General features: G+C 36.7%; 4 protein-coding genes across 7 annotated transcripts; 2 read left to right on the top strand and 2 right to left on the bottom strand.

Moving 5' to 3' along the window:
• Positions 1-195,182: 195,182 nt before the first annotated feature.
• IL1RAPL1 (interleukin 1 receptor accessory protein like 1) lies at positions 195,183-858,678 on the top strand. The gene is made up of 11 exons (XM_058829526.1): positions 195,183-195,395; positions 277,576-277,681; positions 558,186-558,465; positions 600,136-600,322; positions 601,391-601,544; positions 701,014-701,088; positions 832,919-833,051; positions 835,054-835,199; positions 846,278-846,421; positions 856,341-856,511; positions 857,891-858,678. Exons 2-11 carry the CDS (start codon positions 277,600-277,602, stop codon positions 858,607-858,609), a joined length of 2,091 nt encoding a protein of 696 aa, XP_058685509.1. The 5' UTR covers positions 195,183-195,395; positions 277,576-277,599; the 3' UTR covers positions 858,610-858,678.
• A 127,911-nt stretch (positions 858,679-986,589) lies between these two features.
• NR0B1 (nuclear receptor subfamily 0 group B member 1) lies at positions 986,590-989,043 on the bottom strand. The gene is made up of 2 exons (XM_058829124.1): positions 988,485-989,043; positions 986,590-986,939 (listed from the first exon to the last, which is right to left on the bottom strand). Exons 1-2 carry the CDS (start codon positions 989,041-989,043, stop codon positions 986,695-986,697), a joined length of 804 nt encoding a protein of 267 aa, XP_058685107.1. The 3' UTR covers positions 986,590-986,694.
• A 92,300-nt stretch (positions 989,044-1,081,343) lies between these two features.
• TASL (TLR adaptor interacting with endolysosomal SLC15A4) lies at positions 1,081,344-1,089,613 on the bottom strand. The gene is made up of 2 exons (XM_058853049.1): positions 1,089,408-1,089,613; positions 1,081,344-1,082,489 (listed from the first exon to the last, which is right to left on the bottom strand). Exon 2 carries the CDS (start codon positions 1,082,480-1,082,482, stop codon positions 1,081,607-1,081,609), a length of 876 nt encoding a protein of 291 aa, XP_058709032.1. The 5' UTR covers positions 1,082,483-1,082,489; positions 1,089,408-1,089,613; the 3' UTR covers positions 1,081,344-1,081,606.
• Positions 1,089,614-1,113,088: 23,475 nt separating this feature from the next.
• On the top strand, positions 1,113,089-1,147,825 carry GK (glycerol kinase). Of its 4 annotated transcripts, XM_058829609.1 has the most exons (21): positions 1,113,089-1,113,255; positions 1,120,822-1,120,895; positions 1,121,475-1,121,581; positions 1,122,124-1,122,201; positions 1,123,163-1,123,242; positions 1,124,226-1,124,363; positions 1,124,804-1,124,913; positions 1,125,611-1,125,677; positions 1,126,291-1,126,308; positions 1,128,172-1,128,207; positions 1,128,795-1,128,862; positions 1,130,228-1,130,270; positions 1,130,948-1,131,028; positions 1,132,624-1,132,702; positions 1,134,578-1,134,674; positions 1,136,263-1,136,347; positions 1,139,608-1,139,728; positions 1,139,920-1,140,063; positions 1,140,655-1,140,735; positions 1,142,165-1,142,251; positions 1,145,386-1,147,825. In XM_058829609.1, the coding sequence occupies exons 1-21, from the start codon at positions 1,113,190-1,113,192 to the stop codon at positions 1,145,391-1,145,393; spliced, it is 1,668 nt and encodes a 555-aa protein (XP_058685592.1). In that variant the 5' UTR covers positions 1,113,089-1,113,189; the 3' UTR covers positions 1,145,394-1,147,825. The 4 variants fall into 4 exon arrangements, with proteins under 4 accessions (XP_058685592.1, XP_058685601.1, XP_058685622.1 ...); XM_058829618.1 differs by lacking the exon at positions 1,126,291-1,126,308; XM_058829639.1 differs by lacking the exon at positions 1,142,165-1,142,251.
• Positions 1,147,826-1,153,433: the final 5,608 nt, after the last annotated feature.

Raw genomic sequence — 1,153,433 nt, 5'->3', positions numbered from 1 at the left:
TCTATATATTCTCAGCAGTTGAGGTTAACCTCTATTCCCCCATCTTTTTTTCTATTAAATATTTGTTTTGGATTTCTGAGGCCACACAGCTGTGGTAGCTGGAATTTATTCAGATTAGGTCATATAAAATTTCTTAGTCACCAGGATCACAGAATAATGTGGATTACAAATGGTATATGATTCAACAGTGTTGTAATGGGTGGATGCCAACCAGCAGTTGAGTTTCTACCCAGCCATTTGGTCTCTCCCTCACTCTTATGGGTTATCCCTCACCCTCCCCTAGTGGGATCAGGGGATCAGAGAAGAAGACAGGAAGAACAGGAAGAACAAAAGTGAGAAAAGTCATGGTTTGAGATAAAAATAGATTAATATGTGAAAGGAAAGGGGGAGAGGTAAGGGTTCAGACACCAAGCAGATGGAACAAAAGTAATCAGACCAAAATCTAGCTAGTCTCCAAGCAATGGCCTCCTTGAAAGTCAAAACGATCTTAATCCAACTCTTCGTTTGTGAGGATGACACCATGTGATAATAAATGGCCCTTTGGCCAGTTTGGGTTATGTATTCCAGCTATGTTTCCTGCCAACCTTTTACCCACTCATGCTTGATAGACAGGGAGTAAAGTAAGAAAAAGAGAAAGCCTTGACACGAAGTAAGTACTGTTTGCAAGTATCAAAACATTGATGTGTCACCAACACTGTTTTAGCCATGAATCCCGAACATCATACAGGCTGCTATGAAAGACAACTAGCCCAGTCAGACGTAGACCAAGTGTTTCAGATCCAATAGATTTTATTCAAAACAAAGTATCTTTTCAATGAATTTATTCAGCTTTTGTGCTCATTTGGCTTGGAGTTTTATATATTGACTCATATCTTTCCATGGCTATATCAAGCCTCTTTCTAAATAGGACCTATACAAAGTCATCAGGGTATGCTTTGAAGACTGCTTTCAGTTTAAACTAGTCTCATGTTAACAAAGATGTATTGCAAGAGATTGGGTTTATCACCAGTTCTTTAGAAGGTTCCAAGTACAGCAAGTTAATACGAAGCTTGTCTCTTGGTTATCTAATGGCTGTACAAGCAGAATGTTTAATAAGTACAATTACATTACATAATTGCATAAGAATCGCTGTGTGGGATTAGACAAAATCTTATATCAGAAACAATACTGAAAGGAATAGAATAGAAATAGTATTCTATTCTTGCCATATATCCATGAGGGACAAAAAAAGAGTTATTAAAAGTGTGGCAATAATTATATGGCACTTTTATCTTTCTAGTTGTGTGAGCAAAATCTTACCAATGTACCCTGCTTAACCAGCATAAGGCAAAAGAATAACAAAGTTTTGTAGATTAATATGTAGCATAATCATGGCAAAGAACATGAGGTTCTGTTTGCAAGTCATTGCTACTCTCACCATAGTTTCTACTTTTCTGCTTCAGAAGGAAAGATATTAATATTTTTCCATTTTGACTGACACAGCAATATGTAAATCACACAATTGACACAGAATCTGTTCCAAGAATATTTTTTTAATTATCTTTTCTGTAATCAAATGCACCTGAGCGTGGTGCCAAGGATGATTTTTGTTCATACGTCACATAAATGGAAATCCCACAGAAACATGATCAAATTGCAACTATGTCTTTCATAGCTGTGGGATAGTGCAGGACAAGATATTTCTCACTTTAGTAAATTTTGTTTCCTCCTATTTAGTGGAAAGCACTGCAGGTGCATTGTATGCAATTAAGTGGATTTACACTGATACTTTTTCTTCTAAATGCAAGTGTTTCATTTAAGTGGTTCTGCTCAAGCCTTTTGCCTTTCTCCAGATTTCCAAACCCAGATTTTAATCTCCTCTGATTTAATGTTTAAAGGCAAATGTAGAGTCTCCAAACAAACAAACAATCAAACAAACAACTATTGTCATATACAAATTGCTCTTTTTTTTTTTTTTTTTTTTCTAGGGGATTTAACATCTGCTTTAAAGATCCTGCAAAAATACCTGCATAAGATGTTTCTTGCTATTTATAAAACAAATCTCTGTCATTCACTGAACTAGGAGAAAGAGACAGAAGTGTTCTTTAGTGTTATTTTAGTAGTTATTTCAATAGTATTATTGTTTTTATAAACTTGGAAAGCATCATGATGTTGCAGTGAGTATACCATTAGCAAATGGTGCCTAAAAGTAGACAGGCAAAGATGATTAGGCAATTCAGCATTGACAGCTCTGATGTATATGTTGCTGTAGAAGCTAGAGGAGGCTAGACATCTCTTTTGAAATCAGAAAAAGGAAATACTAAAAGTAGATGACATTTCAAGATATTATCTAAAGAGATATCATATTTCCTCTTAATTTCCTATAGGGATTATCTTTCCAAATCAGATTTTGCTGCACAGCCTTCCTCTTATCCCATCCTTAAAGCAGTCAGTATAAGATGCTTCAAATAGAGGGAGAGCATAAATGGAAAAACTTACAGACAAAGCTTGATCTAAACTGGATAAAATGTATTCTTCTGATCATAATTTAATGGCTTTTAGTTATTTTCTCCACCTAAATATTTATCAACCATTTTCATGTCCTGTCTGAACTACTTGTAAGCGATTGGCTTCCATGCCAGATTGAGTTAAAAATAATGTAAAGTTGTCTTTATTTTCACATCTTTTATTTTTCTGTTTCTTTTTCCTTGGGTTTCAGAACTGCAGAATGAAAAAAGAGGCATTTTATAATCCTTTTTAAAAATATGTACCTGTATTTTGAACTGTGTAAATTGGTCTTAAAGTACTCTGATGCTTTCTATATTTCTAACATTTATCACCAAACTTTTGATCTCTTCCACTACAATATAAAGGCGTTATTATAAGTGCATCCATTATTAGAAAGGTGTGGTTGTTAACTTCATATTTTTCTTATACAGTCTAACATAGATTCTTTTCTAACCACTGATGGTCACTGCTTTACACTAATGACACTATGGACTTGATAATTTCCCCTACTTGATTCAGCTAATTTAACATGATCAATGTGTATAATTTTTTATGTCATCTCTTGTTATGTATACTCCTGAGGATTTGCTCCTAGAGAATTTTGACTACCATCCCATTGATATCTGATGGACTATTAGGTCCCCTAGGAGTCTTCATAGCTTTCTATGCCTAATGTATATTTTTGTGGTATGCCATTTTGTCAACTTCTTTTCTAGATTGTTAATTGCACATTCAACACAATCCTAGCAATCCTATATAAGTCTTCTTCTAAGGTAAGATTTACTGACTGATGTTTGGGGCTTAAGGCAGTGCTGTGTTTAGTAAAGCCAGAAGTATTCTCACTGTCACTCATACCAAGTTTCAAGACTAAGTAAAAACCTCTGGAGGCCCTTCCAAAAGCCTCTAACTCACTTGTTTTCTACTTGTCTGCAGCTCTGTGTGAAGTATTACACATTCAGGTCTGAGACATATTCCTTGGTGTCATTCCAGTGACAATTTCATTCCTCAGCTTTCTATTCACAAGAGCAGAGCTATCCAGGGAGTCCTTCACACACTCTATATACAGACATGCACCCAGTGCCTGGGGTGCATAACAACATAAACTGTAAGATTGGCCACGGCACCAGACCTTAGAAAACAATTTCATTGCTTCATTTGACCAAAGGACTGAACAAGAACTTGTTCAGAAAGGGATTTTAATTTTGTCCAAACTTTTTTGCTCAAAAAAGTTTTTCAGTGTTAGCAAACAGCAATCATAAACATAATTGAAGACCGAAATGAAATCAAATGTGAGGGTGCAAAGTGTTGCTAAAATCAGTCTGTTTCTTGCATTTAATGAACGATATAGGAAGAACTACTATAAGAATCCAAATCACTAAATGCAAATGACGGTATTTGACTGAATATGCTGTAATTTAACTGTAGTCTGCTGATTTCAGTGTTACCTAAAAAGAATCAGGACTATGTTGGTATGTACATTTTTAACATTCTCATCAGTATAAATATGAATCAAGGAAAGCTATGTAATGCCGGTGAAAATCTTTTACTTATTTTACATTCTCCAAAATCCATATTTTCCTCCTATTTCTTATTTGCACATTTCTTGCTTCTGACAGAATCCACTGATTTCTTTATTATTTGAGTGTTTCTAGACAGTTATGCCTGTTCTGAATCTCCCTCCACTGTTTCAAGAGACATTCACTTTTTTTTGCTGTTCTGCAGGAGTTTTTTCCTCCTTTTTTATTTTTTTTTCTCTGACATCAGTGTATTTGGGGATCTCTTAGTTTCATTTAGAAAACATTTCTTCTTATTTAAAGGATATCAGATTGGATCAGAACCCTTTAATTATTCTTCTTTGCTCTTGCTTTATTCCTATTTTATTTTTGTTTAAGGGTATACAATTCTGTTCCAACTTAATTTTTTCAATACACATCTTTAATTAGCTGGTGTTCCGAGTCCAAGAAGTTAAATTACCTTATGTTTCATTAAGAAATTTTAATTTGCATTGTAACTTGCCATTAATTATCTTCTGTTGTTTTAAATTCCCCTTTGGAATTGTTATCTCACAAAGTTAAATTTTGCCATGTCTTGTCTCCATACAACACTGAACTCAATACTCAAACCCAGGATTTAACTATATACTCCAAAAACCTACATGACTTATATTTAAGGACACTGTCTTTTGTGCTCTAAATTATAATAATTCAAGAGACCCAAGAAACCTGGTCCATGAGCCCCACTACTCTGTGTGTGCTTAAAAATGCAAAGAATAGTAGGCAAAGTAATTTGGTTTTGTACATAAATGGAATGAAAAGGATGCAAACAAAAATATATCGTGGAATTCTGGAGAGGAATATGAAGAATCAGAATTTGTCTTCTACACAACTGAGCAAAACCTTTTCTAACCTCACATTATATTTATTCTTGTAATTTTACTTCTAAAAAAAATATATGTCACATACTCTTCTATGGGAAAAAGGTTTTTTTTTTTCCTGTTTTCAATTTTTTAGTAAAATGGAAATAATTGTTAAGCACCAGCATTTTTTGTCAAAGTTTCCAAGAAAAAGAATATAGCTTATACATTTTCATCCTATCTTATCTAACATGAAAACATCTCAGATTTTTTGTAAACACTTTTACCTTAATGGTATCTTGAGAGCAACTAAGTTGATTGTTAACTAAGTAAATCTTTCACTTTATTGAAATCAAGCAGCATTTGATTACACTGAGTTTCTTTATATAATATTGAATTTCAATTACTTGACTTTATGTTTTTCTGCTTTTAAAAACACTTTCTCATTACTTACTTTTAAGCAAATATACACGAATAATAATTTAATGGCTACTGTAGCATTATTGCAGCATTAGAGTTGCTGGCATTCACATCAATGCATGGAAATTGAGATTAAATCTTTTGTTCCCAAAAAATCACAGAGACTTCCTGAGATTTCAGACAGAACCTAATTTGAAATATGCCAAGCTGGGGTTGAAAAAACTGAGTTACACAGTTTTAAGTTTCCACCATAAAAATTCTAAATCACTTCAAAATATTAAAATGCACCTGTTGTTTCCCTGTGTTTTAACCTGGACTAAGAGTGGCCACCATCTTCAAAAACCGAGCCATAATGGATAGCCTGATAAATACCTCTGATAATATTGGTTATATCCATCTGAAATTCTATCACCACTACTGGTTCGCATCAGGACTTCTGCTTTTGCTTTAGTATATCTTGAGACAGAAATATGATCGTTTCAGGTAATATGAAATTAAACTTTACCTGGCTATTAAGTATTTTTTATAAATGTTATGCACCTATATTTCTCCTTTCAGTTCCTATGCAGAAGTTCCCCCTAGATCAACAAAACCTGAGGAAAATCGCTATAAAATAAATGCTCCATATACTTATATTCTCAGTTTTTTGGCCCTTTTATAAGTATCTCAGCATTACCTGAGCAAATGATTCTCTAAATTTTTGTTTCTTTGAAATTTTTATTTGTCAAATATTTTTATTTAATATTTTTAACAAATTCAAGCAAAAATCCAAACTGAAGAAGGCTGCAAATCCTTTTTGTCCTATTTCTCCTCACCAAGGTTATCAATAATACATACCATCAGAAGCTAAAACTGAAAGCACTAATACTGATACCCACTTCACTCTGCAAAATGTCAATATTGCAAAGAGAGAATCAAAAGACAAATTTGAATAGCTGTGTAAGTGAACTCCCTCTTCAGTAAATGTAGAGTCTATAATGTGTTTCGGTGTTAGAAAATAAATACCAAAGAATTTCACATTTCATAATTAATTTTCCTGCCTTCATTAGTATAAATACATGCAGGGTTGAATTCTCTAACATAGATATTGCAATTTTTCATTGATTTCATCAACCATTGCTCATGTATTTAATCTTAGCAACATGAGTTAATAAATTGCCTGTGTGAACACCAATATGCACAGCTCTAAACAGTGCTGAATGCTCAAAAGAAATGCTTCTATATGAAATGATTCAATATTTGATTGAAAAAAATGCAAAGGATTTTTCACAAAAATGAAAAACTACTATTAAACAGATGAATTTTGCTGCTGTTATTTTATATCAAGTTTATTAACTGTGAGTAAATTACCTCACAATACCTTTATATATCTTTTATTGATATTCTAGAATCTGAACAGGGTTTAATGAATAGACCAGAATATATCCAGAATATAAAAGAAATTAACTTTATTTTATTAAATGATAATAATGTTAGCACTTATTATGCCTCTTGTAAAATCTTATGTATTTTTTTCATTCAAATGGAAAATAAAATCAATATGGATAGAAAATATCTGCAAGTTATTTATTAATATATTTGTTTCTGTTTCACATAACATAATATTCTCCTTGTAGATATGTGAATCCATTATGAAACACTTCTAATATTAAGGAAAGTTAAACACCTCTTAATTCAGCAGAATGCCAAGGGATGCTCTGGAGTCTCTATCACTGCAGGTTTTTAAGAGTATCTTTGACAAACCACTTAGGAACATTTTAGTCAGAATTTACCTTGCCTTAGGGGAGAAGGCAGGATGAGGTGATCCCTTGAATTTCCCTCCAGTCCTATTTTCAGTGATTCCTACCACATTCAGCAACATTATTTCTTTTGACAGTAAGTATATTCCAGGAAGTGGAATCCCCTATATCAACGATTTCCAGGATCCTTTCCAAAGCCTTTACTGTTTACTAAGATTTCATTTGCTTAGAACTGCAGCAAACTAATTTGAAGAATATTTTTTTTATATGTACATATGGTTGTGTAGTTGTCAGCACTTGTTGGCACTGAATTTACTGTTCTTTATACATTTAGTCTTGCCCTTTGTCTTTCAGGTATGGGGAGGACCCACTAGAAAAGAGTGTCCACTTCTCCTGTGACTTTTCTATGCTCTGGTGCTTAGACTGAAGGTCTGCTTACACTGGGGGTGAGCTGTGGTGGGACAGACTCAGCCTCAAAGGCAGGAGGCAACTGGCACATGGCTCAATGGCCACTGTTCTTCCCAGGATAAGCCTCAGCCGTAATCCTCTGTGGCCCTGTCCCCCATTTCTTTGAGCTGCAGCATCTTCTCCCCAACACCCCAAATGCCACGTCACCAATCTTTTTTTCGTGCAGAGAAGTAGGAGGGAAGAAGCAGCTTCCATTATCTTACTGTTCACATAAAGTCCTAGCACAGTTTGCTGCTCAGTGACAGATTTCTAATCAACCAGAAACTTTAACAGCTCCATTTCTTTTCTATTTTATCCTGCAATAGCTTGTTCTTCTCTTGATCTGCCTTACAGAAATATTTTAATGACACTTTTTCAGTCTAAACATTTCAGACTTACAGAAATCTACTTCTTTCAACTCAAATGTGGTCTTCCTCTCCCCCCACTTTTTTTAATTCATTCCTGTATCAATTAAATTATACTTTGAAACTCATGAGTGGTACTTAGTCACTAAGCTCCACTGACTTTTAATTAAAGGTGGGTGTCTAATTGCCCAGAGTGCAACTGAAAATTGCCCAGAAGCCTTTCTTATACATGCTCATTCCTTTATCAATCTCAAATGCCTTCTTCTTGTACAGTAGGTTCAGAACATAATTTTCTCTAAAAAATCCTTAATAATTTTCATAAAAATGAAACAAAAGGCATTAGAGCACAGAGGCCAAAAAGACCTTCACAGCTCTCCCAATTTCTCTGTCAGTGTAGTATGACATTTGTAGAGGAAGTGTGCTCTGCTCCTGTAGATATCATTGAAAAATATTCATTTGATTTGAATAACATATAGTCAGTCCCATAATGGGTATAAATCCTCTCAGAAATTATAATAATAGTAACTTCAGTAGTTTGTTCCTACTAATTATCTCAGATCTTCCATTAACTTTATTAGAAGTACTGTATTTTTAATAAAAGGAAGACGTATACCTAAATTCATCATGGACTTTTGAGAAATTATGTTCAGTTCTGCCTTACAGGTGACCTTGGGGATATACACTTATTAGTGTGAAATGACACAAAAAAAGTTTGGGTGAAAAGAGAATGGTTTATATTCCTACATTACACTCAAACCATGTTAAATAAAAAAAGAGAAGGAACTCATTTTCTGTGCTTGAAGGTTTCTAGGAGATTATGGAATCCTAGAATCATTTAGGTTGGAAAACAACTTTTAGATCCAACCATTAAGAAAAGATTACCAAGTCCACCACTAAACCATGTCCCTAAAGTGCCACATCAACAGTTTTTTAAAATACCTCCAGTGTGGTGACAGCATCACTTCCCTGGGCAGCCTCTTTCAGTGTTTACTAATAATTTTGGTGAATAACCTTTTTCCTGATTTTCAGTCTAATCCTCCCCTGGTGCAACATGGGGGCATTTTTACTCATCCTGTCTCTTGCCATTTGGGAGAAGAGGTGATGATTCAACTCACAATAACCTAATTTCACATGGTTGTAGAGAACAATTACAGCCCCCCTGAGCCTTCTTTCCTTAGCTCTCTCAGTGACCCCTCACAGGATTTCTCTAGATCCTTCATTTCTCTTCTTTGGATAAAATGACAGACCACAGAAAATGAAATTGCTTTATTCAGCAAGGATCCACTCAATGTTTGGAAAAGATCACTGCCCAGCTTCTGCAGAGAGTTCAGTCTTTGAAGAAACATGCCATTTACTAACTGTGCCCAAAATAAAGCTGGATGAGCAATGAAATTCTCAGTGCTCTCTGAGTGACACCAACCAATTCTTCCATCAGTTATCAAGCTTTGCTTCATAGAACTATGATGAAGCAATAGTTCCTGCAGGAAAGAATTAGGAAACAAACACCATGAAGGAAAGAAAGGAGAAACATCAAAAAGTGTTCCATGAGTTCAAGATTTATAAAGAAGTCTTGCAAGGAAACAAAACTGCAACTACTCAAAGAATATATTTATATATATATATATATTTCTTTTAAAATAACTACAAACCAAGCTACCAAACAAAAAAACAACCCCCCAAAAAACCCATAAAAAACAACTCAAAACACCACAGATGCAGTGCCAGAAGGTTATTTATTAAGCAATTATGTTTTGCCTGGAGTGATTGTAAGAAGCTAATACCACACAAAGCAGTATTAATATTTATTTAATAGCTGTTAGGAAGCTTATTTTAACTATTATATATTGGCTTTTCCACTACAAATTGTTGCTTTTTCAATGAGAAAAAAAAAAAAAGATTTTTATTAAATTGAGACAGTGGTGGAAAAAATTGAATGCCAAATAGAAGCAGTAATTGGGAAGACTAAATGATCAAAACAGCGTAAATGTATTAGTGCTTTAATTATTCTGACTGTAGTTTGTTAGTGAAATATTTGCCAAATTTCAAATTGTCACATGTAAACTTGTAAATATTGCAGAAGTTGTGGGGGTTTCATAAGGGAAAACCAATTTTTGAAAATTTCAAATTCTGTGCTTATCATAGTCAAAATAGTGAAAAACAGTTGCAAAATCTGATTAATATTAAAAGAACCCAACAAACTTCCTGATTTGTTTTTTGCGTATGAACGATTTTACTAGGCATATATAAATTCTGTTCTTCCTTTAATTTCCGTCTCATCTTACATAAAAATTATGACTTCTTAGTTAAGTATTCATTTTTATTTGGATTTCAAAAAAAATGTAACTTGATAGACGAAAACAATTGTGATGACCAACTTGAGAATTTCCTTAACCACATCACTTCCATTGCTAAGTTCTCCAGTGCCTACAGAATTCCTGCTTTAAAACTGCTCCCTGAAGCACAAAATCCTTACTTTGTTTTACTGTACAAGTGACAGATTTTTTTGGTTTATTGTACCAGTAACGTCTTTTGCAATTAAAAGGATGAAAAAAATCAACAGACAGAGCTGCTTTCTTCTGGTGAACAATTTTGTTTGGAACATCACTTTTCCTATGATGTAACTTCGAAAACTTCAGTCTAGGTAAATATGTATAAAGTAATCAATCCTTACACTCTACAGAATGTAAAATTAATGGAAAACCCTAAGTATTTAAGGGTTTCTCAGAACTTTTACACTAATATTAAAATGGGATGAATAAGTTTAAATTTTTGCAGTACTTAATTAATTCCTCCCAGCTGCCTGGGATTTAACCTTGGTAGGCAGGTCAGCCCCACACCCCTACTTGCTCGCTCCTTTATGTTGAGGCTGAGGAGAGTATTAGAAGGGCAAATTTGAGAAAATTTGTGGTTTGAGGTGAAGATAGTTTAATGTGTAAAGCAAACTCTGCATGCACAAGCAAAGAAAAAACAGGGATTCATTTATCCTTCCCATGGACAGCCAGGTGTTCAGCCATCTCCAGTGAAGCCAGGATTCATCACACATAACTTGGCAAGACAAAACACTAACTCTGAACCTCCCACTTTTATATTATCCCCAGCTTTTATTGTGGAGGATGAGGCCATCGGGTGTGAGATGTGCCTTTGGTCTGCAGCTGTCTCAGCTGTGTCCCCTCCCAGCTCCCTGTGTGCCCCCAGCCTGCTCTGGTGAGTGGGCTGAGGATCAGAAAAGGCTTTACCTGTACAAGTACTGTTCAGCAATAACTGAAACATCCCTGTGTGGTCAACACATCACAAACCCAAAACAAAGCACATCCTCAGCTACTATTGAGGAAAAAGAGCTCCTTCTTAGCTTATAACATGTACAGCAGCAAATGCAAATATGATTTTTAGCAATTTGTTATCTATTCAGACCTTGCAAAATTATTTATTTCTTACTGAAATTGATGTATTTCCCTAGAGATCTCACAATTTAAAAGAACTACTCTGTGCTTTTCATTATCCTGTTTTTAGTGTGGTGTTAAGCAATGCAAAATTATCTCCTTCTATTTTGTGTATATAATTAAACCCCAGACCAGGTTGTTATGCAGGGTGTTTATGTACCATAAACCTTTCTGCTTATCAGTATATTGAGACAAAATTGTATTGTGGGAAGGTGCACATCTTATTTTGCCTTGAAATCTTGTGTTTTTTGAATTTCTACTGACATCCATAATGTGATCATCCAGCATATGATGTTGGTGTACACTCTTAAGAACATAAATGATGATATTTCTTAAAGTTTGCCTTCATCTTAAATAATTAAATTAAAATAATTAAATTAAAATAATTAAAAAGCTGTAAATTTTTTTTTAGAGCTCCCCTTTGCCATCCTACTGTATTGTCTCTATTTCCTAAAGCAATTCCCACTTCCTTTTTATTCATTTGAAAGAGGAGAAAAGGCCCACTAAAGGTGGAAGTCAATGGAGTTATGCCAACTTGCAAAACTTTCTATTTCTGATTACAAAACATCTAATTAAGAAACAGTTAATCTGCAAAGAAACAATTATTGCTGTTGTTATAATCTATAATGCTTCACATCATTCCGGTTTCAAATGAGAGCTATTGACATCCCTGCTTCCACTCCTAATTAGTGTTCCAGATATAATTGAAATGTTTCATTTCTTTATCAGTATGATATGGAGTGGTTATTATAGGTAAGAATACTGTTTAATACATTATTGTGTATAATGTACATTTTTACTTCCCTTAAGGCTTACTGGCAGATTATTTTTTATTCCATTCTGCAATTCTAATATGTGGGGTGGGTTTAAAAAAGTTATTCTAACCTAACACACTGGAGTAGGTCCAGAACAAAATGCAAAAATACCTCTGCTTGATTGGTTCTGCTTTCCTCTGCTGGACTCACATCCTGATTCAACTTCTCAGAACCGAGGAAGAGTATAATACGAGCTGGGATGTTTGACATGCATACTTTTAAGAAAGCCAAAGTTGCTGCTGACAACTTCATCATGCTTTGTATATTGATGAAACCTGCTTGTACTAGGAGTGTGAAATTATTTTTCATTTCATATAGCAAAGTGCCAAAGCAACACAGATGTTCTGTTCAGGAGTCTGGGCTTAAATTTTCTGTTCAGAGAAGTACAGTGTTAATTTCATTTTATACAATCAAGAGGAAACATCTGTCACATAAAACATTTGTTTTAAAGTATATGCTGCATTTTTTAATGTATTTCCTATATAACTTGAAATCCAAGGTTTAAGAGAATATACACAAATAAATTTATTGGGTAAGAGTAGCATAATTATTTCCTAAAGATGAATTCCTGAATACAACTCCTTCCAAGAATTTAGATGGTTATGGGAAGTACAAGTTTTCTTAGTGGCATCTTAATACATTCTTGTGAACATTTTTTTCTTTGTTTAAATATCACTAATTTAACATATTGCTACTGTTTTCCTACTATCATATTTGAAATTTCATTCCCCAATTTCAATACTGTAATGTACTTTATTAACAGTTCCTGATCTATTTATTAACCTATTTCTAAGTGCTGAATTGCCTGTGCCTGTTGCAGGTATTAGAATGACCTATGAATGCTGTTTTCAGGGCACCTCATTGACCAGTATTTCCCAAATGGCCTTCTAACTCTGGGTCTTAATCTCTTGGTTTTTTTTTAGTAAGGGGCACTGTGTAAGTAAGAGAACCATTAATGTAAAGGCACCATTAGGTGGAGGTGCTGCCCATAGCGTGCTGAGGAAGTCTGTTAGTTGGAGTGCATCTTAGAATGGAAACAAATAACTTGACCTGAATATTCTGACCAGTTTCCTGCCTGACAGTGTTGACATCTGGGGAAGGTTTCTGTATCTGAGCAGCACTGCTAACAAAACACTACAAAACACAATCTGTCTGTTGGAAATATTCCAGTCTCCTTGACTTTTGTCTGTCTAGACTGACACAGTAACTCTTCACTCGCTCTGATTTTCCTCAAAATAAACATCAAGCATAAGTCAGGATGTAATTTGTTCTACCGAGAAACTTTGATGTCAATGACTCTCAGGCACTGCTGATAGTCTTTAGTGCCTTAGTATGAGTAACAGCTGTGTTACCAAGACTTTGTCTTTTCTTGGTCTCTTCAAGAGGCTGGGAAATAATCAAAACAGATTATCTTCCACCAGGCAGAGCAGCTTCTTTAAAAATAAAAATTACCAGCCTTTCTGTACAATGTTTTTAGGTAGAGTAGCTGGCAGGAATTGTGTTAAACATGAGTTTATTCTACAATGCTACTCTTTCATCTGTTGTTTCCTCTGACTTCAGTGGCTTGGGACAACATAACTGCCAAAAAATGGCTATGAAAGAAAAGCTATTACTAGGCAGCTCAATAGGAAAAGAAATGGTGATCATTTTAACTAAATGGCAATTGTTGACCATTAGTTACCAAAGTCTACAGTGCAAGGGTAATATTGATTTAAAATGTATTAAATTACAGGAGTTGAAAATGTTTCTTTTCATGTCTGCACTTTTCTCTCCTTGATGTTCTTTGCTCTCTATAACTACTTTTCCCCTTAAGAAAATCTGAGCTACCTTTCCACAGAAAGAATGGTAGGCATGGACACAGCAGACCCATTTAATGAGGTAGGTGTTATAGTACATGACATAGTGAGTGTATGAACACTGGAATGCTGTGAATTGTATTTGCTTTTTCTCACTTTACACAGATATCAAACTGAGAAACCTTGATCTCTCAAAGTTTATTTTTTTCCAGTCTGATATAATTAGAGATCCAATTGGAGGTGCAGGTGGAGAGAATCTCCAGGAAAGTCACCCTCTGCAATTTGCTTTCATATATTTAGTGTGATTTTGCTGATATTTGGGAAGAGGAGTACTCAAGTGTAGGCATGTGAATTTTCCTGCAGTAGAGTATTTATCAGGCAGATAATTGTGGCATGCCATGACTCTGATTCCTTTTTCTGGGATATTGCAATTTCAAAACCCTCAAAATGTAGCTGGCCACTTTTTAAGGTGTGCTGGTTCTTTGAATGTGATGCTGCCTGAAATAGATGGAATCTCCTTTCACTGCAGTTCCCATATAGACAGGTCCCATCAAGTAGCTCTGGCACCCTTTTGCCACCAGTTTGTTCTCTCTTGTGCTGACAAAAGCAGATGCTAGTAGAAAAATGAATGTAGTTTTGAGGAAAACCTGTTTATCAGGAGGACTTTTTTTTCCTCAGCCTTTCCTTTGGCCAAAAGTTTTATTATATACAAACATATCTCTCTACTGCTCAAAATCTGAGAAGCAACAGGACAATAAACTGAAAAAAAATATGGGTCAGCAACTTACAAAAAAAAAAGTAGGAAGAAAAAAGCAAAGACATTTTTTTTCCATCAATAAAATACATTAAGAAGAATTTAATTAGTTAATCTGGCATCTTTCAGCTTTCACATATTTCTCTATACTTATTATGACTTTTAAATGCTTATTTTCTGCCAAATGATTCATAGCAGGTTTAGAGAACAAGTTCTGTCATTTTTAATGTAAAATGTTTAGAGAGAAAGCACTGAAGAAATACTAAGGGAATATAAAAGAACCTGCTTGTTTAGAGATTTATTTAACGAAATAATCATGTTATAAATTGGTAGCTGAAAGAGGCACAAACCACATTGCAGATCTTCACTGTTCCTAGATATTTATATTTCCAAGGTAAAACCTTTACATTTGCTTTACTTCTTGCCCTTCATTTGAAACCCACACAGACACATTAATAGTGACCTCAAGAGACTCCAGTCATGCTGCAGGCCAGAAGATCCTTGCTAATGCCACATAAGAGTTTGGCACTGTCTGACAACTCAGCCAAGCAATATCTCCCTCCCAAATGGGCAGCTGCTATAAAGGGTGACATCCTTACCTGGTTAGCTGAAATCTGGGAGTTCACTTCTAATTAAAGCTGACAAAAGCTTGACACAATCAGCAGCACTGGGAACCGAAATGCAGTTTCTTGAGCATAACAAAGCCTCCAGTTCTTTCCTTTTAACATCATTAAGAGCCCTGAGGATAAAAACAGAATGTGAGGGAAGGATAATATGATCAAAAAGATGGAATCCTCTGCCATCTTTTTTGCTGGCATGAATCCAATTTTAACAAAAATAAATTTCAGGGACTGATACAGTAACAGTAGAAATTAGTACACTTTCATAAAACTCGGGAAATACTAAACAGAATGTTCTAAATACAAACTTATATTTAAAAAGATCTAATTTCTAAAATATTTTAGAAACATAATTGAGAGAAATCAATATATAGTTTAAATTTTGAATGAATCAAATATACTATTTCTTCAGAATTGTTCATAAAAACATGCAAAATATACAGTCATGTATTTATGGTAGATGTAAACTTTCAGTCAGATTTTCCAAGACTTTGGCTTAGTGCTTCAAAGTGAAATACTTTTTTAATCTGTATTTTTTAAATGAAAAGTACTGTTCCAAGTCTGTCCTTGCTAGTAAGCACTGGCTGACCCTGCTTCAGCAGAAGATTGGAGTAGATGATCTCAAAAGATGCCTTCCAGCCTCAACAATTCTGCAAATAAATAAAAAACATAGTGAAAGTAGATCTAGGAGTTAAAGAATTAATGCTTAAACTCAGCATTATGCCTCTGGATTTGACCTAAAATGAAGATGCATCTGATATTCATGAACTCATACTGTTGCCCATGATGTAAAACCAACATGCAGAGCTGAATGCATGATGAACATGTGGTATTTTGCTTCTCCTGACAGGAGTAGAGGCTGTCAATAGTTGAAGCTTTCTGGAGAGCTCTATGTGGATTGATAGGAAAGCTCAAAGAAAGGTCAGGACTTGTCATGGACAAGTATGCAAATGGACATGTTTGTTACTAGTAGTGGTTTAGTACTGGTGCCCAAAGATTTCAAGATGTCAGTAGTAATCTGAAAAAAGATTCAAGTCAAATTTATTGCCAGTAAGGATATGATGGAGTAGGGAAGCAATGGCTGGAAGACTTTGCCAAGCTAATACTCCTTAGTACTTGTGTCAAGGTACAGGTGGTTGAACTCAGTTCTACATCTAAATGCTTAGATAGAACCTTGAGATAAACCTGTTAGATAAGTGCTTCAGGGTACTCTTGCTGGACTAGACTAAAATTACTAAAATGAATGTGCATTGGTTTTGAAAAATTATGCAATTTAAAAGTGAAATGTCATTATAATCTTAAAAACAAGCAGTTTTTATTTATATGTGGGTGACATGATCAAAGGTCATGAGGCACCTGCTTCCAACCACGTCATATATGTAGTTCAGTATAGGATTAGAAAAGAAAACACAGTCCAGAAGAACCTCTTGAGCATTAAAGTCTCTGTAATAGCAAGCAGCAATAAAATATACATCAATTCAGAATGGTCCATGGTACTATATTACTTGTCAGGTTTTTTTTCAGACATGTCTTCTGTATTATTCACAGACCAAAACAATTAGTTCAGTGTTTGGATTGATGCAGTGAGGAGTAAAGTTTTTGACATCTTCAATGAAAGACTTTTACCTCTGGAATTCTTTGCTGAACTAAAACAGAAGCTATTCTCTGAGTACAACTCAAAACATTCTTTTTTCAGCAGGCAAAATACAACCATTTAACAGATGGATATAGTAACCATAATAGAATTTACTCCATGGAGAAAGCAGAATGTCCTAGTCTGCGAGCCAATTAGTCTATCTTCACTTATTCTGTGTCTCAGAGGCAGACTGTTGATTCAGGAATCCAGTTCCCACTTGAGTTTATTTAACTTCAGGCCATTTTCTAAGGTTTGACCATTCCATCAAGCTCCTTTAAGACTAACTGATATTATAGAATTATATACCATTGTGGGAAATTTATTTTTTCTACCTGTGCATGACTGTTCTATTCCAATTGTAAATGTGCTTCATATCAGTAAAAAAAAACAAAACAAAACAAAAGCCTAAACACAAAGAATTTTGCAATGGGTTTGGAATGGAAATTGAATATATTGTTTCTCTAACCAACTGGAGGGGAAATACCCCCCACAGAAAAAGCCCCTCACACTGTTATGGTTTTGATTTTGTGAAAACAGATTAAATACCTTAAGAGAGGGGGTGGGAATATGAGAGAGTTTATGATTATAGAATAAAGACACCTCACCAAAATTCTCACCCCATGACTTATAGGTCTATGTCAGGTGAACCTGTGTCAGTGTCTCTTCCCAGTGGAGAGTGAGAATCCAGTCTGAATCAATATTTTAAAGTATACAGTACTGAAATGAAGCAACGTAAGTGCTCACATGTACTTAAGGATAAACACACATAAGCTGTTAAAAAGTATTCCCTAATAATTTGCTCCTCTTTATTCCCTGTCCCCACCCCATGGTGCTTCACTTTCCAGCTTGACATCTTAGCACTGGCTCTTGCCAAGCTGCTCCTTTCCTTCTCCATCTTAATTCTTTATGTGGCAGCTCTAGGCTTGCCTAGGATTTGACCTTGTTAATATCCTTGGTACATGCATTTAGGGTTGACAAATCTTTGCAGAACCACCATATTGACAACTTAGATTTTCAGATGGCAGCTCTTTTTTCAGGAGTAAATGGAAGATTATATTAGAAATAAATTTTCAAGGTCAAAATATGAAGGCAGAACCATGTATGTTCTAAAAAACCCAAAATAAACAATCCACAAATGAAAAATATGTGGTATCTCTGAGTGTAGTGTTTTCATTAATATGAATTGGTGTGATGCCATTCAAATGAGGACATGCTATTTTTTGAACATCCTTTAATTGGAAAATGTTTGTGACTTCTTCAGTGCATTAAATATTTTGTCATTTCATAAAATTTAATTCTTCATCATAATAAGTTATTAATTTGTTTCCAACATACAAGCTGCTAAGAAATGTAAGCACTTACAGGATAAAAGGAGAGATTAACTATTAATACAATGTGTCATCAATATTTGACACCCTACTTAGCATGACTATTATCTACTACAATCTACAGAAAATATTCTCCATGCTCCTACTGCATTGCTCAAGTGCCATATGGCCATGCTTGTTTTTCTTCAAATAATTTTTACATAAACAGCTGGTGAGCTGTTTTCTTTGTAACATGGCACATATTTTTCAAGACAGTTAGGAAGGACTGATGTAACACCAGTGTCTGCAGTGCTTTTCATGTCAGGGTTGTAAGGAACCTCCTATTTATTATTCAAAAATTCTGAGCTCATTCTGTGTTTTGGTTGCTTTGGGGAGCCATTTTTTTTTTTTTTTTAAGTGACTGCTGAGCAAAAAGACTACATTTTTCCACTTTCTGTTGATAGAATCTTTGAAATAAGACTGAGTGTAAATGAGTGCTTAATCACACAATAGAGAGTCAAATTATAAAATCTTGTGGAAGCTCTTTAATATCCATTTAATTAAAAGTGGTGTTCAGCTAGCCATATAATTTGACCTCTGTCACCTTAGATAAAGGTAAATCTGAGCTGACTGGCAGCACAGGATTATTTCACTTACATGGTACTCAATTTATTCAATCAATTTACCATTTTATCCTTTGCAATTATTTGTATAAACAATAACAAAAACTGAGAAAAAGATGGATTTTAAATCTTTTCCTTAGATATCCATGATGCTTTTCCAAGACGAAAAATTTTGGAGCAAAATCTGTTTCACCCAGTGACATTAGTTTGCAACAAGCTTTATGTGAAATTTAATTTTCCCAACATATTCACTTGAAAAGGTTTTCAGCAGTTCTTCCCCACACTTGTAAAGTATATGAGTTTTTATTTTATAAAAACAAATATATATATATATATATATATAAAGAAAATTAAAACTTTCAGAGACAGGATTAAAGGATAAGAAAATGCCTTACAGATTTTCTTCTAAAGGCTTTCTGTTGTTTTCACAAATATAAGGAGTGATAAATATTTTATGTGTTTTAAGCAATGATTTGTGAAGAAAACACCACGTGGTAGTTGGCAACTGTTGAAAACACTGTAATGAGATTTGTGGAGAATATAAAACTTCAGGTGAGTCAACTGCTGTCAGAAACACAGGGTTAGTTTCCCTGTGTAAAGTTAGTTTCCCTGCCTCATGTCATAATGTCACAGTGGTTTACATGACACCAGAAAGATTTCTGGAGGAACACAGAGGGATAGGACTTCACTGAAATGGTTACTCGATAGCAGGTGAGCAAATTACTTCCTGACAGCAAGAATCTATAATAAATTCTTCAGTTTGTGGTTCTGGTACTTGATTTGGTGCCTGATGTAGGTTTTCCTGCGTGTTTCAAAAGATATTATCTGCAGATTAAATGGATAAATTGCATGTTCTCAAATTTTACAGGGAGTTGCAAACTCCTGAAAATAAATTAAAATGCCTACCAATAACAAAAAGTTTTTTTTAAAAAAAGGCAATTTTTGTGGAATGCTTAGAAATTCTTGTTGGGCTTATCCTTGGGGTTTTTTCCTGGTGGATTTTTTTTTGTTTTTTAGGGGTTGGAGGTTGGTGGGTTTGGTTTGGTTTGGTTTGGTTTTGGTTTGGGTTTTTATTTCCTATGGACTAGCTGCAGCCCTTACTCAAAGTAATTTCCCATTATAAATTAATTTCAAGAATTAAAAGTTAATTAGTTAATTTTACCTAAATTTAATAATTTTTAGGTATCATCAGTGACAGATTAAGAACGTGTCAGACCTGTTTAGCTATGAACAGAAGTTTTTAAACAGCTAGCTAAAATGAATGGAAGAATGAACATTTATCAATTCCAGAGAGGAAAAAGAAATGTCCCCACTGCTATTCTTATTCATCTTAGTCCAAATCCAGCATTCCCTGGTAAATGCTGCTGCAAGGAGATCTATATCACTTTTTGTTTGTCAAAGAAACTGATTTTTCTCTAGAGAGGGGCCAGAAGCAGTCTACTATCTCTGTTACCAGATGCTGAACAATTGGTAGACAAAAAGAAGAAATTCTCCTGGATTTCTGTCCAAAAAATGTAGCAAATAAAGGCAAACACTGAGTCTGTAAGTGGCCCATCTCTCCAACTGTGTTATTCCCAAGCAAGCAGAGGAATACCAAAGAGAAGCATGAACACCAGGAATGACACAGAATGACACCATCAGGATGTGACACAGACCCAAATGGCCCTTCTGCTCCATGGGTAAGTGTTTGCAAGTTCAGAGCATAAGGGGCTCAAAGATGCCAACTGTATACTCAACACACATGTTCCAATTTTCTGTATTGGTGGAGAACATTGTCATAACCACTCAGTGTAATTATTTTGTCCCATAAAACCTAATATATTTGATAATCTGTTGGTCTATTTTCTTTTTTTTTTTTTCCCAAACTACTTGTTACGTATTTTCTATATTTTCTTATTGAAATTGTGCAGTAATACTGCTACTAATGTAATGCAGAGTAATAATAGAGTAATAATGCTTATATGGGAGATCACTTTGCATTGTTCAAATTGCCTTTTATGAGACTGTAACTGTTTTAATCTGGTACTCATATTCTGCTGTTTAACTTGTGCTTGTGAAACATAGGTATGGCTTCTTCTTTATACCATGCCAGTTATGAAAGTCTTAGCACTCAAGGGATCAAAAGTCTTTCAAACACTTTATTATAGCATTAATATTAATATTAATAATCATAAGAAATAAACTTACAATATTTCTTAAGTAATGGAAAAATATTATGAGAAATGTTTGTCGAGGGAATTAGTCAATACAGGAGCACTGAAGAAGTCTCTAAATACTGAGTTTTAGACTGGATGTGATTTATATTCCCATAATGAAATTTATTTTGGAAAATAAAGGATATTTAAACTTTGAACATCTGCTGTATCTATACAAGGTGTTATATTTTAAGTTAAGAAGTATTTTATTTCCTTGAGTCTTTCAGTGAAAACCTAATTACTCCTGTAAAAAGTAGAAAAAAAAAATGAGGAGGTTATCCTTTAGCTTCAGTTTTAATAAGAGAATATGTATTTTAAATGAACCTTTAAATGTACTACTCTTTCAAGCCTGTAAACATTCACCTTTTAAACAAGATGTATTCACTTGAATAAATATTTTGACACATCAGTCAGACATTGATTAAATTAGTTCTCTAAATCATCATCTAAATACTTCACTGAAACAGGGTAAAGTGATTACATCTTCCACACAGTAAATTCTCATTTAGTTCCAATACTAAAGGGGAGGAAAAAAAAAAAGTCTTTGAGCTGCAAAATTTGAAGTTAAGGTGAAGATTAAAGGACTGATCACTGAGCTAATCTTCTCTAACCTTGCACTGGCAGGCATTGGAATTGCTGCTATTTAAAATTGTTTGAAAAGAGCTCTGACTTTGATAAGGAACAGCCCATGGTTGTTAGAAAAACAAATATATTTTCAGAGACAAATAAAAATGTTCCCTCAGTATATCATTGAGACATTCATTTACATTTTTTATTGTGTGACAAAACTTCAGGACAAGTAGAAGTGCATGTGGACACAAACGGAGACACAGAGGTATATATAAGTTCCTCTTTCATTATATGATAAATATTAAATCATAATATTAAATCAAATGACTCAAGAGATCTCACTGTTTTGCCTCTAACGATCTTTTGTGAAGATAATTTATAGTTTCCTTGATATTCATGGAACAGCTTTTTGTCACAGGCCTTTACACTTGGTCAAAGGTCAGAATAAGTCACTGAAGGAACATGTCCCTTTTGAGAACATCTAAGACACATGATTACATTTAGGATGGCTTTTTGGATCTGATCTTGATAGGAGAATTCCCCTGCAAAATAGCTTTAAAAAGAAATTAAATAAATACATAAAATAATTGAATTTATATTGTAAAGAAAACTGAAGTTGAAAAAAAGGTGTCATGATCTTATTAAAAAGAAGGTAAAATAATTTTTATTCTGAAAAATTATATCAGATTTAATAATTTAAATCCAAATTTAAATGTTGCTGATGCTCAAAAAACTGAGTTAACCAATTTTGCCTCAGAAATGTTTCAATCTGTGCATGTTTTACTTACACCATATGTTTTTGAAGCTGAAAGATATTCAAAATTTAATCAATGTTATAACAGAAAATGAAGTTCTACCAGCTTATTAGCAGTAGGAAGCTGGGTTTCTAAAATCTACTCAAAGTAAAGTTTCACATTAAAAAGGTCATATCATGCTACTTGGCTGCATTAAATGCAAATTCACTTGTGTGATATAGTGAAAATCACTGGGTATTTTAAACTTTGCAGAAGTGGGGATGTGACAGAGTAATTGAAGCAATAGCACAGGAAGATTCTCTGATTCATTGTGCAGAATGTGATGCTCCTTTTTTCATACCTCTAGACCAAAACATTTTTTATCCACAATTTCCCCTGCAGCAGAGTGATTTTTGCCGTGTCTTTTGCGCAGACCAAGCCCCAGGTGACACCTTCAGCACAGGTTCCTGTGGCTGCAACTTTGGCTTTCTCTGCTCTTCACATGACCTGCCTGGTGAGAGGGAGGAGCAGCTCTCAGGGCAAGGGCTCTGGGTAGCCTGGACCAGGAGAGAGCATCCCCAGGCTTCTTGAAGAAAAGAAAATTGACAGAACCCACGTGGAACTGTTCAACTGTTCTTTTCTACAGACATTTGACTCTTGCAAGGAGACTTAGGAGCATAAACATAAACATTTTCGACATTTATTGCTGGCAGAAGGAGGCAGCTCTCTTTATCTCCAGGTAAAGAGATGATCTTTGAAAAATAGATGAAATAGGAAAGTAACACCTTGTGATAGGCTTGTGAAAACCAAGAGAAGAGCAGCACTCACTATTTCTTCTTAGTGAGTTGCACTTCTCAGTCACTTTGTGAGCAAGATGTATGGAAAGAAAGGCTCAATGGATCAGCTTAGGGTGCCATTATGTGGAGACAAGGCAGGACTGGCCCATCTACTACAGCTTTCACAGATTTCTGGAAAATCTAATTTTTAATTTGCTCTTTTACTATATGTGTCTAAAACAATTTAGGGAAACAGTCTCTGAATTTAGGGATTTTATGTTTGCAAGGTCACCTCATCAGTGTATTCAAGAGTCAAAACAGCTGGATAAGCTTTTCTTTATGAGTATTGATCCAACTGAATTAAACAGTCAAAGAAGATGGATACAACTCCAGCAGAAACCAACAGAAATTATATGATTAGTGCTATTTTGGACACAAATTGTACCCTTTTCACAGACCTGCAATACTGCCAGAGGGTGTTTTGGGGACAATTCCATAGGGCTTACTGTAGAAAAAGCAACATCAAACTATATTTGATTTAATTACAGTTTTAAGTCTAGATCAATAGGTCAGTTGATTTAAATGTGTTTGAGAATCTAGAAAAATTCTGTGGTTTTATATTGGACAAAGGAGCTATTTAATAAAAAAATCACCTCAAAATTGGCACATTAAAACAACAACAAAACAAAACCAAACAAAAAAGGAAAAGACCAGGAATTAAATGAAAAAAAAAAAAAAATTAAGCCAACCATGTAGTTCTTGAAAGTACAGTATTAAATTTAAAAAATCAGTGACCCCAGCAGCAATGATCTCTTTCTATTTAATGTAGTATAAAACCCCAAACACTCATCCACTTGAGAGATTTTCTTATATACATTCATGAAATATAGCCGTAGATTCTTCATTGATAGTTTACAACATAGACAGAATGAATGGAAAGAATGAGTTCAGAGTTCATTCCTAGATAACTGAGAAAAAATAAAACTTAAGCACAATAATGCCAGGCTTTTACAAAAAAAATATATCAAATAGAAATATATTTTTAGGGGAATCCTTCATATGCAGAATAAAACAGACATCAATTGATTGTCAGCTATTCTTTCACAAGTAATCAGCAGTTTGATTGCTTTTCCTCTGGTCAAAGCTTTGTCAGTAGCTGCACTTTTTGTGCAGAAAGATTAGAAGGATGGAGCTCCTTTCTTATGAGGAAAGGCCAAGAGAGTTGGGAGGATAGTTCACCCTGGAGAATAAAAGTCTTCAAGGAGATTTTATAGCTTCTTCCTGTACCTAAAGGGGGTCCACAAGTGAGCTGGAGAGGGACTTCTTACAAGGGCATTTGTGACAAGACAAAGGACAGTGGTGGTAAACGGAAAGAGGGCAGGCTTAGATTAGATGTAATGAGGAAGTTTTTACGGTGAGGGTGGAAAACCACTGGAACAGGTTGTCAGAGAGTTGTGGATGCCCTGCATTATGAAACATGCAAGGTCAGGCTGGACAGGGCTCTAAGCAATCTGATCAAGTTGGAGATGCAGCAATGCTCATCACAGGGGTGATGTACTAAGTGACCTTTAAAGATCCCTTCCAACCCCAACTATTCCATGATTCTATGATTGATGGAAGCATTCTCAAGGGTAGTGAGTTATATATAAAAACTGTTTTTGTTGTGGCTGAAAGAGAAACTCTATCTTCATCCTCTTTTTTTTCTTTTTTTTTAAATATTACAGATGGAAAGTAATTAATCTAATTGTGAATGTCTACAGAGAGATGCTCAGTTTTGAACCAGACACCTCAGTTTCTGTTATTGATCCTTTTAAAGTCAATGGAGAGACACGGTGCTTCTACAGCACAAAACACATGGAGTAATTTAAATACTTATTTTAGATTAAAATAGTCTTGCATTATGTCTTTCCACTGCTTACAAAGGGAACCTGAGGAAATTCTTGCAGGTCCCTGCCCCACTTATTCAACACAGATCAATTTAATTATATGCTAAGGGTGTGGACATGTAATAACATCTTCATGAATAAACTTTATGAGTAAAAGAACACCAAATCTTTATTTCCTTTTAAAAGATTCAAACTACTCCATTGTGTGTGTTAGTTATGACACCAAGAAAGAACTTTTATTAACCTGAATTGTCTTCACTTATCGATGAATATAATTGTTCCTAGACACTGAAGTTGAGATTTCACTGTTACTTGCTGGTGCAGTAAAATGAGATGGTGTAACATGAGATGGGATATCTTATTGAGGCAGTAGGAAGAGGATGTGATCCCTGCTGATATCACAGACAAGGGACACAAGAGGGAACAGGAGAGACCCCAGCTAAGTGCTTCTTGTTTCCCTTTTAAGGCAATATTTTATTTTTTCCAATTTCCCTATATGCTTTTCCTTTTTCTTTTCGTAAGAACACAAATAAATTTAATTCCAGGTTAAAAGTAGTGGCCACAAAGCCATTGGAGGGCTCTATAAATAGACAAAAGTGAATTTTAGGGATATGGCAAGAGTTCCTGCTGAAATAGGGGGATCATCATTTTGGAGTATGTGCTGGAATCGTCACAGAAACAAGCAGAACAATATCTTCATTCTGACTTTAGCTCATGGGTCAGGAGCATCAACTGCCTAACAACTGCACTAGGGAAAAAAATCCTCTAACTGCAGCAGAATGCCATGCAATACATATGCAAATACATTTGTGCTTCCAAAAACCATCATCACCTGTGCTGGCTTCTGTCACTATTGTATATTACATGTGTTTATATTGCCACCACTGCCCCAGGCATCAATGTCAAAACCTTTATTTTGTATAGATATATTAGGGCAAGCTTGCCTATATATAGCTAACTTATCATTGCAGAGATTGCACACTGCAGTAAATATACATTTTTGTACTCTGTCTAAGATTTAGATAGTTTTTAGTTTCTATTGAAAATCTGAGTAATTTTATTCCGAATAAATTGTGTATAGCTTTAACATAAATATACGTACACAGACTGACAGATCCCTTTTAATTGAAAAATTGGCACAATTTGCATTTTCTGCCAAGAAGAAAGTTTAAAGTTCTGGGTGGGCTTTGACCCACTACCCACTCAGTGTGGCAAAAAATATGTAGACTTGTAGGAAACATGTAAAATATTATGATCTACATAGAACAAATATTTTACCATGAACCAGGGAGGTGGGACTGTTTGATGAATAATTAACTTATTCACAGTTTTTTATCAAATACAAACACTTTATTATAATTAGAAGAGTAGAAGTCAAGATAAACAGTTTTCAGCACATTTTTCATGTAGGATGGGAAGTGAATGAGTAGAATTTAACCACAAAGGGAACAACAGCAAAAAAGAAATATCAGTGTCAACTAAAACTGTGAATTGTTTTCTTCTCAAGACAATAAACAACTTTTCCTACAGGTGGGGGAAAGGGGGATATTTCATACTGAGGCTTAGCAATGAGAGACTCTCCACAAAGCTCAAGGAAATCTTGACTGGGAGAAATGTGTTTGAAATAAAGATTTTGGTGCTTAAGGAGGACAAAATTGCTCTATAGGGAAATTTTAGGCAGGATTTCATGTACACTTGCTTCTTTGCCAAAAGTGGGATAATAGTTTTATTGCCCAAATTGCATAGTGACTTTTGTTGTTTTTTCTTAATAACATACTCTAAAAAGCCATCTTCTACTTTCAAGTGTTGAATCTGTGAGAATCTGCAGAAATAAGTCACAAGATATGTTTGATACTCCAGGATTTGGCTGAAGATAGCATGGAGATGTCAGTGGTGATCTTTGCAGGTCTACTGCAGTTGGCAACAGGGGCCCTTTACTACTAAGGGGAATTAAGACACAAATCAATGCCTATAAATAGTGCCAGTGAAATTACGAAAGAAGGAGAAAAGCTTAGATCCAGGAAACCTTACAGAGAGGTGGGGTGTTATGTGCCACAGAGGAATCTGGTAATGCTCCAGGAGAAAAGACTAAGCCACCACTTAAAACTGGCATTTGTGCTTAGTTTATATAGTCTGAAGGAAAGGGGGGTGGCCAGCACTTTGCATAATTAGATGTATTTCAAATAGCCCATCTGTAGTCTTTTAAAACTGTGAGAAATATTTGTGCACACAGTGAGCTTCTGATGAATTTCAAATTGAAATATTTGTTCTTGGGAAAACCACTGTTCTCCAATCTTGGCAATTTATCTGATACAGGCTCTTTGCAATTCATCCATGTAATCACAGTATAACAGGTGAGAATTAGTAGATCAAATTGAAATGTTCAGGAACATACAACCTATCTTTTGAGAGAAATAAAAACAATTGCCTCTCAGTTTACCACTCACTAGCAGACATAGCTGTTCTTTATTTACTGGCCAGTTAAACACATGCAGTATTTAGCAAAGAAAATAAGTTTTTAAAAAAATTTCATTCTTTGAATTATTGTTTGACTATTGTTTGCTTTTCATTTCCTGAAATAAATAGCAATTACTACTTAAAAATTAATTACCAGTATCTGATAATGTGTTTGTAGTGCTGCCTTAAAAAAAACCAAAAAAAATAAAAAAACAAACCACCAAAACACCAAAAAAACAACTTTCCTGGAGTAAATTTTGCATGAAATTTGCTATATAGAAGTGCACTTCTAGAAAATTGTCTCATAGATTTTCTATTAAGAGAAGGCTTTTCTTTTTCAAAAAAGCCCCAAACCCCAAAACCCAAAGAAAGAGCAAAACAAACCTACACACAAAAACCCAATCCAAATCAGAATAACCAACTCTCATATTAATTAAAGACAGGAAAGAAAAGCAATCCTAAGGCATATGTCTGTTGATGTTGAAAAATGAAAAGTAAATAATTCAAATATTATTTAGAGTTTCCAGTATATGTCAAGTATATATTCAGTATCTGATTTCTGGTTTAAATGTTTAATGTGGTGTAATACGTGTCTAGAGAAAGGTAAAACAGCTAACACCTTACACATATTTTCAGAGTGTCTGCAGGTATATAAAATAGTGTGCACATTCATATAAAAATATATTTTCTATTAATTACTTTGATATCTAAGTGTGATATGTATTCCTGGGAACACAAGTTTTAAATTTCTGTCCTTTTAGCTTCAAACCAGCTCTTTATGTTAAAATATGTTAGTGGCTTTTAAAAATGTAAGCAGTAACACAGGAAAGAAAATACGTATTTGAAAATTTTCTGGTAGAAAATATTCTGCTTGCAAACCAAAATATTTCAGAGGAAAGAAGTTATGAAACAACCCCTGTAAACCCTTTTTTTCCTATGGGTTCACTAAATGTGCCAACTCCTGTATAGATTCCCTATTCCTTCTGCTTATCATCCCCCACCTTCCCCACTGTGCAGCCTCACAGATACAACTTCATCAGCTGCTGTTTACACACAGGATGCTTTCAGGATGCTTCTTTCTATACATCTAAATCAGAAAGATGAAGAAAAATATTTAATGCATGCAGAGGGCTTCATGGCATAAAAGTGTAATGCTGGAGCCATGTATAATACCCAGCATAAGAAGGGCTCAGGAATTCTCTTCTTCCTTCATAGCTGTCCCTGAAGGTGAGGTTATCTCCTAGAAAGACATTTCTTCTCTGATTTAAACACTTGAGAAACTGAGGGCCCATTCAACTAGCCAGCAATCCAATCTCAGATTCCCAGATTTAAGGTCAAACTCAAGTTTTTCCTCACATCTCATCCTGTACTCAATATACAGAATCCTGTTATTTTTCTACTTGCATTGGATCATGTCAAACCATCAGCCATAAGTGCAAAATACTACTGAGGAGAATATAATTTAAAGAGGAGATTAATCTTTAGAGCCTTTTGGGGTTTTTATTCTTCTATCAAAATATCAGAAAGTGCATCAGAAAGCCAGATGTCTTAGCCCTGGGAAGAAATAATCTCATACTAGTATCATCGCTAGAAGACCATCTCCTCCAAATCCTATAAACATAAAATGTATTCAGGCTTCACTAACCCCATCCTGCATCTCACCAGTACTTACTTACTAAATTTCTTCTGAAATTACCTATTTTTGCATCTCTACAGTACTAAAGTGGGGGAGGAAGGAATGCTAGCTATTTCAATGGACTGCAGCTTTTATCATGTGCTATTACAATGTGTACCATAAAATCCTATTTTGGAAGAGCCCTTCGATATTGTTATGATAAAATGGAAGGTTGCCAAATGTGTACCTTTAATCCTAATTGCTTCTATTCTTGGTAAAGAACTAAACAACTGTAAAGAGATGTTAGAATTTTATGTGAAAAATTGGTATGACTTTGCCTTAGCACTCAATGAAGCAGTAGGTTACAAAAACTCAGAACAAATTAAGATTATTTAGTTACTTCCAAAATTTAAGAAACCTTCAGATATTGAGAAAAATTTTGCAGTATCTATGGCAGGACATTTAAAATCAATGAACTGTTTAAATTTTCTGTGCATTCATGTGGAAACGATTACAGTGCTATTTTTGTAATGTAAGACAGTGGCAATTAAGGAAAAGAATTTAAATAGAGAAGGAAAATTCAACCAATGCAATTAAACATAAAAGAGTGTTCAAGAGAACATCCCACATTAGCGCAAAATCAAAGTATGTTTGCTAATTATTAGAAATATAAAGAAGGTGGGGTACGTTTATATCTTGTTTTATATCTAGGTTTTATTTGTGCTTCTTACACTCTACACTGAGCTAGCAATTAGTACCAGAAGTCAATACAAGTGCTTGAAAACCTACTCATGTTAACTAAAAATAGAAACTGCAACTTTGCTTCTTTAGTGATATTTAGAAGTTTCTGGTAATAATGCTAGCAGCTGGGATAGAAAATGAAAATTCATAGGGGAAAAAATAACATGAGAAGAAAATAGGAAGGACACAATTCATCTTCAGAGAACGCTGTAACGATGGTGGTGTGACAGTGAGAGTTGGTTTTCCCTTACTGCTTTCTCCACATGTAATTCTTGACCTACCCCTTCTGAACAACTGATAAAAATCATCAGTCTCTGAGGTTAATTCCAGTTAACTCTGAAGTCAAAGCTTTGTTATTGCCTGTTATTATATATCTTGGCAGGTTTTTGCAGAATTAGGATTTTTCTTGTCCTGGCTACATAAACAAGAAGCGAAGTACAGGAAATCTGCAATACGTCACTTGCTCGTTCTGCAGTAACATCCTTTTTTGCTCAGAATAGATAAATAGATAGATCGATAGATAGATAGATAGATAGATAGATAGATAGATAGATAGATAGATAGATAGATAGATAGATAGATGATAGATGATAGATAGATAGATAGATAGATAGATAGATAGATAGATAAATAGATAGATAGATAGATAGATAGATAGATAGATAGATAGATAGATAGATGTATATCTTAAGTTTAAAAATCCCATGGGTTTCAGTTGCTTTCTCTGTCTTCTGAGGTAGCCTAACATCAGGAATTTCGGTGCCTGTATTTGACAAAACAGTTCAATGGCTATTTTAGACTTTAAAATAGGCTTTATAGTTCATTAATCTTGGGAAAATGAGTTTCTGCCTTCCTCATTCCTAAAATCTGACCAAATCTCCATGCTTCTCTTCTGAGGAAACACTCATCCTCCCCAAAGGAAGCTGAACAGATCTGGAAAAAAAGGAAATTTCAGACAGAATATAAAGCAGTCTGACTCTATCCCAGCTTTCAACATAATTACTTATGCTGAGTTCTGTATCTATGTTAATAGCTGGATAGCTACATGTATTTTAAATGCCTCTTTTCTTAAAGAAAAAAATCCCTTATCCTGGTTTGAATTTAAATATGAGAATTAGGTAAGTCAGGTAAGTGGGGAGAAATATTTCTCAGGATAGAATGAGTTTTTTTATTGTATTTTCCAATTTATGGCAATGTAGGATGCAAGAGTTTCCACCATATAGATTTTAGTAAGCGATATGAGTCTTACTATCTTTTTTTTTAGCTTTATTACCTAAAAATTAATAAACTCTTTTCTAAAAAACATTAATTATTTACAAATGTAAGGAATTAAAGAACTTATCTTATGTTTCACTGTTTCAGGTTATGTATGTTTAATGTTGAAAAAAGGTGAATTAAAAATGTTATTAAAAATATTTTTGCTGTGATTTGTAGCTTTTTCTGAAACTGTATTTTAATTAACAGTGTGGAAAAATAATCTAATATTTGATTGCTAGTTTGTTGGATTTTTTTTAATATAATTTAAAAATGGTGTGTACAAACCAAATGCAAAATACATGTCTTCAAAAAACCTGGAGTACTTAAAATAAAATATTAATGAATTAATTTCTTTTTGAGGTAGTTGGGTTATTTCCAGTTTTATCAAGACATAATTCTACAAACATCATGTCTCAGCATTTCTAACCTACTTTATATTCATGGATCAGGAAAGGAAAGCAAGCTTTCATATTTTGTCTGTTAACAAGATGGTTTAAAGCTAAAAGGAAGCAAAGATCATGTCTTTATCTGAAGAAGAGTCTATGGCTTTCAAAAATTGGGTTGTATAGTCAATGATATTCTTAATTTATTTCTTCAAAATTATGGTGTCTTAAATGCATTTCTTGATTAATATTTTTGTTAAATTTAAAATTTTGCCAAGAACATAAGAATAATTTTACACCAAAATACACTTGGCTGGTAATTTTCTTTAAATCTTGACATTTTTGGAGTGTTTTTTAAACAAGAAAGTGTGTGTTTAATCAAATTTAAAAAAAAATCAGAGGGCTTTCTTTGTATTCCTCTCCACCATGCATATTTCAAACTTTTAATTAGGAATGTTCACATCGATGAACATGTTACTTTTTATATTCTGCTATCACTTTTCCATTCTAAAACCGTTCTGTGAATCTTTTTCTATTGAATGGAAATTATAGAAAACCAGAGAATAAAACATGATTTTATCTACTTGTGAAATAAAGAAAACACCCTGAATTTGCAGAAATACATTTGCTATTTTGTTACAGCAGTGAATAACCCTATTTTCTCCAGAAATATGGCATCTGGATCAAAATAAATGAATGTAGGTTAAAAAAAAAATAAGTATCAAATTATAGACACCTTGTAAATCCATATTGCATCTGAGTGCCAGTCTGACTATAAATATGGAGATGGGTAACACTGGAGAACTTCAGGTTTGAGCCCTGCTGTTCACTACCAAGTCCTGCCATCTGCACTGCAAATATTGGAAGGAAGGGTGTAAGACTCCTCTGGGGCGTGCGGAGATGCAGCTGACTGTGCGGGAGCAGCACAGCGAGATGTGGCCCAACTCTGTGACATGGTGTGTGCCAAAGCAATCCCCACACCACAGAAAAGCAAGCCACACATTGGAGGGTTGGAACAGCTTCAGAGCTGCATATAGGTTTTGTCTACTAGCTTCTACATGTTGGAGTTTTCTAAGATTTTGAAATGCTTTGGACTACTTATGCGTCTTCAGTTTTTAGACAGAATATGTATTGTCACCAGTAGCTTCAGTAATTAATTTACTTCCATGTGCTGTGATAAAGAGGAATCAGAAATGTACGTTTCTGTTTCTCTTTGCATACCTTTGTGACAGTAAGGATGAATAATCAGCTAAGCCTGAGTCCTGTGCCTTACTCATATAAAAATGTCAGGGCTTCATGGAAGTGCCACTGTTCTTTGCTCTATTCTTCCATGACACAGTGGTTTAAACATCCTTACTTTCACACTAAGGATCATGTCTCTTGAGAACAACACAATGTAGAAAGGTGGTAAGGTCCTGGAGTAGGCATTCCAGAGGCTATCCAGGTCAGGCTACAGGACTGACAACCGTACTCATGAAAATACCAGTCATATTCAAAGACAAAGACAGGACAGTGCAGACCATCATGTTATTTTTCTTCAAAGTTCTGACAGAATGTTAAAAATGACTGCAAGTTTTGCATCCTGTGAAGGTTTTGCTTTTTAATTTGCAGAATGGTCATTTAAATGAAGGTTGGCTGGTTCTGGCAGTTCAATTGCAGCAATGTCTTTGGCCAGAAAAAAAAAAAAAATAGGCAAATACTTGTTTGGCTTTGTTTTTTATGTCCTGTGACTCTTGTAATGTCTTCCATGGGTAAAAATATAAAACACATGTATGTAGCGAATAGTTCTAATAAATCTCATCAGTAGCAGGGTTTAATATCTCTATAGCTGAATACTTTTTTTTCTGCTATTATAATCAATCAATTGGAATTGTAATTATAGTTGGTCATTGGTATATGGTCATTATCATGACCATAGTTTAGATCTGTCAGTTTTTCCATTTGATAAATAAGGATATATTCATATATATACCCCTATTTTTACCAGGGCTACAATTAAAGCCCATGAAAATAACTTCACACAGATATTTCAACTGAGTGTTTTCCCCCTGTCTTTTATTTTTGTTCTTGAAATTTCATCATTTTGAGCTTGCTTTCAGACATTTTGTCCACTTCTAGTATGAAGAACATGGGCTTTAAAATGAAATTAAATTCTCCACATGTTCATTTTGTTCAAGTGATTGTGTCTTTCCAGAACAGTTTTTTTTAAGCTAATTAATAGCAGGTAATTTTTATCAAAAAGGTATTTTCTCATTCTATTAAAAACTTAGTAACAAAAAGTAAATTCACTTCAAGAAATCAGCATATCATTTACTTTTCAAAATTTTATCATGATTATTGGTGAATCAAATGAATGCTTGTGGGTAACACTGACCTTGAAAAAACAGAAGTGTCTTTACAGGACCATAAAGAGTAGAAAAAAATCCCTTATCTGGAAAAACTTTCAAAGAGACTTTGTGGTTATTGCATCAGAAAGAAAAAGCCAAAATAATGAATCAAAATTAAAAAAAAAAAAAAAAAAAACAACCTCCCCAAATAAAAATATTATTTAGAGAATGCTTGAAATCATTGCTGCTCACTACTAGTGTCAGTCAGCACTGTCAGTGAATGTACAGTTTTCTCACATGATATCACACAGCCTGGGCAAAATCATTTGTTGAATTAGAAATGAAAATAATGGAGTCTGCAGTACAGAAAGGGGGTTCCTTCTTAAATTTAAGGTAAAAATAAATCTGATAATAAAAATGTCTTTTTTTTTTTTTTTAAATTTGGAAGCTGGGACTAGTCTTGAGAAAATGTTATATTCAGTACTTCTATGACATATATTATGAAAGGTGACAACCTCAACAGCTGTAGGTGGAATGTAATTAGGCTTTTATTATCCCCATTTTACAGATGGCAATCTGAGACATATAGCAATCAAAAAATCAAAAGCTACACAATGCAGAGATTAGAACACAGAACCTTTTTTTTTTTTCCTGGCACAAAACAACTTCTAGTGATTTTATTAAGTGTTATTTGTATCTCACTGGAAAAAAAAAAAAAATTAAAAAAACCCAAACAAACAAAAATGAGAACCCTCAATTTTGCCAGTCCTCAGTCCTACAATAAATCCTCCAGCAGTTTTTACTGCCTTCAGGCAACTTGCCTTGTCGCAGGCAAACCAGAGTATTAAAGACACTTTACAGGGTTTTACGTGTTATTCTGTAATTGAGGTGATCAACGGGGGTTCCCTCTGGGGTCTGGGTATCCCACAGAGCTGAATTCCTCACGAGTGAGTAATTGCGAGCTCTTTTCTGCATGGAGGATCGAGGTGTGAGAAAAGGCAACTGGAGTAGTTTGTGATGCAGTCAGGACCAGTGGATGTGTTCTGCAACCTTAATGAGCCGGTTAAGGAGGTCTGAAAAGGAGGAGGGCGTGTGTCCAGCCATGTTTTTAAGGAGAGAGGGTGCTAGAGAACACATCGTACACGAAGTTGTACTAGACAGCTACGTATAGCAGGATTTTAGTTTGAACAGGGTCTGCTTCTTTATAAAATCCCAACAAATTAAACACATTTTAAATTCTGGAGGATGCATCTGTGATTATTAACACCTGACTCTGGAATTCTGAATAGGGGAGAAAGAATTTTAAAATCATTGAGAACTTTCTTAGAATTTCACTGCTTAAGACTTGTGCGCTTCTACCCATAGTTTTCTTTTCCTGGTTGCCCAAAATACATGTGTTTTAGGGTCCTCACAGGAAGAAGGAGAAAAAAAGAACAAACAATGCTAAATCTGGTATATGGAAATTACCTACTTCTGTGAAGCTGCAGAAGACACAAGGTACTGCTGCTCATAAGTTTATTTCTGTGTTCTTCTGACATTCAAGCTCTCTAGGTTTTGGATGTTTTTTGGTTTTACAAGGAAATGTTTCCCAGTTTATACAATATTTTGTGGGCAGGCATTTACTGTTCTTTGCTTTACCCAGAAATATAAATTTGTACCTGAGCTGTCATCAGAAAGTATTGCACCCCTTCAAAAGCACACTACACACTCTGTAGTAAATATGTTTTCCCATAGGTCTTTAGAGTTACAGTCCCCATAAACAGTATGTTCTATGTAAATGAAGTATAATAACAGGATCTCTTCATTCACTGCTGAAATGCAGCCACCCTTCGAGGGGAGATGTGGTTAAGCAGTGCACAGCAGGACAGTTCCTGTCAGCTGGAATTCAAGGTAGACTGTGTGTAATTAATTGCATTGAAATTTGGTAGACACTGCAGACCTCCTACACCTTTTGTTTTGTAGGACCCACATTATAAAGAGCACCTGAAGGTGACATTAACACTTCTCCTTACTGCTAAAAAAACCCAAAAGAAACAAAAAAACCCAAACAAAAAGAGACCCCAAAACCCAAACGATACTAAATGCTTCTTACTCATAGTGTAAGCTGCCCAATGCAAGACAAAGCATATTTCTGCCTGCAGCAGGTCCTCTCTGTTCTGCTGAACTGCCACAGAAATTTTTGTATTAACACTGCTCCATCATAACACTTAAGGGAAAAAATACTTTGTTACCGTTGGTTTATTCTTGAGTAGGTTTTGAGAAGCTGAGCAGCGTTTAATGTCAGTTGCTGAAACATATCTGGTCAGTTTGAGTCACACTCAAATCAGCCTGGGTCAATTAAAGGAATTTTTAAAGAAGTTTTAAAATCATACTTAAAAGTTTCCTTTCCTTCTAGATTTACATGAACCTTCACTATGTATTTAACTGAAATGACATTAATTGCTTAAATATGAAAGAGCTATGCTAGAAACTCACTGTATTGATATATAAGCATTAAGGGCTATTTACTCAAACTAATGGCAGATAAGCTTGGTGTCACTAAAGACATAAAGGAATTTTTAGCTATTGCAAAATTAAAAAGACAAAGTGTGGAAACATTTCCATGAGAGTTCTGGGAATCCTGTGTAAGAATTTCCAAATAATGATTTTTCATATTAATAGGAAAATTAATAGTGAGTATTGAGAGAAACTTTGTCCTTGCATTGGAGCAGTTAATTAGGCAATTAGAGCTGTTAAAAAATGACATAAGACTAACCTCAGAGGAACAGAATCCCAAATCTCAGAAGTAAAGAATGGAAAACATGAGATATTCTTAAGAACGATTTTTAGTCACCTCTGAATATCAGATTAGGCCTTCTGTTATCATAGTTCCTGCATTAACAGCTACTTAGTGAGCACACCAATATTCAAACCAATGAACTGTTTAAAGTTCTGAAGTACCACTTATACGTTGTCAATGTGATTTCGAAATATATATATTTTTGTAGAGAAACACTTAATTTCCTTATCTTATATTTCAAAACCACCATGAATATATGAATTTTCTCTTGGTTTCTTTTTCATTTTGTTGATTATTTTTGTACTGCAGAGATATTTTTCTTTACTAGAGCTCAATGCTTTTATAATCATACCTGAAATAGAGACTTCAGACAAGAATGATGGACTACATAGTATATAGTATGTCTTACTCAGTACATTTGCATGATTTTTGGCTCTGAGACTGGGATTACTGGTCCTGATATTTAGGATGACATTTAGCAGCTTGTCTGGAACTGGAAATCACTGGGTTTTTTAAATCCAAGACCAGCTAAAGATCTATCTACCCTGTCTCAACCCACATAGTCTTTTCGTATTTGGATATTTCATTTTCTGGCCAGATGAGCACTATGGGGTATTTTCAGTGAAATCCTGGTAAAATGCATCATGTCAGGAAGCAGTGGAGGTGACAAGGGGAGATGGTGCCAGGCAAGACATCAAGCAGAAACCTCAGAGGCTGAAGGTACCTCTGTGTGGGCAGGAGAACACGTTCATGATGACAAACTCACGCAAGTTTGAGTCACAACTTTCAGACAACTCCAGTATGGTGACACCAGAGCAAGGACCATGGGAGGAGTCAGCCTGTGGTCTGGGTCCAATCATGCTGTGTTTCAGGCACCATATTTACAACTCTGTGTGAGCCTTCACAGCTGTTGATTTTCCTTTTGGAAGAGTTACACAGTGAGCATTTACCAAGAAAAATGTTTACTTAGCAATGAGTCGTGGAAAGAGGATACATAAGAACAGAAATAGATATTTTCTCTAAAAACAGTCAATACCTTGATTTCATGTTTAATTTCTACTCTTCCTTTCGTTATTAGAAAAAGAATCTCTTTGTTTTAAGGACTCCTCCATCCCATTCAAATTATTTCAGAGCTCTAAATGCAAGACTGATGACTTCCTTTTCCCTATGGATGAAGAGAATGCTCTCAAAGAGGATATTTCTAATGATTGTTGTTCCTATTAGTATTTAAAGAATTATATCCCATATTCTGATGACTCTGATCTGTCAAGGATCCTCAAAGCATCTGAATATATGTGATTAACTGCCTTTATTACTATTTTAAATTCAAGTTCATACATGTGCTAACACCCTAAAGCACCCAATTAAAAGTGACCTTCATAAGATATTTTATCTAGAGCTACCTATATTCTTATCTATTTTAACACAGATCCACTTTAAAGTAAGCACCAAGTACTCACCTAAAACCCACTTAATAAAAGTGGGTTCTTGCAATTAGCATGCTGTGTACTGTATACAATTTTAGTGTACTAAATCCTAGTTTGTGTTGTTGTAGAAATTCAGTCATTTTCTCAGTGTGAGTGTAGTAGATATTTAATGCATATATCAAGTGTATAATGGTGACAAGTGAAGATAATAATCACTTTGGCTGGTCTTTAAAACTGAATGGAATACTTAGTATGTACATTTATTTTTCCTCTCAAACATAGGCTATTACTATAAACAGTAATGACCATCTTTTTAGCATTCTGTTATCAATGTAAGTTACTTAATAAGTACAGATCTACTAATCATGATACATTAAATGGAGCCTGTGATTTCATGGCTTCTAAGAATATCCAAGTGATTCCATTGAAAATCAAAATGTACACATGATTTTTAAATTCCTGGAAATTTGAGGTTTTTGATAAAACCCCCAATAAAGACAGCACGTGAAAGGCAGAGAAAAGTGTTGGATAGATGCCACTAAGCATCCAGGGCTATTACACTAACTAATTAAAGAACAAGAGCTTACAACCAGAAGTTTAAACAAGGTCTAGTCTGCATAAATTTGAGGAGAAGTTGTTCCCAGATACTGCTTGGAGTACAGGGCACACTACTGACAGAGTGTGTTCCAGCTACAGAACTTAGAAGCATGCTTATCAGTTTGAAACAGACACTTTTGTAGACAACTGAATGCACAAATGTTTCTGGTTCCTAGCTTATTAGAATTATAATAAAACTAGTCTGTCAGTATTTAATAAGAAAGTGTTTATTTAAAATTCGTATCTTCAAATGCTACAAGTACAAACCAGTGAATCTTCATGAATCTTATGATACAGCTAGTTAAGCATGACTACTGTCTTTTATGCCTAAAGTAATGCTGCTGGTGAAATTCAGTGCCTTGACATGGGCCACCCCAAAAGAATCAGTATTGGAGCTGATGAGATTAAAAATGGTCCCTTGGCTTTGTTCATGCTTCAGAACAATTTTGTGCTTCCCTTGTCATTGTTTTTTAACAATCTTTTACCCATGTCTAGCTGAAAACATGACTTTCTGTATAGCTGCTGCTTGATTTGCAGTGTTCTGTATCCAAATATCACCCTGGATGGAGAGAATGGCAAAATCGCTGCAGGAGAGCACTATCACTAGATTTTCCTTTTGTTGTGGTCTAGGACTAAGTTCTATAAACGTGGCTTTCTGTCATGAGAAATTGTAAGTCTCTGAAAGATTTTTTTTTTTTTTTTAATGGCTGAGGGGTGTTGCATGTATCCTGTCCAAAGGGAAAGAGCTTTCACAACCCTTTATTAAACCAGGAATGCTAAATTTTCAGAAGAAAAAATATAATTTTCATGGGTAAATATTTATTTTATTTGGAAGAGATACCTTTCAGCATCCAGTAAAGAAGCACTTTCTGGAAAATAAAATCCTTTGCTTGTATTGATTTATTTCATGAAGTCTGAGCACAGACTTAAAAATGACTTGATGCTGTTGACTGAAATAAGTAAGTTGCAACTGGTATTACAAATACTGGTGGAACTCAGAAAAATGAAATAACATTAAGGAATCATAAATATGCCATTCAGCCAATGATGGATATTTCTGGAATTGTGTTGAGTGGGGATTGATTCATCGTAAAGCAAAATGGTTCCTTTTGGAGCACTGCCCAGACTTACCTAACTCTATTAACTCCAAGCAGATATTGCTGTATAAGTGTCGGGGCAAAATGAGCAATGGCAGACTAGACAGGCCTGAGAGACAAGGGCTTTAAATAAGAAGTGTTTCCACAACACCAATAAATCTGACTTAAGGGAGAAAATTAGATACTATAATATCAAAAGAAAGAATTTTCATAAATAAAAGTTTCATCAGAAGCATGATCTTGTATAATTTATAAAAAGAAGCAAGATTATTTTCCCAAAAATGGATTTTTCAATGGGTTTTCCAAAACCTGCAAATGCAATTTAAAATACTAGAAATGTTTTGGAATTCCAATGACTTATTTTAAAGTAACTTATGATATATAATTGAAAGAATACAAAGAGAATATACAGTAAATATGGTTTTCATTTGGGATTTTTTTGTGATAAATCTGATGTAATATGTCATTCATTTGCAAGGTACTGAGTATAGAACTCCCTGCAAAAATCATTATTCTAATACTTATCTTCTAATTATAGAAATCTTTGACACCAATTCTTTCCACAGGGTTTTCCTCAGGTGATGTTTAATGTAGTTTTAGTTATCATAAAGAAAGTGGTGTCCTAGCTGTACTTCATCTAAGTTCCACTCTATATGCAGGACTGATACAAATATAGAATGTAAGTTACTCCTGCTTCAGATACTTCCATTGATGCAAAACTACACTTTTTGGCTCAGATGCAGGAATACAAATCTAAACTTTTCAACATGTTTGGTTTAGTAAGGATTTTAACAAATTCTCCTATTTCTCACTTGTCATGGTTTAACCCCATCCAGCCACAAAATACCATGCAGCCACTTTCTCCTCCCCCAGCAGCAGGATCAGGGAAAGAACTGAAAGAGTAAAAGCTGGAAAACTTGTGGGTTGAGATAACAACATCTCAGTAGGCAAAGAAATAGCTACACATACAAGCAAAGCAAAACAAGAAATTTGGTCACTGCTTCCCATGGGCAGGCAGCTGTTCAGCAGTGGAAATCCAGGATCCAACTGTGAGACAGAGATTTGGGAAGACAGAACACCACCCACTCCCCTTTCCTCCTTCTTGCCCCCCTTTTTACTGAGTCACATCCCTTTGGTCATAGGGTCATTGGTCATTTGGTCATTGGTTATTGGGGGCCACCACCTGTCCTGGCCGTGTCTCCTCCCCAGTTCCCACCAGTGGGGCAGCACAAAAAGCAGGAAAAGCCTTGGCTCTGTGCAAGCCCTGCTCAGCAGTTACAAAACCATCTCGAATTATCAACCCTGTGTGCTGTGTGTGTTAGCATAAATCCAAAACACACTTCCACACCAGCCACTGGGAAGAAAATTAACTCTACCTCAGCCAAAAGCAGCACCCCTGTCATACAGAAAAAGCAGTTCATATAAAGACTGAATAGTAAGAGTAAACAAACAAAAATTTTGTTCAATTCATCTTAGCATTGTTTGGTTTTAACATTTTTTTCCTAATTTCAAATGAAGGCTAGAACACAAAAAGTACAACAAACAAAGCCAAATATTTCTATTTTTGTGTGCATGCATATGTAATTTTTATCTTTTTTTGATATGTGATATATACTCTATTACTATAAAGCTTCCTTCAACTTTTATAAACTTTAGTAAAGTAGCAGATCTATATTTTTATATCCCATTCCACACTTATTACAAATATGGAAAATTATTCACTTAGATTGATTTATTTAATATAATATTCTGAAGTTTAGAAAGTACTGAGATGGCTATTTTTAAGATTGATTTATTAAACGTGTCACATATTTCCATGATACATAGACTGAATCTTTAGCACCTTAATCTAAAATACAAAGGAAACATCAAAAGGAGAGAACATACTGTATAACTATTCATGTGTGTGAAGAAAAATTATTTGTGAAAGTATTTCTTCATGAGACAGGAGACTGTTCTAAGAATAGAGGCAAAAGGTTCATCAGAGCAGAAGCAAAGGTCTGAATCTGAGAGTTGAAAACTACCATAAAATTTCTGAGAATTAGAAAAAGATGCATGGAAGGCATTGTATGCAGGGGAAATAAATGCAAAAAGAATGGAGTTTGATTCATGTCTTTGATGATCAACAACCTTGCAAGGTAAGAAACAAATTTAAAGAATGGTGTAGGACTGACAAAGAGAAAATTCACATATAGCAGTAACTAATGATAAAACCTTCTGAAAGAGGAAATGTTGGTATTCAAGTGGTAACTGAGGGCAACTTTGTATTCTTTTCAATTGAGTCTCAAGCTGAAGACTCTCTCCATCAGTGATCCCTAATTTATGCTTCAGTTTAGCTATAAACTACAACATTTCTGGCCAATTTGTTTGGTAATCAATAAGTACAAACCACAAGTAAATACACTGAACTGCCAGACATTGTTGGTACTAACCACTACTTGAACACTGAATTTTGCCATATATCCACAGGTCATTAACTCAAACATGAACTTTTATCAAAACCTGGACATTCCAGTCACGTTGAAGAATTTTTAAGTATTTTACCATTGCTGAAACATTTCCCATAACCTCACTTTTTATTTTAAATAGTCTTGTCTAAAACTACATATAACACATTCTCCAAGATATGGAAAGGAGTTTTGTTGATCTCTGGGAATAGAACTCTTCTGCAAGCACAGAAAACCAGGCTGACTAGTAGCTCTGTCTGTTTTCACCAAAATTGTCTCATCACCAGTCACACCAGTGGCCAGGAGTACAAACCAATGATGGGAACTCTTATTTCCTCTATCAAACAGTGCATGCCATAATGAGATACAGTGAGAAGTTACACTACTGAGATAACAATTAAACCATAGTTCTGCAACTTAGGAAAAAGATAAAATACATTAAAATAAAATAAATTAAATAAACAACAAAAGAAAGCAGAACAGGTCTACTGACACCAAAGGTGAGGAGGAGCCAGACATGGGTTCCAGTGAGACATCTGGGTCAAGTGACCCTGACACATGGTACTCCACCAGCAGTAAAAGCTGAGGGATAATAGTGGGTGACCCCTTGCTGCAAGGCACAGAGGAACCTGTCTGCCAGCCTGACCTGTTGTCTAAAGAAGTTGGCTGCTTATGGATGCCAGGATCCAAGACGTTGCAGAGAGACTGCTGAAGTGTGCCCTACCCTCTGAATATTATCCCCAGTTTTTTCTTGTGGGCAACAATGGGAAAATCTGGAGAGTATCCATAGCGACTGCAGAGCTCTAGAGGTCTAGATGGTGTTCTCAGTCCTGAGGCTAAAGGGGAAAGCTGACAATGTATGCCAAAAACTGTTTGCAGAGCTGATGCCAGAAGCAGGGTTTCATTTTTACTACTCCAGAAACTACTTGAGAATGAGCATCTGCTAAGGATAAAAAACATTTTGTGGCACATGAGGCACAAGGAGTAGTAATTTTAGCTTCACTAGGGGAAGCCATGACTGACCAACCTGAGAAATTTCAACAGTGAAATGCCTTGGTAAATATCAGGAGGGCAGTGGATTTCTTTGCCTAGATTTCAGTAAGGAATTGGACACTGTCTCCAAGAAGATCCTCATAGACAGCCTATTGAGGTATGGACTGGCCAAGAAGACTGGGGTGGATTGGAAATTAATGGTAGGGCCTAGTGAATGGTGTTCAGTGGCACTAAGTCTAGTTGGAGGGCAGAAATTATCAATATAGCCCACAGTTCAATCTGGTTCAACATCTTCATAAATGATCTGGGTTAGGGGCCAGAGGGCACTTTGCAGTAGATTTGCAGCAGACACTAAACTGGGAGGAGTAGCTGATATGTGAGAGGGTTGTGCTGCAATCCAGAAGGACCTTGACAGGCTGGAGAAATGAGCTGGGCTGTTGGGAGCCTCATGCCATTCAACATGGGGAAGTGCAGAGTCCCAAACCTGGGAAGAAAAGAACCCATGTACCAGTACATGCTGAAGGCCAACCAACTGGAAAGCAATTTTGCACTCCTTTTAACTCTTCTGAGTTATTTTTGGTCTATCAGAAAATTCTAGTAAATTTTAGATGTACCAAATCTGATACACGTATTGAGTTCTAAATATTGTGTGTGGGTCTCAATGACAGTTATAGAGTCCCAGGAGATCTGCAATTATTTGTAATGCAAATTATTATTATTTAGCATTTGAGAAACTAGCCTGTAGGCTTGAGAAGTGACTTGCAGAAATTCTACAGCACTACACACACTACTTTCTTCTATCTTTGCCCTGTCAGCACTCAGTTTTCATGCTTGGATAACCCAAATCTAAATGAGAAGCTCCTTCAATGATCTTGAAATTGTGTCCTGACAGGCTCTTTCCTGCCTGTTCTCTCTGTTAGTAACAGACAAGCATGAAGACAGTACACAGACAGGAAACATTACTATATCTCTGTTTCTTTGACCTGAGAAAGAGATCTGAGATCTTTTGGACCTTGTTCCTACGTCTGACTAAGCAAATCTTCATCACTGTGGGCTGTGTCCTCAGTACAGCACTTGCACATGTAGTAACTGATTGCCGTATTTCTCTGCAGAAGTCTCATTCAGATCCATCTTTATGATTCATTTCTGCATACTCACAGCTATAGAATTGCTGTAATTATTCATGGTGGGCTCTAGGATTTCTAGGGACAGGTGTCACTGTTCATCTACCCTCATCCACTCTAGTGGTTACATTGTGAAGAGCCGTGGGAAAATGTGCCAGTTATTCCAGAACTCGGCACAGGCACACAGACAAATCTTCACTGAAATGCTCTCACTGCCTCTCTGTGCAACCTCCCCCAAGTTTCCAGTTTTCAAAAGCCGAGTTTTTGATAACTGCTACTTCCAAGAAATTTTTTCACAATCTCCCTCTTCAGTTAAGCTTTGCACTTAACAACTTTCATGTAACTGCAATCTCAAAATTGTAACACATCTACTCTAATGCAATTTATGAATATGTTTTTCAATGTTTGGCATAACTTATATCTTCCTAGAGGCAGCAATTCTCTTCTTTTTTTTTTCTTTTTTTTTTTTTTCAATCTAAACTAGGATTTTTACCCCAGAGCTAGGATATTTACTGTAAGAGAGAAAAAAGCACTGTCTTTTTTCCCTCCCTTTCCCCTCAGTCTAGCTATTGTGTCACTTGTGTCTGCCTAGAGTGACAACAAATTCACTTCATCATACAGCAAGGGTAGCTGCCTTTCTCTGTTTTGTGCCATCAGTTTCTGTTAGAGACAAGGAATTAGATTCAGTTTCCTAACTGAAAGGATCTGGTGCCATCTTAGGTGTCCAGTGACCTTCATCTACTGGTCTAGAAATATGCAAATATTTTATAGGTGTTCTGTGTCACAAACAGCAGCTACATCTAAATGTCCCAGGAATTCTGTAGCTTTCAAAATGTCATTTGATGTGTGTATTTGGGGAACAAGATACCACCCAATGAGTCATACTCGTGACATTGCAGGGGATCTCACTCATGGAATTTACTTTTATGGGACACTTTCATTTCTTTTCAGGTAGTTACACACCACTTCATCTTCAGTATGACAAAATTTGAAACTACAAGCCTTTCTTTGCTGGCACTAGTGTATAACTCTAATAAATGTATACCTGACTCCACTGAGTTTTAATTTATTTTTTTAAAAAATATTTTTCATACCATTTCCTGCTAACTCATTGAATTGAATATGACAGTGACAAGTTGGTGCTGTACTTCTTTGCAAAATGCTTGAACCTAAAATTCTAAACAGAAACTTTGTTCTTTTCAGATATTATTTTCTTCAGAATAGCCCTTCTAGAAAAAATAGAAACACCCACAAAGAAGCAAAAATAGAAAAACCCAAATAAACACACAATCTCCCCTGTTTCATATGTACAGTAATATGTTTAGTTCCAGTATCCTTCAGTAAAGATCTTTTTGGAAGGTGAAAATGAAATTGGGAAGTAGGCATGCTTCCCTTGCAGTTAATAAAACAGAGCTACTCTGTTCTGCTACAGATTGACATCTTTGACTTATTGCTCATTGATTGCATGTGTACAATATTTCAGTAACACTCAAAATATCTCTGCCATTCAACTGATCTTTTTAATTGCTAAAGTGACCTTCATTTTGCTGATTTTATATACATTATCCACTTAAGCTGGTCTCATTTGAGATGGTTTTGAAGGTAGGGAACATGTTCTCTCTCTCATGGATCTGGCACCCTCAATGCTTAAGCAGGAGAAGCTAATTCTTGAAAATAGTATAAATATGCAGAATAATTTGTTAAAGATTTTTCTTCACTGCGTATTTTTTCACTGTTTTGTGAGGTTGTTCAAAGTCAGTCTGTTTCCTCTTAATTTTTATGACATTTGTCATATGAAATAAATTTCTTCATATTCAGTAGACTAATTAAATCTAGTTTTCTATGAACTTGTCTTTGATTCTCTGCCTGCTCTCTTCCTATGCACAGCCATGACACTCAGCACGAGAAAATATGAGCCAAGGCTAATCCAGGCTGCTAGGCTGACAAACATTGAAAATGAACTGATCTTGCACCTGTTGGTTGTCATCTTGTTTCATGGCTGAAGAGTTTTGCACTAATTCTGACTCACAGATCCCTGTCAGTCTAACATATATTATATTAGCATGCTTTTAATCAGATTAACAGAAATTCTAGACTGAGGAAGACCTTTATTAGTCATGTCTTTCACTTGCAGATCTTCTTTTGAGGGCTATATCAAGAATGTCAACTTTCTCCAAACAGATATTGATGCAAAGGCATTCACAGTGTTTCTGGATCACCTCCTCCAACTTCATGTCATCTAAATATTGCAAGGTTCTTTTGTGACATAGGTGGTGAAAAAATCCAATTTTCTTATTTCCATGATAAATCACAGTTATTTTAACAATTACATGTAGATTTAAAAACCACAAAAGTTAGCTTTTGGCATTTTTAAACAAGGCTTTGTCAGTCAAGAACTGGTTTAGGTGAGAGCTCTTCCATGTAAAACAAATCTATTAATGATAATAATAATAATAATAATAATAATAATAATAATAATAATAATAGAAATAGAAATATATTAATTAATTAATTAATAGAAGTGTTTAAATCTTTCCTAGATATCAGGTTTTTTTTGCCATACCTATGCTTATCACAGCTATCTGTCTATCTGCTATAAGTGTTTAGTGCCTCAAGAGCAGAGCATCCATACTTTTTCTTTGGTATGGGAGCTCTCCCACAGCTGTCCCCAGCAGGCAGTTCCCACCAAAGCTCTCCCGTGCAGGCTGGCTGGGGGACCTTCTGTAGGATACCTGCAGTGTCTGACTCCATCAGCACAGTATTCTGTTCTTCCTCACCTGTATGGCCTGAGATGCTGACACCCCACTGAGTCCTGTGAACTCACAAAAAGTCATTTCCAGACTGTCTCAATGAGAGTTTGGTCAATAGCTGCAAGTTCTGACTGAAAGGGATCACATAAAATGTCTGGAAACCTTTATCTTTATAATTGAATTGAACAAACTCAAGTAACATCCGATCAGGAAAGAGCACTCACTGGTCATGGAGTTCCATAGGACACCTGAGGACAATGCATGTGGGGTTTTTTTACTGCCCCCATTGCAGAATTACCTTATATCCTCTCCTTACTCACTCATGGAGGATGGCAATGATGGAATCATATCACTGGGATGCTGGGCCTGGTCAGCCAGTGAGACTTATAGCTAAAATCCAGGAAATAATAGGAGCAGGAAGCACAAAGGGGAAATGTTTTTAGAATACAAGGACCAGATAATGATTTTATTGCCACTTGACCCCCACAGTTCTTACCTAGGCCAAAATCTGAACCCGCTGTATGTGGAAGAGGTGTAGGCACTTTGTCTGAGCCTACAGATGACTGGAGAAATTTGCAGCGCCGAGTACATTTTTTCTATTAAAATCTCTGTAAAGAGCTCTACCCAAGATACAAGAAAATTTTTATCAGAACTGAATGTCCCAGACACTTTGGTGGGAAGGTTTCCATCAATATGATGGAGAGAAATCCCTCTATCTGCAAGAAAGAAGTGAGAGATGAAGAAATGTGTTTTGAAGGGGAAAGGGGCCTTGTGGGCAGAGGTTCATGGAGAGCTGTGCTGTGGAATGAAATGAAGACAAAAGTGTGAAAAATACACGTGGGATGGACTTCGCAGTGTGTATGTGGATGGTGTCAGATAGAGCTGTCACTTCATAGAAGTCACAGTAACACTGCCAGCAAATTTATTTTGGGACTGTTCAGAGGTCCTTTCTTGCACAGCTTCATGAGGTGATTCTGCTCATTATGTACATTTATGTTGACAAGAAAACAGGTGTTAGGTTATGTGATAAAAGCCTGATCCCACCAAGGCATAAGGGGTGTCCCCAGTCACATGGGGGATTATGGATCCTCAGCAGCCTCACCTCAGCCTGGCTGCCAGATCTGGCAGCTCCTAACACAGAGAATCTGCAGCTGACTCTTAAATGCCCAATTATTAATTCAATTTCAGCAACTGAGGATGCACAAGATCTATGTTTGAGGATAGAAAAGATGATAGCATTATCACCAGTACTGTAATTAGACACCTCCTAATCTCAGATTTTGATAAAATTTTGTGGAATATTGACTTCAAACATTAACATTGTATCTTTGAAACCACTGTCAATCCAAAAGGCATTTTAGCCAGTACTGGAAAGAACAAATGGCCACTACTGACTGACAAAATACTGAAGCCCAGTAGAGTGCAGCCTATAAAGCCATTTAAAATAAAAAAAATTGCTGGCCTGCTCCTGTATATAATGTATTGATGGTTTTAGAGTGGATTTACTGAGGCTGAACCATTGTTTCACAAACCTGTAAATGTCTAATGAATCTGGCTTTTAGAAGGCGCTGATTGCTTTTTCCAAGGCTATAATAAGGTAACAGAAAGATGTATACTGCCCTGCTTGAGCTAGTTCTACCTCTGACACCTGATTTCACCTGTCCTTCAATACCCTGAAATTAGTTGTAGGCTGTTGCTCATCCCACCTCGGTCAAAAACAGATAGAAGTTTTGACGTATGACCTGAACTGTGAAGGTGTGTCAGTCTGAGTGTCAGCAGCATCCAGCAATTTGGTACAGAACCTACTAAAAAGTTGAAGAATAGAGAAGTACTGCTTTTTATTATACAATACTAATCATAATTGATAGAAGCTCATCATTGCATGATGAGCAAGGCAAAAAATGAGTTCGAAGGTGCTATTTGCCAGATTTACTTTCTTCTCCAGAGTTCCCTTTTTCCATCTTCCTATTTTCTCAACCTTGTAAAAGCTAAAGGCATAGATGAAGCAGGAATTCTGTCAAGTAAGTTTTCCAGCTCAGCTAAGGCAGTGGGAAAGCCTCTTGTGGATATCACTGAATGCTTCAGCATGAGGAAGCAGTTTTGTGGAGCACACAGACAAGATCATGAGATTTCTTAATGTTATAGTCTGTGATATTAGGCAGTGAAATTTGCTAAAAGCTGTCAGTTTCACAAGCTATGAATAAGAAGTTCCACTTACCCACACTGCCACAATATCTGAACAGCCTGTTCTATATATTTCTTCAGTCCTTTGTACTAACAGATGCCATACATATATTATTTTTTTAAAAAACGCATTCTTTTTATAGAGGTGTTTCCCACTTTCTGAGTTAATTGCAACACAGAATTCATCATTTATTTAAAACTTGGTTTTATATGTTTTCATACTTTTTATGCATATTGGTCACTGATTTGTTTTAAGGTGTCATAAAGTCTGGGAATATTTTCTTTCTTCAGCATGTTAGTTTTAATACTTTTATTTCCGTATATATGTAGTTAACATGAGATTTAACATATTTTCTTATGCAATGTTTATAACAGATAATGCATGCATCAGCAGAAATAAATTTAGTTTTTGTGAAAAGATCTCATAAAATAATAGCACGATATGGTAAAAATATTCCAATGTACTGGAGATAGGATGCACTTACCAACTTTTAATTTAAATGTTCCACAATGAAAGACCCTGTGGCTTAAGAGATGATGTATTTTTTAATATCTTCCCTTGACTCATTCAATCAGATTTATTACTCTTATAAAAAGGTTTAATTGTACTCTTCCTGTGTTGATGTAAATATTCATTTTCCACCATGCTGCCTAAATTGAGTCAATAGAAATTTTATAAATCTGTTTTAAGTATCACACTTTGGCCTTTTGGCAGCTTTTTCTGCAAAAGTATTTATTTTCCCATATAGCACAGTTTCATTATTTCATATATGTTAATTGTAGCTTCTCCAATTAATATCTTGGCAGGAATGTCATTTAGGTTAGCAGCATCCATTTTCACTTTATATCTATGCCATTAGTATAGAATTAATTCAACAAAAACTGTACAGACAATGCACAAGTATTTGTATAAAAATAGTTACGTATTTCTAACATTTGAACTCATAGAGCTATTTCAATGTAATTTTCCTAGAATACTCAAAACAGTATTAATAAACTAAATAGTATCATCTATTTCAGTTTTATAAGGAAGGGAGTTTAATATAAAATATTAGTATACTATTTAGTATACTATTTATTCATTTGCAGTTAATGATTTGATAAATAATGGAAAAGTAGACTTTTTTTCTTTTTTATGCAAATATATATTTTTCCATTTAAGAAACTAAAATGATAGTCTTTATATAATACTATAACTTATTTTTAGAGTTAAGGCCTTGAAAGCTTTTAATTAGACTCAGTCTAATGTCTTTTGCTTATTTTTTCCCATGACTTTGACACACAATCTGAATTCCTAATAAGGCAACATAACCTAACTAGTAGAACAGAAATACTAAATACAAATGTTACTGAGATCTCATGACTGAATCAACCACTATTTTTAGGGGACTAGAACCAGGTCCAGTGGTGCCCAGTGACAGATTGAGAAGAAGACTGAAACTTAAAAAAATAAACTGGCTATAAATAAAAATGTAAAAATAAATGAACTGAAATAAACTGAAACATGGGAGGTTCTGCCTGAACATCCAGAAACACTTTTTGACCATGACAGTGATCGAGCCCTGGCACGGATTGCACAAGAACTGTGACAGTTGTAAATACCCAAAGATTGTGTTGCATCAAAAGGCATCTGGACATGACTGTGACCTGCTGTTAGGTGGTCTTGCTTGGGCTGGGTGGTTGGACAGGATCGCCAGGGATGTCTTTCAAACTTAGCTCCTCTGTGATTCTGTGAGTATGTTCATAGGACATTTCTTTCAAGTGAGGTGCAGCATTAGCTTGGATTTGGAGATCAGTGCCTTCAGCCCCAATTTTTTATTGTTTGTCATCTGTTTTGAGGACAGAAAGGGGTAATGTACAAGCCTGTACCTTAATGTACAGGATTCTTCAGCCTGCAGACAGCAACATCTTTACTAAAATCTGTAATTGAAAAGACTAACTAGTACTGATGAAAAAATACTTAATACCTTAATATTAAGGCAAAACTATCTGAGTGTCTGGTTTTACAGTTTTGTTGGTTTTTTTTTTTTTTTCTTCAATGGTAAAACTCAAGGTTTTAATATTTTGTTACATAGCCAAGGGAATTGAAGTTTTTTTTAAGGTATAAGATGCTTCATAAATTCTTAGCCTAAAAATCTGTTCCATGTTTCTGCAACTGACTCAGTAAGGAGGAGGCTAAGATGAATTAGTCACAGCCACTTATGTGACTTTGTGTCCTTCAGCACTTTGCAAACTGAGGTAGGGCTTAAAATCATCCATCAGCTGACATATCCCAGATGTCTCAGTGCTCCCAGGTACTTATCCACTTACCTGTGCTTTATTATTCATCATCCTAGCTGTACTGCTTCCTCTTGCTCTATTTCATTCTCAGAAATTTTCTGCTAACAATGCAAACATCTTGCTGTAGTATCTTGCCTTTCTTCAAAATATTTGATTATTTTGATATTCCAAAATTTTAAAGAATCATTTATAAGATATTCTGTTTAGCTGAAATCAATTTCACATGATCTACTTTGTTTATGTCAAGCTCAGAGCATTTACATTTTCTGGGCAAAAGTTACACTTTGTTCTTTTTTTTTTTTTTTTTACATATTCAAAAACCTTTGAAAGGAATGAAGTTTTCCTCAATCAAAAGTTTTCAGGAAAAATAATGTGATCTGGGTTCCACCATGTCTACCAGACAATGGAACTGGAGTCAGTCTGTAGAGGTTCAATTCTACACATTTGTGCACATCTGTTATTTGACTTTTGGTTATACTAAGAACTGGGTGCCACAGTAAACTGTTAAGTTGGTCTTTTCATACTTATATGAGATGTCAACAAAACTCTCTGTAGATAACAGCAAGAAAAGTTGAGAACTAAATATAAGCTCCAGTGCATGAAAAAGAACAGCAGGGTTTTTTTTGGAGCAATGTGAGGAGAGGATGTTATTAACAGAGGTCTGTTTTAATAAAAGATATTGACAGAGATGGAGTCTCCATCAGTGGGAAGAACGGGAAATCTCCACAAGAGGGGAAATTAATCAGAATTCCCTGCTAATGACCAAGTCCATGAAAAAAAAAAGTGGCACAGACAAGTATTTCAGATGATGTGCTAATATGAAATAATATTTAATCCATAGGTTTAAGGAAAAAAAGAGGTGTTGAATTAGCACGTCCTGTAGAGTTGCGTGAAATGACAGTGACTGTAGCCTCTGAATCCAGTTTTATCCAACAACTTGAAACTTAGACTACCCATACAACATTCTTTTATTCCCTTGGAGCCTTTATATCTTATGAGTCAGGCACATCACTTGACATAAGAGCCATAGCATATTTAGCTCCCTTTTTCCAGGGTTATAATGATACTAATATGTGTTAATTTGTATTAGAGTTTTATTTAAGCTTCATATAGTTTAAAATGTCAGTAAAGCCAGTAGTGTTCAAACAAACACATTATTTTAGAATAATTACCTTCCATGGTCTCCTATTTGAGATAAAACAGATGAGACCACAGCAGGTTATTTTGGTTTTGTAGTGCTTATGTTAAACAATTAGTTGTTATTGTTGATTGCCCCCTTAGAAATAGTCAGGTACTGTTATGACACATTTCTACAGCTGTTTTCATGTAGAACATACTCCCATGGCTTTACATCTTGGATAGAGAAAACCTGCTTTTCTGCCTGCTCCAATATCATTCCTATTTCAGACTGTGATGGAACTGCAACATGTGCCAGTACTTGATGTTATGATGAGCTTTGGAGCACAGTTTGTGCATGCCTTCAGGAACTGGAAGATGTAGATGTGTAGAGTCAAGAGCCAAAAAGTCTCTCCACGAAAGCTCTTGTATGACTGAGGCTTCTGGTGCCATAAGGTACCTTGTACATGAAATTACGGAAATGTTTTCCAAAACTCTCTTTTGTTACCACCGAGGAATAGTAAATCTTCACTAAATCATCACAAAATCCTATGGCTCTGTCTAGAAGCCCTTAAATGGCAAAAGAAGGAAAAGCCATGTATTCACTAAAATTGTGTTTATATATTCCAATAACAAGACACATCAGAATGCCTTGCACATAAAATCAAGTAATTGTCTTTATTTGAGGTGGAAAAGGGAAATATGAAGATTCCTTTAAAAATTTCTGTATGCTAAAGATTTTCTTCATTCTGTGATAAACTTGGGCCTCCTGTGAGGACCTGTCCCCCAAAAAATAATGGACTATATTGTCCTTATATATATATATATATATGGAGACAATAATAGTTATAGTTACAGAATTACCAAATAGTGAAATAATAGACTCTTACCTTCGTCAGTTCCTACTTGTGATGTGGTCACCAGAATTGTTTTTAATGAAGAAAGCTTTATATTTATGTATATAAATATATAAATATATATACATATCTATAAATATATATAAATATATATATTTTTATATATTATGTATATATATATAAATATATAAACCTTTTTCCCTTATTGTTTCCTCTATCTACAGAAATCTCTGTGGCAGTAACTACCACAGGATCTGACTACCATATTTAATAACAGATATATCAATTATGGCTTTCATAGACAATCTTGAAAATCAAGAAAAAATTCCAATATAAATATTTTATTTTTGTAAAATATATTTTGAAAAAAATGTGTATTTTAAACAATTTGTAACTATTTTTTCCTAAAATAAATGCTGAAAAAACAAACACTTTCAGACTTCAGATTCTTCACCTATATCCTAAAAAAAAAATCAAATTAAAAAGTTTTAAAATTAGTCAAATTAAAAAAAAAACAAAAACTTATCTAAGCCTAGGAGGAAGGTTTAGGCTAATTCTCCTTTCCCTTTTGCTCAGAGTCACAGAAAAAGTTTTGGTAATAGTTAAATTGATTTCCAGGTTAATCTGAATGCAGACTTTATTTTGCCACTGTTTCTCATTCTGAATGCTGACCTCAGAAAAATAACAGTTACTCTAAGCAGCAGTTTCAAGTGGTACTTTCCAGAAGTGAAAGCTTTACACACTTAACCAATGACATATGACACACCTTATTGAAATATGTTTGTTTGCTTGCTTGCTTGCAACATTTTAATACTCAGCATCTCTGACAGTTTATATTGGCTTTAGTCCTGCCATGTGTTGTCAGAGGAAGACAAACTGTAAGTAGAAGATAGATTTCTTCCTCAGATAAGAAAAAAAAGAGAAAGCTAAGAAAAAGAGAAAGCTAAGAAAAAGAGAAGATGAAATGCAGAATTTGCATTTGAATGTTTAATATTTGACAAATCAAAATCACCTTTCTCTTGGCTTCTGCCATTTCCCTTCAGATAAGGTTCAAATATATCCTTTTATTCCCAGCCTCAGGTCACTTGTATACATTTTCTTTGAAATGGTTGGTAGAATCCTTTAATACTACTTAATTTATTTGCTTTGGAAAAAAAACAAACAAAAAAAAAAAAAAAAAAAAAAAAAAAAGAAGAAAAATAAACCCAAAAAGGAATAAAACACATTCTATTAATTAAAAAAAACCCAAAAAAACCCAAAAAAACCCCAAAAAAACCCCAAAAAAAACCCCAAAAACTAAACTATTCCAATCTTATAGCCATTTATTATGCTTTTTACTTTCCCCACATTTCAATCTCTGGTATGCTTTATGAAAAATAGCACATCTCTACATTTCGTTCTGGGTGATTGAGTCAATTACAGTCTCTCCACTGACCTCACCTGTGGAAGCTGAAGCATTCTTTCCTTGTGATCACTCTTATGGGATAAAGAACATCAATTAAAAATCAAGAGCAGAGGGACGAAACAGCAAAATAGCAAACACAAACTTTGATTACTAAAGAATTCAAGCTGAAAGGTTTAGAATTTCATGGTCATTAAGAACAGTTTTAGTTCTGTCACAGAACAATTGCTCAGTAAATTTGGAACTGTTCTTCTCTTAATGTGGATCACATAATAAGTTAGTTATGGTTTATTAACTCTTTCTATTTCAAAATGACATTTTAAATTTTTTTTTCATATTTTGAAAACTCTGTCACTTTAGAAAATATTTCTTGTGACAGAAAAATAATCACACAAGATATTATTGTATTGCCTGGTGGGTTACTGTCACTGCTGGAGTTATGCTCATTTGTCCTTATAAACTCTGCTTGCAAAGTCAAATCAACTGAGAAAAACTCTTATTAATAATGTATCATCTTTACCAATTGTATCATGAAACTAATTTAAAAATTTATTAATAATCAACTTATTCATGGTATGGTTGTTCACTTTGAGTGGTAACTTTTGGGCCGATTGTGAGTGCTCCATCTTCTAGCCTAGCACTACCATGTATATCTGGCTGAAGCCAGAAAGCAGGGCACTTATGCCTTTAGTTATTCCAAGATTGATAACTCATCCATCTGTGTGAAAAACTGGAAAGAAGAAAAATCTGTTTTCATTTTGGGTTGGTCCTACCAAGTAGTGACCTCTGAGAGATCAAAATGGCAGCAAGTAATATAATGGTGTTACAGCTGACTAGCATGAATGATAGCATTTTTAAAATGTTATTTCTAGAAGGCTAATATTTTACAAGTAATTTCCACAGGAGTTCATGTTGTCACATAGTGAACTCTAAAATCCATTATACAAGTGGAAACGTACCAGTGATTTCCACATAGGTCAGCTACCACCTTCCATGATGATCCCTTGACAAAGTAATGACCTGTGTACGTATTCTTATGGCACATAAATACTAACAGTTTACATTTCTAAATAATAGGAGGACTTCTTTTTTCTGGCTTTGTTCCGTGTCTCCATGTCAAGAAAATGTCTCCTTTGTTCCATACTGAGGTTTATTTGTGATACTATGAAGCATTAAAATCCTCTCTGTACCATGAGATTGTTATGCTTTTAATTATTTTTTAATAGGCAAAAAAATCCCAAAATGGTGGCATTATTGTCATTGTAGACAACTTACACCTCATCTGCTTCCCTCAAATTTCTCTGGTTTATTAAGAAGTTCAAAGACTACTTTTAATTTAGTTTACTTGATGCCTTGGAATGGCTACCTAGAACAGAGGCTAGACAGAGTTAGAGAATAAATTAGATATTTATTAAAGGTCTTCAATAGATACACCTTGGGCAGTGCAGGAGCCTCTTAGAGGCTGCACCCAAAATGGACAATGGTCACAAGGTTTTCAGATGGACATAACTTTGATCAGTTTGCATATCAGGGGTTAGTTGTCCAATTATGGCTTCAGGTAATAATGTCATATTCCCCCAGTTTGCTTTTCCCACTGATTCACTTTTGTTTGTACTTTTCAGGGCCTGAAGCTGAGGATGTCCTTGGTTCTCAGGCGTAGAAGGATTGTTTAGTCTGACCAAACTGTGAAGAAAGCTCATTAACACTCCATATGGAGTTCAGAGTTATAAAGTAATGCAGTACAGGATCTGAAAAATATACAAGCTAAAAACTTATGGCATCATTCTAAAATTTTAGGTTTGTAGTAAAACCTCAGAACACCTGGATTCCATGTTTGTGATCTCTTGTCCCTCCAATTCTTTTAATACCAACCATAGGAAAATTATAAAATAGTATATATGTGTCTGTCCTGCACTTTACAAGTGGGCTACCAAAAATCACCACTAACAAGTGCTTCTGTGATTATATTGATCTATATCAAATTATTAAAAATTGATATGGACAATCAATTATATAGTCTCAGTCAATATTATACACCAACAAATAAGCAAAGTCAAGGAGGTGTAGACTTTTGTACAACAGCAAAACCCAGAAGGAATATTACAGGTTGTGGCAAACTTATTATTCCTGAATCAACCTTATCACCAAATATAACAGCACGTGTGCACAGCACGGGAAGTTCCCAGAGACAGAGGCTCAGCTTTGGAAAAAAATTTAGTCCTTTTCAAATCGTTGATATAAAACATAACATAGGACATCACCACATTGAACAGTAAATATATTCCTTTAATTTTTATTTTACACCTGTCATGATGTTTTCCATTCTTTCAGATCCATTTTATATTCCCCGTATATTTCCACCTTTTCAGAAAACAAGTTGTCATTACAATTCCTTGATTTTGCACTTTTTAGTGGTATCTGAGGGTATCTCTGGTTTTTGGCTAACCCAGCTGTACTTCAGAGAGGCCACCTGTACTTTTCATGTTTCTGGCTCCCAGGCCTAGTCCTGGGCTCACAGCTTCCAGGTTGAAAGACAGCTTCTCTGTCACTATTTTTCAGTTTACAGTTCCTTCTGTTCTGTACATTTGTCTGTCTAACAGGCCAAATTTAAGGCTGTTTACATCAATCTTATGTATTCAGTGACACCTCCCTATAAGTATATCATTGACCTTCAATTCAACATTTTAATTAGTATTTTTTCCCTTCCATTAGGAAGGGAAACCTTATTTGCAGCCTTAGGAAGTCTTAGCAAATACTGCAAAAACCCACTATTTGAAAATGTAGACCCAGATTTGGTTTCTAAACACTAGAAATTATGACTTGACTTTTTCATACTGAAATCTAATTTTTAAAATAAAACATTTCAAAACATATTCTATGAGTTTTTAATACCTCATTGTTGTCAAAAGAGTAGTGTGATTCATTCAGTGTATTCCTTCCTGGTATTTGAAGGGTAGGAGGTTGATTACTTGTTTAATGGATCTTCAATCATTCTGCATAGAAAACTTGAAGGCATGTTCAGTTTGTTGCTATATTAATGTCTTTCAAGTGTATCTACTGCTTGTTCTGCATACACCTCCTCCTTGCTCCTTTCAACAAAATTCTGGGTAAACAGGAATTGTTGAGTATAAAGCATGCATCATATTAAAAGTAAAATGTCTTGCACTGAATGTGAGTGAGAAGGTTCCTCAGAGTACCTGAATGATGCTTGCTATATTCTATATTCTCTTATATGTGCATGACAGCTGATAACTTCAAATTTTGGTGGAACACTGACTCATGCCAATGATTGTTCTATATTCTCCTCTAGCATGTGTTCCCATGATAAGAAATGTGGTAAGTACCAACACAAAATGCTACTCTTCTATTTCTAATTTGATCCCAGGAAAACTAGGTTGGGATTATAGCCAAAGCCAGAAAAAAATTGCATTTGGGGTGGGGAGAAAAAGCTGTCTGGATCAGCAGCAGGGTTAAGATGAGGGAAAGTCTCTACTTTTAAATGTCTACACCTTTCAGCAGCTGGGGTTTTACGAGGACTGTTTGTACCAGTAAGTGGTAGCTTGTTTCCAAAACAGCATGAATGGTTGAAATGGTTGAAATGTTTTTGTTATGAAATGAAGATTCTCAGAGAAGCAGGTTGCCAAAGTATCTATCAGTGCTAGAGGGTTTTGAATTATCAAATCAAGAAAGATGCTTGAATGTCAGCTGATGTCTACTGATACATCTGCACCAGGGTCACCTCAAAGACCATGAAGTTTGGGCAGAGTAAAGTCAGACAAGGGTAGTAGGAAGAAGACACCACAGTTAGTGAAGATGAATCAATCCCGTGAATTAGAAAGAACAAGAACTTGAATTTAGCCCTCATAAAGGAGTGATCTTACCATTTTAAGTGCTTTCTCTCTGGAATTCCTGTCCAGGTTTGACCAGAAATCCTACTCCAGTAAAGGAGACCTATTAGCAGTGTCAACCAGACATGCTTGTCAGTGGCTTCTCTTTTGAAAAGATGACACAATCTGAATGAGAGACATTTCTGTTTTCAAATATCAAAAAGCTCCCTCCACCTTTTCCCTAAAAAAAAAGGAGCATGCAAAATTACAGGGAATGAATGCTCAAGATGGCAGTGTGGTTTTCTTTTCTGAAGAACTTTTCCCTTAGTAGTTGCAGAGAATGATGTGGAACATATTTCTCACAAAGTCTACCTGATAATTATACTGCATCCATACAGACAAACGATATTGCATTATTCATGTGAAAAGCACATTTCTAGTCTTGCAGAGTACTAGCATTTATTTAAAAATACTATTCTTTCAATTATTTATCTCCTGTTGTTATGCTTCATCCTTATTAGTCCACAGAAATAAATCCAAGGACTGTCAGTGACAGTTGCAACACAGCAGCTGAAGAACCAGGAGGTTCATTTTTGATTCAACAGTATCATGTCAAATCACTGAATCAACAAAAAAAAAAAAAGGCCATGTTTTCATTAATGTCCCTGTTGAACAGAAGGTACCTTGGAACTGAAATTATCTGGCTAGAATTTGACATAAACCTGTGAGTAGACATTTCATTCAGGATTTAAGATCACTAACTAATCTTTTTCCTGCTGAGTCTGGCCCTAATCTTGTATTCTAGGCATGACAAGGAAGACTGTTACTCTGCATGTCCTCTCTGGGCAAGTTTTCTTACACTCTGTAGTTGCCTAAGAAGTTAATAACATGTTGTGCTCTGTCCCAGAGCTGATGCAGAAATTTAACCCTTAGTCACTTGGATCAGAATTCTATCTGCAGCAATTCAGCACATTTTAATTGCAATGAAGCAACATTTCATGAGCTCTTGTTCCAGCATGAAAAAACATGGTGTCAATAAAGAGCATCCACACAGAACTAGCCTCTTTATGCTACACAGTGCTGGTCTGAGCTAAACAGATTTATTGGTTCTTTTTTTCTATAGTACATTTTGCTTTCTGGCATTTTCACATGTGGACTTTACATTGAGATACTTCAGCTAGCACACTGATGGAGAATTTTGTGAGCTTCAATTTCTACCTTATATGAACTAAATAATAAGGTCATACCTGATACTTACCAATCACTTTATTTTCTTAAGAGATAAAAATGTCACACATTTTCTATCTCATTCATAAAAATATATCTTGGATATATTCCCATAAAAATTATCAAAAACATTATTGCATTTGCAAGAAGGAAAAGGTAAAGAAAACAAAATCTAGCAATGGAAGTAGCATGAAAGAACAACCAGCAGTTTCTTTGATCTTTTGCCTTTTAGAGTTACCTGAGTAAAGTCTAAACAAAACTTTAAAATTGTATTTCTGTAGTTGATCCTTATTTAATTAGAGCATGAATTCCAAAATGGCTCAAGATGACAGTGAGACCATAGATGTGTTATTTAATGATATAGTTAGGGATAATTACAAATTTTGTTCCCTTAAAGTTGATTCTACCCTGGAAGAAGACTGAGAATGGCACATTTGTTTCATCTGCCATGTAACTATGGCTACAACAAATTGCTTTGTTTTATGACTGATACTTTTAAAAGCTATTTCTACCAATTTAGACAACATTGCTGAAAACTGTGTGCATTTAATAAGAGCAGGAAATGCTCTAAATGACAAAGGTTCATCTACATTAGTATTTTGTCTTGCATCAAATGAACTATTTGAAGCAAATCACTTGGTTTTCACACTCATTTTAGTACACATCACAGAGTAGTCTCACTAATGCACTATCTGGATTTCCTTGGGGTGTAAGTAAAACAGATGTTTTCCAGCAGCACACAAAGAGCAATTCCACTACTCGTATTTATCAAAAGAAGGCTTGAAACAGCAGTAGTAAAACTCTCTGTAATTCTGATAACATGAATGTCATGCCATTAGTGTTAACATTTTGTTCTCCAGACAATTTTATTGGTTGGCACTAATTTTGCTCATTGCCAGGTCAGGAGTAAAGCAGGCCTGCAATTTCTTAATGGACCAGTCTAACTTCAAGGGAAGAATAATTGGGTCTTTTATATGAATGCATGTAAGTTTTATTTGTGGCCATCCTCAGTAACACAATGGGAAATACTGATCACAAGTTGGTTTTTTCACCTTTCATCAAAAATCTCTATATTTGAATAATACAGTACTCCCCAGGCTCACTCTAGTGGATTAACCACCTCTCATGTAATGGAGTAGCACTATTTCCCAAAAAAACAAAAACAAAAACAAGCCAATAAGAATAGTGGTGTTGTTTTTGCTGGAAGAAATTTTTCTTGCTTCTGTATTCATTATTCAAATATGTTCATGTACTGGCCAAATTCCTGAAATGTTCCATGATGATTATGTGCATGAGCATTTCTTTTTTTGGAAGAGAGAAAGGGTTGTGTTGGGTTGAGTTTCTCTGGGTTTTCTGTTTGTTTTTCTCCTTTTGGTAATTTTTATTTTCCTGATTTTTATTCTGATTGCTCCATGAATATTCTGTTGTCTCTGTTGTTATGAAAATATAACTGAACTCACTAGTCATTGCCCAAAACTGGCATGTCTTTATTTTTAAAAAATACTATTGCTAAATCTTTTGTACTACTGGGCACAAATGCATCCATCCTTTTGTGCAAACCTTTTATCACTCACACAGTTTCAGACAAAGCCTGGCTAATCCTAAAATGTATCTTTTAGTGCTAAACCTGACCTTCTCAAGTTGTAAAAATAATAGTGTTTACTCCTTTTGTAAAATGACACTTGAAACAGTTTGTTATCCTTAAGAAATTAGGTTTTCCAAAATACCTATTCTGTTATTACTTACAAGTACTAGAGGTCTATTTTTCAGTAATCAAATGCTATTCACACAGAACTCACTGACTTTGAAGTATTTGACAGAAAGATCATTGTAAAGGTAGTTTGGCCCACTTGACACCTTGCAGTAATCTGGTCATTTTTTTTGAGGCTGTACTTAATCCAGTCACAATCCTCTTTGTGTTTTTCAAAATCAAGAAAGAAACATGGAGAAATCTTTCTCGGGTTTTTTCATCACTCAGAGAATGAGGTTTTCTTCTCAGTAGAGGAGAAGCAATAGCAGATTACTAGCACAAATGGAAGAATGTTTGAAGAAATGCCTTTTCATCAAAGTACGCTGAGGATAAGTTATTGAGCTTTAAAAGCTCAAGATTCCCAACAAGGTTTAAGAAAGTGTCTGAGACCCAAATCAAAATCCCTATGTCACTTCTTATGAAAGAACTGAGTGAAAACACTGCCTTTTGGTTGTTTGTTTTAATTAATCTTAAAGTGTACACTTCAAATATATTCCATTTTATGAAAATATAGCAATGTTTGTTTGTGTTGGTTTGTTTTGTTTTTTTTTAAGTAGGGGCAGGGATCAAAACAAAACAAAATGAAACAAAAATAGAAAGCACCAAAACAACACTTTCTAGAAACAATGAAACACAGTTTTCATTCTCTGACATTTCCAATATATGTAATTTATTTAGTGAAGTTCTTGATCAATTAATGAAATTTCCATATAAGGATTGGATCAGTTTAGATTGCTATCATTTGGTATTTTGCTCCTTAAAATAAGCCATCCTTCACATAAAAAAAAAAGTTTTAGGAGAAGACCAGAGCCTACAGCTGTCCAAAACAAGTACAGCAGAGCAAAGGTAAATAAAGAACTCTGAACACAAAGGATGGTTAAATTTCCCCTTTCTTTCAGACCTACAGAAATAAATAGGAATAGAATTAGATACAAGTGAACTGTGATGATTTCACCTGTGTAGCAGACATTTAAGGTTGATATTGCAACAGTAACTCAAAAGATTTAACTCTAATATGATATTGCTAATATGTTATTGCTTTTTTTAAGAAAGGGAAAAATGGCATTGCTTGCTAATAAATATACTTAACAATTATCACAATAGAAATGGTCAGAATAAATAAAAATGTGATTATCTTTCAACAGGTGTAACAGACAAACACATAAAACACAGTTCATTGGAGAAAATTACATTTCTTCATTCCCAAATCATCTGCAAAACCACTAAACATATTATAAACCAGTTTGTTGCTGGTGTTTTTTTCCTGGGAAAATTATGATAGCTACTTCTACACCAGCTGTTTGATTCCTTCCCTTCTTTCAAAGAGATTTAACTGCTCATATGGCTAAAGCCTTCCTTTCCCAAATTTACATATGTAAATTATGAACTTCCCGCCCTCAAGTGGCATCTCTATTTACTTATTATTGTCTTTATAGGATCCAGAGATTGACACAAAAGTGGAGACTCTTCTGGATTTGATTTTGTAGCAATAAAAAAGAAAACATTTTTTCTGCTTCAAAGGGCACAGCAACACATGTTGGAAGAAGGGAAATTAATAGAATAACGCCAGCTATGAACCAGGAATTGCACTGGCTGTGTAATCATGTGCATTTGGCAACTTAAGCATACAGACAGACATATATATATATGACATATATATATGTGTATATATGTATATATAGGTATATGTACATATTTCATTCTTTTTTTTGGTGACTATAATTCCATATCATTCATAAAGGTCAAGCATAAGTAGAATAATGAGCAGAGATCTCTGCAAGCAGGGCTTCATGCAAAATTCTCTGGATTGAGGAGGTAAGATCAAGTGATTCAGTCTGACAGCATTCACCAGAACATCAATTGTAATTAACATATTTAGTAAATATGTAAACTAGCATTAGAAATAGAGTTATGATAGATAATACTAGACAACAAAATAATAGAAGCCAAGTTTGGGTAAACCTGTATCTAAGATCAGCAGAAAAACAAAGATATAAATTAAGAGTACTGTGTCCAGTTTTGGGCCTCTCACTACAAGAAAGGCTCTGAGGGTCTGGAGCGAGTCCAGAGAAGGGCAGCGGAGCTGGGGAAGGGTCTGGAGCACAGGTCTGGTGAGGAGCAGCTGAGGGAGCTGGGGGTGTTCAGCCTGGAGAAAAGGAGGATCAGGGGGACATTATTGCTCTCTACAACTGCCTGAAAGGAGGCTGTGCAGAGATAGGCCTCTCCTTCCAGACAAAGAGGGATAGAACAAGGGGAAATGGCCTCATGGTAAGCCAGTGGAGGTTTAGGTCAGATGTATGGAAAAAAATTCTACTCTGAAAGAGTGGTTAAGTTTTGGAACAGGCTGCCCATGGTGGTGGTGGAGACACCATCACTCAAAGAATTAAAAAAATGAGTAGATGTAACACTTCATAGTATGGTTTAGTGACTGTGGTGGTATTCAATCAAAACTTTGACTTGATGATCTTGGAAGTCTTTTCCAGCCTCAGTGATTCCATGTGGACAGTTGTGAATTGTTCACATGGCTGTCATTGTTTGCTCCAAATAAAAAGAATTCAGTCTGCAGAATTACTGTCATCATAGCATTCAGGACTTCTGGAGACTGTGTGAGCCAATGGAGCAGGAGTCAAAGAGATGGATTATCAGGGAAAATTGTGGTGTCAATAGAGACAAAAAGAACTCCGCAAAAATGTAAACGGAACTTTTTAATACCGTAATTTCTTTTTCACAGTGTTAAATTTAACTTCCTCAAGAAGTCTCCAGTAGATATAAAAAGTGAGGAGATGCTTGGGAGGCTAAGGTTAGGAAATCAGAGAGTTGGGAGGGTTCAAACAGCTGTGGAAATGATATTGAAAAAATTATCAATATCAGAATTCTCCAGCATTGGAAAGACTGGAGGGGGATCTTACGTCAGAGATGTAAATGAGATACATATATTAATGAGAACTTTCCTTTTATTTATGAAAATAAAATTATGATGTACAGTTGCATTAAGGCAGAAACTACTTCTGATGTGGATTATGTGAGAATCTCTGTTGTGAGACCAAAGGTTAAGGCTTCCCTGTATGTATCCAAGAATGCACGCAGGCATTTGTGCTTCCTTAGTGATCCCATAAATACTTTTTGACTAAATTTAAGAGTTAGAATGCATGCATTAGCATTTACAGCTGACTGGGTGAAATTTACTGAGATAACTCTAATTTTATTTTGTTTAATAACATTTCAGACATGACCTGGGGGTAAAAAAATGAGTTCAATTACATTTACGTCTGGTCATCCTATTCCAAAACTTAACAAATGAAACAATTGTAATTGATAGTTTCCTGTATTACTTGTCATAAAAAGTTGACAGTTGTATCAGTCAAAAATGCTTTATGAAAGATGTCATTTATTGCCAGTTAAATATTCTAGGCCTTATAAAATATTTAGGAGAGCATCAGCAGATGCACTGCAGCACTCACTCACCCACCAGATCCCTCTGTTCAGGCATGCAGAGAGAAACTTCCCAGGCAGAATATACCTGAGGTAAGAGCACACATAAATACTTAGAGCTAATGAGACACTAAGCTAAGGATTAATATTTGACCCACTGCCAGTGAGATTGCCATGGAGCCTTTGATAGCCAGGAATTCAGCTGGGAAAGAATTCCCCTTGAGATGTGCTGAGACTTGGTGATGCTAAACTGCCAGCTTTGAGTTCTACCTCTTTTTCCACAATATATTCACATCTGTATTTTCCCCCTTGAATCTGTAAGGACCTAAATACCTTCTCAGTAACCCTATGTGTTTGTGGTTTTGTGTTTTTCTATTATGCCAGGCTTCAGCCTGCACACTGCACGCTTCAACCTCACACTGCAACTACTTAAATCACCTAAACTGAGCAATGGTCAAAGGGCTATGTGGCATCAAGCCAAACCTTTGATCACCAGGACCATAGTTATGGGGATAAAGATTGCATCAAGGTTTCTTAGACTTCCAGAAAACAGATTTCTGCTGAAAACAATATTTTCTTAAAAGAGAAATATCCTTTTCTGATACCCTTTGTTGGTTTTCACTCTAATTCCAACAAAAACTCAGTGATTTCCCACTCCTCTTCCTAAACATTAGCTTCTCCATCTCTCAAAAGCTTAACACATAAATTTGTAGCACTTTAGCAAGAAACAAGTAAAAAAAATGTCAGTGTCCTTTTGTAACTGGAAGTTCATTCTGCCTATTACAAAACTTTTCCAATTTCTAAAATGTTTTCTTCCATTTTTAAATTTTGCTGCTAATGCATTTTCCTTAAATCCATCACATTCTGTGTTAGGAATAGATTTATGATCTCTTCTACTTTTAATTCTGATTGGTTCAATTCTAAGCATCACATGATGAAAAACATTTAGACAAGTCTGTCCACAATCATAGTTTCCTAAACAGGTTAAATGAACTTATGGAGTGCTTCCTGGTATTTCATCATGTATCTAGGCACTTCTGGTCTCTTCTAGAAAAGTTTTTCTGCTTCATTCCAATTTACTTTGCTTTATTTCAAATGCTCTTCCCTGGATTTTTTGTATTCTTCTCTTCAAAAATACCTCACCCCCCAAAAATAACCCAAACAAACCAAAACCAAGAAAATAACCAAACAAAGACAAGAAAAAAAAATCATTTCTATGTTCCAGGTTCCCTAAATGAAAATATAAGATTATGTGCAGTACTGGGAAAATAAACAAAAAAGCCCACTTTGATAAAGTATCTTTGGGATATATAGGTGAAATAATGCCAAAGTAGAAAGTGTGCTTCACTAAAGAAATGAGAAAAAAAATTATAATCAGAGGAAATATTTACTGCTTCTTTATCAGTAGGAAGTGGTGAGATAAAGAGAAACAGGGAAATAGTTCCCATGTGGGCCCGTGCCTCCCAGGTGATGTGAGTAAATGATCTGAAGGAGGAGTTTGTTCTCTTTCTGCTTCCCTCCTGCATAGAATTGCACTTCATCAACAAGTGGACAGTCACAAAGACAACTCATTGGAATATCCCAGGGAAATTTTAAGGCTATGACTTCCACAATGACAGGAATGAGAAGCAGTGGAGAAGGAAATGGGGCTCCTGAAAATTACAATAGAGCAACCAAATCTGGGTTGTTAAAGTAAGGAAGAATAATGAACTGGTCTCCATCACTTTTCTGGAAAGGTTCTTTCAAATATACAATGAGTTTCATAGTCAAAGCATTTATTCTTTGCTTTAGCTGTTTCTTTAAATACTAGTTTGAGGGTTTTTTACCAGTCATGAGATACCATCCTGTATCCCAAAAGGTAATTGAAAACAAACAGATCATTATATAATGCAAAGAAGAGCTTTATTACCTATGTTAGCTGGAATTATACCACTTTTCTTCTCATAAGAATATAAATTTCTGTTTCAAAACTAATCTCCAGGATGCCTTGAGCTATGCTATTAAAATAGTATAAATTATATCTTGTATGAAGAATACATACACTTTAGGAATAAAAATGAAATTATACAAATGGGGCCCACGCCCATCAGAATATTCAAAACATGTCCAGACTGAGACTTTGAGGGGTAATTAGGAATGCCTTCATACTGCTTTGTGACCACAAACTGGGATGGAGTGAATTACTTTGTGCCAGTAAATCTCACAGTGCCAAATGCCCCAGTAACTTCTGGCTATCTTACAGACAGGCATGAGCATGCATGAAAAGTGTTTTGCATATACCCTGCATGTCTGATGCCTTATTTAAATTGAATTCAGTTCCATTAAATTGAATTAAACACAAATTGCTTACTCTATATCTGCTAATTTATAAGTTGGCTTAAGGATGAGATGAGATAGAAGAGGATCAGTAGGAGAATAGAAACAGGAGAAAAATCAGAACATTCTAGAGGTTTGTGTCTTTTCAAAAATTGTCTGTTGGGAACATTGTTTTTATATTTCTTGTATCCTACCTGAAAGAAGAAGATATGTTTTATTCAAAGAAATTTCCACACTGTTTTCTAAAAAAAATAATTTATCACAAGTATATTTTACAAGTTGGTGTGACTTAGAATGTATTTCATTCATCAAAAATAAATCTCAAGGGAATACACCTGCCCACTTTATTCTTGTTTTAAAGTTGCTTTGTTTTTTGGTGGTTTTATTTGTCGGTGGGGTTTGAGGTTTTTATAGTTCTTTTCATATTATTTTCTTGGTTTGTATTGTAAAGACACCTTTAGAAGAAATTTTATATTTGCTCAATACTTTTTCTTGCACAAAATGCATAACTAGCACTGTGTAAACCGAGTGCTTCCAGCTCTGTCATTTGTGTGAAGAATGCAGGTGCATTTAAACAACTCTAACCTCGCTGAAGAGCTAGTGCCTCACTTCACCTGGGTGCTGGACTGCAGAATGAATAATGAATGTGCTGCATCTTATTGCTGTTCCAAAAACTTGGTTTGTTACAGAACTACAAAGGAATTTCACAGAAACCACATATCATCATTACAAGGCTTACAAAGACCAGTGATTGCTTAAGTTTGATTGTGTGTATGCTGCTTAAATTTTGAAATATATTGTTGAGCGGAACAGCAATTCAGAGACATTACATATTTTTTGTGTTCAGTTTGAAAATGATTTAGTGCTTGCAGAGCTTGTAAGAGGTAGCCAGTGCACTTGAACTCTGCTTGGCAGAGGAGAAAACCAAAAACCTTAATTCAATTATGTTATATTTAGACATTAACTCAAGAAGAGTATCTCCCAAAAGACTCTTTTAATGTCTGTGTCCAGGTAGCCCTAGCAGAGAAGATTGCATTAAGAGAGATGTGGTCATTAGAACATTGGCTTTAAGGTTATTCCTGCTGTTTGCAGTCTCCTGGTACCTCTCTGTCTTCAAAAATGTTCTATTCCCTTCTTAATGCAATTAAGCAGCAAAAGGTACATACTATCATTTAAACACCAAGTTTGGAGACAAGGCAAAATTGCTCGCCTGTATTGAAATGTGAGTAGGAGGAGCAGAGGCTGTCATGGGTGCCAGCCATTTGCAGCTGTCCAACATCTGCTCGCACCATCCAGCCTGCAATCCTTGTTGCATACTCACATGCTCTCTTCCAAATGAAAATCTGTGTGTAGTTGCAGGCCATTTAAAGAAGCAAGGTTCATTATAACAGATTTCTTGTACAGGTTTGTCACTGGATATCAAGAAACTAGGTATTGACATGTGTCAGAATTAATTTTTAGTAGAGATAATTTGAGTATTGCAATTTTCTAATGCTTAATGAAGATATTTGGAAAAAAATTGTTTCATTTTCAGCTGAATTTAGCTTTAGAAAAACAAACTTCTATTACTTATTTCAAAGCAAGCCTCCAATACCCAAGATAAGAACAATAGAATTTCCTTGTCTCTTCTTCTGCCTCATAATTGATATCATCAAATATTTCATAGCATAAATAGCTTAACTTAGTCATTCTTGATACAGACAAAATTTGAGGAGAATTCTTATCACATAGCACAAAATAAATCACTATTCAACCATTGGCATGTGTCTTATTAATGATGGCAAAGAGATTTTACAGTTTATTACTTAGAATGATTGAGTTGTTTATAATAAATTATTTTCTGATGTAAATATGCATACTGACACAGTTCTACCTGTGTATTTTCACATACTAAATTAAACATATTATTTCTACAAGCTTGCAAGTTTTTTTTACAAGGAAGTATAGATCATGAACGCTATCTTTGTAAACCTGGTTGAAAAGCTGAGCAACATTCGTAAGTTGTTTCCAGTATTTCACATTTATAGAAACAGGAGAATTTGACAAACTTACTTATTTCTAGCACCTACCTTCCAAACTACTCCTGTGGTTGAATCAGTCACATTTTGTCTTCTATGGGAAAGCATTATGGGAGGAAAAAATTCATCAAGAATACAAGAACAAGAGTACTATAAGATAAAAGACCCTTTTTCCAAATGCTGTGAGGCTTCCAGTAGCCTGCTTCATTAAATTAAATTATTTTTTAGAAGACAATGATTACTCCTGGAAACATGGTTACCTGCATAATGAGCATATATATATAAAGCATAATGAGCTTTACAGTCCTCTGCCCACTGTCCAGTCATTAAAACCTGGGGACACTTGCAGTGACTTGCTACTCCTGGCAGTATAAGGGACAATATAAAGCTAGAAAGGACCACATGAAACAAAACATGTTTTAACATCAAGCCACTAAATAAAAAAATTCCCTTTTTTTGTGTATTCTTCAGTCACTTGTGAGACAAAAAATCAGCTGTTAGAGACTATGACTTTGTCGAAGCTAGCTCTGAATTGTTTGCATTATTTAATTTAAGAATGGTTAAAATAACAGCATTTAAAAATTAGGCCCCAGTATACACAGATTTATAGCTGTCTTCTAATAAATGCAGAATTTGCATACAAGATTGTGTTCTCTAAGCAACTGAGACAAGAACTAAAACACCAGCCTGTTTGAATCTGCCACATTAAAAGAAAATGCTGTTGACAGCAATTCCTCCTGCAACTCAATATGTGAAATTCTGAAGAGTGACAAGAAAATGATCTCGATGGTGAAAAAAAAAATGAAATAAAAGATGAAATTACATTAAAAAAGAAATCCAAGGGAATATTTTTATGAAAACCCTAGGAAAACACCAGATCTCTATTCTTTCAATTATATGAAATGTTTATCTGTTTATGTCTGAGCAATTTTGCAATCACTGAAACTAAATTGTTTAGCTAATAAAACAATCACCTTTTCCAGATGAGACTTACTTAGTAGCTGTCACTTAATCTGCAAATAACGCTCCTAGATATTTATGACATTGTATTCAGTGATATCAAATTACTTCAGTAGTGATTTTTATCTCCAGATCCTTACAGATATTAAAGCTCTTCTCTTTAAACCTTCTCTCGGTTACTAGGGGAAGAACACTGTGACTGTGATATTGCATTTTTCAAACTGAGAGGCAGCCATTCAACTATTATTTCATTGAAATTGTTCAGCATTCTTGTTTAGATAACAACAGATTTGTTTAAAGTGGCTCTTGCCAAAGTGTAATTTGGTGATGAGAACTGAACAAACTCATAGTCACAGTATGACTTGGCCTGAACAAGGTAGTGAAGGACAGTTACTTTATTTCCAGATTGTCTACTCTGATACAGGTGCATTTTATTGACATAAAGAGTCATTACATATTTGGTGAGTTTTGTTTTGTGTTGTTTTTGTTTTGGTTTTTTTTTTTGCTTGTGTTTTTTTCAGGAGGAAGGTTAATAAACATTGCACAGCTGGGGTTGAGGGGACTACAATGATTTTCTTAATCAGTTTTACTAAGATTCTGCACCCTGAGGTTTGGTTTCTGGATGGAAGTGTCAGTTATGCTCCTGCATATCTATCCTCTCCTTACTCCTGGTGGAGTTCAAATCATGGTTGTCAATAGATCCTAGGGGAAAATATTCATCTATAGACAGGTGGACACTGAATAGCCACTTAACCAAATCCTTTTGGATAGGTTGGGTACCTCTTTGACTGACAGTATCATAAGGCATAGAGGCTGTACCCACTTGTACCCATGCCTACATTGATGATGCCTAAATCCAAACTTCCACATGTGGAGGTGAAAGTCAAAGATGAAAGAACTCTGTAATCAGATAAACCCTCATCAGAGTAGCTGAACATCCACAGTTTCCTCATCACTACTCTAGTGATGGTGCCAGTTAGGATGATACTTCATTTTTAAGTGGCATTTACACCCTTAAACCCTGTAGAAGTAATTTAAAACAAAATTTCATTTACCACATGTATCTAGAATGTATTATTATGCAATAAATTATTACCCTAAACACAAAGCAAATTATTTAAAACTTTTACCAGTGCGTCATTCACTGTTAAACAAACTAAAAGTATTTGAACATGTAAATACTGATTAAATAATCCATGTTTTACATCTGTCATAGTCAATGATCTTTCATTTCCAGTAAGAAATATATATTTATGTTTTAATATATGGGAGTAACTATCTTTATAGTTTAGGTAGTTAATTTCCATAGGTATGTCTCATTCAAATGAATTATGTTGATTTACATTTAGATAATTTCTTTACTTTGACAGCAATAAACCTTCAATCTAAATTTCAGCAATCTAAATTCTGTTTTGGCAAGTGGTAATGATCTAACATACAGTTTGGTCTGCTATTTTTTAATAAAGTAATTTAGGAATAAAAATTTACATATTTATGGGTAAACTGCTAGTTAATGTCTGTTCTTCACAGATGTAACTTCAACACAGGAGATATTTAATACCAATTTTTTTCCAGCATTTCAGAGCAAGTACTAGAGAATGTTTTTATTATACAAATGCATCTATTGCTTTGATACAAGTGTAGGTATTTTAATGAAAATGGATATATCTTTACCTAGTATATCTTAATAAGAAATGGAAAAGATATTGTAAAGGCTGCAGTTAAAGTCACCGATTTCTTTGATGCTGATATGGAATAAATAAATCTTTATTTTAATCTCTTTAAAGAAAATCTTCAATATGAAGTCAAAATCAAGCTGTTAAAAATTTCCTGAGAAACAGTTTTAAGGCTTTAAAACTTCTGTCTAGAAAAAAAAAAAGAATTCTGTTAATGTAAATTTTGTACATCTGTATGTACAATCCTGGAACAGTAGAAAAGATCATACAAGTAATTTATGTTAACTTGACTCTACATTTATGTGTATATGAGGAAAGGGAAAAAGATAATTTTAATCATTTCATGAAGTTATTATAGAGAGTTTTCTTGCCTGTATTTATAAACAGTTATGAATAACTATGTTTTTCTTAAAATATTGTTTCAGTAGGTTCTGAAAAGTAGATATCAAAATAATCCACTGGCTTTACTTATAAAACTTAGATAAATTTATTCGTTTTGATATCTAATAAATTTAAGTTTCATATATCATGATGTCTACTTCTGTAATTCTCTGAAAATTCTCATTATTTTCAAATTAAGCCCACAAAAAAAAAAGGAGGATTGCTAAATTGGCAAATATCTGTGGGAAATCTTGCTTTGAGACCTTATGTAGTCAACACATGAGTTACATTTTTTAGTAGGAATGCATCTCTAGCTTAAAAAAATAAAGGAAAAAGATTATCATGTACATATGTTGATATTTATTTTTAAACATTCCAAGTATCATCTTTTATCATATTCTGAAAATGTTGTTCCTGATCCTTAGCCTTCCTTAGCCATGAAGATGTAGAAATTTTGGCAATAATTTGTAGCTGGTTTTGTCAGATATCCTATTGTTTTGTGCCTTGAGAGAATCCATTGCTCATATCAAGGAGTTTAAAGTCTGTTTTTCTTCACTTTACATTTGGTTTATGAAAATCATAAGCTTATGATGTGCATGGGCCAGAAGAATATGTAATATGTAGTCCTGCTCATGACCAGTGTTAGAAGAAAATGTAATATTTACCTGAAACTATTACAAATCTTGTGTGTGTCTGTGTGTGTGTTTGTGTTTGAGATTATTTTAATAATCTATTTAAAACTAAAGGTAAGTAGGATAAAATATATTGTGATTTTCAATTAATTTTCAAGCTAGTATATGGTAGAAAGGGTTTCTGTTAATATTTAAAATGAAAAGTCATCACCCTGACATATTTTTTCAGCAAGTACTCAATTGTAGGCATTTCTGTTCTAGACCAGAAAATTATAAGTAATATACAGATATATTAGAAGAAATATAATTTTCTATTTCTACTTTTATTAAACAGAATTCATGCCAGTTTTTGCTCTTGAATGCCTCATATTTATGCATTAAGTCCACTGGATTTTTGAAATTTCAGTATTATATATTCTTATTCTAATATAGCTTTAGATAGAGGAGGATATGATACATTTCCTTTCCCTGATGACATACTTCACCCAGATGACCAGGCTCTTCAGGCAGTATTTTGGTGCCTGACTGAAGTTAACACCTTTTCTTATTCACCACTGGAAGACATTCAGATGCAATAGCGACTACATTCATTGTACTTTGTTGAATATATTGACTTTTCCTTCACCAACCTGTGCAAATGACAGTTTAATTTCTAAATAGGAATGTTAAATTTGCATTGTAAAGTTCTCTGTTTAACAAAAATCACTTGTCCCTTTCATAATCAACAGATTATTAACATAAATCTTCTCTATAAACCACTTCTTAACTATTTATATTTCTGATGGAGTTAACTGCTTTCATAAACCTTTCTGAATATTTTCTTAAATCTAAATTCCAAAGACATGGGTATACAGTCAATATTTTTAATCTTATATACCACTTGTATCTTGTTTAAACTACATGTTTTTCTCCTTTTTTAGCAAGCTGTTGCAGACTAGCAAGCTCTTTGAAAATATCCTATTGCCCTTTGTACTGATCATGGATATGAAAGGAAAAAATAAAACCTGAACTCCCTCAGTTAGTTATGTAAATTTGGATCCCTAGACATGTCAAGCTGATTTAGATAATTATGAAAGTTGATCCCACTTGAGTTACTCAAATATGGTGTAACATTTCAAATTATAAAGCATATGTGAAATATAGTTTATTAAAACAAGAGTTATACTGTATCTTTCTATCTAATTATGTTTTCCCTCAGATAAAAATATGACTGCAAGTTTAAATCAAGTATTTGCTCTTGGCTTTACAAAGCCATAAGCTTCTTTTTCAAACTTACATCACTTGTCTGTACTTCCATCCAATTATACTTCTGAAATAAATGCATAATGCAGTAGGTTACTTTTTTCACACAGCTCTAGCTGATATAGCTCTGAGAACAGGAATAGAGGTTGGTGAGGCACTGGAACAGTTGGAACGGTTTTCCCAGAGAGGCTGTGAACGCCCCATTCCTGGAAGTGTTCAAGGCCAGGTTGGACAGGGCTCTGAGCAATCTGGCCTAGCGGAAAGTTTCTCTGTCCGTGTCAGAGCAGTTGCAATTAGGTGATTTTTAGGGTCCTTTCCAACCCAAACCATTCTATGATTCTATCCCAGGGGAATTTTTATAGTCTTTGTTCAACACCAAACTCATTGGAACAGAAAGTGATGCAAGGATGGAGGGATCTGGGTGCATCCAGCTCTTGCCACATCCAGCAGGTCTGAGTTCATTTGTCCCTGTATTAAGCATCCTTCATTGATGAGAAACACTTCCATCTCTGAAACTCCCTTTCATCAGGATGTTCCTAGTCCCTTTCCTCCCAATGACCTCCCTCTGGGAAGGAGTCAGTATAATCATAGAATCATTAAGGTTTGAAAACACCTCTAGGAACATCAGGTCCAACCATCAATGTAACAGCACTGACACCTTCACCACTAAATCATGTTCCCTATTCCCATATTCAAACATTTTTTGAACACTTTCAGGAATGGTGACCCAACCACTTCCCTGGGCAGTCCGTTCCCATGCTTAACTATTCTTTTAGTGAAGAAATTGTTCCTAACATCCAGCCTGAATCTCCTGTGACACTCCTTGACAACCATTAGGCTTACTTAGAGTTAAGAGATTTGCATATGATTTGGTTATTGAATCTAATTCTCATAAGGTTCACCTTAATGACAAAACCATCCTCCTATGCACAATAATAACCACACTTGCCTAGCTCTAATTTCTTTTCCATCAGCTTATTCAGGGGGCAGGAGGTGGTGGCTTATCACACAATATTCAGCTGGCAATATTCAATTATGTCATAGTCAAAACAAATGTAACTGCTGCAACTGAGACTGAGAAGCACAGAGTGACAGTAAAATTGTTGAGCCCTGTTCTAAAAAGGTACCAACAGAAAAATCCCATTAAGCCTTACTGCAGCAGATAAACTTCACTTTTCTCACTATGGCAGTTATGGGTCCCAGAAATTAACTTTCCACTGGGAACTCACAGGTGACTGGTAACCAGAGTCCCTGTCTTTGTCAGGACAGAGACAGGCTGTGCTCTAGAGTGGAGAACTAGTAAACCTCTGGCTTGAGTCTGGGATCTCTGGATTAAATGTTGCTTCAAGACACTCAGTGAAGAAAATCAGCCATAATTACTAGTGAAAATATTACTGGGACTTTATTATTACTATTACTATTACTATTTACTTTATTATTACTATTACTATTGGAGATTTGACATAATAAGATAAGGCAAGGAGTATAATGTGAATATTCCCAAAATTAGCATTTCAGCATCTCCCTTAAGTCCAGTTTTCCATATAACTCTTCAGAATGTTTTCTTTTATGCTTCCTCAGCATAGCATTAATTGCTCTCCTTCCTAACTTTTAGTGATATACACATATCAAGAAACTGATAGCTAGTAATTTTCAAAATGGCTTTATTTGGTAAATAATAGTCCTATATTGGAAAAGAAAAAAAAAATATTCATTTTGCATTAAAAAAGTTGGTTTAAATGGAGATGAGAATGAATAGTAAAGAATTTGGGGCTTGTTTGGCTATTACAGCTATTGAGTTTTAAGAATGAAAAGTTTTGCGTTTTAATTTTATAAAACCTACCCCCTCCCAATACATAAATGTATGCATTTATGTATGTATTGCATTACTGTAATATTCACTCAATGCATCATTAATTGGCTGTCTTCTTTCAGAAATCTAAACAAAATTGGGTCTAAAGGAAAGATTGTGTTGCAGGGAAGAGAGAGGTCAACTGAAAGAGGGAAGGCAGATTGGTGAACTCAAGATAACCTTGATAGCACTTGTATGTCTGCTTTATCAACTACACCACATTGTAGCAGCCAAATGAAACGCAATTTTTCAAAGTAATGCCAGCTGTAAGAAAGACCTCTCAAGGCAGTTTAAGTTTCCACACACACATCTCTCAAAACAGTGTTGTTGCTAAGCTCTTCACATATATTATAGAATTTTTGTTCTCAGTAAATATGCTTAAGGACTCAATGAAGTGCTTTCATTCCTTGATTATATAAAATACAGAAAAAACCGATAAGAAAGGAGAGGAGAGGTTCGGAGAGGTGAGGTTCGGAGAGGAGAGGAGAGGAGAGGAGAGGGAGAGGAGAGGTTCGGAGAGGAGAGGAGAGGTTCGGAGAGGAGAGGAGAGGAGAGGTTCGGAGAGGAGAGGTTCGGAGAGGTTCAGAGAGGTTCGGAGAGGTTCGGAGAGGAGAGGAGAGGAGAGGAGAGGAGAGGAGAGGAGAGGAGAGGAGAGGTTCGGAGAGGAGAGGAGAGGAGAGGAGAGGAGAGGAGAGGAGAGGAGAGGAGAGGAGAGGAGAGGAGAGGAGAGGAGAGGAGAGGAGAGGAGAGGAGAGGAGAGGAGAGGAGAGGAGAGGAGAGGAGAGGAGAGGAGAGGAGAGGAGAGGAGAGGAGAGGAGAGGAGAGGAGAGGAGAGGAGAGGAGAGGAGAGGAGAGGAGAGGAGAGGAGAGGAGAGGAGAGGAGAGGAGAGGAGAGGAGAGGAGAGGAGAGGAGAGGAGAGGAGAGGAGAGGAGAGGAGAGGAGAGGAGAGGAGAGGAGAGGAGAGGAGAGGAGAGGAGAGGAGAAAGTACTTAAATTTAGATGTTGCTGGAAGTGGACAGAAAGTCCAATCTGAATGTCTTGAAAACACCTTGTACCTTGTATCTTATCCCCCAGATAAATTCCCCCAGATTTTCAGAGATCCTGAAAATCCTGAAAGCCACTCTTTTTCATCTTAATGCTCTCAAAAAAGAAAAAAAAAAAATTACTTTTGAGTTTAGATAAAAGAACTTCAGATTTGATAAATTATAGCTAACACACAGATCCTCAAGGATGTTTTGGGGTGCGTGACTAGAAATCGCTGGATTTCAATATTTTTATACTTTCAGTTAAATTCAAATAATCCTGACAGCCACATTCATCATCCTGCAGTGTTAGTCTGCAAATGAAGTACATGGGGATGCTTTGTGCTAAAGTTCCAGCGGTAGATAGGCATACATTTTTGTAGGTCAGAAATCATATGCCTACATTAGTGTGTACTGCCAAATAATCATGCCCTGTTGTTCCCTGCTACAAAAGTTCCAACTAAATCCACTTTGGATCCAGGCAGAGCAAACTCAGATATTTGCACCACTTCTACATGGAAGCAGCTAGGATAATGCTTCTCTACAAATGTCCCTAGTAGAACACATTCCCAACATAAAAAAGCCCTTATGTTCCACATTAAAGAAATGCAAAACTCTTAGGGGTAAACTGTGACATCTCTGAATATTAAACTTGAAGCTGAAAGATGTGTATGTGAAAGACTTCTTCTTTTCCCCAGGCTTACTGTTAATCGATATTGAAGATCTGAGCTAGTGTTTTAGCCATTACACTGTTTTCCAAGGCTATCTCAGATATATCTTTATTCCAGGAATATCTTAAATAGACTGAAATATCAGGTTGCTGGAAAGAAACTGTGCAGGTGTTTTTCAAAGGATGCACCTTGAGTGACACAAGTAGAAGCTGGCTGAGGAAGAATCACTTAGGTCCAAGTTTGTCCATCCTGTCTGCTGTCAGTTAATCTGTTGCTTTTCAGTCTTGGTGCTCTTTTGGACTGATTTACCATTTGGTACTAAATTTATGTTCCAGTTCTGTTATTCTCACCCAATTTTTAGCTTTGTCCTCTGCTTCCTGATATTTTTCTCTGTGTAATAATTTTTTCAAACTTCTGAGTAATCCTTTCCTTCACGACTCCAATATTTTGACAATATTTGTTTCCTCTGAGGATTTCTTGATGGTTTCAATATATCAAGGAAAAAAAGCAGCCTGTGTTACCACACCAGTAGTCTTGCAATTGCACCATAAAGCTCTTGCAACAATTGTACAGTTAGAGAGCTCCAGTGTGAAGCCCTAAGTTTTTCTTCAAACTAATTCAAGGATACAGACACTTAGTGAAAGAATGATGACCACAGAATTTATTTTTGGGTGTAGCATTCTAATTCTGGTCAGAACTCTTAAGTAGGAAAAAAAGAGGAAAAAAAAGATGCAATAAATAGACGAATCCTTTATTGATTTGAACATCCACTCCCCGTAAGTATTATCTGTAATAATTACTAGTTGATTGTTGTGAGGTTTTCTCTGAGGTCATTAAAACACTGACCAAAATGATTTACATGTGTGACTACAGAGACACTGTGGTGGAGTATCTCATTGCTCCCACCATTACTAGATGAATGCCCTTTATCTTATATTAAACCCAAGAAACAGAGCAATATTTCCTAACTTACTAATTTTTTAATGTAGAGGAACTTATATTTATGATTTTATGGGGAAATATATCAGCTGACCTCCTACATTGTTCTTGTGGAAAGAGGGTATTGCTTACCATCTATATGACTACTACTCTTAATGTCTGAGACTGTTGCAGCCTTAAAAATGCACAGTTCATTCTGCAGATGGTGATAGCTCTACTAACACTTCTATTGTTAGTTTGAAAGTCAAGTGATGATATGTGTAGGCGTGTGTGTGGGAGCAGTGCAAAGAATTACAAGGATTTTCTCCCACACTAACGATCCACATGGAAAAGAGGGCATTATGAAACAATGTTCTGTTCCCCTGGTATTTTTAATCAGTCTGATATTTTGTTAGAATAGCATTTTATTACACAGCTTGTCATTTTCTATCTATGGACCATCTTTTTAAATTAAAAAAAAATCCTTTATGGTTTTTCTTCACACTTTATATGTCATGATTAAAAAAAAAAAGCTGTGTCAAAGCAGAGAAAATAGCTAGAAAATTAATGATTTATTCTGACACACATGTAATTTACTCTTCTAGCTTTTTTCATAATTATGAATTTGTTGGACCTGCTAGTAATTGGAATTTCCTTAAAAGACAGTGCCTGTCAATTTTGCCATCTCTGCAAATTCAGTGGTGGCTGCAAAAGAGGAAATATATCAGAATTTGATTGTAAACACATCCTTCATGGTGCAGTCAGATGAGGATAAGGCAGTTGACCTGGATAACCCAAATACATACTTCAGCCCCCAAAGGTCTTCTGTTTGATTCCTACAACTCATCCAGGATATTTTAGTACCCTTCTTTCTGGTTACCCACCCAAATTACCTGTTCACGCTCAGGAAAAATTATTTTCTTCCAAGGAGGGTATGAGTTGCTTCTGCACCATTCTCTGTTGGTTTTAGGGGTTTTTTGGGTTTCTGTTTTTCGTTTTTTTTATTTGTTTTTGTTTTGGGTTTTTGTTTTGTTTTGGTTTTGTTTGGGTTTTTTGTTGCTTTGGTTTGGATTGGGGTTTTTTGGGGTGTTTTTTTGTTGTTTTGATTTGGTTTGGTTTGGTTTTGGTTTGGGGTTTTTTTGCTTTGGTTTTATACACATGTAGATAAACATATGTGTATGTAGAAATGTGTTTATATATGCATAAACAAACATTTTGTACATAACGAGCATATCTATGCACATTCTTATGTATGTCTAAATTTTGCATAGTTTTTGGCTCTTCTTCAGATATTATATAAACTCAGGTAGCAGAAGAGATGACTTCATCCAAATCTTTCCTTGTCCTCCTCCTCTATTTCATTCTACTTTCATTCCTGGGTCCAGCCATTTTTTTCTCAATGCTCAGAAATAAACACCTTATCTGTGCATTTTGAATAATGAGGGCTCAGAAAATCAGCCTTGGCTTATCTGTAGTACTCTAATTATTTTGCTCATTTGATGGCAACTGTGATTATGCCTGCTGATAAATGTCCAACAAAAACTTATGGTCTATTAGAAGTAAAAGAAATAATCCAGCTATTTACCCCCATGTATATATCCCCATGTAACTATATCTATTTTAGATTTGTTTAGTTGTTCATTGAAAGGTTTAGTCCAAGTCCGTTCAAAATAGTCTTTTCTATGCCCCTTACCCAGACATGAAATATGTGTTTTACTCTTTTATATGAGAATGTCCTTTGGTTTTATTTTTTTCTGAAATTAACATTCTGTTATTAAAAAAAAAAAAAAAAATTAGCTTTCTTTACATTGGTGTTCACATTGGAAAACTTTATGAAATGTAATGTTCATTTAAATACTAACTGAAAAAATGCAGACAGCTTGGAAATTGTGTTTTACTTGAATGGCCAGAACATGAACAGGGTGTTCCTCTCCTGGTGCACACAATGTTAAGTGGGACAAAAATGATGATACACATCTGGTTGATGCACTGAATAGTGCATATCCACCCATTTTGAGGACTTGACTGAATCAGGTCTCTGCTGGTACATAGGGATTCTTGGGAATTTTGAATGTGATCTTTCACAAGGGAATTATTTATCAGAAGGGAATTATTTCACTTATTCTATATATCTTTTTTTAATCCTCCTACTTGTCTCATCCAGTTTGAGTTTTATTTTACATCATTATTTTTTGTACTACTATTGACTTGGTGCATGTATTTATAAGAGCTTAGGAGAAAAGAAAAACTGACAGGAAAGAATTTTGGGTAGCAGGTTGATAATGTATATATAAAAATGATATGTAGATGATATGTGGGGACAAATTAAAATGTGGTCCTACCTGACAACGGGATTAGAATTATATCTACCATAGGGTTTGTGGCTTCAAGGGTTGTTGTGTATGGTTTCTTGGATTTTTATTTATTATTAGGAGGGAGGATTTTTTATTTTTTTTAATATTTCATTGTAAGGAAAAAATGTATTAGAAAAAAAGGTAGAATTAAATCTAAACAAAATAATATTTATCAGTTTAATCTGTATTAAAAAGAGTTTCTAAAGGTGCCCCTCCTTCAACAATATTCTTGTCAGTAATGTGAGACTAACCCAATCTACATGCTTTGTCTTTTACTGCACAGTGCTGTATTTTTACAGAGGGGGGCCAGAGAATAATAACTACTGTGTTTCTAATCACTGAAGAAGTTATGATTGACTTTCTCTGTTTTCCCCTTTTGTCAACCTGAAAGTAAAGGCCTTCAGGGAAAGAGGATCAAAGGAGAATGGTGTATGTTCTGAGACACAGATAAAATAATTTTATAATTGTCCTCAATATCCCAATAAGTTCACAACTAAAGTGGTGTAAATAAAACATTTTAATAAGTCTTGAGTTATATTTCAGTGTAAGTTTTAAGGATAAATAAAAACAAGAAAATGAAAATCAAACAAGAAATAGTTTTAAGAAATGGAAAATAGAAGTCATCTGACAAAAAAGATCAATATTCAGGAATATGATTTCTTAATAGTTCAGAATCCCCTGACAATTAGTATCTTGAATATTCTTATTCATTATACTTGTACTTTAGAGATTCTATTGAGATCCTGTCTCCTGGCACTAAGCACTACGTAAAGGCATAGTAATATTAAATGGATTTCTCAGTCTGCAGGTGACAGTTTAGTTCTCTACATGCACCTGGTTAGAGAGGTAAGAGATGGAAAACATCATCCCTTTTCTGCCACTTGCCAGCTGCATCCCAGCTGAAGTGAGAGAGAAACCACCCACAGATGGTAAAAAAAGAAATGGAAGACCAGGCAATAACCCAGTGAGGGCCCAGACACTCTTTGAAGGGCTAATCTACATCAGGGAATGGCCTGGGACAGATAACGTGTCTCCATGCAGAGTAGCAGACAGGAGTGTGACTGATATTAGTAAAACTTGATTATCCCTCTGTCTGGCCTAGTGCAAAAGCTACAATACGAACACTGAAACATAATCCTGACAAAATTGAGGAAATACAGTTGTTTTCTCCTATTTTCCCCACAGTGAAGCAAGGTTTTCTAAGTGTGGGGACTTGAGAAAAAGAAGCCAGTGACACCTCAGAAAAAGTTCAACAAGACATTAAATTATTTTTATTTATCTTTAATCTCTCTTCTGGTTTCAGATGTTTGTCACTTTGTCAACATTCACAGAACCTTGCAGATAAGCAAAAAATGTATAACATTCATCAGATACTTCCTTATGCTTAGTTTTTCTGAATTATTTCCAGCTAATATCATATCATTTCTGCCAAAATTTTTATTGATATGCATTGCTGCAACTTATAAGTAGTAGGAAATGAGCCCAGAAAGAAATTACAGGGTACAGAAAAGTGGCTCAGAAATTCTTGCCAGCAACATCTGGGCTTTATTTTGTTTTTCCTTGGTTTGATATTCATATCTTCTGCAGATAAAGCAGAATTACTTTCATCTCCATTCTTGTGTTTTATATTTCTTTGTATTGGTTACAGCAGTTATTTGTTGTTCCTTTGTGAAATGAAAGGGAGTTCTAATACAACCACTTATAGAGGATGAAAATTTAAAGGCATCAGTTAATTAAAGGCATCATCTGCAACATCAGTTGCAGAATACTGCCCTTGACCACAGTTCATTGAAATTGTCTGATTTTTGCTTTTTAGAAAAAAAAAATAGAAGAAATGTCACTACTGAATTCTCAGTGACTTTTGTGATCTGAGTAAATCTGACTTCTGTTGGTGATCCTGTTGCCTTCATTTTGCTTTTCAAATGAAAATCTCATTACATCCTTCTACATTGTTTAATATGATAAGAAAGACAATGTTAATGCTTACACTACCCCATGACTTTGTGTGTAACCTTTCCAAATCCTGCCCTTGGCTGAATGCAGAGAAGTAAACTGAGGCCATTGTTTGCATGATTTAATAATTCTGCTACTGGCAAATGAGTTAGACAGAGACTTGGTCATTCTGTGAGCATCATTTTGTTTCTACAGTTCCAACAGGAGTGAGAAGATTAAATAACTTTTATTTTTCTGTCTGTTGTGAAAAAGTTTAGATTTTTGATAATGAAAAAATGGGGTGTTTACATGATTTAGTAAGAGCTGTCTTTTGAGATTTAATGCAGAATACATTTTGGAGATAAAGATGCAGATGTTCCTACACTTTTATCTGGAGTTTGTGTCAGTTTTGGGGATTACCTCAGTGAGATAAGACCTTAAATAACAAAAAAAAAATTACAGCAAATGATTAAAATGTGAACAAGTTGAGAAGTTAAGTAGTGAACAGAGCGAGTGTGTGGATAATGACACTTAGAGACTTCCAGTATTTGAACCCCAGATGAGTTCTGCTTTCTTTTCATGAGACATACAGTGAAGTAACATTTGTTTATAATATTTTAATAAGTTTTGCACTCTATGTCCACATTATAATACTTTCAGAACTTAATAGGTAGCTGCTATGATACACTTTGATTTTATTTAAAATATTTTGACCTGTTCAAGATAACCATCAGTCAAAGCAAAGCTTTGATAAATGGGGCATTTGGGCATAGTGTGAATAGACTGAAAATATTAAGGCTTCAGATCACAGTTGTGTGTGCATTTGAGTGCTTTGTGACAATAGTTACATATAGAAGTAATTATAGCAAGTGGTAAAAAGATAGCAAAGATCACTCCTTGCTCTTTCTCTTGAATAATGTTTACATATTCTAACAAAGTTCTCCAGTTTCTTCCAACTTTCAGAACAAATTAAGTAAAATAGCTTCCCTGGTAAATTGTCCATTTACTTGAATATCTAGAGTAGTACTTGCTGCTGTAGATATTACATATTTTTTCAATTTATATTTTATATTAATTCAATTTATGATTTTAAAAAGCAAATATTTGAAAAGTATACAAATTTCCTTTATTATTAATTTATTACTAATATTCTTGGATATCCAAAAGTCAAGAAGTAAGGTCTGAGATTTTTTCTAAGTTGAAATCTATACAAAATTTTCTCTTGTTAAGATCCAAAACTGTGAAAAATATTCAGGACATTCTAGATAATAGGCAGAGAACCAATCTTATTCCCTGTGGCATATTAAATTTAAAATCTATTAAACTGAAAACTGTCTCCCAAATTCATAGCAAAGTAACTCCAATGACATGTCCAGCTGCCAACATAAAGGGCAAATTTTGCAAGTGAGATGAGACTTCCAAAATTTGTTTTTATTTTTTTTGTGATGTTGCTTCTCTTATAGACAAGATTAGCATAATTTAACAAAAAAATATCGCATAGTCAGCTCAGGAGAGAAAACAGAATACTGAAATATTAAGTGGAAACAGGTCAACAAATCCTGTTAACAAATTAAACCAAAAAAACTTGTAGTTTTTGCTACCACATATCTTGCAACTATGATTTTTTTCCCATTCCCCTGAAGTGTCCATCAAAGCTTTAACAATTAAGAAAAAAAAGCAAAAACCAAAACTAAACAAATAATAATGAAAATAAACTCTGACATGTCTAGTTTTAAATTAGTTTTAATGCTTAATAGAACACTACAAATTTTGATAAGATCAAAGGCCTAATTTCTGTCTTCCTTAGGCAAGTCAAGGATAATTCTACAAATATTAAACAGTATGTACATAGTGTGAGAGAAAAACTCTCTAATCTCCTAAAGGTTCCTGTGAGATTACGAATATAATTTTCTTTAGCCATTACATTTTGTCCCACCCACTAGCTGAGCTCTCTGTGGAACTGAGTATGAGGTGCATTTACTCCCCAGTGTATAATTTTAGATGATTAGTTACTCAGGAAAAACATTCAGAAGTAATCTCAATTGATTTTAGACAATCGGAGAGAAAAAATAAAAGCGAGCAGGACCAGACAGAATATGAGATATTAGCAGATGATATAATCAAGTAATTTTCCCCAAGCTTTGGAAATGACTTTTGAAGGTAATTTTGATTGTAGGCACCTTTTTTCCACAACTCTGCTCTTACTGGAGGGCAACAGGCCTTTTCCTTAGTGTCTGACACAAACATGGGTTTTCTGTCTGATTGGTACAAACACTGTCTGCCTTTTGCTGCATTTAACACACAGGTGTTCTTTCCTTCCTGAGAAGAACACGTGCTGCATGCAACATTTTCATATTGCCTTGCTTCACACATGTCTTATAAAGACTAATAATTTTGTACACTACTACTAATTTAATCTAGCAATGCGCTTTAAAAATCTTGGTTGTTTATTTAAATACAATTTAAATTGCATGGCTACACTTCTGGTGTTGATTAAAGCACACACTCTTAATCACACTTTTCATTGGTGACGCCTCAGTAAAGCCTCACCAAACAATCCTAGAAAGGAGATGCTGTATTTTACCTCCTTTTACCAAAGAGGTGAAGAAGTATTTTAGCACTAGAAAAATGGGATTTTAATCATTCAAATAGTGGAATACTCTTTTAATTACAATGGTAGGAGAAAGGCATTAAATACATTTGAAAGTGAGATATTTCTACTGTGCTGTTACCTTAACTGATCTCCACTGCATTCACAAACTGTTCAACCTGTTCTTCAGAGTTTTTATTGGTTGCCCTCTGGACAAAGAAGGAATCCTCCTATTCTTGATTCATGGTGAGGTTTCCCTTTTTATTGATTTGGTTTTGTGGTTTGTTTTTGTTTTTTTAGCTCTTCTTAGGCCTTCACTATTGCCCATAATAAATTTATATTAAATGTATTGACTATATATTATGTATTATATATTATTTTATATATTCATTATATATTATATTATATTATATTATATTATATTATATTATATTATATTATATTATATTATATTATATTATATTATATTATATTATGTTATATATTGTATTCTATTGCATTCTATTGTATTCTATTGTATTCTATTAATATTATTATATAATATTAATATATATTATATATTATCTATTAATGCATATTATAATATATTAATAATGATATATTATATTTTTTTATATTTTATTTATTGACTATAATAGATTTATATAAGTTGTGAACAGTTGCTTCTAAAGGGGGTAATTCTTACTAGACCACTCCCATCCAGCTCACAAATTTGAATTGGAAGCTAATACTGAATTTGTAGCATTGAGGTGGACTTTTTCCCTCTTTTCATATTATTGTCATAGATCAGGTTTTTTCCTTTCTTTGGGCATTAAAAATTATCCTCTTCCCCGAACATCTATGTGTGGAAATGTTTGGGTTTTCACTTTTTCAATAACACTTGTGCCTTTTATAGGTGTGGGGGTTTTTGTCTTATATTGGCTGTTTTACTTCTGGCTCTAGAATTTAGTTGTACATGCTTTAGCTATTTTTATTGCCAAGAATGTTGTATTGAAAACATACTATGAGCTATACAGTAAAAATAAACAAAGCACTCAATTTTGAACCTACCATCTTCCTTCCTTTTTTCCTTCTAATTCCATATTTAGGAACAAAAGTTTTTTCTTTTCCAAGAAAGTTAGTAATATGGCTGAGAATGTAAAGGTTCACAGAGTGCTGAGAACCTACCATGTTAATGTCAATAGTTATTGTATAAAAGCTTTCAATTTAATTTGAAATGGGACTGCAAAGTGGCTCATATGCTGACATATCCAAATGAATAATTTATTTCTCAGTAGGAGAAAGTATTTCAATGGTAGGATGCCAACATGCTGATATTCACCCAGGAGGCCTTTAGCTTAAACAGCAGATATGTTTAGGTAGGTAAAAAAACTATTAATGCAATTGTAGAAAATAGAATATTTTCTTACATTTACTTCCAGTGGAAGAACAAGAAAGGTTTTTTCAGACCTAAAATAAAGACAGTGAATGAAGAGCATCAGAAATTCCATTGTATTCCTTTAGCAAAATCAACACTACCTTCATAAAATCTTGCACGTTTTCTCCCATTTGCAGAGCCCTGAATGACAGCCACAGTATCATTTCAAAACAGTTCCAAAATTCTGAAAGCCTTTTTCCATTGATGTTAATTAGAAATTATATGGACACACCTACATGTAGAATGGAATGGAATAGAAATAGAAGTAGAAATAGGAATAGACTAGAACAGAACAGAACAGAACAGAACAGAACAGAACAGAACAGAACAGAACAGAACAGAACAGAATAGAATAGAATAGAATAGAATAGAATAGAATAGAATAGAATAGAATAGAATAGAATAGAATAGAATAGAATAGAATAGAATAGAATAGAATAGAATAGAATAGAATAGAATAGAATAGAATAGAATAGAATAGAATAGAATAGAATAGAATAGAATAGAATAGAATAGAATAGAATAGAATAGAATAGAATAGAATAGAATAGAATAGAATAGAATAGAATAGAATAACTCAGCTGGAAGGGGCCTATAAGGAACATTTATTATAACTTTCCAGCCACTTCAGTGCTGACCAAAAGTTAATGCATATTGATAAAGGGATTGCCCAAATGTCTCTTAATCACTGGGAACCATAGGGCATTAACCACCTTCAACAGGAAGTCTGTTCCACTGTTGGACCACTCTCTTGGTAAAGAAATGCTTCCTAATGTCCAGTCTAAACTTCCTCTGATGATGCAGCTTTGAACTGTTCCCATGTTTTCCATCTCTGGAACCCAAGGGTAAGAAATCAGTATCTCACTCTCCACTTCCCCTCCTCAGAAAGCTGTAGAGAGCAATGAGGTCGCCTCTCAGCCTCCTTTTCCCCAAACTAGGCATTCCCAAAGTCCTTAGCCATGTCTCCTAAGACAAGCCTTCTAGGTCTTCACCAGCTTCATTCCTTCCCTCCCTGGCATAGGGAGGATCTTTACATCCTTCTCAAGCAGTGGGGCCCAGAACTGCACACAACACTCAAGGTGAGGCCACACCAGTGCTGAATACAGCAGAATGATCCCTCTTTTAAGCCAGCTGTCAATCAGCACCCACACATCCCTTTTGCAAGCTTGAAAAAAATTAGTTCCTTTTATCTTCTTTAATAGGTTTGTATCTTCTTAACCTGTATGTGTTAATACTAAACAAATAAGCTAATTCCTGTTATCTAATATCACTTACGGTTAATAATTCAATCTGCTTGTTTTCAGTATAGAAAGTTCAGATGCAGTTTGCATTTAAAGTTCTTTTAGCTTTTTTCCCTTCAGGTTGGTTAATAAGCTCAAAATTCAAAAAGAAGCCTTATCTGGAATTAGTGGCCTTGGTGGTTTAAAAAAGATCCCACTGTGCTGAGGGTAGTATATTGATTGCCTTAAGGGAAGATGGAGTGTGTGTGCACACAGTACAGTCAGATCATTGTACCAAAAACATGGTTCTTCAGGTCAGGCATACTAGACTGGGAAAGTTTAAAAAGATATGGAATTAACACCAGGAAATCTTTCAGAAACTACAAAGAGGTCTGAAATCAAACAGTACCTTCATCTTGCCAGATCTTCATATCTCAGCATGAAACCTGCCATACTAAACTGGTCAGAAAGTTCATTTAAAACTACAAAGAGCTGAAGCAACATTGTAGAAATAGAGGATGGAAATGTTACTGTCAATCTTGTGTACTACAACATAATAAAGCCTGACTACATTTCCCTGGTTTTCATTATTTTATATGCAGCTCTATCTTCTGATAGTCCTTTATTTTGTAAACTGGAGAGCTCTTATCTTTTTTGTCTCGTCTCAGACAAAACCCATTTCATACTTGTTTCTCTTTCCCGTACTGTGTCTAGCTGTACTATATCCTTCCTGATAGAGAAGAATAATAAATGCCTGGAGAAGAACTGCACAAGTAATGTGATGAATGGATTTATGCAGTGAGACATATCATGGTGGCTTTTGTTTCTTTCCTATAAATTTTTGAACATATATCTGTTATTTTGCAAATAAAACCTGAAGCAAATAACTAGTGTAGAACCTCTGATTTCATATTACTTTGTTTTAATTACTTCAGGCATTTCATCCCTCACTCAATCACTATTACAATACCTTTCATAAACTTTCATGCTGAATTATTGTTCCTACTTCTTTGAAAAACATCATGTCAATTAACTTGGTAACCATCATGCTTTTTCCCAGATTGCTCAGGGATATGTTGAATAGCACCAACTCCCAAGGATCTCTCCATAATGCTAAAAGTAACCATCATTTCCAACAGCTTATTTTTCTTCTTTAACCACTTATTAATGACTATATTAAGACTTTATCCCTTGTACCACAGCACCCTCTTTTACAGAGGTGCTTTATCAAAATTATTTTTGAAAACCAAGTAGATATATTGATAGTTATCTCTGTCTACTTTATCACCTTCTTTATCTAAATTTGCACTTTATTTGTGCAGCATAACTGCAGAATCTGTGTTGACTTTCTTCTACATCATATTTACTCATTTCTTCTCTAAGTTCAACAGTTTGCTGAGTGCAGATATAAACTTTCCATTTTATAGTTCTCCAAAGCCCTTTTAAAAAATTTGTATCACATTTGCCATTTTCAACTCCTCCGGTACAAAGGACATTTGAAGTGATAAATTACACACTATAGTTAACAACTCAGTACTTTCATATTTCATTTTCCTTAGAACTCTATGTGAATACCATCTGGTTCTGGAAGTTTGCTGGTATTCATTTTATTAATTTATTTGAAAAGTCTTTTTATTAACATTTCATATGAGACAGTTCCTGAGCAGTGACTTCTGCTACAATGAACTTTAAAGTGTGTGCTGTGATGCTCCTAAACTTTTTCACAGGGAAGTGGTTAATTAATTTTGGTTTTGTCCTATGGCTTCTTTTTATTATGATATCCTTTATATCAGTCTTTGGCCATCCAGAATCCTGGAAGACTTCTTGGTTTTGGTATTGGAATTTGTTTGAATACATTACTATATGGGTTAAATATTTTCCTAGGACAGAATATTTCTCAAAGTCTCATTTTCCCTGTTTTAGTAAGACACAATTTAGAGTTAAATTACAGTTACAATATTTGTATCCTGTTTCTTTTGCTTAAATAAGACTTTCTATTTTCAAATGGTTTTTCTCAAATTTGTTTAGGCATGACAGCTTTTTGGTGTCATCTACAAAAGATTTTTTTTTTAAGAAAAACTACACTTTTAGAATAAAATTCTTATACAGGAGTAGTATACAAGAATTTTATTTCACTAGAATTTCATCCTTCTGTCATCTTTTTCTATTTTCTTCAGCTTTACAAGGTTATTGTTTTTAACATGTTCTTGTATTTAATTTTTCAATATGTTCCTGTATTTCATTTTTTTTTCCTACTTTTTACTTCTTTATTCATACACATATACTGAATGCATGATGTGAATTTTTTGGGTTAGCTTTTTGCTAATTATTAATTTCCAAGGCATATAAAAAAAAGTAAAAAAGTAAAAATTGAGTATTGATTCAAGAAAAACAAAACAAATAAGAGAGAAAAAAGCTTACAGAAAGCAAAGAACAGACATGTTAGGAAAGACAAACACCCACAAGGATGGAAACAAAGCAAAAATAGGAAGAGATGAGCTGCTCCCATACCGTAGTGCCAGCCTACACAGGATTCTGTGTCTCATCAGTTCCCTCTACTTAGTGCTTGTCATGCCACATCTGGAGTTCTGTGTTCAGTTTTGGTCCCCACTGTGCAGAAGAGATGTGGACACACTGCAGAGAGTTCAGCAAAGGGCCACAATGATCCTTGTAATAACACTATACATATTCTCTAATATCCATTTGTATACTGCCTTTGTGATAGCTTCATTTACATCTTAATTGTTTTTTTTTTAATATTTACATTTTTCATGTAAATATTGTAATGAATCATTCATCTGGGAAGCATCCTAGTCTTTCTTGTAATTCAATAACCCAGTGCAGTAACTGGAACATAGATCAAGAGCAAACAGCAATCAGTAAAGATTCTCACAAAAGTAATAAGGTAAAAGAAGTAAGCGCCTTCTTTTCCTAGAATTTTCTGTGACTTTGTCACAGATCTGAGAAGATCATAGGCAATAATACGCATTATGCACACAAAATTTGGAGAAAATGTGAAATAATATTTTATTTTCAACAAAATTGACATAAAAGAAAACATAAAATAGCTGCAAGATTAAGCACTCACACACTCAGATCCAAATGACTGCTGAACTGAAAGTTCCATGTTAGCTTTGTGCCCTATTTATTACTTAGATATTAAAGAAAAAATACATAGGAAATACTATGCATTACAGACCTCTGTGAATATGACATGTACAGTGTATTATCTTATCAAGTAATTGACATTTTCAAAATTAGAAATACTGAACATGAGTTTTACAGGATTTTATCATTGTTTGTATTTGTACTTTATTATTTTAAAATATTCAGCAATTTTATTAGACTGTGCTTTCAAGAGTTAGAAAAAAGCATTTAATTAAAAGTCTTTATTTCTGTATTCCTTACTTTTTAAACTAAATTCTTTTCACTATATTTATTTATTTCAATTAAATTATTTTCGCTGGGGTCCATAGTGCAGGACAAAATGTTTGACCATACTGTTTCATGTACTTGCATGCAAAAGTATTTGGATTACTGGTAAAAAAGTGTGCCAAAGTCCAAGTAACTAGTATTTCATACAGCAGCTGATGCTGGCCTGTCTTCATCTTCTCAGTCTTTGCCACACTTGGTTAGCTTCTTCTAGCATTTTCATAGCAAGATATACTTAAATATCACAATTTAAGTATTGCACTATATGAACCTGCTGTCTCAGGCATTCAGTCTTCTGAGATTTCTTGCCATTCATGTTTCCAAGGCTGCGTCTGTGTCAGTTTTCATCATTTAAGAGAGAAAAAAAAGCGTCTCTTTTGCAGTGCTGTGGAGTTCAAGTGCCTTCACAGACTGTTCATGAATATCTACAGTTTGTAGTACCCTACAATACCATACTTTTTCCTTCCTTCTAAACACCTACAAAAAATCTACATCTTCCAAAATATACATTGCCAAATATACATTTTTAAAAGAGAACAAATTCAGACATTTATTTCTGTAAGGTAGACAAATATATTTTTTTGCAAAATGTCATCCCTTTAAAGTATTGCAACTGTACTTGGAGGCAAAACAAATGTAACACTGTCCCTACAAGATTCTTCAATTTGAAAGAGGAAAAATAAGCTATTTTTAGGGCAAAGAAATTACATTGCACCATGAAATGTACTATTCTGCTTGCTACCTAGTAGGGTGCCTTTGTAAATGCTGATAAAATGTATTTATTCCAAACATTGCTGTTAACAGCTCATTGCCTAACTGAAAATAGTTTTCCTCAATAGGTGTCATTCTGCCCAAATCAAATTCAAGCAATTCATCTGATAAATTCAAAGATAGCACTCCAACCACCTAATGCTAAACTGTATATCAAAGCTATAAGTAGTCTGAATCCATAATGTGCAAACTGTGAATACTTCATAAAATTATTAGAAGTGAGGAAAGCAACTACCTTTAAGTCATCATGTGATAACTTATTTGCCATTTTAAAAAGCATATTTACATAATTACAAGTTAATTAGGGCATCCTTCTTAAATCTGAATGGCCATTGACACATCACAATAATATTTTGATGGCCGTCATAGAAATCCAAAATTGTGCACGTTGTTATACTGATTATATTGTTTATTGTATGAAGGACTCTGTCCTGCAATCTAATTCTTTTCAACTAAATTTATCTAATTATGAATGAAATACACAAAACCAACCTTGTAATTTTTGTCATCAGTACCACTAGGTTTTAAAATTTTATTGTTTTTTTTTAATTTTATTTTTTTAAAGAAAAAAGAAATGTTTATAAAACCACAGACTAGTATCTTCTACTAGAAACTTATAGCTCTACCACATGTAATGCAATAGCTAAGTACATATGCCTTACCAGGCTATGTGATTGAAATGTATCTTGTTTTCTTTTCCATAGAATTATCTGCCAAAAAAATGCTGCAAGAAATGTCACATGCTCCAAAGGATGAAGAGTGATAGATTTTCCTGGAAATATATATGGTATATACAAGATATGTACAAGTCTTAAAAAACAAAAGTGAGTTACAGTTTTGACACTCTGTCATGTCTATGAGACTGAATACTTTGGTAGACTTCTGACAAGCAGAGGAGCCCTATCTCAAAAATATGAACCGAGATGCAGTCACCACATCAAGTCCCATGGTGCTAATTTTTGTAAGCAGGAAATGTCTGGGAATGTGCTCTTTGATCTTTGGTCTTGGGGGTTTTTTTGGTTAGGTTTTTTTGGCTTGGTTTTTTGGTTTTTTTGGGAGGGACCGTGACTTTTTGTCATTATTACTTATTAACTTTGTCACCATTTTACATGTACATGATGTTGGTAAAAACTATGAGACCTCATGCTAAATTCATATGTGCCCCTAGAGTTCCGAGCTCTTGATAAAGTTGTGAAGAGCTACTCAGTGAATTTATAGTTTGTAACATATTTCAGCTCACACTAAAGGAGACAGCTGGGTCTGGTCTACAATAAAATAATCTGTTTACTGCATCAACAACATCTCCATTGAACTCTATAGGACCTAGACCACATGAAGACTCTCAGGCTGCAAATTAGCTGCCTAAAGAGAGTAATTTAATGTTGTCTGAAGGAACTTAATGTGGCCCTTACTGGTATGACTCAGAAACTGAATTGTACTCTGCTCTGGGGGTAGCTGAACTAGGAAAGGTGTGAAAAAAGGCACCAGACACATGTAGTCCACACATGAATGGATGCACAAGCAGACACCTTGATCTGAGACCTGCTAAACCTAAGCTGTGCCTCCCAGTACCAGATGCCTTAGATTCTCCCACCTTCCCAGGTGTCACTCTGAAACCACATGAAACACTTCTTGATCTGTTAGTGACTCTACTATCTCCATGAAAATGACTTGGACAGCGATGGACTGGGGGTCTACCTCCAGACAGAATCAGAGCATGGGTGTCTGTGCCTGTATGCACACACAGTGTGGGTTGATTCTCTCCACATTGTAGCACCAAGTTCTCCTCATCTTCTCCTTTCTGATAATGTGGTTGAAGAGTTTCTGAGAGAATAACTTGTTGGAAATCTACTTCACAAAAATTATGTATACAAAAAAAACCAAAAAACAAACCCAAACTTTTCTTTTCAATTCTTCCTGTTATCCAGGGTTGTTTTTTTTCCAAAACTCCCCAAAGTGACATTTAGAAATACTTTCTCAGTTTTTCAGAAGAAGCCAATAACTACAGTGTGTAAACACTCTTCAAGTATGCATTTATAGCATGCTAGCAGAAGTCCCTTCAAGTGCATACCTATGCTTTTTCAGGTTTTTTCTAAACAAAATAGACTGGCTCATTCTCAAGTTGTTGATTTCTCTGTTCTGCACTGGCTGATGCAGGTACCTGGCTGCATAATTGCAGCTGACAGCAGCTGACCTCTCTGCAGAGTCTGAGCTCTAGAGACGGAAACCTGAACACTTTTATGGACCTCATCTTGGTTTCTATGTTGAACTGAAGTGTTCATCTACCATCAATTTGCAGCCAAAATCAGTGCATTATCTAATAACAAACAATTTGAATGGATAAGGCTATCAGACACATTTGAAAGAGTTCCATGAAAGCGTAAAAGACTAAATTTTGTGTTTTGAGTAATAGATTTATAGAATAATATTTAAGTTCTGCTTTTAGAAATCAGTTATGAAAACAAATGTGTGATCCTTTCCTACAAGAAGAAGAGGAGAAATGTTTTAGAGGTAATCTGTGAGCTGGACAGTCTAGTATGCAGAAAATTCTGCTGTGGAGCAGGTCATCTCTGTACTACTCACTAAATGGCAGACAGAATCCACTGGTTTTGAGTTATATTTTTCCATTTAGCTACTTAAGAGAGAAACAAATAAGCACAATTCCAAAAGCCAACCAAAATAAAACACTGACTTGATTTCAGTTCTCTAGTTAGGGGAAAAAAATAATAAATTGGCTTATCCAAATCCAGGAAACTGCAATGCAGATATTTGGACACATCCTGCATGATATGCAGAAGAAGTGGCTCTGAAACAGTGAAAATTCCTGGAGTCTTTCCTATTTATTCTGCCAACACTCCTCTAGGACTAATGAGGTAGGACACAGCAGAGCATGGAATGCTAAGCAGTCTGAGGTATGCATTCATAAGACAAATACATAGACTTTGCAGGCTACATAAACACTAGCTCTGCCTCTAGATAATGTGTAAACTCCATAAATAATTAACACTGCTCTGAAAAACTCTATGAAAGGAAGGACAGGAGCTACACATATATATATATATAATATTTTTGAAATAAAAAGTCTTCCTGTCCCATGTATTTCATAGTTTTGGGAAAGATAATAGAGATGGACAAGGGCAGCATGAACGTGATACATATCTGGCAGGAACTGAAGCATGGAGAATTAGAAAGACTTGGCCAAAATCCATAACACAGACCAAATGTACTACAAAGTAGCTGAATCCCATCCTAAAATATTTTGTTCCCTCAGTGATGAAAAATATTCTCCTTCACCTTTTTCTCATCAGGTTTTTTGATACCATTAGAATTGCTCAAAGGAGCCTTTTGATGTGGTATTTTAGGCATCTTGGTCTTTTGGGGAAGCTTTGGGATTTGGTGGGTTTGATAGTTTTGTTGCTGGTTTGTTGGTTTCTTTTAAACTTCTCTTAAAGCCTGGCATGTAAATGACCATAACTAAGTCAGAGTACCTGGCTTTCAGTGTGAGCTTTGATTTGGAAGGCCAGAGCAACAGGAAACACTGTGCAGCTAAAAAATAGCTTTTAGGCCATATTATTTTCATTCATCTGTAAGTGCTGTGTATCCATTGTTAATGTAGATGATCATGTTAAATGCAAAGAGGCTTTTTCAGAGTATGAGCTGATCTTCTGCACAAAAAATGCCATTCTTCTGATGACAACTGCCACCAAAAATTTCCTTTTACATAATCCTCTAGAAAGAATAAAAACTTCTAGAATCATAACTATGATGTTATTTTGCAGAATAAATTTTGCAACAGTTTTGCTATGTGGTAACTTGTAATGACCTCGGCTGTAATCAAGCTTACAAACTTACAGCACAGTTGGGATAAACACTGAAACATTTTCTAAATGCCCCATGAGTGAGTTGAGTGATTAGAATTATTCAAGGCTCCCGTTTAGAAGCTTTCAATCCCAAATTACTCCCTAATTTAGGCTATCACAGGAAAACAGTATTTTACTATTCATTCCATTGAATAATCATTAATTAACTGCTCTAAACCACTAATATTTCAGCTAATCCACAGCTTACATTGTGTGTGTGCTTTTACTAGAGATGAACTGGGGATGTCAGTTCAGTTTAGAAAAAATTACAGAGCTGAATAACCTGCAACAACTCCTTATTTTTCATATTTAATATCATGTAGGCAACATCCTTTTGCAAGGTGCTCTCTACTCAAGATTGACTACAGCCTAAGTACAGCACTATAAGAAACCTGCAGAGGATTGTGCTTCTGTTTTGAAACCCTGCTAAATCTAACACCATAAAGTAGAATGGCTAGAATCTACATTCTGTTATAAGTATATAGTTCAATATTATAGTACTTTATTTTTAGTATCATTTTATAATAATACCTTTAGCAACATGTGATAGAGAAAGGAAGTAATTTGTAGCTTATGAATGGTTCCAAACCAAATTACTCTGGGAATTAAGTGGCACATAAATATTTAGATCCAAGGGAACACATTTCTCTGGATATTTCACTGCTTTCATCTTCCTATCCCTTGAAAGTATATGTTGTTCTTATCAGCCAATGATCTTACCTTCATCATATTCTTCCTGAGTATGGTTTTTCATCTAAAGACTAGAGGAACTGATCTCTACTTTATGGAAAAAAAAAAAAAAAATAGAAATTATGAGAATCCATCTCTTGAAAGATACATTTAAAGACTCATTGCTTACTAGGGCAAGTTATTTAGTCTTCAACTCTCCTTTGAAATATTTTATTGTTGTAAGCAGAGCTGTTGGATAGCATAAATCAATGGGATTGGAAAGTTCCTTCCTGAAAACAGGAATTAAGTTATAAATTAAGTTAATTTCACACAGAATCGTGGAATCCTTGTAAAATATTTCTGAGAACATTGCGTCCAGCCTGTGGCCAGACACCACCCTGTCAACTAGACCATGGCCCTGAGTGCTACATCCAACCTTTCCTTGAGCACCTCAGGGGTGGTGACTCCATCACCTCCCTGGGCAGTCCATTCCAATGTCTAAGCACCCTTTCTGTGAAGGATTTTTTCCTAGCATCCAACCTAAACCTCTCCTGGTCCAGCTGGAGATTGTGTTGTGTTTCTGCTTGTCCTGGGAGTGTAACCCAACCCCCACCTGGCTAGAGCCTCCTCTTAGGGAGCTGCAGAGAGTGATAAGATCTCCTTTGAGCTGTCTTTTTTTCTAGGCTCAACAACCCCAGCCTCTACAGTCGCTCCTCATAGGACTTGTGCTCAAGAATTCTCTGGACTTGCTCCAGCCCTACAACATCCTTCCAGAATTCAGGGGCCCAGGACTGGACACAGGACTCCAGGTGTGGCCTCACCAGTACTGAGCACAGGGGGGTGAATCACTTTTCTGGTCCTGCTGGCCACACAATTACTGATACAGCCCAGGACACAAAACTTGCTACATTTGGAAGAATAGCATGTCTTAAAGGAGAAAAAAACAACTAGATGACTATAAGCAAAATCATATTTTTCTTCAAACATTACTTAATTTTCTTCTTTAGCCAAATGTGGTAGTTTGGCATTCAAGAAAAAAAGTGAGAAACCACCGCATTAAACAACAATCACTATGTTGCAGACAACGGTGAAAATTTCAAACCCAAATTACTCAATAATTAAGAATTGAATTGTATTCTAAATGTGCATACAGACTAAGAATAAAATTTGGAATAGAACACAATTCAGTTTTGTTTTATTTATTTTGTGATTTTCAGATGATCTGTTAATTTGTTTTTTCTCCTCCAGCAGAGTTTCTCCTAACATAAATTCCCAGATAACAAAAGGTGATTGGAGTGGGCACCATGCCACAGAATATTCTGCAAGATATGTGCTGTAAATCAAGATGGGTGTCACTGGCTCCCCACTGCACCTATTTTCAGCTGGCAAAGCTGGTTCTGTTTCCTCTAATAAATTAGAACCATGCTAAAACTTGATTGAGGACACATTGTCTCAAGCTGCACACCACAGACAATGTCTGCAGTTATGCATCTGCACAGTTGTCTCAATACTTACAGCCCCTGGGAAATGTTAAGTTAAAATGCAGTCCTGAAATGGTGAAAATGTTAAATGTCCAGTGGGAAATGATTACCATTTTGAAAGATATTGCAGTGCATTTTGCAAGGGAGGACATGCCAGGTTAAATAAATGGGAAGGGAATACGGTAGATTATAATCAGAGAAATACGATGAAAGTATAATTGTCAAGATCCATGGGGCTTGTTTTGTTTTGGTATTCTTTTCATTTATCTGAACAAGATGGTTGGATGTCATTTGCTTGCTTGTTTGTTTCCTGACATCTCTTAGCATTTGAGATGTGACAATCTGCAAAGTATAAATTTAAAACTGTGCCTTTATGCACTACTGTATATTTTGGATACATTTCATTAAAGCTACTGTTCTTAGTTTATTGTAGTCAAGTGTCATTTTTTATTATATTTCACTGACTGTAAAATTGTTTTTATACCATAAGTTTATTCCAAGTATGCCACAGATGATGCAATCATTTAAATGTTTGGCCAAATTCTCTACTGCCATAAGTATTTTGATTTTTTTTTTTTCAAGCATACTAGACACAAGAACTTCTTTTTACATAGTATAGGAAAATAGTCTAAGGCACCTTCTGAGGTAAGAGATAAATTAGACTATTCAAATGCTCCAGAATTAAAATAAGTATGGAAATTTAGTAACCCAGGGTCAACTGATCCATTGTTTTATCAGGGAGAAAGAGGGTAAATCATTTGTTAGGAAGAAAAATTAAATGTACATACAGTTGACAAAATTGATAATGAGATGGATTGTTATTAAAGTGATTCCTTTTAGCCCAATGACATCTTCTAAGGTATTAAATAGTTTAGAACTCCTTCTGAGATCAGGCTGATATAAAATATTCAACATCCCTCCACTTCATGCCAAAAATATTTCACTAAAATTAGAGTCAGACATATTTAAAATAATTGTTAATATCAGCTTTGCACAGGAAGGCAAAAGTGCTGGGAGATTTAATAATACTTTCATTGATCTTTGCATATGAGTGTAATCCTCTTTGGAAATGAGTTTGCTAATGCAGGAATGAGCCTTCCTTTTTTCTGGCTGTACACAGATTAATGATCAAATGCTTCTTCACAAAGTATTTCCTGTAAAAAAGAAACTTTTTCACTGTGTATGAGCGAGGTAAAAAGAAGCTGATGTCTGGTTCAAAAAACCACAGGTATAAACAGGTATATACCACAGGTATAAACCAAAAGGTATATCTGAATTCTCAGGGGAATATGCCTATTCTATACCTTTTTCTTTTTTTTTTTATGGCACAGGAAAGTTAGTTCTGACAATGTTGGAATTTAAGAAACATATGAAAACTGTAATTTCTGAATGAAAAAACTATTCTGGAGAAACAATTGAAATTAAACCAAAACTTCATTTAAGATAAGATGCCATTGAAAATTTGATGTGCTATTTATTCATTCATTTGATAAACATCTGGGCACTTCCCACATGAATTCTTGAAGCTGTCAGAGATTGACATTAGCTTTTTTAGACATTTAAAACTCATGAGATTCTAAGTAGTGTTTGAAAGACATCAGGCATTCAGTATTTCTTCAAGCAGTATTTCTAAATCCTGCTAACCTGTTGTCTGACTATTTAAAATGTTATGTTTGTAAGAGAAAGTGTAATTTCTGAACAAACAATGCTCATCTTGAGCTGAGAAATGACAGCACTTCATACACTCACACAAAGACTTGCAGAAAAATAATCTCAGAATCCAAACGGTGCTATTGAATAATCACAGACTCATAGAATGGTTTGTGCTGAAAGACACCTTAAAGATCATTTATTCCAACCTCCCTGCTATGGGCAGGGACACCTTCCACTTGACCAGGTTGCTCAAAGCCCTGTAACCTGGCCTTCAACACTTCTGGGCATGGGGCATCGACCCCTTCTCTGGACAGCCTGTGTCAGTGTCCCAGCACCCTTACAAACTAAGATTTCCTTTCCAACATCTAATGTTAACCTGCCCCCTCTCAGTTCAGAGACATTTCCTCTTATCACTAGATGCCCTTGTAAACAATTCCTCTCCAGCCTTTTTGGAAGATCCCTTGTTACAAGAAGGCTGATAAGGAATCTCCCTGGAGCTTCTCTATTCCAGGCTGAACAACCCCAGCTGTCCCAGACTCACAGGACTTCTCTGGCCTTGCTGCAGTAAATCCACATCCTTCTTATGTTGGCAATTCCAGTCATATTAGCCAAACACAGCAAAGGTTCAATAGGACAGAGTTTGCAGGAGTCCAACTAAATATGTGACTTTCCATATATTTTCAGCACAGTTCGTTTTTCATCTAGTGGCAAACACAATACAACATATCAACATATGTATTTTGGAATTTTGTCTAAACTATATTTTAATCTTAACTCCTTAACTCCTTCTGTCTGTACTTAGACCAACAGTATTTCAGTAGCCTGAATAAAGGAAGAAGTGTAATTTTGGTGTGAAACTTTTCGCAAGCAAAGTGATAGATTGAAATTAAAAGAAAACCAATCAACCAAACAGGGCAAAACCAAAGGAAAACCCCCAACACTGAACAATTAAACAAAACTTATGTATAGAGGTGAAAAGATAAAAATTGTCCTCATTTCAGAAGACACAGACTTCAGACTTGTCGAGATGACCTGAAATCTGATCAAAGAATAAGATTTTATACTGGGAAATTTATGAAAGAAGACACAAGGGAACTTTCCACAGAGGTAAAGTTCTTATACTGGCTATAGTTTAGTCATACTGACTTGGAATCCGAAGTTCATTACACTCACTGAATATATATTTTCTGAATTTTAAACAGTTGTAATTGAGTTTAAAATAACTCTTGGCATAAAAAAAAAAGGTAACGTGAAATTTTAAGCTGTAGCCCATGGGAAGGTTTCATGCTGGAGAAGCTAATTGAGAACTGTCTTCTGTGGGAGGGACCCCACACTGGAGAAGGGGAAGAACCCCTCTCCTTTAGCAGCGTCAGGAAAAAACAGTGATGAACTGACCATCACCAGTTTTCTCATTAAAACTTAATTTCTGACTGTTTTTCTGGGTGAGCACAGAGTGAGCTCTCTACCTGTGTGCACAAGACCATGGGAATTTCTGAGTGAAAGCAGCCAGAGCAGCGCCAGAGCTCACAGAGGCTGTGTGTGATGGGCCACCACTGCCGTGTGTGAGGGTGCAAGATCTGACTACTCTCATTCCTAGAGAGGAACATTTCCCAAAAGGAATTGAGATATTTTGTCATCAGTCATTGAGTTTGATGAAAAATAGTTGATTGTTATGTATAAGTTCTGTGCTGAATTAGGGCCTGCAAGAGAAATGGCTCATGTTTGAAAAAAATGCCCTTGCTGGAAATAAGAGACAAGTATTTGTATTGCCTGCATAAGTTATCAGGCATGGTACAGATGGTGAGGGACTTTGCACTGCAGATGGGAATGATTCAGAAGATGATAAAAGTGCTAAATCCAAACCCTTACTCCATCACTGTCTAGGGATAGACATTGTTACAGGAAAGTTTACATATAAAGTTTACTTTCTGCAAATATGCATACTTGTAGGAGTGAAAGTTAAAGGACAAGAAAAGGAAAGCTTTTCCAATGGTAAAGGGAATCTTTCTGGTACTAAAATAATAAGTAAGTTATACATAGTATACAGTTCTTGAGATACTGTGAAGATGATAATATCAGCAAACAAAACTGCTTTGGGGAACTGTAACCTCAGCAATGAGTAGTCTGAGGACATCAGGATTAAACTCTACTCAGATCACTAACATTGAATCTCCAAAACCTGTACAATGCTGGACAAATCTGCAAGCTAAACACACAGGGATAATAGAGGCATTTCTGTGGCCACAGTTATAGCATGTAAAATAATCCCCAAAATAACTAGCAAATTAATACCATCACTTACATGCAGTATATCAACTGTTTGATTTCAATGACAGTTCACATGAAGGAAAACAATCACTCATATTTCATGCCAGGGATGTCTCCTAAGAAGGCATGCTGTTGAAAAAAGCAATACAGTGTGTCTTTTCTTTTTCTGAAATTACAATAAGATCCTTATATAGAGAAGGAAATTATTGCTCTTCCTTAGGTGTTTTTTTAGCCAACATGTACAACTGCTCCAAGAGATCTAGAAACTTGTAGTAACAAAAATTCCTTCCTGAATTAATTTCCTTTTCTAAACATGTTTCCCAGATGTATTGTAATATTACTAAATTCTGGAAAGTGGAAATGACCATTTGGAATAATGAAGGTGAAAAATAGGCCAAATATCTTGTTCTAGGAAATTTAGTTTTCTTCAGGACCCTCTGAAAAGTCAAGTAAATATGGAAAATTTTTAATAGCACAACACTCTGCATGGGAATAATGCGAGTATATTTTCACTATTTTTCTTGAATTTGGAAGCATGATATGTCTTAGAATTTCAGTTTTACGTACAATTTAAAATCTTTGTGTTTTCATTGATATTTTACTGTGTGCATGAGTCTACATTCAGAAAAGGAAAACCCTAATTTTCTGGAAACAGGCTTGCAGGTTTCTCTACATGGTATTTATGTCTAGACCACGATTTTGCCAAGTTTCTCATGATGTTAAAGATTCAACACTGTGCTGGTTTTGGCTTGGGTAGAGTTAATTTTCTTCCCAGTGGCTGGTAAGGGGCTGTGTATTGGGTTTGTGCTAAGCATGGGGTTGATAACACAGAGATGTTTTTGTTATTGCTGAGCAGGGCTTGCACAGAGCCAAGGCCTTTTCTGATTCTCCTACAGCCACAGTGGTGAGGAGCTGGGAGTGTCTGTGAGGCTGGGAGGGGACACAGCTGGGACAGGAGACCCAAACTGAGCACAGGGATATTCCAGACTGCGTGACATCATGTTCAATATTTAAAGTGAGGTGAAGAAGGAGGAAGGGGGTAATATTTGGAGTGATGGTGTTTGTCTTCCCAGGTAACTGCCAGATGTGATGGGACCCTGCTCTCCTGGGATGGCTGAACCCCTGCCTGACCTTGGGAATCACTGAATTACTTCCTTGTTTCGCTCTGCTAGTGACCACAGGTTTTGCTTTCCCTGTTAAACTTCCTTTGTCTCGACCCACAGGTTTTCCAGCTTTTACCCTTCTGATTCTCTCCCTGATCCTGCTGGAGGGTAGTGAGTGAGCAGCTGCCTGGGACTTGGCTGAGGGCTGGGGTTAAACTACAACAAACACTATGAAGTGCTTCTTATAAAATTTCTGTGCTCTTATGGATAAAAATGTTCTGCCGTCAAAACGATCAGTTCTTACAGTAGAATGTCTCCTAGTATTTTTTGGCAAGTAGTATTTTCCCTGTCAAGTTGTTTAGAACTTCTGGTGCACAAATGTCTATTTCTCTCCTGGAACAAGGAGATATCTCAAAAGTTTATTAGCTCTGGCTCACATAATTCATCAAATTTTGAATTATTGAAAAGTGAAAACTAGATATACAAGCAGACAATTAAGCTAACAAGTAACATTTAACTACAGCATTCTAGAGACTAGAAGCAAATTGTTTTTCTTAGAAGCAAATTGTTTTCTATTTATGGAAATACTTAGAAATCTCTTAAGACAGGAGTTTACATAATCAAAGTGGCTACTTACACAGGCTTAAGTGTACTTACCACTTACTTATATTCAAAGTCCTTTGAAATATCAAGTAAAAAACATAGAAAATAATCCCATTAAATAAAGACACCATTTACAGTACAGAACTGTGAAAAAAAGTGGTATGTAAGGTCAGCTGATGGGCAGAAATCTAACAAAGTTTTTGTTTGGGCAGGATTTTCAAAGGTTTACATAGTTAAGATACAGAGAGAAATTCAAGAATCATATTTTTTCAGAAAGAGTTCAAATACCTTTTAGTTTTATGCTGTTGAAACTTACAGATGGGTATAGGTGAAAGCCAAAGATTGTGTTAGATTCTTACTCTGTTCCTGTAAACCCATGGAAACCATGACTGCATACTGCAAAACTGAGAATGGCTGTTTTGTGTTCCTACCCATAAACACCCTACAAGAAGGCACTGGGTAGCAGAATAAATGAGCTTGCACAGATCTGTGGCAGGCAGGTCTCTGGGATTGCCTCTCTGGAGACATTCAAGAACCATTGATAATTCATTGGTGGTTTAGCAGTTTCTTAGAGCCCACTCTGGGTCCAGGACTTTTCCATGCCTCACGCTCAGCCAGCAAGGGGTTGCATGAGCAGCTGGGGGGAAGGAACTTGGGCAGGGCAGCTGACCCAAACTGGCCAAAGGCATATTCCACACCATAGAACATGATGCCAAATCAATCAACAGAGGGTGATGGCTGGGAGGGGTTGATTGGTATTGGGAATCAGCTGAGCATCAGTCAGTGGGTGGTGAGGAATTACATTGTTTACCACACGTCTTTCATGGGATTTATATGGGGTTTATTCCTTTATTTTTTTTCCCATTACAATTATAATTTAACATAAAATAATAATTATAATTATTGTTATATTTTAGTTCATTTCAAATATTAAACTGCTCTTAATTCAAGCCATGAATATTTACTTTTATTTCCACTCAGGACTGGTAGTGACTGAGTGGCTGAGTGGTATCTAGTTGCTGGCTGGGGTTAAACCAGCAATGAAGTTGGGCCTCTCTGGTGCAGGTTCATACTGCCAGGTCATGATCAGCTTTGATGTTTACCTGGTCTTTTTTGGCAAAACTAATTCTTAGTCAGTCTGCTTTGGCTAGTACTGGTGAATGAGGCTATTTGTCCCATTGAGCTTTGCAGTCTTCTTTGCTTGTATTTTCTTTTATGCCTTTCTGCTTCTTTTATTAAAATTTAGTTATTGTTGAGGTCACTTCAGGTAGCAATGAACCAGTTCCTCCATTTTGATATGAGCTGAGTTGGATGAACACAATTCTATCAGCCAGGCTGTTAACAAGCAGTACTTGCTGCAATACATAGCCATGAAGCGGCTGCCATTTGGACATTGAACCAATGATGAAAACAAGCTTTCAGCGTGAGCGTTTTGCCAGTTTTGCACCTGTTTATCAGCCTATATTTCACTGAGTTGGCAGTGTGAATGCTAGTGAAGACCATGTTGAAAGCCTGGCTCTAGGCCTTTTGGTACCGAGGTCTCAGGCAGGGCCTGTGGATGAAAAGCTTATTGAGATAACAATGACCCTAACAGTCCTTTACTGGAATTGATCTTTATAAAATTATGTATGCATATTGTGGGCTGACCAGCTTCACTGTGAAAATAAATAGGAAATGCATATAAGGACACTTACAGTGATAAAAATAAATATTTCCAGTATCACAAACTGCACAAGAACCTCCTGTTTATAGCTATGCCAAATTACTAAGAAACAATATACTTGACTATACAAAGCAAAAGTAGAAGCCTTATTATGCTACTTTTCTCCCAGTAGCAATACAAAGCTAGAATATATGTTGACAATCTTCTGTTAGAAATGCCATCAGTCAAAAACATTCTCAAAGGGTTAAAGACAACAATTTTGTAGCTGTTCTGCAATGCCACAGTCATGAAAGAGAGAGCAGAGCAGAATATATATTTCCATAAAAACTGTTTAAGACATTATTAAGTACGTAGCCCACATCTTTCCTCTGTAATCACACTGTATTTTATGTCTGCTACATGAAAAACACAGTGGCAAATGTACTAAATGTCTTTATATTGCAAGCAGGTAAATGGTCTGCTTTGCAAGTGAAAATGAGTGTTCATGCTTCACTTACTACAAAATACTATGCCAGTGGAAAATGAAAGAGGAAGTGAAAGAGAAAAGAAATAAATAATACAGAGAAAAATTGTAGAGCTTGTATTGATGAAATAGTCCTGCCAGTCCAGGTTAATACTATTTTCATGATTGGCAGCTTAATAGAAGCAATCAACTTGTTAAATGGTATTTCATTGGGTATAAATCATTATCAATGAAACTTTCAATTTTCATTTCTATACAAATTGAGACCCCTCTTTGGACTACTGCAAACATTACATTTTCATTTAAGTAGCCTGGATACATGGAAATAGGTCAGTTTATATCAGTTAGGAATTTCTCTCACATACCTTTAGATTGTTTTGTTCTCCCCCCAGAAAAAAAGACAAAATAGATGGACCTGTGCCCAGAATGAACAGGAGAAAAAATCTGGTGATTTTTTTTTTTCCAAAAAATTGAATTTTCCATGGTTACATTAATAAGAGAGAGTAGATATAAATTACACCTACAGGTCATCTTTACCTTAATTCTCATTGAAAAGTAAATTAGTACTTTGCCATAAATCACCTAGTAAGAGTTTGGACACAAATCACTCAAATAGACTGACTCAAGACAAGAAAGATTACATTGCATGAAAAGGTTGGGTAAAGCCTGACATTTTCCCTAAAATGGGGTCTGTGGCAGCCAAAGAAAGATAAACCATTAGAGTAAGCAAAACAGGCCTTCTTGACATCACATGAGAGCAAATAAAGTTAGGACATATAAATGGAAGAACTTGTCTGATAAATCTGAGAAAGAAGGAAAATAACAAACCAACAAACTACAACCATCAGGTTATAGCCAGACTGAAATTTGTTTATGGTATATATCAAGTAAGACAGCCCATCATAATCTGTATACAGAACCCAAATTAAAGGCTTGCATGAAATCAAATTTAGAAAAAATATAGTATCTCTGACTGAAAATCTCTTAAGGCTTTTCTTTTTTAATATAGAGAGCAATAAATGAGCTAGGAAACTCAACAGTTGAAACAGTAAAATGCATTTGTTTATGTTCCAGACTGTCACTGAGAAAACAGAATCTACAAAGCTTATCCCAGATCTATGTGTGTAACTCAAGTAGTATCAAAAATTCTTCAGAAGAACTTTTCAGCTCTTAGAAAGGAGACATACAGAATGGAGACCAATTAGAAACCTTGTAAAAGACAGCTGGCACAAGGCATTAGACAAAAACTAATAGGAAACACTTCTTCTGCCTTCCAAGTGAACATTAAATAAGTCGAGTTCTGAAATGTCAGCTTTGCAACGGACTGGAAACCATTTGTATTGATTCTACAATAGACTGAGAGCATCTGAAAGCTTGTATTGTTTTGATGATTGTCAGAGGGTTTAATAGAAAAATGTGTTATCACATATTTGATCAATGGGTAGGTCCCTCAAATTCACCATTGCAAAAAGCCATAATTGACAAATTAAAAATAGAGTTCATAAAAATAAAAACGAGTTCAACTGAAATAAGGAAAATCAGAGCATTTTTGTGTTTGGGTCATTAGTCTAGGAATGGAAAAAATTCTTGATCTGCTAGGTTTCCTTCTGTGCCCCCACCAAATTCACTCAGACCAAATCCATGCAAAGCTATGGGAAGAACTTAAGCACAAAAAGTTTAAATTCTCAAAAATTCCACTTATTTGATAGCCAAAGACAGAAGAATTTAACATAAAACGCATTTGAATATTAAAATGATTCCATTTACCTCTGGATACACTCCAAGGTGTCTTCTGCCTGGAGAAGATTTGAGCTATTTTAGGTGCTTAATTTATTTCCTGCTGGAATCAAAAAATGCTAAGGATGACAATGAAGTGTTAGGAATGAGCAATAATACAATGTGGGAGATACACAGACTTATGTTAAACAAGGATTATATCACATAAAATTCATGTTTGTGCAATATAGGTAACCTTTTACTCGCGTTACCGATCCTGTAGATAGACACGAGAAGTCAGTATGGGCAGTAGCATTAAATAGTTAATATTTGCTTAGAAAAAATAAATGAGGTACACATGCTGCTCTTCACCTCTGAAGACAATTAGGAAATTCACATAAAGCACAGGAAACAGTCTGGTGTTAGTGGTCTTTATGCCAACACATAACCAGAAATAACATCAAAAGTTAAAGGTATTTCCAAAGAGAAATTATAGAGAAACAGGAAGAATGACTAAATTATCCAGTCTGCTTCTGTTTCAGGACCTTGAATTTCCCCCAACCTTATTTTACCTTCAAAAGTCTCTGCTGCTTGTATGACACATTTATAATAGCAAGATCTTAGCATATCTATTAATCAGTGTCAGTTTTTACTGAGAAAACTTATCAATGTGTACCATGAATCATCGTGATCAGAAACTATTCTAACAACTCTCAGCTATTAAGCAAGATTTGAAGTTATATATATAAATGTGTGTGTATATATAACTATCTATATCACATATATATATATATCTATCTCACATATACATGCACATATATAGAGATAGGCATGGAATGTCAAGCAGATCAATGATAATTAATTTGTACAGTCTAGGAAATTATATCTATCTACCTCAGGCAATCAAAGATTTCTTTAATAATTGCACTGGAACCTGTTTTTCAAGCAATTAGAATTTAGTTGCCAGCAAACATCTTAGATTAAAAGAAATGGCATTTTAAAATTACATGAATAAAAATTAAATGGAAATTAAGACTACCGTTATCTAATAGGCAATCAGAAACACAGGAAGATATGAATTCCCAGGACTATTAGAATAAGTTTAGTTCTGTATTTCCCAAGATTTTTTTCAGTAATTTGAAGTGATATCATGGGAGTGATCTTGTAGGTACTGATTAGCAGGAGTTGTCTTCAGTAGGGATTCTACGTGCCCTGTACCTCGGGAGGTGAGTCTATGGGACAAAAAGTTTCTTGACAATTCCTAGACGTGTACAGACCAAAGAACAGGCACAAAACCTTTTTTATTCTGATGTTATTTGCTGCTGGGGACTTACAATCCTAGTAGTCAATGCTGGAAATCTGTAATGTGCTGCAATATGTTATCAATGGGTAATTGAGCTTGAATATTATTTATTGATATTAAACTTGACAGGCAAAAGGATAAGCCTCAGATATTACATTAAATACATTGTCCCATAGGAGGCTTTGAATATTTTTTAAAAATTTCATGTGCTGTTAGTATCAATGCAGCAGACATAAAATTAATAAAAAATCCTAATGAGTATTGGGCGGGTTTAGATAATTCTCCAGTGGATTTATTATCTTAGAAAAGTGGTGTTCTAAGGCATTTTAATGACCCAAGGGATCATAAACAAGACAGATTTTCTCTCATATCTTGGCTTCCAAACCATTTCATGTTAGTGCCTGAATTTGGCATACAATTACTATTTAAGACCCCTAAGAGTTGAACAGTATCCTTGACCCCATTTGAAAAAATACATCCCCTGAAAATCAGAAAAATACTAGAAATTTAAGGGTTAGTCTGGGCCCTAAATGAACTATAGTGTTCTGAGACAAACCTGACTGACAAAAAACAGTCAGGTGATAAGACAACTTGCTTTTCCCAGGCTTTAATTCCTCTACATAGCAACTGTTCTGCTGCAGGATTTTATTATGAATTAAATTAGTTCTGATATTGGATGGACTGATTCTCATTAAACTTTTATAATTCTATAATCCCCAGTCAGGGATTAGAATCTGTATGGGAAAAGGCAAAACACTAGAAATATACATGGTGTAGAAACAAAAAAAAAGTTATTTCCTGCTTTTAGAACTGAAGATTTTACATCATGCTGAACATTTATTCACGTGGCTGAGAACTCAAAAGAATCAGTCACACACCTAGAAGTTAAGCTGTGAGGAAACATTTCCATGGGTGTTGTGAAGAAAATAACTAATATGCAAATATTTAAACGAGAAAAGATTCCTTTATAGATTAGATTTAGATTTTTTTTATATATAAATTTTCATTTTTGTAATAAATATCAATTAAGAATCCATCAATCCCAGCTACTGGTACTGCCCTGAGAGCTGGTTATAAAGGACTTAAAGTAGAGTAATGGTTACACATTGGTTATAGCTGTGTGTGATGATTCAAAGTCTTCAGACTATTTTAGATGTATTTCATTTGTAAACCCAAACTGTCTAACTGCATTTTTGGGGAACAAGACAATTTTCACTTTCACAAGAAAGTGAAAGAAGAAAATGCAGAAGGATTCATTTGCAAGGATGTGAATACTAATAGAAGATGAATAATAATTTTTCAATTAAAGTCATATACAAAATGAAATTGTAAATTAGGTTAAGCCATTAGACCTTAGGTCAGCAATATGAGAGAAACCACAGGGTTTCTTATAATGAGGTTTAATGGAGTTTGGTTTTTTTGTACATTTCTAGGACGTACTACTTCACAAGAAGATGTTACAGCTCAGGAAAAGCAAGAAATTAATTCAAAATATGATAAATAAAACTAATAAATATTTCCTTATACCCATAGTTTCTCTGGTCAGTCATGAATTGCCAGAAAACAAATTTTGTTTCTTCTATTTTATTAGAAGAATGACTAGTGTTGGGCACTCATGTCCCACCTCAGCTAATTCAGAATACCTTTTGCTATGAGTTTAATAAAGAACACTCTGAGTCTCTTAAATATTAATTGTGATTTATGCAAATCATCCCCAAATCCATAATTTTTCTATTAAATAGATTTCTGACTATATCCTTCTTTCTGATAATATGTAGAAAATGTAGATGTATTCTGTAGATGAGCTGTGTCTTGCACCTTAGAGTAAGAAGCTTTTCTTTCTAATGGTTTAGAGATAAATATTGACTTATAAAGAGTTAGTTACACAACACCTTTCTTGATGGGAAAAAAAAAAAATTCTCTTTCAAAATGCCAGTATGACTTTCCCCAAACATGTGCATCATCATAACTCCTCTGAAAGTGACTGACAAACCTGATCCCTGGAAAAGACTTTTAGGCAGTTTTTGAGAACATAAAAGCAGCCCACAAGCAAACCAACCAACCAAAAACAACCCAGAAACTATAACTCACATGTTTATGAATCATCTGAAGCATTCTGTTCACCTGTTTTATATATTTATTTTATTTTATTTAACTCTCAGTAAACAGCTATTCCTCGATGGGTGCTGAAATGATCCAGCAGCATTGACACTACTTGAGCAGTGATGGAAGAGATTTGTGCCACGATAAACTTAAATGCCAAATAAAATTTAAAAGTCTGCCTCAGCATGGAAGGAAATAGACCAAGTGGCTGTTGAGGGCAATAGCTAACTTGAAATCTGCTCAGGGATCTAAAGCAAAATATAACTACTTATGAATTTAGAGTGCAACTTGGAGAGATAGGAGATTGTCAGTAATAGTCTCAAGTAGTAAAGTTGCAATAGCTGGTAGAATGCATTTTTTTTCAAAGGGTTCGTGTTTGAGTACTTTTGTCACATAGTTTAATATTTGGAAAATTGAAGGTTTTAATATTCTACTTAGCTTGATGGAGAATGGCGGCATTAACGAGGAACTGGAAAGACTATTCTAAGATGAGCACTGCACAAATACCACACTATCAAATTTCATGGTGCTCTTGATTTGTTTCACATGTGATAAGCAAAAGAATTGACAAGAAAAAATGAAGACACCCACAAAACTGCTGCTCAGAGATGCATTGTGGAATTGTTAATATAACACCAAAACCAGAGAGAAATCAGAAAGAAACATTTTCTCAGAAATATGTGCAATACAATATTAAATGTACTTACTGTGTCACCACAATACTTTCTCTAGGACTTCATCTCTGAGTGGCCCCCTCAGAACAATTAAATTTTGTCAAAAACTGCAACACAAATAATGAGCTAAATAAGTCTTTTAAAAATCCTCTTTAATTAGGTAAAGCACAACAGCAACTGCTGAATATGTGTATTGATAATATTCACGTTTTGCTTCTTTACAACGACCTTGGGTGTGTGAAAGATATTTACAGCCAAAAAAACAAAAACATTTATTGTAAAGGGTGAGGCCCAAGTGATTGCACTGAGTCCAGGGCAAGGGAGAGTTCCAGGGAGAATTGAGAAAGGGGGCAGTGTCACTTTCCTTGGTGTCACTTCCCTTGATTGACTGATGTCTCAGCCATTCCTGGAATTGTAACAAGAGGAGGCCCCAGAAGTCTGAGACCTCCCTCATGAAGTGCTAATGTCTTCATGTCCTCTATTGCAACTCCCTTGAAAGGTTTTTTGGTTTTCTTTGGTTTTGTTTCCTAGGACAAATACATAAAAGCAGCTGTCTCAGTAATGTCTCTTATATTTTCAAAATATAAGCTAAATGAGAATATCTTTCTTAGACTGTTGGTAGCATTTTGTGATTTACTCTACATCCAACCTGCCAGCGCTCTCTTAGCTTCATTAGAGAATGACAAGTGATTATGCCATTGCATTTCTGAAAACAATATCCCACTTTCTTTCCCCCTGAACAGCATAATGCCTTACCTGATGAGAAGGGAAAGGTTGATTGAAGATACTGGCCCTAATTTAGAGGGTTTAGAGAGTCTGGATTTGTAACTATATATATCCCCACACGGATAGGGCACACTGCCAACATCTCTTCTGATAGCCTTCAGGCTGTGCTCAGTCCAGGGTAGATATTTATTTCATCTTTTTATCTTCAAACACTGTCACAACCACACACGTTCTTGGCTATAGACAGGCAGTCTTATGAATCAGATTGACATAATTCAATTCTGCACCTTCCTTATTAGTCATGAGCTCATTGGCCCAGCTGTTTCCAGGTACTATGTTCAATTCTTAGAGGCAGAATGAGAAATTCAATATAAATTATTCAAGCTCTTTTTTTTAAAAATATAAAATACTGATTGATTACTGACAGATCACAGACCCCCTTCACACCTGTAAACTGACTGGATCTCCAAACCAAGCTGAGGTAAGCTTTGCATTTCTAAGTAGCCATTTCTTTTTATGAATTATTGACATCCTGTCTTATATTTAATCATGCTTCAGGGTATCATTTTCACCTCTTACTGCTTTCTCTATTGTTCTATTTTTTTTCATGTCACTCTCTCTCTTGTTCTTCCATTTTTCTTCCATTTTGTATTTTTGCTACACTTTTTTTTATTAGCTTGAAGAAGTTTAAAATTTTTTTTCTCTCCCCTTCACATATAGTCTCATTTCCTTGTATTGTTTCTTGTTTGCAGTAGTCTAGATGGTGACAGACAAACATTGATATTACATTAATGGCTGAGCAGAAGTATGCTAATATAAAATTTGCAGAATCCAGTGTCTAGACTATTTCATTAGAAAGACAGCATTTAAATAAGGTATTTCTTAGAAGCTTTTTCTTTGCTCTTCCTATTGTCAGTAGCATGATTCAAGACAAATCATCTTACTGATGCCATGAACTACCATGTATTTTTCATTAACCAGAAACAGCTGAATTCAAATCATAGTCCTTAAAAATGAAATGATCCCACTTAGAAGTCCAGATGGACTGTGCCTGCTGCCTTCATGGAAACACTGCTGCTGGCTGATGCAAATATTCATCAAGACTCCTGGACTGGCTATTGGAAATCAGATATTCCACATTAGAACATCTTTGCCCAAAGTGTCCCTACTGCAAACACAGAAAACATAGCCATTCAGGTTATTTGTAGAAGTATCTCATATGTTGTTAAAAATACTGGTTTAGACCATGCAGAGGTCTTCAAAATTGTCCTTATTTTCTCACTTCTATTTATTCTTTTGTTTCTTGTCCTTTTCTGTTTCTCAAGTAAATCTTATTTTTAATTCTTCATTGTCATATTTTTTTTTGTCATATCTCATCGTCTCCATATCTGAACTTAAATTGTAGATTTTTAACAATTATTGCACAGAGAATGAGATTTTTAGGAGAATGAGATTTTACAATGACATATCACTGTAAACACAACATTTGTTTCTCTCATGTCAACATCTGGATATGTCCTTTTTTCCTGAGTCAGCCAGAAAACTCAACCTGATGAAAAGAGAGTGTAGGAAATATATGAGATCTTTAAGCAAAAAGAACTGTCATGTTTAGAAACAATTTTCCTAGCTCCTAGGATAAATAGCAATGTTATTCAAAATATTCATATTGTTCTCATTGGAAATAATTTTAAAGTTACCAAATTAAACTTATTGTCATCCTTTTTTGTGTTACAAAAATTCTCCCCCCAGCCTACTTCCCTTTCCTTTCCCCTTTCTCCTTCCCTTTTTCCCTTTCTCCTTTCCTCTACTTTTTTCCCTATCTCTTTCTCTCTTCCCCCCCTCTTCTTTTCCCATTGTTCCATATCCTGTTGATTCCATATTTATACTTCTACCTTTATGCGAAGTTTACAGTGTTGTTCTGTGAGTAGCAGAGTTGATATACTCACTTTTTATCTGGCATTTCCTTTATCTCTGTGCTAACCTTCCAGTGGGCTGGTTATGCATCTGATCTAATAAGTGCTCCATACTACTGATATCTTTCCTTTGTTGTCCTCATGCCCTGTTTGATATCATGGCTTCATGGGGAGAGCAGCTCTGCTTGATTCTTTGCATTTTTCTGCTGGTGATACTTTCTTAAATGTTGTTCAATGATTTTTGGAATTGCTTTGACTTTGATGATATTCTGAGTATATCCGTCTCCTTGACACAGCTGTTTTTATCAGGAAAGTTCAGTTTCTTTTTCACCTGCTTTTTCACCTAAACTTATCACAAGGTTCTGTTTCACTGTTCATCTTTCTTCTTAATTTTTTCCTTTTTCTACTTAGTACTGTTGTCAAATATTTTGTCTAAATTGTTGAGGTTTCGTTTGATCTGTGGCCCTCATATGCTCGGTGTTAGCTTGGACTCTGGGCCTGCAGCATTTGACAGTGGATATATTTTTGATTCTTTATTCTCTGTCTTTTATTGTGTGAATGTGTTCACTTGGCAAGTTGAGAAGCTTTTGGACAAAGTCTATGGAAAGGTTTTAGTCCTGGAGAATGCATCTCGGAAGAAGAAGAATGGATGAGCAGATTCTGAACTATTCTAAACAGACTGAGTGCAGGGAAATATGATGATGATGATGGTGATGATGATGGTGATGATGCTGATGATGATGGTTATGGTGGTGATAGGTAAAGAGATAGTGGGAAGCCAAGCAACACTCCAGTCTGAGAAACTAACTGTGATAAATATACGTCTAAGCAACAAGAGAAATATTTTATGGGGTTCAGAGAGTGGCGATATGGGGTGGAATAAACATGGAAACAAAGTGTAATTCCTGCTACTATTGGTATCATCTCTGCTGCAACACCTGAGTTCATCTTTTGTGGGCTACTGGGCAACAATTTGGCCTCTCCAGAACTAAGACACCCCAAACCAGCAATGTTGCAATGTATTTTCTGATCAGACCAGATTCACTGCGCAAAAATTTTGGATTGGTCCATTCTATTTGCTGCCCAGGAACAGATTCCACCATGAGTAGTACAAATTTCTGGCTCTCTCACCAGAGCCTCGTACAAAATTGACAGGACTCTGTCAGTTTATTCAATTCCACCAACTGTTCAAAATATTTTCCCTATTGACCCCCTTTAAAAATGTAGAAATACTCTGCAGACACCGGTTGCTGTGGAAATAGATTTTTTCCATAGAATTTATACACACCAAAAAATATTGTCTTAATGGTTTAGCAGGAGCTGCTAGGTGAGTATACAGGAGGTTTTAACTGCTGTTACACTTCACAGAACCACTGCATTTTTTTCTCATGGGTTGTACTTATTAGCCATTAAGTATTATTCAGTCTTTCTGTGATTATCTCTCAAGATATCAGAAAAATCCATTTCATCCAGGTGCCAAACCCCACAACCCCTTCTTTCAAAAATAGAACAATCACAGTACCTGAATTTTGCAGCTTCCTTTTACTGCCTGTCTCATTAAATCAGCTTTCAGTAGTCCCTTCTGTTTCACAATTCTGGTGAAGGTCTTATTCTCCTATCTCAATTTTTCATGTCCTTTGGAGAAAAATAATTATGCTAATAATCCTATTTAAGGTTATGCAGAGTAGAACATAAACCATTACAAACCTCACTGACCACCTATCTCAGAACTCAGAGGACAAAACAGGAATCACAGTTTCATAAAGAGATGCTAAAAATGTCATCAATAGTTCACGAAAGTACATATTTTTCAGTTACTGTGCTTTGATTTGAAAGAGGTGTTTAAAGCATTAAGTTACATACATAACATAACTGCATTGTAGGAACAAATACATAATGCACTTTTTTAAAAACCTGTTTAGCAGAGCAAAAAGAAGACTAAAAAATAGAATTAAAACAGTTATTGATGCACCTCATCATGATGGTGTTGGTAATTAGAGCACTTGCAAGTGCAGTTTAGTGCACTTGCAAGTAGTCTTAGTGCTCACCATGTTCTACAGATAAACACCATGCAATCACTTGCATTGGATCATCAGGTCAGATGACAAAGAGTTTGCTAGGGGAAGAAATACTCTGGGAGCAGTATGGAAGTGAAAAATCTTTAGCCCCAAAGAGCTCAGTTGTCTCAAGAACACACTCCTTTTGTATTCATCCCTCTACAAGACAAAGTGAACACTGCCTGTGCTCAGGAATCTTGACAGTTAACTAAGACTAGGCACTACAACAAGGGTACAAATTGTTCAGAAGCAGACCAAGAATTCAACTAAATATTGGTGGCTTATGATGTATATGAGTCTAAATCATCCGTTCAGTGAAAGTAAATGAAACAATATGCCACATCCCTTAATCTGAGTCTAAACTGTTTTGCAGTTGATGGGTCAAAAAGACAAGAACCAGACAATATTTCTTAAAAATCTAATACTTAGAAAACAGGGATAGTTACATTAATGATGCAAATGTAACTCCAGACATCAGAATATAATGGCACTATTAATAAGAAGTGGAAAGAATATCTTTAAGAATCTAGCTGGAGGGTGATTTCTTTGATTTCACCTTTTTAGGTAATTCTATTTGTTCATCGGTTTGGTTTTTTGTGTACTTATTTATTGGTTCTGTAGAGAATCTTTTGGGACTATTTTCATTGGTTCTGTAAGTATTGGGGTGCTGCTTGCAGATGTTTCAATATAAAGGCTGGGTGGATTTTGCTGTATGGGCAGGGAGGAAATTGATGTTGGTTAGCTAAATCGTGCTGTAGTAGTTGTTATTGTGCAACATCATTCCACAGCCATTCAATTTTAGATTTCTAAGGTTACTGTATCAATGTTTGGTAAAGAGCTGTTATCACAAAGACAGCATTATAATGAAAGTCAGATACTATCCTTCATCTCATCTTTCACTGGCAGTGTTCACTCTTTTCTTTATAAATACTACACTTTTTACTTTTGCTAGAAGTAACAAGACATTTAATCTTTTGCAATATGTAAAACTGACATGAATTCAAATGTTACATCACTGCAACTGATAAAAACTGCAGCTATGCTAACAGGGTGATCTGCCTTTGCTTATTTTGTTCTTTAAATTGGTTTTTGGGGGTTTTTTTGTTTGTTTTAATATTTTTTTAAAGCTGATGCTAACAGGTCTTCCAAAAATGAGTTCATTGGATAAATGCTTACTTTAATCGTAAGCCCAAGTTTGCAAAATATTTCAGCTTCTTAAAAACTATTTATTTAAAACACTACAAAGAATGTTCTCAATTTTAAAAAGAAACCATAACTTTGCATATCACATTGGAAAGATGAAATTGATGTTGTTATGATAGAATGACGCAGTAGGCATGCAGTGTGCTAGCTAGCTAGTAATCCAAAAAGAAACTGAATATTTGTACATGCTTCATTGAGCAATTATCATTTCAATTTATTTTAGTTTTTTAAGGGAGAAAGGAATTTTAGGGAGCAACATTTGCTTAGAATGTATATAATTATGTCATGTAAAATAGATGGTTCTAGCACTGTATAATGTTACTATGTTTTTAACTCAATAGCATTTATTAATTGAGTAATCATATTTGCTCAGCCTTTTAGTCTGCAGTTAATTATTTAAGGCCATGGAAAATGTCAAGCCTCATAAACCGTTTTTCAAGTGATAGGTGTAACAAGTATAATAACCAACCTTCTATTTTTTTTCTTTTAACTTTTTCTTTCCCTTTCTTTTAGTTGAAATGACATTCTACAGTAAAGGTAGAAATAAAGTTATAAGACAAAAGACATTTAGAAACAAGAAAAAAATTACACCTCTCATATTTAATGCTTAATCATTTCTTGATGGCAATTTGACAGACAGTAGTTTGAGTCTCCAAAATTGTTGTTGTCTTATTCATAGCAGAGGATCATTTTGGAGTCTTTCTTTCACTGTTGTTCTGAATTTTGAAAATTTGATCTTTTTAATCAAAACTCATTTTTTACAGTTGGTGGAGAAGAGAATGAATCAAAGTAGTTCCATTTTCTTTAGTTTTTTAATTGCAAACAATTTTTCTATTATCTTTTTAGAATTATCTGAAGAGTGCTGAAAAGTGATACCCATTAGTCACTTCTTTTCTTCCTGACTGTTTTTTTTAACCAGGTTTCCACTTGTTAATAATAGATCTATGTAGTAAATGCAGTAGCCATTTCACTATTAATTTTCTTTTTTATTAGAAAATTAAAATTAATTAGTTTTTTATTAGAAAATATCCCTAAATCTGACAGAAAAGAAAAAAAATTATTATCTGCCTTTGCTGGAGAATAGTAATTTTTAGAGCCATACATAAATTCGGGTTTCTTTTCTAATTATTTTTGTATTTGCTTCTTGACAGCCTGTTTCTAATTTTGCTGGCAACATTATCATTGCTAGTTTTGATTGATGATCATGCTTTGGGAAGACATTTACAATTTATGTAATGTCCCATAAAATAGTACCTCACTGCCAGCACAAAATTGCTGCAATTTAAGACATATCCCTTTCAACAACTCTATAAGGTTTAAGTACATGTAATAAATACTTAGATCCCTCCTTAGTCATACTATTATAAATGCCTTGAACTGTGTTAATTTGACATTTACATTAAACATGAAAAAGCATGAATCCAGATTGGTAGATGACTACAGATTATGCCTAAAAGAAAAATTATTCTTTACACTTACAAAAAGTAGTTGTGACTTCTGAATGCCACTAATGGCATCTGAAAAGATTTGAGAGAGTTCTAAAGAGGTCAGGTTAGCCCAGCTCCTTTGAAAAGGTGGGAATTCAACTGAAGCAATCCACAAAGTATGAAAAGGGAAAAAATATAGTGGGGTAAAAATGTAGTCTTTTATGGAAGTAAAATAAGGTTTTGAACCAGCAGCATTTGATAAATCACTTGAGTGCTCAGAAAAGATGAGAATTCTTTTTTTTTTCACTTTGATGTAGAGCAAAATATCATATGAAGAAAAATAAAATGCAATGAAGTATAATGTGGAGGTATAGGATGAAATTGTAGCAGACAGAAAATAAAGAAAAAGAACCATTCTACCTGTGAAAAATGAAACATACCTCCTGATTCTGTAGCAGGAAAGCTGTTTGTAATTCCTGAGTAATGTGCAAAAGTAACACAGTGACCAGTGACCAGTGACACAGTCAATGAAACAAAATAAAAATCAGACTGGATGGGTATCCACTGTGGTTTAACACCTGTTGCCAAGCACCACAGCCACGGGATGAGGGAGAGAACCAGAGCAGTGAAAGTGAGGAAACCTGTGGGTTAAGGCAGTTTCATAAGGAAAGCAAAAGCTGAGCACACCAGCAAAGCAAAACAAGGAATTCATTCACTTCCCAAGTGCAGGCAGGTGTTCAGCCATTGCAGGGAGAGCAGGGCCCCACCATGCTAATGGTGACTTGGGAAGAAGAACACCACACTCTGAATGTTTCCCCTCCTCTTCTTCCCTTTACATACTGAGCATGAGGTCACGTGGTCTGGGATATATCCTTGGTCACTTGGGGTCACTGGTCTTGTGTCCTCTGCCAGATTTGTGTGCACCTCCAGGCTCCTCACCAGTGGTGTGACACAAGGAGCAGAAGAGCCCTTGCTTCTCTGCAAGCAGTGCCCAGCAAGAACAAAAATATACCTGTTATCAACACTGTTTTCAGCACAAATCCAAACTACCGCCCCATACTGGACCCCGTGAAAAAAAAGCACTACCCCAGTCATAATGAGCACTGTATCTAAGTGGCCCACACAAATTACATTAATATCATCATGGCATGTAAAAGTGGCTTAGACTTGCCAGATGATTCATGTTGGAAAGAATACTGTGAACTGTCAGTTAACATAAACTGGAGAAGTACAAGAGTATTCAGCATAATTCTAGAAGTTGGTCTAAAACTTATTACTCTGCATATCTAGAGGAAAACATGACAGTGCTGTCATAATAGAAAAGACAGATGTGGAAGAAAATATAAACTAATAGTAATAATAGTACAAGCTTTTCAATTATGAGACATCTGCATTGAAATAGATTGCTTGGTTCTCATTCTATTTATGGAAAAGTGGTAGGTGAAATTAGAATATTTTAGAATCGTGCACCATGAATAAAGGCACAGAAGATCTCCAGAAAAGGAGAAGATTGATATTTTTACCACAAAGACAGAGAGGTGCTCATGCAGGTTATGTTTGTATTATCTGTTCACTAAAATCTGTTCCTCCTGATTCAACAGGAGCAGATCAATAGGTAAAATAGACGGTTCTGTTCCTCATATTTCTGTTGTGTGTGATTCATGGAGTTAACATTAGATAAAGCTGGATACTGGGGTCAAATGTGCCTATATACATATGGTTTCAAGTTCTCTGATGAAAACTTATTCAGCAAACCTTTGTTCCCTCCACTATACACACTTCCATATATCTGCTTAGGAATCACAGTGTCATTTCATCTATTTAATCTATTTTGGATGACTAGCATGTTGCATTTTTGTTTTCCTGCCACTTTTACCTTTATAATCCATATAAGAAAAAAACATTATTTATGTTCATGAAGTTGTTGTTGCTAATCTATATTTCAAAACTGAAACTAAGTTTTGAGACATACAGAATAAGATGTTAATCTTGCTCTCAATATTCTGAAACAGTTTTTAAATTATTCCTCTTTCTTCTTCACCAGCTCACTAACATATAAATTACTCCTGTGGATGAATCAAAAAGTGATGAAAATGCTGCAGTTTCTAATCCTGTGGCGATTGCATTAACAGGGCATTAATTTCTACCAAAAAACCTTGCTGCAGATGTAAAATTACTTCTTTTTCTTGTCTGAGATCTGTTGATTTTGGTGTGTATATTTCTCTACCCTGAGAACTCTAGATACTTTTAAGTCAACTCCCTGAAAGCTATAGTGCTGGTAGTTTTATTCCTATAGATTGATTAAATCTATGCAAAAAATTTGGAAGTTGTAATGAAATGGGCTCCAAAACCAGAAAATCAATGTAGTTAAATGGGTCTAAGTTGGTCATAATTTAGGATTTTTTCTTTTGAATGGTTGGTCAGGCATATTCTAATTAATTCATTGTCTTCTACAAATGTGCAGACTAAAACCATTTTTAGCTTTTTATTCCTGAATGAAAGAGCATAACAGTATTAGAATGATGTTTTATCATGACCTGTCAAAGGAGTGAGTTATAAATAAAGGTTAGAAGGAAAGAACTTGATACTCACTAAAAATTAAAGAGCACAGGAAGAGAAACTCAGTCTCTTTTCTCCTTCTTTTGTGGGGATATGAAACAATCAACTAATTTTTTTTTTCCTTGAGTAGAAAAAAGATAAAAATATCCAGTGGTTTATTTAAGGTGGTAGTCTGAAGTGTTTTTTTCTCTCAATTTTCATCATGAATGTTCTAGTTTTACCAATGTCTGCTTCAGGATATTGACTACTGGAGAGTGGGAACTTGTTTTATGAAAATCAAGTTTTGGAGCATGGAGATAATTTCAAGGCTTTATGCACTCTGTAACATAATTGCATTTCTTGGTGAATATTTTTGAGCACTTGGGAATAAAAAAAAATTAAGAGATCTCTTGTGAGTTTGTTGTTATACTTCTATTTGATGAGTCGCTCTTTCTTTACGCTACATCATCACTGCAAAGAATTTTCACTCATTGATGTTGGAGTCTGGAATACAGAGTGTGTGCCCTTGTTTCTGATACTTAGTTATAAGATCTAGAAAAACATTGAATTTCATATAATATGAAATTCATGAGCATGTTTTCATGGTGATACATGAAAACAAATGTTGAAGTTAGATAAAAAAAGCTAAAAGTGTAAGTGTGTAGATTAAAAAGTTTTTTAAATCACTGGGTGAAAAAGTTAGTTTAGAGAACAGGAGACAAGATGGGGGATTTAGGGTGTTGTCCCTTGTCCCCTCTTCTTTCTCCTTCATGTTCTTCTCCTAGAGGTTTTTGGGTAATAGTGAGTGATTGGATAGAAAATGCCTCAGTGCATCACAGAGGTGATGGGTCATTGGGTCATTAAGAAAAATAATATACGTGTCTATTGTTAATTGGGTAAAAATAGGTATAAAGGTAAAAGAACTGCGTAGTTTGGGGCCATTTTGTGTATCAGACATGAAGTGTGCCACAAGGCCTTGTTTGTACCATCAGAAGAAAGAAATGTGCCAAATTGCAAAGATTAACCTTGTAACCAGCCTGAAGAAACCTGTTAAGTTTTGTAAAGATCCTTCAATAAACACAAGAAACAAAATTCTAACGAGCTCGGGAGTTTTCTTCCAATCATAAAGACTGAGATAAGTGAGACTCCCCACGAGGGAGGATCCCAGAAGAATTCAGCCCAAAGGAGGCTGAGAGACTAGGGAAAAGTTGTATCCACAGAGAATACAGCCCAAAGGAGGCAAGGAGAGAGAAATTACAATTGAAACAGTATACTTTAGTGCAAATTAATATACATTATTGGAAAGGACAATGCACAGATGAAAATTCTGCTGTTTAATTTTTCCATTAACCCAGGAATGTGAAAAGTTGGTTGCACAAAAGTTTGAAAAACGAAACCTTATTATATGATGAAAAACTGGAACACTGGAACACACAATGAACCTACTCATACTAAACAATTATCTACAAATATATAATCAACTTATACTTGTTTTTGTGCATGAATTTGCTTAGGGAGTACCTTAATTAAAAAAAAAATTGTGATATCAAATGTAGGCTTAAATATTAAAATTCATAATTTTTGATTAAGAAATAGTGAGAGCAGATAAGTTTTGGGGTTGGGGGTTTAGTTTTTCATGGTTTTTAAATTAAATGTTCAGGTGTTATTATATAAACCTAATGGCCATTCACAGTTATGTCAAAAGTCACATCTGTCTGTAAACCTTGAAATCAGATGAGATGTTTTTGCCTATAACATTAACAGTGTAATATTAAGGATCTCTAAATAAGATCCTTTAATTTTCAGATTAGATTAATAAATTGTGAACATTGAGTCTGGAACTCAACTCTTGATTAATCCTGAATAGGAGCTCATTTAATCCAGTTTTTCATACGTTGTCCATCTGGTTGAAGTTTTTTAATCAGTGAAAGGAATTGTTCCCTCAAAGGCTGATTATTTTTCTCCTAAATCAGTTTAAATGAAATACTGACTGGGTTACCTAGGTGCTCTCTTAACCCTAAAGAACTTGCCTAGCATCAAACAATAAACTAATGGCAAAGTAAGGATTTAATCAGATTCTCTAAGTTTTAGACTGTTCTTATACATTTAATGGGAATTTTTCTTATTTTCTTCTCTTTTTTTTTTTAATGACCCTAGCTGTACAATTACATACTTAGATACAAATGTATCTTTCTGAAATTGGTCTTATATTTAGAAAGGATTTGTCACCTTTTTTCCCTCATGCAGTGCATTTGTTTTGCCATACATACAAAGTAATTTAAAGTTGTTAGGTTTTGCTTGGGGAATATATTTGAGACTATTTTGGAGTTGTTTTGATGTTGCTTGTTTGCTTCTTTGATATTTTTAATTACACAAAAGACACATTTTCAAATTGGTCTAGTGCAGGACTAGCTACTTTATTATCTTGATATATATGGAAGTCCTTCAAGACTTCATCATTAAGAAAAAAATTCTTAATTAAAATCTGTGTTTCTGGTATTTGTCCAACTTGAACTTGTGGGCCACAACTTATCCATCTTTCATGAACAAAAAAAGATCAAGATTTTTGTAATAAAATTTAATTTAATAAGCAAAACTGTGTCTGAATTAGAAAATATGCATATTCATAGGTGTTTCTTCCATAAAGATATCTCAAAAATGAATGAAACATACGCAATGAGGTTTCCTGAAATAGTTCAATATTTTGTTACTAGTTGTTTGGACTTGTGCTTTAATTGCCCTTTGGCTATAGTATATTTAAGATAATACTTTTCCTTGACACAGGGAAACATTGACTCTTTTAGACTATTATTGTTTATTTACATACAAAACCATCAGTATATCTTATGTTTTAGAAAAGATAAATAAAATCTAAATCACTTCCCCTAAAGGTATATAATCTATGGAAGACTGTCTGTACTGTGAATCTACTATTGGTTATTAGGTGCTTTTGAGATTATCATCCAACAGCTGCAGTTTCAAGGTACTGCATATTTAGTTGACTAAAACAAAGTTTTATATCTATTGTGCTTGTGTCATTAATTTTATACTATCTAATTTTTATTTATCTGCTCCTCTTTCTGCAGGAATTATCATAATGATTGAATGTCCTGAGTAAAACATGTCAGCCCTTATTATAGGAGAAGAATTTGTGTTGAGGGAAATAAAATCAGTGTGTATGAAAATAACATACATGATGCCAGTGGACTTAATTAATCAGAAATCTTATTGAATACTTGGTGTTGCATCTTCTTAATCAAGACACTAATCTGTAAACAGTTTCCACCATCATCACTATCAAAAGGTACTAGAGTTTCTTCTTCTTCTTCTTCTTCTTCTTCTTCTTCTTCTTCTTCTTCTTCTTCTTCATCTTCTTCTTCTTCTTCTTCTTCTTCTTCTTCTTCTTCTTCTTCTTCTTCTTCTTCTCCTTCTCCTTCTCCTTCTCCTTCTCCTTCACCTTCTTCTTCTCCTTCTCCTTCTTCTTCTCCTTCTCCTTCTCCTTCTCCTTCTCCTTCTCCTTCTCCTTCTCCTTCTCCTTCTCCTTCTCCTTCTCCTTCTCCTTCTCCTTCTCCTTCTCCTTCTCCTTCTCCTTCTCCTTCTCCTTCTCCTTCTCCTTCTCCTTCTCCTTCTCCTTCTCCTTCTCCTTCTCCTTCTCCTTCTCCTTCTCCTTCTCCTTCTCCTTCTCCTTCTCCTTCTCCTTCTCCTTCACCTTCTTCTTCTTCTTCTCCTTCTTCTTCTTCTTCTTCTTCTTCTTCTTCTTCTTCTTCTTCTTCTTCTTCTCCTTCTTCTTCTTCTTCTTCTTCTTCTTCTTCTTCTTATTATTATTATTATTATTATTATTATTATTATTATTTCTGTGTTATGATCAATGCAAAAAATGGAACAGACGCAATTGTCCCTCTGATGTAATTTCAGCCTACACTTGGTTGAAAAAACTGCTTAAATATGGGTGAAAAAACAGAAACTGCTAAACAGGATAGCAATAAATTAATCCATCAACAAAAATAACCACCTTGCTAACTAGAGTTTAGTTTTGCCAAAAAAGCACAACATGAGCTTAAAAAAAGAGTCTGCTTTACCCATTTATGACTCTTTAATTGATTGTTCCTATTTCATAAAACTTCTCAGGATCTAACTGCAAAACTGGGGACTTTGCTTAAATGTTTTGGGAAGCTGCTTTCTATCATTCAGGTCTCCTTTAGAGTTCTTTTTTGTAGTATAATCTATATTTAATTGCAGCACTAAGTGTGATGGAGGTCTGTTGGAAGAAGTGCATGGCACAAAGAAACAGAGAAAAATAGTGATGCAAAATGTATCTGTAAAGAGGGAAAAGCTCAGAGATGTCAGAATGTGGTCATCATATGGCCTCTAGCTGAGAACTTATTTAGGAGAGAGGCCAATATGTAAATGTAATCAACATTATTAATGATGATGATGATAATAATAGTAGCAATAAAAAGGATTACCCCTGAATGCATTACTGCAATTTTTATTTATATTCTACATAATACATTCAAAGGAAATAGAATACAAAATGAAAAAGACTTTGGAAGCATATTATACCTGAAGGAAGGGTATCCTTCAGGTATAAATAAACCCATAATCCTGAAGAACTGTGTAATCATTAGCAACTCTTTTATGCTGAAACATGAAAATTGGATTATATTTTTTTATTTCTGCAGTTGCACCTGGAAAAAAAGAAGATGTAAAATTTTCAAAATGCATTTGAAAACATGACTTTGATACATTCATGTAGGTCTGCATGCATTGAATATACAGAACTTCTTGTTTTGCTCTTTGGTGTAATGTTGTGACTTACAGTTGCTAGGGAATAGAAAGCTCAAAATCAAAACAAGATTGGCACAGGCTGTTTTGCAAACACATTACTCAGATCTTAGTTTCTGATTTGTCTCTCTTTAATGGTTGACAAAGACTTCTTTCAAATGTGGAATGTACTAGCTGTCATATGTACAAACCATTCATTATAGAAAGCATAAAATAAAGAATGCATCCATGTATTTTAACTGTTTAGTCAATGCTATTTGACATGTTGGTTTGTTTTCCCCTGATTTAGTGGTCAAAGAAGAACATATCAAGTTGCGCTACAGAGCATCACACAAAGGATGGTTGTCTTGTGTCAGCTTGATGAGACTCCATCATAGTGATATCAAGTCAAGATATGGATTAGAGTAAAATCAAAAACCTAGCTTGTTGCAGAATATCCAGCAAGCAAAAAACCACAATGTTTTGGGTTCTATAAAAAAATTAATTATAATTGAAATATACATATCTGAATTCTAATATGGCTGTGCCTTTCTACATGACTCCTATTTAGGATATGCTACTGGAAAAGGGCCATGTAAACTGCAAATAGTTGCAGAGCTGGGAAACCTAATAATTTACTGTGGTCTACTTTGTGCAGAACCTAACAAAACAAAATCTGTAAAGACAGGAACTGTGGTAGTTTAGGCTGGAGAAGTGGAAATACAACATGGGTATAATAAAAACAGGTGTAAAGACAAAACAAAGAAAGAACTGTCCATGAGCCCTTCTGAACAGGGCAAGCAGTTGCAACCATATTTAAGCCAAGAAAGGTTTTGAATATAACATAACAAAATGTTTTTAAGAGTAAGAAGTTAAGCACTTTAATATACTGGCCAAGGCAGTCCACAGAATTTCTTTCTGAAGCTCCAAACAGAAAATCAGTCAATTGCCAGATTTGCCCATATGTCTCACTGATTCCTTGATACAGTTCTATAACACGAATTTTGATTTCTATATAATTATGCTATGTATTATAAGCTTGAGTTATTTCACCATAGATGGATGTTGATATCAAATAAGTAATTTCTAACCATCTGCAATGTTGGTGACTGTTACTTGTGACCAGTTTTGGCAAAAGAAGAGATGATTGGCTGTCATAAATGTAGCACAATGACACATTTTATTCTGCTCTAAATTTGTCTTAGAATTCCGTTTATCTGACATCCTTCTGTTTACTTAGGCTCAGTAGATACTAGCTTTTTGGAATAAAACTGTACATGATTTCTATGTCTAGTAAAGTGTGTGAATAAACAGCAGCACTGAAATTCTGTTCAAACTCAGCAGATTGTCGGAACTGACCTTTTCTCCCTTGCAAAAGTAAATTGTTCGACTAGATTAGAATCAGACCGGCAAATCCTCAAGGTCAAAGTATATATCTGGTATGTATCTTTGACAGATAAAATATCTCAGGCAAGAGAATCATAGAATCACAGAATATGCTGAGTGGGAAGGGACCCAAGGGAGCACTGAGCCCAACTCCTGGCCCTGCACAGGACATCCCAAGAGTCACACCCTGTGTTGTCCAAACACTTCTTGGACTCAGAGCTGGTGCTGTGACCACCGCACTGGGGAGCCTGTTCCAGTGCCTGATCCTCATTTGGGTGAAAAATCTTTCCCTGATATCCAACCTAAACCTGCCTTGACACAACTTTAGGCCATTTCCTTGAGTCCTGTCATGGCCATGAGAGTGATGGCCATGAGAGATCCATACCTGCCCTTCTGCTTCCCCTCATGAGGACATTGAAGACCACAATGAGGTCTCCCCTCAGTCTCCTCCACTCCAGGCTGAACAAGCCAAGTGACCTCAGCCATTCCTCATAAGGAGGACACAGCTGGCCCTCCTGGTTGCCAGGGCACTGATGATTCGTGTTTAGCATACCATCAACCAGAATCCCTTGGTGTCTTTCCACTTTCCAGCCTCTCATTTCTCATCCTCATACACACATTCAGGGTTGCCCCATCCCAAATACAAAATTCAGCACTTGTTAAACTTCACAGAGCTGGTGACTGCCCATCTCTCTAATTTGTCAAGGTCTCTCTGCAGGGCCTCTCTGCCCTAAAGCACATCTCGTCCCACTTTAGTGTTGTTGTCAAACTTAGTGTTCCTTTGAGTCCTGTGTCTGAGTCATTTATGAAGATGTTGAAGAGCACAAGGCCAAGGATGGAGCCCTGCAGAACCCCACAAGTGACCAGACAGCAGCCTGATGTCACCCCACTCACTGTCACTGTGCCTGATCCATGAGCCAGTTGCTCACCCATCGCATCACAGTTATCCAGATGTGTGCTGGACGGTTTGTCCAGAAGGATCCTGTGAGAGACAGGAGCAAAAGCTTTGCTGGAATCCAAAAAGACCACAGCTACTGTCCTTCCTACATCAGCTAGGTGGGTTACCCTGCTGTAGAATGAAATCAGGTTCAACAAGCAGGACTCCCCTCTCATGAAGTTGTGCTGGTTGGAACCAGCAACTGAGTTTTTTTGTGGTTTTGGTTTTCTTTTTTTGGTAACATTGTTTATCAGGGATAAACCAGCATGAGATGAATAAAAGATAACTAATGAAACACATATTTCTTAGAGGAGGGGAAGGACTTTTGTGTTCTTTTTTATATTTAGTGAAAAACTCTTCCAATTTTACTCTTGAATTCTAAATATCTCTATTATAAACATATTTCTGTCTTTAATTTATAACCATTTTTTCAGGGAATGTCCAGCTTTGAAAGGGGAACTAACTGTAGGTGAGTTTGGGATGCCAGCACTCATGTAAACAATCCATCAATATTCTGAGTGAACTTTGCTCAGTTGCCAGAACATTGTCAGAACAACAGAAGACATTTCTGCCAGTGCAGGCTGGTTGCCTTTCGGGCAGCCCCCATAGGAGTTCTCCGTAGGTGGTGTCACAGACTGAGTCTAAGGGCTGGTCTGCACGGGGAAAGACACTCAGAAAAATCATTCTGAATTAGTTATTTAAGTCATATGACTAACTTGTGTTGAACCCCTGATTGGACTGTCTCATAGAAAACTGTAATGACCTTAATTTGATTTGGCTTGATTTACTTTGGAAGCAATTTGAACTCATTGAATTAAACCATGGTTAATTTTCATTATAGCTTTCACATAGGGATTTTATGCAGTTTAACTAAACCACCTGTTATTTATTCAGTATGTTAATTGGAATTAAACATCTTGAAATACCTTGTGTAGGAGATACATAAGTGAAACCAGAAAAAAATATTAAAATTACTTTATTCATTATTTCAGATCCTGATTTCACACATGACCTCGCCACCCTGCCCAAATGATTGCACATATTTACATGCTTAGAGATAAGGAAAAACTTGCATTGCTTTTGGACCGACAGCTTTATTAAAGGAATTCTTCAGAATTTAACAAAACAATTAAATAAAAAAAATCAAAATTTGGTGAAGATATTGTATTTTTTTAACCTAATTCAAAAATTCCTGTTCTTGAGAAAGTTTGCTCTCATGTGATATTGATTCTGATACTCTGAGTTTTAATTACTACGCATGTAAGTAATGCAGGTTAACAATAAATTCAGCATATGCATGTTTTTATTTAATTTTCTTTTTGACTCTCCTCTCCTTATACATTCATACATCAATCTCTCACCCTTCAACAACAAGTCTTCTACAACAAGTTTTTCTGGAAGCTCTCACATTGTTTTTTCCTGTCATGTCCAAATTTTTTGTATTTTTTTCTCCTTCCAGAATAAACTTGTGCCTGGAATCACACTATCCAGTATTGTCTCTGGATGGACAATAGGAAAGGAGCTTCCTGGTTCAAGCACCTCCAGATATTCAAGGATCCAGAGGATTCATGGTCGTGCATGACCAGGTTTCTGAGGCTTTGGCCTTCCTGAAACCTGGAGCTCTGAATCAGTGAAAACTGCTAAAAATGAGCTCTAACACAAAAGTCTGTGCTGGCTTTCTAAAACTAACCCTCAAAGGAAGATCTGGAATCTGGTTTTAGGTCTCAGATAGCACTTGCAAGTGTGTGTATGCTTATGCATTGCTAAATCTAAAATGTATTGGCAGAGCAGAGTTATTACACTTTCTACTGGAATATTATACATCTATATTATGGATAAATATTGTGCTTTCTGCACAAGTCATTATTTGCATCATCAGATCATGCTTACAAAGAAAGAGTTTTGAACCCATGTATTAATTATAAACTGGTATAAATATGTACTTGGTGAATTTTGGGGACTTTTCTCCACTTAAATAAGGCCTTTGTTAAATGGCAAGATTACTGGTCCTGAAATCATGCATGACAATGTCTGAAAAGACTCCATGGAATGAAGGTGTTCTGAGGTGTTAACTAGAACAAAGTGCTATTATTGTACAATTTTGACTATCACTTTTACATGAAGTTCTGAATTGGATTCAGAAGACATTCAAATCTATTATGCAAAGGATGACTTACACACTGATTTGTGGAAAAATGCCAGTAAGTTTGCACAAGGTATCAATACACTCCCCTGGCTGTATTTTTACTCATAGGTGAATTAATAATGACCATGGACTGTTTATAGCAAAGACGTAACACTGAAAGACCCAGCGACATCATAGCCTGCTATAGTTATCCTTGCTGGTTAAAACTGTACAAGACACACACATTTGGGCAGCTAATTTATTTTTGGATTCAAAAATGTTTTTGCCAGGACCTCAGGTTTAGTCTCATGCTTGCAGACCTACACCCTCACTAGTGAAGGGCTGATTAAAGAACTTCTGCCACTCGCACTTCCACTCAGGAAGAAGGAGAGGAACTTTCACATTTGGTCATTGTAGGAAGCCCTCAACTCCCACAGTGGAAAAGTCTATTTATGCAGCAAGAAACATAATTTTTATGGATATCCCTGCCAGATGATGTGTTCCAGGGGTGAGAAATAGACAAAGCAATTCCGATTCCTACAGAAAATATCAGAATGTATCAGTATATAGGAAGTTTCCATGGGATCAGGAGGAAGATCCTAAGTAGAAAATACACTATAATAGAATATTTGAGTTAAAGAACATGTTGTTGTGACAGTTTTGGTCTCTTTTTTTTTTTGTTTTGTTTTGGGTTTTTTTTGTTTTTTTTTTAGTTAGGCAATTAACTTAGAGACAGGAAAACTTAAGCTATGTTTGCATCTGAAGTGTTAATTTGTTGAAACACATTTTCCTCATGATTCTGTGATTTTATTCAGCAGAATACAGAGGAAACAGACCTATCACACAGAAAAACAGTAGGACTAAGTTGAGGTTTATGACTCTTTATGGGTCAGGAATATAGCTTGGTTTTCCTGACCCAGCCAGGTACCCACCAAAGCCACTCTGTCACTCTCTGTCTCAGCTGGGTGGGGAGAAGAAAACAGAGCAATAGGTTTGAGGGTCAACATAAGAACAGGGAGAGATCACCCACCACGTACCATCATGGGCAAAACAGACCCAGCTTGGGGAAATTAATATAATTCATCACATATGAAATCAGAGTAGGATAATGAAAAATAAATCCAAATCTTAAAAATACCTTCTTCCCATCCCTTCCTCCCTCCCTCTTTCCCAGGCTTAACTTTATTTCCTATTTCTTTGGTCAGTTCATCACACATTGTCTCTGCCTTCTTCCTCCTCAGGGGCGAACTCCTCACACTCTTCCCCTGCTCCCACCCACCACCAAACTCCAGAAATTTTCCACATCAACATAATGTATCATTTTTTATAACACACAGTTGTTTGGAAATGGAAGATACTTTGCTTCTGCATCAGCCTCTGAGCACATTATTGTTAGAGGAAGGAGAGTCCTTCTAGCCTGGGGACCTCACAGCTGCTCATCACACAGCTATTTGTGTTCTCAGGCTGGGAAATGGATTTGTAAAAAGACATGGTTGCTTTTTGGGAATAAATCTTACCAGTGTTTTGACTTGAACTCTTTTCATAACTCTCTTTACCTAGAAAGATGATTTCATGTTTGTTTTTTTAACTATCTCATATTGCCTATTTAAAATGAAATGTGGTAGCTTATTATATTATACTGTGTTATATTATGTAGGAAAGATCAACAATATAGGAGTTGAACTCATGGGAAAGCTAAACATTTCAATGAGTTGTGATCTTGAACTGTATTATGATTTTTTTTTAAGAGATGATGAACATCAAAACACCTAATTTATCTGAAACGAAGTATGTGCTAATGTACCAAAACATTCATGAGAACATCTGTAACAGCATATCTCTGTTAGGTATATTGTCCTTGACGACTAACAAATGAAGACTGTAGAGAGTTGAGATCAAAAAGAACTTCTGTGATATAACATCCCCTTTTATTAAACCATTCCAAGTGTAATGCTTCTAATTATATTTGCATATCATGACTAAAGAGGAAGCTTCATAAATATAATGAGTCAGAGAAAGTTCCTGAAGTGAAGTTATTTTTATTTATGTCAGCTAAAGTTGGGCCAGAGGTGCAATATACAAAAATCATTGATTACTTTCATCCTACCATCTTAACTATTGCATATTTTATTGTACTAATAGTTCTTACAGTAACTACAGTATTAAAGTAGAATTTCAACATTACAATCCATGAAATCTCATCTGTATAAATCAGGAAACTAAACTGAATGTTTAACAGAAAGATTTATATACTCACATACTAAATCAGAACTCTGAAATTTTAGATTTTTAAATAAGTTTTATATGCAGCATACATAAATCAGCACAATATACCTGATTCTGAAAGTAAATGTGCATAAATCAAAATTCTGACAGTATATATTAATGAATCATGGCAAATAAGTTATACTTAGGAAGTGTTTTTTCATGCAGCAATTTTCAATTTTATTTCACAGCAGATACATTTGCTTGAAGCAGTCCTTTCTCGTTTATTTTTGATGAAACAAAAATACCAACTGCGCTCATCATTTAAGAAAAGAAACTAGCAGTTGAAAAATTAAAACACCAGATATGGATCAAATGTTTAATACACCTAACAACTAACATAAAATCAAGGATGCATTGCAAGTCCAACTTAATAGAGTTTAAACTGTATCTAGACACTTCTGCTAGTGTTTCCTTTTTCCTTTTAGCTAGATCATTTTAAAGGCTTGGAAGCATCCAGTTAGAAAATGAGATGACTGAGTTTTAGTCAATATTCAGTTCTGTGTTTAGTGCTTTGTTTATTGTTGCCACTCCCAAGCCTTTCCTACAGCATGAGTCAAGGAGTAAAACTGTGATAATTTCTCTGTCCGCTGAGAATCGACTTCAGTGCAATCTCTTTTAGTGAAATAATGAACCTCCACCTAAGTTAGAAGACAGCTTAATATTTATTTCAGAGATAACATCCTTTAGGGCAACATATTACTGCTTTTATAGTAGATTTATACTAACACACCAGACAGAACCTGGCAATGATCAGCTATGCAGCCTTGTCACTGGGTAGGCTGCTGCTGCATCATCATCATCAACTCCAAGGACACTTCCCTTCCATCATTGTTTTAACTTCTTTGCTCTGACTTTCAGCTTCATACATGCATCCTTTCACTCTCAATTTCCCTATCTCAATCCAATCAAACTTTGCAAGTTGGATAACTCTAGAGTCCTTCTTCCTTCTACCTTTTTTTAAATTATTATTCACAATTAAGTATCACTTGTTTAAGTATCACTTTAGGATTTGAAATAGGAATTATATGTTGTTTAAAAAGCCTATGTGGGTAAGATCCTGCTCATTGTGATTTTTGGTAGAATTTTGTCTTCACCTGTGTTGTAGTGAGCATCACAAAAAAGTTTTGCATTCACTGTACCCTGTGAGCATGAGGTTATATAAAGTGTAGCAAAGCTTGTTGTCAAGAAGATTCAGTCCCTATGGAAACTTTGCTCACCTTAACACTACTCAAGACAAATATAGAACCTGAGCCTTGTTTTTAAAATCACAGATTTACTTCAGAACTACTTACACTCTATGACCATTAACACATTGTAGTTGTCATGAGTGTCACTTCTTATCAGATATGTTCTTTCACCCTTTCCGCATCTCTTGCTCTGTGTTTTGTTCTTTAGTATGAAGAAATCCAAATCCTGCAATATTTACACAGTATTTTCAGTAGAAATCTAAGTAGAGATCAAGTATGAACTGAAGAGATCTGGGGCATTTATTTGTAACCCCAAAAATGGTTAATTACAGTGTGAATTAGATACCCCTATAATTTTGTAAATCTGGTCCTTGGCCCATGGTGGAAAGAAGACACCACATGGTACTTTTTACAGATGGATCATATAAACTGTGCATCTGTGAATAAGTGTCACAGAGGTATTTCAGCTTCCTTTTGCCAGCTGACAAATAGAAATCAAACGCAGATGTTTCAGCAGGAAGAGGGAAAGAGAGGGAGATAAGTCAATTCTCAAGGAGTACATGGAGCCAGCCTAACCCTCTGGTGTACAAGTTAGAAAAGCAGGCATATGTGTAACTGGGGAATTTTTCCAGACTCATTTAAAAAGATGTGATGAGCTCAATATTGTCAGCAGGAAGTTGAATCCTTCTGTGTATAACATTGGAGCTTGCAGCATCGGAGGTGAATTCACAGAGCACAGTGAATATGAATAGCTTACACAAGAGATTTTTATCATACATAATTTCTTATTTTCTCTAAACCTTCAAGGTAGCAGTGTATTGCTAAAGAGTAGGGGAAATGCACAGCATTACATTACTTGTTTTCATTTCTGTTACTCTTCTCTCTTTCCACTATATGAAATCAAATTGGAAAACAACAAAGGAAAACCATTAAAGAGGAGGTTGAGTTCATAAAAGGGTGATTCACCTGTGTTAATGACTAGAGACAAACATGTCATTTTGCATGAATATTCATATATATCTAAAATCTAGGAAGAAAACACAGTAAAATGTGTTAAATAAATATATTCAATAGGGAGAGTCAAGAATTTCGTTGTCTTTTTAAAGAAGAAACAATGGAAGATGTCTTCATATATTTTCCCCTCTGGGAAGAAAAATAGGAAGCATATTCTAGGTCATATAGTCCTTTATTTTACATGTGGGGGAATCATTCTTTTTACAACACTGTTTCATATTCAATGCAGCAACACTATTCCTTTTGAGAGTGAACACTAAGAAAATGGGACAGAGAGACAGGGAGGAAGGCCATAATTTCTTTGCTGGGAGTACATGAGACTGCTGCACTGGCTGACATTTCCTAGGACACCTGAAGTGCCTTCCTATGGCACAAAAAATTTCTCTCTTACTAATGGGAAAAGTAGTACACACTCATGAAGGAGTGGTGAAAATATTAAAGCTATATACTTTAATTTTCATTGTATCTGTGTGTTTGGATATACTAAACTCCCAACCCTGTTGCCTTTCATATCTCAGTGACCCAGAGGAAGGTGTGTCATGACTCCACTCTGACAGCACCTTTCCTTTGTTACCAAAAGTTGTGTGACCTCCATGCCAGCTCTTGGGAATCCATGTGCACCCAGATATTCCCTTTCCACACCTAGCCCTATAACATTCACTGTGGAGCACTGTGGATTGTTCAGGAAACCATCTCTACAGACCCATTCCAAGAAAAATTTGTCCTTGATTAAGCTGAAGCCATCTACTGCTGAAAGCAAAGCACACATGGGTAAATAAGATAAATTTCTAGCAACTCCTGGTCAAAAGAACAGATCAACACATTCCCTAGGAGCCAAGTCATCATGATAGAAGTTACAATCTTGCAACAGAGAGATCAGTACATGAGAAGCATGCAATGCACAGAGGAAAAAAAAAAAAGAAAAAATAAGATAGCTACTGTGCTGTGGGAAATATGTCCATGGGCCATACTAAAACTATCTCTTCAGCCACTTTTGCCTGAATTTCCTGTAAATTATTAATTGCACTATGCATATTAAATGTCACATCAGCTATTCATTTATTTTCTGACAAATGTATGTAAACTCTATTTTTTCCCCAGCTATTTCCAAGGTAAGGCCAAGGCAAGTGCATTAACCTGTATTATAACATAATTACTTGCATCATAACTTTCTTTGCCTTATTTGCTTTCTTTGATAATTCCAACAAAGTAGCTCTTACATTTTGATTAAAATAATGTGAATATGAGAGAAGCAATGTAAGAGCAGCATGTGCAACACAGTATTGTTTAACAAGAGGGTATTAAGGACTAGGCTATAGCTCACCAATGTAGATCATTAATATTTCTATGTTAGTGTGATAATAAAGTTTGCTTCTTTGCATAAAAATAAATTGAATGGGACTGACACAGTTGCACTTTCTTTTACATAGAAAAATAGCATTCATTATGATTTTTTATGGATATTAACCACAATGAAAAACAAAATGAATGGATGATAAAATACGTTCAGAAATTACAATAAACATAAGGTGTATAACTTTTATGCATATTAATGTACTTTGCTTGAGCACAGTTAGCTGAGTGATCAAATGTGTGCTGCAGCTTTTAAGGCCTTTTATTAATTTTTAACCTTTCTTTTAATTTTTTTGGCTTGTATTTTACCCAAGGGATTTTGTCATTTTAAACAAACAAACAAGACCCCAATATTACCTCGCTCCAATAGGTCTATCTCTTGTCCAGGAGAGCCAGCCCCATTCCCTGGAGGATTCTGCCTCCACTGAGCCCATTTCTTAGGTTCAGACAAGTGGAGGAATTAAAGCAGCATGTCCAGAGCAGTTTGTGTGTTTGTAGAAGTTGCAGAAATACTGTAATGAATGGCAGTCCACAGCTTGGTGGGGGAGACAGTCTGTTGCAGGATCCAGCCATGCTCAGTGAAAATCTAGGAGCACCCTGGTCCCTGCTGAGAATAAAGCCTGCTGCTGCAGATGAAACAGCACAGATTTAACAGTATGTATGGCAATTAGAAGGTGCAGCAAACATCAGCTGGTATTTCAACCAGTCCCCTGTGGCTTCAGATTTGGAAGGAACCAGACAAATCTTATTTGTACATTAGAGTTTTGCTCTTTGGGGCACTAAGTTTGATTTGATATTCTTGTGGTGTTTGTACTGAGGAATCATTTGTCCTTTACTCTTGTGAAGAATGGTGGCTCTGATATTTTGTCAAATTTTAGCAATACTTTTATAAACATCAAAATATTATGAGATTTTAGGCCTCAGGAAATTAAATATTTTTTGAATCTAGCTACTGTGATGAAAATGAATGAAAAATATGGTTCCAGAAAATAGTCCTTTACTAAAAGAAAAACAAAGTAGCTGCATATCTTTCACTTTAATCAGCACGTTATCCAATTAACATAGTCCTTTGTTCTTTAGTCTCTGTAATTGCAAAAGCAGATTTAGATGTACAATCAAACTCTGTAAAATGTACACCACTGTTCATGCCCTGCTTTCTCGATGTGTTTCCCCCATTTCAACCCCAGCTTCCATACTCCAGTACAATGGCAATTAATATACAGAGCAAGACTCAAACCACCTTCTTTCTGTATCTCAGTCAAACTCCCTTCTCTCCTGGAAAAGATAAAAAAAGTGTCAAAACAGATGAAAGAATGTAACCTTCAGATCAAACCTTGATAACCTTGAGGTCTGGGCCCATGAAGGCCAAACTCAAGGTCCTGCTTCTGGGTCAGGGCAGTGCCTGATAGCAATACAGACTGGGGAAAAAATGGGTTTAGAGCAGTCCTGAAGACCAGGACTTGGGGGATTCTGGTGGGTGAAAAGCTGGTTATGAGCTAGCAGTGTGTGCTGACAGCACATCCTGGACTGCATAAGAAGAAGTGTGGCCAGTGATCAAGAGAAATGATTTACCCCCCTGCTCTCAAAACCCATATCTAGACTACTGAGTCCAGTCCAGGGGCTCCCAGTAAAAGAACAGCATTAATCTGTAAGGGGGAGGCCAGAGGAGGGGCACAAAATTGATTAGGGGCTGGAACATCTCCTTTGGAGACAGATAGGGAGCTGTGGTTGTTCAGCACCAAGAAGGCTTTGGGGAGACCTTATTGTGGCCCTTCCATATATGAGGGCTCATAAGAAAGGTGGAGAGAGGCTTTTACCAAGGCCTGTTGTAACAATACAAGGATTAATGAGATTAGACTAAGGAATTTTTTACTGTGGGGGAGGTGAGGCCCTGGCACAGGTTAGCCAGAGAATTTGTTAGTGTCCCAGCCCTGGAAATGTTCAAGACCAGGTGGGGACTTGAGCAACCTGGTCTAGTGGAATGTGTCCATGAGCATGGCAGGGAGGTTGGAAGTAAGCTACTGCTTTTTAATGTCCTTTCCAACCCAAACCATTCAGTGACACAAGGCTCTAGCTCTTGATTTAGAGGTTGCCCATTACTATGAACTGGGGATTTTCTAGAATGAAACAGAGATGACCTTGAGAAAAATGGCCTCCCTGTCTGATCAGATATAAAATGGCATGATACACCTTAAACTGGAATAAAGCAAGCACTGGTTCACAACTGGTCCTGATTCTAGTTGAATTACAAAAGACTACAGGTAAATTTGTTAGTACTCAGTTATACCTCCTGCATCACTGAAAATCCAAAGAGGGAAAAGGACTATCATATTTGAGAATAAATTAGATGGAGCAAATAGAACTAGGATTTAAAGGTAAAATACAGTGTCAAATTTAAGCTAAACATGAAGAAAATAATCTTCTTAACAATAAGAACTTTAAGACAGTGGAATGTTCTCTTGGGAAAGTGATGGAAAGCTTCTCACTTCAGCAATGCACACGGAAAGGGGTTTTAAATGTTGTTTGATCTGTGATAGAAAGAAATTGGTGAGTCATTACAATGTACTTTGAAGTCCTAGAGAAGAAGGTTTTAAAAAAATCTATGCCTTCCAGTTAAGTGTTGTAGCTGCCTCACTGCTCAGTTCTTGATATGGAGATAACCACAAGAATTTTAAGAACTGATTTTTATGTGATGCCAGTTACCACTAGGATCAGAAACAAAATGTTAAGGACAGATGAACAAATTCATGTGGTTTTCCTACCAGCTACCTAAAGGGCCCACCAGGCAGTATAAATTATTCCATCCCACAACTGCATTTGACCTCCTTTCTGCAATGAAACTGCCTTGGATATGTCTGCTCTGAACGCAGGAAAAGAGCAATAATTACCTGGCCCAGAACTGCTAAGGATGAGCACAAGCCAATACAGGTTCCAATCACAGCTGAGGCATACAGACTCCACAGTCTCTGGAGCCTCTTCAGGGGTCTCAGCTGCCCCTGTCCCCTCCCTGTGGAACTCATACTGACCAGACTGCAACAAGGTATTGCTGCTCTTCCTGCAAGCTCTTGTTCTGGCTTCATGGTAAAATTGATTTGAAGGCCAGTCAAGAAATTTTTTTCCACCACATTTTCTTGAAAATAAAAAAAATATGTATCCCTAGCTCTTTTGCTGATACATGGGGTGAATTGGTGAAAAGAAGAGAAATAGACAGAGGTAAAAAAGATTCTTTTTCTCCTGAGAAGAAAAGCGATGAAAATTCTGGTTTCAAATGAAATATTTTAACTAATTCACAGTTTTAGCTACTTCACTTATTGCCATAAGTGTCCATGCTGGTAACCTCAGCACATTGTGAGAAGTCACCCCCTGTTCCTGCAATGATCAATGCAGGGGTGCCTGCATAACCCACTTTTGGCAAATTATCTGTTCTGGTGAGAATATGAGAGTGTAAGTAGTGGGGAAGTGTGAGTATGAGTGTCTTTGCATATGTATTGAATACAATATCCTGGTTTTTAGAATATTCACCCAAAACCAGTCATGCTCAAGAAAAGAATTGTCAGCTGGATTAAATTGTTCTGGGGGGATTATAAAGAGGATTTGATACAATGAAGCAGTCCCTGGGAATAGTATAAAGGAAGCATGAAAATTCATAACCAGAGGGAAAGACTTTGCAGTGGAAAGGACAGAAATGAAACCTGATTTGGCAGTGACAGAAGTTGCCCTGGAGCATCACAGCCCCTGCCCAGCCCAGAGGGATGTCCCTGTCACTGTCCCTGCCCGATGCTGGGAGGGTCCTGAGTTGGTGAGAGGCTGCTCCCTGCAGGGCAGGGACAGCAGGTGGGACCCATTGCAGGTGTGTGCAAACAACACCTCTGAGCCCTTTCCCATCTGTGTCAGCTTCCTGGGGCTCCCACCTCTCCACAGGAGGAGAATGCAGGCAGGGAAGACCCCATGCCTAGATGGGTGTGGGTTACTGCTTACAGCCCTGTCTTGGGGATGGTGTGGACATAATTTCATGTGTGTATATGTGGCAGGAATATTTTGGGACTAGTTACAGAAGAATGCTTAGGATGCTGTTTTTGTTATTAGTATCATCATCATTATTGGCATTATTGTCAGTATTTGTTATTTCTTTTGAAAGTGTGTAATATTGCAGATTATCCACTGTATTAGATATGACTCCTGGATGTATTGTTTGCCGATTGACAATTATTTACATGTTGTTCAAAAATCAATAAACTGCTTTGATTCTTTGATTTGATTTAGACTTTGTGAAATGAACACTTTTTCCCTTTCTCTATTAGAAAGCATTCAAATAATTTCCATTGGACAAAGGAAAACTTGCAAAAAAATGTTGCAAGGCCTGCCAGAAGGAGGATCTGGAGAACCTACGTGCTAGTCAGCCTGACCTCAGTGCCCAGCAAAGTTATGGATCAGATCATCTTGAGTGTGAGCACATGGCACATACAGGACAACCAAGAGATCAGGACCAGTCAGCATGGATTTAGGAAAGGCAGATCCTGCCTGAACAACCTGATCTCCTTTTATGACCAGACAACCTGCCTGGTAGAGATGAAAGGCTGTGGGTTTTGTCTGCCTGGGCTTCAGCAAAGCATTTGACGCTGTCTCCCACAGCATTCTACTGAAAAAGCTGGAAACTCACAGCTTGGACAGGTGAACTCTTCGCTGGGATGAGAACTGTGTGGATGAGCAGATCCAGAGAGTGGTGGGAATTAGTCAGTGTCCAGTCCCTTAGTGGTGGTTCCCAGGACTCCCTGTTGGGTCCAGTGTTGCTCAATAACTTTATTAATGATCTGTATGAAGGGATTTAGTGTACCCTCAGTAAATTCATATATGACACACAGCTAGGTGGGAGTGTTGATTTGCTGGAGGGTAGGAAGGCTCTGCAGAGGAGCCTGGATAGAAGAAATGAGAGCAATGGCATGGGGTTCAAGAATACCAAGCTCTCAGTCCTACACTTCAGCCACAAAAAACCCCTGCAAATGCTACAGGCTTGGGGAAGAGTGGCTGAAAAGCTGCCAAGAGAAAAAGGACTTGGGATGCTAGGTGACAGCTGAACATGAGCCAGGTGTGCCCAGGGGCCAGGAAGGCCAAAGGCACCTGGGCTGGATCAGCAATGGTGTGGCAGCAGCAGCAGGGCAGGGATTGTCCCCCTGGACTCGGCACTGCTGAGGCCACACCTCAAATGCTGTGTCCAGTTTTGGGCCTCTCACTACAAGAAAGGCTCTGAGGGTCTGGAGCGAGTCCAGAGAAGGGCAGTGGAGCTGGGGAAGGGTCTGGAGCACAGGTCTGGTGAGGAGCAGCTGAGGGAGCTGGGGGTGTTCAGCCTGGAGAAAAGGAGGCTCTGTGGGAACTTATTGCTCTCTACGGCTGCCTCAAGCTACACTAGGGGTGGTTCAGGCCAGACTTTAGGAGGAATTTGTTCTTGGAAAGGGTTGTTAAGGAAGGGCTGTTAAACACTGGAATGGGCTGCCCAGGGTGGTGCTGGAATCACCATCCCTGGAGGTGTTCAAAAAAGGACTGGATGTGGCACTTGGTGCCATGGTCTGGTTGACAAGTCCAAAGGCTGGAGTCAATGATCTTAAATGTTTTCCAATATAAATTCTGTGTTTCTATGGAAAATTGATGATTTAAAAAATACTTTCTTAAAGGCATAAATATTCATTTGTATCACATTATTTCTTTTATCAGTCTCAAAACATGGTTTTGGATACATAAGATAATTTTATATTACTTTATTTATAAAAGTTTTTGAGAATTTTTCATAGGAGATACTGACTTTTGTGAAGGCAAAAACAATCCATCAGATTTTGGCAAAGATACATGTTTACCCTCAGACACAACATGAGGCATGTGGTCTTAAAAAACTTCACTATTCTATTTTATGCATTAAGATCAATTCCCCCCTAACTCAAATGCCAGAGCTGAAAAATTAATTTAAATTCTGACCTCACAAAAATTTAGATATTTTCTTTCAAAAATTTTGTTATAGATTTTTTGCAGAGTGAAAGTGCAAGTCATAAGACTTACAAGAAGATACATGATTTTACAAGTAGTCTCAGGACAGCTTTCAATAAGTCTAAAAGGGCCCTTATTAAATGAAATCTAGTGTCATTTCATATCATCCTGTTAAATTTTATGCTAAGAATTTGTATGACAAATTGCAACAATATAAAATCATACATCTAAGGAATTCCACTGGGAAATTCACTTTTCCATTTTCTCTGGCTTTTCACTGTATGTAGTGATTTTAGAAGAGCCTTGTTTGCAAATTATATAGAATAGGAGATATGTTTGGAGGACATTTTCATATGAAATAAAGAAGAAGCTCAAATGTCTATAGAAGTCCATGTGAGATCCCTGCACGAAATAGAAGCACTATCACATCTTCAGGCAATTGTCCTAGGAGCACCACACTTCTGTTATTAAATTAGATATCTACTTGCAAATGACTCACCAAAGGAGGTTTCCATAGGAGTCATACTCTGTAAAAAAAACCAAAACAACTCCACCCCCCCTAAAAAGAAACCTCAACCAACTTGAAATATCTAAAACACTTGTGAGAAGTAATCATGAAGATATTATTTCAATGCCACCTGTCTAACTTTCCAATACCTGATGCACTCCACAGTGGAATGAGCTCAAGGTTTATCACCCAAAAATGTGAGCATTTTCTACACCCTTTGTTCAGTCCAATATTTTTTTTGTTTTCCAGCTGTGAAAAAAAAATTATGAAATCTATGATATAATTTTATCCATTTCTACTGGGCAGCTGAATGCTATCATTCAAACAAACAAGAAAAAAAAAAAGTTTAAAAGAAAAATCACCTCTTTTCATTCAAAGATTCAGTATGCTTATTTTGGAAAGCTGATGCTTGTTCTACTTCCCTAAAAATATTTTGATCACTGAGATTTACGAATTCACCTGCTTCCAGAACATGCAGAGGCACCAAATTGTGAGGGCCTGATCCTTTCTCAGATTATTCATGATCAGCTCAGTGTGTATTAATCTAACTACAAAACAATAATTCAGTAAGATGTTCAGTGGTTTTAATAAGCACTCAGAAGCTAGAACTGAACAAACCAATTTTTATCTCCAGGAATTATTTTCATTAAAAAGAAAGAAATGCAGAATTTTGTTCCATTTTTTTTTATTAGACTATGAAGCTTTGTTGAAGTTTTTTAAATATTAAAGCAGAAATTAATTTTTATTTCCTTTATGGGGTAGGGACATATGTGCATATAACGTTTTAAATTCACTTCTCTTCTATTTTTTCACTTTTAGTGTGGTCCCTTTTTATTGCATATATTAAAATAATGAAATAAATCAGATGGGAAGAGGCTTCAAGAGCTTTCTAGTCCAGGCCTGTGTTCACAGCATTGTTAGGTATGAGATCAGACCAGGCTTTTTGGGCTTTTTCTTGAAAGTCCTACAAGGATGGTGACTGCCCAAACTCCCTGGACCACGTTTCACTTCTTAACTCCCAGGACCTCCAGTGTTTCCTGCCCACTGCTCCTCATCCTGCTGAGAAATGCTGATGTCCTTGCCTGGATAGAGGCAGGTGGCTGCTGGGACCCTGCAACAAGCCCAGCTTCCCTGGCACCTTCTCACACAGCCACTGCTCCCATCCTCACCATCCCGAGGTACCCCTAGACCTGCCACTGGTGCCAGCTGGAACCCCAGAGCCTTTCCCACAGAGCAGCTCTCCAACTTGTGCCTCTATCATCCCTGGGGCAGGACTTGGCACTCCTCCTTGAATTCCATAAGAATTTTGTGTACTTGTCCCTCTGACTTGGAGTTTTCTCTGAACAGAAATCCTGCCCTTGAGTATATCCACTCTTCCTACTGCTCCCTCCTCTTTGATGTCATCTCCAAATCTGATGTGTGTCCTTCACACCACCGTCAAGATTGTTGGCAGAATTATTGAGCCTGATAGATCCATTCTTGTTCCCTGTTTTGTTGTTGCACATTTTTTAAAGTGTTTCCTTAAATATGAAAGTGAGGGAAAAAAGATTAGTTCCCACCCTTATACTGCTTATGGGTTTTTACCCTTTTTTGTTGATTCTTTTTTCTTCCCTTTTTTTCCTTTGTAGTAAAAGGTGAAAAAAAAACCTTAAAAGAAAATCTTGACTTGAAAAATCAAGTCTCTTTTCCAAAATATTTACGATGTTAAATGCAAGTTGATAGGAGAAGAACATTACAAAATATAAGATACTTTTATTTTTTAAAATAGTTTTCTAACTACTATTCTTATTTCTTCCAAAATAACATATATTCCCCCTCTGAAAACCACATTTGAATTACACAATTTAAAAAATGATAGGTTTATACTTACAGAGTTGATTAAATTGAGACAGGAACCAGCTACATCTAGAAGAACTGGATGCAATTACTCTGAATCAATGATTGTGATAAAGACAGAAAATCATAATCCAACTAATGAAACACCCTTGATATATTGGTGGATGAAAATTGCTTTGCGTACTGTACAGATTGGGGATATGGTTCTGTTGTCATTGGCAAAGAATTAGCACAGAATCAAACAATTAGCCAGGCAAGAATGCTACTAAACCTTTTGCAACCAGGGAATGTGCAAGCAATTATTTTATCTCAGTGTGACAAGAGAAAATTACATTTAAACTGTGCTGCCAATAAACATAGCAACCTTCCCTTTTCCAGGATTGGTGCCTCAAGCAAGACCCGAGTGATTCAGACTGGAAAAGTTTCTAAGCATTTACAAAATTCATTAATCCTGATTATCTGACATCTCCCCTGAGAGATAAAAGCCCTAAAAGGATTCTTTAAACCTCTTCATTGCCAGAGCTTTACTTTGAGCTCTGGAATCACAGAACAGGACAGTAGGGATGAAAAACACCCAGTCTGGTGAATGTAGGGTCTTAGATCAGATGATCTATGACCCTGGAAAGACAAATACAAGTATTTCTGGTGAAGCAGACCACACCAGTTCTCTGTAATTTATTTAAATATTTAATTGTTCTCACCATGAAGATTTATTACATGTACCTAGACAGAATTTGCCCCTGTGTCCATAGCCTCTTGTCCCATGCATCCTTGTGCAGGAAGTAGCTTCTCCTTCTCTGTTGCTACTTTTGAGGTATTGAAAGGCTGTGATTAGATCCCCCCTCCTGAGTTTTCTCTTCCCTAGGCTGGAGGGTCCCAACATTTTCAACTTTTCTCATATGTGTGCTTCACCCATCTTGGTGACCCTGGTTTTTATGTCTTTTGAAGGGAGGGTGAACCAAAACTCAGCACTCTATTTCATGTCTGGCCTAAATAATCACACCTTATCACCTGCTGCATGTATTCTTACCAATCCATGCAGCAAACATGGGGTTTGCTGCAAGGGTTCACAGCTGACCAATGTCTGGCTTGCTCCTCACAGCCCTATAGGTCTTTTCCAAAATATCTACCTCCCAGACATCCATCCCTGAGTTGTTACTGCTGCTTGGGATTATTTCAACCCAGGCTTGCATTTCTCTTTGTTAAACACCATGGCTTGCAGATCTTTCACCTTGTCAATATATCCCTGTATGACAGCTCTTCCTTCTGAAATATCTGCTTCTAATCCTACTTTGTATATGAAGTATATGAAGACTATTTGGAAGGATCAGACATTTTAGAGCTGTGCAATCCATTCTTCTATGTAAACAATAATAGATTAATACAGAATATAAAAAGACACAGTTGACAAATAAAGCCCATATTTATATTCAGTTATAACACTGTTTTGGCGATTAGCCTACCTCAGAAAAATGTACTTACAGAAAGCAGGTAATTAATAGGTCATTAAATAAAGGGAAGGAGAAATGAAGATGCCATGCTTCCTCCAGCTGGTGAAGAAATGGCTGTAAAAACGCCTTGGGTATGACTGAAGTGTAAATGAGAGCAGGTTGCATTAACTATGCAAGGCTACCACCCATAACTTTGCTGATGGAAGATGAAGGATCTCACACCAAAGAAAAGGTCTGAGCTCCTGCCTCTGAGCTGGAGAAATTCATGGTGCCTGGATTAAATGGATGCTGAAGCAGCTGATGCTCAACATATGCTGTAACATGTTGTCTTTGGAATCAAGAGCTTCAGCATTGCCCAAAAACTAGATAACAAGCCCCAAAATATATATTTCTATATATAAAATCTCCAAATGTAAACAAACAAAAAATGTATTGCTTCTCATGAAACATTCAGACATAAAAGCCTTTCAATGTCTTAGACACTCGCATCTCTTCACTAAATTTCTGCAGGTGTGTCTGGATTTTTTTGTTTATTTGAACATTTTCTCAAACACCGCTAGTACTGTTAAAACTATGCTGAGAAATGTATTTGGAATGACAAGTGTAGACACAGCCAAATTGTTTATAAATTTTGCTTCTGAATTCTCTTAATCATATATTTCTATTCACTTACTTAGCATTTAATTTTCAGTCAGAGTAAACTTTAATAAGATTCATTCACTTAATTTCTACTTCTGTCGCTGACTCACTTTGGCCTCTCAGACACATTAAAAATGTTAACAAGAATTTTCTGACTACACAAGTACTGGTCAATTAATTTACCAGTAGTACCCATACCACCCAGAGTTTACTTCTCAAACTGCAATTTTTTATTAGGACAGAGTTACTACTTCCAGGTTCTCTCTACACAGGTAACTGAATGCATAGCGATTTTCTACATTAATGTGAATAAACAGATGTACTTCTAAATATTGTCTTTTTCAGGCAAATGTATTACCCATTGGGAACTGTTTTGGCTGGACATATAGCTGGTCAAGCATAATTTCTAGTTTATTAACTGTACACCAAAATTTATCATGGCAATGTAACACAATCCAGGAAAAAAAAGAATGCTTAGACTTACTCACCTTAATATCTTTTTTCACTTCCCTGCCAGGTATTAAGAAAAAGAGGACTTTAGAACCAAGAATAAAATTTGGTAAATATCTTACACTAATTGATTTCACAATTTCATGTTGCTGCTGCTCTTCTTTTTAATCAGTAAAGAAAAGAATGTTTTATGGATAATTATCTCTAAGGGAAAATTAATTATATGATCCAATAAAGAAAGAAAACAACACTACAGAAAATATTGCTTTCTAGTCATCAATAAACATTCTAAAAAACCTTTTCCGTATCTTTAGAATTTCTTGTATAGCAGGACTATAATTTTTATCTTCAGAGAGATATATCAGAGAGTTATGTTAGCAAAAAATGACAGCCATCCTGGGACTTAAGAAACAAAGATTGCTGTCAACTAAGCCAAAAGTATTATTCACATGAAAAAACTCCCAAAGCAATGAAGAAAAATCTTTGTCTGGAGACGGTGTGTAATACAACAGCAGCACAATTTGTGATGAGAAAAGACAAAGTGTTGTTCCTCTAAAAATTCCTGCTCAGCAGTTGTGAAGTCAGAAACTATGCTTAAGCTGTCTTTGGTGAAATGAAATGATGGAGAAACTTAAAGGTTCAAAATGTTCCACAATTTAGCAAATAAGCCTTTCTGAAAGTATCCACTCACCGTTAAGCACTGATGACAATTCACCCAGAAAGAACAGAGTGATGCCAGAAAAAGGCTGCTCTCACAGACACGTCCCTGAGCACCTGGCAGGAGTCACAGGCCAGGGGTGTCTGAGCTGCCGGTGTCAGAGATGGGGAGGGACACTAAACCATACTCACATGTTTGGAGTAAACAAAACAATTATTTCAGCAAACATGAAAGAAATTGAAACACAGGCACAGGGATGGATTTAAAAGTGCAATGTTCTAGTATTTTAACTTTACATTTTATTAGAGAAAGTCAGAGGAGTGAACTGTCCTGCCAAGATTTATGTAGAACATTGTGGTATTTTTAGTTAGACTAAGCACTCAGCAAAACCTGTGGAGAAATAATTTTAATAATTTTTGAAACTTTAATGCTTTTGATAGCACACCTTTTAGCAACTTACAGAGACTTACTGATGTTATAGATAATGCTGCAACTCAGAAGATCTCTGAGGATTTTCAGGTTTTTTGTGTCACAGGTGTGAATAGAAATAAATGAATAATGCGACATTGTTCAGTAGAAAGACTCTGAAGTAATGAGTCAGCTTAATCTAGGAGATGCTGTTCCTCTGGTTTCTCTACAGGGAAAGGAAATGACACTAGAAAATGCACAAGGGCAAAACAAGGAAAGAAATGTGCATGACAGGACCCAGACCCAAGGGCCTAACAGAGTAAGACAGAAAGCTTTGGGCAATGAAGAAGTCTGCTCAAGTTTACAGTGATTAACTGTGACAGTGCCTTCACTTCTGGGCTTGGATGTGTTTTTCTGTTGTTGGTTCTAGGGGCATACCCCATCTGTGCCTGCTCCCACTGCAGGGACAAAGTCTAGCACCTTGACTCCTCTCTTCACACTCTGTTCTGAGTAAGGGAACTCCTCTCTTCCTGCAGGCATGCAATGGCCACGGTGCTATCAGGGGCCCAGGGAAGCCCAGGAAGCCAGGCTGAGCAGTGACTCACATGTCCAGATGCCTGAGGAGCTCCCTGCCATCAGAAGGTGGTGCAGTGCTGAGACAGGTTACAGGCTCAGTGATTACATTGAAAACAAAACCAAGCTGAATGCTATGGGCAGATCATCCCTACAGCCTAATTTCTAACACATCCACAAGGCATAATTTTGGCTGAAGCAAACTAGATTTCTGCTAGATAATTCTTGGCCATGATCCAAACAAGAGCATTCTCCATTAGGGGCCAGTGAACTCCACAGGCATAGGGGAAAAATGTGCACCGGCTTTGTTTCTCTTTGCTGTATGAGGTCCTCTAACAGTATCTGGTGTCTTAGCACACAGCTGCACGCCCTTCTTTTGTTTCAACACTCTGCTAAGCTGTGACATTATGCTCACATTATTGCAGGTAGTTTGGACTGAACGAACTACTCAGAGAAATTACTTATGTATTTTATTTTATTTACTTTAATACTGATATATTAGAGCACAGAGCAGCATGACTTACAGCACTTACTTACAGTTGAATACTATGAACTGTGGACAGGTATTGCCGTGTTATTCACCTCAGAAAAGAGAAGAATCCCTTTATTTAGGAGTACAACTCCAACCAATGGTTCAGATGTAAAGTCTGACATAGCTCTCAACAGAGTTAAGACTGGGAAAGTGATTATGCTTGAGGATTCTTTTTAGGTTGTGAGCCTGTTCCTACACCATAAATCTAGAACATCCTCATGGATGGAATCTACATAAGCAGCATTAACTACAGTGAGCTGAGGAAAGCTAGGTGGCATGCCCCACAAAAGCCTGAGGAGTCAGCCCTGGGGTCTCATTGTCATAAAGGGATCAGAATAATAAAGCTCACATCTAGGAATGGAGCCAGAGGAACTGCTTCCTGATCTAGGCAAACACACTGAGATCCAGTGTTTAAGGACCTGATTCATTTGTTGAAAATCTAACAGCTTTTACCACATTGCAAACTTTCAGTTCAATTCCTGTTGCTGAATAACTTGGCATAGGCTGTGAGAGTGGGAAATAGAAATAAATAATTAAATAAAACCAACAGAAATCTTATACATGCTGCTTTCGTAGAATTTTGCCCTCAGTCTGCAATCTCAACATTAGCCAGTACTGCCACATACCAAAAATGTCACAGTATTCTCCAAAAGAAGGGCAGTAAGGCAGCTCCTCAGCTTAAAAGAGCTTTCTACTCCGAAAGGCAGATGTCTAAGGGTTGTACAGATTCCCCCCAGCAGGACTAGTGGCAGCAGGGAAAAGTGAAAAAAACTTTTTCCTTTCACCATATGATATTCAAATGTGATCTTCTTTAGTATTTTATATGAAATGAAGGCTGAGGAATAAGGAAAACTCTGAGAGACCATTTCCTTTAACACACACAAAATTCTCAAATTCCTTTTCCTTAGTGGCATATCTCTCCTGAAAATAGAGCAATTATGTTCACTTTCATGATAAGAAAGAATCCTGGGAAAATAAACTGATTATTTGGCTTTTCTCTCCCTCTCTCTCTCTGTCTTTCTCTCTCTCTCTCTATGTATGTATATATACATATATATATATATACATATATATATATATATATACACCCAGTATCCTGGGTACACTTTCAAATATAAAAATCATTGCACAAGCTTGACATTATACCTATGTCAGCACACTCCATCTTTCAAATCCCAATACAGGGAAAAAAATCAGTTATTCATGCACTACACTCAGCATTCAGAAGCTAAGAAATTTCTCTTGAAGTCAGCCATTATATGGATCTTCTTTATTCAGCTCTCAAGAGAAAAAGAAAGGCCTGTGAGGACAGCAACAATATGTGTTATGATGTGTTGGAGCTTGGAATTCCTTTGTCGTGCTGTATTAAGTGCAACCATAAGGAAAGATGAGGTCAAGGGGAAAAAAATCATGCAGGATTCCACAAGGCCACAGCTTCCACTGCAGCGCTGAAGCTCAGATTGTTGTTGTGCAAAAGCTGTTAGACAAATACACAAAGGGCATTTTAAAATCATTTTAATAATAAAGTATATGTCAAAACCATACTGAAAACTAGACTTCAGCTCAGTGAACTGTGTTTTCATGCATTATACAATGCCAATTGCCATGCAAATAGCTATGAAATAGAGTTAAATATAATTTAGGAGTTCTGTATTTCATCAAATAACTGTCAGAAAACACTTGGTGCATTACATTCAAAAATATGACAATTAAGGCGAACAGGTAAAGAAAGACTGGGGAACAGAAGAGACCACTGAAAGTCCATTTTGAATTATGGGGCAGAGATTGTCTTCAACTCAAAGATTACCTTCAATTTCAAAATATTCTCTGGGGCTGAAGACATACCCAAATCTTTAAGAACTCCTTAAGGATCTAAGGACTGAAATACTCTAAAGATTTTGAGACTCTGCAAAAAAACCAAAATATTGAATCTCATGATTTTAGGTACAAATTACTTTCTTATCTGGTTTAATGCAATAGGGATTGGATCTCTCAGGACAAAAAATATCTATAACCTGTTTTCATAGTATGACTTTTCTCTCCAAAGCAGCTGTATCGTGATTGCCCAGTCATGCACACTATCTGCCTGACATTGTGCCTGGCCTCTGCTTTAACTTACATCAGCAACTTCTTGTGGCAGAGGAACCTGCACATGGTGGAGGGATTAATTCACTACTCCTTTGGGTGGCACGAACCTGACTGAAGCAGGCCTGGCACCAGCTTTGCTGTGCCCAAGTTTTTCTAAAGACATTTCAGCAGATCTTTGCCCTTAGATATGCCTCAAAGATCAGTATTTCCACTCTGTACCACTGTCTCTGTCTCACTAAAAAGACAAAAAGAGTAGAGGACCTGTGTCCACTAAGAAGTGTGAGGATGCTGGAAAGGAATCTCTTGTCAGATTGTTCCAGATATGAACCTGCCTAGTGCCTTCTGCTAGCGAGGAAACCAGCCTATTCAGAGACAAAACTTCTTTTCCAGTCGATTCAAAGAAGCAGAAATTTGTTGCAAGAATTTTATAAAGTTGTAAACCAATGTTACCAGTGCAGTGTTCACAGAATCACAGAACATGCTGAATTGGAAGGGAACCATCAGGATCATAGAGTGCAGCTCCTGGCCCTGCACAGGACAGGCAAAGAATCACACCATGTGCCAAAGAGCATTCTCCAAATGCTTCCTGAGCTCTGTCAGGCTGGTGCTGTGATCACTTCTCTGGAGAGCCTGTGAAGAACCTTTTCCTGATATCCAACCTAAACCTGTCCTGACACAACTTCAGGCCATTCCCTGGGCTCTGTCACTGTCACCAAGAGCAGAGATCAGTGCCTGCCCCTCCTCTTCCCCTCAGTCTCCTCCAGGCTGAACAGACCCAGTGCCCTCAGCCCCTCCTCACACAGCTTTACCTCCAACCCTTCACCATCCTCGTTGCCCTCCTTTGGATGTTCTCTAACAGATGAGTGTCTTTTTTATATTGTGATAACCAAAAGTGCACACAGGACTTGAGGTGAGCCACACCAGTGTAGCATAGAGCGGGATGTGATGTGTTAATAAACATTATAACTGGGTACATACACATCTTGCAGTTCTTTTCCTCCAGCCTCAAAAAAGGCTTCTACAGCACTAGCTTTATCTCTAAGGACAAGTGCACAGTGCTTGCTGTTTGGCTTGGGGATTTGTTTGTTGTTTATTTTTTAATATATTATCCACAGAGTTTATCTAAAGGAAGAGAGGCAGAACTAAAGGTCACAACTGAACAGGAAAAAAAAGGAGCAAAGATACAACTCCTCTCCTTCCTTAATCTCACAGGTCCTAGCAGTCATTAGTGGATAAACACACTCTTGTCTTTTCAGACGCCTTTAGATACAAATCTTAGAGTCAGGATTGTAGAGAAGTAAGGTGAGTGACAGGGTGGGCCTCCTGGCACTTGGCAAAGGCTGTCGTGGTACATGTCAGCCCTGAGGAGAATTGCAGCTTTGGGCTGCTATTTGGGGTATAATGGACACAAAGTGTGTTAGGAAAAAGTGTGCAAGAAGTTCCTGCTTGCCTGTAATTCAGGCAAAATTCAGTCTCAACTGAGTAGATTGAATGAGTGAAGCCAGAAACATCTGCTGAAGCTGCCGTGGGAACTCTAGTTTCAGAGTAATGTGTGCTGAGACAGGAGAGAAATGGATATTCAAGAGGTGCCTCATGAAGACAAGTGGCTTTTCCAACATCTTATAAAAGAACTTCATAAAGACAAGTTAAGGACAGGCCAGTGTCTGAGCCCAGAAACTCTTACTTAAAACAGTTCTAGTAGAGAAAAAGGTATTACATAAAGAAGAAATTTTGTATGTTGGAGGTCTTAGGGGAAATGGATCAAAAATACTTAAAGATCACACAGACATGTATTTCAAAGGAAAAATTCAGGTGGAAACAAAGTCAATTACAGGTCTGAATGACAGAAAGGATGGTGTTAGAAACACAACATTTTCAGAATTCAGGTGAAAGAGATGATATTAGAAATATTTTGGCATACAGGAAATGTAAGCACCATCAGTATGATGGTAAAATTTATAGAATAGGGTCAGTTCAAATATCTCAATCAGATAAGTTATGGAAGAGCCATTGCAGCCCCTTGTACAGTAGAAACAAAGAGATCCAACAGAACAAGATCTGCAATGATATTAGAGGACAGATGTATACCATTGAGTATAGCTTTACTTGTAAGAATAGAATATTGTAAAAATTCAGCTTTTTAAGTTTTAAAGAACACAACTAAAATAGCTAACCTGGAAATGTAATTAGATTGTTAAATGTGGAAATTGTCACAAGCAAAAGGAGGAACGGGAACTAAAATCCCCATAGTGTTGAGGAGTGTTCATGTGTAGTTGTATTTTCAGAGACTAGATCAAATTTAACTGAAAATTTTACAGTAAAGAAGTATATATCTTGACCTAAATACAACCTGGAAATATACCTGCTTTTGACTTCCAACATCCTATAAGATCTGATTTTAACTAAGACATTAACTGGTGTGACAATTTCTGTCAGACAAAATTGTTTGTTCATTGCTATAGCATCAGTACTACATAACAATGAATATTAATGTCACAGATTAATAACTATGAAACTATTTAAAGATAGCAGTCTTTAAATGCTAGATATTACTACTGTAAGAAAAGGGCCAGAGGTATCTCACAGAAAAGTCAGTTGGTAAGTAACAAACCCTGTGGTTTCACCCTCTGATAACAACATAGCTGCACAATCTGTATTTAAAGTAAGCAAATTCCTTCCCACCTTCTTTTTCTGTGAAGAAAATTAAGCAAAACAAAGTTTGTGCTACTTCTTTCTCTATTCACAGTTAAGTTGAAAATAAGCATCATTTTAAGAACACCCAGGCAGTGTATGTTTTATTTTTGTTCAGCAGATAAGCCATTCTGTGTGAAAGTTTTCACTCTGAAAATTGTTATTGCATTCTGCATATGTTATTCAACAGTTTCAGAGGAAGAGATAAGCTTATCACCTTAGTTCTTATTTAATATTTTTCTACATTAGGATGTCTATATGTTTCCATCCTATTTCTTTGTAAACAGTTTCACTGCATTGAATGAGAAAGGAAAGGAGAATAAATAATTTTTTCTCATCCCTTGAAATCACACTGCTTTTAGCCTAAAGGAATCTGGGTGTTTCCACTCTGCCCTGAGCAGCTTTAAAAGTGAGAGTGGAAGGTGACAACATAAACTGTTACAATAATTCTCTTAGGAGCTGCCTTGCTGCAGATGGATTTGCTAGGACTGTGTTTGGCAGACTTCTAGCGCTCCTGCAATCCATCAGCTAAGGACAGTCCTGGGTGAGTGTCCTGAGTGCTGCTCACAGCAATTGCACCAGTGAACTGTTTCTAATCTGACCAAATGGCCCTGAATAGGTTTTACTGTTTAATGAAGAGATTATGTTATTAAATACTCCAGCAAGTTTTATTTTTCTATTTTTTTTTCTTTCACACTGTATTAATGTGAATGGCAAGTGTTCATAGTGTCTGAATAAGTGAGGTAATTGCAAAAGGCCAAGGCCATATCATAATTGCAAATTGAACAATTCTGTTACTACAGATTAGATGCCTGGAAATTATTTGATGTTAAGTAAGAAGCAGTATCTTTTCCCTCCTGCCTCCTAGTACAAAATATTGAATAAAAAACATTTAATTAAGGCTATTCTCCAGGCTACTGAATTGTTTCCATTAAATGTCCACCTCTCCTGACTTCTGCTCATTTTGGGAAATTAATTGAAAGCAATTATGTCTTAGAACTGTTTTGTCTTTTTGCTTTAATCAGTCGACTCCTATGCAGGTCTCCTACCTCTTAATGATGATATTTTATCTTGTAATCAGTGTATGAGATGTTCTTTATATTGATATGTACTTCAAGCTGTGTCTATTTGTTAGCTTTTTGCAAAATTGAAGAGCATCCTATTTTAATCTGAACATACTGTACATAAAGTATAGAAATGTAATGTGAGTATTTTGCAGAAGAACTAGCAGAGGTATTATTTGTCTTTATTTAAACATAGTCCTATTTTAGGGTTTTTTTGTGTGTGTATGCCTACATGTATACATATATATATATATACACATATAAGTGTGCAGGTGGAGAGGAATGGAGTGAGAACACCATGATTAACCTCTGTCATCCAGGAAAGGACACAACACACTGGTAGTATATTATTTTTGGAGAGCAGTATATTTTTGTAGAGCAGTATTTTTTCGTGAATAGGATAGTATGTATGTTCTGGAGAGGGGTAATACCTACTCTTTAGATCTGGTCATTGTAAAATGACAGAGATCTTCCTTCCAGTTTCAGATACCAATTTTTTCCCCCAACTGAATCACACATCAGCATTTGATTTTAATATATTTATATATTAATTTATGTATCTCAAAACCAAGACTCCTTTAACAGAAAGGTTCTTGAAGAAAATAAATATTTCCCTTGACAAAGTGTTAAGCGTCATATCTTTAAGCACACATAGTCTCAATGGCTGCACTGAAATCTCTGACTTGCATTTAGATTCAAAATTTAAAAATGTTCTGAAGGTAAAGTAATCTTATCAGGCTAATATTTGAAAGCCCCAGGTGCTTTACCGAGTCTTACCTCTACTTATATTGTAGTATTTTTTAGTTGTAAGAACTGCAAAAAAATCCCTTTTGGGATAAAACCAAAATGGGTGTTAAAAAATATCAGCAAGATTCTAAAGACCAGTGAGACAGGACAATAGACCTGGCAGCTGAGAAGTGCTCAGATGTTTTAACTGTAGTATCTAAAAATTGCTCAGGTGCAATTCACTATTTTTTATAATGAAAAGATATCACTACTCTGTGAAAAATATCCCAGATTTAACACCCTAAAGGACTTAAGGGTAGATAACACACCAGATGAAGGTTTACTGGAGGCAAGCTGAATCTCTATCTCAAGTACAAATATATGCATAAAACATTTTCAGATTAATATTTCCTTTGTGATTCGATGATCACAGTTTAACCTTTGCTTAATTTTTGCAGTATATTTAAGTACATTGCTGAATCAGTGCCTCAAGTGGAATAATTACATTGATGGCATTGCATCAGCTAGAAACCTGATTTTTATTTTTTTTTAGTGTTTTCCCCAACACTACCCTTTGATGTAATTGTACAGGCTGGTTATTGCTAGAGGTACCCAGACCCAGAGGATTTCAGGAGATAGGGGGTATTTCCCATCCCCATCTGATTGCTCATATAAGATTTTCAAAAGAGTAGCTGAGAGAAAATGTCCCTCCTAGAAGTTTTGATGGACATGTAGCCTCTAAGAGTAAACTTGGCTGCTGGATCTGATATCAAATGACTGCATTTAACTGTTACACTGGGAGAAACTGAAGTCTTTGAAGCCTTCTGCTTCATTTTGAATCAAGAATGTCTAATGCACACTCACACAGAGCACTCTGTGGTCTCTCACCTGCACTCCAGCCAGTTGCTGTCCCTAGAACTGCACATCTGCAGCATCTGGCCTGGGCCCCACAGTCCCTTCAGCCTCATGCCTCTCTCACAGACTGGCACTTGGCATAACCCCACACCCCTCAGCGAAGCTGGCTTGCTGTTCATCTCTGGTCATGCACACAGACCACTGACACAGAGTGCACTCCCATTTAAAACAATTGGAAATAGGATTCAGCAAGAGGATAGGATAAACTGAGCTGCCAGCAGCCTGTTTGGGCATCACTAGTTCCTTTTAATCTCTTTTTCCTTTTATTTTCTCATATTTGTGCCTCTTGTACCTATGTCCTAGTTGAGGGCAAAATAGGGAGGAAAACTCCAAACGGGGATTTCCCCAGGGAAATGCCCCTCCCCACCAACTGGTCCAGGAAAAGGAAAAAAAAAATTCCTTGGAGAGAAGTGGAAAAAGCTGTTTATTTAACAGAAATTGAATAATATTAAATAATAAAACCTCTTGTTGTTCGATGGAATGGCAAATCTAGGAAGAAAAGTCCTTTTCATGTGGTGTAGCTCAGCTCGCTCAGGTTCTTATCAGTCCCTCTGGCGCTGGAAAGTGCCGAGGCCCAGGCCCCGGTGGGCCACAGGCGTGAGCTCCCGGGGTTTGGCTGGGTGTTCAGTCCAGAGCAGGCTTGCACAGATCCAGGAAAAAAGGGAAAAACCAAAGGTCCAGGGAACTCCTCTGCCTCAGCTAGCTAAAACTAACTAAAAGCCAGAGAGAAGCTCTGTCCCGCTGTCTGTCTGTGCTGCAGACAACACAGTCCAGGAGCGAGATGTGTGGGAGTTATATTTTCTTTAACACAAACTGCGGCTTCTTCTTCCCCCTCTCTTGCTCTCAAAGCCAGTCTTAAAGGTGCAGAACTTAATATATAACATAAACCAGGATTGGGGATACCAGGATCATAAAGTCACCCCAGGACAACCTACTTAGCCCTTCCTAAAACACACCATAAAAGGTTTTACATGATCCAAAATGCTCATCCATCCTGGATCCCATAGGCAGGAGTCTACTTTAGTTTGGTGGCGCAAAGAGAGTTTCTTTCACTGATTCATATTTGTAGGTTATAAACAAATATATAACCAGGTTCAGCAATCCTGTCCTTCTCCTTTGATAGTTGTAGGGACAGCTAATTCAGTATTCTGTAATTTTCACCAATGAGATTTTCACTGATGAGGCTACAAAAAGTCCTCTGCCTGTCACTGCTCCCCTGGTCCTTGGGGTTCTCTCTGTCTGATCTGCACAGTTTTCCTTAGAAAACCTAGGGGTCATGCTCCTTCCCTTCAGATTCCTTTACCTGACCTTCAGTTTTGGGGCTGGTGGTGGAAGAACTCTTGTACCACAGGCAAACCTTTTGCACTTCCTATTTTCACCCACGTGTTACATTCAGGACTATAATTTCTAAAACATTTTATGGGGTGAGTGGAAGAAGGTGACCTCAGAAGATATCTCCACACTACTTAAAGGTGAAGATACTACTTGGCAGATCTTCCTGCTCTGCCTGTTGTAGCTGGGGGCATGCTTTGCTCTGTCCACTCTATATGTGAGGTGTTTTAGGAGCCTGTGTTAGGCAACAGAGTTAGTAGTGCACATGTACTTCCAGTCTACACCAGTATGCTATCACCACAGAAAAGTTCAGTAAAAGAAATAAAAATTTGAGAAAGACAAATCGTTGTAAAATAATAGCACTTTTTGGTCACTGGCTTTGCCTAATACCAGGTATTTTGCCTTCTGTCTGACATCAGTTATATTACCTAAATACCCTCAATTTTGGCACACATACTGTGAGCACCACTTGTGAACTTTGGGAAGGATTTAGGTCAGAGATTAGTATACTTTTGGAACAAAAGTTATGTTAATCCTTGTGGTATTGTCTATTGATAATATATTAATCCTTGCAGTATTGTCTGCATGACTTAAAGCAGCCAAGAAAAATGAATAAATTTTGCTCTAGGGAGAAAAGCACATAACAAAAGCTTCTTTTGTCAGCCACCAGCCTACTGGGCTGATGCTGCAACTGCAGAAATCAAAAATGATTCTCACTGACCTAGAATGTGAAGACAAGTTTTCTAGTTAGACAAAGAACCATATGGAAAAAAAAAAAAGTCCAGAACAATGTGGCTTAATGACATTAATGACATTTACTCTTGCATGTGCATTCATGTGTTTAATACTCTCCTGCAGAGGAGAGAAAGCATACATCCCATTTCACTTTTGAGACAGCAGCAGGATCACGGTGCTACCAGTAAAAAAAAAATAAATGCTCTAAGAGTATTCAAGGGGAAATTTGAAGTTATCTGTTGTGTAATAGAATATAAAGGTTTTTTTCACTGGATAAGATACAAGAAAGCATTTTTAAAGCTTCCAGTTTTAATTCTATAGATAATTAAATTATATTATTTTAGTTTTTTGGGGTTTTTTAAGCAATAGAGAATATGCTTCATAGACATATAAGGAAAAAGCACTGGGTCTTCACTGTCTCTTTTCCACATTTCCATGGGTAAGAACTTAATAACTGGGAGCTGTTGGACTGCAGGAGGAACCTGATCTACAAAAGAAAACTGTGGCTTTTAAGTACTTCTTAAATACAACCTGAAAGTCACAGACTACAGTGCTTGTGATATTCCAGCACAATTCTAATGATAACTAATGCTGTGGTGGCTCTTACTGAGTACTCTTTTCCCCTCTAGTTACTAGTATGACAGGAAGATATTTGAGACACTAAGGCAACAGAATCACTGCAAGCTTCTGTAATGCAGAGAGCAGCTGAAAGCCACCAAAAAACCATCAGCATCAGATTCTAGAGATGAGGAAGGGTTGACAGTGCAGTATTAAGCTAATTAATTAACTTTTCTGTCATGCAACAGTCTTTTGAAGTTGCTAGCACTAGGGCACCAAGTTTACTTGCATAAACTTTAGTGTCCATCCATACAAAGGGTAGGTTTTCAGCTTCAACCTTCTTCACAGACAGACTGGAACAACCTGACTTGGGCTTACTGAGAACTACTTTCATTTGTGACAATCTATCCTAGAAGGAAATTATTTTATTTTTTTTAGCACTAGTTCGTTAGCAGAAAAATAACACGTTTTGAACACTTACCTGAAGAGATAATCCTTTTTTTTTAGTAGTGTGTGTGTGCACATGTAAAAGTTTTCCCCAATCTGAGGCTATTTTTATTATTAATAAATGGTATTAGCACAGTTTTTCCAGGTTTGTATACCTACATTGCATTTATTTTTAGAACTACATTGACCATAATTTAATGGTCAATGTAAATAATACTGTTTTATAAAAAAAACGAGCTTTAAAAAAGTGAATGATTCTTCCACCTCAGAAATCTCTACTTTGTAACTCAACAAGAAGTAGGGCTTAGATGTTTGCTTTAAGAATGGATGCAGGATATCTACAGATCAATTTTTCATGGTTGTAATCAACTCTGATTCAATGTGAAGTAGAAATCATCAAAGACTTCAGTTGCTCTCGGTGTAATAGTTAAATGCAATTTTTTTACATCAGATGCAAGCTGCCAAGTTCACTCTTAAGAGGCTATGTGTATCCCAAATAAAAGCTGCTAGAAGGTCTCTTTCCTCTCTGCTGCTGCACTGTTGAGATTTCCTAAATGAAGCAGCACATGACAAAAGGTTGTTCAGTCAGTGTGAGCACACGTAGCCCAGTGCACCCAAAGGCAGTAGATTAATTCTTATCTTCTAGTCAGAAGGCAAAAACAGCTGAAGACCACTTCAGCTTTGAATCTCATTATCTTTCAACCAATGTCCATAGTGAGAGGGTTTCCTAGTCTCAGCCACTACCACTGCTGATGAAAACAAAAGGAAGAATAGCTGACTTGAACTGCATTCTTTTACACAGAGCCTGCAGTGGAGTTGCTGCTCTGCCATCACTTGTAAATGTAATTTTGAGCACCATAAAAAGTGATCAATGGCACGAATACAGAGTAATAAAAAGAAAGAAAGAAGCAGCGGTACAAAACCTCATCCATTTTACAACAACCTAACATTTCTGACTTCCAGGATTTGATTCTTTGTTGCCACATTAACACAGGGCAACATGTATCAGCTAACTCATTTCCAGTTTTCTGCTATGAAAACCCGGTATGCTTCCTTGAAATCTATTAGTAAATCTGGCTTCAGTGAGCCAAAAAGGCTCAGCTGAAAAAAATTTACTGGAATTAGATTTTTGGAACTGTGGGGCATAAGGTATTCTCTTCCTCTTGAATTCCCAGTTTAATTACATTATACTAGGCATGCTGACAACAGAAAAAGTATCTTTTCAATAAACACTTTTAATCCCTACAAAAAGGAATAGCTGTGGAGAGCTCTGTGAGGCCATAGCATTTTACACAGTCTTTTAAGGTTAGTCCTGCTCATTAGAAAAAGGCACACATGTATAATTAAGGAAAAATGGAAAGAGAACCTAGTCTTCCTGTATCCTAGCTGAACATACCACTGCTTTTTGTTGGCATGTAGTAACCACTGCCTACTGCAATGGATATTTTAGAAATCTGAGTATGTACTTCTGTCATTTGTTGAGTCAGACAGCCAGAATAGATTTTTGAGTTTAGTTTTGACAAAAACTTAACTAACTCCATCAGTTTGTCAGGCAACTATACTTATTCAGTCTTATTTAGACTGATTTTCATCAGGAGAGCTCTCTGTGCTTTGCAAAAATGAGAAAGCAAATTATCAAGTACAAAAATGAATATGGAAAATGGGATTTTTTTTTTTCCTATTTAAGCAGAGGCATTAGACATTAAGACTGGAGTAGGGAAAATATAGATGATAACATATCCTCCATACTACTTAGAGTTTCTCTTGAGTGCAGGGGACAAGGACCCTTCCTCTCTTTAAGCAGCAAAATGACTTAATCAAAGGTCCACTGAGGCAGACCAGAGCAACTCAACTTAGCAAATTTAACACTCAGAAGGTGGAATCTATTGTCCCACACTGTTTCTTTTGCTTGCAAAAGGACTAAGCTCACGAGACTATGCTATCAGAAATCTGTGGTGTAGAAGTTCTTGCAGAAGAGAGGAAGTTGCTAATGCAGGTTAGGCTGAGTTTACAGATCCTTTACATCTGGAGAACTGGAACATGAATCTGTGACACCAGCAGGCATCAGCATGACGTGCAACACTTTGGTACCACAAGGGAGGAAGTGACTTTCAGCAGTCATCCTGATGCATTCAAGTTTTCTACAAAATTTCCAGACACATCAGTTTCTGCTTCTGCACAAGCTGAAATATGATTCAGCCTTTACAGATGATGACATGTTCCAGTCTAGTTCATTCTCAATTCATTTTGGGTTTGCTAAATTAAGTTTTCACTCTGCAGCCCCTTCAGAGTTCAGTTCAGGAAGATTCTTTCACCTGTTTCACTTACAAAAGCAGAAAAAGCAGAAAGTGTGTCTATTTACCTGGCTGTTAAGATTCACCTGATAACTCCCTGTTACAGAAAGGAAATATTTTGCTTTATATATTAATAGCAGAACAGGTGGGGATGTGAGACAGATAGAACATTCTTCTGTTATTTTTTAATTTTCTTTTTTTGCATTTTGAATAAATATATTAGTCCTCAATCAAAACCTTTTTGTGCTGACAGATGGACCTGATTTTTTCCCCAGTTCACAGCAGGTTAAATCAGGTGATAAAATGAATATACACTGAGTGAGAAGAGTGCCGATTAGATTGAAAGGAGACTTAATCACATAATTTTTGAAGAGGTAGTTCCCTTGATAAGCATCTGTGGATGTGGTCTCCTTTCCTCTTATTTTTCTCTTTTTAGGCTTCTACAGATTTTTTCCTATTGATTTAATATTAAGATTTTAAAATTAAGTAACATGAGATTTTTTCCTCTTCAGCTGAGCTCATATTTCATTAACACCTGCTCAATAACTAAAACTGCATTATTTACCCTCACTGAATGCTAGCTTAGACTTTCTTAAAGCAGCAGGCATTGCTTAAAGGTGTACATTTAGTTTTGCCCTTTTTTGTCAGAAAGGAGTATAGAATACTTCCTTGACTTAGAGAGATGGATTAAAAATAGGTGCATCTTACTGGGATTCTGAAATAAAAGTCTGCTTTGCTGCAGGATACTAGAACACATATGAGAGAGCACTTTCTTGTAATAAAAGCTGGCAGCTGAGCTTTCATTACCTAGTCACAAAAAATGACATCTGGACTGAGAAAAAGTCAGACTCATAGATGAAGAGAAGTTAAAAATCACTAGATCAGAGATAAAAAATGAGGTAAAACTGTGACCAAGAGGTGACAAATGCCAAAGACAAGGGGCGTAAATTTCCCTGCCCAGGGATACAACCCTGAATAACAAAGAATTCAGGTCTCTAAGGCCTACAGATAATCTGTTTTCTGTATGAGACTAATCATAAATTTATCTGTGTCAAAATGGACAAAAATATGTGCATCCAAGTATCAGAGCTCCTGCAGCTACACAATGGAGTTCTGCAGTGTCCAGGGGTTTCTTTCAGGCCAATATTGCTTGAGGCTAAAATGAAATTAGCAGCATGGGCCTGATAGATCTCCTCCTAAAATAAAGTGGAAGCTTTCCATTCACATTTATGAGAGCTAGATTAGGTCTGATATTTATTTCTGAGAACCAGTACATTCTTAATATTGCCCTTTTGGTACAAATCTAATTCATACCTGAGCTTTTAATTTACAGATGACGTGACTTCCAAAGATACCCTGAAGAAAGTGCTTCTACCCTTATTTTCTATCCAGGCTCATGGATCCTGGGTTCAAATCGATTAAAGTAATTCATACATTAATATTCTGTGTCTTCTTTGTCTTTTTCTCTGTGAAACACTGTAGAAATTTATTTTGCAAAGAGGTGCATAACAATCAGTTTAAACATTGCACCTTTTAAACTTAATCATAATGATTAAATGAGTAATGTAGTTTGAGATAAAATACCAGGGAAGTTGGGGATTAGAGGGAATGATTTTGGATTTATAAGTACACATTTTAGCATGTAACTATAAGTACCAGAGCACCCAACAGTTGTATTTATTGCTGGATTTTTTAATCTAATTACACATTAATATTAATACTTTATGGAAGGAAGAGGCTACTGTTCTTGCCAAATGTTGCACAAATTATTAATGTTTGTGAGGGGTGGTATTGCACAAAGACCCTGTGTGTATCACCTCTATTCAGAAGAATTAGCATTTTACATACAATAATAGCCTCTCAGCACCTATCCCGATGAACGAGGGAAAGGGAGCAGATTGCAACTCTTGAGTTTAATGCTTTATTTTAAGGACTAGTGAAACATTTCTAATGTATTTTTAAAACTCCTTGGTATTCTCCTGCTCACAATCAGTGAAACATTTGTTGCTAATGTGGAATGAAGTACTGTTTTACCTGCAAAAAGGATGTTATTGCTTTAAACAGGCTTGGCCAAATCAGCTTCTTAAATCTTAACTGTGCAAGGCAAAAGGCTGATAGATAGTTTATCACTGTCTGCTACAGGTGTGCTACCAGCCAATTTCGTTTGTGTTGAGCTGGCATTCAAGAATTATCTGCAATAATGGAAAGAGATTCTTACTTAATTTGTAGTCCAACTAATTGTTTCATGGTTTATGAGCTCAGCATTTCAACAAACAGGAATAAAGCCAAATTCTGTTCAGAAACTTCCTGCTTGAAAATAGACATTGTATGGGATTCAACATTCAGTTCTCTGCTTAATTAAAAACAGGACCATTATTTCTAATATCCCACTTAAACCTTTTCCTGCCTTAAAATCTTGGGGTAGAAAAAGGTTGCAAAAATAACGTTTTGAAAATATTATCAACAACTGCAAATCTTTGTGTGAAAATGTCTGCTTTCTACAAGGAACTAGAGACAAGGTGATGCCTTTGGAGATCAGAAAAGAGGGGTTCTTAAAATAAAATTGCACCAGTTTCATTGACTTATTCACCCAAAACCTTCAGTGATTGTTTCTAATATCATATTGCAGTGTCTTTCATCTGCCAGAGAATGCTCTGCTGCATTCAATCACCATAATTCAGGTTGACTCAAATGCAGTTGCCAGGTTCAGAACTTGGAACATCCTCTTGAAAGGCAGGGTTTTATTTTTCTTTTATTTTTAAATGCCATCCAAACAATGATCAGGGTAGCTATTTCTCTTAAATCCTTGTCCAGAAATGTAAGGGCAAGCACAGTAATGAGGGGATCAGGAGGTACATACGTGATCAGTACAGAATGATCCATTTTCATCTGCTATAGAAAGAATGAACCTGAAAGAGGTTTACAGATTTCTCTGGACATGCTAGAGTAACATGAGGCCAAAGCACAGAGGCAAGGAAGGGGATGTGCAGTTACGACTGCCATTTGTAAAAGTCTTTAAGCAAAGCTGATGGTACAAGGAAAAGAGAGAACCTACAAGTGTAACTGCACTTTGTGATTCAGGGTTGACCTCTTGTGGAAAGAGAACATTCCTGATTCAGACTTTCCCCAAAACACAAGTAAATAAGACTACAAAATATATTAGTGAGGATTACAACACAGGCTTGTGTTTCATACTTCCACCAAGTGTAAACCCTTCAAAAGACAATAAATAGAGTTTTATTAAAGGAAATCCTCTGGGGGGAAAATGTTAGTGTGGCTGTTTAAAAGCTAAACACAAAAAACATATTTTGATATTGCAAAGGTGCTTAGGTTAATGACATTTAGAAGGAATATAGCTAATATTATTCCTTAGCTTAGGAAATTGAGACACAGATGATTTGCTTATTTGCATATAAATGACATTTAAAATTGTTTAACCAAGACTTTTGGCCCCACAGAATGTGAAATTGAATTAAAGGGGGTTTTTGTGGGTTTGGGGCTTTTTAAATATAAAGGAAGAAATCTCTGGGGGTTTTGTTGCTGTATTTGTTTCTAGGTGACAACTTGGACTTCATTAGAAGACTGTAGATTCAATATTATTTAGACACACAATGATGTGAATTATTAATTCAGGTCCTCTGTCTCAAGTTATTAATTTTGGGTGTCTGTATCTTTCCATAAGCATCCTTTGCTGCTTAAGCCACTCAAAGGTGGGTGAGAGAAACTGTGAATTAAAGGCAGACTTCCTTATGAGATGATAAGAACCCCTGAATGTGGAGGTGGTCCTTATTAAATAAGCTCAAATTAAGCTCTGAAGGACTGAATGCATAAAATAGAATAAATGGGGTTCACAATTTCCCTTTTCTCAGGGAATTAGCCACTGGGAATGGTAAATGCCTTCTTACACCTGTCTAGGGAGGGTGTAACATCTTTGCTTATCATTGCTGTCTGCCTGTGTACCTGTTCAGCAGAGACACAGCAGTCTGGGACTCCATGAACATATCTTGACATAGTTTGAGAAGATATAACATTTCAATTAGATCACTGTTTTATATTTCAAATTATTTGCTTCAATCAAACTATATGCAATTTTGGTGTGTGACCTTCGGAGCATTGATACATGATGGCAATAATGCATTCAAACAGACATATTGATATTAGAAAGAGCATCTTGTTACAGCTATTATGGCATGGATTTAAAAAAGCATTTAGTGTCTTTCCCAACCATTATGAAATTCAGCAATTTTCAAGCATAAGACTGCTTCCCCAAAATTGTGCACTTAGTGCTTTGGAACCTCTTATGTGAATATTTCTCTATACAGCTCTCTTCCACTTGGTTTCACGTCACTTTCTAATCTATTCCCAGTGAATGTGCTTTCTTAGTCAAGTAATAGTCTGCATTATTGTATACCAGTGTGTACTAGAGATGCAGAACTGAGCCACAGAGAACCACATAAAATTTCTTCCCACTGCAGTCTTTATCCACAGTAGAACTCCACACTATTGTGACAAAGACCTCCCTGGGTAGTGGAGCAGTATTGCCCAAATCTGAACTCTTTTAAAAACCAAAAAATAAATTTCTAGTAATTTTAATGATCACAAACCTGAGAAAAAAGTAATTTCTCTAAAGAATTCAATAACTTGCATTTTTAATGTTAACTTCTTACTTCTTTGTATTAGTTTCTACAGTGGAACTGCAGAGAATTTGAAATGCCTCTTTGAAACGCATTTGAAACTATTTTTTATACTGGCTCCTTGCTTGCATATTATGTTTTAATCTAGGAAATATTTAAGTGTCCTCACCCTGATTAACTGTACCTAGTATCATGGAAACATGTTAAACTAAACATTCAAATGTTAGTAATGTTTTTTATAAGTTTAGCTTAGATAATTGTAAAAGAAATCCCAAAACCCTCCTCTTGGACAGAAAGCCCTTTTTTTCAGGTCTACTAAACATGTGTGCAAGGCTTTTTTATCATTAGAATTATTTCTCATTTAGTCAATTCTCACTCTTTTTTAATTTGAGTAGCCTTTTCTGTGTACAATAATCAAGTCCCTTGCTGACTTAGCACTTCAGACTTTTTTGCTTATATCATCAAATCAGGTATTTAAGATTGTTTGGAATATTGAGCACTAACAAGAGAAATTTGCTCTTCATTTGTGTTCCCAAGCCTTTTTCTGCCTTCTTATTTTTGTTTGTTTTAATACCGGTTCCCTGTCCTTGACACTTCAACAATTTTCCAATATGCTACTTTCAAGGGAATTGCAATGGGTATGGTCTTAATACATTGGATTTTTTTATTATCATTTGTCTCAAATATTAACACTGTACCATTTCCATTATGCTAAATAGCCTACACAACAGATCCCTCCTAAACTGTATCGAGCACTAGAGGGATTAATTCTATTTAACATGCTCAAGTAGAACAAGTATTAGTTTTCTCCTCATCTGTGATAAAAAAGAATTGGTTTATGTAGACCTACATACAAACATGATAAGTGAGTTTATGGAGACATTTAGGAGAAAAACACATTACTATTATTTCCAAATGTTTTTAAAAAAATTGACAGCACTTCAGCCTCTTCCTCCCTTTAGAAAAAATTCAATCACCTTCACAGAACATGAAGAAGGATACTTTAAAGAATAAGTTTTTTATTCTCCTTTACTCTCAAGGACTTTTTTTTTCCCCAAAGATAAAAGGTTCTATAAAAAAGTAAGGTTTACTTTTGGACTCACTGGAAACAGATTTCCAGTTCTTAATGAAGTCTTGAGAGTAAGATATTGCCAATATAAAGGTGATATTTTTTTCATTTCTTTCACTTTTGAGATACCCTGAAAACTTTTTGCAAGAACAATGCCTACTGAAAATCAAGTAAAGCAAAATTATGCAAAATACCCATTAATTCAAGTACTGGGGACTTTATTAGAACTAAAGAGAACTAATTTTTTTTCCATTCTCACATCCCTCCACCACATTTACAGAGTTTCCTGAAAATGTGCACATACTACAGGCAAAACATTAACCTTAAGATGGTGTTGAGATAACACGACAGTGAAGAAAGCTAATTCTGCAGCAAGTCTAGTATGACACTGGTGCACCTTTCTTTCTCCCATAGAAGAGGCAAAGAGATTGGGAAGATGCCATGAAAACTCTGAATTCAACAAAAAGCCTCCCTTCTTCTTCTATTTGATCAAAACTCTTTGTATTCGCTGCTCAGCAAGAGACAAGGAAGGTAAAAGGAGAAAACTAAATAGGCACATTCCAGCATCAAAGGGAAGCATCTTCCCAATTCTGAGCATTGCTGGGACTTCAGTTGTGCTGCTTAAGGTGAGGCTGCAGTGAATTTCCATAGCACCTCTTTTTTCTGTCTATAATAATTAATTAAATACAGAAATCTCACTGTGATTTAATAGAGAAGATTTTAATGTTTCAAAGAACAGATTGCTTTATATTTTGGAATCATGGAGAAGGTATATGAAGAACATTTGGAAGATTCTGTGATTCTGGAAAGAAATAGTAAGGTTTTAATTATAATATATTTATTTTATTTCCCTTTTATAATCTCAAAACAATGTTTCGTATGACTTATTCTCACAAGCAGTGAAGGTGTTTAAACCTTCCAGAGGTTTCAAACTGAGGTACAATAAGAATATTTAAGGACTATTGGTTTTCAGCTTGCTGCAGATAGTCCAAAAGATTTTTTAGTGACATCTTCTAGCTTGATATTTGAAAACAAGTTTATTTCAATATGATATGACTTGAATTGCAGCCTGCTAAATCTGACAGTGAGGCAGACTTCCTGGACACATATACAAAGATATTGCACTAATTTTGTTATCATTTTTTCCTTTAATTTTTTTTTTTTCTTAAGTGATGCAATTTATTAGGGCACTTATGGCTACTTTTGCATAGTGCTATCTATGACATAAACACCCAATGAGATCGCAGAGATGACTGATCTTTAAAAAAGTTTAATTTATTTAAGTATGTATTGGAATGGCTGCTCTATTATTATTATTGGTTTTTTTATTCCATTCTATGTGTCTTTATTAATTGATTACATTCTCCATGCATTTTAATATTCAAATCTTCAGCATTCTAGACATGTAGAATTCATCCTGTCACCCTGTGAGGGTGACTGAGCCCTGGAACAGGTTGCTCAAGAGAAGTTGTGGAGTCTCAATCATTGGAAATATTCAAAATTCTTCCTGAACTGTCCTGGGTAACCAGTTCTAAGTGTCCTGCTTGAGCAGGTGGAGGAGAAGGTGACCTCCAGGAGCCCATTCTTTACTTAGATTTGCTCAGGAGTTAACAACTGAAGTTTTTAAACCATCTGTTTTTTCTAAAAGAGTCAAAGAATTTGAAGTTTATATATTTGACCTGAGGGAATTATGAATGGATAATGCACAATGAAAGAAGTTCAAGTTAGTTGATGGATTTCTGTAGCAGTGCACTTCTTGTTCCCTTACATGCAGAAACTCTGTTGTGGTGAAAAATGGAGAAAGATGAGCAGAGTAGATATAACACATATTATAAAAGGGAGAAGAAACATCATGAAGGCAAAGTAATTTACAGAAAGAGCACTATCACAAAGCAGCAGAGACACTGTATACCCACAATAACGTTTTTGTAATAAATCTGGAGTTACTCAGACTAGGCTGACAAATTTTACAGCTATTGTACAATGGTGGAGTCATAGAATGGTTTGGGTTGGAAAGAACTTTAAATATCATCTACCCCCAACCTCCCTGCCATGAGCAGGAGCAGCTGTCACGAGACCAGGCTACTCTGAGCCCCCTCCAACCTGCCCTCCAACACTTTAATGCTACCACTTAATGGCATTACTATACTTGGGTTTTGTATTGTATGGCGACAATTTCCATTGAAACAAAGAAGTGAAACACAACACAAAAAAAGGTAAAAATGAGCCTTGGTTAAAGGTTCTTAGGAACATGGGGGCAACACAGATTTTTTTTAAGGAAAATCACTTAGGAGTGGTTGTTTCCTTTATCAGAGGGGGCAAACTAGTCAATGAAACCAAAAATCAATGTCTAAACTAATGACCTTAGATTGCCTTTAAAGATACAAGGAAAATGCATTGGCCAGTAAATTGGCCAATAAGGTAGCAGCTATGAATTTTTCTATTTAGAAATAAAATTTAAGTGCCCAGCATATGAACAGATGGTCTAAAATTAAACAAACCACAGAACGTGCTGAGTTGGAATTGACCCCACAAGGATCAAAGTCCAACTCCTGGCCCTGCAGAGGACACCCCAAGAGTCACACCCTGTGTCCAAACACTTCTTGAACTCAGGCTGGTGCTGTGGCCACTGCCCTGGGGAGCCTGTTCCAGTGTCCAGACACCCTCTGGGGGAAGAACCTTTTTCTAATATCCAACCCAAACCTCCCTTGACACAACTTCATGCCATAAAAATCAACCAGTAAGACTACAAACATGGTCTTAAAGCAAACCTTCTTTGACCAAGGCAGACATCAAGTTATTTAGGATATTCAGTAAAATACCTGAGAATGAAAGGACCAGAAAAGAGCATTAATAAGCACACATAAAAAACATGTTTATGTACTAAGCAGAAATTATATTTTAAGTACCTGGTCTATTAAACAAATTTTAGTCATGACATTTTTCCCTTTTTTCCACAACCCCCCAGATAAACCACACTGTTCCAATAAAAACACAGAAAAGCAACAGAGCAGTATCCTCGTCAGCATGTCACAATCCACTAACTGGAAGATTTTCTGTATTTTATCTGACAACAATATGCATTCTCTTTCTTTTATTTTCAGCTTTACTAAGTCAAGAGCCTTTTTAGAATAAAGAACATGGAATGAGTATTATAAACAAAAGCTGATATTAGATTCTGAGCATTGTTGGATGTTTATACAATGTGACTTGCAGACCGATACACAACTAATATTTCACAGTGAGGAGGAATGTAGAAGCTGTTTCATTTTTCTGTTTTATCTCCTGTTATGTTTCTGTTATTTCTTTTGTTTTCCAGCAGAAATAGTTTCTAGAAACAAATTGTTGATGCATTAGACCAGAAATTTTTCCAATGGAGTATACCCTCATCAGATAAATATTCATATGACATATGACTCACCTAAAGCAAATTTCTGTTTGCTATGTGTACAGCCCAAAATGAGCTTTCTTAGAAAAAAAAATTCATTCAAAAACTAACAGTAGACACCTTAAAGTGTATATATATAAAGATTTATATGTAGTTTTAATACTCTCCTCCATCTGCCACAATGACACGAAAAAAACAATACCAGATATCCCTCTTTTTGCCTTTCTCATTTTTTCATTCAAGGATAGCTGAATAAGGAAATATGAAAAGTTGCTACAAATTTACAATTCTTTGGGATACCATGTTAAGACTTACAGAATTTTCCATCTGTCCCAACAGCTGTAGACTTAGTCAGATCCCTGGAAGGAAATGTAATCTTTCTTTTCTATTTTTTTTTTCCTTTGGTGGAAGATTGAAGAGGTCCATAATTTACCATGATTGCTTTAAGAAACGATGCTGTGTAATGAACATTCTGGCATATTATACTTTAAACATGGAAGGAATGGGAAGGATGGAGGGCTAACTCGGCTTAATGAGAAATAGCATATAATGACATATCTGAAAATTGCTCCAAGAAATCTTTCAGAAAAACATAATTATCATATTTTTATGCTAAACATAAATGTATATAAGGAAATAACTATATTTCTGTTTTCTCATGTTCATTTTTGCCTTGATACAAACAAAAAGCAGAGGAATTTAATAAACTCTGAGCTGGAAGCTGAATATTCTTTTATGGGGCCAGGGGGTGGAAGATCAGGGCACGATCAATACTGCATTTCTGAAAAATGAAAGTATACCACAATTGCCTTTGATTTTTACATTGTAAATGTATAGTTAAGTAATCAAAACTAACTTTCTATATTTCTATGGAATTATTTTATGTTTTCTCTCTTTCAAGTTAAATAAGGAAGATGAAAAAGGCCACTAGTGAACATTGTGATATTTTGTACTAAAGTTGCGTACCCCTCTTTCACATTTGAGTTTCTACAACCTCTATTCCCTGAAATACTGTTGGCCATTGTATAATTTCACCAAATTTATAAAAATGTTTTATAGAGTAAATATTCAGTCATGTGAAGGCAGCCAAATCTTGGCTTTTGTAGTTTCCTTTCAGCACATATGTTTGAGAGGCTATTTTGAACATTAGCAACATAAATGTTTCATGGGAATTTTGAGAGAATAGGGGTTCCAACCATTCTCAAAGAAACAATCTGATGAATAAAGAACCAGAGAGGAAGTTTTTTTCAGAACTAGACCAGCACTGTTTTTGAGTTGATAAAAGCAGAGGAATGTCTAAATGATCTATTGCTAGTCAGGATATTTTGTGCTACATACTTCTATTAAATATAGTTATACATGCTAATTAAACCCCCAGGTCAGTGAGGGTAAAGTTTAATTACCTTTCTGCTGCAGACTAGTAGTCTTATAGTCACTAAATAATATCTTTTATTTTCCTTCCTAAAATCTTAAGGATGTTATTTATCATATTTTAAAATGCATGGCAAATACAGGAAGGATTCTCCTTTAGCTGGGAGAAAAGATGATATGACAGGAAGGCAGTACTTGTCTTTTTTCCTCCCCTTTTTTCTTTTCGTTTCTCTGCTTACAAAAGGAGGGGATAAGCTTTTGTATATAAACAAACTGAAGGCATATATATACATATACTTATAAACCTAAGACAATTTTTTTATTTTTAGTGCTTATGTAATAATATTTTTAATAAAGAATGTCTTTTTGTGACTATTTCTGAAAATCTTCCATAATATTTAAAAAAATTTTCTTCCTAATGTGAATGAGGAAAAGCCTTTGTATCCATGGATTAAACATCAGGGATTTAGTATCTCCAGTCAGATTGCAGCCTAATTTCATTTAGAATATAACTTCAAGTATCTTTATGAAAAGATGGTGCAGAAATTCAAAAATATATTTTACTATATTCTTAAGAAAAAAAAAAGTGAAATATTTACCACATATGAACAAAACTTAATGGTGTTTCCCCAAACACAAATATTTTTCTCTTAATTCTGTTTGCTTCCCCTATTAACAAAAAAATAAGCTCACATTTTTTTGTAGAGGAAACCACTAAAACCACTGGTGTACACTGAATAACCAGAGCCTCATGGTACTGAATTTAAGAGGACCACAGCCATGATTTTTAATCATGCATCAGTTCCCAGCATTGCAGTGTACAGGTTGTATATATATATATATATGTAATGCCAAACAGACATTTTAATCAGGCTAATTCTAATTAATTTACGCAGTCAGAAAAGAAGATATTTCTTGCTTACTGTTTCATGTTGCAGACAAGAAGCACAACTGACACTCAAAAGTACAATGATATCTCGTTTTGAAAAAACAGATCCATGTCCAACTGCAAAGTAAAAAGAAAAGGCATCTAGTATTTCATTCTATGCATTCTTTTGAGTCTTTTGAGACTTTAGTTCAGCCTTTCAACATTAAGCCCAAATAATTTCATTTCAAGAAGCATTAGAACCAATGGAATGTTTTGCCCTTGGATATTGGGTGTCCTATAACTTCAAGGATCCAACGTTTGATTAAATAAATCCCAACAAAACAACAAATACACGTCCCAACAAAAATAAAATAAAATAAAAAAACCTCAAAAACCAACAAAAACCCAAAATCAGAAAACCAAACCCCAAAGCATAAAAAAACTTTAAAAGAACAGCTAAGTCCATACAGGCTTGCTTTGAAAAGTTTTCTTTATCTTACATACTTTTATAAAACTGGGAGAAGATGTGTCATAGAACAGCCCTGAGATAATGGGTATACAATCCATCACACCAAACTTCCATTGTTATAGAAAGGTTTATTTACAGTAGTTTAAAAATTATTACATTTTCTCCATTAAAAACAAATGAAAATCATTAGGCATTACAACAGAGTAATAAAGTAAAACCAAAGCAAAGGTCTTCTCTGACAATTTCATATAGATTAAACCAATGTATTCACATTTCTTAACACTTAATACCTCGCTCTTGAAGTAAAAATTTCAATTTTTCAGTCAAGATAAGTCATTACTTTCCCTAGTTGTAGTCAGATAAATAATAACAAAGGATAAATAATTTAGCTAACAGATATTTTACTGAAGATATAGAGCTGATTAAAGCTATTACTTCTATTTGTAGACTCCATGGACTTCAGGATGTTGTTCTTCTATACCTTTGGTAGCATAAAAACTTTTGTGAGTAGTTCAGACAAACTCAAGCAAAACAATCAAATTAGCTTTTTGGTATAAAAGCTTAGCTGTATGACTTCATGTAAATGAGGTTGCAAACTGCTCCTGTGATCCTTCTGCCATCACAGCTGAGGATGACAGGCATATGGATGGTGCTAAAGACTTTAACTGAAGCAGCTGTTGGCAAAATGAGCACCTGTTGATGGCAAAAGGGTAGGTTCTCACCTTCATTATTTTGAAATGTAGAGAGACGTGGCTAAACGTATTCAGTGTGTAATGAGAGCCAGAAATTAAGTTCTACATTTGCCTCAAAACTGCAAACAGTTCCACAGCTTTTTGACTTCATGCACAGACTCATGGTGGAATGAAGACGTTTAAAAGGAGACCAAGACATCAATTCTATCACAGGTTTTATGTTTCTTCGTGTATTTGTATCACAAGTAACAATGTAGCATGAGGGAAGTCAAGCGCAAAAAATATCACCAGACTTGGGATGTCTTTCAGCTTTTTCTTCACTCATACTATGGGGCCCAATTAATTTTTGCTGGCCTATCCCATTTTTCCTCTGAAGCTGAACTTGCAGCTGAGAGTCTGTGTTGGAAAGAGATGTTCCAGGTACCTTGTTTCAATCAGGAGACAATTCTCAGTCCATGAACTCTCCAGTGTCATTTACAGCCCCACAAAGTTAAAAAGGCCAAAGTGAACCCAAAGGAACACTCAAGTGTGATGCTGTGTGCCATGCAGTCTTCTAGGTGCAAACAGGATTGTGCTGCAGAGCAGGATAAGAGGTGATTACAGAAAACAAACTTATTGACACAGAAAAACAGCATTAGAATTTACCAGAAGACTCAAGATCTTTTATTTTAGGTCCTTTACCTGTGAATGCCTTTTGCATTCACAGGTAAAGGACCTAGACTTAGTAAAAAAAACCTCAGCAAAACAACACTTCTCAGCTTCCACTGAATTTTAAACTTAAAACAGCTGCACATTTCAGCATTTATAGCAAAAGACAGAGGGCTCTCCTTCTCAGTCTTGGATAAAACTGCTCAGTAGATACCTAGGGCCTCAAACATAGCCTTAAAGTTCAAGTAATATAAAATTCTACTTAAATAACATCTCAGAAGGGGCACTGCAGGCTTTCTTATCATAAGGAATAACAGATAAGGAAAGAAGTGACCTGAAGACCTGGATCTGCTTCCATTCCTGGCCTTCCTACAAACTATCTGATTGACCACTGGTAAAATGCTTAAACATTCCACAAAATGGGGATAATCTGTTTTACCTCCTAAGGACTAGGAGAAGATAAACTCTTGAATGCCTTAGGCTTTAAAATGTGCCATGCTGAAAGAAAATTTTGACTCACAGTAATTGATTTGCTCTGTACACGCATGTGCGTAGAGAAAAATATATGCATGAGTGTGTTAAAATGACCTCTGAAATATATCCAACTGTTTGGTTTTCAAATATCTTTGGGTTTTTAGAAAGAAATTCCTTTTTTCTTTACCTTTTTTCTTTTTATGGGAGGGTATTCTTGCTTGTTTTTAACAAGAAAAATTGAACATGAATGTCATGGTAGGAATACGTAACAATTGGTAGTTAGGCTTTAAGGCACAGCCATGATTTTTACACTCCCTATGTTATGTGTTTTTGTGTTTTTCTGTTGTATGGTGACTAGTAGCATCCACAAGAGCACAGGACAGAATAATATGTTTAAAAACAGAGAACCTTTCTAATTGAATATGGTCAAGTTATTGTGCCCAACAATATTATTTTTTCAAAATTTGTTGCACATTTTTAATGACTACACATCCCAATAATCTCAGTTTTGTATCTTAGCAGTTTTAAAACAATGGCTGCTCCAAAACCAGACTTCATTTTCTACCCTTCTGGTTTCAGTGCTCAGCCAGAGGGAAGACTGCCACCTAATGATGTGTAGGTAAGTGCAGGTCACAGATGGGATCTTTTGGTTCCAAGTTTTTTAACCCTCCAGCGCTTGTAGGCTTAACAGACATTCACGGGTGGCCAGTCACTTTTCTGGTTGGTTGTATTCACAAACACGACCGTGGAGCTGCTTGAATTAAAGAACTGAATGGGGAACAGTGATCAGCTTTCCATTTGCCTTTCTAAAAATAAATAAGCTTAAAAGCATCTCAGCCTGCCTTTGGAATGTTGAGTGCACCAGCCAGGCAAAGTCTTCATGGGGAAAAAGAAATGAAAATCCTGAAGTATCATAGTTTGCTTTGCTAAATTCATGGGAGTTAGGCAAGAAAATTATGACAGAAAGGAAGAGCACATGAATGAGGAAAATATTACAATCTAATAGTAGATTTATAGAGAAAATTTCTTCTTCTTCCATCACAAACCTGAGAATTACTTGATGGAATGAAAAGATAAATACTTTCATGGTACATTTGAAAAATTGCAAAATTGTATTCAGTAGGAGTCTTATTTCAGTGTATTGAGACATTGCAGGGGGTGTCAATCATATTAATACATGCCTCGGGTGGTTGAATGTTCGAGCATCCCTTGTCTCCCATTGCACCAGAGGAATGTGTTAATGATTCCACAGAACATAATCCTGTCATATTTTAATGCTATGTTAATTTAAATGGCTGAGGAACAAATCCTGGGGCTAGGAAGATCCATAGCATGGCACCAAATGAAGTCCTCATCCTCTGGTCACACAGACCTAGTTCTTGTGAGTGAGGAATTTCTAAAGACACCTTGAGGGAGGGGGAGCTTCTGTGTAACTGCCTTACTCTCAGCTCTGTTGTCCTCAGGGATCAGTGATAATAAGACTGCTCTACTGAGGATTATTTGGGGGTGGATTGAGCATGAATTTTTGGCAACCCTGCTGCTTCACAGAAAAGTTGAAGGATTTTTTATATCTCCTCTTTGTTGTGTGTTCTTAGCTAACAATTCCAAGGCAAAAATGTGGAAAAAAGTATTAAAAGGCCTTTGCTGTTCAGCAGTTCAAATACAGTCTTTTAACAAATGTTACAACTCCTCTTTTCAAAATGTAGTTTATTTTAAATATCGCAAGAATGAGAAGAGCCATTCTGGCTTCAGCCTTCCCACAGATCTAGGGCAGGCAAGACTGCTTAACTGGGCCAAGAATATCCTGAGTTACCCTGTGCTTGCTGAAGAGTGATAAGGATTTGGCTGCATATTCTTCTTGTAAGCAGAGATTGCCTACTCAGGGCTTACCCGACATGGGGAATGCTTGGTTCTACATTGGTGACATCAAATCCTTTCATTCTTTTGGGTGTACAAATAGGGATACTGGTGTCATCCCCCAGCCCTCCTGTTTAGAAACTCCCAAGGGAGTTGTAAGCAAATTCAGTAAACCATAAGAGGTCTCTAAACAAATTTCAGCTCCATTTTAAATATAGAGAGCCGAACATGGGAGTTTCTGAACAGCACACAGTAATTATGAAAAAATATCAGAGCAGGATAGGTGAAAATCTTATGATATGTCCTTAAGGATATGTAAGGAAAATTTCAGCATCCTCAGGACTCCCAGAGGCAGCTGAAAATTTAGATATCATAGCAATTTGAAGGCTCAGCAGCCTGAGAAGGAATGGAATAGGCACAAATATATCTATTCTAAGTACAATTAATGGGGAAGACCAAATTGCAAAACTGTTGTCACTTTGTCTCAGTTACCATATCACTTCTACATTCAATAAGTTGGAACAGGACCTTACAAACCGTTTCCTGGAATAGACCTTGTACTTTTTTCAACATGACTGCTGTTAATTTTTTAGTTTGACCAGGTGATCTCAGAAATAATTGCTAGACATTGCAAGCAGATGACCTGTACCCTCACAATACCTCTGTCTCACCTGTTATTACCTGTCTATTACCTGTCCTGTTTCATCTGTTATTTTCTATCAGCTTCTCCCACAAAAAGAAAAGTGCAGTTTCTCCTAAGAGTGTCCTTTTTTCCAATAATTACCACTAATTGGTGAAAAATCAGATCAGATAAATATGGAGAAACAATGTTTGTGTATGTGTGTTTGCTTGTTCAGAGGCCTAACTGCAAGGAGGAAGTCCTAATTTATAAAAATTTCAAATATGAACTGGGAATGTCCTTAATTTCTTTTTCTCTTTCTAGACCGCTTCTCTGATGATAAACCTCTTTTCTAAAAAAGTCACTTTTTCTCTGTTTTCTCATGTTTATCTGAAGAGTCTCTCTCTATCTCAGGCTAAACTTGCTCCATTTACAGTCAAATTATAATTAACCAAGCTTTAAAAAAATCAATTAATGAACAAATAGTTGTAACCACAAGAAAAAAAAGAAGTGTATTTGTAAGAGGAAAGGACATTGATTACATTTCAAAGATATCTTAAGCACTTTCAACCACTGCTTGACAAAACAAATGAGCTACAACCTTAGCTTTGATGTCTTTTTGCTTCAGTGTCCATTAAATTGGAATTTTATTGGCAGACTATAGCTTAGTTAAGAATTTATTCATGCTATGTCATGCTGTCCTTTCAGCAAGGAGAGAAATTTGGGGAAAGATTTTTAATTAAGTCTTTTTTTTTTTTTTTCTTTTGGCTTTAATGGACAAAGGTGACATTCCCCTTAAAAACTTTTCTCTTATATTCACCTGTAAAAACCTGTAAAAATATGGCAGCAGGGAAAAATTACAGATACAAGTGTCAAAATTAATAATCTCAAGTAATAAAACTGGTTCAAAGATTGCTGCTTTCTTCACAGTTAAACAATTGCCATAGATACCATAGATGCCATCTTATGGAAGTATAATCTCTGGTATCATTCCTTGTTTGTATGTGTAGATTCTCATAAGCCAGTCACACCCTTATTGCCTAATAACATCAGGCAGTATTAATCTTTGAAGCTAAATAAATGTTATGGGTGCAAACCAAAGTCCAGTCTTGAAAAGAGGGAAAAGAAAAATTGACTTGATAAAATTCCCTATTGTTGAAACTTTCCAATTTTTTTCTCTTGCCCAATTGAAAACAGCAGCACCTTGCCACTTAGAAGAGGGAAAGAAATTTAAGCTGGTTATGAATGATTAAAAAAAAAAAACTAGCTAAAGTAGCATAACCCTGAGGAAAAGTAATAGCTGTTGATTTTTTGATTATATCCTGGGAAGTAAGCATAAGAGATGCATGAGTTTTTCTCCAGTTCTGGGTCTATTTTCTATCCTGTCTGACATAGATATGTAAGTATTTAAAATCACTCATAAAAGTTAAAACAACTTAAGTTGCAAATTTAGAGTCTCCAAGGAATAATCCCACGCAAAACCAGAAATATTTAATATTTAATACTTGCTTTCTGATGTAAGCCATCCATTATGTGCTTTATCATCCTTGGCCACAGGTAACTGAATGAAACCAGTGGAACTATGTCAAGCAGCTTGTTCTTGAAAAGACAGTGACTTCAGTTGTTTCCCTCCATTTGGAGATGTGGTATTCACTGAAAGAAGAAGTGACATTGTTTACCTGAGTTTTACTGATGATCACTGATAGAGCACAACAGATGCTGGACCACATTTCAACAGTGAGTTTCCTTAGAAACTTTAATATAATCTTCACTTTATGCTCCTTTTTAAAGAAATAAATAGGTTCCTCCTTTGTTATGGCGTGTGCCACAGTGAACCCATGGGAGTGACCCGTACCCCGCTAGAGATTGCTGATGATAAAGGCAAAGGGACAGGTCCTCGTTTGGGTATCCAAAAACTATTTATCCAAAGGATCCAGGGACGAGAACAGGATTAGGCTCAGGGCACAGGCTTAAATAGAGGGGAAAAGGGGTGGATCTGAGGGTCGAGTTCCAATAGGGACAAGGGAAAGTGGTGCAGGGGAGCGGCTAAAGATGGAGAACCAATGGGATAACAGGGGTGGAGCAATGTGGCAAAACAGAGCCAGTGGGGTTAAGAGAAGGGAGAATGTTCTAGGAAGGGTATAGCAAATGGGGGCTGAACAGACGTGATATCAATTTTCACAAACCATTAAAACACCAAAGGTGTTATCATGTGGCTGCAAAGGCCTGTGGGAACAAGGTTTTCCTCACCCTAAAGACAGGGGTGTCTCTCCTCTCTTGTGTTTCTCTTGTCCCCTCCAGGGTTGAGGCATTTTGGTAACAGGCCCCTTGGCCTCCACACTTCTGTAAGGCTTTGATTGTCATGTCAGATGTAAGCAGAACGTATAAGATGGGATCTATTTGTGGGTTGCAAAAAAGTGCCTTTAGGTTTATTTTTAGAGCTGATGGCTATTAGTCACAATTCCGTAATTGCTCTTCAGGTGTTTAGAGATTTCAGGATATTAGTACTGAGCTCCTATTTTGAAAGTCATCGAGTGTCTGTATAAGTATGCTGTTTTAAAGCATCACAAAAACCCAACAAAAAATATGTTTCTCTTTTTCTATATTCCTTGGTATGTAAAAAGTTATTTCTGCAAAAGAGCAGGATTCTTTAGCAACCCCTCGGAATCCTTGTATCGCATTCACGGCCACAACGATAGGGTATATTTTTTTTTAATAATCTGCATAAATGTTACTAAAGTTTTACTTGCAAACACTATTGTAACCATTGGAAAATCACTCTTTTTTTTTTTTTTTTTTTTTTTTTGTGCAATGTTGTACTTTCTAAATTTAGAAATTTGCTTCTGCTTATTATTTTATATCCTCTTTACATATTAATGACAGGAATAACCTCACGCAGACTTAGGCTGGCTGTCATATACCTTCTATTTCCAAGCTTTTAATCCACTTTCCTACCTAGTTGAGAGGGTGAAATAGACCCTTCAAAGGTGAGATTCACTTAAGATGTCTACACTAGAATGAGCTGAATCATTCTGAAACAGCTTCTGTTTCTCCCCCATGCCTGTAAACGTAGTCTGGAGCTCAGGATGATGATGACACTCTTATGATGATGATGGGAGCCTAAAGTTATGGAAGATTAGATCTGCCCTAATTACCAGAGTCAGCATCACAAATCACAGTGGCAGAAAATTTGTTTTAATTTGTTACAATATGTTTCAAAGTTGCCTGGGTATTGATTCAGACAAATCTTTGAAACTCAATATAAGTATTCAATTTGTGATCCTCTGACAAAGATTAATATTTTCACAGTCATTAACAATAGTCAGACCTCTATTTAAAACAAAAGACTAGCCTAAGAATGTTTTACTTTTTCTCTTTTGATTTGTATAGGAGTTGAAGTTTGGTTTGCTTTCATGTTTGGTTTTGAGGAGGTTTTTGGCTTTTTTTTCCAATCTTTTTCTGCGGATTTTAGTAAAAGTATTTCCATTTAAAAAATTCATAAATATGCAGTCAGACATAAGCCACAGATCTAGAATAACCTGACAGTTAAATAATGCTCATTTATTTCAGTTTTTGGGGTTTTTTTAATTTAATGTCAAGTCACACAAAATAAATATGTGAGAGATAGGCCATTGTGGGGAAGAACTGCAGGGAAATTAAACAGGAGAGAGGAAACAAATTACCTGAAAAAAACTCTCTCAATCTATAATCCTTCAATTAATTAACTTTAAATCATTCACTGTTGTATCTGTCTGTATCAGCAAGAAGATGCCCCTACTACACAGTGTGAAAATGTGTATGATATAGTGTAAAAGGTGTGACCAGAGATAGTAAAATTATTGGAAATTTACAGAGTGTTCATTGACCTGGGAATTCCAAACCCTCGTCTTCTGAGAAAATGCATTGCTTATTAAAAGTTTGTAGTACCAAATCCATATAATACATGCAGTTATAAGAGATGTACATTTTTCCGTATATGATTTATGCACTATATTTTTTTTAATGGGGCATTGCTAGTGTTTTCAGCCTGGTAAGAATTTTAATTTTCCATAAAATAACTTGATGAAGAAAACATAACAGCAAATAATTCAAAGACATGCTTTTGAACACTAATATTTGAATTTGTCCTTCTATCTGTCAAGTATTCTCTTCAGAACTGAAAATGTGAATTTTCAAAGAAAATTATTTATGATTTTTCTTGTTTTTTTATCTGTATTTTCCCTGTCTTCATAACATGGCTGGCAACAAAGATTGGAATTTCCTAATAGATTAGTGCTGAATTAACATGATCAGCTTCTTTAGTAATTTTTGCCTTTACCTCAGCCTGTGCATGATCAGATTAAGATGTGATAGCAGCGACAGTACCGTGACACACTGATCATTGTATGGAAGCAGGTGAAGGTGAGGTTGGGCAGTTATCATTTCTTCTAGAGCAAATTTGTGCTTCTCAGTGGAATACTTAATTTTGAATTTTATTCCTCAAAAGATGAAGAGTCCAGATTCGATGCATTTCCACAAATGCATCATGCCACATGGTCGCTACCAGCAGCAAATCTGGATTTCTGAGGCTCTAACAGCAAAGCAGGAAGCAAGATTACAGCCATTTTATAGTACCCACAAGTCTGATGCTCCAGACAACTGCCTACCAGCTAACAGTTTTGTTTGAGATGTCCTAGCAATTTTGCATCCTCTGCAGTCATATTTATTTTCTGTAACTGTGCATGGAGAAATTTAAACAACCTTTTTTTTTAGTGGTGAAATAACAGTATACACACAGATATACATCAAGGTAACAAACCTGCTTTGATTCAAGCATCTCAGTAAATCAAAGTGGATTCAAGACCTACTGAATTTCAGGGAAGCCTTCCAGAAGTGCCTTTAAAAAATTCTAATGAAACCGTTCTGCATACTACTTGCTGTTAAATATTCAACAATAATAAAATGTACTTTACCTTTATGAGGAGCTACGTAAGTATTAACTAACTAAACCTCATGACTCCTATATATAATTCAGATAAATGTATAATTTAATTTTACTCTTCTTAGGCAAATTAGCCACAAAAGTGAACAAGCCTTTTACTAAAGAGTGAAGGATTTGAAAAAGGACCTTGGTCACTGATCCCAGCAAAATCACAATTTCCCAACAGCTGTACTATAGAGAGGAAAAAACTAAAAAGCTTCTTATACACTGGTTTTAAAAAGTCATAATACAGAAGGACAATAAAGCCAGTACTACCTCAGATACAACATAAAATTTACAAATTATTTTTTTTAGTCTCAAGGCACAATTTTGTTGTCTGTATATTGTATCCTTCACAATATGACAACACATTTAGGTGCATATATGATACCTGCCACTATAGGCTGTTCTACACTGTAAAAAAGTATTTTCTGGGAGAATACACACTCTTCTGAGCTCTCAGCAACAGCTGATTCTTTGAAAGCAGATTTGAAGACCTTGATTCTTTGAAAGGAACTGCCACCAAAACCAAAGGCTTGATGGCTGGAGAGTGACACTTTCCCCAAAGCACGTGTTGAAGCAAGAATTTAAGCCGATCTCAATGTATCTACTATTAAAAGTGTTGTTTGTTTTTTTTTTTTAATTTTTATTTTTAAAGTTTGGCAAACTTCTATTTTCAAACATAATGGGTCTACTTTGTGAGTGGGTGTGAATTGTGATTACCTCATGGACCTCCTGTATTTGTAATCAGCCTAAATTACTCAGAGAAGCATCCTCAAACCTTGATAAAGTCCAGTTACATGGATTGGAGGGTCTCAGAAAGTGGGGGAGAATGGGTGGCAGGTGCTGAGCCCTTCCCTTAGCAACTATATTTCACAGGGGCTGTGTCACCACCATTGATTGTGAATCCTGTTTGTTCCAGTTTTGTGATATAAAAAGAGCGCAGGAGTGTGTCAACAGGACAGATTTTACACACTGGAAATGAGAGAGCGAGAGCGCGACAGAGAGAGATCTTTCATCTTGTCAATGCCTCTTCATCAACATTCAGATCACATTGCCTTCATTTCAGACCTCGCCACTATCCTCTGCCTTCATTCTTTTTTCTTATTCATCTCTCTTCATTGCTGGAAATAAAACTTTCTCCTTTGCTTAGACAGTTGTCTCTCCTCTTTCACAAAATGCTACACCGTCACTGTTGATCTCATAAGGAACAGCTTCTTGTTCTGTTAGAAGAATCCTGGCCTTTGAAAAAAAAAAAAAAATGGCATTTTAAGATCAAGCAAGGCAAAACTACACTTTGAAATGGAAGTTACATTTTTTTCCACGTCCCTTGAGCAAAGTTATACAGGAGTGTTCTTTTACATCTTAGTAATTGCGGATCCTTCCTTTTTCACTGTTCTCAGCTTGCTTCCTGTGCTCTCACAGACCTTCTGTAACAATCATGCTAATGCTGTAGCATTTATTTTTGCTGTTTATTTCAAGAGAATATTTAATGTAAAAAATAAAGCCAGAAGATGAAAATGCTGGACGTGGGAAATTTGAATTTCACTTTATGGAGAACAGAAGTTTGACAGAATTGTTTACAGATCCACATCAGGAAAAGCTGGCACACTTACTGAGCTGTGTGAGGCCTCAAGTTTGTTTGTGCTGTAAAGTTTTCCTGTTGCTACATAGCATTTCAGGAGGGTACAATACTCTCTTACCAGGGCTCTCTTGTTTCTGTATAGACTTGAAGAAAGATTCAGAGAGAAACAGAACGCCCCACAGTCATAATAAAGCCTGTTTCCTTTAACCCCTTTGCTACCACTAATAAAAGGATCTGCCATGCTGCCATCATCCACAAACACATTTTTTAGTCACTCCAGATCTGAGGGGATGTAAGGAATCTGTCCTATGAACAGACTTTTTAACCTTCCTCGAATACTAGAAGCTCTACTATTATGGTTACATGGTTGTAGGCCATGAATAAATTGACTAAAAAAACAAACAAAAAACTATGTAGAAGTGAGGGAGTTTGTGCCATTTTGATAGGAGTGGTATAATTAATATGGCTCAATATATTTATTAACAGTGCCTTACAGGAAGAAGTGAAACTGAGCCTGAATTTCCTGCTTTTTCAGGATCTCTAATCTTTCTTCCTATTGCGTTTATAATATATGCTTACTTATACCTGTAACATGAGCATTGGATAAATTCAGGAATTCTTACCTGGTAGCAGTTTCTTACTCCCTTTTTATGTAGAAGGAAACACCAATGGAAAATGAAATTTCTGTATTGTAACTCAGGCAAGTGACATTCCTTGTCATTTGTTTCCAGATTCTTGTTGCATTAACCGTACATAAGATGCATTAACTCTTTCAATAATGCAAAACTTTCAAGTTCAATATACCATAAAAGAAAAAAAAATGAAAAAAAAAAAAATCCATGAAGATTCAGTGCAAAGACCCTACTATTCCAATGTGTCATCTCTACCAATGACTAGTAAAAGAAACCTCGGCAAATGGTGAAAGGGACAAGTGAAGCAGACTGTCTTTCTCTGGTGGCACACAGTTTAGGCATTTTCTGGCTGGGGAGTTATATCAGATTATTGTTTAATACAAAAGAGAGGCCTCCCCAGCAAGAATATACTTAATCTTTCATAACTGATTTATACCTCGGCCTTCAACGTGTCCTGAGGCAATGAATGAATTATACAATTTACTTATTTGTTATGCATCTGTCATAGCATAATTTCACTGGCTGCCTCCTCATTCTTGTGTACTGAAAACATTGGTCCTTATACTGTAACTTTACAGATCACACTTTTTTTTTTAATCATCTCTTGCAAACCAAATATACCTGCTCTGTTCAGTCATCCTCCATTTCTCTGAGCAAACATGTTCTATTTGACTATTCCCTTGCTAGTTACTTTGTTTAATATGAATGACCAGTTAAGACTATTTTTTGAGACAGGGTGACCTAATCACATGTCATATTCCAGAAAAATATTCACTATGGATTTTTGCTGTGGTATGATATTTCTTTTCAGTTTTGTTTTAATTTCTTGTCCCAGTCATTCTTGATGTTTTGACTGATTGTTGGAAATCGTTTAATATTAATCTGACATTTTTTAGAAACTTTGATAGTGATATTGGTAGTTTCCTTTGTGAGTACTACAAGATTTTTGTGAAACCAAAAATACTTTAAACTATGGTAGTGATAATCATTTCAACACCCTTAGATGCTAAAACATCTCATATGTACTAGAACAATATCTATAAATTGACTATTTTTCAACTTTTTACTGCTCTATTGACTGGGTTTTTTTTTCTGCTAATTCTCATCCTACTGAATCATCTGCTGTTACCAATGATGGCAAATTTCATCTTCTAATGAGTTTTAAAATATTTTTTCTCTATGTTATATGCTGTTAGTGGGTTGATTCTCAACATTTTTGTCAGGGCTGAGTTGCTATAGCTTTACATTTAATTTACTATATATAATTTCCAATTATTTGGCTGTGATTTTCATGTTGGAAAGAAGGGTTTTTTTTTTAATCTCTAAAAGACTCTTTACTATTTGTCAGGATCAAGCTAGCCCTTCTTTAAGGATCTGATGGGTTTGTTCACCAAGCCTGTAACATGATGTCTTTGAACAGCATCCTTTGCACAAACTAATATTTTACCATATGGAATGTATTTTTTTAAAGCTCATTTTAACTAACTGCCATTATATTTACATATTGCCCCTCTTTACAGTAAAACAATATTTCAGTAAGAGAAAGTGAGATTGTTTTAATATCTATTTGGAGGGATCTGGCAAGATTTGCTTCAGGAATTTGCATACTTCACACTGATTATTTTACAGTGGTACTTAAATAATTGGCTCTTGAACTGGGACTTGTGCACTATAAAAAAGTAAAGAGCTGCTTCTCTTCTTGTGAGTTCTTCACTTAGTTGTTCCAAAGAGAACTGTTTATTATGTCCTAAACTTTAATCACCATGCTCCACCATAACACCCAAGCTGAGGTTTTCTTTAACTATCATCTTTAATTTTTTTTAATTTGCCTTCATAATCTTTCTAATCTCCCTTACAGTCATTGTCCCCACCTTAGTTAGGAGATCCATAGTACACCTATATTGGTACATTCTTCTCACCCAGGTTTTGCAATGAAGACCTGTCATACATGTAATAAAGATGTTATTTCCCCTTTCCTTTTCCACTGCATGTGTTGTCCCCGCCTGCCCTCAGTAAGTTATTCCCACATATGCAGGTCTGTAGGTAGAGGTCTAGATCTCCCCATGGCAGACAAATAGCAAAATGAAGCTATGAAACATATTGACTGCAGATGACTCTAATCACTTATATAACTGGGACCAACCTTTGCAGCTGCTAAATTGATGCATTGGTAAGCACAAAATCAAGTTCCTTGCTATGCGCACGTGTGTGCGTGTACGATGGGGAGGCAGAAAATCAACAACACTGAATAATAAACATTTCTTAGGTTAATTAATTTTGACATATATACCTTTATATGTAATTGATTCACAAGCTCTGTGAGGTAGATAATTCACACACCTTTGATTTTAGCAATCTCTTATTCTGCTTCATAACTTTCCAAAGGATATTTTTACTCAGGAACATTAAACCAGTTAAATTTTAGTCTGTTCCTGTCAAAGTGGTTTACATCTACACAGGCAATTTCTGGATTTGATTTTGGTTTTGTCAGCCACGCTCTTTCATACATGAAAGTTTAGTATTTAATGTACGTCAGGATGAACGTAGCCGTAGTTCTTTGGGAACTTGCTCATATGGAGCTGCATCTGAGTGAGCGAGCACCTTACTGCTCCTGGCAGTCCCATCGCTCCCCTGGCCTCCATGACTCCACATTTTGGTTGGTCAACCTGCACCAAGGCTGCAGAAGTAATTTCAGTGGTGAGGGAGTGAATGCTCCAACAGACGACTCTGCAGTCAAAGGAACAGAATGCATATTATGCACCCGTTAATGACATGATGACCACATACACCTCATTCATGCAGTCAGGATCGATTCCACACCTCAGAGGGCAGGTGCTGACAGAAGTCTGAGAGGGCAAAGATACTTATTAAATTGTGTATAATATCCCCATGGATGGATCGGGGCTGCTGGGGAGGTCCCTGACACCTGGCCCTGGCACTGCCAGCCATGGGCTGCCCACAGGCAGGCAGGAGGCTGTGGAAATATCTCTTTACTGCTGAGAAAAGCTTTCAGCAACAGAAGGGCTCAGTGGCTGGAGAGGGGAAGGAGGTACTGGGCAGTGTGCTGGGCAGGGAGCAGCAGCCCATGGGAGCTGCTCTTCCGGCACATTTTCCACCTTCAGGCAATTTTTAGAAGGAAAAACAAAAAAGGAAAAAAAATAATAGAAAGACTAAAAGTTTTTCACAAAGCAGCTGGATGACTCAACAAAGTTTTGCATGTGGTCTTGCTTTTTTCTTTAGGGTCTGGGTGTTGTGTTGTTTGGGGGTTTTTTCAGATCAATTTGTCTTTTAATTTCTGACACTTTTCACATTCGTGACTAGCATTTTCTCATGATGAAAAGAGAAAATCCCTGTACTGGTGGCTGTCAGAAGCTGGGAGGGGAATTACATGAGAATTACTTTTGGTTGTCACCAGCCCTGTCTTTTTCACCTGCAGCCATCCAGCCCTGGGTGCTGCTGGGACACATCACCGGCTAAAGGATTACTCTGATAACTTGGGTCACTCATTCTTATGAAACTTTTTTCCAAATAATGCTTGTATTTAAAATCTCTGATTTATGATCTTTAGTTAGACAACAGTAGTGCAAGACTGCTGTAACACCTACTGAAGCAATAGGAGTCTTTCCATGGACTTTATAGGAATTGGATGAGATTTATATTACTGAATACTTTAAATAGACCCACAAAGGAAAATAATCTCTTATTGCTCCGTTCTGCTAGTTCCTTGGGGGAAAAAAAAGTAAAGCAATTCTGAACTGAAATATACAGATTTTTTTTAAATGCATAAATGCACCCTGTTGTTTTATTTTTCTCATCTTGTGATAACGTAGTGCTTAATTAAATAGACGAGGTATATGTTCTAAGCAGCTTATGGATGGGTATTATCTTAATTTGAGATACTCTAATGAGAGACTAGGGGAACAGCAAGTAACCATTTATTCTACAATATTAAAAATGGGCAATAGATGAACATTTAATTTCCTTGACATTATCCTTTGCTATATTAGGTTAAAGCAATAAGGTGAAAGAATTGTTGATAATTAAATATAATATTTATATTTATATACATATGTAAATTCTGTTTTCTTTAATCATTAAAAAACAATGAAATGCATGTGTTAAAGTGTTAACAAGATATTTAGCTGTCGCACAACACCACTTTTCATCCATAGGATCTGTAATGCTTTGCTCAGGCCACCTACAACTGATGAGTACCTGACACAGAGTTTGTCTCAGCAGCGAGGCCCCGGCAGAGCTGGGTACCAGATAGCCTGAGCTGTCTGACACACCCAGAACAAAGCTGCCAAATTAGTCATACAAAGATGGTACCAACAAGAAAAGCATGGTACAACTACAGCTTTTGGGACACCACATCTCAGCAGAGAGCACAGCACACTCGCACTTAGGGAAAGGTGTATGTGGTTGTGGTGGGTTGACGCTGTCTGGATGCCACCCACACACCAAAGGCTCTCTGTTGGTCCCCTCCACTGACCTTGGTGTCTGCAGAGCTGTTCCTCTCACACGTTCTCACGCTGCTCTTCTCTGGCTGTGATTACAACTGTATAGTAATTTTATTTTTTTCTTCTTCTTCTCAAATATGTTATTGCTGAGGTGTTCCCACCATTCCTGATGGGCTCAGCCTTAGCCAGCAGTGGGTCTGTCCTGGAGCTGGCTGGCATTGCCTCTGCTGGACACAGAGAAAGCTTCCAGCAGCTTCTCACAGGAGCCACCACTGTAGCTCTTTCCTGTGCTACCAAAATCTGGCCATGCAAACCCGACGGTGGTTCAGGAAAAGAAAAACATAGTTTCAATTAAAACCATAAACAAGATTTTTTGTGATTAAATCTCTTCGTTATGAGACGAGTATTATTCCCTGACTAGTATATACTCATTAGAGTCAGGCTCCTCTGTAAAGGAAATTGCTTTCAAAATTTTCACATGACACAGAAGTAGGGATAATTCTTTTTAAAATATCTTCTTCCTTGAACACTCTTGCCTAGACTTATGAAAAGGATGTAATATGTAAGGTATAATATATAAAGCACTCAACAAATAAAATGTAATATATATAACGTAAAGTGTACAAAATTTAAAATACACACAAGAACTCAAGAACTAGGAAGTTAATCACATAGCAGATTTCAGGTTTTACTTTGTTCTCTCTGAAGCATTCAAGGCTGCTTAGTCTGCCAGAAGTGGACAAAAAGGGAACCTGTTTCTAATAAGATCAGTGCAATTGTGTTTGGAAAAGGGGAAAAGAAAAGAAAAAAGCTAGACAAAAGTCTGACCTTTTATCTTTACTGAAACTGTTTAGTAATTAGATTGAGAATGTCATTTACAGGATCAAAGGATTCAGCGTAGATTTTTACACGAGCAGGGGTTCTGTTTGGTGTTTTTAGTGGGGGAATGGAGACGTATTTTGGAAATTCTGATTTCATTACTTTTTAAATCTAAAAATCTATGCTTGTTTTCCATGCTGTCAGATTCATATCATGTCATAGTTCTATTGTATATGCACACTCAGCAAGAGAATATGCAAGTGCTGGTGTTTTGTGCTACCCTGTTTCTCCCACTGCATTTGCTAAAAAGTGGGAAATAAATACACAGATGGAAACAATATTTACTAGTGAAAATCCACAGGCAGGTAGCAAGAAATCAGCACCTGTCAGTCTTTGGGCCCTCTGGACAGATTTGCTGGCAGGGTAAGCATGAGGCCATGAAGTTTTGCAGAACCCCTGGCAGCTAGGGGATGGTATCAGCTCTTGGGCATTATCCGTTCAAGCAGATTGGATTTGCTAACCAAGAGCATTCTTCAGTCCCACAAACTCTGTCAGCCTTTTCATTTTAGATATGTATTACTTTTAGAAAAGGAAGCTTATGTTAACTGCATGGTTTCACTTTCCTTAATACACATTAAATGTGATGATCCTTTTAAAGACACACACTGAGGTATATATGAGGATGTGGTTTGTGCCTCTTCCTTTTCTCAAGGGAAACAAGGCATCAAGATCACACACATGGTTCAGGTGCAAGACACACTACTCATTCATATTAAACATTTCAGCACGCACTGAGTGCCATGGAATTAAAACAATGTTTACAAAACAGACAAGATTATGCTTTTCTCTTTGGCGAAATATCTTGAAAACACAAGTCATGATGAGGACAAGGGATATCCCCTTCTATATTGTAAAAACCATACTTGTTAAGGGGAGGATGAAGCCAATTAGAGATTAGGTATGTGGCTGAGAAAAAAAAATAAATTTAAAATCTCTTATGCATGTGTCCATACAACTGCATTGCTATTCATAGCAATTCAGTAACTGAGAAATGAACCAAATCTAGTTTCTTTAATCCTGGGATAAATTTAACTCAAGAACACAGGTGGTTTGTATTCTGCATGTGTGAATGGTCTACAGCTTTTCTGTGTTATTAGTCTGGTTTCAGCCATTTTAGCAATTCCATTGTATTTTGTTCACAGCTTTTGGCTTCCACCCTTTTTCATTTTCTGTTTCTTCTGCCAGACACTTAATCAGCCTCTCTGGGAACTTACATAGCTCCCATGACCACTGTGTAAGAACACCTAACAAACATTAATGCCTTTTTGTCTTCACTGCACCCTTATGAATAAGAACAGTGTTAACTCCCATTATACAGAGAAGGAACAAAAGGATGGAGACATTAAATGATTTGGCTATGAGTGGAAGAGAAATCTGTAAAGCATCAGGAATTGAAGGCAAATGGTTAGGGTTGGCCCCAAGCACCTCTTACCTACTCTCTGCCCTTTGCTGACTATGAGTAGCCTCAAGAATCTGTCACTCTTTGAAGGCACAAGGAAGGCTCTTGGAATTCCCATAATGGAGGTGCCTGTGCTGGGAGTCTGTTGTCACATCTCCATGGTGAGAAAGCAGCTCTCCCAAAGGATAATGGTGAGAATCAAAGTTGGGAACCCCTCTGTTTTTCCCTCTCACTCTGTCAAACAGCTAGGATGCCTGGGCTTCTAAATCAAGCGCCCAAACCTGCTCTCTAAAGTATATGGTATGAGTCATTTCACTAACATAAAATGCCCTATACTGATCCACAAAGAGAATCCCATAAAGTTTTTCACGTCTCTTTTACCTGCCCACGCATATGGATCACTCATCATAGTAGTATCTGAATGCCTGGTTTAACCAGTCACATTAATTATTTTGTTTTAACATTGGATTTTGACTACTGGTTGCTGCACTCATTTCTAATTTCATCTATTTTTTTATCTGACATGAAGAACGCCATTCTGTTATAAGGCGAGGTGGGGTGGGGTGTGAGCAAGTTCCACAAATTCTGCAACAGCTCCCACCCCTCCTGCAACCCACTGACTCTGCATGGCACATTATCTGCCTATCGATAATCTTTTATCATATTCCATAATAAAATCACATTCTCCCACAGGCTGCTTTTTCTTTTCTCCCTTCTCTTGAAAGATATTGGAGGTTTAATAACTGTAGCAGTTTGGATTCCTCTCTGAAGGAACAAGAAGCCAGGATGGACTAAGAGGTAAGTGAATGTTGCCTAGTCTCTTTGTTCTGGTTTTGGAGAGCGTTATTTACAAAGATATAAACAGATACGTAACTGTACACATTTATCTCACATTGCTCAGCTGTTTCCTGCTCCTCCACATTCCCACCCCATACAATGGGTTGTAAGAGTTCAAAATGCCTCTGATCCAGCCCTTTACCTATGCACAGGTAGCTCTTATCTTTTCCCTGTGCGTGTGCACCTGCAGGGTAAATGCAATGGAAGAGGGGGTGCCTACTCCCCTGCACCTTTGTGCAGGAATGGGAACAAATATATTGAGGGGAGTGTCAGAATTTGAGTTTTGTTTTATAGAATATTTGTTTAGTATAATAAACATCTGCAAATGACTATTTATTTCATGAAGTAATTAACATTTCTAATTAGATGCACCTTGCAGCTGCTGTTCATCTTAATTGGCAATAATGCAGTTACATTTTGATACATATCTTCAAAAGAGTTACAGAAGAGAAGGGGAAAAAAATAAAGACAAAAATCTGAAGGGAAGGAAATAAAACTGTTCCCACACAGTTCAGAGAGTTCGCACAAAGAAGATCCCATGGCAACAGCGAGGCCCACAGTTTGCCTTATAAAAATCCGAGAATAGATAATGTATCATCTCTCCTAAAACACTTCGCTTGGGAAACCGGAGGGGAAGCGGGGGGAGAAAAATAAAATGAAGCCCAAGAGGTGAAAGGAAGCAGGCTGACCCCCGCTCGTGTTGCGCGGCCCCGCCGCTGTCCCGGCAGGAGCGGAGCGGCCCCGGCGCTGCGGCCCGAGGCGGCGCGGGGAGGCGGGCGGCGCCGGGGCGGAGGGAGGGAGGGAGGCCCCGCTAGCCAGGAGTTTCTCCAGGATCCCTCGGAAGGGCCCTCCCCGGCGGCTCCCCCCGCCGAGCGGCGCGAGTGCGGCGGTGTCCATCGGGTGGCAGTGCCGGCCCCTTCCTGCCGGCCCGGCGGAGGGCGCGTTCAGCCGAGCGAGCGAGCGAGCGAGCCCGTCTCGTAGGAACACAGGGATCGTTCATGCACTGCAGTTTCTCTCGCCTCTCTCCCTCCCTCTCTTCCTCTGCTCCCGAGGATATTTTGGGTGGATTGTGGTTATCAATCAAGACCTCCTCTTCTTTGCTGATCACTTGTCATTTTCACCGGGGATTAGTATCGTTCGGGGCAAGCGGACAACTGATTTTTTTTTTTTCCTTCTTCCATTTGGAGAATTTTCCCCCAAACCTCCCCCCTCCTTTTTTTTTTTTTTTTTTTAAATTTTTTTTTTTTAATTTTTTTTTTTTTTTTTTTTTTTTTGACGCTGCGGTGCGGGTGCTAGGACCCGTCAGGCACCCTCCCCCGGCCCCCCCCCCGGAGCGTTCTCCCCACATTCGCCCAGCACCAGGAAAGGATCCCCTCCGGACCGTCGCTCGCCGGATACTTGTGCGGCAGCCGGGATCGGCGCGCTGGGCGCGGAGCTGCCCGCGGGCAGAGCGGGGGCCCTCGGGCCGGCCGCCCCCCTCCCGCCGCCCCCCTCGCCGCACCTGGATGGTACCTCCCGCCGGCGACGCGGGCACTTTCTGAACTAGGAAGGAAGGGGCGACTCGGGGGGGGTGGGGGGCGCCGAAGTCTGTATGGAATTACCTGCGCCCGCGGCGGAGCTGGCAGCGCTGGATGGATGGGCGCCGCGTCCGCGGCACTCGCGGCCAGCTGAGCCCCAGGAGTAAACACGGGGCTTCTCCGGCCGAGTGCGCAGTGTGGTGACCGGCACTCGCCTCGCTGACTGATCGCACCGGAGGAATATTTCGGGAGACTCCTGTGGGTAAGGTCATTTTATCCAGGCAAAAGCCCGGCATTGCTAAACTTGGTGGCGGGTGACTGAAATGGGCACTTTCGGGATTGCTGCATTACCCTGATGCGAGGGGCTCCAGCCGCTATTGGCAGTTGAGTGGAATAACTGCAGTAGGTCTTCTGGTGAGTGCTTTTTGCGATAAATTAAAAAAAAAAAAAAAAAAAAATATCTCCTCCCCCTGTATTCATGCATCCTCTGGATTAGGGAGAGTACTGCAAGAAAAAGGAGTCTTTAATTTTCCCTCTTTATATTTTCTATTTCCCTGGTTGTAATATATTTGACTGGAAAGGGTATGTGACAGCAAATAAGCTCTCTGTGATGGAATCTAATTAATATGAGATCGGATCCTATCCTCTGCTTAAACAGATGTTTCCAACTCTGTGCAGCGTTCTGCTGCATTTCATAGCTGCAATGAAGGTAGAGAAAATCTGCTTTTTAAGTTCTTAAACTTTAAGGTGGTGATCCTTATTGATCGTGGTACAGTGCATTGGTGCTAAAGGGGTTAAATGCCATTGGTAATTTGGGATTACAACTGTTCCTGTAAATCCTGCAAGGAAATTATAAACTGAGGGGCGGTAAGGACAAAATCCCCTCAGCTTCATAGTAGAGAAATACCATAAATGTCACTAGCCTGAAAATATCTCATCCAGCTGCTCTTACAAAATATCTTTTTTACCCAATAACTTACCTACTGAAACCTCGGACCACGTGTATGGGAGTTTGGAAGATGTGCAAACAGAGATGCTATCTTCGGTATTTCATACATACATGCATCTGGCTGAGGGACTGTGTGGGAATTCATTCCTGTTACTTGTGGTGTGAAGCGAGACGAGAGAAAAAGGAAAGATCATCTTCTTAAGAACAGAAGCGAGTGAGGGAAGCACTTGAGCCTTTAAAGATTTAAAGGGATCCGAGCAATGCAGATTGGCAATTTCTCTCTGCAAAATCAGTTCTGATAAGAGGGAATGGGGGAAGGTTGAGGGAATCGATAGTGATGACGTTGTGCAGTGCAATGCACTGCAATGCTAAAGTTACATAGTGTGTGCGAAAATATGTACCCTTATGTACTGCTGGTGAGTTCATGCATAATGGATGGAAGAAGATATGCAGATCTGTCTGTAGGAAGATGGATGTATTTGTGCAAAGACGGCGATTATGTAACTTGATTACATCAGTGGCATCAGTCGCCGATAGTGGAATAATATGCTCCTGTAGCGTATCGATCACTTGGCTTAACTTTGTAGCGCTCCCGGCAGCGAGGGATGGAGACCTGGGCAGAGGAGGGGATATCCTTGCTCGGCTCATGACAAGGGGTTTGCCTCTTGCAGGCTGCCTTTTGCATCAGCGTGCTGCTGGCGGAGTTTCCCCGGGACAGGGAGTTCACGGAGGAAGAGGAGGAGGAGGGGGAGGCTGGTTCAGCCACACCCGGGGAGAGGCTCCCGAGGAGCCCCGGCGAGGCTGCACAATGGTCCCATTGAGCAGCGCGCTCCTTTGCAAGGTCACACCGCAACCTGGGGCTTGGGTGCATGGCAACAGCTGAGCGGAGGAGGAACAAAACCGAAAATTAAAAGCGATCCTCCTCTCCCCTCGCCGTCTCCTGCCTCCAGGAGCGGCGTTCTGCTGACCTCTCTCCCAGTGCTCGAGGCAGAGCTGTGCTCCTGCCCGGGTGTGTGCGGCGCCCAGCACAGACAGCGCTGTGTCTCTCTCGCTGGGAGCACCGGCTGCTCACAGCTTTGGCAGGGTGTTACAGTACAGCGTGTGACTGACGGGAGGAAAAAGTATTGTCAGATACAACAGCTTCATACACCTGTTACATTTACAGGAACCGAAAAGGTGGTCCTTTAGCGCATTTCAAGCGTCTGAGAAGTGAGTGGGTGAAAAGCAAAGGTGTAACAGGAGTCCCATTTGTTTAACTCAGACTTTTTTAGCAAATTGTCCTCAAAGACAGCAGCATCAGGATATACCTTAACGCCCCTTTTAGAATCCTGAATCACTTTTCCTATCCGTTCAGGGGGAGGAGTGGAAAGAGCACTCCTTGGAGATAGATAAGCTCACAAAGGCACTGCTGAGGGCCCGTACCTCTAACACATGCATTTTCTGAAAAATGTAAGCCTGATGGAATCTTAACTCAGCTGAAATGAGTGATCTTATCGTCACTGACCTGTGTCCTTCCCCACTTCACTCTGAATTCATTCTAGCAAAATGTCACTAAAATACTTTTCAGTTAAGAGGTGAGGGCAGTGGGTTTTACATCTGATAAACATGATCTTCACATACCTACTAGATTTAATGCACTATCAAACTCGCAGTAATTCTACCCTACAGCAGCCTGAAAAATCATTTTTTCCTGCTTCTCTGAAAACATTAGTATTTTAAACTTGGTTCACCATTAGTTCATGACTATATTCATATTTCTGGAGGATAGGTCTGGGCACGCACTAGAAATTCCTGCTAATGCAGTTTCGAGTTTGACATTCATAGAGTATACTGAATAAATTGGAAAAAAAAGGATATGAAGTTAACTCTGTTTCCATCCTTCAGGGGTCAGAATAACACTATGGCAACTCCTATGCATTGCTACAGCTCTTATAATTTTCAGAAATGTCCATTGCATACTCTCTGCCACAAAAAAATTACAGGCATGCTCTTTCCATTGATTCCTTACGGGACCCCTTGTGACACACAGGTTACATACCTGTACCACCCATCTTAAAGGAAAGCACAATTGTCTCCAGAAGGTGTTATAAAACTGGTGCTGTAAGGAGTAGGCACTGACAGTGTGGGAATATATCACATGATACATGTAAAGTGGCATGCAGCATGCAAGGATTTGCAAATTCAGGACAATAGAGAATAGTAAGCAACCAAGTTTTATTTATAGATTAATTTTATTGTTGTAGTTAGCAATGCCCACTTGGTAAAAAGAGAAGGTTTCAGCTCCAATGCAGTATCTCTTCAGTTTGCACCAAATGTAGCTTTTTTGAGAGGAAACTTTCCTTGCTGAAGTAAAGCTGTAAATCACTCGGACAAATGAAGAGAAAATGTGAAGAGAAATATTTACATAAAACATTCCCAGGCTCCAAATCTCAGACCACTGAAAGCAGTGAGAGTTTGGCCACCCACTCCTCGCTATTGCTGGAGAGCTGGCTTTTAAAGAAAACAGCATTGCATGAAGAATAATCTCAGTACCTTCCTCTGAAAGAGCAGGCTTCTGACTGTCATTGTCATAGAAAACAGTAGACTTGTTTTAGTGCTGACAGAAAAATTTGAAACAGGGCAGATCTTAATGAAACCTTTTTAATATTCAGTGATATTCTTTTAATGTATTCTAAGTACTTTCTGTGGCCATTATGCCATGTATTAAGAAAAAAAAAAAACCAAACAAACCAACAGGAAAGGATAATCAGCTGAGGTTTTCCTTCAGTGTATTTGCCCTTACAGAGAAGTGTTTGGATGTACTTCTGTGTTTCATAACAGCTATGATATTTAGTGGCTGGGGATCTTTTTATTTTTATAGTTCACACTGCATGATAATATATGGCAATTGAAACATGAAGCTCTGATTAATATGATTAAAAACTAGCAACTTATCTAGTGGTGCTGAAGTTGTGAGGTTTAATTATAGAAACACCATTTGTACAGCTAAAGGTAAGGTTGTGTCAGCATTTCTGTTATAAACCTCTATCCTGTTTCCATCCATTGTACCAGGGGTCCATGAAATACGAATTCACAGTAGAGACCATAATGGCTTTTTTAGGTTACTGGCATGGCCTGTCAGGTCAGTAATCCATGTGTTTCTTTAAGTCTTTATATGAATGTCTACAGCAGCACCAGAGCAGCCATTATTCTCTATCAATTCAAGTATATTCTTTTATTTTAAAATGTAATTAAATATGCAGTGATGGACCACAGTGACTTAGTGACTCAGGAGGGATCATTTGGCATATGTTTTTTTATGTACTTTCATATAGTTTTCATACTCCTAAAACAAAAACAGATGAAATGCCGCAATTAATTCTTTTTGTGACAGTTTAAAATTAATTTGCATTTAGGTGAAAACTTTTGGGCGCCAGGGAGGAAGGAGAGAATAATGAAAGTGAAAATCTATGGGTTTTGAATGTTAATAGTCAAGCTTTGCATATTCCTCTGAGGTAGTCACGTATGAAACTCCATCCTGCAGAAGGGGAAAATCCTGTGTCATTTGTCAAAGCTCTGTAAGACCAGGGCAAGGAAATCAGGTAGTGCTGGTTCTCTGTTTTAACAGAGTACTCTGTTTTTCTAGGTCTCACTGTACCTGTGCATTGTAGGCACTCCTAGATCATTTCATGGTGTTATACAGCACACTATTTATGCCTCAATAACTCGGTCTGAACAAACGAACCAAGGGTGTCCGTCTTACTGCTTTCTGTCTTTAAAGTTTCATGTTTATAGGAACAGCACACAGACATAATGATAATCCTTAAATAGTCGTAGCAACAACTGCAGCATTTACTCACAAAGATTTTTTAAATTGAGAATGAAGTAGGAAAAAGGGAGAAGGTGAAAACATTTAGCTTTTTGCCAGTGCAGTAGATATTGTTTCCATTTTATTTTTTACTTCTGGGAATAATTTAGGAAATGCTCAGTGTAGCTTACAAAAACAGAAACCTAATTCATGTGTTGAGAAGGCCAATACCATCTATACAAATCTATACAATCAGCAGGCAGACAAGGGCTAGTGGTGTCAGAAAGTTTTCTGTTCTCTGGTCCTTCACAGCTGTCCACAGTGAATAGAGCATTGTGAAAGAAGAAGAAGATGGAGACTGCAGAATGGGTTAAAAGGGGGGCAGAAAAGCTTGTAAATGTACAGACAATGGTGAAGTATATTCTCTATTTTGTGAGATGGAATATATTTCTGTATTCCTCTTGTCTGTTCTTCACTAGGGATACCCAGATACTTAGAGTTGTTGCAGTTCCTGCAGTTCCCAGCTCTCACTGGTTTTTTGTTTTTGTTTTTTTTTTTGAAAATCCTTAAAATCTTCAGCGTAAGTGCCATCAACTTTTTGTTTTCATGCCTGTTTCCAGTCACACAGTGAGAGAGTGGTCTCTCAGTTGAGGTAACTACTTGAGGTCTCCTCCATAAAATAATAAATTAATGTCAAGAACATGAGAGAAAGAATGTTTTCTGTTAGGTGAAAAGAGAAGGCTGATAATTTTAGAAAGGACTGATAATGTGCAGAAATCAGACTTCGCTCTGACAAAGTACAAAGCTTTGAATTTCCAACAAGGATCTCACAATGCTCTTGCATGACTGACACCAAAGGTAGTGCAACTGCTGTGTAAAGCCTCCATGTCTCAGTTTCCACTCTTAAGTTCACTCAGTAATGTGTACTTGGAGTATCAGTAGCAATTTCTTCTCAATCCAAGCTGAAAATTTAGACTGTTTCAGGGAAAATGAAGTTGTAGTAATGGGCGTCCATTGTCATGTGCAGGCTTCTGCTGCTGGTTAGGGCTGGGCTTAACCAGCTCTGACCTGTCTGAGTTCCCTGACCATTTGCCTCTGACTGAGAACTGCTGAGCCTGGATGGTGTAAGGGACCTGCACGTATATTTGTGCCTGCCTACATCCATTTGACAGTGCGCCTTTATGGATTTTACTCTAAGCTCAGATCATATGCCTCAGGGATAATTCCTACACCAAGAAGAACTGTTGGTATGATGGAAACCTTGGGATAGAGCCACAATGTCTGCACAGGAATGTGTTTGGCCGGGATGCTTTTGTGTGGCACCGATCCCTGGCAGGAATTTTAGCCCTGTGTCTGTCAGGTTGCTGCTCAGTGCACAGAATTGCAGGATGGCAGCAGAGCACAGCTGTTACCATACAGCACCTTGGCATTCTGCACCTTCGACTTTTCTTTAATGCTTTCTGTCTCTTCCCACATTAAAACTTTTCTTTTTTCCCTCCTCCCCACTTCCCCCCACCTCCAAACTCTTTTGCTCATTTTAGAATAACATAACTGGAAATGCATGGCATTTCCTTTTCAGCAATTGTGCATATGATGGAGATATGTATATTTGTGTACATATCTGTCAATAAGATCTGCATGTTCAGTATACACAGAGTTTATTTTATTCAACATCTCTTACAGAACAGACAAGGCCTGTGAACTTTCTCCTAGACATTTCTTTGGGGATCCCATAGCTGAAGGGCTTGTGTTTACACCAATGTTAGATCATGCTGGCTGATTGTCTCTCTGCTGATACACATTTAGTTATCATGGAGTTGTAGAATATGCTGAATTGAAGAGACCCATTGGGATCATTGAGGCCAGCTCCTTGGCCCTGCACAGGACATGCCAAGAGTTACGCCATGTGCCTGAGAACATTGTCCAAACACTTTTTGGTCTCAGTCTTGGTGCTGAGACCACTTCCCTGAGGAGCCTCTTCCAGTGCCTTACCACCCTCTGGATGAAAAACATTTTCCTGATATCCAACCTAAACCTCCCCTAACACAGCTTCAGGCCATTTCCTGTCAGTGGTCACAGAGAGAAGAGATCATTATTGTCACCTCTGCTTTGCCTCGCAGGAAGCTGTAACTGCAGTGAAGATTCCCCTCAGTCTCCTCCTGGCCGAACAGACCCAGTGCCCTCAATGGCTCCTCATAAGGTTTCCCCTCCTAACCCTTCACTATCCTCATAGCCCTACTTTGGATGCTCTCTAATAGCTTAATGTATACTTTCAGGGGTCATTTATGTAGCTGGTCCCTGGAGGAGAACTGTGTACGAGTGCACACACACAGATACCTGTGCCTACATGTGCCTGTGCATGCATGCATCTTTACCTGTGCACTTATTCATGTACCCAAAGGAGGACTGAGAGCAAGCCATAAAGCAGAAATGCTCTAGTTATTCCTTATGCTAAATGGAGGAAAACAAGCACCATTCAAATAAGACATGAGACAGTAGCTATTTTTTAGGGTTGATTTAGTATTTATTTTTTAATGATTTTTTAATGTAAATGCAGCATATTTCAAGACAACAAATGTATTTTGGAATGTCAAAGCTGAAGCACACTTTGAAAGGACTGTCAAAGGGCTATATGGTATCAAATGTAATTTTTGAAATCTACATGGTAAAACTTTGGAAGATACATTCTAAATGTTTCCTATATATCTCTCCTAACAGAACAAGATACTATAAAAAATCTTACCCATTGTTGTGAAAAAGCTCAACCAGGTTATTTTCTCAGTTCACAGAAGAAAGTTTTATAGGTATTATAAAATAAATGTAAAACTTTGTGTAGTATTTCTTGTATAACACTTAGAAACTCTGCTCTCTTCACTCAGTATGAATAATCTGTCTTCCATATGAAAAGATTCCCATGTGAAGAAAGAGGTGAAGGTTTTGTTTTATTAAGAAAAAAGAAGACAAATTATGGAAGAACAGGTGATGCAGGAATAGTGAAGGCTATGGAAAGATTCTTCGGCTTATCATATATATTGTTTTCCTGATGACCAGTAAAATTTAATTGTGGAAAATGTGAAATGAGTAATGGAAAGCACTCCTTAACATAGTTCATTCAAATCCTTTATATCTTATGGACAAAGATACAGTGAAGAGAAAGCTCTAGTAGAATGCAATAATTTGATAAAAACAACGTTTTGAAGTGTAGCACTGTAAGAGATACCTAGGTAAGAAGATTGTCAGGCTGTGTAAGAGATGGTTCGAAGGCTATCACCGTGTATGCCCCAGTTATGGTGTAATCAGGGGATGTGTCTGTGATTCCTGAAGTGTTACAGGATGCTTCTTCCAGAGGATTTGCTGCTGGCTTCCCTTGGAGGTCTGCTGTCTGACTAGATGGATTATGTGTTCTTGAGACTATAGTTCTTCACTCTCTGTTCATTTTATAAACCCAGCAATTGTAGAACTGGTTAATAAAGATTTTATTAATATTGACTGAGCAGCTTAATTTTGCTGTTTAAGTCCTCATTACTAAAGTCCTGGTCCAAAACACAGTGATGGAAATGGAACAAGGCCTACTGCACTCTGTAGGTATTGGATCAATCTCCAGCTTTATCATCTAATTTCCTGATTTTTGTTATTTTCTGTGGAAAAAAACCTCCTACTGCTTATGTTTAATAGATTTACATTGATTACAAAAAGAAAATCTTGTAAACTTTAACAGAATCCAATAAAGCTTACTATATTATTGACAGTATAGACAATCATTAATTTCCATCATTAAGGAATATGCAAGCCCCATATTTTGTTCATTCATGGAAAGAAATGTCTAGTTTCTTAAAAGGTTGTTACACCATCTCTGGTCTCTGGTACTTTCAATTGCTGTGATGGAAAGCTCAGAAAGATCTTTAAAATCAATCACTAAAAATATATGCAGTGTTAGTGTACATCCTGAGCTAGTTCTTTCCAAAAAATTGTCAGGTTAATCAAAATACAGATAGGTTTCAGTCTTCAGTTAGTTTAACTTATCATCCTTCATATTGCTTCTTCAGTACTTTATATGTATAATAATATATATTTGTTATATATAATGTACATTCTGTCAGAGGACATGGCTCAATGGACAGACGCTCTACTTCTCTATATGGCTGTTCACTCATAAAAGACCATCCTTAATTACTGTTTTCTCTTGATTTTGTCCATTTGTAGTGTCACTTAATGCTTAAGACTTCCATATTAGCTAATGCAATGTATGTCTTTTATTTCTTTGGTGTCTGCAATCAGGCCCTTTCACTAGTTCCAAAAATTGCTTCTCTGTAAAACTTTGCTGAATTTGTCCATACTTCAATTTCTTGTCTCTAAACACTAAAAGACATAAACACATTCTGCCTTCCTGTCTTTTAAAGTGCTTCATCTATTTATAATATAAACTCTTTGCTTAATATTTCTATTTTATAATATATAAAGTAAGGTTAGAGTAAAATTTAATGTCAATTTCTTTTTCCTACCTCAGTGAAAATTAAATTTTTTGCGAGCCCTTGGAAATCATAGAAAGTATTTCCATTCTTCCAGCCTCCAGAAAAGAAGTAATTTCCATGTTGGTTGGAGGGTGGATTTTTTAATATTTTTTATTTATTTATCACTTAGATTTTGGGAGGATTGAATCAAAAGATGCCATTTTAGATATAAAATTTTAATGAAAACATTTTCTGCTCAGTAGAAAATTAATCAGAGAAGATATTTTCAGAGTACTTAATGCAAGTTCTTAGCAGAACAGGACTCTCAGCTAAGGTCTTTAGATGCTAAATAATACAAATATGAAAATAGTATTGTGACTCATACTACTGGGGGTGGCTGGGTCAGCTGCCTGTTTCCTAAATACTAATCAGTCTTTTTAATTTGAGATTACTTCAATATTCATCTTCTTATTTTTCTCTGTTGCCTGAATTAATTATATAGAAAATGTGGATGGTCATGAATCAAAGGTAGCTTGTGGTTTTCCTTTCTGCCAGGGTTCAGGTGTAACCCACCTGGTTAGCAGAACAAAAATGATAATAGTGATGGGGCTTTCTGGTTTTGATGGTGAACTTTGTGTTTGCTCTTACTCATCAAGTCTTAACCGAGTGCCCGGGGTGTTGTGGGAAAGGCTGATGTTGGTCTCAGTGTGTAGTGAATTAGATTTGGGAATTTTAAAACGTTAGCAGCGAGGTTCTCTCCTTTCCTGCAGCGCATTTTCCTGTCGGTGCAGAGCCATCACCTGCTGCATGCTCGCAGGTACTGCCTGCCTTCCGAGGAGCAGCTTTCCCAGAGGGAAAATCCTGTTTCTCTGGGAGGTAATCCCAGAGGTGAAGGGATCTCGGGTTTCGTACATGAAACCTTTGCTGTTTTTTTCAGGTCTTGTTACTGGAATTGACAAGCCGTGCTCAGTGCCATCCTTTGGGCTAATTCCAGCTGACGGCTCTCCACCAGGGCTGGACCGCAGAGCTCCGCGGTGACGCCGGCGGCATTTCCCCATCACAGCAGGAATGCCCCAGCCAGCGGGCTCCGTGCCCGCCACAACCTGTCGCCTGGAGACTTGTGGTTTCCATAGCTTTGGTTAATAGAGGACATTTTTGTCTGCTCTGAAGATACTCGTGTTCGCTGATTTGGAATAATATTAAGTGAAGCAAGGGTAAACCGATTTCACACAGAATCTCCTGTCAGAGCTCTGCTTCGTCAAGAATAATATTAGAGTAACTCCAGTGAAGCTGTTTCATTCGGCTTGCCAGATTGAGTCCAATGTGAACCTTCAACATAGATATTATTGCATTAATTTTAATGAATAAAGATCACAGACTTATTTAATTAACATAGCAAAAACCATTGTCAGCAAGCAAAGTTGTACTGCACAGCCACTCTAATGCAATCACAAGAGTATACTTTATGGCTATGAGAATATAATTTTCTTGTTAAAAACCTTTGATGTTTCTTTAAATATATAAAAATACAGGAAATGTGTAAATAAGGCTTGCCAGCCATCTCAAATGCCTCGTGTTAAAATTGATCTTTGAGCTTTGTGTTCATTTTAATGGGGTTCAGGTAATGCCGATGTATATATACCAGCATATATAGGAATATAAGTAGAGATATGCATGTATATACATAACTTTTGTTGTAACATCGTAGGTGTTAATATTGAAAACACAACCAATTATGTCAACTTTCATATGTTACTTTTACCATTATTTTTATCATTTTATTTGCACGGTTAAGGGCTGTTTAACCACTAGAGTTTTACTTATCTCCTACTTTCCTGCCAGGTTCAACTATACAGAAAATCATCCTTTAATTTGTTCTTAGGGAATTCAAGAGCATTGTATTGGAGGTTTGCCTACTCCACCAAGACCCACTGTGCAGTCTCACCTGCATGTCTGGTTTAGACCTACAGATGTTTTCCCATGCCAGCTCCCTCATGCACTGCCACAGGTTCAAAGTTGCTGGAAGTCAAGGAGGCAAGGAGCCACCAGTCACCTGAATGGCAGGATCATGTCATGACAAGAGAGGCTACTGGCTCTGTGCTGGTGCTGAATTTACAGGGAGTCTGTGTTTTGTCAAAGGGGAGCTGTGTGCAGTACATCTTGGAGTTTGGCAGGAGCTGCTTGCTGTGTAGATGGCTTTAGACTGCTCTTGGAGTCAAGATTTTAAGATATACTTTGGTGATTTTAGCATTCTTTGGTGTGTTTAGTCCCACTCTGATACAGAGTGTGAAAACAATTGCTTGAAAGCAATGTATATTTCCATCCATCTATCTATCTATCTATCTATCTATCTATCTATCTATCTATCTATCTAGCATCTATCTATCTATCTATCTATCTATCTATCTATCTATCTAGCATCTATCTATCTATCTATCTATCTATCTATCTATCTATCTATCTAGCATCTATCTATCTATGCCAGATTCTAGTTTATCTAATAATGAAACTTGAACGCAGGAATGCAAATGTATAATGTAGCCCAAAGCTGTATCAGTGCCACCTGAAATACATAAATAAGCAAATTTATTGTTTATTTGGCATGGACTGTGGTTCTAAAGTCCTCACTTTTATTGTTGTTTTTACTGACCTCTCAGATTGCTCTCATATAAGCTTTCAACCTTATGCTTTGTTTTGATGAATGAGGATAACTGAATTTTCAACTATAGACAGTTTACTATAGAATTATCTTGTATTTTTTCTATCGAGACTGGCACAATATTCTTAGCTTAAAAAGTAAGTTCTTTTCTTTATTTATTCTTTTACTGGGAATTTATACTATAAAGGTTATTTCAGGATAGAGGAAGAGTACAGTAAAGTATAATCCAGTAAGACGGTGTTCATATAATAGCAATTTTTTGCACCCATAAACTTTATATTTTGTTTTGAGGATTATCTATTAAGGCTCTAATTAAAAAGAAAAAATGCAACCCACACAACTTCCCCCCCAGAGAAAAGGGAAAGGGCACACCAGAAGAAAAATAAATTTTTTAATTAAATTTAGATACCCATTTATTTAAGTCCATACTTGTATTAAAGTACAAATTGTTTTCTGCTTATCTTAGAGGGCAGATAGACCCTCTTACTGTTTAAAGCTTATTTTTAAAATAGCTTCGCTATGAAGGTGCATAATTTTTGCTCAGTCCTTATTAAAGAATAAAATTAAACAAGATACAATGTCAAGCAACACTCCTTGTTGCTTGTTCTGACTACTTGTCAGAAATAAAGCAGAGAACTGCCACTGATTTCAGTATCAAAATAGTATATGCTTCTAAGGGTTTCCATAAAATTTAGTCTATGGAACTCAAAAGTTTTGTAAGAGTTATGGGAGTTTTACATAAGGAATAACTGATTTTAGCAGGAAGTTGTGTTTTGTTGATGCCAGGAATTCTAGCTCACTTTTTCTTGGTTACATGGTGTGTGTGGTGCATAGCTTTCATGGTGAACACACTCATGAAACAGGAACTAATTTATCAGTTCCAATGAGTAAATGGCTCTGCACATTTAGTGAAAACTACATTTTATTTGAAAACAAAGACACAGAGGAGAAAATATACTTAAATGGTCCTGTATTATATGTGCTGTGATACACAAATAAATCCATGAATTACCTTCAGCAATGTGGAATTTATTTATCTCTATCAGATGAGACGTTCTAGCTGTCACCAGTCACCGACAGTGATTGTGACACCCTGCTGCACACATTGCTTACATTATACAAAAATTCTCTATTTATGTAGCGCGTTGTTCCTGAGATTTCATACCACAGGTGAACAATTAGCTGTATACCTGCCAGTTAAGATAACTGAGCTCTGCAATTAGATTGTGTGACAGGTTTTGATGTAATTCAGCCTCCTTCTGGAGGCAGATTGTGAGCTGGCAGTGCCTGGCTGGCAGGGAGTGTGTTGGGTGCCCCAGATGGGTGTGCACAGGGTGTGCAGGCAGTGTCCCCAGGTAGGGTGCTTGGACAGCCACAGGAGCGGTCAGCAGAGCGCTGCCTTCCCCTCCTGTGCAGTCCTGTAGTTACCACGTGTCCTGTGCAGCAGCTGAAGGCATGGGGAAGGCTGCTTCTAAGATTGATATTAGAGAAAAGCTATGAATAGTGAAGACACAGAGAAATCCTTGGTGTCAGTCAGAGGCCTCTGGCATGACTTTGGTTTGATCACATCTTTTCTGTTGCATGCATCATCCCTAAGGAGAGATTCCTGCCTCCTTGGCCAGTGTCACACCTTGGTTTAGCATCAGCTCCCAAGGAGAGCTTGGCTGGGAGGCTGTCCCTCCCCTGCTGCTCTCTGGGGCCAGCTGGCTAGGTGGCAAGAAGGGGAACCAGCTTGTGCTGGTTTTGGCTGCAATTTTCTCCAAGTGGTGGAGAGCAGTTCATAGCCACAGTCTGATGCCCATACCCTCTCAAAAAGGTTTCCCAGGACTACAGTATTTGTGATTTGGCTTTATGGTCCTTCTCAGCCACCCATGGTGGACTCCCAGTCTCAGTTATTACTATTACAGTTGGTTTTTTTTATGTAGGTTTATGGAAGTTTTTTTAGTTTTGTCCTGTGAAGTACAGCCTCCCCTGCATTGTAGTTTTTTCAGACACAAAACTGGTAGATGTTGTGTGTCCTAGGCTACGTGCAGCGATAAGCTTGGGGATAGGATGGTATCAGAGGACTGTTCAACAGAGACCAAACCAAGCCTGTCACCTTGGTGTTAGAGGCAGTCTGTGGAGTGAACTGCCTTCCCTCACCTGTTGACCCCAGAAACCAGCAGTGAACTCACGCCGTGCTTTGTAGATGATCCCTGTCAGGGAGTTTACTCAAAGCCTCTGCTGCTTGGCAGGACAGACGTGTTGCCTGACTTGGATTCCCAGGAGCAGAATGGGGTGATAGCATTTCTCACCTCCCTGGCACACTAAGGGAACAGACACATTAGAGACTGTGAGATGTGAAGATATGGTAAGATGTGGTGTTTTGTGGTGTGATGAGAGTGCAAAAGACAGAGAAGATGTCTGAGAAGATGGATGAGTTCCCTTCAGTAAAGCATTAATACGTGCTGTATCCTTCCTCTGAAATGCGAGCTGGTTGTCACAGGCTCTGCAGTTGTTTCTGGGGATTTTGTTATGCAGATGGTACTTTCTGATTATCACATTTTAAGACTCACGCACGCATGAAAGGGAATAGTGAAATGGAGAAGGGTAATCTAGCTGAATAAAAGCATATTTATAAACAGATTTTTTTTTTCCCTGAGATAAATTAGCTCACTCTGAGCCTTACACATTGAAGCTCAGTCTGGCTATATCTGAGTTTATGAGATACCTATGCATCTTTTTTTTTTATTGCCCTTTGAAAACAGAAACATGACTGTCATCACTGACATACTGTGCAGAGCAGAGTACCGTTTCCCCTGCCTACTTCTCTCCATCAGGCTGCTCAGGTGTGTGCCTGCTGCTGACTGAGTCAGGACTGGGAAGGCAAATGGATCTCCAATGCAGGTCCCATTTGGGGCATCACCCTGTAACACAGATGCTCTTCAGAAGTAAGCTACCAAGCTTCTTGCTCTTGTACACTCCTTTTCACAAATTGCCCTGCCAAAAAAAAGGCCAGTGAAGCAAAGGTTTGGTGAAATAATTTGACACAGCCATACTTTCCATTTGTAGGAGAATTGCACTGCATTCAGCACTCTAGCAGATCATGTTTGTTCAGCAGATTTCAATTAAAGGTGTTAGTGCTTTTAGAGGCCAAGCTGGAATTCTTCCAGAGCAGATTTTTTATTTTCCATTCCATACATAGCTCCATGAAATGTCTTTGTACAGACAAAATGTGCATCTGCCTATACCCTTAGAAAGCTTTTGTGATTAAATTGTGGAAGAAATTCTTTTACCTTGCCCTGTCTGAATTGGAAATAGTGTCTGCTTGTGGGAGGAAGCAGACATTGTGGTTCTGGTTTGGATGGGAATAGGGATTTTAATGTTGTGGAGGAATTACTATGATTTCTTTCTATTAAAAGATTTCCCATAATCACCCAGTTTCCATTTCAGTCTGTGTTGTGCATGCTCAGAACCCATGCCATAGAGCTTACAAGAGAGAGAAATTGCATTGGGGCAGCTGGGGAGCGTGAGGTAATAACAAAACCGTATTGGCAATGCTCTTGACAGTAGCCATCAGCTACTGCTTCCTTCCTAATTTTTCGTAGGCATCACAGTGGAGAAGGGGTTTGAAGGAACAGAGAATGGAGTTCATTGTCTTTTTAGTCTGCTTGAATGATTGAGGAAGGCTATAAAAAGCCACCTCAGGCTTAATTTTGTAGTAGCCAATTCTCACCAATTGTCTGTCTGTAGGAAGAGCACAAAGCTCCAGCAATGCCAGGCCACCTGCAGATGCCACTTAAGAAGAATGCAGCCCATTTTTCATTGGACTATCAAATCAGTTAACTTGCTCAAAATCACGGTGGTTCTGTAAATTGGATTTAGCTACAGAAGAATAAATTTCTGCAAAAGTCTCTATGAGCCTTTCTGAATTCTGTATCATAACTCACACCCCCATTGGTGAAATCTCAGTTTAGAAAATAGAAACTAAACTATCACTAATGAGGAGTTAAACATAATATTACACTACACAGTATTCAGTGTATTTAAAATATTTGGGCCCTTAGTTTGAATTTAGACTTATGACCTCATATTAATAAGCAAGTTTTAATTTGAAGGGTTTTTAATTTTTAATGTACTTTGTGTCATTTTGCTTCCTTAATAATCAGAAGGTCGCATGGTACCAAACAAAATACCTGATGACAATCTAAATTGAGTATATCATCATTATTACCTTTATCAGTCAGAAATAATTAATTGAATTGTGAATATTGCTCATAGATCATGATGTCTGCTTCTGAAAAATGCATTGACCTATAAATTGTCCTCCAGTTGCCATCACCAGACTAGACAGCAGTTGCCAGAAGAAATTTGTAGAAAGATGTCTTCTGAATGATGGGTGTTTGCACAGTAAAGCTGAGTAAGAAGGCAGCTATTCAAAACCTCTTTTGAAAGGTTTCCTGTTATATCCTTTTTTAAAAAATACAGTTTTCTATTTCTAGCCTGAATTAACATAAATCACATATGAGATATATTTAATTTCTTTATTTCTGTCTAGTTATTTCCATGTAAGAGAGGACACTGTTGGAACATAATACTAACCACCACATGAATTTATAGTTACATGTTCCTGGTGCCACATTACGTTTTACCCAAGTACAGTAAAATTTTTCAGCAGATGATTCCTGGAACAAGTTATCTTTGTATTTATTTTTAAAGGTTTATTTTACAACGATTCATAAGCTTTGATTTTTAACCCCTTATCATTTGTTTCTCAGGATATACTCCAGTTTTTAACATATACACCCATTCTTAAGAATAGAGGACAGGGCCTTATTGTTATGCACTCCCTACTCTCTCTTAAAATAGTTTTCTTTTAGGCTTGTCCTTCTAATCTGATTTCTGCTTTCAAGGCCAAAATAGTTGCTGGACATCTCAGATTCAGTGCCCTTTAATTGACGTGACTTCTCCTCTGACTCATGTCTGTTCCCTGATGGTACACAGAAAGAAATCATAACTTCTCTGATATTTATCACAATAAACAAGCTAAAATATTCTCTTCCAATTAGACTTCTGTTCCCCTGATGTGCATTACCAGCTGCCTTTGCACTTGTGGTCTGAGTTCTTTTGGAGAATACTGACCAGAAGCCTCTATATTATGCTCAAGGAAGTCTTGCTAGTGCCGTTCGCAGTAGCTCTCCCACACACGTGTCTTCAAATACAGATGCTAATTTTGCAGCTTTTCAGTGATATGTCATTCTGATTTGTCACTTAAGACAAATCAGACAGAATTGTTCTTACTGCATGCAGGTTTTCTGACAGCCATGCTTTGCTGTCAGTCTGTGGCTGCCCCAGCTCGTGATGCTTTACCACTCTAACCAAAGTACATTTAGTGCTGAGAATCTACCTAGAATCTGAACAGTAGCAATAAGTATTGCCCTCTCTGCTCTTGTAAGTGTCCTTAACAGTGGGCTTTCTACTGGCAATGTGGGGAATGGAATTAATTGTTCATAAGATGGCTTAAAAATTCATCCTGGTACCAGAAGGATAGAATATTTCAGTGCTATTTCATAGCATATATTATGCAGGATATCACTGTAGCTACTAGCATATAGGTATGTAAGACTGAACAGGTCATTCTTGCTCATGGAATCCGACTACATTGACTGGATCACCAGAAATAGTGGTATGTGTGAAGCTCAGACCTCATTGAATGTATCTTATCTTCCCATAACAAGATACTGTAGTTCTCATTGGTTCCTATAGTTATCAGATACTATTTAAAAATCTCCTCCTCTCAGCTCTAAAACCATGCCAGAAAATCTGGCATTTTAATGCAAGTCACAAATGCAGCTAAGAAAAAATTTATTCTTTTTTTTTATTTCAGACCTGCAGCAACTTCACATGGCATATGTTTTGAGATGCAGTAATCAGGTACTTCATTATTAAACAGTCAAGAAAGGGAAGAACAATCCACTTGGCATAGGAGAAATACTAGCCTCCAAAAAAAAAGGGATTGTAGGAAAGTCAAGTGATGGTGAAGTGTAATACCAGCATAATTTAAAGTAATAAACCCCCAGGATTTGGCTAAGTTTAGCTGGGAGTAATGTAAATGAGCCTTTGTAGAGCAATTGCATTTTTAGAACACTTGTAGAGCAAACCCTGTGTTTAATGTGCTAAATACTTAGTTTGTGGTTCCTCAGCCTTATGGCCTCATCATATACCAAATTTTTGTGAAAAAACCACTTCAACTTGCATGCAGTTTGGCTTTACTGAGGACATGAAATTACAGTATAGCTGGTGCGAAATAGGATCATCAGTGATGGTGACATCTGTCAGACACAAGAATAAAACTACATTATGAACCCCCAGCCATGATTGTATTGTTCATTTGCATAACCAATGTTAAAAACTCCAGTTATGTTAGGCACTTTGCATTTCAGAATGGCCTTTAAGCACAGGAGTGAGGCTAGGAGGGGGCACCAGATAATTTTAAATTGTAGAATTAAGATGCCAGAAACCATCTGGACAAGCAGCCGTGCCTGCAGTGGTGAACACAGCAGACCCATGGACCACTTTGGTCTCCCCTAAACCATAGCTGTGCCAGGGAGAGCACTAGTAGGGGGGCAGTGGGAATGGCTGCAGATCCAGCATTGGAACTTTCTTCCTGGCTTTATTTCCTTTTGTCCTGATGCGTCCAGGGAATCTAGCTGACTGCAAAAATGTAATATATATTTTTGTATATACATAAATATGGTTTAAAAAGGACTTCAGAGCACCAACCCCACACCACTTACATACCAGAAGTTCCTAAGCTAATAACTCCCAACATCCTATAATTAATTAGAATAAAAAATGCCCTAGAAATTATGAAGTGCCACAGAAAGAGAGCAGGAGAAATCAAGGGCATTAAGGGTGTCCTAGTATATATGTGGTGCAATGGTGAGAGTACAGACATAAAATTCTTTATTAAAGTAAATTAAGAAGTTTAAAAGAAGAAATTACTAAAGCTATAATATAGGAACAAGTCCCATGTTGCATAAAAATGGTATAATTTTTCTTCATTAATGTCTAAGATGGGAAAGGACAGATAGGAAAAAGCAGTCCAGAAACAATGTGTTATTATCTACATCAGACAAAGGAGAGCCAAATGTGACACATCTAGGTGGGGAGCACCTACACAGGCCCTTCTGTCTCACCACTGGGCATGTAGTGAAAATTGCTCTTCTTACTAATCTCAGGTATATTTAATCAGCTAGGCAAAGGTGTATTCATCCTGGCACAAGATGTAATAATTGCCCAAGGAAGCAGCAGGAAGAGGAAGGATTGCTTTAAGGCAGTTGCAGAAGTCTGGAGGAGCTAGCCAGGGGTGAAACAGTATTTTCCAGAAGAGCAAGGCTGCTGATTTTTCAGGCTTATTGTCTTCTCATCACCTTAGGTAAAACTGTTTGGTACTTGCTAGTAATCATACACCCACATCATATGGGGCTCCCCAGACAGCCCCCAAAGAAAAACGACAGGAAAGAGGTAGATACTTGTTAAATTTTATTTTGGTTTAATTTTACTATGCACTGCAGAAATTAGTATCATGCATTTAGTGAAGTTAATAAATATGAGGTTACTGTATTAACAACATTTACACATAATTTTGAATATTTTCAAGGTAAACAGAAGACACATTTCTGTATCACTAGAGGAAACAAACTACATGTACAACACAGGAAATTAGTATGTTTCCCCAAGCAGTAATTTTACAATATTTCTTTTCTAGTTTCTAAAAAAGAGAGGATTTATATTGCTCCATGAAGTAAAGTTTAAACCACTCTTGTATACAAAAAAAAGTAAAATGTTATATTTTTGATGAAGTATGATGTTCTTTGTACATGAGATTCCAAAGAGAATTCATGCACTTTTCTCTCAAATAATTTCTCCAAAATTCATAAAAACAAAGAACAGAGCACTCTGAAGAACAACTAAAAAATCTCAACAAAAAATCCCAATCCCATCTGGTTTTGTCCTGGGTTGGCCCTGGCTTGATGCCAAAGCTATTCTGTCACTCTCCTCCTGAGCTGGACAGGGAAGAGAAAATAAAATTAAAGGCACATGGCTTGAGACATAAGGACAGGGAGAGATCAGTCACCGGTTACTGTCATGGGCAAATTGGAAATGTGGAAATTAACTGAATTTATTATTATCAGGTGAATCAGAGTAGGATGTTGAAGAATAAAACCAAATCTTAGAAAATACCTTCCCCTCACTCCTCTCTTCTTCCTGGGCTTAGCTTCGTTCCTGTTTTCTCTGTCTCCTTCCTTCCAGTGGCACAAGGGGACAGGGAATGGGAGCTGCTGGTCTGTTGGTCCTTCCTCCTCAAACTCTTACTCTATTCCAGTGTAGGGTCCTCCCCACAAGAGGCAGTCCTCAATAAGCTTCTCCAATGTCTGTCCTTTCCATGGGCTGCAGTTCTTCACAAACTACCCTGCTGCTGATCTGTCCCAAGGGGTGCATTCCTTCAGGAAGAGACTGTTCCAGTGTGGGCTTTTCTCTCCATGGGTCCCCATGTCCTGCCAGGAGCCTGCTCCAGTGTGGGCTTCCCACAGGGTCACAGTCTCCATGGGGCATCCACGTGGTCTGGTGTGGGGTCCCTCCACGGGCTGCAGGTTGATCTCTGCTCCATCATGGACCTCCAAGGGCTGCAGGAGCACAGCTGCCTCACCATGCTCTTCCCCACAGGCTGCAGGGAAATCACTGCTCCAGCTCCTGGAGCACCTCCTCCCCCTTCTTCTTCACTGACCTTGGAGTCTACAGGGATGTTACTCTCACATATTCTCATTCCTCTCTTCGGCTGTTGTTGCACAGCAATCTTTTTATTTTCTTAAATAAGTTATCCCAGAGGTGCTGCTGCTGTCACTGATTGCCTTGGACAGAAGTGGGTCTGTCTGTCTGTCTTGTAGCCAGCTGGCTTTGGCTCTGTCAGACAAGGGGGAAGCTTCTGGCAGCTTCTCAGAGAAGCCACCCCTGTAGCCCCCCAGTTACCAAAGCCTTGACACTTTTAACCAAACTCATCTGTGTCAGAGTGAATGTTTCTCTGGGCTGAATGGTAATTAAGCTGAATGCTGGAGAATGTTCTCAATTACTTGAGTTGCAGTGGGCTCTGTCTGCCTTAGCACTTTGGTTTGAGGCAGTAGCACAATCCTGAAGAAACTCCCTTGGTTGTTCCCACTTCCCACATGTCAGTTCAGTTTCCAGGGCAGCTTTTGTATGATGTGGAACAGGTGGCCCTGTAGAACAGAGCACTGTTGGCAGCTCCCTTCCCCTCTGCAGCAGCAGAGTTTGGGTCCTCATCAGGCATGTGTGGGTCGAAGTCCTGGTGTGAACATCCAGCCAGTCTGGAGCTGCTTCCAAGGACAAGACAGAACCTGTTCTGAAGTTCAGTCTGCTACACAGTGCAGAAATCAGGACTTCCATGCCACATGATTTGATACAATCACTGTTTCACTCTCTTCACCAGGAAAGAGCTGATAATATGGAAGGGGTTTGGTTTTTGGTTTTTGGGTTATTTTTAGTTGTAAATAGTAGCTGGTAAATGCATGAATGGTATCATACGTGAACCAGTAAAATAAAGTGAATTGAGTTGAATGAAGAAGCATGTTTACCTTTATGGAAGAAATTAGCTTCCTAGTAAAAAATGAAAATGAGTAAATAAGTAAATTTCAGCAAGGTATGGCCATGTGGGCTAATCTTATTTTAAGTGCTCAGCCTGAAGTATTTTTCCTAGATATGCCATTGGTCCTGTTAAAACAGGAGCATCAGCTGTGGGCATGCACGTTCCAGCCTCCCCATGCAGGAACTGCATGCAGCCCTTCTCAGTTAAAGGAGGTTTCTGCTTCTTCAGATGGTCTGTAAATCTGACAACCAAATTTTCTTAAGCAGAATTTGGTTTAGGAATTTGACCCAGTTTTGCAAATAGTTTTAAAAGAGCTGAAATGACACTTTGGCTCAAGAAGAAAAGAAAGATAAAAACCCCCTGAAAATAGGAAGAGAAGATTTACACATTTCATAGCATTATTTTGTCAGGTTTTGTAAGAAATGCATTATATAATACAGCCCTTTAATCCATAACAAGATTAAAAGTAATTGTTTTCCCATGTTCTGCTTTCCTCAGAGGCTGGTTCAGTACATATCCCATTGTTTGTGTAGTACTGCATTATTTAGTAAAATCCCCAGCTATTGAACAGCTGTTTGTTGGATTCGACCTGCAACACTGGAGCAGTGGCACTAGAAAGACAACAGATTTTGGCAGCTGTAATTTCTGTACAGCTGAACTATGATATTTGCAATACTATGTTGCTTACAAAATTGCATCTGCTTGTTTTTGTTTCTTTCTGTTTTTAAAGTAGGACCATTTATTAGACCTAAGAAATTTTGGAGATGTATACACCATTATTATAATGACTTTGCACTTACTGCATTATACATTTCATATCCAAATCTAAATTTGGAGTTCTAAATTGGTCTGTATAATTTAAGAACCAGTTGATAGTCAATGATCTCTTAATAGCAAATGGTGTCTTAATAGTAAAAATACAATGCAGGTGTGTTAAATTTTACATTTTCTTCTGTAGATGTATATTACATTACTTTTTTTTTTTTGTCAAATGGCACTTATCCCTCTTATTTTAATTGCAGTAATTGTGAAGTAGAGCCCAGATGCAGTTACTATAATTTAGTGCTAAGAATTTATTGACATAAATTCCCTTCACTGCTTAACTCTACGCTGTTATTTGTCTTAATAAGGTTAGTTGATGGTCGTTCCTTTACTGAAGGGATGTTGGATTAGGAGCTGGGAGATGGCGACTTGAGGAGACTTCACCAGCTGCATAGACAAACAAGGCTTACTTTATTATTGCCTTAATAACAGCTATTGAGCCCTGAGTACAGAGCAGCTCCTTGGCACCTCGTTCCCAGTGTGCAGGGAACATCCTTGAGTGCTCTGCTCACTTACCCTTCATTTCTCCGGCCTGTTTTTCATTGCTTTCCAGCCATCCTCTAGTCTCACTAAACAAGTTCCTAAGCAACTACTATAAAACTCTTCCAAAATATAGAAAAGATGCAGGGGGTGGGTGCTGCTCCTGCGTGCTACCGAGCAGCCTGGATTCAGCAGTGCAGCAGGAAAGGGGTGCCCCAGCCTGGTGAGGGAGCTGGCAGGAGCTTGTGGCAGTGGGCCTGGGTTTAACACTCTTGATGGAAGTGAAATTTGCACCCCCATGGAATAGCTCCAGGAGCTAAAAAATGTACAAGGTTGATTCTCTGTGTATTTCTTTTTTGTTTAGTTTCTGAAGAAGATTTTGCATTAGCCAAACTGTGTTTGCATTAGCCAAAAATAAGAAAATTTACCTGTATCATAAATTATTTATCTTTTTTATATTGTCTTGATATATTGCTTAGTACTATCAGAGCCTTGACACCCTGGTATGATGTATTTCCAAGGAGTAATTTTAACCATGACAACCATTTTAATGACTTAAAGAATGCTAATTCATGGTAACCAAAAAGAAATATTTTTTTAAAAGGATATTTTGTAAAACGTAAGGAACAAAATTTAACTCCATGTAGAGCTGTAGAATAAAAGTGAAAACATATTTGAGTATTACACAAAATATTCAAAATAGTTCTAATGAATAAGTTTTTTTGGTCTCATTCACAAATGAAAAATATAGAATCTGTGCTTAACTGTTTAATAGCCATTCAGAGAAATCTGTACTTGATCAATATTCTTGACAAAAATTCGTTAATATTCATTGTGCTTCACAATGAGCAATCTAGAAAGAGGTGATGAATCAGTTTTCAGTCCTGGAACAAAAAATGACACTGTAGCAGTCTGAATTTAGCCAGCCTGTCTCAGTTAATAATTCCTAGTTAACTCTTTTTGATTTTTAGCTTTAACTGAGGTTGTTTGTAGCTATTGAGTAGAACAAGGGATTTTGTTGTTGTTCTTACATGTGAAAGAAAGATTCAACAGGTTGCCAAGTGCTCTGGCATTCATGCAACAAAGCACATGCTCAAGTCCTTAAATGCCTTCACTCAAGCCTTCAGTCATTCTTGTTGTTTAGAGTTAAGCAGAAGAAAAACATTTTTGCTGGAGATATAAATAAATCATCCTAGCATGTTTCTCTGTGAATTAGTATACTGGCTTAAGCTTGTTATATTTTGCTGCCTTAGGGTGAGCCATTTGACAGAATCACTGTAGCTTCTTTGATTTTGATTAATCAAGGATGGGGATATGTTTTGTGGTTCCCTGATACTATCACAGAACAGAACAAGTTCCTTGCAATATCTGATCCTGGAGAACATTTATTTTTATTTTTTTTTGGTATTCAGATTGGAAAGGGCTTGTAGAAGACTTTCTCAAGTAGTTCTTACTGAAGTTGCATTATATGTTTAAGGTGGTCTATTTATCCTCTCAGAAGTCATTAAAATATATTAGCTTACAAGTTTTATTTTTATTTGTATAGCTAATGAAAAATTCAATACATCTCTCTTAATGATAGATATGAAAATTTCTGGACACTTAAATTCTGCAAAACTACAAAGTTTATTTTAAATTTTGTTTCCAGACCTTAAAAAGGTACAATTTTCCTGATTTAATCTGCTATGATTTTTTTTTTCTCTGCGTATTGAAATATCCCCCATTATCCTGTTATTAAAAAATCTTTAATGACACCTGCAATTAGTTGTTCTTGCTGGTTTTATCGTCTCTGTGCTGCAATGGTTTGCCATACATTTAAGTCTGACAGATGTAATATGGGTATCTATGTTTGCTATTGCTTTTTCAGTGTAGATCTATCTCTTTCCAGAGATAGTGAGACAGTGGAACAAGGTAATGGAAAGCAAAACAGGAGGTGAAGAAGTGAGGACCGTGCTGTGTGTGCCTCTTCACTCCTCTTGACAGTGTGAGAGAGGAAGGGCTAAGGGCAAACAGTGCTGTGATCTGAGCTGGAAGGAGACCAGGCTCACTCCTCCTCCCAGCCCTGCAGGAGCATCCCCAGGAATCCCCGGAGCTCGCTTGTAGCATGACAGATGATGTTGGAAAAGACAGTTTTAATTAAAACAAAAGACAGTGTCTGTTAGATGCATCTATTTATAGATTAGGCAAATATGTTCATCTCTTCATTGATGTCTTTGAAAAACAGGGAGGATCTATCAACATATGAATATCTTCTTGGCTTTCATAGGTTGGCTTGGAGCCAGTTCTGTGGGTTTTTAATGATGCTGCCAAGTTTTTAAGGTTCTCTCATGTAACTGAGGTTATTCATGTGGATAAGTGGTTATAGGGCCAAGGCCAGGTATCTTTGCAAACACCCAAGGCCTTCAAAAGAGGTTTAATGGCAGAACTCACAGACAGTGCCTCCAGACTGAGTGCTTTAGCAGTCACTGCTGTAGCTGATCGTATTTGATAATTAATGGCACTTAGTAAGTGAGAAATGCCCTTTTTTTTTCATGCAGAAAGAATGCAATATTCAGGTATTTGGTGAGCTTCTGTTAGCCTTTCATCAGTGGTGAAAGAAAAATATAAAGGCAAGAAACAAAAAAGATAGCTGTTCCCTCCTCCCACTAATTTAACTGGGTTGCAAGCATTAGTGCAACAGTATGGCAGAGAGTTTGTTTGTTTGTTTTTATTGTAGGCTGGGTTCACAAAACAGCTTAATTGAAATTCAGTGCAAGTTAGATTTCTTTTGTGTACTAAACTGGTAACATTCAGACTCAAAGGTATCTGAGGATGAGGACAAACTGTAGAGAGCCTGACATGAAGGTGCACCTTATGCACTAGAGATGCAAATAGTAAAATATTTGAAGAAAGCAGATGTTTTTATGTATGCTTTTTGCTAATGTTTTATTTTTGGTACTTTGGAAAATAGGAAAATATATTTTTAAAAAATCAAACATATTTAATTGAGATACTCAAGCATTCAAATGCACTCATTTACAATTTCAAACAAGAAGATGGAAGGGGTCTTCAAAATTTTCTCCATATTATTTTTATTCTATAACATATGTTTACATTTTTTAAATAAAAATTTACAGCAAAAAATAAAAAAGCAGAATAGGTCATGATATCTATGCTGCAACAGAGAAATTCTAGTAATATGCACTAAAATATTAATGAACCATGGTGCTTAATTAGTTCCAAATTTATTGTAAAGCTACTTAGTAGTTTTTGTTGCCCAGGAATATGCATATTTATCCTACCTTATCTACAAGTTCATGTAAAATTTGATCAATATTTATTAACTGATTTAAAATACGTGCAGCGTTTCATGGACAGCAAGGGATTTCAGCTTTACCTTTCTTTGAAAGGCACACCATAATGTAACTTCAACAAGGTTCTGTACGCACAATTCTGAAGTAAGCTATCTCATAATATTTTCTTTAATGTTTATTGATGTTTAGATAAACCTCTTTATTATTCCCATACTTGGATATTTATGCTGAAGTTTTCAAAGCATCCAGTGTGAAATTTACAAAAATTTATGGAAGCCAGGTTCTTCATGACTAACAGGTCTTCTGTGATGTGCTAACACTTGGTGAATGAGGAAAAGTCTATGGATGTTGCCTAACTAGACTCCAGTGGAGCATTTAAAAGTGCCTCCCCCAGTGTTCTCCTGGAGAAACTGGCTGTTCATGGCTTGGTTGTGTTCACTGTTCACTGGGTAAGAAAATGCTGGGCTTGGTTCCCCAGGGCTCAGCACATCCTTATTAATGATTTGGCCGGGGGAATAGGGACCACCCTTGGTCAGTTTGCAGATAACACATTGGGCAGGAGTGTTGATCTGCTGGAGGGCAGGAAGGCCAAGGCCAATTGTGTGATGTTCAACACTTGGACCTGCACTTGGATCACAAACCCATGAAATATTCCAGGCTTGGGGAAGAGTGGCTGAAAAGCTGCCCAGTGGAAAATGGCCTGGGGAGGCTGGTCAAGAGCTGACTGATCAGGAGCTGGGAGGCTGCCTGGGGGGGCCAGGAAGGCCAGTGGCATCCTGGCCTGAAACAAAGTGGCCAGCAACAGCAGGGCAGGGACCATCTCTGTACTCAGCACTTTTGAGGCTGCACATCAAATCCTGTGCTCAGTTTTGGGCCCTTCTCTACAAGGAAGACATTGAGGGGCTGGAGCAAGTCCAGAGGAGGGCAGTGGAGCTGTTGAAGGGTCTGGAGCACAGGTCTGGTGAGGAACAGCTGAAGGACTTAGAGGGGTTTAGCCTGGAGAAAAGGAGGCTCAGGGGGACCTTGTCATTCTCTACAATTTCCTGAAAGGAGGGTGTAGCGAGGTAGGGGTTGTCTCTTCTCCCACATAAAATGGGACAGGACAAGAGGAAATAGTCTCAAACTGCACCAGGTGAACTTTAGATTGGGTAATAGGAAATATTTCTCTTCTGAAAGGCTTGTCAATCATTGGAATAGGCTGTCCAGGGAAGTGGTTGAGACACTTCAAGACTGTGTTCAAGAGGTGTGTGGATGTGACACTCGGAGACATGATTTAGTGACGGATTTGGCAGTGCTGAGTTAACAATTAGGCTCGATGGTCTTAGAGTCTTTTCCAACCTAAATGATTCTGTGAAATATTACAGGCTAGAATTTGTTTTACTGTAAAGGAATCATATATACCATGCCAAAGTATCATGAAATTGGTGATGCAAAGGTTTGGAAAGAGGGAGATGTCTCTCTTGTTAGTGACCTATGCCCTGAAGTGGAACTTCAGCTGGAAGATATGACATGTAGTCTGTCAGAATTTAGATATCTTCTGTGGTTCTTTTACCATGATGTACATTTTTGAATAGGCTCTGGGGTCAAAGAGGGTTTCCCACATCTTCCTAGAAAGTGACAGAAAATGAAGCTGGCACTCCTAGGTGCTGATGGATATTATATTTATAGAAATAGTATAAGTAATAGCAGAGATTTTTTTCCCCACAGTAGCAAGATAAGATTTGCTTCCAGGTTTCAGGAATTTTAGAAAGAAAACTGGATTCTCAAAGTGCTGTAATTACACAGATCACATCAAACTCAAAATAGCACAAAACACTGAGATATTTTTCCCTGTGCTGAGGATCAACAGTTACAGCATGACTTTCAAGAGATGCTTAGGTAAGGTGGGAATTAACCTCTCCCAAACGCAAACATTTGTAGACTGATTTTTGTAGGAGATAATGTAAATTTTATTTGCTTACACCTTGTGCATATAGAGATTGGTTTTTGCTGTTTGTTTCCATCTCTGACCACTTTTTTAATCAGCTGGCTGTTTATTTTGGGCTTTCTAATTATTTCCCTTATGAAAAATATGTACTTTTACATGCCAGAACATGACCATTGCAAATATTGAACTATCTTCTACCAGATAAAACTTCTATTTCAGCATATGTTAACATTTTCCTGTCTGCCATACTATGGCTCATTTTGGTTCCAACATATTAAAGTCAACATATTGCTTGATGTTTTACGCAGGGCAATTATGATTTTTAATGTGGGGACATCAGGCTTTCAGTACAATTTCTGTCATTTGCTTTAAGGACTAAGGCTTCATAAAAGTACCAGACCTGACTGTTTGTGTGTGCAGAAGAGCCAGTGGACCACATGCTCCTGTAGAGAATAACAGCTCTCCAAGGACAGGGTCCCCACAGCTTGGTAAACATCCTAGAGTATTCTCACAGCTGTCATCCTCCCAGCCATTAGGGCTTCAACTTATAAACATAAAAAAGTTGACTCCACTTTGAGAGCTGGCAAGGTACATTTTTTTTCTTTCTATTGATAAAGAGCTTTTATCAGAAAGGCTTATTTTCATGTAGTCTTCTAAAAGAATTATGACTAGGATCCAGAAAAGTTTGTGCTTAGCTTTCTTTGGATTCTGAATCAACATTGGCATATATGTGAGGGTAATTGTGGGTATAGATAGATGGTAAAACTAAAATGATATAGAAATCAATATATACACACAGTGTTTGCAGAGACAACATTTGGCAGACAGGTAAGATCCTTATAAACTCCACTTTAGCACAGAATTGTAGAATGGTTTGTGTTGTAAACACACTTCTGGGATTGTCTAGGCCAACCTCCTAGGCAGGGACATCTTTAACCTGACTAGGTTGCTCAGAGCCCATCCAACTTCACTTCAAATCATAGAGCATCCACAATTTCTGCAGGCAAACTGTCAATGTCTCACCACTCTCATTGTAAAAAAAAAAAAATTAAAAAAAAATCATCCTTACAATCTAAATGCACTCACTTGTAGTTTACATTTTTGCCCTTGGTATCTTTTGTTCCAAGAAACATAGAATGGTTGGGGTTAGAAGGGAGTTTTGGAGGTCATTTAGTCCAAGCTCTTGCTAAAGCACGTTCCGCTTCCTTGTACACTACAGAAAAGTGAATCTTCTGCAACAGGCCTGACCTTCATATTTATGTGTGTCACCTCTGATGACTTTTCTGAGATAATTTTGGCTACTTGTCACTTCTGCTGGCACTTAAGATTTGACACAATTTAGGCAAAGCCACATGGTTCCATTCTAGGCCCCTCAAATTAACTTCAGGATAAGGCACTGTTACTGCAAAAGATAGTAAGTCAGGGAAGGAAAAATATAGATTAAAGAGATGAGGAGCAGGCTGACTTGCATATTCAGGAATGTATCTGCATAGCTGGTAATTCAAAAAGCCTTATTTCTAGTATAAATCTAAGAAGTTTTGACCTGAAAATAATTAGTAAGAAAATTATAATCATATCACAATATTTAAATAACTTCTCAGACTAGAGATACCTTTTAAGTTGCAAATACAAGCAGCTATTACCTAGTTACACAAAATTAGAAAAGAAAGGTAAACTACATCTCAGCTGACAGGGATATTAATCTATTCCCATGGCTACATCTTTCTGTACAGTTCCAGGGTTTGGGCTAAAGGTGACTAATCTGACTTATGTCCTTCATTCTTTCGCTTTTCCATTCATTGATTGACTTATCTTTAAAACATTTAGAGCTCAACTTCTCTGTTTTCTCTCAATTGGAATAGTACTGATGATATCAGTTATTCCCACTTTAAGAAGTTTTTTAAAACCTGAGTTTTAGACAAACTTGTTATCCAGGGTTCCAGTATTCTCTCATAACACTTACCTTTTATTGAATAAAATACACATTTTGAGTGGACAAGTTGTCATTGCATCCCCAGGTACTTCCCACAGTGATTTCCATTGACTGGAGTACATGAGCTTGTGAAAACAGAGATGATCGACTGCACTGAGTCAACAACACACTCATTATACTACCAGATGCTTTTATTTTCACATAGCAAGAGGAGTGCTATGGACCACTGTTTTCTTTTTCTCCCAGAAGGATTTTTCAGTGTACTTATAATTCCAGAAATGAATGCTCTATTGCATATTTAAAGAAATTCCTGTCAAGACCTTAGAAATACAGGCTGTGCTACACAGGCACATTCTTTATGAATGTACTGAAATCTCAGCATTTGTTTTAAGAGGTAATTCTGGGGAAAACCAACAACAGCAACAACAAAGAAACAGCAACACCCCCTCCCCACCTTCTTCTCTCATGACAATAATATATTACCTGATTATCACGTTTTGTAATCCCTCATCCCTCATGTCTCACTCTATGAACACAAATAACGCTACCTGAACATCACCCCTGAGAGGTTATTTCTGTGCTTTCTCTGTGTTTACAAACAGTGTTGTTTTCCCTCACACATATGTTATTATCTTTCTCTAAGTGCTTGCTACAAATCGACTGTAATTTATCAAGTGTCTGTAATGGATGTTTCGTATTTGGATATAGTTGGATTTCTAAAGGTCATGTTTATTACATCTTTGGGAAGCCAATTGTAAAAGTTTATCAAAGCCTTTCAGACTGGCTGATGGGTGTGGGAATATCAGCAGATTACTAATGCATTCTGCTTCTGCTGGTGTAGTCAGCAAATGAGAAATGTAAAAAACCTTTGGTATTTTGTACTTCAGGTTGAAGCTAAAGCAGGAAGCCAGAATGAGCGTGTTCTAAAAAATAGGCTGCTGAATGCTAAGAACCAAACACACGGATTGAAAAGTTATTGTTTGAATAAAGATATAATTTTTTTTTTCCTATTCAATCAAAACTTTTTTGTGGTGTCACACATAAACTTAAATATTTACTCATTATTCTTACTATCCTGGATTAAATTCAGCTTTAGTACAAGAAGTGCCATCACATTAAACTAAGGAAGACAGGGAGAAATATAGATTTCCACATCTGTTAGAGAATTTATAGAAGTCATTAGAGCTGTAATAACGTATAATTATACAGTTCTGACTGCAGTCAGAATCAAGACAAGTAAATGCTGGTATGCTAATAGCATTTCCAAAAAAAAAAAAAGAAAAAAGAATCCTAGTCTTTTATTCCTTCATGCTCCTCAAACAGGTCAGGCAGTCACGGGTGGATGCAACAAGAGATGACACAAGATGAAGGTGTAAAGGGTCCCTTTTTGCAGAGTAGCCAAACAACTTGTCTGTGTCACTGTTCAGTTGGAAGTGAGTGTGAATGATTCTAGTATTTGCTGGAAATGGGACCAAATTCAAAATATGAGCATGTAAAGTGCTTTTTAGAATGTTTAACCAGGAAGAAGGAAGTGTCACTGCCTTCTTTACTGGTAGAAAGGTCTCAGATTTATGTACTTATTTCCACCAAACTGAAGGCATTTTGGTCTTACACACTGCTGCTTTGCTTAGAGCACTTCAGAGCAAGCTCTGAGATTGGCTGCTTGTGAGAGAAGAGACACTATTTACAGTTATGTTCTTTCTGCTTGGATCTGAGCTTAATATTGGAGATACACACATATCATGTGAGAACTAGGGGCACTAAGAGCAGAGCAGTGATTGCATAGCACCACCCAGAAGGCAGGTATATTATAATTTCTTTTTCATACATAATTTAGTGCTCAAGGCGTTCATTTTGCATATCTCTTAAGTAATCAAGGTGTGCAGACAGAAGGGAATTAATAAATAAATAAAATGAAGCAAAGAAAGAAAGAATGAAAAGCAAGCACGAAAGAAAATGTCAGTAAGTGAAGTACCAATTGGAACATTGTCACTCTCTTGCACTCATATCCTTGAGTTTCAGACATAATTTGTGTATCTTGTAATGAGAGGGGAGCAGAAAACAACAGGAGGCAATTACATTAAATCCTTGGGAATACCAGCTCTGCCAGTTAACTGGTATGTGATAGGATTTCTAAGACTGAAAAGCTAACTGGAGGAAGGATCACAGTCAGGTCCTGCACAGTGTATGGTATATTTTAAACAATATGAGAATATTGTATGGAAAAATGGTCAAGATACATCACAGTTTGCTGATTAAACCAATAATCTAGCAGGACGGGGATTTAAATTGTTCTCCAGTTTAAGCAGAGATGGGATCAAAGCCTGGTTCTTCCCAGCCTTCCATGGCCCAGGGGGTGCTGTACCCTTTCATTGCCTAGGGAATGACCACAGCAATAGTGCCTTCATTCACACTAGTCTTGCTAAAAATCTCATTTTAAATCCCCATTGTAATTTTAAGATACTGTTTAATATGGAAATATAATACTGACATCATTAGCACTGGCTGTTGTCATCAAACACAAATACCTTCTGGACTGAGCAGAGTCACACCAGAGAATAGATAAATATAACAGGAACATCATCTCTCTGATCACTGCAGTATGTTTAATAGTCCTTTGGTTTGTGTTATGTCCAAGAAAGGATCTTTGAAGGTAAAACCCATTTTCCATCTCCATCAAGGTGTTTTATATTTTCTCATCTGTACTTAAGTTGTGTAGACTGACTTCTAATAAATATTTCTGATTTCTTTGTCCTTAATTTTGGAATAAATACACTAAAAACTATGTATATAACCACCATATTAAACCTCTTATTGCTACATTACATACTTCTAATATTTTTCAAAACATTAACCGAGTGGTGAGAAATTGAAAATAACACAATACTTTGTAAGAAACAAATGATCTTGAAGCTTATCTTCTTGCCATGGAAACGTGGGTCAAAATTCACAAGATAGCTTCACCTCAGCTGTAGAGAAAGCAAATTTGATAGTAAGTAATCACAGAAGCACAGAAAGCTGAGTTTGGAAGAGACTGGTGGATACCAAGTGCTGGACCTTTGCTCCATCAGGGTGAGTTGGAGCCATGTCCAGATGGCTTTTTAGTATCTTCAAGGCTGAAGGTGCCACAGCCTCCCTGGGCAGACTGTGCCAGAGCTTAGTCACTCTCAGAGTGAAAGAGTTTCCTGATGTTCAGAGAGAACCTCCTATGCCTCAGTTTGCTACTGTTGTGTGTCCCTTAAGGAGAGCATGACTCAACCAGACACCAACATTCAGGAGATGTATATCATGACTTTCTTCATGCTGTGCTTCAGGCATTCATACAGGACTAACATTTCATGTCCTTTCTGCATAAATAAGGGAGCAGGTACTGTGAAGAAAGTGGCTGAACTTGATCACTTATATCCTGAATGGTGACCTGCATTGCAGGGTATTCTGAGTAATAATTCCTTAGTGGTACCTCTTGAATTTAATCTCCACTGGATAAAACACTTAAGTATTGCTTGTAGGAAGAACTGAGATTCTGGGCTTATAGATGTGTACCATGGCTAAAAATATTATCCATCCTGCCCAGTGTGTTGTATATGGTATATTTTAATCAATACGAGAATATTGTATGGAAAAATGGTCAATTTGCACCACAGTTTGCTGATTAATCAGTAATCTAGCAGGATAGTGATTTAAATTCAGTCTGTTCTCTAGTTTAAGCAGAGATGAGATCAAAGCCTGGTTCTTGCCGGTTTTTAACTGTAGCTTCCATATTTCAACTTTAAAATTTTACCTTAGTTGTGGTCCCTAAATCCAAGAGCAGACTAATACCTTCTTTTTACCTTATCCTGCATGCAAGGCTTAAGATTCAGAAAGTACTTTCTTGCATTCATGAGGTACCTGTTCATTTAAATCAGGCATGCAGACACTGCTAGGCCGGAGGTTGCCAAGTGGGAAACTCTATAAAACTTGGTTTGCAGTGACTGAGTATCTTTGTTGACTGGGCTTTTTATTTTATTTGGTTCTGCCTTTTGGTATGGCACCATCTAAAGATGATTACCTTCTCTCCAAATATCCAGCGTTAAAATCCTTTCCAGCTCTTAACACCTTTCCAGCTCTTGCCAACCAGTCTCCAGATATCAGCTCCAACCCCCTGAACAAAGCATTTGCTACCTGCTATACAGTGTGCACCTTGCTTAGTCCCCCTTAGATGTAGAGTTTGATAAGACCAGAACAATGTTCAAGAGCTGATCACATATGTGTGTATAGAGTTTCTTATAGAATCTCTGTTTTATTTTACCTTTTGTCAGAGTTGATAGCTATTGATGACGTGCTGGTGTAGTTATGTGGAAGTATGTATTTGATCTAGCAATTAATGGAAACATATTCCTTTATCTAATTATTATTATTATTATTATTACTTTATTTTTATTTTATTTTATTTTATTTTTTTTACCTAATCATCTACAGTATTGCAATGTCAAATTTTAGAGACAGCTAAATTTAAATTTAAATTTATGAGATATAAGTCTTCTGAGGTTAAGCAACTTATATTGTTATGACAAGAAATATTTACTAATAGGCTAACATTTTGAAAGGATTCAAAAAAGTTTAGTGACCTTCATGGTGATTGATAGATTACCGGTCAGAGCCCTTCCCTTTCCTTCCTTACACCACCCTCACCAATATAAAACCTGTTAGAAGTCAGCTAAAAAAAAAAGATGATAGGTATGGGATTCAACTCCAGACTTAGGTACTACATACAAAGCTCTTCTCCAATCAGTGTCCCAGCAGAAATGCTCCTAGACCATTACTGAATCTAGAAATTGTGTGGAGCATTGTCCTCTCTGATCTCACATACTTATTCATGGTTACAGCTTTCTTTGGGCACACTGTCCACCCCTTCCTTGACACTATTTAACATTTGGAAGAGAACATTTCCTAATGACAAAAATGAAAATTGTCTTACCATCTATTCATGAGATGTAGCTTCCATAGAAAATGATGGTATCTTTTTTCTGTATAGACATTGCTTCATGCAGCCTACACTTAAGTAAAGGATCTATGCAATCATAAAAAAAAAAAAGTACAAGGTGAAACAAAAGTGTAGAGCTAGTCTTAGTTATTCCTCAGCTATGAAGCCTACTCTGTGGTCTTCTCATTAATGTCTAGACTGCAAATTAGAGAAAAGATGAGTAACGAAAAAGCTGTTTAATTTGTTTTGACTGAAAACAGTTCTTTAAATTATTTAATTTTATCCAAGTTGTTTAAGCACTAGTGGAAACAAAACATGCTAAGAAAAGCTTCATCATGTTTCACTTCAGATTAGACAGTAAGGAAGCATTTTCTTCTTCCTTTAAATATGGATATCAGAGGTATAACACAGGGGGTGGAAACAGATCTTGCATTACAAATTCGTTGAGATTAATCATGCCTTTTCAGTGAAAAGATTTTAATATAATTGTGAACCAGTACCAAGTGATTTTGTAGCTATTTGGTTTATGCTAGATAGTAAATAAATGATTGTAATTAATGGAGGACTGAACATTTCAGCACACCCACCTGGGGGCTAGCAGACTGAGATAAAAAACTCTCCCAGTTCTGCAGGTCAAGGTGTATTCAATCAACCCAGTAACAGCTCTGACTATATAATCCTGAGAAATGATCAGTAATCTCTAGGTTGGGAGCATTATCTAACACTTTACAAGCATGTAATGCATTTTTTGCTTTCAATTGCCTTTGATAAGCACTATTTATGTAGTGGCAAATGCCAATCTAGTGGTTTTTGCTTCTGATGATCTTGATGTTGTCTCTACTACTAAGGAGCCGTAAATGTAATAATTTCTATTGGAACAACGTGGGTTTTTTTGAGAACGTAAAGTGAAGAATATGCTGAGGCCTAATTTTGGAAACCTGGAAAAATAATACAGATACCAAATAGGATTTTTTGTAAGGTGGTCTTTGAAGTTTGAAGTGCTATGGTTTTGAAAGGCTTTTTTAGCTTCAAATAACTAAGAGTACATCTATTTAACGCATAATATATCTGCATTATGAAGTAGTGGCTTTTTTTAAAAAGAATCATGAAAAAGAAACTGATTGAAAACTAAGGTCACATGTCCAAATTTTAAATTTGAGTTCTGTAGAAGTTTATTTAGGATAAAAAATATCTTTTCTCTTTTTCTGTTGATATTATCATACTGGATTAATAAGTTTAGCAAAGAAAAGATTGTACTTTCTGGTGGTTAAAGGATGGGTGAGTTTCCTGGGGCTTAGGGGAATAGAGACAGAAAGATTCAGTAGGTGGCACTCTTTCCTTTGAATATTTTCAGCACCAAAATCTCTTAAGTTGCTTTTGAAAGCTGGTGCCTTTTAAAACGGCCTTAGAATAAAGAAGTGCCCTCAAGTAGTTATTCTGGATTGGATGTGAGGCTTCAGAAAAACTGTGGTTGTCCTAACCAATTATTATATCAGAAAATTATATTCTATTGACTTCCATTTCCCCAGTTGTCAGTTGGTTGCCATTCTTTTTCCAAAATCTGGAGAATTGTTGTTTGCTTTGAAACAATGGCATTATCTCTCAATAGTTATTGCAATGAATTTAGAAAACACAGGTCCTTGTAACACTATAGTTGTGATACCACGTGTTGGTTGTTTTTTAGGACCACTGAACAGTGAGGGGATTACAAAAGCTCAATATTTTTTTGTCTGGATAGGACTCGTACAACCTAGATTCAGCCTTTCTTAGTAAAAAAAATCACATTTTCTTAGGAAAACAGTGTGTTTGCCTCAAAGTAATCAAAGTGATCTGACATTTTGAGAGCTCACAGACAGTTCTCAAAACTAACAAAAATTCAGACATTTTTCACAGACCTGAACCCTTGGTAGACACTTGTACTCTTATTTAACTAGACGAGATGTAAAAGGTAGTATGAGTATAAACAGAAGATACTTGGGACTGGTCAAATCAAAGACACAAACCTTTAGTGCTGATACATGCATCCTGAAAAATGAATGCACATTTACACACATACACCATTGAAATATTGCCCATTAAATTTTGTTTTCTCTTGTCTTTTCATCTCAATTATTTTTCACTTTTTGTATACTTACTGGTGCTATAAGAAGCAAGAAACATACAGCTTTCCTGCACCAATGCCTGCTGGGATAAGGTGTGAGCCAATCTCTAGGAGGAGCCCAGGAGGTCCCAAGGAACATGAAATGTCAGTACAAACCATAATCAGGTTTCCAGCATGGCTCTTGTGTATCTCCCAGTCTAGCTCTTCTGGTAGTTGGCAGCATTCAAAGACTAAATGTGACTGTTGGGCTGATTCATCCATGACAAATCTTTTGCAGATTTGCCATTTCATTCCCTTTTGGTGTTCTTGTAGCTTAACTGAATTACAACTCCAATACTAATAATGCTGAAGAGAGAATGAGGTTTATTATACAGACACTTCTCTTTTACTCCTCTAGGCACTGACATAATTTCTCTATTGAAGAGCATTTTTCTTTAAAATTCATATTTGCAAGATGTCTTCTCATTACTATGATTTGCAGTCTTATAGTTTTATTTCAAGGACAAATGCACACTTTTGTTCAGGCTAATTTTCCAGAGACAATGTGCTTCAAAGTGAGATTTATTCCTTCTCTTATACAATTAGTCTTACTTAACTAAGTTTCCATTTTAAGACCTATTTTCTTCCCTTCATATGAACGTTTAAGAGAAGTGAAAGATTATTGAATTGAATAACTGGAGCAGCTGGGCTAATCTGTTTTTAATCCTTAGTAGCTGTTTTACTAGCAGAAAATACCCACTATATGGTCTGTGAGGTACTGAAGGAAAATAGTTGCTTTCATGGTGTAAGAATTCAGTTCAATGTACTTGTAGTGCCTTTCTCTCTTCTCTGTACAAAGTGATTAGATACCATCTTGACACTGTCTGGGAAATAGAAAAAGTCAGGAGTACATCTGGCCAGTTTCTAAGGTCTGCTTCATACAATGCTGTGGAGCTTTCTCTGATGGATAATTACATTTTGGATGGGTGCTGACCTTGGCCCACAGAACCTGGTATGATTTAGGGCCTGGATTGGTGGCGCAATCACAGCTGAAATTATTTCCCCTTCTTAAGAAAGGGTAAGTTGGTGTCAAGTTATCTTTATTGTTAATCATTAAAGGGCAAGTTGATGTGTTGATTATTATGGGGAATTAAACAGAGAGTGCAATGGAACTGATAAAGGAGCCTAATATCTTAGAGAATCAAACAGAAACCATGGGAGAGACTGATACAATAACTACTCCCTGATGCAGAGGTGACCAAGAGATATTTTGTGAAACTTTGTGATGATTACCAATAACTGATGTCGTGAAGAATGTATAACCAATGGGATATTGTTACCAAAAATAGAACCCTATATAAGTGCCTTACAAGTAAAACTTTATATGTATGCCTTGTATACTCAATAAAATTGGCTTCTGATCTCGACTTGGATGTCCCTGTCTCTCAATTGCAGATAGATTATCACTCATCTGTTACGAGTTTTGAAATACAACAAAGATGGGAAAAATATAGTTAGTACATTTATACTGATTTGGAAAAAAATACTGATTTTACTTCTGTGCTGTGTGTGATACTGTCCAGTCACTGAATATTCACACATGAGATGGTCTACTCATGTAGAAATAAGTGTCAAATTCAAAAATGGTCCAGTAAGAAATAAGAATCCATATACATTTTTGCACCACAGGACACCTTGCTTTCTGTTCTCATAAATGCTCCTCAACCTTCAAATACATAAGCAGAACATGAGATATTACATAAGGCTAAGCAGGTTACAAGTAGTAGTAGTCTAGAATTCTAGCAGATAGTATCACACTTCCCAAGTTAAAATACATTCATATAAAGTGTTTAGATTCCAATTTCCAATGCATTAAAAATATGATGGTGTTTCCGCTACCCAGCAATTGTTTAATATATGATAAAAATATTTCTTCTATCCAGGAGTTTCATAAGTAGGACTTAACCAAGATCAGGCATCAGAACGTTGTCTGTGTTTGCTCTTAAAGGAGATCTCAATACATTGCCTTCAAAATATTGGTCTTTGAGTTTGTCAAGAGGAATAACTAATTTATTATTAAATCCTTCTGTTTGTCACAATAAAAAGAAAGCTTACCTCAGTCCTTCTGTAGATCTTTGAAATGTTTAAACTTGTAGATTCCTTGGGAGTGAAGTAGTGTGTGAAACGTTTCACACTTGTTAAAACTGCCCCCAGTGATACAGAGAAGCTGATTATAGTAAAGTCTGCTTTCCTTACATTCACTGTGCATTCATTTAACACTCAGTATTTTACAATCTACCTGCACAGCACCACAAGTGCCAAGAATGTTGAATAGTTATGTTAGATTTGACAGAAACTTAACATTAACTTCAGCTATTATTCCTGATGCCTAAAATGAGCATCTGCTTCAATCTGATCTGAACAGGAATTCAAGGATGTGAATATTTGAACTTAGAGAAAATAGAGACATTATTATGAAATGAAGATGTGCATGTGTCAAACATCTGACATATCATACCACCAGTTGGGGGAAAAAAAAAAGAAATCTTGGTCTGTGTCTGAGGTATTTTGCTTCACATCAGTCAAACAGATACCAAAGAAAGCAACCTTTTATTTGGAGTCAGCAAAGTTCTGTGTGTGTCATCACTGAGATTTCCAGGCTCACTGAGGAGCTGATCAGCAGTCCAGCCAAGTCACTAAGAAGCCCTCTTGAATATCTGGCACCAGACCAGAAGAGACACAGAATTTGGGGAGTTTTGAGTTATTTGTTTTTTGTTTTTTTTTTTAACTAGAAAAACAAAACAACAAAAAGACCAAATCTAAAAATCAGAATCCAGACTACTGCTTAAACTGCATTAATCCAGATTTTGTTCTTGCTTCAAGTCTGGAGATAACAAATCTACACGAGAGCTAGCTAAGATTTCCTTTTCTGCAGCTACATATTTGAGGAACTAAATATTGTTTAAAACTTAAGAAAACTAAATTCAGAATATTCAATATACCTGCATGAAAGAGTGAAGTATTCTGGTTATATTAACTAAGATATTGTGCAAGAAGTGCTAAACTATTCCAGATGTGATACTTGATAGGAAAGGGCGCTTAGTATTCTTTTTAATTAATCCTTATAATATCTGAGTATCCTTGGTCAGTTGGTTTTGAACTTAAATGTGGAAATTAGCACACAGAGGTTTCACTTCAGAAAACACAAATTCAGCTTTTAATTTAGGTCACTTTATCTCTGCTTCCTTCCTGTGTACTCACTCTCAGAAGACTGGAACATAATGTGACTCAGCTTGACTCTCCTGGCAGTATCTCATCAACAGAGGTTCAGTGTTAAGACATTTGCAGGTCAGAGCTGATGAGTGCTGGTGGGGCATGGCAAGCATTAGTGTGTCTATATGCTTAAAGTCAGAGTTATTAGTGCTTTGCTTTTTATTAGGATAAGCTCATTCTTTTTCCTATTTATCTGTTGTTCAAATAATTAATGCTTAGGACACTTCTATTTGCTTAATGGCCCTTTTTTGACCTAATTCTAAGTATTTCTGCAAACATTACCCCTTAGCCTGTGTTCCAGATTAGCATGTGAAAGACTTTCTGCAGCTTTCTGCTTTAACACTTTACCAGTCAAATGATTATTTCTGCTTTTGACCGGATTTTTACCCTCAAAGTGGGTCGGTGTCATCTGCCAACCTAAACTGGTTATATGCAAGCATGCATGCACAAGTGCAGGTGCATTTCCAAGCCTCTGACTTACCTGTGGAGCAGAGAATTTTTATAATAAAATTGATTCTGGTAACTCTGAGAGTATGCTCTTCAGTAGCAGGGATATAAGCAAATATCCAGCATGTCACTTTTCACAGGCCTTCTCTTCTTCACTTTTCTGACATTTGCCTAACGGAGTGATCAAGAGACAAGTGTCTCTTTGAGGGGAATAGTAGTAAAATGACATAAGTGAGAAGAGGAAAAAGAGACATCAGATAATACTTCAAATAGAAGCTGAAAAGCTACACAGACTGGAGCAGCACAAAGCTACATTAGTACATGGTCTCCCTACACTGAAAAAAAGAAAGCTTCAATAGAACAGTGACAGCATGAAGGAACAAAACAGAGTTTGCCCAGTAGAGATTTTATGATTTCTCTTTGGCTTTTCTCAGGGACAGAAGAGAGCACTCTCCAGCTTTTCAAAACTTTTCATCATAAAGAACATACTTTTTTTTTTAAATTAGTTAATTTTCTCATTCTGGAAGATAATGTCAACTACATTTGTATTTTTTTACATTTATTTTTTTTCTATTATCTTTTATTACTTTTTAAAAAACCTGATTGTAAAGTTGAAACTCATCTTGCCTAAGTGCACCAAAACTTCATCAATAAAAGCATGTTCATGCCAGCACATGTAAAATAAGTCAATTTTTCTGAGTAAAGCTTTGAACATTGCTTATCTTTTCTTAATTTTAAAGTAATCAAGTTATAGTCATTTGTCTTTTCCTTGGGATTGACCTACTAACTGATTTTTTATATTTCCTGTGTTTTTACATATTATCTCAAGATCTACCCAGTTATGTATTGCATATTTTATGGCTTATCTGCATGTTCCTTTACATCTGGGCAGCAGGGACACAGTGTAAAGAATACTACATGGCCTAAACACCCTGCTGTAAGAATTCATCGAATTTCTGTAGAGTACCTGTGGGGTTCTAGCAGCAGAGTCAGCACAGTGAACCTACGCACTGAGAGCTGCTGCCCTGGGCTGGTACAGCGCTGCCTCTCTTCGCTGACAATTTACTTTCCTAGATCTCACTAGGTTCACACTATTACTCATCGTTGTCACTAGCATGTCACTGTTACTCTAAAAGCTGTCCTTCCTATATTTATAAAGCAAATTCTATTTTCTATGGGTCTTATTCTTGATTTAGTTATTCACCTTATAATTCTAAATAATTACTATCTCTGTGTTTGTAGAATGCTATGTAAACTGTTCTCATGGTTTTGAAGCCTCTGGTTTTGAAACCAAAACGAGCTATGGTTGCCTCAAAATATATTTGTTAGAGTGTGCTAATTAAAACAGTTGAAATGCAATGTTCTGAACTCAGAATAATAGAGTAGGGACCTTTAAAGATCATCTGGTTCCAGCCCCCTGCCATGGGCAGGGGCACTTTCGCTGTCCCAGGTTGCTCTAAGCCCCGTGCAGTCTGGCCTGGACTGCTGGCTCATGTTGAACTTCTTGTAGAGATCAGAAGAAACACATTACCAGAGAATCCCTGTGTAATATTTTAAGCTAATTTACTATAAGCATTAAATTGTAAGTGTATTTTGACAACCTCCCTTCTGCAGGTTGTGGATATATCCTTGTGACCACAGTGCTGCTAAAGGGTACATTAAAAACTGCAGTACAAAATCAGCATCACAAAAAAACATTTAGTTTCAATGAGAAGAAAATTCTAAAACATACATGCAGCCTTACTTCATCTGCTTAGGTTTATTGTGTACTTTCTTCTACGTTCAATCAATTTTATTCCAGCAGAGAAATTAAGAGGTGAGAAAAGCGCAGGGAGAAGCTTCTTCATAATCACTCCTAAAGCAATTGTAACCTGAAATCAGGCTGGAAAAAAGAATGATATCCCTAATCCTTGAGCTATGAACATAAATTAAAGAGTAACTAGGTAGGAAAAGGTATTTTTTGCATCCTTTCTTTCCTTTGTACTTAGGAGACTCGTTTTTGGAAATAGGTCCCCAGGGACTGTGTTTGCAAGAACATTAACTATAGTTTTTAAGGATATTATAACTTCTTAAATAGGCAAGGTACATCTCACTTCTTTTGAGCTCCAAGTGCTGCTTGCAGAGGTCTTTGGAAAAACTTTGTCTCAATTTCTACAAGAACAGTTTGTAGCTGGTATTTTTTCTGAAAGACGTAATTTGGAGAGGATACTTCCTTGCCACTTTCTGCTTGCAAGGGCTTAAAACTTGTTGGTTTCAGAATGTTTAAAATGCTGGCATAGAGACAGCTGAACTTTTAAGTGTTTCACTGGAACTTATTCCACACCCCTTATTGCCTGGAGGATGTTATTCAAGTTCAAATTAATTATACTTTAATGTTAAAATAGCTCCTACTCTTTCTCTACTTTCCCCCAAGCTGACTTAAAGATAATTTGCATATGAAGATGTTATAGACAATATAGTAAGATTCTCATCCTGGTAAGAGGTTGTATTTATTAATGGTTGTGTTAAATATGTTTAGTATATTCTTTTGTGTTTTTTTATTATATGTGATAGGTATATTGGTGTTTGGTTTTTCAGTGCTTTGTTCTTGTGCAGCTGCAGTGGAAGCCCATGATTTTCACACTGAATTTTAGCTTTTTAAACAAAAGTAAAGATGAAGGGTCTAATTGCTTCAGCACTGTAATTAAATCTTTCTGGTAGGCATGGATACCTCTTAATCATAATTCATTGTAAATACATGGATTTATGTTTGATTATTTGTTTGTTTGTTTTTCCTGGTCAGTTAATATATGTAATTAAGAGGAACAGTTTCAAAATATTTAGTTTAGCCGGTCTGAAAGGACAAGCAAAAATTTCATTAAAAGATCGATTGAGGGAAATGCACATTTCTATATGACCAGCTTTAAATCTTCACAGCCATTGACTCAGACAATCAAACACTGAATGACAGAAACTAAGGTGTGACTCTGTTGCAGTCAGCAGCTTTATGATCATGTGCTTGTAGCCAAGCAGTCGTGTGTCTTATGGGATGACCATAAATGATTAATAGAGCTGAAAAGCTGGGCCCTGTGTCTCCTCAGATTTGTTTCTTCTCCTCTACTCTGAGCAAAAAAGTCCACTGCTCAATTTCTCAACATTTTATTCTACTGTGTCTCAGCTTGTAACTCTGTCACTGGATCTCTTACTTGTGAGGGCTGACCCTTTGCTATCTGAAATGCACTGTGTACAAAGACAAATGTTATGCTCGGGCAACATTAATTTTTTATTTCCTTATGTTTAGTAAGTTCAGTTGTTCAATACACAATTTAAAGATTCGGGGTTTTTTTGTTTGTTTGTTTTTTTCTTAATCTTTATCTGACAGTTGAAGTCTATTTATTAAATTTACTCAGGTACAGTATTTCCCAATGCACACTAATTTGGTACTTCCAGACATATTTACAATCTATTGATTGAGTGTTTGGCACATTCTGATAATGAATCCTTGTCATAAAGCACAGCACCTACCTCTCTCAACTGGATTTCTGACTAAATCAGATTCTATATAACAATATAACCCAATATAACCCATCCAGAGCAATCCAGGAACTTCCTTTTCTCTTCCACCTTATTCCATACCAGTAAGCTCTCTGAAGTTTTCCTCATCCCATTGAATATGTGTCAGTTATAGGCAGCAAATAGTGATGTTGGTTTTGTTGGTCCAGCCACATAGCCACTCATTTTAAAAGAAAAAGAGGGTGTGGGGATTGGTTGGTTTGTGTTCTGTTTTCAATTCAATTCTTCTACCAAGGTAACCCTCCTATTAAATGGAGAGAAACATTTCTGATTCACTTTGCCTTCCATGAGAACTGTTGGAGTCAGAGGCACAGAGTGTGTGCCCTTATCTCTGATACCTGGCTCTGACATCCAAGAAAGCACTGAATTTCATATAACACCACAAAAACAACTAGAGTTGTTTTAGAGTGTGAATGTGTAAATTAGAGATTTTTCTTAAGTCACTGGGTGAAAAAGTTAAAGTCTAAGGTTTAAACTAGTTTAGAAAACAAAAGACCAGATGGAGGATTCAGGGTATTGTCTCTTTTTCCTTCTTTTTTCTTCATCTTCTTCTGGGGGTTTTTGGGTAGTAGTAGGTGATTGGGTAGAAGATGCCTCAGTGCAGCACACAGGTGTTGGGTTGCTGGGTCACTAAGAAAAATAATTTACTTGGCATTTGTTAATTGGGTAAATGGACATATAAAAGACCTTGAAGAAGATCTTTGTTAGCCATTTTGCACCTTTCCATCTTAGTGCATGTAGGTCCTTGTACCCTGTATACATGTAATGTAGATAGAAGAAGAATAAACAACCAAGTCTGAACAAGAGAAAACTGCCCCTCTCTCATCAGTCTCAGTCCAAGGGGGAAAAATAACCCAACTGCATGTGTCCCATCAGGACAGAGAACCTTAGTGATTTTTAGAAATTTAGTTCAGCATGAAATTCCACATTCCTCACTCAAGTCTGACTTCTGTTACACAAAATACTATTATTTTATGTTAACACTACTATATTGGCTCATGCTTTCTTGTTATTTGTGACCCTGACTCTGGTCACTCTGCAGTGACAGTGTATGCCCATGCAAGAGCTGTATTCTGCAGGGACTGCCTCGCTGAGGTGACACCACCAGGCACTACTGTGTCTGCTGAAGAGTTTCCAAACTGCTCCCCCCCTTGAAAATCAGGTGTTTAATGTGCATCATGAGGGAGGTGGCATTTATCCACTGTGCAGTGTGAACCTGTTCCTGTATAAGTGCTGCTGTGCTGGCTCCTCAAAGTTGCCTTCCTCTTTCCTATTTTATTTTCTTTTCCTCCAGAATTACTCTGACTGTAGCAAGCCCAGCCCTTCTCCCAGAATGCTTACTGGTCTGACATACAGAACTGTGTTCGACTTCTGTAGGAAGCAGAACAGAACATCAGTGCTCTGGACACCAAACCCCAGTTCCTTATTTTAACTGCAGCCAAGTCAATGAAAGATGAGTAAAAGTCTAAAGCAGTTTTGAATCATTGCCATAATTTACTGAGAATCTATAGAAGTAAGATATGGATGTGGACTCCTCTGCCAGTATCATTCTGGAAAACAGAGCCTTTCAACTTTAAAACATTGGCCAATTTCCCTTCCTCTAGGTAACTCGCCCCATACTCTGTCAGTGTCCAATTATTTTTAGCCCCTCCATTGACTGCAAATCTCTAACCATAATATGGCATCTGGCCTCTTGATGTTACTCTGTATAGGAATGCCTCAAAGCCTGCCAATAGTGAGAAGATTCATGTGTCTGTTTATTACGGCAAATTTTAAAGAGATTTTTTTCAACGCTTTTTGCAGCGCCTTGTTGTTTCTGTCTTTTATTCTTCTGTTTTCCTTTTCAAACCCTAAGAAACTGCCATTCACCCTGACTCTCCCACATGCTTGGCTAGTCACTTTTATTCTTTTTGGTGATTGTCACCCTGCCAGCCCCCAGGAGAGCTCTGAAACAGATTCCTACCTGCAGTTGCTCAGCACCTTATTCCCCATCTGGTGTTCTGAATTCCTGTTTATTTTCTTGACTGCTAGTTGGGAGAGAAAAGTGTACCTTCACACGCTGAGGAGTCATGGTTTGACTGCTTGACAAACAGCCATCCTAGTAAAGGTTTGGAAACATGGGTGAGGCAAGTACGGTTGGTTATGTGCCATGTGATTTCACTGTGCTAAATTCTAATTATTGTTAACAAACATTGCAATGACAACTTCTAAATTGCCATTGGAAGGACATCCTTCTAGCATCCTGGTCAGCTGAATCTCAGTTACTGTGCTGACCAAGCCAGAGAGATTTGAAAGTCTTGTTCCCAAGGTCTTACAGTGTCAAATGAAACTGGTCATATGGGTGGTCATGATTTCCATATTCCTCAAGGCACAGTTGTGTCAGCTGCTTTGACAGGGCTGACCCTGACATTAACCCCAGTGAAATACTGCCACATACCAGCAGTTTGCTTATCCTCATACAATTATCACTACTGAGACGTACATCTGTAATGTCTCCCAAAGAAATAGAAGTAGCATTAGTAGCCATGCTGCAAACATATGGTGCCTCAGAGCAGCTGGGAAAACATGGTGCTCCAGCTTTCTTGATGGAAAGCACTTTTCCTCTGCCAACTGCATTTTGTAAAACAGTTCAAAGCCTTTTACCAGCTTTCTGGGAGCTGCTTGCCACAGGGAAATGCTTGTGAAAGGAGTGGGCAGGCAGGCACCCAAACAGCAGAAGTCATAAGCTATCTTGCTACCTCTCCCCATCTTCCAGTTTCTACTCAGAGTGCTGGCATTATCTCCTGAGAGGAAAAATTACTAAAGGTGTTTGGATACAAGTAAGCCCCCTACATCTATAGGATGGCCAATTCAGATCATCAGATTAACTGAGCATTGGCCTTTTAAACATGCATTCTCTTTGAATGGTATTTTTAAATCAGTTTCTTCCTGCCATACACGTCTTCTGCTATGCTCCAATGAAATTCTGTGTCTTTTTGGCCCACCTTTCTTCTCAGTGGTCAAATACCTCCTGATCCAGTATTTTGACCAGTCTGTTTCCATACTGCTAAATTCAGATCTAACACTTATGCAAATGGAACCTCATGGTAGGTCCTAAAGGGCAGCTGATTGACTTCTAAGAGCTTCCTTTCACCATCTCCTCCAAGGACGTTTCTCTACTAGGTTCTGTCAAATACTGCATCTGATCTTCAGGTGGGTGGTGGCACTGTCTGTTCAACTTCTCGTTCAGGTTATTGTACTTCTCCTTCAGACTTAGAACATCACACTGTAGATCAGCCCAGGTTAGAAAGGCCTCAAAAGTTCATCCAGTCCAACCTTCTGTGGGAAAGAGAGCCTACAAAGAAAGGAAGACTAAAGAAGGGAACAATATTACAAATATCAAGTCCATCTGTAGTAGACATCCTACAGTAGACAGAGAAAACAGGAATCATTGTAAAAATATTTTGTTAGGTCCAGTCAATATAAAAACCTCTCTCCTGGCACAGCCACAGCGCATTTTGTTTTCCCATTTCAGAACATCAACATCATATGACAGCTGTTCTCTCAAAGAGTAGAATAACCAGAGGAAATACAGGATTACTCATAGGAATGATGTGTTCTTTGTGTGTCCTTAGTTACTATGCTCCCATTCAGGATGGGGATCCATATTACATATTTTGAATTCTTCCTGAACAGTTTTCCCTCAAATTAAATGAATATATCTCATGACAATAAAGCATCATTCTAAAGCATTGCAGTGAGACCAGCACCTTTAACAAAAAAATTCTCTTCTCTCTCAAAATGTAAAGAAAAGGAGATAAAATAAAGGAAAAAGGTACAGATCCACGTTCTGGGAAATTCAGGGAAGGAAAACCTTCCTTATTAAAGCAACAAACATTTGTGACATAACCTAATGTGTAATTTCCAAATAATTACATTAACCATTGGGTGCATCTTCTACATCTCTTCTTTCAAGATTTTAATAAATAGTTGGTATATATTCTACACATCCCATAACTACAGTTTAATTATTACAAAGTGGACTGATGGTATTTGGGATATAGAATCTTTATAATATATATCTTATAAACTTCTGTAAAACAGACATCCTCCCTGCATAGAAACATTAAAAAAGAATTATTTAATGTGTTATTCAACTCAAGAATAAGTAAGATGAACTGAAAGCAAACCTGTCTCAGTGTTTTCAGAGCAGTAACTCTTAACAGCTGAGGTACTTAAATGGCAGTGAGGCTCCTGTTAGTACCTGGGAGCTGTGGGGAAAGCCCATGCTGGAGCAGGTTTGCTGGCAGGGCTTGTTACGTGGCAGGGGACCCACACTGGAGCAGCCTCATCCTGAAGGACTGTGTCCTGTGTTAGAGCAGTGTTTGAAGATCTGCAGCCTGTGGGATGGACCACCTTGGGGCAGAGCCAAAAGATGTGCCTCCCATTCGTGGAACCCCATGCTGGAGCAGGGAAGAGTTTGAGGAGGAAGGAGCAGCAGAAACATTGTAAATGGACTGACCACAGCCCCCATCCCCTTTGTCCCTGTGCTGCTGCTTGGGGAAGGAGATAAAGACATTGGAAGTGAAGTTGAGCTCTAGAAGAAAGAAGGTGGGCTTAGTTTTAGTCTTGATTCTCATCATCCTACTCTCTTATTAATCAGAAATTCATTCTATTAATTTCTCCTGGCTGAATTTTGCCCATCATGGTAATTGATAAGTAATACCCAGTCCCTGTATCAACTCACAAGCTTACTGTTGAATTTTCTCCCTTAGTTTTGTTGGGTGTGGTGAGTTATTGTGGCTTGGTGGACCCTTGTCAGTTAGCCAAGGTTAACCTGCCACACCAGCAAAGAGTGATTTCACGGGAATTTGGCAAATTCCAAAGGTTTAGACCCCTTCTGTTGTAGATTTCAAGTAAGTCACCTTTCAGACTCAGTCACGCTAAAGTGTATATAACTTATTACAAAGTATCAAAATGAGCTGTTGCATGCCCGAAAAAAATAGTCCTTCAATTCCCATGACTGTAATGCAAGAGATAGAAGGGAAAATATTATTTGAAACTGCTGTTCAAAGTAGTCAGTGTTCTACATACACTTAAGCAAGTATGTTAAGAAAAACATGTTCATCTGTAATAATTTAGAACTATTCAAATTCTACAGCTTATTTTACTGCAATAAGTTAGGGGGATTCCCAACAGAAATAATGTTCAGGGTTAATAGAGCATAATGAGGAAAAGGTTACTTGATCCAAACTAGGATACATCTCCAGGCAGTTTTCAAAGTTCCTAGTCACACTGTTAATTACATTCAGTCTTGTTAAATTGTCTCCTGGTTTCAATAATTTAGTGGTTTTTCTCTTTATAATTTGATGAAGTTAATTTCTTTCCTATGTTCCTTAAAACACATTAACTTAAAACACTTAAAACTAAGTACCACTGATTCAGTTAAATTGCGTTATCACAAAAAACAAGCCTGAAAAATGACCCTCAGAATTCTGGTGAACTTCTGATATGATACGTTGTAGAACCAGTAGAAAATTTGAATTCAGGTTTTCAATTTTCAAATTTTCTCTGAAATTTAAAAATGATGATATTTTACCTAGTTGTTATACTTGTGAACTAAATGGTAGTCACGTGGATCTTAATTCAGAGCTTAAAATTAAGCACATGTAGCATGTATAGTATATCTGGATGCAGCATAGAAAGGAGGAGAAAAAGCAAGTGCCTTAGGTAGATTATAATAAAAATATTACTGTATAGGAGTCATGTCATAGAATAAAGGTCATGATTATACAGTGATCTTATGCTAAAATAATTTCTTTTTGCAATAAAACTTGAGTCTTTGAGGAAAATGGGAATGGACAGCAGATTAATAGTTTTCTCTGCATTTTTTGTCTGCTGTGGAAAGAATTCTTGCCGATTTGCAGGCTTATGGTTTGTTTTATAGATTAGTTGCTTTAGGATTCTTCTCATGTGAACATAACAACTACTAATGGGAATAAAAATAGAAATTTATTTGCTGTGGTATTTGGAAATTTTGGTGATGAATTACGTATACTAAAAAGAGGTAATACCTGACTCAAGAAAAATACGGGGAAATAATTACAGCAATCAGGTTTATGGAGAAAAAAATGGTGATCAAGAAATGTCTAATGATTGACAAAGATAGATGAGGCACATTCAGAATGCTAAAAAAGGTTGCAGCAACTGCTTTGGGAGTTACCCATGTGTACAGGACTTCACTGGAATGAAGCAGTTTGCAGGGGTATCCTTAGTGCAGTAGAGGGGAAGGAATCCGGATCCATGGACCAGTGTTCCACCCCTCTCCCAAGGGTAGGATATAATTAAAGTGAAGGGGTGCAAAATTGAGGGAGACACTGGTGTTTAACAAAGCTTGTGTGTGTGTGTGAAAGGTCTGCAGCACAAGTGCTGAGGGAGCTGGGGTTGTTTAAGGTGGACAAAAGGAGGTTCACTGCAGGTCCTTATCACTCTCTTCAGCTGCACAAAGGGAAGTTGTAGAGAGGTGAGGGGAGGTCTCATCTCCCAAGTAACAAGCAACAGGACAAGAAGAAAAGGCCTCAATTGAGGCAGAGGCAATACTGGAGTGAGTATTAGGAAAAACCTCTTGGCAGTGTTATCAAGCATTGAAAAGAGGCTTCCCAAGGAAGTGGTTGCATCACCATCCCTGGAGGTATTTAAAAGATGTGTAGATGGGGCACTTAGGGACGTGTATTAGCAGTGGATTTGGCAGTGCTGTGTTAGAGACTGGACTCCATGATCTTATAGGTCTTCTCTAAACCAAATTATCCCATGTGCATATGAAAAGGTGCCAGAGGCACAGGAGACCATAGGCAGAATGAATGTGGACTTCAAAAAGCACTGAGAGAATACTGCCCAAAAGGCTTGTGTGCCACATATCATATTGAGGATGTTATGTACCTAGGATAATGTATCTCCATTATCCTAGATACATTTCATTCATAGCACTGAATGAAAACTTGGTTGCTTTGCAAGTGAAAAGAAATACAGAGTGGCTGGTGAGATGTCAGAAGAATGACTATTATGGTTATCACTCTTCATAAGAAAGGCAAGGAAGGCTGCATCTTTCAGCAAGAAAACTTTGTACTTGAAAACGGATAAACAAGCATGGTCAGCGACTGAAATACAGATTAGGCTTGGTTATAATCACATCTTAACTCGTACTTGGATATGGAGGGCTCATTTCAGGTTTTCAGGCTTGTCCCCCGTGGGATCACAACTAAGAAAAAGAAAGAAAGAAAGTCAGTCTTCGTGTTATTTCAAAGGATTAGTATGTTCCAGGATTTGAGTGTAATTTAGGCTTCTTAACCATGCATATGTATTCAGTAGATTATGAAAACAAAACTAAATTTCCATTGTCATTATAAACTATTAATTGTAGATTGCAATTCTTCTTACACAGCAATGGGTATGAGTGAAGTCATCTCTGGGGCAGTTTTGTCATAGACTATGCAAAAAAGCAATATATGGAGAAGGAGAGGTGGGAGTGAAAGAGGTATGTTACAGGGCAAGGAGGTGGTAAAAGAGGTGTATGAATTTTATATGACCAAGAATAATTAATATAACAAACAAGTCTACATAGGGTGAGAAAGGGAGTGAACTGTTCAGAGCAGCACACATTTCAACAGGAAGATGGATTGCAGCATTTCTAACCATAGGAGTTAGATTCAAATGAAAGCTGTGGTGATTAGTTTGGTTTATGGGTTTTTTTGTTTGGTTCACTAGGGGTTTGTTTGTTTGTTTTATGTAAACAAAACATTAAAGAAGGAATATTTGAAGGAATAAATGAAGATTTATAGGAACATATAGCTGTAGAGAAGAAAAAAATGTAAGCTTAAAGTTCATAGATTTCCTGCTGGTAGAAAGTTTAGACAAGAAATGGTTGTATAGGAATAAAAAGCCCATTAATAGGTACATGTAGCTCAAAAGTTGTTCTATGATAAAACCAAACATGTCTACTTCTATTACTGGCTGACTGTGAATAATTCCCTCACGCTTTGGTTTCAGCTGATGGCACCCAGGCAATACCATGTTTATGAAATCAGATACATAATCTTTATTAAAAGATTTTGACATTCATATGTAATCAATAAAATATCGGTGACTAATGTGCCGTTTATTGTAGAAACAGAACAATAATGGGTTTGGACTGGCACAATGCTATTTGGAGAACACTTTACTTCTCAGCAAAATAATTTTCCAGTCCTTAAGCTTTTGGGAGGTTCTGAGAATTTAATATGAACAGTAGCTCCAGTCAAGAGACAGAAGAGCTCAGAACCTGTCAGGATTAAGCCTGGTTTGCATTTCAAAATTCAAGGTTGGGCAAGGTTACTTTTTGTTTTTCTTTTCTTTTTGCTATAACAATAGGGAATAACAATGTAGCACTTCTGAAAGTGTCTCCAAGAAATACAAATTAATCTGTTCTGCCTCTGCAAAGACTTTCTCTACATGTGTCGTATACTGATAACATTACTCAAGTAATTATCATTATCTCTGAGCAAGTGTTTTCAAACATTTGATATCTTTTAATAAGGAAAACACAGTGCATTCTGCACAGAAGAGCTGGCAAGATTCAGGTGATACGGTTACCCAGGAAGAGAACTAGGGGAACGGGAGATGTATTGGGGATTAAAAAAAAAACAAAACAAAAAGATAGAAAAGAAAGAGCAGAAATTCAATACATAAAAGAAAACTACTCCTGCACAGCATTATTGGTTAATAAACATCATCATGTCTCACAGGGGTAGTGAAGGGATTTAGGAGTGAACAGTAGTTACCCATTGGATGTCACTGTAAAAGTTCACAGAAGTGTAAACCACAGTTCCCAGAGTGCAACACATCACTGAATTAACAACATACCCAATTCACTGGATATATGCATAGCACCTTTTTAAACTAGTTTACTTCACAAAAGCACTGCAACTGTTTAATTACTTCATTTTCACTTTTGGCATAATTTAAGTTTTAACACTCCAGCTGCAAGAATGATTAATGAACCTGCAATTAATTAATGTAATGGTATAAAATAATAATGTATATAATAGTGTGAAAGCACCACAGTGCTTTTTTACCATATTCCATGGGTGTCACAATTTTCTGGAAAACATTTTGCAACATCGAGAGTTAAATATGAATTAATTTGTCTTCATTTGTCTTTTCCTAAACCAACTAAAAAGTTAGATGTACTGTTACAGAACTTTGATTTGGAATGATATAAAGCAATACATCAATCTCCTGATCTCTCTTTTTCTTCAAAACTTGTAGCTGAAAGAAGAGAATAGTTTAGCTTATTTTATCTGTTTATATTCAGGACACAGTGAAAATTTTACTGTCATTAAAAAACAATTTATTTTTTTTTTTGGCCACTATGAGACATCCTGCCACTTCCATAGTTAAATAACTTCCTATTTTTTTCAGTCTCTGGGAAGAAAAATACATTATTGTTTCTATTTCTTCCATTCTTTGCATGGTCTGAACTTTAGGGTGAATCAGAAAAGGTTTTCTTCTGGCACTGTTGCCAGTGCATGAGGTACCCCAGCAATGCACACCTTCCATTTACTTAAGCTTTAAAATTTAGTTTGAGCATGGAGTTCATTGAAGGATCTCTTTATTCTTTTGTTGTGCATAATAGCAAGTTTGACAACAAGCCTGTCCCGTGCCAGCTTTGTCATGGCAAGGTCAATCCATTCTTCAGTCTGGGTGTCAGCCTGAAAACCTGCTGTGAGTTTCATCAAATGCTGGTGAAATCCGTAAGGATCCTGCGGTCTTTCCATTGCCTCTGACAATTTGCTGTGGGTTTGCTCCCAGCTGCAAGCAGTACTCTCTTTCCCTCGGAAGTGTCCCAGTTCAGCCAGGCAGCAGCAGGGAAAGGGAAGTAGTAGTGCACACATGGTTGTACTTTAGATCCTGAAGCACTTCAGTACTGTCTAAATCTTCAGTACAGACCAGCTGCTCATTGTACCTTCCAAGCAGATTTCTCCAAAGGGAGGAGGCAAAGTTGCTTTCAGTGAAGCAAACTCTCCTCACTTGTGCTGGAGCAGAGTAGAAGGAGCAAACCAGCAGCCAGTCCTTGGCTGTGCTGCTGTTTTCATCTTTTTGTGTGGAATTAAACATGTGGTAGAGGTACAATGAGCCGTAAGCAAGCAGGTTGTTACAGCAGTTGCTGTAACAGATCTAGATTAAATGCCCAGCTCAGTAATGCTGGTTGATAAATCACTTCTGAATTTAACCTTCCAACTGCATCTTACAAGACCTGAAATGTCCGTGACACTGTGCAGGTCTGACTTAGCTTTGGTAAGAGTGGGCAGGTCCAGCAGCTGACACCACTGCAGCATTTACCAGGTTCCATTGTGAGCTGGCCAGGTTTTCCTGCATAATTGCTTGGAGAATGTGTGGAACTTAATTTTTTATATTCCTACTGGGGTGTGTGTCTTAAATTATGAGAAGGTACTTCAAAAAATAGTGTTTCAGTGGGAATTTTGTGCTCTGCTCTCGGTCTTCTGTTTAGAAGCTTTCTGGGCCCCTGCTCTTCTTTAGAAACATCAGAAACAATGAGGTTTTCAAACAGGTGGAAGTCACTGGGAGAGAAGGTAAATGTTTAGGAGGAGCAATGACTCAGGCCTTTCAGAGGCAGAGGACGGAAAGAATGCATTTCCTTACCTTTATGAATATTTGTTGGATGAAAAAAATCTGAGAGATAATAAAAAGCCCTCTCCTTGCTTGTCTAGCATATCTCTGTCAGCTCCCCCTCTCATAACCATTTTGTATTCAATCACAGGAATGACTTCAGTAATGAACAAAGGCTGCACCACTCCTGTCGCTGTCTACTGATCCTTGTCATCCTCCTGCAGTGTGTGCTGAGCTGCCACAGTTTAAGATAAAGCTCCATTATTCTAAATCACTGAAATGAGAGTGACACTGTACAGCAGGAAAATGCGCAAGAAGAAATTGTTTTAAACAAGCCTTATCTGTAAGAAGTGAGGTTGCAAATCTACCCAGTTGTGTGTTAATATCAGTGTAAGTTAGTGAAGAGTGCAAAAGGTCTGGCTTGAAGCCTTATGGTTGGCCTTATCCCCTTTTGTTGTCAGTGAGGAGCGTGGCAGACTGTAATAACCTTCAGGCTTAGTTTAAAAAACAAGCAAACAAAACCCCAGTAAATAGCAGTAAAAATAAGGAGACAATGTGCTCTCTTTCAGGGAATAAAGCTGTCTAGAAAACCATCAGTGAATTATGAACTGATGACTGAGAAAACTCATGATTCCCAACTGACCTGGACAAAAGGTGTTGCTTTTAAATTATCTGCTTTACTCCTTCTTCCTTTTCCTCTCCCATCCAGCTCTCACAGTCCCAATCAAGTATGTGGAACTGGAAAGAAAAAAGGTAAAACAGACTAAATGTAATTTCAGAGTTCACTGATTTAGCTTCAGTCACACCTCTGACTCTTGAAATGTTGTGAGGCACTGAAAGGGGAAAACAGTATGAAGAGAGAGCAGTCATACTCAAAGGGACAGGATTTGTAAAGTCTAAATGGAAGTCAAACGATGTGTATGAAAATGTGATAATAGCTCTTAAGCTGCAAGGAAAGAAAACTCATTTTCTTTTCAATAAACTTATCCCTAAAGTGTTACCAATCTGTATGTGGATGGCTTCTATATAGAAAACAGATTTTATATTCATAAGAAATGTGTTTTGTCTGTATGTGAATTCAATTACTTCCGTTTCCATTAACCACTGCAGGTCAATGCTTTCAGATTCTATGATTCTATATTTTGAGCTGTGGCATGAAATATGCTAAAGAAAATGCTTAGACCTTATACACCTCTACTTCTAGAAAAATTGGTTTTGCTTCCAGAAACTGAGTAAAATCATAATGTTTTGTATTGCTTTGTGTGATGCTGCTCATTCTCATATTAAAGGAGAGGAAACTCTCTGTAGATATATTAAAGGACTATGTAGATATATTAAAAGACTATATTTGGAAATGGTGGACAATGTAAAACATTAAGGAATTGCTGATATTATTTGCATGTTGCTGCTGAATATGATTCCTCAGTCAATGAAACTTTTATCTCCAGTTTGTCCTAGAGTCATATCTGAGAGCTGGGTACAAGTAGTTATAAAATTATTTAGATTATCTTGACAATGATCACCTTTAGTAAGGTTATGCAGCAGCCAGTTAAAAAAGAGCTAAAAATTGGCTATGTTTTAAATTCTATAGTATCTTCATGCTTTGGAAGATGAATCTGTAGTTCAGCAAGTATGCTTTTTTTAGATGTAGCGTATCCTCTGTGAAAGTACATATTAGGTTTAATCAGTCTGCATATGCTGCAAAACTGCTCATGTTTATAGAGCATTTTTATTCTGACCTCACATGGCTTATGACTGCAGGAATTGAACAGGAATTGCTTGCAGTTGTTCCCCCCAGGAGGTCCTGCATTGCTTGAAGATATAGGCAAAGACATTTACAGTCACACAGAAATCCTGTAATTGTGTAGTGCCAGAAGGAAGGGAAGAAATATGAACAGTATGGTGGATGGAGAAAGAAATACAACCAGCAGCAAGTGGTTTTGGGAAGCTGGTCAAAAATAAAGAGCCCTAAGAAGCACAGATGACACAGACAAAGCAGGAGCTATGAATGTCAGAAAAGGTTAGAGGAGAAGGAACTATTATAAATAACAAGGCACTGATACTTGCAAGCAATGGAAATGTGGAGCTGTGAATAGTTTCATTAAAGAGCTGTCATATGTACTAGTAAAACTCATGTTGCCACTCCAGTAAATCTCTATTAGAGAAGTCAGCAACTCTGTACTGCTACCTACTACTGCCTTTTTGACATAAAAATACTGACCTGATTAATCAAGGTTAGGATGTTTCTATGTTAACAAAGTCAACATTTCTTCTTAGTTTCACCTAAAATGGAGAAAAAGGAATGTAAATTTTATGCTTCTGAGTATTTTTAAACAACATTAGGATTTAGTTTTACCATGAATAACTAAAATCTTACACTGCTCTAGAATATAGCCAAATGTTCAATCTTCATTTGTGTCTAGCACCTGTATTCATCATGAAAAACTAATTCTGTTACATGTTTCCCAATATTTTTGGGTAAGAGTTAACATTTTTTTTTCTCCAAATCACACAGATTTGGAGAGCCTTGCTGCTGAGGTAAGAAGGCCAGGTGTCGTGGGTGTCTCTAACCTGCCTTCCTGCTCCAGAGCTTTGCTGGGAACTCTGGTGGGAGCTGGAAGGGAACTGTAGGGAGGCCAGATAGCTGCAAGTGGTGCTGCTGAAGATGTATCCTTAGGGCACACAAAGCATAATTAGGCTTTACTGGATTTCTCAGACAGCCATAGTGTGGACCTGATTTTCTCTGAGGCTGAGGGAATTGCAGGCTGTCAGTGGCAGATCTGTTCCCAAGGGAAAGTTTCTTGGGAGATCTTGCACTCAAGGACAACATTTGTAAACCATCTTGCTTTCTCAAAACAGTTCTGCATAACTATAACTGTACATAGCATGTTTTTTCTCTTGTCTCACCAATGGGACAAGAGGTGATGTTCCCTGTTGTGGTTTTAAACCAGTAATTAATAAAAGGGGAAAAAAAAATTACTTATTTCTTGCTGTAAGATATGGATTAAAACAAGAGCAAACCAGGCATAAAATTTAAAAGGAATAAAGAAAGTTTATTGACAAACTACAATAATAAGAACACCAGAATAAACTTCCAGAAAAAACCTTTTCATTTCTTACTGCCTACCATTCTTTTGTTCACATGACAACAGAGACAAAAACTTTAGAACTTTGATGGTTTAAACAGTCTCAATTCCTTCTACAGTCTTTTCACCAGTTTCTGTAGAGAAACAGAAGTTTATTTCTGTTAATTTATGGAGTTTCTCACAAGAAAACTATTTTTGTTATAGTTTTCTGTTTCTTTGATATCAGCTGCCCAGAGCTGCTGTTATCAAAGCCCACCCCTCCCATTCCACATCACTCTAAAATGTGTTATGGGCCATGAGTTTGAGGATAGCATTTTTAAGGATAAGTTATTCAAAGGCAAAATGTCTTCATCTGTTTCTGTGAGCTTCACTAGAAAACAGTTTTCTCATTGCCTCTCAAGGCTTCAAATCTCCCAGCACTTCACTACACCATAATTACTCTACTTTTTACTCAAATTTACACTTTGAACACACTATTCCTCCCCATACTCCATCATGAATTAAAGGAGTTCTTTTCAGGACTTCATTGTCCATCCCCATACTTTTAACAGAAAGATATTTCAGCTTAATTAAAGCATCTTCTTAATTCTCTACCTTTCTTGAAGCTTCTTTTCTTTCTTGCCACTAGTGGTTTATAAAGTCTCTTTTCATGTTGATCACTCTCCTTTTCTCTCTCTGGATAAAAAGATTAATCCGCAAGTCTCATCTGGATAAGAAAGAGTTAAAATCCTGCCCAAGCTTTTGTAGATGGTTCGGTGATCTCTGCTGAACAGGAGCTGGAGCTGTCTGCGATGGAAAGTTCCTCATAGCTGCTCTGGAGAGCGTTGTCGGTGTCTCTGCATGCTGCAGGCCCAGAGCTCCTCTCCTTCTTTACTCGACAGTTTTCTGGTAAATTCCATCACAGCAAAACCTGCAGCCAAGCCAGGAACCAGCCTGGCCCAGCTTGGCTCGGGGCAAGCCCCCGCAGGCCCCATCTCCCGGCCGGGAGAACGGCAGGCCCAGCCCGGCCCCCGCCCGGCCACATGGCCTGGCAGAGAGCGAGAGGCCTGAGCTCTGCTACCTTTCACAGCCAGAAAACAAAGAGAACAAGAGAGTTCTGGTTGTACACTTTAAGGTGGGGTTCACAAGTTAATCCCACTTTTCAATGGCTAAAACTGCTGTCAATTCTCAGCAATGACCGATAATTGGTCAGGAGAAAAGACTCCAGGCAGTCCCCAGCAACTTTAACTTTCTTAAAGGTAAAGTAACTCCATGACATTCCCTTACCCAGTCATGTTAACCCTGTAGCGTAGGACCCTATAAAAGCTGAGAAGTTCAGAGAATAAAGGCCCCTTTTCCTAGCAATTCGTGCTGTGTTCGCTGTGAAGCCACATCGATACATCATGTCCGACAGCGACACCATAGCTCAGCTCTGACAAATTTAGAGAATTAAGTTTGAACTAAAGTCCACCCATCACACACACTCACCTGCAAGATTAAGGGACATCACAACACTCTGGGTGATTTTGTTTCTCAGCTTCTCCAAGTGTTACAGGAGGTGCCATGGAGGCATGTTTTCCAAGGGGATATGAGAGTGGAGGAGGTCTTGGAAAATGATGGATCATACAGACATGAAGCAGAGAATATGAATTTAAAACTTGTAGTTGTCTGGAGATAGAATTTCTCTAGTATTTATCAGAATTCATGCAGGAGATATTTTTTATTTGCTTTTTGTGCCTGTCAGGGAGAATTGAGGTAAGTACTTTTGTTCTTTGTGATGTTCCTGGTCACAGGAAGAACAGCTGTCATGAATAGAGAAATATTTTTCTTCCTTTGCCTTTGTAGAATTGCTTCATGGAAAATATTTACCTCTGAGGAAAGATGTAAATTGTTCATCATGAATCTTAAAAAGAAGCAAAGGCAAACTTCATTTCTCACCAGACAAGGGAAAATAAGAATTTTGGGAAAACACTGGAAAGTATGAGAGTTCTACAGCACATACTACCTTTTAGTTCTTATTCTTCTGTCTGACTGTATTGATTCTTATTTTTCACCTTTCTGTATACTCACCTTATTATACTCACTGCTGTTTCAAGGTGAGGGATTTACTTTCTGTTGAATGCTATATAGCTTTTCCCAGTGAAGGCATTAATTTATTCCACACTAGAGAGACATTGTCTCTTTAGTTTAATTTTCATTGAAATCTTTTGCTGTGTTATCAGCACTAATCTGAAAGCTGAGTAAAATCAATGTACACAGAAAATGAAATGATTTATTCCATGCTTGTTCAATCTTATCAGTCATGTAAAGATTCTAACATACAAGGAGATGTGTATCTCTTTCCTGTCTCCTTGATACTATAATTTCATGCCTACAGAATGCAGAAGGAACATGTTTTATGCTGGTTTATATCTTCTCCATTCTCACTGAAATAGGTGGAATTCTGGAGATATTAAATTTGTATGGATAACTTTTGTAACAGTGAAATGTTAGAGAGTAGTTATAACATGCTTTAAAGTAATTTTCAGTGATACAGTTTTTGATAATATGATAATTTCATATAATTTCATGATAATTTCATTTTGTCTTTAGCACATCCTCAGTGGTGCAAAATAAAAAAAAAATATAGGCTACTTCTGTATGCAAGAGACATGTTCCCATTTCTATTCTAGAAATGTGTACGCTTCAAAGAATACACATACTGGGACTGACTTACAATGCTTATCCACTTGTATAATCTTTACTTGCACAAACAGTCCTGTTGAAGTTAAAACTCCCAGATACAACACAATTACTCACAGGCTTTAAGGTTGCATGGATCTTGACAATTGTATTCTGCCCTCTAGCTAAAGGTTTGCCTTAGCTTCATCTGATAAAACCTTCTAGCTGAGTGCTCCCTGCTGTGAATACATACATACAAGGGTATGGCTCAAGAACTAGAGAGCCAATTATAAACTGCCACACAATTTTTATGAAAAAACAAATCTATCTAGTTTTTAATATTATAAGTCTCTTTTCAATGCTGTAGAGCTTTGCTGTTTACCTCACTTTACAGCACTTGTTCTCAAGGAAGAAGTGTCTGATTATAGATTTTTTTGCTGATGATAGGAGAAAGAAGAAAAAAGATGTGAACATTTTCAGTACCAGTCTTAACAATGACTTTCATTGTTGGGGCAAGAACTGAGGTCATATTTGGCACTTAGCCCCAGACTGTTCTGCAACAGTGCTCTGTCCCAGAGTAGACCTTACCAAAGAATTCTGCTTTCAAAACTGGAGGCAACTATTTGCAAAACAGCAGTGCCAAAGCTGAATTTTCTAGTTTCTCAAGGACAATAGTAGGCTGGCTGCATTCTAGGTTATATTGTGCCATGATTTCTGTGTACCCACTGTACATATACAAACAGGCTGTACACAGAATTTGTCTTCCCTATGATGCTAATAATGATAAAACTTTCCAAGGGAATGGTGCGCAATCTAGTGCATTATCTGGCTTGGCTTTGCTATGATAGCTGTCATAAATTGATTTTATATGTCAATAGTGGCTATTAGGTAATTGCATAATCTGGCTTTTGGATATGCTTCACATGCAGCCTTACATTTAAACAAAGCTGCCAGTTGAAGAAGGAATGAAGTTTCCTTTTTTGTTCTCCTTTGAATTACTTAACTACATAACCATATCCTTATCTTTCACTGAATGTATTTAAATGATTCTTAGAAAATTAGTAAGTCAAGAAGTCTTTGGAAGATGCTTATGAATGAGTAAGTGTGTGTGTGTGTGTGAAGCAGAAAGGGAGCGATGCTGGGAGTGGGGGTGTCTTCGTTGTTACTTGAACAAACTGAGTTAATGAGTGTTTTCCTGCAAACACCCAGCTCCACAAAGCATTTCCCCTCAGAGTATTATTGCAATAAGCATTGTCCTTCGGGAGCTCCAATTCTCCATGCTGAATTTCTCTCCATGGTACAGTGGGATTTTTGGCAGGAGCTACAAGGAGCATATGGGATCTCAGTATTAGACAGAGATGTACTGCTGATGGAGAAAACCACTGTGCCCTTACCTTGCAAAGATATGTTAGCATGCATGGGGATTATGTTTCGGTATCTGAACATCATTCCTGGTTTAGTCAATTCCAAAAGAACAATACATAAATATACCAGTCAAAATGTTGCGGAAGCAGAATAATTAAATAATTTACTATCCGTATTTTATAAAGTCAGCTTATAAAACATCTGTGGTATTTGCCTGGCCATTTGAATCAAATGTGTATGTCTTCACTGTAAAATGAGAATGTACCTCTGCTCACACTCTGACACAGAAATTTCTGCAGCTCCATGCAAGTGAGCAAAATAGGGCAAATTTATACCAGTAACACTATGACCCAAATACTTGCTAAGCTTGTACATGTCACCTCATTAGATGCAAACTTGCTACTGTGGATTTTTAATATCAGCTGGCTGCAGCATATTTTCAGCTATTTAGGCCATGAGTCTGTTTAGCAGGCTGTATAATTACTGCTGTATATGTCAAGACTGTCCCAAGGTGATAAGATCTTGTAACTCTACTCCATTTCCCATACAAACAAAAAAATGAACTCTGTGTTGCTTCTCTTACACTGGTGCACATTTGCAACAACCTCCCTAAGGTGAAATTGCAAGGTGAAAGGTGAAAAAATTGCACTCCTCGGCTCCATGTCCCATGTAACACTACCAGCCTTCTCTTCTCTTTTGCAGATCTGCTACTGTCAAAACTAACTTATCTTTCTTGGTGTGATAAAGTCCATCTGAATTATTATAGTTGGAATGTACTTTCCTCTGTAATTTAGAAATATTTGATGGCTCCAAACATTTTTTTTTAAATAAATTGACAAATAAATGAAAACCTTCTAGCTGCTTATTTACTTCATAAAGAGTTTATTATAATAGTCAGAAAATTGACTATAACATGGGAAGAAATACTGTATGAGGGTAGCTCAACTACACTGTTTACACACATCAGGTCTCATTCACTTGGATTCTTTATTATTTGTTCAATATGAGTCCTTTATATGTATTAAAAATAATGTGATACAGGTTTTTCTGTCTCATCTGCATTAGACAGCTTGTAAAACAATTTGCTGAACACTGTGGCCAGCAGAATTGCTTAAGCAGTCTTAGCATATTTCTTTTATAATAAAAGCCAGCCATAAACTTCACCTGAATAGTATTCCTCTCTTTGTAATGGTTGTGAGATTAAGCTCTCTTTGCCTTTAAAACTTCAGCAAATGCTATAGACCCGCAAGAATAAATTGAGAAATATTATTTACCTTTACCCCATTATTCTTTATTTTTATTTTTAAAGAAGATAGGTGTGGGCTACTAAACAGTCCTTCTCTAAGTGCTTTGAGAAGGAGTGGATACAAAAAGAAGTAATGTAACTTTTAAAAGAATGTAATTTTCCCTGTTTCTACTAAGAAAAATTAGCATCACATTATTAACTTCAGAATATCAGCCTATTTGATGAGAAGTAAATAAAAGAAAAAGTTACATTTTGCAGACTGGACAGGATGTTAACTAGTGAGTGTCTAACATGTTGGACAGAGACACATGGCACTGGGCAAAGGGCTGAAATGGTTTAAAATGCTTGATTCTGTTCCTGATGAAATACCAGATAGTTAAATACAGTTTATAAGCCTCCTGTCTCTATGACAAGTATATCCCTTCTGAGGGGTTTTACTCTTTTGGTCCGTTTCCATTTCATCAGTATTTCATGGAGCTGTGTGATTATTTTGCACTAACTCATGGGACACATACTACCAGGGAAGGTTTGGGGAGTACAGGAACAATTGTATTTCATAGAAGCAAGTTCTAAGTAAGATAGCCAGAAATCAAGAAGACAACTTGTGTCCCAGGAGCTGGGAAGCAGCTCCTCATTTACAAAAATCCACTGGAAATGTGTGTGGTTTATTCTTCTAGGTTAGAAACCAAAAAAATTACTGGAGAATCTCATATTCTATTGGCCTTCAGAAAAACTCAACCCCCATCAAAAAGTTTCATGTTTTTAAAAGTGGCTAGGGAGGTCTAACTATTTCAACATGATTTTCATTTTCTTGTCTCCTTGGGACAATACACAGGGAGAGTAGAACGCAAATCTTTCTTGTCCAATTCCCATATAAATGAAAGAAGAAGGAAAACACTCAAGAAATGGGCTCTGTGTCATTCTGTAGAGGAATATATTTATATTGGTGCCTTACCTAGAGGAACATATTATCCAGAGGTAGCCAAAGAGGTGTCATTGGTGAAACTTCTCAACTGCTGTACCGTGCCAACCTCGGTATACTAAGGATATGTTTTTTACTACTTTTAATCTGCTGTAGGGTGTAAAGACATAATGGAAAAGATGAAAAAAGAAAAGAAAAAAGAATTAACAAAATCAGATTGCCTAGAAACTATTCTATGAAATGAACAGCTATTGTTAGTGCTGCCATAGAGATTATACTTCAGAAAGACTAGTGTTTCCTCTCTGCATTGCATTTATTTTATTTTATAATCCTGTGAAAATAAGCATTTTGAAAAAGTCATGATTCCAACTGATCTCCTTTGTTTCTGTTATTGGATTAGATTTCTTCTGTCTCATCCTGAAATAGCCCTTGGAAACTGCCAGTATACAAATCAGACATTTTCTTAGTTAGGAGATTATTCTCTGCTTTTGTGAGAAGATGTGTATCTTTTAAACATTTGAAATCTGCTGCCAAGTACATTTTGTCATGTGAAGATAAATAATGTCATTAAACTAAAAAAAAAAAAAACTTTTAATGATTGGTGGCTATTTAGTGGGTTTAGCAATTTAAACTAGCACTTCCTTAGAAAAATCACCAATTTCTCAAACTTCTAAGCCCAACAATCATTTCAAGACAATGTGGCAGCATTCTTTTATAAAGTGGGTCACTGGTGATTTCCTGAAAGCTTAGCCCAGTCATTTTCATATTCTTTTTATTGCTATGTCAAAGAAGAAATAAAAAATGTGATTTAAGTTGTTAAAATGGCATAACATTATTTCAATTTAGCAGGGACTGTCTAGGAATAAGGCCTGCTTTGGAGGTCATTCTTAATTCCCTTGAGGACAGTTGCTGTGAGCTGACAGAATTATGCTTTGCCAGCTCATTGTTTTGCCCTTGGTAATGGTGAAGGGAGAGATCAAGCAAATTCTGACTACAGTTTTTCTGTTCACTCCAGTTTTTACTGTTTACCGTGTCTTTTACTGCTGAGTATGAGCAAATTAAAGAGACTAGCACTGAGCTCAGGTACTTTTTTATTTTAAACATGCATAGTAAATATTTTCTATCTAGAAATACTCAGAATATATGTAATTTGTAATCTTTAATGAAAGAGATGTTTAATAAATCTTAAAGCATAGGAAAACAGGGAAACACTTGATGCTAAAATGAATCAGTAATGAGTGTATATGAAAAATTTTACCAGAAATTAAAATGAAATCTTTCTATCATGAAACATGAAACAATTCAGCATTTACTCATTTTCATTTTAACAAGCAGGAATATGGAATAAAACATTAAGATGTTAGGAAGTTAATAAGTTAGTAAAAAGAAAAACTTGCTTTTTTATTGTTATTATTCTAAATACAAAAATCTTTCCTAGATTCAGGATAAAATTTGTCAATCAAACATGAATCTAAAAATCCTCTTCCATTTGTAACAGAGGAGGTATATTCAGTTATGCCACATATTAAAGATAGGGTCAGAGTGAATTCTTGCTGATGCCATAGCACAGCCTGCAAGGAATGATGCACTGTAATGGGTATTCCCTGCAAGGCTCACCATATCCTTCCCCTTGGGCCCTTTTGTAATTTGATATATCTTCTTCCCACACTTACTTCTAGAATCTTAAAATACATTAGCGTTTAATTACAATTTTGGTGAATTTATTCTCTTGTCCACTCTGCTGTGTCACTCAGAATTTTTTAGGCTGATACTAAACACCAAAATTATGTTTATTCTAGCACTTCCTAAAAATATAGATTCAATTGTAAACAAAGCATTCACACTTTTGTAACTAATTGATTTGTTTGAAAGGTCAAGGATTGTTCGAAACAGCATTTTAGCATACTTATTTAGGATTTTCCAAGTTTGCCTTCCTAGAAGTCATGCCCAAAAATAGAAGCTTGTGAGAGCTTGAAAAGATTTTATTAGTGTGATTTTTCAGGTTCAGTTTCCTAAGTGACTCATTGTTCTTTGCTTAAAAATAAGTGATGCTGTTTGACAAATGTACTTTGAAAATTGAATCTCTAGATGGGCTCTCAGAGACATCTGTATCTTGTTGATTTCTTGCCTAAAGTATAAAAATATAAAGGCATGGTCTCACATCCCTTGTGAAGGTTAATTATTAAATTTCATTAACTCCTTTCAGTCCCTCACAGGGGCCCTATTTCAGAATATATTCAAATAAGCTTTGCTTCTATTTTTCAACCTTTGAGTAGGCATGACGCTGGAAAATATTTTTGTTCAGGGTTTTTTGTTAGTGGTTTTTTTTTAATTTATTTTTCCATTCTTTTTCTTTTAATTTATCATTTTTTGTTTAGCTGTCAAAGAGTATTTCCACTCTCTTTCCAAGTATGCCCTTCATATTCTGGATGGAGTCTGCCCTGATAGAAATAAACAAATTATTTTTTATATATATAAATATAAATAATAAATAATATGATGTTATGTTTATCTGGAGCCATACTAAACAACAGACCTACGAGCTAGTGGCTTGAGAATATATCTTTGAGCTGTAATGAGTGAAGTAAATATTTAGACTTCCAGAAAAACAGTAATGTGTACTGCTGTTTCTTTATCAGATTCATGATTTTAGTGAAGGGTAGCAAATCTGGAAAACAAATGCATTTGAGAACAATTAATTACAAAAGGTCATCATGACAAGAAAATAAATTATGAAGAAGTCCTTGAGTTTTTATGTCTATGCTCTCGTCCAAAGTGAGAGTTTATTCTGATGGTGTTTACAGATTGTCTTCAGAGACTTTGGTCAGCGCTTCAGCTTCTAGGAGCAAAACAGGAATTCTCATCTTCTTGGAAACAATTTGCCTTTAAAAAGTGAGCAAGGGAAAACAAGAGAGATCTATTAATCCTAAAACAGGTCTCTGGGGTTCTAAGAAGTTCTTCTGATTAAAATCCTCAGATTTGGGTTGGGAGTGGTGGTGAGAGGATAACTCTTTTCAGTAATCTGGCTCCTTGTCCTGCACATTTGGGTAATCAAACTGGCTGAGAGTAGGATTACAAACTGAAGCCCTTTTGTTTCAGACAATATCACACAAGCATCATCTGTTGTTAGGGAGATAGTCATCCAGGGAACAGTCATCAAAGATAGCATGATGTCTCTACCAAATTCAAGCCCATAAAGACTATTCTATTGAAAGCATAATGGTCCCTTCCTATTTTATTTTAAGCTACACTAGCAGCTGCTATAATACATAAAACAGCTCAATGATTTCAAAACAACATTAATGAATTTAAATGAGACCTGCAATCTGCTGTTCTTCAGTCCAAACTTTCAACTACTTGGGATGAACAGGGGCTACAGTTTGGAGGATGTCAACCCTGTTATCTAAAAGTCTCCCATTGGGAATTAGGTATGTTCAGAAATGACGGAGAATTGTTGAGAAAATTGTAAACCAAATAATTCTAAACTAGCAACAGTCAGAGGAAGGACTTTCTTGGCTGTAATACAGATATTTTCCACAGTGGGGAGACAAAATTATTATCAAATTTGTGTGGATGATGAACCAGAGGAGATAATATATGGATGTCACTGCAAAGCTTCCATTTAATGTACAGTTAAGAAAAAGTGATTCATGAAGTATTCCAGGTAAGGTAAACCCAACAAACCAAATCTTGTATATTTAATTTTGACTATATATTTTTAATAATTCAGTAGGAAATATGTCAATAAAGGATTACTAAATGGTTCCAGTAAAGCTTTTGTCACTAATTTTCATTGTAAGTATTGACATGTGCCAATACTTATAAGAGCAACAACTTCAGGTACATGTCAGTGTCTCTTCCCTCTCTAAATATGTGTTTATATTGGGAGACATGGATTTGGTGGATGAATCACTTGGTGAATAAGGGCTGGACTGGATGGCCACACTCAAAGGGTTGTGGTTGATGTCCAAGTGGAAACCAGTGACAAAGGCTGTTCCTCAGGGGTCAGTACTGGGAGCAGAGCTGGTGGACACCTTGGTTGGTGACATGGATGGTGGGATTGAGGGCACCCTCAGCAAGTTTGGCAGTACACCAAGCTGTGTTGTGTGGTCAGTGTGCTGAAGGGCAGGGATGCCATCCAGAGGAACCTTGACAGGCTTGAGGGGTGGGTCTGTGCAAACCTACTGAAGTCCAACCAGGCCAAGTGCAAAGTCCTGCACCTGGGTCGGAGCAGCACAGATACATCCCAAGCACAAATACAGGCTGGGCAGAGAATGGATTGAAAGCTTCCCTGAGGAGAAGGCCTTGGGGTTATGGCTTGTTGAGAAGCTCAACATGAGCCTTTACTGTGTGCTTGCAGCCCAGAAAACCAGCTGTCCTGGGCTGTATCAAGAAAAAGTGTGACCAGCAGGTCAGAGAAGGTGTTTCTATCTCTTTATTTTTACTTTTTGAAAGAAAAAAAACCCATGGCTTTGACAGCATTCTGGTTTGGTCTGGTTCATACCACTCCAAAATTTCTTTAGGCCACATTTATTGAAAAACACTTTGCCTCATCTACTTATAAAATGAAAATACTGTAAACGAATCAAACTAAGATTTAGTTTTTTTAGTAAAAGTCTTATTAAGCATGCCCTTAAATTCAACGTCTCTGCTCTGTTGGTTCAAATGCAGTCTTTTAAATTCAGAAACTGCTTCACAAACAATGGATATTTGGGGAGAGCTCTTTTTTTATGTATGAAGTCAGGACCTCTCAGCAAGCTGAAAATGTAATTCTCTTCCATGGTGACTGTTTTATGCGAAGAGAACTACTTGTTTGTGAACTATACAGACAGTTCATTGCTGGCTGATATCCCAGGATATTAATCTAGAATTAACAAATGCATTACCCAGTCCCCTAACCTGCTTTGCTGATGCAAAACTATACTCAGACATTGCAGTAGGTCAGGTTAGTCAGCAAGATAAAAGGATGGAATCATGAACTTTGTAAGCAAGTTAAACCAGAGGTTTACTGAGTCCTAGCAGACCTATGATGTCTATAGCTCTGCTACTTTTGTCTCTTCTTTCTCTCCCACATCATCTGATGCTTCCTTGAAGATTCCTTTTTTACAGCAGAAGTGAATAGCACACTCACACAGTTCAGGGAAACAAATGTGTGCTCAGTGCTGCCCAAAGTCAGAGACAAAAGTGGAAGTAGAACGGCTCAGTAGATATCTTTCTACTGTAGAATCAAAATGGGAAAAAATTAGGAATTAAAATCAAGGGAAGATTTATGTTCCTTCAATGTGTTTGAAAGACAAATATTAAATAAAGTAAACATAAGGATGTACCTACACTATAATCATCATGTTGCAGCTGACTTGTTTTACTTTCACAAATCAATCTTTTAATCTACCTGTGACAATTGAAGTTAAATTTCTTATGGTGGACACCTGTCAAACTGCTGCAGTGTTTCATTATATTAAGTCTCTGTGTTTAAAACTTGAAGAGTCTGAATGGCATCTTGCATAGACTTCTTCCATACCTTCTGTTTCATGCAGTGCTAATTAGCCACTTCATTTAAAGTGAGGTATTAAAACCTGATTTTCCTGCCTTTCACCCTCTCTTTAGAACTCTATGCAAAGCTCCTTAATTACCCCACCACCACATTTATCCCAGTTGTCTTGTCTTGGGAGATGCACCAGCATCTAGGAGCTCTGCAACAGCCCCAGCCCATGGGGACCTGCAGCCCTCATGGTGCTCCCAGTGAGTCTGCTCAGAGCAGAAGACACTCCTTCACACAATTTGTTTAATGTTTTGGTTTTTAAAAAAAAAAAAAATAAATATGCAGTTTGGTAAGAGGTTTAAAGTTTATTTTGATGTTCCTTAGTTCTGTACTATCATATATGTTCCTCTAGGCTTTGTGTCATAAAACTGAGAAGAAGGCAATGAGGATTTCTGTTGGAATGCAAGCCTGGGTACTCTGTTCATTGTTGAAACCATAACTTCCCCCTAGATTAGCTATGTAAATAACAAGTTCTCCTGAAAAAGAAAAAAAAGAAAAAAAAAAAAAAAAGAAGGTAAATGAATCCTGTTTTCAAAAAAAGTGGCGAGGTGTTTTTGTGAGAGGATACAAAAAGGAGTAAAAAGGAGACAGTTTTTTACTAGTTGCCTGACCTGCAGTAAGTAAACAATTGAGAACCCTTGATAATTCATATCTAATTAAATTACTTTAATGAATCTGTGTGGGCATCAGTTAATAGCAGTGTTAAGAATAAGCTGTCGGCTCTCATGGTAAGTAGGAGTCATAAGCTCCTCATCTACCTCTGCACTCTCTGGACAAAGTAGTTAGTATTGACAACCCCTCAAATCAATAATATTGAAAGGGTTATATTTTTCCCTGGTGACGCTGAACATGCATAGAACTAATAATTGCTTAAAAATAACCTTACTATTTGGGTTTTTGTCAGGGTAGACGGCATCTCCATTTCTCTGGGAATTGTCCCCTGCTTATGCTACTATGTGTTTCAGCAACATTTTTTGATACTCTGTTCTTTAAGTTTGCAAGGAAGACTAAAACTTGTACACAGAGTTAAACTAAGGGAATTACCTTGCCTGTCCAAATATACATACTTAAAAAAAAAAAAAAAAAAAAATCCTTGTAGCAAATTAGTTTTTAGATATTAGAAATATCTACTGAAATATATAGACTGAAATATCTTGAACTACTGCATATGCTTATAAGATTTCAGGTAAAATAAAAAGTTTCAATGACAATCTGACATCAGCTATAAAACCCAGAGTATACCAGAGAATGCTAAATGCTTATCATGACTTCTACTTTAAAAGCTGGAAATTAATGTACTGACATGGGACCAAAGCACATTTAAAAAAAATATTTATATTACAAATTGAAGTTAATAGAATCATAGAATGGTTTGGGTTGGAAAGGATCTTAAAGGTCATCCTGTCCCACTCCCCCTGCCTTGGGCAAGGACTCCTTACACTGGACCAGGATCTTCCAAGCCCTGTCCAACCTGGCCCCCAGTAGTTCCAGGGGTGGGCACTGACAGCTTCTCTGGGCAACCTGTTCCAGTGCTTCACCAGTCTTACGATGAAGAAGTTCAAGGTAGTTGATTGAGACAAGATAATAGTCAAAACTGTCAGTATCTAATGGCTTGTGTATAATAGAGCTAAAAGCTTCTTGATGAGCAGCTAATACTTGTTCCATTAGAGCTGTGCTAATATCCTCCATTTCTAAAACCTCAGGACTTTCTTGCACTTGTTTTCATTAACTGTTCATTTGCACATAATTACTGACAGTGCATACACATTAAACATAAAATAGGCTTCTGTCCTGAATGGACAAACATCAGTAAAGAATGTCCTGACTCCTTTAGCTGGGGCCCCATTGTATGCAGTGATTGCAGCTATTAGCCATCACAAAAACAGTCAAGTGTGCACAGCTGTGAGCAGGATTTGTAAGGCAATGAATAACAGTCACTGGCTGGAGCAAGGATGTTATACCTGTATCTTTTGTTTAAACGGGATCTAATGCAGATCTGTGAGGTACCTCATTCTAAATTCTTAAATTCTCCCTACCTTCTCTCTAGTGAGACTAAGGATGGAAATTACTATGGGGGCATTTCAAGCATGATTGTCTCTTCTTGACACAATACTGCAACTAAAAATCTTTAATTTGACAAAGCTTTTATTTCTGATTTTTTTGACTCTCATAAATCAGATTTTATCATAAACCAGTAACACTGATGTAATGAGTTTGTTTTCATCTCCTCTAAACCTTTCCCTTTCCCTTTCCCTTTCCCTTTCCCTTTCCCTTTCCCTTTCCCTTTCCCTTTCCCTTTCCCTTTCCCTTTCCCTTTCCCTTTCCCTTTCCCTTTCCCTTTCCCTTTCCCTTTCCCCTTCCCCTTCCCCTTCCCCTCCCCTTTTCTTTTAACTCTAGACACCACCACAATGCAGTAGCAAATGAAGCACACATGTCCTTTAGATCCACCTCAGAATTTCTTATCCCAAAACGGTGGGCAAATGTCAGCAATGGCAGTATTTATTCTAGGAATGCTTATTGTCTACAAATAATGTTGAACAGGTGAGTAAAAATCAGTGTTTCTACCTGTTATGACTGCACTGGCTGCTGAACGAGTCCTTACAGTACCATCATTTGTTTTGAAATGAGACATTCTGGGCAGTGGCTGCTGCCAGTACTGTTGAACTGACCACTGTCTACACCTCACACTCCTGCTCTTTCTCTTAAACAACTCTTACATTCCTTGTTTGTTTGTTTTGAAGAAGTCTTTTCCAGAATGTGTGGGCTTCATAGACATCCGACTCTTATTTTCAGAGGAGTTTCATATAACCAAAAGTATGGGATGAAACTATTCAACTGCCCAGTGTCAAGGTCAGCTGTACTCAGTCATTATAAATGTTAAATGTACTTTTTAAAAGATCTTTAGAGACTAAAGATAAAGGTTCTATAATTACCCTGCTCTGTGCACATCTCAGGATGACAACTTTATTTTAGGAAGTGTTGTCTGACTGGTATTCATCTTCTAATCTACTATAATTGATAGATCCTTTCCTACAGAGCCAATACCTAGACAGCTGTTATTCATCCTCCCTGCATTTGGTTGATTAGATCTTCTTAATTTGACAATTTACATTTGTATCTCTGGAGTTTTATTTTTTTTTTAATATGATTTCTGTAGTCTGTCAGCATAATATTCAATACTGTCACTGACCTCAAACTGTTATGCAATCCATTCCACGTTGTTTAATCTCTAAATGTAACTATAAACATATTTTTTACATCATGTAAACAATTAAATAATGCTAATCTAACAACAAGAAGTGCAGAAGTCCATTTGGTATCTGGCTTTCCAGAGTATTGGCCTTTGGTTATCCTAATGAAACAATGGGACACTTTCATTACAGAATTTATTTTGGAAACTCTAGTTCATGATTCTTCATAAGAATAATTTCCTTTAAGTAAATGTAAAAAGTAAAAAGAAAAGGGGAAAAACAATACTGGAACCCCATAAACTGTTTTTCTTCTAACTTACTTGATACCTCTATACCTCTTATACCTCTTATTAATCTCCTGGTATTATAATCAATGAAGAGTTAATAAGATTTGTGTGCAGTATGAAATTCACTGCCTGTGAAATAAATTTACCTTGCATCTGCATCCACTTCTAATTCCTCAATCGATGTGTGAGCTCAACAGCCTCGAGCAACTGAGTGACAGGAACAGACAGATGTCTGTCACTTCTTGTGGGTCAGAAGTAACCCAAAAAATACTGTGTTCCCAGTTCATTTACAGAGGTTATGCTGGCTGCTATTGGAGAGGGACTGATCATGTTCTTTCTCAGTGTGCATATGGGAGTATGTACTAGAATCCAAAATCCTGTGTCAATAATATAAGCATCAACTGTTGCTGCATGTATTTTTAGAATGTACCAAAAAGCCTTTATTTTAGATATAATTTCTCAAGGAAGTAAAGCCTCAGCAGTGTTATCTTAATATAGATTTTGTATTTATGATTTATTGGCATAATAGTAGTCAGTCAATAGCATAGATTCATGGGCAAATACACTTATGCTAAGTTTTGAATTCTGCAGAAACTAGATGCATTTCTAGTGAGCTTTTAAAGCTTCCTGGGGGCTTTCACAATAGGAGCTGATAAAATTTTATGGAATACTCCACTTTTATGTTTAGACTATGATGGGAATCATTCTACCCAGTACAACAGGGCAGAAATTAACTGAATAGTTTTGAATGAGCTACCCATAAACATTTGCTGCATTTATTTTACAAGTTAACATTTTGCTAGTCACAAACTGTTCCTTGGAAAGCACACAATGGAAGTACAGAAATGCCCAGGAAATAGAAGCATTATTTTGCAAGTCTTCTTGATTTGAAGGAGTTGAACCCACATATCCCAAATGCCTCATCCAATTATTTTGATGACTGCAATCTCTATAATTTCTGGGGAAAACAAGGTGCTGTGCAGCTGTGCATGCTAAATCCAGGGGCTTGGAAAAAGAAGCAAAAGGAGACAAGTTCTGGCTTAATAGTTTTAACACTTCTATAGGAAAGAAAGAGTCTCAGTACTGATCTCAGGATCTGACAACAGGTTGTCAAAGTCTGGTTTGAACAAGTTAAAGAACTTCTCAGTTATTCTCTGAGAGAGAGGGGATAAATGAAACACTTGCTTTTCCCTTTTCACAACTCTAAAGTGCAAAGGGAGCTCATATAGTATGAAGTGTAATGTAAATTACAGACAACTTCCTTAACATGTCAAATGGCAGCATAGGGTAAGCATTAAATTAAAAACAGGTCATGTGTAAGGGTCTAAGATTACCTTGTGTTAGCAAAACTGTGTTTCAAGTTTCAAGTATCAGTTGTGGAAAACCATTGATGTTGGTGTGATGCAAACTGATAACCTGAGTGATGTAAGGGGTGGTTATTATTTTGGGTATAAGTGTTCTGAGAGAATATCCACAGTGCAGCTTCATCCTGCACATCCTTCTGTCCTTCCTCATCTTGAGGGAAAATATCTTTCTCATTGGTGACTCAGATGAAACAATACTTAGGGAATTTTTGGAAAGAAATAATTCTTGTAATGTCTATTAATAGTCAAAATACTTAAAAACTTCTGTTATTGTCTGACAAAGAACTTGCTTATTTTATAAAGTAACTATTTGGAAAAATTTAGGAACATTCAACTTTTTAAAAAATGCTTTTATCTGAACATAAGCTGGGAATTAGAGTTCATTTACTTTAAGTTACATCTTGCAGATTTATTTTTTTTATAACATACATATTATGTTGTTGTATAACTGTCACCATTCATAAATTAGGAAATGGAAGAGAAGTACTCACGTAGGAAACTAGAGAATCCAGCTGTTCTGCTGTGGTTTTGCTGCAAATGGCTAGTCTTTGAAAACTTGCCATATGCAGAAAAGGAGCTTGAATTCCACAAACCCATAAAGTGAATATACTTAGCACAGATTGGAAAAGGGGACATATAGCCTCAATTTTTTAAAAGGGAAATAGAGAAACTACAGCGTGGTCAGTCTCACCTTGGTGCCTGGCAAGATCGTGGAGCAGATCCACCTGGAATCTGTACTAAGGCACATGGAAAATAAGGAGGTGATTTTTGACAGCCAGCATGGCTTCACTAAGGGCAAATTGTGCCTAACAAATCTGAGGGTCTCCTGTGTCATGTTCACAGTGGTGGTGGATGGGGGGAGAGCAGTTGGTGTCTTCTACCTGGACCTGTGCAAAGCATTAGATGCTGTCCCGCATGACATCCTTGTCTCTAAAGTGGAGAGACATTAATTTTATTGGTTGGCCAGTCAGTAGATAAAGAATTATCTGCATGGTCTCACTGAATGAGTTGTGGTCAGTGGCTCAATGTGCAAGTGGACACCAGTGACAGGTGGCGTTCCCTGAGGTGTTGGTCCTGGGGCCAGCGCTGTTTAACATCTTCGTCAGTGATGTGGACATGTCAGCACCTCTAAGGTCCCTTCCAACTCAAACCATTCTGTGATCTTATGTGTCTGTTCTTCTACTGCTACTGTATTTCAGGACCTCATTTAGTTGCCTGAAAATGCAAACATAATTATCCAACAAAATTATGCTTGCAGTATTAAAACCTTGTCAGAGTTTAGGCAGAGGTGGAATTTCGTCTCAATACAAGAACAAGGCTACTAATGCTCAAAAAGCAAAGATACAGAGTGGTCAGGGAACCAGCACAAGAGCAGATAAGTGGTATCAGATATCTCACATCCCAAAATCGTGCCATAAGTTGAGTGTTGGTCACCAATGCACACAGATTTGGAAGGAAGGCCTTTTTCTTTATTTGGAAGGGCAGCATTTCAAAATCACACTGATATTCTTTGGATTTTTCCTCTTTACGTATTTAAGACTATAAAAAGGGAGAATTGTTTTATTATCTTCTACATCTCCCTTTAGAAGTTAAGCAACACAGCAATCATCTTTCAACTATCTTTGTTTAAACATTGCTGTTGAGCTAAACTTTTTGATTATTTCCCCTAGGTTTGCTGACAGGTTGCTATAATGTTTTTTGTTTGCTGTCCAGGAAAAGAAATTATGGTTTCAAATTTTTCATTAATCCGTTGACCTAATTCGCATCATGAGAACACATTTCTTATGTATCCTACTAGATATGTTGGAAATGTCAGGAAAGTCCACTTTGGTTACATTTTTTGTTGAAAGAAACCTTTCCTTGGTTTCAGGTTCTATTTCTTTATCAACATGAGTTGTGAACTATTAAGAGGGAGGCATCTACTTCTAATAACAATATAAGATTGTTTTAAACTTAGGTTGATGTATTTTTTATCTCAAGTAAAGGCTCCTAGAAATTAACAGAGACGTCTGTCCATCCTTCGATCCCTTACCCTGATAGCAAATAACTCACTACCTCACTGTCCAAGGATTTTCTTTCCCGCTTTATTTGCATTAGCACTTCTAACTGAGCCACCTTGGTGGATTATCTGGGGCTGTCAAGGACGTTCTGCTGACCCGGATCCCACAAGGTCCTGTGAGACCATTGGAAAGAGACTATCATCTCTCTTTTGTATGTCTTTGCTGAATCTGTACTTCCTCTTTTTAGCCCTTGCAGTTCCCCAAAATATGTGTTGGATAGTTTTCAGCTATGGGACTATTTCAGTCTGTGGTTCAGAAGGACACTGTGTTCATCTGTTTGTTCAAAAGAAGTTCCTCAAGCAAATGACATGTTAAATTTCAGGTATCTGCAATCTGCTGCAATTTATTTGTCTCATAATAGAAAAAGCACAATACAGATATCTTATTACATAGTAGAGAAAAAAAACACTAAGTGAAATATTTAAAAAACATGTTAAGCTATCTAAGCAGTGTGCAAAATATGAATGATTTTTAGTCCATGTTCCATTCAAATACTATTGTTGACATTATATTTTTACACGAGACTAAGAAAATAAATATTCAGCCCATATCAGGATTCTTTTTCACTGCAGAATCATTTAAAATTCCTTTATATGTTTAAGTGATGTATGTTTCTTAATGGAAATGGAAAAGTAGATTATATTTTCGTATGCAGAGATACATGGAATTTCTCCAGATAAGTTGCTGTGTTTACTATACCTTGTATGATGGATAGAGTCAATAAAAAGTATCTTTAAAGGATACCTTTAAAGGAAAGCAATAATGACTATCAGGTTTAATAGGAAAAGTTGTAATGCATTTGGTTGGAAGCCTCTCCAAAGGCTCCACTGAATTCCTATTCACAATGTGCCCTGCAGGACACAGGTGGCATATTGGCTTTTGGTTATCTCAGTTTAAAGCAGTCACCATTCCGTCAACCCTTACTGCTTGTTTAATCATCTCCTCTCCTTTCCTTCTTTTTTTTTCCTTTTTGGCATGAGCCACAACTTGCTTGAATTTAGGAATGCTGCTCAGCATGGCGGAACAGGGATGATTTGGAAAGCAAATGCAGTAGCTTATTGGCTTCCTGTTGCTTTAGACTGGTTTCTCATGAGTTCTTCAAAGTTGATTGCTGAATCTTTTTGTTTACTGGGACTCTTGAAAGGACTAATTTTATGGACTTTTGTATTTGAAACAGGTCTATTTTCTTTTAGCTACCATTTTAAAAATTGCTATGGTTGTCTTACTGTTCTAGGTCAGCTTGTGACAATGAATTGACACATTTATGAAATCACATTGGTTCTAATTTTAGTTTTTCCTTGCATTTTAGGAATTTAAGGCTTTTTTTTTTTTTTTTTTTTTTTCCAAGATGTTTGAATTGTGTCCTGGACATACCAAACTGTCCTTTATACCTTGTGGTATCTAATGTCATTCTATTCAGGGATTTGTAAAGAACTGCCACATAAAAAGAGACTGAAAGTGCATTTTTGCTTGTTTTTTTTTCCTTACGTATTCAGGTGGTTGTTTGTAATTTTGTTACTCATTCATAATTTACCATCACTTTTGTGTCATTACTGCAGAACAGTCATGAAATATCTTGCAAATTTCAGAGGACGTTGCAACACTCTTTTGCTTTTTTCTTTTTCTTTGAAGGGCATATGATGGAGAAAGATAATGCAGCAGTTTTTAACATGCATAAAAAAACATTCTTCAAAGCTAGAACAGCAGTATGGGAAGAAAAGTGATTTTCAAATAATTAGTCAACAGACATCGGCTAGAATTTATAGGCTGAGAATCAACCCCTTAAAGTTATTTTAAGGGACTGATCCCATGGAAAATTTCTTTTGAAGTTTGATTCAAGTATTGGGAAAGGCCCATAATAAACGTAAGTACAATAAGGAAATCAAAATTTTCTATTTTCCTGCCTTATCAGGAACTGACTTACTATAGTTAATTTAATGTCTGCTGAGCTGTTTTGGGAAACACGTGTCTACGTGTATGCATTTTCCTCACAGTGAGTATTTATGACAATTGAAGAGAAAAAGCATTCTTGGCATTTCCCCAGAGAATGTTAGTCTTGATATACAGCTGTATTTCTATTTCTGTCTCAGCTGGAAAATTAGATACTTTCTGATGCAAATGCTATGCTATGGCATTTTTGTGTCAAGCAGTGACACCTTGTACAGTAAAGAATTTTTTAAAAAGTTATTAATATGCCCAGTTAAAATTTGCGTGCATATTTATGCAGATATATTTAACATTTTTCAGTGCTTTGGTTCATGCAAACAAACAACCCACTACTGAAAATTTGAAGTTGTGAATACTGCTTAAAGATGAAAAAACATTTAATCTTTGGTATTGTATAAAGAAAAAGCAGAAAAAAATCCCTGGTTCTAAAAGACTTTCTTAGTCTACTATTCACTCTTGGAGCATAGCAGTCTTAAACCCAAAGGGTATATAAATCATGTTAAAATACACTCAACTTAAAAAACAGCAGTTAAGTTTACAACTACCGTATATTGTCTTGGCTTTTTAGTGGAAGTAACTGAAAATCAGAAAAAAAACCCCACTATGAAAGTTACTTTTGTAGATGTATATGTAAGCTGTCTATCTAATGTTGCTTAAAGAAACAGCGGACTTGTCCTGCTTGTTAAAATCAGAATTTCTTAATGTTATTTAAAAAAAAAAGAAATAAATTCCAGTTAAGAAACTAGTAAAATAGTCTCTTCCTTAAAAAATTCATTGCTGAAAGAAGTCTATTTCCAATTCATGAGATATCACACTTGAGTTAGTGTTAAGAATTTGACTTCTCAGAATTATGCCTTTTATTTTGTTTTCTAGTTTAAAAGCCACCTGAATATGTTACAGTGTCTAGGCCTCGGGCATACTCATTGCGGCAGTGAAGGCATTTTCTCTTGGCTTTGTTGACTTGTTGTGAGATTCCCCTCGGGATGTTCCTTTTATATTTTCTTCTGACTTGCTTATTTTGTTTTCACAACCAATTTCACAAGGGTGACATTTTCTAGAATAGTCAATTTCCGAGGCATTCACCCGGAACAAGGGACAAGAGATGTTAAATATCTGTTTTGAATCACTCCTATGAATAACCTGAGGCAGATTTTCCAACCGCCCAGACAACTGCCGTGAGGCACCAGCTCCAATAAACTGATTTTACTTCTTTGCATTTTCTTTGGTTGAATCTTTGGTTTTTAAAGTGTAGAGAAGACCAGAAATACTTTTCCTTCTGCCCAAAAGGGAGTGTAAACAGCAGAGAAAGGTTGGAATTCTCTGGGGAGAGCCAATGTAAGATCTGATTTGTTGCTTATATTGCTGTAAGGAGGCAGTGGCTGCTGTTGGGATCATCCCCCCTTCTTTTCTCCCTTTAGCAGTAAGTTCTTTCTTTCTGCTGGTATTTCCAAAGCCAGCAGCAGGCTTTACTTTCTAGGGATTTATCACAAGTCATGTAGGCAGCAGCCAGTTTAGCTTATGCCTTTAAGTTAGACATGAATCTCTGAGAATAAATGCACATGAGAATGTCTTCCACAGTGATATGTTTAAGATGCAGTTCCTGCTATACTATTATAATAATGGTTCCCCTTGTTGACTTGACAACTTAAATTAGTGATATATGCATAGACCAAAAGAAGATTTGCATTTACTGAACAGTTTCTTATTGATATTATTGTATTTACTGAGGCTCGCTTTGATAGAATCAATCTTTGTAGCTACTCCATGGTTCCCTTACACAAGTATCTACAAATAAAAATAAATACATGCACACAGATACATATGCAAATATATGTATATATTTGCGTTTATTCGCCGTGATCAGCAAAATTATCTTTTGATGTATGGTCAAAAAGGATGTGTTTGGATATGCTTTCACAGTCAGAACCTATTTACTGGATTTGTCATTGCATAATAAGATCCTGTGGTTCTTTGGGCAATATTTATTAGGCTCACACAGAGCAAGGAGCTGACTCTTGCTAGTACCCTGGAGGCTGAAGATATCAGCTTCAGGATTTCCTGTGGCATCAGTTAGTGCAGTGACTGAGAAATGAGATTTTGATTTCAGAAAGCTTGACTGAAATCTGCAGTAAAATGTGGCGTAACACATTGTGGTATCTACTCACTGTGCCCCTGGAAAATTAACCTTTATTGCTAGCTTCTAAATTTCTAAAGATCTATATAATCTATAACTGCCAGTGGTCATGCTACTTTGTTAAATTTTAAACTTAAATAAAAATGTTAGCATTACACATAATTTACCTCCTAGCAATCCCATATTTCATATTTAATTTCTAAGTTGCCTACATTTTCGGAGGTAGCATGTGAATGTAGTCAAGTGGCAGTCTTACACTGTGATGCTAGAATCCTGAAGCTTGTCAAAGAACATGAATGAACAAACACTTGTGTATTTCTCTGTGAGTACAAATATTGTTATAAAAAATAAGATATCACAAACTGTTGTCAAATTATATTACCTCACTTCTTCATCTTTATTAAATACTTTGTAATGAATGTAGTAGATTTGTTGCTTAGTTCTGAAATGTCATGAAATGTAAAGCTTTAATACAGATTACCTATGAAGTCATCATTTTTTTAGCAATTCTTCCCATAATGTCCTTTTTTGTGCCCCTGTTCATTCTTATTTCTAACCTGTTCTCTTCTAAGATGAAGATATTTTAAGATACTGCTTTCAAAAAATGTCTTGGGTACTCAGTAACCTGATTATCAATGAAAGTGCAAAAGATTCAGGGTCTCTTTAGAAATCAAAACTTGTACTATGCGGTACCTTCAGAGAATTTTTTCAGTTGCTGTCCAGTGCTGTGATTAAAAGAGGTGAATATCAAAACCACAGTGGTTTAGTCTGGGTCTTAGTTACAATATTAAAGAACCATTGATCCCAGCCCTTTCTCGTCCCCATTAGACAAGAATATTTTTGTGTAAGCTACTCTGATGAATATAGGATAGCATAGATAGGCTGCTGTCTAGTTTGAATAGGCAGATTTGTCCTCCTTTCCTCTAGCAACACACTGAAATATGAGGTATTAGACCTATCAGTGTATCCTGAAGAAAGTTGATAATCACCATGAGTAGCTGACACTCTTACTTATATGAGGAATTAACAAAATGTTCAGTCCCTGCTTTCACCAGCAGCTCATACCACTTAATACCCAAAGTAAATAAAAATCCTAATCTTTTATTCACATGTTGGAGGTGAAGGCTAAAACACATTGCTCTTAACACTGCTTATCTCCATTCTAATTAACATTCACTTCTGATTTAGTGCAGTGAATAGTTTGAACTTGCATGGGAACTTGCTTACCTAAAAGGAAGTTATTAGTGTCTCTGCTGTTTACTTTGATGTGCTCTTATTTTCCCCCTTTCTCTGTTCCTAAGGGGATGGTCAGATTTTTTTTTTATATCAAATGCTCATTTTATTGTAAATCTTCTGCTCAATTTGTTGTATTAATAAATGAGAGCAAACCTAATGAGGAAGGGTATTATTTTCTTTTTGGTGTTGGTGGGTGGAAAAGGTTATATGATAAAAAGAAATAAATAGATGTTTCAGGAGATCTGTTATAAAGTTTTAGCAGGAATCCTATGAATTTTCCATGTGTAGACAAAGTTGTATCTTAAACTTCAGGGTTAAATGTAGTGTGTGCATGTGTTTGTTTTATGGTTATTTTAGTTTCATACTTTTAAAAAGAAAGAATAAAACATTTTTAGTGCTTTAAATTGCTCACAAAAACTGTGTTTAGCTTTTCCATAATGTCAGTATGATGTTTCTTTACTTCAAGGTTGTTTCAGCACCAATGTACAAGTGTTTCTTTCTATTTCCTTGGTACTCCAGGAAGCAGCCACGGAAAGACAGAAGATGAAAGCTCCTATTCCCAACTTGATTCTCTTGTATGCTACTCTGACTCAGAGCTTGAAGGTTGTAACCAAAAGGGGATCAGGTAAGTAAATCTTTATCTCTGTGGTGACAATGTGGCTTGGAAAGAAATGCTTAATGTTTGCAAGTATATACCAGGATGTTGTTATGGTGGTTTGGAATACAGTTTCAAATTCTGCAGCAAGAAGAGTTGGCACCTTCTATATATTTTTAAACTATTGTTTTATGCAGACTTGATGAAGAAAAATCAGATATGTAATGTGAAATGAATATAACCTTTCACCTGCTGCAGGACAGTTATTCCCAGAACTTTCTGACTTATTTAAAAGACTATGTTCCAGTCAGTATTGTTGGGTTACTGGATTTATCTGTTTTACTATATACTTTGGGAAATTAAGATAATAGAGTTTGGGTTTAAGCAACAATAAATAGATCAAACACATTTAAATTTAATTACCATGAAAAGCGAACAGAAAAATGTGTTTCTGAAAGGGATACCTAATATGTGGCTGAAGAGTTTAATTCAGGAAAGAAAAATAGTCGGTATTCAGACAGTTGGGTAATTTTGGATTAATTTTTCTCTTTCACCCTGAAATTCTAATTTTACTCTTTTTGGCTTTTCACTGGATAATGAAAAAAATAGGAAACTACTTCTGCAACCTATCTTGCTATATTGCAATAAAGAAAACTAAATCCTTAATGAAAACCTTAATTCCATGTTGGTGGATTAATGAAAGTCTTAATCCCATGTTGGTTGGATTAGTTAATTAGGTTTGTTTTTAGCTGTGAGTTTCTTTTTGGCGCTGCAGTGCTTTAGGTAGCTTTTGTTGTGCTGTTCCAGAAGTCTGTCTCTGATTTATTTTTGTCTTTTGGTTGGTAGTAGTTGTAAACTGGTGCTTGGGGAGAACATAGCTCTTTATACATTTTTGGCAACATCTTGAATTATACCTTGCATTTTCAATGGATTATATTTGTAACAACAGAATGAAATGGATTATGTCTCCAATATTATAGTAGCTGGAAATGTTGATGTAGGGAAGGCAAACATGGAGTACTACTACAAAGTAAGGTATTCCTTAATGAAAACTAGAGGTTAAAGTATATTTGGGATTATTTAAACTCAGGAACACTGAAATGCACAGACTGTGTGTGCAGTGCAAAGGATCTGGTGATAGGTTGACGTGTTTATGGGATGCTGCAGCCTAGATAGACAATGTAGATATCCTTTGAATGTGTCTGGCTGAGATTGCCCTGTTTGATTAAGATTTTTATTAAATTACGGTTTGAGTAAGCATTGAATCAAGGCCCCTTAATCCAAATTTAGTAAAAACATTATTGATCATCTTAAAGTAAATTTTAAAATGACATCCATTTTTAAGGAATTAAAAAAAGTCCAGCTATCACCTGTTACATGAAAGTGACAGTGATAACTTGGGTTGTCTTTGCATTTTATTTCATAATTTTTTGCTTGTATCCCCTTCATCTGATTAACCAAAGCAAGGAAAAAATGGTAAATATGCAATTTAATTTATGTTTGGGAAAGTAATATAATTGCTCTCCAGCAAAGGAAAAAAAAACATACAAAACTTCTCAAGATACAGGGAATTTGTTCTCATCCTGATGCTGTAATAAAAAGGAAAAAAAAACTTTCATGGGAATCTTTGGATCATACCTTACTGTAACATGGGGTCTTGATGTTTTTGCATGCTTCTCCTGTGTAAAGCTTCAATTAGATCTGTCAGCAAGGGGACAGTTTGTCATACTGTGTGTGCAAAGGAAAACATCTCTGATTTACTGAAATCTCAGATCCTGCTGCCTTTGGCCATGTTGCTTTGTGATTTTAGGTTTGAAGAACTTCACTGCTAGGTGGAATGCAGCAGCGTGTGATGGTTCTTGGTTTGCTTTTGTTGTTGTTTGGTTTGATTCGGTTTGGCTTGGTTTAGTTTTTTTACCTCCCTTGGGTGCTCAGGAGGGCTTTATTTACAATCCTGAAGTGCTTCTATAAAGAAAACCTTATTTAAGGGAAATTTTAACAAAATAGGATTGACTTCTGTGTAATGTGAAAATAGAAATGGTTTCCTAATGTTAGTGCAACTCATAATTGGAAAAAACATTAAAAAAAAAAAACAGCTTGGAAAGAGGAGCTTGTTTTATGTGAACATGTTAGCCAGAGGCAGAGCATGGTGAGGACATGGTTTAAATCTCTTTGGTCAGTTCCACTTGTGAGTGCATTTTGTCCTTGACATGTCACTGTGAAAGCAATTAAAAAAATTAAAAAGTAATATTTTTATACTTACAAGCCATTATAAATATGGAGTTGCAGTATCCACCTTTTCAAGATGCCTTGCTTTTCTTTACTTCCTTCTCTGTTATAAATTACAGGAATGTAATAAAGTTCAAGAAATTTACATTAATATGCTAAATAGTTGTTTTCCTTCTAATTCCTTCCAATTCACTTTTGTTGAGGCTGTTTCTGATGACCAAATCTAAAAACTCAAATCTTGTGTTCTTTATTTCTTTCTTTATTCATTTATTCAATTAATATATTTTCATACATGTTATATATTTTAATATATTTATTAAAAATGTATCATTAAACAGATTATGTTTATTTCTTATATTCAGTATTTAAAAGAGATCTGTCCTTGAAAATATGCCCTTTAAATACTGTCAGAGTACTTCACCTCTTTTCTATGTTTATTTATCAGCTCTGAGAAAAAGATAGTGATTAATATAGGAATGAGTTTGTCAGTCTGGTAGAGATACATTTCCAGTGGCTTCTCTGATTTTTCAAGAACATGGAAACCTACCTTTAGAAAGTAATTTTCTAAAATTCCATAGCAATTCTGACCATCTATTGGCTTTCAGGACTGAAGTTCTATCAATTAATTAGCTATATGTGTAAACAATTAGAATCAATATAGTATTCTTGGTTTTGTTTGAAAAGAAGGTTAATAGAACTTTACAATAGAAGAAATCTTAGGTTGTGCTGCATTGGATTTGATCTCTGATCATGGGAGCAGTCCTTATACAAAGTGCTTAAATTGCTTTAAGGTAGTCTTTGAATCTTTCTACCACTGTGTGTATGAATCAAATAAATATAATAATAGAGGGAATAAAGGGAACAGTGTTAATCAAATATTTATTATGTTAGCCAGAAAACATACTTTAAATTAGTTTTCTCACAGCTTTTCAACTTACCTGTTTAACACTTTATCTTGTATGATTGTCTCTACCTGACAGAAGATGCCTTTTTTCCCAGTTAATATTTTAAATAAGTTCTGAACAGTTTCAAGTTACTCTTTATGTTGGATTTCTTGTGCATTGAGAGCATGTGATGACTGTGCTTGTTACATGAGAATGGATGGGTGAGCAGTTCTAGTAGAAATTCCATAACTAAATGCTAATTACTAAATACAGATAATTCTTCCTAATCCATGTATGCAAAAGACTTAGAAGTACGCCTTAACTTGTCCTGTCAGTTAGAGTTGGCCATACAACACCTACAGGTGTAATGTCTTCTCCAGAAAGAAAGGATTCTTTGCTGTAAGCTTCTCTGTTCCAACCACTAACTTCACAGCGGATGTCATGTTTAAAAATTGGGTGTTTCAGGTATTCAGTGAGGTCTCCCAGAGCTGTAGAGGCTTCAGAGCCTGCAACAGCAACTGCAGAGAGGAACTTTCTTTCCTCAAGTATTAGATCTCAGATAAGATCTGTTAAATGGGAGCCTGACTCTTGCCCTACTTCTCAGCTCATTTAAATATCTTAAAGCATCTTCATTCCTGAAACAGTTCCTGTTCGATCACAGTGATCTGCTTGATGCAAAGGAAGAATAAACACTTAAAGCCTACGTATTTTGATTCATTCAGCACATAGTTTTGCATGAATTGAATTAAACTTCAAAAATGTAGAAGATAATGCCTGTTCCTTAGTGTGAAACCAAACTACATACATATTTGTGATGTGCCTAAAAAGTGTATAGATTTCCTTTTTGTGCAGTTCATCAGTCCTTGATAGTATTTTGAGACCTTTATGGTGAAACATTTCTAAATGTTTTCCTTTCAGTGATTTTTTCTTAAATTATCCCGTTTCATAGTTTGAACTAAATTGTCAATTTTTTTCTTTTTAGTCATGTGGTTTTTACATTCATAGAAACTTAGATTTCTAGAAGTCTCTTCTTTACAGGTTGAATGGTATTTGCTCACTTACTTGTGCTGAACAGAGTTTTGGCTTATGAATTATTTAATATTCATCAAAGAGGAAGTAGGTTAGGAAAGAGAGCCTCATACTGATGCATATAGACTTTTTTCCCTATAATATATATGTTAAATAAAATACTTGAACACTGCATTGCCATCTGGTGGTTTTTTCCAAGGATGCTGAATAGACAAAAGAAAGAAAGGTTTGGGATTCTTTTACTTTTTTTTTTTTTTTTTTATTTTTTTAAAAACCCAAGTGTGGTAAAAGGGAAAATGTGGAAAAAAGTATGAAAAGAGATTTCATTATATAAAACAATGATTAGTATTTTCAGGCAGTAATATTGTATTTGCTTTTTTCACACACAGATTGCCTAATAACAATCTGACTGCCTTGTATCAGAGGTGAATTGCTATTACTGCCTCTAGTTTCCTGTTTGTCTACAGATTATTTTGCATTATGAGTTAATTAATATTCTGTGTTCAGTTCTGCTATTGTGAATAAAAATTTTCCTTTCTAGATCAAATTTATTATGCAGTGGAATGATTTAACTGGAAGGAAAATCTTTCCAGTGATGAGTTTTTGGCATATGTATGAGATCCTTCACATCATTATGATGAAATCGAAGTCTAGATATGTATTTTGTCATGTAGCAGAAGATTACTTCGCTTTTTAATGTCTAGTATTTTTTTACCTTAGCTACCATTACTCAATATGGGTGGTTCTTGTTGTCATACTTGGATGAAAGATCAATATTATGAAAATAAGGTAGTAAAGTCTTTGACACAGAAATGCTGTTTTTGAATTTTGTTTTCTTTTTAAACGAGAAAAATATTAATTTTAATGAGGTAAAAAATAGTCTAGATTTTTTGTTCTAAAAGTAGTGGAACTCTGAGGAACAGACTTGGAATATATTCTAAAATCTCTCATAGTTATTCTTTAAGAACTGTAAGATTACATTTTTCTAAATTATAGCCATCCATGATTCTTTAGGATTTATTGCTTATTAAGTAATCACTATATTTTAGATAATAATAACAGATGTATTAAAGAATATCTCTGAATAAAAAGAGAGTTTCTGTTTTTCAAAATTTTTTTTAAACTGGAAAAGGAACGTATCTGTGTGATACCAGCCTTAACATGAGGAATGTCATAATGAGAACTCAACAGTGTAGTTAAAAAAAGTAAGGAATATAAGCAAGTCAAAACAGTATGAGAACATTTTACATCTAGGAAGAGTTTTTGAATTGAATTTACTCCTCTGTACTTAGTAATTGAATTGTCACTATTTTATAGAACATATATATATATAATCCATTTTATATGGCCAAAATGCTTTGAGAAATTGCACATAATTAGGTGTTGAGGCTTAGCAGAGATCTGGTACCCAATATTTGAGTATTTGTATATACTTCCAGGTGAGATTTGGTGTCCTAATTGTGCAGTACTACATAAATAGTCCTGCTCTCCTTAGTATCTCCCTTTCAGTAATTCCATTCTGTTTTTAATTCTGCTTGTGTTTTGGTTGCCTAAGTATTTTCCTTTTGGCTTCTTGTCAAAAGGTAATTAGTTGATTGATGTCATATTGGATCTGGTGTGCACTGAAGAGTAATAAGAAGATTCAAAAATAAATTAATATACCTGTTCTTCTTCTTATACAATTTATAAGCAGAACACTCACATATAGCATACCCCAGGTACTGTGAGCTTGGAGGAAAGCAATTACATCAATTAAAGGATATGCTTCTTGTAAACCATAGGAGTTTATGTCAATTGATATTAATGGCTCCTAGCTGTTGTTTTCACTCTGTTACAGAATGTTAGTTTCCTATTATTAATTGATGAGGCTTGTGGCTTGCTGTGTGGTTATGCAGAACCTGAAATAATATTTAGTCTATGTCTATTTGATGTACAAGATTAACTTCCACGAGCAATGACTTTTTAAACTGGAACAATGAAGTCTATTGTTATTACTATGAAAACTTTTTTTCTATCTCTCTGTTTGGTGACAGGAAGAAAAAGTATAGTGAATATCAGTCCTAAGCAAATATGTGTCTGCCTTTCTTATTGCACTGGGGAACAGAATTATTTTTGCATCATGACCTGATTAAGAAGTGAACCTTGCTTCTTATGAGGATTGATTGAAAAAACTAATTTTGAATTGGCACATAAATATGCAACCTAATTTATGGTTGTAGCAGTGGGGCTGAATGAGGAAAACTCTGTGAAAAAATTTTCTTTTTGAGGGAAAAAAGGCAAAAAGATGAGGCTGAATCCTTACAGTTAAAAACACAATAGAGATAAACATAAATCCTTGTTTCATTCTCAGGCAACTTGCTTATATTGTGATCTATTAATTTATACCATATTGATTTTAGTAACACTAATATTCTTCAGGTTTTTATCCTAAGAATAAAAGATGTTTTAGTTTTCTTTTTGTACCTGTTCTATTTAAAGATGGTTATTCCTCCCCATTTAAATGTGTAGTAGAAATCACTGTTTAATTTTTAATGTTACAACTTCCTCTTCATAGCTGAAGAATTAATTAACTGAGTGTATCCACTTTCTTGGATTTTTTTCTAATTACTCTGCAAGATATAGTTGTGTGTCAGTGGAGGAGGGAGTTTCTTGCTTTTGTACTTGCACATCTCTTTTACTGATAGAAAACCTTCAAAAGCAATGCAATAATGGGGTCAGCTGAGATAAACGATTTCTTATGCCTGCTGGGAGGGAGGCCTAGATGATCTAGAGATGCAAAGGCTGTGTAAATGCTCTGCCTTCTTATCCAACACTTGCACTCTTTGTCCTGAACTTCTGCTGTCTGTTGGAGAGAATTGTAAACCCTTCTGTAATTAATAAAACACACAGAAAATTTTTTACATCTTGCTATTAATACATGACACCAGGATGTCAGAAGAGCAATTACTGTCCTTTAGCACCTTATTTAGACATCAAAAGTATCCATATCCCCATCCTGCGGCAATTCTGACAAAGCCATTTACACCAATTTTGGTATGATCTTCAACTTCTTTCGTAGCTTATGAAGGTAAACCTCAATTTGATTATTGTTTGGTGAAAAGGCACGACTTGCTGTTTGCAAATCAAGAGATGCTGGAAAAAAGTAGGACTGAAGAATCAACTTATTTAGTAAATATCTGCATATTCAGGAAGTTAGAGGGCTACTTTAGAATATGGTTTTGAACCTGCGGTTTGGTTATTTTTCTGTTTGCTTGTTTATGCCAAGGCCATGGGAAGCATTAGATTTTTTAAAAAGAATAATCTTTTACAATACTGCATATTAATTTAGCTACAGAATATACTATGAAGTAATTTTCAATGTATAGTTTTCGTTTTAAAAATGCTGACTAATAATGGTACTGGAAAGAGCACCAAGTTTTGCTAGTTACTTGTGCTCGGCCATGGGGATGTTTTGGCTCCAATGGTCTCTACTCTGCTTTTTAAGCTAAGGATGCTATTCAGTATGTCAGAGGAACAGCAGATATGAGAATTGTGTACCAAGGGGCGGCAGGGAGACCATACTGGAAAGAAAGAAAGAAATATAATTCTGTTCCACTGCAGGATTTGGGCAGTAAGGGATGATTGCATCTCAAGCATAAATCCTTTGTGACACATTACTTATTTTGGAGACACTATGAAAGCAGTAACTGTTACTTGTCCTGTGAGCATTTATGAACAGGATGGCTGGCATTTTAAAAATAGTTATATGACCTTTTGTTATTTCTAGGATCCATCCTGATACTTTTCAGAGTCCTGGGAGATTGTGAATAATACCACAGTATGTGAAAGGACTGCCTGTGTTTTGGCAAAGGGTCAATGTTTTAGAGTGTGCAATATATATTAAGAAATGACTAATGGTAGGAAAGGAGACAAAACAAAATCTGAAGCCAAAAGGACAGTAATAGATATTCTTACATAGTTCGGTCATTGAGTTTTAGTAGCTGCTTAGGACGATGCTTTTCTTCCACAGTCCCTATTTTCCCTGGGGAACCATTAGTGATTGTTTTACTGATTGGCATCTGTTGGCAACTGGCCTAAAAATTTAAAAGAGCCAGTGACCTTTGATCAGAAATCATTGTTGCAGAAGATTTATTTATTTGAATATTATCCTGTCAATTTTACATAGAATAATGACTGTGGAAAATAAGAAACACTCAAGGACAAGTAATGGCCATCTGATATATCTGTCTTTTTTTATTTAAGTGTATTCAGTAGTGAAAACTATTAAAATATAAAACCAATAGTCATGAAAATAAGTTCTGCCCATTAGAATACAATTTGTTTTTATACTTAAAGGAAATTAAAATTGATGAAATCTGTCCTATTAAAATACTTCCTGACTTGCTCTTCCTGAAGACTGGAGGGAGAAAGTGCTGTAAGTGCTATGTACACAGATATATGGGAACCAATTTAGCATGAAAAGAAGAGGTTGTCCTTTAGATTGCAATTCTGAATTTTTCAGACATTCTTGCTCAGTCGTTTCAGCTGTTATGGTGTTTACTTCAAAAGCAGGATACACAAGGTCTTGTAAGGTTTGTATTTGTAATTTTTTTTTTTTAAGTATTTTTTTGCAATTATAAGGAGAATTATCAGACTACTGTAACGGTAAATTACAAGACAGTTATGTTAGTTGATAGGTGAGTGCTCCTGTAATTTCATCACTTTGCTCTAAAGGCATAACTCATTTCAGGAAACTGTTGGTTGTACAGATGCAAAGCAGACGATTGTGCTGAAGTGATCTAAAAATTCATTCAGTGGATTAGTCTACTTCCACAAATTACTCATTTTCATCCCTGACCAAAAGGAGCAGTTTTTACTCTCTTTAAAATAACAGCAATATATATGGCTTGGCCAGACCAAAAGAGAGCAGGCAGCAGTAAAGCTGTTTTTAATACTACTTTTTAAAAAAAGTACAAGGTAGTGTTGTCCTAAATTCCAAATTTTCTGCTGAATGCCATTGTTGATATAACCCAGAGTGAGCTCTGAGGCCGAAACAGAGAGACAGGGAAGAATAATGCAAAATCCCTATATACTTATGTAGAGATCTTTGCTATGAGGGAAAGCTCAACTCCTTCCTGGGGATCATGGAGCCTGCAGAGATGCTGTTAAGCTTTCACACAAGTGATTGCTGGGCAGCAACAAAGCAAAAGAGGAGGGAAAATATGGAACAATAGCGTTAACCCTGGGGCTCTTTCTAATCAAACAATCTGAGCCAGGAATGAGGAGTCAAGCTGCCATTTCTAGAAGTGACTGATGCACAGCTCATGGGTTCACAGGGGTCAGGCCAGCATGGAGGCCAGTCAATGCATGGTTTTCCTTCTGATGACTGTGCCAGGCACTTCACACACTCTGCAAAAAAAACAACTCTTTTGTATTGTATGTTTATTTTTGCCATTGGTGTGTTTTAAATGCAATTTATATTTTTTGTTATTTGACAGACAAAACAAAATTTTAAACTTTGTATTTTTCTAGGAAATTAATTAAGTCATTCTAGTTCAGTAATAAACTACTAGTACTAGGCATTCTAGTTCAGTAACAAACATTTTTTGAAACAATTATTCCTACCTATTTTTTTTCTTTCTCTCAAACTTTCAAAATAAACCAATTTAGGATAAACTTATTAATAAATTAATACGTTTTATTTGTTCACTTGAAATAACCTCTGTTACTTTTATCTAAATTATTTTTCTTATAATTTATAGTTAAATTATTGTAAGTCTTTGCACTGAAATAATGAGATGTAAGAAAAAACAGTTTGGACAGGGTGTTATTTAACAACCTAAAAATTTATCACTAAGAGTTTGCTTAACAGTACACCAAAATGCAAGGTCATTGCCCACAAAGCACAAGCCTCTCCAAAAGAAAATAAATAAACGACAGCAACCAAACAAACAAAAACACCTAGTGGACAATTTCCAGGATGTGATTGAATCCTACTGTGGTTACACTTTTACAATGCCTAGAGAAGCTGATAACCCTCTGTCATAATAAGACTCCATGAAAAAGCAGCTGTTCTTATTATCTGACTAGTATTGTGCTATCTGTAATTCAGGGAAACTGAAAATAAATGAAATTTTATGCATATTTTTGTAGGTGGACAGCTTTATTCATTCATGACTGTTTCAGTTTGTCACTGCTAGGTAATGCACATGTAATAAACCTTTGCATTTCAAAGTAGCTAATTCTCATCCATGTACAAGGCCAGCATGTTTTGTCTGTGTCTGGTATTGAAGACAGTTATGTTAAAATGCTGCTGTTCATTTCAACTCTGCAGTAGATGCTGCATGTAGCATTGCTCAACATTGCTGCTGAGGATCTTATGCCCAAATTCTGAATTACTTTTTATGATAGAAACAGTTGACTGTAGTAACTTTGGAAGTGAATTACTTGGACAGGCTGTGCCATGTGGGAGAGGAATCTGGACAGGCTGGATTCATGGACTGAGGGAATTGGTATGAAGTTCAGTAAGTCAAAGTTGCAGGTCCTGCGCTTGGGTCACAACAACCCCAGGCAGAGCTACAGGCTGGGGGAGGAGTGGCTGGAAATGTGCCCAGAGGAAAAGGAGCTGGATTTACTGGTCAACAGCAGCTGAACATGAGCCAGGTGTGCCCAGGGGCCAGGAAGGCCAAAGGCACCTGGGCTGGATCAGCAATGGTGTGGCAGCAGCAGCAGGGCAGGGATTGTCCCCCTGGACTCGGCACTGCTGAGGCCACACCTCAAATGCTGTGTCCAGTTTTGGGCCTCTCACTACAAGAAAGGCTCTGAGGGTCTGGAGCGAGTCCAGAGAAGGGCAGTGGAGCTGGGGAAGGGTCTGGAGCACAGGTCTGGTGAGGATCAGCTGAGGGAGCTGGGGGTGTTCAGCCTGGAGAAAAGGAGGATCAGGGGACATTATTGCTCTTTACAACTGCCCAAAAGGAGATGTTGACACCTGGGGGTCGAGCTGCATCAAGGTTCAGGTTGGACATAAGGAGCGGTTTCTTCACTGAAAGGATGGTGAAGCACTGGGATGGGCTGCCCAGGGAAGTGGTAGAGTCACCATCTCTGGAGGTGTTCAAGAAATGACTGGAGGTGGCACTTAGTGCAAAGATTTAGCTGACATGATGATATTTAGTCCAGGGTTGGACTCAATGTTCTTAGGGGTCTTTTCCAACTTTAATGGTTCTATGATTCTATGTAATTTTAGAAGTATCTGATTCTCTAATTATTTACTTGCATCAAAGATGCTTTGTTATACTCTGAGAAACTCTCAGTTCCTTTCTTTTTCTAGCTGCAGCTATTGAAAATAATTGAATTTAATTTATGTTTTATTAGGTTGATTTAATTAGTATGTTCAGTGAAATAGCTCTTTATTTTCTCTCCCATTTGCCTGATCTTAATTTCTATGCCAAATTTAATATGAAGGCCTTAAATCTTGTCTCTTGCTTAGAGGAAAGGTCAGGCATCAAGTTCCATCACGCTCTAGAGAGAAGAATAATGTGTTATGTTATGCTATGTTCACAGTCCTTCAGTGCTTGGAGCAATTCTGAATGACCAGTCACATATGAGAGTAGCTTTTGCTTACATCTCCTTCTGTCAAAACAAACTTCTTGTCTTTCCCCCCTTCTTGAAGACCTCTCTTGCTGGGTTTTACTGTGTTTGTGTATTTGTTTTGGATTTTTTATTTTTTTTACTGTAGATAGTTTTGGTATAAGAAATACAGTGGTGTATATTTTTTTTTTAATTTGGGGTGAAATTATAATAGCTGCTGAAAGTGTCTCTTTTTCACTTGCAGTAGCACGATGATATAATCTAAATATGAGTAATTAAAGTTGCCTGTACATATGAAATATAAACAAATATGGAGGAAAATTCCATTACTTGGAACCTACCATTCCAGTAACTGGTGTGGGTTTTCTTTGCTACAGTTATTAGTAGAATAATATTGAAGTGCTTTTTGGCCACAACTGAAGATGTTTTCCGTATTTATGTGGTTTTGTTAACACAAATATTTAGTCATGAACTGAAGATGGCTAAGCTAAGTAATAGTTTTGTTTTTTGCAGCTTTCTTTATAGCATAATTCAAGCTGGAAGAGATCTTTGTATGTCTCAGGTTTAAAGTAGGGTCAGCTCTGACATCAGGCCAGATTGCTCAGGACTTTAGCCATGTGAGTCTTTTAAAACCTCCAGGGACAGAACTTGTACAGAACTTGTACAAATTCTCTGGGAAATCTACTCTTGCCTTCTGCTAGGGGTCTCAAAATTCTCTTTTATAGTTCAGAATGACTTAATGCATGAATTAAAAACTATGTTCGGTAGATCCAATATCCTAAGAAAATCTGAAAAGGGAAAAGAAAAACAACCAAAAAACAAAATCAGCTAGTTGATAACAGCCTTGTTTATCTGCAGCAAAATAATGAAAAATAATTAATCCTAATAAATTATTTTTTCCTTAAAAGAACCTTAGAAAAGGCGTTATAATGAAATCAAAAGATATAATTTAATATTCAATTGGTTCAACTTTCTGCATAATTTATTACCAAATGTATGCTTTTCTTTAATCTAAGTTTTTTTTTTTTCCTTAAGGCAATTTACTGCTTCTGTTAAAGGGTAGTGGAGATTAACTTCCTGATGTGAGTAGAGACCTGATAGACCCATCCATTTTTTATTTTGTTTACATACCAAGTTATTTAAATTCATTGCAATGACTCCACATTTTGTTATATGAAATGTTATGTATGAAAATATTTGTGGTTAGAGCAAGACCTTTGAAACAAACTGAGTGATTGGGAAGAATTCTGTGAAGTGTAGCTAACCCTGTCAATAAAAATTCTACTCTCAGAAAACTGTTCAATAGATACATATTGAGTATACTAGAATACACCATTGAAACAATGAATGACAGCAATTATTGAGCAAGAAGCTTAGGTTTTCATTAGCTAGCTGATGACTTCCTGAAAGAGGGCAGTAATACTTGTTATACTTTGCTCCTTAAAAAAAAAAAATGAAAAAAACCCTATCCAAAATAACCACCAAATCAAAACAACTTTTTGTATGTTTTTAATTCATATTACTCCTTTTAGTTGGAATATGGGCACAAAAATTGTAAATCATACAATTTTAAGCATTCAAGAAGTTCCAGCATAGTTAGTGATGTTTGTTTCAGATTGGATCAATGGATAATGTGTTTTCATGGTAAGCACTAAAACATTTGCAGATGAATCTCCTTGACCACAACTGACTTTTCAATACTATTTTAGTCTACAGTTTAAACATTTTCTTTTAAAGGTGAAAAGAGCACTTTTTTAATCTTCTGAATTGGATATTACAGGATCTAATACTTTCCTCAGGACTCTGCTGGGTATCTATCATGCTCAAGGATGAACCCTTCAAGCAGTGCTCAGATTATGTAGGGTTTTCTTTATTTGTTTTCTTTTCCTTCTGATGTTGGCATCCAAATGGATTCATGTGTCATCTCAGAAGCTGATCACAGGTAATTAAATTGATTCGTATGCAGCTGAACTCAGAGCCTTAGGGAAGGGTTGGACTGCTTCCACTGGAAAAAAAGAAGATAAAGGTCTGGCCAGAGGTAGGAGAGGAGGCAATTTAATAAAAAAACCAAATTCTGAATTAATTTTGGTTTATGTGACATTCTATTTTCTTCAGTTCCCAACACAATTATATACCTGTGTCTGAAAGGATAATTAAACTAAAGTACATATATAATTCTAAAGCAGTGTGCTTTATGTTTAACACTGAGACTTCAAACTGGTTTTTCACCAGTGTTCAGTTAGTGATTTTCTCTTAGTCTTGGCTGCCTGTAGCTAACATGGGATTGTAAAGAGGTGAAGCACTCTGAGATGAAGGGAGAGCTAATTTGTTTAAAACAAAATCTAGGTGAGGAATTTAAATTTACCTTGCAATGAATTGCAAGTCCTACACAAATTATCAGTGGCATGAATCTGCTTCATGTATTTATGTATTTATGGAAAAGATCTACACAATAAACTAGCTGCAACTGGACAGAGAGATGAAAGTGCAGCGTTTCTGAAGCCGTCTGAAAAGATCTCAAAACATGATAATTTGAAATCTTCCAGTCAGTTGCATATAACAGTCAAATCCTCCTTATTTAAAGCCAACTGTGTTATTCCAAATGCTGGAAGAACTGGGAAACATATTTACCCTGAACAAGTAAAAGATATAACTTAAATATTGAATTTAATATAGTTAAGCATGGCAAATATATTCCCACATGAAATATTTTATAAGAAAAATGTTAGCTTCTATGACAACTGTGTATTTATAAAAACTAAAATGAAAAAGGCAGAAAGCATAAAATTCTCAGTCTTTAGTCTACCAATATAATTTTATAGCTTTTTACTAAATGCAATCTCATGTGCTTTATCTTTTCAAGTGTATTATTTCTTTCTTTCGGGATACTCTCCCTTGTTTCTACCCAACAATCCATTTTTTTTGGCGGGGTTCCCTCTTCACTTTTGAGCTGTTATTGAGCTTCTCGCCTTGACAATCTCTGTGAATAGAAAGTACTTCCTCTAGATGCATTTCAAGATCACTGCTCTTGTCAATCAAACTCCTCAAAAATCTTTAGAGTATGTTCAGAACAGATGTAAATCTTTTCAGCTTAAAGAAGCTCAGTGGGATTCTGGTGAACTGTACCTTGCTTTGATCTTTAACATCAGAAGAAGAAACAAAATGGAAAATCACTCAGTTATAGTCCCTAGAGATCACATAATCTCAGAATGGATAAAGTTAGACAGGACCACATCTGGCCCAGAGCACATGGCACAGGGTTGCATTCAGTTGGCTCTTGAATAGCTCCAGTGAGGGAGACTCCACAACCTCTGTGCACAGTCACTGCACAGTAAAGTTCTTCCTCATATTCAGGTGGAACTTACTGTGTGTCAGTTTCTTCCTGTTGCCTCTTGTCCTATTGCTTGGCACCACTGAGAAGAGCCAGTGAATAAAATTGCCATGCTGCCCCCTAAATACCAAGCAAGCATTGCCTTAGGGTACCCATTAATGTGACCTTTGTGGGTGTGGGATCAGGCTTTGCATCACTGTGGCAACAGCTACAGAGATTAGGAGACCTTTTTGCCCTTCCACGTCCCATTGGAGGGTGAATGCAAGCTGCCCTTTTCTTCTGGGTGCCTCATCATGTCCCCTGCTGAGGAGAACAAGGAAAGACACTATTCCATGTTCCCTTGCATCTGCAGCCTGCAACATCCATTCAGAGCTAAAGACTTTCTGAAAACCATGCTGGATGACTGTTTTTATCAGGGAGAGGTTTGTGGTCAAGAGTGGAAATTGTATTTGGGTAGTAAATAAAAGTTTCAGAATTCTTTGTATCTGTCCCATTCCTTTTCAGTAAGTTCCACTTTGGTTTTCAGAGTGACACCTTTTCAGCTCTTTGTGTCCTTTTTTCTCTTCCTCCTTCCTTTGCCTGCTCTGTTTCTTTCTTAGTGTCTATCTGTACCCATGGCAGCTCCAGCCAAAGGCCCTCACTGCATCATTTTTCCCAATTCATGTGCTAAAACAACTCTTGATTGAGTTATGAAAGCTGCCTGTGAAATGAGATAGGATCTGTAAGACCTTTCTTTGCTTGGGTTTCAGCCCTTTCAGATCTCTACCTTGAAGGGCAGGAACATCTTTTCCTTGCTGGAAACTGGAATTCCATACCATTGCACTGTGTGCCATGGATCAGGGAGTGGAATTGCTGGGGCTCCTGGGGTGCTGTTTCTGCCGTGCCTCACAAGGGAGCTGTGCAGGTGCAGGTGACAAGGTCCCAAAAGCTGTGTGGGCTCCCTGAGCAGACAGTTAATGTTTGTCTGCTGGACATGTTCAAGCATATTCCGAGCTCGAAGCAGAGGGAAGAAGAAAAGGGAAGCGAGGAGCTGACAGAATCATGGAATGCTTGCAGCTGGAATAGACTGTGCAGGTGTTTTGATCCCATTAGGGAGAGATGCCTTTGCCCAAATGAAAGCACAAATGAGAGCACATGACAACAACATACAGATTTCATTTAACATGGACTTTATTTAACAAAAAAGGAGAGGTAGAGAGATAGAAATAAATAGGAAAGTTGTCTCAGAGGTCCTCAGAGAGAGAGAAGGAGAGAGCAGAAGATAATCAGTTGAAACTAGATGATATTTAAGGTCCTTCCATTCATTCTGTCATTCTAGAAGATGTGTGGATGTGTATTTTAATTTGATATTATTATTTATGGCTACTACTATTTAATCTTCTTCATCTTAGTCTTCTTTACTACTACTACTACTACTACTACTAATCTTTTTCTTAATCTTAGTAATTCTTATTTTTCTTATTCTTCTTATTACTTTTCCTATTCTGTTTATTTCTTATTTATTTCTACTCTTATTTCTTCTTTTTATTCTTCATCTTGTTGTTCTTATAATTCTTATTTGCATTATTATTCTTTTTATTTATTTTTTAATATTACTACTACTACATTTTCTTCTTTATCTTCTTATTCTTCATATTCTTATTCAAGTTACTATTATTATTGTTGTTTTTCCTTATTATGTACTATTCTATTTCTTCATCATCTTCTTAACCTTATTCCTATTTTTTTTTGTTGTTGTTGTTTGTTGGTTTTTTGGAGGGAATTTTTTATTTATTTTTATTTTTATTTTTATTTTTATTTTTATTTTTATTTTTATTTTTATTTTTATTTTTATTTTTATTTTTATTTTTAGTGTGTTTTTCTTTCTTACTACTACTGTTGCCTAAACCCAGCTTTCATTGTAATGGGAGAATGGTTTGTGTGGCAGTCCTGCTCAGCCTGGGGGCCCCATCCAGGCACGGGCAGCCCGTGTGGCTCACTCAGGATGCTGGGCAGGCTCTGGGCCAGCCAGCAGAATTACCTTCAGATACTTACATTGATATGGCCCCCTATAGATATTTTAAAATAACCTGAACTTTTTTATAGTTTCTTCCAATAACTGATTCCAGCATTGTATCTCCTTTATTAAGCATAGAAAATGCAGCAATTGAACTGCATTATTTCATGAGATTCCCTAGAGCCATCAAGACTCAGACACCTTTCTGAGTCACAGTGTCATTCTTGCTCTGGGCAAGAAGGTAGCAATTTGCTGCTGGCCTAATTTTACTAGCTCAAAGTTTCCAATTTCTCCCCTACCTTCTCTTCCTATCTGTGTAGCTTCACTTCCCTGGCCAGGAAAAGCTCACTGATTTTTGATGGACTGAACAAGGAGTGAAGGGAGATGTTGCATTGCATTAGTCTTGAGAAAGTGCCCTGAACTGTTCAGGAGCAGCTGAGCTCTTCAGTTTTCATCTCTTTCCTGTAGGAGCTCTGTTGTATTTTGACATTTATGAGTGCATATTAGAAACCAACAAACAATAGAGCACTGATATTAAATTAGTTTTGCTGGTAGTTCAACACTTTATGTACACTTTCCATGTGTTTACTTAATGTTTAAAGACTGTTTCTAATATTTTGGTGGCAGGCAGCTTTTCTTCAGTGACTGCAAAACAAAACAAATCAGTGAAACTGTGGACTGCTTTAAAAAAAATTAAATATATATCAAATGTCAGAGGTCAGAATTTAATTTCCAAAATTATCTTTTTGACCATCAAAGATTAATTTTCTAATCTTTTGTTTCTTTATGAATGGCTATACACCTTTTCATTTATTTGTGTTGTACTGCACCTCCCTGATCTGCTGGCTGAGAACTTTTTGTAAAGTAATATAACATTTGCTGAAATGTTATGGTTCGAGGAAAGATTCTATTATATGACATCACATTTATTTCTGTCCTGTGTAGTGTATGCTTGTGCAATCTAGTCTGAAATAGGTTAGTAGATCAAAAATAATACAATGGGATAACCTGTGTGATTGATGATGGAGAGGACGGGCAGGACAGCAGTCAGGCAGACTGCATGGTATATTGGGAATTTCTACAAAATCACTGTGTTAAATTAATATCCACATCAATTTCTATCCCATAAAATTTGGCTCCGCTTTTAAATTTATGTTATGATCACAGGGATGACTAATTTTCTTTTCTGATGTTTGACTTTTATAAATATACCACAATTCAAAGCCATGACAGCGTAGTGTTATATTACTAATGAATGAAGTTAAGCAAAGACTTTAGATGATTTCAAGTTTTACGAAATATTTTGAGACAAAATTTAGATATTAAAAGTTACATGTCACCTAGCATTTTGGAATCAGGTACTTCTTGATTTGAATATCTCAGCTAGAACATGTGTCTCAACTATTTTTGAACCTTTTCTGCCATGGGAGCTCATATGGTATAGATGCTGTCAATTACCAGAGAAAGAGTTGACTTATAGTAATTTTTAAAAATAGATGTGGCAGTCAATTTAGATTTTGTATTCAACAGAGCAGAAAAAGAAAGTTTGAAACATGGATTTTAACTGAAATGGTAAAAACTATCCTAAACTAAACAGATGTTGTTATAGTATTGAGTTAATTAATGCATTGAGAAAAAAATCTTGTTCAACTCTATTTTAACATAATTCAGAATTCTCTTGCTTCTCTGTGTGTTATTTCCAGGATCTGGGCCTGTGGACTATTTTTATTCTGGAGATAAATTTCATAATTTCTAATTTTAAAACGTTAAGCAGATAGTGTTGAATCAGATTTTCCTTCATGAGGTTGTATTAAGCCAGTGTAATATAGTTAAGTAAAGAATTCCTCCTATTTACCTAAACACTTTATATTTTGAGAATACAGTTAAAGGTTATTTGGCATAAGGGCAATGATCTTATTTTTAGGTCTGAGTGTGATTAGCTATTTTTTTAATACATGTGGCTATCATTTATGTGAAAATGTTTGCGCACATTTCAAAATTTTGTCTTTATTTTGACAGAGAAAATTGAAAATTGCACAGAAACATGACTGAGGTCTCAGCAATGGTGGTTTTGTGGAAGCTCTATTTTTTAGTGTATAGAGCATAAGGCCAGTTTATAGACTGACAATCAGTTCCACAAAACCAAAGAGAAGCTGTTGAAGAGGAACTCTCTTCACAAGGGAACATGAGGAAACACCCCTATGGATCTTTCGCCTTGGAGGCTTCTCAACATCCCCTAGCAAACCTAAGCCTCACTGATACCAGCACCATACACTTCCATGAATGGTCTGAAGCTTCCCTCCCCTTCTTTCCTCCAATATCTAATCAGCTGGTAAAACTGTCTGATAGTCTGTGAAGTAGAGAAGTTTCTTCCGTGATGTATGTGTGGAGCAGGAGACAATGGTCTTTATTCAAGCTTGTTTTTCATCTTTTCAGCAACAGTAAGCCTACTAGAATTTTCTAAAGCATCTAACATCTTTCTCATTTCACTTAAAAGCCGAGAGTGGTCTAATGAAGGTGACATTCTGCTGAGTTATATGGTATAGTATTTAATCTCAGTGTTCCAAAGAAAAAAATAGTTTTGTTCTTTTTCTCTGAACTCCTGACTGCACTGCACGTTGCTTCACATTTCTGTTCTCCAGGCAAAAACTGACCATTAAATCCATTTATGTACCTTTTTCCAGCTACAGTTCTCAGAGTTTACTTATTGTATTATATTATTTTAAAATATTTTCATTGACTCTAATTATATAATAACTACATCCATTCCTACTTGCTTAAATGAAATATACAGAGTGAAGGGAAGATCAGAATCACTGAAAATATCTCATTTTTACCTATCAGTTTTTCAAATTCTCAGAAGTTGAATTTAAATTTATGAAATTCATATTCTTACCTTCAAATTCAACCTTCTTCAAAAGGATGGGAAATTAAGTCAATATTTTAATTTCTTTGATTACTGAATTAATCTATCTTTGAAGTAAGCAGATTTACAAAATGGTCTTTAAAAGCTGCATCACAGAATCACGGAATCACTGAGTTAGAAGAGACCTTCAAGATCATTGAATCCAGCCCATGCCCTAAAACCACAACTAAACCATGGCACCAAGTGCCACATCCAGTCTTTTTTTTAAACACATCCAGGGATGGTGACTCCACCACCTCCCCAGGCAAACCATTCCAATACTTTATTATTCTTTCAGTGAAAAACTTTTTCCTAATATCCAACCTATATTTCCCTTGGCACAGCTTGAGACTGTGTCCTCTCATTCTGTCAGTTGCTGCCTGGAGAAAGAGACTGACCCCCACCTGACCACAGCCACCTTTCAGGAGTTGTAGAGAGCGATAAGGTCACCTCTGAGTCTCCTTTTCTCCAGGCTGAACACCCCCAGCTCCCTCAGCCGTTCCTCACAGGGTTTGTGTTCCCAGCCCCTCACCAGCCTCGTTGCCTCCTCTGGACGTGCTCAAGCGTCTCAAGGTCCTTCCTGAACTGAGGGGCCAGAACTGGACACAGCACTCGAGGTGTGGCCTCACCAGTGCTGAGCACAGGGGAAGAATGAGCTCCCTGCTCCTGCTGGCCACACCATTCCTGATCCAGGCCAGGTGCTGTTGGCCTTCCTGGCCCCCAGGGCACACTGCTGGCTCATGTTCAGCTGCTGTCACCAGCACCCTCAGGTCCCTTTCTTCCTGGGCACTGTCCAGCCACACTGTCCCCAGCCTAAAACATTGCAGGGGGTTTTCATGGCCAGGACTCAACACTTGGATCTATTAAACTTCATCCCACTGGACTTTGCCCATCCATCCAACCATTCCAGGTCTCTCTGCAGAGCCCTCCTCCCTTCCAATAGATCAACACATGGTCCCAGCTTAGTGTTGTCAGCAAATTTACTAATGAAAGACTCAGTACCCTCATCCATGTCATCAATAAAAATACTGAACATATCTGGCCCCAGCACAGACCCCTGAGGAACACCAGTAGTGATTTGCCATCTCCTGGATGCAGCACCGTTCACCACCACTCTGGGCCCGGCCATCCAGCCAGGTCTTAACCCAGCAAAGAGCGCTCCTGTCCAAGCCGTGGGCTGCCAGCTTCTCCTGGAGTGTGCTGTGGGAGACTCAAAGGCCTTGCTGAAGTGCAAACAGACAACATCCACAGCCTTTCCCACATCCACCAGGTGGGTCACCTGGTCATAAAAGGAGAGCAGGTTGGTCAGCCATGACCTACCCCTCCTAAACCCGTGCTGGCTGGGTCTGACACCCTGGCCATCCTGTACATGCTGTGTGATCACACTCAGTATAAACTGTTCCATTTCCTTACCGGGTACCGAGGTCAGGCTGACTGGCCTGTAATTACCAGGATCCCCCTTCATTCACTTTTTGTGAATGGGAGTCACATTGGCCAGCTTCCAGCCATCTGGAACCTCACCAGTGAGCCAGGAGTGTTGGTAAATGATGGAGAGCAGCTTTGCAAGCTCATCTGCCAGCTCCATCATCACCCTGGGATGGATCCCATCTGCTCCCATAGATTTATGAACATCCAAGCAGCTCAGCAGTTCTCTGGCTGCCTCCTCCTGGATGACAGGGGGACCATTCTGCTCCCTGCCACCATCTACCAACCCAGGAGGACAGTTGTCCTGAGGACAAGCCATCTTCCTACTGAAGACTGAGGCAAAGAAGGCATTAAGTGCTTCTGCCTTCTCATTTGCAGTAACTAAGTTCCCTCCCACATCCAGTAGAGACCAAAGGTCAGTCTTACCTGTCCTTTTACTATTAATATATTATTTTTATTATTAAATTATTATTTATTATTATTATATTATTTTACTATTAATATATGTGTAAAAACATTTATTATCCTGTACAAAAGTTGCCAAATTAAGTTCAAACCAAGCTTTGCCCTCCCTACTTTTTTCCTACATACCCTAGCAACCTCCTTAAATACTTCCTGAGAGACATGACCCTCCTTCCAAAGATGATATTTCTTTTTATTCCTAAATTCCTTCAAGACCTCGTTGCCCATCCAGGCTGGATGTTTGCCTTGTTGACTCCTCTTTTGGCACACAGGGACAGTCTGTTCCTGTGCCCTCAAGATCTCTATTTTCAAGCGCACCCATCTTTCCTGAACTCCTTCGTTTTTAAGCTTCCCAATGAACTCTCTGAATAAGTCTCCTAAATAGGCCAAAGTCTGCCTTCCATAAGTCCAGTGTAAAAGTCTTATTTTTGCTCCTCCTGATTTCACCAAATATCAAGAATTCTATAATTTCATGATCACAGTGCCTCAAGCGCCCTCCAACCACCACATCTCCCACCAGCCCACCTCTATTTGCAAACAACAGGTCTAACATGGTCCCTCCCCTGGTGGGCTCACTCACCAGCTGTGACAAAAAGTTGTCTTCCACATTCTCTAAGAACTTCCTGGACTGTCTCTTTTCTGCTGTATTTAGTTCCCAGCAGATGTCTGGCAGGTTAAAGTCACCTACAAGAACAAGGGCTGGTGATCCTGAAACATTCTCCAGATGTTTATAGAATGAGTAGTCCCCCTCTTCTTCCTGGTTGGGTGGACAAGAACAGACTCCCAGTAGGGTTTCAGCCTTGTTGGCCTTCCCCTTAATTCTTACCCAGAGGCATTCAACTCCATTGGCAGTTTGTTCCAATACCTATGTTTCAATAGTTTCAATACCTATGGCGTCAAAAGCCTCCCTAATACAAAGTGCCACCCCTCCACCTCTTTTCCCTTTCCTGTCTCCTCTTCTGAAGAGCTTGTAGCCATCCAGTGCAGCTCCAGCTATTTGAGTCATCCCACCATGTTTCTGTGATGTTTTCCTGGCTTTGCTGCTGTACCACGGCCTCCAGCTCTTCCTGTTTGTTACCCATGCTGTGTGCATCGGTATAGGTGCACCTCAGCTGGGCTACTGATCTCGCCCCTAACTCAGGCTTCCCACCCTTGGGCCTGCTTCCAGAGAGCCCAGCTGCTCCTCCTTCCCCTTCAAACCTTAAAGTCCTCTCAATGAGTTCTGACAGTTAATGAGCTAAAGTTCTTCTGCCCTTAACAGAAAGATGGAGCCCATCCAGTTCCAACAGGCCAGGTGCCATAAAAGTTGCCAAAGAACCCAAAATTCTGCTGATTACACCAGCCCTTGAGCCACTTATGGATAATGTGGGCTCTCCTACCCCTTTCATCATTTTTCTCTGCCACCAGAGGGACTGAGGTAAAGACTACCCCTGTTCCTGCCCTATCAACCACTTGACCCAGTGTCCTCAAGTCCCTTTTAATTGCCTTGACACTTCTCTTTTCAATCTCATCGCTGCCAACCTAGAGTATCAGCAGTGGGTAATAATCACAGGGCTGAATCAGCCCAGGAAGTCTCTTGGTACATCTTTCTATCAACTTCAGTTTTTAAATTCAGCATATGTAATAAAAAACAAAACACCTACAAAAAGTATATTTTCTTTTTTTGAAAGATTGGTGCTTATAGTTCATTCTCTCTCTACTTCCAAACACTGTAAGTAGCTTCATAAGGTGCTACTGTATATAAAATTCCAATAGTTTTACAGTCCATCCATATTCCTGTCCCTTATGCATATTTAATATTATATTGCCCGATTATGTATATTTTTGTGTATTCTGGGAGTAACTGCCCAGTCCTTTCTCAGTGCTTTGTGAAGAACAAGGATGCCTTTAGTTCAGTCGTGTCCTTTAGAAAGGGAAGTATGTGTTTATTTTCCCAACACAAGTCTTAATGACATCTCAAGGTAATCAAATTCTGGAAAAAAAAGGTTTTATTTTTATTTAACCATACTAATGTAGGCATTTACCTTGAAGTTTCCAGAAGAATATACCTGTCTCTGGTTGTATACTTACCCATATATATGAATGAAAGCAATAAGATTCTTTCCAACAGGATGATGCATGTTTTACCTGCAAGCATGGAGCATACACTTGAACATTCACAGGCATTTTGTGTTCTGTCCAAGGAATTTGGTAGAAGTTAGATCAGAGACAAAAATCATCATCTGAACACTGATGTAAATAAAACACACAAATACTTGAAGCCACATAGGGATTCATCAGAGAGCCACTTGGCACATTATTTTAGTCAGAAGTGAAAAAAAAAAAAAAAAATTTATTCAATTTTGACACACTCTCACATCCTTTACAGAAACCTGTTCAGTTGCTGAGGACTGAATAGTTCAGTGAGTGCAGGACACCTCCATTCTAATTTACATTAATTTATTGTGAATCTTATTTAATTCTTTAAATTTCTCTTTAGCCAATTTAGCTTCATCACAAGAGCAATGTTCATCTGAATCAGTCCTGTGGGCATGATTTTTTACAGCTAATTAGTCATTCATTAGCTACTAGCCCATAGAAAGCAGGATGTTTCTTGGTTTAACTGTTAATCAATAGATTAACTCTGTTCTTCCTGTTTAATTTTGTAGACACTGAAAAATTCATGGAAATATCCTTTCAGTCTTCTTGGGAAAATACTTAAGTTCTAAAATAAATGCTGAAAGGGCTATGATAAACATTTTTTTCTCACTAATGTAAAAATAAGTATAGAAAAAGTCACATAATTATGATTTCTTTCGATTTTTTTTTTTCTTTGACTATGCTGACATTATGGAGATTCAGTTTTACTTTATGTGATGTCTGATTCTTCAAGCTGTGGCGTTTGATTCCATATTCTGGAATGAATCAGTATTAGCATATTCTTTCACATATGTACATTTCCTTAAGATAATGGAACACTTTTTCAGCTACACAAATTACTTGTATTTCTAAATATACTCAAGTAAGTTTCAGTAATTTCAGTTCTTATTTTTGGCAATTTTTGTTTTCCAATGTTTTAATTTAACACACTGAGATTTTTCATGTTTATTGTGCTGTAATGGAAACCAGACTTATTCTTCTTATTTCTGCTCTCCTTGGAGTTTCAGAGAATTGAAAAGAAAAATAATTGAAGCTTGGTTTAAATGACCAGTCTAGTGTAGATTGATTCTCCTCATTTGCACCAATTTAACAGGGTCTTTCTGACTCTCATAGAGTTATTATCTCCTGATTACTTGTGAGTCAGACCTTCAGACAAAGGTCTGACATGGCAAAGCTAATCGGAAACTAAATTGTTATATTATGTATTTTAATAAGTGCTAGAGACAAGTCAATGGAAATTACTGAGATACAGTGATTCAGTGAAAAAAATAGTCTCACCAGAATCCATAGAGCTTTTTAAATGAATTAGAATGGCTTGCAATCCAGTGGTGTTCAAGGAGCTGCAATTTCAGCATTCCATAGGGCATTTCAAGGGTTTGTCTGAGATTCATGGGAGTAAATGATGCAAGACATAGAATAGTGAAATGGAATATGCATGTTTTTCATTTAATTTGACAATTTAGACCAAATTCAGTAAGCTGCTTGTTTTTTCTTTTAAAGGGCTTTTGATATGAGCATTTAGGTGTTCATAAACATTTGCAAAAGCTACATTCCAGTGCCGTTTCTGCTCACACATTAATGATAAAAGTGATCTGTGTATCTGTTAGAGGAGTTAGAAAAAAAAAAGGACATGCTGTAAAGGATACTTTAATATTGCTACTTTTTTAATCTTCAGACAAAGAAGTAGTGCGACATTTTTTGTTTCCAACAGATTTAAGTAATGTAAGCTCCCTGTGTAACTCTAGAAACAAAACAATTCTCAGGTCTTCAGTTGTTCATGTTTTAGTGAAATAAGAGATGCTACAGGAAACACAAATAACTGTCTTTTTTAACAATAGAACTACTCCTTTTTAAAATGTCTTTCTAAACTAGTAGAAATTGGTAAGTGGAATACCATAGCACCTCTACATGTAATTCATTAAAGCAAAGGCTAATTCAAATTTCCAGGAAGAATAAATCATATTTTGTTTCAATCTTTTCTTAATTTAGTTTCTATTTCTGAGGTTGTTATGTGTTAAGATTATTCATCTTATTTCAAAGTTCCTCTTCCAGAAATGCAGTTACTCACACAACTGGTACTATGGAAGCTGTCCACTAATGTGTGCGTCAGAGTAAATTTTGTTCTGTGATAATTAATTCTGATTTTGTCTTCACAATTGAATCTTCATAACAATTGCAGTAAATCCAGGTTGCTTTATACTTGTTAACATGAAAGGTGCTGAAATCACCTAAGAGAAGCAGAGGAGATGGCAGAACTTAAAGAATCTGACGACAAATTAAGACTCTTTTATGTCTGGAAATTTTTTTAATGCTTTTAGAGATCGTTAAAGTTGAGCTTGTCTCTGACTCTTCTATTTGTCTAAATCAAAGATTGTTTCACAGGAATGCTTCCTCTCAAGGATTAAAGTTAAAAAAAAACAAAAACAAAACAAAAGGTTAAGGAGAACAGGACAGTAAACCATTTCCTGGGTTTTTTTCAGCATAATTGCTTTCACAGGGAATGCCTAGAAACAAATAAAACAATGCTTTTTCTGTAAAAAAGCATATTAATACTTTCGTGTCAAAATAGTTTCTCTTTTAGAATTAGTATTTCTTATTTCCTTACTCACAAATATAAAACTTTGCAATAGTAGTAGGGCAATTCAGGACTTGGCTGAATATGTTAGAATGGAAGCATGCCTTTGATTTTGTCAGCAAACAGTGTTCATATTTCAAAGCCAAATTTGTCTTTTTGTCTTTGTGAAAATGAAAGCATTTGAGAAGAGGAAGGAAACTGAACATTAGAGTGAATATAGTTTAATATGAGCCTTGTACCTGACCTGAAGGTGCCATTTATCCAGTACAAAACTAGCAGGACCCAGAGTCTCATGTTTATCTTTTTAATGATAAAGATCATTTGTTACGGGAAGGGAAGGGAAGGGAAAGGAAGGGAAGGGAAGGGAAGGGAAGGGAAGGGAAGGGAAGGGAAGGGAAGGGAAGGGAAGGGAAGGGAAGGGAAGGGAAGGGAAGGGAAGGGAAGGGAAGGGAAGGGAAGGGAAGGGAAGGGAAGGGAAGGGAAGGGAAGGGAAGGGAAGGGAAGGGAAGGGAAGGGAAGGGAAGGGAAGGGAAGGGAAGGGAATGTATGCTAGAAACGGAAGGATTTCTACTAAAGTAGAGAAGATTTAGTGGGCCAGAAAAAAAAATACACACATATATGAATACTGAAGATAAAAACCCTATAACAGATCATATGTTTTGTATCAAAGTCATTAAAAAACAGTCACTAAATGAAAATATATTATCCATCTTCTCTTGTCTTTCAGACTGTGAAACAAAACACTAGAATGTGTTTGCATGAGTAACTATCATTAGTGTAAACCAAAATTAGATTATTGGGTATTATGCGTGCATAATTAATTATTTGTGTAATTGATTTATTGTGATTTTGAGATTAATTTTTGGTAGATAGTGGTGCTCTCAGGTTTAGCTTAAAATTAAATATCAGAAAGAAAAACTGGAATTTGGATTGTTCTGCTTTCCAATATCTATTCTAGCTGTTATAATGAAAAACATGGTAATCTTTACTCATTACAAAATTTGTAGCAGTTTTTCTTATAAAATTTGAAAATAGATGTGCAGAATGCATTTTTTATAGTTCACATAATTCCTCCTCCATTGTTCCATTGCTTTTATCAAGGGCACAATGTGGTCACAATCTCGGTTCTCCTGGTTATATCACAATAGTGTACTTGCACTTTCCAAGAGGCTGGTAAGATAAAAGTGTGGAAAATTAACCGGAGGATAATTTTCTATTTTTGTTTTTCAGCATGCTGTATCAATTTTCATCAGGTCACAGTGAAAATGCAATTATATCAAAGACAGGTATTTCACAAAGTATCCTCAAACTCCTAAGGAACTTGTGGAGATGCTGCAATAAAAATATTTATACTCTGTGTTCATATTGGACCCTAGTTTTCAGAGATTTATGAACACCAGTAATCAGGAAGTCATTTCCTGTAAAGAAGTAAGATTTGGGCTTCTTTTTCAGCTTTAGAACAAGTAGAACAATAGTGTTAAATCTGGTGACCAGGGAGTCTTTATGGATCTCAGCACTTCACATGAAAGAGGAAAAAGTACAATACAAACAACCTGTGGCACTACTGTTTGTTTTGTGGATTTTTGGGGACAGGTAAGGAGTTTCTTTTCATTAGGACCCCAGGCCACTCCAAAATCATAAAGAAAATTTTCAGATGGGTAATATGATATTCTTTAGTTGATTCTCAAGAAAAAAAGATTATTTTAACTTACAGTGTTGACTGTATGGGTATCCATAGTGTTGTTCTGTAAATTACTTGGTATACACTCTGACCGTGGAAATATTTCTGATATTTGTAGTTATCTTCAATGGAAATAAAAATAAAAAGTTGTTTTTTTATAATGTTTAAAAATATTTTATAGTTTTATGCTTAATGAATAGTATAAGAGTAATTTAAAATGTTAGGTGACTTGAAAGTAAAGGGAACTAAGGAAATATTTCTTGAAAAAATTGAACTTCACATCCTCTTTAGCAGCATCTCAAATGATATGTAGCCAATTTGGTGTTGCTACATGATCCTCATAACCTCTCCTGAGGTTTAAAGAATATATCTTAGGAGTATTGCACTGCAAACTCTCACTAATGTAAAAGGCTCTTTGTTCTGCCAGGAAACAGAAAATGCTTTTTAGCTCTGTTGGAAAATTAATAGCTCAGCAAGATTTGCTTTAAGAAGGTCAAGTATTGTCTGGGATTGTACCTCTCATTCTATGAATACATTTTTCCATGGACTGAAAATCATTCCTATATACGGCCTGATACCCTGAGCTAGTTTATAAATAAAGTTACAACCAATACTTGTTGAAATCCGGAGTTTTAAATACAGTCATTTCAATCAGGAGACAAACAAGTTTGTCCAGAAATACTTCAGAACTATATCACAGCATTTTTTTAGCAATGAAAATTATTGTAGTACAAGCTGAATCTTGTACATGATAATATAATGTAATTTTTAACACTTTTGACTCTTTGTCAGGATCAGTACCAGAATCAGTTTTTAAACTGCACATTGTGACTGAATTCAGAATTTGGCAGTCTCTAAGTGGCTTGGATTGCATGATGTCAGTGCAGTAGTAAATTAGCCTTTCCTGTCCTTTCAGACCTTTCCACCACAATATAAAATTGACTACCCACATGCAATTTATAAATAAAGACTATTTACTTATATTTTAAGAGCTCTGATTCAGAATTTAATATGTAGTAAGAAAAGACTCAATACAGCACATAGAAACCTTGTGTGACCTAATTATATTATTCAATCATCTGTTAATGATTTGTTAAATTATAACAAATATATTTATATGTTAAATAAATAACAAATATATTTATTTGTTAAATATGTTAAATAACAGATTTGTTGTTAATCATTTGTTAAAATCAAAGGATATGAAGATGTCTTCATCTTTTTTCATCATTTCCCTGAAATCTGGAAAAAAAAAGAATCCCATCGCTTTACATTTACTGGCAAGGTCTTTGAAAACATTTTCTACTATGCCCTAGTTATACATGCATTTAATTAAATCTACCTGTCAGCAGTATTGAAAAGACTTACTTATCGATAAGTGCAGCTAGGATAAAGTTAGGAAAGTGATTACAGTACAGACTCTATCATCTCTTACTATGGTTATTAAATCAATTTAACATTTTAGTATATTTTCTCTCTTTTTTTTCCTAGTTTAAATAAAAGTATTTTGCTTAATCACTGTTTGTCAGATGCAGTAATTAACATTTCATTAAGTACTAATAATTCCAGTAATGACCATGGGGTGGTTTGTTTTTTTTCAAAAGTGAAAAAAATATTCGAGGTGTCACCTTTTCCCGTCTTTTCATTCCAATTAGAGTGCTGTCATCTTTCATGACAATCAATGCATTTACTGATTCTGTTTTTAATCTAGTAGAGCAGAAGCAACAGATTCAGACAAACTTAGAAGTCCTCAATTGATACTTTTATTTTAATAATAAATTTCTAAATGGAATAATTTAAGAATTAACTCCTCTAGATAACTGTGTGAAATCCCAGTAACCACTATGAGACCAGGCAAAATTTTGTATTATTATTTTTTTTAATAAAATCTATTAAATGAAAGCCTGAAGGGGAATACTGCATTATCAGATCTTTTATGGTGCAAACTATAAAGTTCCATGTAGTCACTTCCTGCACTCAGTTGCATACTTACATAAAGAGAATGTATTTTTCAGAATTATAACTACTGTTTTATCATCTGCTGGTTCTGTGTTTAAGCTTAGACAAATAATATGTTCAGATTGTTTTGTTTACTTGGTTTTGTGGGGTTTTTTGTTTGTTTGTTTTGTTTTTTTGTTTGTGGTTTTTTTTTTTCTTAAGCAAAGAAAAAAGACAAGAGTATTATAGTCTAAAATTGCTGAGCTTTGAGGACAAGAAAAAAGAATGAACTGATGAATCAAGGGACAAAGAAAGTATGGTCTTTATTTTTTAAGGCTCCACTAACAAGTTAGAAAGGAGTAAAATAATTTAGAAAGTCACAGCACATGAAAAGAAAAAGGGGTTTAAATTTGGTTTATTTTCATGAGAGGACAAATCTGCAGATCTTGGTGCAGTCTTGTATACATAGTAGCAGAAAGTTAAAGTACATTATGTTGCTTCATTATGGATACTTTAGTCAGTAAGCTTTTCAACTAATAAGCTGCTGGTTTTTTCACATTTGAGAAACAAAAGCTTAGTATTTTCAATTGGAATATGTCTATACATAGGTCAATATATGAGGATTTGATTTATTGTAGAGCTGTTAATGTGTGTATTTAGGCACTTCTGTCTTTCTGCCCTATTTTTCTTGTAAGAAAAAACCCAAAACTTTCCTGTTAGTTCAGTAGGGTTTCCATACTTGTCACTTAAGAAATCTGGAAAACCTCCCCCACTTCTAGCCCTTTACTATCACATTGTAACCAGTGTCCTGTCCAAGCTGCTACATCCACAACTCCAAATCCTTTAATTATGAAATGTATGTATATATAATACAAGTAACGTTATACACTCAGCAGCTTCTCGAATTTTTTAGCAGTAGCAGTTAGTTTTTTCAAACATAGAAAGGGTCAAAATATGTTCTAAACATACATGTAGGATTGCCTTTTTATCTAATTATTTTAACTTATAAAACTCCAAAGCATGTAGCTGGGACCAAGACATTGGTTTGGTGGTGCAAGTTTAATTACTTAAGGGTAAACTTTGCCTTCCTTGTGTTTTCTCATGGTGTGAACGAAGCTTTAGGGGAACATGTATGATACTAATATACCCTGAATTATTATATCAATAGAGTTTAACCAATTTAATTTAGCTAAGGAGCTGAAATTTACTGGTTTTAAGTCCCCCAAATTCCGTGGTGGTTCACAAACCTTTACCATGTGAGAGACAAAGGGAATTGTTTCATTCCTTTGGAATTACTGGAGGTGGTTCTGGAAACATTATAATCCACCTGATTTGAATGTACTGTCAGAGGGTACCTGTGTGTTTGGATGTGACTTCTGGAGCCAAATCACACACGTGCTTGTACCACCAAGGGAGGAGGAGTTACAGAAAACAAGTTACTTGTAGCATTCCCCCAAAACTTCTGAGCTTTCTGCAGCAGTCTCCTTTGCATCAGTTCTCATTCTCTTCAGCAAGACTACATGGCTAATCTCTCACTCCAATTAGGCAACATTGTTTTAGTATGTTTCATGTTTAATTCCAGAGTGTGCTTTCCTCCAAGACTTGTATTTTGAGAGAGCTGCTGAGAATAGATTGAATATCCTTTACTTGGGTCTTTCATGTGATTATGCTTCTGGCAGTGCTTGGAAACCGTGGGATATCCTCCATGCTCCAGTTCTGAGGCTCTCAAAACTTTTAAAATCTGCCATGTGATGATATTTTGTGTTTAGTTAAATTAGATGATGTAACTGAGCTTGTTTAATTTATGTACTCTTTTTCATGAAACATGCATTGCATCACTCACAAAGGTTGTAATGAATTATTTTTATTATAGCTCCTTGAAGTGACAAGCTGTGAGTGTAGCTGAGGTGCCATAAGAGGACAAAGTAAATAAACAGTAGTTTTTTTGAAAGAATAGACTGAATTTTATTCAGAACTCACTTCTACAAATAATTGTTATGGTTAAGAACTGATATTTTTTCTGTCTTTAGTATGTGCTGCAATAGTGGTGTTGCTTAGGTAATAATTACTCTTTTTTTGTAAAACAGAACAGCTCAGATTATGACAGTGTTTCAATCAACCCAGAAAGCATAAAATATGCTGCTTAATTACACTTTGGGGTTTTTTTTGGTGTTTTTTGTTTGACTGAGTTGTTTTGGGTTTGTTGGTTTTTTTTTTTGTGTTGTTGTTTGGGGTTTTTTTTTGTGGCTTTTTTGTTTTTGTTGTTGTTGGTTTGATTTGGTTTGGTTTGGTTTGATTTGGGTTTTTTTAACAGAAGAAGACAAAATTATAAGCCCTATGTTCAGCAGAAGTGGTCTTACTCCAGAGTTCCACAGGGTGAAAGCTCATCTGTCAAGAAATTATATTAAAGATGGTTTGATTCATTTTACACCTACCTGAGATTTAGCTGCTCAATAAACTGTACATTTATTGTACTCATAAAGGTTTTTGAGGATTGTCTGGGCCAAATGATGGTGTTGTTATTCAAAAACTTTTGGGTTCATGTGGGTGTTTTGCAGCATGTTTTGTGAAAATTTTCATCTAGAAGGTTACCAGTGCCATAAGGAGAAATAAACGCTGAATGTTTCAAGAAGGTTTGGGAATTTAGAGCCTAACTCAGTACCAAATGCATACATATTGACATTATTTGTGAATATATTGTATTTTTTTTTTATTATTTATTTGTTTTTCAATTTTTGCTTAGGCTTCTCAAAACTAAATTTGATTTCTAACTTTTCCTGCCATGAGGATTAGGTGGGTTAGGTCAATGAGAAGTAGCTCTCTGTGAATACAACTCAATGACTGGAAAGATTAACAATATTAACAATAATTTTGAGGATATGTTAAATAGTCTGTGTAAAATTGTAGAGCTGAATTAATCTGTACCTTCAACAGATTTACAATAGCCTAAAAGAGTTGTTTATCATAAGCTATAAAGTTGTTTATTTTTCTAAAGCCTCAATATTATTTTTATCTAAGGAAGGATATTTTATGTATTTCTTAAAATAGAAATCAAATATTTATTGTTTCATTTTTTATTTTTGGTGGGTCTCAGTTAATAGTACTACACATTTATGAAGATAATATAATTTGGTAATCAAATGACCTTGTAAAAATTTCTTACTGTCCCGCAGGTCCTATTAACAAACTTAGTGCTTAGTTCACTTACCAGCTTGCCTCTCTTTCCTTTTCTTGTGTTAAATGAAGCGTCCATGCTTGAAGTGCTGCTGTTTAATTTAAACTGAGGTGCAATTTATTTTTCCTTCATGGTGAAGGAGCCTCTATATGGAAGGATTTTCCTAAGTGAAATTTTGTTGTGTACCACTGTAGTTCTTGTCCCACATGAAAATACCTGTGCTTCCATAAAGCACCATTTAATAAAATGAATTAATCCCCTCCTAGGAAATATAACTGGCAAAGGCAAAGCAATAAAACATTTTAGTGTACAAAGCCATAGCAGAGATGGACACACAACTATATTTCTTTCAACCTTCTTGTGCTGAGCTGATGAAGGAATGTTTTGCCCAAGTCCCGTGCTGCCTGATTTCCATGTTGCCTGATTTCCATGCTGCCTGATTTCCATGCTGCCTGATTTCCATGTTGCCTGATTTCCATGCTGCCTGATTTCCATGCTGCCTGATTTCCATGCTGCCTGATTTCCATGTTGCCTGATTTCCATGCTGCCTGATTTCCATGTTGCCTGATTTCCATGCTGCCTGATTTCCATGCTGCCTGATTTCCATGTTGCCTGATTTCCATGCTGCCTGATTTCCATGTTGCAGGATTTCCATGCTGCCTGATTTCCATGCTGCCTGATTTCCATGCTGCCTGATTTCCATGCTGCCTGACTGAGTCTCTGCTCCCCAGCTCACACTGTTCAAGGCAGAGCCAGAGCAGGCACTGGGATGACAGAGCCCCCAGGCAGGAGCCAGCAATGTTGGTCCTGGAGCTGGAGGCCCAACCAGAGCAAGGACCCTGTCATCTCAGAGAGGGCACAAATAAGAGCTTTTCCTGAAACTCACAAGCAAAACCAAAATAAAAATCACTGACAAATAAAATTAAAGCAAGTAATCAAAACTTCATACACTGAAACAAATCAATTATTCTGGCAATTACCTGTACATACTACCATCTGATTTTAAATATATAACTTTTTTTCTCCCTCATATTTAATTATTTGATTTTGATTCGTGAAGGTGACACTTGCTGTAGGTTGACATATTTAAAATTCTAACATTAAAGTATCTTGTACAAATTTTCTAGAGAAATAAAAAGAGTTGCTATGCATATTAAATGCCTTTCAAGAATTTCAGGCTTAGGTTTTTTTTGTCTAGGTAGGCAGTGTAGAAATTGAGATATTGAGTAACATAGGGAGCAAGAACAATCATAAGTTTTAACAAAAGACATGAATATGCTCCATATAACCTATCTAGAAAAAAATAAACACCCTATAGGCAGATATTTTATCATACATATTGGCTTCACCCAGCAACAATTTTTGCAGAAATTATTTATAACTTAGTGTTTGCATTGCAGTTTTACAGCAAAAACACTCAGGTCTCTGAAGTGGGTGTTTTAGAAATGTTTTCCTCTCTCCTATCAATAGTCATATCAGATATAAGTGTTGGATAATTTAATAGAAAAAATTGTTTATGTAGATACTGTCTTACATAGATTTTTCTGCTTTTCAGTGTATTGTTCCTTAATAGCTCATTGCTGCTATCATCTATTGAGCTCTTTTGTGTCATAGAGGAATCCCGTGGGATTGGAGCCAGTTCAGGAGAACAATGACAAATGGTGCACTGACTGTGAAAAGCTCCTAGGTAAAATATGAGTTTCATGTCATCCAGTGTAATAACTCCACAGTTAAACATGTCAGGTATTCTCTTGACCTTTCACAACCTAATTTTGAACATTATATGATGATGTAACAAGATAAAAATTGGGACAATACTCTTTGCAGCAGAACTTTATGATAAGTAAGTCTTTTAAGAAGACCCTGAAACAAATAGCTTTCTTCTAGAAATGCTACTGTGAAGGTAACAAATACAAGCACACGCATTTTTATTATTATTATTATTATTATTATTTTTTAAAATTTTTTTGTGTTTAAAAAAACACTGGTTGTGGCACTAGGTGCCCAGGTCTAGTTGAGGTGTTAGGGCTGGGTAGGACTTGATGATCTTGAGGGTCTCTTCCAACCTAGTGATTCTGTAATTCTGTGATTTCATATTAAGGAGAATCCAGGAATTTCAGTGTAACCCTCACATGAGTGTGGTCAAGGCAATTCAGAATAAATACAGTTATTGCTAGAGGCTGAGAGAAATTATGCCAAAAGGGTGGGATATTTAAAACTTTCTTCTGGTTCCCCAGTTTTTAGCCCATTCTCTTGTAATGGGGATGCTGTATCATTTGTGAATGTTTCCTATTATTCAGTATTTCTATTAATATGTGTCTACATTTGTAATTATTAGTATTAGTTGGCGTTTAAGTACATAGACTGAATAATTCACTGCTGTAAACACTGTGTATAGAAATGCATATCTGAATTTATTAGCAGGGAATGAATAATTTAAAAGATACAATATGGGAAAAAAATGGCAAACTTCTGAAGCTGTATGTGTGACTGAAGAAATACTAAGTAGGGAGAAGGATAAACTGAAATTTACCTAGTGTGGCATAGAAGTGACTCATAGCTCTGCATATACTATTTTTACACCTCCTGATATTAAAGGTGACAAGAATGTTCTCCTGAGGAAATTCTCTTGTTATAAAACAAACAACTTTATTGCCAGCCACTTACCAAAAGAGAAGTTGTTAGGGATAGGTTTCCATTTTTTGACATTCTGACCTGTTGGTCATTGCTAGAGGAAGGCCAAGTTAATTAGAGATGGAGCACTTCTCCTGTGAGGAAAGGCTGAGAGAACTGGAATTGGAGAAGGCTTCAAGGGAGCCTAATTGTGGCCTTCCAGTACCTGAAAGAAGAAGAAACATGGACAGAGACTTTTTGCAAGAGTGTACAGTGACAGGACGGGGGGGGGATGGCTTCAAACTGAATAAGTTTAGATGAGCTACTGGGAAGATATTCTTTACTGTAGGTATGCTGAGGCACTCAAGCTAGTTTTAATTAGTGGTGGTAAAATATCTTTTAGAAGAATGTGTTGTTAATTTCCATTTTTCCTGTGGGTGTTGTGATGTTAGGGATAATGGTGCTCCATGAAGAAAAGTAAGTTTCAGTGTTCAAACTGTGAACCAAAAGGTGAGACCTTCCTTATTTATATACAGTTAAGAGTTTATTTTCTTCTGGTGTTAGTGGTGGAACAGTTTTTCAGGGCTGTACTCAGGTGCCTAAATATGAGTGTGTAGCAGTGTTTAAGATGCTGTGAGGAATCCAGCTTGGCCTCTAGCTGCCCATGCAGAGTCCTCCTTCACTCCAACATCACATCTGCCAACCCCATGCAAGTGGGAAATTTTGGGTGTCTAAATGTGTGAGCCTCTGCCTGACCAGCTGGCATGATGTACTGGAGAAAAAAAATGTTTGAAACAAGAGGATCAGTCTGATATTTTCTATATTATATTGTATCAACATTTTAACTAGTCTCCAAATATCAAATACAGCTGGTAGGAAAGTTACCATTGTATTTATATAAAGAGCGTGTGTGTGTGTGTGTGTGTGTAACTTTTATCTTTAATTTTATATTTGTGTGTGTATGAAATTTTCAGAGTTTAGGATTATGTAATGATTTGTTTGTAGGAGAGTAGTTTATATTTTTTTTTTCTGAAATATGTCTCTTTTTAATGCAGAAAATATAACTTGTAGATTGATTTATTATTTTGTTGTATAGCAAACATATTACAATGGCTATCAGCCATACTACTCCCCTGAGGGAGATTTTATAAATTCCCTAGAGAACTCAGTGTTTCCTCTGCCTTATTCTTTTGTCCCTGATGCCACAGCTAATGCTGGGGACGGGGTGGTGATGTAAGGCTGCTAGTGACAAAGGAGATTCTGCCCCACCTGACAGCTCTGGTATCAGCACTGGCAATTACATTTCCATGGAGAGTCACAGAGGGTGACAAATCTGACAGAAGGGAAATGTCCAAAATGAGTTACAGGTGGGAATAAATAGACAAGGACTGGGAATAGGGGAAAGAAAGATGGCAGGTAGATAATATCAAGCCATTTGTAAAACTTTGTCTCAAAATACACAGAAACAAATATTATCTTCTTAGTACCAGTCATACTTCAGTAAAACAGCATATTTATGTGTAACTTCACAGGCTAATATTGCTGTACTCTTCTGTTATCTGAAAGTTTTCAACTATGGTTAAAAGATGGGAAACACAAGGCTGGAGCAAGGCACATCTCAAAAATATACTTCTACAAATCAAAATGAGGAGTATGTACTTTGTTCTAATTATTCCTATGTCTTGCAAGTGAAACTAGAAATTAATCTAAGTACAGATAGAATGTTTGAAACTCAGGCTATATTTCCAGTAGGACATTTTTGAAGTTCTATAGCGCAAAATTGAATTCTTGGAAGATGTAACAATTCTGATATTTTCCATTTTATAAAAAATCTTGATGCAACTAATAAAAAAAGGAAAAATATTTGGCTTTTCATCTTTCATGCTACTCAAGAGAAATTCCAGAGGAGGGCTACCAAGATGAGTAGGAAAATGGAGCACCTCTAAGCCTGAGAATAGTTAGGATTGTTCAGCCTGGAAAAGAGAAGGCTTTGGGGTGGCTTTAGAGCACCTCAAGGAGCCTAAAAGAAAGATGAAGACTTTTTACAAGGGCATATGGTCAGAAGACAAGGGATAATGGCTTGAAATGAAGGAGAGTGGGTTTAGATTAAATGTTAGGAAGCAATTCTTTACTCTGAGGGTTGTGAGGCACTGAAAGAGGTTGCTAGAGAAGTTGTGGATGCTTTGTCCCTTGAAGTATTCAAGGCCAGGTTGGATGGGACTTCGAACAACCTTGATCTAGTAGAAGGTGCCCCTGTCCATAGCAGGGGCATTGTATGTATATGATTTTTAAAGTTCCTTCCAACCCAAACTGTTCTCTAATCCTGTGAATCCATGATTCTGTGTAGGTAACTGTGGTGGTTGACCCTGGCTGGATGGCAGACACCCACAAAAGCTGCTCTGTCCCTCCACACCTCAGCTGGACAGGGGAGAGAAAATGTAACAAAAGGCTCCTGGGTCAGCATAAAGACACAGAGATCACTCACCAGTTGCCATCACAGGCAGAACAGACTCAGGGCTTGCAGTCAGTTCATCCATGTCTCTGCCACTTGTCTCTGCCACTCCTGCCTCCGCAGGGGGAGGACTCCTCCTGCTCTTGACCTGCTCAAGTGCAGGGTCTTTCCCACAGGAGATAGTTCTTCAATTCTCCAACAGAGTTCTTCCCCCAGGCTGCAGGTCTTCACAAACTGCTCCAGTGTGGGTCACAAGTCCTCCCCGGAGACCTGGTCCAGAGGGAGCTCCCCACTCCACAGGGACACAGGTCCTGCCTGGAGCCTGCTCCAGTGTGGACTTCCCATGGGTCACAGTCTCCGTCAGGCGCAGCTGCCTGCCCCAGTGTGGGGTCATCCAGGGGCTGCATCTGTGCTCCACTGTGGGCCTCCACGGGCTGCAGGGCACAGCTGTCTCACCCTGGTCTTCACCATGGGCTGCAGGGGAGTCCCTGCTCTGGTGCCTGGAGCACCTCCTGGCCCTGCTTCTTCACTGACCTTGGTGTCTGCAGCACTGCTGCTCCCACTGCTCTCACTCCTCTCCAGCTGCTGTTGCAGCTTGGCTTTTCAGCCCCCTCTTTGACACATTATCACAGAGGCACTGCCACCACTGCTCGTGGGCTTTGTCTTGGCCTGGAGCAGATCCATCTTGGGGCCAGTTTCTCTCTTGGACGGCTCCTGGCAGCTCCTCAGAGAAGCCACCTTTGCAGTCCCCCACTACCAAACCTTACCATGCAAACCCAATGCAGCAGCATCTGCAGAGCCTGTGACTAAACCATTTTGTGGTTCTTGTGATTGTACAGTACTCTTAAATCAGAGCATATTTCCCAATTAATTTATTTAATGATAATTTAGGAGTGTGTCTCTTGAATAATTTTCACTAAAAGCCTACAGTCCAGTTATTTACTCTTATACTCACTTTTAGCCTTTCAAGCACAGATATACTCACATCATCAAGACACTATCCAGCTACATTATTCTAAATTTGTGCATATGTTTAGTTATTAGCTAACTTTTGTTATATATGTTACCTTAGTGAACTTTTGTTATATATGAAACACAGGAATGAAGACAATATTTTTGTCAAAGAGCTATGGTCTTTGAAAGAAATTATTCAGAGAATTATTTCTTTATTACTTTTCTCTATGAATTTAAAGTTCAGATTCAACACCTTGAATTTAAAACAGAAATATTCAACACACTGAAATTCTTAAAAGCAATGTTGTAGGAAGGATTAAAGATGTCAAGGTCTTTGAAAATATGAAGTGCTACAGAAGTGTACTATTGTGAAGGAGAGCAGGTAGACATTAAAGAATAGAGAACAATCTACTCTAGTATATTCTAGCCCTCTACTACTAGGGTTATTTAATCCAATTTATTAATATTTGGATTTAGATCTTCATAAACAGATTAGAAATATATAAGTAAATACCTGCACAAGTCTAGATCCATGTAAGTTAGTGGGAAAATTAATATTAGGTACATGAACTTCTACATCCTCTAGTCTCTACTTGCAAATTCCACTGCAAAAAGCAATAATTGGTTTTATATACACTATGAATTTAAGACACAATTGTTATCAAATCTTGGGTATTCCTGCTTAATAATTGGTAAATAGACAACCAAATTACATGTAATTGAACATGAATTGAAAATAACTTTCTCAGAAAACATAACTATTAAAAAAAAAAGAAAATCACTTAAAATTAACACCATACTGTTCAGTTACAATACAAAAACAGTCTCCACTGGGCATCCTTTATATCAGAAAGAGGCAATCAAAAGAAAAAAATCAGGTATTAAATTACTGTGAAGTCTGCATCACCCTACATATGACGCATATTTGTATACTTTATTATTTCAGATTAAGGTCCGGAACAGAATCATAGAATTTAAAAAAAAGAAAAAAAGAAAAAAGAAGTTAGGAACACTTTTTATCTGGCTGGTGGGATTGTTCTGTTTTGGGGTTTTGTGGTTGTTTTTTTTTTAGTTGAGTCTTGTATGTTTGATGTAAAGGGTTGAGGCAGAAGACCGTCATCATTCTACAGAAGGATAAATTCAAATACAACTTTGTTTTCTCTTACTAACAATTTATAACAAATTCTAAAGTGTTCATATTTATGTGACAGAATATTGATTATGATTTTTTTTTTAATTTGCATGTTCATAATAAAGCTTTTGCGATCTAACTTGTTGCTGAACCGTGTATCTGTACATTTGTATATATAGACATATTTGGGCTCAAATGTTCCTCTCCTAGAATATGACAATCCAAACTTAAAAATATTTCCGTGCTGATGTTTGCCAGTTTATAGGATCTATGCTTCTATACTCACCAAGCTCACAGTCCCTGTATTTTACTCTGAATTCAGTCATCTTTTTTCAAAATGTCAAACTGTGCATCTCCCAAATTCATGAAGGGATAAAATGTAGAATACCTGGGCAGCTTACTGTATAAAACAGAACATAAGAGTGGAACAGCAAACATACAGCTGTCTGAAACTCTACAGCAAAGTATTAACCCAGAAATATTTAGGAAACAAAATATCTTGGATATTTCTACCTTAACTGAATACTTTTTCCATTAAATGAAATAATTAGATAACTAGTGGGGAAGGGATTAACCAATTTTTTTTATTTGTGATCATATCTATGTAGAAACCTCTATTCAGAGATTTTTTTCACTTCTCAGGGTCAAAGAAGCAGGCGGAGGATTCTGGCTGGATAGGATGCACATTATCTAAAGTAACTGCACCATATTCTTTCACTGTGAAAGGAAACTACTCTGTAACAAATTGATAAAATTTCAGTTCCAACAGAAATTGCAACAAAGGCATTTGAAAATAGAAGGCATAAGTAGAATTTGTTTTTCTTCATTCCAATTAAAAAAGATGAAATTAATTTTCCTACGATAAAGAAGCCCTTCATAAATGATTTATTCATAGCCACCACTTACCCAGCAATAATGCTGCCATTATTAAAAGGAATATTGATGAGTTAGATGAAACTCTGCCTACATGTGCAAACAAATGTGATTCATTCCCTTCTTTTTATTGCATGTTATTTATGCAATTTGTGTCAGATGCTTGTGTATTTGAGGCATGTTTTCATGTTGCATATGCTTTCATGTTGTTGTACCAAATTATTTTCTCTTTCCATTGTGTTTATTATGGTGATTGTGATATGTGAGAAAATTATTAGAAATATTTAGGGAAAGCACAAATTTTCAGTGGTTGAAAAATAGTGTTTGGAGTCTTGTCTGAAATATGATGATTTGAATATTTTTGATGCTTCAAGCTTCTGAGTAGAAGAACCTTTATTTTTTCCTTTTATTTACTTTTTTTTACCCCAAGATCTCCTTTTTCCACCGTCTATTGTATCTGTTGTATGTGACACTTAATATTCAGTAGCCTACAAAGCCAACACATTTACAGTTACTCAAGTCCCCCTTGGGCATTTTTTGAAGTTGGTGACTGAGGAAGCATCATAACTACTGTGTTGTACTGTAGCGTTTAAGCACTAAGCATATTTTACATATTTTACCTTGAGAACAAGTGCTCACTTCAGTTCCTGATTTCAGAAGCAAATTCTGACCTTGGCTTCCACCAACCTCAGAGGAAGATCAGAGTTGCCCAAGCCACTGATTAAAGGGTAGAGGAGGCTCCAGATTAGGGGTTTAAGAGGAGAATAAACAAGGATAGAGTAAACGAAGTCAAACAACTGTTTTTCTTCTGGATCAGTTAGGATGGTTATGAGTTGCAGTGAACCATTCATCCATGCTTTGTCTTACTTCTGAAAGGTGTGTATAGTTAAAATCAATTTCTAGCTTCACTTCTGGGTGTGACCCTGCAGTGGTGTAGCATGGTAATGCTTCCCTTAGTCCTGCACTATCCTCTGGGGATCTCTCGGTTATTTCTTTTGCTGAAAATTATTATTTTTTAATGTTGGTTCTTTACAGTAAGATCTAAAGAAGTACAGGTATTCCATAAATATATATTTACAGAGGAGCTTCTGTAAAACCCAGTTAACTTTCGTAGAAGGCAAACTGAAAAAGCCACAGTTGCCTTGTAATAACAATGTTTAATTAAGGAAATAATGAAAAATTTAATGTGAGCATGAGTCACCCTGGAGAATATCAATCTGCAATCAGTAATTCTACTGTCATAACCTAGAGATTTTACCAACAGGTACTGTGAATGCATAAAAATTAGAAAAAATATTATGCTTGTATTATACAAAATTTACTTGCAGCTTTCTTCAAGGTAGTAGAACTGCTGAGTCCAAATGGGGGTAGTGATTTATTCTTACTCAGAAATCCCTAATGTTGCCTAAATATTATTTTAATATATTAATTCCTTTTTAAATCCACACACTAAAATAATGTAGAATGATTGAAATTCTAAGTTTGGGTAAATTATTGCTGCTGTACATATAGATAAGCTGCAGAGCCAGTGAATAATGCATGGAATGAAATTAGGAGGTCTTGAAAGTCTTCATCAGGACCAGTTTGAGTCTCTTTTTCATGGCGATTCACTATTTGTGATGCTGAATACTAATATGTTTTTTGGATTTGCCACCTTTAAAAATAAAAAAAAGATAAAAAATTAAGTATGCTTTCAGCTTCTGTCATTTTTACACTTATTTGTTGCCTTTTGGTGATTTAACTGTACTTAGTTTTGCATATCATATAGATATTTAATGCATGAATTGTATGCATTGAAAATATAATGACATTCATTCATTCTCTCTGGGTATTACATCTGACATATTAATATTGCAATGTCTGTGTGATTTACCTTAACCCAGTTCATGCTTAAAAGCAAACTGTGTTTTTAAAGAAAAGTTCCATCTATCCAAGCCTTTGGACTATTCCCTGCCGTGTATCTGTGTTGGTTTTGGTTTAGGTCAGCAGAAATGAATATATATAAATAAATAGAGAAATACAGAATTGAGATATAGAAATATAGAAATATATATAAATAAATAAATATATATATAAATAAATATAAATGGAACAGTGGAACAGTCGTATGTTGATTACCAAGTGATTAAGATCATGCTAAGTGACAGTTGATATTTCTGTGTATTTCTGATTTTAGAAATTTTGTAGCAATTTTAAAAACAAGCATTACAAGAAAGCTTTCTATATTACAAAATTCTTGTGACAAAGAAAAATTGAAATTTTATTTCAGTCATTTTATTAATATTGAAACAAAGTGAAGATTCATCGATGTTGGTAGGAGACCTGTTTGAAATTCTAGGTGAAAAAACTCTCTGAATTTTATAAGCAGTGTTCTGTGAAAATGTATGCAATTTGAGACAACTGACATTTTCTTACTTTTGGGATATTAGAATTGATTTTTTTACAAGAAAATATTTGAACTTCCCTCCTTAATCTTGATAACTCTTACTAATCTAGATATTTCCAGCAAATATTATGGACTTTGGTTCTCACATTTTTCACTGGTTGCATTCACAAGGAGCTCTAAGGACAGTGAAAAGCTACATATATGCAGAATTATAGCCTCAGTGGTTTCTATTTTCTTTTCTCCTATTACTCATTCTTGAATTTGGGGAACGCAGGAGTTGAAGGGTGCAGTAAAATAAATCAGTTGTGTTCTGAATTGTGTGATAAAAGAGATCTGGGGATTGGCTAATTTGTGAGTGCCTAATTTACATAAAACATTTAAATCATAAGCATGCTATTCAAATAGAGATTTTCAAAACTCTTGTAAATAAGGGCAAGACAGGAATTACTGCACCCTGAGTGTTTCCACGTGGTTTTCCTATTACTTTAGAAACTAAGTGATGATTTATTTGTTTCACTTTGTTTTCAAGAAGACAGGAAATGCTGTGTAGTTTCAGACAAAAAGTGGAATGAGGAGCAAATGATTATCAGAGAAATTCTAATAATTTAGCTATGTGACAGTATATAATCTTTGGTGGTGTCTATGAATTACAAATTCCTTTTATTTTGTCTTTGTGAAAGTTCTTGCTAGATTAAAACTTCAAATAGGAAAAAGAAGGATGCTGAAGATATTCACACTCTGAGTATATGTTGGTTTTATTTCTTTTCAGTGGAATAATATCTGTGCAAATAAAACCTCCATGCTTCTTTCAACAGTGGTAGAGGGCATAATTTAAAACTATTAGTTTTTTTTTCTTGAACATCTTTTTCCAGTCCTTTAGGTCACAGGTCTCTAGAATATTTGCAAAGCCTTTGTTATTAGGTTGTCTTTTCCAGAAAATTGGTTAAAGGGGACACCTGTTTAACTTCTACTGGACTACCTTTTCTTAAAGGAAATCAGCGTTAACTGCTGAATATTTTCCTGCATGCATTGCTAAGTTCCAACTGGGAATCTGAAGTGTGTGCACACATTTTCTTACTGTTCAGCTACACTAGCACTCTACCTAATAGGTATGGCTGGCAAGTTCTGCCAAGAAGTGGTGAAGAGCCCTTCAGTACCAGAATGCAAAACCTACTTTCTGACACTGTATATTCTGAATTAACTCGAGCATATGTTTCCAATCTGTGTAAATGACAAGCAGGAAAATATCCTGCTGAAAATTCTATGCTTTGAAAAGATGATGGTGATGATGATGATGATGATTATGATCTTTATTATCATTGTTATCATCATCATTTTTATCCTTATTATCTAAGGCACTTCAGTAGACATTGACCCAAGAGGTTAAGATCCTAAAAAATAGTGTGCAAAAATAACTTCCACTCACTTAAACTCTCCTACTTGCTACCTGAAGTCATTATAATTTTTTTTTAATATTCCATTGAATAGATGAGTAAAACTATTCTTTTGACTATAGTGTAAGTTACATAAGCTACAATTTGGATGTGAATTTTTTGTAACTTTTCCAGTAGAAGTCTTTTCTTGTGGCAAAAAAGGTAGCAAAACCAACTTCCCATGAGAGTAGAGGATAAATTAATGAGCATATGGTGCCTTTTGTTTCCTCAAAGCAGCTGTAGTTTTATTTTCAGTTTTACAATTATCTTCACATCATTCTTGATTACTCATTTTACCTTTGCTGTGATCATGTTGGGAATAAAGAAAGCAAGGCCATGTTCATGCTGTTGAAAGACAGAAGAAAATATAGGTTATTCTGCATTAAAGTAAAAAAAAAAAATAAGGAGAACATTGTCAGACTTATGACTTGTTGATAGGAAAAAATCCACAAATGCCTTCACACCAAAATCTTAACTAAGCATGCCCTCGGATGCTTATCCCTTTGTTTTAGGAAGATTGCATAAAATGATTGAAATGAAAATTGCTACTGTTGCGGGCAAATATTTTTGTTTCAGTAAAATTATTAATTTTTTTAGTCCTCCTTTCACCTGCACCAGAAGGATAGAATCATTTCCATAGATAAATATTAAGAGTTTTAACTCAGAGAAGTGCTTAAAAAACCCATTTAACTTTTAATTTAGTAAGACCTAAGCTATTATATTGATGTTGTAGAATTTACATATCATTAATTGAAAACAAGTCTGTACATATTTGGGTCAAATAAATAGCATTTTTATATTTTTAAAAAAATTATGTTGGTAATAGGTCACTCAAAAACTTGGCTTTGGTTTTCATGTTAAAAATGGATTGGTTTTCATGTTAAAGATGGGATTGCCAGAACATTCTGTAAGTGCTCCGGGTAATATCCCTGAAGAGCTCTGTAATATGTGAAGTTCTCAAAAAAAGAAGGAAAGGAGCATAATCTAATTACTTGCAACAGAGCTGGTGAGTCAGTATTTCCAGTCCTGAAAAAGTTGATGGAGTTGGAATCACAGACTGTTTACAAAACAAATAATCTGGGTAAGCTTGAAGTTGTTGATGAACTCTTCCAAAAGCAGGGTTTCTGGTAAAATCGAAAGTTTAACCAGTGTACCTGATAAGGTGTTTGACAACTTTGATGAATAAAAGGTGTAAAAATTAAATTTGTTTATTCTGCAAGTGTGGCAGGATGTTAAATCTAGTGTGAGTGTATAATTATATTTAAAAAGACAAGAAACTCAGCTATGCTAACACTAACTTCTAATGAAATACCAAACTAAAGATTAGGAAAATGTACTGAACATAATAGTGTTATTTTAGCACATCTGATAAAGGCAAAACATTGCAAGTGTTGATGGCTCTTTCATGTCCTGTTAAACTGTTAAACTGTTAAACTGAAACTTATACCAAATTAAACTCTCTTTTAATGACTTTCCTTTAAATTCTTTATGAGGCAAGGATCCTTTGAACATCTTACTAGCTTTGTTGATCTGTTGTTATAGGTGTTGCTCTTAACAATGTAATGTCAATTTTGTCTATAAATAGAAAATAGTTTTCTAAATATTTTTGTTTATTTTTTCTTTCTGCTTGATGAAAACTGAGACTCCATAATATTGTTGGAGAGGGACTGGGAATGTGTGATTTTCCTGTCACCACAAGAATAAGCAGAATCCAAACAGCAAAGAATAGGGTCTTTGAGTTAGATAAAAATACAGCATTTGGACTATTGAAGCAACTGAAATATCTGGGAGGAAGAATAGTGTGAAATAGATACATATTCTGTTGGATAATTTTGCAATTCTGCATCATAGCAAAATTCTCAAATTTCTAACAAATTGAAGTAAAAAGCATTCTGGCAAATTTCCATTCCTTCATGTTCTTTTGAGAAAACTGTTTTGACACAACTTCAGTTCTTCTGGCCCACATATCAAATGGTCAAGCTCTGCTGGAAACCTTACTGATATAACCATCTGCTTTTATACACACTTTATACATGCATTTTAAAAACTTAGTTATTGATATCTCTCACTTGTTTCATACTGTTCCTTCAACTTTATTTAAATATCAAGATTTTCTTTCTCCCTTTCTATTTCTTACCATTATTCTCGTTCTCATTGCCTTGATTTTTGCCTCTCAAATTTTTTGCCTTTCTTTTCTTTGGTAGACTGCTTAGTACAAATCCACTAGAAAACATTATAATACTACAAAACATCTGAATGTTCTTGGTTCTTCACACCAAAGCAAGTATTTGTGAGTACCTCTATTATGTGTAACTCCGTTTAACTGTGACCTTTGATGAAAGTGTTAATAGAGAAGATGAATTACTGATGCAGTCAATATTAAAAGCTCCTGCATTGTAATTTCACCACATGTTCTCATCAGAAATTAAATGAACATGTCATATGATCAAGAAGGGGCTGAGAATCAAGGAATAAAATACATTTCTGATATCAATAGTATATTTCCTGTGAGGAAGCAACGCGTTACATGTGGAATGCACACTTGGTAACTCAGCTGTCTGGTGTGGGTTTGTACTGAGCAGCTAGGGAAGAACTGGAATGTGGGACAGGGGCAAACTCAGTGTGATACTGTCCTAAGATCCTAGTTAAAGCAGTTAAAAAATCACTTATGGCCACTAGACTGAATCTGCTGTGTTCTGTTTTTCTAGATAATTGTTTTGCAGGCAGAGTTGAGCTCTTCAGACTTGGTGCACTGAGGATGAATTACTTCAATAAAAATTCTATTAAAACTACAGAAAGTTATCTCTAGGATTCTGACACATTTGAGTGGATGAGTGAATACATGTAATCTAGTAATCCCTGCTTTAATGAACAACAGTAGAAATTTAGGAACCTTCTTTTTGGTCCAGATGACTTAAATTCGAGGAATTACATTTAAAAGAACAATAAAATTGTTCACAGCTGTTAATAGTTGCTAGCCTACATTAATTTAGGTCACTGTATAAGCCTTTTCTTTAGAGCTAGTGGAAAGTATTTCTTTTGCTGGTTTACCTTTATTCCTAAGCAAAAGTAATTTCTGTCTTAAGTAGAATTATGTAATGATTAAAATGTTATCTGATTAATGTAGGTTAATTAATTAATATAGATAGATCACTCTCGTATGATCACTCCCATGTTATTTCTCTCACTATACCACACAAATTCAGAATAGTTTTCCCCCACGAAGCAAGGCTACATTTAATGCTTTACTGACTCCTTACCTCCCTTTTCTTCCTTTCTTGAGAAGGGGGACAGCAGTGCATAGCCCTGTGGTCAGCCCATAAATAACACACTCAAGTTTAGAAGCCTCAAGGTCCTCCTTTGACCTGAAGTTCTGGCACCTAAATCTAAATAAGTCAATATAAGAAGGTAGACATGCCAGAGCGGTAACATTTGGTGACTGTTGACATTTTCTTTTTGAAGAATGTCATTCTTAGCCTTACTGTAGATTATAGTAGCAATATTTATATATAGGAGAATAAAATAAAAACCAACTCAACAATAAAATATCAGCAAGTAAATGCAAGATTTATTTGCTGAAACAAAGAAATACCTGAATGCTGGTGGTGCATTTTGCTGTGGCAGTATCCTTTAAAGATGACTGAATACTTAACCCTTTTAGGATGCTACCTGTTGGAGGCAAGTAAAGCAACACATTTTTAAGTGATAATACTAGCTATTGTTATGCAAGATCTTTGATGCAAAATACATCAAACTAGTCAAATCATGTTTTTTCTGTGATGCCATTTTACCAGCTCTGAGTACATTTTACAAAAGATAAGAGTGATGAAAGCAAGGATTTCATTTATATGAAAGTTGGAGGCAAAAATTCTTAATTATTTAGCAAAAATAAGATCCAGGGAGGAAAGTCTGAGAAGGCTACTGAGAAAAACTAAGATGACTTAATTAGAATTATCATTCATGGTAATTAGTTGATGATTGCTGTTCAGTTTTCAAGTACTTTCAGGTTGTGATTTTATTTTTGTTTTTCAGAAGATTATTTAATGTTTATGATTTTTTTTTTAATTTTAGTTTTTTGTTTATTTTTTTACTTGCCTGTACCCTATGTGCATACATGCTTTATAGATCGGTCATGATAGAGTGATTACAAGAAGTTGTTCATTAGAGAACATTCAGAGTTGCCAAACTATCTGGCACTCCCTAGAATGAGTGTGGTCACAGCAGGGATTCCCATGAAGCCAGAAATTTAGGGATTTCTTTTATATTGATCATTAAGGGGCTGCTATAAATTCTATTCTCCAATGAAATAACTGTGGAAGAAATTATTAGGAAAAAAAAAATCTAAATTAATTATATATAAGGGCATATAATGTATATAATGAAATATCTAATATCACATTCATAGTACTTTTATGTTTTAACACATAATAGAAGATTGTAATAATAGAATATTTTACAAGAAATAGAATTTAATCATTTAATAGACATATTTTCACTGAAATATAGCAGTTTAGTACATTTCTTGTTCAAGCCTAATCATTAAGACTTTTCAGATATCTAATTTAGATTTTTTCAAATTGAGTACCCTGTATGATGGTTAAAGAACTTCCTGATATTTACATGCCTTGAATTATTTAAGACAAATATTAAAATCTATCTACTATGAATATTTCTTTTAATATTCTCCGGGGTCAATTAAAAGATGCTCCTGGACTTTATTGTTCTACCTATGGGGCTGGATTACATAGGTGAACTCCATTGTTTAAAGTAACAACAAAGAGCCTGATTTTGGAAAGAATTAAGTCAAAATGCCTTTATATAATTTTATATCTATGCCCATGTAATGACATCCCTTCTGGTTTCAAGGGCTATTCCTACAATTTGTCTCCTAAATTAGGGTTGAGCTACCTCTCTACTGCATTGTTTTCTTCACAGAGTTGAGGTGTACACCAGGAGTCTGCACATTTGTCACCTGCTGCTCACTCCACCTTGGCCACTGACATCACAGGGCCACTGTCTCCTGATTGAATTTGGGCAGCACAATAATGTTAGTGGGAACCTGGATGTTGAGAAGCGCAGCAGCCTCTAATGTAATTTCAACCACACTCTCTTTTTTCTGAGTATAAGTTGACAACTTTCTAAAGGCTACATTCAAGTCTGTTGTATATTTCAGTGCAGTATATTTCAGTGGGTGCTTGTTCAAAGTCTTCAAAATCAAACGTGGTAAATATAAGTACTAATTTTATTCGTGAAAAGATCTCAATAATTTTTTTTTTTAAATGTTTATAGTTCTTTATAGATATTTGTGAATGAAATAACATATTTCATTGATTTCAGTCATTGAAAGTAACACTATTTAACCCATGCAAGAAATAGTCATTAAAGATCAATAAGGAAGAAAAGGAAAAGATACCAGGCACTGATGGATCTTCCAACAGTTAAACAGCCAGGCTTTGTGTCACTTCTTTTCCTTTGTAAGCTGTTTTCTGCATCTTGCTTTGATGTTTCCATGCACTGAAATAGAAACTAATATTGACATGGACTTGTAAATATCTGTATGTCTAACATGACTACTTAATGGTAATTCAAGGTTCAGGATTACCAGCTAAATGAAGTCCTGTGGAGTGTATTCATTAAACAAGTAGAGATTTATTTTCCTACAGTTTTGCTTGGGCATTTTTTTATTTCATTTGATTGCAGGTTTTTGGTATTTAAAGTACTGAAATTGTTGGGTTTTGTTTGTTGGTTTTTTTTTTTTTTTTAGTTTCCTTAATTTTCACCATCTGGATATTGGTAGCTGGCAGCCATTGTTCCAAAAAGCATTTAGCTAAGGATCCAAAATATAGTAGAGGCCTCTTGGAAGATTTCTAGATTTTAAAGATATACCATCAGGTGGTATCCGCTTCCGTACTTAAAGGAATCCCTGGTGTATGCAGCTTCTTTACTTTGTCGTGTTGATGAGTAAATACAACATTTTTATATCTTTTTATTAAGATATAATGCAACTTTGCAGCCTGAAATTGGCAGGTATGGTTCCTTGTGCCAAAATGATTTTTAAGAGGAAATGTGTCTTGTACTTCAGAACATTTTGCTGTCTTGGGAAGATTGTGTAGATGGGTAATGAGGTGTGTGAAAAGGTTGGAGGAAGAAAAATAATAATGCTTCTATTTACCAAAGGGAACTCTGTTGGCAACAATAGTGAACAAACACCTTGTGTTAGTCTCTTCAGCTTGAATTCCAAAGTGCAATTTAATTCTTTCTATCTCTGACAGACCATTCATTTAATATCAAGAACAGCTTTAAGTGTGATTTGTGCAGCTTTTTATCAAAAGTAAATGCTGAGGGAACACATATAAATTATATCTGTTGTACTTATTTTTTATGTGCTGGACATGATGCAAATGCACAGCATGCTGAGATCAAATATCATGTGGCTGAAGAAAGAAAATATAACAAACTGTTTAGTTTTTCAATAATGCATACTGCTTAGGTTGCTTATTTGTGGCATCTAAGTGTTTAAGAGAATTTTTATTCATTTTGTACTAGAAAAGGTGCCAAGGACATTGTACATCTCTTGAAAAGGTTATGAGATAATAGTTCTGGAACTGTTATCTTAAATCTCAGCATTTTTTATATCTTATATTTTCTCCTTCATTCATCCATTACTCAATTCTCAAACAATCCTACTGTGCAGTAATGCACACATATTTTTTCTCACTGTCTTGGCAAGAAGAATATGTGGGAGCTAGCCATGAATATGTACTTCCTAATAGGTTTACCTGTATCAGTGAAAAGCATGGTATAATGCTCAAATTTTTTTTTCCCCTTTCTGGTTGTCTAAAAAAGTATTTTCAAGTATTTCTGATTAACTTAAATGTTACAATCATGTATTAGATATTTCACAGAAAAGCTGAACTTCCTACATTGCTGGGTAATTGATGACACAGAACTGGCAGTTGTTTCCTGTCATGTACAGATGAGAGCCCACTTCCCAGCAGAGACCCGAAAAATCGCCTTTAAAAGTTGCCAGGAATCTTCTACCCCCCAGTGCACTGATGCACTCATCCCTTTCAGATACAGCTGATATGAATGAACCCTAAGGCTTTTCAGTAAGGCAGAAAACCAATTTTTTTTTTTTTTTTTTTCTGTTTCAGGAATAGTTTAGTGAGCTGAGGGTTTGCTCACAAAGGTTCTTTTGCATACATCTCAGAATAGCCTGAAATGAAAATAAAAATGTAAAGAAGACATTCCAGCTACAGAGGCATCACGTCTGAAGTGTGTATATGAAATTGTGTACATTTATCTGAAGCCATACCTTAATCAGGATGTCTCATGACTTGTTCTGTCTGTATAAACAGGTGTTTCTCAATGGTGATTCTCAGGGTCATGGCCATCCCAGGAAGTGTTCAAAATGTGATTGTGGGCTCAGAGATATGGTTTAGTGGTGAAAGCAAATGGTGCTGAGTTAATGGTTGTACTTGATGATCTTGGAGGTCTTTTCCAACCATAGTGATTCTATGATCCTGAGATTCTGTATTGATCTCTCCTGATTTTGATTTAATCTAGTCCTTCCATCTTCCTGTTTGAAGTCTGGGGAGAGAGAATTCTATCCAGAGGTGGAGACTTTCCTGCTTTCAGGATGAAGTGAGTCTTTTGTTAGAGCCTCTTTCCTTATGCTACTTGCAGGTCCCATTAGATACAGGTGAATACAAGAAGAATACAGATGAGGAAAAAAGGAGTCCCAGCAAAAGTGGAAAGAGTAAAATTCTGTTAACACAGCAGTAGATCACTCCTTGTAATGCTTGCATGTAAACTATTATGCTCATATAATAAACTGCAAGGAATCTTCAGCTTGAGTCTTTTCAGGTTGGATGCCAGGTTGAGGAATACAACCAGTGGTGATGATTCCTGCAAACTGTTTCTCTGCTCATGTTGTTCATTTCATGATCTTCCAGTCCAGGTCACAGTGTTTGCTAATATATTATGTATCAGCTATAACACTGATACCTAAGGCCTTAGGCTTGCAAAGGTTCAAGATCTTGACTGTGCTTGGCTTCATCTGATGCATGTTGCAGCACTGATGCTTCATGGGCATGAATATTTTTATCATGTGAACACTTGCATGACAAACGATGCAGAATATTATTTTGTGAGAAATTTGAAACCTGTTTGAAGAAATCTGTACTGTAGATCAGTCTATTACTTTTATTGCACAGAAGGCCAGTGTGGTGGATTTCCCAGTACAAAGACTTGCTGTTCCTCCCTGTTGGATGAGAGAGTCTCTGGCTATCTCATGACTGCTGTGGACAAACAAATGTAATGAAATAAAAGTGTATCTACCTCAGGACAATCTTTGATTTGTTCTCCAAACAGTTTTGATATGATAGAACTCTTATGGAAAGTATTACTTTTGGCTTTAGATTAGGAAGAAGTCAGCATTCCATATTTACATATGCAGAAGGTCTTTAATTGAGTAGTGTTTCAGTTTTTTTTCATTTGGATATAGAATAGGACTTTGTTTAATAAAGTTACAGAATTTTTTAGTAAAAAGGGCTACGTAAGTACTGTCATCCTAGGATGAAGCAAATCATGCGAGTTTAACAACTCCAGTATTCATAGAGGTTATTGCTTTCCCTATCTTTTCCTTCTCAGTCAATTTTCTACTTTCCTTCTGTGAGTTCCCAGCTTTCAAACTGATTATCCTTTGACTTGGCAACCTCTAATTTTGTTGCATTTTCCTTATTGCACTCAGCTTGACATCAAAGCTCTCTGCAACTCCTTCATTACAAAGTAGTGATCTTTTTGTGTAAAGTGTAAAGGCATAAACTGATGTTATTTTCAATAGAAAAAAAAAACAACATTTAATTTTGTTTACTAATGAAATAAAAATTGAGGATAATACAATGAAAAATTCTGTTTTCAGAAGTATAGATTCTTCCACTTAATTTCTCACAGCCATTTTCTGGGCAGGCTTCTTTTACCAGCATGAGCACCTGTTAACTGTCACCAAATTTTCCAGTTTGTTAAGAAAGTTCTTGTCCTACTAATATTAATGTGTTATTGAATAATGAACCACCAATGAGGGGGAGGAGCCCTATCCTTTCTCTTAATTCTTGAGGCCACTCCAAAATAACTCCACTGTGAAAGGAGCCAATGGCAGACATACATCTGTGGTGGAATTCAACTGCAGAAGGCAATTTTGTCCATCAACAAATCCTGTATATTCTGGATCTGGCAGATTAATACAAGGTGTTTGAAAATAGGTCTTCCCAATCTGCTGCATCCTGTGAGGGAGGATTTGTCCTCATTCTAGCAGTTTTCGGTGACTCCATGGTTTGCAAAAATCTTGTAGTCTTCTCTGTATATCTAGGAAAATTTTGCATTCTTGATATACTTTTGAAACTCCTGGGACTGCTGGAGTTCTCTGTCAGATGTGCTGGATCTATTGATCCCATGATTATGGCCTTATTCTGAGCTTTGCATTTGCACTCAGAGATTATTTCTGAGCATACATCATTATTCTCAAGATAAGAACTATGCCCTTTTACCCCCAAAGCCTCCCCATTTGAGCCACAGGGCAGCAATCAGGATAAACCTTTCTGGGTGTCCTGTCTCACACCTAAAAGTAATGCAAAATCAGCACTTACACAATGCATGTTAAACAAATAAAGATCCATATTTCAGCTCAATGAGATGCCAGTGAGATAAATTTCCACTCTAGGGTGTTTCACTAGTGCAAAATGCGTGGGCAATTCATCCATAATGTGGAAATTTTGCATTTTGTGTTTTAGAGTTTGATCTGTGTAACTTTGTTGACTTTTTTCTAAAAATCGAAATCATCAGTGCCTGCTGTGGGTTTGACTTTATAGAATTTGATGAACTGAAAGAATATTACTGTGGCTTTTCTGCCCACCATTCCTTCACTGCTGATCAGAAAGGCAAGATGTTTTCTATTGATATTTTATTCTCACTATTTTATGCAGAAATGCTGTGAACATTTCTCAGTCATTGCAGTTCCGAAGCCAGGAAGTCATCCTAGAATTTCATCAGAAATATTGCCTAGGAAAGAAAGGGTGATTCTTGTGCTTTTCCTGTCTTACTCAATATGTGTAAATGGCTTATAAAATACATTGAGAGATTGGGGGTGAGAAAAGCATTACTTTCCGTTTCACTTGGTTCTGGAAAAGAAGAGGAATGTAAGCCAAGTGTTTTCTACTGCCAAGAAAATTCAGTTTTACTAATAGTCTTTCTAAGTGTTTAGTGAATTCATCTTGGTGGCACTACTTATTAACTAAGGCCCAGTGCAGCATGAGCTGAAATAGAATAATTGGCAATTCATTGTAAACATGACTGGTTTTATGTCCATTTCTCATTTCTTCTTGACTGGTGTTTAGTGTTTATACTCCAGAGTAATTGGCTCTCTTCCCATGTTCCAGCTGTGGGGCTTGAGGAATTTCTTTTCCTGAGTGAGTTGTGTGTTCTATATTTAAAGTGTCCACTTTGGGGTTTGTGGAAAGCTCCTCTTTGTTTCAAGAAAAACAAAAACCAAAAAAGCCAAACACACACACAAAAAAATAAAACAAACAAAAAAAAACAAACACCACCACAAAGGATCTAATTTCAAAATAAATTTCAAAATACAGCAATCACATTTCAAAGTCAGGCTACCAGACACAGAATGAGACTTTTCAATGCTTTCTCAGAGATGATCAGTGGTGAAAAGTGGAGATAAAGGAATGTGTGTTTAGTGTGAAAAGCATCTAACAACAAATAAAATTAATGAACACTGAATAGAAGCATGCCAAACATTAATCTGATATTGTGGATTAACCTTGACTGGTGCCCACCAAGCTGTTCTATCCCTCCAACTCCTGAACTGGACAGGGTGAGAAAATATGGCAAAAAGCTCATGAATCAAGATAAAGGATTGAAAGAGATCACTTATCAGTAACTTATGGGTAAAACAGACTCAAAGTGAGAAAATTAATGGAATTTATTGGTAATTAGTAAAGACAATAGACTAATGAAAACCAATCTAAAGAAACACCTTCCTCCCTCTTTCCGTTCTTACCATACTCAATCACTCTCGATTCCTCCACCCCCTCCATGCACAGATGCCCAGGGAATGTGGGTTGTAGTAGTCAGTTCATCAACATCAGCATTGTCTCTGTCACTCTTTCCACCTCAAACACTACAGTTCAGTGTCCTTCCCATGGGAAACAGTCCTTCATGAACTGCTCCAACAGGAACACTTTCCAAGGGTGAATTCCTTCAGAAGAGGCTGCTGTAGCATGGATCCCCCATGGGGTCACAAGCCCTGTCAGCAAACCTGTTCCAGTGTGAGCTCCTCTTTACAGGGCCACAGCTACAGGAAAACTGCTCCAGTGTGGGCTCTCCACAGGATCACAGCTTGCTGCAGGGCACATCTGCTTGTTCTGTTGTGGGCTCCTCAGTAGGCTGCATGTGGGTAACTCCTCCACTGTGTGCTCCTGTGGGCTGCAGGAGGACATCCTACCTCACCATGGTGTGCAGGGGAATGGATCTCTGCTACTCTGCCTGTGGCACCTCCTGCCCCTCCTTCGCTGATGTCTACAGGGCTGCTTCTCTCACATGTTTTCACACCTCTTTCCCAGCTACTTTTGTGTATCATTTTTATCCTTTCTTAGATATGTTATCCCATAGGCACTATTGGTGTAGCCCATAAGCTCAGCTGCACTTGGCCTTGGCCAGTGATGGGTCAGCCCTGGAGCTCTGTGGAATGGCTCTGTTGGACATGGGAGAAGCTTCTGGCATCTTCTCACAGAGTCCAGCCCTGTAGCTCTCCCACTGCCAAAAGCTTGCCAAGTACACCCCACATGTGTACAATGAAAGAAAAACCTTCAGAGAAAACCCCTACCCAGGTTAGGTTATTCATTCTCCCCTTTCCACCCTCCTGTGTGTTACCAAAGCTTTCTATATGGTGAAGCAAATTATTTCTAGATGTCAAAATTAATGTTTTCTGCATTTTTATTTTTATTTTTTTCTGTTTGAAAGCTAAGAAAAGGTCAGAGAAGGAGAAAAAACTTGTAAGGTTTAATGGCTGGGTTAAGTATGAACATGATAAGGCTGTTTGGGTTTTAAGGCTTCTCTATGGCAAGGATCAAAGAAAACATGCTTTATTTAAATAATTATGTTTCCAATGTACTGTTGTAATGTCATTACCACCTAGTGTTAAAACCTTCTTCTTAATGCAGCAAAATGCTTCCCATAAGTTAAAAATGTAAATAAGGTTTTTTTTCCCAAAGTCTCATAGTATCCACTTTTCATATACATGATATTTTCACTTTTTTAAAGAAATTCATCAGAACACAAGCTTTACAGAGATTTACTCAGGAAGTACCATTTCCTACATGGTAGTAGAGGATGTCTTTGTGAAATGAATTCATTCAAGTTGATAGTTTCTCTTAATTTTGCAGAATAGAAAAAGAAAGGCTTGCAGGCAATACCTAAGATACTCATCTACAAAGTATTTTTGAAGTAAGGAGAGCATAGGAAGCAAAAGTAACTGGTAAAAAACAATATGTTCCTTTACATCTTTCTGTTTTAAAGGAAACTATTTACGAAAAACTTCTATTCCCAAAATGGTGCCTGGATTTTACTGTATTATGGTTCAACTGATAAAGTGCATCACTAGTTGTATTTGGGTTTTCTGTTAATTTTCACTATTCTTTTCTCACAGAGGAACAGATATATTTTTAAAACATTAAACAAAATTTACAACTAGCTTACTTTCATTCTTTTATGCATTACATAATAAGTCACTCTTTACAAAAGGTAGAATGCATCTTTAGTTGGTATAAATTCACTGTCCTTATTGACTGCAATAAACGTTTACAATTTATATCACTAAATGTCTGGGCAGTGAGCTTTCCTTCAGTTGTAAATATAGGAAATACACCATAATAATACAAGAGAGAGACTGTAAATCCAATCAATACTTCCCTTTACTTGTTCAGAAAGAAATATAATCATGAGTTTGAGTACATAGTATAACTTACACTTGAAGAACTTAGTGTCCAATGTGTTCTCATAGAAGGCTCAATGATTACAGTTTATTCACTGAAGTAATTGTGAACATGTAATTATTTCTTCCATTACTAATAATTACCTACCCATTTTACTTAGACATAAAAACCAAGACAAAAAAAAAAATAATTAATTAAGGCAGCCTGAAAAAGAGAAAAAAAAAAAATGTTCTTTAGCTGTGAATTCTAAAATAAAATATACAGAGCGAATGGGCCAAAAAATTGCTTTTGCTAAACTGTTACATAACCCTCATTTCTTATTTCGACTTTCTGTAGAACTCCAGTCAAATGGAAATCTGCATCTTTAGCCTTTTTTTTCCCCTGGAATTAACTTTCTTGCCTAGTATGTCATTACCTTTATCAACATAATGTGTGCCTATGTAGAGTGATGGTTTTTGTATCAGTGATTTTCTCTTGTGAATATTGATGCCATTACCCATGCACAGAATTGCAGCTGTGAAGATGGGACTTCTAAAGGTATCTATATATATGAAAGAAAAAGTCCTGCTGAAAACTTTAGTCTTTAAACAGAACTATTATCAGCTTGCAATGAATGCCATTACAGGGAAATATAAAAAAATAGTGCTATAAAAACACTGATTACAGGGCAGGTTCTTTGGGACAGGGACTCACTTGGACTGTAAATTTGGCAAAGAAGTAGATTCCATAGTCTGTAGTTTATCTAGATGAGAATATTATTAACTCCTCTTACCTAGAACCCATTTTTCCTTCCTGAATAGTATTTGTTTTCAGACTTGATGCTGTAGATTGGGTGTCTAGGTACTCTCAGAAATAATAGATAATTGAAGACCCCAAAAGAAAACTAAGGCATATTCACACCACATTCCCTTCTCTTTGCTTTAAGATAAAGGATTGAGGTAGAGAGAAGTGTCTTAAGTACATTAAAATGTTTAGCCTCTAGCTCTCTCTGCTTTCTGACAAAGTTGTCTTCTGAGTCCTTGTCATAAGAGTACTGACAAACTCTGGCTGTATTTACTGGGTCATGCCAAAGAGCTGATAACTTTAATACAAGCAGCAGTGGAGCAGAGATCCCTTCTGACCCTCCAACCACCTCACCTTCTCCCATGGCAATGGGGCATTGAACACTGTTATTTGTTTTCCATACAATCATAAAAAAACCCCCAAAAACCCAAATCAGTATATTTTCTAAAGCTTTCTTCCCAAGAACACCTGGATTGAAATCAAAGTGTATTAGTTAGTCTGATTTTTGGATAACCTAGTTCCAAGCAATAACTGCATAGAGTTATGCTGTTTATGCAGAGTTATGCAATGACAGTTTACGGTGAAGTATTTGTCTTGATAAACTGGACAAATCATAGATAAACATCCATAGGAGGAATCAGTTGTGACAAGTAGGAGGACTAGTTATTGAGATGTCATCATATTGCTCATAATCACATATTTTCCCTGTGGATTTGTGCTGCATTTCACACTCTTAAAGTCCATTCACATTTTAATGTAATTAAACCTTTGCTATATCTGTTTGGTAGGTTGTATTTAATTACACCATCTATGTGTACTTTAAAATAAACCTAGTGTGATAAACACAAAACATATCCAGATCTGTTTCTAGCATCCGTTCTTCTCATTCTTCAAAATAAATTTCATTAATTTCACAGCCTTGGTGCCTTTCCCATTCCCCAACTTTCTCTTATTTATTCTTGCTTACCTGTTAAAATCCCACAGCTTCAGTGGTTATTTGAGTAGTGACAACCAACCTGGTGGTTAGGTCATGCCTCCATCGTTTACTGGATTTCTTTTCCAAAGGTAAGGAGGAAATCCTAAATGGAACTACAGCTTTCTCCCTCCAACACACTCTAGGCTTTTTTAGGTTTGGGGTTTTTTTTGTTCCTCTTTTTTTTTTTTTTTTAACACCACTGAGGTGGTGAAAAGGCATTATACAAAAAACATCTGATCAGAGACAGAACATCTTCAGCAGCAGTAAAAATTATAGAAGGAAAAATAGTAAAAAATTGTTGTGAGGCATCTCACCTCACTAGAGACAGCACATCTGTGAGTCATTTAACTAGAAGGTGATAGTTCTCTATCAAATGTTAACTTCCATTGGAGGAAAAGCAAAGAACAAAGAGAGAATGTGCTCAGATTCCAATTTTTTTCAAACTTTTCCATCTTTTTTTTTTTTTTCCAGATCGCTATAAGGTTTCTGTTATGAAGCCAAATCATGCATTCTGACAAACACATCAAGGTTTGACACCTCTTGTGGTCAGGTTTCATTTGTGTGTGATGAAATTTCTGTACTTATTCAGGCAAACTGAAAACATCACTGTTGATTACTGATTTTTAAGTAGAAGGCTTTTGTATGGAAACTGTGTGTATGTGAATTTAAGTGAGGCTTTTGTCACCTGTGAAAGATACCCTGGCTTACAAAAATTGAATGTGTCATGGAAATTAATTTTTATCAGATGAGAAACACAACACAAAGAAAAATAGAATCTAGATAGATTTGTTGAAATTATTCTGTATTCAAACAATTATTTGTCACTTTATCTGTAATAAGTTCTCCCTTTATTAGTCAGTCCTTCATTCCTAAAGCAAACTAGGAACACATCTTTTTATTAAATATCTCCATTTGTCTTTAACACTAGAATTCCTTTCAAAAAAAGAGAGTGATATCTAATTTTGAAGGGTTTTGGCTTAATTTTCCTTGAGGGAGAATTATATATCAAATTTGATAGGTTTCTTTGCAGAAATAACAAGAGACAGTATTCTAAATGAACAGTTTATATAATATATTCTGGCTTCTTTGTTCCTTGTTTGTCATGATACAACAGAAATTATGCTATTTAGAGTTCTACTGAAAATCTGAAATGCCTGTACATATCAAATAGATTGTCTTCCCATCAATCTATATTGCGACCCAACAGCATTTATATTCATCAAAGGTAATATATTTTTATTCTGTATTTATTTTTCATAATGACATGCAGAGTCTTCGTAAATCTAAAACAGGAAGACCATCAATTTATTTATAATTTTTTATTGTTTAATGTCATGCCTATTACTGCTATTAATGTGGTCTTGTTCAATATTTTGTGCTAAGCCAGTAGTATTTCAATTTGCTATTATTTTTTATTTTTTACATTTCACAGAAACTCTGGCATCTGTCCTGTTCAAGTCCTTTTTCCTTACACATCTTAGCATGAAAGAGAAAGTTTCTTTATGTCCAGGTGACTGCTTATGGAAAATAAAAGGCACAAACAAACAAAAAAACCCAAATAAACCCAAAACACAAACCATTTTAATATGATTCACCTGTAAAAATGGGTAATCAACTGAGACTCAAGTCCTGAGCTCTTGCAGTAAGCATACCATGATTTTAAAAAGATGTTCCTGAGGGGTGGCAGGACTGCTCAGTGATCTCTGGGACATGGAGTATGTTAGCATTCAGAACATCTTATTTAATAATTTTTCATGCCTTGTCAGAGAACAGAGTGCCAGGTGTGGGAATTTTGATGCTTTTACCACTAACAGAAACCCTAAATCAGCAGGATGTCTAAGACACCAAAAACTATTTTGTCTGTTCACTCAGTTCTAGGTTTCATCCTTTCAGCAGCTAATGGAGTTCTTACAAAATTTCTGACTGGCAGTGCACAGCAAAGACACTGGAATAGTGGACATTTAATGTTGAAATTATGCAACTCAAAATTTAGATGTTTAAGTTCATTGGTTATTCAACTTCAGGCACACAAGAAGCATTAAATCTAAATCCTGTAATTACACATGGTGCTCCTAAGTATGAATAGATCCTCCTGAGATACCGTCAAGTTGCTTGGTTAGCAAAATCTTTCGTTAACCCTGCATATTTCCATGAATTCCAGTGGGGGGAAAAGAAAATTATTCTTCAAAGATGCAGATGTTCAGTCAATCAAAAATGTTCACAGAAAATTGGAGTTAAAGAAGGTTCCTGGAGGCTGTTGGGTAAGGCTCTGCTTCCATCCAATTGTAGTAGATTTTCTGCTCAGTGAAGGTGTCCTCATCTTTGGAAACCTCCCAGGAAAGCAGACCTGCAGCCTTGCCATTGTAAAAATTCACTTCTCCTCCCCTTTGGAAGGTGAGGATTTTTTGGTTGTTGCTCTATTCCTACCCCCAAGAACCAATCTCAGTGAGTGTCTGGGTCCCTGAGGTACATTATGGTTTGTCTGCTGGGCTGGATGGAAATGCAGAACTGCTCCATCCTTTTGTGAAATTAGCGCCACTTCCTGTCAGTCTTAATCATGCATAATATTTGTATATTTTTGTGTCCTAATGATTACTGTGGTAGGGAGACAACTTATCCTTCTAAATGCTGTCACTCAGGTTATACTATTAGACTCTTCAGAGAGACTAATTAACCTGAGCAATCTGGCATGAAATTCTCGTTTACTCTGTTTTTAAAAACCTTTAATCAGTGAATCACCAAAACAGCTGGTAGAGGGCAATTTTATCCTCATTTATTTTGCAAACTGATTCCTCCTTCACTCACTGTGTGATGGTGAAAGAGTTAGTTCAAATAAGTATGACACTGACATTTAAATAATTCTGAAGAACTGATAATTATGTATTGAAAAGAAAAACAAACCAACAAACAGAACCTTCTATTCTGCTGGCATTTAATATTTCTAGACTTTTTGTTTTAAATGACAAATTTTAAAAGATATGTTGAAATACTGGGAGAAATTTCAAGACTGGAAAGTCTCCAAAAATTCATATCAGAGATCTGTCAACACTATTTTCTGGCATTAAAAAAAATTAGACATATAGTTATCCCTACTCCTTCATTTTCATTAACTTTTCTCTTAAAAAAATTTCATTTCTAGTTTTCCATCTGATTGTTTTGTTGTGCTTTAAACAACAAAAACAACAACAAAAGTTTTTTCTGGTCAAAAGAGTACTTTTTTCCATAGTGTGTATGATTGTTCTGAGAAGGGATCCTGGTTTCATTACGTCCTCAGAGGAAGGGGCAGATGATGTCTTGCATTTTAGTATTTTAAAACTGACCAACTGATAATTCTACATGTATATTTTGCAGAGTTAAAGATTTGTTAGGCAGAAGTCAGGGATGGATTTTTTGAGTGCTGCAGTTTATTTACTTATTACAGGATATTATTCCAGAATTTAACCAGTTAAACCTTCCTGATAGTAAGTTTTGGGATGATCTACACAGCCTCTATGGAGTAATTTTTTAATGACTAATCAGGCAATTATTTGCTAAGCTTGCCTACATGTCTACATCACAAATTTTTAATGAATTAACTGGTGGCACTTAATTTTAATAGTAAACCAATGTAGATTAGAACATAGTTTTTTATTGGAAATAGATATGGCATCCCTATTACTGCAAGACCAATTTATCTCAACTGCTATTATTGCAGCGAATAGCAAATGAAATTAGGAAAATGAATGCTGAAAATTATCTTTCTTTCTAATACACACTGACATTAATGCAAATATCCATGACGTAGGAGGAAAAATCATGAATACTGGAAGTTCCAACATGGCTGGCAGTGGGAGCTAGAAAACTGGATTAGCTGTCAGGCAAACATTTTTATAAAGTGATTGTTTAACCTTTGGAAGAATGACTGTGGTGGGTTCTCTTTTATAACAATGATGGTTGCGTGGGTTTCAGGCAGCCAAGGTCAACCCACCACAAGGAGATTTTTCCCTCCTAAAAATATTCTCCAATTTGAATAAAAATAATTTTAAAAATGTCTTATAGATAGTTTTATATATGTGTTGTGATATTAACAGACCTTTTTTGTTTTGGGATTTTTGAACTCTTGATAAGCACAGCACAAAAGTGCAGTGACAGATTTAGCTTCTTTTTAAAGCTAAAGAAACTACTGAGCAGAATTACCAGACTGCATTTATTCATATCTTCCCATTGTATATTTTTTACAATATGTTAGTTTTTTAAAGATAGAATGAATATGACATTGTTTTGTCTGCTTTGCCTGAGATGCATAGAAGAGTTTCAGCTGATCTGACAAAATAGTTACTCTATTTCTGAATTTTCTGTGTGAATATTTCTAATTGTCAAAGAACATTTTTTATTTCTCAGTTCAGTCTTTTAATCTTTTTAAAAAGCATACTTATATTTAAGATACATAATAAATGCTACCATGATAGTCTCAGTGCTTTTTCAAAGCTCTATGATTATCTTACGGACTTTTGGAAATTAAAGTTTTGATTAGAAATATTAGGTTTTAAATAAATCTGCCCTTTGCTATTTATTCTCTTGGATTTTTTATCTGGATTCATTTGATCCATCTCTCCTGTTTTCATCTTAATCCCTACATTCCTCTATTTCAAAATGCAAGAGACTAAATGCATTGTTAGACTTGGGCTAAGAATTTATCCTCTTCCCTGCCACTCCCTTCTTTATCTCAGACAGATTAGAGTTCTGTCTTCTTTTTTCCCTTTTATTTTCAAATTGTTTGATTTCAGGAATTCAGGGTCTGAGATTCAGATAAAACTCCAATGGTTCAAGTTTTTGGTATTTTCTATTTTAGCTTTGCTATAGTGTTGCGAAGAACACTGGCAAAAAGTTTCAGTGCTGAATATAGGACATGCAATCAATTTCAGTAAAACAAATAGATATTTTGGGGAAAAAACTATGAGTAACTGTGGTTCAAATCTAGCCCTAAATTTGAGGGACAGCTGCAAGCCTGAAAAATAGACTTTCTTCTCTCCCACTCCTATTTATGATTATTTGCTTGGAGAATGTGCCAATGGATGTGGGTAATCCATTGTATGTGTATATCCACCATGGATATGCACAATCACGAATTGTGTACCTTTTCTCTGAGTAGAAAATTTAAGTGTCTGAGGAATAGGAACTTATTCATATCGTATATAAACAGCCATTTGTCTATTAATCCAAAGGAATTTTACCTAGTGCTAATCCCAAAGGTGTCTTTCATACCTGCAGGCAACTGTTCGTAGTTTTTGTTTGACGGTTGCAAATGGAAGTTATCTGTTTAGTGCCCCTGATTATTTCTTTGTCTTTGGGCAAGGACAAAGAAAAATAATTCACTCTCATCATTCCTTTATTATAGGAAATATGAATTAATAAAAAAATTAAAGTATATTCAAATTTTCCGTGGGTTATAATTACATGGGCATACAGTTAAAATATACCTCTAAGATCTTTGTGTGAGTGTCAAAACTTTACTCTGGACATATTTTGCTGATTGAATCCTGCAGTTGTTCTGAACAGTAAAAAAGCCCCTTTAATATAAGCTTATAACAGCATACCAGCAGTGTATGTTAATTAGGAATCTTTCAATCTCAGTCACCTTTTAGCATGTACTTGACAGATTTTGTTTTCCTGTATGGGCACTGTTTACATATACTAAACACTCACAGTTTTCTTTTAGCCCTCTGACATTTTGAGTTTATTGATTAACATTTCTAAAGATGTGGTGGCACTTCCTCAGATAGCTAAGAAAATATATGCCTTTATCACTGTATGTTCCCACGGAAAGCCTAAAATTTAGATGGAGAAAAACAATAAGTAATATCTTTGGTTGCACAGCACTGCATATCACCTCAGTTTATTTTTTATCATGAAGTGGTAATATGGTTTATGAAGCACAGCTTGAGCACGGGAGAGAAATGTCTGATGTGCCAGCAGCCTGCTGCATCTCAGGAAAAACCACCAGGCTGGTGATATCTGTTAGTATTTGTAGGATTAACACCCCATGTTAATTCCAGCTGTTGCTGAAGCCACTGTGCTCCTGGTAGCCAAATGAGCACTCCCTGTGCCCAGCTAGGGCAACTGTGTGTCAACTTGGCGTTTAAAAAGTCGTTCTTGAATTATTCAGTAATATTCTCTCTGTGCATCAGAAGTCCCATTCCTATTACTTATAAAAGTAGAATAGTAGGGATAGCTGATGCACTGTGGTTTGTATGTAGATATGTTGCTTACTGTGATTTAATTCTTCATGTTAAGAGCACTCCTGCTTTTCATTTGCTGGTCCAGGACATCTTCTGGCTTTTCCTGCCTAGGAGCATAGTGTGTGCAGTGAGACATAAGGAGGATTCTAGTGAAAACACTCTTCATTCTTTCCATTTTGCATCAGTCTGGAGGACTGATCTCATCTGGATGGCAAAGAGTCATGGTATCATCAGCACTGCTGAGCCTTTTTGAGTGCCAGAGGCAGTCAGAGTGACTCAGAGCTGAGACAGTAGGGCTTTTGAGAGCTGCCTCTGGGGCAGAGCCACATGGAGTCTCACAATCACTGTGCTATCAAACGCAACAATAAAGCTTCACAATGCCTGTGTGTGAAAATACCAAACTGAGGGGGTTGCTTTCTCATACTGACAAGAGCTGTGCAAAAGTTCAAACTCACATCCTTGGATTTTTTTTCCTCATGACTAAAAATCCTAATAACAGATTTCAGATCTCTGATTTAATTCCCAAACCTGGCCGTTTCAATGATTTCTTCCAAACCTCCCTGTCTTTATCACAGTTGCCTTCAACAATAGAGGCGCACCTGCCAACATGAGTCAGAAAAAGTTAGCAGTCCAATGCTAAAAAGAAGCTCTCTATTAATCACCATCTTGCTGCCTAGCTCGTGTGTGATGTATGTGTGTGGGCTGCTAGCAGATTAGTACCTTGTGTAAGGATATACATAACACACAAGCCTGGGATTTCATTAATATCTATAAAATTTCTGTTACAGTGAGGAGTCTCTTCAGTGGAGCTTATTCTACCAGACACAGATGTCCTAAACACAAAACAAACTAATGAACAAAAAATGCTCTGTTCATCCTTGTATTCTCATGGTGTCAAGAGATTCTGTTTTTTACAAACTCTGTTTTGTTTGCTTTTGAAAGCCTTTTTGCAGAACAATTGTTAGTCCTCTAAAAAGGTAATTCAAAATTTCTTGTGGTGTTTAGGCTTTTTTGTTAATTGAAATGTTTAATTCTATGTATTCTGCATGGTATTTAGGGAATACCTTTTCCTTATTTTCCTCTATAACATTATAATTCAATTAAAAATGAAAACCTAGAAGTTTCTCTTCCACATTTTTTCTGAGTGATCTGATAATGTCCTTAGGTCCTGCACTTCTTTTTATTCAGCCTTTCCTTTCTCCCATGCCAATAGGCCTTTTGGCATTATCTCTTATGACAGACATTTTTTATTTCTCTGGATATTATCCTTTCCTAAAATTAAACTCTTACTCATTTTGTAAAAGTGAAAATACCAAAAAGAAAATTCCAGAGACTTAGGGCAGGGCAGAATAGCTGCTGATATTCACTGAGTGCAAAACTCATACCCTGGTATATCAGCAACAGGCCAAACAAATCACCTTAATCTGGAAAATGAAATATGAATTTTCCAAAACTGGAATACCACAGTGCTGTGTTCTGCTGTGTGGAAAGCACCCCAACACAAAGAAGGTGATCATCATTCTTCATGCAAGCTCCTCTGTGACAAGACTCTGGTTTTCTGGTGGTCCTGAATATGAGTTTAATTATTATCATTTGGTTTAGTTCAGTTTCTTGAAATTCCTGCATTTAACCTGTGATTTTTAATTCATTTTAATGAAATCCCAGGTTTCACCTTATGATGTAGCTGAGGAAAACAGTGAGGCAGATTCAGCTGCTTTTTTAATTTTATCACATTTAATATCAAAAATACAACAGAAAATTAATTTGGCTTTAAGATTTTTTTTTTTTTTTGGTGCATTTTGGATTACAAAGCTACATAATGGGACCATTCTTATACCTGTACCCAAGCATGTACAGTTGCTGATAAGAACCCCATAAGTATATCAGAGGACAATATTATTAGTATTTTCCTTCAGTAATTAAATATAACTAAATATATTTTGAATTAGAGGAACTAACGAGAAAAAAGTGTGATATTCAAGCAGACATGAAAGGCCTTTCTAGAACAAATAGAATGCTTAAATTGTTAATGGATTATACAACTTTTCTTTGATTTTACAGTTTTGTGATGGGATAATATACATATCGGGAAAATGGCATTATTGTAGTGCTCTCAAGTGTACGAACTTCAGTGTGCTAAGCTCTATATATATAAAAAGACAAAAAAAGAAAATAATCCTATGTACAGCTATGCTAGTAGAAATTATCTGCAGGGAAACAAATTCTATTTCAGGTTTATATTGGGGAAAAAAGGTATTGAGAGGACTACATTGTGAAGAGAATCGGATGCTCAGTAGTCCCTTGATATGGGGAGATGATTTCTGTAGTCAGCTGTGCCTGTACAGAACTGATGATTTGGCTGATGATACCAGAGTCAGAGCTCAGGGGATCCATCCCTGCTGCTGGTATTTCACCTGAAGTGATTTCTATTCAGGCAATTATGGGCTGAGATACGCTGGCAAAGGAACATCTGATGTGAGCTCTATTTCAGGGAGCAGGCCTATCAAACACCAATTATCTCCTACCTTAATCATAGCAAGAGAATCTTTCACTGTGGTCACCTTTGCTGTTTTGCACAGGTTAGATGAAATGTCTGACATTGTGATATATTAATTAACAACATTAGAAAGAATCAAATAACTTAAGAACATGTTTAAAATTAATTTTATATTCCTCCAAGATATTGATGTATGTTCCTCTCCTCTTTTGTCTGTTACCAGCCAGGGAAGCACCCAAACAAAATCTCGCTTTTCAGTGATCAGTAACCTTTGGTTGCCACTTGTCATTTTGCTTCTATTAATTTTTTTTTCTTTCACAGTCAACAGAAGTCTTTCCAGGAATGTTAGTGAGGATGTTCAATGGCAGTCTTCTGCAATGGCAGCAAAATTCAACAAAATGTTTGGTGGGCTGCCTCTGCAGAAGGTGCTTCAAAGCAGCTTTATTACTTATTATTAGCATGTTATTTTATTGCAAATAATTTAGGACAACAAAAAATATCTCCTTGAACATTTGTGAAGATAAAATTGGCATTCAGATCTTTGCTAACACTTGATTTTTTAATAGAAGTTAGTCATTCCAATTAGTGTTTGAGATAAAAAGGACAAATTCAGAACTTTGGTGTGCTCATATGTCAAACTCATGTCATCATGTTATTCAAAAACAAGCAAACAAAAAAAGGGCTGTTGGAAGTTGGAGAGTTTTTCTCACTGTATAGATAAATAAAATAAAATAAAATAAAATAAAATAAAATAAAATAAAATAAAATAAAATAAAATAAAATAAAATAAAATAAAATAAAATAAAATAAAATAAAATAAAATAAAATAAATTAAAATAAAATAAAATAAAATAAAATGAAATAAATTTTGTTTTTAAATGAGATACAGGTCCATTTAAAAAGGAATATGATACATTTTCTCTCATTTGTCCATACCTTTTCCATTTCAACCATATGTAGCACAAGCACATATTCTTTCTGAATCTATGAAAATCAGACTATCAATATTTTTGTTTATGTGTTGTTATTCCATATTTTCACTAAATCTAGCATTTCTGCAATCTCATTTCTCTATTATGGTCTCATCCTTCCTCAAATAATCACTTTCTGTGAAAAAATTCTTCTTTATAGAAATTCTGATTACTCTATGGCCTATGTTTTCAGCATATTCAGTGTCCATTGTCCAATACAGAAATTGTTACTGAATTTTTTAACTGTTTTGACGAGAAATAGATACTAATTTATAAAAAAGGGTTTGACTTTTAGATTTACCTTTTAAAGGTTAGGAGTTTATTTGTTATAATAATAAATTTTCTGGACTATTAGTTTGCAATTTAATTATAAATCCTTTTTAAGGTCAGTAGGTTTCCAAAACAATGGTAAAATACAAGAATCTATGTAACTAAAAATCTTGTACTCTAAGGAAGGAATTGTCATTAAATCTGGTAATACAATTAATTATATTCAGGGAATAGCTAGATACCTATTACACTGTATATAGAATCATAGAATATTTTGTATTTGAAGGGACCTTAAAGATCATCCTGGTTCCACCCCCTGCCATGGGCAGGGACAACTTCCACTAGGCCAGGTCTTTCAAAACCCCATCCAACCTGGCCTTCAACACTTCAGAGAGCATCCAGAACTTCCCTGGGAAACATTAAAATTGTAAAATTTTTTCTTATTTTTTTCAAGTAAAGATTTGCACCTTGCCATAAGGAACTTTGGAATTTAGAAGCTATCATGGGAGAGTAAAGGAATACTGAGGAAAAAAAAATCTCTATGTGTTACATGCAATATATGACATACATTTTTGTATAAATGCATATGTATTATCTATGTGTTTGTGGTTTTACATTTATGTAAATATCTCATGTAATGTTGTATGAAAGAGGATCCCATCATGGTAAGTGAAACATCAAAAATTAAAGAAAAGGTCAAGGTTCTTGACAATTCAGTTTTCTTTTCCATTAGATTTTTGTGTAAGCTGCATGAGGTTTATCACTTTCTGCACTGTTCTTGATGCTGTCAGCTCAGTTTCTCCATGGACATCAGCTGTCTTAATCGTGATGTGTAGGCTGGTGTGGTTATCTGCCATCATGAAAGAATTCATTTGCTTCTCTTCATCATTCCCTTGACTGCATTTTCCCTGAAGTGGGGTGTAGCTCTGCTTAATGCTCATGGTGCTGCTTCATAGTCCAGAATTCTTCTTAAAGGTAATGTTTGAATATTTAAATTATGTCAACAAAAGAGTAAAAGTAATCAGGGACTTTACTAATTGCATTATGAAAGAAATGTTATTTAATATAAAGTATTTTAACTCTAAATCACATTAATTAGTCTACTATTTATTTAAAATTATTTATTTATATAAAATATGGGAAGATTGAGCTTTTTTTTTTCCATCCATCTTTTACTGAAGAATCCCCTTTTAAATGGGCTGTGTTAATCTTCACATACATTATGAAAGGACACAGGTGTAGTGGTTTGCTCTGACTTGAAAGGCTATCCAAAGAACTTTACCAGATAAAATAGGTTTTATAGTGTAGTGCAGCTGTGCCTGATATCTCTTATTATTATTTAGACTCATTAATTGATTTAGAATGTTGTTTTACTGACCAACCTCTGTAGGCAAGTTTCACTTTTCCTGATACTTCATATAGGAATGCATGAATTTTAAACAAATACTTAACAGTGGCTGGGAGCTGAAGGCTAGAAAAAGAAAAGCACAGTCTAAAAGAAAAGAAAGACATAGTCCATTAGAAAGATAACTGATTATAAGTTTCACCTGCAATGGCAGGGTTTCAGATGGAAATCCACCTTTATCTTGCTTTATATACTCCTGAGACTCAGCCTCTGACATCCTGCTCTGAGTTTTTCTTTTCCCCACAGCCCAGCAGCGTTTTGCTCCTGACCTGAGTGTTTATGTTAGTATGTAGCAGGATGCACACATATTGATGTTTGGAAGACCTGTAACTCAAGCCCAGCGTTAAAATCCTGTAGGAGGTTGGTGGGGATGGAGGCAGCCCTGGAGCACACACCTGGCACAGCTGGGACCTGGTGTGCAGAGCCAGGCACTCCTCTGGCAGTGCTCTGAGCAGGACATTCCTTCAGAAGATTAAGTTCCTTCCTTTTCCCTGCCTACTTTTTTTATTGAAATTACTTTACCTTTTACCTTGTAGGTTTCCTTTCAAAAAAATGCATCCCACAGTTTCTTCCTGGCTCCTGTGGAAGCAATCCAGTGAAGGAAAATACCTCAAAGAAAGCAGAATTTTCCCAATCTCACGTGCCCAAAGCTGTTAAGTAAATCTATTATATAACTAGAAGTACAAAGTCCTCTAACTCTTTTAGGGGTGCCTTTGAAAACTACCTCTGGCATTCGCTTTCTGTCATTTAATTGCAACTCTCCTGGACCAGAGGAAATCCTTTAATAACCTGCATACACTAAAGGCCTCTCTCTGTGTGAAGAGTGCTAACAAGTGTATCAAAGGTATTACTTACCTTGCTTGAACTGGAATTGTGTGTCAGAGTATAGTTATTAAGAAAAAGAAAATAAAATTATTTTCTTTCTGATTTTAAATATTATATGATCCAATCTGACGTTTCAGATGGTCCCTGAAAAAAGCAGGGGCAGACAGAAAAAACTTATGATTCAGGGCTCTACTTTATGTTCAGTCAAGTAAAAGGTGCATTGTTTAAATGGTTACTCACCCATGCTTTTCCCACTTCCATAATCTCCAAATGCTGTTGATTAAAAATCAGGATATTCTATTTTTTATATATAATTAAAGTTGCTATACATTTTGATTTTTATAAAATTCTTACTTTCCATGCAAAATTATATTTGGTTTCTGTAATTTTATAAAGGGAGCAGCATTTCTCCTTCCTCCAGTTGTCATAAAGGAAAATATGTATGAATATATAGTATGCAGTACATATATGTGTATTTATATATAAAATTTTGTTTGTTTGTTTGTTTTCCATTAGCCTCATTATAATTCTGCATTGTTTCATGTAATAACATTATCAGAGCTTGAGTATATAGACAGTTCTTACTGCTTGGTTCTTAGAAGATCCAAAGGAAAGTTGTGGTTTTATGCATTCATACTTTTATCCTGTTTCCTGATTTTCCTGACTTGGGTGCTCTTCATTGTTACCAAGTACTGTCCTCCAGTCTTTCACTTTCTGTTTACAACATTCATTGTCATCACATTTTCAAACATGCAAAATTTCCATTTAGTTTCTGTTCATAGACCTTGAAAAGAATAATGAAGTAATTAAGGGAGCATACAGAGAGAGATTATTTTTTTCTATACTGTGCTATAATTTCAACACATTTTCTTCCAGTTGAATAGTCTTTTAGTATAGAAGAAATCTCAACAATCTTTTGCATCAAATGAAGAAGAATGCATCTACAGTTCTGCATTCCTACACCAACCTCACAGAAGTATCACAGTGCTTTAAAAAAGTTATTTTCTTTCTACATATGAAAGTAAGATGAGCTGTACTGAGTCCTTACTTGTGCTAGAGTCATCTACTGACACCCAGTAAAATCCTGTTAAATAAGTGTTTATGCATCTTTTAGAGGATACCTGTGAGAGAAGGAAACAACATTAATCCTCTGGCTATTTCAGCACACAAAGACATAAAAAATGAAAAAATGCAATTCAGACTTGGATTTCTGTTAGCGGAGGTATTTTTGTGTTAATCTAATACACAAACCTCTATGTGGTAAGTATATCACATCTTCATATTTATCAAGATCACTTATGAGTCTTTAAGCAATCTTTTTTGGTGGAATAGATTTTGGAGCTGAATCAGAGTTCAGGATAAAAGACATATTTTGAAAATATGTTTGGTAAAGAACCATGAAATAGCAATTTATTTGACTTATTTGTACATGAAATTGCTGTAACTTGAATTCTCTTAAACTACAACCTCTGTTCTATTTAGGTGTCAGGGTGTCTTGGAACTTGTGGTTTCATTGTCTTTCTTGAGAATTTCTGAGTATAAGAGGAAGTACCTGGAATAAACCACTTTTTTCACTATGTAATTTAAAACATCAGATAACTCAGGGTTCTTCTTTTATTAGCCCCTGAGTTTAACCTCCTTTCCTAACTGGAAAACATGAATAAAACTGCAGATCCCTGTTATCCACACTATTTAGAAGGCATAGACAGTAATTAATCTTCCAGATTTCTCTCTGTTACATATTGACATGAAATACAAACCACTATAAATTCCAGATTGGTACAGCTTTTAAAAACAAATTTAGCAGCACATAACACCTTTTAGGCAACTGATAGGTGTTTCTTTTTTAATTTCCCTCTTATGGAAGTTATGTAATAAATTCTGCTTCATAACTCAGGAGGACTGAAAGACTAATTTTAGCTCTGAAGTGTTTTTACATCTAAATTGATCAATAAATTAGATGGATTAATTAATTTCCGCTGCCAGGGCTAAGGAGTATCAGTGTATGTAATCTTGCTGATGTATAATTTATTAATTTTTCTAACAATAACTTTTTTTAACGTTCTGAATATCCCTTCCATTTTAAGTCTTTGGAAAGGCTATTGCAAAGAATAACATTTCATCCTTTTAGGAAAACGTGGAAGTTCTGTCAGTAACACAACCAGCACTAACCTGCAAAAAGATGAAAAAACTCAGAATAAATGCAATTTATTTCTGACAGCTACATAAATTAGAAAGAAGTTTCCTGAAAAATAAGCATTATATATTTTTTCCTAAATAGCCAAAGCTTTACCTGATCAGAGTGAAATGATGTAGGTGAAAACAGTAGAATTACTGACACATGAACAAATAGAATGAATTCCCATTCACTGAATGAGAAATCTTTTATGTTTGGTGAACCCTTTTGAAAATACTTAGCTTAAAAGAAGATGTGATTCTCCTGTTCAGAATTTTCAAAAGTCACAATTACTTCTGAATTAAAAGAAAAAAAAATAAAAAATAAGTCAGTACCTAAAGGAGACCTGTGCTCTTTCCACACACAATAAATCCTGAATATGTTAAACTATCAGAACTCTTATGAATCATGCCAAGAATTGTGCTACAAGTTCCAGCAATTCTGTCTTTCAGGAATAATTCCTTTAAAGAATAAACATTTCTTCTAAAATGTCATGTTCCAATGATTAATATATACAGGGGAAATTAACCATGAATAACTTGGTAAAAATCTGAAACTATTCTAGAAAAATTCTCCGGAAATGAAGTATAGTTCTTCCAATTTCCTCTCTGTACTTTCTCATCTTCAGTTATGTTGCTTTTAAATTTCTCTACAATTGAAATAAATTAGCTAAAGAAAAAAATGAATGAGAAACCATGTAAAAATTAATTACAATATATACATTCCAGACTATAGACTGAGAAATAAAATGAACACTATAGCAGAAAAGCAGAATAAAATGCATTAAACAGACTTTTTATATGAAAACAAAAAATATACTCATGTAATTAAAATGCCCAATGAATGTTTTCTATATAATGTACCGTTTCAGTCTTTTATATAATATTTGTATCGTATTTATTAATTTTTCATTTTGCCCCAGTGGTTCCATCATCTACTCCTGAATAAGCAAATGACAATATTTCTGAATAAATTACTTTGATTTGGGATTCTTAGAAAACAGCTCATCTGAATCCTCAATATTTGTTTCTATTAAGCAAACCCATTTACCTTGGGTTGATAAGCTCTTCTGTTAGATGACCTTATTAGTAGATTTCATGAGTACATCACTAACTTTAGAAAATATTACACTTTGACAAATCTAGTTTTCATATTATGATAAGTTTATGAGTTTTAACTTGCTAAATTAGCACCAACTGTGCAAAAGATTACAATGGCATGATAAAAGCATTAATTTAGTCTTAAGTATTTAAAATATGTTTCTCAGAAGTAAGAATAATTATAAAAATAAATATCATAGCAAGATGAACAGAGCATTTCAGATGACTATTGCATATTTTTATATTTTGGAGTCTGCATTTACTCTATAAATATTGCCCTAAGGTTTACATGCAAAAATCTAAAATTTTGTTCCAATGATAAAAAAAAAGGAATGAGAACAAATCCATTTCTTGGTGACACTTTTTCCCCTTCCCTTTTCTGCCAGTAGTCACCAAGTAGAGAGAATTCAGTCCAGAAAAGAAAAAAATCCTTCTGTAGGTAGATTTTATTTTTCTCCAGGGAGTTATCTCCATGTTTCTGCAATATTTAAAGTAAAGATCATGTAGCTCAGCCCTATCAGGCCCCATGAATTAGGAACACTTCTTTTCCAATTGCATCCTTCCAGTGCCTGCAATTAAAGGTTTTCCCAGCACTGCACAGGGGTGTCTCACTGGATGGAATGTGTAAAACAAGGCACCAATTGTCTCTTTGTTTTTCATGCTAGGTCATAATAAGGAAGGAGGATCTGCCTGTAGCATAGCCCTGTTGATTTTTGAAATTATTGAGGATCTGGCCAAGCTGCCTTTGATTCAAATTATATTGGGAAATAAATAGGTAAAAATTCAAGAAAATATAGGTGCATTTATTTTCTCCTTTTTTTTCCACATTATTAATATGTTTTTTTTGGTTTTTCTTTCCTTCTGTGAACCATCTGCAAGATGCACCATATACCAAACATTCACATTTCTACGTAACAAGTGGGGATTCTTTTTGTGTTTGAAAATGTGTTTTCTTTTACAGCAGAGAGCTCTCAACAGAGTTGCAAAATTAACTAAACTGCAACTGCTTTGCCAATTAAGTTTCAAGAAATTGCATGTGGCTCTGCTTTATAAAAAATTTCAACATAATACTGTTGCAACAGTATAAAGTTTACTCTCCAATTTCAGATGTCATGATCACCAACTTATTTAAATGTAGGAACTCTTCACGCCTGGTTTGTTGATTAGTTTGCAGTACTAATGTACTCTTCATGGCTTTGAGTTGTTCTGTAGAAAATAATGAGATGTTTGAGTTGCATTGTGAAAGAAAAACCAGAGCCCACAGGTCCTGAACTCTGAGAAGAACTTTCCTTACTGGTTCAGGGAGAAAAGTTCCCCCTCTACTGGCTCCCAGCCTGACCCTTCTGGTTTCTTACCTAGACTTGGCTGATGAATTATCTGAAAATCTCCATTGATAATTTAGGGGCATGGGAAAAAAAAAAAATATCACTGTTGCAAGATCAAATATTTTATTTAATTACAAGCACTGAAATGTTTATGTTGTTATGCAGAGCAGATTGGGAAAAAACATTTTCTGAAAAGGGAAACATTTCATCCTTATAGCTTAAAGAGTATTTTCCTGTCAATTAAAGTTTAAATTTAGGAGTTTGGGTTGTTTTACGTAGGTAAAGTTGATAGCCACATTCAGATTAAGAGAGAGTTTTAAATTTGAAATTAGAAAGATAAGTAGAGGAGCAAGGCATTGCTCCTCAAAAGAGTAAGAATCAAATCCTAAACAAATAAATACAAATTTTTGGGGCACATCAACAAGTTTCCTGGAATAATCAATTACTATAATGATGTAGAATGTCTTAAGTGCTATCTACATTTTTTTTTCTGTATTTATTACTATATTTGTTCATTTTAGAGGTGAATATTGCTTGAGAACATCTTTTCCAAGTCACAGACTATAGTACTGATGTATCTGTTCTGTTCCCTATCGTATGGAAATGCTTAAAGCAATACATTATACCAGAATGCTTTATCTCCAGTGCTCTCAGTACCACTTGCTCTGTGATTTCTTGAAGCATTCATTAATTACGAAAGCATAATGCAAATTATTGAATTTCAGACTAAGACCAAAGTAAATGAATGTACCTTTAAAAGGAGAAAAGATGCTATTATTAGAAAACTTTTAACTTAGTTTATATAAATTATTTGCATAGCTGTAATTAAGCTATAGTGCACTTCATTTCTGCATTAAAATTAAGTAGAATAAAATTATCACTTTTTAATAACATCCAATTAAATGTCATTAATGAGAATTTAATCACCATGTTTCATATTAGATATAATTAGCTAATGATCTGTAAATCTGTATGAAACACACCTTAACAATATAACACTTTACATAGTAAAATAACCTAAGCCCAAGAAGTAATAAAGATGTCATATGTGCTATATTTCAGTCTGTGAGAGAAGACAATTGAAGCTCTTATAAAATATACAATATTAAATTTGACTTGCCCTGCTCAAAGCCCTCTCTACCATCATTTATGCTTTTATTTGGTACTTTCTTTTTAAATTATCTTAATAGTCTTATATTTATTTGCATTTGTGTTTTGATAACTTGTGGCAGGTGAGGAAATAGCATTGTGTGTTACTCTATTAAACTTTTGCATAGACTGTGCTGGAGGTGTTGGCTATAGATTTCTTGGTTTGTTCTTTACATTAAGAATTTTCACCAGAGAATTTATTTTATTAAAATAAATTTTTTCTAAGAGATAATTTTGTGATTTCTGGGATGAATTTTCTCAGATTCTCTGGGTACAATTTCTGCTCAGTGAGGAAAAACCCTTCTGTTTGTTCATTGCATCAGTGCTACCATAGGATTTCAGCTTTGATGACACTGTGAGCTAAACTACCTTGCAAGTCTGCTGAAGTCCTGTCATACCTACTCTTGGTTTTTCCAGTCATCAAAGAAAACAAAGTCATGAAAACCCTAAGAAACCAACTGCCCACACTTTAATACTATTACCTTTTGAAATAAAAAAATATTGATGAAAAAGAAATATATTTTTTTTTAATTTTCCCCTTCATGTTCTTATCTTAGTTTGTTGAATTTTGTCATCTCTATAAGTCAGATGTTAAAAAGCTGCCTGGACATGGTCCTGGGCAATCAGCTCTATGTGGCCCTGCTTGAGGCCCTGCTTGATCTCAACATTCAGACATGAATTCAGACATTCTGTGATTCTCTAATTGCTTTGGTACCACCTTGTTGTGAATATCTCCTGCACTATCAGAATTTCAACATCAGATAGGCACGTTCTGTCAGCTGTCTCTGGATGGATGCTCTGAAGTGCCCTGTTAATTCTGGGAATCTTGTTTGCTTTTAATAAGATACACCTGTCCTTGAAGCTGTCCCATCAAAAGACAGCAGGGATCTTGAGTAAACATATAGGTATTCAGGGTAGACTTTGCACTGGTATTTCATTTTTTACCTCATCTTTACCTTTTATTCATTAATTTATCTGTCTTTGGAGGCTGCAACAGAAATTGAACCTTTCCTTTGCACATGTTTTTGTATGTTGTGAAGTTATATACTGCATTACTTACCTGATAAAGATTTAGAGAAGTAAAATTCATTCATTGATCCAGACATGTTAGACAGTTTTTTAAATGTGTACTGTTATATCATATCACTCATGTCAAGCCTTGCTTAGAAAGTCTTAGTAATCAAAATCATCTTTAGTCTTAAGGAAGGAGAGCAGTGATTTTCTGGTACTATAAATGATAGCTAAAAATACCTGTCACATTTTAAATAATTCAAAATTATTTCTCTATTAAAAATTCTTAAGACTGCTTCTAAATACTGACTGATACAGTATGAAATACATTTAGGCAGAAAAGAATAATCAAATTACTTTTTAGATTTTTCTCAGAATAAAGCATGGAGTTTCTCCATTATTGCATTGAAAGATAAATATTGTTAAATTCATCTAATAGTTTCCCTCATTATGAATGTTTTCTCTGTAACTCCCACAACATAGAAAGTGCAGCTGTATAAAACTGAAAATGTACTGCTAAAATTTCACTACTTCATAATAATTTAATTGGATGCCTTAATGTTCTTTGGGTTTCCATTCATTTCATTCTGCATTGCCAACCTAACAAATTTAAATGTTATGCTTTTATAAATGCTGTGTTTGGATTCTCAGTCACAAAATGTTATATTCTTTGATATCTCTAAGATCCTTCATCACCATCCTGGGAAATCCTTTATCACAGACCAAAGGTACAGGTAGAGATTCATTGGGGATTGTTGTTAAAGTGGGTGCAAGGTGATTAGCACATGATGGGATGGTCCATTGAGGGATGTTGAACCCAGAGTTTATAACCCCTGTCCTGGGGAGTCCTGGAGCTGGGAGGGCTGACTGGGATGTGCTGGGGCAGGGCTGTTCTACACTGGGACACTCCACCAGCTCAGCCTTGCTGCCCAGATCCATGGGGGGAGAAGCTCAGCTCTCAGCCCCTTGCTGATGCTGTGCCTGGTTGTTGGGACTCTTGATTTCTAACAGCTGAGGATCTTCCTTCTGTGAGGTCAGGGAACATCATGTCCTCAAAACACGGTTGTAATCAGCAATCACTCAGCCCAGTGTGATGATAACCATTTGCTTTCATCACGGATTTGCAGCACGAGGTCAGACGTTTTTCTCCTCAAGGCATTTCAAGGGTGCAATTGTGTGCATTGATTAGGGTAGATGTACTGTACTGTAAAATGTTTGAGAAAATCTGAAAGGAAGCATTTCTCAAGTCTGGAATACATATTTCACCTTCTAAAAATTAAAATGGGGGAAATAGAAACACCATCATCTATTACAAATTATATAAATGAGGAAGACTGATTTTACATAGCTTTTTGTTCACATTCTCAGAAAATAAAATTAGAAATGTTTAGTTCCTAGTAAAGTTTAGCTGGGGGAAAAGAAGACAGACATTCATAACTACATGTGTGAGGAAAACCAGCATAAGATGGCAAACTGCACACCTTTGGTCTTTTCATTTTGCATTTCATTTGCATGGATGTACTTCTGTGCTTTCATATGCCTTTCTGGGGTCTCAGCTTCTAGTTCCTCATGGGAGATGAAGATAGGATGTGAGGCATGGTGCTGGATTTTTCCAAGCCAGAGGAGCACACGGAGGTTTTGGTGTGAGGTGTTTGGTTTCCTGTGTGAGGAAGCAGATGAGAGAAAGGTGTGAGAATACACCATAGTGTGTGAGGTAGGACATCAGCACTGCTGGCTAAGTCAAAAAGTGGAAGGATATTTGGCAATATCATATTTTCTGCATAGCAATGTGTGTAAATTTGTTTGGCATTCAGTGAAAGTTAAGATATTTCTAGGATATCCAGGATTATCACCCGTATTCTTCACACTTCAGTGTTCTATGTACTCCAGAGATGCCTGTTGTTTGTTGATATTTTAACTGCAGAATTAAACCAACAACATGCCTGACCATCAGGTTTCACTTCTTCACCAAATAATTTTGAGAAAAATCTTAAAAATTAAAAGATGACCAAATGTTTAAAAACCAGATACTTTAGACTAATTCAAATAGATGTTTTGGGTGCAGATGTCATAACAACTCAGCTGCTCATCAGATAAGGCATATCTCTTGACAGTAATGGTAAGGAGGATATAATTTCTGGCTTTAATAACTGGTAGCTGCTAGTAAACACCTTCCTTTTGAACTTGGAATGTTTCAGGTTCTAGCTTGATCCTTGTCATTCCGCAAAATAGTCTTCAATTCTGCCTTAAACAAGACTTTCCAAAAAATATACGTCTCTTCCTTATTCTCATTTCCCTGTTCTGGAAGTTTCAACAGAGATTAGTCAGAACTATAAATCACAGGGAAGAATTAATGGGACTATAATTGCACTGTCTAGCCAAAACAGTCTCTCAAAGAGGCAGTGTACCAGAGTCAGGTAGAGAAGCAGACTTTTTTTTTTTAGTATTCACAGTTAGTGAATATTTAATCTGGGTTATTTCCATCATTCTTCTGAGGATCACAGCCCCTCAAGCTCATTAATAGCCGAGTGTCTTCAACCTGGTCATTAAATATAATACTTGAGTTTATCAGAAATTGTTTAAGACTTTATATAAGTTATGAGTTAACATAGCAGACGTAAAAAAACCCAAAAAACAAACCAAAACAAAAAACCTCATGTTGATTTATGCTTAAACCATAAAGTTTAGGAATTTTGTTGTAAATTTCATTAGGTCCTACAATGCATTTATTGCCTGACAGGTATTAAATCTTCACTCACTTTTAACTGTAGGTTCAGACTTCTGCCTTTTCTCCATGCCATATCTGTTAAATATATTTGTTTATTGCACATTGCCAATTTGGAGTCCTGCAGTGTTCATTAGGAGATAGGAATCTGTCTGGGAAAAAGACTGTCATTTTAGCATTCTTATAGGAGTTACTCTCTAGGAAGCAGTTTCTGATGTTGGAAATTAAGTAATCCTACAGCATGCATTTTAAGTAAACAGATCCATTCAAAACTATCTGGGGGATGTTTCTGAGTCATAAAATGCTGATGGCTGACTTTCATTGAATGTTTCAGCTTAAATACTTTTAGTCTTTTTTGAAACCTCACTTTATATTTAAAAGTATTTAAGAAATAGGAAACACTGATTTGAAGACTAAAACTCAATGTGCAATAATCCGTGGGAATCATAGGTACAATGGAGTTTTCAGATTGTCTATTAACTGGGTGGAAGCTTTATATGATAAGATTAAGTCCAGAAGTAAAGAAGGACACAAATCTTTGGCACTTTCCTTATGTCAGTTAGGAGAGGTTGCTGTGAAGGAACAGTCTTGTAGAATCTCGACCTGCTGCATGCCAAGAACGTGGATTCCTTTGCTTAATGTAGATTGACTTCTGCTTACACAAAACAAGTGCTTCAAAAACAATACCTTTTCTCAGGCTAGTATGAAATGTTATCTCACTATTCTGTTTCTCCTAATTCAAGTGAATTCCAGAAATTCTTAACTTTTTTTTTTCCTACAGCACGTTAAGTCAATAACATAGCGCCTTTAAGTAAAAAATCTATCTTATATTTTGTTGTGTGTCTGTTAAATTGATGAAAGGATTGCAAGCACATTCTTTGCTGCTACCCCTGCTTATTTTCTTCAGTGTTCCATCGTAACTGGTATTACAGGCAATAGCAGTCAAAGAGATTTTATTGTTTCTTTTGTGTTGCAAGTGTCTGAAGCCTAGCTCTCAAATTCTGTAGTTACAAAGAAACATTTCTCTAGCCTGAGAGAAGACTTGCTACTCTGCTTTCTAGTAAGAGTGCTAAGTGGTTCGTAGTCACTTAAACATAACACCTATTTAGCATAATAAAAACAGTGTTAGTATTAGAAGGAAAGAAACACTTCCCTTCAAGTAGGTGGAACTTTCAATTTCTGCACAATAGTGAAATTTCCTGGTTTTCCAAGTGATTTCTGGAAATACCTCCTCCTATTTCATGAATTTTGTAATACATTTCAAAAAGAAACCATCCTTTTAGTGAAACAAAAAATTATGACATAATGTTATATCAGAAATCCGTACTTTCTATGTATTATTGCAAACTCCCAGTGTATTTTTCCTAACTGACACCTCTGTAGTGTTTAGTCCAGTTACCTTTCACTAGGGCTTTTTTGTTTTGTTTTTTTTTTCTTGGTATTAATATCACTGTATTATTAGCTATGTAGACACTCTGTACAGTACCTGTGACCTTTTCCATAATGGGATATGAGTGGTTGGTTTCCAGAAAGTTGATGTCTGTTCCCAAAGCCTCAGCCATTCTCTGGGTGATTGATCTTTTACCCAGAAAAACAGTTGCCATATTCCACCAGCAGTACACAGACTTCACTGAAGCTTGAAAACTTTTGCCAAGCAGTTTAATGCTGGGGGCCTTCAAATGTTTTTTGAGATGGAAGAATATTTGGTCATGCTGCTTGCCACATCACAGGTTGTATCCATGAGCTATGATGTTGTGGAATCCAGCTGAAAATTTTATATATTTTAACTGCAGAAGGCTTTTCGTAAGTTTTGAATCTTAACAAGTTTACAAAGATGTCAAAGCTCAAGACACACATCCTATGAACTTTGTTGTAGAAGTGGTGATTATTTTTCTCAGAAAATTTAAAGGATTATCTTTGTTCATATGTTACATTTTTTCTGACATATTTTTCCAGATTCAGCTATGATGCTAATTCTTCTTCAAAAACTTTGTTGAAAACTGAGAAATTGTCCCTCTAACTTGTGTGTGTTGCAACCTATTCCTGTGCTACTTGATTTTTTGTAAATTATCTGTTTTAGAATCCATTGCTTAATTTGTATGTGTATTAAAGTTAAAGCTGTTAAATTTTTCAGTATAATTTCAGTATCAAGTTATTCAGAGAGTTATTGTCAGAAACCCATATATTTCATTAATATGTTTATTCTTCTGCCTTTTGTGCATTGGTCTTTCTAGGATCTCTTTAAAGTGAACTTTTTATACAGGAATGGGCAGATGGGAAAAAATACTTCTGATCATAAATTTTGTTACTCTGTGTATGCAGATTATTGATTGCACATGAATGTTTTATACTTTCTGAGGCAGAATGGTTTTTCAGACTTCATAACCTTGATGTAGTTTATTTTTCAATTAGTTCAGGATAAGTGAGAAAGAAAAGCAGAGGAAATCCCTTGAAGGAAAGCGAATTAACAAGTTAGGCATGAGGTCAAACAGAAAGTGAATGTTCAGCCCATGGGCACTTCAGAACCATCCTGGAGAAACAAATACAAGCATGCATGGGTGCTCCCATATATTACATAGGCAAAAAACAATAAAAAGAAATCAACCTTGAGCCAACAAGGTTGAAATTAAGTGGAAGAGAGGGAAGTACAAAGAAAAACATATGTTGTATTTTCCTTAGGTTATTAGTGTATTTGTTCATCATTAGGCAAATATAAGTGAATTCTAAAAAGTTTTTTTCATAAAGAAACTTACCTTTAAGGCTTTGTTCTCATTTCAAAGCCTCTAACAAAACCTTATTATTCTCTTCATTTAAAAGTATACTCATTACCTAAAATATATGAAGTGGATGTTAAAATGACATTTAAAAGCACTCAGTTTTCTTTCCTCTAGTCATTGCATAATGTGTTTTAATTTCAAATTATGTTTAATCAATATTGTATAGTTGTGAAGTCCTTAATGAATTATGAACTTCTGGAAATTTAATTTTAAGAAGGGAGCTGAAGTATGATATTCATTAAAAAAGAAAAAAAAAATTCAAACCCCTTAAAAAATCCACAAAGCCAACGAACCAATTAAAAAAACAAAACAAAAACAAAGAAAAAAAAATGCACTGCCCAGTGAACAAGAACAACCTTAAATAAGAAATTGGGGATCAAAGGTAGATATAAACACTTTGATATTGCAAGGACATTAAACTGAAAAACAGATTGAAACTTAGTTAACTAACTTTAGACTCTCAAATTCAGTTTAAATCCCCAATATTTCAACCATCTCACATTTTGGAAAAAAAACAAAACAAAAACACCCAACCCAACAAAAAAACAACAAACAAGTTTGTAAAATACTGAGTTAAGGATGGGAATTCACTGTGGAACTGTGAAGTATGTGTGTTCTTCCTTCCTCTGGGATTTGCCTGTAATTTATCTGCTAGTTTTACACAGATCTTCACTGCCCTGGTGAAACTTAAAAGAATCAGCAATGATTAGAATCTTATATGTCAAGTATACTGTCAGAACTTGTTTCTGGCTACCTCTGCTCATATATTGCTGAGCCATATTTTATGAGTGATTTCTTTATAGTGTGCAGATGTCTTGGTGCTAGTAAGGAATAATCAAATGCATAAATATAATAACAGCCTCCCTGTGAACGTCAGTAGTAGAACATTTACTGACTACAGCTATTTGTAACCCTAGACTGAAAACAGAATATGAACTTACATGGTGAAAAGAGAAAATTAATTTTAAATCACATCAATGCTTTTGAATGCACTGATCTGTTTTTTGTTAGTTTTTTGTTTGCTTGTTTGTTTGTTTTCCAAGGATAAAAGATTTAGAAAGCAAAGCCAAATTCAGAAATTCTAGCATTAGGCACTCCCCCTCACACTGATTCTGCCCTGTGTCTGTTTTCTGTTCAAGTTTTCCTGTCAGGACCATGTAGGTGGTGCAGGTACTTTCAGAGGGGCCAGAGACATCCCTGGATCACTTATGAATGACTGTGGCTCTTTTGTTTCCATATTGGTCTAGCCTGAAAAATGAAAATACCAAATACCAGTAACTTTGTAGTAAATCTTTTGTGGCTGAAAACACATACTGTAGTAAGTTTGTACCATCTCTGTCTTTAATTAAAAAGAAGAACAAAACCCACACAATCTGTTTTTGAAAGGTTTAGAAAGACTACTGAAAATTCAATTAGAGGGTTTTTTTTGTGTTAGTGTATTATGTACAGTGTAAAATAAAAGATATAGAAAATAGAGAAAGAAATTGATCTCTCATGTTTAATATAGCAGAAAAATAATAAAAAACAAACAAAAAAACCACCAAAAACCAAATAAACAAATAAAAAAAAATTGATTGCTTGTAATCTAGTTTACGTGTGGGGAATTACAAAGTAGACAAGTTTTACATGCCCAAAGCCAAAGAATGGATTGGTGACATGCCTAAGAGTAGCTAATAAAGGTTCCCTCAAAAGTTCCTTTTTTAGAATGTGTCTTCTCTGGGACATAGAACGGTGTATTTTTGCAACACTATATAGGTTAAAAGACCTTTTAATGTATATTTGGGAATTGAACCAGCATAAGTCAAAACCTGGTCTTGAAAAAAGTCAGCATGGAAATAGAAAATTATATATTTTCTTCTTCCCAGAGGCTGAGTTTCCATAATAAAATGATGATCAAATATACACTTTTGAAAAGTCTTTTCTTTAGCTTTGCATCATTTTGTGTAAAGTATTGAAATACTGTGGTTATAATTACAGAAAATAATTTCACAGTAGGAAATTCACTGTGAATTCAGAAAGCTCAAATACTTGAAATACTGGAATTATGGTAGACAGAGTACACAAATTCCTGTAATTATGGATTTATTCTGAAGAATAAGATCAAGGACTAGATTTGCAAGGAATTCAAACCTTAGGATAAATCCCTAGCAATATTTTATTACCTAGTGTTTAATTGTAAAATGGATTTCCCTTTCATGTTGCTGATGGCGGGCTACTGGGCAAATTATAAGGAAGGAGCAACATATGAAAAGACATGTTTTACACAGCTAAATGAGCTGCAGGGTTGGTGTTACAGAATTAGTATATCTATCCTTGATGCAATATGTACACTCTGCTACATAAAAAATGCCTCACAGATTAAAATACTGATATTTAGTAAATACATCAAAATGCCAGCAAAGAATATGCAAAAACATATTTTATGTTTAAATTTATGATAAACAAAAGGTCAGTTGGCATAAATTTTGTGCCAGATTTATTGCTAACATGCTGTGCTTCTTACAAAATAAATAAAATTTTCCTATCTTTGAGTCCAATTTTGCTTGCAAGTCCTTTAAAAATTACTTTATTTCAATGGGCCTTGCAAATTTCAATATAGGAATTTTGACATTTCATCTGCTTACTCACATGGAATTTAGAGCTCCTTTATTTTTTACACAAAAAAAAAAAATAAAATCAAAAGAGAGTGATCCATAACACCTGTATAGTTAACAAAGTGCCAGGCTCAGCCTCTCCCTTCAGATGTTTAGACATTAATAATTGGAAAGCTGTTACTCAGTGTTGTGGGGAGCCAGGGACTACCAATGATCTGCATTTCGCTCTCTGAAGTAGAAGGACAGAATCATTTATAAGTTTTTCTTTTTTTAATCAGAGCTCCTAATCTTCATTTCTCACATCCTATTCTCTTTATGGATTAGCTGAAAACTCATGCAACCCTCTACAGCTGTAAAAAAAAAAAACATATACAAATCATAAGTAATATACAAATCATTAAATTGTAAATTTTTAAGAGAAAAACTGTCAATATATTTACACCTCAGTAAGTGGTTCTGACAATGTTATTTGAGATTGGAAGCCAAATTGTGAAGTTAAGAATTAAGCAAGGAATTCAGTAAAGAATTACACACTTCCATTTTACCAAACAACTTCTTTTATGTAAATGTGTTTCTGTGTATGCTAGGATCATTTCTTGGGTCCAAGATGGAATTTTTTAAACTAAGAGTAAAAAAGACTAAAGAGTTGATTGAGATTAAGTCACAATATTCTGTAATCCTTCACTGTGGTGGTTGCAAAATGGGCTGGGGAGACGGTTCACTGCTCCCTTTTTTTGCCCCATTCTGCTGTGGTTGGCATATTTCAAACCCTCATAGCTTTCATATAATTGAATGATATTTCATTAGTACGTAAAATGAAGGGGCTTTTTGAGATGTTACTGACTTCAAGGACATCTTTATTCTTTCAACAGAAAATATGGCAAAAACATCTACACTGAGATGGTTTTATGCCATGTATTGAAATACCCACCTGAAAGTTGTTTGTACATCAGAGGAATTCTTAATCCTAAACAGTTGACACAGGGAAAATATTTCTTATGTTTTGTGTTATTTTCAAAATAAATTGTAAGTATAAAATGATAGAAAGTAATATTAGTTTAATCTCAAGCAAATAGATGTTCTCTTTTCCTCAATATAGTTGGTGAATATAGTAATTGCAACTTGAACAAGTAATAATTAGCAATTCATTCAAAAAACTGGGAAGAAAATCTCTTTTCTGAATAGCAAGATTTTTGAGGCATAAAAGAAAAAGTGCATCCACGCTTGATCTTTTTGTTTTAATTACACTCTTTTCTTTCTATAAATACATTTCTATTGATACTGGTTTAAACTGTGTGTCATGACACTTCTTCAGATCCAGTCCTCCACATTGGCTATGTAATTCATCACCTATGAAGCTAATTATAGGATTCACTATTTTAGCCCTTATTCTCTTGTGAGGAGAAAAAATGTTAGCACACATTTCTTGGTCTTACTAAGACCAAGATTTGGACAAACCAGACGGATCACCTTCACAGGTAAAATCTAATTAAAATTATTTTAAACGCTCTAGATATGAAGTAAACATGCATAACTTTAAGCGTATTTAAATATATGCAGACATCTCATGCAGAATTAAAATTGCTTTAGAAGGGCTCTAAGGTCATTATTCAAGAGTGAACTGCAATGGGGCAGTTACTTTAAATAATAAACATCTCATATTTATGAATAGAGATCATGGTGCTGATGTGGATGTAGAGGGAGCTGAAGGAAGCAGAGCAGAACTCTCAGGATATTTCACACTTTATTCTCCAGTGTCCTGCCTGCACAGCTTAGCTGTGTGGTGAGGCTGCAATGAAGTTATTTCTGCATCTTGACAGGTAACTATCAACCAGCTTTAAGTTAACCTAGGAATATTTCTTAACATTCATAAGATTTTCCCTTAAAACTGATTTTTTGTGGCTTAGTCACTCCTTTCAGATGTTGTGGAAGATTGTCCAGGTGAAATGGACAGAATAAGACTGCATATGTGTTGTGAGAGGCATGATTTAATTTAAAACTTTATTTCTTGTAGAAAGTAGTATTGTGGTTCTTTCCTGCTGACCGTATTATTTAAATGCCTGAAAAGCTCAATATCTTTTCCACAGGTAAAATTCAGTATAAAGTTGAAGAGAAAATATAAGCAGGTAAACTTACACTGTTAGGGATTTTCAGAATCACATGGTTTTTTAGAATTGAGCTGCTTTTGGACTGTCACTTTTGTGAAATTTAATTCCAGAAAAGACAGGAATGAAAAATTTGAGTTGTTTGTGATTTTTCTTTCTTCCCCATAACCCTTGTAATAGAAATACTGATCTCCTGATAAGTGAGCGTGCAGTCCAGAATAGCACATTTTGTGTATGTTTTGTTGAAACATTAGTGTTATTAATATCTAGTGATGAAATAAGAGAGGGGTTCAAGAGTGCATTGAAGTGTTCAGTTTTTAAAGCATCTTTAGAAGACTTATTCTTCTAAACTCTAAGAAATTACTAAACTATGAAATGGAAATCAGTTTTTCTCTAGTCTCCAAAAGGTGCCGCATTTTGTTCAGTCACATCAAAGTGCTTTCAGATGATTTTCTGAGAAAGGTTATGAACTGTCATTATATTCTGAGATTTCATATTTTCTGTTTGAACTGATTCAAGTAACAAGCAAGTATTTGTGTCTCAGCTGTAGACTCCCGTTCCCTAGTGATGCTGTGGTTCCCAGTGGGAGCTGTCATAGGTTGAAGGTTATTGTACCCACAGAGGATTAATCTGGAACATAATAGAGAATGTGATTTCTCTGTGGTCCTGGCCACTGCAGGACCACTGACATTTTCATTTAAGCAGCTACATCCATACTGCTTGCAAATATTTTTGTATGATGCTTCTCATCCACTCTCATTTATGATGTTCTTATTTTTTTAGTTTATCCCGGTCCACACTTTTCCTTCCATGGATGATTGTTCTTCATTTCACTGTTTCAGAAAAAGGGAAATTTCATTTGTATTGTTACCTTGAAAATATGATCCATTCCCTGGAGTTTTCAGGCTTTGTAGAGACTACTCTGTTCCTTTATCTCTCACTTTTCCTCACGTGTTTTGTCCTTTTTATCCTTTTTGGTTGCTATTCTTTGCATTTTTGTCTAAATCTTCTGTAGTTTTTATAAACTATGCAACCAAGCAGCACAAAGCAAAACTTACACTTAATAAAATTCAGGCAAAAAGCTCCAAACTCCAAATATCTACAGTCAAGCTTAAGGATACTCAGCCTCACTGGGAATACCAGTCCTCAACACAAATTATGTGTATCCATGGCATTTTCAACCCATGACTTTTAAGCAAATTTATCAAATATTGCAATGAAAGACCTCTGAAACAAAGTGTAATTTTTTTTTTTTAAGTGCCTATGCTACTCTGAGACAACATTTTAACTAAAAATTGATGTGAGAAACATAGAACAGTGCTGGCATCTGTGCTATGAGGTGAAAGCAGTGAGGCACCTCCCCCAGGAGAAGTTTTGTTCATTATCACTGGATTTACATGTAAACTACTGTGATGAGATAAGCAGAACACAGGCTTCTGACTTTTTACCCTCCTAATTGAAATATAGATGTGTTAAATCATTTGCCAGGAAAAACAGAACAAAAAAATAAATGCCAATATTTTCAGGGTATGTAAATGCTGGCTAAACATTTATCTTGCATCAATATAGGATGTTTCAGTGAAATATACTTACAGCCAAATAGCCTAAACATTCTTTGGTGTGTGTGGGGGGTTGTATCTTCTTGTGCTGCCTTAGGATTATAAGAACTTTATGAAAATATTTTGAGAATCAACCAAATATGTCACTTGCTATAAACAAAGTGCCAGAAATTCCAGAAAACGGCATTTTTCCTGAACTTTAGGAAATTTTATATACTGTTTTCCTTTTAGTAATTTTGAATGCAACTGTAAGACTCATTTATGACATATTTCTCATATTTCTGAGATTTTATGTAAGAAAATAGTTCTTTTCATAGGCAAAGTTCTTACTGATATAAGCTGGGCCTACTTCACTGACCTTACTGGAGATTTTAATGTTTGTGTGAGATTAAAAAATGATGGTAGAGTTTTTAAGCTTGTACTAATTTTTACTTTAGTGACAATGTTTTTTTAGTATTTGTAGCTAAAAACATATATAATTATGTACATTTTGCTTGTAATTATTCTAAAGTATTGGATGAAATAAGGTGAAGCACTTTTCATAATTGAAATTTTGCAGCTTTTCTCTCCAATCCTAAATTGTACCAACTTTCCTAAAATAATGCTCAAATACTGAAAGAGAGCATTTTTGCTTTATTCATCTTAATAGAACAACAAAAGCCTGAGCCAGACAAGCAGTGGAGTAAAAATTAGTGTAATGCAGAAGAAAAATTCACGAAGTCCACAAGACTTCATCCAGTAAACTCAGACACACACACACACACACACACACACACAGAGTTTTACCTGTTTTTTCCTTGGTTTGTACTAATTCCTGAGGAGAGTCATTAAAAAAAAAAAAAGTTTTGGATTCATACTGAAGATTTGATATTTAATGCAAAGAAAACACATACTGAAAATATATGTATTTTTAAAAGTGCTATTTGATTGTCAGTACATCTGTTTTTGTATGTTAATGTGTTTTGAAGTTAATTTTAAATCCACAATTACTTTTTCTTTTTGACTAATCTCAACAGATTCCACTGATAGTGGAAATAACATTAAAGACCTGTAAACTGAGAAAATAGATCAACAATATCCAATTATAAGAAGGCCCTAAAGTGCCTTTGTTATTCTGACAGATGGGGAAGATAAGCAAAAGTATAGAAAGCCTGAAATTAGAAATTTGATCATTTACATTCCAGGAAAGGATTTATAAATTATGGCATCACAATGGTATAAATATGTAGCCACTTTTTCGTTCCTCCTAAGCCCAAAACAAAGTGAGAATAAGGAGTACTTATTTTCCTTCCAACTTCATAATCTGAAATGTATTCCAAGGAGAATATAGTGCTATATAATTGGAATTGTCAGTGGGATTTGCAGAATATTAATTACTGCATTTAAAATTGTTAACCATTAGTGAGTCATAGGACACATCTACTTGAAATTATTCAACCTGAAAATATTAAATTAAAAAATATAGATTATTAAAATAATAGTGGGGATAGAGAGAAACCTAATTCCTTTTCCATGGTAACTTAGAATTTACTGGCAATACTGGAAATATCTAGAAGTTTTTAAGTTTTTCATGAGCATTTAGGCAAAGCAAAATGCCTATGGCAGGATGATTATGGGATTTAGGTCGGTTTTAGTGATTAATGTTAATGCTGTGAGGATGAACAGTCTTCTAGACCTGAGGAGAATATGCTTTATGTTTCATAATGTTTATTTTATCCATTATGTTTCATAATGTTTATTTTACCAAGGAGGTAAAATCCATGGTGTTTCTCTTACTCTGCTGAGTACTCCAGATAGATAAATAAAGAAGAAAACATCCTTTGTTTCAGGTCTGTGTGCCCCCTTGATTCTGAAATGGAGTGATTTAGGTGAAAACAAAGAAATGAAACCTAACATTTTGTCTTTGTGTAAAGCTGATGTGAAGCAAACCTCTTGACGCCCTTTAGATCAGCAGTTATTGATCCAGCATGCAGCCCTGGCTGTTCAGATGGATGCACAGGTTTGACAGGTGTGCAAGGGTAATGCACAGAGTAAATACCTAAGCAAAATTTAATTTGCTCTGTAATTAAGCAGGACGTTCTGTCCTCACCTTCTCACTTCTTGGTCTCTGGCACAGGGACTAGTGCTTAACTGCTGATTCACCTGGAGGCAGTTTTCACTCACTGGGGGCCAAACTGGTGAGCAGATTTCAAGGCAAATAACAGGGAAAAGATGCATACTTACCCCACTTAAAGTAATAGTTATAGCAGCTGTTTGTTGGAAAGGTCTGGCAGATGTTACAGGCACTTGAGCCTTGGCAGGGATTTTGTACACTCTTGCCCTTCCCAGGACTCCACACCCCAGCTGATGAAGGTGTGAGTTCTGGACAAGGCACAGCTGGTGCAGGAAGAGGCTTTCCTTGGGACAGACTAAGTCTAGATTCAAGCACCTGAACCAAAAGCAAGTGAAAGGAGGAAACAGACTCTTCTGTGCTGTAGATAAGAGCCTCCTACCCTAAGTGAAGGGTAGCATCATGCAGCCAATGTGTTCATGTCCTCATCCTCTGTGTACATAATACCAATGACAACCTGGTGCATTAGATAGCAACACTATTAGTAATGAAATATTATTAATTGCAGTCATCTTGCTCTCGTGCTGTACTTTCCCAGGCCTGATTTCAGCAATTCTGTATTTTTGCTGCATTGTCTCCCTGTTTTCCAAAGCAAAACCCAGCCCATCTCTGTAGGGTTACCATGGAGCTCCTTTCCCACAGGAGGGTAAGGCTGTATGAGAATCCTGACTTTTTTCCTGTCTCTTTCATCCCTAATACATCCCTGTGAAGTGACTGGCAGGGGAGGTCTGTGGGTCCTGGGAGAGAGGCCACAGTGAGGGGTGGAGTGGTGTGAGGAAATGCACAATGTTTAAGGGAAGCTCAGGAAGTAACACTGGCCCTTTTCATGGGAAGTGAACTGGAAGAGATGGATATGGGAGACATCCTTCAAATCCCACTGGAAGGACGAGAGAGAAACTTGAGCAAAAGGAGGAAAAATGGTGAAGATGGCATTCAGGGGTGGGTCTGAGGGGGAGACCCAAGGAAACAATGGGACCAAAAGGACTGGGGCTGATGTTAGTGGATGGGCATGGGGTGATGCCTGGAAGGGGAGATGTGAGCAGCAGCACAACTGTTGGAGCTAGTTTTGGGAAATCTGATGAAGAAATGGGGCAACTGGGCAAGTGAACATGGCTCAAGGAATCTGAGACAAAACCAGGGGAATGACTGTATAAGAAAAGGGGAGAAACTATGAAACAGTTTAGAAAGGTGGTGTTTGGATGAAGCCTGGAAAGCAAAATACCTGAGTCTGAGGCAAGAAGTGGAGACTTGAGTGAAAAGTCAAAATAGGTAGGAAAAAACCTACTTCTATTTGGAGGCAAGTCCACATTTAAGCATTTCTCTGATGCTAGAAAATAAACATATTTTTTCAAGGAATGTCTCGCTATGTAGTTTGGAGGCAGTATATCACTACACATTTTGTTTCTCTGTTTCATGTATCTGTCAATGATAATTTGTATTTTTAGTCATAATTAATTTGACATATTTTGTCCAACTATTTGCTATTAAAATCATAGAAATTAAATGTAGAAAATGTAGTAAAAAACAGATTAAATGCTGGTTTAGTTAATATTGTAGAAATACAAGTCATTAGAAAGCTCACAGCTTCAGTTCTATTATGTTTGTATACTTACTATAAATGTTTAATAAGAGCACTAAATCTGTACAGATCTGAGTGGTCAGTATGGTCTAATTTGAGCTTCTGCATGCGGGAGCAAGAAGAAATATATAAGGAGGAGACATTTATAAAGTACCTGTCTTCAATGATTGTTGGAGTAGGACCATGTCAGTAAACAATTCCTAAAATAAGAAGTCCTTCTTTATCTAGGAAAAAAAAAAAAAAAAAAGTTGCATGTTTTGGGTTTGTATTGATGATCTATACTGGAAAAGTAGTACCAAAAAAAAAAATAACAATAGAGATGGTTAAATCAAATATTGCCCTGTAGAGCTAGATTTTGTCTCTCTTCCAGAGCTCCCATATGAATAGCTTCTCAGAACCACCATTTTTTTTGTGTGACAGTGAATGAGTTTTTATTTTCAAGTCTTGAACTTCAGATCTTGAAGTCTGAATAGTAATCAGTGGGAACATATCAGTGAAAATATCAAGTTCTTGTCATAAATTTAGACACCTGAAATTAGATGACATTTCTAATTTTCTTTCTGTGGTTCTACTTGTCTTCTGTAGAATGGGATAGTGATGAACTCTTGTCTCATAATGGTGCAGAAATTAATTTATTGATAGCTACGTAGACTCAAAAAATCTGATGAGATTCCAATTTATTTCCAGAAAATGATTTGAAGGGTCTAACAATGAAGAGGAAAGAGGATATTGAGTGACTTTTCATTAAACAAGTACCACCCATTATAAGATTGAATGCAGCAGGTTTCTAGGGGAAAAAATTATATATTGCCATGTCAATAAAACATGCATGGGCAAAGGGGTAGGAATATTCAGGACTCAGTTAGGTTAGCAATACTCTGGGGTTTTTTTAAAATAGTTGGGTAGTATCTAGTAAGTGAATCTTTACTCATAGTTTGAGTTCAATGGAGATAAAAATTTATTTCTCCTTTATGCAGGCACAACTAAGCAGATACATGTGTAACAGAGGGAACTGCTAATACCACACTTATACATCCTGAGTCCATTGATATCCATGGAAACTTGAAGCAAGTTATTAGTAAAAGGATTTCTCTCCAGGAGATTATTATTTATTTTTCTCTACTGATTTTAGACACTGGAATTAAACGTTTTATGTTTTAAATAAATAAACAAGGCTGCATCTTGGATGCTGCTCAGGTAAAAAATCTTCTTTTTTATGTTTTAAGTTTTTCCATTTCTAATAATTTCTAATTCCAGTAAGAAAAATAGCTATCTTTCTATATATATCTCTATCTTTAAAATACAGATAGATGGGTATTTTTTTCCTTGATAAACTACACTCTAGAAAGTACTGGAAGTTAAAAATCAGTAGAATATACTGTGAATATTTGAACTGAACTATATGTGCATTTAAAAAAAAAATAAATTCAATCCTGATTCTGGAAATTCTAGTATATAATTCTTAAAAAAAAAAAAAATTATCTATTTATTTATTTATTTAAAAATACAGCCTTTTCAATTCTACCTGGAGATAGACCTGCCTTAGCTAAATGCTTCCTGTCTCCCTCCTTTCCACTAGCCTCCCTTGGCATGACTTTTGGCCAGCTTTGGGAGCTAGTTTATCACCTCTAAATTTCACATTTCACCTGACTTTTCCATTTCTCACCAACTATGTTTGAATGTGGTCCTTTAATGATTTTTTTTTTGTTTTGTTTTGTTTTGTTTTGTTTAACAAAGGATAATACAGTAATTGGTTTTCTTAATTATGTAGCACAGAAGTTTGTAAGGGCACATCAAGAAGTTCAACATGGAAAGTAACTGGCTCTGAGATACAATGATGTGATCAAAAGTCATCAAATGGCAAGTGCTTTCATTCAGTGCTACTGACAATGTGTGAAGGAACAAAACCAATCGACTAATCCAGCCCAGAAGCAAAATACAAGATACTTACTCTGTTGTTCAGCAGAGGACATAGATACGTGGTTCAAATCCTTCTGCAAAGGAGTCAAGTGCTAAAGTAACTGGACAAATCTTTTAAATCTGAATCTGGCTACTAATCTGAATCTAACTACTGCCCACAAGATTCCTCATCCCACTCTGACACTTTCAGAGGAGGCTTGTCGCCCTGAAAACTCAGCTTCTGAGCTTGCTAACATAGTTTTCTAAAGACTTTCCCAGGACAGTAACTGTAAACACAGATATGTGTACATTCTTTCTGTTACACGTCTTGTGATGGGCATCTCTCATGGCCAGTGCAGTGAGAAAGTGTTATCCTGACCATCCAATCCCTGGACGTGGTCAAAAGCCTATAAATCCTGGGGGGAAAAATAAACTCTGCTCTTCTCTTCACCACACCTCGACCTGTGTCCGTGTGATCTGTTCATCTTCAGCGGCAACAGAGGCTGTTGGTTGTATAGATCTTCCTGCTACAGGAAAGTCAACATTTTTCTATAGAGTCCTGATAATATTTGGAAAAACTTTACATTTTATTATTAACTGTTCTAACTACTACCTGATTAAGAAAAACTTCTCTAAATATTGAAGGTTTATATTTTTCTTTAACTCTTTTAAAAACATTTAAAAGTGACATTGCACTATTTCTTCTTTTAAAAAAAGTACAGACAGAGCTATTGTTTTTCCAGAAAAATGCTTTGAATTTTTTGAAATAGGACAAAACAGTTACCTATTTAACTTAAAACATAAAATGTTACTTAAAACATAAAATAAACCACATTAATTTATAGGAGGACATTTTTCTGTCACTGTTCATAAGACATGAAATTGAGCAGAGTGTGTCAGAAATGGTACTGATTTTGGGAATTGTATGTGTTCAGCACTTCACTGTTCTGGTTAATTATTTAAGAGAGAATAGAGGAAGAATAAATGGGGCTAAGAGAATGCCAATTTCTTCACTGCCTTGAGTGTAATAGTGATAGTGTAATAGTAATCAGTAATCTAAGAATACAAAATTCTATTGTAAAATATTAAATTGGTCTGAATCTTGTTTTTCTTGTCCTTAACTCATCCATTCATTTTCTTTCACCTAGAAACCAAAGACCTGAAATAAACTCTTCCTTCCATTTAAATAGTCTGACAGCTTTCAGCAATGAAATGACAGGTTTGGTGGATGAGGATAGAAGAGTGAGTAATATCTGTCCTGACTTTAGCAGGACTTTAGAGGCTGCCTCTCAGCACCATTATGGGTGGGCTGATGAGGTATGACCTACACGGGTGGACACTGAGGTGGACTGAAATCCAGCTGAGCATCTGTGCCCAGTTTGCTCACTGTGACCAGTGAGGAGTGGTCTGAGATTCAAAACAAGGAAGTGCCAAGTCCTGCCCGTGGGTGGAACAACCCCAGCCACCAGGGCAAACCAGGGGTGGCTAGAAGGCAGCTCAGCAAATCCTTGATGGGAAGGAATCCAGAGGGAGCCAGACTCCTCTCAGTGGTGCCCTCTGGCAGGAAAGATGCCAGTGGGCGCAAAACAGAACTCCTGAGATTCCCTGTGAGCACAAAAGGTGATTTACACTGTGAGGATAAGCAGTGGGACAGGTTTCACAGAAAGGCTGTGTGAAGTCTCCATCCTGGGAGATATTTAAAACCCAGCTCTGGACACAGCCTGGGTGCTCTGGGGTTGGGCTGAGCTATCCATGGAGTTGTTTCATTATCTCTATGAGTCCTTGACATGGACTTGTAAGTCCATAAGGCTTGTAATATATCTCTGTGAAAGACTGATCTGAAGTGAGGCAGTATTTTGTCCCCGTTAAAAATACCTTTCTCTTCTTGTCCACAATGCTTAATTTTCTGTACTTTGAGAAGATTACACCTGTGTACTTTTTGTTTTCTTGTTTTTCTTGTCATGTTCTTGTTTCTTGACAGAGAAAAAAGTGGTCACAGATTTTCAAATATCAGGAGGCCTAATAAAATGATTGTGTTTGGGGACCAAATGTTGCTTCACTGCCAGTTAATTCATCTCTTTATTGGGCCCTATGTGGTGAAGACAATGGGTTTGGTTTTTATTTGCCTTTGAGTTGATATATGCACCATGTATGTAAGACTTTTTTGAAAAGTAAAGTAAGGCATACTGTGAATTTTCTTTACTTTCATTATCAAATCAAAATTTCAGGCGCAGAAAAAAATACTGGAGGGAGAAAAAGGCAATATCACTGTGCATTCAGAGTCATGTGTTGAGTGTGCATTTATGCAATCATTGGGACAGAAACTGAGTGTGCAGGCTGTGTATCACTTCTTCATTTTTAAGCAGCTTTCCTGAGAGATTCCCTAAGAATGGTTTGTATTTAAAGAAGGAATAATCAAAAGGTTTTCAGGTACTAAACAGTTAATGGAAATATATTCATTATGTCTTATTTCTAGAAAAACAAATTCAAGGAAAATTTTGTCCAATTATCTCTCATGAATAAGTTGAATAGCAATCATTATTCTAACCTGCACTTAAAAACTAACTGCACTCATCTCACTTTGTAATCTTAAAAGGATATGAGACTATTTTAGCTTTAGATTTTTTGAAAGCATTTTTTGATGTGAATTTTGCTTTTTATTTTCTATTTTCCCTTTTTTTCCCCCCTTACTTGTCAAGCACAGTAAAGAGGAAAGCTCTGACATTTACTCATAAATGTTAGAAATACCATTTATATTTGGGCTTCAGGAGTAACAGGTCATCCATTCTGGCCTTGATACCACCTGTTTTTGTAGTTACTATTAAAATGTCAACGTTTGCTATCAATTACCCCAGAATCATAGTTACAGTAGTTCTCAATAGCTAAAATAAGAAATAGCAGTAGTATTTAAATTGTTAGAAAAATCCACCATTATTGATAGTTTCAGGATTCTTGAAAATCATAAAAGGCTAGGGAGCAGTAGTCAGAAAGGATCAGATTAAATACATATATGGCGAAAATTCAAGTTATTAACATCTTGCTAATTTTCTTGTTTAAAAAAATCAGTAGTAAATTTGTGTTAGAAAAATTATATTAGGAGATTTAGTCTTTCCTTTCTGCTAAGTTGCCTAAGATCTTGAACTATAGGACATTGCCACTTTTGCAAGACTGTTTTCAAATTTGCTAAGTGTAAATATTAATATTTACCTGATAATTATTCCTTATGAAGTCATTAAAAAAACATCTTTAGTAATATTTTTCTGAAACTTAACATTTATTCCAGGGAGATAAAGAGGAGACAAGAGAGATAAAAAAGAAGCCATGTCTTTTTAAGTCAATCAGCATTTTTCTTATAATTTACTAATGACCACAATTTCTTTGTGATTGGTTTATTTTATGTTTAATTTAAGCTGTCATAACTAGAGGTGAATCTGGAATAGAAATGAGGAAGTCTATTGCAGTACACAACAATCCTGAGACACCCCAAAACTCTTTTTCTCTGGGGAATTGATGCTGTTCATATTAATGTCAGGTGTAATATTGTAATCTGATTTCAGTGGAAATAAAATGGAGCCCTCATTTTGAAAGATCTCACAGATCTGTTTTTCCACTCTTTGTATAACCAGGCAGCAATTACTGGAGGTCAGAGAGAAAAAAAAACCAAGGTGTTTCTATATTGGCACTTTAATATTACATTAGGGTTTTGTTTACTTGTTTTTCAAGCTAATAACAAGCATTAGTGTTTATGGTAGATTTTCCAACATGATAGAATTGTTTCATGCCCTCCACCTCTATCTCTGCAAAGATACCATGAACAAACCTTTGTATATTGTGTGAGCATTACCCATTGACTAACATCCATTTCTGCCATTCAGTATAGAAACACTTGCTCTTATTGAAATATGTTCTTCAAGGAATGAGTTTGTCTTGTCCATGACACATTACTAAAAAACCTGGATGTGCTATAACTGTTCTGCATGACAAATTGGGGGTGCACATTTTGTAAATAACTGTCTTTCTCATCTGGGAATTACCTTCTTTTTGCATGTTTGTCAGAGTTCAATGCTCACTGACCAGGTATGACCACATGTGGAGGGATATCTAATTTACCTGGATGAAGACAGTTGATGTTCCATGGGATTTCTGATCTAGCAGGACAGTACAAAATATCCCATATAACACAATACAAATGTAAGTTACACTTAGTGAAATACAGCAATATTACAGCCCAGTCACAAGTCTGTAATACTCTCACTGTCACCACGCTGGGCATCCCCCCTTGCCAGGAAGGCATATGGGCTTGTTAAGTTAGCTCAAACCTCTTCAAAATTCCTTTGTTAATTTTTCGGGTTTTATACTCTTTGCTGGGCTAATCCACAGCTTCTCTTCCTCAGATATTCAGTCTCTCCTGTGCTAAATTGGCTAACTCAGGGAGACATTCCCACTCTTCTGATGAGCTCATGGAGAGACTCTTACAATGCCTGTTGATCCACTCAACTGTTGACAGCTGTTTACCTGAAACAAAGGCCACCCTCTGCTCCCCTTGGGGCTGAGTCTGCTTCTGTCTAACAGATTTGGCCAGTCAAACCCTGCATTATTCCCAAACTTCCTGGAATGTCTCCTTGCCCATCTCCTCCTCCTTCTATTGTAGGGGTTTCTTGGTCAGTCATAATGTTTTTAGAAAAGGGTCTTGGTTATGAAGCTGACAAGGAAATCACATAACATTTTGCAGTGGACTTAAATTTCATTTCAGGAACACATTCTCTGGTATATAAAGTCTAAAACCAGCCACCCTCATTAAATAAAGTTGGATTCCTCAGTTTATTTCTATAGCACTCATGTATTTGCCAGATGAACAAGACATTTGAATTTAAGAGCTAAAGTAAAAGGACTTGATATAACAAAAATTCATGTGTATCTTGAAAGAGAAGCTATCAGTTTTATTGCTTTGTCATGTAAACTTTCTAAACATCAGTGTACTTCCTTAGTGTTTTCAAGAAAACCCTAATAATCCAGAGGAAAGTAGACTAGCTTCTATTTATGCCAGACCTGTGGTTATCATCTGTAGATCCAGAGCAGTTCTTACATGGCTGTTGCAATTTAAGTGATGATTTCCCACATGACTCCTCAGAACAAGCTTCTGAGCAATGTAACCTTCCTCTTTTTCTTTCTCTGTCCACAAAGACATGCACACCCATGCAAGTGCATGTATAAAAATAGATGACCCAAAAATCTCTCTACTCTAATTTCTGCTTCAGCTGGACTTGTGTTTGTTGTATGTACTTCAGCTTGATTCATGCACATTATTTCAAAAGTAAAAAATTATTTTCAGAAGGTAAAAACACTTAGAAATATTTGTGAATATTTTTTTATTCTTTCTAAGTGACTTTATAAGAAGAGTTACTTGAAGGGAATGTTCATTTCATAGCTTGAAGGCTTCCCTTTCTAGATAAAGAGTAGATAATGTACTGTCCATGAAGATGTGCATCAATTACTTGTGAAAACAAAGGTTCTGTTAATACAGCTTCTAACTTCTGATGTTCTAACAGAACATCACTGTCTGCATCTGTGTATGTGAGCTTTCCCCTCCTGAAGGTTTCTTGCTATTCTGAAATAATGCAAATTCTCTTTGCTTGTTTGCTAATAAGTTTGGTGATATTGAGCTATATCTAGGATGTCAGAGACTACTTCTCATTAATATAATTGGAAGTAGGTTACAACCGATACTCTCAAGACACAAACTGGATGTGCTAAAAAATGCACATGCTATTTTCAGAACTTGTCTCTAGTGGTGGCAATGTAGAATATTTCTGAGTTATGAGATGAAATGGCAAGTTTATTTCCACTCTGCCGTTTTTTTCCCCTTCCCTTTTTATTCATTTCCCCATCCAATGTGTTTTCCCAAGCTCCAGAGTTGAGCAGAGAAAAGACAAGAATTAAATAATCAATCTTCACTCCTACTATATGCTTTCTCTTCCTAGTATTTTGCTGTGGGTAACTGGAACTTTTAGCATATATATTATATGTTAAAAGTTACATTATATGTTAACTTTTAATTTATAACTTTAGATAACCAGACAACTCAAGACACAGTCTTTGACAAATCATACAATTTGTCTTTACCAACAAATCAGAGATCTAACATAGGGATGTCCCAAGCTGAAGTGTCAGCTATTAAGAGTTTGTTTGTTGGACCTCTGGCATGATGATTCCTCTGAAAATAGGAAAAGTTCTGCAATATTCCTTTATTAATAGATTCTCTATGATAAATGCAAAAGAAATGATGACAGAAAATCTGTCATCCACACAGAAACCTTAGGAATTTAATTATCAGAGTAATACAAACATGTATTCTGTGGTGTCACATCTTAAATCTCTTTTGTGTTTATATCATTTTTTTATTTTGCATGTGTAATATATGTGTTTATATTATCAGTGTTTAATTTTTTTGAATAAAAACTAATTTTGATGCCTTTTTACCCATTGGGAAGTAGAACATCCCATCACACTTGTGAATTATTTATGATTTTGGTAGCAGAATTTTTTATGTTAGTTTCTCTAATTGTGTAACCCTTGAGAAGTCCCAACAATTGCTTGGGGTTTGAAACTACAACATTTGTTCCAGTTGTCAAGGGTGGTTTTCACACCTTTGTCTGCAAAAGAGGGATCTGAGTCTCTCAACCTCAGCATTACCATGTTCACACACTTGAGATCACAGCCCTGGATCATGAAAGCCACAGAGTTTACAACCCTTTAATTAATTTTTTTTTTTTTTTTTTTTTTATGGCTCAGGGAAAATTTCAGCACCTTCTTTTCATGGAGCTTTCCCCTATTCTTGCCACAAGGGAGAGTCTAAAAGTCTTAACTTAAAGTGAAGTCATGAAAGAAATAAGATTAGCAAACTGTGCATTAAAAAAGTGTGGAACCTGAGCTGTTTCCATGCAGCACTTTCTGTCAACCTAATTGACTGAGAAAAATAATTATTAAATTTCTGGACAGCCTGAGAGCTCATAGGTCAAGTGGACCTCAAGGTACCATTTCTGTGGAACAGTAACAGATGGAGGGTATCTCTCTTGGAAAGCTGCCAAAACCATAATGATAGTGATGGGCTGAGACCTGCTGAGAACAAATACCTTGATAGCTGCCTAGGTTTCACAAAAATTACCATTAATAATAGTTTTTTTTGGATTAAAAAAAAAAAATAAAAAATTACTATTTAACGTTGACCTACAAAATTATTTCACATCTCTTCCAAAAAAATGTTTATTTCTACTTGTAGAAAAAATTGATAAATCTTGACTGTTGGTAGAGATAGCTCTAATTTTATCAAATTGAAGCCATCTATAACTTTATTAAAATATTTTTTCATTAGTGCTTCCATGCCAATAATCTTCTAGACATAGACCCAAAATGCTAGTAATTTTCAGAACATTTTAAAAAAACCCTCCACAGGGTTAAACAATTTTATATATTTGAATGTTATTTCTTCTCTTTTTTACTTATTTTGTCACCTTGATCTATCAACTGAACAATATAATGTAATATTGATCCTAATTCTGTAGATTTTTTTAATATCTCTGTGGCAAAGAGATATAGGATGAAAAATTGAAATAATGAGTTATGTTAAGCTCAACAACCCTTATATATCTTGATTTTAAAAACCCCACTAATAGCGGGATTTGCTTTATAAATACAAATTGAAATGGGTGAAGCTAGGCGGTGACTGAGGAAAGAATTTGCATAACAAAGATACAGCACTCAAAGGGAAATTCCTGTAAACAGCATAGTGTAGTCAGATTTTGGAATATGCTCATTATTTTCTACACTTCATCAGTCCTTTGAAAAATAACGCTTCATCCTAAATAAGACACCACCTGGGGGATAGGACTGACCCTTGTAGAAGTGATAATGTGAAAATGCTGTGGATAGCAGCAGTGACCACAGTGATGACAGTACATGTAAGTGCTCTTTTCCCCTTTTATGTGTCAATTAAACTCCAGAAAAGTTTAAATGCTTCTGCTCCAAGCAAAAATTTTTGTTAGCTAATATTTCTGGAAATTTTCTGTATACTGCACATTATTTTTGCCATATAACTTCTCTATATTGTTAGATTAAGTAACCAGTTTATTTGTTTTTTGTTTTTTTTTTTTTAATTTGTTCATTTTCTGATGTTGTTTTTATCCAATTCTGGTGTGCTTATTAAAAGTAAATCCTTTGCTTAGACATACAAATACCCCAATTAATAAGAAAATAGTAAGGATTACATTGGGGGTTGTTTTCTTAACTTGATTAATATCAAAGAAGGGTAATTACAAGGGACTGAGGGAATGGTGTAATCAACAATATTTTTTTTAAAACTCGCTGTTGAATTAGTATGTTTCCTTGTATTTTTGCCTATAGATGGAGACAAAGTCCCCTAAGACACTTTTTATCCCAGGTACTTCTGTATTTTTGCTACCCTTAGCCTAGAATTAGCACACCAAAACTATGAAAATTGATGTTTTGCAGTGAAATCAAATATTAGCACTGCCTTTCCCACCCTTTACTTTTGTGTATTGGCTGTTCTGAAGGACACTAAATCACACATTTGCTGTCCTTCTTTTAACTTTACAAATTCCATTTTTGCACTGTACATCTTCCCCATTTCTTTTTCCCACACCTTTTCAGTCAGAGGGAAGAGAGCTCTTTGGTCTCTGATATTTAGTCTTTAAGTGTTGAAGTTTGTGGTAATTTATTTACTATTCTTGCTTCTGCTGCAAGGCACTCTTGTTTACTATGGGATTTTTTGATCACTGAAGTTCAGTCACTGTATAAGGAATTTTTATCTTTATAGTTAAAAATTTGTTTACTTACTAGCCTGATACTAAAAAACTTGAAGTGAATGCAAATTCTGTTAATTTCTTTGAACAATTCATATCCTTTCGTGACAAAAATTTTAAGTTACATTCAAAGAATATCAATGGTTTTGTTTACCTTGTTTGCCTTTTTTGTCTAGTACTATTCCTTTTGTCTAGGGATAAGAGGTTGGTTGATAGGGCAAGTGTTATATGTTTCTTCATTATACATCTCAATCTTTTTTTTTTTCCCTAAACTTGTGCTAATAGGTAAGAGAAAACAGCAAAACCAGCACACCTAAGCATAAGGAATGCACAGGAGTGTACTGAGGACATTGCTACTAAAGTCAAAATCCACCTGACTATTAAACTTTTGAAAAATGAAACTGCCACTCTCACGGAGAACAGAGATAAAGAATATTTGGTTTTGCAATTCACTGTCACGCTTCACAGGAAAGATGGAAGATGTAGGATATATGTATATGTGTATATATATATAGAGAGAGAGAGGATATTCTAACTTCATAAGCTGGAGAGAGGTCCCAGTATCTCTTCTATAAAAAGTGAAAAGTCATCAGTAAGAAGGCATCCACCTGCATACATATTTACTGTTACCCTGCAGGGACCATGGAAACTCCTCTTCACTGGGCTGTGATTTTGTCACATATATATGGGGGGAATACTTTAGTGGAACAAAATGCATATCTCTGTGATTTAATCTTCATGGATATGAATACTGAATTACTCTTCAGTACTCCATTATTACAATACCAAGAAATCTTTTCTAGCCATGTTGAATACATAAAAAAACAAGTCAATGAAACGAGGTGATGACATTCTGTATTTTTCACATTTAACTATTTTACAAGAATCTATTAATTGTCTCTGTCAGTTGTTAAAATAAGTAAGCAAGATGCCCTCTGCATGTCTATCAGGATGACTGGCCTAATCAGGCTCAGCAAATTCAATGAGTATTTTGCTAAGCTTAATTAAAATTCAGCCCTGCATTTGAGTAAGCCGCAGTGGTTTGGCAGACCTTCAAAGGGCTACACTGCAGCACAACAATAAAAGTGATAAAGGCACACAAGAACAATAAATATAATGCAAATGTTCCCATTATTCACAAATCAGGTATGACGTTGCTTCTTTAACTATTTTCTGTTTTCTGTGGTGATAAAATTCAAATTTTTTTCATTTTTTATTTTCCATCTCTGCAAGTGTTATTCTTATCCACATACCATTTTATGGTTCTAAGTAAATTAAATGAAATAAATCTAATAGTTTAAAAACAATATGTAAGTTATTGGCAATACTGAGAGAATTTTAATTTTGTTTGGTAAAAATTTCAATGGGACTTTTGCATTGCATGGCAGAACTTCAGCCCTTGTGGAGTAACACCTCAGCTTGACCAGTTACTCCTTCAGGTGTATTCTTCATTTATGTTTCTTGACTGCATGACCTCAGGTCTAGGTTTTTCATAGCGTTATGTAAATTGCAGTTCCTCAACTTAGACATGAAATGGAGCCTTCCCTGTGGGTACTTCAGTTTTGATTTATAAATTAGAATTGTATGCCATCACAAATACTTGTTTTCTTTTGTTACAAAATCTCTATCCTTCCCAACATATGTTAAATATCTTTGGAATGCTTATTTGTCACCCCTGATGAAAAAATGTTAGACTATATTATTTCTTCAGAGTTAGAATTTCCTTTTGAAGAAAAAATTTTTTATGGTCCCTTTTAATGGTGAGGGCTCTGCATCACAAGTAATGTGCAGAATGCTCCTATGTCTTTTACAGCAGGATGGTTCCCTTACCCTTGTCCCATTAACTTTTTATCCTGGTCTGGACCACTGATATTTTGATATTTTGCTTGTGCTCATAGCAAACACTACATTGACAGTCAATCTTGGCTGAAGATTTTATTTGCCTTGAAAGAGTCATTATGTGGAAGAGTTAAGTCATTCCCTGTCTTCTGCAATAAAGTAAACTAACAACTATGGTAAAAGATTTTATAATGGCAAACTAACCTATTTTTCAACAACCAGAGAAGCAAAAGAGGAGGAAACAGCAAAACCAGAAGCAAATAGCAATTACTATTGAACACAGTTAATAAAATCACATTTTGGTCATAGAAAATAAACATTAGGATTATTTAGAATGAAAAATGATGATTCAGAGACAAACAGTGCTAGAGATACCACACGCTGAAAAGATATTCCTAGCTAATGACATATTGTGTACTTTGATGTTTAGTATTTGCTAAAATTCATTATCTCTGTAGCGGCTTTTAAAATCAGAATCATAACTGTTTTTCAAGATAAATGAAAAAACAAATATATATAAACCATAAGAAAATTTATCTAACAATATGAAAAGCTCCTTGAGATTAAAAATATTCTTCTTTAAAATAGTTTAACATGCTGTTAATAATACTATTTTCACAGCTGAACAGAGAGTAAAGTGGAACCCTTATTCACATGAGCTCCATAAACCTTTTCAAAGCAGTACAAATAAGCATGAAGCTTCTTCCCATGTCTGTGGGAGCAGATGACCTGTCTGCCATTATTTCATTTCCCTTTTCTGCAAATCTAACCTGGACTTTGTTAAATGAAAGCCTTTGCTTTTCTTTGACCAATTTGCAGAGGGCAGATCCTTTAGTGTGTAGCTGTTCATCTGTCAGTCTCTGGCCGTTTGTCCTGCCTCCATTCAGCCTTTCTGTTCTGCAGTGATGGAAATGCTTGCAGAACATTTAGGAGATTTACAGATAATGGCAAGAGGAATAAAAGGAAATTGCAAAGTTTATGCTTTTTTTTAAACTATTTTTTTGAATTTATATTATTATTTTGTTTTGAAGTATATGAAAGTATTTTGTTAAATGAGGAAAATTACTAAGCATCCAAGGGGCTGAAAGATTGTGTGTACTGCCTACAAACTGTGACTAAACATTTAATTCATATTAAAAGCCGTTCTTTATAATTCAGTATTTTTTCCACACATTGTGACTAAGGATATAAAGTTATATAAACCTTTATAAATGAGGATTCTTTCTCTTTTCCCCAAATTTCCTTCTGATAGCATGTACAATTAATCACTGTCAGTAAAAGGATCACTTACAGGCAAGATTTTATTTCATAAAAGTAAAGACTCAGAAAGAGTCAGATTATTTTATAAATACTTACCTCAGTTCTTTTTGTGCTTTGAAAGTGTGACTAACATAATAAATGGTAAAGACTGGACACCATAAATTAGAATATTATTACAGATCCAATGCACTATTTTTAAACATTTATTTCAGAAAAGTTTGTTATGGAATTAATATAGGTCTAAAATAACTTGTAATTTCCTGTTTCTCTGAGCATAAAATAATATTAGGTTGGATGCTCTGCTTGGTCTGTAACAAAATGATTTTCAATAAACTTACATTAAATATGCTACAATGAATTTTTAGAATAATAGGGTTCAAAGAAATTGGAAGATTTCCCAATAACTTAGTAAAGAGTTGGCTTTCACGTCAGAGTATGGAATGTAAAATTCTGGAGTAAAATCTCCATGTTCATACAAATATTTGTCTTTCTAAGTGTGAAATTCTTGAGGCCACGTCAAAGTAGGACTTTTATTAAGTAATTTTAACGGCAAGATCTTGCCTTTTACAAGCCAAAAAGGAGACATTAGTGGAATTGAGGAACTGAGTTAGATGTAACCTTTAATGCAGTACCTGTATGTACCTGTATATAATATTTAAACTGAGAGACAGTTGCATTTAATGAGACTTCTCTTACTCAAGTCTGTAGCAGCATTTTAAGAGCAATGACACTGAACAACTTTCTGGATGATCTTTCTGTATTGATCCTTTCCTTTCTAGACACAAGAAAGGCTTTTCAGGTGCTGGTAGGATTCATCAAAACTGCTGTACTAACCGCAGAAATTATTCTTTTGTTTTCCATTTCACTGCTCACAATTGCTTTCTCCCCTTTCCTTCAGTCCTTGCAACAGTTGTCACCTTGGAAAAATTTTGGGGCTTTTTACCAAGCAGATATTCAGGGTTTCCACAGTAATTATATAATACAATATATCCCAAAGCACTTTGCCAGTTTGTGAAAGTTTTTCATTGTCTTTGTCTGCTTTCGTAATAACATTAGTATTGATCCTCTCTATCTCTTTGGGGTGCAGTTTTGTCTGGGATTAACACATATAAGTTTTTGCAAATTAGGAAGGAAAAACAGCATAGAATTTATGGCTGAATTTCATAGTATACATAGGCATCATTTTAACTTTAATTAATCTGAAGAGACCTTATTAGAAAAACTGAATTGGAAACTAAATTAGAAGTGGAATGGAACTGAAGATGTGTTTGATACCATGTCAAGTCTCTAATCTGACTCACTGGGCTGCTGTGCAGGTGCCTGTGCCAGCATGAGGGAATAAGTGAAATTTTACCTTTGGCTCAGAGCTGTAGGTGTAGATGAACTTTAAACAATAGGGCAGCCACCATCAGTAAGTTTCAAATCTAACTGTCTGCAAGCAAAGTGTCACATCTGAAATTAGTATAGATCACCAGTATAAAGCATGAGGTTTATAATTACAGGTATTACAATGCTTGGAATTATTATAATGCACAACAGCTAACAGTTAAACATTCCAGCCTCCCCAGCAGTGCTGGGAGATGATCAACAGAAAACTATTAATGTAGTTGTTTAATAATAGCTAATATTAGTTGAAGGTTTGAAGGTTTAAGGAAAGGGTGACAGCTGATGCACAGAAGGTGAAATTTTCTCCTAGTTGTTCCGCTAGCATATACTGTTAAAACTGCAGTTTTTACTTTGCATTTTGTTTTGTTTCTGAAACTGTAAGATTAGTAACAAAATAAACTAAAAAAAAAAAATAAAAAAAATAAAAGAGAAGCTGTTCTATTCTCAGAGCCCTTACACATGATACAGGAAAAGCAGAGAGGGCTGCATAGTGAAAAGTTCTAAAGTTCTGGCAATCAGGACCACAGATTTCTATTGTTTGTTAGAACACTACTACTATTCATATTTTCATTTATGTATTTTAAAAATAAAATATGTAGTCATTTTTTGTGATTGATATGCAGTTTAGGTTTTGGTTTTGGAGGTCTGGTTGGTTAGGCTTTTTGTTTGTTTTGGGGTTTGGGATTTTTTTGTTTTTTTTTTTAGTTTTGGTTTGTTTGGGTTTTTTTTTGTTTTTGGGGGCTTTAAAAATTTTTGGGGCTTTTTTTTTGTTGGTTTTTTTTTGTTTTTTTAAGAGATGCTTTTGCATATGGTTAAAGTAGAAAAGTATTCATGGTACCTAAAAGCTTCAAGCACTTTGAGTATTTCAGGTTCTACAGTTTAATAATGTCTACACCAAGACTCGAGAGTATCTTTATGCACTTTGGTAAAATACACACCCCTTCCTAAATTTCTGCTTTATATGCAGTACTTCATTACTGCAACAAATTCCAAGGTAAAAATAAACATTTGCTCTGTGTTTGTTTGCACACAGCCCCAATGCTCTGCCACATTCACCGCTGTGAATCAGCTGAGCAGGACTTTGGGGCAATCCAAAACTGGAGGGGCTGCCTGAGCTGCACCTGCACATCTGTTTATTTACACCACACAAATATCTCATGGTGTGCATGTGTGCCATTCATGTGTTCATATCTATCTCATGTGTGTTTAATAAGGATGTGCATCATACTGTGTGTCATTTTAACTGCACACAAGGTTTTAATCTGCCTTCAGACTCCTGACAATTTCCTATTTGTTGCTTCTTATTAGAAAGTATTTGTCTGCAAGGTGGAATTTGACTAAAGTGCATTTCAATATTTAAGTGTTCAGCAGCTGTAAGCCTAAAAATCAATGTCATTTTAGGAAACATCATCCTATTTTACCCCGATTGAATTATTTAATAATGCTGAAATTTATACTGATAATTTTCATTCCAGTTCAGATGATCTCAATATTTAAGAGTCGAGATGATTGAGCTGGGAAAGGTTTTTATAGTGCTTTTTTACTCTTCATCTAATAGTATAGAAAGTAGCATAACAGCACTGTGATTTTAGTTTTGACTGACAAAAATAGATCTTTTAATATTTTTTATTTTTTAAAATTAAACTTTGCCAGTGACCTATGTATAACTCATTTCACTTCATGTTATTTTGTTCTGTTATTTTGGGAATTACATTTTTCAGAGCATAAAAGGGATGAGAAATATTTTACAATTAGTTCAGCAAGTTCAAGCAAACCACAACTTACACATGGGTATATGCAGAAGCTTAAGTTATTTTATAATCTTTGAACCCAAGAATATGTCAAACTGATTATATAAATTTGTTGTTCTTGCGCTTCTATTTAATGCCATCATCTTATGTCAGTACACTTGAAATAAATGGTTTGACTGTGATTTGCACAAGGCTACACAGTAAATGAGACAAGGCTAGAGCTTCTGAATCTCTTATGATCAATTATGAAATCATAGTCGTTTTTATTAAATTATTAATATTTTAAGTATAATTCTGTTTATATATTTATAAAATAGGTCCTTAAATTTTAAGTTATACGAGTCCTTTAGTTACATACAGCCTCCTGATATAACTAGCTTGTGTACAATAAAAAAATGCCAGGCATATAAATGTATGCTTAACTATATCAAATTAACAACCTTCAATAAGTGATTACCAGAACTTAATTTAATATTGTATCTTTGCAGTAGAGTTAAAAATTCACATAAGCAAACATTGATTTATATGTTGAACTTCAGATTTTGCTGAGGAATGTTTTAGGAAAAGGTCTTTCATCCCCTTTCGCCTTCAAATCTTCACTTAGTATTCTGTTCATACTCAATTTTAATTGCCACGTTATATTTTGCAAAGATGGTATGCAGCTGTAAAATGCTGCACTTTATTGCAGCAAGAGGAATATTTATCTGAACAGATACATTACTGTTACTGTAAAGAATGGGCCTATTTTACTTTATCAGCAGCTGAGGGGAAGGTTAATGGCTATGATGTATCTTTTACGTTGTCTGTGAAACATGGAGTGCTCTGCACTGTTAAGATTTACAGTGTGGAAGACAAAGCGTGTGCTATTCCAAGCACTCTCTTAACAGCAGACTGTAAACTTGGGAATTAACTTCAAAACCCCTAAATATCTTAAAAAAACCCAAAACATTAAGACTGGAAAAGAAAATAATTTCTTCGCATAAATTCATACTTTTAAGCCTAAGTGCATGGAAAGACCTTACAAATTTTCTGGATGTCCTAAGCAAACAAGGAATGCAAATGACCAGGATGTTTTCAATATCCACTGTATTTCCATCTGTAGTGCAGCAGGATACAGGAACAAAACCATACAAAAATTGTTGAATTTTTATTGGAGACAGAGTCAGTACCTTCAGAGAGGACATGATCATCCTTTAGCCTGCTATTGGGAGGTCTAATCTTTTCAGCAGGAAGGGCCAGGTGGCAGCTTAGGTCTGCATGGATAGAGTGATAAATATCAGGGATAAGGAAGATACTCAGCTCTTGGGATTTCCATCTTTTTTGTCCTGTAGATGAAAAACAATAGCATGGGGACACACCGTCCCACTGGGATGAGATATCCCTATGACTGCAGGCTGGGCTGCTCTAGGATCACTGCAGTTCTGCTAGGACAGACTCTAATCCTGTTCAGTGCAGGAATAATTAAGACTATGTCAATTAAAGGTTATGTATTCTGTACTTGTGAAAGCCAGTCAAAGCTATATATGTCAAAGCACATATAGAGTCTGATCACTTGAGCACAATTCAGATCTCTTTCTTAGACAGCTGTGTCATACATCACACAGGAATCACTGAATCGCATCGCAGGAATGGTTGAGCATGTCTGAGTACATCATAAACCACCAAAAATCCAGCTGAGAAGAGTCCCAAATGAGTGTGTGTATTAGAGCTATCCAGTAAGACACAAAAGTGACGTTTTTCCTTTGTTTTTTCTAGACTCTGGGTAACTCCTTTATATGCCTTGAGCTGTCATTTATGTGTCTGTCGTGTTTGGGAGGGTTTTCATCCCGCACCAGTGCAGAAAGGTGTGCTCTGCACCTCCTCTGTGCAGCTCTCCTGTGGTGAACAACAAGGGAAGTTTCATTAGGTATGGTAAAGAACATGAAAGACACTAATTTTCCCAGTAGACAATTCAAATGTTTGCAGTTGTCAGTTCTACCCCTTACTTCCACAGGCATCAATTTATTTGTACAGATTTAGTAATTTAATTTGTAACTGGTCAAAGAAGCCAGGAGTCATGTTCCACATCTCCATCACCCCCAGATAAAGAGCTACACCACTGAGAAACAATGTCAATTCCTGTTTCTCTGCTGCTTGTAAACCTGATACTGGAGTTCCCTTCAGCAAGCTAACCTACCTTTAATTTCAAACAGAGGAGTAATACTGATTTCCTCTATAAGACAATCGTAGTTTGTGGTTACAAACATTTCTGACAGCTTTGATTTAAAATATAACTGTATAGAATATTGCAAATTGTCATAGAACCAGACCATGTTCCCTTAGGATTAAAAATTTAGGTTCCTGGGTCATGTTCTAATTTTCTTCCTGAGCTAGGATCATAGTATTTCTGAACAAGTTGAAATGTAGAAGGAGCACCAGAACAAGAAGCTACTTTGAAGTTCCTCCATAATGATGTTAATGATATTAATTACTAAGTACAAAGTTCCAGGATTAGACAGAAGATAAATGAAATATCTCAGAATCATAACTGCTAAGGTGTGATTTTAAAAATAAACTTGAGACTGTTCTCACGATGTAGCAGTCAGAGCATGGCTTTCTTTTGCTATATAATTAGTTACCTTAGAATGGACTGCCTTTGTTACCTGCAGGGGAGAATCTGTCCATGGACTTTCAGCTGTGTTAGCAGACAGTTCATTGTAGACAGAGTTGGAACCACGTCATCTCAGTAAATTTGCTACATTTTCATGTTTTGAAATGTAAAAGTTTGTTCTGAGGAGTGGAAGGAAGGATATCACCAGGGTTCTATTGATATTACTTATTACAGTTTGTATGCTGAACTCTCTGACTTTCTGTTTCACCACTAAGAGAATAATGCTCAACAGATTCACATTATTAAGTTTTTTTCTATTTTATTTTCCACCTGTAATTCGTAATCTCTAATTAATAATCTGTAATTACACTGAAAAACTTTAATTAAAAGCTTGGCTTATCTTGATAAAATCTTCCAATAATGATTAATTTTATTTCCTGAAATATAACCAGACCATTTTGGTCTGGTTAACTTTATGAGATTCTTTTAATATATTGTACTTTTCAAAATGCAATCAATTATTATAGCTTCAGAGCTTCAGTTTGAGTATTTTTGTGATGGAGTATAGTTCCTTGGAAGAAGTATGTGTTAGCTAGTAAAAAATTATGATTTATTTTTTGTTTAATACTACATCAAGCAGAGAAAATTAATTGTAGTTCTATATAGTAAAATTATCTTTCCACAATGTGAAACTTTCCTCCTTTACTGAAGCTTTCTCAGTCCACAGGGAAGATATTAATTGCCTGTTTCTCTTTCTTCTCATTTGATTATTTCAGATAACCTTCACAAACTTTTCAAATGAGAACATCCTTCTTTTCTTTATAGTAAAGCGTTAAGAAAATTAACAACCTTCCATCTGCAATATTTCATAGTCTGTCAGACTTAATACAGAGCTAAAAAAAATATTTTTTTGGAGATAATTCTGTAATGCTTTCCATTTGACATTAAATATCTTTGTGAGAAAGAGCTCTAATAGCCATAGTTGCTATAAATGTATATATGCACTAAAAGTAAGGATGTAAAATATAGGGCTTTTTCTTTAATCAAGTAACCAGACAGTGGTTTGTTTATTAAATATATATATTTTTTTCTCATACACAGTGCTAAAAGGAGGAGGCAAGTGTGGGAAGAAGCTGGCAAATTTGGTTATAGGTGCGAGTCTGAAATCCTAACTTATCTGCTCTTCAGCTTTAGGAAAACTTCACACTTCTGTGTCTCATTTTCGATAACCAAGGGGATTAATAAAAAAAAATTATATCTTGTGCAATTAATACTGTGTTCATAGAAAAACAGAATATTTTGAATTGGAAGGGGCCTTTAAAGATCATCTAGTCCAACTTCCCTGCAGTGAGCAGGGACATCTCCTACTAGATCTGGTGCTCAGAGCCCCTCCAGCCTGACCTGGAATGTTTCCAGAGATGGGGCATCTACCATCTCCCTCTCTGTAGGTAGATTGTTATCTGAACAATCTGTTCCATTGTTTCATTCACTTCATTGTAAAAGATTTCACCCTTATATGTAGTGTCCATCTGCCCTCTTTTAGTTTAAAATCATTACCCCTTTTTAAAACACGTCCAGCTAAATTCTACATTTCCGATTTGACTGTGGCTCTTCCCATTATTTTTCTTTTGTGGTATCTAGAAAATGTCCTTTCTTTTTATCAGAAGGAAATGCATTATTTGAAGGTTCTGTTGTCCATCTTTGTTGCTTCTCTTACATAAAGGTTTCCTTGTCCCCGAGATCAGCTCAGCTGGTCAGAGCATGCTGCTAATAATGCCCAGTTTGTGGGTTTAGTCCTTGTACAGGCCATTCACTTAAGAGCTGGACTTGATAATCCTTTGGGTCCCTTCCAACTCAGAATATTCTGTGATTCTGTGACATATTCTAATGTATTTACTTCCTCTCTTTCAGGGATCATGTTGTCATGATACTTGCTTGAGAGGAAACTTTCCAGAAACTTGGGGGTTTGTTTGTTTGAATGTTTCGTATTATTTGTTTGATTTATTGTTAAATTCAGTCTTAGTTTGTTGAACTCTCTGATTTTGCTAGGTCTAGTGTCCATATAGCTCAAACTGATGGCAGGTTTCTCAAACCTCCTTTGTAGAAACTATCTTCCAACACATTACAAGGAGTTCAATGTCTATGCATTTCTCTCAGTCTTGAAGCCAAACTCAGAACATGCCTTTCCAAGATGAGTGATGATAAAAGTAAATCATTTGTGACCCCTGCAGCAAAGCCAAAGCTGAAAAAAATCCTGTTGAAGGCCATTAACAGCCATAACATCCTGGATTCATAAATCATCTGTTTCAGTTTTTAGCTGTTTGGTTATTTTTACTCCAGCCCTTAAGGAAAGAAGCTGCCACAAAGCAGCACTGTATAAAGTTTAGGTGTGAATGCCCTAAATTCATTCCATGGATCCCTGTTCCTGCATCTGCTCCACCTGGTAAGGCTATCTGCAAGCCTGCAGGTGAGAAAACAAGATGATGTAAGTGAAAAGACACATTTGCCAGTATAATGAAAAGACCAGCTTTTTCAAAAATCACCAAAAAAGCAAAAAAACAGAACAAAACAAAACAACAACAAAAAAATACCCCCCACAAGCCACCAGAGATTTCAGTTTATATTATTACTTCTAAAAGACAATACAGAATAGAATTTAAATAATGAAAGCTTCCACTATAATAGCTACAAATTTAAGTAGTACACTTCGTTTCTGGATGCTACGTAATTCCCTTCAAATTAAAGTTATCATAAGCAAGTAGATCTGGAATTAAAACATTAATAATGAGACCAATTTTGGCAACCCAAAAGTTTTTACTCTTCAGAAATTTGGTTCCCAACACCGGATTTTGCAATCAAATTAAAGGAATCACCCCACCATTTAAGTTAGATACAAGCTTTGCCTCACATTCCAGTGGTATCAAAATTTAGGAGCAGCAAGATGTCCCCCTCTAACAGTGAGAGTTTTTCCACATCTTGGTGTCCTTCTAAAGGCCTCATTGTATTCAGGTTCTATTTCCATTTTTCCTTTTACAAAACCTCACTCAATGTAATTCTGAGAAGAATTTTTTACCATAAACCTGAGATAAATGAGAATTGACATGCCTAGGTTAGGTTAATTTTTGTTTGTTTTTTTTCTTGAGAACACACATTCTGTAGAATTCACATCCACTAAACTCTAGATGCTGTATGTAAGTGAAATATGCTAGTGGTTATTAATTATTGGAGATATATGTGCCACTGAGGGTTTTCACAGAGCAAGTATCATAGATCTGAAAGATCCCTAGTTCAAAATGCATGGTTACTTATGCTGGAAAATATTCCTACAATTTCTTACTTTCCAAAGAATATTGACCAAAATAAAAAGATTGTTTTTTCTCAACTTTTACACTTTTTCATAATTCCACCAGTCTGATTATTTGAACTGTAATTATGATCACGATGGAAACTCAGATTTGCGACTCAGTTTTTCAGATTAAAAGGGCTTATTCCATCTAATTCAGGTAAATAAAATGAGATTAACATCTCTCCTGAATAGCAAAAATGGCTTTGTGTTTTTTGTTTGCTGTCACAGAAATATCTAGTATATTTGATTTTTCTGTTTCAACTATTTCAGTAACCTAATATTCAAAACAAATAACAAAAAAACTGTCTAAGACAATGCAGATGGTTCTATTGAACAAGAGAAAAACAAAGTCAAAATATATTGGTATGCAGACCTTTTTAAAAACATTGAATAAAGGTCAAATTATTTCGAGAGACAGATTACTGAGGTAAAAAGATATTTTCCATATCTTGAGCTATGTTTCTTCTGTTCTGCTTGCCTTTCTTTCTTCCCTTTCCTCTTCATAATTCCTATTTGGAAGAAAAAAACCAAATAAGATTGTTATACTCTTGCTATTGTTATCATTTTGGCAATCCATATAGCTATTACTTCAATTTTTCTTTATTCATAAGTGTGAGGACTTAGAATGTGGTGTAAAAGCATCATTCATAAACTTTTCTAGTTTTTTGAAAAGTGAGTTGTAATATTATTTAGTTCTGTGTTCGTACAATCCCATAATACTATCCATATAGTCTTGTCAAGTGATTTCCTGAGCTACTTCTTTGAGCCATTTTTATTCCAGAAGTTATTCATGATCCAATCCAAATGCATTGCTAAAATTAAACCTTCCTAACTTCTGTTAGGGTGAGATCTTTCTACATCACTTACACCAAAATGTATCCTCATCCTAAAATGTATACCTCATCCTAAAAGTCCACATCAATAGTGCTTTTCTTAAAAAAATAAGTTGAGATACCATTGAAAACTCAATCTCTATACTTAAGTTTTAATTTTCTAAATGAGGGTTCAGACATATTCATTCTGTGTACTGGAGACATGGGGAAGCTGTTTTAAGGAGAAGTTAACCCAGACTTGCATGGTATGTTCCCAGCAATGGAAAAGCAAATTAGGGAAAGAAATGATGAAGATGAGTCAACATTTGATTTTCCTTATGTCTGGTTTGCTTGGGAGCTTGGGGAAATGTGTGTGTGCTTGTGCCTGTAGAGGCTCTCCTCCTTTAAGAGGAGAGCACCTCTTAAGGTGCTGCCCCTTCTTTCCCTGTAATTGCATGGCTATTGGACCAAACAGAAAATCCTATAACCCCAATAAAACAACATTTTTTAGGTCCAGCTCACAGAATTGGCAGATTTTAAGGATTTTATTTTCTGACAACTCTTGATGTCACCCTGAACCTCTAGTGCATGTTTCCTACAATGCTTTTAACTAAGCCTTTGAAGGAGAAGTATATGAGGACAAGAAATCTGAAATTGATATAAAACATCTCTCAAAGGTGTTCTCAAGTTCAGTTTGCTACAACTGCATCTATTTTCTCCTAAACCTATCATACTCCATTGAAAATTTAATTTTTATGCCACTACTTAGAATGTGTGTAGTAGGCTACCATTTATCTTGCATTTTTCCTAGGCTTAAATAATTGTGATTATGTAGGAACAAAGATACAGTGATAATACATCTATTAAATATTGTATTTTTAATCAAGCATTGTCTGATTGTTACAGATTTCAAAACTAGAAAAGTAAAAGGGGAAAAAATTAATTGATTGAAGTGTCTATGCATTAGTGAGTGTGGATAATCTCCAAAATTAGAGAATTATTTAAATGTTTTAGTTAACAGAGACAATTACTCAATTTTGTTACAGAAACAAGGTCTATTGAAAGAAATGGAGAAGTGACACAAAGTGTTCCTTGCCAGTCAAGCATCCCATCCATAGCTTTACAAAAACTGTTCATATTTTTCAGATGTAGTTTCAATGCAGAAATGTGGAAAATAATAGGAAAGCCTGCCTGAGAAATTTTATTTTACAATGTCAAAATCCTATAGTGCAGAAAGGTGGATTGTGCTCTTGTTGCTATAGATTATTAAAAAAAAAAAAAAGTGTCCCTTAGGTGAATTTCTTGCTGAGGAATAAGGCTTCCTTAACTTACTCATAGACCTAGAACTGCATAGTTACCTTCCTTACCCTCAATCTTACATAATATGAGGAAAAAATGAAAAGGTGTGTTTCATAGTCAGTGTTCTCTGACAGATAAAAAATACCCAAACATTTTCTCTTCTAGCTTATGCAGTTAATTTATTTATTTTTTCATATTGTTTTTAAAGCTATTAATTCTTCAGATGAAGAGATTTAGACCTTTCCTCTACTATCATGTACAGAACCTAGAATATAATTTTTTAAAAGTTTTAGTGTAAAGTACATTAATAATTTAACTATATTTTCTGATTCCTTTAAGAAAATCTAATCTAAATATAAGAACTAATCTAAAATATAAGAACTGTAAATAGATCATCAATATTCAAATTAATATACAGAGACTGTTCTCACACTGAGAATGTTCCTCATTGTTTTAGTGATAAGAGATCTGCACCTTATAAGGTCTGATTTCTCCATCAGATCTAAGGGCTGTTTTTTTATGAAGAAAAAAGGGGGAAGATTTCAGGACTGTTTTGAGTGCTTGGGGCATAAAGAAAGAAATTCAATTTTAGCTAGGGCTTGAGTCCAAGATGCTCACAGCAACTTCCTATAGCAGAAGGGGATTTGTAGTAATGTGAGTTCATAATTGTAAGGCCTGAAACACACAGGCAGGAGTCAGAAAACTTTGAAGTTCAAGCCAATTCCATGCTTAACATTTGCTGAGCTTTTTATCTTCATGCAAAAATGATCTTTTTACTAATATCTGCTTTTAATCCAACCAGTGACATTGTTTTCAAGTGTCACTGCTGCCTCGAGCTTATTTAAACATGTATTGAGGCAAATGAATATTCCAGTGTGCAAAAAAAATAGCTAAAATACAAAGTTTTTCAGCAATCATAAAATTAGAAATGGATGTTAAAGATTATCTTGTTCCAGCCCTCCTGCCATGGGCAGGGACAACTTCCACTAGACCAGGCTTTGAACAGAGACAGGGATGGGACTTCTCTGGGCAACCTGTGCCAGTGTCTCACCCCCTGACAGTGAAGAATTTCGTCCTAATATTTGATATCTACCTATCCTATTTCAGTTTGAAGCCATTTTCCCCTGTCCTATCACTACCTGCCCCTGTAAAACACATCTATGGCTGCCTAGTAGCCCCCTTTAGCCACTGTGCTGTAAGGTCAGCCCAAAGTCCCCATTTGTTTCAGCCTTTCCTCACTGCAGAGATTCTCCATCCCTCTGATCCTCTCTGTGGCTTCCTCTGGACTCCAACAGGTCCATGTCTCTCCTGTGCTGATAATCCAAGAACTGAATGCACTACTCTGGGCAGGGGTTCTGTACACTGCAAATAAAACCATTTAGATTGTAAATATTCTTCATGTTCTGAGGTCAGAAGGAAAAACTTTGTTTTTCAGTTCAGCCTGGCATCTAGATAGCTTAATCAATTCATTGAGATAACTTTCCAGCATTGCAGTGTAGAACTATGAAAGGTATTTCCAAGGATTATGGCTGATGTAAGCTTGCAGTTATTTTATCTGAGATAAAGAGGCAATTGACAGTACACTGTCTGGGCCTTAATGATTTTCTCAAAATTAATTACTTCCTTTTTAATATAAAAAGGTAAACATGGTCATCAATCTGCTATGAAAAAACCAGTTCTGTGTTCAGGTGCTCAGGTGCTCAGCTACTGAATGAAAAGTGCATTATACCTTTATTTATTTTGTTTATGATATTTTTATTATGCAAATACTGCACCGTTTTATTTCTATAAAATACACTCACATTTAAAGCAAGGATTTTACTTCCTTAGCTGTTACAAAATTTGTTAAGGTTCCTTTTCTGGTAGGCACTCTGTAAAGACAGCATGTTACGCTGAGCCAGCAGAGATTAAACTAAATGAGAACACACTTGCTATAAATTTAACAGGGTTCATTTTCTAAAGCGACTGCTTTATGCATCTGCAAATGGAAAGAAATAGAGCAGCAAGCTCCTAATTTTTCCTATACATATAAAAACTGAAATAGTGAATGTCTTGATTTAAATCTTCAAGAAATATTTTTATTAGGTATAGAATAGAGTACAATGCTCAAAAAGGAGGGAGATGATGGAGGATTTTTGTGTGTTTTACCTTCAGTAGAAAAATAACTGTTCGTTTTTTTTACCTCTCCACAACATTTTTCGAAATATTGGAGTGCAAATCACTGGATTGTACGATTCTATAAATTTCTCCATTAGTGATTGTGTGAGGCTAAAACATTCTGTAAGTTTCAGTAGTGCATGTAAAATCTGTTTCTACAGCATGTTTATTCCAGATTTGATCATTTCCACTTCAAGTCACTAATAACAATTCTACTGACTGGAATGGAACAGGATCACTAGATTGCATATCAATTGCTGTTAGTCCATAAGGTGATTGAGTTTAAAGGCAGGAATAGCCTTTCTAGAAATTGATTTTAAAAACTATCCCAGATAGGTGTGTACTTGAAAGATAAGTACAAAAAAACCTGCCCATTTCCTGCTTATAAGTCATCTTTTGTGGGTATCTAAGAGAGAGTAATGAAAATACAGTGTGTGGTCATGAATACTTACTGTAGACTTAATTCTTCAGAATTCTTTTTGTCAGAAAGTATTATATGGCATGAGTTCGGAGCTTTTAAGTGATTTTATACAAACTTAGAGAAACTACTCTTCTCGTATAGTAACATATAAAAAAAATAATAAAATCAGGCTTCTCAAAAGTTACCTGTCTAGATAGGTCTTGGATAAAGTGAAAAGAAGGAAACAGCAGGAGAATAAAGAAGCTATTAATGCATCCAAAAGATGTGTAAGATAACTGTGTTGCACAAGGAAGTGAAGTACTCATGTGCAAAAGGGATGTCAGAGAGTATTGACACTTCAAAAAACAATAAAATAATATCTGATTGTAAAGATTAAAATTAATGAATTTTCAGGCCAGATAAAAAAGAACTTTTTAGTTATTTTTCTAGAAATAATAATTAAATACTTGGGTAGCTAACCTTGAGATAGCACTAGACTTTTTTCATTTATTTCATAGAAACTTTCTGCATGATATGTTAGATTTTAAATAGAATTTTTCAACATAAAATCTGAAAACATTTTCCTAATTGTATCTGCATAATATCTTTCAAATCTGTGCATGGTTCTTCATGATAAAATTCATATGTCTTTTCTCCCTCTTTAAAGTGCAATCTAATGTAGGTGTAGAATATCTTGTAGAGAATATAGATAATAACCAGCAAAAATAGTGATTCAGCATTGTGTGAAGATAAAATTTCGGGTTGGTAATTTGTTACATTTTATTCTGACATTAATATATGTTAATTTCACCCTAGCTATAATCTGACTATCACAGAGAGTAATATTTAGTACTTTTTTACCCATTAACTATGAGTCACATATAGAAGTCTTCTGCCAGGAAAATGGGCTGAATGAAAGGAAACCAATATTGTTAAAGGATGTATGTGTGTGTATTAGTGATGTATTTATATTCTGGAAGAAATTGGTGTTGCACATTTGTATTACTAGAAACTGGAATATGTAGCTTTTAAGGAAAATGTTCTTTATGTGTGTTTTACTGTGTGCACTATCTTTATACTGGCTTTGTATATTTATTACATCTTATTTGTATATAGTTCACCTGGAAAATAGAAGTGAACAAACCAGGTGCTTAATATTGTAGTCGTAATATATTGTACTCCCAAGCTATAGAAAGCAATATATATGAATCTATTTATTTTTAAAAATCTATACTATTTGATAAATAAATAATTAAATAATCTGGAATATTTTAATTAATTGTGCAGAAGTAGTTTCATGCTAACTTTCCTGCTTTGCTTGACTATTTGGACTGAGTGCCATGGCTCTGAAAGGAAAATTTGGTAATGAAAATACCTGATTGTACTTTTCTGCCACAGCCATAGATGAGAGGAAGGATAGAGCATGGAATCAGCTGTAAGGGTAAAAAGCCAGGAGGACTCAAATGTCAGGGTTTTCCAGGATCTGTGGGCACTGGAAATGCATTCAGATCTTTCAGAGTTTTGGTTTCAATGTCAGCTTCTTGGGCTGGGAGGAAAATCTTCCAGCTCAGAGAGTGGGGTGTGGAAGTCCACACATCCACACAAGCTGCACTACAGGGTGTGTCAAAATAAAATGGCAAATCTGTCTGTGTCTAGAATTTTAATTTTAGAGACTTGTCTGAGCATGACTTCATTGCAGAGGTCCTAAATATCCTATGTCAAGGCTTTTAAGTCACTGAGGCCTCTGTAGTTTCCAGCTTCTGTGTGTTTTCATTAAAAAGTCTCCTCTCTCTGTGAGCTGCACAGTTTTGTGGCCTCATGGAAGTGATTATAGTCAATCACTTCTTTTCTCTGTATCAGTTGCCCCAAATGATATTCTGAACTGTAAGCAATTGAAATATCCATGGTCAAAGAGAAACAGCTGATGTCAGTTCTCTATGTTTGGGACTGATATTTGATTACACACCATTCCAAGTTTCCTGGCCATGGAGAAGAATGAGGACCCTGTTATTTCCTGCGGACAGACTTGTCTCTCATTGCTACCAACAGGTTCTGTCTGTTCACCACAGTGTTATTAAATAGGAAGTTCTGGCATTCTCCCCTTACCCAAATAAACTCACACAAGCTAAAATTGCTTAAATTACCATATCCTAATGTCTGTAGAAATAGTAAAATGAAAGTGTAAACATTTTCCTCTGTCTTTGATATGACTTTTGATGCAGATAGAGATGACTCATTTCACTAAATGTTTGGACTTTCATTTGCTTCCGTCTCACTAAACCAGATATTTACGTGATTTTGTGCAGCCTAAGTAGACCTTTCATTTAAAAGAATATTGAAAGTTGGATCCTTACTGGCAATGGAATAAAAGAGGGAACTTGATGTTCCCTCTTTTATTCCATTGGAATTCCTTTTTCCAATTATAAGAGCACATGCACATCATTTCAGGCCCAGCAGCTTAAGTGACAGCATGGGTGCACCTTGGGAAGACTGGCACATCTTGGGAATGTGCTCTAGGAACTGGGGCACACACCTGACTAGAAGAAATTATTCCAGAAAATTTAGTCATCTTTTCAGGGGAAGATGAACAGATCAGTTTTTTTATATGTAGATTTAAAAATAGGTAAATTGTTTCAGTAACCATTATAAGAAATTTAAAACTTTTCTTACCCTGTGAAGGAAGAAATAGTCTTCTAATACACTGTCTTCCTTTACTCTCATGTTTAGCTACTTGATGCTTAGATTCTGAATTACGAATAAAATTCAACATTTTTTTTTTAAAAAGTGCTCCAAAGTTTTTCTTTTCAAATTCGCAACTCTTCAGATACCACAGATTTATAGCATGTGGATCATATATTCTTGAAGTAGATGATGCTTATTTTGGTGTTGTTGCTTTGAGCTTTTGCTCTGAAAGATAGCATTCAAAGAGGTGAAAATACCAAGAGCTGTTTAACCAATGCTGTATACTTGAATTGAATAGAATATTCCCCTTTCATTAAATGGATACCAAAACTAAATGAAATAACTCAGTGAGGAGATCTCATTTTACAGTAGTGCTAAAGCAGCAATAAATGTTACATTATTAACTCAATGGCCTTATTTTCCCCTCTTACTGTGCTTTGATTTGTGTCTTTGGACATTCTTGGAATTAATACTTTGGCTTCTTCTGCATGAAACTAAATCCAAATCTCCAGTTGTGATTCTGTGTTCAGTCTGTGAAGCTAGAATAAAACAGTCTAGAGTAAAACCTGGAAAAATGTATATCATAGAGATGAGGTGCACAACAGAAGCTCTTTTGCTGTCCACATCAATTTTGGTGGTACATATGGATGTATACTAACTACTGCATTTATTTATTTATTATAGCATTTAGGAACCAGGAATTTGTGATTTCAAGAGGGCTTCGCTTACATTGTATTTTCTGTTTTCTTTAAAGAATGAAACTAGCAATTTGCTAAAATCTGTCTACTTTTGTTTTTATAATTAAATTTGTTTCTGTCCGCACAAGCCATAAAGGAGTAAATGCAATTATTGCATTTGTTAGATATTATTAAGGGAAGTCTCTGATGTATTATTGACAGTCTACAAGGTCTTCAAAACTTATGAATTCTTAAATTAGTTTTAGTTATTAGACAAGGTGATGAAGCAAACATTCCATAATATACTTACAGTCTTTGGAGAGCAGATTCAGCATAAAAGCTTGGCTTGGAAACACTGAAATTACTATTTCATTGAATAACTTTTTTGGGTATGTTTGAACATAAATATCACATAGATTTCTATATAGCTGTAGTCAAATATTCTTTTATATATATATATATATATATATATATATATAATTGAACAAGACTGTTGGGTGCCCAGAAACTTTAATGGGCTGTAAGATGTACAAAACTTTAATGAGCCTCTGTCATCCTCATGGTTGTTTAGACATGTTTCAAAGTGTTGCATATTCCCACTGCCCAGCTCTTGTTAATGGAACTATGAGTCTAATATAATTTTATTCCCTCTATAGACAATGGAAAACCAGAATCACTTCCATTATCAAAACAGAAGTACTTCTTAATTCAGGCACCTAGTTCAGGTTGGTAAGCTGTGTCCCTTCCCACCTTAAACATGATACATCCTTCTAGAACCTGAAAGAAAGAGTAACAAGTTTATAGAAGATACATGGGAGCACTTAGAGAGCTAATAAAGCTGTTTCCATTATTGATTTCACTTACTGTTGTGGTTCACCAATCATTGTCATTTTAAATTTTTAAACAACTCTGTTGTGAAGAAAATAGACGTGCATGTCAAGGTGAATGCTTGCCTCTAATGGTTTTCACTCTGAAGAAAGAGACATGGGTATGTAAAAGCAGCAGCTGATTTTCTATCCAAAATATAGGTCCCAATGTTCCTAAAGGTTTGATCTCATTTTCATAGCAGAAGGAATTTTATCAAAAATGCGGAAAAAACCCCACAATGTTGTCACTAATAGGAGAATCAATAGAACAGGATTTTTTTGGTCTGACAAAACTTTTAATATAGTGTAATTGAAAACATATTTGTGAAGTTGTAAACATTTCAGAAAATGGCTTTGCTCTGTGCAAGACAATAGACCAGTACTTTAAAATAACAGTTTTGTAGCTGAAAATACTGTGTAGGATTAGCTTTACCTTCTAGCATTTACTGAAATACCAGAAAGGGAGATTGATGTTCTAACAATATGCCACAGTTTTCAGTGATTTGACGTTAGTCCATTCCAAACAGCATTAGCAGTAGTACTGTACTACATTAAAAGTTCCCCTGAATGAAAATGCAGAGCCTGGAAAGCCACAGGCTTCACGTGTTTTACACCCACCAGCACCAGTTCTCCTCCTTTTGGTGCTGTGGCTTCTCCCCCTGATTTTTTCCAGGTAAATGAAAACCTGTGCACATGAATCTGCTTCAGCATACAATGTCTAGACACAGCTGTCCTTTTCCCAGACTGTTTTTCTCCTGCTTTACAATAAACAGTGTTGTTCTTATGACCTGTTGATGTTCAATTCCATCTTAGAGTTACTTAGAGGAGGACAGTAATTGCTTTCTGATGGTGAATATTTAAGTGGCTTAATATAGTTTTATAGACATTTCTTCTTTTCTCATGAAACTTGAACTAAAAGTTTTCTAGTAGAATAGCAGAGCTAGAGACTGGGACAGTGCTGGCACACCTCATGCTGGGTTGCTGTTTTCCTTATTTAGTTATCTGCTACTGGCCATGCTGCGAAGGAGACTGGGCTTGATGAGACACCGACCTGCCAGAAGCCATTTCTGTGTTCTTTTATACCTTCAGAATATGTGTCAAGTACAGTATGAACAGCTCTTTCATGAAATAAAATTCCAGAAATACATAATAAAATTCTGCAGAAAAAATATCTGAAATTTCTTCCCCCTTTCTGTTTGTTCATGAGCCTTATGCCTGCTCAAAATGCAAAATGTTAACCATTCTGGAACTCAGTGATGTCTGCAGCACGCTGGCTGTTAGTGGCAGTTTGTAAATTGTATCTGCTCTTTGTTGCAAGGCTCCATTGATTAGCATTACGGAAAAGAGGAAAGAGTTAAACCTCTATAAATTGAATTATAATGTTAATTGTAAACTTAATTAAAACAATAAATAGTTTAGCATCTTCAAATGATACCTGTTACTTCCTTTAGAAAGTCACTGCAAATCTTCACATATTTTCGCTGCAGACATATTAAAAGATAAAACTTCTTTCAAACACAAATATGTATTTTAAAGTATAGATTTTAATTAATGTAGGCTCATAGGTTTTTTGTCCCATGTAAATGCTAGAGAATTCTAATCATTTAAGCAGCATGCATTTCGTAATACTTATCTCCTAAGGGAAAATCCTGAGGTTTCTCTGAGGAAAGTATTTTTCTCGATTTGTTGAGCTTTACAAATCCCACACAGAGTCCAATAGAAGCCTTGCAATGCCAAGTTGGCAGAGGCTGCAGCATTAGCTACAAGAAGGCTTAAGAAAGAGACTGTCAACATTTCCTCCTACAGACCCTAAATAGCTACGGGACATGAACGGAGCTTTGTATAAAAATGTGCTCTTGTCCAGCAAGTAAAGAAAATCAATTCTGAATTCATGCTATGGTGTATCATGTCAGTGCCTCTACTCCTCTTCACTAGTTTTTTTCCCCTGTAGAATTGCAGCAGAATATAGTCTCAGCCTGTCCTTTTTTAATGTTCATAATTTCAGTTGTCTTAAGTGGTTTCTAGTAGAAAGACAAGGATTAGCTTTTGAAAGAATAATATCTCTCATTCTCTCTCCTTTCCTCTATCATAAATAAAGAGACAGGATGAAAAAATTGCAGGTAGTTAGGAACAGTAAAGTACATTAAGCTTAGAAAGCAGTGGATGATTCCACTTCATCATTTTATTTTAGGAATAACTCATATTCAAAGTCTGTGACATGAGCAAAAATGCTGCTGCTTCTGGCCTGACGGACATAAATCCATGTATCTGTGCTGCTTTCCTTTCTCTCTTTCAGCAGTCAGATCTCTTTGTGATGAATGCCTTTGTTTTCTTCCACCTGTCCAGTAGACTGGTTGTTATATATTGCCATGGAACATCATCTCATCTTAAATAGAATTCAAGATTTTCATCCTTGAAAACAAGCCAGGATAATGTCACTATGCAAGATTAGACATTCAGTCTTTCCTGTGACAACTCCCAGTGAAACAGTCATTCACAAGGCATTCTTTTGTTAATTTCTTACAGTCCATAAAATGCAACAGCTACCTGAGAGTAAACAGTTTTTAGGAAATGAAACCTCAAATATTATTTTGGTAGTTGCTGAACTCTTAAACAAAACATATAGAACAATTAAACTAGGAATGATATTTTTTTTTTTTTGGCTGTGTGTAAGAACACAATTTTTAACAATATGAGTCTCTTTCTACCATGGTATTTCAAGTACTGTGTAAGCCCAAATATTTAATTTCTAGCAGATTTTTTTTTTTTTCACACTACAGAGGAAGAGCTCTTATAAATTCTAGCTCAATATGGATGTACTTGTTTTAGGTGCTAATTTGTTCTCACCAAATAATCTACATTTTGTGTCAGAAAGACATTTATCTAGGAATCCACCATTTAAATTTGTAACAATCCATGTAACAATTATCCATGTTTATGTGCTTCTACTCATTAGAATAAATATTTTTTTATTTTTTAATCTTTTGAAGGCATTTTTTTTGTGAAATGATAGTGATATATTGTAGCAAGATGACTTTCCTGAAATCAAGCTTCTCTTATGAACTTCTGATGTGATATTTCAAAATTAAGTTTTTCTTTAGACTTAAAATGGTAAATCAAATCTGTGTCTTTTTTATGAGGAAGAAAAAGGCCCTAGGGAGTCTACTTTTGACCTTTCAAACTCTAAATGCTTACATTTTTTAGGACTTCTGAAGGTAAATGGAAGAAAATAACATTTCTTGCCCCACAAAAGAGTACATTTTTCCAGATCCTTCACAACTCAGCTATTACATTGGTAATTTTCAGCAGGTTTTTTTCCATACTTTGAAAATCATTTGTTCTTGGCTCTCCTTACTTTCTGTTCATTTCACTTAGACTTTCATACTCATACTTAATTTTAATAGAGAATACAATCTGTATAATTTCACTTTTCCTTTTGGCACCTCTTTGTAAAGACATTTCATTAGTCTTCACTGCATTTAAGATCGATTGGCTGGCACTGGTATTTATTTTGGGGACTCTGTGACACTGAATGTCTGAGGCAGGGGTACCGTTCTGGAATAAATCATCTTCAGGTGTCCACATGAATAACCACAGCTCTGCCATGTGTTCAAAATTTCATTATCATAAATGGGCACCTGCTAAATTAAATATCTAAAGAACAATTGCTCTCCTGAAGGGGGCACATGGAGCAGCAGAATGAATCTCTTGCCTCAGGCCAGTGCCTGTAGTGGCCAGGGGCAGGATTTTCATGTGGCCAGCTGTTGGCATTTGGGGTGTGCTGGGGCTGAGCCTGAGGCTGCTGGGGCACAGCCTGCAGAGCCCTGCAGCTCTCTGGGTGTGTGCATGAGGGATGCATTTCAGCTGCAAATTCATGCATCTGCTCAGGCTGCTGAACCAGGCTTCGGGGCAGGGTTTGCTGGCTGCCAGGGCAGTGCTTGACACACTGCTTAATATTGCTGCTTAATAAACCTGTGTAAAGGTTTTACTGGTCTGAGGTAGAAGCTTCTCTTGTTGAACAAGTTTATTCTTCTCCAAGTGAAAGAGGTATGTGACTTTAGAGTTGCATGAGTACTTAAGCACGTGTTGAAGCATCTGTACGTGTTGGTTTCTTACATTTGCACGGGTTTGTATTACTCCCAAATTCATGTTCAAACTGAGGGATTGACTATTTAATTTTTCTTTTGGCACAAGCATTGAGATACTTGACTAGATCTAGAGTACCTCGTACTTTATTTTGCTCTTATTTATTTCCAAAGGTAAGATGATAAATTACTAACAAAGCCAAGTAAATAAAACAGCTGCAAAGTTTTCTAATAGATACAGAAAGAAATATCTGATTTTATTACAGTTAGAATGAAGTCAGGCTGTGTTGTGTGAGTTTATGTATGAACTTCTGTAAATGTTGCTTCAAAAGAAATATAAGATTTATAATGTTATCAGATAAATTCACATTTTTTTTCTAGGATGTGCATTGTCTTGAATTGCTGGATTGCCAGTTTGTCTATTGTGTTGTCAGAAATTGCAAAAACGTAATTTTATCAGCAGAGTGTTTCAGTTGCATTTTCTTTCAGTTAATATGACCATACTATGTGTGGGTTTGTCTGTGTGGGATTGTCCCCACATCAGATTGTAAATGAAGAATGACAGAGGATAAAAGCCGTTTAGTTTTATCATTTTAAAACCAAAATAAAGCTGTCTGATGAACGACAATAAAATATCACACAACTGCCAGTGTTACTAATTAGCAGGATTTACAGGGTTTGATATATTCAGCAGTATGACTTGTGTTTGTGGCTAAAAATGAATGCTAATTATCTGTGTATTCTTAAAATATAGATACCGCATTGTCAAAAACTGTTAAAAATGTAAAAACTCTTTTGCGCAAAATCTTGAAGGACAAATAAATACAGCTGTAATTCCCAAATAAGTTATTATCTTCTCATTTATGTGGGCAGAAAACTTGTTTAAATCAAAATGTGGCTATTGTCATATGTTTATTTTGACGTGAGTTTCTTGATCAGGTTTAGAAGGTTTTGTATTGATTTTGCTTTCTGTTTCATGAGAGGATGAGTGTCAAGTGAAGTCAAGTAAATAAAATAGATGGAAACAGGTGGACATTCGACTTCAATGTTCTTTGAGAATTCTTTCTCTGTCTGATTATATCTTGTATTTACTTGTTTATCAAACTTAGCTCTTCTCCTACTGAAATTAATATCAATTTCTTCATTTATTATGCTGGTTCTGAGTTTCACATTCCATTTTTCTGGTAATGACTCCCTTGAAAATTAACCAATACCTTTGTTTTCTACAAAAGGAAGTTAGCCAAGGAATAATTACTTTATTATTTTTTTTTTAACAGTGAGCACAAGCATCTTTTTAACTGCACACAGTTATCATGCATAAAGTATATACATAAGACTGTGTATGATAATATTACATTCTTTCCTTTGAGAAAAATAATGCATTTCAATACTTGGTATAGTTCTTCAGCTTTCTAATTTTCTAGAACGCAAGTGAGTCATGGGAGACAAACAAATGTTAATTCAAAGATACAATTATGTATCTGCTCTTTAATCACTCAAAATAAAAACTCCACTTAAGAGGAAAATATAAAGATTTATGAGAAAGTGATTGAATAGGAAACTGTTGTAGACAGGAAAAGCAGACTCTCCCATCATATCTCATATCATATCTTGGAATTCATATCTCTAAAGGCAAAGAATAAAGGAGAATCAAATCTCAGCTGTATTCACCTGTTGCTCAAACAGTCATTACTGGCAAATTTTAAATATATCCACTGGTATTTTAGCACCAAAATATTCTCAAGTTTTGAGATATTGATAAATGTTTGAGAATAATATTTATGGTATGGCAGCACTTAAGAAAGGATAGAAGTATTCTTAACTTCTCTGAGTCCAGGTTCATCTATCTTTAAATGTCATGTGACTTTCAAGGAGAATAATCCAAATACCATTCAAGATGGAAAGAGGAAGAGTTGACAAGATCTTATTGCAATGTTGCAATGTTTTGGCACTGTGTGGATTTAAGAGAGTAAATGATATTTGAGAGACAAGGACTGATAAAAATTGGAGAATCTGAAGGTCCAACTGAAGCTTGGAACTTTACTAAGGACTGTGATGAATAACATTAAGAGGGCAATAAGGACAGGTCAAGATGGCAAGTCTAAAGAAATCTGGGGGGGAAAAAGCTATATTGCAAAACTGGAAGACCTTGTATGTAGGAAATCAATCCAATGCAAGCTACAGAAGCCTGCATAAGAAACTGAAAGATAAGAAGAAGAGAAGGAACTGGCTTAGCAAAGGATTAGGCTTTAGATAGGGTCACAACTGTAATTTCTGCCTGTCAATGAATTTGATGCAGGTCCCTAAAAGCTCATTTGTCTATGAAAACTTATTACAGCATATTACTCTGAAAGGAATAAGAACTTTTAAATATAAAGCTAGATGTCTGAGAGTTAGACTATTCTTCCTTCCTCTTCCAGGATTCTGTTGATTTATTGAGACCTTTCACTAATCAGTAATACAGTAGTTTACTTTTATTTGCTAGAATGAAGCAAAAAATAATTTAAAAATCTGTATCCTAGAAAATGAGGGAAACTTTCTTCAACATAACTAGGCAGCAGCAATTGCATCTTGAGTTAGGGGACTTGTAAGAATAAAAAGATAAGATATTCAGATAGTGGAAAGACAACAAAACTGAGAAATGGAGTTTGCTAGCAGCAGTTGCCTCTATGAGAAAGACAGAAAATAATTTTCTTTGGAAAGAAAGATTAAACAAGACTTGGTTACTTTATCAACTGTGAATATTTGTCTTTTATGGAAAGAATACCAGTCACCTACTATGCGTGCTGCTAATACCAGTACTCCTTCCAGTACATACTTGGTAATTATTGCACATGCTGCACTTAGTTCTCTAAAATATGAACTTTATAGTTTCAAGCTGTGTTTTTAAGTAGAATTTTGATTAAACAACATTCTTTGATCTCATTTTCTTGGATAAGCAAAGACAAGTCTTTCATTTCAGAGTCATGTCCACCAGCTTCTTTGTTATCTGGTGACAAATTCTCAAGTTGCTGATCATGTCCAAATACAGTCAGAACATAGTGAAGCATTTTGTGACATATGTAATTTGAAAATGTGTGTCCTTTTTTAAAAGGTATATTTCTGTGTGGTTATGTTCTCGCTTTAAAGTTAATTAATATTCTTAAGGACAATCAAGATATATCAATCTGTGAGTGTCATATTGAATCTATTTAGTACTGAATCTGATAAGTACTGGTTGGCTGTCTTTTTTAAGATCAGTTTGAACCTGGGCATGGAGATTTTGTAAAACACATTTTGCAAAACATTGGAAAAGCATCTGTGTACTGTATGTTGGCAGAGGAAATGGACATTTTTGTGTGAAATTATACCAAATATTTTCATTCCTCGCAGTGTAACTCTTGTAACTCATGTCACTTTCATCCTCTCTATTTATTCTAAAGTTAGTGGTTCATTACTGAGTTTATTAAAGTCTCTAATGATTTGCAGAGGATGTTGTGCTTCTGATCCCAGTTTTTGACCCTGGTAAGTACTATATCCATTCATAAAATCTAATAATTTAATTTTTTTTCTGAGGTTCCTGTGATGCTTGCTGCATTCTGTGTCCTCAGAGCTGCAGGAACTGGAAAACATAATACACAAAGAAATTTTTGAATTACAAGTGTCCCTCACTCAATTACAGTATTGTATTCCCTCTGGTAGGCCTGGCTTAGGAAGTTGTTCTTCATGCATCCCAGGAGTCTCCTGGAATGCCTGCAGCTCACTGGGATACTTGTCCAGCAGATGCTGAGGTGGTTGAAGGCCCCCAGAAGGACAAGACCCTGTAGCTGGAGCAAGAAGGCTTTGGCAACAGGCTCCCCTTGATCGAGAACCTGCAGCACACTACAAACACTGGTTTCCCTTTGTTGTCTTGGCCTCTGGCTCTTAGTCAGAGTTTTCAACCTGCTCATGACAATTCCTCAGAATGTGTTTCTATCTTGATGTAGAGTGAAACTTCAGTATTTTGAGATGTCAAATATATCTATATATATAGAATAAGTGTATGGAAGACAAACTTTTAACACAACATTCATCTGTAAGACTCTCTTCACAGTTTTTGAAAGTGAGAAACTACATGTAGGAGAAAAGGAATCTTTGGAGAAGTACCCTTGAGAGAAAAAGTGCTTTTCTTTTTTTTATATATCATACTGCTTCAAAAATTAGGTACAATTCCCTAGGTCCCACAGCCATGGGTCAGTTCCAGCAGTTATGTGGATACTGATTTTGCTGTCAGTATGTGAAGGGAGGAGCTGGAGGTAAGCTGATCTTGCTCTCTGCTCAGATGAGGGTAGTGTGTGACTGTGTGAACAGAGAGGGCTCCAGAAATTGCATTTACCTAGCTAAATGAATCATTCTCTTTAGAGCAATGGACAGGAGGAAAATTACTACATAAAGCTTTTTGTAGTCTTGTCCCTAAATATATGGTTGAACAAATACAGGATTATTGCTGCTGTCATGGATATTTTTCATCAGATTTTAAAAGTTAGGGTGATAGGCAAGCTATTGACTTTCCTTTCATAATGTAATATGTGTTAAATTATATATAATTGCTTGGAATATACAGTAAAGTTATTGCAAGGAAAAATTTGAGCCTTTGCTGATTGCCCAAAAAGCCTTTGCTGCTTCTCATTGCAAAGAAGTCTTGATATCAAACAGATTGCTGTGCAATTAAAATATTTCTGAAAGAAAATTCATTTCACCTATTATAAAGCCTGCTTATACAAGAAAGGACTTGACTGAAATAATTTTATAGTCCTGTAGTTCCTGATCCTGGCTGTACTGATCCAGAGAATTGTTGGCTTTCAATTTCTTCAGCGGGAGGTAAATGCACTCATGATTTTAAGAGCAGGACATTTACCAAATGTCATAAATATATAAAAGAGATCTACAGTATCTTGAAGCACATGTTTTTATTGCCAGTCACTTTACCACCTGGACTATTCTAGCAGAAAACATGTTCATCCATATAGAAAACTCTATGCAGACATAGAGAAAACTCTGATATAGTGACTGGGAAAAATCTCCTGTGAATTGAATTATTGATTACTTTGCTGTCCTTTCTAGGTTATTCCCTTCATTTTAGTTACCCCAAATTTTTATGTGTATTTTTTTCTTCACATGTAATTGTCAGCAGAGCAACAGTATATTAGATGTTTAGATGCCATTTCCTAGAACAGAAACAGAACATTATTAGCTTGGATCCAGACCCATTTGTCAGTCTCAAATGCCTAGAATATTTCTGTTGCCTTTGAGATTTTATTTAATCATTTACTCAAACTAATATAATTTTCTTTATTTTTAAATTAAGGTCCACCACTTAAAATTTGTAAGTATTCTAAATAATATTGGAAACTAAAACAATGCATTGCCTGAATATGGTTCTCCAAAACATTGTTTTAAGTATCATTCTACCCAGTCAAAGGAGCATCTAATAAGAATGATTTACCATTTTTCTTGCATATGATAATAAATAAAAGATGTAGGGAAAGAAAAGTAGCATGAAAGGCAATCAAAACTCTTCTAGAAAACAAGCTTGTGCCATTTTCAGCCCCAAAATTACTATTTTCATTTTATATGTTTGGAACAAGAGTACCCTGAGTGTACTGGCTCTTCATGAAAATAGCAAGTTAGAAATAACCTTTCTTAGTTTTCTCTTAGACTCTAAAGAATATCAGAAGCTGCAACCACTATTGTTCAGACCACTGTCTTGTAACAATGATGAAAATAGCCTGACTTCATACTGGTATATTGATAGAGTAGCAGGAAATTATTTGTTCTGTGCTAATTACCCAAAAAAAGAAAAAGACAATTCCCTCAATAACAATGTCAAAGGTCCAATGACTTTAAAACAGTCACTCTTTGATGTTAATGTTCATTGCAAGCAAGTTTAACAGAAACTGGCCTATGACAAGACACTCATCAGTGTTGTAATAAGTCAACTGGCACTCCATTTTCTTCACACAGAAAAGCCAAATCTTTATTGTACAGGTCATATTTTATAGGATTATCAGAAGGCACTGTCTCAGATTTAACTGGTTAACAATCGTTAACCAATATATACATATATATAACACTTAGTTCATTGGTCAGTGCATGGTATTCTTCATATCTATTAAACTTCTGTATTTTTAGTTCATTTACATACTTTTCCCACTGATTTTCATGGGATTGATCTTCTGTTGTTACAGGTGCCACTTGTTTTTCACCCAGGAATAGTTTGTTGTGTTATTGAACTTCTCATCCTCAAGATAGTTTTGCATGGGAAGTTGCAAGCTATTGCACTCAGAAGAAGTGGCAGGTTAGCTTGGCTGTTCAGCAGAGCAAGGCCTAGTTTTATTAGGTCTTTCTTTTATAATTTCTCTACTTGTCTGTGACACATTGGCTACACCCAATGTTTGTATCCTATAAAAAATTCCTGTATCACACCTTCTTCCAATATGTAGCATAACAGTTCCAACTACCAAAAAGAAAAGGAAAACAATAACAGTGTTAAAAGTCGGATATGTAAGGGTTAATATTGGACCAGTGATTCATTTTTACTCTTTATCTCTATATTTTGTATTAAGGGAAATGATTCATTGTGAATATAAGTCTAAGTGATTTTAACATCTCTCCTAGAGGTATTACAGGTGTTTCAGCTTGTTTCATTTATTGGAGCATTTTGTATTTATCTCTCGAGTATCTTCCTTCAAAAGGGATATCTACAGCATTTCTGCATCATATCCAGCATCAATCACTTTGATTAGGGTCTCACTCCACAAACCAAACAGCTTTTCTTCCATGGCAGCTCCATATGTTTGCTGCAGCTGTTACACTTTCCAGGCAGAATGTGACCGTACTCTGTTCAGAGTTTGTGTCCCTGTCAAAGAGGCAGGAAATTATTCCTCTCTGCTTTGATTTGCCTTGAAGTCGAGTGACTTGAAATCTGCCCTACAGCTAGACTAGGGTTGCCTACAAAAGCATACACAAAATTGCATCTGCGTTACTTTTTCACAACTGTGAGTCCAAAGAGCACACACTGCCAAGGCTTGTTCCCACAGCACTGATTGAATATCAGGTCAGAGGAGTTTCATTGCTGGAGAGGTTCCTCCATGGAGTTTTGAGCCCAGATCCAATGACAGAAGAATACTATCATAGCTATGAACATGAAATGTACTGAGATTTATTAATGATTTTATGGTTTCTAACTCAGGAAAATATTTCTTTTTTGTTGATTATTATTTTTTGTCTCACACTGACAGTACATAAAGCTACGTAGTCCACTGTACACTGCAGTACAGTGTTAGTACCAGCACAGTACACTGAACACAGTGAAAAGAATGTACCAATTAGGAGATCCATCTCTATCTGAAGAAATACTACATATTCATTTTTTTTAAAAAATTCTGATCACTGGCTAAATCTGACAGTAGTCAGCATTGTAAGAACTTTATTCATCCTGAAAACATATGCATTTGTTCAGCAACTAGGCATTGCTGTGTCACTTATTTTGCATTTCATTAGCTGGCTGCAAAAATAAATATGTAATGGATCATTACTTTTTGGTGACAAAAAACACAATTTGGCATGCCTTAAATATGCTTTTAATGAAATTTCTAATAGTGCACATGATCTGATGATTAGTATTTTTAAAAGCCCTGTGGGTCTATAAACTCAGTTTGACAATTAAAGTTTGACATAGATGAATGAATGTAATGTATTCACATTACTAGAGGTGTGGAAAATTACTTCAGTATCAGAATATCTTACTGTTCCCTGATCCTCTATCTCTGTGATTGCACATTACTGCTCTGGTTTTAGCAACTCAGTAGTTGGAGAGGAAGGTTGTTCCTAATGATACCTGGACACTCTTTCTCTGTGTGTGACACCAGGGTGACTGTAAATAGTTGAGCTGTCACAGCACAGAATTTTCCTGTTTCCCACCAAGGAAGACAAGCAGGAAGCACATGCAGAATTTAAAACACATGCACCGTGGCAGCAGTGCAACTCTTACAGGAGCTGACTGTTTCCATAAGGAAACTAGCTCACTGAAAAATCCTTCTCACAGCACAAAACAGTATCCAGAATTTTTAATTGATTGATGCATGCCTTTGTCAGATCGTTTTGTTCCCTCCTTCCCAGGAAATGTAAATTTTGGCTGAATATAAAAAAAGTGCCTTTAAACACTTTTCTTCCTTCTAATATACAGAAAGCATTCATCTAAAAGCAGAAGAAGCAAAAGTACCTGGGTTTTGGTTTTCAATTTCCTGACAAAATGCTTAGCCTTTTCACTGGAGGCAGAAATTTTCTATCCTCTTTCAAAGTCAAAATAACTTGTTGTTGTTATAGTAAAAAGGCTTTCTGAAAATTTTTTCTTATTTATTGCAAAAGGACTATTCTTGAACTCCTGGATTGGAATAGGAAAAGTACATTTATTATCTGTATAAAGGGCATGAATACCCTTGTCCAACAAAACACTTAACTTTAAAGTGTGAATAAAACCACAGATTTCAGAGAAAGTTAAGTGCTGCTCTGGACAAGGTTGTAGAGGGAAAATTTTTAATTATTAATTTAGCAGAGAGACATATTTAACCTTAGTTTTGTTCTCTGCTCCTCACACTCCCCTTTCCCTAGTCATTAAGTGCTAAAGTGAGGGTTCTTGTTGTTGAAGTGTGTAATACAAAATGAGAGGAATTAAAACACGCTGAAAACACCAGGGGGGTGGTCCAAAAGCCTCCCTGGGGAGTCCCAAAGCGCTGGTGCCCAGTGGTGCCCTTGGGTTTCAAGGGGCTCAGGTCCTGTGTTGAGCCCTTCAGCAGTAATTGCAGTCTGGCTGTGTTATCATATGTGAACAGCTAATATCATTTCTGGTCCCTCAGGAAGATTAAATGCTTGCAGATTTGTGCTGGCTATAAACCAGTTTGTGTTCCGGATCCAGGTGCTGGAATTCTAGCTAAAATTATCTTCCCTCTGTAACTGTGGCACAAATGACATTAGGAAATCAGTGGTGGTTATTGGCTCAGACCTGAAATACCAGCACTTTTTGGTGCAGGCCCCTTCCCTGACTCAGATTACAAAGCATTTTTAAAGCTGAGAATCAAAGTAGCTGTATGGTAAATGGTTTTCAGATTGTAATTAATGGTTATTTTGTGTAGGAATCATGACTGTTAGAAACATACTGAAGTGTGTATGAATAATTCAGACATCATCAAAAAATCTAAATATTTTCTGGTAATTTTTGCTAATTAAAAATACAATTTACCTATATTTTACTCTATGTGCTCTTACTTAGGTATGTTTTAATTGTGCTGAGTCAAAATCTAGCCATAGAATCACACTAAAGAGAAAAGATTTTCTGATAGATTTTCTAGAACGGCAATAGTCAATGGATATATATTGAGGGCCTATATTTGCATTTCATTAAATCAAAAAGCAAAGTTAATTTAAAGGTAAACTTATGCTCATCCTACCTGTGCACATAGTCAACCAATCACTCATATCTATTCAACAAAGTGCTTTAGTTGTACTCATTTTAAGAAATAGGATGCAATTTTGTAGTCACTAAGGCTCTTTTGAAGCTTTTCAGAACAGAAATGGCATGGTACTGCCCCCCACACAACAGCTAAGGTGGTTCTTCATTAGGATTAAATATAAAATATTTTGATTTCTTGTTTTATTGTATATATAAATCAAAGTATTGTGCTTTGCAACATAATATTTTAATGAAACAAACAAAAATCTAAATTAAGGTGGGAACAATGATTGGTTCCAGATTAGACATCATATGTCCTGGATTCAGGGGTGTTGGTTACCATGAAAAGTCGGTAGGTCCCAAGCACTTGGATCCTGTATCACTTAATACTTGGCAATATTTTATTTCATGTGTTCAAATGAATTCTTAGAAGCTGTAATGAATCCTTTCCTTTCTGGCAGGGAATTATATGATTCCCTAATATTGACTCAGTTCCCTTGAATATTCAATGCAAAATCATTGGAGATTTGTTAATAGAAGAATTAACATGTACCAAAAAGGAATTGCATCAGGGAGATTATATTTGCTAATAGATTTTTTTTTCTGCTATGCTAAATTATATTCTTTCTCTATAAATCTTTATTAAATGCTGCCAATTCAGCATCTTTAACCTGATTGTTTCATTTGCATGCTTTGCCTTTGTGATTGGATTACAGTTTGTTGTACTTTCCTCTTCATTATCATCTCTCTGGATGTGTAATTATGCATTATTACTTAGCATTCAATTTACTTTGTCCAGGATTTGAGTAGAAGGTATTGAAGCAATAATATGCAAAAATATTTTTCTGTTTCTTCAAGCCCTTCTGCAGCCCTTCACCTCAGCCTCTGTAACTGGAAAAAATTAACTGTCATTAATTTTGGTGCCCAAATTTCAAACATCTTTTAAAACATTCTCAAGGACAGCAAATTAGCACAGGGAAATAAATAGTGATAAAATATACAAGATTATATAAAAGGCAAATTACAATTATTTAAATATGATTTTATAGCAAATAAAAATCCCAATTTCAAACTTATAAAACAAGTATGTGTGTTTTCTGACTTACCTAGATTTAAATTAATAATTTACTCAATTGCTACGGTAGAGTGACTTTAGGTGTACCTCATAGAAATAAAGGGAAGAGATATAAGAAAGATAACTGGATAACCAAGACAATGCAAAATGTTTATGTTAAGAGTTCTCTAAATAGGGATTAGTATTGAAAATTTTCAAGAATAATTTTTCATATTCATCCTCATTAGTACATTGATTAATGACATTACAGGAAGAATGACAAATATGCCAAAGGGAGCTTTGGTGACATTGAAGAAAACTGGGGCAGTTCATTGCTAATAATGATACAATCCAAAAGCACATCAGTTATAGGCAGCAATTCAGGAAACATCTCTCATTGAATCAGTCTCTTGTGGACGATTAAACTACTAATATTATATACCTCTGGAAAAGTCTGACCTGATTTTAGTCATTGTTAAGGCCTTACTCATAGAACTGGTGTGGAATTTTATATTGTGGTCCCTTAAGTTAGAAAAGAACAGTCCCTTCACAAGTAGCCACATGAGCAAGGCAAGGGCAGCAGTTACAATTTGCACTGGGACAGATTATCTCAACATATGAAAGAAATTTTTACAGCGGGAGCAATCAATCACTGCAACTTCCCAAGAAGAGTCATAGAACGGTTTGGGCTGGAAGCAGACATTGAGGATCATCTAGTTCTAAACCCTCTGCCATGGGTAGGGGCATCTTTCTCTACCACAGAATCACAGAATCACTAGGTTGGGAGAGACCTCCAAGATCATCAAGTCCAACCCATGCCCTGACACCACAACTAAACCATGGCACCAAGTGCCACATCCAGTCTTTTTTTAAACACATCCAGGGGTGGGGACTCCACCACCTCCCTGGGCAAACCATTCCAGTACTTTATTATTCTTTCAGTGAAAAACTTTTTCCTGATATCCAACCTATATTTCCTTTGGCACAGCTTGAGACTGTGTCCTCTCATTCTGTCAGTTGCTGCCTGGAGAAAGAGACTGACCTCCACCTGAGCACAGCCACCTTTCAGGAGTTGTAGAGCGATAAGGTCACCTCTGAGTCTCCTTTTCTCCAGGCTGAACACCCCCAGCTCCCTCAGCCGTTCCTCACAGGGTTTGTGTTCCCAGCCCCTCACCAGCCTCGTTGCCTCCTCTGGACGTGCTCAAGCGTCTCAAGGTCCTTCCTGAACTGAGGGGCCAGAACTCACAGCACTCGAGGTGTGGCCTCACCAGTGCTGAGCACAGGGGAAGAATGAGCTCCCTGCTCCTGCTGGCCACACCATTCCTGATCCAGGCCAGGGGCCATTGGCCTTCCTGGCCCCCAGGGCACACTGCTGGCTCATGTTCAGCCGCTGTCACCAGCACCCTCAGGTCCCTTTCTGCCTGGGCACTGTCCAGCCACACTGTCCCCAGCCTAAAACATTGCAGGGGGTTTTCATGGCCAGGACTCAACACTTGGATCTATTAAACTTCATCCCACTGGACTTTGCCCATCCATCCAACCATTCCAGGTCTCTCTGCAGAGCCCTCCTCCCTTCCAATAGATCAACACAGGCTCCCAGCTTAGTGTAGTCAGCAAATTTACTAATGAAAGACTCAATACCCTCATCCATGTCATCAATAAAATAAAATACCAGACCAGGTTGCTCAGACCTCCATCCAGCATAGCTGTGAACACTTCTGGGGATAGGGCATCCACAACTTCTCCGTTCTAGTGCATAACTTCACATATCTAAGCTAAACCAAATCTCTCTCAGTCTGAAGCCATTCTGCCTTGTCCTGTCACTATGTGCCCTTCTAAGTTGTCTTGCCCCATCTTTCCTGCAAGTTCCCTTCAGGTACTGGAGGGCTGCAGTTAGATCATTTCCAAACCCTTCATATTTCTAGGCATGGTACAGTCTCTACTGCTGCTTTCCTCATATGTTGCTAATTGCCTTCTCATTATGTACTCTCATGTTAAGACAAAACCCAGGGGACATGGCAGAAAAAATTACTCTATTACTAGACAAGTCTTTGTCTTCCAGTTTCACCTGAAAGCCATTTTGTTTGAAGAACTGGGCATTGGACAATGTTTGGACAACATTTTGGTTATTATCCAGTTGAATCTCAAATTTCTGAGCCTCATCAGTGAGTCATGTGGCATTAAGATGCATGGTAGCTTGCTTTTTTGTTTGTTTTTTAAAGGGTCCTCAATATATGTTTTAAGATCGTGGCTCTGGAAGAAAAAGTATTCATTGCTGGTCAATTTTAGCAGAAGTACTTGGAACTCCTTTGCAGACTTGACCTCAAAATTATGCCTGAAAATCAGCTCTGGGTTTAAATAACGAAGCTGTGAGGTCTGCTATCTTCAGATACGACTACAGCAAGCTGGTAAACATTTAACAGTTTGCAATAAAACCTGTGAGATTAAGCAGCATCATTATGTCTAGCCTTCTGTATCGACTCCTAATGAGTGACTGTCTCCAAGAAATAAGCAAATATGAATTTGAATATAGATGCTGACTAGGCAAAGCCATTTTGCAAAATGAGAAACAAAATCTGAGGATGCTAACCTTAGAGATAATTTCTGTTCTGAAATATTAAAAATTATGAAAGAAATTAAGGGTTCATCTTTAACTTTTTCTAGTACAGAACAATAAACAACTTGACAGAAAAAATTAGATAAACCTCCTAATTTTTTCCAGCCCATCACTAAAAACATGGATTTGTACAATCACTGATTGGAAAGTCATCTGTGCTATCTGTAACTTTTTAGCATTGGATATTGATAGAATTCTTTGTGACAGACAATTAAGTGTCTTCCCTTGGGTTGTTGTGGCTGATAAAATTCATCACCCTAGTATTTCAGTCTGGCTTTTACCTTTCATTCTTTGTAGACCTACTGGGTTTCCTGTCATAGCATTGCTGTAAATGTACATCCTCAATTACTTTTCAGAAAATTACTTTAAATCATGTCTGAACTAATATTGTTTCCTTTTTCTTTTCTTTTTTTACCTTCTTCTCTTTAAAATGAGAGTCATACACATTTCATCAGGGTATATATGTATGTGTGTATACATATATATATATATATATACACATATACACACACAGACACACACACACATATATATACATATATATATATATATATACACACATACATACATACAGATATATATATGAATGGATGCCCCTGGAGAAATACATATGAAATGAACCCTATATAAGTTCAAACAACCAGGCAATTTTCCTTCCAAGTTACTATTGCTAAGGAACCAATTCCTCCTGACTGCTGCTCTAATAAAAAGCATTCTTAACAGAGCTGCATGAAATTGTATTTCTCCTGCAAAGCCCTTGTGGTCAATGTTGGAGGGCTTCAGTCACAGGCTTTTTAAGAATTGTTAATGGGACACTGTTACAATTGACACTTTAACAATACTGCTGAGGTATCCCACACAACAGTTCAACAAGCTTGCTTCAGCTGCCTCTTGGTAATTTTAACAATTTTAAAACCATCTAGAGTGGCTCTAAATTTTATCAGCAGTCATCTGTGTTTTTTGATACTTAGAATGGGTTGACTGTCCTTATTTTATATTGCTATGCCTGAGTTTGTAACACAAACTCAACATCCTATTCAAAGAGTCACTACAAAAATATGAGTGTTATAGAAACATATTTCTCTGTTTGTCTTGCACTTAAAGGATTTTTCACTTTGTTAACTGTTCCAGCTGTTCATGGTCCTCCAAAAAAGACAATCAATTGCCACACAATGCCTGGAGATGCCTCAGAGGTTGGAAACTTCAGATTGACAAAACCAGAAGTGTTTAGCAGAACTTGTAAATCTTTCAAATGCTACAGGAAGAGGTAAATGAGTAGTAGAGTGACAAGAATATGAAAAAAGTCCTCTAGTTATTTTTTAAAATACAGGATCAATACCATCCATCTCAGGAATTTAGACTCAAAATATCTCTTAAACTTCATAATGCCTCTTGGGTTTTTCAGTGAGACCTGCATTTAGACCCTACATCTGAAAGAGTACTTGTGTAAATTCATAATCCTTCAAGTGGTCCAATTCCAAACCCTCAGTTATCCCTGCACTAAGTTCATGGGTTCCTCCTGATCTCTCATAAGGGACATATTTTGCTGTTCTGCACAGGATTTGTCTGGTTCTTCGCAGACCTGACCTGCTCAGGTGCTATGATTAATAATCTTTCTGAGCTGCTGATAGAGCAGTTTCCACACTACAAGTTTTCAGCTGAATAACGTTTACATCCTAAGCTGTTCAAATTGGAAGAGTTTTCCTGGTAGCAACTCTTTGTGACAGGTAGATGATAGCAACTTACACAGGAAAATGAACATTCTTGGTGTATGAACCAATGTGCTCCGTTCTACCAGCACCCTGAGCCCTGCTGTGATGGAGAATAAGCCATCCAGTGACCCTGGGTGAAATGTTTCATGTCTCCATGCAGCAGTTGCTCCGTATTTAAAAACAGAATACAGATTACTTACACATTTTTGTACATTTTACTCAGAACTCTGGACCAGAATGTGCTGTACAGGTGGGAACATTACATCCAATATCACTTCATGTGTAATGGATTCACCATCACTGCATGTGGAGAGGAAAGACATTCCTCATAGGAATTTCAAAGGAAGGTAGTGCATTTATTATGCTTTTAGGGTTTCCATTTGCCTGCTACCCAACCTATTTTCTAAATGCCACCATACTGTGATGTCCCATGACATTACCTATTATGTATAAGGAAAAAAAAAAAAATATACTTAACATTATTCATACTTAGCTGCAATTCAAAAACTACCTGACTGCTTCTTGGATGAAAATCAGAAAAACTACACCAGTGGCCATAAAGAAATACTTAGGAGGAAAGAAAAGAAAAATCACCAGACAGGTGATTTTATAGGCAACAGGCAAGAGTTTTTTGCAAGTATGAATTTACAACATGCCTTTTATCAAAAATAGTTTTAAAATCTGCTTTTTACTTGTTTGTTGGTTAAAACAAAAATATATATGAAATTTTTTGTGTATTAAGTTGTCTCTCAACTTAAAAACTTATAAATTTACAAATTTTACGCTACACTATAGGACAGTACATTGCAATAGTTGCACTATATTTCAGGTAAGAAAACAAGTTATTTTTAAACTTGTTTTGAATAGGGTTTTTTTTCGAAAAAAAAGCCAAAACTATGTATGTGTGTATGGGGATGGGGGGAAGGAAAGGGTATCATTATGAGGCTCTGAGGATGTGTACAGTAATTTATTTTAAATAACACTTTCAGTAGATACAGGTAGTTCTTTAACAATTTGTCCAGTCATTTAGCCATTATACTTTGGCTGTGTACCATCATGTTTCTGTTATCAATGGAAATTATTAGCAGCAAGAATAAAAACATCCTTTAAATTAGAAAAAATTGCACTTGCTACTTATTTGTAAGAGGTGTAGTGATAGCTAAGGCTTTGTCCTAAGAAAACATAAAAATCTGTTTTTACAGTGACAGAAAAATTCAGGCATGAAAGAAGAATCTTCATTTTCAATAGCTGAAAAACTTGGTTACTTTAAGGCTCGTGGAATTTAAAAGAATTTATTAAATATTTAAAGTAAGTATTTAACAAATTTAAGCATTGATACTTGCGGAATAAAAATGTTAATTAAAATGTTAACTAAATTTCCAATTAATTAATGTGATTCTAATTGTGACTTCCCTAATGTGACTTCCTTAAGGCTTCTTTTCATGCAAGTATTTGGTATACTGTAAAGCAGAGTCTCTTTCAAGTCTCCCCATTACTGAAATGCCAGTATGTGGTGCCCTTCAGTTCAGAGAAAACAGCAAATGCAAGGAAAAACATACTGTGTATAAACAATTATATATATATTTTCTTTCTGAGGATTCTGAGGTTGCTAACCATTGCAGGCTGTACATGTAGATCCACCACTGAAGTGCAAAGTGGCAGCTGCTCAGGACCAGAGAGCAGAATTCGCTTTCTCACACTGCCAAGCAGAGAATACTGCAGCCAGCTTAAATCACAAATGGAGCTAGAAAGACAGGAGGTAATTACTCAGGGTGTCTTGGGAATAGCACTTTTAATCCTGTGAGAAGTGTTGTGGGATACTTAGTGACCCACATGCTTAAAGTGTCCATCACCTATCTTTCATCTGGAAGCATTTACCTCCCTCCACTTTGAACAGGTTTGGGTTTTTCTGTGTGCTCAAAAGAAAAGCTGTGTCTTCTGTGAATTTAGATTGCATCGTGGCCTTTCCAGCTCAACAAACCCATGAAATTCATCCAGGAACTCATGAAATTGATCTTGACTTTGGATATAGAGTCACAACATATAAGTTGGTTTGGGTAATACTGCTTTATGTTTGGAATTACATTAGGACTTGTCTACATTAATGCAATTGTGAAAGTTAACCCAAATTGACTAAAGTCGTGAATTCAGAGCATCATTAATTAAAGTAGATTAGTGGATTCACATCCTGAATAAATTAAATTAAATCAAATGCAAGCCCTCTTTAATTCTGAATGAGAGTGTCCAGGCAGGACTTTAATATAGTTTAACTAATCCATTTTTAAAGTTAATTCTGATTGATCTTAATGGGTGTCCATGAAAATGAGGCATGCGAAGGTGAATATCTGTATGTGTGGCTGAACTCGTACAGAAACTCAAAGAAATGTAATCAAATTAACAAAATACAACTTTGTTCATTTACATTTTCCATTTTGGGAAGTATGCTGATTAAAAATTCAAAATCTTAGATGTGGCCAAGATAAAAGAGTTCCATGTTTCCAGGGATATTAGGTTTGTAAAAATAATGAACTTTTAAGGCCAAACTGTATGTAAGAAAACTTTATTCAGTTTTTTGCGTGGATCATTCTCATTGAGCCTCCTGCTCCCTTCAACAGATATGTCAGTCTACAGAGGCAACATGAATAATTGCCCATACAGAAAACCTTCAACCAGGTAGCATTGCAGAGAATAAAATAAAACAAACAAACTTGAACATCATACACACAGTATTCCCTTCACAAGGCATAGCCTGTCCTCAGTGCTGCAGAAGCACGAGCTGGGGAAAACCAAAGGGGATAAGGACTTCAGGTTTAAGGACAAAATAGATTGCAAGACTCTTCAGAGCTTGTTTATTTTTAATTTCACATTTAATTTGCAATATATATTCCCCTTCCATCTTCTATTGCTGGAAAATTTTCTTCATTGTGCAAATTGTAAGTCTTGTTTCCAGCCCAGTTGGAAGGACGCTTGCATTTCCTTGCTATAAATGTCCTTCCTACTAATGTGGTGGCATACACAAAATTAGTTATTGCAGTTTCTTCTTTCTGAATAATATTAATTATTATTCATGATAATAATTACCTATTTGTTCAGAAAACTTTTTCAGCTGAAAAAGAATTACTGGGGAAGCAAACTTTAAATGCTGCACAGTTAAACTAGTCATAGCGTGTGGGGTTTAGAGCAAAATGAATGATTTCTATTTTTATAATATTTTCTGCTAATCTTCAATTCATTATTCTTCTCTGAATCAACACCTTGCAGCAATGAAACAATGCACACAAGAAATTTATTCTAAGTGGTTGCAAATTTGAGCCAAGAATACGGGCCATTTCATGTAAAAATGGAATATTGTCACATGCAAATTGATAAACTACAGAAAATAGAGTGCGTGAAAAGGAAACTGATTCTTAGGCAGAATGTTAATATGCTGAACATCTAGATCACTTAATCATTAAAAATAACAGTAATATGTAATGTGGAAAGTTTAGCAGTCAGTAGTGTGAACAATGGGAAAGGTCAGATATCTAATTACTGAGTTTATCATTGCCTGGAAGGATTTGTAGGAACTGTAATGGTAAAATCTGTTTTTATATTGATTTTATGACTGGTCCCAGCTTTTCTTTCAGTATTTGCCAAGTTCTTCACTGGGTATTAGATCATACTTAGACTTCTTAAGAGAACTGTAATCTCACATTTCAGGGCTAAAATGTCAGTTAGATAAAAGAGAGAAATTTTTTAATACTTTCCTTTTTAATAGAATCTGATAGCATACAAATAAATTTCTAGCTTTTAGCCTTTGTGGTACATTTGCTTTAGAATTATATTATATAAACTTTATAAGAGATGTATTAAGCTAAAATGGAATTCTGAATTTTCACCTGTTGGTTTGGAATACTGAAATTGTAGCCATAGTAGCCTAATAATGCCATATTTCTATAACATTTCTTGAAAATCTAACTCTCTTAAGATTATGTTTCAACTGTATATTGGAACAATTACCATCGTCTATCTCATGAAATAATGTCTGGGTTGCATCCTGTCCCCATGCAGGCAAGACTGGCTAACATGCAATCTTCCCTCTTTGCCCTGATTTCTGTGGAAAGGCCAAAGTGGTCCAAAGCTGGTGGAAGAGTTCAAAATTTTGGGACAACAGATCTGTATTTGCTGTACAAGTTCAACCAACCCTTCCTGCCTTCAGAAGATGACTTAGGATTTTTTTTTGGTCAGACTGTTTCTAAAGAACTGGGAGACTGGGATCTGTACCTGTGAACTGGCTAGGCTGATTAGAATCCTTCTTGTACAAGGTCTGGGGAATGTTATCTCAGGGAGGAAGTCATAACATCTTGTATGCTAAATTTTCAGTCGATAGGAAGTATTGAATTCAGAGTGCAGATTAACATCTTAATGCCTTTTGCTCTTTGAGGGTCTTCAGTATCGAACTTGTGAATGGGGAAATACCCTGTGTTGTTGGGTTGTCTCTGTTTAGGCACCTAAGTTCTTTATTTTAAAAATGGAATAGAGATTAGATCTCCATTCTAAACCTCAATGGGAGTTTAGTTCTGCTTTTCTGTAGCCTCCTGTACCCCTGCTATCATCTGAAAGCTTCTTGGTGCATTGCAGTAACCCACACTGTGGGACCCCTGTGCTCTGCCCTCTACAAGAGGCTGAAGCCCATGCCTGTCCTCTTTTTGTTCTGAGCTGGGGGGTCTAATTCAGCTGTGATGGGTGATTAGGTTTTCCAAAGGCAAGAATTCAAAGTATGGTGTGCCAAAGCCAAGACAGAGAAAGAAACGTGACATCCAAGTTTTAGAGTTATCACATTAGAAGTCAGTTTTGGAGGCTGCAAATGGATTTTATCCAAAAGGTTTAATACAATCTGGGCTTAAATATGTACTCTAAATGTTCTCTGTGTTGAACTTTTAAGCAAGTACTTCACTTTAAGAAAAAAATGAATGTTTTTAAAATATCTGCAGTATTCTTGAGAGCCATTTAATATGATGTCATCCCATATAAAATATGGGTGTGTGTACAGTGTTCTCTCTCATTAAAGAATGGTTAGAACAAGGACAGCAGCTATTTTTGTTTGATGCTTTAAGCATATTAGGAAAGGTTAAGCACTTAAAATTATATTGTTCAGTATGACAAAGAAGAATTAGTTTTCTCCTTTGCCCTATTTCCATTTTCACAAAGAGAAATGAAATGAAAGTTTATAAGAGAGATTATGTCGAATAGGCCAAAATTATATCAAATCTTGATGGCATATGGAGCCGGAAATTTTCCTAAACAGGAAAACTAAGGATTCCTTAGAGGTCACAGAGTTCTAGGCTAAAATGAAGGCATTGCAGCTAATATCCTATGTGTTTTGATAGGTGAGGACAATGTAATGGCCCCTGCGAGACAATCATTAGGCAAAACTATTTGAAGCAGTTTTGTCTTTGCTCTGTCTTACAAAACAAATTAGACTGCAGCTGCCGAAGGGATTTAGACAATACAAATATCCTCACATTTTTCCTTGTTTTTCTCTTTCAGTTCTGACAAAAAAGTCTGCAGATGTACTCAGAAATCTGTCCAGTAGTAATTAGATTAGCATGGTAATTGGACTGTAACTTCATTTATTCATGCAAATGATAACTAATCCATTTTTTCATCCCTTTTTTTTTGTTTTGTTTTTTTTTGGTTTTTTTTTAGCAAATAGAACAACTTATTTAGTGTCGCATTTAGTTGACTTCTTTTTTTTTTCAGGTATCAGATTTTTCAATACATGAGAAAGTTTCTTGAGGCTTAAAGGTTATATCATTTCATATGAACATGAGGTCTTGTCCCTTCAGTGAAGTAGCATATTTAAGAAATATATAATAAGCAAGGCTGAATATGAGAGTTAATTTCATTGAATATAATTTCGAATGACCTTGAGGTACTATTTCCTTTTTGCATTTAATATTATTTTTTAAGTGAGAAAAAGCAAAAATGTAGAGAGGATAGTGACCTATTTAAATCTTAAATATCAAGATGAGTTGTATATTTTGCTCAATTTTAATGTTGCATTTTGGCCTAACCTTACAGGTCATGGGTTTCTGAACTTACTTCCTCCTCAATATTGTTAATACCTAATTATCTGTAATCTTCTATGAGGATAAATGTTCTTTGTTTGCTTTTTTTTCTCAACTGACATATATCTATGCATGTGCATGCATACACACATTTGTACACTCACACGCACACAAACACATCTATTTCAACTCCAGTTGAATAAAAACAGTTTTCAAATTGTGCATTATCACCCTCAACACCTGAAGGAAAAAAAAGAAAGCTCACCTGATCTGTGAACATTTTAGGGGTTGTTTGACTGAAGGGTTGTTCTTCACCAAGGTTTCTATTTTGATACATGCATATGCTGTAAAATTCCAACACCTGCAAACTGCAAGTACAGAAGTCTTGCGTGTGCAATGCAAACACTTGAACTCACAAAAATAACAGAAATTACAGGGTAATTCTGCAGGGTAAAATTTAATTGGCAAAGTTGAAGAGATTCATGTGTTGTGGAAGAGTGTCATTTGTGCTAAGCATGTTCTGTGGTTGGAGGAACAAATACTGACTTCACCTCAACACCATAACACAGTTTGATTGCCAGCTGGAAGGAGAGTGTTGATAAAACTTGTAGGATGTTTATGTCTAGCAGTGTTGAAACAGAGGTGGACATTTAGTCTGAGGTCTCTGATTATCTGTAGTATAAACAAAGATATAGCTTTGCCCTTTTGAAAAGGTCAGGTGCAACATTTCCTAAGATGCTGGGCAAACTTGCAGAACAAGAAAGGGCAAAGAAGGAAGTATTCAGAGGGAATGTGGGATGCACAACCAGAAATGGTATGTCAGTATGGCTGTGTGACCAGGTTAAACAGGGGAAATAGGCATAAACACTGATGATGAGCAGTTTTGGCACTCCAGGTCTCAAGAAATGGAAGATGGATTACCTCCATCGTCCAAAATAGAAAAATTGAGTTATTTTCAGGATTTAAACTTCATAATACCCCAGTCTCAGTGGTAAAGGCCACCTGGCAAAGGATAAAAATTAAGCACACAATGCCTACCTCCCACTCCTGGTTTCCTGCTTGTAGGAAGTCCTTTAAGTATAAAAAGGATACATCACTTTATTTGTCAGGGATTTCTGTAACTTTTTACGTGAAATAATGACTAGGCTAAAACCAGGTTAATATTCTCCCAACACACACACTCCCATCAAATCCCTACTGATCACTCCCATTTTATGTATATTTAAACTAGTACTAAATGAGTGGGAACTGTGAGATTTAGAAGCCACTAAACTGCTGTTTATGTGAGCAGCAAGTAAGCCAGTGCTGTGGTTTAAACTCAGTTAGAACTAAGCCCCAGGCAGCCACTTGGTCACTCCCCATGGTGTGACAGGGTAGAGAATTGGAAAAGGCGAGGAGATGTGGGTTGAGATAAAGACAGTTTAATAGGCAAAGCAAAAGCCATGCATGCAAGAAAAGAAAAATGAGGAATTAATTCACCACTTGCAATGGCCAGGCAGGTGTTCAGCCATTCCCAGGAAAGCTGGGCTCCTGGGAAGACAAACACCATTGCTCTGAATGTTCCTCCCATTACTTCTTCTTCCCCCAGCTCTATGTCCTGACCATGATGCCAAATGGTATGGAATATCCCTTTGGTCAGTTGGGTTCCATCTGTGTCCCCTCCCAAATTCTTGTGCACCCCCAATTCCCTTGCAGACGGGGTAGGGTGAGAGACAGAAAAGGTCTTGACGCTGTGCAAGTGCTGCTCAGCAATAGCTCAGACATCCCTGTGTTATCAACACTGTGTTCAGCACAAATCCAAACTGTAGCCCCATTCTAGCCACCATGAAGAGTATTAATTCTATTCCAGCCAAAACCAGCAGAGTCAAAATCAGAGTAAATAGATTTACTACAAACTACATGCCTTAAAGGGATAAATACACTTTTATGTACTTTGTGTATGCAGGGAGAAATTTAAGCCCAGGTTTACAGTTTGGTTGAACTGAGGTAAATACGTATGTGTGTGTACATATATAGGTACATGTCTTTTATCACCAATGAAAGCTCTTAACCTCACTTAGAAGCCTATCATATTCCCTTCAGTTCTATCAAGGACTACTGAAAACAAAACAACTGTGGAATTGCAGTATATTTTTTTCTCTGTGTAAAGAACTGAGACTGTAAGGTGTGAATTTCTACTGCAAATTTTTCTTTTTGTCTAATTTATTTATTAGTGAATCTGGATTTCTGTTTAATTTGGTGAAATTAGAGGAAACCAAATGATTTGTGTTAATGTAGTTTCTCTGTTTTAAAACTGATCAATCTTGGCTGATTAGGATAGGTACTAGGATAATTCAGTCAATGATTCAGAAAGGTACAGAGCGTGCTGGCATGCTGAGAAAGAGAGGAATGCTCAAGAAGTGTCAGAAGGTGACCAGGTGACAGATTTGTTTCCCAGGTGTTGTTGCTGGCACTGCACCACTGTGTCTGCCTTGTTCTTTGGAGGCTGTGGCACCATGTGCACTCTGCAAGGCACAGGGCAGGAGTGATCAAGAGCTCATATGAATCAAAGTGATTGAAAGAGAAAGAAAGGTTAAATCTGAGCTTAGAGAATCTGTGTTACTCCATTTCAGTGTCTGCTGAGAACACCGACTGCCTGAAGCCAAACTCTGTTAGGTTAGCTGAGCCTTTTCAGCAGTGCCATGCTCCCAAAAAACTCAGCAGTGCCTGGCTAAAAGCTATCTGTGACCATTATATTAAAATGTACAGTTTTAGTCTTTTTTTTTCCTCACTGGGAACAAAAGAGAATGAGGATGCTGGGACTACTTCACTGTACCATGACCTCTAGAATTTGTAATAAAAATGTCTTTCCAAGAGCCTTATCTCTAAAAACTTTGTATTACTACACTAGAAAAACCCAGTGGCAACATATAAAATTCAGGATAACATTTAAAAACATTTTCAATGTTTTTAAATGTATCAGAGATATAAAAGTTTTATTTCAACCATATGCATTTTAAAATATGTTGTACAAGTCAAAATATTTCATTGGATCTTGATTAAAAACGAAATGGAGCCCATCATTTTTTTTACCAGTAGGGTTTATTTTTACGTTTATTCACTATCTTGCAATTATTTTTTTTTCCTGTTTTGCAAATGTCTTGATAAAATTTTAAATATCTTTTTTGTTCTCAATATTTTTTGAAAAGGATAGGTGTTTGTAGTAGTCTTTCCTTATAAGTAGTTCTGGAGAAGTTTCAGAATGACAAAAATTTTCAACTTCAGTGTTAGGTCCATGCGTACACACAATCCTAGGACTTACTTTGTGACCATCCGACATCTCTTACTAGTAATCAATCTACAAACTAGAAAATCAATCACTATTGTCCATCAGAATAGAGAAAAAATAATGCATTCAAAGATATATTGAAGCAAAGAAGAAGACTAAGAAAAAAAACGGACAAAATCCTTTTTGATTCACAGAGAAGAACACAAAATATCAAATGGAAAAGATTATATTATAACCCTCACATGCTGAAATTCCCTTCAAGGCCAACTGTGCTGTTTACTGAATAAGTTGATCATTATTTCCATTCCACATTCAACATGAAACACAAGCAGCATGACATTAATTTGCTTTTCCGGATGATTTGTATTTTCCTGTCAGGTATCCTAGATTTAGGAATTTGCTGTTTTGCTGTGACAGACTCTAATCTGATGACTTGGAGGTACTAACATAACATTTTTCATTTTTCTCATGGTGAGTTGAAATGAGGTATTAAGGAAAATACAAAAGAAAAAAATCCATTTAGTCTTTATAGGAAATAGCCTTATATGAGACCTAGCAGGGGTACAGGCAGTTAAAGGTGTCTGGTAAGTTCATATGCTGTGATTTTTTCTTTTTTTATTTTGTATTTCATAAAAGCTTCTACATCTTGGAGTGAAGAATAAATGTAAATGCACCTAAATACAAATGAGTGCAGGCCTTTCATGTATGTGGAATCCCTGCTATTTTTAATATACATTATTTCCTCCTCAGCCAATTTTATGCCAAAATCTTCTCAAAGAGTATGCTGTCTAAGGAACAAGTTGAGAGTAAAAATAAGTGCAAACCAGGACCAAGAAGAAAAAAAGCTGATAAAAAACTAGGTAATTTGGAATTCTAAAGTGGTCTCTTGGGTCTTGCTTGAATTTTGAAAAATACCTCAGCTGCACAAAGGTGATTTTTGAAGACAGTGAAAATATTAAGATTCCCAGTAAGAAGTCTGAAAAAATCCACATTGCATCAGTGGGAGTTGATGGGCTGGAAATAAGCTAGAAACCTCTGTTTGGAGCAGAAATCTCAAGAATAGTAAAGCCACAAATATATTTTGGCCCTTTTAAATGAAATCCAATTAATTTTCAGTGGAAAATACATTCTTCTTTCCTAACTGCCTATAGTACATTTGAAATATCTCTCAGAAAGAACCTCCTGCTAAGACTGATCACATTGATGTCATATGTAAAGTGCATCTGCAAGAAAAAAGACAAAAGAAGAGAGAAACCAACAACAAGAACTGTTGAAATTAGCAGCACATACTTTTATATTGCTTTAGATTTCTGTTTTCCATCTATGTGAGATTAAATATGATATTTAAGTTGAAAATACATACAAAGCCTGGAAGTAGAATTGTTTTCAGTATCAAAGTTGGAGTCAAGTCTAGGAATTCATGGTGGAAAGTTGCATGCCTCCTCTTTGAACCAAACATTCTTCTTTCAAAAGTCTGACTATAGTTCTGCAATTTGTCCTCCTCTATAATCTGAAAGCCATTACCATTTCATAGAAGTTTAAGATAGTTGGGAAAACAGTGTTGCAAATTAAAAGGGCAAGGAAGAGATTATTGGATTACAGATATGTAGAAAATTTTCATTGGATAGGAGATACTAATCATTCAAACAGCCATTTTTTATTTAACTTACTCAATTCAAATCACAATGTTGAAGTCCTTAAGGTAGGAAAATCAGAACTTTTCTTTTTCAGAAGGAAGGATTAATTTTACTCCACATCACCTTTAACTTGGCAGCATAGTTACTGCATGCTTGAAGAAAGAGAAGGATAATTATTTATGTGAAATATTTTTGAACTCAAGTGTCATGCAATTATAAGTCGCTATATTAATTTTATTTGTTTGGGGTTTTTTGTTTGCTTGTTTATTTGTTTGTTTTTTTTTGTTGCATTTTGCAATAGCCAATCTCAAACTCTTTTGGGACAGACAACTTTCCTGGCCTTTTTGTTTAGAGCACTGTGAATCTGAGGGGCAGAGGAAAAGCTAAGAAGACAAAATAATAGGTCAAATGTTTTATGAGCAATCTCTGTGGTCATAACATTATAAAATACCTAATATAATGAAATACTATTGTCTGCATGAATTTCTATGAAACTTGATAGAATTTACATAAAAAAGTTTGAAAAACTTCATTTGTCAGAAAGTTTGGATTAAATTCTATATGTTAAGATTGTTTTATGTTAATGTAAGAAAAATGCTATGTTTAAGCAAGTTTATCATAATGAATCATGCTAAAGCAGTGTTCATGTGTTCTGGGAATATTGTTCCTGGTATATTATGCTCTACTAAGATAAAAAACCCACAAGGTTTTATCTTCTCAAGCAGCCTTTGACTTCTCATGGAGTGCTCACAATGCATTAGGGGGAAAAAACCTGCCAGGAGAAAGCAGAAGACACAGTCAACTCACATTTGAGCAGAATACATTCCTTACCCTGTATATTTGCTTTTGGTGTGTTCTGTTTTTGCTTTACCTGACAAGTCTGTTGACTCCCTTGCAAGACTGCAGTGGTGGTCTCAGAGAAGTGACTCCACTTAAGTGTTTTTTGGCAAGGTCATCAAAGGATTCAAAAGTGCTTGCAAGTATTTGGAAAATATATAAAAATTTATATATAGAACTTTATATGATCTATGTCTATGACTGCAATATATATATATATATATATATCTATATATATCTCACTCCCTGAAGTTGTCCTCCATTTGACAGCAACATTCTACAAACTTAAGCCTTTACGAGATCACAAAAAGATGGTAAGTTAAAAAGGAGAATCATATTTTGAGAAAACTTGAGTTGAACTGTTCAAAATCATACCAAAACATGAAAATACTAATGTTCAAGAATCTCCTAGAAACAGAAGTGCCTAGTTATTATCCCTGATACATTAACTCCCTTCTCTGCTCGCTATTAACCCCCTTCTAGCTGCTCTTCTCTACCACAGCCGATCCTTCATTCTGCTCTACAGGTGTTTGCCAGTGTCTGAAACCTTTCCCATCCACATAAATTTAACAAGATCACTTTTTACCTCCAAAGCAAAAGCAGTACCTGCCTCTTACTGTCATGTTAGCAAGGAAATGTTAGCAAGGAACTGGGAGCTATTTTTGTCCTTTTCCTGGATGATGAGCATTTTGAGCTACTGTTATTTCCCACTTCCTCTCATTCCATGTATCACAGCGCAAAACTGCATTTTGTCAGGTGCATCTGAGGACTCTGTTTAGTAGTTTTCTTGGTTACAAGGGAGAGTATCACAACCATTGATTTTGATCATGTAATCATGTGCTCTGCAGTACCCTCCAAAAATATGAATCTCTTGCCATATGAAGAAATAGTAATACTAGATTTAAAATGTTCCTCTTTAATCACTTTTGCAGCACATTGTGAATTAAAAACCTTATAAAAGTCTGTCATTTTAATAATTACTGTAAAATGCTCTGTAAAATGCTGTTGACACAATTGAAATTCCTCATCCATGTCTTGTCCACTTATAGGGCAAGAAGTTATTAAATTTAAACTTCTAAAAACCAGAATATGAAATATTAAGGCAGGCCACAGATTTCTTCTTTAAGACTTGATATATGCATTGACATCTTTCCCCACTGTTAGTATTGCTCAGTTACTTATGCTGTTTCCTGCACATTATGGAAATAACTTCATGGCCACACAGCTTCACTATTCTCTCCTTCCCTGGGAAGCATTTGTACCTGAGTTTAGACGAGAGAGAACATGGGGTTAGAGAAAACACCGTTCTGCTCCCAGAAGTGTGTGTCCTCTGGAAGTGAATCTGGGAGCAAGAAAAGGTTCAAAGGCTCACAAGCTTCCAGCTGATGGCAGCTTCTTCATCTCTTTTTGGGAATCCAGGCTGTAAGAAAGGGGTAAATTTAACACATAAAAACAGTAACAATTTAACAGCCTCTGCTAAAGGATAGCATGAACTAGTTGTGTTTTCTGGCTAGAAAATCTTAGGAAGGAATGTGGAAAATGTACAAGGAAACACAAGGAAAAGGCAGTCTTGTTTAAACTGGTAGTAATATGTGTTACAAATGTTATTACTCAGAGATGTAACCGTGCTGATGGATGTGCTTGCTAGAGACAATTCAGGAGCTTTTCATGCATTTGGAACAAACATGTATTAAGGGATTTTATGTCTATTTTATGCCTATTTTGCTTCTGGCTACTATGGATATAAGGGTCTTGCCTTGTAGATTGATACTTTCCATGATTTAGTGATCATAGGAAAAAAATATAAATATCTGTGTGTGTGTGTGTGTTTAGAAGACAAAAACCCAGAAGCAACTTTCAGTACACCAGTGGAAGAGCATTAACATTAAGCTTAAGTAAGCCAAATGCTGTCAGGAACAAACTTGAATGTTAGAACTTTGTCCTAAAATGGTCATGAATTATGTTCTGGACATACCCATCAGTGTGCCAGATGAGTGCTCAGATTTAAGAAAGTAGGGGTGTTCTCCACAGAGTACTACTGAAGTATTGGGCAAACTAAACAAAGACTTCAGCTTGCCTTGCTATAAACTTCTCATTTCAGAAAGAGATTGCACAGAAGGAATCAGTGGATAACCTCCAGTTCATGGCAGTTTTTCAACTGAGTTGAAGTGTAACAAAAATATTTTCATTTTATTGCTATTATTGCTACATCATTATACAATGTCTTAAAAGGGCATTAAGTAAAATCTGGTCATTTTTGTTGTGCTTCAATATCTACTATTTTTATATTATCTTTTTGGAAACCTCCACCAAATAGAAATGGTTTAGGATTATATACATTTTTGAAAGCAAAATATTTGAAAGGATCAGATCACTGCCAGTGCGTGCAATATTTTAAAATAGTTACTCAATGTCTTTTTTGGATAGTGGGCCAAATATAGGTACTGACATTTCTTCAGCACAAAATTGTGTGTGCTTGTCATTAACATATATGAACTGCCACAAAATTTCATTGCTTATCTGCCAATTTTGGCAACAGGGCTGCAGAGTAATCTTCATCCAAGACCATCTTAAGGTGGAAAATTTCTCGTTTGTCAAAATATGTCTTCTCTGAGTTCCACTCTATCTGTCAGCTTGCAGCTGTAGACTTAAACTTGAGTTCTGCCCTACAGTTCTGTGCACTTTCCCTCACTTGCTTTCTTTCTTATGAGTAATGCACAAAAACTATTTTGGTGAAGACTGCTTTTGGCTTGTCACAACAAAAACCATAATGAGGTCTTTTAGAAGGGTACTGATTTTTATAAACACAGTTTACAAAATTCTCCTTCATCTCCACTACTAAAATCAGGGACACTGACACTTCTTCATCCCTGTTCTTAGTATATCTGAAAAAACCTCCCAGCTGTTACATAGAACACTATAATTTTATACCAGAAAAACACCAGTTCTCCTGGTCCTCAGTGGACCAAGAGAAGTTGTGAGAGAATAGACCAAGGATCTTTTGTCTCAGGAATCTAAAAAATAAAATAGCAGTTTGCAGTAGTGACTTTCACACGTGCTCTGTGTGTGCCTGTGAGCAGGTATAAAAATTTCTCCACAAAGTAGAGACAAGAAAGGAAACAGTATCAACACTATGTTTTTAAAGAGTATAATTTAAATTGCTATCCTTAGTCTTAGAATTGTTTTTTGTTTTTCAAATGAACATCTGTCCATCTTTCAAGTGTCATAGTCTTTGATCCTGCACTAAAAGACTTCACATCTCTTCTCTGGTGTATTTGCAGGCTTTCTCTTTTCTATTGTTGTTGTTGTTGTTGATCATCCCACTGGAACTCTCTTATCCCAGCTAAGAAACAACACAATATTTTTCTGTCACAGAAGCAAATCTAGATCAAGTTATGAAGAGGTAGCACAGGAACAGAGAGCACAAAGAGTGGGTTTAGGATGAGTGAAAAATAAATTAATATAGTTGTAAGGAGAAGTAAAAAGTAACACATTTTTTGAGAACATTCATTTCTTTAATAGCTGAATTATAATGTAATCTTTAATTACATGATCATGTACTTGTTCTGTCTGAGAAACTGAAAAATAGTACAACTTCATCAAATCTTCATGAGTTTACATGAAACCAAGAAATAATGTTTCTTAGATTTGTGATCTAGACCTCACAGAATGTGACAGTCTGCCTTCATCTAAGAAATTCCTTCATTAGGGATTTTGTTGAAGATTGTTTTTATTTTCTTCAGGGTATGTAAGCAAATGACTGTTCCAGCACCTTGAATGAAATACAAGGCTTACGAGTATGAATGCATAGAAATTCTGATATCAGCAAGAGAATCCTAGATGTTCATTTTCCCATGAGCTTTACAGAAAGGCTTCAATGGGATAAATCCCCTTGGTTTTCACAGGGTAACAAAATTCATTGCCCATGGTGTAAGAGGAAGAAGAAATAGGAGCAGTTCCTCTCAAAGGAGTTTTCAGATACTCTTTTGGTCATCTGCTGTCGTTTCCCTCCCTTGTATCTAGCTCTGTCCCACTAGTTTATGTCACTTGTCTCTTTTATTTACCTCCATCTCCTCTCCCAGGTTTTCTACCACTGTGGCAGAAAATTTATGCATTGCAAGAAGCTCCTTCATTCCAACTTTCATCTCTATCTCAAGACTTAATATTCTGTGGCTGCTGTGTTCTGTGGGGGGATCAGCCTGGTTTGGGTTCACAGCCCTCCTCAGCCTCCTGTCCCCCTATATACTCTAGGCAAGCACACACAAAGAACCTAAAAATCCTCTGCTAAGCCCTCATGATCTTCTGTTTGATTTTGCAGGAATTGTGTTTTCATTATTCTGTTGTCTTTCTTTTCTCTCCAAGTTAATTAAAGTTAATTGATTAATTGGTACTTTGCTGTAGCAGCTACCCAGCTGTAAAAGCACCAATCTACAGAGTGATCATATGTGTAGAGCATGTCTAATTTGTTATCTTATGTGAAAAGGCCAGAACTCCTTTTAAATTAGCTTTAACAATGTGTATTTTCCAGGAGAAGCAGTTAAGATAGAGTACAAGTACTTGCAGGTTCTACCCAGCCCTCTGCAGCAGAGGCACTTGAAATCAGATGCACAGATGTAGCTTTGTTTCCACCCAGGCAACTTCAGGAATCTGTCTTCTGTTCAAATGTTTTTTTCTGGTTTCTTGCATTTCATATTGCCACCAGTGCACCTGGCAGACCCTCTGGTGCATAAGCAGTCTTCACACTTAGGGGGAAAAAACCCCAACTTCCTTTAATAATATTCTGGTAACGGGAGCTGAGTGCTTCCATAAGTCAGTGGTGGCAATTGAAATTACATGTTTAGAGATGTACTTTCAGTCCTATTTGCATGCTACAATCAAACCTGTTTTTCTTTGAAGAGGAATTTGGAGAGTGAATGTGTAGAAATTGGGGCATTTGTTTCGGTTCATGACATTTGCAGGTATGTGTAGAGTCCACTGCTGCAGTGACTCATTCTGGAACATACACATTACCAGACATCCTTAAGTACTAGATAAGAGAACTTTAAATTGGTCCAAATAAATCTTTTAAAATGATGAAATACTGGAAGTGTTGGCTTGATTTGAAATGTTTCTTTATAATTTTATTTCGTAGTAAGTTCCAGAATTTTCCATTTTTCTCCTCATTCAGAAATTTGAAAATACAAATTCCAAGTTAGATTTTGCCTAGACAAAAAGTAATTTTCTTGCTATTTCCTTTATTTGAGCAATTGAGTAAAGCAAAAAAAAAATAACAAAATATCTTCTGATCATTTAAGTTTCTGTAGAAAGAAGCTGTTGTTCAGAATATGGTACCAAGATACATATATATTATATATATATATTATATATTCACCTCTGTGAAGTTCTTCCGGTGTCTGTCAGAGGGTTAGAGTAAACCTGATTTCCATGGTTTTCTCTGAAACTTCACACTAATGCATTTACTTACTGTAGAATAACTTGGTTTTGTGCCCAGAGTGAGTTAGAAAATTAATTTCTAAAAGCATGTTTTCCTTATTGTCCCAGAAAGTGGGGTAGAGTGGAGATGTGTCTCCATACCTTACAGGAACAAGAAATTATGAAAATTGAGGGAAAGTGCTAATTAATGAATTATTTATTTAATAGACTATGGATTCACTTAGTTTCTTTCTAAAATCACAAATTTGTTCCTAAATATTTTTACGTGTATTCAAATGTGTAGTGTCATACTTAACTTTATCCAATACCTATATAATATCTAATGTATTAGATAGGTTGAGTTGTGAAAAGATTAGTTCTCTATTAAACACAGAAATTTCACTTCACCTTACACTGATGTAATGATTTTGTGGTTAAAATTGTTTATTAACACATTTTCCCTCATTTTATTCTAGGATTTTTCTCTAAAACTTCAAAAGAATATTCAGATTCAAAGGCATATGTCACATTTGAGCAAATAATTATTAGTACTTTTATCAGGTAAGCCGATCACTGGAAAAAAAATTGATCTTATCCATTTGAGCAGTGAACATTAACATTAAGGAGTTTATATTTTTCAAGGCCACTTTCCTTTAAGAAATACTTAGGAACTTATAAAATTTTGCAGGGAAATGCAATTTTTCCGGCCCAGAGAACTAAAGGTCAGACCTAATTTTTAACATAAATAAAGCTTCTGACATCTAAGCAAATGATAATACAGATTTGCATACAGATTAAATGTAAAATGATTGCAGTTTATTTATTTAAAGGACAGTGAAATCAATTAAAATACAATACAAAAAGACATCACTGTAAAGAAAAATCAATATTACTCCTATTCACAGAATCTAATGTGAAAATCATCATTTAGAGAAAAGAGCATGTTAATTTGGTAGGAAAAAAAAATCACTATGACTTATAAACACCACTAGCAAAATCAGGTAAATCACATAATTAAAATAAATTATATTTCTTTTAAAAAATAAGGAAAAAAAAATTCTAAACCTAGGTAGAAATCATTAAACATTTGCTTAAGCAATATCTTTTTCAGTTGTTGGGGTTATATAATTTCATATTTGGATGGACAGAGTTAAATTATATTTATTGAGCCTGTATAATTTTAGTCAGCAGTATTCTTCACTGGAGACAGAAGAAGTCTACTTTTCCTAAACAACTTTATTAATTGATGGTGGTTCAGGGAACAAGAAACACAAAAGGGACTTTGAAAAATGTCTCTTATTGTCATCAATTGTTTTTGCTAGGTTCTGTAGAGGACTGTAGCATGTGGAATAATAAAGATGTGATAGATTTGTTTTAAATAAGAGCATAAACATTATTTGATTTGGGAAGATAACTGTGAGTTGAAAAAGCACAAATAATAATTTTAGCAGACATTGTTGACATAACATGATTCATTCTGCCATGGATCCTGCGCTGTCTGTAAACATGAATATCAAAGAAACACATATCTCAATAATGACTGTGTGAAGAGTGTGGACCCTGCATGCAACTGTCTGGAATTTTTTTTAGTGTCACTATTTTTTGTCATCAGTTGAATAACTGGAAATTTAAGTCCATTCTGTAGTATAGTCCAGTGGTGTCAACAGCTGAAGGCAGGGAAATAAGGAAGGACAGCAGAGTCAGACTGTTTTTCTCCACCTCTTCAGAAAGTTCAGACCTGGGTGACTTTCTTTGCAGGTGAGATGAACCTCTCCCCGTGGCTCTGTGTGCTTTATAAGAAGGAGGTAACATTGCATGTAATGTTCTGTTCTGTGGGCTAGACCCACATAATTACATGGCATCAAATGGGAGGCTGACAGTTAGCTGCTGTCCATTGCTCCAAGCCCATAAAGCATGGAAGGAATTATTAATAAAAGAGGGCATTGCTGCACCTTCCACCTCAGGAAAGTTGGAACTCGATGTATTATCCCCTGGATGCACCTCTGGTGGTTGCAAATGGTGGTTTTTGAGCAAAGAACAAAATCTTCCGGTATGACTGACAGAATTAAATATAACTGTTGTTCCTTGGGGCAATTGAGGACTGCAATGTAATTCTGCGCAACTATAGGACTTTTAAAATAATTGCCATCTTTAAGAGACCATGTCTAATCAATCCCTTACAAACCCACCAGAGTAACAAAAAATGCCTATGAGGGAGAATAGTATATGGAATATCTATCACTAGTTGAAAAGTCACTGAGTAACTTCTTTCTAGAGTATCATTATTTCATATTTAATATGTAAATGATGATATAAACCAAAGATAAATATTTTATTAAGGTATATTACTTGTTTTGTATTGAATGTACATAGATGGTATAAAAGGTTAGGTCTTTTTTTACTATAATTTAAATAAAAGATTTGTGAAGTCACAGACAAATTCTGCCAATGAACATTCCACTGTTTAATGAGTTAATCTTGCATAAGGGCTACTAGGGAGGAATTCTCTAATGTAAATATTTAGCATTGTATTAGACACTCCACAGTGCTTTTTTCTGGTCTCCAGTTGCCTGCCCAGAGGGTGAAATACTCCTTCTATGATCCATGCCTACCAAATACCTCAGCAAACTGAGACAGCATCAAACATGCCTGATCTGTGTGTGAGCAGCTGGACCCCCTCCATCACATTCAGTGATAACAAGATATATACCATGGCTGTGCTGTAGGATCATATTTTGCTTATTGTAGGTAAAATAAAATGCAGGTAAATAATGATCTTCGGTCACTTGTGTTTCAGGTAAACCTAATTTAAAAGGTCAAGATAATTATTATTTTCTTTCAAAAGTAAGCAGAGTACTTTTGATCACTCAAATACTGAATACAAGACAGAAGGAAGGCTACATTTTACAGCAGGAGATTTTCAAAATATATATGTTCTGAAAAGGATTTTAGACTGACTAATGAAAAAATTAGGCCTTTAATGCAAAGACTTCTCAATTGAAGGCTAATTTAAAATGCATATACATTCACTAAAATGAAGGTAAGTGGATAGCATTTTCAGATGAAGTGAAGTAGGGTGAGCAAATAATTCTCATTAAAGCTTAGTAACTGGGAACTTTGGAAAACAGCCCAGTATCTATGTTGTAGTCATCTAAGTCTATGCAAAAATATGACCTTCAGATCTCAGGAATCTTTCCAACTTATTTTAAATCATTAGAAAGATCAGCACACTAAATGTGTACCTAATGCATTTCTATTTGCTTTTTATTTTGAAGGGTGCTTTTTTTTGAAATCTTTAAAAATATGTGTATCAATTTCATGGGTTAGAAAGTCCAGGGAGTACACATCCTTCAAATGGTACTGACTTTACAGGTGGAGGAAAGCTTTCTTTCGTGCAATCCAAGCACAGCAGCTGGCCCCTGACGCCGTGCTGACCTGTGGAATGATCTCCAGATGATGATGTGAATCATGATCTGAACAATTTGCTGCACTGATAAGTCTTAGGATCACTCAGGAGAGAAGAGACCACAGAAGTTTCTAACACAACCTTTGCTCAGCCAGGAGCTCCAAACAATACTGAATTCAAGTAAGGCCACTTAGGGCTTTTTTGTGTCAGATCTTGGGAAACCTCCAAGAATGAATATTCCACAACCCCTCTGGATGATCTGAATCATTGTTTAATTATCTTCGGAGGGAAATTTTTAAACTTAAATGCAGTTGAAATTTCCCCTGTTTCAGTTTATCCCATTTAAATGTGATGTAAAGTAATGAGACTTCATTTCCTTGATGGTTTTATGAATATACATAATATTTGAAAAAGTAGGGTTTTGTTGTTTGGTTTTGGGTTTTTTTTGTGGTTTTTTGTTGGTTTTTTTTTTTTTTCATTGTCTGTGCCTTATCTCTTAAGTAAATGCATCTGTTCTCCCATCACTGAATGACAGGAAAATGAGGTTTACGAGGAATGAATGTCATTTATTGATCATTTTCGTCACTGGATTTTTTTCAGCATACACTTCCTACCAAAAAATACCCAGTGTAAACTGAGATATCTGGGTATGTTAAAACTTGGTGTGTTTTTGTGATATACTGTATTACAACTTTTCCATCAGGACACTTTAATCAATATGTTGTTATATCTGCTGACTTTCTATCTACTTGTCAGAAGGATAGGCTGGTGTGATTTTTTTCTCCAAAGTAACTGGATGACATTTTGTCTATTAAAGCACAAGATGCACTTACAGGGTTATTATAATTCAAGCAAAAAAAATGGTGAAACCCACATGACAACAATTTTGAGAGAGGAATGTCATCTAGATTTGTATGTATTATAAAAATCTATATAGTGCATAAGTAAGGAAAAAAAAATTGTTCCTACCTCAGTTAGGAAAGTTGTTAGATTGTAGATCTATTAAGGAAGTGGCTTTATTCCCTACATAAAAAACTATCAAGAGGAACATTATTTTAAAAATCATGCATAATATAGTGGGGGGTGACATCAGAGGAAAGTGTGGCTCATATGAAGGCTAAAATTTAGAAGGAGAATTTCCTGAGTGTAGAGTGACTGGAGAATAATGCTTTATTTGCAGCTCTATTCCTTCCTGTGCTCAGGAGGAGACATTGCCTATATTATTAAACTTGATCCTGACCATATGCATTGATGTGAAATGCAGTGTACATGAAATTCTATGGTAGAGTTGTTAGGCATTGCAGTTCCTGGTGTGCAAAGTAGAAAGGAATCATGATCTCACATTTCACTCTGCAGTATACTGACAGATACTAAAATAATAATTAAAAAAATAAAAAAAAAAAATACCCCAGGCATCATACCTTATATTAGGATATAATTATGATTTCCCTAATACCTAGAGAAATATGCAATAACCAAAATCCTTAAAATCTCACCAATTTTTCTAGTGCAAAATAAACCATCAGATAGACATGGAAATATACAACTAAACAATTACTTGGCCGAGCACAGGAGACTTTTGTTCAAAGAAATGGAATGCTGATTAATCTTGACATGTCATCTCAGATTCTCCACTGTTACAGCTGTTATGTGCTGCCTTCAGCATGGAAATGGTTAACCTGGGCCATGATTACACATTTCATTGCAGAAGGTAAGGGAGCAATACAGAAGTCAGTAAGTGTACAATTCAAATGGCATAGCGAATACAAGGAGAGAAGGAAAGAGCATGTAAATAAATGTTGAAAGGTAGGAAATTTGGTGGATGAAAGAAGCATCTATTTTTTTGTTTATTTTGCTGGTCAGTCTTTTTTCTTCCTCTTCCTTCACTTCTAAGACTGCTGAGGTCTCATATGAATAACAGTGTGATAGCAGTAACCCTTAAAAAAATCAGACTTGTAAGTTGTTGACAGTGTGTTTGTTAAAGGACAGGAATTTCTGCTGGGATATTGATGTAAAAATTTTAAAAAATAGGATCCTGAAATAAAATAGAATGCATTTCTAGGTGATTATGATATTAAACAAGGCCAGAACTCTTAAGTACAAATATGAATATTTGTATCCATGTTATGACTCCTGCAGGATTGCATCAGGCAGAGATGCTGTGTCTTTGGAGTACCTAGTTAGACTCTAGGGAGTCCTAAAGAAAAACATCCAGAAGGAGAACATTTAAGTGTAGTAACTCCAAAATCTGAAAATCAAGACAGCAGAAAGGGAATCTTATATCCTCTCTTGCTTCCTTGCTTTCTTGCCCCAGCTGCAAGTTGAAGTCCCTCGAAGGACTGTGACACTTTTGCCTTTACAAATTGACCATATTGGCAGTAAAGTAGTGAAGATGAGGAAAGAAATTTCTGGCACTGTCCTCAGCCCCAAAAGCTCTTGTGCAAAATGGATAATGCATTGGTGGGTGCTTGCCAGGGATATTTTCTTTGGTTTGTGTTTCATGCAAACCTTACCTGGTATCTCCAGCATCATGACAGACTTACTGTGCAACATATAGAATTTTTGTTGTATTCCTGGTTGTTGTGCTTCTTTTCTAGAAATTATGTATTTTGACAGTAGGCAGAATATCTATTGTGGTCCATTTCTGCATGGACTTAAAGATCCTCACAATTAATGGTAGAAAATAAAATATTTTCTTCTAAACATAGCCTCTATTTTTCTGGGAGAGGGTTTGGTTTCCTGAATAGAGTCCTGGACATACCTGAACCATATACAAAGTGTAACAGCAGTATGTATCTCAAAAGTTCTAGGAAGAAGATTTAAGGTTGTCTGAAGTCAATTCATTTCATCTCTCTTCTAGATGATAAAAATGTGAAGAGCTAATGAAGTAAAATGTATTTTTCAACTTTCAGAACATACAAAGACTTTCTTGCAAAATGCCACAAAGGAAAACTTAATAGGAAAAAGATTATGACTTCCTTTTACAGTAATAAATTTGTGGAAAATAAATGCCTGCTTTTTTACATCAAAATGTTGTGATGTTAATTCTATCAGATTTGCCTATAACCGCTTTATTATCACAAGTCCCTAAAGCAGAATGAAGCACTTGTTCACAAAAAGAAATAACATTTCCCATAACAAAATTTTTAAACCCAAAAATAAAGTATTTTTAATAAATAGCTCTGAAGTACAATGTGGTCTATTAATACGTCCTTTAAAATGTAAGATGTCTAAAAAAGTTATCTGCAGGAATGGTAATTTGCCATGTTACAATATTTCTAAATTGCAGTAGAAATTTTCTGTATTAAAGAAATCCATAAATGTTAATATATTTAACACCATTGGAATTTCTCCAATCTCTCCTCCAAAGGTTGGATTATTTGTGTTTGCTTTAGTATAGTTATAGTTAACATAAATAGGGGCAATGCTTAGCTCAGTTAAGATGAAAACACCAGTATTGGGAAAAAGGTATTTTCATATATGACTGTTATTTTGAGGATATTTTAACTAACTTTTTGGAATATTTGTAAAAAAGTTATCTTCCTCTTAAGATAGTTTATAGACTTTTAATGCTTTAATAATGTATACAAATAAATGCAACATTTCTTATAATAAACCAGCCTGTTAGCAGCCTAGAACTTGCTTTTGCTTCCACAGGACCTGTTTAACACTATTCATAATCCTGAAAGGTATTCCAGAAGGTCAGGTAATCCACTTTTCTAATGAGTTATCATCTCATTATCATTAGCTTGCTGTCAGTATCCTGTGTGAGCTCTGTCTGTGACTGGAAAGGAGCCCCCTTTGTCTCCTGTGCCCCAGCAGGCTGGGAGATGGGGGTGCAGCATCTGAAGGACAAACCACAGATTGTTTACATAGATTGTTTATTTTTTGTTGAGTGGGATGAGGAAATAGGAGCTTATGTTTTTTTTATTTGCAGATTTCTGTTTGTTGGAGGTGGGTTTTAAATTAAACAATATTGCATGGACCAGAGGGCAAAAAATAGTGACCATTTTCCAACATGGAAATCTTATCCTGCTCGTTGGGTGTCTTTTTCAGATAGAAAAACTTGCAGATTATAAATCTTTGACATAAGTTGCTGATACTCATTTCCCAGAAGTCATTAACCATAAGTGCATACTTAAGTGATTGTCACTTCTTTGTTACATTTTTGAGAGTTTTTGAATAAGCTTCCCAGATGTTATTAAAATACACCATCACCTGCAGCTCCTTCTTTGTTTGTGCTAAGGTACCAACCTCTGTGCACATATTCTTTCACCTTCCAATAATAATAGTAATAATAATAATAATAATAATAATAATTAATAATAATAATAATAACAACAATAATAATAATAATAATAATAATAATAATAATAATAATAATTATAGTTGAGTAGTTTGGTGACTATTGAGGTTTAAAGGGCTGAATTACAGCTACCAATTACTTTCATACAGACAGTAGATACAAATGCATTCACCATGACTTTCTTTCATTCTGAGCCACAAGTTAAATTTTAGAAGGGAACATTGTAATCTAAATGCTGAAATTATGTTAGAAGTGAGAAATCAAAGAAGTGGTGTCTAATCTTTTCCTTCATGACACTCTAATCAGTGACTTTTATTAGACACTTAACAGTAAATACTTACAAGTGTTAAATATCAGAAATTCTTGTGCTGGAAACTGCTGCACTGACAGAACAGAGATGGCTCTAACCTAACCTTCACATTCAATCAGTACATTTCTCTGCTTAACAGTGCTTTTTCTCCTACTGTTAGCTTTGTGATGATGAAAACCACATTTTGGTTTTGTGTCAGTACTGGAAATAGGACTTGCAGTCATACAATCTTTTGCCACTCTGTGCTGTGCAAGTGATTGAACAAAAAATTCAGTCTGTCAAGCAACAGTCAATAGCCATTGTGGCAGCTGATTTTGTGCTGATCAAGGCTTCTGGAGTGAAAGCTTGTATTGTCCTGGGAATGCTGATGTCCTGAACTGCCCAGCAAAGTTAAAGATGAGTAAAGTGAAATGTAAGATAAAATTTGTTATACAAAGATGTTTATTATGTTATATTATGATGTTATTTATGGAACTTTACATATTTATGTAAATAATGAGGGGTATAGAGTACAACAGTTAATATTCAGGTATATGTGCTACATTCCATATGGATAGTAGAAGAGGAAGGGATCACATTTTCTTAACCCTTTATCATCATTAAATCCTTTTCATTGGATTTCTATACATGATATTTTGAACTTAGTCATTCAAAAGCAATTATCAGTTGCTTTCTGGGAGTTGCCTTGTGAGACAGCAGTGCTATCATATTGGAAATGCTGTTGATATAAGTTACTGCAGAATAAAAGAGCTGCTTTATTAACAGCTTCAAATATAAGCTATTTACTTCTAAGCAATAAGTCAGCTTTTTAACTGGAGAAAACCTTGCAAAATTATGTTAGGGAAGCTGAGTTCTATTATCATCAAACCTAGCACTGCTGAAATGCTTACCTTTTCTTCTGTATTCCACTGAAATGTAAAGCCTCTGAATTGGCAAAGCAACAAACAACCATTTAAAAAGAAATCTTTAGAGGCTGAAAATCAGCATTGGCTTTTTTTGTCTCTACTTTGTTCTTTAAGCACTTTCACCTCTCCAGCATGAACCAGCTCAAAACCCATGGTGGCTGACCATAACATCTAATCTAGGATGTCTTTTGTGAGACCATGTCCACCAGTCTGTGGCTGATATTTCTTACAGAAAAAGAACTTGATTGATTTGGAAGGAGTTTCTGCAGACCCATTTATGACATGCAGCTTGACCAGCTCAGTGCTGGTAAATAGAACTGGAAAGCTACAGGACACCTGGCAAAGAGACAGTGGTCATTTCTTCTGCTGCAGCAGGCACTTAGATGTCATGTTGGGTTGCCAGGGCTGAGTAAAAATATCATTCAATCTTTACTGAGGATAAAATGTAATATGAATTTCCTTGGCAAATGATCCTTAGCTGAATCAAAATCCAGGTAACAAAGCAGATGGACTTCTCAATTTTATTTTTGAAAGTAATCAAAACAAAACAGCAATAAAGGAGCCCTTATATAAATATAACCATGTTGAAAAAACAAACTACTTTAGGATGGTTTTGAGTGTCTTCTTTCCTTGTTATTTGTTTTGTACTTTTGTTTGTTGTTTACTTTTGGCAATGCCTCATGTTATATCTACAGGGAAAAACACACCTGCTGTGGAATCTTCATATGTTCTTGCATATTCTCAGTGAGAACAGAAGTAATTTTTTATATTTTTACCCAGTTTTATGCTTCCAGTTTCATTAAGATTGGAAAAAAAAAAATGCGAACAAACAAAAATATTTGTGCTGTAGCACAGAAAATGGTTGCAAGGAAGCCGTAGATTCAAGAGCAAAGGGCAAGGAGAGGCAAGCAGGATGTGTGAGGAATGTCACACAAGCCCTTCTGGGTGTGCTCCCTCTCAAACCATGGGGAGGCCTGGGGATGCAGTGTTGGTCCAGGGCTGGGCTGGGACTGAAGAGCTGTGGTCACCACTGGTCCACTCCTGCTCTGCTGCTGAATTAAGGATAAGAATTTAACAAGCTTTTGACTGGAATTAATGGGTGAACTCTCAGGGTGTAAATGGAAAAGTGGAAAGAGGAGAATAAGGGGAGAATTCTTACAATGAATTGTAGAACCTGCTTGGCTGGGTTTTTATGATCCGCCTGGGTTCGTTCCTAGAGTTCAGTGCTCCTGATAAGGGTGGTGGGATAGAGCTGAGCTTAGTCTAGCTGCCTATGCATATAATAAACATATTACATGATTGAATTTTTGCAATGGAATTTTGTTTTGTTTAATGCAGAAATTCTACAGTTAAGTTTAAACTACAAATTTTGAAAAGCATCGTTATTTTACTTATGTCTTGTTACATTCCAGTATGAACAAAATAGAATTCAACTAATGGTCTTACCTTTTATTAATTTTGTTTATCATAATTTTCTATATCTGTGTTTGGATCAAAATTAAAGTCTTAGTTGAAAAAGTCCTTTTATGTATAAATTGCCACTTATGGGTAAGTGTGTGTTTCTCTCACCTAATCGAAGTTGTATCTTTGAGGATGGTGTCTTGAGGATGCCAAGTGGTTTGTTTCCATAAAAGTTTAAGTGAATTCAGATTGCCAGGCATCATTATCATTTAACAGAGACTAAGACACATATATTTCTATTTTTATGTAAATGAAACAAGCAGCATTACCCTGCATATGTGGGGTTTTCTAGAGGTTCTCTAAAGACCATAATTTCACTGCGTATAATGAAAGGTTTGCATAGATGGCTTTTTAAATAGGTATTGCTGCTTCTTCAAAGTGTTAAGACAGTAAGGAACAGAATGTCTTGGATCACCATAAATAGGATAAGAGCACATTGAAGCTGTACCTTCAAACACTACCTCCAGAGCAATGCGTCTGACAACTTTTATAAGTTCCACAGTCATTTAAAAACATAAATCAGAGAAAAACAAGGAAAATGAGACATTTGTGTAATCTGAATATAGCTACGTGCTTTTCCTATTAAAAAAATGGGGTTTTATTCCAAGAGAACAATGGAAAAATCTGGGGCCTCCTACCTGAAAGGGGAAAGTTCTCAATAAACTTTTTGTTTGTCTTTAAGTCCAATCATCAGAATATTACTTTTCATTCTACTTACTGATTATATATTAAAACAGTTATAGAGGCATAAAAATAAGTATGTATATTTTTAAATATTGGCCTAGAATATCAATCACAGACATGGCTATATAATAAAAAAGGAAAGTCATAAATCAGCTCTGTCGCATGCCTTGTCAGAATTTAGGACAAAATCTGTTGCAGGAAGCTGGAAGACATTCATGGTTGTTATTTTGGAGTGGTAATATTTTGCCAGAAGGGAAAATGCTTTACCTCAAATCAGTGTCAAATTTTGTAGCTGAATCCAAAACTTTCTTATGACTAAAGTTTTTGTTTTTCTCAGTAAGTTTCCTGAATTTGGAATTCAGTAGAAAATATTATAAGGATACAAATTCCTCATTTAAGTTCATAAATTAATTCTAGAACCACACCACCATCATGAAATTACCTAGAAGTTCCTAATGTCCCAGGAGCCAAGCAGAAAAGTACTAACAGTAACTGTATTAAAATTGTACATAAAGTAGTGTGTGTATATATCATAATATGTGATATCTATCTATCTATCTATCTATCTATCTATCTATCTATCTATCTATCATCTATCATCTATCTATCTATCTATCTATCTATCTATCTATCTATCTATCTATCTCCACATATAAAAGCAACATGTGTTTTATTAAATATATAGGAATATTTGAAAATGAGACATGCTTAAAGACTGAATTAAATACAGTCCCTTAATAAAGAAAAAGAAAAAAACAAGGATGATGGTATAATGGTAGACGGCAAGATACAGAAAGCAACTGAGCAGAGATTGAGAAGACATTGTAACACTTTGAATTTACTATTGGGTTGTATGAAATTGGCAATGCCAAGTCAGAAAACAGTTACTACTTACATCTATTTCAGTACCTCAGTTTTGATCCCAGTCTGTGGCAAACAGAGAAGAAGCAAGGGGCAACATTCTATTTTTTAGGTGTACTCATAAGCTCCCTTAGTCAGCTATTACCATCTTGACTCGTTCCTTAAAGTTTTTTTCTCCCATGAATTAGGAGAAATGCTTTGAGCCTATGCAAGCTGAGTCAATCATTTACCTGCATGCACAGAGTTCAGCTATGAGTGAACTGATAGCATATTTCCTGTTTGGAAATTCTAGACTGATGATTTCTGTCCTTTGATTCCATTTTTGTTTTATGACAAGAGCTAAACACTCATTCCTTAATCACCTTCTTCTTGGCATCCATGATTTCACAGACTTCTTTTGCATGCCTGAAGTTTAAAGGTCAGATCTCATTCAGAAGTGTTTGTATATCTTTGAGAATTCTTTCTGTCCTTCTTTGCTTCTTTTCAAATCTTATTATCCTTTTGGGATATGAGAACCATAAGTATTTTATACTGTCTTCCTTTCCTTATCATTTTTATATGTTTTGGGTTTATTTTTCACTCTTCACTCTTTTTGCTCTTTCTCCTTTAGATAATATTTCCATAGAACTCTTCATTATAATTGCAAATCTTTGACTAATTAGTAAAGTTAACAACTGGTATTTACCAGTTACCAGTGGTAACTTCTTTTCACTGTTTCCATGAAAAAATCAAGATTGTTTTCTTCAATATGCACTATTACAATGTATTCAGTATTGGTTTATCCATTGTACTGCCAATTACTATCATGTAATTCTTCTTCTTCACCTTTTGACACTTGTCCCAATGCTCATTTCATAGAAAAAATGTTCATTTTAGGTTGGGACACGTAAAAATATTCAGTTTTAACTCTGACATTGACACATTTTTACCACAGAACATGGTATATCTTATACCTGTTCCTAGAAAAGAGTTGTCTACGAAATATTAATCCTTGTCTGTATTATTAATCTTTAATTATTATTATCACAAATATTAATCACTGGCTACCCTTATAGGTATAAAATCGTATAGTAAAATACCTGCAGAACAGTAAGAAATTCTCCTTATTGTAAAGGAAATAGAAAGCAGATATGACCAGTGTGGCAGTCCATGTAATGTAGTATTTTCTTTCTGGTGCTGTGAAGACAGTATGTTTCAGAGTGCTGTAGCAGACATATTTGCAACAACCCATTTGGAGAGTATTTCTTTTTGTATTTATCAGACTTTACAGCTTGAAACAAGAATCTTCAATCCTTCATCCTTTAGGTAATTTCCATCTCTCTTCAGGGCACAAGGTAATCTTTAGCTGACAAGGGCACAAAGCTGCATTTTTGGGAGGCAGGTTCCTCCATCATTTTCCACACGAGTACATTGCATCTCTCTCTGATGTATGGGGCCCTGGCCCATGGCAGAGACAGAGTGCTGAGCTAATCACAGGTCTGCTCCAGCACAGCAGATCCTGTGAGATAACAGATGATCCACGACAAGTACAGAATTTACTGTCAATAGTACATAATTCCACCTGAAAACACATAGTAATGCATGTCAAAAAAGCTAATTGACTGCACTTGTAGGTAATTTTATAACTTATCCCTTTGTAAATATATGTCTTGGTATGAAATTCAGTTTATGAAATACTGGATTTTATAATCTTGATTCAAATTGTTCAAGTATTCATGATTTTTATTTTTTTTCTCATGGAAGGCAAAGTTATAGTTTCTTTAATTTTTCAAAAAGATTTTCTTTATAAGATAAGCAATTTAAATTTTATAAATATTTTTCTGTCTCTGTGGAATGGAGAAGACAACTGCAGATTAGACTTGCAGATTTTTGTTGCTGTTTCTTTAATTTAAAAGCACTGTCCTGATAAGTGAAAATAATAACAGTTCTTTGTCTACAAAATACTTTCAACAACCAAATAAAAATTGGGACAGTTCGATTTCCTCCTCCATCGTGTGTAAATCTCTACTCTGTGTTCAGTAAAACATTTGGCACTTTCTTGACAACCGAAAATGGGAACAATGATATCTTTCTAACTCACAGGGGTGGTGTGATAGACTAAAAGCACTAGTCACACTAAGTGATCATCTGATTACAAATCTGAGGCCAATGATCATCCTAATCCAGCAGTTTTCTCAGTTAAAATCCTCAACTGTCCCTTAGTTAAGCTGCTTCAAATAAAGACACATTGATTCACCAGAAAAATCAAATATCTATTGATAGCTTGCATGTTTTATGGGCTGTGTTTTGAATAAGATGCAGAGTGTTTGAAGTGTTCCTGAGTTATCTGTTGACTTTTAAAATAGTTTTATAGTTTTCATTCTCTTACAGAGTTAAAACCATTAGGTCATTTCATGTAACAGTCTAGAAGCCATATATCAAGGTACTCCTTCAGGAAATATAAATTTTGTCTGACTAGAGGATGACTTGTCAATTGGCTAGCACATGTTTTTCACAAAGACTCTAGTTGTAATTTAAGCCATATCAAGAGAATATGCTATTTTCCGTGGAATGTGTATCAATTACAGGAGTTGAGGGAAGATGTCTTTTTTATTTTCCCTACGCAATGTAGAACAGCACTTCAAGCAGACAAACTGAGAATTTTACAGGAGAAAAAGGTGGCTCACATGGATACCCACAGAATTTCATAAAATTTCCAGTATGCCCAATGAATAAGAGGGAATATTATGCAGAATACAGTCTCAGCCTTAACTGGCAACATGTCTACATTCAAAACAGCAGGAGCAAATTAGGGCTATATTTTTAAGGATTATTTATTTTTATTATTTTTTAAATTGATTCAGTCTAGCAGTTCATTTTCTCTTAGTCTTGAAATAAATATAACTCAGAACTTCCAAACCTGAATACCTTTCATTTGAATTGAAAAAATTCAGATAACATGTGCCTGAAGAAGTTAATTTGTTTCTATTTCATTCAATTATTCAGATGTTTATTTTTTCATATGTATATTTTAAAATGTACTGTTCCTTAACTCCAAAAAGTATCTTCATGTCCCTTGTAGATTAAATTTGAACTTTTTATAATTATGAAAGTTGAAAATAATAAAGAAGACATTTAAGGGAGGCTGGAGCAGTCCAATTCTGCACTGAACTTCTGAGACTATTGACCCCTTTTTGAATACATTGTGAATTCACAGAAATCATCAGCTTACTCCTACATAGATTTTCCTCTAATTGCCACTTGGCTGATTTAAATTTTTTAAAATTGTCAAAAATATTAGATAATATGATAATTTAGAACAATACCATTTCCAGACATCATTGCCACTTAGACTTAGGTATCCCTGTGAAGGATAGTTCTAGTCTCCAGTAAAGAAGGTATGTTTTTCTTGATCATGCTGTCACTTAATACATCACTGCTCATATAATTCTGTGATTTTTTTTCTGTTATAAAACCCTAAACACTCACTATGTTAATTATTATCTTAATTGTACATTCTTATATAACATCCAAGCTTTATTTCTGTTTGCTGCTTTTCAGAGTTTTCTGTGATTCCCCTGAAGATATAAATCACAGGACTTTGTTTTCTTATACTGAGTGCACAGAAAAAAGCATATTCAACTCAAATAAATGCTCATTGTCTTGCACCAAAAGGTATCCTGACTATCAGACTTATGTCTTTTTAACCAGCAGTATGCACAGAATATAAAATACTATATAAACTACTTTGCAGGTGAAGACATATAACCAAATTTTGCATTCACCTGCATGTGTTTAAGAAGAGAACAATATGATATTTCTGTAAAAAAAGTGGTCCCTGATGTGATGTTTTTCACTGCATAAAGCAGCATAAGCAGCACATCTTGAGTAAGAAACACACATCAGATAAAGAAGAAAAACACTGGTGGGTAAGGAAATAAAAATTTTGTCATGCTTCTTCAATTCTAATCTTTTTCAGAAGTGCTCACCACAATGGTGGTGGCTCTTAGCACGTGTTGCATCAGAGTCTACAGTCAGAAGTGCAGGAATGTTTTGTTCACGAAAGCATGCTGTTAAAGACACAAACTGTAATCCATTATTTTCTAAAATTTCTGACCTTCTGGCAAATATAATTCTTCAGTTTCATCCCCAGTGAGATATTTCTGGCATTAGCAGATCAAATCCTTGTTTGTTTTGAAGGCAGTGCTCCTTTGACATATATTTTTCAGCATCATCTAGATTTCTAAAAAATTCAGCTATAGGCCTGTGTAGATAAATACTGAAATACTTTCTCTGACTGCCATTAGTGTAAGAAATTACTGAATTTTTACAGCTTAATTGACCTTTTATGCTCTTGATCCATTTCTCTCAATATCTTCAACAGACTGATTTGTAGATTTGCTAATTTTGCATTTGCATGGTAGTTCTGGGAAGCTATGCAGATTGCACTCCTCCTCCCGATTCTTCTTTTATCAGAGCATACCAAATTTTCAAACATTGATGCTATTTTCATCTTTTTATATATGTTACTGGAACTCTTAATGTGCTTGGAGACTTTGAAAAGCTTCACATAATTGTACTCATCTGTTTTGAGGCTTCTTATATTTCTGTACATATTTAAGTTCTTTTTCAAGGATTTTCTAGTTACTATGAGCTCTTCTCTTATGATTCTTCATGATCAATCACTGTGCTTTCCAGTTTTCCATCTTGGATGAATATATACTGCAATTACCTAAGTTTGTGTGTGGATATACAAATATGTTTGTATATGCACATGGATATAGGCATATGAACAAATATGTATACACACACTCATATGTGTATGCATAACATACATAGAATATGCATATATGGATATTCATCATGACATTTTTAGGCATATAAGGAGGCACACAGGCCCTAGCTACCAGAGTGACTAGCTCTATTAAACTATGACAAAACATGACTTTTTCCTTTGGTGCTCTTTCTAAGGATTCCAGCTCTTCATGACACTTTCTGAAGTCTAGTGTACAGTAGTATCTGTGCACCACTGTGACAAAGCACTTTTTGTCTTCTGCAAATTGAAGTTCATTACATTAGTGCTGATGTTCTCTCAGCAGGTGGTCGATGTCAATTATTTTTTGCTTCTGTGTAATGAAAGCTGCTACATATTCATTTCAATTCTGTTACAGAGCTCTGAAGTTCTGACAAGCTGTGAGCAGTTCTTCAATCAGGTAAACTTATGAACAGCTTCCTACTAGTTGGAATCATCTTGTCCTGACTAACCTGGATTTCTCACAACTTGTCTCTATGTTTGCCTCATACACAGTTGAGGTTGTCCTTTTCCTTTCTCAATTTTTAGAGCTTGTTGCAGAAGACAGGCATCCAAACCTCACTTTCTCAGCTGTTTCCAAATATTGGACAAGGTGATTTTATTTTAACAGGTACATTCACAGGATAATTTACATTGATCTGAGACTTGGACTATGTCCAAAATTAGAAACTTACCTTTCCCTTGTCCAAGACAGCACAAAGTCTCTAATCAGATCAAGCCGAGTTCTATTCCTCTGGAAATAATAGCCTTTCTCTCAAGACTACATGCCACTATCAGTCACATGGATACAAAACAACCTAGTCCTGAATCTTGAATAAAGTGCTTCCTGACTATACACTATTCAGATGGGAGAAAAAAAAAGAGAAAAAAAAAAAAAAGAAAAAAAAAAGGTAAAATCAAATCAGAAAATGGTGTTACATTAAAAATCTCTCCCAAGTCTTCCACTTTCTGCAGGACTCAGATTCCCAGTTTCACTTCCAGGATTTTGCCATAATTTTGATACATTTTACACACACACACATTTGATACACACACACACATATATATATATATATATAACCCGTTACTCATAATCTATGAGAATTATTTTTTAAAAATTTTCTAGGTATTAAAAACATTTTCTAAAACTATGGATCTTCTTCCAGTGCCTTTGTTTGTCTAATGACTCTTTAGAGGGACAGTAGCTCATTGGGCACTCATATTACAATGGCAACTAAATCTGTTGAGAAACATCTGAGTCATGCTCATATAAATCTCCCTAACAGCCAACTGGAGCACTCCCTCTGCAATGTGCATACACACTGCCAGGCATAAAGAAAAGATGGTTGAAAAGTTTTACTTTGTGTCCCTCTAGACAATAAGTCATCAGAATTCATTTTTATGGCTGAGGACATAAAATAGTTTAGTGGCTGTGGAGCTGCCACTGTTTACTGGAGCTGGTTATCTGGACTTGCACAATGCAGTGTGCATTAGGTAGGTAGAAATTTGTTATCAGCAGTATGAAAACATCTGTCATGCTGTCAAGTTAAATGAAGGGGAAGCATGGAAGAAAAGATTGCAATCTAGAAATGCAATTAGCTCTCTGGAAAAGAAGTTTGAAGCGCACAACTTGTTCATTAACACAGAATGACCAACTCACACACTGGCTGGGGCAGGAAGGCACCTCTGGAGATCACCTGGTCCAAGCCTCTACTTAGAGCAAGGTCAGCAAGAGCAGGGTAGCCAGGAGTGTGTCCAGCTGGATTCTTAATATCTCTCAGTGTAGAGACCCCTCTAGACAACCTTTCTGGGTGTGACCTTCCTCCTCTCAAAGGTTTTACTTATGTTTAAGTCTCACTTTGTGCCCTCTGCCTGAGAAAGTTTGTCCTCTTTACTCCCCCATCGGGGAGTATGATCCCTCTGAACATTCTCCTTTCCAGACTGACAAGTCAAAGTTCTTTGAGCCTCTTTTATGCCAGATGCTTGAGTACTTGAGCCCCTTCATTGGGCTCACTCCAGTATGTGCATGTCTCTCTCACACTGGGAAGCCCATACTGGACCCAGCACTGCAGATTTGTCTTGCCAGCATAGAGAAAAAGGATCAGTTCCCTTGACCTGCTATCAGCATATGACCTGCTGCATTTCCTGATGCAGCCCAGGTTACCTTTAGCCTTCTTGGCTGCAAAAGCAAACTGCAGACTCGTGTCCAGCTTCGTGTCCACCAGGACACCCTGGCCATTTCCTGCCAAACTGCTTCCCAGAAGAGGCATACACTGCTTCTTGGGTTATTCCTCCCCATGGCCAGGACGTGGCCTTTACTGTAGTTGATCTCCAAAACTTTTGGCCCATTTCTCCAGCCTTTTGAGGTCCTCCTGAATAATAGGACACCAATTTGGTGCATCAGCCACTTTTTCAAGTTTTGAATAATCTGTAAAATTACTGAGGGTGTGCTGTATCCCATCATCTGGATCATTAATTATAATGCTGAACAGTATTGGCACTAGTATAATTACCCGAGGGAGAATCTGTGGGATGTTGTAGAACTGACATTCATTGCTTATGAAAAAAGTTTTATTCAGACATTATATTAGAAACAGCCTTCCTGCCATCTTGACTATCAGATCAAAATGTTTCCATTAGTTTTTTGAGTTGTCTTTCATTTCATCTATTTTTGAGAAAACTCTTCTTTATTGATGAAAAAGTACTGTTCAGAAACCAAAGCCTAATGATTTTTAAACTGTCATGACATTTTTCTTAAGCTATGAAAATTTTGAATAATATTGTTCACTCTCTTTGTGTTGAACTTTGTTTCAATAAATGTAATTTCAGTTTTCAGTACTGAAGTTTTCAGTGGATGGTCATCTAAAAGGCACATCATTGTCAAGAGATAAGTTATAGTTTATGTTAGTCTTCCTTTTCAGACCTCAGTGGTCACTCTATTTTTTAGTTCAGAAGCCTTTTGTATTTACTTTGCTTAGTTCTACAGGAAGTTCAATGATGTTTCAGTAATTAAACTTCATTATGCTACCTGCTAGAGCTCTTGCACTAGGCTAAAATTCAGCTGCTGTCTCCTTGAATGACTTTTATTGCTCTTGTTCGTGTTGTGCCCTTGGAAATTGAACATTAGCAAAGATTTCTCCATCAGGGGTGACAATGTATTAGGCCATAAGGTGATAAAAAGGAAAGGGATGGTAGACATAAAAGGAAGTGTTTGTACATTTGTAAATACTGCTAATACTACATCAGAAAATGTTTTAGTACCAAGCTTTAAGTAAGACCTCCTCCTCTGATGTGCACATGAACCTATTTTATTTTCAAAGAAGCTGTTATTTCATAAACATGTATTATCCAAGTGCACATTGTATTGCTGTTTTCATGTACTCATGACTTATGCCCAGATGGGATCCAACCACTAAAGGCAGCAAAACATATTAGGAAATTGCCACTGTAATGCCTCAAAAATACTTGATAAGTAAGATCTGCAAACATACTTGAATCAGCATATAGATCATAAAATAACAGGATCAGAATTATTAAGGTTGGAAAAGATCTTGAGGATCATTAACCATTAACCAGGTAATATTTATATTTCTGTTGACATCTAAAAGAAGAGATGCTCTGATAACTATGCTTCTTCAGAAAAAGAGGACATTCAGGGTAATCAAGTCTAATTCTTGTGAACTCTGGGATATCACACCTTCAGCAATTGGCAGAAGTCCACCTTACTTTCATTGTCCACCTGCCCTATAAAATCACACTTCTGTCTTCCTGGCTACTTGCATCCATTTATTTTTGTGTCAGTCTGGTCCTTTAGTTTAAAGAGGAGTTTTCACTTTCTATTCTTTCTTCTTCCCTTTCTCTGAACCCCTCTCCTTCCCACTCCCTGCCAGAAGGAAATATCACAGGCCATCTTTCCTTATTGGTTTTGTGGCCTTATCAAGCCAAACATTAGCCTTCCTGCCATGGTACTATCCTTCTTCCATTTGATAACAGTTCCTGTTTCATTAATCAATCTACAAGTCCTCCCCTGGAGTGCTCCAGTGGCTCTGCACGTAGGAAATGTGCAGATAGAGAGGTACAGACACTGTAGTATCATTGCTAATATCAATTTTTGTAAATTTAAGTTCTTAAAAATACTTGTAGGCTGTTATCTTCCTGATCAAAGAAAATGAACAAAAGAAAAGAGGAGAGGAAAAGGCTCAAGCTTGTAAATATCTTTGCTCAGAGTAACTACAGTTTTTAAAAATTTGCAATTAAATGAAGTATCAGTTAAAACCAGCAGGCTCTACTGTAACAACGTAGCTCTATTTCCAAGGACATTGTACCTACATGTCTTGCTCTTTCCTGTAAATTAAGTGACATTCACCCAGCATTGTTTCTGCAAAGTTTGAAAGAAATTTTCAGAAGACAAAATATTCAAAATTCCACTTTTTCTCTAATCCCTAGTTCAGTTCCCCTCCTTCTGCCTAAAAATTGATCTTTGTCATAGTCTGTGCAATGAGAAAAGTCTGCAGGGCCTGCATATAATTGTGTTTCCAGGTAGTTCGATAGGATTATTTTTGGGTGAAACCTCAGGAATACCATTCAGCAATGTCAACTGAAAGATCTGCTGCAGTTATAAAGGATGCACATAAATAGTGCAGTGTAATGGCTTCATACACGAAAAACAATGAGCTACTTCCACGACACTGTGTGCAGCAATGTTTATCAGGCTGTGATTTCTGGATCAATGGAGGTTCTTAGGTATTCAGCAGGAGTGCAGCAAATGCCTTTTTTTTTTTTTTCTGATATGGAAGAAATACAGGAACATTGAAAATGTAACCTACATTCAGTACACCAGTAATTGAATTTTGTTTTGGCATTATTTCATATTATGGATGAATTTTTTTTTTGGTGTTTGTTTGCATGTGTGTGCTTGTGCATGCATATACTATATTTCTGTGTTTGTACGTTTCTATATTTTTACGAGGTGTCCTGCAAATCTGAAAAGTGTGAAAATCAAAGCAGTTGTTCCTAATTATTCCTTCTATCTCTATCACAGCATGCAAGTGCAGTAATGAAGAAAGTCAAGAACTGTGCATGCCACCAGCAATATCAATGCTGAGGAATTCATGCAGCTTGTCTGAGCCCTCATCATTTCTTTCCAGCAGGTCAAGAACTAGTTCAAAAGTAATGATTCTCTCGAATGGCAGTGAATGTGAGATGATGCCCTTCCAGGCACTGTGCTCATTCTTGATTTATGCTTTTAAAAAGTTAGAACTAAAGATATTCCTGCATCCCCAAATTTTTGTGCCAGACTTGAATCAAATTGACAGCCATTTTGACCAATAACTTTTCATCCTTCATAGGTAGGTCACAAACAAATTTTACTCCAAAAAGCTATTTTTTTAAATTTTAAGAAAAGAGCCTACGTTTACATTTCTGATTGGACTGTGAATTTGGAAAAAGAAAAATTGCAAAACTTTATGAGACAGCATTACATCTAAAAGACATTAGTAAGTATTCTGGATGACTCCTTCCCTTTACCCTCAATCTCAAATGACTAAAATACATTCTCTTGGACTTCTTCACTCTTACTCATGTATTTATGTGAAGGATTACATTGAATTATATAAAGGAAATTTATTTGAGTTCTGAGGGGAAAAGGCCACATAATAATTGTAGCATTCATTTTAATTGTAAATGTCTTATTTTATATTTTTATGTGTAATATCTATTTTCATCTGTAAACTGCAGTTTGATGATGGTAATCCTTCACAATAACTTTGGAGAGATAAAAGGATAAGCCCTTTTAATGTACTCCCTACATTTCTTCACTTATATTTATTGCAGTAGTAGAATGAACATTTAGCTTTTCCTTTAACACTGGATTTCTGTTTTAAAATATGCAAAATGGAATATTTGAAAATACTGCTATCAAAAATTAAAGCTAACACAGACTCTGGCAAGTATCATCTCTTTCTCAAACAGGGAAGAATGGGAAGAGGAAACATTCCTGCTTCTGAGGTATCCTTTAGATTAGTTCAGACAAGTCATGCCTCATGCAATGTTATCAAGATCAATGAGGCTTGTTAAAGAGTGACTTCCTGAAGTCACTTTGTATAAATTATTCACCAAGAACTTCACAGTTTTTATGGTCTTTTAAGACAATGATTTAACAAATCTCAAAGGCATGTCAATTTAAAGTATTGATCCAAAGCTTGGAGTTTCAGCTAATTATACCCAAAGATCACAGGTTGATAAAGTTTTCAAAACTAGGCTAAAAAGTTAGGTGGATTAATTTAAGTGATCTATAACATTCCCTCCTTAGGATCAAGTTTAAAACACTGTGAAAATGTCCTTTATAGCAATGGCATCACTTTTGCCTCCTGCCAAAAGTGGGAAGTGTACAAAGCCTGAAGAGAAAAGATATAAATATTAGAAGAATTCAGAATTTCTTGGAACTTCAGTCCCCTCTCATGTGTTTAGAAATTTAATTTATTATCCTACTGTCCTGAAGATATAATTTAATCTGAAATAATCTGGCTGTAATTTCAACCTTTTTACATCTTTGACTCTTTACTCTGTGACTGTATCCTTTTGTGAGTGTAAATAACAGGCATTTAGAAAATTCTACGTAGAGAGGTTATAGTTAATGAAAGAAACACATAGCTTTGCATTTCAAATGAAAAAAAAAAAAAGCTAATTAAGCTAATTTTGGAGCAGTTAAGAGAAGGACAAAATAGCATAGAACATTTAGAAAATGCTGCAAATATACTTTGCAACCTTCTTTTTTACTTTAATCTCAGAGAAAATAGCTTCATTCAGATTTATTAGTATTTTGAAGAGTCCTATATCCTTTTAAAATATATTTTTAGTGGTCAGAGGTAAAATATATTGCATTCTGCTATACAGCTATACTAAAATACCCTTGTTAAAGAGAGACTTCAGTAAATGCTACTTTGAAACTGAGCCTGAAAAGTGACAAATCTTAAAGCTACTTTTTTTTTTGTCTAAAACAAGAAGTGGTCAGCTATTCTGCCACTGTCCACTCTTGCCTGAAAACCCTTTTGGGGAAAACTGTGAAAAATTAGTGAAGGATGAAATAATTTCTAGATGGAATTAGCTTTTTGGTTAAAGAAAACAGAAGCAAACAGAAGGAGAATAAACATGATTTATGTTTCTGTTTTGTTCCATATGCACCAATTACAAACAAATTTAGCTCCTGGTGGCCAGAAACCCTAAGGATCTTGTGATGTGTATTCCTGTTAGTCTCTAATCCTATATTAAATATTGTACTGAGGCCTGTTAAACATTGATAAGCTATTTTTCCACTGCATGGTCCTCTGAGATCGTTGTGCCTAAATGCCATAAAGATCTGGATTAGGTTTATGCATTTTTGTGCTGGTTTAGATACATCTTAGCTCTCAGTCTTATCTTTCCAAGGGACAAAGTCAGCCTGACTGTATATTAATATTGGTATCATTGTAGTGATTAACTGTTCAAATCTGAAAAAAAAAAAAAAAAAAAAAAAAGGTGATTCAGTGTATTTTCTAATGCTCGTTCTTCACTATCAAAGGAATAGTGTCAGTCTTTTATGGGAAATTTGCAAAAATTTGCAGAACTGCACATCCATAATTTTTTGTGTACACACCTTTGTAAGGAATTCTACTTTTTTTCAGCTCATACAGTACATTGGTTTGGAAACATTGTTTTTCTTTCCTTTGTTTTTTCACTGAGTGAGAACCTTCTGTTTTGGTTAAATATTTATTTCCTCATTTCAATTCCTTCCTGACTTTTTAATGTATGGAACAGAACTTAGTATAGGCCTGGTTTTAGAATTTTTTTTATTTTTTTTTCCCTAAGAGGTTCTTTTAAGGGCAGAAAAAACCCCAAAGAATGTTATTAAACTACACCCAGACTTGAATTTTCAGTGCTGTTTTTTGAGGTCTTTTGATTCAGAGTATTGAGTATTTTGATTCAGATTGGTCCATACAACCTTTATATATATGCATAAATAGTGAATGCTTTTGTGCCTATTGGTACAAATCATCAAAGGATAGACATAGAGACTGTTTTCTGGCTGCAAATGGATGAGAACAGAATGGCACCACATATTTCTATGTCTGTGGTTTAGAACATTTTACTTTCCATCTCCCAAACTATCAGCTGTTATTTATCCTTCAGTATCTTTCTGAAAAAACTGTGCTACTAAATACACCAGAAGTGTGTCCAATATGTCTTTAGTCACTCTTCACTTAGGTGTGCTGGTGTGCAGATGATTCCTGGATTTCTAAGAGCAACTGAGTCCAGGGGTATTGTTCTCTGTATCTCAGGATCACCGTTGTTCAAGGCAATTTCCCTAACAAGATAAATATATTTGCTGACATCTATAAGTGGCTTGCTACCAAGTGGGATGTTAGCTTGATTATTCTCTACTGTTTAACAGAATGACACAGCTCTCTTCAGAGCATAAGATTTCCTGACACAAGTTTTCTGTTCTTAACCTTTAATAGCACAACCCCCTGCAATAATCAGCTACCATGAATATTTAATAATACTTGTTTGCTCTTTTGCATTGCCTCATCATATCAGGATCAGAGAAATAAATATTTTTACAAAGGACACTCATCTTCATATATATCTGTTCAATTTTCTAAACAAGGGAATATAATGTAATTTTTGAGCTTTAGAAATACATATGGGAATCTTTTGTGTGGGTGTGTTTGAGATCACAGCAATAAAAGCTTGTTTTACAACATCTAAATATTTTCTATTGTGTATTAACAATAAACAAATATAAACCCAATTATAAACAAATATATTTATTATATATTTATTATGTAAATATAAACATAAATAAAATAATTTATTAACATTAAGCATTATCAATGCTTTAAAGACTTAGAAGTATATAAAAGACCATACTTTGGCTTTGACATTATTTGCTCAAAAACCTACTGGAAGGTATGGCAAGCTGAAAAACCAAACAAAACTTAAACAACAAGAAACATGAGTTTTGCTTTTCCTATTTTTAGCTATCTCAGGAGAGTAAGAGGACAAATTGATATTAAAGAGAAATTCAGAAGCAGCCCACTGTCTTTATTCTTTGTAATAAATATCCCTTCTCTTTTTAAAAATCCCATTTCTGTTTTCAGTCAAAATAATAAGTTTTGTCAATCATTATATATTTTTAAGTTCTCTACATAGTTCAGCAAACATTCCCATCAGCCTGATGAAGTAGGTCATGGAAGAGTAATGCAATTTTTTTGGCATAGCGTAGTAAAACCCAGAACAAATTAATTGCTTTCAAAATGTCATGCCAGTGGAGAGCTGTGCAGCTTCCAAATTCTGAAGTTACCTACACATTCATTTTCTTTAAACATGGGTGATAGTAGAATAGGAAACTTAGTTAGAGTCTAATGCCTGCTTTTTTTTCTCTATTTTTTTTTTTCCTTTGTTCTTTTTTCTTTTTTCACTTTTTTCTTCTGATTATTATTATTTTCTCCTTTGGGTATCTGGATATAGCTGGCCACAGATTTATTTTTTTTTTTTTTTAATTTCCTTCAAAATAAGATATATTGTACTTAAATCTAGGTGGCAGAAACAGAAAGAAAAGTATAACCACCAAATCCCCAAATTTAGATTCTGTTACTTAATGGATGTAATGCCTTGAAAGACTATTCCAGCTCTGGCTAAAACAAACTTCTGCTAAGGGACTTGGGCCTTGCTGAAATTACAACTTTTAGTTTTGGGATTGTCTATTGACAAGTTCCAGAATATTCAGGTTGTGCCTGTGTGGAATCATGTCTGAAAACACAGAGGGAACAAACTAAATCATTCCTGGGTGTGCAGTGGAGTGAGCAGTCCTTGGTTATGCACTCTGAACCCTACCGCTGCAGGTCAAGGCATTCCCATACAAACAACACTTCATAGCAACATGGCAAACGTGTTTGACTGTTCTTTTTATCCCCCTTTCATTGTGATACTCCTTCAATAATTTTCTTTTTCTCTTTTCTCTTTTCTTTTCTTTTCTTTTCTTTTCTTTTCTTTTCTTTTCTTTTCTTTTCTTTTCTTTTCTTTTCTTTTCTTTTCTTTTCTTTTCTTTTCTTTTCTTTTCTTTTCTTTTCTTTTTTCTTTTTTTTTTTTTTTCTTTTCTTTTTTCTTTTCTTTTCTTTTCTTTTCTTTTTTCTTTTTTCTTTTTTTTTTTCTTTTCTTTTTTCTTTTCTTTTCTTTTTTCTTCTTTTCTTTTTTCTTTTTCTTTTTCTTTTTCTTTTTCTTTTTCTTTTTCTTTTTCTTTTTCTTTTTCTTTTTCTTTTCTTTTTCTTTTTCTTTTTCCTTTTTATTTTCCTTTTTCTTTTCCTTTTTCTTTTCCTTTTTTCTTTCCATAAAGCCAATAGTTCTGGAATAAGCTGTCCCAGTCAGCCTGACAACTGCTCACAGTTTTGGTTTTTTATTTCCATCAAATTTCATATCAACCAAGGCACATTGCTGACTAAGAACTTGGCTCCACAAACTGAGCTGCTGCAATAACCCACTGATGCTTTTGAAATCCTTCTGTCTCCACTGGTATCAGCCCCAAAGTCCAGCTTCATTTCTACCAATTTGACACTACTGTTCAAATAAATTCCCACTCAGAAAGACAAGAGGTAAAAATAACTTGAGGTTCCAACAAAGAGCTGTCAAGAAGCAGAGAACAGTTCTACATTCGCTTCTGCCACAGTCCTGTGAAACTGAAGGGAGAGGGCAGCAGCCTGCTGTTTTCATGTGACCATGCTGCGCTTTTATACACTGAGAATACAGACAGGTCCTTCTCATCCTCATGACCACCTTAAAAAGAAATTGAATATATATATCTAATTTTTTAATGAAGAGCACAAAAGATTATTAGACACTTAATATTTATTACACAGGGGAAGGATGAGGACAATGTGTTCACCTGAATTCTACCTTTCCACATTTACCCTCTCAATCTTATTGGAATATTTACATAACTTTGGAGGCCCATGCTTCAATGTCAAAAGTGCATGTAAAAGAAGAGTAGATACATTTTAGAAATGTAATAAAGTACAAATTGTACTTGAAAACTCTTAAAATATATAGTTCATCTGTGGACAACTTCATGGTCAGTGACTAAACTGCTATTTTGCCTAAAGCTTGTGTAATCAGCAAAATCGTGATGGTATTTTCTAAAATGCTTAGATTCAAATGATTTAGGTGATGAGTCACGAAGTTTTAAATATTTGACATATTTAAAAAATGAGCATTTGATTGGTTCTTATTAAACTGCTTTTACTACAGTGCATTGCAGTAATACCTACAAATATGTATTCTTGTACTGCTTGTATAGGCTGCACCTTAGGCTGTGTCTATTTCTATCAAATTGCATGAGTGGATGAACTTTTCAGGTGAAATTTGAAAAGTTCAGAGGTTTGGAACATATTAAGGAGAAAGGAAGCAGATCCTGAAAGAGAGGAACATATATGTGGTATTATTTAGACTCCAGAAACGGAGATCACAAAAAGTTCATGTGGATTTAATTGAAACATCTTTTGAGTTGTTTGTGCTATTGTGTTATCGGTCATCTGAGTTTCTGATTAATAGTTTTTCAATAAAAATCTCATATATGTGTTGGCAATCTTTTATAATGAGGGTGGCAAAGTGATTTTGTTTCAAGTTTGAAATTCTTTAAATTGATGAGAGCGCTACCTGAATCTGAAATAACAGAACTTGCATTTATAAAAAAGAATGTAATTCATAAAAAGGGTTTCAGAAAAGAATTCTCTTAAAGTATTCTGCTTTTTCTGTAGAATATTTTATCTTGAACTTAGTATTTGCTTTCAAGACATTTTAGGACTCTGGAACCTCACATTTTTCATATATATATATGAAAAGGAATTGCTTGATAGGGCTAAAAATAAATTGGAACAGATTCTATCACCTTTGTGGAATATTTGCCTATAAACAAGCTTCCTGGTTCAGTAGAATTATATCCTATATAAGTATTCAACATAAATAAGAGAAAGAAAAAAAATAAGCTTCTTCTAAGAGAAGCTATAGACATTCCTCAGAGTCCTAAAATTTCTTGAAAGCAAAAACTAATACAATTTCCATCCCTGTTCATAAACTGATCCTTTACTCAGATACACACCACCATAACTACAATTGGCATCAGCAGCAGCTGTGCATCTGTGACTAAGGGCAAAACTTGCCCCTTAATCAAAATAATTTTCTGCAGCAAAAATATTACTTTATGATTATTCAGTTTATATTTTTGATGAGCCATTCAGGTATCTCTCTTCCTTCAGTAGTGTATCATAAATTACAAACCTTCAGTAACTTTGTTGTGTATTATTCCGTTACATTGTCAAATTAATTAATATGTATTTGTATTATTCTGCAAAAATCCATCATATGTTCCAGGCAAGGCTCGCTATTCTGAATGTTTGTGAGACAATCCAAGCATCAAGCCCTGTAACTCAATAAATACATTATTGACCTTGCTAATGACAGATTTCAGGCTTCACAGTAGCTCTGCAAATCCTCAGGATTTTTTAGGCTTTGTCAGGACTTCTCTTGGCTTGCTCAGAGCTATGTTTCACAATGTTCAGCTGTAAAAGCAATATTCTAATGACCTATTTTCTAATAGTTATTTTATAATTTGTTTTACTTTTGCTGAGCTTTGTCTAACCAAGTAGTAGAACCATAATTTTTGTATAGACAGTACTACTAAGAAGTTGTTTTGTGTCGAATGAACTATTTATGACCAATCATAATGATGCAGAGTAATGGAATAAAAGACTGGTGGTGAAGCAGAGCCCTTAAAAGTGGGGAAAAATCATACATATGGAGAGCGTACAGGGATGGGGTGATGACAGAGGTGGCACCTGGTGATATGAGGACCCCCAGGGCTGTAAGAAACTCATGAATGGTCAATTACCTATTGAAAGAGAAATATTGCCTTTACACCTGTGTAAAAACAGATTTTTAGAAGCAATGGGAAAACAGAGAGCAAGTTTGCGAGATGGGAAAGATATTTGTTTGACATATGGGAAATAAAGATTTATTTGGGACAAATAAACCACCACAAAAACCCAACAAAATAAAACCAAACCAAAACAAGCCCCCCAAAAAACCCCAAAAAACCAAACCAAACAAAACTAACAAACAAACAAACCCCCCCCCAAAAAAACCTCAGCCAAACAAGGGGGAGAAACTATGTTAGAAATATACATTTGGCTGAAATGAGGAGCAAGAAGCTGTTAGCATCAGCATGATGCACCTGAGAGAAAGAGATGGATTGCTGATGACATGCTGCAGTGTTTCACTCCTGCTGTGATGCTGCAGACTCTAAGACCTATAGATGCTGTAGAGGGGGAAGAATAACCCCACAGAAAAGAGTACAAAATCCAAGAATTTTCTGCATTAAAATGATAATGTTATTATATTTAAGATTTTCCTCTGAAATAGTTTTCTTTCCTACTTTTTTTTGTTCTTGTAATTTCTATCAGAAAACTACATAAATTCATCATACTTTATAAAAGGAGTTTTTTTTTTTCTTTTTGTTGAAATGAATATTTTGAACATAACAAATGCACCTTAATGTTTTTCAGTAGAGCATGCATCCCTTCTGCTAAAGTGTAGATTGTGCCATCTGCTCATGCACCTTGGGAATTTCTGAGTCTCAGAGGTGCTCCCCATGTAGAACATTAATTCATTCTATTCATATGTGAATTCTCAACAAGTCAATTTGAACAGCATGTATTTTTTCAATGTCTCAAATAGGAGCATTTTTCTAAGGCATATAGAAAGAGCATCCATGCTTTAAGTGCCTGCTCCAAAAGAGCAAATATTAGATGACCTGTAACAAGGAAAGAAAGATGGGCTTGTGGAAGATTAGGTTCTATATTCTTAAGATTTAGTTATTTGGAAGATCACAGAATATTTTTCCCAGTCAACAACTCTGATTTGAGTAGAATTGTCCTAGAACTGTTAAATTTTACACAGGAGCAGAACAATGTAATGAATAACTAAAAATATTTTCCTAGCCCTTTACTGAAAGAAATAATACCTAAAAGACTGTCAGCCTTTATCTACCCTCAGCAATGATTTTATCTTCACTGCAGTGTCCTTAAGTCCCATTAATTCCTTTTATCTAATGTGACTCAGAAGGTGATCTGTGTTACTCTCCAATACTGCTGGAAACATCATAAAATGGATTTTAATAGGAGAGTTGGGACATAAAGCAACAAAAGAAGCACATATTTGGATCCTACTTCTCATTTGCAGAGAAAGATGTATGAGCTGCCATGCCTCAGGGCACAGTGGGTGTGGGGTGAGAGTGGGGATAACAGAAATAAAGATACTGGAAGTGCATCCAGCACCTTCAGCAAGCAGGAGTACAGGCTGCTCCCTGCAGGAGTGTTTGAAAGGATGGACATTTGTGGGAATCTCCCTTCCCATTTGGGGAAAGGTGCTTCAGGAGGAAAGGGCATTGTGTTCAGGGTGTATGCAAGGGGCAAAGTCAGCCACACTCTCTTTTACCCAATGTACACAGGGACAGTGAGCAAAATCATGGTAATAATGCTTGGGTATCACTTTCTGTGATTTTTCTTCCTGTATTCATCTTCATTTTTGGAGCCATGTTTTTGAGGATTGACTGTTATTTACTCAGTGATGAATGGCAGCATAAAATTTATGCTGGAAGCAAAATTTTGCATCTCCAGCAACCTGCATATGTGAAGAGGATACATCTACCTTTTTTAGATCAAGCTAATACCCATAATCCTGCCTTTATTTTCTCCTTTACCTTTCCAAAAAATAGTTACTTGAATTTTAGTTTTTACAAAAGTTTATAATACTTATTGTGAAAGACATTTAACATTTCCATGTGTACGTGGAAATATCTAGCTTATTAAAAATTTGTTTCTTGCTGCCATATACTACCTTTAAAGGAAAGCCATCTCAAGTGTCATGAAAATAATTGTTCTACCTCTTCATAATATTTCAATCATTATGAATTAAGAAACTTTATTAACTGTCATTAAAATTTCTTCTTATAAATAAAAAATATTCATGCCAATTAAGGCAATGCTTTTCCATATTTTTAATATATTTATAGATCATTGTTCTGATAAAACTTTACTACTATTGTTGGTAGAAAATGTTGGACTAAGTCCAAGATGGTGAAGATAAATAAGTAGAAATGGAAATGAAACTCAAAGAAAATATTAAATATTATCATAATCTATTTCCTATTTGCATTTCTTGCATGCCATCCTTCTTTGGTATTTCTAATGAAAGAAAACACATTGAATATCAAGAGCTGAGCAAAAACTAAAATTCATTTAAGGATAAGGAAAGTGACATGAAATTGAATAGGACTTTTACCATCAACATTATTCATAAGGACCATTTGTTGATTAAACTATCTGTTGTACTCTCAGCATGTCATATCACATCAATCACATATGAATTTAAATTAAAGCCATATCCCAAAAAATAATAATTGCCAAGTTGCCACGTGTCCCATCTGAGTGCTAAATTTAAGCTTTTGCAGTACTTCAGCAGCTGCATGAACCTATGAATAATTCATTAACTGTATGAAATAGTAGATTAGAATTAACCAACTAGTTGCATATTTTAGCTAATGTTCAGAATTGAAGAAATATAACTAGCCAATTCACCAGATATTTCCTAACGAAAACCAATTCTTTTGTGCAACATTTTGGAAGATCTACTTAATCCTTAATATAAGCTTTAGGCAAACAGAGAGGAATTTAACTAAAAATACAAAACAACAAGAGGAAAAAGAATGTAATAAATGATATGCAGAGGAAGAAAAGGGCTTCAGCTAGATAATGTCCAAGTGGCTTGCACGTAGCTCTGGGGATTCTTGTTCTCATATTATACAGACAACAGGTCATTTTTTAAGCCCGCTTATGTTCATAATTTTTGTATATTTTTAGATTGAAGGAATCATTATATACTTTCTAAGCACATCAGAAATTATTTATCTTTTTTTTTTTCAAAAAAAATAACATTAAAGTCCATATTCTCAATTGCCAGAGATATGGTGGTACTAGGCTTGCCTGCTTTGTGTGGCTGGGAAGAAACAGCAAATATCTGATGGAAGGAAACTGAAAATTTTCTTTGCAGGCTTTAGACATTCTCCTTCTCAGACAGACTGCCAACACATAAACAGCTCATTTCATAACTATGGGCTCAAAAGTAATGTATTTTTAAAGATAGAAAAAGGGGTGTAATTTCTCACCAAGGTGTTACTGAAATCACATAATTTTATAGAATCTTAGAATATCTCAGCTTGGAAGGAATTCATAAAGATCATCAAGCAGTCATTGCCAGACTACTTAAACGTAAACCATGTGACAAAGTGCATTGTCCAGACATTCCTTGAACTGTAACAGGCTTGGTGCCATGACCACTTCCCTGGAGAGTGTATTCCAGTGAAAAAACTTTTTCCTAATGTTAATTTTGAACTTCCTCTGACACAGAAAAAAAATCAAACTGTCTGAGGAAAGGATTTCCACTTTCAGGAAACTGCTGTCTTAAGAAGCTGCCAGGGTAATTTTTTTCTCATCACAGGGACAAGTGTCACTCTTGAATATTTTACTGCACTTTATGTTGACCTCAAGCCTCTGGGTTGATCAACTGTAAATTGTGAAGATTAAAGAATTAGGTTGTGAAGCTCATGCACATATGTGATTTCCACTGGACTGTTTTTTGTTGTTTTTTTTTTTTTTTTTTATAGTTTCCATAATGGTATTCCCTTTTTAATATGTGAGAGCAGGTACCATAACACTTTATGCAAATTTGTGACCAAGACTGCAGCGTGACTATTAAAGGGGGAAAAAAGAATTAGTGTCCTGTTCTTCTCCTGAAAGGAGAAGCCACATCACTGAGCAACAGTAGGAAGCCTCAAGATGACCCCTGGAATACTTTCTGACAGTCATCCTTTCACGTGTAAAACGGGAGGGGAAGGAGTTTGTGATCCTGCCTGTAACTTGTGTGGGACCTAATGGATTTTAACTTGCTTTTTATTTGTTAACACAGATGCTTATTCATTCTGAGTGAAATGTAACTTTTATCTAATTATAATTTTTGAATTATTTATAACAGTCAAATCCAGGCCTTCATTTCTGGATTATACTGCTGTCTGCAGCTAGTGGAGGAGCCCTTCTCCAACCTGCTCTGAAGGGGTCAGGTCATGCCAAGTATCATTTAGGAGATTGTCTAACTTAGGGCATGACACACAAATGTGTTTCCTTGGTTTAAAATTGCTGATTGTAGTAGTAGTAGTAGTAGTAGTAGTAGTAGTAGTAGTAGTAATAATAATAATAATAATAATAATAATAATAATAACAATAATGAGAGAAAGAGGAAAGGGAGGGAGGGAAGGAGGGAGGGAGAGGTGAGAAAGCCATGCTACCAGTATAGTAGAAGTAAGATGGTAATAATACAAAATGATACTACTTTTATTTTGAGTAATAGCTGAGTCCTTTGGTATAAAATAATTAAGGTAATGCAATACTCTGATAAAGGGAGCTATTTAGAAGAGATGAAGGTACTTGAGCATTGTTTTTATTTGTGTTACAACTACTTATGCATAATATACAAGGGTTTTGTAATGGACAGTGTGTTAAAGATATCTAAATGACAAAACTCCCAGTCCAGGCAAAACACTCAGAAGAAATAAGTGAAATTGAAGGGGCAAAATGAAATAACAGTGCAGTGTGTATTTTAATTACAAGCAGTGGATGAAGGTGTTGGTTGGTCTGATTAAATGGCAGAACAGTTGGCCTGGCAAAATTTAATTTACTGAGGTTAACGGGAACAACTTTCTACACAGATACCCTACTTTGTCGGTCTCTTATTTTACTTCAGCTTTTTCCCACCCTGTCAAGAAGATTATTGAATAAAACATTTAGGGTTTCATAATGCATTGCGTTTTCTAACTTCATTTTTTGGTGTGATTTTTTTTTTTTATGGTGTTATCAAGCATGTACATAGGGAGAGATTTGTTCCATCACCTAAGCTTGTTTCTATAGTAATTTAAAAAATCTCCCAGTCTGATATGTTTCTCAGGATCTCAGATAATTAGGACAATTGGTCAAATGGCTCATTCTTGATTCCACAGGGGTATATAACACAATTAAGAAAATTCTGCTCTATTAAGGTGTAATTATAAAACTGTTTAGCATTTACAATATGCCTTCTACCTTAGGATCTCAAAAAGTTCTTCAGAAGAATTTGTTTTGCATTCAGACTGTGGCACATCTGCTGCTACCTCTGTTTTACAGATAAGGAGAATAAATTACAAAAAGTTAAAATATGTGCAAAAGCCTATGTATTAACTGAAAGATTGAAAGAATTAGAAGAAAAGTTTTGTCTCTACTTTGGTTCACTATTTCTGATGCATTCAGAGGGCTAGATTGCAGGTTGAGCTGTGTATCTCAGGCATGTGCCCTCAGAGGTCCCCTCTAGAGTGCACACACACAGAATGTTTGGCTTTAACCTGCTTAATACACGTTTCAAATAGATGAATCCAGATTTGAGCATCATAATTTAAATCTGTGGAAAAAAAGGAAGCATCATGGCCTACAGACTTGTCTAAGAGGGGTAACAGCTCTGAAGTTCTCTTGGAGCAGCAGCTTCCTTTATACCTCCTCCTCAGGTCTTGTCTGAGTCACAGTTGTATCCACACCCTTCATATACCCACATATCCCTAATGCACAGATCCTCCAATGTAAGGACTTGGAATTATAAAATCATTGGCAATGCTGAGGAAAAACATCACTTCTGGCAGATGAAATGTATAGAGAAACAAAGACATTACACAATTTTGCATTAGAATTTAAAGATTTGTGGTTTTGAGTTAATAAAATAGCAACAATCAAACAAAAAAACATAGATTTAAAATATTTCAGGTAAACACGTATTTCCATCCCCAATACTTATCTCTATATCATCATCATCTTCTACATAGCTGCAAATGGTGTCTTTCAGATATGATGTTTCAGTGAAAATCTACTCTCCTTCCTGTAATATCATTTCAGTTTCCTCCTAGTAAACATATACTTAAAATGTCTTGGTTCCATGTTAATAATAATTTTTGAAAATGTACAAACATTGAAAATTTTCTATGTACAAACATAGAAAATTCCCATGTCATATAGGGTCTGTCTAAATGATAGGGAAAGAAACTCCATGAGGCAAAAGTAAATGAATTAATGTTACAGTCATCCCCAAGATACACCTCATGAGTGACATAAAGATCATCAGGATGTGGAGGTAATAAACAATAAATCAATAGTCCTCAAAATCCACACTTCAAATGTTTTGCAGTTACTAGATCTTTAAAAAATGTGTAGAAGAATCAGAGAATCAGAGTAAAATTATTAGGAAGAAGATATTAAATAAAACGGGGAAGGTACTATTTTTCATTAGGAAGAAGAAAGGCAAATAGAAGGATAAAGAATAAATTTGCCATAATAACAGCAGAAAATCAAGGAAGAATGGCCATGAACTAAACCATAAGAAGTTCCACCTCAACCTGAGAAGAACTTTACACTGAGGATGGCAGAGCACTGGAGCTGCTGCTCAGGGAGGTTGTGGAGTCTCCCTCCCAATAGACATTCAAAGCCCACCTGGATGTTCCTGTGTCACCTGCTGCAGGTGACCCTGCCTTGGCTGGGGGGTTGGACTGGATGATCTCCAGAGCTCCCTTCCAACCCTAATGATTCCATGATTCTGTGATTATAACAATTGAAAAAAGAAAAAAACCACAACTTTCTAAAGCTTTTTCATCACAAAATGTGCAATTAATGGTCATTGTGTCTTATCAGGGATTTAGAAAAAAAGTAATCATTGATATAGAATGCAAAACTTTTTGGTTTTAAAACTTATACTATTGATATTGAAATAGGTAAAACAAGCTATAGGGCATAAGTCAGACTTTCTCTCATTTTGGAGATTTAAGATGAATCTTTCCTCACAGCTACTCTGTGAATGTCTAAAACAGAAAACCTTCCTTCAAATCCAGCTTGAAGGTGGGATGAGAAACAATATGTTGTATTGAGCCACTGCCAAGCACTGTGTGCTCTCTGCTACACAGCTCTGCCATGGGGAGAAGGGAGGAGAATAAAAAACCTTAGCTTTGCTATGGGGTCAAAGTAAGTATTTAGGTCACGTTTTTCCTCTCATTCAAGGACTCCGGATGTAATTATTCGTCACTCTGAGCTAGCCCTTTCTCTAGAAAATAGATATTTATGTAAGGTACTTACAGATTAGTATGGTGCAGAAAAATATTGCCTAGACTTCTCCTTCTGTTACTGTCATTTCAAACCTGAGTCCCTTAGTTCAAATCTCTTGTTTCTTTCCAGCTGAACTGTAAAAACATGCCAATGGTGTGATGTGAACAAACAAGGACAAGGAAAACCTGTCTAACATAATTTTACTTGACACCTAAATTGTAGTCATGTTGGGTTCAGAAAATAAAGAATGCAGCAGAAAACAAATGGGCTATTTTTCCTTTAGTGCCAGTACATTCTCTGTTGTTATTTTTCTGTATATCTAAAATAGGTTTTCTTCTGAACTAATCAAACTAACTAAAATTTGAAGTAAAAAATATTTCTCTTTGGTCTTACAACTACCTCCTTGGGTTGAAAAAATATTCAGTTCTGGTTTATCCTACTAATCCTAATGTTACTATGCTAGATTGTCACTAAATCTGTTTTCATCTGTTTTTCATGTTAGCTGGAAAGCTCACACAATTTTTGATTTGTATAAATAGTGTTAAAAACTAAACCAGATTAGTACGTTTTAACTCTTTACAATGAAAACTTTCATTAAATCCAATGCAAAATTTGGTTTAATGTTTTATGCAATGTAACTTTGCATAATATCCTATTATTATAATGACCACTGAGCTATCAAAATGCATGCTATCATTTTAATGCATATTTAACCTGGCATAGAGTACAGACACACATGTGATGTAAAAACTTTAGGAAGCTCTGCATTGCTTTCAAACTCTTGTACATGCCAAATTAATGTAATTTCTAGAGGTATTATTTTTTTTTATTATTCTGAGGAGCTGAACTGTTCCAAATTCTGTTTCAACAACCTTGTCCACCTGCCCATTGAGGCTAAGGCTGGCCACTGCTGGCACACAGACAGATTAGAGGGCGTGTTGCTACTCACATGAGTGAAGAATAAGGCATTGCCCCAAGAACCCTAACAAACAGAGACAGCCCAATTTATCTGCCTCTTTGTATCTTTGGATAACATAATCTCTGTGGACTTGTCTAAAAAAATCCGACTGACTTACTTTTCTAATTTCTCCAAACTCTCTCCATTTCATCAATTTTCCCTGCCTGAAAAGTGCTGATAAAAGGCCCTCATTCTGGCTGATTGGGAAATGAACAAAAAGATGCCGCTTCTACTTTTCTTTCCAATATTAATATTAAAGTTTGAGGGATTTTGAAGAACATTAAATTTTGAGATGATTAGCTAAACCTGCAGCTTTAATTAATCACAGCCTTAATCCATCATAATGCTTATGCATGCATCAAGATTTTGAGCATGTGGACATGAGTCCACATGAGTGGGGTTTTTTTAGGAAAAAAAAAAAGTTTGAGTAAAGTTTCAAATGAGTTTTTGAATTTTACCATACTTATATAAAGTTGTGCAAAGTTGAAAATTCCACAAAATATAGAAAAATATTAGTTTTATTCTGATTTTCTGTTGCTGGAAACTTCCAGATATTATAAAGATAGATTAAAATGGAAAAACAAAACAACAAATATAAATTACTCAATTTCAAGGAACTAGAAAATACGAAAGGAACTTGGAAATTCTGCTCTGATTATATTTTATTGCCTTACAGCATACTCACAAAAGTGCCTTGATTTAGTGTCTGATACTTATTCTTCAGGCGTGTTATGGAATTCTCATCAAGGCTGTGGTGGTATCACCACGCTGACCAGAGACATGATGAAATTCCTATTTACAAAAAAAAATGGTTGTCCCTTGTCTACAGAGAAAAAAGAATGCCTTGACTGATACATCACTGTCAACATTTTTTTCATTATTTATTCCTTTCTGTTTTCTGTGGCAGCCCTTCAGACTCTCTCAGTCCATAAATCATTGGTTATTCTACTGCTTGAAGATACTGAGGCAGCATAACACATTTAAAGCCTTTTTAGGCAAGGTGTGTAGAATATTTGCTTAGAAACCAGATAGGTCCACATTAATTAATGTTTTCTTATGGGAAAGATGTGTGGAAATTGCATTAAGTATATTGATATCTATTTCAGAGGTTCTTTGTTTTGATTGGTTTGATAAAATACAAGCCATGTGAATCTTTGGATGCTGAATTTTTGATAACCTAATTTTTGGTGGGTTTTTTTGGTAATATGCAGACAAGTGGTTGAAAAGCTTTATTATGTTTTGGAAAGCTTGAAAATTTCCCAGTCAATCTAGAGGAGGATGAAGCAGTTTGAAAAAGAGGTGGTTAAAGGAAGAAAATGTGACCCACAGGGACTGGCTCATTGACACTTCTCCAACAGGGTGGATTAGGTGACATGTTTAAATCCTTTAGTACTTCAAAGAATCTCATTTGGGGTTTGGTTTTGGTTTTTTGGTTGTTATTTTGGTGGTTTGTTTTTTTTTTTAAGTTTTATTTTCTTTATGAATACTCCCTATATCAAGGTGTTCTGAATTTCACAGAAAGTTTGAGGTTCTAAATACTTTCAGAAAAGAAGTGTAACTTCCTTCAGAACCCTGTACAGTACTCTCTGTTCAAGACCTTTTCTGTTCTGTGTTACAGAGTCAGCAGCACACCATGCACACGGGTTTGCCTCTGTCACAGCATAAAAGCCCTTTGTGCCACTTACATACCAAGACCCTCTAAATGTGCTGGATCCTACAGCACGGTCTGTTTATTCCTCTTCTCAGCAGTTGTCTGTTGTTTAAAGCACAACAACACTGGAGTAACATTGAAAGATAGTTTTTTGGAAAGATTTATTGAAAGATTTTTGTTTGTTTGTTTGTTTGTAAACTCATTCAAGGACAGTCATTCAAAAGTTCTAGGCACTGAAAGGAGATTATTTGGCTTCATGGCAATATCCAGTCTGTGCAATGTTTACTATGTTACTATGGGGAAATTGTTTATGTACATAAAGCAGAGCACACCATACTTTCACATATGCTAAAAGCAAACTCCCACTGCAAGGTTCATAATAGCAATCAAGCTGTTCAAAGAAAGTTTCTTTAACAGGACTCAGACATCATTTGCCTGGTGTGGATTGGCTTAGAGAGAGCACGGGTTACTAGTGCTTTTTGGAGTTAAACCCTCTTTTGTGGGAATTTCTCACCTCATTTTTTCTTTATGAATTAGACAAATGTGTTACTGCCTCTGAAGTAAAGTGCTAAAGTCACTTTCTATGAGTCCATAGATTGCTGGGGAGCCAGACTGTTCAGGGATGGATCCAGTCAGGGTCACGCAAATCTCTGCTTGTCTTGTGGAGCCACTGGGAGTTACTGCTTTTGGAAGAATAGAACATCACCCTGAGCTGCTCAGGGTGCACAAGAATCATTTACCTTCTAGTATGGTGCAGTGTGCCCTGTCAGTGTGTCTGGCACCTCTGCTAGCCAAGGGAGAGATGGGACAGCAGAGAAAATTGCTGACTCCTATTCCACCCTTCACATTCACTGCTAGAAAACGTGGAGCAGCGCAGAGACTTTGGGATGAAGAAACAAAATTGCCTCCATGCACAGTGCCACCCTGTGTTACCTGTTCCTGAGTTTGGCTCTCTTTGCCTGGAGAATGTCATGTTTCATGGCTGCAGGGCACTCTATCCCAGGGGAATTTAATTTTAAAACCCATGGTTGACAGGCACTGATGCAGTGTCATTGCATGGTTCTTGAAAAGGCAAAGGCTCAAGTTTTCTAGCCCCTTTTTGTGGTTTCAAAACTCGGTGAATAAAATAGAGGCTTACCTTTATTGCTACAGGATTACATTTTAGTACTGAAACAGGTGTGCTCTGGGGTTTCTTTGCTTTCTGACAAATGACTGGAGTTGTTCACACTAATGGTTAGCTACTGGCCATGTAACACCCTGAATAGATTTCCTTACAGTAATTATAATACTCAGACAAAAAAACCCAGACTTTTAAATTACTGAACTGACTTGTTGAAGTGCTGAAGGTAAGATATTGTAACTATCTGAGAAAACTTTAAGTATGTGCTTGCGTTTCTATTTGTAGACTGTTATATTTTTAATGATATATTTATGTCTTGAAGTGAGTAATGTTTTATATACAGGAGAAATAGTTAATTTGCTTAGATGACTCATACATTAAACCTAACATCACTGAATTTTGCTCCTGCTTCCATTTCCTGGGAAATGAAACTCTCCTGTTAAAAACAAAAAAAAAAAAATTATACTGAAATAGCATCTTACTGAAGTCGGCAGCACAGCTGACACTTTTTACTTCCTTCATCCTGTTAGGAGAAGCACATGGGAAATATTAAGATACAGCAATGTAAACACTTTACTTTGACCTCCTTAAAGGAATAAAATCAGTTTACTGCAGGAAAACTAGAGTGCACAAAAATGTATTTCTATTGAGTCATTTATGAGTCCCCTGCAAGTGTTAGACCAGATTGCAGTTCCATTTGCACTGCTATATAGAGAAAATACAGCACACAGTTTTTCCAGGTAAAGAAGGCCAAATTTGTTGATCCTACTGCATCATATCTTTGGACTTCCTATTGATTTTCCCACAGAACTTCACATTAGGAACTAAGGAAACCAAAATGGATAAAGCCTAGGGCTCGACTGAGAGTAATTGTGTAAGAACCCTTTTTTCTTATAAGAACTCCTGAGAGCCACAGTCACTGGGAGCGTGGCTGTGTGGGAGTCCTGATACTCACATGGCTGTGCTAAGGCATGACCATCAAAACAATTTTTCTGGGCAATATCTCAGTCATCTGGTTTTGATGATGTATTATATAAATGTTCTGTCAGATTCTGGGGCATTTTGTGGGAGATTGTGTCATTTTGGAATGGCTCCCAATATTATACAGGAATTTATCATCTCTAAGGAGGTTCAGATAACAGGTGCTTTGTCAAAGTATTAATGGGACATGAAGCTTTGACCTACTAAAACTAAAGACTCTTAGACTCTGTAGCTCAGGCACATATTGCAAGAGCTCAAAAGTGAAGACTGAATTCTATATTGTTGTTACTTATTATGCTCAATGCAAATTAGGTAAGCAGTTTATAACGTATTAAAATACATCAATATTACAGGCAATAGAATTTTTGGATTTTTTCTGTTACATGATACTTGCCCCCATTCTTTTCTTAATTATTTGATAAATTCCATAATATTAAGTCTAAATTTTAAAAGTCTCTGTTTTCTAGTGTTAAACTTATGCCCTTGTATACATAGATTTTGGAGATGCTGTCCAAAAGCATTACACAAAGGATGCATTATTTAATAGACCAAAGGTCAAAATGTTCATGATTCAATATGCCATAGGTCACTACATTTTGAAATGACTGCATATTTCCTAAATGATGCCTAGCTCTGAAATATATTTAAGGAACTGACAACACATCCTCTAGTTTGGAAAACCAGAAGGACTTAAGAAATTCTTTGAATGATGAGTTATGGGGTTTTGGGAGTATATATTTCTTTTGTCATATCCTTGGTGGGAAAGCAGACTTTCAGATTCTCTATCACTGTTTACCATTATTTTTGCATTTAATATGGTCTATGAGAAGTACTTCTGCAACACTTTTAGGCCATATTTTTTATTTGTATTGCAAGTCTTAATGACATTTTGATAGATTCATAATGAGTCAGATTTTTTTTTTGTTATGCCCTATGCATTTCTTCTTTCAAAAGGATAAATGTGGTTGTCTGGCTGCATTGACATGATATATTTTAGAAATAAACAGTCCTAATGTTCCGGTGAGTTACAGTCCCTTCCCTTCCTTCGCTTTGCCAGTACAGAATCTTAAGCTTTTGTTGTTGTGTCTGGTTGGTTTCTTGCTTTCAGTATGGGCTACTTGTCATTTAATTTAATTTCAGGACCTGAGAGTAGATATTTAGCTCAGTTTTGGACTAGTGTTTACACAAAGATTATGACTTGTGTTACCATTAAATGACTGATAACCAGTGCTCTTTTTTCTGCTTTTATTGTTTTCCTAAATACAGTACTTTTTGAAACTCTTCATGGACTATGTCAGGGTCCAGAAGGAAACTAAAAGGAAAAGTTTAATATAAGATTTTTTTTTTTTAATGCAAAAGAAAATTATGTCTTTTTCAAGATTAATCAAAAAATATATCCAATCTTTCAGTCATCATAAATGCTGCCACATATAGCCATTTGCTATTAATTTTCGACTGCCTTGTGTATCCTGAAGTCTTAATATGAGTAACATTAAAAAAAATTACTAAGTTATTAATCTAAAGACAATGGAATCTATACTTACAGATAAAAAACCTCTAAACTTTGCTTGTTTATAGTTTTAAGAATATTGTCAATACAATCCTAATACATTGAGGTATACAAAAGCACCTTTTTTTCAGCACATCATAATAGAATGTTGGATGCAGCAGTTGGTATTTTCCATTAGAAATTATTTGCACAAATATGAAAATTCCTAGTTTTCATAATGTCCAGAAGATGTAGTGATTCATGATTACCAAAGCCAGGTGATCCTTAAGCCTCCTCTGCCTCTTGGGACTAACCATGAAATTGCAGTTTTCCACATGACATGAAAAATCACAATGCTGTGTCTAAAAGTTATTTCCACTGTAGTTCCATTCCTGCCAGTCCCACCAGGAAGTCTGATTAGTGGAGTGGGTAAGCACTGCTGCTTTTTCCCAATGCCTGTGCAAGAAGCTGGTTTAAACAGCTTCTGATCTTTAGCTATGAGCAACCTGAGCTGCTAAATCTGCCCAGCACAGCATTCTTGTTGCATCTTATTTACCTTGTTGTAAGATGAAAAAATATGCAAGTGCACTAAAAGTTGCAGCACAAATTGTCTTTAAATTGCTTTGACAAAGCTTGATAATTTCCATTATAGCAGTTTTATCAGTCAGCGTCATCACACAAGAGCATGAAAGTTCCTGTCCGTTGTACTCAAGGCTGATGTTCTTTCATCTTGTCACACTTAAGTAATGTTGGTTGACAAGCCCCTGTAAGATGAAGAATCCACATAAAAACACTGAGAAGGCTGAATAGTGCACCAAGGCTGTGCCTGTAGATCACAGTGTCAAAGGCCCAGTTCTCTTCTCTGGTGAGGTGAACTCAGCTGGTAGCATGCTACAGAAAGATTGCAGTGGGTAAGGCTTCTAGCTGAGTGTCAGAGATGATTGATTAGACTGATAAGAGAGCATCCTCCTTTTGACACTAAGGGGCAGATAGAAGAGAATGAAAGAGTGAAGGAAGGCAAAACATTTATATCTGAAAAATAATGAGGGTCAGCAAAGCTCTGATCTCAAATTAGAGTTGTGTGTTGGTCCATTTGTCCTCGTAACTTGACCCCTTCTATCTGATAAAGGATTTCTAAGGAGAGATGGTAACAAAATGTCCCCTACAGAGAAACAAAAAGGATGAATAGCTTTAATGGAAATAAACACAGTAAGATGAAAGCAGAATGCAAGCAAAACCCCAGAACTAGGTGTTTCTCCGAATGAGCTATTTTTTCCTTCCGCTCTGAGATGGCTTTCTGGAGACAGGAAAAGATTAAGGCAAGTATCTTCAGCAAGGCTTTATTGAAAAAAAAAAAACAAACCCAAAACAAACACATAAAAGACTAGTAACAGAAACAAGTATTGCTGAAAATAGTTTATGAAATACATAGCAAGATCTAACAGTACAGGGGAGTTCATGACCCACTCCCTCAGCTTCTTGGAGGGGGTGGATCAAAAGAACACAGTCAATATGATTGTCAAAAGTCATGAAGCAGCTTCCTGTTAGTGCAGATATATCATTCATGCTGCAAAAGAAAAGGATCGTTTCTCATTCACTGAACTTATTAAAATGAATACTTTTGTTATTAGCACACAATTTGTAGGCAGAAAATTACTTTTTTAGATGCAAGAGTTTGTCATAATCAGAACCATTGAGTAATTTACCATCTGTGTAAGATGCATCAGGCCTCATAAGAAACTTGAATGGCAGAGTAAATTAGATGAATTCTCTTGATTTGGGGGTGTGTGGCAATACATTTATTAAACAACAAAATTAGTCCTTGAGATGCTGGAATATTTGCACTGCAATGAAGAGGGCACACATATTTTCAAAAAACTAAAAGTTTTAGAAGGACTTACATCTCTAAAATATTATAATTCTTATTTATTAATAAGAGTAAGAAATAATTAGAATAGGAAAAAATATTTGAAAACATAAAGATTAAAACCTCACTGTTGGTAACTTGTGAGTTGGTTGAAACTTGCATTTATCTGTGGTATACTTCATTTGAGACCTTCACTGGAGAATGTGCAGTACTGTCAAAACAACTTAAAATGAAGATTCTTCCAGAACAGTTTTTTTTTTAACATATCACAAATAGCTACTGATACTGTAATTGAATCACATTTGTTTAGCAAGCTGGTTTTCTGAGTGTTTTTTGAGCATGAGTTCTTTCTGTTCATTAAACAGCGACATTATATAAGGCTAGAGCAGCAGATAAGTAACTCATATGAAATAAAAGCAAAAGCTTAGTGCATTTTAAAATAACATGGTGAACTTCAAACCTGAGATGTCATTTACAAAACAGAAAATGTGAATGTACTGTTTTCACAGCTATAATGATACAGCCTATCAGTGCAATCTGGTTTATATAAATATAGTTGTTAAGTAGCTTTCATTTTGGTTTGGTTTATCGAAGGGATCGGTATGAAAATACTCTTTGTTATAGACACAGATAACAGAAAACGTTTTCCAGGAGAAAAGAAATTACACATTGCTACTACTTCCATCTAGTTCTTCTAACTCATCTCAAGAAAAGGATGGTTAAAGATTTCTTCAGACTGGCCTCATCTCACGCTTTTGAACCCTCCCACCAAATTCTACCTGCAGGGGGGGGGGGGCAGTGGGTGGAATCATGGAAGAAATAGATAATTTTAATTGAAACATAAAAGTTATAAAAGTAGACATTATTTCTCTTTCTCTTAACCATGTTTGGAAAAGGGAAGCATGTTGAAGTTCAAACAGATCTATACTTACACAGTAAGATTTAGTGGATAAAAAGCAAAAGACATTTGCATGTTTTATCTTACATAAGAAACTGTAATATTCTAGTCAGGTTGTGTAAGGTAGTTCATTTGGCACTACATAGAATTGTTTCAATACAAAGAAAGAGAACATAGTACAGAATGAATACTCATTCTGCAGTGCTCATTACATTAATTCAAAATTTTGTTTAAGAAATTGGATCATTAATACCTAAATAACAAAATTAATATCACAAGTTCTTCCATGTGTCAGAGACACACGAAAAAGGCTCACCTCTTTTTCATGATGTTTTTTCAAGAGATTGCACTATTCTCCTAATCCTTGTAATAGAATCATTCCCAAACTTTACAGCAATGTAAATATCCTCAGTTTGGACTTTTATTTTTAGAAACTTCCCATTTTCTTAATCTTCCCTTGGTTTAGGAAAGACAATTTCTTGAAACTTTTATTCTAAGATTACCATTTAATGAAATGCAAATTCCCTAGACCTAAAAGACAATTTTCAATAAGATAAAGTAGGAAATTAAATTTTATTTTACAACTGTACAATTTACAAATTGTGTGTAAAGCAAGTTGAAAATTCCTGAAACCTGGATCAGAGAAGGCCTATGAGGGGTCAGTACAGGAGTCCACATCACAAAATAGACTTTATCTGTAACTTTTGCAGTAGCCTGGTATCATACTTTAGGTTCAGAAAGGCTTATAAATTGAGAAAACACGAGACAGAAGGGTGATAAGCAGATGGTAATATTCAAATTCTACATATTACTATCTTCCTTTCCATAGGAAGTCAAGGTGTGTCACCCTTACTTCCACCAGTCTGAAAGAAATCCAGAGAACTCATTTTAAGAGCTTCTGATGGGGAGAGGTGAGGACCAGAAGCATTTGGAGGCAGTTCATGCAAGAATGGAGTGACACACACGAAATGCAAGAGTTTAGCTACTGGCACTGGGTGTGAAATTGTTCTGGCATATTGACACCTTTATAGTGAAGCAGAAGAATCACTCAATACACAGCTACGAGAGAAAATGTTGTGAATATACCTATGATAATGTAGATTATTTTCTGGACCATTGAAAATTACTTTTTTACTTCCTATTTCCCACAGCACATTTTTATTTAATTGAATGATAAAAGTGACACAATCTTTTATTAACTAAAACTTATAGAAATCTGAAGTAGAAACAAACCCTCCTAAGAGGTCAACAAACCTGGTGAAAGTGCCATTAAGAAGGAGCACTGCTCATCCAGCTTTTCCTTCATTTTTTTTAAAGAAATAAATGAAGACTTCATTTCACCAACAGCCATTTATGGAGAAAAGTAATATAGAAAAATGTAAGGGGAAAAGGTATAGAGAGAATCAACACCTACAAGCTGGTGCCAAATTCAAAGAGTAAATAATAATACTGAGTGTATTTATCTACCCAAAAAACTTCCTACAAATTATTAGATTTAGGACATAAATAAATTATTGAAGTGAGAGTTGACCAGATATGCAAAGTTCTTTTGGCAAATCACTATAGAGAACAAAGAAAGACAAATTGTACTCACACATTTTTTATTCTGGAGAAATTCCTCTTACTTGCTTCAAGTTGCTCCATCATCCATACCAAAGAATATACTTTGAACTCTGTTTACATGATACAAACTCCCTTTTCCAGTATTTCCAGATGCTTAAGATTTTTTTATTTAACGTCTTTAACTGGATCTGCATGTAAACAGAAGTTTCTTCCTGTTAATTTATGGAGTTTCTCACAAGAAAACTATTTTTGTTATAGTTTTCCATTGCTCTGATGTTAGCTTCCCAGAACTGCTGTTATCAGAGCTCACTCACTCCTCCCATTTCACATCACTCTGAGGTGTGTATGGGCCATGAGTTTAGGGGTGGCATTTTAAGGATGAGTTATTCAAAAGCAAAAGTCTTCTTCATCTGTTTCTGTGAGCTTCACCAGAAAACAGTTTTCTCATTGCCCCCCAAGGCTTCAAATTTTCACTTCACTATTTCCAGCACTTCACTATATCACAATCACTCTACTTTTTACTCGAAATTTTCACTTTGAACACTCTATTCCTCCCTATATACGGTCATGAATTATAGGAGTTCTTTCAGGACCTTATTGTCCATCTCCATAGCTTTAACAGAAAAATATTTCCTCTTAATTAAAGCATCTTCTTAATTCTCTACCTTTCCTGAAGCTTCTTTTCTTTCTTATCACTGGCAGTTTATAAAGTCTCTTTTCATGTTGATCACTCTCTTTTTCCTTTTCTGGATAAAAAAAGATTAATCTGCAAGTCTCATCTGGGAAATGAAAAGTTTAAAATCTTGCCCAGGCTTTGCAGATGGCTCTGTGATCTCTGCCGGAGCAGGAGCTGGAGCCGTCTGTGATAGAAAATTCCTCATGGCTGCTCTGGAGAGTGTAGTCACCACCCCAGCCCGCTGCAGGTCCAGAGCCTCTCTCCTTCTTCACTCGGCAGTCTCTAGTAAATTTAGTTACAGCAAAACCTGCAGCCAAGCCAGAGATCGGCCCGGCCCGGCCAGAGCCCAGGGAAAACTTTCTGCAGGCCCCATCTCCCGGCCGGGAGCCGCTGGGCCCAGCCCAGCCCCTGCCTGGCCGCATGGCCTGGGCAGGGAACGGGAGGCCTGGAGCTCCGCCACCCTTCACAGCCAGGAAACAAAGAGAACCCAAGTGCCCTGACTTTACATCTTAAGGTAGGGTTCACAAGTTGATGTCCCTTTTCAATGGTTAAAATTGCTGTCAATCCCCAGTAATGACCAATAATTGGTCAGGAGAAGAGACTCCTTTCAGTCCCCAGCAACTTTAACTTCCTTAGCTCTCACAACTACCTTAAAGGTAAAGTCACCTCATGACAGGCACACATTTGCATTTCTTTTCCATCAAAACCACAGTTCAGCTGAGAGGCTGATGAACTTGTGCACGTATGGGCTTAGTCCGAAATGAAAACAGAGTATGGCTGCAAACTTCCAAATCCTGTACCTCCAATGCTATCTCTAGAACCTCTTATAGTCTTTGTAAAATAGAAAAATATTCTTGTGCTTTCCTTGCATGAATAATATATCAAAGGTTTGGGATGCAAACACATCACAAAAATATTGCCATTTTCATTATCACTATTTGTTTTACTTATTTCTATTGGTACATTAGAATTTTTCTTATTCTACCAGAATAACCTAAATTGTCTCAGTCTACAAGAGAATTTGTCTCAGTCTACAAGAATAACCCATATTAGACTATCCCATACTGAATATGAAGATACCATAGACTAAAACTACCTCCCAAGACTACGTATCAAGAATATCTAACCTCTGTTTTGGTTCATGTTAATGGTTTGTTACTGGAAAGATGTATTTCACAAGGGAAGGAGAAAAAGGATGTGATCAGATTGTGCTCATTCCTCCTTTTGTTGTATTCACCTCTTAGAGGAGAAGTCTTGAAGTGATCTGGCCATTAATGGCCTCAAGTAATATGTATGTACTTTATATTATCCTGATTATTGCTTATGTTATAGTGACTGTTGCTTGTTTTATACTGACTCAGCTCTCTGGACTTTCTCAGGCATTCTGGAGAGATTCTCATTCAAATTAGACACACAACTTCATTTAAATCAGTAGGTTTCAAGTTGAGAACTGAAATCTTGGTTAGGATGATTGTGATGGGAAGATGGGAAGCCATGCATTCAACTATATCTATGATAATGTTTTTAAAAAATGCATGAAAAGAAATTGAAGCAACAGAGCATGAAAAGGTGTAAAAACTTTAAAGTTTTACTGAGTTCCTTCTTTCTTACATTTCAGAAAACACGCCCATGCTCTCCCTTACACTGTATTTCTCTACTGATGTGTTTAGTAAAAGTATTTTAAAGCTTTGAAGTAAAGACATGGTCCACTGCATTCTGTGAGGTACTCAGTTTTTCACTTAAATAAAAACCCATATATTCTCAGGCTTCTGGATGCATATAATTGAATCAATGCTTAAAAGCCAATAGGTTCTTGGATGCTTTCAATTAAATTTATTGCATGAAAATAGCTTTTTTTCTGGCCAATACTCATATATGCTCTTAACACAGCATCAGTAATCTTCTTATATGTGTATGTATAAATCAGGAGTGACTCTAATAGTCTTAAGGGCCATGTACTGGAGAAACACCAGAATGAGACTAGAAACAGGATTCAAAATTCTTTCATGACCATTACCTAATCAATAATGAATTTGCATTAGTTTTGGAAATGTTAAAGTCAGGAAATGGTATCAGACTTTAATTTATTTTAGCAGATGCATGTGAATTAGTCACAGGGTCCAGAAATCAAAGTAATGTACACCTGGGAGCTCTGCTACCAAATGAGCTCATCTAAGTGTGGGATGCAAATAGAGCAAACCTGGCAAACAACTTGTAACCATGCAGTTTACAGCCCTGGAGCCTCTTCTGCACATGGGCCCAAATTTCTTCAACCCAGATTTTTACAGTCACGTATTATGTACATATATACATATATTCTGTATGTGGAAAAGAGAGCTAGCATTGGTATTGATTCAAAACTAGTTTATAAGAGCCAAGAGCCGTTCCATTTTAGCCTCTTGAAAATGACTCAAGATTTTGTCCACAGGAATTGGATTTAATGATCTTGATAGCTACTGACACATCAGTCTTTTCAGAATCCTCTCTGTCTGTATAATTAAATTGAAAGTTGGCACCAGGGAATCTCCAGCTCTGTCAGGTAGTATATGCTTTACCTGGCCTAGAATGGAAAGACTGTACAGGCAATGAGGTGTTATTTCACTGCAGTGGATTGGAGGAAAAGGAAGAGAGATTGGTGGTAAGATTTTTGCCATGGGTTAGTTCAGTGTTCCATTCACGTTGTTATTGAGGGCTCCTTTCTGAGGACTGTTTTCTCTGACATACTTTATTTGCATGCGTTTCTTTTAAACAACATGCTATGTTTTTGTGTAAATTGAGATCAAAGAAGAAAGTCTTCCTTTTTGTTCTGCAGTCAAATTCCCTGTTTTCCTCTCTGTAACTGTTGGCAGGTCTAATTTATCAACTGTGTGACCATACACCATTTACAGTCCAGCTGCCGTGTAGATTTATAACAAGGTTGGCACATTAGAAGACACACAGACTTTTGCTCCTAGAATACTCTTTCTCCATCCTAATTTGCCTGTTTTCTTTAATCATTTCCCCATTACAAATATATAGTTATATGATCAAGAAATTATTGTTTAGAAATGTGATAACTGGATAGATGTTAATAAAATGATGCTTGCTTCCAAATATCTTCAAAATAGAGACAAGAAAACTGAGGGATGGCAATGCAGTTGCTTTTTAAATAAGTCTAATGCAAATTTTCATTGAAGGGGAAAAATATTTTTTACTCTGATAGAAGGGAATATTTTTTTTTGGATTTATACAAAGTCTGAGTGAAAGTACTTTCCAAAGAGATTGACTAATAGAGCTGGTGGATAATAATAGAACTACATTTTTAAGCATTCTTTGCTGTAAAAAAGTCGAAAAGATTAAAGAGAAGAAAACGCATCATATTTTGGGAAACAAACTTCATAACTTCCCTCCAGATTTACAGTCAGGTCACTTCAGGATGGCTACGGAAGCATGGAAATCAAGTCACTAAATATTTATAAGATGTTAACAAGCAATAATTGCAAATAAACATCACGTAGTTATTTATGATGACAAATCTTACATCCCTAGAATTCGATTTGCAGGCTGTTTTTTGAGAATTTTCCAAGCAATAATTTTCTCTTTTGTACATAAAATGCATGCAGGAAATTCTAAGTCATCGGGGAAAACCTATTTGTACTCTTTTGAGCAGAACACTTTTTCTAAAATTATGTATATTATGATGCACACATGTGCCATCTGCAGTGCCTATTCACTTACTAATTCAACTTCTTTTTTAATCCTAGAAGCGTATTATTCAATTATTTAATTATTGTTTAATCCTAAAGTATATTATTTTTATGTATTTTGACTGTATTAATTTACCATTGACAACAAAGAGGGGGTCTGTAATGTCAAAGGCAGAGCATTCATTCTGTTCCCTCACAGAAGAGTTAGTGTGACATGATAAAGAAGGTTATGAATAGCAGTAGAAGTTCTAACTCCTCTTGGGAAAATTGCTCCCTCTAGTCGTGCATTTATGAGTTTTTAGCCAACTGAAGAATGACTGGAATTAACTGCCTTTCTCTGCCATAGCTGTGTTTAATCTTCAATTGGAAAGGTCTGGTGGGACATTCCAAACCATGGTAGATCTTGAAGGAGACACCACACAGAGTGGTTGTCTAGAAATTTGCATCCTCTTAAGCATTTCTGAGTTAGTATTGCTAGAGAAAAATCCTAGAAATTAAGTATCTGGTATTTTATGGGCAGGGGAGGAAAGGTAAAAATTCTTCTCTATTAGAATGACTAAAGTGAGACACATTGGAAATTGTTCCTCATAAAACTGGTAAAACATTGTGATTTCTTTTATATTTTATTTCTAGATTTAAATAGTAATTCAGATAAAAATTCTTATGTCGGACAAGTAATTGTTTCTGCTTCCCTGGAGTTGGTCTGAACTACTGCATCTAGTCAGTTGTTCAACAGCCACTGCTGTTTCAGGCTTCACACTGAGAATTGGCTCTGGTGTGATAAAGCAAAAAACCCACACATTCTCTTTTCAATGCTCTCCTAATTTCTCCCTTTAGAGCAGTCCGAATCTCTTCTTGGCTTTCATTAAGCAGCTCCTTCTTAAACTAAGTAAATAACAGTATTTCTTGCTTTGTGGTTACTAGATCATCCCTTTGTGGCCATCAAGAACTTACATGAATGGAAAAGCTTGCTAAAATGCTCAAATTTTATAGAAGCAAGATTATTTAATTTTTTATATGGATGTAGAATTTTATTGATCTTAAACATAGTCTCAAGACTGTTGTATAGTAAAAAAGATTACTTAAGTAGCCTTGTTGTAGCATGACATACTGAAAAAAAGTTCAAGACAAGTGGTTCACAGTATCTGCTCAAGACAAACACAGTTAAAATATTAAAGACATCAAGAGATATGCCAAACAACTGTCTACTTTAAATTGCTGTGCTATATGTAATTTTATTTAGAAGGGGTTTGTGATTTCGGATTTGAGTTTGTGATTTAAATTATAATATTTGTACTTGTTTTTATAACAGAAGTCCAAAATTTTCTAAATATTAGAGTTTCATTATTTCCTTTGCCCTTCTGAAGAAATTTCTGTAAAATCAGCTTCACTTTTAAACTCATTTTGTTGCATTTGTCTTACATTTACACTTACATTTCATCAGACAGAAGTTCTGTTTATCATCTGTGAATATTTAGATATTCTGCTGTCAGGCTATTCCTTCATGAAGATCTTCAATCTCATAATTCTTCCCATGACAAGGGGAAGAATAAATACTTGAAAACATGTAATTCACATGTAAAAGCCATTTGGAAGCGTAAGGGGGAAAATGAGTTTGTGCAGCTACAAATAATGAACAAGAGAGCTGTCCAGAAGAGGAAGAGACTCCTGACCCTGTCAGTTTTGCTCTAAAAAGACCTTTGGAGGCCTGGAGATACAGGACAAAAAATAAGCCTTTTTTCAAGGTCCAGTGGATGCTTACCTTTTTATTTGTCAACAATAGAGCAATGTGTTAAAGAGAGTGCTGACTTCTTGTTATTTGAAATCTTTGTTCATGTCCCTTGGAGGTTCCCTCTCTCTTGTCAGATCATCACCCTCCTCCCCAGCACAAAAACTTTTAATAGGGGACTAACTGACCATCTGTAAAGCATTTCAAATGTTTTATTCCAGCTGGGAGGGATTTCATATTGTTGTGGCTTCATGATCTGAGGTTCAATGCCTTGACATTTTGTAGCGGGATCTAACAAACTGCTGTGAACAAACAGAAGATAAAAAAGCAAGACCAGGTAATTAATAAAATAGAATATGTGTTGCCTATGTGCTAATCAGAGGTAGAAATGTGTACACTGATGTCATAGATCTAAATATGCATATTTACCCCGTTCCTAGATTTACTAGGGTCTTTTTTTCCTTATTTTGTCTAAACTCTTATTCTCTGTGTATGTGTGGGTGTATGTGTGTACATGTAAGTATGCATGTGTATGTGTGCATAAATTGAAATTTATCAATCTATATTAGCCTTTTACCACTATTTGAAGCTGTCTAATGACCCCAGTGTTTTTAGAAGTGTTGCCAAGGGGTTCAAAAATCTCAATTATTTCATCCCTATGGCAGCTAAAATGAAGGCTATATTGTGTCTTGGTTCTTATCTGTAAAGGGACTCTTAAACCGCCTTCAAACTCCCTGAAGATGTTTTAACCATTCCAGAATATGGGATAAGACTTCAAAATGAGACTGTTTTCATAGTTTTACTTCTTGGAGCTATTAAAAATAAGATCTAAAGCTCAGGAGAGGAAGCAAGTTTTGATAAGAGAACAGAGGGCTGACATTTAGTGTGATTTTTTGTCTTTCTCCTCAGAAGGTTAGTCATTTTACTATTTGGCTTAGTGTACTCACACAGGTTAAATACTGAGTCCAGCTATATGAAACACAAACCCCTTCTAGTTTGACACTTTTGTCACATACAGTTGGAAGCTGATATGTCAGGTAAAAGTCACAAGTCTGTACAATCCATGAGTTCCACTAATTTCTTACAGAATTTACAAATAGCATAATACTCATTCCCCACTATCATTTTTCAAGGAACACTATATTAGTATGATAAAGATGTATCTCTGTCTGGAATTCCTGATTGCATTAAGTAGACATGGGAGTTTTATGTCTATGGAATTTGCCAACATTGTGGTGTTACTAATTACTAAAACAAACTAATGAAAATGAAGCATTCTGGATGCTGGTAAAGTCCTGAGGATATTTTTTGTCTCCCATGATCCTCCTACAAAGCAAAGAGATTATACAAATTAAAAAAAAAAATAAAAAAATTAGTGGACTCTTCTAATGCAATATTTCATCTTCCCTTCTATTTCTGCTTCTGGAAAAATATCCTTCTAAAATCATTAATTTCCCTCAGAGCACATGGTATGCAGCTATACAGCATTCAGCAAGAATTTTTTCACAATTGGAGAAGTCTTATAAATTTGGAACTTGCTGTAGGTGGGTAGATTTTCTAAGACATTAGGTACACTCAGTGTTGTGTTCTAACTCAAAATTACATGAAAAATTTATTTAAAGCTCAAGAACCTGTCTAAGTTCTGTGGCTTAAAACCATCACCACCGTAAGTCTTAATCAAAACATGCTGGTGCTTTATTTGTTCATGCTGCAAACTCTCAGCCCATAGAAACATAGAGAATCATAGAATATCCTGTGTTGAAAGGCACCCTCAAGGATCACTTAATACTCCTCCTGGCTCTGCACAGGACAGCCCCAAAAAGACCACCACGTTCTTAAAGTGTTTTCCAAGAGTTTCTTGCAGTCCGTCAAGCTTGGTCATGATCACTCCCCTGGGGAGCCTGTTCCAGTGCCCAGCCATCCTCTGTCTGACTTTTTTAGCCTTAACTCAGATAATTAGTAAAACTTTCTAGTTTGAACCTAAATTGTGACAATGTATGGTTAAGAAACCTTGCTATTGTTTCCTACAGAGCTCTGCTGAGTGTGATGTTTGCAGAAATGCCTTTTAGCTTCATGAGCCTGATAAAGGTGGCTGGCTGGATGTGACTGGTCCTTAGTGCTACATTTCCAGAGGAACAATCTTGTCAGAGATTTGACTGCTACATTTCTTCAGCTATGAATGGAGCTGCTACAAGCTCTGGTAGTCACTGAAATTTCTTAATGGGACTCCAAGAATTGTGTGTGTCCCTTCACTTCGCTTCCCGGTCCTCTCTCTCCACAGTTGGGTTGAAGGTTCTCAGTAGGCTAAGAAGATAGCAGGAGAGGAAGACAGAGAGAGACAGCAGAAATTATTACTTAAGTGTATAAGCTTCATAGTCTTCTCCAGGTATTAAGAGGTGAGTAACACACAAGGTACACCTGAGGTTTATAAGTGATAAAATTTGAAAGAAAATCATAAACCAGAAAAATCTGAGCTATCACAGGAAGAGAAAAAAGGAAGACTGAAGACATCATTTTTGTGCATGGTATTTTGAATTATGTCTTTCAGTCCTGTGGTCTCAAATTTTATTAGGTCCTCAGAAGAAGCTAATAATTTTTGCTACAAGCTGTACTATTTTTTAGCTACTAAGACAGCATTTCCTGCTCACAAGTGACTCTCATCCAAAAGTGTTTCCTAATTCAGTATTTTTGGGTTTGCATATTTGCTGCATATCCTTGACTTTCAGCTCAAAGCTGTTTGAATTAGCACTTGATACTACGAAGTTTTTTAACTGTTTTCTCTTCAGAGAAACCAAGACAAAATCCTGCTGTGTTCTGTCTTGTTTTGCAATGCAGTTTGTTGTTCTAACCTAAAATGACAGGAATCATGCTTAAAGACTAGCTACTAGCTGTATATGCAGACATACTTTTTTTTATTCAAAGTAACTCATGTTCTGCTCCAAGAGTTTCACTTTTCTTCTGGGTTTTCTCTTGAAGAAGGGAAGCAAGATTCAAGATAAATTGTGGGATTCCTCTTTTTGCATGGAAAACTGCAAAACTTTGTGACAGAAACAGATAAAAAGCCAAATTAACTGTTCTGTTTCAAATTCTGAACATTTTTATTTAAATTATGTTCCCACTTTTCTTGTTGCTGTCAGTAATCCTGCAGAGTTTAAACTGAGGTCAGAGTTTTGCTTTACCATTCATAAAACATGAGAGGTTCCAGCTGTCTTTCACATCAGCAAATTGGTTATGCAGGGCCATTAGAAATCAACAGGAAAAAAAGTAAAACTAGCTTAGTCATTAAACTGAGTGGATAAATGATGATTCTATATTTGTCACATTCAGAGGAACAATGTCAAATGTCAATAGACACATTTTAGAAGTTGAATCACTACTTTACAACTTGTTTAACTTTTAAAGCAAATTATATACCATTTTAAGGACTTCAACTGGTTCAAGGGCTTGTCTGAGTTAAAGAAGCTTAATTGAGTTTCACCATGTTAAACTAAACTGATATGCAGTGCAGGACCAAATTAAGAATGTCCTACATAAGCAGTGTCAGAACTTCTCCTTGTCTATCACATCTCATTTCTTTGGGAAAGAAATAAAATATTATTATTAGTTGTCACTTAACCAACTCTATAGATCTAGATCCGCTCAGGGATGCTCAGAGGAATTTTCTTTTAGCTTCTGAATCACCCAGTTCCTGTTATCATTGTTAAAGGTTCTTTATTTGCATGTTGTCCCCATATGGTGGAGCTGAAAGGTTTTTCTAAGGTTGCACAGGTGTGGAGGGCACTGTCCAGCAGCAACAGGCTCTGTCTGTGGGTGGAGATCAGGTTAATAGCAGGAAGAGGCAGGGTAAATTTATTTTCCTTCTATTTGACACTGAGAGAACTTGAGATGTAAGTAACTTGACCTATATTTCAAACCTTTTCTGTAATTTATAGTAACTGTTATTTAAAGAGATTTGAGTTTGGAATTCCCAGAAGCTGAAAAATAACAGATAAACTACTTTAAATACTCAGGAACTCATTTAATTTAAATCAAAACAGATGCCTTAAAAACCTAAACTGAAACAATGTTAGCTAAAGGGCTTTCATAAAAGGATTAATTCTGTGAGAATTAACTAGCTTGAGCCTAGGTGTTAAGCTCCTAAAACTTCCTGAATGGTTAGGGTGGGCTTAAATAACTGAATTGATCAGTAATACCTTAACTAAGTACCAGATCCATGCTGAAGTGCCTTAAATACACTTCAAAAGAAGAAGTATTTTCTCTTTAGTTTTTGTCATAATTAGGTCAGCTTAATTAGAAGAACATTAAATTCTCTGAGAAATTAGAAATTTGTGTGATATTCATAGGCTGTCAAATTGAAAGTTGTATCTTTTGAAATTTTGTGTTAAAAGCTTTGAAAGCATAAAATGCAGAAATATAGTAAGTAAGAGCATGAAAAAGAGACTGCTAGATAAGACTGAGAAGATGTGTAAGCTGAGAAAGTCAGATATTCAAGGCTGTACTTGTAAGATGTCTTACAGTGGGTTTCTAGGGTTATGGAGACTGAAGAGATGAAGATCTTTTAAGCAAAAGTTTGGTGCTAAAAACATCTAATAAGAAGATGAAAAATCCTGCAAAGTTATTATAGATAAGGAAAACAGAAGAAGAAACTATGTTAGAAGTAGAGCAAATATTCCAAATAAAAAATAGAAAAAATATTAAACTTGTAAAACTGTACTTTATTGAACTGTTGAGAAAATGATCAGTCAAAACAAACAAACAAAAAAAAGAAACCTAAAATTTGTCTGGAACTCAATATAAGTTTTTATTTGGAAAAGGTTTTTCACACAGGGGGGCTGGACACTGAGAGGGGCTCCCCAGGGATGTGGCCACAGCACCAAGTCTGACAGAGCTCAAGAAGTGTTTGGATGTTTGGATTCTCCCAGGCACATGGGGTGATTCTTGGGCTTGTCTTGTGCAAAACCAGAAGTCTGAGTTAATCCTTGTGGGTCCCTTCCAACTCATTCCATGATGCTGTGTCATGCAGTGACTTTAGGAGTTACCATTATATTTGCTGCCATGCCAAAAACTGTGAATTCCAAATATCTAGTATGAAGTGTGAAGGATTTTTGAAAATTAAATCATCAGTCTTTAATTATTAATTTAATTTAATGAGATCTTGTTGTAATATTCTTACTTAAATTGTTACATAAATTCACCATAATACTCAAAGCAGAGAGTTCATTACTATCAATCCATTTCTTTCAAAGCTTTGTGTTCACTAAGATGTTCAACAAATTATTATCAAGCTCATTTATGCCATCAAGCCTGAAGAAGAAAGGCTCCATAAATCCTCAGCAGAAGGGTGAAACTTATTTGTATAGACATATAGCATTCTTTTTGCATTTTCCTGCATTCTTTTCTGAAATTGTGTGTTTTGTTTGCTTGAATATGTGTTTGTGTATATATTTATGGAAGGTGTTACATGTTTGGTAGTGGAATTATGAAACACTGCTTCTCTGTTGTACAATATAAGCTGTGATTTTACAAACTGGAGTAAAATTGATGGGCCAGTGAGAGATCCATTTGGAAAGAGAGAAGGGGACAACGTGCAGGGCTTTTCTTGTTCTCTGTGTCAATAATTATTGCAAGACAGGACATCAATTGAGCAGCTCCCAGTCATGATTGTCAGATGTGGCTGCACCTTTAGTTATGCAAATAAGTGAAATCATAGGATCACCATTTATTTTAGACTCTCACAAAAGAACTGAAATAAGGGAAACTTGTCAAAATCAATACATAGAGGCAAGGTAGCTTATTTATATCAGGTTGCTCTACTATACCATCTGTGTTTTCTCACACTTATGAAAACTATTGCTGTAGTCAAGCTTGGTGACAAAAAGAGTTTTCATGGAAAGAAGACTGTAAGGCTATTACCTCTGACTTCGTTGAAATAATTTCATAAGAACTTTGTCTTTACTACTAGCCTAGCTTCTCAGTTTAATATTAATGCCATTCTTATAGGTATGGAATGATCTGAGGTGAAAGAAGTTTGGTGAAACTAAGATCTTAGGTATAAGTAGCTTTCAAGGACCATAATTAAACCATGAAAAGAAAATAAAAAGGTATTGTTGTGCAGATGAAAATTAGTTTCAGCTTATTGAAAAGTTTGTCTTAAGGTTCCTATAAGTAGCATTTAGATCAGATGTCACTTAAAATATGACTGGAGAAAACAAGCAAAATACTCTGTCGTCTCAAGCTGTGAGACAAAATATCTGTGTTATTGTTTGACAACTTAAACATATTTAATTTATAAAAACTAACTTATGTTGATTAGAATTTTACCATTCATGATTACCATCGTAATTTGATGTGAAATTATTACATGTATGAAAATTAAATTGGCTTTTGTATATTTATCCTGTTAACTTCAATTTATGCTACAGACACGAATCACCAGAAGCAGAAATAGCAAGTAAGAGGTTACATTTAGGGATTCTAATCTGGTACAACACATTTTTTCTGTCACTGGAATTCCAAAGGAACTCGAGTTCCTTTCTTTGTATCTGTTAGGAAATGAAAGTTTAGCTGGAACAATCCAGGTAAATGTTATTGTATCTTGTATGGTGAATACATTCTAATGTCTTTTGGTGTATTCTTGGTTGTTAGGGTTGGACAGTAAACTAATATTTTTAGCATTATTCCTTAAATCTGATCTCTAAGTTGCATCTTGCCCAATTAGATAATATTCTTGTTTGTTATAATAAAATGTTCTTTGATTATTTTGAGAGGCAAATAAGAGCTGGGTCACCAGGCTGAATCTTATAATTAAAATATTTTCAGTAATATATCCATTGAGAGGATCAGATTAGATCCAGTGGATCACTTTCTGTGCTGAAAACTTCTCATTCCCAGTTTCATGCTGGAAGAACTAATATAATCTTACACAATTATAAATATGTACTTGATTTTGCAAATAATCATTTAGAGATAGATTTATCAAATCTCTCAGCAGCTAAATGCTTCTATTTTGGCATATAAATTAGCAGTCTCATTTTCTGGAATGCTGGCAGCTGCCAATTTTCAATAGAAATCATAGCATAATTTAAAATAAAATTGAATATTTTCTTTATTGTTTATATCCCCAAATTGAAAGCATGACCAGTCATTAAATACCTGGTTCTAAAACCTACTCAAACTGAAATCAATTAGGAAATTTACACTGAATTCATTTGGATGAGAACCTGTTTTTAACAATTTTTCATTACTTTGTACAGGATGTACAGTCATCTTTCATTTACATCTCTGCTTTGCAGCTGTAGTATGATTTTTGGATCTGGCTTTCACAGTCTAAGTGGTCTGAGCAGTTAAAATGTATGATACCTCCTACTCCTGTATTAATGGGGGGATGAATAGAATCCCATTGAGAATTTGGAACATCAATAAGAAGGTAGTTAATAACTTTTTGTATGACATTAAACTATTTTTTATCCATGTCAATGAATTGACATGAGTATATTAACAAAAATAGACAGAATTCTTTTCATGTCTTTATAAATAAGACTTTATCATGTAAAAAATGTTAATCTATTATCTGCCTCTACAGAAATTTGCCATGACCATCTCCTTTCTCAACTCTTTAGGTTTAGTCCACCTCCCATTTGCACTTTCTTGTCAAAAATATCAGTAGGCCTCCCCTGCATGTAAGAGTAAATATTTCATTTCATCCCATATCCTATTTATTTCTTTTGCTCATTCTGAAGAGAACTGTGTTATCACAAAGAGTGATTTTTCATGTTTTTTAAAGGGTATAATTGAATGATCTTTGAGAGTAGTGTTGATCCTGGGTTTTGTGTACCTGGCCAGAGCTAAGACAAGGATTTTCTCACAGACAGCTGAAGGGATAAAGGACAGCTTTGTTCCTAAAATTGTATAAAGAGAATCTCTCAGATCTTTAAACTGTAATCTGTAGGAGGTACACCAGTTTTGACGTGACACTTAATAATGGATATTGCTCACTTTATGGCTCATTTATGTAAGTTCTGTTTATATTTGTCCTTTAAACCCCGCTTCTCACAAAAACAGGAAATTTGCATTTCAAAGCTACTTATCAAATTAAAGAAATGGTCCTTGTTTCACTTTTAGAGTTAGAAAATAATGGTGCATGCACTATTTATGACACTTAAAGAATTATTCCGTATTTTTTTAATAACTGAAATTATTAAGACTCTGAAAACAGGTGAGACTGTGAGTTATATTAAGCTTTATAACAAGCTTCCTGCCAGGGTAAAGCTTTACTGCAGATTTTTCAGCAGAACAGGTACAAAGACAAAGATTTATTCAGCTATTTGTTTATGTGGATTATTTTTGTTAGTATAGCTTTTGTAATAAAGGTCCTGAAATGCATACAACGTTCAAGTGCCCTGAGGTGCTAAGAAGATACAGTCCTTTCATTCTACATGTGAGGAGTGTTTTTTTGATAAAGCTTTAATTAAGAAAGAAAAAGGAAAACAAAAAAAAAAAACAGCAATCAAACTAATAAAACAATTAAAACTAAAAAACCTCTAATGAGAGAAGGTTTTAAATTTCAGTAATAATTGCCTTTTGTTACAACTGGTGGAGGATATTTTTTTTAATTGTTCAGTTCAGTTCATTGACATCTACATAATAAAGAATGTGTTAATATTTTATTATGATTATAAATCAACTAATTCCAAATGAAACAGAAAATTCCATTTCTTTTCATGTGCAACACCTAAAAAAATGATGTTTACTGTTGTTTTACTCAATTAAAGAATATGAGTCTCCATGAAAAACTACAGACAGTGCATGATGATCATTTGTATCATCTAAACATTGCTAATTTTTTTTAAGGGTTTGCTTATAACTTCAACAAAATATTTTTAATTAATTGAACAGTAGCAATTTAAGTCACTATATTTTAACACTTTTGGCATGAAATGTGTGAACTGTATCTGCATTTGGGTTTCAGATCTTGACAGAAGCTGAAGTAAATACAGTGTTCTCAGCATTTGTCTTGGTGTATTTATTCTCATTAGATATTTAACACAAACCTCAGGTATCCACAGATCAATCTGTCTTGAAGACATAATTGTAAACAATTAGTTTTAAGCTAGGAAGCATCAAACAAAATATTTTAATTCACAGAGCCTAATATTACACTACAGGCTCTCTACTTGGGGTTTCATTATTTTTTTAATTTATTTTTTTTCCTTATAAATATTATTAACCACTTATTTTCACAAAGGAAAGAAAAGCTTTGCTTATATACAATATATGTCCTCGCTATTGTAAGGGAGAGTAAAATGTTTCCCTGAAAATTTCAAGAACCCTGACCCTAGAAGTCACAAATCCTACAAAGCAGAGATCCATTAGCTGATAACTGTGACATCCTAACCTGCTCGAGATTCTGATGCAAAGTAAATATTTTGGGGGGTTGTTTAATAATAATAACACGTGTTCTAAAATTAGCAACCTAAGAAGTGCAATAGTGATTCTAATAGTGACTGACTACTCCTTTACATCAGCAGTTTGTTCACAGCTGTCAGAAAGGCAGAGTTTTTAACTGGTGGTTGTCAGTAGTTGCTCAGTGAAGTCCCAGCTTTAATAAAGCTCAGTGGTGGAACACATTAAGTGAAGAATTTTCAATTATGTGGATCCCTAGAACATCCTGTTCCAATAGTTGGTGAATGACATACTGCAGAAAGTGTCTGTATTGGATTAACAAGACACCTGTGACAGAACAAATTTAACCTAGTAATTCTGAAAGGAGTCTATGGGATTTCTGAATATATTAAAACAAAAATAAATATTACAGTATTTATGTAAATATTATATATATAAAAAAAATAAAATAAAATACTGCATGATGGATGATAAATTCAATTTTTTGCAATGTTGCATTTAAACTCTGAGACCTGAGTTTAGAAGCAAGTTTCTGAATACTGGCTTTTGGATGAATAAGAATATAGATGTAAGAATATAATTTCTGTTATATTCTAGTCTTTATAGATTTAGATGCTGTTCTGTTTTAAGGTCTTATTCCAGAAAACTGATTATATCTGTGACATAGTAGGGAATTAGTGCCAGCTACAGCTTCATACCTAGAGATGGTTATATAATTCAAAAAACCTCTTAGAATGGTAAAGTTTTGGTGAACTTAGGCCTAATTTTATGATCAACTGAGCCATTAATAATAATACATATTTCAGAAGATAAACAGACCTTGTTGAAAATACTATTTAGAAGAACACTGAAAGTTTTAAATTATGTTTGTACTTAAAGATTATATAAATCTTGAATTGCTTAATCAATTTGTGTTAGGATTTTTAAATATACTTTTTTAATGTATTATTCCATGACGAACTTCAGGTTTACTTCTGAAACACCTAGTGCTCATCCTAAATTTCTATCTACTCTCTAGATAAATGTCATCTCAGTATATTTTGGCAGTGGCAAAGAGCAAATGCAAAGGAATTATACTTTAACATTAAATATATATTCCTAGGTCTTGGCATTTCCTCAGTTATGATGGTAGGGAGGGGAAGAAATTTTTGTTCTGTGTTTTAGAAGATTGTATTATTGGAGATTCCCTTCAATAACATTGAATTAAGCAAGCAAAGACTCTGTACCATGGAATCATAGTAAATACAGGATATAGTGAATCAGAATGGACCCATCAGGGGCATCAAGTCCTGGCCTTTGCAGGACACCCCAAGAGGCCACACCATGTCCCTGACCACATCTCTTGAGCTCTGTCAGGCTGGTGCTGTGACCACTGCCCTAGGGAGCCTGTTCAGTGCCCAGCCACCCTTGGGATAGAAATCCTCTTCAAAGACAGCAGGTAAAACTAGAATGGTGAAGTTATTGGATATTCAATGTTAGAAAACCTATTGAGAATTCAATAGAATTAAACTTTTCATCAGCATCTTCAACTTATTCAAAAGCATCAGGATACAGTGTGTCTATCCTAAGGTTAGGAGTGCATTAGTGACTGGTTTCATGAGCCCTACAAGCTTTTGCTTCAGGTATCTATAAAATGCACTGATTTGGTCAATATCTAAACAATTGATATTGGGCTTACAGAGGCTTCGTTTCAGAGAATGATTAATTATGCAAGTTCTCTTATCTGTGTTTGGTATATAAAATATTGCCTTATGAGAACAACTCACCAACAAGCACCTAGTGCTATTAAGCAGAATGTAGAACTGAGCTTAAAGAGCAATTATTACAGAAATACTGCTTTGATTCTTGATTTGGGGTTTTTAGGTGGAAATTTTTTTGGTTTTGTTTGGGTTTGTTTTGTTTTGTTTTTTCTGAGCAATCTTGTTTTAGCAATAAAGACATGTTAGAGAAGAAAACATAAACGGGGAAAAAAAGGAAAAGTGAGAAATCTGAAAAGTTGAGAAAATTGTGAAAGACATTGCTTGGATAGTCAAGCTGTTATAAAATATTCATAAAAGAGGAGCTTGTCTGTTTCATTTACCATGCCTTATGTTTCATAGTGATTTCCGTTCCTGTGCGATCAAATTGTTTTCTTTAGATGACACAGAGCATCTGATTGAAGAAAGGAAAAAGAAAAAAAAGTAGATTTTGGGCTGTAATAGAAGAGAACCAGGATTATCCGCTTCACTCAGATAACTGCCAGCTGACAGTGCTTGTAATTGCATAGAGGTCAGAATCTTGGAGCATTGGCTAGAATATTACAAAAAGCAAGATCTGGTGCAAGAAGGAGAAGAATATAATTGATTTATATTATATTATAACAGATAATTGAGTAACTGTTGTGTTTCTGTCCTAAAGAGCTTATGTAACTTCTTTTCTTACCTATAAGAATAATTAGAAAATATATTGTAATTGTGCACTAAAGATAATCTTTCTCTTTTAGGTAGTTAGTGATTCTTTTTTAATTATAATATTACTTCAATAAAATAATATATAACATTACTTCTAAGGATGTATTTCATAATTATATTTCTAATATTAGACTAGCTTAATTATCAATTTTCATACACTCTTTACCAACATATTTCAATTAAGGGAATTTTACATGTCCACACACAGAAACATATAAATATACATAAACATTTAATTAAAAAAGCCCTCTGCTTTTAGTTAATGAAGTGTGCTTGGGAAGTGAATAATGTATATGTAGATTATTTGCAACTATTGCTAAGGTTGCAGTTTTAATTGTAATTCTTTATCAGACAGATTTATTGTAAATTCAATTTGCATTTAAAATATTTTAAGCTGCTGACATGGAGTCTAGTTAGATTCTATTATAGATTATATTTCCATAAAGTTTCTGTTATAAAACATAATAGTTTAGGGTTTAGATTGTGGTTTTTTTCTTGGCTTTGGAACACGTAACTCCTGCTGTATTTTTATATGTCCAAAACCTGGATTGAGTCCCCATGTTTCAAAAACTATTTGAAAATATTTCTATCAGTTTCCAAAGACTTTTTAGCATGTAAAAAATATTTACTAAAAAGAATGTATGTCAAAAATAATTCTTTTAATATATAAGTATACTGCTTTGAATAGGTAAGAGGGTTTCTTATTAAATTGAAGACATGGCCATCAGTAACTAAGACGAGCTTACGTGTGTGTGCAGGCAGGAATTGTGTCTGTAGGGCTCTTCTGCTCACTTTTCTTAAACAGTCACTGAGGCAATAAAGTTCTCCAGTCTTCTTTGCATTCTTCCTCTTCTTGTTTCTTTTGTTAATCAATGCATGTGCCTTTTAAAGGAAAATTACAAGAAAATTGAAAGTTGTGGCAGTTTAATTTTCTGTTACATGGTTAATGATAAAATGAACAACTTGTCAGAATCTTCTGTTTCTCAGTCAAGAGATTTTTCTCGGCCACGTCAGTAGCATGGTCTGTATATCATCTTTCTGGTATCCTGTGGAGGAAGGTCCTGAACCTTTGAAAAGTATTAAAGTTGTGACTAATGGGTTGCTGGTAAGCAGAAAGATTTCATGTGGGCAGCAATGTCTAGAAGTGAAAAATCATGCTATAGTTTTCTGGTTTTTTTCATGTCATAGATTTCTAATGCTATTTTTGGAATTATGATCATAGGAAATCTCTAGCTTTGTTACTGAAACAAGCATGTAAGTTTTTATTGTCAGTTGTACTAATAGGACATTTGAGAAGGAGGCTCAGAAATTAGCTGATAAAAACAAACATAAGCAATTACCTTATAACTCAAATTTTATTAAAAAATAATAGAGGCAACAATTTTTTTGTACACTGATGTTAACCTTCAGAGATAGCTTTTCTCTTTTAAAAGGTAAAGAATGTTCTTAATTTAACATTAACATATTTGCTACTCTTTCCTTAGAATATATTATAAGAACGAATTTTGTAATTTCTGTGACTTCAGCTGTATTAAAGACGTAATTCTAGCTTTAAAATTAGAACTATAGCAATGTAGTCTTGTACCAACATTTGTTTGAAATTGCTCCTAGAGACGAGATACAATGTGGGCTTTCATTTTGCATTTAGTCTTTTCTCTGCCACAGAATTTGTAAAAGCATGGAAGGGAAGCTCACATGCTTCTCACTGAAAAAAAAAATCATGTATGATGTATGACAAATGATGAATCTCATCTACTCCATAATATAACATTGCAAATATTAAAAATTTGTTAAAAGAGTCCATGAAAACACAGACTATTTTTTAAGGGATGAATTATACATTTTTTCCCTATTTATTGTGACTGCCATTATTTTCTGAATTTAATACTGAACCACTTATTCATACTGAAAACAGAGTAGGATAGTGTGGTGATATCAAAACACCAATCTTAGTCACTTCCTTTTTTTAATATTTTTTTCAGAAAACTAGATATACTGAGTTTTCAATTGGGCATAATCTACTATATCCTTTAACCTGCAAGTTTTATTCCTTTTCCTAGCTCAAAGAATCTCATTCAAGGTATTCTTTTGGTATTTAGAACATAAGATTTGCTTGGCTGCCTGTTGAAAATGTTACCTTCTTGATTTGATAAGCAGAGGTTTACATATAAATTAGAACCTACAGCTCTCAATCTGCCTCTTTGTAGAGGCCTGTGAAAATCACGTTTACAGCTTGCATTTTCTTTCAAATTTCATAATATTTTGTAACCTTTGCACAACTTGGCAAGGAAAGAAATGAGTACATAAACAAAGCAGGTGTCATGAGGTACCTTGTGTTACTCAATGGGGGCTGTGCAGTCATAGCTAAAGAACACCTTGGGCTGTTGTGAGTGGCACCAACCCAGCAGTGACTGTGTCAATTGCTGGAGTTAAAACAGAAGGCATGATCATGCATTAAATGTTGAGTATCTGGAATTACTCCACAAAGTAATCTGAATATCAGGAAATCACCTGAGAAAGATCACCCCCACAGAAAAGTCACTAATGTCACCAAGTCTTCTGGCACAAGCCTTCCCCCAGGTTTGTGCAGCATTCTCAAGACTGATTCCAGCCAAATCCACTTGATCTTGGGCAGGGAAAGGCACAGCCCAACCCTGACACCTCCCCACGAGACATTTCCACATGAAATACCGAGTTCAGGAAGCAAACCTCATGTCCCTGTTCCTGGCACTGCAGATGCTGAGGGTCCCCAGGCCAGTGCAGCCCCAGCCAGGCTGGAAGCAGCTCAGGACCTGGAGCAGGAGCTCCTGAAGGACCATTCGACTCCAAACCTGCCTGGCTCCATCGGGCTGCACGTCTGTAGCACTCACCAAGTTCCCTGGGCTACTTATTTCAGGAACAAGCAGTGGAATATCTGTTTTGGTGGGGCTTTGGTGGTGAAAATAAAATGTAAAATAGTATTTAAATTTTGAACATATATTTTTCCAGCAAAACCTGCAGAAAGCTGCTGACAAAAGCCAGTTCAGTGAGGCTTTCATCAAAAAACTTTATTTCTGCCTGCAAACAAGTTTCACTCGAATTTATAAATCCCATTATCAGGAAAATCTTTTTAGGATTTCTTTGGTCAATTTATTATGATTTGAGAAAAATGAAACTATCTTTCTTTAATGTGGGGGTTTATTGCCACTATCACTTCCTTAGAATTTGATTTTGAGTATGTGATCAATCTATACTCATCCTGGAGAAAATGTAGAAGGTAATTCCATATTATCAAAGGATAATGCAGAAGAAAAATGTTTCTGGTGTTTACTAAAATTTAGTAAGAACTTTTGAAATAACTTCTGCAAGGTCTTAAACATAAAACTAGTCAACATGAAGTTTTGCTCTGGTTATATTTTCCTGTGGTGATATTTCCATAATATTTTTGGCAATAAAATTTTGATAACCTGTCATGTCCTCAGAAATAATTATCTGTTTTTTTTGAAGAGAAGTTTGTGCTCTCTTCAGAATAGTCCCTATCACTGTGCTGAATTCAGATGTTCTGCTCTATAAGGGGAGATCCTGTATATCATCATGCACACTCATCAAGCATATTTAAAAGCTTGTACATCTTTGGCCATAAATTTTGCTACAATGCTCAAGTTCCTCATTTATTCCACAGTTTAAAATACAAATCAGACACATATATTAAAAATCCATCTGAATATCTCTGAAGTATTGTACTCATCTCCTCAGTTTCCTTTGAAGAATTATCCTGAAAGGAACTTTCTGAGAAGTTTTTCACACCCACTTTTAGTGTGTAATTAATTTTCTTATTTGCCTGTAACTTTAAGTGAAAGAATTAAAGAAGAAAGAGATTTACAGCCACTTTCATTGTTGTTCCTATTTATGTAAAAACAGGGATTTAGAGACTGGTTATTTTGCTTTATGGAAGTGTTTAATGATCCTTTTTAAAATAAGATATGCGCCATTTTTTTTGTATGTTGACAACAAACTCAAAATAATTAGAACATTAAAAAGTATAAACATTTGCTTTCTCCTTTATCTGAAAGTTATATCAAAATGGGATTTAAAAACAATCCATTAATTTAAAAGCCAAATTTGATCTCACTATGATTTTTCTAATAAAATGATAAATGTTCAGGAGCATTAAAACTGTGGCTGAGAGCCAAAAAGTCAAACAAGCAATCAACAATTCTTTCACAAAAGACATTTCTAAAACTTTCCTAACCTGTTTTCATCATTGTAATATTCCCCAATTCCTCTTTTCTCCAAACTCAGTGATTGATCAATCATGGGTTTTAATTCTGAATTTTAAGAAATGTTTTTCTTTCCAAGCTGAACACCACTGCTATGACCATTCCTGACACAACAGAACACAATATAAAATTTTGCCCCAGAAAAAGACAAAAGTGTTATTACAACTAACCAAAGAACTTTTATGCTGATGTTAGTGACCACAGGAAAGACTAAACAATCATGCCAAGTTTGAAACTGAAATCTTTGGAGAAAGTTGTTCAAAGTGTTTTTACTTTTCAGCACCAGCATTACAGGGTGTTTAGGTGTAAAAATATTGTGGTGAATAAAATGTTGCAGCACAATAATTTTAGAATGGGTATTTTATTTTTTTACTGTCATACTTTTCTAAAAACAGTGGTTTCAGGTTGAGATTTCAAAGAACATTTTGTTAATACTGTGATTTGGTACCAGAAAGTAAAAACATTTAACTTCAGTTCATGCAACAATTTTGGACTGTGTTGTTGTTACCAACACATTATGATGTGAGCAAAACTTTAAAACATTGCTCTTTAACCTGCTGACATATTTTTTTGTGAAAAATCTGTTGCAAGCAAAATTTGTGTTATTTCTACCAGTATTTTAAATAAGACAAGAATTTTTTTTCCCTTGACCTACACCTGTAAACAGTTGCTGAATTAAAATGGCATGCATGAAAGAAGCTTCTCCGTTTAAAACCTACCCACAGAATTTAGCAGAACACATAGACACTGAAATTTTTCTATAATCCTGCAAGTGTCCTGGGCATCATGGCATTATGTAGGATGGGTGGGATGTGGGTTGATTTTGTTTATTTTTAGCTCTGTGTTAGCATGCTTTAATGCTTTGAAAATAAAACAAAGAAATTTGGATTCAAGTAAGTTATAGTTAGGAAAATATTTTCACAATAAGAAAACATGGTAGAGGAAATCACTGTGGCTGCAGAGGCTTCGAGTGGTACAAACTATAAAAGAATATAGTGATGTAAGAATACAAAATAAATTAGAGGGAAAAAAAATTAGACTTTTTCTGCCATTGAAGTTTTCATAAAAATAAATGCATGGTGAATAAAAAACATGTAAGCAAGGAAACTATGTTTGCCACATTGTAGTGGTAGATGAGTTAGAGACTGGAAAGTGGTGTCTTTCTTTGCTGAGGAAACTACTTCTGATGTGCATCCTGAATTCAGAGAATTTTTTTCCACTGAGTTAGAACAGAAAACCACATGACACTCCATTAGGTAATTTCTGGCTGTCTACATCAGTAAAAAATTGCTATTCATATTTCTTGCCCATTTTTAAAATTCCCCTGAAATCCATGTAGCAATTTTATGTCCTCCAACAAATATGTTAAGTTCAATGCAGTCCTACCTCACTCCTCTGCAAATCTTTAACATCATAGCACACACATCCTTGTCTTTCCCTGACTTTAACATAGAAATTGCAGGTTTTAAAATACAGGATATTTACTTATGTCTCTATATACCTGCTCACTTGAAGTCTCCCCAGGGATATTTTTGTAGACTATGTTAGAAACAAAAAAAAAAAAAAAAAAAAAAAAAAAAAAAAAAAAGTCTTGGAACTAAAATCAATGCATTTGTCAACCAGTTGAAGCATGCATGTAAAACTAGTGCATGCTGCAAACTTTGTAGTTCTTGGAGAGCTGTTTTTTTAATTTTCATCACAAAATGTTAGGATTTTGATTTCCTTGGAGTGCAGATATCTTATGCAGACAACATTTTGGAGCACTGATTAGCTCACAGCAGAAAGAGTTTGGTTTATCCTTTTTGTCATAAAAGTACTCTCTGTGATGGTGAGGGAAAGAAACATTTTGTATTAGAGTCTTTAATGCTAAAGATGGCAACCAAGAAAGATGATGCCAAAATATCTCAAGATTTACTGTCCAAGGAGACTTAACTTTTCAAAACTAATTTTGGTCTTTTATGACAATGATCAGTGTCCCAAAGATCATGGGGCCATCTTACTCACCTGTCAAGGTTCCTATGGATGGTTTCTCTCCCCTGTAGAGAATTAGCCACACTACTCAGCTCGGTATCATCTGCAGCCTTCCTGAGTGTGCACTCAATCTCACTGTCCATTTTCTGACAAAGATGTTAAATAATACTGATTCCAGCATGGATCTCTGAGGCACATCTTTGCTATTCTCCAGCTGGACATCAAGCCATTGACTGAAATGTTTGAGTATGACCATCCAGCCAATTCCTTATCCACTGAGAGCTCCACCCTTCAAACACATGTCTCTGCAGTCTGGAGACAAGGATGCTGTGGGGCACAGAAGGAAAGGCTTTGCACAACTCCAGGTAGATGACGCTGGTTGGGCTCCCTTATCCACCAACACTGTAAGCCCACCACAGGAAACCATCAAATTTCACAATTTTCACTCAGAGAAGCTGTGTGGGCTGTCACAGATTCCCTCTCTGTTTTCCATGTCATAGCAGTTTCCAGGAGGATCTTTTGCAGGGCTCCAAGGTGAGACAGACTGGTCTATAGTTCTCTTTTTTGTTTTTTTCATTTTTATAAGACTACAGCAAGTCTCACCAAGGCAGTCTGTGAGGGTATCTACTCAGGATATAATTCTTCATTTCAGAGGAAGAAAAGCAAAACCAAGAAAGCTTTAGTTAAATTTATCATTGTGAAATTACATCCAAACAGAAATTTCAAGTCTAAATTAAAAAAAAATCAAAGCAATTCAAGAAGTAAATATTTGCCTGAAGTACCTTAAAATGTTTAGATTAAAAAAGACCTTTAAGATCATTGAGTCTAACCATTAATGTAACACTGCCAAGTTCACCACTAAACCACACCCTTAAGTGCCATATCTACACATCTTTCAGATACCTCCCGGGGTGGTGACTCCACCACTTCCCAAGGCACCAGTTCAAATGCTCAATCACCCTTTCAAGGAAGAATTTAATTAATAATTGACTTCTGCCTCCCCTGCTGCAACTTGAGGCTGTTGCCTCTCATCCTGTCAGTTGTTACTTGGGAGAAGAGCCCAATGCCTTCCTTGCTACCACCTCCTTTCAGGCACTTGTAGAGTGGTGAGGTCTCCCTTGAGTTTACTTTTCTCCAGACTAAACAACCCCAGTTCCCTCAGCTGCATCTTGTAAGACTTGTGCTGCAGAACTTCCACCTGAATGTACCAGAAGGAGAGGAACAGATGAGCTGATAACTGACGCAGAGTAATACTATTTAAAACTAAGCCCCTGTGACCACAGCAATTTAAAAATTGGGAAACTATTATGGGTAGTCAAAGAATATAAAAAAGAAGTGGTCAGAAATAATGAAATAAAGATTAAAAGTGGTGTAGGAACCCACACTGGCTTTGGCAGTCTAACTGCAGTTAGACTTGTCACTTAATATCTAATCCAATAAAACTGATGCCAGTGGGAGTCTGCAGTGAAGTTCAATGAATATAAAGTTCTAACTAAATCTATTTAAAATTATAACTTCATTTTCTCTACTCTTTCTTTAATGTTCTTTAAATATTTTGTGTTTTGAAAGCTGAACTATGAGTCCTTAGCAGAAGCACCATATTCTTGTATTTCAAGAGGTCACCTTTGCAGTTCATTAGCATTCAAAAAAGTTCTGTAGAACATACTTAATTTATATGGATGGATGCCCAGTATATTCTAAAAACAAAAGGCTTTCTACAAGGAATCATGCATTCAGCAAGTTTTCATAGTTTAAGAAAACCCATTCAAATGAGACAAAAAATAAAAATGATACAAATCAAATGCTGCATAAACTAGCTTTAAAATATGCATCAATTTAGACCCAAGAATTTGCATTATTTAATAAAATTAAGCTTTACCAGAACATACTCCACTCTAACTTATGTGATTTACTGACAGCTTATTCCCATCTCATATTAGCAAAACACAGGGCAGTTAAGATTTAAGTGTTTATTGATGCTTTACTGTTGCAGCTGTAGCATACAGTAAAAACTATGTATGATTCTCTCTTTTAAAACATTCTGTCTTGGCAAAAAGTGGCAATCCCCTCCATATTTATATTTTATCCATGATAAGAAGACAGTAATTCTTTCTGGGCATGAGAAAGCATATCATTGAGCATGGTTAGGAATCCAAACTAGTGATGTTTAGGAATTAGTTCTTAAGGTTCAGTTCATTATGAAGCCATAAAGAGCAAAGACCAACTGTTACTCCAAATATGTGGTAATACAAAACAGATGTTATAGTACCAGGGAGGACTGTGCTTCAAATTTGTTTTAATTACTCTTGAGTGCACCTTCTAATGACAAATCTTGTTTTCTGCTCCTCATTCTGAGTAGAAGCCATACCACCTAGCCACTTTTAAATGCATCATTAGGCTGAAATCTTGCTGGTTCTAAAATCTGTTAGCCTGAGGCCAAATCAAAGGCCCATGAGCCTTCAAAAAATAAAAGTGTGATGAAACAGATTTTTCATCAGAGAATCAACCATAAGATTTTCCCACATAAAGTATGGTTTATTCATCCATCCCAAGTTATATAACCTAGAGAAGAAAGAGATTAAAACCAAAAAATACAGAATACTTCTGTGTCATGCCTAAACTGAGATACTTCCTTGTGTGCTTTCAGCAATTCCTTTTACCAATTTATCCCATTTTCCTTGATTAGACTGACTTTGCCTTTCAATGGACTTGCAACCCAGCCTTGTGCAGGTGTCAGGCTGAGATTTATTTCATGCCCCTCATGAAACAGCACAGCAATGTCATCCTTGACATTTTTTTTCCTCATTTGATTCAGTTTTTTTATATTGCACTAGGGTGGTAATATAAGTAAATACATGTATGCAGCATTCATATCATCATGTGCTCAAAGCTGTCAATCTCTACAGAAACATTTTAGTCTTTTCCTAGATATTTGAGCTATTTAGATTAAAAATAAAAGGAAACTAGGTCAAGAACATCTAAATTTAAAAAACTGAAATTATATATGCATCTAATAATGAAAAATGACTGTTGACATCAGTGGAACTGCTATTACTGCTATTGGTAGGGATATTTCTTCCCCTGTCAAGATTAAGATTACTGTTTCATGGGAGAAAAATTTTAAAATAGTAAATTTTCCTAAAAGCTGTAAATATATTGATCGGAGCTAAATGAATTTAAATGAATTTAAACTCCATGACAAATGGAGTTCATTTTTTACAAACCAGAAATGATTTGGTGTGAAGTGCTGGGTTTTTCACACTGAATTCACTGACATCTCATTAGCATCATAATTAAATCATCAAGTTGTTATGACCCCCTGGCATTGGGGTCAATAGTGTTCAGTATCTTCAGACAGTGGGACTGAGGCACCCTCAGCCAACCTGCAGCTGACACTGAGCTGAGCTGTGTGGGTGACATGTCTGAGGGACACGACACCTTCCAGAGGGACCTGGACAAACATGAGAGGTGGCCCATGGGAGCTTCATGAAGTTCAACAAGACCTGAGCCTGGGTCTGGGCAAATCCTGGTATCCATCCAGTCTGGGGATGAGCAGAGCCAGGGCAGCCCTGCTGAGAAGGATTTGGGGCTGTTGGTTGAGCCAGCGGTGTGCCCTTGCAGCCCAGAAAAACAAACACGTCCTGGGCTCATCCAAAGCCCCGTGGGCAGAGGTGAGGAGGGGACTCTGCCCCTCTGCTCTGCTCTGCTCTGCTGAGACCCCACCTGCAGGGCTGCACCCAGCTCTGGGGTCCCAGCACAGGAAGGACCTGGAGCTGCTGGAGTGAGTCCAGAGGAAGACACAAAGATGATCAGAGGGATGGAGCACCTCAGTTGCTGTGGAGACAGCCTGATACAGCTGAGGTTGTTCAGCCTGGACAAAGCTGCAGAGCAGCTTTTAGTATTTAAAGGAGCTTAAAAGGGGAGCAACTTTATAGCAGGGGTAGTGCTAAAAGAGAAGGGATAAGGGTTTTAAGCCAAAAGAGGTTAGATTTAAACTCAGGAAGAAGGGGATTTTTTTTGCCATGAGGCTGGTAAAACTCTGGAACAAGTTGTCCAAAAAAGTAGTAAATGCTCCAAGATCAGGTTGGACTGGGCTCCGAGCAACTGATCTGTTTGGGGATGTCCCTGTTCATTGCAGAGGGGCTGGACTAGAGATGATCTCTTCAAAATAAAGTTCCCTTCCAACACAATGTTTCTATGATTCTATGATATTTAGAAATGCATGGATGAATAAAAAGTCTTAAAAATTATGAAATTATTCAAAAGTATTCTAAAGTAGAGCTGATATTTTACTTTATTAATTTATGGTGATATCTGACAAAGTAGATTCAGTGCTAAACTTTTTTTTTTTAAAGGAAAACATGAGCATAAAAAAGAAACACAAATCATCAATACAAATCCTCAGTTTCACAATATCAAATGATCAAATGCAATTTTTTCTGATTGTGGAAATATAATGTTTATATATACATAAGCAAATGTAACATATGCATTTATGCTGATCTTCATGTTATCTTATACAACTATTTCTGTTTTATTCTGACAGTGGAATCCAATGTATCTCCCACAACTCATTGTAAATCAAGAGATGTTTGTTCATGTGGGAAACAGCTGTTCACAGCTCTGTGGCTGTTTTCTAAACTGCAACTCCCACAAACCATAGCAATAACATCACAAACCCAGTGCTTCTGGTTTTCCCTTCAGAAAAGAAAACATTTTCTCTGGAGCAGATAAAAAAGAAGTGGAATTATCCTTTGACAAGCACTAATATCTGACTTATTTCATCATACTGTAAAGAGATAGGGATTCTATCCATTGTGTTTAGTTCCTCTGGCGCTCTCAGATATGGATTGATTTCTAGAGAAGCTGTGCTGAATGCATTTGTAACAGGGGACTGAAATGTGAGACAGCAGATATTACTTCAAGGAATACACTATTGAAACATATATTCTAGCAGCTAATATATCAATAGTATATTGCAAGATCACAGTTGTCTTGGATGGGAGGACAGCAGTCAGTTTTGCTATTTCTAGGTCACAATTGTTCCCATTTATGTAAGTTTAGAACAGCATCCTAGGAGACACCTTGACAGACTGACTTGACAAACTGCTCCATGGTGTGGCCTGTCAAAATCAGCACAGACCCCGTGGGGCATGAAGAGACAAAGCTGAGGATTTCTACATGCCATCACTCTGCTGCTTCATGTCCTGTTAGAATTCAGTTCCCTTGCGTAACCACAGCATCTGCAAAGTAAAGCACTTGATTCCCACTACCTCTTACCAGCATTTCTACGTTCCCACACTTGGGAACTTCCTTAAGGATGACTTCAGAAAGTGTTTTGTCCCTGCAGGGGTACCAGGGGACCCAAAACGTTAGAGGAAAATGTGGACTGCAAAGACGCCTTTGATGCTCCTCTCTCCTTCTGCTTCTTGAAGGGAAGGTCAGAAATGTGTGGGAATTAATCTTTTTACAGCTTAAATATGCCATTTGCAACTTAGCAAGGGAAGTAGTTCAGTGATAATTGATAGTAAATGAGAAAATCTATGCATAAATCATAAACATTCGACAATATGAATAAAAATTATTTGGAAACATGCTAATTCACTTTAATACCAAATCAGGGATGTTCTGTCACTAAATATAAAATTAGATGCTTGTGTTGTACATAAAACTAACACTGTTTTAGCCCTTTCTATTTTTAATGTGTGATAATTTTATATATACCCTCCAGCAAGGAGGACTGTATGAGGCTTCAACCTAAGGGAGGGAGCACATTAGTTCTTAGCTTCAGGTCCAGTAAGGAGGAGAAAGAGGAAAAGGATAAGGAGGAAGAGGAGGAGGAGGAGGTTGATGATGATGTCCCTAGAGAAGACCTGGCATGGCTGGAACAAGGCTGTATTTCCAGAAGGAAGCCACACCCTGCAATCCCTGTGGCAGCAGCCTTCCTGTGCCCAGGCACAGGCAGTGACTGAGCAGCTGATGAATACCAGCAGATGGAGGCTGCTTTCACCAGTCGTGCCAGAGCCTATGTCAGTGAAGAGAAATTATACTAGAATGAAGGCTTAAAATGAAAGGAGATACATAATTAAAAAGTTGAGACTCCTTATCATCATGTCATTTTAACCTTGTTCCATTAGCAAAAATAAAATAAGTCACTCAAGACCAACTGTATTTGAAAGCATCTATTTTAAACTTGTTCCAAATTGCCTCTGAGCTTATAATAAGCTGTGCTGGTTTTTACTGACAGTAATTTCCTTTTACTGTGCTTTCTGTTCTGACATATTGTGATAATCCCTTGTATATTGAGGTAGAGGACTACACTTAGAATGCGTTCCAATTGATGATGATGAAAATATATTAAACAAGTTAATAAATATCCTATTTCCACATTTTGGCTGTTACTCTTATATTCCAAATCATCACAGGCGTTTAAAGAGATTGCTGCCCTGCAGACACACCAGAGGCAACTAAAAGAATTGAATAATTTCTTGGAGCAGCATGAACGTTTTTGCTGCTTTCACACATGGCTCTCAGTAGGAAAAGACATACAGTTTATTAGCAAAGAGACAGAGTTACTGCTCCTTGTGGTTGGGACCTGGGAGCTCATGGCAGTTCTATGAAACTGTAAATGTCAGATCTAGGTTTATCTGTGGCTGTTAGATATCTTTATAAATATTTTCAGGGTGGAAATTCTAGTGGATCTTCTTTGTAAGCTCTGTTTTAAAGCCCTCAAGATTATGCCATAACTGAGAGGTAAAATGGTGCTTTATATCATGACCTGAGCATTCTCCATCAGCAGCTCTGGTGAAAACAGCTGCATGTTACTTTTCAGAAACAAGCTGAATACACAGAACTTTTCTCTTAAACTTGACATAGTCCTTAGTGCAGATAAAAATTATAATGTACTTCATTCTGTAAGGTGCTGTATAATTTAACAAATAAAAGAGATATAGGATTTGAGATTTAAAGTCAACAGGAGAGTTATGCCCTCAGCCTTGGGAGAGGGGGAAGGGTAGTTTGGAGTTCACACAAGTAGGTAACACTGAAGGACTGTATGTCAAGCATTTTATTCAACTTCCTTCTTGAAACACCTACTGCTGCTCATCTTCCCAGAAGGGAATTTCACATAGCCCAGTGAAAATACCTCAAAAAAACCAAACAGAAAAAAAAAAAAAAAACTCAAAAAAACCAAATAAAACCAGAGCTAGAGACCAAAACTCTGGTCTACCAGAGTAGATCAGCTGTTCATTCTATACCCTGAGATGACAGGGCATCAGAAGAGCCATTGCTCTGTCATTGAATTAAAATAGACTGTTGGATTTCTTTCAAACTTCTTTCTAATTTCATTAAAGTAAGTTTCATGCTTTATATTGTTGATGCAGTCAGCATTGTTTGAGTAGTATAATATAAATTCTCCAAGCCGTTGATGGCATTTTTCTGGTTCCATCTTAATATTTGTTTACTTAATAACCTTTTATTCCTATAAGATAAATGTGGAAGGTTATCTGTATTTGTGAAAATGAAGTGAAAGTGACTGAAAAAATTCAGTGAAAGTTGTCCTCTTTCATAATTTTTATGAAAGTTCCCCGAAGTTGTCTGGAGCCTGCTATAAATACGTGAATCTTCCATACTTTATTTTTAAAATCTTTCCTCTAGTTTTTCCAAAACTGAAATTCTCAGAAATTTGCATGAAAAAAAATCTCTTTTGGATAAGGTTTGATTCATGTGACTTCTTAAAATAGTTGAAATAAGGCAAAATTTGCTATCAGAAGCAACTTAACAAACAAATATTATTGAGTTTTCCTAACTGTCAATAGAAGGATATGTAGCTCTTCCTTATTGCTTGCAAAAGGTACAAAGTTATTAGTCATCCTGCAGCTGGCTTTGGTGCCTTGGATGGATCTAAATTCATAACAACTTTTCATTCTTGATAAAGATAAAACTGTATTTTTGCATAATTCAAATCACATGTAAGCTATTCCTCCTGCTTCATTTGATCAAAAATCTTGGGCTAGTAATACCTATTAAAAAAAAATCCTCATAGTAACAATAGAATTACTTGTCTTTGAAGGGGAAATATTTTTACTTGACGAATATTTTGCTGGAAGACCAAAAAACTTTGAACAAGATCATATTCAGCTTCTTGGATAGAGAGAAATATTTGAAATTGTCTAATATTATTATTAATAGGAACTAACCATTAGCTGATAAAATGTTGTGGAGTACAGTTATAGTGTAGCAATGATGCCAACATCTCATTGCACTGGCACAGGTTTTCCACCTTGTTTCAGTCAAGAAAAACAGTTTCAGGTATTTATGGTGCCATCATGTGGAGACTTCTGAGCATTGAAGAGCTGGAGTTAGAAGTGCTCTATTACAAGAAGAGGAAAGATGGACCTCAAAATAGTGCTGGTAAGCTTGAGCTATAAACAGGTGCTTGAAATTAAGAAATCCTCACTCATTTCTGAGTCAAACTTCTGATCTGCCTGTCCTCCTTAGGTACCTTCTCGTGACAGTCACAGTCTACCAGAACTTATATATTTTAAAGAAAAAAATGCCTATGAATTTTCTTCCCCAACAGGAAAGAATATAGTTTTGTCTCAGACTAATGTAGAAGAAGAAAAAACAATGACATAGTTAAATAAACATAAATATAAATTACATATTTTCTTCAAAGCAATCATGCTTTTTCCTGGGCAGGACAGGGTAGTCTTAGGCTGAAGTTATGCAGAAACATGCCGGCTGACAGGTTTCTGTGAGTGTATTAAAAACATTAGGTCAAAGTTGCAGGTATCCAGGCTTACATAGATGGAGGGAAACAATTATGCTTCTTTGTACATAATCTAAAAAAAACCAGAAAAATACTTATCTAGTAGTAATTTCAATGTCTTGATTTTTTTCCATTTTTTCAAGGACAAAACTATTTAATCTACCTAGGAAGAGACTGACCTCAGTCACTTCCTCTTTTTTCCCCTAGATTCAAGATGGAATATTATAATAGCTCCATTTAATTCGATATAGATTGGCCTGCACAAATGCTATGATTCATCGTGTGAGCCTATTTATGCTCTTTTATTTTGCTGCAAAGGACAAGTTGTTCTTTATCAGTTCTTTTATGAGCATCCCATTGAATACCTCTGTGCATGCAGAATGGTACATTGTTTCCTAGGCCTTTTTTTTTTTTTTTCTTTTCTCAAGGGAAAAGGAAAAAAAATCAAAACCTGCAATAGATATTTTTCCACATTTCAGCTCAAAGCATTTAATTTTGCTAGTATTTCTTTAGAGAACATAACACTCTTTCCTCTGCTGTTTCCAATGAAGAAACCTCTTGGTTGCTACAACTGATGTCTCAACATCTGGTTATCAGCTTTTTAGATATCTGTGTGCAATTTATTTTCTTTTTTAAGATGAAAAATTGTCCCCCTATTTACAATCTAGGTTTCAAATAAGGGCTTATTTGTTTTTAAGTGTGCCTGCAAGAAATTTATACAAGAAATCTAAATGTGGTGGAGGTGCTTTCCTGCAATTTCCTGATTGTGTCATTACTTACACTAATGTTAAAAAGTTATTTCTTACACAGATTAATCTTCTTAAGAGGTTAATCTGCATAATTTCTAGGCATGTATTTTGTGATTCCACACAACTGCACAAAAGAAAGCCCTGTTTTTATCATCAAATATTTAATTTACACATTTTGATTTTTAAAGAATGAGTAGGTATTTAGTTCATGGATATAGTTTGGAAAGTTCAATTATTGAGGTTTAGACCATGTGAAAAATTTTGGCAACAAAAGTACATTATCAGGAGATGAAAATTTATGTAAGAGCATGAGAGGCAATAATTTTATCTTTCTGAATTTTTGATAAAATTTTGATGGAGTGATAGATGGTCTTTAAGTGGACTTTACAGGTATTTCTGTATGTCTTAATACAAATAAGTTTTGCATCAATCTCCAGCCTCTTTTTCTCCAGGGTGTTAATTTTGAAACTTGTAGCCAAAATGCTGAGATAAGAGGTAGTACAGTGTGTGGCATTAGAAAATTATTGTTGCCTTGTGAAGGCAGCTTAGGGAAGGGAGGAATTATATACAGGCAGAAATTAGTGCAGCAGATAAATTGTGAAGTAAACTGGCTAAGAAAACACAGGTGATGAGGAGAAAAAAGGGAAGTATGTGAAATTAATAAACCCAACAAGACTGTTTGGGAAGGATCCTTTATAAGCAGGTAACAAGTTCTAGTTGGGCCACATCTCAAAATCCTGAACTTGGCAATTTTTTTCTTACATAGAAAGAAAAATGAGCATTGAGTCTAATGGGTCTCTGAGAAGGTACACAGAAAAATTATTGTAAAATTACTACTTAACCTCTGGTAACTAGGAGAATTGGGAATCTGGGTAACCATAATACTTCATGAACTGTAGTACAGTTACTGGCCTGGGTGACTTTATGTTTTGCAGGGTCAACATTCTGGCAAAAATATGGGATTTTTAATGGTTTCTAGTCAGCTGGAGAAGGCACTATGAACATTTTCTGGCAGTCTGAGACTCGAGGGGGGAAGGCAGTTTCCTTTTGACCTTAATTTATGTGCTGATAAAATTAACTTTGGACAGACAAATGTTTTGCCTTTCAGATTAGATTTGCATACTTAGATTTGCTATCAGCAACCCAGTTACAAATGCAGTGATGAGACGCTTCCAAACTTGCCTTAAAATATCCAGTCAAATTTCAGCCCAAGTCAGTGTCTCTTTCAAGCTACAGAAGAAAGATTTAGTAGGTCTTTGACTCCACCTGGAAACTGAGAAACTTCTTGAAAAAATATAGGGAGAAGCAGGGAAGATTCCCTTTTTCAAGAATCCAAAATTAATTTCCTAGAAGGTTGCTAATACTAAATTACATTTATTTTATCAGTGCTTTTGATTGTACTTGTGAAAAAGTGCTAGTTTGTGATAAAGCTCATAACCTAAATAGTTCATAATCATCAGATTTACTGAATTTGTATAGGCAAATAGAGAAAAAAAATTGGGAGGCAAAGGTGTTAATAGAGGTTTAAATATTGCTGTTGCACTTTGATATATTTGTTGTGTTAGTACATGCACAGTTGCGGGTGACAGTGGCATGAACATGTACACAGAGAAATGGTCATACCCACAGGGTTGAAAGTCCAAAATATGAAAGCAGGACATTAATGAAAAAAAACAAGATATAAGGAGAGTCAATAAAAAGTTAACAAGTCTGGTTAATATGACATATGACAATGAAGCTAAATTAATAATGTTATATATGTCAATAAGGTTGACAGACTTCACAACTAACATATTCCAGACTTTCTCTGTTTTGGAGGGGAAGGAGAAAACAAAGAAAGAAACAAACAAACCAAAGCCCAAAAACTTGTTGAGTACATGAGCTAAACAAATGCCCTTTTAAAGAAAGATTTATTGTTCAGGTTCAAACTGTGACTGAGCAGTCTGTCAGAGGCTGTCAGAAAGGTTCATCCCAGTCATACCCAGTGCAAGTAAATTCAGAACTACTGCTGAAGGTTATGGGTCTGTTCTGGGCTCAGAGCACAAACAGGTCAGAGATTACTGATGTATATACTGTGATAAGCACAATTTCTTACAGCACTGATAATGTTGATAATGGGAAAGTAACAGCAAAATTATAATGAAATCACAGTAAAAACTAATAATTAATGTGTTGGGTTTTTTTCCACTTCCCTTAAGGAAAATCTAGGGAGAAACTGAAATATTAATAAGTGGGGTTGTCTCCAGGATTGTTGTTATAATTAATCTTGGTTACTTTTGTGGCAAAGTGTGAGTGAATGAGTCTGTTTTCTGACACAGCACAAATTATGTACAGCTTGACTTGCAGAAATAGATCATCTTTGTGGGTTAAAAGAGAGCACTTAGGAGGCCCTTAACCAATATTATTTTTCAGTTGCAAACCAGTACTTGACAAAATTTGCCAATCCTATTGAGAGCAGTAGACTGATTTCTTACATTACTGGAATTAAGAAGTGTGAAAATAAAATTGATTTAAAAAAATTTTCCGTGTTACACAACATTTCTCAGTACTGTTTTTTTAACCTAAGCTTTCTTTTCACAGAAATACCATTTAATAGGCATTTCATCCTTGGTTTAGTAATAGCTATCATTTCTATTCCTTAAATAATTATTTAAAAATTCTCAGGTTTGATAGAGATATAAAAGGAATGTTCTATTCTTCATAAATCTCCACCTGTGTTCTTATCATAAAACACCTTTTAATTGTGCCTTTTGAGGTTTTAGCTCCTTTTTAAATCTCAAGCCACTGTTACCAATTTCAAAGTGTCTTCTTATATTTGTCATAATACAAAAATAAGTATCAAAAGCAATAACAATTTTAAGTTATTTTGTAAGACTGTTCATGGATGAAAGGAGTGTGATAAGTCATAATCATAGAATCACAATGGTGTCTGCTACAGGCCAGAATCTGTCAGAGGTCAGCCCTGTGTATACATGCCCTTAAAGGCACTATCCCTAAATACCTTGAAAATTCCATGGAACTAATTGAAAAAAATCTATGAAAGAACAATTTTCAGTATGAAGAACTGCAGAGGGGCAGAATTTGCTAAGGTCTGCAATGTAAGGTTTTGGTAGTTGTACTTTACTGAGTGACACCAATGACATCCTTCTGAAGGTAATAAGATCAAAAGTACCTTTGCTCTTCATTGTACTTACCATCTAACATAAAATGTGAATTTTTTATTCTCTGCTCAAACCTTGAGCTTCCTGATTTAATTTTGTATTGTCTCACAGCAAGGGACTAATGGTGAATTTTCCTTATGTGAATGTAGATAATTAGTTCTACAAATATATCTTCTGATAATCTTGAAAAGATTTTTTTCACCTTTGAGTTTCTTTCTTTATGTGCCAATAACACTATATAATCAAAATTAGCAAACCAGTATACCTAGCATGAAATAACTCCTCTACTTTGTGTTTACCTCCTGTAGTGAATTCCATTATGAAGCTGTCATTTACTGCCTTCCTGTGGCATAAAGAAACCCTTTCTGACTCAGCAGTATCCAAAGATCCTCTTTATTTTTCAGGCTTAGGACTGACTAATTCCTGTCCTAGATCTCAGAATAATGTTAACTGGTGGGGGGAAAAAAAATCAACATTTGGAGGAGGAAAAGCCAAATAGTTTGTTAATAGGATAATGCTTCTGAACGCATGCAGAGAGGCTGGTGTTGTTAAAACAATTGAGAGAGGGAAAGATTTATTAGTGATTATAATGCAGATGAGAAGTTCAAAAGTGCAGAATAATGTTGCTTGTGCAGATGTTTGCAGCCTATCCGTGGGATTCATGCATCAGGATTCTAGCAATACAGCCAGACCTTCAGTGCCTGATAGTTCAGTCTTTGTGTTTAAAGATGTCATTTGTGTGAAGTGGGGAAAAGGATCTGGAAAAATGTTGAGAAACTGTTCTTATCTGGAAACACATGTAAAAAGGACTGTCCTATATACAACAATTTGTGGTTTTCCCATATACATGTAGCCAAAGGAATGTAGATTAAATCTTTATGACAACATTTTATTTTTTTCTTGTCTAATTTTTATGGCTGTAAAGATGCATGATAATGTTTGCCTAAAAATAAATGTTTGCTCTCATAAACAGGAAATTTTTGTATTAAAAAGCATCAGTGAACTGGTATCATGCTCTGTTACACAAGCTGGCCTTTAATTTGCATCGTATTTTCCAGGAGTCACTTAAAGCAAAACATTGCCAGCTGGAAGTATATTGTAATGTAACTTACTATTCACTCTTGCAGTCATTCTTTTTATTCCAGATTGTACCTCATAATGTTATACCAACATTATAATTGAAAAATCTAATGGAAACAATTAGCATCAGAAATGCTTCATGTGTAATATGTACTTGTATTGGTACAGATTGTGGAATAACTTCTTAAAGGAGAGCAAAAATATATTTAAGGTCTGTCCCAATGCGGGCTTTCAACAAAGAGGTATGGCAGTGCTTTGGAAAAAAAACAAACCACATTTTGAGTAATCAATACTTCCTGTTCTCATATCTTCATTTCCATCTCCTGCTTTACTAAAAATATAAAACTTGTACTTTTTTTCATTCTTCAGGAATCTATTTACATCTGGAGGCTGACGAGTTAAGCAAGTAAGCAAAGGCTAAGGGCAGATCAAAAGGTAGATCTAAAGGAACTTTAAAGCTTGACTACCTGCCCCTAGCCTAAACTAGCATTTCTGATTTTGACTGTGCATCACAGTATCAGAGTCACCTTTTGATTTCATCACTGTAAACTTTAATCCTAGTCACAAGAGTCATTGAATGATAGAATTATAAAATGGCTTGGCACCAAAGGAGCCTTCAGACACCACTTAGTTCCACCCCCCTACATGGGCAGTGACATCTTCCACTCCATCACATTGCTCAGGGCTCCATCCAAGCTGCCTTGAATGCTTTCAGGGATAATGCATTGACTGACTTCTCTGGGAAACCCATTCCAGTTCCTCACCACCTCCTTAGTAAAGAGGATAACATCTAGCTCAAATCTCTTTCAGTTTAAATCCATTCCCCCTTGTCCTATCACATGCCCATGTAAGAAGTCTCTTTCCCGTTCTTTTTTAGGCTCTAGGTGGAAGGTTGTTATGAGGTCTGCCTGGAGCCTTCTTTTCTCCAGGCTGAACACCCCCAGCTCCCTCAGCCTGTCTTCCTAGGAGAGGTGATCCAGTCCTCTGATCTTTTTTGTGGTCTATCTCTGGACTTGCTCCAAAAGGACCACGCCCTTCCTAAGAGGAGGACCCCAGAGCTGGACACAGTGCTCCGGGTAGGGTCTCACCAGAGCAGAGTAGAGGGGAAAATCCCTTCCCTTGATCTACTTTCCAAGTATTTTTGAGTGCATCCCATTGTCTCAGCCACAATTGTCTTTCTTGGCTGCAGTCATTCACCATTGGCTCATGTCCAGCTTCTTGTCCACCAGAAGCCCCCAGTCCATCTGCACAGGATGCTCTCAGTGGGTTGTTCTCACAGTCTGTACTCATGTCTGGGATTGCCATGGCTCAGGTGCAGCACTTGGCCTCGTTGAACCTCTTGAAGGTGACCTGGGCCCAGTTACTGAGCTTGCTGGGGTCCCTCTGGATGGCAACCTGTCCATACAGATATCCATATGGATACGGAGGTAACGTGGGACCATGTCAAAGGCCTTGAAGAGGTCTGAGTGATGACATCAGCCAGTCTTTCCTCATCAACTCTTCCAGTCCATTGTACCATTATTCATGGATAAATCATCCCTGTAAGGATTCCATCACCTGTCTTAGCCTGAATTAGTTCTTCCTGGGTTTTCAGCTTTACCAAAAGGCCTGACCAATAATCATTCTGCCTTAAGTGGAACACTGTTAGTACTGAAAGCAATAATGAGGAACAGTTGCTCTGGATTTACTTAATTATGACCTCTGTGCTTCTGCTTAGATTAACTGCAAAGCACTTCAAGTCAGCATGCTATAGCAGTTCTCCTGTGAGAGCAGTGAAAACAAAACTCAAGCCATCAGTGCTGAGAAGAGCAGGTCTAGAAAACAAGAAACAGGCCTGCAAAACTCCTTGTTAGCAGCCTTTTACAGTGAACTTCATTTTCCAGCACAAGCATTTTGCTGAAGATTGCATGGTGTATTGATACTAGTATAAAATAGGTTACAGAGAAGCTTTATCCATAATTTAAGTCACTCTTCTAGAGAAAATGCAAGTAAACTGATGCATTCAGAGAAAAATATCTCTACAGGGTGGCAAAGAAATATCTCCTGTAGCTACTTACCTGAAATATCTTTTCCCAGTGGCCCAATTAACTTTATAGTGTGGCACTAAGACTCAATTTTTTCGTTATCAGAAAAGGTTCTTGTGCTCTGAATTATACAGCGACCTTGTTTATATCACAAACTCCAAAATAAGGTGACAATTCTATCATGTATTTCATGTAAAACATTTCAAAGAAGTAACTTTAAGCTGTAAAATAAAATAATATTACATTAAAATAATATGCATTGCATATTTGGTATCTTTGAAAAAGTACTAACAGTGTGTCACTTTTCTTGAATTCATATCTTTTGAGGGAAAGTGAAGAGGCTATAAAATGCAAATGTAAAATTAATTTGTTTTGCAGTTATCTATTTTTAGAAAGCAGAGCAGCCTCCACAATTACTTCTCTCTAAACGAAATGAAAAAATAAAGAAAAGCCTGCTGTCTCTATGGAACATTATGATTTCCAGCTGTGTCATTTGATTTTTGGCAGCAGGATTTCCTGAAAACAGCAAAATACACCAAAACTTTTTTGTTTGTTTGTTTGTTTGTTTTATGTTTTTTGGTTGTTTTGTTTTGGTTTGGGTATTTTTTTTGTGATGGCTAAGTGCTTTAGTAATCCTGTGTGTCTAATTCCTGATCATATTTCAGAGTTTTTTCACTATACTCAAAATCAGTGACACTTGAATGGGTTGGGAGGAAGATTGGGACAACTGGAAAGTTTCATGAATGACTCATCAGGGAACTGTCTGGCTCCCCTGTTGAGGAACAGTTAGAGGAAATACACTTGAGGAAATACACCTCAGAGTACTGTTTGAGTCAAGTACATCCTTATTTGCCTTGATGTTGGGTTGCTTAACACTAGACTTTGTAGGAGCCTAGGAGTAATGCAAAGCTTCAGCAGACCTAAAACAGGGTGCAAAATTAAAGAACCCTTGGAAAGAATGGCATGGCAAGGTTTCCAATTAAGTTATACTCAAAGAACTTGGTCTCAGAGAAAGAGATGATCCAAGTCCCTCTGCAGATCAAAAATCAAAAGCAAATTAAATTAAGTGAATAAAATTGTCTTTCAGCTTACGTTATTTTGCTTCAGAACAATTTTCTAGGGGAAGCCATGAATGAGACCACTGTGAGAAGTCCAAAGCTGAATTTGTGACTTGGCATGTGAATAAAAAGCTGGATCTGACAACAATCAGGTATTTACCAATTAGCTTTTCAGTCCTGTCAATGGGCTTGCCCACCCCATCAGACAAATAATGAATTTTACGTAACTGGAGTTCTTAGAGATTCAGAACCTGCAATGGCTCTTTACAGCCGTCTTTCCCACCATTTTTCTCTTTAACCTACACTGCATACTCTGGTCTTGCAAATATTTAGGTTGGGTATTTTTGCATTCTGCTTGTTATTTTCACAAGATTGTCTAAACTAAGTAATTTTTATTTTATAACAAAAGAAAAATAGCAAAATCACAGAATTTTTATTGGCTTTAATGCTTGCATGCAGGGCAATGCGTGCTGGAAAAAAATACTGCATTCTATGATAAAAATTCATATGTTAGACAGTAAGATGCCATTGTGCAGATTTTGTTATGCAATCTTGCACAACACCCAGAGAAAAACTAGTTGAGGTTTCAATGAAAAATATAGGCATGGTAAGTTGTTAAAGGAAGCTAAGGTGTTTAAAATGTCAGTTTTCACAGCATAACTGCACTTAGGATTTATTTTCAAGGAGCTGTGGGTAACTCAACTTGAGAAGATTCTGTAAGAATCTATTGCTTTAATTTTTTTATATTTTTGGCAAATACCATAGGCCTTCAACATAAAGGGCAGTACAAATTCAATACATTCGTGTCATTTGAATGATCTTGGTGTCCATAAATCGAAACTCTAATCACATTACAATGTGCTTCACAGTAAGTTGATAAAACTAATAAGGTCTTTCTGAAGGAAAAAGCCCTTCTGCTATAGGACACAAAAAAATTTTAGAAAATACCTTGTGTTATATTTAGCTATTTTACCAGTACTTCATAGATTTGCTGAACTTATTCACAAAGATCTATTCAATGCCTCTAATTTATGTGGATGTTTTTAATATAAAAACCTGGCTTTTATCTGGTGTTCCTTCCATCTTTACTTGAACACCATACAGATGATCATCATCAGATGATGATCTGAAAGCCTCTGTAACAAGCTAAAAGATTTAAATATTGTTATGAAATAAAGCATTCATTTCTTTAAATGTGTCAGAACTGATATTCAAGATACTGTGATAGCTGTTTCCTAGGAAATATATGACCTGGTGACTGAGGTGAACTGCAATTGCTCTGGTTTCTTTTGGCTGCCTGCAACTCCCCCTGGGCTATCACAGCCCTTCTGTGCTCACATGGAACCATCTCAGAACATCCCTCACCTGAGACAGGAAGAGGTACTTGAGGAAGGCAACATAAAATGCATGGCTATTATTATTTTTAATTGAAAGAAGCCTATTATGATTTTTTTTTATTTTTTTTTTTACTTAAGGAATTGCATGAGTTTTTCAGTAAAAAAATAAATTGTTGGGAACACCTAAGAATTTTTCAGAGTTTACATGAACTTTTTTCTTTTCATAATCAATCTGAAGAAAGATTATAGTAAAAATTATAGTCAGGCCTATGGAGCTGAGCAGGCACTAGTGCAAAGAAAGCACAGAAGTGCTTGCATGGCCTAGGTACTGCTGAAAGGTTCAGAATGTGATCTTCTTTTACTTACTAGAAAAAGAAAAACAAGCTTAATAACAATGTTGAAATGTTTATCTAAAAAGCATTTTGAATTTGAAACTGTCTAAGAGTAGGGTAAATTTCTGAAACATTTCTACAAATCTGATATTAAGGTGATGCCAGCACATTTAAGCTCTTGGGGAAAATGTTTAATAAGGCATTATTTTCAAATGTTCATCTGTAATTTGCCTGGTATGTACTTATCTCTTGAAGAGTTGCTACATCATTTGGAGTCTAATTTTAATCACTGAAGGATGAAATGGGAGAATTTTAATCCTGCTTTAAGTGCTCATTTCAATACAGCATTAACTGTAGTGCTGCTACTGATACCTCTGTAATAGATCTGACAAAAGCAGCTTGGACAATTGGATCAATCAATTACTTCAAACTCAATGAATATTTTTATTTTTTTTTCTCCCAACCATGTTTTCTTCTATTTCATGAGAATCTTGTGGATGTTTCATGACTTAGGTTAAAACAGAGAAAAGGTTTAAAAGGTTTAAAAAAAGGTTTAAAAGGTTTTTAGGTTTAAAGCAGAAAATAGGTCATGGTTTAAATATAATAAGAGGATGAAAAAGTAATTAATGTAAATAATGCATATGTGTGAAACAGCACCAAGAAAGTAAATGGTTATGTATGACTTGTTGTTTTCCATTTCATTTTCTTGGGTTGTACTTTGTGGGTTTCATTTTTTTTTTGGTGGAGGAGGGTGTTGCATTGTTAGTTGATTGGTTGTTTTTGTGGGTTTTGGTTTTTTTCATTTTGTTTTGTTTTCTGGGGCTTTTTGTTTATTTGTTTGTTTGTTTTTTTCCTGAGTCTCAAACCAGGGTTTGATTTCTTGAACTATTTTCTTTTTTTTTTTTTTAATGCCTGGATGTGCTTGTTTTTCTGGCAAGTGTTTTTCTTTTTCCCTTTTGAACGAGGGGGAAAGGAGGCCTTCTTTGAAACAAGGAAGTAAATAGAAGAAAATAGAAAAACTCTGCTGGCTTTCATATTTGTTGTTACCAGATTAGAAGCATCCATAACACTCTTTAAGCTCAGTTATACATATACTTACACTTATATAGACAAAATGAATATATATGGCAGAAAAAAATATACAAAATTCTAACTTTCACCTGCAAATTCAATGTTCAAAAGCATACCATTAATTAGTTTTCTTACACAATTCCTTTTTTTTTCACTAATGAGGTCTGTAAGACGTGATAGGTAAATCTGAAGTCCGCTGCACTGAATTTTTCTGAATATGTAATTACATGAAGCTTAGAGGGAAAAAAAAGAACTCTATTATGAAAGTATGGGCTACTCATGCTGATATAAGGGGTTTTATTGCCTCAACAACAAATGGTTCTCAGGTAGGGATTAATTCCTCTGTATGCTTCCTGACTAAATAATTACTGATGTCTAAGGCATTGAAAGATTTTGAGAGCCTCTATGCTGCAAGATGCTGGCTCATTTCTACCTGCTCTGACAAAAGCTTCTGAAAATGGGACTTCTCACTGGCACTTGGGAAGGCACATTAATCACACTGTGGTTTCTGAAAGCCAAGGGTACAACAGAGGAAGATTATCTTCTGCCTAGCACATTAAAACTGCAAATACCAAAAACCTATCCCTGCTTTTGTGTGCTTTGCCATAGAAAATCTGCTTCACAGCTTCTTACCTGCTTGAAATGGTTGAAGGGAAGGTGAAAAAGCAGAATGAAAATAGAAGTTGAAAAGAGTCTGGTCTCAGTTTTGCTCACATTTGACATCTGAAAACTCTCAGCATGTGGGAGGTCTTATTAATTTTAGTTAACAAATTCCTTCATATAAACTTGTATGTATTTTAGAATCAATAATACCCAGAGAAGACCTGCCATGAGTACAGCAGTTAGCATCAAGTGGCAATTGATGATAGCTGTGCATCCTTCCCTTCCTCTTCTCGACCCAGCACATGCCCAGGGGCCAGGAAGGCCAAAGGCACCTGGGCTGGATCAGCAATGGTGTGGCAGCAGCAGCAGGGCAGGGATTGTCCCCCTGGACTCGGCACTGCTGAGGCCACACCTCAAATGCTGTGTCCAGTTTTGGGCCTCTCCCTACAAGAAAGGCTCTGAGGGTCTGGAGCGAGTCCAGAGAAGGGCAGCGGAGCTGGGGAAGGGTCTGGAGCACAGGTCTGGTGAGGAGCAGCTGAGGGAGCTGGGGGTGTTCAGCCTGGAGAAGAGGAGGATCAGGGCAGACCTCCTTGCCCTCTGCCTGAGAGGAGGTTATGGCAGACAAGAATCAACCTTTTCTCCTGGGGAACTGGAGACAGGACAAGACAAAATGGCCTCAAACTGCACCAGGGGATGTTCAGGATGGACATGAGGGAGAATTCCTTCACTGAGAGAGTAGTTAAACCTTGGAATGGACTGGCCAGGAAAGCAATGGGGTCACTGCCACTGGAGATGTTCAAGAAATGACTGGATGTGGAACTTACTGCTATGGCTTAATTTACAGTTTACAATTTACAAGGTTTACAGGGTCTAGTTGATTGGTTATGAATTGGGTTCCATGATCATGAAGGTTTTTCCAGCCTTTAATGATTCTGTCATTCTATGATTTTTCCTTGTCAGGTTTAGTTTTCCCTGGAGGAGGACTTAGCAAACCCCCAAAGTGGTGAAGCTAGACTATAAACATTTATAAAAATGTATATAATGAAAAATAGAACTCAGTAAGGAAAAATACACTTTCAAGTGAATGGAAAGAAATTTGGAAAGAATAATAAAAGTGAAAAACACATATTTTTTTATGTCTCCTGAACTTTAACTACCAGCATAGTAGAGTTGAAGTGGTGTCAATGAATATATTCAGGGCAGGTAGCTGAGAGTGCAGCTGCAGAGTGAGCAGCAGGCTGAGCTCTGGGGAACTGGAGCATGAGGAAAGAGGCTGTGAAGGGGTGATGACCCTTTACATAACAAATGGCCCAGGACCCATGGCCCAGCCAGGCAAGGGACACCTTGAGACATGGCAGGAGCCACCGACCCCCAGACTTTCCAGCATTCAGACTTTGAGGGCATAGAGCCTCGGGGTTTCCTTTGTCCAAGATCCCTCCTCAGAGGCAGCCAGCTCCAGCTGTCACATTGTTCCTGCACCATGATTAAATTATTTAAAGGTTCAAGTTGAGACTCTGATCTGGGAAAACTGGGGTCGAGCTATTAAGGAAACCTTGTCTGACTGTGAGTTTGGTCTGTGTAGCTGTGAAGGGTCCTTGGTCCCAGGTCATGTGGAGAGAGAATGGCTGTCAGATGGCACCTGGATGGTCAGACAGGGAAGTAGTGGGACTAGACTATTTTATTCACTTACATGAATATTGTCATGGTACACTGACTCATCCAATATCTAAAATGTCTTTCTAGTATGTAGGGGAAAAAAGCATGATCAGAATTATTTCAAGAAAAAGATGTTTCACTGATTTGTTTTACTGGATATTATAATCAATGCTTGGGAGTTGTAAACATTAATTGACCCTATCTCTGAGAGTAGATACTCTCTTACTCTCTTTTAAGAGTCCTGACATATATATCTGCAGTACTTGATCTGATCTGTGAGAGAAGACAGAATTTTTAATGAATTCCTCTAATGCATATACATCATGCACAGCTTTGTCTTGTACAACTGCATGTTTTCTGGTTGTTTTTGTTTTTTTTTAAAAGAGCACTAAATATTCTGGTAAGAGATTTTGAATAATTTATCAGGAGAGAGGTAGTGCTTTTCCAAGACACATCAGGAAGGGGAAAGGCACATTTTTGACAACTTTCATCTGATATTATGAAAATTGAGCTAATCATTCCTGTGTAAAAGTGAAAGTGAATACAGGTAAAAGCCTGTTTACCTGCACTGTTAATTTTTTTGTTTAATAGCCAAGTAACTACCCCAAGAGATAAGTGGTCACTTAGCTTTGAGTAAAAAGGTGTTGAAACTGAAGAGTGAGGAATGCTCACTTAAGGGACTTCTGAACACTTGGAAGACAAATGTAAATGTGTTCTAAGTGTAGGTAATAAGGGAAAGTTATGAGGTTTTGATTTTTTCATTGGCTCACTTAAAACACCATACCTGCAAAATTCAAGCTCTCTGTCAAAGGAGAGAAAATATGGTTTGGTATTATCACTCTTTTGTGAGGCTTAATCTGCCATGCATTTAATATATTGCATCTTTTAATATTTAATTATAATATCATTAATTAATATTGTAATAATCACATATGTGTGAGTGCTGTTATTTTGTAAATGCTGCTACAAATTTTGTTTTCTTAGTCAACAGTACACCTGATTGCCCCTGAACTGTATGCCTGCAGGTGAACAACAGGAAGAATTAATTGTAAACCAAAGTATGTATGGTACATATAGGACATGGCTATTTCTGCTGTGCAAAATAGTAAACATCAAGCTCAAAGATTTCATTTATTTCCAGTTATGCCTTTGATTGCAGACAAATTAATTATAAACTAATGATGCTGCAGTGATTTCTCTTTAAAACTATACATAACAACTTTATTCTTTGAGAACACAGCACTCATTTGAAATAGTCCTTTTCATCAATGGAAGCACTGCATCACATTTATAAAAAGCATGAAAAAAGTGCGGAACAGGTCTAGCTATCAAAGTGAATATCCAGCTGGAAATTGTAATGGCCTTTAAAAGACTTGATCACAGTGGTGAAATTCCATTTCTGATTTTCATGGTGGTTAACAGGAAACTGCCAGTCATACTTCACTCACTTTAATCAGAATTTCGATTCTGAATCTGTTTGACCAAATGACCCCTGTAAAATGGTTAGTAAGAGACAGTGAGGTAGGTTCTATGTCTGTCAAACTGTTTTTTTGCTTTCACCATCCTATAGTTTACTTTTTTTAAAAATTATTATTATTATTACTATTATTATTATTATTATTATTATTATTATTATTATTATTACTACTACTACTACAACTACTACTACTATAACAACTACTACTACTACTACTACTACTACTACTACCACCACCATTAATATTAACTAAAATTAACGGGTAACATCATCAGTCTCTATTTATATTACATTGATCTGCAGGTGGGTGAAAGATAAACTCTTCCTGCAAGATAAAAGGGCAAGGTATTGGAATTATCTTGCAGAAATGTACAAAATTAATAGAAAACACATGTTGTGTTGAAGTTTTTATGCCACTTGGAATATGTTTTGTGTTGGTTTTCTTTAAAGTTTGACTCAGTTTTTTCCAAAACCAAAAGACAAAATCCATTATCTTTGTAAGCTTCAGACACTATCATCTGAAAGGTTTGGTGAACTGGAGAACCAAATACAATTATTTAAAGTACCATCATCTCCTGCCTTTGTTTGAGACACATCTGTTCAGGTATTTCTTGTTTGCAGTGATAGCATGACTGTTGCCCAGCAGTTTAATTAGCACTTGCCTACCTAATCTCTTATAGCAGATACTATTACTGAATTCAGGAACTCTGAAAATCGTGTATCTGACAAAACAGGCTTAATAATGAAAATCACTATGTTTTTATGTTTTATTTGTCTTGGCAAGAACACCTACTAGAATACATACATTTTTCACTACCTAGAAAACATGCAGTTCAGAGTTGCAATCCCTGAGTTGTTCGCTCTTTAGAAAAAGAGAATTGAGCAGGAATTAAAATTGAATGGAAACTGGAGGGGGAGTTGCAGAGAAAGACAAAGTGTACAACAGAGCATCATTTTCTAGACAGATGTTAATTTATTTCTCACCGGGTGAAACCGATCTGCTGTAATGTATCAGCGTGTATATTTTGAAATGTTTTTGAGCAGAATATCTGTGAAGCACTGGGGGTTGATTTCAGCCTGTGGGTTTTTTCAGTTGTCTGATTTCTTCACATAGGCTAGCTTGCTTGGCTCCTGCTTTACAGCTGCTGAGAGCTGATTTTTGGTAACTTACACTCTCTGGAGGTGGGAAGCGGGGTGTGATTTGTGTTTTGCTGAAAGGAGGGGAAGTATGTTAGCCAGGGGTGTTCAGAAGCAATGCAACCTTGGTTTTCTCTCTTCCTCTCTAGCCCTGCTTCTGTCAGGGGTGTAGGGAAAGGGAGAACAAAGGATATTGTTAGTGACTATGTATGGACTACAAAGCTAAAAAGCTGAGGTTTGGAGATAAGATTTTCTTTCACTGGCAAACTGGGGATTACTGTGTCCTTCTAGCAAAAAGTCCTTTAGCTACCATGGGTATGTGCTCTGCTGTACAAGTGCTGACCCTCTGTCCTAGAAATTGTAGTTCTTATCCATGGCTACACAGAAAAACATCCCTTTGTGTTTTCCCACCCGTGTTATGGGACCCATCACAGTTCATGATCTCTTATCATTGGATAAACTGTCAACAATCTTGGTTTCAGTTCATCTCTTGTGCTGTAACTTGTCTTTGTTCATTGGCCTCTGCTCAGGGAGATGACCTGTCCCACCAGCAGAGATGCAGAGCACAGGAAGGGTGGGTGCTGCTGTTGCAACCCCCTGGTGATGTCTCTCCTCCTGTGGAGGCTAGCTTTGGAGCAAGCTGCAGGCCCCATGGCCTGCCAGCCCTGCCTGAGAAGCTAGCCTGGGAATTTCATGGGAGGATTCAAAACAATCCTCAAAGACAGAAAACAGCCTACAGGTGCTGTTTGTCTGTTCCCGTGTTTTCCTTGCAGGAGAAGGTCAGGGGGTGGTGAACCCCACTGACCAATGATGGTAATGTAGCACTTTACTAACCAATAAGAGTTTCCTTTCTGTACTTTCGACGAACTAGTCTATATAACATGACTGTAGCAATAAACTAGAGATTCTCTCCTGTTCTGACTCCCTTGAGAGTCCGTGTCGTTCTTCCTGCCGTTCCCAATTAGAACGACATCCTCCCAGGATTCAGTGCTCAAGGTCTCCATCTGCAAACATGGGCAGTTTAATCATCACCTAATTTTAACTGTTCAATTTTCACATTCCAGGTCGCCACCTTGCTTACCTTTCTCTATTGAGTAGTCAGGAAACCAAGTTTCTGTTGGGCACTCAAATTAGATACCTAAAGTTAACAGTCTGAGTAGTCTCAGACTCAAAAGCTCAATTTTCCATACTTTTTTACAATGTACAAATTAAATAACATTCTTAATAATCATCTTGTAGTAAAATGAAGAAAATAGAATGCTTGTATTTTATTTCTTTCTTACAAGTGCACCTCTCCAATCTTTGATATTGTATTGAGATTCACTACTTCTGTGTGTGTACTTTAGCAATAGGTGTAAAATATCAACAATAAATAATGATGATGAAATGGGTAATGGAAATTGAATGGTTCTCTTGGAGTGATCTCAAATTCTCTATGCCAGGCAGCATATACTTGTTTTAATCAAACTGGAGAAAAGCTAAAGGAAATAAATTACTGTAGTCTGGTGTGATCATACTGAATATCGATAAAGATATCGGTAAAGTTTTCTTTAAGCTTTTATTAAAATTAATATATTTTCTTTTTTTTTCTTTTTTTTTTTTTTTCTTTTTTTGACAAAGCTAGACCCATCTGGGGGCAACTTGTAACATCAATAGCTGAAGCAATTATTTTCAGTGCTGCTGTCTTATAACTCTGCCTTTGAAGTGCACTGGTTCCAATATTTTTAATGTATCTTCAAAAAGTAAAATATTTTTTTAGTATGATTTGATGCTGCAAAATAGGCTTCTTAGTACTACTAGTAATATTCCACATTTTCAAAGGGAAGTGTTCCTTGTACTACAGTGATCAAGATACATATTTATAAGTCAAATTGTTTTTTTCTCTCCATTTCAGATGAGCATAAGAGATGACCATAAGGTGGCTGTAGGGCTTTCCCAAATTGCTAGTCACAAATAAGAGATAATAAATTAAGTACACTCGCACAAAGAAGAACAAATATAAATTCACCACAGACAAATGTAAGGTATAAATTAAATATGGGCTGTGCGATACACAAGAGTTTCTAAACAATCAAAGATGGAGACTGTGAAGCAATTCCCATCAAGAGTTTCAGAAAAAAATAAATAAATGTGTTCTTATCATTAGAATTAATATAAGAATCTCTATTTCCTCCTTTGATAGATCTGGTAGACAACAAGAAACATTGACTCAGAAGACCTGGCCCTGTTTTGCCATTAAAAATATTGTATTACTTTGTAACAGAAGAGAAACACTTTGTATATAGTAGGTGTACTGTACAATAGTGTTTAGAAGTAGTGTTATTATGATAAAACTTGATGAATTTCATTTTTGTTTGTGCATAATTCAAGTATATATCAATATAATAATAATATTTAATTTAATACTTTAATATTCAAGTATATATGGCATATTTTCCTGTGAAAGGTTATTTTCATTAATCTCCAGTATCTCTGCATGTTCATTTTAGTGAAATAGTTCTTATGATTTTTCTAATAAAAAATATAATAATGCATTTAAATGCAGATTAAATTAAAAGTTAAGCAGCTATTGGTAACTCAAGAAATAGATCGAAATAGTAATTTATGAAATCTTCAGTTCCTTATTTACTTTTGCCTTATTTTTCATTATCTCTTGTTTACTATGCAACATTTTTGATTCTAACATTTTAGAATTTAATTTCAATGTCTTTTATTCACAATGGTGAATTCTTTTACTATTACATTATGTAGCCATCTTTTCAATAGGGCTTGATTCACAAAGAAGTTAATAATTCTACACCACTGAATGTCTTGATGGGACCTGATATTCTAATGGTCTTTAAAACATGCTTTCCACAATAGACCTGCAGGATATTTCACACTGGAAACAAAATATCTGTTACACAACACCATGAGTTAGTTCTGAAAACCTTTTTTTCTATTTCCTTTTCAAGAGGTTCATTTGTTTGATAATAGGAACAATTTTATCTTATACTGAAAGTTTTCCATCACAGACTATTTATTAATGCCACGGTGTTATGTTGGACATATGGGACAAAACTAAAAAAAACCAAAACAAACCAAAATACCAAAAAACAAAAATAAAATAAAAATTCCGACCACCAAGAGCAAAACAAAACAAAACAAAGCACCAAACAACAATAACAACCAAACAAACAAAAAAGAAAAAAAACCCAAACAAATAAACAAAAATCCAGGCAAAAGGATACCTTAAATAGAAAGCAGCCAAGTCAAAGGTTAATTGAAGACCATATAAATTAATTAATTTTCTAGTCAGGCTGAAAATTTTCAATATGCTTGGAAATCAAAGAGCAGCAAAAAATTACTATATTTCTAAAATCTTTTTGCCAGAGTGATTTTGGCATTTACTAATTTGATCCTTTCTGACAGTTTTGCTATGTTTGGCTGCAGTGGAGTGAGTTCTGCTCTTTTTTAGACAAATACATCTTTTAATACCTTTGTCAGTTAGCTGGGAGGTCGTTCATCTGTTGTGCTGGCCCCCTCCAGCAACATCAGAACAGGAAAAAATTAAGATAACCAAGAACAGATGTATACCTGACATCTCTGTAATGGACTAGATGCAAAATTTGAATGTCCTTTTTCCCACTAATCAGAAACCAAACTCCAATGCAGACAGGAATAGGATGGGAGGGAAGGAAAAGGACATTTCTTCAGGGACCAACTGGTCTGTTGTTCATGAAGAACTTTATTCCGTGGGACTCACACTGCAGAAGTTTGTGGAAGATCGCTTCCTGTGGGAGGGACCACGCTGGAGCAGGGGCAGGATTCCTATCCCCAAGGAGGAAGCAGCAGGAGATGTGATCAGTGTGTGACTGACCATAACTCCATTGTCACTGTTGGACATGAAATGCACAGACACAGCTCAAAGTGTGATGGAAGAAGAAGAAAGTTTATTCTGTCATTTCAGTGTTTATAGATTTTTGACAATGACCAGGGATTGGATAGTCAGGTCACCACCTTCCCAACCACACTGGCCATGAGAAACATCCATCAAAAGGCATATCTTTAATGGAATGTATAAACATCTATGTTTGCAGTTACTTTCCTGGGAAAGTGGCTAGAAATTATGAAAGCAATATTGAAAGGTCTGATTCTCAGGGTGACACTCCATAACTCCCACTGCACACCTCCCTGTGCCACTGTGGGGATGGAGGTAGACAACTGGGAGTAAAGTTAAGCTTGAGAAGGACAAAGAGGTGTGAGGAAGGTATTTTTAAAATTTGGTTTGCATCTCATTATCCTACTCTGATTTTGATTGGTAATAAGTTAATTTTCCTTAGTCTGTTCTACCTGTGACAGTATTTGTTGAGTGATGTCTCCCTGTCCTTGCCTCAGCTCACAAGCCTTTTCTTATATTTTCTTTTCCCTGTCCAGTGAAGGAGGGAATTATAGAGCAGCTTTGGTGGGCACCTTGCATCTGGCTGGGGTTAATCCATCACAGCAGTCCATATGAAGGTAGCTGGGTGACTCCAGACCGAGCATCAAGTCAGGGAACTTCTGTATAGAAGGGGAGCTTTCCAACAGAAGGAAAACAGGGATTTTCCCTAGATAAAGCAAGTCTAGATGTTGGTAATATAAATTTCTGGAGGAGTGCTCATTATAAAATCCAGATTTGCTATGAATAACAATGTTGGACCATTTTTTCATAAAGAGAGTATTAAAAAAATCAAGTTTAGTAAATGTTTTATTTCAACTACTGATATTTTGCATTAAGTTCTCTGTTCTTGTGCAGTAATATGAATATAAAATATAATTATTTGCCAGAGAAAAGTGAATATATTTGTGAGTTTATTGTTATCCCCTTGTTTTCTTTTCCAGATTCCATTCCAAAAAGAATTTTTATTAAGACTGACCCAATTTTGAAGGCACCTTAATTTCAGGGAATTAAACAGATAATTTTGCTGGTTTCTGTAGTAATCTCTTATTCAAAAAAACTGGATAAAAGGTAATGATAGAGATAGGGTGAGATGCTGAATTGTAGAAAAGAGAAAAGAAAGTTTAGGTTTCTAATTCAACCTTTATGCAAAATGCATAAATGGAATAAAATGTGTTTTGAAATGCAACCTGTCTAAAATATGGTTACACACAAAGATATATAATGTAAGTTTGAACTGTGTGGTTATTGTGATTTTGAGAAGGAAGATAGGACACATTTAGAAGATAAAAGAAAAAAATCCAGAAGGAATTGGTTTAATGTTTGGGTGTTTTTTTTGTTGTTGTTGTTTTGTTTTTTGTTTTTTTTTCTGAGAGATAATATTTTGGAAAAAAAAGAAACCAGTTCTGCTATGAAGATACTGTGTTAACTCTAAAACAGAGATTCAATCAATGAAGTCTGAAATGGAAGAATTTTAATCAGTTTCAGCAAACACCTCAGTGTATCCTTAACTATGGGGTTACTAATAACATTTTTGTAATAACAAAAATGTCATATCACCTAGAGTTCATCTATTCATAAAAAATCATCTAAAGCAGGCCAAGTTAAATAGGAGACCTGAATTTTAATTTTGATCACTCTGTTCCTACAATTAAAAATAGTCTTTCTTTCTTCCTTTCTCCCTTCCCTTCCCTTCCCTTCCCTTCCCTTCCCTTCCCTTCCCTTCCCTTCCCTTCCCTTCCCTTCCCTTCCCTTCCCTTCCCTTCCCTTCCCTTCCCTTCCCTTCCCTTCCCTTCCCTTCCCTTCCCTTCCCTTCCCTTCCCTTCCCTTCCCTTCCCTTCCCTTCCCTTCCCTTCCCTTCCCTTCCCTTCCCTTCCCTTCCCTTCCCTTCCCTTCCCTTCCCCTTCCCCTTCCCCTTCCCCTTCCCCTTCCCCTTCCCCTTCCCCTTCCCCTTCCCCTTCCCCTTCCCCTTCCCCTTCCCCTTCCCCTTCCCCTTCCCCTTCCCCTTCCCCTCCCCTTCCCTTCCCTTTTCGAAAACCAACCTCCAGAGGATGAATTCTGTTTTGGGATTAATATTTATGTACCTTATCCTGTTTATTTCCTTTATTAAATGTGTGAAATAACACACATACAGTGAGGTTTAATCACATCCAATTTCACACACACTATATAGTGGATGTATTTTAGTTTTATTTCCTTAGCTGCCCCTCTGGGTTAGTGACACATTAAAGAACGGATTTGCAACTGCCATTTAAGGAGACATATGATATTACCTTAGATTTTCTTCTTTCTGTCTTGCTGCTAGTAGGTCCGTATATCATGATATTATTTTTTTTCTAAATAAAAGTAATCCTCTAGAAAAGTGTTGGCCTCAATTTCAAAGGTTAGCTGAAAGGAAAAGAGATTTATGTCAAAATCTTACACATCAGAGTAATTTGTATTAATCAACCTTTTCTGTAAAGCTGTAATCTTTTTTTCATGTCTATGAAAGACTTTGTTTGCTATGATTAAGCTACAAAAAGAATTAAACCTTTTCCTTGGGTACATTTGTTGTCATTAAAGATGAAGTCTTAGAGGACGGTGGTAATTAAGCTGCTGATGACCAGTGGAAGAACTAAGTTTACTTACACTCTGCAAGATAGCAGTGCAGAAAACATTTCTCAACTGGAGACAATTCTACTCTCAAAGACAATTTTCCCTTGATATTAAGAACACTGTGCTGAGGAGAAGCTTGATAAAGACTATTTCTTACTCTGTTGGCAAACCCAAGTGTGAAATGAGACTCAAGTGTCAAATGAGAGACACGTATGGCTTCTCCTACTGTTTGGCTAATGTGCCGAGAAATACCATGTGAACAACCATCCTGAGCTGCTGGAGTGGCACTAATTTATTGCTGTAAAATGGGACAATGAATGGCAGTGCTCACCAAACCCCGGGGAAGGTGCGTGCAAAAATGAATGAGGGGTTTCTGTAACTGCTCTGCCTGCTTTGAGAGGCTGAGCTCATCTTGGAAGGGAAGTAGAAGTTCTGTGTTACTTGGAGATGCCTACACTGACAGTTGTGAGCTTTGCAGCTCTCCAGACTGGAAGCTGTGCCGTCTCATTAGCACAGAGCTGCTCCCAACCTGAAGTACAAAACTTAACAGCTTGTGCACTACTGTGCTAATACTGGGCTGTTTCATGCCCAGTCAGTGCAGGCCAAGTAAAGTGAGCCAACCTTATCCTGCCTTAGCAAGATATGTAAGCTGTCTTTTTCTTACTCAAGACGGTAATGGAATAAGTACAGTGGGAAAAAAAACAAGCCAAGCCAAAATCAAATAAATCTAAACAAAACAAATCCCTCAAAAACAACCAAACAAAAAACCCCAAAGCAGCCAAATAAAATAAAATAAAATAAAATAAAATATATATATGTTTGTATATGTTGTTTTGTTTTTTCTCCTGACTTCTTAGAGTGTCCTGGTAGGCTATTATTCTGCTGTATCCCTATTTCAGGCAGTTAACCTGGTGTCTATACATGGATTGAAGACACGAGAATGACCCAAGTACTTTTATCCAGAGGCACAAAAGCTGTAGGAAGTCCAAGCAAAATAACTTGAGTATCACAAGGGAACTTGTATTCAATCTAAATTTTCTCCCACTGTTTCAATTGCTTAGAAATTCAGAAGTCAGTGTTGCAATTTTAGGCTCTTCTGTATCTTCATCTATCTATCAGAAATTGCAGTCCTCTCCAGAAGGAGAGAGACCTTAAGTTTAACACACCCTAAAACAGTCAAGAGTATTCATGAGTGAACTTTGTGTTGGAAGACTTTCTAAATTGATATGTATTATTTACCCCAGAAGGAAAGTATGGGGGGATAATATGAACTATTGCAGGAATTCACGTTTGCTATTGTATTCACATAAAAAAAAATCACACGAATGTTGAGGAAAAACATAACAAAACAAGACAAAACAAGGAACGATATAAGCACTTCAGTTAATGAAAAGCATATGAAACTTTATTAAATATGGTTTTTTTTCATATGTTTTCTCAGCCTTTCAGGTTTATCTAGTCTTGGCTCTTTCTCATATTTTTGATATACTATTTTTTCTACTTCATTACTCTTAATTTTATTTCTTTTAGTTTGGAAGAGGAAAAGGAAGCACTTTCTTTTTTTTTTTTCTTTTTTTTTTTTCTAATTGAAAAAGTCCCTGGTCTTTTTTATGCACTCCATCTGGACAGAAAACCACAAATTCACATTTGGCTGTACAATTCATACTTGGTTGTAGATGATGGTATCTATATCTATTTGTCTACTTCAGTCACGTCTTCTTCCTTCTGACAGAAATCTGATCCTATATTTGTACATTCCACATCTTGCCTTCCTACAGTGTGAACAGAGGGCTGTGACACCAGTGACCCTCAAATTACACGGCTCCAGATTGCACTCAAATTTCATTCTCATTGGCATTTCTTATACTGTGCAGCAAAATTCATCATTAATAATTAAATTGTATGTTTAAGTATGCCTATATGTGCAGAGGAGGAAAGTGAAGATACATAGAAGGTGAATCAGTTCTAAAATTGAAAAATCCCTGAAGAAGTTTTAATCACAGATCAAAATCAATTTCAGCTCTGTGACCTTATCTTGAAAAGTATACTAGAGTTTTCTTTACCTCCGTGCATTAGAGGTAGCAAAAAGACTGAACAGAGATCAAACAGAGTGAAGCATCACTCAATAACAGTTAGTCTCAGAGGGATTTGGGTTATAAGGTGCTCTTACAACCATTTCTAATTTTAGTGAATTCCTTTATGCAAACGTTCATTTCTGGAGTGGAAAGGTGCAGTGTGAGTTTGCAGTCTGGGTTCCTCAGGAAAGGCGAGTGTGCAGAGCAGGGCTGTGAGCGTCAGTGGGGTGTGCGAGCAGGGCACCCCTGTGAGTGTGCAAAGGGGCACGGCCCCGCTGAGTGTGAGCGTGCACAGCTCAGGGTTGTGAGCAGCAGTGTGGTGTGAAGGGCACAGTGGCAGCAGAGGAGTGTGCAAGGCCCAGTTGTGCTTGTCTGGCTGCAGTGTGGGAGTGTGCAAGGATTGCTGCAGTGTGTGAGTGTGCAAGGATTGCTGCAGAGTGTGAGTGTGCAAGGATTGCTGCAGTGTGTGCGTGCAGGACACTGCTGCAGTGTGTGAGTGTGCAAGGATTGCTGCAGTGTGTGTGTGCAGGGCACAGCTGCAGTGTGTGAGTGTGCAAGGATTGCTGCAGTGTGTGAGTGTGCAAGGATTGCTGCAGAGTGTGAGTGTGCAAGGATTGCTGCAGTGTGTGAGTGTGCAAGGATTGCTGCAGTGTGTGCGTGCAGGGCACTGCTGCAGTGTGTGAGTGTGCAAGGATTGCTGCAGTGTGTGAGTGTGCAAGGATTGCTGCAGTGTGTGAGTGCAGGGCACAGCTGCAGTGTGTGTGTGCAGGGCACAGCTGCAGTGTGTGAGTGTGCAAGGATTGCTGCAGTGTGTGCGTGCAGGGCACAGCTGCAGAGTGTGAGTGTGCAAGGATTGCTGCAGTGTGTGTGTGCAGGGCACAGCTGCAGAGTGTGAGTGTGCAGGGCACTGCTGCAGTGTGAGTGTGCAGGGCACTGCTGCATGTGTTGGATGTAATGGAGAGGCTGCAATGGCCAGGCCTCTGTGTAAGGACTGAGGGAAAAACCAATGAAGTTGCTGTCATCATGGGAGGCTGCTCTTGGCCACCCAGCCAAGACAGTGGCACCAAAAAAATATTGTTTAAGGAACCAAGGAATGCCTCCAAATCAACTGCCCTTGTCTTTATGGAGGAATTAAGCTTGTGGGTGTTAATTGGGAATACCACACAGCTGGTAGAAACAGGTCCAGGAGATTCCTATAACAGCTGGATGGCAGCTTTTTGGTACAGGACTCAGAGAGCTGACTCAAGGAGGTGCCCTCTGTGATTTGGTGCCTGTTCCCAGAGAGGCTCTAGTGGGGTGAAGTGGTGAATGGTGACCATCTTGGCCACAGCAACCATGCAGTGATTAAATTTAAAATATTAGTTGTCTTGTCTGCACCTGTCTTGCTCCAAAGATGGACTAATCACAGGTTAACATGGTTGGAAAATCAGTATATTTTATTAAGGTGTCCATGGCAAAGCTGTTATCCCAAAATGTGTTCTTTCCCATGGTGTGCAAGAAGCCAATCCCCTGCAGAGTGGAAGTATAATCCCCCACAGATTGGAAGTATTTGATTTATTTTCACTTCTGCACAGAAAGGGGTGTTGGATGGCACATCCACAAAGTGAGCATCAGGACTATCAATACTGTTCATTATTTACGTATATTTACAGACCAATTATGTGGTTCCCTAATTAATTAGTATTCTATCTTCTATTATTTAAAAGATTCTCTCGTATTTTATGCAAATTAGTCTGCTTGCTCAGACTTCCTCTTCCCTAGAGTTGGTTATCTTGGATTGGTGAGCCAGGAGCCAGTGGTCATGATCTGCCCTGCCAGAAGTTCCTGTTATCCAGTCGGGAAGTTGAGTTTATGAATTTCTTTCTGTCATTGTCTTCCCTTGGCATCTCTCATCTTCCCACTGGGACAGCTCCCGGAATCTCATCTTCCCATTAGTACAGCTTTTGGGTACTCTGCTCCCCATCAGGACAGCTCTTGCTGCAGCAGCTTTGAGCCATCTAACCTGATCATGAATCCCAATATAAAGCAGTTTCACAAACAAATTAATATTCTTGTGTCTTTTCATTTAACCAGAATAAAAGAATTGTTTTATAAAATATAAAAAAATTATCTTTCAATTGAAGACGGCATATTTTTCTCATTTAAAATGTTTTCAGAATTTCAATCAAAAAATATTTCTATCATATTCATAGAATTAGGATGCCAAGATGTATTTCAGTGTGATAATGTATTTTGTTTGCTTTATCTAATGAGTTTTAATTTTGAATGTATTCTAGAATATAGCATAAGTAGAGAAAAGAAAATACTCTGATGTTTTGATTTTGTCTTTGAAATTCAATGCAGCTAAGGACATCAGTGTGCTTACCTGGTCCACAAAGGTACCTGAGGAAGCTTTTTATCTGAGTCTTGTGGGATTTGGATTCCTAACTCAATTAAATCCTTTTTATTTCTTTAGATTTGCTTCAACCAAAACGTTCATACTAAGCTTTAAAGTAAACTTTGGTGAAAGGTGTAAAGTTTTGTTCTCCAACTCAAATAGTGATTTTAATTTCCTTTGCCTAATGAGATTAAAATACTGAACTATTGTATTACTCTGGTGACCCTCCTTCCCTCTGGTAAGTTGTCTCAAGTGTGGCAAACATGTGGCATGTGGGAACAGAGGAAATGTCAAAGAGGGGAGAAAAGATTTACAAAATTTAATAACTTTCACAAGCTTTAGCTTCTTGACTTAATGTGAATTAAAAAAAAAAAAGAAAGAAAATTCCAGATGCTATAATAATATGGATTCTTCTAAAACAGAAAAAGTGTACAAACAGATTTATAATGACATTTTGTAATCCTGGAGTGTAGATTTACTATAGATAATATTTTTTCTTTCAAGTTCAGTTGATATTGTTGTTACTTGTTAAGTCTTTCATGAAGTTTCATTTGGCTTGAACTACCTTGCTTGTACTTAGTAACAACTGCAGGAAAAGAGAATGCATCATAAAAATGTCTTGAATTAAAAATTAATTTCTCTTTCATAAGAAAATAAGTCCTTTCTTTAGGTATTTGATAATGAATTATCCCTGCATTATATTAATATAAGGTTTTCTTGTGGTTTTGAGAAATGAGAATAGTTTTGTTTGTTGTTTTTTTGGGTTTTTTTGGTTTTTTTTGTTTCCAGGGTCTATTATATTCTACCCTTGTTAGTCATTAAATAACAGGTTTTGGTTTTTTTATAAAAGAGGATCTACAAACTGACAATGACTATATTTCTTATAGTTGGTTAATACATATTTCCTAATCATTATGGTTGCTGTGTTCTATGCTGGTAGTAAGCTTCAGGGTAATGTCAAGAATTTATTTCACCTTTCAGTCATTCACACAGAAAATGTTAGAGGGCTCTAGGGACTAAAAAGAGATGTAAAAGAGAAGGAAAATGTGTCTTTCCCAGAAGCTGGATGCTTGTCCACATGCACACAAAGCAGAGTACCAGTATCTATTATGAGTGTATGTTTCTTGAAACTCATTAAGATATGTAACAACATAGCAGAACAGACTGTAACAAGGACAGGAATGTTTTCAAGTGAACGTGCCACCTGCTGAAGAGACAGCCTTATGGAGGGGCAGCTTTGGGGATTTTTTTCCCCATCTTTAGTCATTCTTTGCCCCTGTCTGCTGGCAGCACCATGCCAGTCCTGAGCTGACTTGTGCTGTGCACGATCCCTCCGGTGTCCCTGTGCAGGGATGGTCACTCCCAGGTGCCCTGGCAGCCTGACCAGGCCACAGAGCAGCTGTCCCTCCACACCTCTGCCCTGTGCCTCCTGCCCTCCTCCCAGAGCCAGCCGCGTGCTCCAGCTCTGCTCCACTCACCTGCACAAAACATCCATGGGAAGAAGACATTACCCTTTCTTCAAGTGTTTAAATGTTTCTGGACTGTCTCAAAACTGCTGATGATTATTAAAGCCTTGATTAACAGATTCCTAATGGCACCATATATCTGTATTAACATATTGATATAAATATTGACATCATATGCCTATTCAAGAACACTGGAATTACTAGGTCAATTCTTTTTGCATGCAAATGCGCACTCAGTAAATCAAATTGACGCAATGATATACTCTAAAGATTTTTAAAAAATTCTTCCCAGCTTTGGGAGAAATAAATTACTTTGTGATATTGAGCAAAGAAAAATAAAAAACTTCCTAGAACTGCTTTGTGTTCTCTAATGCTGTACTGCATTCTAGCTTCTATTTAATTGCAGTTTTAAACACAAATAGCTGTCTGACACATATATGGCTTTAAATAAATCCATAACCGCAGTTTAGCAGTCTAGCAGGACTACTTGTAGGCAAGAAACAACCATCAAAGCCACTGGGAGTTGTATGCAGTTAACATATTCTTTCAAAAAGAATATTGATATTTTAAATCCTAGATCCCAGTTTCCATATCTTAACTTCCTAAATAACTCCTATTTATTTAGGAGTAAATATAAGTAATATATAGTATAATATAAAATATATATTATAAATATATATTATATATATATATAATATAAAGTAATATAGAACAGAATAATAAACACAAAAATGTAACTTTTAAAAATATGTAAATTTCTGGTAACATCATGGCCTACTTATACTTGATTATATGGTTAGAACATTTAATCTTTGAAATTTTAAAGTAAAAATGATATTTTGATTCAAAGCCTGTTTGAAATAAAGTGTTTCTTTGGGTTTCAGCTCTTTTGAAGCTCTCACTGCAATGCTTTGCATTTCTGCACAGTACTAGTCAGATAGTCATGATAATGCAGTTTAAGAAATTTCCACCAGATAAGTCCCAGCAACAAGGTAATTTTAATCTCCTATGCACATGTTGTCATTTGATTAATTTTAATCCTCTTGTGTTATGAACTAATCTGCTGAATTTTCTTATGTTTACTGAAAGTGGACAGTTCTCACGTATTTATTTATCGTAGTTCAGCTGATATTTAGCAGCTCTGTGATATTAAGTGGTTGAGTTCTTTGTTGAAAAAGTTTAGAGGTATGCAGGACATCTGTTACTTCAGTGCTACTAAAATTCCAACAAGAAAAAATCCTTGATCTACCTCATAATCTCCAAAACGAAGCTACTGGTGAACAGCATGTATTTTCAGAAGCCGTTTCAATAATTGAGAGATTATGGAAGAGATTAAATAATTTGCCATCTGCTATGCAGCATGATACCCCAGTATGGCCCAGAGATTCTCTTTTCTGGGAAATCTCCTTTCTAAATGAAAAAAAACCCAACAAAACAGCAAAAACCCCAACAAATCTACCCTTACATGTGCTTGTTCAATTTTTACAACCTCTCCCCATGGTAGTTCTCTTCAGGCTGAGTTACTATTTTGTTTCAGTCACTTTGTTTAGTCATTTCAGAGGGAGTTTTAAGACCAGTATGTACCAGATTTGGCTTCCTCACATACTCATATAGAGATTCTATATCTAAACTTATATATGTAATATATATATACTATATATGTATTATATATGAATAATATATATATATATATGAGATTATTTAAAAAGTTATACATTATATAGAAGTTGTGTGATAGTGAGACTGGGTGGAAGTTGTCTTTGAAAATAAATCACAGTATGTTTGGAAAGAAACTTGAACTCTTAAAAAAGAACTGCAGATAATCTGGTATAGCCACATAAGGAATACAAAGGATTTGGTGCTGACAACACCGAAGTTGTGGGCTTGATCCCAATATGGGCCATTTACTTAAGAGCTGAACTCAATCCTGGTGGGTCCCTTCCAACTCAGACTATTCTGTGATTTTATGAAACAGAGGATGTAGAACTGTCCTCAAATAAAGTTGTATGGTAAATATAACAAAGAAGAAACAATTCATTTCAGATGGGCACAGAAATTAATGCAGTTTAATATCAGGCTTTGGAAATCAATCTAGTAAACAAACACTTGTGTTTTGTGGCTGTTGATTAAATTATGCTGCCATATCTATGCTGTAACTGTAAACATACAGACAGTTCCTGAGCTGAAAATGAATAAGTCAAAGAAGGTAACAGACAGAACATACAGAAATTAGGGACCTGTGTACCACGTCTGGCTGACATGGAGTTATGTTTATTCACAGCTTTGTTTTGGATTTGTGACTAAAAAAAGTGTTGGTAACACACCAGTGTTTGCCTATTGCTGAGCAGCGCTTGCACCACAAGACTTCTCTTTTTCCCATTCTACTCCCCAGGGGTGGGGGACAAAAGATTGAGAGGGAACACTACCAGGACAACTCCCCCAAACTGGCCAAAGGGATATTCCACACCAAATAACATCATGATCAGAAATAAAAGTTGGGAAGTTTTGGCTATTGATGCAGCTGTTGTTCAGACAGCAGCTGGGCATTGGACTGCTTGTGGGAGATAACAAGGGGGTGCTTATGCTTATGTGGGTTTTTTCCTTCATTTATTAAATTACTTGTATCTTGACCGATGAATTTTCTTATGCTTTTCCTATTCTTTCCCCTGTTCTGTTTCATGTGTGGCTTAGTCATTGGGAAGCTGTGTGGGTGCTCGTTGCTGGCCTGATCTCAATTCAGCAGGACCTGATCAGTCAGTCCAGCCAGGATACCTTTAAAGTGTGTGTTTGTGGAGCTTCCTAATTTATATGACATGGTAAACCAGAATAAGGGGGTTTGAAATATGCAAAAGGGACTGAATCAGTAGCGGGGAGAAACTCTTAGTTTAGAGTAGGAATTTAGGAAGTGCAGCACTTGCTCCTGCATTACTCTGTCTTGAACCGTATTTTTTTTTTTCTTCCCCTTAAAATAGCTTTTGTGGTTTAACTTTTTTCTACAAATTACTTGTGGTCATGAAAGGATTAGTAATAATTCAGACATAAATTCTATTTAATTTGGCCTAGATTAGGTAAAAGAGAGAATGACATGAAAAACTTCCCACCAGACTGACATAATGCTATTTTCATGCTTATTATGCCTCTAAGTAGCCCAATACCTAGGCACATACACTCTATTTTTTGTTAGTGCAGTATTCTGAAGCCAAGAAACACAGCATTTTTAATTAATTTATAGCAAGACATAGATTTCTTTTTTTGACATTCCTCTTCCTATGGGCTAGTGTATTTGCCAAAATTTCTCAACTACGTCTACCCTTTTTACAACTTATCTGGGGTTGGGAAAAGCGAAATTTTTAGGAACTAACTTCTTTAATAGATGATGATATCCAAAATAATTTTTCTGTTTCCCTGAAATGTCATTCAACATCTTATTCCATTACTGGCACCCTCTCATAACAGCCACTACAGTTTTAGACTGAGAACAAAATATGTGGTTTTTAGCCTAAACTATAATTTTTACATGAGTTTTCAAGAGAATCAGAAATGCCTTTTGTCCTGGGGTGACATTTTCAAAATGAAAACGCTGTATCCAACAGAATTGCAGTATAGCAATATGCAAAGCTGTGATAGAAGTCAGTGTAAAAAGAAATTTAATTGTGTATTTAATTGTGTATTAGAATATATAATATTACTAATAATATCAATGTTTTTTTCATTTTTTCAATTATATACTGATAGTATTTTGAAAGAGCAAAATCTAAGCAGTCTAAGAATAGAACTGACCATGTTCTCCCTCATCTCCATAATGTGTTGTTTCTAAGCTCTGCTTCTTCATTCCTGTCAGAGCTTATTTTTGTATCAAATAAAAGCATACGCAAACCAAAAATAGACAATCTTTGCATGTCTTCATAATGAGAACCCACACTAGAATGCCATGTGTTATGTTGGATAGAGTTAATTGGTTCAGGCACTGTAATGAGTGCACAATAAACTATGAAATCTTCATTTTTTTTATTTTATTTTAATGCTAGTTAGTCTAAGTAAAAAGAGGAATGTAACAAGGATGGTAAAGAGAGGTAATCCAGAACAGACTGTGATTTTGGTGGTAAAATACTGTGAAAATTGTTTTAAAGAAAGTGATTCTGAGTCTTATGCACCATCACTCAATGAAATTTTGAAATGCTCTTTTACAAGTATCCAGTTAAGGAAAGCCTGTTTTCTTGACCTGTTATGCCTGCTAACTGCAACCCTATCCAAAAATTTTACAGCACATATACAACATCCTTTGATTTCTCTACCCATCATATTTACTCTCCCTACATACTGCTATCTTATATCTGCATTCCCTAGTGCCCTCCTTGACAATTTTCCACATTTAGGAACAATACTGGTGCTTTCTCCTTTCCACACCCACTTTTCAGAATATTTTGTGATATACAGTATCACTTCTTTGTCAGGTTTGCAAATGCTTTATTAAAAACCCTGAAGTAGCTGACAAATAAATACAAGACACAGTGACATTGTATAATCTTCTTTATATAAAATTAAATTAAGAACAGAATTATAAACACAGGTGAGCAGGAAAAAGTGAATCTGTTGTTAATTTTTATTTCATTGAATATCATTAAGTGGAAAAAAATCAGGATAATTTGTTATTTTTTTTACAAATATTTTAGGAGAACTGTTTTTAACTGTCAGGCCAAATTTCTTTAGATGTCTGGATATCAGATTTTAACCAATATATCAAAAACATGAAGACTTTTTCTAACCCTGAAACCTATATATTGAATTGAAGCTTTCGAATTAGACCAGACTGTAGGAGCAGACCCACGAGTTATTAGCTTTATATTTTTCTCCTTTTCAGCATTGAATTTTACCTTGAAAATGATACACATGGTAGCAAAAATTAAGGGGAAGGCCTTCTTAGTAATGTTAAATATTCTGTGAGTTGGGTCCTATCCAGCAGATACAGCCTGCAAGACACTTGTTTATTGAGCAGAATGATCTCATTATTAGGACAGTGATGTAGTGTGGTTTATTTCATACCCTGAAATCACTCAAGGAAATAACTGGGTGGATTATATTTATCCTGGACTCTGTATTGTGCTATTATGTGTAGCAGTAACTGGCAGCATATTAAAATAGAGATCAGGGATTACAACCACTCTATTGAAGGCAGTTCTGAAATTTCAAAGCTGTTGAATTATTCAAGTATTTTTCAATTTATAAAAGATGATTGACTGTTTGATGATGAGATGACATAAACAAAAACATTGAAAAGTATTGAATGTATTTTTTCCCCCACAGTTGTTTTGAACCACTGTAATTGAAGGTGTTGATTTTGTGTCAGTAGCAACCATAATTAAGAAAGGAAACATTAGATAATTTATTTGGTCAATGCCCTACTTTTGCACAAAGGAAAAAATAAAATCCAATCAAGGTAGAAATAGACATAGTTACAGTATAAAACTGAATAGAAATATTTAATCTATTAAATATTAAAATATCTGAATGAATATTAAACCTTTGTTGTTTTCTGACCCTATTTACAAAGCCAGTAGCACATGTTTAACATGTAAATATGTAGTATTTTTAAGGTAGCAATGTCAATATAAAAATCAAAATAATTCTCTGAATATATGTTTGCATCTTTTAAAATGTATCTTTATGTTCTTCAAGGAATTTGGAAATTAGGCTTTTAATTAGTTTTTGATGCATCCCAGTTTTTCTAGAGTGAAAAATGCACATGTGCTCTACACACCACATGCAGAGTGTTGGTAGAAACTGCTGGTTATGGTGCATGCATGCTATCATCATCTAAACGTTCACAGTAATATTTTTAATGTGACAGTCTGTTTTTCTTTTCATTATGTGGTTTTAAGCCTCTGTTTATGTTCCTCAGTTACTGTGGAATAGTGTTTTATGCAGAGATCGACAGTTATCTCTTGAAATATCAGCTATCAGAAAATAACACAGAATGATATCTGTGTCTTATGACGGGAATGATGAACTTCTATTATATCTGACAAAATTGAATTAGCACCTTCGCATAGATTAGCACATTGGCTGAGCAGTAGTGTGAGGATTTTCCTGGAAGATTTTTAAGGTATTAAGCCTTCCAGCTGTAATAAGTTTAATACAGTTCTAAGTGACTTGAATGTCAGTGTTGGCAGTTTAACTGGTGTAGTATTTCTGAAAGCAGGAAGAGAAGCACTCTCACATTCATTTCATTCAAAGACCACTTTGAGAAGAGGACATATGTTTCCTTAAAGTTATCACTGAGTGTAACTGTAATAAAACACAGAATTACAGAATGGTTGACTTTGAAAGAGACCTTTGTAGGTCACACAGTCCACCTAGAAATGGTTTTTCAGCACCATGTCTCTCTGGCTTCTAAATATCTCTAAGAATGGAGAACTCACAACCTCCTGTGTGAATTTTCAGTAACCCTTAAAAAAAAAAAAGTGTTTCCTGGTGTTCAGAAAGAGCCTGCCATGTTTCAATATATGCCCATTTCCTTGTGTCCTGTTACTGGACACCAGTGGAAAGAGCCTGGCTCTTTGCACCTTCCCTTCAGGTGTCTATATTCATTACTAAATCCCCCCCTAAGCCTTCTCCAGGCTGAACAGTCTCAGCTCTCAGCCTGTGCTCATAGCAGAGATGCTCCAGTCCCTTAATCAGCTTTGTGGGCCTTTGTTGGACACTGCAGTCTGTACATATCACTTACATTTAGGAGCCCAGAGCTGGATACAGCACTCCAGGTGTGGGCTTATTAGTTCTGAACACAAAACACAGCACTGTAATAGCTGCTTAAAAGAAATGAACTCTCCCCCATCTAAATCCAGGACAAGTAGATATTCTGCTATGATATCTGCTGGGACATTTGGATGCGGTTTGTGCCAAAAAATGAACAAATAGTTCAGTGAATACATAGATAAATCAGATGATCCTTAGCAGGCTTTTCTAGAATCATAGAATATGCTGAGTTAGGAGGCACCCATCAGATCATTGAGTCCCACTCCTGGCCCTGCACAGGACACCCCAAGAGTCACACCATGTGCCTGATCACGTTATCCAAACTCTTCTTGAACTCTGTCAGGTTTGGTACTGTGACCACTTTCCTGTGCCCAACCACTGGCTGAAAATCAGTTCTCTGATATCCAACCTAAACCTCTGCTGACTCAGCTTCATGCCATTTCCTCAAGTCCTGTCACTGGTCATAAGAATGAAGAAATTGGGACTTGGCCTTCTGCTCCCCCTCATGGGGATATTGAAGACCCCAATGAGGTCTCCCCTTGGTCTTTTCTCCAGGCCAAGCAAGACAAGTAGACAAGTAGAGCTTCCTCTCCAGTCCCTTCACCATCCTCACTGCCCTCCTTTGGATGTTCTTTAACAACTTCATGTCTTTTTTGTACTGTGGCACCCAGAGGTGCCCCCAGCACTGGAGGTGAGGCCGCCCCAGCCCAGAGCAGAGCGGGACAATCCCCTCCTTGCCCGGCTGGCCATGCTGGGCCTGATGTCCCCAGGACACGCTTGGCCCTCCTGGCTGCCAGGGCACTGCTGGCTCAGATTCAGCTTTCCATCCACCAGGACCCCCAGGCTCCTTGTGAGAAATACCATGCTGAAATAAAGTCAGTGGCATCTAACCTGCATAGTTTATCATTCATCCAATACAAAGGGCTTGAAGCAGAGTTGGTGTTATTCAGCAATATATTCTCATGGATTCTGCAAGTTAAAGGAATTGGGAACCATTAAAACTGAATATCCTGAGAGAGAAGGATGTCTGAATTTACAGACTAAAAATGTAAACCAAGGTCTACTAAATGAAGCAGTGAAAAGCAAGATTGCAATCTGATGATAAAGTATGATGAAGAAGTTATTACCTGGTAACTTATATAATGAAATTAACACTGCTTAGAAGTGGCTGTTAATTCATTTTTGGCATTGGGATTTAGAAGCACAGAGAAATAAAATCAGGTGAGAGAGAATGCTCTTTCAGAGAGGTAAAAATGAAATGATAAAAGATGTAATTGAATTCTGGAATAAATGAAAGTTAGTTTCTTTGGTCCTAAGGGGAAGCTAATAATGTAGCTTTCTTTCCATTCACTTCAATTTATGCATGAGTGCAAGTAAGTCCTATTAGGGCCTTGTAACGACAGTTATTAATTTTTAGAAACTGTTGTGTAGGAAAATTGGAACGAGGACATATTATTTTCCCTTCTTGGTGGTAAAAGTAAATGCAGGAGAAAGCACTCCAAAGATATATGAAATATTTGTGTGAATTCTGTTCACAATGCAAATTCACTCTAAAGTTGTTTGTGTGTTTTTGCTCCATCTTTCTATATTGGATCAACTTAGGTTATTGCTTACACAGGGATGTGTGAAAATGTCTGTTTATCTTATTTTGCAATGTATAATAAGTACTGTGTCATTATCCAAATATAGGACTCAAAAATTCACTATTTCATATGTTTTTCTCCCAAAATATATTATCAGTATAGATCAAAATATTGTCTAAGTATAAATTGCAAATACTGCTTTACCTTGCACATTAGCTGGAGTTCTCTGTTAAAGTCAGTATTCAACCAGTTCTAGGAGGAAAATGGAGCTTTGCAAAAGTTGATTTTCTAAGATGGATATCTATCTGTCTATCTGAGCTCTTTTAAAGTTAATAAAATGTCAAATTCAAAGACAAAATATTTATATGAGACACAGATAATAATTTTAAATTTAAATAAATTGTCCTTTGGATGTACTGATTGCTTTCTACTGACTGGATTGGGGCCTAATTAGCTAGCTGAGACTGGGCATTCAGTGTATGAACCTAATGGTGAATTTTCATGGTTGAAATTGCTTAAGAAAACAATATAAGCTTTTGTTAAAGAAGGCATTGTCGAAATAGCTCTTTTCCTTTTGTTGTTTTGGTATTCTTAACTAAAAATAGAGTGCAAGAGGGTGTGAGTTTGGTGTTTTTTTGGCCTTGGGGTTTAGTTATGTTACTGGGGTTCAGAATGTCAAAAATATTCAGTTTTTCTTTCTGACAAGCAGTTATTGTGGGACAGTATTGATAAGGGCTGATGTCATTCAACTGGAAACAAAATGAAAGTATTAAAAACCATTTGTAATGTAGTTCTGGAAACTTAGGAATTCTGACTAAGACCTGTTTAACATGTTCTTGAATAATCCATTTATATTATTGAAAGTAATCTTCCTGGAAGTATCTCTTTTGCATCTGGACTTACTGTAAAGACAGTTTCTTCTCCTCCTTCAAATCTGTCCCAAACTTTCACACTTTTTGATTCAGAGCACAATTCCTTGTGCTAATATCTCCTGAGACTTTCAGTTACATGGTAACCCTGAAGATATTTGATTGATGCAATTTAGATGGTGACATCCTGTGAACCATCTGCCCTCTGTGTTGCACTAATTTCACTTCAGTATTTTATAAGTGGTCATGCTGGAGTTCCACAAAAGATAAAAGAGCAATTGGTCAGTTTTTGATCAGAGATTATCAACATTTAGTAATATATGTCCTAATAGCTCTGTCCACTGTAGACAAGTACATGACATTTACATTATGAATATGCAATTAATTTTTCAGGGATAAAAAGCATGCTGGTAATCCCTCAATGGACTTTTATTTCAAATGCAATACTTTCCCACAATAAAGACTGCTATGTGAATAGTGCTTTCCAAAGCTTTTGACAATCTCTTGTCATTTTCTCTTCTCTTGTAGCTGATGGATGCACTGACTGGTCTGTGGATTACAAGAAATATCAAGTTCTAGTGGGAGAACCTGTTCGTATAAAATGTGCACTCTTTTATGGATATATTAGAGCTAATTACTCCCTAGCCCAAAGTGCTGGACTTAGTTTGATGTGGTACAAAAGCTCTGGACCTGGAGATTTTGAGGAGCCTATAGCTTTTGATGGAACCAGAATGAGCAAAGAAGAAGACTCCATTTGGTTCAGACCAACAGTGGTACAAGACAGCGGGCTCTATGCATGTGTTATAAGGTACTATATTTTAATATACTGAATTTTAATTGACCAAATATGAAACAAGGCTCTTAACAGTGAGATTTTTGTGCCAAAATAAATTTTTTTCGGATCGTGTTCTTTTTTCTTCTCCTGGCATTCCTTTCCCTGAAGGTATTTTATGCCTGACTAGAAATTGTTATTGAATATCTTGAACGTATTAAATTTTCTTTTGTATAAAATTGTCATTTATAATAAAATCTAAAATTTATAAGGTAGTTGGGACTGGATGAAAAAGTCATCTGTTCCTTTCTCTTGATTCTGATTCCACTCATGGAATCACTACCGTAGAGTAAAAAAAAATTAATTTTTTTGCATTCAGATTTAATATAATGTAGATTTTATTAAGTGATTTAATTAAATTAACTTTTTTTCTGAAAAAAAAAAATTGCTATTTTGTGTAAAGTAGCTGCATCAAGGAAAACAGGTGAAATTTCAGCATTACTACATACACCCTCTAGAATTACATCTGGCTTAACCTGATAATAGAGGCTGTGTGCCAGATGTCTTCCAAAATTATTTAACCTTCTGCTTCATCGAGATTTCTCATCAGAAACTGGACTGGATTCTACTTCTGATTTCTGCAACAGGTTTTTGGCTTCTTTCTGCATCATTAATATGGTTCATACCGAGATATTTTTCTGCCTTTTACAGTGTTCTTCTCTATCTGGATAACTATAAAAGTGGTCTTGCTACTAATACACAATAGAAAGAGTCAAAAGCAAAGTGCAAAACAACTGAGTGGCTAAAAAAGGAATGCATGATGCAGCTAGTACAGTGATGAAAGGAAAATTGGAAATTGTTTTATCAGCAGCTGGAAAGGTTTACTGTCTGCCACTTTTTAATTTTTTTTAATTTTTTTCTTTATTTTCCTTTTTTTAAAAATTGGGCTTTGTTTTGGTTGTTTCATTTTGTTTTTTTTTTTTGTGGCTAGAGGGAGGGGAGAACAGATTGGTGTCTGGTTTGTGTATGCTGAAGGAGATTTTTACTAAATACTGTGTTTATAAAAACATTATTCTAAGAGCTCTTTACCTGTGAGACATTTCAAATGACATTGTTTGTTGAATAGTATATTCAGCATGGTTTTCCTGATGATAACAGCTCTCTTTAAAAAAAACCACTAAAACCTATAAATTAAGCTCCTTAAGGAGAATTTTTAGTTATATTTGGATTAATATTTTCTGATATGTCTGTAACAGTAGCCATGAAAATGAAGTTTTGTCAATTATTCCATAATGCTATTTAAAATGCCATAATTAATCTCCTCTGTTTGTATAAAGAAAACCTTAGTTATCTCATGTTGCAATTTCCAGCAAGTACAGATAAATGCTGCATTTAGCTACTCAGACATGCCTTATGTTTATCATCTTAACCTGTATTCATGGCATTTTTTACATGGATTTTTATTTAATCCAGAGGTAGGTAGGACCATATTCTAATCTGCTTTAAAGTACTGTGGTGGTTTGCTACCAGTCAGAAGTTGCACCTACAAATAAACCACTCCTCTTCCCACCTCCCCCTTTGTCACGAGAGGAACAAGGGCAGAGACTATGGGTTGTGATGACGCTTTACTGAAAGCAAGCAGCAGTGGAGTAAGAAGAGCACAGTAATAGCAGCAATATTAATAACAAATAAAAGGTGTTTTACACTCAGGAGGTGTTCATCACCTTGACCTAGCTCTGCATGGCCACCAGGACAAAGACAAGATGTTGGTGCTCCCCATAGGTTGCAGTGTGCGGCTTTCCCCACACAAAGATAAGATGTCAGCTGTTCCTGCTCCCAGCACCATGTGCCTTTTCCCACACAAAGACAGGTTGGTGGGAGCTTCCCACCATCCCTAAGTCCAAGACAATGGAAACTGGTGGACAAAGCTCTGAAAGCTGAATTGTTCATGTCACACTGCCCCACTGTTTTGCTTGGCTCAGCTCCTCCCAGCTTGGTTTCTCCACTGTTTTGTTCCCTGCAGCTGCTTCCCACACCAGCACTGCCACTTTTGACCACTGCACTCCACTGGGGTGCAGGCTGCATTCACTGCTGGTCAGAACCACACCCACTCCACACCTGAGGAGTGGGAAGGGGGTGGGTGATGGTGGTAGGGGATGGGGTCAATCCTAGACACCTCCCTGAGATGAAGAGAAGAATGTCACATCACAGGGTTGCTTGTTATTTATCATATATGGACAGTGAATACAGCTGGATAAGCTGTACTAAGAATTAATTCAAGAATATTCAATACAGCTCTCAGAATTTATGTATATGCTCCACACATCTGGTATAATAGTAAATAATAAGTAGTTTCCATCAAAAATTCTACATTTAAAGTTTCAAAAATATCTGAAATATTGTTCCTATCAAGAGAACACTTCCTTCATGTATTCTTTTTTTTTCTTTTTCCCTGCCTGAAAACATCAATTACAATGTTTCTAGTAGTTGCCAAATATAATTTCAGCATAGGTCAGGGAAACTGGAATTATGTTGTTAGGCCTCAGTGAAGATTTATGTGATTTAGAATCATAGAATCATAGTATCATTTGGGTTGGAAAAGATCTCCAAGATCATGGAGTCCAACATTTTGACAAGGAGAATCACATCAACTAAAACATTTCATTATGTGCCACATCCAGTTGTTTCTTGAACGCTTCCAGGGATGGTGACTCTACTTCCTGGGCAGTCCATTCCAGTGCTTAACTACTCTTTCAATGAAGAAATTATTCCTGCTGTCCAACCTGAACTTCCCCTGATGCAGCTCGAGGCCATTTCCTCTTGTCCTGTCGCTGATGGCCTGGGAGGAAAGGCCAACCCCCACCTGGCCACAACCTACTTTAGGATAGTTTTAGAGAGTAAGATCTTTCCTGAGCCTCCTCTCCTTTACGTTAAACAGTCCCAGTTCACTCTGTGATTCCTAATATGATTCACTCTCTAGACCTTTCACCAGCTCCACAACCTTCCCTTAACATGCTCCAGCCCCTTAACGTCTTTCTTGCAGTGAGGGGCTCAAAACTGGATGCCGGATTTGAGGCGTGGCTTCACCTTTGCTGAGTACAGGGGGACAATCCCTGCCCTGGTCCTGCTGGCCACACTACTGTCGATACAGGTCAGAATACCATTGGCCTTCTTGGTCACCTTGGCTGTTGACTGGAACCCCAAGATCCTTTCCTGCTGGGCTGTTTTTGAGCCACTCTTTCCCCACCCTGTAGCACAGGGCTGTGGTGACCAAAGTGCAGGACCCATCACTTCACCTTTTTTAACCTCACGCAACTTTCCACAGCCCATGGATCCAGCCTGTCCCAAACTCTCCGCAGAACCTTTCAGCTGTACCATCCAGCAGACCAACACTCCTGCCCAACTCACTGTCTTCTGCAAGATTACTGAGGGTGCTCTCATTGCCCTCTTCTAAACCATCAATAAAAATATAGGCAGAACTGGTTCCAGTAGTGAACCATGGGGAACTCCACCAGTGATGGCCAAAAAGTGGATGTAGCACCCTTCACCACAACTCTCAGGATCTGGCCATCCAGCCATGATTTATATTTATGAACATGTTTAATATTTATGAACATTAATTGTTTTGTTAAGCATTTAGTGGAGAAAAATGCATATGAACAAGTCTCGTTCAGAAACATAAGAGTGTCTATAAAGAATTCTTAGGGTACAGACAAATAAAAATAACAATAGAAGTTTAAATAAAGCATTACAAATTATATTATAGGTGAAAAATCTTTAACATACTTAAATTCATTAGGTACTTATTAGCCATAAAAATGCTACCCATAATTAATTTAGTGATATTCAGCTTTGAAGATTCAAATTCAGATGACAGCAAGGTTCAAACAGGGAATAACAGCATTTATGGAGATTGTTCAAATCTGTTTTCATCCCCAGTTGGTAAAAAAACCTGAGCATTTGCTTCAGTATCCTTAACTATTAGTAACTTTCTTTTTTTATAGCATTTTAGACAAAGAGGTAAAGACTGAAATAGTGTGAAGTGTAGAGGGAGGGAGGGAGGGAGGGGGGGAGGGAGGGAAGGAGGGAGGGAGGGAGGGAGGGAGGGAGGGAGGGAGGGAGGGAGGGAGGGAGGGAGGGAGGAAGGAAGGAAGGAAGGAAGGAAGGAAGGAAGGAAGGAAGGAAGGAAGGAAGGAAGGAAGGAAGGAAGGAAGGAAGGAAGGAAGGAAGGAAGGAAGGAAGGAAGGAAGGAAGGAAGGAAGGAAGGAAGGAAGGAAGGAAGGAAGGAAGGAAGGAAGGAAGGAAGGAAGGAAGGAAGGAAGGAAGGAAGGAAGGAAGGAAGGAAGGAAGGAAGGAAGGAAGGAAGGAAGGAAGGAAGGAAGGAAGGAAGGAAGGAAGGAAGGAAGGAAGGAAGGAAGGAAGGAAGGAAGGAGAGAAAAATAGAATCAATTTTTCATTAAGCTGGTAGAAGCATCATTTCTTCATCATCTTGAATAATGTAAAACATGTTTTAAATGGGAATTGCTGTTTCTGGGTGCCAACCATTTTTGAAATCTGTCTTACCTAAGGAAGGCCTTTTGTCCTGGCTATATATGCTTAGAAATATTTTTATTTCTTTATAGAGTTTTTAAAAATTATCATCTTAAGAAAAGAATAAGCATTCATATAACAACTACATATCAAATCTCAATTAAAAAAAAAACAAAACAAAAACTAACCAAAACCCCTCCAAAACAACAACAATAAAACACACACACACAAAAAAAAAGAAAAACAGCAAAAAGAGGAGAAAGTATCTGAAAATAAAGCCATAAACATGGTGTTCCCTAGATCTCCATGAGACCTTTGGTTACATTTATGTGTATTACTGACAAAGCAATCTGAAAATGGATAAGAAAAATCAGCTTTCTCAAAGGAATACCAAATGAGCTAGCAATACTCAGAAAGAAGGAAGTTTCAGAAGAGCATGTTATTCTATGAATTTCTTCAAGACAGTATCACCACTCATTGTCCTGGGTAACAAGTGGTAGGACAACAGGACACAGCTGCCCAGTGGGAACTGTGGACATATTACTTTAGCAGTTTGACTTTGTTTGGCTTTTCCAGCCTTAGCAATCCTATGGTTCTAAGAAAGCAACAATTCTGACAGCCTCTTGAAATGGTGTGCAAGTCCAGGAGGACCTTGTTGAACGCGAGATGGACTTTCTTTGGTCCCTGCCTTTGTATTCATTTGGTTTATAGAGAGCATGGGGGGCAATTAGCTGTGTCTTTGTTATTTTTACACTCCATTTGTAAGTCTGAGTGTCTGAGATTTTTCCAAGGTCTTTCATTTTTGTGAAAAGGGTAACCATCACAAGGAAGCTGGTTCTTATTCTGTTTCCTCCATCTCCTTTTCAAATGCAAGCTTGGTAGGCTGGTCAGATATCCATGAAATTTTTGACTGTGACATAGGGATGCTTGGTGAGTTGAAAAGCCTTCAGGCTAACATTAGGAATTTATACAGGTTGGGTAGCTGGTGCTTACATTAAGTGTTCTACAGATGGCAAAAGAAGTGGCTTCTAGAAATAAATGAGGGATTTTCTTGAAGTTAATGCTTATTGAAAGTCAGGAGATTGAATTCCATTCATTCTCCACTCCCCTGTCCTGACGCTGCAGGAGGTCAGCTGTTTGACATTATCATCTTCCTTGTACATGATAAACACCTTCCACATGTGTTAGGACAAAACTAATAATACTGAGGAGATAAGCAGGTGAGTGCAGGGCACATCTTCTCATTGTGGAGTTGGTATAACTTATGCATAAAGCTAAATTCCTGTGTGTGTTTGCTATTTGCTTGGCTGACTGAGAACTCAACAATGAAAAACCAACAAACAAGCATAATAATAAGTAGAAAAAGGAAAAATATGACCCTTACAGTGGGTGGAGTCCTGAAAAAGTGAGGACTCTTGATGGGCTAGAACTGAGCAGGTTAGTTCAGTTACTTCTTTTATGTAAGACATAAAGAATATATCAATTTTTACTGATGGCAATATAGCAAATGTGTATACTTACACATAGGGGAATAGGGGAAGAATGTTGATATTGGGAAAGAAGAAGAAATTAGTGTATTTGAGTGAGCAGAAGGCATTGTTAATATTGCATTTTAACATTCTGAACTTATAGCAGAGGCATAAATAATGCTTGAAGATTTCAAGAAAAGCTTTTTACGTGATATCCAGTTTCTTTTACAGCTATTTCTTTTGTTGTTGAGATATTTGCTTAAATACAGCAGTGTAGCAAATAGCAGTTTGTCTGTTGCTTCCACTGTTTTATTAGAGGTTTGTTAGTTTCTCCTTAAGAACACTTCCAGAAAACTAGATTTGCCCTTTGATTGTCAAGGTTCTTCTGCTCACAACTGAATTATTAATTCTGACCAAAAAAGTAACACTTCAGATCTCATTTCAACAAAACAGTAAAATATGACTGTGATGTTTGGTTTTGCAAATGTAATTTATGGAGGAAAGGCCTAACAGATAGTCAGGTTGCATTACTAGGCATTGTTCATAGTAAAAGAAACAATAGTTTCTATTTTGTTAAAGAGTACGCAGTGTTTTGTCTGTTTTACACTCTGCTTCTACTTCCATACATCTTAGAAAAAGTCCAAAAACCATGCAACAGAATGGAAGAAGTGGCTTTCCAAAAATGGAAGGCAAAGGCAAAGAACTAAAATGACTTTCACTAATTTTCAAAACTGTAGCTTTTAATTTTTTCAAATTTTTATAATTTTTTTTCTTTGTTTCTTCTGTCAGAATTCAAAACAATCAAGTTGTATTCCTAGTAATAATATGGCCATCCACTTGGTCATTTAAGTTTTCTCTTAACATCTAATATTGAATTTTGAATCTGCTCTCCAAGTGCTTACCTCTTTGTATATAAGCTGTGGACATCAAATTCAGTTTAAGTATCTAAATTCTAAAAAGCTGCATGTCAATTGTTTCCTTTTTTAATTCTCCTTGTTATCAGGACAGAAAGCAATTTAACAGATGTTAAAATATAGCTAAGCTTTGAGTCCATTATACAGGGATAGGTGTCTAATGCTGTTTTAGAGGCTCTAGGAGCATTTCCAGGAACTTCCAAGGGTGACATATTGACACTAGATCTGGAGAAGGCTGAATGTGGGATAAATTTGGGTAAGCCACATGTCACTACTCAACCACTCTAAGATAAATAAAATGAGCTTTTTGTGGCTTTCAAGCTAAACCATTTTCTAGGCTCCATCAGGCAGACTGACAGCTACAGTAGGAGTTTAGATGTAGCACACAGGTGTATGAATGTAAATGGATGGCAGAACTGAAATGTCTTAAACTCCACTCCAAACTAAATTAACTTCATTTATGTGTTTCCTTCACATACATTGAAATGCAGTGGCTGATATGAAAGTCAAGGGACATATCTCTGTACTTAGTGCTGTGACATGAGGCTGGCATTTTAAAATATTAAACTTATTTGATGTGTTATAATGTAAGAAAGAAATGGAATTGAATTAATTTTTGATCATAATTTTTTCTGAAATGCAAATCTAAAATAGTGATTGAGGCTTACAAAATTTATCAGACTGACTTAAGAGCCATCAGTTCCACAAATAAGTCTTTTAGTAATTAGTTTAGCCTTTCCAAGGTTTCTGACCAAAAAATATTACAAATCATCCTTTAGAAAAGGGGAAGAAAAGCAGCAGCTCTGAATCTTTAGTCAGAAGTATCCAATATTAGGTGGTCTCTGGTGAAGTTTTGCATGCTTTTCCAGAAGGGTTCCATCTGAAAAGGGTGTGCATGCCATGACCCAGAAAGGTTACTAACACAGTAGAGACACTGTAGAGAACTTGCCTACTGACTACTTTCTGCTGCCACTATGGCAAGGGTAAATGAAGTTGGGAAGAAGGTGCTGTGTTTTCAGGATATCTTTGGAACAATTCCATTAGCATCCACTTCCCACAGGAATTAGACTAAGCCCCAAGCCAAGACTGAGCTAAAGCAGTCCTAGCAGCAGTGAGAAGTTCTTTCATGGTCCTTGTTCTGGCCCTTGCTTCTCTCTCCTCATCCTTCACAAAGCAGCCAGGCACCCAATGTTCTCAATAATGAAGAGGAGGTTGTGTAGTTCCCAGCATCAAGAAGAGTGGAAAGGTGAAGGTCTCTGTCCTTCTTCCCCTTCTCTTCAATCTTCTCCTCTGTTTTGATTAAATAACAAAAAACAAACACACAAGCAAACAGCAACAAAAAACAACAACAACAACAAAAGAAGCAAGCTGGGATATGGATATTTGTGGATTCATCTTTATCTGACATAGAAAGAAAGGGGAAACATCTTCATCACAAGTCTTCAAGCTGAGGCATAATTATTTGTCTAGGGGTTGTTTCTGTGTGCTACGGAAAATTGATTAAATGTAAGAGGATGTCATGGTGAGAAAAAATTTAAAAAAATGGTTGGAGGGATTTTTATTTTATACCTGTGAGGAGAAGTGTCCAGGAAAATTCAGATGCAAATCAGGTGGACATTTGGAAACTTGTTATAGTCATAACAAAATCAATGAAGGAGAAAACAGTGGTAAGATTAACAGTGAAAAATAAGTAGACTACAATTAAATATAATTTAATTAATGAATTAATTAATTTTATTTAAGTTTTCTGATATGTCTAACAAATTATTTTTTGCCATCCAGTAAATAATTTTATAGGAATTCTGTCTCCTAGTCAAAAGCACAAGTAAAAGAGAGTATGGAGTGAACTGGAGGAAAATATACTGATGTTAATGAAATATTGCCTTGGAAATGTATGGCATGAAAGAAGCAAGTTACTTGCTGACTCTGGCAATGTCAAAATAGCAGGTTTTTTCCAAGGATTGCTGATGCACATGATTCAATAGTTCAGTGTGAAGAGAGTTAAGTACTTGGAGAAGTCATGTGAGATCTCAAAGTGATGCCAGATTTGATGTGTTAGAAGTAATAAAATGACATCTTGTAAAACCGAAATAATTTGGATTCACTTGTTTTATTACCATAAAATCAGAATTCACATGTAAGCAAGAGGTAAATAAAGACCCATGAATTGTTTCTTCAGTTACAATGTTGTCTATAGAATGACTAAAGAGTAACTTTTTTCAGTAAATATACCTCAATTGATGGTAAAAAAAAAAAAAAAAAATTGATTTACTTTTTTAGTCTACTTTTAAGGCTTACAGGGAGACTTAACAGATAAAACTTATCTGTAACACTGAAAGTAATATTGCTGTTACTCCCACTATAGAGAGAAACTAATGAAATTTGTGTATTTAGTGCATGCGTAGTGTTATCATCTCTCAAAGTAATATAGCTTGGCAGTGCTAATTTCAAAGGTGATGAGAGTGACCAGCAAATCTTGTGGTATTTCACTGCAAAAGCTGAGAAGATTATCAAAGGTCAAGGATGTCTCTGTAACCTTCATTCAGCCTTTTAATGCAGTAATCATTATGATACAGCATTTGAGTGCTAAATTTGGACTTCATTTAGAAAATTAATTAAGATTAGACAGTGAGAAGGGCTCCTATTTTCACTTAATACAAGAGCTGGTTTGTGGATGTAAATACACACTTTAAGACACACTTCCATAGTTGCTCAGCTATGCTCAGCATAGATAAAGATTTGAATATACATATATGTGCAATATTTGAAGATATATCTATATTGTATATAACAATAGAATCACAGGGGTTGGAAGAACCTTAAAGATTATCTATTTCCAACCCTTTGCCATGGCAGGGACACCTTCCCCCAGACCAGGTTGCTCGGAGCCCCATCCAGCCTGGTCTTGGACACTTCCAGGGATGGGGCATCCCCAACTTCTTTGGGTGCTCTGTTCCAGTGCCTCACTACCCCCTGGATAAAGAATTTCTTTCTAACACCTAAACTAGACCTACCCACTTTTAGCTTAAAACCATTCCTCCTTGTCACATCACTATCTGCCCATGGAAAAAGTCACTCTCCATCTTTTCTGCAGCTCCCTTAAAGAGACTGGAAAGTCTCCGCAGTCTTCTCATTTCCAGGCTGAACTAACAAAGCTCTCTCAGCCTATCTGCAGCATAGGTGCCAGCAGATCACCTTCATGGCCTTTCTCTGAACCCTCTCCTCCCCTCTCTAACCTCTCACATCTTCCTTTTGCTGGAGGCCTCAGGTACACATGTAACTGCAGATGCAGGAAATAATAGGATTAATGACTTTCAGGTCCAGGTTCACAGCTATTCTCAATCTAGGTACCATGAACATAATTCTTAGATGTTTCAAATAGCAGTCAGTAACCCCCAGCTGGGGTATGTTATTAAATGAAGAGCACATAGTCAAACACACCCTTGTGGGGTTGATAATGAGTAATGACACTCACAGGCAGTTTCTCTATGTGTGACATTATATCTACTAAAACAGCTATTGTTCCTGTTATCTTCAGCACTGTTTAAAGTACGACTATTAATATGGTACTTTACAGGCAAAAGTTTAATCAAATGCATTCAAATTTGTGTGCTTATTATCAGTGTTACATACTAAAATTAAGTTTTCTAGTAAACATCCTTGCTTTTGGCTACAGTTTTCTTGTACTCTTTCTCTGTTTGTGGATCCTTGGAAACAGGCAAGGCTTAATAAAAATTTAATTTATTTCAGCATAATATTTTATATTGAGGCAAAAGAAAAATAAAAGCCCTGATCTCATCTTTTAATGAAAGTGTGCTTCCATAATGCCTTTCCTCTCAGTGCTGAGGAAAGAAGGATGAGGTTCATAGACCTTCAGGACTTGTATCTCTTCAGTAGCAGAAAAGAGCAGATTCTCAGCCTCAGAAACCCCCAGACCTTTCTACCAGAATGCAGGCAAGGCATATGTGTGATACACTGTCCTGCAGTATGATTCTGTATAATGCTAATAACAAAGGGTAAAAACCAAAAGGTGAGTCTTCTAAACAGCATCTTTGCTGATTTTGCTTCAGAATCCCTGGATGGCAATATTCCAGGATTGACAAGCCACAATTTGCCACTATTCTCATTTGAGCTGGAAAAGAATACCTTGAGAATGAGCACTTAAACTAATACTGCAAAAAAAAAAAAGGCTTTAACTGAGCCATTCTTCTGGCTTCAAGGCATCTGAACCTCACTTGTTTTAGGAGCAGTTTTTTTCCCAACAAGAAAGGGCTTACACTGCCAAAGTGCAGAAAACACAAGTACTTTTCTATAGAAAACTCTCCCCTCTCAAAGTGTCTAAGTTTTTGACTGAGATTCTGACTTCTTAGTCACTAGAAAATCGTTGATAACTCCAGTGGGACCTGGATTTGCAGTTATCCATTTGTATTAAAAGCTTCAGAGCTGTTAAAAACTACAAACAAATTCTTTCCTTCTACCACACTAATGTGTTTTCATTTGAGGTAAAATTCAAGAGTTGTTGGAAATGTCCTTCATAACCACTTAAAGTCTAAACTTGGACGTGAGAGTCCACACAGCACTCACTCAGTTAAGCAGCTGGAATGAGGAGTTGAGTGTTCATTACTTACCTATGGAGTAAGCTTTTTCAGCTGCTCATGCAGTCATTCCAAGTACATGTCATTTAATGGTCACTTTCATTCAGTCAAGGTTTATTTGAGAGGAGTTAATCTAAGGATCAAAAATTTCAGTTACCTCTGCAGTGATAAAAATTGGCTCTTTAAGAATTGTTTGGCCTAGGTTTTCAGATTGGGCAGAAAAAGGAAAAAATATTTTCCCTGGGAGATTGAAGCCAAATATTCTAGTTTAAAGGTAAAAGTTTAATGAAAAACCAGGGTAGTGAAGTGGTAAAACTATATACGAGTTTATAAGGAAATTAAATCCTTTGTATTCAGTTCAGGATATGCTGTAAGTAAAACCCAGACCTGCATACTGAGCAATAAGATAGGAAGAAAGATGAAATCAGAGAGCATTTACTGGGGCTTGCACATCCACAGTTCCAAATCTGAAAAGAAAGTAGCTGAGTGGAGGAAAGGCTGGGGAAAAAGAAGTGTTCTCATGCTATTTAAAGATAACATTGTAATATAGGCACACAGGGTGGCAGGCTTAAGGAACCTTTAATTACTGCATTCCTTTGCATCTAAGTTTTTTACTTCACATTTTTTGTTCAGGTATTTAAAATATACACATTTCATGGCAGCAGAGTTGTATGATTTTAATTTCAATGGGGTGTGCATACCTTGCTAAAATTAATATATTATCTCCCACTCTTCTGTCCAATGAATTTTACCCCAGGCTCTGTAGCACTGCAGGTAGAAAAGTTATTAATAAATTCTATGGCTTTACTGCTATACAAAATGATATTGAATCCTTGTCCTTGTTAAGAACATCTCTAAGATGGCAGTGAGATTTAGTATGGACACACAGAGCTTTTACATTTTTAGGGTGTACCATTCTTAGTTTCCCAGGGAAGGAGTGAGAGGACCAAGTGCCCCCAGGCCGGCAGAGCTGGTGCTGGAGGGGACACTGAGTGTGTGTCCAATCTCCCCACTGCAGAACAATTGCTGCTTCATGCCAAAATACCCTCTCCACAAAAGATTTCCTTCACAGTAGCACTGTTTCTATGCTTGGCAAGTGACAGTTCCTTTTTCTGCAACGGCAATGTTGCATTGATCCATTCATCACTTGAAGTGAGAAGAGGAATGGCCTCAAACAGTGTGAGATCTACTGGACTGTTATGATACACTGACAGTAAATACTCCATTTGTGCTTATTGAAATTGCTAATTTTTCCATTTGGCTCTCAAGTGCTGAAGCCAAAACAGCATGCAGACTCTTTATGGGCCTCAGGAACACCCTCTCAAAGTCAAGCCTGTTCATTATTCAAGAGGTATTGGAACAGTTGTCTGGCCTGAAATATTTTCTGCTGCTTTTGAAAAAATGTTCAGTTTTTCCACTACAAATAGTTTTTCCTTATCACAGCAGATTTGTGTTTATTTTTTATGTGGGAACTTTATTTAGGGAATCTTTCTAAAATCATACAGGTCTCAGCATTAAACCTGTTGGTTGCAGGAAGTATTCAATAGGGAATGAATGAAAACAAGGACTCTGTCACCCTCTCAAATTGTTCACCAGAGAGTAAACACCTAGTTATTAATTAGGGCAATAAATTGACAGTGTATTCAATAATGTACAATTTGTTAGAGTGGTACTTTTAAGCTCTGCTTTCCTATTCTTTATGAGAAAAATACACCCACACATGTTCAAATCTTGTGAGTGTTTAGCACATGAGGAAAATCAGCAAAGGCCAAATGAAATAAAATCAATGAAAATAGAAGAGTTTGGATTAATGTGTTTATAGTTAAAATAAATATGATCAACAAGATTAATCAGTGAACGACATTTCTGTGGACAAGATATGGTCTGAAGACATGAATTTTGCCAGCTTTAATGGCTTTTACATTGTGTCAGTGAAAGAGGTAAGATTCAATTGCATATGAGAAAAATATGTTATGACCCAGATTTTTTGGAAGACGTTCTTCAAGTACTGAAAATCAGAGTACCTGAGTCCCATCAGAGCAGAACAGGCATGGCTGGCTGACAGATGAGACAAGCTGGGCTGGCAGTGGGCTCCTACTGTATCTCCTACAAAAGACTTGACATTAAGTGATTTACACAGGACAGTGGGTGCTGTCTTATGTGGGATGTGGAGGGTACCCACAATGTTTAACTTCTCTCTTCAGTGGTGGGAGGGGGAATAAACATGTGGGTGAGGCTCTGTAGCAGACTGCAGTGTAATGTTTGTGTATGACACAGAACAGCAGGTACTGCATTAAAACATTAACTCTGGGAAACTACAGCAAGTCCTACTGTCAGTCTCTCTTCTCAAAGCTTCATTTAAATGGTGGCTTTAAATGAGGAATCTGCTCGTGTTTCAGTCCTTTGCTGCCACTGAGAATCTCATTGACATGCAGTACTTATTTTGACCATCATGTTTTGCTCTTTGGTGTTTAGAAAATGCACCAAATTTAATTTGAGTGACAGAATATTATAGACTCTCAACAGTGAAGAGTGCTAAAGGGGAAGTTATGTTTTTGAGTGAACAGCTACATGATTAATAGAGTTTCAAGCATTTTACATGAACCAGTATCTAGCTCTTTCTGACTCTTAAATAGTTCTATTTGTAAGACACGTGAGAGTCAAAGTTATGTTTCCTGAAGCACTGTATATCAAATTTGCAGATTCTGCAAGTTATAATGCAGAAATTATATATTTTTATTTAAATCTTAATCGCATAGTGAATGAAATTTCTTTAAAGCATTCAAATGATCACTGATAATTGTATGTTTGATTTTCTGTCACCAGAAAAAAAAAAAAAGATAAAATATTTAGTGTAAGGCACTCAATAATTGTTGAATAAAAATCAGCAAAGACATAATTTTCATGTGTGTAGAGTAAATTTTGTGCCAGAGTATCACTAGAATTCATGACAGTGAAATGTTCAGACAACATCAAGGATTTTATGCATTGATTAATTTTATTTGCTTTGGTCTAGTATTTAATGAACCACCAGAAAAATTTATTGTTTAGCATATGCAAGCAACATGAATATTATCTACTCATCTTGCTAATATAGACAAAGCAAATGCTAATCTTCTTGGAGTCATAAAACTCAAAAACAGGTGTTTTAGTATATACATACAGTGCTTGTATGTGCTCATAAAAGTCAAGATAAGATTGGACTATCATGATGCATTAATAAAGAAAACGACTCTCCTTGAGGAATTGTCTCCTACTATTATCATGTTTCTCATTAAAAAGTCTCAAAAATTGTAGTTGAAAATTTTAATTCAAATATAAATAAAAATTTTTAAAAAATCACAGTATGGACTATGTAACACACTATTGTAGATCCCTTTAAATGTTATCTCCATGATTCCCTTGCAAGGTCAGAATGATAAGCTGTCCACACCATTTCCTATTACATTTTTAAAAATTGTGATCAATTGCGTCTCCTTGTTGAAACTGGTTTCTTCTGACACAGGAATTAATGACTTAATTTCGATGACAAAAGAAGGGGCACCCATCCAAGTCCTGAGGCATCAGCCACATGAGTTAGAAGGACAAAAATTAAATAAAATAGCATCTTATCCTTTCTCAACCAGAAGAGCTGAAATTCTTCCTTGATACCGAAGTACCCTTAAAAGGATATGCAGTGTGTATCATGGAAATTAGTGCATATGATATGCTAAGAACAAGCAGTTGTTAGGCTTCATTTTTCTTGAAGTTGCATTTATAAACTGCTAACATGTAGCTGTTTGCAAGAAAAAGATCCTAATCTGTGTGGCAACTGCTGTGTTACACCAAATACTTGTCTCATAATGGCAGCCTTGATCTCAAGAGCATAGGACATGAAAAGAAAACAGATAAAGGTGCTTCTGACTTTCAGACAGAACTTGTTTTGTTTCTTTTCCTGTGACATCACTGAAAAAAGCCAAGCTCCATCTTGTTCACACCCTCCCTTCAGGTATTTGTATACATCAGTGAGATTGTCCTGAGACTTCTCTTTCTGGCTAGAAAGTCCCAGCTCTGTCTGCCTTTTCTCACATGAGGAGGTGCTCCAGTCTCCATCAATTTACTGGCCCTTGCAGTGAGTGCCTGTCTCTTGGCCTGGGGAACCCAGAGCTGGACCCTGCTCCAGCTGGGGCACCACCTCCATCTGCTGGCAGTGCTCCATCTCATGCACTCGAGGATATCATTGACCTGATTTTCTGCAAGGACACATTGCTGGCTCATGTTCAAATTGATGTTCCCCAGGACTCTCGGGTCCTTTGCCCCAAAGCTGCTGGGTGTCTCCCAGCACAATTTGGTACCCAGCATTGTTCCTTCCCAGGGGCAGGATTTACTCTTGTTGAGACAGATAATAGACTTGATATGAATAATATTATTATGATATGAACTAGATAATAGACCTGATATGAATAATAAGGTATTCCTGCAGATTACCCATTTGTTAAACAAAATAAGTAAAAGCTTATCATTGGTCTTCTATCAGCTGACTGTGATTTTAGTCTGCAGGTTCCTAGTATTTTCTTTAGAGACTTTGCTTCACTGAGAGGGGCTCAGTTCTTTCCATTCCTCTTCTTTCTCTCTGTCATGAAATCTGAACTCTGTGTCAAAGAATGTAACAAATAGCACTCTATCAATCAGGCCTTCCTGTGCAAGTACTTTAAATTTTTTTCCTATGTTTATTTAACTACTAAGTTTCAAGCTCTCCTCTGTCAGTAACTAAAATCACTACAGAATCACAGAAGGTTTTGAAAAATGAAACAGCGCTATACTATATTTGAAAGCTTGTTTATCTGTCTCACAGTCATAAAGTCCTGGTGAAATAATGATCACACTAATAAATCTGCTTGTGCATCATCAGTCTCTGATCTCAAGTCTGTAACATCTCTGATCTTCCTACTTCTCTAATCTTTGGTCTGTGTTTCCCGATAAGAACATTCAGTACCTTGCCATAAAGATTTTTGAAAGGTGTTTTTAAAGTAGAAAACATGAAAAACAGAAATTCTCTGTTCAAAGGGACACTAAGAAATTAAGGATTAGTTTAGAAAATTTCCATTTCTGTAGTTCAAGAAAAATAATTCTAAATTAGTAAAAATGCTACTAATCAAAGAAAATGCAAATGGAGAAAAGAAAGAATTTTTGAAAGTTTTTCCTCCACGTTATATACGGTTGTGATATTTTGGTCTACATGATATTTCTAATTTCTATGATATTACAGCATCTCTTCCTATGAGAGAAGCATTTTAGAGTTTAATCATTCAGAAGTATAATTGCTAAAATTCTAGATAATGTTTATTTAAGAAGATAAAATAGTTAAAAGCCTATTTCAGTAACAACTTTGACACATATGGTGGGGTTTTTTTGACAATTAGGAAATAGTTGAACTTAGTTTTGTTAGTTGCCAGTTCCACCCCCAAAAATGATTGTAATAAATCTTAAAACATATTCTATAATAAAGTAGAAAAGACAGGAAAACATAATGATTTCTTAATTGTTTCTCTTTATTATTTCTGCTTGCTAGTAGATGCTAAAAAATCTGATTATGAATATTTCAACTGATAAAACACTCTAAACCCAAAAATTAAAAAGAAAAATGTATTTCATTAATGATTTTTTGTGTCAGATTAATAAATTTTAAGCCTTATATTCCCCCTTTGACTTTAATGTTACCAGAATGAATTGCTTGATTTCCTACCTGTCATTTATCTGTTCTCTTGCTATCATTTTTCTTTGCCAAAATCGAAATGGTGAACAATGCATTATTTTAAATGGAGATTTTCAACACAACTACACGGTGGTATTTATGAAATTTCCATATAACAATTAAATATGAAGATAAAAGATCAATTTTAAAGCTCTATTCGGAAAACAGAGGATTATATTTGGTTTAAAACAACTCCAGAGAAGAAAGATGGTGAACCAGTTGAAATACCAGCTGTAGAGAGAGACCATCTTTGAAATGGAGAGAGCACCTTCTAAAATACATTCTTACACCAACACGACCCAAATCTAAACTAGTAGAAATTTATTTTTTTTTTTAGTTACACACAAAAATTTTATTGTTTTTCATCTAGTCCTTTATGGTGCATATTTTAATTTCATGCATCACTTTTGGAACAGCATTTGCAATGGATTCTAAAGGCAGAGTTATGCTCTAGTAATTCCTACTGTAACTTGCATCTTAGTCATGGATACCTAAGTTCCAAACTTGGATTCCATAATAGTTTGAAATATGGTTTTGTGAGAGAAATATGATATTCAAAGTAAAAATACACTGATTTTAATTATTTATGTGTGCCCCTGGAAATTTACAATTTTTAAATTATTTATTGCTGCAGCAATAGGACCATTTTCCATTACACCTTTTCCCAGAATAGTTTCAGCTGAGCTGAATCCATTAATGGTTTGAGAACTGAAGGTATTCTTTGGGCAAGTGTTTTTTTCACATTGCCTACAATTCTGGATAGGGCTTTCAGAGAGAGAAGCAGTCAGTGGATGCAATGAGCTCAATAAGAAATTGTTTTGTCCTGTGGCAAAAAGAAGAGGTTTTATTTAAACTTTACTGCTTGGGTTATTATTCAAGTTTAACTTGTTGGTATTTTTAAAATAAGTCAGTTTGTTAAGATGAGATAAATTCTAAAATATTTTGCTCTTCTGTTATTTGCATTTTCATGTTAATGTATTTTCTCCCATTTTACATAATGGTTATTCTTCAGTAACACAAGTAACCCAAGTAACCTGCTGCTGTGGCAGCTGACATAATTTCCTACTGAGAGTGTTTCATTGATTAGTTTATTTCTGTTTGTATTTTTGCCCTACTGGGGGAAACAGAGGTTTATAGATGTGATAGTCCTGAGCTGTAATTCTCAGTGAGCCTACATCTGGGTGATTGCAGACAAGCCACTTGACCTCAATACGACTCAATTAACCCAGCAGCAAAATTGGGTAAACATCAAAATCTCATTGAAAAGCAGCTGCTGCAGCATCTAAATTGAATTGTCTAAAATTACATTGTGACAGCATTGCCATTGGGTCTATAAAGATCTGAATTTTAATTGTTTCTCAGTCATAACACTACATGAAAATGGCTCTAAGAGGCTTGCAAATAATGATGTCCCCATAGGTTTTCAGTGACATTGCCTGTATGGTCAGTGGAGGCATTTAGATCGATTCTACAAAATGTTTTTTTTTCAGTTTTCAGATTTTTTTCACAACCACTTACATGTATATCTACTTGGAACTGTGCTATTCTGGGGTCTTTCATGATCAGCCACTTGAAAAATATTGGCTATTAATAATAATCACCCCAGTATTACTCTCTGTCACTGAAAAAAAGACCTTTAGCTTACTTGGTAAACCCTAAATATGGGTTTGAATCTGAGCTTGTCCTGCAAGACATCTTATTTAAATGCAATGGCTAATAGCAAACATACATACTATTTTTTTTTTTCTCATGCTGAAATTTTTAGTGTTCAGTGAAGTGAAACTACTGAACAGCTGAGATGTGAACCTGGAACCCTCTTTTCTATTATTTGTATACTATTCCTAAGGTGCAGCATCAAGATTTTTATCTTCTAATTATCTTTTATTGTGAATTTCTCATCACAATGAATACACTCATTATTTTTTATCTACATGCAATGCACACTTCAAGTGCCAATCAGTATTGTAGTACCTTTAATATTATACTTGGCTATTTGTTAATTTACATGTTGTCTTTCTTTTATGACCAGGAACCCCATGGAAGAGATTATTTTTGTGGGTCAGTTGATAACCTACAGAAAATTTTGTCTCTTATAAACAAAAAGAGTTTCTGAGTTTATCAGTCAATTATTCTCACTCAAAAAATTTCTTAAAAACAATCACGTGAGGGAAATCTGATGTTTATTTCAGTATGGAAACAGTTTTATTGAGTAGAATTGCCTCTGTGCGTGAAAAACAACTTTATCATTGTTTATTATCAATGATCTGCTTACCTATATGACAGCAGAAAGATCAAATTCCTCTTAGTGTTTTAATAATTAATTAAAATTTCTTATATTGAAAATCAAAGAAACAACATACATCTATTAGTGTATGTGTGCAATTATTCAGTGCTATATTCTGTTCTACTGTATTTACTATCACTAGGGTAGCCATGTCCAGGTGATACTAACAAAATTAAAAATACACTCCTGATAGGGATTACTTAAGAGTCTTTATATTAACTTTAAAAAGTTAAATATTTGGCATTTTTCTCATGAAAAAAAAACAAAAAAACCAATTGTGCTTTAAAAAATGTAATATCCATATCTTCAATATAATGGGTAAGTAGAAATCTAAGTGGAAATCTTGAAGATGACTTTAGTAATGCAAAACTACAACAAAATATATTAAATATAGAACCAATTAACACATATAAAATATATTAAATATAGAACCAATTAACACATATTGTAAATTGGAGCAGAGTGCAACACAGATGTCAAGAGTGTGTGTCCTGTGTCTGGCAATACAGACAATGCCTTAGGTATTCTGATTTAATGAGAATATTTGGCTATGAAAGTCAAAATAAAAGTCAAAAAAATTTTGAAAAATTTTTCTGCAATAAGGCACCTTATGTAGAGCCAAAACCATAGAGCAGCTCCAAAGGGACACACAACACAGAACACCAGCTCTGCTGGGAATCCAGCCTTTCTATGGACACTTCTTACAGCCTTTCACTTTTGGTTCTTTTTTACTCCTGTGTGAATGAAATTATTGTAAGGAGCTAAAAAATTATCCCGAATATGACTGTCCTGCTCTGAGAAGTGTGCGCAAGGGTGGCTGCGGATGGATGTTTCAGTGCAGGGTTATATGAAAGATGGATCAGGAAACAGTTCATTTCCCACCAGTAATAACAGAGCACTTTGTACAGCCTGGTTCCTGCCCCTAAATGGGAAAATCAGCAGCAGTTGCAGCCACAAGTGTGTGCTCAGAGAGGAATAATAACAGAAGAAACAGTTTTCATGGAGCACAGCACACAAGCACACAATGTGATGTGTAAAGTAAATTTGATCTATAGACTGATGACTTCTGCAAAGGTAGACAGCAGCACAGTCAGCAAAGGCTTTTCTAAGGCAGATGACATTCTGTTACTTTGCAGGATATCTTCCAGGGTTTATTTCATCCTGTTACTTTCTTCCGTTCCAATGGAAAGAACCAGCATTTAGTCCTCAGAATTCTGTAATATTTATTATTTACAATAGAGAAACAAAGAAAAATAAGTATGTAGTGGACCAAAATTTGTTGCTTATTTTCTAGGAAGTCTGATGCAATATAATTCCAAAGTTTATTAGTACAAATACATATTCTCTCCACATAGGACATCTTTAAGAGCTACATTGTGCATATATCATATGGATTAGATACTTTAATCCTTGAGTTGAGGAAGGCAGGGAGAGCCAAACAAAATGTAAAATTCAGGCTGTGCTAGTGAAGTACATGCACCATTATCTGTGTACCAAATTTCCCCTGGAAGGAATTCACAAGCCAATGAGGAGCACTAGTAGTTGGGAAAATAATGTGTTTCAGCTATCTTTGAGATTTCTTAATCTACCATGCCTTCTTAAATGTCTCCATCTAATAATAGCAACACTCCAAACACTGCTAAAGAGGGTAACAGGTCCCAAATATAGACTTTAAAAGACTGAGGATTTTGCTTTATAGGCAGTCTTTTGATTTGGTTTCTTTTTGGGAGTGGAATATGGATTTCATGGTTCAAAATTGTATTCATAGCTCAGCTGCTGTATTTGTAACACTGAAAAATGCATACTCATGGAAATATTCAGGAAAGGCCAAATAAAACTTACTTTTAACTCATCCTGGTTTAACTTACTCAAGTCCCTCACCTCTCAGATGCTTACTCGTTGTTTTACTGAATTTAATATATTCTATATAAATTATCTATGGATATTAATGTCATTTTTATGCTTATAAAATGTCAGTCTCCTTCTTTATGTAAAATATCAAATTAAATTTTGAAAGGTTTCAGAGTGAGTTTTTAATATTGCTCTGCTGACAATGTCAGTCTTATCTCTCTAATGATTTTTAATAGTCCCCTAGCTATGGCATTTATCCTTATTATTCTCTGACCAAATTAATAATTGCATATTGTCATATGAAAACATGCTGACTTTTAAAGCCAGAATGAGCAGATAACATTGCATCTATAGGTGTAAATTGCTGCTTATAAGCTTAAAGGGCAGGAAATTTAATATAGAAATCTACAGATCTAGTATCTGATCATGTGAAAACAAATCATGAAGCATAAATAACATAAACTAAGTTATTGTAAAGGAATTTTGAATATTTAATGAAAATTTCAATTGAAAAGATATTGCCAACACTAAAACTTTGTAAAGTGGAGTAGCAGAAAATGGTTTTCAGAATCCAAGGAATGGATATAGTGAACTATTGCACAAGAAATTTCTATGCCCAGATCATCAGTAAGGTTGTTAAACAGGACCGGAACCAAAACGTAGCCCTGGGGAGCACCCATGGTGACTGGCCAGATGAAGCTGTCGTGCTTCCTGAACCTTGTCTACTTGGTTACAACTTTAAATTTTTGTTTCACAATCTGCATTCATATTTGAGTAGTTCCATTGCTGAGATTCATGTTCATGATGTTCCTGTAATCCCAGGTTACTGAAATTATCCACCTTCCCTAGAAAGGATACCTTCTGTGGCAAATCATAGGAATGGTCTTTACACAGGTAAATAAGGTGTACTTGAGTGGGCTACTGGCTAATTAGTCTGTTTAATTCATATTTAATTAATGTAAATATTTCATTTTCATCAAAGTAATTGCAGATATTTTTTTACATGGAAAAGTTTTTTTTTTTATAATCCTTGATTTTCTTTGGAACAGTGTCTGCTTGCAGTCACTAGAGATTGTTTATTATAGTACATCCTGTGTGATTTTGTTTCTGTGTACACAACTGTTACTTTTTGGGTGGGTTTTATATTGGCATATGGGTTTTTACTCTGTTAGCTTTGACTCTTTTAAGTAACTTTAAGTTCTGCTCAGTTTTAGTATCTGTATTCTTCTGAACAGAATTCAAGAAATAAATATCTGACTATCAAAATTACACAGTGTACTGTACTATATCTGAAGAAGCGTATTTTTCCTTGGCACCATATGTAAGAAATTTGAGTAACAGCTGCTGACAAAGGCAGTAATTTTTAAAGTGAGGTTTTATCTCTCTGCTCTCAAGGCTATTTTGTTTCATTTCTCTGAAAACAAGAAATTGTACCTTCACAGCATTTGCTCCAGTGTGATAGGGGAAGGTATTTAAAAATGCATTCCACAAAGGTGGGCTGGTTTAGGGTGTCTTTGCCAGATCTTCTCTGTATTGTCTTTCCCATTTTATAAATATACTATCAGGAAGTATGAATTTCTCTTTAACTCATATCTCATGAGATGCTGACTTAATTGTACCTTAAAGAGCCAGACAAATGCATATTTTACTGATTGTTTCTGAAGCACAGTGTCCACTTCATGTTGCAGCTTATCCCATTTCAATCTACTTAAAATATATATGCCATATAGGTGCCATATGGGTCTTTGTGTTCAGCAGAAGCTCTTCATGGATTTATTTTGTAAACTAATATTATTTTAAGGGGTTTCTTTTTCTGTTCTCAGCTCTTCATAAAAAAGTGCTGTGGGAAATTAAGATATTATGCACCGGCTTCTCCTGACTGCTTGCAATAGTTTCCTTAAGAATCCAGTTCCCTAACCCTGCATCAGTTGTAATGGAGTTGTGTAAAAAAGATTGTTCACTGCAACTGTCTTTAGATCAGGAACTTTTCTGTGACACTTCAGAGATCACTCATCTTGGATCTGACCTTCCTCTAGGTCTCTGCTGTTGGGCTTTCTGACCTCTCTGCCCATGCTCTGTTTCTCCCTAAGATACAAATGCTTGAAAAAACTTCCTTAAAAGTCCAGGTTTTTCTTTTTATCAATGATTTACCAGTCACCAGTTACAGTCTAAGCACACTCATCTTTCTCATTTTTTTCAATTTTTTAAAAAATAAGGTAAATTTTCTGAAGCAAGAAGTAAAACAAACCATGTAACTTTTTGTCCCAAACACTCTTCCTTCTCTTTATGAAAGGTCTATTCTTCTTTTATGTAAGACCTTCAGTCATGTGCCTTCTTCTTGAGTGTTTATACACAGCACTGAAAATAGGGAGGCATTCATTTTGACTGGTGAATTTGACACTACTAGAATACAAATAATACATTACAATTCTAAGACTTGAAATACAGAAAAAACCATGCAGGATTTCTGTTAATTTTCAGTATAAAGGAATTTTTAAGATTGGATTTAAAACTGATGTGTAGAGAGAGAGACAGGTTACATTTATATGTCTTCACTCTTGAGTATCTGTGACCCATTAAAGTGATCATAGAGGCCAGCCTGCTTAGTAAATAGCAGCTGCATCCAAGTTGTTTCTGTTGGCTAGGCAATGAAAGCATCCAAACTTTTGATTTAACCTTTTAGAAGTTCAGAATGCCATGTCCCATTCAGCCTCCTTCCCTAGGGAGCAGGCCAGATTGTTTGCATGCAGTGTAACACCGCTACCCCTTGGGACTAGAGCAGTAACTGTGCTAGTTCTGCTGTGCTCTGATGCTGCTTGGCCTCCTTTTCAGTTACTCCTCTGTGCTCATTAGAATATAACATTAAATAGAAGTTTCACAGAGAGATGCAATGTGTTTAAATAACAACATCAAAGTATGGCTAAGGAGGATTGCTCCATGTCTTTTGGAATGATTTATTTTGAATCAATTAAAATTATTTTTGTGCCTTTTAGTTATTTATTGTTGTTCTTGTTGTTATCATTATTAATACTGTACTAGCAGCAGTGACAGTTCAAAGTCATTTTGAAAAGCACCAAGTATTCTATAAAAAACGCATTTTCTAACTATATGATGTTGTATACTGGAAAAGTGGCTCAATATTGTACCTGCAGCTCCTCCTCTATCTCAAGGCACATCATCTTTGAGGCAGTGCTACCATTGTTTCAGAAAGCATTTGAGAATTACTATTGAAAACTTGTGGGATTCTGCATTTGACTGTTCATCTCTTCATATGACAGATTAAAATAACATTCAAGGTGCTTTTGCTATTGCTGAAGTTTAGATTTTAAAAAACCAGGAAGAAAAAGTTAAAATGTCAACAGTAGTTAGATAAAGAGAAATCAGGAAACACACCTTTAAAAATTAATAAACAAGATAAATTACTTCAAATTTAGAAAAGAGCTCTGGCTTCACCCAGAAGTAGATATAATCCTTTTACAATCCTTCCTATATGACACTTCAATTTTGTTCAAACCATTTCTTTCTCAGTGCAGCTTTATTCTGGGCTTTCTAAAGACAGTTTTTCAGTCATGCTACATTTTATGGTGTTTTTCTGCCTTTTATTATTAAAAAAAAACTTGGTATTGTACAACAAAGTTTCCAAAAGTGATGCTTAAAAAAGTAATGCTCTTGCCTGCCATATAATCTTTGTGTTCATTTTGTAACTCTGCAGAAAATCATGCAACTAATGTCTAATTTTTCAAGCTTACAATATATAATAGCCTATCTAAAACAAAGTCATTTTTTAATATATGAGGCTATTGCTGAGGAGGATAGTATAACTAATAAAATATCATGAGAGAATTAAACAGCAGTAAAAATTAAACCCAAATTTTTTATCATAGCTTTGGGATTCAAAATTACTTCCAGTGCCATTAGGAAGTTAATGATTTGCCCTTGTGGTGTGTTAAACTTGGCTGGGTGCCATATACCCACCCAACTGCTCTCACATTCCCCTCTCTCATCAGAATGGGGGGAAAAATAAGATGAAAAAACTTGTGGGTCAAGATAAAAACAGGGAAATCATTTACCAGTTACCTTAATGGGAAAAAACAGACTTGACTGGGAGAATATTAAGTGTAGGATTGTGAGGAAAAAGAGGAAAAACTAAGAACAGCTTCCCCCTGTCTCCTCCTTCTCCCCGGACTTAACTTTATTCCTCTTTCTCAAGTCCCCTGTTTCATCTCCAATAACCCAGTGTGGCACAGGGGGATGGGGAATGAGGGTTGCTGTCAGTTCATGGCAGTTCATCTTTGCCACTCTTCCCTCACACTTTTACCCTACTCCAGTGTGGGGCCCCTTCCATGGAACACACTCTTTCATGAGGATACCCAAAGTAGTTCTTCTGTGGGCTGTGGTTCTTCAAAATTTAGTCCACATGGGTCTTTTCCACAGGCCTTCAGGAACAGATTGCTTCAGCAGGGGTCCCACATGAAACGGAGCTCCTGCCAGAGCACCTACTTCTGCACAGCATCTTCCCAGGCTGCAGCTTCCTTCATGGATTGTCCACCTGCTCCAGCGTGGGCGCCTCCATGGCTGCAGTGGGACACATTCTCCATGAGATGCAGGTGACACCCTGTGTCACCATGGTCCTCTGCAGGGGATTCTCTGCTGTAGCATCTAGAGAACCCTTTCCCCTTCCTTTTTCACCAAGCTTATAATCTGCAAGGCTGTTTCTTCCAGTTTTCTCTCAGTCCTCTCCCGCAGCACAGTTGCACTGTGGTTTTTTGTGAAATGCATTCTTAAATAAGCTTTCCCAGGGACATGGCCTGCTTGGCTGCTGAGCCCAGCTGTGTCCTGAGGCAGATCTGTCAGAGGCAGCTGGAACAGAGTCTGCCTGGTCTGGCTCAGCCCTGGTCTCTTCTCTCACAGCCACCTCTGCTAACATCTTGCCATACAAACCCAATACAGCCTTATATTTTTCCTGGTTCTTCTGATCTACCTGCTCTTCTCCTAAGCTGTCTGCTGTTTGACACAGTCTTAGTGCCTGCTATTTATTCTGTCTGCATCCTGATTTCACTCCTGCTATTTTCCTGATGTTACCACCCTGTGTTTGCACACATGTATGAATACTTTATACAAAGATTGAACAAGTGGAGGGCAAAATGGTACAAACAAAAGGATGCTGCAAATAAAGTAGGAAGGAAGCTTTTTCTTTCATATATTCTTTCTGGCTTTTTCATCCTGTGGTGTGTTAATTTAGAAATAGGGTTGATTTTGGAGGGTAAATGTTTAGACTTGGATTTAAATTATTTTTGTGATACCTTGTCATATTACTCTTTGTGAGGAGTGGGGAAGTAGTCTTTCTCTTTCAATTCCTCCTCTGCAAAATAACACTTTTACACTTCACAGATGATGAGGTGAATGAATTACAGAGTGTGAAACACTTGGCTGCCTTTGGCTGAGGTCACAGGCAAATACCTGAGCAGAAGACATTCTGGCATTCTGTGTCAGAAAACTTTTAGTGGCAAAGTGTACCCCACTTAGTTTGGGTGAGATTTTCTCTACCAGGGGTAGTGATCAGATGTTGTCAATGTGTCAGCAAGATGTTCATTGTTCAAGACGTATGGTTACTGAATTATTTTGTGTGCTATACTCTCTCTGTTTCTATTGGGTTGCTAGATTGGTTTCAGAGACAAACAGAGAAAAATAAGTCTGAATGATCTTGTTTTTTTTTTTTTCCTTTGGAGAGGTTTCCCTTTAAAGAGAGAAGATGGCTCTGTAAAAACACATCTGGATTAAAGTGGTTATCAGACATTTGTGTGAACACAATATCACTTTACTGGATGTTTATATTTAGTGAATAAAAAAGGTGGTAATTTTTATAATGGTCAAATAGAGCAGCTGTTTGGAAATCCAAACTGAATATTCATAAACTCTCTCCCTGCCTGATTTAACTGATTTGAGCTTTCAAAGTCTAATTTTTCCTTGGAAGTTGTGCTAGAATTGTAACCAATAATCTTCCCATGTTCATGAAACATGCAAACACACATATGGTACACATAGGGGCATTATTTTCTTATTAGCTAGATTTTGTTGACAAAAAGAAGATAGGCCATTTAACAGATATATAATTTGATGTCTTCATTGCAGTTTTATAAGAGACACTGTTATAAAAATGGGTATGACATTTGCATTTCTGTTTAATTGCTGTGGAGTGAACATAAAAAGATAAGAGAGCCAAGAGAGCTTATTAAAACTGAAATGAGGGCAACTGATAAAAGAATGATATTTTAGTGGTGCTGCAGTCAGATCTGACACTTTCCCCACAAAAACAATCTTATTCAGGGATTTTTTGGTGAGGAGAGAGGAAATAGGGATTATATAACAACTCTTTTCTCTTCTGAGCTACACTTGATATACAGGATCTCTCCATGCCTGTATTTTAACTTGAGGGCCTCAGTAGCCTTGGGGATATTGAGGAAAATTATGGGCCTTTTTTTCTGCCCTGAAGTAGCTTATTTTTTCCCCCCCTGCCTTTTTCTTTCTTTTTAATTTTTTCTTCTTTTTTTCTTTTAATTTTCTTTTTTTTTTCTTTTTTCCTTTTTCTTTCCTGTGTCACATTACAAGATGCTGCATGTAGGAGCTCCTGATCCTCTACATGGTATGCCTCATAGCAACATCTCTGAATTTCAACCCATCCAATGAGATTTAGTAATTGAGAGTAATATTTAAAAGTATTGAAACCATGTTTCATAGTCTGAAATGTCAAGCACTGGGAAACACTAGTCTATACTGGGCATGTAAATCAGTTAAGTTCACAATGAAAAGTAAAGTATAATCATATAGCTAAAAACTTAGTTATAATGTGAGTACACAGAAAGGTAGAGCTAAAGATATATAGTAATCATTTAAGTCAGGGACTTGCTACTTTTTGTTTTAATGACATAATCAAGGCAATGCTTTTATAAAGAAATTCTTAAAAATTCTCCTAGTTTTAAAACATTAAATATCTATACATAAATGTGCATATGCTGCATTCTGCTGCAGGGACTTCCCTCTGCTTTTGAATAACAAAAACCATCTTGCTGGCTGAAACCACCACTGATAATTTTACTTGAGACTTGAGTCTAGCTGTGCAGGGAACTACAAGGGGGAAGTGTCTTGGAGGAATCTCTGTGCTGGAACCGCCTATTCCTCCTCTGGTTGGGCATTTCAGCAGATTGTGGCAAAATTCTGCTTTGTCAACAGAATAAGCCCAGTTCTGCCAAGTATTCAGCACAAACTTCAGTCACAAAGTAATGGTGAGCTGTCACTGAGCTGATACGGGAACAGAACTCCATTGCACAGCTTTTTCCCACCAAAAAAAATTTAAAAATATTCAATTCTATTCTCTGCAGGGAGACTCATAACTCCTGATATGAAAATTGAGAAAATCTGCTCAAATAAGTAAAATCTTCCCAAACCAGATTTGCTTTCAGGTGTCCAGTCTCGCTTCCCTGGAAATAATAGCTTACAACAAACCTAAAAAAGAGGGACATTCCCCTGAAATTCAAGAGCTTTCTGGGACTATCTTATAAACAGTGACACAGCCTCAATTATTTCTAAACCAGTAGAACCACTGGATATGGCTTTCCTTCAGGTAAACATCTTGTTTCAATAATTGTGTATGCTGATACACTGCAGGAGGAATACACACAAACCTCACAATTTGTGGAATTAAGCCATTCTACTAGTTTGGTTTAGCTCCATGGTCTGAGCAGGACTAAGGAACAAACAAATATTTTATTTCTACTGAACCTTTAGTTTGCTGTCACAGATAAGATTCATGTGCTAATAATACTTCTAGGTGCGAGTTCGGTGTTGGTTTGTTATGTTTTTTTCTGCAGTTCCTGTGTTTACTGTGAAAGAGTAATATCATTAGCATGCATTGTGAAATAACTGAAAAACTAAACTAAAACCCACATATGAATCCAAGAAAGCTATTCTCATACTGTTTTCCTATGAGTGTCTTTTACTGTGTGAAAGCAACTGGTTTTATAATGATTTTATTTTCATATTCTATTTTAATAGATTGTTTTTATGCTAAAGGGATCCTGGAGTAACCCTAATTTTTATCAGAGCTATCATACATCAAAATTGATGCTTACTTTTATGCAGCAATATATTTGAACATATTTTTAAGCTCTGGCCTTCTACATAAAACTCCCATGTTTCAGATATTTTGACTTTAGGAAAAATGAGCTAATTCATTTTCTGATTTAAACATACGTAAAATGTAGAAATTTTCTATTTATTGTTCCATTTTTGATAGCATAGCTTTCATTTCTGAGGCAATTTACATTTCATTATACATATATGTATGCATTTGATTAACAAGTGTACTACAGACATTGGTATTTTGTGACATGTTCAAAAATTATCTATCTAGAAAATGAATTAACAAAATAACAGAGAAGTTGGTAACTTAATGTGAACCCTTAAAGAAGGTACAAACAAATTCTTAAGGGCCAAATAAAGAGGAAAGAAAAAAAAAATTATAGAAAGCATCAGTATTATGGAGTAGCAGTTGTTGGTGCATAATTACAGAGGAAGATTTCCCATAACAAGCTCTGTTAAAAAACAAACAACTCCTAAGTGGCTCAGAAAGAAAAAGATATCTGATTTTTGTGTGTTTTCAGTCCTTCCTCACCGCACAGTTTTTTGGTGACACTTGTAATTACTCTATTCTGAAATTTTATCTGGTATTTTTGATAGGATTTTATATTTCTTTTGTTTGTAGTAGCTCCAAAATGGGTTAACTTAGGAGATAAATATTTCTGTTTTTTTCTTGAAAAAAAAACCCAAAATTAGTTTTGAGAATATTTAGGATTTAAGGAAGTTATACTGGTAAATATCTATATGTTTATAATTATTTATATGGTGATGTAAACATAATGGTTGAAATAGATCAGAATAGGGGTAAAAATGGTAGAAAAAAATATTAAAATTTCAGAGAAAAACCTGGTACGAGAAACACTGCTGTGAAACAGAAGTTTAGGAAAATAGAAGTTGTATATCAAATATTTTAGGAAAGTGTAGAAAGAGATTAGACATTTTGTGTGCATTTGGATTATAGAAAGTTTCAGAAAATCATTAGAAAACAGTATTACCAGAGTATGAAACATTCAATACTGGTTATGATTACACTCACAAAGTGAGTGTTTCTGCCACAACATGCTGTGATTTTTGAAGTCTTTAGATTAAATAGCAAAGAAAGGACAGTGAACAGTTTATAAAAAATAGCCTTAGGGAGAAACCTGATGGGATCTTTGCCAATAGAGTGACTAAGTGAGCAGAAGAGAGCATTTATAAAGAGTGGCAAAGAAAGACCCAGCTAGGAAAACAAGGGATAGTGAGAAGAAATCACTAACTTGTCAAGAGTGTTACCCTGTATGGTCTTTGAGAACTGGCTGACAGTCTTTGTTTTAAAATTAATATACTGATACCTTGTCTGCTATCACACATGTAGTGCCAAGTTAATCACACTCTAGCACCTAAAGATGATTGTGGAAAACTCAAAGACTCAATGAAGGGTTAGAGAAGCAGAGATGGGTAATAAATCCCCAGGACCTGTAAGCAGAAAACCACCCAATCACTTGGAGGTGTTCCCCCCTGGAAAGGCATTTGGATTGAAGAGAGTGTGGGGCTCCCTAGGGGATGCAGGCCGGAAAAGCACTTTTTGTTTATGTAAAAAATATTGCTGAATGATCTTTTGAAGTGATTCTGAGGATGCATGAATCTTATTTAAGGGAAGGACCAGAGGTACATAGACTAATATGCAGGAAAGAAATGGAGTAGAATTTAAAAGACAAGAGGATAGTAGGAAAAGAATATAAAATGCTGTCCAGTGTAAAAATGCTGATGGTAGGTGCTCTAGTTTGAGCTATATAATTTACCCCATCTTCTCATTAAAGGGCATTCCAGTTGTCAGTGTGTGTTGCCTCCACTGAGCAGGTGTTGGTGCATGCTGGTGAGCTCTGAGCTGGGGAGCAGGGTCAGCTGTCTGAGGAGCAGCAGCTGGTGGGCACTGCAAGCCTCATGTGCCAGTGCCAGCAGCTGGGCAAGCAGTGCCAGACCTGGGCCAGCTCCCGGGATGGGAGGCTAAAAGCAGCTGCTGGAAGCACCAGCGGGGAGTGTTTGTGTGTGAGTGTTCCACTGGCTGGCTTCAGCCTCATCAGCTGGAGGGGAGGCCCTGGGCTGGGTCAGCTCTGCAGCTGATGATTTCAGCAAGCACAGGGAATGTGTGTAGGGGTGTGTGTGAGCAGCCTGTGAGCTCCTGTGTGTGTGTGTGTGTGTGTGTGTGTGTGTGTGCTCACCTGGGGGGTACCTGAGCTTAGCCCAGCTGCAGGATGAACCTGGCGCTCGTGCTGCAGCCTCCCCTCATCCCTCTGCTTACTAAATCCACCTGACTCTAACAAAGACATCAAGAGTGTAAACAGAAGTCATGTTTCTGAACAAATGTCAAGAAAATAGCTATTTAGTTCAAATTGCTCTGAATATTAAAATACTTGCAAATGGATATTAATTCATCCATGAAAAATGTGACAAAGTGTTTAATCAATACAGGAATTCACAGGTTCTCTTTGTTCTTTCCCAATATGAAGAAAAAAAAAAAAAAAGAGACTGAAATAGATTGCAGAAACAAAAATAGAAACCAAAAAATGTGGTACATAAATGATGATATAGGTTAAATCGTTTATATATTCATTCATTCTCTACCTATTGTAAAAACTGGTGGGAAGGTTTTGAGCAACAGTATATTTATAAATGGAATTGAACTTTTTTTATACATCTATTCCTATATTTAGATAGTGGGGAATTTGTGGGTGAAGCTGGGTGACAAGAACAGCAGATGATATAGCTGGCAGCACCAGCCCAGCTGGAAGCTGTATCCTGCTATAGGAGGAAGCAGCCAGACAAGACAAAGTGGAGATCCTGCACTTCTGACAAATGAAGTGGACTTTTCTGTGAGTCCACCACCAAGAAAAAAATATGTCTGAAAGGGATATGTCTGCTACTGTCCCTCCTGCATCTGTGCTGAAAAGTGTTGTATAAAGACTCTGGCACATAAATGTTGCATCTTAGTCCAACTGAAAAAGAAATGACTTTCAATTATCTGAAATATATTTAAACTTGTACAGTTTATATTTTATGTTTGAAGTATGAATTAAAACGTGTAAAGCAAACCTCATTTTTGTAAAATGAAAATGGCTTCCACAAGCACACTTGATTTAGGTGAAATTATTCAAAGCTTCTGTGTAGAAATGCTCTCATAGATTCATAGTGCTGCTGTTCACATGAGTTTGGGTTTTCATGTCTGGGTGTTCTGGGTGATTCATGCTTCTGAGGATGACATGTAGCAGCAAGCTTGAAAGCTAAATCAAGAAATGAAGATATATAGCTGTAGTGTCTGGCACCTGCCTGTGCCTTATCCTCACACTCTGGGCAGCCAATGCCTCTGAAACCTTTTCATTTGTCACATCAGAGTTGTTTACCTTGGTGGTAGATAATAGCATGGGACAAATAATACTATAATTTCATATACTTGAAACTTGAGTCTGCTGAATTCTCAAATCTGTTGTGTTGTACTTAGGTTAAGTCACTGGAGATGGAAATGTGACATTAGGAGCGAAGGTATTGGTTTTATGCTGAGGAAAACAAGAATTAATTTATTTGGGGATTCTGTAGAACAAAGGAATTAATAATTCTTTAGCACAGGGTTACAACTCATGCGTTGAAAGCCTTACAACAAAGAGTGTGTCCCTCTGGCTGTCCCAGCCTCCTCAATAAAATATTTCTAAAGATCCTCAAATAATGTTTACCTAAAATGGCTCACTGAGTTCTTTCTTCTTCTTCTCTGTAAAGATGATTATTTTTCTATAATTTCCCTTGACTGTATGGCCATAAAGCCGGTGTATAGTACATTTAAGGGCAGAAATACAAACTGAATAGAAGCTCTGGAGGCTGAACTGAGAACACTTTCATGGCTGGGCAGAGTTGGTAGCTTGGGTGGGTGAAGTCCTTGTTTGCCCATCCATGTTTATCTTTAGGGATGCTGTTGATATGAGCATAGTGTGAATACTGTTTTATATTGTCTGAGCTTTCATAACTCTGATCTTCAGCTACAGCCTGAAGGGTATCAGGATCACATTTTAGAGCTCAAAATTAGAGTGAAATAAAATGTTTATTACGTTGTTACAGATCACACTGAGGCAATTTTGGAAACTGTTTCGAGGTAAAGCTCTTTATATGAACACAGTCAAAAATAGTTAAACCCTATGTTTCCTGTGTCCTTTATGGTCCTCAAATGAAGGACAAATCCAGTTTGAGTTATATCCCTTTGTTTATTTATTTATTCCTTCAAATCCTGCTGCCTTTGGAAATTCAGGACTTCCTCTGAGGTCTTCAGCTGTAAAAATTTCATAAAAATTCTTGCACATTTCTAAATTTTGTTTTAGTAGCAGCAGAATCAGCTTTTCCAAAGGCTGACTTTTCTGCAGAAAAATGCTACTTTCTTTTGAGTTCTGGCTCAGTTTCCACACAGCTCTTACTGAGATGTTATACTACTGTCTTCTGTTTAATACTGTGATACTGTGACTGGTGAGGAAGACTGACTGATATCTGAATTGTTTCTTCTCAGGAAAGTGGGTGTAAAACAAGTATAACTAAAACTGTAGGGGTTGGGGCTTTTTTGGGAGGGGGTTGTTTGGGTTTTTGTGAGGGGAGGCATATGGTGTTTTTTTGTTTGTTTGTTTTTGGGTTTTGTTTTTTATTTTTGTTTGGTTGTTTTTGTTTGGTTTTTTTTTTTTTTTTTATTTAACAAAGGTAGAAGCCATAATTCTGGGAATAATTTAGGTTTTTTTAATTCAGAATTGTCATGAGATCTGATCCCATTAGAGAAATTTTAGGAGTCTGGAAAAGTGTCATCAGTATGCTAGGAAACATTGAACCTAATAAATGTGATGATTTCTTTATGTATTCCCATTTTTACTGGGTAGATATGGGAAAGAGTTATGGAGATATTTTCAAGAGAATCTTATTCATGCACAAATGTCATTCTTCTAATATCTATAATAAATGTTGTATTTGTTGGATATCTCTGTCCATATCTACCATTAATGAGTAACTGTTCTGTTCAGGAAATAACACACTCATGCAGAGTTAGCAACAGATAAATATCTAATCATTCAGAAACAAGACAGATACCTTCATGGGATATTCTTTATGCATCTGCTCGACAGCTGAACAGAAAACTAACTTAGCATTTGCAACTGAATGACAGGATCTGTCTTTATCTGAGAATTGTGTGAGTTCATCAAGCAAAGAGAGGGAACAAGGGAGAAGCCTTTTAGCAGAGCTGCATTTTCAATGTTTTCTGTTTTAGTACTATAAAAGAGGGCCAGTTGAATTTGCAAAAGGGATGATTTGGTGATAAAGACATTCCAGTATTTGTTGACCTTCTGAGTCATCAGGATGTAGTAACACTCAATCCTGAACACAGAAGCACAGCTGCTGGTGCACCATACAGTAGATGTAATTTTAAGGACCTCTACCTTCAAAAAGTCTGTATTTTTTCTAGTAATTCTCATACCAACCCTATTTTTTTTTTCTGTCCTCTTTATATAATACTTGGGAAAAATATTTTTTTGTTTAATGGTTCCCCTCCATCCCCTGTGAGTGAAAAACCATGGAGAAAACAGATGTTCTATGAACAAAAATATATTCAGCTTTGAAGGAAAGCCCTTGGGGGTTCTGGTGAAAACCAAGTTGAACACGAACCAGCAGTGTGCCTCTGCAACAAAAAAGGTGAATGATGAGCTGTGCTGCATTAGGCAAAGTATTGCCAGCTCACCAAGGGAGGTGGCTCCTCCTCTTTACTCAGCACTGGTGAGACCTCTGGAGCAGTGTCCAGTTCCAGGCCTGCTGTTGCAAGAGAAGCACGGAGAGAGTCCATGAAGAAGCATGAAGATGATAAAGGAACTGGAGAATCTCTGCTGTGAGCACAGGCTGAGAGCTGGGGCTCTGCCCTGGAGAAGGCACAGGAGAATCTCGCTGACAGATAAACATTTCTGAAGGGAGGGTGCCAACAGGACGGAGCCAGGCTCTTTTCAGTGTTGCCTGGTGACAGGACCGGAGGCAATGGGCACAAACTGGAATACAGAATATTCCATCTGAACATCAGGAAACACTTTTCATCATAAGGGTGCCTGAACCCTGGCACAGGTTGCCCAGGAAGTTGTGGAGTCTCCATCCTTGGCAGTATTCAAAAGCAGTCTGAACATGCTCCTGGGCAGGCAGATCTAAATGACTGTCCTCAATCAGAGGGGTTGGACAAGACGACATCCAGACTTCCCTTCTGATCTCAAGCATTTTGTGATTCTAAAAATGAAAGAAATGGAAGGAATAATGTAACTTTATTAGCTTGTAATTTTCGAAAGAGACATTTCTGCTATTCTGGCATATGGTGCTAAGTAAGGGTATAAAAATTACTCTTCTTCAGGATCATTGGTTCCCAAGAAAAAGCAAATGCCATCATCTCCTGTATTACGAGGACATAGTATACCTAGAGGCATTTCATGCTATGGTATTATCTCCCTACTGCAGTTTGTTGAAAGCTAAAGGGATTTTCATCTGTAAAGGTACACTTTTGCACAGCTCCTCGTACTTCTGTCTCCTCTGGGAATATACACTGATCTGCTGCAGTGAAAACATTCAGTATCATTCTGACACATCTCCATTCTAACACTTTATGATTCACTGGCCCAAAATGTCTTCACTAATTATAATGGGAAGCCTTGCTGAAATGTGCAGCTAATTTAGCACTAAATTTGTAACTAGCACTAAAACATCAAATGTGCAATTAAATTTAGACTAGTGGCAATTCATATTTTACTCACCCTATATGCCTTGCGCAGTACAATGCTTTTTTGATTTATTACTATTCTTTTTAACTATCTCTAACATTTTTACCTGGAATCCATAAGTGCTATTCTCTGAATTTCTGATACCAAATATTTGAATAGAAAGTTATTTTTAAAATTGAAATTTTCTTATACTAAATAACATATAGGTATACTAATAATATGCTTTTAAAGTCTTTATATAGTAACCTTCTTGAATCACATACCTCTAGTATTAGTTTTACAGTTATTGGAACCCACAACGTACCTATATGACTGGTTTATAGACAGGTATGTATAGACATATAGGCACATTTTCTCTGTAAGAAATCTTTAGCTTCAAATAAAATTTATTTTGATTTATATTCATATACTCTAGGAGTGCAGACAGAGTTACATTATAGGAATATTTTTTTATAACTGTACAGTAAGATTATGGACTTTTTTCTTTTTATGCATCTGAAAGGAAGCTTTAAAGTGAAAGAAAATGTTTGATGGGAAAATTAGGGAAACTAGTTAATTTTATGTAATTTTGCCTTCCATGTAAATGCCAGTACAAGCTCATAATTAAGGGTATTGTCAAAATTTTTTTTGAGTATTTTGTTCTAAGAAAGTAAAGTTTTATTAAATTGTGGAAATCGATATCAGATTGATTCCAGTTCTCATAAAGAAATGTTTCACTTTGACATTAAAAAAGACAGAGATCATACAGAAAAATCAATAACATAAAAATTTGCATGTGTTTTTTCTAGTTTACCCAAAAAAAAGAAGCTTTAGAATAATATAAGGATGAGAAAATTTAATTTCTTTTGTAAAGGCTAATTTTTATTTAATTTTTATTGTTTAGAATATCAATAAAAGGCCTTTCATATCAGTCTCTAGTTACCTCTTACACAACGAAAGCATTATTCTAATGCAGTTAGACTTTGCATTTTGACATTCTCTTTTGACAGGTTTGGAGTGAAGGGGAAACTCAGGATGGCAGTGCATACCACTTGTGTCAGAAAAAGATAAAATGTGAAGGTTTGGCTTCCAAGGATGGAAGCAGGCATTAAAACTGAACAATACTTTGGTGTGTCTAATTCAAACCTATTGAAACAAGTATCTTGCAGAGTATTGATATTCAAATAGTCCTGGAGGCTCGTGTGCACTGGGTTATTTCATAGTATCATGCACATAATTAGGTGACCCTTGAGGGAAGAAATCAGTGCTTATGTAATTCAATTGAGGTCAAAAGCAGTTTCCAAACTGGGTCGGCCCCCCAGGGTATGGAAGCAGCAGAAAATTTCTAAGGCACAGAGGAAAATTCCAGCCAGCTTCTGTCCATCTCCCTCCACTTTTCTTCTCCTTTCCCCATGCCTGAAGCTCTGCCCTAGCACTTGCAGCTTTGTTGGCTCTGGAAGCTTTGTGGAAAAGGCAATCTGTGATTTCAGATATCACAGCCAGCGAGTGTGGGAGTCAGCCATTCCAGAGCTTGAGGGGAAAAAAACCAACAAAAAAAACCCAAATAACAAACAAAACCCAAATCCAATAAAAGAGAATCCTGTATATAAAGTTTGTGCTTGATTTGCTGAATGAATGCTCCAGAAGCCACTGTGGGGGCAGTGACCTGCTGGGGCCATCAGATCCTGCCAGCAAGGGGACCTCAGTGGACAAGAGTTATCCTGGCTGCCCCAAAGTACCCTGGCCTTTCTCCCTCACCACGTGCCCAAAGCCTCAGGCATGTCCTAAAAAAACCCTGCTGCTGTGTAAAGGCTTTAAAAAGTTTTGTATGAATGTTTAAAAGTTCAAAAAGAGCCTTTGGGGCCACAGGCCAAGAGCACGAGCTGATTATTAGGAACGTGTTTTTGTTTCTGTCTTGAATGAATTCTTTCCAGCTTTCAGGCATCCATATAAATGTAACAGAAATTACTTGGACTGAAAAAAGATAAAATTGTCTCGGCAAAATCATGAAAAAACTAGTTAATGAAGTCAACAAAAATTTTCCCCAGAAATGTGACAGACTATTGATAGAAAGTAGATATGGGCATCAATGGCAAAGTCTGTTTATTAAAATTTAAATAAAACTGCAAAGGAAAAAATTTTCTCAGACTTTCTTTTAAATGTCCAGTTCTGCAGGAACTGGAAATTAAGTTAGTTTTCCAGCTTAGTCGGAAATAAAGTTACTTTCTGACTTTGTATGATGAGGAGAAACAAAAGAGAGATTTTCTGGCCTCCTGTTTGCTCTCCAGTGTTTTTATTCTAGTAAATAGTATAATGGCAAAGCACCAGAGTGGAGAAGTAACAGGAATAGTCTAACTTTCCCTTCTATCATGAGCAGGGATGATGAGGGATGCTGCCTGGATGGTACTGAGCTGTATAAATCCTTCACTGAGCTCTCTCTGGTGAGGCTAGAGACTGAGAATTACATCAGGTCTTTTTCTGAGGAAAAAAAAAAGCAGAAGAATTTTGTAGGTGCAAGCCCATCGGACCCATTTTAAAGATGTATTTATAAAGAAACCACGCTTTAAATGCCTAATTCTCAAAGAAACTCTTTTAAATGTACATGGAAATATTGCAAAAGCTAAAGTTCAAAGAAGCTATTCTTGGTCTTTGTGTGTTCTCTTGTCTGTTTTCCCTCTTGTGTCTCCTCTTCTCCTTTTCTCTCTAACAAACCAACTTCTTTAACTTTAAGATAAATTAAATGGATTTGTTGTCTTAAATAAAAACTGTCAAACAGCTTTCTTTGTCCTATTTTTGTATTTTTTACTTTTAGATGTCATTATTTTAACACTTGAAAATCTATTGAATAACAGATGAAAGTGTAAACCTTCACTTTTATGTACAAAAAGGCTCTAGCTAATTTTATACTTGTTAATATTTGTGACTGGTAGATTAGGAAAAAAATAATTTAGTAATTTTTCACCTCTTCTTATTACCATGTTCAGGAAAAAACCAAAGGAAAACAAACAAAAGAAACACCCCAAAGGTATCATGTGATAAGTGAGTTAAAGCACAGCTAGTTTAGCAAATACCAGTTTTTAAAATCTCTGAAACTCATGTCGTAGGGTTTTTTACTTCTTTTATTTATTTCATATCTGGTCCCTCTGGTAAGAGACATATGGAAAACTTTCTTGCTTCTAACACGTGAGCGTTTTTTACCCTCTGCAGTATGTGTGTGCTCCAGAGGGCTCTGCTGCCTGCTACTCCTTCTGTTTCCTCAGGGGATTGACATCTACTGTATCCTTCATTCTCTAGCTGAAATCAGCAAACTCATCCTTTCTTTCTTCTTCTTCATTCCTACCTAGGGACTATTTAATTTTCTTTCTCCCTTTCTGCACTGTGAGTCCATTTTCTTGGCTTTCTTACCGCATACTCTTGATGTTGCTCTGCCTTCTGTACCCGTCTCTTTGGGTTTTCTTTCATCCCAACAGCCTTGGTTTCTGACACAGAGCATGAGATGAGTCAGACTGACAGTGCAGTTAGTATTTAGAACTGAAATAAGGAAGTCTGTATCACCAGTGGGCATCCAGAACTGCAGGTTGTTTTAATAATTCTTTGAGCTTTTGAAAGAAAATTCAGTTAGAGAACTCAACTGACAAAAATCCACCCAAAAATTTTCAGTACCTTGTATCTGACAGTTTAGAAAGATCCACTTTAAACAATGAATTTAAACATTCTGAAATATTTCCAAAATGCTTCTCTTATGGAGCAGGAAGCCTCAGCTGCATCTGCTAAAGGATCTCCTGTTGCGATGGAAACTTGGATGTGCCTCAGACAAAATTCTGTCTCTGGCAATTGACATTGTCACTGTTGCAGAACAGAGTTCTTTAGTACATCAAAACATTTAATCATAATTTTTGAAAAATTCACTCTGAATATTGAAGGATGCCTATGTAAAAATTTTACTAACCTTGCTTCTTCAGAGGCTGGGAAGAGAGTAAAATGTCCTCCCTTTTTTCCCCCTGCCATGCCCTTCTAGAAATATATAAATAATGAAATTCAGTAACATGATGAAAACATGATGGTTAAACACACAGGACAGAATCAAAGAAAATATTTAAATGTGAAAATTGCATAGCCAAATGGCTTCTTACATACTGTTCCTGTCATCCAATAACAGGACAATACCATCTAGTTTAGTCTGAAACCTCAGAGTTTGTTGAATTTTTCAGAACCTGTTTCCAAGGAATCAGTCTTCCAAGAAAAAAGAAAAAGCATTTTACCAATTTGGAAAAACAGAATTAAGTGACTTTTTATGATATTTTCAAGACACATGATAAACAAACAAATAAATAAAATATTCCAAGTAACACCATAATGAAAAAACAACATTATTTACACTAATGAAAAAGTATTCTCTAAAAAGTGAGTGATTTTCAATTGTATGTACAGGTAAGAATGGTAATTGGCTCCTTACTAGCTTAAATGCAGCAAGAGTGATCCATATTCAGTGGATCTTTTATTTGATTTGGAAAAAGCTTGAACAACTTTATTTGCTTTATACAGCCAAATTCTCAAACAGTAACAAATTATACTTCTTCATTATAAGGAAATAATTTTGTGTTTGTTTTCCCTACAAGTCCACAGATTAGATTGATAGCTAAGGGTCATTCTGTTCAAAAATTTACATTTCTAAGACCATTTTCTAATTTGATAGTTACTTACAAGGCTACATTTTCTGTAGAGTTCTGAACTATAGAGTTCTTTGAATTAAATATTCTTTATTCTTAAGTATTTCTATCCCCTCTTGTTGAACAGGAAAAGGAATCAGATACTAGGAAATTGATCTTTGAGATTCTGCCATGTCTGATACAAGTCCATTATAAATAAGCAATCAGCTCATAGAGGATGAGAACGATGATGAGGAGGTGAATGTTTCCTCAGTGCTCTCTGCAGGACCCTCTGTCAGAAGGCCAGGGGTAAAATGCATTTACAGAACAGTAGGAGAGAAGTCCTACACCATCACAGTGTGCTCCCAGGGAGTACTCAACTCATTTATACTCTCATTTGCTCCCCACCTGGAAATTCAAATGAAAAAATTATAAAATCATGTCAAGCAGTTTTGCCTTTTTGCCTGATTGAATTGCATAGTGGAATGTCTCTATCTGCCCCACTTACCAACATCCAGAAACAGATGTAGTAACTAGTTTTAGGAGAAAACACAAGCTCATGAAGTCTGTAAGTAATGCAGAATATTTTGTCCTGGGAGTATGGGCATTGAAGGCTGTGGTCAACAAACTGGCAGTGATTTAGATTGAAACATCCCTCATTCTATAACAAGTCACAAGATTGTTTTTAATTAATACCTGTAAAACGTTACCACTCCCTGTTTAGTGCATACTCAGCGCTGATGAATATGTGGCTCATGGTGTGTTGCTCAAGTTCCAATTTATTAGACTTTTCTTTCTATTTTTATTGCATTACAGAAACTCAACCTACTGCATGAAAGTGTCCATTTCGCTGACGGTGGGTGAAAATGACACTGGACTCTGCTACAATTCAAAGATGAAATATTTTGAAAAAGCTGAACTTAGCAAAAGCAAGGAAATCTCATGTCCTGAAATTGAGGATTTTTTATTTCCATTTAGGGAGCCTGAAATTCTGTGGTATAAGGTAAGGAACACAAGAGATTTATACCTTCAAATATATATTATTCAATGTTCTTATGATTCTCCTGATCAAAATGTGTTATGAAGCTTGAGTTGTTTTTAATTTTGTCAAGAAAAAGCAACAGGACCAATGGTAGAAAAGAATGAGCTAATTGAGAAATTCAAATGCTTCTTTTAGTTGACAGTATGAGATATCAGTGTATGCTTTACCTGAATAAACAGCTTAGTTTTGCAGCATAAAATTCAGCAAATACTACCAAAGCCTCAGTTTCTACATATTTTTTACATACTTAAGATTATATTTGCAAATATATTGTTTTTTTCAATAACTTTATTTCAATACTGTGTAATGCTTTCTAGATCATTACTTAAGGGCCAAGTTCTTGCAAGTGGTGTTGCCTGTGGGTAATGCAGTAGAATTAATTATGCTATACAAGACTGGGCTATCTAAAAAATGGAATTTTGTGGCCCAGAAAGATAATGTCCAAATTAACTGATAGTATATCTAAGGTAGGAGAAATGTAGCCAACTATTTGCTTATTCTCATCTTGGATTTTGTGTCTGCAATAAAATACTTTTTCAGATTAAGAATGCAATTTTTCTAGGTTCAGAGATGGTTTTAGAAAGAAATATATTACACCCTTATATCTCCTCATTCTCATCTTCTGTTTCTCTACAGTTTTTAAATATATTTTTTAAAGTGAATTACAAAGAAAAAAAGAAATTCCCCTGAAGCCTGAGTGGCTGGTAATATAAAAGTCATAGATTGCAGACATAAGTGTAATGCTAAATAAGTAAATTAAATATGAGCCAATCAGCAACTGTTAAAAAAAACCAAACCAAAACCACCAAAGGAATCAACTCCCTTTTCTAGCCAGAGGCATAAATATCAAATCAGGTGATAAAATTAATTTTAGCTAACATCGAAATAGACTGGATTTTTGCATATTTAGTTTATATACATTTATAGCTATAAATGTATAGCCACCTTGACTTTGGGCAGCATTGTCCTCAGTGGTTAATTTTAAGTGTAAAAACACAATCCCTGAAGTTTTATATTCTCTTTAAACAGGAATGCAAGACAAAGACATGGAGATCAAGTATTGTGTTTAAAAAGGACACTCTTGTCATTCGGGAAGTTAGAGAGGACGACATTGGAAATTACACTTGTGAGCTAAAATATGGATTCTTTGTTGTCAGAAGAACTACAGAGTTGACAGTTACAGGTAATTGCAGACTTTTTCTATCATATTTGGAAAAAACCCCACTGAATATTATGGTTCAAGTTGTGTATTTTTTGCACACAGCTTTGCTGTGTGCCTAGGTATGAATGGTTGATACATTAAAACTGTCCTGAATACTTCACAGTGGTATCTGTAATACCTTGACAAGTCTGAGTTTTGTTCTGTTCCAAAAGCCTGACGGTTGCTCGTGGTGTGGGTTTTTTGTTTTCGGTTTGTTTGGTTTTTTTTATTTTTTTTTTGAGTGGAAAATGTGGTCAAGGAACAGGTAAATTCAGAAAACATGACCTCTTACAGAAAAAAGTCCCAAAACATTATGTCTAGCATACTCTGCCATGTGATTAAATTACTTGAGACATAAAATAGATGTAGCAATAACTCCACAGTACCAGCTCTAATTGTCTTTGAACATGAGAACAGCTGTGGCCTCAACCCAAGAGCAGTAACTCTGTCCCAGTGGGACCATTGCAAGTGTGTGACAGGTGCTTGAGCAGCACATGAGGAGGGACAGGAGAATTTTCCCTCTGTTAATCTCTCCCCACTTTCTCTAATTCATAGTTCAAGAACTTTCTGATCTCAATTGTCATGTGCTGTGGTTATCAATTAATCTATTTTGCATTTGTCTGATTATATTTTTAATCCATTTAGTCTTGGCTTCGAAAACATTTCAAAGTATTAAGTTCCACTTAGTAATTATGTAACATGAATAAACTCTATAATTCAGCAAACAGAAATTGCATAAGATGCATTTAACATAACCTACTTTTAAAACTACCATATCAATGTTTAAAATCCATTATCAATGAAAACAAAATTTATGCTGTAATAGTAACATCCATAGCAGCAGAACAATGTTAAGAATGGTCCATTTAGTTTTCAATTTCTCACCAGACCTAACCTCCATTTTACAATTATGTAAACTGAACATACATGTAAGGGAAAAAAATGAGCTTTCACAATTCCAGGATTACAATGGGAGGCAGGATTTTCTCATGAACTATGTAATTCTGTGTAGTTTCATGGTATATTTCCTAAAAGAAGGCAGAAGAAGGATTTTCCTGGCAAATTAGAAGTGAACTAGATCCATATGGTTTACAAGGAGGCTTGCATGTATAAGTTCTTGCACCTTCAAAATATCTAGTAAGCCAAGAAACAAGTCTTCCAGAATAATTACGTGGGCTGTTCTTGACCATTTTTTTGTCTAATATCGAAATCTGAGGCACAGCAACAACTAGTAACACTCTTATGTTGAGCATTAGGTTGAATTGCAACAGTTTCCTTTAGTGGTGAAAAGTTTGTTTTCTCTTTCACAGTATCACATTTTCCCTCCACATTAACAGAAATGATGATCTATTGGAAATCCAATTTTCCACTGCTGGAAGTGTCTGGAATCAAATTGTTGATGTTGTTTTGGGAGGTTCAAGTAATCAATCATATGTATTTAAACTCAATAACCAGAATCCTCTTTGTTGATGTATAACATTGGTTTATTTGGTCAGTACAGATAGGCAATTACTGTTGAGTGATTAACCTCATAATAAACGTCCATATACTCTGTTTGATTGACTCTGATATAAAGAGAGCAGAGTAAGATTCTTCAAGTGTGTGATTTATACCAGAATAATGTCAATTACCTTTTGCAATATTTGATACCTGGATTTCAAGAGTACATATTTACTGCATTATTAAGTGATCCCTTCTCTCCCTTTGGTTGGTGCTCCACTGCACAGAAATATTTCAACATACTGACAGAAAAAAGGAAGGAAAAAAGCTTTGGAATCAGATTCATGTTACTATTTGTAGGAATAGTTTAAAAAAAAATGTAATTCATCACTTGTAGTGTAGGTAGGAGTTCAGTATTTAATATTTAACTAGAAAGAGACAGAGAGAGACTTGGCTGATTTTGATGTGCTAAAAATGAATGAATTCATAGGAAGAGAACTTTTCCATCTCCACCTCTGCAAACCCCAGCAGATTTAAGGACAACCTCCAAATTAGTAAACTCCTTTAGTAGTACTATGGGTCTTCATATTATCTTCATAATATTATGTGAATAAACAGAACAAACAGATAGATTCACCCACAGTACTAATTTTTGTTACACCTATTCCTCACCACCTCTTCTCTCCAGGCAGCTGTGGACAGTCACCACTTAAGGATGCTTTTCTTTCTCCTACCCATGGATTTTGTCAGAATTGCTGTCTCTTTTAGGGAAACCTGCTGCTCTTACAGATTATTAACTATGGATGTAATTATAAACATGTTCTTTTCAATATTGGTGTTGTATATTCTTGTTATGATAACCTCTATGCTTTGCCCCTTGAATATCTGTGTGCCTCATATTGAAACATGGAATGGCTCATATTCTGATTTATTATTAAAGTTGAAAAATAAGAAGGGAATTCAGATATTTTGAAAAAGACCAAACTCAATAGACAGTATCCATCTCTTCTAAGAATAGCAGCTGAAAACCCCTAAGCTAAAGAAAAGATAATTTCCTTTCCTTTTAAAAAATGAGAAAAAAAAAATTGTCCTTATTTTAAAGTATAAGCACTAAATGCCACCTTGGGTACCTGTTTACAGTACATTTTTGCAATAACAACTATTACATTGTTTGTTTGTTGTGTTTCAGATTTTTGGTAGTTTTTTCTTTGATCTTAGTGGAAACAATTTTTTTTTGAAGATCTGTATCTCACACTGAAAAAAATATTATTGTCTATGTAATTTGAATCAATTTCTTTATTGTTCTGAGACAGGACCTAGAAATTCCCTGTTTTGCGAAACAAAAACTATATGCTGATTATTTTATCTTGTAATTAATCAAAATACTCACCTAAAAAGCATAATTGGTGAGTTTTTTGGTTTGTGGTTATGCAACTACACATTTTAAAATGTCCCACAATGTGCAGTCATTTGTAGACTTTTATACTTCCGATTAAGAGATTTTATTTTATATGTGGAATCTTAATTAAGGCATACCTGCTGTTTGACATAATTAAGAGTGTGTTTAGTATTGGGAAAAAGAATCCTATTAGAAAAAAAAGTATACTGTTATTTTAATCATAGTGAACAACATGGGTCAAAAATACTTTCCTTCAGTGATTTATTTAAATATTAGGTTTAATAATATTCTTTTTTAACTTATAGTACTGAGGCTTTTGCAAACTCTATCTGCTTTTGAAGTGTTTACTTCAGGTCAAAGGAAGTCCAGCCTGTGTCTGAGATACAATATACCTGTCCCCACTGCAATAACATATAGTTCTCCATCATGAACATCATAAAGCAAACAGACCCCATCAGCCTTGCAGCTGGAACTTTACTTATTCTGTTTTAGTTTTAAGTTTTAAGATACTTTTCCCATTCTGTCAAAAGTAAGAAAACCTTGTACCTTGCAGATGGAATCAGAGCTGATCAGTGAGTTCTTAATCCTGAAGCCCTTCCTCACAGATACCCTTTGTATTCTTTATTCAATGATTAGTTGAATTAGGGAGAACTTCTGCTGGAATGAGCACAATTTCAGATTTACAGATTCCAGCATGTTTACAATCAAGCTACAGGAATAATAAATTGCTAGAGTAATATTTTTAATATTTAAATCCACCCCGCTTGGTTTAACAAATTTTTTGCAACAATCTTGAAAGTGCCTGTTTACTCTTTCCTTCTTCAACCCATTACTTTTTTCATCTTTAGGTTTTTTTAAGCAAAAAAAAAAAAAAGGAATTAAATTTTTCTTATTCATTTATGCTGTAGTCAACTCTTAGTTCTGCCTAAAGTGTGGGTTATGTTGAATAAGTTTTGGCTCTTTTGCTTTCTGACAGATTTAATCATCATTAGCATAATGGGAAATCCTAAATAACTACATGTATGTATGTATTTTTAGAGCTGATCACTGTAAAAATAAATAGTATGAAGAAATAATTATAATTAAACCTATATACCTACAGGTATATACCTAGCTCAAAAATGTGGATCTTTTATATACAGCTAGCCACTATACATTGTGAATAAAAAACAAACAAAAAAACCCTGAAAGGGACACACACACACACTTACTTGGAAGGTTATAGCCTGCTTTAAGTGGACTGTGTTTTAAATGTATAAGACAAAATGCTCACCATTTTTTTCCCCAAAAATGTTGGCTTCAATTTCTTCCAGGTGTGCTGCTCTTTCTCATTCAATATATCAGAATGCAGAGAAGGGCTGACATAAGTGTGTTCTTCATTCTTTTTAGCAGGCTCAAGGTGAGAAAAGCATTAAAGAACAAAGAGAGTTGTTCTGTAAGCATTTAGAGCTTTAGCACAGACTCTGCTTGGTTGCTGAAGTTAATGACTGATATGAACTATATTGAATGTACCCAGTGACTCCTGGATTTAGCTGATCCTAATAATTATCAGAGGTGTTGTTCATTCTTTTGTTCATCATTTATTTTATTCAATTCCAGAACATACTCAGATAGAAGTTCTATTTACCATTATTTCATGCTAGGACTAATAAAATATAAAGCAAACAATAGAATCATTATGAAAGCAGCATGTTCAAAACACTAACCTAGCATTTTAAAATGCATTAAATCCTGTAGGTTTAACAAATTTATGGCTAAAGAGTGGGATGAATTTTTTTTTTGTAAATTAGAAATGAGTGATTTTCTTTTATAGTGCAATCATTTTAATGCGCCTGAAAACATGGGCCTAAATTAATTTCCTGTGTGTATTTGAGTAATAATAATCAAAACATTATGTCGATGTTTGATAAAATATTCTCTTGGAAATGTTCATTTAACATATTTATTATAAATAGGTTTAGAGGGTTATTCAAAGCCAGACTTATATGAAGACAGCAGTGAGCAAAGCTTTATGTTTTTTACTTCAAAGGAAGAGCAGATAATGTCATGTACTCTATGTTATAAGTTGAAATGATGAATTAGAAAACCAGCTTCAGCTGGTTTAGCCAAAGAAGAGATGCAAAAGTTAAAGGGAGAAAAAATTCCAAATTAATTTTCAACCCTGCTGCTGGTGACCTTTTGACATTTCTTTCTTTGTCATATGCTGAGTTGGGATGCTCACAAAGACAAGTTTTAATTATTAGAGATTATTCCTATCACAGTTAGGGTAGTAACTTTGATAGTAGGGTAGTAAGAAGATCCTCTAGATAGTAATTCAAAGAAGTAGGCAAAGCAGGGCAGTCAAAACTTATCTAATAAAACAGAATCTATGGGCTTTAGAAGGAAAATTTTCTCTCCCTAAAATAAGAGCTGACGAATAACTTGCTCCCTTTGGGTGATGTGTTTATATGCTCTTCATTCTGGAGAATATCTTATTTCATGCACAGGATGCTGCTCTTTTTCTGTCATTTACCAAAAGTCCTCCAGGATGTGCCCACTAGTTGAGGATGCAGTCGTGACTCCTGCTGGAGTCCTGCACTCCCTGTGGACAACCCAGTGACAGTAAAATTTAGGCATTGTGTCAATAATTGGTAAAAAAAATAGAAGAAATCTTAGTCCATAATTAAAATGAAAAACTAAAATTAAATTAATAAATTGGACATTATGCAAGAAATGCAATGCGTTACTGTGCATACTGTTCTTAAATTTACAACAATTTTGCATATTTCTAAGTGTTATGAAAACCTGATGTCTTTTTAAATTTATATTAACTTTTTGTTCCTGAACAAAATTTTTTTTCAATTTTGGCTTTGTGTGTAAGGTTAAAGACTAAGGTAAAATAATAAGTCCAAACAAATTTGGTTTTTTACATCAGTGAGGGAAAAAAAAATAGGGAAATGACATTTCCAAAATGAAAGTTTGTTTGTGTGAGTCAATTTCCCTTTCTTCATGAGTCATATGAGAATACTGAAATAAAAACAATGCGAGTGGATGTTGTTACCAGGATGATTGTTTCAGTTCAGTGCAGTGGGGTTGTTAAGACGAACTACATTCTGCTGAGAGAAAGAATTTGCAGCAAAAGTTTATCACAAAAATATTTTAGTGACTACTAAAGACATAAAAGACATATAAACTTGTAGTTCAATAATAGCTCACAAAATTAAATAAATCTGTTGTTAAGGCACCCAAGATGCTTCTTAAACTGCCTTTTAAGAAGTAGATAAATTACATTGAATGTTAGTTTCACGTTATTGCTACGGAATCAGAAGACTTCATTTTACTTTTACGTTCCCCTAGAGTATGTTAAATCCACCAACACTGTCCTAACTGAGCATCTGGCATTTCCAAAGCTTTCCTTATACTGCTTTAGATAATTTATATGTACAGTGGAGACTTCCAGAATGGTACTTTAATAAACCAGAGTATAAAATGTACCAGTACAATAGTATATGGACCTTGTGTTCCCCCCATCCTAAAACTAATCTGTACACATTCTTAAAAAGTCAGTACACAATTGGACTAACTGAATATTTGGCTTTAAGATGGAAATAATTTTCCAATGCTTTCGGTGTCTTTGAAATGGCTTAGGGAAGTTCTAAGTTCAGAGCTGCTAGGCAAAATTATATTGGTAAGACATATGTTCAGATTCCACAGTACATGTACCTGAAATCATTGCAATTGTTTTTAGACATAGAAAATTTTTGTTGACAGAAGAAAAGGAAAGACACCTCATTTTAACTGCAGCAATATCACATGGGGATATGTGTGTTAACAGAATAGCAGCCTCAAAACCATTTAGAAGTTATCCAATATATATTCCACTATATTAAAAGAGTAACTTCTCTTAAAGTGTATTGACACCCTCAGAAATATTGTCATCTCCCCATCACCAAGCCCCAAGGAAGAAAAAGGCTTTTTTTCATGCTGTGGTGTCATAGTATTAATTAGTTACCCAAAATATCACAGTAAGTAAACAATAGAAAAGCTGCATATCAAATTTAAGAAACAGGTATTACTTAGAATTCTATTACAAGTGTGAACCAAGACTGAAATCTTGGTTTCTCTGAGATTAGTGTCCATTTGCCCATTGACTTAGAGGGTCAATATTTCATCTTTTGACTTTTTGCTTATGAAAGATCAGAACTGATGTTATTTTAAAAATTTAAATCAATTTTTAAAAAATCCAGCTCTTCAAATCACCCTGATGTTTTATTGTTATTCTGTCATGCAATTTCTTTCAATTAATGAATGAAACAATTTTCTAAAGGTAATTTAAATATTCTTTCTTCATGCTATAGTAACAAGCAAAATGCAGGGTAGCTGCATAGTGACTCTCCAAAAGAGGATGAACAAGAGATGAAATTATTTTTTTACCATAATAAAAAAGGAAAACCTGCCCATCTATTTCTATATGACTATAAAGTACAGATTTTAATTCCTAATGTCTGAAACTATAGTTCCTCCCAATTTATTCACTTTGGTAAACAGTTTGTTTCAGTCCTTACTGGTATAAATTTTGATAAAACACCTACTGGCTTATTGGGAAATATAGAGCAAAAAGTCAAGAGCAATCAAGAGAAATAACTCTTGGGTACTTTATCTGAAAAATTTAAAAATTAAAGATATGTTAAAGGGAATAGAAATTACTAAATCAAAATTGTGTTATAATTTAACTTCTGAGACTTTACTTATCTATATGGGAGCTTAATATAGAAAAGCAATCTCACCAGCTTGTTTTTTTGTTTTTTATTGTGTTAACATGATAACACACAATAATTTTTTTGTATATGAAGAAGAAATTGGAACCAGAAATTACATTTTCCCATTTCTTTAATGCAGTTTTTGTCTTTGCTTTGGAGTATTATATTCACATCCAGAACTGGATTAATTTAAAAATATTAGATATAACTTCATAGAAACATGACTGAGGAGTGATATAAATCAGTGAATTTCCTCCACATTCTTTAAACAAAGTGAAGATGGAAGAACTAGAGTAGAAAGATACTTGAAGATTTGCTCCCTTTCTAAATCATTCCGTTTCACCTCACTTCATTATTCCCATGTCCAACAAGAGGATTCTATTTCCTCAGACACTTGCTATGACAAGGAACATTCCCAGCCCTTAGCAAGCTCTTTGTGGAGCCTATAGTCCCTTTTACTCAAGTTGTGGAAAGTTTCTTTATGGTGAGTACATGACCTGTTGTGTGTTTTTTTTCCTAGAGATAAGACTCCTCCACCCAAGTTTAATATTTACACCCAGTTATATGAACTGGCTGCTCTTCCTGGCAATTCCATGGTGGGATTGGTATCCTTTTTATGCCAATGTGTTGAACATCAGATGAGCTGAGCTTTACGGAGTTCCGCTTCCATCTCTTGGCTATCCAAGGGCTTTAGTTGACAAACAAATGTAGATTTTTAATATAGGCATCTAAATCACATGAATCCTACTTTAAGTTTTCATGGTTGTTATGGTTATAACCTTTGGAAATGGCAAGCTGGCTCTACATAATATTTCCTTGTTATAAAACAAGTGCAATAATTCATGTCAGCTTTTCAAAGCAGACAAGTACCAATCTGTAGCAGAAATATTATTTGTTTTTTAAACAAGATGTACAGCTGGGGAAAAAAAAGTGCAAGCTTTAGGGTATACAAGGCTGTCTTTAAATCTCAGGGGCTTAATATACAGTTGGTCTAATAAAATATACTGCTTTTATTTTGATATGTCCAAAGCAACATTACTGTTATTATATTTCATGGTATTTATGTTTTCTTAGGATGGATTCACAGCATGCATTTCTTTAAGCTAGCTACAGTGTGCAAAACAAATATAGGGGTTTTTATTAAAATATTGCTGTTTTGATTAATTTTGGAAATTAGAATGAACTGTGCTTCATATGTAACACCAAGTTGCCCTTTTTCATTCTGTGTTTTACTTGAAAATGATGATTGTGACTACAAGACAACTGGAAACTTTCTTTTTATACTTCACTATTCTCAATTCAACACACACTAAATATAAAGAAAAATGAGTCCTTTTTGAAAACAAAGGTTTTGGTTTGAGAGCTGCTGTAAACAGAATAAATGTTTTATTAGAAAGTAGGTGATTTATGATGCTTCAGTGTAGAGATGGTGAATTTATTTTAAGCTCTTATTTCTGTTCAGTACTTATATGTATCTTCTAACAGGGCATTTTTAATGTTGCTATCAGTAGTCTTTAATGCCCAGGTGGGTAAAGAGCTGAGGAGAGAGGTGATTTTTGTTATCTTGTCGTATAGCTCTGCTGGGAAATCTTGTCTCTTCCATGCACATCCAAGAGAGAAGTGCAACTTGTTGTGAACATCTGGTTCTTCCACAGCTTTGAGGCTGGCACCAGTGTCCAAGCATCAGCTGCCTTATGGCATCCCATGCTGGACCTGTCCTAACATGCTATCCCCTCTGACTCTGCATTCTCACTGAAAGGTTCCTATCTTTGCATTTGGGAGTCAGCAATTGCCTCTCAGATTGTGATTTCAGTGGCCCAGGCCATTCTCTCTCAAAACCTCTTTGCCCAGCCTGCCCCATGAACACACAAACCAGCAACGCATTTTGGGTCTTGGTGTCACACCGAGATGTTCAGCAGCAGGAGGAGCCTTTGAGGGGTCATGCTGCCAACCCACAAACACTTCTCTGGTTGTTCCTGCCCTCCAGCAAACCACCCATCTGCCAAAACTCAGGTCTCCCTCAGGAAGAGAGGCAGCACAAAAATAATCCCCTGAGACGGAGGCAGCAGGGACCTCTTCTCCTGCGGGGCCAAGGTGATCACCTTCCCACCTGGCCACAGCCTCCAGCCCAGCAGACACCCCTCCAAGCAGTGGCAGAGTGTTGCTGACATCCTGTTTTAAACTTTCAGCTGTTTTGTTCCTCAAAACAATTCCATTCATTATTTGGAATTTTTTGAGCTAGTGTTCAGAATTCAAAAAGTCACTCATGAATAACTAGGCAAAGGGCAAAAAATGCATTGTGATAAGCTAATTTAAATAGAAATAGGCTCATTCCTTTGTGTGGGTTGGATATGCATTTTTATTTTTTTTAATTTAATATCTAGATTTTTAGGAGTAAATTCAGTTTTCTGAGGAGCTACTCTGACACCACCAGGAAAAACGAAAAATTAAGGCTAGGTGACTTGTTTGTCATTTTCATACAGCTAGCACTACCTAGACTTTTTGTTACATTTGGACAATGACAGTTTATTAGGATGAATGTGAGGGCAGGAACTGAGATTTAGGAAGAAAAGACGCTTGCAAGATGTGGATAATATGACATTTAGTGGAGATTATGTGATCACAACAGGAAAAACATCTATTTTTCTTCCTATTCTTGTGCACAAAAAGAAAAGCTCTACACTTAATAGGAAATAGTCCTATGCAGCTATTTCACTTACTAAGAGAGACTCAAAAGACTGAAGAAAAATGCTTGAAATATCTAGTCTGGCTTTTGAAAAGTCAAGGACATTTCAAAATGGTTTTGCATGTGTTCTGTAATGTCTTATTCCAATATATTATAAATGGTAGTTGGCAGATTACATCTCATATTTTCAAAAGCTAATGTCTGTAGTGTTCTGCTCTAGATGTCTTCTTGTCTATGTGGTTCAAAAACATCTCTGTGATCTGTCATAGTAGTTTTGATATGCACATAAAGCTGAGAGAACAAGGATTTATAAATTCCACTCAGAAATACATACAGGTAGAAGTGCCTACTAGGGGGTGGGCAGAAAGAATAAAGCACTGAAGGCATTTTCCTTTAGACTAGAGTATATATAAATTAGAATAAAATATTTTAAATACTTGTTCAGAGTCCTGTTTTTACTTAATTGTTTCATAAGACACATAACTATCAGTGTTGGTTTTTTTTTGTTTTATCTGTCCTTTGAAAACAGCAGTTCTTAAAAATGCTACTTAATTAAAAAAGGAAACTACCCAAGCAATATAAAATATAGGAGGGTTGGGCCTTTCAGGCCAAATTAAAAGACTTTCATGACTTCAAAGCTGTCTTTCAGTTTTTGGATGTATAGCAAAGTCACTCCTCTAAGAAAACATGACAGCTGATCTGGTTCCCTTATTAAATTGAGTGCTTCATAGTATCAAAGGGCAGAAAACTTGCATTAACTTAATTAAAAATCCTATACAGAGTCAACAGAAAAATGATGAATTTACTTTTGGTATTTTAAAAGGATTTTGTGAACAGATAGGAGAGGTTTTTTAACAAATAAATAGTTGCAGAGTGAATAACTACATGTGTGGAAGGTCCTTTTAGTTTCTGCTCATGTATATAATGGAAGACTAATAAAATGAGTAGAGTAAGAAATGCAATTCTGATTCAAAAACTGATTTGGAGGTGGTCTTCATTCCTGTTTGCTTATGGCAACTGATAAAATCTAGTTAAATTTTCAGGATGTGGATTGTGTTTTCAACATGCATAGAAGAAGTGTATTTATTTTTTCCATGCTTCTCAGCATTGTCAGCAAGTTAGTATGGAAAGAAATTTGTTTTCTGCAATTTCAGTCATTAAAAGAGAAGCTAATCAAGTGCTAAACCTGTAGTCTGTAAAGGATTTTGAGAAAAGAAAAAAAAAAAAATTGCACTGGGTTGGTGAACTGTTATGCTAAAAGTAAGAGGGTGAAAAGTGTTTTTATCTACATCTAAGAGACATTTGGTGATTTTTTTACTTATTCTAATGAAAACAATAGTCACATGACTATTAAAATCAGTTTTATCTCTTGTATTTTTAATTATAAATATTCAAGTGTTTTAATTAAACACAAACACACACCCAATCATTAAATTTTAATGGAGTTTTCTGGCTAGTAGTAAACAGAAAGAAATCTCCTTCTTATCTTCCAAAATCTTGGAAAATGGAGACGAGAGGTTCGGAGAGGAGAGGTTCGGAGAGGTTCGGAGAGGTTCGGAGAGGAGAGGAGAGGAGAGGTTCGGAGAGGAGAGGAGAGGAGAGGAGAGGAGAGGAGAGGTTCGGAGAGGAGAGGAGAGGTTCGGAGAGGAGAGGTTCGGAGAGGAGAGGTTCGGAGAGGAGAGGAGAGGAGAGGAGAGGAGAGGTTCGGAGAGGAGAGGAGAGGTTCGGAGAGGAGAGGTTCGGAGAGGAGAGGTTCGGAGAGGAGAGGAGACTCGAGGAGAGGAGAGGAGAGGAGAGGAGAGGAGAGGAGAGGAGAGGAGAGGAGAGGAGAGGAGAGGAGAGGAGAGGAGAGGAGAGGAGAGGAGAGGAGAGGAGAGGAGAGGAGAGGAGAGGAGAGGAGAGGAGAGGAGAGGAGAGGAGAGGAGAGGAGAGGAGAGGAGAGGAGAGGAGAGGAGAGGAGAGGAGAGGAGAGGAGAGGAGACTCGAGGAGAGGAGAGGAGAGGAGAGGAGAGGAGAGGAGAGGAGAGGAGAGGAGAGGAGAGGAGAGGAGAGGAGAGGAGAGGAGAGGAGAGGAGAGGAGAGGAGAGGAGAGGAGAGGAGAGGAGAGGAGAGGAGAGGAGAGGAGAGGAGAGGAGAGGAGAGGAGAGGAGAGGAGAGGAGAGGAGAGGAGAGGAGAGGAGAGGTTCGGAGAGGAGAGGTTCGGAGAGGAGAGGTTCGGAGAGGAGAGGAGAGGAGAGGTTCGGAGAGGAGAGGAGAGGAGAGGAGAGGTTCGGAGAGGAGAGGAGAGGAGAGGAGAGGAGAGGAGAGGAGAGGAGAGGAGAGGAGAGGAGAGGAGAGGAGAGGAGAGGAGAGGAGAGGAGAGGAGAGGAGAGGAGAGGAGAGGAGAGGAGAGGAGAGGAGAGGAGAGGAGAGGAGAGGAGAGGAGAGGAGAGGAGAGGAGAGGAGAGGAGAGGAGAGGAGAGGAGAGGCTGCTTTTCTGTTTGTTTGTTTGTTTTGTGAGGAAAAACGAAAACAGTTTTAAAGGTGTTTAGCTGTATTTGGCCTTTACCAAATTTTAAGTAATACATCTTTGAAGAAATATATAGAACTTTCTGCCTTGGAAGGAAAATACACATTTAACAAGGGAAAGACAGTTTAAAAATCCTGCTATATTTTTAGGAAGTTCTATGAGGTAAGAGGCAGACTTAATGCCTATAGTAATACACCAACACTTTTTCCTAAGTAAGATGACAGTTTTGCTGTGTGCAGAAGGCTGTAGAATAGTTGTGGATAGAGCATTTGTTTAAGACAAACATATATTTCTTTCTACTGTGCAAGGGGAGCCTGGGAAGACTGCAACAACACGCCCTTAAAGATATATGGTGTTCAGGAGAAAACGCATATGCAAATACAGAAGGAGTAGGAGGCTTCCACCAGTGGAGATGGGAAAAATACATGTGGAGATGACAATGATTTATTTTTTCTACAGGAAGCCCAGTGTAAATGCAACTGATTTTCCCTGTTGTGGGAATCTGTACCATTTTTCATAAGATAGTATTGACACCAAAGACTGGTGAGGTAGTTAGAAGTTCTGAATATATTTAAATGAATACAGTTGTATCTGTCATCATGAATGGCTGCTATAATCACAGCTTTTAAAACCCACTGTTGGCTTCAACAGTCCATGGTACAATGGAGCTCTTCAGAACTACAATAGTTGTTGACATTCCATTAAAGAAAACAATAGAAGTGGAATGAATATGCTTAGATTTCTTTTTACTCTGTACAACTGATTTCTAAAAAGAAATAGCAGAGGGAGAGAAAAACAAGACAAGCCATTGTGAAAAGTAATTAAAAATATGAATATTTCGGATGGGTAAAATACTGCTACAGCTAAAGTAGAGAGTATTTGTCATTCTTTAAACTATTAAATGGATTTTTAAAAATTGAATATTGCTACATACATCATTAGGATTGTCATAGCTATCACACCAAATTTTGTTTTTAATTTATGTTAAAAAAAAGGTTATGTAAGGTTTTATTTTAACATTTATGTACCAGCAGGCTGTATAACAACTGTTATACAAGATTTGTTCAATTTAAGCCATAATTATTTAGATTCTAACTCCTGAGAAGTTCAAATGTGATGGATATTTAGTTAAATTTTTGCCTTTTATATTACCTGGTGATGAATGTACCCTACCTGAATCTTACTGAAATGATGCTTTCATGAAAGTTTGCTGCCCAACTTTGTATGGAATGAAACAGTGAAAACATCAGACAAAAGCATGGCTAGACATCATTTACTTGTTTAAAAAATCATGATTTCCCTCTGCCCCTCCAAAGGGTAGTTCTCAAAATCATTTTAGAATTTATATGAAATATGTTGAAGAGCTTTGCCTTTACCTGTCAGCTTTGCCTTTACCTGTCATCATGAAATACTTCAACTGCAGCATAAAGCCTTTTCCTGTTTGAAAGCCTTTATAACTGTTGTGCTCGTTCTAAGGAATATAAAAAGTGAGAGGCTCCAAATTGCCTTTGAAGCTATTACTATGTAATCCATTGCATGATGCTCCTTTACTTGCTTTGTTACTTTTATTTTAGAAATGGCATTATAACAAAGTAAACAACACTGTCAAATATATAAACCTGTTTTTCTCCCTCCCTAGAGTTATGTTAGCTATCTATACAGACATTTGCGAGATATCTCTGCATCTTATCTCTGCATCTGCAAACAGTAAACAATATTGAAATATAAATGCATGAAGAATATTAGGTTTTAAAAGACAAAATTAATGTTTAATATGGCTTTATTATACAAATAATCTGTTACAGCCAGTAAGCCCTCCTCCTCCTGCTGCACTGAGTGAAAGCAGAACACCTTAGCTAGGAAAAATCAGAAATACTATTAATTTTGTTTGCTAAATTTAAGGTGGTATTTTTGTATCCACATACCAAATTGTTTTTACACCATCCTGATTGTCCCTTGAGACTGGATCCACATGCCTGGGACTTCACCAAGCATTGTTAAACAGGTTAGAGTGCAAGCTGTAAATATTGAAATTGTGAGTCTGAGGCAGCTTGACAACTAGACAAACATTTAGAATTCTTCTAATCTTTTTTTCATATCTCATCTGTAGAAAAGTGAATGCTTACATTAGAGAACAAGCCTTTAAAAATTGCTTGCTATTCCATTGTTTTCTTTCTGGAAGATTTATCTCTGCCTAGTACACCAGGAAAAAACAACTAAAATTATTTAGAGTCTCTTTTTTTTCAGAGTCATGAGCCAAGTGTTAATGGTCAATGGAATATTGAATGCATAAATAAATTTTAAGAAATATAATTGAGAACTTAGACTGTGTGTAAGTGAAGAAATTTGGGAGGAGGAAATGTTAGAGAAGGCAGATATTGTAGGAAATGCAGCTCAAAAACCCTGAGTAGTAGAGGGAATGAACTATTAGGATGTGCTGCCTGAAAGATCACAATGTTCACAAAGTCTTTTTTATGAATGACATAATTTTGTAACTTGCATAGTAGCTCCATCAAATGATGATTTTTGTGACACTGCTGGAGTCAGTGAAATGTCACCCCTGTCTGGCAGTCATTCTTGAAAAACAGGCTTACCAACAAAATAAATGAAAACACATTCTAAACAGCTACTGCAATACTGCATTACAAGGGCAGTCATAGGTAGAAGCTTTTGGGGGTGTTCAGACGGTTCCAGGTTTGGAGATATTTAAAAAAAACAAGCAAAAAAACTTTAGTTTTACTACTGATGAATTCAAAGACTAGGAACTCAAAATCTCTCTTAATCTCTCAGTCATCTGTACTAGATTCATGAGAAGAGGGACAAAAAGGCACTAAACTCCTGTTAGAAATTAACAGGCATATCTCACTGTAATTCCTGTCTGACAATGTCTACATCACAGAAAATGCCATTACAGTCAGCAATAATTGGCACCCTCTTTGGTCATCTCAGAGAAGATAAGACTTGAATGGTTTTGGAGGTGGCACTACCAGTCTCACTATTAGGCAGGGTCCCAGAAGTACATTAGAGTACAGAGAAGATGAAGTAACCTCTCTGCTCTGGTTTGTAGATAAAGAATTTGGTTCAAGACATCATGATTCTTTGCTATTCAGGAGAAATAACTTCATTTGAAATTAAATGATCTCTTGTTTCTAGACATCTTTCAATAATTTGCCTGCAGCTGATATAGAAATGGAAAAAATAACTCTTGAATGACAAATCAAGATATTTACTGAAGTGTTGTCTAGATTCAAATTTGGATTGGCTTTTTTTTTTTGGGGTTGTTTTTTTTTCCAGAAAATGGAAATTAAGAAAATTGTATTACCTGGGCTAGAATTTAATTTAAATGTATTGATCCCTACTTAAGGAGAATCCAGATTACTCCTAGATGGTGGTGATGATTACCCCTTGATGTCTGGGGATCAGCCAGAGTCAGGCTAAACTGCAAACATTTATGTTGAAGGACTCCGATGTAGTCTGCTCAGCTTGTGCAATGTGTCAGCTTTAGTATTTGTTTTTAAGTGTTTTTAGCAGCTGGACTTGAACTTAAAGATCTTTTCCAACCTAAAAATTCTGTGATACTATGATTCTATGAAAATAGCTGTGGTATTCTCTCATGTCACTACAAGATCCCTTCACCCCAGACATATTTTGCAGCCACATATTTCAGCAGCTGGCAGCAGGTATCAGTATTAATGTGTGAAGTAATTCTTGACAATGGCCTAAAAAGGAGGTGATTCTTTTCTCTTTGCATTTGAAATTCATCATTGTTCTATCAGGATATCAGACTTCACTTGGTATTCTCTGAATATTTTTCTAACTTCAAATAGTATTTTGGAGGTTTAAAATGAAGTTTGAGACAGTTGTCATGAGACCAGTGTGGTCATGTATATTTTTAAATGTATTAAACTCATTAAATTGTAAGTATTTCTGCTTAAATCATTGATTTTTCTTCAAATATTAATTCATAGGGTAAAAATCAGTATTTGCACTCAGAAAGTCAGTATTACATCAAAACAAGCAAACAGAACCCACCAGCAAACAGCAGAAGTTAGTGACAGCCTGTTCTGCCTGTCCCAAAATGTGAAAGCAGAACGCTTGCAGTCTGCTGTCAGCATCCTGCCCAAATTTCAGGTCGTTGCCTTTAAGTTCATGGCTGCATTGCACTTCTAAAGCTCCTATCTCATCAAAACTGCTGCAAAATTAAACACTGAACTTTGCTCTGAGAGCCAAGACAGGCAGTGGAATTTTCCATAATGGTCAGCTGAAAATTTCCCATGCTGCTACCAGCCTCTCTGGCTGCTGGATCTCAGGCTGCCCCTGCTCCTTGAAGGAGAGCTGTGCAAAATGCTTCCCAGCAGCACCCACTTCTTGTTTTGTCTAAATTGTTTTTCTGTCTATAAAGTTTCCAGCGCTCCTAAACCAGGCAACATATCAAACTGGCAGTGAAAACTGCACAATACATGGTTGCCTGTGCCTGTCAAACATCCTGTAGTGGTGTTGGCAGGTAAGAGCTGCTCATTTCTAGCTAATCTAGATTTTTCTAGTAAATTGAAGATAGGTTGGATGTGGCAGTGCTGGGAACAATCTTTAGCTTTGCATTCAGTAAAAAGCAGAAAATGTTCTCAAACACATTTCCCAATATCTTTACTACAAATAGAGGCATGCAACACTTTTTTTTTTGCTTGCCTTCACAGTCATAAACTCTTGTGATCACATTCTGAGGGACAGAAATGTCTTCAGATATTAACTTCAGACTCTGTAATTCCAGCTTGGCATAATTTCATTATGTGCCGAACAGCATTTGGACATCAGAGGAATACACCAGTCACCCTGAATGATTTATAGAAAGACTTTTTTCTTTTTAAAAGTTAAACTAGCTGTTAAAAAATGAAATGTTTTGAATTAATACTGCTCTGAGTTTCATAATTGCAGACATAGAAAAGGACAGCTGTGAAACATGTAGAGCTACAGAATAGGTAGTTGCAACTGTATTTACCCCTTAGGTATTGTCTGGATAACAATGCAGGCTGAAGTTCCTTCCTGGATTATCATCTTTCATGGAAAACTTTCACTCACTGACCCTCAGACCATTTCACAGTCCCTTTCTCTCACACAGCAGTGAAAAGGGGGTCAGATGGAACAGTCATTCTGCTCCCCCAGGAGGTCAAGGCTTAGTGTTATGTCTCTCTCTGCCATTAATGCTGTTTTGTAACAAGAGAAAATACCCGTGGAACAGGACCAATCTGTCTTGAAACCCTGACTTTTTTCCATGTAAACCTTTCCTCTCTGACTGTTGCTTGTCAAGGAAGTCGATACCTTATGAAGTGAAAAGTAGGCACGACATTCATAGAACCGTGTGTGTACATAGGTATATACATGATAAGAGGAAGTAAGAGTAATAGGTTGTTCAGACCTGAAATATAATTCATATGAACCAAATCTTTCCCCTAATTTTGACCAAAACTGAAGACTATGTCTTTCCTGGTCATCTCTGGTGCTGGTCACGGTACATCGGGCTCTTGGTTATCATTTTTAATTGCCAACAATTATCATCTTTAGCATATAAACTATAAATATCCAGTGGGTTCCAATGATTCCCTTCACTACAGCACTGCTGTCTTGCTTAGGGTGACCTCTCAGAAAAACAAGATTTATGAAAATAAAGTTGCTTTGCTCTGTTCTCTTATGATTTCACTGAAATAAATTTGCATGAATCAGACTAGGACTGTGTTCACCTAAATGACCAGAATATAATCAAACTGGAGTAGCATTCCATTACCTTGGAAAAAGGACTAATATTTCTTTAATTTGTTTCTCAATACTTACTTAAATAAATAAGTTTTCTAAAACATGGTATGGGCTGATTAATTAAGGAAAAAAAAATTACTTTGGAAAGAGACTGTGTAGCAAAATAGCCCTAGAATGACAGTTCTATTGTTTTGAAATTGCTTATCTTTTAGACATTTGAAAGCTTCCAGTTATTTACCAAAAAAAAAATTTAAAAAAGAAGAAAAAAATATGACAGGAAAAAAGAAACACATTAAATTGGGGTAAATACATTTTCTTCAACACTTCTATTCATTAAAGGATAGATATTTCTGGTTTTGGACCCTATGCAAACATTACAATAAATGTCATTAACTGCAGAAATATGAAGCAGAAGGTAGGAAGGATATTTCCTCTGCATTTGGCATTTAAAACAGGTCTCACATTGGCAAAAGCTTTAAAGTATGATAGGCTGCAGCTGATATAGAGATAAAATCTCTAGCTGAAATTGTTTCTAAAAATAATCATTATCACAGAAGTTTCAAGAAAGTTTGTTGGGCTTTTTTGTTCAGGGATATTTTGTTTGGCTGGTTTTTGTTTTGGCTTGCTCTTTTTTAAAAAAATCTTTTTGAATCCGAGCTAACACTTTTTTTCAGAAAACTATGCAGCAGTTCTTTTCCAAGAAGCTGCTTTTCTAATTTCTTTCTTTGAGGTACACATGTTAAAGTAATAATGACAGATTCCAAGAAAGGGGGGGGAAAAGCATGGATGATAATCTTGTCTGTATTCTCAAAGAAGAGAAATGTATAAATACAGGATGAGAGTAAAGGCCCCTTTGACAGAAATTCCTCCATATTGCTGTTCCACAGGACCTGAGAAACAATGCTGCCTTCTTCATAGTGAGAGATGGAGGTCAGTAGAGTGTTTCCTCTCTGAAAAGAATTTGAAAATACCTCTCAGATGAATGTACATTTAGCATCATACTTTATGGAAGAAAAGTCAGTTTCAGGCAGTGGGGCTGTGGTTTGGCAATTAAACCTCACTGACACGACTAATTGTCACCTTATCAACGCTAACATTTACTACCCAGTATGTGTCAGAATTATGGCCCAAAGCATAATGAACCCTAGGGCTAATTGTGATTTTAGATCAGGTTTAGCTCTAAGAATGAAGAAAAAATTCTCATAAATTGCTTTTTTAGGTTGATATCCATGTTGAAATTTCCAGCTTCCTTCATGAGGCATTTCTGTCCATCAGAAACTCCACCCTCCGATAAACTTCCCTTAGAGGAAGATATTATTCATATAAAAGAGTCTTTAAAGGTTTGTATTGATGTGAGAGTGTTTTAGTTGACACTGGAACTGCCTTATGTTTGCATCAGGTACTTACAGCATATCTTGAGCCTCTCTGGGGAAATCCATCTATGATCCAGCTGACTGGAAGTTCCTCTTATCACAGACTCTGCTGCCAATAGCTGACATCACTTTGGGCTCTTACTGAAATTTAGTTTTAGAGTAACTTTTAATGGTGCATGATATTTCTATTTATTATGTGCTTTCTATGTTCATCTTTTTTACATTCTTCATTTTTCCTGTTGTCACCCAGTCCCATCTCTTAGTTAAATCAGAACCAAAGGGTACATTTAGATTTATTAGAATGAAAACACGGATGTGTTCTGTTTTTGAAATGGTAGGAGTACATAAAGTAGTGAAAGAAGAAATACAACACAACTAGCCCAACTTTTGCTTTTAAATAAGTCATTTATGAGATAAAAAGGGATATATCTTAATACCAAATAACAAATTAGTAGTTTCCAGAAGAGTAGGTGTGACATGACTTACAGACCCAATATATTCTTTTACAAACCCAAATATATAATTATCACTAAGATACTAATTTAGTAATGCCAAAAAACTTCATGAAAATCTTGTTTTATCTTGGTAAAGTTTTCCTAGCTTATTCATCACTCTAACTTAATAGTGTTTCAAGGAATGTAATTTATTTTTTAACCTTTTATGAGCACATTTATCACTTTCTTAATAGACAGATATCCTGATTGCTATGTTTTTTTCATAGATAAGAGAATTTGAGTAATTCTGAATACATTGAATTAAAATAAAGAACACAAAAAAGAAAAAAAGTCATGTTGCAGTAGCAACTAAATAAGGAGTGATTTCATCTTAAAACTGATGTTATTAACCAGGGGTACTGCTTTTTGAGCTATAAAAAAATAACATATACAAGCTGTTTTGGATTAAATGTATGTAAAACAAGATGAATAATCAGCTTTCCTTCATGTTCTCTCTCTCTCCCTGAACACCCAAATAATTTCAAAAAGCAGAATTACAACACTAATTTCCCAATAGATAGCAAACCAAGTGAACAAAACATAGATTTGTAGCCTAAGATATGAATTTTTCATTGAAGTAATAAGAGAGTAGTTACTGTGTGTATTTATGTTTTCTCTTAGACAAATGAAGTAGCTAATGAATTCTGCATTGAAGACAAATGCTGAGAAATTTAAATAGGACACATATTCATACAGAATACATTTATTATTGGTTGTATACATCATTTAATATTTAAAAGCCCTTTTATCATGTACTGTAGCTCATGGAAATAAGCTTTCTTCTACTCTTAGTCTTGGGAAATGGTTTTCAGTTAGAGGATTCTGGGATTTAATTACAGAACTTTGAAAAAGTTCTTCTTAAAGGTACTAATTCTACCCTGAAAGAATCCATATCTCCACATTTGTTCTATAGTAGTTACATAAGGAGAAATGAAAGAACTGAATGTCGTGACCATGACATTTCCCTAGAATACTTCGTAGTCTTCTCTTACTTGTAGTTCAGGGAATTTTTCCATTGCTGTCTGTTATAATAGTCTTATTCCAAACTCCATTTCACATTTTTTCATAGTTCTATGTACTTTTAAACTTCCACAAGATCTTGCAGGGAGGAAATTAACTCTCGTAATCAAGCATTGTGTGAAAATGGTATTTTTTTCTTGGTTTGAAATTTTTTCTGTTAGTAGTTGGTGGTTCTATTCAAAGTTACATTGTTGAAAACCAAGAACAAAGCTGCTTCAACAGATTTAACAGAGAGGGTTCAAAAGATGCAGTTGTTATACTGTTGAATATTCTGGTTCTCAAACCTACAAATATATGATTTCAAATCCTCCAACTAAACAGTAATGCATAGGATGCTCAAACCAATGAAAATACTTCATAATTCTCAGAGTTACAAACCAGGTCTCAAAAATTCTGCACCCTGGGATTTTAAGTTGCTCAGGAAGGATCTAAAGTCAGACTTTGTTTGGCTGGTTTGGAGTTCTTCAATCTGTCAGTATTTATTCCTAGTTTTTCTTAGAGTGTTTATTTATTTTACATCCCCAGAAATTTAAGCATACAGATGAAATAACGATCAATTAAAAATACCAGTTTTGTAAGGCAGTCACCTAGATATACTCCCAAAGCCCTATCTTGAAGGCCCTCAGAAAAAATAGATTTCACAAAAGCACAGACAAACACATGTAATGTGTGTGGTGATGGTCAGTACACAGCTTTGCCTCACCTGTTCATAATCATTGGGACAGAAAACCCTCAGGTTATTCTGAGCTGCTCATCTGGGCTCTTGCCACAGTCAGTGATGGGCTGATTCACACAGTTGTGTCTGTGTCTTCCTTAGGGCAGACTCTGTTCACTTCCCATGTCTGTGGCTGGTGAGATTATATCCATTCAAGGTCAGCAGAAGCCACCAGTTGCTCAGACCTGATGGCAGCTGAACTCTTACAGAGGAGATGAAGAGCAGACTCACGGCTGATGGGCTCAGGGGCTCCCAGCTTTCTACTCCTGTTTCTCATTCTGACATTCACCTTATGTGCACCTTCATTTTCCTTTGAAAAGTAGACACAATTGTACTTTCTTTCCTTTTCTTGCTCTTTAGACAATGTATCTCTTTCGTCTGTGCTTTTTTGTTTTTTCTTTTTAACTGTGTGTTGAGGTCTCATGCAACGTCTGCAACATAAACACTAAGTGCCATTGTTCCCTACCAGATACGCCTGATTTAAGATACATAATCTTCTTCAAAAATCATCACTTTTTCATCTAACCTTTTTCCTTGTTACTCCCAATACAGAAATTAGTAGGACATCAAACTAAATACCAGCTTATTCACAGCAAATTATTCAGGTACCTGAGTATCCAAATCCACAAAATAAACTTTTAATCACTCGCATGTAAGGATTTCACCTTATTCATCATCAAACAGATAAAAATCCGGAACATTTTTAAAATTTATTTATTTATTTATTTATTTATTTATTTATTTATTTATTAAATTTAGTAAAAATGACCAATGCCTAGTTGTCATTTAGCAAGGCAAAAGAGGTCCAGCATCTGGTAAAACTAGAACTATTTTTTTCTACTTTATTAGATTCTTCCACTCTACCCTTACTCTCATCCTTGAATCTATACCAGTGTAAAATAATTATAGTAACACCTTGGAGAGATGTAGGCCATGCACTCCTCATGTAGGGGTGCCACGGAACTACAGCTTGATCACATAATTGCAAATATCTTGTCATATAAAATGACTACTTAGAAAGAACATGATAGGCCAGGATTTGAAACTGATCAACAATTTCCTGTGCCACTGTTGTACAGCACAATTAGGATGAGGAGAATGCTAATAAGAAATACTCCCACCTGGTAATATGTATTTTAACCTCATTAAACACTTGGTGAATAGAATTAGGCTTATGTCTCAAAGTTAAACACTGATGCTTATAAAAAATGCTACTTGATGCAAATAATATTGGAGAATTTTTGTAATGGAAATGTTAAATCTGTTCTAAATAAATTTAGAGGCAACAACAAGAGTTTCAAGGATTAAAAATCTGACATATTTTACTTTTTGACACTACTAATAAATTTCTTATATTCGTTTTACAGCTGGATTAATATGTCTGGGATGAGAGAATTGATATTTTCTCACCAGTTTGAATTGAACATATTTTCAGGCTGAAAATTCATATTTTAGCACCGTATCTCTAAGTGTTTTGTGGCTACAAAATTGTAAACAGTACGAAAACATGCAGAGTTTTCAGAAGCTCAGAAGGTTTAAAAATCAAAGGTGGTGTTAAGAATGGTGCTCAAATTCATCTCTCTCTTCACTATTTTCCTTTGCTGTGCTTATTTGCATGGGATGGAATATTTGATCCATAAAGAGGGTGATGGAAAACTGGTTTTGAAGACTAGATGGGAGCAGGAAATCAAATATATATGAAGGTTATGAAGTATGAGCCTCTACATTTACCTTTATCAGTCTTAAAGATGCTTAGAGTTTACCACTATGTGCTTTTATTTAAGTGTAGTTCATCCTCTTTTATAACAATTGGTTGATATGTAAAAACTTTGATTTTTCAGTAGAATGAAAGAATGGAATTTAGTAGACTGAAGATATTTGACAAAGAGGGTGAATTTTAGTCATTGCTCCTTAATAGTCATCTGGTGACAATAGTATGGTCACAAAAAACTTACTTTTATCAATTTATCATTGCTTTTATTGTTAAACAATGAACTCCTACTTCAAATTTCCATCTGTTCTCTGTAAATCTTACCTCTGAAACACTAAACAGTGGAAGTCTTTTAGTGAGTTCAATAAAATTGCAAAAACTGAGTTTGGATACCTGAATGAGAGTTTAAGAGTGTCATCCTTAAAAAGAAAAGACTGTCTTACAGGTTTTTAGAAAGAGTTAGTAATTTGCTGAATTCTACTGAACACTTATGTGCTGAGAACAGTTAACACATATACATATTTTTCTTTCACACATAAAGCATAAAACATTGTAAGGAAGAAAAAATTTTAGGGCATCTCCTTTGGTGTCTCCATGTAATTCTGTTTCAAAACAAAGGGGATATCATCAGCTGGTCTCCCTGACACAAAATATTTAGCTTAAGTGCTCCTAACTTGTAAAGCAATAACACACCACCAGCAGAGTACCCTGTAACTCCTCACTGGTTCCCCACACAAGATCCCTTCTGTGTTTCTATGCAGCGTCTTTTAAAACTCACTGTGCCCATTAACATGCAGCAGCCTTCAGCTCCTTGCAATCCAACATGAGTAGCCCAGATTTCCAAACTCTCCTCTCTGTTTGAATAGGTCCTGATGTGAGATTAAGAAGATTTCTTAAGGATATAGCTCCACGTTAAAAGGAAAAGAAAAGATCTCTTCCTAGTGCTTTTCACTGTTTAAGTGGGTAGGAAGAGCATCTTCTGGCTGAGCTGCAAAGTACTGAGCAAAGAGTAAGTTTTTAGAATGTAAGAGCCTGTTTAGGGTTTCAGTGATGTCAAGATGGTTCTCTTTCTCAGATAATTTTATGGAAGTGCAGAAGTAGTTTGGTGTTAAAAGTCATTCCTACGTATGAAATACAATAAAATCAGGTTTGAGGGATACTATTATTCTGCTCAGTGTATATATATATTTAATATTCTTAAGCTCCTATGCTACACTTCTCATTGATTGTTCAAATGAAATTATATTAAGTAGAAGCAAAATGAATTCCAAAGTATTTCCATTATAATAGTGTTATCTTAAATATAATTTAAATATTTTTCCTAAGAGTTGATTTATCATTATGATTACAGTTTGCATCCTTTTTATGTTTTACAAGAAACCTGAAATTTCCAGGTGACCAAAAATATGATCAAATTAGTAAAGCTAAATGGAACTGTATGTGAATTTTGGAGATATACAGTGAATCCAATATATTATCTAGCAACAAATTTATATGGATCCATTGTAATGCATGCTTAAGAATATGAGCTATATTGTCATTTGCAGATGGGAGTTGTGACTCTTTGATGACACCATCTACAGAAAATGAGTTACTTTTTATACAGATCAATATATCTATTCCTGTTCTCACTGAGCATGCAGTCTCCAGTAAGGGTCTGTAATTGGTGTGATGGCTTGGGAAATAACAGCAATATAACCAGAGAGTAATGAAAGACTCAGCTCTCCTGCTTATTTTTAAACTGTTTCCATGCCCTCCTGAAACATTGCATTAAGTTTTCAGTAGTCATGCTTGAATTTGCCAAATTAAATAATTTTTACTGCAGTGAAGAAACTTTCCATAAACATTATAGAGAAATGTTTAGCTGCAAATTTTCTAATGATAGTTTTCAAATGGTTCAGCTATTTTTCCCTTGTGTTTTCATTTGTGCTTACTCTTTATTTCTTCTTCATCTTTCTCACTTAACTGCCACACACAGAGAAAGTCCAGTTTGCAGCATGAGGCTGATGATCAGTGGAACTTTCTTTCCTTAGGTATTTTCATACTGATAACACTCAGAAGGGCATGAAATGGACACTGGGCTTGTTGCTCCACTTCTCTGACTCTACATCTTCTCATAAATAGATTCCCATTGTGGGTCAAAGGGGTTCAGATAGGGCAGCACCCTTTCACCTACTGTGTCTTCCAAAATAGTCTCTGCTGGATCCACCCTGAGCCAGAAAGAGAACTTCACGTAGTTGATTCAATTAACCTCCTAATTTCCTAAATGTATTTATAGTACTTCTTAATGGTTTTATGCTAATTAATCCCAACAATATTTTTTTTATAAATATGATGAAAGAGACATGACTATAATGTTATTTTTAGATACTTTAGTATCTAAATACTAAGTACATCAGTACTATTACTTTATACTTTATAAGAAGCATTTTCATCCCTTTATCATTCATCTTCAAATCAATTTAATTTTTTTCTGGAAATGCTGAAATTTCTGGGATTAAATGCAAACAAACTTTGGACATGTTAAATGATGATAAAATGGTATAAGTATTTTCATTATTTTATGTATTAACTAGTAAATACAAGCATTAAATATAGTAATAAACCCTCAGGTATGATATTATCCATATTTTTTTACAGGGACAAACCCATTCATCATTCATTGCGAACATTCTTTTACCTCAGCAACAAATTGGAGAAAAACACATAAATCTGTCACAGTTCAATATACCTTGAGCTATTATTTTGTAAAGTTGTTTTTTTTTTTTTTTACTTGCACAAATTGAATTAGATAGGATTGAATAACTTATTATATATATAATAACACATACAAAATCAGCAGTAACAAAAGAACCTCTTCCATTGAGAGGCACACTGGCTGTAAGTTACAAAATTACAGGAGAGTCATAGTAAAATGAGTAATTATGGAAAACAAAAATAGAAACTGAATTAAAGAACCTGGTTACAGAAAAAATATGTTCATACTTTTATTTAGAAAACTCCTTAGTAAATGTGGTGTTTTTATTGACAGTGCTAGTTAATTTCAGGACCAGTGTTTTAGGTGTATTGCTGCTATTTTTGGACCACAAAATCCAGTTGTAGCTACTTCTCAAATGGATGTGACAATACAGCTGTACTTCTTTTCTTAGAAAAAAAATCTTAGAAAATTAACTAAAAAAAACCCCAGCTAACCAGTTTTAGTGAGACATGAGTTACTGAACCAAACCCAGGGAAGGGATTTAAATTAAGGATCCTAGTTAGGGTTTCTTATTATTAAATCAGGATCCTTAAATTAAGGATCCAAATTACAGATCTTTAGCATCTGACAAATGAGGAGAGGCTGAGAGAGTTGGTACCACTCAGCCTGGAGAGGAGAGGGCTCGGGGAGGACTTATATATGCCCATAGATACATGATTGAGCAGCCAAGACAACAGAGACAGATTCTTCTCAGTGCTGCTCAGAGAAAGATGAGAGGCAATAGGCACAAGCTGAAACACAGGAAATTCCACTTAAATATTAAAAAAAAATAAATAAAAGTGTTCACTATTGTGCTGGTTGTACACAAGAACAGGTTGCCCAGAGATGTTGTAGAGTCTCCATCCTTGGAGAGATTTTAAACTCAACTTGACAAACCTGCTGTCATGGACCCTGCTCTAAGCAGAGGCTTGGACCAGGCAATCTCCAGAGATGCCTGCCAGGCTCATCCAGTCTCTGCATCTTTGAAAACATATCAGTGAACAAAGCATGGTAGCATGAATAGATGTGGATAAGAATGAATGCCTCTGTTGAACTTTGTTCTGTTCCATGCTTCTTGCCTCATCCTTTTTATTTACTGGGAGGCTGCTGAGGTCATTGAGAGCAAATACAAAGGGAGGTAGAAGAAGCACAAGAGCTCTGAGTTTAGGTTATGCCTAAAGGTTTTTTATTCCTTTTTTTACTTGGTGAATTCTTTACCGGCATAAGTAAGCATATACAGGACAAATAGGATTTCAATGTCATAACAAAAAACAGGTGTCTGACAGGCACATTCAGAAAATGTCAAGTTAAACTTGATTGTCAATATAATAGCTTCCTGAATTTTGGTGATGCCAGTTGGAAAAAGATAAAGTTATGTCAGTGGTGGGTTTTTTGAAGCTTGGTTGAAATTATCAATCAGCTGAAATGTCTATTGACTGAAGCACCTTTAATTGTGGCAATTATTTAGTCAGCTGATACACAGAAAGGAAGTACATGCCTGAAAAAAAGTACAGAGATGAGGTTTAATTATTGCCTGATAGATGCTGACAATCTCTTTTTGCTGCACCATTCTTGTGACAGCTTGGTTGGCCAGCTCCTGAGTAAGCAGCTGCTTGTGTGGAAGCCAATGTTCGGCACACTCACCCTGGGCACTTGGTCTTTGGAACCAGCTTCCAGACTAACTGAGCTGCTGGCCTGGACCTGTGTTCTGGACAGATTCCAGCAAGGGTTTGCAGTCTGCCAAATGTAATTATCCTCTGCACTTTTAATTGGCTGTGATAATCACTTCCGGTCTGTGAACTGTTGTTAATTGCTTCATTTTATACCAGAGAATGCTGTATTTCAGCATTCTACTGTATTTCAATAGAAAATTAAATTATTCTCCCTTTCCCTCCTCCTCTCTGGATATACATGTGTGCATATTTATTAACACAATTGGCTCCTCTTATTACAAGCTCCTGCTAAATAAAATTTGTAATATAGCTTATCAGTTATTTATGATATGTACTTTAATAATTTTCAGATTCTCTTCTTTCCTAAGTATTTCAAAGAGAATAAGAGAGCAGAAAGTAGAATAGCTGATATCTCAGCTCTGCAGCAGAGGAAGGCATGGAATGTCGCTTACACTCAGTGGTAGAAATACACCATAGCTGTGCCACAGTTCTAGCATTTCTGTAGAAAATACAAATTGTGTATTTTGTCATCTCTCTATCTCACCAGACACTTGAAAGTCTTTTAAGCCTCTGCAGATGAAACTGATATTTAAAGGGCACTACCTTAGCAATACTGCAGTAATCTAGGAAACCTGTGTACATCTATAGAACACTTTCAGACAGATAATAATTTTAATACAAGATCAAATTAAATCAAAATAGCAGAGAGGACATACATATCAACCACTGATTTGCAGGGATAAATGTAGGGGAGGCTGGTAGAGAAACGTAATTTGTCATTTTAAATGAGATTGAATCTTTATGCCTCCAACACAGAAAATTTACTGTGTAGCTTGAGCCTGCAGGTCTGTTCTGAAATTCACCTCTGTTCTTCTTCCCAAAGATATAATTCACTCACTGAAACCACATGTTTTGGCTTGAGCTTCTGCATAAGTGCTCACAATAGCAGCCTTAAAATAAGAATACTGATTTTGCTGGAAAAAAATAACAGAATATGAAAAAATTCACAATCTTGGGTTGTTTTTTTCTATTCCTCTGAAATAACATTGACACTGTGAACCTCATTTAGTTTGCTTTTCCATTGATTACCATGATTCAAATCCCAAATGATATTGAGATGCCTCAATTTTGATTCAATCTATATTTACTGAGAGAGTTGCTTAGACTGAGTTTAATAATAGATGCCTATTGCCTTTGACCATATGAGTGTAACTGGTTGTGAAAAAAAAAAAAACCCTTATAAATTATTATTTTATTTTTTTAAAAATGCCATCTTTTACAGTCATCTAATATGCATTTGACAATAACAAAAAGGGGAAAATTATTTTTCTGCCTCCCTAGTAACCTAATCTCATTTATGATTTTGGTCATAGATGTACAGTTAAGGACATCAGAACACTTTAATTCTTCATGAACTCAGAAATTTGCAGATCTTCTTGTATTTTGTAAGCATATTTAATCCGAGTGAAAATATAGAAATAGATGCATCATTTTTCATATTTCTGAAGGTTAAATTTAGATTTTTAACATCACCCTATTTTAGCAATAGTTATAAATGTTCCTCACTTTCATATGCAGCATAAGTATGCGAGAGAGCTGAACGCTATCTCATTTATGGTGCTAAAAAGAAAATGCCTGGAGCACATTTTGCAATATCAACTAGACTGAAGGGATTACTTGATTTGAAGAGAGATGCTAAAGTTTGCAATGTCCTAGTCATGTCAATGAGAAATAACTTTTAGAGCTGAGCTTCAGAGGTAATAAAAAATATACAAGTTACCATGACATATTAGTTATCACTAAATACTGTCCAAGATTACCATGAAGAAACTGCTAAAATTTTTTTAACTTTAAATTTATGTCAAAAATTGTGCCCTAAGTTTTGACTTCTGAACACGTAACACAATTGTTGTTACTCTTTGTTTTACTATTGAAAGCTCACCTGCAAGTCTTCTCAAATGATGTTTTATTGTTCTTTATCATTGCCCTTCTTCTGGTGTGTACTGAAAGCGATGCCTTCCGATGTTGTACAAGTGCTGAGGGTAACATTAACAAACTAATGACCTTTATGTATCTTGCTGATGACATTTGGTGTCAGATTGTTTCCACTTATCCTGGTTAATGGGTAATTCAGGTACAGCATGGAGGAAAAATGTCATGCTTTGAATATAGTTTGAAGGCTCACTGTCTGAATGGGTCTATTCCTCTCTGCCACTGGAATTTATCAAATTTCCAGGTACATGACTTCTCATGACAACTATTTAAAAACCTCATTAACACTAAATATAGTTGATACATATGAGAAACTCCTCATCCTACGGTTCACAATCTGTTTATGAATTAACATATGGAGATATGAGTAATTGTTTTAATGAAAATTTCACCTCAGAACCACTTTCCTCTGAGTTCATTGTGAATATAATTAGGTCTGCCATAGCCTTCTCCCTCTGAGACTGAAGATAAGGCACAGAAAAAAATATTTCTTTGCTATAATCCTTCTGCTTAACCATGATAGGGAGACACTGATGAATTTAGTGCCATTTGTGTTCTCTGAACTAGAACTCTTTAAATAATAAAATAACATATAATGTCTTTTTTAAGAAGAATTTCATTTTTTGAAGGAAAGAAAAGAAGGAATAAATCTTTTAAACAATGACATTATAAGGCACCCATTATAAAACATGAAGAAATGCATGCCCTATTCTTCAGTCCCATGCAGACAAGGATATGCACTTCATTTAAGCTTTCTGCAGTAATGAATAAAGGAACATAACTGTGTGCCAGTTTATATTGGTGGTTTTTAAAACATATTAATGTAATAGTAATCATTAAGAGAATATTTGTCTTCATGTGAGTAGTTGCTGAAAGATTTTAACTTTGAGCTTAAGTCAGGAATATATTCTATATATATGAGAGATATAGTCATGGATATATTCTATATATATGAGGCTTTGCTTCTCCAAAACTCTCCCAAGTCTTGGTAAGCAGTCACAATTTTTTAGCACAACTTAGTTAACTAATATTTACAATGTTGAGCTTTGACTGAAATCTTTAAAATGTTCAACAATTTGTCTTGTAAATATATGAGAATTAGATTTTCTCAGTATTTGCATCTCCATCTCCATATCTTAATGATGTAGATAACATCAATTGAAATGGAAGTTTCATTATTAAGACACTGGAGACATTATCCAAGATGCAAGAAATTCTGGAAGACAAATATTGTGTTACTATAGAGGTCCTTTTTCAATGGAGGGAATACTAAACTCTTGTGAACCTTTTCTAATTCCTGAGGAAATAATGAAACACAGACTAGAAGAAGAAGATGCAAACCATGAAGCAAAATTTTACTTTTTTGTTGTTGGGGTTCTTTTTTCCTTTTGCAATAGCTTGATATGCACTAAATAAGTGCTTGGTTGTGGTAAAGCACAGGCAGAGCAAAGGATGCCTAGAGGCACCACAGGTGACTTTCAGAGCTTTGGTGAAGCCACAGTGTGTATTGAGTATTAATGAGCTTTGAGAGCTGTCTGAATATCACATTTTCAATTTGAGGATTTTATATGGAATGGTAATTTCATGGGAGAGAGTTCACTGGTTTTTCAAATAAAATGTTTGCTGAAAGCAAAGGCCTACCCAAGTATCTATTTTTCATTTAAGTTCTATCAGACACTGCCAATGAAACCTTTGGAATACCCTAAGGTGGTATTTCATACAGTCACCACCAAAATAAAAACCACTTGAATTTTTATGGTTTTGTAAATGTGACAATTCATTACAAAGACTGTTTATGAGAGCAAATGAAAAAATGGTTTGTAGGAAAATGCTTATGGGCATCAATTTGTTTTCTAATTATGCACAAATTCTGCACACAGCAAAATAAAGGGGTCCAACCATCTTGGATAAAGTTGGATCAAGGCTTTTAACAGGCAACAGAATGTATCATAATCTGTTGGGTAAACCAAAACAAGAAGCAAAGCAATGAGAAATTGAATTATATGAAAATAAAAGCCTGAGGTTTTTAAACTGAAGTTTCTATTAAATATTTATAACAGGACAACCTATACATTTGAAGAATACACCACTATCCATTTTTAAGTGCTGCTTGTGCCTTTGAAATGTGTAGAAAAGAATGTTTTACTTGTTTATAAATGAATAATGATACAGAAACAACTGAGAAGAAATTAGTAAATATTTCTAAATACAATTTGTTAGATATAAGTTTATGTTAGTTAATAAGCCTTACATGTTTATTATGTGTATGCTTTTATTTCAGATTTATCTAGAATTGTTATTTGCTGTTTGTGTAATTCTTCCTGAAGAATGTTTCTTTGGTTGGTTGTTTAGATGTGAGCTACCTGATCAGAGATGACTGGTCAGTTGGCAGCATCAATTTTTCACTCAGAAACCAGACTAAGTCATTTGGAAGTTGAATGTTCTCTGGAAGCTGAAAATGCCAATTTCTGCTCATTTTAGCCAATTAAATAAATTGGATGTAGGACTATAATAACTGGCATTACAGAATGGTTGTTCATGCTGAAGTAAAACAATTCAATTTAATCAGATGAATGATTGGTGAAAAAAAAAAAACAGGGGGGTTAGCAGAACATATATTTGGACTTCTGGAGGGAAGTCTGTTTAAAAGACTGTTTGAAAAATCCTATTGGAGGTAGTCTTGAAGGCTAGAGAAGTCTGGGAAGGCTGGACATGCCTCAAGATGGAAAATTTCAAGGGGCAGGAGTGTTTATGTGCTGAAAGATGAGCCAACAGGGAAGAAAACTGGCTTGGCTGAACAGAAAGATTTGGCTGAAAACCAGCTGGAATTCAGGGAACGAAAGGAATTACCACCTTTGGAAGAAGGGGAAGGCCACTCAGGAGGATTACAAGGATGCCAGGAGGTTATGAAGGCTGAGGCCAGCTAGAAATTGATTTGGTTATTGTCATAAAAGGCATTAAAAATATTTCTATAAATACCTTTACAACCAGAGGGCTAAGGAGGATTTTCATCCTTTATGTGTGGAGGGAAATATAATGGCAAAGGAGAAGGAAAAGGTTGAGGTGTTTAATGCGAGTCCCACTTGACTCATTTGATCTCTTTCTATGACAAGATGGTCCACTTAGCAGGTAAAGGAGAGGCTGTGGATATTGCTTCCCTGGCTTTAGAGAACCCTTTGACTTAATTTCCAGCAGGATTCTGTGGGAGAAATTGGCTGTTCATAGCTTGCACAGGTGCCTGGTTTCCTCCACTGACTGGATGGCTGGGCCCAGAAATTGATGGGAGACGGAGTTACATCCACCTGGAGATGGACACCAGTGCTGCTCCCCAGGACTCAGCACTGGGGCCAATCCTGTTGAAAGTTTTTTGATGATCTGGAGGAGGAGATCCAGAGCACCTGTAGTCAGTTTGGAGATGATCACAAGTTGGGCAGGAGTGTGGGAAGGCTCTGCAGACGGATCTGAAGAGGCTGCATTGATGGACTGAAGCAAATTGCATGACTTTCAACTTTGGTCAAATGCTGGATCCTGCACTTGGATCTCAACAATCCCAGACAATACTCCAGGTTTGGAGTATTGGAGTGGCTGGAAATGTGCCCAGAGGAAAAGGAGCTGGGTTTGCTGGTCAACAGCAGCTGAACATGAGCCAGGTGTGCCCAGGGGCCAGGAAGGCCAAAGGCACCTGGGCTGGATCAGCAATGGTGTGGCAGCAGCAGCAGGGCAGGGATTGTCCCCCTGGACTCGGCACTGCTGAGGCCACACCTCAAATGCTGTGTCCAGTTTTGGGCCTCTCCCTACAAGAAAGGCTCTGAGGGTCTGGAGCGAGTCCAGAGAAGGGCAGCGGAGCTGGGGAAGGGTCTGGAGCACAGGTCTGGTGAGGAGCAGCTGAGGGAGCTGGGGGTGTTCAGCCTGGAGAAAAGGAGGATCAGGGGGACATTATTGCTCTCTAAAACCACCTGAAAGGAGATTGTAGCAAGGCAGGGATCTGTCTCTTATCCCAAGCTGAAAGCAATAGGACAAGAAGAAATGGTCTCAGGTGGCACCAGGGGAAGTTTATATTTGATATTAGAAAAAAAAAATCTTCATGGAAAAGGGAGTATCAAGCACTGGAACAGGTTCCCAAGGAACTGGTGGAATTACCATTCCTGGACATATTTAAAAGACTTGTAGGTGTGGCACATAGGTTCAATGGTGAAGACAGTGTTGCTGGGTTAACAGTTGGACTCAGTAGTCTTAGCCTTTTCCAAACTTCACAATTCTGTGGATTTACAGAGATAAAAAGTCATTAAAAGGAGAGGAACCAGCCCTCTTCCAAGAATCTTTTTTAAGACTACAAGAAGTCTATATTATAAGTAGTCTGGAATGATGGTCCCTCAAAATATCTCTATTTCAGATTGCCTGCATTGTATTATTTTTTTTTTAAAAAATTGAGTTTCTAAAGTATTTCTGCATAGCTCAATGATAGAATTGGAACTGGAATTTAGCTGTTGCATTTATGAATGCTTGTCAACTTCGATCGTCCTCATAGCTTACAAAGCCACATATCTAATTGTTCTGTGACATGATGGCCATTTATCAATTTCTTAATCTTTTTACCAAGAGTTGCTGAAAATAAATGTATTTTCACAAAGGTTTTAGCATATATGGTCTGATCCCTGTTTATATCATGGAAAGATCCCTATGCTTTTATCTCTTTCAAAAAAGTAATTCCAAATGCCAAATTGCTCTTCAAGAAGTCAAAGGGGGATGTATGATCAGTCACGTTCAGGTCATGAGTTTAAATTCACACAGGTTGATTGCATCTGAAGATCATTATTATCTGACAGCTTGCTGAGATAAAAAAACTACAGTAGTTTTGGTAAATAAATAAAGTTTCCATTCCTGTTATTCCATACTTTTCATCTTCTCTGAAGTTATTGCATCCATGTCAGAACCTAAAACTCCTTTAGTTTTGCAGTTCTTTATGCAATCTGTCTTCCTGACCCTTGAGTTTCAGACATCTCTGAATAATGTATGGTTTTTCTCGCTAGACCTCAAACTGAGTTAAATGCCCCTACAGTGTTTTTGATTGATTAGGGGCTGGCATGATCAATGTCACCAGGTAAAGCACAACCCCTTCATGATTAATGAGTTTCAGGTCTTCCTTTGGAGGAGCAGAGCACAAAGCTGTAGGCATTATGCTTATTCAATAGCTACACTTAAAAAAAACCCAAACAATAAACAAAGCAAAGAACCCAAACAACACAAACAAATAAACAAGCAAAAAATCCACCCAAAATGAAGCAAGCAAGCAAAACCTCAACAACCTAAACAAAACTGAAAAATAATTATGGAAGAACTCATACTTTAAGTCCATTCTTTTTCCCTCTACGTGATATAATTTTTGAAGCTGTTTAGATGTTGAAGCTAAAAGAATGGACCGTTGTTCTTGAAGTCCCTAAACCAAGTTTGTGATTCAAACAAAATGTAAATTAAAATTGTAAATTAAAATTTAAATTCAAAACTGAATCATTAAAATTAAAGCATCTGTTTTTGAGCTCATTAAAGAAAAAAATACCTTTCAAATAAGTAAGGGTAATATTTGATTCTTCTGGATCTCATTTAATCATCTGAAAGAAGCTATCAAGTTACATACTTCATGCATTTCACATAGAGCAAAATAACATGATGTGTTTTTATCATTGCTCTAGTTTGACAACTGATGATGGAAAGGAAGAACAAACAAACTGAAACAAGACAGAACTGATGTTCATGTATCCTACCAGAACTGATTTTTATGAGAGCTCATTAGTGTAAGAACACAGTAGCTTATATGTATATATGTATTAGTATATTCTTTATAAGTAAAAATGAAATTTCATAAGGTTCACATGTTATTTCTCATGATTCTCTGCTTTCCACCACCAAAGAACATATTTTTTAAATAATTATTTATATTCTTATTTTGAAATTGTAAATTTTCAAGTTCTTTGTCTTACAATATCACAACAGGTTTTTACAGAATGGTAATTATTAGGCATTAATCTTTTTTGTTTTATGAACTTTGAGTATGACTGTTGTTGAGCATATTTTATGATGCCTCATTATTCTACCCATGTTAATTCATCTTGAGAGACAAAGACATGCTTTATATAAATTAAGTACTTGAAAAGAAAACCTTTTTGTTTATATGTGTCCTTAAAGAGATAGTATTACACTTGACCAATGTTTCTGAAAACTGAGGTAGAAAATATTGTAAAAATATTTTTGTGTGCAAATCCAAAACTTATGGGAGGACACATGTATGGGTTTTCTTGCTGGTCTCCTAGCTCTTAAAAGCTGCACAAAGTCTTTTAATGAACAATTAATGTGCACTTCTTTATGTTCTTCTGTTTGAAAGTTGCTTTCTGACAGGCATTAGGAGGGGGATTGAATATTAAATAAAAAACCTGATGTGTGGATTCTGTTCAGGAGCCAAGTTGAGGATTAGAAGTTAAAAGACCAGCTGTGAAAACAAGCTGCCATGGTGATAAAAGTTAATTTATGTGTACAGCAGAAAACATTTTAAAGAAAGTGATGATTTTCTTAATTTCAACCTTCAATTCATAACAAGTGTAAGTTTTAAGGAATTCCCTCATCATTTTACTACACTAAGATGTTTCAGCCTGGAAATTGCAAGGAACCACCTGTAATCAGTCATTGGTTTTATATTCAGTTTTCCTGAAAACTCAGAGACTTTTAGGTTACGTTTCACTTACCTCCCACCTCCGTGCTCTAGCCCCAGATAGAGTTTTATACATTATGTAAGCTACTCAAAAAATTCTAGGGGCAAAATATCAATTGATCCATTAATTATATGTCCCACATAACCTCGGTTTAAAAATTGATCTGATTTTGTACATATGGACTCTTCCTTAGCTCTTAGCAGCTGACTAGAATTTAGAAAATAAAAATATACATCAAGATGTCCTTCCAGAATGATACCTGAGGCTCTTAGTTAAAATTTCTTTTGCTGCTCTGTCTCAGTGGAACACGGATGTGCCTCCTGCGTGTGTGCCTCATGCATCAGCTACGTTATACCAGCCTTTTGTGAATGGTTCCTCTGCTATATTTGTATCTGGGATGATAATGTGGATGTTTTCTCATAGGCTGCATTAAGTGCCTTGGCACTAAATGCAGTTGTGAATTTAAATCTAGTTTTTTAAGTCTAGTTTCTGCAAGAAACCCAGGTGCTCTCTGAACGTGGATAATTGAGCAGCATTTGACAGCTCTTTGATGCCAGTCCCCAGTGGGGTGAATTTGGGCAGAGGTGAGTTACGTGTACACTCACTCGCCCTTCCTGTGGTTTTGCATGGAAATCTCATGTATTGCATCATACCATGGTGGAATGGTAGATTAATTCCCAATACAAGTATTTCAGATACTCTTCCTGTGTAACACTCAAATTTTCCATATTTCAGCCTATTGATGTCACACTATTATGGTATCCTCTGATGAAATGAATAAACACTTCTGGACTGTTTCCTCTGATTTCATTACATGCATCAAGTAATTGTGTGGTTTTTACTCATTTTTCCATTTGCATTATTGTTTGGAAGTTGGTTTCTGACAGGCATCAGAACTAAAAAATGAAAATGAACTTACATTTCACTTTATTGTTAGAATATTGGAATTATTTCATTACATGTGAATGAGAAGAACCCTAGAAAGTAAAAATGGTGCATTGATGTTAGAAAATATAATACTTTTTTTATTTAATATAAAGAAAAATACCTTCCATGACTATATTAATATTTATATAAAGTAATTGTCATGATATGACAGTACAGCTCACAGAATACCTATGGACTGTACTTTCTGAGTGTTACTTCAGTTAAAGTAATTTTTAGATAGCAATTGAGAATTTAATAAGGATTCAGAGATATGAATTTATTGAGTTAATTAATTTAACTGTGGGTCACAGAAGATACATTAAGGAAGAAAACTAATTGCTCCCCATGTCTTGACATGACATTTTGGTATGAAACTTTCTTGTTATATGAAGTATGCACCCAAAAATTATATATAAAAAAAATTATATAATCCTCATTTTATAATTCTATTTTCAAGAGAAGAAGGTCTTGTCCAGACCCCACTTAACAAGTGTTTTTATGATGAAGAAAAGCTCTTCTTTCCCTAAATAGCTTGCAATGCAAGTGTGAAAAAGAACCCATAATAACATTATGATTAGTACATAAACAATCACAAGGAAATAATAATTCATTCATTGCTAATTATAAGTAGGTAACAGCCCTCGAGGACATGGAGGAGGAATTGCTTTGTGAGCACTTTGTGAGTGTCAAGTGCAAGGTGAATCCTTGATATTGAAGGATAAATGAAAAGACTATTGACATACTATGAATCCTTTTTTCTCTACTTTCATTTATGGTATGATAAAGAGGGAAATTCAACAGAGAAATAAAAAGTGGGAATTTTTATCATCAAAGTAATAGGACTGTGTTATGAATTTGTCATGTGCATCTTGAATAGTTTTTCATTTGAGATGGAAGAAAAAAAGGACTAAGCTAATAAAGGTTAAAATGACAGACATACATTGTCTCAGTTGTAAAAATAAAACTTGTCAAGATATAGAAAACCTAGATATGATGACTTGAGTAAGAAATATGATTTTTAATTGACATCCAAGAAAAAAGTCTGGATGGATGGAGATGGATAGAGATTGTTGGTGACGAGAACAAGGCAGCAAGAAGGAACAGTGTGAAAAAACATGGTTTCAGCAACTGAAATTAAATTTACAGTTGGGCATCTAGTAAAATATTAATCAAAAGTCAAATGGAGATCTTAGCTTTAGTATCCTGAATGGGTATACATGACTGTAATGAGTAACTGCCCAAACTCGTTCATAGCTGAAATAAGACACAACTAAGAAGCCATTCTTTCTAAAACAGCCATCTGAAACAGATCACTGCAAACACTGATTTGTTTGGGCTCTTTTTCTGAAATAAAAAATATTAGGTTTCCTACTACAGGTATAAAGTCCTGAAGTTACATGTGGTAAATTTTTGGGCAAGAAAACAGTTCTGGGATGTGTTGCCATGTAACAATGGAAAGTAAATTTGTTTTCTGCGGAGAGGTTTCATGAAAGAAATAATTTAAAAGAAAAATACACAAGACCAGGGGGACTCAGGCAACCATGGAGAAAATTATGGCAGGATTTGGGATCATATTTTTATGTATAGAATGGACTGAAATAATGATTCAGGTGAGGTAAAAAGAAATTTGAGAAAGGATCAAATGGCAGAAGAAAGACAAAGCCAAAATATTGTCTTAAGGAAACTATTAAATCAAAGAAGGAAAATGCAGTTCTTATTTTCATATAATCTGCAGAGTGTACTATGGGTTTTGTTTTAGTGGTGTCTGGAAAATATATGGAAACTCAGCTAGGGATAGCTATTGTAATATTCTGTGCCCATAGTAATTGAAAAGAAAGGACAAAAACCAAATGTTTCTGGAGAGGAACATTGAATGCCTTTTTCTTTAGAAAATGGAGGTGACTTGACCATGTTTGTACAAAATAGAAGGGGACAAAGGGTGATCAGCTCTGTGGGAGAGTAGTTTGCAGAAAGTGGTAAGTCTCTAAGTAACATTTCCCATTGATGTTGCTCAGCTAGATGAAACCAGATTTCTGAGCTAGCAGTGATATTGTCTGACACAGCTGGATATTTATTATGCTCTCAGAGTAAAATGCAATTGAGGAGAGTGAAAACTAATGGAGAAATGCAGGGAGCAATTTAGATTTTGCGGGATAAGCTGCAGTAGGACAATTAAATCTCTTTTCATGTCAGGAAAGGCTTCTGACCATATCTGGAGGAATGGCAGGTGCTGAGGTGAGGAGGGTCTGGAAACAAATTGTCAACCCAGCACAAACTTAGAATTGCTTGCGGCAAGACAGAATCCAGCCACTGTTTGTTGAATTACTGAATGAACATAGATACCAGTTCATTGGGTTACACATTAATAGCATGACACCATCGTGGCTAAAACAGCCTCAGAACTCATTATCTATGGATCATTCCTGGAGTTGCAATCCCCAGATGAGGAACCAAAGACTTAGTGATCAATTTGCTTTGTGAATTTTGGTTCTGTTTGGGAACACTGAACCATCTGTCAGGAGAAGCTGAGGAAGGACATGAAGCTGTAGGTCCCAGAGAGAGGGAGGGAAGCTGTCAGGGCCACTCAAATGCTGCTTGAGAAGGGGAGAGCAGAGGAGAATGAGCCTTGCAGAGCCAGACTGTGGGCATCACCTGGTACCAGGCAGGTGAACACCTTCTCCTGGCAGCCTCTGCCCACCAGCAGGACACCTGTGGGCTTGGGGGGCTGACCAAGGGATCCTCTGCAGGTTGAGGTGAACTCAGGAAACTGGGACTGCTCATCCTAAAGGACCTGGTCATGCTTACAGTAACCACAACACTACAGTAGTAATCCTCATCATGACTGTGTGCCACTGAGTTTATTAGAGTCATCTTCTGCCAGTTGTCATGTCAGAGTTATTTCAATCTCAGACTGTGAAATTTAAGGAAAAGTAGTTGATACAACTTTTATCAGTTATAGCTCTGCTTCCAGGTTGCATTCTATGTAAACTGTTGGAATTAACTCCATATGGGCTTCATATATAAACATGTTTTGTTCCTTAAACAGATATAAACTTTTCTGCCCCAATATCAACATACAAAGAATAAGCTAAAATACAAAGAATGATTGATGTAAGCATGACATAAACAGATAATTCTGTGTCTCAATGAGAAGAAGAGTGGAAGAAAGCAAAAAAAGGGTAATGTCATGTGTTCTTTGATTTTTAACTACAAAACAGAGTTATAGAAAAAATGACAGTAATACTACAAAAAATGATAGCACATTATGAGCAGAATTTGATGTGGCAGGTGTTAAAAGGTATAAGAGAATGGGTTTAAACTTGAAAAAATGTAATGTTTTGCTAGGAAAGGGTGTGAATTGAATGTAAAGAAATCAAATTCTTTAAAGAGGGTATGTTGTGAGAGTAGGAGAAAGGGCAAAGTTGAGACTTGGTAAAATCCACCTTTGCCATGGATCAGTGGTGAAAATAAGGAAGATTTTTTTTCTAATGTGGGGTCTTAGAAGCTACAGAAAAAATAATGGTAAAATCAAATTTCATTAAGTTTCTGGAGGCAGATAGGAGGATAGCTAAAAGACATATAGAGGACTAAGAAATACACAGTAAATATGAATCAGCAGTTATGATGAAAAGTGGGAGAGGGAAAGAAGTTCAGAGATTCTAGTACAATCATAAGAAAGGAGAGATTCTGATGGACATGACTGGCAAACATAATGACAAGTGATGCAAACACGATGCAGTGTGTGGCTGTATGCACACAGTGGCCTTGAAATAGTTTGACTGCTCCTTTAGCTGGGTACACTGCCTTGGTCTGCCTCGGTCTCATGGATCTGTCAGGGGCATGGTAAGCACCAAGCTATTAGCTTGTCTCAACTGCCTTCTGTTTTTGTTTAAATAAATAATAACAATAATAATGTAAAAATCACCTGAGAAATAACCTAATGTAATTGATCATCAGAATCAGAAGGATAAGGATTAGTATTTTACTGGTGACCCTCATCTTTCTGAAAAGCAATTTGATAAAGCTGATGGGTCCAGAAATTCTGCCTGACTTGGTCTGGCTGTTTTGAAGTCTAGTTCTATAGTACTCAATTTCTACATAAACATATCCTTGAAATGTTTGAGTAAAAAGAACATATTTGAATAATTTATAGGAGGCACATTTAAGTGCACAAAATATATGACTATCTTCACTGTACAGATATTATGTGATTAAAGTGTGCACTTATCTTATTTTCCACTCAGGTTTCTAGAAAGGACATGAGATTCTGACTAAGCAAACACATTTAGTCAAGCTTGCTTTATTCCCTGTTCCTCCACTCTAGTCCAGTGATCTTCCAACAGATTCTTAATTCAACAGAGCACATTTATTCTGGAAATCACCTCAGAGAACATATGATTACTAAAATAGTTTTTTTCCTGATATAAAAGTTAGACAAAAAGACCTGTGAATCAGCATGGTAGCTGTTTACAAAAGATGATGGCAAAATGCATTTTGTATAAAATTTTTCCTTATAAACAGTATGTAATATCAGCATTTTACCAATCCTGCCATAATGTTTTATTATAGGCTTTACAACTCCAATAGCTAAAAATGATATGTACAAATTTGTTCAAACCAGGCTATTTTACAGCCTTTTCCATGGCCATGTTTTATTGATTTAGCTCTTAGCAATTATTAAAAAAAAAAATAGTAAAGTTACTACATTTTCTTTTGCCAGAGTGGAAGAAATAAATGTGTTAGAGAAAGGGATTGAGTGCTTAATCTCCACACATAGAGGAAAGGTTAATGGGAACCAGAAAAACTTTCCCAGGAGCACAAGAATATGGACAGATAATGAAAGTATTACTGTCTACTTCCTTTGAGTTCTTTTAAAAGTAGATGGAGAAGAAAAAAGGACAGAAAAATTCTAGGAATGAGTCCATGTTTCAAGATAAACTAGAAACTTGGAACATATCCAACATACATGGAGAGGATTAGAAAATTACACTTGGGGAAGGCTGAAAATGTTCAGCTCCTGTTCCATACTCCCTCAAAAGTAACTGTGCTAGGGGACCCCAAGGGCAGGACAAGATTTACTGAAAGAAAATGACTAAAAGATGTGTTAGAAATTCAAATCAGGGACTTCATCTTCAGCTTCCTACATAAACACAAGGGATTTGCTGTTCTGGAATAGGTATGTCTCATTCCTTCTTAAATACTATATATATATATATGTATATTTATATATATAAATCTCCCCAAAATCTCATAGAATCATAGAAATCCAGAAGGGACTCACAAGGATCATGTCCAGCTTCTGGCTCTGCACAACACAACCCCAAGAATGACACCATGCCCAAGAGTTCTGTTTAAATGTTTCTTGAGCTGTGTCAGGCTTGGTGTCATGACCACTGCCCTGGGGAGCCTGTTCCAGGGCTCCCAGCCACCCCTCTGGGGGAAGAACCTTTTTCTAACACCTGACCTAAACCTGCTCTGACACAGCTTCAGGCCATTCCCTTGAGACCTATCACTGGTCACAGAGAGAAGATATCAGTATTTTTTTTGTACTGTTGTTGTTCTAATTAGGAACGGCCGGAAAGAACGAGACGGACTCTCAAGGGAGTCAGAACAGGAGAGAATTTTCTAGTTTATTGCTTCAGCCATGTTATATAGACTAGTTCGTGGAAAGCACAGAAAAGAAACTCTCATTGGTTAGTAAAGTGCTACATTACCATCACTGGTCAGTGGGTTTCACCACCCCCTGACTTTCTCCTGCAAGGAAAACAAGAGGACAGACAAACAGCACCTGGCAGTTGTCTTCTGTCTCTGAGGATTGTTTTGAAATCCTCCTATGAATTTCCCAGGCTAGCTTCTCAGGCAGGCCTGGCAGGCCATGGGGCCCGCAGCTTTCTCCAAAGCCAGCATCCATATACTGTGGCACCCAGAGGTGCCCCCAGCACTGGAGGTGAGGCCGCCCCAGCCCAGAGCAGAGCAGGACAATCCCCTCCTTGCCCGGCTGGCCATGCTGGGCCTGATGTCCCCAGGACACGCTTGGCCCTCCTGGCTGCCAGGGCACTGCTGGCTCAGATTCAGCTTTCCATCCACCAGGACCCCCAGGCCCCTTTCCATGGTGCTGCTTTTCAGCCTCTCATTTGTGCACTCAGAGTTGCCCTGCTCCAGATGCAGGATGTGGCACCTTGTGGATGTTCCTCAAAATCCAGCAATGGATTTTGTGTGGGGAACAACAAGGATTTTTGCTCTGGCAGACCCATTTAGAGGAATATAATGTGAGATTTAAAGTTCTCCATGTTTCATCTGTGGTTGGTTGTTGGATGCTTTCTTCCCCCCACCACAGGAAAACCAAACTCAAATCCACTGCTTTGTTTTTCCAATATTTGTTGTAATTCTGTCTCCTTCTGGCTTTCACCAGAAACACCAAAATGTAAAAGTGAATTCTTCCTGGAAAGCCTACTAGAATTTGACACATTCTGCTTTTGGTGTGAGCCTTCACTGGGATCTCCCAAATTCTCTCCCATAACCACACACCCACACTGCACAGGGCAGCACTAAAACACCCAGGCTATATATATACATATATATTGTGGTCTTTTAAATCCTGCTATTGAATAATTCATTATTCAGTGGTGGTACATAGTGAGTGGTGTTGTCTTTCAAGATCTTTTTAGTTATTTCCAAGTCCCCTTTAAAAATACATCTCCTAAAGAGGGCATGAACCCATATAAATGTCATTTGGGTTTCAGTCTTCAGCACTAAAGCACTGTGTATTCACTCTCCCCAGCAGTTGTATTTGGAGTATAAGCATCCTGTCAAAGAGAAAACATCTGCTGGTGGATGAACTGTTGTAACCCTGAATGGAGGCTTTAAAGTTACATTTTTAATGTTCTTAAGGCATACTTAAGGCAAGTGTGATTTTTTTTTTTTTTTTTTTAGAACAATTTCTGCACAATGTTTTGGTAAGCTACTGTATTAAGAATAAAATTTGCAATACATGCAGATTTTTTGTAACTTTTTAAAGCTGTATCTCTGGATACTTACTCCTAAATGTACACATAAAAGCAAATTTTCAAAAAATCACATTGGAACTGGTGTTACTGATAATTTTTCTATCTTATAAAATATTTAGTTTTTTCCATCCTTGGGTTTTGAATGTATTGTACAGCTTAACGCCTGAATAACTTATTAAATCATTTGTTAAATAATGAGCCTTGAAAATTCTGAAGGAGTCATGAGTACTGCAGTCAATGAAAGACTTTATTCTTTAGACTATGAAGGAGAAAACCAACTAAATAATGTTACTTCTCAGTTCCCCTGCCCCCTCTTCCATTGCAGAGTTACACATCTGCTCTTGGCTGAGTGTTTTATTTAACTCAGTCAGGAAACGAAGAAAACTTATCCAGGTTCATAAAGTTTGAAGGATAGTTTCAATAGTCTTAAAGATTAGACTTAAAAGGTACATTTTAATTTTCATTACATTTTTGCAAAGCTAAGTTTATAGTTTTCCATACCTTTTGAGTACTATTACTGTTGAATAGATGAAGTTAAGTAAAAATATTTGTTAATTAGTGATTTTCCTGTGAACTGATGCACAGCACTTGCCAAAAATCCAGGTTAAATTTGTAGCTGGCTGCAACACCTTCAGAAGCTGCAGCAAGAAAAGTTTTTGTTGTGTGCCTCTAACATATTGTGATATTTGAGATGTTCGAGATATCTGCTGAATAGATTCTAGTTGTAAGCAGTCAATTCTGTAATGATACAGCTTGTAATGAGATAAGATCAAGACATTTGCAATTTGGCATAAATTATTTATTATATATAGTCAATAAAACAAAAAAATCTAGGCCACACTACTCCCTAAATGAAAAACTAAGATGATTTGATTTATATTAAATAAGCTCTCTGAAACAATAATATTTTGGTGATATTTAGTGCTAATAGCCAGAGCTAGTGAAAACAAGAGTATAGAATGATTAAGCCAGTGCAAATAATTACATTTTAAAAATTTAAGTCCGAAAGTACAATGGAAGACATAACTTTGTATCAAATACCATCTTTCAGTAGCTTTTAGAAACATTTCACTGTTTGAAATAATGCTTCCAAATACCTTTTCCTTGTTTAAGGTGTTTATTGCTGCACATATTTTCAATGGAACACTAGAGTGCATGGAAGCCATCCATGCATAGTTCAGCAAAAGTATTAAAATTAAATTTAAAGCAGAATAATTTAAAATGCTAAAATCACTGGCAGTCTGGTACGGGTTGGATGGGAGCTTTGGACAGTCACTGCCAATCTGAATAAGAGTGTGGTGAAAACCAAGGACAGGGCTGCTGGGAAAGTGAGCTGGAGATGAGGGGAGAAATCCTGCTTGTCAGTGGAATATTGTACACAGGGTTATTTCAGATGTTCTCTCTTAAATGTTATAGGTTTTGCCCTTTTTTCTCATATATGGCTTGTCTTAAATTTGTCTGCATCAGTCCAGTAGTTTAATTTATGGATTTAGAGAACTATTTGGTTTTGGGAGCTGATGTTATGTGTGAGTTATAACAGTCATGCCTTTAGTGCAGTGCTTATTGGACAGGCAATCAGTGCCATCTCAAAATATCACACTTGATAAATCTCTCTTTTTTATTCCTGTTCAACACAATGGACTATTCAAGACCTGTAAACCCAGAGCAGAATAAAATATCAGCTTCAAAATAACTGTTGGATTAACCTCAGGGGTTTAGATGAGATGGAGGGAAGATTTAGACACTGAAGTAAAGTAGTCTCTCTGGAAATAAGGGAACATGGTTTCAAGTATTATATGCTGGCTTTTAGATCAGCATTATTTATTATTTTGCTGTATGCCTGTACAATCCATTATGGACAAAAAGCTTTAATGAATACAGGTGTGGTGAAAAACTTCAAAAATAGCATTAAAGCTTTTCCCATTTTTGTCTTAATTTATAAAAAAAATTATGTTTGCAATGAATTGCAGACATTAATTAAAATGCTCTGCACTCCAAGTGTATTACAATTAAAGGAGTGGTTTCAGGGGAATTTTTCTCTAAAACTATGTTTCACATGTTATTGAGGGATATTCTACATGTTTCAGCTATCAATCATCTATATCTCACATTTAAATAGCTACTATTTCTAAACAACTGGTTCTGTTTCTCTTTATTCTGTTCTTTCATTGTGTAACAATTTGTGTATATTATTCTCTGCTCTTTTATCTCAAATTAGCTTTTAAATTTGATAGTTTTTTAAACAAACATATCACTGCAATATTATTACACAATAAATGCAGTGAATTAAATTTATTTAATTTTATTTAAGATTTACATTTATAAAATTTATTTATTTAGAGCTTATTTTGATAAAATGTAAAACTATGCAAAATTATATCATAATAAAATGATTTGCTTGTTTTCTGAATATACAATAGATAATCATACATTGATAATTCTCAAAGCATGCACTGAACTAAATGTGTCATGTAAATACAAATTTCACAGCAGATTTCTGTATTTAGACTACACCACCATAAAGGTTTTCATAATTCTTTATAGTTTGTAGAGGTGTGAAGAAGAAGAGACACTGATCTGCTCCAGTGCAAAATAAATTGGCATTAGTGATTTTATGCTAAGGTTATTGAACTGTGTCTGATCAAGCAGTAACCTAGAAGTCTGAGACACCATACAAAATTATACTAAAAACTTCCAAAGCATTTCAGTCCAAGAAAAAACAAAAAAATTAATTTTAAATGTCACCTACCTAGTTTAAATGATACACCGATGAGAAAAGGCTTAAAATAAACCTTGAGGAGCTGTGATCTTAAGTTGTCTTCCAACAAATAAAAATCAGTTCTCACATTACATTGCACATGTTAATGCACATCAGTTGTAGAAGCTGTAAATGGTCACTGATAAATCTATGGGATCAGAATAGGACTAATTGTAATTACTGCTCCTGTTATTTTTGGTTCAGCTGCATTCATATATAAACTGCACTTTGATTATTTTAATGATAAGGTAAATGCAACAGGAAAAATGCATGTAAATACCTGTAGGAGGAGAGCCACCAAGATAACTCAAAGTTTGGAGCAACCTCTACCATGAGAAAAAGCTGGGAGAATTTACATTCCTCAGCCTGGAAAAGAGAAGGCTTAGGGATGACCTACCTGTGGCCTTCCAGTGCCTCAAGGGAGTCTACAAGAAAGATGGAGAAAGACTTTTTGCAAGGGCCTGGAGTGACAGGACAAGGGGAATGGCTTCAAGGTGAAACAGAGTGGGTTTAGATGAGATACCAAGAATAAGTTCTTTACTGAGAAAGAGGTGAGACATTGGCACTGGTTGCCCAGAGAAGCTGTGGATGCTTCATCCCCAGAAGTGCTCAGGTTGGACAGGACTCTGAGTAACGTGGTCTAGTGAAGGTTCCTCTATCCACAGCAGCAGCACTGGAAGGATATGATCTTTAAAGTTCTTTCCAACCCAAACCATTCTGTGATTCTATAATTCTATGAAAATAACTACACTCTCTAAGATTTATTTTGATGTTATGAATCTACAAACATTTAGAGAAACCTATGAAGACAGAAGATGGTTATGGAGTATTTGGTTATATTTTAGATATGTACCATCAAATTGAGAATTCCCATCCAGATAAATGAAAATTTTTCCATTAAAAAAAAAAAAAAAAGTTTAAACAAGGCCATGATTTAAACAAACACCTCCATTTGCCATTTAAATTAATCTATTATAAATGAATACACTCCAACATCAATTTTATAACAGTGTAATTGTTATAAATAACACTTCATTTTACCTTTTTTTTTTTCTTTTTTTTTTTTTTAAGCACAAGAAAGTAGATTTCAAGTAGTTCCACTTAAAAAGGCACTTAAGTTATCTCTCATAGTATCATTTATCCTCCTTTCTGAATTCCAAGCACAGCATCAGTCTGGGAATACAACACACGTTCTCCTAAGTCATCCCCTGCATAAAAAACATTTTTCCTAAGCTAATTTAGATAAATGTACTTAACACTCATTTCTTCAAGGCTGCATTAACTGCAAGCATTTCCTTACATATAAAAATGTAAGTATATATATACATATATATATATGTATATACATGTATGTACATATATATATATATATATATATATACTTATATTTTTATATATAAAAATGGCTTTAGTTTTTGCTGAATCTCTCTCTGGTTTTATTAGGCTGCAGATTTTACCCCAAGCCTATACATTACTTAGGCCTCTGCCTAAATTCCTACTAATACTCACCTTTCTCATATGTTTACATCATGGTACGTTTGCCAAAATCGTGGTTTTTATACAAAAGAATGACTTGTAGGAATTACATGAAGAATTAATTACAAAATCACAAGGAGCTTTTGATGAATCCTCCAGAAAATTTTACCCTCTAATACTTGTATATACTACTAATCGGAGAGCTGTTTATTTAGAAATAATATTCTTTTAGAAGTGTATCCCTCTGAATATTTCATAGCTAATTTAATTTTTTTCCTTTTCATATTTAAAGTGTATATTTTATTAAGGAAACAAACAACTGGCATCTGATATTCATATATTAGTATCAATATTTTCAATGCCACATGTTGCCAGAATTTGTAATAAAATAAATAACCACCACCATACAACAGTTTTATCTCTGTATTTTGCTGTGTGTCTCTGTGCTTGCCTCTTTTCTCTCAAAATTTTGTATGGAAATTAAAGTTATTAGATGTTTTACTTATCCCAAATGTAACAAGTGACAGCTGATTGCAAAAGAGAATTGCATAACCAACACCCTTGGCTTTACATTAATCTAAACAGTTTGCATTTGCAGTCTTTATTACATCCCATTTGCTAGTATTTAAATTGAATCATACTGTGTGGCTTAATTGCCAAAGGAATTAAATAAGAATATACTCAGATTTGCACTATATTTCTGAATTTGTGTAAAAATTGCATCCTTATGATTTGAATAAATTTTAGTACACCATGGATTGTAAATGTGCCAACAATCAGAACTGCATCCTCTGTCGATATGGGTATGTGGCTATGCAATGCACAGGAAAAAATACAAAGCTCAGCACAGAGATAAAACCAATTTTTAATGAGAAGTCAACATTTATGGTGAGTTTTCTGTTGTTGTTGTTGCTATTGTTAATAAAACTAAATGTCTTTTAAATTATTTCCTTTTACTTGACATTCTATTGTATGTGCACTGTTGGATGATTTAATGACTCATGAAACTCTTCAAAATGGAAGCAGGGATATTATAACAAAAAACATCTTCAGTAAATCACTAAAACATGGCTCATTTGTGTTTATGGTTAATGTGTTTGTACAACAAGAACACAGTATCAATATAAGTAAATATACTAAGGTTATAAGGTTTCTTTCCTTGAATAAATGTTTCCATAGTTTTAAATCCTCACAATGAAAATCCATAAAGTTTTATCTACAGAAAAATGGAGAAGATGAAGGACTTGTTAATTCTCAGTACCACAACAATTTTTAAAATCAGGCTAAAAGACCAACGTGAAATATAAGCTTAGAATTTTCATTTACCAGGGGAGTGGCAGTGCATGGGTGCGTATTTTCACTGTTGTATAAAAGATCTGGAGAGCTGCTGGTGGCTTTGCTGAGCAGAGGAAGGAGCCAAGGCTCAGCCTCCAGCCCAGCCTGGGGCTGTGGGAAGCAGAGCATCCCCTTGCTCAGGTGGTGGAGGAATTTCCTTGGACCGAGGCAGGGGAATGCAGGGCTTTCCAAGGCACAGAAGGATGGAAACCACCCCTGCTATTGCAGCTCTGTCTTCTCTAATGACTTTAAGTTTTTAATTGAAAAATCTGAAACTTCTAGTGTTAATCTAATAAAGAGAAGCACTTTTGAGTCTAAAAATGGGGGAGCTGGAGAGGAATGTGTGGATGTAAGTGGTTTTTTTTGGAGCTTAATGTATTTGGGTCTAAGCATTTACTACAGCATCTTATTTATAATTTAAATGTTTTAGTTAAGACAGATATAATTCTCATCATTATGCTTTTTAATTAAAATGTGTTAGAATCTGCTGGTTGTACCTCATTACAAATGGCTTCATCATTACACTTGTACTGGCACATATAATTAAAAATTCAATTCTCTGCCTGATAAAGAAGTAAACTTCTGTTGCCACTAATTTGGTATTATTTCCATGCGACTTCTGAACCGCCAGTTCGGGATGGATGTAGATTAGAAGAGTGGCATATACAAAATTGATTTTAAAAGTAATCATTTTTTAATACTTCTCTTAATTGGCACAGAGTATTTTATGTAAGAGTAGTGTTGTGGGGAATAAAGCAAATCTAAGCTCAATTCAAAGCATTGAATTCCTGGAAATGTGAGAATTTTTGACTGGAAAGATAGATTTTTTTCTTCTTTAATACTATTTAAATGAGACTTTGCTTTTTTTAATATGTGGAGAAGATAATTTTATTTCAAGAAACACAATGAAATCTTCTATCCTGTATTGTGCAAGAGGTGAGATTATATTATGCAAAGTTTTGCTGTCTTGATTTATATTAGAAATATCTTTTGCCTATAAAATTAGCTTTATTAGTTCATTGTTTGATCATCTATATCAAGGAAGATGATCCTGGGTTTTATTCTATGTAAAGTTTTTGAAAGGACTGTTGCATTTTGGGAATATCAGCTTTTCAGTTCTGGAAGTTGTGCTAATCAGTGTCCCCCTTGTACCTTAGGAAGAAAAATGTCCTTCTCCACTCTCTCTGAAATGCAGAGGTTGCCCCCTGCACTCATGGGGCTTCATGGGGGTCAGCAGTTGGATTACAGGGCTTTGTGGGGGTCAGCAGTTGGATTACAGGGCTTTGTGGGGGTCAGCAGTTGGATTACAGGGCTTTGTGGGGGTCAGCAGTTGGATTATAGGGCAGAATTCAGCAGAATTACCAGGGGAGAGATGATACCTGCCAGGCAACTGCTATAGATGGCTTTAGAGATCAGAGCAGAGGGATTGAGCTGATCTCTCAGCTGATCTCTCAGTTGATCTCTCAGTTGATCTCTCAGTTGATCTCAGCTGATCTCTCAGTTGATCTCTCAGCTGATCTCTCAGTTGATCTCTCAGCTGATCTCTCAGCTGATCTCTCAGTTGATCTCTCAGTTGATCTCTCAGTTGATCTCTCAGCTGATCTCTCAGTTGATCTCTCAGTTGATCTCTCAGTTGATCTCTCAGCTGATCTCTCAGTTGATCTCTCAGTTGATCTCTCAGTTGATCTCTCAGTTGATCTGGTACAAAGCATGCCCATGGAGGGGTAGTGTGCTCCCATGGTTGCTAGGCAGATGGCCTTTTGCGTTTTGTGCTAATTATGGTTGTTCTTCTAGGTGGGTGCTTTTGTACCTGAGCTGGGCTCATCAAGCCTGGTCTGCTCAAAACTTTGATATGGAAAGGTGTGAAGTCTTGACCAGGCCTGGGCTGTTGGTACCTGAGAAGCCTTTCCTAGTGCAGAATCAGAAGGAAATCCTTCAATTTATCCTTAAGACATCAGCGGGCAGATGGAGCCATCACCGTCCTAGGCCATCACCGTAGTCACAGAAAGTGTTTCCTAATTTTTCCAAAAATGTCAATACAGTCACACACAGCTTGATTGGCTTATAACAAGTTTTTTTCAGGTCATTCATTTCCTGCAGCCTCCTTAGAATCTGAGAGGAAGACAAAAGTATAATTTTTTGTAAGATACTGAGTACTGATAAATCTCTGTGGCATCTCATACACGACATGTCAGCTTGTTTGCCTGAACACCTTTCTGAACTCTGGGCTGAACTAGAAATTTTTTAAAGTCAGGAGAGAATTATTTAAAGGAATACAAGATTCAAACCACCTATAGGAAGGGTTACTTTGATTGGGGCAATTAGTGCTGTGCCTTCTGCAACTGTTAAATATTGCGGGCAGTGAAATTTTCATTTTTCATGCAGGGATTTCTTTTTCCACAGAATTTTTTTTCTCATCAGCTTCAATATTTTCAGGGGAAGGGCAAGCTACCAGAGAAAAATACCTTATTGGGTATGTAAAGTCTGTACATACATGAACAAACCATCTTCCCTCATCATAGGAGTAGTTCTTAAATTAATCCACAGAAAGATATCCTCTAGAGATATACATCAGTCAACTCTGCTAGTTATTTCATGGGAAGGAATTTGAGTTTTTTAAAATTGATTTCAGATGGGTAATGAATAATTTATGCTTTCAGCAATTTGTTTGGGCTTGATAAAATAAGTGACATATTCTTTTGAAATACACATTTTAGAGTAAATTAAAATTATAGCAGACATTTTACATCCTAAAACCACACAGAAAAGAAAATAAAAAATCACTGTACTTAGTGTTTGAACTCTTGTACACGTCTAAACCTTAATAAGACACTTTGCACCATTTTATACATTTTTCTATTTGTAAATAAGTCAAAGCTGGAGAAGTGGAACTTCTGTTTTAACACTGTAACTTTAATGTTTACTGGTTTACTTGGGAGGTAATAGTTCCTCTCGTTGCCTCAGCACATGAAATAGAGGGAGGCTGTTAGTATAACTGGCCTTGTCAGCTTTCTTCTTCCAAATATTGGTTCTGTTTCAGCAAAACGTTTTCCAGGATTTCCTGCCACATCAGCAAATCTTGAGTCTGCTCTTGCTGTGGAGTTGCCTCTTATGAGGAAGTGAGAACCTTGGTGAAATCTTTATAGTTCAAAGGTCTCTATCAAAACTTGTTTTATTCTTTATCAGTTCCCTTTCTGTCCCCTCTCCCATTCCATCATTGAGCATGAGTGGTTTTACCAAGAAAGTTTGGACCAGGTGATCCTTAAGGAGTTTTCCAACCTTGCTTTAATATGCTGAAGGAGTCATGGACTATTTTTTGTGATGGCAATCAAACAAAGTCCTGCTGGCTAAGTCCTGCAATATTTACAAAAGGCAGATAAGAAACTCTACAAGGACTTCATCACATCTAACTGCTGTACCAGTGCTAGGATGATAGAATCCCCAGAAGAAAATCAGCTGGTTACTCTAGTTATTTGCTTAACTTTTATATCTCTGAAGCTGAACGGCACAAATACTGCATTAACTTTAGGGGGTTTTGCTACTGCTTTAGAGTTCTGTGTCCATGTTGCATTTCATGAGGTTAATAACGCATTTATTTCACCTCCAGAATGTCTTTCTTTCTTATTTACATATATTGAGAACAGCATTCCTATATATATATACACACACCTAATCATACATATGTTTAAAAAAACTAAACCAGGATAATATCATATTTCTGTTCACTAATTTCCAGCACTAGGGGCAATCCAATTTCTCTCTATCTGAGTCATGTGCATACTGAGTGTATTTGGAAGAAAGGGGATTTAATTTCTTTATCTGGACTTGCTAGAGTACATATGAAATCACAAAGGAATGAGAAATATTTAAAAAACTCTACCCTGTTAACACAGTTTTGTGTGCTGTAACTTTGGTGCTAAGAGGCATTAGGGGAAGGATGACACTAAAAACCTAACCAGTTTTGTTTTGGTTTAGGTTTTCTCATTTGAAATTCTTAGAGTGATTTTTAATACCTGTGATTACTTTTCACCTAAAAATCTTCTCTACAGACCGGCCATTTTTAGTCATTCTTGATCTACCACTGTAGCAGTGTAAGCTATTTCAGGAGAAAATGCTCTCCTCATGCAGTTCTACAGGCCCATGGAGCATTGTTAAAACAAGCAAATGTTAAGTGTTAATCTTTATTGGTCTGTGAACTTAATCATGCATAACCAGGAAGAGTTCATTTTTTTAATTAAATCATCACCCATTCATTACTTATGTTATCCTCAAAGGAATATCAGTGAAAGGGTCAAAGTCTGCTGGACCTCCTGCTGTTCATTTAAATTAACACATCTTCTGATCACAGGTGTACATGTTGTGCTAACTTTGAAGATTTCTGCATATCAGAAAAATGGGAATTCTTTCTGAGTGACAGAATGAGATCAGGACTTCTGGAAAAATTGTTTTTCTTCAGCCTGTGTTTGTGAATAATGTGTCCATTATTTTATAGTAGCTGGCATCTTTGAAAATTCTGGAGCAATAAAATGTCTGTTGCAAATTGCTTTAAAAAAATTATACAGGCTATTTTAATAGTGTCTGAAGAAAAATATATCTGCTTTTATTAGATTGTCTATGGCAGAAACAAATAACTGTTTGAAAACAATCTTGGAGAGGGAAATAAAAGGGAGGACTTTACCTCTGTTCATATACTTATTATATTTATAAAAATCACTCTTTGAGAAACTACAAATTTTTCTTCATTCACATAGCATTTACTTATCCCAGAGGCTTGCCAAGCTACATATCAGAACAAGGATTATTCACTTGCATATGTTCTTCTCAGAAAGTATTATTGAATTTTGTGTTGACTGTTTCCTTTTTGAAAGGCATTTTTCAGTGGCTTGTAACTTCCTAATATGTGTCAACCAGAGTTTTTAAGTTTAAATGATTTATTATGGCTTCTTTGTTGAAGCTGTGAAAATAATACCACAAAAAAAATATCAGTTTGTGGGTTTTGTACCATAAAACAAATTATTGTAAGGAAAATCTCATCAGCTGATAGTTTTTTTTCAGAGAACAGAGAACATGGTTTTGTCCTGGAGATCTAAAATATAATTTATTGTCATTTTACATTTTTTCACATTGCATTGACACTGTCAACTAACTCAGTGATTGAAGGGTGTTAAGGTTTTGCTAAAATCATTGCAAGTCTTCAGTCCTCAGTCTAAAAATGATGAATTTATATACAAGCTTCTTTTGTATCTTTAAAATTCTTTAGAAAAAAGAATTGCATATGTCTGCTGTCTTCAGTCCTGTTGTACCTATTTCGAATGCATGTAAGTAAAACAAGGAACCATTTACATTATTTTAAGCTTCCATGCAGCAATGGTTTTGCGCTGATTATCTACTGTGTTTGATACTTTGTTAACATTGCAAAATTTCCTTCCTGGTGCTGTTTCTCACTGTTTGAAATTAGTCAGTGTAGAGCGGCAGGGCAGAGCCCCCAGATGAAAGGTGGGGTAACGCCGCGCCACCCCAAGCTGCACATCCTGGGAGCAGGGTGGATCCCACCACCTTTTCCCTGGAGAGCCCTGCCTGGCTGAGGACACCTGGCAGGCCCATGGAAGCTTGCTCTGTGCACAGCCTGGGGCAGCTTGGGATCTGTACCAAGCCAAGGTGCCTTTGTGTCCATGACTGCCCTTCTATTGGCCAAATAGTGTTTATTGAGTGCTGCAGAAGAGTTAAAGCAGCCCTGCCTGAGCATGCTAATTCTGCCCCTCTTAATTATTTAAAAATTTCAATACTTTTCCCCATGAATAATTTATAATTTCCTTTTCTGGGAATGTGATGTGTGTGTTTACTGGCACATCCCCAGATGTATCTTTACTTCCAGCCTTATTCTATCTAGAAAGAAGTGTATTTTCACATACACCACATGGCCAGACAGAGACATCTGTACTTGTCCCATATGTATTTTAACCAATTAATATATACCCAGGGTTGACATCTGCTCTGTTCCATTGAACTAATTGATATTATATAACATTTTCATGCAAAGAAGTAGGCAAAATAGAATTTTCTGCTTGCTACATATTCATAAATCCTCATCAAAATTGTATAAAGGGTTATCATCTTCCTTAAAAGTGATGAAAGACAGCATTGTCCAGCCAAAATTCACATTAACATTTTTGGCCATGCTAGTGCATTTGCTAATGGAAAACCAGACAAAGTTCTTCAAAACTTCCTTTCAGTCAATTCTGGTGTTTGGCAGTCTCAGTTATGCCTGTAGCCTGAGGCTGACAAGAGATAAAAACCGACAACTTTAGAGAAGCTTCCAGTTAATAAATTGCAGGTTATCACACAGGGTAAGTTACTAACTAATCCTCTACTAACAGGAATGAAAATAAAAATATAATTGAAACAACTTGCTGCTGACCTCATTTAAAAAGCCCTCCTGTCAGGTACACGTTATGGAAACATCTGTTACTTGCCCCAGTAGTTCATTTGCACTCCTTTGCTTAAAAGTTGTAATCTTGCCAAATATTTACTTTTGCATTTTACTTGCTAATTAACTGTCATTGCTGTGAATAGTGTATTTAGTATAAAGAGAATTACATATTCTGTTCCTTATTAGTGTGCTTTAAAGCCACACCAAAAATACACTGATACTTGGCTGCTGCTTTGTTCTCTTTCAGAAGTAAGTTTTCAGCTTGATTGATTAGTTTCCACCAGCAAAGAGAAGCAGCTGCAGCTCTGAATAAAACTGTGCTAATGAAGATTTCAAAGTGGTGATCAAAAGCAGACTTTGCTCTTTCAATTGTACACTTTTCTGAAGATAAATAATTGTGCTGTTTCAGCAAAATGTGCATATCAAAGCAGCTGAATCATACATTTCAGTGGGAACTTTAGAGCATGTTTAACACATTATGACGGCTAATCTTTGTCACATTTGGTCTGCCAGTTCCAGAAGAGTAGAAAGTGATTAACTATTTTTAGCATTGATTCATGTAGTCAATCAAGAGTCTGAATATGAAGAATTTTCTATATTTGCTCATAGACAACTCTATTTATATGACTGTGAGGACCCACATGTCTAGATGACTAAGTGTAACCTTCTCCAACAGTTTTGGTAAAATGTACAAATCCCATAATGTCAAGAAGAATTTTGGTCTGCTGGACAGAGGCAACAAAGCTGTGTCAGAGGTTTGGGCACCACGCCAAGGTCTGCCACAAGCTTTCTTGTCCTGAAATTGTCTGTCAGAATTTAATTTTTAACACATTTTGGCACCTAAAGACAAAACCATGAACCTTCAGGAATTTCCATTTGTATGTTAAAGCAAAGATGAACTGTTCTTTAAACCTCTTTATATTTGTGCACTTAATTCAGAAGTCTGTACTCAGCCATTAAACTGTTCTGCAAAGCCATTTTCAGACTGCTCAATCACTGAAGCCACTGACCTCACTCTAATTCCTCAACTTTCTGAAACACACTTCTGTCACTTCTGCACTATGGAAAAATTAATAATACCTAGGGCATGCTTTGTCTTGCTAAAACTATCAACAATATAAACAAATGTAAAAAAACACCAAACAAATAAAACCCATAAACCTAGTAAAACCAACTAGTTGAAATATTTTTTAAAATCTCACATGGAGTGAACAGTTGAACTGAATTACTTGCAACGATATTTTATACAATTTTGAACTTCTTTTTCAACTTTAAATAAGGCCAACGCACTTTTCAGGACATACAGGAAAGAACTTCTGGCAGAGCCACTCAGCTCTATTGACAAAAGATTTTTTCTGTTCAGTGGTCGTTAATTGCTTTTAGTTATGGGTTTTGTCCATTTAATCCAAAATATCTGGATTTAAGGCTTGAAGTGAATTTTTTCTTGATATTAAAAATTAGTAATAATTACATATCCATGGTCCAGTATCCCTTTCTTGGCCACTTCTGCACTCAACTTTATGAGACTCAGTGAAGATACCCTGGTGATTCAAAATGGTCAGAAATGTTGATGAAACAACATGCCAAATGATATTTTCATGTTTTGGATCAGTAGAGGGTAATTTAGATGGTATATAGAAAAATCCTGACCTTTCTAAATGCTGATCAGGCTAGTAACAGGAATTATTAGTGCAGCAAATCCTTACTTTTTGTATTTATTGTAATGTTCTACATGGCCTTCACAAAAAGGATTAATTTGCTCTTTCATTCTGTCTTCCTTTTGTTTCTCTATGTTACATATCTTTTTTAGCTGAGTTATGATTCAGAAAAATTACATGATTAAATCCTTGTTGCACAAAACTAATCTTCCCAAACTTCTGTGAATTATTTTACTCACAAAGATAATACCATGAAGACAGACAAGAGAAAGGTCAAAGACAAAACTTCAAATTCTTTTGCTATCTGTTAAATTTGATTCATCCATCATATATTCAAAATCACTATCTCTATTTATATTCCTCATCAAGCCAGAAATTAAGTGGGAAACTTTCCTTCCATTAGCACTATTATAAATGCTTAACCAACTCTGTTTGCCATTCTCTATTATTCAGTATCAAACAATAATTTCCAATAATTCATACTATTCTATTAATTTTCAACTGCAATATAAAAATATTTTTAGATTAAGTTTTTCCAGAATATGCAAATGTTCAAAAAAAATCTTTTAAAAACCCCACCTTTTGAGTCTTAATGCTGAATTAAGGGAATATTTTTATTCTACCTCTTTGTTAAGTTAAAAATAGAAAACCTATTTATGTCACTGGCTTAGAATCCACCTATTTTCTTTAATTGTCTAAAAAGAGGAGTTTATCACCGTTTTTGCCTACATGTGCTTTAAGGTTTCTTTTTCTTGTATTTATCTTTCAAAATAACAAAACTGTTAGCCTCCAGTTTATTTGCTAAGATAGAGTTTTTAAAAATTGCATAAGAATCTTGGGGAGAAAATGTTAACATTTCTGCTGCTGTTGATAGGAAAATTTTATAAATACATGGATGAAGACACTCTGCATGTCCAGTGAGACTTAAATTTTATATATCTTGAATACCACAATATGTTTGCCTTATTTCTTACAGAGTGAACAAAAAATGCCATTACAAAGTCTTCTATAGCAAATAATTCACTTCAGAAATGAAAAGGTGTTTTAAAATAAATGGCATATAACATTTCTTGAAAAAAACACAATTGTTTTAATTCCTATAAAAGAAACCTAAAAATTACCTTGTACATCAAAAAGATTTTTCTTTTGAAGATCTCCAACCCAAGGTCCTATTAAAATCCCTTCATTCCCTGCCACTGAGCCACAGGTGTTGTTTCCCTGATTTCACCCTAATCTTGAAATTATTTCATGAGTCATCCCAACCCAGGGAGTAAAGGAGAGGGCTCAGTAGAACCCTCTTCTCTCACCTATGGAATGTTCAGTACTACCTTGAGGGTCCATGCTTTCGTGTTTGTCTTCCTGTGAAGCTTAGTGCTAATAACCTGCACAAAATCTACATGGGAAAAAAATAATTGAGGGGTAGAAAATATTAACTGAATGGAACTGCTACATAAAATCTTAGGCCCTTGTGCATCAAAGTGCTTTTGCTTGTTCCGTGATCAGAATAAAAGCATGAGCTGGAGAGTGTTACACACCATCAGCAAGACACTTGACATGGTGCTGGGAACTGCTTTTTTGGTCTCAGAAAATGCGTCATTAGTTAATTCCAGGGTACCAGAGAACCTTCATTATTATTTATAGTTTCAGATTTCAGACTCTGTAGAGATTTCTTTAATTTCCATACCTTATGATTGCAGTCAGAGAAAATCACCCCATTATCCTCATTATTCCTGGGCAGAAAAGCTGTAGGAATGCTAATGATCAAAAGCAGAAATCTCACCACATGTCGCGTAGTACTAATTATATTCTTATTGTCTACATTTCTTTATTTCTTTTATCCTCAGACATTTTACATTACTAAGATGTTTTTTCTCGTTTTTTTTTTTTTTTTAATAAATGAGTTTGTGAATGTGAATCTTGTCTATGCTGTATTAAACACCTGCTGAAACAGAACAGGCCATAGGAAATAAGATAATCTTGCTAGAAAGTAAGTTCCACTAAAATGATTGGAGTTACTTCTTGAAGAATGTCCATAACTACTGAAGTGAACATGAAACATGCTGCAGTTAAGCAGCAGACAGATGGAGGAACCAGACTTTCCAGGGAAATTTTGGCTTAGTTAACTTCTCATCTCACTTGCTCTTTCCTGCCTTAGCCCCAGAGCCACTCTGCCAGCCCCTTGAAAGCTGAGTTCAGCCACCCAGCTGTGCTTCATTTAAAGTCTCAGGTGTAGTGGTGCTCTGCCTTCAAAAGCTGTGTTGGTATGGATGCTCTCCTGGAGAAAACAGAGCAAAAGATTAAAAGATTACTTTTTCCTTCCCTTTTACAAGCTCTAATGAGGCGAGATATTGGGAGAATCCAATAATAAAATTTTCCTGAGTTGAAACAAGAAATAGACATCTTTTTTTGAAAGAGTTCTTTAGGTTTTGCTTAAAAGTGATTAAAAAGTATATTCCAATATTACTACTTCTGCTAGTTATTATTTTGCAGCCCAGTTCTCTTACCCTGATACAGAGCAGGGACTAATGACTAAACACAGACTCCCTTTCCACTTCTGTACCCAGGGTCCATGCCAAAAGGGTATAACATCTCTTGTGCAATTACCATATGCCACAGTTTAATCCTGATTCAATGTGACAGCAAGATCCTTTTCCTTCTGTCATTTTATTCTGCCTGCTGATGTCTCCTCATATCCCCAGTCCACCTTTCCTTTGCAGCAGTTCTGCCAGCTGTGGAGGCTCAGAGCCCTGCTTGCATCCAGCCCTGCAGCTGGAGGAAGGTACGGGTCTTTTCTGCCCGTGGCTGTGACAGAAGGACATGGCAATGAATTCTGGAGACCATCAGAATTTTTCAGTTAGTTTGTAATGCTGTCTTTTTTGATTTTTTTGTTTTGGGTTTTTGTTTTATTTTTTTTCAAATCATCTGCTGACAAAATCTACTGGGCGTCCAAACAGCATGTCTGATATCTTTGGTGGGTGCCAAATTCGTGCTTGTTTCTGGCTGTAGAGCTCATTATCAGACATTTGATAGGAAAAGTGTTTTCTAACAGGGGCTTCATTATAAAATATGTTGTCAGAAAATTCCTAGTTACTGATTTTTTTTTTTGTGGCATAAAAACAACAAGGTCAGCATAAGTGCAAGCATAAGATCCATCTTGTTTTTTCTTTTTCTTTTTCATACCTCAAAATTTTCTCGACAATTTTCCATTTAAGATTTGCAATTATGCATAATTTAAAAGATATTATGACTTAAATAAAGTACTGTGTATATCTCTGTATCATGGAGGGAAAACCTCAAGTGTATAAGTGAGCACTGAGCTGAATTTGTGCTGCATTTGCTCTGGAGGTTTGTTAGAACACTAGCCTAGGCATGTGACATATCTTGCTTTCCACTGTTACCAAAGGCATCCTGTGTCACCTTGGGTACATGAATTAAAGTTTCTGCACCTTAGTTTTTACCTGCAAAGCGAGAATTTCATACCTCATATGTGAGATAAGGGAATATTGATCTGTGAAGTTCCCTGGCCATAGGGTAATAGTATGATTCTGTTTTAAATATGAGCTATTAATCTCTTTTCTGGTGGGCCCAAAGTGTTGTGCTGAAATCTCAGCATTGAGACCCACCATGGAGACAACACTGATGACTACCCAGTGCTGTCATGCTCTTTAATCATCCATAGCTGGGGTTGTGCAAACAGGCAGCTAAACCTGTCTGCAGACCAGAACTATCACTTTTAAACTTATCACTGCCTCCTTTTCCATTTCTTAGGTTGCCTGTTCTCTCTCCTTCATCCCTACATCCCCCCTGAATTTGTTTCACAGCCTCCTGTGGGTACCCCCCACTCCCATCCTCCCTTCCCTGTTCCAGCTCTCGGTGCAGTGCCCCACAAGTGGGGCTTTATTTCCTGCCTTGCAGACTGACATGTCTGTGGGCTGCTGCCCTCCTGCCTACCCCAAATGCTTCCACAGATGTCTCGTGTCCTTCTTTTGATCCTCTTTAATGTCAGGGAACTTAAACAAATGTACCTTTCTCAGTGCTCTGTGCTCCGAGAGTGGACCCTGGGAGCATCTCTGTGCACACAGAGCCATAAAGAGCTGCTCTTTCTTTTTATGACTTGGGGCTGATTGGAAAGTTTGTTTTCCTCTTAGTTTTGTTTTCCTCTTTTGTTTTCACCTCTTGTTATTCTCATTTTGTCAGTTGTCTAGGAAAGGTTATTCCACTAAGTTCAATCTAAATATACAAATCTCTGCTAAACAAAAGGAAACTTCACAGATCTTTGGATGGTTGGACAAAGTCTGAATTTTTCAGTCAACTGTAAGTGTGGGAATGTACACATAATTTTAAAATTTATTTTTTTTAATTGGGGTTTTAGATTTTTTACACTTAGGAGAGGATTGGTGCTTTTGTAGATCCTTCTTTTCAAAGAATAATTCTTTGTTGTTTGGTAGTTGTTTTTAATTACTGGGAAAAAACTATGAACAGGACTCAGTATTATGGTTATGAACCTGCTCAAAATAGAAATATTCTTAAAAATAACAAAACCAGGACCTTTGTGGTTTGTTGGTTTTGTGGTGAAAGAGCAGAAAGTAATTTTTACAAAGTATTATCAGAGATGTTTGAATTTGTGAAAACAGTGATTGCTTTTTATCCTTAATAAATCTTTCATAACCTTTCTCTATTTTAAATGAATGATGTGTTAGAGGACATTTCAGGAAGGAAATAACGAGCCAGTACTGCTACCACAGCTCTCTTCCCCTATTGCCCTTCCCTCTTTCAACAGCCTGCAGCATATCTATACGAAATTTGTATCTTTTTCTTACTCCTTTCCCAGTTTTCTCCAAATATGCAGGGATGAGTATATGTTCTAGTCTTCTTTTGTCTGTGTCAGTGAGAAGTCATGATAGTCTCTATCTGGTCAGTGTATCAGATCCTGTAGATCAGCAGTGTTTTGTAGTACAAAGTGGTGATACTTTCCTACTTTGCCTCTATCTCTTTTGTCTTTAATACCTGTATTGTAAAGTTTAAAGTGTGGAAGTTATTTTTGTACATCTTGTACTTCTTGTGTGGTCTGAGATTCTTTAGGTGGGATTTTTGTCTTTTTAGGTTGGTTTTATTGTTGTTGTTGTGTTGGTTTTTTTCTTTTTGTTTGTTTGTTTTTTTTTTGTTTACTAGAAGAGGAACTTGCTTAAGTACAGCCAATAAAAATATAATGAAATTTAGATTCTACAGACAAGAGACCTGGGAAAATAATTTCTGAACTTAGGAACCCATTGTAGCAATCATGTAAATTTTGTACACTGTGGTCATGTTTTATGTAAGTACAGTAATAAGGAAATGATGAGCAAACCAACATCTATTCTATTAGTGTCCTTCTACTACATAAAATGCTGTTTGTGTCTTTGTAAATTAGTCTTTAACTGCTGCTGTGTCACAAGCATTCACGTTTAATGCTAATGAATCGATAAGAAATGTTAAGGATAGATGAGCCATTCATTCCACTGTGTTTGCTAAAAGGAAACTGGAAGACTGAGGAGCAGAAACACTAGCAGTCTTTTAAAGTTTATTTCTGAAAGCTCTGGGCTGTAAATATAAGATTGTGTATTTTCTTCTGGTTTGTGTTTTAACTTTACTTCCTAGAAAAACAACATTAGAGAGTTTGCAATTATTTTTTAAGACCGTATACAATTACTTGTCTTGGGTATTTTTGTCTTTTGAATGCACATTGATATGTTGTCCTTATTTCAATATAAATATTTTCCTAATGAATTTATTCCTATGAAACATCAAGCTAGTGGTTTAAGGGTAAAATTTTCTCTCCTGAAGACAGTTTTCTAACTTTGAACCTGTTAGCTAGATAATGTTTGTTGTTGCCATGGATACCTACAGACACATGACTAATTTTTCAGCAAAATTAATAAAATCAAGGTGTCTGAAAGTATTGTGGGATTCCACTGAGGACATAGAAATGTCACTGCTTTATAGGAGAATTTCATGGTCATTATTTACCAAGAACAATGCATAATTATCACAAGATAAAAAGTTTAAAAAAATAATTTAAATTAAGCTAGAACTTGAAAAATTACAGTTCTTGTAAAAAGATTGTGATATTTATGAATTGGAAAAATTTCACTGTTATATAGTGTAAAACTCTTTCAGTAACATTTCTATTATCTTTAATTATCTAGAAATCTTTGTTTGAAGCATTTTGTGTATATCCCATTAAATCCTAATTCCTTTTCATATGTTTCCAAATAAATTATTATTTAAGAGACAGTCGACCTGCAGTTAAATTGAAAAAGATTCATTTTAGTATTTGTGCACAACAGATATTTGATAAATATAACATTTGAGTACAGAAATTAAATCCACATAAGATATATGTTGTTCTTCCTGTATTAAATCCTGTCTTTCATTTATCACCTTCCTTTACATTTATTATAGACAAATACTTTGAGTTTGTTTTCCATTACTTTTGCATTATGTATAAACAATTTTATTTTCATAGACTAAAGCATGAAATTGACAAAAATAGTCTGTTGCTATTTATTTTGTTCTGATTAGTTCAGGGTGAGCACCTGTAAATTTTGTGTCCTGTGCTCACAGACCTGAGGAAGAGAAGCAGACATGTTCCAGATGTCATTGAATGACAATCCTATTTTCATGCCACTTTAGACTTGTCTCTACTGAGACAAGATACTTCAAAATATAGAGTATTAAACACATTTTACATGTAGTGGCTTAGGGTTCCACCCATGAAAAATGGTGCTGAGAATTCTCAGAAGAATTCTTATGTCCAGGCCATGTCTAATCTTCACTGGTCCAGCTGCAAAAAATGAGATAGGTTTAAAAAGTATAAATACTTTAAGATAACTCCAAGAGATGAGTCCAAAATCCACTATTAAACTGGAGAAATGAAAATAATTATAAGAATGATCTGAGACTGTTTATCAGTAGTTATCAAAACCACCAAACAGATAACCAACAAGTAACTTTTCTTAAATGAGATTTATTTAGATAATGTGAATTTATGAGTGCTCCGGTTCTTCCACTTAAAACGTATCACTTGGATTTTGTTTTTAATTTCTATTTTTAGTTTGCATTTTGTAACCAGCTTTCTTTGGAAATGCTCCCAAGCTGCAAAGCTGCAACGTAAAAAAGATTAAAAGTTCTAATAAAATGCAAAATTTGCTCCTCCACGTGAATTAGCAGAGTCCTGTAGCACACACTGGTCTCACTACCCTGATAAGGCAGAAATTGGTCTTGCTGGACACACCCTGCAGGGGTGTGAGCACCTCATATTATTCTTGTGAGGTATTTTTTTTCTTGTAATTGTGTTCATGAGAATATCAGAGAATATGATGTATAAGCTCTATAAATTACATGTATGTGATGGTATCCATATCTTTCTAATTCCAATACCAGTTCAAGGAAATCATAAATCACATTCCTAATATATCATCAATATATGTGTGATAAAAATATTCCATGTGAGAAATTGGAAATATTGTACTATTATTCCTATAGGTCCAGGGTGAATTATTGATTAAGAAAATGGAAAAAAATATGCTGCACTCAAATACATTGTAAACAATGTTTTTATTCTGGTAAAAATCTAATTACTTACATCTCAGAATTTTCATATTGCTTCTTTCTTTAGAAAACATTATATATTCCCTGTCAAAATGTATTTGGTATCAAATTTCATATAAGTGATATTTGATATTATTAAACTACTGCTTACTTCAATCTGGTTCAAAGTGTGAAGAAAATATTCTTGATTTTGTTCTTAGTCTTGATTTTCCTGTAATTTTTTAGAAAACTTTCTTATACAATTTGAGGTCTATTTAGGGTGATCCTGGCTATTGTTCTTGCAATTATCTTTCAACCTGAGACAACAGAAGCAGAATTGTTTTCGTGGTTTTAATTTTTTTATAGTTTCACACGACAGTATCTCTCCATTTTTCTTTACCTCTTTAGGCTGGCTCTGTGTTTTTATCATACAGGAACATGTATGCCATCCCTTTTTCATTTTCTTGCAGGCTGTCATGCTATAAATTTGTGTAAATGCAATCTCCACCTTTTGGGGTCACTCAGAGCTTTTATCCTGGTTATCTTATAGGAACAAGATGTGTCATTAAAATATAGGAATGTTTAGTAGTGCTGAGTACTGATAGTAGTGTTTGTAAGCTGAAATACATCAACATGTTTTTTGTGCAAAATATATTTTCCCAGGTTATGAAATTGTGGTAGAATTGTGTACAGGATAGGACAAAACCCAATAATGTCTGGTGAATACTCAGATCTCGTATGCACTGAGAGAAACATTCTGAAAAATGTAGTTTGGTCCAAACTGCAATGCTGTCTTGTTGCTGTTTATTTCCATGCTGTTTTGGTGTGTTGCAGTGTAGGACAATACCACAGAGGAATATTTGATTGTAAAAAATACATCAGAAAAATATGCAGATGAGGTCTGTAACCTCTTAATCATCCTAGAATTGCAGCAGCGTAATAGGTGCAGTTGAGTGTGTGTGTGTGTGAATTTATAACAGTATAATCTTTTCTGAAGTGCAGAGCAATCTATCCTCTAAGGCTAATTTAAGAAATTTTTGTGCAAATGCACGTAACAGCTCCAAGCACTTCCATCATGACTAAAATGAAACAAAGAAACACTTGTATTGTGAATCCAATGAATTAGTCAAACTTTTGTCAGTAAACCTATATTAGGATTAAAATATTGTTTTAGTAAAGGCAAAAAAAACATTTATCTTGTACATATATTTTTTTATTTTCTTTTAACTTGATTTTATGTAGCTTTCTTTTTTTGTCTGTTTCACTAAATTTTCTTTGGTCAGGTCCACAAAAGGGCTCCATGATTAAAGTAGAAAATCATGATTTGGCTTAATAGATTGGGTCAGAAAGAATTAAGTATTTTCTGTTCTCTCTAATTTAGTTCTTTTCTAGTCTGCATTTGCTCACACACAAATTAAAAAGTTGAAAGGGCCTAATAACTGATGATATGTAATACATCAGCTTCATTCTTCAGCTTTCTTGTCACAATGGCTTGTCAGTCTTTGTGTTCAACTTTTCTCTGTACTATTAAATGAAACACGGCATTTTTATGAAAAGAGGATATGTTGTAAATTATTTGTACAAAACTATGAATTATTTTTGCTCAATATTTTAGACATAATAATCTTCAAAACCTTGGGTGATTTGAGTTTTTTTGTTTGTTTTCGTTTGTTTGTTTGTTTTTGTTTGTTTGATTGGTTTTGAGGTTTTGTTGTTGTTGTTGGGGGGGTTGTGTTTGGTTTGTTTTTTTGGTTTTTGGTGGGGGTTTTCTGCTTACTTAATCTTTTATTTAATACCTTATTTCTTTGTGTCAAAGAATCTCACTGCCAAATGTTTTTCCCAATTCCAACAGGGATTGATTTGCTATGAATACTGCAGGAAAAGAGGAGTTTGTCAGTTTTATTTGTTCAAATTTAGAGATTAAAGCACACATTATGAGTTTTCATTATTAAGTCTAACAAAAGGAAACTTTTCCATTTAATTATATAACTACAAAGATTTTACAGTTTATCCCCGGCTCTGAATGTACAATCATTTTTATTGGCCTTTTTCCAGGCCTTCTCAAAACATAAAGCTGTATTGTCACAGAGAAGATGGCAATGTCAGTGCCTTGATTAGAATTTCCATTAGTTCATCCAAACAAATGTAAATCAATGTTATTATTTTCTGCATCTGAGTGTATTCCATTCCTGCAGCTCACACTGAAAGAAAAATATTCTTTTTATCCTGCTGTATCCTTCAATCTATTACTCTCATCTGTTATGATTCCCATATCATTCTTAATATTGATTAAGTCTCCTGGAAGGATTTGCTCTTTTCTAAAACATCAGCATGAAGCTTTTGTTTCAATTTTCACACTTCTGTTCATCCTGAAATGCATGTCCTGATGTGTCAGTTTTAATGAATATTTTAAGTAGGAAACAGGTGAGAATGGTCAAGTACTAGAATGCAAACTGATTCTAAACAGACTAAAACAACCCATGTCTCTCACTGTTTTCATATTGCATAACTACAGAAGTACAGTGTTCTTCCACATGGCACATTCACGTTTCACATTCAGCAGAAAATTTATGGTTATAGAATAGTAATATATAAATCTACATTTAGACAGAAGATATAAATTGACAGTTAGAAGTAGGTCTTTAAAGAAATGAGGAAATTTTGAACACACATTTGATTAGTTTTAAAATAATTGACTAATGTCCATATGGTTCATAAAAAAACATCCAATGCATAATGACTTCTGAGGGAAGAGATAACATTTGTTTTCACCCTATATGAATTGCAAATATACTCAGTAGTTTTACATTATATTTAAAGGAAAACAAATATATAAAGCCAGAATTTGTTTTAGAATCACATGTCAGTAGGTTCAGTCCTACTTAAACCAAACATTTAAAAGAAATCTGTGTGAGAAAAATTCTGCCTGGTAGAATCTTTGCTTAGCTCCTTATTCATGTATAAATATTGGTTGTTGAAAAAAAAATCAATAAAATAACAGAAACAGCAAAGACCAATGGCCTCCCAATTGTTTTAAAGCTATTAAATGTCATTTGAGTATTCCTAAATTATTATATTTTACAGTTATCAAACAAGAGCTACAATACCCATTGAACTATTTGTCAATAGCAATTTCCCCTGGATGGAGGGACAAAACTTCCTTCAGTTTAAACTAAAATTAGTCTCACTGTCTCTCAGATGCAGAGTCACTGCTACAGCTGCTGTCCAGTTATTAACATGACAGGGCTTGGGATTCTGTTATGCTCCAGCCCACCTCAGATGTTCCAGTCACAGTGCCTGGAATCCTTCTCATACTCCCACTTTCTTCATGACTAATATGAATATTGGGCTGCACAGCATCCCCATCTCCTTCATTTCATGGATGGAAATGCTCAGGAACTAAAAGGGAAAGCCATAATGCAGTTATTTGCAGAATTCTACTTGAAAATTGAGAAAAGATATGGCTTAGATTAAGTGGGGGAAAATATCTAAGGTATGTGAAGGAATGGAGATATATTTAAATTTTCCCCTGCAGCAATAACATCAGAAAGGAAAATTAGGAAATCTTCTGTTAAAAATAAATGTAGCAACTCTGGGACATTTTTTTATGCACTCATCATAATTGTGTATTTAGTCCATGTTGCCATTACAAAGAGGAGGAGGTGCAGCTGACAGCCTCATATGCCATATCTCAGGATACCCTGTGTGATTGTATTACATGTTTGTTTATTTACGACATCAGAGCTTCAAACATACATAGAATTAATTGTGATCTAAGTGGAAATAGTCACTCCTGTAGTCCATAATGTCATGGACTATGCAAAGATACTTTTCAAATTACAAAAAGTAATTTTTGTTGAGGCAGAGGTGTTTCATTTTTTTTTTTTTTTTAACTGAAGTATTTGCAAAATGCAAAATTCAGGGCATCTCATTCTTTAAAAGAAATACTAACAAATCATATAAAAATGTATTTTGTGTCCTTTGATTCCTGAGAGGAATACTGCTTTCTGTTTACTTTTTCATTTCACTGGAATTTATGTAAATCTTGATACTGTGCTTGATTGTTTTAATTTTATCAGATAGTTTGTACCAGTATAATGTATTTCTCATCTAAAAATGAATTAATAGCTTCTTGCCATTACAAAGAGGAGGTACAGCACAGTGTCTGGATTAATTTTTCTTCACTGATGATTAACACAGAAGCAGGAATGTGAGTAGGCATTGATACTGCTGTGGAGGTTGCATTCTCATTATCTCAACATATTTCTATCAATACCTTAATGAAGGACCCTGCAGGACACACCACACTGCTGGTTTTGGCACACAGTCTCTGATTTTTCTTGTTTCAAACTGCAACACAGGATGTAATCAAAGTGCCATTTCAGCTCTAGGAACCAATGAATAATAATGGTTAACATACTTTTAAATTTTGTCTACTTTTAGGAGCTAATAAGAGTGGAGGACCACCCATCTGGTATTGTCAGTCCCATGGTGTATGCCTATTTTATTAAAAATAAACCTAGTTAAAGCTGGATTCTTTTGGAAATATACAGATGGAGATTTCCTTGAGCTTCCAGTATCTGCAGACACAGGAAACGTGAATTCTTGTGATTTCAGTCAGTCCTTTGGAATGGAAAGTTCCCAACAAATTTTCTTTCTCCACAGTTTAACAAACTGTGCTGAGGTGCAGATCCACCAGATGAGTACCATAATGTCACCAGCAGGTGAATTTTACACTGAGAAATAATTTTATTTGAAAACAAACCTGTCTTTTACGTTTTTGTATGCTCCCTGCGTTCCCAGGACCTTCATGAACATTATTTCTCTAAAAGAGTTAATAGTGACTAAATAAATATTATACTGATTAGAAATTCCGTACTGCTTCTTTATTCTGTAGGAGATCTCTGTCTCTCCCCACCTTTCCTTTTCCTTTTATGTCCTCAGCTGTACTCCAATAGGGTTTAGTCGGTTCTACAGCTGAGGAGGAGACCCATTGGTCTTAGAATTTCTCTCTCCACAATTCTTTTTAACATCTTCTGCTCCTCTATGTACTGAGTAGATTCTTTAAATTTGAAGTAAAAGTATTTTGAAACACCCCAGAAAATGATACCCACCAAAGTACACCTGTTGTGTGTACAATATGACACTTCTTTGTAACAACCTCGTTAGCTGCAGCACAGAAAAGCCATCAAACTATGGGGGTGTTTTTCCCATGCATTTCCACTCTGGTCACACTCAGGTCTTGCAGCACCTTTCACCTGAATGGAAAACTGTGATGAGCTCTGAGCTGCACTTAAGTATCCTGATAGTGTAGCTGGCGTCAGGGAGGAAGCAAAGAAAGCAGGCAATACTGGCTTTGTTTAATAGCGGCACATCACAGTAAAGTTGATTACAGTTCAACATGGCTATGGGATTTTGTAAATGAAGTAGTAATAGAACTTGAAATGGATGGGGGGTTTTATGCATTCTTCAGAAAAGATTATCCAGAGATTATATCCTGCAACACTTGCTGAAGGTTGTTTTATGGTAGATGAGCTGGGGAGCTTTACAACATAGTTTTAATGCAGATAAAGTACAATTAAAAAATTTACTATGAAAATAGCTCATTATGTGGTAAACTTTTGCCATACTACCACCATCAATTACTAGCATAAAATTTTATTGTTTAGCTGCAGCAAGAGAAGAGTGCTGTATGAGCATGATGTCCTTAGTTTATCACTTCCACTTTTGAAATTAGTCATTCTTTTCCCTTGAATTCCTCAGCAAGACTTCAGCAGGAGGGGATTGCAGGAGCAAGCTACAGATGCAAAAAAGGCTGGAGAGAACTAATAGCATTTATAAAATTCTATTACATAGTTTCTGTAATAATTTGTTATACTGCAGTGAATTCAGAAATTAAAATTAGAGTTATGTTTTGGTTTACAAAATGAAATATAAGTCCATGGAGCAAAGTAACATGCATAAATATACAGACATGCACAGATAATGATTATTTCTTGCTGAATTTCCAATTTACCATCATACTTGAGAGGTTTTTCTATTGCTATCATAACAATTGTTTTAGGCAGGCTCATTCTTTTTCTCATTGGCATAGAGAAGAGGGGAAAAAAAAAAAAAGTAAGATGGCATAAAATTCCATGGGATCATCATGGGCAAAGTTCAAAAAAATGTGTCATAGTAGCCAAATAAAGTCATGGTTTGCATCTTCCCTGGTTCCTCCCCTGTACTGCAGATATGCTGTAGGTCTGCATACAGATTGTATCAAAGTCCAAGTATGATAGGGTCATACATAAAATAAAATTGGATGCCTAAACTCAGCCCAGGTTTGCAAGGTTTATTTGAATTTTTAAAATTACAGCATCAATGAATATCCTTTATGTGAGTGTCAGATAGGGCATTCAGTTGTAAGAGCCCTTCAAAAACAAAGATATCTTCTTCCATCTCCTCATGTTTTCTGCTTGCTTGTTGTTCATCTTTAATCTTTCCACCACTCACTTTAGAGCCATGCAGCTTAGCCAGTCTTGGGTTTTCTAGAGATGAGGAAAGTCTCTTATGTTTCTGACTTATTGTTTCCCTTCTCTTTGATTCATGGTGAGTAAAATGGTAAAATTAAAAACATAATCTTGTCCAGAACAATATTGGTGAGACTTTTATTAGTAAACTTGTCCACTGTAAAGTCAATGTAATGTTTGGGGTTTTTTTTAGTATTTGTCTTCAATTATTCAAAGATTAGAATTAACTATATTTGCTTAAGGGGTGTAAGCAAAACAAAAATCAGCATTAAACAAGTTCCTGAATTTAAAAAAAATACTGTATCAGACACAAATGGTAATAAAATTAATATTGCCATTATATCTGTCTCACAGGCAGACATCATTCCCTCTATAAAACAGCTGCATAAAATTTATTCTGTTACCTTTCTAATGATCTTGCAGAGTTACATTTACACAAGAACAGCTGTCACCAACAAACCAACGGGTACTGCTGAAATACCTGCCTCAAGATGAACTTCACAAGTAGCTATACTGTGTCTCCAGACACCGTAATTTCACATGTGGAATAAATAGCTCCAATCCAAGTGAATCAGCAAAAGAACCAGAGAGCTAGAAGTAAAATTCAGAAATTTTACTGTTTTGTTTTTTTTTTTTACAAAATTTCCACAAGACAAATACTTCATTTTAAAAAATACTTCATTTGATTTATTGAGAATTTGCTATGGGAGGTAATTGCCTCTATGAGACATAAACTGACAACTTTTATATAGGCTTTTAGCAAACTCAATATATGTTTCATGACACAAGCTCCTGTCACTGTAAGCAGTAAAAACAAAATATTAATTTTTCATAGCAGTAAACGTGGATTGATAACTTTTATGAAAATCTAAAAACAGGATTGATGTATCTAACACTAATATTGTTCAGTCGAACTCTGAGGGCAGTGGTCATGAGTAGAACTAGTTTCAAAACAGGGTAAAATTAAAAACAATATAGTAAAAGTAAGTTTTGGTTTGGTGAGGGAATTTAGGGGATTTATATAGCTTGATCTCTACACAGATAGTCCCACAGTGGCAGGAACTTTATTGATTACAATTGTTTGGTGCATGTGATGACAGTCAAAAAATACCCTGTTTTGTTTAGGTAGGACAAAAGCTTGCATACCCACATGTCTTTGTACACTCTGTCTAGTCACACACAGTCCTGTGCCTTTAGCTGGGTCAGACAGTTCTGACATCCCAATAAGTGAAAAACATCTGATTTTTCAAATACTTCAGGATGTGTGTCTTACCTCAGTCCAGATACCACAAATCACGTGGTCAAAGATGTTTCACACTTTCAGGAATGTAACAGCAGTGATATTTTGCTAAGAGAGAAGATGCCAGTGAATTGACATTGATTACTTTGAGAATTATAGCAAAAAATAATTAGTTACTCATGTTTTTATGATGATTGGAGCATGAATGCAATCTGCTTCTAGCAGGCCTAAATTTAGAACAAGGATGTCCTCTTTTATCTCTTGTCTATAATCACTTTTTAGGCATGATATGACTTTCTGAATGTGTTAGTCTGGAAATAGGTTTAATTATGTATCTTTGCTCTTATTATAAGCATTATTATCAAATAAAATTTCAAATATAGAAGTAGTTTCAGCCTTATAGAGGACATTGTAGAGAAATATGTGTGTTACAACACACTGATTAAACAAATATCCTGGGAAAACCATCATTAGGTTTGTGAAGAGAACTGGGTTCACTGGTTTTCAGAGGAAAGTCAACTTTCTGTCATTCTTCTATTGCAAATCAGAAAAAATCCCCACTAAGTACTTTTAAACTAAGGAAAACATATACATGTGTATTTTAAGTATCCCATAACATAATAATACAACTATGCTGGTAATTGACTCTTTTATAGCACTTAAAAATACTTCAGAATCATTAGGTGAGTGGTAGGATACTTACAAAGAGCAATAGTACATGAGTACATTGAGACTGTGTTGATCCACTCAGGGATATTTTCCTTTTCAACACAAGTGTATATTTGCTTCAGAATGTATACTCTGACAAATCCTCCCATTCTTAAAATGAATACTTTATTGGGGTCCAGCCATTTCTGAAAATAAGTTATCTTTTGTTTGTGTATTTATAACATCTTCCCAAATTAAAGAAAGCTCTTTGTTTCTGTTTACCTTCATCTTTCATGTGTACCTTTCTGAGTCAGCCTGTGTGGATTGTGGACACATAATTTGAATGCCCTGAGAAGGACTCTTAGGGGCCAAGTTTAATTTCTGTTAGCAGAGGTGTTGAGAAGAAGGCACCTTACTAACTTTGGGCTTTGCACTGACAGTTCTGTTCAGACTATAGCTAATTTGAGTAGCTGCTTCGGTGTTCCTACACCTAAAAATAGGCCCTAAGCACTGACATCATGATTGAGTGTCCATGCTAAGCACTGACCCTTCTTGCCCAGTCAGATGCATACAAGACAAATGGAAAGGGCAAGTTTAGAAGAAAAAAAATGTTATGTATGTCTTGTCCAAAGTAAAAGCAGCCCCTGGAAAAACGTATTCTAAGGTGGACCATGGTTTCTTTGGCAATCATGAGTTTGTAGCTGTGAGGATTTTACCGGGGGGCCATGAGGCCATGAACTGGTTAATCCTCAATGACTACTATGGAGAGAAATCTCTGTGGGTTTCTAACAGAAAATGATAGATGGTCATGTTTTTAAAAGCTTCTCATTTCTACTTCCATATATGATAGTTAATACACAAGGAGCATATTTATATTAGACTCTTAATGTTATGCAGCAATAGTTTATTACAAGCAAAATGCAGGAAATTTCTAAATATAATTGCCACATATGATAGCGTGACTTCAGACTATTACTCTTTAGATGACTCATAATTTCTTAATACTTCAGCATTTCATTGTGCTTTTTTCCATACCATTCTAGAGCAGGAGTTTTTAACTGCTTATCTAAAAAGTAATCAAACCCACATCAATGAAACAGCTCTTATTTTTAACCTGTATGAAGAACTTGAAGTACAGGAACAAAGCTGTTAAATTATTTTTCCCTTTATCAACACTTTTAATGCTGTTGACTTTAGAAAAAAAAATAAAGCAAGTAAAGTGTCTGTACTCATCTGCATTCTAGAAGTCATCGTGTGTATGGAAGTCACCACTTCTTTTCACAGGTTCAGATACCATTCTGATTGAATAGAAATCTAAAATATTTGTTGGATGTCAAATGTTTATTGGATGTTATTCTGAACCACCATTTTTGCATCAATGTACATTCATTGAAGAATGATTTCTCCCTAACTTTTCACTGTACTGGAACAAGAAGTGCAACTGGGAAAAACTGAAAATACAAATAATTATTTTTAAATTTGAGTATTTGGAACATAGGGTGGTCATTCAAGGAAACTTCCACAAGTTTTTCAATTCAGCTTGTTTACCTAAGCATAATTACAAGTCATTTAATAGGTATTTGACAAGATAATCTATGAGCACTGCATGACACTGAATTTTTTATTGAATAAATTCATTTGGGCTTTAACATGAATTATTATGCTTTGATGCTTACAATATTGAAAATGAATATATCACATTTAACAATATATACTTGTAAGTATAGATAATGTTATATGGGATATAAATATAATGCATACAATACATTTCAGATACTTTACAGGACGTGTATTATTACAGCTGTATGATAGATAACAAATGCAAGGCTGGCTTTAGCAAAAAATACTCAGGTTTATAAATAATATATGTTCCATTGCTGATTTTATAAAAAGATTACCTCTGTGAATTCCAGAATATATATTAGAACAGCATATGGAGGAGAAAAGAATTTTTGAAAATATATTTATGGCTTACACATTGTCTGAAGTTAAATAGAGGCTGGAACCAGTCTATTCCTTTATTTATGATAGCTGAGAGTCTGAAATTGCTTCAAGAGGAAATGTTAAATAATGAATTTCATGATTTATAGAGCTAACCAACTTCACATCAAATTATTGAAATTTTCTGCTTTGCAACTGGCATCACATTAAGCAGCAAAGTGATGGGAATCCAAGTGTTTGCAGCAAAGACATACATCTTCATCCTATTTGGTTTGGTACTGAATGCCTAAATGATTTGTGATAAAAAATAAACAATAACAACCTGCTGATGCAATTGCTGACAACCATTTAAGTCATGTGTAATGTATGTGTTATTAACTACTAGAGACCAGTGGTGGGAGATGGCTTTGAGCTAATTATAAATACCTTCCTACTGAACTGAGAGAATAAATTTTCTAATTTTATTGCAAAATATAAATTTCTTGAATAGAAGAATTTACCTAGCTATCTACTTTTTTAGTGTTAAATATATGGATATAATTATTTTTTCAAGACAATTTAATGTTTTTTCTATATTTATAAATACATATACATATATAAAATAATTGCTTAGAGTTGATTGACTTTTTGGAATAAAAAGGAAAGTACAGAGTTGTTATTTTTAAATTCTCACATGAAAACTCTTGTAAGATCTCTGAAGCTTTTTGGTTACCATGGCAATGGTTATCAGTTTGTCTTTAATATAGGTCATAGTAGTGTTACAAGTGCGTAAATTCAGTCTCCACGGTAAACTTAATAAAAACATAATGCTCTTCTTTTAGATATTCTGAATCACTCCAAAAAGCTGTATTCAAGAGAGATTTCATTAACAAATGCATTTTTAATCTTTAGCAAAGATCAGACATTGCTTGCAACTAATTAGCCAAGTAAATGAATGAGATGTCCATGTAGTATACGGCAGCAAGTTTGAAAGCAGCAAAGAAAATTAAAATCAAGATATTTGCTATTGTTTTTATCCCAACCTGTTGATGAGCAAATGCCAGTATAATTTCTCCTGGCTTTTTGATGAGGACATAAGGATTTGAAGAACATCTCATCAAGTTAAAAAAACCTCAATCTCATCTGTGTAACCTTCTGAAATTTTGATATGGTCTGAATGTGATAAGAAATTTGCTTTCTATCTAAGACAGGAACTGACAATTCAGCCTGGTCAACAGGACACTTCAGGATATGTGGCCAGCACCTTCAGGCAAAGGGGAAAGCTGGAAACGTCGATGGTGCTTTCACACACCTGTGTGCAGCCCCTGGCCAGAAAGGGACTCAGGTTGGACCCCAGGGTACATTTCCTGCCCCCAGACATCTATTGTATCATGTACAGTTCATACATGGTAATCCTACAAGACTTGGAACAAGCTCTTGTAGCCCAGAGCGTGCTTAGTTCCTGTTTATACAGGGTGAATGGGGCCAGGTTTTGGGCAGAAAACCCTATCAGAGATTGCTGCTTTAGAGGCTTTACTCTCCTGGCCTTGGGGGGAGCAAGGAGAACTTCAGTCTAAGAGTTACTAGTCTCAATTGAAAACAACTCCCCATATTTCAATGTCTAAGATATTTAGAAAAAACCTGTCAGTTTTTTTAATCACTGACATTCTCAGTTAGCTGTAGTTCAAGCAGTAGAGAAGAAAACTGTGTCTTCAGCTTAACATTAGTTAAGCTGCAATGGGACACATCAGGGCGCTTGGCAACTGAGATGCAATTTTAGGATTATAGCATAGAGCTACAGTGTGCTTTTAGCTACATGAAATAGTGGATTGTCTAATATTTGAATGACCTTTTTCAGATTCCTGGGAAGTCCATTGTGACGAGTCTGAACATATAATAAATACTTTCAGCATTTCTGATTTCTGGCTGGTAGAGACGTGACCCCATTTGTTGCTTTGTTTACTTCTGATTCATTTCATATATTATTTCAGAATTACAAGAGAGAGAAAGTTCTTTTTCTCTTCTAAAATAACTCTTACTCTTTAGGAGCATATTTATTTCATGGGCTGGTGACTCACAGAGAAAAATTTGTAAAGAAACATGTTGAAGCAGCCTTGTATTGCAACCTTAATTCTGTAATTTTCTTTGGAAAGAAAAATTACATTTTAAAAATTTACTCTGTGTCTTTCACAAGGTCCGGAGTTTAGCATAGCCCTTGTTTGGGACTCAATCCAGAATGGTTGCAGTGCTCCAAAATGTCTCTGGTCCTCAGTTCTTCATAAAATGGGTTAGTTGAGTTGCAGCAAACTATCTTTGCAAATGTGTTTTTGAATATACATACATACCCATACGTCTACATATATGCATGATCATACATTCTGTGAAGTGGAAAAATCTTTATAGATTCCTGCTAAGCCTTCTGACCGAGAGTTCCTGTCATTTCAAGATCTGTGGCTGATGGTAGAAAACCATGTATTAGAATTCGTATTTGACCATCTTACAGAACCAACCAGGGACCTATCTGTGATAACCCTTCCTTAAAATGTCTGATTAAAAAGCTGGTGTGTGTGCTCCTACACATCTCTTTACAATGACTTCTGGTCTGTGCTTCCAGGGAAAGTGTGCTACCAGAGCAGGTACTAAAATTATTGGTTTGGTTTGGTTTGGTTTGGTTTGGTTTGGTTTGGTTTGGTTTGGTCTGAAGTATCATTCACACTCTAATCTCAGTTAGGGTCTCTTTAAAGAAAAACAGGGCTTACATTCAAACAACAGATCTCCTGAAGTCTACCTCATATATTTGGTTTTAATATATATTTTTCTGTTTTTTTAATTATCTATAAAATAATAATAAAAAAAAGTTCCCAAAGCACTCACTTCACACCAGGGGTAGGGATAGTTGCTGATATTAATGATTCACAAGTCCTTTCCCTTTCATAACCACCTGGTTATCACTAAGCAGAGGAAAGTATCTACAGCTGTGTTCCCCAAGAATTTTTTGTGGATTTGCTGACATTTTCCATCACTGCCATTGGCATGAATATCAGTGTGAATATAGAATTGGGTATTATGTGGAACAGGAAGCGCATTAGGATTTTGATCTCCTTTGTTTGTTGTTCTGTTCTTTACTTGCTCTGACTTACTTTTACATTTGAATTTGACATTTCCACCCATAATACCTATGAAATTAAGCTCAAAGTTTTAATACCAACAAGCAGCACTCTGATAAGCTTTTGCATTTCAGTGAGACAATATTATTAGACAGGAGGTCTTTGCCTTTCCCTCCTCCCCCACCCCAAGAAGAAAAGACAAAAGTCATAAGTGTCAGTTTTGTCTCTCTTCTCTGAGCAACAGAAGGAAGGAAACCTCATGTTCAAGATTGTAACTTGTCTACTTAGAAGGAGAGGTTAATCTGATAGTATTCATTGTACCAAAAATTTGTTTGGAGAGGATTTCTTTGTGCTTAGATTAATTGCCTCATGAAGTTAGAAAATTCACATCTTCAATTGCTGCTTAACTTGAAATAGTGAACAAACATGCAAGCTTAGGGTACATTCTTGTAAATGTTGAGATCAATGAAATATATATGACTAAGGAAAAGTTGTAAATATAGACAGACTGCAACTGGTTTTAATTCAAATAAATAAAGTTTTGACTAGTTTTTCTTGCAGCAATTCCAGATGTGACTAGATCTTTGGATGTCACATGATGAATTTGAATAAATAACTTAATTGATGTAGTTTTATTCTGATATTCCTATATTGCTCACAAACTTGCTTTTGCTTACACAGCCCTATAATATTTGCTGTACATATTTATGAATGAGAAGTGCATTGATACCAATCACCCTTTGTAGTAAAGAATTGTTTTTCCATAGGAAAATGAAGCATGTATGCTTTCATAGAAACAAAGCATACAGGATTTCATAGGAAAGCAGGTGATGTTCAAAGTATTCATTACATGTCTGGAGAGAAAGATGAAGTAGGAGGTGAAACAGATAAAACAATGACTCAGGTAACTGTCTGAGACAGGTTATTCAAGGTAATAGTTTTATAATTCAGTAAACTGTGGATTTTCTAATTTTATTTCTAAATCCTCTAACTGTATTCTCTCTCTTCTCTTCTGCTTATTTGTTAGGATACTTTGTCATTCCAAATATCCATACTGTGCTTTGGTACAGAATACCTAGTTTAAAGACAACACTTTTTATTATATTTCACCTCTACATGTAATCAACAAGAGAGAAACCATATTTTTTCAATACACACCTACATCACAGCGTTTTTTTCCTGGCAGCTTATAAAGACATCTTTAAATTATGTGTATTATTTGGCTTTTTATTAATAAATCAAAAGGAAAGAAAAACAAGGAATGTAACCATCTCCTTAGAAATTCGATGTTTATTGCAGAGTGGGAAAAATCTATTACAAATAGACATTCTTTAGCAGGAATGCATTATCAAATCCATAATAGTTGTTTTTTTTAAAGTAAACAAGTAAATTTTGCATATTTAAGAGGTTTGGTAGGTTTTTTTGTGGTTAATTCATTATGTGAACCAAAAACATTTTGCATTTTCATTTTCCACACACTTTTCAAACATGAGCCAGCTTAATCTTCATTGCCATTCCATTTCCTTCTCGAGACACAGGATGTTCAAAAATTATTCATTTTCCTAAAAATCTCCTCAAAGATTTCTCTTAATTTCCATACCATCGCCCTTCCTCTCCCCAAATGCTGCTTGACAAGCTGCTAGAGGCAAAAGTTAGAGTGACTAATTACATTGCACTCTCAGCAGCTCTAGTGTGTTACAGTGCAGGTGAGAAAAAAGGGGATTCTGGAAAAGAGTCGTGGCTTTGGGAAGCAGGTCACTAACACAGAGTGGCTGGACAGGGGAAGAGTTCTCGTCCTTGACTGATCTGAGCCTTACCAAATCATCCTCCTCAGCCATCCAGCTGCAGGAAAAGATTTTATGCATGTTGCCTCCAGCAAAATGCAAGTGAATTAATCAGGAGACAGTGGGATGAAATGTGTGGATTAATTTAATTTGGAAAGGGTCATTTAAAAAAGTTCTCAGTGATTCACACAGCATTAAGGAATTATTGTGGTCAGAGCGTTGGTGTTTCATAAAACTGGCATTCTTTATTCTGCAGTATGCCTATAAGTAAATGTATAGACTGCTTGAATAAAAAATAAAGAGCAGTTTAAAGGTTTAATCCATCATTTCTGTCAAGATAATATATTCTAAATTTTTGTTATTAAAATATTCAGATGAACATGGACTTAGTTCTAAAGTTAAATTAATAAATCATGGTTGTTAAAAATATGCTTTCACTGCTAGAATTTGTGGATTGACAAGAATGTTTCAGGTGAATTCAAGACATCAGATTGTGACCTTATACCAAACAAGTTCTTGTAATTGTTTTGGGCTAGTGAACACTAGCAGTACAGTCATTTTCACAATAGCTGTACACATATTTGAAAAGATATGTCATATATCTTGAATGCCCAAGTTACAATAGTTTGGTATGATTACAGCTAATTAAATCAGATGGGAAAACTGTACTTAATCATGTTAATTACTTGAATGAAAAGATACAGAAATTTGTGAATAAGACCTGTGAAGTGTTTCCCATGCTCTGTCCACTGTGAGCTTTTTTTTTCCTTTAAGTTTTATATTCTGCATTGTTCACAGTTTGGGGATACAGAGATTTCTTGGTGTTTTTTCTTCATTCTAATATAGAATTAAGTATTTATTTCTCATTCATTATGCAAGGATTTTTTTTTTCAAAATGTCTAAGCCAGTGGTGCCTACCAAATAAAATTTTTTAAAAAAACAACTTCCATTCCTAGTGAAACAAGCAACTTTAGAGGAGCTCCATGATGATAAATTAGTTTTCTCAGTGGACCTGTTACCTAGAGATGAAAGAGAAGAATAGACTCCTGGTTTTGCAGCAGCTGACACTGTGAGACTGATCTCAGATTGGACCAGCCCAGAGGCAGAGCTTGCTCTCTGCACCTGTGGGGAAGCTGTAAGCTCTGCTCATGAGTTTAGTGCAAATCATCTACATCTCTAAAGAGCTGTGGGTCCAGAATACAGATACAATTTAAAAATCTGTGGAAATTATTTCTGCTGAGAAGTTCAAAGACTGAATGTAAAATACAGACAAAAGTGCTGAGCAGCAGGAAAATCTTAAAAAAAAATAATATATTTGAGATGTCATTGACATAATTAGTTTAAGACTTTATAACCTAATAATTGTCAACAGAGGAAAGACAATGTGGGCTTTGCGTATTATAATTTTCATTTCTCCAAAACAGCACTTCTTTCTGCTTATAGACAGAAGATAATGGGTAGTCTATATATTTCCATGAATGTCTTACTTTCTTTAGAGGTCAGTGTTACTGTTCCAACTCTTAGCTATCCCAGTTACAGAAATGTGACACTGTTGTTGTTTACCCCACCTGACCATCAACAATTTATTACTTATTTTGAAATAAGTATTTAGCCATCCATCTATCTTTTCCATATTCAACTCCTGCCCTTTCCCATTTGCATGTGTCTAAACCACAACAAGAAATGCACACTAAACCTGCTTAAATATCTGGGAAGGATGGGAAATGGAGAAGCTAAAACATATCTGCAGACTTTACAGACAACAGTTTATACAGAAGAGTACAAAAGTAAAATGCTTATTAATGAGGAAAACCAATTTTACTAAGTGCAGCTTAAGGTGCATTTACAATAGTAAAAATGTTAGCATGCATATAAATGATTTCACAATATCTGATTGTTCTTAACTTCAAAGTAACATTTTCTGAGGATGATTAAAAAAATAAAATCTATTGTATAAAATAATTCTTGAGATTAAAAACATATTTTAAATGTTCCTAAGTCTCCTGCCAGTGCTCAGCTATTAATATCTTGGCTATCACTTGCAGGCAGCTTTTAGTAAGTCTGTTTTTTCAAAAAATTACAACACTTGGAAAAGAAATTGGCCCTTATTTTCTTTGCAAAAAGTTTAGCAGTGCAAAACCTATTTCAGAAAAGTTTGGAAGAGTTTCATACTCTCATGAGTTTCTATGTCAGACCTGCATCATGAGGCTGTTCTCTCATGGGCAAAGCAGAAGGGGTTGGGAATTAAATGACCTCCTTTCTTCATCTAAAGCATGTTTATCAAAGAAAAATAAACAAGATAAAAAGGAAGATTAAAAAGAATTAATATAATAGAAATTACTTTTTGAAGGTTCCTAGAACAGGAGTTGGTGACTTTTCCCTGTTTTGAGTGGGGGTTTTGGACTAGATGAACCCCAGATTACAGTTCCTTGCAGCCTCACCCAGCTTTGATTCTGATATTTCACACAATGAGTGCACAATTAGAAACTCTTTGAATTATCCACATGTTGATGAGGTATTCTGATTAATATTTGAATAAAGCACCTGGTATTGAAAAACATACATTTTTTCAGTGTCTCTTTTTAAAAAAAATTATTGCAGGCATCCTGCTTTTAATATCTTTACAATATTTATTTACGAAATATGCTTTTTGAAATTTAACATTACACTCGACAATTTTCTGTCATGATTTTCTATATATTCTTTTTTTCTTTTCCTTGCATTACTTTCTTTTGTTCTCTGCTGAATATGGTTTAGCTTGATTTGAAGTATGTACCAAGAGTAAATCTTCTCCCTTCCTGCCCTTCCCTTTAAAAATAAGAAAGCAGTAGCAAAAAATATGTGAATATATCAAGGAACACACATTCACTGAGACTACTTTTGCCTTCATATTTGCCTCCTAATATGAGGTCTTCCTCTGGAAAATGACCATGGCATGGCTCCAGAGTTCTTCCACATCAAAAATGATTTCCATTTCTTGCTTGTTGATTTCTGTTAGTTTGAATCTACCTGGTACTTTCAAATTAATTCTACTCTCAGAAAGAAATGCCAGAAAAATGTATCTGGCTTTGCATATTTTTTATTATTTTATATATTTATATTTTGGTTGTTGTCATAAGTAAAATATATTAAATTTTAAATTTATCACAAGTCAGTCTGGCTGAAGGATACTTCACCTGTAGCATATTGACAAATATTTTTGAAATATGCATGAAGGATAAAGATATACATATGGAATTGGTTTGGGACCCCACCAACACTTGATAAATTCACTTCTATCAGAATAAGTAGCAAAGCAACAATAAGGGGAAAATCTCCAAGTGCTGCAAGCTGCACTTACACATCAAGCAGATAATTTCACTAGAAATGTGTGGTGTTGTCATGTTTTCCTCTACTCTTCCTTATGCAAAGCAAATTTTGGAGTGATGTGCTTTCCTTTCTCTTAATTTTTAGCTCATGGTGTATAGTCCTGTCATGGGGTAGCTTCACCTTTAAGACAGATCGGAGAGAGGGGAAGTTGAATCTGCTGGTGGCTGATGGGAGTTTTTCCTCCTGACCAATTATCAGTCATTTCCAAGAATTGACAGCAGATCTGACCATTAAAAAGTGAATTCAACTTGTAAACACCTCCTTAAGAGGTACATTCTGAGCTGTCTGGCTCTCTTTGATTTCCGACTGCTAACAACTTAACGAGCTGTGTCTTGGCCTTCCTCGCCCTCCAGGCCGACAAGGCCTCAGGGAAGGGGGGGAAGCAGAGCCGGTCAGCCGAGCTTGGTTTTCAGTTTCTGCTGCTGGACTGAAACCTGAACTCTTGTAGCTTTCTAAAGCTTTTTAATTCTTTTACTACGTGGATAAACGTACAGACTACTCTTTTTTCCCAGAAAGACAGAGAAAGAGAGACAATCAACATGTAAAAACATCATAAAAGCACCAAAAACAGTGAAGAAAAGAGTTAAGTTTAAATAAGAAAGGGAGAAAAAGATGCTTGCCGCTGAAATGTCTTTCTGTTACAGCTATGGAGATGGACAATAGTAATTAAAAGACTCCTTTAATTCATAACTAGAGTATGGGAGGAATAGAGTATTCAAAGTGTGGACTTTAGAGAAAAGAGAGAGTAGTTGTGATACTGTGGGTTGCTGGAAATTACAAGTAAAGTGAAGATTTTAAAGCCTTGAGGGGGCAAGGAGATGGCTGTTTTCCAGGAAGGCTCACAGAAACAGATGAAGATTTCTACCTTTGAATAACTTATCCTTAAAAATGGCATCCCTGGACTCACTTGACACATGCACACCTCGGAGTAGTGTGGGATGGGAGGAGTGAACTCTAAAAACTCCATAGATTGGCAGAAAGAGACTTCTGTTTCTCTACAGGGACTGATGAAAAGACTCTAGAAATTAGGACTGTTTTTGACCACCAAGATTCTAAAATTTTTTGTCTCTATGTTGTTATGTGTACAAAGAAATGGTCAAGTAGTGGGAAGTAAAAGGGTTTTCTGGAAGTTTATTCTGGTATTCTTATTCTTGTAGTTTGTTAATAAACTGTCTTTATTCCTTTTAAGTTTTAAGCCTGTTTTGCTCTTATTTTAATCCATATCTCACATCAAGAAATAAGTAATTCTTTTGCTACTGGTTTAAAACCACGACAAGTCCTAACACAGAAAGTATCTTCCAGTTTCCTTTTTTTGGAGTAGTTTTCCTAAATGCCAGATATCTATGGGATACAATGGGAATGTGATACCCAGAGACTCTAAAGATCCATCTAATCATGAAAATCCATCTGCACATTTTAGTAATTAAAATATAGGCCTTGTTATGTTTACTCTGAGGGTGGTTAGACACTGGAGCAGGTTCCCAGAGAAGTTGTGGATGCCCCATTCCTAGAAGTGCTCAAAGTCAAGTTGGACGCAGCTCTGAGCAGCCTGAGGTGTCCCTGCCTGTATCAAAGGGGTGGGAGAACTTGATGATCTTTGGGATTCCTTCCAACCCAGCATGACTCCACGAATGGAATGTAGGAGCAGAAGGTATTGTCTGTTGTTCATTTGACTTAGGAGATCTTTTCTTCCTCTGATACAGCAGCTTGCTCTTCTGTCTGTGGAGGCCTTGTGTACTAATCTTTCTTGCCTAAATATTACTAGGAGTTTTTTATTACTGAGATTTAAAAGTATTAAATGGAGTTGTCAGACTTTTGGGCAGACTATTCCAGCCAATGCACTACATAGAAAATCTGTGGCTTTTCTATGGCTATTACTGCTGGGTAATAACTTGTCTTTTTTCTCTCCTTAAAAGACCCAGAGCCATGTAACATAATAGCTAGTACACACAGCTGTTTGTGGAAAGAATATTTGTTCTTTGCTATCAAAATTGAACATAAGGATGAAATATTTCCAATATAAGAATGAATATTTTCTCATGAAAACAAAATTTTCCTATTCTCTCAGTAGTTTTTATTTGTCATCTGCAAAAATTGATACACTTCGGATTCTATCTTGTTCTTTCTCTAGTTCCTTGTAAAAACTACTTCGTTTCTTATAGGAATGTTGCAGATCTACATTTTAAAGTTCCATACTGGTTTGGGGTTTCTTGTTATGTTGTATTTGAGGTGACAGCTAATTTTCTCATTTCACTAGCATGGTTTGTAATGTACTTTGAACCTTCAGAGAAAAGTCAACCATATAAGCAGAAGCCAAGAGTATTTGTATGCAAACTGGGCTGTGGTGCTACTTTCTACACAGACTCTGCATGCCAGATTTCTTATCCATTGGGGAAGAATTTAACTTGCTAGAAAATTGCCTTTTTAAAAAAAACTTTACAGGCAAGTCACTTGTTTTATGGGGATTTATATTCCTGCTCCTAGATTTACACAAGGATTATGTCACCGAGTAGGATTTACAAAAGCATAGCAATTAAACAAAGGGGATCCATAACGAGTTTCTGAAAACTGACATGACAATTGGGCTCCTAAGTATCTACACCATTTTTGGAAGCTGGATGAAGGCTCCTGAATCCCTGGTGATATTCTGTAGTAAGCACTGTGCAGAGGCATGGAGCTCAAACACTAGAAGCAGTATGGATTTGTTAGCAATGCACCCTTCCCTCGCTCACCAGCACACATTACTGAACTTCTGAAATAGAGTATTTTAGCCCAGACAGTGTCCTTAAATGTTCTTTCTAATGGGGATCCTCTGTATGACACTGAATTGTAGACAAGCTCTAAAATAGATTAGAATTTTCTAACATATTTAACTAGGCCCTCTGCTGAAAAAGTTTGGAGTTTAGTTTACAGAGAGTTGGTATATACACAACTAGGGTGGATATTTTAATGCACCAAGCATTAAATATGGTTGTGTTACCAGAAATGTTACCAGCTCTGGTAACATTTCTGCAGACCAAATGTTTATGATGTCTAATCTCTGTTTGTTGCCAAGTAACCGTATGATATGTGCTAATATAACATCTGCCATACTGCGTTTGTAGACAGAGCTTTATTTAAAGCTTGGCACATCAAATGGACAGTATGTATCAGATATTGTTGTTCTCAGGCATGTTCTTTTCCCTCTCCTTACATGGACTGTATAACTTATTTTTGGTTTTCTTGTCCTATGGTAGATTTCCTTGATTTCCTACCATGTTACAAACCAGAAAAGGTATGGAAACAAAAACTGCACAGCTGAGAATGCAGAAAAGGTTTGTATAGAGGTAATGCAAACCTGAAGTCCTCTGTGCCAGGGTGTCTGCTGTTGTAATGGAAGGATCTGTACACGCAGTGTGGAAGCAGGCACGTCTGTATGACAGATTTTGGAGCTCTACAGTGCAATTTGCATGGCATGTCCCCCATCCCACCTGCTGCAGACACTAAGAACTCACGATTCCCAGGGAATTCTCCAGGCTTTCTAATTCTAATTTCTGATTGTACAGTACAAATATTTGTAAAAAATTACAAAACAAGTGGAGACCTGCTAGAGATATTTTGGTCCAATCTGCTCAGAACAGAGTCAGAGAGGGCAGGCTTCTGTGGGTTATGTCCAGTTGGGTTATAAATCTCCAGTGATGGAGAAAATAAAGTATCTCTGGGCAACCTGTTCCTGTGGGTGACCACCTGTGAAGTGAGAAATGTTTTTCTCATGTTTAAGTGGAATTTCCTTGTTTTATTTATCTACCTTTGCCTCATATCCTGTACCTTACTCTGAGAAGAGTACAGTTACATTATTTTGAATTCACCCATCTTGGTTTTTTAGATATGGGCAAGATCCCTTTGAGGATCTCTTCTCCAGGCTGAGCAGTCTCAGCTCTTTTGGTATCTCCTTGTCTGCAATGCTCCAATCCCTTCATCATCCCTGTGGCTCTTCACTGCCCTTTTCCCTGTATGTCGATATCTCTCTTGTGTTGGAGATTCCAGAGCTGGGCCCAGCACTCCAGATGTGTCTCATCATAGCTGAGGAAAGGGGAAGGATCACCTTCAACCTGCTGGCCATGCTCTGCTGGATGCAGCCCAGGCTGCTGCTGGTCTTCACTGCTGCAAGAGCGCAGTGCTGGCTCACGGTTAACTTCTGTCCTATGAGTCCAAGTCCTTCCATGCCAATCTGATCTTCAGCTGCTCAGCTCCAGGCCTGTCCTGAAGTTTGGGATTAGTGCTCCCTTGGGGCAGGACTTGGCAATTCACCTTGTTGATATTCATGGCGTTCTTGTCAGTCAGACCATTTCTCCAGCCTGTCAGGTCCCCCTGAGCAGCCCTGTCAGTCACCGACTGCTCTTCCCAGTTTTGTGTTCCATTATCCAGATCAATAAAGCTCTGAACCAGCAGTTATCCTTATGGTACAGGCAGCCCCAAAAGCTTTATTCTGCTTGATGCAGCCCTCAGTTTTCAACCCATCTCCTTACCCACATACCAAATTCATCGAGTTTGTCAGTGAGACAAAAGCCTTTGTTAAGATAAACAGCATCAGCTGCTATCTGCAGGTCCAGTGAGCCCATCCTCTCATCACTGAAGGCTATCAGGTGGGTTAAGCACAATTTTACCCATGTAAATCCATGCTGACTATTCTCAATTATCATCTTGTTCTTAATAATCTTAGTAATGGTTTTCAGAACTGTCTGTTCCATTATCTTCTCAGGGATCAAGGAAAGGCTGGCCAGTCTATGCTGCCAAGATCCTCCTTCTAGCCTTTCTTGAAGATTAGGAGTGATATTTGCTTTCTTACAGTCCAAAATCTCTCAACTTAAAAGCAAAACCCTTGTCTCAATGGAACAGATTAAAAAAAAGCTGCATGAGAAGACAGAAAAAAACATGTGCTCTCAATGAGAAATACAAAAAGAAAATAAAAAGTCTTCTCATTGTTCATGAAAGTGGTTTTTTTTCAATTTTTAGGTCAAAAGAAATTATAGTACGTCCAAATTCTTAGCAGAACGAAGATTCAGAAGACTAAGCCACTGAAATTACTTGGAGAACAAAATATTTTTTCTAATCTTGCAGGTCTAAGACACACACTGAACGGAGAGAATGAATGCAGACCACCTTTTAAATCAGATGATTTTAAAATAGAGCAACAGAATTAAAAGGTTGAATACAAATCCTGAAAGAGAAAACTCTATGTAAAATCTTTAATTGCAAGACCTTTAAATGTCAGCTTACTGGAAGACTTGAAGTGGTCAGGGTGCATAGGGTCCTCCTCTCTTTACAAGGCCTCCTCAGAGGCTGAGAAATCTTTCTTTGAAATGTCAGCATTATCAGCAGATTTATATCAGATTTAATTATTAAAAAAAAAAAAATAGAGTATCTAGAATTTGTCTTCAAAGGTCATGAGCTAATGCATATCCAAGAACAATCTGCCCTAACTCCAAAAAATGGAAATAATAATGAAAACTAGGCAGGAACAAGTTTCCTATTCATTATTATTCATTATTATTCCTAATATCACCATTCATTTCCTAAAATAATTGTTCTGCTGATGTTCTACCTTCAAAGGTGTATTTTAAATTGTGGCTGAAAAATCTCCCTGGTGGAAAAAGACCTGGATTTGCTGGTCAACAGCAGCTGAACATGAGCCAGGTGTGCCCAGGGGCCAGGAAGGCCAAAGGCACCTGGGCTGGATCAGCAATGGTGTGGCAGCAGCAGCAGGGCAGGGATTGTCCCCCTGGACTCGGCACTGCTGAGGCCACACCTCAAATGCTGTGTCCAGTTTTGGGCCTCTCACTACAAGAAAGGCTCTGAGGGTCTGGAGCGAGTCCACAGAACAGGCACTGGAACAGGAGGTACTTTAAAGACCTGTAGATGTGTCACTTGGGCACATGGTTTGTTGGATTGGACAGTGCTGGGTTAACAATCAGACTTGAGGATCTTAAAGGTCTTTTCCAGATTTCTTTATGATTCAAATGATTCAAAAATACACTCCATTTCCTTGGGTTTGAAATCTAAGCATGAGACAGAGTATACTAATAATAGGCAAAAAAAAAGAAAAAAAAAAGAAAATATTGCTCTATTTCAGGTGGAAAATTGTAATGATTGTGAAAATATTGAGGACAAGAAATAATAGTAAATACTTAAATTCAATGACAAGTGTGAAGGGTGGGCTGAACAAGAAAATGAAGAAAATGTAGGTATAACTTAATAATTGGACTGCATAAATGAGAGATTCTTGGGGTCATCCATAAAAAATGATAGAATAATTGTTAAAAAAATGTGTATTTTGTCTAGTCACAGAAAATACAATGTTATGATGCTTCCATCCTCATATTTTCTGTGTTTTAACCTAGAAATAAAAGGAAGGAGAACAGGAGAACAATATGAGAAGGCAATCTAGGATGATATGCAGAGAGATTTTAATAATGTGTTGTAGAATGCTTGCTTGATGATAATGTGTTAGTCTGGCTTTTCTTAGAAGTTTGCCTCAATCATTATTATTTATATAACTCTGTTTTTCTTTATGAATATGAAATCTTTTCAGGTAGCCTCATGTGCTATACTGTGTGTGTTTCTATTTGTTTCACAAGCCTTATGCAAGAATTAAAAACTCATCAGTTCCCTAAAGCCTCTTCTAAAGAAAGGCGTGAGCTAACAGGAGCAGGTTGTGACAGGTTCTAACTGCATTTCTGCTGAATGACATGCTGGTCAGCTGCTTCATTAACCTGGAACATCAGAGGATCTGCTGGTGGAAATGCTCTTTGATACGTCATTGGATTATTTGGCTAACAGATTTTATTTTCAATAAATGCATTGATAACATAGATCCTGACTTTTTGTAGCAACAACATTCCTTTTTTTTCCAGATGATTTGATACCTCTAAGACCCAAGTGCAGGGAAAACTTTAAGAGACCATAAAGATAGACCAGGCTTTAGCATAACATCATTTTCATAAATCTACATAGGAAGTCTCATTTCCATTTTCTTGCTTTAGGAATCAGTTTTATACAAAAACAGTGGTGAAGTGTAGAGAAACCTCAGGCAAGAGAAAAAAAATATTTTGGATATTTTAGATACTTTAATATTTATATTTGGATTTTTGTATTGTGGGTCTCTTTTTTGTTTGTTTGGGGTTTTTTGAGGGAGATGAAGAATCCTGTCACTATAATTAATAAAGTCTTTAAGAATCAAAGCTTTGCATTATTCCTTCCCTTTTTCTTTATAAGATCAATATATCAATCCTAAATCTGCCACAGAGAAAGAGACCAAGTCTATCAAGATTTTAGGCTTATATATCACTCAGTAGTTTAACTCCCTATATTCTTTCGTTCTTTTGTATTTCAAGACTGCATTAACATCTGCTGTGGCAGCATTTTGATTACCTGTATTTTTTCCATGGAGATGATCTCTGGGAAATGTCACTGTGTGTTCAAGAAAACTAACATCTCCTCTGAAGTTACAGGGATAGCACAAGTGTCACATCAGGTTCAATTAGAGATGAGCAGATAATGAAAACCCCAACATCTGGCTGCATTTGCTCTACTCCAGTATTCAGTGTTTTTAATCTCAGCAGACTCACAGGCTTAAAACATTTTAAAAGGCTTGTGGAAATATTCTTCCCAACTTTTAGATTTCATTTTATTAATGTCTCTTCTCAATATACATCATGAAAACTTTTGCAATCTCATTATTGTATATAGGTTCAGCTGTTTCTTAACTTACTTTTAGGAAGGGCTGGCATTCTATTCAAAGCACTATAAAGGTTTTCTTTTTGAAGAAAATTCTGATTGAAAAAATTAAAGACTATAGCCAGTTTGGGAAAAACATCAGAAGAAATGATTAGGTGTGAGAAATAAAAACCATTTTCATTTATATGCCCAAAGCAGTGAGGAATTGTTGTTTTGTTGTTTTTTGGGGGTGGTTTTAATATGTGGTAAGGAGAAGACAATGAGAAAGACATAAACTGAAAGAAGAAACGATTTTGTCTTGCAATGCAAGATTTATGGGAACATTTCAGAAGATTAAAGCTGATCTTCAGTCAGTCATAGTGGAAACTAAGTCACATTAGACAGCTCATTTACTGTCATATGCCTATGGCTTTACACACATATCTTCAGTATCCTTATATGTATCTGCCCTCAGTTTGAACTGCTTGATTCAGCATTCACACAGCGAGGCAGAATATTCTCACAGGCCTGCTGTGCAATTCATGGCATATGTGACTTTAAATGATGTCCTTGTGAATGAAAACTAATCTGAATGCAACTGAGAGCCGAGGTTTGAGGTTGTTAGAAGTCTCAAACAGGTATAAAGAACTCCCTTCTTATGAAAGAGCTTGCCATATATTTAGTTTTTAAAGGGCATTGATAGATCTGAATACATAAGACTATACCTATATAAGGAGAAATCAGGAAAAAGCCCAGCATCCTTTCATTGCATTACTTTTTTTTTCTCTGCTCAGATTTACTCTGAGGAATCTCAGAGTTCTCAGTATCAATATTCATCTGGACATTGACTGGGTAGATTAATGTTTCAAGACTGCAGCTTCAGGCTGGACATAATTAATTTTATTGCAATCCACTGTAGACTACTGCTACTGCGTTTTCTTTTACAGACATTTCTATTATACAAAGAAACCAAAAGTATATATCAAATATACTAAATATATGCCAAAAGTTACATCAGAGTTTTTTAAGGTGCTGTGATTATCAACTAGAGTACTTCAGTTTTTCCTTCTAGTATTATTACTTATGATTCCTGAATATGGCCATCAATATCAGTTTTTCATAATTGAGGACTTTTCAATGACAGTGCTTTATTTTCAGAGCCCTCTTATGAAGCAGACATTTTAACATAGCAATCTAAACCCAAATCCATTGTTTTACTCTAGCTCAAACCTTCTCCACTGATGTTGGCATAAGCTAATCATGCTTGACAATACTTGAGTAAATGCTGAATAAATGGAAGGGTGAGTGCAGCCAGGCCCAGGACAACTCTGAGTGTGTCGAGCAGGCAGCAGTTCCAGGCACTGCCACAGAATTATGAAATTATTTGGGTTGGAAGAGACTTCAGACATTATCTGGTTTCAATCCTTCTGCCATGCACAGGGTCACCTTTCACTAGATCAGGTTGCTCAGAGCCCCATCCAGCCTGGCCTTGAACACTTCCAGGGGTGGGGCATCCATGGATTCCGTGGGCAACTTGTTCACCTTTATAGTCAGTCAGACCTCCTCGATATTCTCCTCAGATATCCCTCCCCTGACAGAAGTACCTTGTCTTCATAATTATCTGCCTATGACAATATTGGCACAACAAATGTTGGAGAAAAAGAAACACAAGCTCAGTAAATTAGCAAGAAAGTACATGGGAATGTGAAATTCTTTTATGTTTCTAAACACAAACTGAGAGATGGAGTCTTTTTGAACAGTGGGTTGAATTCAAAGCAACAGCATAGGCTTCATGAAAAGAGCTCCATGTCTCTGATGTCCTTTGATTTCAAAGTGTAATATTTTCCATTTGCATAGCAATGAATTCTTCCCCTATTTAATCCTGTGCTATAGTTACAATATCTTCCAGGGACATGTCAGTCATTTTTTTCTAAAAATGCTCTAAGTTCATAAACATAAGAGGTTTAATCTCATTGCATTATCTCAAATCTCAGAAAGATCAGAAGGAATTTCATCCTCAAAATGTAGTTTTTACTTCAATAAAACATTTGAACCAGAAATGTTCTAAAATATATATAACTCAGACTGGACAAGTAAGGCAACTATTCCTGTGATTTTTTTTGCCTGGGATGAAATGTCCAGACAATAAACTGGCTTTCTAATTTGCAGACAATTCCACAAAGCCCTGTCGTCCTCTAAGAAATTAAAACCTTTTGTAGTTATTTTCAAGGGAGAATCTGAGATCACTTCATAAAAGAGACATAAACCTAGATCTTTGAAATTAGAATTTTTCTGTTATAAAGCTCGTGCATTTTGAGGCAGCTCCATTTTGATGTCCAGATTAGTGCTATTTTGATATACAGGTTGAATTAAGGTTTCTTCATTCCTAACAGTTGGCTGGCCTCTCCAAATATCAGTGTTTTGCACAGAGCAAGTGTATGAATGTGTCCTGAGACCATGTTCATCTAAAGCAGCAGCGTAGGAAGAGGAGTATGGAAGTCAGTGGCTGATGTAAAAATATTATCTTCTGGCCAGTTTCCAGCGGGGTGACTGATTGTGGTGGCTTTCACTTTCATTACCACAAGACAAATTGTTCAATATGTTTTAAATGTGCATCCAATCTGATAGACTTGGAATGTGAATTTAGTCACTTTTTCTCTGGGCAGGATCAATATGTCTGCAGCTGACTGGTATCTCTAAAGTTGTATATTAATTTTTAATAAATCTTCAGAATTGGTTACTTCACCTTTCAATTTTTTTTTCAACTTTAGTTTACTTCAAGTTTGGCACATATTTTTTTCAAACCATTCATCAGTGATGGTCCAGAAATCAAACATAAGATGAGCTGTAAACTTGATTTATGATCAAACAGCTTTCCTTTAAAAGGCACTGACCTATAAGTCCCCCCTGTTTTTAAAGAGGAATATACCAATTCTGATTAACTATGTCTGGGATAATATTCTGAATGAATATATCTGGGATAATTACTCTGGAGGGTGGGGGTGGGGTGAGGGTGGTGAAAAACGAAAGAAAAAAAGGGAAAAAATGGGAAGAAAAGAGAAAGAAAAAAACAAGAGGGAGGAAGGGAGAAGTGAATCCATGCATCAGTAGATAATAATATCCAGGAACTAAGATTCTTGCCAAGAGACTTGAGAATTCCCTCATGCAAGAATAGGAATCTGAGCACTCTGTTCCTCCTGTATGACAGCCATGTTGCTAAGTAGTACCTGGTGGGAAGAGGATCTTCTCTTTATATTTTTAGACATAGTCAAAAGGATTTTTGTTCTTTGCATACAATACAGAACAGGAAGTGCTTTCAAATTGTGGATTTTTTTTTTAGTAAATGAAAATTATTGCCTTCCTGCATCTATTTATAAAGAAAGAATAAAAGGAATTTAACTTATTTAAGAGACCAGATGTAGTTGTGAGTTTTATAAATTTCATTAGATTCTTGCTATTTAATAAAAATTTAGGAAGAAAGGATAAAATTATACTTTTGCTGTTTAATTTAGTAGATAACTGTGGCTCAATATACCTGCCTGAAAATAATACTGATTTTGAATAGCCTCAAACATAGCCTAGTTAAGAAATCATTCCCCATGATTTTAAGGATATGAAAAAGCTGATAGATCTACTCCAGAGTTTCTAAACTAAAAGAGGATTGCAGTAACTGTGTGTTGCCCATCATCTGTGTTGCTGTCTGTGGAGAGTGTACACTCGAGAGGTGTAGAGACAGCTAGAGAAATTCCCACCTCTGCATCAGTCCAGTGGAATCAATATGCTAGAAGGTACTTACATACATTTTCAGGCTAAGAAGTGGATCAAATAACAGACAATAAAGACTGATTGACTGAGGAAAAGTTTCAGATCACTGTGGAAAATTTGATATTTTAAGCACATATAGTCATTAAAATTCTTTTCCTTGCCTACATAACTCATATTCACAGAATTTCCCTACAGTCTGAAGCTCCAGAATGTGGAGTACCCAAGGATACTTTTACTTTTCTGGACAGGTGAAAGAGTTGGCCCTGGGAAATGTGATTGCTTATAGGACAGACACACAACAGTGTGATCTTGGTAGACATCTAAGGGAATGTAATACTGGGATACTTCCCCAGTTTAGAGCTTTTAATGTTGTGTTGTTGTACTAAATATTAACTCTTACTGGCTACAAACATTGGTAACTATCCCTTTAAAATAAGCACATGACAAAATTAACTATCGTATCTTTCACTGTTGATTAGGGGGGGTTGTACTCCTGGGGGATGGGACAGAGTGCACTCTCAGCAAAATGGGAGGAATGGGTGACAAAGTAGGGAACAGAGATGCTCCTTCAGGAATCCTTGAAAAGTTGGCGAAAATCGTGGATTCTAACAAAGGCAAAGGCAACATCTTGGACTGGAAGCAGAATAGTCCCGTGCAGCAGAGCAGAACCTGGGACTGACTGAGTAGGAGGAACCTTTGCATGAGTGGTCCTGTCAGCCCAGGTGGACAATAAGTGGAGCATGATTTGATGAAGCCCAGCTGCACAGCTCTTGGCAGGAATTTAGCCAGAATGTCCAGGAGGGTGATCCTTCCCAGTTCTGTAGTGTCTGTGAGGCCACACTTGGGACACTGACAAATTTTCAGGTCTTTGCTGCTCAGAAAGACAGATGTACTGAACCAAGGCCAGTGCATGGCCACTGGGTGGTGTGCAGCTGGAACACCCAAAGTGGTGAAATCTGCATCCACAGAGATGTTCAAAATGGGACTGGGTGAGGTCCTGACAACCTGCTCTATTGGATCTGCTTCCAGCAGGAGGTTGGATCACTCAGCTTCCAAAGGATCTTTCCAGCCTACGTGCTCCTGTGATTCTGATACATCAGTTATGTGTCTAATTTATTATTTTCAGAAGAATTTTATTTGTTAAATTATGTATTAAATCTCATAAATTAAACTGGGCATAAATTTTATAATAACTTCTTACTTCTTTTGAATGATGATTTATCTCCACACATCCTGGGCCTATTCATTTAAAAGTAGAAAGCTTCTTAGAGGTCTTAGATACAGGATCATAAAAGTAATGTTCATCTTTGCTTAAACTGATAAAAATGCTGGTTTCTAATCTACTTATTCATTGCATTCAGATTAACTCCACAAGTTACTATATCTTTACTTACAATGAGGGAACTTTCCTCACAGTTTCAAAACAGATTTAGAACAACAGTGACTCAGAAGACATTATCTGATGAATAATAATTGAGTTGAGAATGACAGAAATACAAAATTAAATTTAAATTCATAATGGATGTTTAAAAAATGGCAATGTGCTGATGAATTATGAGCCTTTACAGAGAAGTTAAGAAATGGGAATGACTAATTTTACAGTTTAAGAAGAAAATATATTTTGAATCCTTTTCCTTTCCACCCACTTTAGCCTCTATGAAAAAAAAAAAAAAAAAAAAAAAAAAAAAAAAAAATGTCAAAAAATATAAAAAAATTAACATTGGTTTGCATAAAAGTAGCAAGCCAGGGATGATGCCAAAAATCTTTCACAACTACAGCTCTCTCCAAAGCCTGTAGTGCAGAATGATTTCCCATAGAGACTAGGAGCTGCAAGGAGAATGAACTGAGAGAAGGTTTGTGGACCAAATACACTTGTTTTACCATTCCACTGAATTTTGATTCATTACTAGGTCTGATGGGTTAACACCTCTGATACCGAGTGGGTTTATGCTTTTATCATATAAAGGATAATCTCTGTAAAGCAGAAATATGAATTGACAATGGTTCCATTCTGTAATTGTTGCAAAGTTGAAATTAATGCTGTACCATTTAAAGAATGTTGATAATTTACTAAAAGACCAGAGGAAACAGAGTGAAGAGAATGCAAATAAACTTCTCCTGACAGGAGATGAGTGTGTTTAGTAGATGAAGCCCATACACATATGGGTATGTGTGTGTGTCAGTAAGAAAAGGAGCATTGATTTTGACAAGTTGAAGGGAACAAATATTCTAGAGCTATATCAAAATGTCAAATGTATTTTAAATCTGCGACAGCCCATAATCTGTGTAAAAAACTGAAGTATGAATTGATGCTGAAAAGGAGAATATCAAAATGTTGCAGGTGACTAGAAAAGTTGGAAATTTCCCATGAATATTTACTATCAGTATTAAAGGACAAAAAAAATCATTCTTTTTTTTATATGACATGCACTCATCTGTCAGACACAGTAAAGAGTACACTTGCTAACAACAACAAAAGTAGTAATAATCAATGTCACTTCTATGAATTAAACAGACAGATTTAGTAGAATATTTAGTAGAATAGCATGTTTTATATATATGCATGGTTTGAACACACTTGGGCAACCTTCAGACGGTTTGTGACCACTACAAAACCCTTTCCATTCCATTATTGCATAAGTCTACTCATATTATTTCAGGGTAGACCAAAATGGAAAAGGAAATCAGTCATATTAGGAATCTTGACATTATTTCATTATATCCAGTCCTTGGATTTTGAAAACTTAGCCTTTTTCTTGTACTCTACTTTGCAAGGTTTCAAATTTTCAAATAAAATTTTCATCAAATATTCAAAGTTGTTTTTCAGTAATTTAGTTTATGTTATATCCTTTAATGACAATACCTTATAGAAAAGTAATTAAATATCACAACAAACTATGAAATTCTGGATAATATTTACAAAAAGAGAAAATTGCAATGTCGGTACATTTTTGTTTGGATTTGTTTGTTTTGGAGAGATTGGTTTGGTTTTTTTTGGTTTTTGATTTTTTTGGGTTTTTTGGTTGGTTGGTTGGTTGTTTTGGGGGTTTTTGTTGGTTTTGTTTTCTTGCTTGGTTGTTTTGGGTTTTTTTATGTGGGAGTTTAAAGAGATTACTTCTTTAATACAAGGGCCTTAAATTTTGGTGCTATATTTACTGTCTGAGCAAAAACATTTGCCACTGTTGAAGGCATGAACATTATTGAAACATAAGAAAAACCAAAGCCTTCTAGAAATAATAGGTATAAAACCAAGTCTCAGTCTACCCAATAATAATCAGAACACTACATATGTGAATTTCTTTCTTTTCTAGCACCACTAACAGATAAACCACCAAAGCTTTTACACCCCTTGGAGAGTAAGCTAACAGTTCAGGAGACCCAGTTAGGTAAGTAGAAAACATAACCTCTGTTCAAGTTGTTTGAAGGAATTTGATGTGTTAATGTGTGATGGTAATCTGATGGCATGTTGACATGAATAATTTAATTGAAAAGATATTAAACAAATGTTGATTCCATGCAGAGATATATGATATATCATCTACAAAATTGTTGTTAACAAAAAAAAAATCTTAATAATTAATACTGAATGCTAAGATTTTGGTTGCTGATACTAGGCTTTGTCTTGAAAGTCAACAGTTACAAGAATATCTGAACTATTCTTTCTAAACTTTCCCTTTTCTGTATATTTATGCATACTTACTGTGGGATTCATTGGGATTTTGTGATTTAAGTCCTGCTTGGAAGACTTCTGTGTTTTGTTGACTGCTTACAGAATTGCAAAGATATTCTATAACTGCAAAGGTTGTGCTGGGCAAATAATCCAGCAAACAGTAGTGTTATCCTAACAGCATCTGATCATTCTGAATGCATGGATATTTATGTATAGATGAATGAAGAGAAATTTATGCATGATGAAAGCATTTTGTTTCACTTTTTCTAGTCTAGTAGGTGGTGGGTATAATTGGTCACCTTAGTGTCCTACTGCTGCAGAGGTAATGAAGTCTCCAAAACTGAGTGCATGAGTTGCCAGATATAGCAATTTACCTCTTTTGTGGATTGTCAATGAGGGCAACTTGTAAGAAACAAACAGTAGGTTACACTGGAATTATGCTTTGGTGTCAGAACAGTAAACTATTGATAGATTTTCTGGTTTGTTGGCTACCGGAGAAAATGGAAACCAATCTGGTGGAAACAAATCTCATAGAAAAAATATATATAAACCTCATAGAAAAAAATAGTGCAAGCAAACTTCAGTACATTCTGCAACACAACATCAGAGAAAGCAGAAGGCTTGCAAATTAATTCTGACAGTCATTGGCAGGGCATTTTATGGTGATTACCAGATTATTGCTAGTAGTGGCCAGAGAACAACTCAACTTTTCTTTGATATTAGTAAACAATATCTTTGAATGGTTCAGACTATCCAGGTAAATTTCTGATATGCTGATATACAGGTTTTTTTTAGCACTTACTATATAGAAAAGAAGACATGTAGCATGTTTCCTTCTAGAGCTACTTTCTATTGTTCTGAAGGTACTGTTTCTGATACACTGACTCAGAAAATCTTTCCTGTATGTCAGGTCTAAATGATCTTACGTTGTTTGAACACAAGACTACGGAACAGAGAACAAAGTGACTGCACATTTGTTTTTTAACTAATATTGCTTACTGAGATATTTTTCGTGGAAAAAAAAAAAAAGGAAAACCAAAACCAAAAGGCAGAACCTTTCTGGGCTTTGATGTTGCTTTATGGTGAGACTATTTCAAGAAACGTGTAATTGTTAATGGACAGATAGAGGATTTTTGTCTATGAATTTTAGAATTAATCTCAGTTTTGATTTCTTAAAAAATAATTTGAAAATGACTGGGTTTGAAAAAGACACTTTTCAGAAAACAAAATAATTGTTAGTGAATATAAAACGTCACTTTCAGATACAGATGGGAATGTCTGACCATAAATTAATGTGGTTACAATACTTAGCCTTATATCAAGAAGCTACAAGAATATATTAATTTATTGTTTAAAAGCCCATGAAAAACCTGTGAGAACTGGAACAAATGAAAAAAATTGATAGTTCCCTAACATGAAAACTGTTTTTCTGCTCTTAGATTTAATGCCTTGGTCCTGCTGGTTAACCTTCAAAAGGTCTATGTTTCCCTGGGGAAAGCCAGGGTTCTATTCTGGTGGTCACTTCATACCATGCAAAAGATGTGGAATATTTAATGATGGAGCAATGCCAAAGTTCACTTAGGTAGCTGTTGAAGCCAGGAGAATCCTACTCAGTTGAGACTTGGGGTGACCCTATTTTGTGACCAGTCTAGACACTGCCAGAAAATGTTACTCCTACAGAATGTATTTGCAATGGCGTGTTTGTCCCTTTCGTGGAAAATAAAAGAGTTGGTGGATGCTGGAGAAGTGGAACGGGTGGTATTCCCATTCCCAAAGAGAAGACAGAGCAAGGAACAAGGAGCTTAGGGCAGTCCAGGATTTCTTTAGCAGGTCACCAGTTGCAGGGAAGCTGGAGCAATCCCTGCTCTCCTCCCACATTTCTGTCCTCACCTTGCAGTCCTCCAGCTGGAGCTGGAAATGAAACGGGTTACATGTGTCAGGGAATGTTCTGGGAGGTCACACCTACCTTACAGGGATGTGTGTAACTCCAGGTGCACACGATGTACTGAAAATTCAGTAGTGATGGTTCACCTCCAAATCCTCCCCTGCTGGCAGGCCCCTGCGCTGGGAACACTTGTGAGGAGGACCTCAGTAACACCAGTGCATTTAAATCGAGGTGTAGCTAACTCCCAAGACAAATCTAAGAATAAGTATCTTATTCATTTGACTCCAGCACTGCTGGCTGACACAGATATGAGACACAGAGGCTTCCTCTATACACAGCAATTTAAACTAATATCATGGGACCACAACCTATTGTGTTATTATCTTACTTGACTTCCATAAAACAACACCGGACCAGGATGTGACTGCAGGAAGGAGTTTCTCTAGGAGGTGACTGATATGGCATAAGTCAGATTTGCTAAGGCAAAAGGTGAGAAACTGGGTTTGGAGAATCTGCACACCTCAATCCTAGGAACCCACAGGCTCCCGTCACACTCAGGTCATCAAAAATTGTTTGAGAAAAAGGTGTCATGGTATTCAGCTGGTATTTGGGACTCTGTTAAACATGGATGCACTGCAACCAGCAACTTTAGAGATGCAAAAATTATAGAGTATAAAAATATATAAGATTATGTATTTAGATATTGCATCAGAAATATTTTTATTAGACTGAATAATAACCAGAAATTCACAAGATAGACGTGCAGGATAAAAATTGAAGGAGATAATTTTTCAAAGGCTTTTCATAAAAAATAACATGGGAAAGCTAAGGAATGAAACACAAAAATCTAGATGAGGAAAGAAAGATTAGTTTTGGAATTTATGTTTTTTGTTTGTTACTTCACTTCCAAATTTGCAATCAATTACTTAATCCTGTTGCAAGGATAAGAAATGCTAATTAGATTTAAGCTTTTCTCCTGTGAAGAGGGCTTTTAGGCAGATATGTGACCTCACTACAAACTACTTCTCTGGAAACAGCATCTCCAGATAAATTATGTTAAATACACTCTTCAAAAGATTGTGCCCTGCAAAGGTTGGTGATGTAAGAAGAGGAAGAGTGTTTTCAGCTCTGAGCTGCTCTGTGCTTTGGTAGCAGCACAGGCCAGGGAGAGAAAAGTTGGCAATGCAGGGGGGGAAGGCATAGGAGTGAGAAACATAATGACCAAGGAACTGCATTCTACAATATCCTCCTTCTTACCTTCAACAAGCTGAGCAAATCAAGTGTACAAATCCCTGATGAGGCTCCTTTGTTATAATGAAAACACAAACCTGAAAACACAAACACAGACCTGCTCAGGAAGGAATTCATTAGCGTTGTTCCTTATATATCAGAAATCCTAAAACTTTGGGTAACTATATTTTTAATTATAGAGTCATGTAGATGTTATATATTTATGATAGAAATATATCATATCCATTATGTGTAAATTTATTTTTAAAATTGCATTCTGGGATTTTTTTATTGGTAAATTCTGGGTCTTTTGAGTTTCATCTTTCAGGTTAGAGTGTTTTTCACACCAACACTGTCCACTATGTCCCGACCAAGGAAACAATGAATATTATTAACCTGACTCAAAAAAGTCTGATTTTAGTAACCAGTTGGTTCATGTCATGTTACTAAAGAAGACAAATGTAATTCCACATCTGTCCGTAATGGATCTGGATTAAAAAATTACTGAACATGCAATAACATTTTAAACACCTCACAGGCTAATTAGCCTCTGTCCTCCCCACTTTTTCACTGTGTCTCCTGATTTTGCATAGGGCTGTAATTTGACATGCCAAAATTCACCCAGAAAAAGAAAGCTATTGTTGAATTTGTTTTGGCTACACAGGCTTAATGTTAGAGAAGATAAAAAAACAAACAAAAAATGAAACAAAACCAAACAAACAAACCAAAAAAAATTAAAAAAACCCAAGAAACAGACCAAAAGACCCCATTCAAACCCCCCAAAAAACCCAAAAAACCAACCAAACAAAAAATATAAGGAATTAAGTATTGCCAGCACTATATGATAAAAATATATTTTACTTATCAAGAACCCAGACACTTTCTCTGTCAGCTGAATAAAGTGAATTTTCCTGAATTGTATCCAGCCCAAAATGTTACTTGTGACCAAATGCACAATCAATACCTGTCCTGTTTTTATATAGGACATTATTTTGATAAAATTAAATTAACTATTACATAGTGAATTGGGGATTTCTTCTTTCTCACCCTTTGCTGCACAGATTTGAGAAAAAAAACTATTGAACTACTTTTAGTATATTATTTCCACAGTAGAAGAAAAAATCTCCCCATCAGGGACAGATGAATGTTGGTTCATTTACAGCACTGTTATCATAAAAATCTTCCACCAAAATTGACCTTGTTAATGATAAAAGCCGTCCCTAACTAGGTTAATGAGAAGATGTATAAATAAATTAACTAAAGTGATATGCAATAACTAGTAATCAGTGACTCCTTTCAGGATGAAAATTGAATGGAAAAAATATTGAGAATTTTAAGTTTTATTTCTACAGATTGCATGTAACTGGTCAATTCACTCTGCAATATGAACATATTTTTTCATTATATGAAGAATTTGAAGTTTATTTGATTATATCAACTGTCTTTAAACAAAATTGAACCTTTTTTGTGATCATGTGTTTCAACTGGACACTTGCTCTTTGATATATTCTATGATGAGATTAACATAATATGGGCAACAGCTTCACATGGGAATAATTAAAACTGCAAATTCATAATTTACTTCTTCAGTACCAACTAATATTTTTTTTTCTGTTTATCTAAAAGCTTGGATTATCGTTTCAAAATACAACTTCGAGTGTTTTGAAAAAAATATGAAAAATAAAAAAGTTTTTTTCTATTTGAGCTATTTATTGCTAAAAAATGGATTTAAATGAAGTAATGTTTAATTTTTTTTTCATTGAGAAGTTTATAACCTCACTGTTCTGAAATGTTTGGGTTTAATATTTTATCAATTCCTGGGCTATACTCACCTAATGAAACATTAGGAAAAAGCTTTGTTGAAAAACTCACATAGTTAATGACTTAACTGCAGACTAGTTCATAGAAAGTGAAATATTTGAAATCTAGTGTAAATGGATAAAGAATATATATGCTATATATATGCTGTTAGCATATGGAAAAAACAAGAAGCCAAACCACAACAAAACCTCAAGCAAACAAACAAAAACAAAGAAAGAAACAAAACTAAAAGTGTCTGACAATTATTCCTACCAAGATATAAATGAAAATAGAAACTAACCATTCTGGAAAACATTACAGAGGGAAATACTTATCTGATTAGAGCAGAAGTTTGCATATTGCTGTTAATTTTGCTTTTTGTCAATGGCAATAGCCAGATCTGCCCTGTTGTTGTAGGCTGAGGACCTTTATGGGAGAGACACATGAAAAAGTGGAGAGCTTCTGAAGTGCCAGAAGCAGCCATAATAACAGCACTGAAGGAGTTTTAGTCAGTTTAAGCACATTTAAAGTGCTTAATTAAATATAAGTATTATTGTCTGTTTTTTTTATAAATGTGTCCAAGCAGCATAATTTTGTTGGAAGGGAAGAAATTGTTTTTGAAAAGTTCTCTTTATTTCTCTGAAGCAGTACTATTAGGGAGTTCAGAATATCAAAATACCTACTTTAGCATGTATGTACATTTTTTCAGTCAAACCAGATGCATTCTGACCAAAATTGCATAGACTCTTTTACATGTTCTACTTTAAAGAGGAAAAATAACTTTTAATTTTTTTCTTGACATTTTCAACTCATCTTTCAAATTCCAAAGGCAGAAGTATAACATTAAAATGTGCTCCCAAAAAGGGTTTTGACTTGGGAAAAATAAAAAATCTAGTGAAGATAGTGAAAAGGGAGGTTTTAATATCTAAAGTCTTACTATTAAAAAAAAAAAAAAAGGTGTTTGCAAGGCACCCTACACTCCCTTCTTTAAACTTTTAATCTTCAGGTTACATTAATCCAACTATTCTGTAGTTGAGGCTGTCCATGAAGTGCCTAATATAGTTTACTGAAGAGACAATAATTGAGTTAAAAACATTCAATTGCACTAAAGAAAAGTTTGCAGTTACGGCTCAGTGACAATGTGTCAACTGATATTACTTCCACTCTTTTTCCCAATTTAATCAAATCTTAAAAGGTTATGGTTAAGATATTAAAAATAGCATATGCATTTTAAAGCCTTCTTTTTCTCTCTTTATGCACTTGTATGTGCCTGAGAATAAATATATATACTTGTATACTTTATCTCCCCCTATATATGTACATACTTATGGACAAAATTTGTTGAACAAAATGCATTTGTTCAAATTTTATCTCACTTTATCAATGCTTTCTCTGGGACATATTTGTCTGATTTAATGGTGGAAGAGTAAAACTTTTTTATTCACAGTAGGTTATAATCCATTGAGAAGTGTTTTTTGTAGAGCACTATATACCATAGCTGTGTTAAACATCTAAACAGGGTTCTATTAGATCAAAAGTGTCCTGTGTCTCTGCAACTATGTACATTTGATTTTTATGTACAGATTAGATAGATGAGAATATTACATTTCAGATTACCTGTGCAATATAACCAGTTTATTTTGATAATAGGAAAATGAAACTTGAGAAGAATTTCCATATTAGTTGGATAATCCTGAAGACTGGGTTCCTATTAAAGACTTAAACAATCAAAAATTATTTGTTCCTTTCTAGTGAGATAAAATATACTCAGATACAGCAAAACCTTTGTAGGAATACTCTGTGCAGACAGCAGGATGTAAATTATTGTAACCAAGATCATATTAAGTCCACATAGCAAGGAATGGAATTTAGGCCCATATAGTACATTATTTCATGTGAAATTACAGTCCTAAAAAGACTTTAATTTTATACATTTGAAACATCAGGACTTATATTGTTCTGCAGTAATTTTTTTACAGATTTTTTGCTTCAAGTTATACTTTCTGGTTCTGAATGATATGTTGGGACTTCATCATATAGTTGCTGAAAAACAAACAAGTGTTTATTTGCGTTAAAAAAAACCCAAATCGTCATACAATAGTGCTGTGCACAAACATTAAAATGTTAAACAGCAAATGTCAAACTCAAAATTTAATATTGTCTATCTTCATTAATAACTGTATTTAAATTAATAACTCCTCCAAAATATCTTGCAATAGGGATACTGCTCTCTTGTGAGCAGCAAAGTTAATTATATATAAAGCTGATCTCAAGAATGTGTTGGTGAAATGACAAACAGTAGTACAGCTTTTAGTCAGGAATTTATAGTTTTTACAGAAATTAGTCTGTTTTCCAGAACTAACTATTTGTAGAATATTTTCCAGCCTTATTGGTAAAGTCAGCATGTGCTCAAGGAGTTTAAAAGTGTAGTTTTACATGAAGCTGCACTGAACACTACTTTTGTCTCAGGCGTGTTGTGGATTTCTGTTAAGTACTGCACACAGGTTTCATTCTGAAAAATCCATCCAAATCTTCATGCATTCTTAATGGGAAAAATTATCAGGGATTTGAGAGCTTGTCAGGTCACTAGAAAATAGAAAGTTGTTTGAAGGAACACTGAGGGCCTGGAGGGTTTAAAGGCTTTTGATAAACTCTTCTAGTTTAGAACATAGTAGTGTGAATAGTTGAAGCAATCAGCTGAACAGGACCTTTCTTTTTTATTTGTTAAGAAATGTGTAACACTGAGACTCTAGACTGTGCATTCTGAAGTGCTATTCTTGTCTGGTTTCATAGGATATTATGGATGAATAGAGAGGATATATCATCTCAAGATATAGTCAACACATATTTGTCATAAATATCCAATTTGTTACCTGTGTAATTTTACATATTTAATATCTGAGGAACTTGAAAAAAAAAATTATACTCATAGAAATTAAACTTGGTGTTACGTAGCATAATTGATATTAAAAAACGAAAATAATTCCAAGATCAATTAACATATGGCATGTATTATAAAGCTTTATATAGCATTTTTTTAGTAATGAATGTGTGATGAGCTATAGGTCAGTACACTCCATTGTTTTGGGATAGGCTTGATATTAGGATACAGATGGTTATTAGTCTGAATTTCACATTGACAAAAAAAGACTGGCACTGTGTTTAATGTTCACATGCCAAGCATAACTGGAGTCCTGTATCTGTCTGAGAATGCTCTAAAGAATTATAAACAAAAGATAACAGAACCGTACTTTCCACAATTTCTCCTCTTTTAAGTTTTTATTCTTTTGCCTAAGGAAAAATTCTGGCAATGGACTACTTGGTACTTTTGTTCCTTGCCACACAAGAAAGTAAAATATCACCTGAAACAAGAGGTTTATTGAGCACTTAGTTTTTGTGCCAGTCTGAAAATGTGCACTAATAAAAGACCAAATGCAAAGAACCCCAGGTGTTAAACACTTGTCTCACTGCTCAGAGGTAACTCTTGGGAACCATGGAGCTAGGAAGTTATAGGAGAGAGAAGGCATTCAGTTCAGTAAACCCAAAATTTAAACTTACAGGATGTAGGTGTTTGTGAGGCCTTGAGCATTTACCTGGAGCTCTGCAGCAAATGTCACCTTCTAATGAATCAGTCATTCCATCTGCTTAATTGTAATAATAATACCAGTATGCTGGTGTCATTCCAACAGCTAGTTTACAACAACTGAAAATATTGGAAAAGAAATATTAGACAAATGTTATACTTACCATGAAATAAAACTTATCAAGTGACTATTCATGTTCACTAAAGAAATAAATGAAGCACATACTTCAGTTAAGCACATTAGGCTTATTTGGAAAAAATTATAACAAGCATTGCTAAATTACTTCTCTGTACACTAATGTAATGAATAGATTGGAGATGTGAGGCTTTAGGGTTATAAGTTTTGTTTCTTTCACAGCTTTCAAAGCAATTAATTTGAAGTAATAAATGCTTGTAATTTTTAATCATTCATTCACGGTCAGATTTTCATGAGATATTTAAGAGCATTCATGGTACATTTCTCCTCATTAAAAGTCAGAGGAGGACTAGCTTCTTGGTGCTGATTTTATAATATGTTTAGAGATTGATACAAATATACCTATAGGTTTATAGTGGAGAATCTTTATGGGTTTCTTTTGTGTGGTTTTAAACTCCCATAAATTTCTATTAAACAGAATTCATCCCATTAAGTAAAAAAATAGAGGATTTCTATTTGCAAGACCTTTTCAACTATTAATAAAGATATTCAATACTCATATAAAGCAAGATAACTTAAAAATACAGCAACCAAATTTTTATTATTTTTTGCCTCTTTCAAGTGGCAATTAATCTCAGCTGATATTTTATCTTAGCTGCAGTGTCCAACATGCCATTTACAGGCACCCAATGCTTTGGAAAGGTCAGGCACTTAAAAAAGCTTATAAATGCAAATACTTTCCATTATGCCATACTCAAATCAGTGAGATTATTCTTCTTTGTAAAAATAAAAAAACAGAAGTTATATTTATAAGGGCAAAATCCAAGGCAAACTATTTTGGAACTACTGCCACAGAATGAATGATCTTTGGGGTTTTTTTAGAATGTTCAGAGTAATTTACTTACTACAGTGAAGACACATGCAAATATGTTACCAACAATAATGGTTCAACCTAGTTTAAATCAAAAATTAAAATGAGGATTAAAATGTTATTGTAGTAGTTACTGGAGGGATATGTACAAGGCAGAACACAGTGTATTTGAAAGACTTTACTGAGAGTGTTGATACTCATTGCAATTCACTTCCCGTGTTTTATTTTTATGAATAATCACATCTTTTTCAGAGTTGTTTTATTTGGGGAGTTCTGTGTATCAGTCTGTCCCTGAGGTAAGGAGGAAAAGAAAATGGAGTGTGGTTTCCAGGGCAGACTGAGACAGTGGTTCAACAGGGAAGTGATCATGCAGGCTCCTACTTGTACAGCAGAAAGAGGCCTGGGGAGGAGGAGAATTTTGCTACTGTTTCCTGCAGTTTCTGGACATGCAAACCCAATGGTCTTGTTATCTGTTTAAAATGATTCTGACACAGTCACCATGTTAGAGAAAATTAGCAAAAAAACCCCAACGTAAGCCCTCTTTTAGGGTAAGATGCACAAAACCTACTAAGATATCTAACCTCTGTTGCTGTCAATACCATTGTGTTCCTGCTATTTATATATTGTGGTGCTCACTTTTTTCAGTTGTGACCTTTGGCTCAAACAGGCTCCTGAATTAGTCAGTAGAGCCTCTTGAGAGGACACAGTTTTACCTGGCAGCTATGCTAGTCATTAATGGTGTGATATTTCATGATTGCTTTAAAGAGGTGCTGCTCTGACACCTGCCTCCTGTCACACTCCTCTTATTTCATCCAGCTTCAGCCCTCTTACTTAAAGGGCTGAAAAGTGATTTAAAGGAAAGGGAAACAATTTAAACTGGATGACTTTGTATGCTGATGGTGACATGAGTGCAGCAAACGCTCCTGCATGTCAAGAGTGGGAATTATAGCCAGTTAGAAAAGGTGGGAAAAAGTGTTTTGGCTCAAACTGGTTATGAAACATCAGTTTCATAATCCACACTGGGTCACAGTAAATTCACAAAAAATGTCAATATAGACCAAGAGGCACCTGTATGACATCATATCACAGCAGAGTGGAACTGCTTTGCAGCTACCTTCACCTTCCCATCAAGGTGGCTTTGCTGGACTTTGGCAAACTGACAACTTGTTCCATTCCCTGTATAGGATTTTAGACTACTTTTTCAGACTTCTGGGATGACATACCTGAACTTGGAGTGTGTGAATGTCTTCTTTCATGACATCTCTACATAACAGGTGAATGAATGCCAGGTTCCAAAAACATATTAAAATATAGCTTTCAGAAACATTTTACATTGAGCCATTTAACAAGAGGAATTTTATAGGAGGAAATGGAAGAGGTGTGGTATATCATAGAAATTTATAGCCCAGGTCTTCTAATGTGTTTGCATTTTTGACTGCTAAATTTGTTGAAAAGTAGCTCAATTAATTGAGATGTGTTAATGATTTACCATGACCATGACAAGGACATCATTATTTTGTTATTATTTAAAACTATATTGAATCACACTGCTACTTAATTGTCTATCTGGTATCCAGTTAAAGGAGCCTGAGAGCAAAGCAGACATCTAACTGTGATAAAAGGAAAAAGAGTATTACTCATATCAGTTCTTTAATTAGATGTTAAGTTTGTTTATCCATTGTTCTTGCTCTATCTCCTTTGTACTCCTCAATATGAGTAACAAGCACACTGGATGATGGTTCTTGTTTTTCAGCAGAAGTGCACATGATATGTTAGTGACACTGAGAACAACATAGCAAATAGTTTTTGATGGTCATACTTCCACAGCTCAGAAAAATTGAAAGACAATTTTAATTTAAGAAGACAATATTTTCTTTGGTACATTTTCTGTCTTCTAATGCTGCCATGTCAGCAGGCATTTTTTAGTTGTTCCTCTTAGTGACATGAAAAAAAAATTGTTTCTGCATCTTTTTGTTATGAAAAAATGCACTGATTTTAATACAACCTTCACAGAAAGGTTGTTGACTCAAAGTAAAAAGTTGATTAAGTATTGTATGTTTAGCATTAGGATTGAGGGATATCTCATTTTTACTTTTGTCTCACTTTATGTTACAGGCAATTATCAGTGAAAATGGTTCTAAATTAATAATTTTAAATCACGTTGGTTTTGAAATTCTTCCCTTTTTCCCTTACACTGGAAACTTTCTGTAGGAAAATTGAGCTGCTGTGTCCTCACTGCTCCTGCCAAACTACCAAAGCCCCACCCTCACCGCATTCAGTGAGTCTTTGCACACATCCTTTTCCTCAACTCCATCCTCATGTAATTGGAAAATAGACTTCCAGCCTGAAGTAGACCAAAAGAGAAGACTGTACTGAGTCCCTGAGTGTGAGCATCCCCTCCATTGAACTCTGCTTGTCATTTAGAAGTGTTATCTTTATTATGGCAAGATGGAGCCGCTGCCTGATCCATCGCCCACCACTCTGCAGTCCCCCTGCCCCTATCTCCGGTTTTGCTTTGTGGCAATCTGTTAACAAGTGTGGGTGTGGACCAACTCCTCTGAGCTGTCATAATATCCCAAGGCATGAAATGTAATTCATGAGGTTTTGTGTCCTAAATTCAGTATAATTTGTTCCGAATTAACCTAATGGATGAGGAGATACAAGGCGTTGAACTGCCAGTAGCAATTTACAAGCAACCCACGGATGAAAAAATAAGGACTTCAGAAGTTTGAGATGTCTGAAGAGGGAAGCTGGTGCATGTATAATTGCTGGTTACTTCAAAGCCACTTAATTTGGGTCTCAAGTGTGACTGACTTGTAGATGAGCTGAGTCTCAGTACTTGACCCCAGCATCATTTCCTGAGACATGTACTCAGTGCATGGTAAATAGAAGGTAAATCATTGCTGAAGTTTAAGGCTGTGGGGTTTTCTTTGCTTTCTAAAAGGCTCAGAGTACATGTTATCACTTGTTGTGGCATAGATGTTTTGCAATTCCTTGAACTGTGGTACCACATTTATGATTTAAAGAACAATACAGAATCCTTACTAAATCATCTAATATCATGCTTGTCTATTTAATATGTAACAGCTTCTTCACGGTTAGTAATGATTAGTTTATTTATTTATGATCAGTAATTTACCTACCCTTAAATGCATTATCTGTTATATAGACAAACATGTGTAGATAAATTAGCCTTGCTTATGAAACCACAACATGATATTATATTTGGATTAAAACACTGGGGTTATTTGAAAATTAATTAGGAAACCAAACATAGACAATAATCTAAAAATTATTACCAGTTGTTTCTGCAGTTTATATTTTGAAGCACAGAAATACATGAAACTAGTTTAAAATACAAAAGTATTAAAATCTGAGCAAAAGTAAAATTATATTTTTATAAATTTTTTACGGTCTAAACTAGAAAAAATGTGGCACTAGAAAGCCTAAAGAATGAAAAGCCAACATGATATGTATCATTAGTTTTATTTTCTAGTAAATTCTAAACATAAAATATTTTTATTAAGTATATAGAAGGATCCAATGTTTTAAAGCCAGCAGTCTACCTTTAAAACTAGCTTTTTTAAATAGAAAATGTTTGATTATGGCATTGACATATAGCCTATGTATATTATAGGCATCAATGGGACCAGATTACTGTAGCTGTAGATTTTACAAACTGAATGGAATAACAGTAAATTAAAAACCCAAATATTTTCTTGTGCAGATATGAAAACCCACATCTTTCATCATTGTTCTTATGGTACTAAGCCATAAATGTGTTTTAAAAGACAAGGAGAAGTTGGGTTTTACCAGTTGAGTGTTTTCTAATAGATAAAAAAAAAATATATTTTTAAAAGATTGTTAAATTTTGTGTTTAAACTTAAACAGGGGAAGATAATAAAAAACCAGGTTTTTTTTTCAATAGTTTTCATCCTTCCTCATACATCTGTGCTACTTACTTCTGTCTACTTAAAATGTTGATCTAAAGAATATTTATTTTGCTCTAAGAAAAGATTGGAGAAGGAAAAAATAAAAAGAATCAGTCAATGATTAATAAAGGTCAAGACTTGTAAAGATCTGTGCTGCGTCCTTAAAAACATGGACTCCCTAAAAACATAACAGGAATAGATGGCTTGAGAGAGAATTTCTAATGTGTAGCTAAAGGAAATAACTAGTGTTTCATTAATGTTAGGATTTTTTTTTTTCTTTAATGACTAAACCTGGGAAAAAGTGACTGTCAGAATCTATACATGAATTTTGATTTAAGTAGAAAATACTATTAAGAATGTTTAAATTATACATGTTTTTTCTTAAAATTTCATTTTTAAAAACAAACTGCTTGGAGTCATAAGTTAAAAATATCATGAAGTAGAAGTCTGGCATATGTAAATAAAGATGAAACTTATTTTGGAAGCATGGTATTAAAAAGTATTACAAAAGTTTCTCCAGTCTCAAACTTTCTGATTCTCTTAAGTCTATCATCTTCAGCTGTCTTTGCAATTCAAACCCTTTCTAGTACATAAGATGAGATTCAAGATTGTGTATCTCTTTATGGATATAAATGGTTCAGAAGCCTGATGAGTGAGGAGAATTCTGTATTGGAAAAACTTTATAACTGATACTTTAAAGATTTAAAAATCACTCTCAATATTTTATGCTAACTGTATGTAAAATGGACCTTCTCTCCTTCCCAGGCTTCACTGTCTGGAGGGCTTTATACTTTTCCCTGTAGTAATCTTCCTTGCCTGCTGGAGATAGAGACTTTTACTCACAATACTGCTACCATCTATTTCCTTCACATAAAGAGCATAGCCATCACTTTTTTTGTGGATTCCAGTTCTGTTTCTTATTGTCCTCTTCAAACACAGCTAGATTTCTCTATTTAGACAGTCTCTACCACCCTTATCATAAATATTTTTCTCTTGTCATGAATAATTATGAATTTTTAGCCTGGGTCCTGCCTTCTTTAACTGTTTTTATTCTTGAGAGTTATTCTAATGTAACTAATGCAAAGGAGTACATGGAATTCAAGCACTGTGCCTTTTGCAGGGTTATGATACCTGCCAGCAATGGACTGTCCTCCACCTTTTTATCTGAGAGGCATTTTAAAGAATTCAGTTTCCAATTAGTCTTTGGTTATACTACTAGCAGAGGTGGGACAGACACTTCTTGTATCAGTAAGGCAAGAAAGATTTCTGTGAAAGGGCATTTTCTGGAACAGCAAAGTCTTCACAAATGGTTCTTGTAATGAAGGGGACTTCCTCTCCTGCTGAAGTTTCACCCAAATACTCTGAGAGTAGAAGAGACTTTCTCCTTCCCCAGTATCCTCCATAAAAGTGATAGTCATTGAACAAAAGAAGGTCATTATCTCAGAAACATCTTCATCCTCCCACATTCTTACTTTAACTCATTAGAAACTCAAAACTCTGAGCATCAAGACTTCTCTAACACTCACTTGTGCATTCCATGCATGGCAGATACAGCTAAGACAAGTATCATCCTCTTTCAGACCACTTATTTATTAAATACATTCATTGATGAAGACCAGACAGGATGAAATGTGACTGAAATTATTAAAACTTACTTGATTCACCGTCTCCACATGAATTTTGATACATTTGTTCACCACAAAGACTGCAAATTTCTTGAAGAAATATTTCTGTTCTACTATGAATGGTCCCTGTAGGGCCAAGCCCAGCTAGTCATACCTGGTCATGGCAGCTGCTACCACAACAGCAATAATTGTTTTGATCTTTTCTTTGGAAGAGCTTTAGATTACAGTCATTGCTCCTTAGTTCCTCCTTCATCAGTGCACACCTTGAACCTTCTATAGGCCTAAACCCTGTGCAGGACATTGCCTTCTTCCTCATTCCCTTACCACTGTCTTCCCAGACAAGAGGAGAAAGAAAGGCAAAGAAGAGAAAACTTATTCCATAGAGTAAAAGTGTCACTAAAAATTAAACTGGATAAATAAAAAGTTCTACACAATCTAGTCAATGCCCTTCTTATTAGAAGATATTTTGCAACTGCCAGGCATCCCACCAGACTCTTCAAAGATGAAAGCTACCAGTGAGCATTTGTAATTTTCATTTGATTGGCATTTCTGGATATAGAAGACTCTCTCAAGTTATGCTTTAATCTCCAAATGAGTCCTTGCACTAAAATCCAAATATATGTTGCTAAGCATAGCTTTTATTTGGTATTTCAGCATCTTTTCAAAGAATCAGACCAAGTGTTTGGGTGCATCCACCATCTACCACACTGCCAATCTTAATGGGAAATAAAATAGAGAAAATCTTTCACATGCAAATGTGCAGTAGAATATGTAATCTCTAAAAAGCTGTATTTGTTAGTACTCTGCTCCACACTGATCCCAAATGATCCCATTATTTTCAGGCTGAAGCCTCCTTACATTTTAGCAGCACAGAGAGCACTACCTTACCTCTGGAAGGGAGTAGATGATAGGTAACCAGTCTGATATGACTGAAACTAAAATGCTTACTACGGAGTTTAGCCCACATGATATTTAATGATAATTGTGATATTTAGAAATTGTCCAGTATGTCATATTTTGTGTTCTGGTCAAATTTCAGTGAATAACCTAAACTTTAGAAATAACTTCAGAGGAATTTGCTGTGTCTTTGAAAGACCTCTAGTCAGGCAACTGGCTCTGAGAAAGTTAAAAAAAAGGTGTGGCAATTAGTGCAAGAGATAAGTAGATTAGGTGTAGGTGTAATGGGCATAAACTGAGAGCCTCTAGCAAAATGAAAAAGCCAACTTGCTGAAAAGCAGAAGTTCAGGCATCAGGCAGCTGGAATGCAGGAAACCCACAAAATCTCTGCAGGGGCTGAGTTAAAACAAGTAAATTCTGGCAAACATCAAAGGAGGAGGGAATCATGGGGTGTAAAGTAGCCCCTTCAGTCCATGACAGAGAATATCTTTAGGACAACACATGGTGCTGGTGTTGTGGCAGAGGAAAGGGAAATCCACAGACTCTCTCTTTGGGGTACTGGACCATGCTACAAGCAGCAGCTAAATGCAGAAAGGGAGGAGGATGTATATTGTGTGGTTGGGTTATGACTGTAACGAAAGGGCAGAAAGAACCTGTCTTGTTCATGAGGTCAGGATTACAATAGATATTAAGTGAGAAATTCCTTCATTCTAAGTAGGTTAATGTCAGCCTGAAAAGCTAATACTGATTTATTCAATTTTTTAGATGAAAACGGAAAGAAATATAAATAAAGTCTGTTGCAGGAAATATATTAATGTGTAAATTATATTAGACCATGAAGGGTATATAGTTGTCCAGTTGTGTTTCTCTGAATACTTATGCATAAAAACAGATTTCAATTAGTAAGTACCAGAAAATAGGATGCATGTATAAGAAAATAGGAGAAAAACAAAGAAAAATAGCTAAAATGAACAAAAAGGTGGTCAGTCTTTTGAGAATGATTGATAGGGCACTCTTCACTTGGCCTTTGAAGCTCTAGCATTTCTATATCCATTTATCTTAACTACTGTTTTTCAGGTTTAAGCTTATTACTGTCACATAAGATTTGTGAGAATGACTGCTCAAGACTAAAATCAGCTACGGAGGATGATATAGATCCTGTCTGTGAGAACTCTGCACTAGCTTTGATGAGGGTGTGTTTGCCTTCTTGTTTCTCTGTACCTCTCTAGACCATGTTGACCAGGGGAAATTGCATTTGTTTTTGTACTGGTCTAATAGTCTGTGCCAAATTCTCTCTGTTGCTCACATTTATTTCTGTGCTTGCTAACAAAATCTGTGCAATCATCAAATCCAAGCACAGCAGGGATGTCTTTAAAGGCCAGAAGCAGTTTTCAAATTATCATCAAGTACAAAGTCTGTTCCTGATGTTTCTGTGTCTATCCTTAGCCCTTAACATATATTCATTCACCCACTGATAGTCACAAGCAGTTCTTACATAGAGAGAGATTTTGTCAGGCAATTTGTCATATTGACAAAGCTTTGATAACCTGAGTCCTGGAACTTCCAGGAGCTATTTCTTCATTAAATTTTTGGTTCAGTTGATTGGAACAGTTAAGAAATGTATGTTTGTTTTTTTTTTTTCTTCCCCAGGAGTCATTTGTGTGAATCCAACTCATTAATCCACCAGGCAAGGTTTTCACATGGGGTCTAACTGTAGGTCACCAACATTCATTTTGAAGTCCTCACAAAGAGGCAAAGGCTTGGGTTAGTTAGAGAAGAGGAATGACAGTCAGCTCCCAAGATGGGCCAGGATCAGGAGCTGTGGACACTTCCACAGTGATCCTGTGGGTCTCTTGTAGTCAAGTGACTTTCCCTTCCCTGCCACACTTCCACTTTGACTGTGCACACTCAGGGCTAACCCTGGTCAGAAAAGAGCAGAAAGAGCCATTGCAGAGTTACCAATCAGTCCCTTGCATACAGCTGTCCCTTTTAGGCTAGTGGTTTCATTAGTTGGGAGGATCTTCCTTAGTGTCCCTGTAACAACTTATTTTGAAAAATGCTGATGAAAAAGCACCCCACAATTTAAGGTTTTGTTGCAGCAGTACACCAATGAGGACAACGTCAAATATGTGTCAAAGTGAGAAGCACAGATACTGCTTATGTCTAAATGTCTGAATAGAATAGGACAACCATGATAAAGACATATTTTTAAAATTAAAATACATATCTTAAAAGAGGAGGAAACAAGAGAATCATGGTTAAGTAATCGTTTCCTCTTATGCCTACAAGGTTTGAAAAATGGGAAATATTTTTCCATTAAAAGCTGTGGGAGTTAGTGTTGAGAATATTTTATTTACTGGTAACACTCTTCTTGAGAACACATAATAATGGATTCTTAGTTTTTCTGACATTTTCACAGTATATAAAACCTCTGGAGTTTTTTTCCATTTTTAATTTCTGAAAAGGTTTAGAAAATAATTTAATAAGTGCAACATTTCAAAGGACTTCTGCATATGTATGGCTCTTACAGATTTCAGTCAAGAGAATACAAGACATGAAAGCTGAATATTTAACAACTCACCTCTTTTCCATTAATCACTGAGTTGTCAGGAAAGCACCTTCACAGGGATAAAGGGCTAACATCAGAGTAGTATAGTGCAAAAGCACAGTGGGAATCCTCAGTTATTTCAGTGTGGCTACTTATTGTGGAATGTCCTCCAACAGTAAAAAGTTATTTTAAAAAATCCGTTAGAAAATACACTTAAATATTCATAAATTATTTTAATTTTAACACATAACTTTTATGGTTTCTTGTGCATGTCTATAGGTAGAAAAGATATCATATGGTTTGTCCATATTCTATATTTTCTTTGATATTTCATTATTTTCATAGGATGAGGAATGGGTGCTTAAAATATGATCTAAGGACAAAAAAAAAAAAAGCAGGGAGGATAACAACTTTTTATTGACTCACAGTATGTGAAAGATGTGTTCTTATTTAGGCAGAATAAAAATCTGAGTCAAAGGAAGATAGAAAGCTCACTTATGCTAGTGCTGGCAAAACGTGGGATATGCAGCATGGAAAAACATTAGAGGTGCTGTGGGTATCCTGCCTCCCCCTGGAAAAAATTAATTGCTATTCACTTTTGTCCCCAACATTTGAAATAATACTTTGACTTTTCCATTTTCCAGATGCATTGACAAAATTCCTTCCTTATATAAGAAAAGCTTAGGGATTTTCTAATTCCTGTGTCCTGAATCATGGGGATATACATTACTTCTTTGCACCTACTTGTGCAGCATAGGTAACTCTTTTATATGAGACTCTGGATTTTAATGTTAAATAAAACCTTAAGGTCTTCCATCTTTTCAGAAAATTTTCTCTTCATAACCTAACTAAAACAGGCTGATTTGAAGCACCAATTCCATGTGATATGTGCACAAGGATTTACTTTAAACCCATAAATACTTTTAGGTTGTGTAATGGAAATATTTTCATGAGAACTATACCTAATTCATGATGAAAGAGTAAAAGAAATTAGGTGGAAAACATGTGGAAAGGAATTCCTTGTAGGCATACCATAATCTGCTTTCTTCTTTTGCTTATTTCAGGTTGCCATCCCCATGGGTAAATAGGGCTGACCCTCTTTAGTGTCCCCTCATTTCAATCACCACACACAGGATGGTAAATGCCTCCATCTGTGCATTTTTTTAAAACATCCCAGCTCTGCCCAGGACAGTCTACCTACTGTACTCTCACTGAACCTCATGCCAAAGTTTCTCTTTTAACAGCAAATGCATCCACCTGCTTTGTAAAGGGCCAGACAATCTGTCTGTAATGTTGTCTCTTAGAATGTCTTGGGGAAGAGAAGTCCAACATGGCCATTCTTGAACAGAAGCTACAGGAACTGCCTGTCACTCTAAAAGGGTCAACAAATCATAATTCAGTAGTTAACACTGTAATATTGTATTTCAATTTTTATAAAGGAGCTATGCTTTTGAAGTATTCAACAATTTCCTATTGTAAATTATCAGAATCAACAATTGCAGTGGGGTCTTTTTTTCTTTCAAATGTATTCAATGTTTTTGTCCCACCTCCTTTTCATCTCTTAATATTTGTGTCAGATGGGTAACTACTGCCTTCCATGAGGTTTGATGTGTATAGGAGCTGCTCAGTAGCAGTGAGGGGTGGATGATTTCACAATATTGTTCACAGTGTGTTTTTTCATCTTTCTTTTCATCTGATTTCTTTTCTTATCCTATTTCCACTCCTATTGCTTTCTTTGCCTATATGGCTGTTTCTGGAGCTGTTCTTTTATTATTTGTTTTATAGTTTGTCTCAGAAAGCTGTTAAACTAGTGACAAGCAAACTGTCAACATGGTGGCAGCGCAGCAATTTTAAATTCACATTAGCTGAAAGATACCAGACTTGCTCATTGTTCGCTGAAGAATTTTGTGACCCAACCATCTTGCATCTCATGCTCTCCCTGCAGCCTGGCCTTGTCCTGGGCTTCCTCCCCTATACCTGGAATAATAATCCTTTCTTTCCCACCCTACCAGGAGCTGGGATCAATAAAGCTAGATTTGTTCTTTCCCTATTGCTGCAATAAAGTTGCTCATCAGCAACACAAAGGCTGAGGCTCTGGATCCTTAGATGTTTTGGGTAGAGTGCAAGAACCTGAACAGAGAGAAGAGAAGGTGAGAAACCCAGTGCTGTCTGCCATAGGTTATGGCAGAATTTTACCTCTGGAGAATCTTCTGCTCTTAAGTATTTTAAGGATGAGACAGCCATGGCCTCGGTCATACTATAATTTTCTGACCTACATTAGTCCTTTGTGCAGGAAGTTTGGTAATAAATAATGTTGAAGCATTGGTGTTGGTGGGTTGGGTGGGCATGGAAGTCATGAAACATCTCATTGGTAGCATTCTACCACTACCCTGAGCACACCTAAAATACAGACATGTGCTTGTGCTTAGTGAGTGTATGTGTGCACCTCAGGCTGTCCATAAAAGTTAAAAAAAGATTTAAAAATGATCTAGTGGCTGCTGAGGCTTTTGTGCTTTTTGCAAAGGCTGGGCTCTACCCTGTAGTGTTGAGCCCAGGTTTGGAGGCTCTTGCACTTGGCACTAGATAGCTCTGTTAGAAAGCCAGAACTTTGTGATTTACAGCCAACTCACCAAAATTCCAAAAAGCTGGTCCCACATTTCTAGGTTATACTTTTTCTTTTTTATTTTCCCCATGAGTCCTTAATTCCATCTCAAGAAAAGCTGCTTTTAAGGTGTCTCTGTTGGAAAATCTGTATAAAATCCGTGCATTTTTCAGGGCCAGGAGGTAAAATCAAATCTCCTCAGCTAGCCCAGTGGAGAGGCATGGTGCTCAGCCTTATCTTGTGGAAGATCCACAGAGGTGCTCCCAGGGACTGTATCCTCAGTAATCCATAGTACTTGGTCACTGAAAAGACATTGCAAATCCTGTGCATTCATGGGATCAGCAGGGAACAGAAGTGCCAAGTGATACCACTGGGGTGTTAAATGTCAAATGGGATGAGAGCCAGCACTGAGCATGTGTAGGAACATCTTCATCTACCTGTTGGCAGTGACTGTTATGAAATTTCCCTATTCAGGATAACTCAAAGAAAATCAAAAGCTAAATAAAAACTGTTAGCAGTATATATATATGTATATATATATATATATATATATATATATATAATTAAACACTAGAAAATTTATTTCTTTAAGGGAACACTTAGGTTTCAGGTTTCTCACCGACTTACTGAATATTTGGGCTCTTTTTCCTATATGTTCTGTTATGAGGAGGTAAAATACACCCCCCAACACCACCACCCTCAAGTGAAAAAGAACATATAATTATAATTCCTGCTTCAAGACTAACTTCCAGTGGCTTCAAATTAAACTCAGATGGGATTCTTTTCAGAAGTTCTGTCACATCCTTGAAACCAGTACTGAGCTGTATTATAAAATGAGTCCCATTCATGAGTGTGGTTAACTGTCCTCTTGTTATTTGCCTTTTTCTTTTTTTATCTGTATACTGAGATACACCAAGGCAATTGATTTTCAGCATGTTTTTAGGCCAGGAGATGCCTGCTCTTTTATTTTACCTAATACATTTCTTAAAAAGAGGTAAATATTTAAATTACATCCTTATATTGCTGCTTACTGACATGGATTGTGTTTAAAAGGTATGTCATGTTTTTGCAGTTGTTATTCTGAACTGTTGAGAAAAAAGAACCTATTTCAAAACACGTTCTCTGTGTTCCCATTTGCATAACTTTCTTGTGTGTCTCTTGCCTATGCTGTAATAGCTTCTCTTTGAGCAGCTGTACAAGCATGGCTCCTGTGTGTAAGTATTGTTTTACAATTCACTCACAATTCACTTAAAATTCACTTTCAGTTACAGCATTGGCTGATATTTGACAGGTGCTACCAAGTTGTTCCTGTGAACATTCACAGAGGTCAAATTATTATTTTTATAAGTAAGAAACAAAACGGTGGTTAGAAGAAAATCCCATAGAAATTCTAAAGGAGTTATTCAATTATTGACTTTAAATTATGAGCAACTATGCAGTACGTGTTTCCATTGCTTTTGGAAATTCACTATAGGCCCAGACCGAGGTTTGAAGATCAATGAAATAGATATCCAATGCATCACAGCTACACAATATCATTACTTTATATGAGGGTGATTTCATATTTCATTACATTCCATAAAATATGAATTTTAAAATGTAAACAACAACAAGACACCCATCAGTTAACAAATATCAAGTACTTTGTACTTTTCAAAATCCCTTTGATTTTAAACTTGATTTAAAAAAAAAACAGATAAGACTATAACAGCAAGTTTTACTTCAAATAAAAGATGTCACAAAACACATTGTTTAAGTGAATAACAAGAAAATACTGGGTAACTGTTTGTTTCCTATTTCTGTGTGTTTAAGAATCTTTTACAACAGCAGAGAATGCTCTTATGTGCACACAATCTTTATTTACTGGCAATACCGGTGCAACTATAAGTCAAAGGGTAGAAAATAATATGTCAAAGTTATTAATGGGTTGGTGAGTTAATTGTTCATCAGAAATAATAGAACAGATTAAATAAACAACAGCAAACCCATTAGAAACAGAATCTACATAAAGCTGACAGAAACTCACCACCGGCCAAACAGGTTAAATTTTCTACTTTCTCTGTATAATTGTAATTAAAGATTAATTAGACTTTAACTGCTGCCTAAGCAGATGTAATAGCACAAACCACAAGCATGAATTCAAAGTGTAGCTCTCAGACACATTTGCTAAGTATGTAAGGTTTATTTTCCTGAGGGGTCTTCTTTTCTTGTAAGCTCTTTCCATGCTCTTAATTTATGGAGATAACTGAAAAATTAGTATAAAATCTATGAAGTGACAGTGCATTGTTAATGAATCTTTCCCTGTTTGAGTCAGTAGATTTGAAAGCTGAGAATACTTAAGTCTATTTTGCAGAATAATTGACGATGGTTTCTTTGCACTTTTTGAAAGAAAGTATTTTTTAAATTTATTGTTATTTACTTAAACATGCTACCATGAGACAGGCACAGTTATATTACCTGAATTGCATTAATAGAAAGGATAAGTTTCAGTTGTTCGAGGTATAGACATAGGCAAAATGCTTTTGTAAAACCATCTTTTGTAGCCAATGGCACCCATACATTGTCTTATTTTCTCTTGGTTTTGAGACTGAAGAACTGTCTTTTGGCTAATAGGAACAGAATTTTCAAAGTTCAGATGTGGTTTCGTTGAGTGAAAGGTTATACTGTTATTTCAGTATCAATATAGTAATTTTGTAAATGAAACTAGCAGAAAATGTGTTAATTAGAAATGTAGTTCAAGTGCAGGCAGACATGTGAAAACCTGAGCAGATTATGTGATCTATTAATTACATTTAAGTCTTTCAGCACATTCAGTAATAGACAGGATAATCTTTGAAACACACATGTACATGTGTTAACATTGTCGCTGTAGCCTTTCTCGTATTTGTGACTGTATCTTCACTGATAAAAGCAAACATTTTACCATGTACCCAAACAAATTCCAGGACAACTGAGGTGCTCCCCCTCAGTAGTAGAGCTGTAGACCAGAGGAGTCACTCAGCAGATGACAATCTCTTTAAGCAGAAAAGCTTAAAACAATTTATAGGTACAAATCCACTGTTCTGGACACCATGCTTTGGATTTCAGTGCATAGATTCTGGCCTCATATAAATACCCTTCTGCTGAACTCAGAGAGGTGGAAGATACAAGTGAAAGTGTCTGTTAAAATCATCCCTGTGTTTATTCTGGTCTAGGGTTATTGGAGCTGGGCAGCAATGAAGCAAGATCAATGTCTGCTTGAATCTTTGTACTGTGCTGCCTCTGCATTTCAGAAAACATGAGATCAATGAACCTGAACATCTGGGAGTTCTAAAGACTTTTTTTCTCTTAAAGGATCAAAAAGAGCTTGGATCGCCCTTTCTCTGTTTCATGCAAGGGGATTGGAAAGAGTTGATAAACTGTAGTATTAAACTCTGGCAAGAAGGCCAGCAAAACTGAAATAGATTTTATGAGAGCATATTTGTTATACTATCAAAAATTAGATGTTAACTACCAAAGAGGAAGAATAAGCATTGCTTGTACTCTGGAAACAAATCATGAAACTTGAAGACACATGAAGAGAACAAATTTAAAACAAAATACGGTCCCTTGTTTTGTTGTTTTCTCAGCTCTAGGCTAGATTCCTCAGACTCATGGAATCATTTAGGATGGGAAAAATGTCTTCAAGATCACTCAGTCCAACCATTACCCCAGCACTGCCAAATCCACCATTAAAACACATCCCCAGGTGCCACATCTAGACATCACCTGGTTCTGCATGTGCTGGCACTCAAGATGAGCTGCTCCATGATCTTCCTGTCATTAATGTGTGTCTAAGTGGTGATGCCCTGCAACAAAACACAGGATGAGAAAAGAAAAATCTCTGCTTGTTACTCTGATAACACAGTTTAGCTTTCATATTTCATTATGTCAATTAGGGTCTAAAATGTTCTTTCCATGGGATTTTGGTTTATAAATTTCAGTAATCAATGGAAGTATTTATTCTTCACTTACTTTGATTAGATAATAACATCGTTTTACCACTGAGAATGTGCAGTATTTTGACATCTCATAAATAATGTACTTTAAACCTTTTTTTTTTTTCTTTTCAAATTTGAGGTCAAACTCCATTGTTGTTTAGCATTTAAATGATTACTCATGGTTAATGCTCAAGCACATAAGCTTTTCGTAATGAGTTTTATGGGACATGCTGTCACTGCAAGGAGGATGGTCTCTTTTTTCACGGTTCAGAAAAAAAGCCAGAAACATTAGCACAGTAGAAAAATCTTGGCTTTCTATCTACCTTCTTTTCATGATGTACAGATTAATGTCACTGATTAGTGTCTGGCCCTCAGGGAAGATGACAAAGCACTGTTTATTTTTGGTCAGTAATGCACCTCATTATTGTGAGAAAAACTCAAATCTCTTTCACCCAGTACTTTGCACATGACCTTTTCACCCATCCCTCTTTACCAATGGATGTGCTGTGGGCTGTTTTTTTCAAAGCTCAGAAGGATTTTGGAAATATCTTCATCCCTCCTTTATGCAGCTATTAAGGTGTCTCCTCTCCTTTGTGAGTCAATAACTTTCCAGAAGCAGCACAGAGCATTTTGAACAATTTCTTAGTCTCCATCTGTCTCTGAAAATAGCTGTTTCTCTCCACTGCTTATTTAAGTAATGTTCCCTTAAATTGATAGATCTATTTATCTATCATGTTAATAACCTGAAGAACTACTTCTTTCCAGGATACCTATCCACTCTGGAAAAGCCCCATGGTGATGTGGAATTAAGTATAACCTGAGTTTATCACTCCTGCACAGAACACACAGATATGGGCTACTTTTGCCAAAAAGGCTGGGCAGACACCATGCCTCCTCCCTCCTTCAGCTGGCCTCCTGAAGGAACAGCTAAGAAGAGTGCCAGTGGGAAAGGAAACCTAGGAAACCTTGCACCAGGAAACCATGGACTGAAATTTGGCCCTGGAAGTCTGTGTTTAAAAAGAAACCAGTGTGGCAGTCAGTGTAAAGAGACCAGCACACTGTAACAGCGGAATGCAGCTGCCCAAAAGAAAGCCTTAGAGCAAGGTTTACCATCCCTTTGTAGCAAAAGGGACTAACTCAAGGTAAATTCCCCCTTCTCTTAAAAGGGCTGACACCAGTCTCAATAGTGTGAAAGGAAGATAAGGAGCACATGGTGAAAAAGGGTGGAACATGGGGCATGTGTAAGAATCCAGCAAAGCATCTTCTACAATGTCACCTTTGAAATGCTAGAAAAGGAAATGAAAGAAGGCCAGTGTGTAGGAATGGAGAAAGCTTAAATTGATCCACCTTTACTTATAAAGAGTCCATTGGAGTGGTTGACAAACTCTCATTTTATGTGAACCAAGATGTTCACATAAATTGCACCTTTGAACTGATTTGATTTCTGCAGCTTCACCTTCAAACTTCAATTTATACCTTTCATACATTTTTCCTATTATTATCGATGAAAGATGGTATATGCAATTTGCTTAATCACTCCAAACATAAGAAAAATCTGTTCTCACTATGAAATAGACACAACCCAAATCTTCAAATATGTAAAAGCCTTCTGACTAAAAGTTTCAATAAAGAAAAAAACAAGAAAGCATTTCTGAGCATCCATGACCCTCTGGAATACAATAGCAATTCCACAGTTTTTAGATACAAGTGGAACTGGATACAAAAAACCATGGACAATTTTTATATTCAATATTCACCATAGTGTGAGTTAATGGATTGTGCTTTTGTATTCAACAGCATTAGTAGAGCTTCCATTAAAAGCAATCAAAATTGGAAGTTAGCTAAAAATTTTGGTTGGTGAAACCTTTTAAGTATTAGCAGTATCATGAATGCTTAGTATTACCCATGTACATCCTTTGCTTTGTATTAGAAATCATTCAAGTAAAGTGATAAGTGCCAATGTAAATAAGGACTTCAGTGGCAGTGATGATCATAAATTATATATTTTTCAGATATTTCTACCAAATATGTACTTGTTAATTGTTAATTAAATTAAATTATATACTAAATATTTGAAAAACTACACACATAAACTTTGTGCTGTTGACCAGCTGCTGCTGATCTTTATTCTCACACATATGTATATATCAGATAGTCAGCCAACAAATATTCTGAAAATTCTGTACCTTTACGAACTCTGCACCCTCACTTGCTGTCTTTGTGTGTTGCTGTGTGTATATAGGTTTAAATCTGAAGTTTGTGCTGCTCCACAGGTTTGCTTGTTTGTTGGGCCTTTTTAAAGAACAGAACTGAGTAAACATTCTAAGCAGTCTAAATACTTGTGGGTCACCTTTATGGGTTAATGTGGTTGCTTCCTTTAGAGCTCTGCACTTATTCTTCACATCCTATCTCCATAAGCCTCTACATCTTCACCTAACCTGGATTTCCCTTGTAGGTGGCATCATGGCATCACCTGCTCTTGTAGCACAATGCTTAGGACTCAAGGCAACTTCTGCTCTGCTTCCAACACTAGGGTGGTCTTTCACTTGGTAATATTCTCAGGTTGCCCAAATGTTCCTTACAGGGACCTCAGAGAACACCAAATGACATTTTCTAGTTCATCAAACCAAGTAGCTTGAGGAAATCAGTGAAAAAGAATGAGTGAGAGAAACAGTTGCAAAGTGCATTTGTTAGTGTCGTGAAAAGAAAATTTTTCTTCAGCTGTCAAGTAAGACATACACCTATGGAAACCCCTATTTACCTTTTGCCAGATAGCTCCTCCTATGTTTACACCAAACTAGTAAGTCCATAGGGAGTCTACTGCTAAAGAGTAGAACTGATTCACCTGCAGTGTTCCGTCTTTCTATCTCTAAGTCAAACCCTTCCCCTCTGACGAGTGGTGAGAATTGTATTTTTATTACCTTCCATTGAAGGAGGGGAAATAATATACATGTTTTTGATGGAGTGCTGGTAGTACTAGCCAATTATTTTGCAAGCAAAGTCAAATACCAAGCACAAAGTAACCTGGACATTAGATAGTCAAGACTTTCATGGCATCTCTAGAAAATCTTTTCAGAAGAAGCATAATCCCACTTCCTCCCCCCTCTAAATGGATTCCAGCACTGGTTACTTGGATGGCAGCTTATGCCAGCCAGAAATGCAGCCACATGTGGCAGTGTGAGTGAGAAGCTCAAATGTCTTGCTTTTCAATCCAGAGTAGATTTTCACCTGTCTGGTGAAGGCTAAGAGCAGAAAAAGTCTCCATCTGTCTGGAAATTTAAAACATTTATAATATGGGAAATGGTGAGACTGATCTGAGATGGAGTCATTGTTTTTAGGCTCTGGAGTAGGATGGAATCCACAGGGCACAAGATTCTCTGTTTTCTCATTTGGAATCTGATCCTTTCGTGCTGCCCTTTAAATGTATATTATTACTTGTTTCCTTTGATTTCTTTTGCAGGTCTTATACCCCATGCTAACCTATGGATAGCTGTCCCCATCTAGACTTATAGACTAATTCACATTTGGCCTATTTCACATCTTTTTTCCTCTGTCAGATGAATACTTCATTTACAAGGTGCAAGTTATCAAGAAAGAATTTTCATCTTTCTTCTGTAGTGTCTTGCTGCTAGAAAGAACTTCCAAAAAGATATGCTAACATTCTCCTTCAAAATCTACCCTAGTACTCTCCTTTGCTGTGATACTGTGATGAAATTTGGAAAATACATAACTACTATGAGAATACTGCTGTTTTTAATGCCATCATCTCATTGTTGCATTTTTTCATCTGCCTATAAGAATCAGTTGCCTCTCATCTTAAGTGTATATTATAGATTTAGGAACATCAAGATAAGGGTCAACTGTGAGTGCTGTAGTCTGCAAGGATAATGGTCTGTTACATGCCTGAAATTCTTAGACATTATAATAATGTCAATTATCATAATTTCTCAGAGCCCAGAGGTTATGACTTTTTTCCCCTGCACTTACAGCTAAAAGCTAGAAAATATAAAATTTTAATTCTTTTTTATAGAACATTTTTCATCAATTAAAGTGGAAAGCTGTTTGTAACATTGTTGCAAAGACAGCAACAAGGAAAGGTCATGGCAACTCACAATTGTTTCATTCTGAAAAGTCTGGTGTGATGGGGGGTGGTTCTATTTCCTCCTTTAAAAAAATCTAACAATACGTCAATTTTTATTCATAGACAGTAAAATGTCTTTAAAAGAGACATGAGTAAGGAGATTGAATCAAACAGAATCATGAAGCTCTATTCATGCTATTTCCAGGAGTGGCAAAAATGACATCCTCCCAGGTGAAGGGAAAACAGAAAAACTTCACAAAATTCTGATGCAGAAATCTTTCATCAAAAACTAATACAATGGTTCTGTCATCCAATGGATGGTATCTTTTTTAAAGTGTTTGCTCTCTGACAAAATAAGGAAAATAATTTGCTATCTCTGTTGCAGTCTTGTGAGGCAGCGCTAATGACCCAAAAACACTTTCAAAGCCTCAGGCAGAATATTTCAAAATCACCTGCACTCAACCTTCTTAAAATACATATCCTTAGCTATAAGTTTTTTTGATAATGGGAAAATAATTGAGATTTTTATTATTTTATTATTATTTTAATCTCTATGTAAATTTATTGTAAGTACATATAGTATATGACTGACTGACTGACTGACTGACTGACTGACTGACTGAAGGAATGAATGAATGAATGAATGAATGAATGAATGAATGAATGAATGAATGAATGAATGAATGAATGAATGAATGAAAAAAAATTGCAAGCCAGCAGTAAGGGAATGTTTCAGTGTATTTTGAAAAGTTCACAATTTCAAATGATCTACAGAAGACCCTGCAGCTACCTGCTTTTATAAGGTGCACAGAAATCTAAGTGATGTATACAAAATCTAGGGAGGTGTGAATTACATAGAGAAATTTGGTTTGTTTCTGTTTATATTTATTTAAGATTTTATAAAGCCTGCCAGCAAAGTTTAATAAATATTAAAAAAAAAAAAAAAAAAAAAAGGTATAGACTCATGTTAAAACACAGTAAATACTTAAAGAGGTATTTTTCATGTCATCTGCACACTTTATAGAGTATGCTGGTTTTCTTTCAAGTAATTATGGCATTATAGACACTAATGGCTGTGCACAGATAACTAATACGAGTATTTAGAAAATATTTGTAATATTTATTAAATTGTCTATATTTTACCATCAGTTCATGTTTATAAAAGTTTTCAATCAAATCACTAGTTCTGGCTTTTCACTATTAATCCCTAATCAGCTAGATGTTACAAGCTGCTAAAGGACACTATCTACAAGAGAAATGTCAGTTTAGAAAGTCCTAACAGCGTTGGTGATGCTTTCCCTGTGCCTGGGAGGCGCTTGGCCCTCCAAGGAGCAAAGGCTGGGATCTAGAACTGTTCTGAAGGGCACCAGGGAATGGCCTCCCCCCAACTTCAGGATACCTCTTACACTCTACACAGGATTCTTGACACATTTCCTGCAGTGAGGAATCCTCCACCTACAGATAAATATAATGACCAATTTTATCTGTTGTTTAAATCCTCACTTTTTTTGGCAGTAATAGTTGAATATCAATAGTTGAATATCAGTTGCATATCACCTAGCACCTCTGATCAGGAAGAGAAATAATAATAAAGAGAAATAAACATACTGATCAGATAATCAGCAAGATCTGGAGCAAATGAAATAAGCAGTGGGAGAATTTGACATTTGAGAAAATTCACAAAATTAAATATAATTTAATAAAAATGTGTGGGTTAGAATAATGGCCATAAAACAATGATAAATGTTTATGAAATAAGATATTAATAATTGCTGTAGTTAAATGATAATTGGAATTTTAGAGAAGTTGGGTTTTAGAAAATGTCTTCCTCTAAACTCATTAAGCCACTCAGTCAAAGAAAAGATACAAAATACATATATGGCAGATGATCTCTGATATCTGATAACTCTGATCAGTTTGGGATCATCTTTCCATGAAGCACTTGGAGCAGGTTAATATTTACTGGTCAGTAATGAAATTTTTATATTTTTGTTTCAGAAAAACAACTCTGTATTTCTGAAACTTGTCAAAATTCTATTCTTTTTTGAAAGATTGGTCAGTATCATAAAAACTACAGTATCTGCCTTTGCATTCCTGCTGGAACTATGATCCGGGAATCAAGGCTTTCTTGCATTGCTGCTCCATAAGAAAACATATTAAGGTTTAAATATAAGGTAAATCACAACACTAAAACAACCTCTGAAGAAAAAGAGTTAGTCTTAGGATTAGGCGATAAAACAAGTTCTATATTCTCTAAGTCATACAGGCCTCTCATTGCCCTACTCTGGTTTCCCAGAGCGATAACCCTTTTCACCTTTGTCACGGAGTATCCTCTGAGATATTCCTGATTCTCTAGGATTCAGAATGTATTTATTAGTGTTCATGGTTATTCTTAAATCTGAAGTCATAGCCTTCAGGAAGTGAAGTCTGAAGCCTATAAAATCTCCATCTCAGCATCCCCAGACCAAATGCTTGGCTGTATAATGTTAGTCTTTTTCCTGGGGTAAAATAAGGAATAATTTGGACCTCAGGCACCTAATTTCTCCAGAAGTAACTATTATTGTATGTGAAGGAAAATTCTATTTATTGACTTCTGTCCAGTACTCTCCTCAAATGAAGATAACTAACCCTGAACAGAAATAGAGAACTACATGTTACACTTTGTCCCTCAATTTATAAACTCTGTACTTCTTCAGAGAACAAAAATACACCTTTAAAACTAAAAGCCATTACTTGAAGTTTGTCAGACTGGAAGAAAATAGCTTATCAATTATGCAAGACCAAGAGATTTGCCCAAGCCAAAAGCACCTCTCTGGTAACTTTCTTTGCAGTACTGACACTCCTCTTTCCATTTCCCCTTTGTCACGCAATCCCTGAGGTGATGTTGCAGACTGCAGCCCCACGGTGTGTAACAGAGTGTTCTGATAGTAACATCAAGCATTTTCTGCTCAGCCTAAGACTGCTATCAGACACTGATAACATATTTTCCACCTTGCTCACTACTGAAAGGTAGAACTGGTCCTTGGTCCCCCAGAGACGGGATGGAGTCCAGGATTAGCTCTTTACTCAGGTGTCCTGTTTTTCAAGACATCAAGTGGAACTCCTTTAGCAGCAGTTTCCCACCAAGGAGATCTGGCTGGTGAGGAGGAAAGGAAACCACTGGAAAATTGAGGAAGCCTCAGGACAGATATTAAATTTAATTTTAATTAAATTGTGTAACAACATATGGAATAACTGGAGTAGCAACCAAGCTTTCTTTGTGTCCCCAAAGATCAGAGATTTTTCTTTATTCTGTTAGGGATGTGCCCTTTGTCATCTATGGAAACAGAGCTGCTGTCATTGATTGTCTGCTTTGAGCCAAACAAGTCCTGTCACACCGTGAACAGGTCACGAGACTGATTAACCTACTTACATGGCAGTTCTCTGCTCTTAATAGAGTTTATGAAGTGGTAGAAAAAGATATCTCTTTTGGAATTGAATGTCAGGAAATTATGCTTGCAGATGTATCCCTTTCTCTTTTTATTTTTTTTTTTTTTTCACTGTGATGAATAGGTAGATAAAAGCTATAGATAGTTTCTATCTTCTTGGACATGAAAGTCAGTTTATGAGGAAAGAGTATGTAGAATCTAATATATTCTTATTCTTCAAGGAACATTTTAAATAAGGATTTATGTAATATTTTCATTCGGATGTTTTTTACTATGTTCTTTTCTATCTGGTTTAGTAATATCCCAATTAGTAGTTAGAAAATATTTTTTAAATTAAATTGTCAGATAAACACGTATGTGAAAATGATAGAGGCAGAACATTTACTCAAACCAGTGTTTATTATCATACATTCGTTTTCCGTTAATAACATCTTTTTATTTCTATAAAAAAATTGCTTTCATAAATCACATTAAACTACAATGGAAAATTTCTCACTTATATCAAATTGAAAGTCTCTGTGATGGTAAATTTTATCTATGATATGTATTCTTTCCAACAGAGTTTACATTGCATGTTAGTTTTATGGTTATTTTGAAATTTACTACTATTTTATGATATTAGTCATTTAGAAAAGAAAATGGAAGAAAATGAAGTATCTTATTGTTACAAATAATTTTCTTCTGTAAAAGTCAGTGGGTTCCTTAATCTTCCAGTGCTAACACTTTTTTCAGAAATTCCATATACTTACACTTACATACCATGAACACACAAAATAAAAAAGGATTGTATTTTTCCTTTGAGAGTCCCAGAAAGCTGTGATTTGTCACATCACAGATGCATGTAATATCAACTCTCTCATCATGCACTGGGTATAATTTAGGCTGCCACAGGGATTACACCTCTGCATTTATAAGCTTTCTGAAATTAAGCACTTTGAGAACTTAAATATCTGTCTATATATACAGGGTTATATTATAGTTGTTTTCACAGAGATATAAGTGCACATATGTATATATATATAAAATAAACACTTTATGTAAAAACATTCATACATACATATGTTTACATACATGTATATACATATACCTATTTACATATAAATAGTTATATATATACAACTGTGTATATATAAAGATACAAATATTTAAAAATATGCATTAATGGTGGTACAAATCAGTAATAATAGTAATAATAATAGTAATAATAATAACAATGATCCTACTGCTACTACTACTACTGCTACTACTAATGTTATATACTGTATACATTACTAAACATAAATATAAAAATGAATATTCTATTGGGAAGAATTCACACAATGTTTCACCCATTTGAAAATCTTTAAAAAGTGCCATATAAAAATAAAATCAGTTTAGAAGAAGATTAAGGAAATTATTTTAAGGCCTATATCCAAGCCTAAAAGAGACATACTGAAAACTTGAATATTTCCAGCCTGAAAACGCTGGTAGAAATTCCTATCCAGTGTAAATCTGTGCATCACAGGGACTTCAGTTTACTTTGTCTGCAGCCTGGTTTCTAGTGGGGAGCCAGATTTCTTGGCTCCAGTGTAAAAACTGATTACTGATATCCTAGTTAGATTTTACCGTGTCCCTACTGGCATTAGGTTTGCAACAGAAAAGTCTAAATCTCCTCTCTGAAGTTATATCTCTTTCTGCTAAATTCAATCCAAAGCTTATATATGAGAGATTAATAGAAGCAAATTCTGTCAGTGTGTTCCTTTTTCACAAGGAATAATATACTGTGTCTTTGTTTAATGTAGATAAAGCAAAACTACTCAGAAAAGCTGTTTCAGCTGTTGAAATGTCCATAATTTTTATTTATTTCTAAATAAAATGTTATGTAGAATGACTTCTGGGATCACACTGGGAAGATATTTCTTGTAGTTCTTACTCTCAGAATCTATCAGCAGAGAGGATTAACTGCAATGTAACCTGTGTACTAAAGATTGAAGAGAAAGAAAGCTACTCCCATTACAAGGCAAAAACATACATTAGGAAACCCCTTAAACAGCATTATTGGCTATCAGTCTTGTTTTTCTCTAAGTTTGGGATGAATACCCCATCTCTTGGCTTCAGTGGAAGAAGGCTGATTAGGTAATTTTCTTGAAATATCATGATGTCTTAGCTGAAATCAGGATGCAGTTCCTGAAATTGGAGTGCACACTTTGTGTTTTTGCCAATTAGAACACAAAGCCATCAAATCCTTCAGCTCTTCTTTGTCAGCTCTTGGGCAAGATATATAGTGCATTCCAAGCATAAACTTACTTTTTTGGCAACTATATATATATTAAGTTTAGAAGTTTTTATACTTAGTGGCCCAAAGATCACTGCTGAACATAACATGGTACCATAAAATCTGTGCAGAGCAGCCAATAACTAAGCTTTTAAAATCAGTGTTAGATTATTTATTCTTAGACACATTCTGCAGCAAAATAAAACTCTTCCTTCTTTTCAGGCTTCAGTGGGAAAAGAGCTGATCAGGAAACTTAGGAAACAGAGATATTTTGACATTTTGAGGTTAAACTGAAAAGACACTTCCTGGCAGGGAGCACATTTCATGTTCGACAAAGTGTTGCATAAGTACTGACAATTGTCGCCTTTTCCCATCCTTTACAAAGTCAGAACCAGTAAAGCTGCCATCATACACACTGAAGGAACTGTGCTCTCCGTTCTGTAATTCAGCCAGGCTCAGACTTGTTTACTTTTTTACACCTACTTAGGAATCCATCAATGATATAAAATACTTCAATAAAATACATGAATGATACAAAAATTTTTAGGCATGAAAATGTCGAATATGTTCACCATCTTTCATTCAAAACCACTTGGGGGTTCTACAATTTCTTATATTCTGATACCTAATTTCCTGATTTTCTGTTGAAACACAATTAGCAAAATCTATTGCCAAATTCACTGGGGCAGCAGTGGAAGTGCATTCACAGATGCAGCCCATATGCTTTTCTAAATGCAACTTTGACAATCATTGTAAAGTAATAGTGCTATACTTTGCATCCCATTATGGATAATTATATTTTATCACATTCATAAGTTGCTGACATAAAAAAAAAAATACTGTGTAAAAAGCGCGGAGGAACACAGAGGGTTTGGTAAATGTGGTTGCCAAAATGGTGATGTTTATTTAGTGTGAAGCCAAGTAACTGGCTTCCATATATTATGGTTTTCCTCTAACCACAACCTAGGAAGTGAGCTCTGTGGCAGAGCTTGGCTTCAGGCTGTATGCTGAAATCATTTTAAAGGGCAGTGAAATCCTTTTAAAGGGCATTTTTTGTTTGTGCACTGTTAACCAAGCACAGCCTGCCTGTTCCCAGTGATCTCTCATAGAACACCTTTATAGAAGCAAAATCAGTGAAAAACTTGAGTTAATTTGGCCATGCTATGGTGAGAAATTTTGAACTGCACTTAAAGCAAAATAGGCTGTAACATGGTGAAAAACAAGAGCACTGAATACAAATCATCTTACTGCTAACTTCAACAAGGAAAAAAACAGAAGAAGCAGAACAGAACATTCTGTACTTGTCATGATCCCTGATTTGTAAATGTCTCATAGCAGAGTTCTGGCAGATGCTTTGTGTAAGAGTGATTGACTCCAGCGAAGTAGTTAGCCCAGCCCAGCCCTCCCTAGTGATCTGAAACTGCTTCTCCTTTGCTGCAGGCTGGGTTCAAGCTCTTGTAATAAATCATGCTGATGCCTATCCCTGAGATATACACGCTGGACAATGGGTTGTCTCCTCACCTCCTGTTGCAGTTCACCAAAGCTGTTAAAATACTCTAAAGAGTAGCTCATTTGTCACATTGGCCTGGTTAGGAAAATTGCTTTACACAGCTGTCCTACTACTTACCCAAGAAACTCAATGTTTTCTCAGCACTCAAGGCTTCTGAGACTCCCATGAATTAAAAAAAGCTTTTTTGGAATATGTATACTATACATATTCCAAAAGTAGGCAATTTGCAGAAAAAATATGTTGACATCCTTCTGATGAACTTGCAAAGTGGAGTCTCATTTTTAATAACTAAATTGATCTTTCCCAAGTTGAAGTTCCTCAACTAATTGAAACAAATTTCTATATGTCTAAGTTGTTTTAATACACTTTTGTATACTAATCTATGACCACTGCTTGACATGTCCAAGATGTAGAATCATAGAATCACAGAATGGTTTGGATTGGAAGAGACCTTAACAATCATCTAGGTCCAACTTTCCTGCAGTGGGCAGGGACATCTTGAAGTACACCAGGTACTGTTGCTGAAAGACCTTCAACAGTCCCAGAGATGGGGATAATATTATTTTATCACAAACTGTGTGAATATCCTTAATTGCTGGTGAATGCTGAGATTTTATATCAGTTAGTGTATTTGATAAAAGAGGGAATAACCACTGAGACATACACGCAATACAGAAAATCATGGAATAAACCCTATTTTATAAATTCATATGAAAATAAATATCTAAGGAAAAATGAAAAGAAAAATATATACAAGCATATAAATAATAATGACAAATGCTGAAGTTTTAAGACATTCCATGCAGATGACACTGTTCTTAGGTGAATTGGTTTGTTAATTTGGAATCTTACTGGTTGCATCCTGACTAACTTGGAATAAAAATATTTGCTCATGTGTCATCCACTTAATTTTTCACCTAGACTGGCTCTGGTTGACCTGCATCTTTCATCAGAAGAGAAATAATAGTCACTGAAATACTAATTGCTGTTCTTTTTTTAGGGGATTAGGTGCAATCTTGCCCATTAAATTTCAGTAGTTAAGCAGTGAGCCCAACAATTTAAAGATGGTCTTCATTTGGAAATATTTTTTTTTGCCTACAAACTGATTGAAAATGAAGAACCACTGTAATATTTATCAGAAGTCCACAACTCAAAATAGAGTTGATTGGCAAAACCTGTCTATTTGGTCAAATATAATTTGACAGCCATTAAAATCCTAAACTTTATTCAGGTTTTCCAGGTAGTGAAAAGCGAAGAGCATAAGATTGGACCTCACATGGGATAGATGAGCCTGTTAGGAATTGCACTATATCAGCACTATAGCTGGTTCTCAGACAAGACCTGACATTGGGAATGTGTTGACCCTTGAGGATGCTATCTTCAAAGACAGCAGAAGCAGTGGGCCATACATTTCAGGATTAGGATTGATTTTTATTAAAATGGTTTCTGAACAGCTGCTCTGGGAGTCTGAAGAGCCTTGAGTATTTTCTCACACACATAATTTTTCAGTGTTTTGTTATATTTCACACTCATTATAAAAACATCATTTGTGTATTTGCATAGAGGAGAAATGTTAATTTTAGATATAATACTAACCATTTTATGGAAAATTGAAAAGGGACTGAATCATGGAAATTTTTACACAAGTTATCCAAAGTAAAAAAAAAAAAAAAAAAAAAAAAAAAAAAAAAAAAAAAAAAAAAAAAGAGATAGGTAAAATGCCACCTTTAAAAAAAAAAAACAAAACCACAAAACCAAACACACCAAAAAACCCTCTACAATGGAATTCTTGCCTTGTATAGCTTATATTTCAGGCTGGGCATTTGAGAATTGATAGTCTGGGAAGTAAAAGGTTTGTGATTTACTAGGCCATTTATATTTTGTCAGTAACTTTTGCAGGCTCTCACAGACTGTGCAACACTTCTGGAACAAGTGTGTAAAGTATTACAGAAACAGTAAAGGTTGTATTTTTTCTACTTTCCCGATTGCATCTTGCATTAGAGACTACAGGCTATTTTCCAGAGCTGGTATTGACAACAGTACATACAAATGAAACCATAATTTGTTAATTTTTCCATTTGTCTTTTACTGAATATTCCCTCTCCTCCCCCAAAACAGGAGCAGAAAATTAAAATAGAAGTGTTGAAGCTATAATTAAAAGCATAATAATATGAATTATGTCTCATTTAAGAAAAAAAACCTCTTAGTTCTATGCTATGATGTATTTTTATGTTTTGCAAGCAGTAAAGCATCTCTGTGGTGTCATTATCATTTAGGAAAAAAATTCAGATCTAATTTGAAAAAAATGTTGTTATCTCCTTTTTAATGCAGTTTTATTAGCTATAATTGCAGAAATGAATTATTCATTTTCTTCAACACCAAAACATTACCAGAAAAGCAGTAGAAGTTAAGTATCAGGGAATATTTTAATACTGTTGTAATAAAAAACCAGAAGAAAGCTCGCCCATACCTGTTTTTCCTATTGGTGCACTCAGTTCAGCTTAGCAAGAGAGAGACTTGACATTAGAGCAGGGCAGCCTAAGGGCTCCTGCCCCACAGCTCTCAGGTGCTCTCCTCTAAGGAGAGTGGTAAAAGCTGATGGCTTTGCTGTCAGGGCCAAAATCCTCTCAGTGTTTATTCCTGTGAGCATTTCCATACTATCCCAACTTATGAAAGGAGTTTGGAGTCGTGTTAAAGTTGTCCACAGTGAAGGAGTGGTCACTGAAGTAATATTTATAAACTTTTGATTGTTACTCCTTACTGTCTTTCAGTGCCACCTCATGCTAGATCCTCCAGAATAATTTAAATTAGTTTTACAACCAGCTGATACTGTTATGATCTTGAATATGGTTTCAAACAGAAGAAGGGTTTAATGTAGTGAAAATGAAATATCTCCTAAGCCTTAGAAAAGAAGAGTATTTCCTAGTATGTTCTTGAACAGCACTCTTCACCAGGCATGGGTGAAATACTTACATGGATGAAAATTTTGTAATTTTGTCTGCCTTCTTGTCTTTAATTCCTAATGACTACAGCATAAATGACTGTCAGAGTGGGTGAGTTTATTTACCAGACTTGCTTGTATCCTGTGTAAGTTAATTATTATTCTGACAATACTGCAGCGTACTGATTACAGGCAATAAAGGCACTGGAGAGTTTGGAGTGAAGGTATCTAACAAGAACTATCAAAGTGCTTATTTGTCATCTATTTGTTTATTCAACCTAAATAAAATTAATTAATTATTTTTTAGAAATACTGATTGAATATTTAGAAATATTATGTCTTGTGTAATAAACCTAAAATAATTTCCTCCCCCTACTTCTCCCTCTGGTTTTTGTAACAATTCATTTTGTGCAGTTTCTCAATTCAGCTTGTTTGAAGTAAATTCACTTTATATCAAAGTCTGGTCTCCATTTTCCCAGTGTTAGAGAACCACTTTCAAGTGACAGAAAATTGTTCACATAATTAATTTTACAGTGGAAAATGTCCAACAGTCATCTGGTTTTGTACATATCATTGTTGATCATGGGTTTTGTTCCATTTTATTGGTGATGTTTTGGTTTTATTTCCTCTTTGGAGATGAAACATTCCAGTCAGTAACACCAAATAAACCCTAATCAGTGATGAAGCCATAATTAGCCATGGGCCTCACTTTCTCCTGAAAGGAGGTCTTATTGAGGTGGGGCAAGATCTCTTGTACCATGCCTGTAGTGAGGGGACCAGAGGAAATGGCCTTAAGCTGAGACACAGGAGGTTCAGATTAGATATTAGAAAAAAATCTTCCCATTTAGGGTGATCAGGCACTGGAATGAGCTGCCTAGGGAAGCGTGGAGTCACCATCCCTGGAGGTGTTCAAGAGGTGTCTGGATCTGGTGCTAGGTGATGTGGTTTGAGGGCACATTAGATAGTGTTGGGTTGATGATGGGACTGGATGATCTTAAAAGTCCCTTTTACCCTGGATGATTCTATTGTTCTATGATTCTATGAACTGCGACTACGTTGGTCAGATTTGTTAAATGTAATATTTTTGAGCTTTGTTTCAAGGTAGTTCTTCAATTAGTGATATTCATGTTTTCTTTCTGATACTGAATTTTGGCACTTAGACAAGTACATTAATACCTGAAGAGCAGTAAGTACCTAAAGTGGATGATTTATCCCTTCCTGACACCACTGTAAAGTAATTGGCTGAATTCCCTAAGGAAATATATTATATCCTTCAGTGACTACTGAGGCATCCTTGGTTGGTCAGCTTTGGCACTTAAAAGTCAGGTGCTGTTAGCACTGCATTTCCCATCCAAGCAGACTAGTGTAATTCCAGCAAATTACAGGAAACCCAGAACACAGCTCCTGTATCAAGGCAGGCATTTACATAACAGGATGTAAGCGAGATCTATTCAACCAGTGCTGTGGTCATCCAAACACCTCCCATGTGGATAAGAATTTCCTTCAAATGACCTCCTCCTTTGGGAGCAGCAGGACCTTCAGGGTTTGTCCGAGAAACTTCTGAGACCTGCCCAGGGACTAGGCAGGACTTGGTTCAGCCCTCTTACAAATCCTATTGTATTAAAGGACATAATTAATATAAATAAAGACATAAATTGCTTTGCCTAATAGCCAATCTTGTTGCTAATTTTGCAGAATGAAGTGGCTGAGTATCTTCTGTAGCAAGTTGTACTTGTTCTGGGTAGGATGGAGTTAACTTTCCTCATAGCAATCCATATGTTGTTGTGTTTTGGATTTGTGTCTAAACCAGTGTTGGTTGGTAATGTTTTGGCTTTCACTGAACTGTGCTTACACATCACTGAGGCTTTCTCTTTTTCCCACTCTGTCTCCTTCCCCCCAAGCAAGTAGGCAGGCTGGGAGTGAGTAAGAAGGTGGGAGGGGACACAGCCTGAACAGCATCTCCAGGCTATTGGATATTCAGGGATATTCAATGTTGTATTAATGTCATGCTCAGCAACAAAAACTGAAGTAAAGAAAGGAATTTTCATTTTGGTTTCCAAGGTGGCCTTTGCTCAGAACTGGTTGGGCATCAGTTTTCTTATAGGAAGTGGTAAAGGATCTTAGCATTATTTTTTTTTTTTTTCTTTTTCACTTGATAAATTGTCTTTGTTTGACCCACAACTTTTCTTAGTGTTTTTTCTTCCTATTCTTGCCCCTGTTCCTCTGGAGCAGGGACTGTGTGAGCACTGGTGTATATGCTTGGCTGCTGGTAGTGTCAACCCAACACAGATCTATCTGGCTCTAGGGATTCAAAATAATGACAGATCTGACCAAAGTGTGCTAGACTAAATTTAAAGCTGTTATATGAGTTTTGCTCTGGCTTGGAAGCCTGCTAATTTCTGTTGCTGGTCACAGTGTTGACTTATTTTGTCCTTCACCTGACCTGTTGCTGTTATGACCCAGTTTATTGAAAGATGCCTCTGCCTGAATAAAGGTGTAAATGAGATCATATGTCAAAATAAAGGGTTTTTTTAACAGTAAATATGAGGTAGAGAGATAGAAAGAAACAGGAAAGGGGGAGGGGAAGGGCAGAAGGGGGTAGAGAGAGGAAGACAGAGACAGGGATCGAGCAGACAATAATCACCACCTCGTGGATCCTGGAGCGTTGTTTCCTTTCCCGCAATCTGCCACGGTGGGAATTTTTGTCCGGATGCATTAACTAGGGTGTGCTCACCTCTACTAAGCCTGGAATTAGGGCCTTCCTGTTCCAAGTTCCTCCCTTCTCTGCATATCTCAAGTTGCTGCTGTGGTAGTTTATGGCAAGTTCCTTCTGTGGCCTTGACAGTGTTTAATGCAGTTGTGATCTTTAAGTCTTGCAGTTAGTTGCTCACTCCCTTTCCTACTGTAGAGTCAATTCCAGGGATTGTTTGTGACTGCTTCCTGCTTTTGCAGTTTTCACTGCTCTTAGGTTTTTCTTTTCACTTGCAAAACTTTCTCAACCCACAACTTTTTTTCTTTTTTCTTTTTGCCTTCTCATTGTCTCCCTCATCCCACCATAGGGAAGGAGCGATTGAGCAATTACACAAGTGATGATTAGATGATGGCTGGCATCAACCCACTCTGCAAGCCAGTCCTTTAAATACAACTGTTATCAAACAAATAGAATTATAAATTGACATTGTATTCCTTCTTTTATACCATATTAATATCAATGAATCAAGTAGGACTTCACAGTTTTATGCCAGAATGTTTTTTGGGTTGCGCCAATAGCTGTACCAATGAGCAAGACACATTTGTGGCAGTGAGACCATGAGCTGGACCTGGTAGTGTGGCACTGCATAAGGGTGGCCTGCAATGCCCAGAATCAATTCTCAGCAGAGCTCAGAAGAGAAATACATACTTTCTATTATTATTTCTGGTTTATACTTTGTCTGCTTTCACTGCACCCTATACTACAGCATCATAAGCAGTTTAAGCCTACAATAAAGAGGAAAGTTGGTTGTAAATTGGTTGTTGATGATTTTATTGAAAATAATTGCTAAGAGTGGATTTTATTTGGTTGTTATTTTAGTTGGGGTTTTAGAACTAGAATTAGACTGCAGTTTAAATTGCTTCAGAACCGTGCTAAAGCCATTTGCTCTGTACTATATTAGAAAAAGTAAAAGTGTCATGCAAGGTCAGCATGTGCTGTCAGAAACATTTGATGTTTGTGCCAAAATTCAGTGGAGGATGACACTAACCGGCTTTTCTATTAAAAAAATGTTTGAAGTAAAAGCAAGTGTCATAGCTTAAGCATAGAAAAGGTGCATGAACATGAAATGTACAGAGACTGAGCTTTCTTTTCTTCTTCATGTTAGATAATTAAGAATACTGAACTGCAACACTCTTGTCAGTCCCGACCTGGAGAGACTCCTGATTTGACATACATTTTCCAAATTACAAAGATATTCAGAAATTTGTAAAAGAAGGTTGGAGGGAAAAAAAATTCCTTTATTAAGTTATGTGATTCTGTTCAGTTTCTTCTCAAATAGAAGTATCTTTTTCTCAAAGTGTATTTTGAAATCATGTTTTTTAAGAATACAATTGCAAATACTATTTTTATTTTATAAATTAGGCTTTAGAAAATTCCACTAGGGAATAAAGCTACCATCATCATGTATTCTATGGCATTTGGCTACTAATATAGATATAGCTGTGATTTTAACTACAAATGGGAATAACTGCAGGAACAGATTTTCTGGGATATAAATAGATCTGGCAGGGCAGCAAATAATAGTTCTCTTTGTTACGGACAGACCAAGAATGCTGTTGGTATCTGTAGGTTTGGGATTAATCAGTAGAATAAAGTGCCAGACTAAACAGGAATCCCTGTTCCTTCTGCTTCCCTCCTGTCATATTCCCTCCAATGCATTTCCACCATCCCACATCTGCTTCATTTCTGCACACCCACATTTCCAGACTATTGAAATCAAACATATACAGGCTTTTCCATCACAGGCAGACTGATGAATTATTTTGTATTTACATTGTGTTTCCCATATTTCAGAGATAGGAAAATGAGTGAAATAATGCACAGCCTTGTTCTCATAACACACTAAGAAAAAAACCAATATCAGGAAGCAGGGAATGAATGTTGTTCTAGAGGCCTGATGCCTGCAGCCTTCATAGTACCTCCTGTCTAAGCAAGGAAACACACGTGGATTAATCTTCCCTGGAAATAAACACCTTTTCTGTTTTAAATAGATATTAAATAACTTTTTAGAAGTAATTAGGACATTATAATCAGGTAAAAAATGTAATCCACCAATTCATCAGAGTCATCAGTAAAATGGAATTTGCTTAGACAACAATTTTCTGTGTGATTCTTGTCCTAAATATTTTTTTAAGAAATTATTCCACTGGACAGTCCAGAAAAATGCTGAGCTCCTTGAAGACAGAGCTAGAGAGAAGAGCAACACTTTGCCATGTGTAGGAAACTGAAAGTGAACGTCTGTCATGACAAATACCACAATTGATGTTGTATGTAGGTTAGTTCATCCTCCTTTGCCTCATTTTTCCTATTATGAAAACAGCAATAATAACAGACCTGGCTTTTATAGTTTAAAAATACAATAAAACCAGAAACAAGCTATGCATGATATTCTGAAAAGCATGATGAGCACAATGATAAACTGAGAACATCAAAGGAACTGAAACAGCTCAAGCATAATTTTTAGGTTCTAGTCTTTGTAATTTCAGAGATTTGTGTCTATGCACACATGTGCACACATAAAATAGGCAATTTGCTGTGTGATTTTTATTCAAAGTAATATTTTATAAAAAAAAGAAAACAAAAGCAGAAAACTCAACAAAAATAATAGCAAAATGCTATAAAGGTTTATTTTCTTCAACTGTGCATAAACATCATGAAAACAGCAAATTTTCCATGGCTGTTTGTATTGTATAGATAATAGTTTATTAAGTATCTATTGGAACATATATATTTATATTATGCACATATAGTATGGATTTGGCATGAGCTAGTAGCTTACCAAAGTCAGATATTTGTAGAGGACATGATTTCCTGACAGCTCCAGCTTGTCACCACATTTTCAGTAAGCAATGCACTGAAGAAGTTGGCAGTAGTAAGATCAGCAAGTGTTCTTACACGATAAGAAGTGGCAGTTGCTCACACTGATCCTTTGAAAAAGAAATGCACTGGAAGGATACTGTCAGAATTGGTAGGCTTGAAGTGTGACCTACCTTGATAGTATTTCCCTGTGGCAAATCTTACTGTAAAGATTGCAAACATTTAAGGCAATGGGATTTGAGAGAAGTAATACATGGTTGCAATTCAGGAAATTTTGGTTTCTGGTCACTGTGCCCCTGACAGTATGTGCCCTGACACAGGGAAAGTCACTTGGGGTAAGTTGTACCTCTAAATCTCTTTATTTTGGTGGACATCCACTTTACTTAGGGCAAGCATCTGCCAGATTTCCATGGCATGAACTCCTGCGGCAGCAGGGCAGGTACCACTTCCAGGAAATTGTGTCTTTTTCAGCTCCAGTTGTTAGCCAGACTCCATGAGAAGTTGGGATTTTCACCCACTTTTCTCAGGGGCCTGGGCTGAATTTTATGCTTTCATCTTTCTTACTCTGAAAAATGCATGCAGTAAAACAGGGCACGTTTTAATGTCAGAACTGGTGTAGATATTTACACACCACAACATAAATTTACACTTTTGAATTCCCAACTTCTCTGAAGACTTGATTTCTTATAGGCTTAATATGACTTTTCTTTTTAACCGGAGAAGAATTTTATCTTTTACTCATCCTTAAACCTGATATTTCTGAATTTAAATAATTCAAGGTCAAGAATATCCTACTCTCCTCAAATCTCTATAAATGACAGAATTTTTTTATTAGATAAATTATATTACCCTTACTTAGATCAAAGTTTCTGTCTTAACTTTTGAGAATCTTTGAATAAAATATGGTAACTATGTGAACAACAGAGTTTTAATAACTTTAGCTGCTTAGGTAGACATGTCTTTTACCCAGCTCAGAACATCTTTCCTATAATATTATGTGTCTGTAACTTTACAACAAACATAAATCAGAAATATGAGCCATGACACAAGAATTTCTCACCAATTATCATCTTCAAAAACAAATAGATAAGAAAGAAAGTACAATATTTTTGAATAGAATTTGAAGTTAAATATCCACAGATACCCATTTTTACAGTGAAGGTAATTGCATTAATTCTTTTCTCCAGCACACTTCCAAATTAATAGTACATATAATTACTGGGGTAGGATAGCCTCAAATTTTATAACCAAAATTATCAATTAAAATGTATTTTGAAAAATATCTTCACATAAAAATGTCAGAGAAGTTATTAGGGAGCTGCAGATTTCAGCTTCCCTTGTTGAAATCTTCCTGCATTAACATTTCTGAATCATTTAAATGATTTAATATGTCTATGAGATTACAGACTTCTTATGGGAGGGGTGTATCCTAGAGAACTGATAATCTTGCCCCAGAAACAGTTAATCATGGATAATTTGCGCATACTGTTATTATTTATATTTATTGCTGTGATGATGCATGGAAACAAACAAGAATAGCGCCTGATTGTACCAGACAGAAACAAAGCAAAAAGAAAAAAAAAACCAAAAAAACAAAAAGCAAATACCAAGAAGGATATGTGCTTTGCATCCAGCAAATTTCAGTCTGGATGAAATACATGCATGGGAAATGAGTATTTCACAGAATGTTGTGTAAGCACAGGTAGGAGCAAATTGGCATTAATTCTGTGGCTGTGAGCAGGGGAAGGAGGGAAAGGGAGAAGGTAAGATGGGAAGGAAAGGAGTCAGAGAGGTGGGAGTGGAGCTGGGGCTGTGGGGAGCACCCTGGTACCTGACTGGCACAGTCAAGCTGGTTCTCTCCCCCAGGCTCCTTGCCAGCACGTGAGAACTAAAAAAGCGGTTTCTTGGATGGCAAGTACCACCCTGGAAAAGCTGCCCTCAAGGATCATGGTGCTGCCAGCATTGTACTCATCTTCCTTTCCTGCAGGAGATGGAAAAAGGGAAGGAAAGGATACAAGAATAAAATATTGTGTGTAGCTTTCTCAGCAATCACCTGAACAAATGTGGATTTCTCAAACTGATCCTCAGCTCAGTCATTGCTTGATGTTCTGTTCCCTCGCCTTGCTTAAGGGATTCACGTCAAATAAATCCATTCTTCAGTTGTATTTACTGTTTCCTGGCAACCACCCACCATGGAAAAACAAAACCTTGTGCAATGAGAAAAAATGGAAGGCCATCTCCTACCCCCTCTACCCACCTCTGGCAAGGCTTTCTATGCTTAATTCCACACGCAGTCAGAGAGTTTGTATCTAAGTTATTTTCCTAAGACAACGGTTATGCAAGTTAGGGGCATGTCAAGTCAGTTTGTTATTTAAACTCTACAGATCTTAATCCTATGAATAATTCTGATTTACAAAATTAAAGATGTGAAATTTTCCTTTCATTTTCTCAGTGTGGTCATGAAGATGGCCTTTTCCAGAAAGGAAAATGTAATTAATTTCAAATAGATGGCTTCATGCAAATAGCTTTCTCATATAACATGAGAAAATATAGAAGAAAATTAATTGAAACATAAAATTAGCGATGACAGAATATTAAACAATAAACAGATTTTGTGAATTACTTAAATTCACATAATGGGTTGGGTTTTTTTAATTATATACCAACAAAGTGCATAGGGAAAATATATGCAGACTTTCATCCAGGAAGCCATCCTGCCGAGTTAATGGGGAGCTCACTTGCAAGGGGAAACCAAGATTTTCCCTACATTTTGTGTATGTTTTTGCTCAGGTGTGTGGAGGGGTGGATTTCTCAATCTGTTGTTTCTTTTCCTTTTGTTGTAAACAAATGTTCTCGTCCTTTATTACACAGTTAACTTTTTCTTGGATGTAGATAACACATTTGAAGAAAGTTTCAAGAAGTAGACAAAAGGATGCCAGCAGTGAACCACACCAAAAAAAATGTATTTAGTTCTTTGCTCTCATTTAAAGACAGACTGTAACAAAAGCCTAGAGGACCACAAATAGATATTTGTTCCCCAGTATATTCTAAACTTCATTAACTTGCACATCAGGGACTTGAAGTTTAACTCAAGTTTAACTTTTTCAGGGAACAAAAAGAGACTAATGCAGCTACACACAAATAGTATAAATTACTGTAAATTGTAAAGAATAGAAATCAGATAACTTCCTGAAATTAGGCAAGGTTCATTAAAGCTTAATGATACATCTAGAAGAAGAAAAAAAAAATTCATTGAGTCAAAGAATCACTTAGGCTGGGAAAGATCATCATGTCATCATCATCATCTAAGATCATCATGTCCAACCATAAACCCATCATTGCCATGTTCACCACTAAGCCATGTTCCCAGGTGCCACATCTACATGCTTTGTTGAGCACTTCCTGGGATGCTGACTCCACCACCTCCCTGAGCAGCCTTTTGTGATGCCTGACTTCATTCACTGACTTCAAATTTCAGTGAAGAAATTTTTCCCAGTATCCAGCCTAAACCTCCCCTGGTGCAACTTGAGGCCATTTCTTGTCATGGTATCAGTTGGCCCTTGGTGCAGACACCAATGCCCCAGCTGTGTACAATTCTTTTCTGGTAACTTTAGAGAACAATTAGGTCTCCCCTCAGCCTCCTTTGCCCCAGGCTAAACATCCCCAGCTCCCTCAGTCTCCTCCTTAACTGGCACCAGCCTCAGTGTTGCATCCTTTGTGCAGAGATAGAATCCTTTAGGTTGGAAAAGACAATCTGTCTTTTCCAAGTACAACCATAAACATTCAGCTACACCCTGGAAACAGCACCTACGTGTTCTATACAGGATATGCATTGAAAATGCAACAGATTCAAAACAAGAGCTCCTACTTTATATAACATGTAAATAGTCTGTGGAACTCTATAAAACAGTACTCAAGCAAATAAAATTCTAGGAATTAAAGTTATATTTATGTAAGACTACTAATAATCCATGAGATTAAAATTAGACTATTAAACAAAAAATTTCAATGTACTGAGAGAGCAAAAAAATTTCTCAACTTTTTTCTCTTTCCATTTTTAAAACAAAAACTCCAGATTTCCATTTAAAATTTACTTAAAGTCCTTTTTTATATTCTAGTTAGCTACTGGGGCTTTTTGTGTGTGCCTGTGTCAAAAAAAAAACAAACAAAAAACACCAGAAGTAACACTGGCTTCTCATTTTCTTAGAACAATTGAAGAAAGACGTGTGTTTTTGGTAAAATGGAGAATCACATAAAGGGAGGAATCTTACAGATAAAGATGAGATTTCCTAGTGATTAAAGAAATATATGATTAGTAGTAAGAGGGAACTTGATGTACTCAGGCAGTCACCAGATGAAGAATGCAGCAAAGCACAAAGTGTCTGACACTGCTTGAAGTTGTTTGTTTTTTTCCTTGCAAAAGGGAGGGACAAAAAGACCTTTTCAGTTTGACTCTGATCACTGAAATGAATTAGTAGATTCTGACTCATGAGGCCCCGTAATTCTCCAGGAAAAAAGGAGAAAGAACATCACAACAGAGATGAGAAGCCTAAAGAAAGAAAATTTAAAACTCCAAGGACTGGTATGTTAGACTATAAGAGAAAATACTAAATTTTGAAAAAAGGGAGGCTCGGGAGAGTTCTGAATTCCTTAATGACATTGTATTGAGGACACATTAATATTTTTCAATGCAGAATGTGGAACAGAATTTTAAAAAGGAACCATCATGCCTGAATTACAAACTGTTCAACTACACGGAGCTCAAGCTTAAAGTAGGAACAAGTTTAGTTTATTAGAGATGAGTACAGCAGGATGCTCACATATGTGGAGAGAAAATTAGAAAAACACAAAGCTTTCCACAGCTACCAAGAGACATAAATGATATTATGGAAACATTTGTAAATTCTAGAAGGACCCAAGGTCTGTTTCTACCACAAATGTATTTTATTGTTGCAATTACTTCTGTTGACTGTGAAGTAATACATCTTTTTTCACTTAAGCTTTGGATGGTCTTGGATTTCTATCTTTGAGCCAGGCTAGAACTAAAACTGATGCATTTTTTTGTTAAAGAAAATTCAAATTATGCTTCTAGTAGTTGTCCTTTTTCATCTTGAATTGAAAAACGTTCTCCTTTTATTTTTACTCCAGGTAATGCAGGGTGGGAATAATCTGAAAAGCTTGAAATCTTTATCTTGTGCTGCATAGAAAAATATATTCCTCTAGAAAAAAAGTTATCAAGGCCTGGATTAAGGAGATCAAATTTTAATGTAGTCAAAATTAATTCTTTTTCCAACACACGGCAGTAGTGTAATTGACAGATGATTATATATCAGCCTTTGCCAAGAATATTGCTAAGCACTTTAAGTCTGGCAAACTCTGTGTTACTTTGTGATTGGTAGGAAAATCTATAATTTTCTCTTGGGGAAAGGCCAATCTTATATCAACTCAAATGTTACACCATGCTCTTTCCTTCACAAAATTCCAGCTGCACATATTGGATGTGCTCCTAAAAAGATGGATTTTATTTATTTTTTAATAGAACTAAAAATTTATTTACGGAAACAAGACGACCAAAGTTTACTTTCCAATTCTTAACACTTTTGAAGCAATTCATTATCAAGGATTATTATCAAGCAAGTCATTGAGCCTCTGGAGCCCTTTCCCCTCAATGAGTGTCAGTCTGAGTAAGTTTCTGCTTGTGCAGCCCAAATACTTATACTCAGAAAAGCTTCTGATCATACACTCTTGTGATTATTTTGTTTGGTCTAATGGGATATTTGGGATTATAAAAGCTTTTTAAGAAGTGTGAACCACTGTAGATAGCAATTGCTTGAACAGTATTGCACATTGCCATGTCATGCTTGTAATGTAAGATTATACATATGTATATACACACCTGAAGAAAACTGCTGAAATCAATCTTATGAGAATTTATTTTTTTTAAATAATCAGTTTTACTGTGTTATTCAAATAATAGATTATCATCCTCTTTTCCCGAAGAAGGCATTGGCCATCTCAGACCATAAGGCACAACATATAGTTCAACAGTGGCTTCCTTCATCAACCAAATAATTTTGCAGCAATATGTATTTTAGAAAGAATCAATATCAAATCTCATTAATTTGTTATTTAATGCAAATTTAAATAAGTACTTGAACTTTACTGAATACACATATCTTTTTTTGTCACTTACCTTTCCACATTTCCCTCTGTGGTGGTTTTGGTTTGATGAACCAGGCAGAAACACCAATGAAGTGTAGTGGTCTCATTAACTTGGGCATGGTTTGAGGGTTTTCTAAGAGGTAAACCTTGCTCACCCTCACGTGTACATGCAGGCTGATGAAGCTTTGATATTTTTTATTCAAACCACAGAAAGATATAATTTAAGTCAAGTAATAACTGTGGGCCTTGACACTGCATGCCTAGAGGGAGTTGCATCTAATCTGCTATTGAATATCTGGTGCCATCTCATCCTCTGATATGTGAGCTGAAAATGTGCTGCTGGTAGATGGACCAAGTGCTTCTACTTGAATGAGAAACTGTGTAACTGATGCTAACTAAAAGGGTATTTTTCTGGGGGTTGTGGAAACAAGAACCATAGGAGGGTATGATTAATTACAAAGACAAATTAACTGACCGATTATGGCTTACATTTCTTTCTAACCTGAGTTAATTATTTTTCACTGATCAGAATAATTATATTGCAGTTATGCATATATTCAACCACAAGTCATTTTCTGTCTCAATAAAAAGTGAGAGCAGCTACTTTTCTTTAAAGTAAATGAAATAGTCTCTTTACTGTCAGTTGACATCCTTTAGGACAAATAATCCATGTACTTCATGCAGAAAAATAATCAAAAATGCCTGCATAATGAAATATGCTTCTTTGAAAAAGTACTTCTGGAATACTAGTGCAAAAACTCTTCTGAGACAAAATTGGTAAAGCAGCTCATTTTCAACCAAAGGATAGCTTTTCCCCAAGTACACCCACATTCTGATTATGATCAGAAGGTGTATTTGACTGCAGAGAGTCCAGATCCATATGCCATTAAAAGAACAAGCATAAGTAACCTTTTCTTTTCTAGAAACACTGCAAATGCTTAATTAGGATTGAAGTTGTCTCTGGGGTGACAGTACCTTTGCATATATCCTAAATGACATTTATTACCAGAATCTCATGCATTCAAATGCAGGAAAAACTGGGGAGCAGCCATAGCTGTGAGCACTGCAGAGGAAGCTCAGTAATGAATCCTGGCGATGAGGCTCTAATCATTGCTTTCACAGCAATTATGCAGTGTACTGAGCAGGACTTCAACTCTTAGAGAAAGATGGACAATGAATACTGAATTTTAACCTGTCTTTTAAGACATTCTAAACTAATTTAATTGGGATCACATAATTACTCAAAAGACAATCTCAAGTGTATTATCATCCTCTTGTGTCAGCCTTCCATGCCTTGTTATCCTGTTAGAGTGTGTCAAAAAATTGTCACAGGAGACTGAATCTTACAGAAGATAATAACCCTACTGCTGCTTCTTCAAGCCTTAAACCTGAGATTTGAAATAATGAGAGAGCTCTGCTGCTGGGAAGAACCTTTTTTATTTTGAGGGAATTTTTTTTTTTTTTTTTAAAGGTAGACCACCCATATACATCTGTCATATGGCTTTAGAAACAATATTTTGAACAGTGGAATCTTCATGGCTTTTGTTCACTGATTTATTATGCATTATTTGCAGAGATATCCAACAGTCCCTTGCTTGCTGGGCTATATATATTCCTAATGATCCCTTTCCATCTCTGTAGAAAAGAAAGAACATGGAAATTATAGTTCTTCGGATGGCATCTCATCTGTTTTTTACAGAAAGTTTACAAGTAGAATATATTCTGATTTTCTTTTCCCTTTCATTTGAATCCACAATGAAGTTTGATAGCACACTGCAGCAATATATGTCCTGGTGTTACTGTTTGTACCATTTGTTACCAAAGAGAGAAAAAGGAAAATGAGCATTATTAACTAAATTCCTTGCTTACTTGTTATTCATGCCTGCTCCCAAAAGATTTCAATTCTACCAAAATGAAGGAATCTGATGGAACAGCTAAGATAAATAATTTTCAGACAGTCTTCCATCAAACTTGGCTTTTGTGTCAAAAAAGCAAGATAATAAAATTCTTTTGCCACTGCCATCAGTATTTGGACTGGGAGCTAAATGATGCACAGGGACATTGTCATTGTCACTCTGTCCTCAAAAGCGAATATCAGACTGTCTTTCCTGCATTTCCTTTTATTTGGTAATCATTCATTTCACCAGCAGCAGCTGTAGCCCTTCTTGAACTACTCCCTCCCCCATTTCCAGGGGCCATAGGTAACCACCTTTTATCTCCACAGACACTTTAAATTCTAACACTTCTTCCCAGCTAGAAGTCATTGTGGATTCTTAAATTTTACCTGCAAGTTCATTGCTTTGCATTCTTTTGCCAGACCATACAAAGTTCTGTAGCATTCATGGTGTGGGATTCAGAAAGGAGAAGCATCCCTTTTCATTTTGCTAATTTTCTGGGTGATGCTTTTAAAATCAGCTGAAAGACAGACAAGCTATTGCTGACAGCAGGCTTGGCTTGAACAAAAGAGATCAATCTATAGCCAGATCAGTCACTGCTGCAAGTGCTCCCAGCAGCATTCATATCTTTTTACTTGAAGTGCTTCCATTTGGAACTGCTATGCACAGATTTTCTTCCTCTCCACTTTTATCAGCAATGGTGATTTGATGTCAGGTTTTAAGAACAAGTAAATCAGCACAGAGCAATTTGAAAATGACTGAATTACTCTGTTTCTAAATTTTTTTTCAGACAGAAGACCCTAGGTAATCAGGAGCAGTTATAGATCAGGTTTAATGTGGTGACTGGGCAGAGCTTTATGACCCATAAGTGAGAGTGGATGCACACTAACAAAGGTAGTTCAGCATATAATAGGCTCAGAGATGATTGAAGGCCATTATTGTCACACAGCACTCCATGTACAACCCAGCTGAATCTATCTATTCCAGAGAAATCCGTCAGTGTGTTTTTGTGACTTGGTGTGATGGTGAAAATTGGTAGAATGTAGGGGCAGAAGTGTTGGAGTATAAATAGCCCGTGAGCCATGATGATACTTCTGGTGTGGTGAGATGCAATTAGGATCTCCCTAATGCAGAAGGGCTTAGAGCACTTTGGAAAGGACAATGGCTTCATGTGATTTTGAGTATTTAGGGGATGAAAAGGGGAGGAAAATCAGTAGAAAACATGTGTCTTCCATGTTCCACACTACAGAAATGGTTAGAGAAGGCCACTGTAGACAGAACCTGATACCATTGTATATCTATTTTTTTTTAAAACTCCTGAGCAAATAGGGTTAATTCATCCCATTATCTAGAAGAAATTAATGTGTCAATTATGTGACCAATGGAAATTAGCTTACATCACAATTAAAAAAAAACAAACAAAAAACCAATCAAAAAAAACCTGGTTGACACCATTACTGGATTGTGTTTCCTGGCCAGTACATGAAGGAAATAATCACTTAATATTTTATAACTTTGTCAATATATCACCCACACATGTGATGATGTTTTAATAAATATAAATTGTATGACAGTGACACAGACAGCCCCATTCCTTTACATAAGCAGCAATTAAAGTTTGGAGCTTCTAATATATAAATTTTGCATCAAATTAACCACAAAGCAGGATAGCTGTATGAAAATTATAGTATTTTAATAAATTCTGTTTACATTTATAAAAAAATATTTGAACAAACTGCAAACCAATCCAAATTATATTAGTTTAAATTGTTCTAAAATATTTTTACTTTTTAAGCACAGGCAGTTTTAAATCTAAGCAACTTTCCATTGCAAAATGAATTAAGAAATTATTTCATATTTACAGAAGTTTAGTCCATACCTACTCACAATCTCCAACAATTACCAAATGAAATATGTCAACAGAAAAGCAAAACTTAAATAAAAAGCTGTTGCTTCTCATCCTCATTTTTCATAAAACACAGACTAATTAAAATCTGTTATTACCATAAGTTTTAATTCATTGCATGTGATCATCAGAAAAATGAATAAATTATTATTTCTTATTGCTTAGTTTTCTATACTGGTTTGTGTTGTGCATTCATTAAACATATAATTAACTGGGTTGATATGAGCATGGTAAAAAATATTTTGGGGTTTCTCTTCAAAGAAGCTATTTAAACAGGTATAACTCAGTACTCAATTGTTTTTTGGGTATAATGGTAATAGCAGTAATTATATACTCCTTTATTAACATCTTCTTAATTGTCACTCACAGTTATTTACATGTGAATTCAGAAATGGCATTTTCTTACTGCTAGGCAGCTGAGCAGGGTCACTTGTATAATTTATAACAGGACTAATTAAAATGAATGAGCTTTCTATAATGTTCTTTTCAGTGTTTACTGCATGAAGTTTATTAAAATATTCATTTCAATAACAATAAAATCCTTATTCAAAGTAATAATAGGCATATATATTTAATTCAATGTTAACTTGTTTTCTGTTAAACTGAAAGTAGATTGAAAACTCTTTAATGGCACCATGGTGTTTTTGTTCATTTTCCTAATGTTTTCAAATACTTCTCTGGAGGAGTGTCCTCATAGAATCATAGAATGGTTTGGGTTAGAATGAGGCCTTGCAGATCATCCAGTTCAAACTCCCCTGGCAGGGATGACTTCAGCTACACCAGGCTGCCCAGAGCCCCATCCAGCCTGGCCTCCAATTTACCAGTTCTGCTTCACCCTCCTGATTATTCATCCCCGGAACCAAAGCTTTAAAAGGACTTCTTGTGTAATCCAATTTACTGTGTTTCCTTATTTTTTCTTGGTTGCTAGGGGAAAACAAGGTTGTTATTGATATGAATTTCAGCAGCCTGTAGCTGTCGTTGTTTTTAATATATTTTTGCTAAATGTCACTTTCACAAAGTGCTCCTGGTTATTTTCTCCTAACTACATAAATGCCTCTTGTCACCTCTTTGCATCCCTCTCTAAGGACAGTGCATTTCCCTCCTTTATCGTGGCCATTCAAGGGCCATAACAGCATTCAGTGTTCAACAAGGTCACCAACTCTTCCACCATAACCAAATGCAGAAGATGATACTTTTATAAATTACTTGTTAGAAATACTCTAAACATACATTCTTGCTGTTGGACCATTCCATTAGCACAAAGCATCAAACTAATTAGCAATAGCACACATGCCAATGAAATTGTTCACCTTAAAGAACTTTTCATAGTGCCCTTATGCAAAGCAAATAAAATAGCAATTCTGTGTCATTATTAATCCTTTTAATAAAATCTGTACACAAGATTTAGTTCATTTTTGAAGTCCTAAATCAAAATATTTCTTTGCATTATATTCAACACTTCATATTGTTTCTTGGTTATATTATTAGTTTGTATATTTTTAATTAATAACTCCAGCCACTTAAGTAAAAAAGTTTACTTGTTGCTTCTCCTACTTAAAAACAAGCATTTATAAGAATACTGTCCTAATATGAAAAAGTGACTACAAAATGGTAATATCTTTATGACTCATTTATTCTAGCAGGAGAGAGCATTTGCATTATGAATTTCTATCTAGTGTCTTTTTATGAGAGACAGAAATAAACAAGTCTGAGCTTAAACAGGAAGGAATGAAAATACTTTTCTTATTCTTATTCTCTCACCTACTCACATTTTCATGCACAGGTAGCAGTGTAGTGAATTCAAACCCTTGTTTATTACTCACTGACCCCAGGGATAAAAAAGTTTATGTCTATGGCTGTGGAGGCAAGGACACATCTGTGCTGTACCTGCAAGGATCTGTTTTTCAGGACAAAACATTTTCACAGTCATATTTTCTCATATCAGAAAGATATAAGGTGAGAAGTACCAGCAGCCAGCCTTTCATCTGTTTGCTGAATCCCCTCTCTGCTCTGTGTATTGAGACCTTATGCCTAACACACTGATATCTTTAATTTATCGGTGTTTAAAAAATAAAATCAATTCTATCTTCAGAAAGAGGCTTGTGTAACACTCCTTCCTGCTTTTTCTCATATCCTCTCTTCATGTGATCTGTGAGCCCTTCTCAAGATCAGAAGGAGAAGCTGAAGGTGTTGCACTGAAAGATGCTCTGTGTGGGCAAAGGGTGAAGCAACCCAAGGTGGGGGAGAGCTGCTGGGAAACAGCTCTGCAGAAAAGGTCCAGAGAGCCCAGGTTAACATGAGCCATGGGCCCTGTGGCAAAGGCAGCCCCAGCTCCCTGGGCTGTGTTGGCAGTGGTGGAGCCAGCATGGCTGTGGAAATGATCCTTCCCTGGGCACCCAGGTGTCTGCATCCGGAGTAGGATCCAGCTGCTAAGGAAAAGAGGGAGAGGGGGAGTGCTCTGGAGTTCCAGGTAGGACCTCCCAAGGTGGCCTCTGTTCTGTATGCCATGGAAAGAGAAAGGTTGTGTCCCATTCCATTTCATTTCTCCATCACTGTGATGGCCAGTTCACACTGGTACAGTTCACCTGGTATGAAAAGGGAATTTCCTCATGATCTCCTTGTAGCTGTCCTAGTTCCCACTCCACTGACTGTCACTCTCTAGGGGACTTCTGCAACCAGGGCTATTTCATTTTCTTAATTTCTGCCAAGAAGGGAGGCAAGTCAGCTTTACACAAAGTAGCCCAAACCCCAATGCTGAAAGAGTATCTTTATTTTAACTAAACATTAGGATCTACCTTGAATTCCCCCTGAAAAATAATATTTAAAACAATGTACAAGGTAGCCCATATTCTGCCCTTGTCATTAGGAGCTATGTACACGTTCTTTAGTCTTTCTTCTATCAGTGAGTTCCTTTCATTGCCTTCCAAATCAATATGACTGACTGCTCTTCCCGAAAGCTTCTTCAAAATGCTTTCTATCTCCAAGATTAGTGCACGGCATTGCTCTCCTTTATCCCATGTTCTTAAAGCCAAATGGGTTTCATTTAAAAATGACACTATCATCTGAGAGCAGTGTTAAAAATGAGCACTGGAAATTTTAGAGTCCAAGATACTTCTTCCTTTGCTGACCAAGCTGAAAATACATATCATACCATAGTTCCTAGCACAGCACATCTTCACATGGGATCAATATGGATGTGTTGGATACTGAGGTATGCTTTGATCATTTTTTCTTTCCACCAAAGTAAACTTACACAGAGTATGGTATATTTGTAGCTCTTTTCCAGCTTGATCTTTACCTCAAATGACATGATACACTTTGATAAGGAATGCTACTGAAGAAATGTGGGAAGGAGAGGAGAGGAGAGGAGACTCGAGAAGAGGAGACTCGAGGAGAGGAGAGGAGAGGAGAGGAGACTCGAGGAGAGGAGACTCGAGGAGAGGAGAGGAGAGGAGAGGAGACTCGAGGAGACTCGAGGAGAGGAGACTCGAGGAGACTCAGGAGAGGAGACTCAGGAGAGGAGAGGAGAGGTGAGGAGAGGAGAGGTTCGGAGAGGAGAGGTTCGGAGAGGAGAGGAGAGGTTCGGAGAGGTTCGGAGAGGAGAGGTTCGGAGAGGAGAGGTTCGGAGAGGAGAGGTTCGGAGAGGAGAGGTGAGGAGAGGAGAGGAGAGGAGAGGAGAGGAGAGGAGAGGAGAGGAGAGGAGAGGAGAGGAGAGGAGAGGAGAGGAGAGGAGAGGAGAGGAGAGGAGAGGAGAGGAGAGGAGAGGAGAGGAGAGGAGAGGAGAGGAGAGGAGAGGAGAGGAGAGGAGAGGAGAGGAGAGGAGAGGAGAGGAGAGGAGAGGAGAGGAGAGGAGAGGAGAGGAGAGGAGAGGAGAGGAGAGGAGAGGAGAGGAGAGGAGAGGAGAGGAGAGGAGAGGAGAGGAGAGGAGAGGAGAGGAGAGGAGAGGAGAGGAGAGGAGAGGAGAGGAGAGGAGAGGAGAGGAAGCATCTAACATGAAGGCATTGGGGCTTTCAGTTTTGTTGTGTTTTTCTTTTGAAATTGTTTCTTGGAAGGCAAAAAAAACCCTAACCATTTTTGAATATCAGAATTATGCTGGCTGAGCATTTTGGGTGAGAACATGGGTATATTTATGCCTATACTCTGAATGATTTCTCTCTGTCTCTCTCTCTCTTCACACACCTCTTGTTTTAAAACATTCATCTTAGTCTAAACTGAAATCTCTTTGGGCAGTTTTTCATCTTTGCAGAAACAATTTTGATATTTACCTAACTCTAAACCAACTTATGTTCCTCTTGCAAATGATCTGCTCTGTATAAGCCTCCCAAGGATCCATTGAATAAACCAGGACAAGTTAAATCTTACAGAAATGTAGAAGGTATTTTGAGTGTGGTGCAGAGCACAGGGAAGGTAAGGGGTGGGAGGACATGAGGACAGTGCCTGTCCCAGCGCGTCTCTGCTGCTCACATGTGAGAGTGACAGGGGAGCTTTGCTTGCTGAGCAGCTTGAGCACAGCGCTGCTTGACCCCAAGCAGGAGATGAAAGGAGCAGCATGACCCTCTTCCTTTCACAGGAAGGTCAGTCATGATAACATTTGTTTGCAAAGAGAAAGTTTTAGATTTTTAATTCTACTGCCTGCTCCAAATGTACTCACTGGGGAATCCATGCCTAAGGTGTTTCTGAGTTCAGACCAAATGTTTCTGTTTCATCTAGAAACCTTCCACTGTTTCCATCCATATTCAACTTTCCATTACATCTTCCAATTCCTAAATTGCTTAGAGAAGAAAAAAAAATGCTTTTATAATGTCAATTACATCCAAAGTCAAAAGTCTTGGCATAAAAATAAGAACTATATGTTTGCAACAATTTCTTACATTTTTCAATAAGGAGGAAGGAGGCACACTACCATTTATAGATATTTATTGCCAGCATAGTTTTTGTTTGCTCCAATCTCTCACCAGATGAGCTACATAACTAAAGGTAAACCCTTCAGATTACCTATTCTTTTTCATTATCTCAGACTTTATGAGCAGAAAACTGCTTAAAAACATTTACCCTTCTCAGAGATGTCATTATTGCATTCCAGATTGGTTCCTATTGCAAAATCAACAGAAACTCAAGAAGTGCTACAATTCAAGTTTTTCAGAGGGTGGTAAAATACCACCAGAGAAATGAAACTAGAAGATGTCAGCCATCTGTTGTTTAACCCAACCAAAATGTATTTATTGCAATTCTTTCATGAGGATTGTGTCTTTAGAAGCCAACACAAGTGCATTTGTTGGCAGCAGAAGACATCCTTTAATTGTAATAGGAAGAGGAAACATTCCTCTTTCCCTGATGATACAGAATTTGGAGAAATAGTATCAACAAGCCCAGAAACATCCTAAATGAAGAATCCAGCTAACAAATGCATTGTAATCTCTTGTGTGCCTGACAAGATGTTCTAATATGAGTCAGTCAGATGTTAGGTTATAAACAGAAGTCTGCAACACATTCTTTCTTACTGACTCATTCCATTTCATCCGACATGATGTTGTCAGAAATAGAGAAAAATGGCAACAAAATGAAAATCAAACTTGAAAAAGACCTGAAAGAGAGGCTAAAAAATCTGTCTACCTTTATTGAATTTCACTGCTTCCAAGGCCTTTATGTAAGTGTCTGTTTTAATTCAGAAAAAAAAAACTGATATGAAGTGATTTATTTATTAAGATATTATCAACTCTTCCAAAGCAAGTTAATCACCAAAATGATAGACATATTTTTCAACCATGGATTTGACTGATGACAACAATTAGTAGCACAATAACATATTTGTTTCAAGTCCAAATTAAAATTAGAGCCTGAAATTAAGCACAGAACCTGTTGTTCTTTGGAAACCTATCTAAGCACATCACAAGGATTTTTTGATACTTCTAAAGAGAGAAAATTCAGCAGTTCTCATTGTATTGAAAATGAAGCCAATATTTTCAAATATGGAATAGCAGGACACATAGAAATATGTCACAGATTAAAATATTCTTTAAAAATAGCCTTTCAGAACAGCATTCTTCTGAAATGGCATTGCAAAAAAATCAGGTTGATTAGTATGCAGCATTTGTAATACACAATTATATTTAAATTATTATTTACATTATTTTTTCCCCTTCTCTTTGTATCACCATAGGAAATTATTTTTTTCTCTTTCATTTTCCCCTTTTTTTTTCCTCTGGATAAAGATAGATTTTACTTATAGGAAAGTGTGAAAAATTGTTCATTATTATTTTATTAAAAGTATTGGGGAACAAGACAAATTCTTCCTCTGGAAGCTGCATTTCCTATAGCAATAATTTTAATTATGCTTGTGTTATGAAATTCTGTCTCCAATGAAGGGACAGAAATATTGCTATTGATGTAAACTGAACCAGGATGTCATCCATAAAGCAATTTCCTTTTTAACAGAAAAGATAATTTAAATAAGTAACTTACAACAAGCCCAGTAGAGGAACTACAGTCAAGAGCTGGGTGAAGAAAAAGCAATCTGAGTTTTGATGTTTACATCAGCATGAAGGGAAGCAAGGGAAAGAGGATGGTCTCCAAAGTGGTACCAATAAAAGCTGATTATCCCATACCATAGTAATGTCTGCACTGTATATGCTGTCAAAATATTTTTTAACTTTGATTGCAGTCTTAGTACCTGAGAGTCCCTTGTCATTAGAAAAGTTAGGTGCTGCCATCATTGCAATTTTCTTTAAATATCTGATATGGATCTGTGAACTCATGATTAATTGAAACATAACACGGGTTGTAGTCAGAATCTTTGAGAGTGAGCTGGACTCTAGAAACCAAGAGATTTTATTTGTTTGTTTGTTTGTTTGTTTGTTTGCCATAAAGCCACCATTACAATTACAGCTTGTGGCCTCTGTACATGGGGGCATCAGTTTTCATCCATAACTTGGTCTTTCCATTGGAGCATTCTTTTCCTGTGAGCTTTGGTGGCAGGAGCACTGAAGCAGCAGCCACTGGGGTGGCAGCAGCCTTGTGGTTCTGTCAGGGGAGTGAAATCCATCCTGCTCCAAGAAAGGGAGAAAGGATAAAATCAGAAGATACTGAAGAAGGAGTCTCAGGAAAGCAGGCTAAGAGATAGCCTGTGTGTGAGACAGAAAAGTTCCTGGATGCCCAAGAGCAGCAGCAGCAGCAGTCAGGGTAGCAAACCCATGGGATCTGAATCCATGCTGAACGTCAGGGACAGGTGTCCTCTACCTACCAGCTTACTGTGAAATGCAGTAAACTGATCATAATGTAGTTTTTGTATTTGAATACACTTTACTTGAGATTGTTTCCAAGTTAATTAAGAAATTTTTAATTAGATGCATCTAAAGGCTGTGTAAAATGCCACAAATGCTTTTATACATAATAAATTGTTTGGTACATTTTTTAATGTTTCATAAATATCATTAAGTACCTCTTCCCTTTAATCTGCTTGTTGCATCTTTAGTGATTTGATAGGACTGGGTGTGTAATCCTACTTATAAACCCATATTTTCACCTGTACCATAGCAAAAAGTTAAAGCATAAATTCAGTGGTTTTTTGCAGCAAAGAACATATGCCAATAAGTGGCAATATTTTCTGTTCTACAGTCTACTTTGAAAGTTGTTCTTTTAGACAAGCAAAACTTCCTATATTGCACATTGTTCTTGTTTATAGGTTAGTAGAATTTAGGCCTTCTGATGTCTCCACTTATTGTCAAATAGGGTCCACCTGAATGTGAAATCCATAACACTGAGTTTTATTAATATTTGAAAGAAAATGCTATTAAAAGCAAGAGTATTGTTCAATAGCCTATCAAATGAACAAAAGTATAATCACACAAATCCTGATGCGTATTTGATTTTGCTTTGTTTCCATAGTAACTATAAATAGCTAATTGTAGTACTCTTATAAATACTTTTGTCTTTTTCTTTCCTGACAATGGATGCTGGTTGTTTTATAGAGGGAGAGAATCTGTGCAGGAAATATTAACAAATTGCTTTACGTTGTTCAGAAGTCCAAGCTGATTTATTTATATAGTTAATCTTTATTATAGCTTAATTTATCCTAAGTTAATAATTATAATAAATAGCATTTTGTTGACTAGAAGTATCTAGTGGCTTTCCACAGGACATGACTTTATTATCCATCTTGATTAATATCTTAATTTTTGCTGTGGAAGCTGGAATTATTCTCACATTAATGGTTTTTACTTATGATATATAAAACAGGACAGAGAATTAATATGTGGTAATATTGCTACAAAGAAATAATAAAACTTATATTGAGATATAGTATTTATGGGAAGATTAAAAAGTTAGCCTAAAAATATCAGCTTGAAAAAATAAAAAAAGGGAATAAATATACTTCCAATAACACATTTTCAGTTCAAGACATGAAGCAAGGTCTAGCAACATCCTAAAATGTATTCCAGGGACCATAATGATGGGCAGCAGGTGAAGTCAATCTTCCATGTAATACAGGTTCTCAGAAGGCTTAAAAACTTCATTCTGAGCCTGACAGGAATTATTTATATCTCAGCATGGAGCAGTGCAGAGTTCACTGCGTTCAGTCTAGGTTACTTCTCTGGGACAATGAAACAGATGAGCATCCTGTGATGTTTGGATAAGAAATCCTTACAAATAGCAGCAAATATTTGCACTTGAATTCATGGTGTGATTCTGCATGCTTCCTAGCAGAAATTCTTTGTTTTCTGTGACTAGACCCAAGATCAAGATACCAAACTACAGCAATACTTATGATTTCTATCATTTACTGCAGTCAATACTTCCAAAACAGAGCCTACATGGAGCACCTTAAAACTCTACTGCTGCAAATTCATCTTTGTCTATGAAAATGGTTACCTGTTAGGACCATGCAAAACTTTAAACCCAGTGTAACAGAACAGGGGAACCAGAGGGCTGCACAGCCCCTGGGAATTCATCCCGATTTGACTCCTCTCTAAAAAGCATATGAGTCGTGCACTAAGATGCTATTTGCAATTCTGCAAGGAGTTCATGGCTTTGCATAGTTTCATATGTAAAGTGAACCAAAATTTGTCAATCTTGTTTGAGATTTAGAATCTGTCATCATCTGGCTCTCACAGAAATTCGTCATGCACAAGCAGAACACCAATGAGGAAAAGTCAAAGAAACAAGAACTGAATGCACACTTTCCAGCAAGTGAGGATTTCAGTTTCACACTGCTTTACTAATGAGAAAACAGCTAAAATTTTTTTTTTATAAATAATTGCCAAAAATCATAAGGAAAACAAGAAAACACCCCCAGTTTTGTGTCACTGAAGCAATTCCTAGTAATTTCTTTAGAAGCAGAATATAAAACATACAGTTCAACTACCAAATGTCAGTAGTCCCTAGATGTGCAGCAGCTTCTCCTACCTGTGTGAAAATTAGAGGCTATTTGAGAATATCAAAAAGGAAGCAGTTATATTGAAGAAATACCAGCTGCTGAACAGCCACTTCTTTCTAAGGACCAGTCTGAACATGTGGAGGATGGATCAGCACAAGCCTGTGGGTTTTCCTTGGATGTCTAATATAAGAAGGAAAGCAGAAATAGGAAAGTGATAATGTTCATTCCTGGCAGCTCTTTTGTGTGGCTGGGTGTTCATAAGAAATCTGAAGAAAGGGAGATAGTCCTCTTTCCAAGATCTTGATAAGTTTCAAGTCCCACAGAAGCAGAATATGTAGACTACAAACCTGTGGCAGGAACTAACTACTGTCCTCTGTCCATTCCACAATGTACATAATGCAGCAAGGTGAGAAGGAGTTAGGGAGAGGTACAAAGGAAAGTATGCTCCCCAGATTCCTCATTCACAAGAAGGAAACCTTTATTATGCTGAGGAGAGGATCAGTCTAGCCCTCAGGAGAAAGGACAATCATTACAGAAGATACCAAGAACAATGTTTCTTTATCATTAGACTGTGCATTTTAAAATCATGTCTAAAATTGATTTTGATCAAAACCAGTTCAGCCACTGATTCCAACTTTGATTCACATTTAAGAAGTTGTCTTGTAGCATAATTCATCAAAATTCTGAAGACAGAATCGCTGCTTTAAAAAAAGCCCTGCCAGGAGTAACCACCACAACTAGTACCTCTCTTCTGCTTGGGTACCAAACATGGGTGGTAAAAATGTTATAAGAAAAAACCTGAAAATATCTATTTTCATTTTGGCTTGCCTACTCACTTGGAGAGCAAGTAATGTTTTCCTTTCAGTTTGACTGTAGACAGAAAGGTTTTAGATACAGAGAAGATATTTAATACTTCAAACTGATTCCTTGGACTGATGTTTTAGTTTAAAAACAATTTTTGTCAGAGCTATTTATCATATCCTTCAATGTCCAGCTTAGTAAGCATAGAGTTCTTTATGTTTTTAATGGCTGATAGTTAAACCCCCTAATTTAAGCTTTTACATTACCCAAGTGGAATTTTTTTTAAGCAATTAAGCAATTATTTATAATAATTTTTTCTTTTTCTGATTAAATAATTACTTTTTTATAATCAATATTATAATCTATCTAGAACTAAATTATTGTCTATTCAGCTAATGAATTGTTCTATTCCCAGAATAATACATGCATAAGAGCAGATGGCTTTTTGGCTTTTCGGCTTTTCCCAGATATGAAATTAATTTTAACATGGTTCTGTTTGAAAGTAATGTAGAAGTATAATTTAAAGGAGTCTCTAGCAAAAGTAAAATATTTCAAAAGAACCTTTACCTGTTCCCATAGAGCAGTTGGAGGTCACAGGGCACAATCATCTGAACTTGAGGTTACAAAGTGATTGTGTTTCTCTGAAGCCATGCATGGACTTTGTTTTAGTAAAGGTGAGACTAACAAGGAGGTGGTTAGTGCTATCCATGCTAGCAAGAGCTTATTGAAATTCTTTCTACAGTTCTCATTTAAAGAGCATAAAAAGGATGGCAGCAGTTTGGAAATTATTTATAAAAGAACTCAAAGAATAATGTAAGGTTGAAAAAACTGTCTCAATTGTAAAAGACTTAAAAAAAAAGTTAATCTATTTAACTAAACAAAAAGAAGGTTAAGAGGTGAATTGTTTGTAGTCTGCAGCTGCCCACATGAGGAAAGTGTTCTGGTGGTAAAAGGCTCTTAAATCTTTCAGATGAATGGAGAATGAGACCCAGAGGCTGGAATCAGAAGCTTAATAAATTCAAAGTCAAAATGAGGTAGACTTTCCAGCAATAAAATTTAATTAAACTGTGCAAAATATGCCAGAGTTTGTAGTGTGTCTTCCACAATTTAAAGTCTTTAGATTAAGATTAGCTGTCATTTTAAAAGACATGCTGAAACACCAGCATTGTGGGCAAAGTGAAAAAATTAGTGATTGAAGATTTTGGAGCTGTTTTGCAGGAAATTAGATTTGGATGATCATAATGGTTCCCCATGGATAAAATCCTATGAAACTTCTGAGGCTTACATTCTGTTGTCCTTTCTCATAATGAACATTATTTTCCTTTGCAATTAACCTCTTTTGCAGCCATTGGCACTTCATGTCCAATTTGTGTAACAGAATCTGGCTCTCAGGAATACTGCTCTGCAACCTCATTCTGTCTTAGCACCAGTAAACAAAATAACATTTGAATTTGTAAGACATATAGTCCTCACGTGTATTATGATTGTGACAGAAATCATTGTACGGTCTTTAGTGTTAGTTCATTATACTCACACATCCATTCCACCCTGGCACATCTTTGTGCAGGGTAATGAGTGACCTCTGCTCACTGAGAAGGAAGCCCTTGGAGAATTTTTAAACCTGATTACCCAGGATTACTGAATCCATGGAAGCACCCTGAGTTCTACTCAGTGAAGCCACTGGAACCCCCTTTCCACAGAGTTACCTTTCCTGCCCTCTGGACTTCAGTGCTACAAGAACTGGATGGTGACACTTTTTCTGGTCCATTTACACTGGACCTCAACATGACTTCCCAGAGCAGTGATTCATCTCTCCAGATAGGAATGCCACATTTCTGCCTTGATCATATATATATATATATATATATATATATGTATATGTATATGTATATATGTATATATATGTGTGTATATATATATGTGTATATATATATATATATGTAAATAGAATTTCACTTATATAATGAGCTTGTTTTGCTAGGACACAAAAGACCTACTTCTTACATATAAAGCATGCATAAAATAAAGAGGGCTTCATAGCGGGCTCTGACATATCTGGGGAGATTTATAGCATGCTCAAAGAAAGTGATATTAGGATGCTCAAGAAGTTTGCCTTAGTAAATATATTAGATTAACCACAATTGAAAAATTATTCATAATAATTTATCAGTGTTTTACAAGTACAGTAGGTCCAATATATCTTAGAGACTTCTTAGAGAAGTAAATACTCAAATATATACTAACTGAAGGAATGGACAGATGGAACCCTTCTTCTCCCCCCACCCAAGTGAAATAACCTAAATTAGGTGGAAAATTATTTGGGTCAAAGGACAATATTTATTCATTATGAGAGCCTATTCTTTAATGCTCTGGTACATCCTCTTGTAACTGGCTAAAATAAATCCAGTTGATATTACATTGTACAAAAGTTCTCTTGCAGTACATAACTTTACATGTACAATAATGGTAATTCTGCGGACAGGTCATTTTCATCAACTAAACTGCAGCATATTCTGTAGTTAAGTATTTAAAACAGGCTCCTAAAAAGGTTAAATTGAATCCACAAATTTCACTTAACTGATTAAAATTTTCCATTCAGCAAATGTGTTGTTCCCTATTTGTGATAAACAAGATGGTATTCCAAATGCTTACCTTCCACTAAGATAAGAAAATTACATTGTAATTTAGAGGGCAGCTTTTTATGGGACTATTTCCAGAAGGCATAACTAGCAAACTGACAACATGCTTTTGAAATAGCTCATATACTTTCCTGTAAAAAAATGTACTGCACAAATGTTGTGCAGTACATTTTTTACTGTAGAATAAAAAAATTTTACTGTAGAGTAAAATAAGAGTACTTACCTCTGTTTTTTACTTGCATTAAAATGCTGCTGTATCTAAAGCATGTACTGTGAAAAACAGCACATAGCCCAAATCATATACATAGATTATATTCAGGTATTCAGATTATATATTCTTAATTTAAGCAATTATTTTAAATTTTATGTTTACTTAATATTTCCTTATTTTATTTTCTGAATGCAAAAAAGCATAAAAGTTGAATAAAGATACAATCTTATTAAACATTTATTGTGCAATTCAACAATAATACCCTTATATTTGGATATCATTACATAATTATTTGAAATTATATGAACTCATATTTGAATGTTCCACACAAGTGACTGCAGAAATCTACCCATCAAAATCTTGCACACATTCGCAGTAGAAATTGCTCTTCATAATGAATGTTTGGATGTAAAATTTCTGCCTTTGTAAAGGTGGTCCTGAGATGGTCAATAGTGCTGTGGTTGAACCCCTTTGGGCAGACAAACCCCACACAGCGCCTCACTCACTCCTTCTGCAGTGGGGTGGAAAGACAGAAGTGAGAAATCTCATGGGCTGAGATAAAGACAGTTTAACAGGTAAGGCAAAAGCCACACACAGTATCAAAGCATAACAAGGAATTCATGCAGCTCTTCCCATGGACAGGCAGGTGTTCAGCCATCTGCAGGAAAGCTGGGCTCCATCAGTGCAATGGTGGCTTGGAGAGACAAATACCATAACTCTGAATGCTCCCCTTCCTTCTTGACAGCCCAGATTTTATTGCTGGGCACGAGCTCCCTATGGTCTGGGATATTCCTGTGGTCAGTTGGGTTTAGCTGTCTCAGCTGCATCTCCTCCCAATTTCTTGTGCACTCCCAGCCTGTTCACAGAGGAATGGTGCAAGAGACAGAGGAGGTCCTGACACCTTGAGCTCAGCTCAGCAGCTAAACAATTAAAACAAGCCTTGTTATCAACTCTGATTTCAACACAAATCCAAACCACAGCAACTTATGGGTTGCTAAAAATAAAGTCAATTTTATCCCAACCAAAACAATGAGAAAATATTGTTTTGCCTAAGTTTAGCATAATGGAACAGTTAAGTTTAGTAATGCAAATTCTGAAAATACAGTGTCAAATCCAACTTTTACAGACACTGGCCCTTGAATGACAAAAAATTTGATTTTTTGAAAGAAAGTTATTATGCCATCAAACAATGAAAGCTATATCCTTCAAATCCATTTACAAATGGTAGCATATCTGGCATTTACCATTTTCACCTACTTGGAAAGCAGTCTAGATCTAATTTAATATCTACTAGGGAGTCAGGCTGATCTACTTTGTATGCATATAAATTTCCAGTTCATATCACAGTATGGCAGCCAAATTCCTGATGTTGGGAGGAGGGGATACATGCTGAAAGCTTTGGATTTACTCATCTGCATTATTGACATACATGTTTTTTTAACATTTTGCCACTTTGTAGGACAAAACGTGGAACAGAACAAGATTTTGGAAGCTGTTTTTACTTTCGGTCAATAGACTTAACAGTGAAGTGGCTACCAGGTTTTTCAGGCACCCAGAGCTGCTTCATTTCTTCATCACTTTGATATATTAATATTTCTCAATATGTTTGGAGGCTTTTTTTTTTTTTTAAATAAGATACTATTTATTTCATGCACTGTAAGCTCCATTCACAGGAACAAATGTTAATCTTTGGTCGTTGAATATTTGATACTACAGGAAAAGGACATAAACATTCATGAAAAGCCTCTTCATCTCTTCTATCCCTTCTGTTTCCCTGCTCTAACCCCCCCAAAACTTGATAGGATTCAGTTTCCTAGTTTTGTCTATCTGAAAGTTAGGCATTGTTATATCTTTAGGGGCAAGAGAAGGACGTGATCCAGTGGAGGTCTACCCCATCTTAGACATGAACCTGGAAAGATTAAATTTCCCCCAAGAAGAAAATGTTTACTAATAATACCAGAAATAACCTAGAATTTTTTTTGAGGCAGACACACAATCTTTAAATGGCTGTCAGGCATTATAAAGAGCACACTCTTTTTGGTGTGCTCCTCTTCCCTCTCTATTTGTCCATAGTGCCCCACGGTGACACCAGAAGAAGAGGAAGCTCACCCCAACTTCAATACTGGAGTATCAGGTGCTTGAGTCCAGATGAAATTCCTCTCTTCTAAGTAGAACTCTTGGAGCTGGCAATATTTCTCACCATTGCTATTTCAGATTAAATCCTCTTGCTGTGTGCATCCATGTGATTTTTCACTGACTGTTGCTGGACTGTTGCTGTGCTCTTTGCTGTCCCACCACAGTGTGCACTCCACATCTTACCCCTCCACCCTTCTTGTGTGATCTGTTGTACATTTGTGGTCACTACTGTTGTCCCAAGGGTAGCAAGTGTCTCTTGGCTCTTACTCAGATGCCAGGGCAGGTAGCAGTTCATTATAAGGATCTGCAGTGAAATCGTATCTTAGCAATTGAAAAGAATTTAAATTTGAAATTGGGAAAAAGATTGTTGCTCCGTTTTAGAAAATTATATATTATTCTGCAATTGAAATGATTAAAGGGAGCTCGTTTTCAGCTTAGAGGCTTTCTCATTATCTCAGATTTTAAGTATGATTGTGGGATTTCCAGCAGAGAGAAGCAGTTGTGAAAAACATTTTACAACAGTTAGTTAATTCTTCCCTACATGTGTTATATTCAATGTGTCCACTTTAAAATCAAATGAGGCAGCTCTGCCTTCTTTAGAAGCTACAGCAAACTCTAGATGTGGCAATTTTAGAGTATGCTCATTTCTGTGGGAATCTGGTTTTCTAATATTTTTTATATATTAAAATAATATAAAATAGAATTTTTCATAATAGCAGGAAATACACAGGTGGCTGAAGGATTTTTACAGCTCTTCTTTATCTTGTCTCTTAAAACTAAGAAATATAATTTTTAGAAGTGTGTTAAGTAATAAAACATATGTTGTAGAATTGTCTCAGAAGACAATTTGGGACGGTCAACTCATTAACCTCTGAGCATTTTGCCTACAATGTATTGACACATTGCCAAACATAATTCTCTCCAGCAGTGGTCATTCATGATACCAGATTGAAAACAAGGTGTCAAAACAAAACAAAACAAAAAAGAATTTTAAAAAGCCTCTTAAAAACCTAGTTCTTCCTCCTACAGTAGAGTCTGGTACAAGAAGTTAGGCACTGAAAGGTGTAGGAGATCTTCAGGCCTTCTATAGGAAGAATTGTAATATTTGAAATAGCAATTTGTTGCTATTGTTTCACTGGTCTAGCAGGAAGCCTCAGCTTTATTTGAGAGCTTTTATTTGCTTTCGTTACCAGACACATCAGTGACTACACACCAGTGCCCAGAATTCTCTGCCATTCAGTGAAGTCCTTCAGAATCCAAAGAAAGGAGTGAAAGTCATCTTAACAAACTAAGAAGTCTGCAATGTAGGTGTTTTCCTCTGATCGACTGACCTGGATGTCCTTTGGAGTAAACACAAGAGGTGTCCAAAACATTCAGATGTATTGCATCTTACAGGTGCTAATTTAATTCCATTGACCAGGGGTCAGTTAGCTTTGAGGTAGACTGTGCAAATGTAGACTTTGCAAAAGTTAAAGATCCAGTCTTAATTATTCCTTTGCTATGAAAGGAATTTAAATTCCATGGCTCTTGTGTTTTTCTTTAAGGAATCACAAGCGTGATTAATGCTGGGTTCCATCAATGATCTCTCCTTTCTTGTCCTGAAGGACTGGTTTAGGCCACTTAAAGAATCATTGTCAAAGGTACTGGTCAAAGCAGATTTTAACATAAATTTGTGACTTTAACAGAGTCAATGGCAAGGTTCACTCTATTACTGACTATATGGTGAAACATGCAAAGGAAAACCAAGTTAGAAACAATTTACAATGACTCACATGGAAACCAGGGTCACAAAAGGGTAAGGGTGCAAAAGGGTTTAACAGCACTTAATCATTGACTAATTTAACATTTACAAAATGATTTGATAGCGTTTACTACAATTGCACCAGTGATTTAATTATAGATCTGAGCAGCAACATTTATAGTGTACTAGCTAGAGGGTATTTAAATCAATACATACACACACATAGAGGTGTATACATCTAAATGCATAAAAGCATACCTGTTAAAAATTCCCCAGTCCATCTTGCTCCACAGAGTGGCTATGTGGTTGCCTCTTGCCTCCACGCCTATAAACAGATTAATTATTACTTCATTGTAATTTGAGAGAATTTTTTTATTAGGTTACCTATTTATCAAAGATTTGTTAAACATGAGTGAGTAGTATTATATTTTCAGGGAGTTCTTTGCAACAGTGTCACCCACCTAGCTTTTCTCCACACTCTAATTTACAAAATAGTCTTCAATAACAAGTATAATACAATGGAAATTAACAAAGTGATTATGTGGTGCATCATCTGATTTAGAGTTTCTGTCACTGTTGATGACCATATGTCCCACCAGCACTGATTTCATTTTTCTTCACTCTTTCCAAGACATAATATATCTTCTCTGTGTCACGATGAACATGGATTAGAGCTTTCTGTCCATTGTTTCAGGCATTTTCTAGCAGTTGGCACAGGCCATTATGTTGCAGCAGTTTCTTTACCAATGTAAGATTGATTCCAGTGGGGGTAGGGAGTAAATCTTTATATGATGTACAGTTAGATTATAGCAGCCAGTAGGTTGTGACATGAGCTGAATAACTGAAGTCACTTCCCTCTATTCTGGTAAAATTGCAGATATTTGAGTGATTGTTCATCTCTACAGTGGTGTTGTCTGTAAGGAAAGTGCCACAAATAGTTCTCACACAGACACATCTATTTCCAACCTATGCAAGTAAAATTTCAGGAGTTTCCTCAGGATGTATTTCAAACTGGTATATTTTCAGTGTCAAAGACAAATGTCTTAGGCCTGATGGTATTACTTTCACAAATAAATCCTTGTTTCTCCCATACAACAAATGCATCAACACTGACAATTTAACATTTGTTCCCTTTTTGTTGGGCTTGTACTCCCTGTTCTATTGGTTATAGTTCCATTGTGATTTAATTCCAGTGCAATGATCTCCACAAAACCTTCTCCAGGCTGAACAGCCACAAATTTCTGCACCTGCTTTGTAAAGGATGTGATTCCATCCTCTTATCAACATCATGAATCCTCTGGATTCACTCCAATAGTTCCATGTCTTTCTTTCACTGGGGACACCCTACTCCAGGTGGGGTCTCACAGGAGCAGAATAGAGAGGCAGAATCCCTCCCTTTGACCTGCTGCCTGTGCTGCTTTTGATGCAGCCCTGGATTTGATTTGCTTTCTAAAGAGGGAGTGCTCAGATAGAACTACTGTTGAATATGGTTTATTTTGACCTAGCACCAGCTAACCTTGGGATGTCAGCCTGGAAGGCCTCCTGTCACAGCATTTTTGTGGACATTTTCTACTGTCATTGTTCCAAATTCATCTGCTTTGGAGTCTGATGCTGCTGGGAAACCTGCAACAAATAATAGTGCTTATTTCTGTTGTTTGAACTATTGTTCCTTACATACAGTGGTTTTTGCTCTAGGACTTGTACAGTTTTCTCCTCATCCTCATATTTCCTTCTTTTGTGGTCGCTTCTCCCATTGGCAGTTTTGCTGAGACTGAAAGCAACAGGATACAATGGGGACCTAATATTAATTTAGTATTTTTATTTTTTTTTTAATATTTTATGACATGAGATTTTGGCCATGTTCATCCGAGTCCATTGGGATTAGAAGCGGTCTATTACTTTCCATTGTCTCTCCCAGTGAAAGACTGGCATTTCTTGAGAAAAAAAGAAAAAAAAAAGGGCATGAAATTTCATAGAATTAGATTGGTAAATTTAGAGCTATCATCCCTATTCACTGCAAGCTTCAGTGTTCATATAAATTATGACCTGGCTGTTCAAAATCATCTACTTATGTAGAGGGCTTACAAAGGTACCTTAAGGGAATGGTAGGGCTGCTTATAGAAAGGTTTGACAAGGTGCACTTTAGGAAAAGTGATAACAAGTTGAATGTGCAAATGTGTAGGCACTCAAGCTATCTGGTGCTTTTAAATATCAATTTTTCTGATAATAGATCTGTCTCATCCCATACACATTCAGTACTTCCCTTTGTATCAAAGAGCAAAAGCCTAAAAATATCTAGGGAGACAATGCACAGGTTTTCCTAACTAAAAGTGACTTAATCCTTAGTCATTATTCTGAAAGCAATTGTTATAAACCCACTCACATTCCATGCACTAGACCATCAGAGATAGATCTGAAATACAGTCTAATTTATATCTTCTGAATGAGAAAACTGTTCTTTGCCCATATTTAGCTCATATGAAATATAAAAAAGTGAGATAACTTTTGTCTCTAATACTTTTCCCCAGAACTATAAGTTTTACTATGCCATCTTTAACACCATGATTCAGAAAAGAAAAACCCACAAAATCTTTGCAGAAGAAAATACTAGTATTGTAGATTCAATATTTTATATAGCTGAAAAGCTGCTGTTATGTCCTCTCTAGCAATATATAATTTCAGAATCATGACATCTTTGTCCTCTGACTTAGATGGGGAATAACCAGTAGATTTGAACTACATAATTTTTATGAGATTCATTCATCTAAGTTTTCTTTTTTGTATACTTATATCATAGACTCCATGAGGCCTATCAAGATTTGAGTGTACTCCTTAAGTGCAACTTCCTTCAGAAAAGAGAAATTTCTCAGCTGAGAATAGTTGCCAGTTTATGTCTGACCCATTTAGATATCACAGCAGTGTCTCTCAAACTTGTCAGAAGTATGCTGTGGGTTATCTGCTGAAATTTAGTGTGCTGTACAAATATCTTGGATGTATATTCCAGAAGTGTATGTGACCCATATATCTTTAAATCATTCTAAATAAATGCCATGGCATTGTGAAAACAAATGAATTTACAAAACCAAAAAAATGAGCAGCCAAAGTCACAAAGACAGAAGTGTCAGAAAAGAAAATATTTGGATTATTTCAAAATCAAATCCCTGTAAAGCTGGATGGAGATCTCTCTAGAAATTTTACTGAACTGGCATGTACTTACCCTAAATTTCAGGATCTTGTATCTCCTGCCAGCTATACATCTTCAGATTATGTTCATAAGAAAGATGTTTTGGATAGAATGGTAGCTTGCATGTTTATGCCATTTTTGTTTAACTGCAAAAATCTCTTCTTGTCTTTGAAAATAATGACAGACAGCTTACCATGAAGAAGTTTCTTTCCTGGATCACCAGTGGCTCATACTTCTCTTTAAATGTTAATGTAGTTTGGACAGAATCAGTGCAGACATCTTCTCTCTCTTACTTAAACCAGCAAGTCATTAACCTCTGAGTAAAATGTTCTTTCTTACCTAGTACAGCAATATAACTGTATTTATTTCCATTTTTCAAACATTATACTTTACCAAATTATATAAAAGAACAGTTATGATTGTTGCAAACTTCATTTATACAAATAAAAGAGATTAATACTTTTTTTCATTATGAGCTCATAACTGAGAGCAGATGTGATTGTAGATTAGTGTCTCTGAAGTAATGGCCACTTTTATGACAACTGACTCCAACTTTTGCCTTTGAAGAAACTTATAACATTCTCTTTTTCCATATACAGTATAAGATCTGGCCTAAAACATAAAGCAAAAGAAAGGGTAGATTTAAAAAAAAAATATATATAATAATTCTTCTGAGAAAAAATACCTGAAAAATGTTTCTAAGCTTTAAAATGTTCAAGATATAGATAAACTAGTGTATCACTGGTTACATTACACAATTAATATCAATTTTCAAATTTTTAACAGGAGGATGACTTGCTTCTCCAAAGCACAAATAAAATAAGCAGATAGCTTTGCATTGATCCCATTTTAGTCAACTTGAATTACGCCAAGAAAACTGCTATTCATCTTTTCAGTTTTACTAATGTTCTCCTTTTCTCTGTTACTGGTGGAATTTGAGTCTGAGGACTGCAACAGCCTGTTTTTCTCTCCTATTTTTGGTTCAAAAGCTATTGTATAAGTGCCACTACTCGGTGACCTTTTCCTCCTGGCGTGCGAAGTTTCTCTTGCAATGTCTCCTTCTTTATTGCCCTCTGAAGTAACACCAGCCAAAACAGTGGGAATGCAAAACTCTCCATGCTATCAGAGAGTACCCACAGGATACTGTCAGTCTATTTTAAACTGTTTATAATTGTTCACAAGTGCAGTTCCTCGAGCATCTGCATGGATTCATTTCACAAGAATACCATATGCCTATCCCTGAATTAAATTAGTTTAGGTTTAAGAAGTCTTAATTAATTTTATAAAAGAGAATATAATATAGCCATTACTGGAATATAAAATGCCACTCATCAAGCTGGCAACCAATGTATCCATAACTGTCCATACCTTCTATTCTCCTTTTAAGAAATAAAAAATTTAAAAAAGTAAAGAACAATTACCTCCTGTAATCCACCACTCTTACCAATGTTTTTGGATGTTTTCTAAAGATCTGAAATCTGTTATACTTTTTACTGACTACATTTTCTTGTCCTTTCCCAGAAGAATATTGCCCATCCCAGAAGAAATGCTAACTTCTTTTTTTCTCTCAAAACTCACATGTGTTCTCATGTAGCACTTTAAACTGATGGCTTTCTTGCTTTTTTGAAGTGCCCTTGTGTCTCCTATGTATCAATTTCACTTTTAACTGGTTTCCATAAGAGATGTTATATCTGTAGTTAATGTTCTGTTCAAGTACAAATTTACCAGCCTCCATACAATTTACTGTGTTTTATGCTCAAATCAAAGCTGAATAATGGAGAGGGAATTCAATAATCAAAAAGGGGATTGAGAATGACTTCAACTCATAAACATCTTTTGGTTTCCTATAAGCATACAACTTGCTGTCAAGAGTCCCACTTATCTGCTTTGGCTTTTGATCTAAAGTGAAAAGCTGTATTTGTGCCCCTGAATGGTTTAATAATACTGACAGTTGAAAGATAGATACAACATACACAATCCTAATGTTTTCCTTCCAGTGTGGGGAATTCTGAGATTTAAGAAGCTGAAAATCACTTTCATACTGGAGTTTATAAACTGAAATCAGAAGCTTGGAGGCAGTGAGTATCTCTACCTTAACAAATAATTTGGTGCAATATCAGCAGACAAATAGACTGAGCTGGTTTGTGTCAAGGCCTAAATTTTATGTCTTTTTATGTTTGGGAATTTTACTTCAGAATAGATTCAGGCCCATCCCTGTGACTGCATGCCACCTCCATGTGTGTGGCTCAAAGCTGCCCACTGGGAGCAGACTTGGTGCACACATGGGGTTCTCTTGGAAAGCAGCTGAACTCAAGGCTTCTCTGTAAACTTTGTCTGTACATGGTAAATAGAAGAAATAGCCTGTAGCAGGGCAGCTCTGAACAACTTGATGAAATCCACAGGAGGAACTTCTTAATGGGCTGTAGATTAATTGTTTCTTAATACAGTCCTGATCATATTTAATCACTGTATAGAAAATAAGAAGATATAAATGCTAGGGGAAGAGGAGGCTTTCACAAGCTTTGAGAGCATGGTCAAGAAAGAATATACATGCTCTAGCACACATTGCAATAGTTTCTGAATTGCAGAAGAAGCATGGTTTCTGCTGCAGTTTTGCCCTCTGTAGCCCTCTATTTGGCCACTATGAAGCCTGGGTACTGGGCTAGAGGGAACTTTGAACTGACCTAGTATGAGTAGTCTCAATCAATCATGGTAAACTTTAAAACAGAAGTTTTTAAAATGTGTGTGGAGAGTGCCAGTTACCACTGAAGGACTCACTATTATTGCAGTTTTTTGTCAGTCTGGATCTTATCAGAAGTGCCAAAGTTTGCAAGAGTACATGTACATATGTATATTTTTTTATAATTATATATTTGGTGTCCTGAACTCTGTACTAACTGTGTAGCCCTTTACTGTGAAGACAGAGGTACTGCTTTCTTAGTGCTTATGTTTTGACTAAAGTTCCAGAACTGACTGATTTCTTTTCCAGCATATTCTAGTTCATGTGTCTCAGAAAAACAAAACAAAAACCAACAAAACAACAAAAAACCTTACCAACCAACCAAAAAAATCTTCTCTATTTAATTGTGCAGAACCTGCTCTGTGGAGAGATCAGTGATGGTGAGTTCTGAAGTCTCACTAAAAGACGATGTAAGCAAGTCATATTTTTATGAAGAGAAAATTATTGCTGCAATATAAACAGAAGAATCATCTTCAAATTCAAACTCTTGACTAAGAGGAAATTGTGTATTTTGAATTGAACGTATAAGATTGGTAGGGAAGGGTTCACTAACCTTTATGAACCATTCTTTCTGCAATTGCAAGGCCACAGATCTCCCAAACCCATCCCACAAAGCACCTTGGGCAGGTGCAACTGAAATAAATGGCACTTGATGTATTTGCACTGCTCCCCAAACTGAGGCACAGGCACCATCCCCTGCCATCATGGAGTGGTCAAATGCTGGAAAGAGCAAAGTACAAATTGTTGTGCACAGATACTTTCATCAGCATGTAATACCCAGATCCTTCTCTATTTGATTTAACACTCCTCTGCAGTCAGACAGCAAATGAACTAAGGTCAAGTGCTGATCATGCAGCAGAAATGTGAGTAAGACATGAATGTGAAAAAGAGCAAAGTGTCACTTAAGTCATGGAAGTGGTTTAGCTAGTGATTCAAGAAAGATCATTTCATTTAAGCATGCACAAGGTTATGCTTAGGACTCTCAATTGTTTCTAAGCATGAACCATGTGAACACAGTAACAAGAAACACTGTTGAAATAATCCCTTATATTAAGATAAATTTTAGCTTAAATGTTTTTGTCCTAAAAATTTTGTATGTAATAGTAAAAGTCTTTGCTGATGTATCCATAGAGAACTGAAAAGGAGAACTGTCTTTTTAAAATCTCAATTGGAAAACAAAAGCCACTTTGGCCTAGATCTGCAGTACTTCACTCCAATTCCTTTTAATTTATCCCAATTAGCAGGATTTGCATTTTGTGATTTGTTTGTATGGAAACCTTTGTGACTGATCTTGGATTGAAACAACAGAACCACGGGTCTGAAATCTGAAATAAAATGGATCATTCTAAGACTTAGTAAGATCAGGGAAGAGGAATCTGAAGTAAATGGAAAGACTTTACTAAATCCAGAAAAAGCATTCTCATTTGTGATGCAGGGGAACACTAGTAAAGCTGCCCTTGGAGTACTAGGAGTTAAATAGAAGAAAAATCTCAAATAAATGCACCAAAATGTTTCCTCTATCTATACTGTAACAATAAAATCTTAATAAAAGAAGACAAAAAAAGTAATTATTTTGTTTTCAAACATAATACAAAAAGTTAAAATAAGATGTTTGAGGAAAACTGGACATCATAATCAACTCCTCTGCATTTTATCTGGATAGTGAAGAATTCAGGGGAGGGCAGAGGAAAAAGAAAAGAAACACTTTGCTTTTTTGATGCTACCTTGCTTTTGAAAACACATCTTGCAACTACCTCTCTAAAATCTGGGAGTTTCTAGGTGCCTCCATAAGGAAAAGGTCCAAAGGCTTCCTCTGAAAAGCAGGCTTGTTTTAAAAGTGCACTGGATACATGCAATTATTGCACAAAACATGAGTTAGCTATTGCTATTATTTTTTTCTGTCACTGCTGAAGCTGTGATAAACATGCAGTGCTTCTAAAGAGTTGTTTTGAAATGTTGCACACTGCAATTTCCTCCATAAGTTTCTTGAGACTATCCTGGTCATGAACCTAGTTTGTCTTCCTGGGAAAATCAAACAATATATTCCACATGGAGTTTGTTTAGATAAAAGCAGGTAAAAAAGGAGGATGTACAAGTCTTGCATTTCCCTGATTTTTGTGACAAAATACCTGGTATAAAAGAGGTTCAGAAATTAATATTCTGCTCAAGTTCTGATGCTGCACCCACTATCTCATTTTCTCAACACTTACACAGCTTGATAATTTTTGCTCAGTATCTCCTCATAAATTGTAAAATCTCTCCTTTTATTTCTTCAGATGTTGCAATTTTGTTACTGATACTGAATCTACAGATTAAGATATCTACCTGTGCATGTCTAGACACGAGCCAGGCTTCTTGCTACTGCAGTCAATGCAGGTGCAGACAACACAGTAGACTCCAATACATTATTCATCTCACATAATTAGACACCAGGACAAACTAGTCATACTTACTGCCTTTTTCATTACTCAAAAAAAAAAAAAAATTAGATGATGAGTGTTCCTTTTTCTCTGAAAGGTGAAATGTGTCATGGAAGGACACTTATTCTGCACTGCCATCGTGGGGGCTCACTAGAAGCCTACCCACTATAGCACATTTCATGCTAAGCATTTATAACCATTTTTCCATCAACACATTGTTCTGGGATATCCAGTGAGACCTCTGGTACTTATACTCAGATATAAAGAATACTAAAGAATCGTGTTTCATGGCTGAATGATTTTAGAAAATCTTAAAAGAATTACTTAGATATGGGATCATTCCTAGCAGTTCTGCTAGCAAGTCTAACACTCACATGAGAATGCCAGTATACATATGGCTCCATGCTCCCTTTCAGATAACCAAAATACACATAAAGGCTTGTTGGATAGACCATCTAAGTCATGATGACCTGTATGGTTTCTTCACACTCCAAAACTTGTATTTTACCCAACTAAAAGCATCTTTGGAAAAAGCACTTGCAGACTGAATTACATTCCCTGTTAGCAGCAAAATTGTACCCAGGGAGAAGAGGTTGTGCACTCTCCTCCTTCTCAAGGACAGATGAAGATACAACTTTCCTGCTCTTCTGTGTATTGATCTTTATGAAAGAAGGCACAGATATAAGAGATGCATTCCAGTTATTTGAACATGTTTGTGTTGGTTTAGCTGTTCTTCATCTAAGGCTTACTTATTTGAGAGGGAGAGAGAAACATTACCAAGGAAAACATACATCTGAGCATCAGAAGACAGTCTATTGGTGAAAATATCCTGTATTTCACTAAGGCTTATCATAACATCATAATATGTTCTGAGGTAATGACATGCAAAAATCAACCACATAACAGGAGTCTAGTCCACAGAAATGTAAGTTAACAGCACTGACAAAGCATGCCTAATCTGAAACATAAAAGATGACCTTTCCTTTCCTCCTTCATTGGGGGAACTGTGACAGTAACTCCTGCAGAGAATTTAGTAATTGTTTCTCTTGGAGAAAACTAGATTGAATGATTGAAGAACATTGTTCTGATGAGGTTATTTGCCTCTTCATTAAAAAGGACAACATATTCCAGACAATTACTGCAAACTAGATTTTCTTTTCTCTTCTATTATACCATTTCTCATGGTTTTATATACAGGGGGGATGGTCCTTTTTGTCACTAGTACTTTACATGCAGTTTGTTTTCAGTAGTGATATTTTTGATTTTTATCTGATAATGGTGAGCACTTTGGTTACAATATTAAAATGTGTTTGTGTTTACATAGAGATCTGAAAATATATATCTGAATAATTGTATTAACTTAAAATTCAGCTTCATAAAGCAGTGAGTTACTGATTTAGTATCCGCAGCTAGTTCTCCTTTTCAGGTAGCATAAACATCTCATTTGTCTTTAATACACAGTCCTTTGTTATGGAAATAACTCACAGGTGTTCTAAATTATAGTCATGATAATATATTTTGCTCATTTGACCCTCCATTTTTTGCAAAATATCTATGAAAAAAGTGAATGTCTTTTATTAACCTATTTCTTATTTCATGTCAGTAAGTACACACAATTTATACTCTCATATAAAGGATATTTTTAGACTTCTGTGTGCTTTTGTGTATACTTTCTTCCTAAATTGATAAAAAAAAATATTTTTTATTAGATACCTCAGTAGGAAGCATTGGATTTAAAGCCACTGTGCACAGAAGATACGTACTTTTATTTTTGTCCCTCTATAACTCCACCCATACCAAAAAATGGTGCAATGCAAAAGTGTAGCCTTTTTTCCAGACCAATTTCTTTTCATGGAATCACAGAATCACAGAACACTTTGGGCTTGACGGGACCTTTAAAGGTCAAACCCCCCTGCAATGAGCAAGGACATGCCCAGCTCGATCAGGCTGCTCAGAGCTCTGCACAGCCTGGAGTTTAGTGCTGGACCATCTTTTACCTCTCTGGGCAATCTGCTTCAATGTTTCACCACCCTCACTGTAAAAAATTTCCTCCTTGTACCTTGGGAGCTTGTTCTCTGCTGTCCTAATAGCTGGTTTGATTGAACTATTGATTTTTCTCTCTGTGAGGGAACACTAACCTGCTACAGGATCACCACAGTTATTCCTTTGCACTGTATTCAGCTACTGACAGAGCAACTTATTGTATTTTCCAGTCCTGTTTTGAACTGGTATTTTTTGGTCTGTTCTATTTAGCAAACTGGGAAGAAGGGTAAAGAGGCACAACAGCCCTGAACTTCGACCAAGTGCTTTATAACAGCTCTTCAGCTGTGATTGGATTATAAAGAAATGTATAGAGATATGCACATAATGGACAAATAAATAAACAAATAGACCCCTCTTTACATTCAGGTACACTTATGTAAATTAAAATGGATTTAACAGATGTAAACAGCATATACCCATATGAAACCCTTGTAAAGGGGAGCAGAAACAGCCCCAATTTTCTACTGTTAAATGTCAGTAGTTCTCCATAATACATTGCAACACATACATTGCATTAGGAGATTTCCAAGGCATGTAAGTTTAAACTTAAATATCCCTAGATATGTCACCTTCTTTTTTTATTTTTTTTTTAACAAAATCTCTCCAAAGATATCTTTCAGCTCCATTTTTACAAAGAGAGCCTCTTTCCTGACTGAATCTGTATTTCAGTAAAACAGAAATATTGGCAAAATATTTATTTAAGGAATGGTGAGCACCACTAAAGTATCTAGCAGGTTCAACAAAATTTTGAGACATAGTCCATACTTACTGTTTAAAACTCACTAAAAGAAAATGCCTTTTTCTTATGAGTATTCACAAAATTATGTGAAGTCCTAACACTAAATAGAGATATTTAATCTTTTTTTATCTTTGCAAACTAAGGAAATTAACTAAAATGAAGCTCCATTATGAAAAATATCTAAGTGAACAATTAAATGATACTTGAACACACATTTTAAAAAGAAGTTACATGTTCCAGGGTCTGACACAGCTTAGTTATCACCCAGTACTTTGGATGTTCTGCCTCATTATTGTTCACTACAGAGGTGCTCTCACTGGTTTCATTACTTGGGCAATTAATAGCAATGACTATAAATTACTCAACAAACACTGATAAAATGGAAAAATTTTGAGTCAGTGTGCACCATAGATAATATGAAAAGCTAAATATCAGTAACAGGACTTTAAATTCCCCTCTTTATATTCCATTCTGTCACCTTCATTATTTTGAGGTGATAAAGAAGAAGTTTTGAGAATAATGTAAGTCATTTTATATGCAGTCTGAAGCGAAATTTTTAGTTCTTTTAGGACATTCTTTCATTGCATAATACACTGATATGAGAAAAGAAAAAAAAAATGCTAACAAATTGATTGAATTCAATTTTTCCCCAACATCTTTCTTTTATCCTTGAACAAAACAATAAAAAAAGACTTACAAAGATCCATCTCATGTTGCATTACAAGAACGTCAGAAATACTGTTTTAACTGCTCAGCATCATGTAGAGGTTAAAGTCTAACTTTCAACTTGCTCATCATTAGCATTTTGACATTCACTTAGCCTGTCTGTTCAGAAAAAGATGAATTCATTAGAAATAGGTAAATAATAAAAAAAAGTTATTTTCTCCCTAAATTAATATAATGACACACTTTCATGATGAATTTTCTAAATCATTTTCAGCTTATACTTTCCTCTCTATGGGTTCAATTATCTCTGTCATAAAAAAGAGCTTTTTCATAGACAACCTTTAGCCATTTTTCATGGCCTAATTTAACTATAAAGCTGTTAACATCACATTTCAAAGATGGTGATAGATTGCCTTTTAACCTATTAGAAATTTTCAGATTAGATATTATAATATTCATAGATATAACCTTAAAAATTAGGAAGAAAAAAAATCTGAAAACATAAATATGGCTTTAACCTTGAAACCTGACTGGGTTTCAGATACAAAGCTGTCGTTTCCTACCACTGCTTTGTCACTGCAAGTTCTGTGATGTCTTGAATTGACTGAGACATGAAAAGGCCAGATTCTTGTGAGACTTTGGTTTGATAATTTTGTTGTAGCTGATTTTATGCCCAGTTCCCTCAGGTATTTCAGATTTTTTTCCCCCGCTATTTACTTTTCCACTTAAATGACTCCTTTCATTTCTTTTGAAAAAGGGATGGAATTTGATTGCTTTATTACTTTGCTGGTTTTGCTTTGCTAATTTTGCTCTCAAAAGTTAGAGAGTATGTTTAACAAAATAAATAATAACATACTTGCATGATTCACTGAATTTCTTTTTGAGAGCTTGAATAACAATCATCGTAGGGGAACTGAGATACTTCTGTGATGGAAAAGATTCTCTGAATTCAAAAAAATATTGCTAAGTTACATGTTAGAATTTCACCTAAGATAAGAGATGTCTTATTTCACCCAACAAGAAAGATCTGTACACCAGCACTAACAGCCAAGTCTTTTTCCAGGTGAGTCATGCTTGTGAGTCAATGACAATCTTCCTTTCCTTTCTTCCTTCTTCCTTCCTTCCTTTCACCCATGGACCGTTTTCTCAGAGCACAGGAAAGAATGTTTTATAAAGTGATATAAAGGAGAGAAGCAACATTTTTATCTATGCCTGTGAAAACTTCTATTGAGCTAAGACTTTTGTTAGTTAAAAATATATTTGACGATTTATCAAGGAAAGCAGTTTTACCTGCCTGACATGATCACGGTGTCACTACTTGCCTCATTAGACTGGCTTTCATTATGGCACTTGCTTCAGTGTTCAGGGACAGAATTCTTTGCCTAATTAACCTCTTTCTTTGATGCCTTTGTGCTTTGTGGAAAGTCTCACTGTGGTATCAATACAAGGCTGCAGGTGTCTGGGGTGTAAAGACCAGTAGCAATTACCTGGAACTCACTCAGTTGGCAAACAGGAGCACAAGGCAGCAGCAGCAGCAGCGGCAGCAGCGCTGCCTCCTGCAGACAAGAGCTGCAACTCTCGCAGACCTTCCCTAATTCAGTCGTAATTAACAGATGGAAAAATGAGGTAGCAGGCCACCAAACAGAGTGTAGCTTCTTTGTGATCATCCTTGCTGAATATCAGCACTTGTGGCAGGTGGGCCCGTCCCCCTGACCTCACGGCACAGAAACTCAGCCCCAGCCAAAGCAGCCTGCTGTGGCCAGTGGTCCTGGCTGCCAGCTGCCTGTCCTCCTTCTGTGACTGAGGAACTGCACCAACACGCAGAATTAAATGTGATTAAGGGCCTAAGTTAAATCCATTAAGGCAATGAGGGCTAGAGTTCAAGATGACAAAATGAAGTATGTCCTTGATTCAGGATTCTTGGAAGAAATTTAATTTTACACTGTAAATATGTCTTCCAGTGAGGTAGAGATGCATTTATGGTATGTTTTCAAATGTTTGTTTTTTTAATAAAATACATACTCAGACACTTAGAATATGGGTTTTTTTCCCATTTAATGTTTCTGGGAGCTACTGGTTCCTAAGCACTACACTGCTGAAATCCATGCGTTTATGAGCTGAGCATAGCTGGATTTGATTTCCAGAAATTATGTACCCCCACTGCCTGCCATTTTAATTTGAGTGCCCTTACCAAAAAAAACTTCCTCTCCTATCTCTTTATCTGATCATGTCACTCGTTCTCAATCCCTTTATGGACTGTTTTTCTCCTTTCTGTCATGGTAAAACTATTAATTATTGATGACAAAAACCTTTTCAATGGCACTGATATCTCTAATTCTAGTTTATTTTCAACTGCAAATACTTTATTTTTTCTTTTCCCTTTATTTCTTCTTCTCTTGGCTTGACATAGCTTCCTATCATACTCTCATCCACCAGATAAATCAGTCCTTCTTTTTCTGTTCTTTTCCAGCATTCACAGACCACTCCCAAGCTTTGTTCGGCCAGTCATTTCTTGTTATCATGAATAACCATCCCATCCAGTGCTGCCCAGTGTCTGGAGCTGGCTGTCACTGAAACCTCTTTAATAAAATGACTTGGAATATATTTGTACAGCATTGTGTAACCAACCAAGCACAGTAAAGATCTATTTCAGCTTAGAATAAGTGCGTATAAACAGCTTGGTCTGCTGTGAATATCAAGTCAAGGCTCAAAATCATCAGGTAAACAAGAGAAACAAATTACAGTCATTCTCCACTATGCCTCTATCAAATATTTTGACTACGCTCCAAGAATTCACATCTGAAAATGTTTAACAGAGTTTTTTAATAGACCACATCATCTGTCACCTTGAAATCTGGGTAAAGTCAGTGTTTAGGCTACAAATCTCTGGAGAACAGTTTTAGTAAAGTCTATTTAAGTGCCTATACATGTAGCCTGAATATCCAAAGCACCCATATACAAGAAGACCTAAAGCTGGACACACAGACACCACTACCTTATCCTGAACTGCAGAGTGCTCAGTGCTATAGAAAATCAATGCTCTAAGTGATTCACTGTTAGAATTTAGGAACCATCTTTAAGGTACCATTTTTATGTTCTTAAATACCAGGCTTAAAGTAGACCTTTAATGGAAGTTGCACCTATTTTTCTCAGCTCAACAGTCTGAAAGCTGACAAGGTGAGACATGCTTGTATCCCTGAAAAAATTGCAACATATTTACTTTTGGGAAGCTGTAGCTGTCAATATCATTCTCTCCTGAAGTGTTGTGTCATTTATGAGGAGTTCAATATGAGGGTGAAAAGCAAGGGAGATTTGTGTCTTGCTTAAATATGGATTTAAAAATGCAAAAAAAAAATTAAAATCTAAGTCGTTAACAGTGGTCTTTTATGCCTGCTTCAGCAATTACTGAAATAGAACCAAAGTGTGTTTACAGATTCCTGCACTGAACTCACAGCACCACTGTCACAAATCACTTTGCTTTTCAACAATGGGTCATTTCTAGCACTTAAGAATGGATAGCTGTTTGAAATGAAATATTGCTGTGAATTCACAATTTATTTGTTGCCTTTAATATGCTCTTATGTGACATCTCTTTTTTTGGCATTTTACAATTTATTGCTTATTTTTCTTTGCAGTATGTCAGTAAAAGGGAAGCAGAGCTTTTCTTACAAAGATTTATTTTAGAAGTACAGAGAATTTGCACTAAAAAATTCAGCTGATGTGCAAGTAGCTATGGAGTACCTATGCATTATACATTTGGAATCTTAATTCCAAATTAATTTCTATTTATTTATTTTATTCAAAATGTGTGATTTTTACTGTTTCTGGTGGAGACTTACAAAGATAAAGGCAAGGGGAAGCTCAAGCTTAGCTCTTGATGTAGAACATTTCTTGTCCCCATATTCAGTCAAACCAGGGTAGTGTCTATCTGATTTGACTGTCATACACTTAAATATACACAATATATTGCTAAAAGGAATAAGAACTTATTCTAAAAAGCCAGTAGATTTTCTTCTCTTTTGGTCATAATAGTTATAAATCCAATGCCCAGATTTTCAAATTAAATCAAATAATTTCATCTGGCTAAGAATTCTTTTTATTTATTCTCTCTTAAAATACAGGTCCAGTTTGGGTCTTTACATATCACTGAAATAAGATCCCTGTCCCACATAAACTTTGCTAACATGCAAATCTTTCTTCTTCCCCTGCTGCCAGATTTTAATCTCAGATGCTGTTTTCTTCTTAAATTAAAATGTTGGTTTATACCCCACGGGATATGAAAAAACTATCTTGAGCGTGATGGGGGAAATATCATAAACCTTTACTGTATCATTATAACAGTTCCTGAATGAGTTCAGGAAAATAAATTCTCAGCTAGATAATTCAGATTTAAAGATGTGGGTTTGTTGCTCATGCTGGAAATTGAAGGGACTCTGAGAAGAATAAAGTTCAGAGACAAAGTATAAAAATTTCTTGACTGATCAAGGACTGATGGCTAAAATGAGCCAGCATTTCTCAGTGTTACTGGCTTACTAAAAAGGAAATATTAAGGGCTGAAACTAATAACTATTATGAAGTTTGTCAACTTCTTTACCAAAAACAAAGTTGAAATACCCATTTGGAGAATGTGGCCAAATCCCAAATCGTAATTTTCTCAGAATTTAGCCGTATTCAGTTCCAGGATCTTTGTTCAGTGCTTTTTCTAATTCAAAATTCTGCTACAAAAGATGTGTCATGGACTTTACATCCTATATATACATTGTAGGACCAGATGTCTTGCAGAGCAAGTTGTAATTTGAGACTTATGCTCACAGAAATAATGCATCTGTTTCTACTTAAACATAATGCTGCTGTAAAATATTAAAAGGCTAGACATCACCTGCTGATGGGAATTAAAGAATAAATCTTCTGGTTTTCTTTGCTTCCACATATGTCTTTGCTTTTTTTAGCTGCCTTCATCTTGGCACACAAGATTTCACCATCTTATTTTCTTCCCTACTGTCTGGCTGTGATGGGGAAAATGAGGGCTTGGTGGGCACCTGATGCTCAGCCAAAGCCAACCCACCACAGTCCCTTTTGGTGCCCAACATGGGGCATGAGGAATTTGAGATAAGGATAGTAACTGGGAGAGGTAACACGTAAAACATGAACTAAACAATGTTAGAGAGCAGAATGAGGAGTGAGGAATCCTTCCCTGAGGGGGAAAGAGAAAAAAAGTGATGAACTGACCACAGTCCCCATTAAGCAGTCCCCATGCAGTGCTGCAAGGAGGGGGCAGAGAAATCTGGGGTGAAGCTGAGCCTGGGAAGAAGGAGGAAATATGTTATATAATTTGACTTTGTTTCTACTTACTCTGCTCTGATTCTATTGGTGATAAATTAATTTCTCCAAGCCAAGCCTGTTTTGCCCGGTAACTGGTGAGAGATCTCCCCACCCTTATCAACCCCTGAGCCTTTTGTTCTATTTTCTCTCTCCTGTCCAGCTGAGGCGAGGAGTGACAGACCGACTTTGGTGGGCACCTGGAGTCCAGCCAGGGTCAGCCTACCACAATCAGTCAAAAGTTCAGACATGTTGCTTGTGGCATTATCACTTCTCACCCAGGCAAATAGCCTCGGCTGGAAGGAAGGGCACTTCCAGAGCCAAAGTGCACCAGGTGTTAAAGGTCTGCGTGCACAGAGCTGGAGCAGCCCAAGAGCTGGCATCAGCATTAGCTACTGCATTCAGCGTTGGAGACCTCAAATGCGAGCTGCTAACAGGCCTATAACATCTAGCTCTTGCCCTGGAACACGTTTGGGACAGGAGCTGCCATCCCCACACAGCTGTGTCACACCGGTGCCTCCAATGGCACCACATTCCTGGATTGCATGGGGCACTCCTGTTGCTGTGGGGACAGGGAAGACTTCTCCTAGTCAGCCTGCCCTCCGCCAGTTAATGCAACAGAATGCTGTGAAATGCATTATTTCAGCTTCTATTAAGGATCTTTTATTAGGTCTCACTGGTAAATGTACTGAAAAGTGGAAATATATTCAGTTTCTATAACAGATCAAAATCAATAATGAAGTGATAGATAAATATTTTTCAGGAAAAAAAATATATTCCAAGTAACAGAAATCTCAGATGGACAACAAAAGAAGAAAGAAAGAATTTCATATCAGGCTGGCCTCAACACAACCTTATTTTTATCAGAGAACAAGTTGAAAGAGACCAAATATCTCAAAGGGGAAAAGCAGCTTTGTTTGAAGCATAAACAGGATTTCTGTCCCTCTATAACTTAATTAAAGTTCAAGGAAACTGAGCCATAAATAGAATAAATTACTTTTTTTGTTCTTAAATGATAGGCATATGTGGTCACAGAAATGGTGTGATGAGACTGGGACAATTTTGTCAGGGCTTTTGATCTTCAAAAGGAGGTCGTGCCCTCGCCCGTGTGCTGCTGGCAGTGCCAGTTCTGCAGGAGAGAGAAGATGATGGTCATTTCATGAAAGTAAATTTCCATTTCTCCAATACTTAAAATTTTAACAGAATCTGGGAGCAAGCATTTCATAAATAAGAACGCATGAATTAATTCACTTACTCACTTATCTGTCTGCTGCCCTTCTAAAATATTTATTGCCTGAGTGAGGTGTCTGGGTGAGCTGCATATATAAGTTATGGGGCATTACAAGTCTCATAATATCCTCCTGCCTTTGATGGCTCAATAGCTGCCTCTGCAGGGCAGGATCTGAGCTGAGAAAAGGACAGAAAAGCTGCTGACTCACTGTCATGGTTTAACCTCAGCCAGCAGCCAAGCCCTAGGCAGCTGCTGGCTCACTCCCCACCAGAGAGATTGGGGAAAGAATCAGAAGCGTAAAAGCTGGAAAACTCATGGGTTGAGATAAAGACAATTTAATATGGAAAGCAAAAGCTGCACGTGCAAGCAAAGCAAAACAAGGAATTCGTTCAGTGCTTCCCATGGCTGGGCAGGTGTTCAGCCATCCCAGGAGAGCAGGGCCCCATCACAGGTAGTGGTGATTTGGGAGGAAAAACCACTCCAAACATCCTCCCCTTGCTTCTTCTTCCCTCAGCTTTGTATGCTGAGCACCGTGATGGTTGGGGGTATGTTGATGTTGATGGCACCGTGTGGTGTGGGGTATCCCTGTGCTCAGTCTGGGTCTCCTGTCCCAGCTGTGTCCCCTCCCAGCCTCACAGACACTCCCAGCCCCTCACCACTGTGGCTGTAGGAGAATCAGAAAAGGCCTTGGCTCTGTGCAAGCCCTGCTCAGCAATAACAAAAACATCTCTGTGTTATCAACCCCATGCTCAGCACAAACCCAATACACAGCCCATTACCAGCCACTGGGAAGAAAATTAACTCTACCCAAGCCAAAACTAGCACACTCACTCCACCTCATTTATAATTAATGACAATGGCATATTATCACATCAAGTGAAGCAGGCTGTGTTAAAGAAAATGCATCTCTCTGTGAGCCATGCAGGAAATGAGTTAGGTCAGAAATACATGGGAGCAGGTGAGTTTTCCTTCCTTAAAACAGGAGGCAAAGAAAAGCTTTTTAGGTCTAAGCTGTGCCAAAGAATGCCTTAACTCAGATTTGAAATTCTGGTGATATGGGAAGCTGCTGGATCTGATTCCCACTTAGTGACTTGTGACTTTTGATGTTGAAGGGTAGGGAATATGCCATCCCAGTGCTTATGTACTGCCAACAGAAATCTGGCAGTCATCCTGCCTAGCTAACACAGTAAAAATAATAATGATAAAATTGGTGCTACCCTGTTTTCCCTTGTTATGTTGGGAAAACAAGAAAAAACATATTTTATATTTTTTTAATATATAAATGTCTGGATTCCTGTATGGCATATTTTATGACCAAGAAAAATAACACATGGTTTTAAACAAACACTGGGAAATACCTGAGGCAGGTCAAAATCCTCACAATTTGTGTAATGTGAACTATCTAATTCTATCTTGCCTAACAATTGACATTGTTCCATCTTAATAAAAAAATAGATGACAAAATTCCCAGCTTTCTGTGACTGCAATGACCAGAACTGGTTTTTATTTTTTTTTAACATATTCTTAAGATTATTACTAATTTACTCTAGACGTAATGGAAGTGGGAATAAGAGAGAAGATGCTTTGGAAATTTTGCTTTAGATTTCTATATGACATTTCTAAATGTTGCATAGAAATCTTGCCTTCTGAAGGAGGAATATGCCATTTTGAAAGGATCAGTAATGATCTATTGAGACAAACCAGTTTTTTAGTATGACTGGAAACACATAGCAAACAAATTTCCAGATCTTTCGTTTCCATCTCTTAGGTAAAAGTTGATTTGAATTCTTGAGTCTCTGTTGTTTAGTGAAACTTTTAATCAACCTGAAGGTACAGGTTTTGCACATCCTAAGGAAAGGGCGCTGCATTATGCTGTTGCCTCTATTTGCTGACAACATGAGAGAATTAAATTTGATGACCTAAGACATTTCTTTTGTTCTGTTCATGAATTACTCCTGATCAAAATCTTGAGCAGTTTTCTCTCCAGTGCTTTCACTCCTCGAGTCCTCACGGTTGTATCTGAAATCTGTAAAGATCTTGAAGAACAGACACATAATCCATTCTTTGTGCAAAATATTTTATCAGATGTATTATATTCTGTGACCTTATGTTTCAGAGGATTCTGTTTAATTCAATACATTCACATGTAATGTGCTGCTTCTTGTCATCTTAATTTGAATCTCTGTATTTTTAAGATTTTATTATCCTTCTTGATGGCTAGGATAATATTATCTCTTCCACCTAATAAAAATAAAATTATATAAATTCTAAAGAAAAAGCTACTTTTGCCTTCAAAAATATTAGTAGTCAGGACATATAAAACTTCTGAAATTTGAAAGCATAAGGTTATAAAGACCAAAGGGGAGACCAGGGAGGCAGGAAGGGATGACAAACAAAACTACTCAGAACATCCCTGATTCATCATGAGAAATTACCTAGTCTGAATATTTGCTCACTTGGAACACCTGTACACTGTCTCAAATCTAGAAAATCAAATAAATAACTACAAGAAAGCAAATTTTATATGTGTAAGTTTAAGAAATGCCTTGTGTATGAGACACACAAAAGAACCCCAAAAACCCCCCGAAAACGCACCCAAAGCCAAACCAAACAAAACTGAAAGAAACGCCTAGTAATCTCTAACATCAAAATAAAATGAATAAACATCCCAGAAACACAGAGACAGAGGATGTAAGAGTGTGTGTGTGTCTGTTAGTTTATTTTCCCTTGGCTAATCTCTACAGCTGATTTCAGCAAGTCGTTTTGTCCTTTCTTTGGGTTGTCATTTTGTGTTTTTTTGGTTTTTTTTCTACTGGCCCAAAACCAACAAAAGTAAAACCCAAGAGACTATTATTGTTTATGTGTGTTTTTGTGGCCACATATATTAAGAAGAAGCAGAAAATAAGAAATGTGCAGCTATTTTTAGACAGTGGAGAGACATTTTTGTCTTTGGTGGACTTGTGTTAGTGATTTTTTTAGTGAAGGAGACAGAGAATTCCAAATGAATCAAAGCACAGAAAATTTTCTTGTTGGACACAAGAGTAAAGTGATGTGTACTCAGTGACACATCAGCAAACAACTGAGCATCACATATTTTTCTTATTACAATAGTTTGATATGAGTGTTGTTGATAGATGAACAGCAACAGTATTGAAGATCTTTGGTTCTAAATTATGCATGTATTTGTTAGAATTCAGTAAACTGTGTATAATCAAATGGTTTGTTAATATCCTAAGACCTCAACTGATACTTGTTTGGTCTTACATCTCTCCTGTCGCTCTCACTAGGAAACATAACACAAATGGAAATACAACACGGTTGCAAATCACAGCACTTGTCTCATTAATACACATCTGCAGTTAATAAGATTAAATTGCATCACTGCTGAAAAAGAAAATATTGGTCATCTTTAAAGATATGTAGTTACTAGCTTTGTGGCACCTCAATCCCACTAACAGCTTGCTTAGCTCCATGAATTGTAATTCATAACTGCAAAAAATAAAATTGTTGGTAAATACTCCTGAGGTATGTTTAGATACATGTGAGAATTAATGATGATTTATAAGGCATTGATCATAGAAATAAGCATGAGCATAAGAATCTCCTACTTGGAATAGACCAAATATTGCATTTTGAGCTGGACTTGTGGTGTAGTCCACTCCTAAATTTGATTTTCACCCTTTCATCTACACCGAATTCATCTCTCCCATCTCCTAGGAGAAAGAATAATGCTGCAAAGATCATACCAGAAAATATGAGAGTGGCAGCATAGAAGAATGGAGGTCAGGTCTGAAGGGTTATTAGTTCATCTAGTTAATCAGATGCAACTCCATTTAATTACCCAGAATAAGAAATGTAAAGAATAAAATATCTGTAAATAACTGGGCAAGCCAGTGAGGAAGAAGAAAGCTATTCTTTTTCAGGAACAAAGTCTGATTTTATAAACCCAGTGGTGATTAAAATATTACTTCTTTACATTTTCAGTCATTTTGAGGCTGACAATGTTGATATGTGTTTTAAGTGGCCCTGCCTTGAAGATGCTCACACTGTGGAGCAGAGCTCGGGTCCTTGAGGGTATGGTCTCTCCACTGGGAATCTGGCTTCAAGTTCTACTTTCAGCAGTGGTGCTAGTGTATCACTGACAGTAAAAATGCAATTTACATCTGTTGTCTCACTTGCACTATATTTTATAAACTTATGCTCGAAAATACCTAGAAGTTTTAATGCCAGTGTGCTATTTTTAGGCAGCTTCCTTTTTTCATTTCTGCACCAGTCCTGGGAAAATAAGTAAGCATCTGTGAGAGAATAAACTGTGCTGTTTAGTGAACTCTCGTCACACTTAAGTCATCTTACAATCATCTTATATTCTTTTTGGCTTGAAAGTGGTAGTAAGATGTTAACAGTGTGAAAGGCAGCAGATAGAACTACATATTATATCATAAGAAGAGACAATTAGAAAAAGGGTATGAGATGAAGTACCTGCTTAGAAAGCTGTAATTTTGACTGGTAATTAAATTCAAGTGTTTCATTTTCCCAGTCAGCTCATCAGTGGTTCTAGAAAATAAATGATCTGAAATTGAAATCTGTTAGGTGAAACAATAATAATTAATTACATTTCTCAAGGGACAATATATTCCCAAAGCCTCTTTCTGGATAACCTCTTGAGCAATAGATACTACAATGTACAGGTGGAAAAGTAGGGACAATAAGGAAAAAAAGATAACTTAATATTTATGAAGATTCTAGCCAGGCTTAAAGTCTACCACCTTCCTCTTAGAAAACACAGAATTAGGAAATTTTTCCTATAGTATGACATGGTTAATAGCTACCACTCTTGCCCATGTGAATGTAAGACAGTATTCTAAGGATTTGCTGCAGTGTTTTTGCTGGCATTCTTCCAAAAGTTAATTACATATACAGAGAAATTGGTGATAAAAAGGACCTAGTAGGTCAGAAAGTAATATTTCTTTGCAATGAGGGAATTTTCCCAAGAGAACACCCTATTACATTTTTCCTCTATATTGGATTTAAGGCTTGATGTGTTGGGAATTCCCCTTTTGTTCTGGGAAATTAATCAATTCTACTTTTCCTAATTTTTTTCTGACTAATTTTTCTTCTGATTAATTTCTTTCAGTTGCCTCAAGTTATTGTGTTTACTCCCTGCATGACTATCAACCTCTTCTCAGTTTTTGTTTAGCTACTCTACACATATTAAAATTTTAATCTATTCTTGTATGTCAATCCCTTCAGACCTCTTACATGTTTCAGTATTTTTCTCCATAATCCTTCTGTTCTGCATACTCATTCCAGTTATCAATCATCCACAGTGAGTGTTGAATTTAAAGCCTCTATTATCAACTCAGAGATTTTATAGAGTGAAGTAAAGACATCTTCCAAAAGAGAACTAGCAGTTTTGAAACTGTTGAGGTAAAATAGCAGCCTGTTCTTTCCTCCCCGCAGAAAAGGTGCAAAACTGCACCTGCAATGACTACCTCAAGTTGTTTGTGTGTTATGATAATGGCCTTAAAGGATGAACTCAAATGAAGCTTTTTATGATGAGGCAGTGGAAAAGCAGATGAGAGGTTTCACAGCCAACATGGAAGACAAACAAGCATGCTGCCAACAGCACCTCTCAGGACAGGCAGCAGAAGCAGCCATGATAAGAATCACAGATTTTTACCTTCAACAAAGCTCCACAATAATTTGAATTCATTTGTTCCTGGATGTGGATGAGTTTCTTGCCTGCAACATTGTTAGCTTTACCTAGCTACACCAAGTTGGTTACCACAGCTCCTCAGCTGTCCAGGAAAAGCCAGGCAGAAGTTTTCTGCTTAGGCAAGCAGAGTTCTCTGCCATCCTTCTTCACTGTCCCACCACTCAGGCTCCAAAGTAGATTTTTTTGCTATTTTCAGTAAGCCAGAATGTAGAATCTTCCAGAAATCACCCCATATGAGAGTGTTCACAGTGCCCTGATCAAGCGCTAGACAAGGCTGGGAGTGAGAAATATGTCTTATTAAATTACCAGAACTAGCAATGAAGCAAGCGAGCAAGCAAACAAACAAACAAACAAATAAACAAAATAGATAAATAAATAAATAAATAATATAGAGAATCTTAAGCATTATTCATGGAACACCAACATTTTATACCTTATTAACACATTTTTTTCTGCCCTTGCCATTGGAGATTGTTCAATCTTTTCCTATCTTCACCATATGGTCCCACCCATAAAGATCAGACAGCTCACATCATTTGTGAATCCATCAGCAGCTTTATGTATGAGAATAATAAACATTTGTCAAAGAAATGTCTGCATTACCAGCCTATATCTCCTTTGAAACTTCATAGCTTGTTATAGACAAAAGCTCACCCATCATTCCCATATCAAGAATAATATAGTTTCAAATTTTCAATTCCCTGAAATTAAAAATTTTAGCAGTGTAACAGAATAATAGAATCATTTAGGTAGGAAAATGGAATAAACCAAGATGATGTCAAAGCTCTTCCTAGGCATCTGAGAATATCCTTTCACCTTACATTGCCTCTTAAAAGTTTGAGTATTAGGAGAAGAAATTCAAATGTCTGCTAATTAGGCCACTTTTATTGCTAAAAACCAGTGCTAGAACATGATTCATACTTAAAGTAGACAAAGTTATGAAATAGCTTGTAAGGGAAAGTCCTTAGTGTTCCATGAGGATAAGTGTCATAAAAAAATGAAAGATGAAAAATCATAGAGTTTGTCTGTAACCTGTTTTAAATCAGCAGCCTGTGGATAGAACCCAGCTGTTATGAGACAGATTTTCAACACAGGATTCCTAAAGATTTGGTGAGTCCAATACTCCAAGATGACACAGTTTGTGTGGCACTCAGTGACTGGAAATAATCATACTGACACATGCAGAAGCAGTGCTCCTGTCTTTGCAAGCTGTCTGAAGAGAAAAGACAGGATGGCATAAGCAACAAGATTCAAACTCAAGAATAACAAATCATGTTTATAAATAATTCATTCAAATATTCAGGACAAGAATATTTCTCTGAATTTCTAACCCAAAACTTTAGTAACAAATTATTAATCCAAATTTCCTACAAGATTTCAACAAATGAAGCATATCAAAACACCTGAACAGACTTGCAGTGTTGGATTTGCTGTTTATTTATTTATGTGTTTCTTTGTACTGTGTTAGTGCCCCGGAATAATTGCACTAGGCAACAGGCAAGTGCATTATAGAGATATTGCCATTTGCTAGGAAAGCTTGGATTGTAGTACAAGACGAGAAGCACACACAGGGAGCTCTGTCACTGACCAGTCTCTTTCCAGTTGTACTTTTCAGGATATGTCACAGACCTGTGAGTAAAAACAGAAAGGAAAAAGGCACAAAAGGAACACAGAAGGTATAGGGTTGTATGATTGTAGCAGTATATGAAGAGCTCTGATGAAGTTAACACTTAAACATATTCTTAGTCACTGGTTTATGACATTGTTTTATAAAACTGGATACAAAAATTATGAAAGTATAGTATTCTAAAGTAAAAAAATAATGACATTCCCTAAAACAGTTATTAATCTAGTAAGGTCATGAACTTTTAGTTTATCCAACTACTGCTTAATCAGTATCTATATTTACATTGAAATATTAATTAAAATATTCTAATGGTCTGAAATGTCACTGTACAAATTCAGTTTCATTCCTCTTTCATTCTTGAAAGTTTGAAACTGTCTAGAGACAAAATATTCACCAATATTCTTTAGTTATCCCTTTACATATGTTAATATCATGTTACTATAGGCATAGGAATTTCAGATGCCATTTAGCAGAGGATCTCAATTAAGAATGCACATAACCTAGAGCATTCTTCTTTCACACCTCACAAAATACAAAATGTTGTACCCCTCTTAAGCAAGGCACTTCTTGTTCAAAGGAACTTCCCTTGACAAAGAAGAAATTAATTACATTAGGCATAGAATTATTTTGAAAAATTATGGAATACTATCACTCAAATGACAGAAAAGGAACAAACTGTGAACACGACTATGTAACTACACAGCCATAACTACATAGTGAAATTTCCTCTTAATCAATTAATAATTTGGACATCAAAACTGACAGCATCATTCCCAATCTTCATTCAAAATCATTTATAACTTTGCTATGGGAAGTTATTTGGTAAAGTCATATAAATTCCTGTTTAAAATTGCCACATGATCAAAGTCCAAACCCATAGAAAACTGCCATAAGTACATATCATTATTGAGTCCCAGTGATTTACTGTGGTCATTTAAAAGTTTTTTACCTGTATGTTATTCGCAGACTTTGTAGCCTCCAGTGACATAAAGGAGAAAAATCTGACTTTGATGTTTTAGGTGAATAATTTATTTTTGCTTTTAGTGTCTTCAAACTATCACCTAGGAAAATCGGATTAAAAAAATCAAATGGGATTAGAGGACAGTCTTTGGCAAATGTTGAAGTTGAGGGAGTTCATGTTGTGATGAGAGGAAAGAAGATAAATTTTCTTTTTCTGCTTGATGAAGAGAAGATACCTAGTTTCTCCTATGATTTCTTTTAGTCATCTAGGCAGGGCATTAGAACAAATTCACTTGGAAACTGGAACAGGATTGAAGCATTTTTAAAGTGGGAAACTGAATACAATAATTTTTTATTTGGATTTTCTGAGCCTAACAGGTATCACTGAAAATAAAATAAAAATAACTGCAAACTAAAATTTCACCTTTATTTTCATTGTTTTGGGTGTTTTTAAAAGTATTGTCCTTGTGTTTGTTGAAGAGGACAAATCCAGGTTAGCAATCTAGCTGCACAGAAGGGTTGAGTGGAAGGAATTTTCTTGAACCTTGGTTTCTTATAGACAGACTGCTTAGTCAGGAATAAAATCCTGCCAAAATGAAACAGATTCATTATGCTCATTTTGTACAGATATTAATGGCTTCAGATAATGAAGAACAAAGACCAGAGTAAGATCACATGGATGTAACCAATTTTGTTTGCTAAAATAGGTATTTATTCATGTATACAACAGACATTGTGAGAGGAGAGAAAAAAAAAAATTCCCACTTCTGGTGTATGAATAAGGAACCAGTTAGAAATTTATCTGACCAGATAAAATCATCCAAAATTTGCTGCAATTCATTTTGAGCTGTCTGGCCCCTTCCAAAGTCAATAGCAGCAAACAAAAACAGTGGTTCACTTTGAATACTTGCTTAGCCCAAATTAACATGAAAAATTTGCAAGTCTTTTTTCCGTTTTTGCACAATTAGAGAACCAAATGAAAAAAAAATTAAAATCAGTCACACTAAAAATTGCAAACCACAAAAGCAAAGAGCAGATTTACTCCTTCAAATCAGAGTTTTAAAGGGAAATTTATCTTCATTGATTAAAATCTTTCTGAGAAGGTTTTGGTGCTTGTATAAAATAGAACAGAAAATCTTGTTCAGATAATCTTAAAACTCACTTTAATAAAGAATTTTTTCACTATTAATTTTATCATTATTTTTCCTGTTGAAATATTTTAAATTGTATTATGGTTCAATATTTGGCTTTGTTTCTAAGAAAGTTTTCATATTTTTTTAGTTTTGGTTATAAAATTAGCTTTTGAAGCCTTCTATGTTGAATGACTACTTCCCAACGTACTACATATTTTTATTTTTAAAGATTTGTTTTTCCTAAATGTTACACTTTATGACCTACTCTCTCTTCAGCAATTCAGTGGCCTGTGTTGTAGCAGTGTAATCACATCCTTCAGCTCTTGCAATTTCATTTGGAATGTTTTTAAGATTTTTGTGCTGCCAGCTGAAAAACTACTTAGGACTCTGACCAATATTTATCATTCATGGTGACGATCCATCTTTGGGAAACACTCACATCCAGCCCCACATGCCATGGAATATAAAAGAAGGCAGAGGTCTTGCCCAAAAATTTAAAGACAAAGTAGATGGGCAATGACTGAACAGACATGTTAGACAAGAACATGATAAAAAACTTTATTTTCTGATGCTCTTAAAAAGGTTTATATCCGGACAACCATGCTAGTTTAGGTATTTTTAAAGTTCTATTGGTTCCTTTGAAATACCATTAACCCATCTGGTTAGAGTTTGTGGATGCTCTTTAAGGAAGGGTGTTGAGGAGGAACTTGAAAAGAAAGGGAAGAGATGGGACACGTTGCATTAGCATAGGTTAAAAAAAAAAATAACTGAAAGAAAAGTTGTACAGATAAAGTGAAAGATTAAATTTGAGACGTAATTGGAAAAATTCCAAACATAAATCCTCAATGGAATATTAGGGTGGTGCAAGGAATTGTGGTTTTCTCCATTTCCTGCAGTATGTTTTTGAAAAATTGTATGGTGCATAGAAGAAGCTAGAGAAAGTCATCCACTCCTGGGATGCAGATATTACTCTGGCAGAAAGAACAAGCAGTCCTCATTTAGCACCTAAGTAAAGCAGCTAGTGGCAGCAGCGTGTAAGGAAAATAACAATCTGACCTTTGCGGTTGCCATGACTTCTCAGGCCAGGAAGAAGAGAGAAGAATGTCACAATTGCTGCTCCTCCTGGGCTGTTGACTCAGTCAAAAGGCTCCAACTAGCTATTAAGATTAAATTGGCAGGAAAATGCATTAATACTGTGGTGATATATTGCTGGGGTTTGTATCTGTTTTGTCCAATTTTGAACTTTACACATACTGAATATTCTAATAAATATTTGAAGGCAGTGGTGTTTGCAAATGGCACACTATCACAAACTTGTTTTGAATTATTTTCTCCCTTGCTTTACAAGATTGAAAAAGCTATTCCTGTAATTTTCTCTTCTTATTTTTTTCACTATTACCACACAGTAAATAAGATACTTGGTTCTGACTCTTTCTTATTTGTTGATTTATAGCATATGCTTCACACACACAAATACCCTTTTTTAATACATCAGAACAAAAAACCTAACATGACATAAAACTTAATTGATAAATTGCAAAAATGAAATGACTGAAAAGAGGCAGCACTGTCAGTTGAACCTCTGAGGGACTGAGACATCTGGAAAAATGTCAGATTCTGCACTCCAATGAATATGTCCAGACTGCTTTCCAAGTTCATATTGTTTAACATAGAAATTCTGTGAAATAGTCCAGCTTACATACTGAAGGCATGTTGTGAAATCAGTAGAATTTAGCCTCAGCAGCAGCTGTAAGATTTGGCCTCTGGACAGTGCGAAAGAACAAGAAAAAAATTATCCAGGAAGAGCATATATTTTATGAGTAGAAACAGCAATGCTAATTGAATTCTACAAAGAGACTATCATTGAAATGTGAAGAGCCTTTGAGCAAATTTATGGCAACATTATGCCTTCTTTTTTGCATCCCATTGTGCTCATCTGGCTCATAACTTGGCTTCAAGAGCCAGATCCTCAGCTGCTATAAATTGGTGTCATTCCACTGAAGACAGAGAAACTGCACTGATTTACACCAGCTGTGGACCAGGCATGTTTATTCCTTCTATTTTTTCCCACTATTTGAATGAAGGTGTAGCCAGAAAAGCTACTATGGTCTAAACAGAAGATGAATAAACATAGCTGGAAGCGTATCCAGCATGGCTATAACATTTCTATTGTCTGAATAAAAAGAGAAGACCCTAACTACAAATGGAAGTCAGTTATTGGATATTCAGAGACCTCCTTCATGTTATTAATCACCTACCATACATACAGGCACATTCAGCTCAGAATCATTTAAAACTTCATTTTATTTGTAGAAAACCTAATAAAAATGTGAATTTGTTCTGGGCACATTTAGTTCTTGTGTGTTTGGTTTTGCATTTTTGGTTTGGTTTTTTGTTTTGTTGGGTTTGGTTTTTTCCCTAAATCAGTGAGTCATCATATAGCTCTCTGAATTTCTGTGTTGATTTTTGAAACGCAAGGTCTTTTGATAGAACTAAATTGTATTTGTCATAATAAAATGTGAGTGGCATGCATTTATGAACACGGTCTAACCTTGGGTCATACACATTGACTTCTGAAATCAGAGTTCCCTGTTTTATTACATCCACTCTCCTTTTGTTTGTATCCTGTTTCATATTAATTTAGTGAACAGGAGCATCTTAAACTAAAAAATAAAAACTAATATTATTATTTTTTCCTTAAAAAAATCTTAGTATTATTTTTCCTCAGTAAAGTCTTCATGATGAAGACTCCTGGACTTACGAATGTATTTTACAGCCTGAATGTTCAGTGTAACTCACACAAATTTAAGATTAATGTATTATGCCCAGAAAAAATAAGATAGCATTACCTGATAGGGTCTCTGACATATACCTGCAAAGCTGTAGATACACTTGAAGAAACAGCAACTGTATTCTTCACTTCTCCACAAATTAATCTGTGAGGTGTGTTATGCATCAGACTGCCTCTGCCTGGATACACCCTCAGCATGTTGAAAAGGGGCTCCTAAACATCCCATTCTTTGATACTTTGATACTCAAAATTAAGAAAGATAAAGGTATATGTCAGAACATTGAAAAAAATAAGGTTTCTGGAGGGCTTTGATTGAAGGTGACTTGAAATTTCCTGAAGTGACACTTAGTTATATGGAATAGCCAGAAGCTGTATTCAAACACTGAAATACCAATTCAGTGACTAGCTTTTTGGTTTTTCCCTTTAATTTTTATTTCTTTTAAATTATTTTTTTTTCCATTGGAAAAAGTTAATTAACAAGGACAAATTAAGGAGAAGAGGCTAATTTGTGGCAGGCTGGTACTGCCTCAAATGAAAGGTTCCAAGAACACATCACTGGGAGCAGGGGCTCCTTCTTTAATAATTTTTGAAAAATATGAAAAGTTTCCCTTTGTGAGTTTTATTGCTTTTAGGTAATTAACAGTAATCAGTTATAAACTATCAGTTTATTAAAACTGATCAGTTAATGAATAATTAATATTTAGATGGATGTGATTAGTCATTAAATAATTATTAACTGGCTAATGATTAATGGTGATTATTATTGATTATAATTATAAATTCCACTTCTAGTATGTCTGCAGTAAAATTATTTATCCCTTTTCCTAAGCATCCATCCCTACAGCTCCTAGTGCAGATCAGTCAAACGACAGGGAAATGAGCTCCTTGTTCTCTTTCAGAATGTATCTGAGTGACTTTAGAACTGTTGGGTAAATGGATGGAGCCTTTGGTTTGTCTTTAATATCCATCTGGATATAGTCTCTTTAATCCTTGTTGGATTTTTTTTACCAGTTCTGTGCCAACAGGACACGATTCTGCTGTTGAGGTAATGTGCTTGTAATAATCTACTTTATAACAGACATGTGGAAATGTCCATTATGTTATGCATTTAGTTTGCCATTCAAAGAAAAAAAAAAGGCAATTCAACACAGTGTGAAATGACAGCTATTAAGAGCGTAACAGATGAGACAGTAAAATGGAGCTTGTAGAATTTTTTTCAGGAAAATTCTACAGACTGAACTGTTCACTGTAAAACTCAGAGGTGGAGTAATAAGGTGTAACCTCAGAGTTTTGAACTCAGCTGCTGTTATGCAAGGACATGAAATTTGAGGAGGGAAAAAAATCCATTTTAGGAATTTAGATGAGGGTGTTTTGAAATAAGCCCATAAACTAGATGGTTTAGAGTCAAAATGGCTGGATCCCAAGAAAATATGTATATGGCAAGAGAACCTTCAACACCAAGTGGTGAAGCTAAATTATATCTATGCCTACTACACAGTGACATCAAATTTTGACCTGGTTAAACACTTCACTGAAACTTTTTGAATTTTTGCTATTTACCACTCAATCAGCCTCCAAAAACCCAGAGCTACTGAACCTCTCAACTCCTCTGTGACCATGATCTGTTCAGTACCCCCAGGGGAATAAAGAGGTGCCAGACTGGAGCACAGATCTGAATTTTATGTTTGGTCACTTCAGTATTACTTCCTTAGAGACTTAAATGGCAAAAACAGACATTTTGCTATCTCCAGCTACACACACTTTACATCTAGGGAGAGACTTTGGCTCATATTTGAGTTCTGCCTGGGGAATCAGAAGCTTAAATGTGGCGAAATCTTGGCCTGTCACACAAAGCAGGTCCAGGTGTGTTTGCTCAGCGTTCCATGGCCATTTGTGTCTCTAGTACTGCAGGGTGGAGTTTCATCTTATTTCTTGTCCCAAAGAGGGGCAGAAATGTTCATGTCACTGTTAGCAACATGATGTCAGCAAGCACTCTGAACGCCATCCTGTTGGAGGCTCTGCTCTGGATCTCTGTCCCCTGAGCTGAGGTCAAAGACTGATGGCTGAAACTCGCAGGTGTTTCTCCCTGTGCTGCTGAAAGCCCTGCACCCAGCAGATACCCACCTGCACAGACAGAACTGTTCAGGGTGTGTGGAGAGTGCTCAGCCATTGCCATTCTGAAGATGTGCCAGTTCTTTGGTGTATGAAATGGAAAGTGACAGTAGGTTATAAAATTGTGATGGATGATTTAGGTGGCTGTGTTCAGCTGTAAGCAATAAATGCTGAGCTCGGCAGAAACCACTAAAGGCAAAACTGCAAGTGATTTACTAGCAATTTAAAGCACATGAGATTTGTAATGCATGAGGCCCTCAGGCCCATCACTTCTCTTCAGTAATGGGAAACAATATTTTGGCGAAAAATGGCATGTTTAGTTTCAACTTTGTGCTGCAAAATATACGGTTATCCTATCCTAGTATTCTTCATTTCTAAGGGTGGTAGCTATTTACATCTTATTCAAACTGCAAGTTTATGTTCAAAAAAAGTTGGCAATATTAATATTCCTTGAATGAGTTTTGATATGAAGGGAAAATCAGGATAACTAAAACAGTGCAGTTTTAAAACTTCTGGTCTAAGTGATTCACATTTCATCTTATGTTTGATAAAACTGTGTGAGATTAACTCCATAGTGAGCCAATACAGCTATCCTTTGAAGGAAAAAATGAAAATGTCATCTATTTCTGTACACATACCAATACAGTTAAGTAGTTCAAGTAGTAATTCTCATTTAAGAGGGCAGAGGAGGGTGAAGGGTTGTTGGCATGAAGCTGGATACTGAGATATCTCATGTTTGGTGTGACAGAGATAAACACCATCCAGCTGGGGGCTTATGCTGAAGTTTTCCTAACATAGCAATTTTTAAGTTCATGAGGCAATCTCCAAAACACTGCTCCATTTTGAACAGTGAGCATGTGGAAATGGTGCAGTGAATGTCACTGTGGGTTTGGAGAACTGGAATTCAAGTAAAATCCATGTCTTTGTTTTCCAAGTATGTGTGACCTAACCTGGTGGAAGGCACAATAAGCCTGCATCTAACAACAACACAGTGAGACAAAAGGCATTTCCAATCATCAGAGCTAATCAGGTTATGCCACTTTTCCTTGGGTTATTTTCAACATGGTCATGTTATCTTAACTCATGAGTTATGACCTTTTTTCTGGTAAAGGCTGGGATGGTAGGTGAGTTCTGCAAACCACCAGATGGTGACCTAATGACTACAAATCCTCCCCTAGTTAGCATGGATTTGGTGTCTGGTTTCTCCTGTGGTATCAATAGCTGAGCAACAGTCTACTGATAATGAGATGGATGATTTGTCTTGGTTGGCTCTGAGTACTGTCCTAAATATCCCACCTTCTGTTTCTGTCTGTTCCTGTGTCAGCTCTGTCTACCACACATCTCCTTGTGTGCAGCTTTGCAGAAAGGATTGTCTTAGTTATAGAACAGCTGTTGCAAACATCCCAAATTCTAGAGGTAGTCCTGGTATACTACTTCTGGATAAGTAAATGAATAGGTGAAAATTGTATCCATTCATCAGTTTGCTAATGAAGATTAAAGCCCAGTAGTAGGCAATGAAATTATGCTTCTATTTTTTTTTTTTCCAAATCTCTAGCTAAGAATTTCCTTTACTGAAAACTTGAACCTTTTTAAACTTCACCACAGCTAAACTCTAAAAAAACTATCTATCCAGAAATATAAGTTACTTGACACTATAAATCCTTAGATTGGCAGCATGAGGCAGGAGGGAGGAAGTTAAAGCTATGAGCTAGATATTTATGCTTTTATCCTGAATCTATTGAATCCATGGTAATACATCAGTCTTTTCTGTTCTGCCAGTGAAACCCCTCCTAACTTGGTTAATAGAAAGGATTAAAATGAAAAGAAAGTAGTAAAAATGCTTTTGTGTACATACTCACTTAAAATCAAGTATCTATAAAAGGAGCTGTAATGACTGAGAGGCAATTTTCATGTCCTACAATGACATTTCCCCCATATTATTCAATTAGAATTAAAAAAAAATAAAAATTACAAAAGATTTCAAGAACTAAAACCATCAAGATATATCAGATCAGCCAAAACTTTTCACCAAAGTTTCCCAAGTTTTTGTTTCCATTTTTAAACAAAACATCCATTTATTTTTCAAGCAAAAGGTTCACCTTTTAAAAGGTTGTTTTGGACTTTTTAATTTGGAGTAATTTAGGAGTGGAAAAATGTTTATATAATTAAACAAACAAAAAAAATTGAATAATGAGAGAATAAAATTCTTTTGGATTGCCTTGCAGGTGGAGACATGAAAGATTTTTGATGGTCAAAACTACTTTAAATGAAGCAAATCTTAGAAACCAGGTTTTATGCCAATGGGTGAGAACATTTAACAGGACTGCTAGAGAGAAAACTGATGTAGAAATTACATGAGATGTGGATCTTCAGAGATTAGGGATGTTGAGAAAGGGCCGATATCACAAATGCTTTAGAAGAAAATAACAAGGTTTAGATACATTCATGGCATGAGGAAGAAAAAGATCTGGATATGTTCACAGTTGCTTTTCTTCTTTCACACGCAAGCAATTGCCATCAGTCAAAGTGTTTTTTCCCATGTGTGGGTGCAGAAAACAAGTGGTATTTTCATCCATTTCTTCTACTTCTGATTTCCTCATTTTTAGAAGTGTCTAAACAGCCAAATCTTTGAAGACGTGAAGCAATTTTCTTTTGACTTCTTTAATGTAATTTCCTCTTTTACTGTCCCTCTCATCTAAATTCTATGGAACCTTTTTTTTTTCTTTTTAATTTTTTATGAGCAGTGTGTTTACAATGTTTTCAATCAAGGAGATTGGATCCTGGGATACTAGAGATCACTATTCTTCTGAATTTATACTTCAAAGGAAGTTCAGAAAAAGGAAAGGATTTGCAATTTCTGTTCAATAATTGGAGTGGAGCACCTGCCAAGGCAGAATATTAGATTGTTTCATTTAGTGACAAATGATGAGACACTGATGTCCAATGACTCATGTAATGTAAATTGATTTCAGATTACTTTAGTTGACAGTGATTGTGCAGACATCTATGAAAAAGAGTTCATGTGCTCTACATCCATGGGTTTTTACTCTATGTGTTTAGGGGTTTCAGTAGCATGGTTTTAATGAAGATTACTGAAGCTGTGACCATATAGAATTTATTTTGAATAAAAATATTTTCCATAGCAGGAGACTTCTTTTTTGTTTCTCCCCACGAGCGATATGGCCACAGTAGTTAGTTACTGTCATTTCACACTCTGGAGCATGCTGAGAGATAGCAGTCACATTTTTCTTGTCTCTTTCTCTGGACTTCTGCCTGAAGTCTTTCTTCCATGGAACACTCTATTACAAGTTGCTCAGAAACAGCAGGGAAGGAGCCAAAAGATGCTGTGCCCAAAGAGGAGGGGCCCATGAGTGTGTGCCTGCTTAAAATGTACCTGGTGTTCAGACGAAACTGTGGTATGTACAAGAACATTTCTGCAAGGGTTTAGACCCAGAGAGATTGTGGTAGTTATTTATCATATTATGTCAGTCTATTTCAAACTTCCTGTTATAATAATATAAAACAAAACAAAAAAAAAAAATCCAGACTGTCATAATAGAGATTTTTTTTTTTTTTTTTTAAGAGGACAACAACAAAGGTAATAACTTTCAAGGAACAGAAAGTTTTTAGGTCTATTTCCGTCAAATCCCCTTTTTGTAGGGTAGATACCACTTTCTGCTTTGAATTTTGTTAATGACAGTAGGTGTCAAGACTAATGGTGCCTGTTTTCAAGAACATTGTCATATATAAATAGTATTTGAAAAGATTCTTGTCTTTCAGGGTGGGCTGGGAAGATAGAGAGGGATTAAATAGGTTTTTATAGCATTATATAATACAGTCACTTGAAATGTTTCAGAGTTTAATAAAGGGCACATTAAATGCAGACATACTTATAATCTAAAGGTTTATCCTGTAGTCACTGAAGGCCAGAACTGTACAAATTAAATATTTCAGAGTAAACTGCATGTAAGCAGATTGCGTCTTTCTCTTTGCATGAACAATTTCCATTTGTGCGCACATCTAAGCCTAATATTTTTAAGTTCCTCCTTTATAATCCGTAAAATAGAAGATTTACTGTATTATGTAATTTATCTTGATCTACAATCAAGAAAAGAGAATATAAACAATTTATAAACTTGGAGGGGCTTTGTGATTGGCAAGGACAGTCCCCCTTTATTATGAAAATCTGTATTAAGTAAGCCCATGTTTAAAATATGAAACTGTATTTCTCACTATTTTCTTGACTTGTATAACTCAAATATGGTTAATGAAAGAACAGTATGGTCTACTTTAGATTACATATTTAATTCTATATATTTTTATTACCTGGAATTCTTTTAATTAATCTTATCATCATAAAAATGAACTTTCACCAAATATTTATCATTCATTCTTTTTGGAAAGATTGTGCTACTTTTCAATACTCAGATTTACAGTATGTCAAACATGGTAAATTATGCTTAAAAATTGTTTTTCACAATTGTGATCCCACTATATAAATTCAAATGATAATGAAAAATAATGAAAATGCTCATGAATAAAAATTTTGAGTAGGATTTAAAAATAGTGGGTTTTTTTCTCATAGTGCTGGATTTTTTTGTCAAGTATACTATTCCATTAGATTAACTTTTTTTGGTTTTGTGTATAAAGTTTTTTATTCTTAATTAGATGATTTTAATTGTCTCATGAATGAGACTGAGACCATTCTTGGAAAAATTTTAGAAACAAATGGAAGGATTTTCCCAAAAGTTAAAAATGATTGAATCTGAAAAGTCTGATGAAGTCTTAATTACAGAGAATCTCTGCTAGGAAAATTCAAAACTGTGAGATACTTGTCCAACAAAATAACAACAACAACAAAAAAAAAACAAAAAAACAAACAAACAAACAAACAAAACAAATCAGACCAAACAAAAAAAATTTGTTCAACCTAAAGAATCTGAATAAGGCAGTAAGAACATCTTAAATTTAAGAAAACACATTCACCTGCATACATCTTTAATCATTTTCTATAATTTATGTCTACCCTTTTGATGAGTGAGTTTAATGCATATAGTAAGGACCATTACAAGAAAGGATAAAAATGTGATATGGGTTTTCAGTAATTCTGTGGTATTGTTACAATGTTTATTACACCATCACTGAGATATGGATGGAAATTATCTTTTCCCCTAGATAGTTTGATACCAGTTCAATTTAGCTCTTAATTATTCACTTTCTATTGAAACCTGTGATTTTTACCTAATTTATTTTATTTGTGTGAGTGCAGCAGAGAGAAGAGTGAAGTGTTTAAAGGTAATCCATGTTCTTCACCACAGTGCTGAATCAAAACCACGATCAGATATAAAAGCAGCGTTCATCTCCAGAGTATTTAGACTTGGTCAATGCGGAAGAGTGGTATCCTACACCTGTAGTTAATTGTGGCTCTTCGACAGTTTCACCTGACCCCTGGGTTATCCTCACAGCACCTCGGAATGGGGAAATATCAGCTGCATTTTTGTTTCAGTAAATTACCTCTGTTCATGTGGGATTATGTGAAACTTCTGATATGTCCTGGGTTACTTTTATGTTACACTGCCATCTTCTTTGTACACTTGCTTTGTGGTTAAGACTTTTCTGATGAATCATGGGGCAGAATTCCCAGCATGACTCTCCAAGTGCCTGGGACATTTCTTCAACCCAGCTTCTATATTATCAACCTAAAGTGCTCTGTACAGAAAAAACAAACAAACAAACAAACAAACCAGACCAAAACAAAAGACAAAACAGCAAAAAAACCCCCAGCAACTAAGCAAACCTATCTGTAAACTGTATTTCTGTCTCTATAGTGTTTGTACAGCAGGCAATAGTCATTCATGAGGGTTAGTACCCTGTTTGAGACAATTGCATCTGAATGACTGAGGTGCAGGGAATGTGGCAGAAAAGATTTTTTTTATTTGAAATTCAAGTCAAACTCTAAACAAATCGTTGTCGTTATGGTTCAGGAGATTTTAACACCTTTTGTCTATTCTTGTGCCATTTACAAGCAATTCTCCTGGCTATATATAGAAGTACTAAAACAAAGGCCAAAATGACCTCAACTTAAGATGCTGAAAGCACAGTAACCTGGAAAGAAAATGTTCTGGAATGGCATATTTTGTTCCAGGCCTAAGGATTCATATTCCATTTTACTTTTGATACACAACCAAAAAAAATTTATGGAGTATTTTGTCTTATAAATGTTATCAGATAAACTTCTATTTATCTGTTAAAATTTTTACAGTAAACTTCTGTCTACTGTAAAAATGGTTTCTAATGAGATATTTTGCTCAGAAAAAAAATCAGGAAGAATCTACAGAAAAATTCTTGATATGTGGTCTTTCCAAGTTCATGGGTTCAGTCTGTTGTTTTTAGAAGCTTGACTGAGAAGTCAAGCAAAATCCATGCAGGCTCCTCCATGATTTTAGGCTCTGTGTAATTCAATGTCCACACTGCTTTTCATTGACACAAGATGACAGTGATCATACAAACATGTAAACTGTCACAGGTCACTCAGATGGCAGTGTTCAAAGGAAATTTGAACTCACAGGACATAGCTTAACCTGAGTCTAAGGGGCTTGAAGGAATATAGAGTGTTAGGTTGTGTTTGCACATCTCACCCCGTGACAGAACTCAAATATCTAGAGATGTAATACCTCTTCCTTCCTCCTTGCTGTAGAAAATGCCATTTGCATGAGGGTAGGAAAGCATAATTTAGACATGGGAACTTAAAACATTAAAGAAGTCTGTTCTCACAATAATTAGCACCGTTCAACCCTTGTGATTTGAATGTGCCAAGGACCAATACTTGGCTAAGAAATTAGTGCACTTTTTAGGGTTGAAATTAAATAACCTTTTTAGGAATACCTGGTGTAACAATGATATCTTGCAGTGTCTCATTTTTGGAGAAGCCAACGATGTCTTTCAGCACAAAATAATAAGTTACGTTTCCTTTCCAGTTTTTTAATCCCCTTTGAAAACTTCTTCCTTTTTCAGGTTGGGTCATTTCCCAAAATAGAATAAATTAGAGTAAGAAATATTGAAAAATAATTTTTGAAAGTGTAAGAAACACTTCTCTAGATATTTTCTACCCTTCTTTAGCCAAAGTTCATCTGAATTCACAAATAATTTTTCATCTTTCTTCCTTGCCATAACTCAACATTCACTGAAAAAACATTACCTCTGTCAAGGCAAAGTGAATTGCGTAAAAGCTTTGTGCACATCTGAGGAAGCAGGCAGAGTCAGGATCTATGCAGTATTTTACTGGGAATTCTGTTCCTTGCCATCTCCTGAGTAACTGGGACTATCACAATTCTAAATGAGAGCAAATGAACCTGTTTAGACCATCTCTGTTTGTAAATGAGTCTACATGAGTGGGTATTTCTGCCTTTTACCCACTCCAGTTTCTTGCATTTGTAAAGAAGTTCTCCCCTCTACCAACAGGATTACAAATTGCACTATACTTTTATCATCATCCTTGAATAGCTCCAAGCAATTTATATGCATGAACCTTTTAATTGACTTAACATGCCTTTCTTAGGAGGATAAGAATTAGTTATGAAGCATTACTAAATAGGTCAATTCCCACAATTTTATAGTCTCTGGATAGTCCTCCATTTTACGCATAAAAAAGCAAAGGATTTTCTTACCATATCTTTAGTGTGTAGAAACCTTATGTTTTCCATGAAATCAGAAGAGGAAGACAGAATTATTGTTTAAACTGAGTTATTACCCATACCCCCACAAGAAGACATAGATTGTATCCAAGCAAGCCACAGAGATTACTGGCAAAGCTGGCAAAGGAACCATTGCCCCAGATGTTTTATCAGGCAGCTGGGAAGAGAATGGGAATACATGTTTACTTCATGAGGGCAAATATTCCTACTAAAACTCTCCCTAAGGGAGTGTATTTCAATCTACCAATAAAGGGGATAAATTCTAGAGAATTTTATAGGGAATTAAAACTAATTATATAGTATTTAATCAAAAAGCATTTGTCTTGGCTTCTTCCCAAATTATCCAACTTTCTTGCTGGTCTTTTGGCTAGACTCCAGTAAAACAGACTGAGTATGTTAGAGGTATGAAAACTATATCCTGCATGAGGGATGTGGACTCAGTGGTCAGAAAGGTCTTTGCTGCAGACACCATGTTTCCATGACTACCTTTCGAATTAGCAGGAAGAGTTCATCCCCTAACACCAGAAATAAAATCCCCTCTTGCAAGGTATGAGTTGATTTTGCTTCTCTCTCTTCACAATTAGCCGCTTCCTCCAGCTAAGACTTAATCATCAATCTTGGCTCTCAAAGGAGCTATTGTCATATTTCTTTTCCCAGTCCACCACACTCTTTTTTTTGTCTGTGATCATCACAACAACTTTTGGTGGGGAAGATAGGCAGCACTGGACAGGACTCTACTTGGTAACATGAGCCAGAAGAAGCACATCAGTAATTGTGAGCAGTGAAAATTATTCAGAGTCCCATGGAGGAGTGAATGACGAAACCCCCTTGTTCCTAGTCCATATAAACACCCAGATTCCATTTCCCTACTGTTCACCCATTATAAAAGACTCCAAAGTGGTGCACATTTGCATAGAAGGAGTTATGTGGATTGAACTCATGCATTTATCTCACAGCAATAGGAGCCCTAAATGGTTTTATATTTCATTACACTATTACAGCTGTTGAGCTGGGCAGTGGTAATGATGAGGGTTATTTTGCCAGCCATAAACAGATGGAGCATTACTGTGCAAAATACTGTGGTGCTGTGAAGACAGTGGGTGAAATCCCAGACTAGTATGAGAGTTCTGCTGGCAACACAGATAGCTCTTCAGCAGTTGGTTTCTCACAATATTAGTCACCATAAAAGTGTATTAATTGTGTTCAACTGAACAGAAAATATAGACCCAGCCATTTGTGTCAGAAAAGTTATTCTGTTGAAGAACACTGCAGAATACCTTAGGGGGTCTATACAAAAGCAATATAGAAATAAAAAATGTTATCCATAGAAGATGTGAAACTAATCATTTTGTAAAAATAAAAATACATTTATTTATGTAATTGGGGGACCCAAATTTTCTCAGTGGATTGAAGAAATAGGAAAAAACAGTGAAACCAAGAATAGGAATGCCCTTTTTTATACAATGGAGGCTGGACTTGATTTTGGGAGTCGCCTTCTAACGCAAAATATTCTATGATTCTATGAACTAATAAAATACGGGAGACACAGCAGTTTTTTAGCATGGAAGTCAGAATCATTTTAACTAGAGATGAACAGGACAAGTGTTGTTTGTCCTAAGTTTGATATGAACAGCTTCTTCATATCTTCATCTTCTAGCAAATATTGTCTCTAACCAATAAAACCCCATCAGATTATAGTGTTAGGGTCCGAATTTATCACTATTACAATACCACTCACAAGAGAAATTATGCTTACAGGTTGTATTTTAAAGATGCATTCAAATAGTACCTGAGCCTTTGAGCAGCACATGAACATCCATGTAAGAGCATATACCTATTTATCTATCATATTTTTCATTTAAATTGTAGGTTAATGACATGCAATATCAATATTAGACAGAGCAGTGGCCAGTATCCATTTTAATTTTATATACATTTCCTTCTCTAATACAATGAATTACTTTACAAAATGTTTTCCCTGATTTGCATCTGTTGTGGTTTTAAAGCACTAGCTAAAAAATCGTGAGAAAACTTACTCATTTCTTGCTGTGAGATATGGATTAGGAGAAGGGCAAAACAGGCTTAAAACTTAAAAGGCATAAAGAAAGTTTATTAACAAAACTACAAGGATAGGAAACCAGAATAAAACCTCCAGAAACCCTTTACCCTCACCACCCAACCATTCTCTTGTCTAACTGACAACACAGAGACACAACCTGGTGGTTAAAGCAGTCCCGCTATATAGTAGCTTTTTCATCAGTCTCTGTAGAGAAAAAGCTCTCTTTTGTCATTCTAGGGAGAGCTGTTCACAAGAAAACCATTTTCTCATGGCTTTCTATTTCTCTGATGCCAGCTGCCCAGAAACTCTGCCATCAGTCCTTTCCTCCCATTTCACACCACTCTGAGGTGTGTTCATGGACCATGAACTCAAGGGATGTCATGTTAAGGATGAGTTATTCAAAGGCAAAGGTTCTCTTCCTGTGATCATCTCTGGGAACAGAGGTTTTCTTTTTTCTTCCTAGGGGCCCCAAGTCTTCAGCAGCTCTCACTTCTCTTTTTCTGCTCCAGCATCTCATAGGATCACAACTACTTCACCATTTGTTCAGCTTAATCAGTTAATTACCTTTGCTCAGATCTACACTTTGATATACTTCATTCCCAACAAATACTCTTTCATGAATTAAAGGAGTTTTTTTCAGAACATTATTGTCCATCCCCATAGCTTTAACAAAAGAATATTTCAGCTTATTAAGGCGTCTCCTTATTCTCTTCCCATCTGAGGGTTAATTCCTTTCCTTACTGCCTTTGATAGTTGATGCTGTCTCTTTACGTGTTGATCCCTCTCTTCCCCTGTCTCTGGAAAAAGGATTAAATCTGCAGGTCTCATCCGGCTAGTGAAAAGATTAAATTCTTCCCCAGCCCTTGTGGATGGTGCTGTGATCTCTGCCAGGGCAGTGGCTGGAGCTGTTTGCCATGGAAGATTTTTGGTAGCTGCTCTGGAGGAGTGTGATCACTGTCTCAGCACGCCGCAGCTCAAGAGCTTCCCCTCCCCTTCCTCAGCAGGCTCTGGTGAAAGCCAGCAGCGGCACAAACTGCAGCCCAGCCAGGAACCGGCCTGGCCCGCCAGCCCCGCTGCACAAGGCTCAGCGAGCCCTCCCAGGGCTTCAGCCCCTCTGGGAAAGAGCTTTTGTCCCTTCACAGTCTCCATCCCACCCTGGGAACCGCAGGACTCCGGCCAGCCCCACTCCCCCTGCAGCCTTGTCCGGCCTGGCAGGGAGGAGGCCGAACCAGGGCCCTGTTACCTCTTACGGCAAGAAACCAAAGAAAGCCAGAAAATTCCCGGGCTGAGGTTTTTAAAGGGTGGTGGTCACAGGTTGATCTCACTTTCCAATGGTCAAAACTACTGTCAATTCTCAGAAATGGCCAGTTATTGGCCAGGAGAAAAAAAAAAAAAACGCACATCAGCTTCCAGTAGCCTTAACTTCCTTAAGTGTTTCTTACTTTTTCTCTTAAATGCCACTCTATTACAATCTATTTATTTATTACTTTGTCTTTCTTTCATTTTACCTCTACCTTTCTGGTACAAAAGCATCCCAAAAGTATTATGTTTACTACAAGTCAGTAGTGAAAAAACAAAAGTAAAAAAAAAATCTGGGATGTTATAACTTAAACTGCAAAGATATTCTTACTAGAAGAAAGACTTCTAGAAAAATAATTAAATTTTTGGTGTGTAATGAGCATGGGAGACATTATTTTCTTCCCTCATGGAGGTTAAGATGCAATGCCCCCAGCCTATATGTTATGTAAATGCTTAATTTGAAGCATATGAGTCATCTCAGAGTTTAGGGAGTGTTAAGCAGTTTCCTCATTGCAGAAGTGTAGCCTAGACAAGAGTGGTAACAAGGGTACTTTGCTAAACCTTCACTACCAATTTGTTTAGAGCCCTTCCCTGTGCCTGGCCATTCTGATTTTATTTATTCTTTTCCTAATAAGTTGAAAGTAATATTGCCCTACTGATTATACTGAATTAATCTTGACACCCTATATATAAATGCATTAATAAATATTCTCCTTTCTTCACACTACTTCAAGTAGCCTGCCAAAAACAAATGACCTCTTTGAGGAACAGATGAAGAAATAGTGAATGAAGAAATGAGCAGTCACAAATGTAACTAACAGTGCTTGTTATCACAGTGACATTTAGTGGCCTCCACCAGAAGGAGGTTCCTTTGCAATTTAAATCAAATTTGCACAGAAGAAACAGTATTTGTAGACCTACAGTAAGCAATGCATTCTACACTTATAAAACCAATGGGGTCCAGAATAAATAGGCTCTGCTACAGAAGCAGTGCAGACGATCCAATGCAGCATTTTACAGCTGTATTGCTTTCAGGATTTTAGCTATGTTTTTCTGAATATTGGATTATTGTGGGACATACTCAGGCTTACCATTCATTGAGCTGATCCTGGGTCTCTGTTGTGGAATCTCATTGACTTGTTGCCCTTGTAGTTGAATTGAACTAAACAGAGAATTAGAGGAAAAATTTCTCTGAACCCTAGTGGCAGGTAAATTGGAGTAGCAAGTGACTGTAAGTACCCCAAAGTCCTACAGAACACATGCAGTAGAGTTGGAACTACACCTTAATGTCATGGTCAGTAGTTTTTGGGAAAAGATAGCCTCAGCCAGAACAAATGGGCTTCACAGCATTTTGGTAAATCAAACATCTTAGATTTATGGCAAGTCAGTAAAGATCACCAAGCTTACAAAGCCTGGACTTGAATACTGATAGTCATGAGGGATGTTTCCTACCTGATCAATAGAACTGGAAGTCTGAATTTCCTGTGGGCTACAACTGACATCTTGGAAAATTCCTTCCTGTCCAACATGACCAGTGTGCCAGAGGTCTTGAGGCATCCTGGGTCTTGAGGTGGTCAACAGGGAGGCAGTCTACAAGCTACAGCTTTGAGAAGCTCAAGCTGGACTTTCAAGGACTATGTTTCCAGGCAAAAAATATACAGGACTTTCCAAGATCATTGATATGAACCTTGCTTTCAGGAAAACCTCGGTATCCCCAGCCCCAAGTAATTTACTCTCCTTAAAAGAATCTTAAAACTCTGAAAAAATAGGTCATCAAGGTCCAACTGGGTTGCCAAACTCCTTCCAGCATCACTTGAATTCAGATTCTGCAAGTCCTGGGAGAGATGCCAAAGTCTTGTTTAGCAGACCAGCCTTGCTTTTGTGACTATCCTGGTCTAACAGCTCTAAGGTGCTGATCTATTCAAATTAAATAAACTAGCAGACAGGAAAAAAAAAATCAATGAAATAAAATGGCAATTTTTTTTTAAATCAGAAATCTTGTCTCCTGGAAATCTCTGCTTTTCATACCACTGTCTAAGCCATTGAAAATTAATTCTGTTGAACACAGTGTGTCCAGTCTATGAATTATTAATTTATGAGTAGTTGATAAATAAAACTAAAAAAGTCCTATCAAAGATGACTTTATTCTTGTCTAACCTATTTAACAATTTGCCTTTGTAATTTTAAATAATCTATTGGAGCTTTTCATGTTGCCACTTAGTGAAAGGGTGAGCTAGTAGCTCTGCATTTTTTGTCTTTCTTAGTGAAAATCTTTGAGTTTGCAATTCTTTACACAAACAAGATCTCATCTGCAATATCTCTTATGGCACCAAGATAAGTTTTTTATTCATAAAAGTGACATTTGAGTAACTAATAGCTTTTTAATAGAAATACCTCTACAGTGAATATAGAAACTGAGGGTTTTTTTTTTTTCTTTCTGTCTTCATTTATGCAGAAAATGTCATGTCAACCTTTTTCTTCTGCCTTTTCAACAAATGCTCTTTTCAAACTTAAATTTCATATTCATTCTAATATGTAACATGTGCTAATCATATTAGGAATGATTCATTTTATTCAGAATGGCAAACTGTTGCTTTTAGCTAGTTTTTATTAGTAATGCCACTCCTAAACTTACAGCATAAGAATCTTTCTCAAGGAAGAAGGAAAGTGGCTGTTCTCAACCATTTCTCCCACACGTCTTCTGCAGTTATTTATTTTGTTGAATTTCTTATTTTTCATAACCACACCTCAATGTGATTTCATAATATTTAATGATCTGTTACATTAGAGACCTGGCAGGTTCCAGCCGTCCTAACTTTATGTGTGAAGACAGAGGTGTAAGGTGAATTTACATGTTAGCAGGGTTCAGGCTGCCTCCTGCCTATCCTGGGTGCTGGAGATCAAGGCCTGGAGTTGTGTCCAGGAAGGGAAATCTTGGAGATTGCAGGACATCTTTAGGATGGGAAGAGGGATGGAGTGAGACAGGGTGGTTGCGGGAACAGGACAAAAAGAGTGCTGAGGGCTTTTGTTATGAGGAGAAACAGCAATATCCCTCTTTCAGCTTTTGTTGGAACCTGGTTTTAGGCTCTTGCATTATCACTGGGTAGGTTCCAGTAGCCCATCTCTGAGAAGTACCTTAGTACCTTCCAGATTTCCATGTACATCCCCTAGAAGAGGTCAGGTCCTAACCTCAAAAGCAATCTTTTTCTGCTTCTCAGCAGCTCCTTCCACACAATACTGACCTAAACACTCAAGATGGAAATGGCTTTTACAAGAATTCTTTATTGCAGTATAAGGGGTAAAAATGAGCAGGACATTGAAAAGTTATTGCTGCTCCAATTGAATTAGCTTTTTCCTCACACTCATCAGGACAGGTATTCATTTTGGAGACTGACTGAAATTAAATAGCAAAAGACCAGGAATACTCACCAGAATAGAACAGGACCAAACACCCTTTGTCATCCTATTACCTGCCTTTGACAACAAGGAAGTGCTGCCTGCCATCCCAGTCTTAAAAAAAAAAATCCTCACTTCATCTTTAAATGACCACCTAGAACAGAAGAAATCATGCCTCTTTTCTCTCTGCCTTTTATTATTTTCCTCTGCTTTTTTCATGCTTATTAAATGAGCTCATTATTTGGCAGTTGAACTTTAGCACTGCACACTACAAAGTGTTTTAGGACAACCATTTATGTAAAGTATAGTTTAACAAACTTTCTATCCAAAATCCAATGCATTAAAGAAAAATAAAAAATTTAAAAAATCCTAAACAGCTCTCTCCAAACTTGAGTTTTAGCTATCTTTGATTATACTGTGTGGCAGAGAAAATAAATGATAACAGGTTGAAAGCAAAGCTCTCAGTTGGATAAGAGAACTTAGCTTCTTATACAAATAAATTTACATGTTTTAAATTCTTATATAAATGCATGTTTTTTTAAAAAGCACATTGTTGAACTTCCATCAGAAGACCTGCATTTTTTCTCTTTTTGTTTCCCAGTGCTAATGAAGTTTATTCCTGGCCCCATTTTATATGCATATCCTGTTAGAACAGACAAACTGTTTATAAAGGACAGATATATGACCTCGTTTTTTATTATTTGTATTTCTCTAAAGTCTGTAAAAATTTTCATCATAAAATTAAGGTTGTTTTCAGGGACTGTGGCACTCATACCTAGATATTTGCTTCTCATGCTATTGAATGGTACAGGTATAGGATTCTGGGATAGTAGATCTTCCCTCTTATTCAGTATGGATGACTTTTCTTTCCCACTTTTTGTGTTTGTAGATCAATTACCCTAAATTATCATTACAGTGTTTTAAAGTAGAGGTTTTTTTGTCTCACTGTTCTCACCTCAGATGATCCACATGAGCTCCTTTAAGTATGGATTTAAACTCCATTGAGAGCCTACACTATACATTAACAAGAAACTTGCTGCATATGTGAACATATCCTTAATGCTTAAGGCCATCAATTTTGGACTGTTTTATAAATAATACTCATTTTCATGTCTGCATTTATGACACATTTTCAAAGGGATGGATGCCATTTAGATGGCAAAGGACTGAAAGTAAACAGTGTACTAATCACTTTCTAAAAATCCATCACTGTATTACTATCCAGTAGTTTGTAACAGCATTTGCAAATAATTGCATGGATTAAAATCAAAGTCTGTAGCTGGCATGATATTCTTTAGAGGTGGTGATGAGCCATGTAGTGCAAGGGTTAACACTCCCTCTTCTTCTTCCCCAGCTGTAGAATACATGTCTAGCTCCGAGCCACAAGCACAAATGGGTTTTGCAAAGTTACTCTGGTCCCTTGTGGATAGGTGTCCCCATTAAAAAGCCATCATGGAGCTTGGGGTGACTGGCAGCCTCTGGGGGGACAGGGGACAGGGTCAGTGGTGGCACACACACCTCTGCAGAGACCTGTGCTGTTACAGACACCATCCTGCCACCTCTCTCCTTGGACAGTTTGTGTCATAAGTATTGCACAGTGAATATTTGTCTCTGTTCCAGTAACCAGCAGCTGTCATACCTTATATTTCTATTGTCACTCAAACCCTGCTTTTAGTCCTTGCTTTGAGACCTCCAGAAACTGTTAAAAGCAAAAACAACATTGTAGACAGGGTTCTGTATTCCCAGAGCTTGAATGGAACAAGGTGAAATTTTCCTTCATTTTCTTCTACTTTTTAGAAATGCCATAACTCCAATACCCCTCAGAACACTTAGAAAATATAAAAAAGTAAAAAAGAGAAATAAAAAAGAACACCCCCAAAAAAACCCAAATACCAACAACAAAAGCAAAGACAAAACAAAAAAAACGCCAAAAACCAAACAAACAAAGAAAAAAAGAGGAAAAATAAAAAAAAAAAACAAAAACTAAACAAACAAAAAATACAAGGAGAAATTACAGCATTGGTGGGCATGTAGCACAAGGAGGTTGGGATGTGTAGATTGTTCAGAAAATTTACAATTACATAAGTAAAGAGGATTAATATCCCTCTTGCTGAACTCAAGCATTTGGCTTCAGACACAGGAGCCCTAAATCTCTCAGAATTTTGCTGGCAGGACCATGTGCTGTGCAACCATAGAAATTACAACTAAAGGAGAATGAAGATGGCCCAGAGAAACGAAGCCCACATGGCTGCTGCAGGAAGAGAAATCATTTCAGCCTTGCTGCTGTTCAGACTTCCCAGTATAGAAGAGCAACTCCTCTTGACAAAAATATTCAAGACTGATTGCTCTTGAGAAGGAAGTTGTTTTGGAAGAACCACATTTTTTTATGCCCAGGACTGCACCTACTTCAAACACAGATGGGGACGTGGTGCTCTGCTTCATCCTACGCTGCCTCCAGTCTGGCCAGGTCATTTTCCTGTTAAGAGCAGCAGCCAACATGGAGCCAGCCCTCGATCAGGTGTTATTCAGGAATGCAAGAAACTCCTCCCCTCTGGCCTGTGAGATACAGGAATAGCTACTATTTGCAGAGGGGAATGAAGTTTGCTGGTCTTCACCCACCTCAAAACCAGAGTGAGATAAGGGGTTGGGAGCAGTGGGCAGGCTCTGCCGTAGGAGAGGAGCTTTTATAAAACCAAGGACCTGGGGAATGGAGCTGTGTGGCTCAGGAATGTGTGGCAGGACTCCTGCCTTTGGCCCCACACATATTCTTCCCTGTGGGAAATCTTCTTGTAACTCAGGTCCTCTGCTCATCAAATCAGAAAGCAGGGTACAGCATCAAGAATTCATGCTGCTCCCATTTATAAACTTTTCTCCTTTAAAGTAGGGTAGCATATATGCAGTACCAGATGGATTATTTTTATTCCATTGGTGGTATTTGTGCAGCTGCCTTCAGCAAGCACTGTCTATCAATCTGCAGTTTATTGAGGTATAATCTAAAAAATGCCTGCCTGCCTTTCATGTGGAAAGGAAGCCAATCAATAGCAGTGGATTATTCCAGCACGTGTATGGTCCAAGAGTATAGCACATGTGTCACTGAGAAGCAAATGAGTTTCTCCATTTCATCTTTGTGAACCAGAGGGTTTTATTGTAATGGATTTTGTTTCAGTGTTTTCTTAGGAAAGTCCTTATTAACTAAAGGTTAATTTCTTAACACATGCAAGAGAAATAAAAGGACTACATAATGTAATGACTACTGTGTAAAAGCAGAAAGCCTAGTGCTCTCAGGAACAGCATGCATTTCCATTTTTATGCAATAGAAACATTTGATGTGCTAGGATTTTAAAATTATATAAACAGATACTAGTCCATATGATACTTAATTAAATGGCAAATTGTTTCTAAGGTTATGCCAAGAATTGGTATTTTCTCTGTCCATTGCATTGCACCTTCTTGATTTAAAGTAGAAGCACATTAAACTATGTGTATAAACATCTCACTCTTTTTCATTCTTTTGTTCAAGCAGAAAAAGCCAGTATGAATAAACATAAAATCCCTTTCTACCATCAGAGGCTTTACTGCAGTAAAGTGAATGTTGGTGCTGAGTTTATTTATCTGTTTTATTAGTAATCAGTAGGTCCATTTCATCAGGGCTCCAATTTTCCATGGTTCTTAATGACTTTCTTGGTGAAAATTTGAACAGACTAGTGGTGTCGCATATTTTAGAACGAAATTGAAGTATTTTGATTTATGTAATAGATGAGGTTTATTTCAATTGTATTTATCCTGTTGTGCCACAGTGCTTCATGGGAGCAGCAGTTTTCCCCATTCAAATGTTTGCCAAACTAGTCTGTGCCTTTTCCAAATGACATTTCCTATCACATGGTCTGATCTGACAGATCAGATTAATTCATTAAAATCTTGAAACTGGTAATGTTTGCAGTGTTTGCTGAAGAGAAAGAGCACCAAAGAAAGATAGAGTGTGTTATTATTTGTTTTTTGTAAGCTGGAGTCCCAGTTTTCATAATACGAACCCAGGTGTAGGTGACACTGTGCATGCTACTTTCAAAGGCTCTAATTTATTTTTTTTTTAAATCTTCTATATGCAGCCCATCTCTACAGAATTTTTCAGAATACCTCTTTACCCAAATAATTCCCTGCAGCCTTCTCAGTCCATGGTAGACTTTCTTATGAAGAAAGACCAAAGAGAGGAAAAGAATAGTCAAGCTGACCAATGGAAAAAAAGCTCACAATTTATCATTTAGTATATATGTGTGACTTCAAAGTTGAGAATTTGATGTACACACTCAGATTACCTAATGATGATACAAACACTGCAGTCCCTCTCTCCAAAGAAGTTAAAGAGCAGCTATTATAAGACATTCCAGTAAAACATTTTCTAATGCTGTTTGTTAAATTCCATTTCTATAGATATCAGCTGGATGAACAGTTGGGAGCTGAAAGAGCCACAAGAAGTTGAATTTGTATTTAACCAGAATTGATGAGGCTGTTCCTTAAGATTGTTGATATTTACATTAAAGTGTGATCTGATGTTGTTTGCAAAGTTTGGGAAAATAAGTACGCTATTTATCATTATCTAGAATCTAGAATATCATTGCTATTCTTTGTACAGAACATATTGTGCAGTGCACCTGAGAGGGAGACTGGGAGAAGGTACTGGTTGTGATGATTTATGAGCAGAGTTTTTTGACATGGACTAGCATCCACAAGAGAGCAAAGCAAACCCACTATAGTCTGTTCAGAAAGAAGAGGAAAACAGGATTTATAAAAAAAAAACAACACATGTCTCTCAGAACACTTAGAAAATATAAAACATTAAAAAAAAAGAAACAAAACCCAAAAAAAACCCTGAACACCACCAACAAAAGCAAATACAAAACAAAAACAAAACAAAAAAAAAAAAACAACCAAATATTTGAATTATTTTATCTGCTGGAACAAAATTCTTTAGGTTTAAAAAGAAAAAAAGGCAACTATATCTACAGTTTTCACAAGCAACATAAAGTGGAAAGGAAGCTGTGCTGTTGTGTGTTATTCAAGCAGTTCCTCAGCAAAACAAGTTTAGCAACAGCTGTGTTCTGACCAAGAGAGCCACTGAAGTCCTTCTTTGAGCCTGCTGCTGCTTTACCTCTGGATTCTCTTTGGGATGGAGAAATATGTAGTGAGAACTGCAGTGGCTTGCAAACCATTTTTCCTTACTAGTAAAGAAATTATTCTAGCTTTGTAGTTTTTTTGAGGCCCAGAGTCACCTACAGAACTCCAGAAGCTTACAGGTCCTACTGCATTTCTTACCAGTAAATACTCTTTACCAGAGGGACATATGTTGATTTTTTTTTTATTTTTTTTTTCCCCTAATATAAACTCTCCAAAATGTGAAGGCTTTAAGCAGAAAACCCCTCTGCTTTCCTAGGAGTTTTCCAAAATATGACTCAGAGCAGGACTTCACAAAGCTAAAGACACAAGATCTTTCTGGAGGTTGGCAACTGCTGAGGGGCAGAGGCAGCCCTGGTGTGGGACTTGGGGACTCTTTTCAGGCACAGGAAGAGGCCACATGGTCCCTTATGGGAGCCCTTTTGGACTCCTTTGTGCAAAGGGAACTTTGGGCTGTCAGCTAAGGTTGGTTTTTTCACCATGTAACATCATTAACATGAAAAAACATAACACCATAAATCAAAGGCAGTGTGGTTTAAAGAGAAATCAGAAACAAAACACTTACCAATACTAAGCTATGCATGGTATGAACAGATTTAAAGCTCCCACAACACAAGTCTGTAAGAGGTAACAAATGTGAAGTTTGACATTTAGAGCCACCTCTTTCTCTTTTTTTTTGTTTTTTTTTTTTCGATTAGACATTTGTTAGCTAGGATATTTTCTTATGACTGTCTAAAAACAGCTAAGCTTCTGAAAAAACAAATTATCCTCTGATCTCACAGAGAGGGCACAGTGAAAAAGTGTTTATAAATGCATTTGCTTAAAAAAATAGAAAATATGAGCTTCTACAGAAAAAGTTAAGCAAAGATTGTAAAACAATTGTAGTGGCTTTCCTTTTCCTTAGCAATACTTTCCTTATGCTTGTGATAGCTGTCTCCCACTCCAGCCTCCACTTCTGAAGAAGGAGGAGAGAAAAATACTTGCTGAACAGCTAATTTATCAGCCTGACATTACCATCTATCAAGAGGAGAGGCCTGCTGTTAGGAAAATCACGATTATTGGTTCAGGGGTTTTGTTACCTCTTGTGAAATGAGGGCAAGTTTGACAATCTACACACCTGAGAGATGTTCTGGACATTTTGAGTCCCAAGTCCCATACATCACTTTTTTTTCTGCAGTCTGCTCTGGTTGGTTGCTGTCAGCAGGTGGTTGCTGTCTTCATTGACTCTGACAGTCCTGCTGCTAAAAAGCCTGTTCAAAGCAGAAAGGATTTGGGTTTCTTTTCCTTCACAAGCTATGAAGAAGCCCACTACAAAATTTTTATACTCATAGGTTAATCTTAGATCTCACAATATATGTTTGAGTTCAGCAGCTTATAGAGTGTTGCAGACTACAGTATCTTGGGGCTGATTGCAGGAACACGTCAGCAGGAGCATACAGACACCTCCTTTAGGGCTCCTGCTGCTGAACTGTAATTCAGCAGCTTTTCATTTGGTAATGGGTAACCCTGAACAGGTGAATGAGCTCAGCTCCATGGTGAACAAGGACTACCTGCTTAGTAAAAAAAAACAGCAAAGAAAAATCTAATGACCAAGAATTAGACTTGTGATTTTTTTCTTTCCAATTAAAAAAAAAATCTGAAATTGAAGAAAGGGATTTGTTTAACCTTTCCCCTGAATAGTGATATTTACAAATTCTGTAAAAGTTTTGAATCTCTCTCTGGTCTTGTTGAGAACCTTCTGCTGATTTTTTTATTGTGGAGGAATGGTAATGTGCACTCTGAGTTTACACCATTGTGGCCTGAAGTATGTATTCAAAATGTGATTTAGATTCCAATGCAATCAAAATTCCACTCTGCAGCACAGCAAAATATGGACAGGCCTATTAATGAAGAAATATAGCTGTGTAATCACATTCAGCACTTTGTATGATTCTTGCATGATAACACTTAGAGGAATGATTATGTCCAACCCTCTCAAACTCACATTGACTGAATTCCAAGTAGACAGCATTTGCATATTGTACCTTCACAATTGTATGGATGCAAGACCTGATGACTTGCCAAAAACTTGAAAAAACTACTACTCAGAGATGAGATTAGAATTTTGCAGTTCCCAGGTTGCAGTTATAGTTCAGAAAATAATATTTGGTTTTGCTTGGTGTTGTTTTGGTTGTTTGTTTGTTTAATTTTTCCTAACTCATTCTATGAAGTGTGCAGCAGGACATTTACTTCATGTTAAGGGAGTACAAGATATTGAGATGCAAAAATACATATGGAAACTGGAGGGCAGATAGCAGCAGGTGGTGCTTTATGCATGCAAGGAAGGAAGCCAGAGGAATCTCTGCAATTCACCCTCTTCTAAGAGGATCCTAAGAGATCAAGGGTAGATGAGTATATGATCAAGTCACACAGCTGAAAACTACATGGTACCTCATTTTTCTTTGCTTTTTATTTATTTTCTTTTTAATCACATTTGCATGAAGGCTTGCAAATACTGTCAAATTGTTTTAGGATGCAAGACTTCTCTAAAAATTACTTACCTGCCCTCTGGCCTTGTCAGGTGCCATTGGCAAAACAAGTGGGCCACTGACTTGTCTCTGTCAATGCTAATCTGGCACACCTAGGAAGTTACCAGCTTTCACAGCCCTCCACTTTTCCAGACTAAATATTACGACTGATATTTTGGCAGTGTGATGTGAATGGAAAGAATAGTGTTTAATTCCTATGTGCAAGATTTTCATTGCATCTGTCTTGACCTTTTATAATTTCATTTTGAGACATTAACATTACAAATAAATGGCATACTTGTAAGTGTGTAGGTACTTCCTAGGTATTCCTGTACATAAGTTGTATAAATGGCTTCCATTGCACAGTAAAAGAAAGTCCCATATTTCAGTGCACTTAACATTTTCAGTCTTTTGTCACTCATTATTACTAGATGCTGAGCATGCCTCTCAAACACTTCCATAATATGCCTTTGAGATATCTTCTAAAAAGGGGCTGCAGAGCATTTCTGATTACTGCAGTTGCTGCCAACAAAAAATGGTTTCCCTTCACTGAAGAATCTGTCAAAGCAAAGGTGAGGAAGGTGTATGGTAACTTGAACAAGTAACGGTGCAAGTGGAATCTAAAATGACCATACAAGATGGCATTTCAGCAATCACAAAACATTCACTAATTTTCTAATTACAAGTAGCACGTTCTTAGCAGGCTGATGTTTTTTAATGAGAAGTTATACACTAGGAATTTCTTTTTTTAAATAATGTTTGGAAGTTAGAGAGTGCCCTCTGCTGGGCATTGGCTCCCATAGCAGTAGTTTGCAAAGCGCCCCAAATGTTGACAATTCGTGAAAATGAACACAAAATCTGTCTTTCTGCTCAAGATATTTTCTGGTTTCAAGGAAGCACATCTTTTTGTGATTCCTTTATGCATTCTACTCTACTTGGAAGCGTTCCGTGCAACAAAAACGGGTCTCAGTTTGGATGGCAAAGAGCTTTTGACTAATTAAATTTGAGCCCAGTTGGCCTGAGCTGACAGTGTGACTTTATCACAGTGAGCAGCAAGAACATGTAGCGCTATACATTCCAGTTTTTACAAAAATAAACTCAATACTCTGAGAGAATATTCATCAGAAAAAAAGGGTGATTAAAAAATTACAGTTGAATTTACTTCTGTGCTCTCTTGTGTGCCGTTATTACATTTTTTCACAGTTAAAAAATTTATAATTATACTGAGAAGTCAAAAGTGTTATTTTTCTCTTTATCCTTTCTTTAAGTTGTTTTGATTTTTCTGCTTGTTGTTTTGCCAATAAAAATAGCAACACTGTAAGTTTCACTTAATAATTCTATTCTGATGCCTTTGAATTTTTGCAGAGTCCATTAAAAAATATGAAACAAAACAAAAAAACACAACCAAAAAACCCAAACCAAAACAAAGCAGTTTACCCAGGTTGTAACTTGAATTTACAACTTACAGCAAAGGGGAAAGATTAATTTCCCTAGTAATTTAACTGAAAATGTTTGGTAAATTTAAAACGTGAATTTAAAATCCTTCAAAAACAGAATATTAAACTGTAGTAATCCAGCATTTACAGAAAAAAAATTAAACTGATGGCATAAAAACCATTGTATATCCTTTAATGAAACTTTCATGACTTTCAGATCTCTTCCCTAATTTTTCTAAGTATAGAAAAAAAATGGAGAGAAACAATTGCTTAAGGTTAACAGAGAAATTTCTATTAATTGATTGACAGGTTGTTTGTACCTTAGCTTAAAGATGAAGCAAAGCAGCTCTTGTATTTATTGTATGTTTCACGTTTTCCTACAAATCTGCAGACTTTTATAAGCAGATTGTCCTTGCAGAGTTGCTGCTCGGTGCCAAACCAGAAATTGTCTGTCTGCTGACTTCAAAGGTGAACTTCTAGGGGGAAATGCAGCCCCTCACAAAGCACCAGCCCCTCCTACAGCACAACTCACTCTGAGGATGGCAGCTCTGGAGTAGAGATCACAGTGTGCTCCCAGAACTCTCTGTCCACTCATAGCAGTGCCCTGCAGTCAGCCTTTATTTACATGTGCCTGCAGCTGGGAGTCTCTTTGCTTCTCCAGGGGAGCTCCGTGCCCTCTGCAAGGAGCTGGGAGCCCTGCAGTAACAGACCCCCTAATTAATGGTCACAGCTGGTCATTAGCTGGTCACTGAATCTTCCTTGATGGCCAGCTAATGAACATCCCACTGGCTTATTGTGAGGATTGGTCAAGATAGACAGTACAGGTAATTTATAGCTGAAGCCCCAGCATTCTAATGGCCTTCCCCGAGTAACTGCAATCAACACAGTTCTGCTAAGTGGCACTGCACTCTTCCTAATTTATTTCTCTGTTGCAACTATTTCATGTTGAATGGAAACTTCAGATTCTACACTTAAAGTTATGTTTGCATGTTTTATTTTGGGGGAAAACTGCTTTAAGAATTTAATAAGGAAAACAACCTTAATCTTAAAGACTTTTTTTTTATGATTTTTGCTCTTATCAGAAGATGTTTATTCTTAAAAGACAAATCTGTGCTCATAATATTCATTTATAAAAGGCTCAGAAGCCCACTCAGAGCAAAAATCATTTATCAGGGGTACCTGTTAGCTGCAGGAGCCTGGAGAGCTTTGATGGTTCAGCAAAAATCCTGTGGTGCCTAATCTCTGCGAATCATGGATAAATTGGCCAGAAGTTACAGTCTCTCTAGCTGTGATCTTGCCAGCTCTTAAAAGCTATAAAGTTTCAACCAAGCCTTGGCTTGGTAGGAAAGCTCTGGAAAAAGCCCAAGAAGTGGCAGTGATGCATTAGGTAGCACTCCTCTCTCCAAGTCTGGTAGATAATGCCATAGGGGTTGTCCAATTTGCACAGAAGGTGGCTTTGGCTTTAGATGTGCAGGTACCTTCTCCCATTTCAAGAGTGCACAGATTCCACTGTCACCAAGACATTCATAATCCTTTAAGGTTTTATATTTTCATTTTCACAAATTCAAATATCATAATTATGATGCAAAACCAAAACAGAAGCAAATCCCAAAACCAAAACCAAGCAAGCCCTACCCAGCCCCACCCTCCACCTGGTATATCTGCAGTGAAACTGCCATAAGAAACAGGGTTTTGTATGGCAAGGAACCAAGAAATTGATCATGTTCCATTACAGGTTCTCAGGCACATGACCTACCTTAAGTGGTGTCCCCATGCTCATCTCATTCACTGCAAATGGCTTCAAGATTGCAAAAGTCCTTCCCCCAGTGATTCCAAATTGCACTTCTTGAGCCGTGAAGAGATTGAGAAATTGAGTTTCCAGGGAGGTGTCCTGACCATCGCTCCCTGGGGTGTGAAAACAGGAGCTATGCTTGTCTTTAGAAAGAGAGTTTTTGCCCTCTCACTGAAGATACTCATCTAATATTTGACAACTTTGCTCTAGAATATGTGTTATTATTAAAATTTCTCATTATATAGAAATTCCACTTCATGCTTTTTGATTATGAATGAGACCCTTTTCCCCATCCTAGTTTCAAGTACTGGAATACTCCTTTATCCTTAGCAGGCCTTGCTTGTAAAAGGCACGGTAGCAACCAAACCTTCTTTAAATGACTAGAAAAAATGAATTCCTAAAGTTCCAACACGGATTGGGAAAGTAGCAGACATGGTAGTTACCTTTAAGTTGCACACTTGGGACACAAACTTTTGATTCCAGATCTTTCATGGCATGGATGTGAGAGCTCAAGCCAGGCAGGGGAGAAATTTCTAAGACATTTATTTAATGATTACTTGTCTTCTTGTTACACAGAATCCTGCATTTTCTTTCATGCTAAAAAGTAAATATGATATTCAAATATTAATATTGTATGTTTTGGAAGAACCAGGTCCTGACACAAAACAGTATATTTTTGAGGAAATTAATTGAACCCAGATGGACTTATGACATCTTGGTACAGATGAAGTAGTGCTAACAATGGTTTTTCTCATTTTTTGTCCAGGAGCTGTCATCAGTCAGCTTTAAAGTCCAAAAATCAAAAACTGAAAGTGTCAATAAAATATGAATTTGGTCTCAGCAGTAATATAAACTCCATGGAAATACTCTCTTCAGGGGGGAAAAAAACACTTCTTAAATCCCAACACTTTCTTAAGTTACTGTGTAATTATCCCCTAAAGGAATGCCCATGGCAGTTGAGAGGAGTTGGTGCATATTGAGACAAATCTCTTTAGAGCAGTGAACAGGAGATCTTCAGCTGTGTCTGTCCTCTTGCTTTATCTAGTCTTACCAACACACAAAAAGTGTGCAAGTTGCCATTTTGATCCCTGTATGTGCTCAAGATAAAGCCCAAAGCCAAGTGATACAAATAAAATGCAAGATTCCATAATGAAAATAAACAAAGTGAAGGTGTATTGGCTTTTAAATCCTCATTATAATGATTAAATAAGTAATGCTGTACATATATATGAAATTTCTGCTCCCTGCTGCATGTTCTGCTAATGGCTCTTCCCATTCTAATGTTCAGGATTAGTTCACATGTACTTTTTTTCAAGTGTCAGTGCTTAAAACTTTGCTGCTAAAGTAGTTTAGCAATGAGTACCAGCAGTCCCTTGGGAATGGAACTCCACAGGAATACACCAGCCTCTTTGCAGAAACCATTGCAAGGCTGAACTGACACAGATGTAACATCTATTTTACCTAACTTTTATCTTTTTCAGAGAAAACATAGAAATATTTTGTTAAGTTAGCTCCTTTGGAAAAGATACAGTCTCTGTGTTTCCTAAGTCTTTCTCCTTAACAATGTAAGAAAACATATTGAAAAAAAATTAATCATGTTTTTACATATAATTTAATTTCATTTTTCTTGTATTTATTTTCAGAAAATGTATTGAACCTAGTGTCAAGACAAGCAGATAGTCTTGGAAACTTTCAACAGCAGCTGGAAACTGAGGAGCTCTTTGAATATTTTGGTTTTTAAAAAGCAACTGATTTTAAATTTTGAAATAAACGTATTTTCTTACATTCTTTGCAACAGGCAGTTCTGCTAATCTAACCTGCAGAGCTTTCTTTGGATACAGTGGAGACGTCAGTCCTTTAATCTACTGGATGAAAGGGGAGAAGTTTATTGAAGATTTGGATGATAGTCGAGTCTGGGAAAGTGACATTAGGTAAAAGAAAAAGTTTTTTTGTTTTTTTTCTCTATATTTTTTTTTATAGTTAAGGTTATACTTTTTATCACAGACTAACTAAGGAGCATATTGGGTCTGATCTTTGTTTTTGCAACATACATCCTTTTCCTTTTTGACTCCAGCAGTAGAGAACAGAAAAGTGCCCTCCTCTAGCCAAATCTGATGTTAGAGACTTGCAAAAGCAGAATAGCTACCCAAAAAGAGCTGTAGTATTGACCAGCTGCAAATTACCTAGTGACTTTTTCAAAATGTGTCAATCTACTAAAATAACCATGAGGACACTTAGTAAGATGAAATAAAGAAAAATAAATACCTGGAGAAAATCAGCTCAAAAAGTATTTTCAAACATGAGGCCTTAAATAAATGGTGAAGTTTGACTTCCCTTTTGGAATGCTTTGATTTCTTCATGAAGAAAACCTGAGTTTCCTGGGATGTTATCTGGCTTGTGAGAGCCAAGCATCCTGTTATGTGGGCTGCTTATATCTGCTGAAATACTTGTTTTGGAGAGGATCTGGAAATTCATGCCATGTACTTCTACTGCTCCTAAAAGTGCTGCCTCATTTAGAAATTAAGGACAAAAGTGGATTCATATTGAGGATTACATGCTTGACATAGCATACTAAATCCTATCCAATATGAAGTATCTGCTTGGATCTGAAGAGATTCCTTTTTCATTTATAACTCTGCATGTGTGAATATCGTTGTTTCTATGTATCATAGAAATTAAAACTCAGAAATTCAGGCAAATCTTAGTGTGTATGTCATGGTTTAACCTCAGACAGCAAGTAAATTCCACACAGCCACCCATTCACTCCTCTATTATCCCCTCTCAGGTAGGGAAAAGTACCAGAATAAAACTTGTGGGTTGAGATATGAGCAGTTTAATAACTGGGACGAAATAAGAGATTATAATAATAGCAATAATACTAATTATAATAGTAAATATATGTTATTTATAATAATTGTAATGAAAATGAGACATAGATGAATAAAACACAAAAAAAAAAGAAATTATGGACAATACAATCACAATTAGCAAAATCAAGAAGACCGGAGAGACTTTCAAGGTCATCATCCCTAGATACAGGCAAAAAAAGGAAGTGTATTTCTCCCCAGTGTACTTCAAGTTTATTCTATAAAAGTCAAGACCAATACACTGAATAGCACGTGACAATAAGATCAGCTGCATTTGGTGTTTAAACCTTTCCTAAGTCCACCAGCCAGTGACTTGGCTATCTGATGACTGACAAAAAAGTGACAATAAACCTGTTACAACTTTCCTGTTTTGTGGAGGGGGAGCAGAAAAGCTCGTTTCCACTTCATTTTTCTGGTCTGGAACAGTTTGCCATTTGCTTTCCAAAGTTCTTGAAACCACTGATGTTAAGAGGGAAAGAAAGCAATGTGAAGACAAGTGGAGTCTTACACCGGAAGCCTTTTATTTATAATCTGTATGAATTGGCAGCACCAGGCATGCCAGTTCTTCCTACTGTTTGATAAAACATTATCAAATTTATAATAATGCATTCTAGAAATCATCTCTCAGACTATGGCATGAATACACTGTTTATGAGTGGCATGCAGAAAAGACTCAGAAAAAAGACAAATATTGTGTTTGGCCCAGACTCCTGGTGTGACTCTAAACAGTCAGAAAAACTGTTTCCAGTTTCCTCTCTTCTACCATTCCAAGACTTCATGGATCAGGGTCTCCATCAAAGTGTGCAATGATATATCACCCTTGTGCATATCATTCTGCTTAAAACAGACAATGAACTGCAGCTCTCATTAACATTTACAAGCCAAAGCTCCTCATTAGAAGTGAGGAAGAAAAGGGCATGATATAATTAAATTAAGATTGCATCAAACCATAACCAAATTCGAAGCCAGAGAGTTGTGAGTTGTAAGTAGCGTCATTATGTCATGATTATCTGAAGCTTCACTGTGGTACAAGCAGAACAGCAGCGATGCTTGTTTTTTTTCTCAGGGTTCTCAAGGAACATCTCGGGGAACAGGAGGTTTCCATCTCATTGATTCTTGACTCAGTGGAAGAGGCAGACCTGGGAAATTATTCCTGCTACGTTGAGAATGGGAATGGACGCCGGCATGCCAGTATTCTTCTACACAAAAGAGGTAAATATGCAGCTGTTCTTCATGAAAGGGTAAAATGTAGGGGTGGTCAGTTTGTAGAGATTCCCTCTGATGCAAGAATGAATTTTAGCTTCCTAAGAATTAATAGTCAATGATTATTTTTCCCCAGGAGTTTGTATGACTTGCAAAATAAAAGAGAAAGGATGTTGTTAATTATGGCTGTCACTGGAAAAAATACAGTAACGCCTTTTAATTAGATCTCTGTAAAAGATGCATTTAATAATTCATTAACTTTAAAATTTATAAAGGCTCAATAGAGAAAAAATAGTAGGAAACTGCAGGTTATACAACTTTTAAGTTAATAATTTTCCATAAGGAAAAAAAAAATTTTTTTGGAAAACCATAAAAAAACCCTTCCACTTCTATCAGAAATGCCACCTAAAACCCATGCCAGGGGGGTTCCTGCATAACCTGACACAGACATTTTCCTTCCAACACTTTTGTTTAACATCAACATTTCTGAAGTGAAATCTCATGGGAGAAGCTTCTAAGAGCCTTCCTGTTTCTCCTCACCACTCACATGCCAGGATTCCAGCCTGCCTGATGGCCACAGCCATCTCCCACCGAGATGATTACGGGGAGATGGAGAATCTGCAAATCAAAGCTCCCAGATCCACTTTGTCCACTTTACCTCCCAGAGGGTGCTCCACATGCCTGGGATTGACACTCCCCACCCTCATGCAGCTGCCTGTTGACTTAAGAAAGCAAAGAATAAGCAGGAGCAGTGTCTGCATTTTGCTGACATTCCTGTGCTTTTTTTAGACTCTTTGTAAAAGTGAGCAAACCACACTTACTGTGGTGCTGAAGTACTTGTGGCATCTCAATTTATATCAAAGCAGTGATATCTTCCCTAAATTTAGTTTTGTAGCATGCAAAGTCTGTCTAAGCTTAGAAGGAAGCCATAAATCAAGATAGTGTGACCAATTTATTTAAATGTATTGTTGGGTACCTCCAATTACTTGAATAGAACTTCATTTTTCTGAACTCTTGTCATTGCCTCTTAAAAAATGCGGATGTGAATTACCAGCAATTCTGCTTATCCTGGCATTTGTCATATTTTCTTGAATTTACTGAGATGAGAAATTAACTTATTAAGTAATTGAACCACGACAATATGCCAGCTAGTAATCATACTCTGGTCCAGAGACATTTGAACCCAGAGAAAGAGCTTGACCCAAAAAAACACTGAAATCCAACAGCTTGTTCTTAATAATCAAATTACTTGATGGAATACTAAAAATAAAGGATTTTAAAAGCTCAAATTACTTTAAAAGCAATACTTATTTAACTGACATCTATTAAGTCACCTGCTGATGGTGAGTCCTTGTTTTCTCTTCCATACATGCAGTAGCTCCAAGACTGAAAACATGTAAGCCTTCTCTGTTCTTCAACCACCAGATTTCTAATTTAGCTTTGTGCATGCATGAATTTTGCAAGAATCTACTTTCCTTGCTCCCTTTCTTAGAGAAGTCAGTAAGTCAAACATACCACAGTATGTGGCCTCATGATGACATGCTTAAGAGGGAGTAATCTCAATATTTAATTGCCCTTATTAATAGTAAAAGGACAAAAATAGCAGGAAAAACTCGCAAAAATATTTTTTTCCTCTTTAAGTAAGGCTGAATCTGAACTAGATCTGGAAGCAAAATCTGTTGTGCCCTCGAAAGACAAAAGGTACCAGACACAAGCCTTCTACATGTTTTGCATGTTGACAACTGTTTCAGTGAAATGATAAATTAAGCATGACAGATAAAAATTTGAGCTAGTCTCTCAGGTCTCCTAGGAAGAGGAGTTTTGCACTGCCTGCTTAGTCCCCTGTATATCACCATGACAACCTTTCGGTTTAGGTTTCCTTGTTTAGATCCATATTTATTCTCTGCTAGGATTGAGTTAGCTGTTTATTAATTTCTGATTATTTGGCTGACTTAGAACAATTGGGACCTAACAATTAGATAAATTTGCTTCGTGTGCACCAAGGCATTTGCAGATATATCAGTTTTGGCCAGTTTTCTAGTTAGTCATCTTTTTTCCCAGCAGTATAAGAGTACAAAAACGATGAATCTGGAACGTTCACTGCATACCTGAAAAAGAAATTATAATCCTTCTTAAACTTCCTGTGTAGAACATTGTCACCAGGATCAGAAGGGACAGCAAAGTGAAAACTCTACTGCTGAACAAAGAGAGTTCCTGGAAAAAGAAGCATTTAGGGCTAAACACTGCAGTGGGGATTCAGGAACAAAGTTTAAGCCTTTCAAACACCCTTGAAACTGCTGCTTCATCCAGGTCAGCAAAGTCTCTGTACACTTAAAAGTCCAGGGGGAGATTTTAGGCATACCTACACTTACACAAGCCCTGAAAGCATAGAAAGTCAACAGACTAAATCACCAGAAAAAACCTGGATGCATCTTCCTTAATATTCCCACTGGTCAGCCCAGCAAGGACACACTCCCACCTCACAGAAACCCTGAGCAGGGCAGTGCCTGCCCAAAGCAGAGCCTGGCACGTTCGGCCAAGGAGAAAGGAGCTTCTGCTCTCCCCCTGCCCTGGCACTGGAATGAAAACCAGAGCCTCTCCTTTCCTGACATGAACTAATTTCAGGAGGGAAGCAGAACACAGTGCCCCTGGACTCCTGCACCGCTTGTGCAGGAAAAGTGAACCCAATTTCAGCATCCAGCACGGGGAAAAGCTGGGGCTCCTGGTACCTCCCTCTAGTGCATACGGCAGTGCTCTGTGTCTCAGGGAGCCCAGCACTTATTTTCTCCTGAGCTTCTTTTGCTTTTTGACACTAGTGGAGAAGACCCATAATCTATGTTTTTCTGCTGCCAGCTAACCATTTTTTAAAGTCCTAAATTTCCTCAGATGCTGTGCATAGGGAGCATTTAACTCACAGTTAAAGGTAGTAGAGTATTTAACGCATGACAATGCCAATGCTGTTTCATTTTCTCATTCATTCCAACAAAATTTGTAAAAAAGGATAGGAAAAAGAGAGCAATCAGAACCCAAAAGATTTAACTTTCATCCCTTTCCTCCACCTTCTGACCAAATCCCTGTCACCCTTACAATAATCAAGTTATTTTCTCTTTTGTGTGGGGGAAAAAAAAATCTACTTGTTATAATCTAAGGTTGATTTTGTTACTTACTGGTGATAGGTGCCATTGATCATTACAGGTTAATCTTCAGGCAGATAGAGGAACCTTCTAGAAATTAATTTTGAGAGTGGTACTGACAGCAGCTAAGCAGAAATTTATTAATGACAGACCACAGATTGCAGACGATATAACAGGTGGATCATAGACTACAATTCTATTTTTTTTGTAAGTTTTTTAAATTAAAGAAGGCAAGCTTATAGTCTATCAATGTAGTAGATAGAAATGCAAAAGAAAAAGAATGCTCTTCTGCAATATTATATATTGACAAATATGACTTTCATGCAGGATCCAAGTCTTCATAATCTTATTTTATTATAGACTGTGTTATAAATACAGGTTATTATCTAATTATGTGACTATTTTTTGAAAGTCCTCTCTGTATATCTGCAAGTAGAACTCTACAGCAAAAATAATCTCAAATTCTATCTTGGAATTATTCTTTAGGTGGTTTGGGTATTATTTTAAAGGCTTAATAATATACTGGTATTTTTCCTGGGACAGACACCAGAACTAAGGTAACATGCTTTCCTGCATGTTCAAAGTATCTACTTCCCTTTCTTCCCATTGTCATCTAGACAGTGTTATCATCTAATTTCCTGCCCTTAGCCTCTTCTTTGGTTTCAGTTGGTTTTCCTGTATCATAGATGTTCTCAGTGGGCATATATGAATTTTGTGGACTGCAATTTAATGAGGGGTAGTTAAAACAAGTTTTGGGTTTGTTTTTTTTCTGTCAAGAAAAATAAAACAAAAGATTTTCACTGAAATAAATTGTTGAAAGACTGTGTTTGAAGCTGTCCATGAAAATATTTGTTTGAAAAAATATTCAAGATAATATTTCCTAGATGGAATGCATCTTAAGGAAAACCATCTTAATTTAAACTCATAATTTCTTAATGCATAAATATCATATTAATATTTCCTGTATACAATATAACAGCAATTTATGAATAGAAAATAATTCCAAGTTAATTTCATATGGTTATTAATGATAATAGAAGTGCTGACAAGCACCTTAAATTTCAATGCCATTCACATAATAGTTTAAATCTGGTTTATTATTTACAAACTTAAATGTGTTATATGCATTTTCAACCAGGTGAAAACAATTTCACACAGTTGTAGTGATGAGTGACAATAAAGATTTAAAAGAAAAAAGAAAGTACTTTTTGTCTACCCTCTGCAAAGAAACCCTGGGTGTTACATCTTCTTTTACCAAAAAGCTTCTGAATGCTTCTGAAATTTCTGATAGGAAACTCATCATATTAAATATGAGAACAATGAGTTACATTTCAGCTTCTGCTAGTTGGGCCTGAGTACTTAGTTCAGTCTAGTGAATCTCTGAGTCTCAGTGAAAGCAAAACTGTTGAAGAACTCTGACCCACTTGGTCAGTTCCGACCTTACACGAGTCTGTCTTCCACTGTATAAAGCATCCAGGTTTTATTCTGCACTGCAGGAAAACCTTTTCCAAGACCCTCATCAGGTGTTAGAATTGGAATTGAAATTGGATTGGATTTGATGGAAATTGGTTTTTCATTCACCTATGGCCATTGAAGAAGTCTTCAAGCTGTCACTGTGCTCAGCACTGCAATGGTTCATTCTCCCAAGAGGTTCAGGACACAGGGGCCAAAGGTCAAATATTGGCTCCCTTCTTGTCCCAAACCTTGCTAAAAGTGACTTTCCTTTTATACTCAACCTCATCTAAAATCACTCAAGGAATAGAATACTAAAGACTGAAAGAAACTCTTCATACGATCACTCTTTTAATCAGTCAGCTTTTTCTCATCATTTAGAAAATTGGACTGAGATAAGTCTAGTAAAAAGGTTTGTAAGATTGCTCAGCATGTGCCTAAATCTAACTTTTCTCTGATAAATCTTACTGCATCAAAATGCATCAAACAAATTGGTTTAACAGATTACTTTTTAAAACAACTTTTGTACCACTTTTATCACAGTTCTTCCTTTTATGTAATATCTAAGTGCAAGTCTAACCTTGATTGGCAAAGATGAAAATAACCTAAAATGTCACAATTTTTTCTCTTAATCCATGCATAGCTAAATTATTCATTAATGCTATCCTCAGAAAAAAAAAAAAACCAAAAAAAACCAAAAAAACCCAAAAAAACCCGCAAACAGTAAGTTTTATGATCTTACATCTTTGGAACTCAGTATTCAATTTTTTCCCCTCAATTTTAGCACCCCTCAGTGCCTCTTACATTCATTTCTTTCAGAAGATCTAAATGAAGTAATAGTGTGGGCTTGTTTGATTTCTGCAGTACAATTAACAAATAGAAGCTTTCCTAATTAGGAAGATTTCAGGTCATACACAGTTCATTAATTTGGGGAAGATAACCAAAGATTACTGCAGTTCCACACCATGATGCTTTCTTTCTTCAATCTATATAATAAACTGCTTTTAAAATGCATTGTTATGTATTTAAGTGTAGTAAGCTTCAGTAACATTGCAGCATCTATATTTTCCCAACCTTATCCTCTTTTGAGCTAACATACTGTTGGAGATAGTCAGTGTAATTACTCTCCTACTGGGAACAGGTATCCTGCACTTCTCAGGAGAAATAAAAATTCCATCAGTAAGAATACACCTCTATTAGAATAATTTACTCTCTCTCTTCTTATAACACTGGAAATCCAACAGCACCAAGGCTCAGATATGTTTCCTGTCATACTAATGAATAGATTAACAAGATCCCTCTGTTGCATTTGCACACATATATGCTTATGTTTATATAATCCCAAACCTGACTAGTTCTTTTTCATAAGGGAATCAGGAATATATATTATTTATTGTTATAAAAAATAAAGAGAGACAACCAGGTTCCAACAGTTCTAATGAATAAAATGAAACTACTGCACTGAAAATAATTTTGTAAATCATGACTAAATTTAGGCTTCAGTTAACTCTGCAGACATCCACAGGCACACATGGCCCATTCTAGCAGAAAGCATATTCTTTGTGCTAAGAAATTATTTCATAACCAAGCTAATGGGTAGCAGAAATCCACTTCTACTGCTATCAACAGTACTATTGTCCTGCAGTATCAATCAGTTATTATCCATAACAGTATCCATACTGGATATCCATATAGGATATTCACACATATCCAACTAGGTACCTTTAGCATAAACAGATTGTTTTGGCAATTTTTTAAAGAAAACAAAGAAAAATTCCTAAAAAGTAGAGAATATGTTTTATACATATGTGTATTGGATATGTGTACACTTATAAAGCCATGGTTCCATATGTTATACTTTGGGTCCCATATGTTATACTTTGGGAAGATAATTTGTTTAATAGCTATGCCATGACAAATACTGTACTAAGAAGGGAAAAAAAAGAAAAGAAAAGAAAAGAAAAGAAAAGAAAAGAAAAGAAAAGAAAAGAAAAGAAAAGAAAAGAAAAGAAAAGAAAAGAAAAGAAAAGAAAAGAAAAGAAAAGAAAAGAAAAGAAAAGAAAAGAAAAGAAAAGAAAAGAAAAGAAAAGAAAAGAAAAGAAAAGAAAAGAAAAGAAAAGAAAAGAAAAAGAAAAGAAAAAAAGAGTTAAAAAAATCACACTTCTTCATTTAAAAACTGAGTATGAGTTTCTTTGTTGCTAACTTAAGCTCTGCCTACTGTTTATGGCTGATCTCTGAAATGACACTCAGAAAAGTGTTTCTGTGTTAGCCAGATTCCCTCTTCCTTTGGAAGAAACCTTCCTGTTCATAACCAAACCTGCATGGTAAAACACAGCAGTCCCTGCTCCCCTTCTAAATTATATTCATTATCTTTATGGTTCCTTTAATAATGGAAGTGTATGAAAGTATACCTAAACAAACCGAGAACTGCCTCTAACCAAACCCTATCTCTTTGTGAGTTAAATCATCCAAGACAAGCAGAGAATGGAAATCAGTTTAGGCCAAAAAGTTGCAAAGATTTATTAATGTGCTAACCTGAAGCTCTGTGAATAGTCCTGTTGACTTCAGAGGGATTACTTATAGTCCATGAAGTTGAGCAATCTGCGTAAGTGATTGCAAAATTGAAACCTTAGATAGACTGTAATTGGATTTTGAAACAGGTTCAGAAACTGAATACACAGCTATAAATCACATGTGTTCAAAGAGTTGTAAAATAAAGAATGTTGGAAATATAATTCTTTTTCTCAGTATTTCAGCTGTATGAAGGCTAATTAATGAATAAAATTAATTTTAAATTTTTACAGATCATTAAATGTAAAGCCCCTGAAGCATGTCATATAAGTCAAAATATATGACTCTTTGACAGAGCACTTTTATTTACTTTCTTCTTACAACTTCAGCTATGATAAGTGAATGACCTTTATGACACAGTGAAAGGAAGTTTATCAAATATTAGACCCAGGTGAGGATCAAAGATATAGCCTACAAACATGTCCAGTAATTAGGAAAGATAAGGTATAAAATAAGTGTATTTTTTACAAGACATATATGGTAGATATTTGGAGAGGGTATGTGCTTTGTTTTAATTAGCTGTCTCTTTCACTGAGTAGCTTGGCCAAAGCCTCCTGATAAGGAAAAAAATTGTAGCCATTGGTCAAAATGCTTGTAACAAATCTTGTTTTAAATTGAAGCTATTTATTCAGAAACCAATCTACTACTGCTGCAGCAATCAATGTGTTTTCCTTGGAGTAGAACTACTCCTGTGCTACTGGAAGACTATTGTTAATTGCCTGTAACTAAATGATTGCTGTGCTTCTGGATGTAACTCTCTGGCACTTGCTCGTTTGTTGTGTTTAACAGAATGCCTGTCCCCCTAAGGGTTAGCCGAGTAATTTTCCTTTACTATTTTCTACATTCAGTCTCGGCTCCTTAAGGAGGGCCACGTCTGTAATTTGAGCAATGCAACACAGGGGCTAAATAGATTTTAAAAGGTTTGCACTTCTCATGTCTTGCTTCTGATGTGGAATTGTGATGAAATTGGATCTTTTTAGTATGTAGCCACTACAGGAAACTTGAATTTCAGCAGGAAAACCAAATCACACTTCAAAGGGAGTGTAATGCCTGCTGCAGCAACTGTGCTCAAATCGCACTGTAAAAGGCAGAATAAAGCAGCAGAAAAAAATGTTATTGTGAAGGTAACCATGGGCTGCAACCTTGCTGCTACTCTTTAATTTGTCTTTAGCAGTCACTACATCATTGTTGAAACTGTTGGCACGCACATCACCAACACCCTTGGCACCCACAGAGCATTTTTTGGGAGTAAGCTCTCCTGGGGAGGAGCCAGAGCACCTTCCCCAATCCACACTGGGAAAACCAAGGAACAGAAATGTGAAATGGCCTCAGTCACCTGAGGGGCCAACAGCAGAGGCAGGACTGAGCCTTCTGCTTCTTGCACCTTTAGCTCAGCTCAACACAGAGTAACACTGCTCCTAAAATCCCTGAGGCATCTCAGAGCCATCCAGCGGCTAAACTTTTAGGGCACAGTTTAGCATCCTGCAGAAACACGAACTCAAGGCCTGAAAACCATCAGCCTGGTGTGACACTGTGCCCAGGCCAATCCCCCTGCCTGCACAGATGTGGCTGTCCCACTTCCAGCGCTTTGGGGCGAGCTCAGGCATCCCTTGGGCTGGGTGTAAGGATGCAGCAATCTGCTGGGCTAATCAATCCCCCTCTCTGCCTCTGAACCCTGACAAACTGCACCCAAAATGCAGAGTGAACATGTGCTGATGGATTCTGTCCAGCCCAGAGGAAAGTACAAGCTGGCTCTGATAGATCAATAGACCATGAAACTTCTTTTGCAAACAAATCTGTTTAAAAAGAACCACTTTATCTGTGTATGATCATGGTGGCTCAGCAGCAACACATGGAAAGGTAATTGCTAATATGTTTCAGGCATAGACAATTTTGTCGTTTGCTTTGATGGCCTAATTAAGGACAGTTTCATGTGCTTTCAGATAGATTTTACTGAAGCAAACATGAAGGCATAATCTTACTTTATGAGGAAACATATAACTAAGGGGAACTCTGATGGCAAAAGTGATGCAGTGTATTGGTTCAATTTCATGCACAGTGACAGAAAACAGATGAATACCTGCGGTTATTTCTTTCCATTTAATATAAAAATCATTAGTTTAGAAAAAACTTCTGTTTTCCAGTTGTAAAGTTTTTCTTTGCCTTTACTGAGTCATAATAGCAGGCACATAGAGTACTTTGCACCTAACAACCTGAAATATTGAAGCCTTTCTTCTAGTTACCACTGAACAGCTGCATCATCTGTATTACAAAATGATAAACAAGGTATAGTAAGCCAGTGCAGAGTAATTTCCATTTCCATTTATATTCTAAAATACTGCATTACTTGTCTATGCAAACCATATTTTGTCAAATGTTTCTAATAACATTTCCCTCTCTGGACCAGAAAAGTATTGGGAGTTTGAAATAACCATGTCAGTCTTAAAAATATCTAACACAAAGGAGTTTTCCAGCACGGTTTTGGGAAGAATGACATGGAATATAAATGCCTTTTTATTTTATTTTATTATACCTTTAGTGTCTTCTAGAGAGCAATGAAATCTTCTTACAGTTGCCTCATAATAATAATAAAAAAAGGTGTGTGATTCTCAGTATAAGCTGTCAAATAAATGCAATTGTCAATTTTTCCTCTAACCTTTTATTTCTCTAATTGAATTGTATTGTGCTGGATTATCAAATCTGCACAACCACACACATACACAAAAAAAGGTTACTCCAGGTCCACACTACTTCACTCACAAAGAATACTTGTTCCAGCACAGATGTTCTATGAAGCAAACTCTGTATCTTAGATTTCCAAGATCTGGTGGTTTTTTCTTGCTCAAAACTGGGTGATTTGGAAAAGCAAGGAAGGTCTTCAGACTTGCCATCTAGTGATTTCAAATTACAAAATTGTTAGCACCTCTCCTGCTACCCTCCTTTTGTGACACTAAAGAGTTTTTAGTCAATGAGCAAATGTAAAGTAACAAAGCTCTGTGAGCTTCCTTCAAACTGGGGGAGGCCGAAGTCCATGGTGGCCTATTATCTTTGGCTTGAAAAGTGGCTCCACTGCTGGTGCTGGACACTTATGGTGGCCACAAGTGACTGCTCCCTGTCCTTAGGAACAGAGCTCCATGGTGGTGATCTGAATCCATCCTGTGAGCAGATGTCAGCGAGGACACCGAGGGTTGGTCTGAATGGGAATGTCACAACACACAAAGCAGGACTGTTTGCTCTGTCTCCACATTAGCTATGTGCACTGGGGGAAAAATGAGAATAAACTGCAGACCTCTGGGACATTGTTAAAAATACTAACATAAATGTAACTGAGATGTGAGGTTGTAGGGTTCTTTGGATAATGTGTCTTCACATCTCAAGTGTTTTGTGAGGTTATTATTATTATTATTATTATTATTATTATTATTATTATTATTATTATTGAAAAATAATTAAATCATTAATCTTTTCCAGTTTTCCCACATCTTATTTGTATGTGGAATAAGGGAAGAGCTGGTTTTTGCATTGTAGTCCTCAAAAAGGAAACATTAGCCTTTTCTTTCACTCTAAATCAAATGGCAACATTTATCTAGGTAAAGCAAACCTAGCTACAGAAAGGTAATGGAAGAGAGTTATAAAATATATCATGTATATGCACATACTCATAGACAAAGACACACACACAAATCTCTCCAGGAAAATTTATTTTTTAAATGACCAATTGCCACAGTGTATCAGAGGGAAAAAACAGCTTATTGAAGAATATAAAACCCATCAATTAGGCATTGATTTAAGGGCTTTATAATGAAATAAATATATAAATAACCTATCATTCATTATTTTATTTTAATGTTTAACAGAACTGCAAGGTCTGCTGCTAATCTTTCTGTGGTTTGGAATGTGGTTGTTACTGCGTTTTGTAATTCTTTGCAGAGTTGATGTACACAGTTGAGCTTGCTGGTGGGCTTGGTGCTATTCTGCTGCTGCTTGTTTGTTTAGTGACTATCTACAAGTGTTACAAGATAGAGATTATGCTCTTCTACAGAAATCATTTTGGAGCTGAAGAACTAGATGGAGGTAAGGCAGCTTCTTAGCACATTTCCTACATTCTAAGAATATCTGTCTTTTATTTCTCTCCACAGAGGCCCAAAATTAATTTCAGTTCAAGATGTGTTAACAACTGCAATTTTAAGTGCTGACTTGAATATATGTTCCTCATACAGCACGTAAGCACAGTCACTGCTGAGCTGATGTGTGTCCTGCTCTCTGGGGCTCCAGATGACATCCATGTGTTTTTTCACTTTGATTTTTATTCCCAACACTGAATGTAAATTGCCAACATGTACGCATTAAACGTTTTCACTTCCTGTCAGCACTGAAAGCCAGCTTTACTTCTCTGTGAGCTAGGGGGTGTTCTCTCTAATTCTATTCAACAAATAGGTAGAGGTTGAAGTGAATCTCAATTTGCTGCTTATTTAAACTGATCAGTTTCAATAAACTCCACTGAGAGTTTGGGAATGTACCCAGTAGTTCATTTGCTTGAGTTCATTTACTTAATCACTGAACAGGCTGCAAATGGTCTTAAAGTTGTTCTGTGATTCAAGAACATCCAGCCTAAACAAAAGTAACCCACAATATATGCACCAGCTCTGTCAAACATATTACATGCATTTTCATCTTTATTTTTTTTTACGGGCTGAAGGAAAAGGTCTTATTTACATCTAGCTTTACTAATCAAAATTGTTGTTGAACAGAAAACTGGGTTGAGCTTCAATCTCTGATTAATTAGATTTGGTTTCTTGGGTCAGAGTTCCTGATGTTTTGGGTTATCACTATGTCTTTGGTGACAGGACCTTTTTTTCCAACAGAAATACTAATAAAAGGTCTTTTTACAGGTCAAGGTAATACCCTGTAGGCAGAAGTCACTGTGATATATTAAAATAAATATGGATAAAATAAAATAAAATAAAAAATAAAATAAAATAAAATAAAATAAAATAAAATAAAATAAAATAAAATAAAATAAAATAAAATAAAATAAAATAAAATAAAATAAAATAAAATAAAATAAAATAAAATAAAATAAAATAAAATAAAATAAAGTCCTCATAAACGAGTGATGGCTAAATCTGTCACTGATAAGGAAAAGAGCAGTTGCAGACTTACAAGTCCTTATATAAGACTTCCATAATAAAATCACTAGGGAATGACCCGTTTCTGCCTCCCATCTAAAAATGCACAAGGATTCAAAATAGAAAATGCTAAGAACAACAACAACCCAAGAACATCAGAACATTTTGTAACTTTCTACAGGATTTACAAAAAGATGCATTAATGTAGCAGTTCAATGAAGAAAAAAGTCAGGTTATTCTATTTATTTTACTGAGGAGGAAACTGAGGCCCAGAGGGCCTGTGATTTGTGAAGGATTTTGACAGACATCTTCTTTTTTTTCAGAAGCTGAGATCCTCTCCTATCCACAAAGCAGCTGCCAGTTTAAATGAGCATGTTTACTTCCATAAATTATGTGAATTTAATAATAGTCTGATTAGAATATGCAGAATATTAGAAATAGACACTTAAAAAATTAATTGTTTGGGTAGAGGGAATTTATTTTTTTATCTCTTAGTGTCAGTAATTCTTGCTTTTATAGTTGTCATTTCTCATTTTCTCAAATAATTCCAATTCATTTGCAGACTTACTCTGCCAAGCGTTACCCTCTTACCTCTTTCTCTTGTCCCATCCCAAACACTGCTTACTTGGGAACAGCAATACTTGAATCACAGATTTTAAATATCAAAAATAGTTACCTCTAAGGGATACTGTTCTGTGATTCAAAAGGAGGAAAACCAATATCTATTCAGTTTATCCTTCTGAGCAAAGGTCATTGTGAAAGAAGGTCAAGCGTGGGTTCTCCTTAGAAGATCAGTGATACTGATTCCTGATTACTGATAACTTGGGTGCTCAACCACAGCAATATAAAAAGAAAACTACTACTTACAAATTCCTAATGAAAACATGTAGCTCCCACTGTGTTCAATGTTCTGGCAACATGGATAAAACCCATTATGCTAATGGAGTGACTGCAGCAGCACATTTCAATCTTCTCTTTCACTTACACGCATGCAAAAGAAGAAAGATGGAGAGAAAAAGTTCCACAGAAGCCCAGGACATGACTTGTGTGGAAATAAATTGCCGAGATCCCTTCCTTTGGCTTAGTTTGTTATTGACAGACACAAAATGCTGAACTCTAAAATCCTATTCTAACCGCATCTCCTGCAGTGCAGCAGCAGAGCGCCCACGTTCTATTCATAATTTACACCATGTTCTGTCATACTTCAGGACAGCATGGAGATGAGCAAACATCAAAATATCACAGTCTTTTTTTTATGTGTGCTGTATTGTACCCAGAGAGGATTTGAAACGCTTTAAAGGTGAGGTCCAATTAAAATTTTCAGTTGAAAATCTCTTTTAAAATTTAATGCTTCATTTCTTCCCTGATCAGAGAACAAGCCCTTCAGGATGTCAAATCTCATCACGATTCCTTTTTCCTTTCCAAGCCTTAGACACATCAATTTTTCTCAGGCTAACTAACATACGCATTTTTGTGGGAGGCATGGGCAAATTGTGAGAAGTATTTGAAAACAAAGCATTTAACCCTTACAGCTAATGCAACTCAATTTATTACTTTCTGTAGGGACACTGCAGATTAACCAAGTGACCACAGCTGTCGATTCCTCATGTCTCTAACTTACAGTGTTGAATTCCCCAGTGTTTTTTCTCAGCCTAAGGACAAGAAACTCTCCTGTTTTCTTTCTGTCCTGCAGACACAGCAGCTCAGTCCTGGGAATGGGAATTGAAGCCCTCTTTTTGTTTTTGTGGTTGATTCCCTGCCTTTCCTACTAATTTGGAACATTAGTAATATCAGTAATATTGCTGCTTCTCCTCTGACTCCACGCCTGTGCTTTCCAGCCGTGGGGATGACGTGATGGACACCACGATGTGTCCTCCAGTGCGGAGGAGCACAGGGTGGGTGCCCCTGTCCATCAGGACACCTCGCTGTGAACCCCTGACAGCTCTCCCAGGCACTGGAGCACTGGGGCTACAGAAGCACTCTGACCCTTGGAAAAGGAGGAGCTTTTTCACCTGCAGGTGTTTGGCATGGCCTTGCATCTCTGAGCCATAATGAACCACTACTGCTTCGGTGGCCAGAGACTCACAAATCTGTTTAAGAAAAATCCAGTTCAAGATCTCTCTGCATACACAGTAAAGATGACAGCTTGAAGTGCTATGGAAACAAAGAAATGTCCTGTACTATTCTGAAAACAACAGCATTTTCAGAAGTAGATACTTCACTGGGAACTTCTGAGGGCTAATCTTTGTGAAATGTCAGGTAACCTTTATAGTTTTACAGCTTTAAACTTAAAAGCTTGTTTTAAAAAGCCTTGTCCATAAAGCACACTTTAGGGAGAAAATGATATTAGGGAAAGCCACTTTTAGAAGTGATGATTTATTCTATTTTGTTGTACATTGAGCTACAACAAAAGAGATTTTATATCATATTCACTCTCTGTGGAGCATTTTAGCAGTTGCTTTTCATGTATTTTTATTTTCCAAGGACCTTCTCTTGCTGTTGTTCCCAGTTATTAAATGGCTTTATGAAAAGACATATTGTACTTTAACTGACAGAGTGAAAATGCAAATAACCATTTACAAGTACCTGCGATCAACACATGCCCTGACTTTTTTCTAGCTTGCACTCTGTGACCTTAAAAGCTGTTTCTGTCAGAACAGATATTGCTACTATATCTGCTCTTTATCAAGATATAAGCTGACTTCCAGGCACCCTAAAATCAGTGGAAATTTTCCCATTGTTTTACCTGGGACAATTTTCTCCTTTGTACCATTCCTGCACACCAAATTGTGCAAGGATCAGTCTCCAGGCATGACTGCCACATCAGCCACAGTGAGGGTGGAGAGTCACTTCTCAGTAGTGCCAGTTACAACCCTGCCTCAGGGTGGATAGGAGGCTCAAAGTGACCAAAACAGCTATTTCCAACTTTTTTTTTTGCCATTTTGAGATCTGAGAGGTTCCAGTGCATATGTGGATGACTGTATTCCAGTTTATTTTTTGTAAATCACTGTAAATTTACATTATGGATAAATCCAGAAGTCTATATAAGACAGGCTAAAAACCATTGGACATGGTGAGGTAGGCACAAGTACTCAAAAACTTCTACTTGTTTGTGTTTTAGATTCTAGTTTCAGAGGCAGGACCATATGGTAAAGCTAATAGTAGAAACAGTTTGCAGGTATCTGCCACTACCATTACCTGGGTAGATTTTTAACCTTTTAAACTGGTGGAAGTATAGGTGAACACGATTAAAAAAATAAAAAAAATTAAAAAATAAAAAAAAAAAGGAGAAATTTTGCATTAGGAGACTGTCAAAAACAAGTAGTAATTAAAGACAAAATCTGACTAAATCTGTTGTAAATGGTTTTCTAATGAAATTTACATAAATAGCCTTTCTCACGTCTATACTGACAAGTAAAGCTTTAGGCTCAAGAAAAAAAGAAGAGTGTTGGCAACTGATAGCTAGAAAGTGAGAGCTTTCTTTAAGAGCTGAAATTATGGCCTTCACAATGACCCTTGGTGCCTTTAGGTTCCATCAGCTGTTTCTAAAATATTGGGCAGGAGCTCATTGTGGTGTCCTCAATCTTCTTCTCAGCTTTCCTTGCCATGGAAGCCTCGGTGAGCTGAAGGAAGCCACGGCCTCTCTGCAGCTCCATCACAGGGAAGGCAACCGGGCCCTGGCCTGGGGAGTTTCAGTTCTGAAAGAGGGAAAGTGGCTGCTTTTTTCTGTTTGTTTGTGTGTTTCTTTTCCACCACATTGCTGAAATTAAGCAAAGTGCTTCTAATAAGATTAAAATGTGCCACTGCTGAGCTCTCTCAGTTCTGGAAATCTCGTTTGGATTTGGTACATGACATCTCCACTGTTTCTTGGCTGGGCTGTTTGCCCTTTCATGAGAGATGAATTTCTACTTCTTGCTGAGGGAAAGCAAATCGATGCTCAAATTAGGAGACTGATGAAACTGGTTCTTCCTTGTAGTTCCTGTTACACCTGGGAGTCCTTATGTAATCATGATTTTGTCCTTGCTATTATTTAGCTGCAAAAGACTAGCAGGGCTCATGGATGAACCTATGGGAATGCCCAGATAATATCTTATTAACTGTCCAGAACAAGAGCAGGTAAGAAATACTTCTTAGTGGTTTCCTGGGTTTCATCCCAGTGAAACCCTTAAGCAGCAAGGAATGGCAATGCTTTGAGATTCTTCAGGTTTCTGTGTGACTAAGTTATTAACTTTCAAATATAACTTTTACCATTGGTTTAAGCACCACCAAAGCGCTTGTGTTAATGATTATGCTATGCAGGTATAGCTAGACTGAAATTACTGCTGAAGTTAGTGACTTTGCAATTACTGAATCTTCCCTGGGGACACACAAAATAAGTTTTCAATAGCAGTCTTACCACTCGTTTATATATTCTTATTGGCTATTGGCAAATTGTGACGATAAGAAATCCTGCTCTATGAATATCAATTTCAAATTCTATTTAAATCACCTTAGAAACATGCATCTCTCTTCTGCCTAAACATTAGTGGCTACAAAAAGGGATTTTTCTCTTATTTAATTACAATTTTATTGCTGGAAAACTGTTTCTTTTAGCTCTTCTTATTTATGTTATTTATTTACATCCGAAATGCAATTCAAACAATAAAAACTCAATTTATATCTCCACTGAATATGGGATTTTCTAGATTCTATGCATGAAATGTGCTACTTCAAAGGAAAATTCCTGCTTTTTTTCTCTCTTCCTATTTCATAGCACCTAAAGTGCATGTGTAATATATGATAAATATTTATCTTAAAAATAAAATATTACCAAAATCATCTTTAGATTCCAAACTAAGAGACTGTTATGGGTTACAAACTTCAGATGTAAAGTAGAAAAAAAAAAGACACTACCATACAATTCAGCATCACTCACTTGCACAAGAATATGAACTATCATAAGGAATGCTACACTTAAATATACTATGCCATGGCAAAAATTGTATGGGTAGTTCTTAATTTTTATTAACATTAAAAGGGCTTGACATTTAAAAATAATAGAAAATGTTACATTAGCAACAGCAAATAGTGTGAGGAAAAGTATAAGTATTTTGAAAGACCTAGGATTTGAGCATTTTATTCAACTCAGCATTAAATGATATTTTTTCATTATATTAAGGATAACCACTATCCCAATGTATATATTAAATGTGGCCCCCAAAATAGGGAAGCAAATACAGATTAAGAAATGCCAAAATTGTGAAGCAGCTACAGTCTGAGAAGTTTTGAAAGGTTCTTTGTAACCCTTCCTGAACATAGCACATTTTTTTAAGACAAAAGCTTTCTGTATCAGTTTGATTCCAGCTGCCTGTGGCATTTGGAGGGAGCCAATCTCCTATTGCCAAAGCTCCCCTTGAAATCCTGAAACACTGAGTTAAACCAGTGCATTGCTCCTAACTCCTGTATGAGTATCTGAGGATTTAAGAGGAGAGCACGTGCTCTGCTGAAGGAGAGGAATCAGCTTCCAGCTCCCTGTTGGTCTGGAAGATCTGCCCAGAAGATCTGGAAGATCTTGCTGCCTGCACTGAGCTGTGGAGCACCCTGTGCGTGGTCAGCTGCCTCCAGTGCACTGAATGTTTCTGAAGGCACTGCAAACTACTCTGAGCATTTCAGGATGCACAGACACATGAGCTGACTCCACTGTCTAGGTCTTAGGGCTTCATTGAAATAAGGCTCACTATAAAATGTAGCATTGTGGAATTTCTCCTTGTTTTGCTCTCTTAATCTGTCTTGTGCTAGAATGTATCGTGCCAGCTAAAAGTCAGAATTTGTCACTGGCTCGAACATGACTGATAAGAAATAAATTTCTCTATAATTTTTTTTATTATTTTTTTTAATTTTTTATGCATGTATATAACTTTTCTGTCCCCCATTAGCAGAAATATCTTCAGTGTTTAAGTCTAATAAACCCTTAAAGGCCCAAACTGCTGACTTCTTGCAGTGCAACATGGAAGTAAGTAGAAAATACATACATCTATAATGCAAATTTGATGTTAAATCTGTCTGGTGGTCCCTGTAGAAGAGGAAGTTTTATCTTTCTTTCTGTAGGCACCAGCTTATCATTTCTTCATGTCTAGTTGTTAAGAGAGCATGCATACAGATGAGTTCTTAGATGTCTGATAGCAATTTACTTACCCAAAGATCCCATTTGCATGTGAAAAAGTAGATGCATATATAGGCTAGGTTTCATTTTATGCTTACATTGAGTCTTTAAGTGACTGCTGCTGAGCACATCCTTGGAATAACAAGAAGCATTTACAGCTTCATCCCCTAAAAAATTTATATCACTTCTGTTGGATTAACATTGTAGAAAGTCACAGGGAGCATGAGAGCATAGTCTGCATTTGGATGAGTATCAAAAGGAATGGGCAGTATTAAAGAATGCATATTCCAGTGAAGCAACAAGTGTTTTGGCTAGAATCCTGGGCCACTAAATAAGGTAATTTTTCCATGTGTTATTAATGAAGATGAGACTTGACCCTCAGTGTTTACCCCTGAGGTCTGTCTGAACCTGTGGCTGAGTGTAGTCCCATGACCATTTCTCACTTACAAGCCTCTCACTTTCATCTCCATCGAATGGTTGAAGTGATAGGATAGTTTGCAACTCACAGTTTTGCCTGGAGTCTTGCAGTACCAGTGTTTTGGGGCTGACTGAAACCTTTGTGGACTGAGTGCATCACACCCTGAGCACAAGCTGCATTTGACCTCATTCTGATGAACTTCCCCAGAGCTTCCCCATGCTTGACACCCAAACACATCTCTTCAGATATACGCTAGACCCCAACCGTTCTTTGCCCTACAAATAAAACTAGGAGGGAAAGATATTTTCCCTGCAATACAGGATGATGCAGCTGTAGTCAGTGGAGGTGCTGGAGCCTCCATTATATGAAAAATGTGTACTTTGAATACATGCCTAAGTGTGATATTTGCACATGCAGTAAAACAATGTCATAGCACAAATAATTTCCTCTCCAAGTAAGGATGTGCAAGCCATTTTATCAAACAATACTCAACCTTTAAAACAGTTTGAATTCTGCATTATTTTTTATTATTTATACTTTTTAAAAATGATGCTTTCTCATCTTTACTCAAAGACTTTGAACAGAGCAGCACTGGTCTCAAGCATGTACCATGGTCATGACCATAATGAGGTAACAATAGAATTTGTCATTGCAACACCAGCATTTTGTCGGTTGTAATAATTTCCTCATATATTTGTTGGCCTCACCCTGTGATAACTCTTTTGCTGGATTAACACTGCCCTAATGCAGAAACAAAAGCCTGCTGTGTATGTCCCTCTGTATCATACTTGATCCAATCAGTCTTATTTTAAGGCATTGTCAAAGGCAGGAGATGCTTGTCTGTTATTAAAAGACATGTTTTCATAAATACTCCCAAAAAATCATGGAAACTATGAACCATAAAAGGCAGTGCTTCTTTTTTTTCTTAGTTTCCTTTTTTTGCTGTTGTTTTGGTTGTTGTTTTTTTTTATTTGTTTTGTTGGTTTTTTCCTGTGGCTATAACAATCCAATAGATGATTTCCCACAAAAGATGTGCAGGGCACAGAGTGAGCACATGGTCATTTCATGGGTTTAGAAAGTTTAAAGGTAGTAACAGTACAACCACATTTGTTCTGTCATCTGCAAATGTTAATGAGCACAGTGCACATGGTTCCTCAGAAGGGATTGAAGACTGCTCAAGATTAGCACCGCTCCATTAATTTCATTTACACTCCTTGCATCCACCCTACAGCTGGCAGGCTTTTCAAAATAATGCTACCAGACTACAAAAAGGTGTAAAATGAAGAAAGGAGTGGCTCAATAAATAAATGAAGTCAGCACTGGCTGAATATAACATTACTTATGACACAGTATTTAGAGTATTCAGTCAGATCTCTTACAAGCAATTGATATTCTGGGTAGTCTGTTCATAATGTTGTCAAGAGAGGTAGAAGGATGTTAACATTTCATTACTCTTGTCATTGATTTTCCTCTGCTTTCTTCACAACAAAAGTCAAAACGTGACCTCTTATTCCACTGAATTAGTTCCAGAGCACTTGGCATTATTGACCTCCTAATGAAAATTAATGGTGGCTCTTTTGATTCAGTCTTTCAAGTAGGCACACCAAGCACATTTAAAACTCAGGCATGGTTATTTCTCGTATTGAAGTAACACACTGTTAAGTAATGAAATGTACATTAATGCAACATTAAATTTGCAAATTTAAGTGCACAGAATTCAAGAAACTTAAACTGCATTATCAGGAGCTGATGCTGCAAAGATTTAAGCTTGGCAATAATTTCAGACCTGGAGAGTTAAAGAGTTTTACAAGGAATACTATATGTACAGTAAGAGCATTTCAGCCCCAGGTCCTAAATTTATAGTAAAATTTTGGCAAGACTGAAATGCTTTTACAATGCATAGCATTTAACATTTACACATTAGCTTAATAATTTCCATGCTCTTATTTCTCCTTTTATGCTAGAGAATAATGCAAATTCTTCTCAGTGACTTTTGACTTTGGTGCTCATGAGCTGTCACTCTGCCTTTGAGTGGATTTCCTTCATCCAGATTCTTACATAAACTGACTTCTGCCTATGGATATGGAGCCCTCCTTCCTTGCATGTGTGTAACTAAGGATTATCTCTACCAGGTGAAACAGGAAAGCTGAATGGATGCATATCTGGAGACTAGGGGAAAGCTTGCCACTTTATCTAAACCATTTCCTATTCCTGGAAGATTCTCCCAGAAACAATACCTGGGGAAATATCTGGGAAACCTACTAGACTATGGAATAAGCTAACTGAATTTTTGTCTTTCCTTAGACAACAAAGACTATGATGCATATCTATCTTATACCAAAGTGGATCCTGACCAGTGGAATCAAGAAACTGGAGAGGAAGAAAGATTTGCTCTTGAGATTCTACCAGATATGCTGGAAAAGCATTATGGATACAAGTTGTTCATACCAGACAGAGATTTGATTCCCACAGGAAGTAAGTCATGTCTTTATTCTCATGTGATTTGGAAGGAGAAAATAAGTGATTGCAGTGATTGTTTTAGTCTTGTTTCTCTACCTACTCCTTCAGAATGTCATCTTTTCTCCCATGTCTTAGAGAATGCTGAAGGTAAAGCCACCAAACATTAATGTCCATTTCCCAGATAAGAGGATTATTATTCAGTAATTGTATTGTTTTAACTGGACGTAAAATAGCACAGAAAGGGAATGCATAAGTAAAGGAAATGAAAGAGACTAACATTTTTTAGATTTTTTGAGAACTTGCATCTCCAGGAATGAATACCAAGTTCTTTCTTTTCTGTTCCTTAGATTTTGTTTGGAAAAAATATCCATGAGTCTAAGTATTACAGAAATTCACACAAATTTATATATATAAATTATATATATATATATATATATATATGTATATTTAAAAATTTATGTTTTTAAATGATACCAAAATTTCACAAGAAAGAAAAAGTTGATTTTGAACTCAGGCAATAGTTGAATAATAATTTCTACACCAGACAAAAGCAGTGAATTCTGTCAGTGTCTACTGTAGACAAATGTGTAGTGGATCTTCTCAGAGGCTGAACACTAGAATTTGGTTTCCATTGGTACAAGTAGATCTTTTTCATATTTCTCTCACATATTCCTACATAAGTACAGTAATGTTTTATCAGTTGTTGTAATATTCTTCATGACTTCAGTGTAACCATATCGACAGCGACTAAGTTCAATCCCTTCAATGAAAGATAAAAGATGTTTGGTATAGACAAAGCACAATATAGAACATCATCAATCTCATGGATATTTTTTAAATCTACAGCAAACTAAGACTAATTTACAGGAGACAACACTGTTTTTATGAATGTGTATGGCAGGAATATGAACGAAAAACAGAATCTAAGCCTAACAAAAATAGAGTATAATTTGGGTTTGAGAGTGAGGTTCTGAAGCACATGGCTGCTGCTCTGATGTCTAACTGGGTAACTTTGCCTTTTTAAAGGTAAAAATCACTATGGACATATTTGTTCCTATAGCGACATAGATGATACAAAGCCACAGCTCATGAACAAACACTCAGAATCCATTGCACGTGTGGGAGTAGATGTTTTGCAGGATCACAGAATGGTTGAGGTTGGAAAGGGCCTGTGGAAGTCATCTGTTCCAGCCTCCTTGCTGAAGGAGGTCCACGTACAACAGGTTGCTCAAGACCATGTTCTGCCAGGCCAGCCTGGTATATTTGCAATTGATGTTTTTGCATATTTCAGTGAGATCTTCTGGGAGCAGGGATTTGCCTCTTGTTTGTCACCAGTGTATGAGAGCAGACTGTTTTCTTAGATTGTTTTTCTGAGCCATTGTTTTGTTTTGTAGCCTACATTGAAGATGTGGCAAGATGTGTAGACCAAAGCAAGCGACTGATCATCGTCATGACTCCAAGTTATGTGGTAAGAAGAGGTTGGAGCATCTTTGAACTGGAAACAAGGCTTCGAAATATGTTAGTCACGGGAGAAATCAAAGTGATACTGATTGAGTGCAGTGAACTACGAGGAGTTATGAACTACCAGGAGGTTGAGGCCCTAAAACATACCATCAAGCTCCTCACTGTCATTAAATGGCACGGACCAAAATGCAACAAGTTGAATTCCAAGTTCTGGAAACGTTTACAGTACGAAATGCCTTTTAAGAGGATTGAACCCATGACAAACGAGCAGGTTTTAGATGTCAGTGAGCAGGGGCCCTTTGGGGAACTGCAGACAGTCTCCGCAATTTCCATGGCCGCTGCCACCTCCACTGCTCTTGCCACTGCCCATCCAGACCTGCGCTCCACCTTTCATAACACATATCATTCACAGATGCGCCAGAAACACTATTATCGAAGCTATGAATACGATGTACCTCCTGCCGGCACCCTGCCACTTACCTCAATAGGTAACCAGCACACCTACTGCAACATCCCCATGACACTTATAAACGGGCAGCGGCCGCAGACAAAAACTAACAGGGAGCAGAACCCCGAAGAGGCTCACACAAACAGTGCCATACTGCCCCTCTTGCCGCGGGAGACCAGTATATCAAGTGTCATTTGGTGACCGACATGCAAGGGGCTGTCGACCCCCTTGAGTAGGAGCAGAGTCTGCAGTCTGGTGCCTGGAACTACATCCTCGACTGCTGCTGTTAAACATGCATTACAATCGATAACAAACGAGGAAAAACAGGGTCTTGTACATATGTTTTTGCAATTTCTTTGTAGCATCAGTCTTCCTGTTTTACCCATGTCTCTTCCCATTCACATTTTTGACTTTGTTTTATATGTCATTGGAATTTGTATATTTACATTTTTTTTTAAAATGAAGAGACTGCTGTATAGATAGGAAACTTTTTTGCTTCATTAGTATAGTTTTAGACTTTTTGTTTGTTTGTTTATAACCTCTCTTGGGAATGCTTGGACAAAGCTATGTTGATATCAGAAGCACCATCCATTTTGTTGGCCTGCCTAGCCATGCCTGCTGCAGCTCACCTCTTTTGGAGAGTTTTTGTTCTTAGGAGGACCCCATTGCTCACCGAGAGCTCCAGTTTCATTTCTACTCCCATAATGTGCACTGCTCCTTCCCTGCCCTTACAAAGACCCCCATTTGGGGTAACACTACAGTCTGATCATCTAACATGTAACTTGGTAGATACCTGTCAAACAAGAGAAAATACCCAATCTGTATCGGTTGCTTCACAGTAGTCACTAGAGTGTGTAGAAACTATAGCTGGTTTGGTTTTTGCTTTTTTGGGTTTGTTTTTTTCTTAATTCTTATTTTAAGAATGAGCTGGTTGTATCCCTTTTATAAATATAAAAGCAACCCTATTTTTAACACATCCGGGAAAAGTATTAATGTGGTTGTGGATTTTATTTTTTAAGCACTCAATTTTTATTTTTTTTTTTCAACTTTCAAAATCCTGCAAATAACATTTGCAAATGTCAGGCAAGTAAGACAAGTGAGGCAATAGACACTGAAGTGCAGAGTCCTGCTGATATGTACAGTGATGACTTCCAAACCAAAGGGGAATGAAAAAGAATGATAAAGTATTGTAGATGGTTTGTCACTTTGTATTATAGAAAGTGTTATTTTCAAAAAAAAAAAAAAAAGTAAGAGCAAAACATTATTTTCTTGTGGATTTCAGAGTCCCTTGTATTTTAATGTTCCAAAAACTGTATTTGCTTTAAAATTATATATTCAAGATTAAGAAATCTTCTTTCATTTGGTTTTAGCTTGTAACGATAAATAAAACTTTATTAATTTCAACATGATTTCAGTAAGAACTCAGGCAGAAAAAATGACGTGATTACCAGAAATATAATTGTTTTCAGAATAAACTTTATTTATACAAAATTAATATTTAAATCAGACCTGGAAGTATTAAAAACAATTTATTCACTTTAATGAATAAATAAATTAGTTTTATTTTTATGTATGATTCTATCTTTGAGGAGTTGCAAATAATGCATGTACCATGGATGACAGGGAAGATGAAAAGCCCACCACTGTGTTTACATCCAGACATCTTTGAGACAAATTAAACAAGCACCTTGCTCATACTTATGTTTTAAATAACAGAAAGTCCTTTCTGGTTTTAGAAAGAGAGAGGAGTGGTGCAGCTCTGCAGCACATTCAGGCCAAGCTCTCTGCTCGTCCCTGCTGGCAGAAGCAGAGGAGCTGGAGCAGAACTCCTGGTTGCAGCACACTGTCAGAGTCATGGGTTTGATTTGCCCTGGCAGAATCCCAACCGGTGTCCTGGCAAACAGGCCTTCGAGTCTATTTATGTAATTAATTAGCTTTAGGTATTTTTATGGCAGCTGAATGATATCGGCCAGTATAATGGATGATGTGGGGCTTGCTCGTCATGGTTGTCACAAGGAGAAAAGTATAGGTTATAATATTTTGGTCTTCTTAATGAGAAGTGAGTGGAGAAGCTGTAGGTTGGAGGATGTTTGTGGGAGCAATCCAGAACTGACAGTGTGGGAGGAAATGACTGTGCTCCTGTTGTGAAAGCCAAGAAATCTCAGTATCTGCATAAGAAGCTAATAGACCTTTGAGGTGTGCACTGACTTTTATTTGCTTAAAATGCTTATTTCTCTGAGATTAAGCTCAAGGTCTTTTCTACAGTCTGTTCTTTACTATAGTGTCTCTTGACATGTGCCAAACATCCACAAAATGGAAATTAGGCTGCCAGGTCACATAAAATTTTAAGAGAGTTTTGCACTTTTTCTTCAAGAAAGCTATTATTTATTTGCTCTTACAGACACCTGTCAGGCACTGATGGCATTTTCCTTCATTCATCTGGATGCCTGTCCTGGTTTTCACTGGGCTGAGTGGGGGAGAAGGGGAGGGGTTGAGTGAGTGGCAGTGAGCTGCCTAATTTCCATCCAGGCTTAAAACACAACTGTCCCAAATACCCTAGGATCCCCTGAAAGCAATGCATTAGCTTTTTTCCCTTTACATGCCCTGGTGAAAAGACTGGGATATGAAATAAATGTAGGATGTAATTATTTGACCACAATCACATTTAGACAATTGGTAGGTCTTTTCTTAGCCACATGGGAAGTACTTTTCTGTTCTCCTGTTTTTAGTGTAGATTTAAGCACTTTGAATAGCATGATTCAGGGATTGACAAATACTATTTGATATTCTCACTACTTAAAGAAAGCTTTTCTTATAATGTTTTGTCATAATTTTAAATATAAGAAAAACAAACAAAAAAGATAAACTACAAAACCTGAGATAAGTGGAGAAGTTGTCTGTGGCTTTAGAAACATTAATATTCCTCTTCTGTGAACAGCTCTGTGTGGGGAACAGTGAAGGAAAGTGTTGTGTGTTCACGTGCTCTATGTTGGACAAAAATTCTGTTGGAATACAAACTAAAATGGAAACAAGCAAACAAACAAACAAACCAACAAAAACTGTCATTGCCCTAGTGCTTAGGCTCCATCATTTTTGGTCAAGGTGTTTTGATTTTTGACAATGCAGCCTGAACTGTGCATGCAATAGTTTAGCCATAAGCAAATAGCACTTTATTTTTAAAAAAAGCACAGTGTAATGATCAGAAAAACTTAATCTGCCTGGTCAATATCTTTGGGTCTGTATGTGGATTCTATGCACGTGAATTATCCAAGTGTGGTGCTCTGTCTTTACAAGGCTCTCTCTAATCAGGGTAGTCCATGTTATAAAAGGACTCTTGTTACACAGCTTGTGTAAATTCACTATATAGGTTCTCCAGACAGCATATATAGCTAGACAGAAATAGGACACTGTGTAGAATGCAGCTAATTATTTTGAAGGCAAAATGTTTTGCTGGGTCTGATTCTGTTCTCAGTTATAGCACGATGATTTGAGAGTAAATCTAATAAATCTGAATGAGTGCAAGATTGATTTGTGTGGGAGAAGAAAATTGGAAAAGCAAAGAGAAAAGGAATTTGTATTTGCTGTCTGTAACAAGCTGAAATCTTGGCTGCAAGGAAAGGAACAGCAAAATGCCTTCTGGATTTTAGTGGGGACCCAGTTGTCACCTGGCAGCCAACATCAAACACTTTTGATGTGATCTGGCTCAGAGTTCAATACCATTAGGCTTAAACTAAGATTTTTCTATTACTGCACAGCTGTGAACACCATGTGTATTTTACATAATGAGTGATAATCAGTTTCAAAATAGTCAAAAGCTTGTTATACCCTCCTGATCAAAATTCACAAAGTTTTATTTGGATATTGTGCATTAATGACCTATTTAAATTATAGATAGAGCAGTGAGATTTGGGGAAAAGTGGCCTAGTAAACAGGATTCCTTCATTTTTAAACTAAAAAAAAAAAAAAGAAAAAAAGAAGATGAAAATGTCAAGCTAATAAGCCTAAGAGTTTAATTAAAATCCAAAGAAGGAAGGAAAACCACAGTAGTAAAGTAAGCTCAAAAATAGAGCAATGGCCAATGGACAATAAAGGGCAAAATACCCACTTGCTTTTTGACTGTATTGTGGTTTTTTTTGTCATGCAAAGCTCTGTACTCTGGCTGACCTACATCAAGCAACTGGCTTTTTTGGAGGCCATCCAGACAGATCAGCAACACAAATATGTCCCTGTATGTCTAATACACTTCCGAATGATTTTGTACTTGTTGATAGTCTAGCAAAGAGAGATTTTTGTTCCTCTTCTATTGTTGTTATAAAGAGGATGACAAAAATCTGCCAGCGTTAAAATAAAGTCTCTGTAACAGACTTAGTTTATTAACTGGAGTAACTATATTGCTTCACTCCCACCTTCTATCTGGTTTGCTGTTATTAAAGCACTTTTTCTAAGCCAGTTGAGAAATAGGTTAACGTGGCTGGCAACAGAAAAGATGTAATCAACTTCATAACAGTGAGTTTCCTTGTATTATGAGGGCTGCAAGTTTCCTTGCTTTTTTTTTTTTTTTTTTTTGTATAAACACAACTCTTCACCCCCTAAATAGCCCACTGAGTGGAGGTTGAAGAACACCATTGTGTCATTAATTTCAGATTCACTGAATTTAGCATGGATACTGAGCTGTTGTTTGTGATGTAATGCTGGGCCATTTTCCATTGACTCTGTCTCTATCCTCCAAGAAGATGTTGGCAGCATCACACTTCACCAAACAGCCTTGACTTGATGTTCCAAAACTCAGAGTTGTTGCCCTGGGGAGCAAAACTGATAAAAATGTTTCCGCTATTAAGAGTTTTCCTATGCCTGTTTTTTTAATTTTGTTTGTTTGTTTGTTTGATTGTTTTGGTTTTGTTTTGGGGGGGAGGGTTTGTTTAAATTCTGCTTATAACAAAGTTTGACTTTTGCTCTGGACTAATAAGCTCTGGGTGTAGTTTTAGAGTCCACAGGGTCATGAAGTAGTCAGAGAAGATGTTGAAAACATGTCAATTCTGAAGTTCAGATTTCTGAAAAATCAGTATATTTTTACTGAGCGTTTTTAAAGGGAAGTCTTCAACTTGTAATTACAACCAGCCTCATCCCAAAAGCTTACCAGCATTCTTAACACTAAATAGCTATTACCTTAAATAACATAATTTCAGAATCATTCAGTAGTCAATTCAAATATTTTTATTTGGGAGGACAAAGAGTTACTTGATTCTCTAGTATCTAAATTTTAAATAAAATAGATTATCTGGTACTGAGCATATAGAGAGTGAAAACATTTATTTTCTTGGTCACTAGTATTGGAAAAATAATTTGAAGCAAAATGCGAGAGCTAAGAATTTGAGGGGGGTATTATTGACATCTCTTAACCATCAGCATATGTCTAAAGGAACACACAAATTATGAAAAATTAAAATAGATATTTTTTTTTAACATTTTCTTTCTCTGTTAATCAAATTAGCTCTCTCTCTCTGCCCTCCTCAAAAAATACAGCCATGTAGGAACAATTAATACCTATGGAGCCCATACTCTTAAACATTAAACACTCTTAAAATTTTGTGACAGATAAAGAAGTGCAAGCCAGAACAGGCAGCTGCACCACGTGTCTACGACTGAGAAGCTCCACACAGGGGAAAGTGTGTTCCTGTGTGTGGAGGAGGAGAGCACAGGCCCCTTTGGCCTCATGTTTAGTTACTCCTGTGCCAGGTGGGTGCAGGAGGAGCTGTGGGCTCACGGTATCACCACTGTCCTACCTGCTGAAGGCAGCACACAGGGAAGGTGGGCAGTAAGTTGCTACTGATGTTAATGAAAATAAACATGAGAGCTGTCAGATGTCGAGGAGCAGATACCCTATGGCAAAGCAGGAACAGCTGACAATATTTCCCATTTGCTCCATGCTCAAAATAAATGCCAGCACTGAGCATAGAAAGAGGTCAGCTTGCTTGGTTAGTGTGCAATCCACTAAATGACAGCTACAGGAAATTGCCATCTCAGTCAGGTAACACCACACCTGAGCACCCTTGGAGGAATATCTATTCCCCCCCATCCCATCCCATCCCATCCCACCCCATGCCATCTTCTCATATCTATTTACCTTGCAGAATTAGAAGTACAAGCACTCAAAGCTTGCTGTAAAGCCTCAGGTTGGGATCCACACTAAAACTCTTGGCAGAGATGTTTAGGTTGAGTAGATGTCTTCTTTCCTGAGATTTACAGGAGTAAAGCTTTGAGCTGAAAAAAGGCTATATTTTTTGTTCTCTGCACCATTTTTCACATCCACATAGACTGCTTATATGAAGCCACATCCTGTTACTATTCTGATCTTCTCTGAGGTAAAAAGAAAGTCTTGAAAATGTCAGTTATGGGCTCAAAATATTCCATTAAGCTGCAGTCTGCACACACACACTTGAAAAACAAACATAATGAAAGAACAACAAATTAGCAATGCAATTACTTAATCTTTTTAAACCTGGGTTTAGGCGATTCTTTTTCAAGAAAAGGTTTTTTGTCCAGATGTTTTGTAGGAAGTTAAGTAAGAGAGTTTTCCAAATTTTCTCTCCATTCTTTGCATGACAGGTAAATCATAGAGAGATTTGTTCAGGAAATCTCACTATTCCTTGTAAATTTAAAACACAAATGGCAATGAATTTACAGACATACAAGAAGTTGTTTGCCAGAGTTAATATTCTCTGGTGAAGAGCTCACTGCAGCCCTAATTGAGTTCTTAGGAATGTTTTAGTAGAAAATGTAAACAATTAGTATTATACATGTACTTTCACCATCACATGAGAACACTCTACATTTTCATCTTAAGACCCAGGCAACTTCAAATGGAACAGTTATGTAAATACAAAGCAGTGAGGAGAACAGTGACACAACTGTCTCTCCATCTATCTTAGCAAAATAGTTCAGTGACACCAGGCTCCTTCTGTGAGACCTCGACCTACGTCTACCTCAGTAAAGCACATGAATCTGCAAACTGTGCAGATATCTGGGACAAAATCATTGCAATAAGCACTCTCAAAGCTTAGTTACATCACAAAAAGCACTTTATGCAATTCATGTTCATCGGTATTTTAACTTGTAACCATTTAATCATAGAACTGTAGAATGAAATAAAACAAGAAGCACTCATAAAAAGGCAAAGAAGTCCCAAAAATCTGGGTTTTTTCATAGCAAGACATTTCCCATGTGCTGCAAGGAGATGACAAACTTGTAATCAAGCCATTGCTAGGGATACTGTGACACAGACACCTTGCTGGGGTGACACAGGGTGGGAGAGCTATAGGGAAGATCTTCATTGGTCACGTAGGTTAACTCAACTAGCATTCATCTAGTCCTACTGCCACAGGAAATTACAGATATCTTTTTCCTGGAAACCCAAATTTGGCAGATATTTCCTTCACCAACTCTTTGCTATCTGAAGCCATTTACATAACTTTGTTAGAAGTAGGAAATTATTTTTTTCCTGGTTAATAGGACCTACCTGAATATCTGCCAAATTTCCTATTGCAAATAATGGTGTCAGTACAGTTCATCTCTTATTTTCTCTGATTACCTCTTCACTCTTTAAACAAAAGAGTTTGTGAATAGCTCTCAGTACCACATAGCAAATACCATTCCTACATTTTTTTAATGTTCTTAGCTATTTGAAGAGTGAGAAGCAGCAGCAAAGATTCTGTCTTCTTGAAATGACACTTGCCAAGTTGTTCTTTAGGGAATGTTGAAGTAAAAGTCCCTTTTAGTCATCTTGGGCACCTTACCAGATATACAACTTTCAAGATCCCCTCAGACATCAACCTAGAGCATAAGGAGTTGGACACAGGCTGAGATGCACATGCATATAATTTTCAAGAATGTTTTCATTCCTTGTAGCTCCCTGAATTGTGTTTTTGTTTGTTTGGATTTGCTTTGCCTTATTCTGATTTTTTTCATAAGGAGACATCAGGACTGAGATACCATTGCACTACATGAGTTTATTAGAAAGAATAGAGTGGAAGTCCAGAGAACTGGAATAAAATAGTCATAAATGAGGCTGAAAGTCTCCTAACTGTGCACATGGCAACTGTTCAAAGAGCTGCTGGCTCTCCTTAGCTCCCACTTCAGTCAGATCTCCACTTCATAGCCAATCCAAAAAATAGGTCCTTTAAAGGAAAATGGTACTTTCAGGTGCCATTATACCTGGAGTCTCAAGCACAGTGAGTCTGATTCCTCTGCTCACTGAGAAATGAGCTTCCTTTGAAAAGCTGAGGTTTCCTCATCCAGTCTTCTGATTGCTATCTGTTGGCTTTCTAAGGCTCTCCAAAGCCTTGAAAAATAAAATAAAAATCAAATATTTCAAAGTCAAGGTGAATCTGTGGGAATTTACAAAATCATCATTGGTTGTTTCGAATACCTGACAAGAACACAGTTATCTGCCCTTTATTCCAGTTACTCTTACAGTTCTTCTGCCCTAGATAGTAATTTGCTATAATTTATTTTACATGTCCTGTAAAAATATGACCTAAGATAATTTTATATTATTCAGAAAACTCATAAATATATTATAATATCTTCATCATAAAGGTTTGAAGATTTGTTAATAATTCATGTTCAGCATGTTAATAAAGTTAAAGAAGGCAGCTGCCCAGTGCTGGGCAGTGGTGAAGCAGCAAAAATTAGTGGTGGAGGATGCTAAAAGACAAAATACTAATCTTAGCTTTCACAGTTAAAAGGAGTTAAATTATCTCCCAACAATGCATCTAAATATCCACTGCTGTCACTCACAGCAGTTTTGAACCACATATGAATTTTACAAGAAAAGCACACTATTAAATTCTGTGCAGTTACTAGTGTCATGAGACTGTTCACAATATATAAAATTAAGCATATGCACCATTTCATAAGTGAATCCTTTTATTAGCATATTGTACCTTCTGCACCTTCTTCAGATGATAAAAAAACAAAATGACCAAAAAGATCTTTAACAGAAAGAACATATGTCTGGTTGAAAAATTTCATCACCTCCTCTTTCATAAAAAAAGTTGCAAAAGTAATACAAATAAAGCTGTTTGTCTAAGGGATTTAGTTTCTTTAATTTTGTTCAGTTACTTTACTCATCTCAGAAGGAGCTGATTGTCCATAAACAGAATGCACAACACAACTCAAGCAGTAATAGTCCCTTCCTGGGAGCCCACTGCTCAAAGTTAACACCTGCATAAGCATCCTGATAAAGCACTTTGTTAATAAAGCTCTCAGCTGGTCTTCCATGATCTGAGGAACCAGCAGAGTAGAACTGCTCTGTAGTTCATATTGAATACATGCACCTACATTCAAGATATAAATGTCTACTTATCATCTTTAATTTTGCATTGATGGAATGAAACAAGGAAGTGCCATGGAAGGCTTTGGCACCTTTCATCTTAATTTTCTTAATAGTTGATTAAAGTAAAAAAATATTTCTACTGAAGTCAGCAGAATTAACTGCAGCTGTGTACAACTGGTGCAAAATAACTGCAGAATCAGGCCCAGAATTTGTGAGCATGAATTTCTGGCTATTCTAAAATTTAATTGAAGTTTCAACATCATTGCCTTTTCCAAATGTCCATAACTATTGCAATACAAACAATAAATTAACATATGCCTTCTTGTCAAGGTTTTCTTTAAGGCTACAGGTACAACTATAATTTGGAAAATGTCTCTTCTTTTATACACTTTGTTCAAAATCATTAAAGTTAAAATAGAAGCACTAAAGATAAGTAGAAATACATCAAACTATATTTATGCCTACTGTATATTAAAGATTTTACCTAAAGAGATTAACTTATATTTATTTTTTAAAAAAATAGAGGGGTCATAGCTAAAAGGAACTGCATTTTTGTAGTAATACTATACTTATTGCTGAGAAGCAAGAGAGTCATGATCAAAATGTTACATAGTTTCAGTGTATGTTACTTTAAAAAGAACATGGTTTGTGTTATCCTAACTTCTGGAAAATTCATGAAGCCTGGTATAAAAAAAATGAAGAGCTTATTGTAATAGCTATAACATATTAAACATTTTTGTATTTTCATCGATTTTATTCTTACAGGAGGAAAGACATCACTCACTAAATATGAATGCTGCACATGTTAGCAATAGAAACATTGATTTTTGTAACTTTGATTGCACTTGCCTTAACTTTTCCACACATATAGTCAAACACAAATAACACATAGAGGGGGGAAAAGAGGATTAAGAGAAATGAAACCCACAAAAGTAGGCAAGTTTTACATTATTTAATGAATAACAACACATGGGCTTTTTCAATACAATCCTTGTAGAGAGCACATGATGCCATAAATTTGTTAAAGCACAAAGTGTACTTTGTCTAGATTAAAAAAAAAAAACGACAACAACAAAATAACACAAAACCAAACAAAAAAAAAAAAACATTTTGGTGTGACTTTGATTTAGGTTTAAAAAAGTTGGATGTTTAAAAAAAAAAATCTTTATTACCTGCATATTAATATTTTTGTATGATAATATATGAAGAAGGTTTTAAAACAAAACAAAAAAACCCCACTTGCTTTATAGTGTGCAAATATTAGAGAAAAGTAAACAGGGTATGTGTCCAGTTTGTAAAACAATGTTCTCCTTTCAAAATTACTCTTTCACTGACTAAATGCAAGGTTATGACAACTTGAAATACTTTTTTTTGTGAACTGACGAAGAAAAAATAAAGCAATGTGAATAATTTGCGTATGCAAATTTATTTTTTTTTTTAACAAAATTGTTGTTACTAGCAATACAAATTTAACAGCATGATAGGGAAAGCTTTGAAGGTACCAATTCAGTGATTTGACTAGAAGGGCAGACTCGGCCAGAGCACACACTTTGGATAAACTGGCACAGCTCCGCTGGAGGCAATGGAGCTGCTCCAGCTCACACCAGCTGAGAATCTGACCTCTAATATTTTCTTTCTTGTTGTTTCCTCTTGTTCTGCTGTTTTACTCCTTAAGGATATTTTCTTTAGGATATATGTTTTTTTCTGTGTACTCTTTTTTTCTCAGAAAAAAAGAGGGTTATGGTTATAATCATTGTAAAGCAAGAACTGCAGTCTCACAACTCTCTAGGGCAAAGAGTTTGTGTGTGGGTGGCGCATACGTGTTTGATTTGTTACAACACTGCTCAAGCTTTGTGACAGTTTAGCTCCACTGGAACCACAGGGTGACAGGGGAATAGAATAACATGGTGGGGAATATAATAACATGGTAGGGAATAATTTTTAGCAGTCCATGTGTGTGTGTGGTGTGTTTGTGTTTGGAAGACCCTGACTGATACAGAATCAGAAGGAGCTCAGATTGCAGCAATGTTGTCATTGTATCCATGAAAGCTAATAAGAAAATGTCAAAAAGAGCATTACTGAAAACCTGGATGAATGCTTTTCTTTTTATAAGTTTGTTGAATACGACATCATGCCTGGGTCAGGACAAATTCCATCCTTGGGGTTCTCAACAGACTGTGAGCTCTGTGGTTCTCTTCTAAACTGCAGTGGCATAAATCATTATCCAAGGCAATGGGTTTATACCCATGTTACACTGCTCAAACTAATTGCAAGCCACTCCTTTTTGGTCTTCCAATCAAGAACCTCACCTTCTGAAGTCCTGAAAGATGCAAGAAACACTGAAGTTGTTTCCACTCTTTTGTTATTTTTTTAAAGCTGTGATTCTCCTCAGATGCCAGGGGAATTGCTCCAAATTTGAACCTCTGTAACACAAGAATTTGCAATAAGAGACAGGCACCAGTGCACAGCAGCTCTCACAAAGGTCTAGTGTACACCATAGCCAGAGCTTAAGTGCTCAAATGGGCTGGTGATCTTCTGGCTCCAGAAGCCCAGGCCATAGACCTGTGCCAGGCCTGTCTCTGGAGCTCATGAGTATCACAAGACTTTTAGGATGTGACAACTGAATTGGTTTACCTGCAGAAACTCATATTTAAATGCATTTTTAATATTACTGTATTTTGCACCTGGAGTCTGAAGTCAAGTTGAACTATATTAAAAAATATTATTTCTACAGGCAGACACCCTTTTGAACTTTGTCTGTTTCATCTACTTCTCATGAGATTTTTATCTTTGATATACAAAATACTAGTAAGATCATTTGAATTAATGATCATGGTTTCACCAGTATCAACACAATTCATTGGCCTGGTGTGGTGGCAGGAAATGCATTTCGCATTTGATTAGACATCATAAGAGTTATGATTACTCAACTACCAGCATGTGACGTGCACAGAAATATGGTATCCACTGTAAATTAAAAAAATATTTATGTATATTTAGTTACATTTTTTAAATATTGCTATTTAACAGACATTAATAAAAAAAAATTGAAGAACATAATTCTCTATTCTCTACTGCATTACTCTGCATTCCTTGCAATTCTTAGACAGATGACTGAGACAAATACAAGTGCAAAAAATTTATTAATTGCTGGTATTCTCTCCCAAAATCATGCAACAGGTGTGAACAGGTTGGGAAGCCACATAGGGCTGCATGCTTGAAGAGGGACAATCACAGGAAAAAAAGTAAGTAAACAAGACTATTGCTTGAAGACTGCTGGAGTCTTGGTTTCAAAAAATAAATAAATAAAGAGAAACAGACAAAAAGAAAGAATAAAAGCACCAATAAGCACTAATATTGATCAAAATATTTGGAGTACCTCTGGACGTGTTTCTTGGATTCCGCTGACAGTACCACTTAGAGTTATTCTTATAATCAATTGCATTGATTGTATAAACTCAATTTACCCTCTCTTTATGTACTTATTCCCACTTCTTATTTTTCCCAATGTCCTGTGGTGACTTTATGATTTTGTATCCTGATATCCCCATCGTTTTCCTTCCAAATTTGCCCCAACATGTTTTTTATTTGGGGGCAGGTTTCTTCATATTTATTTTATTTTGCATAGATAATTGAATTTTGTATTTAATGAAAAAATAAGTATCATTTAAGTACTAAGTTTGTGCTGTTAGGAATTTAGTGTTGTATCTGTAGTTGGAACATAGGTTTACAAACAGACCTGTGAAATTCAACTAATCACACACCGTGAGCCTACATGTCAACTACTGGATCAGGGGGGTTGGAATGTCATTTGAACTAATACATACATAACTGAACATTAAATGCTCAGGTACTTGCAGTATCCACTGAAGTGCAAATAGAACTGTTGTTGGCAAGTAAAAAGCTGATTTATTTCAACTGGAGAATTTTAAGAGAAGGTCTTCTGTTAAACAAGAAACATAAAAGGCACTCAGATAGTCAAATACTATAAAAGGTGATGCTGAGAATAAGAGACATTATGATGCAAGATAGATCTGGAATTGTAGTTTAAGTTCTCAAAATTGCTCCAAAAGGTCTGGGAAATGCACCCTCACTTCAAACAGATGCATGAATTGTACACAGGTTAGTTTCAAAGCTCGGTAAAAACAAATGCCAAAAGTAAAATGTACAGTAAACATATTTTTCTGCAGAACGGGAACTGCAGTATTGAGAATATTGTGAACAGAGGAGATAAAACAGTAACATAGAAGTGATGTCCAAATGCATTGCCTAGAGATTGAAAAATGGGCTCCACAAAATTAGTCAGAGGTCTTTAAAGTGTTTTACTTTCCGGTTGCATGCAGAATGGGCTCATTCTTTTAAATCAATATGCAAACCACAAAATCAAATAGCTATTCTTCTCTGAATGCTATGAACCTTACCCAGGTGGGCATGTGCTCCCTACTTCTACTGCAGGGAAATAAGCACTAAGGTAAAGCTAGGACAAAGCCTGGGCCCCTTATGATTACTTTATATAGCACTCTCATTTCTGTCTTGAGAAATTAAGCGTTGACTGTCTTCAGATTTAGTATTGGCTGTGGTGGAGACAGCTGTCAGAAGCAACACAGCCCAAATATTTGATGTGGGAATATACTGTGGCTTTTCTGTCAGCAGCACTGGATACACTGCCAACAACAAGCACAAGATTTCTGCTCTCCAGTGAGCAGAATCTTGCACCCGATAGTAGCACCACATCTCCTGGAGAGAATGGAAAGGACACAAAAGCATTAAAGGAGGAATATACTGTGAAAGAGGATGTAAGAAAAAGAACTATTCTCCTGTGCTGGTTGACTTCTCATCCCACATGACAGATAAATTCCTTGTTGCCTCCTCAACACCTTCCTCAGTCCTGGATTCTGGGCTCAAATTAATGAGATCCATAGGCAATGCTGAGCCACAACATTTGAATGCTTCCAGGCTGTACCAGCTCAGCCACCTTTGCACTCTCCACTGCAAGAGGTGACTTCCTCCAAATTAACTTCCAAAACTCTCCTAACTGTAATTATTATATGTCTGCTTGGCCGCTGAATTCAGTGTGCTATAAATACATTTGTGTCTTCAGTTTTTGATTTTGATATCCTGCTTTTTTTTAATGCATCTAAGAGGACATTTCTGTTATGAAGAATTGTTTGTAAAACTAAAGAGTATAAATTTGTTTGAATGTACAAAAGAGAGGATCTTGTTATGTGGTGGTTTGACCAAGACTGAACAGATGCTCACCCTAGACATTTTGGCACTGCTCTCCTCATCTGGATAGGGGAGGGAAAATATAACAAAAGGCTGAGATAAGGACAGGGAGACATCACTCACCAATGACCATCATTCCTCCTTCTCCCATTCAGGGGCACAGGGAATAGGGGTTGTAGTCATTTTGTCACACATTGTCTCTGCTGTTCCTTCCTTCTCAGTGGGAGGACATCTCACATTCATCCTGTTCCACCACGGGTTGTCTCCTACAGGATATAGTCCTCCATGAACTTCTTCACCATGAATCCTTCCCATAGGCTACAGCCCTTCACAAAATTCAGCATTAATCCCTTGGGGTGCAGCCCTTCAGGAACAGACTGCTCAAGCATGGGCCCCCATGGGCCCTCAAATCCTGCCAGGAACTTGCTCTAACAGAGGCTTTCTGTGGTATTAGAGCCTCCTTTGAACATCCACCTGCCGTGGAACAGGGTCCTATTTGGGCTTCAGGTGGATACCTGCTCCATCGTGGAGCTCCATGCCTCAGCTGCCACGCCATGGTCTTCATCATGGGCTGCAGGGGAACCTCTCCTCTGACACCTGGAGCATCTCTTTAGCCTTCTGCTCCACTGACCCTGGGTGCCTGCATGTCTGTTGCTCAATATTCTCACTCCTGTCTTCTCTGGCTGCTGTTTCTTGTTGCACATTTTGGATTTTTTCATTCTTTGGTGTGCAATCCCTGTGACACTACTGCCATCACTGGTGGGCTCAGCCTTGGCCAGTGGCAGGTCTCTCTTGTAGGCAGCTGGCTTTGGCTCTGCCACACATGGGAGAAGCTTCTGGAAGTTCTGGAAGTGAAGTTACCCCTGTAGTCACCAAAAGTTACCCCTATGGTTCCCCTGCTACCAAAGCTTGTTGGTGCAAGAGTGAGTTTGAAATTGTAGTAACATAATAAGATGCCATGGTTTTAAGGCCAAAACCAGGACAGAAGAGCAGAATTTATGCTAGTGATTGAAATGACAGAACATGCTCTTCCAATCAAATAGTTAATTAGCAATTAATGTAATCAATTTGCCTGGGGAAAAAATCTCCTTAGGTAAGTGAAAAACAAAAAAACATAGCAACCTAAACAATCATTTGCCAAAAGGTTTTGAGCATCTTCTAAAGGACCTGTTTCAAGCAACTAAGTTTAAAAAAACAACTAAAAAACTGTGTTTTCATCCATAATAACTTTGTAGAAGTTCCCTCAGTCTCTCCCTTAGTCTCTCTGGTAAATAATTATCATCTTTAAACTGATTAAATAAATATTTATACTAGAGATTAGATGGCGTTTCAAGGACTTATTACAGACTCTCTTTGTTGTAAATAGGATGAAATGGCTCTGATCTAATCTCCTGGGTAAATAACAGATTTTATAACTTTTAATTAAAAATAGGAGAAGGGAGATCACTTTAAACAAATACTAAATACCATCAAGGATTTGATTCAAAAGTGACAAACTACATCAGATGTAAAAAATCAGAAGAATATTCTATCCTTGATTTCTATTTTCTCAGTAAAATAAAATGCCAGTTGCTGACAGTTCCCTTCAGAAATTGTAATGCGGGACTGAGAAATGAGGTCTGGTTTTCAAACTTGTATGGACCACTTTACAAAAACTATTGTGGTTTGAATCTGGCTGAACTTCAAGCAGAAAATTTTCAAAATTTGACATCTAATGTTTTGTACATCAGCAGAATCTGGAGAACAGGGATAGAGTTACTAAGATTTTATTTCAGTGTGGAAAGAGAAAGCTTTGTTTCTGGAGAGATTGCTCTTGCAGGTCAGGAGTTTCTGTTACTGTTCATCCCTGTATTAGTCTTGATTTTAAAATATTCTCTCAGAAACAACAGAAAAAAAAGTTGATTTTCCTTCTGACTGCTACTTGTAGGTCACTTAATCATATGAGGGAGAGATTTTCACCCCCCCCTTCCAGAATTATGAATTATTTACAGTGGTTGTGAATTTGGTGATTTGGTGGTGATTTCCCCACCAATTCTTCAATTGCAAAATTATTTCTATTTTTCTCCCTTGGGAATCTTGTTATCTTAAAATACTTTGTAGGAGGTGGCCACTGTTGAAAATAAATTGTGAAGGCGTGAAGCAGAAATGTAAATCTTCTCTATTAGTTATAAAAAAGACATGACACAAAAGAAGTCCAAAGAAGGCTTGGTACCTACTTCAGATAGCTCTTGAAGGTGTCACAGAGCAGAAATAAAGGACAGTCCTACAAGGATAGTATTAGGAGAAATGCTACTGGCTGTCAAGTCCAGTCCTTACTAAATGTACCCTAAGTACCCTATGTGGTACATTTCTTAAACTTAAATCCAAGTAGTTTTTTATTATTACTCTCCTATATTTATTGTTCCAGGCCATCAATTTCTACCATTCAGAACTCATTATACATTTACCCTGAATATACTGTTTCTGTGCCAATTTTGTTTCTGTGTAAAATTAACTCTCTCATTCTTTGCATGTACTCAGAAAATATTAGGTATTGTGTATCATTCATGCATCTTGACCTTTTTAAAATTAAGATAAACAAGATAGTCTGGTTTTCCCATAAGCATCTATAAGGTTTCTCCATGATGTTTCTGGTGGGGTATACTGTTGAGGATCTACAAGACCTTCCACCAAGGCTTTGTAAAATGTCACTGATATGTCTTTCTCTATTTCACATTTAGTTCTCCTGATTAAAATAATATTTTTTTTTCTTTTTTATGAATGTCTAGAGCAATGACTCAGAATTGCCTAGTGATGAACTACCTGCTCTATACATAATGCTCCACACAACATTTTGAGCTTAGTCATTATTTTTTGGTGGTTGTTTGGATGCAATTGTTATAATCCCTCATCAACTTCCAGGCTTTAGTTAAGTCTTAACATCCTCTGTTGTTTATGTGTTATTCTTAGACTTACGTACTGGCAGTGCATCCCAAAGCTGTGAATCAGAACTTTTCCAAATTAAAACAAAGGCAGAATGCAAAGACTGTCCTCAATACTCATCTAAGAGCTTTATTACAAGCCTCTCCTGAATAAAATATTTGCTTTCAATATAACCAAACATAATCCTCTTTTTCTATTATTTTATCAGTTTACCTGTGTAGTCTAATACTTTCCCATGCATGTTTTACTGAAATCTGGATTGATAAGTGTCACAACCCAATGGTGATGTCTTGTTACGCTGAAGAAAGACACCAGACCCCATTGTCAGGGAACTCTTAGGCTTTAATTTTACAGCCACCATAACTTTGGCAACCAGCCCACTGTTTGGACTGGAAAGACATTGGCTAACAAGCCCTTAAACTTGTACAATAGATTTCCCCAAGAGTGGAGGCAAATAAGCCCTTAATTTTATACAGTACACTTTCAGTATTCACCTGTTCTGGCTCACGAGTCACAACACACCTCCACAGTCTCCCAGCTCCCACAGCAGTGTTCAATATGGAGTATGGGTAAAATGTGATAGACATGTTTTCCTCAGAAGACAAAGAATGTCACCAGCCCTCAGATCCCACATTGGTCCTGCCGTGTGGATGGGCCGGAGCTGGGGTTATGAGACAAAGAGAAAGAGAGGAAAGGAGAGAAGAGCTCACCATCATTTTTATTTGCTTCCATAGCTTCAGAAGTTAGGGGTTTTTTAATGATCCAAAGCCCTCCCTTCTCTTTAAGTCAGACAAAGGACTGTATAAAGCTGTTGCTCTTTCTCCATTGATTAAATGTAGAAGCTACAATTCCAATTGTTTAGGCAAGAGGTACAGTTATCAGTTTTATAAATGTATTAATGATTCTTGGTATTTGACTTAGATTTAATGTGCAAGTTTTTTTAGACCTTTGGAAGGGATATCTCAAAATTGAGACATCTCCATACTGAGTTTTACTTCAGTCTTAGATTTAGTAATTCTGCTTGCCTACTATGTCTCCTATTATTTTGGGGGATAATTAGCTAACCTTTTTCATCAGTCATACAAAAAAAAAAGACAAAGCTTTAATTTACATTTGGGTTCATGACAACACTTTAATCTGTACTCATCCTTACTATATAGCAGGAGTGGGGATAGAGACTGGACACCTTTTTTGTTCTTGATTATTTATAAGACAATTTTTATGGTATAAGTTAATTTTCAAGTTCTAAATCAGCTTGAATTTTGGTGGTGTTGATATTGTCTGACCATAGACTTCTAAGTTTGCTTTACATGTATCTCATTTTTTTATATTTCTCAGTTAGATTTTTGTTTATGTTTTATGAGGAGGGGATTCCTACACTCACTTGACTGCTTTTCCCTGCACATTTTCCAAATGTGTTTTTTCAAGGCTTCCTCACTTTGGTCACCTTGAAAGTAGCAAAGGAAACGGTGACTGGCCCATTCTTTGGCCCTGGGGCCAACTTGTGCATCAATACAATTAAAACTCCTTTGGCATCCAAAAGAAGTGCCTTATCCAAACTGTCTATTAGGAACAATCATGCAGACTTGCTTAGGCACTGACTAGAAGAGCCCTTGGTGGCCCAGGGTAAAATCATGCCAGAGACCCTTTTAACAGCATGAGAGTGAGATAATAGAGCACCACAGGCAATGTTTAATTAACTCATGTAGATGAGTCACTGTGTTCCCCAGCTCTTCCTGCACATTTCCTGCAAACGAGGACAGAAAGTTGTTAATTCTCACAATCTTATCATGAGTTTCACATATTTTGGGATATATCTTAAAGCATAAATACTCTAACAGAAATATTTTGAAATAGTTTTACTATGCATTCTAGAAAAAAAAAAAAAGCCTTATTTCTTTTTTTTCTTTGGTTCGGTTGATTGGTTTGGGGTTTTGTTTGGTTTTTTGATAGTTTTGTTGTTTCTGTTTGTTTGTTAGTTTTTTTGTTTAATTTACTAGTGGAGAAAGAAAAAAATACCCCTTAGTTCTTGAAAACAAGACTTTCAATAAAAGATATTCTAAACCCTGATTTTTATTTTCTCCTCATTTCTATACCAGAAATAAGAAAAGTGTTTTAAGTAATTTCTTCTGCATTTTTCAGTCCAATTACTGACCTAATTTAACTGTAATCTTGAGTGTTTTTCTAGAGAACACAGATCTGGAATGTGAATCAGCACATATGCTTCTCAAAGGCTGCAGCACCTTCTGATGTGAAGTATCAAACCATGACAGGTTATGGATCAACAGAAAGCACAAAATAACAGTGCAAGGAATATTTGAAATGTGCCTTTCATGGGTTTGAGAGAACAGCCAACTAAAAGCAAAAAACAAAACAAAACAATGAAAAAAACCAGAAAAAACAAACAACAAAAGAAGCAAACAAACAACAAAACAATTAGAAAGCAAAGCATGAGATTTATTGTGTGCCATCTGAAAATGAGACTCAGCTAATCCACAAATTGAAACAAAAATACGTTATTAGTTTTGCAATATGAGAAAAAAATAGGGAAAAAGCTGGTAAAGTTAGTAAATATTTCACTTTGTATTTGAAACACCAGTCATCAGCTTTTGTGGGGGGGGTTGTTGTTTTGTTGGGTGTCTTTTGTTCTATTGAACAAGCTTTCCCATGACATGATTTAGTCCTCAACAATACCATGCTTTTATGGTAACTCTATTTGAATCTGCTGAAAAGAAGTTTGTGTATCCTAAGTTCCTGATCTGGATTAACACACTAACAGTTAGGTTAAAAAAATAAAAAAGGGAATCTATCACTTTTTTTTTTTTCCCATGAGGCATTTCTCTACAGTAGAACTATTGAGATGCTGTCTTGTGCAATTATTCCTAATACTAGCAGCTTTTGAGATAAGTTTTAAAGACAGACTACTAAAGATATTTTCTTTTGATTTTAACTGAAATTTTGTTGTGGTTTTAAAGCAGTAACTAAAAATTACTAGAAAACTTACTTATTTCTTGCTGTGAGATATGGATTGGAACAAGAGCAAAACAGCCTTAAAAGGAACAAAGAAAGTTTAGTAACAAACTACAAGAATAACAAAACCAGAATAAAACTTCTAGAAAACCCCTTTTTCTCCCACTACCCAGCCATTCCTTTGTTTACAAAGCAACATAGAGACAAAAAAACTTTGGAATTCTAGTGTTTAAAACAGTCCCAATTCTTGCTGGAGCCTTTTCATCAGTCTTTGTAGAGAAACAGAAGTCTTCTTCTGCTAATCTATGGAGTTTCTCATAAGAAAATTATTTCCATTCTAGATTTATATTTCTTTGATGCCAGCTGCCTGGAAAATCCATCATCAGTCCACTCCTCCCATTTCACATCACTCTGAGGTGTGTATGGGTCAATGAGTCCAGGGATGACATTTTTAATGTTATTCAAAGGCAAAAGTTCTCTTTATCTGTCTCTGTGAGCCTCCCTGGAAACAGAAGTTTTCTCTTTGCCTCTCAAGGCCCCAAATCTTCAACTATTACTTCTCCCCTCTCTGTTCCAGCACCTCACTGTATCACAACTACTTCACAATTTGCTCAAAATCCACACTTTGAGCACTCCATTCCTCCCAATATACTCTGTCATGAATTAAAGGGGTTTTTTTCAGAACACTATTGTCCATCTCCATAGCTTTAACAGAAAAATATTTCAGCTTAATTAAAGCATCTCCTTATTCTCTCTTCCTCATTTAAAACTTAACTCTTTTCTTCACTGTCTTTGATGATTTTATGATGTCTTCTTCATGTTATCTCTCTCTCTCTCTTCCTTCTCTCTCTCTGAAAAAAAGCAGTAATCTGTAAATCAAATCCAGGTAGTAAAAGAGTTAAAGTCTCAGAAAGCTGCAGATGTTCATGGTGTCAGGTTTCAGTTCAGCAGCAGAAACTACAAACCAAGCCAGCCCAGCCGGCTCCGTTTCTCCCCCCTGCCGCCCTCTGCGGCCTTGTCCGGCCTGGAGGGGGGTGAGGAGGCCGAGACAGAGCCTCGTTACCTTTCCAGAGACCGGAAACCAAAGGGAGCAAGAGAACTCTGGCTTTACATCTTACGGGAGTGTTCACAAGTTGACCCCACTTTTCAATGGTCAAAACTGCTGTCAATTCTTAGAAATGACCCATAATTGGTCAGAGAAAAAACTCTCATCAGCCTCTCGCAGCTTCAACTTCCCCCCAGCTCCTGAAGCTATCTTAAAAGTAAAGTCACCCCAGGACAATTTTCTGGATTGCTGAATAATACCTTGTTTCAGATATCTGAATCCATGCTGCTATGGTGATTTTATTTTGGTTGGTTGTTTGGCTATTGTAAAAGAATTCCTGTAGAATCTTGCATTTTCTCATTTAATTTGGTGAACTGACCTTGGCTGACTGCTGGGTACCCCCAAGGTGATCTTTCTCTCTCCTATACACAAGAAGTAGAGAAAACTTCATGGAAGGCTTATGTGTTAAGAGCAGGGAGAAACCACTCTCCAGTTACTGTCATGAACAAAAGAGATATAAGTTGGGGAAATCAGTTGAATTTATTAATTATCAAATCAGACTGGAACAATGAGAAACATGAACAAATCTATGAACATGTCTTGGTTCCTCATAGGGTCAGTGTCATTCCAAACTTATCTACCTCCTCTTTCCGAGTAGCCCAGGGGTCTCATTTCTTTCTCCTCATACTTTTCCTGTGCTCCAGGATGGAGTCCCTCCCATGGGAGACAATCTTCCAAAAACCTCTCTAGCATGAGCCCAAGAAAATAGTGCCAGTTTACAGAGGTCCAGTGCTTATATAAGTCAGCATTATGTTGAAAAATTATTGCTGTTCTAGAAAGCACTGATTATCTAGGTTTAATATCAACTAAATAACCAAAGCCAAAGAGATAGCAATTAATGTATTTTTAACTGAATTTAACTTCAATACTTCCCTTGTAAAATTTGTGCACAGATGATTCAATATTATTTTGGTTTGCTTCACTCAGGGGAAACATCTTTCCTTTTTCTTAGCTCCTACATTGCTTAACCCCATCCCATTGTTTAGAATTCCTTTTTTTTTGGTTCTTTGTGCCCATGTGTGCTGTCTTTCCAGATGGGAGGAAGTACCTTTCTAGTTATGGAATGTACCAGTGAAATGCAAATTACCCCAGGAGAATCCAGAAATCTAAGGTGAAGGCACCTGGCATGTCCTTGCCACCTGCCACTGTATTGAACTAAACTGAAAGAGGGCAAGAAGATGGCACCATAGTAAGGATTATGGATGATGTGACAGGCATTATTTTAAATTGTTTTATCTTCTGTCAGCTTTAATCAGATTCTGGAAAGGTGCTGAGGAAGAGAACAGAGCTGCAAAAATACCTAAATGAAAAAATTTTAATTTTTACCTACAAAACTAGATAGATTTCTGTTACTTATTCAGAGTATTATCTGTTAAATGTGGTTAAAAATGTAAGATTTTATTTCTTCTGTTACAGGCAGCTACAGCTGTGTTCAAATGAAGGTTTCTCCCCAGAAATAAACAAAATAACACCAAGTGCAATCTGAGGCAATGATCCAATTTACTGATGCCCTCGGGTTGCCTAGGTGCCACAACTGACTCTAAATGAAGGTAATGTGACTATACAGCTGTCACCAAGGGAATGCGGAAATAAGCGGGGTTCCAAAAATGTACACGGGGGTATGATTTGATGCTGAGAACAAAGAATGGAGGAGGAGGTTGGAAAAGACTGATTTTGGTACCTCCAGTTGGATGGAGAAGGAAAAACAAAAGTATGATTTTGTTAGCATGCCCTGGCCATCGCTGGGTATTTCAGTGTCAGCGTCACTGCCACCTGTCAAAACACAGGTGTGTGCAGTGTCCTTATAGAGGAATTGGAGACAGCTCAGGAGAAGTTAATCTCAAAATGCAGACTGACAGTGCAGTGCCCACCTTTATGGTGCACAGTTACCTGGCAACATTCACAGCCCGTCCTAAGGGTTTATGTTCTTTGCTCTGTACAGGAATAAAACTTCATGTTTAAGAAGGCAAATCACAGAAAATAGCACACAGAGTAATGAGCATTTTTGCCAGAGGACACAAAACTGTGAGAACAAACATATAAAATAAAGTGTGCCTTTCTCTCAGAGTTAGACACTTCCCTCAAGTCAATATAAATTGTCTGTCCCCAGCAGAAATTTAGCCCCTGAGCTCAGTGTGTATGAAAATTCCTTCTCAAACCCAGACTGGTGCAAGGGTAGTGATGGCTTTGGCTTCACTCTTGCCCTCCTCTGCTCCTGCCAAGGGCAATGGGACTGATTTAAGCATTATCAGGTAAGGATGTTTGAGGCTGGATAGATTCCCCCCATTGAAGCTGCCCTACTTCATATACAGCAATTAAATATTCAGTAGTCCAAAGAAAGCATAGGAAAAATGACTTTGTAGCCTGTGGGTAAGAAGCTTGTTTATGAAGAAGATGTCCAAACTCATACACCTCCTCTCTTCATTCCTTTCAGATGTTGCCAGAAGTTTGCAGCTTCAACCTCTCTAACAAATTAACTATTAGGTTTTCCCAACCAACATGAGGCAGCCAAAGGCATTGGGTCTCAGAATGCAGTGGGTTTTTTTTCAGTTGTAACCTTCCTCTTGTTTAGTAGATGGGTATTTTTTTTTGCAATGTTCTTTGTTTAGGTCACATATTGCTTCATACACTTTTCTAAAGCAATTCAGTAAAGTAGTAATACCAAACTTTACTTTTCTAAGACAAAACAAAAATACATTTTTTCCTCAGTTTGTTTCTACTTGGAGATTGAGAAAAAAAACTTGGACACAATTTGTTTAAGGATTTGACACCAGATTATTGCTGAGTTTTCAGAAATCCCTCATGACTGCATTGTAAATCCATACAACATATGCCTGGATTGGACAGAATATGAAATTAATATCTGAGAAGAGGTCCTTAACCATGCAAAGATTTCAGTGGGGGGTGAGTATCCAGAAAATCCCCTAGGTCAGATTTTTGGTTATCAAGAGGCATGTCTGAGAACATATCTCAAACAGAAGGGATTTCTTACAGCCTTGATTAAAGGTTAGAAAGTCCCTAGAGTCCTTCTCTTTTCCTTATATTACTATACTGTGCTTTCTTCAGTTTAATTTTTTTGTTGTTGTAAAGTTTGAAGTTTTTCATAATAACCTGGCAGACATATTTATTCATTAATTTACTGGCCCTAAAGTGGAAAAAAATTCTCTAGTTATTTAGGCATAAATACAAAACTGTATCGAGACTACCTACCATTAAGGATGATTCACATCTATTAATAAAAAATTCTTCCTGTTCTCTCCTTCTCTGCCTTTAACGCCTCAGAATCTCTCGCTTGCCCTTTTCTTTAGATGGAATTAAATAGGTTAGTTTTAATGTTGTTGTTTTTTCTTCTTTTCTGAATTTCCTGAAAGATTAAAGGAAAAAAAGTATGTCCAACAGGAACAAGTAATTTATAAATATATGAAAGATTTAGTTATGCAAACAAATAAAATAACTGATATATTAAAGTGGGTGAAGTGACTTCATAATAATTTGCAATGTACTGAGAGAGTCAGATACGTATTTTAATGGGCTTTCATTGTTCCTGGGTTCAGATACATGGAGAAAACATGGCAATTTAAATTTATTCAAGTTACCATGATACAGATGGCAGTTGCACTAAAGAAGACAGTGGTAGAGACTGTGAAAACAAGAAAAAAATTCTTGCTTCTGACTTAACATCTTCAGAAAACCTTTATTTTACTATCCTTTTCTTTTTTTCTTGGTAGTGCTGTACTGATGCTGATGGCAGCTACTGCACTAGTCCCACAGAGACCTGAAAATTGAGTAAAGTCTGTATTTAGGCTCAACTTTCCCGTGTTAGGTTTTGCATATCTTTTGTACACAGTCTTGTAAACACACGTTGACAAGGCTCTGTGCTATCAAGCCAGCTCAGGTCTGACATACTTAGCTTCAAAAAGGCACAGCGCTTTCAGCAGTGCTTTCTGCACCAGCCATAGCATCTTTCAGCTGCAGCTCTCTGGCACCTGTTGGGTGCAGAATACATGATGTATCTCTCAAACATACCGTTTATTATTTACTTTATTATTTATTATTTATTTAGCACTATGATTTACCCCAGTGGGAAACTAATCCTCCTGCAGTCACTCATTTACTCACCCCTGGCCAAAAGGGGGAGAGAATCAAAGTGAGAAAACTCTTTTGTTGAGATAAAGACAAAGAGAAAACAAAAGCCATGCACACAAGCAAAGCTGAGAATAGCAAGGAATTAATTCAGTGTTTCCCATGGGCAGGCAGGTACTCAGCCACCCCAGGAAAGCTGGGCTCCATCGTGCAGTGGCAAACACCATGGCTCTGAACATCCTCCCTTTCCCTATCACACCATGAGCTGCACACAGCAGATGGTCTGGGATGTCCCTGTGGTCAGCTGGGGTCAGCTGTCCCTGCTGTGACCCCACAACACCTCATCCACCCCCAGCCTCCTCACAGGTGGGGTGGGTGAGAAACAGAGGAGGCCTTGACACTGAGCAAACCCTGCTCAGAAATAACCAAAACATCCCTGGGTAACCAGCACCGTTTCCAGCATAAAACCAAAACACAGTCCCGTACCAGAGAGAAAATGGATCTCTATTTTCTCATGCTATGGAGAAAATGATCTCTACCAAAGCCAAAATTAGCTCCACCTAAGCCAAAACCAGCACAAGTAGGCATATGAAAAGTTCACCAAAAAAAAAGAATCCCCAGGGGAATAAAAGAATAAACCCTGATTTGAGCAAATGCAGCACTAACCTGAAGCATTTTAGCCATGCAATGGTCATTTTGTAACAGTCTGAATGTTATAAAGATCTCTAAAGCAGTTATAAGCAACATTATGTATGGGTACATAATTTCTTATTAGATTAAGTCATCAGCAAAACTAAATCAAAAATCTATGCATATATATGTGGATATATGTATGTGTGTGTATATATATATATATATATATGTGTGTATATATATATATATATATATTTTTTTTTTTTTTCCCCCTAATCTTCATAGTCCACACTCAGGCTCAGCATCCACATTTCCTCTTCTGTCTGCTGGTTCTTTCTCCAGCAATAAGGAATATCGATGCACTTCTGGGGGCAGGCTTGACATTGGAGTCTGCCATCTAGGAGAGACAGAGAGAAATTTCACAACAAAGTTCTTTGAAGGTAATTCATAGGAGACTATTGTCGAGAATTGTGTTCATTCATTTTTCAGATGGATGATTTTTCATATAACGCTGATCTGTCCCTTGTTTCCCCCTCCCTATTCCGTACCTTCCAATATCATCTTGGCGATAAAAAAAAATCCATTTTGTAACAGAGGGAAAGCAATTCTCCAGCTACCTTAAAGCATAACCTAAATCATCACCTTCATAAGCACTATGAACAAAGTCATAAGTTCCTTCTGTGTTCATTCTTGTGATCATATGAATGAGCAGTACATGGTGTTTCTGCAGCATCTTTAATAGAGTGTCTCAAACTAATTTTCCAGCAATTACCAAATTATAACACATAGGTGACCTAAGATTTTCAATAATCCCACTTGTTTCAACAGCAAATTCCATATTCTTTGAATTTAGAAGACTAATTCTGAAATACATTTTCATTACTTTTGTCAAATTAAGAAAAGTTAACTGCTTTTAGATTTTGAAACTTTATATTAGTAGAATTTTAAATGCATAATTATTCAATTATAATTATAATAAATAATTATAATAAATAAATTATTTTCTATAAGTGTTTATATCTTTTCAATAACAATAAAGAATCCAAATTTCAGATAAGCAAAGTAGAAAAGTGGAACTAAAACCAGAGTGACTTTAAATATTACTAACGCAGCATATCTCTCAAAATTATTACCCTAAATGACAGGAGGTAGTAGATATTAACTATTTGTGTGCATTTATTCCTTTAAAAAGCAGTAACAGACTAAACCCTCCTTTGCAGGTGTCATTTAGGTTTGTATCCAGAGAGAGCAGGCATTCACATCCCTTTTAGTCACTGTAAAACTCTAGACATGATCCTTACTAGGAAGGTGACATTCTCTGAAACAGAATGGGGCTCAACCTTGATAAGAGCCTAAATCCAGAAAAGCAATGAGTATCCTGGTAGACTGTTACCACAAACCATGTCACCATCTAGATTAAAACACTACAGTCACAGTTTGGGAGACATAGAACGATGGCTCTGGGCAGCCTTGTTTTGGGCAATGACAGAAGCACTCAAAGGATCAGGAATGGAAAGTCATCTTCACTGACCTTGGCTGACTGCTGGGTACCCCCAAGGTGATCTTTCTCCTATACACAAGTAGTAGAGAAAACTTCATGGAAGGCTTCTGTGTTGAGATAAGAGCTGGGAGAAACCACTCTCCAGTCACTGTCATGAACAAAAGAGATTTAAGTTGGGGAAATCAGTTGAATTTATTAATTATACAGTGATATAGATATATATATCACAGATAGATACTATGAAGCTGTATCTATCACCCAGTTTTGGAAACTTCTACTTTTTATTTGCTTGATTGCTCACAATCTTTAAAAGAGCTATACAGAAATTTCTGGCAGTTTTAACAGAGTAGATCTTTCTCTGTCAAGAATCAGGTGCACCTCTTGTTCCATGTATACAACAATAAAAATTATGCAGTGTAAAACACAGTGGGTCTCATTCTTAACCACATGACTGCTTATGGAGCCATTCAGGGTTTAACACAACAGGCAGGTAACAGGAAATGTGGTTCAGGTGAAATGTGTACATAATATCACACACAGACTAAGTTATTATCTTGTCTGCTTATGTTTTTCAGGAGGCATTGCTGTTGGATTAGTTGAAATGGAGTATCGTCATCCCTAAAACAGAGCACTCTCTAGAGTGTATAGGGGGGAGTTGACTGTTATTATTGCTTTCATGTTCATATTTTGGAAAAGCTGTGAATTTTCTTGCAGACAGGATACCTATCAGGTCTACTGTATTTCTAGATTCTTCAAATATGCTTTGGGGCCACGTTCTGGAATAGTCCATACTAGTGGCTCTCTAAGAAAACTGCCAGCACATTGTGTCACTTGAGATATTTTCCAGAACATGCTTCTCAAATGGATTTTCCTGGCACTGTGTGAAAATTCCAGATGCCCTTGCAGAGATGGCACCTGATAGAGAAGACTGTCACAGCCTTTCCTAGAAATGCCCTGATATTGGCTGTGGCAGCATCGGGCCTGTCAGCAGCTGGAACCCTGCTGAACTCGGGCTGTGTGCCATGAACGAGTGATCAAATGTGACAGGGCTTCTTGGGAACACACCCAACACTGGGCACACAGCAGTGCTTTCTCTAATATCTTTGCATATCAGGCTGCATATAGAGCTGGTTGATATACATTATATACGTTATATCATCAATATCGTTGGATTAAATATAAATAACTTTTTTAATAAAACATAATTCGGCTTCAATGACACTAGTGTTCCATTTATATGGTTTGGGGACCTCAGAGAGAGAATTATCCCTCAAGGACACCTAATGGTAATGATGAAGCCGAGACAAAGGCAATATTTCTGTGTTTAAAGAGAATAACTGGAGCATTTACATTAGCAACAGAAAAAGTGGCTAAAAATAAGCTGAGGCACAAATACATATTTCAAATAATGGGAAAACCAGTGCTACACCAATCCTCTTTTTCTCTTTCTGTTTGCCTCCTCTGGATTTTTGTCTCCGGGACTATCTTCCCCTTAATATATGAAAAAAATAATCCAAATTTTTGGAGGAATTTGGACACAAATAAAGGATAAACCATTTTCATTTCAAATTATTGTCTAAAGACTTGCTTTCATTTGTGAGAACTTACAGTAACTTTGTGTTCAACCCATTGCTGTCATCCATGCAAATTAGAGTGGAATCATTCAAGTGTGAAAGCTCAGAAGCCTTGTGGCCCTTGAAGAAGGCCATTCCCTGCATGCCAAGGCAGTGCACATCTGCCTAAGGGTTTTGGAGAGGCAGAGACCTGTTTCTGCCACTCCCCAATGTGGGCAAGTGCTGGGAAGAGTGGCAGCAACAGTGCAGTTTATCCCTCCCCTCCTCTTTTCCACAATCTTCTTCAACTTAGATTTGCATCCACTGTAGGTAAAGATAATCTCTGAAAACATGAATAACTTGGTCATAATGTGATTGCACATTTTCATGATGATAAACTTACGCATTTTCACAACTTTATTCTTTCTCCTGAAAATAAAACTGCTGGGAATAATTATACAGCTTTTGCATGTAAGCACATAGGGTTTAAATACACTTTGAAAAAATTATATATGTTCTCTTTTCTAGATTTTGCATTGGGGCATATATGGGAAGTTGGAAAGCTGTTTCCTTTAGTTTCTAGGAACACAGTGGATTTGAGAGGCCCTTTTATGCTAGTCCTTGGATATTGTGTAAAAGCTGAGGACCCTGAAGAAAGCCTTACGTGCATCTCAGCAAGACTGGCAGTCATGGCCTGGAGTGTCCCACCTGTCCTGCTCTAGAGCCTGCCCCACCTGGCAGGCAGATTCCAGTGGAATTTGTTATTTATGACCATTTACATTTCAAAGGACACTCACAGCATCCAGGTGAAACACGTGACACTGAGAACATACCCTGGTATCATGGCACTGATCAGGTTTTTCATAACAGGAACCTGACTTGAAACATTCAAATGGAGCAATTGTAAAGGAAGATTAATGCCTCTGTTGAGGAGAAAGCAAATCAGGATCCTCTTGATTTTAGTGTTTGATTAAGTTCCCTCAGATTTTATTCTTCTAAAGTTTAAATCTAAAATAACACAAGGGTTCACATCTATTAGTTCCTGAAAAGCACAGGTCTAGTATCTATTAGAAGATCCCTAAACACAGTGGCACCTTACATTTTTCTTCTGCATTAGAGATAAAAACTCTTTTTCTGGACACTCCGTAGCATATAACGTTTGATTTTTATTGATATTATATTTTTTAAACAAAAAAATATTTACAATGGCAATTCACTACCAATATATTATCACATTTAATTTATTTGGATAGCTAACCAAGCTCAGAGCAAATCACAAATGAGTGCTGTAGGTTGTGGAAGAGAAAATGGAAGTTTAAATGGAAGAAGTAGCAAGTATGATTCAGTAGTTGAAAAACAGTAATAATATTTGCTGTTTTATTTGAGGTTATGGTCTCTTCAACATGCCTTACCACAGAGGGGGAGGAATAAAAAACACAAAACACTGTGTTCATGATAAACCCCATGATTCTGTCTCCAATATTAACCTGTAAATATGCACAAATATGCACTTCACATTTCATGATGGCCTATGTCTGGCTAACTTGTAAGTCATGTGGAATCTTTTAAAATTAATGTCATTGAGAGTTGTAGATTTTATGAACCAAAACGGAGCATTTCAAGCAACCTTCCAGTGGTTTTTATGAGACTTTTCTATACCTCATTAAAAACTTGGTTTGTGCTTCGACTAACACAAATTTTCTTTCCATCTTTTTTTTTTTCCCCTATTGCAGTACTTAAAAATGCCCTCCAAGCTGAAATTATGTACTTGTAGTAATTGCAGTGGTATTTTCTTTTCTTTCACTCTTTTAACAGTTTGCAATTCTATGAAACTGAAACTTTCCCCACTCACAAATTAGAATATGGCTTTTACTCTTCATTTTATCCAAGTCATTAATTCTCAAAATTAAACAACATTAACTATCACAAACAGTAAACAATTGCTTCTGTGTATTGATTTAACCATAATATGTTACTGTGACCTAAATGAGAGCATTTCAACTCATATCCTTGGTGTAATTTGGGGCTAAACTGCTGAATACCAGCATTTCAAAATCTATTTGAGTGTTAAGGCCCAAGTGATAGATCACAGATGTCTTACCTATTAAGAAAGTGCAACGACAATATATTAAAAACAAGTTTTTTGCTAAATACACTTGCACTTTTCATTCTCAGAAAATATTTCTGTTTTCTTTTCATATATAACTGTCTCCTGTGACAAAATGATAACACGTTTGTCATCAATCAGTTCTAGGACATCCAGGAAATTGTGAATATACAACAGAGCTTCCTCAGCATTTGACTGAAGTGAAACATTTTGAAATTCAATTAAATTTTAAATCAGTAAAAGGCCTTTCCGCATTGACATTTTCTATGGTCTTTATTTTTTTTTTTTTGTTTAAGTCATTTTCAATTCATTTTCATTTTTTTTCAGGCTATATATTATATATCAAACTCAAAGGACAGTCTGCTTCTTATATCATACGTTTCTTTAGTTGCTACCAGTTTGGTGATTTCAACAAAGATTTGTGAGAACAGATAGAATAGATAGCATTACCTTTCCAGCAGTTCACAAAGGAAAAATTTTTGCTTCAGTACCTGGCAATTTTGTCCTAGAGTGCCTTGCTGCCCTTAACACTTCTGCTGCTAATGAAAGAAGAGGATAGCCTGACCCTGAATCAGCAATTTGTTCAATAAGAAAAGGATTATTTCCACAGCTGTTCACTTAATAAGGACTTTATTTTCACACCTGGATATGTTTTGGTATCATGTCTGCAATTAGCAATGTTGGTATAGGTCTCAAAATTTCCTGTTACAGTCCCCGCAGAATTTAAGATAATTAAATTTTTATAAGCAAACAGGAAAGGAATGTCTTTACTTCATCTCAGTTGCCAGCTGGTGATGGTGAGAGGTAAATTGACTCTAGTGATTTCAAAACTCAAAGCAGATGAAAACAACATTTGTTTTATTTTTGTTAACACTTTCCTGAGGTCTATTCTCATTAAGCATTGCATTACTGCTTTTCTTGGATCAGGAATACTTCAGAATGTTTCTCCAGTGCCCCCGGCTTACAATGCTTTGGTGCACACTATGGATTTGGCTCAGCGTGCTTGATCTGAATTCCCTTTGGATGGAACTGAACTTCAGTGAACGCTCCAGGTATTCATTGAGTGGGAGCTCAGGCCATGAGAGCAGACAAGACATGGCCTGAAACCTGCTTTTCCTCCCTGTGCTTGAAGTGTGTGTACCATGGACACATCGTGCTCAGCACTGTCTGCTTTGCTCACCAGGGCTGGGGAACAGAAACATAATCCCTCTTTTTCCTTCTCTGTGCTTACAAAATAAAGTTGTTATGAATTAGAAATGCCTGAGAACATGAACCCTGGAAAAACTTGGTGTCAATCACTCTATGCTAATATACATGTAATGAAATGCAAATGCCTGTTTATAAAATTGGTTTCACAAGGAATTGCTTAATGTCTGTTGGCCTGATATTTTTCAAAGATCAAGATTAAAGCAGATATATGCATGTTACTTTTCATTTAAGTGAACAAGATTACACAAAGTTGGTTGGAAAAGAGCCATCCTTAGCATAGGCTGCATTACTGCAGTTAAGATTGTTTTACAATTGACATTTTTTAGAAAATCATTTCATATTCAGAAAGATGAGTAGGTTTACCAGACAGGAACAGGAACATACTGACCTCATCTAAATGGGTACAGGCTCATGGGAGCACTTTTGATGAAGGTTTTATAAAAATGTCAGACAGAATGATTTTACAGACAGCAGACCCCATGAACCCTCATATGGTATTTCCAAAAGTACTTGCATGCACTTGTAAGATGATGAATGCACTAATAATGTGAGAGAGGAATAAAGTAGGCTGCAGAAGATCTAGCTGGGTCTCTAAGTTAAAGATGAAAAAAAATATGTCTTGTTGCTCAGATTTATTTTTTTTTTAATTTTAAAACTATCCAAATGTCAGAGACAGGATTATGACCTCTTGAAGTTGTTACCATTCTAATATTGGAGTGCTTGCAACTGAAATGTTATGGTTCAATTTTAACAGACAAACAGGTAATTCCAGATAAAAACACATGCTTTTTTCCCTACCCTGTTACTACTTTAAACAAACTTGGAAGGCTAGAGTGTCTCCAGTGAGTAATCTATCCAAAGATTATTCAAGAGCTAAAACAGGAGGAATGATTCCCATTCTGAGGATGCTCATCTGTCTAGTTGAAAAGGGAGCATAACATGTAGTATATGCTGACTAATTAGGCAACCATAGTTCAGTATGAGAATTCCCATTCTCAATGTCCATTTAAAATTTTTGTGGCACATGGGAAAATTCCCTTAAAAATCTTTCTATCGGTGCTAGCTTCTGTTCTCAAGTCCTGATTATTTTCTCTTTTTAACTTATTAGGATTGCACATATGATGCCACTCCATTGACACAAATGGGTGTTTGAACAGATTTCTGAGCTCAGGTCAATGCTGCTCACCATAACCATCAGCTTTTCTTCCTTCCCAGCACTGTCCTTGTCTAGAATGAGCCCAGACTTCATTAATTAAACACTGTCAGTGCTGTTTCATAATCTAACTGCTTAGGAATGCTCAGATCAGCTGCTCTCTGATGCTCAGATGGGACCAGAGTCAAAGAAGAAACAGGGTTTTGCAGGCCATTGGGTAGCAGTGGCTTGTACAATATTGTAACCTCAGGGCATTCCCTGACCTTCATTGCTCTACCAACCTCTTTGCAGCACTGTGGGTGCCAGTGAGGAAGTGAAAATGTAAAATCAGTTTAACTGCTGCTGCCTGCAGGACTGTATTAAATCCTACTGCCCCACTTGGAGTGTTAAACCTGTGATTGCCCAGTGTTTCCATGGGTAGGAATGAAATTTCTATGCTGCTTTAGTACAACTTTACATTCTCACTTATCACAGAACCAAATGCAAAGAAATCCTCATGGTTAGCCAGCTAAATTTTCCTGGTTTTGAAATAGGGCTTCACCTAGTCAGTGTATGTAAAAAGGTGGTACATCCTTCCCAAAATTACATCATGTTATTTCTGAATATACAGTAATTCCTTTTTTTCTCATGGAGAAAATTAGTAAGTAATTCATATTAATCCAGCCTACCCTTCTTTCAAGCAAGTGTTCAAAACCATTTTGCAAAGCTTTTATATGAGTTCACACATTAATTCAGGTCCTTCCAAGTACTATATGGCTACATAGTGAATATTTATGTCATAAATAAAATTAAAATTTATGAGATTTTAAAAGAACTTGTTTTATTTTCTTAAACTGAAAGTTCCACTTGAAACATAGGTAGATAGTTATTTTCTATTAATATTTCAAGTAGTGGAATTATGAGTGTAATTTCTTCTAGTTGCTTTTTACTTAAAAAAAAAAAAAAAATTAGGAAAGAAAAATCCATATCTTGTGAACACCATACATTTCATTTACAATAGTCACACCATAGCTGCAAGTGAGCATTTTCTTAACTTTATTTCCAGATCACAGAATATTCTAAGTTGGAAGGGAAACACAAGAATCATCAATTCCAAACTCTCTTGTTCTCAACCTTGTATCATCAGATTTGTGTGTTTTGTTCGGACTTCTTTAATTTTTGGAGGGGGATGTTTGATTTGTGTTGTTTTGTTTTTCCCTGAGATCTGCTTTAAAACAGTGAAGCGTTTCAGGGAAATCTCAGCTATATCTGAAATAATAAGTCCTTATGTGCCTCAGGTGCAGAATGAGTCTGTGCCCAGGCAGAGCTGTCCAGTGCTTTAAATTTCAGAATGCTTATTAGCTAGAATCCACTGCTGTACCTGAGCAGGATAAATCTGTTCTTAGTACATTTATTTGAGCTGTGCAACATTTCCAGCTTCAAAGTGAAGGCGACTTGTGGTAGCCTGAGCTTTATAAATTGTAATAAAAGTAAGGTTATGCAATGGGTTTCAAAGCAGAGGTATTATGAGAATTTTTCATCACCTGGGCTATCCCTCCCCCTGGTTTTTTCTCTTTTAATGGAGACTCATCTACATAGTTATCCTATCAGGTATCTCACAGCCCAGGGATAGTTACATCCAAAACAAACAACAAGCCTACCTTCTCAGTTTGACTCCTCTCCAGCCTGCTGGCCTCAGCTCTTTAGTTCTTGACACAGCAAATTCTAATCACAAACTTAACTCAGAAGAGCAGAAATTCTTGTTAGACCCTGCACTTAGTATGACCTATTTAAGATATCATCCTAGCCCTGCTAATCTTGGAAATTCAATCGATAAACCTGCCTCTGCTCTTCCAGGTGCCTGCCCTAACACAACCATTAAATGCAAGTGCAGTGACCTTCCCCAGCCCTGATATCAATCAAATGCCAAATGCCACTGCTAGCATTGACCTTCATCTTATCTCTGCAGGCTTTGTAGGATCTCTCAGTAAAACACAGTGGTCAGACTTGATTCTAATTCTAAACCAGATTCTGCCATTGGTATAAAAACAAGATACTGTAATGACCTTGATTAACTCAAGCAATAATCACAAACGTACAGCTCATTTGATTTATTCTTTTCTGTTATACCTTCCTTCCAGTGGCAGTATCTGGATCCAAAGAAAAAACATGTTTTTTACCTCATGCTAATTTATTCACCATTAAGCCACCCTCAGATAAATTCAGCCAGTTTTCCTAAAGACTGACACTAAGTTTGATTCAAATGTAACACTGCCTTTAACAAAGTCAATCAGCAACCCTCTGTTGGCACTCACTCCTACTTAGTACAAAAAAAATACAATAATTCTTCTTCCTAAAGTCTAACGCCAAACCTATATTTAACATAGTAGTTTATTAGCTCCATCTAACCAGGATCAGAACAAAATGTATCTAAAAGCCCAGCTCTGTGTGCCAGGCAGAATTCATACTTGACATTAATTCTCGTACTTCTGCGGTCCCAAACCCCTAAACCCAGCCTTAACACAACAGAGCACTCAGCCCTCACAGTCTATAAACTATACACTGAAGCTGGCAGAATTAATCCAGGAGTTAGTCCTTCAACCTCTGCTATCCTAAGGTCTAACTCTGGCCTAAAATAATCCCTCCCCTGCATCCTGCAGGACCAGACCAGCCTTTCTTCCTCTCCCAGGGATGACCTGGAAGTCCTCAAACACCCTGCAATTCACCTTCCCTGTTCCAGGACTGCTCATCACGTGCAGCATTTTCAGGCAGCAGCATGGGATTGTTCCACACCTAACCACAGCCACAACGAAAACTGTTCTAATTCATTCTCCTCCTGATTTCTGTGTAAGATATTTGCCCATGTCAGCAACAACCTTTATTGATCTTAGCAGTACCAAGATATACAGCTGCCTCCACTGTTCTAAATTTTACTGCTGCTCTAGCAGTGTAGCAGAGATCTCCTGACAGCCCCTGGTCTGACAAAGTGTCCCGGCTGGGCATTTTCAGAGAAGTCAGTCACAGTACTAACGTGCAGCTTAATGTTAATTCTTGAGCCAGTGGCAGATTCTGCTGTATACTGTCAAGAAGAGATTAAGACTAGAGTTAGAGGACTGGGGAGCAAGAAAGCACTGAGAGATTTATTGCTCACTTCTGTGAGGCTGGGGTAGGAGTTTTTCACAAGTGAATGTTTTAAGACACTGTTAGGAATTGATGAGTGGTGGCACTGTAATTTCATTAGGGTTAGGACTAGAAGTAACAGGATTTAAAGAACAAAATGTATCTATATCATGACAGATCCACAGAGTTAGGATGTAACTTTTATGTGCTTAGAAGATCAATCTTTTCCCCTTGCTCTGACAGGCTCCAGGGGGAAAACCAGCTTCCGCCGTAGGGATAGCAGTCACGAGTACCAGTCTTAATCATAAATTCTAATGCAAATTCTGCTGGATAAAATCCTAGTGTTATCATCAATATCTCCAGCTCTCTATCAGTCCTCAGACTTCATGTTGATCACAGGCCTGGAAGCAGTCATACTGGCATTACAGAATCAAGCAGGTCATTAGGTCAGAAACCTGTGCTCTCAGATTTTCAGTTTCAGGAGAGACCCAGTTAGCATTCCTAAGGGCAGGAACCAAGCATATTTAATAGAAATAGTAGTCAGCTTTATTTAATGAATCAACAGTAATGTTTGGATTGTAAAATTACAGTCTCAAAAATAATCAATGAAACCATTCCTTCCATCAAACACCAAGCTCCACCTTGGTTCCTGCAGAAGTCAAAGAAATATTGGGCTCTGTCATGTTATATATAGAAGAATAATTCTTATTCTTTAGCAAGCCACAGGTATTTCTAGTTAGATAAACTTTTTCCCATCGGTTTTCCACTTCTATTGCTTTGTCTGAAAATTTATATAAATAGCTATAAGAACAGCAATTGAACCATAGTACCTCCACAAAAAAAAAAACCAAAAAAAAAACAAAACAAAAAAAAACCACAAACAAACAAACACCTTAATTTTTCTTTGTGACACATAATGAAGACCAAGTATCTACACAATTTTCCAATTTACACATGATTATATGTTTATACCCGTTCATCTTCTGAGCCATCACTAGTTAAGATAGCCTCTAATGCTGGTAAGCTTGAAGGTTGGGGCCTTCATGTATTAAAGTCCATTTCCCCCAGCCCCTGCTGCCTTAAACAGTAAAGTAAAATCAAGTTTTAACTCGAATCTTGCCAGTCCTGACTACACCACCCTTGTTTGTTCCTATCCCGTGCTCATCAGCTTGCCAAAGCAGGAGGGAAACGTGTTCACAGACAAGAAAGACAATTACTGGCCTAAGATGTGCAAGTGTTTCAGAGTGAGGACTAGCCTAGGTTATATTTCTGCCTTAAATACTGCTGTAAAGTTTGTGTCTTGTATATAATCCAGACAAAAGAATAATTAATAAAGTGAGTCACGCAAGTCTGGTGAGAATGCTCTGGTAGAAAGAACTAGGTAACATACCTTAGTCTGGACCAGCATGGGTTGACTTGTCAGCAAAATATATTAAAGTTTGAATCAGCAATGTCTAAATAAATAGTTTTACTGCTTAAATCATATATCCTTGTGTCTAAGATGATGAAAAATTACAAAAAATCATAATTTTTTTAATAAATTCTGGATGAAGAAGATATGTCTCAGCTTCAATTCAGGGGTCAGGGCAGGAAAGACTGAATAGCTAAGATTATTGCTATGGTCAGAAAAAGTTTTACATTTAGTAACAAGGAATATGATCATTCAAACTCTAAAGGCAGAGTTTTTGCTTTTTGGGTGAAGCAAGATACAAGGCCTGTAGAGTTGGGCTGAGCTGCAGTGGTGTAGTTTTAACATGAGGGGTTCTCCTGAACAAGAAAAGGAAGGCTACTAGAGTTCAGAAAAGCAAAGAAAGATACTTGGTGTTCAGAGATAGATTACAGTTTCTGTACAGGGTCTGTAGCCTTCCAAATGTATAGAGTTAAGATCCTGGGGGTCAGCAGGAATTGAGATTTATGGTCCGAACTTGTACTGGTGTAACTAGGCCATGATTTTGGTACAGTGTGGATCAGTTCTCAAGCTGATCAGGTACATTAACTTCTATATCCTCTCAAGCACTTAATACTGGGATCAGAGGCGTCAGCAGAAACAAATAATTCAAAATCTGATTTCCAGGGATATGATAGCAACCCATGGAGTTTTGTAGACTAATTATGTTTAATGTTGTATTATGGGTTTGACTGAGGTTAAAGGCAAGAGACCTCAATCTCCTATTGGGAAGTTCAAGGAAGGAGGACTCACACAACCCCTGTTTGAAAGTGTAAAATATTGTGGAACCATTCTGACAGCAGATAGGATTTACTGCACCTCTGGAAGCTTCATGTTGGTGTCGGCGTTAGATTTGGAGTTGGGACTCAGCAGAACCTGAAATGCCAAATCTGTTTCTCAAATACCACAGGACAAAAGTAAGGGCTTGTGACAATGTATTGCCCTCAGCTAAGGGGATAATGAGGTGCTCTGCTGCAGTGGTAATTTGGCTCCAGTGGAGACTACAGTCACAAGTGCCTACATAGGAAATGTCCTAAATTCTAATACTAGAATGAGGATAAGTGACAATAGATATGTGTAAGGGAGACACATGGGAGTTGTAAGGTTATGACAGTTACTTCAGCGTTAGGAATTCATTTTAGGGGAGCAGGGACTGATGATTCATTTGAATTTATTGCTGGTCCTGGCTTGGCAAAGGCAATTGTCAGTAATCTGAATACTTTGTTGTTGTTCCAGGGTAATAGCAATCTCTGTGGTGCATGAGTGGGCATGACTCCAGATGTATATATGCATCTATATATGTATAGAATATATTTGTATAAAATATAGGTATTCACAGAGTTAAATTTTTACTTGGAACTGAATCTAAGTTTTCAGGAACAGTTCTGAACTGAATGACCTGAATAATTGACTTATTTTGTATCTTAATTCCTTACATTCTTGAGCAAAGTCATTTTGAGGCAGTCTATATTACTAAGCATACAAAGAGAATCCAAACCACCAGACTTCTCAGACCACTAACCTGTTGCTGAATTCAGACAGCCCTACCATCTCCCTGTGACACAAGCAGATTATATACACTTCAGAAGTCAAACAGGGCTCACCTGGCCCTGATATTAACATGTATGTGCAGCTGTGAAGGTAATAAAATTCAGCACTGCCTTTAGCCACAGCTAAAGGGAGCAGCAAGAGCATTGCCTTTAGACCCCAGCTAAAGCTGTGTTAGTAAAAACATCAGATTATATTTCCTTTCAGCCTAGGGTAGATCATCCAAGCAGGAAAGAGTAGGAATATTTCAATTTCTACAGTAGTCTGTTCATTGACTTCTTTGTTGTTTCCTCTCTTCAACACCCATTACATAAACACATGCAGAAAAGAGGAGCATTTAGCTTAATTATTTCACTGCAAACATTGTTTTGGGGCTCTAGAATATAAAAAGTAGGGCTGGGTAAAAGGAGAATTTTAAAATAATTAGTTCAGGGTTTAACTTTCTTTCTTGTAAAAATATGGATCAGATAGAAACAAGTAATTACTTCATTGGTTACATTGTTCTCTCTTGTTAACATATGAAACCAATTATGGAAAATGTAGATATTTTAATATAATTACTACATTGATTCATTTTTTCTTGCTCTTTTTATTTCAAAAGAGCATGACAGATAAGTTGCTACTATAATCAGTTTGAAGTGAATTCTGTGCTGGTAAATGAGGTCAGACTAATGGTCTACATAAATTAAGTTTTCAGAAGTAGTGTTAGTAAAAATATTTTTATTACTTCCTCTACAGAAAAATTTGAATTTTTTTTTAAATATAAATTGAAATGCTTCATTTAGTTGCATTTATTTAGAAATGTGACAATGATTCCCTATTAGATTGAGAATATAAATTCTATTTTCCTACATTCTCCTATCAGTTGGGTCTAGCACCCAACTGTGGCTGTTTATTTAAATATATACTCTTCCTATTTTCTCATTATTTTCACAGTTGTTAAAGAAAATGTTGCATCATTTAATCTGGTGAAATATGTGATATTTAATAAGTCAGAGTTTGTCCAAATAGGACACATAACACGTGTAGTTTCTTAGTTTCTGATTGAAATGGAAACCAAAATATTCATAGGATGATAGAAGCTGAATGGAAAAAAGCTTTTGAAGTGAATTTCTTTTATTGCATTTGACACTTCCTATGGTAAACTACATTCCAATCTAATAAATGTGTTTGTGAAAAAAGTTCCCTAGTTCTGACTGAAAACCCATTTCCATTAAAATCAGTACATAACCTCTTGTAGGCTATGAAGGGTCCAAGACTTCAGTTATTCTTATTTATATTTTTATACCAAATCAGGCACAGGCTCACAGACAGAGGGTCCCTGCCTAAATAAAGTGGAGCATGGTGGTGTGGGTTTCTAAAATCCTCATTCCCCTGTCCATCCCCACTTATCTCTCTCCTCGAAAAGCTACACATGCCTCTGTGTAACAGAGGATCGACATGAGCTCATAAATCATGCTCAAGAGAAAGAGCAACAGCCACAGTGAGGTACCTGCTTTTCTGTCTGCCTTGAGCAGCTCTTCTCAGGCCTGTGCCCTTTGTAGCCAGGGACTCTCAGGATGAGACACTTTACCCATGGCTTTACCTCCTAAAAGATTGGAAACCTCATGCCCCTTATCAACTGAACTTAAGAAATTACTTTTTGAGTATTTTAGGCAAACATCTAATTCTTTTAGGAGAAAAAGAAAGATTTAAAGCACTGTAAATCTTATTTTCTGTCATAATTTTGGAGCTGTTAAATAAAATTCATTACTTTTGGTTCATTTTTTCAGGAAGCGTTAATCAGAAAAGCAGTGCAACTATAGAAGCCTTTTCATAACATATAAGCACTTTCATCATTATATGTGGACTCCAATCCTATTTAAGTAAAAGACATTTTGGCAGCAGTACCCCTGTGTTGTTTAAAAAGTGTCCATCCTCCCTTGTAGTTCTTTATGGCATAAGGAAGTATTTCACAGATAAAATTGATCAGCTGTAACTCACTGTTCTACAGTGGAAAAGTTCAGGGTTAAAATATTGCCAGACTCAGAGCTAATTCCTGTCTTTACATTTTTCAGTAGTTACACAGTTTTCATCTAATAATTACAAATTCTTTTGTGGATACATGATGTCACCTGAGTGCATGGATACAGATTAATAAAAGCTGTCAAAAAATGGAAAGAAGTTACCCTTAGTTGGATGGGGTAGATGAACACAGTCCCATTCCAAACCCTTACAAGCATTTGCCATGTGGCAAACTCAAAGCTTTAGTGACTTCTACACAAAAAGAGAAATCAATTACACTTGCCTGAAGAGTAAAATGTTTTTCTAAATTTGTCTAGTTTTCCAGTGCTGAGGAAAAATGACAGAAAAATCTGTCATAAAAATCAAAAATAAGAAAAAAATCAGAGCTAGCATAGTCTAACAAATTACTGATTGGGAAAATAAATGCCCTGGGTTCCTCCTAGAGTTCCTTCAAACATTTGTATAGCATGGAGTCTTTACAAAGCTTTTGAAGTGTTGGTCTCACAAAACTGACTCTGCTCTTGTGTCAGTGGGAATTTTACAGTGAATCCTGAAGAACTACGCAGTTACTTTTGAAACTATTATATCATGGTAGATATTTACATTTAAAATTTTCAGGGAAAAACTGCATCACCACTATGAGGTAGTTCTTGATTTTACGTAATGCAAATAAATATATGTGTATGCACAAATTACAGTTAAAGCTATTTAAGATCATGGCAATGTGGAGTGGGGAGACTGTGAAATTAGAGTCATTAATAATGAATATGCTTGTTACATTTGGAAAGATTTGAAAAAAAGTGATAATTCAAAACCACAATATGGGATCCACTTTGTTCAATGCACCGTTTTGGGTGAATGAATAAAAGAAAATTGAAATGCCTTCATTAAAGAGAAACAGAAAAAATTATGAAAAAATATCACCCATGCATATATTATTTGCAGAGGCAAACAATTTTCTGTGTCTCAGATCTTGACTCTAAGGTTCTGCAAATATGAAGAAGAAAATAAGAAAAATAAAGATGAGTTTAGATGGAGATGCTTAGATTATATCAGTTGTTGTTGCTTTCCTAATACCAGTAGTGTTTTCAGTTCTGCCATTCTGTCTTAAGGAAGTAATGAAAAGAAAAGAAATAAAAAAAATTCAAAAATTATTTGTGATGGACTTCAATGGACAATTTTTTTTTAATGTGTTTACAAGATGAAGGCTATATTATAGAAATACAAACAAAGCATATATTAGTGAAAGGGATATATGAAATAACAGATGTCATTACAAATATTCACATTTCATAAAATAAATGGAGAGACATTAAGTGGAAATTGGATACAATGTGAAGAGTTTCTTTCTTTCTGGAGGAAAATGCAGCCATTGTGATCTGAGGCATGCAAGAAACTTTCAGTTTTATGTGGATAATAATAACATCCATACTGTGTCAGGCAGGAAAAGGGATCGGGCATTAAAATTCCATCTTTAATGTCTTAAACTAAAGAGGGAAATAATCAACATTAATTTCTGTTGCTAAGGGGGAGTGTATTCAAGTGGATCCCAGAACAGAAAACAGTTGAGGTTTTGCACTGACAAATTCTGCCTCATGAGAGGAGGATCCCTAGGTCAGCTGGCTGGTGCTGAGGGCACCCCTCTGGGAGCAGGAAGGGGAGTGGATCCCATCTGCTTTTTCCTGAAGTATAGGAAAATCCTTCAGAGGGGATTTTTTTTTTTTTTTTACTGACATTTTCTTTCTTGCTTGCTCTGAACTTATGCCTGACCAGACTGCAGCACATGCCCAGGTGCAGGATGTGCCTGGTGAGATTCAGAGGGGACTCACCATCAGGGCCACGACTGCCAGTAAGTGCCTGCTGCTTTACTTCATTAGGCAAGAGCAAAGAAAGCAATGCATTCTGCCATTTATAGCCCTCAAAAACATTATTATTGACCACACTGAAGCATATATGAGCTGCCTTGAAAGGAAGCATTTGGATTTCCCACTATGAGTAAAGCACCTGCTCTGATGCTTTTAGAGGAATTAATGAAACCTCTAAATCTCAGAGCAGTTTCCTGATAGACTTAATGAATAGCTGTCAGCACAGCTGGCACTAATTGGCATGCTTTTGGGTACCCTGAAGGAGAAGGAGCCAAGTGGATAATAATCTCATACTTCTTTGATTTATAAATGTTCAGTCAGACTAACACTTCATTTCTGGGGCAGTACATTGATATTTATATTTTTGTTTGTGTGCTGATCCTTGTTCTGCACATGCAGGGATGGTAATGTCTCCAAAATATCAGTTTTGTGTTTTTACAGAAAGCCTTGTGGAAGAATTTTAACAAAAAAATATTTTGTGGGCAGGAAGGAGAAGGAAAAACTATCCACCTTGAGTGTGATGCTTACAACCTCAATTTCATCAATCATCTAGCTATTGTGCTAATTTAAGTAAATCTAGACATCATTGATTCTGTCCAGACTAACTCTCATAAGGTCTCCAGCTTTCAAAGCTTTGCCACAGTCAGAAGTTGCATGCTTGATGGGTTATACCCGTCTCAGAGAGAGAGAAGGATCTTTGCACAGGAGTTATCAGGGGCCAGTGAAATATGAGCTTTAAATGGATTTGAAGGGGAAAAGGGATAAAAACCAAACTCACTCAAGATAAGCCTGGGGATACCACATCAATATTTGAGGGGTAGTTGTTGGTGAGGTCCTTTGGTCTGATGTCTCAGTGGGGCTGGAGATTTATGAAACAGTAAAGATTGTGTGACAGTAAAAATTGTTGTGATAGGAGTCGTGGAAGTGCCTGAGAAAGACCACACAGGAATTAGGACAATTAGACATTCAAAGCTGTGTTGGGATCTACAACCCAGCTGAAATCCCCCTACACTAAAGCACATGGGCAACAAACAGGAGGAACTGGAAACTATTGTGCAACTGGAAATCATATAGCTGTCATCACAAAATGTGGTGGAATGACTCACAGAACTGTTACAGACCTTCACCCAGGAGGAAGAGGAAGATAAATATTCTGTAACCAGCTGTGAGAAGCATCATAATCACTAGTCCTTGTTCTCATGGAGGATTCAACTTACCAGATGTCTGCTGGAAACACAATTCAGCAGAGGAAATAATGTAGAAGTTTCCTGGAGTGTGTGGAAGATAACTTCCTGATACAGCTGGTGAGGGACCCAGCTAAGGAAGGTGCTCTGCTGGACTTGCTGTTTGTTGAAAGAGCATCACATGATGTTTGACAGCCATCTTGTGATCAGAAATTCTCAGTTCTCAGAGAACTATAGATGATCAGCACAACTGCCACCTTGGACTTCTGTAGGGCAGACTTTGGCCTATTTTGGAGGTTGTTTGAGAGTCCTCCCAGGGTCAGTCTTTTAGACCACCTTTGGCTTCAGAGGATACTGAGGGAGCTGGAAGAAGATCTCACTGAGCCACTTTCTGTCATTTACCAGCAGTCATGGATAACCAGGAAGGTTCCTGTTGACCAGAGCTTTGCAAATGTGATGCCAATCTACAAGAAGGTCTAGAAGGATGATGCCTGTCAGTCTGAACCTCTGTGCCAGGGAAGGATGTGAAACAGACCATCCAGAGTGCCATCATGGGTAGGAAAATCTGGGCATCAGGCCAGGTCACTATGGGTTTATGGAGGGCAGGTCCTGCTTGACCAACCTGATCTCCTTCTATGACAAGGCTGCCTGTTCACTGGAGGACAGAAGGGTCATGGATGTTGTCTACCTGGACTTCAGTAGTCTTTGACACTCTTTCCCACAGCATTTTCCTGGAGGAAACTGGCTGTTAGATTGGATGGGTGCTCTGTTTCAAGGGTAGAAACTGGCTGTGGGGCCAGGCCCAGAGAGTGGTTGGAAATGGAGTTACATCCAGCTGGAACCAGTCTCCAGTGGTGCTCCTCAGGGCTCCAGTAATGGCCCCAGTCCTGCTTCACATATTTACTGATAATCTGGAAGAGGGGAGAAAAAGTACCCTGGCAATCTTTGCAGATGACACCAAGGTGATTAGGAGCATTCCTCTGCTGGAAGATAGAAGTTTCTGTAGAGGGATCTGAACAGGCTGTGTGGATGGTCCAAAGCCAGCTCTATGAGGTTCAAGAAGGAAAAGTGCCAGGTCCTGCTCTTGGATTACAAACAACTTCAGGCAGCACTGCAGTCTTGGGGAAGAGTGGCTGGAAATGTGCCCAGAGGAAAAGGAGCTGGGTTTGCTGGTCAACAGCAGCTGAACATGAGCCAGGTGTGCCCAGGGGCCAGGAAGGCCAAAGGCACCTGGGCTGGATCAGCAATGGTGTGGCAGCAGCAGCAGGGCAGGGATTGTCCCCCTGGACTCGGCACTGCTGAGGCCACACCTCAAATGCTGTGTCCAGTTTTGGGCCTCTCCCTACAAGAAAGGCTCTGAGGGTCTGGAGCGAGTCCAGAGAAGGGCAGCGGAGCTGGGAAAGGGTCTGGAGCACAGGTCTGGTGAGGAGCAGCTGAGGGAGCTGGGGGTGTTCAGCCTGGAGAAAAGGAGGATCAGTGAGGATCTCATTGCTCTCTCCAACCGCCCAAAAAGGGGGTTGTGGTGAGGTGGGGGTCTGTCTCTTCTTCCAGGTAACAAGTGACAAGAGCAGAGGTAAATGGCTCCCAGTTGCAGCAGGGGAGGCTTAGACTGAGAAAGTCAGGAAAATTTTCTTCAGGGAAAGGATTGGTATTGGAACAGACTGCTCAGGGAACTAGTTGAACCACCATCCCTGGAGGTATATCAAAGACATGTAGCTGTGGCACTTGGGAACATGTTTTATGGTAGACTTAGCAGTGCTGGGCGTGCATTCAATGATCTTAGAGTTATTTTCCAGCCTAAGTTATTCTGTGATTGCATGAGAGGTTATTCATGTTTAGGATTTTCCCAAAATATGTTGTGTGTTCATATGCCTTTTGAAGCTCCACTCTTGGCTGAGAGTGCTAGCCATGGTTAGAAGATATCAGCTGAACATGGGACATCATTCTCAGTTACTTTTTCACTTTGCTTACATTAAAATGTTAATGGTAATGTTCTCATATTTAACAGAAATTGACCCAGATGATTATTTAGATCTGCTCTGTTCACAGAAGCTACAGTGAAGGTTGTCATATCTTCAGACAGGTTCTCTCAGAAAGCTCAGTATCAGTTGCCATGCAGCAGAAAGTGATTCATTTTCAAAATCTATTCAGCACTTCATTTCCACTTGTGCATTTTGGCTGAAGTCCAGAATTAGAGAAAAAATTTGGTTGTAGTATTGGTAACAGCAGCTTCTTCTATATATAGAGATGTGTGTTTTCTCTTTATTGTCTAATTTTTGGGACCAATAATAATCTTTAAAAACATTCAAAATTGCAAAGAAATCAAACTTTTCTACAAGAATGCAATACCTTAAAATGGAAATTTGAAATGTAAGGGTAATATACTAATATAATTGAATCAAAAGAAAAGGAAATGCAATTATCTTCTTGGAACTAGGGCTTTTTAATTATAATGGTGGCTGCATTAATCAGATGTCATAATAATACCTGCAATAAAATGCCTTATGGAGCCTTCTCAGCCTACAGAAAATGCACTGCAAAGAAGAGTGATGAAACCAAGTGTTAAAAGAATAAAATTATCTTGAAGTCTGGATGGATTAAAAAGAATAGATAGAGTCATGTGAATTCAGGGGGATGATTTTTTTTTTTTTTAATTCCTAGAAGTTAGACAATGAAAAGAGAAAAAATGTACATTTTAAAGCAATGTTAATATCAAAGGTTGTCCTTAGACTTCTAAAAGGAATTGTAAGAATTGGTCAGTCATATCCAGCACTGTTAATCTACAAAGGCATCCTATCAATTGCTTCTTTTCAGTGGCATGCTGAAGGAGACACCCACTACCTGCACCTGGAAATTCTGTCCAGCTGACTAGATGCAGTGACATTTTAAGGCTGTCTGGATAACGAGAGTGAAAGCCACTGAATTTTGTTCCCTTGTGGATGTAAAAATGATTATATTCCAGGCATGGCTCTCCATTTATTGCCAGCAAAGTAGCTCTAAAATTTGCAGAGTTTCTGGCTGTGTGTGAGTCCCCTGGATGCTGCTTCTTCAGTGCAATCCCCAGAGGATGGGCTCTGACTCCCTCCTCCTTCTTGGCATGCAGGAAACACAGGCTGCTCCTGGGTACACCCAGCACAGCCCATGCCTCCCTCACCAGCAGCATGAAATACACACGTTTTCAAATATTTCAGGGGATTTAAGTTGGTGAAATTCAGGCATGTTCCGTAGCCTAATTTTCACTGGGTCTTGTTTCATTTCCACTCCTGCATAATGCATGAAATTGCACATAAGAAAGCAAGATATAATGAAAGCAGCAGCTATAAATAAACATGAAAACTTACCCACATGTTTTCTTAAAGGAAATCAGATAATGGAATCAGACTCTCTTACAGAAGATGGATTCTTCTCTTTTCAAGCAGTAGTCTTATGAATATTTTCATGACAATACTTTGAATGTTTCAGTACCTACAGCTACCATGTTTGGAGTACTGAAGAGATATTCTTCAGCCCAGAGATATTTTCAGAAGAAATCTGATGCCCTTAATGCTACCTCTAACTGCAGAATTACCTGCTGAAAGACAAAGAACTTAAATATTTCAATTCACTTTCATTTTCAATTCTATTTAATTGTGTTCCACTGGATCAAGCCCTATCATTTCACAAGACCATTTCTTGCTTTCTGCTTGAACAAAGGAATTAACTCAAAAGTGCTTTTAATCATAATGAACACTGAAATAGATTTAGTTCCCTCTTCTATTTTTGTATATTGGCAACAGACAATTATATCTCAATTTAAAATGTTTCTGAAAATGTTCTTGACTGATCCACTAAATTTAATACATATATATAACAAAAAAAAAAAAAAAGTTAAGTTCCATGGTTTCAGAAAAGCTTGGTCTGACAATGTTTGCTTAATTACAGCAGCTGTAAAATTCTAAGATGCTTGGACTTATTTCAGTTGAGCAGATCCTGTGCTATGGTGAAGAATCGTTCATTAAAGAAGAGCCTCCTAGGAGAGAAGTTGTCTAAAACATAATGATTCAGATTAGCTTTTCAAAGGAATGTGGAATAGTCAGAGCCATCTTTGATCTTGTTTAGTACACCAAAATGAGGATTCTGTATATCAAGTCTGCAAGCTAAATCCATGGCAAAGGAAATTGAATAAAATGGATTATTTCCTGTGTGAGGTCATTTGATAGATTTAGTTCTAAATGCTCTCTCTCTGGAATTGCATGGGATCCTGAAAGCTGGAGAACACACAAGCAGGAAGATGTGAATAGGGCTGCCTGGTTAAATCCATCAGCAGCTGACAGACTCTGAGACGAAGTTGAATGGATTTTTTCAAAGTGGAATATTAAGGCAAGTAAGGAAGTTGCTAATATTTGTAAAAAACATTTTGATCCAGCTTCTTCTTCCAGGTTGCTCTTCTCTTCAATCTCCTTGTTGTTTTCTTTCTCAGGTCACATTCTCACCCACACTGTCAGCATTTTTACATTTCCTGTATAAGATATACCTTTCTTCTGCCAAATAGTTTTGTACTTATATTTCATTTGTCTTACTTCTTTGGCAAAATCACAGAATGATTTTTCATTCTTTCATTATGCCTCAAATTTGGTATTTGATCATAAAATCTGGTGATTGGACATCAAAATCCGATTATCGAACTTGTCTGAAAATTTGAAAATTAGCTGGGGACTTGCGGTGCTGCAACATTATTTTAAAAGTCCATATATATAAATTCTCTAACATGAGAGAAAGAACTCCTTGAGAGAAAAGGGAAAATGTGTTATAGAAATATTCTTTTAACAACATATCTGTTTAACAATATTTAATATGGATGTGCTATATTGCAAATGTTAGTACATTCAAGAATACAAGTTGGATCTTAAACTTTGTATCATCACTATGATTTCTTAAAATACTGGATATATAAATTCATAATTAATATATTTGACAATTTATAAACAGCAATATAATTTTGCCAATTTCTGAAAAGTTAAAATGGGCCTTTAATAAGATAATGTAAATCACTTTCATGGAAAACCAAGGCTTTTTTTTTTCTTTAAACCCAAAACAATTTGGGGTAAATATATAACCATCTCTAGCAACAAAAAATAGGTTTATAATTTTTATAAGCTATTATAATTTTATATAAGCTATTTAATATAGCTTTCCCACAAACAAAAGTCATATATATCTCACCACGACAAAACAGAGTGTTTCCTGACCCTCAGAACAGCCCATATCCTGTGCCTTTCTTTTGATTCAATGGTTTTCTTTTGATTACCACAGTTCTGTGTTTACTCACCATATCATCAACTTTACAGATTTGTTTGCTAGTTATTTCAAGAGACCTCCACATTTTCGTTCCAATATCCTTTTTCTCATCACCATGGGAACCACTGTCTTTTTTATCCTTCAAGAATATTATGTTTTAGAAAAGCTCTCATCCTTGTAATGGAAATTTGCAGGTGAGAACAGCTTCATTCTGTATTCTTAACTTACAGACAATTTTGCTATTTGCAGTGATTTATCATCTCTGTTGGTTCTGTCTGCACTGTAGCCAAAGGTACCATTGCACCTCCAGGAAATGCAGTCCCAGTGTCCTGTTGGATACTCACTGCAGTTTTAGCACTGGGCAAGGGCGAGTCTGCAGTAGCAGCAAAGGGCTCTGCAGCTGTTATAAAAGCTGCTCCATAAGTCTGAGCTGCATCCAAACGTGCAAATTTTAGAGCTACTTTGGGTATGCCTATGTAACCTGCAGCTACTACAGGCTCTCCACTGCAGATGTTATTTTGGGAGCCATCTCTGTATTTTTCTGATTTTGTAGTTTTCATTGATATACTAGGGAAGCCAGGGGAGAAATCTAGAAGGAGAATTGGAGTATTAAAAGATTTCATTACAAAATTAATATTAAAAAGAAAAGAAAGAGTGGAAAGGAGATGAATATAATTTTAAAGGCTTAAAAGAAATTTTAAACTGCCCTGAAGGATAAATAGAAGAAAGACACATATATACCCAGAACAATTCTTTCCACACTGGGTTTCCCTCTCCTTCACCCACTCTGGTTGTAGGACCCTGGGGGCAACAGTACCTCAGAGGCTAGATTTGGGAAAGATAACTTAATATTTGCTTCCTGTAGGGTCACCCAGACTTTCATATCCATGAACTACAACTGTCTGATGACATGGTGTTATCATTTCATGGTAATCTTCATGTTAATTTCTCATGGATTTGTTAAGTGTTTGGGGTTTTAGCCACAGTTTTTCTGACATGTGAGAGAAGGAGATGAAGAAAGAAGGTAACTGCTTCCTAATCAGCTCAATCTGTCACCCAGGTTTCTGGTGACACTCAGCTTCACCTGAACCCAGCAAAGAAAATAGCTCCCACTTCTGTGCCAGGGAAGAAGGCAATGAAGGGTTTGGTTCCAAATCTAAGGTGGCTGAAACATTCCTGAAGACGCCTCTATTCTATGTGCAGGCACACAGTGAAATACAGCTTGGCTTCCAACTGGGTGCCCCAAGCACTACCATAATGTAAATATCAACAGTTTATCACATGGCAGTCAGGTACAGCCTGCCCATAGCAGTCATCATATTTCCCATTCTGTTCCTACAAATCTCCTGTCAAAGCCTTTCAGTCATGAGTATCTGTGGACATAAATCTTTGACAGTATGAGAACTGTGCTTCTCCATGCTTTAGTTTCTATGCTGTTTTCATCCCCTCCTCATTCATCAGGCACACAGACCTAAGTTTGTAACCTTAGAGAACCAGCTTAGACATTTAGGTGGGATATTTTTCATTTTTTATTTTTTATTAAGAGATAAGAAATTTGGTGTATTAATACCAAAGGCAAAATAAAATCCATACAATGTTTCAGAGTCCTTGTCTTTCCTGCAGAAGACAAAGTATTTCTTTAAGTAAGTAATCTAGTCAGTTTATTATTTACTGGCATAACTCAAAATAACTTTTTATCTACTAATTCTCTCTTTGTTTCCTGGACATTGCACATTCAGAGAGCAGTTTGAATCTGTAATTCATCAGATTTTCATAAACTTCTGAAAAATTACATCATAACAAGCTAGTAAAGAACGTAAGTTGTTGTGACATGAAAGATAAAGTGCTGTTGGGGAGTAAGAAAAGCTAAAGACAGAAAACTAAGTAGGAAAAAAGATGTCAATTTTCAGCAGAACAAAAGGGTAATGGTGAGGCCTGATCACAGACTTGTAGCACTATTCTGGTTATCCAAACTAAATATAAAATTATATAAATTGCAACTGTTCAGAGACAAGTAATGAAAATAATTATAAAAATAAAAAAAAAAAAGTTGCAAAAAAAGTTGCAAAGAAATTAATTGCAAGGATTAGCACTGGGTTTTTTCATGTAAATGTACTGAAGAAGATAAAAAACTTATGTAGCTGGTAAATAAAGCAAATAATTCTAAAACTCTTCTCTATTGTCACACAAATACAAAGTGTCAGCTTCTAAACTGATGAAAGGAAATGTTTATTTTAGACAATTTAGAGCTAATCTGTAAAATTAATGTGGTGGTTCAAACTAAGCAGTATAGACTTTAGTAGAATAAGAACTGTTTATAGTTTTTCCATCAATGATCACTTTGCTGGAAAACAACACTTCAGACATAATAAAAATGTTACTGTTTGTAGTGATTTTCCCTGTGAAGTAGAAAGATTTTATGTGTGTTTTCTAAGAGAAATTAAGCAGACTAAAAAAAAATGCTTCCACACTGTTTAATTCAAACTTTTACAACTCATTATGATCTGATTTTCATTTTCTTATTTTCCTATTTATTCCCTCATAACTTTGTTTCATTTGTTTTCTCTTCATTTCAAAAGTTGAATTGAAAGGCCTGGACTACAAAGACTTATTACAGAGAAAAAAGTAGATATGTTTAGCTATGTGCTTTAATCCAAAATATATCACCATGCAAGCTTCATAGAATCGTAAAATCATAAAATGCCAAGTGGGAAGGACCCATGAGGATCATCAGGTCCAGTTCCTGGCCCTGCACAGGACACGCCAATAATCACCTCATGTGCCTGAGAATCCAAACTATTCTTTAAGACCTTTTTACTTTTATTTTGAAAATTATTACTAGAAAATATTTAACAAACTTTCAGTGATTCAGGATAATTTCAAAGTTAAAGGATCATGTTATCTGAGGATACAAGCTGTATCCTTACAATAGAATTTATATAATAATTATTTTTTTATTACAGAAGAAGAAAATGTCCTGTGAGAGGGTCACATGATTGTTTTTAGCTTTGTACGAAGCAGCTGTGCCAGTTCATCAGGAAGCATGCACACACTCACTGCAGGGTTTGGAGGTGCTTACAGAGCTGTAACTTTTTGTTCCCTCTCCAGGGGACTGTCACACACTGCACAATAATTGACTCTGTCTAATGCTTCTCACTGCCCCTCCTCTCCCTCCTGTCCCTCCTCTCCGGCTTGTTTCATTGGATGCTGGACCAAAGTCTGAAAATACGGATTAATATCCTTCATGACTGAAAGTTTTCAAAAGCATAACAGAATATTTAAAGTCATGACACTGACCAGACTAAAATAGATGTATCTGCAGTCTGTCAGTATCAGTGAGAGCAGTGAGATCAGTGTCCAGAGCACACATCCTATATTCCCCTGACTGTGTCTATGTGTCTGTCTGTGTGTCCATGTGTGTGTGTTGTTATAAAACACCCAAAAAGACCCATCCACCACATTCTGTGCAGCACAGAGGTCTGATGCAGGCCAGCAGGTACCGAGGGAGCTCCCCAGATGGAGACACTGTCACAGAGTGTGCAGGGATTTGGGAGGAGGGCAGGATGGGGTGCAGGGGAGATCTGGCTCTGTGATGGACACACCAAGCTCAGACCAGTCAGGGAGCTTCTGGTGGGGAACAGGTGCTGCTCTGGAGTGCTTTGGAGAGGATTAAGGATTAAGAGATTATGAGGCAGGAGCAGGAGATAGGTTGGAGGTAGGAACAGAGTTCAAGGTGTAAGAAGTCAATGGGAAAAGGAAGACAGGAGTTTGATATACATATAAGAGCGTACACATAATGAATATAGAAGATAAATAAACAAATGTACATATAAAAATACATCCATAAGTGGGAGGGTCATGCTGGGGTGTGTTCTGAACCTTCTGTTTGGACTCCTGGAGCAGCAACACAATGGCACAGGCTCCAACAGGAAGAAGATGCCTTTCCCTCATCCCATTTCCATGCCACACTGCTCTGCACTAAAGTACTCTCAGCCCCACAGGCATGGCAGGGACTGATCCTCTGTCCAGATTTGTTACAGAGAAGAAGAGAGGCAGACATTTCTCCTGTGCCCTCTGAGCACAGTTTAGGAGCATGAAAATGTCGCATGTCCTGTTGCTCAGGGTGCCAGGGGAATTGCATACAGTGAGACATTTCAGGTTCATTTTACTGGGGATGAGGGGAGGAAAGAAGAGACAAAAGGCCAAATATTTATTTACAAGAGGCAGAACTGTAAGCTGTCATTCTTTGATTTCAACACTTCTACAGAGACCCTTTTCCATAACAGAAGCAGAAACCAGTGTAAGATATTAAAAGAGAGTGATAAATTCTGTTTTCCAATACCTTGAGTTTTACAAATCCCAATAAAAATTTGCATGATATTTGGACTACATTTCATCCTCAAAATATTGAATTAATTCTTCTTATTTTTCTCTAGGAACATTTTCTTGTCATTCCTTCATCTGCAAGAAAGCTTTCTATTTTTCTGCTTTTCATAAAGAGTCTTATCCTGAATTCATAGAAATTAAGTGAAATGATATGCAAACATAAGTGTAAAATATTAATACTTTAACACACTCTTCAGAATGACTAAAAATTATGGGATAAAAGACTTCCTTTAGATTCCAATAGTCATGTACATTCATCAAATCAAAGATAAAATCTGACATTCTTTTTTCTTTTCTACATGACATCCTCCACAATGATACTTCTTGTCCAATGGAAGACTTTAATTTCTTATATTGAATTGTCATCCATAGAACAAAAAAATTAAACAGTACTAAAGCAATCTATTGAAAAATTTTCTGCACTATTTTTTTTTTAATTGTATTTTTGTTCTAAATCCATCATGTGATCTCCAGGAGATTTTTGACGGTATATCATCAGAGTTGCCAAAGACTATTCAGTTTACCAGTCTATTCCTGTTCTATGCAGACTTGTTCCCTATCCTTCAGCCTATTCAGTATTTTGCTGGTAACATCTGGCATGGGAAAAGCCCTGGAGATTCCACAAATCCTCCTGGGAGTAAAGGCCTTCACATTTAATGAAGCTGTTTGTAAAGTCTACTGAATCTGCAGGACAGGAGGATTTCCTTTGGATTTATCATTCAAATTCCTGTGCCACTAAAAAATATTTGCTGGCACATACCATGGTTTTATATTTGCAGATTCTATTAACAAATCTGGCAGCTTTATGGAGCATGAATTGAGCTGCAGTCTCTTTCATGAAACAAGACACAAATCACACCTCAGATCAAGTAGTATAATTTTCATAAATGTTTAATCCACAAGCAAAACTGAAAGCATAAAAAGAAGTTTTTATTTCATAATATATGGTGATGCACATATACAGAGTTGATGCTTATTCCAGCTAGTTTCCCTTAGGCAAGTAAAGGTCAGGAAAACCTCAAACATTACCAAAGAACTTTCCCAGACCAAGACATTTAACTTCTTAGATTCAATTTGAAAAACTGATTTTCTGCATGGTAGAAGTGCTTTCCCTCTGTAAAGTCTCTTTTCACAGTTATGGGAGGTGTCATTTGAGCAGGAATTACAGTTCCCTGTAGAAGATCCTGTTGACTGACATCTTCTCCTTCATTCCATCTTGTAAATGCTTTTAAATCCCATCTCTGTAAAGTTTTTTCTCCCTTCTATATCATTATTTAAATGAACTTTGACATTTCCAAGTACAAATTGATGAGCGGCTTTGCTGCATTATGGAAAAGATGGTGGAACAAAATGCCTATCTAATATACTAAGTGCAGTAAGATGTTTTCAAATTGGAAATGTACCTTTTTCCCTTGCTCCACTTCATCAGGTTATGCCTCTGTTCATGTTATCTATGGTTAAATTGTCTCACTGGCCATAAAGCTGGTTCACTTGTAGCACCACAATTGACAGGGAGGATGTGAGGACACATGAGGATGCACATGTGTAAATGTGTGAGCAAATACATATGTATGTGCATAGAGATGTGTGTAAATTCATACATAGTCTATAAATAAAAATAAAAATAAAAATAAAAATAAAAATAAAAATAAAAATAAAAATAAAAATAAAAATAAAAATAAAAATAAAAATATAAATTATATAAATAATAGAGATATTTGCAGTAATCAGGATTGTGACCACTTAGGACATTTGCATTCCAACAGTGATTACACTGGAATTTCCCTGCAGGGGCAGCCTGTTTGGAACTCAAGCAGAGCAGGCAGAGACAGTAGCTGGTGTCAGAGGAGGAGCCTATCCATGAGATAAAAATCCCTGTCCCAGTGAGCCCTGCTTCTCCGCCCCACTGCAGCACCATTTTGACACAACTGTGCCATTTCCACTCCCAAAGCTAATTTCCTTTTGGAGCACATATGGTGCAAAGGACTCTGCACCAATGATGAGAGTAGACTCAAGATTTTGTCTGAGACAGCCCTGTGTTTCCTTTACTATCCTAGGGCTTTTTGTGTCATTCAGGTAGCAAATACACTCAAGAGTGAAAGCAAATGGAGGAAAGGAGACAAAGAGACAGATCATTTGTCTTCAGGTTTATGTGAAATAATTGGCTAGAGAGAGAAAGAAGGCAGTGAGAAGGCTGTTCTATCCACTTTGTCCTCCCAGCAGGGAGGAGCAATGGGGAATGTTTCGGAATGAGAAATCTTTTCTGATGCAGAATAAATGCACATCTCCGTGAATTCAAAGGAGACTTTAGATTGATTATGTGCTGAGAGTAACAAATTATGCTGCAAAGAGAGAAAAACAATGTTTATTTCAATGTCCAGGGTAATTTATATCTCCTCATACACTTTGAGGAGTATCTAATGCTGTCAGAACTGTTTTTCAGTATGATTTGTCTTGAGCTGAACCTGTGATTTCAGACAGTACTTTGAACACAGCTTCATGGTATGCCCTGGTCTTTTTTAATCACTTAATTAAATAGAGTAGTTTGTAATTGTTTTGGAAAGATAAAAACCACTACACCTGAGCAAAATAGCCTTCATTTTCCACTGATTGCATCAGCATCTGTGTGTCCACAGAATCAGAGGGCTCCCAGATGGACTTCCCTGGGAACAGTGCATCAAGTCCAATGATCTTGCCATCCTCCTTCATTGCTCCTAAAATGGCTTCTATGAATTTGGCTGAGGGGAAGCAGATGTCCTGTTTACCAAACCTTCCCTCCACAATATTTAGGAATAATGGGTCCAAGTGTGTCCTAAGGAGGGAGAGAATGAACTTGCCACTGTGACCATCTGAATATGCCAGCAATGCAGAGCAGGGACTAACGAGAGAGGACTTTGGTAGCTTCCTCATCCTCAATCCATCTCACGAAGTATGTGCCTTGCTCTGGGACAACATATAAATGTTATTAACATTTAGGAGAAAAAGCCAGTGGGAGGTGAAAGGCTCTCAGAGTTGCACTTTGGTAGCACTGAGGAGACCTGCACACTGGAAGAAATGCTTTCCAATCCCTGGATGAAAACTGCTATGGACAAACAAAAGATGTGTGGGAAAGGAAATAGGGATATGCTCACCTAGAGGTGTTGAAACTGAAAAATTAAAACTGTCTTGGATGTAGAACTGAAACAGATTATTACAGCTGGAGTGGCACAATGGGGACCTGACAACAGGGCTGCAGCAGAAACAGGGCTGAGGACAGGCTGGTGACTGGGACACAGGACAAGCTGCAGTGTCAGGTTCTGGTTTCCTGACTTCTCTGAAACACACCCACACATCTGGGACAAAACTTGCTGAGGTACAATCTCAGTCACAAATATATTTTAACACAGCTTTGCTCTTTACTCTGTTACCTAAAAAACCATATTTGCTTTTCAAATGCACCTGCAGCTATTAATAGCTTGTTTTTTTAGTGAAAGCAAAGTCTTACATTACAGCCCTTGGCTCTGCAAGGAGCTGCCCATGCAGACACAGCCATATCCCACTGCCTGTAGCAGCTCTGCCTCGGTGGTCAGCAGGACTTCTGAAACAACCAGCTGGAATAAATTATGATTCAGTGTAAGACCTGGATGAACCAGCTCATCAAAGACTCTGTTCTTGCTTGAGGTATTCACCATGGCTTTTTCAGCTGTTGCCAGCAGGTCTAAATGGATAGGATTGCTGATGTGTGGCACTTGGGGCTTTCAGCCATAGCAGTTGCATTGAAAAAGACTCTGCTAAAATGCAGCTCATTATTTCACCTTTGTGGCTCTCCTGCTTTGGCAGCAAGTGGTTGAGATTCTTCAGTCTTTATCTGCTGTTTGTTTGGGGTTTTTTTTCCCCAGGAAATTCAGTAGTGAAATCTGAAATCAGAAAAGGATACTCCAAGATCGTTGTAACAATTGCTACAAATTGTTTAATATTGTAATGTGTGTCTACCCCTGTATTTAGGGATTTTGCAGTTGCCTTAAAATCTGTTTTTTTGTCAGATAATCTTTTCCTTTATTCTTGATTACCATAGAATTTGTTATTAGAAATAACATCTCTTCAAATATCTTCCAAAATTAGCCTGTTTGGTGTCTTAAATAAATACCATGTGATGCTAGGAAATGTCCTGTTGGTCTTAGTTCTGAACTGCAATTGTATGCATTTAACTTCTAGGATAGTAATTAATACTAATGATCTTCTTTACAATCTCCTAAGATGATTACTCCCTAAGTCCCAATTATCTAGTAATCAGAAAATATTGTATAAATCTTTAAACAGAAAAGACTGATATGTCAAAACCAAGCTGGTTGCAAAATGTTGGAAAATATTTCTAATTTGGTGTTTGATCTCCTGGAATTTCCCTCCACCATTCATCAGTAGACACTTCTATAGCAGTCAGTAACTTTGTGGTAAGAGAGGAAAGTTTGATATTCTGAATTAATTCTGTCATTCAAACCAGGAGTTTGAATCTTGGTGTCCTCCATCCATGCCTTTTAAATACAGCTAAGTCTGGAAGCAGCATTTAGTTCTTGAATTTATATGATGCAGTGTCTTGTGTCCCCAGTGTTGTTAGGGGCAAGGCACAGAACAGGATGGTTGATGTTGAAATGAACTTTTGGAGGCCATCTGGTCCAACCTCTCTGCTCAGAACCACATCTAGATGCTTTTTGAATGGATTAAAAAACAGAAAGACTGCATAACTAACATATCATTGATTTTTAGTCCATCAAAAATGCCCATTTTTAATCCATTTGTACCTGTCATAAAATCTAATGTGTATTGCAGAAGAATGTTTTCAATAGTGTTTTTTTTGTATATCAGAAGATCAATCCAAAGATAAACGCTGTTCAAACTAATCTGTGTTATTGAGGCCAAACACTCACTTTTAAAACTAAGTAGACAGATTTGGGACAAAAAAGAAGCTATGATTAAATAGTGAGCTTACCATTCAAAGCTATGAATCTTGGATGCTTATAAGTGAGAAAATATCAAATTGAGCAGAAAGATAGTCAATGATACTTGGCATCCAGCTTTAGGAATAGCAAAATGAGAACTTCACGTTGGCTCAGGAAAAAATGGAGCTGCAGTGGAGCAAAGGATTGAAGGTGATGGGCTCAAATGGGGAATTGTCATTGTCTTATGTGATCATTGCAAATATTGCAGATATTCTTCACATATATACCCTGTGCGGAGTATTGTCTCATGCCACTTAGATTCTGTTAGGATTGATCAGGATTTAGGATGTGAAGACAATTAAAATTTACATATATTTATATGTGTGTGTGTGTATAGATTTGAGTTGTTTCTTTGGTTTTTGGTGTTGTTTTCTTTTTTTTTGGTTGAGTTTTGTTTGTTTGTTCGGTTTGATTTTGGTTTGGGTTTTTTTTTTCCCTTTGGTAAATTTATTTTTAAACTTTCAGAAATACAGAAGAGCAAGACTCACATCTGCAGATGTGTTTGTTTTGGCTGAGGTAGAATTAATTTTCTTCACAGTGACTAATACAGGGCTAGGCTTTAGATTTGTGCTGAACACAAATGATGATAATATAGGGATATTTTTGTTATTGCTGAGCAGGGCTTGCACAGAGCCAAGGCTTTTTCTGCTTCTCGTGCTGCCTCACTGGTGAGGAGACTGGTGTGCCTGGGAGGGGACACAGCTGGGACAGGTGACCCAAACTGACCACAGGGATATTCCAGACCATGGGACATCATGGCTCAGTGAATGAAGTGGGGGGAAGAAGGAGGAAGGGGATGAGTTTTGGAGTGATGGCTTTTGTCTTCCTAAGTCACCATTACTCATGATGGATCCTGGTTTTCCTGGAGATGGTTGAATATCTGCCTGCCCATGGGAAGCACTGAATTAATTCTTTGTTTTCTTTTGCTTGTGTGCATGGATTTTGCTTTTCCAATTAAACTGTCTTTATCTCAACCCATGAGTCTTCCAACTTTAACTGTTCCAGTTCTCTCACTGATCCTGCTGGTGGGGGAGTTGGTGTCAAAAGAAGTGTGGAGCAAAAGATTTTAAGCTCTACAAGAAGGGAAAAGGAAGAAGAGACATATGACGTTGAAACAGGAGATACAAGTGGCTGGAGCTGGAAAGTTATTTCAATTGTTTTTGTTCCTCCACTGGAGACCATACCTCTGCAGTTGACCTGGAGATGACTGGTGTGAGGGCAGACATTATTCTTCTTTGCTGAAATTGCTGTCATTTAGCACACACGGTCTTTACAAAGCTGAAATAAAGCTTTTAATTAAACTAGAGAGACCAGCTTCAGGGCAGGCTGTTTCTTTTACTGTTGTAGTTAGAAAAGATGTCAAAAAGATGCAAGGTGAGGGAGAGCACAGACCTGAAAAAATGACAAAGGGCACTCATTCCTTCTAAAGCTTTGAACTATTCATGGTCTCTTTCCCATTCAATCCACTTGTGGGAAGATTAAGAGAATATCTTCTGGCCTGATTGCCAAAGGTGCTGAGTATTTGCCACTGCCATTGACTTTTACTCCATTTGCCTGGCTTCTTGTAGTAAAGCATCTCAGACTTCTCATAGGAGCAGTCCCTTCTCAGCTTATCTGTGGGAGGCTGGAGATCAGCTGGGGCAGGAAACAGAGCTCTCTACAGTTATTCAGTGTGGGTGTAAGTGCTCATGCCTCTTCCCTGTGGCAACTACACCAGGAGCAGCACTCCAAGGCATTTCATGATACCCTTGGCATATCTTTATGTAACAAATATTTGTAGCTAGTATTGGCAGCAACTTCTCCTCTTCTTGGTATAGTAGGCATTAGGAAAATGTAAAATGTTTTTTTCACATTTTGCAGCTTTTGCATTTTTTGTGGTGCCCAAAAACATTATCATTCTCCATTTGAGAGCATTGTGCTAGACTGGCAAAACACCAGGGCTGAAATCAGAACTATGTCTACCACTAAATTGCTGATACTTGTAGTATGCAAAGTGAAACTGTTTGTTTCTCTTTCAAATAATGTGAAAGGAGCTAGTTCATTAGTCCCCCTTCAAATAATAAAGAAAATTATTTATTTTACATTTTTTTGCTTTTCAGTGAGCAAAAATGACTGGCTTATTAGCTGTTTGCTCATTTACTGTCATAGAGCGTGCATCAATTTTTAGGAAATTAGTGTGTATTTAATCTGCAAAAAAAATTTGGTACACGCAAAACACAAGCAGTTGATTCTATCAAGGTGACAGGGTGCAAATTAACTTTAATCCATTTTTATTCTAGCAATCATGGGGCCACTCAAAAGCCAAATGGTGGTGGTTTTGCTTGAAGAGGTGATCTGCTCTGCATAGCACTCTATCATTTTAAGCAGAGGAGTGGCAGTTTTCTATTGTGCATTAGCATATATATTAGAACCAATCTATGCACAATTTTTACATTAGCTTGCATTGATTGCAACATGAGAGGGGCTGGTAATATAATGCTACATCCCAGGCAGTTATAGCAGTGCTTCCTGCTGGTGCAACTTTCCCACTGCAGCATACAAACCTTCCCAGTATAATCGGCTTGCATTGCTAAGGGAGATGAAGATGTGGAGATTCATTTGTAATCAGGCTTTAGTATATGAACTGGTGAACAACCTACCACAAAGCTAGAGTGAATTTACAGAGCCAGGTCACTTGCACAGTTATTCATTGGAAAATGCAAATTCATGTTAAGTTGCTTGCCTTTGAGCAAAAACAACATTTGCCACCCCACAGTACGTTGTGAGAGGAGTCTGCCCAGGGCAGTTAGTATAGATTAATTGCTTGTCTGTAGTTTCACAGACTGTAACATGTTTGTCACACACCCATATCTCTGCATTACCATTTCTTATATCAATGTAAATGAATTTAAAATGGAGAAGGGAATGATTACCTAGCTGATATAGGTGGATTTACCAGTATCTGAATTGCCTTTTATCATATTGAGCCCTTGCTTGTCACACATGCTACACTGGAAAAATTATTAATGACATTTGTGATCTATAGTCTGTCCCAAAATAAAACATTGTTCAGAAACAGGGTTAGTGGATATTCAGTTCCCCAGAAAAATAGGCAAATTAAGTTGGCATGCAGACACACATGGGAGAGTCTGCTCTTGTTAATTTTGCTCTTTTAAAGCTGAATGAAGCACAATTTATTTGCTAAGGAAGTCAGCACTTTTTATTATCAAACTTTCACCAGTTTTCCTCATATGACTTCTTATATGAAAGAATTTGTTACCCCACAACAGTCATAACTAGGGAGTAATTAACATCATTTTTTTTCTATTCCTGTGTTGAGCTGGCTGGATCTGGGATAATAGATATAATGAGAGTAATCAAAGGGCTGCATTTCAGTCATGAGAGATCTGCTGACACCAGGAGCTGCCAGGATGGCAAAGCTGCCAAGCTGCCATGAACTGCCACCAAGCCCAGGGCATAAACAAGGTCTGGGCAATTCCTCCCCTGCGGACAGTGCTGCTCCCAGAGATTTTCTTCAAGCCAGACACTTTCCAGAGCTTCAGGGGTGATCTCTGGTGTGAGAAAATGTAACCGTACCTTCTCATTATCCTGCTCTTTAAGTTCCTCGAGGAACAGCAGAGAAATAATATTTCCTGAAAACCAAGACTACCAATATCGTAAATGCCATATCTTGAAAACCAGATCATTTACTTGTATTTTGATATACAATAGTAACACTAAAAAAACCCTAAAAATAAATAAAGCTATGTAGAAAATAGACTAACAAACAAACAAGCAAACAATAGTTGCTTGTTAAAAATATGGTTTTCCTTTGCATTTCCCTACCTTCCCTCCTGTCCTTGAGCCAGAGAAGACTGTTTTGAAAATGTTTGTTTCAGGTCACAGTGAGTACCATAACAGAGCATAATAAAATGATATCTACATTTATGCATGTAGACCTAAATCAGAATTTTGATTTAAATTTGGTATGATTAAATTTTTGTGTTAGATATATCCTCTAATTGTTCTCTTTCTCAACTGTACTAGTACACAGAAAAAGTCCCAAACTCCAGTTACAGAGTTTTTAAGGTTTCAGCAGAAGATTGATGCCTCGAATGATCACCTTCAGGCATTTCCATTTTCTGTTTTTTTTTTTTTTTTGGCATTATATAAAGTGTGACTATTTACAGAACACGGCCTTCCCATTTTTCTCTGAAATAACAGTGCTCAGACTTCAACTGGGACTATTGAAAACATATCAGAATATCTCAGAACTAAGTTTGAAATATGGATATGGATATATATATATATGTCTTCTCTTTTTTATTCTTGTTCTATACAATAAGGGTGAAAATTATTTCAATTAGGGAAATTTTGGTTATTTTTAGAAAGATGACAACTTGTTTTGAGCCACCATAGTCTTTATTTCTAAAAAGAAATTGGATTAAGATAATAAATATTTTTTAGTTCTCAACTAGCAATTTCAAAGAAGTTCTGGACTGGAAGTGCCTGCTATGTGTTTAATTTAATTTAATTATGTTAGTCAATTAGACAATCTAAAAGAAAAATGTGGATGTCACCAGTCAGGAAAAAAGGGATGCTAGAAAGAGATGATAAGGTCATCAGCTCCTGAGAGACAAAAAAGAGAAATTGGTAATTATCAACTGTGGAACACTGAGTTATCAGGAAACAGCTTGGGAAAAACTGCAATATACCATAACACTAATATCTCAATTAACTCAATGGCTTTTAGTATCTTTGGAGGTCGTTCAACTTGAAAGGTATATTTTGTGAATTCCTGCTGCTTACAGTGACATCAACAGTTCCACACAAAGTTTTATATGAAGTTCCAGTCAAGGAGGTTAAATCTAGATGAGTGGATCTTATATCTAGCATCCATTGAAATCAATGAGAAGATTCTCAGTCACCAAAACCAGACTTAATCATTATTATAATGATATTATTTATTGCTACTACTATTGCTGTCATTACTACTACTATTACTCTTGTTATTCTGTAGATAGCAAGCCAACATTTAGAGAAAAAGGGTTTTTACTTAGATGGAGTCAAATATTTGGTCTGGAACCTTCACTAAGGTGCTTGAAATCAGCAAAGGTGCTGCAAGTGGTCTCTGTGTGAATTTATTAAACAAAAGATGCCTTACAATTATGAATTCAAGGTCATGGTGACAGTTGTTCACGAGTGTTCTCATTTTAGCTAAATAACACTCTTTAAAAATTATAAAGGAGAACAATTGGAAAACCTTAATTAGGTTACCTCTCACAGTAGCTCTAAAATGCAGGTAAATTAGAATTCCTTTTTATCGAATGGCAAACTGAGGCAAGAGTCATTAAAACTTCTGATTTCACAGAGCTGGTGCTTCCACACTTTCTGCTCTAGAGAACTCTTCCCCAGGAAGGATTGCAATATTTCACACCGCTTTCAAACCTCTCCAAAACTGCAAACTATGGGAAGAGCCAGAGCCCAAAGCACCAATCACATCCAATGTCTTTTCATTGCATAAGGTCTTGTTACTCAAACATAGCACAAATTCCTCTCATGAATGCATCTTGAATAGAAGGAAATGCCATGTTGAGACATCCCATACAACTGCTTTCCTCTCCTGACACAAGGCAGGGGTTCACACAGGAATAATGGCATCTGGAAGCCTTCAAGGAGCATTTGAAACACTGACAGAGACACTAAGGAGGGGTACCTACATTAGATTAAAATGTAGTGGAAACAGGATTATTTTAGTGGTTGCTTTCAGTACCACACTAAGCTTTCTCAGGTTCAAGCTTATGCAAAGTTGTTTTCCTTTCATCAATTTATTCTGCCCTCAGGAACTCACACAGATAAAACCAAAACTACTCAAGTTACAGTTTTGTTGGTTACCCAGGGAATAATGCAAGGTCTGTAGAGTGTCCAAAATATTTTGAAACTGTGGACTTCAAGTTAGTTACCACAACATTTAGAAGATACCCTGCAAAATGAATCATCCAATACAGATCTCCTTTCCCAGATTTTGCTGATGCTTCAAATTTTCCTGGAGGCAAACTAACACATTTTTCACATAAATCCTCTGCTTTGTTTGTCACCACTGGCAACTCTCTCATCTCCTGTAGTTATCAGTGTCACAAAGTTGGTGCTTTTGTTTAGTTTCTCCCTTCATTTCTTTTCCCCTCAGTATTTTCATTAAACCCTGCTGCTATTTCTAATATGCCTGAGAAATCCAGTCATTCTTCTCTGTCCCTACCAGCAAAACATGTGTTCCCACCACATTTTGCTTCTTTGCTGCAGCAGAAATATTTCACTTAATAGTGTTGTCATTAAATCCGGCTCATACTCATTCCTCTCAGCAAAGGAGAGTGATCCAAACTCATCTTTGTTTTCTCTGCCTCCTTCTGCAACTCAGGCTCTGCTGCCTTCTGTGCATTTGACTTTTCAGATGATGTCCAACCCTTTCCTCCCCTCACAAGGGAATCCTGCAGGACTTCTTAAATTATTGATGCTATATTTTCCCAGGTCTAGTTAGTTCTCTATATCTTCCATTATTTTGGTGGTCTCTCACCCTTTATGAGAGAAATAAACTAGTTACAAGAGGAAAAAAAGAGGAAGCTGTGATTATGGAAAGGCAAAGTCTTATGGGAAGAGGAAGACAGGAGTTTGATACACATGTAAGAGCATACACAAATATAAAAAGATAAAATATATGAAATGAATACACATGCACAAGTACATCCATAAGTAAGTGGGAGGGTCATGCTGGGGTGTGTTCTGAACCTTCTGTTTGGACTCCTGGAGCAGCCACACAATGGCACAGGCTCCAACAGGAGGAAGATGCCTTTCCCTCATCCCGTTTCCATGCCACACTGCTCTGCACTAAAGTACTCTCAGCCCCACAGGCATGGCAGGGACTGATCCTCTGTCCAGATTTGTTACAGAGAAGAAGAGAGGCAGACGTTTCTCCTGTGCCCTCTGAGCACATTTTAGGAGCATGAAAATGTCGCATGTCCTGTTGCTCAAGGTGCCAGGGGAATTGCATACAGTGAGACATTTCAGGTTCATTTTACTGGGGATGAGGGGAGGAAAGAAGAGACAAAAGGCCAAATATTTATTTACAAGAGGCAGAACTGTAAGCTGTCATTCTTTGATTTCAACACTTCTACAGAGACCCTTTTCCATAACAGAAGCAGAAACCAGTGTAAGTTGTTAAAAGAGAGTGATAAATTCTGTTTTCCAATACCTTGAGTTTTACAATTCCCAATAAAAATTTGCATGATGTTTAGAGTACATTTCATCTTCAAAATGTTGAATTAATTCTTCTTATTTTTCTCTAGGAACATTTTCTTGTCATTCCTTCATCTTCAAGAAAGCTTTCTATTTTTCTGCTTTTCATAAAGAGTCATATCTGATTCCCATACAAATAAATGGAAAAATAGTGCTTGTGTTACAAATACATGAGGATGTACTTGGATATCTCCTTCTCTTCTGGGATATTCTTTACTTAATTCTTTCCTTTTTCTTTTGATTTTTTTTGTCATCTGTGTTCCCTTAGAAGATTTTTAACTCCTCTGTTTAGCTTATGTCAGTAAATCATTTGTTCTGCTCTCTATACTGTTCATCTCATTCCCCTTTATTTACTTTAGGTATTTTATTTGTGTTACTTGTCTGAATATGTCCTGTTTCCCTTCTGGTTTTGATCATTCCTTTTCCCTCTCTCTTTTTATATTTCTTCTACTATAATAGATACTATAGAATGTTGGTCATGTAGGAAAAGTGTGATGTTTTTGAGTTCTCTGGGTCAATAGGGTTGGAAAAAAATAGAATATGCAGGCATATGAATAAATCTATTATGCCTCCAAACTATTTTTATGAGTCATTTTAAAACTATTTTTTTGAAAACATGTAACTCTGCGAAACTCAGTGGTTCCGGAAATGGACAAAAAGATTAAAAAATCTAGCCAGCATCTCTGAAAAAGGTTGTGGAGAAAATCAGTACAGTTCCAGTGGTTTTGGGGGGTAATGTGTTGTGTGGGCACTGTTCATTTGGATGGTTGGTTTTGTGCTCTTCACAAAGACTGTTCTTACATTTTAGCTGTGGTGGCATTGCTCTGTGTTGTCAGTGTAAATTAAAACTCAGCACTGGATTTCTTACATAACAGAATAAGGTAGCCACTTGCAGCAATTCCTGAATAAGAAGCAATCACCTTTTGTGCTAGTATGCACAGCCAAAGGAGATTTTCCTGTTTTGCCTCCCATGTTTCGAGGCCAGATGCGATCAGAAGCTGATTTTAAACACGTGGATGTAAAGCTCTACTGCTCTACCAGCGGGGAGGATCAAGCCCTTGATATTTGTCTCACATTTTCCATATTGCTCTTCTGAATCTCACAGGTGATTAAATAGGATAACTCTCTGTCATGGTTTCAAAAGACATTATAAACTTCTTGCATTTCACCAGTTTGAGAGAGAGAGGACTTTTAGAAGCTGATGTACCAAATTACATTCTTTCCTTTTTCTTCTGAAAGTCTAAAAGAATCTGGGAATTTTCCCTTTTTCTAGAATAACTGTTGTGCTACTTTCTCTCTCAGTTGGTTTGGGTTTTGGATTCTGGTTTGTTTTTTTTTTTTTAAGGTAAATGATATATTGCCTTAGAGCCTGTACCAGGTGAGAGGTGAGCAAGGCACCTTTCTACAGGTTCATTCTACCCTGTGGTCTGTGAGAATGTTTGACAGAAGAAAGAATAAGCCAAGAATATAAGAACCACTGAGATATAACAAGTTTCTTCCCAAAAGAAGTGTGTAGAAAATTTCAAGCTGACTCTACAAAGGCACCAAATGAGGAGGATGCAGCATCATTCAGACATGCAGGTATGGGGCTGTGCCCCCATTCATTCAGTGGGGTCTGAAAATGGGGCTGCCTCACTGCCCACACTTTGGGCTGCAGCAAACCTAGGTCCTTGCCATTGGCACTGAAATCTATAAATAAATACATATGTTCATTAGGTTCTATAGCTGCAGGAATTTTGGAAATTATTTATAATATTCTGTTTAAAAAGGTTAATGATTTTGAGTGCATGTGGGAAATTGGAGGGTGATAGGCCTGTCTGGTCACTATATGTGAAAATAACAGAAACTCTCAGCCATGACTCAGCATCTCTTAAACACTATGGAAAGCAAAAGCCGTGCACATAAGTAAAGCAAAACAAGGAATTCATTCAGTGCTTCCCATGGCTGGGCAGGTGTTCAGCCATCCCAGGAGAGCAGGGTGTCATTACACATAATGGTGACTTGGGAAGACAAACTCTATCACTCCAAACATCCCCCCCTTCATTCCTCTTCCCCCGTTTTCTGTAATGATCATGATGTCACGTGGTCTGGAACATTCCTTAGGTCAGTTGGGGTCACCTGTCCTGGCTGACCATATGTTCATGAGAAACTACCTAGCTCAGATATAGCTCACGCTCAAGTAATTGTCTCTCTGCAAGATGGGATGTGTCAGAGGGACATGGTTAAAGATGTTGAAATGTAGGAGATGGCCCAAGTCAGTTTCTGAATTATTAATCTTGTTAGCATGTATTTATTGATTTTAAAGTGCACACCCAAAATATGGCAAGCTCTATGTTTCCTTTCAGAAAGATGTCAGCTTTGTAACTTAGCTAGTAAAGAGTCCAACAGGAATGGCTGAGCATTGTATCATCCATCTTCAAGTGTCGCAGCAGGGCTGTGTTGCCAGGGCAGGAGAATTGTAATTTTTGCCCTGCTTTCCCTTGCCTTTGACTGAGAGTTTACATCTTCTTCCCTTTAGATAATTTTTATACTATTACTCATTATTTCAGCTACTCTGCTTGCTAATGAAGGCAGCAGAGAGTACTGTAAATACCATTTAAGGATCCAAGTCATGCCAGCTACTCTCTAGCGCAGCTCGTATCAAGGGGCACAGAGAAGGTTGCTGTAGCACACTTCCACTCCATTAGCACTGAGGCCAGACTGAGTTCAAAGGCAGCTTTGTGCTCCTTATACTATTCTGTGAATGTTTTTGCAAAAGCTGCTGAGCTTTTTTGGTCTCTAAAGTCTATTTGCCTTTTTGCTCTATTTTGGCAACTCAAGGGAATATAAAGAAGCTCAAAGCGTGCATGTACCAACATATATAGCAGGTCATTTCTATGAGAAAAAAATCTGAAAGTAAAACACTGATGTTGAGTTGCAGCCACACCACTTACAGTATCTAAAGTTCTCATCTCATTACTTTTGCTGCAGAATTGCAGATCAGAGAGGCTGAGGTAGATACAGCGTGAAATTAATGTAATTTATCTTTAAATGTCAGGGTAATGTTACACTTGATGTCTACATTTTGACATATTGTGCTATACCACCTACATTTTTAACATTTCTTTAACCTGGGGTATTAGATTATTTGGAGAGCTGAATGTGAATATGGATATGGGAAAAAAAGTCTTCCTCAGGAATGCAGACACACACAAAATGATGGAAGCAGTAGAATCATCTCCCCACTCACTCCTATGGACATTTCCATTACTACAGATTATATCCAAACATTTTCATTCTGTTTCCTCTTCCTTCTTTTTTCCCTCTTGCCTAGAACAGCACAGTAACAGCAAATGTGTACCATGAGCAACTTCTTCCTTCCTTGCTTTCTTTTTTAATACCATTTGATTTGATAATTCCATATTGGGTTCCTTTAGTGCTTTACACTCTTCTATAATGAGCTAATTAAAGATATACGAGATCTCTTTATTGAGGCATATGCAGGCTGTTCTTTTTGCGTTACTTTTTTGTTTCTGCTGTGAGTCAGACCTTTCTTTCCTCCCACAGTCTCCTCTTGCTGGGTGGGAGGATGTTTTTTTTGAGATGGAGGTCAGAGAAGGTTATTCTGAAGCTTGTTCCCCCACTTGTCTTCTGGCACTGTACTGAAAGGTTCCCCATGTTCCCTGGGATTTTTTTTTTGCCTTGTCAAATGAAGTACACCAAAAGCACTTCATTGCTTAGTTCAGCTGCCTTGCTTACCAAAAAAGAGAAACCCTCATCTGCTCTTCTGAGCATGAGTCTACTGTATTTGCTTTCTGGAGGAGCAGAAAAGGAATTTCGGCCTCCTTTGCCAAAATTAACAACAGTACCAGTTATTTGTTCTTCCTGCAAAGATATACTGTGAGTGTTGTGGCTTTCTGCAGGTGTTATCTCCTGTTCATATAAAAAATCTCACTGGTCAGTTCTGTAGGTATGGAGTGGCAGATGCTTGTGACCAGACCATCAACAAAACAAAACTTGAAGTTTGGTTTTGTACTGCTCCATGAACTCAGTTTTCCCCCTATGCTGACTAGTATATTCTCTTAAGGTGAACTGAAAACCTTGGGAACCCGGCTGTTTTGAAGCTTCCAGGTGAGATGTAGGGAAAGCTCATATCTTTTCTGGGATCTGAACAGTATGCTGGTGGGTGTCCTTCTCAAGTTTCAGGCTGAAGGGAAGACCCAAAATTTGTGGAGTCCAACGTTTCAATCCACAGTCAGCTTGAGACCGAGCCATGATCTCCATTTGGGCCTTTAATTTTTCTGTGTCTATCCTGGGTCTGGAGATATTAGAGTAGACCATGAAGCTCAGTTGTGCTGGGGTAGTTTGAAAACTTTGTTGAACTCTGCCTAAGTGAAGGAAATTGATCAATGTGCTCGTGAGATCAAGCTGTAAACTGTCAGCCCCTGGTGGCACAGTAACTATTATGGTAAGCAGAAGGACAGGTAAGCTGGCCAGCACATGAAATGGAGGTGTCCTCCAGAGATGTCTCCTTGTGGGACATGCAACATCTCTTTTGCACACACACTGTCACTAAGACAAGACAAGTCAGGAAATTTGTAGCTATCTATTCCCTTCTTAAACAACTCATTCTGTGAGGACTAAGGAACATTTAGGAACATTTAGATTTAACTGTTTCCCTTCCCACCACGTTCACTTAAAGCAAGTGGTCCCTCAGTCAAAATTCCAAGTTCTTTCTTTGATTGAAGTCACTTGGCAGAGTTACTTAGAAAAGAAAAGCTGTATTTGAACAAATATTCTGGTCATCCCTTTAACTCATGCACCACAGAATCTTATCTTTATCAACAGGAAGGTTTTGTCACCCATGCACTAGTATGTGATGAACAAACTAATTAGCCTATGCCTATTGTCTTCCAGTAAAACAAAATAAAACCATTCTCTGTTCCCTGCTTTCAGCATTTTATTTGTAACTGGAACAGTCAGTGATTGCAACTATCTTAAAAAATCCTCCTTATTCATTCCTGAGGCAGCCATATAGATGTGAGTTCTGGATCCCCAGCACACTTTATATCTCCTCTGCACACCTGGAGGAGGACCTTTTGCCCCAGTAGCCTGAGTACTATTATGCCTTTATATATATACATATATATATATATAGGTAGAATAGCAAGATTTTTTTGTGTACCATATCAAAGGTTCTGAGATAAGAGGAGAAATGGGAAAATATTAAAAATAGTAGACCTGTATATCTATCTGTTAATACTGGTTTCCTAGGTTACCTTAATCCCCTGTTATTACATATGGACAGCCAGCATGGAAGCCAGAGGAGAATTGCCTAAAAACAATAATTTCATCGGTGAAAGAAATTTTTTGGGTTTTATCTGTCACAGATCAAAACCAGGGAATTTTTAAACTTCAGTGCCAGTAAAAATGGCGTTGCAAGACACTGCATTTATTATCCTACCACAATTTCCTCATTTCATTTTCTTATTTCACAAGCCAAAACAATTAAACACAGTGTATACTTGTACAAGGCAGTACAGGAAGCTCTATGAAAATTTCATAAGCATGTTTGCTACATTTGAGTGGTAAATGAATTCAAGAGGACATATAAAAATGATAGAAGTTTTAAACTAGTGTAACATAATTAAATCTGACATTTTGTGCATGAGATTATGCTGAGAGGTAATGTAGTAATTTGTGATCAAGTGACTTGTACATTCCTAATGTTGATTTTTATGCTGTTACTTAATTTAATCCCCATTTAGTTCCCAGACTGCAACAAAATACAGTACTCTTCTCGTTATGTTTATACATATTATTATGCCTCTGGCATTACACATTATTACGTCTCTGACACTATGTATAAATCATGTACAGGATTACCTACCTGCTAAAATTTTCCTGCCAAAAAAAAATGGGGCTGAATTAGACAAGAAACCTCCAGTTCAGTTCTGCAGCAACTTCAAGGATGCTGTTGCAGTGCTGTGGCAGCTGTGACACAGCACCCATTAAGTTTTCTTTTCCTAGGGTTAATGCATTAAACCAAGCATATAAAAGGATATAAAAAGGATGGAACTGCCTATGCCTTCCCTCACCTGGAGACAGCTGAGCTAGCTATAAACACAAGAGTATGGGCTGTAAAAATAGGGTATCTTCAGCAACACACACCTTAAGGAAATCCCAGATTATGGCAATGAGGTTGTTTCTGGTACTTGAGCTAAGCTAATACAAAGCTGATGACACTGAATAATACACAGAGGCCTTTAGGGATTCTTGCTGCAATCATGTTTTCAGAGCTTCACAGGTGGATTCTGAATGTTCTTCTGTTATGCTGGAGGTTATTTAATGGCCATTATTTTTGTCCCTAAAATAAAGGGAACATTGGGATTTTGATTTGTATAAAATATCTAACTCAAGCTGATTCTATTCCCATTTATCATATTTTTTCCTGTTGGTATATGAATATAGGCATATATATATATATATATATATATATATATATAAATGTTGATATATTTAATTGATATTTAATTGCTGATAGATCCTGACATATCTGTATATATATATTCATATATGTATGTATGTATAAATTCTCTAACAGGAATCAAGCAGTTACACATCACCATCTGTTCAGGTCAGATCTTTTGTAGAGAATGTATCCTTTCCCTGGCCCCTATTTGTAGGATAGTGTATGCCCAATGTACCTTCTGAAATGTTTGCTTCTGACATACAGTGATAACATAGCTGTTCTGAGAAATGGGGTTTTACAGAGCCAATCTGAAATTCATAAAATAATATAGCTCCAGATAACCACTTCCTTGCTGACTGTAAAAAGTTGTTTCAAGGAGTGACAGCTCTTTGAATTCTGGCCCATCCCTGAAGTTCTGCAGAGAACTGGCTGTTATTAAGAACATCATATAATATCTCCAGTAAGCAAAAAAACCTGGGCTCTTCTGACCAGCAGGGTGAGTTACAGAATATATGTGACCAATATGCACAGAACCTGAAAGGAACTCTCAGTTAATCCCCAGATTTACTTTTCAAAAAGGAATAAAATGCAGATGATTTTAAATATTTTCCTGAGGCAAAAGCATTGGAATAGACCATCAACAAGAAACCCTAAGTTTTACCTTAAAGGTCTTTGTGAAACTCAGCTTTTTGCCCTGAAGCTATAAAGAAAGACATCAAGTTTGATTCATCTTCACATTAAGTTATGCTAGTATAATTGCATCCCTTCCAGAGGATTTGCATAAATGTAAATCATACCCTGTCTATCTTACATGAAAGTAATGAGTTTTTTCAAGTTCTTTAAGGCATTATCTCTACCCTTTAATGAGTTAATTCCACTCTCTTACCATTTTAGCCATAAGTTGTAGGAATAAAGCAAGGTGAAATGTGATAAGTTATCATTTAGAGTCTCATTTCATTTTTCCACCTATATTTATAACTCCTGAGAGTCATCTTGAAGATCAGAGAACACAAGAAAAAGCTCAGGTGAGTTTTACAGTCTCTCACATGAGAATGGCAAATACTAGCATTTTTTCCAATGCTTTTGTTATAAATACCAATTCTTCTGTTCTTGACAAAGACCCATTTTCACTCAAAAGTTTTTTGTGACTCTCAGCAAAACTACAGAAATTATTTGTTTTGCAATGAAAAATAAGAAACAAGCATATTTCACATCATTTACAATGAATATATGCAAGGGACATTTTGCTCACCTCTGCTGCAGCCAAGCAAGTAATTATCAACAGAAGGATTTGACTAGCATTTATGAGATGATGTTGGAGCCGGAATCCTTTCAGAGATGGGTTTTCCTGGACCTTTCAATTTGTTTTATTTTGCTTTTGGTAATAATGTGATGACTGAATCCACCCTTTACTAAAACCCAGTAATGCAATTTCTATAGGCACAAACACAACTATCCTAGGATGATTTGAGATAAGTCTGAAGAATTTCGTCCTACCTATTATCTACAAGTTCAGAAACCCTGCTATGTAGAGCTGATATTTGTCTTTTTCCCAGGAAGTTGGGTCCCTGAGCCTAGGGTTCACTTCAGCTGCTGCCATGTGCATCTTCTTTCATATTGTGTTCTGAAATGAAAACTCAAAATCTCTTATTCAGTTTATCTTGCAATCATGTATTCCATGCTATGTATTTAATAACAAGTGAGTGTATTTAAAGTGGATATAACTTATGATTTTTAGGTAGAATTTCCACAATCCACTGCTGGAGAAGCTCAAGCCTTCATGTTACAGCTACAGCTGAGTTTAAGAAGGATAATCTTATGAGCAATGTTTGCAGTTACACATAATAAGCTGGATAATCAAAATTCATGTGACCAAGGATAAAGTAAATCACATTGGCTTCAAACAAGAATTTATAAGCTATGGAACATATTGGAAAACATGACCAGGTACATTATATTATTTTAAATATTGCCTTTTGCTAAAGTATCAGTCAATGATCATTGGCAAAGCATGAAACAGCATTCATCTGACCAAGCTCAACATTCTGCTCTGACAACTGAGCTCTCAGCCAGCTGTAATTACACCCTACTTTGGATAACATCCAGTGGCAGGGTGTAACAGCAACAATAAAGGTATTTAGGAAAAAACACATAAGAGCAAATTGTTGCAAGGCACATGACTTCTCTAATTCATAGGCATTGTTAGTGTGGGCAACATCATTAAATAGCTTACCACAGTCAAAAATATTCTCTGAAGACAGATGGCCTACAATTGCATGATTTTATTTAGGTTTTGATTTACATTCTGATCTGAAAGGACTTTATTTTACTTCATTTTACATGAAAATGAAAAAGTTAGTTGTATTATTGTACAGATACTTTCATATGCTTAATTATCTCTGTAGGATATGTTTTATTAATGCACATGTTTTGCTTTGAACATATTTTAATTTGCATTTGTGGCAAGAACTTTCAGTCTTTCTTCTTCACTATTCCCTGTCCTACCAGCATTACTCTTTGGTTGGAGGTGAAAGGATATTTGGTTTCTCGTTGACTCTAATGAGTATTTCTGAACCAATATCAGGGCCCTGAGTGCACTGATTTTTTCTTGATGGCCCTGAGCAGCATCACCAGTCCTCCTCTCACATACCCTCATCCTCTTTGCCCAGGAGCCTCCTCAGTTCAGACCTCTCATGGTCCTGGCCTGAGCAATGTTCCTGCCAGCTTTGTCAGACCCTGACTCACCTTCCCTGGTCACCATTCCCAGCACCTCTGCTGGGACAGGGCCACTGCAGGAGGTCCCTGTCCCACTCCACTGCCTGTCCACCAATGCTGCATCCTGATAGTCCCTAAGACACAGGCACTTTTGAGAGTTAAATTGTTCCATGAAGAAGTTAAGAGTTTTTTGTCAGGAAACTCTTCAGGCAGCTCCAGCACTCAGTGACAACTGGCTGACATTGAGCTCATTTGTGCTGGAGACTGGGGTTGGGATTTGCTCCCCATTTTTGTCTGTAACTCCAACTTGAACCCATCTACCTGCAGATGTTATTTTATATCAGGATTCAGAGTAACTAAACCACAGCTCCTCTCAAACTCCAGAAATACTTGAGTGTTTAGGCACAAAGGCACCATACAGCCTCCCTGTGAAGGTGCATCTTTCATGTCCTTCAGTGACAAGGAATCTGGATAAGCACAGAATCCCAGACATCCTGGTCCGACCCTAGAAACAGAACCAGGTTGATGTCTTACAGAGACATTATCTGATAGTACCAAGGAGTGTCCCTCTGGCCAGGAGAATGTTAGATATTTCATCTCAGCTTGGAATGGTGGCTTCCAAGCTGGAGGAGATGCCCTCATTTTGAGAGCTTACACTTGGTCTTTCTTGTAGAATCGTACACCCTCTGTCTCCACACAAGCACACTCTGTCCTGAAGCAGTGCCTAAAGGTGATATCAAGAAATATTTATCCTCTAAAACTTGGACAAAGCCATCCCAGCTCCAAAGATGAAGAAAAGGCATTCTTGGCCTCTACAGGATAATACTGAAGATGGGAAGCACATCTGCAATTCAAATGTTAGAGGAACATGGCCAGCTGTCCTGTTTGATGAGATGATCTCTTTTTTTTGTAGTCAGCTTTCCTGTTGTTTTGATGAGTTTTATAGAGGCTTTGCATTGTGGCTTTAAGATAAATATTTTAAATTGTCCATTTCATAATGCAGATGAGAAGTGTTCCAGTTTACCATGAAGAAGCTTGCTGAGCAATTTTATTTTAATGTTAGAAAAAATGAGCTGGAAATTATCTTGGCATCGTATCAAAATCTATAGAATTAAAAAGCAGGTTGATTGGGTTTTATGCTTGTATTCAGACTGGGAGTGTTGTAATGAAGGTTTTGCTTTGTTTCATCCACTCTTAATTCTGCAGTTCTTTGCAGGTTTTGAAGAAATGGACCTTATTTGGTCTCCTGGTTGTGTGTTTGTCAGTTTATTATCACATTTCAGTACAACACAGACAAACCCTAATGTGATAATTTAATGAAATTTTAATTGCTTAACTTTTGTTTTGGTACCTTTAGACTTAAATATAATAGTAATATTTTTTTGGAAATTACTTGGATATCATGAAACATAAACTCAGCAGTCACAATATAATTATTTTTATTGGAAAAACTGTATTGGGCTGAACAGAGTCAGGATTGTTTCCTCTTGTTCCCTTAAAGAAAAAAAAATCAGCAGCTGGTATACCCTGGAGGGTAAGTGAACTTGCTCAGGAAACAAATGGTTCTAGATGCAGCCAAGTGTGGCAGGAGAATAAAACTCTCAGCAAGGAGTAAATCAAGCAGGTCTCAAGGTCAAATTCTTCTGGTTTAAGGGTAAGCTTGTGTACAGAGAGCCTTTTGACACTCAGCAAGACATAACTGGCATAGAGGTAGAATCATGTTTAGGATACTTCTCACTGCTTTTCCAGTTACCTTACCAGTTGGTATTAGTTTTCTCTGTTCAGAAACTTTATCATTCTACTTTAAGCCTAAAAGAAAATATCTTGCTAGAATTTAGCTCTCTCTATGGGAAATATTTACATGGACTGATCTCAAAATGCTAGGTCCTAGAACACAACAAAGATGTCCCTTAATCACCCAGAAGGGTGATGAAAGACCTCAGTCTAAAACTGAAAATGCAGGCCTAAGCATACTAATTTTGTATGCTATGTAAGAAGTTTGGGGTGGTTGGGTTTATGAAACTCACTTCTCTCCTAGATGTTGCTTCAACTGACATTTAGATATTTTTGCATCAGTTATACCCCTGGGAGAGAAGTATGCTTGGAGTTTTTAAATTTTCAGATTTAAACTGTGAGAATGCAGAAGATAGGCCACAGAAATCTGGGGGGAAATGAAAAAGAAAACATAACTATTTAACATACATTTTTGCTGCCTTTTAAGATGACAATCTCAACACATTTTTCCATAGGTCAAGAAGAACGAACACAAACATAACAGGCAAATGGAGAAATAATAAAATCTTGAAAAAGTAGGATCCTGTTATGGATCATTTTGTCAGAACTGTTGGGAGAACTAGGATAACTTCTCTGTTCAGTCCAACAGCATTGGACTTGGACTTTTCAGCTCTGGACTTGGTCAGTATAGTGCTGAAGACGGTGCTCCTCCCTGACTAGGGGATGCTATAGGCAGGTTTTCCTGCTACATGCCCAGCCAACTACCTGCAGCCTGAATTTCTGTGCATCCATCAGTATTTGAACCAGAAACATGGAATTATGTGGCTTGTCTCACAAAAACTCAGATTCTTAGTCTGGAGGTAATTATAAAATTAACTTTTTTAAGGAAAAGATACTATAATAGGTGCGCTGGTTTGCCTGCCCTGCCTGCTGTAAGATCATAAATCAGTGTACTGGGTTGTAATTTTGTCATTCACATCCTTTGGGAAATCCAGCCACCAACACTATGTGAAATCTGAGATCATCACAAACGTGTCAACTGGGAGATGGTGCAACTAGTTTTGCTGTCAATTGGAAAAAACTTCTGACTCAATTGTAACATAGCAATTATATTTCAGTCCGCTCCCTAGCACAGTGCCACACCTGTTCCCACCTCCAAGACACCCATAGGCAGAGGAATAATAATTTTGAAACTCATCTATAACAAATGACAGGAGGAGGTATCCCTTAGGATCTCAGCAGGCAAGCTACTTCCACTCTAGGCACACGCCTACAGGAGGCCTGCCCTGAAGCACGCTGCGAGCAGGGTGCTGGGATTAGATGATCTGCTGAGGTCTCTTCCAACTTGGATGCACTCTGTGATTTTGTGAGGCATGGACTGCTGTCATGGACACTCAGTCAGGGCTGAGCTGTACTGACTGCCCTGGCATCAGTCATCGTGATGGGATCCCTGCCATGCACCAGCTCACTCTTCAGTCACCACCGTGTTCTGCTCCACTCTCGTTTCTCTTCAAAAAATACTTCTGAGAGCCCACTGACCTTCTGGGGGACTTCACAGATGGGTTAACTTATTTTTGCTTTGACACTGGGACAAAGAAACGTTCCCTGACAAGATCAGTAACACAGTGTGGCAGTGGCTGCTGGTATCAAAGCTTGTTCATTCTGTTTCATGAACAGCTCCTGTTGTGCAGCTCTCGCTGGTTTTCCTGAGCAGCATGAGTCTGCAGGGCTGGGAAATATAAACCAGTGAAATTTCTGTGCTTTCGTTCATTTAATTTTTTCCCACATGTTTACAAACATATGGGATAATTTGTTAGGCCTTCATTGTTTTTCTTCTGCAAGCATCCCACCCAATGCCGTGTGCAGGGCACACAGAGGTGTGAGCTGGTCCTCTGGGTCTCTCCCATCACCTGCAAGGAAGTGCAAACAAGGTACCTCTTCCCCAGACTCCACAGCTCTGATAATCACTACAAACCAGCTCACCCTACAGCTTGAAAAATACTAGAAGGGTTGGTTATATCTGCAGCTTCATTCTAATCTAAATCAATAAACTTGTAGACATAAATTATATTTTCCCCCTCACAAGGGGAAATTTGAATAGTTCAATAATCCTGCTGTGGCTATATTTTGTGGTTTTGGCTAGAAAATGCTTTTCACAATAACCACAAAATAGAAGACAAAAATATCTTGGTTTGTGAAATGGGAGAAGAGTTTGATTTTTCTAATTACAAGATTTAAAAACATGGATAAAGAAAAATTTTAAACAACAATGGTCAACTTTTTTGCAAACAAAGCCTGAATTTTCTGCAACATCGCTCAAAGAAAAACAATTCCTCTTCCATGAATGCTTCTGAATCAATTAAAAAATTAACTTACTGGCAAAAAGCTAAAGATTTTTATGACTTGCATTAATGAAGTTAACAACAACACACCTAGAAGAAGCTAACCTTTTTTATCAGTTCCCCCATAATTAAAACAAAAAAATAAAAAAAAAGGGTGCCAAGTGAAGGTTGAAAATAAATATCAAGATAATATTGATGCTGATAAAGGATGAATAGTTGTATTCAAATATTTAGATACACAGCATGTACCTTGTAAAAAAAAAAGCACAAACTGATTTTTCATTGGCAGGAGTAAGAACTACTGCATAATTAAAAATGTTGCTTTCACCTATGAATTCTTTATGAAGAGATGAAAAGTTCTGGTTTAGCATTGGAATTATTAATATTGTTATCATAAACTAATATTTTTCAATATTCTTCTTACTAAATATTTCATTCCGCTTTTTCAAAATCTTAGATTTTAAGAAGAGATACACTGTTCAAAGGAACAGGAGAACTGAGAAAGCTTGGTCCTACAGCTACAGAGTATTTATGTAATTGTAACCTTCAGTAAGCAACTCAGTAATGTTACCTAAAAATGTTGCGAAAAGAGTTTTCCAAGACATAATACTTGCCCTCATTACTCCTATTGCTTCCAGTAGTTACAGCTTTAGATAGATAGATAGATATAAATATAGACATAGATACAAGTATAGATATAGTTATGGATACAGATATATATAGGTAGGTATATATATAGATATATATAGATAGATAGATTAGATAGATATCTTGATTCTAACAAAACAAAGGTCAATTTAGCCTAAAATATTTTGTATATTAAACCTATGTATTCTCTCTACTTCATCAAGTGTGAAGATGTGGCAGGCTGAGCATTCAGGAAGTCATGGTATGAACCAGCTGCAAGCAGTAGTTATGTTCTGCAGAGGACAATGTGATCTAATGCTGAATATTTAGAATTATTAGCCATGTAATTTTTTTTGGCTCATAATGAATTTGGAATAATCACAAGGCAAGCACAATTCATTTTTTAATTGGCATGGTTCCTTGTGTCTTTTTTCTGATCCAAGAATAATTTTCACTCCAAGGCTTTCCATTTTATTCCTTTTTTCCTCAAAGCAACACAGTCCCACATCTTCATCAGCTCTAGCTATAAGTATCCTTTTTTTTTTAGTTGTTTTGCTGTATGTGTTAAAATTATTTGTTTCATTAATTTATCTTTTAAAAAACTGAAAGTAAAACCTCTATAAAATATCTGCATGTTAAACTTAACTGCTGTGAGCTAAAACCCATGTTCGTAATACAAACACATCAAGGTACAGCTTTTACTGTATTAACATTGAATTTAACTTTATTCATGCCAAATAAAACCTTTATTAACAAGTAAAGATCAATGCTTAGCCAATCAATGAAAGCCAAGTAACCACCACTGCACAATAAAAGTGAAACACCACAAATTGATGGGAAGCTACCAGTTATTTTCAGAGAAAAAAAAAAGTCGGTGGGGAATAGTTAAGTAATTAGAAACAATTTAAAGAAGATAAGCATTTTAGGGTGCAGTTTCTTTTCAGCCAGGGAATTTGACATTAAGTATTTACTGAACCCCTCCCAAATTGTGGAAATGCTGAAACTGGGCTGTGCGTTTGGGACCTGGCACTGTGGGGACCTAAAGAGGAGGCAGCTCTTAGGGGCTTCAAGAGGCAAGAGCTACTGACCATTTCCTATGGAGAACCCTGTACACAGGGACACCATAACAGTCCCAGAGCTTCCATGCAAAGTCCATTCATCACAGTATTCATTCCTGCCTGCGTCTGAAGTTGTGCAGATCAGAGAGAAACCAAAAATAAGCTGCAGCCAGCAGAAAAATCCACATGAGCTGCTGCAAGACCCCCTCTGTCTGCAGGGAAGACCCAGAATAATTGTTTTGGCAATGACAGAGGCAGCTCCTTCCTAGATCTTATCTTTCCCAAGGTCATTTATTCCTTTCTCCTCCATGACTTCCTGTCTGGGCATGTTGTACAATCAAGAACAATCACAGGGCCCCCAGGAAAAATTAAAAACAGAATGAGATGTCACTGCCAGCAGAGCAGTTTGTCAAGCCTGCGGATGGGTTTTGAGGAGCTCTTGGGAAAGATACTCAAGCAGGGAAAGAAGGTTATTAGCTGGATGAACTAAGCAGCAAAATCCACTTTTAAATGCCATCCTTTTGCCATAAATATCCACCAGCACCATACCCTCAATGCTTTTCTCTTATTTCGGTGTGGTATTTATGATCTCCAGCCTGCATAGATCATCCTTTCGCCATGAGAAGCAATTCCGAAAGGAGGGGTAAGACAAATCAAATCTGTGTGACTGTCCCACAGAGTATTCTTCACCATGAGCAGAGCTTCTTGTCTGTGAGGGCCATAGAGCTGCCTGTGTCCATTTGGGGTTTCTGCCTGCAGTCCATGAGTCTCCTGTCAGGGTGCAGCCCAGCCAGGCCAGGTAGCAAAGGTCCCATGGGACAGACTGGGGCAAGGACCTTCCCCAGCAGCCTTGTCCCTCTGTGAGGAGCAAAGCTGAGCCAGGGGTGGTGATGGGGCACACCAAGAACCTTCCACATATCAGTGCATACAGGAGTTCAGGATTTCTCAAAAACACTTTGGGAGCCAACAGAGAGTAGAAATACATTTGGAGGGGAAAAAAAAAAGAAGCAGGAAGAAGGACACTCACTAACTCTGAGTGTCCTGCTCACTGCCCTGTCCCTGAGTTAATGTCCTTGCAGCAGCAAGAGGACAGTGGGTGAGAAGCTGGCAGGGAGGAGGCTGTCACACCAATCTGTGCACTGCAGAGGCTGAGCCAAGTCAGCCCTGGCAAAGCAGGACTGCCCAAAAGTTCTGCTGGGTGCTGGGAGCAGACACATCTGACACAGCTCGTACTGGGTGATTTAGAAACGGAAGAGAGGAAGCCTGTGACAAAGAGCCTGTTGCAAAGGGAGAAACGCGTGAAGATGCTGCTGTCAGTATTATGGTAAAGGAGTGATTCACCTGGCAATGTTTCAGATATACTGCTGCTGCTTTCATCTCCTGAGAAGGCTTTCTGTATTTCCTATTAGAGCTGAGAGCTTATGAATAGAAATGTGTTGTCTATTAATGTAAGGCACACAGAAAACATAGTTTTGTGAATTCAGAAACACCATGTAGAATGATCAAGCAAGTTATAGAGTTATGTTTATATTTTTAATAAGTATCTCAGCTATTTAAGCCCACCTCATAGTTGTGTCTACCATATGTCACAGCAAGCTCCTGGTAACTTGTTGAAAAAGACTGGTTTTGCTGAAGCCTTCCACCATCTCTAGAGGGGCAGTGGTGCCATGGCCCAATGAGCTGTATATCCACCATATGTGGAAGGTAGAGGACTACAGCTGACTACACTATCTCAGCACAGGGATCAGAGAATGCAGTCAGATCACACACACAGCACATGGCTTCACAATAGAAGAAAGCTCAATAATGCCACTGGCCAAGTCATGTCTCTGGGTGTCATCCCTCCTGCCTAAAATACTGAGTTGATGCAGAAGTTACAGACACTGAATTAAGGGCAGAGATTTAATTTTGGCACAGAATAGGCTCATTAAGTATATTTCACCCATGCTTCTAACATTGTTAATCTTTTTTAAAGTGCTGTGAAATTTGAAGGCACACATAAAAAAATTCTGCTGAAAACATATCCATTAACACAGACCACAATGACATCTCTAAAGCTTTTGCACCATTTCAGCAGTACTGTTTATCACATGTACATACTAGGCAATTTATTTTTCAACCCTAGATAGTTAAGGAATAATAAAACAGCAGTCATTTTTATAAGGCAAAAATCCAGTTGCAGATCCCAAGTGCAGCACCTACAAGGACACAGCTCATTTTCTATCAATATCATATTAGTTAACTGTGAAATGACATTAATTTCACCTTTCCTTGCTTCTCCCATTGTGCATGGCACTTTCTCGTGCTGGGTTCAGATGCAGAGCTGAGAAACTCAGAAAATACCCAAGGGTCAAGGAGTACTGTGTCAGCTTGAGAACAGAAGGGGTGATATTGCTAGTGCTTAATGTTTTCTAAATTGTCAATTCTGAACAATGAAAAGGGTAATAAAAGAACTGATTATATTTTGGCAGAATACCAATAAACTTCAAGCCGAAGGAAACTTAGAAAATTATTTTGAGGATCTGAATAAGATGTATGAAAGAAAGACTGTGAAGAAAGCCACACTGCCAGCCTTGTACAGAAGGACTGGGAATACTTCCTCAGTTTCTTTTTCCATTGCTGGGAAGGAGTTCATTTGATAAGGTAGATTAAGTAGTAACAATGCAAGAGTCATAATTAGCATCTGTTGATGGTGTTCCCAGGAGACTGTAATCATTTTAGAGTTTAACCAAGGAGTAGAGGCCTGTAAGGTGCTTCAGAATATCTGTTGGAAACAGGAGAAATGCTGCATCAGCAGCCCCTGTGGTTGCCTGATCTTCCTCATTGCTCTGTTTCCCACATGTCCAGCTGATGTTACCAGTGATCTTTTCCTACCCAGACCTGAGCCTTTCAAGTAGATAAGCATGCTGCATTGTAATGGAGATCTCAGGACTACGTGGATCACAGAACTTTCTGGAAGGATAGATTCAGAAAAAATACCATTTTATTGATCCCATTTAATACATTTATTACTGCAATTTAATAATTTGAGTATTTATGATCGTAAATGTTGATGACATCCATAACCTTTAGGATGAAAACCCAGATTCAGAGACAGCAGCTCTGAGCCAAGTGCAGAAAATTTACATGCTTGTCTGCTGTACTCTGCTTTACCTCTGTAGGTTGCAAAAGCTGTCACCTTAAAATACAGAAGATACCACTGTTAGGAGGATAGGAGGGCAGAATGTTTTGTTACTGTTACGAATGAAGTCATCAATCCTTTAGTTGAACTGAAAACAAAGGGCTGATTTAGAAAATTCCCTTCAGAGTGATTACTGTGTGTGTCATCATTTAGAGCAACACACACTGCTCAGAGCCAAAGACAGAGGACAAGAAGCTCAGCAGCTTCAGGAGATGAGAATAAAAGAGGCCATGGACTGATGATGCAATAGCTCAGCATTCTGCCAAGACAACCCAACAAGCTGATTACAGACACCTTGAGTTTCAATACCATCAGTGCAGGTTCTGAAATCTCAGAGGTAGGCTCCCAGATGTGCTAACCCCACACAACTCCCTTCCATGTCTTAAAATCTCCCATCCTCACTTCACCATCTTTGTGTTATATTTATGTAATTTGTTCTTTGCACAGCTTTACTCATTGATTTTCTTTTGGTAGCGAAATTACTATAGCTTTCCATCTGATTTTCTCTTTGTTGTCTACAGTGGGGTTTTGCTTTAGAAAATAATGCATCTGTTGCCCCAGTAAAAGTTACATAATTCTCCATTTACCCATACAGTTTTGCTCACTCTTTTATGTTTTCCTGCTCATCAGTATGCACACCATCTGTGCCTCTACTACAATGTTCTGACATGGCCTCCAGACTTAATGGTTTTAAAGTTTTATTCCTTTGCCCTTCAGTCTCATGTTAATAATTTTTTTCACTCTTTTAAAAACCTGCCCATTCAAACCTTGCTCTTAGCATGTCACCCACTGAGAAGTTCAGCCCCCTCGCCCTACATGATATCAAACCTCATTGTATGGTAAGGCTTAAAGTCAGTGAAAATACTGAATTAACAACTAAACATAACAGTTATATTCTAGAGGACACAAATTTATTAATTACAGAAGAAAAAGATAGCATGCAAAGAACACAGGTGAAGAGCAAAGAGTATAAATGAAGAAATACTTTTAAAATTAAATTGGTCACTTTTTTAATGTAATGATTGGGAGGTCTTAGCACCTGTAGCCAATGTATGTGATGCCAGCTGGAAATACATTGTCACAGTTGTGCTAAATCCCCTCAGTCTCTAATAATAGGCATTGTGAATCCTGCTAATTGACCCTTAAATTTAAATTCTGCCCAGTTAACTAGGGAGATTTTTGAGACTGGAAACTCTTGCAGGAAGATTTCAAGGAACACTTGGACTCAGAAGGGCTGGACAATATTATTTTGTCAGACCCAGGAATGTTTTGCAGTAAAGCTGGTCACTTTCAGGCTGCAAGAGGAATAAAGGTTTTCTGATTAAGCCACTGAGCAGCAAGATGAAAGCGTAAATCCCAGCTCTGCCAGAGGTTGCATGTATATCCCTGGGCAAGTCAAATCAGCATCCTGTGATTTGTGTCTGCAGCTACAAAAAGCAAATCATTATTTTTCTACCCTCAAGTATTTCTGAGAGTGAGAGCTCCTTTGGAGTTGGACTTTTTCCAACAGTATGTTTGTAAGGACCTAACACAAGAGCATTTTATCTAACTGAGACTTCCAGATGTTCTGGGGAATAGACCATTAAGGTTTCTACTTAATGCATAGTATGAAAAAGAAAAACTGCAAATGATCTTTCAATTTTTCTTTTGTAATGTAAGCTAGGAATAACATGCACTGGGATATTTGGATTTATATATGTTGTTATAAAGGCGCAAATGAGAGCACAATCATGACTTAATCATCCTGAAAGATTTTACTATCTAAATCTGATTTTGTTTATTGGTGTTTTCAAGTTTGTGGAACATGAAAAAGAAAACAAGAGATGCTTCATTTTGAAACTGATGAACACATTAACATTTATTGTGGAAATATAAACAAACTTTGCAAGAATACAGACTGCTTCTTTTGTACCCTATCAGTACTCTTGAGGGAGAGCACAGTGGAGGACTTCCATGTAAAGTAATTCTCAATGACAACAGAGTTACCTTGCAATGTTTTATTTCATATTACATATGGTTATATTTTATTATCTTCTACAAAATCCTCTTCATTGTTTTCATTTAAACAACTAAACCCTTTCCACGTTAAAAAAAAAAAGATACAATTTTTAAAATTTTTAAAAATTTCTAGATTTTTTTAAAAGTGTTTTTTCATCCAATTCCATCTGTTCAATTTTCATTATCACAGTTCCAGTGTATTTGTATTTCTTTTCTATCAGAAACAATGAAAACCTAAATTGAAGCAGTTGTTATTTGTAAGAAAAGCATTTGCCAACCCAGGGCCTTCAGCAGCGATTATTTTAGATTCAAATTTAGTTATTTATCAGAACTACTGCAGTTGACTACAACGTAAAAAAATATGTGTATAAAAATTTAGAAGAAACCAATTCCAGTGCAGCTTTATGGCACTGAAAAGACAGCACAATCCTAAAATTTCAAATATCTAAATTAAATTGAGGTTTTATTTCCCGACAGGATGAATAGTGTAAAAATTATGACACAAGCAACAGTAAAGTAATTTTAAAATCATTGCTAATTACAACAGTTTGGAAATATACATTCTGTGTTTGAAATACACGTGGACCAATGCCCAGAAATAAAACAATGAAATACTGTTAAGAATTTATCCAGATCACAAAGAAAGAAGAAATTTAAAGTAACTAAAGAATTTTTAGAACATTACCCAGAAACTCCTCTTTCTTTTTTTTTCCTTAATCAAGAAATTGTCTGTTCTCTCATGTAAAATTATTTACCTAAATTATGAATCTAGAGGAAACTTTATAAAAATTCCCTTATTTAATGAGTTTATAAAGCAGTTTTCCAAATGAGTTCTTTTTAACCTAGAGGAGACCAAGTATTTTCATCATTTATTGGTGAAACACAAAACATGTTATGTTCCTTTTCAGTATGGATTTTTCCTTCAGGCTCTTCAATGAAGTTTACCACCTTAGACTTACATATAGAGGCACAAGTAGAGATTTTTATTCAAAACAATGTGATGATATATTGATTTTGTTCCAGCCATACCTCCCATTTCAGCAGCCCTACTGAAACTTAACTTTAGCCTTCATTAAATTTTCACCTTTGCTTTTTGCTGAACATGGGTATTCTTGCTCATCTCTTTAAGCTTTTCTCTTTCAATTTAATTGAGAATGCTCACTCTGACTGCCAGTGAAAAGGCATGCTCTTAGAGCATTTTTGGGGCCTAAATACCTGAGACAATCAGATGGTTTTACAGTGGGTGTGATGGAAAACATTATTTTGTTAATGATGTATGTTCAGGCAAGAGCCAGCCTGATGGCTATAGATGGAATTCTTTGTTCTTGAAAGTGAGGCTGGATTTGGTCAGGTGAGAAACACATCAGTTATTGTGGAATAACAGCATGTATAGCTCAGCCCTGCATTAAGTGCAGCTCTCCTCAGATCCTAAATAACAGCAATCCATTTGCTGAGCTCTGCCTGAATTACAGTTGCTTTCAAATGGACAATAATATTTGTTGATTTTTCATTTCTCTCAACTGTGTTTTCCAAAATGACTGCAAGCTGCCAGCATGGTACTCTGCCACTAAATTAAATGAAATGCTCTCCCTGCCTTTTTAAGGATCTGAATCTTGGAAATATCAGTCTGGTCTCCTACCCACATGCTCTCATCCACACAGCATATGCTTCAGGTCAGGCTCCAGTGAGCAGCCAAACAGGAATGTGTCTCTGGAAGGAACATCTTCCTTGGCAGTGGAATGGTTAGTATGCCACAATGCCATGCACAGCAGTCACAAATACTATAGTCTAGATTTCGGTGATGAAATCACACATTGTCACTTACAGCTGGGCTGGGCACTGTAACTGAAGGATTATAAAATGGTCCTGAGATTAAAGTTACAATTCATTCCCTAATGAGGATATTCAAATTCTTTGAGCTGCAGGACTACCATAAAATTGTGCCTTTTTGTAAGGGGCCTATATAAGTGATGTTACCTAGAGCATGACTCCAGTGAAAGATAGACAATGTGGAAGTTTCATGATCATTAGTTCTCAAAAATTTTAAAAAAAACAAGACCAAACAAACAAAAAAACCACAACAAACTCAAAAGTGAAAGTACCTAAAGCATGTAAGAAAGCAAAGATTTTTATGAAAACACGATTTATTTTTATGAAAATGCAAATTCATAAATCCTAGCCAGACTTCAGTATGTCTTTCTGGTTTTGTTTCCTTGAAATATAAAACACAGTCACTCTTCTGATCACAGACATGCGATGAAGCCTCCTGGAGCCTGTCACTAGAGCTGTAATTCATCCTTCCTACCACCCTTGCTCTTGGAATACAAGCAAAAATCCCTGAAGTCTCTTTTGCAAACTTTGCTGCAAAGTCCATGTCCTTTGCACTGGCACAGTGACACTTCTGGACTCTCTCGGGTGACAGATCAGATCTCCTGCTCTGGCTGGGCTCTGTTACACTCCAGCACCAGGTAAGTATAACATGGTTTCCCTCTGGAAGTACAAACCAAGATTACAGGTGGAAGAGATGTGCACTCACCTGTCTTTTCTACCCTACAGAGACATAATTAATCAGCTGTAACCAGCAATTTGTCCCAGTGTCCCCCTCAGCACCATCCCTTGTCCTGTGTTTAAGTTACAAACTTTTTGGTGAAGGACATGTGCTGATGGTGTCCAACAATAACATCAGGCTTCTAATAACTGCAGCTTTCCTCATCAGGTCTTCCCAAGTTCTTGTGGATTATAGGAAACTGCTTAAAAAGCATTAGAAACAATTCCTTGGTATCCAGGTCTTTTTTTTTTTTTGTGGGCCCTGTAAGTGCTGATGGTCAGATACCTTGGGGATTCTTGGTGTGGTTTTAAAACACTACTACCAGTTTTGAAATATGTTGCAGCTTTCTGAAAATGCCTGCCCAAGGAAAGATAATTTCATATAAAATCAGATTATCAAAGCTTTACTTTTAGATAATATTTATTTTTCAGTAAGAATCTCTCCTACACATCACTGTTTCTCAGATTGAAGCATCTTGAAAGATACTTTCAACATAACTGAGAGCTTCTTCTGCACTGCCAGAGGTGCAGTTCTCTCTACTGGCATCAGCTGGCTTTTGTTAACTGTGAATTTGCTCTCTTCCCCTTGAATGTCATCTGCAGGGCTCTTAGTTGAGAAATTTCTTTTCTTTCCAAGACCATTTGTGTAACTCAGAATAATTACAAATCCAGCAGTATTCATGAGATCAAATTAGTTTTTGAATGATTCTGCCAGGACACCAAGCAAAATTTTTTACTGAAATTATATATTTACTTTTAAGAAGTTTGATTGTTCAAACTACTTATTAGACTCATTAACATAATTATGCTGACACAGAACACGGTGCTTCAGTACTTGTAACAGTGACTAATTACGTATGTAATACCTTCATAAACCTCTGAAACACTCTTAAAATTGCTATTAAAAATGAGATCCCATATTAATTTTTCCTTCATTTCATGGGATGTGTATGGTGGGCTTTCTGACAAAATAAAACCCAGGAATAAATTAGAGAAAATAGTAAAAAATTATAAATAGTTTAGCAGGCGTAATCTAAAAAGTGACAGGAAAGGAGTGCAACCTGTACAGCTAAGAGAAAAATGGCAAAGAGCAGATATAAGTGTGGTTAACTACTTCAGGAGAGGTAACACCAAATATGGGAAGGAAGTATTTCAATTTATAATATAATAAGAAGCAGTCGCTGAAACTTTAAGAAAGAAAACTCATTTAGGTTATGCACAAGGAATAAAAATGCTAAAACAAGGACAATTAGACAGTGGAAATTTCCACAAAGAAGGATAATTGGTGGTCTGTCATTAGGAGTACTCCAGAGTAAACTAGATAAAATATGCACAGATTTTATACTGAGAATAAATCCTGCCCTAGTACAGTGATGGTAACCTTTCCTAAACCATTATCTACATGATTGGCACAAAAACAAAACTAAAAAAAAAAAAAATTAAAAAGATGAGGTACAAATGAAGGTGTTTTAGTTGAGTTCTGATTTAGCAAGTTTCAGAGAGTGATTTCCTGAGCTAAATTCCTCCCAGAGAGTCTGAAGAGGGAAATGACTGACAAAGCTAAGCATGGAAACTTGACAGAGGATGTCAGACAGAAATGAAAAGAAACAAATTCAGAAGAAGCAAATATATCTTCCAGAGCCATATGCTGCAGTCAGAGCGATGCCCCTCTCCTCCTGCAGCCGGCTCGGATCCTCAGCAGCGCACAGGGACACAGCAATGTGTGCCCCAGTGCACAGCCCTCCAGAACTGCAGCCCAACAGCCTCACAACTGCAACACAGCCCTCAGCAACACTTCCAAATGTGCATTAATTACTGGATGTGTACTTAGCTAAGGCAAGCTGTAATTCCATTTAATTTCTATTTTTTTAGCCAAAATTGCCCTGGCACTAAGCAGAGGGTATTAAGTGCTTTTCTGGGGTGTGGAGTATACAGTAGTTCTATTATGAGACCGTGATAATTCATGAGCAGTTTTACTCCTCATCTTAATCTGTGATCTAATTTGGGATCTAATTTTCTTCCATCCTTATCCCATCTCCCCCTACATTATCCTCCAAATAATATATGCTCTCAGAATACCAGAATAGAAATAGAACCCTATAAATCTTTCAGAAGCATTTATAGAGCTGCTCTGTACTGTGGCATGTATTCAATTGACAGCTGCTGCATGCCTTTGTGTTCTCATTCATTAGACATTGCTGTCTGGATTACATCGGCATAGTGGAATTCTTTATATCCTAATTATCCTCCTGCTCTTTCACTTGCTTCACAAGGTAGATTCTTTGTAGGTGTATTAGGAAGAATGTCTGAAGTATTGCTCTGGTTAACCAGTAAAACATCAAATGTTCTGCCAAATCTCATCACAATAAAAAAAAATCTGAGCAGTAGGTTGGGGTGGGTCAGTTTGTTTAGGGAATGAATTAATAATAGACATTTAGAGGCACAATTAAAATAAACGAAATAATGGCCTTCCGTTGACCTCATTATTTAAAGAATTTCAGGTATTTTCTAAAAAATAAATAAAAGAAGGAACAAGGTCAACTGGGCAGCATAAAAGGGCTGTGGTTCTAAGCTCAGAGAGAAAATAGCTTTGTTAGTTTAACAATGCTGTTCTGTCAGCTGTGCCAGAAGCTTCAAAAGTATTGATGAAAATGTAGCTTTGAGAAGATCACCTCCATATAAACTTAAGTGCTTTGCCTTTATCTAAATACCAAGGACATCATCACTATGTCATATCTGGTAGCAAGTGAGAGATATAAGCCATCCAAAAAACAGATCAGATATGTGTTGGACAGGAATAGCCAATGCACTGCATTTCTAAGTTGTCCAATTTAATGATTAAAAATCCTTCTTGGACAAAATGTCAGTGAATAATATTAAAATAACAGAATTTCTCAAGAGATGGTTTGTTAAAATATCCTCATGTAATGCCATTTGATTTTTATTGTTCTTGATCTACTCAGGATCTTATTAGCAATATATGTTGTGTTTATTAGCAAATAATACAATAATTATATTTTCATCCTTAAAGAGTTGTGACTTCTGGAGCAAAGTGAAAGAGCTGTTTTTTGTTGCTGCATGCTAATGGGCACCATTTCCTGCACTGCATATCTTCAGGGCCTGCTGGCCTCAAGACTGACTGTGACTATGTCTCAGGGGATGAGAAAACAAGGATGACACAGGGTGTATAACTCTGGCAGTGGGCTCTCAAATGGAATAACGACAGTGATATACTCCCTCAGTGCACTGAGATTAAAGCTGATGCTTGTTACACTTTTTAGGTAAAAATGCTGCCTGACACTCTTCTCTCTAAGTTTGCCTCATTAAAGCTTCATTTAGGTGTTTGGATTAGCTTGTATTTTCACCAAAAAAAAAAAAAACAAAACGTTTCCAAGTTGTGATAGGGAAGGAAGAGGCTGAGCTGCATTTTTTAAATCAGCCATTCCAAGGAAATGAGTTTAACTGTTGAAATTCATGTATGTTGCTATATATACATTTATGTTCATGCTTTCTCAAACCATCTTTATATAGGAGGAGGTGCTGGAGTACCAAGAGTGGCCACCTCTTTCTCACTGTCCAAATCTAAGCCAGATGCACTTTTCTCTCACTGGTCACAAATGGTACCATTTTCCCATCTTTAAATGCTTACAGATTAGGATGTCTCTCCATTACACCATGCAGGCTAGAAGACAGAGGCCAGTAGCAACAAAAACCAAGACTCTTATCAAATACGGTGTGTGAGCAACGCAGATTCACAGCAGCTCAGGGCACTTCGTACTCACAAGTGTAATTTAACAGAGAATTGGCAGAAAGGAGATGAGACACATTGGGTGGAAAAGGATTCAGTCATGCATGTGGTTAACTGCTGAGTGACAGAGTAGAGAGCAAACAGCTGAGTCTGTACCAACCCTGTATGGACACCTTTAGGGGGTTTTTCAGCCACTGAAGCAGTAGGGTGCAAAGGGGGATGCGCAGATCAGGGGATGACCAAAGTCAGACCAACGTGGCATGTGCACGACCAGCCATGTGATGATAGCTGGACTACATGCTCAGCAAATTGTTCTGTAAGAAATTTTATTAAGAAATACATGACCATTACAGAAAAGGCTAGGTGTTTCTTTTTTACTGTAAAAACAGAGAATATAATAATAAAAACTGAGGCACCAGTCCCTCTATCTTTGACCAGAAAACTAAATTCAGCAGCCTTTATAACAACAGAAATGGCTTCTGTTAAGACCTGTGGTTTCTGCAGTGAAAATAGACCATCTTCAGAATGTTAATTCAGTAGTTGTAGATTATTTTAGCATTCCCCCTCATGCAGTTGCCAAGCCCTCTAGCCAAAAGCACTGAGACATCAAAGGTCATTTGGGCCAATGATTACTTTTGTCAGCTGGATAGTTTCTTTCACTTGGTTAATTAATCATGCTCTGCATATTTCTCAGCCTCAGCCTGTCTCAGGGAAACAGTATGTGTCATTATTGGTACTGGGTTTATTAAAGGCACAGCAAAGAAACTAATTTGTAGATAATACAAAATTACAACTACAAAGGATAATATCACAATATTGGACATTGTGTAATTGACTGAATGGATGATGGAAATATTTTGTTTTTCTTGGAACTCAGATATTACCTAGTGGGGTATACAGAAGGACATGTAAATAAATCTGTGAGTCAGTTTAAATCCTTCAACCTTGTCAGATTATAATTTGATTTACAATAATTTTGCAAAATTGTCCTCTTACTATGGTGTACAGTTGACTTTCATACCATAATTTGGGAAAGAAAGATATTTTGAAACATGAAAGAGTAGAATTCCTGAGATATTGAGGACTACAGGCAGGATTATGAAAATAATGACAGTATTTTTGAGATAAACATATTCTTGTGAGAAAATACATATTCAGGGCAGATTTTATGTAGCGTACTTCAAAATTTGCAATTGCAGTTACAAGTTGTCTATTTCACAGTAGGAGTCAGTCTAAGATTAGCTTAATGTTTCTCTACTACTATGAATGCAAAAAGCTGTGGACAATAAAACCAAATAAATAAAAACAAATAAATACAGAAAGTGCCTCCTGTTAAGAGCTTGCAAGTCAGATATACAAATTTTAAAAGGACATAAAGGAGTGGGACACCTAACATCTAACTGTGAGTAGTAAGCTCAGTTATTAATGACCTGTCTTTCTTTCCTTTAACAATGGAGGTCCTTATTTTGGAAGACTGACACATAAGCTGTATATTGAATAATGTTTTCATTTTGGTAAAGATTGGAAAGATTAAAGGACATCCTTAAGTTTATATTTGGGGAATCTCTAAAAACTTAATTTCCTGTTTTCCTTTCTAGTTTTTTACCTACAAGCTACTTTCTTCTCTCCATGGGACAGAACCTGTAGCTTTAGAGTTGTGTTTAGAAATGCATCTTCCAAAACTAAAGAAAATACTAAAAGATGTGTAGGTAAAATTAATAAATATATTGGATTTTAATTAATAGACGTAGGGAAGGTGGAAACTTATACTGTTAAACTTGTTCAGTGTTTCCCGTAAGGCGGCAATTTTCAGGTGCTTGCAGTTTTTCTTAATTTGATTTTTCTACCTAAGACAAACACATTATTAAGCAAATGTTTAAAAAATATGCAGGTATTTTATTTGAAATGTTGTGGCTGTGCTGTGGTTTCATACTTGGCAATATGAGGAGTGTCTCCTCATGAAAATACACTGACATCTGGACTAAACTCAGCTTTTGAAAATAAGAATTACCTAGGTTGTTCAGCTGGAAATAACTTCTTCCCCTCTCAACCCATACGGCTGAGAAGACAGTGAGTGCACAATCCCTGCAGGAAGAGAAGTAGCTTGCAACAAAGGGCTCTGAGGATTTGAGAACATCTTTCCTTCAGGGACTGTTCCCAGGGATGCTGCAGGTACCACAGATAATGAAATTGAATGTGGAAAGTTTATCCTCTTGTCTCTCTCTCAATCTTTGTGAGAGTGATTTAAAACATGCACTTTCTTGCCCTAGAATCATTCTCTTTCCTCTTGAGTACTGTGGCAAAGTCAAATGCAGAATGGCCTCATGCAGGGGGGAGGGAGAAGTCCAGCACAGGAGCAAGGGAGGATCCAGTGTGATGTGAGACCCTGGGGAGCCCTGCTTGAGGAAGAGGCTGAGGCATCTCAGGAGACAGGACTGGGGGAGGGAAATTTTGAAGGCAGGGGAGAGGTGATGATACCAGAGAGAAACAAGCAGAAGACATACCCAGCAGAACATATGCCCAGAGTTTGGAACAGAAAACATGACTCCAGTTTTAGGTTTCTCTGCTATCAGCTGATAACTGTGAAACTCGCTGTAGAGCATCTTGCCCCTAGCTGAGTGTTGCTCTGCCGAGGAGGGGATAACTACTCTTTCCAAAATTCTGTCAGCTTTGAGAGCCTAGGTCTCTGGAACAGAGGCACAGACCACAGTAACTGGATGACTGTTTTTCTGCTTTGCTTCTTTTTATAAATTGACAATTTCAACTTAAGCAACTTAAAAATGCAAAATATCATTGTTAATGATTGGGCGAGAATGAGGTATGATTTTTGTTTTATTTTTCTACTGCTAGCTATGGATGTTGCAGATATGGTTATCTTTATTTACATGTTGCACACAAGTTTACATTTGATTTTTTTCCAAAGGAACCCAACCGTTCTAACACCAATAGATAATTCTTTAACTGAATCAACTATTTTATAGATTTATGTATTTATTTATGTGTGTTCTGTGTGCATTTTTATGTATTTATATATTTTATATTTGCTATTTAACAGTGGCCTTATGCCTTTTTTTTTACTTCACATTAATTCCCTGCTATGAAAATAAAGTATTATTAATTTCCTCACAGGTTTCACTATAACTATCTGCATTAATGCATCTCAGTGCTTGACAGTTATTTTGGTCACATCATCACAATGATAGTTGAAATGAGAAGGAACCAAATCCCATCCCACAGAAAGCTCTGAAATGATTTATGTCAAAAATTGCCAATAATTTTCTTTATGTCTTTGACTTTGACTTGAACATTTTGATAATCTATTTCTATATAGTATGTAATGCATTCACAGAGGCTGTAAAGATATGTATCCATAGTCAAGCTGAATTGGTGGTTTGCTTCTGCAGAGCACCACACCCAGGGTGAGTCTACTTTGCCACAGGGACAGAAGAAGCCAGAGGCAGAGGCAAAACTCTGGGAGCAGCATCCAAGGAGGGCTGAGAAAAACATTTTCCTTCCTGAAATTGTCAGAATCAAGTGAATTCTGGAGAATCAGATTTGCTGCTCCTGCTGCAATCAGAGGTAGGCCAAGAGATACAGAAATAACTGGTACTTCTAAGAAGAGTTTTACTTCTTCACAGCCAAATTTACTGCCCTACATCCACAAAGTTTCTCACAGTCACAGCAAAAGTCAGCTTGTCTTTGCAGGACCTTGACCAGGGCAGAGCAGTCAGTGGGGTACAGCCACTTGGCAATTTTCCTTTTTCCTACTTTTACTTACCAAACAATGTTCTGTGTGTGCCATAGTTTGTCAAGTCCTCTGTCAACTTTCTTTTGCTCAGTATTAAAACCTATTCATTTTAAAAAAGAACTATCACATACCTTTGTTAGTGAATCAACAATTCAATCTTTTCTCTTGTAATATTAGCTCATACAACAGGTGTTCCAAATACCCCAGTCCAATTGTTTCATTTAGAAGACAGCAGTAATTGTCAATCAGCTTTCATTACTTGAAGTGCTTATTTTAAGCCCTGATAAATATTTTCTTTCCCTTTCTTGCTTAAAAAGCTCAGTTTGGAACATTATATAAATTGGTTTGTTGTTTTTCTGTTTTTAAATAATCCAGTTAAAAGCCTTTTTGCCCAGAGATAAATGCTGTTCAAACCCACTGGGATGGCTATAAAGAAAAAGCTGTCAGAGGTACAAAGAAAACTGTTCATCTACCTTATATAAAGACATGAAATGGAAAATTCAAGAGAGAGTACTAAGGAAAGGTCAAGGAAACTTTAGAGGAGTCAGATTAGAATGAACCAGAGGGAAACAAGGTGCGGTGGGTGAGAATAGGACAACTTTTCAAAGGACAATGGGACAATGCATAGACAGTGTCTTCATATGTCCAAGAGACATATTTTTATTCAGATAAGTATCTCTTCTTCATGTCTATAGGCCACTGGTTTTTCCAAGAATGCCTTAAGCACAGGATATTAATTTTTTTTCTTCTCAAAGTATCACGTTTGGAACAGCGAATCCTGTAGAGACAATAGAACAAAGAATCCTCATCTAAAACTCATTTTAGCATATTTGAGTTCAAATCAGCAAGACTCACAGTTGGGGTAGATAGCAAAATAACACTTCTATCATTCTGGTGAATTTACAGAGATAATTCAAATAGGAGCATTAAAGAAAATGGTGAGCTTGTTTGTTCATGGAGAGGGGAAATGGCAGCCGTCATTAAGCAAACACAAAGAAGAAAGGGAATCAAGCAGAGAGCAGAAAAAGCGTGGCAGGAGTGTGAGAAGAAAAGGCAAAGGATGGAATTATTCAGCAGTTCCTCAGGAATATGTTATATTCAAATGTGCTTTGAGCTTTAGTCTGCTCGTTGACATCAGTGATAGTTGTATCTAACTAAGCTCTGGGCAAATTAACCATTAGAGTTTCTGTCTTTAACAGGAGACATGCCTCCAATTAGCTAACAGTTCATCATTTACTGGACTTGAAAAAAAATGTGACAGGTCAAGAATTTGGGCTTACCCTTCTTCTGTGTACCTGAAGGAGCAGAAACAACAATGGATTTTCCCAGACATGACAAACTCCTTGTGATGTGCAAGGTAAAGTGGCTACAACCTCAGTACGCAGCACTGGCATGCGGGGAGCAAAGAGATTTATCTTTCCTCTTATTTCTTCCCTATCAAATAGGTTGTCTGTCATTGACTTGTTAGGAGCCCTTAAATGCTGCCATTCCTATTAACCCCTTGAGATCTGCTGTGGTGTAGAAATCCCTTGCTGGCGTCCTGTGTCATGCATGTTGGCTCAGGGCAGGCTCTGCAGCTCAGTGTGCGCAGCGTTAGGAGCTGTACCTGCAGCAGCAAGCTTCAGTCCTATTTTTGAAGCTTTGCTCAAGACAGATACCTGCAGAGCCTTCTGTAGAGTTGAGTGTGTGCCGTGCACAAATTGAACACTGCAAGATTTTTACAGCCAGTCTCTAAAGAGTTCTGCTAAGCATGTAAGAACATGATTTTTGAAAGGCTTTATAGGCTGGTCAAATCAGTGTACACAATCAAGCAGAAGCAATGGCCACCTTCATGTCTTTGAGAGTTGTCCCCTGTGAAAACTGAAATCCATTGCCTAAAAAAAACGAAGACAATAGTGCTCTTCAAAGAAACAACTGGGTATGTTATAACTTAGGCAAAACAATTCTTTTTCTAACTTTAGTCTGGAAAACACTATGAAATGTTAATTGCAAGCATTACTGCTCTCTCTGCAGATAGATAAAAGGAGAACATGCAGTCACCAAATTACTACAGCATGCTGCTTCCCTTGCCACAGTCTGGTGTTAAATTCTACCCAGAACTGTTTACTGAGGTGCCACACTGCAGAGAACAGGGAGGAAAACTCTTCCTTGTCCAATTTACTTGATAGCTTTGTGTCTTCAGTGAAAGCCTGATCAAACACAAGCTTCTGCCTGAAGTAGGACACATTTGTTTATTTTCTTTGTGTGTGTATGTGTGTGTGTGTGTGTGTTCAAATGTATTCCTTTAATCAATTCACCTGTTTGCTTATCAATTGACAGATCTTTTTTGTTTTTCTTCAAGAAACATCCAGGTTTTCATGCTACTGAAAGGTCTGAAGGTTTTTTAGTGTTTCTTTTTTTTTCTAGAAACAAAAGAATTCCACACTAAATTGGACAGAGAGCAAGGGCTTTAGTTCAATGAACCAGGAAGAGCAATTTTATTTAACTGTATGAGCAGTCTGGTGCAAAAGGTAAGTGAAACATGGCCCATCCTGATCTTTAAAGGTTTAACAGGATTTTCCTTGCTAATATTGCATTGAGGAAGAGCTCATTTTTCTGTTTGTGGCTCAGGATGCACAAAGTAAACATGTCCCTAGGAGAAAAAATAATATCTTCAGTACAAACTGTGAGTCATGGCTCGCTTGAGAAGAGAACTAGTGAGGGAGCAGTGCCATCTACGGGCTATATCCCTGCATCCCTCAATAGGGCTGGGTATCATGGTCCTCTCTTTTAAGCACTGACATGAATAAATAAAGCACAATCTCTCAATAATCTGCCATATGTGTTTGACTACCTATTGGGGATGCACAGAATAAATTTTGTTCTCCATTGTTTCCTCTGCTTATGATCTCTTTCTAGCATGCCCAAAAATCTGGCAGCTTTTCTGAAGAAGGGAGAGTACTTTATTTTGGAATTGAAATCTGCAAGGCTGCAATGTGCTCTGAAAGCAAGAGGTTTCAATGTTGAAAAGAAAATATTTCTTTCCATAATACAAATTTATACAAAAAAGAAAAATCTTCAGGATTGAGGAGACTTCAGATGAGCAATGTATATCCGTTACATCCTATGAGAAGATTAAATGTCCCTGGTAGGTAACAAGGCAAAGACTATGAAGAATATTAAATAAACAAAAAGCACACTGATCTGTTGAATTTACTGCCAGATGTTACCATGGAGCCAGGATTTATATGTGTTCAGAAAGGAGTTAGACCCCTGCACAGATGGGAACAGCTGGTCCTTATATGCTAGGAAAGGGAGTATTCTGGGGGCCATTTTTTCAAGGAAGTCTCTAAATTTCTGAGCTCCTTTGAGTGAGTTCTTGTGCGCTGTTTCTTGTATTTGCTCTCTGTACAGCTGTATTTGCTACCAGTAGGGAGAAGATAACCAAGTACAGTGGAATTTCACCTCACTCAGTGCATCCATTACAGCTCCATTTATAGAAATACCTGAGTGTGCTTGCAGGAACTAATCCTAATACAACACTAAGATCTCAAATACAAAGGAATAAAAAAAAGGCTAATGAAGGTCTAAAACATAATTAATCTTAAGCAACATAATGGGCTATGCATAGAACTTCCTTCACTGTAACATATAAGAAAAAATCATGCTATCTTGCTAGATTGATTCCAAAAACAAACAGCCCAAAATTTGGTCAGGCAGGCTGGGAGAGAAGTCTGCTGCAACAGAAGATATAAGAGAATGAGCAAATGAACCTTGTCACTCTGAGCTTAAATTACATAATGATAAAAGGAATTGATAAAAGTGATTACATAAATAGGCCTACTGTCCCTTTTTGGGGAACCCAGATAAGTAGTTTCCTATATTTGCCCCAGCTCTTTAAACTTGTGAGGAGTCTGCAGAAATGTAGATCTCATCAAAAGTTGTTAGTTAAGAAATATGTGGGTTTTTTCATTTCATTTGATGCCTAAAAGCAAATTCTCATTGTTACTCATGAAATGGATCAGTAATCTTAAAAGTGACTTTCTATTTTTCTCTTATTCAGTTCAGGATTTTTCCCTGTTATAAGCAGACACAGGTGTGCTGCCCATCACCAGTGTTTTGCACTTTCTTTTGCTTCTTACTATCACATTTTCCTTTGGCCTGTGGAATGGCAGCAGTCCTGAAGTGTTTACTGAATATCAGATAAGCTGCATGATATTCACATGGTACCAGTTTGAAGCTATTATTTTTTTCTGCCTTCAAAGGAGTGAGAGACCTGATACCCTCCATTTAAATTGTGTTCATTTAAAGGCTATCACATTCCCCCTGGAGTTCACATACGATTTCCCATCTTCTCAGATATAATCAGAAGAGACTTGCAATGTTAATCTCAGTTCTTTAATCAAAAGAATGCAAATTTTACTGCCCTATCTCAGTTTGACATCAGTAGGACTACTGATTACTACTAAGGGACAAGGGTTATGCTAAGCTTGCTCTTCCAGGATAGAAATATTTTATGGCTCTATGCTGTTGGTAAGATGCCACCCTATTTTCCTTCCTCATCATCATCATCATCACTAGTAATCATAAAAATAGAATTATAGAATCATTTTGATTAGAAAAGGTGTTTAAGTCCATTGAGTCTAACCATTATCCCAGCATTGCCAAGTCAATCAATAAAAGAGGTCCCCAGGTTAGATCTATTCTAGATCTACACATCTATTGAATATCTCCTGTGATGGTGATTCAAGCACTTCCCTGGGCAGCCTGTTCCAGTGCTTGACAACCCTTTTCCTGAAGAAAATTTTCCTCTTGTCTAAAATAAATCTTGCCTGGTATAGCTAGAGATAATTTCCTCTGCTCCTGCCATTTTTACTTGGGAGAAGAGACCAACCCCCACCTCACCACAGCTTCCTGTCAGAGAATTGTAGAGTGATAAGATCTCCCCTGATCCTCCTTTTCTCCAGGCTGAACACCCCCAGCTCCCTCAGCTGCTCCTCACCAGACCTGTGCTCCAGACCCTTCCCCAGCTCCACTGCCCTTCTCTGGACTCGCTCCAGACCCTCAGAGCCTTTCTTGTAGTGAGAGGCCCAAAACTGGACACAGCATTTGAGGTGTGGCCTCAGCAGTGCCGAGTCCAGGGGGACAATCCCTGCCCTGCTGCTGCTGCCACACCATTGCTGATCCAGCCCGGGTGCCTTTGGCCTTCCTGGCCCCTGGGCACACCTGGCTCATGTTCAGCTGCTGTTGACCAGCAAACCCAGCTCCTTTTCCTCTGGGCACATTTCCAGCCACTCTTCCCCAAGCCTGCAGCTCTGCCTGGGGTTGTTTTGACACAAGTGCAGAATGTAGCACTTGCTTGTGTTGACCCTTATGCAATTGGATTTGGCCATCAACCCAGCCTGTCCAGATCCCTCTTTAGAGCCTTCCTATCCCCCAGCAGGTCAACACTCCTGCCCAACAGGTAATTTTCTGCACAGTGCAGCTGTACAAGCCATGTGCAGACAGTTTCTCCAGGAGAATTCTGTGGAAAATGGTATTAAAGGCTTTACTGAAGTCCAGGTAGACAACAGGCACAGCCTCATTATCATCCCCTAATGGGTCACCTTGTCACAGAAGTAGATCAGGTTTGTCAAGTAATTCGAAAAACCATGCTGGCTGAGTCTGATCCCCTGGTTGTCCCATTTGTGTCAATGATGGCACTCAGGGTGATCTGTCCCATGTCCTTTCCCAGCACTGAAGTCAGGCTGACAGGCCTGTAGTTCCCTGGATCCTCCTTACAGTCCTCGTTGTAGATGGACACTGGGTCCCTTCCAGCCAACTGGGATCTCCCTGGTTAGCCAGGACTGCTGGTAAATCATGGAAAGTGTCTCGGTGAGCACTTCCACCAGTACCCCTGGGTGGATCCCATCTGGCCTCATAGTCCTGTGTGTATCTAAGGGGTGTAGCAGGCCACTGAACACTCTCTCTTGGATTACAGGGGTTTCATTCTGCTCCCTCCCCTCCCAGTTCAGGGAGCTCAGCAACTGGTCTTACTACTACAGATGGAGGCAAACAAGGCATGAAGTGCCTTAGTCTTTCCCTCAGCCTTTGCCACTGTATCCATGCATCCAATAAAAGATGGGGACTCTCCTTAGCCCTCCTTTGGTTTCTGACGTCTTAATAGAACAAGTTTTATTGTCTTTTACATCAGTAGCCGGACAGTTTCTGGTCAAGGTTTAGCTCTTCTCATTTTCTCCTTTCATAACCTCTAAACATCCTCCTAGTCCTTTTGTGTAGCTTGCTCCTTCTTCAGAAAGTCATAAACTCTCATTTTAGTCCTGAGTTTCAGCCAAATGTCTCTGTTCATCCAGGCCAATTTTGTTCCCCTGTTCATGTTTGACTCAACATTAGCATTAGATCACACAGTAGGGGTACAGAATGACCATTTTTATTGCAAAGACTATATGTGACCTTTTCCCTAACTGTTTTATCCCTGCTAGGGATATAGAACAAATTGAAATTTAATTCAGGGTATGTTTTCTATTGTGAACTACATGGATCTGCTCTGGAAGTGGTAGTCAATATAGATGATGTGCCACATTGTTTGCTGCATATGGACTTGTTAAATTTTTGATGTATATTTCTTGTTGCTTAAAAAGTAATTGTGCTTTTTCTGCCTTTATGCTGCTTAGGTTCATTTCTGCATTTCCTGCTGCTGTTTTCACTACTGTTGACGTATTCCCTGGATGTTATGAATGGGAACATAGCAACCATTCTGGATGGGATTGCCAACTGAAAACAGCTAAAAAATGGAGATATGCAAGAAATTCAACTATTCAGAAATCAGACTGGGGGCAGAAATAGATGAATAGTAGTCCTGTTGCATTTGACGTAAGTAAAGCTCAGTGCTTTACTTTGGCCCTTTCAAGATCACAGTACCACTTGTACCACTGAAAGTATTCAGTAATATGCAAAGGTAAATCTAACACTAGAACTGACAGTAAATAAGTCGAGTGTAAGCTCAACTTTTCATTGATGAATTGTGGATGTAGTGCAGGAATAAAAATCTGACATATAAGCAGGAGCTGTAAATGGATCTTCCACTATCTTCAAGCTGATAAATATGCAGCCAATTTCAGATATGATAAAACCTGCTCTATGGAAGAGGTTTTTTCCTATCTTGTCATCTCATCCATTCTGACTCTTACCCAAAGTGTTCTTTGGATATACTCAACCCACAGGCTCAAGTTTTAAAGTAAGGTTAATAGAAGTGAAGTGCCCTACCACTTAGTCCACTTCAAAATATGCATGTATTGAAAAGTCTGATTTCAGAACAAAGGATGAGGGAACAATGGAGCTGAAAAAATAGTAGTCTTCTTTTCCATTTTATTTTTGGCTTAAACCAGAACAAAAAGCAAATCCTATTTCAAAGTTCAGAGAGGTTTGTATTAAAGCTGAAACTAAATCAGTTGCAGTCACAACTGAACTCAAATTGGCCATGGGAAAATTTATTTGTTCTGTGGGACCCAGAGGTCAGATGCTGAAGAACAAGAATGTGGTTCCAATATGAGTTTATAAACTCAGTGATGTTCTGGTGATTTTGCTCTGGTCATTCTCATCTGTCTAATACTTTTCCTTTGGTCCACTTTTCTATCAATTTAATGTAATATCCTTTTGGTTTATCCAAAATTCACATGTGAACTATATAATAAATATTTTAAAATAATAGAAAATTTAAAGAGATACTTTCCTCCTGCTGCACTTTCCAGAGAGATACACTGGCCAAAATTACCTTACCCATAAAGATTTTATTTTATACTCTCCATCAGACTAGATACAACATTATGGAATCTGACTCAGAAAACAAGAACATTTAGAATTTGATTCTTCCCCTTTTGAGCCTTTGCAGCACAAGGTGTAATTTAAGGAAGTTTGAAATGAAAGAAAACCAAATTTATGGAAGCAGCCTACAGTCAGCTGAAAAAGCCCTGCACAGACTTCCCTTGAACCTCCCTGGGAAGGAGTGGAAAAGTGGGGGAAGAGTGAGAAGAATCACACCGAGTGTTCCAGGACAATTTAAGCTGGTTTGAGGCCTGATTTCTATCTTGAAATACTTGCTTCACACTGTAATTTAGCCAGATACTTTGTCAGAACAAGAAGCAGAACCTGAAATCCAAAAATTTTATATAATCTTTTATGCTGGCAGATCCAATATTGCATTCTCCCAATAAAATATTTAGAAAAATGAAATTTTGCACTGTCAAAAAGCTTTATTTTTTAGTCTTTCTGTCACTCCTCTTAATATGAGCTTGTTTATCAGCATCATTCATTCTGGACTGTCTCTGTAGGGATATAATGTATTCTGATTGCATAGTGCCTATTCATCTATAATGCTGTTGAGTCAGTTGCAGACATATTTGAACATTTGGTAGTTTAACCTTGAAATAAATGGTGGAGGGATGTCTTTTCACCACACCCAAATGTATTCCTGACTAATCATCACTTTTTTACTTCCATCCCCCTGTCATTATTACAATTCCATTTCTATGGCAGAAAATAATCTTCTTTAAAATATTTTCTATTATCCATAAATAAATGACCCCACCAGCATGCTTCATATGCACTCTTTTTGTGGGGGAATTTGCAGGGTTTGGGGGGGGTGGGGGTGGGCAGTGAATGCATGATCTTTCTGATTTCATCTCAAAGTTAAGCTGAAAATCTGTTCTTTGGTTCCAGGCAGGAATGCAGCTGCCTGTTTCCTAAGAGAAATAGGGAGCTTAACAGCTGTCCTTGCTGGAGCAAAAGCAAAACAGATATTTGGCTTCAACAGCATCAGGATTTTGTCCTCCATATGCTGGAGACGGAAAAGTTCTGAAGGACTGAGCAAACAGCATTTCACAAGGCACACTGTGCACGCTGGGTTACACACGTCTGTGTTACTCATCAATAATTACCTACACCTGCTAGGAGCTAGGTGCCATCTTTAGGAACACCCAGTATAAATTACTAGGAACTAGAGCTAGCACAAACATTTTTAGAAACATTCAGGAACACATAATAATTATCCTTAACATCCCTTCTTCTCACATGGATGCACTGGTAGCTCAGGTGACACGACCATGTACTGGCAGAACTCAGGAAAAAGGCTCTCCAAGCAGTAGTTTTTAGGTGCCACCTGAGCAATGGGTAATTATTCCTGGCACATGCCTGTGTAACCCTTGAAAGCTGAAATAGATAGGGGTGAAAGGATGCAGCTTCATAAAGACATTGTGGCTCACAGGCTGGGAGCTGGGCCACTCTGAGTCAGAAAATGTGAACCCTTGACAGCCACAAAGAGTTTGAAATGCCCTAAGGGGATGTGCATAAGGAAATGACTGAACACAAAATTTAAAAGGTACAGGGTCAGCAAGGCAGAACTTCTCCTTATTATAACATGTCCTTATTGTTACATATCTTTATTGCTAATTTACATATTCCTACACAGAAATCTCTCTGGACTTAGCTACAATTTATAACTTTTTCAATCTACAATAAACGTACATTGCTGATAACTTTCTCTTTTTTTTTTCTTTTTAGTAATTTACTGTATGAAAGGAGTTACCAAGGAATCTGAAAGAAGCCTGAATATCAGGTCAACTGGCAAAGAGAAGTCTTGCTATGATACTGATAAATATCATGCATACTGTTTACAATTTTCTCTGAAAGATTAGGTATTTGGCAGTAACTCAATGAAGTATAGTGGGCACAAAAAACTGAAAAGTTGGAGGGTTACTAAAAATGGAAACTCATTAAATTTATGCAATAATGGTAATAAAAGCTCTTATGCATTACAGTGTGTAAAAATAATTATCAACCAATAATTAACCAATTATAAAATATTCTGGAAAAGAGAGTTCAATCACATGATAGAAGAAATGTTAAATTTTTATAATTCTGTAGTTACTGTAAAAAATTTGGGTTTTTTCTGATAAGATTGGTTTAATTTACATTCCTTGTTTACCATAATATTTCTTCAAATGTGATCCAAAATTTTTTGACATGTTAGTCTGGATCATGACTGAAACTGATTAAATTAGGTTTTTAAGTAATTTAATTATAGTAAATTTTATGAATATGGTCTTTATTTATAAAAAAAATAATTAACTAGAATGGAATAAATTATTTTGCAAAGCAACATACTAATGTCAAATTTTTCAACTTCTCAAACTTAGATTGTATCTGTCCCAGTATCATCTCTTTTATTAGTGTTCTCTGCAAGTGTCATTGAATATTTCAGTATGACTTTGTATTCTGACACTGATTTTCCCAGAGTGCTTTTCTTGTTGGTGTCTGGTAATTTAGCAGCCAGCAAGGTGATTGCCTTGTAGGTTGGGTTGACAGCTTTCCTTCTAAATGTTAAACTGTTTTTAGGTTTCTGATAGTTTTTAACATTTCACACTGTTCAGAAATGATTGCTTACTGAGTTCTCAATATTTTCCAGCAATGTGCAAATTCTGATTTATTTTTTTTTTTAAATAAAAATTCTAGACTTAAAAATTAAACGTACAAGTTAAATTAAAAATTACATATACAGCACTAGTTCAGAGCAATGAGAGTTTACTAATATAAGCAGGATGGCTTTCAGGTAAAGTAATAAAATTATGCAGTACCCTAAATAATTTATAAGGAAGACAATAATGAAAGACAATAAAATAATTTGGTATAATCTTCAATAACTCTTCCTTAGAAAGTCTGTAAAAAATTATGAAAATAATTAATCAAATAGAAAAAATCCTGATTATTTAGGAAGCTAATATAAAGCAAAAATTGTCCTGCCTACCTTACAAAATAGATCAAAGCCAGTAATGAGCAGAAAATCTGGACAGTTGCCTGTGAGGGGTCAAATATTTTAATGATGCTTGACAAACAATAGGACCTGAATACTATTGTATTTAATGAAAAACATTCTTAAGATTGGAAAGACAGAGTTGTTTCTATCCTTCTGAGTATACAGAATTCCTATTTATTGCTGTTGTAAGCCATTTAAAAACATCAAGGAAGATGAAAAGGACATCAGATGAGATCATGGGTAAACAATTTTTTTTAAGAATACCACAGACTACTTCTGGGTTTGTTCCCATATATCTGTGAAATCTCATTAGCATAGGCTAATGAGCATTTCTTGTCAGTCGTCAGTAAAATTCATGGTTTAGGATATATTTGTTTATTCCTCTTAAAAGGCCTGCAAATACAGTCAAAAGTTGACACTGCAAATTCTCCTGCTTCTTGCTCCCTGTTCCAATATTTTAGCTTGGTTCTAGTGACTCTTTCACATGCTCAATTTTCAAAACACTGTCTAGAGTACAAAACCTGTTTTTCACTAATTTCATATTTTTATATCTGCCACACCAAGCATAGAAGACTGTTTAACTTTGCTTCCCAAAAGCAGTGATCTGCTCTCTCCTCTGCCACCTTCTTGATGCATTTTTATTTTCTTTATTACAAATACAGCAAGGATCATTGTACTTTCTCAGTAGGCTGCAGACAGCTTACAAGAAAATTAGTGTGTTAAAGCTGGTGCATTATTGTCTGAAAACTTGCAATAGGGCAAGACAGTGGAATTTAGGTCTGGGACATGAGAGCACAATATGTCATATGCAGAGAGGCTGTGATATGGGTAATAAATGGATGCTCAACAAGAATGCTCAGATGAATCCTCGGACATTTCAAGCAGAGATTTCAAAGGCAAATCTCCACCTCCTCCTCTAACCCTTGAACACAAACTAAAGCATCTTCCTGTTTCAGTAACTGGTCTGAGACAGCTGCCATTTGACAGAACCTTACCAGAACTATGTAGTAAAATTGTGTTATACCACCAGGTTATTCTACCTTTCAGATAAACTTAAACAGCAAATGCACGTGTGCAGTCAGCTCATTTCTACATTTTTGGGGGACCCAGCTGGCTGTGTAAAGGAGCTCCTTTTTTCAGAGCAAGATGTGAATCAAAACTTCAGATATAGGTGTACAAAGTGCATGCCTTCATGTTCCAAAGCAGGAGGTAAGTTCTGTCCGTGTTTTGCTTAGAGGGTTTAGTGATAATCCTGTACCTCTCTTACACAGAGGTGAAATATACTCCAATAGGGAAACAAAGCCAAATTTACTCTGCCACTAAAACAGAGCTCTCAGACCTTAAGGAGGGTGACAGGACAGGACCTGGAATATCCTCAGCAAGCAAAAGAGGTGCAGGGGATGTGCTGCATCTCTGCTCCTGTGAGGGGCCAGACCCCCTCATCATAGTGCAGCAGCACATGTTCTGGGCTGCAAGGCACAAAATAAGAAGCTCAGCTATGTCATTATCCCTGCCACTTACTATTTATACATTGTATAAATGTATATTTATATAAATGTAATACCATCCAAATTAAACCCAGAATAAAAATTTGCTGCAAAAGTATCAAGTTAATGTAAATCTACGTGAAGTATAACTTCATATAAATTCAATATAGTTATACTTACTTAAATGCATTAAATACTTGTATATTTAAAAATTAAATGTAACTATACAAATATATATATGCTCATCTTGATAATTGAACTTTCAGAAGTTTGTTTTCTACATAATTTAAAAATAATAATCCATAGGACACTCACTTAATGGACTGTATTCTAGGTATTTCTCTGTATTAGAAGTAGGCGTGACAGAACTATTTCATGTCAGGTTTGTTCATTAGAGGAAATGGAATTAAAACTAAAATATTCCTAATTCAGGCATGCAGTTTGGTTTGCTATGTCTTTCATGCCTTTTGTGTTTATCATTGGCATTAATATTTTCAGAGAAAAAAGCAGTATTTCACAAAGATTATTTGCTTCACAACACAAAATTCAGACGCTATTTCTTTGAAATTAAAACATAACATTTTATTTCAAAATTGGGAATTACCATATTTAAAAATAATTTAAAAAAAAAAAAATAACTCTTTGGTTTACTTATTCTTCTGAGGGACTACACAGCCTGTTTCCTAATATTTCAAGTGGAAGGGAAATGCAGACTTCCATGAAATTTAGTGTCCCACTGAAGTACTGGAAACAGCAGTCACAAAATACTGCCTGGAAAAAAAATTTAATTCCCATGTGACAAATTGCACTGCTTGAGGAGAAGCCCTGTATTGGTTTAAAACCTGACAGAAAAATACCACAGATTTCCTCCAAGGAGAGTGATTGTATTTAACAAGTTGCCCTTTGCATTTTTTGAATCTCTGATGGCTGCTGTATCTTCTTTCACTTACTGGAATATGCCCAATATTATAGGAGAAATATATGCAATACAGGGAACTACTGGCTTTATGCATAGCTAAAAAACAAAACAGTTTTCAAAAGGCTTTTCACTTGTTTGTTTTTTTTATCTTCTCCTAGGATTTTCAGCATCAATGTGTCACAGAAAAGTCACTTTCCATTTATTTGGGAGCCATCTCCAGTGGACTTTCTAGGGAGGGACCCACTGTGACCTGGCCACTCTGGCCAACATGGGGTGACCTGTAGGTGGACAATGATCAGCTCCACATCTGCACCTGCCCTGTAAACCCCAGAACTGGTGGTGCTCAACTCCAGAGAGCTGCATTCCCTTCCTTCCTCTTCCCAAGTTACCTCAGATTTCCAGATTACAGGCTTTATTTATGTATTTTCTGTAGCTAATAGTCCTCTCTTCTAATTTCTTATGGAAATCATGCAAATGTAACTGTCATCTCATTATGTAGACATTGTAATTATGTTTCCCTCTGGACATGTAAGCCTTTCAGCATCACCTTCCATCCATCATGGTAAGGAGATGACAAATCATACCCATAATAAAGGAGAAGATTCACAAGTGCTTTGGCCCAGCCTGAGCACTAAGCCAGATGGACCAGAATATTGTGGGGATTATAGAAGACATCAGCTGCAAGGAGTGCTCTCTGCACACACTCTGAGAAGGCAATAGGAGAAGAGACGGGCTGTAGTAGGTTGACCCTGGCTGGATTTCAATCGCCCACCAGAGCCTCTCAATCACTCCACTCCACAGCTGGACAGGGGAAAAAAAATATAAAGAAAGGTTCATGGGTTAAGACAAGGACAGGAGAAATCATTCATCAAATGCCATCATGGGTAAAAACAGGCCAGAATAAGAGATATTAATTGAATTTGTGACTAACAAAATCAAAGCAGGATAATGAGAAGTAAAATAAGACCTTAAAAACACCTTCCCCCCCCATCCCTCCCTTTTTCCCAGCTCTAACTCCTCCCCCAGCCGTGCAAGGAGACAGGGAATGGGGGTTATGGTCAGTTCATCACACATTGTTCCTGCTGCTGCTCAAGGAGAGGAGTCCTTTCCCTGATCAGCCTGGGGCCCCTTCCACAGGAGACAGTTCTCCATTAATTTCTCCTAAATGATCCCATCTCACAGACTTTGAATTGTTCTCCACAGACTGCTGCAATGTGTGTCACTCTTCCACAGAGTCAGTCCTCCAAGAACAGGTTACTCCTGCATGGTTCCCCCACAGAGTCACAACTCCTACCAGGAAACCTGCCAGGGGTCTGTTCCAGCATGGGACTCCAACAGCCTCTCCTCAGGCATCCACCTGCTCTGGCTTGGGTCTCTCCATGGGCTGCAGGTGGATCTCTGCATCCCCCTGCCCTCCGTGGGCTGCAGAGGCACAGCAGCCTCACCATGGGCTGCACCAGGGGCTGCAGAGCAATCTCAGCTCTGGCGCCTGGAGCACCTCCTGCTCCTCCTTCTCCACTGACCTTGGTGTCTGCACAGCTGTTCCTCTCACTTATTCTCATTCTGGCTGCAATTATATCTGTAAAATAACTTTTTTTTTTCTTGAATATGTTACCACAGAGATGTTCCCACCATTCCTGATGGGCTCAGCCTTGGCCCAGCAGTGCGTCCATCCTGGAGGACCACTGGAGTGGCTGGCATTTCCTCTTCTGGACATGGAGGCAGCTTCCAGCAGCTTCTCACAAAAGCCACCCCTGTATCCCTCCCATTACCAAATCTGGCCATGTAAACACAATACAAGGACAAAGACTGCCTTCCCTTTCTCATGAAACAAGCATACCAAATATCAAAGATACTTTCATTTTCCTTTTCCTTAGTGTAGCCTCAAAATCAGAGCTGAGAGAAGGAAACAGTCTCTATGATCAATGAGTACATGACATGTTGGCTTTTCCATAGCAGAATTATTAAAGCATTAATCTAACTAACAGCACATTTGGTTCTGATTTGTTTTCCCCACCAATGTCAAGAGAGATTCCAGGCTCCAGAACTGCACCAAGACCTGCTTGTGGCTCAAAGTAGGACACAGCAGGGTCAAAGACAAAGCCTACATAGAGGCAGAGCAACACAGGTGTGTACTGAAGACCTATTATTCACACTACAGGGCCTAAAAGATGTTTTACTTTGAACTAGCTCTTGCCTAGTCCCATGAACTGCATGTCCACATGCAGCTGAGCTCACCCCCAGCTTGGCTTCCACTGAAGGGAATCCACTCCTGCTCTTCCTTTCCATGGTATGAGCCAAAACATGGCAATGGAAAATCCCCTTTTAAAGGTAAGCTCCCAGTGCAAGGGATGCTGCTAAGGATGGCTACTCTTATACTGTGTGAAGGCACAGGAGCACACAGATAAAACCTTTTTTTTGGAAATAGGACTGCACATCCTGTACCATGTTGAGAAAAATAAGAGATTTTTAGATGTAAAGCAAAATTGCTTTGAATTGCTTGAAATATCACTTCCAAAAGTGCAGATATTTTACACTAGTCTGAGGATAGATTGGGAGTGGACTTTGTTTGGGTAGGGTGTATATATATATATGAATTCCACATACCTAATTTAATTCTCCTTCAGGCCTAAAAAATACAGGAACTCTGAGTGAAATAATTATGTCTATGTGTTCCCTGACTCAAGTCAATTCTATTGGTTCAAATTTTACCATTGCCATACATTTTTATAAAATAATATTCAAAACAAAACCTAAAAAGGAGGTCTTGAATTTTTTCCATTGCTGATTTTTAAATTAAAAACTTGGAAGAAAAGAAAACAATAGACCTACATAATCACAAAAGTTACAATACTATAGTCATTATCTTCTTGTATTTAATTTTGAAGGAAATAAATTTTACACAAGTTACAATGCTGAAGGGAAAAGAATATGAGCTTGTAAGAACTTTTATTCCTGTTGTGAATTAATATACCTTAAACATCAGTAAGCATTCTAATGAAATAGCAGCTGAAGCAGTAGTGCATAAAGTTAATATGCATCAAATGACAAACAGGAGATGATCTCTTGATAGGCTGATCCATAAAGTTTGTATGCATAATTCAAATCATGTTTAGCAATTCATATGTCTCAGTTACAGCCCCCTTTTATTGCCAAGTCACAGACTGTATTTGTTCAAGTTATAATATCACCTTTTTTCATGGCAAAGTTTAAACAATTCAGATGTCAAGTATTTGATCAACCATAAGTGCTTTAGAAATGGGGGCCAGGGCTGGGGGTAAATAATATAGCAAAGATTTTACCAAATACAAAGACAACAGAGCAACTTGTCACTTTTTTTTTTTTCTTGGCAATTTAACATCAGCATAACTTCAGCTCCTGGAGAGAGGCTTGTACTAAAACTGAGAAGTATTTCAGTTTTCAAGTTGATTACTTGAACATTACTGAGACATAAATGTCTGCAATTTAAGATGTGAATAACGAGGCTACTGCCTATAGACTTGGAAAGGGCTGAGATATAGAACGTTTGTATGTGGTATAGAAAGAATTTATATTTAGTAATTAAGAAGGAGTCTGACATATTCTGCTGATGTATTTGTATTTGATATCCAGATAGGGGAAAATTGTTTTTCTTAATGCAAAAAATCTTGAGCTTTAGTCCTTTCAGACCAAGATTTATAACGTGGGCACAAAGTGACTCTGGTATTTGAGTCTTCAAGAACAGTCAGCAGCAAAAATGGCACAGCAGTATAACAGTGACAGATATCACAGAATGATATGTTCCCATTATATAGCTGAGAACATGGATGGATTCATAAACAAGGGGGGTGAAAGTAGAAAAGGAAGAGGCATACATCAGATTATTACACAATCATGCAGTCCTCTGCAAGGTGGTGTAAGAAGTGCACTGAAGTTAGATATGGATAGAATTTAGATTTCACTCACGGTTTTTTTGTTTTTAGAAATTATCTGGGTAGTTAAATAGAAAAGTGTACGGTCAGATGAACTTTGAAGAGTCAGTATAAAGGTAGTTATCACTGTTTAAGTGTTAATGTGCCATGGGAAACCTTATCATCTAAACAATTTCTCTTACTCTGCACCTTTGAGGAGTCTCTTCCAAGCTCAGAATGCCTGGGAGAGGCCAAATTAAAGTAATATATCGGCTAACTGAAAATATATTAGCCAGGAGTGAATATCCAATGGAAAATATTTTCCAAGTGTGTCCAAATATTTCACCTGCTGTTAGTGAAAGAAAAGTCCAATGGTAAACCTGTATAAAATACAGAAATTCTGTTCCACAGAGAATTTCAATTTCTTCTTTGTATTAATTGTAAATCAAACACAGAAATTTTTTTTTACACCATCTGCAGAAGAGCTGAGTTAGGAGAGGAGAGGAAGAATGCTGTCTGTCAACCAAACCTACATCTTGCTACTTTATACCGATGCTCATCAAAGCCAAATGTAAAATTAAAAACAAAGTGAGACAAGCAATTTGAAAAAATGCATCTCATTTCAGCGTCTTTAAGAAGGATATTTGACGATAAAAAAATTAAAATATTTCCTTTCAAATAAAATTGCTATCAAAGGCACACAATTCCTGAAGCTTTAATATTGGTAGAATCACACATTCTCAGAGGATTTAGCTCTTCTGACTGAAAAGCTGCATTAAAAGAAAGGTAGCCACTAGGGCCCACATATTAGGAAAAAACCCAAAAACCTCAGCTGAGCCACACGCCTCTGCTGCCTATAGAAATAGACTTCATGCAGCTGAATTGCTGAATGAGCCCCATGGAGACACTGGACTGTGTAGCCCTGAAAAATACAGTTGATATACATCATATTTTTGAATATATTCTCCCTCTCTAGAGACAGGGTATGATTTACATAGTGCTCCAAATTAGTAGTTAAAAAAAAAAAAAAATATTAAACTTATTTGGAATTCTTTTTGGACACTTTCAGTCACTTGGAATCAAATCTTAGTTATGCTGATTTTGCAGAGAGGCTTGATGATGATTTTTAAGTACTCATGATTTCTTTCACCCTTAGTGTCTATTTCAGCATTGCAAACCTGCATTTAGCCTTCTTAGTCATTCAGATTCTCCCCTACTGACAAGAAGAAATGATTTAATATTGTGAGGATAAGAGTGGAGATCCCAGAGTGTTATATATTTTTCCTTTGATTATGTGCTCTCATTTTCTTGTGATTTTATCCCTTTGTCCTCTTCTATTTGATTTTCTTGCTGAGCATCCATTGTAATAAAGTGCCATGTTCAATGAAGTTGCAGTGAGCAATTTAAATAATAGCAGGTGTAGATGTGCAGGAATTTTGATTGTAATGCACTGCTGTGAAGAACTCATGCATTTATAGTGCAGTATATTTCTGAAACCATTATGGCAATAAGCCAATCAACTCAAATGTGCCAGGGGCAGTGCTGCAAATGTATAGAGTTGATGGAATTCATTTCAGTCACTTATTCTTGAGGTAGGATTAGAGGAAATTTTGATCAGTTCATGCATCTCCAATTTGGCCTGCAGCTTTGAGCTCTGGCTGCAGCAGAGCTCTCAAGCTGAGCACAGATGGGGCTGGATAGTATCTGGGTGAGAAGCTTTCAAAAAAATCTAAATGCTTCAGTGTGTAGGTGTTGGTAACTCACCAGGCAGCATGCTTCCCTTGGGTCTGCTCCCTAAATTCCTGTCTTTCACTATGTTGGAAAATTCCGGCTTGTTAGAGGTATTTCCTTTGAAGATTAAAGTTAAGATCAAGTTCCTTATCAGTTGAAAATCCTATTGTATGTTGTCCACTACTAGCCTTGATATTATGTCTAGTTTCCAGCTCTAGGAATTTCATTGCATTCTGAATGCTTTTTCCCATTTCATTTTCAAAAGGACCAAGGTTAGGACAGCTCTCAATATAAAACAACTATGACTGCATTTTGCAGAGAATTAGTTGAGGCTAATTGTGTTAGAAGAAAAGGGGTGGCTGTTCTGGGTACTAATCACAACCTACTGCAAAAGCCCACTTTCATACATACCTGTTGAGAAAATTTATGACAGTTACTTTGATAGTATAATCTCTAAATCTCTTCAAGTTATCCCTTACCTTGCAGCTCAAGTCAAACCTCAGTTTTCAAACTGCACCTTCAGTTGTGCTAGAGGAATTAGGTTCAAAGTTCAAGCACTGCAGCTGGGAACACCTTCAGCATGTTATGCAGGTAAACATAACATTATTTATAACTCTTATGTACTCTTTGAAGCACTTGCTGACCCACTGGACACAATGTTGAATAAGAATTTATATGGAATGGTCTGGGGCAAAGTAGAAAAGGCCATTTTTCTCAGGTGTTTGTCATTTCTTACCCATTGGTTTTAACACTACTTTGCAGTCCAGGGTAGGAGTCTCTCAGATCCACTTCTAACACATTTGCCACTTAGGAAACTCTGTTGAGCTCTTCAAACATGAAGGAGGTTTTTACTGAGTTCTCTCACAGCTCAACTGTGCGAGGAAGCTGGGGAGTGAGTTTGGTGCTCAGAAGCTCTGCTGAAATACCGCTGGGGACAGGGGTGGGCGAAGTGGCACCACGGCTGTGTGAAATGTCAGTCATGCCATGGGCCAAGTTCTGCTCAACTTGCTTCTCCAGCCTGTAGAAAAATCAGTGAAGCTGCGTGAATGTATAGCAACCCAGAGCCTTGTCTTAGTCTGAATTTGCTAAGCTAATGGCATTTGTAATTACACAATGGATCATTGACTTTTTTCTGCTTCACATTGTTTACAGATTAAATGTGTTGGTCAAGGTATAGTGAAGGAAGTATAGGTGACACTGTGAAGTTACATGCAGGAACATTACTTTTATAAAGTGCTTAGGAACCAAAATGCACCCGTTGCCACATCATCATCACATCTCAGTAACCCGCCCCCAAAACTAACAAATGTAGACAAGATGATAACTGATGTAATTTTGGTGAAAATATCTGTGATCTACCAAAATTTAATCAAGAGATGCTATCATCCTGAACTTCTTCAAAGAAATACAGGAAAAAATATTTTCTGTAGTGATGGAAGTGCATTTTGAAAGATGGGAGATAAAGCAGCTTGACATGCAAATAATATCTGTAGTAGAATGTCCCTAGCTATCATATATTACTTAAAAAAAAAAACACATGGGATATCTCAGAAGGCAGAAGCTAAAGATCTCTTTTATTCTCTTACAGCTGAGAGATCTTCTCAGTCTTACTGAATTTTTGGTCCCTGTAGTTACAAGACAAAATGAACATGTTAGGTTATCTGATAAAGCTCACCTGCACACAGAAAGGGCCCAGCCAGACAATGGAGCAGTTCCAAGCTCACCCCTGCAGCCATAAACCCAGAGGGGCTCAAAGGGACAACATCAAGCAGGGGGAAAATCCCAATTCAAGACTCAGAGAGAATGGAGTCCTGTCTGGGTCTTGTCCAGGAATGCCCCAGCAGAACCCCAGTTCCAGTGTCCAGGTTGAAAACTGACACCATGAGTCGCTGGGGGCAGCTCTCTGAGTCATCTTTTGGACTAAGGATGGTTCCTGTCTAGGGGTGGGACACGGGATGAAAGGGAAGAACATTTTAGGATTGCACAGGATTTCTATGGGACCCTTAAGGGAGGACACAAAAATGAGAAAAAGGAAAGGATTTGGGGAGCTTGAGGGGGAAGAAGGGGGCAAAAGGGTCCATTAACACATAAGCAAGGCCTGGTCAGTGCAGTAGTCTGTCCTTGTCTTGCACTTGATCATCACCATCTGCCTCTCTACTAATTAAAGTCCACTTCCAAGTGCTTTCCAGCATGGGAATTTTCACTTTTGTGTCTGTCTGCCTGCCTGCCTGTGAATCTGTGGTGCCAGCAGCTGGATTGGGGTTGCATCCTTGGGATCTCCTATGTCCAGGTGCCCTCAGCTGGGGGGACTGAGCATCCCTGCTGCTGGCTGGATCCACCTCGTGCGTGCGCTCCTGGATTCCCAGGGATGTTCTGCTGTCCTGCCCAGGCACACAGGGCAGCAGGACAGGGCTGGTGGTGCTGCCTGGGCATTGGGAATGCCCTGGGTGTGTGTCAATGACCTGCACTGCCAGACATCTCTATATGTGCCCAGTGCTTGCTGGCAGTAATTTTTCAGCCTCATTACCAGATGGATCTGGGGACACAGAGTGGCAGCACCTTTGGCCTCAAGCTGTCAGGTCCAGCATGATAAAATTTATCGTTATACATTTGGAATTTCCAAATACCTCCAGCAGGATGACCACCAGCTTTAACAAGTCTGAGCAGGTCTGCTGCTTAGCTTCCTGAGCATAGCTCTCTCCTTTGACAGAACAGATTTATTTCACTTGTCAAAAGAAATGTCTACCCTGAGAGTCTGCTGGTCACCATGATAGCCATGAGATTCTCACTTGGTGCTGGCAGTCACAGTGTGCAGATTTAAAATTCCCTGTTAAACTATCCAAATACATGAATACGTCCTAATGTACCCTGCCACTCCAGTGTTAGATCATGATATGTCAGACAGCCGAGTTACAAATGGAAGAAGGTTCTTCAATTTACAAAGTGTAATTTTCAAAACCCCATGTCTAAGAAGTGATTGTTCTTCTAAATTAATAATTAGGCACAATAATGATGACTTGCTTAGGTACACAAAATTTATATGAATGCCTGTGCCTGTGATAGTACTGGAAAGTGTTCAACAGGAAGCATACTAATATTTGTATGTAAAATATTTTGAAGGAGAAAACTATTAAAATTAAGAAAAAATAATCAATATAGATTTAAAAAATCTGATATTAAGGAAAACTGCAAGATGTGACAGAACAAAATAAATAAAAATATTGACTTTCATGAAGCAGCACTGTAAGTTACAGATGATTTATATTCATTCTGCAGATTATTGAAAAAAAATAGATGTTTAAAAACCTTAATTTTCTATTCCAGTCTCAAGAGAGAGAAAAAATAAGCCTGCTATTGAAAAGTACATGAGCAAGAAAGAAAGCTTTTGATAATGCCAGCATGGATCCAAATCATTCTTTCACAGGCTTAAGGTGAATATTGATTAGTGTAATTTCCTTGCCTTTTGGACTGTGCTTTTTTTCACATTTCTCTAAGGAAGTTTCAAAACAGTCTCCAGTTGGGGTTTTTTCTTCTCATTTCTTAGTATGCATATGAACAGCATCTGCTTTCTTCCCCAGCCATAGCAATGATACGTTTCTACTGCCTCAGTTCTAACCAGTTTAATGTGCTGAAAAGCACAGTGTTGCACGATAACAGCAATTCTGCAGAGCAAAATGTTGATGGAAATGGCAGGCTGCTGTTAGAGGCAATGATGGGTTTATGGGAAGCCCAGATTCTCTGTGAAAGGAGCCAGTGAGGGTCTCTGGGAAAATATGGAGCAGCAACATCTGTGTTTCACTAAGCTTTCATGAGAGAAAATGTTCTGGATGTATTTTATTACAGGTTTTCGATGAAACTGAGATGGCACCATTGAATGCATCCAAGATTAGGAATGTTAACATTTCCTTCACCATACTTGGGAGCTGCTTTTGACAGAGTCTGGCATAGCAGACACAGGGAGACCTGCTGTGTAGCAGATTTTGCCAGGCTCTATAGCAGCCATCATATGCTCCTTTAATCTTTCTGCCTTCCTTTTATTTTATCTCATTTTCCCTCTTCTCAGCAAAATTCCTGATGTAGAAAAGCCTGTGTTGTTTGTGAAGTAAAAGGTCTGCAGAAATGATAGTGTTTCACTTTTGATGTAAAATATTCTTCTTGTTACAAGCAAGATTAGCTGTTTTTCTTTCAAATTCTCTGCATGCTAGTTCCAGAGGAACTATGTTACACATGCACTTGGTTCCTTTTCCTTTGTTTAAGACAGTTTAAACAAATAAATTAAAATCCATGATAAAGTGGAACCTGTTTTTCTCAAGAAAACAAAATAATATCATGTACTGATGATGCAATGAACTGCATTTCACAGACTCAGGGCAATTAGGTGCTGAAAACTACCCATCCACCAAGCTCATCCACCCACACTGACAGTTTAAGAACAATCCCACTAGGGAATTTCTAAGTGTTGTGAACAGTCTTATTTTTAAATTTCACAAGTGTGAAGACCACCTTAAAAAAAGAAAATACAAGAAATATTTCATTACATCTGCATATAACATCAACTACTACAACCATGAGGTTAGGAAAGTATAAACACAATCTATGCAGCATGTTTAGAACTGAAGCTGGAAAATATGTTTTAACTGTGATTATTTACTATCAGAAAGTGCTAGATTGATATAAAAGAAGTATTTATGAAAATGGTTATAAAGGGTTCATTGTGCTATTTGAAAATAGATGACAAGACAGTTTAAATGGATCAGAGGGGACTATAATTCATAATTTGTATTTTTTTCTAATCCAGTAGAAAACCTGGAGTCGCAGTTCAGGAAAGATGTTGACCAAATGGGTGTGTAGAGGAGGTTCTAGGGAACATGGGTGATTAAAAGAATCCTGGCAAAAAACTTTCCACAAAATGTAAGATTAACATCCTTCAAATATGCAAGGGTCTTCTGCCACAAAGATTGTCCGTGTGGCTGGTAAATAGGTTAAGAAAAAAGGGAGATTATGCTGCAATATAGAAGAGCCAGCTCAGATGCCTGGAAAACGTTAGAATTTTAAAGGTAGTGACACAAAAATAGACTGAATGGAGGTGTCATAGAGTCCCCATCACTAAAATTTTTAAAGATAAATTAGACAAGCTCTTGCCATGTAAGATATGGTGAAAGATTCACCCTGTCAGGACAGGAGGATGGATTAGATGATCCCATGAATTCCCTTCCAGCCCTTCCAGCCATGTGACTATGTAGAAGAACAGAATATGTGCTCACTGTAATATATAGCCTGTTTCAGCTTTAATGCCTCTCTTCATACTTTTTTCTTGTCACATTTACTGTTCAGTAATAAAATAACTGATGGAAAAAGGGGTTATTTGCTGAATTACTTCTATGGTTTGTATTAAGGAAACATTGAAACCATAGCAACTTCAAGAATACTGGACTCTTCAGGAGCAAGGCAAAACTAAATAAGCAGTGCCTCCTTCATCCTATCAGTAATTGCTTTGCACTTTATGTTTGTCCCATAAACAAGGCAGAAAATAGTTTCAAATATTTGTCCCAACATGCAAGATAGTGACAAGGAGGGAAAGACATGGATAACAGGAACATGAATTGCTAAGTGCTGAGGAAAGGAGTGGTCTGTAACTTTCCCAATGCATCTGGAGTAAGCAGGGCAAGCTGCCATATGTGTGGTTGTCCAGGGCAACAACCTGACTGGAAGGAGCCACAAGTTCCTTTTCAGCCCACCTGTCTGGAGTACTTCCTATAAAACCCAAAGCACTGTGAGGGAGGGAGGGAAGAAGAGAACTGAGAGAGGAAACTGCAGGTTTTCACACTGTGGTTTCACCCCAGAGCAGAGCTGGGCTGTAGCTGGGGTGTGTCTCTGGTTATAGGAGGGCACACTTCTAATTGATCTGGACTCCTAAAGCCTAAACCCTTTCTGAGCATGGTTTCTAGACAGAATAGCTAGTTCCAGCTGATGGCCATTAAGTGTCTTAGAGTTCAGCTGTATGATGCACCTACCTTAATTCAAAGTGTTAGCTAGGCTGTGATAATTTGACCACAGAAAATGTCAGTGAAAGTTTTCTGTTCACAACTCAAAATCTCAGAAATAATAGAAAAGACCTGTTGAAAATCAGTTTAAAGGTGGTAACTCCTTGAGTTTTGGGACTTCTTTATCAGAACCCACTGAAGCATCATTCTTACATCCCTCAATTTCTGCACAAATTAGCATGTCTGGAAATCATCTAGAAATAACTTAGAAATTACAGGTCATAAATGCTATCTCATCCATTTCATCTTGTTTGGGAACAGCTGAAGTTCCCAGCTCAGATGAGCTCAGATCCCACCCACAATAGGATTTTGTTCTCTTTACCTTGTTTGAGAGTCAGTTGATGGAGAAGCAGGATTTCCACCTAATTATTCTAGAATTAGAAATGCAGCACTGTTCCTCAGCTTTCTGGAAGTTCTTAAAGATCTCCTCCAGCTCTGGTTCTTCAGGCCACCAAAGTGTACTTGACAAGAAGTAGTATACTGAATGGCTGCTGCCTGCTTGGTTGCAGCATTTTGAAGACAGGGTCACATCTATTCCTATATCTCCCTGATCTGGTAAAGATAATATGGGAAAAGGTTTTAAAAAAAATTAAACCCCCTATAATAACAGTGATAAAACCTCCTTGTTCTAGTACTGAATTTTTTGGTCACTTGATCAGTCAGTCCTATCTGCTCATTCCAGTTTCAGAGGCAAAATAAACTGGATAGTCTCTTTGAAAAACAGATTAATTTTCTTCAGCTAGTTCTTCCTTAGAGATGGCAGATATTTGTTGTGTACTTAAAACTTGGAACTGCAGGCCTGCTCCTAGGGTGAATGTAGTTACATGCACAAAACGATTTTTCTACTTTTTCTCTATTTTTGGAGGCTTTATTGACTTTTTTGTTATTTCTATTAACCCAGCCCCACTAGAAGAAGAAGATATGAATTGTCCTGCTACATTTTGCTATGTATGTGTGTATGGGTGTGTGTGTATGTGAGAAGCTTCATTATGGTCTCTGCTGGGAGAAGATGGCTGATGATTTGCCAGAAGTGAGGGTGACTCCAAAATTTCACTTTACCAAACTTTAGCGATTGACAGCTCAGTGTAAAACTTAAGCCTTATTCTGCAAAGTACAAATCCATGTAAGTAAGGATGCTGGGATCAAAAGGAACCTGGAGGTCTTTGTGCCTCTCCATCCTCTCCAGACACAGCCCAGATGCCCCAACTAGACTGGATGTTAAATTTTCAGGCAGCTCAGTTTCAGCAAGATGAAATTCATCCCATGTGACAAAGCAGTGAGTGCTTCTATACAATTAAAGAACAGGTTCTTTTTTTCTGAACCTGAAATTGGTGTAATTTCCCTTATATAAAATAAGTAAATAACATAACTACACACAGAAGAAAAAGGGTCTGTGTATCATGTATGCTTGCATAACACTTGTGTGGTTATTGACCTACATACAGGCATGTTGTGGATATGTAAATGAAGCTGGGCCAATCTCATTACTGACACAAGCAGTGAAATGATTACCCATTCCTAACAAGTGTGATTTATATCAACATGAATGATTCATGGATCTGCATAGACCTAATAAGTTATAGCCTTGTGACCTCACAGAGCTTGTACATTTAAGAATATTTTTGTCAAAGTTCCTCTGACAGTCTCTGTTTGTCTCAGCTATTGTATTTTACTCATGTACATTTTAGATTTAAAATACTACACTTCCACAATTTAAAATAAATATTAGGAGTCCTAAGACAATATGTGTGTTCAAATCTCAAGCTGCATCTTGAAATTTCAAATTTTTTTGATATAATATTTGCTTATTTGGGACTTTTTTTCAGTGAATTAAAAATTGATAAATTGCAATGCCCAGAAAGTCCACTGGAAGAAAAAGTTCTGTCTGAAAAGAAATGAGAGACTGACTACCATAATTTCAATCCAGTGCATAAGGCCAACTCAAAACAAGAAAATTTAAGTTGCTGAATTCCACCTTTGGTAGGAAAGTTAGTATTCATTAGGCATTAACAACATTCACAGCCTACCCACAACAGCAAAATGCTTCAAAGTTTAAAGCAAATTATTAGAAAGGTTACCAAAACAAAGATTATGTCTTAAACTTGGAAAAGCAATATTATAAATAAATGCTGTGCTTTTCCTTATCTAAAAGAAACACTCATACAACTGAAAATGCAACTTGGTTTTTAAATTATCCTCTCTCAGATCTCTTTGGAGAAAAGGACATGGCAAGGCTACTCTGCCACATGGTGCCTTGTGATTAGAAGCCAGAGTCTGGAGCGCTGGAGTGGCAGGCCTGACCAGGAGCAATGGGAATCTCTGCTGAGGCGGGTGGGAATGGCTCTTTGTACAGCACTGCTTCTGCCTGGGACACTCACTGTGGGCATGGAAGGATTAAATTGCTCTCCTGAGGCTGCCCTCAGTTAAATTGTCTCTAACACCCTGGAGGGCTGAAAAAAATAGTGCTCCTTAGGAAACTCATGCATGGAATGACAGGGATAGGGAGCAAACAGAGCAAATGGTAAAAAATCCTCAGAAGCCATGTCAATATCTGATCTGAAAACTAATCTTTACTGGTACATTTAGGAACATGAGGAGAAATTCTGTGCTGCACATGACAGGACAGAGCACCCAGCACAGGACAGAGATCCCAGCACAGGACAGAGTTCACAGAGCAGGACAGAGCTCACAGCACAGAGCAGAGCTCACAGCACAGAGCAGAGCTCACAGCACAGGACAGAGCTCACAGCACAGGACAGAGCTCACAGCACAGGACAGAGCTCACAGCACAGAGCAGAGCTCACAGCACAGAGCAGAGCTCACAGCACAGGACAGAGCTCACAGCACAGGACAGAGCTCACAGCACAGGACAGAGATCACAGCACAGGACAGAGCTCACAGCACAGGACAGAGCTCACAGCACAGGACAGAGTTCACAGAGCAGGACAGAGCTCCCAGAGCAGGACAGAGTTCACAGAGCAGGACAGAGCTCACAGCGCAGGACAGAGCTCACAGCACAGGACAGAGCTCACAGCACAGAGCAGAGCTCACAGCACAGAGCAGAGCTCACAGCACAGAGCAGAGCTCACAGCACAGGACAGAGCTCCCAGCACAGGACTGGGCTCACAGCACAAAGCAGAGCTCCCAGCACAGGACTGGGCTCACAGCACAGCACTGCTCAGCAGCAGGCAGGGCTGGAGGCTTTTATCTCTGCAGGAGCCCCAGGAAGCTGACAAACAGAGATCTCACACACTACCTGAGGCTGTGGGAGAGTCTCAACCTGCCTCCCGCTTCTTCTAGTACAGGCTACACTACCAAGAAGCATCCATCCTTTAATGGACACTTTCCACCTCCCTAAGGCCTCCAGTGCTTTGTCCTATTCTGCTGCCCAGGATATCCAGAAAGATCACCCCTTGTGTCACAGCAGTGGCCATGGCCATCTGAGGCTATCTGAGCCAGAGTTCACCCACCCTGCACAGGACAGGAAAGGATCTAGCTCATTACTTCTCCTACCCAGCAGAAAAATGTGCTGTAGAGCACCCAGGGCCAAAGATCCAAGCAGTTTTGCTGAATTGTGCGAGCACCATACACTGTTGAAGGCTGAGGAGCTCACTCTTCACACCTGCACAGCTGCCAGCAGCAGCACCAGGGGAGAGAACATGCCACCTGTCCCAGCAGGTCAGTGAGGATGCCAGTGTCCTCTTCAGTGTCAGCTTCTGGGGTGGGCTCTTCCCTGCTCTCCAAATTTTCTGGACTCAACAGATGAATCCTCTCACAGTGACCTTTTTGCTCAGTCTCTGGCTTGTTTTGTGTTACAATCTCTCTCCAACTCCTTCTACTCAGCTCCTGGCACATTGTCCCCACACTAACATCAGACCCTTCCCCACTGCACTCCAGAACCACATCCAACTCTTCTCTCCCATTCTTGTATATTTCTCCCAAGTCTTCAGCTTGGTTCCTCCTACAAATCTCTTTTTAATGTCTTGTTTTGTCATTCCTCTTCCTCTGACCTATGAAGAGACACATTTTTTTTGCCAGTTCTCTGCAAAAACCTTGATTAATTTATTTTCCCATTCAGATTTCCTACTTACCGTTCCCAGGTGCTTCCATTAGGATAGACAACAGCTGAATGACTAACAGTATTACTGGTCCAAGAGAAATATGATAGACTACAGTTCAAGGTGGATTTGCAATGCACATTTTTCTATGACAACTTCAGAATATTGAGCAGAATATAGAATTTGTTGAGACATCAAGCCTGGGGATGTAAGCAGTTACACCTGAGTCATGAGAACTACAGTATTTAGTGGCACAATAGACACAAGATGTCTCAAAATGACTGTTCAGGTGAAAATACTGCCCTGGGACCAAGGCTCAGCTAGTACAATTCATTGTCAGGAGTACATCCAACAAGTCTCTTCTGCCAGTTAGCAGAGAAGTCTGAACACTAGTGTATTAATGAATTCTGTGTGGCAATGAAGCTGTTTCTAGTCCCAAGATTCATCATCTGCCACTAACCACCATTTAAATGTTTTATCTCTCTGCTTTGTCCTTCTGTGGAAAAAGATTTCTTTGTCAGGCATCCTTGAAAGCTAACTATTGTGAGCTCATATGCCACCTCCAAAGAGGGAAACATGTACATATTTATGTTGCAGAGATATCAGATAAGTTCAAAAGCTATTGTAAACTCACAGAACATTTACACATGCACAATGTAGATGTTTGTTACAGGTGTGTATATATGTGTGTGTGCATATAAAAGGATCAACCTAATATAAAAACTAAGTCTGCTCTATTATGTCTGAATTTATTTGAGGTCTGGACTGGTAGTAAAGATCACTTTACTTACATATCTTTTCTTCTTTTGAATTTTTGGGAAGTTCCTCATGGTACACAAGCCTAAAAAGTTATGTGAGCACCAGAACACTGTTCATTTACGGTCCACCTTTGTTTTTTGGGATGGGGGTTGTGCTTCTTGCTCAGTTATTTTTCCTCAGTGGCAGTGTCTAAGTCCATGAGGAGATCCTTAGTGCCATGGCCATACAGATCTCAGTGACACTTATGAGTGAACTTGTACACCTAGGAATGTTTGGCTACTTCTCAGACAATTTCTGCTTCCCATAAGTTTTATCTGGGTAGGTACAAGCCAACAAAAGTGCCCCTGCTCCTTACCTTAGTGTAGGAGCTGTGATTATCCTTTGCGCAAGGTGGCAGCAAAAGAAAGCTCTTCAAACTCCTTCCTCTCTCCCCTGCACACCTCTTATTAAGGAGAGTAACTCCTTCAACTTTATTAATTGTGTTCTAAAATGCACCTGTTGCTAGTGGTTAATATATGTCTGAACAATACATGGAGTTACTGATACCTTTTACTTTGGGAACACGGTCACACTTCACTGTCCTTTTCTTTACCAATATTCCCCTGGGGAAAAGCTAAAAAATTAAATACAAAAAAAAAAAAAAGGGAAAAAACATGAGACAAATCCCCCTTCAATCACTGATTTTCCCTTTCTGATTTTATTTTCACAAGGTATTTTTCCAATGAAAAACACAATCACTTTCAGAGAAAGGATCAAGTCCAAGAAAAATTAAAATAAAATAAATAAAATGTTAAGCTCAAAGCTTAAGACATCATCACATGAACTGTGATGGATTACCACTGGTACACCATGTCAGCATAATAATTTTGGTTTTCAATTGGAATAAGTAGTCTGGGGAAGCTGACTATTGAAGTCTCAGTTAGCAGTTGTCTAGATAAAATAAAAGTGGGGAGTCCACCCTGCTAGTTTCCTGACCCTAATCAGCATTTGCTGTTTGCATATTTTTGGAGGTAGTTTTCATTTGCTTGTTGTTTTGGGGGACAGATTTATTTCATTTTCCTGGAGCCCAAAATGTGTTGAATTGAATGTTTCACTGAAAAAAATAGCGTTGATGAAGCTACTTTAAGGTTCATTAAGCCTCAGAATACTACTAACACATCTTCCTCATATGGAAGAAAACCTTGGGTGAATATTTAACAACCTTCATAGATTTCGTTCTCAATAAAAGTCAATAAAGTCAATGGAAGTAGTAAGAATAGCAGTAAGACTACTTATCTTGAAAAAGTAGGGATTAGTCTTCTTGAAAATACAGTATAGTAAATATGTTCTTTATTCAGAGGCATGGTAAAAGAACAGCCAGTCAGCTTTGGATATGAGCATTCTCTACAACCTTAAAGCTTGTTTTGATGATCATAACCTTATTCCAAAACCACCATGTTTAATAAAAATTACTTTCAGAACTTGAAGAATATTTTATTATGGAATACAAAAATACTATCTATGTAAAAACAATAAGTTAATTTATTTACAATACTTTACACTATCCTGCTCTGGGGCTTCCTTTGCACTGGATTTCTTGTCATTATTTTACACACCTTTATAATTTTAATTATAACTTTGCACAAAGCATTTCCAAAAGCATGTCATCCATGTTCACTGCACCAATGATGGGCCTGAAGAATAATTCAGCAACCACATTAGCATTAATAGACCTTAACAAGGAGAGAACAACATTCAGCTTGGCAAATCTGGCTTCATCACCTCTGTGAATGAGTCTGACATGTTCATTTAGAGCTTGTTGTGCTTCCCTCTGCAATCCTTCAATGTACTGTGTACACTGCAGTCCAGGCAGATCTGAAAAGAAAAATAAATTATTTTGTTTACATATTTTTGTTTATAAAACAACATTTTCTTACAGAACAACTAACAGCTCACAGACCGTAATTATCACTCAAGGAAAGAAGCAAATTAAATGGCTGTAGGACTTCTTGTATGCAAAGTCAACATGCCAAATTTTATTGGGCGGGCCAAATTCTTATCATATTGGTGTTCTGGATATTGAATACTCTTCTTCACAAACATGAAACATGATGTTTGTCAACACTCAATTAAGTGTTAAACAAATCAGTTGATAAAAAACTTGATTGAAGAATGCTCTTCAAAACACCATTACAGTTTTTAATGGTGAGGAAGACAACCAAAATAACTTTTTCAGTTTTTCACTTCTATAGAAATGCATTGTTTACATTTAAGGCTTCCTTTGACAACTGTTTCTACTCCAGTTTATAAGTGGTAAGAAGTACTGACTCCAACATGCGACAAGCGGTTTCCCAATTAACCACAACGAGGATACTGAAAAATGGAAGGTGAAGAATTAAGGCTATATGTGACCACAGAATCATTTTGGATGGAAAAGACCTCCAAGGTCAGTGAGTCCAACCATTAACCTAACCCTGCCAGGTCCACTACTAAACCACGTTCCTGAGCAACATATCTGCACATTTTTGAACACTTTCAGGGATGGTGATTCAACCACTTCCCCGGGCAGCCTGTCCCAATGCTTGACCAACCTTTCAGAGAATAATTTTTTCATACCAGAATAATGCCTCTATCGCTTTGCACTAGACCAGCTTCCAAATCTGACTTGTGTAACATAAGCTTCACCTTGACTATTGTAACCTTTTCTCTCTTATCTGTGTAAAAAGCAAAGCTACACAAGCAGGATGATAAATACAAAGTATCACTACAGGAACCTAACCATCAATAAGTAGCAGTTTGGCAGTGGAGGCGCCAGCCGAGCCCTGTCCCACTTTCACAGGGTACTGCCACTCTTGGGAAGTGCTATATCCAACCTGCCAGCCGCCTTCCAGTTCATTCACCGCCGAGATAAGTGCCTTGGTAGAGCTGCATCTATTGGAGCCTCCACAAAGAGAGATGGCAAAAATAAGCCCAGATCATAGATGCTATCCCAAAAGCCACAACAGCCCTTTGCTGCTGGAAGTCCTGAGCCTTCCCTCGCTCTCCGGGCACGGCACGGGCAGTGCCGCTAACTCGGGCCGTGCGGGGAAGGTCCCGCCGCTCCCGCTGAGGGAAACGAGCAAGGAGCCACTGCTGACCCCCAGCTTTCCCTAACCGGCTGCAGGGCGCCTGGAATTCGCTTTGTTCGTGGAAAGCATCTGTGGAAAGGGCCAGCCCTCAGGAGCCCACACCGAGCCGCAGCCGGACCCCTTCCCTGCCTGCGGCCGGCGTCTTGAGGAAGGGGCAGAAGGTGAAACCTTGCTCCGCGTCCCTGTCCCGGGGCACCTTTTTCACCCTGAGGAAAGCCCCGGGTCTGCCCCGCTTCCCTGGGGACACAGGGGGCTCTCCCCGCCCTCCTCGCTGCCCCGCCCGGCCACTCACCCGGGTTGAAGAGCACCGTCCCCTTGAGGTAAGCGTACTCCTTGGTGCTGATGTCCAGGCTCCAGCACTTGGCCAGGAAGCCCTTGATAGCCTGGATGTCGGCGGCCGAGGGCAGGTGCGGGCCGTGGTGCTGGCGGCCCGGTGGCGGTGGCGGTGCCCGCGGCGGGGGCTGCTCGCCCTGCTGCCGGGCGGTGAGGATGCGCTGCAGCATGCTGGGCTCCGCGCTCTCCACCGTCTCCAGGTGCACCCGGTCCTGCGCCAGCCCCAGCAGCAGCAGGGGCGCCCAGCAGCTACGGACCAGCAGCAGCTGCTCCTCCAGCGGCAGCTCCTGGAAGCAGGGCACGTTCTGGACGAAGCGCAGCGTCTTCACCAGCACGGCCGAGGCCGCCTTGCAAGCCACCTGCGGGCTCCGCAGGGCCACTCGCCTCCGCGACCCGCAGGGGCAGCCCCGGGGCGCCGGCCCGGCCGGGGGCACGGCCCGCTCCTCGCTGCGGAGGATGCTGTAGAGGATGCTGCTGTGCCGCCGCCGCTCGGCGCAGCAGCGCTCCGCGCACGCCATGGCACCGGGGCCGGGCTGAGCCGCCTGGAGGCTCGGCGGGGCGGTCCCTGCCGCCTGCTCCCGCCGGCAGGCGAGCACCGCTCGCCCTCTGCCCGGCTCCTTAACTTATTTATAGCCGGCGGGGGTGTGTGCGTGTGTCTGTGCGAGCGTGCGGCCGCAGGCGCTGTGCCGCCGCTTCCAAGGGGCAGACACTTTACTGGCTGGAAAAGAGGCGGGGGGGAGGAGGGGAGATGAAAAAAAGCAAACCAAACCCTCCTCCTCCTTCCCTGAGCCAGCGATACCCGGCGGGGGCGGCGGGCGGCCGCCTCTGCCCGCGGGCTGTGGCGTGAGGAGCAGCAAATTTCACCCTCTTTGCCCCGGGATGTCTCTTCCCGGCCCCTCTTTCCGAGTCCCAGCCCGGCTGATGTTGTTATGCCGGGATGCCTCGGGCAGGACAGGGCAGGGCAGCTCCCGCCGCCCTCCCGTTCTGCCGCCGTAGGGAGCAGCTCCGGCCCCCGCGGGACCCCACCGAGAAATAACAACCAGCCCCACTGCCCTCACAAGCACCCCAGAGCTCTGAGGGAGGAGAGAAAGCTGTACTGGTGAAGAAAGGAACGCTGAATTGGTGCAAATAATTAAATTCCTACCGGAGGGGAAAAAGGTGACACCAGTAATGACATCGAGGACTGCCCTAAGGAGCGATGCTTTGTGTGCCAAATGAACTCCTCAGTGCTGCCATGCGGGGAGGGAGAATTGGGCACGTCCCTGCCCAAGTGGGTGCTCGGTGAGGATTGCAAACAAGGCTCTGTCAGGGTGCCCTGATGCTCCTGCTGCTGTAGCACCCACTGGGATCCCCCATGGAACCACTCCCGTTAATAATTCCCTTGCTCTGCCTTCCAACACATGGCCCATCTTCCTGATGTCACATTGTTCCATCCATTTTCATTTTTCCTTCAGGCTCTGCTTCTCCATGAATCTCTCCTCTTAGATACTTTTGCGTGACCCAGGTCCTCCAAGTGGCAAGACTCCAAAGCAAGGGAAGACTTCCATCCTTCCAAACCTTGACATTTACACAGGAGGGACAAGGGAATTGTCCAAATGTGGACTCTTGAATGAAAAATAAGCACCTTCTCAGCTGGGCTAAATAAAAGTGGGTGCAGCAGAGCAGAGTAAATAAACACTACAGAAAATAAAGTTACTTCTGTCTGCTGCATATGGGCTAAAACAGAAACATTTTCTGGTTCACATGATCTGGAAGAACTTTGGCAGAGTTAGGGAAAGTATCTGGTTTTAAGCAAAATTCTGTGTCTTCTCCACCAGTATCTGCTACCAAGAGAAGACTAAATCACCCTTGTAAAGCTGCATTTTCTTTCCATAAAAGTGTTTTGATTTCTGTTTGATTTTTTGTTTGTTTGTTTCTGGGGTTTTTTTGGTGTTTTTTTTAAAGCAAATACCATTGAGTGCTTTGGATTTTGCAGAAACAAAATAATTTTGGACTGGATCTTGGTAACTTCTTTTCCCTGTGAAGTCAGTCCTCCCCTACCAGCTTACACAGGTGTAGAGTCATATAGCCTCTTCCCTCAAAGTGTTTCTTCAGAATTAGACTCAGAGGGGATATTCTTTACAAATGGCTTTTACAAATGGCTTGTGCTTTTTGTAAGGCACTTTTCTATAAAGTTACGTAAAACAGTGATGGGTTACCTGCTTCAAGTAAACCTTGTTTACCAAATGAAAGCTGCCCAAAATCTAGATTATTATAAGAGTATCTATTATACTTTTGGTTTTACCTATGAAATGCATTTTCTTTTCCACAGACCCAAGCTTGATAAAGCCCTTTATTGGCTTTGCAGTAGAACTGCTACAGTGCACCAATTAAGTTTGCTGACAGATCAGTGGTTTTACCAAACATCCCTTAAAAAAGAAAATATGCTGCTAATGTACTAATACTAAATATTACCAAATTTTTCATTTGGATAATATCACTGGTAATGGGAAAGTAGTTGTTTATTTGTCTAAAATATTTCTTTGCCATTCTATGTTGTTTCTTGTTATAGTCATCACTGTTTCCTCAACATTAGGATTTGGGTATTTTAGCCTTCTTTCTTATTATTTTTTTGGGGGAAGGGTTGCTCACTAACTTCAGAGGTAACTCTTGGCAATTTTTAGAAAAGAGCATCTCTAAGCTTTTAGCTGTATTCAGTAGCATTTCTCCTATGAGGTACAGATTAGTAGTCTGACTGTGGAATCTAGATGTGTTTTTTCTGAGTTTGTAACTTGGAAAATATCTATGGGAAAGCACGGTACAGCTGATACTGGAATCGTTGCCTTTGCAGCTTTGACCTTGGACTCCAACTGTGGGAATGTTCTGCTTATTATGGGAGGATGCTGCTTACACAGGGCTATAGACAAAGGAAATATTTGTAAATATAACTTTTATACCAAGTCTACAATAGATTTTTTTTTCCCCTGATGTAGCAACATTGATTGGTTGCAGGTGTTTAAATTTTCAAGGTGTTTCTCTTTCAAACAGGTCTCAAATGTAGATGCAATTATTCTGTTATACAACAGAATTGCTGACTCTTCATTTTCTAAAAAAACTTACACAAAAAGCCTTTGTGTTTGATAATTATAACAAAATGTGTACCCCACACTGGAACCAAAACTTGGTTTAATATTCACTGCCAGAAATCATACTGCTGTAGTTATAAGTGTACTTCCTTTTCTGACAAGTGCATGTAAACACTCCTTTCTCTCATTCTAATTCTTAATGTATTCTGATATCTATGGAGTTTATTTTATTCAGGATAGATCATCTCTTTCTCAGATAAAACATTAAGATAATATTTATTTGTGGTTTTCATGATGATATTTAGCAATTTGTACAGTCTCTATTTAAAATTCTGGGTTCTGCCTGTCCATAGCATTCAAGCTAAATTAACAAGAAAGCATTCTATTCACAACCAAAAGCAAAATCCCTCACAGAAACCTAACTGTTTGTTGGAAGATGCATGAAAACCCTTTTAGAATAAAGTGGAAGTGCCTGGTTTCTGCTGGAAGGTCTGATGCTACATGGGTATTACCAAGCTCCTTGTGGTACAGTCATGAGTAGGTTTACAAGCTTCCAGACAAAGGATCACTTGTTTGTATTGTTTGGGGCTTTTTTTGATTGTTTTTGTTTTGGGTTGGTTTTGTGCATGTGGTTACAGGGTTTTTTTAGCTCAGACAAAGCCTTGGATATGGAGGTGATAGAGTGCAATCTCAGCAGCCTCACTCTCTCGTGTTGCTGCTCAGTGTCTCTGTATCACTCATCTGGTAGCACATTTGGTTCTTGGCCAGAGGGCAAGACTTCAGCTTCAGAGCAAGACCAAACAAGCATTTGTTTTTATGCCATCAGTGCTTCAGTGCACCATTAGCTTGAGAAAAGCCTTTTTTCCAGTGTAGAATCTGATCCTGATGTCCTATAAACACACACTATTCCGTTAAGTGCTGCAAAATAAAATCTGGTTTTAAGATCAGATGTAAAGCAGACTCAATTTGGTGATGAGCACAAGAGAAGCTAACTTTTTTCAACAGAAAAACAAAGTTTAATGTGAATATTGTTATAAGGATATGATAAGAAATATGTCTTTTGTAAAAACAAATGCTTTATTAAAACAAGGTTTTGGAATTGAATTTTTTTGCTGCTTTTCATTCTTTTCTCATTGTGACTATCCATTTGTTAGACTGACCACCATTCACATTTCCCCTAATTTTTCTGGGGTGTTTTTTGAAATAAGTGGAGATTAAGAGAAGAGTAGTTCTATGTGCTGAACTACATACTCCTGATGGCACTATTGTCCTCCTCCTGGATGGGCAGTGGTTTCCTTAGGAGGAGCATCCTGAGAGTCTGAGCCAAAGACAGTTGAGGTGGACCCAGCTGATGCTGACCAGAACTTCCAGGGCTTTTTAGTTTCCCTAAGCCTGTGATTTGACAGTTTCTGTATCCCACCAGCAGCTCACCTGACAGCATGTGCTTGTTCTGAAGCAGGATGAGCATTTGGTGACATTTTTATGGAATTATCCAGAATATATAAAAATGAGTTTATCCCAGGTTTAGACCTTCCTGCAAACTGCTTGAAGGCAGATGATGACTAACCTGGTATAAACTGTAATGGTGCAAAATCAGCCTTTTAACATATTTTAAAGAAACCAGAACACGCAAAAGGGAATATTGTTGTTGTTGCTGTTGCCAGATCACTTCTTTGTAAAATGTGGCCATGGCAATTTGGAAACAGAAATAGCAAATCTGAATTTCAATATGTCCTTATTGGACCATGCATTTCACTGTCATATTTCCACTGGCAGATAGCAAATTTAAGGAGGTCTCACATACCCCAGGCCTGGCCTTTATTCTTGTACCCATATGATAATTTACCTTAGGCAGTGCTAGGTTATTCTGTTAGAGTTAGCTGGGTTTTGGGGCCAGCAAAACTAGGGAAAAAAAGCAAACCTTTAAACTTTTTACAGTGAAAGGCACTCAGTTGTTTCCCATTAAGTGAAGATTAATTGATCTTTGTGGTCTGTCAAGAGCTGTGGGCCCCAGCAATCCAAAACCGTACATTTGCGTCCCTATTGGGGTTTCAGTGTTTAGATATAAGTAATAATTTATTTTTTGGTCCAAAGCATGTTCATGGGGCTCCCAAACATCTGCCAGTGTGGAATGTTACAGGGTGCAGTCCCATAAGCCCTCCTGAGCCAATCTAGCAGCTCACTGGAGCTGAGAGAGGTGACTCAGATGACACAGAAGTGTTGCTGCCACTGCTTTCCTTGCCCCAGCTCTGGCACACAAATGATTCTTTGGTGAACCAAATCTTCTTTCTATCCTGATGGCATCTTTGTGACAGCCACTACAAGAAAAGGAGCAGAGAAATGAGATTCCCTGACTTGTGCTTTCCATGCTTCATTTTACCCAGTGTTACTTTTAATGTTTCTGCCACTCTTGAGAAGTTGGAAGGCTCATGATGCAACAGAATTGTGCCTGGTGTGTCAACAAAATAACTTACACATCAAGAAAGAAAGAAAGAAGCAAACAAACAAACATGTAGTTTTCTGCTAATTGAACAGAACTGAATTCAGCTGGGGCTAAAATGGGTGCCAGAGCAGGTGGAAAGGTGTGGTCTTACCACCCTTCCAGGAGAATGGGGAAAGGGCAAGAACTACTGCTGCAAACCAATATTCCACTCACCCACCAAGTGGAACTGCTCCTTCCGGAAGGTAAAGCCCTAAATCTTGAGAGCAGAAAATAACAGGTGATAGGAGAGGGCTTGTAGCAAGCTTCGGTTCTAAATCATTCTTTTAAATATCATGCAAAATTGATCTGTACTCTTGGTAATGCCGCTTGAATAGGGAATTGTGTTATAAAATATTAGTGTAGAAATAGCTTTCAGTTACTTACCTTGAAGAACACATTGCTGATACAGAATAACAGATGGGTAACAGGCAAAAAGCTCAATTAAGTTAGATACTGTTCAAGGTTGTGGTTTAAAGAATAAGACACATTCTAGCTCCACAGTGGCAGGAGGATACTATGTATCCATTGCACCAATTTTTTTTTTTAGTTTAAAGTTCTGTATATTAGCTGCAGCTAATTGTTTGACGCTGTTGAGCTCACAGATACACTTTGATTTGTGACTAATATCATAGGATATTCTGCTAATAAAAATTTGCATTCAAATAAGCCTATAATTTGGCACGTGTTTTATCTGAATACCAGTGTGCAGGTTTTTAAAATCCATACATCTTCCTATAGGTTTTAATTCAGACATACTTCATTCAAGTTGGGTATTTAAAAACACTGTTGTCTTGTAAATCAGGATATAATTTCTCCTTAAATAAAGTTTGTGTTATGGTATTAAAATTGTATTTCTTTCTTTTTTACTATTTGTCAAATATGTGTTTAAAAGGTACATATTTAATTTAAAGCTTCACCTAGAATCTGTATCACAAATATCTTCAAATAACTTCAGCAATTCCTTACATTCTTTGCTTCAATAACCATTCACCAGGTTTCTAAATTTTCTACCCATTCTGTAGCTGATTTTGTAGAATTTGGCATTCTGTTCTGCTGGCAGACAAGACAGACTGCATCTTCAGTTTTGTCAAAATAATCACGTTAGTTTACTCTCTTTAAAGAAAGGATTTTTCTAACCTAGATGTTCTCAACACAAGCAGATTAGGGAGTGGCCCAGCAGTTCTGCTGGTACATTCAGTGAACTTGCAGTCTTTGTTAGCCCAAAGTGCAGTGGGAAGTGCCAACATCTTCATCTATCCCAGAGGCATCCTTGGCTGGGCTGCAGTGCAGACTTTGAGGCTGGGAGGAATCATCAGCTCCCCTTTCTGGCTCCCTGAGGACACTGTTAAACACAGAGCTGCTGGGGACTGAAGTGCAGGACACCATTCATCTCAGTTTGCAAGCTCAGCCCAAGACATTAAAGCCCACCAGAGCACTTGTTCTTTATCCAGGCTTTTGCCACTCTTACTGTATAAAATTGGTACCGTGTTACTGCTTTCCAGATTCAGGTTATAAATTCTAGGCTCCTGATATTTCCCTACTAATTTAAAATCACAGGAATAATACTTGTCAATACTCACCCCCTTTTTAATGAGTAAAACATATTTTATCTTGCAAACAGCTTTCAAGCTAAAACTTTGAAAGTCTTTTTTCTTTTTAGACCTGTTTCTTAGATATCCTTTGTGCCCATTGCAACACTTTTGCCAGTTTCTAAAAGCCTTTCAAGTGTGGACATCAGAACTTTACAAAGGGTTCCACTTGTGCTGCTCTCACCAGTGCCAGAGAGGGAGAGAGAGACATAGCAACTCTCCAACCCACACTCATTACTCTATGCTCCTACATTAAAGAATCATTAGTCTTTTGGGATCATAATTGCACATTGTCCTGGGAACTCATGTCAATCTGCTCCTCTTCTGTGACATCCTATATAGTTTTCTGATCTTCTTCCAACAACAGAGCTGTTTATTACCACAGGTAGGATGTCTTTCTTGTTTTGGTTCTGTGTCTGGCTGCATTATAATGTGTCCATGAGAGCAGGTCCAGCAATGCAAGGGAAGAACTTTCCTGGCCTTCAATTACTTCTCCTCACCACCATTGAGCCTCATCTTCATCCATGAATACGTACATATCTCCTGAGTTGGAGATGGAAATATTTTCCTCAGTAAGTGTGTTTTGTTCACTGCAATTTTGTAAATTTCTTAAGTCACTGTTTGCTATTGCATAGTGTTGATGTTTTAAATGGTATGTCATGGCACTTGGAAAAATGCCTTCCCAGAATTCTAAAAAATGCTATATCTGAGTAGTTACCTTTGGCTCGACCTAGACAGAGTGGAATATTATAGTGCACTACTATAAAAATTTATTTAGGCCTCTCATAACTGAAAATTTTCATGTAATGTCTTATTTTAGAAAGATGCACACAGTATTTTATAATTATTAAAAAAAAAAAAAAAAAACAGAAAAAATTGTGAGTTTGAATCTTCTCGTGCTTGTCATGTCTAAAGAATTGAGTAGTAGAAGTTGCATTTTTTTAGGTCCACTTCTTGAAACATTCTGAAACCTCTACTGGGGTAGTAACACTGAAATCAATCGCATAAATTTCACTGAAAAATTCAGACAAATCAAGGATCATATGCTATTTTAGAGTTAATTGTTCAATTAGGATGTAATAGGCAAACAATTTAATAATGTTTAGGTTGTTCTGCCTTGAATACCAACCAAGTAATAAAGGAAGTACATTGGATGGTGACAGAGTGGCCATAAGATGTGACATAGAAAATAAGCATGTAGAGGAAAACTTTAGCTTAGAAAACAAAGAAGAAATTTTGAAGTGATGAGAAATAAAGGAAAATGAAAAAGAACTGAATATATATAAGGGCCTGCAGCAGTTAGAGGTCTTTTAAGAATAGACAGAATTAAGGTAGTTGGTCCCATAGAAATAGGAAAGATTGATAAATAATTTTCCCTTTATTCTCATCAAATCATACTTCATGTAGATCTCTCTTTTTAGTGAAATTTCACCAAAACGTGATTATTTTGCTATTTCTTTACTTCCTATATCATATCAAAACATGTCTTTCTAGGTTTTGTCTCTGAAAATTTGGGTTCTTTAGAAGAGGTAAATTGCAAATTCCTACTTTCACACTTTTGTCATTTATTTTGCTTACTTGTATGCATCATGCAGAGGGTCCACCTCAGGGAAAAAAGCCCACAATGTCATCATTGATACTTCTTTATCTTTTTCTTACATCCAGGCATGTACTCAGTTTAAATCTTTCACTTTTTTCACAGTCAAGTTTTTCCTTTCCACCTGTAACACAGTAAATCACATCATTACCTTGTCCTTTTAATGTCAGAACTGCAGTAGCTCTGAGAATTGAAGCTGATTGTAGATAATAATATTTAAAATTTTCACCAATTATATGAAGGCTAGTAGAGTAAAACTATCATGTTTGCTTTTGATTTGAAATATGACTTTTTACTTTCTATTAGCTATGTTCTATCCTTACAATAAAAGTTTCCACATAAAGCATAGAAAACTTAATCTGACACTTTGTAGCTTCTTTTTAGTTCTCCTGAAGCAAAACTGTGTGTTTTCCTTTACCAAACTTGGCAAGGGTTAGTGCTTCACACACACAGATCCCAGAAGTTTCCTTTTTCTCCCATCAGCCTCCTTCCCCTCCACTTCCAAAACCATTGTCAGTTCAGGTCTTTTAAAAGTTTCAGTCATGGCCAGCCCGGATCTTTGGTACTCTTTCCTGGTAAGGAAAAGGAAAGAGGGTTTAACTTGGAAGCAGGTTAAAAATGTGTAAAGGAGAGAGAGAAATTACCTTACTGTAACAGAAACTGGCTGAGTGATTTTTTTTCCAAGGTCGTGCTTACCAAAGGATATGAAGAGTATGAGCCAATGCCACAGTATATTTTGAACTTCATTCTGTCTCCTGTCACTCTTCTCTGATCACTGGAATTACACCAGTGTTCAGGCCTATGTAAAACTGTGGTGCCTTAGACCATTCAAAGAAAGTCCTCTAAGTTTTTTTCCATTCCACAGAATTAAACAAGAGTAGTTTTGTTAAGTCTAGGAGGAATAGTAATGACCCAGTGGAAATGACAGTCACTGTCCAAGTCCTCTGGGCTGTCTGCTGTATCACCTTCATTCTAATGGTTACACTGAACCTGCAGTGGCTTCACATCTTCATTTTGATGAGTAGAGATACTCTGAATAATTTGGATTTGTTCCCAGCGATAACTACAACTCCTGATGTTATGAAGTAACAGAAAAAGGAAATCCCATGTGCTCCCAGCATATGGAGCCTGTGCTGTTCTCTGAGACTGTAATTTGGGAAGGATGATACACTACTAAAAGAAAATTAATGGTGTTTTCCCAAAACATTTAAAACCTAAGGTGATGTTGCTGAAGCACCATCATTTCATGTCTCTGTTGCTGACACAGCTTGTGTAGAAACAATTTTAATAAAGTCATTACAGGGTCAATGGAAAATCTCTGTGCACATCTGAAGTATTTTGAGTGATTTATGTAAGTCCATGGATATTCATTATGATGATATTCTTTCATGTTTCCATTGACAGGCAGAGCGATGTCACCGGTAATGTCCAAAATAAATTATATCATCATAAAGCTGGGCCTTAAATGCAACAGAATTAAATTTAAGGTAACTGTTAAAGTCCGACAATTAAGGAAGTTAAAGGACATATTTCAAATAGTAAATTGCCCTGCTCTGGGTAAGTGTTGCCATTCAGTAGGCTTTGTGACACAGAAACAGACATATCATCTGTAATCCGTGCTACAAGTGCAAGAAAGGGAGTGTAGTGAGAAAGCCAATTCTAAATTCTCTCACCTTGCCTGGTTTATAGGTGCTTTGTATCAATACCCTGTTTTCAATGCCAGGTGTCTCTGAGCACTTCAGTTTTCTGTATTAAGTTTTTGCTGCTGTCTGTAACCATCAAAAGATTCTTCAGTGAGGGCTCATGTGTGAGTATTCATGATTATCCCCAGCAAGGGTGCAACTGGCCCCAGTGAAAATAAGAAGTGCTCAGGGATTATCACAATTGGCTGAAGAGGCTCAAAACCTCAAGGACAAGCAACAAAAATATGAAATTTTATTTTCCTGAGATTATTTATAATCAAAAACCAGAAATTTTAAGCAAAACAGCCAGTTTGTTTAAGCCAGCAATAAATTTTCCCCTGGGTTCAATGAGGCCAAGGTTCATCCCACATATTATGGATTTCCCAATTTATCCTCCCTTCCACACCAGGCCTAGCATACACCTTAATTTTAAAATACTGCAGGCTATGTTCAATACAGTGTGTTCTTTTTGCTGAAGATACAAAACCAAACTGGAAACTTGGTTCTCTAATCAGCTGAAACAGAGGTCGGCCAATTTCCTCACCAATGAAGCACTGAGAAATGTGAGCAGCATTCACAAAGGTCTGAATCATGCTGGCTATTAAATGTTCTGGGTCAAAGTATCACTTGCGGAGAAATAGTGGAAACTAGCACAAAAGGGAGTAGTCAGCATTTCTGGCTACTCTACCAACACTGGGAACATTTACCTTTTTATCCATCACTGGTGATGTGCCAGAGCTTTTTACACCCAGTAAATAGTCCAGGGCAAAATAAATTCTGCAAAATTTCCTATTTCACTTTCATTAACCTTGTTTCCTAATGTGATGGTTTTATGCAGGTGTTCACTCCCTAAAGCCCAAGTTTTTCTCTGAAAATGCTTTTGTAGGCATTACAGGGCCCCTAACTGCAGGATCCAGTCATATCTGCAGTAGTTTTCTCCAAAACAGAAGATACTGAGACACGTCTGTGCCATGTTTCTTGAAAGTATTCACTGTTCCTGGGGAATGGGGCCTTGGGAGAAGAAAAAATGCTTAGAAAAGCTGGATAGGAGGGCCTGTTCTTTCATAATCATCTAAAACCATCAGAGTGGTGCTTTAGTTCTTTGTGATAAATGAGAACAAGCAGGAAGAAGATCAAGTGAAAGAGAAGATAATTTTCTTACGTTGAAACCTATCGTTATGATGAAACTAAGAGTATGATTAATATCCTCAAGGACACTATCTGGGGAAAAAAAACCCAACATTTTGAGTCTCCAACTTAATACACACAATTTGCATGCTGTTATCCTAGATCTGACTGCTAAAAAGGAGTGAAAGCTTCAGTGTTTTAATCCAGTGATAAATAATGGGCTAACGAAAAGGGAGAGACTTTATTTTCCCCATTTAAAGTTGTACCTGCAGGGAAGCCTTGCTGTATGTCCCATATCTACTATCAGGGCATGTAACAGCTCAGCCCAGGGATTTTGGTCAGTGAAACACTACAGCTTAACAGTCCTATGGTAAACTGATGAAAAAAGGTATAAAAATAATGATTCTTGGAGTTTTGTATAGAGAAAGCATTGCTCTTTGCTTTAGAAGCTTAACAGTTGTTCAGGTGCTTCATTGAAGACCAAGAGCCATGCAGAAAGGAATGGAAACAACATGGGTAGCAACAAGCAGAGCAAAATTTGTAGTCAAAACATGTCTGCATTTTCATGCTAGGTAAGGCTGTTTGCTAATATCAAAACTTTATTTTACACCTTATTCTGTGCTAGAGTAGTATGATTATTTTTTTTTAATTAAAAGGTAAATAATAGAAAAAAAGTCTGTGATTTTTTTTTATTTCCCTTAAATTCAACCTTGAATGAGTGATTTAGACTGAATACTCTTGTTGACTTTTTTCAGTAAAATGGTTCAGTTGTGCTCTAATTTAAATACTTTTGTGGTCATATGATCTTACACTCCTAGCCCTTTTTTTTGGTGCTGAGAATTCAGTGTTTAACTCAGGGCAATGAAGAAAGTCCAGTTCAAGGAACAAACCAGCTTTTCTACTTTTCTTTGTTTGAGTCAAGAGAAAATAAGCTATTTCCCTAAATTTATATGCAATAAATTTATAACAATTTTCATACCAGGGATGATATTAAATTTGCTTCAGAAATATGTATTCATACATATTACCATATGGATGTGCTTTACTCATTCTGAAACAAAGCAGCTGCTTCTGAAGAAGACCATGGCAGGATTAATGAACTGAAAGTTTCAAGATTTGATGACTGCTGAAAAGCTGATTGCTTCCCTAAAACATTCTGATCAACTAGAGAGACCATCACAGAGTAACACAAATTCATTTGATCCACAATCAGATTCACATATTTTAATGTAGCCTTCTCTGCCAGCTTTATTTTTCATTTTAATTTAGGTCATACAACTCTATAATAAGAATAAAATCCATTTTCCAGTATTTTTGAGAAAAAATACTTCTATAAAAATAAAAATACATTTTACTTCAAGTAAAATGCTTGAACCTTGTAGCTCAGTGTTCAATTTACCAGTCTGAGGATGCTCTAAATCTTTTGGTTAAAAATTTAAGATCACTTAAGTAAACCTACTGTTTTGAAAATTAACTAGATAAGAGAAAAAAAAAAAACAAAAACCCAACAACCAACAAACAAAAATCAAACATACAAGAAAATACATCTTTTAAAGAGATGGGAAAAAGCATCAGAATACCATGACTGACTGAAAAACAACTCCCCAGTGTGATTCAGACAAATAGTTTATCAGAAAGTTGTTCCAAGAGGTTGTGAACCCCTTGATTTGCCCTCTAGCTCATTTTATTTTGACTGAGAGCCATCCACCCATCCATCCACCCATCCATCCATCCATCCATCCATCCATCCATCCATCCATCCATCCATCCATCCATCCTCCTCCCTCTATAGCTACTGCTTTCTTCTATGGCTAATATATTTTTTGATTTTGAATTAGTTTCTACTAAATCGTCTAGTTATGGTAATTTTTTTATTCTTTTATTCAGATTCTGTACAGTATGAAAAGGTTGTAGGTGAGCCAGATCTTTGTAGAGCTCACCCAGTAATGGGGGGGAGCAGAAGCTTGACCAATGTCTGTATAAACTGCATTTTACCTTTCCAGGGTCCAGTCCCTAGTTTTCCATTTCACATCCTGTGCTTTGCCATGGTTGTTAACAGCCTCACTAGAAGACCTAAACCTATGGAGAGATCTCTCAGTGCTTAACTTTAAACTCAGTGCTTTAACTTTAAAAAATCTGATCATTTACATGAACTCAAGAAATTTGCCCTGAGCATAATATTTGAAATCATTGAATGTTGGAGAATGTGCCTTTTTGACTCCTAATCAAACTAAACTAGATTAAATCAAATTCAATCTCTCCCTGCCAGTCCACCTCTTTATCATAACCTTCCAATTTAGTCCTGCAGTACCTAAATTCAAACAAAATTACTCAGATAGATTTGGATACTTGGCTTGGTTTATTCCTGCCTTCTTGGCTGCACTTCTGCTGTCAGTCATTTTCATTGAAATAAAGTCAAATAAAGAAAATCTGCCTTATTTGTGTCCTTCTGTCCTAGCTTCAGTGAGAAATGGATGGGAATGGCATAAAGAGGCTCAGAGCAAAAGGAGCTTTAGCATTAGAATGCAGAAGAAGCATTCTGCAATAATTTACATAATCATTACAATATCAGACCATTCTGTGACTTAGACTTCGGACCATAGAAACATGACAGCATGTTTTGTATGAAAAAATCCAAGAGCACTGATAAACTGGAGACCTAATCAATTTTAGTTTCTTTCCCCCTCCCCGTACTTGTGTGACACTAGACTGTGTCCAGCCAGGCCTAACTCAAACTATCTCAAAGCAATTTGTCTTACCACAATATGGAGAAGTTTATTTATTTTTTATTCCTTAAATAAAATTTCATCAGCAAACAAAAATGTCTGGGCCATTTTTCAGGTAGGAGGCAGTAATATGTTCCTGTCACTACTGGATAAACAGAAATGCAGACTGTATCATGCATCACTGGTGAAGCAGGACTACAGTGTTTCACCCACTGTCTCAAACACCTCAAGTGTTGTCATGGCTAGAGAGACTGTGAATAACCACAGGTTATTTCAGCAAAGCTTCTACTGCCCATTTTCCACTGACTATTTTTTTTATTCTATTTTTATTATTATCCCTATACTAAATAACAAGCAGGAGAAGCCTTTTGTCCAGAAAATGTGTGATAAGGCAGTGCAGATGCGGTTTGACTGTGTCATTTCAAAATAAACAGGAGGCAATTTTTCCTGATATACAACAGCTGTCTGATATCAGTTCTATTTGTTATCATTGCTATTAGAAGAATGATCTATTAGGACTTCTCTTTCCCCTAGAGAATCTTAGGTTAAAACTCCAAGGACATTCCCAAATAGACTGTAATAGTTCAGACATTCTTATCAGCAGCACATGATGAAACTGTGCTGGCTTTCTCTTGCTTTTCCTACAAGCCTTTTCTCAAAACATCAGCAAAGGAAGGGCAAATTCTGTGCACATAAGTGCAAAAACAGCTCTACCAACCTGCATGGTGCTAGCATATAGACAGCTGTAGATGACTTTGCACCTCTTCTGAGTAGCAGTCTTCCACAGCTATTGTCTATGAGTTATCTGTTGAAATTCCATTCGTAAAGAATTAGTCCATATCCCAAAGAAAGCTGCAGTGGATTCACAGAAGGATGATATGCTTTGTAAAATGCAGTGAGCAGCTTGTGGTCTTAGTGGTGAGGGTAGTACTATTTAGAAAAAAATATTCATCATGGCCCTCCACATAGTCACAAACAGTATTTCAGAGTAGATCATTAAGGTCTTAAGCATGTCAAATCCTTAGCATTGCTAAGACTAAGGGCTCTTCTGACTTTGGAAAATAATATCTGACATTTCAAAGTGTATTTGCTTTTTAATGACATTAAAACCAAATTTATCCACCAGATTAGGATCAGAATTTAAGCACAAGTAAATTCTTATTAAATGTTAGAGCCATTTCTCCTATTTTTTTGTCCATTGACACTGCATGAACTGTGTGTAAAATCACTATTTTTTTTCTGGTTACCTTGCACAACATCCTTGTTGACTCATGTCCACTACACCACATTCATTGTTTTTATGACACAGTTCTTTGAGAGAATTTTTCAATTCTGCTTTCTTGAAATTCACCTTTCTCTATACCCTCTTTTGTGATGGTCATTGGGCAATGGAAGTGCAGTGCTTGAGAGCTGCATCACAGAACATAGACACAGGTAAGGTGAAGGGAAATGTGTTACAGCTCTAAATTACCTCAAGAAGACAGCATTTCAGCCCAATATCAATGCTGTTTTCAGGCTGCTGTTTATGGCATGTAGCTGTCAGTTTAATGGTTTTGCACTCACGCTGTGTTGTGCTGTGAAAAAAGCAAAGGTCCAGGGATTTAAAGTACACTAGTCTGATACATTTTCTTTAATGAAAAGCAATCATTCAGAGCAGAGGCATTTTGTGTTTGACATCTGATACAGATAATTTCTAATAGGTTATAAATGTATATGGTAATTCACAGAATTGTAGAAGGGCAGGCTGCTGTCCAGAGTTTATTGCATCTGTTAAAGGTGTCCTGGGCTACCCTGAGCTCCATTAGCAGGAATGGAGCTTTGCTTGGGAATTGTGCACAGTTCCTAGGTTACTGTGACTTTAGCTACATCACCATAACATGTAGTGACAGCAGAGGCTAGAACTTGGTTTGTAATATTGTGATTTGCCTTTTCCCCCATAGCTCAGTACCGAAAAAAGGTATCCTGTATTCCTTTATCGTTACATTTCCTTGCTTTCCTTGATGTAGGGATTGTATCAAAATATCTTTGAGTTTATTTTTCTGAGCTTTAAAGGAGTTATGGGCAGTGCAAAAACATAAGCAGAACTGCCCTGCTTCTATCTCAGTGTTTGTGCTTTGACTGTCAGGTAAACAAAAATGAAGACCAAAAATGTTTATGAATAGGTATACCTAAGTAAGGGGAAAAATAAAAGCTTACTTACTAAAAGTTCCATCTATGACCTTTAAAAACATGATTACATTATTCAGAAAGCAAAGAACAGTGACAAGCCAAGTGTTCTTTTCACTAGAAACACTTTTCTGAAGTTATTTCATAATTACAAAATTTGATGAGATACCAAGGACAATAGAAATATAATGTTCCTCAGAGAGGAAGAAAAAAGGCTTTGTTTAACAAAAATGCTGGCAGTGCAATGAAGCAATTCAAGAAACTCACAATAATATGTTAATTTAATTTGCCTCTTGTGCTCTCTTAACAGAACTCTTTATATATTTCTGTTTGCCACCTGTTTCATCCTTCTGCTTACCATTAGATGCTAAATTATTTCTTCCACATGTTAATGGTTCTCTAGCTAATCACTATCCTAAAGTATGGCATAAGAAGGTTTGGCTATTTTTGTTTCTGATATTTTTTTCATATAAAGAAAATGAAAATTATGGATGTACAAACTGAAATTGTTGTAACTGTTACCTTCATTTTAAAGGTCAACATAGTTGGTTTAATAATATAAATATGGCACTCTTAGTTTCAAGTTTTAAATCTAACATATTTTACCATGCTATAAAAAAAAGGACACTGTGATATTATGAACTTTAACAGCAATGGAAGACATGACCTTACAGAGCTCCTGTTAGAATTGCAAAGAATTTAAAAGAAATTCTATTTCCACATTAGAATTATATTTAAAAATATAGTCTGGAACATAGCAAAATAAGATTATTCTCCTGGTGAATTAAATATTAACTTTGATTAATTTTGTGTTGCTGTACCATTTAATCCTTGATATTGACCCACTTTTCTCATTAATAATTTGAAAAAGTTATTACATTGAGACTTATGCCCTTGTTGTTTGGAGAAAAAAATGTCATACTGTTGTAGGCTGTAATTAAAATAAATCGTATTTACTGAAAGTTTTAGCCTCACTGTGTTAACTCCTTACAAGCTTGCAAGGAGGCTTGCAGGCAGCAGCTTATTTTAAGGTGATAGAAAGTGTAAATTAAGGTCGTATTCAATGCAAACATAAAGATAGAATTAGATGCAATGCTGGCAGAGTACTGGTGATGCAGGTCGCTGCTCATTTCCCAGCTCAGACAGCAGATACTGTGCCTGACCTTGGATAAAACAGTCTGTCTCAAACTTCAATTTCCCACCTGAGAAAGGGGACTAAATATCTTCCTGCTGCAGAGCTCTGTTTTGAAAGGGATGTTTATTCATGACAGAGAAGCAGTTACTCAGGGGGGCTTATACAGATATTTGATAGTTCCACCAGCTGCAGCACAAGGAGGTGGTGCAGATTATGAATGGTGTGCCTGAGAAGGAGGAGTTCTTCCTGCCAGAATTGGTTGCTCCTGTAGAGCATCTCAGGGCATGGCTGAAATTCAGCTTTAGCATTTATATGTCCATGACATTATTTTCTCTTCCTTCTTTTCTGTTTAATATTTTCCAGTTGTATTTGAAGGTACTCTCCCTCATGATTTTCTAAGTCTGTAAATTGAGATTAAATGAGACTGACCAATAAACCTCTGCAAGGGAAGAAGTTGCAGAGGAGATGGGCAAGGAAATGTTCCCATGAAGCTTGGGAATAATGTAGGGTTTGACTGGCCTAATCTGTTGGATAGAAGCAGACTCAGCCCCAAGGGGAGCAGAGGGTGATATTTGTTTCAGTTAAACAGCTGTCAACAGTTGAGTGGATCAAGCGGAATTGTAAAAGTTTCTCCCTGAGCTCATCAGAAGAGTGGGAATGTCTCCCTGAGTTTTCCAGACCAGAATACCTGACTCACCCCAACAAAGGGTGCAAAAGCTGAACAACTAACAATAGAATTTCAAAGAGAGCAAAAGGCTTGTGGTGACTTGAACCCATCTGCAGTTTCCTGGTGACTGGGGACCCCGTTGTCATGGTGCTGAGCATCTTCTAAAGGCCAGTAATGGCAATCACATTGATATTGGGATTGAATTCCATATTGCAGTTCCTAGGCATGCAATTGGCTATGTGTAACTTACATTTGTGTTGTGCTGTGCAATGTATTTTATATCACTCTGACAAATCAGAAATCCCAGATTACATAGCCTTTAAATAAGTACACTTGATGTTAAACATTATACCACCCATGGAATATCTAAAAGGACCTGAACAGACAGTACTGGGCTTTGGTGCTACAATACACCCAGCTTCTGAAATATGTAAAAGAGAGTGGTGGCTAATGAAAGTGACTAAAAATAAACACTGAAGTAAGAATTCCTCGGCCTTGTAATAGATGTTGGTCAAAAAATTTTGATATCTGAACATAATGGCTTTTTTAACATGTGTGTTTTCCCTCTTGTTTTCAAAACATTTCCCTAAGCCTGCCAAAGTTTTCAGCTGCTATACAGAGTCCATCTTCTGGCAGCTCTGTTTGGTTTTTCTGTTTTGCAAGGACATCATCTTTAAAAAAAAACAGCTGCAGGAAGATCAGAGATGCTATTGCTGGCAATAAGAAAGTCATGGTAGTGTAGAAAATGTATGGGGTGGTAATAATACAGGGCTCTGCTGGTACCACATCATCTTTAGCAGGTGTTCCATGCAAAGATCAGTTATAAAAATGTATTTACACCTAAACAGTGCCACACTGCAGAGACAGATAGTACTTCAAAATTTATTTCAGGCTGTGTTACTATCTCCTGGTTACCAAAATAATCCCAAATAGGACAAGAATTTGCATTGTATTTAAAAAGAGCATAGAAGGGCAACTATTTACAGCTTCTTGTGATAACAGTCCATGTATAGACTTCAAAATATAGAAGTATGTCTTTGTAGAGTGCAGTCCAAGCAGGAACCACAGGGTTTATACTTTGTCTTTGGTTAAGAATTCTCAAATAGTGTCGAAGGATCATCTCTTACCCCTAATATGAAGTACATGCTGGTCTCTCAGTATGGGTCAGAAATTACCCCCAGTAGAAAGAAGGCAGGAGGGAAAGAAGGAAATGCAACTTTTGCAAGATATTTCCACTTCACTGACATTAGATATGAACAGTCTTTTTTGTCAAATATTTCAGACTAACATAGTTTGTTTGCAGCTGGGACAGTGTCTGAAGGCTGAAATTCATGAGCTTCATAGGGGGTTTGGAGTGTGGGGTGGGGGTTTCACAGGCTGGAACCGTGACCCCAAACTGTGCACTAATGGCTAAAGAATACATGTTAATTATGAAAAATTCAGTTACTGATCTTTACAAAATTTTAGTTTTCATTAACCTTTCTCTTTAAGCATCACAAGCAAATCTAGGTGGAGTTCATATTTTGACATAGATAGACATAAAAGATAATGTGCCCAGATGCTTAAGATAGCACTAAAGGTAGCTGACAATGGAGAGCCCCACCAGAACCCTTTCTTCATGCCATTTTTTTAGTATTGTAAGTTTTTCTCCTATCTATATGCTACTTTTCTTACACCAGTAGTTAGGCAAAAGATACCATGGGTCGCTGTGATATCCATGGTTTGCATTGGCCATGAGCTGTCAGGGGAACAGAGGAAGAGGCTGGATTGAAATATTTCAAGTGGTTAATATGTTAAGAATTTCTACTGTTTCATATTGGCATACCATGACTGGGTGGAATTTAGGGGAATTTTCCCCTTGGACTGTGTGCTTACAGTGTAAACACCATTCAGTAGAGTTTCTGGAGGGACCATTGTTCAAAGTCCAGGTTCTAAGGAAAGACTACATAAAAAATAAATGTTCTCACCAGCTCAGTGCTGTGTGCATTTGGGATGAGCACTAAACTTAATCTCACACTGCCTTTAGCTTATAACAGAGTTTCAGATTTTTATATCTGTACATAGCCCTTCATTCTCCTGTGCTCTAGAATTCCTGAAGAGTATGACCACTTTTTTCCTCAGATAGTGGCATATGGCTTAAGGTCTGCACTAATGAAAATGTGTACAAACTGCTGATGGAATGTATTTTTTATTATTATTTTGTCGCTTTTTAGTTGATTAAATTAGTAAATACCCCATCTTTTGTAGATTAGGAGTATGTTTTCTAATTTTTTTCTTGGATGTGGATAGTTTAATTTGCTCCATTTCAAAGTAATTGTGATTAGAAATTAGAAATAAGAAATCTTAATTTTTTTCAGGGTTTTACAGTGCAAATTCTTATACATAAAAAGAATTTGGTATTATTTGGGCTAAATGGAGTTGTTGAATTTTTTGGCTTTAACTGTGAAATTGTATGCAGACAAAAAATAATTCTGGGAAGGTGTAGGCCTTGAAATTACACAGGCAATTTCCTAACATTCAGTATTTTTTTCTTCAGGGGTTAGTCTATTTTTGCTATGTTTTTTTCACAAAGATACTATAACAGCATGCCTGACCAACCTTAAGTTGGCTGCAGATGAGTGAAAACTCCAAGTTAATTGCTTCTTTCTGTCAAGGTCAGGAAGATCTTAATTTGGATCCACTGAGGGAGAAAGTTTTTCAACCAACAAGTTCAACCTATTAGAGTCTCCTCAGCTTTACATGACTGAGAGCTTTCAACAGCACACAAGGGCAAGCTGACCTCATCTTTCTTGTGAAAACTTATTGCCAATTTATACTTTTTATTGTTGGAGAAGCTCATGAGCCCTGCTGCATTGTGAATCTGATTTTGTCTTTTTCCAAAGCCTGTGTTTTGAATCCCTTTCCTTCTTCAGCACAGCCTGTCCTGGGTGTGCTGATCTCAATCTTTTTATGCACACAAGAAAATGCAGCAGCAAACATATGTGTAAGGTTTTAACGAGGTTTTTGAAAGTTTGAACTGTGAATTGTCTTTTACATGTTTAAACCATACTGTGTAATTTTTATATTATAATTTTTTGCTTGGAAACCATGAATTTTAAATAGGAAAGATGAGGGAGGGCATCAAAATCATAAGGGAAGTACCACAAGTCCTGAATTAAGAGATACAAGCTTCACACAGGTTTCTCTGCTGACACCTATATGATCCAAAGGAGGCCTTGAACATCCATTTTTTGGAGGAAGTAAGAGGCAAATTTCATACCCAGAACAAAGCAGTTTTCTGTAGTACAGCCTCACAATGTTCTATTTTTCTTACTGCTTCAAGTCAGATATCTACAAAGCTGTTTACAAATAAACAGCTTTACCAGTAAGAAAAAAATTGTGACATTGTAATAAAGCCAGTGATATTTATGAGGGAATAGAGTAATAACATTCATTTTTAATTGATTGGTGAGTTCACAATTCCTTCCAGTGACTTGAGATGAAAATGGCCACCTTATTTCTAGTGTTTTCTGGGATTTTATTTTGTCATTCTCCCAGCTGGGTTCATCAGTGTTTGATTGCAGGTGAAGTGAAAAGCAAAAGCAGTGCCTTCAGTGAGAAGAGAAAACTCATTCAGGGGACAGCTTCAAGGCCCTTTTCTGAAGCCACAGATCAGTCTTTTTTAAAGGGAATATGTCCTCCCTACATGTCTTCAGACTGCTACTTTAAAAATCACCTTTGTCTGTATAATAACTGATGTACTTATTTTCTGCAACTTCTAAGTGACAATTTTCAACTTGCATTCTCACTTTTCTATTTTCTTCATACCATGTACATCAGCTAAAATGCAAATTTTGATTAATTTGCCTTGTCCATGATATGAGTAAATATTTATTATCTTTGGCTTGCTTATCTTCTTTACAAATTTTGCTCCATTTAATAGTTTATGTTATTTCTTCCCTTCCCAGCTTGTTTTGATGACAGTTATGCATTCATTAGTCCTCTTTTTTTAGTCCTTTTTAACTTAGACAGCTCTGCCAGTTCAATTTATTGATCACATTTCTTAAGAAATAGGTTGCTCTCTGATATCAATGAACAAGACACCCCTAATAGTTCAGAAACATCCAAAATAGTATATAGGCATAATAAATGTCAAATTTAAAGATGGCATTTGAAATATATTTTGCTTTCCTGCATACATTCTTTCACAATGATTTAGCTGTTTTCTTCTAGTCGTGTGATATGTGTCTTTGTGTGACACTTTTTTGAAAAATATTCAAGACATCGAGTACTATCTGCTTCTGCAAATATTAAGCAGAAAATCAAGAGAAGGAAAGTGTAGTAGGGCTGAAAATATTACCTCAGCTGTGGCTTCCACCATCACAGGTGCTATTGCTAGTGGGAATACTCTATTTATTTATCTCAGGGAGCTCACTTCACATCCAATTTAGATGAATGAAGAAGCTTGGGGAAGAAGGAAACTGAACACAGCAGTCTAGTCAGTATTTTAGTTCAGCTCAATACCCCCGCAGACTGTTTGCATCGCAGAGTGGTTTTGGATTGTGGAAACCAGATCCTTCAGGGCAAGGCTGAGATTTTATCCCCAGAAATGTACCTGGTGCCCTCCAGTGCCAGTGGGGCTGGTCCAGCTGAGCAGAGCAGAGCCAGCCCAAAGGAAAGTCGCTGGAATACAGACACTGTGCAATCCTCAGCACAGTGTTATTCTACACACTGGCTCCCCTGGGCTGTGCTGCAGCGCTTGCTAGCGTGGCTACAATGGGATTCTGTTCCCACTTCACACAAATTGTCCATCTACCCCTCACAAAGCTGTTGTAGCAAATCCCAGTAAGAGGCAGATGAGAGATGAAATTCTTCCAAGGGAAGGAAGGGTAAGGCTGCATTTCAACAACCAGAATTGCTCTTCGTGGAGGATGCTCTTGGAACTCTGTTACATGGAGAACCCTTAGAGAAAAGGAGAATAAACTGGATTCCTGCAAGAGATGAATCAGCAGCAGGAGACAATTTTTCAGAAAAGGAGCATTTTATGTGACCAGCCAGAGTTCAGAAGCAGAATGAACAGAAAAAACATAGATGCAGGTAGAAACCAGGAAGGTTTTTCTTTCTCTGATATTTTGGTTTTAGAAGGAATAAAGTTTTCAGAGGAAAGAGACAGTCATAGAAGGGCATTGCTTCTTCCCCTTCAAGCAGTTTTTCCTCAGCAATATCAATCATCATGCATAGTTTCTTACAAATTTCCTCAATGTGCATTAAAAATAACTTGCTGTTGAGCAAGATTTTTGAATCAAAGGCTGGGACAAAAGTATCACTTTTGCAGACACAAAATCAGTCTGTGTGGTGACCTCCCAAGTCACAGATATCACATATTCTTGTACAAGTGTCAGTCCCAGAGCACCGGTTTTGTGCTTAAGACCTTCATGACAAAACTAAAAATGAAAAAGTTCCCCAGAAAAACCAAGCTGCATCTTACCAGAGGGAAAAAGATGTCAATGTTTAATGATAGAAAATCCTGCAAATGTAGAAAATCCTCCCTCTTTCCTGAAGGGACATGATGTGGAGTGTCTTTGGTATTCCCTTCATGAGAGGGTCTTTCTAAAATAAATTTACACCTATAGAATTTCTTTATTTATATCTAGCAACTGATTTCATCAGGTCATCAGCTTACGTCTCAGATCCTGTATCCTGTAACACTGAGGATGTCTGTTATACAAATATCACTTTTAAATGTTCTTTTCTGCTGGCAGACTCAACTAAACACAGTAGGTAGATAACAGTAAATACACCCTGACTTGGCATTAGTGAAAAAATGACATTCTAGTTTGTATTATCATAAACAAAACACATCTTCTGCAAGTAAAACTCTTTTCCCTAACATGAGAATTCATCTTTTTCAGGTGCTATTTATTTATATAATACCATGTAACCCATCTTAAAACTTGCTTTATTTTCCTAAGTTTCATCTTCATCCTCCTTTTTTTCTTATATTTTGGTAGCATACAAGTTTAGGTTCAGCTCTGCTGAGGAAAGCAGTTGCAGCTTCAGCTGTGTTCAAAATTCAAAATAGCCTTAAAATGCAAGGCACACGTTTTAATGTCAGTATTTCCTCTAAATGGATTATTGCCCTAAATTATGTTGTTCCTCCAATGATTGATCAACAGACACTAACAGCTTCTTTATAAAGACTTCTTACATGAAAGAAATCACAAAAGAGTAAATTTGTATTCAGCACTTTAAAGTAATTCAGTTAAACTTGAGTCATTAAAAACTTTTCCATTATTCACTTTATCAGTGAATCATTATCCATTATCACTTTATAATTTTAAAAGTTAATAAGAAAGTCAACTCTCAAAGTCACCCTTACACTACCCACACTCTTACTTCTTTGAAGTTTCTGATCTCCAACACTGTCATGTTCTCATGCATTCCCAGCTGTCCTATTCATCTTTTTCTATTTCTCCTTGATGATGTAGAAATATCTGATGGATGAAACACCAACTTCTGATTTCTGTTTAAATACAATTTTTTCTCTTAGCTGTTATTCTTTATTGCATGATGAACAGATGTTCCAAACGCCCTTCATGGGGTGGAAAATACAGAAGTACTTTCTTGAATTATCCAGGAACTCATCATTAAACATGTAGTGCAAGGAAATACAAGTATTGGATTCACAAAAAATTCTGTAATTTGATATAATTATGCTTAGAATCTACCGTTTGTAAGAATTTTGCCTTTGTGATAGCACTTAATGGTTGAGTTTTTAGTTTTCACACCAATTATCCAAAAACTGATGGGTTTTTACTGACTTTTTAAACTTTTTATGTAACTGAACCTAATATTGCTCCCTTTCAAAAGTCTTTAAAAAGAGAACAGTGAAATCTTATAATGAATTTTCATCTTTTACTGAAGACAAGAAGTATTTTAATTGTAGTCAAGGATTCAAACAAGAATTCTATAGTGAAAACAGCTTTGAAATCCATGCACAACATTTGTATAGGTGCTGTAAAGTGCCAGTGTGTTCCAGGGATCTGTGATGATGTTCACAAAGTGCTACTCTGTGGATGAAGGTAGCATCATCTCTTAGCTTTTCTGATACTGTGGATATAGTCCTGAAATTTCTGTTATTGGGAATTGCTAAATTACTGTCTTGAGAAAGGTGTTCAGTATCATACTGAGTCTGTCTTGCAAAATGAAATTCTGGATGACTTTCTTCCAAGGCTGCCTGAAAAGTTTCTTGGACAACATCCAGATACTGCAAAAGCATTTCCAGGATTATCACAGAGTGAGGAATTTCTCAAATGTTCAGAAAGGCAAAAGCCCCAGGAATGCTTAAATGCTTCCTGTTTGTGGCACACACACACTTCCTACACAGTCTTCTCAGTGCCAACCAAAAATAAAACAAGGGCTGCCCTTGGGTCTCAGGAGTACGTACCAGTACAGATTTTTTAGACACCTAAAAAGACAGAGACATGTAAATTAGCCTTTTTTTGAAGTAGAACCATTAATAGAGCTCCTTCCCACTGCATCAAGTTACTTCACATATTATAGGAATGTAGTTTTTTCGTGACTTAAAAGTTACCGAGTGGAGAACAGCTACACAGATTGGTGAGCAAATTTAGGGTGATTGCCTAATTATTATTCTTTCCCTTGGAGATACAAGCTAAAATCCAGGTGGAGTAACTGTTCACAATGACTGGCAAATATTTCATACATCCCTGTCCCCATCACATCTCTGTATGGATTATAGTCAAAATGTATCTATTTTCTGCCTAAGCTCACAGAGCTGTCTTGTACTGTCCAAGTCCTACATAACTTACGAGATTTATGTGCTGCAAGCAGGTTTGGATCATCCACTCCAGAAACTCTAATGTGGAGATGCTGGTTATTTCAGTGTGAATCCAGTGAAAATGGCCTCATCTGCTGCTTTCTGTACTGCAAACTAGTGATACAAACAGCAGTATTCCTTTAGGAGGAAGCAGTGTTCAGAGTCCTTTGGTTACAGCTTGGAGTGCTTTGGAAGGGCAGCAGAGATGAATCAGAATTCTTTTCATTCTCATGAAATAATTGAAATAAATACTTGTTAACCTGGTGGGTGTTTGGCATAACCACACACCTTGTGTGTGACAATTTAAATGGTAAAACCTAAATGACTAGTTTGCATTTTCCAATGTCTGAATGCTTATTTATTTTAGTGCCGTGTTTATGTTGTTGCTAGTCCATACACTCATGCAGGTTGTGTCAATAGGATTATCTTGCAGAAACTGATTTTCTATCAATGAGTAAAAAACAAAATAATCTTGCTTTGCCTAGGCCTTAATCAAATATAGGTCTCCTATTTTTCTGTGGGAGGGAGGCTGCATGCTCTAATCTTTCAATAGGTTATGTGTGCACTGAAGAAATATTTCTGCAAGTAGCACAGTTCTTCAAAAGTCACCTGTTCCTACTCATGTTTCCCCCATACACAATATGAATGAACTATTTTTCCAGGGAGGTACTATCTTCACAGTGCCAGCCTGATTAGCTCTATCAGTTACTGCTCATTGTTAACGACCTTAAAAATAGGTCTTTCTCTGCTATGGTAGGTTAAAAAAGTAGATTATTTTCCATCTTAAGGATAAGCAATGCTATTTATCTGAAAGAAACAGCATCTGATTATTTCTTTCCAATGTGTATGTTTAACAAAAAGTTTTTACAATCAACAGGAAGCTAAAATAATTTCATGATTTCAGTGGAAGTGTATCAGTTAACAAACAAGTTAGGATCTTTTCTTTATACTGCCATGTCACAACACTAAAGTGCTTATATTCTCACCATGATTTGTATTTTATTGTCAGGGTCAGACCTAGTGATGGTGGGGGGAAGTAAAATGTAAATAATACTGTAGTGATTTCTGATGAGGTTTTTCATTCGGCTGTTTTCTGTTGGGTTTTTTTTTCTAAGAGATACTAGAAACAAGAAAAATCATAAAAAGATGGAGAATATCCTTTTTGGTCTTGTAAAATGAATGTTGAGCAGTCTTTCTGTAATCAGTGTGAAACAAAAATACTGCCTGGGCTGTAGCTAAAAAAAGCTTTTCTTAAATTTCTTTGTGCAGCTTCCTCTGAGAAGGCAATTGAGCCTCTGCTGGACCAAATTTCTGCAGAGGGTGGAAAAAAGAGTGATAATGTGTGCCATCCTATTTAAAATAAAGAGATTGAGTGGGTGTCCTTCAATATGCTGAGGAGGATGACTGGCAAAGATAGGAGATATCAAAAGGTTCCGTGATTCTACAGCTAAAGTTGCATTTCAGAATTGACTTTCTGTGAAACACAAATCTAGTTCTTGAAAACCCTTCATTGTAAATTTTCATACAGAATTATGGCATTGGATAAAATTAACAGAACAGCATTTTACATACTTCATAGAGACTTTGTATGCAATTCCTGTTGTATCTCCAGATCACTATAGCTCTTTTTTTCCAAGCTGCTCACAAAATCTTTATCCATCCTCATCAGTAGGTCTGAAAGCTTTTATGAAGCATTAAAAATTTATATATATATATATGAAGAACTGTATTTGAAGCTTTCAAAATTACTCACAGAACCTACCTGCAAAGAGCAGTAATACCAGAGTCTCATAACAGCATGTTTTCTTCATACAGTCTTACTAAGACCACTAAACTTTCGTGATTTCCTCTCCCAGTCAATCTTCTCTCAGACCAACATACTTCTGTGCCAGATTCCTCAGCAGCTGAGAAGAATAGCTTGCTCAGGATATAATGATGAGAAGGCTGAGTAAGGAGAAATAAAACTGAATGTATTTACTATTTTCTAATGTCTTGTGGTAAGAAGAATAGATAAATTTTAACCAGGTGTTTTAACTTCATTGTTTTTCATTTGCAAGACTGATTAAATTGTATCAACTATGAATTCCCTAATAATCTGCAAGTAAATAAAATTCTTCCATATGATTTTTAATACTTGCCTTGCCATACGGAAGATCACTGACCTAGTGCTTTCACCAAAGTGAAAGTAGTAGTAGAGCTTCAGCAAATCTGCATTTTGAAATTTCCTCAAAGTAGTGAAGATCAAATTCAGCTTTGTTTGGCTTCTCCTGTAGCTGAGATCCTGGGAGCAACAAGAAAGTTTTTATTAGACATTTTAAAGGTGAGTGAAATCACAGTTTGAGAAAGCAGCAGGGCAGCTGCAGCAAGAGCTGGCATCCTATGGAGGGATGTTATTGACCAGCCCTTTGTTCTGAAAGGTAGCAAGAGAAAACTGAGGCTAGACCAAAGAATATATGGATTTTTGCAGGGGGTGAAGACATTAGAGAAGTTGCAGTGCACAAGACAGACAAATCATCAGTTGGAGGAAAAGTTTATACTTGCCACTGCTACTTTTGTCCATTATTTGTTCTCCTATGAATTAAAGATTATATTCTAAGTGAAGCTGACAGCTGTTGTGAGATGTTATTACCTGAAGTACATAGACTGACAAAATGAAACATTCATTTGCTTTTAATGATCACACAGTAAACGTGTGGAAAGTTCATTAAATTAATCTTTTTCCTGTCAAACCTACAATGGAAAATCCCTGAGTGAGGTGAACTAAATAAACATGTCTGCATAAGTCAAACCAAGGTTTTCAGTTATTTTCCTGTGATTTTTATTCAGCAAACAAGCCCAGTATCTTTTCTACATTATCAGTGGCTGAGATGCATCCAGTCTGTGAAGTTCGCTTTTAAATCTTTCATCAGTGTGCAATGTTCCAGGTTTCTTTGACAGATGACAGGTGACTTTGGACACATTTTTATGCCTACTTTTTATTCCTTTGTTTGTGTGACAGTTTATTTTGATATTGGTGGCCGCTGATGATTTACTTGTTTGGGTTTTCAGCCTTTTTTTTTCTTAATTTAATCCATGAGGTCACTGGATTCCAAATTTGTGTGAGAAATGGAGATCCTCAGACACAGTGATAATGTATTTGAATTAAAGGAATCGAATTATAGGTTGCCTAATTGGGTGGGACTAAAAAAGAATGTGAACAGAATTACAATAATCAGGAAAGTGGAACAACTGCTGATCTGGGGTTGCAAACTGAGCCCCAAACAACATTTGGCTCTGCTTCATGTCTACTCTTCATTTTCCTAATATAATCTTAATGCACTATCAGTCTAAGAAATATAAAAATAAAAACTAGAAATTTAATTTTGACAATCATGTCTATTTTCTTTTAATGAAACATCAAATGGCTTTGTGCTGGGTGTAACAAAATTTGGAAGGCATCCTATTTACATTGCCATATATATTACCGCATTTTCAGAAAAGTTTGTGTTATATTTTCATTCAGAAAACAGGCATGAAAGACTTCTGCTACTTGAAAAAAATTAATTTTAAAACAATACAAATTCATTTATTTGATAATGACATAGTTAATTATGAATTTGGAAAAAGTCCCAGAGTTTTGACCAGAATAGACTTTTTTGTGGTAGAATGAAATGTGACAGAAAGCTCCTGAGCAGCCTTCCCTTCAAGTGATCTGCTGCACAGCTCACCAGTGAATTGCATTACTCACAAGTATTTCAAATAGATTGTGTTCACTTTCTGGCACTTCCTTCTGCACTTCCACACAGGAATTCTTGTAACTTCAGAGACAATAAGAGGAGAGCAGTCTGCCAAAAAAACACTAGAAATAAAAATTTTCATTATTTTTCAGTAAAGTACATGGAGAAAAAAGAGTTCCCTGTGATTAAAGCAAACTTTCCAGTGGGATTTTTAATCTCCTCTGAAAATCCCTGAGTGATTTAACTGTGGGATCCAACCCTTTCCAGAGTTGTGGGATTTTCTGGAGCTTTCCAATGACATTTCATACCCATGCCAAGAAAAGGAGAAAAGATGTTGTTATTGAAATCATCTTTCTGGGTTTATATCACAAATATAGTTTTGAAGGCCTTCATTATCTATTTTGCTAGTACAGTGTTTGAATGAATTATGGCTGAAAGTGCTATCTATAAAAAAATTCTGCTCTCAAAGCAAGGATGACACAACAGAAAAAGATCCAATTTATTCTTCAAGGGTTGTAAGAACTCAGAACTCCATTTTGTAAAGACCTGACAATCAGATTGTAGCTTCCTATTACATTACTGTCATCACCTGTGCCAGTGTTACTGCATCATGCCCTTCCTTTATCCAGGGCAAACCTTTGATACTGAGGCTGGACCGTGCAACGGGGATGAGCTCACATCTCATGAGGAGAAATTCATCCCAAACCAAAGGCAGATTCAATCAATGTCATTTAGGCTCCCTTCAGAGAGTCAGTGAGGGGACAGAGGCACCCTTTGCCATCATTTATCTCGTCCTAGGGAACGGATGGTGAACTCAGTCTGGGAAGTTTCCTGATGAGGTGCTGTAAGTCATTCATGGGTCTGAGCCCCAAAGCAGCTCTTCAAACTGGCCTAGAGCCTGAAGGATGGATAAATTCCACCAGAAGAACTGTCAAACAACTGGTCTAATGCTCTTCACCACTTGTCCCTTCAGTGTTGTATTGGAGTGGACAAAAGAGACTTAATGCATTATTTCTGGCATATGAAGTTATTTGTTTATGTCTTCTACCCTGTTCTGTGTCCAAAATGCCTTCATTTCTGTCATACAGCAGATGCAGCCAAACATTTGAGAGGGGACATCCATCTGTCCAATAAACATGTGCTGTCTCATCGTGTATTCTGTCTCTGGACTCATCTGTTCTCCTTTGTCTTTGTCCAGTTACAATAAGGAAAACAGTTTTGCCTGTTGCCCTTATGGCCAAAGTGTTTAATCTTTGCCTGTGGCCATTCTTTTTTCCTAATATATTAGCAGGGCCATTCTGTAAATGTCACAGGACAAGTTCTGATATTTATCAACTTCTCTTTTAAAGATAAGGTTCACACAAGAAGGAGAGCTGACATATCAGGAAAGCTAACTAGAGAAAAAACTCTTCACTCTGTAATACATCAGTACAATGAGAGATTTAAAGCTTCATGAGGATGCTGCAATCAGTAGAAAATATTCTACGCTGTGCAGCAGGTCAAACCATGTGATCATGTTCCCCTCAGGTCTCAAAATCCATGTCTAAAGTCTGCTTATTCTTCTCTATTGAAATTGTATTTCTCTAGAAGTGATGCCAGACTAATTGAAGCTTAGGATAATCAAGGAGTTTTAGTTGTTATGGAAATAGTAGTCAATATTAGATAAAAGTTATTGTAGCAGCTTGGAGGAATTTACTCTCAGAAGGAAAAAGAAGTGAAAAACAGTGAGCCACCAGGAACATGAGAGAGCAGGTACTTAACTGTGTTAAAGACCTTGCTGTGCCAATCACACAATCAAGGCTGCACAAGCCTAGAGGAAATTAATTTTGTGAGTCCTGGATTATTATTTTGTTTGTAATTGCTATTTATTATTTCTATAATTATTATAGTCCTGATCTTTACAGAAGGAAGATACACTTTTCAAAACATGGAAATACTAGAGACTTTTAGCTTTGTATATTTTGTTTAAGTTTCTGAAGATCCAGAAGGCAACTGGTAAGAAAAGCAATTAATCTAATCTCTGAATTAAGCTCAGATTCCCTGTGAAGAAGGTCAGAGATATCTGATAATCTTTGCTAAGACTCTGGTGTGTGTTTAATTTCCTTCTGCCAAGAGATAACTTAGCCTCAAGAAGGAGATTTGTGTGTTTTTAAGTCAATAATTGCCTAATGATTGTGTAAACCCTGATACTGAGGTGCACAGGGGTGCCAAGAACTGGTCTCATATTGCCCAGTTTCAAAGGGAACACATCCCTGCACTTTTGCAAGGACAGGGCAATCATCTCCTCATGGGCTAGCAGCCTACCTGGTGAGGTTCTAAGCAATTTCCAGCCTCAGCTTCAGAATGAGGGCACCAAGAAACCATTCTTTCTTATCTTGCACACTCAAGCCTTTTATGCCCTTGTCCATGTGTCTCTGAAGTATATTCTCCCTATTACCTTTCCTCCCTTTATTTCATCCTAATGAACTTGTAGAAAATCTGCTTCTACTGTGCACTGAACCAACAGAAATAAAAGACCTATCCAGCCTCTTATCATTTTTCCATAGCTGGGATCTCAGAGCAGCTGAGAATTTACAAATAGATCTGAAAGATGGACTTCAGCTTCTACCATTTTTTCTAACCAAAGAACTGAAATATTGATGAAGAGTATAAACCATTTAAGGTTAAAATATGTACTGTAAATCAGACACCAACAGATGACCCCAAACTGGATATACAACTGAATTAATTTTGGTTTCATGTGACGTCAGTGTGGCCCATTGAGTGAGTTACAGCCTTGCATTCAGTCTGGGACTATGAATTATCTAACATGTCTTACTTGATTTTAAGTTTCAGGCAGGCAAATTGACCATGTATACTTACTTGTGTCAGTAGCTAATTTTAGGTAGCTAGTCTAATTGAAGGTGTTATGCTCCTGTAGCTTGTCAAATAGAAATTTGCATTTTCTGATTAAGGTGATTCATTTGTATCAGATTTGACTTGACAGGATTGACAATGCTCAATATAGAACACAAGGATGACAGGGTACTCCATCTCCTCTGTCACATTTCATTACAAATTTTCAAGTCAAGGCTGTGGCTTCAGTTTTTTACCTGAGATATGATAAAATTTGAGAAGTACTGGAGCCACATATGGCCAACACAATCTGTTCCCACAGCTGGCAGTGTGCTTTCAAGAAGGGTGACAAACTAAACTGCTTTCTTACATTTGTAACAATTATATGTAATTGGCTTTGTGACATTTGGGTATGAATGAAAAGTTACTGAGAAAAACTTGAAGAAAAAGAGAAAATCCTCAAAATAAAGTTTAAAAAACTATACAAAGCAGCAAAAATATTTTGGAGGGGGAAATATGCAAGGGAAGTTATTGCTAACTAATGCATCAGCTGGCAGAATGTGTTAGATGGTGAACGTGGAGCAGTATCTAGAACTTGAAAAACATGTCAAGAAATAAAAATTTGGCAGCAAATAAAAGAATACCAGTAGTTCCAGCACAGAGAAAATAGAGGAAAAAGTAGTAGAAAATAGAGAAGTGTCACACAGCTGTGCCCATGGAGAAGGAATGTCTGCAGCGAGGGACTGTGTGTCAGAGGTTCAGAGAGTGGTCTATCAGTCCAGAGCCTCTCACACTCAGGGACAGAGGAGGCAAAGGACAGAATCTCACCAAGACTACAGATGATACAAAATATATGGCATTAAGCAGAAAATTGCATGTCCTGCTGCCCCTATAGTTTAAATGCCTTGCATCCATAGAGTGCATCTTGAATACTCAATCTCCTGTGCCACAGCAGTGTCCTTTCTAACAGTGTTGGTAATCTCACTGCCCTCCTGATAATTGTGGTAAGGACAGGACTTCCCCTGCTGGAACAGGTCAATCTGCACAGCCAATCCTGCCTCTCCTGCCCACTGGTGCTACCAAACTCCTGCTAGAGCTGCACACGTACAGCTGTCACCAACTCACAGCACCACTCAGCTTGGAGGAGCTCTTGAAACACAGCTCCTCCAGTCTCCTGCCCAAATTAGGTTCAACACTGAGTTTGGGGTTCTAGGGGCTTTGCACAACTGGGTCTTTGCAGGAAGAATTCTCCCCAGGGACAGAGGTCTACAACCTCTAAAATGTCCAGGTTAAAGCCCCTATCTTCTATTGTAAGGATTCACTTCAAGCCCTTCCCTACTTCCTGCAAAACTGGATGTGCTTCCCCATGCTTACTCAACCCTCCTCATACTACAGCACAATAAGACAGTGGGAACAGAGAAACCAGGAATTAAATGGAGCTCAGTCAAGGTGAAGGCCATATTCAAAAAGTAGTAGTACTACTACAGCCACGATGGATAAAAGCAGGGCATAGTGCTAAACACCAATCTTTTACTGAAAACAACTGGAATGTCAGGGAAAATAAATAAGCATTGGTATTTCCTGCCAACCAGCATATTATAAAGTATGTCCTTCAAAAATTAGATATTTTGTTCTTTATGCGTATTTTTGTACTTCCACCTTTACAACTTTGCAGTTGCAATGTTGTTGTAGTTTAAAGATCTAAGGAAATTTTATGAAGGTATATTACATTAAAGAAATCTATTTTTGAAACACAGGAGAGAATCCTGGTGTTTAGTGGCCAGGGAAAATATAAAAAATAACTGAAAAAATTTTTTGAAGCACACTAAAACAGATAAATTTATGAAAGTGAGGGACACCACCACATGCTCCATGTAATGGGGAGATTGCAGAAAATGTAAGAGGCTGATGGGGATCTATTGTTTTAAAATAAATTAAAGTTTTTTTGTCTTATCTTTTCTTCCACAAAGTAAAATTTATTACCCATTCTCCCCATCCTTAATTTATAAAGAGAAGTTAAAGAAAATATGAAAAAGATATAAACATGTTTAAAAATAATTATTTTATGTTGTATGAATGTCATTTTTCAATGAAAAAAATGTTTACAGTCCACACAGATATTTCAGTTAGCATATTAGTGTTCATATTTGTGAGTGGTAATAAAGATCTACAGGTGACTCAAATGAAATTGGCAACAAACTTGAGCTCTCCTTCTATTTCTTCATAAATACGGCAAAATGTTGCCTCTGTTTTTTGTGAGTAATATATGTGACAGTACACATAGAACTATAAATATGAATGCAAGAATAATGCAAGTTGTGTGGAAAAACTCAGAGCTGTGTTTTGATGGGTCAAGTATAAGTGGAATCCTCTGTTCAGGAATCCATAGAGGAGGACCAGGGTAGGTTTGACATTGTGTTCCACTGTTGCCAAACAAAAGATGCTCCCCTTTTATAAATCCTTGTTAAAAGGGCTTTTTCCAAAGAGCTATGATTCAGCCTGATCTTAAGAGCACTTCTCCTGTTACCTGCTCTCAGCTTGTCTAATCAGGGTCCTTGTAGCCCGAGTAGCAAGGCCAGTCCAATTTTATTTCTTCATAAAAATATAGAACAGATAGAATTAGACCAATGTCATCATTAATGTTACCCTTTCATAAATTTCTGGTTCTTGTTTCTTTTTTGACCATTAAATAAAGTCTGGTGTCTCAGTATATATTGCAACTTTAGCACAAATTGCATTTATTCAGAATTACTGAGATGGCCATGTATGCAATGATCATATTCCTTCTACAGATCCCACTATGGTAGTTGATACAGGTTTGGAGGTGAAGATAATGGAACCAGAAACTTTATGGTAATAATAGATCTCTTTCTCTTCATTACATGAGGCATTCTAATTCATGTAATATTCCTTCTCCAGTGGAGGACAGCAGCAGATTGCCCATTTTTGAGCTCAGTATTAATTATGCTTACTAGTGATTCTATAGTTGAAGGTCCCATGACAAACTCCTATTTTATTTTTAGGGGTTCATAATTCATCTTTAAAACCCCACTTTGGACTGAAATATGTCACCACCATCTAACACCGACTTCTCTGACCCAGCAGTAATATATGATAGATATGGAAGGAAGAAGCTGCTCTTTGAATAATTCAAGGTGATTATCTCATGTGCAAAATCATTCTTTTCATGTGCATGTCATCAGAATGGTCATATAACTTTGCATTGACAGGCTGCATCTCATCATAGCACTATGTCAATAAACACAGGCTGGGTCCTCTAACCTACCTTTTCTTCCTGACACAATTTGCATAACAAGAACTGAATTAGGTATTTTTTAAAAGTCATCAGAAAATGTGGAAAAAGTTAAATTTATCAGCCTTTGGACGTTCTCTGTGCTAGGATACATGGCAGCAAGAGTTTTAATAGGAACCTTAAATTGTATGTCACCAAAGGAGAAATCATCTCCTTTGATTCTTGTACAGCGGTATTTTGTGATTATGCGGTTATTTGATTTCAGAGCAGTTACAGCTTTAGAGGACAGGTGTGTGCATCACAAGGCCTGACACTAATGAATCTTGATCTCAGCAAAATCATTGGACTTAGTACTCATCTTCCAAACTATAGACTCAGCTCAAAATTGAGTACCAACTTCTTTCTGCCAAAGAATACAAGTAAATTCTAAATCAATGGAGCCTGCAGCCGTCAAAGTAGTGTCACCAGAATAATGATTAAGCTGCCCTTTGTAAAAAGGAAATTAGGCTTCTCCTGAATCCATCTCCATCCCAAGGGATTATGAATTAGTGCCCTTTTTCCCCCCCAATCCCAGTAGTGATGGGAAGCAGACCAGGTGCTCACTCAGAGTTGTGAACCATTAACCCAACATAAGATCTACCAGACTTTGAGAGACTCTCCTCAGTTTGTACACTCTACGTTTCTCTGCTAGCCTTCCCAAATATTTATATTGTTCACCAGGGAAAGCCCTCCAAAAAATGGAAGGACAGAAATATAGATGTAGTTATAACAGTAGAAATAACCACACTACAAAGTAGAGATCTTTTCTCCTCTAGAAACTATTGCAACATAATTTTAGTTCTCCATTTACTAGCTTTTACTTCACTGAAAATGAGGTAATGCTTTAGAATAATTTAAATTCAGAACTAAAGTAGTTGTAAGACAGCTGCTATGCCCATATCTTTCCTACCTTTTCCTATCATAGTCTTCACTTCCATTTTTTTTTAATTTATATTAGTGGACAGAACTACTTCAGTTGAAATATCGCAGTTTATGTATTTGCTGACCATTTGACATTGATCCCCCTTTTTGAAGTATACCATGTACTTCATTCATTACAGAGCACAGCTGTTTGCACCTTCACTTCATCTGTACATACTGCATATTCTTCCTGGGTAATTTGTTTTTCAGACATTCTTTACTCTGCTGAACTAGACCATCAATAATTCTGGATTTTTCCTTTGGCCATAGACTTACAGGATAGTTCCATAACTGAGATATGGCACAGTACACTTCACTTCCAAAGCTCTCTGTACCACAACTCTGGGGACTAGAGCACTAACATTTTAAATATATTCTTGTAGTATCAGCCTTCAAATAGATGTATTATGAGGAGGGCCTCCCAGGGAAAAATTAATGGTAGAATTTTTCCTGACTGTTAAGAAACACCAGGGAAGGCAGTAAAAATCTCAGCCAGGCACTGTATTTTTTAAAATATGTGGACAAAACTATCTTAAAGAAGATTCTTCAATACTCTGCAGCCTGTTGCAGCCAGATGAAATGCTTATTATTTCATGGCTTCTACTTGAGCCGGTATGATCCTCATAAAATTTTGCATAGAATTTAATTTGAAATTGTTTGAGTATTGAGGAACATTTAAAGGAAAGAATTTTAACATGTGTGTAACCGAGGATGAAATATTCTTCTTTAAGGTGAGATAATTATGTATTGTCAGTAAAATATGTTTGATTTTTCATAAATGTTTTAAATAATTTTAAATAATTTAAATAATTAAAAAAATAAATAATTCCTAACTGGTGTTCAAAATATAATTTTAAAGGCATATGGATTAGTACACTCTAATAGCATCTTCCTGAAATTATTCCACTATCTCCTTTTGTAAGGTTCAGATTTAAATACCTTGCTTATTCTCTACAGTTGTTGGATGATGTATAGAATGCAGTTTCAAAAGCTGACAAGATGTACTTAGTAGTTTGAAATGGTACATTTTTCTCATTAATAAAAATAGTACATATTCCTTGTTACTAAAAATAGTAAACTTAATTACTATCATATTCAAAATGATCAGTGTAAATTACAGTCAAAACCTATTTAAAAATATTTTAAATTATTCTAGGATACTGAGTAAATTTAAGAATCACAAATTAATATTTTAGGTTTCCCTTCACCCCCCAAATCTGAAAGCTGTGCCTCATTTATTCATTTTCAAAAGGGTGCATTTAAATTTCTGATAAAAACCTATCAGAAATACCGAACAGGATTGGAAAAAATCACTATAAGAGAGTTCACCATCTCTCTTAGAGACAGCACTGCAAACTCCTGTGTATTTTGAAGTCGATTTGTGCTTTTCAAAGATGGACTAAATATATGAAAAGTCACTTCTAAACCACAGCTAGATGTAAAATGAACAGATATATTGTGGCTTTTGTAAGAAGCAGCTGATAGTGCCACTATTGTTGTAATACAGTCCTCTGGTGCTTTCTCTTTTTCTATTAGATTAATACTATGTGAAAAAACAGCAGCAGGAAGGAAACCCACCACTGCTGTCATAAGACAGCTCTGGTTTCCTCAGCAATTCTGAACACAGGATGAAGAATCTGTGCTTGGGTGCAGTGGAAATTCTGGCCTAATGAAGCTGATAAGGGGAAGGCAAGAAGCTTCCTTTAGCAGTGCATGTGTTCTGGCTGGCTGAGTCCCTTACATCTTTTGCTTTTAGGGAAATTGTCCCTGTCTAATTTTGTTCAATGTCATTTTATCAAAGCTCTTATTTGAGGAACTTGTTGAGAAAATTAGAAGTGATGAAGTAGCCCAAGGAGGTAACGCCAGAGCGCGCAGGAGATTCTGATGTGAAGCCCTGGCTTCCTAATTGTTATTATGTTTACAAGGACACCCTTAAAAGAAAAATGAATGCCTTGTTTCATACCTGCTGTAAAAGGTGCTGCAACTCTGAAGATTGCTTAAATCATTCTTCCTGCAGCAAACTATAGAATGAAATTCAGGCCATTTAATTTCCAAATACCAGTAATTAAAATGAGTCACATCATCAGAGTTTGGCAGGGCTACAGCTTCCTTTTATTTTTTCATTTTCACATAAATTTCAATGAAGGTCAGATTTGTTGGGGGAGGAGAAGAACTTGCCTGCTTTTGTGCTTGCAGGAGGTTAAAATATGACTTGTTCACAGTGTCCCTCATAGTTCAGAACTTAATGGTCCTTGACGGGGATAACCTAGAAGTTAATTTTACTTTGTGTCCCAAAAGCAGTCATTGTCACTGTAATCCTTCTTTCAGGCTGAAGGGTATCTTCACCACCTGATCAGACTTTCAATAGCAATTGATGAGTAATATCATCAGCCAAGAAGCTCTTGCCTAGTGTTTTCTGGCAAAAGACAAAAAGAAAAATAATTGTGCTAGTACACCTTTTCATAAATGTAATCCTTTTCAGTGCTCCTTTCTTTATATATGAGATTTTGCTATTTGTAAAAATCAAAGCCAAGTACTGAAAAATGAGAAACTGCTTCCTCTTTGTTTTCCTTCATATTGTTCGAGGCCTGCCAGGGAGAAGGGTGAGTACATAATGGAGATATACACCCTCTTTCCAGACTTTTTATCCAGAGAAAAGGAATACTTGAAGCCAAAGACCAGCACTATCAGGAAGACCTCTTCTCTAATCTCCTGGCAGCAAAGTGTACAAAGAAACCCCAAAATAAATTGATTTCCTGACTGATAATCTCTAACTAAGCCAGTTTGGATAACACATCTTTGAAACATACACACACATGATTTCTTACTTGTTTAAACTTCTCAGGAATGCTATACATGGTAGGAAGAGCTTTGGCAGAAGAGCTGCCCTCCAGCCCTATTTAAAGTCACTCTTCTGAAAAATAAATCTTCTCAGGTCAACAGTTGTAGAAGTATTTTAACATAGGCATAACAGAATGGTTTTTTTTCTTCACAGACTTCTGTACTCAAACTGAAAAATCTGAAGTTTAATTCTATACTCAGAACTCTATGCTGTAATGGACTTCCTCAGCTGGAATCCACTACAAAAGCACAGCTCTGACATTGCAGCAGCAGGACATTTGTCTCTACAAATCTGCACTAAATGATGTCGAGTTATGGAAAAAGAAAACTTTGCTGTGTGATGGATTCCATATGCGATTCTATCAAATTCTGTGGAGATTAGACAGGATCACTTAAATTGTTTGAGTTATAGAAAAGAACCCCTACATTCAAATTTCTCTAATTGTGAAAGTATTGCTTCAATAGCAACTGTGATCCTAATCTTATTTTTCAAAAAAAATGCCTTCGATTTTTTTGACCTTAGTGAAGATCTTAACATGATAATTATATTTTTCCTGTGAATGCTACTTTCTGTTGGGAAGATTTACAGGGTATTTTGATGGGTTTAGTCATTCTAATGGTTCTTCAAGGGCATGTGGCTCCAGAAGCATCTCTGTGAGCAAGATAAGATATTTATTGGATTTGTCAAAATAAAAAATCACATTGAAAATTGTTTGAATTCTATTGCTAGATAAGTCAATCTGAATTCTTTTTCCTATAAGGACCAGTCTTCCCTACTTAAACAGGATGGTAAGACTGACTTTGGGAATCCAGCAGAGTCCCTGAAAAGAGCAGATTCTCCTCACAAAGGGTAAATTGGTGCTGTGGCCGACAGCCCCACCCTACACATTTGTAGGCCAATTGTGGACCAATCCTAAACATCCTTTGGCATTTGAGGAGGGGCCCACCTGGCAAATTTTGCACTATAGGAATTGAATTAACATGAAAATTATGTGCTTTTAAAATATGTTTAATGATAGATAAAAATCGATTTTAAATATATCTACATATGGGTGGAATAGTTTTAAATACACTGCATGCTAGAAGTTTTTATCACAGCTGATGTTGTTAGAATTAAAGCTGCATTGTTCTGTATAACTAATAGTAAACATTCCAAACATGGTTCAGATTGTTTTCTGTTACAGCAGAAAGTTTAGGTTCGTGCAACATTGTCTCCTAACTATGATAAAACCTTCCGGCCTTGAAAGATAAGAAAATATGTTTCTTGATTCATGTTACCCTTAGTAACTGATAACATCACTTTATGAGTATTAGTGACTGGAAAGGTGAAAACAGTTTGTGTGTTCAAGGGGAAATAAGCAACTTTTTTTTCCAGATATATGAAAATGAAATCCTCTTTATTCTGATCAGCTGGTATGGTGGGGATCAGCCTCTCTCAATAAGCATCAAATTACTTATCCCCCAGCATATGCAGTTAGAACTGGTTTTAAGTATGAAGAGAAAGCAAACAAAATAATTTATTCTTATACAAAGCAAATAGTACTTGAATAGTCAGCCATGAGGAAAATTTGCTTCCCTGACACTGCTCACATGAGTGAGGATTACTCAGGCCCTGTCCTTGAATTATTTTTCACTGGAGTCATCTCTTGTAGGAGATTAACACAAAGAAGCATTTAGCTGTACTAGGAATGATCAAGCATATTCCCTAAGCTGAAATTTCATAGTAGTGATAATAACAGACTAAAGGTGAAAAGAAATAAAAAAAAAAAAAAAATGCAAAATATTCCCTAAAGATGTATATAAGCAACACAGAGACCATTATCATCCTCTTTGACCTCCCCTACTATTTCCAGTTTGGCTGCAGTTGAACAATATAAATTTCCAATTCAAACACTATTTACCCTTCTGAACACACAAAACAGAATAAATATCATTATTACAGGATTAACAGAGTAGAATATATTGGGTGTGAAAATGAAAAGTGACCTGGTTTGATCTAAAATAAATCTGTGCTTAGGAGGTAGTTCTCATTTCTGGGGTTTAGCACCTGCCAGCACCCAGCAGACTTACCCTGATGTCACAGCTCAGAATCCTGCTCAGAATCCTGCTCCCTGGCACAGCCCCTGTGTTTTTATGACTGTGAGCAGGTTCATGTTTCCTGTACTAACACAGAGCACACTCGGCAGCAGGAACAACAACAAGGGTGACTGCACTGGGTTCCTCCCAGCCCCTTTCTGCACAACATTTCAAAAGCTATTTAAAGTGAAGGAAAGGGAAAATTCAAGTATTTTTCCAGTACATGCTGGAAGCTCCACAATTTCTCCTCTGTTGTCCATTAGGCCCCTCATTAAAACAGGTACTTTGTGATGTCCTGGTGGCTGTCTGCCAGTGGGCATCAGAGCTCCTCTGAAGGAGACTTTCCCCTGGAGCACCCTCAGGCCCTGTCAGGTGTGAATTCTCTGCTGTCTGCTAAAGTGAGGTCACATTGCTATCTTCTCTTAACACTTCTTCAAAAGCTATTTATAGGAAACTAATTGTCTTTGAGATGTCTGTCCCCTGACAAATTTAGATAAAATTGGTCAATGAACTGAACATCATCATAAATTGACATATGAGGGTTTATGGGAATCTACAAAGAAGGTGAATTCATGTGCAAACCTTTGGAAACCAAGCTAAAAAAAAAATAAAAAATTTAAATGAGACTATGGAATGATGAACAGAAATGAAGAGGGCAGGTTTTTCCCGTTAAAACAAAATTTAAAAGATTGATTTAAAAAAAAATATATATATATATGGGCCAGTTATACAACAGAATGAGAAAAACAGAGGAGGCCAACTAAACCTTACTGTTTTGAGGGACAAGAGGACCCTTTATGAAAACACAAGGTAATAAACCCAAAATAGAAGGTATTTGAAATAAATTACTTATATTTTTAAAAACTCCATCATACAAAGGACAGCATTTGCAATTGCCACAGCTGAGATGGCAATTACAGTAATTATTCATCTTAATAATTTGGAGAGTAAAATAAGTGCCATGATCCAAAAAGCCAATCTTTTCACCGTGATATAAGCTCATATTAATTGTGTTCCAGAACAAAGCACTGGAGCTTCACCTGAAGCTAGCTGTGGACTGAGCCAGCACACTGGTAAGGATGGCAGAGCTGTGCCCTGCCTTGCTTTGCAGGTCCTCTGCCTCAGCTGCCACCCTAAGAGACAGCAATACTCAATAGTAAATTTTAGGAACAACATCTCATTTTTCATTTCCCTTGTTTGTAACAGTAGGCACATCCTGCTACTCTATCATTAGCTGAATTGCTTAACAAAGGATTCAAAGGGTTTGAAATAAACAGCACTTCTCCTTTGCAAGAAAGAACAGCTAGGTTTGACTGTGGAAACCATAAATATTGATTATTCTAGGAATTACAACTTCTCAATTTTATTATGTACAATTTTTGGGGTTTATTATGGATAACATGTACTCCTGAAGACAGCAGAGAATTACCATTCAAACCTCCTCTAGGTGAGGTGCATTTTGGAAACGTCATCATAGTATTTTGACTGGCCTCTACAGTGTTCTCATATTTCACTAGGCTTGCTATTATCTTATTTCATGCTCCATTTTGACCTTGTTCACCTAGATACCATGAAAGCAAGCTTATTATTTTTCCCCCTGACAAATATGCTGAGGCCATTACTGAATCAATCACAAGTACTAACAGGACTCCTTCAAATGAAATTGTCTCTAAACAAGTTGTGATTCTTCAGTACATTGTGGCATTTGTTTTATGCTCTGCATTGAGCTCTCGGTTTTATGCAATCTGTTGTTTGTTAGTCTCCTGTGATCATCCAAACTTTGCTGTTTAGTGCTTGAAGGAACAAATAAATTGACCTTTGTATTCCAATCTTCAAATTCATCCAACCTAGGGTCTACTTAGACACAAGTCTAAATATATTTTAAATAACTTGTGGTGTTACAGAAAATCTTGCTTGAGAAATATGAAATTGTATTTAGCACATGAAAAATCTCTTTTACCTCAGGCTTGAAAATTTATAATTGTTGTGTTTTTATGTAATTTTTGCTCACAGTTTATTTACAAGAATTTAAAACTGTAAAACTGAAGATTCCTGAAATAATGTCCTCAATGTTTTTAAAAGAGTTAATTTAATCCTTAGAAAAACATAAATTCATCTGATGGTTTACCTTTATTACCCATCTAATCCCTATCCATTTGAAGCATCTCAAAATATTTATGTACTAATTCTCAAAACATTCTGTGAGCTACAGAGTGCTATTATTTTCATTTAACAAGAGCCTCAGGTCATAGAAGTGTGTCTCAAAGCAAGCACCTGAAAGAGCCTCCAAATCACAGGCTAGCTCAGTGCCTTAAATATTTTTATCTCTATGAATTTTTGTTGTCTCTTAAGATAAATAAAAATTGTGAAGCAGAGCAAACAAAAAATCAGTGCATTAATACTATTAGGAAAGAGATATTATTATTAATAGATATTTAATATCTATTCAGCTTTGGTATTTCTATTAATTCTTTTCTGGCTAATCTTGGAAGAAGCAGGAGACAGTGAAAACTGAAAATCTGAGCATAAGTGATAGAATGGGCTAATAGTGCATTAACCTTTTATATTTTGCTCACAGTTTAAACAGATGCAAATGTTATTCTCAAGGAATTTTGAGGTTTATTAATTAATTTATTAATTAAAAAAAAAAAAAAAGGAAGGACAACCTAACTTCAATTTCTCTTCTAACTTATTTTCTCTTCCGGTACTAAGGCACTCAGAAGCTGCCATTAACCCACCATAAAATGTACAATAATTTACATGAAGAACACCAATAATCTGTGTGTGCTTCTGTTCACCTTCTTTCAGGATGAATTGCAAGTCTAGGATTTCTTTGCAGTTCACAAAATCAGTGTTGGATTTCAGTTTAATAACAGACAAGAAACTAAAGAAATTTGTGAGATAAATATCCAAGTAACATCTTTCTGTTTCAAACTTTTACTCATGGAAAATCTAAGATAAATGCAAGCAACCAAATGTGAATCTGGATTTCAAGTCTCAGTCTGACAGATTTCAGCATGGGACCAAAGTCCTCAGATACCATAAGGCAGCTTTTCTCACCCCAGCTCCAACACTTGCAACAACAGTAGCGTGCATAGTTCCAGCTTAAGGAATTGTTTTTTCCCATAACATTATTTATTTAATTATTTGGACAATTTGAATTGTTTTCACTCTTAGGTGCAGTTTTGATTTTAAACATGCACAAAATTCAGGAGCTTTGGACCTTGGAAAAAGGGAAGCAGTTTCAGTTCTGCCTTTGACTATACCTCTCAAAAAGACATAGCTAGACCAGCAAAAGAAAGGGGAAAAAAAAAATAAAAAAGGAAAAATAAAACAAAACAAACAACAAAAAACCCAAACACAACCAAACCGAGAACTTTAATTCATCGCCATGTTTTCATCACCAGAGAAAGACTGGGCACATTGAAAAATTAGCAAGTACACTTTGTTGCTATCTAACTGTACACTTACCCTCCCACCACTGACCAGCACAGCAATCAGGTAGAGAGAGGACGAGACAGGACATCACAGAGTTTATCACAGAGGGGACAACACACATCTGGGAGGGAGTAATAGTGCAGCATGACCTACAGTGTGTTATCTCAGAAAAATGCATCCCACTCACATGGTGACATCCCAGGAATGTCCATCACCTTTTGGAATGTGCATGGATCCTCCTCCCTTTGCCTTGGTGTGCTGCAAGGAAGGAGACAGGTATAAAAATGTGCCTCTTCCTGGGTGCTGGGTTCTTTCTTGCTTGCTTGTTTGTGTTGTGTACACCTCGAAATCAGGGAGTCACAGACTTTTCCAGAAGGCTGCAGGATAGACCTTCAAATCCAGGACTACATTGAAGCATGCTACAGATTTCCATGGGAGGAGAAAGGGATGAAGTTGAACAACTTTAAGTGGTTCACCTTGTCGAATTCCAAAGAAAAATGTCCAGTGTCAGAAGGTGAACATGGGTATTACATCTAACTCGTCATAACTGCCAAAGACTTCTCAATAACTCACACAAAGTTAGAGAGCATATATAATATCTTAAGCACTTGAGAGAATGAAAGAACACTGTTTTTTTATAACATAACTTGTTGGGGAAGCTCACCTGCATATTTCACTTCCAAGCTTTGGTGCCACAAAACTGATATGACATGAAATCATATTGCCTTGTTCCTTTGTATCCCTGATGAGAAAAATAAGTAATTCCTAAAGCCCAGCACTCAAGCCTGCTGCCAAATCCTCTCAAGAAATCTTTCCCAGGCAAATGACTCACAAGAAAATCAGAAAAAAAATAATTATGAAATGCCAAAAATGCTTCAAATCAGCATTGGTAAGGAATACGTTTCTGGGACAGGTTGACCCAACAACCACTCTTATTTATAACTGCATAAATTAGGCTAAATTATGATTATTTGTACTGCCTATTGCTAGGCTCTGCAAACACTGGACTCCAAGAGAGTTCTCATCCCAAAGAATTTGCTGGAAAAGAGCAATTTATTTCTAAAAAACAACAAAAAAAAAAAAAAACACCAAAAGATAATTGGGTCAAACCTATGACATTGTTATAATTAAATTCATAATTCTCACAAAAAGCACACTTATTTGATAGGTAATTACTTAAGGAGTTTTAAAATGTTCATTGAAATGCTTTGGTTGCTAAGGGATAATACTCATTAAATTATTTTCTCCTCCATTTTCTTCTTTTCTACACTTTTTATATTTTGCAATAGCACAAAGCAAAACAATCTGGACTACCTAGATTTATTTTGTTTTCCTAAAGACTTGAATTGTAATAAGATTGGAGAGCAATGAGTGGAATACAAATATTGTATTTTTTTTCCTGAAGTTTAAATTAAGATTTCTGTTTTGTTCATTTTACAAAAGTCTATTCATGTTCAATACAGCAAATACTTTACTCGAGAGAGTCGGGTACACACGAGATAGAGCTGTGAGTCTGCCTTCTAACAGAACATTAATCCTACACATATAAGGGATTTGTGGGTTTTCCCACATAATAGTCTGAAAAAAATGTTATTACTGGAGTTTTTTTCATTATTATTTTCATGCCCAGAGGACCAAGCTGGCAAGAGTTTTACAAAAATGTATTTTGAGAAAGTTCCTTTCTTGTAAAGATTACAAGTAGGAAAGAGAGAAATTAGGAGGGGAGGTCTGACAATAAAGATATTATCCAGAGTTTTGCAGAATTTTTTATTGTGTTTAATTATTATATTTATTGGTATCTAATCCCAACAGCAGCTCTGTTCTAAAACCAGGAAAAATAATGACTAAATCTTGTATTTGAGATTTCACCGAACACTGAGAAACAACTAAAATTTTGGGTTGCGTGTGTGTGCATGAAATACATTCAAACAGGCTGAGTCTTACAGAATAGCATGTGGGACTTGTTGGGGGTGTTTTTCAAATGTCATATCTCGTGGAATTTCTGCTCTTGCATTTCTTGGCCCAGGGAGCACATCCTGCAAGAGCCCAATCAGAAATAATAGCTTGGAATTATAACATATGTGGGCCATAGACATAAACATAACATCTCTGGGGCCACGACATGTCTATCACTGTTACTGGAATTTAAAAATGTTTAAAGAGGAATAACAGACAGATGGCAAACTCACAAAAGCTGTGTTTGGCTAGGAAACTATGCTGGAAAAATTAAAAAAATGTACCAAACTCTAGTGTCTTGAAGGATGGGTATTTTTTCCCTTTGGTTTGAGTTTTGAATTAAGACCTGTCAGGAGCTGAGATCTCACCTGAATCTGTTAGATTAGACCTAATCAGTTTATAAATCCTGCATGTGTTGAGTCCTAAATGTTTGGATATCCTGGGGAGATGTTGGGCTCTATGCTGTGTACGTGAAGATGTTACCTTCTCTGATCAGGCTGTGTCACAACTTCTATGTCCAGCCACAAAGGACTTAAGTGTCAGCCTTCAAAAACTTTTTAAAAGAAGATTACTTTAAAATCCTTTTCACACTCAGAGCCATATTCCTTCTGGCTGATAGGTATGAATTTCAAATAAAGCACCAGCTCATCTTACCAATAGGTCATAGAATGGAATTGTCCATTGAAATTTTAGCAGCAGACTTGAAATGCCTAAAGGGTATTCTGTAGATAATTTCAATAGGCCAGTAGTACTGTAGAGCTTGGATTGGAAAGTGATTCACTCCCAGATACCCTTACCATACTACACATTGTTGATAAATCAGGCAAAAAGAATTTGTGATTCTAATTAAAATTTCTTTTAAGTACAAGACGCACTTTATCACCGCTGAATCCTGAAAAAAGGTGGTTTAGCTGTGACAAATCTGCCAGACATTTTTGTGAAACATGTGTAATAGTATTAAATAAATTATAGACTCATACATTCCTGGTTCCATAAGGGAAGGAAAGCAGAGAGACTCTCATTCAGCAGGCTTACAGTGCCTCCTGCACAACAGGCTGCACACCAGCCTGCTCCCAGGATAGAAAAGGCTAAGAAATTCAAGCACACCTAATCAAACATCAAAGGAAAGCATCTACTGTCAGAGGTCTTTTCTCTCTTCTCACACCTCCCAGGTGAACAGCTAGGGAGCAGATAGGAGGGTGAGCTGCCAGTGAGATTGATGTACCACCAGGATTTACTGTAGATTCCCTGCTCACTTATGCTACAAGACCACAGTCTTGACAGTGGAAAATATCTCAATCCCCAGTAGCCTGGCCACTAAGTTTTCATTTAAATTCAGTTTTCATTCCAATAGAAGGATTACATAGCTATAACTGTCCTTTACTCATCCTGATATACAAAACAACCCACTGTATTCAGCACACTGTCCAAGGAAAGTCCAGTCCAGTGTTTTGCACAGGGCCCTGTGGGTTGGAAGGGATCACTAGAGGCCATCTGGCCCCACCTGCTGCTTAAAGGAGGTCTGGTTACAGCAGGTGGCTCTGGGCTGTGTCCTGTTGCACTTTTAAATCTATCCAAGTATAGAGATTATGAATCTCAAGGGTCACAGCTACTACCCTGGAACTGATGCCCTGAGAAGGCTGACCTAGAACAGAGGCTAGACAGAGTTAAGAATAAAGTAGGTATTTATTGAAAGGCCTTAAAGGATACACCTTGGGCAGTACAAGATTCTGGCCAGGGCTACACCCAAGATGAACCTAAAAATGGTCACAAAATGGATGATTGGTCACGAGGTCTCACATTTTTATAAGTTTTGGTCCATCTGCATATCAGGGTTAATTGTCCAATTACAGCTTCAAGTTATGAAGTCCCATCCTTCTTATTTTTTCTCTTCAGTCTACTGTTTATGCTTTTGGGCCTGAAACTTGTAATGGTTGTCCTTGGTATCAAGCTAGAAAAGGAATTGTTTTGTCTACCTACTCAGTGAAGAGAGTTCACTAACACTTAATATGAAACTAAAAACTGCACACCTAGGCAGCACAAAATACGAAAAATATGAAAGCTAAAACTTAAGGCATCACTACTGGTTGGACTTTGCACTGCTGATCATCCCACCTTTAGCCCAACAGTCCAGACAATTTGCAACTCACCATCCAACCTATGACTCACCAGTTTAAGGATATTATAGGAGATCCTGACAGAGGTCTTGCTAAAAACAAGGTAAACACCCACTACTTATCCACACTGTCAGCCCCTCAGAGAAATCAGGTCAGGTATAATCTGCCCTTAGCAAATCCACCTTCATGTTTCACACAGCTGGAAATGACTTCCAAAAATATTGGTACCCCAGAGACTGAGGATAGACTGAGCAGTCTGTGGTTCCCTGGATCTTCCTTCTTTCCTGCCATCTTTCCAAGAAACTCTTTTCTCTAAAGGATACAGGGAAACCAAAATTCTGCTGCATAACAGCATCAAAGTAGTTCATACCCCCAAAACTCCTGCTTGCTTTCAACTTACCTCTGAGAACACCTGAACCTATGAGCTTTCATGAATACTAATTCACAGGAACATTGAAGCTACTTGAGGGAACGCTCAAGAAACCCACTATGTTAGACAGTGTCTAGCTGAAAACTGAAAACTCACTTCAGTAAAATTCCAGTTCATTCCCTTTCCAGACTCAGCTGAACATGTGAAGTAGATTTCACAGATCTTGACTTGCTCCCTTTCACCTGGAAGTTTGTTGAGTAAAACTTTTATGCAAAATGGGAATTATACAGACTTCCTCTTCAGCCAAGGAAACCAAAGATGTATATATAATTTCTACCAGAGCAGTGTCTATCTTGCTCTTAAAATGCTACATGGATAGAATTCCCTCAACTTCCCAAACCAATTTGCTTTATTGGTACACAATTCTCCATCCTTTTTTTTTATCTTTTTATTTTAATGAAAATTTAAGACAGTGACTTGTTATTTCCAGAATGGGAAATACTACACACACTTGCTGTGGATTTCCATACCAGGAATGTAAGAATCACTTTGATCATCCTGTTACCCTTCTGTGCACATTCTCTGTACTTTGAGCACAGTGTCTAGAGTTGGATACAGCCAAACCTCCACTATGCTGAACAAAGATGGAACAGTCTTTCACAAGCTTTAAAAACAATAGCCTTGCTTATGCATCCTAATCTGTAATATGCCTTTTTCACAGAGTGGTATTCCTGACTCACACAGAATTTGTCCCCAGCTGCTGTCCACAGAACATTTTTGATGGTCTGGTGCTAGCCAGGAGTTCCCCATGTGAAACATTAATTCTCTCTCTCTGTTTTGTAGTTTGGGTTTGTTTTTTTTTTTTTTTGTCCTTTGGGGTTTTGAGTTGGCTTTTTGGTTGGTTTTTTTGGGAGATGGGGAGGCATGGTGGGGGGACATGTCTCAGGGCTGTAGGGGATGCCACAGTGTTTTATTTGGAAGGTTATAAGTGCAGTTCTTCAAGAGGGATTTCATTCTGTGGAACCCAGAAGGCTGAGATGTCTCTGCATAGCAGGGTGGTGAATTAGTCACCTGTGTCTCTGTTACTGAAATGTTTCTCCACAACAGCATTTTGAAAAAAAAAAAATCCTCAAAGAATCTGGAGACGCAAAGGCTCTGCTGAGGCATCTGGTGCCCTTTGTGCAGATCACTGTTTCCTGAACCACAAAGACTGGACCTGGTTACCTACCCCTGCAGGGATAAGACATTTTAGTGAAGTCCCCATGTGAATTGTTTCCAGCTCTATTCACTGAAACTTTACTGGCACAAAGAAAACTGCCAAGAGTGAAGTTCTGACGAAAACCAGCATTTAGAAGAAAAATACAGACAAAAAACCTTCTGGATCCTCTGACATTTCCCTTTGAAAGAGTCACATTTCACTGTCTATGAATTCTAGTAACATATGCTTTGTTGTAATGAACAATGCATGTCCTGTTTGTATTTAATCTGAAAGTTAAACTGATTTTGAAGTACTAGGAAGCAAGCAACATCAAATATCCTCAACTAAATATCTTACTGCTGTGGCCTGAAATGAATGTGACCCAGCAAGGCTTTGTCTGGAGCCAAGGACTTTTTTTGAAATTATAAATCTGTTCTTGCCCATGATACACACACATGATTTTTGCAGTCTGGAAGTGCCCTCATTAGCATTTTACAGTAGGCTTTTTTTTTTTTTTTTAATACCTACTACACAAGCTTTTGTCCTAACAAGAGGTACACCTGGATGAGGACATGAACAGTTTCAGAGCAGCTGCCTCTTTCTCAGGTGAGGGGAGAGAAGGGGATAGACAGCAATCCACCATCCTTTCTGTTGGCTTCTCTCCACCTTTGGCCTCCAACGTCGGCTCCACACAACAAAGGAGCATAAAAGGTGTTGAGTACCCTTCTCTGCCCCTAGATTTGAAGGCAATTGAGTGTTTTATTTTGGTAAATCTCTGGTAGTTGTGAGTTTGGACACTGTTACAGCAGCTCTGAGGTGCATTGGCACACACAGAGAGCTGCAGGAAGCAATGCTGTTCCACACTCCCTGTCCCTCCCAGGTCACATCCTTCTGAAGACACCCCACTGAAATAAAACATCAGCATGTTTTTTTGTGTTGGTTTGGAATTTTTTCCTAAGTGAAGCCAGGAGCTACAGCGACATGGGAGACTGAGTGTGATCTGATTGAGCTAAAAGGGTAGGGAATACATGGTGCATGCAAAGACTTCAGCAGCCACAAGCTGAAACTAAGGCAGCATTCCCTGGAAAAAGCATTTATAAGAGGCATAGAGATTGTTTAGAAAATGAGGACCGTGAAAATATATGCTGGTAACTTGTGGACAACCAGCACATGTATAAGAAAGTGGTAAGAGGAGCTGAGGAGCACACAGGGCTGGGCAGACGCTGCAAGGGTGAGTGGCAGCCACAGGAGGAGGAGAAATAGGGGATATAGGTGGAGGGCACAGTGCTGGGGACATGACTGGAGGCACAAACCTTTATGGGAGAAGATGCTGAGGCCTGGCACTGTGCTCACAGCTGCTAAAACTCTGCTGGAGATGATGGCTTCACACACAGTTTGAGATATGGTGCTGCTGGCCCTGGCCAGCACAATGTTTCCACACAGGCAGCAGGAATTTGGGTATGTTACAGCTGAGATCGTGTTTGAATTCAACTTTTGAACAATCCTGTCCAGAAGCAGGATGATGGCCACAACTTAATTGTCAGTGGAGAACTGAGCAGAGTTTTCTTATCATTCAGTCATTGAAAGTTCAAAGAAACACCTCATTTTATTCTTTAATGCTGTTGAATAAAACCTCTAAATTTTTTTTCAAGGGATCCACTGATGTCTTCAGCTAATCAGAAGTTATTGGCAGGAGTATAAACAGTAACACTGAAAGTGTCTGGGAGCAGGAAGCAGAAGGGAGAAGAGCATCAAAGTTTTCCATGATGTTTTATGTACTTTCACATGTACCATTCCACAAAAAATTGAATACTGAACTATGCTGTAAATCCTGCAGTAGCCACATGGGGTACTCCTGTAACTTCCATTTCACCAGCTGATACTGTAGAAGGAGCTAATATTTTTTCTGCTTCTCAAAGTATCACGACAGTACAAAAGTGATTAGAATTGCCAGCCAACTGGCATGATGCTAATGTGAATTCTCCAACTGTGCAGCTGCTGCCCTGGCACCCTCTGTTCTTTAGATAGCAACAGTTGCATATATTAATTATGCCAGCAGGGAGACAGCAAATTTATGACAGTGCTTAGGGGAAAGCTGAATGCACCTGGCATTTACACAGAAGAGCAGAAAAGGGAGCAAGCAATGATCATGCCTTTTTACTGGTAATTTAAACAGCTATTCTTATAATTTAGGCACTCTGGCATAGGTTGAGGTGAGTGGAAATGTATTTTTAAGCTAATGCATAGCTTTAATCCCTTGAAATGCCTTTAAATGCCTCTCTTGCAAGGTCTTTAGCCCGTGTCAGCTTGGTTAACTCACGCCTGCAGCGCGCTGCTCGCTTGCGGGATTGGCTTTGCAGGTTCCCGGAGGTGAGTCCGGGCTGTCGGAGCCCGCAGGGACCCCCCGAGCCCCGGGGACAGCGGGACAGCGCTGCTGGGTCCTGGCCACAGGGACAGGAGGGACCTTGGCAGCTCCCTGAGCCCGTCCCCAGCGCTCCCCTTCCACTGCCTCCATCCTGCCGCCAGAACAAAGCATCGCTCCTGCATTGTCTGCTGCAGGAGCTCAGCCAAGGGAGCCACAGCAAGACAATAGACCTATCCCCTGATAACCTTGTTAACTTGGGTGAATCAGAGCTCCTAACAAGTAGAAGAGTTTAGTAAAGTGGAATAAAAATATTACAAATATTTGTTGTCAATGGCTTTTCAGCTGTGCCTTTGAAAACATAGCATTTCTTGTGCTTTTATTTAAGATTAAAGCTAGGCTCAAGGACACTAAACAACATTAGCAAGGTCAGAAATTACTTTAAAAAACCCCTACTACAAATACTAACTAAAGCAGGCAGGCAGACTTCATTGTATTCAAATATCAGCAAGTAAAATTACATAAAAAGATATGGATGTGCTATTCCAGAAATCTCTGTGCAGTAACAATCTACTGCTGTTTCATATTTTATTAGGACTAGGCTGTGACAGTGCCAGAAATCCTAAATGAAGGGCGATTAACACTGTCACAGTAGCAAGTGAAGAGGAAATCGGTGATCCCAGGGATATCCATCAGCCATTGTTCCTCTCAGAAAACAGTCTGGGCTTCCCTTCCCACAGCAGGCACCTGGTGGGACTGGTGCCCCAGTGCAGGATGGAAGGCAGCACATCCCACAGCACTGCTCCTCCTGGAGCCTCTGTGGCTCTGCTTCCCCCGACACAGTGTGCACACGTGTGCTCCAGTTAATTATCAAATGGCAACCCATAAACCCCACTTTTCCCTTTCTGTGATTGCCAATCCTTTCTCCATTACCTGACCATAGTAATAGTATCTTTCATTTCAAAGCATTCTGCCTTAAAGTTCATTGAAGACATTTATAAATACTTCAACAAAAAGTTGCATGCAGTGTTAAATAATGTCTACAAAAACTGGAAGGAGAGAATGTGTTATCTGTGGTCTCGACTTTCTTCCCTTGGAGGAATCATGTATCACGTGGGATAGGGATGTCATTTTGCTTGTACCACTTCCCAGAGGCCAGTGAAGAGTCATAATGTGAGCTGCTGTTTAAGAAAGGGATTTTTTTTTTTAAATTCAGGGAATTAAAATTAATTAAATTGGTAGCATTTCTTTTATTTTTAGGCAAGATGAGCAGAAATAAAACCACCTACAATACATAAACAGTTGGAGGAAACCCTTCAACACAGATTTGTCTGTTTTTCAGTGTTTCTAAAAGTGACATTAGTTACTAAAAAGTAAACCGTTTTCTGGGAATCTGCCCAGTGCTGAGCACTCATGAAAATCAGATCGCTTGTCTACATGCCAAAAAATAGATTGAGAGATCTAACTTCAGGCAGCCAGACTTGAAAGGGAAGAATTAATCTTGAGGAATCTTACTGCTCCGTCTGTACAGTTACATCAGTGTAATTTTTGGTGTAGGCATTATTTTTGTAGGAGAAATTGTCTTGTTTATGTTAGAGAAGCTATTTTAGGGTGTGCTTTCCCTGGCAGAAGGCAGCTGCAGTTATATTGGTAGGACTGTGGCTTGTCAGAAAAGCAGCACAGTAAAATCATGAATATTGAGGAAAAGTAGCTATATTTTTAAAATGTATTTTTGGTAGTAGAAGTGTAACTCCCTGGGATGTCCTGCTGACACAGCTGCCTTGAAGATTGCAATTTTTACCTCTTCAAACTGTGTTACCTGAGCTTGCAAGAATGTGTCTGTGTGTGATGGCAGCACAGGCTCCTCGCTGTATGGGATGGAAGGAGGAGGGGGAGCTCCAAATCTCTGTTTCACAAGATAAGAGAGGCAGGGGAAAGAAATATCCTATATGGAGCTGAGAAGTGGACTCAGATTTCTCTGATCCTGGGCAGCCTGGTCTAACATCAAAATCAGTCTGCTTTAATCAGGAGCCTGGGCCAGGTGGTCTTCAGAGGCCCCTTACATCTTTTGATTGGTAAAGTTTCTCCTCAGCCTCATAAACTGGGCCTGAATGCTCTTTGTATCTTTAAAAATCTCATTGTTTAGCAGGAATCTCTTGCTTCTTTTATTCATTTCCAGTGGAATACTCAGAATTTTCTGTGCTGAGTACATTATTGAAGCCCTATTTCAACTCACAGAACTTGGGGCTACTGAGAAAAAGGCTTTTGGGGGAAGTTTCTTGATTTTATTTTTCAGAGATCACAAAATAATTCAGCAGCTTTTTTTTTAAATAAATACTGCTGACACAAAGTCAATACTATTTCAGTGAATCTCCGTGTGTCTCTGAAAAATAATCTTTTGCTGAAAATCAAAAACCCCAGTGACAGTCTTGATCCAGCAAACAATGTAAGTATGGGTTTAAAGTGAGTGTTATCCACTTCACCAGAAAGGATAAAATTTATGTTCCAGCAAGCAGCCTTTTGAATAATAGAGATGGGATCTGTCTGAAACTATGCAACCAGCTGCTTAATTTCTGCTGCTGTGCTCCAAAACCCTGCAGAATATGAGAATTTTTTGTTCTGTTAATGATCCATCATATGAAAGATTAATGTTTGGATAGCTTTAAATCCCCTGTAACTTCTATTAAGAAAGAATAACTCTTCGCTGAACTGTATTAAATAGTATTAAAATACTTCCACCTTTTAGAAAAATCCCATAGAATTAAAATAAGTTTATATTTTCAAATAATTCTTTATTAGAGCTACAGTGTCTGATGGCATTGTAGTGGACATTTTTAAGATTACAAAGAGTATTGTTTCTTATCCAGTTCAATATTATTTGTTAACTGTCTTCATTTAACTCTAGAAGAGGAAAAAAATTTCTTAATCTCTACCACCCTTTTTTTAATTAGGGGTACATATGATATAACAGTATATCTGCATGGTTTTTACAAGTTCTCTTATTTTGTTTTCCAATACTTGCTGTGTGATTTGAGGAGATTGTTGCTTTTCTCCATGGTGAAACTTTGAATAAAATAACATTTACTATATCCTCATTTAATGTTTAGTGTTTACTATTTATCATCTTAATGAAATTCAGGTTTAAAAAAAAAAAAGTTCTTTTCAGCCTTGAATATTAAGCCTGTAAAAGCAGATTTTGGAAAGGATTTTAGAGTTACTTTACATATTTGTAAAGCAGACAGAAGTCTGCAGCACATTGATATATCCCCTCTGGATTTCAGAAAGGTTCTGAGCACTCACATCTTGTGGGTTTAAACAGGAATTGAAATACTTTGTGCAATCTCTTCCTTGATGGCTCAGGATGTGCAGGCTGACTTTGTTACCACCTTCTCAGGATGCATGTAAATAAAATTATTGCACAGAGTAGCCATTTTCCCCATTAAACATACTCAGAGGAAGCCAATACTTCGTAGTTTCTGCTGTAAATTTCTTTATATTATTTCGATTGATAAAATAAAAAAAAAAATTAAAAAAGGCAGCCCAGAATTAGCTCAGATTTCAAGAAGGAATCTTCCAAAGTTAGTAAAAAATAGAAGCTGCTCTTGGCACTATCAGTGAACTTTTTGTTGATGCCTGTGTGCAGTCTTTGGACAGAGCTAGAAAATAACACAGGTCCTTCTGCCCCACTGGTTGCAATGCTGCTGGTCAAAAATGTGGAAAGCAAAGCAGATTTGCTTTCCCCATGCAGGAATCTTGACTTATCCCTTTGTTTTGGGATTTTCTTTGTCTTACTAAAGTCTGTCTTTGATAGAAGGCGCTCCAGCCTGAGAATATATAATATATGCATAAACATATATAATAAATACATTAACAGACCTAAGCAGCAGAACAGCTCTCTTGCAGTGTCAGCAAGAACTCCTTCTGTCCAAGCTCTGAAGGATTCACAGTTGCTGTGCCTGTTTACAGCCACGCAGCAGATCAGACAGGGCAGCAGAAACCAATCCCTGGAGTGAAGCCATTCCAGCTGGAGACATGGCACTTTCCCTCTCAGGGCAGAGTTCCGAGAGTTTGCTCCAGATCCAAATTAGAATGCTAATTTAAATACATCCAGTAGACTGGATGAAACGTGACATCCTTTTTAGCAGAAATAGGAGTTGCTAAATTAAAATTTAGACTCTATCACCAGAGGACATGCATTTTCTGCGCTGTGAACTTGATACTTTCTCACCTCTGAAAGTACTTGTCTTGCCACTTGCTTATCCTGTCTGGCAATCCATCAAAGAGGCAAGAAAAGGATGAAAGCAAGCAGATTAAAGCTTAGAAAGCTATTTGCAAATCTTCTAGTTAATTGAAGGGCTACTAAGGAGGTTATAAGGAACTCAGTTTGAGCACAGGTAACGGTGCTGTAGCCCTGGTTAAGAGGGAAGGAGCAGTGTCTCTCAGCCACTGGAGTTTCACTCCAATGGCTGGGGACTTGAAGCTAAGATGCAACCTGAATGACTCAGCAGGAAATAAATTCTCCATGTCCACCACTCTTGTCCTCAGGATCCCCTCATTTGGAGTTGCAGGATTCAGCAAACAAGTGCAGGTAAGGGAGCAGCCTCTGCCTGGTGCCCCAGGGGGATCAGTGTTGTCTGTGCCCCCACTTCTACAGAGGCTTGGCCAAGCTCCCATTCCTGCTCGTTGTGGTGTGAAAATAAGGCCAAAGCAAGTGGTAACTACTAATGAAGTAAAAGCCAGAGAATTTAATGATGCTTTTCATTGGCCACTGTTGCAGAAGTCAGTCTGTGTTTGCTGGTATCCTGCTCATTCTGTCTCTCAAGAGGATAGGAATAAAGCTCATCACCTCTTCACTTCTGTAAACTTCCATGCACTTCTCCATAAAGAAGTTTTCCAATTAATTTCCAGAAATACCTACTAGCAGGTTCTGAAATCTGAATAGAATTATGCTTGAGGTGAACACTGAACAAAGAGTGAAAACAAATGAAAGAATATTTTTTTTTAAATTGCCTTTAATGACTATATCAGGTAAAATCACATTATCTTTTTATTAATGTGATGTTTGTCTGGCAAGGATTATCAACTCCATATCATATTCCTCCATAGGTTTTCTTTTTTGAAAAAGCCCAGGACTTTTTCTTTGCCATAGAATATGTTCGTTAATCCATATGGTTTGTAAAGCCATAGAATAAATTATTGCCACATCTGAAATACCAGCTACATTTTGAGGCTTCTTTACCCCTCCCCAGCTACCATTATTTCATTGAATCCCAAATAAAATACACAGAGGTATGGAAGGTATCTGGATACACCTTATATAAATATAAATAGTATATTCTTTTTATAAGAGTATATAAAGAATATAAAGAAATTCAAGTAATTCCTGAAATAGCCCCAAATCTATTGTGTTTTATATCAAAACTGTCTTTAAAAAAAAAAAAAAAAAAAAAAAAAAAAAGAAGCCAAATGAACCAATATAGTTTTACAATATGGCAAAAAAGTCCTGTTTTACCCTTTTGTATGCAGAGAGTATTGTTGTTGTTATTATTATTGAACATGTATGTCAAGGGCATGAATGCCACATTCATATCAACAGGGAAGATCCATATTAAGCATTCAAATTAAAAGGAATCCTTATTAAAAAGGTGAGAGAAGTTGTTTTTCATGCAGAAGTCTCTGAGGTTTATCTGGTGCTGCGATGTTGCTGTGATCAACAGCATGTATCAAGCAATAAAATGTGACAGAGAGTGCAGTGCTGAAGGTTAAAATATGACTAAAGGTGCATTATGAGTCACAAGGCTGAGAGAATAGAGATTTCAGTCTGGAGAGCAAGGCAGCCACCTTCCAAAAATGGATTGCCCAATGTGACTTATGGTTATTGTATAAATGTAGAATACCTGTAATGTTATGGTTAACTGTGGATTCTCAGATCCAGGTCATTCTATCACCTGGTTGGAGGTGAGCACTGACAAGAGAGGCAGCTGCCTGCAGTGAAATGCAGAAGTATGGCCAAGTCCATATATATATATAATAACCAGGAAGTGTAGATTCAAGTTGTTAATTTCTTAAAAATTTCAAAGTGCTTGAAATCCAACTTGCTGAACTGCTTAAATCAGCTGATAAGCAGGAACCTCATGCTTTACTCCATATTTTCAGGTATTACATAAATCACATTCTTTTGGAAAGAAAGACAGTTTTAATGTTTAAACAGTAGCTTGGATATATTAATTTAAAGATAAATCATTAAAAAACTCAATTTCTGACCTAAGATCTTGAACAAAGCCAAAGTTAAAACCTTATTTATTTTAGTCCAATGCAGGACTTTTTTATAGAACCTCATTTAAAATAAAAAAAAATAAAAAAAATCAGGTTGCCAAATTGCAATCTGAAAGATGGCAGTAAAATTAAACTGTCAGCTGTTACTTAGATAATCAGAGGTATTGGTTTTTTCCTTTTGAATCAAGCCTTTTGATGTTCTTCTAAGCTTTAAATTGATACAGAAATCTAATTAAGACAGTGTCTCCTATGTATTTCAATATTCTGAATTCCATTTCTTATTTTTCAGTGATCAGTATACATTTCAGAATATATGAATAATTTTCCTCTCTTTATAGAGTTCTCTTTATTCATAAAATTGTCACTGTTTTTTGTTTGCCTACAAGAACTTTAGGTTAATTTAAACCTGAACCAGACTCCTTGAGATACACCACTTCAAAAAATAAGAAGATGACACCTGCCCCACTCATTAATAGTTTTTCAAAAGCAACAGAAGTTTCCAATAGGAAATTTCTACTTGTGATCAAGCAGCTAAAAGAATCATTCCAAAACTAAAATATAAAGCAAGGGTTTTGCCAGGTGCATAAACCTGTGAAGCCCAGTTCATGCAAAAAGCTTTAAAACATCATCTCTACTTGGTTTCATTGTTTTGAAGAGTGTAATGCACCCCTTGCTGCCTGATTAATGGTGGTTTAGTACAATCAGAAGCAATGACACATCCTACCCAGCATGACAACAGCCACTGAGGAAACTGGTCCCCAGCCTTTGTTCAGCATCATAAGGGTGGAACACTGGTCAGAGGATCAGCAATGAATTCCCCAAGAAATATTTGTTTTTGCATTACAAATCCTCTTGCTCTAACCTTTCCCTAAGACTGTGAATCCCACACAATAATGCAGAAGTCTAATTGACAAAAATCCTGTTGATATTTGTCCTTCTCTTCCTGTGATCAAATGACTTTCCCTTTAATTGCACTATCTCAGCTGAGGTCTGCAATGCACCATTTGTTAGGCTGCTTTGATAAAAATACCTCAGGTTCCTCTTACTCATCTCCCAGGTGAGGAGCTTATTTTGCTTTCCAAAACATGCTATAGGGCACTTATAGTTTTATAGATTAAATGGTCTTAACTAAACGTTAATTTAAATTGTTTAACCATAAAAAGAAATAAGGAGAGAGAAGCATGAAAATTCAGCAAAGTATTTTCTGTCTCTGCCAACATTCACTCTCATAATCAGGTGTAATTGATATAATTACATAAATAAAGTTTATAGTTCAGATTCAATAATCTGCTCCCAGGCCTGTGTGCAGGTTTCCAGAATTATTTTCTGCCTTTCCTTCAGTGCCTTTATTCTTCTATCCATCTTGCTTCTCTTCTCATTGCTCTTGTCATTATCAGACATTTTGTGCTTAAAGCTCCCATTATTACCAGCACATTTTCTCACAGAAAAGTTCAATTTTATAAAGAAGAAAATAGAAAAGGGAAAAAAAAAAAGCTGTGTGTAGTTATACAGCAGAGTATCCTATTCAACTACCCATAATTGTATTCCAAGAATAAATAAAGCACTTTCTTTCCTATATTTTACTTAGCTTTACAATCAAACTTTTTTGAGCTTCTGATATATCCAGGTATGGGTATGAATGTATGTTGAGTATGTGTGCACACAGAAATGGAAGAAAAGATGAAAAAGAGCTTACTAAATCAGCATGACAAAGCTATACCTCAGGACAGTGATCCCTAAAGGAATGAAGACTGAATCTCCTATTAAAAGTGAAAAAGAGAAGTTTGTTCTGTGCTGAACTGTGAGACCAGCCATGACATGGTAGTGCCTGAAAACAGCAGAAGGAAGCTTGAAACATCAGGCAATTCCTGCTTTTGCAGAACTTAATTACAGGACTTAAGGGCATTATCACATTAGAAATAAATTGGATAAATAGAAACATTGGAAAAGGGCTTGGAAAGAGACCACATTGGTGATTTGAGGTCCATAAAAATGTCCATTACAGAAAAGGGGATGGTGTGATATTAAATGTGTGATGAAGAAACTTCTGGATGCCTGCTTGCTGCTTTTATGTAATATACAGAATGGAAACATTTCAGAAATTCTTTAACTATCTTTAGCCTTCTACATGAAACAATTAAAAGTCTGTGCATGTGCACTGGAAAATGGTTCTGTTTTCACAAATTGAGGAAGTCTGAATCACGTGTTACTAGATTTTATAATGTTCATGAAAAAGAAAGGAATAGCCCTTTCTGTTGCAGAAATGTCTTATGGCATGACACAAAGATTCAATTGTCACAAAAATTCATTCCTCTCACTTTTCCAATTTGTTGTCCATTTTTTGCTTTGTCAAAGTAGTCTCAAGAGTTGCTATATTGGGTTTTCAAGCATTTGAAATGTAAATGTGGAATGTAGCTAATTTTCATGTGCTTCCAAAATTCAAACATTCACACTGTGATTCTTTAAATTACACACATCACTAGAAAGATCTTCAAGACCTTCCTACCTTTACAAACCATACCCACATACTCTGATGAAGAATGGACTCTGGATATGTACACTGTCTGCCAGTGTTCCCACAACAATTATCTTTTTCTATCCCTTTATAATGCCCTCCTTTTTCTATTCAAATACAATGCCAGTCCCTTTTAACATTATTCTTAGTTAGCTGTTTTTAGTGTTGCCTCTTTACTTACAAACATTGTCCTATATTCTTTTTGCCTGTTTTAGCAGTATTAAGACATTCCTTCTTTGGTCACCAACAGCTTGAGCACTCCAGCATACATGAGCTGCCTCTTTTCATTATTTAATCACCTTCTCATTTTTTTGACGTTGCCAAAAATAGCAGCAAAGGTTTATCTTTTCTTCCTAATAAAAACACCAAATTAACAACCAACATCAGCAAAGATTTATATGTTCTTGTCTATAAAAGCACCAAATAATGCAGTGGCAAGCAGTCATTCCAGTGGGAAGACTTCAAGCAGGCTTCTATTCAGTCATCATTTCCCATGGACAAGTGCAGCAGGAGAGCCAGGCATGGGTTTGTCCATTTCATGGACCTACACCAGTGACATGTGACATGATCTCAAATACTGTTCCCCACTTTGTAAAGATAATTGCTTTCATTCCCTTTCAGAAAACAAGAAGCCTATTAAGCCCTACCTAAGATTAGGTGGCTTGAGACAGAACATAAAATTGAAAAGTAATGTAAGACAAAAGCAGTATCCTTAAGGTCACAACGCTGTGTGTCATCTATCTATATTGCAGTCTTGTAACCTTCCTGTCCAAATATTATGAAATAAAATGCCTCTTATTGTACTTCCATGAAGTCAGGAGTCTTCCATTAAGAAGGGTCATCTTAAGGTTGCAGCCCTTTGTTATTTTACTTCCACTTTGTCCTCCTGTACCATGTCCAAAGGGAGGAATAATGTAGACATTGCTAGTGACTGTAGTTACAATGTTATCCAATCAAAACTTGATTGGAGTATTAAATGTATGATACTTGTGTGAAGGACAGTCTGTACCTTAGGATTTTTTTAAGAACTGGTAATAGTCAGGCTGTTAAAAAAAAAAAAAAAGGATTAAAATTAAATGTGTATTTTTCTCCATTGTGCTGCATCTGTTTTCTGTCAGAATGAATCCTGCTGATCTTGGTTTCAAGGTTTTCATTCTGTGTGCTTTTAAACCAAGGTCAAGCAGTAGGCAGCAGAGGGACCTTGAAGGTGTCATTGGCTAGAAATACATAAGCTTTATAGCTACACCACTAATTATTTATCATTCATAGAAAGACATATAGATGGGCAAAATGATATAGATACTGATACTTCTATAGCTGTACACAAATCAGAATGGCAAAAGACAGAAGCTTAAGAATATTTGGCTGTGCATGTGAGTATACACGTACATTTATTAGTGGGTGCAAATGTCTATATGGTGATATGTGTTCCAGCCTCTGTGTCCAGAATCAAATTGTTTCCTGTATGTGCTACATCGCTCACACATGTGGTCTAAGATGCCTGAGAAACCTATGAAGGGAAAACATTTAACAAAGCTGTCTGCCTAGTATGGTTATACACTACTGTGCTTTTTGTCAAGGTGATTTCTTTTCATTAAAAATAAAGCCCTTGGAATGAGGCCTTACACCTGAGAAAGCAGGCATTTTTTTTTTTGGTGGGAAGAAAAAAATAAGAAAAGATTACTTTAATAAATTGAGGCCTTCTCTGTATTCCTTGTTGTGTTTTTCCTTAATTTTGTGTTTGCCTTGAAGAAGGTACAACATCCTTGTACACATTACCAGTAACTTATGGCTTCTCATGCATTATCTATTTAACTTGAATTTAAAGCAGAGTTTATAGGAATGGTTAATGTATATTCAGGGAATACATCCTATTTTTCTAAGGCAGATGTGACTTCTGAAAAGCAGCAAGAGCAAGGCTTTATATTTGTCAAACGGACACCATGCAGACTGACACATTGGGCTCTCAGGAGAAATAAAAAACAAGCCCCAAATAACTCATCCTCCGAGTGTCCAAGCGTAGGGACAGTTCTTCCACTCCAGCTGTGCCCACACTCCTGGACAGGCAGTGTCTATCAGGACAATGGACCCAACCATCCCGACCCCAAGGTGTCCAGGCCAGGGAGCTCTGGAGATGCACCTTAGCTCAGCCCCTGGCTGTGGGTCCAGATGTCAAACAGGACCAGGCTGGGCATCCAGAGAGAGCCAGGACTGGGAAATGCACTTTGGCCCCCGTGGGTGGGGTGTGACCTCAAGCACTGAGTGCTGGCACTTTTCAAAGCTGTTTCCATTCCCAAGACTGGGGACACAGATCTGCTGATTGCAGCAGTCGATGCTGAGCACATCATACACACCATAGGAATCTGGGGGGCTATGCCAGAACAGCTTTGCTCTGGCTTTATGGATTAATTGCTCATTAGCAGCTGAAGTGCCTTAGGTAGCCACCAGGACAGTGTCTGCCAGTTCACTTTCATCAAGGAATCTGGTTTGTGTCCTCCAAGACAAATCTCTGATGTGAGATGCAGTAAGCAGAGACAAAAATGCAATCCTGGTTCAAACTAAAATGCCACACATGGTCATTTCATGAATGTGGCATATTGATATACTGCACCTGTATGACTTTCTGCATTTTCTGTAGGCAAAGTAAGCAAAAATATTCAGGCTTCACAAATATCGATATTTTTCATAAGAAAAACTCACAGTGTTTGAAAGAGGACATGAGTTTGATTCACACAGTATATGGCTTTTTTATTCAAACTGCCAAAAACCACCAAATTTATGTTGACCTAATAAAAAAGCTGGAAGAAAAATTCCTTTAATCAGCTTCCTCCTCTTTAATGTATGATTGAAAATGTTTCAGTCTATCTGTCAAAATCATCACTGATGTTAACAAACTCATATTTCACAGATTTGCCAGGGAACCATGGCATTCCTTATTAGGAAATAAAAATACCCTGTCTTAATTTAAGGGGCAAAAAATATGTATATTCAATTTAGGCCACAGCACAGCACACTGCTCTTTCTTCCTTTATTGCCTTGTCCTTTCTAAACAATTCTGTGAGATAAGGATCAGCTCACAAAAGTTCTCCTTTTATAGAAGAAGCACCAACACCTACATTTGCTGACCATTAGTGTTGTCATGCTTTAACATCTTTCTCATTTTCCCCAAGCTCTTTCTTTTAAATGAGGATGACATTTTCTCCCTCCCTTCCACCCCCTCAGTCCCCTATATTTTCATTATTACTTCCAATTTTGTCTGCCTTGTTTGCTGCTTGATTCCTTCCCACTCATCCAGAGCAGTGGGACGCTGATAAGAACAAAAAAACCCTTGTTATTTTTAAGACTGATAATTGCTGCCCTCATGAAGGTGACAAAGGCCCACAAGAAGCTCAGCATGACCCAGAGATGTGCACTCACAGCCCAGAAAGGCAAACATAACCTGGGCAGTCTCACATGAGCAGTGGGCAGTGGGTCAAGGGAGGTGGTTCAGCCCTTCTGCTCTGGTGAGACCCTCCTGGAATGACCCACCCAGCTCTGGGACCCACCCCAGCACTGGAAGAACATGGACCTCCTGAAGGGAGTCCTGAGAAAGGCCACAAAGATGATCAGAGGAATGGAGCACCTCTCCTGTGCAGATGGGCTGAGAGAGTGGAGGCTGCTCATCTTGAAGAAGAGAAGTCTCCAGGGAGGCCTTAGAGCACCTTCCAGTGCCTAAAGGGAGCCTACAAGAGACAGGGATGTTCCCAAAGACATGGGGGAATGGTCTTAAGCAGAAGGAGAGTAGATTTAGATTAGATATCAAGAGATTCTTCAGTGTGAGGGTGGTGAAGCACTGGCACAGGCTGCCCAGAGAAGGTGTGGATGCCTCATCCCCAGAAGTGTTCCAGGCCAGGTTAGATGGAGCCTTGGGTCTGCTCTAGTGGAAAGTGTCCCATGGCAGGAGGGTTGGAAGCACATGATCTTCAAGGTCCCCTCCTACCCAAAATATTCTGTGATTCCACGATCACTTGACATAGAAGTCAGAAACTTTTGTTTAGATTCTAATGCCATGAGGACAGGAACTAGTGAATTTTGGCATCCACAGGATAAATTGCTTATAGGTTTTGTTGAGTTTCTGATGGCTAAGGTGATGAGGCATTAACTCTCCCTGAAATGTTTCCTCTGGAACAGGCATCTACTTTTCTCTGTGTGTGGAACCTCAGACACTTCTCATGAACTGGATATTTACTTCATCCTTTTTTCAAAAGCATTTTCCTTATCTACCCAGCTCCTTAATATGTGCAAACATAAAAACTGAGATTTCCACATGGTGGTCAATTTGAAATCTGCAAACAGATAGAGGTTTATGGTGGAAGAACTAGGTAAAACTAGATCTAAAAATATCTTCCTTTTTACTTGGGAAGAAGGGAAGGATTGAAAGGCTGAACTGCTTCTGAAATTCAGCATATATTGACAAATTGTTTTGATTTCTCTATAGATACATTTCAAGAGCATAATGTATTAATTTGAAAAGTTCCACACAGCTGTATTTGTGATTTGCAGTGTCCTGACTGGACCCCATACCTTTACCCAGCGCTGCTGCAGCTTCAATTCACACACCAAATCCTGAGCACCCCAGACTGCACACATCTGCTGCTGCCCAACCGCAGCAGTTTTGCGTGAGATTCCTTACAACTGAAAAATAGCTCAAATAGCATGTTTTATCAGAAATGGGTTTTGATAAAAAATGCACTCCACAGGGAGCACATCTAAAACGGAGCTTTCTCCACAGGCACTCTCTTTTTATGCACGTACAGCATCTGTAATGGAAATGAGCCTCCCAAATGCTGCTTTTAGGTGAAGAAAATGGGAGGGGAAAATGAACCCACAAGGCAGTTTTGTTATTCAGAAGGCAAATGGATGTATACAGGATTTATAAAAGTTTTTTTAACTGATCACTGAGCTTGCTAATGTCTGGTACTGCTAACTGGGAGTAGACATATGACATCTGTGTTGCTTTGAATGTGTTGGGAGTGTCTGAGAATCAGTTCTTCCATTGTTCATACTGACAGCAAATTGTTGCTTACGCGAGGTCATCATAATCCTGGATATAAACATGAATACTTCAGACTAATTTGATTTGTTGGGAATAGCACCACTTGGACAACTCTTAAAGTGAGCCTGCACCCTAACAAGATTTAGTTTACAACAATATATTTCTTCTACATATTTTTTTTCCCCTGCCAATTAGAGTGAACATATTCTTTTCTTTTATTGTCTTTCACATCATCCCACAGAGTAGCAGGGTGTCAAGGTTGCTGCATCCTGCAGAGAGAGTGAGAAATTGATCTATTTCTTGTCAGGAGAAGTGTGGTAGATGGGAGGGATCCCAGCAGGCACCAGCACTGGCATGCTCTTCCAGCTAGACTTCCCTCCTTCCTTTTCCATCCTGGTGACTTCTCTCCTCATGAGGTCCCTTCCTCCTTACATGGTAAGCACTTCCTTGTTCGCTTTCTTTCTCTAACATTAAATTAAATTATGCTTGTTGATCGAGTGTAAAATTAAATACAATCTGTACTAAATAATTCCTGTGTCATAAACCCATCTGTGTGGGGTTTATTCCCAGCCATATTAAAATAAGTAGCAGTCTGATCACTGAAACTGGTGAGGGCCCCTAACATCTAATTTGTGTTTTCATTTCTATTGTGGGAATTGTAATTCCTGAAAAATTTCACCTTATAGAACTAATTTCTGGATTTTTTCCTGACAAGAACGCCAAAAAAACAATGGAACTATGAAGCACAAACTCATCCAGGCTGATGTCTGACTGCTACAGATGTGTGCTGGAAAATTATTGCATCTGAGTTGAACCAAGCAAAGATTCATATATTTTAATCCACATTGATTAAATGAATATTTTTACAGTGACATTTTACATCGCACAGGCAATCTGGTCTCTTCAAAGTTCCAAGAAACACTAATTGTAAAGGGACTCCAAGAGTCTTTATTAACAATTTAATTTCTCTAGGGTATTTAATTCAGACCTCTTATATGCTGTGTTTGACCTTTCCTTTCCTACAAACTTATTTAATACTGCTCCTAAAAGTGATTTTTGGGATACTGTATTTTTAACTTTTTTTTTTACTCTGAAATGCAGCTTATTCTCATTATTTGTTTACAAAAGCTACCTTGAAGTCCACAGACAAAGGCTTAGAATCTTCAGAATTCTCTTCAGTTTCCCAAGGTACATTCTTAAGTTTCAGTCTCCCTAGAGAAATACAGTCCTAATGAGATAAAACACACAAATGAAGTTGCCTACCATTTGGCATTACCTGTGCCTGGTGTTTAAATGAGGCCATGTGAAATTTTAGCTGTAGTAAAATGTCCATTTATATATCAACTAGACAAAAAATTATACTCCCTTTAATTTGTTTCAGATTAATGGTTTTTTTTCCAACATGTTGCAAAAGCTGTAGTTAAACAAAGAAATCATAATATACCACCCTGTGTTGGTTTAGCAAAAAAGAATTTTGCTTAGCAAATGAGCCTCTGTTTCTTCTTCTATTATAATATAGTGTGGGGATTAAATATATATATATAGTGAAACGCTAAAAAGGTTTTCAGTTTTCCTGTGTTAAGTTGTGCTGTGACTATTTTATTCCACCTGGATTTTAGCACGAGTTCTGCCCCCTGGCTCACGCTCCAGACAAGTAACAACCTGGACAGGACCTAAGCCCAGGACCAGGTCCCAAACCAAGAGCCAGGTCAGGACCCAAATCCAATAACACATCTGAGTGTTGAGGCATCTCCTCCTTCCTCCTGCTCCTTCTGGTCCCTCCCCACCTCCAGCTTAAGGTGAGATCCCCTTGTTTTCATTTGAAGTGAGGTACCCCAGGGAGCCCCAGCCTGTCCCCTAGGGCAATCCCCAGCTCCCAGTTTATATCTGCTCTCAGCTGCTCTGCTGTACCACACTCTGCAGGGCCTGGGCCCTTGAGATGCAATTATTACTTCTTAACCCTTCAAGCAGAAAATTTCTAGAATTATCATTTACAGATATGTAGACAAGCATCTCTACTTATCTCCTTCCTTTCACACAGTGAAATGTATCCCTTTTATTACAAATAAATGGAAATATTTATTAGCAATGTGTGCAGCTATTATTATTGTTGTCCTGGTTAATGCTGTCTCTGAGGCAATGGCATATGAAATACTGCTTATGGCATCCCCAAGTGGAAGCAAAACTGCTCTTAAAATGTTCTTTGCAGAGTTTAATACAAAGAGCGAAAATAAATAATGTCAGGTCCTTGCCATGATCTGCCCATTTTTAACTTTTCGATGGCACAAATCATCATTAATGAAGCACTTAACATTACACTCCCGACAGCACAGCATAAAAATTACTGCAGTCATCCAAAGGATAAGAAGAAACATGGCAGATAACTTCTGGAGGGGAAAGATTTACACTCTTCTGATGAAACTTTATGGGTTCAAGTTTACATTAGAATAAAGCAGGGGAAAAATGCTTATCTCTTGAAAGCTTTTGGAGGAGATATTTGGAAAGAAATTGTAGGCTTTTTCCCCAAATGAATCTAGAAATGCCAGAGAGCAAGGTCTCAGCAGTACTGAAATCTGGTTTGCATCATCAGCTATTTTGGTATAAAATACTGTAGCCGGAGTAATAGGACATAGAGATTTGCATTATAATGAAGAATAAAGTAAATTCTATTATGCAAGTCCCCTTGTTACATAGATTTTGTCACAGTTTGCTCCAAAATAGCTGACAGTAAGCTCAACAGCTGGTATCTAATGCTTAATTTCCTTCCTGCTTATTTGTGAAAGCAGAATATCATGCCCTTCATATAAAATTATGCATAGAAAACAATCTCAAGCTCATATGCCTGAAAGACATGGATCAGCACAAAGACTCCTGTTTGTGACAAAGGATCTGACAGTCCAGGTGAGAGTCTGTGAGAGGCAGGAGGTTTCACTCACCCTCACTCCGAGGTACAGCAGGGTTTCTGGGGGGTCAGGGTGGAGGCTGGGCAGGTCCCTCTGATGGAGGGGGACATGTCTTGTGGCACGAGTTGATCAGTGCCATAAGAGAAGACTACTCAGACTTAAATATCCTTTAAATAGCTTAAAGCCTATTTCCCTGGTGGGAAATAAGTTTTAAGCCAGGACCTGGCCAAAGGGGAAGGGGAATAACTCTGTAGACAGCAATTAGCATTTGTGTTCAGAGGACAGAATAGTATAAGCATGGAGATATCATTTAGCAAAACCAAAATGAACAGATTAAAAATTGCAGTGCCACACTTCATCGTGCTGTGATTTTGAACAGAACCAGCTGAAGGAAGAGGTAACCTTTAGCTTGATTCCACAATGCATGTAAGTAGAAATAGAAGACTTGGGTGCTGTGAAGCCTTACAGGTGGAAAAAAAGCAAAAAACCCCAACCAACCAAACCTCTACCATTCATCAACATTTCACACTGTTCAGTCCACTGAACACAGAATTCTGCTCTCCCATAGAAAGTGTTTTGAGTAAAACTAAGCAATATATTATATTCAGAGAAGTGTTTTGCTCTCCTGAGCTTATAAAGATGGCATCTAGGTTCTGAAAATCAATTTGTCTGTTTATCAAGAGGAACATTTACTCTCCTCATTGCAGTCAATTCCTACTCAAAATAAGGTGATGATGTTAAACACATTTATTTTATCAAACTTGGTCCATGTGATTGAAAATTTGGGGTTTTCTCTCTATTTATTAACTAAAGTATTTCTAAATTTAATCTTTATTTTCTATGCAAGTATGCGATCTATTTAAACCCTGTGTATTGCTTCACATTTTCTGAGATTCATCTCATTCACTAACATATTTAGCTTATCCTTTGCAAAGAACAGATTGTCTTTGTGGAAGAATCATAGCCATCTTAAAGTCTTCTATGCTCTCTGTGTTTTTTATAGTAATTCTCTAGAGTACCACAGACTCTCCCAAATGCTTCTGGGATGAAATAACAAATATAGCATGAAAATAATAGAAAATTGTGATGTATTCACATGCTACTAACCAAGGAAACGGAGAAAGAAAGGTAGCTTAAAATTAAATTCTTGGTGATCTTAGATCAATATTTTGCTGTTATCTCCACTATAGATTGTTGTAGCTTTCAAACTTATAATCATTATACCAATATCCCAAACAGGAAACACAGAACTCTGTTCAAAAGTTTCAAGAAAATGTATCACTAAAATGCCACACAAAGGTGAAGGTATTGCTTTTCTTTGACCCATTCATTTTGGTCTCTGTCCAAAATGGGTCAAATATTCCTACAGTACAATCTCTTTTTTTATTATTTATTTAACTAGAATAACTTAGAGGAATTGGTGTGTAATGCACATCCCATCTTAACAATAGTTCAACCAGCTTTCAGAAATAACACTATGATAACTCTGCCTATGGTTTTGTCATGGAATAATGTTTTCATTTGACCTATTTTCTTCCAGTATTCCTGATGGTTGCTGTGGGAAACCAAGACAATCCTGAGCTTCTGCTAAGCTGAAACATGTCCCTGTGGTTATTAATTTTTTTGAAATATAGGGCTAATGTTTTTCAGCACAGAAGCTGGAGAAGTTAGGGATTACTGGGTATGTGATAAATGCTGAATATGATGGACTGCTGGAAATGTGTTCAGTACCATGAGGGGAGAATTTCAAAGGCAAATATAGGAGTTAAGTGTCTTTGAACATTAATGAGACATTGGTAGATGAGCACCTGCATCCTTGATTAACATAATGGAAGAGAATAGAAAATAATTTGTTCACTAGAAACCTGTTTCTTGCACAGTCTTCAGTACCTCTTGATACTGAGATGAGATGTTCTAAGGGATCACATCATTTTTCTCTTAATTTTTCCACAGAGGGAAATCATGCACTTGACTCACCTGTCCAATTAATCACTACAGTCTGGTTTGGAGCTCATCAGGTTAAACCTGGTGAGTGTAAAACTTGGCTTTAAGGACAGTCCCCTCTCATCTCACTGATTTTCTCTTCCCCATGTTGAAGATAATTTTGATCTTACATGCTTCTGCATTCAGCATCCACACTGCTCTATTCTAATGTTTGGCTTGATGTGACAAAGGAAGCACCAGAGTTGGGCAGTCTGACACTTCTATCACTGTGTCACCGTGACTCATGTGAGCCTTCATGGTCAGTGGTTATTCTTCATGAATACATATTTCAAGAGCAATTTCTGACCAAGCACTGAGTATTCTCACTAGGGGGTTGTGGGGAGGGAGCAGCCTGTTTAGACTGGAAAAGACAAATACTTTGATTTTTGTCTCTCTGTTTTTTTGATTCATGACAGCTGGAGTGCTCTCAGTGAATCTACCACATACACCACTGTGCATTAAGCAGGTCACACAAAGAGGGTACATGGTAATCCCCTGCCTGTGAGGTGTTTCAAGGACCAAGCTGAGCCTTCATGGGCAGCTCCTGATCAGCTGCTGAAAATCTGGCAAATGCAAAAATTTTCATGAAATGAGTATTGTCAAGGCCTGGAAAGAGTCAGGGCATTTCTTTGCCTTGCTGCTCTGGAGGCCAGAGAAATGTTTCCAGTGAGGCTGAAGCAGCACTGGGGCATTTGAGCTGTTTCTCCAGCGTAGCAGAGGAAGAAGGGACATGCTGAGACTTTTGGCCAGCAGTGGACTGAGGTCCAGCTCCAGAAATCCCCAAATGCCATCACAGCCACAGCTGGAAGAGGTGACCACAAACTCCACTGCTGCATCTGCACTGGCATACAAGGAGGCAAAAGAGAAGGCTGGAGCCCCACCTCCTCCTAGGATCAACAAATAAAGTGCACAGTAAAAGCTCCTGGTTTGATGGAAGTTTTTTATGAGAGATGAAACATTATCTTTGTAACTGTTACATGACATTTTGAGCCCTTCAGTGGAAAGCATTTTCCATCAGAAATGTTATTACTATTTATTATTTTCCATTTGGTTTGAGGTGCAGTTTATGCATAAGTTATCTCTCTCAAGAGTAGACATCCATGGCTTACAGTTTGAGCTGAAAAGAGATCATTAACATGGTGACATTTGTGGAATCATTAAACAAAAGTGATAGGTACCCTTGTCAGCCTGAGGAAAGATTTTATACAGTGCATAAAGGTCCTAAAGGCGCACCTCATAAAGACCTTCTGTCCCAGTGACACAACTCCTGCTCTGACTGACAGTACAAGATCTAACACTGGTCCTGTGAAGACTGGTTTTCATTTTAGGTACTTAAAAGCAGGCATATGTTGGCTAGGGAAGCCTAATGAAAGTAGAAATAAAAGCAGGGTGAAGTAGCTAAAGACAGAGAACGTGTCAGAGAAGATGTGCAGCAGTGTGAGCTGGAAGCAGGGCGAGGTGAGACACCAGAACACGGTGCTGTGGGTGCCACACTGCTCACCTCTGCTGCCAACACCTGCAGGAACTTCTGCCAAGAGACATTGCACAAAAAGTCTGACTGGTTTTATGTATTAAATCAAAGACAAAAGATGTGTTTGGTACATTCATTGGTAAGAAGAGAAAAGCAGAAGGCCCGAAGAGAACAATCTGTGTGTTTTTTTACTACTGACTTTTTACTATCAATACTGAATGACAGCTCTCTGGCTGCTCAAAAAATGTATCTCTAACTAACCAGTGATAAAATTCAGAAGAAAAGTTGATGCAACAGAGCCATAATTTCCTCTCCCTACAGCAAACTGACTGAGGCAATTACACAGCCTAATGCCTTTCTGAAATCCAGCAAACTCCTGTGGATAAATCCCCTCTTTTCTACACTTCAACACTCTTCAGAGTGTCACTCTTTGCGCAGAAAAGGTAATGATTTAGACAGCAATTTCCAGCAAACTTTTCACATGCCATTCTGTCAGTAATCTTCATCCCAGGATGAAGAAACATTTCCAATGGTTTTGAAGTTTTGGAAGATCCACTGAGATTTCCAAGACCAATTATAAAATGAAAGATCTACTCATCACTTTAAACATCCATTTTCAGCTCAGAGTGATATGATTTAATGCCTAGGATATCTGGATTTATTTTATTTTATTTTTCATTCTCTTTTATTTTTCATTTTATTTTATATTTTATTTTATTTTTATTTTATTTTATTCTAGACATATGTCTATAGATTTATAATTTATGGATACACATAGGATGGCTGTATCTGGACCTCTGAAGTCACAGTCTTTGTCTCAACACTGAATGCCTGTGTAATACACCAACAGGTTCCCACTGACATATCAACATTTCCTATTAAACCATCCCATGGTGGGAACCTCAAATGTCCTCCCCAAGGTCATAAGTACCTAGGCAAAAAATTCCAAGCAATAGCTTCTCACCCACTGCACAACATCCCTTTACAATTCTCTTGTTATATCCTTGTTCCCAGCCCTCCTTCCAGTCTTGCAACTGGATGTGGGGTCTCTCCTGCTGTATTTGTGAGCCAGCTCATCTTACTCCCTCCTTTTCCCTCTCTCTCACCACCTAGCTTTTCTCAAGGCTTTTGCATCATGACCTCTTTGGAGACAGTGCTCCCAACTACCCTGAGCACAGAGAAAACAGCTCAGTGCCTGGGCAGCTTCTTCACAACAGAGAAATCCTGGCTGAGCAGCCAACTCCCAGCACTGCAGCAGGCAAACCCTGTAAGAGTGATGGATACCTGCTTTCCCCCAAGCTTTCCCTGAGAAATTTAGCCATGTTTTGGCAACTAGGAAACTATCTAGAAAATCTCCAGAATGCATAAATATTCCTGAGGTTTACTAGTGCTAATGCTCGAGCCCATTTTCTTCTTGTATATGCTCAATAGTAGAATTTCTTCTTTGCAGTGTCCTACCTGCTGTCTGTGTAGCAGGCTCAGTGTCACATGGAGCTCTGCTTTGGCAATAGCAGCACAGCTGCTCAGGCTGAGAGCTGGGGCTGCACAGCCTGGAGAAAACAAGGCTTCTGAGAGACCACAGAGCCCCTTCCAGTACCTTAAAGGGCCTACAAGAGAGCTAAAGAAGGGCTTTCCACAAGGACTGCAGTGACAGGACAAGGAGGAATGGCATTAAATGGAAAGAGGTTTAGATTAGATGTAAGGAAGAATTTTTTTTACAATGAGGGTAATGAAGCACTGGAACAGGTTGCCCAGAAAAGTAATAGAAGCTCAATTCCTGGGAACATTCCAGGCCTGTTTGGGTGGGGCTCTGAGCAGCCTGGCCTCATGGAAGGTGTCCCTGCCCAGGGCAGAGGTGTTGACTAGATGGCCTTTAAAGGTCCCTGCCAACCCAAATCATTCCATGGTCAAGCAAGCAGTGAGGCAGCCTTCCCAGGGCCAGCAGCCAGCTGGGAATGCAGCGTGAGCAACCCTGACCTTCTCCTGAGGGGCACAGAATCACGGGTTTGCCCAAATGGCACCTGTCATCCTCCAAGCCTTCTAAACAGAACTGAGGCTCCTTACCTCCTGTCCAGGTGAGGGGATCAAATGGCCACACAAAATGCCTCTACACTAGGAAGGGAAAAGCCAACAAGCCTGAAGACCTTGAAGGCCTGCTGGTACTTTGGTAGTTGTCAAAGAGATCTTCCTGATTTAGTCTTTGACAGGTTGCTATTTTCTACATTTCTCAAGCAACTAAAACCTAGATAATTATCTGTGTCTGTTTCCAAGTTCTTAAAATGCAAGAAGAAGGAATTTTTTGCAGATTTTCCTATAGTGTGGATTTTAAAAGCTGAAAATAGTAAAACAATGACACCTTGTGGCACAGAAGAGCAATCAAACCCACACAGCCACAGGTTTGGATAAAGCATTGCCAAGAAATAGATTACATTTCCCAGAACTACTTTGAATTATTGATGAGCTACAAGTTTCCAGCTACAAGTTTTTTCTTAGATCTTTAATCTAAAATTGTTCTTGATGTTTACAACGTTTGAAAGCATCCTTCTAATGATGAGAATAATTTAGAAGTTTGTTATTCAGGAATATAGCAAATTTCCAAGATAGTTCTGTAACTATTCTTGAGTGAATAATATTTTTTTTTCACTTATCTAATATATTCATGTTGTTAAAAAACACTTGGAGTAATTGTTCATCTTTTCAATGTCCCTGACCTTACTTCAGGCAACCAGGTGATTTAAATTGCACTGGCTGGAAGGAGAAATGTTGTGCAGAATTGCTAACAAGAAAGATGTAATGCCTGTTAGTTTCATGTAGGTTAAAGGGAAGACTCCAGCTGTCCAGAGTTTTCTCAGCAATGAGGATTTTCTGCTGTAATTATTTTAAATGGGCGTAACTGAGCAGAACAGATGTGGTGCAATGTCATTTTAGAGTTCTTAGCAGATTTTAGAAGGTTTGATAATGGTGATTTTATATCAACCCTATTAACTCCAAAAGACTGGAGAGTTAATGATTTGAAGGCAGCTCTTCCTTTGTGGATCTGTTCAAAACAGAATGCATTAATGACCATAAGTGGATGAGAATTCCTACAAACTGAAAAATACCTCAAGATTGTTGCAGCCTCACAAGCAAAACATTTCATACAGTTCACAATTATTTTCCTATCTACCAAGCACCAGCTTTCAGTGCCAACACTGATTACTGACCTTACCAGCATCTTCTCTGACCTCCATTTAGACAAGGTATACTGCAAATTACAGAGATTTTGAGTGAATTATGGCCTGATTAAGATGACTGGTGAGCTATTCCTGGAATTACATTATGCAACTAAAACACTATGCCTGCATTCATATATTTTATAACTGTCTAAAAATTAAAATCTTTTTGTCAGCATAATAACATTGCTGGGACAGCACTACTCAGTTCCAAGGGTATTCTGGGGATGGGAATGAAACCCACAATGTTATATAAAAAGCACATCATCATCAACGAAGTGATATACAGGAACAAGGTATATTTGGTGCCTCTGTCATTTGTCACTGGGGAGTTTCAAATCTTGACACACTTTTTGCATCAAGAGGTAGCTTTTTCCAACCTGATGGCAACAAACTATACGTTTTACATTGGCATAATGGAAATTACAAAATAAATCTTAAATAGTATTCACCTCAAACATTAGACAACAAATGACATGACTAATAGCGCACTTACATAAAATGTGGAAATCACTTCTGCTCTTGTAAAGGAGCCTGTACTCACCAATTATTGCAAGATCTAATGGTAGATGATAAATGATAATCGCATTAGGAGATTGCTGTAGGCAGCTACACACCCGAAAAATCACCGAGCTTCTCTATCACACATTAAACCAAAAATCCCACCCTCGTGCTGTCTCTGGACTGCAGTGCAGGCCTTGGCACATGCTCATGCATCTCCCATCTTCCAAACATCACAGCCTGACCCAGGGCACCCTGCAGCTCATCACCAGTGTGGGGCTGGCAGGTGAGGTGCTGCTGGGCGATTTCTTGTCTGGTGGGAGAGGTACTGGTGGTCAGCAGGGTGAAGAGGTGACAATTTACACCTCCCATTTTCACTCCCTGTAAACTTGTTCTGCAGACAGAGATTACACCACCCTCATTTACAGCTTTGCCAGCTCTCCTGTACCTGCAGAAGAGCCAAGAGCAAGCTCATGACAGCCAATCCTCTTCTCACCCATTTATTTATGCCCCTCACCCCACCTGAATCCCAGCTTGCCCAGATGCTGGAATATTTCTTGCATCCAGCAGGGATACAGAGCTCACAGGTGAGAGTTTTTCCATGATCATTGTGTACATATTTTATTGCCATCGTGTAGCATCCTCTTACGTATGTTCTGTATTCGCTCAGTTTACATCGGCCACTGACTTCAGGGACTATTTCTGGGTTTGCACTTTCAGTAGAGATGAGAGAGATCAACTGCCTCTTTTTAAGAGAACATGAAAATGCTGGAAAATGACAGAAAATAACAGTTATTATGCTTATGCACAGTAAAATATCCAGACAACTCCAAAAAAAGGGATGTGCTTTTTTACTCCTTGTTACGGTGTGATGGAGATAGAATATCTATGCAGAGCAAATGAGATGCTTTTACTTGCTTGCTGTCTCATTGAGTCATTAAAATGAGTTGGTGAACATTAATTTTTACATTAGAAAAAAAACCAACAAATGAGTCTTCCTTTCTTCCTTTGTTCTCATCTTCTGTTTGCAAAGTTCAAAGAATTAATAAAGACTGTCACAACTTCCACAACTCACAAATGAGAATTAACCATCCTTATTGTGAGCTCGGAGATTGATTTGATCTCCTTCAGCCCTGTTGTGAACTACACCTGTGTTATTTTTAATGTTTTATTGCCTGAAACAGGAAAGTAGATAATGAAATCCTAAAAATTCTAAAATCCTTTAAATATATTTTTATTTCCTGTTTCTGAAAATTACCCACATGCTTCTTTTTCTTCTGACCTTTTGCTTCTTTGGGTTACCAGTCTTCTGATTTGCAGCCACTTCAACCCTCAGGGTAACATTGCTCCACCACATAAACCAGGGGTTCAAGGAGGTCTGGTTTTGGGAATACCTGGGGGCTGAAAGCCTCAGGCATCAGTAAGACTGTGCATCATTGCCTCAGAAAGCCTCCAGAATCTGTCTGCATTGTAAAACCCCTTTGACAAGTAATGACATTTTAACATAAGCAGCATGTGAACTGCGTGTCAGGGTGATGATGCACGCTTTCACCAGCCTCTTACGATTCATTTGCTACAGCCCCTGCCACATGTGGAATCCTGACAAAAAAATAATGAAATCTTTCCTCACCATGGGCTGCCTGGCACTAATACTTGAACTAGAATTAAGAGCTGCTAGAGCTCAGAATTCCTCCCCTCAAAATACAGCCCCAGGAAAAGCTCCAGAGAATTATCCAGGGTTGAGTTAGTGTCTGGTGATCACAGGCTCAGACTTTGCGTCTTGAAGTGGAGCAGAGATATTGTCTGAGTAATGAGTGCTTTTTCTTTGCCTCCATTTCCCCACCCTTGCATTTGACCTGTCCCTCCTGTTCACACCTTGCCTGCCACTCCAGCCCAGTTTGTGCTGCCCCAGCACTCCTCTGCTGGTGGGACAAACAAAATATCAATATTTTGGCCAATATCAATATTTGGGCCAATCAAAAACTGGCCCTTGCTGGGGTGGAACCAGTAGGAAATGGAAGTGGGTACAAGGATGAAGATATTTAAATTAAATGTGGACTAGGGCAGCTGAGGGAGGTGCTGTCTGAACCCCCACAGAGCATCTGCAGCATTTCCCTGGGTTGGAAACAGCAGCAGAGGAATTTTGCTGGATGTTTTCTTCTGCTCCTTATCTGTTCTTCACAGCAAAAACTTTTGAAAATGGTTTATACTTGTCTTCTTTGCTCAAAGCAGTAGTTTCAGACTCTCAGCAGACTCAGAGAGATAAGAAAATCCTGAGTATGATCACATCCAGTTTCAAAATCTCCTCCATAATTTTTCCTACCAAAAAAAAAAATTATTTTTTCAATTAGTTAGCTGTAATTCTTGAATGACCACACCAAAGGCTAAGATGTGTTCTCATGGCTCTAGCTCTATGTTCATTTCAACCATCCACTGCTCATTTTCAAACTTGTTTTTTAGCCTTAGTCAAACTTGCACTTTAGTTGATAAATAAATCATAACACCATGCCCACTACTCTATGATCTTGTGCATAAGAAAAAGGGATGTTAAATTCACACAGTTTTTGGGGAGGACAAGAGACTTGTTTTAAAACTGTGATCTGAGATTAAAGTTCCAGAAGGAAATTGCTCTGAGTTGGATCTTACAATCAGGACATGTCTAAGCCAAAAAATATTACTTCTTTAAAACCCTGTTGTGCAATGTGTTCCAATTACAGCAGCTTTGGACTAACATTTCCACTGCACAGGTCAATTTAGCTAACGTGTTCCTAAATGTATTATGGTCTAAACCTTATAAAAAAAATTTAAAACCAAATTGCTTGAATCATGCACTCATACATTTTTAGCTATGCATCGAGATATAATTTCACTACCCTAAATGTAACCACAATATTAAATCAGACTGTTTATATGAGGAAGATTATTTACATATTTCCTCAGAATTAGTCATTTGGTTCTTAAATTCAATTGTGGCTGTTGCATGTATTAATGCTAAAATCCTCTAAATATATTTTTTCCATTTCTGAGACACAGACAAAAGCCTCTGTTTCTTCTTAACATTAATTCTCTGTCCAATGTCTTCACCAGGCCCAAAAGTGAAAAGGTCAAGTATAGAAATCCCCCAAAACTGTTTGAATAAAACCAAACTGTTTAAAATACTCTGATGAAAAGACTTCTCATTTTGCTTTCCTCAACCTTCAATCTTTCACAGATTAAATGCTCACTAGTTCTTCAGTCATTCATGAAAAGGAAAATACAAATAACTTTTTCTGGTTTGGTTTTGCATGTTTTCAGTGATTGTTATTTAGATTTAGCTCAGTGAGAACTCAGTCCCTTTGTCTTATGTGCAATAATATATCTACCGATGCAACAGTGTGCATACTGAACTAATACTTGACCCAAAGCTACCTTTTTTGATGCAAATTTAGGAATTTTTTTACTCATAGGTGGAGTGGGTGTGCAGGAGGTGAAGATTTGCTCTGCAGTGATACCAAATGCAATGAAAAGGAAACAGAAGAGGTTGAACAAATGAACTCCTGAAACTGGTCACCAGAGAGGAGAGATCAGTTTTGTAACCCCCAGACAGCAGATAATTCAATCACTTTGCATTTACCCCAGCCTTGCATGCCTGTACCACTGACAGTGATGAGTGGGCTCATTTAGTTTAAGGGGCTGTTGGAGCTGGAGAGCCCCAAGGGGAAGCATCTGCTCCTGGAGCAGCCCAGACACTGCCAGGGGAATTCCTTTATTTGTATGGAAGGATCAGGGAGAAATTGAAACCTAAACTCTGCATCCAACCAAGAAATTTTGTTTCTTTCTAGGAAAGATGCTGTACCAAAGGCTTGTGTGGACAGGAGATCTTCTTCAGATCTTCTAAATTTGCCTAATCCAATCCAGCATCTTTCTGAGTGATTTGATGTCCTGGTAACTTATGGAAAGCCTCCAATTAGGATGAGAAATCAATGCTCCCTGACTCCATTGACATGGTAAAACAGAGGGCACAGCTTGAATTTCAGCTGACAACTCACACTGAGCTGGTCAGAGTCCATTAGCAATGGAATAAAATGCCAATAGGAAATCAGTAAGATAACATTTAAATGGAATAAATGCAAGAAAATAACATTATTCTCACTGCATCTTCTGCAAGCACAAAGACAGGAATTGTCCAGCTAATTGTTAATGGTGATTATTGAATACTTTTTATTGTTGAGATACTGAATACTGTCACAGCAAATGTGTCTACTCTTCTCTAAAAAGTCTTTACTCAAATAATTCAATATAAAGGTTTAATCTTCAGATGTTATTTTATTCTTTGCTCATACATTTGTAGATGTAACACAGATCCTGTGTTTCATTTAACTTACAATATTTGTTTCAAAATTCACCTGGGTCTGAATCAAAAGCTATGCAAAAGTATACACATACTTTATTGCACACACACACTTTATTGCACACACACACTCCCCCTGTGAATAAAAAATCAAAAATAAAATACCTGTATGTTTTCAAACGTTGTTTGTATATCAGCTTCACAATTAGTCCAGAAAAATTGTAAATTGTAAATGTTATTGTAAATAATGGCAGAGCCTGTAATTTCCCTCCTATCAGTGAAAGATAAATTCAGTGTGTAAGACTGAAAAGTTCAAGAAGAGATGTTTTATTTAATCTGCATGTGGAGGGGTTCTGATGGCAACTTTTTAAGGTTTTTTCCCCCAGCTGTGTTTCCTTGGCATGATTTAAATATCACTCACTTTTACTTTATTTTGAGAGTTTGAGCCTGTTTTAATTCCTGTGGTTAGACACAAAAATGCTTAGTGGTTATTGTCTACCCACAACCTTCACCTTATAATGATTTTTTTTTTCTTTAGATTCCAGTCCCTTCTCATTTCTTATAGAACAAAAGTGCACTCACTATTAAATTTAATGAAAGCCAGAAAAACAATATGGAGGTCAGACAATTTAATTTATGTCCTTTTCCATAGCGCAATACACTTCTGAAGAATTGCTTAGCAGAATGGAAGGCTGTCAAAGTCCTTTTCCTTTCCCATACCATCTTTTATTTTACTTGTATGAAAAAACTAATTAATATGTCTGAAATAATTATTTTTAATGAGGAGTTATCTGTTCTTTTTTCATAGAGAATTCTGGAACAGGAGTATACAATTAAGAGATGACAGTTCAGTGATCCAAAGTCTTTTTATTTCCCAAGGTGCTGAGGATTAGTCCAAGTTCCTACTTCTTTCTATAGACACTCTAATAGGTTTTCCATTTCTGGAGAGTATTTTTGAACAGTTAATTCCACTTTGAAGAAATAAGAAGCTTTCCAGATGACATTTTACTTTCATCAAAATATGCCATACTAGATATATTAGGCCTTTATTCTGCTAATCTACAGGCAAACTGAAAAAGGATAAAAAAGCTGATTCAAATTAGTTTTAATGATGTGCATCAGGAAGAATTCAAAATTAAGCCTTAGTCAAGACATGGAAAATGAGCAGTACTAAATATGGATTCAAAATATTGTTCATAATATATAGCTTATATAAAAATGCATCCAGCTACAAATTCAGATCCAGTAGAAAAAGTAAGAACAGTAATTTCTGTATGTTTTCTGCCTGCAGTGCCGCATACCTATTCTTTTCCCTTAGAGCTCACAGGTGAAAGCCAATAAACTATCTTGTTTCCTTTCTTCTGTATCAATAAGGTAATTGCCAAGGCAGGCAGCAAACATGGCTCCTGCTTTTATTAAAATTCAGAATTATGAAACAAAATATCTGTTACCCTTACAAGGCTTGCCACCCAAGGAACACCAAATTTATGACCTTTCTTTCAGTCAAAGATACTGATCTTCATTTATCAAGTGCTGTGAAATCTCAAAATTCAGTTAGGTGATCCCTCAGTCTGCATAATGAAAGAACAGTGTCAAAAGAGTCTACAGTTCTCTCTGCCTTAAAAGCAAATTCATGTCTTCCTTTTGCAAATGGATCTGGACACAGTGCCTCCCATTTCATTGTCTCCAGACTGCATTGCTACAGCTGTCACTAATGTAGAAATGAAGACAAATACAAAATCTGTGCTTTGAATAGATTGGTTCCTTCAAAGGCTGCACACAGCCAGAGCAGGCTGTAAGGACCATGTGCATGCTGGCTTGGGCTCCACAAAATGAATACCAGGGTCTCTGGGGCAGCCTGCCTTTAATCAGGACAAGCTGCTCTGAAGCTTCCCCATGTCCCACTCCCCCAGTCAGCTGAAATCCAGAGGCCTGATTTTTCAAATGCATTAGTTTTTCTGGCTCCCACCAGAGCAGATGGAGACAATGCTACAGCTGTGCTCATGTGGGACACATCAGGTCACCCAGGCCAGAGGGAGGTAACTGAGAAGCAGAGAAGTCAGGCATGGTATGTAGTACATGTAAAAGAAACTTAAATAATTCCAAGTGGTTAAAAACAGTCTCCAGGGCACTCTGCCTAGGAAAAATTTCCCATAGTATGATTGCTCTCCTTTAAGTGTGAGTAAGGAATAAGAAATGACTGGCTATTTCTCTTCTCCATCTTCAAGAGGAAGATGAAGCCAGTGGGAAAGCTGCCACCTTTCCCTGTCCAAGGGTGAGCTGGGAGCCCACTCTTGGGGCTAGGCACACTTATATACTCAAACCATTGCTCTCATCCAAAAATCCATTTAAACATTACAAAAAAATACCTATCCCAGAATATAAGATTTTATCTACATAATACTAGTATGCTTCTCAACTACATTCCTTTCTTCTTATTATGAATTCACTCTGTAAAACTAAATTGGAACACTAATATAAAATTGAAAGTATCTCTTCTTGTCCTAGATAGTTCAATACTCTTGGCACATTATCATGACCTCTTTACTTGCTGTAAGTCTCTCTGATATTTGGAATTCACTGTTGGTAAATCTCTAGAGGAAATGCTGAAAGGTAGAAATATACATTTTAGCCAAAAATAAGAATCTATATTTACAGAATGGCAGGTCACATTAGAACAATTACATTCCTTCATTTCTATTTCCCTCTGTTCTCTTAACATGTCTGGAGTAACCACTCCATTTATAAAAGTAAGGATGCATCTGGAGTCTCTAGATATTTCCTTCAGCTCTTAGTTTCCTTAAGGCATTATGTCTTTAAAATTGGTATTCAAGTAACTGCCTTTCCTTGCAAATTGACACTGTGCATCCTGGATCAAAGCACTTCCTGGGAATCTCAGGTTTCTCTCTTATTCAACACTTCCATTCTCTCCCTTTGCTCTCTTTCTTCTCATCTAAATGCAATTTTTTAAGGTCTTCTCTCCTCATGCCTTCTAATTCCTGTGATCTGAACCCGTGAGTCCTCGAAATCGTTCTGTTCTACTTTTACATTTTTTCTCTCCAGTCTCTGGCTGCAGTTCCTGTGGTAGATGTTGACACAACCCCTTTGCTGTACATTTTACCACACACTGGGCAGCCCAGCCAGCTCTCCAGGGCTGCTTTCACCAAGCACTGACCTCTTCTGAACTCTTACTCTTTGTGTTTTACCAATCTTGTCATTTTCTGTGATTCTTTCCCACTTGTCCCTAGTCAACAGTACTGCACACTTTTATATGGCCACCCAGTTCTTCCAGTTCAATGACATTTTTTCACCTTAAGATATCTTTATATTCTTTTTCCTTTCTTCTATGAACATAACTGTAGATTTTCCCTGTTTCAGCCATGATTTCTAAGTCTTCCTATACGAATGACTCTACCTTTGCAACTGTTGACCGCAGCTCTAGATCCTTTCACATCTTTTACATGACATCACACTTTTTCCTATTTCCCCCATCATTATTTTCCTTGATAAAAGAACTCTTGAGCATGCCAAATTAAAATTACATTTTAACCTTTTGATTCTGTGACAGTTTACCTTTTCATGCCCTCATTTTTCTCGTACAATTTTGCCCTCCTTTTTAAATTTAATCTCCTCTGTTTGTCTCCATGGCTTCATGACCCCAGTATAATTTCCTTTGCATTTCTCCTGAGTTCTTTTTTATCTTTACCTTCACAGTAAAAATATGTTTTATACTATTCTGTCTAAACAACAATTTAAAAAACCCTTTAATTCTATTTGGTTTCACAATAGCTACACCTTCGGCTGTCCTTTTACCTTTAGTTTATTCCGCATGCCAGTTACAAATGGTGTCCACCAAAAGATACAGATGGCTCTTCTCCAAGTTCTCAGCTTCTGCATTCTCAAGCACTACAACACCCTTGACTAATTCAGTCCTGCCCTCCCCAAACTTCTACAAAAATTGTTTTACTACTTCCTTGTTTTGAGCACATCATTCTTCTCTCTTAATTCCTCCACTGTTATCCTGACTTTGCATCATCAAACATGAATAAAAATGAAGTGTTACATCTCCTCACAGCCTCACCCTATTCCATCTATCAAAAGCAAGATAAATAAATAATAATAGCATAACAAATGATACATGGAAACACACTACCTCCAAGATTATGAGACTTGAATGTCTCATTGTGAAAATGTCAATCTAACTTGGCACATCTAACAGAGAGCTCCTCTCCCAGTTACAGTCACATCACTGAAGTTACTGTTCATATAGTCTGGATACATTTTCTTCCTTTGTATTAAAGGTTTGTATCTGGTACCTTACTTCAACTGAGTAATACTTTGTTGCATGACTTAGTCCACTGAGGTCATGACTTGCAAAGAAAAATGTTATTTAATTGGAACCAAGATGACAAGACTTGCCTATAAAAAACTTGGCTTTTTTATATTATAATATTTTAATATTATATATAGCTATATTATATTATATTGTAATATATTATAATATTATTTTTAAATTTGTATTTGGAAGATCATACATTTTTTTCCTCTTCTTTTGATTTACTGATTTTTAAAATATGTCAATCACTTCAAGCAGTCAAGGATCAGGGGCTGTGTGACTTCATTAGATATAATAATATGATTCATGTATTTTTCCATATGCTGCTGTTCATTTGAGCAGAATAAGGAAACAGGTCACTGGTGAACTTCATTTCACGGTACATGACAACTGGCATGCAAACAGAATGCAATCTCAAACTGGTTTATCTTCTTACAACTGCCTTTGATCTTCAGTTGCACATTTCTATATATCAGTGGTTCAATAACCTTTATAGTGTATGTAATGACAGCTGACATCAAATCAATTGATTTTTACACAAGTACCTTAGAAATATGATGCAATAATTAGTAAATAATCATGCTCATGTCTTAAAGGTAATATTTTACAAAGGGTTGAATCTATCATTTTAATAATTTCAAATTGATTTCATGAATGTGATTCTATCAGGCACCATTCTGCTTTGCTCCAGTCTCCAAATTAATAGACCTTCTGTTTTCCACAGGAGCTCTCTGGATTCTATGTTCAGTCTGGATTTTTTTTTTTTGCAATAGGTCATAGGCTGACAGAAGTAAGAAACTTTACTATGCTTAAGAAGTTGTTCTAATAAATTCATTTTAATAGTTTTTCCAATGACTAAACCTCTGGCGTCTTATCTAAGTTTAGCTGGCCAAGGCCTGAACTAAAAGCAGGATGAAGGGGGAAAAAAGCCACCTTAGAGCTGCTCTGTGTGTCACCATTGATTCAGCTGTGACACCCTTATGCCAAAGGAGAGCACTTTACAGGTTGGCTGGACTGAAAGGAGACACACAAAGGACAAAGTAACAGAAGAAGAAAATATAAGATCAGAGGAAAGGAAATTAAATTAAGTGCTCACAGACCAAAGTTGCTAAAAGATGATAAAGCAAATTGTATACAAAGAGCTGGTAGCCTTATTGGAGTTAAAACTGCAAATTTGATGCTATGGGTTTGAAGAACAAAGTTTGAAGCAAAATTTAGTTCTGTGAATTAAAAATAACTAACTAGTTCTTCTTTCTACTAATAAATTTCTTTCTGCCATTGCACCCAATCCAAGTCTCACATCTGTCTATAATGAACTGTGAAGCTTTAGATAAAATTGAATGTTTTAATATCAATTTGAGTTGCATACTTTCATGGCCTGGAATGTACTTTAGTCAAGCACTGGGCTTCTGAAGTGATGCTGCAGCTAGCTTTTGCTAAATAGGTCAACTAAACCCTGAGAATGATTGGTTTAAAAGTAATGGAACCGAAAACCTCTAACCTCTCTTTCATAAAATTAGTGAGCCTACCTTTGTTAAGCTCTTTCTTTTTTCTTTTGATATGGTTTCTTTGTAGAAATGCATTGGAATATGTCACCTGTGTTAAAACAGGACTTATCAAATTATTATTGGTTGTTTTTTTTTATCCTGTATCATCCCTACCCTGCAAACAGGATCCATTTTCAGGCAAGGGAGCTTGTGTGTAAAGAGGAACGCTGGACAATTGCACCAATGAAAATACCAAAGTCAGGTCTGCTAACTATGATTTTTTTCTTATAGTCTAGCTCTGGTTATAGAAAAATTAATTTGTAAAGTAGCCACTGCATGGCCTGACTCTGTAATTCCTGTCTTTCCCATTCCCATTGCTTGTTCTTAAGAAAGGTCTCTATCCCACTTTGTGTTTAGCAAGCGAAGTTCATTCAGTAAAGGAGGAAATACCTGGTGGTCAGAGCTGAGTAAGCCAGTGTGGGGTCTGGAGGAAGTGTGGGGTGTCTGGGTGGCCACTGCTCCAGCAGCAGCTCCTGCAGCCCCCAGTCCCCAGTGCCACCCCAGGAGCAGGAGGGGAGGCTGGAACATGACTGTCCAGCACAGCTGATGGGCACTGCTGTCCCATCACACCCAGGTGTGGCTGCAGAGGGAGGGAAGGAAACACCATGTGGGATTCTACAACTCCTTATGCTTAAAACATGCCATGGGTGGAGCTGGGGAAATTGCTGTCTTTTAAGTAGAGAGACACTCCTTCCATCCAGGGAGTGGCTGGAAATGCTGCCATCCCTCAGGCTTGTCTTCAAAATTGTGAAACCTCTTTCCTCAGCTCCCCACCATCTCCCAGTATGTTTCACAAACTCAGCTCTGCAAGGACTTCCTCCAACCTCATGGGAGTCCCTCACTTCTCCCACAGGAGCTCAGGCCATCACCAGCCTTTAAGTCTCTCCATGTCCCTTTGCCAGTGGTTCCCTCCAGATGTTCAGTATCTCACTCTGTCATAGTACTGGTTGTTCTGGTTTTTAGGGAATCACCTTCTTCGAGGGGGGATTATAGCAGCAAGGGGAGGTTAGAGAGCACAAGAGAGGTTAGGGTTGCATGGCAGGAGGATGGAGGGAAATGCTGTGGCAGCCCTGGAGGTTTTGACATGGCAGAAATGCAGGAGCCCTCAGTGACCAGCTCTGTGGAAAGCTAAAGCAGGAGTGTCACATTGTGAAGGACAGCAGCATGGAGTTCAATAACCAGATGTGAACAAAATGAGGCACTTTTAATGCTCCTAGAGGGGATTTTCACTACAAGCAAGGTAGTTAATTCAACATTTGCCCTAAAAGAGATGTAAGAAGGTCTGAGAATGAGCTTCAGGAACATTGTTCCCTTCAGCCCTTAGAAAACCTGCCTAATGTTCTGAAAAGCCATCCTAATCCTGTCAGCAGAAATGCCTGAGACAGTAAGCCAGCTCTCCCCAGTACAGCAGAAGCAGAAGTAACGCTGCAGTGCACAGAATAATTCTGGTTTGACCTAAACTTCTGTTCCTCTACATGTTAGTCATAATCTGCTACATATTTCTAAACTGCAAATGCTCTTCAAAGACAGTGGTGGGGACTTCAAAGACAGCTCAACACAGGTTGGGGACCAGGTCTCAGTCCATGTTAGCTGACATGGCTCCACCATCTAGGGACCAGCCCTGTCAATTTGGATGCTACTACATTGATTTAAGCTGCTGTTGTGCTCACACTCTATGTAATTAATGCAGTTGGAGAAATTCATGTCCCTTCTGAGCACTGTCCATAGCTGTTGTGAGTGTCAGAGAGGGGCTGGCTGTGAACAGCGAGGTGCCAAGCGGACACACACCAATTGTAGACATACAGGTTGCATTTATTGATGTGTGTGGCAAGTTGGTAACTTCACCAGTTACCAGAAGTGTAACAGTCGTTTCATGTGTCAATATTGGCTTAAAGTATGCAGTGAGATGTCACTGCAACACGATGCCTGATCTCCCTAAATTGATAATAATCCCTCCTGAATATGGGAGAACAAGGGACACCTCCCAGTCTATACCCTCATACCCAGCAAGATATGTTACACAAGTTCTGATAATTAAGGTAACAAAACCTGCAGTCCCTTTTACCTGTTCCTGCCCAAGCCATTTATACTGACAGCTGGTTACATCCCAGCAGGTCCTATCTCAGAGAGAAACCTGTGGTATGAGGAAGCTCAGGAAAGGGATAGTCCTAAATAAATCCCCACTGCTTCAATCTTTGAAAGGAAAGAAGGGGAATGAGATGAACTGGGAGGTCTCAGCTTCCCCAAGGTGAAATACCAGCAATGTGCCTGTCTGGAGTCAGCACTGTAGAACCTCATTTATTTCAGTCTTAGATGCTTAGCTTTTTGTCTTCATCTGAACCTAGTCACCAGTGCATGAAATGTTTTCTTTCACATTCAACACAAAGCCCAGTCTGCACTTTATATCCATTTTTCTTCCCTCTGGTGTTTCTCAGTACAGACAAGAAATCAGAGCCAGAAAAGGGGTTAAAACCAAAGGCAGGACATACAGGTTCCAGCAAATTTGACAAATTCCTTTTCCTTCTCTTTTCTGCCTCTGCCAAGAGTTTTTCTTGTGACACAACACATCCAGCCTTCCTGGAGTCCACAGGTAAAGTTCATCTGCCACAGTGACAGGTTCAGACTCTTGGAGGCACAGTCACCACGTCTATAAACAATAAAATTCCTAGCTGCTATAATCATGTTGTCAGCAATGAGTAATATGTTCTGCAAAAAAGGCCTAAGGAAGCTGCTGGAATATGCTGAAGGTGGCTATAAACTATCCTTCTGAGAACAGGTTCTTGACAGTTGGTCAAAATATCAACCAAAGATGAAATATTCATCACAATTTTATTTGCCTTCTTAAATTATGTTAGTCATACTAAAGTAGCCATACTGCTAGGAAGTATTGGGAGGGCAAAATTCAAACTCTCCTCTCCAACACACACTCCCCAGACACCAGGACTCCTATCAGCATTTTGACAAGCTCCTGTCAAGAAATGATGTGCCCCTGACTAAAAATTAGTTGTTTCAAAGAGCTACGAAAAAATTGTGATCTCTCTCTTTAAATACTTGACCCTGAGGCAGAAGAGGAGGTGGGGGAGAGAGAGAGAAGGAGAGAGAATACGATAAGATAATCACTTTTGATAACAACCTGAGTCACGGTAATAGCAGCCTAATTGCCATCCAAGTACTTTCAGCAGGAAACAGACACACCTAGACAGGCACCCGTCCAGAGCAAGATTAGGTTTTAATGGGAGAAGGACAGAGATATATAAATGCTCTTTCAGCATGGGCATGGTGGAAAGTAAAAAAAAAAAAAAAAAAAAAAAAAGTTGTTTATGTAGAAACTGCCCGAAATCCAAGAGCTGCTTCAGGTAATGGGATGTGGCTGGTATGTAATTCATGTGAAAAACAGGCACATTACAGGGCTCAAAGTGAAATGGGCATTTATATTTAGGCAGAGAAAAGAAAATAATTGTATGTGTGGGAAGAAGTTGGCTGATGCTATCTTTCCAGAATAAATCAGCTTTTGCAATGGTTATGATTTTTTTTATAAAATAAAATTTGTATTGTCAATCTGACAATACAAAATAAGATCTTTCCTTGAAAGCCAGTATGATTGCAGTAAATGATTTGCTTGGAAGAAAGCTTCCTGAGAGTGGAATGGTTTGTAGTTGATAGATAAATGCCCTTCACAAGCATGAGCCTGCTTTTGTACATTAAAGATTTGTTGTTTTCCGCTGCTGTTCGCTGAGCACTGCCCTGGCTCTGGCTGCAGCCCCTGGCACAGCAGCTGGGGGAGGTTCTGCTCGCTGGGTTTGGGCAGAGCTCTTGGCCCCTGTTGTGCAGCTGCCCTCCCTCCTCCTGCTGCGGTTCTGAGAAAGAGGACATGGTGCCCAGGTGCTGCCCACGCGTCTGGGGGGAAATGAAGAGTGGGATTTCTGAGGAAGAGACCATAAAATGCTGTTTTGTTTGTGCAGGGTGAGGTCTGCGGAGTGGGAAGAGCTGAGTGCAAGAATCGATTGTGTCCTCTGATGAAGGAGTCAGATCTTTAAGCAAGGGTATTGATTTACGCATTCAACTCTGCAAGTTGCTTTCCACTACATCTTTTGCAACTGAACTCAGTGATGTGAATGTCAATAGGCATGAACAAAAGCCCTGTGTTTTGAAAAACCTGAATCTGTATCTGTTGGATACGAAAACTGTTACATTTCCATGCTTCTCCTCTCCTCTGGAAGTCATTTTCCAGGTTGTTGGTAATGGATGCTGCGTGCAGAATGTATGTGTGTGCCTATGCATTAACATGATTGTTATTTTCCCATAAAAATAGTCTTTTCTTTTTGTATTTGCAAACGGCAAAAGAGGTACATCCTCTGGATTTAAGCATCACAGGTTCTCATGGCAACTTTTTTTTTGTATACCTGAACATGCAGGAAATTGTGTTGAGCTATCCCAGTAATCCGTGGAAAAACAGCAGCACCAGAATAAACTGACATGTTTATCACCTTACATTTCTTTTTAAAATATACATAAAAACCTGCCTTAAATAAAATACATACATAAATAAATCAGGGGGGAAAAGCACACAAAAGCCAAAACAACACTGTGGAAATAATAACATAAAATCTTTTTATGAATACTTAGTATAAATTAGTATTTATGTTATACTGATACTCAGAACTTCAACAAATGATGGATTGGCATTGTCAATCAATTGGCATTATACATTATGAACATTATACATTGCCATGAGGCAGCTCTGGTTTGGTTTTTTTTTTTCTTTTTTTTTTTAAACTTGGTGAAATCTTACAAAATAGGACCCTCTATCAGAAATACATCAAGTTCAAATGATCTTGACCTGTGATACAACAATCCTAACAAAAGAAGTGTTCAGCCATGGTGTCAAATGCTCTATTTCAGCTTTTCTTCTTCATTTCAGGGCCCTGTTCACATTAATCCAATGGACTTTGGAGTAGCCCTATTTCTTTAATGTTTAATTCTCATTACAAAGATGAATTCTCCTTCCTCTTCTCCCTTTATAATTGCTGTTGTCCCTACATGACCCCTTCACCTTGTCAGGTGTGTGAGCACCTGGCAAAGGTGGTATTTGTGATCACAGGTCCCCAGTGCTCATTGTGAGTCAGTGCAAAGCACACAGGTTTACACACACTCTCTGGAGGATGCTGTCTGTTTGGAAACAGGGCTTGTGCTTCACAAAAAGGGATGGTAACTCTTGAACAGGAAGGCACCAATTAAATAATAAGGGTTAGAATAGAAACAGCTGTAAAGTGTCTATCCCTTAATATCTTTAAGAACAAATTCTAAAACCTTCTGTGAAGGATGTCCTAAGTAAAGCCTTTAAGGCCAGGGAGGTGAACTGGATGACACCCTAAATTCTGTATTTCTGTGGCTGTGCCATCACTGTGCTTGCTTGTCCTTGCATGAGTGTGAGTCTGCACAAGCAGACCCAGAAGTAGGATGGCAAATGCCAGAGAGAGGAAATTTGAAATTATACATTAAGTATGCAAGGAAGAAAGTGAACACCTGAGCACCTGGACGAGCTCATATGCTCTTAGTCATTTTTCTGTGAAATTTTTTAATGTCTGAGGTTCATTACAAACACTTAAAAGAAAAAAAAACTTACTGGTCCACAATAGGAGCTGCACTGCACAGGAGTACAGGTAGTTTTACTTATTTAATATGTACCAAAAGGTTTTATTTAAGTGGTGGATAATGCATTTTTATTAAGCAGAAAGTATCTTAAACTAAAAACTGACTTTGAAGAACATAAAAACATTCTAACATTCAAACACTAAGCATTGATGTGACTATATTGGGAAATATGCAGAGTAGGTGTGCTCATTTCTGAGGAAATCTTCCCACTGGCTATTTGTAAGAAGCGGCTAATGACAATGTCTTTGGCCTTGACAGTCTCCATGTTCCTCTCCCGTGATATCTGCATGCTGATTTGATCCACGTTGGTCATGATTAGCTCCGAGGCCAGGATCTGGGTGGGGGATGCCCTGTTTGCTGTGCTGTCCATGATGTACTGCTTGTACAGTTCCACCAGCTTCTGCTCCAGGTAGTCGTTCAGGGCAGAGTCAGAGAGGGGCTGCTGGTGGGGCCCCAGGCTGGCCAGCCGCCAGCACGAGGAGTGGCCATGGGGTGGCCTGCAGATGGTGTCACCTGTGGGGACAGCCTTCACAGACTCCATGGCAGGAGGAATCTCTGAGGACTCCAAGAAGGGGCCTATGCCGCTGTCACAAGCAAAATCTGTGGTGACTGAGCTAATTGGCACCACGTAGTCCCCAGCTATATGCAAATCGTTGTAGTTCTTGCAAATGCTCTTGCAGGAAGGTGGGACCAGGTAGGTGACTTTTTTTGTCAGCTCCTCACAAACGTGTGAAGCTGGAGGGGGCTGCCCTGTGGGTGTTGGGTGCTGGACAGGTTGGGGGAGATTATCCTTCTGCCTTCTGCTGTGCTTGCTACCTCTAGAGCAGACTGAGGAAATGCACTTGCCAGCAGATCTGCATCTCTGAAGGAGGCTTTTTCCTTGTGCTTCACCTGTGGAAGAGTAATTAATGGACCTCATTTCATACACCCCTTCATCAGGCAAACTCTTGTAGAGCACGGGGTTCAGGTCTTGGCAAAGGTAGGTGATTCTGTGAAGGTAACCTTCCGACAGCATCCTTCTCCTAGGGAAAGGAACCACCAGCAGACACAAAAATGATAAGAAATTAATTACAAAAAGTTCATTTTAAACTCACTAAGCTGTGATTACACTCTCCAGTCTGTTACTAGCTGAAAAGAGATGTCTCCTATTTGGACATGAAGAAGAGTGTCTCCGCCTTACTAGGGGACTTGAGTCAGTGGGATCAGCCATTCTCCCTGCCATGCTGAATCTCACCAAAGCATATTCTGTATGACATAACAAATGGCAAATCCAATGCATCCAATGGCAAGTGAATTGTGGAGAGAGGGACAAGAAGTTTTTTGTTGTGGAATAGCTGTTGTAATTTATACTAAAATACTTCTAATTTTGCCCTGGAGTTCATTAAGCCAGGGGTTCCCCCTTTCTCATATGCTTTTAAGAAGCCAGGGGTTTCCCCCTTTTTCTCATATGATTTAAAGCATCTTTTGTTGTGTGTGGTTTATCAGCTGCCTCAGAACTATGATGATTTGAGATTCATATTGAGAGTATCACCCCTTCTGCTCCAGACTAATCAACAAAGGCAGGTGCGGTTCCTTTTTCATTAAAAAATTCTCAGACCATTAAATTTGCACTTTGCACTTCTGCATTGCAATCAGGATGGAATTAACTGTCTATACCTTTTATTACATGAAAATGTCAGTGGAAAAAGCAAAACTTTTTGGAGGCATGATTCATCTGGCCTGGTTTAGACACCTAAATCAAAATGAAATGAATTGTGCCCTAGATTTGCTTATCACTCTCCAGTTGCTATAAAAGGATCTTTAACTAGATCCTAGATATAGATATCTGCAGGGTACTTTTGAAGAGACAGATTTCAGTGCAATGCATAGGAAAGTGCACGTTTCAGAAGTACTCCAGCTCGCTCTTTCACTGTGGGATTAGTCATACCACAGCTCTGGAATCAGTTTTCATTGCATTTCTGCAAAGGCACAGTTGGGTTCCAGCAGTCACTAACTCTCTCCACGCTCTGAGCAGGCAGCTCAGACCCAAAAGCTGCACAGAAATGTTAGTAATAAAAGACAGGATTTGCCAGCAAGGATACACATGCTGCACATCAGTAAATGTTCTGCCCAAACTTTAGCAGCTCCACTACCAAAAGAATTGTTTAAAATCCACCTCGGTCTTTTTTTTTTTTTTTTCCAACAGACGTCAAGGATACAATCAGTGGGAAAGATGTTCTAAAGAAATTGTTTGGTCTAGCAAAAAGAAAGCAGATTTAAAGTAAAAATAAATTTAAATTAAAATTATTAAAGTAATTTCTTTCCTTATATACTACAAATGGTCTTCTCCAAAAGGGAAGGTACTCTCATTTCTTAGTAAAGTTTTCATGTGTCACAGTTGCAAGTGCAAAATGTTGCACTTATAATTGTTGGCTAAATCCTGTCTAAGCATGGAGACAGACTTTACACAGCTGTTAGGGAGGAGACAGTGTGAGAAAATACTTTCCCTGGGGGGGAGGCAATCACTTCCACACCATGAAGAAGGTTGAAGAGAAAGTTGAAGAGAAAATAACCTTCTTTCTGGCAGAAATACTAATGGGAATTAGAAGTGTCCACACACTTGCTTTGGTGACCCTGGATTCTCTTTGTTGCCACCAGTTGTGTGAGATTTCCCACAGGCACTAACATTTAATTAAAAGTGACCTATTTACTCATAAGGGGGAAAAATCATGTTTGGGCATTGGCAGTCCTTGCAATGTGCTGCTGTTGTCTTGCTTTGCCTTTTAGCTGTAATTAAGGTGCCCTCACAGAATTCTTATCCAAATGCTAGACCTGCTCGGGTTATCACCTCTCTCTTCTGCTTCTGTTCCCCACTTTTGCAAAGGCTGTTCCCTTCTCCCCATCATCCATGGCCCAGATGTCTTTATTGAAAAGTTACCACTAACTGTGGCTAGCTTGAATCTGGAACTGTAATGCATTTATTCATATGTTATTTTTAATGTGGATTTGGAGAAATGAGTGTAAATGTAACATATGGCCTGTCCACTGCTCAACCAACATAGGCAAAGGCAGCTGTGTTCAGGTAGCATGTGACACTTTGGTCTTTGCTGCTCCCCAGATGTGAGCTGTTTCTGCCATAGGGTGCTACATGAGAGAAATGAAACCGTTGGTTTCATTTCTTTGCACTGCATTCTGCTGTGCTTATTTTAAGAGTGAGCATGCTGAGACAGGAGTGGAAACAAAAGAATTGTCAAATTGAAAAATATTAGCGTCTCTTTATGCTCAGAGTTGTGTGTTCTGCTGAATGAGTTACAAGATTACCCTCTGAAGATAGCAAAGGCTGCCACACTGATCTGGCTCTTCCCAGATCTGCAAGGAAATCTGACTGAAGTTTTGATAGGCAGTGCTGAGAGCATGAATGCAAAAGGGAGGTACAAATATCTCATGCTGCTTGTCCTAGAACATAATATAATATATACCTCTGTCAAGTTATTATCCCATCACTGCAACAGTCATGCAACTGTGGCACCTTTAGTTTTTGTATTTTAAATCTGATAAGGATTCATTATTCATAATGGAAACTGATAACTTTCCATTGATTCTGCTTTCTTGTGCCTCTTCTCTTAATCCCCTCTCCATGCCACAGAGGATACACATATATACACATATACATAAGATTTGCAGGGCAAAAAGATTATATCTAATGTCTTTCAATATTTGGGTTTCATGCTCCTTAAATCCAGATATCACTTACATCTGCCTGAAAATAATTGCGTAACTACTTGTTGCACAAGGAAAACCATTTGTTTTACAATTTTACAATTATTATTTATTTGTTTGTTTTACAATTTTACAATTCTGATCTGACACATTTTGCATGTAAGGTGAACCAAAAGAATTTTCCTTGTGTTGCTACTGCCCTGGCAATGGTCACCGACTACATTCTGTCTAAGCCTAGTGGAGATAGAGGGAGAAGACTGTCTAGTTTACTGTCTTTTCTATCTGACATAGTCTTAATTACAGTAAGATGATCTTAAAATCTCCTGTCTTGCTCAAGGTTTTTGTTCAGATCTTGAGCACAAGAAAAGCCTGAAGGCAGGATGAATGTTTAAGGTCATATGGAGAATCCAGGGGTATTACAAGTGTGTGACAGCAAAATTGGTAGGTTGTAATGCTTGTAGACAGTGCCAGTGTTTGCATAAAGACCTCAGATTCCAGTCTGAGAGTAGGAAAACATAGTGGGAGTTCTTGGCTCAGGATAAGAAAACACTTACAGAAAACCTGAGAAGTGTGCACAAAGAGGTATGATAAATTGTGTCCTGTTCAAAAACTTAAGCAAAATGAAAAGCTGCTAGTGAGAATGGGAAGAACATGGTGCCAGCTGTGATCACAGCTCAGTGGGGAAAGGGACGTTCTTCTGCACTGCAAAAGGAAGGGATGGAAAGAAGATACAAGACTGTGTTGGATATGTCTGGCTTTCAGATCTCTGACCAGGGCTCTGAGTGGCATTAAAGTTGTGCTGGATTGGATTGGAGCTCGGCTCTTATCACAGGGTGTACCTTGAGTTCTAGCTGATTTACTAGATGGGATCCCAGAGGACAGTCTCCCTGTCTCGAGGGAACTCAAATCCTACGGACCTGTCTGCAGTATTTTTTCCCTATTTTAAAAGACATTTTTCCAGTTTGTGGAGATACAGACAGATCCCCTCAGTGAGGTGTGGGATCCACCTCAGATTGCCAGACACACATGCAAGAGCCCTGGCAAGCAGGATAGTCTGTAGAGCAAGCTTTTGCTTATTGAAGAACCCATATCTCACCTTCCCCTGGGGCTAGTGTGGAACAGCTCCCAAGAAGCATCAGCGCACCAGCATGGGGAAACCAGGACAGTGAAGGAGGTAATATAATGAGCTGTGCACATGGGCAAATAGAGCCTCTCCTTAGTGCCTGAAACCTACAGGTCTTTGGTATCTGAACCTCATTTGGCTTGGGTAAAGGTAATGTTGATCACACCGAATTGTGTGATGAGATGGACACATTTTACAGGGAGACCTGCACAGGCTGGAAAGTGGGCCAGCAGTAACAGCATCAGGTTTAACAAAGGCAAGTGGCAGCTCCTGCACTGGCTGACACAAGCAAAGAGCCCAGCACAGGAACTGTGTGCCTGGGGAGCCTTGCTGAGAGGGACCTGGGGGCCCTGGTGCTCCACATGGTGACCCTGAGCCAGCAGAGCACGGCTGCAGCAATGAGGAAAATCAGATCCTGGGCTGCACCCACAGGGGCACGGCTGGCTGAGATAGAGACGGGATCCTCACACTCAGCATGTGCCAGGCTGCCCCTGGAGCATCCAGTTCTGGTCCCAAAAAATTCAAACAAGATGTGGACAGAATGGAGAGGGTCCAATGGAGGGCCAAGAAGATTATCAAAGGGCTGGAAAAGCTGGCTTGTCAGGAAAGTTTGAAGGAGTTATGACTCTTCTCCCTGAAGAAAAGAAGACCAAGGGAAGGGGACAGCTTATCATAGTGTTCCAGTATCTGCAGCTGCGAAGACAGAAGCTCTCTCTTCACAAACAGCCACATGAAGAAGACAAGTAGCAATGAGCACAACTGGAACAGAATCACAGAACCATGTTGGCTGCAAAAGGCCTCTGAGATCATTAAGTTCAACCCTTAATCCAGCGTCACCATGTTCAATGCTAAACCATGATCCCAAGTGCCACATCCACATGTTTTTTGAATGCTCCCAGGGATAAGAGGGAAGAGGTTTCGTATCAATACGAAAGTGAGAATAATCAATGATTGGAACCTCCCAGGAGATATGGTGGAGTCCCCTTCGCTGGATGTTTTCAAGATGGGATTGGACAAGGTTTTACATGATCTCGTCTAGGCTTCCTTTCCCATGAAAAGTTGGACCAGATGATATTTTGAGGTCCTTTCTGATTTATGCTGCTCTCTGACTATGATTCTACAATAACAGTGGCTGCTGTTTGATGTAGGAGTGGTTCATTTTGCCCACAGCAGAGGAGAGATGAAGAGTCAGGGGGTGGTTTTGCACAAACATCTGAATGCTGCCCACCACATGTGTCACTTCCTCTCCCTGCTGCTGCTGCTGCTGCTGCTGCTGCTGCTGCTGTTGCTGCTGCTGCTCTGGAAGACCTGGGGCCCACAGAGCTGCACCATGAGGCTCTTTCAGCAGTCATCATGGGCTAAACAACTCTTGCTCCCTCCCCACAGCACTCTTCACTCTGATCTTTTGGTCTTCCCACAGGAGAAAACATAAGCCCTGTTTATCTTCTTTATTCACATGTCAGCAGTTGAGGAGATGCATGGGTGAGGTACTGGAGTACCTCACCCATGGGGGAATGTGGGCTGGTTCAAGGCAAACAAGTAGGTTTGAGAGAATAATAATCCTGTACATCAAGAGTATGAGGGAATCTGCTGGAAGGACAGGCTAAAGAAAGCAGCAGAGGAGACATCTTCCCCGAGAAATCTGCTATACTTTTGAATGTTCTTGTTATACAAATGCCTACCAATTTTTGATCATGCTAAATGGATGGCAATGAGTTTCAGGAGCATTCAGATTTTTAAATTTAGAAACAAATACATTCTCAGTGTATTTTTGAATGCTGTTGTGCCTTTGAGTTGGGAGGGGACATGCTTCCATAAAAATATAATGAAAACTGTATGTTGGTAAAAATAGCTTCTTGACCTCTCAAAGTTTTCCACCCAAGTTTGTTTTATCGCTTCAAGTTCCTTGAAACTTCATACAGACCAAGTCTGGTTTATCATTTTCCATACTTTTCTTCATCATCTATGCCTATACAAAGCTGGTTTAGGACCCCATCAATCTGGTTGGATAGCATTTTATATCTCATATCCAGAGCTGTAAACAGCAGCATGAAATCTGAGGCAGAAAAGAATCAGGATCCACATTCATAAGGAAGACTTGGCTATGTAATATTTCTACCCTGTGCTTTTATCATTTTCTTCCTGGAGTGGAAATCATTTCATGTCTCTGCATGTCTGTGTTAATTTTTATGAGTTTTTAGCTGTTATGACTGTACTACATGTACTGCAACATTTTGAATCTAAGAATTTGAAGTAAAGAGGCAATAAATCCATGTGAACTCTTACAGAAGAGAATACACTTTCTAGAAAGGAAAAGAATAAATGGTGAAGCAAGAAAGACAGAAAAGGCTGAAGGTGTTTCCCAGAAGGAGTGAAGGAAATGGTCCACAAAAAGGCATTGAAATATTAATCACATTTGCTGTAAAGCATAAAAAAGAGGGGAAAGGAGGCATGTTATGCATGTATACACTAACTGCAAATTTGCAGCAAACCCGGAAATTCACTGAGAACTGGAAAGATACAATCATAAACTTCCTTTGGTTATAATTTTTAATATCATCATGTTTTCAGAAAAGTCTCATGTTTCTTTTTATGTACTTTTTCTTTAAATATGATGCCCATATTCATCTATTTTGGTGCCTATTTTTATTTATAATCTACAAATAGAGTACTCCAGTTGGAGGACATTACTTTGACAGTATAGCAACGTGAACAGAAATTTCAATATCAATATCTTAATTATGATGACAGCAACACAGGTAGTAAGGCTCACATTAAAAATATTCTGAAAAACCTGTTTAGGCTGATTTTATGAAACTTTAGAAGTATCAGAGGAAAAATTTTGTTTTCATTTTGAAGTCTCATTGCAACCACAGGTTGGTCATGGTAGTGAAGATGGCACCTTAGAAATGTTCTCATCACTTCTTAAGGCAACAGAAAGTGTCTGTGGACAGAAGCTGAGACTCTGCAAACACATGTGCATTCAAAACAGAAAAAGTGTGTCCTTATTTTACCAGCTATCAGCTGTGGTGCCACACAAACAGAACCAAGCCACTTTGATAAGCAAGGACAGCATTTTCATACATTTATACAAAGCACAATATATTTTAGTTCTTACCTCCAAAGATACAGCAGCTGACCAGGCACAGAAAAATTGATGTCTTCTAGCCAGTTTGAAGTTTCCTGTGAGTCTGTCCTACCCCAAAATGCAATGTTCTGGGTTTATTTTCTTTTTAATTACTCTTCTAAGATAACATCTGTTTTACTTCTAATCCTCTATAGCAAAGAAGTGTAGAAAGAAAGTCCCTTAGGAGATGAGGGTGTTTTATAACTGACTGAACTGCAACACGCTGAACTTGCTTCCTCTTTTATGTCCAAATGAAACCTCACTGTGAAACTGTGCTCTGTTAAAATAGATGATTGCAACACACTCAGCCCAGGCAGATGGACTGTTGTAAGAGCAAAAGCCCTGGCTAGTCAAACACTCAGAACAATCTTAGAGAAACTGTTTGGCAGCTTGCAGTGCACCCCACTTCAGCCATCACTCTCCTTTTAGCTGGCATGGCGAGGCTTCTTGGCACATCGAGACTATCACGCCAAATAGGTTGGAAGAGTGAGGTGTCAAAGCAGAAATGCATTGCACAGCAGGCCTACTTTGTTGTCTGCAGACCCTTGTACATATAATTTTCCACCAAGCAGCACAGCACAGCACAACACAGCACAGCACAGCACAGCACAGCACAGCACAGCACAGCACAGCACAGCTCAGCACAGCACAGCACAGCTGCTTTCTCAGGTTTTGCTTTGGCCAACTTGGCAACGCTTGTCAGGACAAAAGTTAGACCTGAAAGTTAGGCCTCGTCTGTTTTAGCACTCAGTTCCATACCCAGGAAGTTTGTCTTAGTAGGGGTAGTCGATGAAAATATTCGGGGCAAGCAGGAATTCATTCACCAAGTGTGAGGTGTGCAAACACTGAATATGGCTTTGAGATTGGTGATGGAGTGTTCCTTGAGGGTGGAAGACAAATACTTTTGAAACACATAACTGGACTGTTTGAATTGATCCCAATAGGACATACAGAATTTGCTTTAAAAGGCATCATTCTGCATCCGTACATTACAAGAGAAATGTATTAGAAATATATTTTAATTCTCAGTGAATTTTAACTTCCTCATTCCATGAGGAAGTACCATGTGTTTTTCTCAGAAGCCTCAAACTCTGCCACCCAGAAATAATACTTCTATTAATTTCATTTTCCTAAATACTCACTATGATGAATATTCAATATCCATGAATATATATGAATATAATAGTCCCAATATATGATTGGGACTGATATCAAAGACTTCTTCCAAAATCTTCTTAGACATAGGCATGAAAAAAGTACAAGTGTCAGTCTGTCCCTACCTACACATTTGTAGCTAATTCATACAGCAGTTTAACAAGTAATATTGTACCCAGTCACATGCCATGCTATGATGAACAGCATCTAAACATCACAAAAACTGGACAACATTGGCAGTTTAATGCAAGCCTCATCAGATATCTTTGCTGTAAAAGTTCTCCCTGGGGAAACAGAGCTACTGTTGTAGCAGACCAACTCTTTTGTGCTTAATATTAACATTAAATTACATGGTTGTAATTTTTTCTCTGATCTCTCATTATGGACCAATCTCAGGCTTTGTCACATTTATACTGGCCCAATACTTTTTTCCATGTTTCCTTACCTGGATCATATGTATCGAGGGAAGCAAGAAATAAATCTCTGTGAGGTTTTATCTCTTCTTTAGATCCAGAGAGCTCTATATTCACAGAAGCTCAATATTTCTAGTTAGACTGTTGGAAAAAAAAAAAAATTGTGATATAAAAAAGCATTTCTGTAAAGGTCCTCAGAGAGTTTTCAAAATATTTTTTAATCATCTAAATCCATGCAAAACTGGGAAGATACAAATGGACAGATATTTTAAAGTAAAAGTGCTTCTACTGCCAGAATAGCACAGCTATCCAGAACCACTGTAAAATCAATTTACTATCATAGATTTACCTAAGTATGGATTTAAGACGTATCTTCAGGCACCTAGATTTGGATAAAATAAGTGACCTTTTGTTGTCATGCATGTGGAATGTTTTCAGTTCTCCAGAGGAACTCAAACATTTCTGCACAGTAGCTTTGTGTTCCTATGGAAGGAAGACATAAAACCATAATTTCTTGTCACTGAAATTTCACATTAACAGTCTAGGCTTTCAGGACACCCACTTGTTCTAGTGACCTTTTCCACATTGACTCCTGACCTTGGAAGAGTTATCCTCAGCTAACAAGCACCATCCTATGTGAATTTTGCCATGTGGCTTGTAAACTGCTCTGAGTGCAGCACTCCGAGGGCCAGACCCAGATCTGAATGAGCAGGGTACAACACAGCAGCACCTGACCCCTTTTGCAAAGATCCCCACGTGTGCTGTGCCTCCCATGCCCAGTGAAACAGACATGAGAGAGAGGAAAGCTTCAGCACCTTAGAGAATCTTTCAGTCAGACTCTTCATCTGTAAATGTAGCTTAGATTGTCTGAGGCCATGCCAAATTATTTTTGTCAGTGTAATTCACTGCAGCAAGCCCAATGCATTTAGATTGTGTATCCCTATCCATCCTCCCCCCAACAAAAAACCCAAACTATTTCAAGTAAATTACTATGTTTCCTTCTCTACCTCATTATTCTACTCACAAGGAATTTCCTTGAGGAAATGGCTTTAATTTTGATCCTGAGTAGTTCTGATCCTTAGTTTTTTGTTATTTCAGTTCAAGAGTTTATCTTCAAGATAAATGTTGTTTGCCCTCCCTCTGTTTTGGTTGACCCCTGCTTAGCCTGGGCCTGTTTGGTCAGAGTGCAAAGGTCACTGCCTGTCATTTGCAGGTGAAATGTTTATATTCTAGAAATGATAAATTGGGATCTTCTTATATGACAGTATTCCGTAGCTTTTTCTTAAATTTCATCAGCAGGAATAAGTGCATAGAATATATCAATTTTCCTGTACAGATACTCAAGAAAGTATGTACACAGTAAGGTCTCTCTGGTTATCAAACTATTCTAGCTCTATTCTTATTTGGTATTTCTGCACCTTTAACCATGAATTTTGACATTTAAAAGGTTAAAGATACCACCTTAGGATTACTACCTAGTTTATAAGTACTTTGTGCAGTAGGACAAAGGGGATATTTTTAAATCTTTTGATCTTTGGAAGGAAAGATTTTATGGGAAGGAGGTAGACATGTTATCCAGTACTCCATCATAAAAAACAATCATGAATTATCTACATTCCTTACAGCAGCAAAATCAGATATATTTCAATCTTTCCAGTATATGTGGAAATTTAACTTGATTTGAGCTGAAAACCCAGTTTTCAATACATTAATTGCACCAGTATAATCAATTCTTTGAGTAAATCAGCAGTCTTTAAACAGGGAAGAACCTTCATCATACACAGTTATCTTTCCTCTTCCTTCATTGCTGGTAGTAGAAAATAGATTAGAAGAATTCTCTAGGTAAAATGTGAAAATTCCCATCTTCCAAATGAGTTCCAGGCAAGTCTGCTTTTGAGATATCTCAGGCCAAAGGACGGAGTGTCCTGGATTAATTGCTCCAGCCCTTTACCTGTTGTGTGGGAACAAGGTGGTTGTGACATCATTCTCTTGGCCATGCATTTCCAAGGAGGAAGAAAAAGACCATGGATGCACAGAGAGCTCTGCCATTCTAGAAGAGGTGCAGGAGTTTTGGTGCCCAGCTGTATTTGCTGTTTCCAGCTGTCCATGGCCAGCAATTGCCCTCGCAGCAATGAGAAGTCCAGCTGTCCTTGGGGCCCAGAGCCTTAACTCCAGGAACTCCAGGAGCACAGCACCTTCCATACAGTTATATCCATCAAGTTCTGCACCCCGAGTATGATACTTCAAAATGAAGCAATTGTTTCATCATACAAAAGTGACCACTAAATCTTTTAGTTAACTACAGAGGCATTTGTACTTCAAGTACAAATAGGGTAGTAATAGGGAACATTTGCTACTTTTTGTGTTTCTCCTAGTCCATTTAATATACAACTTATTCCAGTGTTAAATTTCTTTTCTCCATTGTAGATCACATGAAGATTTAGTCATATGTAGACATCTCTACAGGTTCAATTTATGTGCAAATTAAGGAAACAAAAGTGAGGCCTTTGATATGAGAAAATTATAAGCGAGAACATTGAACCCTCTGATCAAATCTCCAGGTCAAGGGGACTTTGCTTTGGGAAAAGATAAAAGTATTGGATACAGCATACTGAAGCTGATCTACATTATGTTCCCAGCACTAGTCTTTTGTAGTAACAAGTAGCCAATTAGTGAAGTCTTTTCAGTTCATGTTCTTTTCTTCTCTCACTAATCTACACAAACTAGATTTATCTTGTCACAGTTCAGAAATCTTTCCCTTCAGTCTCAACCTCTCTTCATTCATAACCCCTTATTTACCTTTAATAATCAAACTGTTCTGCCCATAAACTCTTTCTTTTTTTTTTTTTTATTATCACAAATAAAGCACTGATGTATCCTGAACAAAGTACATTATTGTACAAGTGATCCCACTGATGGCAGAGACTATCCTGAGGTTTCCATGCATAACCACACATGGGCACATAAGCCTTTAAGCACTGCAGAGCATGAAGCATGAGCAGCCTGTAAAGCATCAGAAGACAGCAGGCTGGGCGAGCTGCTCTCTTTCCATTGTCTGTCTCTGGCCAGAAGCCAAAAACTTCTCTTTTCTTTATTATCTTATCTTTTTTTTTTTTTTTTTTTGTCTCCTAACTAGTACCATGATAACTGGGAAATAGATGGTTTTAAACCAACAACCAAGAATATCTAAATCTAAATGCTACTTTTTAGCACCCTCAAATAACAACACGCATAAAAGGTGATCTACAGTGTGCAGATACATAGAAATATATTTACTGAAATCCTGATGCACACCACAGATACTGTGCACAGCTTGCTCTGTGCTGCTGACTGAAACACCCCAGGGTCTGACGCATTTCAGCCAGCAGCAGAGAGGAGCCTGACTCTCAGCACACTGGGGAGAGTGCAAACCACAACCACTCCTCAAGCAATGAAGCATATTATTCCCCAGCTCGCCACCCAGTTCAGCAAAAGGCTTTATCAGCACCTATAACTCTCATGTTTGCACCTTCCAGATCTTGTTGGACGGTCTTCTGGGGTCATTTTTTAAGTTTCTCAGGATATACACATTAGTTCTGATCCTTTCACAGAATTTGTGTTCTGGTCGGCCTCATCATTCCTTTAAAAGTCAATTTTTAGAGAGGAAGTTTAGCAATTACCTTTTTTTTTTGGTGGGGGGTGCGATTTTTGCTCAAGGTGTATCATTCCTCTGTAAGTATTTAAATTTTCAAAATATGTCCATATACACTGAAGGTTTGGTGGTTTATCTCAATTTTAGATTTATTTAACGGTTTTTATACATTGAAAACTTATTTAAATGTTTGAAATTCACATGAATCATTTCAGCAATGTAAAAAAAATTCTGAACCTGAGTGTGCATAGCAAATAGAAGTGATGAAAATTAGTATTTCAGGTATTACGCAAATAAAACAACTACTCCAAATCCCTAAACTCAAGGCAACTCCTGCAGAATAAAAAAGGGCTTGAGTTCCTGACTGTCAGATCACTTCCTACCATAGGAAACCCCCAGGGATTTTTCATTACATTCTTGGCTTCACAAGTCTGAAATTATTACTCACATATGCTCAATTAATTAATTAGAAGCTAATTGCATCCTACCTATCAGGTAGAAAAATGTACCATTGGATTACTGATAAAACTAACCAGTAGGTTGGGAAGGAAATATTTTTGCTGCCTCCATTTTTTATTGAAGGAGTCTTTTTCCAGATGCAGAGATTCCAGCAGCCCACACCATCCCAGGGAGAGGGCAGCAGAGCAGAAGCGTTTTTACCGATTTTGACAGAGCTTGAATTTCTTCTCACAAGAATCTTTTTCTGCTTTCTTGCCTCTGGGTGAACTCATGATTCCCTTCTCAGCAGGCCTTTAGGTCTAATAAACTCTAAGTCTCAGCAAATCCCAGCTGATAAGAGGAGGAGCTTGTTCTTTCACCAGGCTGCACCTTGAGGACAAGGAAGACTTCATCTCTGCAGGACAAGTGCACTACAGTATTTTCAGTTTTCTCCCTGGCTTTCTGCCAGATTCTCACTGTGGTTGCACACACCCTCTAGGATAAAACAGGATATTCCAATGGAAGAACTGATTACTTATATTATAAAAGTTTCAAATGTCATTTCCAAGAACAATGAAGATTGTCTGAAAGACTGCCTACCTGTACAAAATCCTGTCATATGATACATACCCTAATTCCAATGCTTGCATTGGGTCTTTGTTAAAAATAAATCATGCATCCAGCTGCTTATGTACTTCCTGGCTCAGTGACAGCTCCTCACTAGTGGTCAGGCTTTACCATCAGGCAAAGAGCTTTTACCTGTAAAAAAGGACTGAGCAATAGATGAGGGCTTTCTTTTTTTGTTTTCTTTACTACACTGTGTTACAATAAAATTGAAGATAGGCTACCAAGAAGGGAATTTTTTTTGTTAGTGTATCAAAATACCACAAAAAATTGCAGAAATCCAAGAAGTGTTATAGTGGTCTGGTTTCTTTAGGTGCATTGGCACATGTCTGTAATTTCTAGGTAGAGCCATCCCATGATAATTGGGTGATTTTCTTCAAGTACTGGCTCTTAATTTGACACTGATTTTTACATTCCTCACTTTCTTACTATTTCATCTTTCCAGCAGTCAACCTTTACAGCTATTCTAAAGTCTGTGTCAGGAATATTAATTTGAAAATTTTGTCTGAAAGTAGCAACAGAATAAGCAATTTATCTGCTGAGTACTTTTAACAGAATAATGATAGAAATCCCTCCTGCACTTTGGCCCATGCAAACCAGAAGCCATCACTGCCCACAGGGGTATTTTTCAGTTAGGTAATCCTGGGCAACCATCCCATGAGTAAAGAAAAACAGGAAAAGTATAAAATGTGAGGGTCTGGAACAAGTGTGGACAAATCACTGGTTCCAGCTGCTAAGGAATGATGCTCAGCACAGTTTGCTGTGTCCAGGAGCATAAGACCTGCCAAAGAAAGTGAGAGGGAGGAATATTTTAATGGACAACTTTCTGAAAAGCAGATTGAAAGCAAAGGGTCACTGAGTTTATTTTTTTGAAAGAGGTGGTTGCTGGAAAGGGGAAGAAAAACATGAAATTGAGCAATGAGACAGGCCTGGAGAACCAGGGAAACTTTTTCAGATGGATGCTGCAACTGAGATTTTGCAAGGAAGACTGGTAAGAAGAGTTTATTTACATAACATACAAGTTACATGAGTAAGAGGAAAACTATTTCACAAAAATGGATCCAGTGTGGTTTCTGAAGAAAACAAACATCTTTACTTTAAGATGGAAGTCAGTGGGTTAATGAAAAGTGTATATTTGGTGTGGTACTTAGAGGATTTACAGAAGATGTATATACATATTCAAGAAGTCTGGGACAGAAACAATACAAAGATTTAGAAATAAGAGCATTTTAAATTTAAATATTTAAATTACCAGTCAGCAATGTGTCATTGTAGAAAGAAGGCCAATATTATCTTGTGGTGCATTAGGCAGAGCATTGTCTACAGTTTAATAGAGCTGATCCTTCCACTCTGCTTCAGTATTTGAAGATATTCAAAACCAAGTGGACATCCTGAACAACCTGCTCTCACAGACTCATCTTTGAGCAGATATTTGGACCAGAGGATCTCCACAGGTACCTTCCTACCTCAGCTGGTCTGTGATCCTAAATAGAAAGGAGGCAGAAAATACAGCATTTGGTATAACAGTCAACAAATATTTCTCTGCAAATGTTTGTTGCTACTGCAGCACAAAAGAGCATTGATGTGTGAATACAATACAATGAAATACACAAATATGTGTGACTGTAAGCACAATGACACAATAGACAAAAGCTGGGTATAAAACTAGACAAAAAGGTAGCAGAATAACCACAAAGGAGGAAAATGGAAACTAAAGGTAAAGAATAGTTTTTCCCTTAAAGCAGCATTTGATATTTGAGAATTGGGACTATATTGCTAACACTGCCAAAATCCTCTATTTCCCAATGAGATCTGAAAATATTACATGACTAATTTTCTCAACTGGTAAAATCACTTAATAGCAAGCACGGGTTTACATAACACTTTCAGGGAAACAAAAGAGTATCTTGGATTTGATTACACAACATGAAAAAAATTCAAGTGATTTCAGTAACCACTAAGCAAAACATCAAAAACAGTGGCCACAGGCCAAATAATTACATTTCCATAGTGAAAGGTATGAATGCTGGCATCCAGAATCCCAGGAGAGCAGAGAAATTTCTGAAAACCAGTAAGAGGAGGGAAACTTATAGATCAGGACAATGTGGATGACTTTTAAGCCAGTATTAAGGAATGTTTGTATCTTTCTGGGCATTACAGAAATGTTGAAAAAATGTTAGGATGTAATGTCAAGTAAAATTGGTTATTTCCTTTTTTTTCCATTAAATTGTTTATCTTTTATTTTGTGTTAGGTAATTGGCATCTTTAATGACTTAGTAAAGCTATTGGCAAAGGGAAGAACAAGATAAATCATCAGAAATTAGAGATGTTTAATATTTGTGGCTTTTAAAAAAAAAAAAAACCTTATATCAAGCTGCACAAGCATCATTATTTACAACACAGAAATTGTAACCTGAGAATTATAGTGACCTATCAGATACAGGTCTATCTGTAGGAAGCTGCATCATTATCAAACTCAAGAGCCATTCGTGCTAAGTCAGGGCAAAATAAAATAATAGAAGAGCTCTATAAAATAATTATACACTCCAGATACCATGATAAGGAGCACTTACAGAGCATAATTCACATTTTGCTATGGATTTACTACTACCAGTAAATGGGAAATATTTCACAATATCCGTGACTCATCCATGTGTGATACATGATGCAATCAATTTCCATGGAAATTTGTATCTAGCCTTTGACTAGAACAATACTTTGAACCCCATATTATTATGCCTTGGCAAAATTCAGGATTAAGGCTGCTTGTTGTCAAAGCAGGCTGTTTAGCACCCAAAGACTGTGGAGAAAAGCGGGCATTTTATTGACAGTGTTCTCTCATAGCCCTGAGGAGCTCTAAATACAACTGTTAAGGTAACAGTCCTGGTCTCTGATGACTACCCTGAAGGGTTGGGTTTTTTTTTTTTACTGAAGTGTTTGAATCACTTAAGTTATTCTAAAGAGAAGATTGGACTATGGAGACCGTATCTCCACATCTCCCCAGTTACATCCCACAGCTACTCTGCAGACACAGCTGTACCTTCAGTGTGAAGCACAAGCTCTCCTAAAGAGCAGAGGCTGCTTGGTCACTGCCTTGCTGCCTTTCACTTGTGGTTAAGGAGAGGACAGAGAGGACACAATTTTTGCCATTCTGTTGTTGGCTTTGCTGCCAAGCAATGTGACCTCTGGGATGAACTGAGCAGGTCTGACCAGCTCTGCACAGCAATGGCAGAGATGGGCACTTCCCATTAACTCTGCGGGTTCTTAGAGCAGCCTGGGGAAAAGGACAATCCACCACTACCTTGACTCACAGCCCTGTGGAGGGCAGGCAAGGGGGGAAGAAGCAAAGTTACCCCTTTTGCTGTTTTAAGTATTAAATTTAATTACTTATTATTAGGACATACCTCTTACATGGAGGAATGTTTCTTAATGCAATAAACATCAACCTGACATGAAGAACAGTGAGTATCTTTGTAGAGCAGGAGGGAAGGAGCTTTGTCCTGTCCTCTAAAAAAATGTATTTGTATGAAACCACTTGAGAATTGAGAACTTGTTTTATCTGAAGATTGGAAATAATAATTCTTTTATTTTTTTTTTTTTCCTTAATTTTCCAGCCCTCAGGCTCACAACCACAGAATATCATTGGACTGACCTGCTCCAGATGACATCAAGCATGTTTAAAGGGGAAAAGGTGAGAAGGAACAATTGGGCCTCTTAAGATCTGAGTTAATAAGATTTAATTTATAAGCTTTGCTATTAAACGGACGCTCCACCTTTGAACAGCACCTGTTGCAGAACACAGCCCAGTCCTTCATTTTTTGCCTTCTGAAGTAAATGAACTGAGCATTGTTCATAAAAATGCAGAATGAACTTTCCACAACTGGTGAAATTCCCTATAATCAAGACAGCCTGGGAACCTGAACCAACAAATGAGGGGCAGAGCAACTGTGGAATAAGTACAGCATCCACTCACCTGCTGCTCTACGTGTAGAAGGCCACACCACATTCAAGGAAAGTATCTTCTCACCTTTCTTCCACAACAGCCTCTTCCTCAGTGAGTGATTACGTATCACATTTCCTTGGGAGGCTGAGTGTTTAAAGTTTACCTGAGAGGGCTTTTTGCATAGCCAAAAGATAGTGTGCCATTCTTAAATCCTCCCTTTCCTGCCCACAAGGATCCCAAGAGAAATGTGCTTTGTTAGCTAGGACCAATTGTTTTACATACACTGCCTCACTTGTCAAAATTACAAGAAAGTTAAACCTTCTGCTGATGTGTGTAAGGAAAACAGCATTTCAGCCACAGAAGAGCTCTGTGTTTTATATCAGGCTTCTAATTATTACAAAATTTTAAAAAGGAAGAGGCAAAAGGAGAATAGGAATCAGCCTTTTTGAAGAATTTATGGAAAAAATATTTTATTTGGATGTTGTGTCTTCTGATAACTTAAGACATAGCATGACTGAATGTCTAGGCAAAAAACAGATGGTGTTTTCAACCTTAGAAGAGGGTAGTGGGAGACTTTCTAAGTTCCCTCCCAACTTAAATTATTTTACGAAAATAATGGCATTGAACTATTAGAAAGCCACTTACTACTTTATTCTATTTGATATACATTGTGATGTTATTTTAATGTAATATCTGGAATTACTATATTATATAAAACTTTATCTCTGTTTTTATTACATATATATATAAAAAGACATTTACTCAATCATATGTATTATATCTATGTGTAGTAATTATAATTATTTAGTGTACATGCCATTAATTTTCAAAGTTCACATCATGCATTTATTGTGAATTAATAGAAGTGTATTTCTCCACGTTTCATATGCCTCCAAGGTTTTTAATACCCTCAGATCTCTTTTGTTTTAGCAGACTCACATGCTCCACTGAGAAGCCTGTGCAAACTACACCATGGATGTAGGTCTCTTCTGTTCACCATGTTTTAATGTTTTTTACAAAACTACAGCAAACAAAACAGTAAACAAAGACAACAGAAAGAATTTCATTTTTATGTTAAAAATTTTAATCTTGTTTCTTTCTGAAGTAATCCGTGACAAAGTAAAGCAAACACACACATCAAGCCCATTTTAGGGCATCCACAGGAATCAGATGGATCTCCTTTCCTCCTTAATTCACTGCAAAAGCTTCCTTTGACTGCAGGGGGAGCAAGAATTTTCCTAAAGCATTTTTGAAGCATTTAGCAGCGGTGCACTCACTGTACAGTGTCTTGCTCGTTAACTCGATAATTATTTCTCCACAGAACAGAAAGAATAAACTACACACATAGCATATGAAACACTGAGCAGTGTGTTGCCTCAGGCTGACTCCCTGTAGAAACAAATGTATAAAAGAGGCTAAAGTTAGTAATTTAATTTCTTTGTATTATTATACCAAAATATAATTTCATACAGAATGAACAGCCAGGTATAAATTTATCTTGGAATAACAGAAAGCTTATGTTGTCAGAAAGGTAATTTTTCTCCTTCTGCAATAAATAGATTAATTTGACCAGTGCTACACTGATGTTCATCACCTGAATGTGCTGCCTTATGGTTTTATCTATGCCCCTATTATCTTTTGTCCTAGTATCCTCAATAAGGAATATATATGGACAAATCATTCTTTTGTAGTCATTAGAATCTTATTAAACTGCATAGAAGAATCAATGCTGCTTCTAAAAGTTAATGTGCTGACAGGGATGACTCAGAAATAAGGCAGCTGGAACAGTTTCCACCCCACTCTAACTCTGCCCCTAAGGAGCTTCTGTTCTTGCAGAAGAGCACTGTAACCTGGAAGGAACCAAATGCTATGAGTAAGCTCTTCTGATAATGGACCGAGAGCATTATTGCAATTAGAAGTTGATAATAAGGAGCTGCAATATGAAGACTGACATACATTCTGTTACAAACCACTGATAGGTAGATTGAAATGTCAAAGGCCCTGGAATATGGGGAGATAACACGACTGCAGTGCACTGCAGTTATCAGGAACTCGTCTCAGGAAACCTGAGCAGGAAGCTATGTTTTGAGGTATATTAAAGAAAAATGGGAATCTGCTGTTGGGAAACCATTCAGACAGTGTATAAATCCAACATAATTTGACCATGTATAGAACTCCATAATAACCTATTGAAGTAGCTGTAAGTGATAGCAAAGGTGGAGCCATCGTCAGGCTGCAAATATAAGCCTGTAACAAATACCTCCTGCTGCACAAGTGTCCGTGCTTTAGAATCCAGAATGCAAACCTGACCACTCAGCTTACCTGCAATGCTTCCACTGAAGTGTTACCTTATGGTCATCTCAGGGAAAGACATCCCTTATCTTCACCTCTGCTCCAGCATCCTGCCCAGCAGGTTTGGCTGTAAACCAGCCGGGTCTGACAGAGGCAGGTGTTAACCCCAACATTACCCTGGGTTTCCAGGACTGACACAGGCCTGGTGTCTGTGCTGAATCAGGACAGTATGGCCAGCAGTTCATCCTCACCTTCCAGGACTGGAGCAGGAAGAGCTGAACTGGGCACTGTTTCAGACAAACATCTTATTTTTGTGTGTCATGCTCCTCTACCAGTGCAGCAGGAAAGTGCATTCTTTAGGTCAGCTTTCCTAAATATTGCTTAAAACATGTGGTCTCAGTGGATGCTCAGAAAGCAAAAAATAAATCATCAAAATGTCAAATTCAGTCTTTGAAGACCAGTCCACACATCCACTTTCTCTTTGGGTGACTGGGCTTTTTGCGTTAATGATATCTACTAGATATATCATAGCTTTCTCATACATTCCTCGGTATATTTTTCGTATACCTCACAAACTCAGTTATCCTCCACTACTGAAGAGCCTTTTTCTCTTGGGCATTTTCATTGATAGCTTAGTTATCTTCCTGTCTGTGTTTTGCTGGGAGTTTATTTTAGTGGATTACATCTGAGAGTTTCTTCTTTCTAAAGCAGGGCTGTTTCTTTCTCCATGAGCACAGCTTTGAGGTTCTGCTTTGGCAACCATAGAAAAAGTATATGCAATATCGCCCAGATTCATTTCGAATCCAATCCAATTCTCAATACAAACACAGCAAGCCATCTTTTATGAAGCTCAGCAAGACTGGTGTTCATTTCAATGTCCCTGGTGAGGTGTATTTTCCAGCTGTCATGGGTTAGGAATACTATTCCTCAATTTAGTATTTCCACTGTAAAGAAAACCACAAGACACTCCTCTCCTCCACTCCAGAAAGAGAGACAAAAGGCAGAGATTACAGGTTGAGATTTACTGGAAACAGCAATGAGATAAGAAAATGAACAGTAAAACAGCATTAATAACAAAAGCATAGAAAAATGGGTGATTTGCACAGAAAAAGATGCTCACTGATATTCCAAGAGATCCATCTTCTCTGTACTCTCCCACTAGGTAAAGTTATAGACAGCAGTGAGATGTTCCCTAGGTTTTCTCTTCCTAGGGCCAAGCAAACACATCTCTCTCAGTGGCTATCTGTACACTATCTATGAATCCCCCAGAACTCCACCTGCAGGTAACTAGCACCATTTTGCCTTCTGGTATAAGTGAAGCATAAAGAATCTCCAGAAGACCTCAGTGAAGCTGAGCTCTCCTGTCAGTTTTATGAGAGATACACTTGTTTTGTGATGTAAAATTGGAAGATGTATTAAAGTTGTTCTCAAAAGCAGACAGTAGTCTAGTCTTCATGATAATAATGCAGCCATTAACATCTCCAGAATTTCCTAATAGATGGCTAACATTTGATTTGATGATATGGAGGCTGAAGGTCTGTCAGCAGCTGATGCAATCTAAGAGGTTGCAGCTGCTGAATATTTCATGCTTTCTCCAGTCTCCTCCACATCATCTCCTACTTATTCTTAACCTTTCCCATGCTCCTTGCTGTGGTAAGCTCTGCTTTTCCAGCTCTGGCACCCATTACATCAAGTGAGTCAATTCAGCTTCTTGGCAGAGAACAATCCGCTTTTATTTTGTCTGGGTATGTTTTCTGCCATATTAATGAGCTCAGAGGACTCAAGAAAGGATCTAATAAAAACCAGACCCCTTTCACAACAAGCAGAAACTGCATGGCCAGGATCAGGATGGTAGTGGTAAAAACATCATCCTTTAGAATCTGTGTGAGGCTAGATCTACTTACCCTGTGGAATCCTGCCAATTATTACCAGTTTATTCAGTCCTGTGCTCTCTGAAGGCAACAGGAATGTAGTTACTGATTCCTGAGAAAGGCAGTGGCCAAGGAAAACAATACCTTTGGACCTCAGAGAAAGCTGTGCTTTAGCTCTGCTCTGCTGAGCACTTGCTACATGGCCATTGGTCTGTAATTTAGCTGCTCTAGGCCCACCTCCATATCTGTAAAAAAAATGTCATAGGCATTACATTTTCACAAGAGGTTTCATAGAGATAATACATAAAACCCTTTGATGTTCATAGGCATATGTACAGTTCCTGAGGGCATCCAATTACCTAGAGTAAATGACTAGATTGCTTTATAAAAATCAGTATAATAATCGGCACTGAATTCTCAATTCCTGTCTGAGGGTGTTGCACAGCAATTCAGTATGCTATCACCAAACTGAAACAGAAAACCCTAAAGATGGGATATATTTTCATTACTATGTATTTTCCCTAGTAGAACATATATTTGACAGCATGTTTTAATAAAAACTATCCTTCCATACTTCCTATAGACATATGGCACCTCAAACTTCAAACTTTATATTATCTTCCTTTGTTTTACTTCTTCTGCATGATGTAAGAGCTCAGGTTTTTGCAGGATTAACAGCATTGAAACCCATTGCAGCAATAGTCTCAGACTCTTCGATAGTTCCACTGTTGCTTCTTGGTTTTAGTATCTTCACCACATATGAAAACTAGAGCCTGGAGTGTACATCACTAAATTTTCCTCCAACTAGGATGCAGAGGCAAAATTATCAAATATCAGTATTTAGAGCAATTTACCTTTTTTCTAATCCAATTATGCAGCAATTTCACATAAGCCTATTTTTGGAAATATCCACTGTGCAGTGCAAAAAGAAATATGTGAAAAGATGTCCTTTACGACCAGCAGTTCCCTAGCTTCTGCTAATGTAATGTTAAAGTATAGAATGAGCCTATGAGAACTGGCCCGTTCATCATCACTAATTAGACTAGCTCATTTGATAAAAAAAAAAAAAAGAGAGCAAAAAAAAATCTGGTAAAATGCAGTTGCTTTGAAAACAATAGAAAGCTAACTCATTTTTAATGTGTCCCTTCAATGCAGTGTATAGTTAAAGGAGTAAATTTTGCGGTCGGATGCCATATTTTTTTATGGAAGCTAGAAGACCAAGTATCACAGTTAAGGATTTTGAAGCATAAATTAGCTACTATACAACTAATGAATATTTATATTCTCTGAACTATTCATTATAATTTCCAAGAGCATTAACTTTTTATCTATACATAATTCCTGTGGGGTTTGTTTGTTTGTTTGTTTGTTTTTTATTTCTACATTTTTATTTGAATAATGGGGCTTTGAGCAACCTGGTCTAGTGAAAGGTTTCCCTGGTCATTAACAGAGGAATTATCATTAGATGGTCTTTGACATCTGTGAGTCAGGCAGGCAAGGGGCAGAGCTTCCTCAGCTGATGAACAGTGGGCTGATTAAAGAAGGTCTCTAGGGAACATGGCAAACAGGGGTGTGGCAGTTCTTGCAGGCAGAGTTGCAAGTTTTTCATGCTAGTATGGTTAGTTTGTTGTGTTTCTGACAGTTGGTTGGGTTTTCAGGTTTTTGTATGACCAAAAGCTGTAGTTAGTGCAAGTGTGTGTAACCAAATAGAACCCTCCAAAAAGGATGTGTCTGCCCATTCCTGTGCAGAGTGTTTGAGCTTAGCAGTGGTTCCAGGGGCTGTTGCAGAAGAAGCCTGCCTGTGGTGTAAACAGCTGAATGATCTCCTTTTGCTGGTGGCCGAGCTTAGAGAGGAGGGTGAAAGGCTAAGGAGTATTAGGGAAAGTGAAAGGGAAATCAATTGATGGAGTTCTGCCCTCCCATCCTTGAGGGAGACCCACCAGGAGTCAGACGACTTCCATGCCTCCCACTGCCAGGCAATAGCACACCTGGTTGATGAAGGGGAGTGGAAATGGGTCCCTACTTGGGGAGGTAATAAAAATTCCTCCTGACGCCCAGGTGCCACTTCAGAATAGGTATGAGGCCCTGGATAGAGAGACAGACAGACAATTTAGCAGAAAATTATCTGCCCAGTGGGCCATCCAATTGCGCTTTATCTGTAGGACAGATCACCACCTCTAACATCAAAAAGAAAAGAAGGGTGATTGTAGTGGGTAACTCCTTTCTGAGGGGAACAGAGGGCTCCATATGTCGACCAGACCCATCCCACAGGGAGATCTGCTGCCTCCCTCGGGCCTGGGTACAGAATATCACTGAAATATTTCCTGGGCTGATTCAGCCCTGTGATTATTACCCACTGCTGATACACCAGGCTGGCAGTGACGAGATTAAAAAGAGAAGTGTCAAGGCAATTAAAAAGGACTTGAGGACACTGGGTCAAGTGGTTGATAGGGCAGGAACAGGGGTAGTCTTTTCCTCAGTCCCTTTGGTGGCAGAAAAAAACAGTGAAAGGAGTAGGAGAGCCCACATTATCCATAAGTGGCTCAAGGGCTGGTGTAATCAGCAGAATTTTGGGTTCTTTGGCAACTTTTATGGCACCTGGCCTGTTGGAACTGGATGGGCTCCATCTTTCTGTTAAGGGCAGAAGAACTTTAGCTCATTAACTGTCAGAACTCATTGAGAGGACTTTAAGGTTTGAAGGGGAAGGAGGAGCAGCTGGGCTCTCTGGAAGCAGGCCCAAGGGTGGGAAGCCTGAGTTAGGGGTGAGATCAGTAGCCCAGCTGAGGTGCACCTATACCAATGCACACAGCATGGGTAACAAACAGGAAGAGCTGGAGGCCATGGTACAGCAGCAAAGCCAGGAAAACATCACAGAAACATGGTGGGATTACTCAAATAGCTGGAGCTGCACTGGATGGCTACAAGCTCTTCAGAAGAGGAGACAGGAAAGGGAGAAGAGGTGGAGGGGTGGCACTTTGTATTAGGGAGGCTTTTGACGCCATAGGTATTGAAACTATTGAAACATAGGTATTGGAACAAACTGCCAATGGAGTTGAATGCCTCTGGGTAAGAATTAAGGGGAAGGCCAACAAGGCTGAAACCCTACTGGGAGTCTGTTCTTGTCCACCCAACCAGGAAGAAGAGGGGGACTACTCATTCTATAAGCAGCTGGAGAATGTTTCAGGATCACCAGCCCTTGTTCTTGTAGGTGACTTTAACCTGCCAGACATCTGCTGGGAACTAAATACAGCAGAAAAGAGACAGTCCAGGAAGTTCTTAGAGAATGTGGAAGACAACTTTTTGTCACAGCTGGTGAGTGAGCCCACCAGGGGAGGGACCATGTTAGACCTGTTGTTTGCAAATAGAGGTGGGCTGGTGGGAGATGTGATGGTTGGAGGGCGCTTGAGGCACAGTGATCATGAAATTATAGAATTCTTGATATTTGGTGAAATCAGGAGGAGCAAAAATAAGACTTTTACACTGGACTTATGGAAGGCAGACTTTGGCCTATTTAGGAGACTTATTCAGAGAGTTCATTGGGAAGCTTAAAAACAAAGGAGTTCAGGAAAGATGGGTGCGCTTGAAAATAGAGATCTCGAGGGCACAGGAACAGACTGTCCCTGTGTGCCAAAAGAGGAGTCAACAAGGCAAACATCCAGCCTGGATGGGCAACGAGGTCTTGAAGGAATTTAGGAATAAAAAGAAATATCATCTTTGGAAGGAGAGTTATGTCTATCAGGAAATATTTAAGGAGGTTGCTAGGGTATGTAGGAAAAAAATTAGGGAGGCCAAAGCTTGATTTGAACTTAATTTGGCAACTTTTGTAAAGGATAATAAATGTTTTTACAAATATATTATTAGTAAAATAATATAATAATAAATAATAATTTAATAATAAAAATAATATATTAATAGTAAAAGGACAGGTAAGACCAACCTTTGGTCTCTACTGGATGTGGGAGGGAACTTAGTTACTGCAAATGAGAAGGCAGAAGCACTTAACGCCTTCTTTGCCTCAGTCTTCAGTAGGAAGATGGCTTGTCCTCAGGACAACTGTCCTCCTGGGTTGGTAGATGGTGGCAGGGAGCAGAATGGTCCCCCTGTCATCCAGGAGGTGGCAGCCAGAGAACTGCTGAGCTGCTTGGATGTTCATAAATCTATGGGAGCAGATGGGATCCATCCCAGGGTGATGAGGGAGCTGGCAGATGAGCTTGCAAAGCTGCTCTCCATCATTTACCAACACTCCTGGCTCACTGGTGAGGTTCCAGATGGCTGGAAGCTGGCCAATGTGACTCCCATTCACAAAAAGTGAATGAAGGGGGATCCTGGTAATTACAGGCCAGTCAGCCTGACCTCGGTACCCGGTAAGGAAATGCAACAGTTTATACTGAGTGTGATCACACAGCATGTACAGGATGGCCAGGGTGTCAGACACAGCCAGCATGGGTTTAGGAGGGGTAGGCCATGTCTGACCAACCTGCTCTCCTTTTATGACCAGGTGACCCACCAGGTGGATGTGGGAAAGGCTGTGGATGTTGTCTGTTTGCACTTCAGCAAGGCCTTTGAGTCTCTCACAGCACACTCCAGGAGAAGCTGGCAGCCCACGGCTTGGACAGGAGCGCTCTTTGCTGGGTTAAGACCTGGCTGGATGGCCGGGCCCAGAGTGGTGGTGAACGGTGCTGCATCCAGGAGACGGCCAATCACTACTGGTGTTCCTCAGGGGTCTGTGCTGGGGCCAGATCTGTTCAGTATTTTTATTGATGACATGGATGAGGGTACTGAGTCTTTCATTAGTAAATTTGCTGACAACACTAAGCTGGGAGCATGTGTTGATCTATTGGAAGGGAGGAGGGCTCTGCAGAGAGACCTGGAATGGTTGGATGGATGGGCAAAGTCCAGTGGGATGAAGTTTAATAGATCCAAGTGTTGAGTCCTGGCCATGAAAACCCCCTGCAATGTTTCAGGCTGGGGACAGTGTGGCTGGACAGTGCCCAGGCAGAAAGGGACCTGAGGGTGCTGGTGACAGCAGCTGAACATGAGCCAGCAGTGTGCCCTGGGGGCCAGGAAGGCCAACAGCACCTGGCCTGGATCAGGAATGGTGTGGCCAGCAGGAGCAGGGAGCTCATTCTTCCCCTGTGCTCAGCACTGGTGAGGCCACACCTCGAGTGCTGTGAGTTCTGGCCCCTCAGTTCAGGAAGGACCTTGAGATGCTTGAGCACGTCCAGAGGAGGCAACGAGGCTGGTGAGGGGCTGGGAACACAAACCCTGTGAGGAACGGCTGAGGGAGCTGGGGTTGTTCAGCCTGGAGAAAAGGAGACTCAGAGGTGACCTTATCGCTCTCTACAACTCCTGAAAGGTGGCTGTGCTCAGGTGGAGGTCAGTCTTTTTCTCCAGGCAGCAACTGACAGAATGAGAGGACACAGTCTCAAGCTGTGCCAAGGGAAATATAGGTTGGATATTAGGAAAAAGTTTTTCACTGAAAGAATAATAAAGTATTGGAATGGTTTGCCTGGGGAGGTGGTGGAGTCCCCATCCCTGGATGTGTTTAAAAAAAGACTGGATGTGGCACTTGGTGCCATGGTTTAGTTGTGGTGCTAGGGCATGGGTTGGACTTGATGATCTTGAAGATCTCTTCCAACCTAGTCATTCTGTTGAATTATGTTGAATCCTTTCCAACCTAAGCCACTGTGTGATTCTATGACCCTTGTAAAGACTTATTGGCTTAATAACAGCTTTTCAAAGGACCTAGTATTAGCCGTCTTTAAAATGTGAATTTATTTTTTTAATTTATTTATTTTATTATCCACCAGAAAGACAGCAATTACAACAATGATTACTCAGTGTTTGAACACTATGAGAGTGATTCTAAATATAAAATGTCATTCAGGGAAAACTATTGTCTAATACCAGGTCAGAAGTAAAACATATCCTGCGAAACATTCATTGCATCACTGCAGTCATGGCTTCACAATAAAGCAGTTCTTGCCAAATGGTAATGGGGTACTGCATGTGCCAAAACAAAAGCAGAAGATGGAACATAGTATGGGTCATTGCAATCACGCTGCCCTCCTCGGGATGTGCAGAAAGGCTCCCTGCACATGGGTGCTGCAGATCATCTATGAAAATGTGAGAGCACTGGCAGCCAAGGTCATGACCTGTTCGTGCTGGCTCCCTGCACCAGAGCGAAGGAGTTTATCCACTTGTGCAGGCACAGGCACCCTCGCACATACCACTCATCTTCCCAGTAGGCAAAAGGGCGCGTGTGACTCGTTACCCTGGCTCACTGGACACTTTACAACTACACCTGTTCCAGCCTAGTTCCAAATTCGTGCCTTCTGCCCCTCCTGGGGGAACCCAAGGATCCGACATCTGTAAGGAAGTGCGGGATTTGACAGCCGAGTCCTCTCTGTCACTAAGAGGCAGAAGGGAAAGACATGGATGTCTGGCATCCACTCTTTAATTCACACTGTATCACATGCTTGGAGTAGCCTGACACAGTCATATTTTGTCCTTAGCCTGAGGTCAGTAAAGAAAAATCAACCAGGAAGAGCGGAATATAACTTTCAACTTCCCTTCTCTCTGCTGAGATTAAAGACAAAAATCAAACTGAAACTAAAAAAAACCCAAACCAAAAGCAAACAATTGGGTTTATGTGCTGTTGAAACTAGTTCTTTAGGAACTAAATTATGTGGGCTCTGAAAAATGCACTGCAAATATTTATGTGCTTAATGAGTGTCTTCTAATCTGTCCACTACCTTAAAAATATATTGAAAAAAAAAAAGCAGTGGAGCTGTATCCAAAGACAGAAAAACCTTCTATTTGAGTTCAGTTTACAGAACAAGAGGTCAAAAAGCTGAATGTGGAACAAGAGCATCATTTACAGGAACCTGCATTGTGTGGGCAGTTGAAAATAATCAGCACCTTTATAAATGTTACATTTTTAGGAACTGAATTTAATTTTCTTATAATTAAGTCCTCCAAAATCAAGGAGAGCTTCCATTATTTCTACCAGGCTGGAAGTGGTTATAGCAAATATATCTAAATTCCAAAACTTCACCTTCTATCAAGAATAATATATACAAGGCTCCCAACCAGCACTTGAGCTTTATTTTCTTTTTTTTTTTTTTTTCAATTTCGCAAGTCCTTTAGCAGGAAAACAGAACAGCAAACAACTTCAGCTGCATTGTGCACTTGCCTCAGTGAGAGCTGAGCCAGAACCAGTAGAAATTAGTCCACACGGATATCCACACTCCCTCCTTTAAAGGAAGCTAATTCCTTTAAAAGTGTCTCAGCTGAGTGTCGCCTCACACCATCTTACCGTAAAGGTACGGCCAGAGCTCCACCCTTCCTTCCCCTGCGGGCTTCCCTGAGCCCTCTATCCCTACTCCACAAATAGTATTGCATAATAAATACTACAAGAAAAAAATGTTCTATTCAAACAGTGAATAGGACTGTGAAGGAAGTGAGAGCACACTGTTGAATGAGCTAGGAAGAATAAACTATTCTCACTGATCCAGTATTTTCTCGTCTTGGACTAATTTCCCCCTTCTGCCTGTCTTGCATGTGTGCTGAGGGTTAAGGAACTATCACAGGTTATTGTTGCCACCCCTCCTGTTCCTGGTCTATAAACATTCACAGGCATTGCTAAAGAGCACCTAAGGAAGTGGCACCTCCTAGGGAATTTCTGTAACTCAGTAATCCTTAATAGTGCAGTGGTATTTCATGTTTTGCATAAATCTCTGTCACGATATTGCTTTCTCCCTTCTTGGATCTAGAGAGACCTCGACCTTTCCTGAAAATTGTCATGTCCTATCTTGAGTTAAAATATACTCAGAACACAATACTGCAGCTTTCACAAGACAAAAGAAATAACACAAATCCCACACTTTTCCTAGGAAATATACTAATTAATTCAGATTTAACAAAGATCCTATGGGAATAATTCCTTGAATTCCTAATCTACATGGAGATGCTGTAGCCTTGCATAAGTTTTTCTACTGAACTGCAGTTCTTGGCTGTGGCTTTAGAGAAGCTCTCTGTGACAAGTGAGGGAAGTAGAAGGGGGATCTCTGGCAAAGCCAGGAGGGATAATTATGGCCTTCTAGTACAAACTCTGTGGATCCTTCTCTAAGGGTTGCAGTATGTTCTTGAGCAAGATGATCTCTAAAGATAGGTTCCAAGAAGAAAAACAAACCAGTCTTGGTGATAAGATTTGAGAATAAAGAATCTGTGATGCTAATTGGTATCTGGTCCAAATGCTACTTTACTGTCAGTCTTGAAAATGCAGAAGTGGATCTTAGCACAAGACTGTATTTGTCTCATTTCAGGTGTTGTATTTGACGGCTGCAATGAAATTCTCTGCTATTACAAATGAGCAGTAAGTGCTGTTCACGCCCCATCCGAGGCTCCTCCATGCCAGCTGAAGAAGTAACAAAAAAAAGGAGCTGGGTAAGGTAAATCACAAAGCATTCCCAAGTGGCAGCAGATTTTGCTTACGACGGAGCAATTGCAACAAAACACCCCAAGTTTGGACGACTACCAGTAGTGTGGAGTAATGGTGAAGGCAAATCTATTTTAATGGTGTCTGTGGGGACTAGTTTACTGGCACCGTCAGACCCTTCAGTCAGCATTGTTGGCTTTTGCAATTCTATCCCGGCTCTTACACCACCAGTGGTTTTTCTTGAACCACAAGTTACTAACATGCACTAAGGAAGGAAGACTGAGATTCCATTTTTTTAAAGCAAATTAATATCTCTGTATGACCTAAGGTAAAGCTTTAAAAGATAAAAGAAGCCGCTTTGGGGATGTATCATATATACGTATAACATATCTCGGTCATCCACTATCACTCAGCCTTGCGCAGTTTCTCGGCAGTATTCGCTCTGGACGAAGATTTCCAGCGGATACCTCGGCTTGGCACCTCCCCAGCGGGGTCCCGCCCCAGAGAGTGTGAGGTTTCTTTCCGCTCTCCTCGATAACGAACGAGACACGTTTCGCTCCGTGGAACGCCGCCTCAAGGCACAAGTGACCCGAAGGGCTCCCGGGGCCTGCTCCGGCCGCTCTCCCGGCAGCGACCGGGGCTGCCCTCAGGAGCCCCCGGGCCTTTCCCGCCTCCCCCTCCCGCCGGCGCCCGCCCGCGCGCCGCCGCCTCAGGGGCGCTGGGACGGGGCGAGGAAGGGGGCGCGCCGCGCGTCACGTGACACACCCCTCGCGCCCCGCCCCCGGGGCTCCGCCCCCGCCGCGCCCCGGGCGCCGATTGGCTGCGGGCTGACAATGCGCGAGGCAGCGCCCCCCGCCCCGCCCCCCCCGCCGGCTTCACCCCGGCAGCCACGCGCCGCCGGCCGCGAGCTGCCTGCGCGGCGCCGGCGCGGCCGTTACGGAGCGGAGCGGGCGCTGAGGGGGCTCCATGGCCGCGTCGCTGGGGCCGCTGGTGGGAGCCATCGACCAGGGCACCAGCTCCACCCGCTTCCTGGTGAGCACAGCGCGGCGATCGGGGCGGCACCGGGGGCAGGCGGCGCCCCCGCGGCCTGAGGGTAGCCGCGGTTTCCGCGCCCTTACTCCCCTCCATCCCGGCGGGGGCCTCTGCCGTGTCCTTGGGGAAGGGCAGGGGAACGGGCCCGCAGGGCCGGGCTGCGCTGTCCCGGCTGCAGCCTCCTGTCCCCCGGGGAAGCGGCGCCGCTCGGCCCGGGGATGCCGGATCCGCCGCGTCGCGAGGAGCAGCGCCCGTCCCGCGGGAGCGGTCCCGGGCCGAGCCCGAGACCAGCATCTCTTAGTGCTGCTGCAGGCACGGCGAGATCCCGCTGCTCCGAGCACGCTGCGGCTGCAATCTGTCAGGTTTGCAATCTGTCGGGTGTCTCGCCCCGAATGGAATCCAATGGACAAGGTCCTCAGGCACTGGGGAAATAGATCCGTGCGAGCTCGGTGACTGTGATTAGCTGGCGCTCAAACAATGCGATGACTCCACTGTGTTCCCCGCTAAAACCTGCCCGGGGCCTGCTGGGGTGACTGCTGCAGTTCCAGCCCTAATGTCAGTGCATCTTGTGCGCTGTAGGTATTCAGGTGGCTGAAACTCCACACCTTGTGAAACACTGATTTGTTTAAACGCTAGAAGAAGATAAGTTTAAGGATAGGAGAATTAATATATTAATCGCATATTTGACCCTTTAGTGAAGGATCTAGTTATTTCTATATTATGTAATAAACTGTAACTAATGTTGTGTATGAAAATTACTGTAGATACTTCTGGATTGCAAATTCTACAAATGTACTGTCCCCTAGTCAGTTAAGTCATGGTAGTTTGACTTAATTAAGGCTCGATGACAATCTCCTTCATGGAAGTGGAATAGAGATAATTAGATATAAAATGTTGTCAAATGTGCAAAGTATTAATTGGGAAGGTTCATGTTTTGGTTTGCCCTTGTTTTTTTTCTTTAAATGCTTCCCCCATGTGAAATGTTCCTTCATGAAGCGGGAGACTAGAATATCTTCTTGACCTATGTTACCATTATTACTCAATATCACGACCTTCATACGATTGTCAAATGACAAAACACAGTTCTGGGGGTGGAGAGAAACTCCAAACTGACAAATGACACCAGTGGGTTGTCTTGGATGCCAGACAGGAGTCCTTTTTGGGAACAAACTTGAAGAAGGTCCCTGTAACACATGAAGATAAATTCTATCTGCTATTATGTATATGCCAAATTAACTTTTTTTCTTATCCTAGAAGGATAATACTAGTAGAAATAAAACTTAGCTCTTTTTACAAGTATTTTTACAAGTTCCTCATAGGAGGAATTTCTTTTGCTGCACACATTCATCAATGGCTTTTATGCAGTTGGGAGGATTTTGCCTGTCTACAAGAGGATTCAGATGCTTCCTAATTTTTTTAAGAAAAAAATATTTGTCATTTTTAAATTCTTCTTGCATCTGTCTCAGTGTCTCACAATTAATGTCAACACACACATTGTCTTAAACTTGGCAGTGTGATCATGTCATTATGATAATAAAGTTGCATGGGCTTGAGCAAATAAGGTACATGATCACTGAGTTAAATCAGAACTTAGGGGAGAGGGAAAGAAGAGGGGAAAATGTGCAGAGATCTGCTACAACTCACCTCAGTCATTCAGATAACAACATGTGTATCTGGAGAACCCTGTGCTGGAAGGGGATCTCTGCCACTGGAAGAGAGATTTTGTCTTGAAATATTTTAAGCCAGAATGTAATGTATTGTGGTGTGTGCCCAAATTATTTCCTTTACTCTGTTGGTCTTTTGCTTTTAGTTGATTTGGTTATATTTCTCACTGATTTCTCTACATAGTTGTTTTTTGGGTTTTTTTTTTTTTTTAAATATAGTGTTTCCAACAGTTTCTGTCTTCACCAAGTCACAAGTCAAAATCAACTTGATGCTTACTTTGCACTTGTGTATTCAGCAGTTCAGTGCAACTCTTGCCTCATTTTTTAAGTGGAAGACATACGATTTTTACTGGGTTAAAGAGTTCTTCTGGGTGAAAAACTGTCTGGTCCAATGGGGCCAAAGAGTAGTGTCAGCAGTTCAAAGTGTAGATTTACAATTACAGATGGCACATTTACTGGTGGTGTCCATAGCAGTCAGTAGCGAGGGCTGATATCTCATGGCATTTTCATCTGGCATGGGGATGGGTTAGGATGTTCTCTCAGATGGGAATGACAAGTTGACTGAAATTCCAGTCGGAGAAGGGGCCTGCCAGGATATTCATAAAGTTAAATAAAGTTTAGCACTTGAGGTAGAATGCTATGAAGCTGCTTAATGAAAAACTACACCCTCCTGCTGGACATCAGGTTGGATTTACGTGAGCAATGCATCCTTGTGCTGCTGCAATTTAGAAAAACTCAGGAAGTAATTGTTGCCATCTGTGTAGCATTTAGGAGGCAGCATCTGAAACACTGTGTCTGATGTTGGACCCCGCAGAGGACAAGAGTTTGAAGAACTGGATTTCATCCAGCCAAAGGAATCCCTGTGCTGCAGCACAAAGCCATGGAAGGCGGGTTTGGAAGATCAGGGGTTCTTTCCTCACAAGAGAGAGACTAAGGGGTGTTCTCAGCTATCTAACCACAGTTTCTGGAGAACACAGAACCAGCCTCTTCTCAGATGTGCCCAGGAAAAGACAGTGGGCAGTGAATATAAGCTGCAGCAAGTGAAGTATCCAATAGATGTAAAGAAACAATATTTCACTATGAGGGCTCTGGATCAGGGGCTGAGAAGGTGCTTGGAATTTCCATCTTTGCAGATATTCAGTGCCTGACTGAAAAACAGCCTGAACATCCTGGTTTTAAATTTAGGCTTACCTGAGCAGCCTGTTAGGCTAGGTGACCTCTTGAGATTCAGAGTAAATTATCCTGTGCACAGACACAAGTTTTTTTTCTCCTGCTTGTGTGAATGAGGAGGCTGCATGAGCACAGATGCTGAAGAAGCACCAGAAGTCAGGTGCATTTCTGTTACTGTCACTTCTTATTAATCTTGCCTCTCACACAGCACACATCCAGTGGTAGTTTTATGCTGTAGCTTTATCCTCCACAAAAACTAATTTGGATCTTTACTTTTATTATCTACTTTTACAAAATGAACTATAATTATTTTTGAGATTGTAACTTTTCTGTTAAGTTCAGTTGAACCTGGGTAACAGATTCAGAGTTACCAGAGGACAAGTTACCAGGGACAAGACAGTGTTTTGAGTACAAGGCAATTGTTTAAGGCAAATTTTCTTAAAGATATCAAGCAGGAACATAAATTGGGTAGGCTAAATAGGTGTACCCAGATGTCTGAGTTCTGGCCAAGATGTTTCATTGAATATTTTCATCAAATACTTTAATCTCTCATGTTCCATTTCTTATTATTCAAGAATCATATAAGTACACTATAACTTCTTTTGTGAGAAGTCTTAAGATCAGGAGCTAATGGCAAACGGAACCGTTTGATCACTTGAAAGATATTTGCTGGATAGTGTTCCTGGCATTTTATCCAGGAACATCAAGAATTGAAAGACACAGTGAAGTACCTACACAGTACTTTAAGTTCTAAGTTTGTCAGTCAGCCACAATACATTTTTTTTCCACCTCATATTTCTTTTTTCCTTTACTTCTTCACCAGAAGAAACAATCAAATAAAGCTATATCACATTGCAAGCATTCTTTTCAATAAACAAGAACTGATATTAGGTAAGGAAGACATTAATACCCATTGAGCTTTCTCTTCAGACGGGAATCCATTTTACCCCTCTACTGAAGTAACATGACCTTTTGGGAAAGAGAAAAGCTTGCTTGATATAACTAGCAAGAATGGTTAAAAATATTGTAAATACAGTTTTCCCCCTAGCTCTTATCACTTAAAATACATTGTAGTTCTACTTTTAAATCCCAAAATTGTAAACACCTCCTAGATGGTGAGGGACAGCTGTTCATCTTGAGCCTTTTCTAGGTAATTTCTAGGAGACTTGTTAAACTGTACTTATTTGTAAATTCTGACTGTGCTACTCCTAGTTAGATACTAGAGAGGGAATTCTTATTTGTCTCTCATCCTCACCCCAGCTGGGTTGATTTCAATGCAATTTCAGGACTCCACCTCTGAGCTTGTTTGCCTGCAAAGCCAGGGCTGTTCCAGCTTGATGGAAACTCAGGAGGATACAGCATGGAATAACAGAAATAGCTTTTCTTCAGTTAGAGTTACATGACAAAGATTGAGAGATATAAAAAGTTACTTCTAAAATCTGTTTTCATTATTGTCTTTTCAGTTGTGCAGCATCTTGTATCACTTCCATAAGCCTTATATTTCTGTTCATTCCTTGAAAATTGTTACAGCTGATCGATAGGAATTTTTTTCCACTAAGATAACAAAACATGAACATAATACACAATAATATGTAATAATATGTAACTGCACCCTTTGATGTTATGTGATGTATTATATTAAAGATGCTATAAAAAGCTTGAATTAAATGATCAGCCCCTGTGCCCCTCTGCTTGTTCCCATACAGGACACCTGTGTAGGCCTTTCTTCTCTGCAGTCCTGAGACTCAAGGCTCAAGCTCTAATTCTCTGTTGGGAGTAAAGGGAGGATGTTATTTATTCCTTTTCTTTAATCTCTCACTAGAGAATTTAGTACATACCTGGTGGCTTTTGCTTTCATCTCTGTTCAAGACAGTTGTGGAAGTCCAAGTAGCCTGGACAATTCTTCATTACTACTGCTGATAAAATTAGGGCAAAACTGACTTTGGCTTTCCCCCCACACCCACAACTGAGAGATCAGTAGCATAAACTGGAATCAGTTTCTAATGAGTATGAAAGGATTGAAAGCACCTAGTCCAAACAAATTACTGAAATGCACTTCAAACCTGTTTCCACAGGGATGTATTGACATTATCTGAATTATTCATACTTACTGGCATTTATTTTTCTAGATCTCCACTGTCGAAGAGGGACTGTATAGGGATTTTTTTTTGACAACAGTAGTGGTTTTTTGGAGGGAGTGGGAAAGGAAGGCTTTGTGGTCTCATTTGTTCTATTTATTCCCTATGTTATTTATAATTTTGTAGGTTTAAATTTAGCAACTCTTTCCTATCTGACATCTTTCCACATATCAGAATTCTGTTATCAGTGTAGAAGTCATAAAGTCATAGAATGATTTGGGTCAGAAGGGACCTTAAAGATTACCTGGTTCCACCCCCCTACCATGGGCAGGAACTGCTTCCACTAGATCAGGGTGCACAGGGCCCTCTCCAACCTGGCCTCAAACAGGGATTGCTCTCAGTGAAACTTTTTAATCCCATGTCCTGAATAACAGGGAGTGTCTGCTGCTTTTGTTGAGAATGTCAGAAGCTTGCTGGTTTGTTTGTGATGGATTAGCAAAGTGTGTTTGCCTAGTTCTTCTCTATGGATATGAAAAAAATCTGTGCATTTATAGTGTTATTGCTTCAGTTGAAAATGTATTCCTGTCACAGTTTATTGCTGTGTCTGCAAGTCACACACTCCACATTCACTTGATGACTTTGTCAGATTGAATTTGTACTTCCTGCTACCAGTAGGAATCCTTTGCATTACCTTCTGTTTCAAGAAATATGGAATTATTAGTGGTGAATGATTACCACATGATATTTAACATTGTTAGTGTGTCAGATATATACATACAGGTTAAATAAAAAATCTTCTATAATTCTGTCTTTATTCTAAAAACTGAGTAAATGTGAATATGCTTTTGGCAGAAAGGCAATTTCAAAGAAATCTTACTGCATACATGGAAAACAACCTCTCCTATTAACTATGTTGCATAGCATTCTGAGATACATATCCCATTATGTAAGTTGTTTCCAAATGTGTAGTACTGACAGAGCTTCCTCTTTTATTAGGATCGGTTCATGTCAAGCCTAAACTGGTAGATGAAACACAGATAAGTAAATATAGTAAAAATAATTCAGTGGTGCTCTTTCTATGTAATCTTTCCAGCTGATAGGGGAAAAGAATGATCATGTACCTTTTTAAGACTTTTTTTCTGGGCAGTGGAGCTTTCAGTGTTTTCCAGAGTTTGTGCTGTTTTCATCCTTGGAGGTTTTCAAGACTTGCTTAGAAAAGTTCTTGAGCAACCTCATCTAATCTCATTGCTGATCCTGCTGTGAGCAGGAGGTTGTACTAGAGATCTCTCAATGTCCCTTTCAGCCTGAATTATTCTGCAATTCTAATATATAAGTAGAATGATTCTAAACTTCAAAGCTTCACTCTAAAGATACTCTTTAAGGTTCTGAAGAAACTGGAGAATCAGAACTTCATCTCCTTTTTGTCAGAGTTGTTGTAATAGTTTCAGCGTAAAGTGTACTGTATAGGTGATACCAAGAGTTTATGGATTAAAAGCTTTAAGAGAAATTCCTAAAATTTGTGGAATTAGAAGAGAGCATTAACAAGTATCAAAAAGACTCGTATCCTAGAGGGTGGATGGATATAACTGAATTTTGTTTCTTTAGCATGCGAGTGGTTTCTAAATCTGGCTCAGCTCTGCTTTCCATAAAAATGTAGGATGGTGTCCTACTGCCCTGTTCTGCAGTTCACCTGAACCTGCTGCTAGATTTTACTTTCTAGGTCCCAAAACATTCTTCCCACAAAAGATTCTGTGTGGTGCTGTGGAGAAAGAGCCATTCCCACAGGAATGCCACCACTGTCCAGCCAGGCACTCTGGCCACTCACTGTACACTTCAGCTGAATGTTTGACGGGGTGTCCCTGAGAAGAGATTGGCCTCAGCAGAGATTTCTTTTGGGAACAGGCCACTGCTGGTTCATGAGCCTTGTTGTGCATTCTCGATGAGCTTCTACTGCAAGGCAGAACCTCTGACTTGTGATTCCTTAAGAACACCCATTGATAGAGTCCTCGTGATTCTCTACTCTGCTGGTTTTTATTGTAGTGTATCCAAATTTAATTTACTTTTCTGCATGTTCTTCTCTTTTTTGATGTGTTGTGTTGCTGTAGTGGCATTCTTGTCAGATTGTTCATGAGCTCTGTATTTGTAGTTGTTTTGAAACAAAATGGGTTTTGCCTAGGTACTTTCTTGTTCTTCAGTTTGGTCCCTTTTTTGTTTTGTCACAGATTTTTACTCTTCCTAAAAGTGAGCTAACCCAAGAAAACACACAGATAACTCTGGCAATAGAGTGGCACAGCAAGAGCTAAAGAAATGTTATTATCAACAACAGTGGGTATTTTACTGAGATATACACTAAAATGCATCAGGAGCTTAACTTCTATAACCACCACAAGAAAAAATCTGGTTCTTTTCCAACACATTAAGGAAAAAAAAAAAAGCAGTTAAAATTGACAGACAGAAAAGTTTGCTAAAATAATCTTTGCCTACCTTAATTTTAAAAGTTCATATATCTGAATCCTTGTTCTATAGATATCGGGGTTGATGATAGAAAATTACTGTCTGTTGTCACAGCACTGCATTTGCTCAAAAGAATAAATGTTAATTATTGTTTAAACTTCTGTGTTCATAGAAAATTCAATTGTGTAATTTATTTGCAGGTTTTTAATGCAGAAACAGCAGAGCTCTTGAGTCACCATCAAGTGGAAATAAAGCAAGAATTCCCTAGAGAAGGGTATGATTTTATTTTTTTTTTCCATTTGTGTACAGTTTGATAGAGGTTGTGAATTTTTATCTATGAGTCATCAAAACTGAAGCTGATTAATAATTCTTAGTGGCACAGTAACTGCTATAAAAAACTGGGCAGAAAAAATGACATAAAATAGCTCCCACTGGGTGTCTGGAATGTGCCTGAGTTACGGGAACTAAAAGTGCTTGGCTCAGGTCACTCATTTACATATCTAATGGCTAAATGTTGACAATTAAAACTAAAGTTTAAATGAGACTTAACATCTCATTTAAGGTGATAAAGCTGGTAATTTTTTACATTTGAATCACAGTCTTCATCTTGGGCCATAGAAATGCCTTTCTATTGTTTTTGAGGTTTTGTTTGTTTGTTTGCTCCTAACTAACCTACCATTTGCTGCCAGTGCCTTCTGTATAGAATAAGACAAAACAAAACTCTTTGCCTGTAGATATGTAAAACATGTTTTGTATCTATAATTGTATTAAAATGCTCAGCTTGTTTTTCAGGCTTGCATTCTTTTTTCTTTTTTGCATTTTTTTATTAACTGGTGTTTACTGTTTGTTAAAGATGGGTGGAACAAGATCCAAAGGAAATATTAAACTCTGTCTATGAATGTGTGGAAAAGACCTGTGAGAAAATGGCACAACTGAACATAAACATCGCTAACATAAGAGGTACTTATGGGTAGAGGGCTTCAACGTGGTTGAGCAATTCAGATACCACCATTTTTAAGTTAATAAATAGAAAGGGTGCATGTGCCAGCCTCAAACAAAATGTTAAATTGTATTTGAAACCAGGTTTTGGGGAGGAATAATGAGGAAATAAGTCCTCTGTGTACATTAGCAATGCAGAATCTACAAATTAGACTTAACCTAATCTTGTAAAATCACAGAGACAGGTGATGAAGAAATTCTGAAATTTAGTTTAGGACATTAATTTGAGAAAGCTGTTTTCCCTGTCAGTGTTGTTGCTGTCTCAATTTGTGGCCAAAAAAGAGAGAGCTTTAGAGCATATAGGTTAATCACCAAAGATGAGCTCTTAGAAGTAGTATTTCTAGATTATACCTTGAAAACGTTGGAAGCTTTTTATTTCCCATTTACTTTCCTCTTCTCCTTACCTGTTCCTCCCTCCTCTCCACCTCTCCATTCCCTTCCTCACCCCCCCAAAAGGGGAAAACAAACCTTCTGAAAAGGATACTTTCTATTTTGTCCTGAAGCCATTGGAGTCACCAATCAGAGAGAAACAACAGTGGTTTGGGACAAGACAACTGGAGAACCTCTTTATAATGCTATTGGTAACTATTATACTTTCTCTATGTAATATGTAATATCATAATACGAACATGTTATGGAAAAAATGCTTTTGTAGTTTCCTGTGCAGATCTGTTTGTGGCCTAGCCTGGTAATTTCTTGGATTTTTTGATATCTGTGTTGTACGAACTGTGTTTGTATACACACCAGTACAGTATAAAAAAGCCTATTCCAGAAAAATTATTAATAAATCAATATATTTGTTTTCAAAAAGACCCCTCAGTGTTCCTGAGGGGTTTCTGGCATAAAATGCTCTGAGTTGTACCCAATCACTTCCTTTGATATTTTCAGGTTGCTGTTGATCTAACTTAAAAGGAAAAATCATGTTAAGTAGGTTTAATGAATACTTATTGATGACTTAATGAATACTTATTAATACTCAGAGCTTTATTTTTAACTTACTTTAGCTTTTCAGATATTTTCAGCTGAAAAATGGCAATTGTCTAGAATTGTTTTGTTAAGTCGTGTCAAGTGCCAGATATAGTTTGGTGTACTATGACTGTAAAACCAGAACTTTTCTATAGCAAATATATGTAGTACACAGCTTTATCTTAAAACCTAGCTATACCTTGATAACTCCAACATAGTCCTGAAAGTTTACATAGAAATAGTAAATAATCATCCTGCTATTTGTTTTAACTTCTTAGTTTAGTCACAGTCATCTGCTGCAAAGTAGCATTAGTCACTTGCTTATAATTCTGATAAAGTAAATATCCTATTTGTGGAAAATCCTGCTTCTTTCTTAGATCGTTTGTTCTTTTAAATCAAATGGATTTATCTAACCATTTTAATTTTTACAACAGTGCCTTTAAAATACAATGGCAATACAATATTCTTTCAACTACATGAAAAGATAAAAATAGATGGGAATTCATTGGCAAGAGCTGCTGTTTCTTAGACGCAGGCTGAACATGTCACTTTTTGTGTATTAAATCACGTTTTTAGTGTGGCTTGACCTGAGAACCCAGTCAACAGTTGAACGTCTTCTTAAAAGAATTCCAGGAAAAAACAAAACTTTTTCTAAGGTAGGCGATATTCCAGAAAATTTAAATGGTAGCTGCTGCAATATATAGTGTTTTGGAGATATGTGTTTAAAATTCCCCAAAACAAAGTCAGTTGTAGTTTCTAGTCCCTTCTTCGCTTGTCAAATAATAAAAAATGAGCATAAGACACCAATCTGAGACTAGAAAAATTTTTATCTCCTTAAAATAAATGTTTAATACTCATTTAATTTCTCACTGAAGAAGTTACATGAGTAATAGTGAGACCTAATTCTGTGCTATCTAGCCAATATAAAATAAATATTACACACAAAAATTAAGTAGAAAAAAAAAAAAAGGGAAGTAATTTACTGGTATGAAATGTATTGTTCATTCTTGTGCCTTAATATTGAAATTAATTGCATCTAATCTGACAACAAGGAAGATTGTTCATAAAGAGCAAATTCACTTTTTTTTTGTGATCATATACATAACAATTTGGAAACTAAATGCTTGCAAAAAGATGTCACAATTGTTTGATTAATGTTGTCCTTTACTGATTGAATAAGTATTATGTATTTTTTATATTATATGTTTTCCTATAGGCAGAAGACAGATGTCAAAAAGTATATAAACTTAGCTGATTTTCAAGTTCTAGTAGAATGCAAATGTCATCTTTCCTGTGTTGTTCTGCTCATTTTTGTTGTTGTTACTTATTGTCTAGTCATATGGAGATACCCTAGATAAGACAGGCTTTCTGCAAACAGCTTCTTCCACGAAGATGATCTTTGGACTGCATTTAGATCAGCTTTGATCTTTATCCATTATTGTACTGGTCATTTGATTTTGATGTTTTCAGACTTGCATGTTGTATGCTTAGTACTTATTTAAATAATTGCACAAGTTTGTGTAAGTTCTCTGAATTTTGTATTTTTTTTCCCTTACTATCACAATTTTTACATATAACAACAGTATTTATGGAAAAGATAATTGCATGGTGTTTAAATTGTTTTTTTTTAATTTTACAGTTTAAGACCGGTCTTCCACTTAGCACTTATTTTAGTGCAGTGAAACTTCGGTGGCTTTTGGATAACGTGGAAGAGATTAGGAAAGCAGTTGAGGATCAAAGAGCTATGTTTGGGACTATTGATTCATGGCTTATATGGGTATGTATTTGTGAGCTTATTATCACTCTTCATACAGTGAATTTCCATATCATGTAAATCTCCGTGCATGTGATACACGATGCCCACTGATGACACAATGATGTAAATTAAAGCTACTAAAGGAATTCCAATCTTGTAATTGAATTGAATTACTGAAGTAATTCATCCTGCAAGATGAACTTTTACCATCCCTGTACCACTGGATTTTTTTCTAGATGCTTATGTGTAACTTACCGTTACAGTTTGCTGTAAAACTTTGATCACACTTTCAGAAAAATCTTGGACTTTAGAAAGGTTTATTAGGTCTGCCTCTCTAGTTGCAGAAATACCAGAGTTTCTAATCCCAAGGTGAAAACTTTGTGATTTTGAATTTTTTTTGTAATTTGTTGAAGTAAGAATGTATCTATCCCCTTGATGAATGCTGTGATGTTTTTGTTCAGAGTTTGACAGGTGGAAAGAATGGAGGCATTCACTGTACAGATGTCACCAACGCCAGTAGAACGATGTTATTCAACATTCATTCCTTGGAATGGGATCCTGAGCTTTGCAAGTAAGCTCAGTTTTTCAGTAATACTTTTATTTAAATAGTTTCTAACTTGTTTAAAGGTAAGAATCTCTTATCTAAACTGAAATTAGCAGCTACTGTTCTATTTACTGTTGACATTAACGACTAAGACTCATTGTTCTCCAGATGTCCAATTTACAATGGTCTGGATTAATTAAAAGTAGCAGAATCTTTCTGTAGATGGAGGCCTGGTTCATGGCAGCAATTTAGCTCAGCTGATTAGAGCATGATGCTAATAATGCCCAGGTTCTGGGTTCAGTCCCTGGACGGGCCATTCATTTAAGATGCTTGTGGGTCCTTTCCAACTCAGAATATTGTGATTTAATAGTTTCTGTATTACTTAATCAAATTCGTAAACTATCTGGAATGATAGTGGCTCTATTTGAAATTTGAATTTACTAACAAGTGTATTATTAAGATATTGTTGGAAGAGGCATGAATTTCTATGTAAAAGAGTTGGATTTATCCTCAAAGACTGAAATATATGCTATTTTACTCCAAAATCCTGTGTCCAACGTAACAAGTGGAAAAACACATAGCTATAGATTAAAACCTAGAAACAAAAGTTCCTTTTATAGTTGTTTTTCTCTTTATAGCTTAAACTTATTTAAGAAAATATATCCAAAATGCTTTCTGATTTAGCACTGAATATATAATATACTTTGTTTTTTGTTGTGTTCAGGTTCTTTGATATTCCTATGGAAATACTTCCAAATGTACGAAGCTCCTCTGAGATTTATGGCCTGATGGTATGTTTTCCAGTATTTGTGTAAAATTCATCTTGTAAAAATATAATTGTATCCATTTGGATTTGAATTTGACAGATTCTATAGATTAGGACTAATGGCTTTTTCTGTTGTATTGTTTGGTTTATGGTTAGTACACTTTTATCTACTGTTATATAATATTATAGGAAGTTGAGTATTTGATTACTTTAATGCAGCACCAATTCTTCTGACACAGTGGCATCTAATTAATGAAATTCAAGATTGGATAAACTGGATTTTGTGATTTTGCCTTCTTTTTCCTTGTAATTTGAGCTATTGTTAAACAAGAATACATGTATTTTCTAGTGAAAACAAGTTACAAGATGGATTTTTTTAAGTAGGACTCTAACTTCCCTGAAATGTTAATATTTTTGCTGGTGTGTTAATGGAAAGGCCACTAGAAGTCATTGCTGACGTTTATTTATGTGAAGATTGGATAAGAGTGAGTTGTATTAAGTTGAATGAGCAAGGTAAATGGAAAAAGATACTGCCTGACCACCAGAACAGAATTGCTCATCACTTTAAATGTGAACTTCTGTTTCTCTTCCCCTTTCTTTCCATTTTTTTTTTCTTTTCTTCCTTTTGCTGGCTGTAGAAAATCTGTCCTAGCCGGGTGAGTAGAGGCTTCCATTAGGCTGACCACCTATATCTTACCCATTCTGCTCAGATGCTGTGCATTTTCATTGGTTTAAGGATTAGATGAAGTGCACTTTCTAGGCCAATAAACTTGCTGTGTGTTTCCAAATCTGAGATAATACAATTAGAGTTCTTTCCAAAATTGTTTCTAAAATGTAATCTTCAATGTATGTGTTTGTCTTAATTTCCACGCTGCTGAATATTTCTTTTTATAGTGAGCTAAGAAATACAGCTACTGGCTAATAAAAGTTAGCTATAGCATTTTGTAAACGAGAAAAACTGTCCATTCCATCTAAAAATGTTAATTCTATGGTAGCTAAACATCAGACTCATGTAGAGCTTTTTAGTGCATTTATAAGCACAGATATTTTAAATCCAGTTAATTAAAATGAGAAGTAAAGAAAAATAAATTCAGATTGGAAATACACTTGCATGGCTTTATTGAAAATGCATTTTCACAATTGCACAAAAAAAAAAAAAAATAAAGAAATTAGTAGAAATTATCATTAAATAGTTAAATAATTAAATAAAATTTTCAGGATACCTTCATTAAGTTTGCACATGGCACTGAGTAGGGCAGAAGTGTTGATATGCTAGAGGGCAGGAAGGGTCTGTGGAGGGATCTGGACAGGCTGGAGTGATGGGCTGAGACCAATTCTGAGAGGTTCAACAAGGCCAGGTGCCAGGTCCTGCCCTTGGGTCATAACAACCCCAGGGAGAGCTACAGGCTGGGGGAGGAGTGGCTGGAAATGTGCCCAGAGGAAAAGGAGCTGGGTTTGCTGGTCAACAGCAGCTGAACATGAGCCAGGTGTGCCCAGGGGCCAGGAAGGCCAAAGGCACCTGGGCTGGATCAGCAATGGTGTGGCAGCAGCAGCAGGGCAGGGATTGTCCCCCTGGACTCGGCACTGCTGAGGCCACACCTCAAATGCTGTGTCCAGTTTTGGGCCTCTCACTACAAGAAAGGCTCTGAGGGTCTGGAGCGAGTCCAGAGAAGGGCAGTGGAGCTGGGGAAGGGTCTGGAGCACAGGTCTGGTGAGGAGCAGCTGAGGGAGCTGGGGGTGCTCAGCCTGGAGAAAAGGAAGGTCAGAAGGGGATCTTACCACTCTCTATAACTGCCTGAAAGGAGGTTGTAGCCAGGTGGGGTTCGGTCTCTTCTCCCAGGTAACAGTGATAAAGCAAGAGCCTTCAAGGCTTGTCAAATATTGGAAGAGGCTGCCCAGAGAAGTGGTGAAGTCACCGTTCCTGGGGGTACTTAAAAGATGCATAGATGTGGCACTTAGGGACATGGGTTAGTGGTGGACTTGGCGGTGGTGGGTTAACAGTGGACATGATAATCTAAGAGGTCTTTTCCAATTTAAATGATTTTATGATTTTGTAACAGGACTATGAAAAACTGGTAGTGTTTGGAAGAAGGCCTATATGAGACTTAAAACGCTGTATCTTAAAATCAGGCATCTGTCTTTGCCTAGAGTGTTGCCACAGCCATTTTTTTCCTAATCACTTTATCATTTTGCACTTTTGCATTTTACACTTGGCATCTACTGCACAGATTACACTGAACTGGATTTTCTGTATAGTATTCTTTCAAGAAAATTTATGCTTGGAACTTGTGAGGTCACATAAAGTATATTTGTAAAACTTGTGCTCTCCATTTCTTAGTGATTTAGACATGAGCTGCATTAAGCTGAAACAAAGTGTATACCTGAACTGAACCACGTTGCTTACATGACCCTTCCTTGTTTTCCTTTGGGCGTTAGAAGTTTAGCTTATTTTTCATTGCCTTCAATTCTAGTCATGGGAAGCTAAACTCAGAGGTTTTCTTTCTTGTTTTGCAAAACAGGAATCTGGAGCTTTGACAGGCGTACCAATTTCTGGGGTAAGTCCTACTTCAGCTTATACTCTAACATGACAACCTGGAACTGTATGAACATATCTCCAAAGGAAAATCTTTAAAGATGACTGAATCCTGCTATAAATTAAGTTCTTGGTTTTTCACTTCAGGTTAAACAGGAAGTAGTCCTTTGAAGATGAATCACTATTTGGCTTGTTCCATTATTATTAAGGTCTGGCTGTGGAAATACAAATGAGAGCTTTAATGCATATATGTAGTGCTGTTGGAAACTTGGTATCTCTAAGTGAAAGACTAACATTACAAAATAGAAGCATGCTCTGCTTCATATATATAAAAGTATATACATAATCCAGACATGCTGGGCAAATTCTCAGCTTTTTCCAATGTATAAAGATAGTAAATTTTAGTTTTTATTTCTTTAAATTTCTCACCATAAGCAACAGAACACATTTCATTTGCAGTTCTTACAGAGGGAAAAGTAATAAAAAGCATAGCTTTTCTCTGTAGGTGTTTCCTTGCTTTCAATTACCTGTGTGCTACTAATAGATTATAGTCAAATATGTAATTCATGTGAGGACATGTGCTAAAGGAAAAAAATCTCTCACTTTCAGTGTTTGGGTGACCAGCATGCTGCCCTTGTTGGGCAAATGTGTTTTCAAGATGGACAAGCAAAAAACACGTAAGTTATTAGGAACCTAGTAAGATAAACACAATGTTCTGTTTTGAATTTAGTATTATGTTCTCTTTCAAGCAACTGCCAAATTCTTTTGTAGTTTACATGTAATTACCAATCTACCTTTTGAGTGTGTCGACCCACAAAGTAAACCATGTCATGACTCTCATATAAATTAATAAAGATATTAAGGTTACATGCTTGTGAGGTGTATCTTGGAACACAGTCACTGTAAGGAAAATCTCTATGTGACAGGGGGCTTTCATTTTAGTCTTCAAAACACAGATTAAAACAGTTGCAGTGACATTTACATGGTGACCTAAGGTAAAGCAAATTCAGGACAGTGAGTTAGATTGCATAGATTTGAATGACACAGCTTTGCTAGATAGGAAGGGTCCATTTCAGTTGAAGTGCTTAGTTTTGCTTCTATGTCTAGCTCAGAGCGGAGAATTTTACATTTGTTTTTACTGTTTCTCAGCCCCTTAATGTCCTTTATTTAAAATAGCTGATCAGTTAAATCAGGCAACTGGTATAATCAAACAATCATTGGAGGAAAAGCTGTCTGCTGAAATGACTTACTGTTCCATTTACAACCAGATGCTTAACTAAGCATGTAGGGACATACACATTCAAGTATGGGAGTTTCACAGGTATGATTACATATCAGTCTATCTTAATTTGTTTCTGTTACTGCTTTACTATTTCTTTTTCCAAATATAACTGAAGGCTATTAATTTTGAGGGTACTGATTTAAGCTATTAATTTTGAGGGTTTTAAAAAGGTGAGGAATATTTTTCTCAAGAATAACTTCTTAGAGTAAGTTGGAGTGGTTTGTAGTGCTTTGTACCCCTTACATTAAACTATGTTCTTATATGAGTGTGTATGCACACACATATATAATTTGGTCTTCAAATGGGAAACATGCCATTTTCAGAAATTTTTGAATGGGATGTGTCTAAAGAAAACCCTCTTTGTGACAGGAACAAAGTTGCTGAAAATTTCCCCTTTAATATTGTGAAATATTTTATAAAGTTGCTCTCAACTTGCTAATCAACTTAAATTGAAGTAGGTAAACACTACCACCAAAGAGGAATTTACACTTAGTTTTCAGCCATATTTCTCCTTGATCAAGTGTTAGACAAAAAATAGCAAGAGAGAGAGGCACAGAGACAGAGACGTGTGACTAGATTTTTCAGCTTCAGGCTGCATTAAAATCAACTTTTTGAGGATAGTTTTGTCATCAGTCAATGGTTGCAAAACCTTCAGGGGTCAAAAAGTGGTGTCTTGATTCTTCACAGGGGAATCATGGATTGCAGTAATAGGTTATTCTTTAAACATTCTGATTTTAACTTTGTTTTGCTTTCATGCTAGGTATGGAACAGGTTGTTTCTTGTTGTGCAACACAGGTCAGAAGGTAAGTTGCATTTTTGAGTTGTTTGTTTTTTTTGTTTTTCAGACTATTTAAGTTCTGAAACACGCTGTATGTTAGGCATTCTTGGACTTACTAATAACAATTATATTGCCAGACAAAGGGAAAAGCACATACCTGAAGCACAAATCTGAAGGAATAAAAGTAGCAATTTTTTCAAGGTGTTTCTGTGAGACTCAATTTCCTACCTCCTTAAATTTCCAAACAGAACTTTTCTTAACAAGTTTCTTCCCTTGTATATGTTTCTTCTTGTCACCCAGACAGGATTGTTATGTTATTTAACTGTGTGCTTTTTTCCTTGTCTTGTCTCTTTTATTTCTTCCCTTCTTTTTCTCTCATTATTTATTTATAGTTGAAGTTGATTAAATAGCACAAATCTCTGTCTTCCTTCTCATTTACATCACACCCTAAAGACCCCCAATTTTCTTCTGTAAGGAAGATGGAAAGATTTGAAGCAGTTTGTGGAAACAAGAATTAGCACCAGCAATATGAGTGTTCTATCTTAGGTGTTTGTTTAAAGTGACTGATAATTTACTTTGTTTAAACTTTTCATATTTCATTTGAAGGTTCAGTCCCTTGTTTATTATAATTTGAATGTTTTTATTTAAGTATTTTCTGCCTTTGTTCATGCTTTACCTTTTCTTTCCCCTTTCCCCATTTAGACTGTGTTTTCTGAGCATGGTCTTATAACCACAATAGCTTACAAAATGGGCAGAGACAAACCTGTTTTTTATGCACTAGAGGTAAGTTCAGTAATTTCTTCCTTTTTGTAATGATACATGTTCTTACTTACTTCTGTTATCTGGTTATTTTTATGGTATTTTCAGCTGTGCAGAAATGAAAACAGCTAGGTGTTATGCTTGTGTGCCTGAAGGCTTTTGTGTGGTTTTGGTTATCCCTGTCTCAGATCTATATCATGTAATGTAATAAAAAATATTTCTTCATTGCATCATTTATACTTTCAGAACTAGGTGGCTAAAACATTTTTTCTGTTACTCAGTCTCTCAAATTTTTTTCATTTAAAAATTTATCTTTTTTACCTCTTTGATACAGGTGCCTACTTACAGAATTTAGTTTCTCACTTCTCCAAACAATCTGAGGGCATCCAAGTTCTATAGAAAATTGTATTTATGCTCAAACTTCAGGGTTCATTGTTCTAAAGCTCTGCTTCTGCAGCACAGATCAACTGAGCACCTATTTGGCACCAAAGCTTTGTTTAGAACAACAAAATTGTTATTCTTCCATCTATGCTGTTTAATGTGCTAAGTATTGTAATATAATAATTATTCCCAAAACACATACACTGAATGCTGTTATTGAGCCTTTGTAGACAGACTGTATTTTCCATGTGAAACAAAGACAACACAGGATTTTCTTCACTGTGAGAATAGTTTGTGGTTTATGGTACTTTATTAGGATGTGGGAGGGTGCAATTGTTTCCTTTTCCTTCCCTGAGGAGAGTGTATCTTGCATTTGCCATGACCTGGCAAACTCTGGAATTTTTATTTTGTGTGGGTGTGTGAGAGGTTTGTTTTATTTTTAACCCAGGTTCTTAAAGCAAGAACTGAAACTGTCTTGAGAGTGATTTGAGTTCCTGCATGCTGAAACACCTGCACTTTGCTTCTTCACCTCCAAGTCTTTAATGATATTGTCTGAAAACATGGCTTCAACAGAAGCTTTTAAGTTTGCTTTGTCCTATATCCATGCTAGAACCATCTACAATCTGCTGGTTGAGATGCAGAGAGGCAGAAAATGTGGATTCAGCCTTTTTCTTTAATCAAACTGGTATCTTGTAACTGCAATAGTCAGCTGCTTAGAAAACCCCCCTGCCCCTTCTAGCAGTGGCTTTGAATGAATATATAATGCTGCTACTGTTTTACTTAGTCTACTGGACTTGGCTTCGGGGTTAGATGGGAGCCATGCTATCTGTGATGTGATAAAGCCATTCAGGGCCATTTGCTGAGGCAACTGAGCAATTTTGCTGGCAAATGCACAGTTGCCTAAATTTTCTGTCTCTCTGGATGTTTCTATTTAGACTAGGCAGAATTAGTCTTATTTTTTTAAATAAAAACATAAAAATATATGACTTCCCCTCATGGAAAAAAGCATACATACCTTTTCTACCTGGAGTCTGTGTAACAGGCTGCCCTTTTTACATGGCAGTCTCCAGATGCCAAGAAACTTTGTGGTTTGGTTGTGAGTATGCTTGGGAGTGCTTCACACTGTGACTGTAAGGCTGCAGGTGGAGACCACAGCAACCTGTCCTCCCCAGTCTTTTCAAAAGCAGCACAAAGCTACCACTGGTTGTCTCCTAATGGAGTGACTTTGTTTCCTTCAGGGATCTGTTGCAATAGCTGGGGCTGTTGTTCGTTGGCTGAGGGACAATCTGGGTATTGCTCAGTCTACAGAGGAAGTTGGTGAGTATGGAGTTGCTCAGGTTTTTTTTAAGTTTTCCAATCTCACAATGTCTTCATTGGTAAATGAAAGCTCAAAATATTTAAGTAAAGAAAAGCTGAAAGGTGCATCCATTTTGCTGTGTTTAAAGACAACAAAAATTTACTTTGCATCCATGAACTCACTGTTGTTGATACATATATTTCATAGAGCCTATCAACACAGTCTTGGGAAGGCTTTGTCAGCTTTGGTTTGTTGCAATCTCTACTTTTTAGTAGTTTCCCTGGTAAGCAGATATTCAGGAAGGTACTTACAGGTACCAGGAGATACTTACAGAGTATCTCCTGGTTTTACACAGTGTTGAAGTTCTCAGAGCCAAGCGTATTTAAGTCTGTATTACAAAAACCAGCATAGATTTGATCCTAATTCTACATATTCTTGTCAAAAACATGAGAACCTAAGGCCCTGCAAGTGTGCAAATATTTATGTATTTCATATCCATAGAGATAGGGATCTCAGTTTGCAAAGTTGCTTCTTTAAGGAGATAGTAATCTTTTTTGGCTAAGAATGTAGTAATCCTTTATTATTTGTGTAGCTGATATTTTCTAATTCAGATGAATTGAAACAAGCTGATTTGTAACATAAAAACTAGGAACACATCAAAATCTGGAAAATAAAAAATGTCAGAAGCATGCAAAGGCAAACATTTGAAAGTGACTGATTTAATGAGATTTAGGTTTGAAAAGAAATTCATTGCATATTTTTAATAAATTGTATCTTATTCAAAGGTGGGAGAATTTAGAATTAAAATTTTATGTAAAACTTCAAAGATTTAGCAAAAACTTAGAGCAGCAGTCTGTTTTTCTGAAAGAAAGCTTTGAAGATCACGCAGAAGAATATAAACTGCTGTCACATAAATTAGCCATTTGTTGAGAATACAGCACCCGTAACTTGTGAAGACAAGTTTGTCAAGACCTTTGGAAGGTTTGAGTTTCAGGACCTTTAACCTTGTCATTGTTATAAAAGTCACAAAGGGATTCATCATCTTTTCTTGTTCCACTGAACTTGTCCTTCCTTCTGCCTTCACTCCTTTTTTTAAGTGGCATCTGTATGAAGCAATGATTTTAGAAAGACTTTTTGAAGACGTCTTTCTACTTCTTTCCTATACTGCTATATTTCTCTGATCAATGCAAACAGAAGAAATTTGCAAAACCAGAAAGAAAATGCTCCTTTCTTGTTATAGGAAAGAGCTATTCATTAGCAGTATCTCTTTTGTCATCCTAAATGTCTTAATATAATTTTTAAAATTACAAATATTTTGGTATTGAGGAGTTCATATATCCACAGTTATTATTCTCATATCAAGAAACTTTCCTATCTAGATTTCCTTCTAGCTGGCCTTGTGATTAAATACATAAGCTGACAATTTGGAGCTCTAAATCCATTTGAAATTAATGAGAATTTAGTTCTTAACTCCCTTTGGTCTTGATCCAGTTTCACTTGCTTGCCTTGACTTAAATGTAAGTAAAGTGTGACCTTTCGGACTGCTTTGAAGGTTGCATTCTTTATCCACATGACAGATAACATTTGAAAACCTTACAAAATCTAGGTTAGAATATTGAGTACACGGTTTTGGGTTTCAGTTTTGATTTTGCATTTCCCACAATTTCCTATGCTCCATCTTCTGTTCGCACTGTTACAAAATGAAAACTGGTTAACAAGAAGCAGAGTGCCAGCATTAGTTGTATTTTCTAGTTGTATACATGGCTGGATTATGTTTGTAGCTACCTAAGATATCCTGAATATTTTTCTTGATTAAATAATAACACTTTTAAGTGCTGTACTTAGGTGTTGGTATAGTTGGGAAAAGCTAAGTAAGTGTTTTGTGTGTGCATTAGAACAACTGGCTGCAGAGGTGGGAACTTCTTATGGCTGCTACTTTGTGCCAGCATTTTCAGGACTGTACGCACCATACTGGGAACCCAGTGCAAGGGGGTAAGGATCTGACTGAACACTGCATTTGCAGAGGGATTTAATCATTTTATAAATACCATTCCATCCAGGTATGTGAAGCTGTCATTTTTGTTGCCTTGATGTGTCCGGATACATCATTCCCTGTGGTACTTTCATGAGCTACTGTGTTTCTGTTGTATATTTAACCTGTTCAAAACAGCAACTGCTACTGGGAGGAAAGGAAGGATTAGCTAGACCAACTATTCATCCTCTTCACCTCTCCTTGTCCCCCTCCTCAAAAAAGCAAAAAAAAAAAAAAAAAAAACCAAGCAAACAAACAAACAACAAAAAAACCCACCAAAAAAGCGATAAAAAACTGAAAGAAAAGAAAGAAAAAAAAAAAGAGGTGTGGGGCAGCAGGGCAGGAAAACAATTTCTGGTTTTGAAAGGGTTTTTATCTCACTAAAGTAAAAGAAGAGGTCTGCATTCCTGTGAGCTGTCAGGCAACAAAATTAGTAAAGGAGGAATATTTAATTTGTGGTTTTGAGTTCAGTTTCAGGCTATGTAATTCCTTCCCACTTTACCTCCTTCTCCTTGTAAACAGCTCCCTTTGCAATCTATTGAAAATTCTTTTCTACTCCTTTTTTCCCGTCCCTTTCCTGGTAGTTCAGACTCAACCGCTTGGTAAAAGTTAAACAGTAGGTTTTCATTTGTGTTTTCTGCTGTTGTGAGCTTGCTTACTGTTGGAACCACAAAATGCTCTACAGTCATGTTAGCATAACAAATACAATTAAAAAATAACTTTTCTAGAGTAGAAAAAGAAGTCTTAAAGGCTAACTTGTTCCCAAGGCTTCAAGCAGCTGCATCTTTAGAAATCAGATGCTTTTTGTATGTATCTTTTTCTTTAAGGAAAAAGAAAAAGAAAAATCTGAGTTAGATGTTTTTACAATTTTTCGTATCACAGTACTTAACTTTTTAATGGTTAAAAACTGATTTTTGGAATGGTAACAATGAAAAATGTTCTTTAATATCTTTGAACTTGCATGTATCCTGCAGTATTTCTGTGTAGTACCGTGCTGCTCCTCAGCTGTTGAAATAGAATAAAAGATGGTTATTTGCTCTGCTGTTCAGAGTACATTGTCAGAATTCAGCTGTAGGATAATTCCCCTGCCCAAAAATCTCTTTGAAGGTTCAGAAGCAACTAAAGATCAGACTAGACCTGAAAACAATTTCAAACATTTTAGAAAACAGCATTGACCCATATGGGCTTTTCCTTAAGAACTGAAAGCATTAGAGAATTTATTAAGATTTTAGTGATAATTTATCTCATTTTTAAAGAGAAATCAGCGTCAATAATTTTTTTTATTTTCTTAAAGACAGACTAGAATTTGTGGGGTGTTTGTGGATGTGTGTGGATGATTTATGGCAACTGTATTGATTGGATCCTGAAAGCATCTTGTCAGGAAAATGCAAGACTTTAGATTAAAGAAAAACAAGGTTTTTAATATTAAAAAGTAGTCTTCATACTATGAAACTGAATGAGATTTGAGTTAGAAGTCCTAGGTGTGAAGTATAGGTTTATGTCTGACAAAGAAGAATGTCCTAATTGGGTTTTTTCTCTCTTCAACAGTATCATCTGTGGCCTTACTCAGTTTACTAATAAAAACCACATCGCCTTTGCTGCACTAGAAGCAGTCTGCTTTCAAACACGAGAGGTAAAGGCAAATTGTAACTTAGTGTGATAACAGGAGCTGTTGCTCTTCAGAAAAAGAGGAGATTTAAAAGATTTAATGAAGATTAGTCATATGCTTTACATTGTATTTGGATGCTGTTCTTGTCCTTGCTTGTTGCTAATGTTGAAAAACAGCTGCTGTGGACTTAGCTAAAATTGAGTGGTACATTTTTTTGGACTGGTAATGCTGCTTTTTATCAGCATGTAAAATCAGTTGAACATATTTTGTGAATATTTTGAGGGGCAGAACATAGAATGTTTAAAATGGCAGGGCCAGTGACATGCCTACAAAGTTCCATTAGTGTAGGAAATGACACTTTCTGGTCTGCTGTGACAGAAATGACTTATGTCGCTTTTTGGTACACAAGAACAAAAAGGAGTTTAAAGCAAGACAGCAGTAAACATACCAAGGGAAATCTGGCTTCACTTCCTGCCTGTTCCATCCTTCACTGCCTCAGCTGGCATTCAGTAACAGCCAACCAAAATTCTCACAGAGGAAATGAATCCCACAGCCAAATCAAAGAGGCTGATATCAGTATGAGCATTGAATCTTTATATCACCATCTACTCCTCCTAGTGTTTGCAGTCCTTGGGTTCTGTGCAAATACAGGAGGAAATATAATCCCTAGACCAGGATAACAGTCAAGCCTTAATTTGATCACGTGAATTAAACTGCTGTTATTTAAACATACTGATTTTTAAAATAGCATCCTGCTCAAACCATGTAAGATGAGGGAAGCAGTATGCTGTTTCTGTAGTGACATGGAGTGAAGTACTCACTGAAAAAGACTGACAGAAATTTCACCAAGGCTTCTGCTTTTGAAGCTGTCCTGACAGCCTCTTGAGTCCTCAGAAGGTTATGAAGGAAATTGGAAGTAGCATCCTAATTTTCTGATTCTTGTACTAGAAGTCAGGGTAAAGCTACAGGCAACTGAACTGATTTGTTGTCTGCTCCTCTTTCCTTGTCCATCCTCCCATCCATTCTCTCTCATGTGACAGCTCAGTGAACTTTCCAGCAGAAAATTATCCCTTTTTTTGCTGGGCTATTTTTCTGCTGGATTAATGACCTCAGCTGTCTCACAGAGTCATTCAGCAAATGTCAGAATGCAAGGCAGGGCATGTGGTTGGGAGCGGGAGAGAGGGAAATAAAGCTGTCAGACTGAGTGAGGGTGAAGTTCACTGTTTGAACAGATCTAACACTTCCCCATACTTCAGTCTGTCTGATTTTATCACAATGACAGGAGTGCCTGATCAGGCACTGGACACTCTTAAATGAACAGATTAAATCCTAGTGACACAGGTAAAATATATGTATGCTTTCTAAAGATACATTATTAGTTCTGCTTTGTCAAAAACAAAGTTCTTTCAATTCCAGTGAAAGGGGAAGTCTTAAGGAAAACCCTCAAATGTCACCCTCATTGGAGTTCTTGCCTGTTTGTGACATTCATTTCTTCTGAGTACCTTGTTATTCAAAAAGTTTCTTCCTTATACAGACAGATGACACTTGTTAAGTTTTTTTTTCCAGAAGGCATTTTGGAAAAATAAGCAATTTTTCAGTTCCAAGAGCTATACAATGCTGTCATTAGGCAAAATCTGCATACTTGGATCCCTGTTCTTCTTCCAACCTCCATCCAATTGAGATAGCAGCAGCATGACCATGATTTGTTTTATTCCTTCAACCCTTCATGACTTCTAGCATTCTTTTCATTATTTTAACCTATGCTGAGTGCATGCTGATCCAACATGCTCTTACACAGTGGTAAACACACCCAGAGCCTCCAATGGTGCTGAATTTACAAATGGTAAAAAAGGAAGATAATATCACCTTAGACAAATGTAAAATAATTTATGTGAAGGAAATAGGTACTATTAGAGTACTGCCAGCAAACTTTGTGCAAGAATCCTGGTTTCCAATTTATTTCTAGTGCATTGAAAAGTTCACGGCCATAGGCAGATGCTGCCATCATGAAAACTGACCTTGCTCTTCTTACCTTGTAATTTTTAACCTTTATTTATCCTGGGCAGTTTCTTTAGTTCCCTTAAAGATTTTTCTGAAAAGGAACTTTGCTGGCATACTTTCTGGAAGCTGGGAGAATCTCCTGGATAGTTCATCTCCATGTAGTTTTCACTGTCTTGCAAGCCTACAATTTTTTGGCTCTTTTTTAAACAGCATGTTGACTTTTCCTGGTAAATATTGTATTACTTGGTACTTTGTGAGCTACAGAACTGGGCAGAATGCATTGTAGTTTTGGTCTTTTTTTGTGGTCTGTGTTGCTTTGTAATTTAAAGCTGAGAAAAACACACCTCTTTTTTATTTAAATACACTGAAAAATTACAGAGAGCAGATCATTCTGGAGTTGTTAATGCCTAACTTGTCAACAAAAATTGTGCACTAACCTTACAGAATGTAAATGAGACATTTAACTGACTGCTTTTACAAAACCCTAGAAAAAACACTGTTCTGTATTTAATGGTGATTGTGGGGTAATGCCATAGTGTTCCCAGTTAACCAGTAAGATTTGAGGCAAGTCTTATGTTTTTAAGGAAACCCTCTAAAAAGCATATTGAGAGGTATCAGTGAATTAAATACTCCATCTTAGTTAATTACCCCTTGCAAACACTTCAACACTTTTCAGCTACAGACTGTGCCCAAAAGAAGGAAACCTAATTTTACAAAAAATTACACTGATAGTTTATTTTTGCTGTCTTGTTTGATATTAAATTCTCAGTTTTCAACAACTAATTGAAAATATTTGAAAAGGCTGCTCTTTCAAAACATGTCAACATTCCTCAGTTCTTATTGAAAAGTCTAGGTTGCTAGTTCAAATGTTTTAATTCTTCAGTTCTTTAATCCATCAAATTAGAGAAGGTATCTAGACAAAGGATGATCAACTGAAGGACTCCATTTATTATTGCTGCTTCTTTTGTTAGCTTTGATAAATGTTCTCATCAGCTTTTCTCTAAAATTCTTCTCAGGCCACATAAGTAGCACAAAAACTACACCTAGAACACCCGAGGAGAAAGGTGACCTACATTAGAATTTCTATAATGAAGAGAATGCACATGCTGTATATTAAACAAAACTGTGTTATCATTACATCTGTTTTGCCTTTTAATACATAGGGGAGAGGAATGATCTACTTAACCCTCTTCAGCAAGTGCTGTAGTATCAGTGTTTTACTCTCAGAGGGTATCAGAGATTTCTGTGCAATTAAATTGTAACATGTATTATTCTTATTTAAGATTCTAGATGCCATGAACAAGGACTGTGGGATTCCACTAAGTCAGTTACAAGTAGATGGAGGAATGACCAATAACAAAATCCTCATGCAACTCCAATCAGACATTCTCTGTATTCCAGTAGGTAAGATGAATTTACAGCTCCTGCTTTCTTTATAATGCTGGAAGCAACATTAGTTTGTAATGGCTGTTGAGAGCAAATTGGGTAGCTTGCTTTGTTGCTGTATCTTGATAGATATGTCAGTCTTTAGTTCTGATGTCATCAAGGTGACTTCCATTAAAAATCAATGTGGTCATCTCTGTGTTTTGCTTCAGTAAAGCCGTCAATGCCTGAAACGACAGCTTTAGGAGCTGCTATAGCAGCAGGAGCTGCAGAAGGTGTTGGAGTTTGGAGTCTGAATCCTGGAGACTTTACGGCAGTGACATGTGAACGATTTGAACCACAGATCAACCCAGAGGGTAAAACCTTTTCAAGTTATCTGAGTTGCAAACTGATTTTTTTCACAGATGTTGACAGGACTGGTTTTTGGTACTCTTCTTTTGGCTTTAAAAAGCCTACATTAATTCCTGCTTTTTAGCTAGCTATCTTTCTCATAATTTCTTAAGTGCTTGTAGAGATGGAAAGTATGTACTTGACATAATTAATCCCTGTGCAAGATAAATGCTTTTTTGTCTTTTCAATTATTTCTTAATTTTTGGTACATAATTTTGTCTTACCATTTTGATTATAACTACTTCTAAAATCCCTACTTCAAAACAGCATTTGAAGGGAAGGGTTTCTACATAATTGCTTCATTTTGTCCTGCTTGTAAATCTTATTGGTGAACATGAAGAAAATTTCTTTTATTTCTTCTTACTATGCATAACTGTGGGGTTTGGGGTGTAGTTTTTTATATTCAGAAAAGAATTTTATACTACTTTCTCTGTGCGAACAAATGATACTGTTTAAAAGAGTGAAAAACTCATATTGTTGTATCTGGTTCTTAAATACTTGTGGTTGTATTCCTATGCATTGTGAGGCTTTTTTGTTTTCTGATTTCTTAATTTCAGAAAGTGAATATCGCTATGCCAGGTGGAAGAAAGCTGTGATGAAGTCTATGGAATGGGAGACATCTGACAGTCCTTCAAATGGTAAATCAAAACTTAATGATGGTCAAGTAATATTAATTAGCCAGTTAACCAAGGTAGCTCATCTTGCTTTTGTTGACCTTTTCTGTTCATACCATCTCTGGACCAGTAGAGTGATTTAAAGGCCAGTACTTAAATCCACTGTGGAAACAAAGCAGGAAAACAGACAGCTGGGTCATCCTCCTGAATAGCTGCAGGTTTTGCAGAATGGCACTGGTTTGCAAGAGAAAAAATCTCACCTGCCAGACGAGATACAGCACAATGCTTGGAGCACAGGCACTTCGTAAACTTTATACCATGACCTCATGCTGCAAAGGAGAAAATTCCATCCTGTGGTTTAACTTGCTGTGTCTTGCCTTCATTATTTGCTGTGTAGGAAGAAGGAATTGATATCCACATCAAAATCTATTTGACCCATAGGGGGTTAGAGCTAGGAGTTACCATGAAGTAAATTAGACAGACAAAGAATTACACAGACCTATTGTTTACATACAGAAAATATAAAAACCCTTTTGTGGGACTGAACAAGATCTTTCTTCTGAGATAGGGTGCTTTCTCATCTGTCACTGAATTAAATTAAATCTGCAGTCTTCCTGTGACTTATAATTTGAACTTTTATTTTAGTACTCTTTAGGGATAAGTTTTTAGTCCCGAGTAACAGTGTAACACATCAATGATTTATGGGCTTCATTTAATTTCTCTTTTATTGGAAAAACTATCAAAATGCAAAGTATTAAGTAAACAATCCTCAAAATTTAAACTTCCCCCACAATCCAAAATCCACAATTGGAGCCCTCCAGCTGCTTATGGCCACTTTCTTCTTGAAAGCTAAAATTTTCCTTTTGCTGTCCTATATGTTGGTTTAAATATTTTATTTAAAACTGTGGTTTACAAACAATTCTGCCAGGGCTGTTGGGAAAGGAAACAGATAACTTAACGTGAGCAATACAATTCTCTTCAGTATTGACCTTTATGATTTAGTACCCTTACATCTAACCTGAAGCTTATCTTACTAGGATAAAAAATTCAGCCTTGCAGTAAATAAATCTAGATTTTTTTTTCTTTAGTTTTTGTGAAGAGATAAGTTTATCAAGACTTACTTTAGTGATTTTCTGGTCTAACACCTGGGGGAAAATGTTATTTTCCTTAGTTCTTTGATACTTTAGGGTTAGGTTAGAATTGGAGAGTACTAGGAATGTGCCCAATCTAAATAGTACTGACAGTGGTATTTGGACTTGAACTCTTACAGACAGAACCTGTTTTGAATTATTAGAGGGTTTATGCATAATACTTTTTTAATTCTTCTGCAAATGTCACTACATTTGTTACTTTTTTCTTTTCATATTTATATTTAACACATATATTGCAATTTATATATATATTTCTCTTTTGATTTGCCTGACTGGAAACATCGTCCCCTGGATGCCATCAGGTGACATTAGTATCTTCTGTAATCTGCCTTTGGGTATTTTTATTATGAGTAGCATGGTAATATTAATCGGATCAAGGTACATCTCAGGTTAGTTATTATTTGAACTAGATCATTTTAAAAACTATCTGCACTATTTTAAGTTTTGGGTTTTTTGTATTCCGTCTTTTTGTTTCTAGCAAAAATGACTGATGCTTTTTGTTGTTCATGCACACAAACGTTCAAGGGTGTGAATCAAGCATAATGTACCTAAGGGAACCAAAGGAATGCCATCTCAAATCCATCCTCATGTGCCATTAAATTTGTGGTTGTTGGATGCACATGAAACCTTGAACTCTCCCTCCCTTTGTCTGTCTGCACAGATTGCACACAGTTTATAAAAGGGACACAGGTTGGAGCAGCCTAGCAGAGTTACACATTGCCTGCTTTACACTGTTCATGGCAGATAGAATAAGGTTCCATCCTTTATCCTGTATTTCTTCTTGCATTATTTTTAATTATTTAGAGGATCTTTTTTAAATTAAGTGAAAACTTTTTCTTCTGTCCCTGAAAGGCTTCATTCACCCATTTGATTTTTCTGGACCCCTTGAAACTATTGTATTGTTAGAAATCTTCATCTACTAAATCTATAAAACATTCTTCTTGTACTTTGCTTTTGATGGATAAATTAATTTATTTCTAAAAAGAAGAGACCCTAAAAGGCTTAGCTGCATAACAGGGAAGGGACTGTGTGCATATGCAATGAAGATGCATCTTCAACCTGTTAATATACAATTTATTTTAAAAGAAAACTCTTAAATATAGATGACAGTGTTAGTTACTTATGCCTGAAGTAAGACATTTCAATAAGATATTCTTACGGTAAGAAAAGGAAGCTTATTTGATGATGTCATTTATTCCTTGTCACAGAATTTCATTCCAGAGTAAGTATTTTACAGTATAGGCATTGTTGCTGCTTAGTAAGCTATTTTGGGGTTGTTTAGTTTTCTTTTTTTTGTTTTGGTTTTGGAGGGATAGGCAGGGCATGTTAAATAAACAGACAGTTGAGGACTCTAGCATGCTCCTGTGGTGATGCGTTTGTATTTTGTTTCTACTCATTCAGCATGAATTAACTATTCAATTATACTTTTCCTTGCATGGAAGAGATGGTTGCAGCTTGTAGGAGAACTAAAATCAAACTAAATAAGTTCTAGGCAAAAGCCAAAATGAACAAATGGATTGACAGTGATTTACTAACTCTGGAATGTATCTGTGAGTGAGAAAGCTCTATATTATGAAGAATAAAATAAAACCAGCTGTGAATAAGTGGGTAAATTTTTAACAAGCTGAATAAAGTAACATGAATATAAATTCCAGGTCAGGTGCTTCACCATGTAGTAAGTACCTAAAATAATATGGAAAATCAATGATAAATGAGCAAATAAGCAACTTAAATTCTGGGATTGCTTTTTAAAAACAATCAGTAACCTGCATATTAAACTTGCACTCATACTAAACTTGCTGGAACTCATAAGAAAAAAAAAATTCTTTTTCTCCTTTCTTTAAGCTTGTCAGTGCCTTTCTGACCCACAACTGGTAAACATATTCATCTCAACTCACTGTGGCCTTTAGAACCCATTTCTGACCTTGTTTTCAGGTGCCAGTAACTGTCAATATGGTTACTGTTACTATGTCTATAGTTGTTACACATACCAGTATAATTACTTTATATATTAATATATTGCATTACTATTTACATGGTAAGCTTGGGAAGAGAAGTTGTGAGAAATTTCCTGTTCTTTGTTTTAAGAGTGATGAGGTCTCAAGAGGAACAGCAGCAGTGATGTTACGTACAGGTTGTAGTTTTGCCTAGCTGTGCGTTAGTGTAGGACATGAGATACAGAATTTGCATTGTCAATGGAGCATGGCTGCTGCCCCCTTAGACACTTGCTCTGGTAAATATCCTTTTGTTTTTAAAAGCTAGAACTTGTTGACCCGGTTTTCCCCAATTCAGTGCATAAATTCCATTTAATTGATTTGTTACATTTTATCTTTTAGTGCAACACTGTAACTCCAATGTAGTCATCAGAGTTGTAGGTTTGAGGATTAAATTTAGGAAGGATTGAATTCATCCTTCATGTGCTGAAACAGCACTAAGTCTTGCATAGCAACAGTGCTGATGTTGAACACTTCTCTTTAGGGCAGGACCAGGATTTTACAGCTACTGAAATGTGAAGGAAAAATCTGCTGTGCCAGAATAGAGAACACTAGCATAGCAAAATCCCATTTACAAAACTGCTAAGCTGCCTTTTCATGTGGCATCTGATGACCGAACAATACTCTATTTAATTATACCATTTCATAATTGCCTCAAAATCAGGCCAATTATTTGTACCTTATTTTATGATCCTCATTTTTCTCTCCTGGAGAGAAATGGACGGGATTATTTCACTATTGAAGCAAGCTGTGTATAACAACTGAAGTCCTTATGCTGTTTTTTTCACACGTGCTTTGAAAGTAGACATCAGAGAGATTTCAATATATTACATGGCTGTACCTTTTTTTTTTTCTTTTTTTTTTTCCCTCTGGGGGTGCATAAGAGTTAACTGAAACTGATCCTATATTCTATTAGACTCAAACTTAAATAAATGCTTTTGTAGGCTTAAATTGGCATCTCTCAAGTGAGATATAGTGGGCATTAGCTATATGTGGGGTCTTATGTGGCATCTGGGGCATAAAGTTATTTTTATTCTCACAGGCTGAGACATCAGTGCTAATAGCAAAACCATATTCTACCTGTTTAAATACCCTCTGTGGTATTTTTTAGGATTCTATTTTTTGTTTTTAGCTTCTTGTGTTGTGATTGTTACTGTCAAATTGCATACTAATTTATATATAGGGATCACTGTGCAGTTCTGCAAGATAATTTCAATAATATTTTCCAAATTTCTGAAAGTTGAGCTCATATTTAGAAAAAAATAAGCTTAAATTATCTTCTTTCGATTCTTCTACTTGTTAAAAATTTACCCACCTTAGTAGTGTGGTCTCTGCTCCCCTGCTGTGCACATCCCACAGACTTCAGAGCTGGCTTACCTGGTGTCACAAGACACATCTAATTTATAATTGCAGTAGTTGAAAACAAAAGTTGGTGTAAGAATTTGTCTTACAGCTCACCTGTGTTATAGAGTGTTACTAATGTTTTAGAATCAGTTCTGTGTTCCTAATGCACACATTTTTTATTTAAGGTAAATGATGCTACTTAATGGACTCACTGGATGCAGCTGATTTTTTTTGTTTCGGTTTGTTTTGTTGTCTGAAGAGATTCCACCACCAACGTGATCATATTACCTTTGTGGTTCAATCTATTCATGAATCCATCTGTCACCTGTCCCTGCGTAACTTCCCGGTGCACTGAAAATTCAGTCTTGAGCCCTTCATTACTCTGTTCCCTTACCCAAATCAACTCCAAATGCACTGGAAACCTTTGTGTGGACTATCTCACATCATCCTCTAAAATTTCACAAGCCCTAGCTTTGTCTGAGAAAGTGATATGAGAAAAACCTTCAGTCTCTGAGGTAATGATAGCAGATGTTTAACTGTGTTTTTCAGGAGTTTGGTACTTTGTGCAACACACTTCAGAAAGTTAATGAATCACTATGGAATTTTATAAACATCTTACAATTCTTCCAGCTGCTGTGAATTACTTTTCATATGCCAATGGTTGCCAAAGATGTTTTACTGTAGTTGCCACTGGTCTGAAACACCTTCCCTGGTACAAGCCTTTTAAACACTAGCCCAAGATGGATTACCATAGCACACATTGCCACTGGTTTGGCAATGAGGAGTTTGCTACTATCATTCACAGAGTATTGCTGAAACATTCAGTTGCAAGGTTAAAAAGTTGGGTTTGGCTCTGGCTCATGTAGTCACTTGGCCCATCGTAAGTATTTATGACAACAAGTCCTAAAGTAGTTGTACCTCTAAAGAGATGAGAGAAAATAGTGTTTTGGTTAAGGCCATGTTTCATCTTGTGTTTTTGTGCTAGCTTGGAAAGACAAATTTGATGCAGCGTGCTATTGACAGGAAAACTGCTTGGTCCTCAGCAACTGATAACTCTTCAAACTACACTGTACAGTCTTTTCATGACCAATACTGCATATATCCTGTCATCCTGCTTAAGTGACTATTTGTTAAACTTAAGAAAGTTGAAGCTAACTTAGTTTTCATTAAAGAGGGTCCACTACAAACTAAGTATCAGTGCTTTAGCTCTTGATTTCATTTAGTATATCTCAGGGACCAAAATCTCCCTTTCATTTTCCATGTCCGTAGTTTTAATTGCAAGTTCTTGCAAAATATGCTGGGACAATCCAAAACCCTGGCTCAGTAGAGTAAGTACTGGCATCTGAAATGGGCCACTGGAATTTACAGACAATGGTGACAAATTAATCACATCCACTTTGAAATCTTTTGTTTTCCACATGAAAGGAGTGAAGTAATAACCTTATCTTCAGCTTTTCTCTTTCTATCAACAGCATCCCAAATGCCAGCCTTATTGGTTAGGTCAAGGAAAAGGTGTTCTTGTGTAATGATGTTAGATCAGTATGGAATGGCAGCAAGGTTAAATGTGGGAACAACACAGAGAATTTCAAAGATGTGTTTAAATGCACTAGGAATTAAAGGGAGAGGCTTTTTGTGTGCATTTGTTCTTAAAGATTTTTGTCTTTAACAAAGTTTTTCTTTGATTAGAGACTTAGTTTTTAAAAGGATGTTATATATGTCTGAAGCAGTGAATTGCACAGAAGTTCAGGTCTGTACAATATATTTAATATCAAATGCATATTAATTGCCTTTTTATTGTCAAGTGCAATGACTTTTGAAAATGTGACTTTTAACTTAGAAGATAGAGAAGGAACATTTTTCGTCCTGTGGTTGCATGTAAAACTTCACCAGAGAGAAGGGATTTTGTACTCAAGTGAAAATATAATAGCATCAGTCAAATGCTGTCTCTCCTGTCTCCTGTAAATACTCACATGTAAAGTGTGACAGCCCAAATTTCTGGCGTTTCCAGTTTGTTTTGGAGAGGTGAAAAGTGAAAAAAAGAATATGATCCCATAGAAAAATTTTCATACTCCTTACCTTCACTCTGAGCTGTTTCTGATCCCACTGTACCCCGAGGAAGAGGAGTGGAGCAGCCTGTGAAGCACAGGAAGCAGGGACAGCACACACCTCAAACTCTGGACTTGTGAATATGACCTGAGTCTTGCCAAAACCACTGAAGTGCTGAACCTGGGAACGAATAATGCTGAAGTGTTGCCTTTGCCCATGGTAAATGTGGCAGGGGGAAAGCTTGTATCTAACAAGTAGGAGAGGGAATTTTTGCTGCTTTTCTGACTTACCTTTTACTGGGAAACACAATTCCTATTAATTTTTCACTGAGTAAGAATCACTATTTTATTTTCAATTGCTGTTGCAAATTTTTTTAAGAGTTTCACATCACTGTTAACTTTCTACCAACATAGTTGAACTATACTGTAAACTGCTTGTTGGCGGGGAGGGGACAAACTGTTAAAGTTAGCTTTTTGTGAAGCTGTGATTTATTTTTTTTTTTTTTTATAAATTACAAGTTTATAAATTCTTAATTGAGAAATGCATTAACTTGGTATTAAAGTACCATAAATGAATTGATGTCGGGTGTCGGTTTGTTCTTGCACATCATCTTTCAGACATATTGTCACTGGTACTTTTACGTGAGGCATGAGTATACACTGCTCATGTGTATAAAGCAGTAAAGCAGCCTCTCTGAGACATGCTTTTTAAGTTGCTCAGATGTACAGGTGAAATATATGCACTTCTGCATTCTGCTTCAGTGATGCAAGGACTCGAGGACTGGACTAGAAATCACATTTCCTCCATATTCAGGAAAAAGCAGGAGAACACAAGTACAACGACAGGAAGGAACATGGACGTAGTACAGGTTTGATGCAAAGGTGGGGTGGGACCAATACACCAAACAGGTTTTGGTCTTATACCATAATCTGGCAATTGCTACAGATTCAAAAGCCTTTGTGAGCTGTGGGGAAAAAATGTTCATGAAATAGCAAACATTGCTGGGGGAGTGGCTTGGAGCAGAAGGTGCTTCTGTTATTTTAAGAAAGGAACATGGGATGTATCTGATGGGTACATTTAAGGAGAGCACCTGCTGGATTCTTATTCTGTCTTTTTGTGACTTCCAGCTGCCTTCTACACATCCAGTGCGTGCTCCATGATGATCCAAGGACATGGCCTTCATCTGTAGTCCTTGCAAATCCCTAGTGTCCTATATGGAAATAGTTGTGTGTGTCAGAAACAAGACACACACACTGACACACACCCTGGAAACAAGAATACGTTTAAATTTCACATCAGCACACAAACCTGTGCTAACACCTTATCACTCAATATCAGGCTTCTCTCTCTGCTCATGAGACTCCATTGTCTTCCTTTCACATGGCAGAATTGCAACCTTGCCCTTAGCTGCACTGCACAAGAATGTACTCAAATTTCATGGCTCATCAAGCTGGAATATGATGACATTAGCATTTTATTAATTTAATTAGTTTCAGAAGCTTATAAATATTTTTTTTCAGCAAAAGCTAATACAATGTCTGTTACTGGAACTCTGTGCAGTATAAGCAAGCTTCTTAATATCCATGTCAGCATCCAGGCTCTAATCTTTCCATCTAAAGAGCCCTAGATCTGTATCAGCTATTGGAATGCTGTCCCATTATGAGCTGTAGCTGGGCCCAGTATGATTGCTGTATATACATATATGTTTTTCTAATTACTATATATATTATATATAAATTACTGGAATTTGTGGAAGGTAGTACTCATCAGTTGTGGAGATAAAGATGAGGAAATGAGTAGCAGCCCTTTAAAGCTGGGAAATGGCACAGGGGCATTGCTGCAGTGATTTGTCCAGAGGGCCCAGTGCTGTCCTGAGAGATCTCTACAGGCTGGAGAAGTGGGCTGGCAGGGAGCTGACAGAGCTCTGACAGGGGAAATGCCAAGTCCCATGCCAGGAGAGGCAAACCCCTACACTGGGACAGGCCAGGGACCAGCCTGCTGGGAAGCAGCTCTGCAGGACAGGTCCAGGGCATTCCTGATGGACACCAAGATGAAACTTTGTTTCCAGCAAAACTTCTTTGTTTCCTGCACAAAGAAGGCAAACAGCCCCTGGGGCTGGGTCAGCAGAGCAGCAGGTCAGGGGAGGTGATCCTTCAGCCAGTCCTGCTCACTCACACCTGTTGCCCACAGAAGCTGTGGATGCCTCACCCCTGGAAATGTTCAGTGCCAGGTTGGATGGGGCTTTGGGCAATCTGGTCTAGTGAAAAATGCCCCTGCCCATGGCAGAGCAGCTGGAACTGCATCATATTTAAGATCCCTTCCAGCCCAAAATGTTCCCTGATTCTGTGATACCTGGAGTGCTGCTTCCTGCTCTGAGGTTGCCACATTGAGAGACACACAGACACAACAGAGACCTGTGGCCACAGAGATAGACAAAGTGTTAGAGCATTTGTCATGGGTGAGATGTTGAGACACCTGGGCATATTCAACTTGGAGAGGGCTCAGATGCAAATTCCTGACACAAGGACTAAAAGCCAGACCCTTCTCAGTGGTGCTCAGTGACAGAACAAGAGACAAAGGACACAAGTGAGCAGGAAACCTCCTTCAAACAAAGGAAAACTCTGAGGGTGGTCACCGGGAGCAGGTTGCTCAGAAAGGTGGGATCTCCATCCAAGATACTCAAAACCTGATGGGACACGGTCCTGATCTCACTGACCCTGCTCTGAGCAGAGGGTTGTCCCAGACAGAGGTGCCTCCTGCCTTGGTCCGTGCGTGGGGCTGGTTAGATCAGCCACCAGCTCAACCCCAGCACAGGCTGAAGGCTTGAGCCAGCTCAGAACAAAGGCTGGGGGAAAGTCCATGCTGGTTTATTTGGACAAAACCAGTTCAGTTTGTATGAACCAGCTTTCACCCACTGTTGTATTTCAACATTCTTCAGCTGGCAGTCTTACTGTGTTACCCTGTGTATGTATTTGCTTTGGAAGAGTCAGCCTGACTGTGTGGGCTGGTTATCTCGCTTGGTTTAGTCCTGGGAGATATTCTCTTAAGCAGCTGCAGTGGGAGTTTAAATAAAATTACTCTTTTTCAGATCCTTGATTGCTTTAACCTAACACCCTATTTTTAATAGGGACTTAAACCACCAGGTGGTTCAAAGGAGCCTAGAAGGCAAGCATGAGATAATGTGTTTCCAAAGACATCACAGTTAAATTGCAGTTAGCAATTTAAACGAAAGTATGGCTTCCTTAAGTTTTTGTAATGGGAAGACACGAGTTTGGGAATAATTAATTTTATTTTCTGTAGTGTTTTTTTTCTTCAGATCTGCTGAGGCTGCTGTTCTAGGAGTTCCTTCTCTGACTATCCTTCAAAGCACATCCACTTCAGCTGGAAGGATCTCCCACACTGTTCCTTTTCAGTTCTGCAGGGGCACTCCGAGAACTGAGGGTCCAGCAGCTCTAGCTTCCTGATCAGCTGACACAGCTCCTAGGTCCTGTGCAAATAGAAAACAGACAGGCTGGCGCTGGCCATCACTTGTCAGTGTCTAGATCAAGCATTTCCCCTCCCACCACTAAAGCCAGTCGTATTCTGTTTGTTTTGGCAGGAGGATGAGTTAGCGTGCTCAACAGCACCCACATTTCCTTTGCTACTTCATAAACAGCTTCAGGAGCTGGGGGTCTATCACTTCAGCTACTTATTTTTGCTAAGCTTTCACTTCTATCTCTCCTTCTTGCATAGGTTGCCTTGCAGGTGGAGCCATTGCTAAAATATTGCCACAGAGCTTATTTGTGATACAGGTCCATGAACCCTTTGCCTTTAGCTTTTATGAGCACAGAAATCCCTTTGTTATTACTACTCAGTCTTCAACACCAGGAGTCAGTTGACAGGATACATAACACAGATATTAATTCCCATCCCTGCATGATATTTCAGTATTAAAATCACTTTCTTCCACAAACACTAAAGCCGAGTGCTGCATCAATATGAAGGAAGGTTACTTGAAAAACTATGTAAACTGCTTCAATCTCTATCAGCTTATAACTAGAATCTAAATCCAAGTCTTCTGTAGACAGCATTTTCGGGAAATGAATGTACCGGTGCAGCTTTTCAACCTTGATTTCTCAAGGGCAATTGATTCTTCAGTTGTACAGTTCTGAAGAAGTGACTCTTCAGCAGAAGAAAGTGCTTTAACAAAATAAAATGTTTTTAGAGATCTCACAGTAGAAATACTGGAGGCATCAGATATTCTCCATTTTTGGGGTTTTTTTAAGGAAAAGGAGGAAAAGGGGAGAATCTGGAACATGCAAGAATCATGTTGTCACTGTGAAGCAAAATACAAGATGATAACTATAATATTGTTCTCAGCTAAACTTCTAGACGTATTTTTAAGTCTCTCCACCAGGAAATAAGAATGTATCACCAACACAAGCTATTTTCATGTGGACTCTAGTCCTCTAAAAGGTGCAGACCACTTCAAGTGCAATGTGATGCCTCTATCCTGTGACTCTAATATATAAACCTTAAAGAAAACAAATTACACCTTGTCCTGCTTTGGATTTCAGCTCACTGATGAACTTCCAGCTCAAGTCAGGGGCTGCCATACCCAGCAACACATTTTGGACCATGCTATCATTACTTTGGCTCTTACCAGACTTCTGATATCACACCAACAAACAAGTGCACACAAGGCAGGGTTTGTCAAACTTTGAAATGTTAAGTAACATTGAGAAATGCTAAGCACAATTCATGTTAATATAACTAATGATTAAATTAAATTAAACATAATTGTGCTGAAGATTTTATTTGCTGATCTTGAAACAGGCTATTTGCTTATTCATGAGGATGTGAAATACTGAGTCACATTTGATGTGCAGATGAGCTACGCTGTATTGAGGTAAGCACTTAGGAAAGGTAGAAAAAAACATACCTGAATTTTAGCAGTTCAGAACAGAGTGTAACACAATAGTAGATCACTATAACAAGCAACAGGATAATTAAAGGTCATAACAGTAGGATGACACTGGTTTGCAGAATATCCCTGATATATCTGAAATTGTTGGAAGAGTTCATTATAGCTTCATTAAAGAAAGCCTATCAGTTATTCCCACTTGCTTTTCAAAATCTGTTGAAACTATCACAGCAGCATCTGGCACGGTATTGTCAAAATGAAAATGTTGAAATCATAATTTAAATATTTATGCAGAAACATGAGTCACAGCTGTACTACCTTACAATAGAAACAAAGATAACATCAGCATGCAGGCAGCTCACTTACACACTGTAGATCAGTACTGCCAAACTAGTTTGCACTTAAAGTGTGGTACTAAACACTCAGGAGGAAAGACAGTGAGGTCTTTCATAATAAAAAAAAAAAAAAAAAAAGTGGTGTGGTAATTCTTGTTTACAGATATTCCCTTAAGATTGCTCATATTATGAATTTTCACCTAAAAGACAGGAAGTTCCAGCACCAAGGTTACACACTGACCTAGTAGTCCGTATTCATTAAAGTTAATTGGTAATTCCTTTCTCTCAATGAGTATTTCATTTTGGACACTGCCTAGACTTTGAAAAGACTGATGTTCCATAATGAAGAAAATGGATGTAAGATCCATGGGTCTCTTGTTTCTCTTTTACTTTGAAGTTAGCAGTTTTGTAGAGCATAAGACATGGGACTGAAATTAAAAAAGCCATAACCTTTGCAGATACACCTCCAAGGCGCCTCTCGTCTTCTGGCACTACAAACAACACAGACATGTTCAGAAGGCTGCTAGCAGTTATTGGTTTATTATTTTGGGTTTGCTTATCTACTCCATCACTCTGTCTGGACATGGTGTCAGTTAAAGCATTCCTGTTTCAGGGCAGGAGCATCATGTATCCCTTCTCTTGCTGGATGGCTGTGTAGCTCCAGCCCAACAGAAACACTGTACAGAGGCAAGAGCTAAACAAGAGTTCTGCCAAAGTCCACACACTGAGTGTTTGTTGGGGTTCAGGGCAGTGTTTTATGGATTTTTGATAGGTTTGGCTTACATCATGTCAAGAACAGAGTACTGATACTGGAAAACAGCATTTGGGAGCAAAAAAAAAAACAAGTGTCTGAGACACTGCATTTGTATAACACTGCATTTCAAATACTCCACTATTTTCCAGGCTCAGTGCTGAAGCCAGGCCCACACGATGGCCCCTGGCCAGCAGA

Source organism: Poecile atricapillus, chromosome 1, assembly GCF_030490865.1.
Source record: "Poecile atricapillus isolate bPoeAtr1 chromosome 1, bPoeAtr1.hap1, whole genome shotgun sequence".
Lineage (NCBI taxonomy): Eukaryota > Metazoa > Chordata > Aves > Passeriformes > Paridae > Poecile > Poecile atricapillus.
The sequence above is the reverse complement of the archived record's forward strand: the minus strand, read 5'-3'. Positions and strand labels throughout refer to the sequence as shown.

Coding starts and splice junctions, on each gene's coding strand:
- IL1RAPL1 (XM_058829526.1), top strand. CDS start 277,600: ATGAAAGCTCCTATTCCCAACTTGATTCTCTTGTATGCTACTCTGACT. Junction 600,323..601,390: donor CTGAAATTCTGTGGTATAAG/GTAAGGAACACA, acceptor CTCTTTAAACAG/GAATGCAAGACAAAGACATG. Junction 833,052..835,053: donor GTCTGGGAAAGTGACATTAG/GTAAAAGAAAAA, acceptor TTTTTTTCTCAG/GGTTCTCAAGGAACATCTCG.
- NR0B1 (XM_058829124.1), bottom strand. CDS start 989,043: ATGGCGTGCGCGGAGCGCTGCTGCGCCGAGCGGCGGCGGCACAGCAGC. Junction 986,940..988,484: donor GACGGTGCTCTTCAACCCGG/GTGAGTGGCCGG, acceptor TTTTCTTTTCAG/ATCTGCCTGGACTGCAGTGT.
- TASL (XM_058853049.1), bottom strand. CDS start 1,082,482: ATGCTGTCGGAAGGTTACCTTCACAGAATCACCTACCTTTGCCAAGAC.
- GK (XM_058829609.1), top strand. CDS start 1,113,190: ATGGCCGCGTCGCTGGGGCCGCTGGTGGGAGCCATCGACCAGGGCACC. Junction 1,128,208..1,128,794: donor CAGGCGTACCAATTTCTGGG/GTAAGTCCTACT, acceptor TCTCACTTTCAG/TGTTTGGGTGACCAGCATGC. Junction 1,128,863..1,130,227: donor GATGGACAAGCAAAAAACAC/GTAAGTTATTAG, acceptor CTTTCATGCTAG/GTATGGAACAGGTTGTTTCT.